This window comes from Pithys albifrons, chromosome 5, assembly GCF_047495875.1.
Source record: "Pithys albifrons albifrons isolate INPA30051 chromosome 5, PitAlb_v1, whole genome shotgun sequence".
NCBI lineage: Eukaryota > Metazoa > Chordata > Aves > Passeriformes > Thamnophilidae > Pithys > Pithys albifrons.
The window spans coordinates 19,702,351-20,677,525 of record NC_092462.1 but is presented as its reverse complement, the minus strand read 5'-3'; the positions used below and the strand labels follow the sequence as shown (position 1 = coordinate 20,677,525).

The following is a 975,175-nucleotide window of genomic DNA, read 5'->3' as shown; positions in this document are numbered from 1 at the left end:
AGTCTGTTCGAAAATTCTATAATCAAATAGATATGTCAGGAATTGTGTATTTGCAGCAAGAAAGAAAAATGGCTTCAAGAAGGCATAGTAACCACAGGTCCACTAGGGCTCACCTATAAAATCTTAAATTAGATTTTGCATATATGTGTGTGTGCATGCCCATGTGTTAGAACAGATCTCAAATTTGGATATTTTTAACACTTGGTTCTTAGAGATGAGAATCTGTGTCCTGAAGCTATTATAGTCTAAAAAAAAGAGGCAGGCCAAAACTGAGAGCAGTAACACAGATGAAATAACTACCACAGAATTCTCATACCTACTTCTCAGCAGAATTAGGAACACATACTCACACAACCTTAGTTTGTAGTCAGAGCTCTCTCCATTAAGCAATGTTAAGTAACAGAAGTACCACACTGACTTTAGTAGGCAACTAGTCATGCTTTAAAATGAAAATCAATTTAAAAGGAGAAAAGTAACAGGTATGAATAATAGGCCCATAACAAACAAATGGATTAAACAAAATCCAGTGCTGTTTAATGGGTGAAAAAATATTGGACCCTACAGCATAACCATCTCTACATGACAAATATTTCACTGTGCTAAACTGTGGGAATCAAAGTACTTACCAAAGCACTTTTCCAGCTGGCTTATTGCAGCATCTCTGGTGCAGTCAAGTCTTGACTTTCTATATTTGAATCAAGTAAAGTGTCTGAAGTACTACGGTCTTAAAACAAACAACAAAAAACCTCACATAAACCAGACCACGCTGTTCACAGCTCTCTGCATTATCTGTCCAAAAAATAGACTTTCACTACCCTCTTTTTGAGTATTACTTGACTAAACCCACTAACACCAACAATAGTAACAACCACTCCTCCCTTATTAACTTTTAAGGTGTGGTACTTATCTCATGACCTGGTAATTAAATCAAGCACAGGTTAAACTCAGTTCTTAAATTTCCCAGTGTCTTAAGGAGGTCAGAATACCTTAGAACACAGGTAGAAATTTTTAATAAAGTATACAACAAAACATAAGAAAAGGAAGAATGGGAAGCATGAAAGGAAGAATGGATTAAAATAACTAAAGTAATTTAGAGCAGGACCTGTATCTAGCCAGAGTTGCAAACATGAGTGCACATCTGTGTTACACAGCAGGGTAAAGGTAGATGCTGATTCCTCTGAGCATGTTATACTCTGTATAACATCAGCTTGCTTAAAACAGTGCTGCATGTAGACTTAAATATGTTTGCAAATACTTTAACTTGCACTGAGTCAGGTCAACTTGTATAATATTAAATGCCTAGAAAAACTCTTTCATATTTGTCATTAAAAGAAGTGAAGTCAAGGAGCTATGCTGATTATTAAGTATTTTTCCAACAGTTGAAAGATCTCAGGGATCAATTTCCTTTCCTTTCACATTACTGAAACTATGAATTAAGGCTTAGCTCATTCTGTCACATGTGGTTTTCTAAAGCAACAACAGTCATAATATCTTAAGAGTTATTGCAACATAAAATATTATTATTAATAATATATATGAACCAATTGAGGAATTATTTTGCTGCCTGATGTATACTGTTTCACTCTGAGTAGTCAGTAGCTTTTGAGGTATTTCTGTGACAGGGAATAAATTCCTGTTTCATAAAAGACAGGAACACTTCACAAGGAAGTAAGGAGACATATATAATGAAACAATCTAAAAATTGTCAGGCACTTTAAAGACTATCACAATACAAAGACTAAGCTATCCATCACTTTGGACACACTTAAACTTCATGGAAGTGATGTTATGTGGGGAATTTTCCATAGCTCCCAAGCACTTTGTATAACCTGTGCTAATTTCAAAAAAATTTCCACTTTCCAGCACTTGCATTTAATTTGATGTTTCTTTAGCTTCATTTAGTAGAAGGTTGATAACACAGTAAATTAAATTCACAGAAAAATATCAGATTAAAAACTATTTTTCTATTTCAATTTTATTTTTCCTTGAAAGATATATATATATATATATTCACATATAGAGAGTTATAAACTCAAATAACCTATTAAGCTTCATATTCCTACCAGGGACCAAAATGCTAGAATGAATTACTATAAACAGCACTGAAATGGAACAGCTATTTAACAGAGCAGCTTTCAACAATCTATAGTAACAGGAAGAAACAGTTTAGACTAGGACATATATTTTAAACAGTATTACTGAAAGAGTAGGAGACATCTGAGTACTGTGAAATGAGCTACAGACATTTCTAGATGCAGAATTGGAGGCCGAGCTGAGGCTTTCAAAGTTGGGACTGAAAATGGTATCCTGCTGGTGATGCAAAAAGAACACCAAACAAAAAACACCCCAAAATAAACCTGTTGTATTTACATGCAGGAATAAGCTGAAACAGAACTCAAGTTATGACACGATAAGCCATCACTTTGGTCTTCATACTTATTTTATTATTATACTACTGTTAGTGATGCCAAATATTTTACAACCTTACAAATATGATTTTTTGTTTTTACTTTTCTATTTGAATCAAAGCAATATTAATGATTTTGGCCTTTGAAGGTTAAGACACTCATTTAGATATGCTACAGGGAAAATGAATAAAGTGGAGGAGTGCTTTATAACATCCTTAGTTGAAACACTGGGATGGATAGCACATAAATGTATACAAAATATAAGCAAAAGAATACAGCAGAACAAGAAGCTAAAGAGAAATAGGGAACTGAGAAATGTTGTGTATGCAAAATTATTTGGATACTCAGGAAATAGTGTAATAAGGGATTTGCAAAATACCAAGACAGAATGGATTTTTTTTCCCTGCAATACAGTATAATTTTTGTATATAACCTTTTGATTGTGTAAGAAGTTCTGAACAGATGTTTGTACTTTATTATTAGCACAGTATCAAGTAGCTTTAACCTAGAATTCTCATTAAGTGATTAAAGAACCTCAGAAAAAATAGTGTCTTTTGATTGTGACAGATTGCTAACAGCATTAAATCATAAAAGAATTTGTGTTTATTAAAGTACAACATATATTTCCCAACAAAACTATGAAGAAAAGTCAAAGAAATGCAAGCTCTTTCAAAGACAAAACCAACACAGTCTCATCATAAACCACAGGATCTTTATTAACCAATTATCTTTTGGCAGAATGAAAAGAAAAACTGTAAGAGCCCTTTATGTTCATTTTAAATATGGAAATATATGAATGTGCACCTCACGATAAGGTTTAAAATTAAAATTCTGTATAAATATTAAAAAATAATATATATCTTTTTTTCCATCAAACATAGAAGGAAAAATAATGCCAACCAGAAACAGGAACAAACAACCATTAAATAATACCAATAAAACTCATAGTACTGGTTTACAAACCGACATAACTCTTCAAAGTAATACACAGAAATTATTTAGCCAGTAATCTGACTAAAAACCCCAACAGAATACTTTGATGTTCTTTGGAGCCAACAGTATTTTGATCTAAAGGCTATCTATCTTTTTTCAGTCAGTGCATAAAGACTGAATTTGAAACAATCAGATTCTTATTGCACAGAAGTTATAAAACCTCAAAACAATTAAAAAGAAAGAAAACAGAAAAAAATCAGAGGACATTGAGTACTGTGCTACTAAAATTAAATGTTAGGGTTATGCCTTTAATATTCTTAAATATTACATAACATTCCCCTGTTAAATAAGAATTTAACTAATTTATGGCTTTATTGAGTAATACCACTGAAATCATCGACGAACTTGTCCAATCAAAAATTAGATACATTTTACAGCTTTCTTTTCAGACCATACCTTGGGGCAAATACCTTCACTATTGTAAATTCTGCTCAAAGTTGATTTTTAAGTTGCCGTTTTAAGGGTTTACTGTTAGAGAAAAATATTCTCATTTCTTTTTTTTTAAATTGAAGTTACCACCAGCAAAGTGATCCTGGACTGACTATAGCATGTTCAGTGGAAAAGCTTTTCATTGTCGCACATAGAACTGTACTTTTCAATACTCTTCAGCAGTACATTACTTACACCTAACCTTCAAGTTAGTAGTTTCCACCTTTTCTCATCTTCATTATTCTTTCAAAGCCTTTAATTCAAGTAATCTGTATGATATTGCCACTTACATTTAAAAAAATTATTTCAATAGTACATAACAACTAGACTTGCAGTGTACTGTTACTAACGTTAAATGGATGTTTAACAGCATACAATACAAAATTCAATGTCTTATTAGTCCTTCAATTTTTATAGTGGTCAGTAGCTTAAAAAAAATACCATCCTGAACAGCAAGATACTCATGAACAAGTTCACAATGAGAAAATGATCAGATAAAATGTCTAATTTTAATACATGAATCAGAACACTTTTGCTGACAGAAAAATGCCCAAAGCATTCTAAATGGCCTTTGGCAGCATTAAGGAACATGTAAAATTTTCAAAAATAGTCAGAGTTTTAATCGATTTTTTTAAATTAAAATTTTATTTTCCCCCAAATTTACATAGGGCTAAACTGTTTGTGGAGATATTTCTATAAAGGTTTTCTCACAAGTATCTCGGTCCTTTATGGGAAAGGAAACCCAAAACTGTGCCACTGTTCAGTGAATGCAGCTCTTGATGTGGGGTCCGAGTCATGACTCTTTCCAGCATTTACTTATTGTTTAGAGCAGGCTGATACCCAATGTAAGGGCATTACCATGGCTGCATGGAATACAATTATGTAAACCTACTCCAGACAGTTAGAAAAGACAGTACGAAGTGCAAGGTTGTAGGGATAGAATTGTTTTACTTTTTTTGTCTGAATTGTTTCTATGTTATTATGCAATTGCATTGTTCTGCTTACACTTATTCTTCAGATAAAGACAATACCCTGGTAATAAAAAGATGTAAATTCACTTAGATGCTGCTTGATCAAATTATGAAAGTACCCTTAACCATACTGCGTGGTGTTACGTGATCATTTTGTCTCATTCCTTGTTATTCCAACAAATTTACTTTAGAAATACTGTTTCAATGTATTTCACAGCAAATGGCTATGCACAACCAGCCCTGGAAGAGAAAGGGAGTTATTAATCTGTCAGCCTTTACCCTTCCATTAGATTTTTCTGAGCAACAAAACATCTGTTCTCCTCTTACACAGATTTTTATATACTGTTGATCCTCTTGCTTGAAGAACATCAGATGCATCACTGATTAAGGACTTTGATTACTTATTTGCTGCTTGTAATATTGATCATCTCTACACAGAATCTGCAGAGCATGTACAAAAACATATTATTCTTTTTTTGCACTCTTAACCATGGCAAACAAATAGATTTTAAAAAATTAACGATTTGGCAAACAAAGCCTGATGGTATCACTGGATAAGTGACTTTAGTAAAAAGGCAGTTTCTTATCTTTACTATTTATCTAGGGGGTTTGAAGAGTAGTTATATGTAGATATAAGTAAAAATACTTTTTATACATCATACCTTTCAAATAACAAATATGATTGGAATTATGTTAGAAAAAATATTATTTATTTGTGTGTTACCTTTTCAAAGAAGTGGAATTTGTTTTAGTTTTATGGGACTGTTCACAGGCTTAAATTTAAGCTGAGAATTCTGAACCCTCTTGAAATCAAGTTTAGGTATGAAAAATAATTCAAGTTAATGTGAAGTACATATTAAACCCTCATATAAAGTGCATTGACATAGTGGAAAACGAAAAATAAATTAAAATTCTACTACTACTGTTGATATCCATATACATTTAAAACTACCCTATTAGGGCCTTTTCAAGGTGACAAAAGCAGGCTCAAATCTGGCAATGTATTTGTTTATGCAGGTGCTTAAGTAATGTTGACAGTTTTGGCGTAGATGTAAATCAGCTGTAACCACAACTCACCAACAGAATTCAGCCTCCACATTTGGGAAGGGGATATTTTCTGTTAATGTACTTATTGCTATATCAGCAGCACAACAGTTCTAGGAGAAAATATTCAAAAATTTAATGATGAGACATTAAAAAAAAAGTATCCAGCAGAGCCTTCTTAAAGCAGAAATAACAGTGGTGCAACCTGTCTCCTTAGTCATTACAAGTCCACACCTGAAGGAAACATTTCTGAAACCCAGAGAGACACAGAAGGGGTCACGACACAATATGAGGAGATGGGATTTGCATACTAGAAACATCTTCTCCCTGGAGTATTTTCTGTTCTCTAACTTCTGTGTGGATTTAGATAATGAACAGATATGACACTTGCCATATCCATCAGATTCTCACAAATTTTTCATAGTTAAGATCGATCAGAAGAGGTTTTCCATCCCCAGAAAACATAAAGACACCTTCAGGCAAGTTTATTATTGCCTGGCTTTTGTAGGACCAGGATTATTTCTGCAGAAATACTCAACAGTTCTCTCCATGTATTTCAAGTACAGGATTGAGGGTAAAACCCCCCCAGACTAGTGTAATGATCTGCAACAAAAATGGGAAGTATAAAATTACTTCTCAGCTGTACGGAATACATGTGACACCTGTGGCTAGTGAGAATCTCAGATCTATAGAAAATTTATTCTGATAAAAATTACTTTTTTTCCCCTTTTTCCCCTCTTCTCCTTAGATATAGGGAGATATTTTAAAATAAAATTAACCACAGAATATTTCTGAAATATTTCAATAGTAAGTTCCTTTTCCACTAACTTTGCAACAACAGGAGAGCCTTGAAAAAGAAGTTTATTAAAAGGTGACAGTTCTCCTACACTGAAAATATACTGCAAATGCCAAGTCCCTCGAGAGGGCAGATATCCAGTGCCTTTATACTGTAAGGAGTGAGTATCATATGCATCATAGTGGATACACTGTCACAACCCAGACAGGTCATCAGTGAGGAAGCAAGAGGCAAAGAGAATTTACTAGGTTAAAAACAGCACATGATATTTTTATCTTCAAAAAAATAAATACCACCAAGGTATGTTCTGCAGCTGGTGAAATTTCCAAATAATTTTAGAAGTGCCTTACACAGGACATGTAAAGGAAAACTCCATTTAAAGGCAGTCATGGTCTGCATGATTTGAGTGTGTTCACCTGAGGAATCTCTTGTCAACTTCTTGCTGTCTGGAGAACACAAAAATACATCCCGGAAGTGATGCTGTGTGTTTCTCCAAGCTGGGAGAAGACCTCCACCATTTCTTTCAATATAGTTTCTCATGCTGCAGTGCCTACTTCACCTACAACAAGCTTCAAACAGAAAATTCTCCTCCAGAAAAAAATCATCAGTAGTGTGAGTGGTAGAGGCCACAGAACATACTTCATTAATGCACTCAGATAGAGAACTTAAGCTTTTGAATCACTACAAACATCTGTAAGAAGATTTTTTTCTCCAGGTATTTCTTTCAATGTTTTGTTAAATTTTGGTGTACTTCATTTATGACCTGTGTAGATATACAAAGGGTTTTACAGGGACCTTTTGCTTTTGAATGTGAAGAGGGAACAAACATGTATTCACTATAGATCATGATCTGGCATTTTTGCTAGGTCAAATATTTTCTTGTCTTTTTGTGTGAACCAGGGCAATTTCCAGATTCAGAGGTCTCCTATGCATAAACTGAGACTAGCGGGATTAAAGGCCACAATCCCAATCATCAGGTGACTTAACTCAGTATAATCGAATTAAAGTCAATGTCATACCAATCAAACCAGTGGAGATATTGCACAACTGTTATGGCACATAAATTACAGTACTGATTTATAAATACATTATTTTTATTAGTTTGCAGTGTATTTAACAGTATAAAGTGAATCAGCACAGACAGAAATCACTACTTCCAAACTGACTTTTAGAAAAAATCCAATTTTTAGGTAGTGACTATAATCTTTCAAATGCTTATCTAAACATCATGGGAACATCTTAGTCTGGATATACACTCTCACAATTTCCAGAAATGAAGCCATGTAAGGAAAGCCCTTCTAACATTTATGTGGACGTATGTAGTTTATAATGAAAAGCAGTAAGAGTCTGGATTTAAGTAAAGGAATCTATTCTTGCTCTTTTATTTTACATATAGAGTGCTGGACTGTCCTGAAAGGTGGCAGAAATTGACGTTGCTGGATGATTTCATATGCTGCTAAATAGCCTAAATACAGGAGAGGTTTGTAGGAAGACTTCTCTTTCCAGTACACACAAACACAGAGCTTGAACTTTATTCACATGCACAAAGTACACCAAAGAACCACTTCCACTGCTCTGAAAGCCAAATATAAAATCGGTACTGGACAAGTGTTTTCTTTCCATCTCCATAACCTGTGACCAGGGCTGGCCCTAGCATGTTATTGTACCTTATAAACACGTCCTGTAGAAGCACTCTAGTAAGGGAAGTAAGGATAAATCTAGAGATGATAAGCCATTTCAGGTGTGACTCTATTTAATTACTTAAAAAATATTTAGGGCAGAGATCTGTGGTTCCTTTTGCTAAGTGACTTAAAAAAATGGGATGGACATCGCTTCAAATGGAAACTATTTCTTTGGGGATTTCTTCCTCCTTAAATTGCCCTCTATCACACTAAAAGACATGGAGCTAACAAGACGTAATTTTAAAAAGAAAGTTTGCAGTTATGCTTTGCTGTACAGAAACAGAAAATAAAAAAGGGAGAAAAGGTACATCCGTGGAAAAAATAATAAATGCTTTTCCCCCCAGTGTCATGTCTTTGGATATGTACAGCCTTGGAGATGTGTATAAATCATTTTATACATGGAACTCTTAAAAAACTAGAGATTTTTAGTACAAAGGAATCAATTCACTGCAAGTATGTCCACATGCTGTTGCTTTATGATTTAGTATATACACAAGAGGATCAAAGAAAGGACCTCTGTTTTACAGTTACTGCTGCACTATACATTAACATGTGGCTAATACCCTTCTCTGGGTGAGATTTACACTTAGTATTACAAATAACATAACAATGCTGAAAATACTGATACAAAACAGCTTCAAGATGATATTTTAAAAATATCCCTCACTTTCATTGAACTGTTTTCTCCAGGTTTTTTTAAGTTTCAGCTCTATAAAAGATTCTCCAAGAAAATAGTAGCATTTAAAATGTTATTTTTGAAATTTATAGATGGATTTTTTTTAATAAAGTGTAATCCAAAAGTCCATTTTTCCAGGAAAAAAATCAACTATATATATAGTACATTAGCTAAAATTGAAGAGGGTAACAGTTTGGTTTTGTTGGTATTTTTGTGGGTTTTTTTGTTTTGTTTTGGTTTTCTTTTAATGCAGTATAGTGCATTTGTATCCTGGAAAAAAATTCCTTGATTACAGTGTATGTTTCATTTATTTACAGATCTGAAATATAATTGCATACATCAACTTTTGAGATGAGTAAGACTGAAATGAATTATTACCAAGAATCAACTGTCCTCTGAATCTACCATGACATTAAGAGATTGCTCGGTTCTGAGTAGTGAAGTTCTCTTACTACTATTTTTAACTTTTTTGGTAGACTTTAAATTGTGAGTTTCAATGCAGGAATGGGAGTCTTGAACACCCATAGTTAATTCGGTCAAGCTGTGTTTGCAATTTTTGCACATTCTGTTTTGGCAGTAGCAATGTACACATGAACACAAAGAATTTTGGCAAATGTTTGTCTTCATTCTTATGTACCCATCTCTGGATACCCAAAATTATCCCTTCAGAATATTTAGACAAAACCTGCTCCCTTCAACATCAGATAATGTAATAAAATCTGCTTTAACCAAAATAAAGTCCTCAATAAACAGAAGCCTGAAATTTCAGGCTGCTGAAATTGCTTTGCAGAATATCTGCCAAGTTCATATTCCATTTTTTTCTCAATCTAACCAATCCTTGTGTTAACCCAAATATTAAGTAGTGAAGCAGATATATTTGACACAAGTTAAATTTTATCATTAATTCATTTTATTTGCTCTATGTGAGATATATTTTAAAAATACAGATTTTTTTTTCATTATTTCTGTTAAGTCACAATGGCCTGTTTCTTTGTGTGAGAATGTGCTGCACCCTTGTCTTTCTTAATTAGTCACCAGTTAGAGAGAGAGGTGACTTGTTTCAGATCTGCCTCGATTTTACTTAAATGTGCCAGATTATTTATAAACTACTAACTCTATGTCCTATTACAATTCAAACAGATTACTCTCCATCAGAGAGGTTGTAAACTAAGTGTCATGTTTAGTATATGCCACGTGTTTAGAGTAACTTGACTCAAATGCCTATTTTCAAGCCTTCTGTGAGGGGACAACCAGGTCTTTTGCTATTGATAGGTCTGCAAGTTCTCTGGTGTGATCAGATGATTTCATACCTTTGTGAGGTGAGGCACTAAACTAATCTCACTTGGGTGTCCTATGCCAAACTAGCAAACCCACTGAGTTGGTATAAGCCAGGCCCATAAGTGCAGATGACACAGCCTACAGAAATTTTGACTTACGCAGGTGATTTGGCCTGGGCAAGAAGACTTAAGTCTTTCACCCATTTCTGGTTTGGGAAGTGAAATGAAATTATAGGATGCGTTACATAGCAGAATGTCAAATTGTATCATGAGTGATGCAGTGCCTGTAAAGCACAAAGATCACAACTTGACATATCCTCATGGAACAGAAACACTTGAAGAAATATTAAATAAAGGTGAGAGGAGGGAAGGAACCAAGCTGACATTCTCAGTTTGGGACCGAATTACTTTACTCAAATACCTGGCAAGTCTCTGAACCTTGCTGTTAGAGGAAAATCAGTCACTTCCTCCACTTGTGGCATGAGGCACTCATAGATCACATACATCAGGAAATGGTAACACACCTCTACGAGTCAGTAAACTTCACTGTATTAAAAAAAAAAGTGTGAAAAGACCTTCCTTAAAGATTTCTGACACCTTATTTCCCTAGTCTCTATGAAATTCAAGAGGGTTTACTAATTACTTATCTATTTATTCCTCACATCTACTTTAACAGTAATATTATTAAACATACATGATATTATTTAAGACCATCTTCTAGAACTTCAGGGAATGGTAGTGACTTATAGATAGGAAAAAAAATATTTACCCAATATTGGACTAGCAGTGCCAGCCAAATGGTCCCATTTATTATATCCATGGTGACTTCTGCATAACAAGTCAGCCTAGTTGTTTAACAATCTAGTTCATCCTTTTGCTTCAGACCCAGATGGGAAAATATGGAACCTACAGACAATGTTAAATTTTTATTTTATTTTTTTCACATGAAAGTAGCAACAGATGAAAAGTAAAGTCTGAGCTCTAGGCGAGCTATGTTCTTTAATCAATCCTCCTTCCATGGCAAGAATATAAGCACCTTTTTAGCCATCTTGTTGACCTAAAGTCTGTAGCTCTGCTGTGTGTAAATTATGGTGGAGGAAAACATTTTTTCTGCTATACATGTGTAAAGAGATGGGTCCCCTCGGAGGCTGTCCAAGTCTCCCTGTGAAGGTGGTATGCTGCCGAGGTACAGCAATTTGGTCCTTTGGAGCCCCTGAGAACATTGGGTAGCTGTCTGCCTTGGATACTGGCTTTTCTGTACTTGGTGCTGGGACAGTCAAACCATTCTGGGTGACCTCTGAGGCGAGGGTTTCATACGTGCCTCTAGTATGCTTGATGACTTCCACGATCTCCTTCTCTTTGAGGAGGTTGCTCAGACACAAATTAGACAGTTGACAGCTCTTGCTTTCATAAGCTGCTGCTTGGTTGCCTGATGGGTGTCTAAAAGGGTCCTCGGTGGGAGTATGTGCTGACTTTCTGTCCCTTGTGCTGAGATTTTGGCTCACCATTCTGATTGGATATGTAGTCTGGGGAAACAAAACAGAATGAAAGTGTTAGTAAAGAGCATGGTAGAAAAATGGTGTAGAGTATATAAAACACCCTTCGTTACACGTCTGTGGATCCAGTATATGGGTCTGGTAGAATAAAATGAAAGATGACCCTCAACCACAGGTAAAACTTCCAAGGCACAGCTAGCATAGAAGTATGGTTCATTCATATTTAACAGCACTAACATTGAAAAATGCTCTCTATAGGTAAAGATTTGGGTATTTTGTTTAGAAAACATGGTTTAAAGCAAAGGAGAATTTTTTTTTTCAGAACATAATACATGAATAAAAGGTTTCCAGGGATTGTAAACACTGATGAGACGAGAATTTGACTGCATATAGCCCAACACTTAATACTCAAATACTTACAAAATCTAAAGAATATATTTTGTAAATATCTTCATGCCTTGATTAAGTTCAGAACACGCTCAATTTTCATTGTCCCTTGAATTCAGATGTTTTGTTATGTACTTACAAGTCAAATACATGCCCAAAATTTTCTGCCACACCAGATCAATACTTTTATTTAAACCGCCTGGAAAAAATACAATGTAAGAAGGATACCAGGGTGTTACCAACTTCTGAGGCAGTGTAAGCATGCATGCATTTGATTTGTTTAAATGATGGCAATCTATCTATATATGGCAAATCAGATCACTGCAGATTTTCAGTGTGTAACCAATGTGATGCTTCATATTGTCCTCCATAGAACACCTGACTGGGGAGGAGATGATAGTACACTTTCCCAGGTACTGGTTACACCAACCAGTTAAACTGCAACAAAAGCCCAGTTTGACCACATATAGGTTTTCTTCAACAAGAAAGAACAATAACTCTAAAAGAACATAGTAGCATTCTTGACATTTACATTGATATATGGGCTCAGCAGAACAAAGCTGAGAGAAAAAAAAAATCCTACCAAGCCTTACAACAATATTTTGCTAAAAATATTTCAGGATGTTTCCCTGACTCCACAGGAAACTCAGGCATACTGTTTCAGAATGAATTCTATCACTTGACACACATTTCTGTTCTAAGCAATGCAGAGAATGATACAGTCAATGTTGACAGCTTAAATCCCTTTTTTTAGTGTAGACCAGGCTAATGGTCATGATTCCATGCAGAGTCACAGGCAGGTTTGGATTCAAGGACTGCAGTGCATTTTATGCACCAGAGATGATACTTAAAAAACTATTAGTACTGAAGCATCAATTTTTTCCTACTTTACTCAGTGCTGATTGCATCCAGATTGATAAATAGCACCTCTGGAAAACATTACTTCAGTTTTTATGCCTACAATACTTAGATGATGCAATGAAATTCCATTTAATTCCTAGGGAATCATTCTTGGGGGGACCTGTCTGTAAGTTCAATCCCTTTTTATTAATGAATTAATTAATTTATCTTTGTATCTATTTCTTTTTATGTCAGTAAATAAAATATTCCTACTGGGACAAAAGAGACAAATTTAAGGGCTTGCCAAAAATCCCGCCATTATTGTTATGGAATGTTTCTGGAGCTACCATATGTCACCCTATGCCCTTTGACAACCTAAGGATTGATACAGAACCTTAGAGCAACCCCATAGTGGGACTTCTAGCCTATTCTCTGGCTTCAAGTTCTTCTCTCTCTCTCCCTCCCTCTGCCATGGAAATGAAGAAAGAATTGCTGTTTGATCTTGAATACCTGTTTATGTCTTCAAAGAAGGCTGTCAAGCAACCCCTTAATCTCTGCTCTAGAATGAAAAAATATGACATTGATCTTATCTCATAGGACTCAAGTGCTAGACTATGAGTCATTCACACCTGTCTTCTCTATAGATTCCCTTCCACAATTTTCTTCTTGAAGTAGAGGGCCCAAGAGTACAGTAATCAAGGATTACCCCACCATTATGAAGCAGAAGCACTATGCTTCTTTTTAATTACCCCAGTATGAGGTTTGTAAATTTATTTGGCAACAGCATGAAATTGTTCACTCATGTTCATCTGGTTATCCACAATAATTGCATGATTTTATTTTACAAAATTATTTCTAAATTCATCTGAGTATTGTCACTTAGACATAATACCTAATTTGTCTACGTTGAATTTCATCATTTTTCCTTTGATCTTTTCTCTAAAGTAACAAGATAATTCTGAATTCCAGTTTCATCCATTAACATGTTTTCCATCCCACCCAACTTCATGTAAGCTGTAAATTTAATAAGAAAATCTCTAGTCCATCATCCTGGTGGTAAATGAACAGTATCAAATACTGTAGAACCCTACTTAGTATAGGCTTCTCTTTTAAGAGTGAGCTATTGGTAAGAAATTTCCAAGGACAGTTTTCCAATTTATGGAAATCATAATCTTCTCCCAAAACTCACAAAAATAGATACTGCAGTCTGAAGAGTATATATTTGCTTTAATAAAAACACCTCCAAGCTTGTCCTGCTGGTATACACTGCTCAGTAAAAAGTCTAGGAATTAAGGAATCATAGAATAATAGACTCATAGAATCAATTGGGTTGGAAAAGACCTCCAAGATCATCAAGTACAACCCCTGGTCCGACTCCAGTCCATTTACCAGACCATGGCACTCAGTGCCACGGCCAATCTGAGTTTAAAAACCTCCAGGGATGGTGAATCCACCACCTCTCTGGGCAGGCCATTTCTCTTACAGCTGCTACTGATGTGCTATCAGAAGTATGTCATTTATCTCTTTAATCAGTAAATACCCTTGTTCTTGTCTTCATTCAGTGAGATTACTCAGTCATAAGCAGCATGGCAAGTGAATAACCAGAGTTTAAATATGTTGCTGTAGACCTTTGTAACTCTGGCTACCTAAGTCACCGCCGGTGAGAAGCATGACCATTGCTAAAAATCTTGGATACAAGTCGTCTTATAATTTTAAAAATGGCTTAGCGGTTACTTTTGCCTCTTGAAATAGAATAAAAAAATAAAAACTTGTGGGAAATAAATTGCTACGAAATTATTTATAACAACAAGGAAGGTTTAAAGTAAATAGAGAAGAATCAACTGATCTTGAAAATGAGAACTGGGAAAGCATGTTCAAAGCAAGGCATACTCTTGAAACTGGGTACCAGTAAAAGGTCAAGGCATGACTGCATGATTTTTTTATGCTGCTTTTTAACTTGATCTTGATGAAATGCTGTTATGAATATCTGGTACTGTGGTGTTTATTTCCTCTTCCTTATCAAGGTTATATTTCACATAAAATATTTTCAATTTAGAAAACAAATTCTGGTTTGCAGGTCTTCAAAATACTTGCTTCTGGTTCTTGGCCAGTGGGGGGAGAAAATTTGTGTATGTATCAATAAATATTTAATAATATACATGTGGTTAGGGAAGGTCTTAGTTTTGCAAAGCTGTAACCTGCTGAAATTCCCCTTCTATTGAATAATTAAACAAATACCAGGTGGGGACAAATTAAGAGCTAAATTACCTAGATTTTAAAATATTAAAAAGATATTCAGAATATGGCATCAGTATTCTAAGACATTGGTTTGGCTCTATCCCCAGCAATAAGATTATAGGATGGTTAACACGGAAAGACAGACTCATTCTGTCAGACGCATAGTTAGATATCAAATGAGCAGAGATTTTAGTAGAAAAACTGCCAAAACCCACTAATATTTTTGCTAACTATGACAAATTACTGAAGAATATCTTCTAACCATGAAAAGAGAACAGTGGTCAGATGGAAGTAAATACCAACAAGAAATCTTCTCCCCTATCCTCACCCCAATAATGTTATTCTTCCTCCAAAATATTGTCAGTAAAAAGTACAATATCACGTTGGTTTTCATGCAAGTTATCTTTTGCTATTATTCTGACATCTTGGTAAAAATCACAGCATACAGAATTGAAATTAGTTGTATAATTTTGTTCATTTGATGAATTCAGATAATTTAGCTTGAGAGAATATAATCCAATTGGGTTTTCTTGCTGGTGCATTTTACAGTTATTTAGGAGCCTTATGAACTCGTCAGAATGAGAAAAACGTCCCAGAATAAAATGCACAAAAGTAAAAACGACACATGCCACACAGAGAAAAATACTTTGGACAAACTTAAACATCTATTTTTAACCTATTAACATATTTCTTATAATCTTCCTGTAAATGTGTAATGTAAAATTTTCTGCAATGGACTTCCAGGTACCAATTGCATTCTATGAGCATTAGACGTGAGCGAGCAAAGCCACAATCCCAATGCATCTGTTTGCCAATTTGAAGGCTGAGTCCTTGTCCAAAGCTGAAGGTGGCTTCATGCCAGTCGTGCTCCAGCCTAGCCTAGAGCAGCTGCAGGGCTGCTGTAAACTGCTGCTTGGCTGTGCTCCAGGGAGCTGAGCTGCCAGCTGGTGACTGCTGAAGCAAAACATCCATTCATCTCTTTCCCTTTTATTCTTCAGTAGCTCAGCTAGAACCAACAACTTCTCTGCCCCAGAAATCCCCAATGCCACTCTATAGTCTGCCTAACTGTGGACCCAGGAAATGGGTTGCAATTAGGATGCAAATGGGGCTCTGAAATTTCCTTCAAAAGTAGCCCATTTTAAATATATGCAGAGGAAAAAAAGGCCTCTTTTGTTGTTTCAATTATGTATTAACCTTTAAGAAAACATCTGGATTTGAATTTCCTGATCATACTATACACACATGCACACAACGAGCATGCTTTCATGCTTGAGTTTATTTCTCAAAAAGAAAAAAAAATTATTAAAATCTGATTGGCTGTGAAATTTTAATAGGTCTGCATTGTGATCACTTATATTTTACGGTACATAAATGTGAGACAATCAAAATATTTTAGGTTTGATTATTCCCCACTGCTGCTAAGTTCATTAAGATTAAGCCAAAATGGGAACTTAATATTCTTAAAATACCTTTTCTGTACATTTTTTAAAATGTTCCTCTTTGTAATTGTCATTCTGGAAACCCTTTGTTACATTAAGAAAAAAACTCAAGCCCCCTCAGTGACCCACCATAAAGTAATGAAAATGTACTACTCTTAGAGAAAGCTCCAGAACAAGACATGTTATAAACAAAACATTGTAGTCATTCATCACTTTCCATTTTCAAACCCAATGACTGAAATATGACAAGAGTTAACAACAAGACACTACTGCTGCAGGACATTCCAAAATGAATACTGTTTCTGGCTGTCTTGTGATAAACTACTAATAAAAAGTGACAAGAAAAGACATGAATTACAAAAACACCCCAAAAAGAGTGCAAATTCTTAAGACGTTTATGCCCAGAGGCACCTGGGAGTCTTAGATGCCTATAATGTAATTCTTCCAAGTAGAGCAGCTTTCTTAAATACATCATTCTGACAGCAGGCACAGAGAATAAAACCAAACAAAATACTCCCTCATCAGCCTTCCCATTGCACCCTAACAACTAAGCCATGGTGTATTTGAAGAACATGGTTTTATCACCCCAAAGGATTTTTGCTTTTAGAGGTGTTAATGGGAGCACACTCTAGAGAGCAATTATTCTGACAGAAGCCTGAAGACTTTCTGGATCTCATCACGTTTTCTACTGCTTAATTATTTTGCATTTGCAGACAAGTGAGAAATGCAAAATGTGTTCTCCAATATAATATTAACTCTGAAGCCCAGCATGGCTTTCTTGGCCCTTCTCAAGCCTCAGCTGGACTGCAGTGCCTTCTGCAGCAGTGTCTCACTGCAGCCTACCCCAGAATTCATAAAATACAAAGCTACATAAAGCATCCAGAAACAAAACAAGGTGCTATAGCTCTCTATTTCTTTGTAGGATGGAAAGGATGGAGACCTGCATGACACTTTTGAATCTATATCCCTTCAGATGCCTTTTGCCGTTCTGACAGTTTATGTAAGCGCAAATCTAATTTACCAAAACAGAAGTTAACTCAGTACTTCAGTATGCCACATCTGTCACTATGTCAGCTCCTTAATTTCTACACCTCCTCACTTTTGTGCTTACCAGCTCCCAGCCTAGCGATGATCCAATACAAAATGTAATTTAGCTGCTGCAGGTAATTGTTCTTCACTCGAGTCTCTTAAAAAGCACTCACTCTTATTGATTTCAGTACCACCTGAACTGAGAGAGCGGCTCTTACAATCCAGACCTGCATATATTGAACATCTGATGCTGCCTTCTGGCAACATGTGACACATGAAAGAAAGCAAGCTTGTCAAAATAAGGCAGGGACAAGTATCAACAGGTTATGGGTGAGAATCAGCTGCTGATCAATTCACCAGCTCTGCTGTCCTCCATCATAGACTGAATATAGTCAACATAAACCAGAAACGTTTCTCTTTCTGCCTTTCAAACACCTTCATTTACTTTCTGAAAGTAAAAAATATGCCATTTAAACCAACAAGCAAATTGAATAAAAGTAAACTATAGTGAGGTAATGTCCTCAAATAATTTTAAGGTAGTAGCGATATAGTGTGATAAGTAATGGACTGAGGGTTTAAATAAGATAATTCATCTTCACACAACAGAATTATCCTTGAAAAATTTTATTTAAGTAGTAATGCACAGTTAAGGCAACAAGGTGTAAAAGGATGTAAAGCAGGAAGAACCCATTAATTTCTAGTCACTTACAGTAAATCAATAATCTGCATTCTCAATACTGCATTTCAAGGGTTAATGAAGATTTTTTTTTTCTCATTAGTAAATCTAAGAGAAAATTTAGCATTTAACAGCTGTTTACCATGCCTTCAAAATAAAACAACTGGAACTCTGGAGCTGTTAATCACATTCTTCAAAAATGCCACAAAATTCATTTAGATGATACTGAATATACCTTATTACACCCTACAGTTTAAAATTGTAAATAACTGTAAAAATACTTAGGAAAACGAAAGCTACAAAATAGTGTGGATCTTTCAATGATACAACTACAGTACAGGAGGACATTCTATATAAGATAACAAATCTGTTACTCAGGCTGTACCTAAGTCTTAAGATCAGACAGTCAATCCAGAAAATTTTTATTACACTGTACCTGGAGAAAAAAAAGGTAAAGAAGCAATGGACTTTTATACACATTTTAAAAATATATTAAATCCCTAATCTTGGAAACATTCTGTGTTTACCAAATACTCTCTTTCCTATCTCCAGCAATTCTCATGACACCTCTACCTCTACTGAAGCCTTCAGCATCTCCTTTTACTAAGCATCCATCCCCTCAGCTCCTTTGGGTAGACACAGGGCAGCCAAAGATTAGGAAAATCTCTTCCTTAAGCTCTTTTTATGCACAGGCTCCACCTTTGGCTACAGGCACCAGAGTCTAGAATAAAATGCCCAAGTCAAACTTGCCCATGGACCTTCCAGGCTCCATTCAAGGAGAATAGATAAGCCCCATGTTCACCCAGCACTTTGGGTCTCACTGTGCCTCTGCAGCCCAAGAAACTACAGGCATTTGTGCCATACTTTCAGCTACAGTCATATGGAAAGTCATAGATGTCTGCAGTTAAGTCCTCTTTTGCATAACTGGTGCAAATCGAACTGATAGAACACCAGGGTCACTTCAAAAGATCACAGCTTGTGCAGTGTGGGCAGTGAAATATGACACAAAGGTCCTGAGGAAACACTAAGGGAGTTTGCTATGGAATTAAAAGCAGGAAAACTGCACAAGTGCTAATTAGCCCTTCTGAAGGAGTGTGCCATTCAGCTGACATTTATTGCTATGCTAACACAGGTGTTCTGGCTTTGCAAGCCAAACTAGTGTTTCTATACAGCATTTCAGGTGCCTTGTAGACATAAAAAGTTGTTCAAGGACCTGTGCCTTGTGCCTTACCTATTTTATTGACGACCAGCTACCTGAAAGCTATGAAGTCCATTTCTATCCTCAGACCTGACATATAGTCATCAAAACCTGATTATCATTAAGTGTAGACCATTAGAATTAAAACTGACTTGTAGGTGGCAATTACCTTTGACAACTACTAATACATACAAGTTTTTACCAAGTGTCTAGTAACAGAAATTCCATATATAAAACTCATATGATGATGTACTCCCTCAGGTAAGATATGAGGAAAGAAATAGCAGCTTTAGAAGTCATAGTCTCAGAAAGATTTTAATAAGAAATGTAAAATTGTTTATATGCTATATAGCATGTTATCTGTAAAATACTTTTAGGAAAAGGAAGTAAAAATTTAGGTATTATGCTTGCAGATGTATTCTATTATGTTTAGAATAAGTATCTTAAATATTTGGCATATGAGACTTTTGCTTTAGCAGCTAAACATAAAGGGTGTCAAATCTCTATTGTATCTTTGTATATTTTTTGTATCTTACCTTCTGTGAAGAACATAATCACATATAATTATCTTTGAGTCCAGGACTTATGTGTCTCAGCTTCAATCAGTGAATGTCAGAAAAAACTCAGATTTCTAATGATTGTACACTTCCTGAAATATACTGCACTGCTTGCTTTTTCATACAAGATCACACAACCTCCCAGATGAATTGTACTTAGCCAACACTCATCTTTTCTCATTACATTATTTAACAATAAAGAAATTCCTTCTATTACATTTTCATAAAAATTACTTTTCATAAATGAGTTTAATAAATTAGCATCTTTGCTGTTGAAAGGAATAAGGGATGAAGTTGTAAGTACAGTGGGGAAAATTGCATACATTGGCAAATGATCAGCTACTGTCATATTAATCAGTGACACTATCCCTCAGCTCAATATGCAGTCTGCAAAGGAGAAATCAACAGACTAGTAAAAAGGGCAAATTTTATTCTGATGACATGAAAAGAAATCCTAATTGGCCTCTAATTCACTTGAATTTTTATTTTTATGCTGAGATTACTAAGATGAAGATATTCTTGAAGAGAAATAGAAAATAATAATTTTATTTTAATATCTGTATGTGAGAGCACCTGTTTTAGGAATTAAATATCATAGATTAGTCATACTTTTTTATCTCTAAATTTCCATAATTAAGCCTTTCATTGTGGTTAGATCAAAAAATTTTAACGTAACTACAAATCAATCCTTAGCTTTAACTGGTCAGGTTCAGTGTGTTCAACAACATGAACAAATAGACTCCTATGATAGAATGAAGCATTACTATTCCAGAAAGATATTGACTCCCTGGTGTAGAACTCAACCAGAAAAAAAAACTCTGTATGAACTTTGCACCACAGGACAGCACTCAGTGAATTACATTTCATTCATAACACAAAAATTTCCCTTAAGATATTTTCCTCAAAGATCTTACTATCTATGTTGGTTAAAAATCTATACTGAGTGAATCATTCCATGCCTAGGCTTTTTTTAGTCATTGACAAACTTAGAAATAAGAAAAGAATAAACAGGATTCTCTTGGAGTAGGGAATATCTCTACTTTTTTCTTTATCCCTTTTATGTTAAACCAATGACCCAAGATTGTTTTGGCTTTGTTGGTTCATATAAATTCTGTTTTCTATTCTCCATCTGTCAATATCAAATATATTTACAGCAAAAAACTCTTGTCAGGGAGAGGAAAGGGACTCCCAGACAAGAAGTATAAGTAGCTGCAAAGGAAATGTGACCTCCATAAGGAATGCATACAACTGACTTACACGAAAGAGATGTTGCTTTAACAAAACATTGTTTGCAGTTGAATGATGTAATCATAGAACCGCACAATGATTCGGGTTGGAAGAGACCCTAAAGTTCATCTAGTTCCAACTCCACTGCCATGGCCAGAGAGCCTTCACTAGATCAGGTTGCTCAAAGTCCTATTCAACCTGATCCTCAACACTTCCAGGGATGGAGCATCCCCAGCTTCTCTGGGCTACCTGTTCCTGTCCCTCACTACCTTCTGAGTGAAGAATTTCTTCCTAATATCTAATCTGAATCTTTCCTCTTTTAGTTTAAAATCATTCCCCCTTGCCCTGTCACTCTCTGCCCATACAAGAAGTCACTGTCTCTCTTTTTTTCTAAGTCCCCTTTAGGTACTGAAATGTGCTGTAAGGTCTTCTCAGTGTGATCTGTTCTCCAGGCTCAACAGTTCCAGCTCACTCAGTCTGTCTTCCCAGGAGAGGTGCTCCAGCCCTCTGATCATCTTTGAGGCCCTCCTCTTGACATGTTAACAGGTCCACATCCTACCCATGCTGAGGGCCCCACAGTTGAATGCAGTAATCCAAGTGGGGTCCCAGAAGAGCAGAGGGGCAGAATCAACCCCCTAGACCTGCTGGCCACTGTTTTTGATGAAGCACAACACATGGCTGGTTTCTGAGCCAGTACATTGCCAGGTCATGTCAAGCTCCTTGTTCACCAACACTCTCAGGTCCTTCTCCGCAGGTCTGCTCTCAAACTACTCTCCTCCAAGCCTGCATCAATACTGGGGGTTGTCCTGACCCACACACAGAACTTCGCACTTGTCTTTGTTGCACTTCATGAGGTTTGCATGGGCCCACATCTCAAGTCTGTCCAGGTGCCCCTGGATGCCATCCCTTCCCTCCAGCATGTCAGCTGCACCACATGGCTTGGTGTTATCACCAAACTCTCTCAGGTGCACTCAATCCTGCTGTCCATGTTACCAAAAGATGTTAAACAGCACTAGCCCCACCACCATCCCCTGAGGAACACCACTCATTGCTGATCTCCACGTGGACATTGAGCTGGTGACTGCAACTCTTTAAATGTGACCTTGAGGCCAACTCCCTATCCACTGAGTTGTCCATCCATCAAATCCATATCTCTCCAGCTCAGAGATAAGGATGTCACGTGGGATAGTATCACATACTTTACACAAGTCCAGGTAGATTATGTCAGTTGCTCATTCCTTATCTACCCACACTGTAACCCTGTCACAGAAGGCCATCAGATTTGTCAGGAACAGTTTCCCCTTAGTGAAGCCACCATGCTGGCTGTCATCAATCCCTTATGTTCTAAAAACCCGCCAAAATGCTACCTCCTTGCAATTCAAAACTGTGTATAGTTGGTGGCAATAGAAAATTTCCCTTACTGTGTAATTTCAAACAAACCAACTCTCACATAGCTAAGATAACCTATCAGATACGTACATAAAATAACCTCTTTCTGCCTATGCCAGCGTCTTACACAAAAGAGGAAAAATATTTCATAGCATCTTTATTGCACAGCTGCAAGGGTCCTTTCAGTTTAGCTCTCTTTAAACCAGCTAGTGGAGGACAGTGTTCATTACAAGACATACTATTTAGTGTTGAGAAAAATGAAGCCTAACAAGGTAAAACTTTTTCATGTATTTTAAGGCCAGTAAAACTTGTTAAAGTCATCTTGTCAGACCCTCCAAAAGAGAGAGTAGAATTTAGAAGACTTACAAATAACAGAGAACGTATTTTATTTCTTCTTAATCCACTGAGATATTTTTTTAGCAATGCTAACCAAGTCCTCACTGGAAATGTTACCATATTCTGGTAACAAATCCTAAATTAGTAGTTGAACAAGAAAAGCTAGGCATATTGCTGCTAGGAGATAGTGTCTGTACTCAGCAGAGGGGACTAGTGTCTAAGACATGTATGAACACATGATTACTTGAGAAAGTGCTGGTTGGATTTGGAGCTATCTCACTCTGGAGAAAATTTTGGTCTTTTAAGCAGTTATTTGTATGATCTGAAGGTCCTATTCTGTTATGTAAATGATTATACAGCATGCATGACCATGAGTAGCCCAGTATAGCCTGCAAAGTGAAAAGAGCCCAACACTTTACAAAAGTCTCATAGTACAGAGATACCATTACTAAGAAAAGTAGCCTTCCTTTCCATCTTACTTCCCCTTATATAAAAAAAAATATTATTCAGCGTACTACTCCTTATTTTCTTCAGTACAACTATATTACACAAACTTAGCAGGGGAAAATAAACAAAAGAAAACAAAACCATAAATAAGCATCCACTAAAATTTCTTATTTTGCCTTTCCTTCTTGAAAAACCAACATCAAAAAATTTTGGAAAAATACTGAGATACTTTTATTGGTTTCTGCTTCTCTATTCCTATGCCTAGCCTAGGGAAGGTTAGCAAGACTATATTATACCTCCAACTTTCTGTAATAAAGCACATAGGAAGGCATTTACCTACTGCCTGTTGCAGCATCCCCCTTTTCTGTAAAAGTTTACATTTTCTTTTCTTTACAGTTCAAACTGTAGGTTTCTCACTTGAAAAAAATGTGATGGAAGATGATTTGCTCACTTGGGTTTATGGGCTCAAGGGAATCTCACTGATGTGTACAAATACGAGAAGGGAGGGTGCAAAGACAACAGGCTCTTTCCAGTGGTGCCTCATGACAGGACCAGAGTCAATGGGCACAAACTGAAACACAAGAGGCTCCCTCTGAACATCAGGAGACACTTTTTCACTATGAGGGTAACTGAGCACTGTCACAGGTTGCCCAGGAAGACTTTGGAGTCTCCATCCTTGCAAAAAGCTGTCAAAAGCCATCTGGACATGATCCTGGGCAACCAACTCTAGGTGGCCCTTATGGGCAGGGGTTTTTGACAGGATGATCTGCCAACCTCAGCCACTCTGTGATTACGTATTTATGAGTATTTGTGAGCCTGAGATCAGATTGCAAGAACAGGTAAGATGCAAAAGACTAAACAGAACAGGGTTTAGGAGGTTAGATACACATAAAATTTGCAATTCACTTTCTTTTTTTTCCTTTATTTACACCCTACCACCAGGGCTGAAGCTCTGAAGTATGCTGGACCAGTGCATTGGTCCTAAATAAGAACAGAAAAGCTTACAGCTAAATCTGGAAAAGAATACAAATTTTTCCAAGAGGTGAGTCCTTTGACCAGCTTAAGTGGCATGACCTGCATGGCTTGCAGTTATACCACTCAAGCAACAAATAGCTCTCAAGGCACTCTCAAGAGAGATCTCTGACCTGACCATCAGACTTTGAGCTATAAACTGAAATCACTATGAAGTCAAATTCCTCTGTTTTGTAGCGTTATAAGTGTTGCAGATATTCTCAGTGTTTCCTATCATCAGTCAAAACAGCACTGTTTTAAAACTGTCATTTACCTAAAAAGGATCCATTTAATGTAACCCCCAGGTGATGAACCTGCCTTGTGGTTGAGAGGTACCAGCATTTAAAACTGGCTAAAAAATTAGCCAGTGTAGCTATAAAGGCACCATGCTTCAACTCAGGTCAGAAGTATGGTCACAAAACTTTGCACACAGACAACAAAGCTGTCTAAGGTGACATTCCAGACACTCCAATTAACTGCACACTGAAAGATAAAAGATGAGCAATGTTTGAAATTCATCAAGGAGGACAATGTGCATGCACACGCTCACACACACCCTGAGGATTGATAAAAGATAGTCTCACATTTGACCAACATCTACCAACTCCTAAAAGCCTATAAAGCACACACAAACAACTCCCTAGAATATTCCAAGAGCACACTTGAAGCAGGCTGTGTAGGCTGTGCTTACAATGCACAGGTGATCATTATTTAGGGGGGGATAGCTTACAAGCTGCCTATCTCACCTCTGGGTTTCTGCCTCTCGGCCATTGGCAAATTGCTCCTCTCACTTTCGCAAAGCTTTCAGGAAACAGGGAATACTCTATAATTCAGGGCACGTACCCACTCTGCTGCCCCCAGGCGTTCAGCTAGTGCATGTCATCTACCTTGCAGTCAAACACAATCTCTGCTGTTACCTGGAATACGCTTAGGCACTAGTTTGGCAGTCCTTTGCTCTGGTCCCAGGGTAAAACCCTTCCTCAGCTGTGGAAAGAGACATTAAGCAGCGCGTTCTGGAGTAAAACCAACTATATCGATGCCTGTTCTACCAGGTGTGCTGAAAGAGCATCCTTGTCTCATTAGGAATATCAAGTAGAAATTTTGAAAACCCCAGTTCACAAACATTTTCCTATCAGCCAGAAGTAAATGATGAATCAAGTAGTTTTTGGGTGTTGAAGCACACTGGAACACAACTCGGCATATTTGTCCTAACATATATCTAATCTACTGCTGCCAGGATAGTCCTAAGATTATATTTCCCTGCAACTGGCTGAGCAATTGCATGGAGAGACACCTCAGGATGTCTGGCAAACAGTAGGACACCCGCCAACTGCTGCCTGCCACATGCAATAAGCAGCACAAAGCCACCCTGTCAGAGCAGTCTCAGCAGTTCACCTCCCCGGGCCAAGCAGGTTAACAGCTGACTCCTGGCTTTTCATTTAGGAACAATTACACACTTCTTAGCAGACAAACTCTCATGCTGACATCTGCCTGCATAGGGCTAGAGAAGGAATTGCAGAAGCTCTATACCAAACCTGATCACCCCAAAACTGCAACACACACTTTTTTTTTTTACACCTCCCCCCCCCAATCAGCTATTCCTTTTTGCACAGTACATTGCTGCTTTGGGAAAACTCAGGTTCAAGCAGCACCCTTGTTTTGTCTTTCTCTTCCTTTCTCTTACTTGTCCTTCTCCTTTTTCACTTCCTCATTTTCCTGAAGGTGCAGGTACAAAGAAGAACTTACAGATTATAGTTGCATCTATGCCAAAAATCAAATCTGTCCAACAGCCCCAGTGACAGGCATAATCAATATTTTCTGTTCTCATTATTTGGCATACTGAGTGCCAGGCTACAGTGCACAGAACTGCTTCTGCTCTGAGCTCCAAGGAATTTGAACACACTTTCCAGAAGAAGAGGAGACTCTCAAAGCACGAGTCATATTCTTCCTGCAAGCTTGACCAGTGACACGACACTCTGTGATTCCCTTTCCATGAACTTTTCTGTCATAAAATGTGGGAAACACACAAATGCTTGAAATCTTTTCATGAGATAAAATGATACATGGAGTAAACTGTGTTGCAAAAAAACCCCAAGCAACTCAGACTGACTCTTATGCAAACTGGTTTTGAATTGAAATGGGGATATTACCTTTTCAGACCACTTCCCTTTAAACTCGGAAAAGCACGTTAGAGAATAAATAGGAAGCGGCTGCTACGTGGCAAGAAAAGCATCCTCCCTTTAGTACCTGAAGAGGAATGCTGAATGGGTATGTGAATACCAATCTCTGTATGTGAATAAAAGTACATTCCATGCCAAGGTAAAACTAAAATTGGTTCTAAGTAGCGGAAACGTAGGTTCTCCTTTCTCTTCAGAAATTATTTAATTGAAAAATAGTCTGCATTTAACACCTTTCATTTCCACACAGAGCACCCTTGTTTTGAAATCTTAATAGGAGATTTAACAAAATTTATGCTATAAGTTGAAACACACACCCTTATGAGAATCTCTAACCAGAATGACTCATTATAAGTTTTCATTAATATTAAAACACATCCCTCTGGAAACCCTAATAAGCGAGTCTAATATTTTCTTTTTCATTTTTTTTTCACGTGTTAACAGTCACTAAGCTTTATTCTAATAGAGTTTAAATATCAATATCACCTTAAAGTAAGATCAAGCAGACTTGCATGTTCTTATAAAGGAAAATAAGATAAAAATGATACCTATAGGACAAACTCCTCTTTCTATATTTAGTGTATATTTACACAGAAAAAATATTATTATTATTTAAGTTCCTATTTAATGAAAATATTTTTACTTCCTTCCAAGGAGCTTTTAGTCTTAAGCAGTGTTCAAACAATATTGCCTATAAAAATCTCACAAATGCAGAGCAGGAAAGAACTTGCATAGATATTAAAATGCAGAAAGAGAAAAAAAGCACCCTAGTTAAAAACCCTATGAATTCCTCATCCACAAGAAGTGTAAGAACAGATGAGACCACATTGCACAGGTATCTTCTATAGTGTTGCTAGAAATGGTGCAATGATGCCCTGGTGGAATTTGACCATTTTGATATACATATATATACACACATATATATAGCCAGTATAGAAGTGAAATAAACAGCACACTAAATCTAACCAGTCCACAATGCCATAAACAATACCTATTATACATTATTTCATTATCTTGGGGAAAGAAATATATGGTAATTTGCTAAGCTATTTTCACTTCATTCTTAACATTTATGGCTATTACTAGTAGAAAGCAACAACAGCTTGACTTTTTAGCATGCAAAATGTTAGATCTGAAAAAGACATCTAAAAGAAAAATATCTGCAGCTTCCCATTTGTACTGTGTCAGCAAAGTCTTTAACTAGATATTCTTAGTGGAGTTTGGTAATTATAGGTGATTTCTGGTTCTTATACATTATCGTGGGGAGACAAGGAAACGAGGTATGAGAATGAAAGAATTTATATGAGTGTGGCTTAAAAAAACTCCTAATGTCCATATCTTGCCAGTGCTTTGCATGTGAATTATGACAAATGCACAGTATTACAAAGCCTGATTCAGAAATGCCCCGTATTTAACTGCTGTGTCCCTATTCAGACTGTATGTTCCTGTGTTTAAATGTGGTCCTTATGGCTTTGTTCTCAAAACACCAGGCTGTAACGGGGTGACTACATTGCGGGGAATCATCTCAAGCTCATACTAAAAAGCAGGGTACGACATCCACACAGCATTATTTAAACTTCTGCCCTGGGGGCTTGGGGTTCTCTGCAGAATATTTCACTTGGGAACCACACTTTTAAAAATTGTATCAAATAAAATGGCCACTGCTATGCTAGACAATATGGGGCAGAACCCTTTGTGCAGGGACGAAACTTGCTCCACTATATTAAGTTTTGCACCTTTGTTATCTTTACTGTTTAACTTCCTGCAGCCATCCCTGCCTGCTAATTCCCTTGTGCCAGTGGCAGGGTTTGAGTGGCTACGCAGTGAATTAAGTAAGAAGCCGGTGTGACTGAAAACTACATCTTTCAAATCTCTCTATATATAGAAAGTTATTTTTCACCCAGAACAGTTCACTGATTAAATGCTTTTTAGTCACGCAAGAAAAGCAGCCAGAACAATCAGCCAAAAAGTAACAGGGAGACCAATGTTAGGGGGTTTGGGTTTGGTTTTTTTTTTTTTTTTGGGGGGGGGGGGGGGGAAGTTGTTGGGTTTTTTTAATGAGCAGGCAGCAATGTGGCAACTGAAAGTGGGTTATGCACAAGTATTTGGTGGGGATCCATCTCCTCCTCTGCCTGAGCTCTGCTGCCAGATAGAGAGCACTTCTGCTTCTCTTGTGCTGTGATGCACCATTGGCATTTGTCCCTGAAGGGAAGCAAGGCTCCTGTGGGCATAGGGGATTTTAAAGCTCTAGTGGGAACAGATCCCACCCATCTCCAGTGCCAGAGTTTTGCCTGTGCATAACTAGAGCCTTCCTACTCCTAGTCCTACACCACTGCCACCTCCATCCAGCGAGTGTGGCTACTGGATTTGCTGCATTCATTTCCGAGACTTTTGTCCCTAGTTCTGGTTCATCAGGTTGTGGAAGCGGCTGCAAGTATGGCTTAAACTTTCTCTTATATGAGATATAAGAGGGAGTGACCAACTTTAGAATTTCACAAGAGCACCATCTAACTATTTTGCTGTTAAGAAACTTTGTATTCACTACTTCACTATGAAAAAGCCATAAATATCCCACAAGCTTATTTCCTATTAGGCCACTAAATGAAAGCCATCACCATGGTAAAATTTCATATCTTCAAGAAAATAACAACAGAAACAAAATCAAAATGTAAAAATATATTAAGAGCCCTTCATTATTCTTTCTAGGATGTAAATTGTTAATACAAATTGCATTGGGATGAACACACAAGAGATTTAAATGGGTTCTACGTCATCTCAATATACTAACTGGTCAATTGACTTCCACTCGGAGATCAGATTTTTTTAAAAAAACAGACATAGTGTATTCTTTAGGATAATGTTTCTAAAATACTATCTGCAAAAGTGTGATGTTCTTATATGTTTCAGGTTTTAAAAAGAAACTATAAAGACAAAATTTATTACTAAGATTGAGAGAGTAAATAATTCAGTAAAAGCTGCTATGAAAACTTACTCATCATACCAGGATGTAAAAAATTCTTGTCCATATTATGGAAGTGTCATTTACAAGGAAGATGTCAGGCATAAAGTAGTTGAGTGTCTCTTCTTTCAGCAGTTCAGATTTGATAATTTTTTTTCCATTTGTATTTCCCTCATTTTAACTTGTCCACTCACACAACCACTGTCCCCTGCTATACGATCACTTCAAAAATACTAATACAATTATTCTTATGACAATTAAGGGAGAAAAGGATGAAATATCAAATAGAGGACATTTTTCTAATTTTACACAAGGATCTTTTGACCCCAGGACTGACTCAGGTATTCTGGATTCCTGTCTAGAAGAACATGATTCTTACCCCTCCAGTCCCTGTATGTTACCTGCTTTTACACAGAGCAAAGGCTCATAATCTGTTCTTACAAAAAAGTTAATGAAATTATTAATGCAGTCTTATACTGCATCACCCAAAGACCATCTGGTCTGGTCTGGCAGGCATTTGCTTATTTTTAAAATGTGACAGACTTTTTGTCAGATTATTAATTTACCACCTTTAATGCTATTCTCAGACACGCTATTCACTATAGGATAAATAAATCCGCATCACTTCCATGTCCTTTTATATATATTGAAAAAAGCTTTTAGAAAAATTTTGCAACTTTGAATTGCTTTCATATTTCTGTCTTGAGAGTTAAGATACTAGGGTTTTTGCTTATCCACACTGTTCACAACCAAGTGATGTAATGACGCAGACAAAGCCTTTTTCATAATTAAACCTTTCTTTTCTTTACAGATTTCTGGGAGGAGATCTTGAATTTAGACAAATGACTGCAGATGGTGATACAAAGCGGAACAGAACACAAATGGTACCTGTGGCTCTCAGGTGAAACTCTATTTTATACAGAGCCCTTGTAAGGTCTCCAGAACATTTTGTTGCTGAAAATAGAACAACATTATGATTTAAGTCTTTTGTATGCCTTGTGCTAGCTGCTTACAAAGAGCAGCTGCTCAGTGGATCTGAGCATATACCTACATGACTCTTACTGAAGGTTTGAGGCTTTAAGGAATACACTTAAAAGGGTCTTTTGGTTGTTTGTTTCTTTTCCCCCCACCTCTGATATCTTCTGAGTAATGGGAAATATGAGAGCCAGAAACTCCCAAAAGTACCAAGTGAGAACTCGCTGTCCCTGGCTTTACAGATAGCATGCCAGATAAGTGAGAAGGAATAAATTACTTCTCTTCTTTGTTACAGATATGGTGAAATGTACATGTTCAGATTTTAGAGGCAGACACTGTTATCAGACTATATTTTAAGGCAGATCATTAAGGACACAGTTACAGATTTTGAGCTTTTAAGCAAGGATGCAAAGGGCAAATCTGCATTCACCTCCCACATTCTCCATTATGATGGAAGCTCAGACGCTGCAATGGAGAAGTTGCCACAATACAAAAATCCTTTGCTCCACAGTTTTATTTCAAGTCTCTGAACTCTGTACAAAAGGTAGTGAAAAGGTTTCCTGAGGCTAAGAACAATTGTATAAAGTATATGTATTCCATACATATATCTGTACATCCATTGCACATACTGTTTTCAAAACAACCCAACAGACTTATTTTAATGCCACAAGTTTAAGCTAGGAGTTAACCTCATATTTGTTATTTAATATATTTGTTTAAAACATGTTTAATTCTACTTCAAATTTCTGGTCTTCATCTTCCTTTTTTTTTTCACTTTTTTTTTTTTTTTCAATTTCCCTCCACTCTTCTTTTTAATGGTTCATATAAATTCATAGCTTCTGTTACTGTCTCCTCATTCATTCAGGATTTCTTTTGTGCCTGAAATAATTTCTGCCCTTCCTCTCCAGCATTACTAATGATTACATACATTAAATTTAAAAATTATGTAGAAAGAATATAATTTATATTCCCAGGCCCACTTTTATAAAATTCTTAAGCTGCTTCACAGGCTCCAGTTCAGCAATAAATGATATAACTCAATGGTTTCTTACCAAGGAATTTACAAATTGACCCACTAACTTTAGAGAGCTCTGAATTAGGCCCTTAGTAACTGGAATTTATTTCAGAATGTTTTAGTGTGTAAGGGTAACACATTAGGACCCTCCTGGAAAGAAGGCTCCTTAATACTATATTAAGATACTATACATTTTAAAAGAGAAGCTTATAATGCTTCTCTGATCATGCAGTAATATATCCCAAGTAAGACTGAGTGCTTAACTGGAATAACCAAAATATCATTCCCCCTTTCAAATTAACCCCAGTACTCTTGCCAAAATGTGCCACTATCATGTAGCAGGACAGCAGGATGAATTTTAAGAATATCCTCACTAAAAATTAATCACAGAAAAGGAGAAAAAAAACTCAAAAGATTTGTCTAATGATTGGGGTTTGAATTTGGTTAAAAGTTTTGTATTAATTCTTAAAAAATGTCTGGAGGAAATATAAGGGACCTTTTGCAATTTCACTTAAGTCTGTGCAACTCCCATTGACCCTTTTTGAAAGCTAGATCACAGTATTTAGTTTTGTGAAAAGTCCCAATGAAATGCAATTATGTAATATTTAAATTCAGTCCGGAGATTAGATCCTAGGAGTCTTCAAGCAAAGAGGGTATTCCATGTTACTTTTTTCCCTGTTGGTGTTTTAATAAAGAAAAAAGGAAGATAAATGTATTTTAGCAAAAAGCTATTTTAACTTATTAACTTTATTCATGAAGCTGCTGCTTCACATTCAAGCTAATTCAGTCCACATTGAAACTAATGGCAAAACCTTTATTTTATGTCACTGGGCTTTGGGTGAGAACATCGCTGGCTTGCTGTACTTCTGTGGTCTTTGTTTGTTCCTTCTTCTTCATCACAGACTAAAAACCAAGAAAAGTGTGCATAGCTTAGGAGCACAATCATCTGTTGTACTCTCAATATAAATTTGGGACCATTAGTTCACTGAAATTTCTCACAGTTCTCAAATTATGCTGCACATGGGAGTCAGTTTGTCATGTTTTATATGGAAAAACAGTTTCACAAAAAAGACACGAAATCTTTAGGATGCAACATAGAGGAAGTTGGGATATCATTATATCTTTAAAATTAGGTATGTCCAAATATTTCAGATCCTAAAATGCATTTGTGATACCAAAGAAGAGATACCTACACACCTCAGTGGTTCTGTTAAAGCTAAAAAGAGCTGCTTGCCCTAGGACTGCAATTAGTTAATGCCTAAATAAGGACAATTCCAGCCACTGAGATTTTTTGTTACCCACATTACAAGGGATGGGGAATTATTTAGGTTGCTGAGGTTTATGACTAGTTCCCTGTGTTCGAAACTTTCTCTTATGGCCAAGAATCAAAATTCACCATTTTCCATCTTGAAGATGTGAAATTTATTATCATTAAAACTGTCGAGTGATTTAAAGCAAGAAATTTCACTCTGAAACTGTTCAGAATAAAAAATGATGGGAAAAATAACAAAACATTGGAAAAAGGAAAAATGCAGACTAATAACTCAAATGTGATAGCAGGCCCATTCAAAACTGCACAAACATGATACATTATTTTTGCAGTGTAATTAAAATGTCATTAAAGTGCTTAATGAGATCCTAATTTAGTTAGGATTGCATTACATTGCATAATACTTTAAGCTTCTCTTCTGAAACCACCACAGAATGTTTTCAGCCCATTTCTTTCTCAGCAAGTGCACAATGCCTCATTTTGTTGGTAAGGATATTGTACAATAGCACAGTCAACAGTCCTGAAATCAAAACAACACGGGTTCTAATGACAGAGAATGTATAAAATTTTACTGTATCTTTAACAGTAAAGCTGCAAATCTATCACGTTGTGAGAGTCAAAATCATATCTGGATCCAAAATTAATCAAAACTGACAGCTTTGAGCTCATGTAGCCAATATTCACTATGAAAAGCAACATTCAAATTTCCAGTTTAATGCTGTGGTTCAAATTTGCCAGGGGAAAGATTGAAACACAACCTCTGTATTTTCAAGGGAACAGCAAGACAGATTTTAACTTACAGAATTTATTTTGCTATTTTCTTAATTTTGTTCAGTCAAGTAGTAATGAGAAACATATTGTAATTCTTATGACTGATCAATATTCTGTAATGATCTTGTTCAGAAAACCTTGCAAGAAGAAACAGAAGACCCAAGTATCTTCTGCTGTGTAATAAAATGGTCAATTTAAGCAATGCACACTATTTTCCATTTTCAGTGTTATAACAATGCATTACTAACAAAACAATAGTAAAAATTACACTACCTTGCATTCTGGAATTTAATTAGGGAAAATTTGTCTTTGAATCAGCAATCCTCAGGTTTCCAGCTTTTCACCAGATGACAAATTTTACTCTAGCTAAGAAGGCTACAGCACTGTGAAGTCTAAAGGGCTTGTTGCACCCCTGCATGTAGGGCTCGACCTACCTACATATGTCATGGGAGGAAGCAAAGGAGAAGGCAATGAAGCTCCAACCAACACACTGCAGGGCACAGCTGAGCCCCTCAGCAGGAACGGTGGTGCCTTGGGCAAAGTTCATTTAAGAGAGGGCAGAAAATGCTGGGCAGAGAAAGGATGAGTATTTTAAAAAAAAGAAAAAAGAATATAATCTATGATACAAAATTCAATAGCCTTGAGAAAGGGAAGGGGAGGGGAGGAAATGGATGGGAAAGGGAATGGGAAGGGGAAGGGGAAAGGGAAGGGGAAGGAAAGGAGAAAGGAAAGGAAAAAGGAAAGGAAAAAGAAAAGGAAAAAGGAAAGGAAAAAGGAAAGGAAAAAGGAAAGGAAAAAGGAAAGGAAAAAGGAAAGGAAAAAGGAAAGGAAAAAGGAAAGGAAAAAGGAAAGGAAAAAGGAAAGGAAAAAGGAAAGGAAAAAAGGAAAGGAAAAAGGAAAGGAAAAAAGGAAAGGAAAGGAAAAAGGAAAGGAAAGGAAAAAGGAAAGGAAAAGGAAAGGAAAAAGGAAAGGAAAGGAAAAAGGAAAGGAAAGGGAAAAGGAAAGGAAAGGGAAAAGGAAAGGAAAGGGAAAAGGAAAGGAAAGGGAAAAGGAAAGGAAAGGGAAAGGGAGAGGGAGAGGGAGAGGGAGAGGGAAAGAGAAAGGGAAAGGGAAAGGGAAAGGGAAAGGGAAAGGGAAAGGGAAAGGGAAAGGGAAAGGGAAAGGGAAAGGGAAAGGGAAAGGGAAAGGGAAAGGGAAAGGGAAAGGGAAGGCGAAGGGGAATGGGAGTAGGGAGAAAGGGCAGAATGGGAGAAAGGGGGAAGAGAGAGAAAGAGGAAGAGGCACATAAAGTATACATTAAGTGTTAATAATTCAACAGAACTTTTTTCCATCTCTATGCTTATTCATAAAGCCATCAATAAATGTGCTTTGCATAGCTTTGCTATTTACATGGCACACAGAAAATACCTTGAAAGCTGATCAGCTGAACATGTTGATCACTTGCAATGATAAATGAGATGCATTTTTTCATGTATCTATAGTTCTATTTCTTTTACTTGGACACAGTAATAACGCTCAGAGAAGGAACTGACTTCAAATTAAAAAGTCAGCAAACTATTAGAATGAAATAATTCCTTTGAAGGTATTTTCAAACTACCTTTCACTGAAGTATTTATTACCAGATTATTTACCTCAGATTTATTACCAGAGCCATTCAGTACAACCTGAAGCGTATTTCTAGCACCCTAACAAACGAATATCTTTTAGGTTTGATAGCAGCATTTCAAACTTCACAGTTTCCTTGCTTTATCAGTGTGAATAACAAAAGAACAAATAAGCTTTCCATAAGCCTTCCATTCCTGACTTGGTGGGCTTGTTTCCTCATAGTTATAGAAAGTCTTGCATCAATGTAAGCACTGTGCATAGGCCTTTGTTTTCCAGACTTGTTGCCTTAAAAATGTATTTTTATTATATATTAATCTGAAAAGCAGTTTCAGTGTCTAGTGGTTATGAAAATGAGATGAAAAAGCACTTGGGATATGAAGTGCTTCAGGGAAGAGACATAATATACATACAAAAAGCAAATAAATTCCCTCTCACTGCCCTCTGATGTAGGTTTTTCTGGTAAATATCTACAGTACATTCTGTCCATATTAATGTTCAGAATGTGTTTCAAACATGTTACCCAAGATAGGGAACCCAAGTAAAATTCATCAAAAAGTTTCTTTTTCTAGCCTAGACCAAGTAAAATTGAGCAATAGCTTTCTCATTAAGAGAGAAAATAATTTTCATTTTGCTCTGGTAGCTTCTCATTCCAGTGAGAGGTTTTTGATCCTCTACAAAAAATAAACTTGCTAAACAGAGCCACATTATAGGCTATTTTTAATTCTATTTTGAAGACAGGAGAAACAGCAGCAGCACTGCAATTTATCATTGCAGGTTCTAATATTGTCATGTTAAGTCTCACCACAATATCTAATACACTTCCCATCACAACACCTAATCATGTAATGCTCATGGAAAATAAAGCTAAACTTTCCGCAAATATAGTAAAATTATTTTGCGTCTGTTTGCCACATTTGATTTTAACAAACAGCTTTTATATGATTCTGTGGGTCTTCACAATCACCTAAACAGCATCTCCTCAAGAAGTTTTATTAAATAATGACATGACTAGATAGATTCTTAAGGCAAACTTTTGCTAAATTAATTAAGTACAGCATGACCATATGCAAATACAGATTAATTCTGATGTTACGAAGCTCTGATACACTAAGTAGTGACATGACATGACTTGACACTGAAAATATTATGTGTGAATCAGGGCTTTCTCAAAGCTTCTAACTCCATGGTTACTATTAGGAAACCATTCAAGCATTCACACAGACTAACGTTATAATTTTACATGTGTTCTACACATACATCTATGTATGTATGGCTTGGCTTTGTGAACGAAGATTTGGGAAGGGCTCTGCCCGTGTGAGTGTGTCCTTCGAGCCTGCACACTGCATTTGTTAGGTGAGGCATGTACTGCACTCCGAAAATCAGTACATAACTAAATTTGCTTGTTTCTTTATTGCCCCCTCCAGTTCCTTTTGATTTTACAGCATTCTTAGTGTTTTCTAATTAAAAAACGCTGGAGATATAGAGTTGGTAAGGTGATACAAAATCTCTTACTTGTTTATTGCCTACATGAGACCCACAATAGAATACATGTGCATCTGTCTGTCCATGGGTCTGTCACTTTGGTGTTTAATGCACAGAGATGTCAGGCTATAAAACTCCAGTGCAGCAGCAAAATATAAAATTCCACCAGTACAAGACTTAGCAATTCCCAGAATTTAAGAATTGAGTATAACAAGTGCTTTACCTTACCCTTGTAATTCATTTGCTGAAAACAGGGATCCTGCTTTTCATGGTACATGTCTGTCATTTCAAATGACCTTATACCTAGGAACAGCATTAGCCTGCCAAATTTTAATGAAAGCTATACTACAGAGCAGTATTAGTCAATTATCCTCAATATTGAGACATCTTCCCAAAACACAAGCAACTCTTGCAGTGATAATGAGAGTTGTTTCAGTGTTTCTTTCTGTAATAGATGAGCTAGTTCATAAAGATCTTGGTCACAAATTGAGAAAATCAACCTATGCAATTTTTTAGAGTGAAATAAAAGGAAACAAAGTAATGAAGCAGTAATATGCAACATTTTCTAGAGGAAAAGTTTGTTTCATTCCTGACTTTTTATAACATATATTTCCTCTGAATACTTTTGACTTTTTGAATATAGAGCTTTGACAATAGCAATCTCCTTATAGAAGTGAGATCTGTCATTTTTGCTGAAAGACTTCTGCTTAGCAAAACTGAATTTTCACCTTCAAGGGCACTGTGAAATATTGCCATAGAGACCACCTATTTTTAGTAAGAACTATCAAATGTGCATCTAGAGCTCTGCACTTGCTTTTTCTTGCATAATGTTGACAACACTATTTTGGAAGTCAGAAGTGTTGATATTGAGCATTGAAAGAAAAACAAACAAAAAATCAAAGTGGGAAGGGAGGAGGGTATAGAAAGTAGGAAAGAGTAGGATGGAAAAGAGGCTTGAGTTTCATTGGGTTTTAATTTTAGTGTCAAGCTTTTGTCTTCTCATCAGTCTGGAAAATGTGCCTTTTCCTCATGTGCTAAATTCTGATGTGTAATTAAAGTTCAGCGCATTTAAATTGCATAACTTGCAGTCACTCCCTGGAAGGGGATGAACACCAATACTACCACTACTTGTATGCTTGAACAGTATGTCAGTGAAATCTTTGCCAGTGTTTTCTGCTTTTGTTTACCTATTTCTATCTATTTTAGCATGTAATTCCTTGAGTACAGACTTTTTCATCAGTTGTTATGGCACTCGTTCCACTGGAAATTGGTAGAGAAAAGCCATAAAAGACAGCAAGTGTTGATAAGCAAACCTATAGTGCTTGCAACCCCTAGAGTTTTAAACTAGCACAGTGCAGTGAATAGAACAGTAGGACATAGCCCCATCTATACTGTCCTGGCTGGGTTAGCTCTCTGATACAAGGATTTTCTGTTGCTGAAAATCTCCTCTAAGCTGACTTGTGTAACTACACTAGATTGGTTTTTTTTAGAAGAAAAGTGATTTCCCACCACCCATGCCATAAAAGTATAGCCTCATGCACGCCCCCCTTCTCCTGTAAGCCAAGAACACAAATAAAGCAAAAAATAAATGGTGCACATGATAGAAAGATGAGGAAAAACCTGAGAAATGTCTTTTCAGATTTTGGTCACCTCAGAGAACTATGACTTGTATTAGATGCCAGCTATGCCTTATCATTGGTCTGAAGACGAAAAGCTTTTTAGAGATTCATGGAATAATGAATCAAATCCATCTGTTCTCTCATAAATGTCTATTCAAGAAAAGTCAAATCTTCCCCTTTCAAATTTTAGATTTTTATCACTTACATATGTGGCATATTAACATGTATTTCTTACCAGAGATAAATACATAAAAAGATAGACTGTTTTAGTGGCCCATAACAGCACAGACATGAATTAATGCTAATGTGACTTACTGTTCATGCTCCAAAATAAATTCTAAATTATTATATTCAAAGCTGTCTTCACTTACTGTTGTTTTTAACCACCATCATCTCAATTAGCTTTTATTCTTTGAGATAATTTCCGGACCAATAACACTTTTATTATATCTATCCTTGCTTATGTAAAAATCCTTTTTATAGCAATTTTGAACTTCTTTACTGTTTCAATGAGTGTTATTAAATTCAATGAGATCACATATTCAGTAAGGTGTTATTTGGTGTAAATAGAATATGAGGCTCCATCCTGAGATTTTCCTCATTTCTCTATATCTGTGTTCACCAATTGATTCTTATCTTTTTTCTTTCTTTCCTTTTTCCCTGTTCCCATAAATCCCTACACAAAGAAAACTGTTTTAAACCCAGAAAAATTATAGTGCATGTTTATAACAGTAAGCAATTGCACTGGAACAAACCGTTTGTAAAGAACAGGAACAGGGTTAAAAAGAGGAAGACTGATTTATTTAAGACGACGTGTCATTTGCCACAATTACTAAGCATTCCTCTTGTTTTGTTGTTTCTTTGTCTTTCACTAGGATTTGATTTGCTCTGCCACACCAGGGAACCACGGGCCTGTGTCCCACACTGAACAGGCAGTGAACTTCACACCAGGTGCCAATGGCTGTGCCCACACACAGGGAACAAGAGGGACCCGGTCCAGGCATTGCAAACAGCTCTTGTGGGCAAAACCAGACAAAGCTGCACCAGGAGGAAAATCAGCTCAAGCAAACACTCAAATGTGCACATCGAGTCAGAGGTAAAACCCAGACACTCAGCAGGACGAAACTCTTGGGAACATGCTTGGGGTTACTTTATAGCTTAGTGCCAGTCGTAAAACACTCGTGCTTTTTAAAAAGCTGTTAGAATTCTGCTTTTTAAATGATACAAATGGAAATGGGGCACCTGGAACAGTTCTGTTTCTCACGAGTTTTCTCTCAAAGTTTCTAATGCTGAGTTGATTCATCCAATTCATCTGTCAATGTGTGACAGATACAAAATGTCTTTAACAAAAGTAATAGAGCCTGTAGAATTTTATCCACATTGTATTTCTGTTGGGAAAAAAAATGAGTCCCGCATTCAATAATAAAGTCAGAGGGAAGTTGGGAAGTAACTTTTTTTTCTTTTCCTTTCTTCCTTTAAAAAAAACATAATCATAGTGTTATATAAGAAATTACCCTGGAAAATACATAACACATCAAGAGCTGTGGCAACATCATTTATAAACCAAAACTTTAGAACATAAAGTAGTATTGCATTACCATGCAGTACCAGCATTTATATATTGATATACAGAATAAGCTCATTAATAAGAAATCATGAAATATGTTATTTGGAAATATAGCTGATGACATTTGCATTGCAGAATGTGCATTACAAGAACTCAGTATGAAAAGAGAAAGCAATGACTTAACAAATTATTGATAAGTTATTTTTATCTATGGATAAATGTGCTGATTCATACTTTTGCAAGGGAGAAAGAAAAGAGCATCTATCATATATTTAAAATTCTTCAGATTTTAATCTGAAAAACCACATTATCCTCCCACAAAAAAAAAAAACAAAACCAAAACATAAAAACCTGCAAAGGCTTATTACAACTCACACAAATGTCAATGGTTTTTCTGCTCAATGCTGTTCTGATTCACAACCATGTGAAAAACTTCCAAAGGCATGAAGCTTTAAAATCTGAAACACTTATGAATGCAGAGATAAAAGACCAACTAAGAAAGGCTTTCTGTGGGGTGACAGAAAAGTACAAACTCAGAACCTGCTGAAAGACCTTCTCAAGTGAAAACACATCATATTCATAACAATACAGTAATATTGTTATAGATAAGAAAACCTGAAAGAAATGACTCTTTTCTATTTAACCCAAAGCAGTGGAACAGAAGACACTTAAAAAAATTATGCACTAAAAGCCTGTAAGGTCAATGAGACAGAGCAGTAAGATTCTTCATATTCAGTAGAATTAGAAATGATCACTTCTTATATTTTAGTGTGTGGTTTTAATATTCTAAACTCCAGACTTAAGGGTAATGTCTTCAGAAATTATATTGTACGCAATGAAATGTTTATTTTGGGGGACTACATCTTAAGTTTATATGGTACTAGGCTGAAATATATGGGGCTGGACTGGGCAGGATGAACACACTTCCAAATTCTAACTCTTTATGGGGAAAATGAGACAAACCCAGCAGACTGAGGTTTTGGCTGTGGCAAATAATTATTTATCATGAAGGAGTTTTGTGAAAAATGATCCTTCAATTTGCATTACTGCACATGGATATGGAGTACTCCATGCTTTCTAAATGCACTGTTTAGGGGCAAGGATCACACCAAAATGATTGCTTCTTTCTTTTTCAGCATAATCTCTACCTGCATTAATTGTTCTGTGATTAGATAAGGGAACAAATACAATTAAAATCATATCAATTCTACTGCATGAAGGATGTTTATGATGACAACATAATAAAAAGAGAGAAAAGAGGAATGGCAGGACTTTGAGAAGCTACATTGACCTGTGTGATTAGGAGGGTCCATTGTTGCTTAACTCACACTCAATAATGGTAATTTTTTTAATGAAAGCTCTCAGTAGAGTTCCACACAGCTTGAGTGACTCCTGCCACATGCTGGTAGGAAGTTACCAGTGTAGTGAACATGTATTTTTGTTGCTGGCAGTATTCAGAATTTGGAAGTACCAAAAGTTTCTCTGGATAAAATGTTTTCTCTCTTGCTTCCCAGAATACCCACACATTTTTCACTTATAACATTGTATCTCAATAAGAAGATGCTACCACTACAACTGCTCACCACCAGAAGTTCTTCTTGTGCCTTTGTTACCCTACAGGTAATAATAAGAATGAAATTTTCCAGTCTTTGGAAATAATGTGAGAGAAAGCCATCACCCTAATTCTGTATCATGTGCTCTTCCTCCCAATACATGAAGACTTATAGTGTTTGTTTAGGCATATCACACAGGACTATCAACTTCTGTCTTTAAATACAAAACACGAATAACTCTTTTCTTTTACGACTGAGGTCAATTACAAAGGCATCAGAGAGCAAATCAGATAGTACCTGCTTAGGCCTCAGACATAAAATAGATCAAAGTAATTTAACCATTTTGTATTTCAAAACAAATAACACTCAAATATTTGATGCTGCTTTCAGGAGAAATCTCTAGACTATTAATATTTTCTGGTGAAATTGTTATTTTCATTTCCCAATCTATTTAAAAGTTTAGAAGAAATAGTCTCATATAGCTCCAGTGAATTCACAATGCTCCATCAAAGTTATACAGAGGAGAATCTGAGCCACTATTTTTTGGTAACATTTATTAAAGTTGTAAAACCAAAGCATATGAAAATTTCTAGTAATTCAAAAATTTTATCAGACTTCACAAAGCATATTGACTTAGATACCATCTGGCTTTTGACAATGTAGAGATTGAGGAAGGAGCTTATTTATGTACCCTGCTTGTCACATCTGAAGGCCTTGAATCAAAGCCCTTAGCAGTCGCTAACAAGCAGCATGGCTACAAATACATTTGCATTTTACAAAAAACTTATGTTCAGTCTTACCTGTTGACCACCATCTGTTCAAATACTAGGACTTACATCTACAGAATTTCTTTCCTTTACTTTGGTGGAATAAGTAATTTGCCCCCAGTAAGAAATAAAGATAATTATCTTCAAGGCAAATTCTGAAAAAAATAAAAGAATCCCCCACAAGAAGGTAGAAATTTGTCTCAATTTACTAATTAATCCCATAACATAGGCCTTAAACAGGACTCTCCTGTAGCAAAGTTTTCTGCACTAAAATTTCATTTCAGGTACATGGCACAAATGCAGGATGTGACCCCACAAAAATACATATCCTCAGCAGAAAGAGGTAAAGAAAAAATAGAAAGCAATAGTTGCTTGACAACTGAAACATGATTCTCTAGTGATACTCTTTCATTTCACATCTAGGGCAAACCCCTTGAATTTCCACTCCATATCTAGCCAGCTGTGACTGCCCACAGCTGCAATTAAATATGCCACCTTAACAAATCAAACCAGAAATTCAGTGGTAGAAGATTAATACTATCCATATAGACCACCATGCCACATATGAATTAGTTTTACTCACTGACTCTATAATTTCCATGCACTCCTGTAATCATGCTAGCAGCTAACAAAGACCCAATGACTCCATAAATGGAGATGTCACACATGATCTACTAGATTATATGGGATGAAAACAGACAAGGATATGGTCAAGGTGCTAAGGTTACATCAGTTCTTCATGTCATGAATGTTTTTGTACTTCTGCTGGTAAGATTGCTAACAATTCTCAGATAATATTTTTTTTAATATTCCAGTAACAACTTTCTCTCCCCTCACTACTGTATGTTCAGTTGTTTATTTATTGTTACTGCCAAACAAACCAAGAAAAAGAGATTGCCAACTGAAAAAGGGATATAATCTTTGTTATTAAGTGCTGCAAATTATCCCAGTAGGGTGGTGTTGAAACAGCTCATTTCAGATGCAACCATGAGAACAAGCTGACAAATGGCAGGAGACCTACATATAAGAACACAAATACATTAATCAAAATGTTATTTTCATATGTGTATGCACATGTACATGTGTATATATACATGCAAGACAGACCTCATTCACTGTAATTATCATAGCTCTGGAAATAATCAATGTATCATGTTAAGATTTCTTCCTGTATTCTTATGAAGAAAATTTTCACTTAAAAAAATTTTAGAGTTTTACCAGGCAGACTGCAAATCAGTCCCTCACATTTACATGTAAATTGCAGCTTTCTATGCTGGAAACCTTTGGTAAAAATTGTTTTTGTAGGCATTTCCATAAGAACACCAGTGACTGTCTTCTGGCAACTGAGATCTGTGACCTCTGACAACCAAGCAACTTCAGAGACACTACTGTAGCAATGCATTCACAATATGAGGCATGGAGAATGTCATGTCAGAAATGGGCTGATGAAGAAAATACACCAGCCACTGAGAATGCTTTAACAACTGATGTTTTCAATCTGGTTTAAATGTACTGAATGTAAAAACTGCATAGTCACTGCTTCTTCTTCCCATAACCCCCTGCCAGGCCAGGGGCCTGGGAGAAAGAATGTGACCTCATGTTACCTGAAACCCTTTTCCATTGAATGTAAATCCCCTTACTCCTATTGGCCCAAATCCAGACTCCCCCCTTGTCCCTTACTGGTGAGTTTGTATCCCTCCAAAGTCCATATAAACCTGTTCCCCTGATTAAACTTCCTCTTTGTTCCTCTCTCCCTCGCTGGTGGTGTCTGCTTGTCCCTCACTGGGGCTCTCAGGGACCACATGGCTGGGGGGTTAGCAGAGAGCACACACTTCTCCCAGGTTAATGGACTAATAATCCAGGACCAGGAGAAGTTCCATATCGTTGCAGATTTCCTTCAGCGCACAGCATCAACGAGGCTACAAGAAACCAACCCTCATACACTACCGTGACCGGGGCTCTGCTTCTCAACAATCTCCAGCATACTACTTGCAGGCATTTTGATACTGAAGCTGTTTGCAGATGTGATTTTTTGGTTTCTTTTCTTTGAAACTAAAACAAGGGTTTTCACTTTCACCTCTCCTGAAAGTGGATGACACACATTTGAACAACCACATTGTAAAATCTTGAAATAGTAGATTCCCACATTATATATGTCAGAAAAGCCAAAATGGATGAAAAGCCTAATTTTGAATTAATTTTCAGAAGGGTGGCATAAATTGGAAGACTCAGTTGAAGACACAGTTTCATATAGTGCGTGTGATGAGTGCAAATTAAAAGCAACAGGTATATATTAAAGAAGATGAGACATGCGGAAAGTAAGGGATTGGTCAGGAGAGTGGAAAGCAATTGAGTGTTTTAGATTGGCATTTGTATAGCAGATACATAATGTAGGAATATAATGCTAACCATGGAGGGTAAGACAAGGAGAGCACATGAAGAAACACTTGGGGACATCATAATGGACTTGAGCAAGGAGGAGGAGATCTTGCATTGCCAATAACAAAAAAGCAAAAGAACGGAAATAGGAACATAAGCAAGACAAGACAATCACAGCTTCAAGATAAAGAGCTGGGCTTTTACAATCATAAATGTTATTTTGGAGGAAATTTTAATACCACATCGCTCCACTAGCTTGGCATCACCTAGCTAGAATCAAGTACTACAAATAATGCATTGGTGCAGCTAAGGTGGTCAGAGTCTGTATGTGATTTTAGATTAAAATCTTCAGTACTGTAAGGAAAGGATTGCATCTGCATTGTGTACCAGAAGCTGCAATTATGCAAATAGCACAACTCAATCTGTTATCCTTAAAGCTCTTCATACATGGTTTGGAATAGAGAGTTTCTCTGTGAAGATCAGCGTGAGGGGAAGTTATCACCAGATACACTGCATGGTATATGAAATTGTACAGTACAGATACTGTTTTTCACATAGAAAAAGCTGCATTTTGTTCTGAAACTACCCTGGCAAATACCCAGTGCTGTTGCAAAGTGCTGCTCAGAAATTCATAGACACGTTTTTTCTTGGACTGTCCTATGTAATGTATAAACTTGAGGCAAACATCAGGGGATGCTGGGTCTCCTGTACAGTTAATCTGCATGATTACCAGATGTTCCTTATTTTAAAGGGGATCTGTGACTCAGAGAAGACCCCAGCAGAATGTTATGTACAGCAGTTATTAAAAAGACACTAAAATGAAGGAAATAAATGCAGAAAAAAACCCAAAACTTTAAAAGAGTGATAACTTTAAGTTTGCAGTGCAACTGGAATTAAAGATGAGACTGTGAAAATTGCATTCTGTATTAGAGGTTTTACATTTAAATCCTCGTCTCAACTCAAAAACCAAGCTCTAAACTTCAGCAGAAATCCAGTTTTGTTCTCCAGATAGGTTGTGTTCAAAGACAGAAACTGGATTCATCAACTCAGAGGCAGTGTTTAGTTGCAGAAGCATTGGGAAATGGGTTTTCAGAAGAAAAGCAATGGACTACAACAAAGGCCTAGCACACTGCCTTGGCAGCTTGATTAGCCATGAGATCTACAACCATAATCAATTCTGCTTTTTATTGATTCCTATTAGTACTCGGTCCAGGTTCCAGCCTCATTCAAAACTAATAGGATGCAAATTTACCTCTTACTTTGTATATGTAATTATAACTGCACAAAACATATTTCCCTTTACCTTGTTTAATTGTATTAAAAGATTTAAGTTATATGCTATTTCCAATTCCATGTAGCTTTATGCATGGGCAGAAATGTATCAATCTGTGAATTAAGCAATACTTGAACACCTAATTGAATAATCCAGGGGGAAAAAAGAGCCAGGACAATGAAAGAGCAGTTATCTTCTCAGAGAACTGGTATCTTCTAACTGAATGAAGAGCGAAGTTCATCCAATCAGGCCAGTTTTGCTCCAAAATAACAGAAGTAAATGACTGGAAAGACAAGATCAGGAGCACTGTAGCTTGAGATTGGCAAGTAGAAGTAAATGTCACCTGAGCCAGTGGTCAAGCAGATCACTTGCTTTTCAAAATCTGATTTAGTCTGCAAATTAGGAGGAAGACAATTTTTGTGCATTAGAAACAGTGAAAAAAGACTTTGGGAAAGTTAAGACTGACTATTCCCCAGAAAGAGTGAAGCCTTCAGCACAGAGGAAAAATTTCTGGCAAATATTTCCTGCTGTTCATTTGTCCAAATGTTTGGCAGGTCTTACAGGTGTTGTCCTACATTCTTCATCTTTTCCTGCTCTTTCCTTCTCCAGAAAAGTATCAACTTTTTAACTTACAAGTGTGTTTAGGGATGCTCCAAATTTTAGTACCTTTACACTAAAGGAAGCTACAATTGCTTTTTGTCCAGTTTTCCAATCTCATTTCTTCTTTAACTCCTAAGGGGTACAAAAAATTTTTAAATGCAAAGTCACACCCCTGTCTGCTTACCATCTTTGCTATCATACCTTCCCTATTAGAAGTTAGCAAAAATTGTGGATACAGAAAAAGGAAAACACACATTTATGACTTCAAAACACCAGGTCACTGCTTCTGAATGACACCTGGAAAACATGAAGGGCATAAGCTGTGCTAGGGACACGCTGCTGGACAAAGATTACTGCAACAAGGGGGAGAAGTGAACACAGCACACAACTTATTCAGACATAAAGTAGGTGTGTTAGCATTCCTAATTACACTCATAATGTGGAGGTGCCAACAGACTACTTCTAAAGAAAATTAACATGACATAGTAAGCCATCTGCTTAATGGGAATTCTAAATGGAGTTTTTCACCATTTGAAACAAAAACATTATAAGCAAGGTGAAAAAGCAGGCAAACTCCTGGCAGCAAATCTAAATCTGTAAGGTGTGCAAATAAGCACAATTTATACTTAGATAGAAAAAGCCAAATAATTCAACAGATTTTATGGAGATATGCATATACATAACTGTAATGTTCATATTTACAATTACCTCAAGCATCCAAAAAACCCCATTATCTTTTCAAAGGTAATGAACACTGAAAACATGGAAAAGGGATCTGTTTTCTTCTAAGGAATAAAAAGGCCACTATGTAATTAAATATAGACATGGGTGTAACTGTGTGATTTTCTAAACTATTCTATGATCATCCAATTCTGATGCTACAAGCAGCATCTGGAAAGCAGAGAAGAAATCACATCTGCAGACTACATAATAGAGAAGGCCACAACACTTATAAACAGAATATATCTTCTTAGCTGGGCTTAAAAAAAAGGCCAATAGACCAAAATATTGATCATGCAGAAGGACAAGTTGGGCATAGCAAGACCAAGGTTTCACAGGGGGACTGTGACAATGCACACCATGTACACATGTGAAGCACATGCAGTTTTGTAGTTCAACCTCTGCAGTCATACACCTTTATACAAAGAGAAGGGGACTGGCAGAGCAGGATGGAGTTAAAAGTGTGATGTTCCAGGTTTCAGAATCTAAATTTAACAGCTGTAAAATAATCTGCCTCAGAGAATAATTCTGAATCTTTGAGGAAAAAAAGCTTTGTGTTTCCTTTTAATTTATGATTTATTACTGTCTTCTAGAACACATTCATTAGATCTGTCCTAAGCCATTTATTTCTCATGTGCAGAGGGCAGTAAAAGACAGAAAAAAGTGCTAACTTAGCTTTTTTTTTTAAATTAAAAAACTGCCTTGATTTCCACTTAATTTTTAAATAAAATATCAAGTGGAATAATTTTATTTGCATACCATGTTGACTTCTCTCCTTGACCTCAATGTATTAATTGAATTTGATCTAACTTCATGAAGTGAACATTTTCTGAACTTATTCACTGACATTTTGTCAAGTTCTACTTCTTACAGGGCTTTTATATTGTTGGATCACTTACTGAGAAAGTAGCATGATTCTTGCAGCCCTTTTGGATCCTCCTTTCCCCAAATAAATCCCCACTTCTGCCAAGATCCTGAGTTGCACAACATTTGCTGCTATTACTCAGTCTTTTGGTAAGTATTTTTACAATAACATTCATAAAGTGAGCCCATTTTTCCCAAGCTGCTGTGCATTATAGGTTATCCATGCCTCTTCTAGTTTCATGTCTTTTGAAAACATATTTGTTTAACCAGTTCCTTCCTGACACATGAGTAATTATTAAAATTAAATACATTTACAAATATTTGTCCACAAGTGCTTATTACTGCAAATGAGGAACTTTTCAAGTAAAAGGAGTCAAACCAAAAATTGAGTATTTTTACCATCAAATCTCTCGATTCTACAAGTTTATACAAAAGTACTGTAGCTATCAATTGTTTACTGCTTTTAACTGGTCAACAAGAGTCTTTTATTTCAGGTGTCTCTTGGCATAAAATTAACAAAGATTTATTGTTTGTCTGATGTGATGCAATGTAGCAGTAACTTATTCTGATCTAGAAAAGTACTTAAACAACAGTTTAATTTGAAGCATTTTAGCAACTGTCATTGACTTCAACCAGACTATTTATGTGCTCAAGATTACAGTGATAAAACAAAGGGATGTGCTGCAAACTTTTGCTGATTTTTTTTCTTCACAGAAAACCAAAGGAAAAAATATTTTCTTCCTAAAACCATGTGAACTCATTTCAAAATTTGGAACTCCTGTTATTGCTTCTAATTGTTAGAACAGAAAAGAGAAGAAAAAACTACTGTTTGCCTAGAGTTATTCCTGTGCTGAACCACTGCTATTGCCATACTACAGGGTTCAGCTCTTCCTAAATTAAACTTCTGTCAGTGGCAGCTCATAAAGGAGGCAATATCCTTTGATTCCTCTGTAATACAGGAAAAGAAACCTGAAATACCCTGTCCTTCATATTACTAGTTCTTTAAGCTGTTTGTATAAATTGACTGAATTTCACGTTAGATAAGTCAGCTGAAAAACAGGGCGAATCAAAAGCACTAAAAGTCTTTGTTAACATTTACTTGCATAATAAGCCATTTACTTATCGAGCCAGAACAGTTCACCTATGCCTTTTACCATTCCCTGTATGTCTTTTGGTCTGCATGTAGATTATGTAGGAGTATTTTCATGTCCTATTCACAAGAGGAGAGTATACTGTAGCAATTTCGGTATCTAATGATTGCAGTAGGTGTACCATTATTATGCTCTTGGTACCCAAACCTCCCTCTGGCATTTTTAAAAGCTGCTGTTGCTAGTAAGCAGAACTCTCTAATGCATTACTGGAAAGGAAGGGAGAAGAGTCAAGGTAGATTTTTAAAATGTTGCTACAAAGTGAAAGAAAGCTCAAAGGAAAATAGCAAACTATGAGAATCCAAGCCATTAATAGCCAAAAAATTTTCAGCATAAAGATAGTGGAAGTCTGCAAAAACAAAGGGGTGTCTTGCTCAAAGAGTTATTTTTAAGGGAGTTTAGTTATAAACAGTCTGAAATGTTCTCCTTTGAGCACAGTTTTGACTTGTTTCAACTTCAGTGGTACAGCCTTCATTTATGGCTTAACTTTTTGGAGCAGAATGGCTGTAAATGACATGGCAAAATTCGTTATTCTAGTGCTCTTGCAGAGACAAACAGAAATTTCAGGCCAGAGCTTCCTCCATGGTGATCCTGTTACCCCTTCGAAGTCTAGGAGCACTAGCTCAAGCAGATGGCTAAGCAACCTGCTTAAAACACACAGGGGAACTGAAAACTATTCTCTGCAATTAAAAAGCTCATTATTGTACACAAAAATGCCTTATCTAACATTCTTTTAAGCATCCCCACTACCACTTGGACTAAGGCTGCAGATTTATATATTACAGAGCTCTTGCCAGTCTCCCTTGTCTCCTTGCTAAACAGAATCTTCATCATTATTTAAAGAAGTACCAAAATAAATAAATAGGAAAACAATAAAAGAATATAAAAATTAACTTATCAGTGAATAATACTTGGGAAAAGATAGAATGTGTACTTGCAGTGAAAGGAACATTTAATGTACTAATTGTGATATATGTTTGAGTGGAAGGGCTTCACTGATCACAGTCATTGTGGCAAATAAAACTGCTTCCAAAACACCAAAGAAAAGGCAAAGATATTACTGTACTGCCAAAGAGCTACTGTAGAGTAACAGCTAAAGAGTATCACATCATCCTGCTTAGTGTGTTGTATCTTCTCCTTCCTCATGTATTAAAAATATATTTGTCAGAGTTGCCCAAGACTTCATGAAAATATAGTTTCACTTTTCACTATCATTTTGTAACAAAGAAGGAAGCAGAAAGGGGACAAAATTATTAGTTAATATACAGAAATATTTAAACTATAAACCTGTCATGATTCAGATATGTAAATTGACTCCTTCCAATATTCCCCCATTTCCTCCACAATCCATAGCTTTTCTGAGCTTGTCAAATCATCTTTTTGTCCTCTGAATTATTCTGGAACAATATCTTCTGATGACAGTGACATTTAGTGATGACAGTGAAGCTGATAAACTGATCATTGGGTTGCTATCATTTCCTATTCTCCTCCCCTGTTTCTATAAAGCTGGAACAAAAAAAAAAAAGAGAAAGTACTACCTGTGCTGCATTAAGTAGTTCTTTTAGTCTTTCCCATAATATTAGTCTCAGTAAAACTGAGCCATCTGCAGACTGAAGAAAAATGATGCCATGTTTCTTGTCCCTACAAAAGTGCACTCATGTCTACGTTATATGAAGAATAAGATGGTGCTACTAATATTATATTTAACGAGCAAGAGATTCAAAGCTAATTCTGCTATTTAAAATGTACATGCTGGTTATCTTGGTTGTCAAGGAAGAGACCCTTTTAATGCTGCAACTTCATTTGAACGCAATACAACAGAAAAGAAGACAACAGAAGAGAGCACCAGAGAGGAGCTCAGCACCTCCCTCTCCACTTTTCCTCCTCAGGAAGCTTCAGACAGCAGGACACCTCAGCCTCCTTCTTCTCTCTGAACTAGACAAACCCAGAGTCCTCAGCTGCCCCTCACAAGATATGCTTCCAGCCCTTTCACCAGCTCATCTGCCCTCCTCTGGGCACATTCAAGTAACTTTATATCCTTCTTAAATTGCGTGGCCCAGAACAGCTCACAGCAGACAAGGGGAGGCTGCACCAACAGCGAATACAGCGGGATAATCACCTCTTCTGACCGGATGGTGATGCTGTGTTTGATGCACCACAGGACACCGTTGACCTGTATTGACCCTGCTGTCAACCAGCACCTCCCCATCCCTTTCTGCAGCGCTGCTTTCCAGCAACTCCTCTCCCATTTTATGCTTGTGGCTGACATACTTTCCACTAGCGAGTCTTTCCTTCAAAAATCCTCGTGTGTACCGGTTGAAAACTGAAAGCTCTTGTCCATTCTTGCAACTGCTTATCTTCATATCTTTGACAAGCATTCTTGAAACAAGCCAACTACAATTGATTCCTGCCTCAAGACTGTTACCCTCATATTTGCAAATGTCCTCCTTTTTTTCCTATTAAGTTTCAGTATGTTCATAGTAGGCTACAATCTGAGTTTTAAAGTCAAGTTAAAATGTGACATATTTTAGATACATTTTTATGTTTCTGATAATTGTATAAATATTACTTACTCTTCAATAGGGAAATGCAGGCAGGAGACTCCAATACAGAGTAGCCTGCAAGTCACTAGATCATCTACGAACAGAACAAATTAATCACAACCCCCCATTGTTTCCAGTTCACTATATAATGCACTGGTTAGCTGTACTTTCAAAGTGCTTGATTAATGAGTGTATATGCAGGAGGAGACTTAATCAAATCTTCCCTTTGCTCTATCTGGGTGAAGGCACTCATGCTTTGGGTAAGGGAACTTCCCTCCTAATTGGCATTTTCCTCTCACTCATCAGAAGACAGTGTTTCTAAAGTCTGACTCCACGGTCTTCTCGGTCAGTGCATACCTGTGCTTGCTAATGAGAGCACATCAATTTCTATCAGCTACTAGTCCAGTCCATGAATTTAAACAGAAAAAAAGTCTTCTATGTCTGCTCATGGCAAGAATCATAATTACTGTGAGATCTCTGTGTATCCATTGGGATGCCAGTTATGGACTCACAAAAGGTAAAAAAACGACCTTTAATGTCTTCTGTGAAGGCAGATCAAGACCTTCATTGAAAAAGAACATAATGTTTTTCTATTTGACACCTTCAGCTCTTGTTTCTATATCACTAATAGCTTTAGAAGAATAAGATATGGCTAAATATAAGTCAGGATATTAAATCTGCTTCTTATTTAATGCATCTCAGAGACGTTCTAAATATACACTTTAGCAGCTCCTCTATTTCAAAAATGCTGTAAAATTTTATGATGCCATTTCAATCAATTTTGCACTTAGGAAACAACAGCAGATGTTCTACTTCTTTCTCAGTAGAACAAAACCAGGAAAAAACACATGTATTTCCCTTGTCACAGGAGAACCACTGGATGTGTCCACCTGAGTGAGCATTGGGCAGTCAGAACTAAATAACTTCCAAAATAAACTCCAGGCTTTGCAAAAAATGAAGACAGTATTCCATTCATATAGCCTTTTTTTCTGTGTGTACAGTGTTCTGTCATCTCTCTTCTGGAATTTATCTCACTTTCCATTTTCAACTTGCAAGTTTTCTTATGTCTAAGAAAGGTATCAATGCTGATAACTTCTCCCTCGAGACTCTTTTCTCTTGAAAAGGAATAGAACACATTCTGTTTCTCCAAACTTCGATCTGTATATCAGTAAAAATCCCACATCTTCAAGTTCTGTTCCCATTATTAAAAAACATGAAAGATGATGCAAGTACACAAACATGATTGAAACTGTAGAACTACTTTTTACTACTACTTTTACACATCCATGAAAATGAAGAAATCTTCTTCCTGCTTTTGTTTATTATACTTCACTACTCCTCAAGTCCCTTCTTCCCTTCCCCTATCTCTGCACAATTTTTCAGCAGTTTTTAGTATTCCACATTTTATAACCAATATACAGAGAATTTTGCTGTTCCACGAGTGAGTCAAACTAGTATTCCAATGACTGAAAGATCCTCCATTAATTCTTCTTTGATGTTTTCTACCTACTTTATATCCTCCAACCAAACCAGTATTACTCTGAACGAGAAGTGTTCTGTTTTTCCTTCCCTCTATCCAATAGATTAAAACACATAAATGACAAGTGGTGTGATACCTATAATGGTGCAAAATAAAATTCACATGTGTACTGCCAGACATATTGCTTTATTGCAGTAAAAAAAAAAGGAAAGAAAAAAAAGAGAAAAAAGCTACACTCTTGCAACTATTTTGTGAAAAGTGATTAGAATCAAAACAGCTGTTTGGGCAGTATTTGCAGGCTTTTTGAATTTAATTCTTTACAGCATTCATTCACAGCATCAGATACTAGACTAAGGCATCAAAATGTATCTCTAAACAATCCAAACCATTTTTATCAGTGCATCAATAAAATAAAAATAAGAATTGACACAATACAGAGACTAAGAGAGCCTAAGAATTCAACTACATTATAGTCCAATAACATTGTTTTACCACAACCAACACCCAACTCTTCAAAAATTTTTGAAGAAGGGAAAGCATCCTGAAAAGGGTAGATGTACCACTCCTCTTTAGAGAATAGACAGAGAAGCTGAACACCAAAGAAAATCAGATTGTCCATCCAGCAGCTGTTTGCTATGTGACCTTGCCAACTGAAAGTTGAACAAAGTGAACAGTGACTGGAAATGGAGACTTTCTGAAGCTGAAGTACCATCAGTTGAGATGGGAACGGCTAGGGAAGAAAGGGTCGATGAATCTCTTTTTCACACGTGTGCACACACACCATGTACCTTCTCACTGATGGATCACAGTGTATGAATCACTATTCTGGTTATCTCAGATGATTGAGTTCACAGCTAAGGAAGCAAGTAGCCTTCACCATGCCCATCTCAATCCAGCATTGCTCAGTACCTTTCATTCCAAAGCACTTCTACTAACTTTTGCAGAATAGGCTCTATATTGGTAGCCTAAATATTGAAGGATTATGCTTCCATAGAAAAGCTGAATACCTCGATCTAAATAACTCAAGGAAAAAGAAAAGGTGTCAAAGAAAGGCAATAGCCCCACAAAACCCAAAGCAGACAAAAAAAGTCAAACAAAGACTTGCAAGTAAAAGATTAATTAGTATAAAGAAGGCCCATGTACTGGGCATGCTTTGTGGATATTCAATTAGCACTTTTCTCCAACACACAGGGCACCAAGGAATTGGGTGCTTCTTACTACAGGTAAATTTGCACTGTCAGAAAGAACAGCAATTAAAAGTAAATGTTTTAATTAGGTAAAATATTTCAGTTACTTCTGAATTGCAAATTTTACTCCTATCTTATGGTACAATATCTTAAAAGAGCTACCAAACGTACTGACAAAGGACATCCCCGTTACAGGAGCCCTGAGACATCCCTGATAAGCTCTTCTGAAGCCTTCTTGATAGGGAGTAGTTGGCAGGACAAAGAAAACTTGATAGGCATAACACAGCAAACTTGATGGGTGTAGGAAAGGACAAGGAAACAATGTTAAGGAACTGACCTTTCAGGAAAACAGGAAGCAGCAACAATTATTCTGGGAACAGGTGTCCCACACTCAGTTACAGCAGAAGTGATAGAAAGTAAACTGCTACCTACCTGAAATGTACAAGATCTCTTGGACAATCTGGACCCTGGCTGAGTCTGGATTCTGTGACATGGGTCATGTTTGAAGTGAGACTTGCCTTTACTGATTTGTCCCACTGCTAGGAGTGATTTGCTGAATGTCACAGTGGTAGCACCTCACATATTATATTTATAGGCATACACAGGTAGAGGTTCATAAGTATATGAATTTTCACTAGTTGGACTTCAGTAATATGTTCGTTTTTCTTGTGGTGAATCCAGATCCTCCTGTCTTTGTGTATTGCAGAATCCCAAGACCTCCACCCTCACATTCTTTACACATCTGTGGGTCAAAGTAACTCTCAAAAGCGGTGCCACTACAGGGCTGAGAAACTTTCCATTAAAAACTAATCATCTGTTTCTCTCTTGATAGGGCCAATATTTGACACTTACCCTGACTATCAATATCCTCTTCTGCAAACACTGTCGGTCAGTCTGGACTAAGCATTTCACTTCAACGGGATTCAGGGGCAGAGGGGAGGGAATATTCTGTTCACTGTCAAGCCTTTAGGAGATATTTTATTACCTCTTTGGAAATGTGTAGCAAGATAGTGCTACAATAAGGCCAATTATCGTAATTTGCCTCAAGACAGACAGTGAGAAACTCTGAAGTTAAATATACACAAGTCGTTAAAGACAAAAATTGTCCAATTATTCTGAAAATGAGCTAAGTGAATCAATACATCTTCTAAAAAGCAGAATACCTGAAGAGACATTACTGTATATTACATTACTGTAAATAGTACAAATGTATTTTTGTGAAGATGTTTATAAAATATGCCACTATTTTATTATTCAGTATTATACCAGACATGGCATAATAATTACCATTACTGCTGCCTATTTGAACTTTTGAGCTTGTACTCTAAGCTGATTGTATTTAAAATAATCCTGCCTCCAAGAATTTCTTCCTTCAGAAGTGAAAATAAATGCTGCTACTGTGTACATTACTTACCTTCTCAAATCTTTTCATTAGCATACGGCTCTGTCTCCAGCAAGGAGCTGAGCAACTTTCCAGGAGCTTCTATACTCCTTCCATTTCCAACACAATGATGACCCTCTCCCTCAGGAAAGTTCCCTTCTTGTATCCTTCCTTTTAAAATACTCTTTACCCATATTACTGACCTTTTAAGTCTAGAGCTTCTTGGTATATTTTACCCTTCCTTTATTTTCTCCTTTTCGAGGCTGCCCTGGGAGAGTCTGTTTTCTAAGGTGCAGCAGCAGATCCATTACAGCTTCCTACTTCGCTCAGCACCCCAAGCTGCTGCTCTTCCCCAATTTGTGCTGCCTGCACTGGGAGGGCTCCTATCTGTCCAGCAACAAAACAGTCCTTTGGGAAGAAGACTTCTACCATAAACATGTGCTGACTGTTTCGGTAATGTGTTTGGCACTGCAGTACATCTATTAAACTCAGTCTGGAACAAGGATTTTCAGAGCCCGGCCCAAGGACTGCCTGTTGGGTTTAGAGCAACGATTGACATGTGTTTGGTTTTTTCTGTGTGTTCATTACTGTCTTCTGATGAGTTTGATACAGAGCACAAATGGAAGCCACATTATGAAATTAAAGATAAAAGATCATAGGTAAAAGAAAACTTTTATTGCCTGAACCACACTGAATGCTTCACCTATTTTTGTAAATAATGTTATTTTCTAAAACAGAGATGCTCTCTTAGGCTTGATGCTGTTACCTGGGTAAGGCAGGTTAACTTTCCACAAGATCTCTGATCATATTTACCACATCAGCCTCCTTCAGCCAAGATGTAAGCCTGCAGTTTTCTCATTGGTACCTCCACTTTTCCTCAGGGAAACATGCTTCCTAATTTCAGATGCATTCAGAGTACTGCTTCCATCACTTTTTGTCAGTGGCTAGTGGATTAGCTTTCACTCAGTCTCCTTCCACACTTCCAACCTTGTAAGAATATTATTTTTCCTTATCAATCCAGAGCATGCCTTCTGTATTTCAGGGACACAAATCTGATATAAACCTCCAAACTAATCATACTGCATTTATTTAAACCCACAACTAAAAGAAACACAGCATCTCTAATATCAGTGAAAAAGAGATACATGAGCAAAAGGAATATCCCCCACAGAAAAAAACCAAAGACTTCTGCATTATTTTACGGAAGACAGAATGTAAATTAAAAAATGCCCTGCTATCTATCCCAGCATTTCTATTACTCAATCAGCTTTAACATTTGGAAGCTTTCTTCTCCCTTAGAAGTAATGTAAGAGTCTCTGGTAAGTGACTGCACATCTCAGCATAGTGCCTGCCAGCCCTATGGGACATCACCACAAAGTAAATCCATTTAAACTCTGCATGCTCTTTTATTTCCCCAAACACTTGGGAAAAAATTACCTACTTGCCAATGGAAGGGCAGTGTGTGGATAATTTCCTGGGAAAGTGGATACAGGAATAATGACACTTACTGTAACTGACTACAGTTTTTTGCTCTCTGGGAAGAATTTAGTTGGATAAATTGCCATAATGATATATTTCAGGTGCATTAGAAAAGTCTTTATATGCATGCAAACTACCTTTTTCCCCCAAAGCACATAAGATACAGAAACACTTCTGTAACACAAAATGATCTGCAAGGTTGAGCAAAGGCGGGTGGGAGCGTGGGCAGAGGTAGAGAAGAAACATTTTATACAATGCTGATTAAGGAAAAGAGGAATATGCCTCTTGTTCAAAGACATTCTAAGTTCAGGAAAAGACCTCAATCAACTTTAACAAAAGCTTTTTGGCTTCCACAGCTGTGCCTAAAATAAGAGGGGGGAAGATGCTGCCTGATAAATGGTGGTGCAGAGTATAGAAAGGTTTACAACACAGAGATATTTTCATGGTTATGAAAAGCATGTTTGTACCAACACCTGTCTGAGGCCACAGTCTTTTTTTAGGTATATTCAGCTATTTCCATAGTTGTTTCTGCACTCATGCCAGTTGAGTATAATTTCTTTCAATGCTGACAACACGTCAAAGACTTTCAAAGTTAGTGAAAGTCCTGCTGTTAAAAAATGTAATTTCTATAATTACTTCAGAGTATTAGTAATAATTGCCTTTATGCAGATATATATCTGACATGTTTTCAAAGGTAAACTTATTAAAGTTTTACAAAAATACAGATGATAAGGAAAAGAGGTTTTTATAATCTAAGAAATATTTTAGTATGTTTTCAGTAAGAGTTTTAAAAGAAAAAGAATTTAACAAATAATAATTAATTATAAATCAGGTTTTTCTTTATTTTGAAAGTAATTGAATGCTTCATACATTTTGATGTATGAAGATTGTTCCCAAACATAGCCATAATAAATTTTATTTTTTAATTATTTTTATGCATTATTACTGGTTAGAAGTGAGCTTTGGCCATAAGTTATGGACAAAATTGTTTAAGTTGTACGCATGAAGAAACAGCAATTTTTTAAACAATTAAACATAGGGAGGTGTTTTAATGTTGGGCTTGTCAAATGAAAAAAATTATATTCATTATCGCAGTCCAATATTGCCACATGAACAATTAAAAGATGAAGCTGTTGAAAAACAAAAATTGATTCTTGATTCTCACCATTCTGTTTCTTGCAAAAATAAAACAAATGCATATGAAATCCAGTCAGAACAGTAATGCACTCCCATGCAGAAAGCTGGTCTATTTTAATAATGCTGATGTGAAGGGTGTGTAAATTTAACTCTGAACTGCCAGGTTTTGCTAAAATGAACTTTTTTTGTGGGCAGCTTTCCCTAAATGAGTAATCTATAAAATGTGGGGTAATTTTTATGACAAAGGGAAACAGAAAAATAATAGTCTGATATGTTTTAACTTTTGATCCTTCATCTGATCTTGTATGTCTCCTGAAACCAATGACACAGCTACAATCCTTAATCAGAGACATGAGAATGGAATTCTTAACCATTTTTACTCCAGATGTTATCTGACATACATACACTTACATTTATTCCTCTCAATATTGGTTGTAACATTTGAAAAATTGTTTTAGTAAGAGCTTCCTTAAGGTGTCATTTACCAAACCAGATGTGAGAGAAAAACAAATGTTCAATTTTGCCTTCCAGCTCCAAATAAATTCCCACTAAGTCAGGTTTTTTTGTCATAAAAAATGAGGCAGGTAGGTGTTAAGTACAAAGAATAGCTTGGATGAACAATTTCCTTCTGTGGAAAGTTAAATTAATTGCAATTCAGCAAATTTATTACACCTATAACAAAGGCAAGGCTATTGAAGCTGACTGGGAAATCCTGTATGTGGAACATAATTTCCTTCCACTATTGCTTTAAAGCTATATAAAATATACATGCCAAACTCATTTATTCTAAATGATGACTTGCTGCAACCTGACAATTCTTCTGACCTGTCATTTAGGCAGTATCTTCCCTTACTCCCAGCAATCTCTCAAAGGCGTGCTGTGCAATGGCCTACATGCAATAACATTTCATCTAAAACATGCATTGAATTTCAATGTGTTTCACTTCCTTGGTAGAAACTAAGCTGAAAACTTTATTTACATATGCAGTGCTACTTTTATTGTACATCTGAATAAAAGAAGATGACACCTACTTCTCTTACCACAACACAAAGCTTAGACTTGTCCCTCTCCCTCACAAAAAAGTTTGTCTTTAATGCACTGTGCCAATGTGATCCATTAAAACAAAAGTTTCCTAGCTTTACCTATCTAGCCTGATATCATCTGCAAAAAGGGTATGTTGCAGTTGGGCAAATTGATTCAGTCTCTGATTAATTTATCCAGTGGATAGATTTAATGCTGCTCATGCAAGAAGTAGTTGTGTGTAAATAGTTTATTTTAGTCCATGTTCCCTCCAATGACATGAAAAAAACCTCCTAGGAGCTTATGTACCACTTACATAGCATTTACATAGAAGAACAGATCAGGCAAACAATTAGAGGGCTACATTTTTAAAAGTCAGACAGTACTTTCAATAAAATACATAGAGAAAAAAATAGGATTTCCTTTCTTTCTCCTAAACAAAGCTTTTTGTCTATTACAATGAACAAAAAATTAAGATCATTACAATAAAAACACTTCCTGTTTTTCCTATCCCCAAGACTAATGTGTTTCACCAACTGGGTAGAAACCAGAGCTGTTTTCAATTTTTGTTAAGAACTGAAGAAAGAAGATCCATGTTCTCTGAACTTTATAAATCAAAACAACTATGCTCAAACATTGTACTTAGTTTTAGAGAAAAGAATAGAAATTGCAACCTGAAGAGAGGGGTTAAAAAAGAAGTGACTGGAGGTGATGGTGTATTGTAGATACCCCAAACTGGAAACAATATCAACAGTTTTTGACTCTAGAAACACATTCAATCACTGTTTCTAAAAGTTTCACCCTTACACTCGTGCTGCCATCAAACTAAGTGTAGATCCCATCTAGTTCTGTTAGTGCTAAACATACACATCATCTTAAGCAATAACAGCAGGGAAATGAACACAGAAAAATGTGATGCAAGTCAAGCATCAACTATTGCCAGTGGTTGCAGATTAATAGACAGAATGTAGCAAACAAGTAAACATAATAAAATGAATCATTAAAAAAAAAAAAAAGCTTGGATGTTTGGTTCTTTAAACCTCCCATTTGAGTTATACAAAAGAAAAGGGCTATTATAAAATCATAAGGAAACCTATTTAGACAGAAGCATTCCCATTCTGTTTGTACACAAGCATATCCTTGGGTCAGCATGAAACATTCATGAAATACAGACAATATCCTAAACAATAAGCCCATTCTGAGTCTTGTCAAGCATATATCCTCCTCATGGGGCTTAACATTATGCCTGCTGGTGCAACCATACATAGAAGTAAGTTTTAATATGCAGTAGTTATCAAGTGTCAGTTCTACTTAGAAATATGTTTTATAAGTAAATCAATCAAAAGTAGTTTCAAACTTGACAGTACATAACTATATTTATTTTATGATATAAGCATTTGATGTTACACCTTTGCTACAGAAAATGTCCATCTTTGAGCTCCAGAAACCTATGTGTTTAACTAGTCTCTTTTATTTCCACTGTCCCTTAGTGCACAGCCTTTGGAGACTGCAGCATGCAACTTGTTCTTAATGGGTGGGCCACAGCTCTGGAGCTAGGACTCTATTAAACCACTGCAAATATTTACCTCAGTTGTTTTAGAATTGTGACCAAAACAATATTGATAAAACATAGAAGGATGTTTTAGCTATTGCTGTGCAGCACTTGCACAGCATCAAGGCCTCTTTTGCTACTCACATCACCCCACCAATGAGTGCTGGGGGTGCTCAAGTAGTTGGGAGAGGACACATCTGGGACAACTGAACAGAGGGATATTCCAGACCATATGACATTGTACTCAGCAACAAAAGCGGAGGGAAAGACAGAGGAAAGGAGGACATTTAGAATTGTGGCATTTGTCCTCCCAAGTCACCATTATGTATGTTGGAGCTCTGCTTTCCTGGAGATGGCTAAACACCTGCTCACTATCCAAAGCAGTGAATTAATTCCTTGTTTTGCTTTGCTTGTGCATGCAGCCTTGGCTTTACCTATTAAACTGTCTTAATCTCAACCCACAAGTTTCACCACTTCTACCCTTCCAATTCTCACCTTCATAGCACTGTTGTGAGTGAGCAACCAGGTGGGGGTGACTGGGGTTACACTGTGACACCAGTTCTACCAGGCTGCAATCAGTCAGCATGACTTGTACAGCAATTTTTAGTACTTACGACACTTGCTATAGATGGCACAGAGTTTTTAATCTTTAAGATTTCTATGAGAACATATCAGAGAAAAGCAGAACCTGATTCTACTCAGCATTCTAGAGAAAAAAATACTGAAATGGTTTATGCCTTAAAGGCCTCATAAACTTGTTTGTTAAAAGAGTGCAACAGGAGAGAACAGTGAATTGGAGGACAGGCGCGGTTAAGTACTGACACCCAAGCAACCCTGTCTCAGATGGCACTGTCAATAAAACAGCAACAGAATTGAAGGAAGACTCCTTTAAGAACAAATCTTTAGCTTTGTAATTTTTGATGCAGAGAGAAAGAACTTGTTGGGATGCTAATCAAATGAGAAGTCAGATCCTGTTTGTTCTTACAGCAGTCCTGCAGCCATGAAAGTAGCTGATGTAACTTCCAAAATTTTTTGAAGTTGATCAATAACTGTCAGTATTTCTGAGCTGTAGGTGCTTAAAGTCTGTGTTTAAAGTGTGTGGGCCTTGGTTCAGTTAAGTACAAACACCAAGGTACCTGGAAGATGTCCAAAATCAGCATCACAGAGGGAAATATTTGAATGGGTGGCTCTGATCAGCTACATATTTTCAATGTGAAAAGTTGGTGGATCATGACTTGAGAGTTACTCTGGTATACCCTAGAATGCAAGATGATCTGTGTTTCCAAGGAGGTTATCACCAGTAGCCTAGGTCTTCTGAAGAACAGAAGATATTTGAATTCCCACTCTATTCAACTTCCCAATTAAAACTGCAAGGAGTTCTCTGTATCATGTGATGACAAAAGCTGTCTGGAAGATACTCAGGGTTATATTCCAGAAAATCAGAATATGGATGGATATATGCAACATAGCTATCAACAAATCAAAAGAGAGAGTCTGATTTATCAAGGACTTAGAATTCCTCAAGAAAAAAAATGATCAACAGAGAAATGTGGACAGAAAATAACTAGTCGGAACAGTGGCTGAAAATGCTTCAGACAGCAAGTTAGTTATAGGGATAGATTGTTGGCCCTATTCTCAGAAGAAAGAACAACTGGCCTATGAAATAATAATAAAACAGCATTTTAAAATGTTGAAATGATAGCAGTGTAAAATTTAAATTATCCAGAGAAACAGAGCCTAAATTGCATCTATTTGAATTAATAAGACCAGTGAGCACACTATGCTAGACAATCTGAAATGGGACTTAAGTTCAATGTATACATTAAATTCCACAGGACTACAAAGAAAACGACAGAATAGGTGTGTTTTAAGGCAAAGAAGAATCTCAGTAAAGCAAATTTTATTAAAAAAAAGTTAGGAAGAAGAGACATACTGTCAAGGCTGGGTACCGTTAAAACCACGTGGAAGTAAACAGAATAGGGCAGAAAAGTGTGTGTGTGTGTGTGGCTCGGCTTCACGAACGAAGATTTGGGAAGGGCTGTCCCCAAGTGGGTTGGCCCTTCCAGCCTGTGCAGTGGATTTTTTAGGTGAGGCTCAGTGAGAAGAGGAGGCTCAGAGGTGACCTCATCACTGTCTATAACTACCTGAAGGGAAGTTATAGCCAGGTGGGGGCTGGTCTCTTCTCCCAGGCACTCAGCAATAGAACAAGGGGGCACGGGCTTAAGCTCTGCCAGGGGAAATTTAAGTTGGATATCCGAAAAAAATTTTTTACAGAGAGAGTAATCAGGCATTGGAATGGGCTGCCCGGAGAGGTGGTGGATTCACCATCCCTAGAGATCTTTAAATGCAGATTGGACGTGGCGCTGGGTGCCATGATCTAGTAAATGAACTAGAGTTGGACCAAGGGTTGGACTCGATGATCTTGGAGGTCTTTTCCAACCCAATCGATTCTATGATTCTATGATTCTATGAACTGGCCCCACCGTTTAAGTCCTGAGGTTCACCTGCCATGGCCGAGTGAGCCTGGACAGTGCCAGTGAAGTCCTCAGGACTAGAACCTACAGCAACCAGCATTTCCCAGGAGTCTCCCATCCAAGTACTAATCTGGGGCTGACCCTGCTTAGCTTCCCAGATCTGACGGGATCGGATGCCAGAGTGGCATTTAACTGCCCTAGGGCAGAAAAGGAAGAATAAGTGAAAAGAGAGGAATTGAGAATGATAACTAAACATACAAGATAGTATTGACATGGACTATAGGAGATAGAAAGCAAACAATACAGTGGTGCAACACTACAAGCTCTGTGACATTTGCCTGGAAAGGTAGATTGACAAAAGGACTGAGAAAATATCTTACTGGAATATATGAATATCAGTGAAGGAGGCTGGGGGAAAGATATACAAACAGTAATTAAATTAGAATCTCAGCACGGATGAGGAGATAGAAAAGCAGGCAGTGAAATAAAAATAGCACAGAAAATAAAGATGAATTGCAGGCAAGTCTATAAAAAAAAGGGTATGAGCAGCATGATGAAGAGACAGTAGGACCATTAAGGGACAAAAGTGACATCTTGGTGACAGATGAAATCAAGTTGCTGAGAGATTGAAGTCTCTGCCAATTTTTTAAATAGTGAGAGCTGAAGGTGATCCCCTGAGAGAGATATCTTTCTGATGGAGAAGTGCTTTACTTACTGTTTTCATTACCACAAGGTAAGAGAACACTTGAGAATGGCGCATGACATTAGGCATGGACTAAATATTTAATATCCTAGAATCAATTAAATAGTGCATTGTGCTGGTAACCAAGACCTGAAAGATGCACTGAAACAATTAGAAGGTCACAGGCCCAGAAATTAATGAGGTAAACAGGTAAACCTTTGGCGGGGAGATTTATCATACAACACTGAGCAAACTCCAGGAGATATGCAGTATGTGCAGATATCCCCAGGGGTAAGAAAAAAAACAAGATGAAGAAATGGTTCTGACTTTAGCTGTGAAGACACATTAATGGAAGAAAAAAATAATATACAACGTGAAGCAAGGGCCAGTCAGCCCACGTTAATGAAAAGAGGATCACACCTGTCAGACATGCCTGAGATCCTCCAAGCATGCTATTGAACTGGAAAGCAAAAATGTGAAGTAATAGATATGATTTGTCTGAAGTGAGAAACAGTCTCACAGTGTAAGATTAATGCCTGCAGTGAGGTTTGATTGCTCGTGTCAGAGTGCCAGAGCTGAAAAGAATTATTAAAATGAATTAAAGCCCACTTATAGATGAAAGAAAAGGTCTTAGTAAGAAATAATGATTAAAAATGGAGGAAGAAAAAAGGTGAACTTACCTGTGTCACAAAGCTTAGTCTTGGCTTGGGCTTTTATTCTTTACATATGAGTTTCTAGGGTGATGAATATTTTCCAAGTACAATGGAACAAAGGAAATACCTTCAAGATGGGGGTGAAGCATCCTCATTGGCAAGGCATGGTTAAGAGGTGAACTGAAAGTCTCTGCTTAACTATGATAATATGCAGATAAAGCCTCAACCCATTCGGCTTCAGCAATAGCTGCCAGCGACAGTCAGGGTGGTCACACCTGGCTTACAGTGACGACTATAAATCTTGCTCAACAGCCAAGGGCTAGTTAACCATGCACCAATCAAAGTACGATAGGTATGCAAATATACGTTAATAAGTTAATCATCTTACTCCATAAATAGTGGGCAACTCAAAGCGCACTGAACTTTCCTCACGACAGCTGCACACCAGGATCTCCCTCTGAGCAGGGATGTCTCTCCAGATTGTGATTTTGAGAGAATCCTTATTATGATAGAGACTTGGTTAGTAAACTGGGAATAAGTTCATTGAAACACCAAAATCTTAGCTAAGCAATAAAAAGGATTGATCATGTACATACAATTCTTTATGCCTAAACCACTGACTAAGTCTGGATCCAGCCACCTCTAAAGTCTCCTCAGAAAAAAATGAAGAATGCAAGTGGGTCCTTTCTGAACCTCATGCCTCAATGGGAGGGTCTCCCTGGCAGTTTTATCTGACACTGTCATTTATGCATTAAATAATAAAAGTACCTTGCTATCTAATCTTGTAAACCACCATCACATTTACTATTAAACTTTGTTAAATCACTGTTTTATATCAATAAATGTATTGCTAATTCTCTTGTAAGAGTGCAATGTGCCATTGCATCCATGACAAAGTGACTTACGTAGAAACAATGGAAGTTTTCTTCAAAAGAAAACATAAATGGTACTGCCCATGAGATTATCTTATTTCTGCCAGTTATATTGTTAAATCACTGTTTTATATCAATAAATGTATTGCTAATTCTCTTGTAAGAGTTCAATGTGCCATTGCACCCATGACTAAGTGACTTATGTAGAAACAATGGAAGTTTTCTTCAGAAGAAAACATAAATGGTACTGCCCATGAGATTATCTTATTTCTGCCAGTTATAAAACCACATATACATACCTCTACATATTTTCACACCCTGATAATTATTTGCAACCCATACAAGTGGCTACAGAGAATATGGTCTTTCCTATGGAATTCTTATGGAATGGTCCACATTATGCTGAGCGTAGCTTAGTTTAATATATTCAGGATACCTTTAAAGTAAGTAGAACAAGTATCAGTAGTTACCTAGCCACCATTTTCATTAATCACAATTTGAGCTGCTCTCATCCCACTGATCCAGATTACAGTTATGAACATGTCTGTGTTCATATCTTAGAGAGATCACAGCCAAGGGCTATTGAGACTCTCCAGACTATTTTTCATGTACTCCAAAAGTTGAAAATCACACTGTACGTCAACTTCATTTCTACCACAACAAAATTTTCCAGGCTTTATAGACAGGAGAAAAAAAAGTATAAACAAAAGAGAAAACATCAGCTTATTAATTTCCAATTATTATCCTTCGATGCTCTGTGAAGAGTTTAAGGAAAGACTGACTGACCTGTCTGCAACTAACCTTTGCTGATTGCTGTAAGAAAGTAAGATCCATTCTAGGAACAGAGGAAATCTTCCCATAATATAGTAAAAGAAGTGATCTTGCCCTGACAGCTGGGAGGCCCACAGACCAAATAAGTTACTTCTTTTATTCCTGTATTACTGTGCTAAATTTATCCCAAGCACCTTTGAGAAGGGCAGATTTCTCAGGCAAACCGCAAGAGTAACAGACATGGTTTTTCTTCACTATCCTTTACAGCCAGTTGTAATTTTTGTAACAGATGAGTTAGTGTTAAGCAAGTTAAATGCAGCTTCAAGCCAAGAAAATGTTTTTAGAAAAATATACCGATTAAATGAAATTTTCATCAGAAAAAGTAAAAATAAACCAACTTCCTTCTTCTGCTAATGTAATTTTTTCTAATTCTGGTAATTTAAACCATCATCTAGATATCTTTACAGTAATCAAAAAAGATTATTTAAGAGTAACACTATGATGATATTAGCATAATATAAATGTAAAAAAAAGAAATAAATTTTAAAATAATTTATTTATATTAAAAGTACTTGGAAGTTTTATTCCATAGGAAATTTAATCTTTTTTTCCAGTTTGGAATGAAAAGTAAAGTTTTCTGCATTTGATATTCCAGGCATATAAAAAGCACCACTGATTCCTCACAAAGAGCGCAATAGGTGCAGGATGAGTAAAAAGTATAGGCAAAAGGAGTGAGTGCATATAAATAAAAAGTTGTTAACTGGAGCCAGGTATCAGTGAGAAGAAATAAAGGGGAAAGTGAAAAAGAAAGGGCAGGGTAAGATCAGTCAAATGTGAGGTGAGAGAAAAGCAAGTTAAAAATGGATATAACCAGCAACAACAAAAAAACCTTCCTATCCTCATCACTCATTAAAAATCCGAGGCCTAGTCATCAGAAACTGTGTGCATCTGCTTTTTGTGATCCAGAGGTGATCACTTTTGTTTCTCTTCAATTACGTTAGCGTAGTAAGAGAAGAATTTTAAATGCTGGGCTGTGGAATAAGATTACCTTCCTGAAGTCTCAGTGCAAAATTGTAAAAAAATACTACATAAATCTGCATTTATGAATAGAAAGTTTTACTTCATTTATCTGGATTATCTCTTCACCTTTATTTTAAAACCTGTATGTGAATTTTGACATATTTTTGGTCTCACATCCCCAGTGAATACAAGCATACTGATTTTAAATAGATAAACAAGTAAAAGTGGCCTGATTTGACATTTTTGTGCATGTTCCCCAAGACAAAAGACACTTAACAACGTGGATGCCATACTTGCAAAGTGCTATTTTCCAAAATGTAATTAAATCCTAGTAGCACTTTTACCTTAAATAGATAATTTTGGTATGAGCTGGATTTCTGTTTGAGCTGTGTTCCTTCATAAGGTCAAATGAAGTTGACACTCCCTTAAGTGTAGGCTACTTCTTATTCAGCAAATAATAGGCATTCTGCACCTGCGCTGTTCAGCTGGGCATTAGATAACAGAGACTTAACTTTTGCTTGTAAATCACGGTATTCAAGCCCCTTGAGTCAGCATAGATTGTTCAGTATTGACACTGCTGTGCACTGGCCCTAAAATCTTGCTTTCCAAAACCAGGTGAGACTGAAAAAGAATATTAACTCCAAATTCCTGTGAATACTCCTAAAGACCATCAATTTAAGTAAATCTGATCTTACACTCATATCAAAATGTCATTCATACCTGTGAGCTTTGACTAGACTCAGGCTGTCTAGAACTGAACTATACATCTGTGCTCACTCTGTTCAGCAGCAAACCTCTCCCTACATCACTGGCTTTCTTGAATCCATTGTGACATGGAATCAGCTGACGTGCCTTCTCATGCCATCTTGCTGGAAATGTTCAGAGCAATGTGAACACTGAAATACTACTACTGAAATTACACAGTATGACAAACAAATCAGGAACACACTAGTGTTTTCTAATTTGTGTTTTATAGTTGCAATCACTCAACATAATAGACAATTGTATATTATTTCTCCTTCAGTGACCCATTATTCTCATTTTTGACTTGAAAAGAAGAATTCCATTTGGTCAAGAGTATCATCTGCTTGAGAGCAAGTAAAGCTACATTAATGGCCGGCATTCCTTTAAAGAGCAAAACAGCTTATGTCTATATTGTTCATCATTCCTTGTCTGCACAAGCCTGGAGAGAAGCATCATTTTACAGATTATCACCCTGTTAGCACAAGGAAGGAGAAAATATAATGCAACATAGATTATAAAATATAATTAAAGCTTGCACAGAGGAAACATCATTAAAATTATGTCAGCCTGCTATAAAAAAAAAGTCGATTAATTATAATGGGGCAGAGGGATGAGAAGAAAGTGGCAAGCAACAAACTTGTCTCTAGATGCTCTGATTAATTTCACCCATAAAACTGTCAGTACACCATGGCACATATAAATTCCATAAATACAATTTGGATGACTTTGCAGTGACGGTAGTCATGAATAATGTGAACACTAAGTATTCTAGGACTGCATATGAAGATGAAAGCCTAAGGTCACAAGTTACGATTGCAGAAAAAGTATTGAATGTGGTACTTTCATAAACACTAGGATCAATTTTGAGCGACTGGTGAGGAGATGGAAATGACAGAAGAATCTCTGCAATAGCTAAAAATACATTTTCTGGCATAAAAGGTGCTCATGTAGACCATCATACTACGTATATATATCTATAAATGGATAGATAGATATATAAAGTACACAAATGCATACATATTCTATTATAGTATGCATTATATTACATAGAACCTATTCCTGTAAGCCACTGGAATCTTTATGCATTTGTACTTGGAGGATAGCACTAAAAATGTAGACAAGTACATTATGGATGGATGACTGCATACAGCCAAGATTCCTTTCTTCCAGGAAGCAGAGATCCAATATAATGGAATAATTTGTTTTCAACTAGCTCTGAAAAATGCTGCACAATTTTACAAATATCAAATAACTGTAATAAGGTTTAAGAAAATGAAATATTCTCTAACAACTTATAGTATTTCTAAGGAAACGTTTCAAATATTTATTTTAAATGTTGCAGCACAGAATCTGTCAAAACCTTGTCCCACTTCATTTTGATTTCTCTTTTTCTACCTAATTAAACTTATGCTAGGAACTCTTAACTTCTCCTGTTCTCCATCAGAATTTCAAAACACAATGAATTTAGCCATACACTGGTGAGATGAGACTCACATACCACTGAAAATCTTTAACACTGTACGTAGTATTTAATTTTACTTATCTGAGAAACTGCAGTCATGAGAGTCCCTATCAGAGACAACTCTCAACTTTCAACCTTGGAGAAAGGGAGAAAGTGGTTTAAAACTAAAACCAAATAAAACAACCCTACATATCAATTCAGGAGAAGATAACTTTCAGACATTTCTTTTGTTCAGCACGAAGTATTTGTTCTGAGAATAGTGGAGAGTATCAAATATCTCCAGCTCAAGACAAAACAGATTTGAATCTTTATATTAAAAAGAATGAATGTGAAGTCCCATATCTAAGCAAGGGTCATAACCACAGGGCTACACAATATTCTGAGATAAGACCATCATTTTTCCACTGGTATTTCTTCATGAAAATATACTGAAACAGGGACTCAGAAAAAGGCATTACTTTCCTAAGTGTTCAGAGCTACCTAAATACTTTATTTTTCCTTCCTCAATTACACAAAAAACACCCCAACATGTTTGAAACAAAACACGAAAGAGAATCGACAGGAAAGCCTGAAAGTCACTCCATGATATATGATAACCCCATATCTACGATGGGAGATGGAAACTGAGACTTCAGATTCTTCAGTCAAGGAAAAAATTCAATCCAGGTTTTCTCCCAGAGGAGGAAAAAAGGGTTCAGCACAAAGGTACAAAGGCAACTCAGAAGGCACTGAAACAATTTCTGAAGTAACTGAAAGGACATGCTTTTTCACTACAGCGATGTACTGGACAAACAGCAGGAGCACACACAAAAAACATACACAGAAATATGAGATTTTAAAAAAACTTTCAGAGTAAGGAAAATACATCAAAGTAAAAAAATATCATTATCTCTATTTTGTAAAGGAGTGAACAATGTAATATTTCACTTTCAACTCCTAAAACACCAATCTCTCCTATACAAACTTTTGTCTCAAATGAAAATGTTATTCTTCAAAGTTGTTTCTACAAACAGCGTAAATGGAACTTGAATTGTGATACACAGTGGACTCATCTGTTCACAATTTCCTACTCCCAAAAGCTCAAAATGATCTTCAAAAAATCTGCTATTTATTTATTTTAATGAGGAATATGGAAGTGCTAACGTATGCTCCTCTAAAAGAGTTCAGTCACTTAGCGATCTGCAGGGAGGGAATTAAAATTCTCTCCTCTGGGGTAATAATCAAGATAATATAATCACTGATAACACAATATTTTGTATAATATAATCACTAGATAATAATCACTTATAGAACAGCCTACTATGTAGTTTTATGCTGAGTTAAAAAAAAAGTAATGAAAAGCTGAACTGTCTCCTTTTTACCAGGTTTTAAACAATGTATTAAAGTTCTCCCTGCAGGAGCAGCCCTTCATATTGTGTTATACGTACTTTTACAATGCTCTCCTCGCAGCAGTATCCATCCATATTTACACTCTGTTTCAGCAACACTCGCTCTTCTGGAAAAAATAGAAGTCATCCCTCTATTCTCTACAGCGCTTTGTAAGAGTTAGGTTTCAAGTACTTTAGTCAGGGACAGAAGAGAAGCTCTTACTACTTGAAGATCTCTGCAAGCGCTGATAAAAGCGGGAAACTGAAGTTCAGTACCAGGGTATCAGTGCAGGGATGCAGCCATGTGAAGTTCCTTTGCTTCAACAGAAGGAAATCACAATACTTCATCTTCTGACAGCGCCTTTTTTTTCTTGAAGCTCTTATGTGGTCTTCATGGCACTGAGATTTGAGTGGCTAACATATGCTGCACAAATGTGCCTGTCAAAGGATACATTTTGGCTCAAGAGTTAGTGCATTTATTCTCATATAAAAAAATAGTTGAGCTAGAGAAACAACATCCTTTTAAGGAGCTGTGAACTGAGACTGAATGGTTGTCCCACTCCCCGACTACAGAAAGAGGAGCTTTACCAAGGAGAAAAGCAAACTTCTCTAATGCGTATCTGTATTTCTGACTTCAGATCAGGACATGTTAGCAACGCTGTGCACAGGTGTCCCTCCAGAGGACAACACATCCACCAAGGACTTCTCGGTGCCTGCCTGTTTATCACTTCAGAGAGGGCTCTGGCCACATCAGATGGACTATGTGATGCACAATTTTGTACACACTGCTTGAAGACTTCTGCAAGGACCTAATTAAAAGAGTTCAAAGGAAATCTGTGTTGTGCTTGTATGCATCCTTCTAATTGGATCATAAAACTAAAATGTTAGAGAAGACCATCTCCATTAAGGATGCAAGCAACAATTTGGCAGCTAATGATCACATCTTAGAGTTAGGAACATTTCACAGTCAAACATCTAATAAATCATCAAGTTTTTCTTCTATAATCTCTAACTTCCCAAATAATTCTCAAAAATTTAAAGTATTTTCTGGCAGACTTCTGCCTAACTGAAACATTTTTCCTTAAAGCAGAAGTTTCCATGTTTATTCTGAGAATATTTTCTTCCTAATAATGTTATGAACTGAACTTTCCTTTTATTGCTGGGCTTGTACAGCTTTGTAAATAGACTACAGCTTAAAAATCTGGCTGGGATCTTTTTACCTGTTTCCAGGGGTAAAAAGCACCTTTACTAGAAGTCCAAGTTATGACAAAGTTTTGCAAGTTTTTTTCTTTAATAACTGAGAGATGAACACTGCATACAAAAATGATCAAATTCACTATAAAGAGGATGATGAAACTAATTTTGACTATTTTCAGATAGTCTTAATAGATTTGTCAATCAACAATACTACATTCAGTAGAAAACGATAAAAGAATATCTGAACCATAGATCGAGGAGGTTCTGAAACACCCCAACTTTAAATGCCAACTTTACAGCAGCTTATCAAGTAGACTTTTTTTTTAGTTAGAAAAACACATTCAAATCAATTCTTGTAAAAGTTTTCCATCTTCCATTAGATGCAAAGTGCATACTAAAAATGTGGTTTGGAAAACTGGTGCTTCACCTAATTTCTCTTTGTATTTTTCTGCATTTTGCTCAACCACAGAGTCAGCCTTTCATTTGTCTGGCCCTGTTATTGCTTATGCTACGACCTCACACAGTCATCCTCTTCTAATATTGTGAGTCTGACTCTTCTTCACTAGCATTAATTGACCTAAAAACAGAAAAAGCACCAGCTTATTCTTCCTATTACAAATCATCAGTAAGGTGCATCATATTCTCATAACCTCCCGTCTTCCCTTCTTTAAGGACAAAGAATAAAGAAGAATGCTTACTTCAAATACTTGATTTGAAATTACTATGTATTTACCACATTATTTAGTATCAAGAACAACAGGAAGCACTAAATAAAATAAAATAAAATATCTTAAAGTTTAAATGAGTTTGTCACGTTTTCTGGTGTTTTCTGGAAGACAAGAGGAAGATCACCTAAGGGGCTGGTCAGGCTGGGTTTTTGCTGGATTTGTTACCCAGCAGATGGAATGGCAAATGTGTGACATACGGAGAAAGCTATCCTGTACGCCAGTTTGTTAAACAGATTGTCTTCATCATCTGACCACTGTTAGAAAGGCAATTGAAAACCACAGGCTTCTAGCTTCTCCATAATGAATGTTAAAAATGCAAATATGGAGCCATTTCTCACCCTTCAAAACGACTGTCAAAACCACACATACAGTTAAAAATTCTATGCAAGCCAAGGTGAGCCAGCATCAGCAACAGTCCCCATCCTGAAATCCCTCCATGTGACCCAGTGAGAATTTAAATGGAAAGAACTGCTTCTTGGTTCTCTTTTCATGGGTATTCAGTGGGAAAAGATTTGTTAAGTCTGATAGTGCACACCCACAATAAACACTGTCTTCAACTTAAAAATCAACAACAACAACAACAAAACACACAGAAAAAACAAACTGAAAAAACAAATGGAGAAAATAAAAGTGCTCTCAGTCTCTTGGTCTGCACACAAGATCTTAGTGCACGAAAAGCAGGGATATAATTTCTTTTGTACTTTATGTGCTGGTAATGTATTAGTGTACCACATTGACAGGTTTTATGCACCAAACAGGTGTATTACTATTAGCAATCTTCTTGTTATTTATAATATAGTTACATATTATCATATACATATATGTTCCCTTTTAGTGTGTGTACTTAGCACATCATACTGTGGGTATGATCAGGTGGCAACTGCAAGTAACATGGCAGTGAACAAATGGTTAAATACTTTGAAGCACTAGACACAGTCTGATTTTCAATGTATTAAAACGATCAGTCTTGCAATCTATTTAGGTTAGAAAACAGGAGAAGGGAGTTTTGGAACTGTCCTCCAAACTGCAGCAGGGCAGGAAAATTAACTGTTTAAAGCTGGAACTTGAGAAGCTTATGGGAAGGACAGTGAAAGTCTGTATCACATTTTTTATTGAGTGATTCACATACTTTATTTCTGCTGGTTCTGCACAGGAAAACTTGTCAGTGCTAAGAATGAATTCCCTCCCTTTTTTGATACAGTTAACCTTCAAGTGCTACAACTGCTACAAGAGCAAATAGGATGTAAAGCAAGGCAAACTAGTATGAGTCAGTGGTACTAACATTTCTGAGGTACTTTATGTGTATCTGCTCTCACACTTGAGCCAAACCAGTCACCAGCTTTGGGCACAGCAGGGACTCCTTTGCTCCCATTAGGTCAGTGGCATCACTGGGGCTTTGGCATATGCCAGGAGTTATACACAGCACTTAATGCAAACACTGATGTTGCAGGGACCTGGGCATTGTTGTCCTCTTACATAGGGGCTTGTTAAAGGTTCTGCTTTGAGTCTTTTGCTACAGGTTTTCAGACTGCCAGAGATAGCTGCACCTGTCCTGTATGCAGGGTTGGAACTTTGTGGAACATCAGCCTTTTTCATGGCACTGTGTTCAGTAGCAGATATAGTAATTTTTCTGTCTTGTGTTCCTATAAAATGCAATTATATTTGTGTTGTTGATGAATATTTATATTCAGATATTTGAAATAAAAATCCTTATCCTCATTAGCAAATTTCTTCTTTAAAGCTTCCTGCCAAGCCCAGGTAAATGACAACAAGAAGTCCTACAAGAAGGATGAAATGCACAGGTATGCTCAGGAAGGTTCTTGGAAATATTACCATGTGAGAGATGCAAACTTTTCTGCGACCCTACAGCAATCTCTCTAAAGCACATGTTGCTTACCATGTGAACAGTTGTAGTACATTTTAAATCAAGAGAGTAACACTCTCTTTCCCTCAGGGAATCACAAAGGTTAGCCCTGCTTCAAGCACTTGCAGAGAAGCTACATACAGTTCACAGTCACTTGGTTCAGTGCTGAACATAATGCTGCTTTAAGTGTCAGTTTAGATGAATTTTACTGAGAAATGCACCATTTCTTTATAGCATCATTAAGCCATGAATGCAAACAATTAGCAGAATTACAACTGCTAGAATCACGCTGTCATACCATTTACATTAACACAGCCCAATGCCATGACACAGTTTCAGGCTGTGCCCCCGGAAGGCATTCATTAATTTCTACCTCTATACATTTACTCCATTCATGTGCCTCATTATTTTAATTAATTTTTTTATTTCAACACCATTCTCACACTGCTATCTTTGGTACATGCTTTAACTGAGCCTATGCCTTCAGAAAAAAAAAAAAGGACAAATTTTTCAATTTGTCAGTTTAAAGCTTGAGCTTTTTACTTCAGGAAGACATTTAAAAAAAAGTTACACTATTTACTACTTTTAAAGATCCTTTCAGCTGTTTTCTGATACTTCACAATACTTTAATGCAATCACATCTAACTACTCTGCCTTTAAAGTTAGGAGAACAACAGACAAAGACTAAGTGAGTCTCTCAAGGCATTGTCAATGGGAATGGAGGTGTAAGAATGAAGACTACAATAAATATTTTGGAAGCTCTTTTTAAAGGAAAACTTGGGTTTGATTTTTTTTTAATAAGTATTTGCATCCTTTGAGTTTTTCTTAGACTGAAAACAAGCAGTTTCTTCTGAAAACATTACGTACCTTTGGTTTTCAGCTAACTTTATTTTTTTAATGAGGGATGATGCAGGAAAGATTTTTGATTTTCACATTTTATAGATTTTAGGAACATGGTAGGTAGCTGTACCAAATGTAAATTTAGTGTTAATATTTCTAGCAGCTTAAGTTCAATGTTTATGTATCATAACCTCTAGCACATATCAGTAGCTCAAATTCTTTTAGTTATTTAGTCATTTATTTAGTTATTTACTTCAAGGTAAAGAGCTGAAAGACATCAGAAGGCCTGCAGAATGAGACATAAACACAGGGCAGAGTGACCCAGAAATCAGAACAGCGGAAACCTCCAAGAGCCCTTTGTGTGCTGAGGAAGAAGAGTGCTGAAGAACACTCATCGACCCCAGACCCAATTCCTGGGGGGTGGGACCAGGGGTAGGACCAGGGCTGCACGGAGAGATGTGTAAAGTAATGACTGGGCGGATCATATTATAAAAGCCATGGAAACTGGAGCTTGAGGGTGCACGTGCATGTCATCGTGTATTCCTGCGGGCCGTAGGCCTGATATTAAAGGACTTTTGCTTTTCATCTTGTCCTATACTAACTTGGCTCAGAGTCCTGCTTTGTTGGGGTCTGTCACGGCATCACGGAGTACAGTTTTCTGCCATGTCAAAAATATGGACATATTTTCTGCCCAGCCATATTCAGACTTGCAGTTCAACACTCCAACTTCAGCTTCACATTCACAAAGCTTGAATTAGAGATGCCTCAGTAAAAGGCCCGAACACACTCAACACCCAAATACTTTCTCATTTGAATACTGACTGCTGCATTTTCACCTACTTCCATGTGTGAATGAAGACCTCTGCTGCAAAAACAGTCCATGAGTTTGAGAGCTCACCAAATGTGACAGGTGAATAAAAAAGCCCACTGAACCCAACAGGAGACTGTCAGGCTATGGGAATCTCCCTGAAAATCACAATGTAGAAATTGAAATCATAATGGAGCAAACAAAAATATTGTGTAAGCAAGTTTGCATCCCAACAGCCTGATCTGGAGAACTTTAGAGAACTATGCAATCAAATTATTTTGATTCCTTAGGCTGAACAGCTCTGAATGCTTCTATGGTGTGTACAACTGTTAGAGTCCTTTATCAGGCTCAAACCAGGAATCCTTAGTGCAGTTACACCAGACTATTTCTCAGGTTTATTTCCACTGAATTAGGATTATTTTGAAGCAAGATATTATGCACCGTAAATAAAGAGCTCATAATCTAAAATATTAAACTTCATGAAGAACCATTCATTGCATTCAGTCTTAACTACTGTATATTCATAAGCAACAAGAAGCAGTAGAGATCCTCAGGATTTTCTTCAACAGTCTAAAGGATTTCAAAACCAGGAGAAGAAACCCAGAAGCAGAACTATCATATCAGTTTAATCTTTGATCTTAAATAAAGGGGAATTTTCAAAGTCATGTATATATCTCAAAGCTTACCTTTTTTTAAGCCATTTCACCCCTTCATATGTATTCTGCTGTCCATGGATTACAAGAGAAGTACTGCTTCCTGGTCACTTAATGGATTTCATAAACCCTTTGTAAAGACTAGATTTTTAAAGCAAACTAGAGATCAACACATCCAAATCTCAGTGAAATAAATGACAGCTACACCAAAGTTCCAGGATGCACTTCAAAAACCCTGCCAGAAAACTGCAACAGTACGTGTCAGAAGACACAATTTAGAAACATTTCTCTAATGCACTACAGTGACCCATTACAGTAAATTTCCCTCTGCAGTTGATAGTAGTAGAGATCACTATCACTTCAGAAAACAGAGGTTGAGGCAATTGCTATTTGCAGGCAGAGACTAGGCTAGGCATGAGGGCAGATTGCAAATAAATAAATACATAAATGAATAAACAAACCAGCATAAGTAAGTGAATAAATTTGTTTCTTCTTGTACACTGACTTAGTCGAGGCTGCAGCAGGAAATATTAACTATTCCAAATGCATTTAATTTTTCTAGGGAGAAATTAGGTCACACTATGTAACTTGGATGACAGACAGTGAAATACATCAATATACATCTGTATATTTTTCAATTGTTTAAATTAACTTAAGGAACTAAAAAACTAATAAAGATCACTCCATTCTCAACCTACCTTCAGCCCAAACTATACATACAGGACTGAGAAGAGCCAACTTTGTCTTAATAAGGTTAGGATGCACAGTGATTTCAACAGGAGCAGATTTAGGTCAATGTTGAACAAATTTGGAAATCTGACCCCAATTACTCATCATCAGACTCAGTACAAATTGTAACAAATAAGCAAAAGCAAGAAAAAAATTCTTCCTGATTTTAATTTTTTTAAATTCCATTGCACCTGCCAATGAATCTTCTCTACACATTCATTTCCTAAACATTCATTTCCTGAATGATGTATCTTCATCAAAGTTTTCATCAAAATGTTAACCTTTAAAAGCTGCCCTACAGTGCAGCTTAAATTAGTTTGTTCATTGTTAACCTAAGGAGCTAAATATCACAACTGCTTTAATCACTGAAATTAAAATTGGTAGCTAGAAGAAGACAAAAAAAAATCTCTTGACTTTTTGATGCTTAGGTTCTCTTACATGTATCGTTCAGCATATCACATGAGAGCTTTTCTTCACTGTAACCTTCTGTTGCTGCAGTAATTGGCCGCAGTAAATAACAGATCTGACAGAGGTAGTGAATAAAAGTCACTTTCTAAACAATGTCCTATGCTACATTGGGTCCAGTGAGAAAAACAGCACTTCTGAACCAAATGATACAAAATGGCACATTTCAAAATTAGCATCACTACTGTAACACAGTTCTTATGGACAGCATGGACTACCAAGCCACATGAACAGCTTCACTCCAAACTACAGTGACTACAGCAGCAGGGCTGTACAGCTTTGCACATAGGAAAGAGTGTTTTAGCTAACAACTGGTATTTCTACACCATTGCAATACTTTCTGGCACATATCTCTCTGTAGTATGAGGGCCAAAACCCTCATACTAATCTCTCATGGGATTTTATTTTCTTGGTTAAATAAAGGCATCAACTGAGACAGCAAAGCACCTCTTGGTGAATCTGCAACAAATTTGCAAGTACTCATCAGATTTCTTTTTTAACTCGGAAGATTTTCTTTTAACTTGCACAGTTTACACAGGAAAACAGATGCAATAAATTTTAGGCTTATTAAATGACTTATTGTAACAAGGAAACAGCTTGTGAGTGGGATGGAGGGTATGAATGATTAATGAGAAATCTTTTTCTCAGAGAGTACAGGAGCCAAGTAGGACTCTGCCATTAGATCATTTATTTGTGCCTTGCCTTATATTAAACAACTCCTTCTAGAAGGAAAGATACAGAAATATCTGTAGTGGTGTGCAAATTCCCATGGTATGAAGCTTATTAGAGGCAGAGGCTATCAGGAAACTGATTCACACACCAAGGATCAAATCTGTATTTCTGACTGGTGTGGAGTGAAATCCTTCACATCATGTGATGAAAGGTATAAGAACTTGGTCCAATAGGAGCAGGTATCTGATGTCCTGCATCCCATAGCAGGAACCGGGGACCAAAACTTGATCTTATTGAGTCCAAACAAAATCCTTCAAACTACCTTTCCACAAAAATTATGAAAGACAATCAGGCTATTTGTTCAGGCTAGAGACTTTCCCTCCTAAAACTAAGAGAATCAACAAGCTATGAAAAAGGAAAGTAACTGAAAATGTTCTATTTCTATACAGAAATACTAAGTGTGAAAAAAAATAGTATGACTGATCACTGCCTTCTTCATACAGCTGAGAAACTCAGATTCTTAAATTAGGAAGAATACAACTGAGGTTCATTTGCACAGGAGAAACATCTTGCTTTCAGCAGTGATCATGCCACAGACTGCCTGGCTACCGCCAAACAGGACACCTGTGTGTGCTCTTTGTTTAACAATGTGGAGGATGCAACAATACCTTCAGTAGTCTATGGACATGTGATCACTGCTACAGATGCCACACTGCTATGTTCCAAAAAAATGCATCTCCCTCATAGCAGAGTTCTGCAGTCAGCAAGAGTATGGCTATCCACAACCACACACGCGCTAGAGCACGTCAGCTTTACTGAAAGTTACTTTTAGACACGTATACAAAGTTTTAGAGAAAAAAAAATTCAGATAAAGACATGAACACAAATGGAATTCATGCAATCATTTAAGAGAATGACTTTTGACTGCCACCACATGCACATATTTGCATTGTTTATTGCAGGCACATGTTTCCCACTGACACAGGATCAGTTTTAAGGTCAATAACATGACACGAGTCATGAGAAGCAAGATGATCATTATGATAATGTCATTCTCCAAAAGGGAGGATAATAATTTTAAACAACTCTTGTTACAGAGATTGCATTATGCTTCCACTGCTGTCTCTAAACAAAAAATGTCTAAAAAGATCCATCACACAAAATCAGTAATAAAAGCCAGAGTAAAACCCTTGCAAATTTCTTTTTATTACTATATCAACTGACTTCTTTTCCTTTCCTCTGCCTCTGGAGGAATAAAGAATGACAGCAAATTAACTATTTATAGTTATAAAAATAGTGACTTCCATCTGCTATAACTTGGAACTGCTGTCCCAACAAGTTGCATGCTTGATGAGATAGGAACAACAGAATATAATTAGGTAACGCGAGTGATGTATAGTCACTTTTCACTAAAATGCCCATTGGAAAAAAATTAAAAGAATAGAAATATGCAAGCCTGACAGTATGTGCTAGGTATACTCAGATAATGAGAAGACTTGAAAAATTTCAGAACATTATCTGGAATATCTTTTCCACTTTGGAGAGCTCTAGAGGACTAATATCTCAGCATTGCCATCCACAAATGAGTACATTACTAAGACAAGCAGCAAGCAAGTTTAATAATAGATAATATTTAGACAATGATACTAAGAGTCTGGGGAAAAACACACAAGATGAGAGTACAGCTGTTCTCATTTTTAGACTACAGTATCTGAGCAACAATTAAAACTTTTTAAAGTGTTCATGTGATACCCTAAAGGACTATGTATCTTTTTTTAATGTAACCCCAATTTTTAAAAATCTAAATAACATATCCATTATCCACTGCAATATACAGTAGAGACATTGCTGTCAAATCAAGATCTCACTGAAAATAACAACTGCCAAGCCAAAGCATTCAATAATTTTCAGAAATATTGAATACACTTTACTCCCAAGTGAGCACATCTAAACTCTGTGAATAATAAATAAGCTTCTCACTTCATCTTCCCCTGCCTAAGCCTTCCCATTTAGGAAGTTCCTAAAAATGTATCCCTTGGGACACATTGAGAGAAGTTGCAACACTAGTATTTAACTATAACCATACCTCAGAAATTATTTTAAGCTATACGTAGAGTACTTTATCATATTTTATCTCAAAATCTCTGTTAAGTTTTATTTTTCAAACAGCACTTTTGAAAGGGACATTCTCTTGTTCCCCCGAACAGCTCCAAGACTTTCGTCTCAGAAGCTGATGACTGACCAAAAGCAGAAATTTTAATTTAAATGCCAACAGATTTTCACCTTCAGCAGAGGCTCACTGATTACTTCAATGAAAGAAATTAATAGCAAGGAAGCTCACAGGAAATAGGTTTTAAAATAATCTCTTCCAGCATAGGAGTACAGTTTTTTTTATTTAATCATTGCAGGCAATAACTCTTAATAAACACTCATAATTAAGGCAGGGTTAAGTAGCATGATGATAAACATCTTTTGCTATTTGCTGAGGACAACAAAACCTTCCATCTAGATTTGTTTCAAATGATTGTGGTTAATCTATCATTCACCTTTCTGGAAGAAGTAAATTGGGAGTCATAATGGAATCTAGATCCCTGATTGCAAGGGTACTCAAGTTCCTAACTGTTTCTGGCACCTGAGGAGAAATCCCTGCCTTCTAGAGAAGGATAAGAGAGTAAACAAGGCTAAGTAAGACTAGCTATGACTATCTTGACTACACTGAGCAATGAATCACTTTTCACATTATGTTCAGTGAAAAAGGCCTCACTTTTCCAATGTGGGCGACTCCTACGTACAGAAGGTTAAAAATCATTCTCTCCCCTGCTGACCCTTCAGCACATAATTAGCTTTTCTTGAACTAAAGAATATGTGAATGAACAAGTTGAAAAAACTGTTGACAATTAAAGGTAAGATAGGGTAAGTTTGTTCGTATTTTGTCACAATGGAAAAGTTAGAAGCACATGCAGGTGATCTGCCTACCTGTGGTAGGTACCTAAAGTACACCCTGCAGAAACTCAGCCTCCTGAATGTGTGACTCAATGGTTCCATTTTGGACCATAATAAATGCTTTATTCATGTACACACACAGTGATGTGCTCATGACGTTTAAAGACAGCACCCACAGTGCTCTGTAACTTCACTGTATTTTTGAAATCTCACCCTCATGCTGGTGGACATGAGTACAACACAACACTGTTTGCCTGATCCAAAAAATGCAAACTCCTTGTAACAATCCACTTGAATTTAGGAGGGATGGGATGGCCTTATTACATGCACATGAGATTTAATAAAACGATTTGTACAGATATTTTCTTTCTTTCGGTTATTTATTTTTGCTTGTATGCATCTGAGGAAAGGCCAAGCATGAAATTGGAGCTGTAAAGCAAGACAGTATTTATTGATACGACTCAGCTCTGAGAGTTCTATAGGTGTGCAGCAAAGCAAGAAGGGTAAAGGGGCTGAATTATTCATTGAACCTTAAAGGATCAACAAATAACACTTACAGTGAAGAATACCTGTTTTGCAGCAGTAGGTGTGAGGTGTACACATAAAAGAAAATAGATTTTACAAAACCCATCCTGTAAGACCACTACAGAATTCTTTTCTTATTAGTAATTTTGAGGGAAAATAATACTAGCAAGTTATTTACAGGAGGTACATAGCACAATTGTTACAAAAAATAATTTTACTTAGAATAAGATCTTAAACACTGCACCTACTATAGTAGCTTCAAGGGAAAAACTGATAAAAAATGATAAGAGGAAAAGCCTTTCTTATCAAGCAATAACAACACTGGAATAAAACAGGTATTGTTAGCATATACTTAGTAAAAGAAATGAAAATGCATGAACTACACCTAACAATCTATATAGGGCAATACCTAATAGATACTATAACACAAGCAAGTCGATACTTTCAAGTTCCAGCTTCTATTCCTAATTTCACTTTTCTGTGATAAATTTCTCAGACAAATTCTTTCAGTCAAAAATTATCTTTGAGCTAAAAAAGAAATATTTTTGTATTTTTCAGCTATTCAAATCTTAATTTTTTTTCTGTATGTCCACTTCTGTAGCCAGATCCACTTCATGGTGAGAACCATTGAATCAATGGAAATGTCCTATTCACAAAGTCAAGTGGCTGCAATACTTTCTAACAGTAAAAATAGAAAGTTTGTATTACACAAGAAGATGCAATATTGCTTTCAGATTGAATTAACCTTTGACCAGAGGTATTTATGTCACAGTTTTTACTATTTGCTCTTTTTTTTCAAAGATCCAGAAACATTACTATTTCTCAACCTCAACTAGCTTTCAGTGTCCACACTTCTGGTACTTCGCTATTTTTTAATAATTTCATCTACTGCAGAGCTAATCCTAACATTTTGCCAGCAGACTACTGCTATGTCTTCTGAAGGACCACTTATTGTATCATTTGGGGAAAAAAAAGAAAATAAAATTATAAGATTAGTTCTATTTTCACTTTGTAACTCAGTGAATTAAAATATTTTTTCTTTTCCTTTTAATTTTCACTGTAGTTTGCTTCACCATCCAGACCTTCCAAGTTTCCTGTCCACTGCTCATGAAGCAGAGAACAGAGAAGGAAACAGAAAAGTGTGGTAACGCAGCATCCTACCTCTGACTGCAGCCAAGAACCAATGCCCAGGGCAGGGCAAAAGCCCCTGGGCAACCATGTAAGAATAGTTCCCAAATATGCTCCACCAAACTCCAGAAGAAACCATGTAGACTTCTACTTTGGTTTTTCTTTGTGATTGTTCAAGAATGTCATATATGAACGAGTCAGCAACCACTGCTCGCTCTTAGGAAGAGCAACAAAGCAAGGCATGGGCATTTTGTTCCCTGCAGACTACATAACAGTGCCACAAAGATGCCTTCCCTGAGTACACAGGCCTGCTTGCCACTGCTGCTGAAAACCAATGCACCTGTAGCAAAACCAAACATGTGCCTTGGCTCAGTGGCTGCAGCTCAACATTGGGAGTGTAGAAATGACTGTTGGAGGGGGACAGCAGTCTAGACATACATTTCTATCCACTGCCCCTGCTGTAGCACTACTAATCCTTCCAGAGAGGGTGAGCAACAAGTGTTGGTAGTCTCATAACTGCAGTAATCACAGCAGAAAGAATAATGGTGACATCTGATGTAACAGTAAGACTATTGCATCGCCAAAGGTGGCTTTGGGAAGGAGCAACTTTGAGCCCCATTCTGTCACAGGCAGATAGATCTAGAGGGGCTGAAAATGAGATACTCATGGAGTGCAATTACTCATTTCTCACAAATTAGATTGAATGTTGGAAAGGCATTTAAGACACATACTGCTTTCTGTTTTCCACTAAAAATCATAAAAATAATTTCCAAAACCATCATTTGTATTTCAGCAAGGCACAGTTTTTCTGATGTGATAAATATAATTTCCTTAGTGAGTTATCAATTGAAAACATCTACTTACTCTTTACCTATGTCAGGCACACATACGACCATAAAGTAAAAGAGTTTATAGTTTGAAGCTCTCAAAGAGTATAAAACTAGATTGTGATGAATTCTCCTTTTATTTCCTAATAACATAATCTTTATGTAAAAGAAATTATCTCTCTTGAAGTCTATACAAAATAAATAATGTTTACAGAGAATACAATAATTCAATTGCACTTTTCCTTTTAATTATCTGCAGCAACTATTTATTATTTTGTTGTACTACAAAGAAGGAGAGCTATGGATGTATGAAACGAAAGCCAGGTAAAATAAAGATTTTAATTTAATTCAGTGTTACTTCTTCAGCAGAAGTTTTGTAAACTCCTTGATACCACTGTGAAAACAAACAGCTGACTTTTACAGAATGATTCTGTAAATGAAAGTAGTATGTACACAACTCAAGCAAGAGCAGAGTCTTGTTCTCACAGGAGTTGTGTAAACCATGACAAGGAGCCAATATTGTCTGAGTAACTTCCAGTTTGGTAGCCAAGGTGATAGAGATATAAGAGTGTAAAGCAAAATCATAAAGCAAATCAGAGGCAAAATATTCACAAACAGCTGTTTCACCATTGCAGGAGGACGCATTGATCTCTGGCTTCTAGTCCTCACTGATAAACCTAGGAATGCTTTTAGAAGAACCAGCTCTTCCTAGACATTTTCTAGAACCTCAAGAAGATGGTTCAGGACTATATTAAGAATGTTTATTACAATAACTAAAAAAACTGGAGACACTCCCAGGAAGACAATTCTGCTTTTGCAGAAAGGTGTGAATGACCTACCACCTGGGCACACAGATTGTGGCCACCATGTGGACCCTGCTACACCCCAGGAACCCTTCAAAATAAACTGAGCTGGAACTATACTCTAGAAAAGATCATGTGAAATTACTACATAACCATCACGCTTTCCCTATGACTTTTCCATAATATGCTTGCACTCTGTGTAACACTTCAAACACAGGTCTGTTCTGATAGGAAGTTGATCCACAATCTGCATTAGATCTTACTTTGAGCCAACAGTTAGATCCACAAGGAGAATGAAGCCTCTCTACGCTTTGCTCTCTATCACAGGAATTTTACAGTTGCACCAAGTCCTATCTCCAGACTGACATTCTGCACCATGTTTATTAACTTCTAGCTAGTGAGTGCATGGTCCTCTTTTATGTCCTTTATCTCATATTACTGTAATATTTCTCTACATGGAACTGGAAATCCATCTATTCACCTTGAAGCCAAGCTTGTCTAAATCACTCCCAATTTCATCACTTGCTATGGCAGTTTCAGCTCAACAGAGGATTTCATCATGTTTCAAGTTCTTTTTCTTAAATCTTGAAACACATACCAAACAAAATGCTCCTTACTAGCTTCCTATCAGGAACAAAGTCATTTCACCTCTCTTGTAGCAGACTGCATCCACTCACATACTCCCTGGCTCCTAGTCTTTGACACGACCCTCAGTCCTCTGCCACAATTTCTAACTTTGAGCTGTAGTTATATAAGGCTGAATCCCAGACAATTATTCAGATAACTTCCCCTGCTGTTGACCCAAACAGAAGAGAAATCTTTTAACATCTCTCCACAAAGTTTACTATATAAAATCCTCCAAAACTTCAGGCTGGGGGGTAGGGAGGAAAAGAGGAAAAATTACATGCGGTAAACTGTTCACTGCCAGAGATGTCTATCAAAGGGATCACTCTCTAAGCTCCAGATGGCAGGTCTCCTACAGGAAGCAGCTGGTCCTTTGGCAGCATGTCCTAAAAAAGTGCCAATGGCTAAGTCTGTCTGTGCTAATTCAGGGCCACCACAGGAATTTTATGCTGAAATTATTTCAGCTGTACAAGCTAAACTTTTGCTCTTCAGCGGACCAGGGACAGTAGCCAGACCCACTGTTCTATCACATACCACCCACCACGCCAGAGATGCTCTTTTCTCTGTAAGGGGGCACATGGGTTTACCATGTGCTATGAACTGTTTTTAACATAACCACAAAGGTTGGTAAACTTGATTTAATAGTCAGGACACTACATGCAACTCCTTCATCACTGAATGTGTAAAACAGAGCACAAACCTACAGTAATAAGGTGTGTAAGAAAATGATCAGTAGGTCACCTCTTCTACACAGGGATGAAACACTGATTTCCTTACTTGATCTTTTTATTCAGCCCTTAAGTAGAACAATTCTTGTAAGTTCAATATTGCTTGTTTTACTACCATTTCTAAGCTTAATACATTCCATAGATAAAAAGCTAACCATAAACAGATCCAGCTTTCACATGTCTTACTTCTGATCAGCATATTTGGTGCATAGTCCCACTCTATTTCCTCCCTTACTCCACCCTATCAGTCCTCTAGAAACTCCTTAGGACAGGAGATAGGTAGCCTGCTTTCAATTGCACTTTTAAAGCCATAAAATGTGTAGTTCCTCTCCCTATTTTATAAAACTCTCCTCAACACCTTGAAGATGCTGATCAGCAATTCCTCAATACAATGTTTGTAAGATGACCACCTAACTTCTCCCAACAGTACTTAACCTCTGTGGCTGTTCAGCAACCTTGTTCTGCACCAGTGTACAATACACTCACAAATTCATAGAACTGATCTTCCTACATCAGCTACACCGGGCCAGAGAGAATGCAATTCCCTAAAAATCAGAACACCTTCTAAGTTATGTAAGTACAGTAATAGCTCAGGAAACAGACAATGACACACAATGTCACGATTTCCAGTCGGGCTGCAAAGCCCTGCTTGCTCCACACATCAGTGGCACAAGCTGTAGCCCAATTAAACTCAACAGTGCACAGGTGTTCCCAGAAATGAGTAACAAAAGTGAACTTCCCTTTAGGGTTCTGAAAAAAAAAATAGTTCTTTAACTTCTTTAGGCCTTCAAGCGCCGAAATGGATTGGGGAAATAGGAAAGAGAGAAAATGGCATACAGAGGAATAACAATAATATGAATTATAACATAATGTAATTCAACATATTTATACTAGAAAGTACATATGCTCCCGGTTTACCTACACAAACCAAGACTAATATAACATTATAGGTCCACTTTTGTTTTAGGTCTCTGTTAAATGAGCTTTTTTAACATGGGAAAATAGCATGTATCATCAAAGACATAAAATACAGTATTTCTAAATAATATTCTAAAGCTTCATCTTTTATCCAGCTATCTGCAGCAAAGGCAATTTGGTGCAAAAGTAACTCAACAACCTGACTACAATTTTAGGCATCATTTCAGTGTGACTGTGAACAGAATGGAATCAATTCACATAAAACAGGAAATAGAAAATGTGACCGTTTCATTTCAGAAATCTGAAAAAGTTCCCAATTGCAATATTCCAAAGAGCTAATTGAAAGAAAAAATGAAAGAAAACAATTCTATGGAAATGTATGAATGGAAAAATAGCCTATATAAAATTCACTTTGAATAAGCTGTTTAATAGAAGAAATCCACTTCATTTTCATGTTAAGAAATTAATCAAGCTGAAGATTTAGAGTTGCATTCACCAGTAAAACATTATTATATTATACCAATAAAATTGCTCCAACAAAATGAGAAAATGTATGTTTATTAATTAAATTACTAGACAGCCAAGCTATTACAGTAGAGTTGTTCATAGATTCACATTCTCTTAATAAAAATAAGCACTTATACCAAGTCATTGTTTTTATTTTTTAATAGAAGTTATAAGACAAGCTGTGGGGTTGTATAGTGAGCACAAACAACAAGAATTTAATTACACTATGAATGGTTTCTTTTCAATTTAAAGCAATAGTTACATTTATTGATAGGACAAGCCAGTATCACAGAATATAACTGGCAGATGGTCAATTGTCTTATAAATTATTCTAATATACTAACTGGCAGATTTTCAGCTCATACAAAGATATTCATTAGTAATACTATTAATACTTACTCATGGAACAGAAATTTTTGGAAATTTTATAAAGTACAATGGCCCTACAAAATTAATAGGTCGATAAAGGAAAAGTGGGTGTTCAAAACCTCAAGGCAATTAAAATAATAAAGGAAAATAATGCAGCTTCATTTGGCAGACCATGAGACATTAACTCCTAAAACAGTAATTGCAACTGCAGAATGATAATGTGGAATATCTTTGGTCCTGCAGCTGGGTAGATACAGCCAACTCATTAACAGATGCCATTTTCAATAGTTTTGCTTACTTCTCATATTATTAATTAAGACAGATAAAACAATACCTTGTGAACTGAATATGGAAAATGGATCACTGAGTCTCTGGGACCAGAAATTAGAATTTTATACTGTTCTTTTGGTATGTCAGTGTGTATGACTGTTTACTGACCTATGCCTACTGCATCAAATAAAAGCAATTTCAAAGAGACAAGAAGAAACAAAGTTTCACACACCTCCTGAAAAACCTATACACATAAATTCTTTGTATTTACTCTGGAGAAAAAGGCTCAGAGACAGGATTGGATCTTTCTGTGCTGAGCTTGGATTACACCCCTCCTTTGTAAATAGCTGAGGTGAATTGCAGTGTATACACAGAAAAAAAGGGTTTTCAAAGCCATAGATATTTATAGGGTTTTTTTCAAACTGCGTGCAAAAATAATGATCCCTCTTTCTCATTCTTAGTAGGGTGGCAGATGATGCTTAATGACAATTGTACTTGTGAACAACTTCTGTTCTCTTTTATTTTTTTTAATGGGGGTTGCATGGAAATAGAAACCTGAGTGCAAAAATCTCCAGAGTTTGTCGGCAGGTTTCACAAGACTTAGTCCATTGTATCACTTACACAGGCTGAAGATCAGTTATGAAGCTGATCAGCTTTTCAAACAGAACAGCTTTTCATACCCTTGGCCTGGTTCCCTGACAACAGCCAAATGACAATCTTACAAACTCTGGAAAACCAGTGCTGTGGACACCTCAAAACTTCTGCCTAGGTCCAGTTTGAAAGAGACTTACTTTTTTGAAAGTAAAATTGCTGCTTTTCCAGGACTACTATGCTTTTCCAAAGACACAAATGGTCCAAGGCACAGTAAATCAAACACAAAGGTGAAAGCCAAGAGATGGCAACACGATGCCACAGTTTTCATGAGCAGCGGCAGTTTCGCTGTTCATGCTTTGTAGGTGCTGGTACATTGCGAACGAGACAAAGTGTTTTACATCTGCTTTCAAAAGCCACTCTGAGTTAACAGTGGTGGAACAACCCTTTTCTAAAATCTTGCTTAGTACTGGAGAATAACTGGATGAAAACAATCAAGGAATGAATCAGTTTTTTCAACTTTTGAACTCGTTACCTTTGTTCTGGGTAGCCTGGAAACCTAACTAATGAGCTCTAGACAGTGCATGGAGCTGATATTTTTGGAGAAGAAATGAGAGAAACTTTGCCTTCTTTGCTAGTTCATCAGCTTTTTTTAAGATGGCTGCAATGAAGCCTAGATCTGGTGGACATGAGATTACAAACGCTGGGTGCAGATGTGCCCTTTGGCATTTTCATTAAAAATATTTTTCAATAACACTAGTGAAAATTCTGGAGAAATTACATTAGGGTGAGAAAGTATGTTCCAAATCAGCTCTAGGAAAACAAACAGTAAAGAAAAGCTACAGGTAATCTTAAGTATGTCACACTTCTTGTCAGGCAAGTATTAGAGTGATACAAATACGTCATCTATACCAAAGTAAGATTATATGTGGCAGCAACCATCATGCACACATAAATTGGTTTGTGGTCACTGGGTTGGGGTTTTTTTTGTCAGAATCCCTGCACGAGGGGTTGAAGGGAGATAGCAAAAAATGGCTCACAACAGTTCAGTCATGACCCTCTCAGGCACTTCAGCAATGACATCATTCTTACTGTGCTACAAAACATTCTAATGGCAGTTAAAGCCTCTCTGACATCCAAGCTCGCTCGGCCGTGGCAGATGAACCTCAGGACTTAAACGGTGGGGCCAGTTCTGTGCACACTGTACCTCACCTAAAATCCACTGTGCAGGCTGGAAGGGCCCACCCATGTGGGGACAGCCCTTCCCAAATCTTCATTCGCGAAGCCGAGCCAAACACACAAAACATTCTCAATAAGGGAAGAAAGAGAATCAAGTTCCACCATTAAATGTACATCTCAGGGAACAAGGGAGCCTTACCAGATTCTTAGGTCCTTCTAGAGAAGCATGACAATTTGGTCCTTAATTTCAGAAATAACCCATAATTTTATCCTAGTTTCATTGCACTCATCTGGTGGGCTTTTCTATGAAAAGGCTGAAGATTAAACAGAAATAAAATCAAACCACAAAAATCTTTTTCATTGCAAGTAGAACTAAGGGAGAACTTAATTTCAGAAAGCCTTAAAAGGCATTCAAATGTTATCTTTTTTCATCCCCTCCTTATACAACAGTACATACTACTCTGAATTAAAAGTCACATTTTATATAGAGTCATAAATTACATTGCTAAAACATTGATACAGTCAGACGTGGTTACCTCAAGCCAGTTTTGCTTCTCATTAAGATTTAACAGAGGTTGAAGCATTTATGGTATAATGCCATGCAGATTTGGGGACAAAGACAATACAGCAAGCATGAATCAGATGGGAATAAACTAGTAAATGAATTACATTAGAAATAAAGAGAATATTTAATGTGGTGAAAAAATTTTCTCTTAGGCTAATGGTAAGAAGTGGAGACAAGTCCAGCCAGCCTTCTCAGAAAACTTACATGTGAGCAAGATTTTGGTGGCCCTTTCTCATCTTCCACTTTGCCCAGTGGGTGCCACTGGGGTGTATGAGAACACCTCCCTATTTGTCACACAAGCCTTGACACCCCTCAGGTTCAGCTTCAGACACAATCACAGCTTGCTGGTGGGGCTTGGGCTCTAGGCTATGCGAAGGGACAATGCAGTAAATCTAAATGTACTTTAAAATCTATTGTGAAATAAAGGAGTAGTTCAAGTAACTGCATTAAAAACACTTTCCAAAGCCACCACTTTGCAGAATGGCAGTACATGCACTGTAACTTTAGATCAATGCAAGATACAACTTGATTCAATCTGGAAGAAATATTGGCATGTAGTAATTGTGACAACAATAACAAATGTACTCTTGAGAAGTGTTGCAAAGATGTGACAAAGACAACACAGGCAATTTTAAGTTGTCTGTACTATCAGATGCTGCAGACCAACTAAGAGCGGCAAAATACCTTTTAAGTAAGAAGTTTAATGAGGCAAAAATAAGCAAAAACATTGACGCACTCAAATCTAGTCCCAAGATATTCACTGAAGCATTACTATGATGATGACTGTTATCTACTATCAGAAAATTGCCTAACCTGAGACTGACAAGATACAAATTTAGGCAAAAAATACCAAGTTTTTAATTCTTATAGAATCCATGTACCCAATGATGAATAAAGTTGTTCACAAGAAAATTATTTGTTACAAAATAAGTTGGACAATCCAAGGAATTGCACATTAAAAAAAATAAAAATCATGCTGTAAGCACATTTGTAAAACATTAGATCTCTCAACAACCATAAAAAATATCTATAAATGTAAATCAAACATTGAATCCAGAAGTTAAGAGAATTTGCTGGTCTACATTGTGACCATGCACTACTACCTTTAAGTAGTTACAAAAGCATGGGATTATCAAGATAGGGAAAAGAAACATTCTTACTAATATAGTGAATATAGTAAAATTATTATTAAATACCAGACAGAAACAGCAATACTATCTTTTCCAATAGGCAACTGGAATCTACAAAAATTCTGACTTGGAATAAACTTATTGCATTTATTTAGAGAAAAACCAGAACAAGTTTTCTTAGTGGTTTTGAGTTCTTGGAAAAGACCCCTCCCTCTGGGTTTCAGCAACAGGAATCAAATTCTGTACACAGTGTTTAAAATTAGAAAATCTGTGAGCACACTCAGGTTTGCCTGTTATGGCCACTTACACACAGATCAATGGTATAGAGCACATAAATGCTTTGGGAGTTTCATGGAGCTTGTTTAAGTGAAATAACACAGCTCCAGGAAGATAGGCTTTCTTTCCAGCAGCAAAGAAGTGTGCTCTGCCTGCAATGGCAAACACAGATTTTCTCTGATCATACATTTATCCTTCACTATGCAGTTGCCTTTTTACCAGCAGAACAGATGAACACAGTCTCCCTTAACATCAGACTACACCAGCAATCTGACTAATTATTAAAGAGCAGATAAATGATTCCTTTTTTACTGTACATCAGAACCAGAGTTCTTAAAAATGTAAAAATCAAAGAATGTAACTCATACTGGGTTACAGTATTCATTCACATTACATATGAAGGCATTTCCAGGCCTTACAGCATGACTAAAATGTAACTCTCCAATCTGTTTCACAAAAGAAGCTTGATGTCACATCTCCAGTGTTTCTCAGTGTGACAGCACTGGCCAGCTCTACAGAGGCTAAGCCAACTACAGACTAAATTTTTGCAAACCCTCCTTGAGCAAAAAGCTATGTTGCAGCTACAGTTTAACTGTGATGAGGTAAGGAAAATTTCATGGTGACACAGGACTTCTTACTTGTGCTCTTACTTCTGACAAACACAGAGTGTATAAATAGTAAATAAATCACAGGTCTCTATTATTTATCATGCAGCAACCTGGAACTTCCTTCTGACATCAACAGAAAAGTAACTAAAATATTCACAAGTGCCCTAGTTTCCAATATTCACTATAATTGTAGTGAATAACTGCAAGTGCAACCAAGCTCTCCTGGTTTCACATAGATGTCTTAGCTGATGGATGGTTCCCCTAGAGAAGAGCAAGGCACCATCAGAGGAAGGGTGTTCTCCACAGAAGGCACTACTGTGCAGCTGTTCTGCAGTTCCTCTGATTTCACTGGGTAATGTGACACTGTCATTGGGCTAAGAGTTCTGCAAACCTTCAACCTGGTATTTGGGAAATCAGAATAAAAGAGAGTAGTTTCGCTGCCACTAGAATCTGCCTTGTTATCAAAATGGAAATGGTAACATGCTTGAAGATGAGGTCTAGCCACCTCAAGCAATGTGCAAACATTTTTCCCATTGTATGCAAAGCAGCATGTACCTACACAGACAATAAAGGAAGAGTTGTCTAAACCTTACAATGTATTTCTTATTTGTTTCTAGAACTGTGGCTGTGTAATGGCATAGGCAAGTCCAGCAAAGATCTGGAAGTATATACAGGTCTGTAATTGAATAAAATATTCCCCAAAGTTAAGGCATTATTCAAAATTTAGTTTCCGGATTGACTGAACAACGTATATTGCTTCTTTCAGAAGGCAGCACAAGAGATTTTGAAACAAAACCAGAAGGCAGTATTAATGTTTTCCTACTTAGTTATAGACCAGAAAACTAACTAACCTTCTCAATGGTATGAGAGAAGGAGAGATTTCTGCTAAATAGGAATGAGACTCTGATACTGACACACAAAGGAAATATAGAAGCTTGAAGATAATAGTAAAGCATTTCTTTGGGTAAGTCTATGTTAAGGCTACAAGTGTGACCACCAGGACAATGCTGAAAGGTCCGGTAAATGGCTACAAGACAGACTAGTGAAATTAATGAGAAAAAATTATGTTATCACTGTCAAAATAGATTGCGACTACTTAGATGTAATTAAGTAAAAAATTCAAAGAACATATTCTTCACATTTATGAAACAGACTTATTAAAAAGTTGTGAACAACATGTCAAATTAGATGACAGAAATTACATTAAAGTACTGAAAATACCACATTTGTGGATTTTAAGAAAAAGTTGAAACTGTATATTCCTTTTACATATTTCTTTGCGTAGTGGTTCAGACTATTATTTGTTAGGTGGGAGGACAGATCCTACATCCAGTTATCACTATTACCACTGTTATTATTATTAAATCAAACCTTGCTTTTCCAGATTATCCAATGGTAGCAAAAGAGGCAACAAATCATATCTGAATAAATGGAAGACATCGGTTTGTAGCTGATGAGCAATGAATTAGATCAGGAGGAAAGGAGGAAAGTTTGAAGTTTTTGCATATCCTACTAAATGAAAATGACAAAATACTGCTGACAAAGTGCAAACCATAAAAAGCATAATTTATTTTTTTAAAAAAGTGAAGAGTTTAAAAATGTATAAAGAGATGACACTTACTCTACTTCAGGTTTTGTAGAAGAGGTTTTATCTTTTATCTTGGTTATCCACTTTAACAAAATGGCTGGTGTAAGCTTGGTGCTACCTGCAGGTCCCATTATTAATCCTTCCCTTTTTGTTTTGGTCCCTGTACAGATTGATGGAAGGCCTGTCACTGTTCTTAACCATGATGACTCCCAGATGGGAGTCATTTCACGAGGACTGCATATTTGGTAAACACCTGGCATTGGTCCAAGGCCATACTTCAGGGAGAATGCATAACACAGAAGAAAAGGCAGTTTCACTGTCTTTACGTTGGCTTTATGGCAGTTAAGGTCAGGCCATGCCTAAACACACATAAGTCTTCCCAGGTAAAACTAACCTGTTATTTTATTTGAGCCAAACAGTGAGTCAATACCAGATTGGCAGTGGAGTTAATATGACTGTGACATTCCTGATTTGTATAGTAAGAGGTCCCCACACACTGTTACAGCTCCTCTATCTAGAAGCCCAGTTTTGGTTCTGCTTGGGCAGGGACATTTGGGTCCAGGCATTTTTAACTTCACAAAAGGAATTTTTCTTCCCGGGTCACTGCTGCTCCCAAAACAACCAATTTTCTGTCTTCCATAGACAAGGAACTGCAAATGAGGAATGACTCACCATTCAGTTCCCCCCAAAGGATTTAGTGTGATGAGACATGGAGAGGCACTAATAGACTGTGAAAGAAGTGTGGGCTAAACTAATTGAGTAAAATCGATCCACTAGTACCAGGGAGATTATCATGAGCATTTACTTGCCTAGATGCAAAGTCCTCACAATATGGAGGATTTGTGATGAAGTGAGTGAACTGGGAAAAAATTCAACCCTCCAACTGATTCTCAACTGTGCATTTAGCGACCCTGTTGCGGTAATACTTAACACACACACTGCATAGCTTAATTTATCTTCAGAGCTTCACAAATATTAGCTAATTAATCTTTCACCACTGCAGTTTCACTCCAAAGCACATCTTAATTTTTCTTTATAATTGAAGCTAAAGATTTAAACTGGCACAGAACTATGTGTTATTTCTAAGGAGAAAGCTCCATGACCTCATCCTACTTAATTTGTCACAGCAAAAAACTTTGGGTAGAGGAAATATACATATTTATAGAATAAACTACAATCATTCTTCTGATTACTATTTAAAATAAAATGCATGTTGACAGTCATAACAGTCAGTAATCCTGTTTTACTGGAAGTTTAATGAGGGATTTGTGGTTGAAGTTGGTACTTTTGCATTGAAGCCGGTTGAGTGCTAAAATGTCAAGCGCTGACTGATTACTGTCTAATTACAGACCCATAAACAACTTTATGGCTACAAAATTATTCCCCTAGGTTTTCGCAGTGTTGCCATCAAGACTAATTTCAAGGAGGTGCTTAACTTGTGCGCTGTACTTGACATAAAATTTTCTGGTTGGACATTTTGGCATTAATGCTGTTAAAAATCTGGATGAAACTTTCCGAGCTACCTTAGCAACGAAAAGCTTTGTCTCTTGCCTCTGAAAACCATTTATTCATTTGCTTTTATTTCTAGAACTTACTTTCTATTGAAGCTGAAAATTGCCTTAAGAGACATGGCAGTTTTGTGAATGCGTAAATGTTAGCTCAAGACAAGAAATAAACAATTCACTGCAACTCAGTTGTGAAGGGGTAGAAAGTTTGCTATTTATGCTCAGTGTGCCCCTTCCCACTCAGAGCATTCAAAAACATAACATACAGTGTATAATTATTTACAAAATCATTTATCCCTGTAAGGTTTAGAAACCCTTCTGAGCTCTTTTGAAATCCAACACAACCTTCCTCTCTTTTACAATACAGCAAATGGACAAGGCAAAGTTTGAACTGAGTAAAATTATGACTCTTCCCTTCAGGTGATGCAAAATAAGAAGAAAGAAGTAGAATGAGCCAAGAGTGAGAGCGAGACATGAGGAATCTGTCTACAACTGCAGGGAGAGAAAAAAAGATATTTGTTTCCAATGGCTTGATTTTGGAACTATCTTATGAACTCTTTGGCTACGGCTTTAGATTATCTGACTTTGTGAAATACCTAAACAACAACACAGACAAGCACAAGTTCATTTGGATGAGAATTAATACAGGATTAATGTGCCATCAAGCTATGCAAATCTAAATTGCTCCCCAGATCACTAAAAACAGATTTTAATAATAAAATATATTACTCACACATATTTTAATAAAATTGTAAGTTATTAATACAATTGATGTGACTTCTACTAATGCCTTACCATTTTTCTTAAACTGGACCATGAATTTAAGTGAAAAGTGACACACTGTAAGGCATCAGTCTCTAAGGACACTTCACCTGTTTTACACTGATTCCCTGTTTTAAATAGCACATCTCCTATCTATTTCTTAATGTCTTATTAAACAGCTTATCTCATTACCTATCACACACACTTTACACCACCACACTGTGAGGTAAATTAACGTTTTTGTTAAAATGATACAATAATAGAGGATATGATTTCCTTGGTGAATATTTTAAAAGCCAGCCTCAGGTTTGTTTGATTATTTTGTAGTTTATGCAAATAAGCCATTAAGCTCCCAAGAAAAACTTGACATTTCTTAACACACTTTCAAACCAATTTTTCTAATCTGAAAGTGTAAACCTAATTTGAGAAGTATACGGCCTCAGTACCATTGCTGCGTATAATCCACTTCCTTCGTAAGAGAAGTGATTCTTACCCATTTTTCTAATAAATAGTCTACTGTAGTTACTGCATATTATGTTTTTGTTAATACCTCAGCATATTTTGCTTCACATAAAAGTATTTTCACTGCTCTTTTAAGAGCTCAGTGCATTTTCTTAAGAATTTGGCTGACTGAACAGCTTAAAAATGCTGATATTTGAAACAACTAGCTATTTCCATTGCATTCTCTACTGCTGACTGTCCTGTAAATGTACAGTTTTTGCTGCAAAATTGCTCTGTTCAATAAATCTTTAAAAATATACCATTATGTTTGCCCTTCTTTTCTGATCTTCCCAAATAACTGCAATACAACTGATTAAAAAGAAACTCACAACTGGTCTTGACTACTAAGCCCACTAAGAGATTTGCACTGGTAGTACTGGTGCCTGCAGTGCTGTCAGAATACTCCTACTTCTGTCCTACTCAGCAGGTTTTAATCATGACAGTTTGGTTGAACTCATATTTAGACCTAAATCACATATCTTCATGGTCCTGTGAACAATTTTATTCTAAGTTTGTATAAATATATTAAAGGAAGGCTTTTTTCCCCCCTGGAAGATGTAAAATCAGATTGGTTTTGTGACTGACGATGAAGCTTAAACAGGTTTCCCATCTGTCTGGCCCTTGACTGCTCACTTCTGTCTTCAGGTGTGTCAAAGTCTTTATCTATATGAGGTGTGCTGTTATAATTTATGGCACACCTGCTCAGTAAACAGAATCCCTAAGTTGCTATTGATTAAAAATAAACTTGAAATTTATTTAAAACTTAACCCATTCATTCTGTGTGGTTTCTGTGAAATGGAAAACAGGTATGCAAAATGATCCCAGAAAGCATTGCATTAGCATGTTTGAGTGTGAGAGCATCTTCTTTTGTATCAAAACAAATAAGCTTCTGGCTACCATTTTCCACTATACCCTATGAGAAAGGTGTGAATATCATTTAGTCTTCTGCTGAAATGTTTTGTACATCTCATATTTTAAATGTCCTCCATTAGTCAGAGAATGCACAGAAGTGCTACTGCCAACAATTAGATATTCATCTGAAGGTTTTTTGAAGCTAACTTTTACAACTATTTAAATGTCATAGTTCTCCTTTTCCTCGGAGCAGAAATGTGAATTTATTGGTTTTGTTCATCCTACACTAGAAATATAGAAAAACAACATGAAAGCACACCATTATTGTAGATGATATTATTATCACAAGTTCAGATTACATTCTGAGTTTTACTCTTTAATGTGAATGCTTTAATTTACCCTGCCTATATTTTCTGAGGCTCCAACATCTGGAATAAAAAATGCACTAGTGAGCTTGAGTGCTTTCTTTTTCTCCTCTATTGCCTCATCTGCTTCACACCTTCTGCAATTTTTCCTTCCTGCTTTCAGAGATATCCTTGAGAGGGGCTAATAAATCATTACCCCTTAAACATGCTGCTAAAGTTTCCGTAAAGCTGGAGCTGCCTAATTTAGTCTATAAATACACACATCATCTTATGCTGCTGACTGAGGACTGTAACATTTGCACCTATTAGGGTACCCCAGGGCATGACATCCTCCCTGGCAAGGAAGAAGGCCCCATAAGACCCTGGAGGAAAAGGCAGAAGCCTCTAACTCTTGGTGCAAAACAGGAGGAGAATGGGAAGGTAGACACTCAGGGGATAATTTTTTAAACATTATTGTTTACATGTCCTGCTCAGCTGCATGACCAAAGTCATTCATCTCCAAGCTCCTGCTAAGAGATTCTGGTACTGGCAGAGCATCAGGGAAAGCAGAACCCACACTGCTCCTCCCAATGATCCTGTGCCACTGTAAAAGGGGAGATTTATGGGTTTAGAAGGAGCACAAGTGGTAGAGGGCATAATTTAGCATCTCTGAAGTGAGGTGACTCAGTCGACATTACTCCTAAACTGGAATCACAAGGACCAGCAACTGACCAGAACAAGAAACCACATTTAAAGTGAGGCTGGGCTCTAGAGCTACATGCAAGAAATGAGAGAAGAGAAACAAGGAAAAAGGGAACAAAAAGTCTGAGTAACGGTATAGGTGTTGAGATCTTGATTCTACCTAAAATCTTCCTTAAATTATGTATAACTGTGATTTAGTGACAATTTTCATTTTGCCTCTCATGCTTCCAATCTCTTTATGTCCTGTACAGGTTAGCAGGATTACCACTAACAACTTTTTCTCCATCATGGTTGTTCTCTGTCATATTCCTCGGTTCACCTCTGTACTTTTTCCCAGTTATATTTGACTACATTGAACTGTTACATCACTCATTGATTTCTCACCAACTTATTTATTTGAAGCAAGTGCTATACCTCTGAGCAGACATGTGTCTCCATTATATTATTTCTACATGTGGAGTTTATGCATGTGTGGTGAAAATGAGAAGGCTTGGTTAGACAAGATAGCAGAAACACGTTTTCCTGGATGAAGTATCTGAAAAAAAATTAAATAAATTTAAGAAATGAAATTAAATGAAACAAAAGAAACAAAAATAAGACAGAATTGCTACTTTCGAAAGTGCTAAATAGAGACAATTTCAAAGGCACTCAGCACCATGTGAATATTCTGAGTGATGACCATGGGAGAAGGCAGTACATTTTCTTGGAATAATTTTTTTTCCTGTTGGTCATATGCCTTCATACCCTCCTTCACATAACATCCTGAAATCACAATCCACAAACACCTGTGGCAGTATTTTATCTTAAAATGCAAATTATTACTGTAAGTCAGAATGTCCCGCTGAGAAGCAGGAGACCTGGGGCCTTGGACATAGATAGCCTTGCCCACACTTTAAGACTTCCAGCAGTGTCATGCATGTGGATCTGTTCTCCTCCAGTGAACAAAACCCTCTATGGCTAATTAATAGTATGCATAAATAACTTCCGTGAGAGAGACACATTTTGGAAGTAGCAATTGGCATGCTGTCTAGCTTTGATTTGCAGTTATATTGCATGCCTGACATACAGCTGGAAAGAAGAAAATGCTCATTGCCTCAGCCTATTGTACTATCTACTTAAATGGCTTAGATGAGTGGAAATGGAAATAAAGTGATTATTCCAATTATCAAAGGCCCACAGAAATACATTGAGCCATGAGAAATTTATGCTCCTTTAATAAAGTGCTTAAAATTAGCACTGAAAAAACAGCAAGAGTTAAAAGCTGTATGAAGTTCAGCTGACCTCACTGCAGAAGCACAGGACAGCAGCATGTACTGAGCAAACAGAGACACATTCATCTCCCAGTTTGTGCATATAGACCAGAAAATAACAAGAATGACATTTAAATTGTTTGAATATCATTTATCTATTTAGATTTACTGAAACATGATGCCCTTTGCTCCTATCCTCTGGCATTCATCCATCACAGCAGTGCGCCAAAAATGAATTGTGTCATTAAAATCTGAAACAAAAGGCGCCACTGTTTTGAGTTATGAAAATTAGTCTTTTCAAAAGATATTACTTGTTAATAGAGAATATCCGATCACCATGATTCAGTTCCTGCACTTACTTCCATCAACCATTCATATTCTCAGTGCATTTCAAATTCACCCACAAGCACATTTCAGGGAAACTCTAATAGCATTTTCTTTATAAAATAAAATTACAGATAGATTTGATTTCTTGGTTTTCTACAGAATTATAACAGTGTAGAATTTCAGCTGCTTCGTGATTGGAATTACAGAAATTTCCTTTAACTTTGGTCTTTGGGGGCTTTTTTTTTTAGAACTTAGTATGTTCTGCATAAATTCAAAACAGCCTCATTAAAAAATCCTCCAGCAAAATTTTAATGATCTGGGTGAAAGAATACTTTGAAATGTCACAGTTTCATGACAGAGTAACACCTGCATATAATCTGAAATATCAGCTATTTACTGTTTAATGAAATAATACAGTGTTAATTATTTGGCGTTCCATTCTCATGGAAAAAAACGTTATTATTTGTTATATATCTTAGAAATTAAATAAAAATTATAAACCTATGAAGCATTTAAATGCCAAATGACATATCCATAATATTCCACTAGGCAGTTCAAACTGCAAAGATGTGACCAAAAATAAAAGGGATTTACAAGTGAAAATAAGCAGAACAAAAAAGTTCAGTAGCGCAGCCCAGATACAAATAGTATTCCTTGCATGACCTCATTTAGTACTCACCACATCAAAAAAGTACTAGCCTATTGTATGCACTCATTTAAGGGATATTTGTGATGAAAAATATAATAGAAACTAACTTAATCCCAGAAGGTTTAGATTACCAGGATCAGATTTTAAGTATCAGCAGCTAAATACAACTTTTCTTTATCTCAACTCACTGCAAATTCACAATCAATATACTATAATAACACTTTGGTGTGAATTGCCTACTTTCTTACTAGCGACATATAAAGCAGAAAATATAATTATTTGATAGATTTTATCAGCACTGTTGTAAGCAGTGCTACAAGATGAGGCTTTGCTGTTTGTTCTCAGACTCTTCCCAGAAGCAAAATACAGACTTCTGCATTTCATTCAGATCCTGTTCTCTTCCTCCCTTATCATGTATCTTCCCTTTCCAAAGGATTTTCAATGACTACAGCTTACTGAACTTTGACCATCAGACTCAGGTTACGGTAAAAAACAGGTAAGAAAAGAGCTGCTGCAATAGATTGTCCTCATAAATCAAAAGAGCTGTTTGAGCTTCAGGAGTGATCTTGAGATTGCAAAGTGCAAGCAGAATTACAGGTACACCATGTGCTTCTGTGACCCCAAAATATCGTTTATAATGTAGCACTGTCTCTACCAATATGAATTCAAGAATGCTGCATAATCACTACCAGTAGGATTAGACTCAGTTATACAACTATTCATCCATCTATTACAGGTGTCTCTAGTTATTTCAATGCTGCCAGGTGTTCCTTCTATAGGAAGCTCACTACTCAAAGCAAATAATTTTTTAATTATTTTAAATGAAATTAAATTTATGCTTTTGCAAAATATGAATCTTTAGCAGGTACCATAACAAAGCTATTACCCCACGTGATTATGATAACTGAACCATGATCTTTATCCACTGGCTTAACTGAGTAAATTAATAGATAATTTTATATCCCACATATTTTACTTTACTAATAAGTAGGGAAAATCCATTAAGATAATGTCATTATACAGGCTGGAAGGTAACATGGCAGAAATGATAGTTCATTTGGGTTTGACCTCACAATAATGTACCTTGCCATTTGCACGCTACAAAGCTGCAGCTTGCAGTTATTTAGGGCAACACCTTATTTCTGTCAACATACATCCTGCTTAAGCTTGTGAATGAGGTACTGAGATGAACCTTAGCAGTTCTAAATGTTACCGCACAATACAAGAAAAAGTTGTACACATAAATCCAGCTATTTCAGAGTATTACTTTAAAAAGGAGTACTTGCCACTTTTTTTTTAATTCTTAATATTTATTACCATTTTATAGTCTTAAGTTGAGGACAGACAAAACAACTAGTGTCCTAGCAAAAGAGGTACTGATAAAGCAATTTAATTATGTTTACATGAGAAAATGATTATGCTTTTAAAGTTGTTGCAAAAACATTCGATATAGGAGTGAAAAAGCTGAGATGACCAAAGAGTCCCAAAATAGCCACTGTTTAATTTTCAAGACTTTCTTCTCATTTGGAAAAATTTATACTTCTAGTTACACTGCAGCTGAGAGAGTCATAAGGACCTTAAGGTGGTGCAGGACAAATATTAAACAGAAAGAACTTGCATTACAAATGTTTTATGAGACGTACCATCATCAGAAGCAATTGGATTATATTCATTTTTACTAGCTTGGGATTTGGTAACTTGCATTTAGTAAAAACTCTTCTTCTCATTTCTTGTAAGAAGAATGCTTAGAAAGACATGATTGATGTTTAACAAACATATCTATGTGAAATAAATGTGCATAAGCTCATGGATTCACATTAATTACATTTTTTTTAATTCCTGAAAAACATGGTTTTCCACTGTCATTAAGAAGTTTCTTGCAATAGCTCTTTAATGATATTTTTTCTGCCAAGTGCAAAAAAAATCAAGATTCAAGTCAGTGAGGTGCTGAAACATCACTAGAAAGTTATAAAAATTTGCATATAAATGAGCATCTTCAGGATCTTGCTACTTTCTCCAAAAAACCCCCAAACAAACAAAACAACAAAAATCAGCTAGCCACATAGCAATCTGCACATAACATGTTTCTAAAAGCCACATAAACACTGATGAATTACAGTTCAGATACAGAACTGGAACAATAAGGATTGACACAAGCACTAATTTGTCCATCAGTGTTTACCATTACAGAGGTTAAAACTACAGCGAAGCATCAAGCTTTTAATGTAAACTAATTGCAATCAGAATAAAAAGTAACTGAGCAATGCAACTGTAGGTTTTTATAAAAATACAACTTCATAGCAGATGTTAATCCACTAAAAAGATTACCGGTTCCAGGCTGTGACCAATGGACAATCAAAAACCAGCATAGACCTGCATAGCTTTTTAGCCCTTAAGAAAGACAGTACATCTTTAATGCAGAACGTTAATTTTTTTTAAGCAAAACATTCATTTTAGAAGTCACTTCCCTGCAGAAATGTTAACTCTCATACAACAGGAAAGGAAGGGAAAATAAAGGAAAATAAAGGAAAAATAAAAAACTGCTATGCACAACACTGAATCAGTTTGAAAACACACATACATGTTTTCACACATGTGACACTGTACCTGGTGATGTGGGGAATTGCCTTCACACCGTGGTAACGATTACACAGACTGTAATCAAGAATGCAATGCGTGACAAAGGATGGATGGAAGGTAAAAGAAAAAAAAAGAGAGAGAAGGAATGAGAATGACATTAAAGCACATATAACAAAAATGAACAACTAGAAATTTTCATGGACATACTGAAGAATTAAATGCTGCCTCCAAGTCACTTCTCAGATCTCTAAACAAAACTGATCATCTTTACAGACCTCACCCTGATATTTGCTTGCTTTCTGCTCGTAACTGCAGTGAAGAAAGACTGGTCTTCAGGGAGGTATTACATTTCAGCTGGTATTACCCTCCAATATTATAGTATTACAGACTGTGGAAATGAGTCCCACTACTGTCACCAGAGTGCTACTGGGCTTTTGTTGTTGAGTACCTTCACCTTACACCTACCTTCATTAGGTTATGAACACATAGAGTGAGGTGTTTAACATTTTTTTCAATCAGTGGAGAAAAAACCTCAGTTAAATCACCGAGAGACAATTAAAAATTATCTTTAAATTCCAAAGAAGGTTAGTTAGATGGTGTGTACAGACATATGTATGTATATATATACATACATATATATATATACATACATATGTCTGTACACACCATCTAACTAACCTATATAGGCATATATATATATGTGTGTGTGTGTGTGTGTAAAAATATGTAAAAAACACCTCCACTAAAACTTCACCCTATCTCTTGCTTTATAGTATCACTCCCACTATTTTGTGAGGAAGAAGCAAATGGAGCGGTAAGAGGTGTACAGATCACACCGAGCTGTGACTCTGGTTCAGCAGGGTACCCAAGGGGAGCTAAACAACATGGTGTGATCCATATGCTTTCAGAAATCCAGGCACTATTTGACCTTTTGTGAACTTGGTTCCTCATAATTTTTCTTCAGCTGAAACACCACTTAGGAGGTTCCTGTTATTTGTTTCTTGTTGTTCCTTCACTGATGGGCTCAGGCTCACTCCTCCCAAAAAAGGCCACCATGTAACAGAAAGGAAGGAATGTGCTGTGGTTTGGGGGATTGGGGATGGATGGCAGCAAAGGGAGGGGACTTCTTTAACCTCTGCTGGCAACAAAGCAAGGGCAACATCAAGCAATAGTGAGACTGTTCACAACTCCCATATTCAGCCTTTCAAGTGTTATACAGCCAGAAAAATAAAAATGCAAATAATCTCAGACTACAGTAAACAATGAATTTTAATCTGTGCTTTATATCTAGTGTCTTAATTACCTCATTACACTAAAATCAGAATTACAAATTTTCTGATACTTTGGTCCTCTTAAAGAGTAGAATCTATTGCAAGATGTAATCACTGCTGGAAGTCATTCACAGAAAGAGATATAAAACAAATTGCTGTATAAGAATCTGCTCTTATTAGTTATTATATTTTTTGTTTCTTTCTTTCTTTAACAGTAATTAGTACTGCCTGTGGTAGAAGAAAAGGATTGTGTATTTAACTGCAATGTCCTCTTATGCATAGGCATTGTTCGATATGAAAGAAGCTGAGAGATTGCACTTCTGGATTCACAATTAGAAAAAAGAAATACAGCTATAAGGACTGGGCTACCCTTATGGTTTTTTTTTCAGCTGGAATAGATAGGTTTCATGAGAAATTTAAGATGTTAATATTACTTGTATTGCTGAATCTTTGAATAATCTCTTACTATGGCAGTATTTCTTAGAGAGGAAAATAGTAGCCTAAATTTAATAAAAATTTGCTAGTACACGTACAAAAAACTAAAAATTGTTTAATTGGCACTCCTTTGTTTACCAATATCATCTGTATGTCCTCTGCTAATATCACATTATTGTATGGATATACTAAATAATTTGTACATATTGTACATTTTTGTTGTATAAATTGTATGTTTTGTGTATCCACCAATAATGTTCATTTTATGAACACTACTTAACTGTAACATTTTGGAAATAAATGTGAAACTTAGGACATTAGTCCTTTAATGTGACAAGCAAAAGAGCAATTAACTAATAAAAAAATTACAATTCTATTTACCAAGAACTGTGTTTTGCCTTAAGAACTGAGTTTCACTTATGCATTTTTTTTAAACTATAAGTGCTCTGTAGGGGTTTTGGTTTATATATTTTACTAGTGTAATTTGAAAAGTATAGCACATGAATAAAACTGAGAAATCAAATAAAACTAAAGCAGCCATATAATGATGAAAAATAGCACCAATTTTTCCTGTTATTCAGCTGATTTATCTGAAAAAACATTAATATTATTATTAAATTAATTTAAATTATAAATCATCAATAATTAGATTATAGACTGAAATCCCAGGTTTCAAAGCAAAACTGCTACATATCATGCAGCCAACTGATGGTTCAAGGTGAAATGTTGGAGTCACTGCAAGCTGATTCTTTTATGCTACTGTTCTCCTTAGTGCACCATCACAGCTTTCAATTACTGAGAAAATACATCTAAAAATAAAACGCAGAACTAAAATGCAGAAAGTTATGTTCTAAAGTCACATATAAATCAAAGAAGTGAACACCATTGTAATAACATACGAAGTTCAAGGCACCAGGATGAAAGAGCAGTTGAATCTACTGATGCAGGCAGCAGAGTCACCATGTTATCCCACCTCTTTCTAATATTTTCATTAAAACTGGGAAACTTTTCAATAGTTTCAAATACAGATCCTGCTAAAATTTTTATGGTAGGTCAGTAGAGCCACGGTTAACCGATAGAGGTTAAGCACCTTCTACGACTAATTGGATACCACCAAAGTTTAAAGGAAAACCCAAAAAGAAATGGTGTTTATCAAAGTTGACTGTAACTAAAACTACTTTTAAAGAAAACATGAAAAATGGTTGTCTCAAAAATATATATCTTGTTTCCTGTTTTAGAAAGACAACTTGTTCTTTTCCTTATTTTTTAATGTATTTTCCTTCATGAATATCATCAGTATTACATTTCTTGGTATGTCTTAATTTGAACGGTTCACAACTGTCTTGTCTGTCTCTCTTTACTGGGGAAGAAAAATGTTTTTGCCTGGAAACACAGAATAAGCACTTGGAAACCTTCCATAGGAATTATTGCAAAACGAATGTTTATAAATAGTTCCTTGATATAAAAAAGATTTCCTGACACTTTATAACAAAACTCCAAACTGAAGATACATAAAGTAAATATCTAACATTTGGTAAAACATTTCGTATTATCTCTCCAATGGAGTATGTCTAATAAGTCTTTTGTCATTAAAGGAAATAGTTACAATTAATTATTCCTATGATGGTTAACCAACATGCAAGTACTGCACATTTAATCTTTCATCAACAAAAACTTTATACAGCACTTTAAGAGAGAGAGATTTATACAGAGACTGGAAAAAATTGCTTTAGTAAAGTTTCATGGGGGTTAACTCCACATCTAGCAACAGCACAGAAACTGGAGGTTAAGGAAGGGATATGTGAGGTCAGCCTCACTAAAAGTTTTGAATGCTTCAGAGTGACAGGACACAATTTAACAGGGGCAGGTTCACATGGATTTGTATTCAACCTTGAATCTGAAAATGAGACTTCTACATTTAATTCTCAAGGCAAGGGATCAAAGGGTCTGCTGCAATAACTCCTCACATATATCATGCTCGAGTGCCTTACTCCAAGAGTAGACACACCGATTTTAATTAATTAATCCATTTATTTCCAGTCAAAATCCTCCTTTCTAAACTCAGTGAGGTTTTTTTTTCATAGAAGTAGGAGTACTTTGGGCATCAGAGATTCATGCACAAGATATCCTTTAGCTATCCTTTAGTCTTGTCCTTGGCAAAGCACAACAGCAAAACAACTCTCTTGTAAAACAAGAGTTGGGTGCCAGGCACTGTCAATAAATGGCAAGAGAAGAATACAAACATTGTCCTCTGTACAGTATTTTGGCAAGCATCTGCACCTTGCATCTTCTACAAGGCCCTGTTGGAAGCTGCAGAGCATGCTGACATCCCTGTGTTTAAAGCATAGCTGAAATGCAGTTTGCTTAGCTCTTATCATAATAGCGATCAATGTTACTCTGGAGCTGTTCTGGGCAAAGACCAAACTTCCTTTTATTTCCTCTTGAAACATCAAGGCTGTTACTCAAATTCATTGGTACACTTCAGCAGCTATTCAAGAGGATGATTTAGTTTCACACAGACTTTTATAGGAATTTCATTTCATCAGAATTATCCCCTCTGCCCACTTAGTAGTACATACTTCTCAACTGAAATATAGTATTGCTTCTCACTATATAAAACCTTAACTCGACAGCAGCATAATTGTAAAATGGTATCTAATATTTCATCTTCCACCAACCCAGAGAACCAACATGTAGAATCGTATCTATCACTGGCTCATCTCAAACTGCTACTGTTACAATTTAAAAGAAACAAAGAATTTATACCATGAAAAATAAGACCGATCCAAGAACAGAGGGGCTGGAAATTGCCATTATGATTCTACATGGAGCACAGTATATGCCAACACCTCCTTGCATTGCAAGGTATGTTAAATACCATTTTTTGCAGAACCTCAGAATTTTACAGTGTGGCTAGACCCTCATCAGTGCTAAACACAGCAAACTCTTTACAATTTTCAGCAACAAAAACATGTGAAGAATCATTAAAAATGCAGTTAGGTACCCTGACTACTACCCTAAGCTAGACTAGCAGTCAGGTGTTGTTGTAGACTGCTACAGTTATATGCTTATAATATTCTTCTGTTTTATACTAACCTGTTCAGAGCAGAAAGAGACAGCTGCAGGAGAACAGACCTCTCCAGCTTCCACAAGAGTGTTGACTTACTGAAGATCTACTTACAAGAAACCTGAACCCTTTTAATAGAATCCAAAAGTTCATTACAGTTTGTTGACTGCTATGAATTATGAGTAAATACATAAAATAAACCAGCTCCGTGCTACAGAAAAATGATCTCATGTAATTCAACCACATTTTAAAAAAAATAAACAGGTGTGGTGAGAAGAACAAAAATGGAAAATTATAAAAACCCCTCAATGATTACAGTGGGTATAGGAGATTCCAGCACATCATCCTGAAAAATCACGTGAACTTCTGAGAGATGACTCAAGTTAAAGCAAGAGGTGATTGCCTTCTCAATGCACTCAACACCTTCAAGAATTGGTCCTGAAGGGATTTTTGTTTGTTTGCTCTGCAAAAAATTCCTAATTGGGAGTGAATGACAAACTGGGGGCATAAGGGATCCTAATGGATGAATTTTGTATATTTAACTTGTACAGTGTGTCTAAACATGCAGCTTGCAGCAATTATTTCATCAACTCTAGTACAAGTTTTTTTACTGTGCTAATGAGTTGAGTGGATGTAAATAAAAAGATATTGGCTGGAAATAAAATGTCTCTCATGTTTCTGTCAGATGATACTAAGACCAAAAAAGTCAATCTTACTTGGAATAATTCACATAATTTATGTAATTCCTTCTGGTAAGCTTTCCCATTCCCAGATTTATTTATCTCTGCTATAGCACAAAATCATACTTATGATTTCGAGTTATGAACATTTATCTGGATTTTTACATTTTATTGGTCACTGATCTTTCATTAGCCATTTAAAGTAAGGATAATTATACATAAGTTACGTAGTTTGATATTCTTTAACTATAAAAAAAAGATAACAATAATATCAGAAAAAAAACAAGGGTGCCTGACCGGCAAAAGTGAAAAGACATCTTTTTTTCAGATATCTTCCAGAAGATCATACAAAATCATAAGAATAAGTACTATTATTCAATAGGAAGCTGGAAGTCTCATGCATGTGTATTTTAAATAATTCCATAATGGTTTTGATGTTTCACTTTATAGGCATACACTCCTTGCTCTTCACAGAGGAGGTCAAAACATGACAAGTAGTTAAATCTGTTGAACTGCATGGTTTTGTGTACAACAGCATGCCCTGCTATTAGCTCAGTCATTTTACTGACCTAGAAAGCCATACTGGGTAGTCCTTTGTTTTTTTACTGAGACACACACACACACACACATATTGGAAGATAAATTCTGTGCGTATGTGTGTGTGTGTATCTCAGAAAAGGCAATCTGGGTTTGAAAAGTCTTTTGAATGCTAACTAGTATTTCACTTACTGAGTATGCCACGTATTTGTAAAAATGCACGTGCAAACTCTCTGAAAGGTAGTCAAGTTTTTACTTCTAGATTGCCTACTGAAAATCATCCAAGAATTATGGCTGTGTGTATAGTGTGATTTGTACCATCTTGCTGATTCTTCTGTTCAGCCTCATGGCTAAGTAGAAGAGTTTTCAATGTGAAAGTTTCAGAAATTGGCAATGTCCAAGAGTTTGAACTACATGTCATTTCCATCCTTGATGATGCTGTCAGTTTTATGAGCTGTGGCACACAGAGAATGTATTGTACACTTAGAGCATGCTCAGCAGTGTTATTTTAAAACCCTGACAGATGTACAGCCCCAGCAGGATCTCACATTATAGAAGCCAGTGCAACCCTGCCATACAGCTGATCCCTTTGTTCAAGGAGGCAGAGTATCACACAGGAAAACCAGCTACCAAAATCCATACAATTCCTCCATCTATTAAAATTGCTACTGTATTCCAGTTCAGTTTCCACATTTTTATCTGAAACTTTCAAGATCTTCATGAGACTGAGACAATTACTGGAGATGCTACCCTTTACCCAGTGTTCATCCTTAACAAGAGGAATGCAAGCATCAAGAGTAACACTGCTCCTAACACAGAAGAATGGTCACTTGACTTGGTATGACTATATTGCTGAATAGGTCGGAAGAGCTCTGAAGTTCACCACATTCAGACCAACTCACACTCACACTTCTTTCTTCAAGAACAGCCACAATAAAGTCAGCAAAAAAGAAGACAGTGAGCGGGAATCCACTCCATTTCCAAAGAGAATTTGATGTAATCAAGTGCCAAAGGTGACAAAGGAATAAAAGATAAATTTGTATAATGTGAGAACATTATGGTAGGATATTTAGTTGGCAATTTTCTCGTATATTTTCTTTTTTCTTTTTTTTTTTTTTAAACATGCCATCTTTTAAAACAAGTTTTGTATATACCAAATTACACATCAAGCAAAAATCTATCTTCTGGTGAAAACAATGATATTGGCACCTACACCAAGAAAAAAAAATCATATGAGAAGCAATACAACCATCTGAAATGACAGTTCTGTCATGACAAAGTATCTATTTGAAGAGAAGAAATAACTCTTTCTGAGCACTTTTCCAGTTTTTCTAACTGAAGCAGACTTTCTCTTTTGATCAGGCTTTGCAGTTGTGGTAATAAATACCAACTGTCTTTGTAATGCAATTTTTTATTATTTTATTTTTTTAATTTTTTCTTTTTCATTGCTAGTTATATCACATATCAGATAGCCACGGGGATGTCTACTCACCATATGGAACTCCATTTATGAGAACAAGAAGTTTTGAATTTTATAAGGAGGCAGCAGGACTTGACAAGTTTTCAAAGTTTTTGTGGCTAGAAGGATAAAATATGTTTCTCCCCACGTCACACTTTCATGAGAGGGACACAAATTTTGCTTATCGCACCTGAGCGCCAATGCAGTTACGTGCATCACTGACCTATAAAGTGTATCAGTGTTTAAGGAGGAAATCCAAAGAACCCAGCTTTAGTTGTAACTTGTTTACTTTGAAACAGTGTGGGTTCCATGGTGTTTGGCTCCATAGCCCACCGCCACAAACACCACTGTAACCCTGCTGCAAAGCTGTTACTCTGAGAAGTTAGCACATCAGATCAGGAATAACTTTGGTGAAAAGCTGTTTTAGAGCTGCATTAGAATTCAATGCAGACAGACCTCAGACAGATGCCTGAAGAAAATTTCACCAGTAGAAAATCAACTGAATGCCCATTATAACTGCCAGAAACAAAACAATCCTGCTAATCCACCCCATAACATGCTCACACCAAGACACAAGAAGGCCAAATACTACAAGCCTAAGAGCTTTAGTCACAATTCAAGGCTTTCACTAGGGCTTTCATTGGTGAATTTTTATGAAGTCAAGCCACATCTGCTGTCACTGACTCCAAGTTTTACTCCATATTTACCTAAAAAGACAAACTGATAGAAAATTTAGATTTACTCAGAACTGGAGAGAGGTTCAAAACATGGAGTTCAAAGTCTAGTACAAATCTCCTCATACAACAAAGGATGCAGGAGAGGACCAGATTCTTGAGTCAAATGTATGTACAGAGATACATGGTTGGAAAGCTCATATGCTTAGCAAGGAGGTTCTTTATGACAAGAATGGCTGGTTAGACCAGTAAAGACAGAAAATTTCTTTGTGATGCAACAATCCTTCAAGATCTATTGAGTAGAAAAATAGCTTACAAGAGCGTTTGAAAGTCTGGAAGACTTTTGTTTCAACAAAAAGGGCTACATATCATCAGGCCACAATTCATTCCATAAAATTTTTCATTTTGCTAAAAGAAAAAATTCAAACTGTTTTATAAAGAGAACTAGTAAATATTACTGTAATAATTAGGATAACGTATTAAGATAAGAATATGCTAATACTTCTGGCCTATCAGATCACTTGTTTTTAATCTGTTTCACTAGCTTTCTTCTGAGAATTTTTTGTGCTGCAATAAGAGAATGAAGGTTACAAGAAATGTTTTATAATACTTTCTTTTAAATTACACTGTACACATGTATTTTATTTCTACTGGAATTTTATACTGCTTTATGAGACAGGATTGAAGATTAATTATCAAGTTTCTTGAGTTCTAAAACAAGGTGAATCTGTTTAACTAAAAAGCAATTCATACACATTACAGAATAGGTGACTCTGTTTACAATATACTGCATGTTACAAAAATATTCTGATGTTTGGAAAATTCATACCTCTGTATTAGTAAATTTACTGCAGCAATGTAAATAAAAGGCTACATTAGAAGTCTAAAATATAATAAAAACATAGCTATTAGTTTTATTAGTTACTAGTTTTAAATAGAAACATAAATATTTATTCACACATTCTTTGGAGTAGCTCCTGGTTATCCTTGTTGGTAGTATCACTTGAGTCAGTCTGTGCACCTTTCAAACCTTGTAATGAGAATTTGAATCTAAATCCTTTGAGATAAGCTGATAAACTCCCACTGATCTCTGAATCCAGTAGAAATTTTCAGTTTTTCAAAAACTATCAAAAATACTTAAAAGGTTTAAAGTAATTTCTCCTCTTCTTTTTTTGGTATCAAAATAGAAAAACTCTTTTCCCTCTGACTTACAGGAAAAATAAACACCATCAAAAAGAAACACATCCAAGATCAGGTATTTTCATGTTTGCGATTGCCTTCTCACCACAACAAAGCTATTCAAATAAAGCTGAAGGCTTGACACTGCATTTGCTCTGTGAAAACATTGTTTGGATTGCTTTATTCAGCACCACAAAAGACAAAATTTGAGCACAACATTTTCTCTATTAGGGAAAAAGTTTCAGCACCTATCAAAACCTAATATACAAGGAACCCAAAACTGAAGCACTGAGTTTATAATGTCTGATACTAATACATCACACACAGTTGGAAGGCCTCTAGAAGACATCAAATCTCATAAAAAAGCATGCTCAGTGGAATTTTCATATCATAGGTGATCAATAAATTCTGTTGACAGTTTTAACATCTGAAGTATTCTCAATAATTAACACAGCAGTGCTTCTCCAAAATTAACATCACACAACCCGCATGAGCTAATCATGAAACTCCTTTCAATAGGAAACACCCATCTTACTGGAGTAAGGAGACAAGATAAACAGGCAAACATGATGCCTGCCCAGTAAAGATATGCGGTTTTCTGGAATAGGATGTTTGGGATAAAACCCAAAACCAAACTTGAAACACACTCACACATAAGAAACAACACTTCCCCTGCCCCTCAAATATATAAGTAGTCCAGTAAGCTGGAGGGTAGAATTAAGAACAAGACAGACATGGAAGAACGTATTGTGTACACAAAACGTGTGTGGGTGGGTGGGTAATAAACAAAGGCATGACCAGATGGTGTCTGCCTAAGGATTCTGAAGGACCCCAGGAATGAAATAGCTAAATTACTACTTGCAGGATTTAATGTCATGCTTAAAACATCTAAGGACTGGAGAACAGATCTCTGGATTCACAGGCATTGATGTCTGTGCTAGCAAAATTATTAGAAATAGCTCTAAGTCTAGAGATGGTGTACACCAGAATAAATGTTTTCTGCTTGAGAGAAATCATTTGGTTGACAGTTTTCCAACGGTAATGCATTATCAGGATACAGAGGGCAAAAGCTGACTGTTAAGAATTGCAGGATGGGCATGAAGTGGCCACGGTGAGATCACCTTCGGGTTATGATCTGTGGCTCTATGAAACATCTTCCATGCTCAGCATCACTCAAGAAAATTAAAGATACACTGGAAATTGTAATAAATTAAGAAAATCCAAAGAATGGTAATAAGGACTATCAAAATATGGAAAAGTTTCCAAGGCAAAAACCAGCCAAATAAACAAGAAGACTTCATTCTGAGAAAGAAATTAGGATAAGACTCAAAAAAAGTTGCAGGAATGGATGATCCACTTAGGATAATAGAAGGAACAAAGAAAAGAAGGTGGTTGTTCATGAAGCACATTGCAAGTCAGAGATATGCCCTGCTCAATCAGTGGAAGAACTTGAAGACACCCAGACAAATGGATGGTAGGCAAGAAACCGAGGAAAACTGCTAGTGTAGCATGCTAACTCAACTTAGCAATAACCTAAGTCAGATCACAGCAGTCTGAAGGCTACAACAAGTAGGAGAAAATGTGGCATGAGGCTTGACTGTTTGCAGATGATGTGATGAAACTCTGATTGGAGGCCTGTTTTTCCACAGCTGTTAGGTGCTAGTAAGGAGTGATGGATGCATGTATGAAAGCAAAGGCAGAGGGGGGCGGGGAAGGAAAAAAGAAAGAAGAAAGGTCCTTGCTTCATATTACCAAGGAACAGCAACAGGATCAAAGAAAATATATGGCCACAAATTCCCTCATGAAGATACCTAAAATCCATTCTAATATCATCTACACCAATTGGCAATATTGACAAAGTTTATTTAACACCATCTTATTTTGTTATTAAAGTCATGCCTTCAGCAACTGGTAATGTACAGAGTCCCACTGCCATGGAAGCGTCATGGCAAGCCATAATACTTATCTGCCCTCACTGTTTGGATTACTTTGCATGTTGCTTTTGAAAAACAATGGGATTGGTATGGAAAAAATATTCCATTGAGGACCTCAGCATAGTTGCCAGCATTGATAAATTGGGACTGAAAATACCTGGGCTGTGTGAAATTATGGGGAAAGGCACATTCCTTAGGGACTTACTACTACTGGTGATAACACAGAGCAAGCTGACATTCATACGCTCCTTTTCAGAAAAATCACCACAGAAAGCAGCTCAGAATTGGAGAATGAGGTCCTCAGATCCCTTTCAATCAGATTGAGTTGTATTAGGGAGACTATGCTGAGAAACACTAACTGCTAATTAAATCCATGGCTTTAGGTAAGATCAGGCTCTCAGGCCAACACTGTAAACAGGATTCTTGATACAATTAATTTGCTGTGTATTTTAGCCAAACAACTGAAAACTCTTATTTGACATGACTGAACTGTTAATTCAAATCTTTCCTTCAATATAATTAGGTTCTGCTGTTTTGTGCATGTGTGAAAAGATTCTGCTCTTTCTCTATATATGACTAAGCACACACATATAAAAGACCTAGATGCCTCTAGCTGCTCCTCTGAAGAATTCAAGTTTCTCTTGTGCTTTCTCTCATATTTAGAAGAGCTGGATTTTATCCAAGAGAAAACAAAGTCAAACGATTACTCTTCCAAACAGAAAAAAAAGATTAATGTCCCATTAAACAACTGATTCATAAAGTTGTGACTCATGAATAAACATCTCTATTTTCCAAGATAAAACTAATGGATCATTTTCAAAACCCCAGCATTCTATGCTATTAATATTTAATTATGATTTCAGCCTGTTTTTCTTGTCTAGTATCAAAAGAGAAACAGAATAGGGCAAAGTACTAAGGATGTGTGGGCACATTATTCCTAGCAAAGAAAAAGTAATAAAGGAAGAAAAATTTGTGAATTGGCTCATGCATTAATCATACAGAATGCTGGCAATGCAAGTAAGCAACGTTCAGTACAAAAAATGGGTGAGACCATGAGTCTGATTCGAGACATCACATTACAAGGCTGTGTCACATGCTTTCATCTCTGCTTTTCTGTGGAATGCTAACAACTCTGAAAGCAACCTTGGCAAACAAAATATTTCTGTCTTGGTCTTTTATCTGTCTCACAAAGTTTATGATAAAAGAGACTCCTGTGTTTTCATTGGCCTCATGTTTAAAAAGGTGGCAAAAAAAGCAGAACAGAAAATTAACTGAATAAAATGATGGATAATGTATCTAAAACATCATTAACTTCTGTGGGTTGTTTTTGGTGTTCTGTTCTGTAAAACAACTTTGCATTTTAGCACGAGGTCAAGCAGCATGATCCAACTCAGCACGTCAGAGTTGATGTAGTAGTATATTCCAGTAACTTCAGTTTCAAATATACTTGGGGTATAGTTTATTCCACATAAAATGAGCACTGTCTTTCAAATGTACAGTAGATCAAAAGCATTAGTAGTCCGTGTACATATCCCTATAGCCTCGCTTCTCTTTTTTAAGAAATTATATATTGTCTAAACTCCCTCTGTTTCCACACAGATCACTAGGAAGCACAGAAATAATTCCTCTTAGGACCTGAGAAAATATCTGGACGGGACCACCATGGGCCAGTCAGTAACTTGGTGGATAAGCTTTCACTTTCCTCTCCAAGGCAAAGAAAATTAGCATGCACAAAATATTTGTCAGTAAAGGCATTGCATTCCTGTATCATGACCTGCAGAACATATGAAAAATCATCTCCTCTGAAGCTTTTATTCCTCATAATACTGTACAGGAGCTGGCAGGAATGAAAGAAGCCATCAGGTGGATCATAGGGATTTAAGGAGTACTAGATAACTCGTGCAACTAGTGCATCAGTGAAATGAAATCAGATTTCAGCAAATCAAGCCACCCTGAACATCTTCACAATAAGACAATGACTTACCAAGACAACTGGCAGGTAACCTTACGGCGAGTCTCTGAAACAACACACTGATCTTTTGGTTGTTGTTCTTTTCACCAAAACTCACTGATAAATAGTGCTGCCTCTCCTATGAAAAATACTGCAAGGTTATACAAAAAATATTATTTATGTATAAGGAGCTTTTTATCAGCTGTCAAATCCGTATAGAGGCCAAACTCTATTAGCAAAATCAGGGGAATTCTGGAACCAAAACTAATGCTAAACATGCTTGAACATTAAGTGTCTTTATGTATTTATTACATAACTGTAATTTTTCAAGTATCTTCCATTGCTAGCAAAGACAAGGTTGTAAATATTGAAACCCAAAATAACTGGCAGATTTTACAAGTTCTATTAAGAGAAACCTCAAAAGAGTAAGCTTCAAAAATTATTTTCTCTATCTGTTTCTGCACTTCACTTTCATAACTGCCCAGAACTGTAATTACTGGTACTTTCCTTCCCTCAGGCATATGCAAAATACCAAATCGATGTGTGGCATCAGAGAGAATCAAAAATAAAAATGCTCCCTTCTACATTTAAGGGAGCTATAATAGACACAGGGGAGGTTTTTTTGCTGACCCATAATGAAGCTGCCATACACTGACAATATGTGTAGTACAATCATGACCAGCTCCCCTTCTCTGTCCTGTGGTTACCCTAGCTTGGTTTTAAAAGTGATGGAATAAAATTAAGAACCCTGTTGAACAGACACACTTACAGAGCACACTTCATTGTGTGTCTGGGTTAATACAGATACATCAAACTTTTCAGCAGTGGGTTTAAGCAAATTTGGTCAACATAACATACAGTGTAGTAGTGCCTACTTTAAGCTTTCCAACAATCTTGTTCAAGACAGGTACAGAGTTGTAGTATGATGACACTAAGAAACATTAGTTATAAGTTCAATTATCTGCAATCTATGGTGTAAACATTTACTGGTGACAGTCAGGAACTAACTGGTGTGATCCACCTCTAAGAGAGGTGCAATGTGCTGGGAAAGCAGGGAAAGAAAATGTTATTCCATAATTTTGATATAGTTGGTGCCACTTGTTTTTTCAGTTGATGGTTTTTAGGACGGCTGTGATTATTTGCACAAAAGCAGGAATAAAACAAAAAATAAAATGAGTGTGATAAAACTACAGGGGACCCACATAAAAAAGTCATTAAATCCCTCACAAGAAGTAGTCAAGGCATGAAGAATTACAGGTATCTTGTACAGAATGTTTTGGCAGCCCTGACTTCTTTGTATAACAATATATGATATCTTCATAATCCTCTTTTAAGGCTATGCCATCAAAAAAGGTTATCTTTGTAAGCTTTTTTCATCTTGTGTGGAAGGATTATTTATATTTCAAGATACAAAACTCATTACAATAACTACTTCTATGTAATCAGGTAAGTTTTATAGCAATTTATTACAGCAACTAATTTGTATTTTCAATATTTTATAAGAAATTTTTTATACCCATCCTGAAAATAATGAATTTTGTAACAAATGAAAGAAATGCTGTCACCAAAAACTATTGGTTTGTAAATATAACCATTACTTTATCATATTACTTTCTGCATTTATGATGAAGTCATTATCTGGTTTTGAAATTGAATCTTCACATAACAAGTTCTCAACTTCCAGGCAAAAAGTCATGCTGTTAGTATTTCTGCAAGGCTTCACAGCACCTGTACATCAACCAGCAGTTCCAGCTGAACTCTGAAGCATTTGCTAGACTTGGTACTTAGACTCCATCAAATGTGATTCTGTATGTGGAACCTGCCTGCACAGCTTATGCAACTGTTTCATGGCGTGATTATTCAGTTTGCAAAACTGAAATACATACATACTAGAGAATATTCATACTCAGAATTTGTTTAGGGAGCTGGCAATGTCTTATTTTTATGGGAAGATACTATCAATACAGTAAGTTTTGGTACTTCCAAGCCCATGCTCTTATTTTAAACAAATAAGTTAATGGATTTACAGAAAGTGTGACCAAAACCCATGGAACCATTTCCAGGGATTAATTAATCCCAGAACAAATAACAGAAGGCAAAATCTCCAAACTGTACAACTATGAAGAACTAAACCATTGTATTCAGAAGTGATTCTTATTCTAGTCCTAAACATCCCACAGGACTCCAGACACATTGCTCCATTTGTGGAGAGAAAAGAAAAAAAAAATAACAAAAGGAAGACTTGGTATTGGATGACCATGAGGCAAAAGAAATGACAGCATTTCTAATCTCCCCAGAGGAAGCAGTGATGGCTGCAGCACCCTGTGAAACCATCTTGTGTCAGGAGACACAAGTACAGGGCTCCACTTCCATCTCTTAGCGCACTGTGTGTTGTGGGGGGCCTGAAACCTCTCCTAGCATCAGGTAGTCCAGCAGCTTAATGTCCTGGCATTTCCTCTGCTTTGTGTCTCAGGACTGACTTCAGTAAACTTCTCTGTTTCCTTGTGCTATCTCTGAGACACTCAGTTCCAGCTCTCTCCAATTATTTTACAAATCCAAGTTTGTATAAATTTTACTGCATCATCATTGTTCTGTTTGATAAGGTACCACAGTTTAACTTAAAAATCAACTAAGAAGTTTCTTTCTCATTTTTCATTATGATACAGTAACTCATCCTCAAATTTTGTACTCTTTCTTTTTGTACTGAAGTGTTTTTTTATCTCTTAACACTACCACCACCTATTGTAAATTTGCTAAAATGTAATGAAAAGCTTTATCCAAAATGCTATAATATTCTGAAAGTTACATAACACAAAATTACTTTTTAATTGTAGAGGTCTGGACTCATTGTTTGGTTAGTCAGACACGGTGGTCCTCCACATGCATGAAGGTAGAGCCTCAAAGGGAAACAGCTGCCCTTGGGCCCTGACTATGCCATTTAGTCCACCTTTCTTCCTCTTCCATAGGCAATGTCTGGCACTGAGCATATTAAGGCACCTGTTACCACGACTTAACACCTTAATATGCAACTGAACAAGTTGATGAGTTGTATTATTTCTGGACATAGGAAACTGCTCAGAGCTGACTCAGCTGCTGGTTCCCACAGCATCCTATCCCTCATCCTCCACATGTGGTTCGCTTTTTTCACCAGATGCAATCAAATGATGAGGTTATAGCTTGTCTGGGAACAACTTTCTCCTCAAATTCTAGTCCCTAAGATAATAAATTTTCAAAATGGGGTTAAGAAAACCATGAAACAAAGGATACAAATATTAGGAATGCTTTCTACGCACACACACAGACAGAGTCTATGTATGAAGCTACAGAATTGCATCCTACAGCACAGTGGGAGCAGGACACACAGGATACAGCTATTCATTTGCCCATCTCTCCTATGGATAGACTAATTGGATTACTACTGAAGGGTAAGGAATATCCTGAACTCTGTAGGCTTAACAACTTGGTAGAGATGCTTAATCCTTCACAGGAATTCCTCTGTGAAAGGAGAGAAGTATAAATCACTTTACCATGATCAGCCTAGAAAATAGCATCCTTTTCAATTAAGCAGCACTTTGCTGCATTCACTGACTGAGCACTGATAAAAAGCTACTACAAAATGGGAATTAAAGTATCCACATTTAATCTTTAGCTTTAAAAAATAACATTTGATGGTGGTGAAAATATATTACACCTCAGGTGTCATTTATGGTTTTGCCACCCTCCACACAACTAAAGAACCAAATTCATTTATATAAATAAAACCACAATTAATATTGAGTATTTCTGCTCCTAGAAGTGCTATCTTCACCTATAGGGAAACAAGTCACGTTTTTTTAAGAACTACCTGAATAACAGAGAGGAATTTACTGTAATACACCACTAGTGACTGGATGACAGTTACTATCCTACTGTAGCACCTATACCAAAAGTCATCAATGTAGCATCAGGGGATGATCAGTATTTAAAGAAATCACCCTAAAGCCATATTTTCTATAATTCAAGAATTTCACTACCCTGACTAAGTTCACCAAGAAAAGCATCTTGTGTGAGAATGAACATGGCTCAAGAATAGTTACATCATGAGTGTTGCCTGTGTGTAAAGCAATACCTACATAATATATTTGCAATTGCTTTTATTCAATTACTGGAATAAGTACACTTCACAGATATTTCTCTTTACCTTTATTACAGAAGAATCTCAAATATATATAATAATACACAATATTAAAGTAATTATTTCCTTCTTGTCTCCATAGTGAATGAAGCACATAATATTTAGTCTCTTTTTTCCCTAAACATCTTATTGCACCTTTTTGCTACTACACATCCTCTGCCTCAGAAGTATCACTGTGTTCCACTCATATACATGGACGATGCATGTCAGAAACTTGTAACTGTTAGTCTTGATTTGAAATTTGCTGTGTCTGTGGGGCCTTCCCATAGACTTATAAAATTGTTATTCAATATGATACCACCTAGGACACGGTAGCTTGATTCAAACAGGGAATAAATGCCACTTCTCTTTTGAAGTTTCTCTTCAAAAACTAATATTAAATAAAGGTGTAATTTTAATGTTCAGGTTGCTATTTAAAAGGGCAAGCTCCCCTGAGAGATCATCTTTCTGATTTCCAGCATTGAAATCAATAGTGCCAGCAATCTGTATTGCTTTCCACAGATGATGAACACAGCAGTTTATCAAGTATATTCACTCCAGGATCAAATGATTGGCATTTACTTTGAAGCCTTTGAGCACTTAAGCAATGCTATCTGAATATCACCAAATGACTATATTATATCAGAACCCACAATTTTCTTGAATTAAAGTCCATTTATCACATATAATGACATTCTACAGACACTAAGGTTTTCTAAATATAAAACAGAGCTACTGGTTAGAAGGCAGCTTTAAAAAATAATAAAGTATGCTACATCAAAATTTTTCTCCCTTATATCATATATTCTTCCTGTATTAGAGCTCTTACAAGAAAGATTGCAAACACTATCATCTTTAAAAAGCAAATTATTCCAGCATCACCTCCTGAGAGAGGCTACCTCATGTGCTTCACTCAAAGGGAATGCTATTTGGTTATTTATTATAATTAAATGGAACTTAAAACATTATGGATTCAACATAGCAGTACAGCTTAGATACTTTAGTCTGTCATAGGAGTCTAATTCATACCTTGAGGAGTTTCCAGTTGAAACCACAAATAATAAAATAAAACAAAGCACAACAATTTAAAAAAAACAAACCGAAGAAAAAAAAATGAATGGTCAAAGTAATACTGCGTTCATGAGGTCTGCTATGTCTGAATAAATGTGTTTCTACTCAATTTCTTGAGTTTCTTGTGGAAAAGGGGAAAAACAGTGCACACCTGACTTTCAGAACAGGCGTGTTTAAAAATACTGGAAGATATGCAGAGGTTGGGAAGTGACTCTGCAGACAAACTTTGATTTTCATGGATTTCCCTTACTCTCAGACATACCAAAATGAATTAGAGTAGGAAGCAAAGTGATTTGCAGTAGCTCTTTGCTCAGTACAAAACTCCACTAATTTCCTGTCTGCAACTGTTGGAATTAACCAGATTTTTGAAGGCAGTCAGCAAACAGTTAACGTTGGCTTCAATGAGCCAGAATAGATCTGCACAAGGGAATTAACTTCCATCTGAACCAAGTCCAAATAGTAGTAGTTGAGCATAAATAATTGCTTAAGGTTTTGATATTTCCTTGGTGCCTCAATCTCAGACTACAGCCTTCCAAGCAATACCCAGTTCCCTAAGAATAAACAGCAGCAACAATAGTACAGATAAGATTTAAACAGGTTAAAATTATAGGTGAATATGTATTTCCAAAATATTTACTTAGTGCAAATCTTATACACTCCATTTATGGTGTAATAAAGAAACCCATTATTTTATATATATATATTACCAGTCTGCATTCTTTAGTGCTGCGTACAATGGAAAGTTTGTCTTGGAATATCACAGCAAGAAGGAAAACTTCCTTGAGAATATGATGCCTCTGGCTTGAAAGTTATAATGCGTTACCAAGAAAACTCTAAAATCATTGAGTCCTCAGTTAAGCTTCACTGACAAACAGTAATATTTCAGCCACCTTTATAAAATTAATTTAATTGGAATGCTCAGTGTAAGATTTTATTTTATATAATGTGCCATGACTGCTGCTAACAAACACTATGTGGGCTGATATCTCAGACAGATCTGAACCAAGGATATGAAAGATGATCTTTCATCTTGTTTCTCCCTTTTCATCCTGTTAAAAGACCATAGGTTAATGCATGTTTAATGGCATCCAATTATACTGAACGACTTATATGGGAATGGGAAAGTACCAAAATTAATTCTCATATCAACAGAGTTTCCAGAAAAGTCATACAAACATAGTCTCACTTTTTGGTCTGACCTAGGGTTGGGCACAACCTAGTAACATACTTTGAAGCTGTAAAGCCTTAAATATAAATGTATCCAGTTATGTTATTTAAAATGTGTTACTGTTCATACTTCAAAGGAAATACTTACAATCCTTCTTTGTGTAAAATTTTGTGCAGCTCTTCAGCTAAATCAAGACAGGAAAACTTTATCTCTCCTTCCATTTACCAATTCACTGATCAGAGTAAACAATAGCTGTTGCCCCACACTATCATTACATAAAGTGTATATTAATAGCAATTCTGTACATCAAAACTTAATTAAAATCATAAGCTATCCCAAATTACAAGAAGATAACAATGTATAGTCACATTACCTATTATGAACCACAGCAGGTCTTAAGAAAGTAGGTAACTTCAAACGTATGAAACACGTATTTATAAATGTTAAGCCTTTAAAAATTACTCCCACAGGTGCAAACAATCAAGGAAAAATTATGACAAATAAAATTGTTAGTAAAGCTACAATCATCAGTGTCAATGGACTAAATGATAAAATAGTTGATAACTGTTGCCCAGCATTTCGCTGTCCAGGTAATGTCAAGCACTTAGAATTTTCTCACTGAGAAATCCATAGTTTATACTTCTATTCACTTGAATTTATAATGAACAGAGAAAATTCAAAGCAAAATTAAAATCTGTAAGTCTGGGGGAAAAAAAAAATGAAAATTTAAGCTAAGTCTGAAAAAAAAAGCTGTTGATATTTGCCTGAAGAACAAATAAACTACTTAATACTTATGACGTCAGGATCTCAAGGTGAAACCAGCATGAAAAATTTTGTAATGTGAATCACCCTGAAGCCTTTGCAAAATATGTGTTGGAAATAGGATTGCAACAACTCTGTCTGGTTTTACAGATTTGCATTCTTACCAGTGATTTAAACTGGCAGAGTAAAATTGCATGATGTATTTCGTGTTTTACTTCAGCAGTCTGATTGTGCACTATTCTATTTACCTAAGAGGACTTGCAGTGTTTCCCTAGCGATGGCTGGGGATCGAGAAGGAAAAAAGCCTGTGATACCACGAAATAATCCAATATTTGCCCAAGCTTGAGGAGGGCCCCTTTGAAAACTCACCTCAAAAAAACATCTTATATAGAAGACTGCACTGTAAAAGTACAGGTACATTTCCTGGTATGATGATAAATGGGATTGCCACCACTCACATAAAAAAAAAAATAAGATCCCTCAGGAACTTTAGTTCGGAGGATAAAAGCTCATCCTGAAGCTCACCTATGGTTGAAGGACCTCCATCTCTATGCTTACCCTGAACATTGATCGTATAAGCTTTAGACAAACATCTTAAGCTACTGTAGTAGAACTCAAATTTGCATAACTGTAGGTAAATGCAGGGAGGCAGTTTACTGCAGCATGACGTCACATAAAGTAAACACTGGGTTTTTTGAGGAAAATGCTCAGATGCCCTACTTTATGACCACACCAGCTGCTTCCAGGGCACAGAAGATCTGACATTTGATCTTGCAAGACAAGCCAGCTGTGGAGTCAAAAGCACAGCCAAGCAGATCTGGACTGATGTGAATGCAAAACGACATGTTGCTGTCTACTGCCTTAACTGAAAGGCGATAGCTTAATGAATGCTCAGTTTAAGTCAAGGTGAAGATGTAATGCTAAAAGAGCCTCTATCCGTTTTGCCCAGAGCCCTGCAAGAAGGGTGACACTATGGCAAAATGGATTCACCTCCCATTTTGGTCTTTGAAATGTAAAATGGTAATTCTTTTCTAGTAAAGGATCAGCTGATCAAGACTTACAGGCCTGTTTTTAGCAACAAGTGATGCACCACTTGTTGCAGGTACTAACTGCACTTTTCTGGTACTATTCATTCTTCTGAAAGAAATACCACTGGACCCATAGAAGTTCTCACAGTAATGTCAAGAGTAAGGACATATTAACTTTCCTTGTGTCTTTTATCATTGCTCATATTAATCACTTATCTTCCCATTGCTTACTAAAATAATTCAGCCTGTTTATCATGTGACCTATGAGAAAATAACAAGAATGCGGAAAGTTGTTTCTTTCACAAAATATGTTTATATTTCTACACTTTTTCAAAGAGTAGCAAGTAATGTTAAATTCTGACAATCTGATTCTTTTAATTTTCACTACAAATTCTGAATGGTTAGCAGATAATGTACTCTATTTTCAAATACATTCACGTCAAACTGTACCAGAAAAGGAATAAAAACAGCAATCAGGTGTCATATGGAAAGCACTTGGTAAGGCTAGTCGGGTGGTAGAGGGGAAATAAATGGTCCAACTACCCAGATAATGTTTTCATTCTAGTTTTTTATGTTCCTTGCTTTACATCTTTATAAGGCCCCAATACGTCTTCATTTTCTGGTCAGACTGAACTACTTAAAAAATCCCACTTAGTTGTAGCTTTTTTTTGTAAGGTGTAGGATTTTTTTCCCCTAGATTTCTCTAATTCTATTTCAAGTGAATACTTTATCACAAAATAGATATTTTATTGCAAACAAAACTATTTTGAGGGCTTGCATAAACATGTATTACAGATCTAAATGAAAAGGTCTAGTACTACATTAAGAAATACCATAAGCAATAGTCAGCCACTTCAAGTTACTTTAACTGCTACATTAATAGTGCTTCCACATATTCAGAAAGTCTTTTTAGAGTAAAATGAGTCTTGTACTATGTTTCTAAATGCAGTATATATTTCTGTTGATATTTATTTCATAATCAGCTACACATTCCTGTTGATAATCATCTCAAAAATGAGTGGTATTGCAATGTGTTCTGATATAGCTGTCTAGAGATGCTGAGCAAGTCTGGGGGTTTCAAGGGGCTGCAGAAGAAACAAATCCTTCCACAGCTCACAAAGGCACTGTATAGCAGAGCTGTTTGAAGGGACAGGAGTCAGTAGGTGACCAACAGGTACTAATTTTAGCATGAACCACTGATTATTGCAGTAACACCACACAAGATTGCAAGCCATATAAATTTAATTTAAGCCACTTCCAACTAGTTGTGGGGGATTACCCAACCGAAAACTAACTAATGGATATTCTAATAATTAATTTCTATTTGCACTTTATTTTGTGGACATATTGTGAACAATCAGACCTCTCAATCCATAGACTGATTCCAGGCCACTGAATCTATTTTGTATTTCAATATCACAATAGAGAGAAAATGTTTAAAAAAGTCTTTGTTACACAACCTGATGGGTTAACTTAAGAGCCAAGAAAAAACTGAAATCACATGATGGCATGGCAATAAGTTACTTTTAAATGCAAATATTAAACATGCTTTGGCCTACGGATGTCAAAGTAAAAATATTTTCTTCCAAAATAGCTTTAAAATGGTTCTTGACAGCCATCAGTGCCCTTTTGGAAAGAATCAGTTGTTCACTTAAGTCCAGCTGGAGAAATAAAGGGGTGAATAAAGAGAAAGCTATAACTACACCAAAATTATTTACTACATCATTCATATCCAAAAAGCATCACTTAGTTTTAAGTATTATTTTGTTTATAATTTTCCTAATTTTACTTTACTCAGATTAACTAATGTCTAAAGCAGAAGAACTTAATTTCAGCACTAAGCTGAACACTATAAGGCAGTGCAATTTCATGTAAACTCAGTATCACAAGTGCTGAGTCTAAGGGATGACAGCATCTGGCATATGTTACTGAGGTACTACAAACAAAAGGAGCTCCAAATTTTTAATAGAAATCCAGTATTAGGGAGATGATCCCATTCCTGAGGCAAGAACTCTTTGCAACTTCAATATTCATTCTGTCCATAGTTTCCTACATCAAAGCAATTTGGTCATTTGCTAGGTAATGCTCTCAATAGATTTCACCGTGTTCCCTTAATTGGAAATAAAGGCATAGGAGTATTTTGTAACATAAGGAGTCTTTCTTCCACATATATGAATAATTGAAAAATGTCTGAAATCAGAAATTAAGCAGAGACATTTAGAAATTAACATATCTAAAATATCAAGGCCCTAGTTTATAAACCTTAATGTTATCTAAATCAGTCCTTTTGAAAAAAAAATTGGACAAAAGTGTATGGACTATTTGCAGATGGAACAGTTTTCTCACAAATTAGTTAAATAGTTTTCATAATTTTATACCTTTTCTTTACAAGCATGGAATCTCAAACTACTGCTTATTTACCGACATGTAACCAAAATTGAGCTACTGCCTAAAATCCAAGCTAAGAGCTTCCCACTGATTATGTATAACCAGTCCTGGACTTCCTTTTTTCAAGAAAAGAGTTCTGAGTCTTGCTACCAGCAGCCCACTATGCCCACAGCTTCTCTCTCACTGGTAGATGTCTGTGAAGAAGCAAAGCAGGACCATGCTGTTCAGTAAGATATTATAACACACATAAAATATTGCTATGTGTCCCCATGAAAAAACAAAGAACACAAAACTGTCTTGTGCAGGGAAGCCGAATGGTCATTGTGCACCACACATCTGTACTGCAGCTGCACTGCCATCCAGGAAATCAGTCAAGCACCGCAGAGTCCCTCTGCTGCCACTGCTCCTCTCCAGCAAGCATTAATACAAACAGAATAGGGAAAACACAGGGTGCCTGGGGCAGGACTCCATATCATCAGAAATGACAAGTCTTTGTATAAATCATGGTTTAAGTAATACTCAGCTCATATTATTTAGACTAAGAACAAGGCTGGATATGTCATTTAGTCATGACTCCTTGCATGCCTTCTCAAAGGGCTTGTAGATTTTCTTTGCAGCAAAAGATTTAGTCACCTTGATCTGGATGAGCCAGAAACAGTTTTGTAGATTTCCTTGGCATTTCATTTCAAATCAACACAGGGAAGTGAAATATTTTTCTGTCTCAGCTGAAATTAGAACTAAACCTTATACCTGCTAAGAGGCACATTTGGATGGTGAGGGTCAGAATATGACACTCCCTTAGTGGGATCAAAATGTTAATTGCTACATGCTCAAATTATGTGCTTTCAGCTGCTTTAAATACATCATCCATCAAGGATAAATTACAGTATTTAAATTGCCTTCTGCCTGTTGTTTTTCAAAGGCGAAAAAAAATCAGCACAATTCAGTCTCCAAATAGTTGGTTACAAAATAAGCAATAAGAAAAACTACTCCATATTTGTTCTTCTAGATTTTCCATTTAATTCAGAAGCAGAACAAATGCCTAACAGTACACCTGAAAAAATACAATAATACAGTATCTCATCTTGTAATTTTCAGGGTATTGTTAGGGAATCTTTCTTCCATGTTATTGTAAGTCTGTTAGGAAACAACCAACTTCCTGCAGTGGCTCTTTTTATACTTAATACCTCAGAGTAAACGTGAATGCTGGATCTGTAGTGAGGCATCCTAAGCTTATAGAAATGAAACATACATCTGGCACACAGATGTAGTCAGACTCCATAGTTTTCCATCTCAGATAAATTAATACTGCAGGGTACTTTCCACATTATTGTTTTATTCCATATGACTTATTGCACAAATTGCATTTAAATTTTAGCACTGAAGTAAAAAATGAACGGCAAAATGTCCAGATGTGATTCCCATTTTAGTCTGAGGTTATATTTGACAGTTTCTTTAAAGATATTTTAAATACTTATACTACCATAAACATAATATTTAATATCATATTCAATAAATAACATAAGAGACTGTGTTTGCATCCAGAAGCAGATTACACACTTCACAAATATAAGTAGAGAAATAATTTTTCAAATCTAGAGACTCATGCTTGTACTTGACCTGGACAGCAACTGAAATTACTGTATCATTAAAGCTTTCAGTACAGCAACAGTTCCATTGCTCCTAAGAGATCATTCAGATATGCAACTTGCTGGCAAGTTTAACAGCTGGATGTGAGATCTTTCAAGCTTTCATAAGCATTCTATAAATTAATAGAACTCCACTGTCACAGGAAATCCTCTTAAATACCCTGATTCTATTGCTGTATGGTTAGTGCTGAGGAAGAGAATGCAAAATCTGTCATGGAATGGAAGCACTCCTACCCCTGCTCCACCAACACAGACACACTTAGTCATATATAGGAACAGACTCATTTTGTTACACTCATACTTGTGAAGTTAAGCACATACAACTGTCTGCCTGGCTGAAAAGCATACTATTAAAAGAAAAAAAAAAAGAAGAAGAAAATAAATCTTGTATGTAGAAGGTGAGAAGTGGGACACAGAGCCATCCAGGTGAGCATCCCACCTCCTAGGTCTCTGTGTTGTATTCTCATAGGATGCTTGAGAGGTTGAGCCAAGGGACGCCAGTAGACAAAAAATAAGCATATGATTGCTACTGCCAGCATCCAGTCATTACATCTACATCATTAACTCATGCCACGTGAGACCAAAGAAAACAAAAAGAAGACAGGAGGGTTTTTTACATTGTCTTTCATGTTATGCTAAAGGATGGCCAAATTGCTCCCAACCTGGAGTAGCAGTTGCTTTGCTTTAATTAGCTAAGCTTATTTTGCCAATGTAAGTGAAACTTAGATTGTTTTTGAAGGTTACATAAAATTTTCAACTTATGAACAATCACTGCTGCTGAAAGACAAACTACAGATGCTTACAGTTAGGTGACAGCAGCCTAGCTTTACAATCTTTTGTAAGGCCAAATGATTTTATTCTTTGAAACCTCCCAGCCAAGGAATGTGAACACAACAACAGAAATCTTTAGCTGATCTTTCTCCTGCTGAATCCAGTATATGCTTACATGTCATTAGCCAGTAAAAGGTTCACATAGTCAATGAAGCTAAAATAACAACTAGACTGCAAGTAAAACTAACTTATAGTCAAACTGGTAAGCAAGAACATCATCCAGTTTGCAACCACCACCATACATGCCCTAGTTAAGGGCTACAAACAATGTGAGGTGACAGGAGATCTTGTCTATGCAAGATCAGAGTTCATCTCCTGGCAACTCTTTTCCTTCTCAAGGCTGGCCCTGGCTACTCTCCCCCACCCTCCCCCCCAAAAATCCCCACAAACAAATAACAAACAAACAAGACACAAACACACGCCCCCACACACCTGTTTGGCTTCAACCTGTGTGTGTTCTTTACAGGAAGACTCCTTAACCTTCAAATGAAGACAGAGCATATAATACAGTGTTCACAGTTCATCCAGGTAGAAGTGAGTAGCCAAAGCTGATGCTAGCAGATACACTGCATATGGCCAAGATAGCTAAAACGCAAATGAATTCAAACTTCAAAAGCTTTCTCAAAGCCACAGAGAGAAAAATCACAGCACACTGAAATCTCTGTCAAGGTTTTATCTACAAAAGCAGTAGCTGAGATTGGAAATTCGGACACAAACTGTAAGCAAGTGAAGCTTACAAACACTAGCTAGTAACAAGTAGAGACCAAGCTGATCCTCCAGTAGTATCGTCTCTTTTCTCAACTTCCATACATTTTATTTCTTAAAAAAAACCCAAAAACAAAACAGTAGGAATAAATTAAAACAGAATAATAAGGCTTTTCACATCAGGAACTATTTTAATGTTATAGAAGCTAGAACTGGTTGTGTTGAAGGGACAACCCAGAAGCAGGCAAGGGACACATGAAGACACTGAAACACTGAGGGTTGTTGTGTACATAAACCTGTGACTAGTGCAAGCTAATCTAGCCTCAGCATTCCTGTAAGGAATAAAAAAACCCCACGAATTCATGCTCCTGGATTGTTTCTGCATCAAGCTAGTGAATCACATCTTTATCCTCTTGCTATGTCTGTCTTCCAAACCCCTCTGTTTGCATGGACTTTGGCATTTTTCTTGTTTGGAGTCATGCTTCAGTTAGCCTAAGTGCCTGATCCCTACATTTCAAGGTCTAAGCCTACACACAGAAACCAAATGTAAACAGCCTAGGGTGGATAATGATGATAATCTGACGAGTGAAATATTAAATGCTACCATGAGGCCAACTTTATGCATATACACACTATCATAACAAATAATGGTCTCTATTAGCTCTTCTTATCATTTTTACCTGTAAAAACATGGAATATCGCAACCTTTTGCTAGAGGAGTAAAGGGAATCTTAATTACTTGTACAAGTCATGGAGCATTTCTACATTCTGGTTCTCCACGTCAGGTCTAGAGTCATTCCCACGAAGCTGGCACAATACTGTGGTAGAGACAGACACCAAAATTCAACAACTCTTTCCACCTGGCAATTTCCAGTGGGTTTCTTCAGCTGCACTATTAGTACAGCAGATAAGATTTTTCACTGTCAAAACACGTAATTTTAAAATAAATAATAGAATCTCAGTATATCTTTATTATTAATGGTAGAGTCCATTTTCACAGCTCTTTTCTTTGGTCTTTTAAAACCCCAAAGATCAGATATACAGGCAAATGTCAACAATATGAAATATTTTAAAAATAAAAATCTGAAGGCAGCAAACTTCACATAATATGCTATTTTAACAACCAAACTTAAGGCAATTATTAGCATTGTGAAGAGAAAGCATATAAAAATTATTGTTACTTTATGGAAAAGCTTAGCAAGGTTTTCTGTACTGCTTTTTACTGTATTATCTTATAACAAATGCTTGAAATAGCTTCCAGAAAACATTCAGCAGATATTTATTTCCCAACAATAGATGACTCTAACAAAGCACATAAAAGCCGCTCATTCTCTTCCTGTGTGTTTGAACTTCAGCAGTATGACCAAATGACAATAATGAATTGAGTTTTCTATAAAGCAAAGCAGTAGATGTTAGAAACGAATGGATGAAAAGGAGGAAAATCTTCTTAGAAAAATAACTAAAGGAGGAATGAACCTGAATAAATTGAGTTGATATATAAAGTATTATACACATCGCTACTTAAAGTTGCATGATGCCAAATGGCCATTTTTAGCAAACCATACCACATTAATTGTATTTATATTTCCTATGGCTGAACTTGATAAACACTCATAAGTAATTCAAGCATTAGCAATGTCTTGCTTCATCACATTAAAAACAAGTAATTCTAATTAGCGGTCTATGAAGCATATAAAATCCATGGTGTTTATGGGAAAACAACCTAGTGGATCATTTGTCTAGTTTCTCTCTAGAAAGGCACAGACTGTCTCTTGTCTGTGAGGGTCAGAACTGCAAAGGGCGCATTCACAAGCTTGTGTGGCATAGATAAATGCTGAATATTTTTGCTCCAACCCTTAATTCTCTTCAATCATCTGAAGCAAATGCCTATCAGTGTTTTTTCCACTGCTCATAAAATGCAAAAGTGATGTAATAATCACACTTTCAAAATCTTAGAAAGGAAATCTGGGGGAAAAGTCATACCATGTTGATTAAAGGCAGCATTTTTTAATCTATACAATGTATTAAACACAATGTAGAAAAACTGTTAAATGGTTTAATAGCTGTATCAGAATGATGGCAAATGCCATCATTCATTATCCAGCCTATATGCTGTAGTTATGCCAAAGCAAGGCATATTCATGGTATTTTCTAGCCACGCATGCAACAAACAGCAGTGTGGCAATAAGCACAGCTACACAGAATTTCTCTGCTACATTTAACATACGCTAATGGAAATGGCTTGAAAACTTTGTAACACTGACTTGTCTGTTAAGTTGTTCGGTAATTTAAATAACCATCTTCAGCAATCCCAAATTTCCTTAATAATCTGACAGAACTACTGACCAAAGCAATGAGTAAAATAGTTTTATTTTAACTACACGTAAGAGAAAAGCACTGTCTATTACATGAATTAATCAAAAAGCAAATACAGTCTCCATAATTGTGAATGCTGAGTGTCACACAAGGTAACTAAAATATAAAAGTCTAGACTGTAAGTCATCATAAAATGATTTTGTAATTCCTCACATCATGGAATAACATTTTTTTCACAATCGCACATACTCTCAATCAGAAAACCTGGGTAAATATGCTCTTCAGTTTAAATTCTGCCTGAGACTGCTTTACTCGAGTCTGTTCCAACAACAAGAAGACCAGTATCCTAAGGCTCTAAGTCTCTGACACTCACAGGTCCTGAGAAAAGAGTCTTTTCACTGCAAGTTTTACATTTTCAGAGCAGAAATGTTCACTGTTCACATGCATTCTATTGCATCCTTCCTTTACTACAGTCGCTTTCACCATAGAATCACAGAATCATAGAATCGATTGGGTTGGAAAAGACCTCCGAGATCATCGAGTCCAACCCTTGGTCCAACTCCAGTCCATTTACTAGATCATGGCACTCAGTGCCACGTTCAATCTGCGTTTAAAAATCTCCAGGGATGGTGAATCCACCACCTCTCTGGGCAGCCCATTCGAATCCCTGAGCACTCTCTCTGGAAAGAATTTTTTTTCTGATCTCCAACTTAAATTTCCCCTGGCAGAGCTTAAGCCCGTGCCCCCTTGTCCTATTGCTGAGTGCCTGGGAGAAGAGACCAGCCCCCACCTGGCTAGAACTTCCCTTCAGGTAGTTATAGACAGTGATGAGGTCACCTCTGAGCCTCCTCTTCTCCAGGCTAAACACCCCCAGCTCCCTCAGCCTGTCCCCACAGGGCTTGTGCTCCAGTCCCTTCACCAGCCTTGTTGCTCTTCTCTGGACTCGCTCCAGCACCTCAATATCCTTTCTGAACTGAGGGGCCCAGAACTGAACACAGTACTCAAGGTGTGGCCTCACCAACGCAGAGTACAGGGGAAGGATCACCAGAGGCTTTATTTCAAATTGCTATTTACTCTACTACTCTATTATTCTCATTAATGAGATAAAGCGTCATTTTTTTGCAGACATTTCATTTTTCTGATACTTTCCTTATATAAACATCTCATAACTATGTGATGAACAGAACATTTACAACAATTGAACAGCTAAGCTGCTAGCAGAAGTTCTTCACAGCGAAGCTTAACAATAGACAATCTGAAATTATTCCACAAAGAAATCATAAGCTAATATATGTCTATACTGACAATTCATTACAATTCAAAAATTGTTAAAAAACCCTCACAAACAAACAAAACAACAACAACAACAAAAAAACCCACAACCAAACAACCAACCCCCTCCACCAGCCAAAAACCCCAAACCACTGTCAAATTTTAGATAACTAATCAGAAATATGATTACTTTGAGTGGTAATTTATTCAGAATAAATGAATCTCTGAGTTTACTCCTGAAGGAGATCTATCAGAGATTCAATTTCATTACTTATAATAGAGTTAGGTGAATAAGGGACTCTTCAGTTTGATGCCTGAATAAAATGATCAGATCAATCAGAAATATTTTGTTAGGCCTAAAATGAAATATTACTTTAACTGAAGAATTATTTACCACATTAACCTTCTTTTTAGAATGAAAAAATATCCTCACTTTGAAAAGTCAATCTCATTTGAAAAACTTGAAACCAATCATTAACCACTTAAAAAGATAAATTACTGGGTTTACTCACTAAAGTTAACTGCACATGAATTTGCAAACAGAAAATAAACTCAAAAGGAAGATGCAGCTTCAGAGACTGTACATTTTTTCCTTTCCTTCCATCCACAGCAGGTTCTTCCCAAATTACAGACTCAGAGAAGCATTGGCTGGAACGGGCCTCTGGAGGTCATCTTGTCCTGCCCCGCTTGGAACTACGACAGCTCCAGGTGAGCTCAGACCACTGGTAAAGTCTAGCACATATATGAGGATGGAGATCTTACAATGTGAGCAACCTCTTCCAGAGCTGCAGTACCTTCCTTGAGTTCTTCCCAATGCCCATTTTTTACCTGCCAACCTGTAATTTACAACCCGTCACTGAGATTTCTGCTTATTTTCATGGGGGAAAAATGCTTACTAACCCCCAGAATATTACAGGATTCCATACAGAAATTACTTTAAACAACTGTATCCTTATGAACTATATTTGACAGATGTTTTAAAGAGAGAATTTCCAAAAACATTCAGTTACAGATACTTGAGGTAGCTCAAGAAGCCCAGAATACGCTTTCTTTTTAAAATCAACTAGTGGTTTAAAAGTAATTTAACAAGAGTCTACTTAATTTCAGTGGATTACCTTAATTTTTGTATTTTAACTTACAAAATAAGTGTAAAACAATGTCTCTCGTTTTTACACACTCTAATGGCAGTGAAAAGCAACAAACAGAACAAGCAATTCTTGTGGCTTGCGGCTTCAGTGCTCCAGTTTTACTTCATTAAGGTGTAATCAAGTCAGTCCGTGAATGCAAAGCAGGACAGGAAGAACTGACCATGCCTGCATTTGGTGACTCTCACCCTGACAGACTATTTATTTCAATGACAAAAGACTAAGTTTTTGAAGGGCTATTTTATTTAAAGAGGAAATAGTATCTATTTTAAAATCAAATTTTGACCATAGTGTTTTTCCCATGCTCAATGATAAGATGACCAAGATAGCCAATGCCATGATACGACAGCAATAACATACTTCTATTCTTCTTTCATATTCAGGCATGGTATACAAACCAAACTGCTTTTTAAAGCACCACTGTACATAGCAGTCCAATGAACACTACTCTTCCTCATCAAGCACAAACTGATGAATAACAAAAAGAATTTCTATAAATTCCTTACTGTTCTAAGGTACAGAACCACAACTTTCTGTGTTGGTACTTCCTCTTGGGGAGTTTTGTACAAGCAGGAAAAGTCCTCCTTTTCAATCAGGGAGTGAGGAAACAAAGACAAATAAAACCCACATGATAAGCTATCACAAAAAAACTTTTCATTTCTGTTTTATGTCTGAGTTCTATGGTTTTTATGAGTGGATTACAAATTTCCTAAATGGAATCTCCAGTCTCCAATGTTTTCAAATAATCATTTTTAAAAAACGTTCATTGTGCTAATGTTTGTTTCTATAGAAACAGGAATGAAAGCAGAATCTGTTGTTAAAAGAATTAGAATTCTCTCCCATAAAGGAAAGACTTAAAAATAATAATATATTAATACAACAATTGTCAGAATATATATTTTGTCATTTTGCAAAACCAGAGCATGATCTTACATCCACTGGAGTTAACAGGACTTTAACTTGTGATTACATTACAATAAGCCTAAATCACTAGGAACATATTACTGCATTAAAAAAACTCATCAAAAGATTATTCAATTAAATGGATAATTTTGTAAGGAATTTTTATATTAAATTTAGCAGGTGACTGTCAGCTAAGGCCATTTTTAGAAACAGTACAATGAAGAATTATGAGCCAAAAAAGTAAAACAATACTAAGGATTATTAATATTTAAATATTGATTTCTAATAAATAGAATTAAAATTATTTCCAATAAATTATTTAAATTTTGAAAGTAAATTGCTTCCATTAAAAACCTGACCACAAGTTTTTAAAATTAGTCAGATACATCTCTATGCTCTAGCCAGACAGTAATTGAATCTATGTATATCACACTTGCATAAATCTAACTTACACAGGAATAAGAAAATACTTATTTTCCAGCGATTAAAAGGTTTTGGTTTTTTCCTCACAAGAGCTTTACTAAATGTACTTCTCTGAATACCTTGCAAATATTTAAGTACCTCCTGTAAGAAAATTGGTAATAAAAGAAATCATAGTTTACCTCCTCCAAAAGCATAACTTCAGTCAATATCTCGAAGAGAGAATCTATCCAGGATTAGCTTGCAGTTCTCAAGGTTCCTGAGTTCACAAAAATCTTACCTGTGCCAAGTCCTAGTTAAGACACTGAGTTGCTCAGATTCATTGCTGCACAAATATAAGTTTTATGATAAAGACAACTTTTCCTCTACTGCATCAAGCTCAGTCACTTCATACTCTGGATCAACTTCTGTTATACAACATATACCTACTACTACACAGAAGAGAAACAAAGCTAATGAAGGATCTGGAGCACAAGTCCCGTGAGGAGAGCTGAGGGAGCTGGGATTGTTTATCCCTGAGAAAAGGAGTCTCGGGGGACTTATGCTCTCTACAACTACCTGAAAGGAGGTTGTAGGGGCGTGAGGGTCAGTCTCTTCTCTCAAGTAACACTGATAGCATGAGAGGAAAAGGCCTCAAGTTGCTTCAGAGCAAGTTTACACCAATAAAATACTTCTCAGTATTTTATCTTACTTCCTTGTTTTCTCTTTCTGATTGCCCAAAGAACCATCCAGTGCATTGACATACTTCGATTGTGGGCAAGTCCTTGAGATGTTTCATCACATGAATTTAACACTTGCAATTTACATTTTCTGCTGTAATTAAAATCACTATAGCTGAATTTAAAACTCAGAAGTATTTATATTTGCCCCCAAATAAACCATCTTTGTTTGTCAGATTGCAACATTGTAAGTGCCATTTATCAACCAAGACTCCACTTAATTTCAGTGTTAGGTTGGTTTATTGTTAATTCTTCATTGTATGTGATTCCATGCCTAGAAAGTTAGTTTAGCTGCATTCAATTCTGTCACTTTTATTATCGTAAGGTGGTAGAAAACTATTTGGATATAATATGGCTATTCCAAGTGTTTCATCCATTTTTTTCTGTCTGTAAAGTTGATTGTCAGGTACCACATAACTGTACTGATTTTTCTTGGGATCCTACTCTATTTCAGGAGCATCTATTATAGCGAGGTTCTTTCAATGCTATTTCTTCGCATTGATTTCCTCTTCTAAGTATTGCTAATCAAAACAAGTAAGCACTTTTCCTTTCCCAAATTACATGCAAATGATAATACATTTTCTTAAAAGGTACTATCCACTGTTGCCTATAAGAGGCAATTACTTGCAGTTTGAGGACATTTCAGGTTAAACAAGGAAAATGTTTGGAAGAGAATCTGTATAAAAAATAATACGGGCATAAAAAAGTGAAAGCTTTGTCATCTGGTGCAAGATCCACTATGTTTTAACACAGGATATAAACATAAAACCTTGAGTCTAACATGTACTTTTGCAGGACAAAAGTGCGGTTTGAAGGAAATCTTGCAATGAACACGTGTGTTTTCAGAATTGTGGGATTTACTCTTTGTTGTGTATTTCACAGGTGTATTTGGGCTTCTGCTTTATTTAATGGACAAGAGACAGCAGAAAATATGAGAGCTTTTCTCACCCTAGGGTAATTATATTGCAATTCTGCCAAAAAAATCTGGAGCGGCATTTTGCTTTGATACAAAATTTTATTTAGTCATAACTGCATATTGTAAATCTGTGTTTTGCCTTTAGGTCAGCAGTACTCCAATGACCAAAGCTGTGTCATACAGCTATCAGTAGACTCTTGATGAAATCTATATTCGCTTTGGACTTCCCATTCAGTTTGTCTTCTGTTCTTGCATCTTTTTTCTTCTAATTACAAATGATCTCATATTTTTTGTCATTTACGATTTTAAGTTTCTTTTTTTTAACTCCTGTTGTTGTCTTTATCGTAAAACAGAAACAAAGTTGCACTACATTCAATTTCAGGAGGCCATTTTTTATATTCTGGAAAAAAGTGTTAACTCCCATATTGGCATTTATAAACGATCCTGATACTCAGTGTCTCAGTTTACAGCCCGAGAGTTAAAATGCCCTGTGAGTAGAGGGGGTTTTTATTTTAAAATGTTATATAAACAGCACTTTAAGTCTGGAGCACTCTCTACTTTGCCACATTTCACCAGCACCTTCCCTGGACCCTGAGTTACAGGGGAAATGTGGTAACACAGGACTGGCACAGATGCCACTCAGTGTTTACAACAGCTTTGGAAGCTCACAGGTCTGTGACTTCCCAGAGATCCACAACACCATTATGGAGCCAACCCTTCTCACTCTGGGGGTGAAGAACCCACAAGTCCCCTGTAGTCTAAAACTACACATAAAATGAGATCAAATTAATCTTGCCTCTCCCATTGCAGTAGAGTTACTGTAGGATCACTATTTACACCATCTGCAAAAAACTATTTCTGCTACCTTTCAGTTTCTATATGACAGGACACAGCACTCGTCCAGTAGCACTCCTGCTCTGGATTCCCAGACATCCTAATTTCCCATTTCTGTACATGAAATATATGTCAATGGACCAGAAACAAGGACCAAAAAAATTATCACCAATGACTGAAAGACAAGCTTAGGATGTTCAAACTATAATTTCAGCTTCCTGTTAGAACTTTACAGCAAAATATTCATTGTTCCATATAATTTTTGCCTGCCAAAACAAACAAAAAGGCAGAAAACAGCTGGGTGAAATAAGTTCCCACGATGTCATGGATTGCCTTATTTACGTGTTCCTTTTGCTTCACAGTTGAGCCACGGACACACTCTAGGTATGTTGTTTTGAAACTTAATTCTCACAACTCACCACTTCTGTGATGTTAGTTTTACTGTTATTTCATCAACTAAACACAAAAATTTTGACCACTTCTTCCAGCCTACTCATCCACATGTTTAAACCAACTATTATCCATTCCTCTGTCCACCTCGGAGTTCTGCATCTTCATTGTGTTACACATATTTTTAACCTGTCTCTGCCAGATAAAACATTTTCTGCCCTTCCCACACTTTTCTTTGTGTTCAAATCTCAGACACTTCATTACATGACACTTCATCATTCACCTCAAACGAGGGGTCCATACAAGGAAGGAAGCTGCCAACCATGCACAGTGCTGATTATCTATAACTAAGCATGTTAAAGCATGTTATTGTTTCAGTGTGTTTCCAAAGTCTTCACTGATGTTATTAATTATATAAATCAGTAACAGGACTACTTTGAATAAGAGTAAATAAGAGTAAGTCAGATAGAAATTTGAATTTTCATTTTAGTAGACTGCTAAGTGACATACATATTGGATCAAAATAACTTCAGCACTGTTTTTCTGAAGCACTCAATGAGAATATTAATTCTTTCTACTATACCTTAAAAAACTGTAATAGGAGAACAATTATATTCATGAAGAGTCTTACATTTTGATTTTTTTTTCTTCCCTTACATATACCCAGTAGAATAGGAACATCTTAGATAATTGCACAAAAGAAAGGACAGTCATAAACAGATCAATTTTTGTTACTTTTGCAAGACCCACACTCATAGACAAATGCCATATGTTTTCCTAGGAATACACAAGAGCCAGTGAATTTATGCAAGCAACATGTTTCAAGACTGCCAACAATGAAGCATCGTTCAAACTGCACTGTATTTTATGAATAAGCCTGTAATGTTACAATATAATGAATCTATTTGACATTCAGCGGTGTGATGCAGTGCACAGCAATTATAATAATGCAGTGCATGGCTGTAGCTTATTATATGCATATGGAAGACACCAATGTCTTTAGGATGGACATTAACTCAAGGTAGGAGGAGAAAGAAATAACTCATGAATGTAAGAAAGTCCTCATCTCAAAGTCTGATGGTATTCTGAAAATCTATATATTCAATATACACACACACACGAACACTGTTGATGTAGCAGAGAGATCATCTTGAATTAGAATGCGAGCCTTTCTCTGTTTGGGTTTTTTAATATACAGCACATTTTGTTTGTGATTTCTTGTGTTCTTGGTGGACAACAGGGAATTTATTTTAATTTAAAAGAAATATTTATTATCAATAATTTCAACAGATTTAAGGAAAAAAATCAATGCAATCCCTTTCTAAAATTTCCCCTTCCTCTGCTACTCAAGGGATGTACTTGTTCTTCAAATTAATTAGAAGGAAAGTCTTATAAAGAATAGAGCTCATCTCAGTAATGTCTGCCTTACACCATATTGTTTAATTTTCCATTTCTTCATTTTTTGAGGTCCAGATTTTTTTATTTTTGTCTGCACAATGGAGAGATTAATTTGAGGAATAGGAAAAGGATTCTTTAGATTTAGCAATGCTACTCTTTTCTATGTTTCACACGTGATCTGATTATTCTTATTCCCCTCCAGACTTTGAGTCATCATGGTATTTTCTTCACTTCTTGCAACTCTCTAGTGCACAGCCCAGCCCCATTTTGTGATGTGTTAAACAAAACACAACAAAGAAATAAAGAAGGGGTCAATAGAAGCTGTTAGCTACAAACACATTACAGGCAATATACAACACCAGTGGTTGAATATTGACCTCAGGGCATCAACTCTATATTGGCATGCCATGCTACAGCACATGAACACATATTCATCTTTACAACACAGAGCGGAATTTAAGAGACTCACATAATTGCCTGCGAGAAGGTACAGGAGCACTTCCAAATGCTGTGCCCTGTAAATAAAACACATTTTTTTTTTGGAGCAAAGGATGTCAGATTAACAGCAGCAGCAAATGAAAAAAATGACAGGACATGAAGAAAATGAAGGCAGTGAAACGAAATAGAGACTGTTTAGATAGAGGAGTTTGTTATTACTGAAGAACTGCAATTCCTATTTTCAGATAAACATAAATTATAGTGGAGAATGTTCTATGAGTAATCATCCCATCACTGAACACAATGAACCAAAAAGAGAAAAAGGAGAAAGAAAGAAGGCAGTAAAAAAAGTATCAGTCTGAGACAGGCATGCTCACACTTGTCAAAAATTAAATTTGATGGAAAGACGACATATGGATTATATATTAATATGAATTTCTTTACAATAGTAAGAAGGCTCAATTACACCAGTCTTAGCTGATACTGTCACTGTTTGAAGGTAAAGCACATTTCAAGCAGGAGGGAAGAAGACTGACTGCAGTACTGTTTGGTTCCTGCCACTTTCTGCTCATCTTTTCCCATAATTCTTCAACATGTCCTCACTGGGTCAGTTTTTTGACAGCTGACAGGAAGCAGCTTTATTAAATCCCCGATCAATATACAAGCATCCTCTTCCAGAAGATTGAGTGCTTCATCTTTTGTTCATTATGCCAGCAATTACCACACACCTCTGAAATACCAACTGTGGATGTAATCAAACCATGAATCAAATACCAAGCAAGTTATACCAGTTAGGACCTGTAGGCAAATCTCTTTCCAGTGTGATCCTCTATCCCCACAATCTCCCTCAGCACACCCACCCACTACCCACCAAATTCAACAAACCAATCCCAGAAAAACAAACCAATAACAGAAGGAAAGAGGATGACTAGGTAAAGAGAAATTTTAGTGTATAAAATTTGAAAAGCACTGTTAAAACAAACTATGTTGAGTCATTCTGAATCTAGACCGTCAATCACGGCTTTGCTTGAGTTTGTGTCCAAGATGACATCCTCCTTCCCAAAGTAAAAGGGCATACTAATAATTTGGACTGGGTATCAAGGATGACTAAATTACAGTAAAATTTAGTTTGCAAGTATTGTCTTAAAAGGAAATGATCAAATGCCTGAAACTTATGAGACTTCAGTGGAGCTTGGCTTCCTTTAAAGTCAGTCACTTTGACTTCCACCATCTCTTAGAAGTCCAGGCTGGGAACTGATTTACTAGACATATAGACAGTGCTAGGCATTGGTTCTTAGAAATAATTTTCTCTTTCAGGCCTTGTACAATGTCATTTTCCTTTACCTAGGATGAGTGAAGCACATATATGCATATCTAGAAAGTACTGCAGAAAAGCCATCTTTACATCACTGATCACATACCCCCTGTTTTTTGAGGAAAAACAGAGTAAATATGATTATTCTTCACTTAAGATGTCATTGCTGTGACACTGCAATTGCCATGCTGTGGCCACATGCAGTGCTGGGTAACTCTGCAGAAACCATTTGTCTCACTGTGCCCCAAGCTTGTCACTCCAAGACCAACTCCTTCCTGCAACTGTAGTGAGAGGTCACAGTCACTGCAATAAGGGCAAATTGGTTTGAGTACCTAACAGTCATACGAGTTCTTCAGTAGCTGCTAAGGCTTTACCTATTATTTGCAGTGCTCCCTTAAGTCTTCAGAAAACAAAATACAGTTATTTGAAGTACGAAGGAAAGTTATCTAAAGCAAAACTAGAAATACTGAAAACACACATTGCATAAGCACAGTACCACTGTTCCCTCACTGTCCCAACTGTATGTAGCTGTGTTTTGCTTAAAAGCAGCTTTCTAGAAAATCGGAGGTACACAGTGGTACCTTATATGGAGGTACCTCCTAAAAGTAAGTTTTCAGTTCATCATTTAAGGACATTAAAGTGATCTGTGGAATAATATATAAAAACAAAAAAAACCAAAGTAAATTAGTCTGACAATGGTTAAGTGACTCCTTATTTAGCCAGAAATTTTCTTTTCTTCTATACTTTTAATGTGTAGCATCTACATTTACCCCAGCTATGCAACAAAAAGAAAACATTTACACAGCCTCAACTTACACAAATCCATCAACCAAAGAATTGGGAATTTAATTATTCATTACTTATTACTATTATCATTACAGATGCGAATCCATAACACTACTGTGAAAAGATGCCAAAGAATTTGATTGCATTACTTTTTAACATTGATTTCCAGAGTAACTGGCTTTCTCTGGGGAAAATATATATACTTTTATCTTTTAAATAGACCTACCTTTCCTTTTTCTGTGCATATTCCCGAAATAAAGGTTATCCTTCAGTATCAACTGGCACAATAATAAAGAGAGTTTTCCAAAACTAAGACAAATTTCAGACATTGTCTGTAGAAAATTCAGGCACTGCTAGAACTCATGGTAGTTCAACAGTTCCAACAATGTATAACTATTTTTCTGTTCTCTCTATGTGATATAACAATCCTGAAAGTGTCTAGGCTTCCATGATAGCTTTAGTGATAAATCCTTTAATAAGTTTTCCAAGTGCCCTGTGATTCATAGAAATGTAGAGCCTTATAAAGGGACAATGCTATTATAATGTAGAAGCATTGTAGATGACTAGTTAACTTGTAGTTACTAAGTTAATTATAAAGGGTAGCACATGCACCTGAAGCCTCTAAGTAGCTAACTCTTCCCTACCTTTTTGCTGAATAATTTTAACTAAGAGATCCCTTACAGAATAACATCTCTGAAAATACTGCATGCAGCAAAGTTTAAATGTGGATTCATCTTTAAACACTGTTGAATGCATTAAATTCACCACATGCCACTGATTTCCATACATTTTAAGGTATGTAACTCATTCTGATTTAGAATGTTCTAAAGTTCTTTCAAAAGGGTATGTAAAACATGCTAATGATGGCACCTTCTAAACCTTTATTATGTAAATGTACAGAACAAAGGTACAGAAACAACATCTCCAGATCACTGTGCAAACCCCTTTGTTTTTAAAGCTAAAGTCCCAGGAAGTGAGGTTCTCACTTATGAGAAGCAGGAAAAAAACTTTTCATGATTACATTTTTTTTCATTTCCTAACCACTTCGATTAGTTCTAAAGAAATTTTTAACGTTACATGCAAAAATAAATCTCTCTTTGATAATTCATTTAACATGGAATAGATATTTAAAATTATATTCGTGATATTGCTACATACATTATTCTACCAACAAATACTGAAATGGTCTAATGAGTGCCATAAAGTACACTTGAGCAGCAGCCCATTAACATGCCCATGTAAGGAAACTGAAAAAAGTTACTTTTTGTAATCAGAGGCATTAGGGAGTGAAAGTTTAAAAATGGACAGCCCCTAAATTTCACTTTTGAATATATGTGTGAGGATAAAACAGATCTAAGTACCCAAAAAGTCAGAGCTCAGGAATCCACTGACAACTGTAAGCCTCTAAGAGTGAGGATGCCAAGATGCCTCACCTATAACACCTGGCCTATTCAAAAGGCCAAATAGAGAAACACAGGTTTTAGCACTGCTTTGCACATGAACACATAAGACAAGAAAATGCATCTATTCAGGTTTTGATTCCTGCCCATTTTATAGCCTGTGTCACAAAATATACTGAGATTTCAGTCTGAAATGCTCACTGGCCTGGGAGGACCAGAGAGGCTTAAGTACTCTATACAATCAGATTCATTTATTTAAGATTTACCACAACATTAGATGTTGAACCAAGCACTAACCAGTGAGTTAACTCATGCTTAAGGACAATTTCACTCGGAGTTTGGTACCCTGTGAAACAGGACATAGATTAAGTTTTCTATACATTCCTTTGCCATGTAATTCTGTGCCACAGTCTCCGTTCTTCAAAAGAGGAAAATAAGAGAGGCTATTATCTTTTCTGCCTTCATATAACATATCCTCAGCATCCTCTCATTTTTAATGCAGGAATGTTTGATTACCCAAGACAGCACTAAAATGAATGTGGATTTTATGTTCCAGACAAGCAGATACACAGTTGTTCCATTTACATTCTCTCAGTCAGTCATTTCCAATTTCTTTTCACTTAGCTTTCAGAAATGCAATCAGAACATAACAAAACTCAGTTCCTTTTGAAAACACTATCAATTTTTAATCTTGTCAAGGTGAGAGTATGTCACAGTTTCTGTCAGAAGTCACAGTTAAGTATTCGCTGAAAACTCCAATGAACTCTGCAAGGGAATCTGGCATTTAGTTCCCACAGCTGTTTTATTTCTCACATCCTCACATCGAACAAAACCAGTTACTGTCAACTTTTTAAAGTAACAACTACAAACACCAACCAGTCTAAATATTTATGACTATAGCTATTCTGAGGCAAGAGCAGCAAGGAAGTCCAAATGAAAAAGGCTCATAATGCAACCTATTCAACAAAGCAAAACATCCAAGCATGTATTAGCTTGCTGTTCAAAGGAAGTTCTTAAATAAAAATACTTAACCAACTACATGCATTTCCTACATCTCGCTGAACTCTAAAGTTATAATTTCACCTGTTATTAGCTGATACAGTGACTGAAGTCCTCTGGGTTCACCTTGAGAAACTTGGAAGACTGAGTACCGCAACATATGAAATGATCAAATCAATTCACCTGACTACCTCCTCTGCAACATAACTACACAAATATTGCTGCTCTTTTTTGTCGCTTTCTATGAGGAATCTCTACAAAGATATATATCTACAACAGACCAATCAATGCCAGAAATAAATAGAAGAATTCACTACCCATCAAATGAATGCTTTTCTGCTAAGTGCGCTCTGCTCCATTAGAGCACAAACCCATCTATTACACGGTTAAAAAGGCAGATTAAAAAAAAAATAAAAAACCAAAACGCAACCACAAAAAAAACCCCACCAGCCTCCCCTACCCCAACCAACCCAAAACCTCAAAATCACCTCAACTTCATGCTACAATTTTAAAAGAGGTGATTTCATGACATACAACATTTTCCCTAGACAAAGTAAATAATACTTTGACATTCACTTTCAATATGAACCCATCCCTTTCTTCTCATCACAGAAACCAGACAGATACCCCACAATGTTTCAGAGTGCTATGAGGAATAAAATGCTCAGATTTAAAAGACGGGCTGTACCAAAGCCTTAGTTATTACCACATAAAAAAAGGTTCAACTGATTTCACAAGTGTTCTGAAAGATAATTCCATATCAATGCAGGACAGCACAATATCAACAATGCGTAAGATTTGCTAGAGACAGAAAAAGTTGCCATATTCCTCCCACATTCTCCTGTAAGAGCAGAATATGTTTTTTGACAAAGAGAGCAAATATTAAAATGGTAGGATGTGCTTCAGTGTGATAACTCATACTTGTACTACGCATCACTTCAATCATTGAGTGTTATCAGTGATGCACAGACTAGCAGGCTGCTCCTCAGAGTTCAGTAGTGAGCCCAGTAAAGGCTGCCTTGGATCTACTACTCTTAAAAGGTTAAATATATATACATTTAAAAATATATATATATATAAACTTAACTCACTATAATGGAATTAGCATGTCTTCAAGTATGGTGCTGCCATATTCTAAAACATGTAGTCTTCTACCAAGCTTTATTTCCTTTCTACAAAGTTTCAGTTTTGGTGCAAGAAACTTATAAATACACTTTCTTGATGATTGGATTTTCCTGTGCACACTCAACATTGCTGGGCAGAAACATTTCAAAAGCCCTTTCACAACTGAAGACCTGTATCTAGCTCTCCACTATATCCTCATTGCCATAAGATGATCCATATTCCCCTTGACATAAGTACTGCCTCTTGCAGCTGTGTTTAGAAAGCTTCTTTCACCATGTGAGTCCCAACTCCACCCTATACCTTGGTAGTAATGTCCTATCACTTATTTTACCTTAAATGCCTGAGATGTTTGCTATAGAGTTCTTTATTTCAGGCCATGGAATTTCAATCATTTTGGTTTCAAGATTTTTACCATCTTGATAGAAAAATCTGATTTTTGTCACATGACCTACTTTTTGTGTGAGCTGATTCCATGGGACTATACTGGTTAGGGTAACTTTGTGCTGTTTCCTACCTGAAATTCATATGCCGCCTTTTAGCCTTCACTCAACTGCTTATTTTAAAAGCTTCCCATTTAAAGATTTAAGTGCTAAGACCACTTCTACTTATGTAGAAACCATCCATCTTTCAGGTTGAATATAGAGAGGTGGAGAACTTGAGACTTCGGAAGAAAAATCATCTGCATAAATATAAATGAGAAAACATAGTCAAAGTAGAAGTATTAAAGAGGAAAACCAAGGGTTTAAAGCAAAACTCAAGCAGAACAAGAATTCTTTTTCCTTTTAGAAAGATAAAATCAGAAAAAGCTAAAAAAACCTCAGGCCAAGCAAGCAAAACTCTCCATTACTCTTGACAAACAATTGTTTACAACTTAATCTCTTTTATAACATTATCCAACTTTAATGCTTCAATATAGCCAACATTCAGTCTTTATATTCCCTCTGATGAAAACCTGCTTATCATTTGTGTCTTTTTCCTTTATTAGATTTTACATGGCAACATGTTTTACCTTAAACAAACATTAAAAGATATTTTTTTTACAGTGGCCTAAAAGAACATAAGGTCTCCATACAGCTTCAAAATATTTAAATCTATGTGCAATTGAAGATGATAGCACACAATCGTCACACACATTCATTTTCATTTTTTTGAAAGCTATACCAGACATGAACAAAATTATTAAAAGAAAATAGCCCCAAGAGCAAAAGTGGCTCCATAGTCTGTAGATAGATTAATATAAATGTGCTCCTCCTCCAAACACATTCCAAACTGAAGCTATATAGTTCAATAAGGAAGACATATTTCCATCTTAAAGTTATCAGTAAATATTTTACTAGCAGTCTCTTGGCACATTTTCAACTCTGAATCAACATTTACATGCACTTTTCAGCAATCTGCTTCCACTATAAGTGAGAGATCCTAAAACACACTTTCACACCAGAGTTTGGACTGTAATCTCTTAAGGCCAACCTATACATACTATGTCAGACCTAGATACGATCAGACAAGGCAGTAAGGATTTTTCTGGGTACTTACATTCCCTTATGTGATAGCAATAAGACAAGTGTTTCAAATGGATAATCCAAGTATTTTTCTATACAGCTTCCTTCCATTTGTTAACTGAACACTTCCTTGTAATTCTCTTACTAGCAACAAAAACCTGCTCAAATCACTTAGGTAGAAATTTCTTATAAATTGTGGAGCCCTGCATGCCTCACAAAAAAATCAACTATGAAAATATTAACTCATTTGTAGAGATCTCATTCACACTTTTGATGCTATGTTTCATTAATTTCTTATTCACTTGATCTTCTGATCCTTTCTCCTCTCAGGAGATTTGACTTAAGAGAACTTGAATTCTGGTATTCCCACCTTCAGTTTTATACAAGTTGTTTTAAAGCTACCCTGCCTTGCTCATTTAAGTCCTTTATGAACTTGTCCTTACTTGTCTCTTAGGCACTATTCGCTATGAAGTCTTTCATTTCAAGCATATCAACTGTACATGCTTCAGTAAAAGTGTTTCTATTTTAGAGTTGTGCATTGGAAATTCAGACTGAAACAGCTGGGCAACTTCCACTCCTTTTCTCATTCTCCTCAGTCCCTTGCTCCTACCAAAAGCCACCCTTCTGCTGACAGTTTCATCCAGGCTGATCCCATGTATTTAGGTGCTCTTACCTCAAATAAGTTTCCATTAATGGCCACTTCTTGTCTTGTACGTGGTTCATAACTATGCCACCCAGCTCTACAAAGCCATGTTTGGCCATTGTTTGGCAAACAGAAGAGATGTCTTTAAAAACAATCATAAAAAAGTAACTCATTTTATAGCAAGTCAATTTGGCATATAATATAAGGGGAATTGGAGGCCCTCGAGGTAATAAATTGCCACATACATTAGGCAGTGTATCATAGACCAATAAAACCCCAACCACTTAAATTTATTTTAAAAAATAGTTTTTGCTGATACTATATTTAGTATAAGATTGTAGATAGCTTAAAGAGTCCTTGATACCTCACTGCCTCTCAGTATGCATTAACTTTCCAAGTGGGGTGGATGTCATGTGAATAATCAGGCTGGAAGCAACCCCTGTGGGTGAGAATCTGATGTTGTTCAGGAGTACACATAATGATTTTGAGACACGGATACACTGGGTTGAGTTGTTGTTTTTTGTGGGAGCCTTTTTGTTTGTTTGGTTTTGTTTTGTCTTTTTTGTTTTGGGGTTTTTTTTTGTGACTGGTCTTATTTAGCCCAAATTACTCCCGGTATCAAGCATAAGAAAATTTCTTCATTATATTCAAAGGTAAGCAAAAAAGTCAAATGGTTCTCTTTGTGAAGTTAATTATTTTCACATTCCACTTCTAGCTGTTGCTGCTTTTGCCTATATAATCAAATTTAGATATATATATGCATGCAAAGTGCATCCAGAATATTCAAGAAGCACTTCTGAAATCCAAATGGTATGCACATCTTATTGACTGAATGTTACCCAGTCTGAACGATTCTATTTGGAAGAGACCTTTTCTGGTCCTGTCCTTTCCCCTCCTGCTCAAAGCCAGGTGTCAACAATGAAGTTTGACTTAACCACTCGTATATTAAAAACTCAATAGAGAAAAGGGCAAAGACCATTGGATGACTATATCTAGATCAGAACATAACACTGCAGTAAATATTTGTACAATGCTTAACTGAATGCCCAGGGATTCATATTCCTATTTTAATTTAATGAGAACCTAATGCTGAAGCATATATTTACAGCTTCTTTTTCAGCTCATATTTTCACTAGAGATCCTTTATTTCTAAAAATACCCTCCTGTGGTTTCATAAAAAAGTGTTAATGCTAAAAAGAAATATGTAACAATGAGCAACTCTGCTGGTTTTGGCTGAGTTAATTTTCTTCACTATGGTTAGTAATGAGATCCTGTGCGGATTTGCACTGAAAACAGTGATGATAATATAGAGATTTTTTTTTTATCTCAACCTAAGAGCTTTCTAGCTTCTACTCTTCTGATTCCCTCCCTGATCCCACTGGTGGGGGAGTGGGGGAGTGGAACTTTGTTGCTGGGGTTAAATCACAACAAAGTGTGAAATCTGGATTTCTCTCCCTATTGAAAACTGAAAATCTATTCACATATTCCCTGGGAAAGTGCAGACCTACAACATTTGGTTTGCCACATTAAATAAATACTTCCACAGTTCTGTATACCATTCCCTGTAATTGTCTCTGTTTGAAATACCCTGCAAGCCAAATGCATTTTCCTGGTTTTAAGGGGTGAATATGAAGCTTGTACAAATCACCATGAATGTGATTATCTGTGCCAGTTTTGATGTTATTATGTTACAGTTCTGACCAAAAGTCACTGAAAGTCATTCCCATCCCAAAGCATTTTTTCCTCATCTAAGCTCATGCACAATATGGAGCACTCTCTGTATATATTCATTGTCCACATGAAGATATTCACAATCCACAAGGGTGAGGGGAATATTTGCAAAAGTTCCTGTTTAGTTCAATTAATTTTATTTGTAACAAATAATACAAGTAGCTAACACAACTCATTATTAAAAATAAGATGAGTTATTAAACTAATCTGATGGCTCTTACTAGAGGTGAGGATTATAGTTAAAATATATATCTATAAATAAAAGAAATCACGTGAGTAAACACAAGGAAGAAGGTGACTGACTGTCAAGAGAGCAAAAGAATATTTATTAGAAGATGAACTCTCTCAGTCAGTCTGAAAGCAATTGCCGTGGGATCAATGCTTGATGGCTCCTGTGTTAATAGTCCTGGACTTAACTGGTAAAAGCTCACATTACAGCCAAGCACAACTGCAGGGTAGTGGGGAAGACGTAAGCAGGGAGGGAGAAAACACTATCATACTTGGTAGGAAAAAATAAAAAAAAAATTGATTGGACACAAGCTCTTCTCCCATGCTCAGAGCCAAAGCAAACTGTTATTTGAGAAAGATTTTGCTGCTGAGATGTATGTTAATTTTTATCACCTTGAAGCAGAAGACCCTTTTTTCAGATTGTTGATTCAGCTTTTCAAAACCAAATTAAGATATAAATAAAACACACACTGCACAAGAAAAGGGACATGATTCTTGATACATCTCATTTTGGTTTTTCTTTCACAGTCAATGTGACAAGCTCTGGTAGGAAATGTCTTCATTTCTCAGCTCCTGAAGACAGTTATCTTTCCTGTCTGTTCTTTTCCCTTAAAAATAAAATCTTTCCTTTTTGTTTTCAAAATGTGTAGATAAGACTCCCTTGACAGTTAAACCTGACTGATGTGCTCATGCTTTGATCAACTGTTTTCAGCATCTGAGCTTTTGACTGGAATCAATAAAATTAGCTCTTTGTCAAACAGATGGTCCATCCAGAAGTTTGCTATTAGATTTAGCTTTGCTAACTGTTTCCTTGTTTTCATTTAGTTTTATATGTATGAATTAATTGGATCTACGTCCACCTGAGCAATACAGTATTTCACCTTTCTTGGCATGTCCAGATGCAGATCAGTGATGAATGGTGTCCCTCAGGGGTTTATTGGAATTAGTACTGTTTAATATTTTCATCAATGACATGGAAAGTAGGATTGAGTGCACCTTCAGCAGGTTTGCAGATGACACAAGATGGGTGGTGCAGTTGACACACCTGAAGATCAGGATGCCATTCAGAGGGACCTGAACAATCTCAAGAAGTGGGCCCATGGGAATTTCTTGAATTTCAACAAGACCAAGTGCAAGGTGCTACACCTGGGTCAGGGCAAGCCCCAGTAACAATACAGGCTGGGGGATGAACAGATGGAGAGTAGCCCTGCTGAGAAGGACTTGGATGAGAGGCTGGACATGACCCAGCAATGTGCACTTGCAGCCCAGAAGGCCAATTGTATCCTGGGCTGCACCAAAAGAAACATGACCTGTAGGGTGAAAGAGGTGATTCTGCCTCTCTCCTCTGCTCTGGTGAGACACCATCTGCAGTGCTGCGTCCATCTCTGACATCCCCAGCAAAGCAAGACATGGACCTGATGGAGTAGGTTCAAAGGAGGGCCATAAAGATGATTAGAGAGGTGGAGAACCTCTTAAAAGGAAAGGCTTCCAGTACTTAAAGGAGGGTCTACAAGAAAGATGGGGTCAGATTGCAGCAGGGCTTGTTACAACAGGACAAGGGGTAATCATTTTAAATTGAAGGAAGGTAAGGTTTTTTACAATGAGGGTAGTGAAACAGCAGAACAGTTGCCCAGAGAGGTGGTGGATGTCCCATCCCTGGAAACATTCCAGGCCAAGTCAGATAGGGCTCTGAGCAACCTGACCCAGTTGGAGATATCCCGGATCATTGCAGGGAGGCTGGACTACATACTCTTTAAAGGTCACTTCCAACCTCAACCATTCTATGTAATACCAGGCTACCCATGAGCTTTTTACAGAAGGCTTTCAGCACAGTGTTCCAATAGCATCTTAGCTGTTGAAGGAATTTATTGCAAAACACTCCCACAATACAACCTTACACACAGCTGCAGGGAATTACTGTTACCAGCCTGTGTGGTGCTATGACCATGCATATTGCTGTTGCTGCTTGATTTTATACTTCCCTCAGTGTGAGGGCTGGCATACCTCTCAGAAATACTCTCTGTTCCATTTAAGCCTGTCCCTTCCTCAACATTTATCTAGAAATAATCAGGTGAGCACTATTTTTTCAACCTCTTATACCAAAGCGTTTTCAAAGCAAGTGAATGCCTTGTAACTACATTAAAACACTGAATGCCTCTCAGTCCCTTGCCTTTGTTGCTTGTCAGATGACCTGATATCTTGTTAATGCATATTTCCCTAAGAATACAATGCTGCATGCTTCACACAAAGCGTGTGTGGCACAACAAAACCTAATTTGGCACACAACATTTCTTCCTTCCCACACTCTGCAATTGAACAAATGTTTTTATGCAGTCCCCAAATGGAAAAGTTGTTTTAGCACTTAATGTATTAAAATTAACCACTACCATCAGATTTACTGGTAGTGCATATGCCACAATAAATTCAACTTTTTACTGAATGGAGAGTAGGGTAAGAAGAAAAAAACCCTATCTATTTTACTAAGTAGATCTCTTAATGAGGCATAAAATAAGAGAAAACTATAAGCGGATAGGGACAAAAGTGAGGAAACAGAAGAAACTGAAAAACTTACGAAGAGGCGACAGACTAAAAGACTAGAGTTTGCTTCTCTTATTAGGATCAAAACCAAGGCCAAAGTCAAGAAGATCTGCGAGGCTAGAGCATGTGGATAATGCTATCAGCTGTGTGGACATTACGTCTAATAAATGTAGGTCAGAACATGACTGAAAATAAGGCAAGGTGACATTTCTACTTTGAACTCCAAACTGCTGAAGACATTTTAGGCGTAGGTTTGGGGATCTTTGCAATTCTCCTATGATTAGAACTTTGTGCTGCTGGAGATACATTCAAGCTGTGTCTAGTCTCCTAACTGAAATTTCGTAACTTCCCAAATCACAAACATAACTCTACTACAAAACAGATGAGATTAGATACAATAAAAAGAGTAACTAGTGGAAAAGAGGTTATTAAACACAGTAGAATTCACACCTGAATGGCAAGGCAAGATATTACAGAGGTTTTTTTGTGAGAGGAGTGTTAGTTACACACCTACATACACCTGGGATTTGAAACAATACCAGTTTTCATAAGTACCACAAAAATGAGAGTAGTATCTGTTTATTTTCTGGGTAACTGATGAGAGTCACCTTGACTTTCCCTTATTATTTTATTTTGAGGTGTTTTTTCTTTTTTTTTTTTTATAATAGCCTTCAGGCTATGCTACTGTCAAATAAAGGACACCAGTTATTAAGAACTAAGGATGACAAACACAACTGTCCTAGAATTAGTGCTAAAATAATCAACATTGGTTTTCAGAATCTTTTCCCTCTCCTTTTATTAGAGAATGTCTTCTACAAGAGCATGCAGCATACATGCAGCAACTTGTCTGGGGGTTCAGGGTATTTTATTTTGTCTCCCTCCCAAATTAACAAACATTTAAAATGGCATATAAAGGGAAATAAAGAAAAAAAACCAACCTCAACCTTTAACTTTGCATATACTCTTTATCTTAGAACTCCAAAGTTTCTCATTACAGTACCAACAGTATATTTGTCATCCCATCGAAGAACCTGTCCCTCTGAGTACTTCTTATCAGTAGGAATCTCACTAAAACAAGAGTTTACTGTTATTAAAAAAATAAAATATAATTGTAAAAACTTTTTTAAAAGCTGCTAAAGTCATGATTAACAGTAGCTAATGTCACATTTAGAAATCAAACCCTCATACACAGATCATCTAATGCCCAAATGATGCACCTTCAAACAGATCCCTTCTTTACAGAATTGATTTTTTTGAAGTTAAATCTGTATTATCAAAATGGTTTATTTCTCTATCCCCTAAGAAACATACTTGAGAATGAAAAATTATTAACAATTTTATGGCACACAGCTCTTCAATATTTTGGCACATAAAGCAGTTTGCAGGGAAAAAAGGCACAGCTCTAACTGTACTTTGAGTAACTTTAAATATTTGTGAACACACTCACAAGACCTCTCAACGCAGCTCATGCACCCAAAGCCTGTGAAACAGAAATCATCTTTTGCTCCAACAGAATATATATAATGCACGCTCAGACCACCACTACACCTTCCTGAGTCAGACATATAACAGGAAATACTTTATAGTACCTTTGCTTTGAGAAGGGCTTCAAAGTCATTTTCAGTAGCTCAAAAAGACTCAAGGAACCAGTGTTACTGTTACGTAACTGCTCTCTCCCCTTGACATGGTACCTACAGCCAAAGGAAGGCTGGATGGGAAGGCCATATAGAACGCAGGGGGAAGCAAGTAGATTCGAAACTGCTGTTCGCAAATTCTACTAACCCCCAAGACTTCAAAATCTTCACAAAATCCAGGAGAGGTAAAGAATAAAAAAACAGACAAACAAAAAAACAAAAACAAAAAAAAGGGATGAAAAAATAAAAAAGAATAATTTTGAATAGCAGGCTCTACCTCTCAAAGCCTAATAAGGGAATGACGTGTTTCAAGAATGAATATCCTTCACTTTGCAGCATGTCAGTGATGCTCCATCTTACTGTGAGGCACATGCAAAGAGATTCTCAAATAAAAATCTAATCTGCCCAAAAAAATAAATGCTACTTTGTAATAGAAGTAACGTCAATGACTACAGCCTAAGAAATACTCACTGTGGGAACCTAAGGTAAAAGCACAATACAGGTCAAGGATAGACAAGTTCAAAGGTTTTGGAGATCAGCAAAGACATATTACCCACCCAAATATAAGCAACAACATCTTGCAACTGGAAAGGCAGTTGAGCCAGCAGCAAGGCAGTCTGAAAAGGAAAATCACATGAGTTTTTTGACCCTGCAAAAAATACAGTCAAAATAGAAATGAAGAATGGGAATTGAAGAACTGTAGTTCAGAATGTCACCAATTTCCTGTTTTCTTCTGTTTTAGTAATACAAATTAGGCCACCAAGGTCTTGTTTGTGCTCCCACAGAGAGCCTGGTTTGTGCCCAGGACCAAGAGGTGGAAGGTTAACGTAGTGACTTGCAGCACTGGCTCACCATTTCCATACAAACCGTCACATGTCTCATTTGAATAGCTTTGTGTCTAGCTGAGCTAGTGCTAGTTAAAATGTGCCAAAACCAATTAGCAAATAAAGATGCTGCTACAGGAACAGCATCTAATTTTCCACTTAGTAAAATTACTGAAACACCTGCCATAAAACATAAATACCTTTGCACTCAGGGTCTATGAAAGGAACTTTGTTTTAAAGTTTCTTTTTTTTTCTTACCCAAATTCACCTTTATCACCATAATGAAAAAGAAGAAAGTGTCAGTTCTCTTTTTGCAGCTATCAAATCTAATACAAATAGACAAAGTACTACTTATTTTTAAGGGAGTCCAAAGAATGTGTCCTAAAGTCTTAAACTAATTAACTATGTTGTGCTTAGAGATTCCTAGGCAAGAAAAAAAATCCAGATGGCACTCAGTGTACAGTGAAGAGCAGTGCAAGGAATACAATATTGAAATACCACCTGTAAGGTGCAAATGCTCTGATTGGCAGAATTAAAGACAAAGTAGTAGCAGCAGTGCTATGGTACATATATGGTACATATAGCACTATGGTACATAGCAGTGCTACAGTAAACAGTTGTGGGATCAGGCAAGAGAGAAATGATCATATTCACCCTAGGCAGGCTCTAAACTCTCAACATATACTTTTTCCACGCAGTTTTCAGTGTATCTGTACTGTCCAGTTCCTGTCCTAAATGGAAATGGGATCCACATTTGCTCTGTTATACACCCTCTTCTAGCAGCCACTATCCACCCTCACACTGATGTATCTGAAGTCAGTAATTTAACTCTGATTTCCACTCTTAGCACCAGATGAGAATGCAAATTTCCATCTCTTCCTGTATTTAAATTTTCTGTATTTCCAACATTTACCCTCACTCCCTACCTATGCAGCAGGGATTATATTCTTTTCCAGCACTTCTCAGAGATTAATTTGTAAGTAATACTTTCTTTTCTCAACTTTCTGGTAAGATCCATCTGATTGCTGGCACCCCTAAGTACATCATCATGCACACTGAATTTAGAATGTGAGCAATGCAATGGAAACACATAGTCAGAACACACACGTTTGTAAATAACAACATTAAGTATGGACAATATGCAATCCTGAAGGAAAGAGGACAAAGTGGGGATGTGTATTATTTCCTATACAGTAACTGTGCCCCAAATTTCTGTTCTTTTGAACCAGACAACTATATGGTCAAGTACTTACAAATTTCAGTGAGGGAGCAGAAAGTGCATAATTTTGTTTTTCTCTGTAGTGAAATGATTGATCATATAAGGGCAGAGCCTTTCAGCAATTCAGACTGTAAAAGACCAGCCACATACTAAACTCCCTGCTTACAAGAGCCTAAAATCACCCATAAGGATTCCCACTTCAGCCACTTCAGAGATTGTAACCAGAGTGAACATAAGCAGTTAATCAGAAAGGCAGCTTTTCACAACAAATGTAATAAATTCCCAAATGGTCAAGCCCAGCAGTGCTTCTAGAAACAGCAGCAGCAGTAACTGCAGCAAACAGATGTTGTTGTTTCACAAAGATAAGTTTTAACAAACTCTTTAAGACATGGCTTAAAAATAATATTGCAATGTCAAACCTGGCATTTATTTGAACAGAAAAGGAGAACAACAGTGATAAAAGACAAATTTACATTTTTAGCGATGTAACCTGCTCACTGCATTTACATCTGGAAACTGGTTATGCCATCTCTTGGGACCAATGGGAACAATGTGTAGATTTTTTTTCAGGGGGTTTTTAGTTTGTCAAAAATGAGTTGTTTTTTGTTGTTTAAAAAAAGATCTAATTAACTTTTTACAGAAGTGTCCATACTGGTATGGACTAGTACATACTAGAATGTACTACCAGTACATACTGGTGTATTGTGCTTCAGTTTCCATAACACATTAACTTCAATAATTTATAAAAAATCATGATCCTTGCACAATTATTATTCCTCCAAAACTCCAAAAGGGACATCTCCAGACAGAGGGACTTACCTAAAAATTGCTATTTCATTAAGCAAGTCACTTTCACTTCACCTTTGAAAGGTGTTGTCATAACAAATACCTTTCGAGAGAACCAAGTTTGCAATAAAGGCTCTTCCAGCATTATGAATTATGCTCACACTCTGAATAATACTTAAGAATAAGATATGCTTCTGTTATATGCTTAAACCAGATTAAAACACAAAAGATGCCACAGAAGCTACTGGAAATCTTACCACTGAAAGAAATTAAGAAAGTTTCAAAACTGAAGAACAAATGTAACTGTTCCACTAAACAGCGTAATGGGGTTTTTTTCTTGTTTTATTTTAGCCTCTGCAGAACTGGCTTTTCATCCTGATATTTCTTTCTGGGACTTCTATAAGCCAGAAGAACACATAGATTAAAGACCAAATACACCAACCAACCCTCTAAACATCCAACTAATCAAAACAATCCTATTTGTTATTACACAGCAAACAGAACCCCCTACACTGTAATTCTAGTTTATGACTAGCTTTCCATAGAAGGCCTTCTTCCTCTATTTCTACATCAGGTTGGAAATTAAGCATGCTTGAAATGCCAGAACTCCTTCAACCCAGTGTTTTGGGCAATTTTTAAAGTAATATAATTTATAAGGTTATTTTTGGTCATAAAAGAGCAGAAATGTTTTCAGAACATTCACATCAGTGCAGGACATAAGTCCACTTGCTGTAAGCACCACTGATCTCATTGATGCTGATAAAATTATTCATGCTTTCAGAATTAAGTGATTAAGCATATTCTTACATTTTTTCCTGGGCTGGACCTCTAGGTAATAGCCTTAACACACTGCACAGGCTGTGAACAGCTTTTACATGATGGCCATGTTCTAAAACAACACAAAAAGTCAACTGTATTGTTTATCTCTGGTCTTTTTGAGCATGTCAGTCTTTCAGGGGGACAATCATGAACTGTTCCCTCTGAAACTCCCAGGCTAGCATGAGAATTAAAGGGGGTAGAAGATATGCAATTACTTCACAAAAGGACAAATCTACAAAGAATAGACGACAGGTCACACTGCAGGGAATGAGCTAAGATTTGTATTGTGAATTAAGATTTAATGAGTCCCCAGGCAAGTTTTATCAAAGAAACTAAAGGAAAAGAAAAAAGAAGACTGCTTGATCATGGATTAGCTAAATGAAAATGCTATGTATGTTAAAAATAAAATCCATCCAAGACTGTGACCTTGAACACCTAGATTTAGCACTAGCCATCAAGAGGTAAAACATTCTGTTATTTCAATTTATTGATGAATTGGTGGCAATGAAAACTACATTGTTAAGAGTATTTAAAAATCACAGTTGCATATTGGCAATATGCATTTTCTAATAGTAAGTTATTATAAATACATTTTTCCCTTTCTGGAAAGGTTAAAAAAAAGGAACCGCTTTCTAAAACAACTAAAATAATCAATGAAGTGTCCAAAATTTTCAGTAGAATCTTTCTGTTTTTCCCTCCCAAAGACGGCAATCTTTAATTAGATGGGCACCAAATCACACCCAGTATACAAATGCAATACCAAGGATAATGATGGTAAGACTCCACTGCACAAAGTGAGTTTTTCCTTCAACAACTACAATGAGAAAGTGATTTTCAGGACAGAGCAAATAGACTTTGTGGACTGATGCAGATATAGGCATAAATTGGTTATTTGGACAAAACATTTCAGTCTGTCACAGGAGTAGTTCCATTTCCTATTTCCAATGGATGATAATTTGAAATGTAATTGATGATATACTATTTGTGGACATAGAACTACAGCTTTCAAAATCATAATTTTGAGAACATTTTTCAACACGTTTTATTGTACATGAGACATAAACTGACACAGAGAACAGTGGGAAATGTTCTGCTCCTAACAAATTGAACTCATCCATATAAGACATAATTCTTAGCCTAGATTTCAAGTACCAAAATTGCTGATGAAGAACACATCTACTAAGGAGAAAAAGCATGATCCAATGTCTTCTGAAAGAGCTTATCAAAAACTGCACATTCCACAAAATAACTGCAACAATTGCAATTTTATTCTGTTTAAGAGACTCAATGTCCTTTTGTAAAATTGCAGAACAGAAAATTCCCTGTGGGAAGACAGGGAATTTCAAAAAACTTCATTCTTGTAACTAGGGTCATAGTCAAAGGCAAGGCCAGAGGCACAAACTTGATGAGAAGCATCACAGCTTGTCCCCGTGACTTGATGCACGCCATAGGAGTGTATATGGCCACACTCAGGTGCCAATTACGCTGATTGGGCTCAGTCCCTTCTTCTATCCCCAAGCAAGAATTATTAAGTGCAATCACTGTGACATCTTAGCACCAGCAACAATCTAAGTTTGTAGAAATATTTTCAGAAACAAAGTATTTGTAGTTTTAAGGAAGGATCTTTCACAAATTATTATGGAAAAGCAGATTTTTAAAATGTATGATATAAGTAACCAACACAGTCAGAATCATCACTTTTTCCACACTCAGAGTTTAGTTTGTCTTTAAATATGAGACTCTAAGGAAGTAGCTCTCTTCTGCATTGAACAAATATAAATTTTAACATTATTGAAACTACTTTTCTGTTGTATAAACACAGTGTTATGAGAAGTAGTTAAAAAAAAACCCAAACAAACAGTTGCCACAGCCAGAGAACAGCAAAGTACTGAAAACACCTATCTACAAACAAAATAAAAAAGAAGTAGCAAAGAAAGCAAATAACCTCACAGTCACCAACCACATGCAGTTCAACATGGGAAAGTGCCGGATTCTTCACCTGGGATTGGGCAACCCTGGTCCTGGTGGATGGCAGCTTGAATATGAGTCAGCAGTGCCCTGGCAGCCAGGAGGGCCAACTGTGTCCTGGGGGGCATCAGGCACAGCATCACCATCCAGTAAAGGGAGGGGACTGTCCTGCCCTGCTCTGCACTGGGGCAGCCTCATCCTGAATACTGTGTGCATTTTTGGGTGCCATAATATAAGAAAGATGTTAAGGTACTAGAGAGTGTCCAAAGGAGAGCTACAAAAACGGTGAAAGGCCTTCAAGGGAAGCCATGTAAGGAGGAGCTGAGGTCACTTGTTCGGTTCAGCCTGGAGAAGACTGAGGGGAGACCTCACTGCAGTTACAACTTCCTCATGAGGGGAAGAGGAGAGGTAGACACGGATTTCTCCTCTGTGGTGGCCAGTGACAGAACCCAAGGAAACGGCCTGAAGTTGTGTCAGGGAAGGTTTAGATTAGATATTACAAAAAGGTTCTTCACCCAGAGGGTGGTTGGGTGCTGGAACAGGCTCCCCAGGGAAGGGGTCACAGCACCAAGCCTGACAGAGTTCAAGAAGCGTTTGGACGATACTCTAGGGCATATGGTGTGACTCTTGGGGATGGTCACGTGCAGGGCCAGGAGTTGGACTTTGATGATCCTTCCAACTCAGCATATTCTGTGTAAATATAATGTAAAACACTACTACCAAATTACATCTCTTAAATTCTGTATTTTTTTCCCTTATCTGCACTTACTTGAAACAGCTGAAAAAAAGGCTCATTTTTATTTGCTATGAGAACCACAGTCAGTAAGATAGGACTTGAAAATTCCCACGAGATATGGCCTCCTAGGAATAGTAAACAAAGAGTCCAATCCCTTCTCTAAAATCTCAATAACAAGAATATATTTATGTTTTTTTCTCTATTCAGGGCACATCTTTACCAGTGAATAAAAAAACCTAATTCTACTCATTCAATGCTAGAAAAATACTTTTTGATGCAGTATTTGAAAATCAAGAAATACTTAATACATCCATAGAGGCAATAAATTGTGGCCTTGATGGAAGTAATCTGGCCTTTCACTTCACCTTCTGCTTTCTCCTCTTCATAATGCAGCTGCTAGCAGCTGCCCTTTGTTTCAATAAACTCTTGGGTACACATGTATCTTCCCTGTCAGTCAGCCAAAAGACTGATTAGAGACAAACAAAGGAAGAAAATCCAAGCAACATGAGAGAAATTCTGACCCACTGGTTTCAAGAGCAAAACTTCTATTTCTGCATGACCAGCACATCGTCTCCATGTAATTCCTCAGAGAGAGGTAAAGCGGTCTAATGATTTCAGCTCAAGACAGAAAACTTGCAAAACTGCCAGATTTCAGGTACAAGCCTGGGCAAGTCACATAGCTGCTCTCAATCTTCTCATTTGCAACACACAGATAACGAATGTGGCAAATGTAGATGCCATAAAATAGCTAAGCATGATTATTGATTTTTGCCCTATAAAAGGCAACAGCGCAGAGCTCAAGTTAAGAACACTGTATCCCAGAGCTAGTAAGCAGGAGAATCTGGAAGGAAGAGAGTTGTCTACTTTTACAATTATTGATTTTTATAGGGTACAAATCACTTTATTACCTTGACACTCTTTAAATATGGAGCTTCATAACAAATTAATACACCACATACAAGAAGAAATGGACCTTACATAAATGCCAGCAGCAGACTTGCTTTAAATAACAAAAAAGAAAGATGCTATTAAGTAAGGTAAATGTCAGAGACTCCTGAGTGCTTAAACTTAATTAGAGGAAGACTTTGTTTTAAGAACATATTCTGAATCTAAGAGAGTTCATAGTTAATTGTATACCTGTGAGGAATAACCACCACAGATTTCTAAATTCTATAAACGTGAAAAACCAAAAGAGGGTTTTTTTGTGTACATCCATTTGGAGAGATCTGTGATGTACAGCTAAGAACTCTCCCATCTAGACAAGACACAAACTCCTTTTGGAGTTTCTCTTAAAAGCTAACACTGTTTGGTTGTTAGTAGCTTGCCACAAGGACCTTAATGCTGCAAGCTCCAAACAGAAGGTCCAACTGCTCTGTCCACGCAGTGCAGGGATCTGCCTGCACAGGCAAGTCCTGTATTGGCACCCACAAATACTATCTTTGCAAAAACAGCCTATAACCAGGTGTCATGTATTTGACTTTTAACCATCCTGTGGTTCTGCTCTTTCATCTGCCTGTTAGCAATAATAAAGATTCTTAGCTCTTAACATGGCAAAAAGTTGGTACAGAAGTCTTAAAATACTGAGCATACCCCTGATAACCATCTCTCCAGCACACACCAACCCACTGACAAGAAGTTACAGATCAAGGGACTCATCTTAGTGACACTGACCAGGGTAACCTGGTGCACCAGTTGTGCTGCATGTGTAACTTCTGCAACATCACCGGGCAAAGGAATATTCTTCACAGAGCAAAACTGGTTATGGCATGTCATCTACATGAAACTCATTATTTATATGAGTAGAAGATTCATGACAGTGAATTGTATTTTTCCAGGGACTTCTTCAACAAGTTACAAGAAAACATCCAGCAGATGCAGGGACTGAACTCCTCTTTTCTCTCATGGGATTGCCATTTATCAAGGACGGTATAGAATGGGGGAAAGCACTGAAGATTGTCAAGGCAACTGCTAAAAGGGAAAAAGAGCAAAAATGAACGGATCAACAGATATACTTTTTCCCACCTGGAAACTAAGGTAAAAATCCACACAAGAATTTCTCTTACAACAGCTTTTTTTTTCTTTTGTTAAAGTCAGATTAAATTTGCTCCTAGCTCCACCCTGTTCCAGCTCCTCACTCCTCTCTGCACTGCATCATTTAAATCATAGCCAGTAATTGCCACTGTAGCTGAGCCAGAACCTTGCAAGGAGCAGAGGAGAAAAGCAAGGGACCATAACCTTTTTGACCAGGTTTTTCAGAAGAGAAATCATGATGCTGCTACGTACCGGCAAATATAAAACACCTTTACTGCAAAACATCAGAAAGGTTGCTGCAACTACTATGCTGGTTGTAAAAAAATATCAGCAACACTGACACAATATAATTCTCTGTAGCAAGCCAAGGATCAACAGTGTTTGCCACCTCATGGACAAACTGTAAAATACAGACTGTGTATATGCATGACTGGTAGCAACTAGAAGCGGGATAAGAGCCTTTTAGATGAAAATTTGTTGTGTTCAGATGAACAGGATTTTTAGTCTTCCACAACAGTACTGAATATTGGTTACAGCTACCTGTTCTTGGATCTAGCATTTTCAAATCCCTTGCAAATAGCAAAAAATTCTGTCTCCCTAAACATGTTTGCTTCAAAAGAAAAGGTAGAGTTAGTAAGAAAATGGAAAAAAATGGAAGAAAGGGACCATTATCTAGCTTTCTGGACCAAGGATGTTCTATTGTGCAATTTATAGAGCAAGTTTGCTTGCATAGAGCCTAACAGAGCAAAAATCATGTACACCAATGCAGAAACTAATTTTCAAATACATAACAAGGCAGCTCATCACAATCTACATTTTCCAGAGAAACTAACATGTATGATTATTAAATATCACAATAGACCAAGTGGTGGGAGTTCCTCCCCTTAATCTCACACCAATGTACAGTAGCATCTTTTTTCTTTGTCTAATATAATTTGTGAGATGCCAACCAATTGGCTCCAAATTCCCAACTCTTCTCCTAAAAAGTTCCAGAACCTTACCTGCTTCTTCTCATTCCAGTCACTTCTACTGCATAGAAAACATATGTTCAATCTCTTGCTTTTATTCTCAATTTGTCACTAGATTATTTGAAAAGTCCCTTGCTGAACTGGCAATTTCTGCCACTTGCCTTAAAAAGGACATTAACAGCAAAGCTCAGCTATTTCAACGCTAGTGCTGTTAAACTACTAGATGAAACACAAAGACTTGACCTCAGTTATTAAAAAGTCATTATTCAGAAAAGCAATAGATTAATCTGCTTTTAGATCTCAATACCAATGCAAAATAAGAATCAAGATGGAATAACAATATCCAGTTTAGAGTGCAAATTGTCTCTGTCTATAGTGAGTGTTAAAAACTGAAACGAATCTCACATCAGTAAAACTTAAATTTTAAATCAAAACTCTGAAGATCTTTTAAACTTTGATATTTTGGCAGTTCACTGCATGTGGTTGCACAATTCTCTTTAGCAGGTTTCAGCAGTTTGGAGATGGTTAGTGTGACAAATAGCTCTCTTTTCAAGAGATTGCAGTTTTACCTCTTGCTTAGATCCAGATATGAGGAAGTTGGCTTTTTTTTTAAACTAGTAACAAATAAATATCAAAGCTTATCCTCTCCTGCTGAACTCATAACTCTAGATATTACATTTAGACCTTTCCAGCAGTATTTCTTCATAGAGTACACACAATGCATTGCAACTCAGAGATCCTTCCTCCAATTTAAAATTAAAAACAAGGACAAAATCATGGCATGAGCTAGATCTTGTCTTTTAAATAGTGCTTAATAAAAAGAAGCCCAAATTCAATATGCAAACAAAACCCTCAAGGCAAAACTCATCAAGAAGAAAGGTGAAACAAATGTCGAGACCTCTTGAGAAATTGAATAAAACACCTGTGGGGAAACAAGTCTGCAGACATATTCTAATGGAAACACTATGTAGACAATTGCTATTTTTCTCCTCATTTTACTCAGTTAAGGCCACCTTAATAATGTTGATACATTAAATCACATACAAACTCCAGTTCTGAGCACAGCCAAACTATTGGTTATTAATCTTAGTTTCCTCCCTGTTTCTCCACTCTCTTTAGATATCCTGGGAACCATCTCATTAAAAGACAAAATTAAACCAGACTAGATTTATGTAAATTAGTGCAGTTTCTGAGTACTTTTTTCCACTGAAAACAGACTCAAACAGGCTAGCTGGCTTTTGTGTCAATTGTATTTACATTATTTACATTTTCACTATATCTGCTGTCAATTACACAGTATTCAAATACTAAAACATTTGAAAGTAATGAAACACAACAATGCAATTACATTGGCCAGTGGAAATACCTCAAATTCCATGCCCATACCATAATGGAAATAAGTCTCTTTACCTGAATCTAAGATCTGGACAAGTCAAAGAATAGTCCCTGTTCTCCAGAAAGTTCCTGGAAATTTTGCTGCCTTTATCATGAGTGGTGGTAGTTTGCTTCCTGCAACTGGCTCGCCTGGGACAATGAAAGTTGGGGAACATCACATAGCAAACATCATGTAGCTGCATCTTCCTGCAGAATTAGTGTTTACAGGGCTTTCTGCCAGTCTTCTAGAACTATTGATTATAGTCAACCTTTTTTTTCTTTCAACTGAATGTGACAGACATGAAAAAAATCTATATAAAAATCAGCATAATCACAATGAATAAATCTGAAAGGCATTCTTACCAAGTGAGTTGCCAGCACATTAGCAAAAATGGAAAAAAGAACATCACAGTTACAAGCCACTAGCCTGTACTGGAAGCAAAATAACTGTCTTCCAATCCCATTTTGCAAAGAAATCTACATTAAATGCTTCCTTAGGCACTGAAAAAAAGGTAATACCAGGACTGGAGTATATGCTTCCTTTCTGTTTCTAAAACTCTCTGACACACTCTGCAGGTCACAAGGCGTCATGTCATCATGTTACATTCTAAGTGGAACAGAGGAAAGCGTATCAGGACCTGAAGGAAGGGAAAGCAGACTGTAAAGCCTCTTTGAGAGGGGAAGAGAAAATAATAATAGAAAAAAAAAGAAGTGAAATCCAAGTATAGCAGATACAATTCAAAAGCTTTTCTTTAAAGACGGAAGAGCCTGCTTGCACAACAATTTTAAAAATTTTAAAAGTTCACTGAAATATGTTATTTTACTGCTAGATGAGGATAATGGCCTTCTTTTCCATGGTCATGTCTCCTTGCCTTGGAGAAGCACTAGGATGGCAAGGGAGCCAGAGGTGAAGCAAGAGGCATCAGTGTAGTACGGGCACAGAGGCATCAGAGAAGAACGTTTGCCAGATGAAAGGGGGAAGGACATTCTCTAACTATAAAGCCTGCTGACCATGTCCCAGTAGCTCCTGCAAAAATGCCAACACCTGCCTCTGCAACCCATGACCCTTTGTCATTACACTTCCACTGGTCTGCAGAAAGCCCCATCTCGTTTATCCCAGCAGAGCTTCCTGGTGCTCCTCCACCTCTTCAGCTGGTTGTATGGTATCAGACACTGAACACAACCTCTTGTTTTGCCAAGGATGCCACTGATGTCCACTCTCCTGTGCTCAAACTGACTGGAAGAGGAGGATACACAAAGGTGAGCAGTACAACACCACAAGCACAATTTAAAGCTTCACATAATGGTTGAAAGAGTAAAGATGGTAAATCAAACTCCAACACATCTTGAAGCTCACACTGGAATAAAGAGGAACAGCAAATTAATAACTAAGTGTGGAGGGAGAGGGGCAGTGAACCTCATGAAGCAGCCACAACATTCAAATTAATTTTAAACACTTCTGTGAAATCCACAAAGCCTAGAATAACTTATGCATGTAATTTCTGATGCTAATTTGTAATTAGAATTTGTAATTCTAATTCTAAAGCACATTGTAATTACTGCTAGAGTAAACATGTATTCTCACATGTAGGTGTGAATTTTAAGACCACAGGCCATACCTCTAAACCTGCTACTGCTTTCTTGAGATGAGCTCTCAACCATGACACCTGGCTCCCTGTTCATAATGTTGTCTTCACAGAAATGACATCTGTTCTACATCTCAACAGGAGTGATTTCCCAGAAACAGTGAACAAAGAAGTAAAATATTTTCAACTTCTTCAGTATTAAAGGAAAAAAAAATCACAATGTTTGACTTCACATTTTCAGCTTACCCAGCCCCTGAAAAGTAAGCTCTGCTACAAGCCCTGAAAATGAAAGCTCAAGCTTCACAGAATGGGTGGCACCCACTGATTCACCATTACTACTTTGCATTTCGGAAGTACAAATTTCAAAATGTTCATAACCAGTTGACATATGCAATTTATAAACATTTATTTTAGCATGACATTTTTTAGACAAGAGAATTTCTTTTTATGTCAGAAACATCCTGATGATACTGCTAAACAGTGTGATTTCAGTCAAGATACAAGGTAGATAAACTTGTATTAAAAAGACAGGTTAAAAGTACTCTTATTCTACAAGATTCCTTGTTAAAAACTCTTTCCTACATATACTTCTTCCAGAAATGAAAGCTTGGTCATGATTTATTATTTACAATTTCAGAGAAAAGTTTATTGTGGGAGAACCTTGGATTAAAAAAAATCATAAAATGGGAAGTTTGATTCAAGCTTAAATACTGGGATAGCTACTGTTGCATTATACACTAGAGATGGATGACTGGATAAGGAAGGACTGTAAAAAATGCAAAAGGGCTTTATACGAAGCCAGGCAAACACTGATGCTGAAATAAAAAAAAAATCTAAATCTTGATGAATTACTGGAAATGACAGAAAACTTATCATTATGGAAATAAGATAAATCTAAATAATAAAGATATATTAAAATACAGTAAAGCTATTTTAATTCTTTTTCCAACACTGACAGTTTTATGAGGCATATATAATCAAATTACTTTTTTCTTTTAAATGTGTTATTTAATTTGAAACAATAGATCATATTCAAATCTTGTCATAATTTTCTTCTTCCCTCCAAGTCCATCACGTCTACATTTTGTGATTATACATGTAATAAAAATATCATTTTTTCTAAAGGAAAGAAATGCGCTTTTAGCAATTACATTGCATAACAACTGAAACAAATACTTTCATGGAAGCTTTTCAGGATATCATATTTCTTACATATTATCCAGCTACCCTAATTAGACTAATTAGTTAAGCTGACAATCATTTAAGCTGGGATGAGCTAAAGAACTTGATAATAATATTTTTTTAATAAAGAAGCCTTTTTGTTTGGGTTCTCTTGCAGAGAAATCCTTACAAAAACAAGCAAGCAGCTGGTAGCTAAAAGCTACCTTCTACTACACAACTGTTTACATCAAACAGCTAGGAAGTATAATGTAAACAGTATTTCAAGTATCTACATTCCTACAAAGAGCTACACACAAAGTCATGATTAATTTTTACAAGAAGAACTATTAGTTTCTAACCATAGAGTTTTTGATCGTTATCCTATGCAGCAATAATGTTGCCAAGGCAGTACAACCCCTCTTTGGCAGCATTTTCTCCATCTTTAGTCATGCTGTCCAATCTCAAATCTCACAGATGCTGAGGAAATTTCATGCTTACCTGGCTAAGATGGTTCACAAACACCATAGTTCCACCCTTTACTAGCCATAAAGAACTTTGCAAACTTTACTCTGTCTTTAAACACACTAACCTCTAGGCGTAGAAAAATCACAACTATAATGTTTCTTGAATATAGTTTATTCATGCAAAATTTTCATACTTGGCAGGGAAAATAAGAGCAAAATTAAGGAGCAATGCCTTCTTTTGACTATTTAATAGTCAAGCACAAACGGGTGTGCAATTTAGCAGTGCCATAGTTACATAAGCATACATTTGAACATGCATCCAATTCAAAACTCCCACCCTCTGGGAATCTGTGCCCCAGTTTCCTGGTAGCCTACAGCACACGCCAAAGTTGAAATGGAAATATTCCCCTAATCAGCTAAATCTGGGTCAAAATGTCACCTCGGCTTCGGTCCAAGTCATTGCCACTCATGATCTCTAGAATGGCCATAATGAATATTTGTGTGGCATGAGAGGCTCCAGACACTAACCATGGGGCGTGAGGGGCTCCAGACACTAACCGTGGGGCATGAGGGGCTGCAGACACTAACCGTGGGCTATGAGGGGCTGCAGACACTAACCATGGGCTATGAGGGGCTGCAGACACTAACCATGGGGCGTGAGGGGCTGCAGACACTAACCATGAACTATGAGGGGCTGCAGACACTAACCATGGGCTATGAGGGGCTGCAGACACTAACCATGGGCTATGAGGGGCTGCAGACACTAACCATGGGGCATGAGAGACTCCAGACACTAACCATGGGCTATGAGGGGCTGCAGACACTAACCATGGGCTATGAGGGGCTGCAGACACTAACCATGGGCTATGAGGGGCTGCAGACACTAACCATGGGGCGTGAGGGGCTGCAGACACTAACCATGAACTATGAGAGGCTGCAGACACTAACCGTGGGGCATGAGAGACTCCAGACACTAACCGTGGGGCATGAGGGGCTGCAGACACTAACCATGGGGCATGAGAGACTCCAGACACTAACCATAGGGTATGAGGGGCTGCAGACACTAACCATGGGGCGTGAGGGGCTCCAGACACTAACCGTGGGGCATGAGGGGCTCCAGACACTAACCATGGGGCATGAGGGGCTGCAGACACTAACCATGGGGCATGAGAGACTCCAGACACTAACCATAGGGTATGAGGGGCTGCAGACACTAACCATGGGGCATGAGGGGCTGCAGACACTAACCATGGGCTATGAGGGGCTGCAGACACTAACCATGGGGCATGAGGGGCTGCAGACACTAACCATGGGGCATGAGGGACTCCAGATACTAACCGTGGGGCATGAGGGGCTGCAGACACTAACCATGGGGCATGAGGGGCTGCAGACACTAACCATAGGGTATGAGGGGCTGCAGACACTAACCATGGGGCATGAGGGGCTGCAGACACTAACCATGGGGCATGAGGGGCTGCAGACACTAACCATAGGGTATGAGGGGCTGCAGACACTAACCATGGGGCATGAGGGGCTGCAGACACTAACCATAGGGTATGAGGGGCTGCAGATACTAACCATGCGGTATGAGGGGCTGCAGACACTAACCATGAGGCATGAGGGGCTGCAGACACTAACCATAGGGTATGAGGGGCTGCAGACACTAACCATGAGGCATGAGGGGCTCCAGACACTAACCATGGGGCATGAGGGGCTGCAGACACTAACCATGGGGTATGAGGAGCTGCAGACACTAACCATGGGGCATGAGGGGCTGCAGACACTAACCATGGGGTATGAGGGGCTGCAGACACTAACCATGGGGCTTGAGGGGCTCCAGACACTAACCATGGGGCACGGCCTCCTAACAACTGCCACAAAGCAAACAATACATACACACTTAGGACTTGCTTTGGTACACTTCCCTAGGAAAGCAAGCATCAGGACAGAAACACTGCACTTGTCTCCAGTTCCTCTCCACCCTCTCAAAGGTTGCACAATAGTTCATGTTCCATAAAAAGGCACTTGGCAATTACGACTCCTGTTGGGATGTAGCTAATTGTCACAGAAGCTCTTTTGCGTTGTAACTACAGCAAATTGGAGGCACTTACTTTTTAGCCCTGCAAATAAGCTACCTTAAGTAAGATACATAATGTTTCCAGGTAAAAGCCCACTTACAAGGAAGGGGCAGACACACAACACTTAAGAGGAATTACTCAAAGTGCGCTGTAGAGAACAGTGACAAGAGCCAAACTCAGGGATAAGCAGGTGAGTTTCTCTTTGGCATGTACAGAGTCCCGCACCATCTAGAGTCAGCAGGTATTGATATTTGCAAACTAAGACAGCAAAGACAGTATTAGCTCTTCCTGTTCATCTGTATTTTAAAAAACTCAGAATATTACACAAGAAAGCAACATTTTCCCTTTGCAAACTGCTAAAGTAGATGGTGATTTATTAATTACTAAGAAAAACTGTGCTCATGCAATTAATTAGTGTCTTCAGTGAGTTATACAAATCAAGAGAACACAGCTAAAGTCTTAAAGACTTTATCTTCTGACTTTACTAAGCTTATATCAATTTACACCAGCAGCATTCCTAGGTCTGTGTTGACACTTCCATTCTTTTAAATCACTAATGCACAATCTCAGCACTAATTCGAGATAACTTTTGTAGTCTGTGAAAAAGTTACATACATTTAATGTGCATGCACATACATGTATTATAAAGACATGTTAAAGGAATTTAAGTTCTTATGTGTTCGAAATCACCTTCCCTTACTTTGGAAACAATTCCCTTTTTTGATGTAATTGGCCCATTAGTCAACAAAAAGCAGATCCACGACAGTCAAACTGCATTACTTGACTGTCTTGGACTGCACCATTGCATAGTCTGGAAGCGAGACACTGAAACCTATAGAAAGCTATGCCCTTCACCTAAATCTGATGTTTTCACACCTGACACATATTTCATGGGAAATTATCTTTCGGCAGGGGTGGGGGGAATATCTTTTATTCCTGAGGCAATCCCTAACCTGGTGCTGAGAGCAGGCAAGCAGCTCTCCCTAGCTACAGCGAGTACTGCTTCAGGGGTTAATCACCCGGGATTATTTGAACACAGGGACATCTGGCACACCTCCCCACAGAGACCAAACAAATCATTTCTAATCTCCCTCTACTGTATCAGGGTCTGGGTTTCATCCAGTGCTAATTTGCAATTTTACTGTGCATTCCATCATTTTCACAATATTGTATAGTTAAAATACACAGCTTTACATTTATTCCAGCAGAGCTTTAAACTGCCAAAAGACAAAAGGGAGTTTATTTTTTTCTAAAGAACACTCACCTAGTACTGTTGTTATTGTTTTTAGAATACATTTATGCTATTTTTCAGAGCTACTGAATTGTGCAAAACCAAGAGTGTGAAGAATAAACAGAGCAAAATGTGGCAATACAAAATGTATGTTATTTGAGATAATAGAAAGGGTGAAATGAAAAATGATACTCTTAGAAGTACCAGTTCTATAAAAATTTCAAACCATCAGTTTTACATAGCAAAATGAACAAAGCAGCTCTACAAGCAAGCCAATTACTTATTTCTCTTTGTACTGGATGCAGAAGAAATGGAATTAAACAGAAACATTGTTTTTGCGCTGTGAACAAAAAAGCTTGAAGTTTTGTAGGTAAAAGGACTTTAAACATTTTCACCCCTTTACTTATTTTTTAAATTATTCTGCTCACACTTTTCATCTGAAAGGGGCCACTGTGGTGGAGATACACAGGGGAAGCTTTTTTGACTAGGATAAAGCCCATTACATTTTATTTGAAAAAGTGAAGAGGTACAAGGGAAAAAAAGAAACTCTGAGAAGTATATTGCACGGCATCTGTGTAAAGCAGGGTAGGAAATATGACTGTATCACCCAGCTGTGCTACACAGAGTAACATAAACCAATCTGAGATTCTATCTCTTAGTTTTGTCTTTTAGCATATGTCCTCTTTTTCAGAGAATAACATAACACAATATAATTTAGAAGGAATAAAGTGTAAAAGTCTTCAAACAGGTTATCACTTCAACAAAGAAATTGAGTCATTATCTATATTCAGACATATTCAGGGACTCTTTCATCACAGAGCAATATTACTGCTATGCATCTTGGGAGGTATATTCCCTTTTAAAATCTCTCCATATATTCCAGCTTTAGGACATTAATCTGAGCTTTATAATTATATCAAAATTATAATTTGACTTTTGTTTTTACAGATTGACAATGCTTTGGAAAATGAAAAAATCGGGAGTGTGACAGGATGTTGAGATGCAGCTGTACAGCTGGACTTAGGTGGTGGTGTAGAAGCAGGCTGAGAGGCTTTGCTGATGTGCTGAGCTGCAGCAATGGCATCAGTCATAAACAAAACTCCATAGCCTTTCTGAAAGGTATGCATATTTTTACTCCCAAACCAAGCTGGAACCAGCCTCAGTACTTGGAATATGGAAGATTTGTTTCCTGAAACCTCTAAACTCAGTTTGTCTGCACTTCTCAGAGCCCATTTTGCTAGTACTAAGATGAAATCATGTTTGTGATAAGCACCATGATACTGAAAACTTTATGCCTGAGGGAAAAAAAATTGCTGTCCATAATACTCAGTAATTCCTAATTAATTGTCAGGACAAAGTGTAACTGGCCTTTCCACCTCCACAGCAACAACATAAAAGGGAACTGTTCCAGGCATGGCCCCACCTTCACCTTGAAGGGGCCTAAATATTCAGAGTTAGTTATGGAAATGTTACTGTACACAAATCAAGCCATTACTCACACTTTAAACTGAGGAGACTGAACAAAAGCTATAATAACATGATACTAAGATTCCAAACTGGAAAAGATAAATGACATTTACTCAGCAACACCACAGCTTCTGCATATTTAATGATACACATTACAGAACCCACTAACATGTGCCAAGAAAGTGATATATTAAGCACAAAATTGGTCAAGTTAATAATACTAAGGGTTTGTAATTTAACCTTTGAAACGCCATTATTACAAGAAGGCATTTATAGACAAATAAATACATACACACAGGTATCTGAACGGGCCTGTACATAATGCTAGGCCATACCAGTGCTTGTCAGGGCAGCTAAAATACACAGTATCATTTCTGTGTAATTGTCTACAAGGAGAAAGAATTCACAACAGAACATTTACATTTTTATGCATTTAAATATAGAGCTTACTTAAATATTATAAGCATAGGGATGTTTGCAGGCAATTTTTTCTGTCTATGCAATTATTTTTACATTATTTCACATAATTTTTATGCATGTGTGTGTATATATACTCTAGACTACAAATATATATATGTAGCTGTGTAGATATTAAAGAGGATATATAAACAAAGACAGTGTGTATTTATGATTTATGGCTAATTTTAAGTGGGCCAGATTTCAGATAGTATAAACTATTTACTTGCATCCTGAAATCTTGGCATTCTTAAACAAGTGACAGTTTACCTTCAAATCTTTAATTGTTATTAATATGATTTCTACAAATGTGTAAACTAATTATACATTATTATGACCTGAGTGTTTCTGAACAGAACCATTTCAGTTTCTATAACTAGTAATATCTTGGTTAATAAGCTTCAGTAATGTGGGGTCACTTAATTCTCAACTGGTGGAAGAAAAAGTCAGTCTGTGGCAGAGATTTCATTCATCCTCCCTCTCAGATGTAAAACCTCAACCCTTTCAGCTGCACTTCAAACTGTCTTTTGTTTCAGATACATATATATTTAAATACTTGACACTACTGAAAGCCATATTAACATTTATATTGACTATTAAAATACCTGTATAGACTGGGCAGCAACAAATGTTAATTAACTGCACTTCTAAGACTGTGCAATCACATCTCAAAAAACAAAGTTTCCATTTCCTGGGGTTTTCTAAGCACCTTCAAAGAATGTGAAATTCTGTGTTTGTATTTCCTCTGATATAACAAGTCTACCAACCAAGTCACAGCAGGCATGAGTTTGATCCATTAAACAGATGATCTTTACAGTTAATGCTAGAGATGTAAAACCCTGGAAAAGACAGAGTTAAAAGGCATAATCATTAAAAGCAGGATTTTATCTTCTAGGAAGATGCAGATTTTTATTATGTGGAGAAGATCCACACTCACAATAGACAGTGGCCATGTTCTGGGCACCACGTGCTGGTCACCAAGCAATAAATGTTACACAGACTGGAAAAGGCCAGTTCATGATCTCTAAATGTGATTCATGATGTTACCATATAGGTTGAGATATAAATAGAACCACTGCAATTTTTTCTTAATAGAAACCCTTTTATGCTTAGACAATTTGGATTGTGATACTGGAAATACACTGTTACAGATGTCATAATGAAAAAAATGAGTACTTGCTCTGAAACTGCAAATATATCTTTTATTCACTATTTCCAAGGATTCACAGAAATTGAAACTTGCTGAAAACAGTTCACAGTTCTGAATGGTAACTGAATAAACAACCTTGTTAATTGGATCCTTCAAGATGGCTTCTATGTCCTCAAGAGGATTTTTTGAAAACTGCAAAGTGCTTAGAATTTTATTCTCTTTTTAAAAAAAAAAATATATATATATATTGCCTTTTGAATAGCAGAAGGTTTGGGTTACACCGAGGTGAAAACGTTGGCGTGTATTTCCACTGCTGATGCCTTCCATGGCTGTCTCCAGGCCTATGTGCAGCAGTTATTACACAGACTTTGAGCACTGCATACTCTGCAAGGTCCCACTTAGGAAACCAGAGCCTAAAGTCAAGTACAGATGATGTCTCATTGATCTTCCTTGCATCTCAAAGACCAACAGGTCCTCTCTCCAAAAAGCAGGAAGCATTAAAGTCCAACACTACCAATTGAGAACAGTGAAAACAAGGGCATTTCACTCTGGTCTCAGCCTCCGTGAAACAAAACTAGCATAGAAATTTAGTTAAGACCAGATTTTGGACTGCAGAATACAGATTTTATCTGATTACTGTTTTTAACTAGTGCCATATTTACAAGTGTCATTTTCATAAAGAAATTGTATAAAATAAACCCTGATTAGCACCCCTTAAGTCTTAACACAATCAAACAAAAACAACTGAAAATCTAAACATTTCCTGCCACTGGCTGGCACATGCAAATACTGGAACCATTAAAACTGAGTTTTATTTCAATAACAGCTTCTTTTTTTTTCCCTATTACTGTCAAATAAACAGGAATACTCAAAACTTCCAAAGTTTTCAAGACAGTCTTATTTTAAAGTGAATGCTTCATCCTTTAAAGATTGCCCATGGCTTCTAAATCAACAGATTAAGATACCTCTGAGATCTTACCACTACAAGATAGAACATAAAAAAAGAGGCAGGGGTAAGGGTAGATGTATTTTTATGTAGGAACAGATTTTCAGGGATGGCAGCTACAAAAAGAAGTAACAGGAATGGAAGCAAAAATCAAGCTTAGACACTTCCATGAATTGCTGAGGTAAAATACAAGCAGCAATAAAAATGCTTAGAAATAAAAATTTCTTTATGATACAGAAAATATTTTTGTAAAGAGCTGTACTTTAGTTCTGCGCAGCCAGACCTCCTTCACCTCATAAAATGGTGTAAACTTTACTGCATGATACGGGGTAATGTCATGTTACATTTCAAAAATATCTGCCTGCTATATTTTTAGATACCCATAAAGTTGCTTGTTGCTACAGAACAGAATAATGATGGTACATTACCACAATACTAGTTTACAGAGCAACATTAAGATGAACTTCGTATAATCATTGGCTGTCATGGCGTCACACAGAGCATGCAAATATAACATGCTTACAGCTGGAAAGATTATTATTTTTAATTAAATGATCACTCAGTGCTTTATAGTTTTGGAACTGAAGCATATCTTTTTTTTTTTTTCCCAAAGACACTGTGCTTAAAATATACCATTTTAAAAAATTTGTTAAGATACAAAAAATTTATTACATGTATATTAAAAAAAAGGAAAGACTTGCAGCAATGCCTTTTTTAAACTTTAACTTCAACAGATAATATAAAAATAGTTTTACAGTGGGATTACTTCCAGTGTTCAAAAGCAAGTTCTTTGTAAATTTCTCATCTTTCATTAGAACTGAATGGTAACACTACCTTTGTGACCCCTTTCCTTCAGTCATCTTTTTTGTAAGCATCTGAACTAGAGGCCATAATAATGATTTACAGAATTAATAGAATTTTCTGTATTTTTCCTTATCCTGTTCTTTTCTGAAAGAGATGGGATTCATACTTTCTTTCAGATCTTTCTTCTTGGTGTCTGTGTTCAAAGGCCTTGTATAGTTATCAGAAAGAGCGAAGCCCCAAATTTCTATGATGGGGACAGAAGGCACAGGGATCTTAATGAGATTCAGAATTACCACAAGAAAAGCGGGCAAATGCATTTTTCCTAACACTGTGCATGACAAGCATAAACTTAATGGTAATACAAAATCTTAAATTTGATAGATAAAATGAAACAGCTCATGAAACATGACTTGTATTCTGGCATTCAAAAATAACAGTGTAAATCATCAGAAGGTGTTTGCACTATAAATTTTCGAATTACAGTTTAATTTTAAGCTAAAGACTTTAAAGTCCACAAATGCGCCAGAAAGGCACTTTTATGACATTCCATTATTTGCTTTATTGCCCTTTCCAGATTTTCACATCCACACTGTAACATCTTCAGCATAACTATTTTCCAGTAGTTGTTTTCTGCGCAAGTGGCTGATTTTTGTGTGCACAGTTAGGTCTTATTTTATCCTGCTTTTTGAAAGCAAGAGTAAGAAGTAAGACAGTATAAGATTCATGAAGATTAGTGCGGCATATCGTTACACCTTCCAGTTTTGCCACTGTCTTCGGCCCTGTGTTAGTTACCTGTTTACTTCACGGAGGAGCAGATCATCCGATGTGCCAAGATGTGATAATGGTGTGAGTTGCACGCGTCCTAACAGTAGCAGTAGGTTGTGAGAACATAAAGCACATTGATTAATAAACTACTGAAGCTGCTTCTGAGAGAGGCAGGTAGATGCTTGTCAAACCTACAAATGCCATGCAGAAACAATTTCCTCATTTCTAGATTCCCGAAATGCCTTCTAGAAACCACAGAGAAAGTACATCAGACAGACAGCAGATGTATCAACTACATCTGCCCGTTTCTGGGAGGTTCCTAGTGCAGACACAGCATGCAAAGAAGGAGCAAAGACTAACCACTAAAAAGGTATCAAACCACTCTGAAAAAGCCTAAACAAGTTGAAAGCTCCTTCTAGGTTCATACTTCAAAAGAGTACAATTTTGGGGGGAAACCTAACAGTTTTAAATTACCCTTAAGAAAACACTTTAAAGTGCATTTTCTAAGAGAAACTTAGCATTCTGGATTATGATAAAAACCATGTCATAAAACAAATTGTAAATAGGTTAACAAACCAGCTAGTTTTTCCAGAAAGCTTATTCTGAATGAAGCTTAGTCTGATATGAATCATTCTCTGATATAATCTCACCTACAGTCATGAATTACACTTCTTGTTATAAGCTATGCACTTTTTTCTTCAAGCTTGATGCACCTGTGAAGATTTTAAATGTCTCTTGATCTAAAATTCTAGTTCTGTAAAGGGTTGAATGGCATCCGTTCTAACAATGTGTTTTCCAGACTGAATGCATTTAACCCTTGCTTGATTTGTTGTTATTTTCTTTTATTTTCTGTGGCACATCTGTGTGCACTGAAATGGGATTTAGATTGCTTAATCAATGACAGCACTTCGTTAGGAATGGAGTTTACTCGAGGAGAAGAGGCCATCAAAAGCTACTAGTGCATGGTCACCCTCTTGCTGACCAAATAATAAATTATTTCAAGGGAGAGGCACAGAGAGTAAGCACAGTAACTGGGTCTACCATAAAAATGCTTGATTACTATATGCTTGTATTTCATAAATGCTGGACTTTTTATTATTACAAGGAAAAAAACAGTAAAGCTGTATTTCACAAGTTGCAGTGTGAGAGAAAATACCAAAGACCTTAATTTCCAAAACAAACCTCAAACATTAAAAAGAGAATTATTAATGTATACAGTCTGCATCTTTTACCATTTGCAGTACGTTTTGTTAGCAGATGTCATGAACAGTGAGGAATAACTATTTAAGGTGGATAAACACCCTCATTTTTCAGTGGAAATTTGGAGGGTGTTGAGCAATATCTGAGACCAACTACTCTCGTGTAAATATACTTTCATATAAACAAATAACCAAGTTTTATAGGATAAATCTGGAATAGCTCTTTAGGACACTGTAGCATTAGCAACAGTGTAACGGCAGCGATACAAAGTAAATCAACTCTCCTACGGTTTCCCATAGTGTGATTTCACAACGCTGTGACACTGCAAGCCTTCTGGAGAAGGAAAGTGTGTGTGTGTCTGTACAGCACTGAAACATTTTGGGTGTCACCATGATAATAATGCCAGCAGTAAAGACTTTTGGACTCTATCCAAGAGACAGGTTGAACTATTTTCTGGGAGAGAGGAAATAAATATAAGCTTTAATAGCTTAACATTGCTTGGTTATTGACAACATAAACAGGATGTGAACTTTCCTGCTGAAAACAGTTTGCAACTGCTTCAAAACTAAGTACCTAAGCTTCATCTCTGATTTCATCTGCTAGAACTGAATAACATTAAGAGAAACACACACTTGAACTCTATTATCTTTTAATTACTTTTTTTTTTTACTGTCAGAAGGTTCCATACACATGAGGTTTTGGTCTCTCCTGGAGCAGGACAGATTGTTATGCATTTGACAGTTGGAGTTGGATGTTACTGTTCCACCTTTTCTCCTCTTCCTGACCCTTTCTGAAGTAAACAAAGGATAAGGGAGGAAAAGAAAATAAGATGTAGTATCTCAATTGACCACTTGCAGAACATAGGACTAAACACACACAATTTGATGCAGAAGAGGGCTGGAGAATTTGCATCCTGACAGGGTTTCCATTACTGTTGTAATTTCCTTCTACTTCATTCACAAGCCCACTAACACCTGGTGAATTTCCAGGTCATTTCATAGTCTATGATATCCATCTTATTTAGATATGAAGTCTTCCATCCAACTATTTTACTAATGCCTACCAATACCAAACTGTATCATGACAGCCTAAACTCATTTCATCAGGATAAATTGCATTAACACGAGGAAGTTTTACAGGTAAATAAAGTATTATGGCCTGTCTTAATGACACGCAGCACACTGCTTTGATCTCCAAAAAGGCATTTCAGCATTATGACTCCTATAACATAAAGCATGTTTGCTAAAAATAGCATAAAAATTTGAAAGCATGAATAAGTAAAAAATCTTTATTGTTTAAAGTGACTGTTCCTACTCAAGTTTTGGGTAGATATACATAAAAGCCTTTCTGTCCTATCCTGGACAGAATCTGAGAACTTTTTTCAATATGTATTTGCATTCTTAAATAAGATATCCCTGAAAGTAATGAAAATAGGTATTTTGGGATTAGAAAAACCACAAGATTTATATAAGAAACAAAAATTTTAAAACCAACAGGAAAAGTCCTAAAAAGAACCAAAAAGTTCCTAAATGATAATTCTACTTGTGTTCCTAAATTCCTAGCTCTTGGAGGCAGCCATTTGGATTTCAAGTTTTCTATGATATAAACAGGTAATTTAAATTGCCTCAGCACTGGCTTATTCTCTTAAGTAATTACAGCAAAGAGAAGTACCCTTCAGTGTTTCTCAAATAAGAAAATAGTGTGAAGTCTTGGAAATTCTGTTCATCTTTAGCATAAAGTAAATGAGACTTGAATTAAAAATAATTACTGAATATGTGATTAATTTTATGTATATTTTATATATAAATGTTTTATATCATCCTTCTTCAAAGAATATAGGGCTAAAAACTCACTATAAGGATATTAAGAGGTCTCTGGCCAGTCTGTATTTTGATACCAACAGAAGCAGATTTATGAGCACTGCAGAATATGCAAAATACTTTCTATGTTTTTGGTGTAAATACATATTCCCTTATTTATCAATCTTTTAGACTGAAAACAGTATAGGATTCTACAACCACAACATAAAGAGAATAATGAGGGCTTCAAAGGGCTCTTATTCAAAACAGCTTTCTATTTTCATTTCATATAACTGAGGAAAAAAACCCCTGTCATAGCAGAGCACAGTGTTTAGACTGAAGTCTTGTACTTAATCTAAGTAATGTATTAACATATTGCTCTTCCTTTTCTCCTGTCTCATGAAATACTCAGTATTTTTTCAAGAATGGGATTGGATTTTTAAGTCGTTTAGCTTTTGATATTTCACAATAATTACTTTTAAAATAAGTAGTAGAAAAATAAGCTGACCATCCTCAGGAGAAAGATCTGGGAGAAAGAAACGATGTAATTGAGGTTATAGGGAAAGCTGGCTGTTACCCAAGAATTCTATGAGCTGAACCACTGAATTAATTGTTGGCTTGAATTCTCATTATATATGTTGCTGCAAAATTATACTGCCCAATTAGGTTGGTAATCTAATATTCTAACTACACCTCAGATTTTTTGTACAGTACCTAGCAGTGAATTCCAAGAACTAATTAGTCAATTTGAACTCTTGTTCATTGTTTTAGTAACTTTGAATAGCAGTTTTTGTTATTTGCTGCTGTGTTAACACAAAATCCCTTTTAATTCCTCCCTCCCCTCCTATTTGGAGAAACGTGGTAGGAGGATGTCATATGAGTGATACGAAAATATTTTGACACAGTCTATGAATGATTCATTAATTCTTGGTCAATAATTCAAACTTAGGTTTTCAAGCTAGTAGTTACAAGTTTTCTGATTTTATTGGAAAATACTCAAATTAGATACATGCTCAAGAATGTGATGCAGGCCTGGTAATCCTTAGTTCCACAGCAAGCAGTCTAATTCACTTTTGTGAACAATCACTGGAGCTTTCTCAGATCGTATCTGCTTTTGTAACAGCCCATCAGCACACCTTTCCAACCCCCTCAAAGAGCTGCCTGTTAAGTTATGGTTTAGTTCAGTATTTGGGCAGAAGTTCGGCTCAATGCATTAGTCTGCTAGGGCCAACACAGTTACAAATGTGTTTCCAAATGCTTGCTGACAGCATGGCAAATGTCTCAAGTCTGTTATCCAGCTTTATCACCGAACACTGAGGTTCTTAACGGCAGTGGGAATACAAGGTAAATGAAAACTGTCAATTTGAAATGACTTTTCCTTATATAAATTAGACTCTGTATGAACAAATGGATTGGTACTTGTTTTCTTCTACACTTGGTCAACAACTATACTTCTCAGTTCTGAGCTTAAGTGTCAGGCTGAAAGGAGTAGCAGTAGGGAAGAAGGAAAAAAAATAGGGTAGGAACAAAGGAAAGAATACTTGAGGTATTTTCTCCTCTTACCTTGCTGCAACAGACCGGAACTCTAAATGTACTGCAAGCAACCCTCTGGCTGCTAAGGTACCTGCTGTGCAATGCTCCCATTAAATGGAATAAAACCTTAGCTCAATACACATTTTAATCCAAAAAAAACCCCAAAGGCAATGATGCCAGAAAATCCAGGGAGCAAAGGAAAACCACATATTGTAGATGTAAGTGTCTTGGCTAAGCTGAAATCTCTTTCACCATCAGTGGGTTTACAGTCATTCTTTGAAGACAGTAAACTTTCACAGAACTACTACTAATTAAACACCACATTAAGAGGAAACAAAATAACTTGTTCTCTGCTTTGATAAAGTAACATAAGAATATACTCCACTCCCTAATATAAGCATAAATGTGCTAGCATTATGAGACCACTGACCAAATCACTGTTCCGATCAACATAATATGAGCAAACATAAAATATGAAAGAATTTAAATGGCAAGAGGTACTAAACAGCACAGGTGAGGATCATAGGATCTGGTTTGCAGTGTTTCCTACATACCGAAATGGATTCCAATCCTGCTGTTTCCCAAGTATGAAAAGGACAGTGCCCAAGATTACACATAAAACCTACTTGTTAAATAATCTCTGTGCTTTTGTACACAGTGTTCTCCTAGATGTCCAGATATTTCAGTTATAAAGGCAGCTTTTCCTGGGAGCTTTGATCAGCAACCCTATATTGATGGTTAGTTTCGGGGGATTTTTTTAGAGAGGAAAGAAAGCAAGCTGTTTCATTTCCAAGCTAACACTATAAACACATTCAAGTCAGTTTGAAATGAACTAGCATGGGTACCTCAGCAGAGTCACAATTCCCACACAGGCTACACAAGCCCATTCCAGTGCCTTTGTACTCGGACAAGGCTGTGTAGATATGCCCCAAAATGTGATATAATACCTTGCAACACCTAATAACTGGCAACGCAGATTTACCACAGCAGATCCTGTGTATTTATTATGCATAAAAATCCAAAGACGTATGGATAAGAAAAAAGCAGTTCCCTGTCTCACTTCATGCGCTCTGATATCACTAAAGGTAGATTGTAGACAAGATGTTCCCTGGAGCCACCTGCAGCTCTGTTTTCAGCCCCGCTGCTGAAGAGGAGTCACAGTTTAATGACCCTGCTCACCTCTGCTTCCCCTACTGCACTCATGGCTCTCCCTGAGGCAGCTTGACACAGCCCCCAGCAAGCGAGGTCAAGCCCAAGGCCATGTTCGGTTAAACGATGCACTCCCTGGGGCTGCCCTTCGGGGCTGGCAAAGACTCTGCAGCTGGAAAATGTGGCAGGATACTCAACTCTGTGTGTGTGTGTGTGTGTGTGTGTGTGTGTGTGTGTCCCTGTGTGTGTGTCCCTGTGTGTGTGTGTGTGTGTGTGTGTGTGTGTGTGTGTCCCTGTGTGTGTGTCCCTGTGTGTGTGTGTGTGTGTGTGTGTGTGTGTGTGTGTGTGTGTGTGTGCGTCCCCCCCTCTGTGTGTGTGTGTGCGTGTGTGTCCCTGTGTGCACTTCTGCACAACCAACAGGCGGGGACATGCATGATATCAGCTGGTCATGTGATTGCACTATCACTTGTTGAACTTGTGCTTTCCAAAGATCTCTAATAAGAATTAATATATTTCTTTACATTCACAGTCTATATGAAGCAGGTGGCAGAGGAAGTGCCTCCCCTCTTATCTGGAGGAGAGAAATCACACCACAGAGCACACAGTCCCTCTACCACTATGAATGGTAACTAGGCACATGTGAGACAGACACAGTCCTGATGCTTGGGACAAAGGATGGAGACAAAGCACAGCGAAATATTTCTGTTACCTTTTTTTTAATCATGGCTTTGACCCTTGCACAAAAATTAACCCCGTCACCCAGTAAGATTTATTTTTCATCAGTACTTTTAAGAATTTGCTCTTTGACACCGTAATGAATTTATTTAGCACATGAATTTCGTGATTTTTTTTAAATTTATATTGCCCTACTCGTAGTCCTGAAAGTAGAAGACTATTCTATGTGTATCATCTTTTTTTCTCCTGAGAATACAGAAAATAGGTATTGAAGTTTATTTGGAATAAAAAAACAGGGCAAAAATAGGCTTCCCTAGTTTCCTCTTAAAAGCAGTATTATCCTAAATTATTCCTGATTTTTTTTTAAGAATGGAGCCAAAATCTGTCTTCCATAAAGACATAACCATCAAGTTCCACAACAAAGAGCATTTTTATGCAGTTTTGCTTTTGAAAATGTACAAATACAGTATATATAAAAAACATATATGACAAATTGATAATAAGCACTCAAAATAAAAGCTGACTGCCTCCTATTATGCAAATGCCTCTGGAAAATGTAATTAATAACACACCATTTCTTCTTCCATACATTTTTTTCACTATTTCTCTATATATTTTACCCAAGTATGATTTCCTGCCTCACTCTTGTATCAGGCAATTTTGACCCCTCTGTGTGTTCTAGACTCACTTATACCAAGGTACTTACTAATTTCCTTCTGAAAAAAGCATTGAACACTGACAAAAAATGGTTACTGTGGTTACCATTCAAGGGAAATAGAACTGAAGTATGTTGGCTTTTCCCAGTATCAGTACAACTTTGAAAGTGTGTTTCTACTGCTACACACAAACTACCTTACACAGAAAACAGCTACTGCACTTTATGCTGGCCAAAAACGCCCCAAACAAACCACAATCAATAAAAATGTTACAACCTCATTTTTTTTCTATTTAAATAAAGAAATAAAAGGACCTTATGATGCAGGTATGGATACACTACCAAAAATTCAAGTCTAGCTGCTCAGTATCTTTTCCCTTGGAAATTATTTTCAACAGTATCTAGGCCTGGAACTTGCACATGCTGAAGAACTCTTCTCAGGTTTCAACTTGCTTGAAGGACAACTACTGAAAAAAAAACCAGGCTTGGGGTTACGTTCCCACTGCGATACAGGGACAAATCTGCCACACTGCAAACTCGCCAGGTCTTCCAGGTGGGCAGGGTTACCTGACAGCATGAAGTAATTTATCTGAACTAATTGAAATACTTTGAAGCCAATTGGATATGAGGGGAAGAGAGGGAGAAAAAAGGGGACTTTTTACATTACTACAATGAAAATACTTGTTATTTTCCTGATTCTCTTGAAAGAAACCATTGGGAGCAGGAAGAAAAGGTAAGGTGTATCACAGAGAATGCCAATGTAGTTTTAGGAAATAACAACAAAACATCTTCAAGAAAAATATTTGCAAGTGTAGGTCATTCTGGCTAGTCCAGTTTTTGTTTCTCTAGGAACAAAGGAGGCAGAAGTTATGGCATAGATGAGGGATGAACTTAGAAGATTGGGTAGACACTGGAAAGTAAAGCACCCTCAAAAAAAAAAAAAAGAGACTACCATGCTGTCTTAGATGTTGATCCAAATCTGTTACAAAGTTGTTGATCTACAAGTAAGGCTAATGCGGCCAAAATCAGCCTCCTAATTTTCAGGCTGTCCTGTTCACTGGGCTGAATGGATTGCCTCCCAGGGCACTGGAAAGAAGCATCAATCACAACTGGAACATACTTGGAAAGCTTGAGTGAATCACACCTCAGAAATCACCTACAAAAGGAGAGTTGGCTTCTGTCTTGAAAGAACCACAGAAACACAATCCTGACACACACATTAACAGATGCTTAAAGGGCTCTAAGACACATACTCATTTGAGGACCCCCAGCTCCTTGCACATGACAACTGCAGTTCTGCTGGTATCACCATGAGGTCAATTCCTATTTAAGCATTTGCATGGCATTTTCTCCTAATCACTCCACCCACTCCTCTACCCCCACGTGTATTACCAAGGTAGGAAAAGAGGGGAAAGGGAGCCTGAAACCCTGAAAAATCTCTATCAATAGTGAAGATACAGACAAGGAGCTATCATGGACACTTTTGGTAGGAAAAGTGTTCATGCAGATTAACATTTGTCCACTGGTTATCTCACTTAAGGTGTGCCAGATTTAAAATTTTACCTTTTTGCAAACATCTGGCTCTAAAATGTAGGGGGAGGCTTCTGTCACAAAGCACGTGTGGACAGCAAACAAATCAAGGAAACCAGCACAAAGCCACAGGGACCATGTCTACAGTGTCAGTCGTGCCTCCATTAAAAGGAGCAAAAATACAATTACAATACTTGTTTCCTGTTTATCTTCCTCTCATCAGATGTAATTTTCCACACATGCGTTATTTAAGCTTCACAACAGTCTCAGACTGCAGGATATTTAAATTTGAGTTTGTATTGCCACTGTAAGCTGCTTTGACCATTCCAAAACTAGTTGCTCAAGAGAACCTCATTAAAAATTTGGTTCCAAATTTGATTTTTTTTTAATTAAAATCAGTGTAAATGAACAAAGAATGCGCTCTCATGTATTTGTGAGAGGTGTCCATAAAATTTAAAAAGAAGCTGTTTTATTAAATAAATTTATCTTTAGCAACAGACAACTGCGAAATTTCACCACTGTACAGAAGAATCTGAAACCAACAAACCTTTTTCACTACCCTTGTAGATGAAGGAAACAAATTAAATGTACATACATGAGGAAAGAAATAGTAGCTCATAATATAGTTAACACTCTAATAATTGATTATCCATACCAAACATCAACATGGAAACTTTGTTTCTGACCGTAAGTATAAAAATATTTTTACTTCAAATGAAGCAAAATACTTCTCTGGATTAACCTTCAGAATTGTTTTATAATCCACTGCAGAGAGTGAGTAGCTATCACCGCATTCGCCTGTTTCTTTTAAACATGGGAAAAGATATCCAAATGTAAGCAAGAAATTCTCCATGATGGAAAAAAATGGAAATTTTTTTGTGACTTAAACCAGTTTAGTCTTCCCTGAAGAGAGTCGCCATATCAGATGATTACATTCTGTTAACTCAGGAAAAGAGAAAAATAACTAAATTTTAAATTTCTATGCTACTTCTTTAACCTCATATTCTGAACATGACACATATAAATCACTGAATTGAACCACATAATAGTCTATTTTTGAAGCAAAAACCCAACCAAACCCCATGAATCATAGAAAGTAATTATTTTATGCAATATAGAGTGCAAAAAAATACTAAAAACTAATAATTTTAAACTGAGAGAGAATATTTTGGATTGAGATGTGTCTCTATATAAAGAGATGAATTAAAACATACTGACATGGCCACTTAATTATTCCTCTATATTCAATTATTGGGACTAGCATATGAGTGTTGAGGCAAATATATTTAATTTATTTCAGACTTAGTAGTTTCAATCTTTGCCATTTCCTAGACAAATTGATGCACTGGACTGAGAAAGCATTTATATATATCTTGTTGATTTTTCTTCCCACTGAATTATAGTATTTACGTGAAGAAGGCATTATTAAAAGGATGACAATTTGCATGCTAGCTCCACTTTAAAAAAGTCAAAGTATTGACTGTTTTACAAGGCTTCAAAGATAAAGAAATTAATTAAATTACATTCTCAGGCTTTCATCTGGTGGTTTCCACAGTCAACCGGAGGTATTCCCTACTGTGAGACAACTACTGTGTGCAGAAATAAGTTCATATCAATTAGATGGGAATGTTTTTAAAAAGACAACAGCCACAGAACAGAGAAAAGTGATCACATTCTGTAAGAAATTCTACTCCTTCCAGAGACACTATTGCTTTCCCTAACATTAAATAGGCATTTGCTTTCAGAGTAGCAGGAAGAAGCAAACCAACCATGAGCACAAAACAACACATACATGAAAAGTGAACTTCATGAAATCTGAAACTTGAATACTTGCATTGCTGTTGGCACGGGTCTATCTAGCAGGGGTAGGGAGAGCATTTCAACAGCTAAGCAGAAGTCTGACAGCATAACAGAGATGTGTGCAGAACGAGTTAAAACTGTTGCCCATGTATGCCACTCTCTCATGCCTTCAGCAGGATTTTTAACCTCCAAATAAACCAACCAGGTACACGGATTGAGAGACTAATCTATATACACAAATGTGGAATGTTATCTCACATTGATGCTGCAGAGCATCGTGGAATGAACCTTACAAATGTACCTGTTGGTTTGCTTATGGAGGAAGAGAGAGGGTAACACTACGCAAGTTCAAGAACAATTATAACAATATCACAATCAACATAAAGAATACATTTGCTTTTATTATAGCACTGCTGGGATCTGATGCCAGAAAGAACAAAAGATTCTAAGAAGAAATACAAGATGTTATCATAATAACCCATGAGTGGACAATTCACTACCCGTTGTGGTGGTGCATCCTTTGACAGTGATTTTTCAAGCAACATTAAATCACTCATTGGCAACAGCCATGGAAAGACAAAACAAAAACTTGCTAAAGAATGGTGGAAGATATAAAGGAATAAAAATGGTATCATGACTTCAGAATTTGTGAAGGGGTTACTACATTTATAGAGCTCTTCAAGGAGAAGAGGTGGGTTACCCTACCAAATAGGCAGAAAGTTTGCAGTAATCTGTAAGGCTGTAGGATACAATAGTGTAACTGTGGCAAAGAAATTCCTCTGTTATCCCCAATTTCTTGCTTCTCTGAAGAACACAATCAAAAGATTCAATATCCTTAGCAATATTGGAGGGAAAGAAATTACATTGGTTTTAGGGCACAGGTTGAAAGCCTTGACATTTCTAGGAATCACACTTTATTCAACCAGCACACCATGGTAACACAATAACACTTATTCTCAAACCACAAGAATAATTCTTTTATTTTTATTTAAAAAGCTGAAGAACACATTGTTTGGGACTGTAATCCAGCATAGTTCTTAAAATGACATTACATGCAGGTATATGTAATCAGACACATGTATATATATTTTTTTTTTCAAGACCAAGGCAATACACTAGAATGAAAAATTGAGTCAGTGAAGAGGGCAAAATCACAGTTCACTTTTGGTATTCAGTTTTGCATTTTTTTATATAATAACAAATGCTGAAAAAATTTCTATTTGCTGAGAAACAAACCAAATAAAAAGCAACAGGCATAAAACAATACATGAGCCTGTAAATCATCCATTTAAAAACAACTCTGAGTGACACTGTTGGCTAGATTTTCCTTTTTGCTATGCAATGTCTTCTTCTACAAGGGTATTGACACAATCATCACTGGAAAACTGCGTGGGAAAGTTGGCTAATGACTAATTAAAGGGATTGCTTGTCAAAGATGGGCATGATGACCTACCTCCCCCATTTTCATACTTTCCCAAACACGTTGCTGTTTTTCTGATTTGTGTAATAACCCTCTATCATTTAAATATAATCATATATGTGAGAGAAAGTAATCTTTCCACAGCATGCATAAAGAAAACATGAATATTAAAACAAAAGGAGATGATTGCAAATTACTTGAAAGAGCAAGTGATTAAGCTTAAATGCTTGTAATTTAAAAGGCACAGGGAAAGCACATTCGCCTGCACTCTTCCAGAGCTCTATCGAGTAAATACAAGCCAACACAGCTCACTAGATATTTTTAGATTATTTATCCTATACAGAGCACTACAGAAGAAACAAACCCAACAAAATAATCCTTGTTTTCTACACTGGCCAAATTCTGATGGCATATATTCATGAGTACAATGCGAATACTACAAAGATCAACCAAAACCAACTTTGAACTGAGTACATGATACATATTCCTTTCAGGTTAGGCTGCTATTTGAATACATTTAAGCACTAGATTCTGCACACTGTTCTGCACTAAAATATATTTAAAGCCACACATACCCCTGAGAGTAAGAACAGCCTTCTCTTTCATTTTAGAGCAGAATATAATTTCACACATCACCATGCATATTCAGTATTGGATATGGTTTTCTGTCAGCATTTCTCTTTTTCTTTATACTTCTATTTTTATTTCTTGCAACATCCAGGTGCATTACAGAAATGTGGTTTGCATACATACACTGTGGCAGCAACACATACACTGCTTGCTAACTTGCTTTGCCCTAATTATTGACTGCAGTTGGATCATATCTCTCACTTGGTCCCAGCAGAATACTGTGGTAAAAGTGCTGGAAGTCATACTAATTAGTCACAGTCTGACAAGAGCAAAAGATGCATTTGTTTGAAACAATTATTTTTTTTTCCTTAAGGGAACACAAACTCCCAAACATAAATTGCAATAATATTCTCTTCATGTGAGAGTTAGTTGATTATCTCTGAGGAGACACTGAATGTAGTATTCACAGAGCACACTACTGGAAAAAAGTTCAGAGCTGGCTACAAAAAAGGAACAGGAGAATTTCAGTTGCATGCTGGGACATGGATCTGAAAATGACACTTACTACTTCACCACCACAGCTTGTCAATTCTCTTTGAAATAAGAAATGATAATTCAGACTATCCCCTGAACACAGTCAGTATTCAAAATACTGAGAATTCAGCTTAAGTAAATGCATGTGTTGAACTGACCATTTAGGACTCTAAGAAAAAAAAATTCTTCCTCTGAATGAACTCTGTGAACCCTGTCTGTAAATGCAAAGGGTTTGAATCACAGTAAGTTTCACTTTAATGATTAAACTGCAGGCTTAGACACATGTGAAAGTCAACAGGTTTGCTTCAAAGTGCTTTGATTCAGCTTTTACATCTTCATCACCAGATTAATAATGAGCTGTTTTCTTTACTACTGATCTAACACTGGGTGTCTGTGTAGAGGAACTGAAGCATCCTAATTAGCAGGATAAAGAAGCCAATCTACTATGACAATAAATCCAGAAGGTATTCCTCAGAATTACAAATTACATACATATTTGAAATTAGCAGTAGTGGCTGCATATTCTTTTACCTTTGAACACTCACTTCACAACTGATAAATCTGAGTAAAGGAGCATGCTATTATGGACCTTCCTCACATGCAGTGGGGAGATTCTTGACCTTTCTTGGCCAAGAGGATGCACTGTTCTGCTGGAGAAAGATTCTTTCTTTTTTTTTTTTTTGGATGATGTTCTTCAGGACTCCTGTTGCATATGTGAAACAAAAAAGGTGATGCTTCCCTACTCAGCCTCCACCGGCTGGCTTTTATAAGGTCTCTCTCTTGCAGCATCTCCCTCTCATACTTGATATTTTCCTTTTACTGAATATTTGAGAGTATTGCTGACATCCAATTCAAGGAAGGGTCAAAGAAAGCAGTTAAATTGCCATAAACATCGTCACTGATATCGACATGCCCAGAGAGATGTCCAATGTCATGTACAAAACCAAAATAGCCTTCAGGCTTAAAGAATTGATTTTTCTTTTATTAAATAATCCCTGCTTTTCTTAGTCATCATTATCTTTCTTAAATATCTGTCAGACTGAGTATATCCATGCACAGTAACACCATTAAGGAAGTGTGAAATATTGAAGTACCCTTCCATACAGACTGACATCAATTGTGGTCTGATTTGGGGGCATCGTGAGCACATCTAACTTCCACTGAGTTCACTAGAGCTTTGTAAAGCAGAATGTGTATCAGAACCAAGGGATAGATGCAGATATCAAAGGGTTTCACAAGAATTCCTGTAATCTCAAACCATTCTCGAACTGTCACTGAAATATAGAAAGAACGACATCCCTGAGATCTCATATATTCCTTCAAAAGAGTTTGTGAAAGAGCAGAGCCAAGCTCCAATCAAAAGCAAAATATCAGACAGTGAAAAAGATTATTAGCTTAAGATATTTACCTTGCAAATGAATATCCTAAAGACCTTGATAGTATTAGTAAAGAAACAGAGAAGCATATTTTTATCATTCTCCTTCCAGAATTACTGCAACTATACTGCTATTTGTATTCAATATAGGCTTTTTATTTTTACTTTCTAATCTTTGGGAAATCCTTTCTGTTAATATATGCTAATGTACAGGATAAAACAGATTATAAATTGAGCTGATGGTCCAGTTCTGTGTATTGTTCTGGTTGCTGAATTCTATCCCAGATAAAAATTTCTTAAAGTGCTTACCACTTACTAAATTTTAAAGAGTCTGAGCTAGGAATTCCCATCCCTTGAGCTGACTTTTTAAAAATTTGAAGTGGAAATAAGTTGCCTAAGTTTGACAGTGGGGTCAAAGCAAAATACTCTAAGACAAAGTTCTCAAATCAACATCATCCAATTCCCAATTTTAGTTCCTCAGACTTACGAGGTTTCTTGGATATGTACTTCGTCTGTCTTAAGAAAAGGAATACAAAATAAAAAGCCACTGAAAAGCCTTCTTCACACAGTTTCATTGAAGACAGTGTTGGTATTTGGCCCCTACATTTTCTTAATTTTTTTTCCAGCGTGCAAAAGGAACCCTACTTTCTCATGTCCCAAATGTGCCTACAATATTGCAGGCAGATGAGCAGGACTTCACTGGTGTTCACTTCTTCCAACACATGTCCAGGGTTTTTTCTGCAGTTCCTAATGTGCTTTCAATCCCTTCCCTAATCCCAAATTATTCACTTGGCAGATACTCAAGATGTGGGGAAAATGAAGAAGTACTTGTTTTAAAGACAAGGAATAAAGCAGAAAGTCAGAAGAAAGCACACATGATCCAGAGTGGAAAGGAAAAAAGAGACAGAGAAAGAAGGCAAGGATAAAAGCAGAGGAATATGCATGCAGACATAGTAGATAAGAACATCAAGAAATCAGATGCAGGCTGAAGGTGCAAAGTTTAAGAGAAAATGGAAAGAAAAGCTTGCAACTTCTAGACTCCCTGTTCTGGGACAAAACCAACTTTCTTTAGTCTCAGCAGCCACCTGTGAAATTTCTTTAATCCAAGCAAATCTCTATCTTGTTTCTTGACGGAAAAAAAAGAAGTTTCATCAGAAATTCCTGAAGTTACAAATTTAAACATTGTCAAGAGAGGAGACACTGAATTTTAGGTACTTGGTATAGCCTGAGGGGGATGAATCCCAATGCAGAACCTGATAACCATACATTTTTGCCTATACTGCCTCTTTGATTCAGTGCCCAAGGGAGGTACTTTCCAGTGAACGATCACACCTGTGTAACAGGTGAACCTGCTACCTCTATGTATCTTTGATAAGCAGAAACTGGAAGATGTGAAGTGGATGAGACAATGAAGTTACTGAACAGTACCTATGGAATCAGATCCTTGCTTCCACCATCAAGTTTCTAAATGCAGTGAAGCCAACACCCTCCCCATTTTCACAGCTATCAATGAGCCTGTATAGTCTTTGTTTGCAGAGTTATGTGAGACATTTAAAGTTTGATTGGATAAAGTAACAGAACGGCCAGGATTGTGAATTAACAAAACCAAAACCAAGGAAGAGTAAAAAAGCAATTCACATTAAAAAAACAAACAAACAACAACAACAAAAAAACCCCACCAAAAACAAACAAAAAACCAAACCAAACCAAACCAAAACTAAGCACTTTTGACAAGCTGAAGTGCTAGCACCTCGTTGCCTGAGTTTCCTACATGTGAAATAGGCATACAGCACTGTTGTGATAAAGCCACTATATCTGGGTGCATTTACTACAGCATAGCATTACAGGACTCAGTTAAGGTTGAGAGAACTTCAATTCCACTAGTTTTAACTGAATTTAAAGCTGTAATGATCTTTTAGTATAGCTGTTGAAATGCAGTTTCTGAACACCTTCACATGCTGACCTTAATAATGTGTCATTAAACTTTGCAATCCAGGCATATGAGAAATACATATATATTCTATTAATATGCCCTGATAGGATCATCACTGTACCATTACTGGAGTCTGCAAACAAGAATGTAAGATAATACCTCACAATAACACCCTCAGCCTGCCCACAGTCAACATTTTACCATCATAAACCAACAAAACTTCATTATTTTTGCAACAGGTTTCTAAACGTATGTGGCATATCTCTACCTAACATTTCAAAACACCGTGTGCATTGCTTCTGATGGCTCAGAATGGAAGCAAAGTGATTGTTTATCTTCTGTCAAACTGAGTTTCATACAAACCAATATGCTTTCAGGACTGCTAAGGAGAGGAAAAAAAGCCGAGGTAATCTGATTAGAAATTTAATGAGATTATGCATGCACAAATGCATATGATTTCTATTTAACTGAGAACAAAAAGGAGAAAATATCCATCTTGCCAGTAATACCTATAAATGAAAAATAATAAAAGTTTATTTTTTCATGTGCCTTTCCAAAAACTGTTAAGGAATGAGACCATACATCTAGCTGCAACTTCTGCTAAATGACAATACAATTAATAGCTCCTCCAACTGTCATAAAGTGATTATACAAATTGCCTTTGTAGCAGCAGCATCAAACATTGTCTATATTCCGCAAGAGCTGTGTGGAAGGAAAAATAATTCAACAACTCTAAAACTTAGCGCTGCATTAATGACAAAATGTCAGAGGTTCCAAACAAAAATTTCTTACCCTCCCTTTACAGAGTATCACCTGTCTGTGAACAGAAAATTAATGAATTTTCTCACTGTCCTAATGAGGGAAGATGAAGACGGAATATACCTTTCCTTTGCTAATCTTTTAACCAGGGAGCCCTGTTTCAAATGACAGACAAGGGTAAAAGAGAGAGCTACAGAAAAAACCCCAGTCTTCTCTTAGAGCAATAATCAGTGCAAAACTACAATGAAAGAAATTCTAGAGCTGAGGGGAAAAAAATAAACAATTAGAATTTTTTTTTCCGTTGCCTTATGGTTTTAGTTAATGCTAAAACAAAGATAAAAAGTTGAGCTTGATAGCTTAATTTTCATTCAAAAGCAAGACAAAGAAATGGGGACCTAAACAATCCACATTCAAGACTTCAAATAAACAGCAAAATAAAACTTGAATTTCCTCCACATCCACTTCTGCAACATCCAACTCATTTTGCACTAACACCATGACCAAAAGGTTTGATTTTTCAGTGGTGGTCCTGACCACACATTTCATGTCTGGATTTATTTTTCCTCCAAGTTTGATTTTGTTTGCTCTTTAGAATAAGTTTGACTTCAACTCTATATAGAATTAAGGGTTAGTCATTCACCTGAGATTGCATAAAGACTACTAACAGAGGGGGTTTATGTTTGGTTGTTTTGGTGTTTGGTTGTTTTTATGTTTTAATATTTCATTCTGCTACAGAACTAGGTAACAGCCCCTTTAAAGGGCACAGTTTCAAGTCCAAAAAGTGCTTTGAATCCCCAAAACTCTCCTCTTTGAAAACACACTTAACTGTTTTCATTGCAGACGGGCAAGGGCAGTTAAAAAAGACAAGAAACAAGAGCTAATGAAGCAACACAGAAGCCAGTCCAGCTTCAGCAGTTCAGGCCACATGAATGACTGTTTGATCCATTGCTTCCCTTCGGATCCTATCGGAAAACAGCCAATTAAGAACACATCGCTCAATGAAGATAAACTTGGGTTGTTTCCTTCTTACAGGCACGTCATATTGCAAACTACTGTCAGGGAAATCCAAACTTTAAAACAGACATTTAAAATAAAATTTTTAAATCAATTTGCAAATTCAATTAGAGCATCAAGTATACTCAAGGTGATGGGAAGGAAAACTGTAATCACACATAGAACATTAATCAAGCCAGTATGGCAACAAAATGTCACAGCTATAAAGTTAATTATTATTGAGTTATAAAATTAATGTTACAACCTCGGGCCACCAAAAGATCAGAATGTTTTCAAGTTTAAAGTAAGGCAGTAATCCACTTCTCTAGAATCACCTGCCTTGAAGAGCAAACCGCATGATGCAGCAGAGACTCATTCAAGGCTGAGGACAGGTACCTGCTTTAGATGATCAGAGCTCATCAAAGCTTGTGTTTCCTACAACAAAGTAATTTTTGAGTGGAAGAGACAGAAAGTCTTCGAAATCTTCCTTACACAATTCCCCAAGGACTGACAGCTAAGAAGATTTCTCAGGTATGGAAAAGCAACTATTTCCACCGTGCTGCTAGACAGAGCTGTTCCGTACAGCCCAAGCCTTAGAACACTCTTGGCTGGTAGATGAAGATACTTTCTGCCTTTCAAAGAACTCCAGGGAAGATTTTAATTTACGCTTTCTTAACTGAAAAACTTAGAGCATATTAATTAAAATACAAAAGGGCTGTCTGAATGCCCTACTAATTCTCATGACCTGCAGAAAATGAAAAAATTCTTAAATGTAATAAAAACACCAGTGTGGCCACTATAACCACAAACACATTTATGCAAAGTAATATGTGCCACAGAAGTCTGTAGCTTTCACATATGATGATTGTTCGCATAATCCCCTTCCTAAATATCCACTTAACCATCTCATACAGCTGCTACCAAAAACTGCTGACTCTTGTGCTGACTGTGGGTATGATGTTATTACCTTGCAAACTATCTTTGTGATGGCATATCACTTAGAATGTCAATATAGTAATTATGTATTGAAATCCTGAACCAGATAAATACATGATTGGTAAAGACAAGCTAAGACAGATGGCCATGGAAAGTACCAGTTGTGCCACAAAATTTTATTACCTATTCAATATTTTAATCTCTCAGGAATCTGCCAATCTTCTGAAATTACCACAGTACTTTAAACACGACAGACAAAACATTAGGGAAAGAAGAATGCAAGCAAACAGCTTGCACTTTTACTACTATTGTAGTTTTATTTAATAAGAAATATAAACATCCCACCTTTCCTTCAGTTTGGAAACATTATACAGTTCAAAGTTGTTCCAGTTGAATTTTTATTTCTAAATTACGTAATTTTGCATTTATGGTGTAGAGAGTCACCTATTTAGAACTTTAAAGCAGTTATTTTTCTCTGTGTTTTTTTTAATTGTTTTTAGTTTGAGTTGATATAGAAAAAGTAAATTGCTAAACCTATGGATAGTCCTAAACCAAAATATATTTTCAGTTTGGTTCCTCTCAGTGGAAGGGCATCAGATGTTCTGTAAACAGTCCAAGTCAGAGAAATATCTCCTTAAAGCACAAGTACCAGCCAACACTCCAGATTTTTCACCAGCGGCAGGAACATGAAGAATTTGGGTTTTCGTATTGGCGTCCAGGACCACAGCAGGAAGCACACACTGAAACTTGCCTACAGCCTTTGCTGAGCGGGGTGGCTGCTGGTCTTAGCTTTGAACTCTTCATCCAAAGGCTACAGTAATTCCTATGGCTGGGCTGATTTATCGTGCAATCACACCATAAATTACTAGTAATATTCGAATTAGACCAGAATCTGCAGGCTTTCAAGGAAACTTTCAACAAGGAAACATCTGAATGCAACAATACAACATTCAGGGGAGCAAAAATCTCCGTCCTGCTAAATCTCTGAGGATCATCTGTCTGCAGCCTCTAGAAACTGCACAGCAAGCAAATGCTTTCTCTTTCAACCTAGCAATTGTCAGAGCAATATATGAGTTTTAAAGAAAACATGTCCAGTTAAATGTTGGTTTGATTATTTTGAGCAGGAGAACGTAGAATTTGCCTGCAATTATCACTTTTCCTGGAAACCCCCAACATGCTCCAAAAACAGGAGCAAAACTAGAAAGCCCTCCAAATTCAGTTTTCTGAAAACTTTTAAAAGCTCAACCTAAAGTTGCACTTTTACTTGACTGCAACTCATAAACATGTATTTTAGCTTAAAAAATTTGCTTGTATTAAAATCAATTATTTTCAGGTTTGTGTTACTTGCTGTGGTTAAAATCCAGTTAAAAACCTAAGTAAGCTTTCTAATGTCCTACTTACACAGCTGATTCTCCTAATGAAAATACTTCAGTATGAGTGTCACTGACAGGAAAATAATTAACTGTTTTTCCCTCTAGTTTGTTTCCCTTCTTCTGACTCTGCTTTGTCTTACCCTCTCATTTCTGAAGTATTAGTCAAAATATATGTGCTTTGCCAAATGACGTGAGCTCTGAATATCTTCTGAGATTTATCACAAGAGCTGATACTTGAACTTAAAACTTTAATGGCACACTTACAGTCTTATAATTCAGATATAATTTCACTGAGGGTAATTCACTAAGATCAATCAGATCTAAAAAAAGATAGGGTGGGGAAAGAAAAAATGAAACTAGTAAGTAATGTATCAGAGACACTCTTTAACAGAACACCTTTCATTAATTCAAATTTCTAATTAACAACTCAGCATTTGAAAACCCTGGACAATGAACATCTACAAATCAAATAAAAAGAAAAAAAACACTGAGCTTGCCATGGAGAACACCACTGGGCTATGTAATGTGACTTCTATACTATATGCAGATGTTTCTGTGTATGTAGGAATCCAAACCTGAATGTCAAGTACAACAAAAACTTTGGATTCTCATTTATCATTTTTCATGTCTCCAATAATTGTCATCTCTAAATTATTCCTCTGTGCTTACTCTAAGTTATGCAGAATGACTTCCCAGCTGAAACAAGCCTAGCAGTATCCCTGCTGGTTTTGCCAGAGGCAGGCTTTGTTCTGGCTCACCTGGCAGAGCTGCACTGATGCCTGTGCCTCAGGACAATTGCAGGTCTCAGTCCCCCCTGTGGTAATGTGAAAATGGTACACTCTGTGGAGTTTGTGAAGGATATTGTAACCTAAATTAATACAGGGTCAGTTACTCTACACTAATCATCAAAAAAGTGCTTAGTATATAATATTCTATTATTATTTTATTTTGTTTTGACAACTATTTTTTTAATTTTACTGATTTTTCCCCCCTTTTGTACTGGCTAAAACCAAACCCACTAGCAGCTAGTCCTGACTTACTTAAAATTCAAAATATGAAAGGCAAAATACTCAGAAACTAGAAGTGGCCTAAGGAGAGAATAAAGGTGCATTGCCTGAGCATGAAAACACATCCAAAGCCACTACAAAGGCAGCACATCTCACTGCACACAACAAACACACAGCACAGGCTCCTCTTGCTACATCCACCTGGGAATAAAAACAGAGAATAATATTCCTGTTCACCTCTTAGAGAATCCCCTGCATGGATGCATTTTTCCTTTTCCTCTGAATGGCCTTCAGAAAAAGGCACAGCAGCTGGCCTTAGGACCTAAAACTAGAAGTATCTATGTAGTTTCACAGTATGCCCATTTATTTCAGACATCACAGAGCAGAAACGGGCGCACAGAGTCAGCCTGAGACATTCCCGCTGAGAAGGCTTCTTTGCATGCTTGCATAATGGCACAGGGTTACTTGTAAATAATGATTTTTTTATATAGTAACTAATGTTTTATTTAGAGAACTGAAATGATATACTCTTAGGAACTACAAACTCTGCGTGATAAGAAGTAAACAGTTGTATTTTTCCCAAGGGAACAGAAAGTTGACTTGTCCTATAATGAATAAAGCATCCAGCTGTTAAGACTACGGATGATTTAATCCCATCTTGATTATTTTTTTTTTTAAACCTTAGGAGATAATGGGTGGCAGATTGATTTGAAATGAGGTTAACTTCACAAACCTGTGTGAGCCCTTCTCTTTGTAACTCTGCTGGAAGCACCTTACACACACGCTCAGATGCCCATGCACACCCCCCAATCAGGGCTTTGCTCCCTGTGCAACAAGGACTGGCTCTCATATCACCAAGCTCTATTGCCTTGACTCAGGTGCCTAAAAAAACACCTGTAAAAATCATAGAATGGCCTGGGTTGGAAAGGACCTTAAAGATCATCTAGTTCCAACCCCCTTGCTATGGACAGGGACACCTTTCACAGGTTGCTCAGAGCTTCATCCAACCTGGCCTTTAACACTTTTAAGAATGGGGCATCCACCACCTTTCTGGGCAATCTGATCCAGTGCCTCACCACCCTCACAGTAAAGAATTTTTCCCTAACATCTAATCTAAACCTACTATCATTTTGAAGCCATTCTTGTGCTGTCACTACACACTTTTCTAAAAAGTCCCTTTCATCTTTCTTGTACCTCCCCTTAGGTACTGAAGGGCTGCAATTAGGTCACACCAAAGCCTTTTTTTTTTCCAGGCTGAACAAACCCAATTCTCTTACACTTTTCATGTAAAAGTGCTCCATCCCTCTAATCATCTTCATGGCTCTCCTCTGGACCCACTCCATCAGGTTCATGTCTTTCTTGTGCTGGCGACCCCAGAGCTGGATGCAGCACTACAGGTCTGATCTCACCAGAGTAGAGGGGCAGAATCACCTCTTTCAACCTGCTGACCATGCTGCTTTTCATACATCCCAGGACACAACTGCCCTTCTGGGCAGCAAGTGCATGTTGCCAGCTCTCTCACCCACCAGCATTCCCACGCTCCCAGCAGAGCTGATCTTGATGCATTTATCCTCCAGCCTATATTGATACTGAGGGTTTCCCTGGCCCAGATGCAGCACCTTGCCTTGCTAAACCTTGTAAGATTCCCACTAGCCCACTTCTCAAGCTCGTCCAGGTCCTTCTGAATGGCATCCAGTCTTTCAGGTGTGCCCAAAGCACCACTCAGCTTGGTGTAATCTGCAAACCTGCTGAGGGTGCACTCAATCCCTTGGTCTACGCCACTAATGAAGAGACTAAATAACACTGGCCCTATACTGACCCCTGAAGGACACCACTTGTCACTCCCATTGAGACTGAACTGTTGACCACTACCCTCTGGATGTGACTGTCAAAACACTTGCAAGAGGGAAAACACTAGTGTTGAAAAAAGTGCTGGGTCTAGCTGGGATAGAGGCAGCCCTTGGCCCCAGCAGCCCAAACTGTGCTGTGCCTTGCATTTGTGGTAAAACTGTTGTAACACACCAGTGTTTTGGCTGTTGCTAGTATTGTGGCTTTCTCTTTTCTCCTAGCAGGCAGGCTGGGAGCACACAAGAAGTTACGAGGGTACACAGTCAGGCTCCCAGCTGATCTAAGGGATATTCCCTGACCATATGACATTGTGATCATCAATAAAAACTCAGGGAATAGAGGTGAAGTGGGTTATTGTGGTTATGGTGCTTGGCTTCTCAAGCAAGTCTTATGCATGTTGAGATCCTGCTTCCAGGAACTGACTTAACATACCTGCTGAGAGCAAGTAGTGAATTAATTCTTTTCTGCTTTGCTTGGAAGCAGGGCTTACACTTTCCCTATTAAACTGTTACCTTTATCCAAGAGTTCTCGCCTTCCTTCCATTTTCACCTTCAAATGAGAAGGGAGTGGGTGTTGGCTGGGGTCAACCTGACATAAAATATATCCTAAAGAGAAAAAGACAATTCTATTTGTCTCTACTAATGGAACTGGTGAGATACATCAGTGAGATTCAGCTGCGGGAGCTGAACCTTTCCTGCCTGCCTGATGCCTTCCTGGCCAGAGAGGACTTTTGGAGTGCCTTATAAGCAGTGGTAAGTTTAAGAGCTTAGAAAATCCTTGTCACCTTATTTGTATGTCAGTAAATCCTTTAGGTTCTAAGCTGTTGTGTTCTGTTAAGCTGGCAAAATGCCAACTACTCAGAGTTTCACCCTTCCCCCCAACAAAGGAAAAGGGAAAGAAGAAAAAAACAGAAAACTTGAAACAGAAAACTGGGTTATATATTCACATGAAAAAGGGAAAACTAAAAATAAACTACAATATAACACACATACACACTTGTTAGATATAACAAATAATTCTTTCACCTTCACACCCAACAGAAAACTGAATCTCTCTGAACACAAACCTTACTATGCTGGCAACCAAATCACTCAACAGAACTCAATCTCCCGAGGGACAGACCCAGAAAGAAAACTAAGAATAAACATTTTACTTTCCTGTAGATAACATAGCAGTGAAGAGGACAGCACCAGCATCCTGTCAGTGCTACGGTCAGGAGGAGAGAAGCTCCTCCTCCCCATTCTTTTTATACTTACATATGCTATGGAATACCATTGGCCAGCACAGTCAGCTGTCAGCTGGCCTGACCCAGCTCAAATCACCTGATAATCTAAGGCCTACTCTAAAAACTAAAGCCCAAATTTAGGCCTAACTAATCCCAGGGTAGCTGTATATATCCTGGTTGAAGAAGACTCTCTGCACCAGGCCAAAGATGCCTGAATAGACTGACACATGCTTTTCTGTTGGGCTCAGCTATTTTGTCAAGCTGCATGCAAAAAGTTCACACATAAGTGTACAGATGCTACACAGAAAAGTTAATGTGTTCTGTGCAGGCAGTGACTGCTGGGCACTCCAACATCTGAGAAAGGTGTATCCTACTTGGCCAAGCTACAGTCCTTCAAACCAACCAGCTTATAAAGTATAATGCCACAGTGGGGTGCAGGTCTGCTGTGAATGGAGGAAAGCACTACAAGACAAAAATATAACAAGAGAAAATCTACTGTCAACATTCCACCACTCACTCACTATTACACTAACACTCTTCATGAAGGGACTAAGTAGGAGATTTTACCATTATGGCAATGTTTGTATTATGCCAGTTATTAATTTCTTAATAAAAAAAAAACCAAAACCAAACCCAAAATAGCTTAATCTGGAAAGACAAGAGGTGAGGGTCCAACACTTCCTTGGGAATAAGAGTATAGTTCCAGATCTGCTGCCTTGAGACAGATCCTGGCTTTTCTGCCACCCCCATTACACAGGAACCCCCTGGGATGCAGCTATAGGATACTCCAAGGCAAGTCCTAGTTTCTCCTGAGACCTCATTGATTATGTAAAGGAATATTCATTAAAACAGATAACTGAATCTTGATCTCCCACTTCATGAGTGAAGAGAAGCATGTTCCTCTCCACTGGTTTAGCTACTCCTTTATATATAAATAGTAATTTTAAAAACCTTTATCAGAATATTGCTATCAATTTCAAGTCATTGGCTCTACTGATGCTCACAAAACTGGCATTCATAACTGTTACTGTCTCTCTGGTTTACTCACTTTTAACAGACCCATTTAGTCTCCTGAACCCATGGAAAGTTTTTGGGATAAATCGAGGGGGAAGAAAGAAGCTAGACGAAGGCAAAGATAGAAGAAAACTATCTTGTTTAAAAGCTTTCTGTGGATTTGGACACTTACATCACTGTTAACTTTTATAGCATCTTAAGGAAAACATTAATGCAAACCCTTTGGAAAAGCACAATTTATTTCTCTAGATATGCAGTTTGTACCACTTTATGAAGCTCATGTGAGAAGTAGTGCTGAGATGAACAAGGAAATGAACTAGAAGTTACTTCCTGATTTACCCATATGTTTTCTGTGCAAGCTATTTGCATTTAAGTCTGAACGTAAATTTATATTTCCCCTCTTTCAGAGGTTGCAAATTTAAGCACAAGATATATTAAGTCATTTTCTGCAGACTATATAGTAGGCCTGAAAAAGTACAAAACCAGTATCTCACAGGGATGAAGAAAAATTATAGCATTCAACAGGATAAAATCACACTCAGTTTTATGGTGATGAAACAGGAAGTTATCCCAGAAAATACATGATGCCATTTTTAACAGATCACATTCGAAGGTACAATAATGGACAAACAAGAGAATTCCTCTCAGATCCTTAGGATGTTTTTGGTAAGAGCTATTGGCAAAAGACATTGGTAATATATGGTTACATCTTCATACTTAGGAGTTTAATGCAAGTGACATGGAAAGCACCATTTAACATTACTAAGATCAATACCCTAACAAAGCAATGTACTATTCTCCACTAATAAAATAAATCGAATTACATTTCAATATTTTCTTCTTAATTTCCATTTGTACTCACCATGATCTGCCTGATATGCTGTCTAGTAATTGGTTTTCTAGGAGTATTTAATCTTTAGCTAGTAAGAAACTACTGTCTGCTTTTATTTCCCAAGAATACCTCAACTGTTGCCATTTGCTCCCACAAGCAGATAGAACTGCATGGATAGAGCCAGCACTCACCTGAAGACTATCTGGTAATAGATGCTTAATAATATACCCAATACTACCCCACGGGAAACAGCTGCAGGTTGAACTAGAGTAAATTAGTGCACTCTGACAGGCAATTACTGCTGCAAAGTTCTGAATTTAAAACATACAGAGCTCTACGGAGTGAAAGCTGGCTCAAGTGGCAGGCCAGAGTTGCACGCAGTTCAACTGAAGATGCCTCTGGTACATCCAGATGGCAACATACAAACCCACTCATTGTACAAGTCAGTGTCCTGAAAGGAAATCCTCAGACAGACTTGGCTTAGAGCAGCCTGTGGGGACCCAAAGCTTCTCCTGGAAAGGCTTGGGCCAGTCAATCTTTTGGATGTCACACCCAGGATGCCACTCACATCATGAGCCACACTGTCAGCTGCCACAATTACAAATGACAGCTGGTTTATGAGATCAGTATGGTACATCTGATTAATGGCTATTCCTTGATGAGGTTCAGAATTGACAGTAATTCTTAGGATCCTACCAGCTGAGAAACAGACTAATTTGGTTTTCTGATTCCTTTCAGCAAATCCAGCCAATCATCGTGCAATTTCTTCATGTTACGTATCAGAGTTATCATTAATAATTTCCCATAATGGAGTCCTATATCTACTCCAGAGTTGGTGTTCCACTAATGTCTTTTCCCAACAAAATTCAATCTGTGTAATAATTACCAGTCATGAGGATGTTACAGTTAATATAAAAGGAAATTTTAACCAAAATGGAAACACTCTCTCTTGTGGCATCTTTTGAAATACCCTTTTATGCTGAAAAATCATATCCCTACTATAAAAAGTCTTTTATACGCTACCAAACCCCAACCAAACAAAACACTCATTTTTCTTCTTAAGAAGAAATGCAAAAAGAAATATTAAGTTGTTTAGCCTGGACAGTATGTCAGATATAGCTTATCCTGCTTTGCTTGAATACTTCATTTATATTGCTTTAAAACACTAATTTCACAAAGACACTGTATTTATGCATGTATGGCTAGGCTTTGGTGAACAAAGATTTGGGAAGGGCTGTCCCCACGTGGGTGTGCCCTTCCAGCCTGTGCAGTGGATTTTAGGTGAGGCTCAGCGTGCGCAGAACTGGCCCCACCGTTTCAGTCCTGAGGTTCATCTGCCATGGCTGAGCGAGTTTGGACAGTGACTAAAGTCCTCAGGACTAGAACCTACAGCCCCCGATATTCCCAGGAGGTCTCCCATCCAAGGACTAACTGGGTCTGACCCTGCTGAGCTTCCGAGATCTGATGGAACCAATCAGTGTAACCAGTGTACAGTGTCACTGTAACCAATCAGTTCAGAGAGGGTTTTATTAAATAACTCTATGTGTGAAAAAAAAATAAAATCATACATTACTCAGCCTGTCTGGACCGATACTGCTTGCTCCTTGTTTAAAGAGGCAGGCAGAAAGAACTGCTCATGCTTGTTATTCAGTGGGAAAAAGAGAAGAATGCTAACTTGTGCCAAATCTTTTTAAGCGTTATGAATTTACATCAGTGCAGAAGGACGTGCTTCTGAACACTGAATTTTAAAATGGGTTAGATTTTTCTTCTCTTCCTTAAAATGCTTTTTCCCCACTATAAAAACATGTCACAGTGGGAAAATGAAAATACAACAGACTGAATTTTGTAATCCAGTATGTGTGACACTTTTATCTTCATGATAAAAGCTGCAAACTGGTGTTTGCTTATGCTTAAATTCTTCATTAATAGACAATGACTTATAGATCTTGTTTGTGAACAACACCAGTTCTGAGAATTCTGAGACAGAAACATTACCTAAATGAAAAGACAGATACCGAGATGCTCCTTGTTTCTCCTCCGATTTTATCTTGAAAATTAAGAAGTGTTTATCTTGCTCTATCACAAAAAAAGCTTGTCTATTATTTACTATTCCTTCTGTAATCAATATTCAAGATTCAGTATGTCAGTCATACAAAGGGATCCAGCCATTTTGAAAATGGTAGTGTTTAAAACCCTATGTATATGCACAAAACAAACCTGGTTTTTAACTGGCATCTTTGCTGCAAACACAGTGTGGATAATGGATGTCCTAAAGGAAGCACATACTGTGTGCGAAACACATCTACAGAGCCAAAAGGAAGACTAGGAACTCAAATCAAAGAAATAAGGAAGTTATACACTTAAAAATGACAATTGAACAATGAATGCATCATATGCCTGGGTTAAAACAAGTTTTGACTCCAGAGAAACACATTAGCACCACAATGATTTTTTCATTACTACTTTTTTTCTTTGACTGGTATAAAAAGTATTTCTATGTAGAAAAGATTACTTTCTAGGTAAGTATGGAGAATACAGCTCCCCAGAAAAGCACTACTGGGTAGCAGAGATATTCTGTATTTAGTTTTAGTATTTAAGTTTCACCTATTACAAATGCAGTGTATAAAGAAAACCAAAATGCAGTTAGACGTAGTAGAAATCTTCCATGTTTTTAATAGCATCGATAATCCCAAGCTTCAGCTTTCTGAGGGTAAAGAGGATGGCAGGCAGCAATCCCTTCTGCACATTGCCTGCATTACGGAAGATGGAAACTGCATTATGCCAGCTGTTTTGCTCAGGAATTAATCAATATTGGCAGAAGGGTCAGACCAATATGTTGAGATGATATTTATTCTCCTAGCTGTCATTCTTCTCTCTATCCTCATGCAGTGAAACTGCAATAAAACTGGTGAATCATAGCAAATGTATCTGTGCGGCTGATGTCACCAGACAACTCAAAGCCAAGGCAGGTGCTAAAGTAGCATCACTCACCCTGGAAGGTGCCTTCAGCTGTGTCCCTCTCCCTCCCATTCCCACACCTACCCAGTCTAAAGGAGCCTCCATCTGTTTATTTTCAGATGATCTAGTTTCTGAGATCATAAGGTAGAGGAAATGAGACTGATAGGTAAAATAGAAGTACAGACTTTTTTTTCTGAAATTGATTCCTTTTTTAATTAATAAAGTACAGGGTTACACATTTTGTTGATCTGTTACATTCCTATTTGGAATAATTTTACGTAATTATTTAATAGCCTGAGGCCAACAATAGATAAGATTGTGTGCCAACAAAACACCTAAATCCAAAAGTATACAACCTGCGTTGTGATTTTATATGCTTAAAACCCCCCAAAAACTAAATCATCATTTCAGCAGCATTTTCATGTTAGGGGAATATGTATTTTATTCCCATTTTATACAATATGATAGCAAATTGATCCTGAAGGGTGACAGAGACAGCAACCCCAGAAGCTTCCTTATTTACAATGCTAAAAGGTTGTGCTTCCACAGCCAGCATGCACGGTGCTGTCTACCAGATAATCTTCTCCCTGATGAAGGTTGTTGCTGTGGTAACCTGTTGGAACACCCAGCATGCTGAAGTGACCATCGAGTACGTGCACACAACACACAATAATTCATGGAATTGCTAAGGTTGGAAAAGTTCTCTCAGATCGTCAAGTCCAATCATTCTCCAGTTCCTGGAGAACCAAGTTGAAACAACAGAAAAGTCCACCTGCAGAACTACTGAATGGAGTATTTCTGCAGTTATAAATCCACCAAGAATGAGTCTCTGTACCAATGGAAACATTAGAAAACCCTGTATAGTCTGGAATTGGCCTAAGAGCAGTCTGCTTATATATCTGGTGAGCTCTTTCCCCCCCACTACAAAACTTAGTCTTGAACCCAGCGGAGACTACCTAAACATGGGCTTATGACTCTGATGGCTCATTTTCAAGCCAGCTGGCATCTAGATGCTCTTTGCGGACAGGTTTTAAAGTGACTTTGACTATGTCACAGTTCTGGCATACTTCCAATGTTAAGTTTAAATTTTGGGGTATTTACCAGAAATAATTTCTTTTAATAATGCAGTGTAAGGTTAATTCAGACACTGATAAATTAAACACAGCAAAAGGGTAGTTAAGTGCTTACACCTACGGCAATGCAATTCACGTGAGAAAGAACATCCATATCCTTCATGTATTAGCCAGTACAGTTACAAATTCATATATATGCATTTCTCAAATTTAGTAAACTTAGATACAAAAGGATGACTAAAACAGTGACTCCTTACAACTTTTGGCAGCAGTCTTGGGTTTGGAAACTGTAAAACCTCACTTCCCTGTATCTCTTCTTCAACTTGCACACTCAGGAGTTTTTCAGGTATTTTTGTGATTTGGATTATCTCAGTCTCTCCCACTAATCAGGACATTCAAGAGAAAGCATTTCTAATATTCAGAGGTAATCTCCTGTATTTCACATTGTGCCCGCTGCCTCTGGTCCTGTCACTGGGCACTAGTGAAAAGAGCCTGGCAATGCCCGCTCCCTTCAGGTCCTTAAGATACCCCCTGAGCCTTCTCTAGGCTAAACAGTCCCAAGCTCTCTCAGTCTTTCCTTTTGAGAAAGATGCTCCAGGCCCTTCATTGTCTTCGTGGCCCTCCATTGAACACTTTTCCAGTACATCCATGTCTCTCTTGCCCTGGGGAGCCCAGAAATGGTCCCAGCACTGCAGGTGTGGCCTCACCAGTGCAGACCAGATCAGAAGGATCCTCTCTGTTGACCTCATCAATACCTTGCCTAAACCTTCATTGCATTATCCTTCTTCATGGCTTGGGCACATTGCTAGCTCAAAGTCATCCTGGGGTACACCAGGATGCCAGGTCCTTTTTGGCAAAGCTGCTTTCTGGATGGCACCTCTCCGAGCTGCCACAGTCATTCTGAGATTCCTGGGAGAGGCCTCAGTGACACCCCCATCTCACTCAGCCTGTGTGGGTGCATCACATCAAGGCCCATGGGTTTATCCATCTCTAATCTGCTCAAGTATTCTCTAACCTGAGTCTCTTCTACCCAGGGTAGTAGTTGTTGCAAATTAGTCACATAATTAGGGAATGCATTCATAATATGTCTTTTCATACAGATAAGAAACCAAATCTCAGACTACCAAAGATACCTAGATTTCAAACAAAACAAAACTAGACATGGTGTTTTAACCCAAAAAATTAGTCCCAACCTACTGCTGGCTAGTCTGTTCTTTCAGGCACTTCCTTTCAGGCAGCAGAACAGACTTTAATCTTTTCTGCCTGGAATTCAGCAGCAATGGTCCTTTCCTGCTCACATTTTTTTCTGTATTTGTTTAATCAATGGATTCATTTTATGTAACAAAACACAATCTGGACTTTTAATCAAGCTGACTTAAGTCTCTGATTTTAATTATAGGTAGATAATCACAACCAGTCGAACTTAGAGGAGGTATTAAAGCCTATTTCGACTAATTTTCTTCTTAAAATAAAAATGTCTTTTCTAGCTTATTTTGCGTTGTACCAGCATCAACATTTTCATGTCAATATTTTAATAACATTAGGATCTTGTCTAATTATAACAGCATTATCAGTTTCCCCCTGAACTGTATTACAAAAAATGTTTCTCAAACATCGTTGCCAAATGGCTTGTTCAAACCTCTACAGAAAGGGCACTGCTCATTGAGAAACAGTGTCAGATCTTTGCTGTCAGAATTATCCACAGGGGACACATTTTGCCATCTCATAATGTTTCTAAACCTTTTGAATCACTTGTGTGGTCTCATAAAGATTTCCCTTGATACCCTGTAAACAAAAGGTCAGATCTGCATTTACCCAGGTTCCACAGTTATGCGAGATTTATCACTGCATTATCTGAAGATATGGCATGGGCAAGCAAGCTGGAGCACCGTCTTTCATTTCAAGCAGCCGAGGCCTCCAGCTCTCATTTTGCCTTTTCTGGTGTTCTTTTTTTTCACCTCTTAGCAGAACTTAAAACAAGGCTCAACAGAACCTTCTGGCTTGTTTTCTGAACCACCTAAACCATTCAATTAGAAAATAAATCAAGGTATTCATATGAAAAAGAACCAGAAAGAAATTTTGAATCTTTGCTAGTTATGGCTGATGAGGAGTGTTGAAGTAAACTAGTTATCTGGAGATTCATTTTTGGCACAGAAATCACTCCTGATTATCAAGCACCGAAAGAGCAATAACAGTTTAAAACATTTTAAGTGAGCCTGGAGAAGCGTGACATAATATAGAACAGTCACTCTAAATCAAACAGCAAAAAACCAGTATCAATTTCCCATTTGTTTACTTTGGGCATTTGACAGAACTTTCTGTGCAGATTGCTTTCCCTGCAGTGTCAGTTCTCTCTGCTGTCCCTACAGTCAGACAGCACCAGGCACAAGCAAAGGACCAGAAGCTATTTTAAAGTTTTTGCTTCCATCCCTCACTTTGCTTCCTTTAATTAGCTAGGTTCACGTCCACGTTTTCCCTTTAAGCTAGAAATTGCTTGAGCTCTTAGTGTGAGGTTTTAGCAACAGATGGTACACTTTCCTCTGAGTTAATTCTGAACCAGTATCTCAGGGCTGAGATTGCTAGAGGTGCTATCTTTCAGCAGAGATCCTGATTTATAAAATCATTACCAATCCAAAGCCTGCTTTAAAGTTAAAGTTGTAAGCTCTGCTGTGGCATTATTCTGTGTCAAACAGCTGCTTCAATGCATCTAGGAGAAATATGCTACCAGAATGCTGAAGATACAACAGTGAAACAGGGTTTTAAATTAGAAGTTATTCACTATTTGCAAATAAACAAAATACTGTCCCTCTCAAGCTTTCACATGAACACCCAAGTTTATTCAAGTTCTTGGCAATACCACTGGAACAGCTTTTCTCAACCGGGGGTGAAGGCAAACCTAATAAAATACACTGAGAACAAAGCTGGAAAGACAGTTAAGACAATTTGATGAATTTAAAAGGGGAACAGGAGATAAAATAAAATGGGGAGAACAGCATAATGAATCCATGGGAGCCTGAGAGGATGAGTTAAACTGTGAAGAGAGTGGCAACAGGAAGGGCAGAGAAAACAAAATTGCCTAGTCAGGAAAACGCCACTAGACCAAGCTGTGAAACTGAGATCTGATGACAGGAAATTCAATAAACTCTAGAAAGATGTAGGGAATTCAGCAGATAGATACAATAAATACCTTTTTTAATTTAACATGTTCTTACAATAACTCTAGTATTAGCATCATGGGTCATGAATCTATTAAAAATATGGAAATAAAAGGAAAATGAAAGGAAATTAGCTTGGCTTTCGGTACTCTTGATTCCTTGCATGAAGAGCAAAATTCAATTGAAATGTTTCCTGAGGCAGAGAAAGATTAAAAGAAAATTAATGGTACTCTATGGGCACAAATAACATTTCATAGAGTTTGTCTGTGGTTATCATAGCTGAAGGCTAAATACAATATTAAGTCTGAGTGAAAGTTTGAACCATACGATACGGAGTTGCTTTTACTTCTTGTTGCCTAAATAAATTCCACTGCACCAATGAGCAAAGAGCTGAAACTGTAGAGTCTTATTACTCTGACCACTGACCAGAGTCTCTACATTTAGGCATTAAAAGGATGGATAAGCTGTTTGGTTAGGCTTTATTTCCCCTCCACACCCCAAGAGATACCGAGGATACTTAATTTAAGCACCTCTTTTACACAGAAGCTTCTGAATCTTCCCAAAGGAAATCTTGTTCACCCTTCAGCAGTCTTTTGAGCGTATTGACCTTTATCCTTATTTATGACCAATACTTTCAAACTAGCATAACCTTGTGCTGAATTTATTTTGTAAGGAAACCCTAAATTTGTCTGCAGGGAGGACATTTGTCTACAGTAACATAAAATTAAAATTCAATCACTTATTCCTATTAATTAGACTTGTGGAACAACTGGGAACTATTAAAACATGTATGGCATGATGAATAACCTTTGTGCTAAACCTTAATCTCTGCTCCTGTCTATTCCTTTCAACTCAAAATTCACCATGTCATCACTACTCAAAAAAGCAGTTCTTCTTTTCTCAAATCCTGTAATTCATGTACTATCTAAAATTCAGCCTATCTTTTATATGACATATTCAGGAGCAATTCCCAATAAAACACACAGAAGAAAAAAAACATTGTTGGTTGTAATTAGTACTGAGCTGACTGTCACCTTGCTCCCTCTCTTGCAGGGCCTGGTAGTTTTCTAATAGTAACACATCTCTCTATTCATTGACAATTTGTGACATAAATGGTTAAAATAACTATATTCATATTCTTGGTATAAAACTGTATAGAAGTGAAAAATCCAACCATTGCTAAAAATACAGACTATAAAACAACATTACAGCTACTGTGCAAAACCAGGAGGGATTCACATCTGCTTCTCTTGCTCAGCCAGAGAAGCTCTTGTGCCCCTTCTCTCTAGACAATATGAAAAGCAGGGAGGGTTTTTCTGGCCCTGAATCACATATGAACTCCTTGCCTAGGAGGAAAGGATGAAGAACACATCATCTGTCTGACTGCTCATTCCCACGGGAGGAAAGTGAGGCACACAGGCTGGAAGAGAGCTACAAATCACTGCAAGAAGTTCTCCTCTCAGGCAAACCAGGACGGGGTGGCACAGCAGGGTGCATCTGTCCTGCAAGCTACATACGACCTCCAGAGTGCTGAGTTATCTGCTCATGTTGAACTGTGATGTTTTATTATATGCAATTTTGTCCAGAATGAGCTTATTAAGTTTTCTCCAAAGATGTTTACAAGATGAATAGACTAATGGTTTCTTAAATCAGCCCTTACAGTTTAAATACTTATGCTGGCTTTTAAATTCTCTGCCATAGCCTAGACTCAGTCGGACCATTTTTCATTTAAAATGCAAACTCTTGGCAGAACAAACAAATATAAAACAAAAAAAATCAGAAGTGTGGCACAAAATACTCATGAATATTTTCCCCAAATCAAGTTCAGCTTTGATCTCCCTATTTATGCCTCTATTTTATTTCCTAGTTATGTACAAATTGCTTGATTATATACTTCTAACACAGAACCACATTTGCGGAGCACAAGACAACGCCCCATTCCCACTCCCCAGGAGTACTTAAGGGCCATCACAGTATGATATCTTAAAATGAAAGTGTTTTCATTGCTTTTCTGCATGCTGGATCACAGCATTGCTGAATAAGCCTGTGATCCTCTTCAGAAGATCTCCCTAGAAACCAGATGTTTGTTGAGGTTTTAAATTGGTACTTATTGTATCACACTAAAGATATCATGCTGTGAGAAATGTATAATGCACTTGATGTCTGTCCTTGTCCCCTGGCATCTGCTGACTGATCCCTAAGTGCCTCTAAATAGCATTTGCTTTGGAAACAGCACCAAGAAATAATAAAAAAAACATGCCTTAAACTCATCATTTGGGATTAACCACATTAAGGAGTATTGTTGTTTAGCTCTGATTTGCTTTATAGACAACAAGATCAACAACTGTTGCCCTCTATGGAGGGTAAGAATTTTTCACAGGATAAGATACCTATTCTGGACAGGAATTTATTTAATTCAAGAAACCCTTCAACTGGCAAGTTCCGACTTCTCTTCTATACTGAGGGTTTAGGTTAGCACTGACAGTGTCCAGCCTATGGTCAGTACAACACAATGTACTCAACAGAAGTGAGAAGTCTTTTGGAATTGTGAGCAATGTATATTGTTCAATGAACTGTGCATGATGCAGTAAAGAGTAACATCAGACTTCAAATCTCTTTTTTCAAAGGCAACAGGATATGCATCAATAGTGCCTATCATGGATAGTAATAGCCTGTTTTAAAATAAAGTCATTTCATTTTTGAAGTGGAGATACAAGAATAAAATAATGCAGGCGCACAAACAAACATCAGCCCAGATTACTTCAGTCAGGTAGAAAAGATCTCTAAAAGTTATAAAGTTAAAAAACATTATTTGTGGAAATGGGTAACACTTGTTCATTTTAAAATAAGGTCTACTTATTTCAATAGCAGATAATCACAGCGGTATGAAAACATATTAGTGTAGAATCTCTTACATAATTTTTCCTTGCATATGGATAACCCCTTCAGAATGAGCACAGCTTCACACCCCTCTCCACCAAAACCTTAAAAGTAGATTTCTCACTTTGGACATTGGACTGCTTACCAGCCAGCTTTTGCCAGGAAAACATTTCCAGTTCTTTGTGGCAGCTTTCTCAAGGCTGACCATCTTTCCTCTCTGTATGTTGAACTTTTATGTCTACATGCCTTAGAAAAACTTCTGAATATTTAAGCAGAGCAGAAAACCAAAGCAAACAACATGCAGTTCTTACAGACAATTTTGGCCTCAGTAGTAGCAACAACCTTATTTACTGCAAATACAGTGCAAGTTCAATCCTAAATGTCTCTAACCCTGTAATAAACATCTCATTCAATTGCTGTTTCCAGAATTTAAATAGGACATAGGAAAATATGTTAGATTAAACCATAAAAACTGTTTCTCAAAACTCATCTGCTTTGAATTCAACCTTGAATTAAATTTAATTATAGTCACAACAAATAATGTTGCACTTTCATAGGCTGACAAGCAACAAGAGATCTAGAGTGTTAGCAATGAGAGCAAATCAAAGAGGAACGTTACATCCTACATCAAGAACATGTTGGAGAATGTCTCCAGATGTTTTGGTAGTTCGTTCACAAGCTGTATTTAGGCTGCACAGGACAGACAAGCTCAGCTCATTAAAATCAATCTCAGCTTTCATGTAACAAGGCCTCACTTCTGAAGATGTTTCAGTACTTTGCTCCCAACAAAACCACCAATCACAGAAGTGCTCATAAGGCCTTTGAGGATGTTTATGGTTGCCAGCAACCTAACAGGTAAGCATACAGACTTTTTGTTAAGGATGTGAAATAGGACAAACATCAGGATGGAATCGACAAAAAGCAGGTTTCTAAATAGAAAGTTACTTCCAGGAGAAACAGGGAGGCATTAGCCTGAGCCCTAAGAATTCGTAACCAAAAGTTAGAAAATGCACTCAGAATGTGAGAAAACAGTGTGATTTCCCTGTTCAGACTTAGGACAGAGACAACAGTTCCTGACCCTGCTCCAATGGCTGCTCAATACACCTGAAATCCATTAAAGCGCAGACCACACATCTAATTTTCTTTCCCAGACAAGTGTCTCAACAGCTGTAGTCCTGGAATCACAGAATCATAGAACAGTTTGGGTTGGAAGGGACCTTTTATGGTCATCTCATCTGACCCTCCTACAGCAAAAGCACCAAAACCTTCAAGAAGATCAGGTTGTTCAGAGCCTCAACTGACATGACCTGGAATGTTTCAAAGGATGAGGCACCTCCCACCTCTCTGGGAAATGCACTCCAGTGCTTCAAAACCCTTATTGTAAAAAAATTCTTCCTTAAATCTAGTCTGAAAATCCCCCAGTTCTCTGCAGTGGTCAAGCAAGTCTAAAATGCTATGAAAAATACAACTGCTTCAACAGGGGGACTAGTTGGGAGCATCAGAGACACCCAATTAAGCTTGTGGGTAGGTCACCTTCTGAACAGTAGTGATGGGCAGTCTCACTTCCTCAAGTGAAATTGTGCAAAGATATTTGGCTTCCAGAATCCCGGGTAATAGCTCTATTTCCTCTAACATATATAAGAGGAATGTGAAAAAGGGGGTTGTGATCCAATGCATATGCTGCAAGAAAACCACTGCAGGGGTGTTGCAAGAGAGACTGAAAAAGAATGCCAAATCCATGGAGTAAGAAAAAGAGGACGAAGGAGATTAGCACCCGGCACCTCAACTGCATCCACCCCACAATACCTAACAACAGTACCACCCAGAAAATAACAACACCTGAACAAGTGTTTTGGGATAAAGCTTGCATTCAGATGTCCAAAGAAGCTTTTAAACCTCTTGTGCCTTCTGTGGATCTCTCTTATGGTCTCCTGTATCTCATGTAAGATTTTACATTAAGTGTATGTCTATGTCTATAGGCTACTGAATATAGTCAAAGCTATTAAATCCTTGGTAACTAATGACATGAATCTCTGAATTTTTCAGGTTAGGATTGATTAGCCAAGGATATAAGGATGGTTTGAGATCTTTCAATTGAAGGCAAAAGGAGACACATTCATTACACTGATGCATAAATACCAATGACCTTTCATGTTTAATAAGACAACATACATATTACATGTCTAAAGAAGCAAAAGAAGGACTTCATTTTGGGGCCCTTCTGACAGGTATGAAGTTATGCAGGCATACACATGACTATATGATCATGGTCCTAGGGAAACTGTAAGAAAGAAGTATTAACAAATAAGATGTCTCTTAAATAATAAGCAAACATAGTGAAGAAAACTTTCAAACCTCCTCTCATGTCCTACAGTTTTTGTCTGCTTTTCCTTTTTAGCATTATTTTCTTTCTTTTTCTGTGCCAAGGTACAGTAAGTACTTCAATACTGAAACTTGTTTTGTAGTTTGCCATCTGAAGAGTCACTTTCAAACTTGAACTCCTTTAATTGTTATTCGACACTGTGGGAACCAACCTGGCTTGCAAAGGAGGCCAGGTGAATCCCCAAGGTTCGGTGTTCTGTTTCATTTCTATACCCGGTCACTAACTGTGAGACCATTTGTCAGCAGCAGTCTTTTAAACCTTCAAATAATTAGTTCTCACAAAGATAGGTGGAGACTGTAGAAAGAATAGGATATGGAAGACTATCACAAGAATAAAAAAGAGCCTAACCCAACAACCCACACTTCTGCAATGTGCCCTACTTGGAAACAGTTGAGGGAAAGTTTGTCAGCTAAGTTTGTACCTTTACACACTCCGATATTCCAACTAAAAGCACTGCAAGAGAAAGAAAAGAAAACTTTCAGAACTGAGTTGGGATGGCAACAAAGGAAAAAACCAATTAAATTCAGGAATTAAAACTGGTTGTAAACAAAAGAGAATCCTGTGTCTGTTTAATTTTCTAATTAAATATTCTGTACAGGTCCACAAGAGTATTTTCACAGATCACTTGGAAGAAACAGTAACATAATGAGACATATTTTAAAAGCATCTTTAAAAAACTTTTCCTTGTTTAAAAAACAGGAGTGTGGTAAGATTCTCCCATCATCACATCTGTGGTGTGCTTGTTCATTTGTTTGTGGTTTCTGATCAATATTCTCAGTGCCCATTTAGGGACAAGAACAAAGACAGCTTTTCTGAAATCATGGCACTGTTGAAATTGAGATTCCATACCTGTATCTCAGTCTCGAACTTCTGAGGAACATGGTCTTTAATGGCACTAGTCACTGAACTGAGTGTATCTCAGTAGTAAGCACAAAAAAAAAATGAAGGTTTGGGGCTAATAAGACCAAACAGTCCACTAGGTGACTTTTACATCTTAGAAATTATCTGTGTAACTTGGGAGCAGTGGCTGTATTTTGTTATGTACTAAGAGACTGCAGATGGGAAAAAGTACCTACAAATGGTGCCAGAAGCTGGAGGATGTTCTTCAGAACTGACTCTTCATTTGTTTGCCTGTTAACAGTTATTTCAGATGTAAAGCTGGACCCAGAATCTTTTGATTTTAAGAGACTCCCAGAAGAAAATCCTTTCCCATACAACTGACACTCAGCATGTTGACAAGTTCTTTCACCCTGAATGTCTCCAGTCAAGTATGGGGGTTTTTAAGTAAGTAATTAAAAATTAAATCTTTTTTTGCTCTTGACAGTATCTTTACTCCCCTTTTCAACTCCAGAAAGTATCATAATATCTATAAAGTTTGATAATAGTAAATGGTTTTTGATTTTCTTCCTTTTTTGGTGTTAATATTTGTCTTTTTAAAAATATTTGCTTGTGAAAAGTCAGAGATAGAGAAATAGAATTGCTTTGATGTGTCACCAAGCTGGAAACTGATAACTGAGGATTCTCACAGTGACCAGCTGTCCTATATTTTTCTGTTTTACAGAAAGATAACGGAAAAGCTGAAAAGACAAATGGTCAAAAAAGATTTTTTTTTCCTACTACTTCTCAAGTGTAAAGCAGTGCTTCGGTTGCCCTCAGCTTGAGTTGCTCCCCTCCTTCCGCTCTGCTCCCCAGAATATCAAAATTCCGAGCTGCAGCCCTCAGTTAAAAAGGGACTTAGTGGTTCCTGCGGGTGCTATTTACAGTTTAGATAAATTGTTTCTGTGGAGAAAACCATGGCCCACCATCTTTTGGCTTTCTTGCTCGTACATCAAAACTCACCAAATACACAAAATCTCAGATGAATTTGATGATATACTCAATTGAATGCACCAGAAACAGAAGTCCAAGTTTTCCAATGACTTTTACTAGAATAGCGAGAACAGTATTTTTACATTTTCTAAACTAAACAACTGTTACGTATTGCAGTAACTTCTTGTTCCAGATGAGGTACAAGGTTTCAGTTTTGCCAAAGCTAACAATACTGCCAAATACCTGTAATTTCACTGTAATTATCTACTATCCTTAATAAGTTTGGGATGTAAAAACCAATCCCACACACAAAGAAACCTCCAAAAATCCCTTTGTCTGTTTTGATCACTGAGGTACAGGAATAAACTCTGGAAATAAGCATATGATCCTGACACTATTATGATATTAATATGACCACATTATAATCTTCCTCTTGTACTTAATACAACAGATTTTAAGTCTTTGGATAACAAACAACGTCCCTGTAAAAGAAAACCCCAGCGCTCCTCCTTTCATATGATCCTTCTGGACCTAAAAGCCTAATGAAATTTGATAAATTAAGCTTCTTTTAAATTACACATATAATAAAAAGCAACTTAGCCCATGCCCAGGTGAGGGGAAAGAGAGTGAGAAATGCACAAAAAATAATCATGTTGTGGTAGAAAAGTTCTGCATTATATAAACTGTTGCCTGTTGCATTATCGACAAAGGACATTCTACCCATGCCAAGCTCACCCTGCTTAAGTCCATTTCCTATTCCTAATTATGCTCCCAATTATAAATGTGTTTTCTAGAGGTGCAGAACAGACATTACAGGTATTAAAAATGTGAATTTTAATTTACGTTTAGGTAAGTTTAGGAAATGAAAATATTCTACTTTGATGTTTAAAGTTGGGAAGTAGTGAAAGGCTCACTATGTCTTATGATGTAGGAAGTCAGAGAACAGCTTAAAAAATATGATTTGGGGATGTTCAACTCAGGAAACCATTTTATTTTCAATATTTTGTAAAATCAGCTATAAGTAAAGGATTTTAGACTGTATCTGGGAAATCACCAAAACCCTATATTGGTCTTCCATTCTGCTTATGTATCTACACAGCTAAAAAGTGTTAGTTTGGAACTTTGACGTATTTGTATAAAACCAGGAGAATGTTAGTGGTTCAAGAATGCACCACAGGAGAGGAGAAAAAAATGGTTCTGCTGGGAATGTTTGGAGCAAGATATTTATGAGAACTGGAAAACATAGGGACTTTGTTTTTTTTTTCTCTAGTTGTGTCTGGCTTGGCATGATGCAAAAACACACAGTAGATTTAAAGTCCTCTTTAACAGAACTATTACAGTTACTGAAGCGAGCATTTAACTGTTTTAGTAAGTTAAAATTAAAATACATTGAACAACATAAGGATTCATCCAACCCTGAGAGAACAGCACAGCTGAACATGTGCAGAAAAGCTGCACAAAACAAACGAGAAAGCTAAATATACAGCAACCAAAAAGCAACGTGCCTGTACAGAACATTAGGAATCAGCTTTCCAGTCCCACTCAGATCTGTAGGTCACCAAGAAATAGTGACCTTCACGGGTTCCTTTTCAAGTTAATTTTACAGTGATTCTAGAGAGCTCTCCACCCAGAAGCCTCAGGAACATCAAGAAAAAAATGGATAGAAAATGCATGGACCTTAACAGTGAAAAATGCTGAGATGAACTGTAGAGTAGGCAACTTCTTTCACCAGGCTTTTTAGAGATAACTTCAAACAAATCTGGAAGGCATTGTCCTGTGATCTTTTGAAAGAAATCAGCAGTTCTAATTGTTAAATGCAATTTAGAAGTAACAAATTTATACTCCTATTTCTGTACTAGTAGAATACAATCTGTCATTAATTGGAAGTCTGCAATGAAATCCTGAGTCACATTAAAGGCTCCTTCAGCATTAATTTGAATTCATAGTCCTCACTGTTTTATACATTCTCTCACTGATATTTCTCCCATGTGGAAAGAGGCAATATCTTAAAATGTGTTTGCACAGCGCAAAGAACGAATCACAGTACAGAAAATAATCAGACCTCAAAAATCAGAATCACCTTCTAAATTCATTGCTCCACTGAAAGGCATCAGCAACACAAGTCATCTTCACTCCAGTGTGACATCACTCTCACATTCCCTCCAACGCTCTTTTCTTGCTCTGATGCTAATGCAATTAGCATCTAACACAATAGATGTTTCATCCATCACTAGATTTCAAACTCCTGTCTCCTCTGCCTTTGGTATGTGTGATTTCCTTAGTCTAAAACACAATAGGCAAAACAGGGGAAATACTGATTCTGCTAACTCATTGCTTGATGAAGTACCTGGAACAACTCTCTCAAGAACATCTCTGTCAGGCACAGAAGCAACATTCACTTATCTGATTCTCTGAAAAAGAAACCAAAACAAAACCCCACACAGAAACACCCCATCCAATTTAACCTACCTTATTATCCCAGGATTTTGCCAGAACTGATAAATAAAATCCTCAATCAATCAGTAAGTGAACTACTCTACCTAATTTTACTATAATAAACCCTTAAAAAAAATGCCCTCCGCTCAGAAGATTAAAATTGAGGAGTATTTGTGTATTCCTGACTTACTGTGTGCACATGCAAATAGGTGTGCTTTAGCCTCGTGACCTTACTGGGGTCAATTACCTGAACAAAAAGCCACCATAAAATCCAACACCATCAGCACCTGCCTAAGAGAACACATTGCAGCTATAAACAGCTGGAATGATGTGAGGTCTCATGACGCTGCCACAGCTCCAGCACTTCTTTTTCTAGAGCAGGTATCTACTGACACACGAAATATTTAAAGAATTATTACGAGATCTCTTCATAAACTTTTTTTATTCCAGGAACTGAAGACAAGGTCAAAAACATCTATGCAAAATACTGTATATCCCCAGGAAGTGAGACCTCATTTAGCTGAGAGGAAGAAGGAGATTTCTTAAAAGTGATCAGTACACATGCATATCAAAAAGAAGTTTAATAAATTTCTGTAACACATATATCCATCTTTCTTTAGCAGGCTGCTTTGACTAACATTTTAATGTTAATCTAGTGCTTAATTTATTTCACACTACTGTTATTTTTAAGTGGCAACATTTCCTATGGAACAGTGGTAAAAGTGATTGTATTTGGTTATATTATGGCAGCCTTTTAATTTTAAACAAAGAAGAAAGAGGGTAGAAAAAAAGAGGGCTGCACTAAAAATTCTACACTAAAAGTACCTATTGCTCATGAACAGAAACATGATCTGATAAGAGATTTATCAGCACTTAAAGACTGAGTAACAGCTGGGATTACCCTCCTCTGCACAGTTTAGACTTTAGAAAAAAGAAGGACCAAAAAAACCTTTTATTTTTTATTTCAAATTACTTCTGGTTTGTGCCACAATCATTATGTAGCTTGGCAAAATATAACTTGAACTTTTAATGAGAAAAAAAAAAGGATGATAATTTGGAAAATATTTAGTCATGCTATATAAAATCATTCATGAAAAATTTAAGTGTAGTTATAAAAAAACCCAAAGCAAGTGCTGAAATTCAAATTATAGTAACATAGCCTTTGTTTCACAGATAAGTAAATATCACTTTTACATGCTCTTTTTGTAGAGTTCTCAGTATGGATTTTGTTCTCAAAGTACTAATCTGATACACTACCGACCTCATTAGTAATTTATTATAAATGTTCCTTTTCTAAAGAATCCTGATTTCTTCACCAGACTAAATGAAATGTATATAACCTTGATTAAACTTTCATTACATGCTTGTAAATGACTATTTTGATTATAGGATTAGAGAATATCACATGATCTGTAGGCTAAAGATAAGAATTTACTGGACATGAAGAGCTCTCTTCATCTGCCATTGAACGAGGATAAGTAATTGACTTAATCTCTACCACTATTTAACCATCTGTAATAATGTTTTTTCACATTGACTAATTTCCTTTCATCTAGCTCCTAGTTTTGGAAATCCCTTTTATGTTTTGCTTCATATAATTTTGAGACACTTCTTCCAAGTGATTTCCTCCCACTGGCCTATAAATTGCTGGAATTGACAAAAGGTCTTTAAAATACTGGTGGGGGGGAATCCATCTTGGACTAGAATGGGAAATGTAAAAATTCAAATAAATGTATCAAATTATTTTCTGAGTTAAACAAATCCTCAAACTTGCCTTGTTTAAGAATAGGATTAGAAGAGGATTCATCAAGTCACTCAAACTAATACTTCAATGCTTCTCTGAGCTGTAGCATCTTGGCTACAAACCTCTGAGAGCAGACACTTCTGTTTTTCATATCTTCCTTTACTTAGATGCACCAAGTGTGAATTCAATCCAGTGAAATGCCATGGAATCTATATGCCCATAAACCACTATTTAATAATAATACTCAGTTAATGGGATCACTCCTAGTGTGTACGGACTTAAGGCCTCAGTCCTCAAATAGGGATAAACAGGATGCAGAAGTATAATGTGGTTTGCAAAATGATGTTTACACAGCAGTTTATGCTGCCATTTTCAAGCAGAACAAGGCTGACAGACTCCAGCCTGTGAAGCACTCCCTTTTTGAGACTGACATTTATTTTTCTTTCCATGCTGCAATACACCTTGAAAAATAAAAATAATGCTTGCTAAGCTCACATCGAGCAAGTGCCAATTTACTTTTAAACAGGTCTGAAATGAAAGGGTTGCCTAATTTACCTTCTAAAGCATAATTTTCATCTTTGGATGATTCAGTTCTAAAATACACAGTATTTGTCATACAGGGAACACTTATGGGCACACGTGTGCATCCACATCCACACCCCTCCCTTCAAAGAAATCAGCTGCCACTAGAGGACAGACAGACCAAATTTGTGTGACAGGATATAAAAGTCTCATATAATTAAAAAAAATTTATAAATTTCCTTTCCATCCCTTCAAGTGAAAGACAGTGTTACGGTTTCTCAAACTTTTCTGTCCTTGCCCTTCCCTTGCAGCCAGGAAGGAGCAGGCTGGCCCCGCAGTGCTGTCCCTAACACAGCCACAGACATTTATATCCGATCTCCTGCACTTCAGTTCTTTTCCCTGCTCAGGGTTTTAATTATCACTCTCATGCTCACAACTGGAAAATTCAGTCCTTCTCCATCACTACTGCTTGTACATTATTTCTCCATGTTTACAGCTCAAGCATACATTTTATAAACATCCTGCCCCCTAACAACCACATTAAGTTATAACAATACTGCAGTATGTATAGCGAGTTAAAAGGAGCTCTGGACACACCATTCATCTGCTAACAATACCTGACCTAGAGAGAGAAAAAAAAATCTACAGCAACCAAGTAAAAAAATACAGTTATTTTTAATCATATTAATCAATAAATGTAAAATTAAACAAAGTTATGAAAAAAGGTTTTGTTTGTTTGTTTTTCATCCTGCAAAACACACTAATCATCTGGCCATTCCTTTAGCTGCATGGCCTACTATTTAAATAATTGTCTCCCTTCTTTAAGAAATAGTGCATTTCAATTTTTTCTGTTCTAAAACAACTGCAAATAAAGTCTTGCCCTCAGTCACTGTGTCTGGATCTTCATCTTGGTCCTATTGCTTGAGCAATATAATTGTTTCTAACAAATTATAATATGTATTGGACTCATATGCTTAAATGATTGGCAGTGCTACTTCAAAAGAATTTCTCCTAGACCAAACTTCATCCTTCCAAAGCTGGTAACGTCAATGTCAGATCTCCTGGAGATAATCCACATTACATTCACCAGGACTGGTGTTTTCTGCTTCCTTTTTCTGTGCTTATATAAATAACCAGAGAACTATTACATACATGAAGAATACAAAAACAAAACAAAACACCAAACCAAAAAATCCAAAATAGATTTTACACTATTGTACTGCCAAATATGGTTTTTGCAGTGTACTTAACATAAACAAAGAACATCTATAAGCCTTACCTGGGTGCGGTAAATTTTTCCCAAACTATTTCGTAGTTGCTAAAGAATTTATAGCTCAAATGTAAATAGTAAGAAAAGCACCACTCTTTTTTCTCCCAACAAAGCAAAAACCTTTTGCATTCACTTCAAATCCTTCTCTAGAGGTTACTTTGTATTCTACTTTGCCTTTTTCTTTGAAATCAATTCATGAAATGGGGCAAAACCTCAATTCATGAAATGGGGCAAAACCTAATGAAATAAAGACCCGTTTCTGAAACCATGATGAAGAAATGTCACTTTCATGAGTTCTGAGTCTTAATACAGTACTGCCAGCACGTTGCACAGTAGATTAAAAAGGCACAAGTGAAAATGCAATTATGGTTTTTATAATAAAAGGGTCGTTTGGATGCAAGATGCACCATGCACTAAAAGACTACAGTGAAGCTCAGTACCACTGGATGTTCACTGGAAGGCAACATCAAGAATTGCACCAAGTCCTACATCTTTGTGGGGATTTGTAGGATATATTTTGGTGCCAAACCAAGACCTCCCCTCCCTAAGGAAAAGGTGTAACATGGAATTTGTAGAAATATCAACAGCACAGGGAAGGGACTCTGATCACAAATCAGGTTCATAAGAGCTGGGCTCTGGCTGCAAGCCACACACATACTTGAACACGTTGTCTAGGAAACTTAGATAAGTATCTTCAACTTTCATCATTATTGCCCAATAAACTATTCCTTATTACACATACCCTCCAGCTAATGGTGTGCAAAAACATGGCTTCGCACTGCAAATAGAAGAGTTTAAATCTGTTTAATAGCCTTTAGAACTTTATGATAGGTATTAACTCAGAAAGTACTTATAAAGTTTTAAATTCTTACAAAGTTAGGTACAACCAAGGCAAAATAAAAAATTTTGACCAGGCAGTATATTTGTTATTCTTTGCCTTTTTTGGTTTTGGAGGGGTTTTTGTTTGTTTTTTGTTTAGTTGTTTTTGTTTTTGTTTTTTTACAATTATTTGAAAGTTTTAAAACCCACCTATTTAATGTGCAGCCCTGTAATCCCAGGCTATCACACTAGCAATGCTTTATACTTATGGACTGTAAGGCCAGGAGGACACAGTGGTTTTACAGTGGGTGTTTTAGCAACTTCTACCATTTTAATATATTGAAGAGAATATGTGCATTTTGAAAAGTATATATAAATCATTAACTTCCTCCGCTGGCAAATCCCAAATAATTTACTATTGGTGTAGATCCATAATCATGGTATAGTCAAAGCCAGATGGTTCAGACTCAAACTATGTTTTGGAGAGAGAAGGTTACAGCATGCATATGAAAGGTAAAAAGACATAGTGCCTGAAAGAAAATTAAAAAGCAGATATTTTCTCTTCTTTGGACAGTACTTCTTGTTTAATCATCAAATAAAGTAAATGGGATGGATGATGGTTGTCCCTTAAGAGCTAAGATAACATCCTAAAGTATTATGGCCCCATTTCTAGCTCTGGTATAAATCTATTCCTGCCTTAGGATGGACAGTTTAGTGCTTCTATTCCAACTCAACACCAATTCAGAGAGTGTGTGCACTTCTATCCAGCTTAGGTTTCTACAAAATGACTACAGGTTATAAAAATATTAAATATGTTATTGAATTAAAGACCCTGTTTCTCAAAGACCTCTCTTACCGCTCTAGGCCTCTGCCTACCTTAATGAGCAAGGGTACATGAACACCCTCAACCCAGCTAAGTTTTCTTATATATGTAACTGAATAATAATTTTCTTAAAGAAAAACAAATATTCAATATATACCTATGAGACCGAGAAATAATGCTGTTTCAAATTTAGAAAGCTGTAGCTGTTAAAAAAAAAATCTTTTCATAAGAATTAAATAGAGGACCGAGACATAAATGTGGGATCAATGGTACATATTTGTTTCAATCACTCAGATTTCTTTCATTCAGAGCAGGAAAAAAAAAGCCCTAAAAATTCTGAGAACTTGCCTAGGCTACACCAAGGCACAATACTAACAAAAGAAAATAAGCACTTTTCCTGTATTTTCTTAGGTAAATATTTGGATTATCAGCAATAACAGACTGGAAAATTTGGCAGATTTTCAGTGGCCAAACAAAAGACCATTTGTCTGTTAGATTAATTATTTGAGCTTAACATCTTTAATCATCAAATTAAAAAAATAGGCCATTAAGTCTTGTCGTTACATAAAACTTTGGACTACCATAAAGACCCTAAAAAGTATATACATGTAAATATAACTTATAAATATACAAGACCTTCATAAATACAGTCAAGGAAGTTATGTATTCATCTTTCTGCAGTAGTACTTTTTCCATTTAATACAGAGAAGCACACTGCTTTTATTCATGCCACAATTACACTGGATAAACTGTGAGACACACTTTGAATACTCTGAATACTCCTAAGACAGTGTTCAGGTTCACTGGACCTTCCACATTGTAGAAAGACCTCTGTCTACAAAAGCAGATTTTTCTATTTGCTTTCTATCTAAAAGGATGCTTGTAAAGTGTTTCATTTACACAGGTCACTTAAAAAGAAGTAAAAATCTCTGGAACTACTCATGTTCTTGATCCGAGACATTTTATTACATTTAATAAGCAATACAACCTGACTAGTAAATCACGTCAGGAAGTTTAACAACAAAATTAAAGTAACTCTGCTTAAAAGTATCACTAGATGAACCATAACTAGTGACAAACATTAAGTAAGATGATTGTAACAGAATTTCACCCAGGATAGGTGGAACGTAGCCTACTCCACTAGTAGCTGGATGAGTGTTGAAGTTGCATCAGACTTCTACAAGTAGTCACTATATGAAGAAGCCATTAATTAAATCTGCAAATGAAGCATTATGTGGGAAGATAGCTAAGTGCTAGACAGATGAAAAGAAAAAGTGTGCCTGGGTTAATAAGAATTATCAAATTGAGAATAAAAAAGTGCTACTTAGCACCTCTAAGCACCATAAAGCTAAACTTTATGTATATAAAAGGCATTAGATCTATGTTTCTATATAAATGCAAAATAGCACTAACAATGCACTGAAAGAAAAAAATTGAATATAGAAACAATAGCTAATCACTCTCCTCCTAAATATTAAAACTTGCAAAATCTGCAAAAGCAATTCCAAAAACAGAAGAGTGAAGCTCTGTAGCAGACTGCTCCTTTGTCTGCAGCAAGAAGCATATTGACAAGTTTCCCTACAAAATTTGGTTGTCTTTCACAAGTTGCTTAAAGGACAAAAGTTTAGAAAAACTTTGGCTGCTCTCCTCTAACTTCACCTCTGATTTGGACAGACTGACTTGTGTTGTTAAGTTTCTGGGGGTAACTCAAGACACAAAGGGTACAGTCATACAAAAAGAGCCAGCACAGACCAATGATTTGGCCCTCAAATTCCTGCCTTCACCAGAAATTCATACTGTTATCATCAGCTAATAGAGCTTCAATAAAACCCTGCTGCTGCTTATGCTGCCCTACTGAGTAGGGCTCCAATGGCATTTCTTTCTGAGAATAAAGTGAACTATTCTGACACATGGACAGGCTCTCTGTGCATTTCCGTACAATGTACAGATCTAATATCAACAAGCATGAATCAAAATTGCTGTCTTCTCCCATGGGAAATCAGTTAAGTGTTTGGCTTTGTTCTTTACAGGATACAAAACACCAGATCTAAGTAAACAAATTACTGTAGCATAGAAAATAATTCTAAGTTTAAGTTGTCTTTTTATTAGTGAGGTTTTCATTGCAGCTTTTTTGGTTTTTTTGTTTTAAAGCAGAAGTAAAGATTTCTTTGCTTTTATGTTAATATTGCTGTCTCTTTTATGGTGCAACTCTGATTTTATAGTGTTTTTATACATAAACCTTACTATGCTGTGACTCAGGAATAGCAACCAGATCTTGACTAATCCCCCACAGTGCCTTACATAAAGTTGCATATTTTATCCAATCTTACTTGCCATTCATGCCCACCCACATGAGACACATTACTCACATCCAAAGATTACAGCATTGTTATGCTGATGATTCCTAGATTTATTTCTCTATTAAACATTAATGATGCAGTATCCTGGTATAAATTTAGAGTGCATTTTTAAACATACAAACTTGAAGATAACTATGAAATACAGCAGTTTTTCTGCAGAATAAATTTTACACTCTTAGTTAAATGCTACAATTTTACCTTGCCTCTTCCAAACAATTAAACAAACCCTCACATTTATGACTATATTTTCAGCTAGTCCAGGTTACACTGTAAATCAGTTGAGAAGAATAACTGAAAATACTTTACAGAAATTAATATTTCTCTAATGATGATATAGAAATTACTTATATACCTCTTATAGTTGAAGCTTGCTCTCCCGTTGGCACATTTGCTCATACCCTTTCACAACAGAATGAGACTTTGAGAAGACACTGACACATTTGCAATGCTTGCTTAAAAAAAAACAAACACACAAAAAAAACCCCCAAAAAAACAAAACCACCAAAACACCACTTTTGTTTTTCCTAAGACAATTTTCACAATTTCTTTAAAACTGAAATCCCCAATTTGATGAAACACTCATAGGACAAATCAATATAGTACTCACCAACCCTCCACTACTGAGTACAGCAAGGGAGACAGAAGACATGCAGAACAGCCCAAGCTGCTTTGGGATATTACCAGCAATGTCAACAGGGGCACTTAGTAAAATAATCCATGTTATCTATCACTCAGCACACCTCTCACAATTTTAACAATCTGCTGGCTTAGCAAAATGGTTTGCTTGCAGGCTCACTTTCACAAAGCACCTTATATTCTCCACCATGGAATCTGTATCACACTGAAAAGGTGGAGATCCTTGAAAAAGAAGCAGGAAACTAAGAAGGCAAGTGAAGAAAGATAAATAGGAGACTGCTTCATACCACAGGATTTTACATTTTCTTTGTAGCCAACAATTCTGTTGCAGAGGTCAATTTTGGTGTCACCACTTGTTCTAATGAAACAAGACACTTTTTGATGGATAATCTTTCAAGCAAACGCTACAACACCTCACTAAACTGCCTGTTACATTAAAATATACGTAACAAAATATTTTTTAAATACAGATTTAGAAATTTTCTTTCTCATAACAGACCATACGTTCCTTAGGACCAAATCTTTTACAGTTCTCGCTAAAATGTCTCCTTGAAAGCCAGTAGGCAACAAAACCCAAGTGCTGGCATTCAGTTTTACAGTGCTTGCATTTCACTGAAATGAGAGTATCGCAGAATAGTCAAGAAGGTGCAGGCTGAGCTGGGTGTGTTAAGTGACAATGAATCCTTCTACACTTTACAAGGAAAAAAGAAAGCCAAAATCGCACCACAGAATGGCTTGCAAAACTGCACTTAGTGACATGAAATTTTTACAAAGTAACCAAAAACCATGTCTAACTGCAATCAGGTAAGTACTTAATTAACATGCCATTTTATTTTGCTGATTAAGCTACTGAAAGAAAATAGCACGTCCTGACATCAAATCCATCAGAAGTGCAGAATACAGAAGCGCAAGTCGGCTGATCCATCATCCATAACAGAAGACAGTAGGACTCGCTGAGTACAAGCAAATTCTGAACTTTTGACCTGTATTTCACTCTTTCATTAAAGCCTGATTATTTACAAGCTCAACCTTGCTATGAAATAGTAGGCTACAGCAACTCACAGGGAAAATGAGACACATTACGTACCCAGAATGATGAATTTGGCAACATCTCACGGCTCATGGGGTAGGTTGCTCTCCAGCTGGCCCATATTTTGTGATGCATTAATCAAAATAGAATCGACCACAGTAGAACTTAATCCTATCATAACATGGTAAAGCAGAATAAGCTGCATTATGGTTCCTTGCCATGCTCCCATACCTTCAGTGAAATATCACACACGAAAATGCAACTCTTCTATACACCATTACAGAATCCTCCACACTTCCTACTGTGATTCATGCTAAATCAGGGGTGGGTGTCACAGATGTCAAGGGAGCTTTTGGGGGAATAATGCAAAAGTTCTTACAGAAGAAAAATGTGAAGGTTTTTCTTTTGTTTTGCTATGAAATAGCTTATTCAGTAATCAGAAGTTTCAAAATTAAGGATCAAAAGTCACACAGGTAACAATTTTAGTCAGAGTAAGTTCTGTTTTTAGAACCCTCCCTTTTTACTGTAATAGCAGATGAATTCTGTCTTAGAAATTAGTATTAAACTGATCTAATCTAAGCACCAAAAAACATACTTTCAGATTAAAATCCTCCAGATTTATTAGAAAATTAGTATTTTACCTATGAGGCAGAACATAACAAACCATATTGCAAAGTATTCAAAATGCAGCCCCTGCCCCCCTGCAAATAACCAAACAAAACCACCAAAAACTTACTAGGTTAAAGCATGGGAATCTCTGATAAATATTTCAATTTGTTCCAGAAGGAACAAAAAGAATAATCTTAATCCTTCCATTCCCTGACTGTTGAAAATACTTTTTCAAAATTTCAGAGTTTATTTGGTTTTGTTCTGAGGCAAGTTCCAATTTGCTCAAGCAACCTGGCATGGCAACAGCTATATTAATTCATTTATACAATAAATCACTTAGAAAATTCAGTGATTTAGGGACAATCTTAGCAGAAAATGGTGGAAGTGTCAGTCCTGTGCCATATCCTAAAGAGCAGACCAGTTTCTGAGACCATACACCTCATGGTTTAATAGGAGCAGCATAAAAATTGAAGAGCATTTAAACTGTGCCCATTTACGATCCACTCCGAATCTCACTGTATTACTTTTCAAACAAGGTAAAGACAGATAAGGGTTTTAAAATTGCCCATTTAAACTGCTCATAACAAGCTGATCAGTTAATGGCTTTTGCATTATGAACACTCATTTTTACTCTGAAATGATGACACAAAACCACCACACTTGTTACCTCTACTAAACTGGTAGTATTGCAGTATTGCAAATTTAAAGATTTTATGCAAATATTAACAAAAACAGCTGGTACCTTTTCTAACACAGACCAATTTTTGACATTCAGAGAATTCAAAGGACTTTTAAAAAAAGACAAATACAGAAACTAAGTTAGAAAAAGGAAAAGTTACAAAGGTGAGATCATGCAGAATATCAGTGGAAGCACGAGGTCTGAAAACAGGTTTTCTAATAATTAAATTTGGATGCCTAATTGCTAAATTAGGCTGTGGTGGAAAAAAAATCAGGTATAGAAAGGTAAAGCAGAAATTCCAGAATAATCCTTAGAACACTGAGTGGCATTACAGTTACACATACAGCAGAGATAGCAATGACAATAGAAAAGCAGAAATACCAATACTAATATATGCTCAATTTATCACTTCTTTCAGAGATGTAAAATATATTAAAGCATTTCATCTTCAACAAGTACCTAATTAACAAGTAGTACTACTGCAGCATTTTTTTAAAATTCTATGGATTGAGTGGTAAATCTGCACAAATGACAAAATAAAAATGTTCATGTACATCATGCTTTGGTAATAGCATCTACAGCCCAGGCATGGTTCTGTTTGCATATGCTAATTCAGACTTGTGTATCATTGTGAGATGAGGGAAATACTCTTGATACAACTGAACATCAACTACTGCATCGTAAGAACGTTTTCCCTCGTTCTCATTCTTTGCCTTATTTATTCTGCCTTACCACAGATAATACTGTGTAGGGTTTTTTTCCTTTGCCTGGTGCTGTGCAAATGTGTTTTTTTAAGCACCACACTTCTCAGTGTGGTGTGTAAGTATTTGCATGTCTTAGAAAGGATTACCATGTCACTATCCCATACCTTCAACAGCTGCCCATAACAGAAAAGGACATTCTCTGAAGTATATACACAATGTATTACATCACGAAGCTGTAAAGAGCTTGTGTGTCATTAGTTGCAATACTCAATATTGTGGCATGGCCCTCTAGGACCACATTTGCAGCACTCCCTCTCTCCAGAAGGACTGTACTCACATGAGACACGTTCTCTGAGCACCCCACTATACCAGCGTGTTTCTCCACATGAGAGTATTCTGCTTTTGACCATCCACCAAAAAAACCTGTGACTCCAGAGCTCCTGTGACTCCTTGACAGCCTGGCTCCTGACCCTGCCCACGGAGCACCTGTGTGTGCTCTACTGACAGTCACACACCATAGACTGTGGGCAAAACTGAATGCCAACCTCCTTCAGTCTTTGTTTTCCCTCTCATAACTCAAAGTACAAGCTGGTATATTTCACCATAACTAACCTGCTGCTGCAGGACAAGCTGCACTGAGAGAGAAGTCAGTGGGTTCTTACATCCCTCCATGCACTTATGCCAACTCTAAAGATGAGGATGCTGCAGGAAAAGCATGTCAACTGACTCTCACAATGTCACCTGATGCAGTGGCTCCAGGATCACTGTATTAAATGCTACACAGAAAGCAGAAACCATTTCAAACATCTTGGTGTGGGAGTGCAGTAAGTAGCACAGAATTACATCATTTACTAGTTATTGCTTCCCTTCCTTTTCTTCCTTCAGCCTAAAAGAAAAATATTTAATTCACCCACAAGATCTAGTAACAGTTGACTGAATAGCTGTCAGGAAAAGAAAGAAATCAACATTTGGAGCTAATATACTATGTAAACATCTTCTTATTCCTATACTCTGGGGGTTGCAGGATGCAGAATTAAGGACAGAGCAGAAAGACAGTTCAGTTGGGTTTGGGGAATATATTTAAGGATGGGTGCTTCTGAAAACATCATGATAAATTTGTCTAAATAAAATATTGATGAACAGATGCTTATCTCTTGCCAGCCTTAAATTAACAGCATTGAGGTTTCCTAGCAAATATAAAACTACATCTTTAAGGCTTCCCTCTCAATAGCTTCAGGGTTTCAGAACTATGGTACATATGGTAACTGAACTACTTTTAATGACCCAATTGAAAACTAGTAATTGAAAATTAGTACTTTCCCTTCTATTTATTCAAAATAGCAAGGCTATCAACTTACTGCACTGTTTGGAAGTTTGAGATTGATAACACCAGATTTAAAACATTACGAAGGCTGGCAAGAATCTATATGCAGCCAGATGCAAACCTGAGCATGCACATCCTTTTGATATGGCTTGAACTGCAGCTGCATCCACATGTTAAAAATTTAAACTGGTTTCCACTTATCCCCTGTGAATTCTCAAGCCAAAGTCATGACTCTTCTGATTCCATGTTTAAAAATCAATTGGATCAAGACTATTGGGTAAAGTTGGAGTTCAGTTCTTTACACCAGTGAGATATTACTCCCCCAGAGCATAAAAAGTCAAAGTCTGGACTCCATGGTCTTGCCCTGCAGCCCTAGCTACTCCAATGCAAGTGGTGGCAATGGCACCATAGCTTACTGTTGTGGTGAGCTCTCCGAGACAAGGGGACTACCCAAACAACTGAAAATCACTAACCACTGTGGGGCAAAAGAAAAAGCCAATCTGTTTTCTCTAGGCTCTCTGCTGTCACAGAGATTTGAAGTGGTACACCAGCCAGCTGCAGCCTACAGCATTGGTACTGTTGGGCCTCCTGCTTCTCCTTTCTTACGAACACTGGCATGTCTTACATCCTGGAAATCCAGGTCAGAAGCCCAGTCAGAGGCACCTAAACTAACAGAGAAGAGAGAGCTACTGCAAATTCAGTGGCAAACTGCCACTAACAGGTTTAGCCAGAGTGAATCACATCTTCAGCGAGGAGCTGGGCTTCCCTGTAAAAGCCTGCTCGTCCCAAATTCATGATACCACCCTTTAAACTGACAGCTCTGGCATTAAAGAGCTCTCAAACTGAGACAGCCAGTTGGAACTTTTTCACTTTTTGCAGAGTCAAGAGGTAGGTTCATAATATGAGTGAGCAGCTCAGCTGGACTGAAAGGGGCAGCAGAAGACAGAAGTCTGGAATCGAACTGAATCCCAGGGTGATCCTTCTCAGGTGACCTCAGATCTGCATCACTGAAGGCTGCTTTGTTATGTATTTTTCGCTTTGCACGTTCCTATTAATAAAGAATTATTGAAATTTTTCTCCTTTCCGCTTAGCTTTAATTAACTGTCTCAACTTTACCACTGTTTATATGCAGCACTAAAGCTGTAAAATGACTGATGCACAGTTTTTCCAGAAACTCTAAGCCTAGAGATCTATGTCAAACAGTATCTAATATGGTTTTCCTTAATCTATTGAGATTCCACAAAATTCTCTGAACAAGAGATGGTTTCTTGTCTTTTGCTCATCTCCTTCTACTTCCTTTGGACTTTCACAAATTATGGATTTTGGATCTTGAAATGTAGCCCCCCAAAACAGCAGCAACCTCAGAAGGCCATACCAGCACCAAAGTGACAAGAAGGATTATTTTGTGTGTTTTGCTGATAAATTTCTGATTCACTTGAGTGTATATACATTATATAAACTGTAGCAATCCAGGTTCTGGTGGCAGTGCAGATTCCCTCCCTGCAGATAACTGGCATTGCCACTGTGATCATTCTGCTTTCTTAAGGCACTGGAAAAGATGAAAAGTTCAACTGTGACATTTAAGTAATTACGACAGCATAAGTGAACACCTCAAACGAGGGTACATGTGGAGACTCAAATTGCCATAGCAGTGATTACTTCCATAAGTCCCTGGCAACCATTATTACCTAAATTACTATTGTATCACAAGTTATGGACAGCCCTTGAAGTTCAATAGCGACATTATTTTAAGAACAACAATGGATAAATTGCACAGTTTAAGGTTTAAAAATAATTGAGAAACAGGGACCCACTGAATAACTGCAAATTATCTAAATTGAATCAGTGAAGGGAAGGTTGTTCGATTTATAACATCTGTTTTGATTTTTGACAACTCCTGTCCAAAAAATATTTAAACAGACAAAAATACACGACTTTTAGAGTAACCATTTTCAGTATTTTAAAATCAAACTAACACTGGTGAATAAGATCCATCTCTTTTAAAGCTAACACTTTGAAGAAATGATATATATTATGTCAGGTCAGGAACTGTATAGAAAATTGCAGAAATTTCAGTGACACAGCACTGTCACAATTTGGAAATTTGGATTAACACACTTATTGTGGATCTGGAGAACCAATAAGATGTTAAGAGCAAAGAGTTTGATTCAGAACTTAAAATGAGGGATGAAATCTGGAGAAGAATAAATAGATGCAACTAACAATGAAAACTCGCAAGGAGAGGATTTGGTGCAATTCTTCTGAAATAAATGAAAACAGAGAACAATCATTTGACTAAAACATTTAAGAGAGCCTTGTCTTCCTACTTCAGTACTAAAAACACTTTGTTGCTGCATACAAAACCTTTGTCTTTTTCAGACCCACCAAAAATGCACTAGATCACAATTAATTTTAAAAAACAAGGTGTGTACCAAATGTGTTAGTGTCTCTAACGTCAGAGACTGATCATTGTTAAAGAAATTAGACCTTGAAATACCAGCTAAGCCTCAGTAAGTAAAACAGCTTTGCTGTTCTCCATTTTATTTTTTCTAACCCCCCAATAATGATTACATTTGTTTAACACATACCCTCCAATGAATGCATCTCAAAAGCTTTTCCTGGAGACCTTTTCCAAATAATTAATAAATAAACCAAAAGCATATACATGTAAATAGTTATGACAGTCATGAAAAACCAACAAACCTGTTCATTAAAACTGATGTCTGCATTTGATGCAGAAAAACGTGTAAAACACATTATCATCTACAAAAAATGGCTTTTTTTAAAATACTATCAAGTGTAATTATGAGCCCTAAAGGTGAACTTCATAGACCAACTGACAGACAGAAAAATTGTCCAAGGAAAAACAACACTGGATAGTCTAACTGAAGTTATGACTAGCTCATTCAAATAACCTCTAAGTTAGGCTTACTGAGCTATTTCAGTGAGTTTTTATAAATGCAACTCTTCATCAGTCTGGACTGCAGCTTTCCACATATTGAATACAGACAATTTATCCATCACCACACCATGGAATTATGAGACCAGAGGAAAAAAAGGGTTATATCACTGACCTGAATTATGTCCACCTTATGTAGCTCAACAGTGACACACTGGCATCAATGTCAAGATCTGTGGTCTGGAATCCTCCATTTATTTAAATTAGAAACTCACAGTCGTAGTCCAGAAAATATACTATATTTATAATAATAATATAATATACCATAACAATAATTTTTAAAATGTCTGAGGTCAAACGTTACTTGCAAGTCTTCACCAATAATGATTAGCTCAGTTTTTTTATTTATTTATACAATAGTAGGCATTTCCAACAAGCAAAAAAGCAATTATTTCACTAAGCAGTTTACAATCACCAATTCCTGCCAATGTCCAAGATTTTGTGAGATGGTTGAACTGTAGGTATTTCTTACCTACTGTCAGTAAATGATTAAAAAAACCATTTTTTGATATATGGTAGGAAACCAAAAAAGTTAAAATTACTTGAAAGGAGTGAAGGGATTTAAATATAAGATAATGATTGGTTTTCAGCTAGAGGTTTTACTTTAATTTAGAAAGAGGTAGTTTGTAATAGACCAATCATAAAAATAAGATCTCCTAAATTTTACTTTTAGGTTATCATGGTTGAAAATTAACACTTTGCTTTGACTACCACATTGCACAAATTACCAATTTCATCAAAATGTGCATATGTACTTTATAATCCTCCTCTGAAAACAGAACAAAAAATTAAGGCCTTCAAGAAATTTTCCTCTCTTACAGATTTTTAGATTGTCCAGATCTCAAAATCTTATAGATTGGAACATACAAAAAGTGTACATATAAAAAAAATTCCAAAGATATTTATTATTACTGTTAGTACAAGAAATTTGTTATATTGCATGTGGATCCATGCATTTTTAGTATGCTGTGATCAACATAAGGGTTTAGCTTTCTAAGAATAAAAAAAAGGTATCAAAATAGGAAAAGGAAAAAATAATTTCAGAATTTCCCTCCTTTTTATGTACAGGAAAATTCATTTAAATCAATAGCAATTGTTAAAATAAAATGCCACAAGCTAGTTGCACTACGTTGAGTAATGAGGAAAAACAACCTTTTTGGAAATGTAAATACAATGAAACACTTGTTAATTAGCACATGCAAATGTAAGTTCAGAAAACTGCTTATTATCTACAATGTTAAAAATGTTAAATTCTATTTATACAAATTTAGAGATTATATTCTGTGTAATTAGGTGTAAACTTTAAGGGTATGCATTAATCATAATTTGTCTTTGCAAATAGGATTAATTCCTGTTTGTAATAGCATATGCAAGTGAAGATTAACCACAAATCACACTTGCTCAAGTAACAGACTAAAGGAAGTCAGCATCAGTTTTTAAGAAATATTTTTAAACAAAGGGAACTACGCACTTCAGCATCATTTCAGAAACTTTCACAGTAAAATCTAACAAACAAAAGAACTGACCATGCCCATGCAAAAGGCATCGCAATGACCGTTGCTTATGACAAACCAGAATTGCCTGGTGCAGCACTCTTGATTTGCACAGACCATGATCCCAGAGTTCAACGTGCTAAAATCGGTGACAGGTGAGAAAAGGTGACAATATTCACTTCTCTCTGCCTCAGAAGTGATAAACAGCTGACTGCTGACACTGTGTCCCTCCACATAACACACAGTTTCATTACGAAACGAGATCTGAGCAGAATCTAATTGAAAACGCTAAAAAAGCCGCACAAAGTTGAACAGTGGCAGAACCATCACTTTCTGATAAAAAGAGCATCAAACAGGACTTCATGTATCTATACTGGACTATACATAAAATTCTGCAGTTTGCAGCTAGAAAAATTCAGATTCATTTTGCAAAGATAAGACTTTCTAACTTTCGAAAGGGCAGTTCCCTGCTCTCTCCAGCCTGGAAGGAATAATGGTAAGAATAAAAAGAAGCACTACCTGTCTACCTTACCCCAATTGTTTTGGATAAAAACCAATAGAGAATTCAGGTTTTAAACTGCATGGAAGAGGAGAGCAGCATAACTTCTAAATAATTTTAGAATTGAAATAACTTTTGAATAGAGCTAAACAAAGAAAGCAACAAGTAGTATCTGTTCCCCCTGTTCCTTACAATTCATAAATAGCGTTCACTTCAATCTTGACATATGTGCTCACAGGAACTGTACAAAAAAATTCATACTATTCTCTCAGTGTCACACAAATAAATGAACCAGATATTCAACTTTAGATGCTAGTCAAAAAAAAAAAAAGGGGGTGGTTCCCATCTCTGACACCCTTCACAGCAGCTTTTTTGCACCTTTTGAAGGCAAAGCAGATTAGCACATTTCTATTATAGCAATGGTGAAATCTCTTCCAGGCAAATAGAGGGAAAAGTCCTTACTTTTAAGACACAACCATTTATACTTATTAGTACAAGATGAAGTTTTTGAAACCTTTCATGTACAAAAGGTTGACACAGGAGAACCTCCACTATGCTAATTGAAAATACACTGATGAAAAAAGAGACACACTAACGAAAGAGACCTTTTTAAAAAAACAACAACCACAAAAACACAACAAAAAACCACCAACCTCCCTGCCGCAGACTTCCAAAATTAAAATTGATTACTATTTCTTCTATGAAACTTGCCAGTTCCTCATATTTGCATAACAAGTTGTTCCTGGGTCATTAACACTACAGAGTTATCTAAAATTCCAACAGTTACCTTGATCCAAATCCACAAACTACATGCAGGTTTTTGCAGGATGTTGACTGCAGCTGTTACTTGAGAACAGCTTTGTATATGGACCAATGTGCTACAAAATTCAGCATACTAAGGCATCTCTAATAAGTTCCATGTGTCTGCAAAATCTTCAGTGAAGACAAGGCTCTGTGTGTTGGTCTGACCTTGTTCACCAACAAAGATACTGTTCAAGATGGTAGTTTATATTCTGCTAGATGAAGACCCTGGATATTAAATATTCATTAGTGAAACCCTTAGAGACTGCTGGCATATTACACTGCTAAAACCCACTGTTTTTCTGAAACACAAGAACTACAATAAGATGTTGAGTTACTGAATATTTATTGCAGCAAGCAAGTTAACTCTTTGGAAAATACAATTTTATTAAAACACTCCAAAAAAATAGAAAAAGCCCTTTGGATATCTTACATTATAATTGTCTTAGAGATTCTTTGACAATATATAGAGTGATTTGGATTTTGTTTCCATTTATGAGTGGTAATGGAACTGTAGTCCCTGTGTAGGTATTATAATCTGGTACAACCATAAATTGGTTTGGTAACTTTGCCTAAACTAAGGCTGCATAAATAATTTAGACAATATAAAGACAAGTTTTCAAGCACGGCAGTAAGTCAACCTGTAAGTGTCAGCATTGCCATTGGCCAATTGCTACCACAGCAACTGTACCTTCCTTGAAATTGAGAGGGTGTCCACAGCAGCACAATGCTTTTTATAATCACAGGTCATCTGATCAATTACTTTGGAAAGGCTACACTGAGTTACAATGGGGAGGTTTTGTCTATCATGGTATTTGTAGTGCCCGTGTGCCCCTTTTTACATGGAAGAATAGCAATTATCTAATCAGTGACTGAATAAACCACCCTAGAGCCAGACTCCAGTTCCCTCGTGAATTTTTTTTCTAACAAATCCAAAAAACAGTTTGCATCTGAGGATGAGAATTTGACCTGTCATGGAGGTTGAATATTCTCTCTCCCCAAATTTGTCACACCCCTACAGAGTTCTGCAAAATAATTTTAAAGGGATATTTGAAAAGAAACCTTATGTGTACGTTTTCTAGGTCATTTTAATTCTGACTAAAATCATGCAAAATAATAGAAATTAGTGGAAAAAGAAGGTAGTATAAGTAGGCAAAAACTTTCTGCAATTCCTAAGGTCACTGTAATTTTGTGACAGCAGCTATCAAAATCAGGGTTAACTGGCAAAAGTTTTTCCTCTAAGTGCAAGGACCAAAGCAACACTGACTTAGATACAGAAACATCTCTTTCAAAGACTACGATTAAAGAGCAAAATCTGAGTCCTCCAGTTGTCAACTACAGCTGAAACTGTTTCCATAGACGTTGGCTCTCTAGTCAGATACTGGCCTGTAAAGACATGTAGGTAAAAATGACAGAAGAATATTTAAGTATCATCATGATTATTTCTAAAGCACTCTTGCACTAGTCAAAGCTTACTTGCATCAACACTAACGTGCTAATTCAATGTGCATTCAAGAAATTCACAGCTGATACAGTAACTCAACAATAACCAAGAGCCTGGAGAATACATTTTCGAGGGGAAAAAAAAAGCTTAAGGATTCTGTGACAATCTTTGATGGAACTTATTCTCTAAACATGGCCATACCATAACCTATTTTGCAGTAACTGATAGAGATGCTGAGTAAGGAAAAAAAAGTTAGTAAAAACAAGCATTGACTTTTTTTCAATTGGAAATTTTTTTCTACACTCAAAAGATTTCTTTTTTAACTCACTGGTACCTACATATAAACTTGCACTTCAGGTTAGTGGTTCTGCACTATCAATATAACTACAAAGAAAATAAAAAGACATATTTGAAGGAAAGATTTTAGGTAAGAATGAGAATGCAGATGGGGAAGATGACTTCACAAATGAGCACACAAGTAGCGTGGAAACTGAAGTACTGACAAAGAAAAAATCTGGGAACTAAAGGAAAATTGGGGGGTGGGGGAAGGAAGAAATACAGGAAGGAATAGAGACTACGGAATTACAGAATTGTAACAGGGCAATGAGGCAGTTTACAAAATATGAAGTGAAATCATTAGAAGTTTCCAGAGAATATTTCAAAGATAGAATAATATGAAAATAAATAATTGAACATTTCATTAACTAAATTGTAGAGACATCTCTGATCCCCTCCCCACAGCCTTCCTTGTTTGTGCCTTTCAAAAGAAAATAATTCCCTGTAGGCAGCAGACCTTTTTCAGAAATAATGCATTTTTAACCTGTCAGAACTGATCTCAACTTCAGTTTGGAGAGAGGTGAAAGAGTGGAAAAATGTCATGCACTGTGGGAGGTTTCCCTGCTATTTATTCGAAACATCAAGTCTTACTCCTGCACACACATACACACAGAGTGGAACAAAATTATCCAGCTAGGGGTTACAAAATAACATTTCACATTACAGCTGGGGTTATATTTAATGAGTTTTGTCAACGCCTTTAGCAAAAAAAAAGGAAAAAAAAATACTAAGTGCAAAAGAAAACCCCAAAAGCGAAGAGAAAGTGCAGAAGAGCTTTTGAATGACTCACCCTAATGCCTCAGGATAGTTCAATATAATGTTCTGGCATCCCAAATTAAACGTGGAAGTTGAGTGAGGCTGTTCACATTTCCTTGCCCTTCAATCAAAACAGCCCTTCCTTTGGCTACAGATATTGAGCTGTGCCCTGTAAATATTTGTGTAGAAGCTTTCTTAGTATGATGGCTAAGAAAGACTAAAGTGCCATGAGATTTCCCCTGTGCAAGAAGTATCAGGACAACAGGATAGTTCTTTAACTTGGCCTGTAAAATTCCTCCCATGAAAAGGAGGTGAAATCTTGCCATGCAAAATCTTGAGTGGGTATGCTTGACAGGTGCATTCAATAAAATTTGTAGCTGGTCTTGCAATAATCTACTCAAATTAATACAAGAACAAGATGAATATTTTATGAACACATGGCCTTAGGTCTTTGAACATGCTTTTTATGCTTATGCAGAAATACTGGTGCTAATCACAGATTAATTAAATTTATCAGAGGTAAAGCAGCACATAACATTCACTATTTACAACCAAATGGCAAGAGGAGCGATAGTCGGAATAATGCAAGATAGAAACCAAGCTGAAAGGAATGTCTTCAGTAGAAGGAAAGCTGTCCAGTGTTGTGAAAATACAAAATTCACTTTTCTTTACTATAACATTAAGCAACTAACTTAGAGTTTTAAAAAGCTTCAAAAATTCCACAGCTATTGTGCAACAGCAAGAACTATGTGTTCCGAAGTACAGACTAGGAATATGAAAGGGGAATATCACATTAGTGCTCTTTGCACATCCTCCAGTTTACTGTCCTAGGCTCTTCCACAAACACGTGACATGATAAACATACAGCAATTATTCTGTGTTTAGCCAGAACAGGAGCATGACCTACTGAAAATTCAATACATTATGAGTACTAACTCAAAATAAGCCTTCTGGCAGTCTAAAAAGTTTTTTGTAGATTCCAAAAAGAATAAAAATATTTTAATTAAATTGTACATCTGCATGGTCAGCTGAAAATAGATGTTCTCTATGCAGTCCAAGTTGACAACACACAGTACAGCTTTCTCAATATTCCCTCCAGAATATGTCACAAATAGTTAAAGAAAACCGAATGGTGGGTAAACAAGTTTTACAGGAATTTCTTTTTTGATCCAAGATGGAATAAACCAATGTAATTTTCTAGACACTTAAAAGGTAACTAAAATTACCTTAACATCCACATAATTGAAAATGGCATTATTTTCTTTTCATGGATTTTGAATATAGTAGTTATCATTCAGAACTACAGGAGTACTGCTTCCTAGTCCTTGAGAATTATTCTGTATGGCTAGTTTTGCCTGAGACATAATTTTTTTCTCTTTTCTTCTGCCTGAAAATAAAAAAAAAAAGACCGAGGCATATCAGAAGTTGAAAGAAAATGAGTAACTTTATGGGGTTTGGCACCGTTGAAGTTTTAGAAGCGTGCTTTGTGTGTGATAAAAATTATGTTTTATAGAAAAGACAGAAAGGAGAGGATGAGCCAAATAGCACTACAATGTAGAGAGAGAATAAAAACAATACAGCAAGATAAAAGGAAATGAGCGAAGGAACAACAGCAGAGGAAAATAATGAGCCAGAACAAAAGTCCCACCACTAACAGAGTTGGCAAGTATTTCCAACAGCAAGAGAAATTTGCAGACATGGAAACAAAAGAAAAGAACACAGAAAAATATGGTATTTAGGAATGGAGTCAGCCAATTAATTTTTTCCCTTCCTGCTTCAAGAAATACATAACTCTGTTAGATTCAAGCATTTGTCACTTTCTTTTAGCAATATATGCCCCATATATATAATATCCAGTTTATCTGCTTCTCAACATAAATACATCAAATAGAGACAGAATTTTAGTGATGGTGAACTATACAGATGCGTTTTTTTTTTTTCAGTGAACTACTGAAAACCACCAGTTAAAAACCACAAACCTTGAATACTGGTTTTATGACCAACAGAGATGATGAATAGCACAGAAATTAAACTAATATAATAAACAAGAATAATCAGACTAAATCTAAATGAGAACATATTCTTTTAAGGAAGACAAGAGAATCACAAAGGTAACATACTCATGAAAAACAGGACTGTCAACACTTATCAGTCTTCAGGGTGATGAAAATCCCTGATCTCAATGGGTAAATTAGCCAGTTTACTACTAATATCCCTTTTAAATATTTTGTTTGTTTGCTTTGGTTTTGTTTTCTTCTTCAGAAGACAGACCCATTGGTCTCAATGGATATTTGCTGCAAGGGGAAATACTAAAAAGTAAGGAAAATACAGGATGAACTTTCATAGATGACAGATTCATAACAGGTTTTGTTAACCTCCTTGTCTCCACTAGTTTTGTTCTTGTTTTCCTTTTTACACTACTTGTCCATGTAATTCCATCAGACAGATCACTGAATTTGCATCTAGGAGTTCTAGAAGGAAATTCTGAAAGGCTTTCCTGTTTAAGTTGAGTTTATATATGTACTGTTTTAAAAAGACTGGAAAGTTTGCTGCTGTAGCAATACAAAAGCAGGGGTAAGCAATGCATGTACACACATTTTATTCAATTTCCTTTAAGAGACTATTATTATGTTGCCAGGTAATTTATTACCACATTAAGCTGCCAGTGTTTGATAGATGCTTGTGAAATGGCTACCAGAAAATTTGTGGCTCAATTTGGGTGGCAAACTCTTACCTGCTGATCAACTTCTACTTGTTTGACATCAAGCTTACACACCCTCAAGTGTTGTACAGATTAAACAAAAAATGTGATGAAGTATCACCACGTATACAGGACCACTAATGAAAACGTGGCACATCACTAGGTCAAAGATATTTCCAAAATGGTAATATAGAAAAAAACACTAATCCACCTTTAAAAATACTACCTTTACTTTGGCCTTATTGGCATAAAATTTCATTGCTACATCAACAGGAAGACTACATCCCAACAGAACATGGCACAATTACTGGTTTCTGCATTTTTTTTCTTTTTTTTTTTTTAAATTAAGATTGGGAGAAGATCTCTGATGTCAGTGACAAACAAACTGAATGCAGTTCCAGCTACACTCAAATGACCTCTAATTCAAACACTTGTTCTACTGCCATACTACCAAAAATAATTCCAATAATAATGCAATTTCACGCAGTATCCCAATCAATTAATTGATTTTTTTTTTTACGCCAGTCTTGCAAGCAAAACTCCATGTTTTGGTGTAATTCATGAAAACTAATTGTTCTAGGAACATAATTAAACAGGACTGATGCTATTAGTAATTTTTTTTTCCTGAGTCTTGGACCACTGACGTGGCAGTTCTGTAGCCAAAAAAAAAAGTCTCTTGGCCAGGGTACCAATGGAAGTTGAGGCATGAATTCACAATAGTCCTAACAAACACCACCAATCTCAGCATATCCAGGTATTTTGGAACAAAAGTTATGCTGCTTCACTAGTTTCTGAAATATTTATGGACTTAAACTCACACATTCAATCAACCATTTTATAACACTCATCTCTCATACTTTAATAGATCTGTGAAACTAAGATGATCAACGTTCATCCCATTCTGGTCAGCTGTGGGGTTATGCTTGGCTTTGGCTTGCTTTAGCAATGAGTTTATGCAGCAAGATGTTGGCAGCAGGAGGGCTGCAGGGTGGCCTCTGTGAGAAAAGATCACGGGCTGCCCTGTGCCAGACACAAATGCTTCCTGGCAGCACCGCAGTGGTTCCACACAAATGACACAGTGAGCATCAGTAAAGCTGCTGGCACCTCTGTGAAAGCATTTAAGAAAGGGCAAAACACCAGGGAGCAGAGAAGGAAAGGAAAAGGTGAGAAGAGGCTCTGTGAACATCCAAGTCGATGAAGAAGGGAGAGGAAGTGCAGCAGGCACTGGAGAAGCCATTCACACTGTGGCCTGTGGAAAGCACAGCACTGGAGCAGATGGATATACCCTGAAGAAACGGTAGCCCATGGAGAGTCCACACTGGAACATGTCCCAAAGTACAGTAAGATCCTCAGTTCCAGATTCCAATTACAAGCCAGGAAAGAACAAGTGACACATCCTCTTATCCCTGCCTGGAGTTCATCTGGATGCTGCCATAATTTCCAGAGTCCCATAAGTAATATTACTTGTAGCTTCAGCTCATATTATACTCAGATTTTCAAATCAGAGAGCTCTTCACACAGGAAAAATGGGCTCACTTCTGTCCAGTTACCATAATGATTAAAGTTTTCTGGATTTATTTTGCTATACATATATATATATACGAATCAGCTTCTGGCGAGCAACGAGCCTGCTATCTATTGTTCTTAATGAGCAACTTCCAGTGTCAGGGGACAACTAGATCCACAAACCTTCAAAAAAAACCTATGACAGTGGAAGTATAAGTAGATATATGGAAATTTCTGAAAAGCCAACTGTTCATCATTACTCTCAATATTTTTAATCATGTTCTGCTATTACTTGAGTTTTTCAGGGTACCTGGATGCTTGCAAAAGATGCAGAATCTCAAAAGCTGACTTCACTGGAGCCAGACAGAATCACTGAACTGGTTCATTTGCAGAGTTTCACTCAAATCAGTGGAACTTTTCTTTCTCCATGTTGTCTTTTGTAATAGCTGAAATTTGGCAATATCTTAGAGGTTCTCTTAGCAGAACTTATTCATAATCTGACAGGGCTCCAGTAGTAGATTTGTCTCCACATCAACCTTTTCTTCCTGAATCATTTGACAGACTTGAAGATGAAATATAGATGGATACAAACACAAAGATACATTCACATGCACACTTTTTAATACTTGCACATTGGAAAGCTCATGTCTTTGATGTGTACACTTAAAATGGTTTCACATATTTAAGACATGAAGATCCTACCTTTTCCTCTCATGCACTTGTGTTTCCTTATTCTTTGCTTGAAACATAGCATGACATCAGTGAAGGTGTTGGCCTTCCTCTCAAAATATTCCATAGTATGGATGCATCATTACACAATATAGATCAAGCCCCTCTACTTTAGCATCAAATGCAAAGCTACCACCTAATTTTATCATTAACGTTATCATTAACAGCACCAGCAAGCTTTCCCTGGATGTTTTTCAGATGAATAAAAGTCTCCCTGAAAGTACTGAAGCTGGTACAGAATATAAATTGTAATATTGTATCTAATTCATGCGCATTAATCTTCAGCATGATTTAATACATGCACACACAAAATATATCCTTGCAAATTTTTTTTACATTGTACTTGATAGTAACCAAACAGAACTTATTTTTCCCCTTTTATTGCTGGTATCCAGTAGATTCCGTTTAAATTTAATGCCTTTTTGTGCACTACAAAAGAAACGTATTACTATTCCCCAAATCTCACTCATAATCCTTTCCCTTCATGGTCCTTCTTGCTGTCTCATCATTAATATTAATATTCTGTTGACTCTTAAAAAGTAGAAGCTTCCATTACTAAAAATGAATACTGTAGGGGTGAGTGTAAGTGCATCCCTTAAGGAAAGCTGTTTGGAGCTCTACCTTAAAGAGAACAGAGCTACCTGGAGTATGTGTGGTGGCTTGTGGCCAATGAGAGGCTGTGGTGTATGCAAGGTGAATTGGTTAACCAATTATGTGGTAGCATTTTGGATGTGAGAGTGCATAAAAGGTGTGGATATTACTCCGTGAGAGTTAGATCTAGATCCACTAGGATGTGAGATGGTGTAATAGGAAATAACAGGAACTATCTACTTCTACTATGAGCTGTGAAGAGCTGTCTGTTAATCTATCTTGAATAAACTCCCTAAGTTGTGAGCCTTCTGATCAAGCCTTCTGATGTCTGCTGTGCCTGAGCTCTTCTGACCAACAGTCCACAAGCCAGCTCGGTATAAGGGGCTCCCCCTACAGAATACGAAAAGAGCACTGTATTGAAATGAAGACACAGCCTGTATACAGTTCTCACTGTACTTCTATTGAGAAAGTACTAGTAATAGGTCATGGATAGAAACAGCACTTTCTGTTTCTATTGTTAATAAAAGATAGATCACATTATATGCCAGCTTTGTGCTCCTAAGTTTTAACACTTACATGAAAGTCTAAAGCATAACTGAACACTTTTATCTAAGTGACCTAATACTGTGAATCTCCCTAAAAAACACTGGTTAACATATTGAGGTACAGCAGAAAGCTTTCTATGCCAGTATTCACACCGTTATGTGTGTTTTCATACTGGAAAGAAAACAAAACTAAAACAAACAACAAAAACAAAACACTGACTGAAAAAAACTCCAATTCAAGCAGGATGTAACCTTTCTGCCTCTCTATCCTACCCCAGGCTTTTTGCAATTTGTCTGCCTTTCTGACTGCTCTTAAAATTGCTCTTGTTCCTTCTCAGTTTCTCAACATTTACCACATCCTATTTGCTCCAGCTGTAACACTTCTGCATCTTTGTTACTTTTGAGTCCAGTGAGTCAATGTCTACTCTCCCACTCCTGCACTCTGTGAAACTCACACATTCACAAGTCCCTGGAGGAGAGTGCTGAAAGCAAACTCAGGTTATCTGGTACTACCTGAACAGCATCAAATAGAGAAAAACAGTATGTGCTAGTTAGAATTACAGACCTCTGCACTTGTTAAATGCCAATGCTGAGAATGAGAACAAAGTATTTTGCCAATACTGTTTTAGCATTGTACCTCTGTTAGCATGGTGTTGCCATTGCTTAGAACATGGTGCAGGCTTTGGATCAAACTAATGACATGGGCATTGTTTTTGCCTGCCTGGATATTTACAGAATATTTTATTTCTGGATTTTTCCAGGATATTTTACTTAAGCTCTAAAGGGCAGTTATTTAATGACCAGGTTACTATCACCATTTTTGCACCAGCTGTTCAGCTTTTTATAGCTGCGTCCTGTAACACCTTGTATAGTGCTTACGTGGCAAGGCTTTGTTAGATGGCAGTGGGGCACGGGTAGCTTTGTCAGATACACATTTGCATCTTACAGATATCACTAACAAGCACTTACTTTGCGAATGATCATCTCATAACAAACAGTCCAACTAATTACAAGCATTGGATGACCCCAGAGGCTCCAGGACTACGAAGTTACTCACCATCAAAGGAAAGAAACCTTTAGAGCATGGTAAAACCAGTTGTAAGGATAAGGGATATATCACACAAACTTGAAATCCAAGATAAAAGAGCAAGGTGTATATGGCAACAAGCATATTAGAGAGTTCCCGTCTGGATTCCAGAATGAGGAGAAACAAATCAATATTATGAACAGACTCTTTCTAAGGAGTTGTGATAGCAAATTTACTGTAATGCTCCCACTCCCACAACTGACCAGAAGCCATAGGACTCCACACCACAAGGTCTGTGCAGGAATGAGCAGTACATCACAGAAAGAGACAGGTACTAGGAACATTATGTAGATTTTTAATTGTTTCATCTAGATATGCTAGTATTGCTCACTACTGCAGCAGTAATTTTTAAAAAAAATCTTTATCAGATGTTTAAGATTTCAATCAAACCAGCACTAAGATTTTGCTTATGCATATGAAGCGATAATTGTATGTCCTTGAAGTCTGAATGGTATTTGTCAATCATGATGTTTTTCCAGATCAGTCAAATACTATGTGAGCAAAACATAAAACGGGAGTAATTTTGTATTGGTTCATACTATTTTGTAAAGTTAAAGAAAAAATGAAAGAGATTAGAAACAATGAATGAGATTACAAAAAAAGTATTGGAAATCATGGGTAATTCCCCAGGGCAGTTGAAATCCCAACTCTGGTAATCGTTATCCCCAAAGTCAAAGGACTGTATTATATTCTGCACCAAAATAATGGTTGCTCACAACACTTCTATCAAGCAACAGATCTATGAACACACTAGGTCTTGGAATATTTTAAAGTACTCCTTTCATAGACTTAAGGAGGAACAAATAAAAAGCTTGTTTATTTAGAAAGTGAAACACATTTTCTTCTTACTGGAATCCTAAAAACAATTTTCTTTCTTTCACTTTTCTCCCTTCACTGACTTCCACATTTTTTCACAATCCTCTCCATTCTGAACACACATTTCTTTAAGTAAAACACAGATCTCTGTGCCAAAGCATCACAAAGAGAAATGATCTCTTTACCCTCTTTCAGAGAGTGGTACCTGACAAAGATGGAAAACATTACCATAAAAAAGACTGTGATGAAAAAAGAAAGCATGACAGACAGCAGCAAAAGATAGACATTTTTATGCTTATCAATGATTACAATAAGGATTTTCCAGGCCAGGGAGGAGAAGGAAGAATGGTAAGAGGTGAAGTTCAACAAGTAAGGTGATGTTCAAAAAGATAATATGCACTCGTTCATTTCTGTTGTTTCTTTATAGTATGCCACTTAATTAGCTTTACAAGATACTCCCAACAAACACAGTAAGAACTATGCAACTACACCCACAGAGACACTTCAGGCAGCCTGAGCAAAAGGGCAGGAGAGGATGCTGAAGATGACTGTTATGATCAAAAAGAAAAGATGATGAGGCTGACAAACACACCATGTTTAGTGGTAGAGATTCAGCTCCCATAATGCAATATTACCTGTGAGGAAGGTCCATTCACACTAAAAACCTGCATTAATATTTAGCTGAATGCTTTTATTTTCACTTCAGCTCCATTTAAAAATAACTAGTGAAACATTATTTTTAAATGAGTGCAGTATGTCCACTGAAATGAAAGCTACAGGTGATAAACAGTTAATCCAGCTGAGTAACTGTTCTTACTACATACTATGAGGCCTGATTTGAGTATTGTCCCTCTTTAGTAAGAAAAAGTATTAGCAGGAAAGGTTAAAGAGTTTTTCTGGCACAAGCACCTTCTTATCTTACCTGGTAAGGGTGGGTGTTGGACACATCCTCAGCTGAATGAAGGCATTCCTGAGTAAGGTCACACTGAAGCAACTAACAGTGCTGACAGGGTTTGTGGTGAACTTCATTCTTTGTTCCTAGTTTCTTGCTTAATAAAGCCATAAACCAGAAATTACTCTTCCTCAGCCCACCCCCTCTGCACAATAACTACTATCCACCCAAGTATCTACTCTCAGTCACGTCCAGCAAACACAATATTTACTTTGCTCACATTGATGCTGTCTTAGCAATACCTCTCAGATCTTGCAGGAAAATGAGATACAATGTAAACTAAAGCTGTGATTCTAATGGATTAAAAAATCAGAGTGCATGTTTTTAGGATCAGCTCTCCTATTTCCTGGGATAAAGCTGGGTCAATTCTGGCTTTGTAAAAGCTTCCCTAATACCCTCCAGAAATGTCTCCTGAGTCCCACATAAGAACTATATACATCATTATGAACATTCATCAGACAGACCACATACTGAAAGGTCCTGACCCTTTACTCACAATTGGTGCAAAAGTATTACTATTGCAAGAGAAAAAAATGTTTTAAAAAATAATGCCGCCTTCAGGTTTCCAGATGTTGGAGACATATATTTTTAATCTCTGAGACAAGCATCACTGAAGGATTTTCTTAGTTGCAGTGAATCACTAATGGATGACAAAGTGCACAGAATGATAAGAATAACTTTTATTTAGATAATAACTTTGTGATACCTTACTAATAATTTATGCATAGATACATTTAATAATGAAGACATTGTAAAAAAGTGGTAGTTGACTGTTCATCATACAAATGTTACGATAAGTAGTAGAACTTTGCCAGCAATGGTGACTTGCAGATCATTTCATATACAGCAATGTTTAATTAAATCCGTAAGTGTAGAGTGTCCAGATGTTGTTTTTTAATTTAATAATGATGGAACCAATGAGATGCTGATTGGTTTGTAAACTAAGCCTTCAGAACATGGAGAGTTCCACAGGGCCTTCAAAAACAAACAAAACAAAAAAAAAGAGGAAAGAAAAGAAAAAATAAATGAAACAAAATCTTAATGATGCATGGTTTGATGGCAACACAAACTTAAATGAAAAATGATTGTTTCTGCTGTAAGCAGTCATGCAGGCAGAATGTAATAATAAAGCTTCTTTCATGCTAATGATCAATATAACAATGAGTTAAGTGACAAGGAAGACAAAAACAGATATATGACTTCTCAGTTTGTGCGTGACACAGTTCCAGTTAGAAAACAGTTGTGAACAACAAATTCCATGTTTGAACTGGAAAAAGGTGACCAGAGTGAGTGAGTCTATGCTAATAGAGGAAATCTACATGCAACATGCACACAACGTAAAACGTTTCCACATTATGATAAAATCAGGTAACTAGATCATTCTATATCATTCTGTACTAGAAACACTCTAAGTGTCCTATTGCAGAAAACACTCCATACATCTTGCTTATAATTCAGCAGTTATCCACACCTCAGTTCTCAGTTTTATCTGTTGATCCTTTCTCCAAGTGAAACCAAATTTTTCTCATTTTTAAGAAAATATACTCAAGGGCTATTGCAAAATGTTGCTATTTTTTAGAATTTTTGATTATTGAGTACCCTTGACTAAATTCCCAGTTCATTCTTTTGAACAATTCTCAAAAGGCGATAACCTGGTGGAACAAGGATGGCTTTTTAATTTCAATCAAAGAAAAACTATTGAAAAATCTTATTTGTCATTGTCCTACTTCTTTCTACCCTTAGCATAACAGGTCAGAGAGAATGTAGTAAGAACATGGTATTAATTCTAGGTATAACTCTAGAAACTATGGAACTGTAACACTGAAAATATACTATTGCAATAAAATTTTAATGTCATACTCATAAGTACAGCACAGAAAGTAAAATAAGAAAGGAGACAAACCGCCTAGATGGACATACTTCAGTGAAAAAGTAAACTGGAGAATTCTGAGGGGGAGAGAGTGATGGAGCTAAAGCAGAAGTAGGAAAAACTCTGCCTAAACACCCCCCCTCCCCAACAAAACTTCTAGGATGAATAAGTAGTACTAACTACTCTTCTGGGCTTCTTCCCCCTCTTTTCTCCACCACCCCAAGACATCCAAGCAAAAGTTACAGACGGTAAGTTTGATCAATGTTTCTAAATACCTCATATTTTACTGCCCTTTAAAAGCAAGACAGCAGTAGCAAAACTGCAGATACAAAATAAGAAAAAGTTTGATACAAAAATGTAGAATAAGTAGAAAGATGGAAAACTTGACAGGTAAGAAAAACACTGCATTGTTATTGAAGAGGAAAACAGTATTTTAAAGATACAGAGACTACAGTATTATATTGAGTCTACAAGGAAACTCAGCTATTACGTCATCAAAACACATATTACTACAAATATTCAACAGCACACAGTTTATTTATACAAGCAGCTAGAAACCAACTTGCATGCCACAAATCAAAACTGAAGATCATTCATAGCAACTACACACCACACAGAATGCAAATTTTACTGCTCTTTACTCCTAGAGATGGCAAAATTAAACACGTAACACTCTGCTGATAATCATTCATGGAACTAACATGGTTAGTAGAAGCCTGTTTTTTCCACATGGCAAGCCTCAGTATCTGCCCCAGAACCTTATTTTTGACATTTATGTGAAAACCTGTATCACTTTGTGTAGCACCACAGACACCAAGCCCTCAGCACACAGCAGCTCTGGCAGTTCAGCACCAGCAACTGGAACCGTTTATCCCCACTGTGAGCAGGTATAACAATTCCTTCATCTTCATGACTTCATGGTTAAATGGAATTCAAACACTAAGTGCGTAGGGGTTTGATGGTGAAGCTGTGTCTTTGGTCAGGCTCGGTGGTGGAAGGCAATTATTAAAACCAAAACAGTTTTGGCAGAACATTTCACTATTAATAGACAAAAAGTCTGAGCAATTTGCACAAGTAGGACACCCTAAAACACATGTAGATTTCGAAATGGTATTTTGAAATTGAATACTAAAAACAGGAAACTGGACTTGAGAAAATGATTCCTAGAGAAAGTTGCAGAAAAGGATGCAGTATGTCAAGAAAAACTTGGATATCCAGATATGAATAGGTACACAGACATACAACAAAAGCAAATATCGGAATGGTTTATGGGTTGTTTGATTTCTAAAGGTAATTTAAAAAAAATTGCAATAGAGAAAGGTATACCATGCACAAGTTTGCATTATTTCATTGTATACCTTAGAAAACAGTCACAGAAAAGAAGTAATAAATGGAGAAAAATAATCTAATGGTAAGATACAAGAGCAGATGGACATCAATCTCTGAGGAGAGGAGGTAGAAGCAGGATGTATTTTCTGGCTTAGGTGGGAAAATATAACTCCCTTCACACAGTAACAAGCCATGCAATACTGCACACAGGAATGTATTTAGATTAAACTGGAAAGTTCAAGAAGTTCCAGTACTTCAGTATTCTGTTCCCTTGCCATCCTATAGTAGAGGACACACAATGTAACACAGTGCCTTCACAGCATCCCTAAGCTGGTTGGCTGCTAGGAAGGATAAGGAGCAGAGAAGGGAGTTGGAGGGGAACAGTCAGAGCATCCACCTCCACGCCTTCCACTCCCTCCTAGCGAAATGCAGAGGTTCTGCAAAAAGCAGTGCCCGGGTTTGAGAGGGTAAGGGAGGCATGATGTCCGAGATAATACGAAGCAAGCTACAAAACAATTACCATAAAATATGTATCAATATGGATTTTAATACTGCATGATTTTACAGGTAATAAAAGTCAGTGCCCTCTTGTATATCATGAAGTATTGCTGGTGATCACCTTTCCTGTGATCACCAAGGAAAGGCAATTTTTGTCTGTAGCAATGCAAATCAAACTGTAGCAGATTGAAAGCAATGCCACTCAAGTTTGTAATTTAAGACTTTCCACTACACTGGAAAGAATTCTCATTAAATGGGGAATGAGTTTAGGACCAGTCCAAAACCTGTTTACATCACCTTTACTCTCAATATCAAAGACAAGGAACAAACAGAATAGCAGTTCTCAGATGTGAAACGTGTAATATCAGCACAGGACGAACACAGAAAAGACACTGTAGAAGTCATGTCAGCTCTTAGAAATTTCTACTGTGTGAAGAATAAAATTAAGTGCAAACTTTTTTCATCCAAAGACTGATAAAGTGGTGTTGAGTTGGACTTCTTTTGGTGACAGAAACAAGAACTGTACTGTGATTATTTATTGCTGCTTTTGAGAACTTTTAACGAAAACTTATTGGCAACAGCACATGCTGCAGGGTGCTTGAGTGATGCCTGCATGATATTTTGGACCACCTATGTAGCTAGCAGCCATTATTAGACATGTATCCCTTGAAATGATCTTGTAATCAGTCCCAATGCTAGTTGACTGTATCTATTCATCTGCCGGTCCATTTTGTCAACCTGATCAACATGAAAGAGATTATTTCTTGATCTCTCAATCAAGTAAGACTTTGTAAGCACAGGAAGGTAAAGGACATTAAACTATCATCAGTTACTGAAGACACATTAATAATTTATTATTTAACAGCCTCGACATCAACCTATTGAGCACATGGCTCTCTATGCAGGATTCCCAATGTGTTTTCAATGATTCTCAGGACACATATTGGAAAAAAAAGTAAATTTAGGACTACCATAAGATGAAGACCCCTTGACATGGTGCAGTAGAAAGCATCTAGCCTTCTAAGAAACCCTAATTACTTTCTAACTGTATATGTATGGCCAGACTTCGCGAACAAAGATTTGGGCAGGGCTGTCCCCACGTGGGTGTGCCCTTCCAGCCTGCGCAGTGGATTTTTTAGGTGAGGCTCAGCGTGCGCAGAACTGGCCCCACCGTTTCAGTCCTGAGGTCCACCTGCCATGGCCGAGCGAGCTTGGACAGTGACAATGAAGTCCTCGGGACTGTCACAGCACCCGGTACTAACCGGGGCTGACCCTGCTGAGCATCCGAGATCTGACGGGATGGGATGGCAGGAAGGCATTGAACTGCCAGGGGACGGTCCCACTGAGACTCAAACTCAGGTCCTTGTGATCCAGAGTCCGGAGTGCTCTTCTTTACACCATGGGACAGCCCTACTTTCTAACTACTTCCTTGGAATACATACAGTAGTGGGGTCGATATTTTACTTTCAATTTACTCAAGCAGCAAAGGGGTCATGTTAATCACTTAAGGACACTGTAGCATTTCTCATCATGGAAGACCTCTTTCATCTTTATCAAAATTATTTTAAACTTTATGTTTAATTCCATAATTATGTTTCTTATTAGATCATTTTAACAAAGCAAAGACATTAAACAATATGCTTTCCAGTTCAAACAGTTCTTTTATGAGAAACATTCTTTACTGCTACAGACTTTATCTTCCACTTGCTTAGTAATATAGTACTCTAAAGCAATTTCAGTTGAAAAATCTCAGTGTGCTGTATTGGAAAAAACAGAAATCTATAGGGAGTATTATCCAACAATTTGAAGGTACTGCAGGAGACAGGCATGATCCAAACTTTACCAGTCATCTTGACTGCCAGAATATGACTGTAATTATGTTGTAGTTGCTAACATAAAATAAGATATAACAAATTCTGATCTGGTAACCTCTCAAACATCCAAAACATTCACCCCATACTGCTTAAGCTTTTCAGAGCAGCTCCACAGAAAGGAGACCACTGAAACCTGGTATTCCCCACTTCTTCACCCATTCCTTCCTAAATATAGAGTAGCCTCCAGCTTTATTTCATTACTGTACACCCTATGGACAAAAGGATTAATTCCTCATCTAAGTCAAAGTCAGAACTTTCATTTACTTTTAATGACATATCTAAATGAATTTCAGGGCTAAAGGATGGTCCCTTAACTACTGCAGACATTGTCCAGAAGTCAAAAAAACTCCCCAAGCATTGCTTTATTTTAGGGCTATCCTGGGTCTGTTTATGCACTGCGAAACAGGCAACTTTTAAGATTATACAGTAAAACAAAAAGAAAATACAAGAATATAAAACAAACCATTCACAGAGGCACTATCTTAGGCATTTCTTAACTCATACACTATGAAGTGTATATCAATATTTGTACAACGTTCATGAAATAATCATCAAATTCCTGACTATTTTTAGCTTCTAAGGTTAAATTAAGGAAAAATAAAAACATGAGGGTATTTTTTTAGTTTGTTCATTTGTGGGTTTGGGTTTTCTTTTAATTAAAGCAGGAAACCTGTAATGGTGATTAAATGAACTTAAACTTTCTGCTTACCTTTTAAACTAGATCTTAAGTATTCAAAGTATACTCTTCTTGGAATGTTTACTAATGGAGTGAAAATATACTTTGTATTCTCTGATCTGTTTTACATTTTTCTATTGAACCTAATTTCATAATAGCACAATATTCTAGTAGTTACATGCACTTACTGACATCCTAAATGGAATGATGTGCACATACTACCTGCCACAGTTACAACTTGCTCTTTAAAATCTCATACAAAAGCAAAGCATACAAATGTAATTGCCACTTAGTTTCAACACAGTTGAACTCACCATTAACAGCTATCATTTGAAGGAAAGTTGCACAATTGAACAAATAAAAGAGCAAAAACTTTTAACAATTTTACAAAAAGTGTTTACACTATTTGCACATCCTTCTTTCCTTTTTGGTAATCATACCAGGCTTCTCTTATTCCTGGATATTACATTGAATTTCTCTGCAATCAATTCCTTGAAAAGGAATTTTCACAAGTACTCTGTACCAGATAAATTCAGGTGAGGAGCTGTTCCACAGGAAAACATTCCGCATTACCTTTTTTTCTCGCATTGCAACAGCCTATGTAAGAAAATACATTATTGCAACCACAACAAGGTAGAGGTGTTTTACCAGGTAAGTTTGAAAACGGTGTTCCACTAATGCTGAAGAGAATGCTGCTTAAGAAAAGGATTTATTTGACTTATTGTTGTTATTATTATTATGTTTAATACTCAGATCTCAGCCAGAAATTTGTTCCTGTTTGGGGAAAGGGGGGTTCAAATCTTACTTTTCATTTTACTAATAGAAGACCTCTTCCATCAAACTCTAAGAGAACACAGACTGGAAAATGGGAAAAAGTACATAATCTACTAACAGCATGAATCTCTGCAGCATGACTATCACATATTTGATTTGGGAGAGAACAACCAAATCCAAAAGTCACCTTGTTAAAAAAAAAACAAACAACAAAAACAAAAAACAGACAAACAAAAAACAACAACCAAACCAACACAAAATCCCCCCAAACCTTACGTACTGCTTGTTGTCACTTTTAGTGAAATACTTACTTCACATCTAAGATACAAGAAAGTAGCTGTTGACAATAATTAGTCACAGAAGAAATGGACATAGTATTGCAATACACAAAAACGTTCTAATTATTTTTGAATAGTATGAAATTGTCAGCAGGAATATACACACACTTCAGAGTTGCAGTAAATTCCACTAGACATTATTTCACAGACACAGTACAACATAAGGGTTCATATTCAGCAAACCACAAACAAGAAATTACTGCAGATACCAGGTACACTGATAGGTATTGACTTACTTGCCCTAAAAAAGAAAATACTCAAAAGAAAAAAAAACACCCAACAAACCACAAGTGTTTAACAATACACACCAAAAAAATAATTATATCTACGTTTTAGTTTGAAGTATTTCACTTAAAAATAAATGTTAGTACCACCAGCTTGAATCAGCTTAAAAGACAGTCTGAAAAAAACCACCCAAGTCTACCTTGGTTCAAAAACTTTTCAGATTAAACTGTGAAATTTTTATGTTTCTATCTTCAGAAGACTATCCAAAGACTCAGAAGATAAAAATTAAATGCTCCACTGATACAAAACATACCAAAAGGAAGGTTTCAAAACCTGCTTTAATTCCATCATTCTTTTCATAAATTTGAATTGGTATGTTCATAAATACCAATGCATAACCATAGCCTTATTTTGCAGAACATTTTTGGTAAGAATTCTTGTTAGACTTTGCTGAAATCATGGAACAGAAATGTGCTAAATATTGCACGTAGTCGCATTCTTCATCGAAGATTATTCAAGAGGCTTTTGTAAACAAGTGAATCTCTTAGACATACTCAAGCAACGTCCCACAGACAGAACACTTGCAGTTAGAAAAACTGTGCAGGGGAAAAATATTCCTACAATTAAGGGATATTCCTTCACTACGTTCTTGCATGAGAATACATACTGTCAATTCACATTCTAGGAGAAATTCAAACAGATGCTCTTGGGGAAATGGAATTCTAACATCATTTGGCAAAATTGTACTTATTCCATTTCTTTCCAAAATTAAAATCTTGTTTGGACAGCATATGATGATTATAAACATAATAACCTTATTAAAGTGTCAGTAAGCGTGCAAATGAATACTGAAAAAAAAAATACAATCCACTAATACATACCCCTCCACATTCACTCATGCTAATTCTCAGCTCTTTGCAAAGCCTAAAATTAGCAGGGCATTGGTGTGACAGCACGTAGTTGTAATTATCTTCTCATGTTTCCAAAGGTATTTTAGGATCACCAAATCAATGCATGGACACAACAGCAGTAGAGGCAAACCAGTAGAAGTCTCAACATCCACAAAGATGATAAAAAATACTGTCTGATACAGCTACTTACATCATGGCCAACGAGTTCTGTCTGTGTGGATTTATCTGCTTGGGAAGCAAGAGCCTTCTGAAAGCACTGAGCCTTTTCCTGTAAAACAAAATAACATTGCACAGGTGAGCTGTGCCTTTCCTCACTGGGCTTTGCAGCTACAAATATCCAGATAAATTCAGAAGTCATGCATGGACAGCTGTTAAAAAACAGATTTATTATGGCACTATTCTCACAAGAAGGCTGATTTACTTACTGTTATATCCTTCTATAAATTTACCTTTGTCTTAAACAGAACTCAGTTCAACTCTGTGGTACAGCTGGGCCCACAAGAAGGATGTCACTGAATTGTGATACAGAGCACAGCACATAAAGGTACAATGCACTGGCCAGCTGCAAGGACTCCTGAAACACCAGCACTCTTCTAACAGCAAAGACATTTTTTCTTTTCTTTTCTTTTTTTTTTTAAGAATATGAAAACTCTACTGCAGATCACAACACTGAGATGACTTCCTCCTCCCCTGATGAAAACTTAGCCTAAACAGGATGCCAGCAAAGCCTAAACATTTCTCAGGTACTGTACTGGTTTCTGCTTTTCCCATCCTTGTCCCTCTGTCCCTCAATCATTTCTGAAGTGTGGCGTGGAAACCCTGGGACAGGTTTGAGCCAAGATACTTGGCTGCTTTGACACAATTATGCTTTGTCAAAAAAGAAAAGGATTTTTATACTTCATTTGATACTCATCACTAAGCAGAAATGTTTATCCTCATCAAGCCCTTACACATACTATATATTAGTTTCCAGGAGAAAGTATATGATAAATACGTGGTAAGGCAGGAAAAGGCATAAAGCAGGGGAATGAGAACACAAAGTCCTTTACTGCACTGATTTATGTTTTACTGCCTACTGACAGTTTTATTTTTCAGCTGTATCCATACAAAATACTTACCTTGGACTCAAATTCCTAAAGATTTACAAAAGTATATTTTAATTTTACTAACAGGTATGTATTACAATAAATTGGAATTTGTTTAAATTGAATTTTAAGTTAATTAACTCTCAAATTCTTGTGGTAATTGTTTCAAGCCAAGATATGTACATCACCATAATAAGTAAACAAAAGGAAGAAGTAAACACCTAAGGTGTTGACACTTATCTCCAGTATTTCAACCCTTCAAAAAAGGGGTGGGGGAGAACAAAATTCAGAGTAATCTTTTTACTTGTATGAGACATTTGTGCCCAAATTTGTTGATGTAACCACTGAGTTAAAACTGAATTCATAGAAAAAGTATTGACAGTTTTGATAGAAAAACTTCAACTTCTCAAGGTTTAAATTAGTCCACTGCCCACAGCATTTTTACATGTTTAAAAGACAGATATTATTATATATTTACTATCTTATTTAATCACATTTTACTTCTCAGAAGCTCCGTGATTTTTTTGTCACAAACATAGATACTGGATGCTCAAGTAACATTATGACTGGACCAATACCAGTATTAAACTGATTAAACTGTGTATCTGACCACAGAGAACATTTGTATTTTTTCTTTGTGGATTCACAAAAATGTATTTTGAAGAAACGGGGGGGGGGGGGGGGGGGGGGATAGGGGAGGAACAGAGGAAATCAAAACATTCATTAAGGCAACCAATTAATTGGGGAAGCTAGAAAGGTTGGAATAACAAAATCTACTTCTTTCCCTGCTCATTCAACTACATATATGGAGTGAGATTAATTTTTAATACAACCACATTCTGACCCCCAAATAACATGGCAATTCTTTTTATTTACTTTTTAGTAATCTAACTAATATAAACAGGAAAACCTCCCAATTTTCAGGTGCCCAGATACTGAAAAAGAACATTTGGAACTAAGAACCTCTTCCTTTTTCTCAATTACAGCAAAACAGAAAAATGAAAGACTTTTACAAGCCAGGTAGCACACTTTAACACTAATTCATAACAAAGAAGTAAGTAACCTGGACATATATTCCCACAGCAGCCTTCTACTGCCCTCCCATCATTGCTCCTCGAGACAGTTACTATTATAAAGTAACATTTTTAAAGCAATTTTTCTAGGTGTTTGAAGTTCTGAAACTTCCTTAAGACCTTCTTGCCATTTTAAAAAACCAAAGTTGCCTTCTTCCAGAGGCTTCCTAGTGAACTTGAATAATGAGTGACTTGTCTCATTTGCGACCCAGTCTTCATACCAGTAACTGAAAATGCTGCACCCTGTCATCTTCCCCCAACCACCAAAGAGCTTACAACAAAAGCTTTTTCATAAGTCTATGCTAAAGAGTAAGGGTTTTGAGAAAGTCAAAACACAATGTAAGGTGCTCCCTTAATGCTCCAATTTTTATTTTGAGATATTTCATAGAATCACAGAAGTTGAGCTGTCCCATCCATCTGTTTTCTGCCCTTTCTCTGTGTGTATCCGACCAGAGTCAGCTCCACCTTCTCGATATTATGCAGTAAAAAGACTGCAAATAGATTTTTTCCTTATCTTTTTTCTTTACAGTAAAAACAAAATACATATCTTTGCCTCTCTGAAGACCAAGAGGGGACTAGATAATTGATTTAAAATATTTTTAGGATCAACCAAAGTGTAGGTGACTTTTTAAGATAGAGCATTAATGAACATTTTTTCTTACCATTCTTGTGTTGTTATTTCCTCTTATTAAAATAAATAGCATGAAAGTACATTTGCCGGTAACATAGGTAAGAGCAAGAAAAATTTTTGTTCCCTGGGTTGATCCTAATTAGCAAAGAGGCAAGAAGAGCTGTTGGCAATTTTAATAGCAACACTGCCAGCAACATTCATTGCACCTCTCTCTCTCACATACACGTGTATGAGAGAGTGTATGAATAGGGTTAGAGAGAGAGAAAAACTACGTGGAAGGGCATTTTCTCTATCATTTGCAGTTGTTTAAATTATTGATATTACTGACTCTAGTATTTCAACAGCCTTAGTAAAAGCATTAGACCATGACCAATAAAGATCATGTTCCTATCTATTTCTTCACATGGGAAAAACTTCACGTGTAGTTTATATCTCCAAGTACCTCTACTACAAGAGTGTAATTGTTTGAATACTATTGTATTACTATGTTTGTAATAAACACCAAAAGGTGCTGAAATAGGAAGATAGCAGAAATCAGCGGATAACAGCAGGTAAAAACATTACAGATAAAATATAAAAGTGAAATAAAAGATAAAATAGTGAGAAAAGGACTTAGTCTTTATCATGGAACGACAGACAGAAGAAAAGAATTGGAGTCAGTTACTACCAGACTACTAATATTTAGGGAATCAATACAGGTTAATAATCTTGAATAAGACTGGCTTTCTAAAACATTTCCTCTCCAAAGAGAAGAATATTGAAACAATTTTCATAGCTTTGATTGTGAATAGGTCAAAGTTATTTTTTAGACTACTCTCTTACCCAATTCTCTACCTACGACAGCATGCTGACAACTTGTGGTGCTTTGTTTAATTGTCAATTCCAAAAAAAAAAAAGCTTGAAAATTACCTTGAATGGTCATACTAAATCAAAGAGCAAAATTTACTGTTCCAGCTATTTTTGAGGAATCAGAAGTCTACTGAGCAGTCCAGCTGTGGCTGTCATCCCTAAGAAATGTCTAGTTGATAGCATATTAATGGGGAGGGTGTATTTTCTTAACAGCTGTTTCACTTTGATTCTTATTTATATTAAAAAAAACTCATACGTTTTAGCTTCAAATCTCTTAATACTCAAAAGACTCAACCTCTCTCTCCTGCAGTCTTCACATATTCTATTATGCAAAACTTTATGAAGACAAACGAGGGGTCTTTTACATTATCTCTCAGCATATATCCAAACCAGGCTACAATTGCCATCAGCACTGCAGTCAGACTTACAACTTACAAGCCATTGTTTCTCTTGCTTCAGGCATTTACCCCGCTGTGAATAACATCAACTTATGTTCATCACAGAACTGGGGTGGGGGGGAAAGCTGTTCATCAGAAGACTTATAAAAATGCAAAGTCTTTTAATTTTGATGTGCTTTGGGATTAAACTTAATCAACAGCAGCAGTTAGGCAGTGAGAGCAAAGGGATAGCAAGTAGAAAAAAAACTGCTTTCCACCATCTATTCTACCTAATTTACAGACTACAATGAGCTACAGAATTGACTTTATGACAGCTATTTCCATAGAAATTGAGTCCCTATTGGTTTGAATCTCAGTTAGGGAAGAAAACATAACATATACAGAATAGCTGTGGTACAGCTGAATCACATCACACTTGAAAACACTTTGTGAAGCCCAGCAAGAAGCCCAGCTGTCTCCTCAGCACAGGATGAGAAAACAGCTACAGTTGGGTTCAACACTCAACACATGAATCTACTAAGAACTAAGGTGCTCCATTACCACAACAAATTTTGAGGCATTACTCTGGAATCACATTTGCAAATGGGTGTGAACAAGTCCAAGGAGACCAGCCCCCTGAACAGGAGAAAAACAAGGAAAAACTTGGTGGGAATGCAACCAAATATGCACAAATTCAGGTTTCATTGAGGGCTACAGTTCTATCAAATCACTATAAACAATAAAAAACCAAAACAACATGGAATTTCAGTGAACATTTCAAAGTTTTCACATATGACTCACACAAACCAAAAATGTTTTTCAGTTATTACATTTTAATCTATTTGTAAAACGCAACACAAAGTTACATGCATATAGCAAGTATGGTGTCTGGAATAAAGACAACATAGCTTCTGTTTTGATTTCAGATTTGACTGTGATCAGAAAACGATATCCAGATGTGAATGAAGAAAGGCTAAGAAGAGCCTGTCTCCAAGCAGTTTGTAATACTTCAATAATCAATTATTGCCAAGCCCAAATTTAATGAAAAAAACCCTCCATAGTTTCTAGAAATATAATCACTTTGTAACAGCCCTTTGAAGACCAACTATATTTAGTAAGGTTTCAAATCTCTGACAGAGTTACAAGTCCTGCTGTAGACATGCCAGCTAATCCTTCTCACAGTACCGCCAAGTTTTACCAGATCTTAACTAGAGAGGGTTATTACTATTTAAAAAAAAAAAAAAGTTTTGAAATCCTTATAATCCCAAGTATTTTCTTAAACTTTCCATCTGCAAGCCCCACAAGAAAAAGCTCTTCTGTTTTGCTGAGTGCTGTATGACCTTACCCATAAAAGATGAATCTAAGCTTTGAGAGTACAGGCTATATAATGAGAAACAGAAAACAGAGAAAAATGTAACTCCTAGTCCACTGAGCTGACAAATGTCAGAAATGGGAAAACAGTCTTAAAAATTGTATCCTCTGACTCTAATTTATTTGACTGGACTATGCTGTATCATAAACATTGCTATTACCACTCGTGTATGTATGCATTGCAAAATCAAACATAAATGCTTACAGGGACATGAGGTCAACCCAGAATTTCAGGACAAAGATTTTGCAAATATTCCTGAGTTTTAAAATTTATTTTCAAAAAAGCATCTTGGGAAGATGCTTTAAAATACAGCATTAAACAGTGGCAGGTCTCTGTTTATGCTATGTGAAAAAAAACCCCACTCCATTGCCTTCTTTGGATCAGGAGAACTTTTTAACACCACATATATTTTGATTGTTTCCTATTTTATCTTTTGCATCAACAGAATGTAAGAGAGTACATTTTCGGGGGTATTACAATTTTATAATTTATATTTTAAAGCAATACCTTGCTACTGTTTATTTCTATCACTCTCTCATTTAGTAAAGCTGAACAGCAAGTCAACATTTCCTTTACTGATTACATTTCCTGGAGCTATTTTTAGACATGAGTCTATGTAAATATGTCACTAAAAACATGGAAGAACTTGTTCTAGTGAGCACATCTCAAAAATAAAAAAATATTTAAAAAAATCATAAATCACACATTCACATACGGCCCAGACATGGGAATGCATGCTTTGAATAATGCAATACAATAAAAGATGTATTGGGTCACATTCTATGAATAATATGGCCATAACAAGTGATGACAATCTTAACACCCCCAGAATAAAAACCAAGACTTGAGATAGTCATTGAAAGGAAACTAAAAACAAGCAGTAGTGCAGTCATGACCCTTCAAAATGCTGACACATCAAGCACAGTAATTCATGTAGAAATTATCGTTACAAGTAGTTTTGAACTTTTAAGAAGCAATGTTTTAGTTTTAATTTTTGATACAGTTGCATCCAGATGCCCAAGAAGATATGAGTAAGTCTTACAGTAGCTCGCGTGAGACAGAATCGTGTCTCTCTCAAGCCAAATATCCTTGGATTATCACTGCTACACCAACTGGTAGGACCACCAGACAAATACAATCTGGTCCCAAAACACAAGACATCCAACAGACAAGACTAGGAGACAGTATTATTGCAGTCTGATAACTCAGAAACTGATACTGTGACATTCAGCCTTACAGTATCAAAACAGAAAAACCGCATTAGCACTGTTGACTGGATCATCCCACAAATACTTGAAGAGAAATAGAAAATAGTTGATTTATTTCTCAAGGTCATGTGTGAAGCCACCTGCAGAGGTATGGAGTGCTGCATAAATCCATAGGCCAAATGTCATGTCATGGAAAAGCAGTCTTCTTCGTACCATGAAACTGCAACACATACACTTCAGATAGGAATTTCTGGGCTCAGTTACCTTTTCAAAATCCACAAGAGCGAAGAGTATTTGGTAAAAAACTGATTTCCTACACATTCAGGATCAAAGATCCAACTTGCACACCACTGACTCACAGGGCTTTAGCATTTTTATCTAAATGGACATCACGCATGTGGCAGTGAAATTCTCTTTTAATGAGAGCTCTCATTTACTTAACTGAACAGTATTAAATAGCCCCATTTTTACATAAAACTGGTTACTGTTTTTGTATAAACCAATTGTTGACTCATAAGCTGTAAAGTACTTGATCATCAAAAATAACAAGGTTTTACCTCACTTAGGTTTTGTTTTTCTAATGTTTACTAGATGAAAATAGAGATGAGATGTAAAATATCTAATTAAATCTCTTGCAAACTAATGTTCAGATTTTTCTGAAACAACTGCAACTTTGAAAATCTCTGTCCTATCACTTAAACAAGGATATAAACACATTTATTCCAAGTATTTGTCTCGTGGGAGTAGCACATTACCTTTCTCACAGTCTAACAAGAATTAACTCTAAGACCATAGTGGAGGACAAAATGGATTTAGATAGATGTTTCCTGCCCTTCTGCTTTCAATAAAATATACTGCCACATCATCACCTCTAGTCAGTATGCTCATGATTCAGCTGGCACAGTTGTGGTGACACACAGAGTGAGCATGTAAATGAAGAGAAACCTATTGAGTCTGGTAAAGAAAGAAACCACAGTTTATACCTTTGGGGGGTTTTTTCTTCCTTTATCCATCTTCACAGCTACTACATTTATCATTTTCATGGTGTACATATTTTTAAATGCTGATAAGTTCTGCATGGGTACACAAACAGAATTTCACAGTCTGTCCAAAACATCTGTTTTGGAAGGGTTGGGGTTTATTTCCCCCCCCCCCTTTTTTTTTGGCTATCAGCATTCATAGAAGGAAAACTCTTTGGTTAAGTAAATACAATATAAAGTAACAGCATTATGAAAATCCTGTAGCATTAACTAACAGATGATTCCACAACAGAGTTAATATGAAGTTGTACTTGGGCAAGTTATTTTATTAACTTTCAAAAGTATCAAAGGCACTCGTATTTTCTTCCCTACAAAGCAAAATGCTACCATGTCCTTTAGGCCTCTAAGTGGAGATGTTTAAGTGCATTGCCTGTCCAATACATCTTCTGTTTTTTGGGTTCTGTTCCCCCTGTGCATGCAGGGACATCGGTGGGATGTGATTCATGTCGGTGCAGAGATGTAACAGCACGTGCATAAGGCAGAGTGCAGCAATCATTAACACAGCATATTCCAAACAGCAACTGATCTTTATGGGACGCTTCTGGCATTAATTAAATCTCACACAGCTAAGTGTTTACACGATTTTACAGATTGCTGTCCTGAGGAAAAGATCCACACTTGTGGCATTAGGAGCATGAGGAACAAACACAACACAAGGGTCACTTTTGAGTTGTGCCGACAAGTGCATGAGGCAGGCAGAGTTTGATGATTTGCTGGTCAAATGAATAGAGAAAAATAACATAAATCAAGTAACTGCTGCCACCATGGAAATCAACAAATCCCTGCACCAATCTCTGTGATAAATAAGACTGTAGTTTTATTCACTGATATCAATCACACATGACCCCTGTATCACTGTATATTATATCCAAGAATACTGAAAACAACCTACAGCTGTCGTTACTTGAGTTGTTCCCCTTGTGAAATTATGACAATTATTAAAACATTATTTGTAGATTTTGGCAAGTATTTTGGACAGAACCATCAGTTTGGGTTTAGGACTGCCGGAAAAGGATAACTATGAGAGTTGCTTTTGTTTTACACTCATGTGCAGCCCATTAAGTTGACATACCCATCACATGCACAAGCTGGAAGTGATCATGCTGTCTGTCTGTTCCTCAGTAATAATTTTAACTACAGTGATCAATACTGACTAGTCCAAGTAACAGAAAATTAAAATTTCTTTAAGTTATATGAAAATCACTGTCTGGACAGATAAGAAGGACATAAGTTAGCAAGGGACTTCAGCACAAGCTTCAACCTGAAAGCAAGTCTGACAAGCAACTGGCAGAGAGCTGCGCAGTGCCTTCTGCCCAGGTAATACTTAGTGGCCCAGAAAGGTCTTTAGGGACTGTATGGGAAAGCAGGGCATGGGTCATTATAGAGAACAGAGAGCTCCAATAAAAGACTAGGGAGATACACTCAGAACAGGATTTAGCAGTATTGCTTGTGAAAAAGCTTCAGATGCTACAGCACATGTACTCACACACTGCAAAGACTTCTTCCTCTGCAATTAATTGCTTAAGCAAGGACCAAAAGGCACTTCAACCCTTTCTGAACCTTCTCTCAGGGGAAGTCACAGAATTTCTCAAGTAGATTGCCTTAGGATTTCAGGTTCTTCTACCTATTTGTTCAAGAAATACTGCAGAAAAAATGGACTTGTTATTCACAAGCACTACTCTGTATCAAAAGAGAGGAAAGCTCGAAAAGTGATGCAGTGTTCAATATTTTTAGGAAGAGATGCCCAGTTTATTCTGTTTATGCTGACTTTTTAGCATCACTTACAGAGACGGCATTTGCTTTCCTATCATAATTTGCATACAAGCTGAAGAAAGACAGCAATTATTTTTTAATGTGCCAAAATTGCACCCAACCTGTGAAAGACTTTATTGTTTTTGTCAGCTTAAGTTTCCAATTCTACAACAGGGACTATGGCAAATATTACAAACAGATGAATCTTCCTCATTTCTATTCTTCTGAGTGCCCTGCATTTCTGCCCTAGTCTTAGCTTATTGAGGCACTTCAGAGATCTTTCATGCCATCTCATCCTATAACGTTCCATTAGCTGTATGTTTTGTTTATTTACTGGTCCTGGTGGAGGTCACTACCCTCAACTCTCAACTAGAAGGAAACTGCACCATGCAGAGAACAAGCCAAAGCACTTACACACAACACAGGAAAAGGACAACACAAGAAGATCATTAGTCTGTCAGTGGATATAAAAACTGGGGGTTGCAACAGGACTTAGTGTATAAGACCATCTTTAGCCCAACAGCTGGTCTCACAGAGGCTCAGGTGGTACCATTAAAGCTTTGCTTTTTTTAGGCTGCTGTAATTTGTGTAATCCTTACATTTTTAAAGATAGTGACTTAATACTGCAGTTTATTTCTCATAAAATGGGGGAGGGACACCCCCCACACCCTCACCCCTATACTACCTGTACAACTTCCTCATGATCAGAGATCAGTATAGTTAAGAACTGGACCAAAACATTACAAAGCTAAAATTCTGACACTAAATTCTTAATTCCATTTATCTGAGTTAAAGTCCTTTTGTCTCTTACCTGCACTAGATTTGAGATGACCACCTCTTGCATTCCTTACTTTTTGTTCATGTTATCTCCTTGTAGACCTAATCCTTCCATGTAACTTTTCCTCGTCCTTTCTTTCTTTACTACAGAATCACTGCAACCTTTGTTCTTTCTCTGCCAGTAAGAGACTTGGCTGTTCCCTTTAGACTTCAGACTTTGATATGAGTGTGACCCTTAAATCCAAGGTCTCTCCTCATTGCAACAACTTCAGCTTCAGAAGCAGTCCCAACAACTGGCTGCTGAAGTGCCAGGGCTGCCACCTTTCTCAAAGTTCTTTCTGAAGAAGTAAAGGTGTCACAGGGAGGACAAAAACGGAACACACTTCACTGCAGAAGTTATCTTTGAACTGATACTTTTATGGCATTAGAACATCCTGAGGCATGAAAATGCAAACACACAGCCTATCTTTTGTTATTCTCTTCACCTTTTTTTTTCTTTCCTCAGCAAGGGGACCACCTGTTTTTTTCCATCACAGAATAACTTACAAACCAAGTACATTTGCTTCATGTTATATCCTAAATGCAGATCTCGACTTTTAATTCAAGGTCAACAACCTTGAAGGCAGGATAATGTCCCTCACTTTCTGCTTCATATTCCAGCCACTGCCTCACATAGGACGACGTTTCTGTTCCTCTGTCTGGCTGAGCTCCGTGCAGTTACACTGCAACCAACAGTGAGGCTACAGCCAAGTCTGTGGTGGGGACGCCACAAAATCAGTGAGAACAGAGGACTTCCCAGTCACACTAAAGGCAGAGCAGCATAGCCTCCACCATACTGCATGGTACCAGTCTTCACCCTATTTTCTTACACCTTCCTCACTGCCAGAACTCCTCTGCTTTCATCAAAGCAGCTTGTGCCGCTCAGATTTTATAAAAAAACCTGAGCCTACTGGGACAGGCAAAATGTAAATGTGGAAGACATAGTCAATGCCGCTGGTCAGTACACACTCCTGTATTACCAAGTTCTCAGAAGAGAAATTAAGACCACTCTTTTCACTAATGTGCTGCCCCCAGACCTGCCACATTTAGCATGGGGCGTTGTTATCACAGGCAGGTTAAGAACACTTTTAGTGGAATGGAGCCCTCTGCAGATCCTGTCCTGATTCCTAGAAACTTTGCTTGCCATGGCAACAAAAAACAATATAGTCCTTGGCTCCATGCTGATCTTACATAGTTCAAAGTGAACAAGACAGAAAAAGACTAAACTTTTATAAGCTTTTGCTACATAAAAATATATCTATTATGCACAAAACACCAAAGTTGGTAAAGAAAAAGGCAAGGGGTGCAGATTCCCTTGCACCCCATGGTAAAGATCATGGTGAGGCAAGCTGTTCCTCTGGCAGCCCACGGAAGTGCACAGGGGGAGCAGAGATCCACCTGCAGCCCATGGAGAACTCCATGATAGAGCAAGAGGATGCCCAAAGGAATCTCAACTTCATTTGAAGCCCATACTGGGAGGTGTCTCGCAGCAGGACCTGTGTGCCTGTGGACAGCGTAGCCCACACTAGAGTAGGTTTCCTGGGAGGACTTGCGATCCCACGGGAGACCAACACTGGAGTGGTCTGTTCCTGAAAGTGTACCCCACAGAAGGGATACATGCTGGAGCAGTTAGTGAACAACTGATGTCGGAGGAGACCAGACTGATGAGGAATTCACCAAGTGGCAGATATATTACAAACGCTGGGTGGACGAAGATGCGGAGGTCCGGGACCCCGGGGACTGTATGAAGCGGCTGGATCGGAACTGTGGGGGCTTTCAGATGGACACTTCCCCAGTTTAAATGTTATACCCTTAATGTGGCTACCCTGGTTATTTTTCCCTTAGTCGTTCCTTATCCAAGTTTCCTCTTCCCACAAAACCCTCCGGGTCACAGCCCCCTGTCCTGGCCCGACCCGGCCACGAGGGCGGTTGCCGGTGGCGCCGCCCACGAGGCGCTGCTGGAGCCCGGGCGGGGGCTGTCCCTGCCTCGGAGTGCCTGAAGCCCTACGGTAGACTTTCCCCGCCCATCTCATTCTCCCATTGGTCCTTTTGCCGCTCCTCCCCTCCCTCCTTCCCTGCGTTTGCATGCACCCAATGAAGTGCGTTACTCCGCCCCGTCTCCGCCCCTCTTCCCCGCCTACATCCGGGGAATTCCCATGCTCTCCTTATAAGCTGGCGCGCGGCAATAAACTTGGCTTTTCCTCGTGGACCGCCGGCTGTTGTGGACTTATTCCGTTCGGGGTGGTCGCCGGGCCGGGGGCGGGAAGAGCCGACCTCGCTTCTAAGGGGCTTGATCCTAGGGAGCCCCGCTGGCCGCTTTCTTAGCCTGGCTCCTGGAAGCAGAAACCTCTCCACCGTATCGGTGGTTATTTACAATCCGCTGATAAACTGCAACTTGTGGGCAGGACGGAGGACAAAAACATTGGTGGTGGACTCATGGGAGGGACCTCATGTTACAGTAGGGCAAGAGCATGAGGAATACTCCCCTTGAGGAGGAAGGAGTGGCTGAGACAGTGTGTGATGAACTGACCACAACTCCCACTCCCCTTATCCTGCTGGCTGGAGAAAATCCATAGTAAAATTAAGCCTGAGAAAAAGGGAGGGGTGGGTGAAGGCTATTTTTTAAGGTTTGCTTCATCATTATCCTATTCTAATTTGATTAGTAATAAATTAAACTAACTTAGTCGGTTTGCAATAATCTCTCCCAGTCCTTATCTCAACCTATGAGCCTTTAATTATTTTCTCTCTCGCCTGTCCAGCTGAGGAGTGGAGTGATGGAGCAGCTTTGGGGCACCTGGTATCCAGCCAGGGTCAGCCCACCGCACTATTAACAGTGAGCCCACAGGAGATGCACTCTGCAGTGGATGTGCCCCTGGACAAGTGGAATGACATTCTGCATGTACTAGCCACCCCAAACTGTGTTACTGCACTGTGCCTTTACTGCTAGAGGGCAGAATGATAGAAAATTTAGTTACCCAGATCCAAAGAACTGTTGCAGGATCTTGTATGATTGTAAGGTCAGTATTAAAAGAGTCTCAACTACTTAGACTATACCTGGCAGAGTGCAAGTATCTCCTTACACTGGGAAAAGCCCAAAGATTTAAAATTTAATTTAACACACATTTTTAAGCAATATATTCTCTCATGAAGGAAAAAAAAAAAAGAGATGGAAAAAAAAGGCTCCAAATCACATTGGCTTTGACACTACCTTTCCAGGGAAATCTTTAAATTGGACAAAATGAGAGATCCAAAGTCAAAAGGGGAATAAGGAGTTGTGCTGTAAAGCACCTCTCTCAGACACCTTTTCCTCTTCTTTTTTCATTGATTTTGCAATTCAGAAAGGCAGTCACCAGAAATTTCATCTTTTATACAAATGACTCTTACCAAATTGCCTTGCAGTGCAGGTCACATAGTTCATATACTTCCCTCTGCTCTGCCTGTTCATATGTTTCAACTGACTGCTCTAGACAGGTGGTTTCTTTATCCATCTCTGAGTTTCTGTTCACTACAGATACTGAGTGGTAGTCTCAGGATGCTACTCTGAAAGAACAATAATTCTGATTTTCCCAAGTGTACTGTGCCATTACAATCTGTCAGGTTAGCATATCCAGCTAAACACTTCATTCCCCATCCAAAAAGGAAGCTCAAAAATCACATATACCCTCCAGACCTCTTTTGCAAAAGTGAACCATGAGCACATCACCATGTTTTAGTCACAAGCAAAATGACAAAATACTTCCCTGTAATATCAAACTAAATACCTCTGAGGAAAACACGGAGAAAGACATTAACATCCTCCTTCATGCTTGGAAAAAATATTAGTTATATAACTCAGGATGTCACAAAATTAGTTGTTTAGACTTTGCAACCTACTGTGAAACTATTTTCTACATGTGCAACAATATGTTAGTGGGAACACATCCCTTAAAGTGTTTTGGCACCTATGGGAAATCAAGTACAGTCAGATATATTTCAGACAAAATATTGCAGTGAATGAATTTCCAAATATAAAATGAATTAATTAAATAACTGTTTCTAAGAAAGTTTACTTACATAATAGTAAGTTGTCAATAAAATTATGGTTTTATGAGACAGACAGTTTTTAGAATTATAAAGGTAACTGCTTCTTGAATCTGGGGCGGTGTTTTTTCTTTTCTTTTGTGTGTTTGTTTTAATTGAACACCACCATATAAGCACAGTTTTCTATTCTCTGTTCCTCAGTAGCAACAGCCTTATAAAACACCGCACAACATTTGCTGTTTCTCAAAAGGAGTATTTTCCCACAGCAATAGTTCAAAAGAAATTTCCCTTCTCAGTCAGTGTTTTTCTTAACAGATATTGTGTCCTGGGAGGTTTTCACGTTTTTGGTTGGGTTTTTTTTATTTTATTTTGTTTTTTAAGTATTTCAGGTGTTATCAAAAAGTTAATCCATGTGAAATCCAACTTTTTAATTGACTTCTAAGGCCTCCATCATCCAAGCAGCAACTTTTGGCAGGAAGGTGGAAATTTCCAGGGCTTAGCTCACAAGGAAATACATTTTCTATTTGGTGGAAAACAAGAAACAAAATTTGAACTGCATAGCAAACCATTACTATATTAAAAGCATCCAGCTCTCATCAGAAGATTAATTTCCCTGTCTTCTGGGGGCTGGGATGCCAAGAGGGTGAGAGGAAGGTGCTCATGTAACTGGAAATTTTATCACTGCCAGCAGGAACACGAGCAGAAACGAAGCCAATCTTCACTTCAGTACTTCCCATGGAAGTGCTTTACTTTGCAGCCTTTATTTTCCTTCCAGGTTTTGTAACTGTATTTCCATATTTAGACACATCAACAACAATATGTCTTAAGCATATTTTCCTAATTTTATCCCACAAAAAGAGCAGGTTTAAATTTTTCACTTATCACTGTAATAGCTTATTAAAAACATGTAGCAAAGCTAAGAGATAATAGGATATCCTTGCTTTCTGATATTTCTTTCACAAATAGCTTTTACATATCTCCTTGGAATACAACTTCTTGAACAACATGGCTTTCTTCATTGTAAATTGATTATATCAAAATGAAATTCATGTATTTGGTTGATAGACTTGTTTGTAATTCAAAGACTTCACACTATTAGTGCCGATCTTTTAAATAAAGTTTTGGTGTTCACCTTACCTTACTAGCGAAAAAAAAGAACGTACTCAATCATACTTCCCCCTGATCAGCACAAAATTCTGTGTTCAGCCTCAGAGAAAGGATTTTTAAGACATAAAATAATTTCTTACTAATTACCGTCAGTTAAATTATTTTTCTTGATTAGAATGTCTAGCACTATTTTTCCACAGCATCCATGACACCACAAGGACTTTCAAAGCACGACTTTTAACAGATAACATAGTTGTACAGCTTTGGAGTGGGTTTTTTTGTTGGTTTGGTGTTTTGTTACAACACGGTTCTGGATTAAGCTGTTATGTCCATAAATAAAACATTTCTTAAATGCTGCAAGCATACAGTTCACAGAATCATAGAATCGATTGGGTTGGAAAAGACCTCTGAGACCATCAAGTCCAACCCTTGGTTCATTCGAGTCCATTTATCAGATCATGGCACTCAGTGCCATGTCCAATCTCAGTTTAAAAACCTCCAGGGATGGTGAATCCACCACCTTTCTGGGCAGCCCATTCCAATGCCTGATTCCTCTCTCTGGAAAGAATTTTTTTCTGATCTCCAACTTAAATTTCCCCTGGCAGAGCTTAAGCCCGTACCCCCTTGTCCTATTGCTGAGTGCCTGGGAGAAGAGACCAGCCCCCACCTGGCTATAACTTCCCTTCAGGTAGTTATAGACAGTGATGAGGTCACCTCTGAGCCTCCTCTTCTCCAGGCTAAACAACCCCAGCTCCCTCAGCCTCTCCCCATAGGACTTGTGCTCCAGTCCCTTCTCCAGCCTTGTTGCTCTTCTCTGGACTCGCTCCAGCATCTCAATATCCTTTCTGAACTGAGGGGCCCAGAACTGAACACAGTACTCAAGGTGTGGCCTCACCAATGCAGAGTACAGGGGAAGGATCACTGCCCTGGTCCTGCTGGCCACACTATTTTTGATACAGGACAGGATCCCATTGGCCTTCTTGGCCACCTGGGCACACTGTTGGCTCATGTTGAGCTTCCTGTCAATTAGTACCCCCAGGTCCCTTTTAGCCTGGCTGCTCTCCAGCCACTCTGTGCCCAACCTGTAGCACTGCAGGGGGTTGTTGTGATCAAAGAGCAGGACCCGGCACTTGGCCTTATCTGTATTAACTTCCATGAGCCACTAAAATACCAATTGTATTTGAAGACTTCTGCAAATTCCAAGGTAGGGAACCAGAAACCAAAATTTAATGGGAGCAAAAAAACCACAAGACAAATGCTTAGTCCTCAAAACGTGACTCTATGATAAATTCATGTCCTTTAACCAAAAGAACAGAGAAAAGGGAGTTAACAACTTCATTTTCTATAGCATCTGACTAAACTAACACTTACATACTAACAGCACAATGTAGTTGCACCAACTGAATTAAATTTTCACAAGCCAATGAGCAACAATTGTTCCTGCCAACTTGTCATGTAAAACTAATTTTAATGAAAACCTGAAGCATTAGCACAGAAGTTGAGGCATTTAAAAATAAACATGAACATACGAAATTAAGTTGCAGGAAATGAAGGATATTTTAAATATTATGAATTAGATACTGGAGTTTGGAAAATGCATGCTTTGTGTACCAAACTAATTCCAACAAATTTACCAGTTTGATTTTATTTATTATTTTTTATTATTACTTTGCTTTTGAAAAATGAAATAACCAATCAAATAAAAAGGTAATGAATGTACCTAGTATTTCTTATTAATACAGTAACTTTCGATTAAGATCTCTGTGATTAAAATGGTGAAAAGGCTCAGATTGCAAATGTTGCTGTGCAGCACTGCCATAGGTCATTAATTCAAGTTACAGCAACAAGCCCTGAATCTATGAAGGCTGAGGCCAATTAAGGTTGATATATTATAAATACTGAAATTGCAGCTCATTTCAGCTTGAGCACCACAGCATGAATTCAAACATTATCAGTCAAAATTGCTACATCATCATCAGAGCCCCACATATAATGCCAAAAAACACCCTTTATTTAATCTCACACAGGTGACAAGGAAATTTAATCATCATATTCCTAACATCACATATGTATTAGTGTGGAAGGATAAACTCGCAAGCACTTGCAATTTAAGGAACAGAGGTTTTACTTTGCAGTCAGAGGGATTTGGCCTCTCAATAATTATTCCTGCTATACATTATTACATAGTTTTAATAATCAAATTACATAATTTTAAATGTTTGCTTAAGTTCCATATAAGGTGGTATATCTGTCAAAAAACAAACCCCATACTTGTGTTTCAAAGAGCAATGCAATGGGCATGCAGAAATAACATGTAAAAGTAGCAAACTAAAAAAGCCTCTCAATGTTATGGGGAAAAAACAAATTAAAAACATGTATTACAATAAGTATCTGGAAGTTTAGGAAACCATGCAAGATGGTAATTAATGAGGCAGTATTGCTTATTAACTTCATACATGAAGGTATTCTACCAAGAACGACAGCTGCTCACTGCAGCAAAACTTGTATGGACCTTGCCCTGTAATAGAGTTGCTGTATGAATTGGGGTGTCACAGTGTCAGTACAGGTACCACAAATGCAAGAACACCAACAATTTAGATCAGAAGACCATATGATGAGAAAGGCATGGTTAAAACTTTCGACGTCTGGTGAAGAACACCAAAGAGTAACAACTGGATTTTCTAAAACTCTGAATTTATATAAAGGCATAAAAATACATTTCTTATAAGAAATATCACTAGCACAAACCCATCTCAGACAGGCACTGTGGTAGTCAAATGAAAAACAGAGAAAAGCAAACTGAACAAACATATTTCTGCCAGTATTTCTTCCATCTACAGCCTCTGCAGAGCTGGTCCTCAAAGTGTAAGTAATTATCGTCGCTATGCAAGCACTTCAAACTGCTAAACCACATAAAAGTTAGAATTACCTGCTACTTAGGGTGAGTGAAAACTGCTGGATCATATTTTTCAATTTCATATCGAGGTATGTACACCAAGGACAGTTACAGAGAAATTACCAGCTATATGGACTTTTAATGCATATTAAAATTCTACAGATAATTACAGCATTCAATACTACATATACCAGATTTGGCAATGTGCCCAGACTATCTTCATTTCCTTTTTTGTAGCTCAATTCAATGTTTTGTAATGCAGAGATACGGATTCTTAACACAACACTCACATTGAACAGATAGCAAGCAATGGCAGCTGCTTTGTGTTCTAGGGCTTTCTGAACACAGAATGATGCATTTTCCTAGTCCACTAGAAATACAGCCACAGATTAGATACCTCTGGATGCCTTCTGTTCAACTAAGAAATCCCCTAAATGTGAATCAAGTAACAGCCATGCTGTTCTTAAACAATGAAGTTTAATGGAATACACATATTAGAAATCAGGATTATAAATTATGAAAAATGTATTTCTATATAAATATGTACAAAAGAATCCAAGAGTACTGACTATCCAGAAGACATTCTAACTTCCTCTGAAATTTGAGACACTACTATTTTGACTTCCTTATTATACTACAGTATTTTAAAGCCAAACTGATTGTACATTCTTTGCGAATCTGTTCTACCCTGCCAAATTCCATTTCTCTTGCTAAGTTCCACATGATACATTTAATATATCCAAATAAAGGAAATTTGCAAATCACTAGGCACCATGTGCATTGACCTTCGCTCTTCTTCTGAATTTTCAGTATGGTTCATTTTAGTCAAGCTGTTGAAACATTTGTGCTATAATGCATCAAATTAAGGCAACCAGCTGTGATGCTTAATTTAAGCTAAAAGTTTACGATCTACAACTACACAATACCGTAGGGAATAACTGATCTTTCATGTTACTAAGCTAAATACAGTTCAAAATGGTTACAATCTTTCCCACATTTTACACAGAGCACATTGTCATTAAAGTTTGGGTCTGTAAAGAGCACAAGCATTCAGTCAAAGCTGCATTATTATAGAGAATAAATGAACAAACAGTTCTAGCCTTTGCTGAACACGTAGATTCAAAGCCTTCTGGTCTAATGTGTTTCATTGTGCCTATATTTTATCCTTCATTATGTGTAATGGAGTTTCTCCATTTGTGAGAAAGCAAGAATTAGGAAAAGACATTAACTATTTTGTCATAATGCAGCATTTTTAGAAGATATTTTGTCCAAATAGATACAGTACATAGAGCTGAATGATTGGAACAAAAACAGGAACAAAAAAACCAACCCCAGGCATTTACTAGCTATGAAACACTCCTGGAAGAAAATCCTCTCCAGCAGTGGCTAAACCACTGTATTGTTCTTGAAAACAGCAATGTATAAAAGGATAAACAACTCTTTCAAAATTATGAAATAACAATCCCTTCTGGAATGTCTTGTGAGATTAATAAAGGAGAGAAACTAAGATATGACTATACACCAAATATCAAAAGTGTGAAAACTAATGCAATCCAAGTTGAAACTTCAGGTCACGCCTCTTGAAACAAACAGCTGCAATACTGACACATGGCAAAAATATCATGCACAGTAACTAGCTCACTGCTATGTTCTTCAGCGGTCAGCTGCTCTTTTAAGAAGCCTAACCAACAGATATTCAGGTTCATATACACAGGAGACATAAACCACATGCTCCAACTAAGACAACATGGTAACAACTCTTACTGACAATGTGTCTTCCTCTGAATTACAAAGGTGATTTTCCTTGATTCCAAGGTGTTCTCAGTAGCTCTCCCGCTTTAGTAATCTTCTGCAGAGCCAAAACACCCAGAGAACATCAGCAAAAGGACAAATGAAGGTCTCTGCGCTTACTGCAGCCTTCTGGTAACCAGTTATGCCATGGGAAAGAGATTTAACTATAAGGATGGTCCCCATAATGGATGTAGCTCCACCACAGGGGTGCAATGGAGTCTCTAGCTAATTTTATCCTAGCCCAGGGAAAGTCAGGAAGCTATTAAATACTATTTTGTTAAATTTTGCATTTTGTAGATTCAGTCAGTTTGGGTTAGTGTAGCTTCTCTTACCAGAAACTGGAAAATTACTATTATTTTCATGAAATCTCTTTATTAGAACTTGTTCAAAATAAAAAAAAAAGGGAAAATAATCTATTTTCCTTATTACAGCAAGAACAATGAGAAACTCTCCACCTTGAACATCCAGACACTCACAGTAACTTTAAATACATGTTAATAAAGCAGATGTCCATTTTTTTCCTCTGCTTCCCTGCCATATTACAATCATGCATGAATGCAGTCAGCAGTTTCATCAAAGGATCACACAATTGAGAAAGCAGAGCTGCTTGAAAGATGATTACAACATTTTCTTTTGTGACAAAAACTATTAAGATCCAAGGAAGGTTGAAAGCAAGCACAGAACCTGTTACTTTCAACTACATAATGTTTGATACTGCTCTGGACTCAAGAGTCTGCTGTATTAACTTTTGAAAACTGAGGGTTACCTGGAACAACACAAATTTTAAATACAACAATATTTAAAAATCTTTCCCTCAGACTCAGGAAAAAAAACAAACAAAAAACCCACAAACACTCATAATGAGCACAATCAACCTCAGACTAAGGTTTTTTATAATGTTGTACACAATTATTTAAAGGATGTTTAAAGTGAAAATGTGGTGCTGAATGCTTGGCTTGATTTTAATAACACAATTATAACATGACAATCATTAAAACACTCATATAAAAATTATGGAAACCATATGCCATCCATTTTCAAACAAGCACTATAATTTCAGAGAACTAAAAACTGTGAAAAAGATGTTGGAAGCCATAACTCTTAATATCTACAGTATTTTTAAACGATTACAGTCTGTCATTCAAGCAGACACTAGTTACAACTCAGAGAGAAACAAAACCAACCCAAACTGCAAAATAAAGATCCATAACAATTACATTTAAACACAAAATACTTGACAGTCAATTCTTCCTTTGTTTGCCTGCCAAATACTGAAGTCAGAATGTTGTTACTCTGGTAACTGTGCATTGGATCAAGTGCCTATAGAAGCAAGGTTTAAATTTTGTAAAAAGAATACACTATATCAATATTTGAAAAAAACCCCCTCAAACAACAAAAAAAAGAACCAACCAACAAAACCAACCAAACAAAAACCAAAAACCAAACGAACAAACAAAAAACCACCAGAAAATGAATCCTTAATTTACAGTTTTCAAGGTAAAAAAAGTCTAAGTTAAAGCATTTTGTTATTACAGTTATGAAACGCCTAGAGAATGTTAGTCAGGAATGATTAACAGTTAACTGAGAGAATTTCAACCTCAGCAGCACCTTCTCCTTAGTGGCCTTGTAAGTACCAGCAAAGTACTGAAAGAAGAATGCTGATTTCTTTCCCAAAAATAAGCTTGTCTGAGGCTTCCTGGAGTCATTGGCATCTTGAAAACTCAGCCAAAGCACTGGCCGCAGATCACCATGAATTATTTGACTGCTACTATTTCTGCTATTTTCTGCTGAACATACCAGACTACAAGCTTTTAATAAGGGGAATGTAAGTACAATTACCTGCATGACAAGAAAACATTTTATTCCATACAAGGACTTCAGATGCACAAGTGTGTTATACACAGAGCTGAACTCCTGTTACTACAGATACAAAGAGTTGAGTTGGTGACTTCCAATCCATCCGTGTAACTGCTCAGATGTTTACTCTTTTCTTTGATCAATACAATTGAGTTCCAACAAATATTACTTGGTTATTATTCCAGATTAGCAAAATAATAAATCATTTATTTAATAAACATATGCCAGAATTCCACTTGAATTTCATCTTAGAGTTCATTTTATCTTCTCCTAACATATGCTGATGACCAATATTGGTGGAACTTGCAGGGATAGGCACTTGAAAACATAATACTATCTTGCAATTGTATATCAAAATCAAATATGCAGCATCTAACTTCAGAGTGTCACTTACAAGTGGTGGTCTTGGTGGAATATCACTTGAATTCGCATTTTGTAGCAACATTACAGTGCATAAAATGGTATTTTCTGTCAGAAGAAACTCAGAAGCTGCCTGGACAACACTATGGAAGAAATATGCCTTCAAGAGTCGTGACACACCTGAAAATTAGTGTATTATTTGTTGAACAGAAAAAAACGCACAGGGAGGTTTCCTGGGAAAAGTTCATATTCTGCAACCTTTACTGTAATACTTTGCTGAAGTATTACCTATCAAAGAATAGTCATGCTCTGTACTCTGTTCTACAGCAGCTTTGCTAACTACGGGTTTCCTACACACTACTCTCCGATAAATACATAGTGTTATGTTCCCCTTATATTTTTTTTAATTCCAGAAGGACAATTGCTTTTATAATTTTTAAGACTTAACTTGAAGTTTATTTTCACTAAGGGTACGTGCATAAATTCCTTAGCAATTTTCTTTTTTGACAAATCAATGAAGAAAAAAACTGTTATATTTTTGGGAGGATAACTATTAAATATCAACAGTTAAGATCTCAGCCCTTTTGGAAGTGAAAGGAGCAGGGGAAAGAAGGTAGGTAGTAATGCTTGTATCATTCTACTAGTATGAGTTTATCTGCTTTACATGAAACAACAGAGAAGGCTCATGAAAAGGGAAGTTCTGATAATATCAAGAATTATGCAGTCAAAGATTTCAGGGTAAAACCGTATAAAAAAAGACTTCATTTTCTCACCATGGACTATACAACAAGTACTGAAAGGACATATTTATAACCCATGCAATCGATTTCTAAAACACATTGGCAATACATTCAACAAAATATTATACTCTACACATTTAAATTTTTCTCAGACAATCTCAAGAAACAAGTAATTCCTAATAAGTCTCACCTAAAACTGGCCAACAAACTTTTTAAACAGATAGACACACACAGACTGACAGCTTTAGATCCATATCCTGAAAAGTAAATTAAATCCCTGTGAGGAAAATTCTCTTTTATCCTGAAGTTTCAGGACACTACCAAGAACCAAAGTACTTAAGCAGTTTGCACATTCACTAACAAGCCCCATAGAGTAATGGAAATACTGCACTTGGTCCCTTTCAAAAACAAAAATAAAAGACACCATGGAATTTTTCTTTCGGTTCAAGAGATTAATAAACTTCTTTATAATTGCAAGGAAGGCCAATGTTTTGTGGGTATGGAAAATGGTTTTTGAAGAAAACCACTGCCTTTGTGGCAGTTTCACTTCCATGATTGAACGGCTCTCCCAGACATCAATCTGTGGCCAAACCCAGACACACGTGGCCAAACACAGAAAGCACCTACTCTTCATGAGAGAAAGAGTCTGAAGCTTGTCGCACTTGTTCTTACTGTAGTTCAAGGAGAGCAACAAAGCTGTGGAATAAAGTGGGAACAAGCTCCCTGCTCTGCTATGGACTGTGCAGGAGACTCTAGCAAACTTCAGGGGAAGAGAACAACAGAAGTCATAAATTCCAAAATGAGCAATATTGGGTTTACACATGTAACATTGCCAATCTAAGGGGTAACAGACATTTCTAGCCTAATTTAAATGCACAGCCCAGTCAGCCTGTGAGAGCTGGATCACAGTGAATTGCTAATATTGATGTACAGATTTTATTCTCATCTACCGACCTGAAGGAAGATTTAAAATTTATTGGGAGAACATAGCAATACATATGAGACATGTTAGTACCTATCACTACCCATGGAGCCAGTGTTAATTTCTTAATTCCACATTAACGGAAGCAAGGAAATAGGAAGTGACACAAATTAGTCATGTTGAATATTGATGGCATTTGGGCAGGAATATCAAGTAATACTGAAAACATTTGCATACATATGTAAATAAATAAATATCCTCATCTAGTATATTAGATAGAAGAATCCAAAATGACGGAACTAATTAAATTTTTACACAGCTTACAAAATAATAATCTCAGCAATATTTAAGTAATTGCATTTTGTTTGTATTTAATCTTATTATGCTCAAAATATTGAAATACAAATTGTCATCAAATTATTTTTTTTCCCCCTTTTGTCTTGCGCAAAAATAAACAGTGAAATTTCCACAGAAATGTTGAGGTTTTTTTGCAATTTACTTTGGCAGACATTCCTAAAAATATATCTGGAAACAAATTTGAAGATAGAAAAAAATCCCTAAACACACATCTACCTAAGACAATATTAAAAACCTTGAAAAGTGACCTCAATGACAAGACAATTTCTTCAGTCACAATTATTTAGAGACTTGTCCTAAGCATAGCAGCATCTTCACAAAAGACAATTCTTCTGAATTGTTTGATGAAAGACTGGCAATCTATAAATATCAATGTCATACTAACACAAAATAGTTTCCTATATGTGCATATGGGATGGGAGAATTTGTTACTCTCTACATATCTCAAGTTTGTATTATACAGACTGATTGAGCTTAACATTACACTCTACCTACATGAACATCCTTATCTATCCCTACTCTTCTCCCTCAAACCCCCACCGCCCTGTTGTTCATTTGCACTGCACCCCTTGCATCACATCTAGCACTTTTGTCACTTCATGATGAGCTGGATCAGCTCTTTAAAACTCAATTTATTTTTCTTGAGTAAGATTTCCATTACAATCAGACTCTTGCTGTTCTGTTGCTAGCCCTTAAATTGGAAAGAAAGAAGCAAAAAGAGCTAAAGTATCCCTTGCAGAAGAAGATTTTGTAGGCAGATTTAGTAAAATTACCCAATAAAGGTGTGATACCTACAGAAACCAAACATGTAATTTGAAGGGTTGGGATACTATTCTTGCACCTTCTAGTGTTTCCTTCCATTTGAGAATTAGAGGGAATGTTTAAGTGGGAAGCAGAAGTCAAAGGCAGGAATTTCTGCACATACAAGTTGACTGCTCCAAAGGCAGAGAGGCCTTGACAAATTAGAGGGCTGGGCAGTCACCAACCACATGAAATTTAACAAAGACAGGTGTCAGGATCTGTACCTGGGATGGGGCAATGCTGTATGTATTGACAGACTGGGGAATGAGATGCTGGAAAGCAGTGCCATGGAAAGGGACCTGCGGTCCTGGTGGATGGCAGGTTGAATCTGAGTCAGCAGTGCCCTGGCAGCCAGGAGGGCAACTGTGTCCCGGGCGGCATCAGGCACAGCATCGCCAGCCAGGTGAGGGAGGGGATTGTCCCACTCTGCTCTGGGGCAGCCTCACCTTGAATATTGTGTGCAGTTTTGGGCACTGCAATGTAGGAAAGATATTAAACTACTAGAGAGTGTCCAAAGGAGGGCAATGAAGATGGTGAAGGGCCTTGAGGGGAAGCCGTATGAGGAGTGGCTGAGGGCACTTGGTCTGTTCAGCCTGGAGAAGAGGAGACTGAGGGGAGGGTCTCACTGCAGTTACAACTTCCTCACAAGGGGAATTGGAGGGGCAGGCACCAATGTCTTCTATCCAGTGACTGCTGACCTGAGGGAATGGCATGAAGTTGTGTCAGTGCAAATTTAGGTTGCATACTACAAAGAAGTTTTTCACCCATAGAGTGATTGGGCACTGGAATAAGCTTCCCAGGGAAGTGGTGACAACACCAAGACAAAGAGTTCAAGAAGTATCTGGACAATGCTCTCAGGCACATGGTATGATTATTGGGGTGGTCCTGTGCAGGGCCAGGAGTTGTACTTTGATTAGTGGGTCCCTTCCAACTCGGGATATTCTGTGATTCAATGTTGCTAAATAACACCACTCGGGGACAGAGCTTATTATGCATGTAGAAATCCTAGATTGTTTCAAAAATTATTTAGCAGACTTGGAGAAGGAAAAGTCCATCAATATCTGTAAGACATGAAGATGAAACTTCAACTCAGACTGCCCAAAGACAGAAAACTACTTTAAAATGTTAGGCTAAGCTAGGAAAAGTAGTAGTGTAGTTTCTCTTCCAAGACATCTGCTACTGACCACTATTAGAGATAGGACTCTGAGACAAATAGTGCAGCTGAACCAAGTGATGATGTTTCTCATATTTTTATAATACGCAAATGTTCTTATACACTTACACTTTTATGTCCTAGTGGAGAAACTCGTATGCATTTCAATGGAGCAGGCAGTACAGCTCACAATGACATTTTAGAAAGATTAAAGCCTAGTTTATGGCCAAAAAGTTAAACATGTGCCTAATTTTAAGGTTATGAATAATTCAAGTTACTTTTAAGAAAAACCCTCTAAGTATTTAAATCACACATAATGCTCAATTGCTTTGTTGCAGCAGGAAATGACCCAGAAATGGTATGAAATTCTCATAACCTTTCTTGGTTTTCAGTTTTAGGTTAACCTCCAGCTTATTATAATGATGAGTTTTTTAATCCAATTGACTCTGTTAGTGTCTTAGAGTTTGGATGCAACTTTAACATACTGACAACACCACTAACACTTTTGAAAACGAAACCAAATAATTTCCCTGATGTTTTAACAATGATAAAAGGGGACTTCACTGAAGTTATTAAATGAGAATGTGAAAGGTACGTTGGTTTAATATTGTTAAATAGTCATTTTTAAGAAGTCAGTGATAGGCTACTCATCTGGAAGATAGTATTTCATATCTAGCCTGTAATATGAAAATGAAGTCTTATTTTAGATATATAATTAATGTGTAATTGGAAGTAGGTACTTGCACTTCAGAAGAGAAATAAGCTACCATAACAAAATGTTCGCATTTGTGCATTACAAAGCAGGGTGTTTTGCTTGTTCCATTATAATACAGCCCCGAATACCAGAATTATTACCCTTCACATTACAAAAAAGGAATGAGAGTTGTGGAGATGTAAGGAATTCATGTGCCCAGAAACACACACTTAGATCACTTCAGCATGTTTCTCTACTTGCCTCTCAGTAGCAAAACACATTTGGTCTCTCCTTTGTGATCTTACACATGCTGTACACAGCAGGAACTTTGTTATCCCCGTAAGACAGTAAGATGTTCAAACACCTCCCTAGCAATGTCAGTTTGATCACACTAAGCATAGTAATTTATTAAACTTCCAACTGGTCCTCAAAATAGAGGCTGTGGATTGCTGCACATCTGCACTCTACCTAACACAGCACCTGCTCTTAGACTGCTCCTTTTAAAGTGACATGAGAGAGAAGCAGGCAGCCCCTGCCAACAGACCTGCATCTGTGCAGCTTCTGTGTAAGTGGAACAGAAAGAATGGTTGTTTTTACACCACACATTAGTTTGCTGCTCTATATAGAAGCCAGTTCTGTTCAGTAGTTCCACCTTTCAGACACCCTCTTTAGAGACTCCTGCACATTTCCAGTGCAAGAAATAAATTACATAAATTGCATGTCATCATTTTAGAGAAGAAACCATAGGAGCGTGACACATTTTCAAACCAACAATGGCCTCTATATTGCAAAAGACATCTGATTGGACCTAAATTGACTGAACCAGATGAGTATATCCACACAAAGCATGAAGACTCCTGTTATGCCCTAATGCCCTTGCTAATCTTTAACTCCATAATCATGGCCCTTCAACTCAGGGAGTGTGGTCAAAGCACATCTCCAGTACCTCTCCCAGTATGGGTACATCCTGGTAATGTTTAATCATAATGAAACAGTCCATTCAAAGCTTCCAAAAGAGCTGCTTTCCACTCTAATAAAGAAAAAGAAACACATTTGTAACCTCCAAGTGACCACCTTATGTTTTACACATTAACGAAACATTGAAACAGTGAGGATAGCCAGCTTTGTATTTTAACAGGTGGCTTAATGGAAAATCTCACTCAATGGGAAGACAATTTTCTGTTCCATTACCTCATTTTTTGCAGTAATTCAGGACCCCTGTACCTATTTAATATCAGATTAACAGTTTCCAATTTCATGTCAGTTGAAAAATCAGACTTCCTAATTGTGATAGCAATTAGTGTCAGGTACTATATGTCACAGATTATTTTTCAACCTTTCAATACAATATATGGACTCTATCTATGACTTTATTCCAAGTTGCTTCTGTGAAGGACTACCCAAAATAACAGCTTCAAAGAGCAGGACTGAAAAAAGCATTGTGATAAAACCTTTATAACCAGACTTACAGCTTGAGAAGAAAGAGGCAATTAATAACACTGGATAGCATTAATAAAAAAAAATCCTATAAAAATCTGGAATTCCCACCAGATTAAGGGGAAAACTTTCCCTCAACCTTTTTTTACAAAGAAAAAAGTTGTAACTACACAAGCAATCTGACAAGAACATCTGCAAAATCTTGTGAAACATGAAAGATCTTATCCAAAGGACATTTTTGAAGATTTTGTTGCATTTTACAAAGAGTAGTCAGAGTTCTCATAATGGCACTTCAATAATAAGAACATCAGAAATACATGAGTGTTATTAATGTATATAAGAAATGTCTGTGTTCTGAAGCACTTCCCAAAACACAGTCTTTCTCTAATGATCAATAATAACTTAGAAGTGATACAGCATTTAGGACACCATATCCTGTTTGCTGCTAACACAGATGTGATTTCACTTTCCTCATAATTTAAGGTTTCTAATGCTTGAGAAAGTGGTCAAGGATACAGAATTGTTTCTAGAGTGTGACCTACCATCCCAGAGCTGTGAATAATGCAGTAAGAGACACACAGTCAAAGACACTGCAGATGTCCAGAGATTCAGTCCAAGTTACCAAACTGGAATAAACCTCACCGCCAGATACCTCATTTCCCCTAACTTCTAGTACACCTAACGCCTGTGAGATGCTCAATAACTTCGCTAAAGTTACTGCTCTGTATCTTAAGGAGATTGTTCACAACACACTTACAGGCTGAATACAGACATTCGCACTTGAACATCCCACTAAGTATCCCCATATCAGAACTATGCAATGTTCTGCTATTTGAGGCTTTAGTTCTATTATTTGGTTTTTAACATAGTATCAACTTTGTAAGTGAGCATCTCTTCACGTAAATATGGAAATCAGGTTTTAGCTTTGACCTTTTTAGAGAAATTAACAGAATAGGGACACAAAAGATCTATTTAATCAATATACTTAGAGGAAATGTACAATGACACAGGACTCAGTGAGATAGAAAACAGAGATATCCATAGGAAATCAAGTTTAAATCTGAGCAAAGCACAATAATCACCTAAAAATGGAGCATAAACCACTTCCACAGCAAAATTATTTTCTTTGTGTCTGTAATCACATGGGACAAACCTGACCTAATCAAACATTATATAAATTGTCATCAACTTCTAGAAGTGACTGGTATCTTCTTGCTTGAAATTATAGAACTGCAGAGGTTTTTAATATGATGAATCATTCAGAGATAATCAGAGAGAATTAAATGAATTCTGTACCAGCTCATTCATAAACAGCAAAATTTTATGCTATCACCCTGCATTGAAGATCTCACTCTCTCTTTAGATCTACACTGATAATATCACATTGGCATGAATGCTACAAGAATGGGACTAGGATGATTTTTATAAACTGATTAGGCACTGTAATGATCTGCACGTCTTTCAGTTATTCAATCAGCAAAAAGCAACAAAACATGAAATTCAAGTGAATTTCAGTCACTTCTTAGAGAAAGTAGAGTTTAAAATACTGACAGATCATTTCACAGTGCTTTTTTTTCCAAATAACAATTTTTATGCTTACTGGTCCGAACATGACATGTTCAGTGCAAATTATTTCAAATAACCTTTGCACTGGATTTGCATGGCCAGGTTTTGTGGGGGGCTATAGGAGCAGTTTCTCTGGGAAGCTTCCAGGAACCTTCCCTATGTCCCACAGAGCTGATGCCACCCAGCTCCAAGGCAGACAGCAGTGGTATCACCTCTAGGAAAACATATTGAAAAACAGGGAAAAGTGCAGCTCATGGTGAGGCAGCTGTCCCCCTGCAGTCCATGGAGCTCACTGGGGGAGCAGAGATCCCCCTGGAGCCCATGAAGGACCCCTCATGCAGGTGGGTATGACCTGAAGGATGCTGTGACCCCATGGGAAGTCCACTCTGGAGCAAACTTCTGGCAGGACCTGTGGTCCCAGGGAGAGAGGAGCGCATGCTGGGGCAGGGCTTGTGACCCTATGAGGGAACCATGCTGGAGCAGCCTCTTCCTGAGGGACTGCAACCCACAAAAGGGGCACGCGCTGGAGAAGTTAATGAAGAACTGCAGCTCATGAGAAGGACCAACATCTGAGAAGTTTGTGGAGGACTGCCTCCTCTGGGAGGGAAGAAGTGTGAGGAATCAGTCCCTGAGGAGAAAGAGCAGAGACAACATGTGATGAACAGACCACAACCCCCATTCACCTCCCCCCTGTGCCACTAAAGGGAGCAAAACCTGTCAGTAAAGCCTGAACCTACCTAGGGGTGTATCCTCATAGAGCACTGGAGTTCAGACAAGATTTCAAAATGTCAACTCCACTATGAACTTTTGGTTCATACCAGGTAACATTCTCTGAGTGCACAAACTCAACTGACTTCAAATAACACGGAACAAAACCACATTTTGAGCAACATACTTGGCATACTTCAACTTCTAATGAAGATTCAATAAAGAGGACTTTATTTAGGAGTAAATTACAAAAAAAATGTATAGAGTGGATACTGGATCATCAGAACCAACTTCTATAATCTTCAGATGCATTCCTACTCATGCTGATAAATACTACTTAGCAAGTACAGAAATAACACTTAATTACAGACTCATGACACAAAAAATGCAGACACTGTCACTGGCTACAAATAACTATTCTAATAAACAGCAATTTGATGCTTTCTTATGTAAGAATATCTTTTGTATCTTTACATAATTTTTATTCTGTCAGGATTTAAAAAAATGTCAGCATGATAAGAAAACTACTGAAGCTACTTCTGAAAATTTCAAACAACTTCAAATAGAAAACACAAATGCATTTCCTTGACATTGTTTTGGAATTTAACCCAATTTTTGACTAAAAAAATATTTCACAAGTTTGAATATTTAGTTTTTTCTCTTTTGAGACTTTCAAGACAATTTTAAACTGAAATTATCTGAGCCTTCATTTGGTCACAGAAGAGAAGCCAAAGATACTTTCAGCCTTTAAACCTTCCCTGGTAACCCGGAGGTAACTCTTCCAATGCTAGCCATATAACCAGAAATATTAAAGAAGTCCATTAAAAAAAAACAGTTTTGTAATGGATGGCTTTTTAAAAGAAGCCAAGTAAAGGATCAATTATTATTACCCTGTATTTGAAATTGCAACAAGCTCTTCTAAAACCCTAAAAAATAACAAAGTCAAAATTATTTTTAATAACAATTATGTACCATATAAAAGATTGCACCACAATGTTTAGAATTTCATTGTCCTGACAACAGGAAGTGAGAAAACATTTTGACTTTCATAAGTCACCTGTAAAAAAGTATTAAACCCTTGTGGAACTGCACACAAAAAGCCTAGAACTGCTGAACTTTCATTTCTGCTGGAGCAGAGAGGTCCCCACAGTGGTCTAAGTGGAGTTTATCGTTATTCTAAAAATATTTTAAAAGAATGGCCCAAGTGACACTGTATGTTCAGCCATACCTTAACAACAAATAAGAAGAACTTTGTTGAATAGACTGTAGTGCCTTCTCAGATGATCATTTGGAACTCCATCTTCTAAGGCTTAAAGTGTAACGTAATGTTTTAAACCCCTGTGACACCATGGTGCATATCTCTCCTTACAAAGCAAGCTTTATATCCCCCTAGGTACTCACTATAGTATAATATAAACATATATATATATACACACAAAAAAATGCTCTATGAAATTATAACACTGTACACTGCTGGTAATGCTTTAACTGTCTCTGGCCCAAGAGAAAATACTTTTTTTTTCTTATTTTTGGCAATAAAATGGTAGTTTACTAATGTAATGAAGAGAATAATTCAGTTTTGGTAGGAAGAGCCCCACTGATGACCACGGAAAGTGAAAGATACCAAAGAACAGAAACATTCTTTCTTGTGTTCCTGTTAAATCTCCCCCAACTGGGTGGACATAAATATTTAATACTCTACTGTCTCACCACCAAGAGAGCCTACACTAAAAGAAGTGTCCAATTTTTCTCACAAAAACAAAATCTGTACCATATGGAGCTTAATGGTAACTCCTCTGTCAGGACTAACTTACTTTGACTTGGTAAAAACCTTTTTTTTTTTTTCAGAACAACTGAAACACCATTTAAGCTGATGTCAATTCCTAAACCCCTCTCCAAGTAATTTCCTACTGATGTTTCATTAAGGCTTGGGCATGTTTTAAGGTATTTCTGACTCTTCTTGGTGGCAAAAATATTACAGGATTCACAGCAGTTGTAGTGAAATGGACAGTAAAAATCACCTCCCACATATGACCTTCTGAATAGAAATTTTTTATGGCATTCTTGTACAATTTTTTCAATTCTTCTTAAAAAGCCATTTCCCAGTCTGGTTGATTTTGAGATTGCACTTTTGTAGCTGCTGTTGTGTCTTTCAGCTACCACAAAGCAGAAAAGTCTCAGAAAACAAAAAGAAATACTAAACCTTCAAAATCATTCTCTTGTTTTCTTCAGTTTAATCCCATGAAGTCTGAGAAACTGTTGCTATTTTACTTCAGAGAGATTAGCTTTCAATTTTCTATACAGATAAGCATGTGTGGGTGTGTGTGCATGTGAGAAAGCATATGGCATTGTCAACTCTTTTCTTTCTTCATTTCCAGCCTGATGTTAACAGTAACGCCTTGTTCTTTTTAGTTATTTGATTAAGGAGGTCACTCGATAAATCACAGAGGGAGGCAGGCAACTTGGCTCACACTGGCCTCTCTTGCACTCTTATTTCCAATGCAGAAGACAAATCATCTTTAAATCAAAAGGCACAACCCTACCCAATGAATGACAAAGTAAGTTGCCAACAGTCTTTATATATGTGAGGTGGTACATTAATATACCTGTCCATCAAACGAACGTTAGGTGAATGAAGCATTCTATCACTCTCTTACAAAATGGATACTTACAATTTTCCCCTCTAGGCATGAAATGACAGGATTTGCTGTAAATCAGCACAGCTCAGCAGCACAGCAACCAGCTACACTTATGCACATCCGCTAAAGACCTAGTCCTTATTGACAAATAAATCATCATGAGCAGAAATTAGAGCTGTCTTTCCTCTTATTTCACACTGAAGTTTTGCAGAGAAAAAGCATAAGTCATAAGAAATTACATTTTTTTTTTACATTATAAGAAGACTGATTGTGCTTATGGTAGACAACCTCTCACTTCTAATTTCTTTTGCTTATTTGGATGTTTTTTTAAAGGCTTCTTGCCTCTGCTGTACAACATATGTGGGTATTAATGCAAACACACATACTTTCTGGGAATGAAGCCCACATATGAGACCTTTCATGGCATGATTTGAGGTGCTTCCCAACCTTGTGCCAGAAAGAGAAAAAACAACTACTTTGGGATAAGCGAATGAGAAAAAGATTGCATTATTATTTCAGGTCCTACAAGGGAAAAAGAGATTACATGGTTCTAATCATAAAACAAGAATGAGATGCTATCAACATGTTTTCTATGGTACATTTAAATTCAAAGCAGACACAATAGGGAATGTGTATGGCCAAACTTCGAGAACGAAGATTTGGGCAGGGCTCTCCCCACGTGGGTGTGCCCTTCCAGCCTGCGCAGTGGATTTTTTAGGTGAGGCTCAGCGTGCGCAGAACTGGCCCCACCGTTTCAGTCCTGAGGTCCATTTGCCATGGCTGAGCGAGCTTGGACAGTGACAGGGAAGTCCTCGGGACTGTCACAGCACCCGGTACTAACCGGGGCTGACCCCGCTGAGCATCTGAGATCTGACGGGATGGGATGGCAGGAAGGCATTGAACTGCCAGGCGACGGTCCCACTGAGACTCGAACTCAGGACCTTGGGATTCAGAGTCCAGAATGCTCTCCTTTACACCACAGGGCCACCCCACAATAGGGAATAAAGTTCAAAGTAATGCTGATGTACACCTGATAACTGGGATAGTCAAACAACTTTTTACAGCAAAGAACCATGCATAAGCCTGTCCATGCAATTCTCTCACAATAATTATGTATGAAAAACCTAAGCAGATGTTTCACAGGAAAAGGAAGGACAGCTATTTTCACTTATTTTAGCATAAAAACAGACGAGCTGTGAAAGATGTCTCCTTGCACATGATCATTGTCAATTGCATTAATTAGTCGTAAGTATAAAATTCTACCCCCATGCTTTCTGAAAAATCTAACACTATTTATAGTACAGTTCAGGAGCTACTTCACCCAGAGCCTAGTGAGAGACTATCAACATTACTGGGCTCTGGAATATTATTCTTTATTTTATTTATTCTCACACAAAACACAAAGAAGGATGCTAATGATTAATAGAGCTCTACCAAAAAAAGTCAAAATCATAATGAAATGTCAGGTAACAGGGTTTAACACTACTTTAACATTTTTACCAATAAACATTTCTAATTCTGCAGCCTGAAGTAATAATGAAGAATTACCAAGTGATTACTGATCAAGAAACACTATGGAATTTACAGACCTAAACTCCTATAACCTGTAAAAGTGAGGCCCTTAAGATCCCCTTAAAGATGCTGCTCCATAGATAAGATGTATGACACAATACAGTTGTGAAGAGATGGTCAGCAAGCTAAATGAGTAAACTTGTTAATGTTTTATGTTGACACTTTCAGTGCACACCACTGTCAGTACACATAAAACCCCGAAAAACATTCCAAAAGTCACCTCACGCAAAAACCTCTTCCTGTGTACTACCAGCAACCCTGGTAGCAGAGCTCCAGGCAAAGTTGAAGAGCTTCCTTACTCTTCCAAACAAAGTTAACTGTGTTGATGAAGTCTATCAGCCTGGGATGCCCTTTGTGTTAATTATATTGTATCAAGTCAAAAAACAAACTACAAAATATTCCATGCAAAACAAGGAGGCTGATCCCAAAAAATAGAACAGCAAGACATAACCAATTTTTTTTTTTTGAGCAGCGCACACATATCTATCCATGCATACTGAATAAAATGGTAAAAATAAAATCTATGCCAACAACAAGCCACAAATTTTACAAACTGCACTGGTCAAAGCTGTGGAAAAAAAAAAGTGAGAAAAAGTCTGCACTGAAGAGAGATCCTATAAGCCTTCAGTATCCTATTAGAGGAAGAAAGAGTAATTAAGGAGTAATTGCATTCTGCCCTTATCAAGACAAAGCACAGAAACACTTGGTGCACCACAGGGCAACTCAAGCTTGCTGCTCATCTGAGACAGAGCCCCATGTGGTACTGAAATTCTGAGCCTTCCCTCCTTGTCTGGTTTTTCCATCATTTCATCTATTTTAGCTTTATTCTGTTATATATATTTGACATGAAAAATATTTTTTCATACATTTCTTCAAAGTCTTATTCTTAAAAATACATCTTACTTCTTTAAAGATATATCCTGTTTCTATGCAGTTGCTCAGGCATTCCTATAGATTCAATTTAAAAGAGGCAATGTTGGATTCTCAGTAATACAGAATATCTTCTACTGAGACTTTGTGATTATCCCAAATGCCAATGTACATGTGGAGATTTTATATAAATACATGCCTTCTTAGGATATTAACTTATATGGCTTACCCTCAAACTAGATTTCATTTGAATTACACAAACTCACTGTTAGTGTCCTTGCTTAAGAAAAATCAAATTAATCTTCTCCAACCTTTTTACCCTTTTAAGACAGAGATGGGCCAGGAGGGATAACTGAAAAAATCCCAACCTCCAAAACCTCACACCACAACCTGAAAGGTTCACCATAGGTACATTTCTCACATTTTAAGAGAACATTAGACAGCATAAACATTGAAGTATTTTACCTATAAGCCATCAAATCAACTCTAGTGCAAACCTGCAGTGAGTGGAAGCTCTTAGTATTAAACACCCACATGTTTTCAAGTTAGCCCAGAACTCCTTAAAATGCAGTAAGGTAAACAATAACTTGATTATGATTAAATTAGATTACGATATTGAATAATAATGACTTATGCTTAGAAATCAAGAACCAGAAATTTAACAGTACGCTGGGCTACTGTGCCAAAGATGCAAACCGAAAATGCCTAGAACTGCATCTTCCCCTCTAGTCAGTGCTGTGCAGGCTGCACCTCAAAGTGACACACGTTGTTCAGGGTGCCCCAGTCTGAAAAGCGGATGCAAACTGCAGAGATTGCAGGCCACTGAGACGGTGGATCACATGACATACAGGGAGAGGCTAAGGGAACAGTCTGTTTAGTCTGCAGAAGCAAAGGAAAAAGGAAGATCTATTTGCTCTCTTTCACTATCAAACACAAGAGAAGCCAGAAGAAACAGCCAGATCCTTCCTAGATGGACTCAGAATAACAGAGCAACACTACATGTGTGAGAAAGTCCTATCGGACACAAGAAAACAAACAATGCTTCATGAGACTGCTTAGATCAAGGAGGATGCACAGTTTCAATCCCTGGAGAATTGCAAAACACAGTGAGAAAATGCCCTGAACAACCTGGTATAACTTAGAAGTGAACCCTACTTTAAGCCAGGAGGTTGGACTAGGCCACCTCATGAGATCCTTTCCATTTTAAGCTACACCTATGTGCTTTGAAAAAAAACCAAAACAAAACAAACCCACCAAAAAACAACAACAACAAAAAAACCACACACAAACAAAAAAAAAAAAACAGATTAGTGGATGTTCAAATTGATGTCTGGAAGATGTGAGAGCTGATAAATTGACTTATGCTTCTGTTTGCTGTGCTCCACAACTGGTGTCACAGGACAATGCTGTCTTTTTTATAATTGAACATCATCATCATCATCATGGCCAGGCTTCACAAATGCAGATTTGGGAAGGGCTCTCCCCATGTGGGTGTGCCCTTCCAGCCTGCGCAGGGGATTTTTTAGGTGAGGCTCAGTGTGCACAGAACTGACCCCACCGTTTAACTCCTGAGGTTCATCTGCCACGGCCGAGTGAGCTGGGATGGTGACAGTGAAGTCCTCAGGACTAGAACCTACAGCCAGGAGGTCTCCTCTGCCATCCAAGTACTAACCAGGCCTGACCCTGCTGAGCTTCCGAGATCTGACAGGACCGCGCATCAGGGTGGCATTTAACTGCCTATAAGTAGTAATTGAGCGAACAGCACATTTAAGCCCAAACTTAAAATGTTTGGAGCTTCGCACTATCCAGAGGCAGAAATGCAATTCAGCTGACTGCCTGTGTCAACAGCTCTCTGGCAACATCGTCACTGCTAGACCTTTGATGTTTCTAGTCTTTCTCATGCCAAATTTTGTGTTCCTTATCAGTTCAGCTTCCCCGATTCACTAAGCTCCCCATTAGGAACTTGATGTATATGGAAGGTTTTAATAAACTCATGAATAATGAAAATGAATTATCAAGATTAATATAAAAGGAAAAATAAAGGTGAAATGGATTTAAGAAAAAACTTCACCTTCTGCAGAAGATTCTTAGAATTATCAAAGACCTTGTCTTTGCCACACCTTTAGGGATCTTTGCATGCAGACAAAAAGACATGCAAACAACGTGCAGCTTCCTGATTTCCTACAGGTTAAGTATAATTGCACTTGGCAGTAAACTATAGCCTTACAGTTTGAGAACTAGCTTTCTCTCTCTCCCCCTCAATCTGCCTACATGATTCTGGAGAAAAACAGATTTTTGCAATAAACGTGAAAAAAGCTCTCTGCTTGGATACGTCTTAAATTTTGTGGGGTAAGTAGAATGGTCCATGAATTTTTAGGTCAAATAAAGACAAATAGACACACATAATTAACTGTCTGAAACAAAAAGACAAAATACTGGAAAAGATGTCTTAAGCTACTGGTAGTTCATCAGATCCTTTTTCTCTACTCTCTTCACTCAAGTGGTTCTGAACTGGAGGGAGAAAAGAAAGCAAACATCTTTGCCCCTTAAGAACAGAATTCCATTTCCATAAATTGAAGAAGATGCAACAAAATGAATTCTAAAAAATTCCAGAAAATTATCTAAGCTTTCTTAGTCACACTGGCTAAATGAGGATCCTCTGCACAGCAAATCCTATAGACCAAACATGACTCTGCTTGCAGCAATCTTAAAAGGTTGATCTAAGGACAATAAATAAATAAAAATCCTCAGTACTCTCCATATCACCCTTGCTCTCAGAACCTGCCACCCTGCTCCTGAAAGCAGATTGATAAAAACCCAGTTCAGCTAAAATAATACAATGAGTTCTTCTGCTGATTTAGATTATCCTTTAATTACATCACTTTTTATTTTTTGTCTATTAATCTGAGCTCCACCAAAACCACAGCAACCAGACTGAAGCAAGTTTAAATAGTTTATTTTTATTCCTTCTCATCACCATACTACTAGCACAATAGCTCCACTTGCTCTTTCTAAAGCCATAATAATACAGCATCCCATTTCTCTACTAGCATTGTGTGATGAAACCCTCATTTGTAAGCTGGAACATAAATACCATACTGTGAGAAAGCCTGGTTTTATAAAGTCCTGTGTTAATAACCAGTGAATTCTGATAAACACCACAGCCTGCAAACTCTATTACTCTTCTGGTAAATCACTAGAGTTCCCTTGGAGAAAAACAGTATCAACTGTAAGTCAAATTGGGAAGTGTAAGATAAATGTCTTCCATTATTACTAGAAAACACTGAAATACGTTAAGTACATTTCAAACTTACTGAATAATTCATGAGCAACAGCTCTGGAAAAAAAACCCTCACCAACCAAACCCAAAAGTATGTATTTTCACTCTATATTCTGAACTCAACAAAGAATATTAAAAAACAGCTTATTACTTATTTTACTAGTCATACAAAACTTAATGAAAAAAATACTCAGGACTGAATATCCTAGACAAACTAAATAAATGTATCAGTAACACTAAGTGGATTTACTATTAACCAGTAGCTTGTTTTCTCCTTATAATTGAACTGTAATATGTGGCTAAAAGCCAGTAAGATTGGGTTTTTTATTTGATTTTGTGATTATGACCATACACAATCATTTCATTGTCTTCTAGTGAAGATACAAGGGAATATAAAAATTTCATCTAGTTAAAGTATCAGGGGAGACAAAATATGACAGGAGATTAGTTGAGCAATATTTTTTGGAAAGAATTAACCAATGATAGTAGAAGTTTGCAAGCCAGCTCTCTGCTAGGACACTACTCAAGCTTTTTTATATAGTCTTGTAACATTTTTCTACCAGTGTTGTCCCACATGGCATTTTTTATACCACTCTGCATGAAAGCATTACAGCCCTTCAGTCATCTGTCTCTTCCCTGAAGGATGATGAAGCATTTGTACAGACCACTGCCTACCTCACCAAACAACACAGCTTAAATATAGGGGAATCAGCAGGTCATTTCTGAAAACTTGGCCACAGAATCCATGCCCTTCTTGTTGCATTCGGATACTGATGCAATCTCATCAAGAGTCAAAGGTTTTACAGCTGAACATCAATACAAATATGTAAGCTTGAAAATCGTAACAGTCTTCAGACAAAAAACCACAATTGGGCCTCAGTCAAGCTTCTGGACAAAGAATTGATAAAACATGGACAGGACATGAAAAGATGTGCAGACTGTGTGGATTCTATAGAAAGAGTGGAACTGTATTTCAAAAGATGAAGAAAGATGCAGGCAGTCAAACCAGCAGAAGATCAATCCAAAGCAGGGCATTAAAAACCTGAATGGAAGAAAAAGCCTTGACTCCATGACCAAAACCTACCACTTGATGTCAGATTTCTATGAAGCTCAAAAAGAAAAGGCATTTATCCAAATTGTCTGAAAAATGTGGTTAAATGGTCACTTCTAGTAGCTCTTTAGCATCAGCATCCTTCCCACCTATTCTAGCAAAAATAACAGATTAGCTACTCAAACACGGAAGATCACTAATACTTCATCCTATTTAATTCACTTCCACTAAACACGGGAAAAAGCTACGGAAAAGGATAGTTTTGCTCTCCAAAAACTGGAAGCTGTAACAGAAATGCATTCCTAATTTCAGAGCTAAGTCTTCATGTTAGACAAACTGGCTATGTGTGCTGACCTGCTGCTTGCCAACAGAGTGTATGTCGTGAGTGAAGATTGGTGGCCATCCTGGCCATGGTGACTACTGAAGGGATCGAGTTTAAAATCTCTGTTGAACAGGAAGAAAAACAAAACCTCAGCTGTGGACATAAGGAGAACAAGCTTCAGGATGCTCAGGGAATTATAAGTAAAGTCCCCCGGGAAAATGTTTTTGCAGATGCTGAGGTCCATCAGTGCACGTCACTTGTCAACCATCACCTCCTAAGGGCACAGGAGCAGGCAATTCTCGAATGCTACAAGTCAAGCAGGTGAGGCAGAAGGCTAAGACAGGATCTTCTCTTAGAAATAAGACAAAAAAAGAAAGATGTATGCCCACCAGTAGCAAGGTCAAGTGACAGGGGAAGAATATGGAAATGCTGCTTACTGCTGTAGGGAGAAAATTTGTGCAGCCAAAGCTCAGGTGGAGTTGAAGCTGGCCAGAAATAGGGACAATAAAAACCACTTTTTTCACCTATATTAATGGCAACAAGCAGCATAGAAATATCATCAGCCTATTACAGGATGAAGATGGTAACCTCAAAAATAGGGATAGAGGCAAGGCAAAGGTGTTTAACACTTTCTTTGCCTCTGTCTTCAATATGGATGACTGACTAAGGGGATCTCAGTGCCCTGAGCTGGGGTCCATAACTATGAGAATGATCAGCTCTCAGTCAGCAATGAAATTGCACAGGATTTGCTGTTCCAGCCGGATCCCCACAAATCTATGGGGCCTGATGGCTACTGCAAAACAAACAAAGAAAAAAGGTGTCACAGACATGCCTTTATAAACATACAGAAGCTGTTAAGTCATAAAAAATTAAACTACTCATCTTAAGAAGGAAAACAAGCTATCCAGCATGTGTGTTTGTTTTTAAGCAACATTACTTTCCTCTGTGCTCCTACAAGCACACATACACAATAGAATTTCATCAGACAATACTGAGAGCAGTCATCTTCATGCCAGGTCAAACTTAAGTACTCCTTTGAGAATTGATCTAATACCACATAGGGCCATGTCAAGCAACAATGAGTTTCAGTATCTTTTTGCCAGCTTTCCTTCTACAACCTTCTTTATCATAAAATGTTAGCCATTCTTGAGTGTAAAGAAGCTACCAAGGAGCACATTGAATAAGAGACAATGTATGTTTGTGCACGTGAATGTGTGCATCTCTAAATATGTATATTACTGTGTATATATATGTGCTCATGTGTATATGAAAAATACAAACTAAATTAAAAAAATCAACAGAATTTTGAGGAATCTAAACTATACAAAAATCACATTGGCTCTTCACTGACTTCTTCACATCCTTTTTCCTACATCTTATAAAACAATATGGATGTTCCTTTGCCTGTTCAGCCAGCCTTGGCACAAATCCTCTTTTGCTCCATGAAAACTCTTTTTGCAAGTCTTGGGTGCTCCAGTGAGCCTCTCAGGTGAGGTGCAGCAGCTTAGTTCCAAGGACACAGGTTAACATGCCAGCTTGACCTTGGCGCAGTCATGGCATCAAACGAACTATACTACTCACTGCCACAGAGGAAATACAATTTGCCAGAATCTGTGGCCATTCGTTTAAGCAGAAATTTGAATCTCAAAAAATAGACATCACTCAAAAGCATGTAATGACTACATGGCTGATGAAGTGTAACATACAAAGTCTTCCTTCCCAGCACTCCAAGATGACATTTCCATTTTTCCTAAAAGTCATCTGTTGTCAGCTATCTTAAGAACTTCACTAGAGTTAAAACTTGCTTAAAAGGTTAAGTGAAAAAAAAGAAAGGTAAAATTGAAACCTACATTTTGACCTTTAGATAAATAAATAAAAAAATAAAGTTCTCCAAGATTTTGGTGTAAGGCCAGATCAGAATTGACGCCTTTTCCTAGAGGGCCCTTCAGTTAAACACTGCACTTTTCCTGATGCCAGATGTCTACAAGTGACACTCCCACCAAAGACAAGCACACACAGTAAAGGAGGGTAGACCTTGGCACTGTATTAATGACTCAGTGTTTTTTTGATTCTTAATGTTATAGATTTTAGAAGCAGCTTTAGTGAATGCAGATTTTAGTGTACTAGTATTTCTAGTAACTTAAATCCAATGCTTATGCATATCAACCCCTACCCCATATCAACCCCTCGAGATTCCTTTAGATATTTAGTCTTGTTTTCAAGGCAAAAGGCTGAAAAACACCTCAAGGCCTGCACCACGAGACAAACATATGCCAAGTGACCTCCGAGCCCAGAACACTGGAAAGCCTCCAAGTACCCTATGTGCTGTGAGGGAGATGAAGATGATTCAAGGGTCCCAAAAATCCCCCAGACTCAATGCCAGATGGGGTGTGGGGGGCAGGACAAGGCAGGACTGAGGGATGGATGAACAGGGAATGGATGGACATAATTATAAAACCCACGAAACGAGTGTTCGGGGCACACATGTCAAAGTGTATTCCTGGTTGAGCCTGGGTGCTCATTAAAGCTTCTGCTCTCTTCTCCTACCAAAATTGGCTTGGAGTCTTTCTCCACAGACTTTTCAGGCAACAGTGTCTCAAGGGACACTTTGGACACATCTTTTATTTCAGGTTTGCTCATTTTTACAGTGTTATTTTCATTAAATACTCAGGAGCAGTCTCAGTGAGAGCAGGAATACACCACTCTATGCTATTGCCACATGTTTTTATCTATGCCAAACACCATGATAGGAATATGTAGTAGAGACTTGAACTCATATGCAGAATCACTTCCACAATTGCCAAGGAATATTAAAGATCCTATCTGACTGGCAGCTTTTCATCAAGGGCCTGGTGTAAAGAGGAATTGGAGCCTAATCCCCATTGTGTGTTATAGGATACTGCCATTTTAACACTCCATGTCTGTCTTGTGGAACTGATTCAGAGAGTAATTACCACTCAGATAAGCCTTTTCTGGAATACAGGCAATTAATTCTCCAGCAAAAAAAGGGGGAAGAAGCCTGACACTTTAATAATGTTAAAGTACACCTAATCTATTTCTTTTCTACTCCTAGTGTATCCCAAATATGAGGAAACAGGAGGATCTGAGAGCACTTATAGATGCGAGTTCTTACCTAAATCATCCACAGCTTGGTAACATCATCTCATAAAACAGCCAACATGAAATAACTGTACAAACCAGCAGAATGCAGAGAAAATGGGTAATCATTGTAATTATTTTTTTTCAAATATAAGGACTATTAATCCTTTTGAATGGGAATTATGTAATTTCCTTAATATTTCAAGGACTTCTTTAAAATTTTGAAAACAGAAAAAAGCCTGGATTACTAAAAATTTCTCTAACAATAAAACCCAATTATTTTCACCACAAGTTCATTAAAAAAACAAAACATTTTTTGCCTGTCAAAACAAGTTGTGATGTTAAGACTAAAATTCAAGGAGTATGTATTGGCATAACTACATAAGGTGATTCTTGCACTTAACTTAAGTGTCTTTCATAAACAGCTCATCAGCAGGATTCAAATGTATCTAAGGTTTTCTGTTACACTTCAAAGCTGAATAACAAGTACTCATCTTCACAATACTTCAAAAAACCAGCAATTGGCTAATTGCCCATTATGGAAATCAATGCACAGAAAACATCATTCTCTTGCTCTCCAGGAATTCACTGTATTTAGGAAACAGCAACAAACAAACTCACACAACCCCCCCCCCCCCAAATCCAAGTAAAAAGAAAAAAAAAGAAACAAAACCACTCCCTCAGAAAAGCAACCACCACCCACCCACACCCCTTCCCCAAAACTACAGCTCAAACCCCCACCTCTTTAAATCATTTAACCTCAATTTTGGGCAAGGAAGTAGACCTTGTTTATATTTCAAAAGAAAAAGAAAAAAGGCAGTTATATGTTCTGTGAAGCATCCAGTCCTAAAGCATGAACTTCTACAGCTTGAGGTAAAGCCCACTTCGGTAGTGCTGTACCCAGCTATTCCATAAATGTACAAAGTCCAACACTTGATAAAGAGCCACCTCCTCAGCAGAAAAGTATTCCAACAGTCGGCTATAAGGGGGATTAATTTCCTGACCTAACTTTGCCTCCAGTTCTACTCAGAATCCACTCAAACTGTCTCACTTATTTTTTATTTCTTTGGCACAAGACACATGACTTGAGGTACACAGGGAATCAAGGTTGAAAGGATAACGCTGTTAACACTCATTTTTCAGCATGAATGTCGCTGTACCAATGACAGCAACAGAATAAACGTTACTGTAAACAGCAGTCAGTTATTTTTGCCAATATACCATGAAAATATTTTCAGCTTAAAGTCATTCTAAGTGCTCACACTGCAGTAGAAAAAGATCGATTTGGGAAAAGGTACATAAAGATGGAGTTGCAGGTAGAGCTGGATGTGAGAAGGCTGAGGTTTCAAACATCTTTGTTCCACAATGAAAACTAAGAGGTTCATTTATTCCTGTTAATTTGGGACAATGGGGTGGAGTGTGGAGTCAGAGGACAGAAAATAGGAGGGTGAGGGTGAGGGAAAAAAGAAAAAAGAAAATGCAAAGAAAAAAAGAAGTGCACATAAATGACTCCTTTACCAAAAAGTGCAGAATGGATACACTTAATTTCCTTGACTTCCTGGATAGTATTTTCACAAATGAGTACAGCTTTGAGACAATGCGGTTTTGAACCCAAATTTTCAGTTCCTGCTGAGCTTTTCCTTGCCAGGTAGGCTTTAGAGCAGGTTTGGGCACCTGAGATTCTTGAAGCCAAACTGTCCTTCAATTTTTGAAGCAGGTATTTTTCAGGAAATAATGAGGGCATAGAGCAATTAATCCCACTTCTCTGTCTACCTCGATGTCTCCAAAGACAAACACAACTTCCAATAACCAAGGGAGTCAATTCAAAACAATCAGTAAAAGAGAAAAAAATTCACAAGAGGCTACTTTTGTATTGCTTAGTGGCAGGTGAGGGCTCCTTGCATTTTACCCTTTCTAGCTCAGTATTGCAGTTGAGCATCTAAACCCTTATTTTAATTCCTGAAGTATTAACCCTTTCTCCCTTAAAAAGCGAAGTAACTATCACAAGAGAGAACAGTTGCAGGTGCTCTGAACCTCCATCAGCTTACAGCACATCAGCTCATACTCCACTGACATTTTGCACCCTCAGTTAAGCTCAGCATCAGATCTCCTTCATAATGCACCATAATGAGGCAGAAATATTTTTGAAGTATTTTTTAAAGGTTAAAAAAACAAATAAGTTTCAAAGGGAAGAGGGGAAGATTACTAAAAAACTCCAGAAAAATTAGAGAAGAGAAAGAAGTAAAAGTTCCTGGAGAGCCAAAATTTAACTAAAATTCTCTTTAGGTTAGTTGAGGGGTTTACATCTTCATGCAAGCATTTGACTTAGTGAAAAATTACAGCAGAAGTACAGATTTCCACATACTTCTCAAGGAGGTGTTCAAAACTGACTCCCACTCAAATCGACTTTCATCTGCTATCTCTGAATTAGCATCACAGCACCACAATTTCAAGATCCGCAGGTGGTATTTACAAACTTTGTATTTCCATATTCAGAATGACAATGGAACATGGGTTGCCCTAAAATATCAGGGAAGAAAAGGTAGCTATCCATCAAGTGCTAAGTCATAAATTGTAGCTATGTGGAAATACATACAGTTTCATTAGCCAAAAAATTACTGCTCAACTTTTGTAAACATTCACTTTCTGAATATTTACAGTCTTGCAAACACAAATACCTGCAGTATTTGCAGAATATTAAAGCATGCTTTCTATCAATTTTTTGGCTAATTTAATGCAAGCAAAGAAAACTTTTAACAGAATTTACTAGCAATCATTATAAATGTAGTTATTTTTTAACAGCTACGAAAAGTAAGCTTATTTTTCCTGACCAGTCCACTACATGTAGCTCCTAAAAACACCTCACAATCATGAGCAAACCTCACGAGATGCCGTGGTGGGAAAGCCCAGGGCACCTCCAGGAAGAGGGCAGTGGATATGCGGTGGAAGTGGTGATGGCCAGAGGCAACAAGCCATGGTGCTCCTCAGAGGACTTCAGGTTGCATCATCAGCTTCATATAGGCTCATCACAGACATCAGGGAACCAACAAGGGCTTCCTGTAACCATACTGAGGTTTTTTACATGTTTAAGATCAAACCCTGCTGCTCCACAGCCACTGAACTTCGGAGGGCACCCATGCCCAAGCTTAGTGGGCACTTCCATGCCTGGATTGCTGAGGTCCTTCAATAAGTAGACTTCAGTGATGCCATGACAAAGTGATACAGTAATTTTATTTCTGAAAGATGGTCAAAATGTTCAGTTCTGACACAGGTTCTGAGTGTGTTTCAGTGAGCTCTTTTACTAGCCTGTCACCAGTTCTAGCTGATCTAGAAATCCTGGCGTGTCTTACAAAACTGCACCCTTAAACAAAACTCCCAATTTTTTACAGATAATTTTATTGCAGAAGATACAGCAGACATTAAAATATATACCTATGACTGTACTTAGATATACCAAAGTAATTTTTTTCCAATCCTGTGGACACCCATTACTTTATTTTCCTTAACCAAAGTAGTTTCAGTCATGTTCACCCTCCAATCTGGCTACATCCTGATATATTGAGTACTTTCAAAACTTAATTTCAAATGACTAAATGTGGTCTCAGGAATCCCACCTGCACTCCTTTTACAAGTCCTAGAGTGACAAAACTGAAGTCAATTAATCATGGATTAAATCCATGACACTTACTTTCAATCATACAGAAATCCTTATTTCACAGCCCTAGGAAGTCATAGCTTTTCTCTATTTTAACAGTTCTCTGAGAGACTTTTCTTTCTTCAACTGACATATATACAGATGAACTTTGACAACAGTTAACAGCAAATGAGCTACAGCTCCCTGTATAAATACAGGGTAATTTTACACTGACAAAATTGTCGACCAGTTAAATAGCATATGTTCTGAACTCTACTGATACAAAATTAATGTTCCAGGACTGTGCAGAAGCTTGATGCACCCTGTGTCCCATTTTGTCATTTAATTTTAGATAATAATTACATACTGCATCATTTCTTAACTCAGCCAAATATGAAACAAAGAATATTGATGACCTGTATTTATTTTGCAGATGTTACTATAGCAAAGAACTCTTTCATCCTTGAGCAGCATTACATTTTTCCCCCCACAACTTGAAACTCAGCTATTTATAAGCTATTTGGCATAAAAGTACACTGGTGTTTTTAATGAGCATATAAAGACATAATAATAGATAGACCTGAATTAATTCTGTTCCAGTTCTGAGCTAACCACAAGGTATGAGAAGCATAAAAAAGCCCTGAGGCAGATCAGCTAATTAAGATCCAATTAGGGAAACAATGCCACATCCCAAAGGGTGCTTAGACAAAGTCTTAGGTGCCTGCACACCTGCAGCTTTCATGGAAGGAATTCAAGTGCTGAATGCCTTCCTGGATGTGGTGACCCCACATGCTTTCTCTGCAGAGTGTCTCAGTTCTCTGGGAGCATGAAGGTGGAAAAACTGCTCTTCCTTTATTTAAAAATACTGAAGTCATCCACGTCTTAACCATGTTCCATCAAAAAAAAAAAGAACTTTAAAATTCTGTTAGTACAGCCCTAATAGAACAATAAAATGCATTTTCAGGTACTTTTTCATTTCTATGTTGTGTATCTTATTTTATTCAGTCACTGGAAGTATTCTGTCTATCCTTAAAATGGTAGTAGTCAAAAATTAGTAGCACTATGCTAAGGAAAGGTTCAACAAGTGTAAGAATATTTATTACTTTATGTAAAGACATCTATTATGGAGGAAAAAAAAGGCCCTTCCTTTTCTACTGAACAATCCTGTAGATGTGAAAAGCAGCTCATGGGAGAAGTACTGACAGTTTATCAGACACGTGCACGGCTGTTCAAGATTTCTGGCATACTCATACAGCGCTGTGTTACTTACCCGCCTCTGATCAAGACAACTGTCAACACAAGCTTTTCAAAGAAACTTCTACTAGCAGTGACTCTAAACAGTAGCCACTTCAGAGGCTGAGAAGTCCCTAGAAATGTACAGTCAGCATTATCAGTGTTTATCCATATAATTAACATAGCCTTAGGCTAGCTACTCCATAGAGGGTGAGAAATTGTATTTCTTTAATTTCTGGTCTTGCAGTGACATTAACAGGTAAATGAACTAAAAACCACCCACAAAAAACAGATGGCTTCTGCTTACCAGCTCCTCACGAAGCTGGGCTATGAGTTCATCTCTCTCCTTCAGCTGCAGCTTCAGCACCGAGCATTCATCTCTTATTCCATCCTACAAAAACATCAAAAGAGATGTCATAATAGGCTTAACGCTTTTACTTTGCTCTTCACAAGAAAAGTCTGTTTCACATAGTGCAAGATAATTACATTCAAATAATGAAACTCAATTCTCCTTTGTCATGTGTGATATTTTCAATAACATTTTCTAAGCTGCTACATAAACAAATTAATGCATCCAAAGACATTACATAGAAATGTGAACAGCTCCCTGCTCAGGAGTCCATTGCATTGTTTTCTGAATCTTTTAAGACTTTTACTTTTCCTATTAGGTAATTCCTTTTCATTTAAGGAACAGCTATGAAATATTATAATTTTAATCATACAAAACAACATTAGAGAAATATCAATTTAGAAGCATTACCACAGAGCTCTTGATCTTGGAGAGATGAAAAAGAAAGCACAACAGACACCCAGAGGAAAAACAAAGCATGCATACGTGTTTTGCCCCACACCAGCCAAAACAGGAGCAGTTCTGGTAATAACTAAGTGAAAAAAAGGACCCCTTCACAACATAACCATTGACTAGAACTCCATTTGACTTTCACGAAATTGAGCGCAATAGGTAAAGCTGTAGCAAAACCCACATCCATGAGGAAGTCTGCATGCTGTCCACAGGCAATTTCATGAGTTCATGTAAATCTGAACACTTTATTTGAAGAAGAAATATCCATCACATGGCTTTGTGTTGTTCTGATAAACACCCAAGATGAGAAACTCAAATGACTGCGCTGCTGACTAACAAAAACCTAAGAAACTAATCAGTCAACTAGCTGGTCATACAAAGGTGACTGACGATCTCTATATCCCTCTAGCATGGAAACAATATTTAGTTTGGGAAATTTACTGATTTGAAGTATCAATATTTAAAAAAAAACCAAAAAAACACATGCACCATACAAGAACACTTTTGCAAAGCTGGTGGTATTTCCACCTCACTTAGTTTGAAAATAAAAAACTCATCTGTAGTTACCAGGTGATAACAAGTGTAAGGGTGCACAAATTATTCAGACCATGCAGAGTTCAGGAATTCAAAAGGGTACAACCCGTGTGATAAAACTGAACTTTGTCAGTACTAATGTGTTTGTAAATGCCACTTTGATTCCTTATCTTTCTGAAAAATTAGTTTATACCAATACTTTTTCAGAGATGTCAGTCCAATGAGAACATGGATGCTATGAAAATATCGCTCCAAATAATTCTATCTATGCACCTGTATACACTATAGCTTTGATGCCATCTCGTTGAGTTAAATAAATGATATGTACCACATATGACATATAGTGTTACATATTATAATGTTATTCTCATTTTTATGTATGCTGTTCATTTTTTATTACGAAAAAAGGATAAGAATTTCCCTCTCCACTGCAGTAAGCATGTTTTTAAAAGGCTTGTCCAGGACCTTGAAAATATTTGATAAAAAGAGGAGTCAATTAACATCTCACTCTTAAAGAGAACACAGCATGATCTGTAAATAAAAGGCTGCAACTTTAAACTACTTTATTAAATACAGATAATCAGAAAGGTTTGTATTCTCAATTCCAAGTGCACCTCTGAAATGTAAAAGCAGCTGACTGCAAAAAGTTATTATTTTCCTTCACTGATGTGCTCTTATACCATTAAAAATAAATCTACAATTTAGCTGGAAGCTCACTTCAGATCTGCTGTTATTACTGTACACTTTTATGGTCAGAATATTCTTCAAGTTATCACCCTCTTACTTATTTTCAGTCGTCAGACATGACTGCAATTGCTGTGTCTCAATGCTAGTATTTTCCTATTTCCATTTAATCCTGTCCATCTGGGAAAACACTAAACAGAATTGCAAAAATGTTTCTCACCAGATCAGGTCATGAAATGTCAAATTATACTGTGTGTGCAGACTGTTGCAGTAGGTTATGTTTAAGTGATAAAAAGCATAACCATTTGCATTTTTAAAACTTATTTTATACCTCTTCATACTTCAGAAAAAGTAGGCATGTCATTCATACTATAATCAAAGGATTAAAAATAGAACTAACCAAGTATTACGGAAGATAAATTTGCTACTTTTCCTTTGATACTAAAGAGAATATGGTTCCAAAATAGTACCATAGAATTAGAATATTATAAAACTCATTTGACAAATGTGCTGAATTTCAGATGCCAAACAGATTGTTTATCAACTTAGGGCACTGTGAAAATCAGCAATTACTTAGGATGTAGTGTCTTAAGAAAATACTCGTGGAACAAATCAAACTAAAAAATTTAAAACTTAGTATCAGATCCAGAAAGATACATAAAGAATGTAACAGTGGAGGCTCCCTCTAAATTATACAGCAGATCTACACAGCAAAATTAATCCACTTCTCGATACCAGCCTAGAACATTCAGAGAAAACACAAGTTTTAACATGCATAAGATTTTTATGCCAACAGCACAGGAACCCCGACTACGTACAGGATAGCGGATATTTTTTATGGTTCACTTTATAATACCTGACAGCTTAGAAGCAAGAGGTAGTTTTGTGGACCTTTCATGAAATTTGTCAAGGAGCGTCATTACTTATCTCCAAACAGAGGCACAACTTGTATTAACACATATGTTGATACACCTAGTTTTAATAAAAGGAAGATCATCTACCTCTTTGATATTACACATGAGCAGACTTCTGGATATCGCAGACGGTGTTTTCAGAAATGATTTTGTCAGATCATGAGTAGTTGTATTGGTTACTATTACTCTCTTTTGAATGAAAGTCTTAATGATCCTAACATTAAGCAGAGAACCTGAATCTGCATTATTTGGGTTTAGATGCCAGAATAAAGTCACTGGACTGGCCCCTGGTGTACACACACCATGGTACCTCACGCACACAGTAGGACTTTTTCCCTTTCTGTGCTCACTCTAGCTCTACCTACCGCATCAATTTCTATCTATTGCATCAATTCCTTTCAATCACACCAAGAGGGAAATGATTTGGCTGGCTGCATTTCTTCACATGTGCAGAGCACACTGATTTTGTTTCTTTGGCTCATGTGCTGGTTTGGTGCTGTGCCAGTCCACTTAGTCTTGGCTGGAGTCCCAGCAATGCTCCCAAAGAGCTGTGCTGACTGCAGGCAATGGTCACACTTTACTCACCTGCACCTCATGTCACGCTGCCCTGCCAGCTGTTGTTTAAGTCCAGTACAAGGGCAACAGCAAGTCCATGCTTCAGAAATTCCTGTTAGAAAGCTTAATAAGGCAGCTCAGAGCCATGTCCCACGGCCACCTTGACCCAGCACAAGCAGAGACTCACTGAAAGTTATTTTTCCAGTAGGAACAAAACAAAGCAGTAAAATCCTTAAGCGGCTTTGGAAACCACAGTCAAATCAGAAACTGACATCACTTTGTACATCATCTTTCCATGCAGCTTCAGTATTCAAATGACATTTCTAAAGTAACAACTCCGTACTTCATTTTCTGATCAGGAAATCAAATGGAGTTGGGGAGCACAGGATATAATCTTATAATGATAAACAAAGGTGATTAATCCTAAAAAAACAACAAACAAACCCTCCTACCCTTATGCAGTATTGTAACATGTTCCAAGTTTCATTACATGGAACATGTCAGTGAATATTTTACTGGACAAATTAGGGCAGCTATACTCACTCAAATACTAGAATTCAATTGATACTTTACTTCCAAAGTAGCACTCAAAAAGACTATGTAGGCTATGCTACATATCTTCAGACATTTACGAACACAGAGGTAAGCAAGCGATGTTTTCCTCACATGATCCACATGTATGTTAACCATAAAATACAGATTGGACAATTACTTTTTTCTTTTTACTTCGGCTGAAATTGGCTCTCTTTCAGAGCAATTATTAAAAGCGTGAAATTTAAAGGAATGAAGCTTAATTAATAAACTGCAAGACATAAAACTGAACAATCATACCAGATTAAGCCAAACGTGTCTCACCTGCAGAAATTGTAAACAGTAGTCAAGACTGTAACGAGCAATATGAATGTATTTTTTCCAATATAACCACTCCATTTATTCTCCCCTTATGGGCAAAATTCTAATACACCAAATGACAACTCCCTTGATGATATTCCTAAATAAATCATACATTCTTTAAGAGAAAACAACTAAGTGAAACAAAACCCCCTACCCTTCCTTCTGTTTCCTGCTGTGGAACAATGTCATTGTTCCTGTCTTAAGAAAAGAAAGAACTACTTCCTAGCCATCTCCTCCATGCCTTCCATTGGTTTGTAAGTCTGCATGCTTACTGTATAAATACTGCCACCTCTGATTAAAGCTAGGAAATACCTTTCTCCTTACATAAGACATGCCCTGTATCTCTGATCAAAACCTATCAACCACTTTTTCTAGTTGCACTGTCATTCCTTCTAACCAGGTAATCCGGGTTCCATGTAGCACTAGAGCAGCAGCTTAGTCATCCATTCACACAACTGCACTTCGATATCTTGCTTTAGATTAATTTCTAACTGACTCTTCAAAATAATTCTTAAGGGTACAGATTTATGGGGAAAAAACCCTACATCATCTGTGTTTTCTGTAGAAGAGGAAAAAATAGTCAGTCAAGCACCCTTTCACAAACCTAAAATCAAATTTAACAAACTTCAGAATAAACAAAATCTGGGAAATACATCCTTGTACCTAATGCGTCATGAACACTGCAGAAACTATTAAGTGTTCAACTGTATGTACTTTTTAGTTTTAATATTTATTAAGGATGTCTTTCCGAGGAACTATGCACCATGTCTGCAAGTTCTCTTTCCTCATTTAGAAAAACAGGACAATTGTTCCCCTTGTGTACTCAATTGTGTCTGCTGACATTGAACCTCAACTGCCTTTTATCTTTAAATCATTTTGTAAGATGAAATATTTCTACAACATTATCTACTCTCTTTAAATTCTCATTATTCCAGACCCCCTAAAAGTGTAATTCTTCCTTTAATAAATGACTACTTACTCATGTCTTTTGTACTCTACACCTAATCTGCCATTAGTCCAAGAGAAGATTTTCCCACTCATCCTCCTATTTTTCAAAAGTCTTTCATGAGACACCTTGTGGAAAGGTTTTTGGAAATTGAGTTAACTACACAAAGCAGATCATCCTTATTCACATGCTGATGACTCTTTCAGCAGACTTCTGAGCTGATTAAAATCTGAGAAAGTCAGGTCTGCTCTTCCCCCATTAATTTATTCACTCATGGTCCAAGAAAATATATTTCCTGGAACACTTTCAACTAACTTAATCAGCAACAAAGTCAAATGAAAATAACTTTTAGAAGTCCCAACAACAAATAACTGTCATCTTATTTCCCTTCATCCTTTTACAAGAAGATGAAACCAACAGATTATAGGTAAGAATTAGAGTTTGAACATTTCTCATATCAGTTTCATACTTAGAATGAGTAGCTGGTGCAAGAGATTTCTTATTCTGTACTGTTGCATTACTACTCACAGTTATCTGCAATGGCCTTTCAAGACTCAATCCCTGGACTAGTTTCCCCAATACCGTTGGTGCATCCAGCTATGTGGAAACACACATTATTGTGTTTTCCCCACAATAATCTTATTTGCCACAAGTGCTTCCTTAACCGCTAATTTGCTTTCAGCATCGTAAATTCTCTGGAAGACTTCATTGCACTTATTAACTTGAAGAAAACCCTCTATAATCAGGGTGGGTTTTTTTCTTTGTTTGTAACCATAATGTTTAGCAATTTAATATCTCCTATTAACTCTCACTATCATTAGGGAAAAATATCCTAGTCATATCTATTTTTTTCCCCAGTACCAAATTAGCAAAACCAAAACCTGTTCACACTCTTACATGCAAACAAGCTCATTAATCATGTAGTACACATAGACTGATTCACAGGAAAGAATACCCATAAGATCTATAACTTTGTGCAAATATAATTTCACACAAAATTGAAATGCAGCCACTTTATGTCACTTTCTTTCTGCCAAGCAGCACAACAGAAAACATTCAGGTAAAAAAAAGTAAAGTAAAAATATCTGCCAACAGCAGCATTTTTGTACAAGTTTCATTACTGTCATACCAGTAAATACATTTCTTCATATTCAGAGAATAATGGCATATACAGAATCTCATTTGTCTAAACAGAACAAAATGAGTCCAAATTGGATGCTGGCTGCCCTGGGAGATCCATAGAAAAATTTCTTCTAGCTCCAACACAGCACAGGCCACTGACCTGAAGTTTGCTCTCAATCAACTGTAGTCTTCTACTATCAGCTTGAAAAAGTGAATTTTTTCATTATTTCATGCTCAGTTTAACATTTAAGCTTTAAAATACTCTTTGTCCTGCTTCCTGGAACCACAAGAACATTTCAGACAGGAGGAAAGGGGAGTGTTAGGAAATAACCACTTTGGCTCTTCCAGTTGTGAAGAAACAAACCATCTTGTACACAACAATTAAAAGACAAAATATGTTTTCATATTTGACCATTACTGTTTTGAATTAAAATATATAAAAATAATTTTAGATTACCGAGGATGATTCAGGGAGGAAAACAATGAGCTTTGAGATCTTCCAAGCACATTGGAATTAACAGAAGTAATCTTATTAAATGCTCTCAAAAAAATAAGAGATCCAGCCAGCTCTGCTTGAGGTTATAATTATGCAAATTATGTGTTATTCCTGTGAAGTCTTCACAATCAAATATACAAATGGTTGCACACACAGATATTGTGTGCAAAAAGCAATATCTTTTCTTTGCTGATTCTTTCAGTACTTTCATACCAGTCTAACTTATTCAAAAAGGCTTGCTAGAGCCATAGCAGTAACAGAATAGAAACTCACCCTTGTATTTAGGTGAAATGAGACCCCAGAAGTACCATAGTTTATTTTTATATCACGAAGGGGTATTGTGGAGAACATTATGCCCCCTCTCAAACTATATTTAATACTTGTAATTCGCTAAAATTTGCACATGTAAAACATGAAGAATTCGTGCCTTTATCACACTTGCTAAACACAGTCAGACTTGTTTCTCTAAATGAAAAATTTTGTGTATCCCCTCTCACCTACTCCCATTTAGTACACTAAGCTCTGACACACATTGTTTATCTAGAACCACTGAGGTTTTACCTCTTCCTGTCAATAAGCACAAACAAATTATAAATTACAGTGAACAGACTTCACTTTTACTACACATTGTATAACCTCAACTAATCTAGACTACACATTCAGTGCGACTTCCTCACAAACTGCATACTCGTTACTGACCTTAAAGGAAAATGCATTTTTCAGCCAAGCACAAGTCTTTGTTCAACCTTTGTGAGTGACATTTTGCTGAAGATTTTTTGCAGCTATCTCAATCTTAATACCATCAACTTTGCATACATATAGAAAATCTAATTTCTGGATTAACATTATGGTCATTACAAAAGAAAAGACTCATTTATCCTAATGAGTTTTTTGAAGAAAAAACAACAACAAAAAATGGCTTTGTCAGGTAACTCAGACAAATATAATTCAGTTATCATTAGTTAATTGTCCTTTGATAGCATAGCTACAAAGATACTAAAAAATTTAAGTCTATCAGACAATACCATACCAACTATAAATACTAACCAGTCTGGTCATATACAAACAGTGCAGTTTGTACACCACTCACGAGAATAACAAACACCTAATACAGAACTGCTCTCATTCTTCCTGAGATACCACATAAAGAGACACCAATGCACTAAGCCAAGCAGAAATAGAAACTTTGCATAAAATCATAAAAACATGAAGGGCTTGGGTTTGGCTTTTTTATATTTACTGAGATCTGTACACATTTTTAATCAGAATATTTCAAATATACAAATGCTGCAGAAAAAAACCACTATATTCCTCTTTTCCTAAAAATGAATTAGAAGTGTATTTAGAAGCACCATAAACTTAGCAGTCTCTATATCTGTAAAAACAAAACAAACATCCTAATAATGCCAAGATACCATGGGAAACACAATGGCCATGAAGCAAAGAGATCTTCTGTTTGTTTCTTTGTGAACAAGTGGCAGATTACCACTTAAAGACCGAGGCCAATTGGGAATTTTGTAACAATGTATTTCTGCACTTCAAAGTCTTTATTTGATAGAAAAAGCCCTTAACCATTTTGAATAAAAATTCATCAGTTTTGAAGAACCTTACAGAGGCAAAATGTTTCTGTACCATTGAGGTGGAAGAATAGCTCCCTGTATCCCCGAGCTCGGTGTGGCAGAGGTTGCCCCTGGGGAGGTGGATAGAGACACGTGTGTTTCCTCACGCTCACAACAGGGACTCGAACCTGAGCCACCTGCATTTGCTGCAGCTGCCCCGGGCACCCCCTCAGCAAGACTGTTGGAGCTGCCTCCACTTTTTCTCTCCACAGGAAAAGGAAACAAAAAGTCTCCAAAGTCTGCATAAAATGAACTGAAAGTCTTAATGATCCTAACATAAGTAGAGAATCTGAATCTGTGCTATTTGGGTTCAGATGTCAGAATGAAGTCACTGGACTGGCCCTGCCTGTTTCAAGCAGAGCATCATTCAAGCTTCTTTGCTACAAACGAGAAGAGAGGGCTGAGGCTGTTACGGACAAGACACCAATGGAAAAGTATGGAATACAGCTGCTGCTTCCGCTTTGGAACACTGTCTTTGCTTTACCTTCTTCGCATACACTTACAGCATATGTTCTGCAGAACTTCTTATTAATAATTAAACACATGACACAAACAGAGGTAAACTAAAGAGTAATTTGCCTGGTAATATCATGGTAATTATGCCTGTGGGATATGATTTAAAAGCATCCAAATGCTAATAAGAACCAGGTAACTCCACCTGTTAGCTGTGATTAGCTGTTACTAGACTTTATCTTTTACAGATGGGAAAAGTTGCAGGGTTACAATCTAAGAAAAACAGGGGGTTCTTCAAGAAATATATTTGCATGAATCATCTCCTTCCACTCGTAAGTCTTAACCATTTAATTCTTCAATATTTGTCATTATGGAATTGTTAAACCTAACCTTACAACCTCTTCTCTGCTCATTTTGAGCAAACAAAGAAAAATGCCAAGAAACTCAGCCAAAAATGAGTTTGACGTTATTTTCTTTAGGCAGTTTCCCCAGAGATCCAGTTACTAAAATACTTTTTGTAAGTCATATTTTACATGATATGTGTGTGTCACAGAAGCATTAATTATGCTGTCACTTGCAGTGCAACATTACATCTTGTTAAATTCCTGCACAATTCTTCTTTCACCACCATTACAGGGTCTTAGCTGTTTACCCTTTCCCATTCTGATTATTCAAAAGCATATTCCACATAAAGCATACCACTGCTGTCTCCTGACTTTTTGTCAAAAAAAAAGAAAACAGATGCATTTTGGTGTCCTTTTTGTTTCCTGGACAAATGTTTTATCCTTACACACCGCCAGAGCAGCACAGTCAATAGATGTGGTGAGCAAGTCCAGAGAGATTAATGAGCTCATTATAATTCATTAAAGAGTGATGTGGGGATGACTGCCCACTTTAATTAGCTTTATTACTGTAGGAAATTGTTTCATATGTCAAACTCGTCACCAAGGATGCCTGGAAAACATTAGAGTGGTAATCAGACTTGATACGAGAACCTTTCATCAGCCTGTAAGGCTAAAAGCACTTAAAATGACAAAGAAAATACTAAAAAGATGGATACAAGAGTGGCTAGCACAAAATAATTCATCATGTCTAATAATTCAGTGATGAACTTCACAATGTTGACTTCAAGTTAAAAATTTGGTGGAACAGCTGTGTTGCTATGGCACACCACGTGTTCTTCCTGTAATCACGGCATTAACTGACAGTAATAGATTTAGAAGGTTTAATAGGTCAGGTTTGCTCAGATAATAAATCCTAATGTAAATTACCTATGACTCAAATATTTGAATGAAAATTTTAATTGGCTTTTCTTTAAAAACATGTGAGCCTCTTTTCCCAGTCATCCCTCAGATTAGTAAACATATTTCCAGACATTTTTTGATAATTATAAATTGCAGGTAAACAACAGGTAAGAACTTTTTGTAGACAACAACAGGTAAAAATACACAAGTAAAATAGTAGAAGATTTGGAAGCAGAGAAATAGAAAATTAGCATAAGAGTTTTGTTGAGTCTGCAAAAGTCCCACTGAAGGAAGGATTATGTTCTAGGATTGACATTTTTAATGCCTAGTCTTAGTACATACTCACATTCAGTGTCTCCTCAACATTCATCAAATAGTTTAAGATCTAATCTTTGTAACCTCAATAACTTATTATAATCATGACTACTTTATAATTTTAATTACACTCTTTCACTCTGAAAGAGTGAACAGTAAACCTTCCTAAGCCCTGCCTTCCTGATGAGATGAATTTTGAATAGATTGCTTAGCATTATCAAGTTCTATAACTAATCAAGAGTTTGGTATTTGTTTTAATACAAATGTTAAGGAAATAGCTATAAATGCCTGTTCTATTCATGAACCCAGCAAGTGATGAAACCATAGTACAAATTAATACTTTATTAGACCGTGAATGATCAACTTTCTCAATAGCAAATTGTAACAAAGTATGGTAATCTATGGATGAGCATATCCTTAGTGTTAAGAATTATTTCCACTTTAAGATAATTCCAGGTGGTTTTAGAATATTATAATGAAAGATTCTCCCCCCAGTATGTGAGGTAATTAAACAATGTAAAATAAAACTGCTTTTCAGCTCTCAAACATGCCATTATGTTTTCATGCCTCATGTTTAGCCACTCCAAACACTCACTACCGCAAAGGAATTCTTTCTCCTCAAATTGTCACAAACAAGTGGCTAGTTACTCTTTCACTTTCTAGTCCAAACAAGCAGAATTCTTTCTGAACTACACAGAGAGATCATCCATTGTTATTATGCTTTTTGTATGAAAATAGGTGTCCCTCAGTCCTTCACACAAGCTTTGCAACACTTACCCCAGCAAATGGCTCAGTAATTTCAGCAATGCAAAATACAAGTTAACCTGTTCAAGTGAAGTTTGTTCAGCAGTACCCTTGTAGGATAATGCCAGCTGTAGTTTAGCTAATCCACACAGTTGATAATTCTGAACATTTTTAAGACTGCCAAATTACTGTCACCTCACCTTGTTCTCACACACATCACTTATTACTTGCAGTTTTCTGGGAGCTGTGGAGTGGAACTGGAGTTAAGAATTAAATCTGAAGCAAGGGAGTAACATAAGAGCAACCTGCTTTGAGCTGATTCTCTCTGAACTTTCTGAAAGTATAATAGCCCTTGCTAACACAAAGTTAATGTAAAGGTCTGTTTGAGAGTCAATATACTAAAATGTTTTTGCATTAGAGTCTCATTTAGCCAACTGTGTTTTCATGTTTCTTTGTCTTCTTGCTCAATTCAAATTATAGAAAACTATTACCATATGTCAAAATCAAAAGTGGAAGAGGGTTATTTCCCTCTCGGTTCCATTTCTTGATTGGAGATTAAGTGAAGATCTGAATGAAAAAAGCTGATGGCTCTCAGGGATAACTAGGGATGAGCACTGAGTACTGGTAAACTCTCACTGAGAATGTATCTGCTATTGTCAATGCTTTGGACACTTGTCATTCAAGGATTCTCAGTGTGACAGAAAAGTAAGCAGAATCTCAACTCCACTATTCTTTCTCAGCTGTGGCTATAATTATGTGCCATTTGTATTAACTTTGTTCTATAAAAGTCAAATGCTAACCCTGGAAATACGAAGTGGCTAAGTGTGTAGTAAAAGAGCAGAAGTTTTAGCTAAAATTAGTAGAGAGAAACCATTCATGTGTGAAATTTGCTGAGGTAAATATGCATCAATTCATCTGGTTCCTCTCCCCCCCAGCCCAGAATTTAGACATGTGAAAATCCTATGACAACAGTAGTCACAGAATGACTTAGAAAATTATGTAGTCCTGAAGACTGTCCAGCACCTTTCACACTGTGGATGAGCAGTTTAACGAAGGCTGCAAACTAGGCAGAGAGATGACTTACATATCTGTGTATGATTAAAATCTGTCCCAGTGAGGCCTGACCTTTAAAGATGATATTAAGCACTCTATCTCATGGGTTAAATCTCTGAAGCAAATATTAGAAATTTCATTAATTCTTGATTAAATGACTCATTTTTGCAGGGAGTTTTCATCACAAGTTATCTCCAAAGAATGTCTCCTTTATGGTACACAGGGACACTGCTTTTGTTTGTCTGTTTGCCATATATAAAACAAGAGCTCAAGTAAAAGGCGATGAAAACATTAACACGACATCTGTAACCTGTAATAAAGAAGCCAGTTACATCCAATATGGGAAGGGCTCACACCTTGAGCCAAACTGCAAAGTGTTAGAAAACTGACTGCCATTTTAATAAACTTAAGTAGAACAGAACCAAGCAAAGGTCATGAATTTAACCTTTTTGCTGTTGTCATTGAAGATCTGAGAATTTGTAAGGTTAAACAAGTTGGCCTGTACATTTAACAGATACAGATGTAGTATGCAGACATAATACCACTGAAGCTGCAGCACAGCCTTCCTTCCATGTACACAGAAGCAGATCATGGCCAAGTGAACGCTACTGCAGGCATTATCAGTAAAAAAACCCCAAACCAATTCCTTACACACAAAATTCACCCTCCCCCCGGCTCTTGCCACAATATTCATGGAATCAGATTCCCACATATCTCCACAGTTGGATGAAGACAGATGATTTGTCCTACATATTTTCTCAAGCACTAAGAATAGGCTTAGCACATCCTACTAGGAGTTATGAAAACTAATGGCACTATGCAAACTAGTAAGCCTGTGCTATCCACCTACAGGAATGAACAGCGGTTTTTTAATATCCTGTAGAGAGGTAAGTTTAGACTTCAGAAAACAAAGCAATCCAGGCTGATTCAACAGAAATATCAAATAGAATGAAAACCCCAGAGAAGAATTTCTTCATTAAAACGAAAGCACAGATTTTCTTGATTCAATAGAGTGGGGCAGCTTCTGGGACAAACACAACAGCTTATGGTATCACCAAGATCAATCTAGGCAACTCCTGTTTTGCCCTCTACAATATGTGGTTTTGCTGGGCATCTCATTGCCCAACTACTTTATACTTTTTTAACTCCAGAAGTCAAATTATTTACCGTTCAGCCCGGTTGTCACCTCTCTACTAAATCTCACAGCAACAAAACTCCTTTTGCACTGTAACAAATCAGCAATTTTTAAATGTTTTCAGAATGCTATTAGCCTTTGTAATCCAGTCCATTAAAAACAAAATAGTATACATGCATTAAGTATGAATGAGATCAAAAGGCATTAAACTAGCCACCAAAAGTAAGTAAAAATTCTAATCTCCTAGCAAAGGAACCATTTACTGATCATTTGCTGCACAGGAAGTTTAGTGGCTGAATCACCTTTCTCAATGCTAACTTCAATATATGCATAACATATGTGAGATAGGAGATATGAAAACAGGAACATTTATGTAAACCAGCTGATTTCTAGAGAGCACAACCTGTTATAGAAACAGTAAAAACTTATGCATTTGAATGCCATGATGAAAGTATACAATCCTGTCAAGGAGCTGTAAACTGAGATCTCATAAGTCTCCAGCCCCCAAAAAAAAAACAAAACAAACACCCCAAAACACTCACAAACAAATAAAAAAAGAAGCATCTAAGCAGTTCTTTATTGGATGTAGGTGACAAATGATGCATTAAGAGAGCATTGCCCTTTTAATTTACTGGGTATTCTTTATTTCATATACTGATTCCTACTTATGCTAACTGAATTTCTGCTTATTCTACTAGTTATAGAATGAGATGCAGAGATCAGTATTATACTGCTTTGGACAAGTCTGCTTATTTGGTCTTGGGTATCCCTCATGGGTGCTACTCCCTCATGCAAGAGAAAAGAAGATTATATGAAAGAATAAATAAGAAAAATCATGGAAGAAGAATTAAGCTAAAGGAAGTTAGCAAAAAACAGCGGAAGAAAAGTTTAAAGCTTTTGATAAAAATACTATTAAAACAAAAGACAAACAGAATAAATGCCACAGAAAACCTGAAATTATTTCTTCTGCTAAAATTTACAAAAATCAACAGCAGAACAAATTCAGTAATTTAAATAGTGTCATATTATATATAAACACAATCTAATTTTCTTGTACGAAAACCTAAAATGAATGTTTTATAAAATGTATGAACTTTTGATGTGTAAGAAAGTAATTTGCTGAAAGGCTTGGTGCAGTATTCATCTTTCATTCTTGTCTTGGAAAGACATGCAATCCTGCAAAAGTCATTGAGAAGAAATAATGGCTTAAGGAAGGAAGGCAGGCAGGGCTACATGAAGAAATGCCCACAGCTAAAAAGTTCTAAGAATTCAATAATTTTTAGAGGCAGCCCCATTGGAAAGTTGCTGTTCCAGCAGAAAAAGAGACTCAAATCAATTAAAAGACAGCAAAGGGGAGAGAAGATTTTGCTGTTACAGTCCATAAGAGACACGATTTTAAAGACTTAGCAAATTAAGAAAAAAAAAAAGACCAACTGGACCTTGAGTAGACAGCACATCTAGACAGGAACATAAGCTAAGGATCACTCCTTACCAGGGAAAACTGAACACCACAGATGGAAAATAAAGGGCCAAAGCAAATGATGTGGAATGAGGTGGTGAGGAGACCATACCTCTTGGTTGTTGGGTGATGAGTGTGGAGCTTGATGGAATGGCAAATATGTCTAATATTTTTCAGTCTTTTTTTTTTTCTGGACCCCAGGGAATGCTATGATCACTATATATTATTTTGGTGTAATTTTCTGACTCTGAATTCAGACAAAAGAGAGCCCACACGTACTTGGCAGAGCACTTGATCTGTACCTATTCATTTCAACCTGTATCTTAAAATAGCCACACACTGTGCTCATTCTCCCAAGACAGAAAGGATGGATCACCAACTTGTACAAGCTTCACTAGTCAAGATTTCATAAATGTTTTATAACTTTATATAGTACCTATTTCAGTATCAACAGAATGGTAAGCATAATGAATGGGATTTAATGGAGGAATGTGTATATCACTAGACGTAATTGATAGAAAATCATAAAAATTTACTCTAAGCTTCATAAAATAATCAAAATTAAATACCAGATGGTATTATTTTTGCACTGACAAACACTATCTCAATGCTTTATGTCACTGTAATAATCTTTGTGATAGAAACGAAATTAAAATATTGATTACTCCCTCCCCCTTTAATGCAGAAAAACTATTACAAGAAGATATCTGGCTTATTTTTAAACACAGAATGGACAAAGAGCTGCCAAGATGCACAGCCTAAGAAGCAAAAAAAAAATCCACCTCATTTTACTCCTATCTGATGTTTTCCACTGCTAAAAGCCAGCACAGTACAGCTTATTTTCACCAGTGTACTTGGCTCTCATCGTATTAGAAGGCAGAAGTCAATTGTTTATCCTCTCTCATCACACAAAATAATTAATGCAATTCAACTTCATGGTTTTCCAGCCTCACTTAGTCTGATTATTCAACAACACTGACATTTTTAAAAGCACAGTACAGAAAAAATTGTAGAAAAAAACTTTTTATGTAAAAAAAACTTGTTCATTGAAGAGGCTTCTAACTGAATCAGTCAATAACTTAAGTCTGTAATTTGATGATAGAAAAGTGTAAGAGCACTTGTCAAAACTGGTTAATTTACATACGGAGAACAAAATGCTCCCAGCTGTAACAAAACGCGTAACATTCCATTTTGTGTGCTATGGGGGGTTTCATTCAGGCTGCTGGGGGCATGGTGAGTTTAATCTCACAGCATTTATGGGCTACCAGAGGTCCCACTTTGGGTGCAGAACTCAAATTACATCAATCAGACTGAGAATCTGGACTACAAAGTTCAGCAAGAGCTTGATGTAAATACAACAAATATAAGACAAATTCATCTCTCAAGACCATTTTGAAAAGTTTTAGTAAAAGTCAGAATATTTACTTAGTAAAGTCATCTGACTCTAATCAGGAAACTAATGAAAAAAAATATGCTCATTTAGACTGTTAATCCAAGCACTTCCTAAATCTAATTTTTGGATTTGGAAATCTTCAGAAATTAATGATGATTTGACACTTTCATCTGCACAACCATTTTCTCAATGTGTAGAACATGTATTATGCATTACTTAAATACCACCATATCCTGAAGATCTACTAATTGTGTAACTTTACCAAAGAAAAAACATATATCTTTTTTGAAATCATAGGTTACAGCTGTATCCCCATCAGAAAGGTTGAAGATATTTATCTTTCAAGTACAAACAGGATGGTCTTGAGATACATCAAACATTCCTCTTGGGATCACAGGTCCGTGCTTTCTTTCAGCAGACACTTATAACTGTACACTCCCTTGACAGAGGAACAGCACCCGAACTGTCTCGTTGCCACGTGATGGCTTTTCTTCCTGAGCATCAAATTTGTTGAAATGATTTCCCTACATTTCTGAGAGCATGACACCACTTTCACTCTTGTATTTGTAAGCTGTTTGTAAAATAGCACTCCTACATAAAGACATTGTCTGTTAAGGTAGCAGATTATCACATTTCATTCTGATTTTGACATGGTGATATAATAAAGACATGTTAGATAAATCCTGGGGGGGGGGGGGGGGGGGGGGTGGTGGTGTAAGTAAATTGCTATTAGAAGACCACTCAAACAGAATATTGTTATATTATGAATATGTCAAATATTTTTACTTGAATTGTTTGAGTGCTGGTGAATTCTGCTTTTACATATCAAGTTCCAAGAGGGGGGACCATTCCTTAAGAAAACATTGCTGTTCAGTATGGCTGCTTTCATTTGAAGAGCACACTTTCAATGAATCCTGGCTTTTATTTCTCCAGCACTGAAAATGCCAGAGGTGGGCACTAATGAACCCAAGCACACATGCAAAAAAGACATATTTGTATTAGTCCTACTATTAAGACTACAAAAGGAAATTGTTTGGATAAATTTATATTTTTCAAAATATTTATTAATTCAAGGGATGAAGTACAGCAAAATGTCTTCCAAGACCACGTGCAGAAATCTTATGTATTAAGCAGATATCAGTTAGAGAAATAACTTCTGATGAAAACTGAATGATATGTTTGGGAGAACTACTGTAAAATCAATATATTGACAGGGGTATCCAGGTAGCAGCATATTAACACTCAGTTCATAAATTTGTTCAATAAAAAGTTGAGAACTACTTACAGATCGTGGTGACTTTACAAAACAGGACAATTATATGTACAACAGTGAACATGAACTTGAACAAGTTTCCCAAATGGGAGTTTTATGACATTACTTCCTTAAAAATATATTAATTGTATTAAAATAAGTAAGTACCTTGTATATTGCTTTGAATGCGGGTTTGGGTGTGCATTTTACACACTGTGTAGCGTTAACAAATTCTGTTTTCAGACAACCTTATTTCTCCACATGCTGTGTAAATGCTGAAGCTACTTTTTATAAGAAAGTCTTCAGTTATATAAATATCCACCATAAGCTTTTCTCTAACTTGATTATCATCAGTGACATCACACAGGGAATGCTTTTAACTGATATTAAGCACTTTGCATACTCAAATGAATCAGTAATGGATTTTATAGTAAGCATTAAAAATATTTTAGAAGCCTTTGACAACGTGTTCACAGACCAGCCCCCAAAGAAAAAGTGATAAGCTACCTGAAAGGTAACAAACTCTTGGCAGTTTAATCTTAAACACCTTAGCTGGTTGCCCTTTTTGTAATTTTCAAACATTAAACTTTCGTACAAACCTTTGTTATGTACCAGAGCAGGCATTACCTGCTCTGAAAAGCAGCATTTCTTTTTGGTACAGAAGATGTTTACCAATGGCTTTTAAGGAATCTTTGATTTTAGGTAACATTAATTCTCAAGAGACTTGACTTGAAGTAGCTACTGAGTATTTGAGTGCAAAATACCATTCCTTTCCATGTCTTATGCTAAGCAGCAAAAACTAAGGAGCTTATACCACTAGGCACTTCTGAGAACTTCAGCTAAACCCAGCCACTTTAGAATAACAACATAACTACATCTCTGGAAGGGCTACTTTTAAGAAAGAATGTCCTTCCTGAACATTTAGGCTTTTTTCAATTTACAGACACTGAGAAACAGAGGGAGGAGGGGAGGAGGAAACAAATGGTAAGAAAGACAACTATTTCTTTTACTTCTGACAACCTTGAAACTTCAGCCACAGCTATATTATCCTGATTTATCTTAGCATTGATCTGCACACTTGACTCTAAAGACCCAATTCATCTTCTGTTCTCTGCCTCTTCCTCCCCCATGGAAAACCCGATGACAGAAAAGTACAATTTCAGGTTAGAAAAAAGAATCAGTCATTTTCATTTGATCAGGCAGAATTATTTGACATTGCTCATGATTTTTTCCTGTACAGGCAGAATTTTACAAATCAAATACAATGCTTTCCCAAGAGCAAGAGAAAGCAAATCTTTCTGCAGAAGCTTTCTGTAAAAGCTCCTGGAAAAGGACACTGAATTCATTTGGTTTTCTGAATAGTAAAATAAGATAGTTTAAGAACAACCTTTACCTTCTCATTATGGAAAAAATATGCCAAGTAATTTGAGTGAAAATGGACAAAAAGCTGAGGAGACAGTACTCACCATCACTCTGTGTTGAAAAGATTTAATAGAAAGACAGATTTTTTTCTCCCTTTGCATCACCACATAGAACTGAAAAAGACAGGTGTGGGCCCGCAGTTCGCCTACTCAGGAAAAGCACAACAGCTGGCTTTGCAGCTATCTGAAACTCCCACTTCTGGTAATCTTTGTCCTTTAATCTTGATTGCTGGGAACAGGGTTGGCCAGTTTCTGTTCTGGAACCAATCTTTGTTCACATGGATTTTGGACAACTTACGGTTTCACAAAATACTTAGCAGGCGGCATATTCCAAATAATGGAAAAATTAGTAACAATTACAAGGCTCACCAATGAGAGAGCCTGCAGGTCAGTGACGTCACAGGAATCCTCCTCAACCCTCTGCCCAGGAGTAAATCCTCATGACAGCTGGAAAGATCCTTCTACTTAGCCAAGGTCTTTTCCATAGAAGGGGCCAGAATAAAACTGCTTCCACAGCATCATTGTGAGGGACACTGTCCCCCAAACCCATCTAGCTGTCTCTTACGATCCCCCTTCTCCAAATCCAGTCCTTGCTGCTTGCAGGGGTCCCCAGCTCTGACCAGTCTCTTCCAGCCTTTACACAACAGTCCAGACAGATGGGAATTTGAGAGCAGAAAGCAGCTGCTTTTCAGCATAACTTTTGCATCAGAAAACTAATCTTCCTCCTGTGCATCCATCATATGGCAGTCACACCAGCACCATGGAACTGCTAAGGCCACTTACACAGAGATTGGCCAACGAGATGGAGCAGCAGCAAGCCCTTGACTTCTCTTGCTGTTCAGACTTTCTTGTGGGCAGGGTATGGCTCATCAGCCATTTGGTGGCTATCCCCAATTTAGTGATTTTCTACTACTCCCTGCCATGTGGCTTTCCACCTAGTTATTTTTCTGCTGTTCTCAAAAAAACATTCCTGTCTTAGGAGGTGAAAGATCACATCATACCTGTAATATTTTTTCTGCAATACATTTAAGGGTTTCTTTTTCCTCCATTGTGTTAATTGTTTTACTACAATTTAATTTTGACTACATGAAACATTTGATATTGTGGTCTAACAGCTACAAATATTTAATGGATATATTTAGGAGCGAGAAACTAGTGTTGTAACAAAATCTGAACATGAATCCGTCTTCACAGGCAGCGTCTAGAGAAGTTGTACTTGTTTTTCCACACAGAAGTTTTTCTTCCTTTCCCCTTCTGAGTGAGACATCATCTCTGAGCTATTTTCTACTGAAACAAGAAGGACCAAGTCTTACGGGTTTCAGGTGTTGGTATTCTTAATGAAGTCAATGGAAAGATGAAACCATATGTCATCATTATCATTACATGACATTTTTATCCCTCTGCCTTTTCCCAGCCTCTCACACACCTGACAGACAAGAAAATAGAGGGATAAAAACAGTTACTTGTTAAATGGAATTTTCCTTATTATTTGAATTTCAGATTCATTATCTATTAAACATGAAAGAAGTGCTTGGCTCCTCTTGTGATATGAGGCAAGGGGAAAGTGACTTTGAAAGAGGAAATAATTGGTAATGAAATGCTGCTTAGAATTCAGAGATAAAGACTCTTATCCTAAACTTTCAGACTTTATGCACATAATGTAATAGATGACTACTAAGAACTTAATAAACAAACTTTTAAGATTAGCAGCTTTTTGCAGAATGCATTCATCTTACGTTATTTACAGCAGGTCTTTTGATCCAAACTTATTTGTTAGGGACAACGTAACTTAGAGGGGAACATAATTTTCCCTGAAATTATCAAATATGCAATGTTTTAATCTCATATACATGAGATTAAGTAGCACTAAAGCAAGGTGACTTGAACATGCTCCCTGTAATGTAAGGTGTCAACCCTTCTGAAGCTCTGTTATGTTCATAATAGCAAAAACTAATTAAGACATAGCATAAGACATAGTTGTGTTAGGCAAGACATTGCACATTCCTATCATGAGTAATAAATCTTATCTCACCAGTTCAATGAAATATCCTCAGACTTGTCAAAAAGCAGTAATTAAATCATAACAGTCAGACAGTCAGATGCCAGCGTGGACTATTTGATGTGAATTAATATTCTTATTACCAATTAGCACCCCCATAGATTTCAGTATGCAACCTGCAGCATCACATTCACTGGCCTGTTCTCACGTATTTTGGCATCTAGAATATTTACAAGTGCTAATATTTTGCACATATACCATGGTTGTCCTCTGAGTACTTCAAAGGATTAATAAAATTAGTCTCACTATGACAGTAAAAAGAATAAATGTACTTTGGCAGTTCTTCAGATGGAATTTAAATCACCTACATGATTTCCTCTAGGAAGATACACTGGTTTTGGGACAGAAGTTCTGTTCCTCCTATTCTCCCTTTTGTCCCTTAAACCCTAGGCCATCTTTCTCTATAAATAAACTACTAAAATACTACAAAGCTCACACAATAGCTGCAATTCAAACGCATTTTTTTAAATCACAAACAGAAAATCCCACTCCAGCAATCTTGTCTTTTGTACAACCAGAAAGAAAAATCCGGCCCTCCTTTTTGAAAAATCACAGGTAGATGCCATCCTTTCTTCTTCTAGGGCTCTTGATAACAACCTTTGATTGGCATTTGATTTACTTTTCCTCCCATTTTCTTCTCATGAAACAAAGGAGAAAGACAGGATGAGTAAGCTGCTGTCAGGAGCTACACAGATGAAGCTCTGAACAAGAGCAGGTGTGATTTAAAAAAAAAAAAAAGGCAGCAAAAACTGACAGTATGTTTACAGTAAGTACACCTGTAAGAAATGGATACCTATATCTGTGGCTGGGTAGATATTAGGGTGAAATCAGTTCCCCAGGGAGCCTGCTAGCAAACTTTATAGTAAAGTACACTTTGTATCCAAATTTCCTGAAGTCCAAGTGGTCTTGAACTCACACAATGCAAAATGCTCTGATAGATTAAATCAAGAACACAGAACTATTCAAATACAGAAAATTTCCAAGTTTTCTGGGGAGAACAGAACAGAACCACAGTCACTGCTCAGCTGCCCCTGTGCCATGGGAGATAACTTCCCTGTTTTGCTGGCCTGGTGTGACTCCTCACACAACATTTCATGATCTCCTATGCTCTTATAATTCGATTGAACTTGCTCCATGACAGAGTGTGCCCTTTCCTCATCCAGGTCACTTCCCACCTGTATGCAAGGAAGAAGAGTAAAAGCAAAACCGATCTCACATACAAACACTTGTGATGACAAAAGAGAAGCAAGCTGGGAATGTTACTATTTCTGGAAGCCTAAGATTACACCATCTTTGAAAAGAGATTAAGCCAGAAAAGCACCAAGCAGCAAAGCAGAAGATCATGAGATCTGGTTCTGTCACTGACAAGCTTCTTAATAAAGTCACAGCCCCAAGCTCTACTTTTCCCTTTCCTTTATTTTGTTACTTCAAGTTAGAAAACTCTCCATTTTTTTAATTGAAAAATAATAATCAACTTGTTACAGAGAAGAACTAGTGAAGCTCACGCCTCCTGAGTGGTTTATACCCTTGAGAAAGCCACCCAACAACTTTATGTCTGCACAACTGCATGGCAGTCAATCAGTGCACACATTGTTGCAGGGATTTTTTTTCCAAGTACTCTCGAAATTTCACACATGTAATGCAGATTGACAAGCACACAATTCATTCTCTAGGTCATCTACAATAGATGTATTTTCCATCCCTTGCCTGAAAAACTTCCCTCTTGTTAAAACAAGGTCATTTTGGATTATCTAATTCTATTCTGGATTATCAAATCTTCTCAGTTCAAATTATAATGGATGGTGGTATTGATCCATGATCCTCACATCTATTTATGTGTTCAGTGCTTTTCACACAATTCTAAAATTGAGTAAAGAAAGCAGTCATATTCCATCTCTTTGGGAAGGCAGCATAGATCTTTCACAAAACTGTGGATTCTTGTTCATATACCAAGAATCCAGTGTTACACAGATTCAGCAAGCCCTGATATATCCTTAAGGTGAGAAACTAAATAGTTACAAACATGGACTTTTAAGTCAAATTTTAAAGTGTCACTGTGCATCCTCAGTTGTCTCTTCAGATCAAAATAATAGCTGTCATAGAAGCAACATTATCCTTACAAGTAAATAATTTTACTAAGGCTGCAACATTGTCATATTTATAGGTAATTGACTCGAACTTCAGATCTTTTTAATCTTTTTTGCAGTCATTTAACCAATTAGACTCTTACACAGTGCTTTTACAAGAGTTGTAGCTTAAATAAGTGTCAGCAATTTCTTCAAGTTGTTTCAAACGTATTTGTTTATACAACCATGATACCCATAGATGCTAATTTTCATGCCAAATAGATTCAACATCAGAGAGGGTTATCACAGTTTCCCAAGAGGATTGAGCAAGTTCTCTGCTGAATGACAGTGCAACAAGTGGCAATCAACTGACTCTGCAGGAGACTCTGAGTAACAGCACTGGGGACAAGGCGGTGCAGCAGCCTAGAGAATCACACTAGGAAATACAAACAGCTCACTGAAAAATCCCCCAAAGACTCTAAATTTTTACTTTTAAAAATTCGATTCCTTAAAAGACTGGCAAAGAGTAACAGTCAATCTACAAGAAGCTTAAATAACACAGTAAAATTTCCCAAGATGCTCATTTTTTTCACAACTTCTTTTTTTATGGCACAAGAGGAACCCTCATTCATACTAGCAGCATTTCTCATCATGTACCATACCAGCATTTTAATTTAAAAACAGGATTAACATCAACTGTCACATCACAGACTGTATTTGAACTCTTTTTTAGGTAAAATATTTCTGGAGTAGGTATTTTTCTGGTGTTAGCCGTGTGTGATATTTGGTGCAGTAATTTTATTCTCTATGAGTTGATACCATAGAGACAAAACTGAGTCAAGAAGACAAAATGATGAACATGCTGTTATTTAAGACACGAAAAAAACTGCAAACAGATGGAAAGAGACACCTGATAAACTGAGCTCATGCAGGGCAAAGAAAGATGGCTTCTGTTGATTTAACCTAACAACTGGCTGAACCCACTAAACATCCTGGTTGTAAACACTTTGGTTATGCTGCCAAATGCTCAATTATGCTCAACAACCTAATGCTCCATTAAACACAGTGTGACAGTCACGTGGGGTTTTTCCCCACCATAAAAGCCACATATCGAGAAATGAAGATGTTACTTGTTTCATTTAAAGACATTTCTAGGTACAGGTGAGCAATTATGATTTCCATAAAGGACAAAAAGTATGAAAATATTAGAGGAGGAACTGAATAACAATGGACACTTGTGCCTCATCTCCTTGTGGCAGAACAGTCACTAAACTTCCTTAGCAAATGCCTGCCATTTATTTTTCCACACTAGAAGTCCTTGGCATACAGGCTCCTAGGGGGGAAAAAAATTAAACAGGAAAAAAAAAAGAAACTTCCTTATGAGAAGGACTCTGTAATAAAAAATAAAGAACTATACAAAGAAATATTTAACACACTATATTTCCCATCCAATAACAATGTAAGCTTGAATATACTATTTTTCAAGTTATCTTTCCACTCCTATAAGCAAAAGAAAATTCAGTATTATACAAAAAACGAGGTATATATGTATGGCCAGGCTTCCCAAACAAAGATTTGGAAAGGGCTCTCCCCACGTGGGTGTGCCCTTCCAGCCTGCACAGTGGATTTTAGGTGAGGCTCAGCGTGCACAGAACTGGCCCCACCGTTTAAGTCCTGAGGTTCATCTGCCACGGCCGAGCGAGCTTGGACAGTGCCAGTGAAGTTCCTCAGGACTAGAACCTACAGCACCCGGCATTTCCCAGGAGTTCTCCCATCCAAGTACTAATCCAGGGCTGACCCTGCTGAGCTTTCGAGATCTGATGGGATCAGGTGCCAGGGTGGCATTTAACTGTCTACAGTACAGATGACTCCTCTGTGTAATGCAGTAATGAAATGGAAGTTACCTTAAAATATAACAAATATTCCTCAGAAAACACTTCCTTCTTTATTTCAAGAAAAGTTATCTTTTCCTACATGTGACTGTGAATTGGGAGATCTGTTTGCAGAGTGGGCTTGGCTTCACACCTGGGGTAGTAAATGAGCTGTAGAATTCTTGTTCTGAGTGGAAATATTATCCCTTTGAGTAAGACACAGGTCAGTGAGCAATTACTAACATCTGAAAGTTGAAACCAGGAAAACCAGAATCAGTTCCCCAGTCTCAGATCAGGACAACATGCAGTATCACCAATGCAAATACCTCAAGCCTCTTTCTGAGAAAGGAAGATAATGTCTCTTCACCCTATAGAAATGTTATGAGAATTAGTGTTTGCAAGAGCCTCTGCACCTCAGAATTAATAAATATTATGATGATCCGTCCCATCAAATTTCCTTGCTGAGGACATCTAGTTGACATGCGAGTAGCATTTATACGATTGTAGTACTGATACATAAAAAAGACAGCTTCATAGCATTTATTAATTCTTTCTCAATTAATTTCATTTACTCCAAGGACCTCTTGCTGTCTAAGAGGTGCATATCTGTTTATAAAATAGATTAAACTCAATATAATGCTTTAATTTATGGACAGATAATTCTGTGGGGTTTTTTCTTTTCACGATAAGGAATTATCATTTTGCCAACAAATTTGCATTCATCCTCATGCATCACTAAGGGTAATTATGGAAATGAAGAATGCTGGAATCAACAATTCTGTGGTTGTAGAAGGAAAGAGGATAAAGACAGTCAAAAGAGGAGACCAAAGCAAAAGGCTTAAAGGATTAATAACTTAAAAGCCTATATACTATTTTTTTATTCAAAATGCTTATCAACATAGCAATAAACAACAAATACACAAAACTGCAATTGAAGGATCATCCTCAAGAATACAACAGAGCATAAAGCAAAATAACGAAGATACCAAGAAGCCACAAGTACCATTCTGGTCATTCCTTTCTATCACAGCTGAAGGCTTTCCCTCTTAGAGCTTGGGGTGACCAAATGACACAGCATATCATCTGCTTACTTCATACCAGGCACAAGAGTATCCAGAAATGAATGACATTTTCATGGGACAAGAAAGCCATTTCTTATCCAAATTTAATTCTGTATTGATACAACAACTCATTCAAGTGATCACTTTGACAAAACTCTTCCTCTCAGTGCAGCTCAACAAGCAAAGCTCACTCTGGACAGAGCAGCAAATGCACATCCACAAAAGCCAGCACAAAGATTCTGGCCTATTAAACTTGCAAATACAGAAATACCTATAGCCAAAGAGATTGAAAATTCAACCAAAGAGACCCAACCTAGAGCAAGCCACTCACTCAGAAACAGTAAGTCGATATAGTTCAATTTCCCCTCTGAAACAGTATCTCAACTTCATCCTACTTAGCAGCTGCAATACCAGAAGAAAAGCAATATTTAATAACGCTAAACTTTTACATTTTGAAATTTTAGTACTCTGAGAAAAAGCATGCATGAAACTCTGAAATTCTTTAAAATAAATATTTAATTTGGCATGCCAGTGTTAAACATTCACTGGCACCAGTTGTCTTCCTATTTGGTTTTTATCTTTTATTGCATATTTTTTCTTCAATACATAATTATACACTGCAGATTGTCAGATAGTCAATGTTGCCTACGCATTTTTAATTTGGTGCAGACATAGCAGTCTGTCAAAGAGGTGTAGCATTAGGTATTTTAGTGAACGGTAAACAAAAAAACTTCAGCAATCATATTTGTTTCACATTATTTGCAAAAACTATTTCATCTTTATTACTGAATTTTCCCTTGCTTCAGGTGTAGATAAATGATTTTTTTTCCCCTGAACTTCACCTCTTTTTACTGACTTATTGAAATACATAGGTGATTTAGTCATCTTCTTGGAAGCATCAGAAACAACTTTTGCTCTGTACAGTCATGTGGAGCATTATGAGCTTCTTCCTTTCACTTAAATCTGAAGTTTCACTGGGAAGAACAAAACCCAAAATAAACAATAACGAGTCATGCTTGTTCACTCCTTTCTTGATTACCAACATCAAGAAATTTAACCATGACAGGGAATGGTCATGTTGATTTCAAGCAACAGAGAAAAACACCAGAGGAACAGAAGCATTAAGTGAAGGAAAGCCTGTTCAAAGGTGAATTGAATCAAATGAGGGCTAGGACTGGACAATACTGCTGAGAACAAATACTACAAGACTGAAGAACTGGTTGGGACGGAGAGGTTCCCATCATTCCTAATTCCTAACAAAACCGTGCTGCTGACAGTAATGAACTTCATCATCTATTGTCTAGGAATGGAACTACTCAGTATTAATAGAGAACAACTTCCATCTCTTCAGATCCCCAGTTCTGTACTTAGCACTACCTATCTATTCATTGTTTATATACCTTGATCCACAATCTTTTGCTAATCTTAATCCCATCAAAAAGTGAAATTATTTGAGCATAAGTATTCACGGTTCTCTGTTCTTACCAAGATAAAAAACAGTTCAAAATTTATTACAAATCTCGATCTCATTATTTGAAATCATCATTTTTATCACAAAGGAAAGCTGCCTTTTGTAAAAGCCAAAGAACATGAAGTTTTACAGATAGGGAACTGGGAAACAGACATGTACCTGAAGAAAACTTTTCTCTCACTACAACCTCATTAGTCTTCCTTTAATCTTTCAGAGCTCCGATTTAAAAATGACACAAGGCTACCCATAACAGTCTACTGCATATGTAGAAATTTAATACACTTAGAACATAATCAAATAAAAAATCTGCTATTCCTTCTTATCTATAGGATTCATCTGTGCTCAAAGATATCAAAGCTAAAAGAAAGAAGTTTCTTCCCCAGTTCATGCTTTCCCCCCTCTGATTGTCTGTCAGATGAACTGCTGAATATTTACTTATTTATTCACTAGGACAAAACTAAGTGATTAAGTGTCTTCATGGGCTTTTTCCTTCCTCCCATTATCAATTCCTTCAACCATGAGAAGGCAGTGCTCTTTTACTCCTTTTGCACCTGTTTTTTTAACAGAAATATTCAAGTGAATCACATCCTCACCTATTTATTCAAAAAACCTTTAGAAACTTACATTGTCTAAAAATTCCAAGTTGTTTTTTTTTAATTGTCCAAGTTATCTGCAAGATACTTAAAGAAGGAATGGCATTTTCCTACATGTGTTCCCCATGATAACAGTGCAACACACCCACAGCCCACAGACTAGGCTTTCAACATTTTAAAAAGAATTAAAACTAATACTTTCCATTGTCTCCATCCCCAGTGCCTTTCAGAACTCCTATTAATTGCTGATAAATGAAGAGGCATGAATAAATAGATGTCTTATTCTACACTCACGAAGAAAGAGAACTTTCCTGGACTACTATTAAGAGCCAGATCATACAGCTACATTTAAGAACACTCCAATAAACAAAGATATCCTTTTACTTCTCCATTTAAAAAAAAAAACTGTGTAAAAAAGGCAAAAGAAAACTTTACGGTTTTTAAATAAATGATAAGGCATTTAAAGGTCACCTTAAATACACAAATACACTACCAGTCATAGAAGTACTGAGCTGTACCAGGAACAAGGAGAAGGTCAGAAAGTAAATGGAATGCACATGATGTGGCTTAAAATCAGAATACGTGACACCTTTCAGAAACAGAAAATTTACTCCAATGCTACGAACACCACATTATAAATTTTAAATGCAGGGAAAAGTATTTATTTTCATACAGAACTACTTTCACCCCTATACAAACATGCAAAGGCAGGTGGAAAGAGGAACAGCACTTCAGAAGTCACAACCAAATATTCCAATCAGGTGTCACCAGCTGTGTAACACAATCAAAGCCTCACAGACAAGTCACGTTTCTCCATAAAATTAAACACCACAGTATAAACAAGTAGTTTGCAAAGGATTTAATAACTTACCAAGAGACACAGCATGGCCTAGTAACAAACTCATGTGAAAAAGAAACCAGGAAAAAATCAAACTACAGCAATACAGAATTCATCACTACTCAATACTTTGTCTGCCCTACTAGAGAGTCAGCAGGAGGAAAGGCAGGATATAGCCGGGTTTCCTAAGTGGCACAAGGTCTTCTGTTTCAGCAATTAAATCTTGCCTTTAATTTCAGGTGATTACAATTAACAGAATCTATCCACTCCTTAATGGCTGCCTGAATTGCTCACCAAAATATGTGTCTCTTTAAACTCAAGGTGAATGTTACCAAAATCAGTCACTTATTTTTAGTGTTATACTTTTGAGACATTCAACTTGATGAGAATTTCAAAACACCAACCATGTATGTCCTACAGTTTTCCAACTTTCCTACAGGGATTACATTTGAAAATGTGGCTGGATCATTAGCATTACTTATTTTAATACCAAGAAAGTCCTTTATACATGTTTTATTAGAAGAGTCAAGGATCAGATGATTTCCATTTGAAATAATTTATTTGATGAAGGCAAAACTTTTTGTCAAAAATGTGCTACGTTTCCATGCAAATGCCTTTCAGCACCTTTATGGATAATGCAAGTCATTGGCCAGAAAGGGAGATACCACCTTCTGCAGTGAAAATACACATCTGAGATGTAGGAAACCTATTTTCATGTACCCAGTTTGTTTAATTTATTCTAGGAAGAAAACATCTGTTGCTCTATGCATACTGGAGAGTGAATCTTTATTATTAAATAAACTCCTGCTTTGCACATAGTTCCACATTTTCCTTATATTGAAAGAGTTTTATGAAAAATACTTGAATTTTATCTCATTTATGACAATTCAACCACAAACACCACTTTTGGGTTGGAATGGTTAATATGGACTTATATTTTTACCTCTAAAATAAGTGATGGGATTACAATGGTCAATACAGATTAACCATTTCACATCTAAAGTAACTGAAGCCTCTGACATAATCCATGCCATCCATGACCTGAAGACACATGCATTGTATTCTGTGATCACAGTGTCACTCATTTAAACAGAATTTTACTCCAACCCTCTTATAATAATATTTCTGCTCACTTAAAAAAAAAACAAAACAACAAAAAACATTCATCATATTTTACAAATGCCTGTTAAGGAAACTTCCCTGTCTGACCATGCAGGAGCCACCCTGGCAGTCGCACTTACACCCTCTGAGCTGGGACCGAGACCCCTTCACAGCTACACACGCACACTCAGATTCAGACCACATTTCCCACAGCAGACTCAGGCATCCAAATTATAGTTTAATCACAGTTGCAGTAATAAAGCAACAGCTCAAGCTGGATGGACTCCAAACAAAAGAAACCCTGGGCTTTGACACCCTCACAGTCTACGGGCAGGAGAAGATGTGTCAGTGGCTCCTGCCATGTCCCTCAGTGTCCAGTCACCTGACTGGGCCAAAGGTCCGTGGGCCCTTTGGTATGCAAAGGGTCAGCAGTCCATGAGCTCCTGGGCCCAAAGCTCAGCCTGCAGCTCAACCTGCAGCTGCACCCTGAGCTACCTGCACTGAATGGATTCCTCAACGTGCCAATTCACTCCCTCAGATTCAAGTATGCCTATTGGTCCCCAGACAAGAGAAATTAGGACAATTTAGTATCTCTGTTGAGACAAAGAACTTCAGGTGCTCTTACTGGGTATATCAGAATCCTCCCATACTTTTTCATCGTCTCAAAGATGCCATCTTGTCAACTACCTATAACAAGCTTTATGGCTTTTAAATCTTAGATATAGGAGTATTTAACAGGAAAATACATTGTGAGTTTGTGCATGCCTGAGGGAAGGAACCTGAATGAACGGAATATTTACTCTTGTAGTACTGATTTTATCAAACTTTAAGTAAGGCCGGAAACCCTGGTAACTGAAAAAAAACTAATTATCATCTTTCTTTATGCCTTTTTTGAAGTATCATCTGTGTTTCTAGTTGCTTTTGGGGACTTTAATAAGACATACATTAACCATTTCCCTGTACGTGACTCACTGAATTAAAATAACTGAATTTATAGCATTAAAAGCATGAATTTTGCCTAAGGTCATGGATTACAATTTTGAAATATTGAACCAACCATCACACTATAACAAAAGTTTCAACAAATTAAGGAAAACACTCTACATGAGAATGCATGTCCACAGAATTTAGGAAAGAAAGGAAACTATGATCAAGAGACAATGACGCAGAAATAAATCAGACAACATGACATAGTTCCCAGTCTCATTCCTGATTTTTTTGTAATTTTATCAGTGACACTGGAAAATTACAGATGTTGTATCTATACTCCCGGCAATAAATATTCACCTTTTCTTTACAGAAAGGCAGGGAGGGCAGGGGTAAATCTAAACCTTGTAAAATGTTCCTTGCAACAGGACAATGGTATTACTGACTTAGTACAAGTTTTCTTTAATGATCCCACATTTCATGTGTCAGGACATTCAGCTATTACGTCTCTTGAAGTATTTTGTTTTCAAGTTAGACTTTGAGATGCAAATCCTGAGGGAACAGGTTATCTCAGGAAACATCATCTCGTTCAGCATGTGTGAATATTTGTCTGTCTTATCCATACATGAAGTCTGGCAAATGTAGGTTACCCACAGGCACCCACAACCACTTCTTTCCAGGTGATAAAATCCTCCTTAACCATACATCAGTCATTCAGGAAAGAATACCCACTGAGGGGTTTTGGAGTCCACTCTTTCCTACAGTTTCTTAACATTTCATTACGCTATCCTACTCTGCCTTGGAAAATGGCTTGTTTAGCCTATTTGTTTCTTCTTACTCACCCAATGTCCCCTAAGAGAGTTAAAACAAATACTTCCATCTAGGGAGGTCTAATAGCCCAAAGTATCTAAGTAGTAACACTACCTGACAGATTAAATCACATGCAGTATCCCTAAAATTGTATAGCAGTATTTCTGGATTATACAGTAGCTCCTCTGTCTTCTGTATTTCCTGCTTTTTAAACCTGAAGGAAGAGGTAGATATTTCTGGTTCCATGGTATATAGGACAGCTTTTTCAATGGACACACACAGAATACATAAAGACTTGTTCAAACTTGTCCATAAACAGGATGTATTTTGAACAAGAGTAAGAACTCAGAATCAATGGCAGACACACAGGACGTATTGGGAGAGAGACAGCTTGTTTTCCAGACTCAGTTTAATGGCCAGGATAAACTCAGACCTGAAAGAAATTATTAAGTCTGGGGAAAAGTGGTAAAGTTTGGGGTTTTTTAGTTTTTTCCTTCTATTAAGTTCTATTTTGATAGTACTATTCTTTGTCACTTCATTTCATATGAGTCAAAGCTTAGGAGGAGAATTTCACAGCTACATTCACACCCTGCTGGATGAGCTAATGCAAGAATTACTCATGAAACAAGTGATGTGGTTCTACTCAGATAGACTTGCTGGCAGAGCCCTGTTCCTTAGGAAAAGTGTACACAGAGCTAGTGAGGAAAAGGAGAAGAAAGAATAGATGCGACCCGTAATACCTACTTCACACTCCTACCTTCAGAATAAATTCTGTTCTTTTGCAGATCTCATGATAAAGACTGCAAAATAAATCAGATGTATGTATAAATCTTTTTGAGAAATTACAAAATGGAAGGCTTTCACCAAAGGCAGAAAGCTGCTATGATGACATGATTTTTGTAAGACTGTGCTACACCAGTAAGACATGGGGAGTCATAAAGAAAGCAAATATTGACATAGGGAATAAAATTAAAGAGTGGGAGGAATTGATTAAACCCCTGAAGAATACTGACAGACTGGTTTAAAACAGGACAGAGATTGGGGCAGCAGATTAATAGAAGTGGGGTTGCATGAACCATACTTCTATAACTCTATCAAAAACATCGCCATAACAAACAAAAAAACCAAACCTACAGAGGCTTCAGAACTTGCATGATTCTCAGTGGAAGCAGAAGTTCAAGTGGAGGGTGGCATAAGAGGGATGAGAGCTAATGAGGCCTCCTGCCCATGAAAGAGGATCACTGAACCACCATAATGTGTATTTGCCCATGGGTCGTAATGTCTAAGTGATTATTGCCAAGTATGTTTTGAAAACAAAAAGAAACAATACATTAAAATGGTCTTATTCAAAAAAGTGACAGCAAATACTTTCACTATTGTAAACAGTGCATTTAACTAGAGAGGGTAAATATGCTGGCTGTGTCAGACAGCGTAAGAAACTTCTTGAAGTATAGACCCAATTTGTAGTCATCACTGCTGACTAAGTTAGGAAAAGACCTCATTCTTCACCTAGATATATATATAAAGTCATACTCTCAAAGATGAGCCGCCTGGGCTAAGCAGCAATCATTACTGTGACTGTCATATTGATTAATCCAAACAGTTGCAGTAGAATTATTAATCTGATTATTGAACAAATGGAAAATTTATCTCTTGCTAAATTGTATGCACAAGTGTCATGAGCTGCAGGATGAACTGTAGAACCGCTACTACAGACCTAATTTAGTATAAATCTATAGTTTATTAGCCCTACAGCAGTGATAACAATGCTGAGGACTGTTAGCTTTTGCTACTTGTTCTGGCTCTTACTCAGGGAATTTGCATCAACAGTATTAATTACAGAAGTCAGAACACAGTAAGATAATAAATGCTGAAGGAATTTCTCAACTTCCTCAAAGCAGAAAGAATGGAAGATTTTTTTTCTTTTGTTTAATGCCAATTAGTAAAGCATGGCTTAGATTAATCATAGAATTGAAACACAATTAAACATTCCTATAATAGATTTATGGTTATTATTTACAACTTGGTTGTGGTTAATAACCAGTGAGACTGATGCTCATTATAACAGATAATGTATAATTAGGTAATACTAGATATCTTATGTACTAAATGGCTGTCATAGATCTCTTCTTAAAAGACTGCCACTATATTTTAGAACAATTTAAAACTAATAGAATACCATTATAATAAAGCACAATATAATGAGTAGGAGAAAGGAACAGGTTCTAAAAAATGGATGAGACATTGCCTGGTAAGTTGACCTTTTAGAAATACACCCTCCTTCACTTATCTTCCACATGAAAGCAGGATTATTTTTAATTCCAGCTAATGAGCATAGATATAAGTAGTCATAATTAAAAGTCACTCACATTTGAGCCAGCTTCATTGCTATTATAACATAGAATAACACTTGAGTTAAAGTTGCATGACAAATACCATTCTGCTCTGTTTTATTTCAAATTCTTAATGCTGAAAATTTTCAACTGCGACATAGCTTTTTACCACAGGATAAGGACCTAATTCTTCAACCAATGTTATACAGGGAGAGAAGAACAGCTTTCTGTTCAAAGATGGACCCTCCCTACAGAAAAATTTTAAGTGCAAAACCACCAACAAAGATGATATTCTCCTGTGCATGGAGAAATAAATTTTTCCCATAATGTGGGAAAACATCTTGCTTTTTTAAACACTTTTAACCATGGAAAACAGCAGAGGATTGAAAGCTGGAATTTGACATAAAAAATAATCACTAATATTAAATGCCTAAGAGCATTTTATCAAAAATACTTTAGAAAAGCTTTTCACAAGTGTCTGCATACATGGTTGAATAGGATTTTTTTCTTAGATTTTGAAGAGCACAGCTAAGGAAGATTGATCTGGATACCCTTGTGTCGCTAACCCTCAGGGAGAAGGAAACCCGAAGCCACGCAGAAGACTGGCTGTACTTCTGGCTTCTGTGCAAAGTTGTTCTTTCCTCACACAAAACAAAATTTACTATTTGCAGCAGCTGTGGAGCAAAAGTTCTGGAATGGCATTAATTATACGTTTATCTTTTTGTTTTCTCCTGGTTGCTTTTATGATTAAACAGCACTGGAGCTGGTTAGCTTTCTTTCTTACTCAATTTTGTTTTATATTCCTTTTGCTAGGTATCACTTGTACTCCTTCAAAGATATGAACTTAACATAAAGCCAATGATTCAATTAAAATACTGGCACGTGATAAGAGCCAGGTGGAGTATCCCTTGCTGCACTGGAAAGATCTTCCTCCAGAGACTACTGAGTAAGGTCTCATGATTTGCATCTTTGTTACAGCATATTGGGATAATGGTAGCTGAATTCAGTGTTCGCAGAGCTGAGATGCAACCTGCAACCACTCCCAAGAGAATCTTGTTTCCAGCTTCCATTAGAATAAATTCAAAATCTTAAAATGGTTTTAACAAGCTTAGGTTTTCCACCTATCCTGTTGGATTAAAAATGACAGGCATCTGCTTTGGTGAAGTTGGCTGTAAAATAGAGTATGATCACAGGATTTGCATTCTTTCTTTATGCAGAAATGTAGACTTTCTTTTGAAGACAAATCGTTAAAATCCAAGGAAAGACATTTCTCTTTCTTGGTATGATTGAGAACTGGACCTTGATTTCATTTCACAGTCTAATATAAAAGCTCATTAGCTCAGAGATCTTCAACTATCCCAAAGAGTGGCAGTTTATAGAGCCCTGCTTCGTTTCACCTGTGTTTTCAGAACCACGGAATGGAATTTCTTTTTCAATCTTCATTTCTACAGCAAGGAGGTGGGAAAGGTTATTATCATGTTGCTAAGGGAAATGCATCATCCCATCATCAAAAGCCAATATTATTGACTGACAGTATTTGGAGAGGGTTATGGCTTGTAAAACCTGTTATCCACATTACTACTGGAACAACAGTGCTCTCTCTCGGAGTGAGTCAAGGAGAAATAATAGAAACTGTTACATTTTATATTTTTTATTTTCTCTACTAAAGGGCATTGGCTGTGAGATGTATTTGACTTTTTCCTGGTCTAACCTCCATTTTACTTGAATTCCAAAGGAAAATGTTTCCTGTTTTGAACACTGACTGAAAATGAAAAGATTAAATACTGCACCCTGCCTATTTTTCAGTTTCGAGTACCATTTTCTACTAGACTTCTAATATGAAAAATATGTTTATTGTTTTATTAAAGCAACTATTCCAGTTCAAATAAGCAATTTGTAACCCATTTTGAGCTATACAAATACCATTTCCTTAAAAAATGAAGGCACTAGTGTACCTGTCAGAGTGCCCCTGATGCAAAGAGAGTATTTACTTACCTCAGCATGAGACTTCATTGTACTATTTCAAGTTAGATTTTCTTACCTGTAACACCTTTATCTGAAGTGAGCAGCCTGTTTCATTTTATGTGACATATCTTAGGTTTTTTTCAGGCACAGGGAGACACAGCAATTAGTGAACCTTAGAATGTTCACCAGACTTCAATGTGCATTTAATGTTGTGTCCCAAGGACAAAAGATGTGCAACGCAGCACCTTGGTACAACACTACTCAATTCCAGCCAAGTGTCACTCAGGGACTGGCGCCTTGAAAATGCTAAATTCCAAAAGAGGAAGGAGAATCAGTGAACAGCTGATCACTGACATCCCAGCTGTACCTCCACTGATGAAACAACTGAGCAAGAACAATCCTTCACCATTCCAGTAACAGGAATCACCTGGCTAGCTAGTTGGGTATAGACTACACCTGCATCTCCTCCACAGACATATAAAATATGGGAAAAAGAAAAAAGGTTGTTTGTTGTTGTTGTTGTTGTTTTCCTGGAGTTAACCAGGTCTGAAGGATGCTCTTATTTCCTGCACTGGGGCACGTGCAGGAGAGATGCAAACTTCACATGACCAAACTTCATTAATTCCCATTCCTCGGATTTAATTTAACATTATCACAAAGTGACTGAAAACACAACCCAAGCAACAAACACTATCCAGACAGAAGGCAGAAAATTAAGGGAGAGAGAAGATTTTAAAAGGGATATTCCTGTCGGTGTAACTTACTCCATATTATGGTGATTAGGTCAATAGTGCTGAAAGACCAACTTCCCTCTTCCTTATCTAAGAAAACAGCTGGCAAGGTGACGTGTTTCCTTCCCAACACAGCACTGCTCTGAGTACCTGGGTGGCCTCAGGAAACCTCTTCCAGAAGTCCAGCTCTGCCTAAGGCCCTTCTGTATCCCAGGGCTGAATAACACAAAGTCAGCTGAAAAAGGGGAATGCTACCACTTGCTCCTCACAGCTTCAATGACATGAAGTTGTGGACATTGTCCTAACATCTATTATTAAAATTAATTCAAATACCAAGTCTGTGGCCTACAATGGATTTATGCCAAATCTGTTCTTTGACAGATCTTTAAAGTCTCTGGTATCCTTGAAGTAAATAATCATTGTTTCATTAAAACATCTACTTGAAATACAAAATAAAGAGTAATCTGTTGATGACACACACACATACAGGAATGCACATAGTAAAATGTATCACTAGCAGATGAGATGGATAAAACAGTCTTATAAATAACACTTTACAGCTCTAATGTGATGGAGAAATATTCCTCTCCAAACCAGTAAAATTCTATTCTAGGTATTTCTCGAAAATTTCATGCCATATACACAGCACATCTGCTGGTATCATAGTATTTCAAAGAAATGGAAGAAGTGATAATAGCACTTCATGGTATCCCAGATAACATGATAAGCCAAAATTAATAGACAGCATTTAGTATTAAATTGATTTACTGTACCTTGAAAAATAACGGCTCCTCAGGGAGAGGGCTAACAGGGAGTGAGGTGGTGCTGCTAGCTGGACTCATGTCCACACTCTGAAAGAAAAGAACACAGGAGTTTGCATTTTCAGTCAAGTTCTATGGATAGCTTTTTACATTTTGGGATAAAAGAAAAAAAAAGAGCTTGAAACTAACACTGAAAATCCAACAGAATTAGACTGACAAGGCAACTGCAATCTATACTTCATTTACTCGTTATTAGTTCAAGTATTTCAGTAATGGTTCAGTACTCTGCATTTTCTTTATTTTAAATTATTTCCCCATTCAAAGATGGAAACACATGCACAAGTACATAAATAAGCCCTAATACATTAAAAGAAACAGTGAAGACTGAAGTTCATAAGTCATTATACTTTAATGGACCTATCACATCTAAATGCTTGAAAGACTGATCTAAATCCCTACTCTCTCTAGATAATATTTCAGTAACCTGTAGGTTAGCATGGTCATTATTTCTATAGATGTGATAGATATGAAACAAGTGTGGAAGGTCTTAACGATTTGCAATAGTAGTAATAATAGAAGAACAAAATTTGGATTTAAAAAAAACCCCAAACAATACCACCATTGTTCTGGAGAAAACTATAATGTATGATATTTTTGGGGAAATAACATCTTAAATGTTAAAATGAAAAGAAATCCATCACCACCACCAATAGAACAGAAAAGATATAATGAAGAATATGAAAAATATCAACAAATTTCCGTAGCCTAACTTGCTGTCTAAACCAATTCTCTAAGTCCAGCTTAAAGTTGATAGGTTTTACTCATAAATTAAACAGATAACGATATTCCATTAGGCTATAATTACATCTTATAAGTCATAGCAGAAGTTAAATAAACATAATTTGTATCACAATTACAAATACCAGGCAAAATTAGGTGAATTAGGATATCTAATTGTGCAGTACTTTGCCATGCAACTATCATTTTGGATGCACAAAATGCACAGATGGGTGTTGTAGAGTGAGTCTTTTCCACGTGTCGCTGGAAACCTTTGAGAGTACTGGAGGGCAGAAAATTTGCAAAGCTTTAATCACCTAAACTGTATTTTCAAAATGTCTGAATACCAAGCCATTCAAGTACCTCTCAGAGCAACAGCTTAGAAAAATATCTTGCCCATATAAAAACAATGCTGTATGCTTTTCTTTCAGTGATTTTAGGTCATTTTTAGTTTGGAACAGGCTGTTAAATTACAGAGCATTATCCAGACATTATTAGAATGTTGTCAGCAATTGTTCCATGATTACAAACATCAATGCTCAAGCTTTTTATTCTCATTTCTAGAGCTGATCAGCCTAAATATACATCAACCTTGGAGTCACTTGGAGAGCAATGTTAGAAACGTGATTAACTATCAGAAAGTTTCTTTATAACAAGGCAAAGGAAGAAAAGTCCAAGAGAACCTTTGGACACCCAGAATCAGAATCCTGTTTGAGGACATGTCCCATCATCTGAGCCAGATGAAAGAGAAAGCAGGTCTTTATGGAGCTGTTTTAAAGTAGTTACAGGCCTGGGTTTTGTTTTCCTCCACTGCCTCAAAGCAAAATGTTTCACAAACAGACATACTGCGGTAAACTGTCTACCAGCAGAGTAGAGAATATAGTCAGTGGTTCTCCAGCAATACAGAAGATCAGGTATGTGCACATTGATAAAAGCATGCTCCTTTGAAAATAAGAGTCATCATCTAGTCCGCAGCAACTGGTCTTTAAATGAAAGCAGCTTCACCTCACCTCATAAATTCCGATTTGTCTTGCTACAATCCCTTGCCTTTAATCTGATCTTCTCTAGAAAGTGGCCTATGTATCAATGTTTTTTAATTGTACCATAAAATAAGGACCACACACTGACAGAATGCAATTTAATTTGTTACAACTGCTTTTCAACAAGGGTAAACACTGCAATGGTAGTTGGCAGACATTGACTTTTCTGGAGATCAGTATCTTGATTTATTGATCTAGGAAGTTAATACTGACAGAGAAAACCTTCAGCGGGTATTAGAGCTAGAGATCACATAAATCTTTATAATAACTGAAGAAAAGACAATCTGTGTACTTTATAGCTTTTTCTAAGGAGTAGTGGATGTGTTGAACTGACTTTCAGAGTGATAGTTTTAGTTGTATCGTAACTTATGTCACAAAGTATCATTTTACAATCTAGAAGTTGAGTAGAACCAGGAAATGAGTTCATGCAGTCAGCAAACTCAGTACTGACATTTTGATATACCGAAGGTGATCAAAGACTTGCAAATAGAGTTATTAATGGGTCTGCATAGCAACTTTATGAAATATTGTACTTAAATGTTATTATCCATTTTATCTGTGGTACGGAAAAAAAGAAGAGGGAGCAATTTACTCAAAGCTATGAAGGGAGGTTAGAAATATGGACAGAATCAGAAATCCAGTTATGCATCCAGAGAGTGCAGTGCTGTCTACACACTTTGGGAGTGCTCTGATTCTGCAATTTCTATATTAATTAGCATCATGAAGAGGTTTTGCTGATACACATATATCATACGAAGGAAATTTCTATAAAAACTGAGGTCAGAAAAATGGAAATTAGTTTAGATAAGAAAAAATAGTAGACACACAACACAAGCTTTCATCACTCACCGCCTATTATGTTTGATAAACCTTCCCCATAATCTCCAATCTCTCTCACTAAGAATATAAGTGTCTCCTTAAAATGTGTCTAGGCCTATTTTCTAACATCTATGAATACAATTCAGGTGGCTGTTTATACATTCATTTCAAGCATCTTTTATTAGGTATAATTAATTACTCTCACTAATTACTAATACAGGCAATTGACAGCTGAGACATTTAATTATTATTTTCCAGTATTTTCCTGGTCCATGCCTGGACCTTGCTGCTCCTGTAGCTTAGAAGGCCACCTGAGGTATTGTAACTCCCATCACAGGGGTGAAGCATAAATTACAGCTGCTACTCTGTCTTGCTACCTCTTTCCATGCCAGTACATGAGGTGCAGATAGCCAAGTACGTTTTTACTTGCTCAATTATCTACTGCAATTATCAGCAATTAGTATATAGGTGTGCAGATTAGTCTTTACTCCTCTTTCAGTTCAAGCAAAGCTGATCACCTGAGCTGTGAAATGCCATGGGAAATTTCACCTCATACAAGGTAAGACACTGATCTGTCACTTAACAGCATTTGTATGTCTAGTACTGTTTATTTTGGAAGACTCCATTCTCAGGAAGTCTACCAATTCAAATACTTTGCACACTATTTTTTTTCAGTGAGGAGGGATCAGTATGAAGCATATTTTGTTGACTGTTTCTACTTTGACAAATAGCTAGAAAGATGCTCTTTTAGCCTTTTAATTAGGTTGAATCAATTATAAAGCCCATAACCAGCAAGCACCATGAAGTATGCATAACCACCCCACAGTTTGTTGCAGGCTTACAGTGTTCAAAATAGCTTAGACTCAGATTAAATTTTCACATTGTTTATTTATATTTAATTTACTCAAATAATTAAATTGACCAAGTTACCTATCTCCCCTCTCCTTACATTAAATCCAAAAATGTGAGAACACCAAAGTACCAGGCACAAATCACTATCACTACCCGCTTTTCAGTTTCTAAAAACAGCAATATTAAAATCCTTAACATAAAAATAACTCAGTAGCTGGCACAAAGAAAACACATTAATAATAATGTTTTTAAATTTCTAAATGAAGTAGAAAGCTGAACTATCAAGAACTGGGGATTTCTGGTTTATAGGGGAGTACGTACATAGGGAAAACCCTAGAATTTTTATAAGCATAGAAATGTCACATTTCTTATCCTAGACAATGACATATGTATCACTACATAAATAATAAATGTATTTAATAGCAAGTATCTCTTCCTTTCTGCTCTTTATCTTCACCCTTATTTTATCTTGCTCATCCTCCCAGTTTGTCTTTATTCCCTGCTTTCCTCCACAAGACTCATAATAAACAGAGACTCAAGCTTCCTTGGTCAGATAACTGTGGCACACAGAGATTAGATGAAGGGTCCATTAATATGGAGGAGAAAACCATCTTTACCTTCCCAAACAGTAAATTCACCTTGAGCTAATCTCTAAAAACCCCCTTCACTTCTATCACAAGCAGAATCTAATTTCAAATGCAATTTGGACATGACTTTGGGGTTAACATCTTTTTGAGAAGAATACTGCAGGATCATCAGTGACTGTCACAGTGTGAGTTGGGACTGCCACCATGACACATTATATTAAATGCAACTCCAGACATATTTTTATCCTAATGAAAACCAGGGGGTTGCTTTCACAGATGCAAATGCTTTGTTGACAACACAGTCGAGAACTGATTTCCTTGAGCAAAACTCTACTCCCTCTTCAGTTTCCATTGTTTCTTTCATACTTCATTGACTATACTATTCAGCCTCGACATTTTGTTATTGTATATTCTTCCCTAATAATATCATAACAACAGCTTTTTCTGCTCTTTCAGCAGGCAATTGAGAGAACCAAGGGCTCTCCTGGGATTTTAATCTGCAGGCTGTCTATTTCAATTGCTTTTCTTTCCTTGCAGGAGATCTTTCAGGTTCAAATGTACACAGTTTTTTGCTCAAACAGCATTCAGTTTTGTAGCAAGTATGACAAATGTCTCACACAGAAGGTTCAGTGGGTTTTTGTTTGGGGATTTTACTCTCTTCACAAAGACACTTCTTTCTCCAAAGCCTGCATCACAGCACTAACAGTAACTACTGACACTCCATACAACAGTCATAGCCTGAATCCAGAAGAAGATGTCTGCATCCACTCAAACAAGTCTATCAGCAAAGAATCTCTGGGCTCTCTTGAACTTCTGTATCTTCCCTGCACAGAGATCCATCAGCTTTCTGTACTTCCAAATGGAACACTAAGAAAAGAAGTAATCAATAATTGAACTGAGAAGGGTAAAATCAGATAACACAACTGACTCCTCTTCTCCCTTACACACACATGCATGTTCAGCACCATAACACAGCGTGGTATACTGGTACCAAGATACAAGCTGTAGCCAAAAAGGATCAGATATCAATACAACGAATAAATACTCCTACAATTACATTAACAAGGACAAAAATACACACAGAACATACATTTATATATTACTGGATATGGGGACCTAATTATCTTGATGCATTAGGAAAGAAGTGCTCCTGAAAACAGGTTGTTCTCTAAGTTCCTCTGAAGTATCCACAGATGGCCACTGTTTCACTCAGACATGGATTTAGGCTCCAATTTCAGCAAAACAGTGTGTATGCCAATATACTCATACAATTAACTGTTCTCCATGAAACTCTGGAAGATATTTGGGATCTCCTTAAAGCCAATGCAATGTCTTTTTTTAGTCTACAAAAGACATGAATCCTTCAAGACAAAAACCTATTCACATTGCTATTAGCAAATATTTTTCTTTAAGGTACACATTTTAACATACACTAAACTCAAATCCAAAAAACTATATATGCTTTACTGTTCAGTGCATCCCTTTACCCCTAAGTACATTGGGATATAGGCGACATCTCCTTCAGCATATATAGTATATATTCATTCACTGCCAGGCTTCGCGAACGCAGAGTTGGGCAGGGCTGTCCCCACGTGGGTGTGCCCTTCCAGCCTGCGCAGGGGATTTTCTAGGTGAGGCTCAGCGTGCACAGAACTGGCCCCACCCTTTAACTCCTGAGGTTCATCTGCCACGGCCGAGCGAGCTGGGATGGTGACAGTGAAGTCCTCAGGACTAGAACCTGCAGGCCCTGGTATTCCCAGGAGGTCTCCCATCCAAGTACTAACCGGGGCTAACCCTACTGAGCTTCTGAGATTTGACGGAATCGGGTGTCAGGGAGGCATTTAACTGCCAGTATACACAGTCACATATATATGTATATAGTATATAGTCAGTCTTCTGACTATGGTTGCCCTGTCATAGAGTGTTTTCATCTAATTGAGGGCAATGTTTCATAATATTAACAAAACTTAATTATAAAATCAGAATATGATGAAGCCAATCTGATTTTTGTTAATAATTTGCTGCTCACTTGACCAGTTGTTTTCTACATTTATTTTGGTCTGTAAGCATCATGAACAAATTTGCCAGATTTTCACATTGGTGTTTTAATAGCAGGCTATGTTTTATTTTTCTGTGATTCCCAAAAAGTTCGATGCCTTGAATTGCTCTGCATTTCACTGAGGTTTAACAAGCTATTTTGCACTTTCTAAATGTTGTGATTGCAATTATTCTCACTTCTTCATCAGTTCTCAGAAGGGTTTTTACAATTTCAGTATGGAACCACTTCTGACAATGCATTTTAACTTACTTAGATGCAGAGGCTCCATTTGCAAAACTGTCTTGAATTACCCAATAACAGCTTTAAGGAAATGTTTTAAATGTCTGTATATGTCTGCTGCTAAATCAAGGAAGACAGGATTGTTTGGGGCTTTTTTTACCACTAGAAGAAAAGAAACAACTGACACTCTGCAATTTGAAATACATTTCTCCTGACTTCAGCACTTCTTCTGTATAATGCTGAAAGGTAGACAGTTAGTAAGTTTTGCCATATTATTTGCTTTACAACAATTTCAATAATAATATTCTGTAATGATTATATGAAGTTGAATCTATTTGTGTAATACAAGGAAATATTTCAGCTTCTTAAATGTAGAAATTTTGATTATCTTAGACAGTTTCTGCATGCTATGTCTGCTTCTTGGTTTAGGAAGCAGGTTCCAAAGCGGAGTTGATCAAGGCAGAACAAAAATTCTGTAATTATGTAACTATGTGGTACGCTGACTTTCTGCAGCTTTCATTCTTGAAGGAAAGAATAAGGGTAAGGCACAATAGGTATTTCAACTCCCACCCTGTCAGAGGTTTGAATAGAAACTCCCTCAACTGCAGTAAGCTCTCCACAATTTTTCTAGTTCTACTGGTTCTTCTTCCCTGGTCTAGTTTAATACATACTGCTCTTCCAACCAGCACAAATCAAGATACTCATAGAATCACAGAATGGTTTGGTTTGGGTAGGAAGGAACTTTAAAGATCACTTAGTTCCCTCTCTGCCGATGAGCAGAGACACCTTCCAGTAGTCCAGGTTGCTTAAAGCCCCATCCAGCCTGGCCTTGAACACATCCAAGGATGGGCATCCACAGCTTCTCCAGCAACCTGTTCCAGTGCCTCACCACTCTCACAGTAAAGAATTTATTCCTAACATCTAACTTAAGACTACTGTCTTTCAGTTTGAAACATTCCCCCTTGTCCTGTCACTACATGCTCTTGTAAACAGTCTCTCTCCTTCTTTCTTATCGGCTCCCTTCAGGTACTGGAAGGTCACAATTAAGTTACCCCAAAGCCTTCTCTTCTCCAGGCTGAACAATCCCAACTCTCTCAGCCTTTCCTCATTAGGAAGGAGAGGTGCTTCATCCCTCTAATCACTTTCATGGCCCTTCTCTGGACTTGCTCCAAGATGTTGATGTCCTTCCTGTGCTGAGGTCCCCAGAGCTGGATGCAGCACTCCAGGTGGGGTCTCACCAGCGCAGAGCAGAGGGGCAGAATCACCTTCCTCACCCTGTTGGCCGTGCTGCTTGTGATGGAGCTCAGGATGTGGCTGGCCTTCTTCGCTGTGAGCGCACATTGTCGGGTCATGCCCAGCCTCTCATCCACCAGCACCCCAAGACTGTCTTCAAGACTCTCTGCTCTTGCTCACCTTGCACAGCAACTCATTTCCACAGCATCTCCTATGCACTGCACTTCTCACTTCCAACACCGTTCCATCACCAACACTACTCCTTCTGTACACCATCAATCTGAACCTGAAAGTGTTCCCACCTTCTCTACCTCCCTCCCTTCCTTTGGTGAACATCCATCCCCTTCAGTCCATATACAGGCTAATACATATATTAAAATATACCTAATATAGCTAAAGTATATATTGTATACATACAGTATGTATATATATATTTAGATACACGAGTACATAAAATTGATTGAAGGAATCTTTATGTAGCTGCTGTGATGTAGCAGCCATACAATTAGTTTGCTCCTTAAGATACACACTAAAGCTGGTCAAGGAATGAATGTCTGAAAAATACATCAGGTTTCAGTACAGTGAATCTTCATTTTAACACAAATTCTGAGCCCCAAGCTCTGTGCAATCTAGGGAGGCCAAACTACATTGCTTAAGAAGCTGGCACCACTTGCAAAGGAATAGAAGACTTAAAAATTGTGTGTACCAGTACTTAGGCATTGCATTATTGATATTTTTAGAGTCCTCAGCTGAGCATTTTGTTTTAATTTTTGTGGTTTGCAATGGAATTATATACTAAACTTGCTGAAATATCTGAAAAGTATTTTATAAAGCCATTAGCAATAAAATATTCATTTTTCATTTATATTATGTCCAGGAATACAAATGAGTGTAATTTCTTCCTACCCTTCAACATTAATAGGGAAACTAGGGAGAAAAATTGAACACACCTTTCACATTCATTTAACCACAATAAAATATAAAGAGCTTTACAAATGGAAAACAGTTTAAAAATAATAATCCTGTCTGTTTTCTTTTGAGGCATTGTTACACCCATTTCCACTACTGTATTTATATATTTTCTAGTTGGATAATTCCACAAAGAAAGGTTAAGGTACTGGCTCTGTAACCATGTGATTAATCAGTATTCCTTGAAATCGCTTTGGTAGAACTATTACAAAAATAAATCAGCAAGAGTCAAAGCAAATGAGGAGACACATCAACAAACTCCTAGGTTCATGCTACAGGCTAGGAGTTTATCCATACTCACATTATGCCACAAATCAGGTGGCACTCTGGCTTATCTGATGGCACTCTCTGCAGGGCTCCATGGAGTTTCTTTTATCTGCTTCTTTTCCTCTTGAATCCACCACTATGATTTTAGCTCTCAGCAGCTGCCACTGCTTACAAGAATCTCAGTAGGCTCAGTTACGGTAAAAACAGAAGCTTTTCTTGGCACTGCTGTTGCATCTTTCACTCCTCGGCACCACAGAGGTGATGGCAGGTGCTAACACTGCTTGGCTGCTGCAAGAAGGCCCTGTGGTTGTCACTGCATCAGCTGCTTCCAGAGGCAAGCTTGTGCAGAGCAAACTGCATGTGCCTACCTCATCCTAGGCACGAGCTGTCATCTCAGTTATAAGAAATTGCAAGTTCTACAACTTCTTCCTAAAATCCCCAAGAACTCCAAAAGAAACTCATATCCAAAAGCATACAAAAGAATATCCTGAGAGATCATAGGATCTGCAGGCAGCAAAAATACCCTGGGTTTAAATGATGTCCATCGGTGGAGCTAGGCTGAAAAACCAGGCTAACATTATTCCTGGTGAACTCTAGCTCTTACACTATTGCTGTTCTCAACATTTCAGAAGTGGTAAGTTCAATACAAAAATTTCATCAGTCTCCTTTTTCATGCCTCTTGAAGTTGGGACAATTTACTATTTGTCTGCATCAGATAATGCATACAAAGTAGAATCCTGAAAATGAGATTGCTCTGAGAATACAGGCAAATGTTTTTTGGCAAAGGGTTTGCACTGGAATACATGAAATGAACAGATAAAATATAAGGAACTTTTAGCAGATACACTGAAGATGCAAAAATACACTTGTGGAACACTGTATTTGCAACAGAAGAAATCAATACTGAGGGAATGCTAAAATCAATATTGCCATGTCTATCTATTTTATTACAGTTTTCAGTTAATAGTCTCAGATTTTAATTTTTTTTTCCCACATAAATTCTGCGTCAATCAGAGTACATGAAAATGGTCTTTAAAAACTTCTTTGTTTTTGGGGGGTTTTTTTTGTTGTTTTTTTTTTTTTAAACAAACAGTACTCATATTGCAAGACTGGGATGTTGTAAATGGTCTGGAAGCTGCCCATATACGACCAGAAGCAAATTCTGCTGCCATGTTTCAATCTTTTCTAGTCTAAAGGCTCCGTGTCTTTCACTCGGTTATGACTGCTCTTCGGTAGTACGAAGTCTAATTGGTTTCTGTATTAGAAGGGCAATGGACAGGTGCCCAGAAGCAGTTTTAATCCTTGTCATAACCAGAGACATGAGAGTTCAGGCCCAGGAGTTCTGGGAAATCTTACATTAAATAACACCTCACTATTAACTTTTTTAAAATAAGGAGAACTTGCAACTTTTACTGATGGCTCTTAAAAACAAGATATTAACAGTGAATACAAATTACTTGTACATCACTTTTCACTTGTTTGTTTTCTGCAAATTAGGCAGTGTCACATCTAGAAAGCAGGGGGAAAAATAAAGCTGTTTTGTAGCTTTTTGATAGATGCAAGGAAAAATTCAATGGAAAATCTTCATCACGTAAATATGGTTTTCCTGAAGAAGAATGAAATTTTTTATAGGATTCTTGCTGAACACTTTCAACAGGTATCCAAACTTAAGTAAAACTACTATGGTTAAGAAAGTTACTTGCAGGTATACATTTTTCAGAGGACTGTTACAAAATCACCCAAAATAGAAAACAATTCATACTATTATTGTCATCTGTTTACTATAAGTTTCCTAAAACCGAAGAACTTTTTTTTAAATGTCACTAGTAAATGTTTTTTAAATGTTACTAGTCTCCAAGGTGCAAGGTGTGGTTGACATGCTAGAAGGATGGGATATCCCCTAAAGGGATCTGGACAAGCTCAAGAAGTGGGCCTATGGGAAGCTCATGTGGATCAAGAATGCCAAGTGCAAGGTGCTGCACCTGCACTGGGACAGCTCCTGACAGCAATGCAAGTTGGGGGATAAAGCAATAGAAAACAGGCCTGACATGAAGGATATGGGACTTCTAGAAAGCAGGATGGACATGAGCCACCAATGTGCACCTGCAGCCCAGAAAGCCAATGGTGTCCTGAGCTCCATTACAAGCAGCACAGCCAGCAGGGCGAGAGAGGGGATTCTGCCCCTCTGCTCTTCTCTGCTGAGACCCCTCCTGGAGTGCTCCAACCAGCTCTGGGGTCCTCAGCACAGGAAGGACATGCATCTAATGGAGCAGGTCCACCAAAATGAAGCATCTCTGCTATGAGGGAAGGCTGAGAAAACTGGGTTTGTCCAGCCTGGAAGAGAGAAGGCTTTGGGAACACCCTCCTGAGGCCTTTCAGTACTTGAAGGGGGCCTGTAAGAAAGATGGGAACAGACCAAGCAGGGCCTGTTGCAATACGACAAGAAGTTTTAAACTAAAAGAGGATTGATTTAGCTTTGCTATAAGGAAGAAGTTTCTCACAGTGAGGGTGGTGAAACACTGGAAGGAGGCTGAACAGAGAAGTGGTGAATGCTCCATGCCAGGAAACATTCGAGGTCAGGTTGGACAGGGCTCTGAGCAGCCTGGTCTAGTGGAAGATGTCCCTTCAGCTCACTGCAGATGGGTTGGACTAGATGGCCTTTAAAGGGTTTTTCTCCTTGATCTTAAGATATCCCAGAATTCCAAATCTTCAGAAAGACAAGCACAGGCCTTCAATAGAGTTAGGCAGCAGTGACTTGTACTGAACAGTCCTAAATTCAAGTTACTGATGTTCTATTTCACAAGTCATTTCAATCAGATGAAAGGTGCTGCCTGCAGGGAGTACCATGTATAAATGGGGCCTGAAGTGGTGAATCACGATTAATAAAGTTCAATTTAGGAAATCAACAGCAATGGAAAAAGACAAGGAAAAATTAAGTGGGGAAAAATGTAAAAATCCATGAGCATCAGAATAGCATTGATATGGTTATTTTCTGTTTTTCTATTTTGAGCTGTATGATCACTTCCACAGTTTCATTTGAATTTATTTATAAATAAACCTGATTAATGGATTATATTATAAAACGAATTCAAATGTCGATTCTTGTGAAAATTTCAATACTTTTCAAGAGAAACATGGTTTTCTTCTGCTGCTCCTCATTTAAATCTGTGCCTCAGGTGCACAAATTTAACCTTTATCTTACAGCACTTGTATAAGCAAGGCTGAATTAATCTGTGAGACTAAGTCAGCCCGTTCCTCCAGGACTAAAGTATATTCTCCCTATGGACTGTGCAGGCAGGGAGCTACTGCTGCACAGGTAGTCAGGACATGAACGTACACAGCAAATAATCTGGTCTAACTTCCCACAAGAAAACTCTTCACACAGTTGCCAGGGTGAAATATAACTAAACTCTATTTTAGAACTGGAAGAAACTCATTGCTCTGTAAATGCAAATTGTAACTGTGCAGTAAGAACCTCTTCTGGATAAAACCCGAGTTTTCTTCCCCTCACGCTTTACATTATAAAGCGAAATAGGGAAACTGGAGATTTGAAAAGGTCAAAGCCTTTTGTACATCATCATGCAATTCTCCAGCTAAGAGTACAGCACTCTTAACAACTCAGTTTAAGGTTTGCCGAGTGATTATTATCAGAATGATTTCTAAAAATAACATCAATTGCTAGATGCTGGGAGGAAAGAGAGAAAAGGGTGTGACTGCTGAGAAACAAGCCTAACAAAAAGAACCTGTGCCTTTCATGCTTATTTTGACACCAGCTTTTAAGCATTTGACTTACTGAATTTCAACTGCCTACACAAAGATATACCACTCATTTGACACATTATGCTCAAAGGAATTGTTCCTTATTTTTATGTGTTTTGTGAAATACGGAGTCTTGGTTTTCTTTATCCTAAGCAGACTAAAGAATAAAATTTAACAGCATGCCAAGAGAAAAAAAATAAGATATTGTGTTGCTACAGAAATCTGAGAAATTCTGAGGACAAAAGTCACATCTCTCAGATTTCAATTGTATATTAAATACTACAAGTAATTTTCATAAAATACAGTATTATTTTTCATGCATTCAAAAGTCACAGAATGAATCTGAAAAAACTCACATCATGTAAAAAACCTGCCCTATAACTCAATCAAGAGCTAGAATAAATTGTCTACTCTTTGTTTATTCTTTATAAAAAAAGGGTATGAGCAGGCTTCTAATGTTGCATGATAGTCTTGTGAAAACAAATCACTTCTCAGATGTGTTCTTGAAGGCCAGCAGACAAGAACAGAGACATTTTGTTTCTGGTTGCCAGGGGATACAGAAGACCGTTTTCACATAGTGAATCATCACTGCATTTGAAAAATGGTGTTAGCAGAAATTTCTGTCACCAATGTGCAGATGAGCCTCTCTTTTCTCACCTTCAGAGATCCTGCAGTGGGCTACGGTCCTGATGTAGAATGAGATACTGTTTTGTTCCTTTTTTTTTTTTTCAATTTTCAGTAATTATCTATCCCCACAGCCTTTACAAAGAATATACTGTCATTAACACACAGCAAAACTCAGAACCATGATTACACAAGGGTTGAAATACTTCTTTGAAACAACAGAATGTTGGGCTGAAATACTTTGAAACAACAAAATGTTGGGTAAGTCCCTACTTATTCAATTCTATAATAATGTATACAGGCAGAGTAATATATTGTATGACTAAAGCCTCCTATGGCATGATTTTCACTCAGTTAAACAACAACAGAAAACTTTACGAACAGCGGGACAGTAGTATCTGATAATTTACTCTACTTCCGTGGTTTCAGACAGCATTCTGGCATGTGTGTTCTGTGCAAATCCACTTGTACAGCACACATGGGACCTTCCATAAGAAGCAACACCAGTTGCAGTTAATTTCCACTGAGCAACAGAAACCTGGAGAAGGGAAGGGAAGCCCTCAAAAGATAATTTATCTGGCATGAAAAGAACTATGTTAGATAGAAATAAAACTACAGTTTACTAAAGGATTGTGTCTATAAAACAGAGCTCCTTAAAAAAGGTCTCCGTGGTATACCATCAACAACAGGTTTGGTATCTGATTTCCATTACTAATTATGTACATTTCGTACATTTTATTTTAAGAAGGATGAATAATACATTTCAATATGCAAAATTTAATAGGACAGTCTTTATTATATCTTTTTCAGTTCAGCTGATGCTAAACTGCTTGCTGTGATGAGATGTGCTTCTGAAATGAAGAATCCTTTAGAAGAACTGAGTCCTAAGGCATTTTACTGGAACACTTTTGTAAGGGGATGAAAAATCAGGAAGCCAAATACAGTGGCATCATAGTGGTGTAACTGATTCCAAAGAAGTGCACACAATTAATTTCAGAAGTAAATTCCAAGGTATAGTTAGGATGGATTGATATCAGGGCAACAAAGAGAGGGTTTATTCCTGAACCCAGTCAGATTTAGTTTCAACAGAACAAAACTTTTCCAGAGAATATTACGGTATCTCCAAGTTAACCTTTTATCTGACAGATTAATGTAGTCAGATAATGTAATTCAATAAGGTGTGAATGAAAAAGAAAAGGACACTGAAGTGATTGATGACATCTGACAGTGTGCTGGTGAGAGAGCCAGGGCATTCTGTACTGAAGAAACCAATAAAGAGTCAGAAGCAAGAGAGACAGATACAAACTGATGCCAAAAAGGACGAGACCCAAAGAAGAATGCCTTGACATTGTGTGGAATGGAGACAAGGTTTTTCAGTGAAGGAGATGAAGGAGGCACTTGAGGAAGAGTAGGATGATTGGAGAAGCTGAAGTCTAAGTGCAGTCTAAGAGGATTCTCAGTTAATCTGAAAGAAGGCATTACAGTGATCTCAAGGTTGTCCTCAGCTATTACACAGGAGACTAAAACAGGCTTGTGTTGTGACAAGACATGGAAGAGGTTGGGGAGAACAAGCAGGAGAAAGTATTTACATGAGGTTTTCTATCAAAAGCTAATTAAAATACAGTGGGCTGGCTGGAGCAAGTGGGGAGACTGGAGAGTAAGAACAAGTGAGGATCTTGATATGGAATGAACAAGGAGCCTGATGAAGTGTCAAAAGAAAGAGGGAGGCAGAAGAAGGTATTACACAATTTCTTCTCTCTGAAAGGGAAAAAGAACAGTAAGAAATAAAGCAACACAACACTCTCAGTATTATTTGTTTTGTTCCAGAGATGGACTTCTTCACTTTCACAGTGTGCTATACAAAGTACAATCCAAGCCCAGAAAGCAAGAAAACAATACAAGAAAAGACAAGTCTTGCTATTCCTATCTGGATAACAGTAGATTGCCTGTACCATTTCATGTGTGTGTTTAATAGGACTTTTGCATGTAACTGCAGTCCTGCTAGATCTGCAAATAAAATACAATAACAAAAAAACTCAACAAAATAAAATAGTGAGGAAGCATTGAAATCAGTTCAAGGCACTAGGCAATATAAAGGGTAAAATAATTTCATGTGCTTACAAATTAATACAAAGTTAGCCAAATCAAATTAAAACAGGTGACTTTACTGCATGTAACTACTGTTCTTGATCAACATTTTCTTTGACTTACAAAAAACCCCAAATTATAGTTGTCTTTCTATCTATCCTCAATACACAACCTCAGTATGTATGCTTCACACTCTACTGATGTTCAAACAAAGCAAAAGAAGTGTTTTAACTTTCCTGCTGGAGAATTCTGTAAGACAGATGAAAAAACATATATGATGTCTTGTGAGACAATTTACGGTGTTCAGTGCAATATACAGTGCAAGACAGATGCAATTAACCAGGTAATTACAGATTCATTTCATTTCCCAGCAGAGCTCACATTATTTTTTTTCTGTCACACTGATATTTTATGCAAATCACTTAGCATGTAATACATATGAACATTGGAGACAATATTTTCTCTAAACCCTAAAAAGAAGTGAAATGTCAATTTAAGATCAAGAAGTCCATCAGAGAAAGGAATGGAAATCACAAACCATGATTATTTGTGTAATTATTGATGTATTTAACAAAATAACCCTATCTAGAGCACAAAAAAAACCCCAACAACAAACCACAAGTATTATGTAAAAGACCTCTTCAGTGTCTTGCAATATAATACTAAACTTACATTAGACAAGTTGCCATGTTTCATTTACATTTCATTTACACAGCTGATGCCTTAAAATCTAGATTATACAGAATTTAGTCATTTTAGACATTTTTAGTAGCACTTTAGTTAAGTGCCTTTGTATTAGATTCCCAAAATGTTGTTTAAGGGTGTACCTAGAAGAACAGAACAGGCACATTATTTGCTATGTCCTAGACAAACTTGCCAATAGAGGACCCAGAAACCTTTAAATTGTTTGATGGATGGCAGAAGATGCTGATAAAGACAAAGGTGGGGAGGAAGGAGAGGTCTTTCTGAGACAACTAAATCAAATCCTGAAGGGAGGTCCAAGGGGATGGACAATTTTCAGGCCAGGTGTAACTATGCTGTAATGATTAGATGTTATAATTAGCTAGTGTTATAAAATTGTAAAATCTATGTTCTGTGTGTGTGCAATACACAACACATACATTGTGAACCTTAGGCCTTAATTATAGAACTGCTCCTTACCTTTCTGTAATAAAATTGTCCAGAGAATTATTTCTCCGTTTTTTTTAGGCAACAGGCCTCGTTCTAACAGCTAACGGGAAAACATGTAAACCAAAACCTTAAAAATATTGAAAGATTTCAGTTTTTCTTACTGATTTGGCAGGAACACGAAATTACTCACATGTTTGCACTTAATTGTTTCCAAGATTAGGCCTCCGGGCAAACACAAGACAGCTTGTAATGACACCTACAGGCAGCCTGCCAAATGTTTTTCATTATAAAGAGTCCCTCTGACCTTTTCTTCAAAGATTTCATGCACACCCTCTTCTCTGCAGGTCTTTTATAGGTAGTTCAGAAGACAGCCTTGAACTGAAGAAGTGACTTTTCTTTATGTGAAGAAATCTTGCTGAGGTATATATCACTTTAAAGTACAATTTATCTACACTTTGTTCACATTCTTTGGGAAATGTGGCAGTCTACCTAAATCAGTAACCCATTAAAGGAAAACCCATACAACTCAGCTCACTGCACTCCTGAAGTATATTGGGTGCCACTAAATCCACAAAGGAATAGCTGTGAGCTGTCAGTGGGAGGAAACTGTCCATTTGCTGTATGATACAAACCACTTTCTATCAGGAAATAAAGAACCTTTCACCTGAATTGAATCCATAAAGAGAACTCTATGGACACAGAAAAAAAATTCCTTAAATGTAAATTGCACCTAAGACACCATACCTAGATTCTACAGTCTGACATGTGACCTTCATTGCCAAGAAGCGCAGTAGCACATACCAGATGCAACACATGCTTGCAAGGAAAATATTCAGGACAGTCACTCTGCCATATTCAAACTGCCAAAATTTCACTTGTGTTGTAGCTGACGATTACAAACATGGGCAACTGCTGTGAGTGCAGGCAGCAGATGTAGGAAATTTCTGAGACTCACACATGACATGTACAGGAGGTTAGAAGGAAAATGTGCCCAATTTATCTGCCAGCAGATACATGAGTCGTTATCTGATGGGATATAAAATGCCTTTTCTTATGCACATCTGGGAACTCAGGAAGAAATTCTCTGAAGAGGAATTACTACAGCAGTTCCTTGTGGCTTGGCATGGAAAGACACCAAGGCTGCCTTCAATTAGAGACTTTGGTTTAAAGGGCAGCCCAGGAAAAGGCTGAATTTCCCCTGTGCCCTAACACTGGTGACCCTCAGATCTATAGCAGCAAAGAGAGTAGTTTTGCCTTAATACCCCCCGCTCTTTTCTTAAAAAGCCACTACTTCACAAATGAAAAAGTATTTGAAAGTTAGAACACCTCAACGATCTGACAATGCTCTTCAATCTCAAAATGTGGGCAAAATAAATAAGACCAGGCTCAAGAGACCTGGCAAAACATAGATAAATATTGCATAATCATAAAAAAACAACCATTAAGCTTTGTTATTACAGTTTAACATTACTCAGCAGTCAAAACCAGGCTTGTTTATTCAGCACCATAAGTGTTCCCTTGCTCTCCTAATATGTTGAAGGGATTAACTATCACCCCTTTCCCAGACTGAAGTGGCTGCTACCAAGCCCTGTCTGTTGTTCTGAAGCCAGATGGTGATACTGCAGGCTCAGAATCTCAGGGCTGTGCTGGCTTCATCTGATGCAATAATTTTTCATTCCCAAGTGACAAGCTTTCTGGAAGCATCAGTGAGGAGAGGGCATGGAGATTGAGTTTGCTACAGACAGACCACACAGCTCAAGGTGGATCACGTGTTTGTTTTCACAGGCAGATTTAGCAACTTTTAAGCATGTAGTTTGTTTGTAACAGGTATGCTAAAGCTATGGCTTCCACTTACAGCAGAAGAGGCTAGAAATAGTTGTTGGTACCAATGCAGTCATGATGATGGCATTGCATGTGGCCTACTCTAACCATCATCCTCAACGTTCATCTTTCTCCTGTTTACATTACAAATTGCTGTTGCACAGCTCACAGAAAGCTAACTGCATGTAGCACAGTAGAAATATTGTATTTGTGCCTTCTCCTTTAAAGTATAAACAAAAATTGCTTTCAACTCACAATCATGTGAGTGAAAAATACTGTAATAGTTAATCTAACACTCCTGTCCAAAAAAGGGGCACCTCTTCTCAGACACTGGCATCCCTAGAAAACCCTCTTTCAAAGTCAGACACACACCAGAACATGTAAATGATATTCAGTAAAACATTTCCTTGGTTTTGCAAGTAGCAATGCAACATAAACAGAAGACGATGTAACACTGCATTACAGCTTGTCTATAAACCTTCTATTTCCTTCTAACAGTATTTCTTTCTTCTTTCTTCTCCCTGAGACATTTGTCACAGTATCTTTAGCATCTCCATGAAGATTAGGCTAGAGCATACACCTTTTATGCATGGTGTTGCATACATGTTTTTAAGTGCAGATGTCTGTAAGTTGGTCTGTACAATAGATGTGCAGGATACTAATGAACTGGTTTTGTTTCTGATTAAGTTCATAGTTCACTGCTTAGTTCTACCTAAACAAATTCAATTAACCTGCCCCCTTAGTGACAACTATAAGGAATGAAAGAAACTGTGAAAGCATTAATAGCAGTCTGCAATCAAAGTATGTGCAATCTGTAACTTTTCCTGTGTTTTTTCGCAGGCCTCCCAGAAGTCAGAGATTTCTTCAGAACCAAAAAAGTCAAGAGGAAAATCATCCAAGTTAATTAAATAAGCCTTCAGAGCAAACAACCTCAAGTGAACCAGCACAAATTAGGGGAGGGTTTGATGCCTTATTATTTTTACCCCACACAAATCATGAGGGACAAATGAAGAGAGCAAGTGTAGGAGCAAACAGAGATAAAAAAGACCTGGAAGTCCTTCTGCCTTTGACTGATTCTTCCAGCGTGTCTGATCAGCCCTTCAGATTTTCTAAATCAAGAGGTAGGCTTAAGTATCAATTATGTCATTCAAGCACTTTTGGCTAGTGCCAGGGAAACAAAGAGAGTATGCCAGACTTGCTACTATCTCAATCAACGCAGATGAACACAAATAAACTGAATAACAGCTGCTTCTGCCAAAACTGAATTGAGCAAATACCTTCAGTCTACTACTTGGCTAAGCAGCACTTATTGGTTCTTGTCTGCCAGTCTCTCAAAGACTCAAAACCAACACTCCTTACCCTACCTGTTATCCTATGGATTAAAAGAATGATATGTTTTGTTATATCACAGTGATCACAGTGATAACTGTGATATAACAAAAAACGTTATAATTAAGCCTAGTATCAATCCATTCATTTTGACAAAGGTCTTTGATAGTAAGATGCAAAGAACAAACAGATGGCCCAAAAGTCAAAGACCCCCACGGCTGATGCAGACACTAATCTTGTATTTGCCCATGTCTCACATCAGAGCTTCACCAACACAATCTTTTCTCACCCTTACTGGCTTTAATCAATTGCTCACAAACAAAAAGCTTACAAAGTAAAAATAAATAATAAGAGCAATGCAAACACATAACTGTAATATAAACACTTTCTTCTTGATAACAACTTATTTCACAGAGGTTATAGGCTAAATTAAGAAACAATAAAAGAGAATTAAAGCAAAGTCTAAAAGGTTGGCTGGAAAAATGAGAAATACAGCAGCAGTACATGTTACCTATGTGCTATCATGTTAATATACTTTCATATCCTACTACCTCCGTATGGCATTTGAGTTTTCTGTGAGATACTTAAATGCTTGGTACTGAATTTTCAAAATTTTAAAGCGATAACTAAAGCCATTGTTGGCAAGCGGAAAGACCAAATCACTGATATTTACTCCTGCATTCTCACGAAGCAAAAAACCCCCAAAGGTTTATAAACCTTGACAACTCCTTCATCTCCTGCTCAGCTCTCAAAGCAGCTTGCTCGAGAAGCAGTTAGGGAACGATATGTTGCATTTTTCTCCACCACATATGGTGAAGAAGTTTTAAAAACTGTCAAATTTTGAGCTCTCAGACTCAAAGACAAAACCCAAAAGCAGTACAGGAAGGCCATTCTGATTTTCCTCTCAGCAAATTTAGATACTTGTAAAGTGAACATGAAGTGTGCAGCCTTAACTTGAAAAGGGTGATTAGTTAGCTTGAGCTCTTTCCGAATTAATATTGCATAACATCACAATCACATCAATTTTCTCAGCCTTTGGCACGATGTTCTGCATGGATTCTTCCAGGGTTTGGCAGTCTTTTCTCCAGCACCTGTTTCTTGTAAATTATAAAACTCCCGTTCTCCTCTCTCCGAGGACATTCAGAGCTCTGTTCCCACCATTCTGTGGCACAGATGTAGCAAAGCCTTTTCTCATTTTTGTTCTCATTCACACGAAGTTTTGGTTTTTAAAAAATCCCTCTATGTTTAGACATTAACATTACTTAACCATTAAAGAGCCAATACAAAGAGACTATATAAAGACTTATACAAATATGCAAAGTATAAAAAACCCATGAACTCCACTGACTTCTTGGCATGAAACAAGTAGGTGTGAAAGATGTAAGGACAAAAAAAGGGGGAAATGAAAACAAATAGCTTTCATAACAGGAAGTTCTGATGCCCTAGAGGCTCTCTCTCACTCCACTGCTTTCGACCACCAATACCAGCCTTAAGCATGTATTAAAATTGCTTTGATTTTCAATGATGGCCCAAGAGGTGCATGAACTTAGATTTCAGGTCTCTTTGACACAAAACAAAACTGCAAATATTTTAGTTAGGACAGATGCTTTCAGTCAGAGATTTTTAACAAACATATCTCACAAAACAAATTCCTTTCTCTGTGCTGTCAAAGGCATTTATAAACTCCTCTTTCATCAAAATTTCCCATTCAACAGGGAACACTAGTTTATCAGGAATAAATGCAAACCCATTCAGCCTACATGCATGCACAAGAAGTGCCCTACCAAAACAATTGAATAAAGCCCCACAGTTGTGAGTACTTAGCTTGATGATCTAAACAAGCCATTCCATCACTGTCTCATGACTAAAGGATACACATGGTACAAGGTCAAGAGTAGTTGTGTGAATCAAGTCCCTAAATGCAAAACTTTACAATAAATTCCTAGGGAAGGGCTGGAAACAAAGGTAACAGAAGAAAAGAAATAAACTTCCAGAAATTTTCTACCTTGCAGCAAAGTTCCTTATGAAAACAAAGGCTTCCAGAAGGAATCAGAGCATTGATTCTTTTAGTTAAACACCTTTGCTCTACACTATTTGTAGCTGTTAATATTGTTATCAAGATCTTGCTTCTTTACATCATACATTCCACTTTTTAATATTAGTATTGGGATTACATGGCAAGGTTTTGGTAACAGACAGGGGGGGTTCAGGAAGCTTCTGTGAGAAGCTGCCCCCGTGCTGAACAGAGCCAACACCAGCTGCTACACGACAGACTTATTGCTGGACAAAGCTGAACTCATCAGCAATGGCAGTGGCACCTCTGAAATAAGAGATTTAAGAAAGGGTCAAAAATAACTTTGCAGCAGCTGGAAAGAGGAGTGAGAATATGTGAGAGAAGCAACTCTACCAACTCTACCCAGGTCAGTGCAGAAGGAGGGGGAGGAGGTGCTCCAAATGCTGGAGCAGAGATTCCTCGGCAGCCTGGGGTGAAGACCATGGGGAAGCAGGACCCTGGAGGTCCACATCAGAAAACATCCACCTGCAGCCCATGGAGGTCCCCATGCTGGAGAAGGTGGATGTTCCCTGCAGGAAGCTGAAGCCTGTGGAGAGTCCACACTTGATCAGTCCATTCCTGCAGGACTGAACCCTGTGGCCTGGACCCAATGCTGGAGCAGTTCTTGAAGCACTGCAGCTAGTGAGAAGAACTCATGCTGGGGAAGCTTGTGAAAGACAGTTTCCTACAGCCTAGACCCATCCTGGAGAAAGGGAGGAGCATGTGGAAAAGGAGCAGCAGGAAGGAAGAATTATGAATTGACCACAACTTCCATTCCCCACCCCCTGCACTGCTCAGGGCTGGGCCAGGACGGAGGGAGAGAAGCAGGAAGAGATAAGACGACACTGAGTCTATGAAGAATGGAAGGGTAGGGAGGGGGAAGGTGTTTTGCTAGAGTTCTCACTATTTTACTCTGTTATAATTAACTGGCAATTAAATAAAAGGAATGAAATTAAGTCAAGTCTTCCTGTCCATGACAGTAATTCTTAAGATCTCTCTACCCTTATTTGGATCCGTGAGCTTTTAATTGCATCCGTCTCCCCTTGTCCTGTTCATGGAGGGGAAGTAACAGAGCAGTCTGGTGGACACTTGGCAGTCAGCCAAGGCAACCACACAAGAATATTGCACCATGCCAAAAAAATCAGTATTAAGAACCTATAGAGCTGAAAAAATTCTGATTTTCTGTGAAAGATTTGAAATAGGCCCTCATTATCTGGAAAGATTTTTGACAAAGCTCCAATTGACAGGTGTCTGCTTTCACCATCAGCTACACAGTAGATAACAACAACATAATATTTGAAAAGAACTATGACCAAAGTGGATGCAATGTTGATCATCATTCCAAGTGAGAGTATCTAGACAGATGGCCAATTGTGCATGAATGAAATGTACTTGACAACATGAAATTGTGAAGAGGAACATAAAAATAATATAGATGAAATTCAAGGGCCTTAAAATACTGTTCCTCATGAAAACTGAATTCACTATTTAAGAAGCATAATATCTGAAAACATATCTAAACATTAGAATGATGTAGTTAAAAAAAACAATCAAAGGACAAAAGTGTATCTTCCATAAATCAACAGCTGAATCAAAACTCATTTTCACCAGCATGCTTAATTGAGACACCAGTCTTGAAAACTAATTTTAGAAGTAAGGCCATCAAATGCATGTTGACAAGGTTCTTTTGCTGTATGGACTAGAGAGGCAACAAGGACTAACTGTATAGTGGACCACAACATTATTATATGAGGTCTATAGTAACAGAATAAAAAGATCAGGCCCTAGAGTACTTAGCCATAAACTTGTGCATGCAAAGGCAGAAAAGGAATTAGGCTGCTAAATTCTGCCTTATTTTGAAAATTCATTTTTTTATAATGAGTGAAAAAACGCTATGCTTTCCACTTTAGTAGCAACTATTATCACCCAAATTCTAGTTTATTTCACCAGTGCAAGCCCAAGTAAGTGTTCTCAGACAACTGCAGCTTACACACACTTTTTAGACTATATACAACATTTACAAACTTTAAAAGAGTCCATCATCAAAATCCATGGCAAGGTGCAGTTATATGTTATGCAGCTACCATAGCTCACGTACCCAACAAAAAATGGAACCAAGCTAATGTATAATGTGGCATTGCCTTGACTCTCTTAAAAGAATAATGAACATTCCAGTTGCTTTTTCTGTTACAGAAGCACACTGACACTGGATTTATAATCTGGCTTCTACATACAAATCTGTTATGACCATATTTCTGCTACATACTGTACATCATAGGTTATATAGCTTATGGTCATTATTTTTAATTGTTCTGTTCAAGTACAATATACCCATAAGACTTCCCCATATTTACTAGTTATAGAAGTGGAGCTCAGTTCCCAGGCACATCAGCTTTCATTTCCTCTCACTCTTGAACTGTCAAGACTGAAGCCTTAAGTTCTGCAAAGAAGATTGTGATGTGAATGATATAATTGTAGTTAAACTATGCTTTTGTTTAAGATATCCAATTATGTTACAGCTGCGTAGCAATATTAACCATGCAAAATGCCCCAAACATTCTATAAATTGCTTGAAGAAAATGCCTTATTTCTTCACCAAAAACTTACTTAGAGGAAAGATAGTTTTCCAACAGGGCAAAAGGAAATCTTCTTTCTGCAAGATAAGTCTTTTTGCCATGGACATCTAACAACGCTTACTTATGTTAGTAATTAGAGAAGGAGAGTGACCTTAATAACCGTAATCAATAACATAATCAAAGGTTGATAAAAGAGGTGACAACTACATATTAGATGAGGAAATGCCTCTAGGTTATGGAAACAAGGTAGGGAGGGCACAAGGAAAGAAGGAAAGAGTCAAGCTTCTGCCAGTGGCTTTGAGGGAAATAAAAAAATACAATAAATCTGATCCTAAAACCAAATATGCTTTATAATAGCAAAGAAAAAAATCAATAAAAATAAGAACAAATACTTCCATAGAAAGCACTCCTAGGAATTGTGGACTATAAAGGTTCCCTTGGCAGGACACATCAGATTAGTAAGGGGAACTACGACCTTCAAATCACAGGGTTTAGCACAGGAGGCAGACTATAAAGGGAGGCTTTCTGCTTGATACCAAGCAGCTCTAGAAATTCCACTGGCAGTCTCTGCATTTGTAGTCAATGCATTGTGGGATGGTTTCCAGACAGTGCCTGTGGGTTTCATATAACTTGCCCACAAAAGTAGTGTGCATTTGGGGAACAGAGATTCACATTTGATCATGAAGAAGCTTATGTGGATTACAAAGAAGAATGGGGACAACTGATGCTGAAAATGCCAAGTTGTGTATAGTTAAGGCAGATTCTCACCTTTCCTGGTGAGGGGAAGTGAAGAGGCTCATCAATAAATTTGTATGCATATATTAATTTATCTTCCTATTTCAAGTAATTTAAACTGAGTTGAAACCTTTAGTCCTGTGGGTTGTCCATTTCATAAAACCTGTATATCACTATTACATCAAAATAAAGGCTATGACAAAATTTCTGCCGGTTAGTTTAGAGACAGCACATTATGTGAGATTTTTCACTTCTCTGGGAACCTGAGATTCAATTTCACTGACCAATTTAATGCTTCAGACCAGAAGAAAAAGCAGTAATTCTCCCAGAACTGATGCAACTGCCAAATGAATGAGCATATCAGCTAGAGGCATCTCTCCTTGGGTGGAAGTTAATGAAGCCAAGATCCTGCCTTCAGTATTAGACTATGTTCATAATACATGACCCACAGTTTTCTAAGTGCCAAGGGAAAAACTGAAAGGCGAGACAGACCAAAATAACATTTTCTAAGATCCCTGCTTAGGAAACAGAGAGCTTACAATAGCTCCTCTAAGAATTTGATTTCTGAGGCGTTTTTTTCCTTTTTGGTATTCAACTCACTGAGGAAGGTGTGTTAACTTCCAATACCAATATATTAATGTTTTACTTAAAGACAGCTGTCTGCTTTCTGCATTAGACTAGCACAGCGATCCAAAATAATTTCTGCAATGCATTAAATTACTTTAACAATTTTATGGTAACTCTTCTTGATATGTAAGTCTTTCTCAAGAACATAATCTAGATAAAAAGCACTGCATTAAATACAGAGATAATGTCAGGATTCAGGAGGAAAAAGAAAGAAAAACAAAACACTAAACCCAAAACATATTCTCAGACAAGTTTTGAACAAAGACCAATGCAAAATCACACTCATTATTATCCACATAATGCTTGTTGGGTTTTTTTCTCTCTCCCTGAACCAATGAATCCTATATACATTTCTGCACAGAGGCACAATATTGAAGGGAGAAATGGAGAGCATTGACCTTCTGCCTTCATGTGCTGCTTGCTCAATCACCAAAACTGGGTCTGGATTTCCTTGGGTACGAGAAGAACATAATCAAAGGCTCCCAGCATGCCTCCCACCCTTTTGTGAAAAGAAGTCCTGCCTTCTGTGGTTGCTTCAGTGGGACTGTTGAGGAGATCCAGTTTTACTGGTGTGCAGCAAATATGACCACAGAAAACATGTATGAGAGAGACCCTTGGGTACAGTCAGATGAAGACATGGTTCATTTCCCAACCTTGAGTGAGAACTGCAAGGGCAGCATTCTGGCAACCTCATAAATATGGTAGACAACATTTGCTAGACTCCAGTTTAGCATTTCAGCAACAAAATTCCCAAGTCACTCAAATGATTGAAGTTTCTTTGAATCTGGACCATTAACAGTTCTGCATGATCAGTAATAGTTAGCTTTATAAAAACAGAATTGCTTACAACTATATGAACATATTTGGAAATGGTGAAATATATATGTAAATAACTGTCAGCACCTAATCAAATAGAGATTTTTGCTTTTCCACATGACTGGCAGACTGCACCAGACATTTGGCAGGGCACATGCTTGATTCAAAATATGCCTATAGAATCCAAAAACAAGTATGCAATAAAAATAAGTTTAGTAATACTCCCAGTTACAAAGTTAGCCACTTAGATAATAAATCTAGAGCCAAATGAGATTTTCTCATGTACACCACTGCACAGGCAACATTACCACCAACACCTTGCCCTTACATAGTAAGATATAGATAATGCACATTAATATACATATTCACACTCACTAATGCATATACATATGTTTCAAATATATATAACTATGCTAAAAATTCATGTTCCTTTATTTTAATGCAATTTAGAAAGTTAAAGTGCTTCTTGAAGTTTAGAAAGTTAAAGTGCGTCTTGAAGTTAGATCTGATAACTTCGAATGGACCTGCTTTTTCTTCTTATAAACAATAGTTATGTAATTGAACACTTTTGACTGTCATTCAATTTTATCTCAAAACAGACAGATTTGTGCTTTGTATTATATATTCGAAGCAAAGAAGTTCAGATTAAAATAATTTATTGACAGGCCAGCAGGTGTTCCTTTAAATATGTAACTAGCTACTTACACATCTATATCAAATTTTTGGTTTCTTTTTGCAGACACATTTTGACTTTACTCTTCTGTTGAGCAGTGACCCATAGCCAGGATGGATCTATATTCATTAAAATATAGAATCTATATTCATTAAAACAAAACCAGAAACGTGCCACAGTAAAACTAACTTCACAAAATCACACAGTCGTGGATGGCCATGTCAAGGCAACTTCATCTCTGTGTCATCATGTGGCATGACTGTAATACAGAGACCTGGCTGTGCACTGCTGAAAGCTAATAGGGCTTATTTGAAAACCCAGATTTTAGAACTGTCACTGTTTTGGCTGGGTGGTTCAGAAGGAAGCAAAAACTTCTAGGGCACAGGGAAGTCTACAACAAGGCCAAGAGGTTCTCCAGGCTGGTTTAACAGTGATGCATAAAGATCTGCAAAGAATAAGGCTGTAAAGATCACTTTTAAACACTCCTGGTAAATGAGAAAGGCCTCCAAATCTGCCTCCTTTTCTGCAGGGGCATTACATAACAGTCATTAATACACAACATAAGTCATAGTTATTTGAGAAACAGAAAGGAGAAGCATTTCAGGGCTAAAAAAGGAAGGGTCACTTCTCAACTGAATATTAGCAACACATTAAAGAATACTCTTCTCACTCAAACATTAACCTCAAGGTAGAAGAGATAGAGTTTGGATTCTGTCTTGTATATACTGTGACTAGCTAGTACAACTTTTCCTTGATTCTCTGAAGGGGAGTTCACAATGCACATGTATCTCCTTACAGTTCCGGGTACACCAATTTTGCATCAGTATTTAACAGGTAACTCCACAAATACAATACTTAAAAAATACTTAATAGTAAACTGCAGTCACTGGTGCTACTGCAATGTTGTCATATTTTGCCATCTTCAGACAGAACTCTTAATTTTTAAGAGATGGGCAGATTTACCTGTACTAACACATTTATCTTTAATTTCAAACCATGTCCTCCCAAAAAGGATGCTTCACTACTGACTTTCTGAACATTAAAAGGGAAAAAAGAAATACAATACTCTAGATAGATAATTAGGCCAATAAGCAGTCCTTCTTTTCTTCCCTGTGTTAAACTGATCCGTACAGGTTGAAGGTAAAACAAGATGCTTACAGTATCGACATTCACATAAACAGACCCCTGGTTAGTACAGAGGCTTTTCCAGCACAGATTCATTAACTGAGGCCCCTGTTTCAGTATAAGAGTAAAAATAATCACTAACATTGCTCCCTCTGAAGACACATACATCAAATTTGTGCAAATGTTTGCATTCCATGGACTTCCAAAATATTTTCAAATGTGCTCAGATGCTACTTTAAAAAAAGGCACTTTTTGAGAATTGCCTGGAATATTTCTGTGGCCATACAGCCATATAGCCAATTTAATTGACCTTTGTAATGTTTCAGATCATGAATTCCAGAGAAGAGGTACAAAAATAAGTTGGGGTTTGAGTAATTATTCCAAGCCTGGCTCACTCTATCACTGCTGGTTTGACTTTCCCTTGTGCCATCACAAAAAAAAGACAATGGAATAGGTTGTTTTAAGTTAAATTCAGTATGACATTCAGCTCTGACTGTCAGTAATTTAGGGAGCTAACTAAAAAAGGTCTTTGGGACTTAAATCCTCATTACATAGGCTATATTTTCAACAGTCAAACAGAAATTAAATAGCATTTTCCTACCTCACCATGACATTTTTAATGCAGGAAGGTGAGCAATTAGATCAGTAATTAAAAGACAAATAAATTAAATTAGTACCTACTATATGTTTGTATTTATCAGAGAAGCTACTGAAAATTTTCCTTTTGATCAATCTGATGGACTGGTTTGGACTAACTGCTGTCACTAGCCTGTATGCTACCCAACACTAACACTATATGCTTATTCTAATCAACTAATGCCATCTGGCTGCTGGAACAATTCAAGCTAGTGGAGAGTGTTCATTACAAGCAGACGTGAGGAGGAGAGGAAAGGTGAGCTGGCACCATGAGGCTCAGAGCCTCGTCCAACCCCATGCCCATTCCCTCCCTCAGTGAAGAGCCTGGCTTTGACTTTGGCACCTAACCATGTCCTCAGTGAGCCTGAGACAATGTTCAGATCAACAGATCAGCTATTGCACAACTTCACACTAGATTTATAAGATTGGTTAAATTTAGAAGAATAAATTTAACCAAAGTGTGTGCACAACTACAATTTTCTTGCTTTATATTACTCATAAATCATGAGAGTGTCTCAGGATCACTCAATACTAATTCCTTTCCATAAAACTCCTTTAATCTAATGACAATTCTATGCAGTATCTAGAAAGACAAAGTAAGCAGAGAGATTTGAAAGACAAAACAAGAAGAAAGGTACTTGGGGAGCTGTGAGACAGTCAGTGTGAGTTTATGGACAACTGCTGAGAATCTTGACCTGTATGTTCCCTAAAGCTACTTAAACGTTAGCACCTCCCCTTGATAGTAAATATAACCACCACTGAACTACGTTTGCCCTTTCAGGATCCAAATTTTAGACTCCTAAATTGCTTGAAACTCCTAAATTATAATTAAGAATACAACTCACACTGAAAGCTTCTTTAACATGAGACCCCTATAATACTAGTTTAGAATTTTCCTATTTGAAAAGCTTTGTTGGCATTTTTATCAATGCTATTTGATGCTACACTTTCACTCAAAATATAAGCCATTTTGGCTCTTCTACTAAATTGCACAAGATGGAAACTGAAGGTATAAAATAAGAGACAAGCAACACTAAAGCCATGATTTCTTAATTTTCCCATACTGCAAATGGTATAGGCAAAGCAAAAGACATCCAAGCTATTGTTATGTCACATTGAATTATAGAAAAGGGCACTATGGCAAGCTGAGCATAAAACACATCCTTCATTTCAGCAAACAAACCTTATTTAGTGAAGAAAATGTGATATGCTAGCATAACACTAAAGATGAATGAAAATTATACTTATTTTTCAGGATCAAGAACAAAAGATGTCATCACAGAGACACAGCATCTTCTAATTTATAGTAATTTCTACCCACAGCATCCAGATGGAGGATAAAAAAGCTTTTGCATACACATACACAGGGAAATGCTGTTGCCAAATGCTTCCAATTTAACTTGATTTATGTGAAAACACTCTATTATCTTCCAGGATCTACTATCCTGAAACATTAAAAAAATAAACTGTTCAGGATATCTATCTTCCCTACACGAATAGTTATGAGGTGTAAGATAAATTTATAAGAATGGAAGGGGGAAAAAAAAGGAAACAGCAAAACCACTTTGGGGATTTAACTGAATTAAGGGAGAACCAATTATCTGAATCACTCCAGGAAGTGTTACTTGTTTATTCTTCCCAGGTACCTACCAGGTAATGGGCAAGAGACAGAAAGGAGGAAGAAATTAGAAAGGAAGATTGTTTGGTGGTGGTCTGCACTTATTTATTTATTAATAAAACAGAATAAACCCCAGGACACCTAATTTCTTTTAATGCTTTATTCACTGTGAAAAATCACTGCCAAACACAGTTATGCTTTCCCTGTTGACTGTGGAGTAGGAGTGACAGAGCATATGTCATGTGGGTCTGCACACCTGTGTACACAGACAAGGTACACTGAGGAGTCACACTGTCTGACAGCCCATTGGTGTGACAATCAAGTTTTCCTCTCAGGTGGGAAGCAGAGTATTCTGAAAAGAGAATTTTGTCAGGAAATGTTCCAGTCTTCAGACTCTTACAAGTAACACATCAGTAAGTTGCACATCCCAGCCTGATGCTTCCTTACTGAGCTGCAGTACCTGGAGGAGGGACAGTTGCCCTGGCTCTCTCTGGACATTGCCAGGACTCGAAACAGAAATCCATCCCAGCTCACAGAGAGCAGCTGGGAGACTACATGCCTTTACAGAATGCCAACTGGTTGATTTCAAACTAGTAGGTTATCTTAAGAAAACAAAGGAAGAAAGACAGAAGCTTCAGATGTGACAGTCAGAGGATGGGATAAGCCAATTTGCTTCTTCAATAACTCGAATTTTGTTCCAATTTATCAGTTATAACTTTTGGCCTGGTTTCTGGCCTTCACCCAAGCTAGAAGCACATAAGCTATTTTAGACATAAAATTACTTTGCACTACAGGCAATTAGTGAAGCCAACAGGCCACCAGAGAGCTGCACATGATGAATGTAATTGCTAGTAGGAAATCCTGGAGGGTTTTTGACCTTGTTGCTAATTTTTTTTCTTTCTTTCTTTGGGAATACCCTGAAAAGATCACACAGCTGAGACAACACTGTTGCCTCAGAAAGAAATTATGAGGTAAATTACTCATTAAAGCATTAATAGTTTCAGAGGCTAAAGAGTTTATGAACAAGAATGTTGAAAAGATCTTAGTACCAATACATAGGAAATTGTTAATTGCAGTCAGATCAACTTAAAACCTTGTAGGCTTAATGTTCTTTTGGGAAAAAAAAAGTCTCAGAAAGGAAGAAAGAACCAAATTCTTCAGAATCACAGAACAGTGTAAAGTGGGGAGCACCTGTTGCCTTACATCACTGCTCAACACAGATAAAAACAACAGAAGTGACGCAACTCCAATGAGTTTGTATTATTTGCCTCCATATTTCCTTCCAAAAATGAAAAGGGAAGTTCCTTAAGTCCATATAGCATTGAGAATGTGGAAACTGCCAGCAGGAGGCTGGAGCAGCCTGGGTTTCACATCGGCACTAAGGCTGCCATGGCCTGTTCAAAGACTCCGGTGGCTTTTCAAGTTCATGTTGTGCTTAATGGTGTGGCAGCTACATTACATGCTACTCTAAGCTTAAAAAAAGCTCCACTGCATCTAAACAAGCTGCAGTCACTGAAGTGCAGATATTTCCTATGCCTCCTTGTCCTAGTTCAGCAGGAGGGACCAGCTAACCCTGTGTGGGGGTGATCAAAGCTGTGTATTCTACCCCCTCTATTCATTCCCCAAGGTCAATGGGCCATTAGCAGCAGCTGCCCAGGGAGCCATTATCACTTCACACCCAGCCTGAGGGGAGCGGAGCTGCTAATGGGCCATCAACAGCTCAACACCCCCTGGCTCCCAGAGTTAATCACCCATTGTGTGAGTCCCCGCCCAGGGGGAGGGACTGAGTGCTCCCTGAGGGTACATAAGGGATGGGTAAGAAGACCTCGGGAACTTCTCGTCGGATCCAGAGCAGCAGCAGGACCTCGACAGGAGGAGATTCCCCGCTCTCGCCCAGACCACAGCCCTCGCCTGCACCAACAGGTTTTTGTTTTCCTTTTGCTCTGGACTTGGGGGAACCACAGGGGTCTCAGCACAAGAGCAAACAAACCCCCTTGGGTTTGTGCCCCAGGACACTGGGTTATACTGCTGGGGTTTTGTGAGTTGAAAGCAATTTCCCTTGTGTGTCAGTGTTGTTATTGTAATATTATTATTAAATTTTAGCTCTGACTTATAATCTCTCTCGTGGTGAGTTCATTTCCCCTGCTGGTTCGCCTTTAAACCAGCACACTCCTCCTTTCCAGTTCAGACAGTTCCTTCAGACAGGTGTGTATGCTTTTGGTGGGTAGAGAGCTGCTCTGAGGGCATTACATCTCCTATACAGAAAGGAGCAATAACTGGCAAAGAGTAGTGCTCCTTCACTTGCATAGAGAGAAACTGATAAAAACAACTGTTAGACCAAAAAAAGAAAAATCTAAGTCTAACAGGAAATGTAGTAACAACCCTCCTTGGGTAACCACGAGGAATGCTCTGAGCTTCACTGGCGTGTGTCTCCAGATACAGTGACAAATATGTACTCAAATGTATTATTATGCCCATACTGATGGATAATACTTCACTCCAGATGCCTATTACATGGAAGGTATTTCAACATCCTCTTGCAGAGCCTCAATAAAAGGAGCATCAAATGGAAGGTTTAATTTTTCATCACTGAATGAACTCTGATTCCCGTGGGAGTGCTCTCTGCGAAGGGAGGTGGATTGTGCCATCAGAGAAATGCAGCAGACCTATGCCTTGTAATGAAAACAAACAACTCACTAAATCTAATACACACTCTAGCTGAAATTTGAGCTTGAAAAGCAACAGCTCATAACTTCAGAAATTAAAACTAGCAGAAAAGAACTCATGGTGCTCTTAGATGTACTATTTTAGTGTCATTCTTGTCTCGCATGAAAAGCTTCTTCTAAGATAGAGCCAAGCTGTGTGGGCTTGATACTGCCATTAAGTCATGTAACAGCATTATTTTACTGCATGTTTAATAGTGCTGAAAACTGGAGATTTAGTTTTTCATGTCTAAAAGGTATGAAGTCTTCCACATAAACTAAATTTGATAATTTTTTTCTTGCAGCTTGTTTTGTTTTGTTTTTTTTTTGGTTTTTGTTTGTTTTATAAAACGCCTATTCGAGATCTTTTCCCTAAAAAGACAGGCTACAAGAATGGAAGTAGTATAAAAGAAAAAAAATTTCTCCTTTTTTTTTTTGAAATATGGGAAACAGAATGCACACCTCCATGTGAGTACCTCTACCATAGCAAATACATTTAGAGCGAACATTACTTCAGCTTTATAGACTGTTGTCATCTACAGTACTACAAAAATAAAAAACTTGAATCATTGAACATTTTGGGTTAAAAGGGGCTTTTAAATTCACCCAGTCTAATCCCTCTGCAATAAGCAGGGACATCTCCAACCAGATTTGGTTGATCAGAGCCCCATCCAACCTGATCTTGAAAGATTCCAGGAATGGTGCCTCCACTACCTCTCTGGGCATCCTATTCCAGTTTTTCATTATCCCCACTGTAAAAAATTTCTTCTGGTAGACTGCAATTGTTTTGATGTGTTTGGTTTCTGATTTGAGATTCTAGGAGCAGGTCAGTTGCCTAAATATGAGTATCTCAGAGATATCTTGAAGTATTTAAGTCGTATGTAGGCTGGCAGATACAACACAGGACATGTAGGAGACTAAGGACCTTCAAGAGCTGGAGCTAGAAGATTACCATAAGATATATTAAATGGCACTCAACATTTACAGAAAAGGAACTGAAACCTGCTCTTTCAATATTTAAAAATATTTACTGTATGCCTTGCTAGTGTACATAACTTTGAACAATTCAACTTATAAGAAGGTAGAAGTCTGCAAGAACTTCTGTATGATGATTAAAATACCATGATCTTGCCACCTCAGGAGATGCAATTCAAAGCTTTCATCAAAACTTTAAAACACATGGGAAATTATGACACTGTTGGCCTTCAAGAGGAATTTTAAGAATGGTTAATCAAAACAAAAAATAATTCTTACTGAGGTTTATATTACATTATTCATCATGCCTTTGACTTCATGTGTTCCTTTTTTATTCCTTGCTGGGTACAGAATTATGAAAATACAGCACAAAAACTGTCAATTGGCTCATGCAAGGACCACATTATGCTCCAGAAATCAGTGGAAACTTTCTGTTTTTCTGGAAGAAATTTAAGGTGGCTGAACCCTCATGGTGTTCGTTCAAGTTTATATAGTCTTGGTTCCAGCAAACCATGGTAATTCCACACAAGCCTGAGCTCCAGGAGAACCACAGACTATAAGTGACACCGACACAACATTTCCCACAGATGAATGAACTCAAAATACCTTTGTCACTCAATCCTATGGGGTTTTTTACTTAAAAAAATCACATGAGAAAATGTCAAGGCACACACTACTACTCCTAACATTGACCTTCTCAGAATTCAGTGTATTATGTCTGAATACAAAAAAATGTTTCCACTGTCCCTATAGTATCTTAACAATGCTTTAAACAAATCTTCTTCCATTCTTCTATGCTTGTTTCCTTCCTGTGTACTTATTAGCAAACTGCCTCAGGAAGGATGGTTCCTGTTCCTTACATTCTGATACCGATGGATACATCTCATTTTCCATTTCCCACACCCTACCACTCACATCCAATGCCTATAACATCCTCCTTTCCCTCACACACACTTGTATTCTCCTTTCTGTTCTCTCTGATAAATAGATAGTACCGCCTCTTATACTAAAAACCCACACCCAAATGTCCTTACATCTTCGAGAGACACTTTTTATTTAGGGAAGCAGCTGTAACAAGAGCCTTTAATATTCTTGAACCTACCATTAAAAATAGTAAAGATCTAATATTTTAATTTATTTTTTAGGAAAATGTTTGTCTTCCATTTCCTACCACAATTTTGATTTAGTAGCAGAACTAAATATCCTTTTGATGATCTTTCATATTGCCTGCCAGACAGCAGTACACATTAGCTATTCTCTATCCTCCCTCACTGTGTTACTTTATTAATGTGATCTCAAGGTCTTCTGCCCTCTTCCATAATTTCTAATTACCTATAGGCAATACTAAAAGGAATGTCCATTAGCATAAAGATTATTTTTGGCATGATAAGACACATTTTAAGGCTATCAATCTTACTCCAAACTGAAGATCATGTATTTTGCCACCTCTGGGTTTTACCTTACAGCTTTTAAAAAGCAGCATTCTGTGCAAAAAGGGTAGATGCACTATATTCTCTTTTGATTTTATTCCCAGCTATTTTTATTACACTACATTTGAATTTAAAGTTGAAGCTTGCTTTCATGTATAACAACTGACAGAAATTTAAAAAATTGTAATTTCATCTTCCTTACATTGAACAAGAGTGTTTAGAGTTTGGTCTGTCAGGCTGTGAAACCGGCTTGGCTCTGCAGTCTGCAAATGTACTTCTAAATACCAGAGAACGTCTGTGTGAGCATCAGGCAGAAAACAAGTTCACCATTTGAAAAGGCTTGTCATTTGAAAATACAAGTAGGACATATGTGGCTCATAAACACAAGCCCTCCTCGTAGGAAGAAATGTCTAATTAGTTGTCTGTTGGAGCTCATGTATCCTTCAATATTTAAAGGTAAACCAGCATGTGACAAATATGAGAACATTCATAGATGCACTGTAAAACACATGCATATTTATATTACACATTCAAAGGTAAATAAAAAAAAGCCATGTTCCTTGCTTTATGTGCTTGCAAAGCGCTAGTAAATATTGCTTAATTACAAAATAAAGGCAGGCCTTTTAGTACATGGAAAACACACAAGAAGGTCAGAACTTGCTGATGAGCTCTGAGCCACACAGAAAAACAAACTGCCTCATCCAACCTCACCTGTCCTACCCAGAAATTGCTCTGGTCTAATGACTCCCTTGATGACTGTGCAGTAGATTCTCCCTTCCTGCCACTGAGGTGTTGAAGCTCTACATCAAGAGAAGGGAGAGGTTTAGTCTTGACTTGCAGTCAGTGCAGCACAACAAGTACAAGGCAGGAAATAAGATTCCCTCTTTGAAGAGGTGTACCAGTTTCCTTCTCTTTCCTGATCTTTCCTCGCCCAAAGGAATAGCAAGGCAGAAAAATGAGACATCATTTCTTCTTCTGGGTTCCTCTAACTAAGAAGAGCAGTTACCAGCTGCTTCATGTGTTCACACGTGCTGAAAGGCTGATGCTATCCCAATCCATCTCCTGTAGCCCTGGTATGGAGCAAAATCCATTCCAGGTGAGAGAATGAGAAAGCACCAGATTAAAATCTCACCTGGGTTTCTATCACCTTTTTCAGAACGAAAAACTAAGACCACTGGAAACATTTGTTAGAAGTTTTGAAACAGAAGGAAGAAGAAGCTCAGCAGAAAGTTCTAGCCATTTCCTACACAGTTTCTAAAACAACTACTCCTGCTCCCTGAAGGCATTTAACAGTGGACATAGTTCAACAGCTGCTAAGCATGTAAACCTGTCTACTTAAAAATGGCTCTTGGAACTTTTACACACAACTCATTAATCTTCCATACAAACATATTGCACTAAAAAAAAAAATAAAATCTATTCCTAACAAGAAATAGCTCAGAGGTAATCTCAGGTAACTTTTCCTCTGCATGCCATAAATCTTAATTCCTTCTTTTCAAAGCTGTGTTCGCCTTTTCTTGCCAGGTCTACTGCTTCTGATAATCAGCATCTGATTAAGACACCTTGTTTAAGGAAATCCTTAACAGCACACAAAGACAAATAAGCAAGCGCACATTTTTCAGGTAGTACTAAAATTCCTGAAGATTTTATTTGAAGGAAATTATTTTACTTGAAACTGTGCATTAAATCACAATATATACACCAGCTTTTACCCCGCTTTTACTGGAACTTGAAACAGTCTTCTTTCTACTTCCAAAATTTATTCTATATATTTGCATGCACTTCAAAATCACTCCAGTGATCTCTGACAGCAATCAACATTATCATTTGTATAACAAAACTATGTGAACATTTCAGCAACAAGTCTTGCAGAATCTAAAATGCTTATATATTTTACAGGATGTAGTATTATTAAAAATACAAGCATATTTGTGCCCTAAACAGAGAGCTGTGCGACCTTAGTGATTGGTATTTCTGTCTTTAAACGATACAGCTGAAAACACAACAAAGTCAATGTACAGGGTTCCACAGGAAAGGCTAAGCTGTTAATAGGTCTTTTGAGTCCTACAAAATTCTATAGTAATGGTATGGTAATTATTAATAGATAAAAAACCCTCAACAAACACTTTCCACATCAAACCCTGTAAAATTTATTTAAAAGGAGGCTGGAAAACTTGTTTGGATTATCTTCTCCATTACTACCTATTAAGGTTAATGGAAAGACCTGAACTGACCTTTTATATATCAGATGGTCACTGAAAGATGGGTATTACAAAAGTGATACACATACGGCAGAGCAAGAGGCCAGTGACACAGAGGAGCAGAAATTCACTATGAATCAATCAACCCCTGCATGGAGTAAAATAAAAGGAAAATACTGGTATTTTGCAACATTCAGAAAAGGTCCACTAAATATTCACATTTATAGCACAGACAAGAAATGCAGACTAAGAAAAGCATCATTCATATTCTCTAAAAGTCGGGAAAATGAGCCTTTTGTCCAAGTTCTCTCTGTAATGCAACAGTGTGCTGGAGGCAGAAGTGAGACCATCATGAATGTACCTTTGCAAATATCTAACTTGAGAAATTCCCTTGCCTTGAGAAAGAGTTAAGATTACATTAAAGCATGACAGTACTTACTCCAGTTATAGGCAAGCATTCATTTTGTAAACAAAATTAGCCTGCAATAACTTGTACTGTACTTCTGTGCTATAATCAATCAAATGAGAACAGCAACAACATAGCATTTTAATTTCCACAGCCAAGGATCTTTTCCTGGTCTAGTCAAAGACAAAACGACTGCAATAGGCAGACTTTAAAAATAAAACTGATGACTGCAGTATTCGCTATTAGCATGAGAAAGAACGGAGTTACAAACGCAGCACCGATCAGAACACATCTGTGCTGCACAGAGACGCAGAAGCATCCTGGTGTCCACAGAGGCATCATAGTGGAAACTCTGTCAAGCTGTTGAGATCTCTAGCTCTCAAACTTTAACCTAGCTCTTCAATGCTTTAAAAAAAAACCAAACCACAATGTTGGAGGAGGGAAGAGAGTGTTTAGCAGGACAACAGCTAAATCACAGAATGTCCTGAGCTCAAAGGAACCCACAAGGATCATGGAGTCCAACTCAACCGTGCATAGGACCATCCCCAAGAGTCACACCACATGCCTGAGAGTATCACCCAAAAGCCTCTTGAACTCTGTCAGGCTTGGTGCTGTGACCCTTCCCTGGGGAGCCTGTTCCAGTGCCCCAACTACCCTCTGGGTGAAGAACCCCTTTCTGATATCCAACCTAAATCTCCCCTGACACAACTTCAGGCCATTTCCTCAGGTCCTGTCACTGGTCACAGAGAAGAGATCAGTGCCTGCCCCTCCTGCTCCCCTCATGAGGAAGCTGTAGACCACTATGAAGTTTCCCCTCACTTTCCTCCAGGCTGAACACACCAAATGAACAGCTGTTCCTCATATGGCTTCCCCTCTAGACTCTCAATGTACCTGTAAATTCATATAGTCATCATTTTCTTTACTGTAATAGAAGTTAAAGTACCACAATAACCAGTGTAAGTCCACTAGTCAGTGTTACTGAAATCTAAGGTGCTTAAAAACATTATTTTCTGGATAAAGTCTATATAGGAAGCAGTCCCTGTTAGCAGAAGCAGCCTTAGTGCATGCATTTGCCTTACATACAAGAACAGAAGCAGCAGCTATCCCCACGAGAAGTGCCCTCTGTGCAGCACCCCAGGCAGTTCATGTGGGCTTAGACGGCTGACCCAGGTGGGCTCTACAGGCCTTTCTCAATGGTCAGTGTGTGAGCAGTGCCTGCACCTGCTCTGTACTGTTGTTTTAGAACTTGCACATTCAAGCTGCCAGACCAACTTCATCTGCTTTGTCACAAAAGCCTTTGCATCATGCTGCAACTGAGCTGCTGTGTGTTGGAGTAAAGCAGGAAACCAAAATTTGGGCATCCATAACAAAACCTGCATTAGTGACTACCTGGTTACTTACACTGTGAGACCATGACATGAAGCAGATCAGGATTTGAAACTGAGAATGGCAGGTTTCAGATTTCTTACTTTCAGTGAAATTAAAAATTGTTGAAAAGAGTCCACACATACATCAGAAAAACTACAGTCGGTGTTGGAATTTACTTAAAAATTAGCCCAGTTTTCATTAATGTCATTATTTTAATTTCAGCTGTATTGTGCCAATCATGATGTGAAACTAAACACTGCTTTGGTACAAGCAGACTCTTTGCTGCTATCCAGCAGTACACAATGCCATCTCCTCTCACTGCCATTACTGCAAGCTATCAATTCATCCTGCTGGGCAGAAATCTCCCTTCATAACGCTCTGCCTTAAAATCTAATATCAGAAGAAAAATTCCCATGCATCTTGTTTTAAGTTAAGTCTCTTAATCTCACTACCAGCACCCTCCTAACCCAAAATAAATCCTGTACATTATACAATTATAAACACATCAATTTTTCTTTCTTTATTCACTCCTAAGATTTTTTCCTTCACAAGTAGGTGAGGCACCTTGTCATCATAGTAGTGACAAACAAGAAGGGCCTGAATAAGATCATGGGCCAAAGCCATGAGAATGTCATCAGACAGTGTATGAATACGTCAGGTTACTGCTCCAAAGGCTGTCTGGAATAATGGATACCCCAAACCTTAGTCTTTCTACATTCTCTTGTGGTTGCAGCTCATAATATTACAAGAGGACACAGTATCTAAAAAAACCAAACAACAATCAACCAAATAAATAGACAAACAAAAAAGCAACCAAAGAAAGCTAAAAAGCTCAGCTGCTACATCTTATTCTGCAGTTCATGTACAACACTTGCTAAAGCACACACACACAAACCACAGATCAGTAAGACATGACAAAAAGATCCAGAAACAAGAAATAAAACATATTTGTTCTTAGAAACAAGGGAGAAAGTGTTAATCTTAGTGAAACAGGATTCTTGCAGTACTGGCAAAGTCACTGTCAGGATAAATTACTTGCTTCAGCAAATACCAAATACAGAAGTAGGCCTGTCAAGGTGCCAGACTAGCTCAAACAAACCCCCTTCCAGCAAAGCATTTCTGCATTTAGTTTGTATTTCACCACTTTTCTCCTGTTCCTATTTTTGCATCTGTGCTTCATTCCCTCTCCTTTGTGCAGCTATATTCCAGATCATGGCAGGAATTACCAATTTAACATTAAAATCAAGGCAGAATAAATGAAGGGGCTTTTTTGGTGCATCTTGCACAGAATGGCTTTTCTGAATCACACACATCACTAAAGCTATCCCTGCCTATATTGTATTTCCCCCCAAAAAAATTTGAATGAAAAAGCAGTTTATAGCTATGTAAATTTTGATTATTCTGACACATTGGAATAGCTCCAGAAGAACACATATTGTCAGTTCCCAGCATGTCAAAAAAGGTTCATTTATATCTGTATTCCACAGAAAATGGAATTAAGTTCTACTTTGTAACGATGGCACAGACAAAACAGAGGAAATCTTAAAAAAAGTCAGCACAAGAATGATATGCTCTTGAAGACTCACTATATTTCTATTCATACACTGGTTCTACTACACGAGCAAATGTGCACAATGCAAGTAAGCACTGGCTTTCAATCTACAACCACACTACATGCTCTTCCAGCTCTGATGGAAACATATTCCATAAGACACTGTATCAAACTGCCAAAATATCAATCTTTTTCCAGTAGGATCTGCAAGACCAGACTGCATTTCAGCTGTCTATAGCTCTAAAAATTATTTATCAACAAAGATCAATCAGTGGTCAATTGATTATAATTAATTTCAGCACCACAAAGAGAACAGGATTATGTAATGATAATATTGGAGGAACAAAGTTCATTCAAAACTGTTGTTATTTTTTTTACGATTCAAATACAGCCAAGATATTTAAAAATGCTTCTCTAAGATCCTCTGTGGTATTGAGATGGAGATACATGGGAGGAAAGAAACTGCACAGTATCAAATAATGAGAAGGATATGCTGTACTAATTCTAATACTAGCATACTATTTATACTAATTCTTACTAATCCTAGCAAATTAAGTTGCACATAATGCAAGTCCTAAAGTGACTAAAATATGAGACAATAACTTATCCTAATAATACTATATAAATATGTTTTTGTAAAAGCTGGGATATAAATAGTAAACAATTATATCTTGAGCCTAAATTGCCCTAATAAATTGTTCAAGAAGCTGGCAACACATGCAATAAACATGAGATAAGCAGAAAGATGTTTAAGTTGTGGGGAAAAAATCAGTTATCTGGGTATACAGACAAACCAACAGTCAAATACTGTATTGTATGAGCAAACTGCAGCTTATGGTAAAATACAGCCTGCAAAACTGCCAGATGAAATCTACTGATGAAGTTTACGTTGTCAAAACATAATGGTGTGTTAATCAAGACAGACATATCTAACAAAGAGCTTAATCACAAAAGTGAAAAGAAATAATACATTACAAGTTATATTTACTAGAAAAATCAGTTGTGAGAGAACAATTTAATGACAGAAAGATGTAGCTTAGGAAAGCTCAGCATCTAAACAGTCTAAGAAACATATGTAAATGTGCTTTCTATTTGAAATTACATAACAGAGCTATGGTACAGGTTCAATCTTTAGCATCAAATTCAATACAGCCACGAGAATCATTAGCAAGAGACAGCAGCATATTTTAGGTATATCTGTAAGAACCATACAGTTATGCACATATTAAAAAGCCACATATACCTTCGTAAGAAGTTTATTGTAAAAATATAAAAACAATATACAGCTATATACCCAAATTTTACCCACAAACACACACACAATCACAATACAAAAAGACAGTCAGGTCCACCAGAACCTGAATTATAATAACAACCACATAACATCAGAAACCACGAGCAGGAAACCATTTGATGTTACCGCTTATTCATTCCAGGAGTCCAAAGCTCACTAACATGAATGCAGAGCTCTTCATTGCCTCAGTGAGGTCTGAAAGAGCTTAAATGCAATAAAAAACTAGACACATACACTTACGAGAGTGGACTGGTTTTACAAAGGTCAGTATAATTAGTAGTATTTTTATCCTGGGTTATCTTAAATTTTAGCTTTAATATTCAGTTGGAGTACTCCAAAAATCTCTCTGTTTCAATACAGTAGTAGCCTACACAAATAAAATACAAATTTCTTCCTTCTGAATGGGTAAATTAATAAAGGTCCCATTTGTGTGGGAGACACACATCTTAAGTGATGACTCTTGTTAAATCTTTTAGCTGTAAAACATTCAGACACACTAAACTGTTTCCCTCTACATGCACCATGCCAGTCTTCTTTTGAAAGCAATCATTGCTCCATAGAACAGTGCATGGAAAACTAAGTATCAGACAGACCAGGAGTAAGAGTTTGAGACACCAACTAATCCAGAGCTGCCTCACAAAGTATAGAGGGGTGGGGAAAGGAGGTTGGAGACTGATGAGAAAAAAGCTTATTTTCATAGCAAAAGGACTGACACAAACACTGCTCACTTTCTCTCTGCTATTGCCAAAGGTTTATTACCAGCAGAGGTCTTAAACAGATGAGCATGGCTGGCATGGCTGTACACTGGAGATTCAAGCATTTATTTCACCACTGATCTAATTTTGTAACACAGTTTAAAAGAAACATGAAGAACAATTTTTGAAAGAGATTTTGCATGGGGTGGCAAGTAATAGAGACCTGCTCCTCTTTTTCCAGTGGCAGTTTGTAGCCGTCACCTGAGAGCTATTTTCCCCATATTAAAGAAAATTTAAAAACAAAACTTAAAAAACTCCCACTAAAATGATAGGCCCAATAGAGACAGGAAAAATAGTGCCATATAAGAGAAATAAAAATCCTAGGATATAAGTGACCCTAGGCTAGTTGTTCATTCTATTTATCTCTACCCTGCTTAAAAGAGGTAAGTCATCAAACTGTACCATTGCTTAGCTGGTTTATGTGCTCAGTTTATACTAAGGCAAGATCTGTTCTTTCTGAACATATATCTGTTCTTATCTAGATTATCTTCACACAGATTTGATATAAGAGCTGTTAATAAAAAGAAGAATTCTTACTCTTCAGCTTGCAAATGAGGATATTGCTTTTACCTGACACCTTTCCAATATTTTTAATTGAGTCCAGGAGGGAAAACAGAAGACCATTTTCAATTTCAATGAAGAAAAATTAAATTCCCAGACATGAGTTAAGTTTGCATTTTACATCCATGAGCTCTTAATCACAAGGATGATACTGGCTCTGTAAAGGGCACTCATCATGAACAAAAATATATAAAAATAAAGAAGGATGAAGAGAGCAGCATTCTGAGTAGAGACCAAGCTGGATTAAATGCATCTGTGACATTTTACACCCAGCTGAGACTCTGACCAAAGGCAGAGAACTGCTGTATTTATATTAAAATATATAAAGAAGGGAACACAGATTGCTGGACATACGCAGTATTTCTTTAGATACACTATGTGCTCATGAAAAATACATGTGCCTACCAACTGGCTCTGAACAATCATAAAACCAGGTGTAGGCTATGTCCCTGATGTACAATTTCTAAATCCTTTTCCAAAGCAATGTTTCTTTTTGTCACTTCATCATGTAAGCCTTCAAACAAATCACTTCATGATTCAAGTGGAGCACAAAAGCAGCACTATTATTTTTGTCAAAATCATAGAATCATAGAACAGTGCAACTCCCCTGCAGTGAGCAGACACATCTTGTGCTAGATCAGGTTGCTCTGTTGTAAGCATGCTGTATCAGCACTTTTCATATCTTTTCTTTCTTCCACTAGAAAAATGATGAGCACTGTTCTGATAACCTGGGCTACAAAGTAATGGAATTCACAGTGCAGAGAAAGCATTAAACAAAACTGCAGCACAGAGCTATGCCAAGATCCATCTATGCTGTGAACTGTGAGAATTTCTCCTGCACCTATACTAGCACTTGTTTCAGAAATTCTAATGATCAAGAGTAAGGGATAATTAAGAGATCAAATTTAGCTTCCAGAAAATCATCTATATGGTCATATATGAACACAAATATTGAAATAGGTAACTACGTGCACATCAGGCACTCCACTACCTGAATACAATTTTTATCTATTACATCTTTTTCTTCTTGTACATCCATTTACAGCAACAGTTGCTATTATAATTTTTACTGCTTTATCTATAGAACCAGTCATTTTTCAGTGTCAAGAAAATTTTGAAACCTAGCATGAGGAAGAAAAAAAATCTATAGTGGGTATGCAGTACTGTAAAACTTCAGAAGTTGAAGAACTATTTAGATAAGACAATCCTTTTTTTGTTTTAACCTACTGGACTTAAAGGTAATGGCACCAGCTATAAACCTCATATGAAGTGCTCTCTTTAAATTACGAAACTGTTGGACATGATGGTATTTTCATACCTATAACACCAGTAAATTTGCAAGAAAATCAACTCTAGTGCAGCTTAGGTGCTGTGCCCTCATCTTAATCACACTTCTACTTCCGAAAGTTTTTGTCTTTAAAAAATGGATAACTTACTGGGAAATTTGTTAGATCTGGCAGTATTATTCACTTTCTTTTCAGAAACCCTTCCATCTACCCTCTGTCATTTCACTCAAATTACTCATGAGCTCTTAACAACTCAGTATAATCAATTCCCTCTATAGACTTTTGCAGACATTCTGGATTTCTTCCACTGCTTGTTCATAATTTTGTAATGCACTTTTTGGTATTTGTAGATGTATCAGAAAATGCAGTTGGTGTGCTCAGCTCCATTGCCAAGGAGTGTCGGGAGGTATTTAGCTGACTGACCTGCAGCCACCGATCAAAACCAGGGAAGTACTAAATGAGAAACGGTTTCAGTTTTGTAACTGTTACAATTTTATGGTCTTCAGCCCCAGGTTAATCACAGACACTTGCACAGAACTGCTGATGTAGGGACATTACATATTAATAGGGTTACTATTTTTAATGCCTCTCTGCAAGGTGCTGCTAAGACCTGGCTGTGGAGGAGGCTGGACGAGCATGCTATGCAGATCTGAGCTGACCTGGAGCACATTGCACTGCTGTATGAAAATGCTTCATTCAGGCAGTGACAGGAGAAACAAGTAAACTGACAGCTCACCTTCCAGGTACATGGAATAGACACATATGTGTCACCACCATCTCCACATGCAAGAGGGTAACACGTTTCATGGTGAATCTCGTTTCAGTAAGGCTGACATATGCAATCGACAAAGATTAAGCCACTAGGTCAGCAGCAGAAAAAACAGAACACAAATGGAGAAAAGAAATTTTCCATTTTCAGTATTAGAGGTTAAGAGTATTTATTTGAGACTGGTAATCTCAAGGTGCGTCTTAAAAACACTCTGAATGTGGCCTTCAAAAGAACTTCATTGTGAGCATGGGCAATGATACAAACTCGTAACTGAGTCAAACCATTTTAGAAGATCTTTTTGTTAAGCCAAGATCAGTGTGACTTTGCAGGAGCCCAGAGTTGTGGGCCCATCCCAGCCTGTAACCTCACACTCTAAAGTATTCCTAGGGTGTCAGTAAATGTTAGGAGCTCCTATTGTAAAGTAAGAAGAACCTTAAGAGAAAAGAATTCCAGGAAGGCTAAATACTCTTCAAGAAAGAAATCTTAATAGTACAGGAACAGGTCACCCCCACATGCCAGAAGACAAGCTGGCAGGGAAGAAGACCAGCTTGGCTGAGCAGAGAACTTTGGCTGCAACTTAATAGAAAAAGAGAATTTGAGACCTTCGTAGGTAAAAATGGGCAAGAAACTCAGGGGGGCTACAAAGATTTCATGTGGTTATATAGAGATAAAAACAGAAGGGCCAAAGCCTAACTAGAACTTAATCTGGCTACTGCTGTAAAAGACAATAAAAATTTTTTTCTATAAATACATTAACAACAAAAGGAGGGTTAAGGAGAGTCTCCATCCTTCACTGGATGGGGGGGGAAACAAACTGACAAAGGACGAGGAAAAGGATGAGAAATTCAATGCCTTCTTTGCCTCAGAACTTAATAAAAGGTCAGTTGTCCTCAGGGACAACCCAGGCCCTTGAGATGGAAGACAGGGACAGGACACTCCCATAATCCAAGGGGAAATGACCAGCAATCGGCTACACCACTTGGACATGCCCAAGTCCATGGGCCAAATGGGAATCACACACGGGAACTGAAGGACCTGGTTCACTGAGCCATTTTCAGTCATTTATCAGCCTTCCTGGCTCACCAAGGAGGTGCAAGCTGAATGCAGGTTAGCAAATGTGATGCCCAGCTACAAAAAGCGCTGGAAGAAAGCTCCATGAAACTATCAGCCTGACTTTGGTGCTGGGCAAAGAAAGGGAGTAGATGCTCGAGTGCCACCACATGGCATGTACAGGACAACCAGGGGATCAAGCCTAGCCAGCATGAGTTTGGGGAAGGCAGGTCTTGCTTTGCCAGCCTGATTTCCTATGACAGGGTGACCTGCTTAGTGGATGCAGGAAAGGCTGTGGATCTTGTCTACCTGGACTTCAGTTAAGGCTTTGACACCATTTCCTACAACATTCTCCGGGATAAACTGGTTTCCCATGGTGCACTTTGCACTGGGTAAAAAACTGGCTCAATGGCCGAGCCCAAAAAGGGATGTCAAATGGTGGTACATCGAGCTGGTGGCCAGTCACTCTCTGCGTTCCCAAGTATTTTTATCGATGATCTGGACCAGGGGATTGCATGCACCCTCAGTTTGTCGGCAACACAAAGTTGGGCTGGAGTCTGGATCTGTTGGAGGGTATGAAGGATCTGCAGAGGGATCTGGACAGGCTGGATTGATGGGCCAAGGAGAACTGTTTGAGGTTCAACAAGGCCAAGTGCCAGGTCCTTCATGACAACCTCAAACAGCACCACAGGAGTGTGGAAGAGTGGCTGGAAAGCTGCTGAACAGAAAGGGACCTGGGAGTGCTGGTCAGTGATTTCTGAGGTATATTCAGCTAAGATACCTAAGACACAGGCCTGGAATTATAGCATTATAACCTATTTGAGAGTACTACGTATGCTAAGTTCAGCACACATAATGACAATGTTTGAGCTGGTGTTTGCCCCATGAAGTGTGCCCAAAAATTACTGGGGGTGTGGGAGGGATGTTTTCTTGTACCTTGAGAATGTCTAACTAAATAATAAACATTGGATTTTCTTGTTGTTATTAAATACCTTATAATGGATATTCTGAGTGTAAAACATCTTTGCTGCCAACATGAACACCTGATTATATCCACCAGATACCAATATTCTCCCTTACTCTGAGATATATTCCTAGAAAAAACACACTAAGTGTGAAAATGGGCTGTCTGCCTCTGTCTTTACAAGCAGCTGGGCATGGGTATGCCAATGTATATTCCCAAGTGAAAAAGCAATTTAATGTGATAAATTTAAATCCTATTATTAAACCTACTACATTTTTATCATTAGTTATTTAAATTTATGGGTATATGCAGTGTCAACACACCATGAAATGAAGGAATTACCAATTTCCAGCATGAATTACTTGATAAAAGGGACTGCATTTAAATGCAGAGTTGTTGAATAAATCAGCAATGCTACAGTGGTTAATTACAAAGTTACTTAAAGGAAGAAAACCTGCAGTATTTTATAGTGTATTAAACTTGCAATTGGTTCCTAGAGTGGCTAACACAATATTAACTAATACAATACATTTCATAGTGGACTGTAGGAAATGCTTTAATGTCTTTGAAAACCATAGTTTAAGGCCAACTCCATATTGCTTAGCAATCACACTACAAAATATTGGAAGCAACACTTATCTTCCTCTTAGTACTTTCCATTAGTGGATTGCAAGTGCAGCATAAAAGAAGACTCTATAATTATGCTTATTTTAGTGATGAGGTGAAAGATGCATGGGGAGAAGTAATGTAGCCAGTGATATCTGACAGACTAATTGCAGACTGAGTGGTCTCACTCTGCCCCCTAATCTCAGGCAGTTCTCAGGGCCAGTCTCACAGCAATTTTAACCTCATTTTCTACATTTATCTTTTTTCTTTTTTTCAAGTGTAATCTAAAGACACTGTATTGGACACATTAAGTTATAATGACAGTCACATAGAGCTGCAATTTCCGTCAGTAAAATAAATGATTAATTAGCAAAACACAGTATGCAATATATGTCCAAAGTCACTTACTCCTATTGCTAATCGCAGTAATTAGCTCAAGCTCCATGGCCTGCATGCTATTTTGCAGAACTTCTAAAAAACCATGGGTATGCACTGAATAATTTATATTCCAAATTACACAAGCATATGGACAACATATCTTAATTTTCTAGATTAGCAACCACTAAGGTGCCTTCTGATAGCCCCATAAAAATACCTAAAAGTAGATTTATGTAGTTGGAAAATTATATATTTCATAAGGAATGCAGGGAAAATATGACCAGCAGAAACAAGCCTAAAGATTTTCTTTTTATTAGGGCATTCAATAAAATTAATCAACAAGCTCAACATCTCAAGCTCCAACAAAAATCCATTATCACTGACTAAACAGATTCCTTCCCAAAACAACTGTAATTTTCTACTATGTTTATTTCAGCATAAAGACCCTCTGTTGCTAGGCACAAAACCCAAAACCATATAAGTTTTGTTCATATGTCTCAGCCTGAAATATTCTATCAATGATTTCAGAAAAGGCAAAGCCCTTAAATGTCCTCTTAATTAGCCAGCCTTCAACATTGCCTAAGCTAGCTCTAATAACTCAAGCCATAAAAACGTTAATAGATGGAAATAATTTCATTCTCATCTGAAGCAGTACAGGAAAGCCCATATATTGTTTGGTTAAGAGACATTATATATTCATTATTGTTGACAGCAAGAAGTGAGAAAGAACCTATAGTCTAGTTTTCAGATGTTGATTGGCTATACACAATCAGTTAGTAGCTTGAAATGTAATAAAACACGGAAAGCACAGAACAGCACATGGGGGAGAAAAAGTGGCAGAGATTAAGCTGAAGGGCAGTTCAGAGCAGAAAGGCCTACGTGAAGTAAGAAAGTAGAGAAACCATATCTTAGGAGTGGGCAAACCTACCAATTTAATTTATTTTCTTCTCTTTTTGTTTTAAGTGAGAAAAATCATTACTGATGGAAAGGTCAACACCAAGTAGGACTTTGAGAGAAAACAAACAAACAAACAAACAAAAACAAAAGCGTTCAACAAACATCAGAGATCTGGAGAGAAAAGGGAGACCAGTAACTACTTGTACATCACAGACCGGTTACACAACAGCTTGCATTGTCTTCTAGGCTGAAGAGGCTTTTATGAAGCTGCCTGTGCTGCCAACTTCTGGTAACACTTCCTCATGAAATTATGCAGCCCAAAAGTCTTGGTTATGTCACTGCTGCAGATTTGCCTCTCAGAAATGGATCTTCCATGAGAAAAAGCTGCCAAAGAGATTCAGAGAGATCTTCTGGACCACTTGGTGGATGATCAAGTTTCCTCACTCACTGGGATCCTACAGACTACCTTCAGCTTTGTTCTGTGAGGTTTCCAAAACACTGGGGAACAATCTGCCCTATGAGTCTTGCGTGGCCAAAACTATAAAGAATTATTAGTAGATATTTTCCCTGCTTTTTGACTGAAAGTGAAAAGGTAATTAATTCTCTTAATTGAATGATCACTCATTAGCCTTTTACTAAATAACATTCTCTGTCTTGTAAGTTACTCCCATGTCTTCAATATCCCTCTTCAAGATAAGACTAATAACAAGCTAACTCACTGCTTTATAAATCTACAGCACAGTACAGCATGTACTGTATGCAGTTTTTCCATTTAGATTCTTCAATTACAAGCAAGTGCAACTAAAAAAACCACCCATATTTTACTATCCAGTATTACATTTTGGCAGATCATAATTAAACTATTCCTTAGAAGCAGTGCTCAGTGCTTAAGAAGAAGGATTTTATTGAATAACAGGGCTAGTATTTTAACTCAATTAGCATGTTATTTCTCAATAAAGAGGTGTACACTACTGTAATTCCTTATTCTATGGGTAATATCAGCTATAAAACAGAAATACTGCAGCTTTCTTCTGGTAACCCATGTAATTTTACTCATGTAGTTTGTATACTTACTATATTTTTAAAGTGGATAGAAACATATTATTATTTTTATAAATAAATAATCTTACTTTATACTCCTATAGGCATAAAATATTTCACTTCTATACCATGTAAGTCTGCCAGAGACTATGTTTGTCTACATCTAAAAATATCTGAGCCTTACATGGTGAGGAAACAATTTTTCTTTCATATCTTTTGTTCTGTACTGAGTTTGATTTATAATATTGGTTGAGGCAAAAGTGATTTTTGGATGAAGAAACTACATCTAGTTGCAATGGAAATAGGGTGCCTTCTCCATGGAAACTGTCTGCTAAATATGCTCAGATGACTTATTTATCAGATTCTTCAATACAAGGTTTCAATTTGATGGGATTATATTTTCCTGTAATTTTTCACTAATAATTTTAAAGTTACATAAATATATAAATATCTGTATTTCTGAAGATAATCAAGTTGTGTCATTTCAATATACATTTCTAATATATTTCAAGGTCATCTTCTCTTTGGTTGTTCAAACTAGTTATGGTCTTTTCAATCATGTTATGAGTTTGGCTTAATTCATAATCTTTTAATGTAGTTTAAAAACTGTGAATATTGCATTGTTACTGCCCTTTCATTCTTCTGCACTTATACCATGGATAACACCTACCATATAGTGGATGGGTTTGTTAGCCATGAAAACTGTGTAAAGATTGAGAACTAATTATTTGTTTCAAGAATTAGTATGTTTATTTTTATCAGTAGAACTGCAATACTGCACTACATACCAAACAGCTATTTCACAGATTATGATATTAAGAAATAAACTCCTATATCATTGTACAGCATCCCTCATAACTTTTCTATCACCAATATTACCCAAGCCATTCACTGAAAACTAAAATAGAAATAACAACTCAAGATGGAAAAAGTTTTCAATAATCATCAGATTGGTGATTTCGTTCTGGCCGTGTAAGAAGTTGTTCTAGTACACAGCTAAGCAAATGTGTAATGCTTAGATCTCAAAGGTGCTGATAAACAGGGAGTTAAATTCCAGCACATGTATATTCATCAGATATAACATCCAACAAATGTCGAACTAGAAAAAGGCCATTTTTATTTCATAAGGTAAGACAAAAAGAGACACACTTTGTTACCATCAGATGGGGAGATGGACCTCATATGGTACAAAGAATCAAGTAAGGAAAAGACTGAATGATTAAGGTGAAAAAATAAAATCAGTGAGTTACATATGGAGTTGTTAGTAACTGGATAAGAAATTCCAGTGAGTCACATAACATACCTTATGTCTCTTTTGTGCAGATCAACTGGTGAATGTTCTTAAAGATGAAATACTCTAAGGTACAACATATTTCCATATAGCAAATAACAGTAGATTCTTCAACAAGTTTAATGAATGTGGTAAGTTAAAACTAAAATTCTTATTGATACTATCACAGAAAACTTTTGTGAGTGTTGCAGAATTACACTAAAAGCAACTGTTGCCAATGGTACCACTTGAAGGTTACAACTGCTATGTCATGGAATATCATAATTCTTGTTATTTCTTTCCAGATACAATGAGGTTGCAAAATCCTTTAAATTCACTCTATATTTTGACTCCATATAAGGAGGAACGAATGGAGAATTACTGACTTCAATTCTGGATTCAACACAACTGGAAGTGCATTAAGAATCCCAACAGTACACAAGAAGCTTCTAGTGCACTGAAAGGCTTCCTATCCAGCAAAAACATGTTATTTAGGAGGATTAATTGAAAATTATCAAAGCTGAACTTTGGAAAAACCTTTTCAGATAGAACAACAGTTGGTTGAATTCAGATACACATGACCAAGGAGCAAGCAGTAAAAACCCTAACTTATATTTGGTCTTTTTTATATTATGAAGTTGATTGCAAGAGAAATGGTTTATATGTTAAGGGAAAAAAATACAATTATGTAGTCAGACACTGGAATGGTTAGCCAGAAGCAATATGAAAACTCCACCAAGGCAGTAAAATTTCAAATGAGCAAGAACCCAAGCAACTTGTTCTGAATGGGCCTTGCTTTGAGGAGAGCAGGTGAACCTCCAGAGAGCCCTCTGAACCTAAAGTCTGTAATTCTGTGAGCTACATAGATAAAAACAAGCAAAAAAAATTATACCCGAGTCAGGGCTCCACAGCCGAAAAGTGTCAAAAAACAAACAAACAAAACCAACCAAATAATACTTTTGTCTTCTAAGGAGAAACAGATACAACAGAAAATTTTCAAAGCAGCACCAGCAATCCACAGGGGAAGCAAGAGAATACAGCAGGAAGGGACAAGCCAGGAGTCTTGAAATTGTTAGGAACAGCAAAAAAATCTGATTTCAGACATCATTTACAAATGGAAGCTGGGAAACTTTTAGTACTGCTAGTTAAGTGAAATTTTTTCTTACCATCTCTCCTCTTAATAAATTGTACGCAACTTCGTAAGGGTTAACAAATGTAGTAAGAAAATTGAAAAGCCCTAAAGTACTGGAAGAAAACAGTATAACATATTTTAATCTAAAGCAGGTGGTCTCCCCTGACTTTGGTAGAAGCTCAAGAGAAGATCTGCACTCTGGAAACCAAGATGGTAGTATCAGTTAAATTCTGCTCTGGTATAAACTTTCCGACCTGCACCATGTTGAGGCACAACTATTTATACTTCTGCATCAATTCCATATATTCAAGACATATTAAAAGGTATCAAGTCCATAAACTTCACTGACCCTTTTCTGCTGCTTAGCTCATTAACGCTGAAAGATATTAATCTAACAAGTAAGTGGGTCATTACCTCTTGAAGAACCCTCTTCATTTTCAGGAGCAATGTCTTCACAGCTGTACAGTCTTGTAGCATCAATCTGAAGGGCAAAGATTCAATCCCTCCACCTTCTTCCAGACCAGGGAAAGGCCACTCCACGGATGGGCTGCCAGCCAGCTGGCTAACACGAGGGTACCTGGCTTCTCCTTGTTCCACCTCCTTGGAGAGCTTCAGAGATAGATTCCTTACAAGAGAAAACAGAACACTGAACAACAGAACAACACTGAAATATGAAAAAGCAAAAAGACCTTAATAATTTTAAGGGGGATTAGTTCCTTTGAGTTTAAAGACACATTACACATTCACTTTTGGATCCTGCTTGCATGAACAGCCTCTATAATGTACCTACAGCCATATGGTGTTAGCAATAAAATATGCATTTATAAATGTACCATATTGTACAGGAATTAAAACCGTGGTCTATTTCATGCCCTTCAAAAGAATGGCATTTTCTTAAAACAAAATATCGCATGGGCAAAACTGCTACAGGCCCATTTTATTTCAGTTCAGCTTCATGAAAAAATGGATGTCATGCACCTTCAAAAGCTAAATCAAATAACAGTCTTCCTTATACTTTGACTTAGACCTCAAAAAGAAGAGAAAAATGCCCCCAAAAACCTCCTTCTGGGCTGGCCCAGTGACATAAAATGAACCTGCTGTTGTATAAAATGGAACTTGAAATTTAATCTGTACTGACTCTGAAGCTTAGTTACCACTGAAGCTATATAAGCAGAACATGAAACAAAGCATCGGCTGAGAATCCACTAGACACAGAAAATATTCAGAAATGTTTTGATGCCCTTTGGAGGTAATGGAAGACCATTATTTTGCTGCATACATAGTACCTTCCTTTAATATCAGAGTAAGTTTTCTACACGACTCCCCCAAGATGAAGAAAGCCCAGCAACTACAAACAGGATGGTCAGTGGGCTGGAGTGCAGAATGAATGAGGAGAGGCTGAGAACCAGCTTTGCTCACTCTTCCAAAGAAGGTAAGCAAATCCCATTGCTGACCAGAGCAGCATTTCCACTGGCAGGGTGCAGAAACAACGGAGCCAGGCTGTCCTTAGGGATGCATAGATCCTATGGGGAGAGGCTGAGGGAGCTGGTGTTGTTTAGCCTGGAGAAGAGGAGGCTCAGAGGTGACCTCATCACTGTCTAGAACTACCTGAAGGGAAGTTCTAGCCAGGTGGGGGTTGGTCTCTTCTCCCAGGCACTCAGCAATAGGACAAGGGGGCACGGGCTTAAGCTCTGCCAGGGGATATTTAAGTTGGAGATCAGAAAAAAATTCTTTCCAGAGAGAGTAATCAGGCATTGGAATGGGCTGCCCAGAGAGGGGGTGGATTCACCATCCCTGGAGGTTTTTAAACTGAGATTGGACGTGGCACTGAGTGCCATGATCTGGTAAATGGACTAGAGTTGGACCAAGGGTTGGACTTGATGATCTTGGAGGTCTTTTCCAACCCAATCAACTCTATAATTCTGTGATTCTATGCACAGTACCAGGATGAAAGGCAATGGACAGAAGATGGAATACAGGAAATTGTGACCCTATATAAGAACTTCATTTATTTACTGACTGATTTTGTACCATGAGGATGGTTAAACAAAAGAGCAGAGGCTCAGAGATGCTACTGAACACCCTTCCTTGGAAATATTCACACTGTGCTGGTGCAAACCCCTGAGTAACATGCTCTATTTGGACAAGCTTTGAGCAAGAGCTTAAAAGAGAGACCTGCAGAGTCCCTTACCACCTGTGTGACTCTGTGATCCAGAGGTCATAGAGTCTATCAGTCACAATCAGCCAAAACTTTAATAGCAGAAAAATAATATAAATAGAGGTTGCTTGACATTGCAGTGGAAGAGAATGCAACTAAAAATAGTAAGGATCTTTCTGGCATGGAAGCATTCACAATTTCAATGCTTCACCTATTTGCCTCTCTGACTAGCAGGAAAAAATGAGAAATCTGAATGCAGATTAAATCTGAGAATGTGGCTTCACTGTGCAATAATAGCATATAATTACTACTAAATTATAAAGTGAGATAACAGCAATGCATGACACTCATATTCATACTAAATTAACTCAGTACAATTAAAGATGTTAGTGTAAGTGGTGAAGAAAATGACAAATTTTATTCATTTAATGTATTGATCTGATTTTCTGTTCCATTTGAATTTTCATGCAAGACAAAACTGATTCTGCCATAATTTGAAAGGACAAAGAATATTTTTCCACATGAAATTTTCCTCAGTTAGCTTTGTTTCTAGAGGATCCACACACAAAAACAGATTGATGTGATTTCTTAAGACATGCCATTCCCAATGCCATACAAAAAATTGGAAATGCAGATACTAGAACTATCTTTTAAGGAAGGTTCATTTTTATACTCTGCAAGCTAATTACTATGCAGCAGAGAGAATTTCTTGCACCAAGAAATGTACCACAGAGACCACAAATACGGACAGATACTCATGATAGCCAATGGAACTACAATTTTTCAAGACTCTCATAAAACAACAAAATCAGTCTGTTTTAATTTTTAAATGCATTGAAACAACTTTGAGCAGAATATTTTGCATCCTTTAAAACAATAATCTGAGGTGGATGGTAAAGTTGCTTTTGATGGAAGCCTGTTAAGCCACTGCTGTTTCATAGCCTCTATTGAAGAAGACTCAGGTATAAATCATGTAAAGGAAAAATAACTTATGAAACTGAAGTTACATAACATAGGCCACTTTTAAGGACTTATAAAAGAAGCCATATTCCAACTCTTGGAATCTGCACTTGAGTAAGATTTATGTAGCCAGAAAAGAACATTAATTAAATTAAGATGAAACAAAAAGGCCCTCTTTTTTTCCTGACCAGTGCCTATAGACGTACTCCTTTGAATATTCTGCACATTCACTTTGCAAGCCTCACTAAAGTTGCATCTTCCTCACACCCCTTTGCAGGCATCCTTCATATGTAACACCCTGGCACTGAGGAAGGGCCAACGTATTGCCTCCCAGAAGGAGTCTTTCACTGTACATTATCAGGGAGAAGAACCTGTTATCACCAGCCATATCCTGCTACCCCAGGGACAAGCCAATAAGCAGCAGTACATTGGAAAACCACCCTCCCCTCTTACATAGAAGAGATACAGTGTTTATGTATAAGCCATAGATGTACTGGAGATATAGCAATTCTGAATTTCAAATAAGGAAAGTATCTTCAATTATTTTGGTGGCCTTTATGTTGACATCATACCGCTCAATACATGAGTTTACTATTTTTTCAAATACAAAATGCAGTACTAAAGCATGAAAAGCACCATAACAACATATTACCACATATAAGAGTTTAAAATCTAACTCAACTGCTACTGAAAAATAGTGACTCAAGAGTTGGTACATAATGAGCATTCAGACAATGTAATCCTTTCTGATAGTTCAGAGGTACTTCAGCTTGTGACAAAAAACCTCTTCCCTATTTGATACATCTCATTCTACTTGCTGCAGAAACCCCCCTCATTTTAAATACATTCCAGAACTGATATTACGTCAAGTTCATCATTAACAATGTCCAGGTGGTCTGTTACAGTATTACCACAGTAATCCACTGCAATTCATCTCAAAGCAGCAGCAGAGATTGGGGGTGAAGTAGGGAATGTTCTTAGTAAATAAGAAGTTTTACTTCATTAGTAAAACACCTCTAAACCTCTGAAGTTGGAGAAGAGGCTGGTCCTTGACTAGTAGTTCTGGAGCTCCTTACAGATGGGCAGCTACCTCCACCTTCCAAAGACACATTTATTGTAATAAAAACATTTCACAGGCAAATGTTATCCATGACAAAATTCTTCAACTGTGGATAAAGAGCCTCAAAAGGTCTATTTTAATGACTAAAGACAATGTATTTCCTTTAAATTACACTATTTCCTTTGATTCTATAACATTATCACTGTACAATATTTCAGAAAAGCAATTTGGTCATTTTTAAATATATGGCTCCTGTCTGAGCTCTTAATTGGCCTAAAATACACTTAGGCTATGTTCCTACTTTAATAAAACCATATCTGAAAATTTTCCTGGGCACTGGAAGTCAGGCGGTTTCAAAACACTTCTGAAATGTCTTGACCCAAACCAGCTGTGACGCTTTCTAGTGATTCCATGGCATGGTGTGGCTGTTACTGCAGGAAAACTGGATGGGACCACTCCCCTGTGGAGGATGTCAGTGGTGCAGATGTGCACCAATGTACCATCCCACATAGATCTCATCTCAAATCTTCAGGCATGGCTACTACCACAGTATCACAGAATATGCTGAGCTGAAAGGGACCCACAAGGATCACTGACATTCAAATCCTGGCCATGCACTGGACCATCATATCCCCAAGAGTCACACCATGTGCCTGAGAGCATCATTCAAATGCTTCTTGAACTCTGTCAGGCTTAGTGCTGTGACCCTTCCCTGGGGAGCCTGTTCCAGTGCCCAACCACCCTCTGGGTGAAGAAGCTTTTTCTAATATCTAAACTAAACCTCCCCCAACACAACTTCAGGTCATTCATTGGATTCTGTCACTGGTCACAACTAAGAGATCAGTGTCTGCACCTCCTCCTCCCCTCACAAGGACACTGTAGACTGCAATGGAGCCATGAAGCTTCAGACTCGAAATGTGAAACCCAGTGAGACTCCCAAGCAAGGAGTCAGCCTGTTCAAAAGGTCCAAGATGAACTGAGGATGCAATGGCAAATCACATCTGAGAAGAGTAGTAGGAAGGTGCCCAAAATTTACTGTGCAGATGCGTGTTGCACCTAAGGGGACCACAAATGGCAAGAGAGAAAAGCACACACTGTTAGTACAACTCCTGTCACTGTAAGGTCTGAAAATCAACAGAAAAGTTGTTACAGATTTGTAAATGTTATATGAGGTGAAAACCTGTGCAACTTGAGGGTACTTTGGGCCTGCAGACTTGCTTCTCTTTCATCTGGACATATACACTGAGCGCCATGAATGCATTTCCTAATTTCTAAATAATAAAAACCCCCAGAAGCTACAATATCCACATTTAGTAAAACAGTTGTGCCATTAAGACGGATTTCTATTTCAAAAGCAGTCTTTATTGAAACAGTATGATAGCATTAAAATAATCAATCAGTGACTTTTAGCATTTTAATAGCCTCCATAAATCCAATGTAGCTGCATGTTAACTGAAGAAGAGATACAGTTGCACAACTGTTTTGAAAGCTTATTCCCACTAAGAAGGTAGAATAAAAGCACCTTTATTAGGTGAAAGAATTTTTAAAGGATTTTACTAAAAAAAAAAAGGGGGGGGGGAGGACAAAAAAGGGGAAAAAAAAAGGACCCAAAGAAATCGATTTGCAACTTGAGCTCATTTAAGTTATTCTTCCCTTCTTACTGATCCTCAGATCAATGATTTGAAGAGCTTAGGGTAATTTGAACTTCACTTACATAAAGATCCCCAGATTATGTGGACTTTAATCTTCTTACTTTTCATCAGCAGTGCTCAAGATGTTGCTACAGCAGAATTAGCCTAAACTAATACAATTGGTTCCCCTGAGTCTGCTTTTCTTGATACCAGCTTAACAGAAGAGAACTCATGTAACACAGTTGGCATCAGAAAGGCTCTGCAAGCAGAGCAAAAGACCCCAGACTCTATGGGAAGAGCAGAACATACCTTCTTTCTTCCCTAAGGACTTATCTTCTAAAGCAGGGTCTTAACAAAAGCCTTAAATCACTTATTGCCAGCATTTGAGTGTGCAATGTTATGTCTGTATATTCATAAATTAATAGATCATGTATATATACACATAAGTATTTTTATAGATGTGTGTGTATGTGTATATATATATATATATATATATATATACACACTCACACATGCATACATATATATGTATGGTCATAGAAGTCATACACAGTCATATATACACATAAATTTGACATTATTATTTCAGAAAAACTAGAAGTTCGTATTTGTTCATAACTTGGCCCATCAGAAATGTCCTTTTACATTAGAACTGATGTTTTTAGTTCCATATACAGGTTACATCCTGAAATCCTTTTTCATACATATCTAGACACCTTTCAATCTACACTTCTTTCTCCCATCCAGAATTTTATGTTTTCTCACCAACACTAAATAGATTTTCCTCCTTTAGAAAAATCACTAATTACTACTTTGACTAAGTCCCTCGGTTGGACCATGTCAGACACGTAACAGTAATTACTTCTGATTTTTAGAGAAAAAAATCTGCCTACCTCAAACACTTCCAAAATTCAGTTCAAAGCATTCTGTGGATCTCTTAAAATGATGTGCTTTACCTGTCAAACCCTACTATTAGCCCAGATTGAATCTTAATCCTTTGGTGATCTCTGATTAATCTCATCTAATAGAGAAACACGTTCTACCCCAGACAATTTGCAACTGAAATATATGGACATATTTGGGGGAAAAAATAGAAAGGCCCCTCACCACATTTAGCAAAATTAAGGCATAGATTTTTAAAATGATGTTCCTAAATATTCCAGTGGTCATATGCAATAATGCACTGCTGGGTGCCCAAATGTTCTTAAGATCTAGTCAAGGAGCACAAAAATTGGCAAACTCCTCAATGAGGTCTTAAAATGCACGCTTTGCAACACTGACAATATAAAAAGGTAACCAAAACACAAATGCTTGGCTAATTACACATATTTGCAGTCTTCGGCATCAAAATTTATACCTCTTTCTGTCTCACACAGTCTCTCAACATGACTTCTGTTCTCAGAGAGAATGCTTCAGAAGCTATAGGGATAACATCTCAGAATACTGAACATCAGTGTGCCACAGGGTACACATCGTTTGACATTTTACAGCTTTTAGAACTATGTATCATTCATGGGTACTCTGATGTTGCGATTTTTCAAGGTCAGTCCCTTATAAAAATGATATTCAGTATCTGCCACTATGAAACTCTCCTCCCACACACAAATGTGCACACAAACTCTAATGGCTAATGCTGCTGGAAGTTAAGAGACTGTCAGCCTTTCTCACTACAACTGTCTTTCTTTCACACATTCATATCACAGTCATAAAGATATCCTTGGGGCTAGAACCTGGTGACCATTAAACATGGAATCAAATTTTTTAAAAATTTAGAAAAAAAGAAAAAAATCCCTCCATCTTTTAGCTTGCAGGTAAAGTACAGCCGATAAGGACATGTCAAGCATTTCCATCCTTCTCTAAATTCTACAGGAGATGAGTGGTCTGTTTACATCCCCTGATCTGGCACACAATAACACAGCACTGCAGACTTCAGTCCTTTTATTCCTCCTGGAATCTATTAGGAAAATTTAAATGTGATAAAGGAAGATAATGCAGCACCACAGAGCAATCATATGATGTTCAAAAAATAGCTACTTGGAAAAGACCAGTGGGGCTTTTTCACTTTCAAGTACTAACAGTGCAGTAGTAAATAAAGCATTACAGACAAACCAGGAAAAGCAAATGAGGATCGCTGGCGTTGAGACTCAGTAGTTTGAGTATTTTAAAATTGCTATTCCTCCCTCTAGCCCCCCCCCCAAAAAAAAAAAAATCAGCAGGGGAACATTCTGGAAACTACTTTAGAACTAGTATACAAAATGTAAATTTTAGTTTAATTATGCACACAAGCAAGCAGTAACTCATTACATCTCTGGCTGTCATATAAACAAAAGAAAGCATACTGTCCCCATCTATTGCAGGTGAGTTGGAACTAGATGATCGTCAAGGTCCCTTCTAAACCAAACCATTGTGTGATTCTTTTATTCGGAGAAAAGGTAAATCTGTCCCCAGTCCTGCCAGTGTTTGTAAACACCACTTACTTCTCAGGGGACACCACCTCAGTACACCTTAAAGCTAAAGACACTTGGCGTTCACTCTAAATCTCACTACAAATGCACTTCACGAAAATGACCGACTTAGCTGACCTGGGACTAGAACCACAAAAACTAATTTATTTACAACAGTCACTCAAGTGTGCCCAGAAAATTTGACAGTATCTGACGCAAGGAGAAATATAAATCCGTTTCGCCACTCTCACTTTCTGGATGAAAACAACATTTCTCTTCACCTTTGCTCTTCACTCTAAATGCATGAGTCTTGCCTTTAGAAAATGTGAAAACAGAACATAAAACTTTCAAGCTTTTACAAGGTTAAAAAGGTAACAAAAGAGCTGGAAAATCAAAATGGATATTGGATATGATGACTGCCTTCCAAAAAGCACTAGTGCACTCCTTTCATTCAGTTATCAAACTAGATTCCCTTAATAAAAAGCAAATTGTCAAATACTTCCTATTACAGGTCAGTATTTTTTGCTGTCAAAGCTTTTCAAAATTCTGCTCAAAAATAAGCAAAGTATTTTCTGTGCCCAATAAGAAGCTACTGAACTGTCAGCATAGGCTTTAGTGGGAAGATAATTAAGTTAATTGCAAAGGTTAAATCCACTAAAAGACAAAAGGACAGTAGAGTTTGCAACAAATATTTGCTTAGTGCCCGGCAGAATTCACAGATGGTAAGTAAAAAAGGTAAGATGGACTTCCCATGAGATCAGAAAATAAAGCAGAAAATTCATATTACTTATAAAGGAGACAAGTCACTGGCTTCAAGACCTTTCTGGCTGGGTATTTAAATACTTGGGAAGCACCTAATCACATTATTACTGTGTAAACCAAGATATTATCTTTTAGATGAGCTATTAAGAACAATTCTGTCAAGCAAGCAATTCATTATACCTTGTGGTGACCAAGAGGTTCACCTGAGATGCATCACAGTCAGATTTAAAGGCCTAACTAATATTTACTAAAATACCCCAAAATACCTTCAGCATTCTGCTTACTTTCCCTACATCCCAAACTCCACTTTTCCTCACCTTGGTCAGCTGATTTAGGGAACTCTTCCCAGACTGGGTTCAATGACAGAACTACTTCTGACCATGCAAGGGCTTGAGACGGGACACAGACACCTGAATAATCACCCTATAGGTTCCCATGATATTGCCACACACATTCCTCCATTAGGAAAAATGCACATGCCTACGGATTAGAAGGCAGGTAAATGCCAGGCACTCAAAGAGAGAAGAAGAAAATGTCTTTAAGAGTTAAGGGATGCTTTGTACAACATTTAGGTAGTTAAAACTCTGTGGGTGTTCAGAAAATTCCAGCTATCATCAATCCTAAAATTTAACGTTAACTCTATATTTTCACTTAACAAAATACATAGTCAGTAATACAATATAATCACCAAAATACTCAGCAATTACAAACATAGCTTTGTGAGTGAAGATAACCATTCAGTGCTCTCTAAAGGAATCGACAAAATGGAATTCTGGCAAAAATATACGAGCAAACAAATGTAGCCCTTCTCCCTGCCCTCGAACAGTTTTAGAGTGAGGAATACAAAGCAGTTGTATCTAAGTTCAGAGATTCCACCTACTTTATGTAGCGACTTTCATTAATATGTCAGGAGGAAACGGCAACCTTAAAACTCATCCTATTTCATTACCACATAAAATAGCTGGAATTTAATGCTAACACTAAAAGAGTTTTTTATGTTAAATCCTCTTTTATGCCAAATAAATTAAAGCATGTAATGGATTCAGGGACATAATTTATTAAGAAATCAAAGACATGTATGCAACTTTTCAGCCATTCCTAAAAGATGGCAATCTACTACAGTGGTTTTTTAATGGTTATATTGTATTCTTCTATAAGGTTTTCACAGAACATTATGGAGGTCTGATCTACACAAAAGGAACAAAACAACATTAAAAATCCAGCACCAGGGCAGTAATGGTGTCTATGTATGCATGACCATATAGATACTGTTTATATTATGAAGGAGACTCAGAATACCCTCAGTTCGAAGGGACCCATGAGGATCATCATGGCTAACTCCTGACTCCACACAAGGCAACCTGAAAGTTAAACCAGGGATCCAGAGAACCTCCTGAATTTATAAAAAAAGATTAGTGTTTTCAAGCTAATATTAAGAAAGAAATTTTCCTCAGTCCATTCACTGATGTGAAATCTGTTGTTTCATAATTAATCCTGGCAGGCAGATCTAGATATGAAATAATAGGTAAACAAATAAACAAAAAGTTAAGAAGTTAAGTAATAAACACTTTCTGGCCTTCAGCCAAAACTGATCATAAATGAAGTATATAAAACAGAATAATAAACTTCCTTTTAGAATAACTGTGCATAAGCTATTTATGAACTGTAGGTCTCACCCTTGGAGCTAAACCTTTAGCTCTATGAAGAATACCAGGTACCAACAAGAAACAAACAGCTCACACCCACATGTACATCATCTGAGAGGTCCATAAGCACAAAGATTTCCCAGGAACCACTCACCTTCCAAAGGCCCAACACCTCCCCTTTTTCCCAGAACACTGTACACAGCTCAAGTTATCAACTTATAAAAACTGTCACTGGCATAAATAGAGGCCAATAATTTATTAAGAAAAATTCCCAGCTATACATGGGAATGAAAAGCTTGTAAGTTATGGGCCCCTTCATGTGTTGTTTTCTTGGGAGCATCCTCTTAAACAACCAGAGGGTTTGTATTCATTCAGAAAGGTTTCACTTTACAAGGCAGGTGTTGCAATGTCTACACTTAGAACTTAATTAGTGAAATTAAACCCCTCCAATAGCACATGCTCATTTTTTTAAACAAAGGCATTAGAGACCAAACAAAAAGAAAGCAATAAACTAATGATTGTGTAAATTAACCTAATTGCTTTTTTTTTACATGACAGAATCCATCACTAATTGCCACAGCATAAATGTGTTATCATGTGGGGAAACCAGCTCACCTACAGGAGATTCTTCTGACTTTGCCAGTATGGCCATCAATGTTTTTCTTTTTTGATTGCAAGTAACTCTTTAAAAATAATCAGACTATTTAGCAGTACTGCTTCCATACTATCCTTTTATAGGAGAAAATGTTTTTCCTCCTTCCTTTCCCCCATAATGTGGCCTGCTATGAAAATAAAAATCTAATGAATTGACAAACTGAGGCCAGAGGCAGATGAAAAAGAGATGCTTTTTGTTTTGGTTAACTATAAAGGACCAAGGCTCAGAACTCTGAATCATACTGAAGTATCTCTAAATAGTTACTTGTACACCAACACACAGAAGGCAGTAGAATGCTAAAACTTCAATACTGGTTCAGCTATTCTTTGCTTACATTATCTCTGTGTTAATGCACCATCAGGTAAGTGCCTACAAACTTAAGTTTGTAAGGAGCTTCATTCTCTCTCCAACACCTCCTGTCTCTCTCCCTTTTCAGGATATTGGGTACCCTGCCTTTCAATGAATGTTACGTTTTTTAGACCATTGTATTAAAATTCAAGGTTTATTTCAGTTTACTTTCTGGTTGTTACATTTTCTAGTTCAGGGACCCTGCTTGAATTACTTGAATATTTAGAGTTACTGTATCTGCTTCTGGTTTGCAGTGCCAGGCATGGTTAGGGCTGAGAGAAACATGAAGAGCTGCATTGTGCAGAACTACGCAGGTTTAGAAAAGGTGCATCTGACTGAAAATACACGGCCTGGGATTTGAATCCAATGACTGATGTCTGAATCCTTTTACACTGCACACTTACAGATGTTAAGCAGTAAATAACAGTAATATTCAGAACACTATTCCTCTTAATTTAACACTACTGTGATAACTTGTGCCATTAATGTATTTAAACTTGCAACAAATATGATAATGAAAAAACACACTTGTAAAAGATGCTGTAAGGAAGTTATTAAAAATTTAGTATGATTATTAATTTACAATAGAACTCATAGCTTTACTTCTGTGAAACATTAAATGTACCTTATATAAAAGGGTAATTAGTATTTTTAGCTACTAATTTTGCAAACTGTTTGTCAAGAGAGCAACCCTAATAACTATTGGAATTTGAGTTAAAACTTGCTGTCCAAGTCCCTTCTAGACTGAGGTTAGAACTGGACTTGCCAACTCATTTATTTTCAAGGCACTTAGCAATATCACTTCAGCTTTTGGGGAAAATTCTATTTTTTTTTTAATAAAATGCACAAAATGTCAATTTCTGACCCAGGCAGTTGCCTCATCCAGCATGAAATTTTGATCCAAACACACCCTATAGATTTTGAAAGCAGAAAACAAAGCACTCAAAAGATCCGCCTGTGCACATACAGACATTGTACAATCTTTGAAGTTGAGTAACGCTTGACTTACGACTCTGAATCTTTTGTTTTACCAGTGTAAGGCCAACTTCCTGCCTTTGCCTTCGGGGACCAGAAATTCACCAGCCACTTGGATTAGCATACATATTACTGACCAGGCTGCTGTTCTCTAAATCTGACACACAAAACCTCAGGAACATGTTACAGTGTGCACATATACACTGGGGAGAGGTCGCACAACTACACACTGCACACTAACAGACGAGAAAAGAAGAGACACAGTTATTGGGGAGATGGGAACAGAGGGATGAACAAGATATTTGCCTGCTGCCACCAGAATTTTAGGGGGTTTTACTTTTTTTTTTCCTAATGTATTTAAATGGGTTTTGCTTGTTTTTTTTTAAGATAACTTTTCATCTTATGCACTTGACGAAGCAATAAGACATTTTGAGAACAACTGAACAATAGTGGAATCATAGACTAGTTTGAGTTGGAAAGGACCGTTAAAGGTCATCTTCTTCAATCCCCCTGTAATGCACAGGAACATCTTCATCTAGAGCAGGTTGCTCCAAGCCCTGTCCAATCTGACATCAAATGTTTCCAGGGATGGGGCATCCACCACCTCTCTGGCCAAACTCAGCATCTACCCACCCTCATTTAAAAAAAACTTCCTTGGATCTAGTTTTACGTCTTGTCCTATTACAACAAACCCTACTAAAAAGTAAGTGCCCATCTTTCCTACAGGCCTCCTTTAGCTACTGGAATGCTGCTATAATGTTTCCCTGGTCACTTCTCTTCAGGATGAACAATTCTACCAACCTTTCCTGCTGACAGGAAGTGCTCCAGTCTTCTCTTCATCTTTGTGTGCCTCCTCTGGACCTGATCCAACAGACCCACATCCTTCCAGTGCTAAGGACCCCACAGCCGGAAGCAGCACTCCAGGCTGGGTCTCACCAGAGCAGAGCAGAGGGACAGAATCACCTCCCTCGACCTGCTGGCCATGCTGCTTCTGATGCAGCTCAAAACACAATTGGTTTTCTGGGCTGCAGCAAGTGCACATTGCTGGGTCAGGTCCAGCCTCTCATCCATCACCACCTCCAGGTCCTTCTCCACAGGGCTGCTCTCAGTCACTCCATCCCCCGGCCTGTATTTGATACTGGGGGTTTCCCTGACCCGGGTGCAGCACCCTGCACTTGGTTTCACAATTAAAAGAGTAGAGACAATACGCCTAGGAATAAAAAGGCTTCCTCTGCCTGGGCCTCTAGTCAGCCACATAATTAGTCTGGAGCGTCTCAGCTTTACACTAATGTCACAACTTCAGTGTAAGACACAACAGAAGGCACTCTGTTCAGAGGTGGTCTCTGTGGGTCACTTGGGTGGGTGGCTTTCTTAAGGCTTGCACAGGGGTGTGAATACCCATCTCCTGAAGCCATACCTCTGTTTCCAGCATGGGCCAATAGGAATGCTATCTAATCTTTAGTGCACACTGAAGGGTGCTTGACATTCAAAACCAGGTAACACCGGTTGGTAGTAAAGGGAAGCTTTCTATCCACACTGAGCGACATAAACATCAATCACTATCTTTGTTCAACTGTATTTTAAAAAAAGTCCAGAATGCAAATTCTGCTCTGTCCAAAGATGGTAAAATGATAAAAGTCTTTCTCTTCTCTGTGACATCTCCCAGGAGGGACAATTTCATTCCGGTGAGTACAGATAGGGGAAACAATCGAAAAGAGATAAAGTTCATTTCTTCTGACAGGAAAGATAAACATTATATATTTGACACACACACACTGTTTTTCATTGGCTTTGTGGGGAGTTGATAGAGAAAGATGAGTCAGATATCAAATTATCTCTTTAAAAAAATCTTGATGCCACAAACCCATAGGGAATCTAGCAGCATTCACTTAAAGACACTGTTCTTAGGCCCCCAAAATAAAAATGACATGTCTTCAGTCTGCGTTCAGCCATTTATTGAAAGTTTTACCACCTAACTAAAAAGTTCTCCTACTGGTTATAATAAAAAGTCGATGTAAATGGTGTGATCAAAGCTTCGGAGAGGTAAGAGGGCACTAAAGCCCAATGGCATGCAGAATGTGTATTTTTAGTTTTTTCTTTGAGTGGCCAGGAATTATTTATATTCCTCTGAGGCAACGCAGAAAGGGATATCTGTCCTTGAAATTTTTTTATTGCATCTCACTTAATTCATATCCTAATACTCCACAGTCTGTGTACCTGCATCTTCCACTCTTAAACACCGGTCAGCAACCTCTCAAACTAGTACAGAGGTGTTTCCACAAGGGAAGGAGATGATCTCCTTACATGCAACCCCAACGACCCACTACTTTTCTTCTGAAAGGCTTCATGCAGGCAGCATAATGAATTGATGTAATTAAGCACAGTCAAGCTAAACTGACAACAGAGTAATTAGAAAGTACTTTGACCATCACTCCTTCAACAAAACTCCAAGTTTTAGAGAAAAACTCTGTAAGTTTTTCTCCTTCCCAACAGAACTACTGTCCATCTTTTCTTTAGCCAGGGTCACACAACAGAGCATGATGTTTGCCAGCAAAATCTGACAGCAGACAATTAAATAAATAAGGTTTCTGTGGAGACATTTTTATTTGTTCTCAAAGCAGCATTTTTAATTTTCAGTTTCATTTATCAGATATAATGAGCCCTCGTGGGCTGAAGCCTGTTTTGTTTTGTTTTACACAACATCATTTATCATGCTTTTTCCTTTAATTTTCAAACACAAAAGCAATGCTGGAAAAAGATAAGGAAACAGAAATGCCTGGATCAGAGCACAGTTTAAGCAAAAATCTCTTCTAAATTACTAAGTCCTGTAATATTACCAATTATTTTTAGGAAACAGAAAATACAGTAAGAATTATTTAACTTAATACAGATCATTCCTCCTTCATCCCATCACTCCCGATTAAAGACCATCACAGGAGTAACTAAGGGATGAATGAAGCAACTCATTTAAATGAAGGCAAAAACTATAAGAGAGATGACTAACACCTTTTACCCATGTGCCAGAAAACAGAGGAAAGCCAATCCAAACCTACTAGAAATGTGATTTGCATTTGTACAACTCTCCAAAACTCATGGTGAAAAAGATAGGAGATCTTCCTGTTTCCCCTTCAAGATAAGCTACTTGAGTTCTTGACACACAAAACCTGTATGGCACAGGTCATGTACTCTTGCCACGGCAACAATAAAAGGAGAGAAAATGTGAAAATGTACAGTTGATGCAACAGGAATATTAACTTAATTTGTAAAACAAACTAAGTGAGGATACCCGAAGAGATAATTACAATTCTCACTCCTTTAAGTGGAAAACTAGAAGCCTGCACTTTACAAGTTGTGATCAGCTCACTACCAACTGAGAGGAGCCCTGTGGTTCTTATAAGGATAAATGATCATCCCTTCAGAACACAAACCAGAGAATTCACTTGTATATTTACTGCAGAGACTGCAGTATCAATATAATTGTTGAGGCAGCCACTGAAACAAGAGAAAGTTGTAAGGAAAAGAGGTTAGGATGGTGTCTCTTTATTAGCCTCTAGTATTCCTTGTTTTCATCCTGCTTGGCTGACCAAGTGAGGCAGCTGATAATGTTATTTGCATAAATGACATTTTTCTCCACAGCATCACCTAAAACAACAGGCCCAAGCATTTTATACTTAATTACTTTATTTCCCATATTTTATGTGTTACAACATTCTTAGAAAAAAAAAAGTTTAGCATTTTAATCAGCATTAAATTCCCATACATCAAGATACATTGGGTAACTACACTTGAAAATGGCAAGGAACAACAAAAGCAATAAAATAGCAGTTCCACACCTTGACTAAAGTATTTATGTCTGTCTCTCAACATCTCTCTATACTCATCTCTAAAAAGAGTGAAAGCTGTGAAAGTTTGGAAAATACACACATACTCTTTATCTGCATAATTCCTGGAATTTAACCAACCAAACCTAAGCAAAAGAGGGGTTTTCTTCATAGACCCATAAGGTTATCAATAGAAACAGGTGCAAAATGAGTATCAGAGATGTGTAGCAGCCAGCAGTTTTGTCATTTTGTGAGTATCTGGTACATGATCTCTCTTTTGATCTTGATATTGACAACAAAAGCAATTAAAGCCTTGGATAAACACACTTATTATTTCAGTATGCATAAGTTAGAACACATGAATCTACTCGCTACTGAAATACAAATTTATCTTTCTAAACTAGAAAAAAATCTCTTCTAGTTTCAACAGCACATTGTCCAGTTTAAGATCAGATATTAAGAAACATCACTTATAAATAATACCTGGGGCTACTGCTCTTATATGAGAAATATTTGGAATTTTAGTAACGATATAGGCAAGAATTCTACTTTATATCCCCACCTAAGTTGGCACATTTTATCATCACACTTTTCATTTTCCTTAAGTGTGAAAAGAAGGCACTGAGTCTCTCATTAGCAGTACTGGCTACAGAGGCAGGAATTCCATGGCAGCAATACATCCAAATGTTGGTAATAACACATAAAACATATTTTGAGAAGTTCTTAGAGAGCAAGGAAAATCATGAGGAGTGAATGTGTAAGGAGGTACTGCTGAAGGACATCCTTTTCCTAGCCCAGTGGACACTATTTCACCTGTGTTTTCAGCAGTCTATCTCTGTGTATGTTCTAACTAAGAAGGAGATCAAAAGTAATTTCATATTCTGCTGAGGCATTTCGGAGCTTATCACACTACTTGTGTAACTTCAGTTGTGGCCTCTCCTGACGCTCTTCACTGAATTTCAAATTTCAACATCTCGGTGGGAAAAAAATCCACTTTGCTGTCAGTAATTGAAGTCACAAAGCAGAGTTAAAGGAGGGGACTTTTGAAAAAAGTCTTCTACTAAAAATCCTGAAGAGCAGGGGAAGCTCTGACACTGGGGATTGTAAAGCCCATCACTACATTAGTGGGTCAGCTTAGTCAAGTATTGCTCAGTCATTTTACTCATGTGTTAAAGGCCCAATGGACACGTCAATGCCAAGCCCAACCCCTGAGTACATCACAACTGAAGCGTACTGAGCCAGCACAGTGGTCTCAAGGAAGGAAGGGTTTAAATTCACCCCAGCTAAAACCTGTAAGAGCTGCTTCTGCTCTAGGACTGAACTAATCCAAATATATTTTTGAACTGACATTCTGAAGGTGTAGAAGAGTATTAATTTTTTTTTATTGACCCCTGTATTTCATAGCTGTAGCAACTAGGATAAAGATCTAGATGTGTAAAAGAAGGAGCTTCATGTAGCAGAGTGCTGGGCTCTGCCTGATGTGACGAAGGCTACTGCTGATGAAGGAAATGTTTGATGTGAAAAAACCACTGTCTTACGTAAAGGTGTGAATCTTACCCAAACCACCTTAATGTGTATTCAACATGTCAGGTAATTAATGTTGTTTCTTGACTGATCAAAGATTCCTGTCATAGGTGCACAAATTGCACTTAGCCAGTTGAGAGCCCGAGAAAACTCTTCACCACACACAGCATCACTGCAAGGGCTCAGGTGAAAACAGGCAGAACAAGAGAGAAAAAGGGGACATAATAAACAACTCCCTTCCTCAAGGACTCATGTATGAAAGCAGAGGGTATATAAGAAAAGTTATCACCTCATTTTGTGCTGCTAATCCCCTAAACTACCCTTCCCAACACATTCCAGTAATGCCAGACAGATGGCAAAGAGTGATTTCAGTGCTTCTAGGTGAGCACGCCTGGCTAAAAGCCTTATTATTCAGTTATTTCCTTGGTTCTATCAAAGGCATTAAAAAACAATTTTCCTTGTTAGTGTTTTTAACATTTACTTATATTTTCCCCCTTTCACTTGCTTTCAAGACACAGAAACTTGCAAATGGTCAAAGAGACTTCTGCATTGGAACTCACTGGGGCAACACAGTCATAAGAAAACATAAATTATTGCTTGAAGATCAAACTGACATTTTTTCCTGCACTTTAGGGAGAGTTTGGATGATGGGACCTGTTATTGCTGCATTTTGAAAATCCTACCAAGCATCAAAGCCCAAGAGCCATACCACATCACCAATCCACTACTCACCACTGTTCCCCTGTAGAAATAATAATTGGAAAGACAAATAAACATCAAGACAGACATTTCATAAGGAAGTGGAGCACGGAAGCTGAAATAAAAACCCTCACCGAACCACTAACAAACAAATAAATACACAATGAACCAGTCATGGAAGAGAAAATCAATAACCGAGAATGAAATTTACAGTAAGAGCAATTTAACTCTAACACAAGAGAATGACAGCTCTGAAGAGCAACAGAAAGGAAGTGTAAATATGAACAATATATTGAGTGCCCCGTGATGAGAGGCAACTGGAGAAATGCTGTGCCTTCCTTTATCACTCGTGACCACCCAAAATCCAGAAAATGAGAGCGACAAACGATTTTACAAACTATGTGTCCTGGTCCTGCAGCCCAAGAGCATGTAAGTGACACGATAAAGTAGATTAGATATAGGTATTTTAAGCTCAACTTCAGCTTAGCATCCCCTGTAATATTATATAGTTCCAAGCAGACTGAGTAACAACTACAAGGGAAGCATACAGCTGCAGGCAAGCCCTGACTGACAGCCAAGAACAACGGTGACTCACTGTCACTCACACACAGATGAAAAACTCAGGCACAGACAGATGATGCTTTTCATCAAAAGTGACTTGAAGAAGTGTCACATGTGAACCCCAGCTGTCAATTACGCACTATGCTTAACCTCCCAGCAGTGGGATGGGAGAAATTATGGGAGAGTCAAAATGAGAAAAAACCTCATGGGCTGAGGGAAACACAGTTTAATAGGTAAAGCAAAAGCTGTGCAGGCAAGCAAAGCGAAACACATAATTCATTCACTGCTTTCCAAGGGCAGGCAGGTGCTCAGACACCCCCAGGACAGCAGGGCTTCATTACATGTAATGGGGACGGGCTTGGAAAGACAAACACCATCACTCCAAACAGGCCCACTATCTCCTTCTTCTCCCAGCTGGATATGCTGAGCACGATGTCATAGGGTATGGAATATCCCTTGGGGCAGGTGGGGTCAGCTGTGTCTGCTTCCAACTCCTTGTGCAGCCCCAGCCAACTCACTGGTGGGAGGTACAAGGAGCAGAAAAGGCCTTGACACTGTGCAAGCCACACTTAGCAGTAACTAAAATGTCTCTGTATTTTCAATACTGTTTTCTGCACAAATACAAGACATAGGCCCAAAATAGCCACTGTGAAGAAAATCAACTCTGCCCCAGCCAAAACCAGCACAAGCAGCTTGATATCAGATCTTGCAACAGAAAGCAAAGCATTTCAATGACAGGCATGAAGAGGAACAAGGGAAGCATTTCACTGACATTTTTATACCTTTTCATCCCTTAAGAGATAAAAAAAAGAAAAAGAAAAGAAAGAAATCCTGATAACAGCATGAAAGTCGGCACTAATTTATCCAGATTTATTATTTTTATGAAACCATCACTCTTACACTTATTTGATTTTACTATACATTCCAGAGAGTTTACAAAACAAATCAACTTAAGTCTAGAAAAACAAAATTCAAAACAGACAATTCAGCACAAATAGTTCCTTTTCCAACTCTCCTTTGCTGTATTTGTTTTCAGATTACAGCAATCACATTAATAATTTAAGTATAATGTAATATTTTTAGCTATTACCTAGAAATACACAGTCATTTACTTGTTTATTTTCTTTAAATACCCTCCTGCATAGTACAAATAAAATGATGGAATACATGTTACATAACATTCTTGCACATGGAGCAAAATGGGCAGCAGTAGCCACTCAGCTAATATGGAATTTTTTTTAATAGAAATAACATGGTGAAAGAAGAAAGTGAGAGATAGGCAGACAGATAGATAGATAGATAGATAGATAGATAGATAGATAGATAGATAGACAGACAGATAGATAGATAGAATAATGTCCTTAGAAACATCAATTAATAGCTAAATGCTGTTGCAATTCTAATTGCATGAGCAGTAACATATTTTAATTTGATGAAGAAATTAATGGAAGATTCTCTGCCACACACTTTCTTTGCAGACCTGACATTTACACCTATCTTTTTATATCCTTGTAGTGAAAGTGCATAAAAGCAATAGGTGATATAAGCCACTCTATCCAATCTCCTTCAGAATAAAATCCAATGATTTATTTCACTTAATGTGAAAACCCTTTCTAACCATTAATGTTTTCACAGAGTTCAGTCTCCACTGTCAGAAGAATTTAAACCTCGAAGGGAACTTCTGAAGCATAAACACGATTAAGATTTCTTGATGCTTTTTATGCAACACATTTCATACCCCAGGATGAAAAATCTCACTGTATGAACAGTTCCCACAAGCCTTTTCTATGCAGATGCTTTTCTATTTTATCCCACAGCACAAATACAGTATAAATAGCAATGGCAGAGTTTCAGCCTTCATAACGTTAGCATAGAAAATAAATATTAAAGATCGCATAACGGGACACTTCCCATTATAATAATGTACAGCAGGCTTTGGTTCACTCCCCATGGAAAATGTGTCAAACATGCTCTTCTGTATGAAGTGCATAGCTGAAAAATTGAAATTGTGAAACCTTTGTTCTCCTGCATGTAAATTGTCTTCTCGGTATCGTGTGCCAGAAGGGCTTGTTATGCCAAAAGGAAAGCAGTTGGGAGGAAAAGAAAACAGCAGGAAGTAGGATGTGAATCTCATGTTACTCTAAAATGGACAGAATACATTTAAAATACAAAAAATCAGTAAGACAAAGAATGGTGAAAGGTGCTGCTGCCGCTACCAGATGTAGGAGGTATCTCTGAAACCAAGGCAAGCCTGGCAAAGTTGCTGCAATTCTTTCAAAATGAGGTTGATGGGGCAATAGCCAGGCTGACCTGCTGGCAGAACACAAGAAATGGATTCCTCATGGTGATCTCCTTGCCTCTTCAGCAATGCTCCATGAGCAGACATGGACACACATCTTTGTATGAACAATTGTCACTGGAATGCATTCTGAGAGACCTCAGTTCTCCCAAATCTACAAGGATGGCTGCACTTCAAAAGGCCAACTTTTAACAAAGTTCACTCTGTGTCAAATTTGTCAGTCAGGCCAACATTATGTTTGTGTGCTTTCTTAGAGGAGAGGTGAACCATTATCAAATATAGAACATCTGAAATAGTCTACTGTTTCGGTTTTTTTCTTTTATTGCTCACTTGTTACAGCAACTGTTTAATACTAATTGAATTAGTTCATCTACTGTAAAAGCAAGAGTTCCACTTTGTGTTGTAACTAAACAGTTGGAGCTAACTTTTGGGAGCCTCTTTTTCATCAAAAATGTTAAAAAATGTTTTCATTACTGAATCACACTAAACATACACTGAAAAATTCAAGGCAATCCATGAATGGAGTCTCTGCTATGTCCTGCTGTCATCATTGCTCTGGTGATATGGAAACGGCAATTTAATTGTGTGAAATAAGTTTCTGCTTTGAACTAGTTTAAGACCACTGCAGCAAGTAAGAAGCCCACTTCAGACTCTTTGCTTAGCTTTGTTCTCTTCTTTTTGCAGTAAGTGTGACTGTTTTCTTTCCTGGACAGAAAAGTTGGTATATCCTAAACTGAAAGCAGTTTCCTCAACTGTACACACATTTTTAGAAGGTGCTTACCTCTAGAAAGCCTAAATTTTAGTCAATGGCATGGGCATTTCTCTTATGGCATCTAACTGCTACCAGAAACACACTCACAGCTGGACAAAGTTTAGCTTGAATAGTGTGGATTTCACTGCTCTTGGTTTCATCACCCTCAAGAGTGTTCAGAATGATTACATACTGTCCCTTGAACAGCATGCCATCCCATGGCTTATCACCACTGAGCCTGGTTTCATCCCTTTCTAGTTTCAATCTATTTCAATTAGCCCTACTGACTCTTGCCCCCTCTGAGACTGCTGTACCCTGTCTGTTGCCAGCAGGACTGGTGTCATGTAGAACAACTCATGATTAAAGAACCCAGAAGTCTGCAGTCATGGAGCCAGGTGGCTCTGCCTGTTCCTTCCAACATCACTCACTGCAACTGGAAGGATAGAGGCTTCACTACTCGTGCTCCTGACCCCCTAACCATTAACCTTATATACATATAATACTCTAAGATTCATAACTGAAAAAAAAAGTGAACCTTTACTTAAACACAGACAGAATGACAGCTAATACAACAACAAATCACAGAGAAAAGATAAAGAGATCACTTACTATGACCGCAGGTGTTTAAGCCATTCTTCCTATACAGGAGCCTATTGAAATGGACAAATACAGTGCATGCAAACTCTGCAGTCCACAAGATTTTTTTAATGAGCGAGAATTTGAAGGGTTAATCTATGAAATCCATACCATATTCCTAGCAGCTCTCTTCAGGACTAGGGTACTAATGTGTGAAACAAAAAAGTTCTACTTAAAAAAAAAAAAAAAGGAAAGTTTATTCTGTACTGGTGAATGCACCTGAAAATGTTCCAATGAGCAGTTTGGAGTTAGTCGGTTATTAACAGACAAACTATAATAACAGCTTCAAAATTATCAACATATTAAAATCTTTTTTTTTTCCCCGTCAAGTAAATCCTGCTTTATTCTTCATGGGTTTTTTTCTACACAGGAGGTATTTGACAGTGGTTAAAAAGAGAACGTGGCAGGATGTAGCTGAACAATACTCAGTGAGAGGCAGCAAATCCCTCGTATCCTATTAACCATTTCTGAGGTTTCTGAAGAAAAAACGACGACGAATTTGTGCCACGGAAGAGGTTAATCCTTACACTTATCTTTCCAAATTTAAAATCCATTTTTAGACTTTGTTCCTTAGTTTTGGATAATCACCTTTGATTTAAGGTATTTTTGTGGGTTTACTTTTCCCCTTATTTCCTTCCTCTTTACTTCCACCAAATCTACACTGTCTACTTTCATCAATATTTCTTCCTTAATTTTCTTTCCTGATCTCCACCTCACAAATTGTAGTGTTGTCTCCTACACTGCCAATCTTGTGCCATCTGATATCTTTCAAAAAAACATAGTGCTGTGTCACCTGAGCGGCATTAGAAATTTCGTAACTTGCTACAGACTTGCTATCAGCTCTCTGACATTTTCATAGGCCAGACTGAATCTACATCACCTATTAACTTTTCAACCTATAATTTTTCCTTCTGCTGCTGTTCTTCCCATACCTAAAGCTTTCTCTTTTAAAGTGCACAAGTAACTTTCAATCTGAACTTGAATCCTCTCCCTCAATCGCTGTATCTATTCCAGATTGTATGACAACCTCCCACTCTGCTCTGCACTGGGATTCAATATTGTGACAGTTTGGGGCACTGCAATATAGAAAAGATATTAAGCTATTAGAAAGTGTCCAAAGGAGGGCAATGAAGATTGTGAAGGGCCTTGAGGGGAAGCCATATGAGGAGCGGCTGAGGGCACTTGGTCTGTTCAGCCTGGAGTAGAGGAGACTGAGGAGAGACCTCATTGCAGTTACAACTTCCTTGGGAAGGGGAGGGGCAGGCACTGATCTCTTCTCTGTGGTGACTAGTGACAGGACCCGAGGGAATGGCCTGAAGTTGTGTCAGGGGAGGTTTAGGTTGGATATTTGAAAAAGCTTCTTCACCCAGAGAGTGGTTGGGCAGCTCCCCAGGGAAGCACCAAGCCTGACAGCTCAAAAAGCGTTTGGATGATATTCCCAGACATGTGGTGTGACTTTGGGGATGGTCCTGTGGGGGGCTAAGGGCTGGACTCGATGACCGTTGTGAGTCCCTTCCAATTCAGCATATTCTGTGATCTTAATATGTCTGGTTGCACACCCCTACCTTCCTAATGTAGTTTTCTTGCTTCAGCTTCCAAACTGCTTTGCTACTCCAAATTTTACAAGAAATCTACATTATTTAAATATATCCTGATGACCTTGCATGCCATTTACTGCACTGCCTTTTCCTCCTACTACACCTTTTATATATGTATTTATCAGTATACAGGAAAAAGCGTTCCCCATGTGTAGCATGCAAACAAGTCAAAAATATGTTTCTCCATTGTTTTCTGCCTCTCAATACATTCTGCTAACATCGCTATGTCAGCTTTCGTGAAAAAGCTTTCTCAAGGAAATATTTCCTGCCAGAAGATCCTGTCTTCGTGATCAGTTTCCCACATCTGGACTTGACTACGTGCCAAAAAACATGTGTAGAAGTTGGAAAAACATTATAAAAACCTGAAGGTGAATTCAGAAGTTAGAGGAACAAGAGACGAGAAACCAGGAAACCTTGCTTGGTTTTCTCTGATCTCTCCTCTCAGCTCATCTTACCTTCCTTCCAACACCACCAGCCGTCATCTGCCTCGAGAGAGAGACTGCTTGTCAGCCTGGAGAGAGAGCATCGGCCTAGAGCGAGACTGCCTGGCAGCCTGAATAGTCTGTGACTGTCTGTGGAGGTATATCCTTTCTCTGAATTTTTCTCTTACAGGCTAAAATAAAGCACCCTCTTTTGCAGCTACACCAGAAGTCAGGTGGTCTGGTCGTGAGGGGAAATAACAGGCATTTTGCATTTCAAAGACTCACCATCTTCCTGCAGTCAACAGATACTGAAGGAGACCACCACCACCCCCCCCGCCCCCCCCCCCCCCCCGGCTTCCTCTCAGTTACATCAATAAGGCACTCAAGTAGTTTTTTCATGGTGGTATCTTTTCTCTGCTTCTATAAATAATCTTAAGCATTTTTCCTAACTTTTCTTATTTTTCCTCTTTTCCTTTCGCATCTCTCTAGCAATCAATTAATAAAAATCAGTTTTTGGTATTTACAGATAACTTGAGTTTTAATTTTGCTCAAGAGAATGATTCGAACTTGTAGTTCAATCTGCATCAAAAATTAAGCAGATCTGAACGTCACACCATGTCTGATAAAGCCCCAGGTGTGGCAGTGGAATACCTGACCAATACCTTCATTCTGCTTCCAAATTACCACGAGGGATAACCTGTGTCTTCCATTCTGCTGAATTCCCCTTACTGAAGACTTCTATAAGGACCTTTACTTTCCTAGATAACAGCCATACTCATCACAAGCAGGTGTCTTCCCCAACTGTGTTTTCCCTAAATGCCAAAATATTCCCAGCTGTCACTGCTGGAGATTACACATGCCCAGTTAAACAGTTCAACGTGGGAGCTTTGACCAGAAGGATTCCTTAGGTGTAGAGGGATTTCTTATAGAAGATGGCCATGTGAGAGAACCAGGCTGTATGGACTCTGTGAGATTGAAGCAGCTACCAGCAAAGAATAAACAAAGGCACAGCTGCTGCTGAGTGGTAAAGAAGAAATCACTCCCCAGGAGTTCACACAGCAACTCCCCAGATTTTCACACAAGAACTCTTGAAAGTTTTTCACAGGACTCTTGAGATTCACCTGGGAACTGTAAGGATGTTTTATTAAAAACACTGGACTTGTGAGATATGGAATATAACCAATAAGAAATGTTGCTTTATGGTGTGAAAATTACTATAGCCAATTAGCACGTAGCTTTAACCCTATATAAACTGCTTGCAGTGTATCAATAAAGGGCATTCTACCTAAAACCATGTTGTCATGTGATGTCCTTTGATTCTTTGCATTATTATCCACATTACTTAGGAACAGAAGTGTTTCACAATCAATTTGGATGAACAGTTCTGTATTGATTTTAAACAATTAATTTATGAATAACTAATCTGTCTAACCAAACTGAGAAAGAACTTCAATTTAATACTGATTGGACTGTCATTTGTAACCAATGTTCTCCAATGAGCTGATTCCAGAGAAAAAGAGAAAGACTGCTCATCTTGATCTGATGCCAGTTCGTAACTTTAACCTGAGTATTTAATGAAATATTCAGCTAATCTGTAGGTTCTTGCTGTTGTGTTATAAGGTGGTCTTATTTTTTTGCTTAATGTATCAATAATATCAATAATGCCACAGGAGTGAGATTTTACAGAACATCTGTTAAAATGCTTTCTTACAATACTTTGCAATTTCACATTTCAGAAAGTTCAGCAATTTATCTTGCAATAGAAGAGAAAATAAAATCTAAACAAAGAAATAAAAACCTACACGGCAATTTATAAGGAGATGACTATAGTAATAAAATTTCTGTAAAATACTAGACTTCCATAAGCGGCAAGACAGCAAAAGTTTCAAAGGGATTTTCCTACAGATATTTTAAAGGCATCTAACTGTTACCTATTTTATATATATAATTAATGCAGTAATAACAGTAATAATTTACGTGGCTATTTTCTTCCCAAGATAAAAAAAAATAGTTTGGTGAGGATCAATTTTAAGTTGTAAATCATATCTCATTGTACAAAATTTAAATGTATTAAGGCATCAGTAGTCTGTGTGGAGACAAAGAATAGAGACAAAAAACTAAACTGTTTGAAATCAGTTTTGTCAAAATGTCATAACAGCCAAAGAGAGACCCCTCAAAACCCCAGAACTTTCTCCTTGCAATTCAGCACTACAGGGTTCTACCACTCAGAAGGAAGCACCTCAAGTAACACAAGACCATTGCATAGATTTTCAGGATACATCCTGTAAACTGCCAATAAATCAGTCCCAAAAACCTTGAATTGCCTGGGGACAACAAGTACTAGAAGGAACTTGCCACAGCACTGTAAGAGGTTGAGGGAACAATGCCCTATCACATGGTGTTTGGAACAGAAAGAAACTCTGCTGAGAGATACCTCCCAACTTGCAATTACTTGCACAGAGAAGGGGACAGCAGAAACTGCGGCAAAGAAAACCTGCAGCTCCTTTAAGATAAAAATACTATCCTTCTTTCTCATCACAGCTTTAATGCCCCAGACCACTGGTCTGCAGTGCAATTAACACCTTGCTGTGCTGGTCCTGTAGTTACCCCATCAGGCTCCACAATCACTGACATGGGGATGCTGCATTATCTTAACAATATGGTTTGTGCATTGGTTAAGAGGCACAGCCCAAAATGTGTGCCAGGAGACTCTTTGATTATGGATTACCAGGACAATCTGTTCACTATCTGTCCTCAGTCAAGAGACTGGGTTTTCAGACATGCAATTAGTGTGGCTTATCAAAGTCGGGCTCTAGTATGTAGGCCATATATTTATTTTCTGTGAATCACCTACCTCAGCTAACATGGTCACGTACCCCTGTGAAGCTGGAGACTGCTTCCAATAGCAAATATAAGCATTACATATATAGCCATTCACTCAGCACACCTAAGTATGATATGTAATGCTATGAAGTTTTGGAAAGGGATTGATTGATTGATTGATTGATTGATTGATTGATTGATTGATTTCAGTTCTTTTTAGTACTGGTGAGATCAGGAAAGATTTGCTTTCCTTTGTTATCTATAAAGAGGAGAAAAAGTAGGTTCAAACACGGATTGTCTACTTACCAACCTGTTTATAGAAAACAGATAAGGTTTACTAGCACTAGCACTGAGAATGGAATTCAGCTACAGAAAATTCATAACACTAAACTTGACAGAGAAATCAATTAAATCAAACCCAGGAAGAGTCTCGTACTTATTACAGAGCTCAGTTTTGATGTGAAGTGCCATATAATGCAACAACTGCTTTTTTTTGCAGATCTCTCTGCTAGTTTCCCAAATGTATCTCTCTACAATGAAAAGAAATCAAACGGCGAGTGAATTGTATCAACAGTTTGTGAGCAGTGGAAAGTTGCTTGAGAAAGCATCTTACAGAGGCAGTTTCAGTTGTTCTGTTGCTTATCAGGAAGCAACAAAATCTGAATTAAATTGCCTAGCACTATTTCTGACTCATGTCTGTATGACAACAAAAACCCTTTAAAAAGCAAGCTTAATGCCCACCTAATTTAGAATTTTTATTTTCCATACTCTTAGGCAAACAATGCTAATTAAACCAAATGCCTGAAACATGGTTCACTTTTACTTTAAAAAAATCTTCATGTAAATGAAGATATAAAGCCAAATGTTTCCATTACAAATTTATGGCTGTGTATCATTTTACTGGCACAGTAAAAAACTAGAGCTATCTTAACATCTCTGTGCATAAAGTGCCAATTTGCCTTTTGAAGTCTTTGCCTCTTCCCTCCTCTATTGAGAACCATGGAAATCAATCTTTTACTGGCTTTTGAACAACCACTAACTTCCTTTAGCTCAAAAACTTTGATTTACTTTCCTTCTCCTCCACATGTGGGGGCAGCCATAGAATGTCCAGAAGACACAGCGTAGCACTTGAAGGGTTATGGAGACTACTGATTCATCGCAGTGTTCACTTCATTTGTGTGCCATTACTAAGATATAATGAGGGCAAAAAAGATGGTTTAGTAAAACTGAAGAGTATAACAAGTGTCTCTGTGTGTCTGCGACAGAACAAAGGAAAGATAAGAACTCATACTGCTCAAGTGATTCAAACTTGGTTCTTCACATCCGGAGCCAACGCTCTCTTCTCGTGCTGTGCAGTGAGGAGGGTGAGGACACCATCAGCTGTGTGCACTGCACTGCACCCCCAGAGTCTCCTCCTGACAGCACAAGTACCCATCAGAAGTCAATTTATAACCTTGCCCATCCTGCTGACAAGAGCGATTCTGCTGAACCTCTGGTAAACCATCCTGTCTTCCCGCTGTGCCAGTCCAGCTTCTTGGACTATAGAGGTTCCACCTGATCTACAGTTACAAGATGTATGCTGTGGCTTTTGAAGCCAGCACTTCAGCAAAACTTTCACAGCTACTGGGGAATCTCTCACCCCCCCTATCACTTCCAACAGTCACTGAGAGCTTGCAGAGCTTCCAAACCATGGGGTAAATCAACCGGGACATCAAGGACCCTCAGAGAAACAGCATTGGAAGAATGCGATACCACAGGCAGTAATGTGATAATCTACTGGGCAGAAGACACTGTACTACAAGTCCTGTGTGATCAGCTAAAAAGGTCAGAAAATGTAATGCCAAAATTATACAGCAATTTTCAGTTGTATTAGTAAAATCATTGCTTTAGGAAAGTACCTAAGAAACAACCATTCAAAGAACTGATAAAAAATGATGGCTTCTCAAAGCTGGAATCACTCTGCTCCATCTGTCCTGGGGTGAATTGAAAGAGAACACACTCTACGTTCCAAGTCTGAATATTAACAGACTGGAAAGCACCATATGGATTTTGGTATTCCTTACTTAAAAAAAAAACAACATTCAAATCTTTAGTATAAATCGTTGAAAAGACAGACCAACAGGGCTTTTTCTTATTGTAAAAAAATAGATCTATGCGACTGAAAATGTTTAAAAATAACAGATGTTGCCACATGCCATAGTTCTCTGAAACAGTATTCCAAAACTTCTCAGTTTTCTCTGCTACCTTTTCTTAAATTTCTTCAAGTCTTACAGGATTTCAACAGAAAATGGCAATTACAAAGTAAAATCTACTAGGTTTTGATATTTGGTATAATCTTGTCATTAAAATATAATCTAAAGATATTTGTCTTTAGAATTCCACTTTTATTGAGCTTCAAATAATCAATAGCCCAATGTGATGCAGACAGAGGCTGAATACTAAGAGCTGAAACCATCAAGAACAGAATCAAAAACTTACATTTATAATTAAGGCAATGTAATAAAAAGAAGCAACAATTTATGTATGTGAATTAAATTCTCTACTCTGAGTAGCAAAAAAAAGGCAAAACTTATTCCAGGCAGCAATATTCAAGTGCATAATTTCTCCTTTTTACTTCCTTCTTCTCTCCCAACAAGCCTAAAGCTAGTAACATACAACTCTTTTGTTCCAGTGCATCTCTTAAAACAGTGGGATACAGCACACATGATTTGAAGCAATTCCTATGATAAATTGTAAGAGAGGCTATTACACACTATATTCAATTAGAGTACAGAATAGAAAGGGCACTTTGCTTCATTATCATTGTTTATTATTTATGGAGAAAGAAAATGAAATTTGGAAGAAAACCAGGATCAAACATGCTGAACATGACAAATATACATAACAAAGAGTGCAAACAGGAGCAAAATCTTCATTCTACAAGCAGTAACAACATTCATGATGAAAATGGTAAACTCTGGTATAATTTGCATGCTTTTGTTTTGGCATTCTGCAGTAAATGACACTTCTTCAGACATAAACTGCCTTTTAAAAATAAAACAGGAGAATTTTAAATGCAAATTTTTTACATCTCAGCACAAAAACATCCTTCATTAGAGATGGCACTGGCATCAGAAATGATAATTATACCACAGAGTTGCTTGTTTCTGCAACTTAAGGAGTTCAGAATTTCTCGGAGTTGTTTAGCACTGCACAGCACTGATGACAGGCTGCCTAACTTTTCATAGAGGGAGACAAGGCACAGTCTCATTGTGTTGTAATAGAATACCCTAGAATAGTTTGGGTTAGAAGGAACCTTGAAGATCATCTAGTTCCAATTCCCCCCCTCGATGAGCAGGGACACCTTCCACCAGACCAGGTTGCTCAGAGCCCCACCCAGCCCAGTCTGGAACACTTCAAGGGATGGGGCACCCATGGTTTTTCATCACAACATGTGCCAGTGTTTCACTACCCTCAGAATAAAGACTTCCTTCCTAACATCTAATGTAAACCTTCCCTCTGTCAGTTAAAGCTATTCCCCTTGTCCTGTCCCTACACATCCTCGTGAAATCCCTCTCCAGGTACAGGAAGGCTGCTCTGAAGTCACCCTGGAGCCTTCTCTTCTCCAGGCTGAATAATCCCACTTCACTCAGCCTGTCTGCAAAGGAGACACTAATCGGTATTAATATGAAACAATGTATAAATATAAAATTAAACATACAGACAGACTCATTCTTTCCTGTTTATTAAAGACGACATTATGGACACCCTTATGCCTTTCCAGCAGGTTGTATTCTCTACTGCTGGCTTTCCTTGGCCTGAGAAAGCACATCTGCCCAGAAAAATGAGTACCACAAAAATCATTCCTTTTGCTTACAAACAATTTAGCTCATCTGGGGGAATGATGTTATAAGATAGTTTTCAGAATGGAATAAGGTATATGCTTTCTAGGAGACCTAAGAAGACTGAAAAAAATGGGCTGAACAAAAGTGGGGAAAAAATGCTAAGGTCTAGTTTTTTCCTTCTTAGAACAAAAACAAATGAGCTTTTGGAGCCAGCTATTAAAATGGCAATGTAACACAAAAATATCTTGTTTGTTGAATTCTAACTAGCAAAGCCTATTTCTAATATAAACAATCAGCATCACTACGTCTCAAAAAGGTGAACTTCTATAATGTAAGCTCATACACTATTTTTTCATCCTGTCATCCTTTTTCTTTAAAAGGGGAAAAAATAGAGATAAGACAACAATCAGGTCTTGTAAATAATCTGTTCATACTCTCCTAAATTGACCGCTTTCTTCACAGATATATCTTTCATTCAGAAGCAACGAATACAAAAACTGTATTGTTTTCCTCATAATAGCTGCCCAGATAGCCTTTACTGATACATATCAGAGTGATTAATAAATTAAGAAAAATGCTTAAATTAATTCATGGCTTGAGCTATTATTATATACAGCATGCAATGTGTGGAACTTCAAATAAAATTTTCATGAAGCTGTAAAAGGCAAAGACAGGAAATACTATTTAGTAGGAATAGTCTAACTTTTATTTTCTTGACTCCTACCTGCATTACTACAGCTCTTTATCTGATAGTTTTATTCATTTTAGACATCTAATAAACAACCCATTACTCATCCAAATAAAGTAAGGGCAATTAGGCAAAGAATTACAGGCAACAAGCTTTTGATATTATTACCACATCAAATCCTTCAACCCATGCAAGTTATCATCAACATATGTAGTAAAAATATTTCAGGCATTTTTAAGTATTCCTTAGGAAATATGCTTTAGGTATACTGCAGGTATAATATTAAAAAGTCCTTTAAGGAGCTAAGAATACATAAAATGTGAAAATGAAAGAGACAGCCAAGTTGTAAGTATGCCCACAGTCATCATGAAGAGACAATCAATTCCTGGCACCAAAATACAAATTCCAAAATTCCAGGTTCCACCTACATCCTACAGAACAGAAATTGGAATTGGTCTGATACCATTTTTAAAGGATTATTCTGCTTTCATACGCATGTGATACATACCAGACAAATGAAATTCCTGTGAGATTAATTATGCTTCCTTTTCCTGGCAAAATTGAGTCAGGATTCTAGTTAATATAAACTACTATTTTCCAGTTTTAGCTGCTTTAAATCAGAATTTACAGACTACATGAGGATTAATCCCACCACCTATCTAGCCACTTAGAATTCTGTCTTCTTCTCCCAAGCAGTCAGCAGTAAGACAAGGGGTCATGGGCTCAAGCTCTGCCAGGGGAAATTTAAGGTGGAGATCAGAAAAAAATTCTTTCCAGAGAGAGTAATCATGCATTGGAATGGACTGCCCAGAGAGGTGGTGAATTCACCATCTCTGGAGGTTTTTAAACTGAGATTGGACGTGGCACTGAGTGCCATGATCTGGCAAATGGACTGGAGTTGGACCAAGGGTTGGACTTGATGATCTTGGAGGTCTTTTCCAACCCAAATGATTCCATGATTCTCTGATGCATGTTGTCAGGGATGACAGTAAACCTAAAACCCCCAGATAAAAACACCTGACCGGATGCATTTCTACTAACATAAAAATACTTCAGAACTTCACAACTGTGGCATCACAGAGTGACACGGGATGCAGTAGCAGGTGTCCCAGCAGGGTGATGATGAGGCACCCTGAGGGCTTTCAACAGGACACAGTCAGATTCCATTACTCTCCCATCACCTCTGCACACCTTCAAACAAAATCATGATGCACTCAGCAAAATCCCTGCCATTAATCATTGCACTTTGTATTGCGCCATGAAGACAGGATGGATGTTTTCAGTTCAACAGAAACCACTAAGTGGTGTTTGCAACTGTACAGTCCTCCACTAAATGTCGAATATCACAGGCCAAGAAACAGTAAAAAACTTCAGAACTATGACATAATTAGATCATTACTCTGTCAATAGCTGTTTCAGAGAGCAGGATCCTGTTTAATCACTATCAAAGGCAAATAGAGGAGGGCCTCAAGCTCATGTAAGACTTCCAAAGTCATAAGCAAGTCTTTCAACCCCGCGCAGCCATCAGTGGGAAATCAGTCATGCAGTATGACTGCACTCAAGTTGCTCCAGGCGCTGAAATTTGGATTTTCCTTACTGTTTTGTATTTATGCTTTTAATCTGACGTTGGAAGAAAAAAGGTTAACTTGGGTATTTTGTGTCTGTTTTACTATCATGTATTTTTACTTCACACTTTACAGAGGGAAATGCATAGAATATATCCTCAATAAGAACATCTCTGCAGATGTCTAAGGTTCGACTGTGAAGGCTGTGGCAATTTTTTCAGCTTTTTCACAAATAAAATCTGAAGCACTTCTCCTTTGTGACCTGCCAATTCAAGTGAAGCTCTTCAGATTATCATTTGTAACAACAGATTTCCCAAAGTGAATGAAGTTTGATGCAAGAAGGGAAATCTTTCTTCAAATGCAGATGTTCTTTATATTCTTCTTCCTCAGAATAGCAGATGCAGAAGCAAAATAGCATAAATTATGATTGACCTCAGCAGGAATAATTTATGCTCCTGAGCCACTTTATGTGCATAGCCAGGAGGGAGCTGTCTGACTGTATGAATTTTTACACATCTTTCAGTTAATTTACAGATCTGGTGTAAAACTCAAGGACATCATAAATATTTGTGCCATCAGCTAAAGAACTTTGGGTTCATAATCCAATTAATAATTACACTGACCCGCAAGAGAATACCCTTCATCCCCAACAGAAATAATCTTCATTTTACTGAGGTGCTTCAGAGGAACATACAAAAGGGCAGATCAAGAAGTATTTTCATGGTATGAAATGTGCGTGTTTAATTGCAGCAGGAGGAAGGTCACAGGATGACCTTTCCTAACACGTACCAAAGAATTGGTAACCACTGTTGTCAAATACTGGAACACCAGAGTGGGAGCATATATTACTACTTGCAACCCACCAGAATTATCATGAAGTTAGAATCTACACAGAGGTCTCCATGTGTTAATGGTACTAGATATTACTTTTTCAACTTCCACCTTCCAGAACCTCATTTATTTTTAACATTCACTAGTATGTCCTTTTTAACAATTACTAATGAGTCATTTTATAAAAAATAAAGGCCATCTTGAAAAACAGGGTCAGATCTCACATGGCTTAATTAGCTAAACTCCATTAATTTTCATTTGGAGAGACTGGTTTCAAGTACTAGAAAATTTGGACATTTACTTCAAAACTCTGCATGATGATAAAGATCCATTTTGATACAGGTAAGTTGCGACAAAAAAAAACTTGCCCACAGATGGCAAATTGCATTTACTGCCATCTCCTTGCAGAGACTCCCATAACCTGCCAGTTAGGGGAATAATCTCAAAAGGAGCCAAATTCAGCACTAAACATTAACATAGATAATTTACGTGCCCATGGCGAATATGTTCTTTAGTTTTAGAGTCTCAGCCTCTCTCCCCCTTGTATTTTTTGAATTATTTATGCTCTATTTAATTTATATTGGAATTTACAAAAGAAAACTTCAGTGTTAAGAATACAGCAATACATAATTGAAAAGAAAATAAACATTTATTTTCTTTTGCAGTGTCTATAAAAATTACTTGTACTTGCTTCAGGTTAAAACATTTCAGAAAAAATATTTTAAACTTCCTCATTAAAATCATTGAAAAATTTCCCAGAAACAGTTTAGAATTTTGTTGGCTCTGCTACCAGCAGTATTCCCTCAAAATATGGAAAGCAATATTATTTCCATCAACCTTACCATGTCAGTTTTAGCAGTTTCACAGATGTTTCCCTGTTCCTGCACTGCCTGTAGAGCGGAGCAGAGTCCATCAATGTTGCAGAAAAAGGAAATAGCTAATTTCAAATAGAATTTTGTCAGATGAGAAAAGTGGGAAAGCATCATACAAATAACACCTCAATCACCATATTAGATTAGTAGGATAATGGACTGACGGTCAACATTCATTCTGTAGTCATAATATAATGAAACAACACCCTCCAAAGATCCTGCAAAGAGCCACATTTACTGAAGCCAAGGTTATTTTAAGAAATAGCAAGCATGTGGTTGTGAGAATGTAAGGTGAAACAAGTTAATAACTTCCTATTATCTACTGGTAAAGCTGCTACCTCCATATGTGGAAATAAATGACAAGAAAAAAAAGCTAAATTAAACAACCAGTAACTTATGTGAGGTAGAAACGGACTACAGATGGTGACCCTAAGCTACACAGATCACAGCAACAGTAAAAATCACCTCCTGTTGGGAAAACACTCATTTCAAATGCTTCTTTACTGAGAAGCATGCTAAGGTAGAAGCCCTTAACAGAGTTACAGAGACACTAGGGTAAGTACTCATACACAGTAGTGGAAAAAGAAACCCATGAGGTGCTAAGCCTCTCTGTGCCACAGCCTGGTAAAAAGAATTTAGGAAAACATTTGAGTCCTGGACTGAAATTGCTCCTTTGTCTGAGGGACTTTGACCTACATGTTTCCACTCCTCCTCATGATTCAACCACAAAACCACAGGGAGTTTTTCAGAAAGTGTTGAATGTTCCACTGATTTTCTGACCAATTTAAACAGAAGAGCTGCAGTAGAAGGGAAGTAAATATCCTCAGACAGTATACTAACTTAATTTAAGGAGCTCTACTTGAGTACAGGGCTTCACATCTTCTATGCCACAGGACTGAAATGGAGGCTTCCCAAATACAGTCCAGTTTTTCACTGACCTACTGGATAAACCAGAATTCTGTGATTGTTCTTTTCCAAAATTTCCTGTCAGGCCAGTTATGCCCTTTTCCAGCAGAAAAACAGTGTGTTCAAGTAGAGAAATACTATGAGAATCAAATTACTGAGCAAAGGTACTGGTAGAAATACTTATGTCACGTTTAAAGTGGTTATAATAAGAAAGAGAGTCAATAAAACTTGAAACTGCTCTTTAGTGTGTTTTCAGTGACTCTTTGAAAGAACACTGTTAGCATCCTTCTAACATCTGGTGCCACAGGTGAAGAAGTCAGGGCAATGCTTGTTCTGTGAATCCCAAGGGAGCTGAAAAAGGGAGCCAGATGTCAAAATTAACTGACTTTGAGCATGCCCACAGGCATCTGTTGGGCACCACAAATCAAATAAAGATTTTGTGAATACTGGAAGTGCCTGGAAGTTCTTATTTACATTTTTAAAAACTATTCAATTACTTACATCTCCCTAGTCACTGTCTGAAGTGAATTTCCTCCTGTACATTTTTTTCTGACTCTGGCATTGTAAGTAACACTCTTCATTTAGTTCTAAGGATGGTTTGTCAATTATGTAGAAAAGTCAGAGTTCTCTTCTAAATTCTGCAGGATTTTACAGAAAATTATGCAACCAAATGTAGGAGATGTTAAACATTCTTTAAACCCTGAAAAATATTAGCAGAAGATTTGTAATAGACTATGCAATGTTTTTACTAAATTATTTATCAAAAAATATGCAAATACCTACAAACTTCTCTGTTCAAAGCCTGAAAAGTGTGTGATGCATCTTGTCTTCATTCACATGTAGGCCAATTTAGAAGAGTTTCATTCCTCTAGTATTAGGTTGGAAAAAAACCTGCTTGTCTTAGAAGCAGTATGGCATGAACATATCACAGTAGATACTCAATTGACATAAACTTAACAATGGAAAAATTACATTACAGAAATGCATAATGAAATAGCTGTACAGAATCACAGAACAACCTGAGCTGGAAGAGACCCTCAAGGATCACTGAAGTGCAACTCCGGACCACACACATGACAGCCCCAGAAATCTCATCATGTGCCCAAAAGCACTGTCCAAACACTTTTTGAACTCTGTCAGGCTCGGTGTTGTGACCACTTCCCTGGGGAGCCTGTTCCACCCTCTGGGGGAAGAAACTTATCCTGATGTCCAGCCATTAAGCCTCCTTTGATACAGCTTCATGCCACTCCCTCAAATCCTACCAATGGTCCCCACAGAGAAGACATCAGTGCCTGCCCCTCCTCTTCCCCTCACAAGGAAGGTGTAACTGCAGTGAGGTCTCCCCTCAGTCTTCTCCGAGTTAAACAGACCGAATTACCTCAGCTGCTCCTCACAGGACTTCCCCTCAAGGTTCTTCACCATCTCTGTAGCCACTAGACACTCTCTAATGGCTGAATATCTTTCCTATATTGCAGTGACCAGAACTGCCCACAATATTCCAGGTGAGGCTGCCCCAGTGCAGAGCAGAGCCAGACAATCCCCTCCCTGTGATGCTTTGCCTGATCTAAATCTTTAATAAGGAATGAACTCAAGGAAACACTGTTGAAAAAAAAGTAGGACCATGCAGATAACACCAGATGAAGCTAATAGAGGAGCAGATAATCCCTCCTCTTACCTAAGAATCCAGGTGTGGTAGCTATACAAGTAGCAGCCATTGAACAGAGCTGTCTACAGTTACCCCAGTCACAGAATTCAGACACACACACACTGCAAACTCTTTAGGTGATGTGCCCTATCTTAATCCTGTATGCTTGTTTCATAACAGCACAGCTGGTCCTAATCTTTGATAAGGAGTTCTCTATGCGACCTGATACAGCACAAGGACAACAAAAATTGTCCTTCAACAGACCTAAAGAATCATAAATGACTATTTACCAGTGAGAGCAGAAGCAGAAATCTTGTATCTCCTTTCCAGGAGCACAGAAAAAGACAAAAAGTCAAACCTTAAATTCAATAACTTATGCCCTAGGCAACAAAGGGCTTGCATTTCATAAGTAGTATTACATGATATTATAGATAACCACACTGAAACAAATGGTCTGTCAGCATATAAAGAACACTAGAAAACAGTGGGAAAGAAAACCATACACATTTTGCACTTAAACTAACATTAGGTATTTTCATGCTTCATAACATTAGGAAGATGATGTATAGAGAATAACCTACAGTCTCTCAGAAATCTGGCTGAAGAACAAGGCACAAAACCTTTGCCTTCCACTTTCACTAATGGCTGCCACATTCCACGAGAATACCAGACATATTGAACATTTTTATCTCCATCTAAAAATTATCACTGATTCAATGATATACACATCAGTCTGTACACACAGTATTCTTCCACAGCTTTCACAATACCAAAATCAAAAAACAAGGGGTATCTGCTAAAAATCAGTAAAGCTCTATATCCTTCTCAAGAAAACAGCCCCAAATACTACTGTATGAGTAGGTTGGTGCTGTATCTGCTCTAACTCAGCTGCTTTTGTCAAGATTTACACACGTCTTCATGTGAACCTGATTCCTTCTTTATTAACTTGCCCTAATGCCAAATAACTAGGGAACAGTGTCTACAAATTAACCTAGCACTAAGACAACTGTGTTAAAACCCTATCACTTATAGTGTGGAAGTCTTTTTTGATATTGCTGGGAGCATCTGCCAGGGAAGCTGCTCTAGATTTTCCATTCCAAGCTGAATTTTATATGCCAAGCTTTTTGAACCTTGAAGCTGACATCTACCAAATGAATTGTCAAGTTCCAAAAGAGATTTCAAAGACATTCAGAAAATACTGTGCTTGTAAAAGAATTGTTTCCAGCATTCAGAAAACCCTTAGCAGCAACTAATTCGTTTCATCACAAATTTATTCCATCTCACTTTTGATTTAATTGCCAAGTACTTCTCCCTCTCATCTTATTCAGGCTTCTGGTACCTTTTGACACAACCCTTGTTCTCAAAGATGAAATAGTATGTCTTCCCCAGCAACCTACTAATAACACAAGGCTTTAAAAATACTTCTAAAATATTGATATAAACAAGCGACATTCTGGTTTTAACCTCCATCATTGATTTTTGTATTTTCCTGGACACATACAAACTATGAGGGCAACATTCATATGAATGATCTTATTTTATTAACTTTATTCCCTATCTCCTTTCAGGACTATCCAATAAGTAACTGGATATCGTCAATAGTGTTTAGAGGGGGGAAAAGGTGCTGCAGAGTGGCCTGAAATATCCAGAACTCTGCTTTTAATTATCACTTTCTTTAAAATATGAGGTTACAAGCAAATAAAGAAATAAAATGCAAAGGGAAAATATATAATAGGAACCCTAAAACCCCAAACTATATTCAATTCTATCTCCTTAAAAAGTAGCATCACATTGTTACGATGACTGTACTTGCTTTATTTCCCTGGCCAAATGGTGCTTTAGCACTCCACACTTAAAGCTTGCATTGCTGGGATGCAGGTAATAACAGGATCACCACAATTCAAATTTATGTTCCCCAATGAAATGTCAACCTTACCGATTTATATTTTTCCTCACTTGCTCTCAGATTTCCACCAGCATTTTTAATTGCATAATGTATGGTGTGGGTACTTTCAAAGGAAAATCCCAACACTCTTCTTGGTGGCAGGTGCTCTGTGAAACCATGTGCAGACTTGCTGACACAGTGCCTCGTCTATCATTAGACCTGTGTTCCACAGTCCCACTTTTCAACAGCTGACAGGAGTATAGAATAAAAATGTTTTACTGGTAAAAATGATTACTTGTTGTGAACAAAATTACTCCATAACACCTTGTGATTGGTGTGTTGACATTTCCCAAATCACTACTCTCCATAAACCCCAAATGATTCAGAAAAATCAATGGCTACTGGCAGAGCAATACTTTACAAAGGTGACAGGCAACAGGCAGTGTAATGTTATCCTTTTTAACCTGTGTGGCAGTACAGATGATATTATTGTTGTATTTTTAGGCATACATGGCCCTTAATACATATAAATGTACATGGACTCATACAGGTAGATAAAGAATAGTTGTTGAATCAATGGGATTATAGACTCAGTGCATGCACACCACAGGGGAGCAAGAACAAGGAAAATAGGGTTGAGGCTAGAGAGAATAAGCACTGCTCAAATATATGAATACACCATTGTTATGTTATGTATGCTAGTTCTTAACAGGAAAAAGCCACAAACAGGTTTCAGACAAATGGAATGTTTGCTTACATATGAAAAGCTTAGTTATCTACATTTGTTCATATAATGATATTCCAAAATGAAATCTAATTTCCATCAAGAAAAGGGATACTTCAGAGATAATCTGTGGTAAGGCTAAGCCCCTGTTCTGTGAAAGCAATAGGTACACCCTTTTAGATCTTATGTTTGCAGTAAATAAATTCAATTAGATTATTTGTTAGAAAGGTAGAGTAGAAGAGGTAGGAATTAACTGTAGTTTAAAAACAAAAAGGAGAATGGCAGTGAGGCATTAAAATAGTAATTTCATAAATAATTGAAGAAAAATTGGTAAGATGAAGGATATAAAATAGTTAAGACTGATGGACAGTATCAACTCAAAATTAAGTAGCAAGGTACACCTTGCATGGGCTCTGATTTTCCAGAATTCTGCATCCAACCTGTGCTGTTTTTCTTTGGAGTCAGATGCCTAGTCCCCTTATGCCTCCAAAAATACGAATCACTGATCATATAGAGAAGACATAATTTCCAAATTTGATTAGAAACATACCTGAACTATGGATCTAAACAGATCTTGATACTTCCCTGATCTACAACGCATCTGTCAGGACAGTGAGTAATTTCTAGCTGGTAGACGCATTTTGAAAAATAGGAGGGTGAAAGATTTGTGCCTCAAAATTAAATCACTGACTTGCGAGGCCACGAGTTTATGCTGTGAAGTTCCTAGTCTTGGATCCGCACAGAAAAGAGAGAGTAACTGAGAGTACTCAAGAATATTCTAGATGGCACTGACACAGAGAGGCAGCCCAAACCAGGTCACCTGGAGTCAGAACTACACTCATGGAGTAATTAAGTCTGGAAAGTAAATACAGAAATAGGGAAGCTGTAGAACACTTATTTTAAGTGTTTCTCCAGCTTTTCTTTTTTGTTTACTTTTTATTTTGCACAAGACACAACTTCTCTTTGGATTTAATCAGATATTAAAAGATAACCCTATAGGTTTTTAATATCCTCAAGCGCCAAACATTCTTCCTTAGCAAAAAAGTTTGAAAAATTCCTAGTCATTACATTAATGCTCTCCAGCCTTTGCTTTGGGATAGGCTGGAAATGGAAGAATGAGTGAAACAGGACAAAAACATGGCATTAGGGCACAAGTGCTAAACCCACAGGGGTCAAGCCAGAAAACAATTAATAATTGAGGCTGTGCTATTCACAGTATTAAAATCAAAAACACTCTGGACTTTGTTTTCTCTTGTAGTTTATATAAATGAAAGACAGAAATACAGAAAAGCACTTTGCCCATGAAATGGTGAAAAAGTGTTGGGGGGCTGGACAGGGAATCCCCTGTGCCAGAACCATGACAGTAAAGCATAAGAGCACTTTTACTGCCTATCATTTTCATTTCAAAACAGACAAAACATAGGACCTGATCCCTTATGATCTTCAAGATTCACAGTGCAGAGGCTGTAAGAAAACAGGGGTAAAATTAAGAAGGTATCTTAATTAAAAAATTTTCCTATTTCCTACAATTTAAGACAATTAGATGCTTACCCTACATCTCATCAATGGTTAATTGCTTCTAAAATATTAAATGCACAAGCTACATCTGAAACTAGGATTTTTAATTCCAAGTGTTGCAGAAATTATGACTCTTGATGCTGTCACCAGCTATCTGTGACCTCCACCAGCACCTTCTGACCTACTCAGAATATAGCTAGTTATCTTGCCTTCCTCAGGCCCTTCATAGTACATATTTTACCCCATTTACAGTCTTAAGTTTCTTGATGGTTGAAATAAACTCCTACTTGTCTCGCAAATAGCTTCATTATACGTGGAAAAGTGGGGGATCAACTTTGATTGGAGTTGCAAATGCATTGAAGTTGGTTATTGGTACACCTGGCTATAATATTCTTAGTAAAAGAGTACTTTAAAGAAATTCTTGTGTTTATTTCAAGGAAGAGGTCAGACATGATGACCTACTGATCCCAACTAGCTAAGAGAATCTATGAATTATTTACTATCTTTACTATATGATCAGAATTCGTATTTTACACGAGTTGTGTTGTTGGCCTTGGCTTATTTATGCCAAATACATAAGAATGAAACTCAACATATCAGGGTTTTATACTGGCATGAGCAGTAATGAAATAAAATAAAAATCTATAAACTGGAAGACAAATGGGTCAGATGTCAAGTTTCTGATCCGGAATTAAATTCTGCTGTAATTTGAGGTCGTAACCTGTAATGTAGAATCTCACCAATATTCAGCAACCTTGTGTATGCACATGGAGGGTGTAAGAGATGTGAGAAATCTCCAAAAAGGCTTTTTCTAAACGTAGATAACCATGATAGCATTGACTTATTTATACAATTAAATCCCTATCACGCTTCATAAAACTAGCTTCTCATATCTAGATAGGATGAATATAAACAGGAAGTGTGTCCTACTATTGATGTTTTGTTAGATAGACAGTTTTATGAGGACTAAAATAGTAAAGGAAGTTCATTCTTCTCACACTTTCCTTTACTCTGAGCCATATTTATTAAGATATTTTGATTGAATCCCAGTATACTCAGCACTTGCAGCCCTCACTGACATCTGCAAAAAGCTACGGATCTTTTCAAAGGGAAATAACTTCATTTTTAACAGATCTCATATGAAATTTTGGCAAATTCCCTTCAAGCCAATGACTCGCATTTGTATTTGGTCCCACTCAAGTGCATTGGGAATTTTACATTCTAGTCTGTACTCAAGGACTGTCTTTCACTATTTAGATAAAAAAGCAAATTAACAGTACACCAGCATAACTATGGTTTCAATTCTTGCAGTGCAACTAAAGCCTCAAGGGTTTACTTCTCAGCAGAGTGAACTGGAAGCTGAAATTAATCTGGCTGAAAGTTTTTATTACAAGTAGTAGGGGGTCATTAAGCTCTCAGCAGCGTAGGGTGATAAATGGCTTTTTGTAAACTGTGACAAGCAAATATGAACCTAGAAGCCCTTGTTTGACTCAGGGACTGCTGGAGTATAATGCTGTGTGTGCGCCTGCCAGGGCTCCTCCTCACAGGTGTGCACCTCAGACTCCTGTAAGTCTGTGGCAAGGAGACACATCTGCAGCCACTGCAGAGAGACCCGTGCTGGCCCTGCAGTACAGACACATCCACAGTTCTGCTCCAGCATAACCCATGAACCATCACTTCAATAGTGACCGTCAACCCGTGCCAACTCTGTCACCAGAGCAAAAAGCAAGTTCTATACCAAATGCCTGAGAAGAATGCTGTCAGTGCTGGTATGGGATTCCAAAATCTTCTCCAAGTACAGCATTACAGGAGAGTAACTATGAAGAAAGGCTGACTGGTCAGAAGCAGAAATGGGTAGCACCAATTCTTCTCATGACAGATTTTAAGTGAAAATCAATTTAACAAAACTCTGATGATGCAATCAGTCTCTATTAATATACAACAATCATTTCCTTTACCTTTTCATTTCAAAAAAGCTTGTTATAGAAGAACTAAAGTACCAATATCACCATATACACTGCTAAAAATAAAAATCGGGATATAAATTTTACTGCCTCATTGCACCTCGGATGATAGAAGCACAATCCACATACCTATCTCACCTCAAGACTCACCATAGCTAGCAAACAAAGAAGAATTACTTTGCAAACTTGTTTTTTGCAAAGAAAATCAATACTATTTTATGATTATTAGACTGATTTAGTCCCCTCTATATTCAAATACTATTTCTATTACTTTATTTACATAATCCATTTCAGCATTGAATTTTCCTCATTTCAAACAGCATACTGCCTCTATAAACATCCTACTCTTCTGAACTATTTCAAGCGTGTCTACTATTATTTCATAAATAGTGGGTGATATATCATTTCTAGTTTAGGCAAAGCACCGTGTTTAATATGGTATGTCAGAATAAGCTCTATTCTTCATGCCATTACTTTCAAATATTCCCCCATCTCTTTTATTAGTCAGTCATAATGTGTTTTCTTGCTTGTGTCTCACTTTTGCAGTAATTTTTGCCTTCTTTCTGTGTGGGCAGCTTCAATATTCCAAGAGAATTATTTCCTCCCACCTTTAGAATGGTACTAAAGTCATACCTGTTCTCTTGTGCTTTATCATCCAGATTTGCTTTTGTTTTCAAAGTTCACCTTGTTGTTCAACATTAACCTGTGAACCACCGTGCCCAAAGAAGCCTCTAATTAAAATAAAAAGGCACTGTATTACCTTGTGTTGTTGCAGCCTAATGTATCTTACATCTCACAATTCTTACTCCTATCACATGATCAAGTTCAGATGAACAAACAGCAAAAAGACCTTCCAAATAATTTTATTGAACTTCTGCCCTTCACAGAAATGTAATAAATAACTCTGTTATGAAATAGTGTTTGTCTATGTCTACTAGTTGACAAAGACATATGTTGCCATTTTTTAGCAAACTGCAAATTCTTTAAATCTGAATTTAACAGTAGCTAACTGAGGACTTATGGCAAAGGTCAGATCCAAAATCATATTTGCCAACTAATCCTCTCCAGAAGATACTGGCTCTAAATTTTTAGTGAAATATTCTCAGTGATGTTGTTTAAATTTCTCTAGATTCAAACTTCATAGAACATTAATGTTCCTTTTTTCCGCATCAAATTTGTTTCTTAATAAATTTGGACAGTAACGTGCATGTGTGCAGTAACACTGAATAGTGCAAATACTGCACTGAAAATATTGCTTAATTAATAAAGCCATGCTACTGCTGGAGGTGTGTCAATGAAAAGACTGCTGTGGCTGACCACAGCACACATGAAGACAATCATTTCTTCAAGAAGATTACAGTACCTTCCATAATAAGGAATTAACAATAATAACACTTATTGAAGCCTTAGGGGAAAAAAAAATGAGGTTGTAAACTTCATCTTTTCTTTGTCCCTTAACAAAATATAACTAAAACAGGTGGAGAGATTTTCTGACAGTGGTTTGTGTCTGGTGGATTAAGCAACAGCGGCTCTTCTATGGGATTAATTGTCCTGAGACTCTTGCTGGCTGACAGCCTGGTACTAGGACTTTGGTCCAGGAACAAGGAGAAACTTCAGGAAACAGATTAATGGAAAGGATCAAAATACATTTTCATGGTATCACTAACAATATACCATAAGGGAAATTAATATGAACTTTGTATTTGTAACTGAATTTTTAAATGTATTTTGAATATGCACATAAACTCAAGCATATATATGTGTGTGTATATATACATATATAAGTATTTTACATATGTATCTATATATAGCTATCTCAATGTTTTTGAATACAATCCAAGAGTTTAATTCAAAAATAAGTCTAGCTCTATTGAATACAATAAAACTGACTTTATCTCTGCAGAATTAAAGATTCACCTGACAGCTGTTTTATAAATTTCATAATACTTCCCTCTATTTAAGAATTTAGTCATAACTTTCCAGAATTTTCTTTCTCTTTACAAAAAACTCTGCACAATTTGTACTGGCTTATATGGAAAAAAGTATTAGGACAGACAGTGAAAAAACCCTCAGCAAGTAGGGATTTTTGTTCTGTTTCTCATCTTGTGTATGAATCCATCTCAGTCAAACACAAATACTCATTTTTTTCTACTGAACATTGCATTTCTGTGTAGCAATGGTGTTTGGGTAAAGAAGGTAACATACACGTACAGGATTTTTGGACTATTGACCAACATAAATGAGTCTATGTGGATTTCCAATCACTCAGAACAGCAAAGAACACAGTACTTAAGCACAACAGTCTATATTCTCCTGTGTCCTCAACAGAATTTGCGGGTAGACAAGGTGCACTTTCGGAAAGTGAGTTTTGGCAGCTACAAACTGCTTTGAGCAAAGCTATGAAAACTTTTGTGTCAAATGCAAAGTGAAATAAGAGTAAGTAAAATTCTGGTATGAGAAGCAAAGATTCAGCACTAGGTTTTTAATCCCAAAAACTAATTTCAACAATTACCTCCTTATATGTATGCAATTCTGTAGGCTTATTTATTATCACTCTGACTTTTCATGTACTAAGCAGAAACAAAAAAAAAAAAACAAAACAAAAACAAATCAGTATGTTTCTTCTGCAAAGAAAATGCAAAATTTTAATTGTATTCAACATTTCAAATGCACATTCAGGTGAAGTCTATGATTCAGTGGCTTCCACTGCTTATAAACCCTACAAGATCTTACAAACCACTCTCAGTCTGAGAAAAATTATACTGGGAGAGAAGAAGTAGCAGTAAGAAACTAAGAGTGCTAAGTATAAAACAATCAAACAAAAATATCCCCACACCTTGAAAATAAAACTGTCTCTTGAGTAGGGCTACTTGATACATTGCCACAACATGCTGAATCCATCTAAAGAAGCCTCACATTTCTTTCATTGCTGTAAAGAATGTTACATTCAACATTTCATTTGGTTCAGTAATTGAAACACCACGAGATGTGATTCAGAGTCAGTCACAAACTTAATATTATCCTAAAGCAATTGATTACCACTGGGTCTGGTCTCAGTCCAGACCTATTAATAGGCTTTACACATTAATCCAATATAGATGTTTGTGTCATGTAGAGTCGTTCGCTTGATAGGATAACATAGAAAAAATGTTTAAGCAGTGGAGAGACTTTATTAATAAAGTGCAAATACTGAGTCATCAAGAAACAGGGGAAGAAAGATTTTTTACTTTGTTGAGTAAAGAAGTTACTAACAGACCATGCAATTTCAAGAGATTACACCTGATTAAAAAAAAAAAGAAAAAGGATATTATTTGTGTCTCCAGTGGGACATTTGAGTTCTTCATTTATCAGTGTCAAACCACCTCCTGAGTTATACTTACAGAGCTCTGTGGATGTGTAAATCCATTTACCTGGAAGTGCTGTAAAACTCCAACAAAAAGGTTAGTATATTTCTCAGGGAGATGAATTAATTGGGACAGTGAATAGGACATGATTCCTGATAAGCTAGGTCAGGAATCCATCTAAAGAAGGTCGAAAAAATACAAGGACAGAGATGGCAACTTTCAGAAATCACTGTGACAAAGTAAATTAAGCTTTGGCGTTTTTAATTTCCGTCTTATTTTTGTTGTTGTTTTAAACAAATACAGTAGGGTCTTTGTAAAAAAGGACAAAAACATTTATATTTGACTCTGAAAATTACGTGAATTGAAAGTTTCATGCTATTTTGGTCATATCAACCATTTGACATGGCAATACTAAATAAGAGAGTGTTAGTCCCCAGAAACTACATAGTATTGGTGGGGAAGAAGCATTTTTCCCTGAGCAATGATTGATAAAAAAGCGCTCTGGCATTGAATAAAGTAAGGAGAAGCTCAATTGAACTCTCAAGTAGTTTGTGAAATCATCTCCCTTTTATTTTCTGTCAGATTTTATTTAGATGCCCCTTAGAATCCAAAGCAACTGTTTGTGACTTACCACCCTTATAGAACTGATGGCATAGAACTCATAGTCCTTAAAACCGCCTCTTGGTTCTTATAAATGCTACCTAAATATCTGCCTTCCTTTAAACAATGGCAATGGAAAGAGACAAGGGCATTATTAATTTTGATTCCTGGAAGATGCAAGTGAGACACAATTCCAGCTGGCAGGCTTACCAAACAAACACTGCTTAGAGAACTGGCCACCTGCTGCACCATGGAGAGGGAACACCTCTGACAGCAGAAAACACAAGAGACAACCAACTTGAAATCATCCAGAAATACATAATAGGATTCATCCTAGAAGGTTCCTCCCCAGATTACTATGTAATCACTTCTCAGACTCACAAGTCAAAGGACAGTCCAGTAAACTAAATACGCTCTGCAAAATTGAAAACTTCCCCATTTCTGTAAGAGCTGTTCACAGCTGCCTCCCAACAAAAAAAGACACAACCAGTGGAGCTGCTGCAGCTCTAACATCACCATGGGAGCAGGAGATGATTTCTTTCATTGTTATTGCAAGTAACCATGAATAACTGAAAAGGTTAATGTAAGAAGAGAAAGGGGATTGTTCTGGGCACGGAGACTTAAGTAGAAGCTCTGCAACCAGCACAATGCCCAGGAAGGGAAGACCTAAACAAATAAGCGTACAGAGGCTCATAAGCCTACACACATACATGTTCCCACCTGGAACATGTAATCTAGATATTTTAAACATGCAGAGGAGTCAAAAATTTGGCTTTTCGCTGCAGACTCTAAAGCTACTACAAAAAAAACCAAAAAACAACACATTTTTTGCCCACTTAATTCACCTCCTCAGTGTTCATTAAGGAAAAAAACCTGAAAGGACAAAAAACCTGCTCTAACTTTACTTGAATGCAAAACGGATTCCATCAAATGGAAAAGGAATTACAGCTCCGAGAGAAATTTATTTTAAATCCTTTGGGAAAGAAAAAGAAATAGCTAGTTCTTATAGTTTAAAAAAAAAATGCAATTTTCAGTTGAAAGTAATTCCTGTTACTAAAATTTCATTTAATTTTTAAAAAGGCCAAGAAAAACCATTAAAAGTCTGAAACAGAAGCAAAATGTTTTGAGGATATCCATCTTATACTTAGTTCCATGTCTGCCAATAAAGGCTTTAATTCCAAATTGGAAGAAAATAGTTTTAAACTGCCAAGTAACCAAAGCGTAGTAGTGCAAATGCTTTATAGTCAAGCTTTCTGAACTGTTTATTCAAGACCTGTAAGCTGACTACAAAGAGCATTGAACATTGAAAAAACAATGAGATTTATGTAACTTGAATACTTAAACTGGAGCTCTTATAGTGAAAGTAAATTTGAGATCACTGTACAAATAAATCTATGTATCAGCTCATCATATGAAAGTTACAAAATTGGATTTAAAGGAAAACTTCACTTACAAGCTCTAAGTATAAGAAATCAAGGCAAATAAAGGCAAATCGAAATTTAATCATTCTTAATACAGAGCAGATCCAGAAAAGGAACTAAACCACCTGACAGTTTACTGGTCCAAATCTAGAATGCTTAGTCTTAATAAAATGTTATCCTCTTCTCATTTGTCTTCACCTCAGTGCTGTCCAGCCAGCAGTTCCTGCTTTTAAAACTGACAGGCATGAAGTAACAGTGAGTGCTGCTATTTTTGTCAGAAAGAATGTAAAATACGAAGATTTTGGATTTTAATAGGGCCACAGATCTAAGCAAAAGGGATTTCTCCATCTCCAGAGCCTTGCAAAAGCTTTCACTGGAAAATAGGTCTAAGTGTCGGGCCAGGCCGTGTCCAATTTGATACCATCTTCACTGAAACCCCTCCAGAGGCAGAGGCCAAATGTGGACCTTTGAATACCACCAGCACACACAGAAACAATTTCTTCCATTCTCAACAGATCAACTCATTTAGTCATGTGAAGGTCCATGATGTTGCTGACACAGACTTTTAATATTGTGTGATTGGCAATACAGTGATAGTCTATTTACTACATGATTCTCAGGCTTTCTTCAACCTAATTGAGAAATAACCACCTACTGAAGGCCTGAAAAGTTTATTTTCATTGCTGATTGGTTTTTGTATAGCTATTCTCTATCTGAAACTTCTAATTGTGAGGAGTCAGCAACCCATACAGCATTAAATAAGCACTGCTGACCCGCATACATAAGAGTTAACATTTGTATTCTTGAGAAGTGCAGATACCATGCCTGAGCCCACTACAGTCTCATGGGTAGAAATGAAACATTTCACAAAGACAACTATGAAAAAATAAAAGCTAAGATTTAAATGGGTGTGAAACTGGAGAAGAAAACCACTGAAAACTCCTTGTTAGAACTGTGCCATCAGCTGGTTAGTTATTTTCCAGAACATGTTGAAGTTCATTGCCTTTCTACATGTTGTTAAAACCATCTCTGTCAGAAATTACAATCCCATAGGTACATAGACATTATGCTATAAAGTCAGATTTACACCATTTGTAAAAGACCTGATTGCACCAATTAGCAGGTCTTTTCCCCATGTTCTCACAGTCTCTCCCTGTGGTCCCTGTTTTCTGTTTGCTGAAACCACAATTTAGTGTCTAGTTCCTGTCTGAAGTGACAGAAACTATTCACCACTGTGCTGCTAACGCAAATGCTTTTAGGGAACATAAAAATCTCTCAAGTAAGCAGAGAGATGCAAATGAACATACCCACCTGCTGAACAATGCCATGTTCCAAATTCATCTTTTGATGGGGTAATCCTGAGGGCACTGCTTGGCTTCAAAGAAAATGCACGTGAGGAGCTATGGGAGGAGTCTGTCCAGTTGTCTGTGCTTCATTCGAAGCATGTGAGTACAGCTGGTGATCCTGAAGTATTTCAGATTACATTTCAGCTACAGTTACAAAATGCTGTTACTCTAAACTCCATCACTGCCCCTTAAACTGGAAAAAGAAATAATACCCAAACTCACTATTCAAGAAGGAGCTCTGGTTTTTTATCTTGCTTTATCCATTTGCTTTCCAGTTTTGATTTATCAGGTTTGTTAATAAAAATTCTCATAAATGAGAAACTAAAGCAACTGAAACATATTTGCATCAAAACAGCGTCACTGAGTGCATGAAGCTTAACTCGATAGCTTTACTATGATGCAATTGTTACCAGCAATGGAAAGAGTAAAGGGGGAGGAAAATGTGTGAGAGAAAGTACAATGTCTGAAAGTTTGACTGGTATAAATGCTCTTCTCACTTTCTTCTGTGTGAAGACTTGTTTTCATTTAAACTAAAGAATATTTCAGAGAATCTAACGGGATCTGACAGCTAATCCTAAATTGCGTCTCTGTACAAAAAGGGGAACACAAAAAGCCCACAGACACTGTATTATCTATCATACTTTGAGAGAGTTGTATAGGGCTGGAGCAACTCTGCCACAAAGACAGGCTGAGAGAGCTGGGGTTATTCAGCCTGGAGAAGAGAAGGCTCCAGAAGATCTCCCTGCAGCCTTCAAGCACCTAAAGAGAGCCTACAGGAAAGTCACAGAGACTTCCAATGAGGATATCTAGGGGTAGGACAAGGGGAACAGTTTCAAACTGAAAGAAGGCAGGTTTACATTAGATATTAGGAAGAAATTCATCACTATGAGGGTAGTGAGGGACTGGAATAGGTTGTCAGAGAAGTTGTGGATGCCCATGCCTGCAGGTGTTAAAGGCCAGGTTAGATGGGGCTTGGAACAACCTGGTCTAGTAGAAGGTGTCACTGCCCATGGCAGGGGGGTTGGAATGAGATGAACCTTAAGGTCCCTTTCAACCCAAACCATTCTATGATTATTTTCAATTCTAATATATAATGCAATCATTCACTGAAAAGACTGCTTAATAGTTTCTACAGCCTTTCTTAAGATCCATCCTTTCACAATGCATTGGTATTTCTGGTGTAATCATCAGGGCACTTCCTCATGCTTAGAGCATATTTACAGACAGGAATCTTACTATGACATGAAGAGATCACTCAAAGCACTGAGCAAGATGCCACACAAATGCCTCTAAGCACTGTGCCCCATGGCATGCTAAAATCACCTCCCCCTGAACCACCTGGGGCATGAATGATTTCATAAACCAAAAAGCTCTACTGAGTATGTCCTGCCTTCAACTGCACAGGTTTTTATTTTCAGAACCGAGACAAAAGCCCTTTGAGGAATGTGTAGTACAGTGACAGACAGACATTACTTCTCCTGGTCACTGTAGCTCTAAACATGAACAGTTCAAGAGCAAAGTGGCTGAGACAGTAAGTCTGCTGTGGTTTAGGACAACATTATAAATATTTGGGTGCCTAAAAAAGAGAACTCAGGTAAAAATCTAAAAAATTATTCTAAGTTCTTGCCCACAATAAAAATAGTAAAAGGCAGGATTTTAAAAATCTTGACAGTTTGTGGGGTTTTTTTATGGATCTAAACTCCACAAAGTTTCAGTAAGACTGACTGGACAAACAAACTTTCCAGAAGGATCGTCTATTTCCAAAAGTACTCACATGTGGTAGTAAATAGAATTTATACATAGCTAGAAGCCTGGATTCATTTGCAACCTCCCATTCAGCCACAACACACTATGAGCCAACTATAAACTGATACACTCAAAAATTCCTTACTTGAAGAATTGCAGTCATCTGGGATCTAGGCTGTGTGTAAACTTCATTGTGTGTAAACTTCACTGTGTGCAACAAAACCTAACATGGTATAAAAACAGCCCAAGTATTTGAAACAGAATCATTTATTGTTTCTTGTACTTCCAGGCACTTTGGAAAGCAATACCTCTAGGAACTGTAATGTACTTTTACCCTTTTATTTCAACATCTGATTTTAGAAGTATTTTAGAAAATTACAGGGATTTTGACATCAACTTTTGGGAAGAAATTTTTAGATCAAACCTTTCTGGAACTGATTTTGCAACCAAAACATCTCCCCTTTGGAAAAGATGCTACTAAATCCAGAGGATGCAAAACTAGGGCAATACTAAAACCAAAGGAATTGCACACAATACTTGCATGTCATGTATGTCTAAAGTCAGACAAAAAAGAATGAGGAAGATATCTACAAATTAAACACCATTTTCACTAATAACACGTAACAAATAATTTTACTATCATCATCAATTTTTCTTACATAAGTTATGGGTTCATTAGCACTTCCTCTTGTGGTTACCAATTTTGAACACTGCTGTTACGAAGATCTGTTTCAATTAATGCCAAGTGCTGGTAAGATCTGTCAGAACACAGCATAACAAGTTTACAAATTCTGTTGTTCCTAAAAGACCCGATAGACATGAAACAGAATTACTGTCTACCAACTTTTTTTTTAGAAAAGCTACAGCACAAAATACAGGGTGGCTTTTGCATGGAGCAAACTCTTCTGAATGACGTTCAGTCTCAACTATAAAGTAAGACAGTTTGTCTATTTGCCAACTTAATATTTTGCCTGCAGTAGATCTTCAAGTCTGCTAAACTGCCTTCTTTAAAGGTAATTTTTCTGAGACTCTCCACAGTAGTATATTTAACCCACAGCTAAAGATGGAAATAGATCATTAAAATAGATCAAACACATTCACAGCTCACGTATGGACTGTATCCTAACTGGTGACCATTCACGATTCCTCTGAGATGCACATTTTGTGTGTAAATTACAGGCCACAGGTGATTTTCAGTCAGTCCTGGACTTTTATGCTTAGGTTTGATTTCTACAAAAACCATGACACGTATGGGAGGACAGGAATGTTAGGTACACAGTTTCCACCTCCATAAAAAATGGGGCACAGCTGGAGAGCATCCTTCCAAGGAAGAGAAGCAGTAACTGTTCATGTATTTTTTCATTCTTTCCTCTTTTTTCAGGAAACTGCACCTTAACACTACTTTCTTCTCAACCTTTCCCTTCTCTTTATACAAAAAACTATTTCTGCTTATCCCTCCACTCCCCAAAACAAATCACTCTTAGAGATGCTCTTATATTTCAGTCCACTCTAGGAACAGAAATTGAGGTAAATTAATGGCTCTTTTTTTAGATCTACTCTTGCACCTTGCTTATATTCAAAAAATAAACAATGCAAAAAATTCCCATGTAAATTCACCTGAAAGTCATTTTAATATGCAGTAGCACATTTCTGTATGCCCAGTAATAGAAGGGTCTAAACAACATGCCTACAAAATCTGTTTTCTATTATAACTTTGTAACTACAACCTTGGCACTTTATATTTATCACATAGATTATGAGATAACCATAATTCTAAACAGAAGCTAAGGAAAAAAAACCAAAACACACCAATGAACCTGATCTAAGGTAGTCAAAGTTTATTCCTGTAAGTAGTGTTCCAATACAATCTGTCAGTACCTAAAAAGCACAGTAAGTCTCGTCACATCAGGTTATCATTCCCCCAGTCAGATTAGACTTATTTTCTACTAGCAATGTCAACAATTTGATTTACAATATATTTATTTTCCTTTGATAGCTCTACATATGCACTTGCACATTGACATAATTGCAAAGAACAAAAAAAATCCATACTGTATGTTTAAAAATAGGTGACATATTTTTGTAAGGAATAATGAACACAAACTTGCCCTACTACAGAAAAAGAATCATTTAGTCTTACGAAGAGTCAGTCTTATCTCACAGGAGATATGCTATGCTAGACTGTAGTCTTCAGCTTGCAATCATGGGAAGTACTGCAATGCAGGAAAAGGAATAAAAGCCATGACGAAAGGAGTGAGATCAATTTGGCAAAACCAATTTGAATCTGGAGTATGAATTTCATACAATTAAGCCTATAACTTTAAAAATAACTGACAAAGCCATTCTTTGGGGCTATTCAGATAACTCATCTAAAATGGACTCTCTTCATAAACAGTAAACCAGAAAAAACAAGCTAAATACGTCAAGTAAATTATGCAGAGTGATCCAGTCACTGGTGGTGAGACACAAGAGACACTTAAAGGTTGTGACATTGAACACGGTAACAGATGCTGAGAACCCAGTTCCTTGGAGCAGAAAGCACAGCCCTAACATGGGTTGTACATGGGCACCTAAAGTTATTATAAAGCAGGGACAGAAAAAGAAGTTGCCTAAAAGTAGAACAGGCTCAGAACAGGACCCCCTACGCAATCCGTGTGAAACACTGATGGGAGAGCACCATTTTAAGTCTTTTCCATCTAAGATGACTAAATTGGGTGTCAGAACCATCCCAAACTGTAAAATAACAACTTGCTTTGTCCAGCAGCTGTGCTGTTACAGATTACAATAGTCAAACTGGCACTCAGATTTTCCTTAATTTATATAGGCATCTAAACCATGAGAACATGTTCCAACATTTATTTTGCCAAATAAGCGCAAGCTGGAGGGAGAAGCAAGAATACAGCTGTTTTCCTACTGCCATCATTACACCTTGCACCAACACAGACAAGATGGAAATCAGTTTTGCAGAAAAGGACTTGAGGGTCCTGCTGCAGAAGAGTGGTCAGGGACCAACTCAGCAGTGATGAGGGCCAACCACACACTGAGCTGCACAGTGCAGCCAACAGTCTGAGAGAAGGGATTCCATTCAGCACCACTGAGACCATCACCATGGTACTATTCCCAGTTTTCAGTTTCCAGCACTATAACAGAGACACATCTGCTGAAAAAGAGGCCAGCAGGTGGCCACTGGAGCCAAGGGCCTGGAATACCTTGAGAGAACAGGCTTTTTTCAGCTTTTAAAAGTCCCACTGCTGTCTGAAACTACCTCATGCCAGGTACAGAGAATGTGGAGGACACAGTAACACACAGATACAGAACACAGTAAATTCTTACTAGATACAATGAAATGTCAAATGCCGGGAGGTGGCCTCAGAGAGGCTGTGAGAGCTCCATTCTTGAAGATACTCACACCTCAAATCGACAAGACCCGGTGTAACAGGCTCAGAACAGACCTGCTCTGAGTAAAGGGTTGGACTAGATACCTCCAAAGACCCTTTCTCAATGAAATTATCCTATGATTCCTTGACAGAGCTCAGGGATATTTGTTGTTATTACTACTATTTATTATTTATTCATTATTCTTGCTACTATTATTGTTATTATTATTAAAATACACAGACTGAAGCACCTAAAATCTTCCTAAGTCTTTTTTGTTTGTTTGTTTGTTTGTGGATATGAACATAGTTCTGAATACTCAATTACCTCTCATTCCAAAAGTAGTTCTCTCCCTAATGCCTTGAGTACTTCATCTTTCTCTGCTGGAAGTACCACTGCCTGATACTGTCCATCACTCCACACACTATTCTGAAATAAAATGCTGGATTAGAAAAATCCAAAGCCACTTATCATTTGGCCATCTGCTAACCTTGCCAGTTCTTTCTCCTTCTTTCTTATTTCCTTGTGTCTCTAATGATTTCTGCTATGTAAGTAGATAAAAGTTGAGGGCTAACCATTCAATAGCTTGTATGTCGTACTGAATTACTAGTAGTGAGTATCAACTCAAGTATTTTGTTTAACCTACAAGTTAATAGGAGCACATATGCCATATGTAACCATCACAGCAATCCCAGACAATTGCAAAAATGTGACATTTAATGTAAATTTAGACTGTCAAATAAAAGATTAATTTACACACCAATGAAATACTGATAGGTGGAAAAAAATATTCCTGTTCTCTTAGAAGAACAACAGAAAAACACAAAAGCAAAGACATAAATACCTAACTAAACAAAACTTCCTAGTCTGTAGTTTTAAATCTGCGATTACCTGATTACTTTCTTAAATAAAATCAATAATAAAAGAAGTTAATACATAATTTATTTTACAGGTTTAAAATTGTGTGAATACAATTTCGTTCTTATCTTAGATAAAAACCTAAATATCTGATAAATACTGGATGCGTTTACGAGAGACACAGTGTAGCACTATTATCTCAAATGTTAAAAACTGAATTATAAATCTACAGTGTAGTTTGTGTCATAGTCATGATAAAATACTAATTAAAAATAAAATGCTTAGACTTTTGCAGAAATTAGTTTAATATATCATCCCACAGAAGTGGTATATACTCAAGTTAGAGCATTTTGGAAACTGCAAATTAAGCTGTAATTCTCGAACAGCATCAAAAAAATGAGCAGGCTGAACTAAAAAATGTATCTCACAAGTCTTAGACATGAAATATTTTGAGATACAAATTTTATTTTAACAAAGCCAGGTTTTGTTGGCAAATCTTGCAACAAGTTGACTAATGCTCCAGCTGGTATCAATGACAGAGCCCTCATTGATTCCAAGGAACAGCTCCCACTCAGACAAGCAAAAAGGTTTCCTAGCCCAGGGGAATATCTTACATTCTTTCATAAACACACACAAAAATAGAAAGAAATAAACAGAAAATAAAACTGTGACTCTCTTCTTTTTTCTGCATCCTTCATGTAGTCATTTCTCCCAAATCTCCTTCCAAGTGAGTTTCATGGCAAGAACACTCAGCAAAACCTGTAAATATCTAGTGAAGTTCACAGAAAGGAAAATTATACTGTATTACACAGCCCAAAGTATCAGAAAAACAACTCTAAAATACACCTTATAAATCCCCCATCCAAAATGTGCATCCTTTGTCATGCTCCAACAGATACTGGAAACCTGACCTTGTTCATGATGGTGAAGTTAAGAAAAGCATTCAAGTGAGACAAAATCTAGATTCTTCCTGGCACCTGTAAGTCCAGTAATTTATTAACTTAGTTCCTTCTATCAGAACTTTGGATCATAGAAAAGGTAACCAGAGACAGCAGCCATTAGAATCTTGGAAAGCAATTATGCTATTATTGTCATGATAATTACTTATGCTCAGCAGAGAATGGCAAATACTGACAAATGAAATCGATCATGGAAAAAGGGGGAAAGAGGGAAGAGAAAGGCAGAACAGCAAGTCAACATGTCACATAAGCCAGCAGAGTCAAAAGAATGATTTATTGCAATTTTCTCTGGTAAGGAATGCCTTCTTTTAACACTCTTAGGTTTTGGAATTGATGACTCAAATGCCTTCTCCACTACTAACTGCTGTCAAGCAAGACTCAATAATTTAGCACTGCTTTGTCATATGGCTGTGACAAGTAACGTTTGATCTTCATCACTCCATCACAGATGCCATGTGACCACATGAACTGGCAATAATATGCTAAAATGTTAAGAAATTAGAAACAATTCCCTCTGTCTCAAGTCCAAAAGAACTTTAACATGATTTTCCACAAGAAGATGTAATCTAAAAATAAGGAAAACAGAGTACAGCTACACAGTCAACTCCTATTGGTGACAAAGGGTCACTTCCTCCAGCACAGGGCTGTGCACCACATGGAAATACAACCCTGCACTGGGATCGAAAATAACATACATGACAAAGTCCCAGAGTTTTGATCTGATGGCAACAGTTTGTTCCACCAGTCCAGATTGCTCTGTTTGCCAAAGCCAAAATGTGACACTGAACCATTAAAGAAAAATATCTGACTGCAGAAACATCTTTGAAATTTCACTCTTAGAAGAGCCACACAACAGAGAGATAGGAAATACACTGCGATATGTGCACACAAAAGAGTTATTCCATGTTTTTATAATTATTTTTATATATAATAAAATCTTCTTCACTGGCAATAACAAAGCATTTAGAGCTTTCCCACCTAATTACGTAGTTTGTAGATCTCTTTAACCCTCTGCTTAAAACACCATGCCTTCAGACGAAATTCCTCTCTGTTATTCAAACTTTGATGCCTTTTTTTAAATATTATTTCTGAAATGCCTGTTTCCATAGCTGATAAAACCCAGGATATTAGAAAAGCACCTCTATTTCACTGAGCTAAATTTTATGCTGCTGTGGCTTTGCAAGATAACAGTCTGTTCAAGATTTACAAGAGGCGATGACAAACCTTTTCTTTAAATTATTGTGGCAGATTAGGATTTCCGCTTGAATATTTTTATTTCATAGCCTACATTCAGTGCCTCTATCTAATTATTCAAACGACTGATGCATATTTGCAACAGAGATGTACACCTCCACGAATCATTAGTTACATACATACACTCTAACACATAGTGAGCTCAAAATTAATTTAAAAAAAATGTTAAAGGATATGCTGTTTTATGTGTGATGGCAACATCACCATAAACCACATTAAAGTGGTATTCAAATGGATGTATTAAAAACAGTTCGACATGCAGAATTGCCTGACTGGATGCTTATGGTGCTTCTGTAGAGCTAATCCTGCCAAGGAAGAAAATTATTATTCATTTCATCTGAGCAGTTAAGCATAAGGTAATATAATGAGGAAGCTCAGCTAGCAAGCTACTTAACTTTTCTTCCTTGAAGCACTGAAACCCCTATTAAATTTTTGTACTGAGACCTAAGTAAAAAAAATCTAACTCCAGATCTAAGCACCTTATGATTTACTGGTGCTTGCTAGGGAAAGCACCATAAAATCATCAATTGCAGCAGCACGGCAGAGGAAGCCTCTAACAAACAAATAGAATAAACCTGTAATGAGAGAAGCCACATTTAGTCAAGATCTGCATGCAAAGGTCAAACACAACTTTCTCCTGTATCCTTCATGCAAAAATAACAATTGGTTTTTAGGATGCTATTATTTTCTTGTAAGGCAAAATAATGCTGACCTAAGGCCTCTGTTAAAGTATGCAATTCCTGTAGCAAAGGCTGTCTTCTTCCAAGAACATTTTTGGGCAACATTACATCAATTCACCATTACTTTATAGGGCACTGCTCACAGACAAACGGTGGATGATGCAAACTAGCAGGGGAAAAAAAAAGAAAAGAGGTTTGTTGACAGAAAAACTAATTCATAATGAGTCATCTTTGGCTGCGATTACTGAATGATTAATTTTTGCTTTCACCTTTCATCAGTTCTTTCCTAGGCATTTAATCCTGTTCGGGACTGCTCCTCCGCAAATCAGCTTGATACCATCCCCCTGACTTACGTGCATCCACACCAGCATGGGCTTTGAAGCTGTATTCTATTTATATTGAAACATTTCCCCCCCCTAGAGAATCCGCTGGAGATGTGTTTGCTGTAATCTTGGACTAATTGCAGCAGCTCTCCCAGAGGTCTCCCTGGTACACCCACTTTTGACTGGATACCTGCAAAATGAAGCAGTTCTGCTCAACGGCTGGAGAAGTGTGGCATGAGCAAAATAGAAGTTTCATACAGTCACCTGCAAACTGGCAAGAACCAAAGAGAGCAGAGGTGATCCCAAAGCATTGCAGCTTGTTCAGCTGAACCTCGAAAAATGTAGCTGCTTATTCCTATCTTTTCAAAACCATAAAATTCTGTCATAAGATGACGTTCTATTTAAGACTCAGATGGGTGCTTTCTGCCTCAATATTTGCCAGGAACACCAGCAAAAGGAAAAGAGAGCATCATCAAATTTTGGCTTTTCCATTTGTCACCCCATCTAGAAAGGAACGAAGCGCAACACAGATCAGTTTTAGACTTTTCAAATAACCAGTTTTACCAATGTTCCTCACTAACATGTGACACAGATAGCAGACTCATCTCTTCACTCTGAACACCAGCTAAGCATCCAGAGGCTTGACAAGGAATTCCTCCTCTGGGACAGCAAAAAAACAAAGAAGATAGAAAAAAGAGTGAAATGAATGCCACCACTCTGTCCCTACCAGGAAAATCCTCAATGGTTCTGTCAAGCTCCCCCTTACTGTAGTCGACTAAACTGCAGGCAGAGTTTGGTCACTGTGTGCACTTCAGCCAAAAAAAAGCCAAAACTGTTAAATACCAACTTGACTTTATAAAGAAATTATTATTTCTAAGCAGGACAAGGATCTGTAAATGCATTATCAGCTACACAACAGTATGTAGTTTTGCATTTATCTTGTTCTTCTGCAGTGAGCAGACCAACTTTCATGCTTCAGTAACAGGCTCATAAAACAGTGCCTGATGGACTGCAGAAGGTATTTCTACTGCCCTGGAAAATTACATAAATCAAATTCTGAGTGATGGTCATTTTCCAGCTAAATGCTATTATAAATAACTGTTTATGTAGCCTTATCATTTTTTCTACCTGTCAACTACTGATAAAGATTCACTCCCTAAATCACAGTAATTTCCTTTTAGCTGTCAGACAGGAGATTTAATATGGTGATAAAGAATTAAATGAAAAAAGTGTGCTTTACTTTTTAAAAGAGTTGTTTAATTTTGTGTAGCTGTTTCAAAAGAATTGTGCTCTCATTTTTTAGTTCATGTCCAAACAATGACACCAATTTATTGTGACATGATATTCTCTTTGCAAACTTTGACATAAATAACTTGATAAAGTTTCTTCACTCATACCTAGCACAAAAAATTTTGTTTTGAAATGTTATCTGTTATCAGGCTGCTTTCAGATTTTTTAAAGGAGAATCACAAAATCAGTCACACGTATTTTACTGGAATTAGTACACAAAGCTGAGTATTTTTTTCTCATCATTTGTAATGTCACACAGATCATCTTAACACAACTTACTCTGACTATCTGAAACCACAAATTCTGTCAGAGATACAAATATTCATGTATTCATGTCTAATATCACAATACTATTAACTGTATAAACTGTTGTGTGAATGGCAAATTTAGGGGGGTAAACTACGTAAGATTTGAATGTAATGATTTAAATCCTACTCAGTAACCTACAGTTTCTCTTCTGGATTGCTGCATCTTGTCATGCAGATGGCAGTAAATGGGAGTGAATACTTTTTTCATCATCCCAAATAATACTGGTTTTAAATTTTAAAATACTTTTTGAAGCAAAACTGTGAAAAATTAACTATGGTATGGACAGAAAAATGCAAACAGAAAGAGATCATTCAAATTGTGGTTACTAAAAATGAATATTCACAAATACTGCGATGATCAAGAATTTTCAACAGAGGAAGTGACATATTTCTACGTGTAAATAATATCTCTGAGTTGTGCTCATCCTGTGGCAGCACAGAAATGGCATATGTAATTGCTAAAGTAACAGATTTTGTTCAAGAGCTTTGCTACTTATGCTTACTATCCAATTTTACAGAGATTAGTTTCACAAAACCAGAATTTTTTATATGGCAATACCCCCAGGGGTACGCAGTCATCAGTTTGCATAATGATATTTTTGAAGATAGAAGAATAGCTCTAAGAGTCTTACAAAGAAATACAGCTCATCCTTTCAAAAACGCACTCAAAAGAAAACAAACAAACAAAAAATAACCCAGAATGTATTAATCTTCATTTCCTCTCTTTTCTGGGGGTTAAAAATAGAAATTTTTTACCAGAAATGTTACTTTCAATTTTTCAATTTATAAAATGCTCTGCTGTGCAATTCTCAGAATGAAAATATTCATCTTCCCAAAACGGAAGTTTTTGTGTCTCGCTTCGTACTTAGAAATTAAAATAGTTCAATGCTACTACTGCAGACAAACCCCAGTGATGCCCTGTGCTGCTCCAGGTGGGAGTTCTGGGGTGACTGAAGGGGCTATTTCCCATTAGCCTCTTTTCAAATACCATTTTCCCTCAAACCTCACATATGACATATGGAACACCATTATCACCTGGTTTTCACAGCTGCACTTGGAAATGACAGACAACTGGCTTTGGCAATACAGCTTCACACTCAGTAATACCACATTAATACCTGATGTGGTTTTATAAAGCACCATTTTTGCAATATCTTCAGATATACTCTCCCCCCACAGACAGGAGGTGATCCATGGCAAGAGGGCAACCAGGCAGACTCTGGGTTTATGAGGACATTTTCACTACTGACTTCCCAGGTGAACCATTCAGTCATGAAGGAAGAACATTAAATGAACTGACTGACAGATCCCAACAGGCAGAGGTAAGGGCAACATATGTCTTTCCAACCTTTACTTGCTCAAACTGCTTTTTGTCCTTCCAGCATCCCTCAGCTCTACAGGAGTTCTCAGAAAATTTGTCCCTTTGACAAATTTTCTCCTCTCCTCAGATAGGGTTCTTGTTGGCCACATGATGCTGAGAAAGATATATTGACCTGACTTTTAGAAATAGGATTTCATCAGAAAGGAGTCCCCAGTGATCAATTTAACCAAGTAGATACCACTGACCATATCTGAAGAGGTAATCTTTTATTGTATAGAATTTATTGGTATTTTTTATTGATGGCACCAATATAAACTTGAGCTAGGGCACGGAAATATAAAACAAATGTTAATACAGCTCTTCTTTATCATTGTCCTTGTAAACCCACTCACATTTAGGTATTTAGGCATTTGTGCTAAAGAGTGTGATTCCCATTAGACTTACTTGATTTCATAGACTGGAGCAGTAAGCGAACAGAACATGTGTGGATATAATACACATTTATTAAATATTTTCCTGGCAGGCTGAGAACAGTGCTTTCAACCCTGTTCTGGATTCTGTCAGCAAAGTCTGCTCTTTCTAGTCATTTCTACCCAACAGTCACAACAATTTTTTTTTCTAAGTAGAAAATATATTGCAGATTTAAACCAGAATTTCCTCTAAGAACAAAGGACATAAGAAAAAGAGCCAAAACTGGACGGAAGACAATAATACTCTTTGTTGCATTTTTTTTCTTTCATTTTTTGCAACATTTACTAAATTCCTGAGAATTAGAAGTCAGGCATAGGTACAGTGGGCTAATTAAATGTTAATGAAATACAAATAATCTGCTGTTCTCAGAGCATTAGCTAAGGAGCAGTAACTACACAACAGCTGCTGCAGCTCACTGAAAGTGCTCATGTCAGCACCTCAGACAACATCCAAAATCTGGCTTCTAAACATCGGAATGAAATAATAATGACTTCTTCATGTAACTCATTTCAGAAGACCTGCAATGATTTTTGCTTAAGACAAAGGGGAAAGGTCCACATGATAGCAAGAAAAGCTGAATAGTTTCATGGAACAATACAATTAAATGTGAGATTCTTCATTTGCTGCTTTGTTAAAATCAGTTTAACTAAGGCACAGTGTCTATAAAAGCAGTGCTGTTTAAAGATGCTAATGAAATCGATACAACAAACTCATGCCAGCAATATTGTTAGAGACATAAAATCTTTGCTCCTCTTCTATAACATCATGATCAAACAGTGCATTGGGCAAAGATAAAATTTAAGCCTGCTTTCCATTTAAAGCCTGATTTTTTTATGCACGAACTTCCTCCTAGCCAGAAAGAAGACTTACATCTCCCTTACATCACCAAAGTACTTGAGAACAATCAGATCCATCCTTGTCCCTGAGCTTACAGAGGAAGACACAAAATCAAGTAGAAATCAGTCCACAAAAAATTCAGCATGCAGTATTAATGCAGGTGTTTGTATGTGCACACAAACACACATCAACAAGCATTGCAAAAACCTAACAACTAACAAAGGTTATTGATTCATGGTTTCTAGAGACATTCTAAGCAACCAGGGGCTATGGTTTGAAGCTATTTGTACCAGTATCAAGAAAAAGGATTTCCACTCCACAACAAAACCCATTCACCACAAAGATACACAACATCGCTGCAAAGTTGTAATATTTTCCTGTAACTGATACAGCAAAAACATTCTTGAAAACACAGAGCAGAGGTATGAAACTCTGCGCTAAATGCCAACAAAATCCATCTGACACAAACTGTGACTCTGAAACTGTAAGGGAAATATTTCACTCTCCTGCTGAATAATTTGGCATCTCTTCAGCAAGAATGAAATTTGTGAGAAAAGAGTTGAGAAACGTGATAATCAGTATGCTGGTCACAATCATCCCTTTCAAATAACACAAAAGAAAATTAAACTACAAAGTTAGAAAGAGACAGTGTCAAAATAAATTAAAAACTTCAGATTCTCTGGTGTTCTGAAATCAGGGGAGTTCTTGTTACATCCTAAGCAGAAGTAGTAATTCCATTTACTATAGATATCAAAGACCAACATTTGTAAAATTCCTTTATACTGGTTAGGCACATGCACAAACACTGGCATTATTATATAGGAAATCTGCACTTCCATGTTCAGATAAAAAAACTGAACAGTGGTTTTGAACCTCTAGTCAAAACGTTACAGCAACTTCTTGCATTTGGAAAATACAAGCTCTTTTCAGCTCCCTGTCATCAGACATCATCATCACGTTATGACACAAATCATCACTGGCTGTGTGTCCATTGTCAGTAGTACACTCACCAATTCAAAAACTGTGGGTTTTAATTAGAACAGGTCAGACACTAGTCCAGCATATGTAAATTCACACTGCCTGTGCTGGTGTTGAAACTGAACTCTCTACCTAGCAAACACAGTTTTTCCAAAGGAATCCAGGAACTCCCTACCTCAGTAGCAAACATGAAGCTGTACCACTTAGCTCTGTGCTGAGCAGCAATTGCCTTTAGGCTGAACCCTATGGGCTAAGCAACATCAAAGCAACTCACACCAGGGATTCGGGATGGGGAAGCATCCAGCTGCAGGGAGAATAAGGAAATCACTGTGGAACTAACCAAAATTGAATCTGGCCAGGACGGGAGGGTTTACACCAAAAGTACTATGGGATCTTTTGAGACCAGAAATGATCAGAATCATGTTTTTACACCTCATGCCAAATCAAGCCCTTCATGACTCAGAGCACTTAAGAGCTCATTCTGCAACTAAGCTGTAGAACAACACCTGATAAATCACCAGCACCAATCTCCTTTTTCTTTAGAAATGCCTTACCCAAGTGGGGATCCAATCAGAATTATTTAAAGCCAAGCACCATAGTACCTTTAGTCATTATCACAAAAAGTAGAAAAAAATCTTGCTTAAATTATGCTTTATATTGCAACTAGTCCTAAAAAACATTATTAGGTGATACACTCATTCCAGATTTCAAAATACATTATTATGAAAAAAGATGAAACACAATGAAATATCACTGCCATCTTCAAAGCTCTTCTACTTAACTTGGGGAACACAAAGAGATTTCAAGTTTTTCTTTTTTTCTACATTTAGATGTATCTTTCATCTTTTTAAGATGTCATTATGGTCTTTTAATCTTTTATATTTTGCTTCTTTTTAAGCTCTTGTCCACATCCAGAAAGGCAATTAAAGACTGTTTTTTGGATGGATGTGTGCAACTGCAAACAGATAGGTTTAATTAGTCTCCCACTTACACCATTAAATGTCTCTGAAGAAAGATTTATTCAAGAATGCATTAGCCTTTGCATTGAGCAATATCCATGGACCATTAAAAATAATACCCATCGCACTTATTTCTGTAGAGAAAATGCAAGAAAAAAGGTCATATTATTGTTTTATTTTCACTCTGTATAAATTCTCTGAAAACCCCAAAAGCTTTCCTAACCTTTCCTATCAAAGAAGCCAATAAGAAAAGTCATCACAGACATGACAGGTGTGAAGCTTCCATTTATTTCCCTTAAGTATGGTGAAAATACGTTTTATCCAGGATACTGGAAGCCAGAAACTAACTGTTAGGTTTTTACCCCTTAACCTGCAATCTGATCTCGAACTTCAACTCTTTTTTATTTCAATTAAATGAATGCAGCATATGAGTCATTTGATTAAAAAAAAATCAGGAAAACAGGATCTTCCCAACCACAATTGTGTGGGATTTTTTCCTCCCTCCCTCTCTGAGATATATAGCAAGATTCCTTGACTGGTCATCCCTGAAGAGTCAATCTTCAATGCATGTCATGAAGCTCCAACGCCTTTTCTGAAAGGATTACATCAGGAAATTTCCATGGAGAGACAGATTCCTAAATCTTGATTGTTGTCTCATCATTGAAAAATAATTTCTCCATGATCACTGCATAGTCCAGAAGCAGGGCTGTTCAAAATCAGCACTGGAGCAAAGCAGTACCTCCTTTTTGAAGAATTCAAGTATCACGTTCATCCTGCCAAGACAGCTGAAGGCAGAGGAACTGATCAACTGGCATTCCAAACTTCATCTACATCAGCACGTAATTTCTGTGCCATACTAACACACAAATTTGAATGTGAACACCAAACAGTTAAAAGCAATACAATCAAATATATTTCACAATACAGTGAAAAAGTGTCATTATTTGCTGAAGAACCTCTAGTGACTGCTCATTACTTCACACAGAAAACAAAGTTGGGTAGTCTACAGTCTCATGCTCCAGGACACATATTTTTAAACAACTCTCTATTAACAAAACTTTTCCCTTCTTTGTGGGCTTTTGGGCATTCTTAGTTGTATTTCATAGATATATTTTACATGGAGAGGCAAGAAAAAATGTACCTGTATTGCCATTATACAGCCAGTACCATTAGCAGCACATGGATAGGAGCAAGAAACCCAGTCGGCAACTCAGACACAAAACTGGTGTTTCAGGAGGCAAAGTGCTGAATGAAACAGAATATAGCATTATGTGAAGAGATGGGACACAGGTATTTGAAAAACCCACACTAAACAGGTGACCTCTCACTCCAGATTTGCCCCTCTCATTGTTGACTGACTGCACATAATTGACAAAAGTTCAAATAAATTATAATAAACTAGTGACAAATTGTGGGCCTCCTCATAGTCTTGAGGTATTTTTTGTTAGTCTCTCTCTTTTGTCAGGCTTATACAGCTGAAGGGTATGTTTAAAAAAACATAACAGAGGCCTTCAATATTCTTTTCGTTTCCAACATAAAAGCTTGTAGCTTTCTTCCCTACTATTAAGAACTACATGGCAACACAAAGGAGAATACCATAAGAAAACTGTTTAAATTCCATCCTACTGTGAGATTAATAAACCATGGAAATCTGACATTACTGCAGATGCAGAGCATTAATACCTTGGGGCAAAGCTTTCAAAAACATATTCCACAAAGGTACAGACGAAATAATTCATTTTATTTTGGGGAAAGGGGTGGCATCAATGTATGACTTCAAAAGTACCTGTTAATTCCTAAAATGCCACCCCACCTGCACAATGTAGTTGTTTTTTATTTAAAATACTTATAACAGAAATTATTACTGAAAAAAATCAGTAAGTTCAAATCAACAGATATAGAATTTTCAGAATTTTGAGACTCCTGCCACAGCTCTGCCTGTGTGCTTCCTGTGTGGCAGTGCTGCCCCCACACAGCTCCCACATTACTGCAACCCAGCAATGGCAACTGCTCCCATCCCCTTGTCCACAGCATCTACACCCTTCAGCATTTGCTGCACACTCCCCTTGCATACACCAGACGGATGGTTGCTGCCCAGGATAATTAATTTCCCAGGGTTCTCTGCAAATCCATCCCATCATTTGGCAAGGAATGCAACTCTACATCTGACTCCTAGCATGAATTGAGATTACAGTGTAGGGGAAAGAGTTCATGCTTTCACACAAAAAAATTTGAAATATGAAAACCAGTATTTGGACCTTTGTTGGTGTTCTTGGTAAAATGGGAAAATACACATGTGTAAATCAGGTTTAAATTGAATTGCAATTACAAATTATAAGCATCAATGTGTAATAAATATCAATTCGATTGTAAAAAATTCCACATCATAATCTTTTTAGCCACCAGGGTCCTCACTGAAAGCACAGCAGCTGGTGCAATTTCACAGCATCAGTCTCCCTCACAGAGCCACCAGGGCAGGTGGTGCCACCAGGGCAGGAAAGGTGCTCCTGTCACAATGGGCATCTACCAGAAGAAAAGCACAGGCTGTATGTGTGTGTTTCACTTCCACCCTCATGTCCAGACATGCACTGTAATGCCTTTTTTTGCCTAGTAAAATGAAGATGACCTCTATGAGCTAAGTTTATTTATTCTCAGAATGGAATGAGGTGAACTTCACACAACCTTAAAATTTCAGCAATGTGTCCTGGCCAGCTGAGGATGAGCTGAGAGGCAGGGCTGGGAGAGAGGAGCTGGGCAACGGTGGTGCTCAACTAACTGGGTAAGGTTTCCTAAGACTGCTAGGCTCCTAAACCCGGGGTTTTAAATGGGAAGAGTTGGTGGGTGGCAGCAATTGATTTATATGAATGCGAGTAGGCAGAGATATGAGCAAGGAGTTTACATTTGTGATGGGTGGTGGTAAAACTCTGATTTAGTGCAGCCATAAAGGTGAAAACACACACCAGACATCTACAATTGGCATTACTTCAAGAAAGAGGTCTGTGAAGAGGAACTGGGGCCCATGTAATAACAAGAGATATCAAAAACTAGTCAAATATGAAAACAAGCTAATTCTCATCTTCAGTAAGGTTTTACCATCTGGAGGTAAAGATCCAGCTATGCTCTTGCAGTGAGAAGACAGCCTGTAAACAGCCATGTTGGGGATGGATATTGAGGGTTCAGTGATATATCTTACAACAAAGCTTGGGATTTTTTCATTCACTTTAGCTTAACTTTAGCAAATACTATCAATTCCACATGCCAATGTGCACTACAATTCATTAATCTAAAATAGAATCATAGAATCAGTTGGGTTGGAAGAGACCTCTGAGATCACCAAGTCCAACCCTTAATCCAGCCCCACTTTGATTACTAGATCATGGCACCAAGTGCCACATCCAATCGCACCTTAAAAACCTCCAGGGTTGGAGAATCCACCACCTCCCTGGGCAGGCCATTCCAATGCCTGATCACTCCCACTGTAAAGAACTTCTTCCTGATATCCAACCTAAACTTCCCCTGGCAGAAATTGCCTGGAAATACAATATTTTTTCATTTACAGAACTATGCAGTACTCTTGAAATACGGAGGCAATATAAGAATGCAGCATATGATACAAATATAAATATAAGAACAATGAAAGCTTCCAGTAAGAAAAAGAGACTTCTTGCCCAATCACAGATTTGACAGCGAAAAACAGTAATGGTTTATTTATCTTACCTGATGTTAATCTTTGCTGATATTCCCTAAGTTCAAGTATATCCACATGAGTTTATGTTTTTATATGAAACTACGATTACTGCACAGGAGATGATTTTTTACATTACTTTCATAAGGGCTAAAAAAGAGGCCAGTTTCAATTCTTGATCAGGCAAATGGATCTTCAACAGCTTCCACAGCATTGTACATATCCAAACAAAGGCAGGATTTACACCAAGGAGTTTTATCTGTGAAGGCATATGCATGCCTGGCATCTAAAAAGGCAGAAGCTATTCTTCACACTATGTATCTCTCATCATACATCAACAACTTCTAAATTCAAGATACATAAACCTGGAAATGCTAATTTTGTGTTAGATATTAGTCACAAATCAGAACAAAACATATACAGTCTTCCAGAGATTCCATCTGCTTACATTGTTCATTGTCACATGGGCTTTGAACATCCTAAACATACACTGTCCTCCTTAGAATGAAAACAAATAATTCTTGAGAAAGGACAAGATTTTTCTCTGGAGCTAAATTAGGTTATACAGCTGATCATTTCAAATTACTGCAACCCTACAGCAAATACACAATATCCTCATACAGGCAGGTAAGTAAGCTACAGGCAGTGCCCTGTAAGAACCAACTTCCATTGGCTGGACAGAAGGCACAAAAAGGCATCTAAAAGTAGTTTTTCCAATGTAACATTTTTATATGTGTCACACAACATCTAAAAACCTTATGCAAAACTAATGAAGTTTTTACATTTTGCTCCATTGACAAATGACTTCTCCTCAGATCTTGCACACTACTGCATACTAACAACAGTAAAATTTTTCAAGGGAACATTCTAACACTACTCTTTTCTCGCATGCTGATATAATTCAAGAAAGATTTTTTTCCTTCAATGTGTATATAATGAAATGCTCACAACAGTGAGAAAACTGAGATTTAAAGCAATATTGTCAGGCTTCAAACAGCATGAGTTCACTGGAACAAGCAGAAAAAATATCTTAACATAATCACTTTGCTTCAGCAAGCACCTCATGAATTCTGGATTGAAAAAGAAACAAATCCCAAACCTCACATTCATTTTTATTTGGCAATGAGTCTAAAAAAAAAAACACACCAAAACAAAACAAAATAAAAAATGTCCGAACTAAAAAACCAAACCAAAAAACAACTTACACATATCAATTCCAGAAATGAAATTAACGATTTCTATTTCCTTGTGCAGTGCTATTTTAGGAAATTCTACTTGTGCAATTACTGCCAGGCTCACTGGACTGGACATCAACTGGAGTTTTGGCTACATTGCCATAAATGAACCTCTATAGAAGAAAAATTAATGAGGGCAACAGGTCTACCCCCCACCATGCAAAGAATGTTAATAGCCATGGCTCCTGTCACCAGCAGTATTTAAGAAGTATAAATACAGACTGCCATGGAACACATTCCAAAGGAGGTTGAGGAAAAAAGCAGACATATCTTGCCCTACCAAAATTCCAAGACTCAATTACAATGACTTTCCCAGGAGTTATTTGTGTAAATGAAATATACTAGAGTTCAATATGTTAAAGTGCCCAATGTCCTAACAACGAAGGGGGGCAGAAATGAGGCAGGGGTGTCTCTGCTCCACCTCTCTTGGGATTGCTTTCTGCTTTTGTCTGTATATTGTTGAAGATACTGCAGACAGATGAGAAATAGGATATTTTAAACCACAGAATGTGGTTTCTTAGCAATTTTTGTGGGGGTTCTGTGTAGATTTATTTTTAAAAAAATGTGCGTAATACTGACAAAATAGCTTTGACTGATCAAAACAGGAGTCTTTTATTATCTTCCTAGTAGGATACCATAAAAGGTTCTTTAGAGAAAATATGGAAAGATTATCCCTAACATTAAGAATACAGATTAATTTCCATATACTCTGATCTCAGTAGGAATAAATACTCTCTCAGGTTCTGTGTTTAGGAAATGCCAAATACAGAATACGAGATTTCAGAATAAAATCTGGATTTTATTCTGGAAAAAAAGCAGCCTTGAACCAGCTTAAAAAGACTGCATTACTCAGGGTAAAAGTATCACTATAACTTTAAGAGAAAAAGATAGCATTACAGTCCCTGTTGCATCTCTTAGAAAAACTTCCCTTAGCAAATCATGCTTTTATAAAGCATAAATACAAGTAACATTCCCAGCCAGTTTCACCACAAAGCATTATAGACATTAAAATGAAGATATCAAGCTTTCCAAACCTCAGAAATAGCTAGCATAGCCTTAAATGCTTATCTAAAAACTGAGTTAATACAAAGGTATTCTGTCCTTGACGCTTTTTGTAAGGAGCCATTCTTTCCTACAACAGTGTTCTATCAATTTTTGAAATTCATTAGTACCAGAATCTACAACTCAGTATTAGAGACATCTATCCAATTTATTCCTGGTGTAGATGAAGCTCCAGTTTACATATCAAACAATACCTCCAGATCCTTAGATCCCACCTAGTTCTGCTATACTTTTGCTTAACTGCATTTGCTCTTCCTGCATTATAACAATCAGAGACAAGATCTGTTTTGCACTCAGAGACAACTACATTTAATTAATCATAAATGGTTTGTATTCAGACCACAGGTATGCATGAGTAACTCCTGTTCAGCTGAGCCACTGATTTCAAATCCCATTGATCAATTTTCCTTCATTTGAAGAACAGAATAACAACCAAAGTTCAAGTCCATATGAGGCAGAGGTGAATTTAACAGGTGGCGATATGAACGCCCTGTTTTAGAGAAGATTTTGATCCAGAGTAACTAAAAGACTCTAAGATTTTGTTGTAACAGATTTTTTTTAAAGTGAAGAATGATTGCATAAAAGAGGTATTCCTAAATTGAACAGAAAAGGTGAATGTTTTCACTGTAAGGGCATATATGAAAAGCAAGGAATTAATTCACTGCTTCCCATTGGCAGGAAGGTCTTCAACCATTCCCAGGAGAGGAGAGCTCCATGATGCGCAGTGGGCACTTGGGAAGAGACATGCCAACATTCCAAAAATCCCTCCATTCCTCCTCCTTCCCGCAGCTTTATAGGCTGAGCATGACAACAGTCTGGGATATTCCCCTGTACAGCTGGGGTCAGCTCTGTCCCCTCACAGCTCCTTGTGCACCCTCAGGCCCCTCACTGGTGAGGAAGTAAGAGATGCGGAAAAGGCCTTGACACCTGATTTTTTTTTAATGTTCTCATCTTCTGTTTTCAACCTATATATTGGAATTCCTAATGAACTGAGATCTATTTTCATGAGTATTGAGAGTTGTTCATAGTTAAGATTAATTTTAATGGTCGCTCCTGATGGGTTGATATTTGTTCTAATGATCGTCACGCAGCTATCACTTTTACATAGCAAATGTTAAGAAAGGATGTAAAAACCAGTGGTCTCCATTAGTTATTTTGTTTTGTTATTCAAGAGTGCCACTTTTGAAATGGATGGGCCATGTCAAAAATCCCACTTCCTCGAACATGCACTAGATCACGCTCAATTTTCTACATCCTTTTCCAGCACCTCAAAATTCATGCAAATAAATGTTTGGGAACAGTAAATAGTGTAAACAAGCACTTGTGTGTTACAACTTTTAGCCTGAAACATGTTAAGTGACTCAAAACACATCTGTTACCATGTCCTCACCAAAGCATCTGCTTGGAACTCAAAAAAAAAATATAAATCAGCTACATAGTGCTTGGCTTAATATTAGGGCTGTGAGGCCAAAACGTTCAAAGAAAAGTTTCAAGAAGCATATTTGCCATTTAAAAAAAAACCTAAACACTTTCATTCTCTTGATAGCAATTCCGCTCTTGCTCTTGCACTTCTTCATTTCGCACTCCAGACATTCACTCCTCTCCCTCAGTTCTCTGGTTTAGGTTTCTGCTCCCCAGTGATGCTGAAGCAGATGGGAGGCCATCCCAGCCATGCCCAGTCTCAGGATGGGGCTGGGAAGAGCGACATGGGGTAAAGGCAGGCACCAACCTCACTTTTTGTGATCATAGCTGGGAATAACTAAGGTGTAAGTAGATGCTGCATGAAGTCACAAAACTGCCGACAGTTTCTGACCTCCAGATCGAGAAAACTGTGCAACTATGTAGCAATCTTTCCCTAAATGCTCCGGTAGGTTTCAAGACTGCAGGTTAAACCTCCCTCACTGATGGAAGGTTTCAGTGCAGTGACAAATCACAATGAATAAGGTTTGGAGCCAGCAGAAGGTGACTTGCCTGGCAGAGCTTGTGTACAAGGTGCAGAGCCACCGGATTCAACTGGGCTACCAGGAATAACTTTTTTACTTTTCCAGAATGTGATTTGAAATCTTTTACCCACCAGAAGTGGTTCAGATCCAGATTAAGCATCCCCATCTGGAAAAAGTAAGATCTTAAGTATCTAATAACTAATACTTAGTTGGACTTCATTACCCAGAAAGATTTGAGTGTTCCCTAGTGAAATCACTCCAGGTAGCAAATGAATTTCTAAGTATGATTAATATCAAAAGTGAATTTTAAATGTTCATGTAATGAAGGACAGAAAGGTAAGAGATCACCAAATTTCTTTTTAATGGTTAAAACAGTACAAAAGATTTTATCACTCTAAAATCTTCACCTCAAAAGAAAGAAATAGTTTAAATCATTAAAAATTAAAAGAGAGTCCACTCTTTGCAAGGACACAATCTTCATCTGTTTGAATTACAGTTTTGTCCTTTGTATCTCCCCATAGTTGAAAATTTCTGGGTAGTTCTGTTGGAAATAAGAATGCTTTTATGCTTAATTTCTGTGTTTCAGTACTTATTTTCCTAAAGTTCTTTACATATTGCCATGCAAATGAACTCATATTTACATTTCACAGACATGTATCATCGCAGCTACTTTACTGAATGAAAGAACACTGGATAAAACAGCTCAAGCTTGCCACAAAGATTTATGCATAGGCTTAAATTTCAATGGACCAGTCATTTGCTTAAATTTGAATAACTGCAGATCTTCGTAGTACTGTAGTTGAATTTTTAACATATATTAACTTCATTATGGCACTTTCAGACTTCAGATAAAAGTACATTTATGGTAACTTACATTTCCTGCAAAACATCAGAATCTCTGACTTTCAGATATGGGAGTAATATAGAAGAGAATTTTCAAATCTTCTGTATTTACTTCGTCTCTCTTTTCAGTGAGGGATTTGAGCACCAAAGCATACATATGAATCTAACTGGCTCTCATGAACTCTGCTGACTTTATAATGTTCTAATGCACATAGCCACTGTATTTTAGGAAAAAAAACCAGCAAAACAACCAAACAAAAAGAAACCCCAAATTCTGCTATTTCCATGAAGAGAGTAAAAAACCAGTAGCTACTTGGTTTCAAAAGGTCATACTCATACATGATAAAGGCTGCCATTTTACAAGCACACATATGTATACGGACACCTGTTCTCTACCAGTTTTTTAAGCCAGAGCAGCAGCACTACTCTTGGCCAGTACAAATTACTGGGCAAAAACATTCAGCAAAAGGCAGCATCTGTCATTTTATCATTAAATAGAGACCTTTTAATACCAGGAAATTAAAGTCTACAAAGTGAACCTCAACTGTTCAACTGCTTTTCCACTGTATTTGTATTAAAATATGAAAAGGGAGACTGTAATTAGTCTTTTGAAGAAAGTGTAACAGCTGCCACATTTATATTTATCTAGCTATATAACTTATGGTTTAAAGTTCCTACTTTTAACTTCCTTAATTCATCACTATCTGGAGGAAGTAGCAACCTCAGGGTAGGCATGATCTTCTTCAATCAAAGTGTCCCTATAAATTTTGGCTGGCCCAAGGTTTTTCTTTGCTTTTGCTTTGGCAGATGGATATAGCCATTGTGAACTAAATTTTAAAAAATACAGCCTTTGCCCAATGCATGATGAGATGTGCTCACACAGCCACCAATATGCATCCAAAGTGACAGATCTTTAGAACAGACATGAATTTTTCATAGGTGTGCTTCAGTGAACAAGTTTATCCCTGTGTCATCAATATACAATGGGATTCACAACCCCAAGAAACCCGAGGAGTGAAAAGCAAACCTGCCTTCTGCTCATCAGCATTCATGGGATAGACAGGGCTGAAGCACATTTTTTCAGCAACAGCCCTGATCACAAAATGCATAGCAATGTTGGAAAAGAATGTCCTAATGTAAGCAAGTACAGATTCAAGATTAGATGCCTCACAAAACACAGTAGCTCTATCAACATGATCAACAGCTAACTCTTCTTGAAAAATAATCATGATTGAAGAAAGATTAGCATTTGTTACTCCATTCACTATCACCAATGAAAAACTTATACATGACACAATAATCAGTATAACAGATATAAACCACCAAGCTCTTTACTATAGATTCTATAAAAAGAAGATTAAAAGAAAAAAAGAGGGGAAAAATCCATCTAGACCATATCTAATAAAACTATTTGCTACACTGATCAACTGTATCAAGAACAAAAAATTGTGGAAAATAATTAATCTGCTATTATTTCCAGATAACTACTTGGCAGTATGTCACTATTATTCCAACAGTGATATACAGACATACTCCAGTCACTTTAGGCAGTGTTTCACTCAAGCTAAAATATTGATCATTTTTAGTCAAACTAAGAAGTGAACAAGAAAGTTCTAAGTTATCTGCTGTTTCTAGAGCCCAAAACAGGCTATTCACCTGTTTTAAATTTCTTGTCATGGCATTGTATTCAGTCACTGACATCTACAGGCATAGCTGCATATTTTAATGCAAGAAATATCTGTGCAGCTTTCCTCTTATGAGACAAAACACCTCTGAGGATAAGCAACGGAAATGCCTCGGACATCCTGGCTTATTGGCAAGGTACACATGAATCCAGTGCAGATGGCACAGGCATCCCATTTTATGTGAAGTATTTCTCCTCATTCACCCCCCAAAAATGTAGCAAACAAGTAAATAAAATTCTTTGTACATATCCAGGAGTTCACTAAGTGTGTGTCATTATTATGTTTTTACTCTGATATAAAGAGTAAAGTAGGCAACAAAACTGACCCTTATGAACCTCATGTATGGTCAGTTAAACACTCCCAAAAATACATTGCCTGTACATATTCCCTAACAGATTTGAAATTTTTACTGCCTCCAAAAGCTACTGCTTTGGAGATGATCACAGGGAAGAGTGCTGTATTATTAAGTAAATTAATTTATAATCCCTGCTCTTACTTTTGACTACTTGCCACTGACTTTATAATTAACAGGGGAAGTTGTATTTGGAAAATATTTTAGAAAATATTCAGGGCCTAGGGAAAATAATTCAGAATTAAGGAACACTGCTTTCTTCACCTAACTTTAAGCAAACTGCAGCATAGAAAAGTAATTATCACTCAAGAACGTGTAGGAAAATCATAAATATATATTTTAAGACAAGATTAAAAAAATTATTTACCTCATACCATAAGAATGACTTTACCAGACTTTCCACTAAGTTATGCTTTCTCCATAGCAACTGCTAGCAAAAAAAAGAGCACAAATCTAAGCTTTCTGAATGATCCATTTTGCCCTTTACTAACTTTGCAAAGGTTATTTAAGAAAACAGGGGAACGTGGCAAATCAGGCCAATGCCACCTATAAGATTAACAGGTGCAAGGCTGCTTTTGCTTCATCAAAAAGAAACTTACCATTTTACGATATACTGACTGCCCAAAATCACCAGAGTACCTGTAGCACCCCTTCTGAAGCCTCAGCAATGTCTCGGCTTGAGCCAATTTTCTCCAACCCAAGTGAGGAAAGCAATCTATAAAAATGTACTCATTATCTTCTCTTGTCTAAAGCCAGGCTTCTTGTCTGTCTTTTATTACTTTTTCTGACATGCTCTGAGGTCATCTTTGAAGCAGCTGTCAACAAGCAAAGAAAAACAGCCCTTTCCTTCTGTCAGCACTACAAAGGTATTCTCCCGCCGGAGGAGACCCATCCGTGCCTGCTCCTCCCAGGCGCACAGAGCACGGCACAGGCTCAGCACCGCCTGTTCCCGCTGCTCTGTGCCCCGACTAGCACTGATCTACCAGGTTAGACCCTGGCAAACAGGGCTCATATGAGGAAGTATTTCAGACAGACAATGCTGAGCACTAAACTCTTCCCAGTTCTGGTAGCAATTTGTCTGCAGGCGGCACAACAGATTTGTCTCAATCCTCATTAAAAGCCATTTCATTGGCTTTTCGATATGGCTTTGGAAAGGCTCAGGACGGTAATGAAGCAGCACATAATGGTCATGGCAGCTACACATTTGGAGTGTATGGCCCTGCAGTGGTGCTTAGCTGGAATTACACAGAGCACTATTCACAGAGACCAGCACAAAACCATCTCTAACACAACTTGTTAGCCTCCTTCTCTATGGAGAAGGACGTCAAGGCCAAGGAATATCTGGGAAGTTTAGAAGGTCACTGAGCTACCCAGCATTACCTCACCCTGGCAGTTTTGTATTCACTTGTTCCTGATAACAATTTGAATTTAGAGGTTATTAAATGATCTAAACAAACGAATGTGAGTGGAAGGGAAAAATCAGTTGTGAAGAGATGTGTTTTCTTTTTCCCAAAATGCAGAATCCAGGAAATTTTGTCTTATAACACTCTGGCTGAAGGATATAAAACCCCTCCTCATTTTTTAATGGTGACATAAAAAAACCAGATCTGCATACTGAGGAACAATACGGGTCCCAAACAAGCAAAAATCAATCTAAATCTAGAGACTTTCCCCTCACACATGATGTGATTGCAACATTTGTTAGTCCCTGGTCTCTCAATAAGGTTACAGAATTATTTCCTGTAACATTATTTCCTGGACAGAATTATTTCCTCTTTTTTCTCATACTCAACTGTGAAAAATGCTGCTTATCAATCTCATATGTATATGAATCTCAAATAATAATCAATCTCATAATAAACCAAAAGAGTTGAGACTTAAGTATGCATCCTTAGTACCACTAAACATCTTTTTCTCAATATATAGTACTCTTGCTTCAACATTAAAAACAAAAAAGGTGTATGGTACTTTGCATCACAAGATAGGCATTCTAACTTCACAAGTGAACACAGAAAATTGCATGAAAAATTTAGCAGAATTTACTTCTCTGATGGGTTATAGTTCAACATCAGCACATTCCCATATCTGGTGTTTGAAAGATACACAGAAATAGCACAGTCTTGTTTAATACATATTTAAATAATAGCTGATAATATACTTTTCAGACAGTTTATTTCTTTTAAAAGAAACCAAAGAACTCCTTTTTAAATTCATTGTTGTACCATGAAATTACTTCAACTACAGTTTCCTCCACTTCAAGGGACCACTTTTCAGACAATCCGAAATCTTAAAGATTGTGACAGTTTCCATACAGGACTGATCATTCCTGATAAAGTTTTTTAACTTTCCTCAACAGATAAACAAAACCTCTGACTTAGACTAAGTACAAAAGATGCTTTGAATACTCTTAACATTTGGTCTATTGTAAAATTGATGGTGTAAGTAGTACTGACATTCATTTTATAACAAATATGAAAGTTGATGTATCGATGATAATGTTCAGATTCAAAAACTGATAAAAATAAGAAGGTTAACACCTAGCTTAGCAATATTAACTACTGCATAAATAACGTGACTGTACACTCTATTGAAAGGCATTAAGCTTCAGTGGAATACAGACTAGGTAATTTTTGCTACTTCTTCCTCCTCTAACTTGTGCATTCATCATTTCCAGGTTAAGAAAATAAGAAGAAAATTATGCAAAAAACGAGTGAATCTACAGTACAGATGCTTCATCTAAGTAAGATTTATGAGATTGGATTAGATCTCTTGTAAATAGCCCCAGAAATAAAATAACTTATCCACATTCACTAATCCTCTTTGCAAAGAGGTTTTGCAACATAATTCAAAAGTCTCTTAATTCCAAAAACTAGTGGCAGAAAAAGGGTGGGGAAAGCAGGAAGAGAGAACACAAAAACACTGACATATTGTATAGAGACATTTAAAAGATTTAGCTGGAAATATTTCATATTATTTAGCCTTTTCCTAGGAAAGCTTTCATTGCTTCTTTGACTCAGAACAACATAATTTCTCTTGTACACACACAGTTGCTTGCAATGCTGAAAAACCTTTCTTTAACTGTTCCCATAGTAACCAACACCATTCTTTGTATTTAATTGTTGCCTTTTCAAATATAATCTGTTATTGTAGCTGGAATCAGTGTTTTCCTTTCCCATCCAAATTATGGATTCCCTGAAGTCTACCAGGCATTCAATATAAATTCAGGTTTGCTTTCAATAACTTGAAACATAAAGCATTTAGTGCATTTTAGTGTGTAGTATCACAGTAATAAAGTAATTCAGGAAGAGAACGTAGACAGCCCAATGCTGAAAGCATTAAATGTTATTTTAACAGATGAATGTCAGTAACTTCAATTTTAAATATGAGGATAAACAATCCTTCCTAGAGCTCATATCACAATTTCCTACCTGAATGGGAGCATGACTGCTTTCTGAACTATGGTCCAGGTTTCTGATTTATTCTTGTATCATATCTGGACTGAATTCCAGGCTCTCTGAACGTATTCTTGAGTTTAGGTGACAACTTCAAAAAAAAAGAATTTCTAGGAAAATAAATGAAGAATTATGATTTCCCTACTTAAATTTTCTTAAATAATCTGGTTTGTATCAGCACTGTATTTACTCTCTGATTTTAATGGAAGTGTGCAATTTTAACTTGCAGCACAGTTGAAGAGAACTTGAAAAGAATTGCAAATAGTATTTATTATTACAGAGGAGCGTTCGATTATTCTATTTCCAGTCCATCTGCTATCAAAGTAATATGTATTCTATAACTTATTCTGATGTATATTTGTTTCCACAACACCAGTAGAGGACTAAGATAGTAACAGGTAATCCTACTTCAGACCACTTGCGCTTTCTCACTGACCCATCCGTGTGATTTTCTAGCTCTTCCATAAGTTAACCTAAACAGAGTGCACTGTTCCTTGGACAAGAAAATTAGGAAAAAACAAAAATATTTTAAAAAATGTTTATCTGTTATAGAGTGCTGCAACACACTTCGTCAGAGTTGACAATAAATAAAATAACAATGTTTATTAGACCATATCTCTGAAAATGTTTACCTACAACATTTAAATATTTCCAGTCAAAAATATCAATCACTTCTATTTATACAGGCCCAAATAAGGAAAAGAAAAATAAGAATGAAACGATAGATCAAGATTTAAAAGGGAATACGAAAATAAAGAATAAATGCGGTCCCAATAATAGGGAGTTGTTGTAGGACAAAATAACTTGGCATTACCTTACTACTTAGTTTATCTGTCAAAAAGGACTTCTGTTTCTCCTGTTCTGCCTTTAAACTGTGTGCACGACACCTTTCAGATTGATGTAATCAAAACTACAAGAAGTGTATCTTAAAATAAAATAATGGTTTCTTTTCTTGGTTCTCATAATATTTATTCCACGTTGTTTTGTGCCTCTGATTTGAGGTCACTGTCACTTCTGCACTTCTGCTGCCAGCAGAGATCAGTCCTTCTCAACTCAGTATCTTCTAAAGCAGCAACCTGGGCACATAGTAAAATTGTATATAAGGATGTTGATTATAAAAAAGGAGATAGTAAAAAGGTAATTGGAAGTGGGACTGGAATGCTCCTGAAAAAATCAGAATTTAGAAGTTTGAATAAAAGGCTGGGGACAGAGCAGTAGGTAAGTACAACAATTAGATGAATATTAGCATACTTTGGAATGAATACCCTATAGGCTTTCTCTATAAACAAAGAAAGAAACAAACAGACAGATAAAGAGTTTTACCAAGAGTATAGTTTATAAGCATGACTGATTAAAACATCAGAAAGTTTACCTCTCTTTTCCCCCTGCCTGTGCTTCCCTTGATTTTTCCCAATAGATCACTCCTAATCATCTCCTGTCTATATTTCCCTCCTTTTCCCTGTCTTGATCATTGCAGGAATCCCCTTGGGAATTGAGAGATTCACTGGACACATAAAACAGCTGAACTGGGAGGAAAAAGGGGTTGTAGCCTACATCATACTTTGATGTATATGTCCTTGCTCCTGAAAAAGCCATCTCCCACTTATCATGTAAGCTTTGACATTGTTTTCTTTCCCTGCTTCTATTTTTTGGAGATATTTACTAAAGCTTTACACAAGTTGAAGCTGTGGGCTCTGTGATGGAAGCTGTAAATCTGGATTATTGTTATTATTATTAGGTGGATGCATTTGCAATAGGTGCTATTGTGCATTTAATCAATGGAGCAGCAGCAAATGTTTTTTATGTGCAACAAAAGCTACAAACTACTCCTTTATGTAATCATAAAAGAGAGGATTAAAGTAACCAAAGCAATTTGCAATCAAAACAATTGGAGTGAAATCCTACTGTACTCACAAAGACCTAGAAAATGAACCTGAAAGCGCATGAAATACTTAGAGGTTTAGCACAGGAAAAGAAAACCAAAAAATACTCTCCCCCACAAACATCAGTGAACTTTTTACATGATGGCTACAGCCACTACTACTGATAAAAGGCAGCTGGGCCAGTTGATATCAGTATAACAAAGCTTAATCCTGCTCCTGGAGCAATGCAGGAAGAACCTTTATTTTTACTCACTTCATAACTCTAAGGGATGGTTTTTGCAGCATTCAGATCTTTTAAATTCACTGTTGTTTGATACAATATTTTGTCTTCAGAGCTTAACTTTACTGCAATGTAATTGCAAATTTACGACTTAACCCAACTGCACTGATGCTGCATAAGTCCTAGCATGACGATGCAGAGTCCTTTTTCACTTTCATCTCCTCTGTTTCCTACCTTCCTATTTCCCATTTCACTTTTCAGGAGGGTTTTTCAGCTGTAGGTGTTTTATATAGCCCATATTTTGACCAACACAGCAAGCGCATTCACTGAAAAAAGCCAGAAGGAGGAAGAGAAGGGAAAAAAAAGAGCAATAATACCATTTCACCTTTTCAGCTATAGTCTTCCATCTCCACAATCAGTAAGTCCATGCAAGCAAAAAGAACGTATTCAATACTCACTGTAAACAGATTTTGATAGGTTACTAAAATCCCTGCTCCCAGGGCTATTCACAGATACACTGAAAATACACACAGAAGAGAATGAGGGATACTCTATCTGTTTCTTTGTTACCTCCACGAAAAGAAAAATAAGAACAAAACAAACATGACCTCGAGGTGGGGATAAGGAGATTGTTTTTAAAATTATTTCTGTCCTTCTCTAATATCTCTTTTTTTGCTCTGCAAAACAGCCAAACCTGTTTTTAAAATATCAATATTTAGTTTTTTGCATTTAGTTTTGCAAAATAAAAAGTGAATTCCCCCTGATGGTTCGTAGGACATAGCATGCAGGTATGTATGTTTTTTTACATGATTCATTGCCCTTAGAATGCAGGCAATATCTCATCTTGAAGCGCAATGAAGCATTTTATATATTTTTAAGCAGTATGCTGATTGCACTTAAATTTGCTCCAGTGGTATTCCTATTTAAGTCATGATAACACAGCTCAGGAGCACTATATTTTCCAACAAAGTTAACTCTAATACAGCCACTGTATGGGATGATGGGTTTTAGGCATGTTCTGCAAAATACACGGTTGAGAGAACCCCTCAATAAAAACAGTAATGCCACTACAAAAACATTGTTATTTTACACTGATCTTATTCAAGAGAACACCTGACAAATGTTTTCACTGGAAGCACACAAAGAGCTGTAAAACAGCACAGCACAGCCCATTGCTGTCCATGCTGTACCTTGCAATCACAACTGTAAATCTACCTGACTTTTCCCTGACATCTCCGCCTTTCCCCCACCTCCCAATGACAGTAAAAAATTACTAATAAATGCTGTTCTTTGTTATGCTTCAGAGATACTACTAAATTACTGTGAAAGTGAAACAAATATATATCTGCTACGTAATTGATCTGTTTTTCTAGTTTTAATCTACATTTGTCTAACCAAATTAAGTACTTCACAATTCTAGCATTACATGTACAAGCCTATTTCCTTTGTATTTTCCCTTTTATGATGCTTTAACTGTTCACAAGTAATAACATAGTTGATTAATTTTTATATTTGATGCTGCAATTATGCTTTGAAATCTAATTTGTAAGAACTGAGGTTGTACTTTCATACACACGCCACAGACTTCTAAATTAAAAAACAAATGATCCCTTGGTCCCTTTCTCCCCCACCACCCCACTACTGTCTCCAGCATTTAGATAATGCTACCTCAGACTGATGGTTCTGCTGCTCAAAGGTACAGACACACACCTGCCCTAATTTCCTTGTGACATGATAAAATACAACCACCAGCTGTGTCTCAAACAGAACCTCAGTTACAGTTCAGCAACAGCCTATGCTTTCACATTCCAGAAAGCGCAATTCTGCCTGGAGTGGTTCCCAAAACTAAGCACTTCCACTTAATTTTGTGAAAGCTTGAGTCAAAGAAGTTTAACAAATATTTTTTGCTCCGATTTTACAGCAAGATCTGTATACTTTCAAGATTTTGGACATACAAGAGAAAGGTATAAACGAACACAGCTGACACTTATTTCATTCTCCCCATTTGAGTTAAATGGTCCTTCTCCCAAATCTTTGAGGACTCTATGCTGCCCCCAAATCAAGTTCTTTCAGAGCCTCGAAAAAGTATTTGCTAAATAAAAACTCTGGATCTCCTTTAATATGTGAAACTGAGGGAGCAACAATGCCTGTTCTAAGTGTCTAAATTGGAGATGCATTTAGGCTGGATGCAAATGAAGTCTGTTTTCCACAGATAACTTGTTTTTTCTTTTAAATCTGAGGTAACTGAGAGAGCCCTTTTCCACATGCCCACCTGTAACCCTGCCTCAGAAAGACATTATGCCTGAGTGGCTTTGCACAGCCATCCCAGCTGACAATGGGTGTGCTCTTCAGGGCTTAGGCAGCTGCCACTTAGGATAATGGAAAACACTGTCATTTTATTAGAATAACAAGCACTGTAAGTGACTAACGCTTCAGTTTAGAACACCGGCTCTTCAGATGTAGATCCCCAGATAAAATATGTGATGTCCAGTTGCCTAACCCTGTCTCAATCATCCCTGTCTGCACCGCCTACAGTAACCATCCTTTTCAAGGAATCAGGTAAGACTTTTTTTTTACTACATCTTCTGTTAGAATTTCTCCAGACATTAAGGAGTCTTCAAATATATATAATATCACACAAAAAATCCCAGCACAAAATTAAAATTCAAAATTGTCTTACAGCTTGTTCTAATTACACTGAATATGCCAAGAGTATTTTGCAATGATTACTCAAGGCCATCAGTTTAGAGGAGTTCTTGCTTGCCAAGTATTAGGCCGTACTTTGGGATTAAGTTGATATTGGTGATCTGAGTCATACTTCCCACTAAAGTACATAAAGTAGAGACTTTTAGATACTACAGCACACATAGGATAAAATTTCCACTCCTGAATCAAGTGTACCTTAAGCCCCTGCCTTTTGTATCTCTTTGTATATATAGATGTGTGTATATATATATATATATATATATATGGGTGACAACTGGCATATTTTCAAGTAAGATCTCTAACTACATAGTACAAAATTACTGATCTTGATGTATTTATATTTGGAAATTTCTGGAAATGAAGGACAAGCAAATAAGACAACCAAAGGTTCCTCTGTTGCAGATATGTCCAGTGGAGACCATGATGATTCACAGAGAACAAAGAAAAAATGGATACATGACAATGTGCAGATTAAAAATTAATTTATGAATTAAAAATTTTTCTCAGGTCTGATAAATAAATGGGTAACATTACTCTAAAGGACATTCTTTTTAGGGTGATGGCCATAACCAGACTGACATTATGGTATCATAAAGGTATCTAATTTTATGAATGTGAATGGAACAAAGTGATCTTTTATTCTTGCTTCAGGCTAAATCAAAGCCATTTTCTAAATGTCACTGTGACTTGGGGACAATGTTTTGCTAATAATGACTTCAGATCTATTTAAGAAATTGTAGTTGTTGATGTGGTTATGTTGCCCATTCCTTGCTGATCATGGTCAATTGTCCATTAGAAACCAAGTTCCCTCTCAGAGGAAAGAGGAAGCTTTTCAAACAATGACTGTATTTACAAAGGATCAGAGCTTTCTTGGCAGGGCTATAGATAAAATCCGTGTAACACCTTTCCTTCACATTTCACTGCCTCCCCTGCATTATTTGCCACCACATAGAAAAAGACAGGAGTTGAACAAAATATTGAAAATATCGAATGCTGTAATTTCAGTTAGTTAGTGGCTCTCAAAAAACAGCTTATTAAACATTTGCAACTAAAGATCAAATCAAGCTGCACAGAACTGCTTAATCCTCTGGTTGTAAACAATTGCCTAAGACATTTAGATTGTGTACGTAGATTGTTTTCCTGTCAATCTCTTCCATAAATTGATGGTTGCAGTGACTGAGGAGGAATGTGAGAACGGGTGATGCTCTCATTCTATAACCAGGCATAAAGTTTCTTCCATATTCACTTTGCACCACAATTCTATTTTCTTTGCACAACTTTTGCTTACGTTATAATTCTTTCTACAAAATTATTTTCATTTTTGCAGTGGCCAGACACAGAGAAAAAGTAGAAACAACAGAGTCTGGTTTATCACTTTGTTTTTCCTGAAAGCAAGCAGAAAGTGGTTACCAATTTGAGCAGTCTAGAGAAGAGGTAATGTCAGGTAGGAGTTTCAACAAGCTTCGTTTAGGGAATAGCAGACAATAAATGAAGGGTAAATACTGTATTTTTACTATTTTCTGAAAAGTTTCCCATTTCAAAGAAGGCATGAGTAACTTATATTCCCATTATGTGCACAAAGTTATACAGGAAGTACAAGGAGACCATGGAATTGTTACAGCCATGGGCTACGATTTGTTCTTTGTCCATTTTACTGCAGAGGGGCAGGGAATCAGAATACTCAAAAAAGCACTTTTAACCAAATGTAACACTTAGTAGCACCTTTTTAAACAAAGAGTTAATTTGTTGCTTGTTAACTTGATTATGTTTGGGGTATTTATGAATTTTTGCATAGTGATAGGCAGTTACATATTTTATTTTTCTTGCCACTAAAAAGATTAACTAGCCAACACCAAGTAAAATTCATTTCTAATAAATTTTGCTTTTTCAAAAATAAACCACCATTTTTTCATTAACCATAGCTTTATCAAAGGAAACTCACATATGTTACTGAGATTCAGTTCATCCCATGTTTCTTCCGAAAACTTTCATATATCCTATGCAGGATCCACCTCTTCCCGAGGCTCTGAAGCAAAACAAACATCCTATTCTACACTGGAAATTACCTTCTCAAACTCATCTGTTGTGATTTCCAGCCTTTGCAGGTGGCCCGTCACACAAAAGTAAGACAATGCTCCTCTCCAGGAACCCCTGCACCTGTCCATGGAGACACAGGGAGCACTCATGAGCAGCATCCATAGGTGTGAGGAGAAGCCAGAGCACCAACATGTCCTGTGCTGTGAGTCACATTAACGTGTTACAGCCATCCTTAGATCTACACAGAGCAAAAGCCACCTGCTCACGCACAAAGGACCACGGAGCAGGGGGACTGCAGGATCCTGCGCAGAGCAGAGCAGCAGGGAGGAGGCCCAGCTGTGCTGCTCCCGTGGGCTGGGAGCGGACATGGTGCAGAGGCAGCAGCCCACAGAGGGGACATGGGGACTCAGAGCCAGGCGAGCATGGCCCACTGCTCTGGCCTGCACCCTCAGAACACTCAGCCATGGCTCGTTCCCCGAGGAGGACCTCACAGACCCAAATGTGCTAAGCAATTCTGGGAATGTATTTGGTCCCAGTGAATACATATCCGATTCCTACTAGCCCAGGAAGACATATTAATGGGGCATTTGACCACTGACAGGATAAGCGCATTGCTTATGTGTCCTAGTTCAGCAGGTTAACACTGTGTGGGGCTGATCAAAGCTGTGTATTCTACCCCCTCTATTCATTCCCCAAGGACAATGGACCATTAGCAGCAGCTGCCAAGGGAGCCATTAGCACCTTCACACCCAGCCTGAGGGGGCATGGCTGCTAATGGGCCATGAAGAGTTCAACAATACCCCATGGCTTCCAGAGTTAATCACCCATTGTGTGAGTCCCCGCCCTAGAGGAGGGACTGGGTGCTCCCTGAGCGCACATAAGTGGTGGGTAAGAAGACCTCGGGAATCACTCATCGGATCCAGAGGAGCAGCAGGACCTCAATAGGAGGAGACCACTGCTCTTGACTAGACTATGACTGCCACTCTCAACCAGACTACAGCCATCACCTGCACCAACAGGTTTCTCACTTCCTTTTGCTTTGGACTTGGGGGAACCATGCAGGTCTCAGCACAAGGGCTAATAAACCCCTTTGGGTTTGTGTCCCAGTACACTGGGCTACACTGCTGGGGTTTGTGAGTTAAAAGCAATTTCTCTTTGTGTCAGTGTATTTATTGTAATATCTTTCATTAAATGGTAACACTGACTTATAATCTCTCTTGTGGTAGATCCATTTCCCCTGCTGGTTTACCTTTAAACCAGCACATTATGTTGACTCTATTTCAAAGTATCTGCTTTAAAGAAATGGATATATATTTCTCCTTCTCTACCTGCTACCTATCACTAAAATGTAATGGTGGAAAGTATACTGCAATTCAGCTGAAACCACAGTTTTCATAGTGTCATTCTGGAGCAACACTGGGCATCCCTGTTCTTTCTTACCCTAAGAGTGACACATGCTTCCATAGTGCATCTTCCTACTCATCCAGAAAACTGAAACAGCACAATCATTTTTTATCAGGTTTTCCAAACAAATCTGAAAATCATTCATTTTTCCCAGAACTGAAACGTTCCTTTTTGAACGGACTGTCAAAGCAGACACAAATCATGCAGTGGGTACCACCACCTGACAACTTGGCTGCATTAGAGACCACACTTCATGTCACCACTAAGGAGCATCAAGAATTAGAGATAAAATAACAACACTGTTGCTTTGAGAGGAAAAAAATCTTCCCTGGAATTTATAACAAAACACAAAATTTGAGGTAAGATCAAAGAAAGGAAAATAAAATCTGCAACTGAAAAGTGGAGAAGAATATATAATCAGCTTGGTTTGAACTTCTTTTGAAAGGAATTAGGCAAGGCTGTAGGAGTCAAAAATATTCAGTCTTCTAACATAACAATTATATTTTCACAATTTGAAACTCTCAGAGACAAAAAAAGCTCCTAAATGTTGGAATATGCTTGCTCCAGCTAACAGATACAGACTATGTCTGCCCCAAAATCTCTCTGAATGCTCATCTGTATCTGTACTGAAGTCATGGGTTAGTATCTGTACTAAACTGTGATGCACAGAACAGTGTTAAAGCCATAATTGTCCCACTTACCATCCCGTTTCACACCAGTAAGCACCCAGCTAGTCCCTGTGACTCCAAGAAGCCTTCTCATGGATTGCAACTTGTGTAAGAATCTTGCTCAGGGTAAGTACAATTGCAAGGTACAAGTTAAACAGCTTTGGCACAAACAGAACATTGAAAAGACTCAATACACAGGCTCATTCATGCATTTACTAGAGAAAATCTGACTTGATCTTAAGACTCTGAAGAAATGCCAAAGGATTTGTAGCATTTAGCATCACAGAAAAAAATCATAGAATAAGTTTGAGTTGGAAAGGACCTTTAAAGGTCATCTAGCCCTACACCCCTGCCATGAGCACGGACACCTTCAACCAGATCAGTTTGCTCAGAGCCCTATCCAACATCACTTGAATGTTTCCAGGGATGGGGAATCCACTTCTCTGGGCAACCTGTTCCAGTGTTTCACCTCCCTCATTGTAAAAGCCTTCTTCCTTAGACTTAGTCTGAATTTATCCTCTTTTAATTTAAAAACATTACCTCTTGCTAAATCATTGTCTAGGATCTTCATCTGGAAATCACCCCTAAAGCTCATAAAAATATTTCTGACATGAAAAACAGTAAGCAAATTGTGTACTTCATGACATGACAATATCTGTACCTCTAAAAACAATTTAACAGCAAATAGTGTCTTTAAATAAAAATTAAAATCAGAAACGTGACAGCAGCTGAAGTACTAATGCACAAGTTCCTTTTAAATTGGCCATCACCATTCTGAACTGCAGTGCAGTCATATCCAAAGAAACTAATCAAATGAAGTACATAAGTACCAACTCAACATTAAATCTGATAAATTAAAATGATGCACCTGAACTTCACTATACATTTCCCAAGCACTAGAGGCACACAAGTGGTTCTCTGTGTTTACATACGAACACCATACAGCAGCAGGACCTTGTCTGCTCAGGGACACATGTCTGAGAAACACCTTTGTCCACCCTGCACCCTTGAAGGCTGACCTTTGAAGCACAACATGCAGTTCCGTGGGCCATGCTTCCTTTTCCATGCTTTCTCACAGGAACTTGAAATGGCAGTGAGGATTCCTCATTGCTCTGTGCCAGCAGCTCATTTATTTATATTGGAATTCAGATAGGAAGGACTAAAATTAGGACTATGCAACAGAATACACTGTTCAAATTGTTTTAGCACCCAAGAACTTTGGAGAACAACTCACTGATCTGTCACTGGCAACACAAAGAGGCCTCAGTAACTTGAACTGTTAAACAGGATGGTATTTTTAAGTCTTGCATTTCTACAAAATATAACATAGATAATGCAATATCCTAGACCAAGTTGAGGGCCCAGAAGGCAAAGTAAGGTAGAACTCACACATCTTGTTTTACACCCTGACCTCACACAGACCATGTATTTCTCTGCCTCAGAGCCTGTTGTGGAGTGGAAGGACAAAAGCTACAAAGGGGTGCTCTTGCCCTTGCCAAGTGCATTCCTGCTGAATAAGTGAAACAGGGATTTTGCCCAGTGCACAAGCACACAAGAGCTAGCAATTACCTAGATGTCACTAAGAAATTGTTCCCTGATGAAATAGCTTGAGCTTCCAAGAAAAAATACGGGGGAAAAAAAATTAGTCTTTTATTCCTACAATCCTGTAACATCTACTCATTGACACTTCAAAGAATCGTTAAGCTTTGCTGCTACCACTTCTGGCACCATTTGCTGCTTACAAAAAAATACATTAAGCAAATACAGTACATTATTTAAAACCACTAAACAGTTTCTTTCTAAAACAAAACAACATCATTAATCAAATATTATACAAGTCCCATTAAAGGCTCTTTTTTTTTAACTCTGCTCAGGCTTCACAGCTTCCTGTGTCCTGAAGGTCTTGGATATAATTTTACTGTGGTTTACAACAATATAATTACTTTTAGTTATTTTTAAGTATTTAACATTTTATTATCATTAATATGCATTTTATCTGGTTTGGATTACACACTTTCTTATGTAGTTTCAGAAAGCATTAGTTACTCTAAATATATTTCATCTCTTGTAGGGTCTGAAGGCAGCAACTTCAGGACCTTAATGGCCAGCCACTGCTCAGCCCTCTGTCATATGCAAAATTTTTGGACATGCAAGTCAAAACCATACAGGTGCACAAAGATACGCATAAAAATCAAAGCATTGATGTTGTTTCCCACTATGAGTATTAAGAAACAATCCACACAAGCACATCAGGTCATACCAGAACTTTGCATTCAAGTCAATGGAATTCAGCATGTGCCAAGGGTGTATTTGCATTGGAGAAAGATGACGCAGGGCTATTTAGATACAGAAACTGGGATCTGTTTTGCTTCCATTAACTGAATATGGAGAAAACTATCCACATGCAGAAAGCACAGGATGAATTGAGAGATGTGAACATTACACTGATGTTCCATAATGCTTGAGATCTCATTCACCTTTGTACAGCTACATTGAAGGTTTCCACAGTATTTACTGAATTCCAGTTGCAAACGTTTTCCAGCAAGATAGTTCTGTTCAATTTCTAGTATACTTGTCAGAAATGCTTGTTTAAAGATGCTAATACACTGATGAAGTTTCATATGGAGAAGTTCAAACATATTTAATCTGTTTAAGCACAAGCTTGCTTCTGATTAAGCAGCTTAATGCACTTGCTATTATCAATAAGGTGAAGGAAAAAATCTAGAAGGTGGCATCATGTTAAACCAATTTTGGAGTTTCCTACTTTGGATTCAAAAGGGACTATCAAGTGCATAATCTTATTGTAGTGGATTAAAAAGCCAACCAAACAACAGTGCAGGTTTGCCTTTTAGAGAAGGCAAAAATTGTTCTATGCTGCTTGAATTAACCAAAATTTATTTGGGATTTCAGCACAGTATTTTGCAGCTCATTGACTTTCCAAACCTTTGGTATTCAGACAGCCACACAACTGAACCCCTAAAACAATTAGATGCTACCTCTCTTTCAAACACTATGTCATTGCAAGGACACCTAGATGACAGGTAACATATTGTGTTAAATTTTAAGTACAGGTAGACTAGATGAAATGGGTTTATTACCAGATTGAAAAGGATACCACAGTCAGATAGAGAGTTAAGTCACAGATGAGTAGCAAGATCACATCCCATCAAATGTCCTTCACCAGTGGTGTTTTGGATGGTTTGGGGATTTTTTTTTTGGGGGGGTGATGGTAGGGGTGGTTAAAGGATAGTTTTATTTTCTTACAGTAACAGGAACACAAGTCAGGACTTCACAGGTGAGCTCACAGCTAAATCATATAAACTGAGAGAAGCAGAAAATTAAACATAAATGCTGTATTATCCATTGTTATGTTTTTAATTACCTTCCACACTTCAAAATGCATAGACTCCAAGCTTGCGTTGTGATAAAGCCTTACCATTGTGTTTGTTTTCTTCTCATGGAAAGAAAATTGTTTTTTTCCTCCAAGGACTCAAACATTAAGGAAAAAAAACCATCCTGCCCAATATCGCAGGACAAATGTTACTGCACACCCTCTGGTTATGGTTTTCATCTAATGGAAGAGATCATAATACAATCTAATTAAATAAAGAGAATTTCTTTCAAAGGCCACTACCACTTTTTTGAAGATGCCATCGTATCACAGAGGCAAAACAGTCACTGAAAACTACTGAAGTATCTCAGATGAGCTGAGCATTTAAATTCTTTATAAAAAACAACTACTTGCAGGAATGAAAGGACTAGTTAAACAAAAATAATCAGTCTATTAAGCCTCTTAAAAAGTCAGCTTCCCAGAGTAAAAATGCCCATTTCCTCTATGTATGTCATTACTGAAAGTCTTGGGGAAAAGTACAGGCAGCAGCCTCGCCTCAGGCCAGTTTCTACTTTTGGAAACACCTATGTAACCCCTGATGAAAGAGAAAGGAGGTGTATATGTATATTCATGAGAAGGAATCTGGCCTTGTGATAATTGCACTTATAAAACGTCACGTTATTTGAATAACTCACTGTTTGGACACATCAGGCATTCTCATCTGTTCTTTTTGCCTCGTATCCACCGTTGGCTCTACAGGCGTAAGCACCACAGCAGCACACGAGACTATTGACTGGTATGAGTCTTCCCGGCAAACTGAAAAGATAAGAAAGTCTCAGTGTTAAACAGCAAACTCACTTTGCACTTTAAGGAAAAAAAGAAAAAAAATCCATTCATACTGCAACAAACAAATGCAAATCATTAATAAGACCTCACTGTGGTCACCTGCAATGAAAATGCTGTTGTTTTTCACATTTCCTGTATGTGCTTGCTTGGCTGGTTTTCTGTTGCCATTGACTGATACCTCCATCATCCTGCACCAAATTTCATCTAGCATGAGATCTGATGTCAGTCTACTCATTGGTGTGCCTGGGTCATAAAAGGACTTATATTTCAAATATTAACATCAGAATGTGATGCACTTCTTTGTCATTTTCCATCACAGACTGAAAATGAGAGTGAAAATAATGGATTAAATCCAGGCAAACCTCCCACCTTCAAGAAGTTCAGACTTTGTCAGCAAATAGATTTGAAAAATCTGAGTAGTGATTTACTTTTTGTCTTTAACTGTTGTGACTGACTTTACTCCAAAAAGGCCAAATCCAAATACTCTAGAAGTGATATCTGATATATTTGTTCAGGTTTTCTTTTAATAAAAAAAATATTTATGTGTTACTGTGCTGAATGATAGAACTTAAGACAACATTTAGAGCTAGAGGAATGATCAGGTATTTTCAGCTGAGAAAATGGCTCAATTAAAACTAATAAATGAATATGCAAAAGTTTATGCCTTCCAAACAGAAAACTATATTTGTTACAAATGATATATGTTTTAAATACTGAACTTCAATTGTCATTATAATTTAGCTTTTAGCAGTGACCACTCCTACAGATTTTGAAGGTATGGATTACCTTTACAGGCAAGGTACAACTTCCTGAGACAAATGAAAGCTGGCATTAAGAGTTGGTTGTATTTAACAAAGCACAGCAGCTTCTTATATTTGGTACTGTAATGTATCATACATAAGCAAGAAGAAATGTAGCGACATATCTTTAAACAGAAAGTAACCCAGTATCATCGAATATACAGAACTATTGTATAGAGTGCACACATGCACATACACATCCAGTAACACGGCCTGTAAAACAAGAACGACTGTGACAACTTCTTAGCAATTCACCAGAAAGAACATATTTTACAAGTACATAAATTTATGCAAGAATGGTACAGCTGGGAACACGGAAAAATGGCATTTATTTATCAGTGGAAAACTTAGTTCCCAAGTTTTTCCTACCTTCCATTCTCCACAACTGCCCACAGAAAGTATATATTCTGCACAGCCTATGCTTCCTTTACAAAAGAAGCAAAACTGGAGTAAAACTTCATCCATGATGCCCTGACCAGGTCAAGAACAACTAACTGTGGTGTTTTACTCTGAGCACTCAAATTACCTCCAGCGTGGACTGAGCACATTTCAACAAGACGCACTCTGTGCCTGACAAACACCCCAAACACCAAATGGTGCTTCAAGGCAAGTAGAGAGTAGATTTCAAGAACAGGTCAGACTGGGCTGGATATTTCTACAAAGGTCAAAAAAGTGCAAAGGTCTTTTTTTTCCGCTTTCCAAGCAATTCTGAGCCATTCAGCAAGCAGCACAAATTCAGCAGCAGTACAGGCAGCTTCCATCAGGAAGAAAACCTTTTGGGAAGTGCATGTAATTACATTTAATCCACCTGATGTTCTCCAGCATTGTTTATGCTTGTATTTTTAAATATTAATGTGCTCACTGTGCCAAGTGACTAAGACATGTAAGATGACCTGTAGTGAAACCTTACCTTCATTTTATTTTGGAAGCAGAGCTGGTCAAAACTTTGTCACTGTCATAGACCCATATCTTCATAACATGGTTATAAACAAATACAAGTTGCTATATTGCCTATAGATACGCAAGTAGGATGTACATTATAGCTTCAGGCTTAACAAATTATGATAGAACTAATGCAAAATACGACGAACTTGAGAAACAACACAATGCAGAATTTTAGGTGATTTTCATTGTAGTACATTATGTGGAACCAGCAGACCACCTACTAGCAAGATGCTATTTGGTAGGCGCCAAGTAATGTAAAACACTATCTTCTCATTACAACCAGTGACTGAATATATGGAAATAAGAACATTTATGTTCATTTGCCTCTTTATTTACAGTCAAAGAACTGCAAAAAGATAGGTTTGTCAGAGGGCGATATTACTAATTAAGTACCTGAATTTTAACCAGAAGCGCTGATAAAAACAGGAGCACAAAGGATGAAGCAAATATATATTTTTCTTTAGAAGACCTGTGATACTACTTGAATATCAAATTATTATATTATAAATTGTAAAAGATTTTGTGACAAGAATCAAAGTGTAGGATTTTCCCTAGATCAGCCACTGTCCATCAGAGCAGTTACAAAGAAAGACAAAACAGAGAATCACAAGTAACAAAGAGGACACTGCTAATCTTCTACTCTATAGAAATTTCACAAATGAATAAAACTGTGAAATTGATTTTCTTTAATAATTAATGCTATATGGGAGTTGTATAATCCCCTAATTTACAGCTGAAGACAAACCCAGTGGTCACCCAGTGATTGGAGCTAATGGAATTTATTATCCTTCCATTCTTGACAAGAACACCCTTTGGTCTCGCTTTTGAAAACCACTACAATTCCTCCTTTATCTCAAGTCTCTGTACACAGTCTAAAGTCATTACGGGATGGTATAATTAACAAAAATGTCATGAAATAGTGATGGCACAGCAGCAAGTAATTTTCACCTACTGGAGTGTGTGCTCTTATTATCTGTTCGTAACTTGCATTAAAATAATGAGAATGTGCTTGAACGTGGACTCTCAACTTGAGCACTGATGGGGATGAGCATTGTTTTACTTCAGATTGCATTTTACACTCCAAACTCAACTCTTAAGCATAGCTTCACTTCTGGATCTTAATTTTTTATCGACAAGTGGCTTGTATTACTCCCAAAATGACCATTCATTATGTCTACATATTGTACTCTTCATGAATCAAAATCTCCTTGATCCTCAAAATATCACAACATCAGAATAACAACTACACTAAGGGATTACCCCTTTTAACCATAAATCCTCTCACGTGTCCAACTGGCTTTTTAACATCCGGCAAGAACTTCACAAATTTAGCCTTCCCACATGAATTGGTATGGAAAATAGAGAAAAGCAACTCAATCATCTGAGTTGGTATTTGGCAAAGCCATCAATATAATCAGCTGTCCCGGCCTATTTCATTTCTCCTGATGTGAGCACTAACTCCACGCTCTCCACCCTCGGGGCCCAACCGTTCCGTTTTCCATCCTCCTCCTCTCTCTGCTCACCACCTCCATCACCAACAGCTTGCCTATGAGGATCTTAGGGGAGAGACAGTGTTGAAAACCTTACTGAAGCCATGGCACATAACAAAGATACCAGTAAAGAAAATCTGCCCATCTATCTGCTACATTGTCAGTCCTTTCTTCACAATTCAACCATTACATGAACAAGCTAATAATTGTAATGAACTAACACAACTGCAGGAACATCTTTACCATGTGCTATTATTAAAGAAACAGATTTTTCTCAGGGAAATAAAAGACACTATCTACCAATTACAAGGCATACAAAGAACAACTCTACAGAAAGGAAAACCAAAGTCTAACGTCATAGGATACTATTATAAAAGATCTGTATTACTTTTCAAGTTGCACAGTTTCTCCCCAGCTTCTTCAATTCAATGATGCATACAGCTTGTTTTCTCCCATTGCCAAGGGTTTTAAAAGTACCCCATATATTTATCACTAGGAGTGCTGGCTTGGATTTACCCTAGCTGGTTTAAGCAGTCCCAAAACATCATTCACTATGAAAACAGATTTCTGCATCTGGAAAATAAAAACATTAACATTTTTTTTCTCCCTTTGCTGCTTCTCTCAAGAACAATGAGAATGACTAATTAAACAGTTTTCTTCTACTCTGAACCAACCAGTGAAAAATTTTTAATTCCCTAAATAGTAGGACAGTAGGAAGCCTTCAACAGCTACTGAACAGAATGTATCTCTCCAGAGAATAAAAAGATTTTCAAGCTCTAGGGGTGTCATTTACATCACCTATTTCAAACACTTAACCGTACACACTTTTTTGCCTTTTTTTTTTTTTGTAATTGAGGAGAAAGAAAATCTGGATATCACTGCTTGCTATTAGGAAAAAAGTTTCCCTTGACACAAAATGCAAGTGATGGTTAGATGAAATTAGCAGCAAGTACTACCTGCTTAGAGAAAACAGAAGGAAAATGTTCATATGTAGTGTGCAATGAAGCACAAAGGAATCATGACACAGGAAGACAAAACCAGTGAAGTATTTCTGGGTTTTCAAAAACTGGCCACTTATCCTGGCAATTCAAAGTATTTACATTTATGCCTACGAAGTTCAAAATAATCAGCTCTCATCATTCAACAGACAGATCAAGTCTGGAAATAGCCACTGTTTTACACCAAAAAAACCCTTCTAACTTTGGTAAAAAATTAGGCAACCAGGCAGGAGCATGGAAGGTGCTAAATATCCCACCCTGTGAAATATCTGTCAGGAGCCACTGTAGGAGACAGGGGACTGAACTGCACTGGAGCAATGTCTGGATCCCAATACCCAGTCCCACAATCCTTTTACTACCAAAGGCCAGAAGTTATGTTTTAACAACTCTGGAACACCAATTCTCAGTGCAGACAAAAGACAAGGAAGACCTGCAGAATATGTAACCTCGATTCAAGTTCTTCAGATAAGAGAAACTCTGGACAAAGACCTGTTACACCTGAAACAAAGATTTTGTTAAAGAAAAAAAACAAACAAAATCAACCAAACAAAAAATAAACCACAAACGCCAACCAAACAAAAAGGAACAGTGATCTACTGTAAATTCCTCCAATACACTAAGGACAAAAGAGCTGAGGAAAGAAAAGGGAGCATTTAAAACATACAACTCAAGCTGTTTTCCCAGGAATGCTGTTGACGCTAGAAAGAGTATATGAGAGGATCTTGAAATTCAATCTACTATTTTTGTATGTCCAGGAAGAACTGTGATTAATCGCCATGATAATCCCTTCCTGATTGCACAGATATCTCCTCTGATAGTCTTGGGCCACTCAGCAGGCTCAGAAAAAAAACTAGCGTTCCAACATATCCCTACATCAGCCTCAAACATCACCTGCATGAAACGCTTCAGCAAAACCCAGTGTATGATTTCAGTTCCATACCCTCCTTCTTAGCCCCAGAAACACAATAAAGTCTTTTACTACTTTGTTATTAAACCCTAAAGCCCAAGGAGACTTTCAGACTCTTTAAACCAACAAAAGGTCAAGGTACTCTGTGTGAAAGCCATTTTTGCCTGTCTGCTTAAAAAAAAGCCTAATATTAAAAAATAATAATAAAAAAGCTTAATTTTCCTGCTTCTTGATTCTAGATTTGATGATGGTCTTTGGAGAAAAAAAAAAGCTAAATGGATCTCTATTTTATTATTAGTTCAACAGTTATTCAAGGGCCTCTTGTCCCTTAGAAACAGCTACATTTCACAATATTGGCCAAATGAATACTTAAGAGAATGAAAGTACATGCTCAGAGTTCCCAAAGGGTTTGCTGTAATAATTCTGCAATAAAACCACAGGCCCAGTTCTTAAACACAACATAGTCACAATCAAAAATTCTGTAATAGCAACAATTACAGGCCCATTATGGGCAAATGAATTACTTTCTATCAGGTTCTTATGTTCCATGGCTCTTCTATTGTATTCACAAAGGCTGCACACACATTTCCGCTTTGCGCTATCTACACTGGCACACAGATGTGAAGACTACATGACGTGGCATTAAGCAGGAGCCAGGGAATTCCTCTCACACACCAGCAGTTCTGCAGTGATTATCTGCACCCTTGCTATTGCTGTCACGAGCAACTTCGATAATATGGGAAGAACCACATGTGAAATTTGGGCCCAGTGACATGCACTCTGTGTATAAGAAACCGAAATGCCATCTTTCAATGTTCATGCTTAATGCTGGTATTACTGCTGAGAGTGAATGAAAGGGCATGGCCTCATCACATACAGACCCTATGGACATGGTAAGTGATGGAGAAACACTGATTGCTGAAATAAACACCTAGATGATGACTGCACTGGTGGCACACTCCTTGCATATTTTCTGTGAACTACACTGTATTGACAGAAGGGTTCTCTTGAGGCAGAGACACACCTCAAGTAGCACCTTAACTCCAGTTCAGAGTCTCTTCAAGCAGACTCCCCCAGCTTACAATGACTTCCAGACTTGCATCAACAGAGTGGCTATATCTGTATTTACTAATCCCTCATGAATTTTATGAACTTGTTCACTTCCTTACATTTTTGCATGAACTTGTAGCATCCACAAGTCCTGCAGACTTCCAAAGCCAAAGTGTAGGTTATGTGATGAAATGTTCCTATGAGTGCACTTTAAACTTGTCACTAGGTAGTTTCACCTGACTCCCTTGGTTTTAGTCTTGGAAAGACAATGCACAATTGCCCCTTCACCCTCCACTCAGGATTTTATGGACTTCTTTTGGATACTTTGCTAGTCATTTCTTTCACAGACTGCAGAATCTACATTTGTTCCTGTATAAAACCTGTTCCATAGCTCTGGCCACCCTGCTAACCTCTCCACAAACAACCACTCCTTGCTGCAGTTCCTGAAAAGATGGATCACTGTAGTAACACCAGGAGAAACTGTAACTGCATTTATGGAAAATTAAGTAGATTGGGATTTCAGCTGTAACTACTGTACACCTAAAACATTCTATCTATTTATGCTTGAGGCTGCTTCTAAAATACTTTCTTATTCACAGTGAACTACTTAAAGCAAATATTGTTCCAAGCAGCCTACACAGGAATTGAAAAATAAAAGCATATTCTGTATCCAGTAGGCAGGTATTGCTTCTCAATGTCAAATAACATTGGTTTAGTGTTAACATTAGGACTTTTAAAATAACAACTAACTTTCATTAGCTTTTTGCAATACTATCAGTCATGATGATGCCACAGGCTTGTATTTTTAGCACTGTAGTCTGTGACTTGTTTCATGACATGAGCGTGAATTACAACCATGTGCATAAATGAGGGAAAGGTTATAATGACAGACTAAATGATCTGAGCCCCACCAATCATACCTAACTCTGCCAAATTGCAGGAAGTCTCATAATTGAATGGTATGAATATCCATTAAAATAAAACGTGGAGGCTTAATCATTTTGGCCTCGATGCGTGGCAGTGATCACCATGTGGTCCAAATAAGTGCATTGGTTTATTCACAAAGAGGCTTTGAAGGCAACTGGTTACATCAGTTTACCATAGGAAACAGCTGCAGGCAGGTTCATGGGGGAAAGGAGGCTCGCCCAGACCTCCTGTGTCAGTAGCATACCCGAAGTTCTTGGCCCATACACAAGCCTGAGCTCTCAGACTCCTGCATCCTCCTTACTTTCAAACAGAGCTACAAAGTGCAAGGCTGTCTCTCTGGGAGGCACACAAGGCACAGGAGCTCTCACTGCAAAACAAGAAAGAAAAACACCCAGGTCCTGGGGAATGGAAGAAAACAGAACAGTCCAAAACGCCACTTTTCCAGTAAGAAAGAAAAAGGTATTACTGAAAGTGCCAGTTTCAGATGGAAGCATAAAGCTGCACCCTGGTAACGGCCGTAAGGTACCAGAAACTGGGAAACCTTTGTCTGTCTTCCTACAGGACATAAAGGAAAACCCAACAGGGAAGCAAGCCACCAGTCACAAGAGCTGGCTGCCTGCAAGTTTCTTCTTCTGCCAAGAGAAGAATAATAGTTTCGGTTCTGGTTTTGATTGCATTTGAGTTTCTATTTAAGCTATGTGCTGCCTTTAAGAAAAGGAGACAAACAGGAGCAACTATGAAACTGCCAACTTAAAAGGAGGGATATAAAAATGCCTGCAGGGCATTACTGTAGGCATAATACAAGCCCCTGAAGGAATTATTACTCTAACAACAATATCCTCGAATGTCACTCACCGCAAGTAAAACTGTCAAAACTCAATAGCAAGTATTTTCAGGAGCATAGTCTCTTGGCTTCAACTATTCTTCTTGGCCTAGATGAAATCAAGACTGACGGGCAAGCAAGATTAATTTATTGTGGTTTTCATTGAATGGCTGTAGTCTCAAGAAATTTATTTAAACAAATAATACATAGACAACCTCCAAAAACGTAAGTTTCCTGAGATAAATTATTAAATAAATCCACAACATCACCTCTCCTTACAGATTCTAACAATAAAAGCTTACCAGGTAAATTATATGCAGCATTTTTGTATTGCAAGATTATGAGGCTGTGGGGATTTCTATTACAGCCGTACTGGCAGTCACTGGCAGGAGCACCAGGTACAGCTACCAGTAGGGCTGCTTGTCTTTTCAGTCACAGAATGACAGCCTTTGTCAACTCCAGTGACAAGCAACTCTGTGAGCAGTCCTTACAGCAGCACATTGGTCAGAGCTATTCCAGACTCATTCCTTCCCTCACAGATGTCACTCACAGAACTGTATATTAGAAATTTACACCAAACATTGAAGTGATTAGATCTGTAACAAAAAACACACCGCTCTTTTCTCAGGGAACGCATCTGCCGTATTTATTATAAAATGCAAAAAATGTATTTTACACCCTTGCTCTCTTTAAGGTGGGTGTGGTTTCCTTTAAAACAAAGAAAGAAAAAAGGAAAGAACCCCAACCAATCAACAAACACCCCCCCCCACCCCAAGGGAATTTGACTGTCATTGCTTTTGTTTAGTCATTAAATTGTCCTTAACTCTGGAACCTTACTTTGTTAATAATTCTGCACATCTCCCTCGAGAAACTACAAGATCACTATGTGTTACTGAGGTTTGCTTTTGTTTTTCTTCGTGCTGAAAGTGTGGAAATTGTGTGAAATCACTTTTGTAGTATTGTCTCATAAATCTAACAAAAACACATACCAAATGAAATAAATCTCTTTAGGGAAAAAAAGCCAAAAAACATTTATTGGGAAAATTCCATCTTCATCAGACTCTGTCTGGAGTGGTTACAGACCTGTCCTGGGCGAAGCTGCAGCCTGGCCCCTGCACTCACACAGGAAAGCAAATTCAGCCCAAGGGTGTCTGCAGTCATGTAACAATCTTGCATAGTATTATGCATAAGCAAACAGCTGCCACTACTCCAGCTGACTGCTCCAGTGTAACTGCACAGCAGCAGAAAAATGAGCAAAGCAGGTAAAGCATCACCCGCAGTCTCACCATTCAATATTGCAGCAGCAAAGGGACAGGCCAGCAGCACTAGGAGCACCTATTGATAGAACTCTGAATCAAGAGTGAAAATGGAGAGGCTTTAAAGAACAGCGGGTTAAATCATGGAAAAAGACACAATATACAACACCTTCCTCCTATGGACATCTACCACTAGGCACCCTCTACACCTGGGCATAAACAAAGACTACTTGTATGTTCACAGGGCTGGAAAGTGAAGGCTCTTCATTGGTGTGTTGGACAGCAAGCGAAAGATGGACTCTAGAAGACAACCAACACAAGAATTTCCCAGGCTGCTCACACAGCTTTTCATGCAATTCCAGGGAAATTATGTTCCCAAGTTGGCTAGGTGACAAGAAAGGTATGGGGCAGTTATGGGAAGACAATGGTGTGTTGCTTCTCATACCACAAAGAAAATGGGGAAACAGAATAACATTTTTTGTACACGCACTTTTAAAATTCTGTCCATTTACACGGCTTGCAGACTTTGCTATGTTTTGTCATTATTGCATATGATGTACTACATTTCAAGGCTAAATGAGACTATTTGGAACATCTGATCTGACACGTGGCACAGGTACATCCTGTTCTTCACAGTTCAATATTAAAGTCCTGATGCAAAACTTTGAAGAGTAGAGGGCACTGCTATTCCAGGTTTGTAAGTGATCTGAGGAGTTCTTCCAACTAATGGTCAAAATAACAGCATAATTTTTCCAATGGATTTTCAGATGCGAGACATGTATCTGTGCTGCAGATAAAGCACATGCCAAGCAATATGTATGCATCTTTCTGAAACACAATTAAACAATTGATGATTATGCTGATGTCTTTTCACACTTTCTCTGAAACTCTTAAACACTCCAAAGGAAAAAAAAAATCACTAGGGCTTGAAATCCAAGCATGTTTTCAGAGCAGTATATTTTACCTGAAAGAAAAATATATTGAAATAGGAATAGATTAAACTTGGCAAAAATGGTCAGGGTCAAAATGACAGCCACATCAGACAAGCTCAGCAAAACCATTAAAAACTGGATGATTATAACAAATACTGCTTAAACAGAACCCAAGGCAGGATTACAGCCCCAGAAACTACACCAGTGCAGTTTTGGTTCAGAGCAAACCACAACTCAATGTGCTGCCACTGCAAAAAGGTCCAACACAAGCCTTGGCTGCACTGTTGACTATTCCTGTGAAAATAGACACTCAAAAACAGTTTCAATGGAGAAAGATATACAGGTTACCTTTATTAAAAGCTTCTAAGGTGTCCACCAGAAGGTCTGCAACACCGTGACCAGGAACGTTAAACTTTTATAACTTCTCTAGCAATTTACATATGAGATATTAACAACCAACCATGATCTTCATTTCTCTCTGTGCCCCACCCATGGGGGTCTTCAGGACTGTCCCCTGGAGATCTTCCAGGACCTCTAGGCCTTCTTATGTTTTGTGTTCTTGCTATCTACTAGCTGCTTCTCACAAACACCATGTCCTTGGCAGGGCACGAGAAAGCTTACAATTTTGTGGGAAAGAGATTTAGTAACTGACTTTAGATGAGAGCAACCTACAAAAATCTATGCAATTTATGTGGTTGTAAAAATCTACAAAAACACACTAAATCCTTAGGCATCAGTACCAACATGGAATTGGTGACTCTGAAGTCAGGCTCAACTTGGTTATCGTCTCACTTTCTCAAAAAGATGACTGAAGGGTACACTATGCTGTATGTGATCTTGTATGGGTGAGAATTCCAAACCTCCCGAAATAAGCAGAAGTCAATCTGTAGCCTTTAAGGCAATTAAACTACTGGAGAAAAAATACCCCAAACACTAAACATAAAATTTGTGCCTGTCTTTAGACATATTTAATATTAAGATTATTACTATTCTGAAAGATATGTGTTAGTCAAGTATATATTTTAAGATTGCAAAGTGTAACTTTGCAAAGTATAATCACTTTGCTACTTGTGAGACTGGACTTGATGAACTGAGGCCCCTCATCTGTGAAAGTTACACAAGTTGGCAGTTCAAAGTCACACTTGAAGGATGTGACATAGATGCTTCAGTTATACTGGCCTGTAAGCCAGTGTTTTTAATTATACAAGCAGCCATGGCAAGCAGAATAATATTAGCATGTATACAAGTATTTTGGAGGCTGTTTTCTTTAAGTTATCTACACCATTCTTCTCTTGCTGTAATTTTCAAATCTGATTGTTATGGGTTTAGCTGATAGGCCTAAATTTAAGGTTTAAAGTTCAGAACAGGCCTGGGATTGTCAGTTGACTTGAGCTGGGCTGAGCTAGCTAACAGCTGACTTCTTCTAGCCAGTAATGCCTTCCATACCATACTACATCATCTCAAAAGGTGTAAAATCCAGTGTGTGGGAGTGGCTGAGTCAGTTCCACCATGCCTGAAGTACAGAGAAGGACATGCCACAGCTCTTCTACTATCCCAGACCTTTCTCCTGCTGCTGCCTCTACTTGCCTTTTGTTTGAGTTCAGGGAAGCGGAAATATTTTGTTACTCTTTCTGTTTCTTGCTAGGTGTCTTTTAGAGTGCCTATGAATCTAGAGTAATAGATTTTCTATTAACTAGGGAGTGGGAGGTTATTTCTTGTTATACATAACTTGTGTGTGTGTTATATTGTAGTTTTCTCTTAATTTTCTCTTTTCTGTATAAGTACATATAGTTAGTTTCAGCATAAGCCTAGTTTGGTTTTTTTTTCCTCTCCCTCTTCTTCCCTTTTCACTTTGTCTTGGACAGTTGGCGTTTTGCCAGCTCAACCCAAGACATTTATATCGCAGCCCCACAGAACTCAACGGAGTGAAAGAAGAATGATGTATCAGAAAATTGGATATTAAACTACATGTGTTTAATTTCTTACAAAAACATTTTCTTTTCCGTATGTAATAACTCTGCATAACATGCAGACAGATGTCTGTTACCTGACCATATGCTTGGCACCCATATGAAAGTATCTCAAAAACTTTAGAGCAGCCAACCACAGGACAATGATGCACCATGCAGACAGACTGATGCTGGAACCAGAACAGCCAGACCTCCATGGTCCCCATCCAGGCCTGAATTACATTTGCTCTAACCTCATTAAACATCCAAAAACTTACCAATGAGGAGTAATTCAAGTTGCTAACATGAATCAAATAAAAACCTAACTTGCAAAGAAATTCAGTTGCTTTTATTCATGTCATGGGTGAAGTTCTTCACAGAACGCAGTGATACAAACGCACGAAGCAAAGCAACACATAAAACCAAGCCTTTAGAAATTCCTGTTTCTGCTCAGATTCTACCAGCCATACCAAACATAAAGCAAAGAATGAATGTCAGTCAGTTTTATTTCAGTGACAAACAGCGATTGGGAGATTAGACAGTAAGAAAACCTAAGTTTTTATATTATCCCTCTACCTTAACACCTTTTCTCTGGTTTTGGCTCTGAAAAGGAAAGAGCTCCCTATAGTGGTCAGGTAAATTTGGTGCACTTTTCAAACAATACATACAGTAGTGTACATTCACTGACAATATTAGTATGGGAATTGCAAATGCTGAGCACTGGCGCCTTCATCAATACTGTTGTTTTATGTGAGGAAATACTGTAAGTGTTTTCTGGAGAAGTACGATGTTTTATTTACAACATGATTTGGAACCTGCACTGAATTGTTTTCCTCCTCTCCCTCCGCAGCAGCTACCATGCTCTTTTTCTTGGTCTGCACCAACAGCAAACAGCTACCATGCTCTGTATCCTGCTCCCCACCAGATGACAATCTAGGCTATAAATTTTATTAATATGGAAGTGGATACTGGGAAATTCCATAGGAGCTGGTAGGAAGCTAACTTAAAAACCTGTTCCAGAGCAAAAGTTATTATGTTCTAAATCAGCAGATGATGCAAAGAAGATAGGAGCAAAACATACATGACTGATTTTTCACTGGATAACACTCCAGCTGAAGATAAAAATTTAGTGGCCAGATTCACCTGGAGCTTCCTTTGGATTCAGCAACCTCAAAATCTCTGAACCCAAGGTGAACTGGTTAAACAGAAGCAAAAAGATGAAAGCTCAATTCTCAAATTGCACCATTTGTCAAAGCAGATGAAGAGTGTTCATGAATATGGAAGACTGGTTGTGCATCTGTGAATCCAGCAAAATCTGGCCTAATGACTATTTAAATAGTGAGAACACATTTACAGCCCCACGTTCCATCTTCCTTTGGGAAATCTTCGATCTTTACTTCAGATGTCATGCCAGTGGCATCCAAGGAACCAGTCAAGTACAACAGGCCCTGCTGAAAGTTAGTGGAGTGCAGACAGATCAGATTTCTAGAGGCACGTAAAAATTAAGATAAACCACTTTTTACCTATTTCACAGTGATCCTGGAGACATCTTTTACCTACAACTAAATACCAGTAAATTTGACCTTATAAAAAAATCAGCTATATCCATTAACCTTCACTGCTTGTTTCCAAATACTCCTTTACTACATATTTATATAGCTTGGTCCTAAAGGATGACACACACAAATACCACACACACAAAAACGTCCAGGCTGTAGAAATGTTGTAGAATACATAGCAAATCAAAACAAATCAGCTCCAAGGTTTCTAAAATGTAGTACACTTGACAGCACTGCTCCATTCCCATCCAAATGTCAATAGCTAGCCGCTCCAAAGCCTAACCGAAAATCTTAGCCCTCACCAGAAGGGGTCCCACTGACTTCAGGAATACTCTAGATTTCAGGGTGCAAAGGTTACCATTGTCTCTTCAGAGGGAGGGTAACTAATGTGACCTTCGGTATGCAGAGTGTTTCCTCACATTTTGGGGAGCATGGACAACTCCGGAACTTCCTTTGGACTAGTTCTTTAAGTCACTGTGTATAAGAAGGCAATTTACTTCACTCTTTAGTGAACAATTATGCTCTTAGCTGATTAGAATTTAAGAGCAGGCCTAAGATTAACACTTGACATTTGCTGAAAGTCCTCAAATTTAAAAACAAGAATTATTTGGAAGTTACCCAATATTTTAAATATCATATGTATTACTCAAAATAAAACTTCACTTTTGATAAAATCTTAAATATGAATGTTATGTGCTGCATTTAACCTACTAAAATACCCAAAAATATAAAGATCCAAAAGGTGAAGGAAACACACTTAACACATTCTCTTCCTTCAAAACACCTCTGATAATTGTCCCATATGATTAGTTTGTATCCATCAGTGGCATTTAAACCAGCTAGATGTTTATACACTCAATAGCATAAAAGGGCTGGAAAATCAGCTATCTAAATTTTCTTTATTGCATTGAAAAGATTAATTCCTGTACTCAGATGTGAGATGCCATGCATAAAACGTGCTGAAGTTACTGTGCTTAGGCCATCAGCACCCATTTAGTTCTAAAAAGTGGGCAATGCATTTTCTGTTCCACAAAGATTTCTTACTGTATGCTTTTACTTTTCATTCAAATGTTGACTATCTCTCCACTGGTTTCAGAGATATGGCCCAGTCTAACAACATACAGCATAAAATACCATTATTATGCGATAGCTGCAATCCCCTGGGATTAAACACTTGACCAGGGTTCCCCATGACACATTTTCCTGTCTGCCTCTATACACCTGGGCCAGGAATGTGGATAGCAATGATTTTACACAGAATTTCTATCCACAGATGACAACTCTGGCAAAGAGCAATATATTAAAATCTGGTATTTGTGCTATTTCTGAATTCTGAGCATCTATTTTGATTTTTAGATCTACTAATGGATTTGTTACTGAAATGTGTTTTTAGTAAGAAGTAATACATTAAACATTTTGCAACCTGTCAGTGCTGAGACAGCAGAGACACAGTTCAGTCTAACTAGCAAATGATTCCCAGAGCTGTACTGTCAGTATTAATGATGTCAGACCACAGACATGAAAGAAAAGATGATTACTTCACACAACCATGACTCCTTCTGATAGAGCAGGAAGTGAAGGTTGCACAGTAAGGCACGGATCACTGCAGCTTCAGATAGGATATATGTAGTCTTCCGCGCTCCCAGGGAAGGTCAAGAATGACAGAAGGACCAGCACTCCTCCTCAGTCCCTTGAAATTCAAGGAAGGATGTAACAAGTAGCCAAAGACTGAAAACTAAGTTAGAGACAGTCAGGGTGGTCACAGCACCAAGCCTGACAGAGTTCAAGAAGCATTTGGATGATCCTCTCACGCACATGGTGTGACTCTTGGGGATGGTCCTGTGCAGGGCTGGGGGTTGGACTTGTGACTCCCTTCCCTCTCATCGTATTCTATGACTGCGATCAAGCCTGACCATGGAGGTCTCAAAGACATACACTTACTGTGACATAAATGAAGCTTTCCTTTTTGGATAATTAATATAAACGACTTTACTTGAAAAAATAGCAGCGAACTGGTAGTGTCTTGTCAGGATGGTAGAAGGCAGATTTCTGGCTCTAGCAGCTTGGTGCCTGACTTTGTAGCTAAAACCCAAGGTGAAAGAAGCTTCAATGAGCTCTGGGGGTCACACAGTACACTGTGTTTTTTCTGATGTTGACATAGTCCTGAAGGATATAGAGGAGGTAGCTAGTCTTCTAGTTGAGAGCAGAAGAAATGTTAGTAAATCAGAAGTTAACAAACCAGAAGGAAACTGTGAGTTAAGACACAGTCTCTACTTCAGTACTCTGTGTAGAAATAGTCTAATGTTAAAATCATCTAGCTATACCTCTGAGTAATACAGAAATGCATAGAAAAGGTGTGTACAAAATGTATCCCAAATAGAACCTTATGTAAAATCTGGGATACAGGTGATGCGCCCAATAGCTGTTCTCAGTAGCTGAGTTTCCCCAAACCTCTACTGAAGGCTGTAACATGAAGATGTGAAGTCTGCAGTGGCAGTAAGCAGTGCTGAGGTCCTTCTGCTGACGTATAGACACTGTACAGTCAATTACAATACACACTGAGCACTGTTCTCTCTTCTTGGGTTATGGAGTCTCTAACTTGCCATGAATACAAAGAGAATGAAGAAAGATTTTTTAAATAAACTAATCAAACCCAGTTTGAAATTCAGCACACAGGAATGTATTAGGCAAAGGTTCTGCCTTGCTTACACATTGGAAACAAGGGAAGTAACAAACATTTTGCGCTTTATGCTTTCCCATAGGACCATGAAACACCATGAGAAAAGTTTGTGGGCCAAGACACTACTATTAAAAGCAATCTGGTCACAAGCATCTGGAGGCCACTCAATTACACAGGTATATCCCCAGTGACATGTCCTTGAAAGACAGCGAAACACTGCCATCTTGTTGGAATTTTTGGGTAACTTACACTGATACTTACGCAATGTCTTCTAAACAAGCACAAATAAAACCACAGGAAATTATAAGCTGATTTAAAAGAAAGCTCATCAAATGAGAGAGGGTTCCCTTGATAGGCTCCACAGTAAATGTCTGAACTAATCATGATGCAACAAACTCGTGTTTCAGTACTACCTTCCAGCTTCTTGCTTTGAAATCTCTACAGAACAGACTTTAGCTTGCACAGTCGATGACAGGAAAGGCAGGAAAACCTCTTGACATCCTGCCCAATTTGCTAGTCAAAATAAGGCATGAAAAAAATGCTTTTGTTTTCCTAACTGCTTAACACCAACAAGTATCCCTTTTACTGTCAGAAATAGGGTATTTTTCTTGTTTTTTTAAAAACACTGCATTTATTCAGGTACTCACACAGAGACTCACAAGTGTTAGTTTAGACACACTAAAAACAAAAGAAATAAAAACAACAAAAAACATCCAGTCAAAAAGACCTCCTCTTTAGGGATTTCAACACCAGCAGATACATTCCTGGTGCAGGGCTATCCTGCTCCAGACTTACTCCAGCAGAAATATCAGAAGACAATGAGGACTGAAGGGACTGTAGGCCCCACCAAATGCTGCAGAGATGCTTTGGAAGGAGAGAAGGCTCAAAGTGGTAGATTAAAGCTCTATCCTCTGACTAAGGTCTCCTTGTTGACAGAGGATGAAAGACAACAACATACACACTTTTAAGCCTATCAACAACACCTCTCTTCAATTTTAATGATAAACATGAAATATTTACAAAGCTGCTAAAAAAGTATATGAAAAATTTTTAAGCATTTAACAAGATTTCATTTAATAAAACTTAATAGTAGCTATGCCATAGCTTAAATATCCCTAAGTTTAAGTTCTACCAAAAACCAATTTTGATAGGAAAGCTTTTGTAAAGTTAAGAGTTGCCTGCAATGATATACCCAGTCTACGGTCACACATGCATATTGCCAATGGCAGGCTAACACTGGGCACCACAGGTGCGACCACACATCCTGATGGGAAGCTTCAGCCACTTGTTCCCTTTCAGCCTGCACTTCTGTATATGCAAGCTGGAGACATTCAATTCCTGCTCCTTCTCTCTCTCTGTCAAAAAGATCTTTCGCCTCCCAGTTACAGAATGACTCTACACTTGGTTTTATGAAAATGTGGCTGCCTTTTTAAAACAAAATTTCCACTTTTTTACTGAACAAACAAAAATAGGGGCTGAATTCAACTTTGAATATTGTAGAAATATTTCTGTAGAGAAAAGAAGAGTACTTGCAGCATTACAAGCTCTGTTTGCAGGTAAACTAATGCTGTGCTGTTAAACAGGTATTTCACAGGTTTGACTATGGAGCTGCATTCCCTTGAGAGGTATTTTCACAGATTATTTACTATTATTACAATATGAGAATGCTAAAGTCCAATACAATAGAAACTATCCTTACATATAATTTGCAGGAATGCTTTGTCATGTACATAAATTATTAATGCCATTGGGATAGAAATATTCAATAACAGAAGCCAACTTCAAAAATTTTGCATAGTAAAATTTACATTAACACAGCACTAGCTTTGCATTTTCAAGAACCCAGTAATTAGTGACAAAAAAGTAATCACTCCACTAAAGTGACTTGCACTGTGTGTTACTCGGGCACATTCAGGTGGGCAGTTATTTCAGAAAGTTCTAGGCCAAGGTTAAATCAAGTGCAAAATCTTACTCATGGTGAGGGGAAAAAAAAAAGCACACAGAATATGCATGCACTGCATGTTGTATGTTGAATAAAATTAGGCAAACGAATCCTCATTTCTGTGGAGGGCTGTGGACTACTTTTCTATGTTGACATGAAAATAAATCTGTAAAAGCACAAAAAATAAGGTTTAAACATTTATTTTCCTTGTGTCTTTCAAATACATTCAATATTCAGTTAATTCAGCAATGCCCTTATCTAATCAGCAAAGTTACTGCTAATGTCAAAAAGCAGTTTGATTCACAAAGGAAAAAACCAACACGATCATACCTTAAATGTCAATTAGTTTTTGAATCTTATCATCTAAACTTCTTGTGGACTTCAGGTAAGTACCATTGCCTCCTTGATACAGAGTGCATGTGCCATGAAGACCTTACACTGTTAAAATACACCACAGGAATGTGTTAAGCAAAGGCATAAGCAGGGGCATGACCCTGATATTTAACAGAAACAGTGGCAGAGGTACAATTTGTAGGAGGATTTGCTGTTTAAGAATCTGATTAACCTTCATTAATTAGGTACTGGATAGAGAGGGATTATCATTCAAATTCTCAGTAACCTGTGTTGATTTTGCAGTGATATGAGTAAATCTGTAGTTGCTCTAAATGCAATATTCTTTTTGGGTTTTGCTTTCATTGCCATGGCTTTTTAGGCATTGCTGATAAACGCTCACATAAAAAACCAGAGCCTCTGCAGATACAATTATCTTGTTACCAAGATGCTAACTACTGCTGAAATTAACAGTGTCATGTAAGATTTTAAAGTCATTACATAACATGAACCTAAAGATTAAATTTACCGACACATGAGCAAATAAACACTACCAGAATTTTTCTGCCTACAACTCCTTGTGTCCAATGTCACAGCTCAAGACCACAAACTGTCCCATAAACATGTTTTGGACTTGACTGGCATCAGGTACACTGGAACAACTGTTTTGATGGAAGGGCTGGAGGTAAGGTGGGAATGAAGATGCAGAGCAGTAAGATTCAATTTCTCCACATTTTGTGATATATCCGATAATCAAGCCAAAGGAATTTTTCCCTAATGCTTAAGAATACCATCAGGGCACATAAAGTAATACAAGGGATGAATTTGGCATTTGGTACTGTTTTCTTTTCATGGTGTTAAGTAAAAAAGTTGTGAGCACATACCATAATACAATACAAATATATTGAGTACTGCAAGATCTTTTCTACAAAAAGATGACTTTCTCTTCTCTGTTGCTAAGGTCTCCTAGGTAAAGACAGGAGAATGAATGAGAACAGACACAGTTCTAATCCAGAACAGAAACTCCCAGGTTACCATGCTATTCTGGCCTTTTTATTATAATTTCTATATATAGGAATTCCCTGAACTTATAAATCAATTTTTATAAAATGAATTATCCTCTCTTTACTGAATTATTTATATCTAACACCTTATTATCCCAAATGTAGCTAGAGTACAATCATAGGGACCGTAAGAAATAAAATAATTAAAATTTCCCAATTTCTACCAAAGTATACTTCTACAGTAGCTTTTCTTTGTGACCTTAATTCATGGATTTCAAGTACTTTGTAGCCACTGAATTGCTTCTCTCCTTAATTCACATATTTAATTCAACCATTCTATAGCCCCTGAAAAACAGCTTTCCTTTGGATCTTAATTTTCCAATCACTGCTTGTAGTTGAAACTAGATTTGCAGGTGCATAATAGTATATTCCTTTACAAAGGAAAAAGCTGTTTTCAAATACTATTTTAAGCTCTAAGGATTTGTAAAAGTAGTCAAGCATACAAGATATCACAGTTAAACTGAGCGTGCATTTTTAGTGAACCTTGAAATAACCTCTTCCAGAAAAAAATGGAGTGAAGATGAAGAGGCTGCACACAACAGAAAATGGTCAAGATTCCTAAACCTATCACTGATACAGCAAACTCCTGTGAGCAGATCAGTGTATTGTGCACGTGCTTTCTGTATTTCAGGCTTCCCTTTTGTCCATGGTGTTCAAAGATAAAGCTAAGGCCCAAGTTTTTAACACAGATGTGCATGTTGCTTTGCTTAGGCTGTTGGGCTTAAGTGACCCAAGTTTGATTAGATCCAAGAGTCCTAAAAACTATGACATACAACACCTCATTCTCCTGGGGCGCTGGACTTCAGTCTGATCCCAACAATCCATCAGTCTGCTGGATCTTATATCTCACTGGAGGTCAAACCAAGAACCCAAAGCCACCAAGTGCTTTTACAAAACAAGACTTGTTATCTGAGGTCAGGTAGGTCTTGCAAAGCGAAGCACCACACCGCCTCTATAACCGGGACACAGATCCTTAGTTGAGGAAAACTTGGGATAACTCGAATTGAGCACTAGTACCTTACACATATGTACTGTTGTGATTAAAAAGGCCTGTTTAAATCAGTCATTCCGGCAGCCTGGGAACACAAGTAGTATAAAGCATCCATCTAGAAACAGAAGAAGCCTATCTAGATAGCTGGAGCAGGTATGGACAGTAAAGTTGTCCCTGTGCAAGGCTGATGTCTTTTCACACACACAGAAAATATGCAGGAGGGTTTACTCTTGCTTCTAGTTATCCTCTTAACACTGAGAAAATTTTGGAGTAAATGTTAATTTGAATTTTAAGTAACACCCTCTGAAGCCACCATTTATTACGCAGCTCTGTAAAGGACAGCTAACACCTTAAAATGCTACAGCAATAATTATGTACATAAATCACTACATAAAGGACACACAGTTAATTGTAATCATTAATTAATTGTTTGCTGTTTTCATTACAAAGACTCAGGGCTTAATTAAGTACCACAGGAATAGTCTTTCATGTTTTCTGACAGACACTGTCATAGATGAAAGTGTTCAGAGACTCTCTTCCTCCTCCCAATTAGACTTATGTCCTCCACAGTCATCCTGCCAATTCAAGGCACTATAACAAAGCATACTAAGAACAACACATGGAGATGAGCTTGACAGGCCCAGCTACCTGCACCCAACTGCATACCCCCAGAGCTCTTCTCTTAAAGCCTCTGAGACTATTGAGTACTCACTCAAACAACTGAACACTATCATAATGCTATTTATGCCGCACATAGTAAAGATACATAACTTATTTGCCAGCTACTCTGAAATTTTCAGAGACTCTCAGAGCATCTTCCATGGTTGAGCCTGCCTTTACAGATCAGATTTAGGGACTTGGAGACCTACACAATGCCAGAATCTCAACCTGCAATGCACTGTTCAGGTAATTTATGAAAAGACATTGCAACTTGTTTTGCTAAGGAGTAAAGGATAAAACTGTGCAGAGACTTATATATGAAAAAGAGCTCCAGCAACAGAAGTAATGTTAACTTAAAATAAAACAGCAAGGCACTGTTCAACCAAGGTAAGAGTATGTCCATGTGTGACAGTAGTTACACTCCACCAGTTTCTAAAACAATATACTGGATGGTACAACCTGTCATACACAGTGGTATGATAAAGCATCACAAAAAAGTTTGGTTTCTACCAATAAAAACTTCACATAAGCAGTTAAAACCTACAACTCTCTTGCTTTGGATTATCTGAAATTAATCTTCTTGCACTATTTTGCTAAGATTTAGGTTTTTCACACTCTACTTGTCAAAGCAAATCCTTCAGCTGCATACAAGTTCTCTCTTACAATAAAGATTACACAGAGACACATGTAAAACAGAGGAAATCGGTTCTAATTTCACAGTATCATTATTTATTTTATTATTTCATAGCAGCAATATTCATCCAAAGCAATTAATACCAAAGAGCAGATGCCAAGGATTATGGAAACAAACAAAAGTTATTTCACAGAATACCCTGAGTTAGAAGGGACTCACGGGGATCATCAAGTCCAGCTCCCGGCCCTGCACAGAACACCACCAGAAATCACAACATGTGCCTGAGAGTGTTGCCCAAACGCTTATTGAATTTCTACCACAGAGGCTACTATGCCAAAAGCGTATTAATTAATTCAGTCTTGAACAAACAATGAACTGATGGATGTGTGATCCTGACATACATGAGCACAGATGAGCAATTTACACTACTGACCTACTCATCCTCACCTTTAAACCCGGAAGAGCACAATTACCTTCAATATGCTCTTTCAGGATCTCCTCATTTGTGGCATATGCAGGAGTTTAAGCTCTTCTCCAATTCTCCAATGGGCTCTGTTATTATTTGTTTTCCACGTAAAAATGGAACCCTTTGGGAAATACACTTCATATAAAATGACACCAAGGCTAAGAAGAACAAGGTATTTTTATGAGTGACATGAGCACCAAAACCAATCTGTTGAAATTGATATTATTAAAGTTTATATTTAGGTATATCCATGGATGGTCAAACACAGACAAAGATGAAGTGCGGATCTGAAAGTTCAAGTGTAAATCCAACTGACCAAGGCCAACTATTTGCCTTCTTTGAGAGGTCTATTTAAACACCACAAGATATAAGAATATTTGTATTACTTTGGGAACTTACTACTGAAAGCCTCATCTCAGCATGACTGTGTATGGAAGAGCCTCACAAGGCCCTGCGTTTAGTCTCAAAATGATTCTACTAATATGTTTCATTTATTAGTATAACCTTTTACTTTTCTCTCATGGCAACATCAGAATGCTTAGCATAGCCTCTTTTCTTTTTAGGCTAATGAATCATTGCAAATAAAAATCAAAAGCAGCTCACAGTCCTGTTGATTGAAACCTGTTGCTTAAGACCAAGAAGAGAGAAATAGTTGACTTCCTTCTTTTTACACTCTTTCCCCTACTAATGAAGTAAAAAAATCAAACAAAATGTACAAGTCTAGATATTTAGTTTTGTCATAAAGTGAGCAGATTAGAATAAGAATATGCAACAGAAGCTAACTTACTGAGTAATATGGTATTTACCCAGACATTTTTCTTACCACAATGAAGAAATCATATTGCTTCACAGAAGTCATGAATGAAAACAGTGTGTATCAAAGAGAGGGAAAGAAGTGTTTCTTATTTGTTACCCACATCAGAATTTTAGAAAAAACAAAACAAACAGCAAGCAAAAGAGAGAAATTTGCATTTTAGAACAGTAGCCATTAAGATAAATGTTACTGAAAACTGTAATTTGATTCTGATTAAGAATCAGGGTCAGAGTTCTAAAACATAACCATGGAACTCCAGGTGCATCTGTTTGCTCATCCTGCCATCTATTTTTTCTCTGTATACCTACAGACATGGCTCACATCTATGAACGCTAGATACAAATCCAAATAGGAAAAATTCTGAAGCATGGAAAACTCTCAAGGCAACTGGCTGCAGTTTCATAACTGAGGTAATGGACAGCTGACAGGAGACACACTGTAGGCAACATCCTGTATTGGCAGGGAAAAAAGAAAAACAAACAAAAACAACAGTGCCAAATGAGGTGATTAGCTCTTTCCATCTCCAACTTCTGCATTATCCAACTCTAGTAGGTGACCTGAATGTGGCTGGTGAAGTGATTAGCAATGAAAGAGGTAAAGCTGGCAGGTAAAAATTCAACAGCACGCTTTAGGGTTATTTGCCTACTGTTGGCAATGGGCAGTTTATACTAGTTGGAGCAATCATGACAAATTCTTTTTCAGATACATTGGCTTCAACTGCAGGTATTTGGAAACAACCCAGCAAAACTGAGGCTTGTTAGGCATAGCTGGAGATTTGAGTTTACCTCATATTTACGAAGTCATCTCTATAGCTGTTCAAGTTAGCAACTTAATTTGCTTTGAATTTAAAAACTAAAATTAATGGCAGAAAAATAAAACTATTTTCAGCTCAATTTCAGCATAATGAACAGACACTGCATAGATAAACAACACAAGTGTTCTGCATTTTAAGATTACATAGCTAACTTGATTCTCCAGCAGTCTTCAAATGGAATTCCCATTTCAGTCAATTATAGACTGTTTACTTCATTGCTTTTTGAGACTTTAAACATCACTGCGTTTAATTAATTAAACAAATAAGCAACAGTTTGATTAATCAAGTGTATATGCAAAAGCCATTAAAAATCAGGATCAAGGAAAACTTCCCAGCAACTTCAAGAGGCTTTGCAAGATCACATCAATAATGGTCTACCAGGAAAATAAATAAAACAAATAAGAGAACTGATATTCTCCAGATACCTATCTGGCTGTGTGTGACTACAGCTTTCTCACAGAACCTAACAGGCATCGAGCACTTCTCAAATACAATCCAGTTGTTTATGTAAGCAAAACACAGACTGAGTGTTTATACCTGTTTTAAGGAACCAACACAGAACACACAAAAACAACAGTAGGATTCATGTCAGCAGACATCTACACCTGGGTTAGTTGTTCAGAAAACTTTATAGCCCATGCAGAGAAACTGGCACGCCTGAAGTACTTCTCATGACACGCGGTGCTGCTCATCAGCCACTGAGCACAGAAGAGTCCTTGATGGTTCAAAATAGATTTCTAAAATTAGGTACGTATTTCAGTGCTGACAGAGAGAAAAGGGGAAGAGAGAGTGATCAGGTATAGAAGTAATGGTTTGAAATTGCCTGCACTCATGCACTGAGGACAGTGAGAGATGTTGCGGGAAAAAGTGATACAATACAGACACTCAAAATGCCTGCTGTTAATGCTAACCAAGGACTGCAGTCCAAACAGGTCATAAGTACCAGGGACCAAGCTTCTGCCTGGATATTTACCCAAACAAATCAAAGACTGAGTGCACGCAGCAACAGCTTACTTGGGATAGCTTGCAAGGTCACTGCTGTCTGCCTGTGCAGCAAAATGTGTGGGCAGCTCTTAAATTATCTCCTGAACCACTTTTTCAGGTAAATTGCCATTGAATTTCATTTGTCTTAAAATGCTAAGTTCTAAACTGCAGAGGCTCAGGAGTTGATTTGATCATAGTTCAGACATCAAGGCTGGGGGCACAGGCTTATCAACAGGACAGTTCTAAATATTAACTAAATCCTAGAATAGAAACATGATTCTAAGCAGCTAGCAACAGTAAAACATAAAGGGAAAGGTGTATTTCCATGCCCTTCAAAGTTCTCAAATATGGGAAAATGGACAACCAAATCATATGCACAACCAAGGCAGAATCTTACGTGGCCTGATATATGACGCAAAAATTAAACTGTGTGTCTAGTAGAAGGAAGATGGCAACTACATATGACTGAAAAAAATAACCAACTGAAATAATTAAAAAGTGCTGAATACAACACATGGTGTAAGAGTGACATGGAAGAAAATAAAAAAAAAGGAAAAAAAAACCTAAGAGTTTCAGTTTGCATAAATGACTGACAGTAATTATGACAATGACATGAAAGCACAGTGCATGAAGAAATATTCATCCTACAAAAATGTTTCACATTAATATAATTAGGCTACATTCATATATCAATAACTGACACCACTTATTTCTTCCAGCTAAGTGACTTTAAATTACTTCATATAAAATACAGTAAACGTAGGTTACTATGGTGATCAGTATAATTCAGGAATAATTGGTTCACATTTTAAACAAACACATTTGATTCTTCAACCTGAGGCTCAGAAAACATTTAGTAACCCCTTTCAACTTCAGTTTTCCTGCCTGAAGTCCGTGATGTACTGAGGAAACTATGACCTCCTCAAAGTGAGTAATGCATTAAAATGATCCGTCCGTGATGCTGAATTATGTATAAACCCATACCATTCTGTCACTAATTTCTGTTGAGTAATAATATTTGAAATTTATCAAAAAACTTATCAAGCAATTTGCCTGTAAATTGATATGACTGCATGTAACGGATATTACAGGCATGGCATTCCAGGCTGTGATCTCCCCATCACAATGTACACTGCATGAGGCCTGACCAGTATTCAGATGAGAAACCACTGAAAGAAGAGGAAATACCCGTGTCCTGGTTCTGTTTCTTCAACAGGGGCACTGCTTCCCTGTCCCAATACTGTACAAGATGATTCTCTGCCATTTTTGTAGTTAAGGCGTAGGAAGACTGATGCTTAGTTCATTAACGTAAGCCAAATACTACTGATCTTTTCCCAGAACTAAAGTGATTCATATTGGCTCAGAAAAATCTTTGTTCACTAGATGAATGAAAGATGTCAAAATATTTTCACACAAGTAGGGATGGTCAATTATATGTTCTTTCAAAATTTCTGCATTTTCTTCTAGTTTTGAAAGAAAGCATTTCTCCACTACTGCAAATAAACAGATGTTGGCAATATCATAATTAGCAATTTCTATAGCAAAAGCATCTAAACTCTCAATAGTACCGGATACCACAAAACTGTACAGAGAAGGTCTTACAACCACAGGATCCAGAAAGTCACAAAACAATCCAGTCCATGACTAGGTATAGAGCATACTGGTAAGTGCAGATTACAAAAACAGCTCAGGTGGTCTGCAATACTTTTTCCTGCACTGTAGTTTGTTGTTCAATTTGGGGTTTAAGCACTAAAGATGGGGAAGGGCTTTGAGGAAAAACCATGTGAGGAGTGGCAGAAGAGGAGACTGAGGGGAGACCTCACTTGCAGTTACAACTTCCTCGGAAGGGGCAGACACTGATCTCTTCTCCGTGGTGACCAGTGACAGGACTAGAGGGAATCGCCTGAAGTCGTGTCAGGGGAGGTCTTGGTTGGACATTATAAAAAGGTTTTTCCCCCAGAGGGTATTTGGGCACTGGAACAGGCTCCCCAGGGCAGTGGTCACAGCACCAAGCCTGACAGAGCTCAAGAAGTGTTTGGACAATGCACACAGTGTGATTCTGTATGGGGTGCTCTCAGATCCATGGTGTGACTCTTGGGGATGGTGCTGTGCAGGACTGAGTTGGACTCCATGATCCTTGTGGGTACCTTCTAACTCAGCAGATTCCGTCATTCAGTGGTAATTCAGTGATAATATTGCTTGTGATGCCACCATAGAATGTTTTGAGAGTCTTCAAGATGAAGAGCTTTAGTTGAAATATGGACGCATGTGCAGAATAAATACTTGTAAACCAAGTATGCTTTACATGTTGGTACAATGAGAGCAGACCTACAGATCTGCCAAAGGCAGAATGACAGCACAAAGCACTGGAGCCCTTGGACCAGCCCCTTTCTCTGTACAGACTCATCAGAGTCTGAGGACTAAGTACTCATTGATGCTCATTGCTCATGCTCCAGATCAGAATCTCCTGTTTGCTTCTATTCTCTGTCAATCAAAACACTAAGCTCCCTGTGGAGCACTTTGTTTCATCACTGTCAATTTGAAAGCTATTTACTTTCTCCTTTGTTAAGAGTAAACATCACTTGCAAAATTACAGCAAAAGAAGGTGTAATAAATAATTTCTCAAACAATCCAGTTGATACTAGAATCTTATTTGCAGAACACTTACAGTAAGTTATTAAACCACAGGATACATTACAGCACTTGAAATCACACTATATAAACACCTATGAAAAAAAGAATGCATCCCAAAAGAATCCTTATGTGAGAGATAAATACTGATGAGCAAACAGAGTAACTTGCAAAGCATTATACAGACAATCTGTGGCACAGATAGAAGTAGATCTCAAATTTCCTGAATTGAGACTATACTTCCTGTAAACTGTATGATTTATTTCTGCTTGCCCAGGGTACATCTGTAATTCCACTGCAGTTTCTGGGAAGGCCATAAAACATTCCAAAAAAAGAAGCTGTTCAGAATACAAAATACTAACCTAAGCGGAAAGTTAGTGCTGGTTTAATTCAGGATATTTATCAAGTAAAATTAGTTTTAAAATATATTCCTTCTTATCTGTTAATGCTTACACATACTTTACCTGCACTCAATTTATTAAAAAAAATAATCAAAGCTAACAAGACAAGTATTTCTCCCCTTCTCACCAATTCTTGCCTTCTTCTCTTTTCAAAACTCAGAAATCAAACAAACAGAATGATAATATTATTGTGGAATTATTGATTTCTGGACCACAGGTACTACAAAGAATGCACAAATCTGCACAATACCCTTGAGTCTTAGATGTACTGTTAGAATCTCTCTGAATTATGTCAAAGATATATAAGGTCTCATGTTACCAGACAACTCCCTACTGGGTGCAGATGAGAATAGGAACATTACTCAAGTGTCACTCCCTCCAAAGTCACTGTAGTAAATTCTTTCATCTGACTCAAGAGTCACCCATTTAAAATGACAGTCCCTGATTAAATTAATCCTCCCAAGAATATTGTACATCCATTTGGTTTAGTGTTTAAAGCACACTACTTCTCTAGGGAAACTAGCAAGCCTACCCTGGAAGATACGAGTCTGCAAAATTCAGGTTATACTTGATCACTCTCTGCTTCATTAGAGCTGAACCAACCCTAACATCATAACGCACCAAGGAAGAAAGTCTGATACAATAATAAAATTAAGCTGTTCCACATTTTGTAACTGGAGCAAAATCAGATCTTTACCAATCAGTTTGCCAGTGATACCTTCAAATACAAAGCACAGTTCTGCATTCTTCTAGTAACTGAAACCAAGTTCCTAAGAAAAATATTTCTTTAATGTATTTGTTGCTGTTCTCAAAATCAATATGTCCCTAAAAGTTTATCGCTACTTTAGCAATGTGAGATTTTGACTAAAAATGTTGAAAAAAATCATGTAAAGGACATACTGAATATTATGTCCCACTCCAAACTACTCTCTAAATACTCACCAAGTGCTACAGGGCACGAAGAGATCCCTAGATCACAACTACAAAACCTCATTTGCTCCATTAACATGAATACAAAAATTGATCCTTGAAGATGACTGAAATTCAAGGTTACTCTTCATTGGGAACCCTTCATAACACTGACATAGTAAATGAGAACTCCTTTTTTGTAACATCTGCTGTGTCACCCCCAGAATATGCAAGTGCTGCTTTCCATTAGCAAGTGACAAGACTGCAGAAGTAACAGCCATCAGTGACTCAGCAGCAGTGCTTGGCTGCCACCTCAAGAACACCAACAAGGAGCTTTCAGTATTTTCAGCATTCAAGAAGTCTTGTTTCTGTAACTTTCTCTCACATGTGCACATTAAATCTTTGGAGGACAGGACATGGCAATTTCTGAGAGCAAGTACCAGATAAGGAAAAGGGTTTAGAAAAAAATAACAGAAAACAGTCCAAAGCTCTATACAATAAATGCAGTGTAATACGCCTTATAGTATTTGCTATCCGATCCCATCAGATCTCGGAAGCTCAGCAGGGTCAGCCCCGGATTAGTACTTGGATGGGAGACCTCCTGGGAAATGCCGGGTGCTGTAGGTTCTAGTCCTGAGGACTTCACTGGCACTGTCCAAGCTCGCTTGGCCATGGCAGATGAACCTCAGGACTTAAACGGTGGGGCCAGTTCTGCGCACGCTGTGCCTCACCTAAAATCCACTGTGAAGGCTGAAAGGGCACACCCACGTGGGGACAGCCCTTCCCAAATCTTCGTTCGCGAAGATGAGCCACACACATTTGCTATAGAAAATACAATTAAATTTTTTTAAGCGACTACTTTAAATCTTAAGGTAATAGACTGCAAAAATACCCCAGAAAACTGACAAATTTTCTAAATCCTCTGCTCTGCTCAGACAGCACACTGCCTACTATTTTTAAAATACTTAGGAACACACTAGGTATGGAAAACTGCATCAGCACTCAAGAAATTACAACTCACCACAGCACTAGCAACCTAAAGAACAATGGCTTCATAGATCTATTCCACCTTTAAGCAGACTATATCTAACTCCCTTTTTTTTGCATACATACATATCCTATTTAGTGCATACAGGCATTGTATCAGAAAGAGAAAATAAAGACAGTATTTTGGGTTTTATCAAATCATAATATCCGATACTTGAGCCATCAGTGCCCTATAACTCCATAAACCCACTTTAATCAGTGCATGATACCTCCACAAATGATTTGATTACCTCGTATGTAAACAGAAGGGTAAGGAATAGAGGTTAATGCACTTAATGGCACTGACTACAGGCTCAGGTAGGAGCTAAGATGCCATTACAACACAGTAGATGCAGTTTTTGCTTGTTGAGACAGAACTGCTTTTCCAGAAACTGAGATTTGATTTCACAATACACAAGCTCTTACAAAATAACCTCATATAAATCCTTCACTGGTTTTTGAGTAATTTTTTCCAAGTGGAGGTATTCTAGATGTTCATATTAGGTCAGGTCAGACATGGAAAAGCCTGTAAAGGTCCTGTGTTCAAAAAATCTTGTGTGGAAGAGAAGAAAGCAGCAGTACAGTTTTAGTCACCTTTTGGAAAGTCTATTGGAAATTACATACTCAAGATACAAAATTTAGAAATGAAACTGTTAAGATCATGTTCTTTGGCAAGGTAAGAAAACTCAAACATCCTCATTACAAATCCCTTATTCACATTATTTTTGTTATTTAGGAACCTGCACATGTGATCAAGGCTGTGGAAGGACAAAGGTTCTGTTCAGGAGAGACCCAGACTGTACAACTTCCTAGGCTTAGTGGAAATTACTACAACAGTAAGATAGCACCCCCCCAATAATTTCTTCTGATGGATGCAAAATATCCAGACACTACATTTATGCAAGACAAAAAAAATTAATTATTTAAGATGAGAGATAGTGAGGGACCTAATCAGCTTCTAATCTCTTTCTGGTTTATATTAAAAAAACAATCTCACAGAGCTTCCTAAACAAGAGCCCGGTGGGTTAAAAGGCATGTTGAGATTTTAAATGAACCTCATCGAAATGAACACTGAATAAGTTATTTTTGCTGTGGGTTTTCTTTCCCACCCTCATAATTGTTTTCAAGGTCTACTTAGGTTGCTGAGTATACAGAGTATTACTTAAAAAAAATCTGTTTAATAAAAATTTTCCTTAGTAATAAAGTTTTCTTACTATGCATTTTCTACACTGATTAGATGATTAAGAATTAGCCAGGAATTGTGTCCTTGCTGTTTCAGGAAAATAGCAGTTTGTACAGACTAGGCGTCACTAAAGAAGAGTATTTTCTAAAGGATTTTTGTATTGGAAAGACATTAACATTTTAATTTAAATAAGCATACTGTTCTTTGCTACCAACTTTAATTTTCCTTGTAACATAAACCAAAAATTTTGTGATGTCTTCCAATCTTTTTCTTTCATATCTATGTGTAGAAAACACATGAAATTAAACAGATAAATGGCATCCTCAAAATTATTTTAGGAAAAATAGTCATTACCTGCATTAGTCCATATATTAGGTATAACTATAAATTTTCTCAGCTGGATTATACAGTTTAGCCTTTTACCATATCTGTTAGCAATACTGTGCTCACATACACTTTTGGCCACAACATAATTGTATTGAAGGCAAAGGACAACAACTGAACAGCTGTTAAAAACCCCAGTGTCACAGGAGGCGGGCACTGATGAACTGCGTTCAAGCTCCAAAGACCAAGGTCACTTACAAATGAGCTCAAATCTGAAGGGTATGATCCCACTGACTTCAGTGGAGATAGTTACATGCCTTAGGCTAAATACATGCTTAATGCCCCATTGAGACGTTCTCACAGCAAATACTTGAAGCACTGAAAAATTACTGTTTCTCAAAGGAGAAATGTTGGGTTTTTTCCTGGTACTCTTTGATACAGTAGTAATGTATTTCTTGAAGCAAATTCTTGAAGCACTGAAAAATTACTGTTTCCCAAAAGAAAAATGGGGTTTTTTCTAGTCCTCTTTGATACACTAGTAATGTATTTCCCCACAAACTAGTGAACATGCATATATACAAATAAGTCAGGACAGAGAATGAATCTGAATCTATAATGAACTTTAAAAAGATAGATCAAAGGCATAAATGGTTTATGTAAAACATGCTGAATCATCCTTCATATAGATAGGAATTTGAACAGAACAGGAAAACAGAGGGACCAAAACCCTGATGAGATATCAAAATTTCAAATGTATTTATTTCAGCAATAAATACAGGGACAACTCATCCCACATAATTAGAAAGCAGACTGATCTCCAAGGATTTCTATCGACTCCAGAATGCCTAAAACTGTAATTTATAAATACAACTAGCATTATTAAATAATTATGGTGATACTAGTCCACAACATAAGAAACAAAATAGTCTACTGGGAGACAGAATTCTCCATTATAATGGCTACAGAAATCTGTCAAACTTATCTCAGTTGTCTGGACTTCTAAACTTGAAAGCCAGCAAGACTTACCATCTTTGACCTACAGTTTCAAAATATACTGTTACCTGAATAAGCTCTTACCTGAAATCAAGAACTAAAGATTGAAAATATACAGGCTGTCTGCATCTCATACCTCAATATGAGATTTGAACAAGAATGTAAAGCAGAAAGAAGCTGACACTTCTTAAATAGAAAGCACACAAGAATTAGGTCAAGAGAAGAAATAAAGATGAACAAATAAGGTGGGGGGTTTGCATGACACCTCCAAAATGAGCTGAATTTGCAAAAGTAGTAACTGATTTTATAAAGTTGCAATCATAATAAATCTAAGTGTCATCTAAGGTAACACAGGCTCCTGCACATTTCAGGAAAGTACAGAAAGCTTGGCAGGTAAGACGAGAGGACAAGGGAAACAAGAAAGTGACACAACTGGAAGTGCCTTCCTTTACTTACAATTAAAAAATACAAAACATAAATTCTCCCTTTGAAAGAAAGTGCAGTCTTTTCTGTCATCTCCTCTGGCCTCACTGTGTACCCTTTGCCACTCTTCTGGCACCTGCCACTCAGCTGATTCAGCAGCTCATTGTTCCTGGATTCCAAGGGAAGAAAACCTCAGGAGCTTTTCTTGCAGTTTGGGTAAGAGCCCAGGCTACTGTGACAGTAGATATTCCACATGACACGCCCCTCCATCACTTCTTACTCTGTGTTTGCTGTGGGAACAAGGGGAGCAGTGAATGCAGCAGGCACACTCATATTACAGAGAGCCCCTGCCTATGACCCCTGCAGCCTGAAGGACACACACCACCTGGATTTCTTTCAACCTGTTGATTTCTTTTCAGAATAAAGGGGCAGAACAAGACTGCTGGTGGTATCTGAAAGCTAAAAGAGTTGCCATATATCATTTTAAAGCAAATTTACAGCAACTTCATTCCAAAGCATGTTATTTTTTCTCAGAAGGTAAACCTGAGATTTTTTTCACACCATTTTTCCTTCTTACCTCTAGTCGTTTCTCTTCCCCTCTCTATTTACCCCTACTCTTTGCTACTTGTGATAACTCAGCATCAAAGGATCATGGTATGAGCTTCCACAAAAATTCAGTACAAAGTGATGTCTTTTGCCTGGTCACCCTCCTTCCACAGCCAAAAGCGCCCGTTCCAGAGGGACAGCGATACAGTCACCAGTTCCTGTGTGAGTAACTCCACACAGCTCTGCAGAGCCCGTCTGTGAATACAAGTGTGCTGTACTTGCAAAGTGAGGGGCTTTGATAGAAAATCCTCAGAACCAGGAGCTATTTGCATTTAATCCAACACACGCTGACAGTAAGATGGTTAGGTAATATATTTATGTCATTCTAGCTTAAAACCCATCATTTACAAGTACATCATGTCAGTAAAGTTATAATAAGAAGCATCAAGAACACTTCTTTCTGAACCCCCAATCCTGCAAAAATCTCCAAACAAGTCAAACAAAGTAAAGATTAAGTATGGAAGAAAACAATGAAATTGAACCTTAGAAATAGAGTTATTTCGTGTTTTATTCATGGAGAAAATGTGTTAGAAATACAGAGACTTGTCAAAACTATTTTCTCTGAAATTAACAGCTTCAGGAAAAAGCACAAAAATAATATTACAACACAGTTGTACTTTCATTTGATCTACTGCCTGCTTTTCAACCTTCAAATAAGTGCATTTTTAGAGTAAATTGCTTTTTTATAAAGAAAAACTTATGTCAGAAAAAATTGGTCAAGTCAGGAAGATCTTCAACATGTTAATCATGGTGCCTGGGCTTTTGGCAGTCAGCAAATTCACAATCTAGTGTAATAAAGAGACATTTACTACCAACAGGGTTTTTTTTCATTACAGTTTCTCAGCCCTCTCTGGTTTCCTTAACCTTTGTAAAGACACTGCTTTAATCATTTTTCCTAAAACATACATGAACTATGTTTACAGGGCTGGAAATATTTAGAAAGGGAAGAGAAAAGGAGCACATTATCCATCCTGTAACCAAAAAGCACTACACTCATTTTCCATCCATTTTCTATTTAATTTCCCACCATTCCAGATTCAGCAGTTATTGTGCTGCAAACAAGAGTCACTAGTTCTCAAAAGCAGAGTGCGAGGAATTCAAGCACTTTAAACACTGAAACAGCTCCAAGACGTGCCTTTGGTTTGTCAGATATGTTTTACATACCAGTCCTAGGCACACACATTTAGATACAGGCTACTTTAAGCACATACAGCACCATGAGCTGAGGGATGCTGCATGGGTTGATTGTCTCCAGCAGCTTTGGGACTGGAGATGCCTCCTGCGCAGCCACAGGGACTCAGATGGGAGGTCTGTGCTCAAGCCGGAATGAACCTACTGCCACTTGCCCGTTTGTAACTTCAACCTGTAGTGACCGTGACCTCCTATGCCAGAGACAGACTGACATGCGGAGGACAAGGGCATGGCTGGACACAGAGACTGCCATAGACAAGGTGCTGCCTGCAACAGTGCCAATGTACAGGACTTGCATAAAATGCAAGCACAGACAGCTCCACTCCTCCTCTCAGGCTGGTGAAGGCTGCAGGTCACAAATGAGAGCACCTCCATCCTGTTCTCTGGACTCGCATGCATGTTTGTGGATGCCCTGAGTACCAGCACAGCCTCTCTGCCTGCCCAGACTCAGGAACACATCCCAGCCCCTCTCATCTCTTAGAAGAATTCTCTGCTTTAGCAACTGCCCATTTTATCAGCAGTGCAAGTGAGCTTAACACCATTCTACTCACCACAACTTACTACAACCTCTTTTCCCAGTATGCAGTGCACTGCCTTCAGAGATACGCTGATATTTCTTTATTTTTTCAGATGTGAAAGATTTTCAGTGTCATCATTGTTTGCAGTGGACGACAAACTTTTCATAAAGCAAGATTCAGGGAGCTCTCAAATCACCCATTCATCAGACCATGCTCTTGAAATTGAAAACCCTTTACCAGCAATCAGCTTCTCAGAGACTAATGCACGGTTCAGCAACTCTTTAAATATCAAACTGACAAATGCTTAGTCTGGGGGGGAGAGGGGAGGAAAATTATAGGGATACCCGTAGATTCAGTGCAATAACAATTTGTGCATGACTTGCCATTTGCAGATCCATGCATATATGTGTTACCCATCCTGCAACAGAACCCTTGTTTCTTGTTCTCAGAAGTGCATTCTGAGTATTTACAAGTGCAACCACACTTTCCTTTAAATCTTAACTGGAAACAGACTCTCTTTCCTAAAGATACTACATGATTATGAAAAAAGGAGGAAGAAGGGACCCAAACCAGTCACACTGATGTTACCCTCAGTAAGTGCAGAGAATGTATTGTGTTTTGAAGAAGCTACTCCTGCAATAGCAAGCAGGTGCTTTGACAAACTTTGATTGGAAAGCTGTTCCCTACACTAAGGGTTGCATGGAAGAATTTTGGTATCTGGTATGCGAGAAGGAAACGGCCAGGCACTATTCACTTTGGGTCAGACTGAACATTAAGTACAGCTGGTAAAGCCAGAAAACTCCAAGGTTACCTTTCGGAGTTTATCTCAGATTGTTCCCTTGGCAAAGAAAGGTGTACAATACCCTTCTTAAAACATAATGCAGACAACTAGCTATGCTATATAATCGAAAAATACAGGCTTCTTCTAGGGGTCTCCGAGAGGACAAAACATTCTCAGGAAGTACACATAGCCCACGACCTACCACTGAAGCATTTGACACATATTGATCCCTCTCCTAAAGCTGAACCTAGGATGCAATAAATCTCAGGGCTTACTGCCTGCATGGCATTTATTTGTGAATTCCTTCCTCCCTCAAGGGAAGCTGGAGGTAAAAACAAGAAATAAAAAACAACAAAATCCAAATATGAAGTATTTGACAGAACCCTCACAGAGACAAGGGACAACAGGCTCTCTCATCACAAGAGACTCAAGGAAAGACATACAACAATAAAGTCACTTAATATTTTCAAACACTACAGGGGATATGACCCAATCTTTGAGTAATGATGGACAGCAGGTACAATTTTTGCAAGATTTAAAAGTAATTTAGATGTGAACCCAGGCTTTACTCGATTAGTACAACAGGGGTTTGCAGTATTTTTCACTCCTGTTATATAAAGAAACTTGAGGTTTGCTTTGGCATTTTTTCAGCAGAAGAAAATAAAAAATAACAGGAGCAGTAAACAGTAGCAGACAAACCAGCAGCAGCAATGGCAGTGTCTGCTCCACTTCCTGGAATGACAACTGAAGAGGCACAAAACAGAAAGTAATTGGCCTCTAAAGAACGTAATGACCCTAGTTATTAACGTAGCTCTATCCCAATAGTATCTTGAGTATCTCTCAAACTTTAATGCCAAAGCCCCATGACTACTAGAGTACTACTTTCTGTGTACTACAAGTAAATTAAGTGACTAGCCCATGGTAACACTGGAAATCTGCATCAAAGGATCCAGCTCCCCCCAGGAGACCTAGACTCAAGTTTTAACTATCAGACTACCATTCCTTTCTTTACCTAAGAGTCAAGCTACAATGATCCCAGCGAAAAATATTTCATAATGTCAATGTCATCACTAACTCACACCTTCTTGACACATACAGGTTCAGTCTGACCTTGAAGTAGCATCATTGCAGAAGCTGTAGGGAAGGTGAAGTTGTTTTTATATAAACTGAGTTATGGCTGTTCAGCAAAAAAATTGTGAGCTCATAATTGTTCCTCTTAGTCTTTTCTCTCTCACAGGAAACTGAGAAAAAAGAACATACTCCTCTCAAGTTCTCATCACATTTCCATTTTGGCAAGACTTCAAGTCCAGATCTTTGTAAATTAACAAAGCAGGACAAAAAAGCAGCACTTGGCATCCTACTTAAACTTTGCCATCTAAAAATGCAGAGTTGTTTTAAATAGGACAGTGTGCTTTGATTTGTCATAATGTTTATTATTGCTTTTACTTTCTGCCTGCAGATATTAATAAAGAAGATGTTTCATCTCAATGTATATATAAAATCAAAGGAAGAAAGAAAGGCAGTATGCCTAATTTAATTACTGTCCTGGTTCTTTCTGTAAATGATGGTTGAGCATACCAATATGAATAAGGATTTGTAACTGTCACATTATAATTATGAAAGAGGAGGAAATTGAGATACAGACTCTGATTCTAATTGCTCCATGATAACCACACAAGCACATCTCACTCAAAGTATTCTTTGATGACCGTGGAGTTCAGGACTGCGCTCTTTTGCCCTTCTTGTCTACTTATGAAGAAGAAATCTCTTGGCATCTAAATTATGATGTGATGCTTTATGATGCCGCTCCATTTAACTGAGTAGGATTTAAAGTACATATCATTAATAAAATTTGTAACAGCCAGATTACAGTGAAGTAACAGAGACCCACCCATTCAAATATATCATCCCTCTTCACACCAAAGAAAGAGCCAAAAATACTAAATTACTCAGGAAACCAAGTATTTTCCTTGATCCACTGAGAGCACACAGCACAGGCTGATTATCTAAATCCCAGACATGTTTGAAACATACTCTGTGGCAATCACAGCCAGAAGTTAGAGCTACAATGCCTCCCATAGCTCACGATCTAGGCTTGTTCACAACTCAGCTTTTAAAGTAAACTACACTTCAAAGGGTTTAGGACAAAGATAACTTGGTAGCAGTTCTGGGTTGTGGGGTTTGGGGTTTTTTCCCAATTAAAAATGGAATAAAATTGCACTACCATCCATTTACATAAATAACAGAACAGAAACAGTAATCTTAAAATTGAGTACTTCTTTTCCAGAATAGGGACCAGTATGCTCCAAGATGCTGGCAGACTAACCTTATAGAGCCTATGATTTCTATTTAGTTTCATTCCCATTTAATAGTCACTTCTCAAGTAATTATTTCTTTTTTTTCCTTAGAGTAACTCACACTTCCAGAGCCCTAAAGCACAGACCTAGACACAAGTGTGCAATAATTACTTTTGACTAACATAAATATGCTTTTTTTATTTGATGCTACCCATTCTTTAACTGCAAAGCCTGCAAAAATCCCTTTCCTCCCTGCCCAGTGCTCTTTCAGAAGCTGTAGATCATGGTTAGAAGAGGCTACAAGATGACAAGTTTTATTTCATTCTCTGGAGACTTTAAGTTTACTCCATTACTGTGCAGTATTTGTTAAACAGGGGAAAACATGTAGCTTAACAGAAAGGTCATTTCAAAAAATATAAAAACCCCTCTCACTTTTTCTACCTATGTAGAAGCTAGTTGCATGTGACTCTTCGCTCCATCCTTCACACCATGCAGGAAGTCAGATGTACATGTGAAATCAGGCCGGCCACAGTTCTGGCTTGTGCTGCTCTCCCTTCTCAACAGGGAGTTTCGTGGAGGAATTGCAGGCATTTTTTCAGCAAGTCTTTTTCTCTTGCAAAACTAAAAACTAACATGAACTTCCCCTTTCAATTGGTATTAGGATATCTACATAGTGGTGGAATTATTGTAGTGAAATCACACATCAGTTTTTTGTTTGTTTGTTATTAGCACTATTTACTTTTTTATTCTATTATTGTCCAAAATTTTTAGTGACAATGCAAGATACTAGAGAGCTAAATAACCTATGAATCTCCTTTTTGGCAGAGACCCAGAGCTTTATTCTGTTCAACCAAAATGTTATTACATATTTCGAACAGAAGACTAAAATGCTGTTCTAATTTAACTCGATACAACTCTAAAGGTGGGATTTGGCAATGGCAAAGCTTTTTAAAAAGCTCAAGGAGCTGGGTGTCCCAATTCCAAATAAAAATCAAAATACGTAATTTTGAATCAGCACAGAAACATAATTTGCTGCCAACAATACATTAATGAGCAAAGCAATACATTCAGATTATCCAAGTATCTAGTTCAAAGCAATTGTCAAATAAAAATACATAGCTGGGATCTTCTTTTGTTCTTCTCGTTTTGAAGGCAAATTAAAAGCTCTGAAAAATTTGCTTTCCTTGCGCTGACAAACACAAATAGATTACATGGGCACTTTATTAAATTCTGGGAGACAACTTCTGCTTGAGAGCAGGACATTTGCTTTGCAGAAAACTCTAGAAAAACAGGCAGCTAGTGGTACTTGGCCCTTTGGAGTTCCTGTGCTATTGCCATTGTCTCACAAAGCTTAGATAACATCTATCCAGACAACAGCTGGGCTAGTGTCAAAGCTCACTGCCCGCTGTGTCCAGCACAGAAACTAACGCCGACTCCAGGCCACTGACAGGAGCCCTCTGGCTGGCTGAGGACTGGCCCCGGAGCCAAAGGCTCCCTGCAGCTCCCCTGCTTCAGGCAGGCCCAGCAGCCTTTGCAGCCAATGAATCACAGCAGATTCACTGTAGCCAAGGAGAGGACTTTCAGTGATTTGCTGCCAAAACAAGCAGTGTAATTTAAATTTTTTTCTATCCCCTTATTAAACTTCAGATATGTTTCACGTCTGAAAATCAAGCAAATTTATTTCTGGTTTACAGTTTGTAACTATCAGTTTTAATGACCCACTAATACCACTAATTTTTAATGTACTTTTTCTTTAATAACATTTGCATTTTTCCCACTCTGGTCAAAAAAAACCACCAAAAGACCAAAGGGGTTTCATCTCAGCACTGCACTCCTACCCTTTATTAAAACATTAATAAAAATAATTAGTACATTCAATGAATACACACAGGAGGAGCTCCAAACTCACCGTAGAACTTTCACACAGCTTGTTCATCACATTCAAAATAACTCAGCAACTACCTAATTAAATTGTTGGTGTGATGACCCAGCGATATTAGTTTGGCTGGGTACTGATGGCAACTGATCTGCAGGCTAGCTGGTTTTAAGAGAAATACAACACAAATTCCTGTCTTTTACTTTCTAAAAAACAAGTCCATTGTGCTTTTGTTGGTGAGGCTGCTAATACCTAATGTAGTTATGTTACTAAAAGACCATATTCTGATAGGTTGAATTGCTGCAATCTGACATATAAATAAGTACATTTGTGTGTCCCTATCAAAACCCAAAATCCATCCAGTAATGTCAATTTTTTTTAATACACATACATATTTTTGTTATGATAAGAGTATTCTAGTTCTAGACACTATATCTGGGATCTCACTAATGAGCACTAAATAAAAACTACCTAATGCAAACAGGTTATAAAGTTATACCCCACAGTTTCCAAGATCTTCACTATAATGTGCCTCTCCCTGCTCATTACTGATAGTGCCAAGAAGACAATACACCACAGCATTGCATTTCAGACATAAAGAACATCTATTTAATAACTGTTTTTCTATTTTTTATCAGGTATTCACTTGCAAGTGTTACAGCATAAGAGTGATACATCAGAGCTTCACATGCTCATTCCTTTCACTTATGTTAACACAGAGCTATACCAAGAACTGGCTCCTCTTTCTCAAAATCCACTAACAGAAGAAAGTATGGAGAGAGCACCTAAGAGCCACTGTCACCATAGCAAAAGTCATTTTGCCAAGTGACATATACTTTTTTTCATTCCTAAACCTTGAGCAAGTACCAAAACATGTACTACCACAGACTAACACACTTAAACTGTTTCTAACTGAGATGGTCTTAACTCAGGTTTGATCAAAATGTGCCCTGTCTCTGAAAGTGTTTGGGTTTTTTAAGAGTTGAATAATATTTAGATGGATTATAAAGTATACTTCCACAGTTCAACTTCTAATTCTTTTTTTCGGCAAATAAGACAAATAATTTCATTTCTGAAACATGCTGGGAGAAATAACTATCCTTCATATATACACGGCATCACAGCTTTTCAGCTGAGGCTGAGACATTAAATCCAGAAGGGCTGAAACACTGGCCGAAGACAAATCTCTTCTAAAAATTTTAGCAAGCTGCGTTATTCAAAGCTATTCAGCGACTATTCAAGCTACAACATGATGGATGCACAGACCAGTCTGAGTACACAGCTAATCAATATTGCCCTCATGAATAGTCACTGCACAGTGTGGAGCCTGATGTGGAGGAGACGGGCCCACGTGTTTAACATTCGGCACCACGAGCAGTGCCCTGACCTCAGCCCGACCATTCGCCACGAATCCCAGCTACTCCCACACAGCTCTGGGAAAGAGGCAGGGCACTGGTTTGATGACACCTATGGCAAATACTTAAGAAACTACAAAAGCCCTTGCATAGCTGTGCCTTTGTGAACTTTTAGAAACAGCTACTATTTGCTGCAGTCATGATTTAATGACAACACCATATAAAGCCATTTGGTCTTCAATAGGCTATGGCACAGCACAAGCACACAACTCATGAACATTCAAGTGCATTACTTGAATAAATTCCCCCTGCTTATACCACTGAATACAAAGGTTTTCCTCATACATTTCACTAATCGATACTTGGAATCAAATACATCATGTTTCATAGGGAAAAGGAAAATGAAGGAGGTTAAATTAATGCTGTCACTTTCTATAAACCAGCAATGGTTTCCCGCTACAGAAACCACTAACCTCATTATTTTACAAAAGGAAATCAACGCTGTAGCATATTTTAAAAGTCTAATTTACTAGAGTAATAAAAAGGCACCCTCAAGGCTCATCATGTATGTCATATTATGCTTAGTTTTAAGCATTGCAGCTTAAGAACAGTATGCAAAACTCTCAGCGAATCAAGTTGATTAGTATTTTGAATTTGTATGCTGTAGTGCTCTCCACTCACTAAGTACTATATAAATATTACTTTATTAAATTTCAAAGCAATTGTATTAGGTTGGATAATAAAATGATTCTGCCTTACATTCTTTATCTCAACAATACAGCCTTTAAAACAGAAGCAAAAGTAGTAAATTAAAGAAGTAAACTGGCTTATGGGGAGAAGGTCAGAAATGAGGGTATTCTAAAGCCATGCTAAGACTAGCAGTGCACAGAAATCTACATCCAAAGTAGGAACATCTGCCTGATGTTCACAGGTATCTCTGTATTGTCTATTGTATGGTTAGAGAAAGTTAGGGGTATTTTTTTAGTTTTCTAGTACTCATCAGGATTCATAGCACCTTTTTGCAGGAACCCTATTTCATGAGGATGCTGGTGGAGGCCAGCAGCTAATTAGTGAAAAACCGGGAGGGTAGAATAAGAAAACAAGCAAAAAAGGAGTTTGAATAATAAATAAACAAATACCGAAACAGAAACAATGAAAGAGGCAACAGATCTTTGCCTCTTTCTCCTTCATAACTCTGTATTTTAATTAATATAGCATTCCACTTTCTGGAACAATGTCTCCTTGCCTCCTAGCTCCTCTTCAAAACTACCTTAATAGCCGTTTCTCAAAAAAAATCCCCTCAATGTAATCTTATTTTCTATTCATATATGGTCACTAAAATCATGGTAGATCGATCTAATACAATTATTTTATTAATATTTTTTATATATTGTCAGCTTCGGGACGAAGTCAAAAAGACACATTCTACCCTAGCAAATAACTTCTTGATAACTACAGTAGCTAAAAGTAAGAAGTATTGTAAATTGTGTGTTAAGTAACAAATGTCTAAAAAACGAGCTCCTAATGTCATTTAAGAGACTTTGTCAATTTGCCATTAATCAATCAATGAACTGTATTTATTAACCATGGCACTATGCTTCAGAATTGCTATGTTTCAATGACACAGCTTGCTGCGCACAGAAGCTTGACCACAGAAGAAATTGAGATATTCAATTTTTTTTAAAAAAGTGATGATAGCCCTCGTATTTTCTCATTAAACATTTTCATAGGCTTTTGAAGCTATTCCTTAGTTATCCCTCTGTAAAAATCAAAGAAAGAACTGAATTCTTTTTCAATTATACCTCTTCATATTTCAATGTACTTTTAAAATACTGAAGGGAGCCTCTCTTGGAACATCCCTCCCTATAATAATTTCCCCACAGAATTGCTTATCAAGAGCCAAATGGGGCAGAAGTGAATTGTAATAGGGCTCTAGGACTGATGGCCTTAGCTCAATAAATGCTATACTCAAGCATCAGTATGTAGAACATCAACAGGATTTTTGCCATACTACAAAGAGTCACTGGAGCACTGATAACTTTGACTGGCAGAAGAGAATAATTTTAATGTTTCCATGCAAAACACAGCACTTTCTATCATATTTTTATACTCAAAACACCTTCATCTTGATAACAAACGTAGAGACACATGCATTAACTCCCAGTTGACTTCAGTATGACATATGTGAGAATGTCAGATACAAAGATCCCTTTCAAGTGTTTGAGAAACACAAGGAACTTGTCAGGAAGGCAAACAAATAACTGAAATGAAAATGCTGAAATATGTAAAGCTGACATAACATAGGGCCAAATGTTATATATGAGAAACAGCACATCCCAATAGGGAAAAGAGGGCTCACAAATCTGTATGTCTGCAACTGTGGACTGAATTTTAGTGAAGCAAGACATAGGTAAACTGTCAGGCCCACCCATCTTAAAGAAGCCTTTATAAAGAGTCAAAAAAAACCTGCTACTAGCAAAAATTATGGAAAATCATCTACTCTTCAGGCCACTCACAGACTCAAGGAATTAAACAGCCCCTAGATTTTATTCAAATTCAGTTAGAATAACATATTCTACAAATAACAGCACTGGCTCATCCTCTGTGATCTGTTGTATTCTTATTTTTGAAGGAGGTAAGATTAAAAATTTTTAAAAAACATACATTGCTTCCCAATTACCTGAAAGAGCTTATATGTACGTGCTTAAAAATATGATCGCTTTCAATTTGATGAGTTTATAAAAGTTTAAAGTTCTTCATTAACTAGTTTTATATCTTCAACACAATCACTTGATCAGCTCTGTATTCTGGTGTCTATTAAAAAATTGCATCGACAATATTTGAGAGTGTATTCTAACTGAAGACATTTATAAGAATTCTATTTAGGGATGAATGGAGAGGCCTATTGGAAAAAACAAGCAAGCCCAAAAGTGAAAACAGAGAATTGATAGTCTTGGAATTACTAAAAAGAATTTTGGTTGAAAAGTCTTAAACCATAGAAGTGGCCCACAGCTTTAGACAGGAATCAGAAAAGCAACTTGTTAAAAGTGTTTCGATGTCAGGATCTAACTTGAGGGATTTTATGTACTTCAGTAGCACACAAATGTTAGAGAAGTCTAAAAATCAAGCCTCTTACCTCAGTAACTTAAGAGTACAACTTACAACCACACTAACCACTTTGTACCAAGTGCCAACACAATATAAAGACATCAGCTTTATTTGGTGAAATCGGGTTAACTTATTCCATGGCTCTACCCTTCCAACTCCTTCTTCCAACTGCACAACTCAAAAACAACAGTGACAGCTTGGCAAATCCTAATTTTTTTGCAGCTAGACCTACCACCAAACAAATAAATCAAAAAGAAAATATTACTAAGATAAACTTGTATTTAAAGATAGTGCACACTGCAACGTGAGTCTCTACATTACTGCTCAGAACAGAAATGGTCACCATTCTTCAGAGGGCAGTGCAGATCTCTGTTTTAAAGTATCTAATTTGCTCTGGATAATGAGCCAAGAGTAGAAAGATTGTGTGTCATATCACACCTCCATCTTACTTACTTGTCTATCAAGTATAATGCCATTTAGACCTTATGATCTTAGTTGTTCCAGAAGCTGCTATAAACCTTTGTAATCTTATGCTAGACATGAACTTTTCCTTTCACTGTTAATTTAGTGCTTTGTAAATATATATATATAAAAAAAAAACAAAAAAACAGGAAAACACAGGCGAGACCAAGTGCAACATGTTAGGGAAGTTTATTTACAGAAATGGTTCTGCCATTTAATTTGTTTCCAGCAGGTCCAGAGAATAAACTCTACAATTTCTTACAAAACACTCATCTTTGGTTTCAAGTTTTTTGAATCACGTTTCCCATGAGCTGACTCGCTGTAACCAGTTAATAGCATTATTCAGTTCAGGTTAGAAACAGCCTTTTCTGGGAAGTTCATTTGTTGCATCGTAGCTCCTAGTAATTGAGGGAACTATGATCATGCCTGTATTGCTGCTACAACCCTCCATACTCTCTGCTGCATAAAACAGATGTTTCATCCTCTAAGTAGATATGCCAACAGGTTTAAAAATTGCAGTACAATGGTTAAACAGAATTATCATAAAGATAATTCAAATATGTTCACAGAATAATCCTATAGAGAAAATTTGAAACAAGGTCATAATTCAAGCAGTTTAAGAGTAACTATTGCTGAATTTGCAAAGAAAAGGCCCAGAGCTGAAGATGACACACCAGCCCACATCTGTCTCAAAACCCCCACTTTCACATGAGCCTGCAGGAATGTGCACTACAGGCACCTATGTGGGTGAATGGACAAACAGGGGTCAGAAAACAGCAGGTAAAGAGAGGGTGAGAATTACTCCTGCTTAGAAAACAGATTAACACAACAGAACACAAACTCAGAACTCTACCTGTGATCAAATACAAATCTCACATATGTTTTAAGACTCTCCAAACCCTGCTGAATTGGTAGGACTTTTCCTATTCCCAAACAAGGCCCTACAGCCAAAGGAAACGCAGCATTGCTCATTGCAGGTGCCCCAGCTTACCAAGACCTTGCATAATCCTATTATAAAATTGTACTGAACACACCATGAATTGACATTGTTTACTCATACTAATCAAGGCAGTGCAACAGGGCTTTAACCAACCCATGAGAGCAACAATGAAGTTACACTTATATACCAAGTCAAACCTTTTATTTGAAGATATTCTGGCACACACAAAACGTGATCACAATTAGATCAGTGATGCTCTTTCTGTAACTGCCTGGAGTGGGCAGCAGTCATTTTCAGCATCTAGAAAAACAGATGGATCTGCCCTTGGTGCTGAAAAGCTTCTGTAGCTGTGAAAATCAATTCTGTTTCATAACTGACCATATGAAATCCAAATGCAATGTAAAGAGCGTTTTTTCTGACCAATTACAAACACATTTAGAAATAACACTACAAAACACATACTGCTCTTCCTCTTCCAAGAAAATTACTTTACTTCATTTCAAAGTAATTGTATTGAATACATTTACTCTGTATTTCTAGAATAACAATACCTCACTGAAGATGGTCAGTATTTATCTGACTTACCGGAATGATGGTGATGTTGTTCTTCTAGGAACTCCAAGTCAAGCATTAGGTCATCTTCATCCAACTCACAGGAACCCAAGTTATTCAATACATCCTAATATATAGGGAAAAAAAAAAAGAAGAAAGAAAAAAAAAGAGAACCATTTAGACAGATGTGTAGCCAAATGACTCTGCACAAAAAAATTACCAAACAGATCTGGAAAATACATTTCAGGAGAAGGTCCAGAAAAATTTTCTGTTAACACTGGACTACTGAGAAATGGTATGAAACAACTGTCCAAAAGTATTTGTCACCATTCTCTCTTTTTAGAGTATCTCAAATATTTAACAAAAAAAAACCCTGAAGTACAAGTAATACCATCTATGTAACTATTTTTTAAACATTCAGTGATGGATTTGCATCTTTGCAAGTTTAATCATAACTTTTTATGAGGAAAAAATATGTTATTTTTACCACAACATAAAAGCAACAATACTTGTCTTTTATTAAAATTCGAAATTATAAGTACTGTCTGCCCTTACTAATGTACTCTGAAGAGAGATTTAATGTTCTATTCATCCAAAGGATAAAGAGACCAAATTTAGGATAAACAGGAAATTCAGGCATGAATTATCAACCTATGCATTTTTAAGTATTTTTGTGGGTGGCAAAGGCTAACATGGACAGACAAGAAAGCCTGACTGTGAACTGTAGCTGCTTAGGTCCCCGTTCCCTTTGGGCAGTTCATTTTGTTTCCCACATTTTAAACACAGACAGATAAGGCAGGTTTACACAATGCATTCTCTGGGAAAGCTAAAAGGGGTACAGGGGCTACAATTAAAAGAGAGCAAAACAGTAGCTTTTCACACTACCTAATCCCTACAGGATTAGCTTCTTTCAAGATAAAATGAGTAGTTATTTCTCAGGTGGACATCTTTACTCTGTAAACTCTGAGTACAGCAATATCACTATTTAGGCTTTATTCGAGGTCATGAAATGGTGTTAATCCAGCCTTTGCAAAGCCCGGCCTGGACAGTTTGGGTCTGCAGCCAGGCCCAGCAATGACAATCAGTCTCAGAAGAGACACGCTGCCACTGGAAGACAGAGGCACACACAGGGAGCCATGGCTGAAGAAAGCCTCCCCTCTGCCATCCAGAGAGAAGGCAACACACACCAGAGAGTTCACCTTCTTGTTCCCTGTTTCTGTGTTCACCACAGGCAACTTTGGAAAATGAGGCAACCTTTTTCTCCAGCCCCCACCAACCTCAAGCTACTATACTCAATGCATTAAAAGTGATAGTCATACTCCATTTTCTTCCCATGTATATTTTATTCCATGGTAATTTCTTTTGACCTGATACCATGATTTTCTTCACAATTATCAACATCTAATCAAAGCTTCTGAGACAGAACCCACTGCTAAAGCTATTACTATATTTTTTGTTCCCTTTTTAAACTTAAATGCTATTATGCACTCAAGCTTGATCAAATAGTATATTAAACAACTCAGAAATGTTCAACATATCTTGTTCATATATTGTTTAATTAATGTAAGAAAAAAACTTGGTAAAAAAGTCCAAGAGAATAATCCTTGCAATTTTAAAGCAACAGCTAAATGTTTTTCTTATCAGTAGAGGCAAAAGGTAAAAAGGCTGAAGTGCACAGGTTTTCTCTGTACCTTAAAATTGCTGCCCATATTATAGTTGACAAACTGAATCCACATTGATATTAAAGCTGACCATCCTTTGATAAACTACATCAGTCGTAAGGAGCATGATTTCATGCTAATTGAGCATCTCCTATATCTTCTGCAGTAACTTATGCATAGTCAGAAATCTTAGGAGATTGCCTGTGAAAATATAGTGATTCACAGCCTTCATTAAGAAGCAAATTCCATTTAATTTGGAATGAACAAGCAAACACAAAAAGAACTAAAGTTTTCTAAATTGAAAAAACTTCCCTGTGTAAGACAGATAAAAGGAAAAAATTTGCATGCAACTCTCCTCCTCATTATCATTGCCTTTAAGGAAGGTCTTCACTTCCAATAACCTTCAGAGTGTAGGCAAACCGTGCTCCATCTATCCTCTCTGTCCCATAAAGCTGATGTACACTCTGCTCCTCACAGCAACAAACACCTCCTCTTGTCCAGCTGAGCTGCCCTCCCAATGCACTTGTGAACCCCTTGCACTGCCTTGCCTAAAGCCTCTTCAACTGCACCACCAACAGCAGGCAAGGTAAAGTGACAAAGAAAAGCTCCCCCAGGTTTATTCTTCTCACCAGGACCTTCTCCAGGGAAATAGCTTCCCCCTATTTGCAAGAGCTCACTTGTTTCTTATAAAGCAGAAAATAACAGAACTGGGACCAAACAAATCAGAGCAGCTCCTCTCCATCATTGCAGGAATGAGGGCTTGACTGAGTGGCTCCACCTGTCAAGGATGTCAATGATGGCAGTACATCCGATCCCATCAGATCTCGGAAGCTAAGTAGGGTCAGCCCCGGATCAGTACTGGGATGGGAGACCTCCTGGGAAATGCCGGGTGCTGTAGGTTCTAGTCCTGAGGACTTCACTGGCACCGTCCAAGCTCGCTCGGCCGTGGCAGATGGACCTCAGGACTTAAACGGTGGGGCCAGTTCTGCGCATGCTGAGCCTCACCTAAAATCCATTTCGCAGGCTGGAAGGGCACACCCACGTGGGGGACAGCCCTTCCCAAATCTTCGGAGTCACACACACACAGTTCCTTCTCTGCTCTGATCGCCCACCTGTGGGCAGAGTTCCTGCACAGACACAAACCAAAACCTAACTCACAAATGCATAAAAGCCCACCCAAGCAAAGAGCATTAGTTAAGTTTCTAGGGCTGTTCTAACAGAGTAGTATTTTCTAAAAACATTTAATTAGAAAATAAGAGAGCCAGACTCCTAGGATGACCTGCCTAATGTCACAGAACAGCTCAGCAGCACTGCTGCCAGTGCACACCAACGTCCTCCACCCCTCTGCTTCCTCAGCAGGATACGTTACTCCTTGGTTGCTATGACAATTAGTAAGAACTGGAATTTCTTTTAAACTTTAATATCTCTTGACCCTTTCCCTGTTCTCCCTCTCACCACTGACGCTATATTCTTTAAATAATAAAGCAATCAAATATTAAAAAGAAGAGATCAAGTGCTAAGGGTCACTCCAAGTAAATAGTTTCAAGGCTTTGCTACATAAAGAAAAAGAAATTAATGCTTCCATCAAGGTCTCAAGGAACCACTTGTTGTCTATTTATAGTAGCCTACCTTTTATTTATTTTATGAGGCAAAACATTTAGTTGAGGCAGAACTGTGCAGCAAAAACCTCTTTACTGACTCTGTAATAACCCCTTAGAAGCCTTAAGAAATACTTCCTCCTTCTGGTGTCTGTTTGACTTCTACCATCATTTTGCCTATATAATAGACTCAAAATTAACATAAAATGCTTTTTTCTCCTAGTTAAACTCAAAGTTGACCATAAATTGTGAGAAGTGCATGTGAACACAGTCAATCATTTGCCCACCTCTCTCAGTTTTTCTGGTCAACACAGTCTGTGACCAGCACAAAAACTGGTAAGCCCAGTTCACCAACCACCCTTTCCACCTTTGACTTGATAAACGATCACTGTTTTTTAAACAAGTTTCTATTTAAACAAGAATTTAGTAGAGATAATTTAAATGTTACTAATTCAGAATAAAAAGCAGTAATTTGTACAATAGTTTAGGATGCTTTTGATAACTGATAATGGCTATAGCAGAACAGGATGCTAATTCATCCAAGAATACTTCAAGGCATTAGTAATATCTTATTAACAAATTTCATATTTAAAATTCTTTCAGCAACAACAAGAACTATAAACTGGTATTTTCATCCAACAGTTAGATATCTTACTCAGAGCTTACTGAACTCAATGGTACTCAACTTACTTGTGACTGGGCTCAGAGTTTCTTAACATTCTTTAGTATGACATAAGAATAATGATAGTATCAAAAGATACTCTCTGATTTGCATAGTCCAGAAACAGCTGAAACACTTCAAAGACAGAGATGTATTAGACACACAGTTCCTCCCAGCCAGATGATCTGTATCTGGACAGTAAGTTCACTCAGGTTTGCTAAAGGGTATTTCCTTCCTCCCTTAGTACTCTCCCTATCTCCTTTCTCTCTTCCCAGCTTCCCTTCCTATAGCCCCTTAAAGGAAATTTAATGCACAATACATAAATTTCACTCCCTTTATGGAATAGTCAAGTGTTTAATTATTTTTACACCTGTTCAGTCCACTTAAAGTGAGTTTGAAAGCTGGAACAAATAACAACAGCTTCAGCAGTAAATACATATAAAATGCCCAAGATAACAGGTCTCAGATTTCTAGGCTTAATCAAATAAGCAAAAGCAAGTAACATTTCTTTATGAAGGCTCCTTTACTAAGTCTTTTTTTTTTCAAATTATTATTCCAAATAACCACCTTACAACCATAAATACCTAGTGAAATTACTGCTTATGGAATTACAGTATACTCCTCTAAAAACTGACTAAGCAATGTAACTCCATTCCACATGGACTGTATCAATTGCACAATATATATAAACAAAGGAGGGTAAATCCTTGTAGAACTCAGTATATTACAACTGTACAACTAATAGACAAAACCAAGATTAATAATTGGCTTTAGGTAACAAATCTGCCCATTTAAATCAGCCAGTTACGAGTGGCACCAATCAAAAGGTTTATTTCTTCATGTTTCATACATTTTCATTCTACACTTCTTGCTTGTATACAATTGAAATAATTAAGGAACAGCAAGTAAAGGCTGCAGACATAGGTTCTCTTTCATTACCAGCATCTTGGGGGGGTTGTGGATGTTATTTTGTAATTTTATTCTAATTAACATGCTCAATAGGAAGATCAATGGTTTCTGTATATTTTTCATGTTCTATACTAGCACCTGGAGGGAGATTCAGTCCTGGCAAATCTTGTTTTGCTGAGCAATGGGATGCATTTTTTTTTCATCCAGTGGTTTTGGTTACCACACACAGGTTACCACTGGGGCCTTGCATTTTCCAGTTTATTTCAGGGTTCTTTTACACAGATTAAGATTTCCATTTCTTTACTGTACTGTGATACTGCAATAAAATCTTGACTATTGCTTAGAGATTGTTCAAGGCTTTGAGAACCTGAGGTCCAGTAAGCAACTTAATGAAGCTTCAAGACTGAAGTACTGGTGTGTTTGCAATTACTCAGTTCATGAGCAGCTCTCTCAGACACATCCGTGGCTGAAGGCAGTATACACAGAAGCCACTGAAAGTTAACTCAGGTTATAAATACATTGATATAACCTTACTATCATGAATTAGAACATACTGACTACATCTTACTCTTTAATGTATCTTTTGGTCAAGTTTTGCACCTGCCCTCAGCAAACATACTATTTTTTCCTGGAAAGCATTTTGCCACTGTGCTTCCTCTGATGTGTGCTTTGCAAAACACTCACCGCTGCTGCAACTCAAACTGAGCAGGGGAGCTTTGGCCACAGGCATTCCTCTCTGAAACCCATGTCTGCCTTGTCACCTTGGTTGTATACAGATGCATTTCTCCTCAACTGTCTGTAATCCTACTTGGCCGCCTCTTTAGACTATATTACGTTAGTCCTAAACCGCAGGGGAGTAATTTTTTAAAGCTTTTTTTCACCCTAAAATAATAGCAAGTGTCTCTTTTGCATAACTGATTAAGCAGCAATCACTGGATTTGCAAAAATATTTTTAGAACTACAAGAAAAAAAATTTAACTCTTCAAAAAAAATGTTTTGGGTTCTGTTTTGTTTTTCTTTTCCCCCACAGTAGCCTCTAGACATCTCACTCATTGCCTTCCTCTGTGTCACTGTTCTTGTATGTATGTATGGCCAAACTTCACAAACGCAGATTTGGGCAGGGCTCTCCCCACGTGGGTGTGCCCTTCCAGCCTGCACAGTGGGTTTTTTAGGTGAGGCTCAGCGTGTGCAGAACTGGCCCCACCATTTCAGTCCTGAGGTCCATCTGCCACAGCCGAGCGAGCTTGGACAGTGACAGTGAAGTCCTCAGGACTGTCACAGCACCCAGTACTAACCGGGGCTGACCCTGCTGAGTATCCGAGATCTGATGGGATGGGATGGCAGGGAGGCTTGGTACGGTCTCCACTGAGACTCAAACTCATGACCTTGTGATCCAGAGTCCTGAGTGCTCACCATTACACCACAGGACTGCCCTGTTCTTAACTCTTTTCTAAATACAGACTTTCATATAATAGGGGACAGGGGAGGGGCATTTCCAAAATGTAAGGAGTCAGTGTTCATGCCTCCCCGTTGAAGTGATGCACTAAAAGTGGTTTATAAAATTCTTCTCAGAGTATAACAGTATGTTAATATTTAATATTATAGATTCCTTTTCCCCTTCATTGTAGAAATATATGTGGGAGGCTATTTGAGATCAATGCTTTTGGAAGAATACACAGAAAATACACTCTAGGGAGAATAATTTGATTTTCTGTAAAGTCACATGTATGACAATTCACCTGTACCTCCTCAGGGTCACTGCATATCTGATGCTGGAAAAGATCAGAATTAAATACTTATTTCAAGACTGAAATGATTTCTAAAGATTGCCGAAGGATAGTACTTCATCAAAATTGTATTCAGCAAAGGAACATGGCATACAATCAGCATAAGAATGAAAACTGAGACATAGTCAAGGAAAAAGAAAGACCTTGAGCTATTTAAAGTAATGTTAGCTGCTAGAACTGTACCTGAATAATTCATGGACATAATGAAGTATTTCCCCTTCTGCTCTTTCCTACACACTTCAAAGGGAAAATGAAAGTAGATGAAATCCAGCAAACAGAAAAAACTTTTAAAAATACGGAATCCCTGGCAACAGCCTAAAAATCTTTGTATCAAATGTAAAGCTTATAGATTACTTTCATGTATCAAGAGCAGCTGAAAACCATTCTTTTTTCCTCAATAGCACCACCCAAACAGCATTGCCAAGAGAAAATAATCAGAGACTTTAGAAAGGAAAAAATGAATGTTGTAATGTTTGGTAAGAACATTTTCTGTAGCTAACTCATGGAAATCCATTTATATCAGAAATTAATGTGCCCTCAGGAACCAAAGACAAAAAATTAGCAGTGGAGGGAACCGTCAACTATAAAGCTCAGATTCATCATACTATTCTTCAAAATATTTCCTGCATGCACTCTTTTGACCATGTAAGGGATGTGCAGTATTGCCCATCCTATTGCTGTTACTGCCCTTTTGATTCTCTGTGCATTAAATCAATGTCTGCAATGATGCTCCTTTTGCCTGAGTGATTATAACCAATGTACTCTCCTAAAAGGTCTCAACTTCACACTTGCCCACAAAGGGTTCATTCTTTTCACAGCACAGTCAGCTCCCTGAAGCCACACAAGTGTAACACCACCAAAGCTGGTGGCAGAACAGGACCTGACCATGCTCCTGTCCCACCACCATGTCAGTTAGGACCAGATGATGAGGAAGAGGCACCCACATTCAGAAGTCCACAGGGAAAAGCATTTGAACAAACATTGTGCTGATGTACAGCTCCCGTGTATCCTCTTCTCCCCTTGTTAGTCAGCTTCCCTGTCATTAGGACAGCAAGCACAGGGATCATATGGAAGGGAACTTGAACAGACAGGGCTCACTAGCCCACCTCCCACCACAAATATACAAGGGACTCTCCTCCTGCACAGCAACTGCAGATGCTGCTGGCTGGTCTTGGATACACCTGCTGCTGTGGAGCGATTGAACACCGCACAGCTGGTGAGGGTAACATGCAGCTGGACAGGCTGGCTACTGATCACAGTGTAACAGGGTAACCTGTCTCTGAGAGCACCTGTGAATGGCAATGGCTTCACCTTTGCAGGAGTAACCAAAGCCACACTCCGTATTTGCTTGCCTTGATCTCAGACATAAGGACACAAAAATGGAGGGGCCAAAGCCAGTGCTTTTGTAGCACAGTAATGCCACTAATAGCATGACTGGTAACAATACACAAGTATTTTACAACACTGCTAAACAAAGGAATATAAATGCCATGCAGTTCCAAAGAGTCAAACAGAGAATAGTGGCATATTTGTACAAACAACGTACAGGAAAACATGCAAACAAAAAATTCCTCAAAAGAGCAAAAGTGGGATATAAAAGGCATGAAAGGTGTGTGATGGAATCAGAACTAGTCCTGGTCGCAAAATAAGACAAGGAGAGGCAGGTAAGGTGCCCTCCCTTTCTTTTCGGGGAGGAGGCTGATAAGAACAAACCTGCCAAGGATGTGTGAGCAAAAATGAGGAAGGAAGAAGCAGCACACTTTGGCTCAAGTTTCTGACACCTGAGAGTACAGGAGCCTGGCCTCCACAGCCTCAGTGAGGGTGATGGCAAGGACCACTGCCATCACCAGGACCCACATCCCAGCAAGACTGGCCTTATTCCTCAGTCTCCTAAACACCTCTCTGCAGACAGCTTTAATTCATGCACTCACATAGATGCATGTGCACACATCCACTTGCAATGCGGAGTCACAGATAAACAGCTCCTAAGAGAGATGGGAAGAAACAGGTGCCCTCAGCATTTAAATTTTGGTGCACTTTTGGTGCACTCTATTAAGTATTCTAAATCCACATCCAAGTCAACCCTAGGTAAGGATCAGCTCTTGACAAACCAGATAAAGACAGCAATCACCTAACCCTGAATTCACTATCTGGCAGGAATTTCAAAGTAAAAGCCACACTTAAAATGTTCACAAGCTTATGTACACCAGAAAACTTGAGATTTGGGTTAGGAGCAGGGAACCCCACCAAAAACCCAACCAAACAAAACCAGTATCATTTCAGACAGAGAGGCACTTTGCTGACTGTTCTCCATTCTTTCAAATAATCCTAGAGCACTCAGATCCACTTTGGTTGTAAACAGAATCAAGACAATTGGATTTTCTGTGTTTGCAAAGCTGTATACATTTTTCATACATCAATCTACAATTTCATTAACAGAATCCCAGAGGGGCAAAAGAAGCCACTCTTAAGAAAGTATGAAAATATAGTCAAAGAAATGCAATAAAGCTTCAAAGGACCAAACAAAGCCTCCTTTAACAGATCTTCCCACCCCTTATTCATACACACATATGCTTTCCTCCCAGCAGAGGGATACATCTGCAACACGTAATTTGCTTTGTGGATTAGTTAATGTTTTCACAGCTTTTGTAATAGGCAAAGCATTATGCAAGTGTTCTAGTGCAGTCATTATCATCACACAGCTTTGGGAAAGTTTTCTAAACTCGTGCCAGATTTTTCTGCCGAACACAGAAAAAGCTCCTTGAGCATCTCTATCCTACATTTATACCGGATTTCATTTAGACCATTCTGTGAACCTTATTTGTATATACCTTAGAGATGTAATGACAAAAGGTTATTCAACACATGGATTCCTGAGGTAAATTTTTCCAAAATCATTCAAATTAAACACATAACTACAGCTAAGCCGTTTGTCAATTGAAACTTCCTCTGTGTTCTCAGAGCACCCAAGGAAATGCTTCGGTCAACATTTAAGGGGTCAAAAATTGCTTTAAGACACCTAAACAATCTTCAGTTTTATTTTTGCCTTTTTTGCAGCCAGTGGTATACAGACAGGAAAAAACAAACAACAAAAAAAATAAGAGGATGTAGCCACAGAACTAGTGAGGCCCTGAGTGCCAAAAGGAGCAACATTTAAATGCAGAGGATACAAGAAGGAGACTCTCAGCATTTATAATCATGATAAACCACTACCACTCCTATATCAAACTCTTATTTAAAGAATATTATTGTTCTCACAAACCACACCAGAACAATTCACCCTTGGCCACAACCCAGAACCAGCCACATTAATCTGGCAGACACAGCTGAATTTAAACCTCATTTCCCCAAACAGGTAGGTACCAAGCTCAAGAGCTGATAGATTTTTCTTTCAAATAAAAGAATGCCCCAGTTCTAGTTGTATCATCTATACTGTTGGAGTCAACGTTTTTTATGCCAAATGACGATAATTTTATGGATTGAGTACGATTTTGTTTCTAAGAAAAGACTAAGAACTTGCCACATATCAAAACCTCAAAACTCTTCTAGACATATGATTAAATAAATATTTTTTCTAGCAACAGGAAAATTTAATACTTTTTCCTTCTCAATATTATTATAAGGCAATTCAAGGCTGAACCTTCCATTTCTAATTTTAATTTCTGGCCTGCAATATTGGTGATAAATCACTAAAAAGTGAACCCTGTAAATGAAACCACAAGTGACCCTTTACCATAGTGTCATTAATGCAATATATAATAGATATGCTATTGCTAATACTATTTGAATTCCTTCTGTTTCCATGGCAATGCTGGCCTAAGGCTGCTCTGATAAACAGGGTTTTAGATCATTCTTTGAGAAATGCTTCTGACACTTCTGCTTAAATGTCATTTTCCCACTAGTGTATATTCTTCTCCTCTTTCTTTTTTTTTTTTTTGGTCTTTTTTTAAAAGAAGAACTGTAATGGCAATTACAGGTCCAAAAGAAAGAGAGACATATACACACAAAGAGAGACATATACACACCTATCTGGATATACAGATATAGATTTTATTTTTTTTAAGTGATCACAGTTGAATAGGCAGTGAATTGGGAATTTGAAGCAAGACAACCTGTTACAAGCTTTGACTAATATCAGTAATACTAAATACAACACTCCAGCCTGGAGCACTATCTAAATCTCACAGAGACAGAAACCATAACCACTTGCTGGAAATTCTGCAATGCATACATTTTACAGGCTTTGCTAATTCTCCCTTGTAATTTCAAAACTATTTGATGCTTAAGGTAACTATCTTTTTCAACATCTACATGTGCATGTTCTCCTGACAAGTATTTCACCCCCTAGACAATAGAATGGAGAAACAGCATGAACACATATGAAACAGTGTCCAATTCTTTCCCACTGCTTATACAGGCGCTCCAACTGAATGGAAAAATCCGGCATGCCAGGCATGCCCAGCCTAAGAACAGAACAGTATCAGAGGTCACCTGCCTACGATGCCCGAATTCTGAGACAATCAAACCTGCACATTCAGCTGCCAGTCACTTTGCCAACCACAACTAGGGATAACCAACAGAATCTGGTTGTGTAACAACATCCACCTTCCCCCCAAAAAATACCTGCCTATGAAGTCAGTAAGCTGTTAAGGGGGTGATCTCCTTGCCAGAGCGAAGTGGAAAGACCTAAGGACACAACACTCTTCAAGAGGTGGAACACTCATTGCACTAAGGCCAGGGAAGATAATTAGTCACCCCTGTCTATCCAGGCTACCCCAACAACAGTACTAGTTTTATCACTGCTTCAGAACCTAAGGAAGCTAGAGATGGTTGTCTTTGTAAGGAGTCACAGTTCCAATACAGCTGTTTACAAATCAGACTGATATCAGATTTATCAGACTGGGAAAATGTAATGCTGATGAATTATAACCAGTGAAAGCTCAATTAGCAATGCTACATAAAAAATATGTTATATATACATGCATAAAGGGCCCATTTTGTAGACTGGATCAGTGTCTGGTTGTTCAGAAGAAAACAACATTCTAAAAAACTACATACTGGATTTGCCACAAAGCAAGTCACAAAACTTGTTTTCCGCTCTGCTTGTAGGTCTTCAGCCCCAGTTTTGTTTCCATTTATTTCTGTTCACATTGAGGCTTTGCAGTTTAAATGGCATCTGCAATATATATTTGACAGTTAACATTCTTCCTATAAATGTAACAGAAATAATGTGCATATAATGAAGAACAGTAAAGAAATTGTACATTTTTGGTTTAGAAGGACAGTGAACGAAAAAATGCACTCACTGAATAAGCAACTTACTTGTTAAAGGCTCTCTGGTTTGCCATTAAATATCATATATCAAGACACAGAATTCTTCATCCTGAGCATGTGACAAGCCTGCCACTTGACCAATGAGGATGGGCAGATTATTACACTGACAAGTTAAATCTGAGGTCAGGAAAGACTTAGTTCTGCTAGAAGTACTCCAAAGACCATTTTCACTAATCAACATTTATGCATCTTCTGTATAGAGAGCAAATGAAACTCTTTGAGGTCATGGTGACACTGCCAGAAACTTTCTCAAATCCTTACCCAAAAAGGCTGTCATTATAATGATTTTCACTTGCCATTAATTCCCAGCTGCCTAATTTAGTACGGTAGAAAGCAGTCCCCCCAGTACTAATTGGAATAAATTTTTAATTTAATAGTCTAATGTGCTCCAGTTTGTTTTTTTTTTCCTTTCATCGAATCAATGCTCTCATTATTTGTTAATGCCAAGGTGCTCAGGGCAAATTGTTAAGAAGCCTAAAAAAAGACAGCCTCTTGGTCAAGTCTAGATTTAAAAAGAATCAGCAACACATAGTCAAAGCATAGGTTATGATTTCCTTTCAGAATGAAGTAAAACACAATCTTCTGTTTCATACATGGCATTTATAGGTTCAAATAACCAACTCTTGCCATTTCATTCCCAGTCTAAACAGGCAATACCACAAAAATCCAGACTGGCTCTGTGCTAAGGACTGGTTTTTATCCCGTTACATGAACAAACTGAATCCTTATGGACTAAGCTTCAGTTGGACCATCACAATAAACTCACCTGGAGAATACTTGCTATGAAATGTTTTTTCAGCAGATAACATCACATAAACTTGATGCTCAAATTTATACTAAGAACAACTTAGTCTCTTGAATGAGACCAGTCTTCAGTGTCTGTGTACTCAGGACTTTGGAGAATAAACTGGAGTATTACACCATAAACATTTACTGTCTAGGGGATGGCAGACTGACATTGTTTTCAAATGTTTACTAGAACGATGAAGTACTTATACTATACTTTTGAGTATCTTAGTCTGGCATATTTGCATTTACACTAATTTTATCTGGTGATCTGATTTCCACTCAGGCTCTAAACTCACTTCAGTCAGTAACACCTTTTACAAGGATTTGCAGACATCTTCACACATCCAAAATAGTGTGACATGTTTTACCTTGGACAATATCCCCATTTTTAACACGCTTTTCTGCATGCAAGCTCCTTCTCTAGTTGCTGTTGCTTTTAGTGTAAAATAAAAAGAAAATACAGAAGTAAAGAGGTTCTAGAAACATGTAGCAGAATCTACATAAAGACTAGATACTACTGATCAAATCTGATCAAATATCAAAGCCCATGCCCTCTATAGCCTTAATTCTGTATGTATAGACTGGATTAGCCACAAATTAGTTTTTGTTTTCTTTCCACTTATTGGAGTCATTAAGCAAACAATCACCATGGAAAAGCCAGCACATGTAAATACTGTTCTGGAGTTCAGTGCTATGCAGTATTATTACTTCCAGCTCTGCAGAGGATGAGTGAAAGTACTTTTCCAAATGACAACTTATCAGCCCACTTAGCTACAGAATAAGGTTGATGTCATCCCACTGTCTAAGCACAAACTCTGTCCTTTCTCTGGGAAGTTTTGAACCTCTTCACCAACACTAACTAAACTGGACAGTCTTAAAGGCAAAAGGCAGAATCTGAGCTACAGCAGGTATTTGGAAGGCAGAGTGAAATTCAAGCACTGCATCTGCCACAAGGAAAAGCCAGGTGGAAAATGGAGAGCTGTAAGCACCTCAGCCATAATAGCTTCTTTCACTTTGCAGCATCCTATGCCTATGCAGAATGCCAAGTGTGTCTTTCCATCAATGTCTTCATGCAGTGTTTATACACTCAAAATAAAAACCAAATAAATCACAATTCAGTGCAGTATTAAAGTTCACACAATATTTTTTTTTTGCATCACATCATATTGCATGAAATTTAGCTCATTCATTTGTGTACAGTGTCCATGTGCCATTAAATAATTCTTTTCTGAAATGTCTTAAGACAATGTATAGTAAAAAGGAAAGCAGGTCTAAGCTTTGTTATGTGTCAGTACAGAAGGATTTTATTTTCCCCTCCATGTAGTACTTGCATTGCTACAAAGCAACAGCTCTGAACAATTGGATTCTCTCACTCTGCTACTCAAAAAGCTGCACATTTCTTTTACAGCCTGCTGATGCTTACAGAGGCAGAGTAAAAGTGTGCTAAGCTAGCCTGTCCATCACTACCCTCAAAGCCTTTCCCACATCACAAGAGCTCCTTAGCCTACCACCGCCTTTAGGCATCCCTTGCCCTTGGGACACACCACAGAGATGTGAAGTTGAATGTTGGCACATGACCTTCCCAATGCCAAGGACAATGCACTGCCAGTTTCATAGGAACACAGTTACTGTTCTCTGCCTGTGACAGGAGCATCATCAGAACTAAAAGCTCAAAGAGGCTTCCTTGCCACAGGGCTCACCTGCTGAGAAATCTGAGTACCCAGCTCACCTCCTTCCCAACACCTCAACACAGTTTTTCTATGCTGCAGAGTGGCATGCTGCTACTAAATGCTTCCAAAATACTATCAGGCCACTATTAGTATAAAATATGAAAAGCATAATTCATGTTTTAATCAAAAGGCTTAGCTATCATACTACAGAAGAAATCGAGCAGCCTTCTACTCTAAAGCACAGGCACATCTTAAACCAGCGTTTATGGTTCCAAAGTAGCCTAGTGCCACCACGTGGCTAACAGGACAAATAAGTTCCTTGGTAAAATGCACTGAATCTGCAGAAAGCAGATGCGTTTCCCAAAAGAATGACTTTTGAGTTGCAGTTGGCAGTCTGTTTGTGTTAAGAAAATCAAGTAATTAAAAATTAATTTCTAGGCACAACAATCAACAGATATCTTCATGGATCTCTGAAAGAGACAAATGGTGTACTAATACCTCAGCATAATTGCCTTCAATTTTTGCCTCAGGGTTCTGTATAAAATTTAGAGTATAATGGAAGGGTTTATACATTTAAATATTAATGCTACTCAGACGTAAGAAGCACATCATAATTGCTATTATCGGCAGCAGAGTTGATAGCTCACTGGCATCCTTTTAAAGTAACTCTGAGTGCAGAGGTTCCAAGCATATTCTCTGTTATGTCTGGATGTCAACCAAACACACATGTGCTGTCTTTTCAAACTAAAACCAGGGTTAGATGGTATTGCCTTTTGCCCCTGATATACATGAACTTTGTATTTCCAAATTTCACTTTAAAAAAACAACAAACAAGTTTTTAAAAATTGAATTAATGTTCATAGAATCATAGAATCGACTGGGTTGGAAAAGACCTCCGAGATCAAGTCCAGCCAACTCCAGTCCCTTTACCAGATCATGGCGCTCAGTGGCAGGGCCAATCTCAGTTTAAAAACCTCCAGGAATGGTGAATCCACCACCCCTCTGGGCAGCCCATTCCAATGCCTGATTACTCTCTCTGGAAAGAATTTTTTTCTGATGTCCAACTTAAATTTCCCCTGGCAGAGCTTGAGCCCGTGCCGCCTTGTCCTATTGCTGAGTGCCTGGGAGAAGAGACCAACCCCCAAAGTTATGCCAGAAAGTTTTTTTAAATACTCAGAAGAAAGTTCCCCTTGGCGGGAGGGGGGAGGGGGGCGGGAACCACCACCAAACCTCAGACTGGGATTGTCAATAATCTGTGTCACTCCTCATTTCTTTATGGGAGCTCTCAAACTGAGCGTAATCTTGTTATGAGCTCTGGCCCACTCCTGGTGATTTTAAGATACTGTTGAACACAGTACAAGTTCTTCAGGTGTGACTCATCACTTTCTCTTATTGATACAAAAACCCAGGGGTATAATAATCATACCAGCTTTCTGCATCAATACACGTTATATCACATGGTAATTCACTACAAAGCATAGATATTCTAAATTTGTCTATTCCACTGTCAGTAAAAATAACTGCTCAGGATAGTGAATGCTGTTTTCTATTTCTTGCAATACACTTACTAGCTGATAATTTCAACCTAAGCACAAAGGAAAGAAAAATTATGCTTTCAGATTTATTTTTGCTCATCTGAAACTCTTCGCACTGAGGTCAGGGAAAATTACAGCCCCTGACATGCAAACTTACTGTACTCTAAGTCATTAATGGGCAAAAAGAAAAGCTTCTAAAGATTGCATTTCTTTTTGAATACTGGGTGGTAGTTAAATTCCATATCAAGATAACTCCACAGATTGTCTGTGCTGTCAGAAAAGAACTCTTAATTTAATCTCTACAGTATAACTAGTAATCTTTGCTGCTTTAGCTAATACAGCCCTTAATAGGATGTGATACAAATAGAAGTAAAAGCAGCCCATCATTAGTGTTGAGAAGGTTTGAGAGAATACAGAACTAGGCTTTCCACAGCAGTGCACAGCACAAGCACAAGAGACCTCAGAGATCTACACTGAAACAACAGATTCAGGTGGGACATAAGGAGAATCTCATTTCACAGGAAGATAGACAGGTATTGGAAGAGTTCCTTGAGGCTGTGCAGTCTCCAGCCTTGGAGACTTTCAAGATCCAGCCAGACCAACCGAGAATAACCTGGTCTGATCTCACACCTGGCTCTGCTGTGAGTAGGAGGTCTGACTACGGACCTCAGAAGTTCCCTCTCAACCTGATCATCCCTGTAATTGTACAGGAAACAATACACATATGGCATATGCAGACAAGAGACCTATCTCTGTGTTTGGTATTTTAAATTAAGCTTGTAAGAAAGTAAACAACAAGAAAACATCAGAAACAGAAAATATCACAAACAACAGATATTAGGAAAATGCAGTATTAGGAAAATGTGCTTGATGAAAACTAATATAATAAGTATATTGCTGTTTATGGCATGTGATCACATTCCAATACTCTTAAGGTAATAAATCTAGAGGTTTCTTCTCAGACAAGTCTCAGATTAAATACACACACAAGTAGAGGTTCCCATTTGTAGAAGCCCACAGACTATTTTGCAATTTATTAGGGAAAGTTAGATGAGATTTCTTACCAAATAAGGCTGTCCTTTCCATCACCTCCAAGAACTGCAATATTCTGCATATCACATTTCATCCTAGTCTTTCACTCACTATCACCAGACTCCTTATGTTAGGCTCGTTTTTTAAAAAAATCACTGACTGCATTTCATACTTAGATTTAAGACAAGTCCTTCCTTATGTACTTGTGTGTAAAGTCTGTGAAAGCTTGATTTCTAGTCAGGCAGCTGCTGAACCTTCTGGGTTCCCAGATCATGGCTGGGGGTCAACAAACAGCAATTATAAATACAAAACCTAAGTAACTATTTCCCTCAGGACACGATACAAAAGGAGAGGTTAATTCACACAACATTCAAATCAGCAACCTAAGCATCTTCTCCATTCTGTGGCTGTTTGATGCACTGAATATTTTGCTATGATTATGACAACGCAGTCTTCTCTTCAGAGTGAAACTTCAAATTTATGAGTTATGAAATTACTTTATGACACCACAGTTTCTTATTATAGCACTGCTGAAGAAAAATTTCAAATCCATTTGCATCTGCTGATACAATATCATAGGATTATGTTTTATGCTGACAGATAAGGGAGACATTACTACTAGTAGTAAATTTTAAGAATAATATAGCAAAAAAAAGGTGATTGGTTTCTGTAGTTAATTTTGAAGCTTGATTTCAGTCTCTGAACAGTAAATTCTAAGGAGCAGCAAAACTCTCTACATGAAATTTAAGTACCTTGTGGTCTGTCCAGAGGAATAGTCAGAGCTGACATTACAGAAAGTCCACAACACAGCAGGTGCTCTGCAGATTTATCCCAAGCTGATGCAGTGGCACCAGGTGACCTGCTCATTTCATACGTAACACCCACTGAATCAGCCGCTTGGCAAAGACAACAAAGCAGTTACCAGTTTACACACAGTGTGTCTTGGAGTATCCTGCAACCCCACAGACTCGCAAATTAATCAAATGCCATCCCACGAACATTTCAACTATTCCTTATCCACAGATAAGAGTCATCAAACTCCTTTAAACGGAATTTGGTTTTAAGAACACAGATGTTACACTCTACTAAATTAAAATGCAAGGCTAATGAAATTTCAGTAAGAGTTTTTGGACTGGACCTATGCACTCACTAGTAACAGCCAGGAACAAGACCAAGAAACAGTACTTCTGAATTTATTCTCTTATCAATGAAACAACTTCCCCAACAGTGCAGTCTACACTGAAAAACAGTCACCTTCAAGGAGCAAGTGAGCAGAAGAAATGTACAACTGAAAGCTCGGCACAAGTGTGACTATTTCAAAGTGCTTATTCTGAAGAGGGTCTGTAACTGAGCATCTTAACATTGTTGCCCTTCCTAGACGTTTTAGATAGGCCCTTTACTTATGTTTTAGGGAAAGAAGTCTGTTACCTGTTTAACAGTTTTACTGTGCAAGCCAAAGTCTCTTCTCACTCTTTAAAATTATCAAAATAAAGTTTAGTGAAATGGAGTTTTTGGTGATAGAGGCACTGATGAATGTTTTCATTAAACTCCCAGAAGCTAAAACTGTAAAGTAATTTTGGTGAAATACACTTTCTTTTAAAACCAACAAAATTCAGAATTTTCCTAGTCCCATTTCCCTTTAGTTGGATATTCAGTCCTTGTTTCCCCAAATTCCTGGCAGTCTGACACAACCATACACATACACTTTCTTTACTATCACTGTGAGATTTTCCATGCCAAGTTTTCCAGGTTTGTTTTGCAGTTCTGATGTTGTGGGGTTTTTTTTAAACAGCACAAATTTTCTCAAATGCCCATGGCTTTTTGCTGACATCACACGGTTAAAAAAAAGAAATCCAAGGGCTCCCATTCCTGTGCTAAAGCCAATTCTACACGAGTACAGTTCTATCAAAATGGGCCTATCACCAAATCTGTATTTAAGTAAAATAAAACCTCCAAGTACTTTATTACTACTGATTCTGTAGTGTTAGGCTTCAGAGCAAGATAAATTTCCCAGTAAAGGTACAGCATTAGTGTAAGAAGCTGTATTTCCATCAGTGGTCATCACAGATTTAAAATTAAGACAAGGACTACCTCTATGCACAGCAGATTTTGGGGGGCTGGGGGAGCAAATGACCCACATATGGTATTATATCAGCACATCATTAAAGTTCTGATTTGAAATTAATCACATTCTTATAAGGTGGCAGATTGACTAATAAGAAAAAGTACTTGCTGGAGGCTGCAATTTTTTCCTGTTAGTAATGCTTCTGCTCATCTCAATTATTCTCATGAGCACCATAGCACAGTATTTAATCAAGAGTAGAAAGAGAAAGGGAATAGACAATGAAGTGGTAAATGAGGAAAATGTCAGGACACCCTAAGTAGAGCTAGCTTCCATCTTAAAATACTGAGTATTTTTCTTCTAAACTGGAGATAATACATTCAGTGAATACTAATACGTTCTATTAACTATCTAAATGCAATCTACTTCATAAATTTATTGCTACAAGCCTTTCAAAAAATTCTATAACATAAAGACAATAACCTTACACAGCAATATTTTCTGTAGCGAGTTAGGAGGGTTTAAAACAATACTTTTTTTCCTTGAAAGATTTGGCCAATGTTTTTGGGGAAGAGAAATAATTCAAATTCAACTTCTGAACACAAGTTATCACCTTTCCCACTCATTAAGAAAACTATAAAAGCATTGTTTTATACACAGGCTCAGTCTCAGACTCCTTCAATTCCACCAAAGTGTCCCTCTGCCTAGTTTTTGCTGTTGCTGGTTTTCCTGAGGCTCAGTAGCCATAGGCAGTACTAAAGGCAGAAGTAGATAGTGAAATTTAAGATGACTGATCCTGCCAGTACTACCTGAAACATCTAAAGGCACAAACCAGAAAATTTTACTCCTAGAAAATGAGAGTGGATTCTATCAGTTTGGAGGACCAAACTGGCACTAACCTTCCCACCAGTTTGCTGGTATGCTAACACACCTTGGTATGTGTAACTGAAGAAGTTTCTAAGTGTCACTGTGTAAGTGTTTGTAAAAATACACTGTTTGCAAAAGTTAAAATAAATCTGTAAGACATTTCTAATGTAGTTTTCCCAAGTGACTGGGATGCAAAGACAAACTCTATGACAGCAGTTTGTGGACATAACTCATGACAAATCCGTGTATATGTAGACACACGAGCTATTAATGTCACAGACATCCACTCCAGAGCCCCACTCAGACACAACGTATGAGTCCAATTACTCAACAGATCAAATGGGAAAAATATTTTCAGCTAATGGTGATCTAACAGTGTTTTCAATGAGTACTTCAGCTTCTTACTGATTCTCTGGACATGCCTCCTCTAGTAACAGGTTTTTCTTCCCTCCTCCACTCCTGACACATGTACAGAATAAATGAATTGTTGAAAATTCTGCCTTTTTTGACTTCGACATTCAGCAACTTTACCAGCTCGTAAGTCATGCTGAAGCTTCACAACTGCCCACAGAGAGCACAGCTATAGGTCATAATCATGCAAAGTTGTAGAAAGACTAAAGCAGGATAAAAGAAGTTATTGAGTCAAGTCTGCCCCGCCAACACAGCGGAAAACAGAGTTATATAATTTCTATTCAGTATGTTCTGCTTGTCCAATATGTTCTTAGAGATTTCCAGTCATGTAGACTCCACAATACCCTAAGTCAGCCTGTCTGGTTTTTACCACCCTGACTATCACAAAAGACTTCCTAATAAACCTCCTGGTCACTCCTTAATGCAAATTATGAAAATATTTGGCCTAATATCACAGTTTTAATATTTTGAATATAGACAATATATTATTTTCTCCATTTTATCATCAGACTTCAATGTGTTTGAAAGTAATTGTTACTTTCTCCTCGAATTTCTCAAGCTATTTGACCTCAAATCATTCAGATACTGCCCAGAGTTTTCTCTGGTCATTCCTATTGCTTCTGCTTCCCCCAGGCTTCACAAGTGCTGGAGATATGGGTGCCTAAACTGAACACAGTACACTATGGTGAAAAATTTGAGTTACTCTTTCTGCAGACCAGAATTAGGGCATATCTCTCCCAAATACAAAGGGTTTTCCAGTAACACCTATGCAGAGTTATACAACTTTCAGGACCACATTAAAGTACCACTGTACAGTATTCTCTCTAAATCAGGATATGGATATTAACACTATGTTATATCCAAAATAATAATTTTAGTTCAGTGTCTTCTGGACTTACAGATACTAAAATCTGTGATGAACTTGGGTCATCTAGCATTGATGTATTATCCCCTTAAACAGCTGAGTAAACTCCCACAGTTTTCAACACATCTCTTCTCACCAGTGCTTCCCAACCTCAGCGCTATACTGGCTTACAGAAATGAGAAACTATCTTTACTCAATGAAAACATCAATGATATTTCAATATCTTTAGTCTCTCCATGAACACACCAACACATTAAGGAGTCAGCAGAACAGAAATTGATAAAACAAACAAAACCAAATAAAAACAAACAAAAAACCAAAGACCCACAAAACCCAAACCAAAACAAACAAAAAAAACCCCCACAAAAACAGAAGAATTACATTAAAAAATCCACTAGAATAATTAACATTAAAAGGAAACTCATCAAGAAACACAAAGGCACCAACAAAACAGATGTACTAGAGTACACATAAGTTAAAATGGAGATATTTAGATATGAGGGACAATAAGGAAAAAGCCATGGAAAAGCGGCCAATTATTTGACTTCTGCTGGGTGTTCCTGAACTATCATCTATGAACATGTGTCATGACTGTAACACCAGTGACACTAGGGAAAGCCAAATTTTAAATATTTCCATTTTAAACCCTTTTCTCCTGTCACTAGGACCTTGCCCACATCTTTCATAGCGAGAGAGAGAGATTTCTTCTCAGGTTAGCATAACACACCAAACTAACTTAGTGTTAGCTTTGAAGAAGGCCGGTACTAACGAACATAAATTAATACGTAAAAACTAAACATATATATTTTAATACAAAAGGAGACTATAGATGGGGTGTGGGAGGATGTACTAGCAGAGGAGCTTACTTCCACTGCTCTCTTCCCCTCATGCAATAAGCACAGAATTGGGTCTGGCTTTTCCTATTTAGACAGACTCTACTCCTGAACATTAGCACAGGACATACAACCTCCAAGGGCTCACACTGCCCACCAGCAATGTGGGTTTTGTCTGCTGGACTAAGTTTACTATAACCAAAAAACTGTGTTCTAAAAAACAGTATTTCATGATTTGCGCCTGAAGCAGCAATATTTTTGTAGCACTTTATTTACCTGTAACGGGGTATATGGAGCTCTGCATCAGTATCTCTTCATCTATAAAAGTGTGTTTTATTATTGTACTGGTGAGTGAAAGACCAGCTACCTCACTGTGTAGTATACAGTACCACAAATCCTAACTCAGGCTTCTCATCTGAAGTGCTGCAGCCTGTGCTGATCTGTAAGATTAGAGCAGAGCTCAGCCAGAGAAGATTGCTCCCCTGGTGATACAGAATTCCGTTACCTTGATCAAGGGTTGTATTAAAGCATTAAGTAAAACCTTAAATCACTGCCTGTTGCAGCTCTTTCACAGACACTCACACACCTAAAATCTATTAGAATGGGCAACCATAATGATAAAAACAACATATGAACACGCAACAGCAAGTAAAACTGTATAAAATTGCACTTCTCTGTGGATGTGCAGAATTAACAGCAGACTATTCTCCATCCTCCATGGAGAAATTCAAGAGGTTTTTTTTCTCTATTTCAACATTCTCTTCACTTTCTCTTCATAGATAAATACATAAAAGGCAGGAACAGAAACCCTTGTGAATCTGTACGCTGCAAGGAGAAATTTAAATGCTCCATTCTGCCTATCTGTCCTTACAGTGCAATTTAGATGCCATCATTTCATGTCCATAGGTAAAATTACCTAAAGATAATCAAATTAAATACATTATTGCAAATGGAAAAAGCAGAACTCACCAGATGTACTTGCCAGTGAAGCACTGCTTGCAACAGTATCACTACTGATCTCAATTCAAAAGGCAAAAAAAAATTTCTTCCAACCATCTGGAGAAAATCACTCGTCCACTTTGAGCATATAGAATCGATCCAGCCTAAACACAGCATTTTTCACACAGGCTACTAACAAGTTCAAAAGTGAGGGTGGAAGGCTGCTTCTTTTATGAGTTATATTAATAAAGCTACATAACTTTGGTTCTCTGCCATGGATAGCTGCTTCTCTACTCATACTTGATATGGAGGCCAAGTAACACTTCAAGGTTTCCAGAAAGGTAAAACTCATTTAAACAAAGCAAAATTTCATAATGCAATACTTCAATCAACTTTGATTGAATGTTCCCAATGATTCCACTGAACATCACGGTCCCTGATGCCCCAGCAACCTGCAGTCAAACCACATCTGAAGAACAAAACACAATAGGCTTCAGACGTCTCTTTCAAACTGTTTCTCTGGAGCTGCCATTTCATCGAGGCCCTGTTCTTCATTTCAAAACACAGTATTCATTCTCACGTTAGGGTTTTTCGCCTCCAGATTGTTGTATGTTCTAAGGTGACTATTGTGTGCTTCTATATGACACCTAGAAGGGCGGTTCCATGGTGTAGTGGAGAGCACTCCAACTCCAAATCCCAAGGACCCGAGTTTGAGTCTCAGTGGGGACCGTCCCCTGGCAGTTCAATGCCTCCCTGCCATCCCATCCCATCACATCTCGGATGCTCAGCAGGGTCAGCCCCGGTCAGTACCGGGTGCTGTGACAGTCCCAAGGACTTTCCTGTCACTGTCCAAGCTCACTCAGCCGTGGCAAATGGACCTCAGGAATGGTGGGGCCAGTTCTGCACATGCTGTGCCTCACCTAAAAAATCCACTGTGCAGGCTGGAAGGGCACAGCCCCGAGGTGAGAGCCCTTCCCAAATCTGCGTTCGCGGAGTCTGGCCATACATACATGCACATACATAACACCTACAGAACTGACAGCAAATTTTAATATTCTATTTATACAGAGAAAAAAAATGCAAGACCGAGTAGCAGGTAGTTCTAAACCTCAAAAATCTGGTGTCCTTACAAACAGTACCATTTCACCTGCATGAAATCCTCTACTTACCAAAGAAATAGTTTATTAAATGTTCATCTCCACGGTACTACTTTGCTACATTTCTGTCACAGGTCTGCTTATCAAATTTATTCTACATACATGTACTTTTCTGCTCCAGATAAACAGCCTTGGCTCATCGTAGCTGTTCAGCCATGCCCGCAGGATAACTGGAGCCAGAGTTTTCATTTTCGACCCAAGATTGGATGCGCTTGGCCAGTCAATGCACCACAAACCTCATTTTTTGTCCCACAGTAATATAAACGCAATAAAGCCAGTGAAGTTAATGGAGGTTTGCAATACAACAAAATCAGGAGAACAGGCGTGGCTGGGTAGACAGCTGGTTGTTTTCTAAATGCAACAGGAAGGACGTACAAAGATAATTTTCTTCCCAGATTAAGGAAATCTAAGATTTTCCTTAAGCAAATCACCTAAGTATCTGCTTCTCCTATGCCAAAGTTAATTCTTGAAATAAATGTTTTACTGATGTAAAAATGAGATTTTTATTTATTGCTTGAAAGGTTAACAGAAAAAAATTTACCTTCCTCTTGGAAACTGGACTGAAATGACAATAGTCCCATAGAACAGATTGATACCGCAAATCAGCAATGCCCTTTTAATGAATGGAAAAACTCTAAATACTACAATAGTAAACTTACTTGCTGAATCAACATTTTCAAGTATACTTCCAGTTTCAAAACCACCTGTAGAACTATTGCAATAATTAACTGAAAAACATAGTATGAAGTAGCTACCTCAGAATTACAAGCATAAATCTTTATCTTTCTTTTGTCATACATGTATACACAACTGCCTTGGATTCTATTGATTACAGCAGATTCCAGAGTTCATGCAGGCTTTTAGCTCTGGCATGCAATCAGACACTAAACCGAAAAGGACAGATTAGGAGATAGCAAAACTCTTCAGCAAAATATCTTTGATCGCCTTATAGGGAAGATAACCACTCATTACGTCAGCATCTTCACAACCAACAAGATGACTGTATTATTTTTTCTTTCAGAGGGGAAAAAATAAGTCATTCAAGCAACTTAGCTCAGGCTATGCAGCTAGCCTGTAAGAGAGGCTAAGGGAGAGCCTCACAGTTAACAGCTTCTCATCTTTTTACAACCTACAGTTTCAGGCACTGCAAATCAAAGTCCTTCTCCAAGAAACACACACATTAAAAATACACCCACATTTTACTACTATGTTCACCGAGTATCTCAGAAAAACAAGAACTTTCTTGTTGTATTCTGTCATATGTATAGAGAATATAACAGTACTATGAAATGTTCTCTGTTATGGTAAACAAACCTGTACTACCCAAAGACCTGGATGAAATTATCACAAATATTTTAAAGTTTGTACAGCATTCAAAGCATGACACAAGCCTTGTACAGATATAAAGTTAATGCTGAGACAATAAAGAGCATACAAGTTAAATACATCAGATACGTGAAGCTCTCCATCAGTCCTGGACACAGCAAAGACAAATGGAAAATAAAAATGACAGATGATGTTCCATTAATAAACAAGATGGAGTGTTCCAAGCAAGAAAACTACAAACAAGAATTTAAGGGCACTGACTGCAGGACTTTCCAAAAAGAAAGAGGCTAATTTAATAACCAGGCTATTATTTTCTTATTACAATGTTAAGCTTCCTATTTATAGTGTATGTGTTTGTGTTAAGGAGTCATGTCCCTGCACACTACAGCGAACTGTAACTGTATGTAATGCTATAAGTATTACTGGGGGAGCCGGCTATGAACAACATTGTTTATTTTTATTTTTTTAACACCTTTATTTTTCATTACAATGCACTGTTGATCCTTCTTCCATTCTTCTTATACAGTGCTTAATACCACTGCAAGGACAGAAGAAAGACACCTCTGTTCCCTAAAGGACCTATTTATGAATTGTCAGCTTACAAAGACCTACAACCATTTGTATTTTTTAAGAACGTAATGGGTGAAATGTAGTGTATCAAGCCTAAAACAGATTTCACCCCGGAATCAGTAAGCAGGAGCACTGAAGGAGATGATAAAGTGCTACATAATGTGCATGCATTTAGAAATAAATCCCAAAGGCAGCAGAAAGCCAAAATACCCTAATACATCAATCAACAGAGGGAAGCAGGTAATGAAAGAGTAATATCTGCTCTCTAAATATTAAGCTGTTATCTCTTCATCTGTTATTTTCATATTCTTCATTTTTACTTCCACCTCTATTTTCATTTTCTTGGCTAAATTGAGAAAAAATTTGTTCTGCCTTGAAAGGATATTTTAATACCTGCTTCCTATCACAGTAATCACCTTTCTATTTCTGTTGTACGCTTTTTAAACCCTCTATGAGAGGCCAGTCACACGGCGAGCATTCTTCATTTCAGATTTTTTTTTCCATCAGTAGGTGTTTTTACTACAAGTTCTTGTCAGTCCTTTTGCAAAAATGAGAAAATTCTTGTACTACCACAGGCAATTTGAGAGCAATGCTACTTTTTGCTTTTCCTGACCCTTTTTTCCTGGAGACCAAGTTAAGGAAAAAAGGGACTTGAAATACCGCTTTGAAAACATTTTTTTATTTTCTCAGGCAAAAGGTAGTACTCTACTTGCTTAGTGATTTGACATTTCTAGGTTGATGATATTAAAGGTTTATTTACACATCACAAAAATCTAGTGTGTTCTTTCACTCATTTCTCAGCTCTTCAATTCCAGCATCATACAATAAGAGGGTGCAGTATTCTTCAATTCATGTAAGAATTCATAAAGACAGAACCGCATTAAAAAGAAGCCTTTGACTAAATTTGTACACAAGCAATCTAAACTGCAGGTTTATATTTGAATGTCATGAAGAATAATGGCATGATCCTTGGCTATATCCAAACCTTTGCACCATATGTCTCCTCATGCAAAATTTCAATTGTTTTTACCAGAATTTCCCCATTACATTTCTTTCAGTTTTGAAAAAAATACAATCCTAACACAAAGTGTCATGTGCTTTGTATACTTTGATGCTCTAGAAAATCAGAAGATAGGGTATTAATTTTTTCCCCAAGGTTATAGAACCCTATTTCAGATAACACCAAGAACCACCTCCTTGACATGCAGTCTGAAGTATTATTAATAAATGCTAATCAACCTATGAGTTTCAGAGCAACTGTAGAAGTTGGTCCTAATTCCATCCTGCAATCCTGACAGGTATCAGACGTCAGCTGCTTGAGATAAACTGAGATGGGTGAGGCCAAGATGAAGAGCATGTACACGTGCAGTAACCACACGCTTTTTAGACTGCTAAATTCAGGTGAGTATGGCCTCCTGACTCCAAGGATCACAGGACTAAAGAGATGAAAACTGCCCTGAAATAAACCTGCTGTAATTTGAAGGTGTGTTTCAGTTTATAGTGTTTAAGCTGGTGGTCAACGCAAATAATGTTTCTACCATGTCTGTTAATGATGAGTAACACCCTAGTGCTGGTCACTGAAATTTTTGGATGACATCTACTATTTAAAGAAGTTATCTTCCATCTCCTTTCCCATGTCCATTCATTTAACGAAAGACCTCTATGAACAGCAAATGAAATGAAAACCTGAAATAATTTTTTTTCCACTGACTTACTACAACTGTTTGTGATGCTCCCTGATACCCTTGTAGCCAGAATTGGTGTGGGTTTTTTGGAAACATTCAGCAACAAGGCAAAGACTGTAGCAAGGAAGATCTCCTGGCAAATTAAAAAACAAACAGACACCAACAACCCCTCCCCACCAAACACAAATCCAAAGCAAGGCAGCATAAAAAAATGCTGGCTCACACTGTATATGGCAGCACCAGTCAGTATGTATAGGCAAAAGATGTCTGTAAAATGTAGCAGATATTTAATCAACTCCAATTTAATGAAGTAGGAACTGTGACCAGAATCTCAAATGGATCCTCAAACAGTATCAACTGAGGTTGATCAGATAAAGTTAACAATCCGCCTTATTTACATAACAAGTACCAAAATAACCTCAAGATCCTTAAGAATCCAGTAACCCAACACTATAGGGAGGGACAGGGATGCTGTGAAGGGTTTGATCCATGCAGCACACGATCTGTCATCAAAGAGAACAAGTTAACAAAACTGAGTCAAATGCTTTCATAGTGAAACAGCCCAATAAGGAAAAATGTTCGAGGTTTTCCCAACAGACAGCAAGGAAAAACAGTGAGAAAACGTACATATGGTTTAGAAGGGGGGTTGAAATTAGCCACTGCCAGTATCTCCTGCAGGAGCTTTTTTCTCCACTGACTACAAAATGCATCAGGGATAGTGACTGAAAGTTAATTTTCACAAATAGGTCCTACCAGGTACTTGCTATTCAGGAACACATAGAGCAAATATCCAGTGTTTGGAGATGAGAAGACTTGAATTCATATGCAGTACAAATAAGACAATATTTAAGTAATTTATTTGTTTATTACACTACGGTAATACAAATCCCTCTAAGGAGTTGGCTAAAGTTCCACTTCCTTTAGGCTCAAAGAGTAAGAAACCAGAGATGTAATCTTCTGTATATAAATGAGAAATGTTGGGAAGCTATACAAAATATAATCAACTCTGCTAGCATCAGGATGGCTCAGAAGGAACAAAGCTGTTCATGCCTATTCCCTGAAACACTCAGTTAAGCCTTTATGTATGTATGTATGGCCAGACTTCATGAAGGAAGATTTGGGCAGGGCTCTCCCCACGTGGGTGTGCCCTTCCAGCCTGCGCAGTGGATTTTTTAGGTGAGGCTCAGCGTGTGCAGAACTGGCCCCACCCTTTAAGTCCTGAGGTCCATTTGCCATGGCTGAGCGAGCTTGGACAGTGACAGGGAAGTCCTCGGGACTGTCACAGCAACCGGTACTAACCGGGGCTGACCCTGCTGAGCATCGAAGATCTGATGGGATGGGATGGCAGGGAGGCATTGAACTGCCAGGGGACGGTCCCCACTGAGACTCAAACTCAGGTCCTTGGGATTCAGAGTCCAGAGTGCTCTCCTTTACACCACGGGACCACACATAAATCTTTATAAAACAAAAGTGAAAAGCAACCAGGGAAACACTTCACTGTCTAAAGCCCTACAAGAAGTTAAAAGCACAAGCAGTCCTTCAGCATGAAAGAACCATTAGGGTTACTGATCTCGTATGTCAAAGAAGGAAAATATGTGGGGCCAACACAGAACCTTGAAAAAACAGCAAATAGCCTCTCTCTTAAATGCACTTGTGCATTCACAAAGGCTTTTGTCATCATAGAAGGAGGGGACCCCTCTGGACTCAAAGAAAGAGAACCAAAGCAAGTGCCAGATTACTGCAGCTACCAAACAGGAACAGCATTACTTATCCCCTTCACAAGCTTTCTTTTTTAAGGAAAGAGAAGAAATGGCAACAAAGCACGGTAAGAAATTCAGCTAATTATGTCTTTGCTCTCCAAAGAGCAATCACAAGCTAAAGAGCTTTCTAAAGAGGTAATCAGAAATAGCACAATGAAACCAAAAAGCCCACAGGTTAACATCTGGTGCAGAAAGCTTCATCTCCAAGTGCCATAAAATACTTATCTTACCACCCTTTTATGTGGCAATATGATAAAAGTTTTCTTTGTGATCTCTTCTCAGCATTTATTCCTGTGGATACCTACATAACTTTTCTACTGTTGTTAAATAAAAGAAATGCTTTTAAAACATGGTTCTGTAGCCATCACATCCACAACTGGGACAAAAGGCTGAAGACTGGCTTTCAAATCTTAATTGTGAGTGATGGGTGTGTGATTAGCAGAGAAACTTGCAATCAGTCCAGCTAGATCGGGTACTTGCTCAATTGTTCTCTGCTGTCCACATCTCTTAGGAGAAACGACCCTGTCAGACAGGACCTGCGAGACAGCAGCAGACTCTGCAGCTATCACACTAAAATATACACAGCATTGTTAATTATATCACTATCAAAGTGCAAATCCCTGAGCTCATCACTTCCACTACGTACAAATGAGATTTTCTGTTACCATGAACTCCTTCTATTAGCTTATGTCACCTCCTGCAGCACCTCATGTGCAAATGTTGTAAGAGCACTTTACAGGTTGACAGTTCAAGTTAACACGTGTAGAGAAAACAACATGACAAGCGTGTGGAAATGATACAAGTATCCCCCTGGTGAGCTCAGCCCCCTAATAGAGCTTGACAGTTTTCACCTACAAACGTAAATGATGAAAGCTGGCAAATTAATAAAGGTACCGCCTTTTTTTTTTTAATCCAGAAAATAAGTATGAAGAAATAGGAGTTTGCAGTGAATAGTTACAGTGGGAGATGAGCAATAGCAACACTTTGGTAAAAAACACCTGTATTAAACAAGCTGAAAAACCAGGTATACTTTTTCAGTTTTTCTGATCTATTACTGTTTTTCTGGACTTTTACATGCATGAAAAATAGATAGTTTCCGTTCCACTTGTATTGGTTGAAAGCACATAAAAGCACGGAGATAAGCTGCGGAAAAACTGCAGAATTGTTGCAAGCACAACTGACTAAAAATCTAGGAAAGCCGAGGTTTACTAGAAGAAACAGTATCTTTTACCAGACCAATCTTACAGTTTGAAAAACTAGACATATTCCCTGGACACAAACACTTCTTCCAGGGTAACTACTTATTACCTAAGAAACAGGCCCTAAAAAGGACTTATGTCACAAAAGCTTGCCCATTTTTAACTCTATTTCAATTAAACTATTAAAATATATTATCTGTACTGCTCATTTCTTTCTGCACTGTGGTGCACTACATTTTTTGACAAAAACAAATATTCCTTCACAGCATCTGTGGAATTCAGTGTAAGTGGATGAAAGATGAATTAACAGATGAAGAATACTCACTTAAATGCTGACAGACAAGCAGTTATGATCAGCAGCCTTCCAAAAAATATACATGTAGTGCTCAGACAAATAAAAACCATTAAGAACAGCAGCAACAAAGAGAATCCAAAGTCAATTATTTCCCACAACACACTGGATTAATTTCATATGTCATCCCACTGAGCTACAACAGGGCTCCTACTTCAATGAATTCCACTGTTAACACAAAATGTGTGTTGCTGCCTGCACTTTATTTTCTCTAATGCATAAATAGTTGCATTGGCTTCACAGGATATAGCACAGCCGAAAATTATCATTTCTGAACAAATTTACAAAGAGGTACCCTCTTCACTGAACAAAATACTTTATGAGAGACTAGATGTTCACACCATTTGCATGAGTAACATCCAGGTGAAGTCAATATGCCTTGCAGCAAAGAATTCATCTTGTATTTTTACCCTGGAGAATAAAGATATTCACTGCTATTCTAGCTATCAACTATGCACACAAGAGGAGGACAGGAATAAGGTGATTTTTGTCTTTCTGTACCAGTTATTTTCACAAATATTGGACTTACTTTGTTACAATTAAACAGGATGTTTTTTCCTTTTGCTTAACTTACCCTCCCATAGAAAAATTCATGCAGCCAAACAAAAATCATAAAACCAATACAAGTACTCAATGTATTCTGCAAAGGAAGATTGGTAAAGATCTCAACCTGTTCACATGAAAATAAGTAAATACCAAGAAAGTACCTTTGGGTTTATAACTTAGAAGTAACTTTAATGAACAGAAAAGATGCCAGGCATTAAAAGATGCCCTTAAGTCTAGGTACAGAAGACAAACTGAGGCCTAACGGCTGAAAGTAAAAACACAGCTACCATTAATTTAGGAATCAGGCATGGTTTTTCCATAGTCTTTGTTTCTGGTGGTTTGGTTTATTGGCTGTTGTCCGGTTTATTTTTTTAAATCTCACACCTTTGGAGTAACTTAGCAAGTGAAGGTGCAGTCATTCTGTCTCTCCATGTTTTTTCTACCCTTACTCCAATAGAACTCCTTGTCCTTGACCCACAGGCTGCTGGTAGGTTTTACAGGTGTATATAAAAGATCTAGCCAGGGGATCCAATGGTCCTTTCCAGTTCTATAAATTTATCAAGGTGGTTTTTTTCCTGTTGAAACCTGTGGGTACATACATGCCAGGCACTTGTTTGATATTATCTCTTTTCCATACCCATGAGCAAATGCTTTGCTCTCCTCTGCTCAGTGATTCCACCATCTCTGCAGTTTTGTCTACCACATGCAGGAATGCCTGTCCTCTGTTTGGACATGGTACCACCACCTTAGTAAACTTAAGTGAAGAAAACAACAAAACAGCCTGGTTTTGGTCTAGAAATACTGTTACTAAACATAATTTCCAAGAGTTTGTCTAAGAACAAAAAAATGCTGAAATAGAAGGGAGGATCTCAGGCAAGATTCATAGATGCATATTCTTTTAATTTATATTCAGCAACACCATTACATACATAGCCCTATTCAAGTTCATCCTTATTGTGAAGACATCCACAGAGGCAAAAATTTTATTATTTCAGTCTTCCCTACATTATATATTCTTTGAAATTTGAAATGTGACCATTCCCTACAAATACCTATGAGCATGTGGCTTTCATAATGCTAGTGTGCAAACCCTGTATGTAGCAACAGTGTATCAAAATGGAACTCAGGTCTGAAATAAAAACCTAATCCCTGTTAGGATCAGCTAAACTCTTCTGTTCACCTTGAATATTAAAATAACTTGCAATACATCTATGGAAAAATGTTCTCTCTCCACCTCTGAAATATGTAGAATGAATGAAAATGGAAATTTCCTTTATTTGTCAAATAATTCTAAGCTTAAACAAAGTCCTGCACTGTTTGCTCTATTTTGGGTAAATAAATACTGTTTGCTATCACAACACAGAGACAGAATAATAAGTGATGAGCTTGGTCACCAATTTTTAAAGCATGCAATAATGATTAAAGCTTTTGATTATGAAATAGTTTTTACTTACCCATAGGAACATTGACTTTTCTTTCCATACAACAACAGCAACCAGGCTCATGACCAATTTAAGTTTTGGCAGTTTCATGTGCTAGCTCCAAAATTGAGAGCTCCATTGAACAAACTGAAATGTGCATTACAGGAACAACAAAGCATCCTAAAACCTTCTTAGCAGACACTCTGCTGCATGGAATTTTTTAAAAAATAAATATTGAACAACAAGAGATATCTTTTAACTTCTCTGGTTAACGGACCTTACAAGCCTCCTACCAAGCAGGAATAAATATGCCTCAAGAAATCGGTGTATCACTTCACACCATTTGATAATGCCACAATTGCTTTTGTTATGCAAGACTGTATAGGAGGGTGAAGGCTATCTGAGAGCAAAACCATGCATTAATAGTGGCTTTCTTTCCTGGGTAAGGAAGCACAGCATCCCTGCCTCGGTTCTATTCCCTTTTACCTGTAGGGTCCTTCACTAGACAGCTGAGTCCACTTAAAGCATCCAGATCGAATAGCTTGGCATCCACTTTCCCAACTCAAGTTATTAAAATGAACTACTGTGATTCATGGACCATGGCTGAGTGGCTGACTATTCCTTTCACTTGAGGTTCAAAATTTTTATTCATGTATCTGTATCTCTTTGAAATAAAAACCTCAAAGATACCAACGCGCTGAAATTCAATGTCTCATCAGTGCCTAAAACTGGCAATGAAGAATCTGAGATTCACAAACCCCCATCCTAAAGCTAATCTCTTCTGATGATACCATGTGCACAAATAACATTTGTTGGTCACTAGTAACTTCTCAGTGGGCTATTTTACTCCGGATTTTGTGTCTGGGCACAGTAAAGTAAGAAAGACATTTTACGATTCTGTTATTATTTATTATTAATAATCTAACATTAGTTCTAGTCATGCCTTGTTACTTAACTACTGTTTTGAGGAATTAACTTTATGACTGCATCCCTTCTGTTCTTAGGAACCTGGAAAGCAGTATGAATAGCTTGAGAGGTTGCCTCTGAAACAGAGGTAGTCCTCTGTCACTGATGATGATTCCTTTCTGTTTAAAATGCGTACAATTTTCCCTACTGTGATAAAACCATACAAAACAATCCCCTTTTATAACCTCTTCTTTCAACAGTAAACCTAAGAAGTGATTCAGTGTAATACCAAGTTAACCTATACATAACTTGATTGAGTACTAATTTACATTAATTAGATATAAACCACACATCCTTAACATGTGTTTCGACGCAAGCAACACCTGAAGCCCAATCACAACCGTTTTATTTTCCTTTATTAATTTTTCTTCCTGCATGATCTTTAGTAACTGCACACACACTTCCCCTGGCAGATGAATGGGGAATACAAAGAATATTTTAAGCTGTAAGGAAAGCGAAAGTTTCCCAAAAGCTACCTTCTGTCTGATATAGGGGGTAAAAATAAATTGTCCTGACTCTGTATTGCTGATGATTTGTTTAATAGCATAGGTGTGAACAAGGCATATTAATTTGGCATCTCAGAAAATGTTTGCATTGTTATGAGACCCACCTAATACCTCACCAGCAGCAATCAGTCATTAATCTCCAGCACAAGACTGTAGTATAATGTGCACTTTAAGTTAACAGCTATGCCAAAAAAGAGGTTTCCTCTGCTTGCCACACTCAACTAGCAATTCCCCTATGCCCACATCATTCCCTGGAGCCATGACTGCAATGAACCAAACCTGGGTCAATTAGTCAAGATGTTACCCAGTTATTTTTGACAAAAAAATTTTCTGACCAGCAGAAGCCCTGAAGCATCAGGTCAAAAGAATAAAAATACAGTACGAATAAACATATGACGCCACTTTTTTTTTAATTCCCTTAGAAACATCAACACATCAGACACACAGAATTCATTTCAGAAGCTTACTTTTGTATATGCTCTGACAGATACAATTCTGTCCATGAAACAGTGTATGGTCTCCACTGACTGTTTTTTTGTAATCTCCACTTTATCTAAATCCATTCAATAAAACCTCCCTCTTGCTTTGAGACTCTTAATAAATTCATTTCGATGTGTCATAGTTGCATTTTCAGATAATGTCCTGAAGAATTCCACATCATTTAAAGAAACAATTCATCACATAAGCGTTAATCAGAGTCAAGAAAAAGTATTTCCTGGGTTACATGCTTGCAAAATAAGGAACACAGTGGTGATGTCTAAACAATAGTAGGAAAACAGCTGTACTTGGTAAATACTAGCTGCAAAGAGAAAAGGATACAGAAGAATAAATTTTGTGGTCTACTGCAAAAAGAACACATAATTGTCATATCAGAAAGCAGGAAAATGTATTTGGTATAAAGACCTGAATCAACAAATTAGGGAAGATGTCAGTGCTAGGGATACTTTGTGATTTAACTTTGAGCAGAGCCAACATGAATGGAATCTATAGGTATAAATCATTATGAATAAAGATGCAAAAATATTCATTTTCCTTTTACAGGCTGAGAGAAAGTAAAGTGCTTCAAAACAGGTATAGCTTTGATAGTAGGATCAAATTGCTCTCATTACGTCACACGTCCTTAAAGAGTAAAGACAAAAATGACAACTTTTTATTCTCATCTGAAGGAAAAACTCTGCTAAAATATGACTAATGAAAATACTCACACTATCAGGCACACTGCCACACTTTAGAGCAGGAAAATTTCATCATTTCTCTCTTTCAGCTGAAATGCCTGACACATTTTTGTCAACAATGCATACTTTACAGGCTGTTTTATTTTCTTCTGAACAATGTCCCCTACAGGGAAAATTCACAAAAAAAATAAAACTAACCCTTGAATTCCAGTATTTCAGGCAACCGAAAGATAACAAATCTTTCTTAGAAAGCAGTTATATAAACTCTTCACCTGTTTAGTTCCCAGCTTCTCCCTTGATTCCTGACTGATTTATTAAAATGAAGAAAGCTTCTCCCATCTTCTCAACTTCTTTCACTGAACTACTTCACCATCCTCTTAACTTTCAGAGTTCCTTGTCCCAAATTTCGCCTGAACTTCTTTCCTTCCCAATGTTTTATCTCTTTCACAGTACCCGCAGTGAACTCCACCTCGTACTTCAATTGCAACCCTTCCTCTCTTATCATCAGCACTTCATAATTCCACCCACTTTCTAATGGAAACATAGGCCAGTCACCAGTAATTGCTACCCTTTATCCTCCTCACTTCTCTCTGGATCAAGTTCTCACTTTCCCTACTCCCACTTCCCCCACTCCAGTAAGGAAACACGTTTCTAAAGCTGGCAAATTTAGAAAGACAAAAGTCTCCCAGGATAACAGTCTGCCAAGTCTACAGATTTGTCAAGCCAATTTCATTTAACTAAGTGCTCCCTCCCACTATTTACTCATTTTTCTTCACATAACGTGAGTTTCATAATGCTTATTTTGGGAGAGGTTCTTCAAAATATATTCTACTTACAATCTGATCATTTCAGGTTAGAGTAACTAAGTCAAAACTGTTGGATTTTACTTTCATCAACTACAAGATGCCAAGAAAAGATGACAGGAGATCTCTGCTTTTTGGAGCAGTTAAAATTAACCTCATTTCCTTTGATATACTCCAAAAAGTTACTCAGTGAGGAATCCAGTAGGAGTCATTTTTAGGAGACATGAATTCTGCTACAGTGCTGCCTGTTTCACAGCATCAGACCTAGCAGGGTGGGTATGTGGGAGTAACCTAAAACATACATATGAACTAAGAACAACTAAGCAAGAAAAAAATCAAAGCCCTTCTTTTTGTCCAAGATCTCAGTCTGAACAACAGAAACAGGCTTTGGTTTACAATTTTCCACTAGTTCTCAATTAATTAAAACTCTATATCCTGTTGCAGATGTTCAAGATCCTGTAGCAGGCAGTTACTAAACATTTTAACTCTCCTCCCCAGGTTTTCTTTGGTATGAAATACTGCATTTTGTGTTGAGCAATGAATTGCTCCAGCTATTACTAACTACTACTTCTCAAGTACCAATGTCCATCTGACTGGAAAGCAGCTCCAAATCATAACAGCTATCCAAACCATTTATGCATCTATAAATCTTAGGACAATCATACAGCATTAATATTCTTCAAAGTCAAGAACGTTTCTCATAATACAAAAACGCAGAATGTTTGTTTCTTCATCAAAAGTTCAAATACAAAATACACAAAGTTGAAATTTAAGTGCCATCATTTCAGAAAGGTCTGTGTTGTCTGGGGGGGTTGTGAGCAGTTTGCTCATGAAAATACTTATTCAGTGAGTTATGGAAATTTTACAAGATCAGTACTAAGTTATTCACCAGGCCTGTGTTATTTCAATGAATTTTATCAGTTTTACTGAATTAATGCTATGAATACAGAAAAAAAAACACAGAGGCAACGAGTTTTAACATCTCACTCTTTTCCTGACTTATACGCTTTTGCCTATTCCTCCACTGAAAGGTGAATTAACCTATATAAATGTGCCCAAACCTAATTTCATATGTATCAATCAGTAACACAGCCCACACAACGTGTTCCTGAGTCTTTAATGGGCTGGCATGCACTTGACTAGGTCAGAGAAATCTCCTGTTCTAAATGGCAACCTTCTGGGTCTATAGCTAGTTTTCCAGACAGGGCCACGTCCTTAACCCAGTATTGCCTCCAGCAACACACTGCCAAGACAAGAAGGACTGCAAATATAAATGACCTAACAAGTGACCCAACAGCATTTCGATTTCTCACCCCATTACCTTCTTTTTATCAATCTAAAGGATCAAAGGCCTAGAAGAAGCACCCTACCCTGAATTGTTAAAGCCTGGGGAAAAAAAATACTGTACTTATTCTGAGTTTATTCTCACATAAGCAAAAGAATTCAAATAGGCAGCTTACAGGAAAGCATTCCAGAACTGTCTCTACAACATTGCTCTCGGCCACACTTTTTGAGGGACCTACACAGCAGGAAATTACGTGCACAAAAAAAAGGACAGGGAGTAAATTAGTCACTCTAAGAACACAGACGGACCAATTTTCAATTTTTACTTTCATAAAAAACAACAAATGAGTGCAAACTACCCATGAATCATCTGACCTACAGGATGATAAACCTGAGACTGACTGATTTGTAGTCATTAGTCATAAATTTCAAAGTTCAGTGTATTAGCTCTCCATTAACTGTCTCCCTTAGAAAAAATTATCTAAATATTCCTGTTTTCCTATTGCATGCATTACTCGCATATGCTAACCCGAGAAGACATGCTACAGCTGCAAAAATACTGCCCATGCCAAGGGAATCTCCCAAGATAAAAGATGTGACAGTAATCTTCTAGTGCTTAACAGAAATTCAATTTCAATTGTTTCCCTTTTGTTTCTTAAGATGTACTTTTACCAATACTGCAAAGATTTTTCCACTTAAGTATTATTCATTGCATAAAGGTCCCTCTTCTATTTAAAATTCAGCTGTAGTAATTGAAATACAGGTATTAGATCAGCAACACCAGCCCACTTAACCCTATAAACTATCTCCATGAATGGTAACTTTCAGGTTGCCCTGACCTGTGTCCCTTCTACAGGGAGAAGATCCCTGCAGTGTGTAAGCACAGAATACACCAGAGGTTGTACTACCTCTTCCAACTTGTTCAGAAACATTTGTTAGGGTCCTGGTTGCCTCCCTACTATTTCCCATCCATCATCATAGCATGTCATAGGAACTCACAGGAACTCTCTGTCAACCACCTCCTTTCTCTGGCACATCTGTTCCATACAGTAGGATGGGGAAATATATGAAGCTGAGTGTATACATGGGGATGATCCCAGTTCTCTGAGTTCACAATTTCTGCCCAACCCAGCAAGTGGGCAGGCAGAGCACAACTGGGCAGAGCCCACAGGCACAAGAAATCAGTAGGGAGTGCAGTGGAGGTGTCAAAGGAGCTCTGTTCAGCACTCCTTGCATCTCCCTATCCTCCCATTTCAATCTCAGATGCTCATCTCTTCCCAGTATCAAAGGACTCTGAGCATCTGACATACAAGGGAGGTCATGGGCCATAATGAAAACAGAGCCAGACTCCTCTTAGTGCTACCCAGGGAAAAGAGAAGGTGCAAAAAAAAGCTTTGTCCTTTTTTTACACCCTAAGACTAGACAACATTGGTTCTGAAGTTCTCTACCCCTGAGGATGCTCTGAATTCAACTACATGCATGCCTGGGTAAATCCTAGCTGACCCTGGTTTGAGCAGAGGTGCTGGACAACAAAATTCCCAGAGGTGTCTTCCAGCATCAGTGCTTGTTTCTCTCCTACTGTTGTATTGTGAGAGTGGGTAGGGAGTATTCATTGGATTTGTCATAGGACTGTTTAATTCTTGGTAATTTTCCTGACCTTTCTCACAGGTCCACAGTATGACAGGCACTGAACAGAAGGTAAAGGTCTTCATCACAAATGAGTTGTTTCTTTGGAGGTGGCACCACAGGCAGGGACATACAGATTTTAGTAGCCCACATACAAAACCAGATTGAATGTTACTCTTCAAGAGCACTACATAGCAATTTTGTCACAGTACTCATCTGTACTCAGAACATGTTGTGCTAGTGGAAAATAAAATAATGAATAGGAAAGAAATGTAAAAGTCAAAATAAAATAACAACCGAGGTGCTTCTGCTTGACAAACATAGCTAGCTGTTTAAACAGCCCTAAGTGTGTGTTTTAACACATTACCAGATATTTCTGTACAGAAAGAAATCTTTCCCTTCACATGGCAAAAAAAGATCCTTAGAAATAATACCAATTCAAAGCGATGAGCAGCTTCAGAACAAGATTTCTCTTACATTAACTGGCAAAACTGTCTGGGGAATGTAGTAAGAGTTGCAAAAAAGTGGGGTTTGTTGGAAAAGTACATTAATTGGGTGTGCTTTATACTTGTATTTTTGAGTCTCAATAAATAGCTACATTTTTCAGAAAAATATGAAAACAAAAGAATAAACACATTGTATTACAGAGGACCTCTATCTGTAGCTTTAAAAGTTCAGTGCCCTGTAAATTTGCTCAGACAATACTTGGAGCCCAAGTACTCCTATATTAGAACTTCAGAACAAAGTATCAGACACCAAACTTATACTGGTTTAGGATGGGACAGAGTTAGGTTTCTTCTTAGGAGCTTGCTTGTATGGTTGCTAATTTTGGATTTGTGACCAAAACAGTGTTAATAACACAGGTATGGTTTAGCTTTAGTGCTTCCACGCTGTCAACGACTTTTCTGCTCCTCAGACTGTCCCACCAGTGAAGCTGAGGTTGTGGGAGAATTTGGAAGAGAACACAGCTGGGACAGCTGACCCCATCCGACCAAAGGGATATAGTTGACCACATGATGTTGTGCTTCAGAATTAAAGCTGAGAAAGAAAAAGGAAGGGGGAACATTATGATTTATGACACTTATTGTCCCAAGTACCCATTACATGCGATGGAGTCCTGCTTTCCTGTGGATAGCTAAACATCTGTACACCCATAGGAACTAGTGAATGAATTCCTTACTGTGCATTGCTTGTGTGTGCAGCTTTTGCTTTACCTGCTAAACTGTCCTTATCTCAGACTGCAAACTTCCTCACTTGTTACTCTTCCACTTCTCCTCCCCATCCTGCCAGACAAAGTAAGTCAGTGGTTGGGTAGTGACAAGCTGCCCACTGAAGTTAACCCACAACAGAACTAAAAGGCCTCACTATTGAATACTTGGGCAGTTTTGGACACTGTAGTACAGAAAAGATACACAGCTATTAGAGAGTGTCTAGTGGCTATGGAGATGGTGAAGGGCCTCAAGGGGAAGCCGTACTAGGAGTGGCTGAGGGCACTTGGTCTGTTCAGCCTGGAGAAGAGGAGACTGAGGAGAGACCTCACTGCAGTTATAACTTCCTCATGAGGGGAGAAGGAGGAGCAGGCACTGATCTCTTCTCTGTGGTGACCAGTGACAGGACCCAAGGGAATGGCCTGAAGTTGTGTCAGGGGAGGTTTAGGTTGGATATTAGAAAAAGCTTCCTCACCCAGAGGGTGGCTGGGCACTGGAACAGGCTCCCAAGGAAACAGTCACAGCACCAAGCCTGACAGAGTTCAAGACACATTTGGATGATAGTCAGGCACATGGTGTGACTCTTGATGGTCCTGGGCAGGGCTAAGGGTTGGACTCTGATCCTTGTGCGTTCCTTCCAACTCAGCACATTCTGTGACTCTGTGTAATTCTGCTCTATTTTCACTAACTAGCAAAACACACCCAGCTACTACCATGTTTACTCGGGGATTTAAAATTGCTAGTAACTCACTGTAACTTCTGCCAGTACTAATGTAACTCAATTCAATTGAAAATATAAAACCATAGTCAGATTAACAGTTTACCCTTTTTGGGGCTATAATGATTACATCCTTAAAGAAGTGCACAAAACATTATAGCATAACCATTAAGTCACATCTAAATTAATGTCTGTTAGTTACTTGATCTCAAGAACTAATTCAAAGTGTCTAACAACTGCAATCTGATTTTCACTAGTCCTTAATTTGTTAAGAAATGTATATTATGCTACAGACATTGTTTTCCCACAGGGTAGTTAACCCAAAAATCTTCTAGTTGGCTTCACCTAAAAATCACAGACTAAATGCTGAAATCCCAATTTGCCATTTCCACTTTTTTTATGCCATAAGCATGTGAAAGGCATTTTCCCCTTGCTAAATTAAGACTATAAGGCTCAATTTACTACTTACCTGCAGTCAGCACTTTATTCCTATTTAGATAGCACTGTTCAGCCTTATACTATCAAAGTCGTCCTGACAGTTCTTGCTTTAAGTGGCTTCCACAGTTTCTTTCCACAAAGGAGCAAAATGCCAAATTCATTGCAAAAGGGGAAATTTTGTTACATTAGTACAAAGCTCGTTATAAATGAATGCTGTCAAGTCCACTTCTCATGAAGGGTGAAGCACTGCCTTACAGGGTTTGCTTAAACAGTTCAATAAGAATTGATGTTCCTAAATATTCTTCCTCAAGAAGCCCAGCATAGCAGAGAAGCATTTGAATTAAGTACAAATCCCATAATTCAGTGACAGAAAAAAATGGAACATCTATTTTAACTATGAAAAATACCAAAGATAATACATGTAGAGCACGTTAACAGCAGGTTGCAGTTATTCACAGAAGACATAACCTTGTTAGTTTTAAAGAAGGTTTTTTTCTTGTGCAGAAGACATTAAAGGAGTGTGTGCATTTGGCTTAACTATTTCATATTTTTGTAGCAGTTTCAGAATATCTGAAAAAAGCTGGTTTCTTTGAGACTTTTTTTCAACCTCAGCTCAAACCTTAAGCACTCAAATCCTCCTTATAACCTTTCATTCATTGCCTTGCCAGGGCAGGTTGTTAAGATATTAATCATTATTGTGTCCCCAGTGCACAGTGTACCCCATAAGGTTTTCTCAAGCCTCTACAGGTCACATTTACAGGGCACAAAAACAGCCACCTTCAACTCCACTTCCAAATCTTCTGATCGGTCACCCACTGAAACTCATTCAACTCAAGTATTCTCAACAGCATCTTCCACCTCGTGTATTAGCCACAAATTGCATAAAAACCTCAGCTTCCAATTCTCAACGTAGACTGTCAGAGGGTATGAAGTAGAAGGTCAAGTCCATATTCAAGTAGAAAAGTGCAGAAGAAAATAATGTTAAAGTAACCTGAAATGAATACGAAAATCACTTCAATTCTCTCTAGACTAGCAGCCAACCTAGTCTGAGTCTCTCTCAGTGCTGCATCAGACACCAGCAAAATATACTATCCAGCATAAAGAAGAGGGACATAAAAAATATTTTAGCCCTCATTCATGCACATTCACTGAAGTCCACAGGGGCACAGGATCCTGATGTTTCTGTCATGATGTGGCAACTAAGTTAAAACTGGTGCTTGACAATAAAGACTACTCAGATAACATTAAACATAAAGTCATCTGTGAGAAGCAATGAACACACTTTCATGAGTCGCAGAGTTGGATGCAGCTACCATAACGTACAGTATCGAACACAAGGACCGATTTTAAAACAGTGGATTGCAAATACATCATTGCAAACACCATTTCTGAAGTATACTAGAAACCTGACTATTAACTGCTAAGTTGCCCCAAATCACTTAGGTAACAAAATCAAGGTACAGTTACACAGAAATATCCAGGACCCCAACTACAATTTAGGCACCAGCTGTTAATTAGATAATTACCACAGACATTCTGGACATGACACATTTTCATTAATGACCTATGTTTTAACTGTCTGCTCCCTCCAGAGACACACTAAAGTCTCAAATAGTTGCAGTTAATAACTCTTTTACAAGCATCTCACTATTTCTGTGTCAATCATTTACTTTTGTTCTATCTTCCCTAAGTTTCAGATCGCTCTCTCTATAAAAAGTTAGTCAATTATTAATTTTTCAAATTTAATGCTTAACTGCCATATTCAACTCCTTTTATTATTAAACTGAACTCCTGCCCATGAAATATTACCCTGTATTCCCACATTGTATTTTGCATACACTAATCTTAGTTCGTGTTATGGGTTCACCTAGGTGGGCCTAAATTTGGGTTCTGAAGTCTGGACTAGGCCGAAGCTGTCAGCTGACTTGAGCTGGGCTGAGCTAACAGCTGACCTCTTCTAGCCAGTAATTTTGTATTCCATACCACATTATGACATCATCTCCAGGGAAGTAGGAACCAGTGTGGGAGTGGTTAAGGCTGTCGCTTCTCAGCCCTCCTCTTGGGAGGACGCACGATGCTGTCCCAGGGGGGATGGAGAGGACCAGGCCCACCACTGGCTCACAGGGTATCTCAGGAAAGTAAAATATGTTGTTCTGGGTCTCTCCTTTCTGCTTGAGTTTGTCTCCCTGGGGAATAAGCTTCTTCTTAAGTAATGTGTAGTTAAGACAGTAGAATTTGTGTGTTCGTTCAGAAGTTGAGGTGGGGAACTGGACTTTGTTGTTGTTGCAGACTTGTGTGATTGTATATTTGTACTCTCTTCTAATTGTCTCTTTCTTTCTGTGAAAAAACATATGTAGATTTAGTATAAATGCAGTTTGAAGTGTTTTTTTCTTTCCCTTCTCTTTTCCTCCCTTTCCCTGGTGTTAGGAGGGAGGCTTTTCTCTCTGTGCTTGGGGGGGTTGGCAGTTGCTTATCTCAAACCAAGACAGTTGGTATTGTAAGCATACTTACTGAAATGTTGGGTACTTGGAGCATCCCCACATTACAAGCATAGTACAGGAATGAGGAAAAGGAGATTCTGGCTATTTGTCAGCATTGTAGAAGTAAGCAAAAAAAGCTCAGTGAAAAACTCAGTAAAGCAGTACCAGCATGCATCTTAAGAATTTATCTTTAGCCAAGGCAAAAAAGAAAAATGAAAATTGAGACAGGAAATGAAGCAAGTTTTGTGCTAACTGCAGTTACTCTCACGCTTAATAAACAGTGTGGGAGAAAATATGAATGGAACTATTTGACATCTTCACAACAGGGCAACGAAGACTTGCATCACTGTTAAAGTTGAGGGCAAAGAGCTGAGATGTCCTTAGGCCTTTAAAGTCCTTGGCAATATGCAATTTTATCTAATATACAGGAACCAAGGGAAAGATGTAAAGAAAGAAACGACACAGTCAAAGAAACAATTTGGAAAAGTAAGCTCTCTCTAATTCTGCTGACACAAGTAGGTATGGATGCCTTGCTCTAGGCAAAAGAAGTGGATGATGCAGCACTGAGGGCAAGCATAAAAATTTTTACCTGCAAAGGTTAAAAGTTGTAGCTCAATTTAAGAAACAAAAACCAGGCAACGTTTCGAGAAGACTCAAGTAGGAGAAACTGAAGGCTGGCCTCTGACCAGCCTTCTGAAAAATAGTTAACACGCCTGTATGTTATGTCTAAATATTTAAAGTTATAACTGATGAGTTCATAACTGAAACATTTGAACGACCAGATTTTCTACAGCAATATCCATATTTTTAAACTGCAGAACTATCAAAAATTGTCATTTGAAAACGGTCTATTATGCTGCACAGAGTAACAACATGGAACCGTTCCAACAGGAGCCCTGAACTGCTGTCACCTCCCTTTGAGTAACCGTGAGCCGCCAGTGCCAAACCATTTTTAAGGAAATGGTCCCCTCTTGTGGCAGAAATTGATCACTGCAAGAACGACGGTCTTGCAAACACACAATTAGTAAAACCAAGCAGTTCATCCCAAGCGTCTCTGACATCATTACTTACATTACTACGAAATTGTCACGTTAGTAGAGTTATTTTGAAAGATTAATACCACTCTCGGGGGAAGCAATGATCATCTTTGTATGTTTGATACATATTCCCAGCATACAGGAGATCAGTCTATCCAAGTTTTTACCTATCACCTTCGAAACAAGAACTGAAAATTATGCACGAATACTCTGCTGAGCAAGTTGTTTAGGAGGAAAGAACACTTTCTCAGATGCTAAGTTTTTTTTATTTCTTGTCCCTGTCCTATGAAAATCTCACATCCCCTAAGCTTTTCTGCCTCCTCACTCCCACCAGCCCCTCAGCAGAAGCAGCCAACCCTGCATGCCAACAAGAAGAATAACATCAACAGCATCTTGAAGGACTGTCTTCAGTTTGCAGCAGAACGGTATCTTCCATACCACCAGGCTTTTTCAGCCTAAGGTGACATCTGGTTGATGGCAGAAACCCGACATTGGCAGCTCCAACCACCCGTTCGGTGCCGCAGAGCAGAGCTGCACAGCAACGCTGCCCTTGTCATGGGGGACCTGACACCCCTTAAGGGCCTGCAGCCCAATTTCTTCCAAAACTGAACAAAATGAATACAGATATCCACAGAAGAGCAGCTTACGTTTTTCCAGGCACATAAGTTAGGTTAAGGTTTTTAATACTACTTTGTGTAATAATGTAATTTCTTTACCTACTATTTATTCATCATTAGGATCGCTCACTGGTAGCAATCTTCTACGGTGGTGTTAAACATGAATTGCTTGTGACAAGCATTTTCAAGAGGCCTTTTTACTGTTCAAATATGTATTATTATGAACACTCAATTTCTTTATTTTTTTCTTCTTTTAGTTCCAGACAACTCCGTTTGTTCTTTTGCCTTCTGGTTGTTTGTGGGGAGGGAGAGGTGTGCAGGGGCTGGTTTCAGGTTTGGGTTGCACAATCTGATACTGCTAGGAGGAGAATAATCCTATCATTGAACTCTTGGTAATACAATCTGCCCAGGCTACCCTGGTACAGGCAAGGTTTTCTGTAAAAGACACAAAGTAACTCCATTTTAGTTGAGTGTTTTTAGCAACCATTGCTTCAGGACACTGGTACACAGTGAAATCTGCCGTGCATCGGCAGTACACTCATGAAATGTACTTAGGTACTTTTACAGTTTTCTCTTGCCATCCTCAGTAGCATTTTTGAGTCAAGCCACAAAGAAAAATTTAGATGATATCTTCAGACACATGGGTGAGATTTATCCAGACAACAGACAGGTTTCACATCCTCTTGAGAAACCCCCAAATCCCAATTTCCTGTCACAATTTCTGTAAGGGGATTTCACACTAAATCAGATCCTGTCTCAGGACCTGGTTTTATTAAATGATCAATCATGAACAGAGGAAGACAATGTTAGTCTTTCTTGGCTTCTCAGGTAAAAGAGAAGATTTTCCATGTAGTGTCAGACAAAGTAGTATAAAAGTTTCCTTAAGCACTGGTGCGAGTCATTTACTTTTTGTACTGGCCTGCAAAAACACATTGAAGAAGTACAGAACTGCAAATCTAACATCAGTTTGCACCAATCCAGTTCTCATCTCCAAAAACCTGTTACAATTCTCTCCTACAAAGGCAGTTGTGGTCAAATCAGTGTGTCTCAGAGATGTTTGATCCTGCATCATTGTAACGTAAGAGCTACTATGTACACCTGGAAAGGAAAAGCGCCTTTATTTATGCATCTGTTCAGGAAATGTAGGCAGGGGTAAGAAACTTGGACTTTCTTGCTTTTCATGAAAAGCTGGTTTTGAATACAAGTACAAACTGAATCCTCCTTTTTTATTTCAGTTAGCAAGGTGAATAAAATATTTCAAATTAATAATGACCATAAAGCCTATTTTAGTGATTTCCTTAAGTTAATGAGTAAATTCCATTGCTGTAAATGTTCGGTCTCGCCATCTTCATTATTTCTTTCACTGGAGAGCACATGTTATAAATATAAATTACACTCATTTTAAAATATTTATTCTCATTTGCTATAGGAAAGCACTTGTCAGTCTTCTCCCTTCCACTACTGTTTCACAAGAGGTTTCAAAAGTACTCTCCTGCAGTTAATCTGCTGTTTCTTAGCTTTTCCAGTTCTCTGGACCCTCCAAAGGTTCTCAGAAGGAATCCTTTCTCCTCTTTACCACTGAAAGCACTCAAACTTGTCACCAGTTTCGAAAGGGGACACTCAGACCTCTCAAATGAGTCTTCTAACAGATAACTTCCTCTCTATCCAATTCCTGATCTCTCATCTCACTCATACCAGACAAGTACATGAAATAACTGCCCCAGTAACAATAAAATGCTGCCACCACAGAGTAGCCCTACTGAATTTCCCTCTCCCAGTGTTTTTCTCCCAGGCAAACCAGCAACACATGACAAGAAACGCTTCACAGAAAGTATTCAAACCTTTTGACAATGCCATACCCTGCAAAAAAATACTTTTAATAGCTGTAATTAAGCCTAGATCACATTCTGGAAGCCCAAGACAGCTCCCTCCATCTTTATTACTGTTAGTTACTTGCCAAGTCACTGCTTCTCACTACAGTTAGTTACACAGCTCACACAAAAACATAACCATAGGTATATGGGAATACAACTCACCAAGCTGTTCATTTTTGAAGAGGACGAGCTTGCCCTCTGCTTCCGCAGGCTGTTCAGCTCTTCTGTATTTCCATCCTTTGGTTTTATGATCAGCCGGCTGCCTCCAGCAGTACCTTCCGACGAGGATCTCAATCGCTTCTCAACAAATCTGCCTTCTCGGCATGGACTGAAGCTACTGGCAAGACCAACTACAAATAGAGAAGCAATCACCAATCATCACAGGGAATTACCCTCTACAAGTATTTTCTTAATCAGCATAATGTTTTGCTTGAAAGGCTCACACTGAAAGCGAATTCCCTGAGAAATGTTCCATAGAAAGCAGACGTCACTTACACAGATAAAAGTGCCACCTGGGCCACCAGTTCACTGTTCAAGCCCAGTGAACTGCACTCTCAGCGCACTACAGCCCAGTCCATGGCTCTTCACAGAATCCACAAGGACCTGTGCTCCAACCTTTTCTTTCTCCCCTCATTACAGGACTCTTCCAAACTGCTGTCCAGTAAAATTCATCATTGGTTCACTGGTGCCAAAACCCATCTCTGCGTCCCAAGGCAAGTCCAGGCTTTGTAGGGCCAGGTCAAAACTCTGTTATCCCCAAATAGGACAGGGATGCACATCTGTTTCTGTTCAGCCCTCCCAGTTCAACTCTGCACCTGCACCCTCCAAACCAAACCTGCAGCCAGTGGGTTGAATCCCGGTCCCCAACTCCAGTTAAACAATAACACTTCAGAAAAGAGGAGAAAAAATACATTTTGAGGTGTTAGAGTAAATTTAAGAGATGTGGAAAGATACAAAGTAAAATAAATGTCACAGAAAAAAATCTTACCTTCTTTTGCATTTTGGAAGAGACATTTTTTCCAAGGGTTCTCAAAAAAAATCCGTATCACATAAAAATATATAAACATATACTAATATATGGCACATCAAACCTGCTCATACATTGTTGTCACATTCATAATGCCATCTATAATGATATCAGCAATGAGACCAGACACAGAAGAGAAAATATCTATTATCCGAGAAAACACACAAATATTTTGTATTCACATCTTGGTGTAAATACTGTTTTAGAAAACACAATGTTCAAATCAGTCTGTTTGCAACTGATAAAACTACAATATCTTAATAAGCTTTTGTGTATTCGCTTTATTTCATATAGCAGGATTTTTTTTTTCAATGGTCCCTTTGTATCCTTGGGCAGTTTCTAATTTGAAATACATTCTTCAGCACACAAATGAAAAAGAATTGTATTTTGAGCAGCACTATAAAACCATAACAATTAATCGTTAACTTTTATATATTGCAGTATTATCTCTAGTGTTTCTGTGAACACAAATCCAATTTAGAAAAAACCCTCCATCACAATTTCAAGTCCACTTAGCTCCCTTCCAGAAATACAGATTAAATATACAATTGCCAACACATGAGTTTGAGATGCACTGGGTATTTCTAAACATCTCTCTGAGCTGCTCACTTGCTGTTCTGCAGTACATTCTAGTAAGGCAGATTCAAAAATACGAGCTCGTTCACAGATGAGACAATGTGGCACAGAAGACAAACTTGACTGCTCAGGACCAGTAATACACATAAATGGAAATAATTTTTCTCCAAAGTGCCTAAGGTTCTGGGAGAAACAGTGCCTTCTGGTGAAAGCTAATTTAGTGGATTAATTTGACTTTATATTGCCATTTATGTGCAAGATATCCACTCAAGTCTTGCAGTGACTAATAATTCAAACAATAAAAAATTCTTTTGATTGCTTGTAATTTACATGCCTAGACAAATGTCCAAGCAAAAAGACAGGTGTGAATTCATGAGTTTACTTAACAGTCATTCATGTTATAATACAAACACTGTAAATGCCGTCTTGTTAACTCTCACAAATTCTGGCCACCAGATACAGCCTCATGATTATGCAAGAAAGCACCAGTCATTAAGTTGGTTTGAGAGAATAAACTGTCAGAGATAAATGTTTTCTGACAGGTGTCCTTCACTGAAGGGCCTGGTGTCTTATTTATCTGCATCTCTATAGAATAGGATTTCTAGGCACAGTCTTTCCACTTAATATTGTCAGTTTTTCCAAATTCCTTTTCATAAGCTAAAGACCCAGTGTGAAATTTAGACAGCAATTAGCTCTTTCAGTTTCACAGATTACATAATGAGAATTTAGACACTTACTTCAGATGGAAGCAGAAATAGGATCTCTCATACTCTGCCAAAGAAACATCTATTCTAAGCTACTCTTAGAAAAACCAAGATTATGGTAATTTCAAAACCTAGATTAATATAAGGTAAACTGAGTTATTTTTCAGAATTAGACTGCAAGAATGTTTATTTCCCTGGTGATGTTTTCATCTTTAATTATGAAACTTCCAAGGCTCAAGTCCAAAATAGGCACGTCTCAAAAAAATCCTTGCTTCAGACTTCAACAAGAGCCAAGAATCAGTACTCTCTTTCTTAATTCATTTTCTACCACAGGCAAGCATAGTCATGAACAGTCCCCATGGGTGTGTGTGAACTGTAAAACACCAATTCAAAAAACAATAGACTTTTTGTTTCGTTCCTACAATTTTGGGAGGAGAACACAATTTGTAACTTTTAAACTTCCTATGTAGCATCTGCAACTCTACAAAAACACTTTACGACAAAATAATCCTTACATAAAAACTGAGGCGAAAAAAAAAACCACCAAGATCAAAAATGAAAAGACCACAAGACATACCTTTGGGACTGTTTGTTTCATAACCCTGTTGTGTTTTAAAGGACTGAGGTTCAGAACATGGAACACTCTTCGGCTCCGTTACAGGAATTGTGTCTCTCATGTGCTTGGATGGCGTTCTTTCATCTCTGCCCGCACTCAACCCTCGTGCCTTTGGAGAGACTATCAATGGTTCTTCACTACGCTGTAATGCAAAGGTTTCTAAATGTGCATTGTCCACCTTAATTTTTTCTATGTGCCTGGCATCATTAACATGTAGTCCATTGGCTTGCAGAAGTACTTTTGTTTGATTAGCAGCTGAGGTTTTGAAAAAGGTATTAGATCCAGCACTACATGAACTTGCGTGACTTGCAGGAGATACACCAGCAGAATGGCCAGTACTTTCCACAAGATCTGTTTCCCTCGCAGGAGCAGCATCAGGATTAAAGAAGATGTGAGAGGTAGAGACATCGTGGCTAAAATCCTCTGTGAGCAGCACCCCAGGCCCACTGCTGGGCAGAGCATCAACCTCTGAGACAGAATCCTCAGTCAGAGCGATGAAGTCAGAGGGGGTCTGGGCAGCCGTGAGGTCAGCCGAGAGCAGCGGAGACTGCAAGGAGCTGCCCACACACTCTGTTGTCTCAGCTGAGCACGGGGGAGAGGACTTGGCAATCACAGGTTCACTTTCCACATAGGATTTAACTTCCAGCAAGCACCTGGGCTGCTGCACAGAAGAAACTGACTGACTCTCTGGAACAGGCTTGGAAAACTTGTAGTGTGATGAAAATGATTTAGTGAGAAGTTTTCGTGTGGACTGTTTGACAGAATATCGGCTCTGCTCCTCCGCAAAGCCTGAATCATCACCCTCATTCTTCCCAGAGCTTATGCAATTTATGAAGACATTTTTATTAGCTGAGGGCTCCTTTCCCTTTTCAAAATCATCTGTCAAAGACCTTGTTATCTTCTTGCTACGTGAGCTGCCAAAGCCAACTGAGTGTCTTCCTCTGCTTTTTATGTGCTCCTCTAAGCTGAGTTTTTGAAACGCACTGAGAGAGGACTGGGCACCATTTGAGATGTTAACATTCTGACTAGCTGAGTCATGCTTCTGCTCACTCCCTTTCTTGTTGTGGAAGCTAATGGAAGGAGTGCGGAAAATACTCCGGCGCTTTCCTGTGCTCCCTGAGCTGGAGTTGGTGCTGGATGGGGAGGAGGTGTGGGCACCAATGGCATTAGCAGAAGAAGGCGAGGAAGGAAGGGAATCATGTCTCCGGCTAACACTTCGCCTGAATATTGGCAACCGAGACACCAGAGTCGATCGTCTGGATCCTGAGTCCCCCATCAGGGCACAAAGTGTCCGTGGTTCTTCACAGCCAATAAACTAAACTGGGATGAGGGAGGAAAAAAAAGGAGAGAAAAAAAAGATACATTATTATTCAGCCTCAAAGCCCACTTGAACAGACTCTTAAGTCAGCCTAAATAAATGAGATGTCAACATCAATTTCATGTATAGCTGCAAGTTACTGCATATGCATTACTGAAGACTTCTAGAATTTCCCAGTGATGTTCAATAAGCAGCACTGAAAACTCAGCAACTGAGGAAAGACGTGGCTCAAAACATTCTACAGATGAAAGATACAGTTTTATATACAACACTGTACAACACAGATCACAGCAGGTAATAGTATAAAATCTAAATGCCAAAAGATACACAAGTATATCACCCAAATGTCCTTGTTTTTTTAAGTTCTTAGAACAAGTCATCTTATAAACTGTAAGCTCTCTTAAAAGATATTTGATTTTTTACTATCTGAGTAGAACAAACCACTATTTTCAGTTTCTAAATATTCAGATTTTTGCAAGAAAGAAGGGTATTTAAATTTTCCAATCCTCACTGAACTTTCAGTTGGATTTTTAGTTGCCTTTTTTAAGCTGTTATAGGCTGTATCCATCACTTTGCAGCAGAGAAAATGACAATATTGCAGTCCAGTCAAAATATGCAACATCAAAAAGTCTTCCTAAGGAACTGTAAGTTCTAGTAATTTATTGTCAATATATGGGATCACATTTCTAGATTTGAACATCAACATTGTGTTTGAACATTTCTCTAAAATCCTCTCATAGTCTATTTGCTTATAACTGATTAATTTTTCAGGGTTTTTTTTTTAAATTAGTGAAGTGTTTCATACACAGACACTCGGCATTTTTTTAATAAATATTTAAGCAATAAAAACATATTTTGATCAGCACCATAGATGCACTAGAAGAACATTAATCACTATTAAATATGTACAAGTTCTATCTCCTTTTTGTTCACATTATAATAAACCACCACTGTGAAAGACAGGACCCCAGAGGGAGCAATAGAAACATGTAATATATAATCAAAAGAACAAGAGGCTGTAGGTATAATGACTGAAGGTAACTTCATGAGCTGCTGGTGTTCAGCACATAGAAATAAAGACGAAGTCATTTATCTCAACGTTTGCATGTCAAGTGCAAAACCAAAGTAATTCATCTGGTGAGCAATTTGTATTATGTGGCTACTAGAAACTATATATAAAAATTCATGTAGTGTATATATCTACACACACACGTATATATAAAAATGGAAACAGAATATTTAAGTAGGATTAAAACTACATATATAACTGTAAAAGAAAGGATACAGAGCAAGTTCAGAGACTGTTTCCGAGTAGACATCCGACTGTACATAGTGTCGATAACTTTTTTTTTTAGAGCACTAGTACAGCTATAGCCTGAAGTGTACCAAGAAGCCACACTATTCACAACCACCAGGAATCAATAAGCAATTCTGTACTTTAAGATGAGAGAAACAGCTTGGGAATAGTCACTAATTGCTAGAAGTCATTGGTGATCTCTGCTACGACAAGCAAAACCCAAACTGGACAATATCCAGATTCTGTGATTGAAACCCCAATTCAAATTCAGTCTGACTGAGGCAAAACTCACAATACAGAACCACAGAGTTACCAGAATAACTTTACATCCACCAAGTCAACTGACACACAGAAGGTTTTCACTTTCACTGACAAGTAAGAAAGTTTGAATTTGAGAACTGCAGAGGTGACAGTGCAGAGAAGTCGAGGCCCTGTGAACTCACACAAGGGCTGGTGTTCACCTGTTCACAATTCAGCCCACAGAAAATGGCTTTTTGAATGCTGCATGCAACCCTCTCCATCCTCCTCCTACAAACTTCTCTTGTTTCTTTGACCATTTCAAGACCTAATCATGCTGGGGTTTCTTTGGGGACATCTACTTGCAGGCATACTGATATGTATGAATAAGCAAACATACACACAGATTTTTGGAGATTATGAGGGTTCCTCCTTGTATTTTAAGCAGAGATCATAACTGCTGACAAAAAGACTTCAGAATGCAGCTTTACAACAGCAGCAGATGAGCAGAATATTTTTAAAATACATTCAATCACTACACACATTTTATGGTCAGACAAAACACTTCCTGCCATCATTCTCTGTCCTGCCCACACCTTAGTTCTCAGTTCACCAGAGAACAAGTCATCCTGCCTTTATAATTATGAAATTCTACAAGTTGAGAGCAGAGTGAAGAAGAAAACTGCATATGTGCTGTATTTCTAGTGCAAGCACATACTGTAGCTTGCACTAGAAATAGAAAGGCTGCGACTAGATAATAGAGATTATTCATAATGACTGACCAGTGAATAGACACAGCCATAGCTTTCCAGGTGGCAAAAAAAAAAATTAACAGAATACACATTGCCTCAAATAACAGATAACAAAATGGCATTTATTTCGTCATTCTTTACTTCTCGTCACTTGAAGGAAGCGCACAAATAAACTGTTAACACTACTCTTTATTGTCTAAGCAGCAAAAATTCCCACCCATAAAATACGAACCAAGCATAATATACTGTTCCTTCCAGGTCTACAATAGCTATAAAAGGACATTTCTTAAAACATATACATCCACTATATAAGCATATAGGAATGCTTTTGTTCATATATAGTACAAATACTTTGAGTGTTGTGAATATTTTAGCAATACTTTTAATATTATTCACATATACCTTTTATCTTATATATACATACACATATTTTGCAGTGTTAAAGTGCCAAAGTTTAGCACTGAGTTTAAGTGACAACTTTTCTACTTGCAAAAGGAAAAGATAACACATTATTTCAAGATACTAGTACCCTCAGGAACAGGCAAAATAGGTGTTTCCTTTCAGTCTTCACATTTAATGTAATATTTATGCATACAACTTTACAGCAGTAACACTTATAGACTGAAATTTACTCCAGGTACATCTTCTCTACAAAACTATTGATTTTCTCTATTTAACATCCTTGTCCCTACTTGGATATTTCTTAAAATCTGCAACAAAGAGAAAACAGCAGCGAAAGGCACCTTTCCAATTGTATTACGCCACTCCAGACAACTCCTTCAAATTTAAATTGGAGAACAATTCTGATCCCACACAGTCAATCTAGGAACTAATCAAAGCTCTGTGTAACTTAAACTAGTTTGTCTTTAGAATACTAACAAGAAGTGAAGTAAACAGGAAGGATCAAGGACAAGTAACAGCCTAGGAAGGCTTCTGTCCTGTGCAGGGCCAGGAGCTGGACTCGATGATGGATCCCTTCCAACTCAGTATATTCTATGGTTCTAAGGCTGTCAGACCAAGTTCCTTGTTTAGGATCAAATACATTTTGCATCATTATCACATAAAGAGAACACTCAAGAAAACAGTCACAGTATTCTGTATGGAGGTTTGAATCTTGGTCAAATACAGAACCATTACTTTGTAATACTTTCTAATTCTAAAATCCAGCTATTGCCTGAAACTGAAGTGTTTATTCAGTGCTGCAAAAGACAGACATTCAAATTTTGATTTTTATGGAATGGATTTTTGATGCACATTTTTGCAGCTGTTGTTACACATGACAGGGTTCAATACAATGAAGGAAAACAAGCAAACTACTTTGAAAAAAAATTGCAGCCAGATTAATAGTGGGTTATTTAAAAATCCGCACATCCTCAAGAGCTTGGCTACAGCTCACAGTTTCTGAGCTCCTGTGCTTAAAACTACATAAATGACAAAGTGCGAACAAAACATTTTCCCTCTTATAAGCAATTTTACAAGTTAATCAAATGGAAATAGTTTTCTTTCATGTTGGTCTTCACCAAGATGCTGGAAAATGCAACTTAGTTTAAAAAATATCTCAAAGTCATGTGTTAAATTGCCAGAAAATACTGAGGGGGTCAAGTTTTTTTATACTTACATTCTTTCCCCATCCATCTATACCATATTAGGCCTTTATCTTGCCTACAGCAGTTACATGAGTATAAAAACATGAATGTACAGAGCAAAAATTATACAAGCAGCTCACTATTGCCAATATTACAGTAGCTTGTCAAAAGCAACGAACTGCTCACCTTTCAGACAGTGGAACGTAACTGCAGAGAAAACCCACAAGTGTCAAAAGTAAAATTTTCAAAGTATTACAAACGCCCAGGTCTCCAGAGAAATCTACTCCACCAATCCACAAGCTGATAGTTTTTATTTCAGTTCTGCAAGCAGTTCCTCTCACAAGTTTGCCAGAGACCAGCATATTCAATAAATACCTGCTCCTCATGATGGGGTTTTTGAGCCCCAGTAGATGGAGCCACGGATCTACTTTTTCACTGACTGAGAGTATGAAAAAGCAACAGTCAGTGTCTTTTACATTTCTCCCTGTCTTTGAGGCAAAATGTAAGAATTGAAACTATTTTACCATTATCTTAATTACATGTACATAGCAACAGATAATATATGCTTACTCAACACTGCAATGTGCCAGTCAGCGCAAACACCACCTTTATGAATAAACCAACTTGCTACTACTTTTCAACTTTTTAAATAAAGCGCTCCTAAAGATACTCTCTCCTTAAAGATGCACCTCCTAGAAATACCATACAGTATCTTCCCCACAAAGGGCAAAACTGAATTAGCTATCAAAGCTTTAACTGGGAGATGACATGACACAGCTGAAAGGCCCCAACCTTTAATCAGAGCAGAATATCAATATGCATCTGCTCCCTACCTCTCCTCTCCACAGCTGTATGACTGCGCTCATAGTTTAAGGATGATGATACATTTTCTTTACTGCTTTGAATCAGGAACTGTATAATAAAGCAACACACTCAGGACTAGCATGAGAATCTGCAAATATGCTCCAACCCTCCTCACTCAACACTATCGTAGAGCAGGAGGCACGGACACGTCATACGCATGGTCTCTACAGACTAGCTGGCTCCAGCCTCACACAGAAATTAAATTTACCCCAGGATGCTGCAAATACCCACAAAATCACTTGAAAATAAATATTTTTAATTGGTGAGTCATCAGAAGTCCTAGTGCAGCTGATGCACTCATAAGGAGAGGTTCTTTAGCCCTGCAGGTAACACCATAGTCTGTGGCTCCCACCCGAATTATTAAACTTCCATCAGCTGGATTCCAGCATTGTATTGGCCTCAGCCTTTAAGCATTATTGCCTTGAATACAGTTCTAATTTATCCCAGTATCATTTGTCTCTCTAGTATGTTTGTGACTTGGTTTTATCTGCATAGCCCCCAGAGGCCAATACATGTCCACAATCCTGTATGTGAGGAGAACGTAAGAGTCTAAAAAAGCCATTAAAATATCAGTTGACTTTTAAAACAAAAGCAAAGAAATAAAGACCTGCATATAAATACTCAGGGCTTTAGCTGTTACCAAGGACAATGGAACTGAATTAATAGCATGTTATTGAAAATACTAACAAAGTCCAATGCCTGAATAGAAGGCACTAGCTAAGAAAGGTGGATCGTGATAGTGAAGCAATTTCGTTTTTCAAATGAAAGAAGTGAAACTCCTCCTAATACATAACAGCTCCATTTGGTTTTGGGAATAACACCCTTCCCTTGTGCATGTAACCCTTGCAGCACCTTAGAGAGCTCAAGAGTGTATTTGTGGAACAGCAGCCACAGTCAATTCTTGGTGTGAAATTCGCAAGCTACTACCATGTCCGCACTTGCTTGGAATTTAACTTTCATAATCAGACTTTATACATAAAACCAACACCTAATAGAGACCTTTAAAAGTTATGTATGTCTATACATGCACACAAGTACAACTCCACACTTTTTCCCCTCTGTACTGAAAACTGCTTGGCTAAAACAGCTTTTACGTATTTGGGAACAGCTTTTATGTATCTGGGAAAAACAAAAAGAATCCAAACACTGAGCTATCCTAAGGCAAGACATGAGATTTCTTTCAGTTTCCTGTGTTCTACAGCCCAGGCCCATCTTTATTTCAAACCCTCCTGTGCTTTCAGGAAACAAGAGAGGAAGTAAGCAGATAAATTTGCAATAAAGAAGTTTGAAGCAACACACACATACATCAAAACTCCATCTCTCATTTTGACTGGTCTTGTACCAGCTGAAGACCATGATTTCATATATCCATAACTGCTATTCCCAGTGTTGGGATGAAATAAGAGGTGTAACAAACATGCAAAGATGACAGCTAGAGGTAATATACTCTTTTGACTTTCAATTAGCCAGAAAGCAAGTGCTGGCACGAGACAGGTCACATGCAACTCAGTCTTTGTTCATTATCACTGGGTATGTACATCCATTCCACTTACACCAGGTGAACTTCATGTTTTCTAGAAGAGAACCAGGGAAATCCAGAGATCACAGTTCACTCCCATTTAAATCACTCCTATTTCAAATGTGCTGTATCATACCAAAGGTTATCTCAGAGCCTTTCAGTATAATATAGAAAATAACAGGACTGATGGGAATCAATCTTCCCAGTAATCTTTACATACACTCAGCATGTAAAGGGCTGGGATCACCTACTAGCATAGAGTTGATTATGTGAAGAAGATAAACAAGTAACTTTCACCCATTCAATGAGACACAAGAATGGCCAAAAATGGGGTAAGGACTATACAGTGAAGCAGCAGTCACATTCATGTGACTTGGTTTGGTGTGCTGTGCTGGTTTTTTAATAGAATAGAAACCATATCTCTCACCCCTGTCAGTCACTTACTTGAATTCTGGAGAAATGTACAATGCATTTCTTACAACATCTGCCAGTCACAATACTTACAGTTTAATTAGAAACAGTTACAAGAATAAATAACAACCTGGAAGTGCAAATTTCAAAGAGTATATGCTTGCTTTGTGATTCCAATGTCATGTCATCCACTCCCACAGTTACCATTCCCAAATGTGCTTGTCTGCTATGAATTACTCACTTCTAACAACTGAAGTGGATTTACAGAGGTCCCTGAGTGCATGTGGAAATTATACCATAATGGGACAAAAAGAAATGGACTCATTTTGAGACAACTTTGGTGGACATGGAGATGGCAATCTAGGGACTAGGAAGGATTTGACAGGATTAAATAGCATCCTTCTCCCTTCACATCCTTCTCTCAACCTCATTCTTGATGCCCACGTATGGCTTTTTCTGATGTTTAGAGAGAGCAGGAAATTATGTTCTAATAAGGCTTCGAGGAAAACAATTATGTTTAGACATTAAATACTAGTATTTAATCATAAATACAGGGTATGTTTATATAGAGACAGTGATTTATTTGACTTCTGGCCATATTTTCTGTTAACCAAAAGGGAAAAGCAACCTAGATAGAATCAGATCTTTTCTCCTTTCACGCGCGAAAAATAGGTGTAAGGTGCCCACTAGAGCACTAACTTATGTGCACATTGAAAAACAGCAGATGTAGCATTTGCCTCAGCCCAGGACATAAAGAGAGGGAGAGACTCCTTGCCAGCCATTTGCTCTGGAATTCAAGTGGAACATATCACTGCGGCACAAGACAGTTGGTATTCTCATGGGGAAAATACCTGGAATAACACAGCCCTAGCTCTGTACCCATGGTGCACTGTTCACTATATAAAATTTGTCAGTGGAGTGAAGCAAACCATCAATATTGGCTACAACTCCCACAGGCATTCAAAGCAACTCTATCAGCACCCACAAAAAAAACCCCACCAAAATTTCCTAAAAATATTCTGCGGGTTCACAAGACATCATAAAGGTCTCTAAAGCATAATCTGTCTGATGTGCACAGTTAGTAGTCAATTCAAGTTCCACTTAACTGTGTTCCTTCCAAAATCTGTGTACCTCCTGCCCACCCCAAGCAACCATCTCGTCACTGTCTCAGCACTGTGCAGTCCCAGCAGAACTGTGAGTCTTTGTTCACTGGTCTCCTGTGTCTATTCCTCTTATCTTCCTGAATCACAGCTTCAGTGTCATCAGTAATTTATTTTTATGCTAAAGCTTCCTTCGCATTTCCCAGTCTGACTGCTCCTCAGACTCAAGTGCTGTCTGCTTCTGCTGTGTTTATGGCAACCAGCAAGCGCTGGGCTCATTCATTACCTCTGTCACCAGTTCAAGGCGTGACCTTAAGTCCATTAAGAAGGACCAAATCCTCATCAGTTGTAAATTCAACAGGCCCCAATGTAGTGAATCACGCTGATTTAAGCCATTTGGCCTTTCATCCTTACAAGTCTCAACCACTCCTTCTGTAACTCTTAACTCTTGCAAAAGCAATACTTGGATGTGCATGATCCAATCGATCCTAGTACACACACTCACAGTTTAGGTGGATGGAAGCAGAGTTTTCTCTGTCTTTATTGATGCTGACCAAGTACAGGATCCCTTAATGAGTAAGAGTGAAAACTGACAAAACCTTAACAAATTAATCATGGAATTCTGAAGATCCATATATCTGCGCTCCATTTCTACTTCTCTGTAAGTGCCTTAGAGCTGCTGTTGAAAAGAGAATACTGAGACAGACTCACAGTCCACCTTACACCCTCACAGTGAAAAAGGCTGGGCTTAAGAACTCTTTTAGGGGATCCAGATAAGTGAAAGGATTTTAAAAAGAAAACAACTGAATGTGGCTCATAGTATTCTTGAAAGCAAACTGTGAAAGCTTTACCCAACATCAGACGGTCTAATTTACAGATTGGTCTCTGATTAACAAAAAGGTAATTGTAGTACATCACTGTTGCAGCCATTGAACATATTACCACAAAAAAAAAAAAAAATATATATATAACAGCGACAGAAGCAAGAATGCTCTTTTCCAAATTCCTCTAAGCTCAAAAGGAAAGAACAACAGTTCCCAACTTGTGCCTTGAAAGAAGTCTGGAGATGCAAAATGAACTGATAATCCTCAAACTGAGGACTCAGATTGACTGAGACATTCCAGGCAAACTATTCCCAGCTTACTAAACGCTAATGAAACCACATGATTCCTGTTCCCTGCAGTTTTTGCCACACATGTGATGCATGTCTCATGGGGATGAGTATTAAATACATTCATAATTACCATCCCCCATATGGCGTAATTTTATTATTTTAATTGCAAACTAACTGCTTTAATTTCTTTAGATGTTAATGTACTCCCTCGGACAATACTTGTAAGAATACATTTTTAGCCATCAATCACACTACATTTAGAAATAAGTCATGATAATTATCACGTTCTACCCAAGACTTTCACAAACCTTAACAATGAGTCAAGCAAGACCCCTTTTGCTGTATTGAAAATATAATTATTTCTAGATTAGATTTATCAAATTCATTTTCATCTGTCTTCTTGCTAATAAAAACAATGAAAGAGAATAACACTCAAGACAATATATTTGTATATTCAAATTTCTAACTGCAAGTTGTTAATCAAACAATAAAGTACAGTGGCTCACATTTCTGTGGCACACTTTAGGAAAATCAAGTGCCACAAGAGTAATGCCCATAACCACATCTACCAAGTTCTCACACACATGGCAAAGACCTGCATTTTATTTTGAAAACTGAAGGTTAAGAAAGTCTAAGCATAAAACTGATGCCCACAAAACAAGAACAGAAAGCAGTAAAAGAAACCAGCTTGCAAACTCTGAGCTGCCTAAACAGGAAAAAACATCATGGAAGTTCATAGGAATTTTAGAAAAATAAACATCTAAATTCATTTGTTTAGGAACCCAGTTCTGTACAAATTCACAACTTGTAGTCACAACACAACACCAACTTACGTTAATGTTAGAATTCAAACCCAAGATCAACACAGAACACAACTAATGTGGATCACAGAATTGCAATACCACAGATATTTTAACTTCATCTTTAGAACTTAGAATCCTTAACTACAGGAAAGAAATTGTTTATAACGAGGGTAGTGAGAAACTGGAACAGGTTGTCCAGAGAAGCCATAGATGCCCCATGCCTGGAAGTGTTCAAAGCTAGGTTGGATGAGGCTTGGAGCAACCTAGTCTTGTGGAAGGTATCCCTGTCCATGGCAAAGGAGTTGGAACTAGATGATCTTTTAGGCCCCTTTCAACCCAAAGCATTCTGTGATATTCTATGAATTCTTATTTTATAAACTGGCAAATAAAGACCTTTGGATAAGATCTAGTATTATGTAGAAGGAATTTTTAAATTACAAAGTAGGCAAAATAGTTTTTCAATCTTCTACTGTTTTTTTCACATAGACCTTCATTAAAATCATTCACATCAATACCTTACAAACTCAAGATAATTCTAATAGTCAGCACTGTATAAATACTGGTTCTATATTAGTGTTTCCAGAAAAGCAAAACTGTATGTTTGCTGCTATGAACAAACTATGTTTCATTTGGATTGCTTGAAAAATGAGAAATTGTACACACAGGCCCAAAAGGGGTGAAAAAATGTTCTTTCTGTTAAGATATTTGATTAACATTCTTTTACAACTGCCTTTTGTTCCAAAGTTTATTCCTTACCCTTCTGCCTCAAAACTGAGGTGATAATCTGTTACTTGAACCTCCCTCCACCACCATTTTCATCAGTTTTGCACCTCTATCCCCAAAACTGATCTGAGAAGGCAACGATCTTATAAGGTAACATTTTTATTTTATGTTGCCAGCTGTCTCTGGTGTGCTTTGTCATTGTTAACCAAAACAAAGCTGTGAAGCTTTCAAGGATCTTGAACCAGACTCCATCACTTGTCCAAGTGGGTATTATTTGCTCCTCTCTATCCTCAAATGTAACCCTCAAAGCGTGTCTGATGTTCTGAAAGATTGGGGACATTTCTGAAGGCATTTTTACAAAAGCAGGTGTTTTACTTCAGTCCCAGAAATCGAATGAAATAATTACCTTTCTTAGCAGGGTGCAATACTTGTACTCTGCCTCCTGGCTGTGACAACAGAATGACTACACCATGCCTAGAAGTTTGGTAGGAAGACAAAATTCCACTTCTTTACGTGTTGCCTCACATCTAAGACACACAGATGTGTAGGCCACATTTTGCCTTCAACAATTCTAATATACACAGCAGTTCAACAGTAAATACAAACAGAAAATTGGTGAGCAACGATGTCAACAGCAAACAAGAAATGATGACAGAAATAATCTCTAATGTCAATTCAGAGCAAGCAGTCTGGAGACCTATCTCAAGGCAGAGGAATACAGAGAACAGGTAAGGCAGCATCCTAATGGGAAAGAAATGCAAGGAAGGAATACAGCTCACCTCTCAACCTAGAGAAAAGATAAATGTCTAGAACAGACAGTTAAAGAAGCAGCAGCTGGCAAAATAAATTTTGAAAGTTAATAAAACAGACAAAGATGGAAAAGAGAAGTTGATGAAAACCACGTCTGAATGAGACAGAGTTCTAAAGTCATCCCTTTTTTTTTTTTAATTCTACTGAAAGACCTATCACAGAAGGGTTCACTGACTTATTGCATAATGACATTCTCACAATGCTGGTCAAATTCAACCAGAACATAGAAAAAGGACCTTCTGAACAAGCATATTACAGGCTTCACTTTTTCCTGTGCTAATTCATAGATGTTAACTAACTCAATTCTGCCAAGCACTTAAGTGCATACTTGACTTGGAGAATAATCTCATCCCTATTCAGTAAAACACTTAAATGCACATACTTCTTTCAAAACATGAGTGGTCCCATTGACTTCAATGGTACATAAGCACAATGCTGAGTGCTTTGCTGGATCAGTGCACAAAGACATAATTTAGACCCTTTCACTCGATTATTTGGACATCCTGTGTCTTGCCATTTCATAATAAAAGGAAAAAAGTAAAGAAAACCTTAAAGGGTAAAATTAACTATATAGTAACTGAAACCCAAATTGTCCTATTCAGAATGCTTTTCAGTGTTACTGTAAAAGCTGAAATGAATTCTCAGTATGTTTTATACACTAAGAACAAATGAATGCATTATTTTCTCAAATTTATGCACAAGCCTAATTGCTATGCAGGCACAATTAAGAAGATCTAAGAAATGCAAAACCAAGCCACGATACCATATGGTTCTCAGTTCCAAAAATCAGAGACATAAGAGAAGATTTCACACGCTTGTGTGTGAACACAAAACTCGGATTAAAAGACAGCTAAATACAGCAGGTCTCTACGCTTGCCTGAGTTTTTTAAACACAGTTTTGAATGCATTAAAGAGGTGTCAAAAAACAAGTCTGGGTATTTCCCAATTACCTCCATCACACTTAATAAGCAAACAGTGAGCATAGTAATTATTCCAAGGATACTAATTTCATGTCAAAACCAAAATGATTCAGAGGCATGTATTACTTCATTTCTGCATATATATTTATGAGATACCAATATATATATAAAAATATAAATATATATATATATATCCATGACCTCTGACTGTCTACAACTCTGAAGCTTTGCTGATTCAGCTCTTTGGGGGTAGTTGAGATGATTGGTTTTGCACATGGTTCATTTCACACAAGCATATTTTGGTTGCTTTATTAGCGCTGGTGAGCCTGCAGTTGCATGGGGGAGATATCAGTAAACAGGAGGGAAAACTCAGAAAATTAAGCTCTTTTATCTCAGTGACTATGTCAGTACTCACAACAGAGTAACTCAAAGCCCACAGCTGAAAGTTTTGGACAGCTTTAAGTTTTTGCTCATAGTAGTCTCTGTTTGTGACTTAACTCCATCACACTTCAGGTCTACAATATTAAATAGCAATGGTGCTTCCACACTTCCAAAGTTGCCTACATATATCAGAAAGCATGTTGTGGATACACTCGTACAGTCTCACAGTTGTTGCAAAAGCAGCTATTCAAGATCCATTCTTTCTTCATGGCCCTCAAATGATCAGATAATAAAAGTCACACTCCCACCAGTAAATATTATTCCTATTGTGGTACATATTACAAAGACCAGCCTTTCCCTTTATAAGGGTTTGCTTTAACATAGTCAGTAATTTTAGCTTCTTCTGCTTAGATATATCTCTTCAATGCAGAAAATGTCAGTCAGAAAGTTTTGTTGTACTTGAAAGTGAAACCAACAAAAGACTCATTACACTCAATAGCTCAGCGTCCAGGTGGACATCAGCAACAAGTCACAACCCTCAAGGTCTGTACTGGGCCCCACGTTGCTGAACACCTTCATCAACAACACAGACAGTGGGACTGAGTGCAGCCACCCTCTGCAAGTTTGGGGATGACACCAAGCAGAGTGGTGCACTTGACATGCAAGAGGGAAGAGATGCCACACAGAGGGACCTTGACAGGCTTAAGTGAGCCTGTGCAGACTCACAACATTCAACAAGCTCAAGTGCAAGGTCCTGAAGCTGGGTCAGAGTAACCCTTTGATACCAGTACAGCCTGGAGGGGTGGATGAAAGGATTAAGAGCAGCCCTGTGAAGGACTTGGAGATACTGGTGGGTGGAACACTGGACAGAGAAAGGCTGAGAGTTAGGGCTGTTCAGCCTAGAGAAGAGAAGGCTCTGGGGAAACATTATTGCAACCTTTTAATACTTAAAATGGATTATAATCAAAAGAGAGAGAGACTTTTCACCAGAGTCTGTACTGACAGGACAAGAGGCAACAGCTTTAAACTAAAAGCACATAGGTTTAGATTGAACATAAGGAAGAAATTTTTTTATGCTGAGGGTGGTGAGATACTGGATCACGTTTCCCCAGAGAAGCTGTGGATGCCCCATCCCTGGAAGTCTTCAAGGCCAGGATGGATGGGACTTTGAGCAATCTGGTCTAGTGGAAGATGTTTCTGCCCATGCTGGAATAACTCCATAAAGCAAGAGACCGAGCATGCCAAGTGTCAAGCAAATTCCAGGTGACGCTCAAAGGCGTCCCAGAAGTGAAATACGTAGTTCTGAAAAAGTCCCTTAATAATCAACACAAAAATGAAAACAAGCCAGCAACACGATTCACATTCTGCACACTAGGAGGGAAAACATCTTCTGTTTAGAACTGCTTAACACAGCTGCCGAGCCAGGCCCTCCTACATTGTAGCACAACATGTGAATGTATTCCCAAAACACACCCCATTTACATCTGAATGCTAAAACATCTACTGATCTCCATATATTCTAATTTTCATGTATGCCTTGATCATTTTATGTGTTGCATAATGAAGCTTTCAAACTGGAACAAACTAGTAAATAAAGAGCCAGAACAAGGACATTTAAGCTACTGTTATTACCAACTTCTATGAATGAGAACTCTTGCTAGTACATAAAATGAACATACTTGCTCAATAGTGAATCATCTCTCCCCATATTTGCTCTCCTTGTATTTTCATGAATTTATTTTCCAGAAATGCAACATGTTCCTTGATTCTTCCTGAGGGGATAAAAAGAAAACTATCCAAAACACTCAACTACTTAAACACATAAGTGGGGAATGTTCTCTTAGAAGATGGAAACTGCAACCAAAATTCAAGGAGTAACATCATCTGAATTCCACCAGTAATAGTCAGATTAAGCAACCTTATTTTGAAAATTTTAAGCATGTCCTGAGGCCTGGTTTAGTACACTTATTTGTTATTCTTGTGGGGATATATGTAGATGGCATATGCATAGATATCCAAAATACAGACAGCATGAACCAGGAGCACCCATACTCTGTCTGGAAGTCTCACCAGGATGGTGAGTATATCAATACTTAGCCTGGTGGTTCTTATTATTCCTATCAGCAGCACGTGTCAGACAACAAGCAGTTGCTCTGCACTTGTAAATGCCACATTCAAGTAAGAACCCTGCTTGCAGACTCTTTCCACACTGTAAAAACAACACTAACAAAATTACATGGAGAGAAGGAGCTGAAGTCTGCAGTGGAGAAATAACTGTAAGTAATGAAGGAGAGCTCTGTTCCTGGACAGCATCCCACTGGCTTCAGAGCTAACAATGAATCTCTCTTCTTCAGCAGATGACACATTTTGTATGAAAGGTCTAGGACATAAAATGTTTTACCAAGAAATTGAGCTGGTGACAGCACTATGCCATCTGGCTTGGATGAGATGTTCAAAAACATAAGATGCACAGCAGCCTTAACTAGTCAGTCTTGCTGAGACCTTTTGAAAAGCCACAATGTGCAGAGGGACAATGAGGGCTTCTAAAAATCTACTATATCTGACTACTGCTTACACAGACTATAGCAAAAAGCTGCATAAATTTCATGAGATAATTTCCCACAGCGTAGCATTCAATGTATTTATGTTCAGGGATGACAGAGGGTGATAACAGTAAATCTCTCTCATTTTCTTCTGTCAAGAACATATGTCACAAAGGCAAATCTCACACATACCACATGCAGGAGATGACTAGGAAATGAGGCAATAATCTTTCAACATCTGACAGTGACCAGACAGTGCAACTTAGTAAAGGAAAACACTGAATGGAAATGAAGTCTTCTCTAAAAATAAAAATGCTGCTACAAGAAGCTTTAAGATGGCTTTGTTTCTCCAACTGGGGACAAAAATATTTAGTATTAAGAAAAAAAAAAGGAGCTTCTTATTTCAGAAGCCATGTATTATTTTGATTAGATCAATGCCTGCAGATCCTGTCTGAGTCACTCTATTCAACCACATCTACATTTAAGAAAATACAGTCAATACTTCAACAAGATAGAATTCAAATATGAAATAGATACCTGAACTTAACACACAAAGGTGAAGGATGACATTGAAAGAATGTCCTTTTGTAATGATATGAAGTTTTCTATTATGGTTCTAAGTTAGTCTTGAAAACAGGGATTATACATCACATAGATCTCTGGTGGAAGTCAGTAGAAATCGGTCTTCCTTCTCCTCTGCATTGACTCTATGGATACTGTCGTATTTTGAAACTTTTTTAGTTAACCATAACCTCTTCTTTCACGCTAACATTGGGTTTTCTCAGGTCTTCCATGGTCATGCAAAATGCTTAATAAAATACAGAAGACATCTCTTGGTAAGCACTCCTCTTGTGCTCACATCAATCTGAATTCACCAAGTACCTCAAGGCAGTGGAAAAATCACTCAATTTCCTCTGTTTCTTCCCATTGCTGACTTTGGCCATTCCCTGCTAAATCTACTGTACAGATCCTGAGGGATTCCAAAAGTGTCCCTTCAGACATACTTCTAAAGCCTTTAGTTGCCAATGTTGGTTCTTATTTAATGCCCAATTATCAAATTATTAAAAAATTGTAGTTTTATATATATTACATTTTAAAATTTATTCATGTTTTTGAAAGATCATGTATGTTATCTTTGTCTCTTTCTACCGCTAACCTAGCTGAAAAGTGGAAGGAGTCTTTTAATTTTCATCTCATGTGGAAAATTACACTATTGTTGTATTGCTTTTCCCTTAATGACATCAATAAAATTAACACCTCTACTTCAGTCTTAGATTCCTGTCAAGCAGGGCAGAGATTGCTCTCTCTGCTACCTCTTAAGCTCATTACTGCTCTAATAATTATGTCCAGGGTTACAACATTTTTGGCTGTGAGTCAAAGGCCATTCTGTAAAAGACAATCATGAGTTTTCTTTTAGTCTGTTTTTTAGGATGCTATTACAAATTATTGCAGAAGAGATGGCTAGCTGAAAATAGTTGTCACTCCAGGAAAGTCTATCAGCAGCCAACTAAAAGCAGCCCTGATTCCTCATGAATTGCTTTCCCTGTTATATACACACCATAAACAAACCACTCAACTCTTCACCTCACTAAAATTAAAATATAAATATATATATATATATACAGAGAGAGAGAGAGAGAGAGAGATTCTCTCAGAGCCCTGTGGTAGGCCTCAATTTCACTCTTAGATTTATCTGTCTTAGAGCCATGGGGCAGGACACAGCTTTTCTCATGTCAAGCCCCTAGCTGACTGCTTTTATGCTCTATTGCATCTTTCACAGCAGAAGTCCAGTAAAATGGACACATACATTTTTACAACCACCGGATATACGATCATGGGAAATATTTTATTGACTACTTCTTCAAATTAAACTTTCATTACATGACTACATATTGCACCATGTTGCACTGAAAGGCACAAGGAGGTGGCTGGGTTGCACCAGAAGGCACTTGGAAGACCTCTAGGATACCAGAAAGGGCCAGAACCATCCCTGGGTGCTCCAAGAGACACACACAAGCAAGCAAGCACAAACAAGGCTCAGGCAAGGCCTTTGCCTGGCACCAAGGAGGCACAGAAGATCATCTGCTACCTTTGCAGGAAAGCCAAGAGACACTCAAGAGCAGTAAGTGATGAGGTTCAGCCAGACGGGATGGTGCCAGGTGGCTGGGAGCCAGGGCTTCAGCCAACAACATGTAGGGGAAGGACTAAGAGCCCAACGTGGAGGAGAAAGCTTCGGCAGGCGCCAAAGCTTCTTTGTCTCCTTCCCAGTCCTTTGCCCAACCCCAGGAGGCAGAGGTGAGTCTCAATTGCCACAGAGGAAACAAGGATGGGCTAACCAACAGGAGGAACAAGATGGGACCTGCCTGAGGTCTTCTCCACATGATGGGCTGCTTGGGACAGCCCAGCCAGGCCTGAATTTCTCCAGGAGACGCCAAGACCAGAGAGGTCTCAGCCCCTTGAGGTCCTCCCTGCTCCTTTCATTGTGGTCCCAGCCCTGTGCCTCCCCGGAGATGGACCAGACACCCTCAGCTTCTCCAGGGACTGGCTGCCAGGATGACTGCTCCTGCAAGAACTGAGTTCATCTGCTGGCTGAAGGAGAACCCTGACTTGAAGAAGATGTACCTAAGGCACCTGCAACATTGATACCTGCACAGGCACATTCTCCGGAGACAAAAAAAAAATATAGTAGGAAGACTTGGAAAAGACGTTTCTGTGCTTGACCATACATTTACAGCTCCAGCAATTCTTAGGGTGGAGGGCAGGACATTGCAGGCAAGGTCACAGGTAAGATAACTGTGTCTTTGAAAAATTTTAGCCAATTTAAGTATTATTACAAATCAAAGCAAGGATGAGGGAACTCATCAGTGTTAACAGCTGAGACTTTCCACTGTGGAGAAGGAAAACCCATCCAACATTTGCTCAAGAGAGAGGATACAAAAGCAAAGGATACCCTACAGTTTTACCTGTGAGATCAGGGAGAAGACATGAGCAAGTGGGATGGAAAACCCACCTCAACTCTGAAGACACAGATACATAAACTGCAGGGAAAAACAATCACAAATGGGGATTCTTCCACAGAAGTCATTGCTGCTGCTCCAGTCTACAATGGACAGTTATCCAGGCACAGTGGAAAGGCTGACTTTACTCCTGATCCTATGGAAAGAACTTCTTGTAGAAATGGATTAAAATTTGGTAAAGGATGCCATGGTCTGCATCAGAGCAGCTCTGCCTCCAGCCAGGAGGATTGCAGGGACAACTGGGTTTACTAGACTGCATGGATCTTATGGCCTGGAACATCAAAAGCACAGGAGTACAAGGCAAAAGTGTATCCTACTGCCATCAAGCTAGGCAGTGGGCTTTCAGTATAGCTCCCTTGCAGACAGAGGAACCTAAACATCTGTCAGTCTTGCCTGGTCCCTTGAGAACCCTCCTGACATGGGATTACTGAAGGTCAAAGAACCACAGGTGTTGGTCACTACCACACCACTGCACTGGCAGCAATGTCTCATCAACAAAGACTCTGTGACCCATGTCCATAAGCTGAGTCACAGACTGGAGAGCCAAGGAGCAATTAACAGGACCAACTCACCCTTTAACAGCCCCATATGGCCAGTGTGAAAGTCTAATGGAGATTAACAGTAGATTATTGTGACATGAATGAAATCATGCTGCTGCTGAGAGCAGCTGTACAGGACATGCTGGAACTTCAATGTGAGCTGGAGTCAAAGGCAGACCAGAGGTGCCACAACTGGTATCACTGATGTGTTTCTCTGAATCCATCTGATTTCAGAGCTTGCTTGCACTTAGAGGAATGCCCAGTATAAATGGAATCGCCTACCACTGTGGGGGACACACAGCCCTTCCAACTGCCATGGACCGATCTAGACTCCACTGGAACAGGGTGAAGCTCCAGAACATCTGCAGTACATTGATGACACCATTGTGTGGGGTAATACAGCAGAATAAACTTCTGAGAAACAGCATAGTTCCAATACTTCTCAAAACTGGTTTTGCCAGAAAACAAATGTCAAGGAACCTGCACAGGAAATTCAGTTTTTAGGAATAAAATGACAAAGTAAACTCATCAGATCCCAATGGGTTTGATCAACAAAATTACAGCTGCACATCCACTGATCAGTAAGAAATACACACAAGCTTTCTTAGGCATTTTAGGTTTCCAGAGAACACACTTTCCAAATGACTGTCTGTTGCCAGCCCTCTCTACCAAGTGACCTGGTAGAAGAATGATTTCAAATACGGCCCGGAGCAACAACAAGCCTTCAAATAAATCAAACAGGTGTTAGTTCATGAAGCAGCCCTTAGGTCAGTCTGGACAGAGCAAGATGTAAATAATGTGCAGTACAAGACAGTCAAGGGAGAATGACTCAAACTGAAGCCTCTGGGAGAAAGAACCAGGGAGCCTCGAGGTCAGAAACAAAGGTTTTGGAGGCCAGGATACAGAGGATCTGAGGCCTGCTATACTCCAAATGAAAAAGAGATAATGGCAGAGAAACTATTTGGTTTGAGTTTTGGAAGGTATGTTGGGCTAGTAAGGAAAATAAAGTATTGATGTATGTGAAAGCAGGTTACTCCAGCTGAAAAGACAGGACATCATTTCTGAAAAAAATGACTTTAGAGAGAAGTGATTTCCTAAGTGTAAGAGAGCTGATAGTCTTCAAATCTGAAGCCCAGGAACTTCATTTTTTCATTCAAATAAAATAATTTAGACTTGGAAGAAAAAGCATAGAAGAAAAACAGATGTGTTTCAGAGCCATAGCTACCTGACTGTCAGGCAAAAACGTAGAGCACAGCAAAAGTCAATGTTGTGCCTTTCACAGCATCACAGAATATCCCGAGTTAGAAAGGACCCACAAGGCTCACAGGTCTAACTCCCGTCCCTACACAGGACAACTCCAAGAATCACATCACGTGGCTTTAGCAGACAGCAAAGTTAATGACAGAGCAACTTCCTCACTCTCACAACTTCAGTTTTGCTAAAACTGATCTTCATTAAACTGCATAAACTGCACTTCTACTAATGGTCAGAGTTAAAACTCTGCAGGGCCAGGATTTCATGTTTGCATCCAACAGAAACTCAGCTTAGAGCAGCTACACATTATTTGTATTCTATTTGCACTTTTAACTCCTCTAGAAACATCAGAGAAGTTGGACAAGGGGAAAAAAAAAGGAAAGAAAAGAAGAAGTCTTCCAAGAAGTTAAAAATCTATCGTTCCGTGAATGCAGTTGTGGGTAACTGCAGAAGATCCACATCCCTAGATACAGCCACTGGATAGGTCTGGGGCAAAAATAAACCTAACAGTATGGCGCATACTTTGGAATTGCAGTTGACTGGATGATGAAGACCTGAAATGGTGACATGCTCCAGGCCAAAGTGTGAATGACTTTCAGAGGCTAGTCCTTCAGCTCCATTAGAAATAGGCAATGCAGTCCCACAGGTAAGATGTGCTGAATGCTAAACTTAATGACTGTCTTCCAAGTGAAAAGAATACCCATGCCTCACCACCAGAACTACAGTGTGCATCCCAGGAAAGTACAGAATGTTAATGCAACTAAGGCAGTCTTACATGGTTTTATCACTCATCCAGAACATCGAGAAATATCACTGAACAAAGGAAGGATTTTTGTCTTGTATTTTATCCTCAGAAGACACTCTGAATACTACAGTGGCTCAATAAGGCACAAAATACACCAAGGGGTAACAAATAAATCTCTTAAAAATTTGTCCATGTACAAAAAAACCTGCTCTTTGTTCCCATTTATTGCATTCTTTATAACTTTGTGTGTAACAACAAAATGAGTATTCAGCTTTGACTCATCCTCAATTACATAAGGGAGAGAGATCATTTACAGCCGCAAAATGACAACCAAGAAAAGATCTGACAATTATTGGGTAAAAAAAAAAGAAAGAAAAGTCATGGACTTCTAATGAACTGTAAATAAACTGTAGAAAGAGACAATAACATTTTGTAGGGAATAGATCAAGTTTCACACTTGACAAAACTGCTAAAAGAGTTTTTACAGTTAAAAAATATCCACAATGTATACACAATAAAAGTCTTCCCCTTTTCTTAAAGCTTTGGTACTATTTTCAAGAACTTAATCAAAATCCTGTAAGCCCACATGAGTCTCCAGCAAAGGGCTATGCAACAAGGTCACAAGATCATCAGTTTTACACTGACGGAAATATTATACATGTTTCTACACATTATACTCAGATTGGATATTTTTCCATAGAACTCTAAGGCTGAATGGAAAAGAGGAAGGGAATCAATACATTCCTCAGGAGGCTATGAAGGCTAACATACTATTCACAACAACCAATACAAGATTCCTCTTAAATAGCATGACCAGACAGGAACAATTTTAACTGACACTTTTAAAAATGTATCCTATTATAGCCAGTCAATCCCCTCCAACTTGCAAAAGCAAGGCTGGTTTTAGTGAACTTTTAATTCAGATTATACTCTTCAGACTACTCCAAGCCTAAGCTGATCTATCAGAACTTACAGTGGAAATCTATCATTTTACCCTAGTGTCATTATCTTGCAGTCTGGTCTGACATAACGTTATACCTACCTTCCATGGTATGAGAGAGCAAGCCCCTTTCATCAGTAGAGAATACTTGAATTGACATCCAGTTTCTGGAACTCCCTTTATTAATGAAACATATAGTTCTCAATAGCAGTAAAGAGACTGAGGAGATAATGTCTTTCAGCACTGTCTCCACGGTGGTACTGTGTCATTAAACAGATGCTTTGCCCCTTGGCAACTCCCCATCAACCCTGCAGCTGTGGCTGCCTTTACAGAAACATTAGTCTTCAGGAGAGCAGTGGTGTCCCCCTGCATTTCTGTGGTGCCTTGTGATCTTGGGAAAGTCACCCAGTCATTCAAGCACTAAAATGGATAATGCTTTCAGTTTTATTGTAACGATATCATGAAACACATAAGAGCTAAAATCTTTAAATGACAAACTCCTCTGAATCAAAGAGGCACAGCAAAAAGTAGCACCAAAAAGAAAAAATACCTTACAAATGGCATACAAAGTAATTATTCATTTTTTGGTATTATCCCAAACACTCCAATAGGAATGTTCCATTGCTAAATATTAGACCATACATCTGCTGTTTGCTGAGAGCTTATGTTGCAATTGTAACAGGAACTGCTGACTAAGGGAATACAGCAATTTATGTGGACACTGAAGCACAACTTCAGAAACACTTGCAATGTTTCATCATCTTTCACTAACCACATACAAGTTGCTCTACCATTCACAGAGCCATAGAATGGTTTGGGTTGGAAGGGACCTTATCTGTGGTATCCCAGCTGTGGACTGGGATACCTTCCACCAGACCAGGCTGCTCAAAGGCCCATCCAGCCTGGCCCTGAACACTTCCAGGAACGGGGCGTCCGCAGCTTCTCTGGGCAACATGCTCCATTGCCTCGCCATATTTACATTAAAGAATTTCTTCCTAATATCTGAAGTTACTGTCTTTCAATTTGAAGCCATTACCACTTGTCCTATCCCCCTACATATCCTCATACAAAGTCCCTCTCTGACTTCCCCATAGGCCCTTTTCAAGGTATTAGAACGTGCTGTATATTGTCTACGCAGAGCATTCTCTTCTGCAGGCTGAACATCCCCAGCTCTCCCAGCCAGTCTGCACAGGAGAGACACTCCAGCTCATCTTTGTGGTCTCCTCTGGACCCGCTCTAACACATCACTGCCCTTCTCATGTCTGGGGCTGCAGAGCAGGATGCAGTTGCTCCAGGTGCGGTATCACCAGAACAGAGGAGAATCACCTTCACTGACCTGCTGGCCACACTGCTTTTGATGCAGCCCCAGATATAATTAACTTTATGGACTTCAAGTGCACGTTGCTGCTCATGTCCAGCCTCTCATTCAGCAGCACCCCCAGGTCCTTCTCAGCAGGGCTGCTCCCAGTCCTTTCTCCACTCATGGAGTATGAGAATTTGAGGACGTTTAGAGGGTCCTGTTTTCAACTCTTCAATCTGTATTGGTATTTTTTCCTTTATGAGTATGTAGCTAGGATACAAAGTCACTCAGCAGCAGACCAAACAATACAAAAGTAAAGGACATCTCTCACTCAGGCTAAACTCCAGAGAAAAGAAGTATTTCAAAATTATTTTGTTTTGATATTTTTTTAACAAGTCTTTAGGTGACATCATCAGACTTACCATCTGTCCTAAAAGTCTGCACCAAACTCTACAAGCAAGATATGCCCATCAAAACCCTTCCAACTAATTTGTGTTAGATTAACCAATTTAGAATGTATGGATAAATGTAAATTATTTCATATTTACTTGAACTTACTACCTCAGTCCTCTACCACCACCCATTCTTCAGTATGCAAAGCTCTCCTGTGTGTGTATTTGAGCAAATTATCTCATTTGACACAAAAGTGAGTGGACATATGGGATGCTATGGATTAGTCCTACATGTTTCATCTGCTTTCAACAGACAAAAAGGATATTCAGCATCTTACTGCTCCTTTTATTAAGACTTCTGTTTTTCTTACAGTCTTGCAATGATTTACAAAATATATGTTTGCCTCTTATTCAGCTTTGACAAATTAGCAGGCTGATTTGCCCAGCACAGGAATTCAGCATTCCACACTTTACTGAATGAGGAAGTCATTAGCAGGTCAAAGTTCAAATGCTGGTGAGCCCGTTTAAAGCTATTTACAGTCTTATACAAATACTTCTGGGCTGTGCAGTGCACATGGCGCTTTCACACACTCAGTCCTGCCTGATTTGGGGTTACCATATGCAAGGAAATATTTGCAATATTCAGGCCAATAGGTTACGTTAACTGTTATGGTCTTATCTTTATTGATTCTGACTGAAGCTTTAAGAGTCTCCTTTTATAAAGGAAGATCAGAGGATCTGAAGAAAGTTTCAAACAAAAGGCCAACACAGCGATGAAATGGAGAAAGTAGCCACCTACTCAGGCTTTCAGCTTTGCCCAGGAATATGGCTATTTAAATACAAGGAACAAAACACATAGGATTGTAAACAGCAAATACAAGGAAAGGGATGTCTAGGAGCAAGGTAACAGAAAAGACAAGTGTAGCTAAACTGTCAAAGTATTCCTTAAGATTCTTCAGAGATACGATTGGACAGACAATTCAGATTGTAGTGAAAATTTAATTAAACTTATCTAGCAGGAAATTGTATTGCAGATAGTGTATTACAGTCCAACACAAAACTTTCAACCCACAAAAACAAAGCATTGCTGGGAATGGCCACACCAGAACTACTGGCAAAAATCCAGAAGTTAAATGTCAGCTTTGCAGCAGCTGATTTTAAGTTATTATAGAGCCATATATGTACTTGCAATACAGGCATCTGTTCCTATTCCAGACCAACATGGCAATAGCAAACCATTGAGTGTTAATCCTACCCCTGATCAGCCAGTTCATACACGTCATCACCAATCACTAAAGCTGCAGTGAAAGAATAAACTTGTTCAAAAGAAGAGGTGAATCTGTAATTTTATTCCTCTCCGTTACTAGTTTATGTTGTGTAGTTTTCAAGCTTGGGACATTAGCACAAGGCACACACCTGCACAGCTGCTTCTGGTCTGCCCCTGACACCTGTCCCTTGCTCCAGCAGAAATCCTCTGCACCATGCCCAGTCACCTGCTCCAAAACAACTCCTCAGCTTCAGACTGTAACATCTAAACGTCCTCCAAAAACTTCACAAGTGAATAGCCAAAATGACAGCTATAATCCCCAAGCCCTGACAAATGGAAATGACAGAAGAACTGACCAAATAGCATAAATCCAAGTTTCCCTCTGCAGTTTCTGCAGTTGAGAACACAAGCCAGCACCAGCAAGCTTCTGGAAAGGCAGTAAATGTAGAAGGTGCTGTGCCAAAGGAAAAAATAATGCCTCCAGACACTTAAATTTCAGGGCAATGTGGACTGTGTCCAGACAATATCACTATAATATAACATTATGTTATCCTCATACTGCTCACATGGAGATTATGAAAATACCAAATCTCAGTTCTGTGAACAGGAGTGCTAAAATATGTAAGGCAGATCAAGTGATAGACAGATTTTATGAAAAATCTTGTCTATCTTTTTACACAACTAAGACATTTAATAGTTTAAAGAGTTACTGATAACAGAGACAAGTAAAAGTCAATGCTGAATGACAGAGGAAAGCTTGTAAGGTTGGCCAGGAACACTTGCGTTATGCGCCCATTTAGGAACAGGCTGTACAGGAACACAATACCTAATTGGAAGCATTTCCAAAGCAAAAACTGGAAGAGAAGCTGGAAGAAATTCCCTGATGCCCTCTTTCAGGTCACATGAACTGTGTTTTCTCTTTATTTGAAGGAAGTAGAAATACTTGAGAGAAATAAAATCCTGCACACAAGCTCCTATTCCAATAACCTCTCTTTTACATTGCATGGCAAAAGTCAATTGCTAAGTTTATCCCATTAAGCTGTAATTAATTTCATCAATAAAAGCTGAATTAACCCCTACTTCTGAGAACATATGCAACCCCACTATGAGGAAGGAGGAAATACTTCTGCGGACAAACAGGCCAGGTGCAGTGATGGCACAAAGATGTGAACAGCTACAATGCTCCCACAAGAGGATGGCTGAGACGTGCCACAAAAGGCAGTATCAAACCAAAACTGGAACGACATAAACCTGACAGGATTCAGCAACAAGGGTCCAGTGACACTTCATCTGTAAACACAGCACACAACTCACCATCAGGACTGCCCGAGGCACTACAGAACATACAACAACAGAGTGCCCAACTCACAGTACTTTGTACAAGGAAGGACAAATTATACCTAGTTATACCTTGTTTTCCCATTTACCCACGCCAATTAAGATAATGTGTTATTAAATCACTTCCACTTCAAAATCAGGAGAAGCTTTGTTCTGTGTCCAGGCTTTACAAGTTCAGGCACTCTAAACTTCATCTGAAACACAGATGCTCATTACCCATTACCACAACGGCTTGTTTGCTGACTAAGTGACAAACAAGTGGGTTTCTGTAACATTTTTGTTTAGTGTTGGTTTTATCAGTAAGCTGTAAATAGCCCCCATCACACTACCACAGCCATCAATACAGGACAAACATATAAAGAGAAAGTAGAAAACTGTACAGCAGCTGTAAGTAGTTTAGGGCACAGCACAGCTTTCACTTTGATGTCTCTTTCTAAACTGTTATTTTGGGCACATCAGGATAAAAGGACTAGAAATGTCCGACTGCTATCCAATTGAACTGTGAATACACACACACTCCCTTGCACCTAAAAATCGAAGTTGTTATTAAGGTTAGCAACAAGGAACTGTGTACATTGCTCCTGGGCTAAACTCCAGGGGTAAGCACCACCTTCCCACTGGCTTTTCTAACAGCATAAATGTGGTTGCAAGTCAAAGGCAGTTTATGGACATTTCAGAGGGTTTCTCAAGGACGTGATCTGAAGAGGCAGCTGTCTATGAGAATGCAAGCCTATGACTACAAGTGTTAAATCTTTATTAAGCACTTTCCAGTCATTTTTCCTCCCAAATGAACATTAGCAGGAGAAGACAGCCAGTGACTTCAAAACCATAAGGTGGCATTTTTCTTAACTTACAACATAAAGGAGACTGTGCATTATGAGACATTACAGCCGTGTTTATGAATCCACATCAAAAACAAGTAGCTCCTTTCACCTCTAAGAAAGCCAAAAAAATTGAACCTCTGTTTCAGTCAGTATGTAACTGCTTACTTTCAGGAAAAGAAATACAATTTTGCTCTTTTTTTTTTAACTAATGAAGTAATGTTAATTAAACCCTGTAATTACTGAATTCCAAATAAAACTGACTTTTTAAATATTGCTAAAGACTTTTTCTTTTTCCTGACACTGTAACACTTGAAAAATAAAAGTTAATTTTATACATGACTATTTAGCCAAAGTATTGTTATAATGTTATTGATCAATGCTTGAACCACAGTATGTCTCAGTAGCAAAGTGATCAATATCATTGGCTGAACAGAAAACTGGGCTTTTTTTAAGATGATTAACTCCTTGAAGACACATAAACACTATTATGACATCTGAAATTCTCCATTTACTACACAAAATTATTCTAAAAAGGTATTTTTTAGCCCACATTCAAAGTAGGTTTTAAAAATCATAGGCAAACCCAGAAGCCTGTCATTACCAGCAATCTTTTCTTTTTCCTACTCTGAAAGTCTTGTTGCAGATGAGTCTGACAGTTAAAGCACAACTAAATCAACTCTTAGATGTACAATGCAATAGAGTTTCATCACAAGCCCTACATGAAGTATTTTCAGAAATATAATAGCTAATAATCTCATATAAAAGTACTAGCTATTCATGGATGCACTTTTAAGTGCTAACAAACCTAATTCTAAAATATCCATGCGAAGACGTCCAGGTTGGTGTTATCAGGTATCGTACTGGCAATGTGTGTGACCCAGATAAAAAGTCCAGGTATCAGCCATTCCACAACTGTGGTCCAGGTACTGTAATCAGTGCAGCCCAGTGCTCCCTTCTGGATGGCAGCTTACCCAGGGAAAGATTTGTTCCCCAGATGAACTGCCAGCACTGGACATCCAACGCTACTTGAAGGCCCTTGTTCTCACCAAGTCAAACTTCAATTAACTATTTTCTATAGTCTGAAGCAAAAAAGTTGGGAAAATGTTTACACCGTGACACAGCAGAATGGAAAATAGACACACCTTGAAAAATTGGGTCACCGAAGTATCAGCTTTCCACACTGTTTTTGAAGTATTGCTGTGAAGACTTTGCCACTATAACCTATACAGAAATGAAATAGCAGTGCTTCAAAGTAAAGTTGGCTTTTAAGACCTTTCTAACAAAAAAGAACAATAACCATTTTTAACCGTACTAATACTTCCTCAATTGCCTCAAATAACACTGGCCTCTGCCTAGTGTAAGAACGAAATGCTTTTTTCTTTTAAAGCAGCAGATAAAACTGCAAATGCATTGGGACATACCTTCTGAGCAGGCTATGCAGCTGTAATGACAAGGCAGCACTACTCATACATTAGCCAACATGCTCACTGAGAGCAGCAGATCCAAGTCCTCCTTCAATGGCATTACACCACATTTCCACTCAAAAAGGGATTTTTGCGAGCCTGGGTTCAACAACCTTATTATTACAGGTTCTATCATAATCACTGTAATTAAGGAACTGACAGCATTTCCATTATGAATTCTTTTCCAGGGGTTAATAATTGAGGTGTAAAATTTGCTTTGGTATAGAATTTTGCACCTTGGTGTGATGCCTTTTTCAGTGCAAGAAAAAAAGGGGTCTGGGTTTTCCCACTTGTCTCTGAATACAGATAATTGTAATGCTTAAAAACATCTGAAGGCATTCTGAAATACAGCACCTCTAACAACAGAGCAGCACTTTAAGAGTTGTTTTAAAAAATAATTCAATACGAATGTCTTATTTCGGTTTTGTGGACATACCATGGAAAAGATATTTATGAGATATGGAGTCAGCTCCTGCCAGTGGACTCTCCTATGTCTTTGGGCAGGTAACGTCCCTGTGCTTCACCTTCCCTGTCTCTGGAAGAAGGATAATTGGCATAATGATCTACACATGAAATGCACTCACTGAAACCCAAGAAACAGACTGAGTAGCTGACATGGCTTTTTAAAATCACATGTGACTGTTGACCCCTGCACATCTGCAGGCTCTCCACGATTCCTTCACAGGCATTCACACAAACACTGCGCGTGTTGGGTCACCCACAGACAGTCCATGTCACCTTCATAAATATACTTGTCCCATAACATCAGTGGGAGGGCTAATATCAAAGTTTCAGGACCCTGACTACACCTTAAAGTTGAGGCATTAATGCAGGAGTCTAGAGAGCTCAATATGCCTATCACAGTAACCTGTTTGTAACTACCAACATAACCTCTACACGGAACTTTTTATCAGCTGTTTAATCAAAAGTGGAAGAAGTGTGAAGGAGGCTTTAGCTTACTCCAAAATTTTAAAAGTTATCACTGCTGGTATTACCTTTTGCCATCTCCCTACATAGACCTGATCAGGAATTCATGTTATCAAAACTGATCTTTCCAAACTCTAGAGACCCTTGCCTCTCAAGGGAGGAATCTCTCATATATGAAAGGTAAATCAACAACAGAACAGCTTTTGGAAGCAGCACCATTAGAAGAACTGCCCTACTTTCAAAAGACTAAACAAATTAACTCTCCTAGGGAGTATTCATAGGTGTACTTCTTTCCTGAGGGTTTTTAAGCAGAACAATTCACATCAAGATCTGACATCTAACGCTGCAGCCATGCCATAAACAGAATTTTAGGGTAGTTTATGAACAGACATTAGTCTGTTCAACATTGTATTTTCTCTGCTTGCCTTGATACACAGTCATTGAGGATTGCTGTATCACTACCCAAGGCATAATACTGACCAAAATAAATTATCGTTACATCTGTACAGAGAAATGAGCTTTGGCCTTTAATCCTCTGACACCACATTCACAATCGCTTAATACTTGCAATGCTACTCGTCTAAGATTATAACAGTACCCTTAAAAAAAAAAGAATACTCCGTAAGTGCTTAACCCACAATGACAGCAGAAGTGAGAACAAGTGAACAAATGAGAACAAGTTGAAATTAACACTTCATTGTACCACTACAACTTCAAATGTACATACATTCTCACTTCAAATAAAAAAATATAGTATTTGTTTACTACCATGATTTTCAGGAAACATATTTTTAAAATTGCCTTTGAACCACTGTCAGAATTATATTATTTCTTCAAATAAATCCAAACAAGGAAAAAAATTCTTATTTTACTGCAGTTAAGAGCAGTAAATCACATTAAGTCCTTACAGACCAGGTCTAGTGAATGAAGGGTGTCTCTACCCACAGCAGAGGGGTTGGAACTAGACTACCTTTAAAGTCCCTTCCAACCCAAGCCATTCTATGATTCTTACTATTACATAAGCGGATCTGAATATCTAGATTCCTGGTACTCCTCATCCTGCAGCTCCAGGATTCCAAGAACTGGAGAACCACCACATGGTACAACAATTAATGATACTTTAACAGATAAAACATCCCTGCTTTCCTTTACACCTCTGCTTTCTCCTAACAGAGAACAACTAGAAAAAGAAATAAAGCTCACCTAAGCCACTGTTATTCAGTAGACATCAACTTGAAGCTTAATCCACAACTGAGTTTGGTTTTAGAAGACTGTGTTAAACTGGTAATAACTACACTGTCTTTCCTGAAAAAAAGCCAAAGGTCCTCTTTTTGATTGAAATGCCAAGTTTTTAATAAAGATTTGCTGCACCACTGCTTGATGAATCCTGCACTTACCAGATTGTGTGAACTGTATTGCAGAACCTGGGAGGCAAACACCTTGTCTGAGCCTCTTCAGCACTTTACCCAAGCATGGAGGAGGAACATGAAGAGCAGCTCCCAGAGGTGGTGCCCACGAGGAGCAAATGTCACCAGCCTGTGACTCTCTACCTGCCCTAATGCAGAGGTCACTTACACAGTTTACCAAATGCTAGGGTTCATATGACAATAAAACAAAATGACCGAGCAATTTACAGGAACAAAACAAAAGTTTCATGTTTTATCACTGAAATCAAATTCAGAATAAACTTTGCAAGCAATAAAGAACTTCCAATATAAAGTATTACAAGAAAACCATACTTGGAAATAACTGCATGAGGCCAGATAAATATCTTTTATCACAATTTTAAAGAATGCTTCAAGAAAGAAATTAAAAAATAAAACAAAAAAGCCCCCAACAACCCACAACAAAAACCCCACCAGTCTTAAAAACAAAAAAAAAAAACAAAAACACAACAACATGCAACACTGAAACCTCAGAGTACTATATGAAAAACTACACCGTAAAATCATTGTCCATTCAAAGACTCCTCAGAAATTTTTCATCCAAATACCCTGGTGTTTTTTATGTGTTCTCCAACTCACAAACCCACTTTACAGCCAATGACATTACAGAAGGACTGACAGTCAAACACCAAAAGAGCAGAAGAGTTGAAGCAGTTTGCCACTCTGGTATTTGGGGAAGAATTCACAAACACGTTAATTTTCAGAATAAAATTGTTCATTGTTAAAAAAACAGCGTGTGCACAAGTCTATGTGTAGATCTCCAACTAAATTTACTTTCTGTACAATAAAGTACATGAAAATCTCCATTTTTTAGTATTTTCTTTCTTCTAAAAACTAAGTAAATTTTGCTGAAACTTTTTCAGGGAGCACAGAGCTCCAACCACTCATTTAATCTGTTACAAACCTTACTCCCAAACTACAACTGTAATTTGAATGAAGAAATGAGTCAGTCTGTCCTGTCTGGACTCTTCCATAAGCAAATAAGGGAAGAGATTTATAACCCCAAAATCAATATCAATAAAGAAAATCCACACTACCAAAGAAAGTCACTACCCTGTTGATTTAACCTGGTGAAAAATAACTGTACTTTCGGTTTTCACCTGCAAGAAAATAGACCAAATATTTGCAGAATGAGTTGTGTGTAATTGGCATTAGTCACCCGCTAAATTTTGTACACTGCTTCACCCTCTCTTAGTAAATATAAAGATGTGTAAACTCAATACCTCTAAAAGTGGTAACTACTCAACTGCTTCCAATTTCCTAAAGTCACTTTTCTAAAGCAAAATCTTATTTACCTCAAATACGAAAAAGAGCAAAGTTCTACTGTAAATCCTGTCACATGAAATTCTTTCAAAGTAAAAAATCTTGTGAAATGAGGACATTAAGTTTTTAATTACATGGCCTTACTTATAAAGCAAGCTGTCTGGCTAAAGAATTACTATAAAATTTAGCAGAACAGGACAGCATATGTAGAAATAAATTAATTAGAATCTAAACAATAGTCATTAAAAAATCCTAGAATCAGTTTTAAATTTAAATATAATTTAAAATATATAAATAAATGAAGCAGCAGGACATGGAAAATTCTGCTGCTGCATTTCTGGTCCATACAAATTCATGTCCATACTTCATTTCTTAGGGTTTGTTTTTTTTTTCAAAGAAAACCCATGTTTCTTGAACAAGTTCCACCCACTATGTTCTCTTTGCCCTAAGGCAAACAGGCTAAGAACTGCTCCTCTGGGTGTCAGCTCCAGACGTTCAAAGGTGCTTCTGGGTGGTGCTGGATAAGTTTGTAGAAACTGATGGGTAAGCATCAGAAGCACGGTGATCAATCACGAGACAGCAAGCAAAAATAGCAGAGTTAGCAGGAAAGGTTACTGCTAAGAATCCTACAAGAACCTTGAGGAAAAGTGGATTGAGGGGAGGAAAAAAAAAGAGGGGAAAGGATGATAAGGGAAAATAGGTTTTACAGATGAAAGTGAGCTTACAAAGAGGAGAGAGAGGAATGTTAGAGAGACAGACTATGACATTTGAGAGAGAAAAATCCTTACTACTAAGAAAAGCAGAAGCAGAAACTTGGTTTCCTCCTTTCATTTTTGGAAGCTCAGCTATCTTCAATCTGCCTCACTTCAGCTGCCTAAGCACAGATTCCCAGACCTCCCATGGAGCTTGCACACATTTAACTGAGCACTGACTGCACTGTTACATCTGTGTGAATTAGACTAAAGAAACAAAGCCTGATTCACTTTCTAAATGGCACAGTACTTTGATCAACTTTAGAGCCATAGAAAGCACTACTAAAACTGTATTGAAAAGTTATTAAAACAGTGTACCCCTACCCCATAGTTCCGTATCATCCACCTGCTCCTTGTTCACTTGCCACATAAACCACTCACTCCTCCTCCTCCACCCCAAGCCCATATCCTAACAACCCATTCATTTTCATTAAGTCTTTCCTTCCTGTGCCCTTTAATTTCATATTCTAACTGGTCTTCCAAACACAATTTTTCTACCTGCAACTGCATTACTGAGCAGAGTGCAATCCTTTAAAGTAAAATCAGATCAATTCCTTTTTAAAAACTTGTCCACTGCCTAGCAGGTAAAACAAGCAGCACTGCTCACCTCACAGACTTACCACCTTCTTCAACATTTCTAAGACTCCCACGTCCTTTGCTGAGCTTCCTATCCCTTCCCTCTTGCTTTTCCCACAGGTGAATGCAGTTATCCTCCAGGTGTAGCTGATCAGGAGGGATTAGGACAGGGTGCAGAACAAGCTGGCCCCTGGCAATGTTATAACTTTTTTCCATGAAGAAGAAACCAATCCAAGTGCCAAGGACAGGGAAGAGCAGACTGCAGTTTCTCCCTCTGTGTGATTCCTATCAGAGATGTGAACCCAGGTCTGAGTGCCAGGCAGTGTCTCACTGACAAGGGGTGATGATTCTGGGGACTCTCCCCAGCAGTCTCTCCTGTCAAACCAATTTCATTTTGTACCAAACACAGACATATGCAGTCAGCAGGAGAAAACAAAGACAGAGCTGTCCCACTGGAGTGATCCCAGAGTCACCCATCTCGCAAAACTCAAATCAGGACACTTGAGGTTGATTATAAGTATCGTCAGTCCTAACTTTTTTCCTGGAAATCCCTGGGAACCTCCAATCTTTTGTTTCTATCGAAGTGTCCAAGAATCATAATAAAATATTGATTTTCTGTCCTAATAAAGCACTTCCAATAGTTTATTTCAGTCTGCCATATAATGAAGCAATAATCCTTTTTGCCTCATTTTTTTTCCATTTATTTTGGACTCCAAATTAAACACCAAATAAATTTCAGACCTCAGACTTTGTTTAGTTCCTCAGTACAACTACTACAGCTCTCAAGATTAAGATAATCTAGAAGCCAAAGATCAATTATTGGTTGAAAGCCCAACCAGTGTAACAGCACGTTAGACTTATTTTTTCATCTCTGACTTAAACATTTGTGAAAGAAGCACATTCTACAATAAATGAAGACAGACATTACAGTGATGAACAGAAGTATAGAGAAGCATAAGCAACATTGCTTATAGTAACAGAAACCAATCCACTTCATTCTTAAAACCTACCAATCCTCTTACCCAATCTTTAAAATACACAATGCTCATTATACAATAAGTAAGCACTGTCAACATTCCTAAAAACACACACATTACTTTCTAAACATATGTAGTAAACGCACTCCTATTAAACTGAAAACAAAATCACTGTCACACAGGCTGCAATAAATCTCCCTTTTAATGCAAGAATGTTTTCTAAACGGGAGGAAAAATCTACTTCAGAGAGATCCCTCTTCAGACTGAAGTGTTATGATCTTGAGATCTGCTCTGTAGAATCAGGACCCAGACTTATCTCAATACAGGAATTACTGCATTTCCACAGATGTAAACTCTTTTTAACCTTGGAGATTTTGCTGAATTTACACAGCAGCTGAAGCTTTGAGTTACAGTAAAACTGCATGTAGCAGGAGCATAAATCACCTCCTTTCTAGATATACTCACAAAAGCTGGAAACAAAGATTTTTTCACACATCAATGAGCAGGAAATACATATGGTTAAGTGTATCACTTGAATCCATTATTAAAGGGCTCACTTTACTATTCACTTTAATCATTAATGTAAGAATCATTCATGTACTAAAAAATGACGTTGAGAGTTTTGCCTGTCCATTTTTAGGAACTTTTACTTATTTTCCAAAACGTATTTTTCCTCTTTCCTTGTACCATTCATGCATTCAGAAAAATGCTTTCTGAGTTTTAATTTGGAATCTCTAATAAGGTTCAAACAAGAAACTCTGACTATTATTTATCAATTAACATTTATTATAGCAAATCATAGCAGATCTGTGTTTCAGAGAGAAAGCATTTCTATGGATGAGGTGAGAGGTACCAATTTCAGTGAAAAAAAAATCATAAGCATCACCACCAAGCTTAATATACATTCTGAGAATGCAGTTACAGTGGTCTCAGCATACAACAGGTCTGAACTATTGAACTGCAATTAGCAAAACCCCTTTTCAAATGTGCTGTATGGAAAGAAAAAGAAACAGAATACATACCACATTTAGAAAGGGACAGTACAGCTGGGCTTAGCAAAGTACTAAATTAACTGGAAAAATACAAGAGCCAGCCCAAGGACTTGTTTACCAAGTGTTAAATACATTTTACACAACATTACTGGGTTGTGGAAGGAGTCATACAAACTAAGAAATGGGAATTCTACCTGTCAGCCATGCACTGGACACACAGAACAGTTACGTACTTGGCAGTCTCCTAAAACACAAAAGGTCAGACAAGCCCTGAGGTCTTAAAAAAAGGAAATTCCCATGGAGCCTCACATTCCTCTGCTGTCATCCTTCACACACGGCCAACGGAGGGAGGGGATTTAAAGACCAGCCATTAGAAGTGCAGTCCAGTCTGGAATTGCAGAGGGAGTCAGAACAACATCTGGAGCAGGAGGTGCAACCTGCATCCTAAGCAATTCACACTACTAAGCTTGGTGCACCAGCACAGTCGGCAGCAGCTGGAAATTCCTCCTGACTGTCACACTGCTGTCCGGACATGCTGCCCTCCATCAATAAAGCTTCCTAGTGACAAATAAATGTGTGCACCCCATCAACATTCAGAAAAAAAAAGAATCATGATTGCAGACCAAATCTAGTAGTATGACTCTGATCCTTGTTTTCAGTACTGGAAGAAACATATTAATAGTTTTTCTCTTTTTTTTTTCTTTTTAATTATTTCCATTCTTAATGGTAGAAACAAAATACAGCATTTATTTTACTTTCTGCTTTTTTCACACCTGCCAAATCCCCCAGCAAAGAGTTGAAAGACACTTCAATGCATCCTCCCACTGCAGATGGGCTCTGGCCTCCTCTACCACCCAGCTGAGTCTCACTAGCCTCTCTTCTTTTCCTTCCAGCATAGGTACAACTAGAGCACAGAATAAATTCAATCAGAGAACTTAACTAGTTGAAATCTAATCAGGCAAAAGCAAAGTGATTTCTCCACAGGTATGGTTATGATGCTACTATGATTAGGAACAGCCACACAATGAATGCTAAGGCCTGGGATAAAGGCAACAGCAAGAAGACCCTCTGGTGGCAGCATGGACATCTGAGGAATTTAATTCTGACCATGGCTGCATCATGTGGTGATGTCCAATACTCAGAAATGAAGTGGCAGTACACTGTCTTGTTATAATTTCCCACAGTTTAATTTTAAAACATGTCTCAAGTGGTTTATTCACCCTGACCCTCAAGGGGTTGACCTAAGTAAGGCTTTGTCAGAAGCACTAAACATCAATGTTCTTTGCTTCCAATTTGCTACTCTTATAAAAAGTATCTCTGTCCATCTTAACACACTGTGTCAAACAAAGGTTTCTGCAACAAAATGAGTATACTAATGTACACTATAGCTGAACAGCTGACCATTACTTCACCAACTGCAAGCCCAAGAAAAGCTCATTTTCCTATTTGGCCCCAGAGAATGCCCAAAGATAAGCAAATCTATATATGCTAATATATGGGTATATCACATTCTATCCAGGAAACACCTGCATACATGTAAAGGAACTCTACCATTTCCGCTACGTTTCAAACAAATTATTTCTTCCTTCCTTTTAGAGGGAATGGTTAAAATTTGTTCTCCTATGGGATGAGTAAAGGGTAACATTTTAACCTTTACAAGTTTCCAAATTTTTGCAGGAAGTTTTCGTGCTGCTCTCACCATCTCTTTCCTGTAACATTAAGGCTACACAAAGACCTTTCCTCTTCACATATACTCTGCAGCAGAGAGATTTTTGCAAGCTAATCTGTGCTGCTTTGCAAACAGACCTTTTCTGCACGCAGGAAGGCTGCCCTGTCACCACTAATTGCATTCCAGAAACACTAACTGTGCAGGCAGCACTGTCCAAATGCAGGATACACACATCCTCACACTTCCCAAGCATCCTCATTTGAGTGGCTGTCAAATCCTATCCTGCACTCACCTTACACCCTCAATAGCAGTGGGCCAAGTTCCAAGGAGGGGCAAGGGCAAGACTTGAATTTTCACATCATTTCCCATTTAGGCTGGTATCTGCTCATGCTACCTCAAAAGAACAGTATTTTATTCCCTTAAACAGTGTTAAGAACTAATCTATGAGGCTTTGTGGTCCTTGCCTTCCATCCTTCAGGGACGATCACAGAAAAAATCTCCACCTTACAAGTCTGATTTTGTGTCTCACTTCTTGTGCTTCCGCTGTGGAAGGGGACTGAAGAACTATCCAGAGCAGTTCCACTCCCAGGATTTGAAGGAAAGTACTGTATACCATGTAATGCTAGGATATAATTTCATAGAAAAAGCATATTTCTGGAAAGCTATTAGGGAAATTACTATCTCTATAGCCTCTAATTTTAAGCTGTCCATAGCATGTGTTTTTACACCTTGAAACAGTTAACTTCCATTAGTCAAAACAGATAAAGAAACTGATTTATTACATGATAGCTGGTAGTTTTCCAAAACAATCAATTTTGTCCTTAAGGAAAATCAGCTCTCTAAAGAAAAAGAGGCACCACAAAAAAGCAGCATTTTATTATATACACTCTAAGGAGGGAGGAAAAAAAAAATCAAAGTACCAAAACCACAATTCACCTTTTTTACCTGTTTTTCTTCCTCCTTGTCAACCTTCCACTACACTTTGATAACAGATGCATTTGATGAATAATGTGCTGGGTCTGGGTCTAAAAAACAAATAAAGGCTATTTTCTTGAGGGCTGTTTGCCAGAAAAAGTAACAAGGGAAAAAAAACCTGCTCTTGCCAGAGCTTCAGCTTCCCTTGCCCAGTGCTGAGGATGGCAGGAAGATGGCACCAAGAATGATCCGTGTCAAATAGAGATGTCTGGAAGCTTTTATCACATTACTGTTAGAAGTATGGCGAAAAAATGGTTCCAAAATTGCAGGAAAATATCCCGAGGATACATCTTTCTCTTCTTGTTCTATCACTTCTGCTTTAATAACATCTCTCCATAGTTTTAATGAATCTTTAGGGATAATCAGTGTATTTTACTATGTATATTTACACTTACTGTTTTGAATACTTTTTTCAGACTGTTTTCAAGAAATTAGAACAAGAGAACCAAAATAAGCCAATTCCAAGTCCTATGACAATCTCTTAAATGCACTGCATTTCTTTTTTGCCCAATTTTTCAGTTTTTTTCTTTAGTTCTAGATCTATGTTGTTAGGGCTTGTCCTACAATTGCTTGACTAAACACAGAAGTTACAGAAATTCTACCACATTCTTTTCCTTCTCAAAAACGATACAGAAAATTCAAAGGTATTTTATTGACTAGTGCAATATGAAGTAACAACACAGGACTTTCAGCCACTCTCATCTAATACACATTAAAAAAGATGCCCCTGAGGTAAGACACTTCTGTTAAATAGTTACTAAGAGCAGATGCTACCAGGGATGTTAAACATCACAAGTCTTCCTCCATGCAAAGAAACAAACTAGGAACATCAGCTCATTTCACACTTTGTCACTGCAAAGCTGACAGCTGGTGCCAACTACAGAATGCTGTTCAGGAGACTCTGGCTAAATATGCCCACATGCAGTAGTAGTGTACAAATCACTGTATTAAATGAAGACTGAATTTGGTCTGGAAACATTACAGCTTTCTATCAGTGTGCTGGATCCCACATGTCTCCTCTCCTCTCACACACATCTATGCAATGTTTGCATAGAAAGGTAAGATTCTTCTAAGTATTTCTTTTAGTTCAATCCTACTTACAACTCTTTTTTTATAGCTCTAAGAAGACATAAGTTTATTACATTTGAAGCCTTTTCCCTCTGAACACAGAATCTAGGAAGGCACCAGTTATCAGAATATTGAAATTAGGCCCAGGAATGCCTTTAAGAATATGCATCAATTAAAATTACTGTCTTGCATAGCATGTGAACAATACTCCACCTCTGAGACTCCTTAGTATAGAGGAACTGTATCTACTGTGACAGTGCCTTTAATTTTAACGTTCATCTTCTTTCTGAAGGAGGGTTGGTAGCTCCATGACTAATGTCGCTGTCACAATGACTTTTTTTTGAAGCTGAAAACCGAGAGTCACTTTAACCCCAGCAAAGAACAACAGTAACTGGAGGATCCTGCTTTCAAACACATGCCTTTCAACTGTATCAAGAAATGCCTATGAAATAAAAATATTATAGCAATGTTTGAGAAGCCTGGTGCTCCCACCAGCTGGCTATAAAATTTGTATCATTAGCTACACTTGATCAGCCCCCACACCTCATTGTGTTGTACCAAACAGAACTGACACCATTTGATGCAAATGCTTCTTGAGGCGGAAAGACTCCTGCAAAGGAATGGGTCTGGAGTTACGGGGCAATGAACTGAATATTTAACACAAGCTGGGCTCTGCAGGAGGACTGTTTTAACAGCTACTGTGCCAGTGGCTCTCCCTTGTAAGCCAGGACCTGAGCTTTCCCTCACTGCAGTGCTGAAACACAATGCAGCTAAAATAGGAAGGACCGGAGCTGATTTTTATTGATTCTGCACCACTTCAACTCTGCACAGCTTTGTTCAGACTGCATGTTAAATACGTATTTGATGTAACACATACATCTTGGTGATTGATTTGGAGCACTGAACAGAAAACCAGAAGGTCACAACGTGACATTCGGTTTTCACTCCATTTTCTTGCGAAGCTGAGAAAATGCATTTGCAGAAAAGGCAACTTAATTTAATAGATACAGCTTTAAACCAAATGAATATGAGAAAAGTAACTCAGAAATAATTCCAGAAAGGGGATTACAAACCACTTTCAATTGCATTTTGAATTATCTCAATCTCAATACTGGCTACATATGCTCACAGATGTGATCTGGTACATCCTTTCAAGGACAGGAAAGATGCCCTCAGGGTAAAAACATTCACAGTGAGTATAATTCAGGCTTTTTCAGAATCTAGCTATTGCCCTGGGAAGGTCTGGTCCTGCACTGCATAGAGAATATACCTGTAGAGATTGGACTCACCTCAGTGCTTGTCTCTGCAGCCGAGTTCAGAGGCTTTACACAGCAACTTACACAGAGGAGAAAGAGATTAAAGAATTTCCCTAAAAGGGCTTGTTAAACAACTTGTAAAAATGGGCTAAACTCAAGATACAGCACTAGGATATGATCACCCAATTAGATTTAATTAAATCTGCTATTCATCAACTTCTTCAGCAAACAATATCCTGACTACTGCACAGTAAGAGTAAACTGGGCATTCCAAAGTCTTATTGACAGCTGATCTATAATAAAGCAAAAATACTGTTTTCTTATACATTGTGAGACTCTTACTAAAAAAAAGGCAAAAACAAAAAAACAAAGCTCACTTGAAAAAAGATGCCAGCTTGCCAACTTTTCAAACAAAAAGCAATAAAAAAGCTTGCACACTTCTCCCATACTTCTTGCTTTTAGAGTTGTCACAGACAGAATCAGTGACACACTTGAGTGGTTTTGCAATGCATTTTTCTGCTGATTTTTTTGAAATGTCTTAAGTATTTCCGATAAAGATTTAATATTTCTGAGGAAATTATATATCTTTATTGACTGCAATGAGATGCACATATAACCGCTTGACTTTTACACTTGAAAATACAAGTGTACTTGGATGAGTAAAAACCATTCCCTGCCATTCCCTGTTCTGTCTTCACAGATTGGCATAAAATCAGTAGCAGTCTGTATGACTGAATCTTCTATGGACTGATTAGTTTTGCAAATAATGAAAAGAATATTCCACATATATGGGGTGAAAATATCCACTTAAGCATTCTCAAAATAATGAGGTTTGAAGTAAAAATCTGATTATTTGCAGAAACTGTTTCCAAGAAAACACTTGTGTCTTAAGTATGAAGACAGAGATGATTGCTGGTCTGCCCTCACTTCTATTAAAAAGTTTTTTTTCACCTCAACGTAAAACAACTCATTTTTGAGTAACAGAGGAAAATACCCATAAAACTGTCCAAAAAACAAACAAAAAAAGGGAAGGGGGGAGGGGGGAGGGGAAGGGGGGAGGGGAAGGGGGGAGGGGAAGGAGGAAAAGAGGGAAAAGAAGGAAAAGAAAGAAAAGAAAAAAAAGAAAGAAAAGAAAGAAAGAAAAGAAAGAAAAAAACAGATTCATCAAAACATTCTGCAAAAACACACTACTGCAACCCAAACCTACATCGTCTTTCATGATTCAATATAGCAGACTGTGGTAACAAGTCATTTGAAAAAAACCTGTGTAAGATGCTGTCCTTCAAAGTAAAACTGGTGCTAGCAGATTCAAAAACAGATACTCACAAATCACTTTGCCAACTTGTTTTAATGGTCTCCTACTAATCCCTGTTTATGTACTTACTATCTTTAGTAAGTACACACTTGTATCTCTAACAATGACACAGATTAATGCTTTTGTGTGACACTGTATATTACCAATAGACAACTTGCAAGCAGGAGTATTTAAGTCTGTAGCAACATCTCACTAACTTTGCTGTCTTAGAGTTTCAATACACACACAGAGATCACGCATAATTTTGTCACCACTTTATATGCTAAGTGTGCTGTGTCCAGCGTTACTGGGTCACTAATAATCCAATTCAGGTGGTTCTGTGAACTTCTTTTAAAAGTGGCTTTTTCAACATGCAGGAAGCACTGCACAGCTTTAGCCCGAGCCCTAAATGAAGCCAATCAGAGGCTGTGCTGAGCTGGAAGGGGCGTTGCTGCCTCCCTGAGCACTGAGGAACAGGTGAAGCTGCACGTCCAAGCTGCAGGGCTCCTCCCTCAGCTCTGAGCGTGCCACAAGTAACTGCCATGCCACTGTCTGAGCTCTCAGGCCATTTTCCAGCGTTATTTACCTCATTTTTTTAGTGTCGAGTCTTTCATAGATTGGAAGGATGACAAGAGTAAAGCCAAAGCATGTACAGACTATAATTAACTCAATCTTCTAAGGCAGACGGTGGCTTTCTTGGTTTGAATTCCCTAAATTTGCAAATTTCTGCTTCTGACAACGTAACAGCTCCTAAATTCAGTCATTCAGACATTGTATTTTTATCTCCAGATATATGTATGGATTATCCTACAAAGGTAGGAAGCTTTGAAAGTCCACTGTGTTCACTTACTTAGCATCATATAAATTATTCTAAGACATTTTATTTATGTTTGCCTCTACCATAAACCCAAATATTCCCAGGAAAGAATTATAGTTCATTAAAGTATTTTTCTATTTAATGTCCTTTTTGACAAGCCACACTTGTCAACTGAATGTATCACTCTCTGATTTATATGTTTGATTTTACTTTCATTATGGGATCATAAAGCAATATGACTACATATTTCAAACCAACAACACAGCATTCTAAACATTTTTTTCCTTTAGTACTGTTGTCTACTGTCAGCCAGAGTGTCTCTGGCCATTCTGTTGCTCCCCGTGGCACATTTCTTTTGCATGAAAACACCAACTGTTCGATAAAGAGCAGCAAGAAAATGCTACTGTGAGAGATGGGAGCAGCAGATAGTATAAACACTGTCAACTTGGGACCAATTCTGAAAATTTCTTATTTCATATGAAAATCACTGAAGCAAAAAGTTCCAAGAATGTATTTCTGCATTTCAGTATGTTTCATTTCATCTCAATGAGAAACTGCTTTGTAACACCAAAGTAAAAGATGCATTTATGAACAACTTGAGTAACTCTGTGATCTTACTGAGCAAACTTTGGGCTCCCTTCCCAGGCACGGCCACCTGAACACTGACCCCCTGGTTCCCATGGCCTCCTATCAGCTTGCAAGTCCCCAGCACCAGGAATTTGCTGCTGTTACTTTAAGAAACATAGAAAAATCTGAAATAAACTATTAGCATATGCCTGACAATGAGGTGTAAACTCTTTGCTATTTTTAACAAAAAGGGATAAATAAAACAACCCCCCTGCCCTCCTAAAAAACCCTCACCTACCCACAAAACCCACCCCACCCAAAAAAAAAAAAAAACAAACAACAATACAAAACAACAAAATGCATCCCCTTAAACTGAAAATTACAGAAAATCATAAAAAGAGATGATGATAAATACAAGTGGGATCCCTTGAGGAACTGAACCACTGACCCTGATCTAAGAAAAGACTTCGTCAATGATTAACTTCAAGTGCACAAAGTCATCCTACTCAACTCTCGCAAGCTATTACAAAATCTGCTTAACTGTCAGCCAGGGAGAAAACCTGACTGCTTACAATAATTCCTGTAGTTCTGTTCCAATTCTGCTGGTCAGTGATGAAGATCCAAAAGCACTACTTCTCCTATACACTGTAATTGTTACCATTTTAATGTATTAGCAAGTCAGATGACCCCAAACACTTATACAGACATCCATACAACCACACACTAGAGAAGTTTCACTCAAGTCAGTCAACCAATTACTTTATGTAAACTAAAAGCACGTATGCAATACTTTCAAAGTGTCCCTGATCACCACTCTCCCCGAACTGCAACACATCCAAAACTGAAATGCACGTGTCACAGACAGCATTAAGGCTATTTTTGCAGAGACAGTATCACATATTCCCTAAAATTAAGTTCTTTTTGCCCCCCCACCCCCACCCCGGTTGCTGCAATAAATATTTTCAAGCATGTAGCACAATACTTCATTTTATTATTCAATCTTGAATGAGATGTTCCAAAGCATCTGGAACTTGCTACTGCCAAAGACAATATAAATGCACTAAGAAATTTTTTAAGTGCCATTTTAAAGTAATTGCAGTATTTTCCCGTTATCACCACATTTTTAGGGAGAAGTCTCTCTAAAACGTACAGGAAAGGCCTAGTGTCATGATACGGAATTTCAGCTGGTTTCCCACCATATAATGAAAATATGTATTATTAATGAAGTTGAGTAGAGGAGTTCCATCATGCCTGACTAAAGAGAGTATATTATGAGTTTAGCTTCAGTAAGCTTTCTCTCTGAAGAACAGTGGACTCCATAAGGGAGCAAATTAAGGAAGCAATCCAATTTACATGTTCTAAATTGCTTTGCAGAGAAGCCTCTCAGTCTCCACTCACCACAGAGGAAAAACAGACTTCTAACACAAGAGAGTTATGTGGCTGAAGTTAGATGATGTGGATGCTTCTTCCCCTCAAAAATGGACAACTTGAAACATCAAAACACATTTTGAAATAGGACTACTTACTGCTTTATTTATGAAACTGAAGACACGTCCTAAGCTAAGTCCCCATATTACATCTCACCTTCCCTGAAGGAGAAACCACCTGGTGTAGGGCATGTCACATCCCCTTGCTGACAATCAGTGCCAACGGGACCTGCTACAACTGCAGGAACAGAGCTGGCAGTGTGACACTGCAGTAACTCATGGGACCCGTTCGCTCACTCACTGACTTGTAGCCCAAGGTGGCACCTGTTGAACAAAACGCCACTTTCTTCACCAAGCAAGTAATGCAGAACCTGCTTTCTCCTCCAAGAAGGTAACCCAGTACAGGTTTTCTACTATGCACACTCATCTTCCACTGCTAACATCAGCAGAAATCCTGTTCTCACCTGTTCCTCACTTCACAACAACCCAAACATGCAGCAGAGATGACACCCCCTCTTACTCCACAAATGTTCTCTCTGAAGTTACTTGATTTTAGCTCAATAAAGCTAAACTATTGGAGTCCCCTTATCCCAAGCAAGGGGGCAGCATGAATGATGGTCAGAAGAGCTCAGGCACAGCAGGCATCAGAAGGCTCACAAGAGTTTATCTTTAGTAACATCAACACCTTTTATACCCTCTTATATCTAAAATGTCATGACATTATCGGTTAACCAATTCACCTCACATACATAGAAGCATCTCATTGGTCACAAGACACCACACACTCTACAGGTAGCTCTCTTCTCCGTAAGCGTGGACTCTAAACTGTTTTCCTTCCAAGATACACATTCTGGCATCCCCCCCCATGCTAAACCACCAACAGCAAACTCACCACCATTGCTGTCATGGCTGAAAATACAAAATCTAATAATGCTGACATTGTCATAAACCATCATAGCCCCAGAGAGGTGAGAGCTTGTAGCCCGCATTTACTGACACATCAGATTAGGAAGGGTTATGAAGAAGACATCATTTTCAGGAGGCTGTTCAACTACTGTCAAATTATTTTTTATCTGCAGTGCTATACAGAGATCTTACAAATCCGGACCACCACATCTTGTGGGTAGTGTTGGGATTCATACATTTTCAAGCTAGCAAACCAAAGACAAGTTTGCAGGTGCCGGCTTCTAAGGTAAGAATGGAATTTGTCTGGAGACCTTGAGCTGGTGCAGAAGCAAGAAACGAAGTCTGCAAGAACTCCACAGAGTAACATCAAAAGAGCTCTTTTATAAAGTTAAAAAAGTTGCATTAAAACTGTTTAGATCTAGCAATTTTGAGGAAAAATGTATTACTTAATAATTAGCTATATCTGTGTGATGTTAGATAGTTTGCATGGTGGAAGTCTTAAGATTGTGTGTAACTGTGTGAAAAAGTAGCTCTGAATACAGTCCCTCCCGAAACTTGAATATTCTTGCACAAAAACAGTTTAAATATTGTTAATGTAAACATAGTTACCCCTTTTCTTCTTCTTCTGGTCCTCTTCCCTTCTGTCCACAACTACCTAGTAACTGTAACCCATGACGAAGAGGACTGAGAAATAAAATACTAAAAAGAAAAACCCATAAAATTAGATGCAGTCGAGTGATTTATTTAATGATAGGGGTTGAAGCCCCTGAAAGTCCCTAAAAGGCTCAATTGAGAACTGTGTCTGTGGAGATCAGGGGTCATGACAGGGTAGCAGGAAATACTCCAAAAGTTTCCTTAGGCATACTAGAGGATTAAAACCAGAAAATTAACCCATTTGTCCATATTAAGCTTAGTTGGCATTAAGCCAACCATCTGTCCTTAATCAATAGGAAAAATTAAAACACACATTAAAATGTTAAAAAAAATCCATCCTCACTATTTTGCCAAAATGTAACAAAATATAATATAATCCATTACATAAAAATTTTCAATTGCTGCCCACACAGTATTTTAAATAAGGTTATTAAAGTGAAACATTTCTCCAGCCAAAACACTTAAGCTAACAACAATTACCAAATACAAGGAAATAGAACTCCTTGGAAGAAAACTGTAACATTTCCAGAGAAGAGCAACAAGGCTGGTGAAGGGACTGGAGCACAAGCCCTATGGGGAGAGGCTGAGGGAGCTGGGACTGTTTAGCCTGGAGAAGAGGAGGCTCAGAGGTGACCTCATCACTGTCTATAACTACCTGAAGGGAAGTTCTAGCCAGGTGGGGGTTGGTCTCTTCTCCCAGGCACTCAGCAATAGGACAAGGGGGCACGGGCTCAAGCTCTGACAGGGGAAATTTAAGTTGCAGATCAGAAAAAAAATTCTTTCCAGAGAGAGTAATCAGGCATTGGAATGGGCTGCCCAGAGAGGTGGTGGATTTCCTATACCTGGAGGTTTTTAAACTGAGACTGGACATGGCATTGAGTGCCATGATCTAGGAAATGGACCGGAGTTGGACCAAGGGTTGGACTTGATGATCTTGGTGGTCTTTTCCAACCCAACCGATTCTATGACTCTATGAGTCTATTATTCCCATTCACAGGCTGTTTCAGTGTAAGTAACACATAATGAACTTTGCTGCAATTTTCAAGCAACAATTTCACCTGATTTCTTTAAATACATTTTAAAGAAAAACACAACACCAGATACTTTAGGAGGAAAAGGAAAGAATTCTCTTATTTCACCTGAAGCAGAAGCGAACTAAGATCTTTCAAACCTGTGTTCATACCTCACTTGCTATTAATGTGCACGTTGATTCTGATCTAACCAGTGCCAGAGTTTTCTCTAGCTCTACATTTTCTAGAAGCCAGTTTGTTCCTCCACAAGTGGTAATCCTGTACACTAAATACATGTATCATAGGAACCACCACAAGGCAGACAGGCTTTCTTCCTGGCAATGAATTTATACATCACAGTTTTCACTGTTCAAACATTAGGCTGCTTCCAAACGTGGCAACCATTTTAACCTCTGGTCAGGTTAGAAGAGATGACAACTCTATAGCCCATGTCCCAAAATATAATATCCATAGGAAATTTTACATAGAAAGCTTAGTAACCATCCCCACCAAATTCCAGATAAACTGCTGATAGGCTCCTCAGGCACAAGTCTTCACCTAAGACACTGGACTCACTCTTCTTCATTGAAGATGGTTTGGTACAAAGAGAATGCAATTACTTGTTCCAGTAATTAACAGAAAATCTACTTAGGTTTTTTTCAACATTAATACCATAGCTGCAATAGGAAAACAAGCTTCTGATGCAAAAAAATACACAGAAGTTACACAAAGCACAATACATAAATACACCTGTGCTTTGCTCTTTCCAAAGCTATGCCATGCTTTTGTTAAAGCAATTTCACTATTCCTGGATGAATCAGTCCGTTTGTTTCTCCCTTCCTGAGGAGACATAATGAGCCTAAAAAACTTTTCAATTTTTAAACTTTTTCTAAATCATTATCTCTAACAAGTTTTCTCAAATAAAAGAGAACAAAAGTGCAAATATTTATGTTGTCAGAGGACTGATGTGTAGCAATGTAGTCATACTCAAAACGAAGCATTCCTTCTGTCTCCTATACACCTAATCTAAGCAATCAGATTTAAAAGGTCTCTGCAATTTCAAAGACTTAGGCAAAAATCCCTGCTGAAACCCTGATTTCTGTGCATTGTTCCTGACATTTCCCAATGGCACCAGACAAACTACACATGCTCCATGAGATCAATCACAGCTATATAGGAAGCCATTTACAGTGTCCCATAACAGACTGCCAGACCAATTTCAGTAGGTGAGAATTACAGAAATCGCCAGCATGAAAAAGAGATGGATACTAAGTTAGATGAAGGGATTGTCTTTTGCTCCAAAGCTTAAGGTAGAGAAGGGGGGAGGGAGTCGCTGTTACAGGCAAGCTTAAGACATATGCACATCCCCAGATTTTGTGATTTTTTATGACTAGAGGATCAAAAAAGGTGGAAGGGGGGGGGAACCCTAAACCCCTCTACAATCCTCTACCAAGTTTTCTGTAAAATGAAACTAAAAAAAACTATGCATACCTTTTTCTTCACTTACCCTTTAAATATGCACAGCATAAAGTTATCTGATTCACATACCACAACTCCTTGAAGCATCTGTTGATCAGGGCAGAGACTGATGTTAAGTAAATGCCTGTAGCCCCACTGCACCAAATGCATAAGACCGATGTACTGCAGAGCAATAGCCCACACAAGTCAGGGTATTATAGTCAATTAAACATCACAGCCCAAGCAGGTTCCAATTTTCTACTTAAATATACCATGAGGGATAAAGTTCTACTCTAAATGGCTTGAGATACAACACAGGTAGGGCTTTTTGGCTATTGTTTTAATTTAGTGTAAAAACCCCATGTTTCAGTTTACTGCAAGGACAATATGCAGTAAACAGTAACACAACACTTCCAATATTCTTTCACCACCCTGTTAATTGTGAAGAAAAAAAGAAATGTAAAGAAGGAAATAAGATTTCCATCAAAACGGGAGAGGGGAAAAAAGCAGCAATGCAATACAAAGAGAAAAAGCGACTATGAGAACAAATATTTTGAGAGATAAGGTAACTATAATTTAGGCCAATAGCTCCCCCCTCAGCAGTAAAAATCTAATTATAATGAAATCTTCTATATACCTAAACTGGTTATAGGAGTTTAGTACGTTTCAGCACATACTCACAGCTGTTGAATCAGTGTGTTTGTCCATCAGTTAATCTCTCAAAAAGCACTGGTACCTTCTGCTCAATATTCGTTCATAAAGCCCAGTCAACAGAGAACATGCTTCAAAATTGCAGCCTGTCCTGAATAAACAGATACCAAGAAGCAGACCTTTTTTTCTTTCAAGCTGAGTGACTGGTGCATGTACCCTGACTCCTTCTCTCACATCACTAAGTGACTGCAAATTTTATTTTAAAAGTACCACAAATCAAAAGACAAGAAACATTTTACTCAGTTTTAATCAATTTTTATTTCATGTTTCCTTGTGTGTACTCTTTCAGTAGTAAACAAACAGATTAAAGCTGTTCAGCTCTGATTAGCTCTTGTAATAGTCTCAGTATGGCAGTTCTACACATCTTTTCCCAAAGCTTACCAGATTCCCTTTATCGAGGCATCCATCTGTACTGACATGGAGATTAAGAGTTCTTAATCCAATTCTAAATTCTCTAACTCATACAAAGCTGCGCCTATTACTTTACTCTAAATAATGTTTTGGGCAATAGAGTCAGGCAGAGCACTTTATCTCCCCATGGCACTGTGCCAACCCTCTTATAACATCTCTGCATTTCAAGCATCTCATTGCTGTAGATGAAATGATGCAACCTTCACTATATAAGCTGAACTTTCGAGTCTACTACTTCTCTTTTCACAAAGGTGAATCTGTAAGAGCTATAGGAAAACAGCTCTTGAGCTGCTCTAAAGTGACTGGAGAAGGGAAGCAGCACCACAGGTCCCTACAGCAATCAGCTTACACAGCAAAGCATGATAACCTTTATCTTAGCATGCATAACTGCTAATGCTGTTATGGGTTATTAAATTATCCAGCCCTGTTAGAATCCCACTCCAGTATTTAACTCTCTGACCTCCAGCAGGCAGTGTGCAGTGACATTTCCTGATAGAATACACCCCACGATTTAAATTGCAAAAATTGCTTGGGCATACAGTGTTTATTTTCAATGCTTCCATGAAGAATGTTCCTATACAGATGAAAAATGTCCATCTCGCTATTATACTGATAGTAACATCCAGATGGCAAAAAAAACAGGCTGTTCCTATAACTCCTTTTTTAATTCATTCATATTTTATTATTTCATGTGGATATCAACATCCTTAGTAAAGTCAAATATCTTTCAGTTCAATGATTTCTAGTCTTTCTGTTATTGAACTAATTGGACAATCATCTATTTGGACAGAAATAGAGAATAACCCTACTGTCCTTGGCAGAGTTACTACGGGCTCACAATAGGCTAAATCTGAAATAAAATTTTGTCTATTATCAGTCTTCCCACTACCTGAGGTGTTCCAAGCAACCTGACTGGCCAGAGATCAACAACATCATGCCTACTTACATACTGGAAAGCATAACTTTATTCACATATACAATAGCCAAAGAACATTTTTTGAGATCTCTAATATTCCACTATCCTGAAATATATTTTTAGGCTGCACAGATGCTTTAACCTCTGTTAGCTTAAAGGGCTACTATTCACAACACTACTTTGATAATTTTCTAAAAAAATGTACAAAGAAATCAGATCTGATATTCAGGTGATCAAAAAGTTTAGGTTTGTAAAAAAGAGATTTCAGCATCACATCACTTTTTTTAAAATTCCTTTTAGCTGCTATGAAAATTAACCTTTTTTATTAAGCAGTAATTGAGATCTCACACTTGGAAAAGACTTCAGACTTCCTCGTCTGATCACAGAATTTATCGTTCTGGCAAGATCAAACTGCCAAGAAAACAGAAAATCCTGTCTCAAAGCTAAGTTTCTCAATATGAGTAGATAGAAACAATTCTGTTTTCTATGCATTAAGAGGGGATTCAAACTATAAGCCTATACACTGCATTGCTCATATTCATATAAACAATGCATTAATTTAGCAATCCAAATACCAATGTAAGAACTTCACCACTGATCAGTTCAGATAAAATGTGAAGATAGCAAGTTAACCAAGTGTGACCAGACACAGTGCAATAAGACACCAAAACAAGAGTAGAATTGCTGCTTACTGAGGTGACAAACTGGCTGTTTAATTACACCTATTGAGACCAGTCTTTTAAAAAAAATTGTATTAGCTGTTCCAGTTTATTTCCCCCCAAAATTCCTAAACATTAGTATGTACTATCACAGAGAAAGCTGCACATGCAAAAACAGGAAGGACTAGAAAAGAAGTGGAGAGCATAATTAAGCAAAGATGAGTACAAAAACCAAAACCTAAAAGACAAAGTAAGCTTCTACTTACAACTAACCTGTGTATATACATTAGCTTTCCACATGACTATGATTTTTACTACAAGGTGCCTCTAACAACAGATATTCATCCATTCTTAGCTGTCCTTTGAAGTAAGAGCACAAAGACCAACACTGAAGATACTCTATGCTAATTACGCTGTTAAGAGCCTAGTTAACTTTTTTATTAAAAAAAATTCCTCTTGTCATTTAAGGATAATCATTTTGCTACACATAAGAATCAAAACATGTAATTCAGTGGGATTTTAGCACATTGTGAGGTACTTTACAACACAGTAATTTACATCCTCAGCTCTCACCTCTTGAGGGTGTTTGCAGATATCTGGCCCATTACCAGTTGCAAATGTTAGGATTCGGAGTGAATAAAAAACTGTGTTCCATTTTTTTGAGAAGTCAACACTGATGACTACAGTGTTTAATGTCAACCTCCTATCCAAATATTTTGTTAAGTCTCAACTTTCAAGGACTTGCATCAAGTCTCAAAAGTGCAAGGAATAAAAGGAATTGATATGTAGGAGTCACATTTGCAACTCCTCCTGGAGCTCTTGTCACTCTTCACTGTGCAAGGCAGGACACTGGACTGAACAGGCCACTGACTGATCTATTTTGGCCATATCTGTGTTCTTATTCTGAAAAATGCCTAATAGAAAGTCCACACCGTAACTAAGATGTGCAGTGGAAGACAGCAAAGAAAGACAGTAACATATTGGACTGATTATTTTTAGCTTAAAAAGATGATAAAAAATAATATACATTTGGTGGATTGAGAACTGGCTGAACAGCAGATGTCGGAGTGTCATAATCAGTGGCACAGGATCTAGTTGGAGGTCAGCCACAAGTGGTGGCCCCCAAAGGACAATACTGGGTCCAGTATTATTTAATTTATTTATCAGTGACTTGGATGAAGGGGTAGAGGCCTCCTCAGTATGTTCACACAAGCTGGGAGGAAAAGTTGATACCCCAGCTTGACTGTGCAGCAGAAGGACCTCGGCAGGTTGGAGAGATGGGCAGAGAACTGTCTGAAATGCAACAAAAGCAGATGAAGCGTCCTGCACCTGGAGAAGAGTAACCCCATGCACCAGGATAGGCAGGGTTCAACATGCTGGAAAGCAGCTTTGTGGAGAAGGACGTGGGAGTCCTGGTGGCCAACAAGCTATCCATGAGACAACTGTGTGCCCTGGTGGGCAAGACGGCCAATGGTACCCTGGGGTGCAATAGGAACAGCATTGCTAACAGGTCAAGGGAGGTGATCCTGCACCTCTGCTCAGCCCTGGTGAGGCAAATCTGGAATGTTCTGTCCACTCTGGGGGCCTCAGTACAAGAGAGACATGGAGCTCCTGGAGCAGGTCCAGCAGAGGGCAACAAAGACAATGAGAGGACTGGAGCATCTCTCTTACAATGAAAGGCTGAGGGAGTTGGGCCTGTTTGGCCTCAAGAGATGACAGAGAGGGGACCGTATCAATGTACACAAGTAACTGAAAGGACAGCGTCAAGAGGAGGGATTCAGGCTCTTCTTGGTGGTGCTGATAAATTAGACAAGAGGCAACAGACAGAAACTGATGTACAGGAAATTCCACCTGAACATGAGGAAGAACTTCTTTACTATGTGAGTGATCGTGCGCTAGAACAGATTGCCCAGACAGGTTGTAGAGCCTCCCTCACTGAAGGTATTCAAGAACTGTCTGGATGCAACCCTGTGCAATGTGCTCCGGGATGACCCTGTTGAATGAGGGAAGTTGGACCAGGTAACCCACTGCAGTCACTTCCAGTCTTACCCATTCTGTGACTCTGTGATCAAAACCAATTATCATCAATAATTATCTCCAATGACTGCAGCCTATTAGGAAGCAATGGGATCCACCTGACTAGAAGAGGCAAGGCAACCTTTGGCAGCAGGCTGGCCAGCTTGTTTAGGTGGGCTTTAAACTGGAGCATTCAGGTGGCAACACTCATGCCATTGCAACCAACTGGGGAATAAGCTGGGCCAACCACAGCAACGACAACTGTTCCTTAGCTGCCTTCCAAGATAGGAACCAGAAGACTACTCCCGGGGAGAGTCTGGTTGGACACAAAGGGAAAATTTTTCACAATAAGAGCAATCAGCCACTGGAATAATCTTCCCAGGGAAGTGGAGAGTTCCCCAGCATTGGACATTTCTAAGATTCAGCTGGACAGGGTAGTGGGCCACCTTGTCTAGACCGTGCTTTTTTACCAAGAAAAGTTGGACCAGATAATCCTTGAGGTCCCTTTCATCATGATATGCTAAGACTCTGTGATCATCTCAGCTGAGTCAGAATTCTCAAGAAATTATCATTTATCATAATCATGAGCTAATGAAATTTTTATTTCAGGAAGATCAAAAAAATCTGCTTTGAAATAGAAGGCAAGGCAAATGTTTTTTTTGTTTAAATGCCAATACCATTTCCTGAATCTGCAGCAGACATTGTTCTACAAAAACAATGTTCTGCAACAAAAAAGTCTGACGCATTTGAACATTCATCTCCTTTCCTTGATTCAGCTGCCTCTTCCTCCTTTCTCAACACCTTCTTCCCTTTCCTGTTCAAGTCTTCAACTCCAAGCCCCTGTGGTATCACTGCAAAAGACATCCTGTTCTCCCTGGGGTGAGATGCATAAAGAAAAGTGCACTCAAACTCAAACCTGGCAAGCTGCAGTCCAGGCAACTACTGCAGAAAATCAGAGGGCTGCAGGAACCCAGGGCACACAGAATGGTCGTACCTCACCAAACTCAGAGCACAACACAACACCAAAGCTATGGCTACAACTGGCAGCTGGAGGTGAGGACAATCCGTAACAGCACCATTCCTAATTTTGACATACCAGTGAAAAAGAGCACTGGAAAGAGGTGCTTCAGTGCTTCTGAAGAGCTCAGGAGAAACACAGTTTAATGTGCTTGGTAACAAAACTGAGATTTGAACAGAGATTTGTGCTGGTTCCTGTGCTGGCAAAAATGAACACACTGAAGTGCACAGGGCAGTGGTGATGAGGAGTGTGGTCTGAGACTATTTTTTGCTGTTGTTACTCAGTTAATTTACTTAGCCACTGGTGATCAATCTACTAAGGAAATGAAATAGCAATTATTTTCTACACAAATTCTCAGGTGTATGCACTCACTGTCTTTCTCTGAACCCAACTCAATATGCATGGATATTCTCTTTTCGTTTCCTCTAACTTAAGCATAAGATATGAAACATATTGCACCTCTTAGCTCCTGTAATCTCGCTCTTTTTCCCAATTTAAAGCGCTTCTACTTTCCTTAGTAAGACAATTATGCCAGAAGTCCAGTATGCTATTTCCAATTCTGTCTTCTCTGAACTTTAATTTTTAATGCATCTGCACGATAGGGAAATGCCAACTTCATTAAACTCCTCGAGGTCACTGTTTGGAAGGCACCACACAAATGCTAATTACCCCTAGTTTGAGGCATACTAAGCAAATACAGCAGTATTATTGTTTTCCAGTGAAAGTCTTACTTGACCTAAAACTATATAGAAGGCAAGACTTCATGGTGTATGCACAGAGGAGAAATTCATGAAGAAATATGCAGGGTGGGCTCCTCAAGATAAGACCTACCTAGAAGATAGGACAATGAAAGGCGACTGGCACCTCTGACAATCATCTTTTCAACAGGAAATAATGAGGTGTAGCAAGACACAGTCTGCTCTGCTGGCCTGGCTGTCCTCACTGCTCTCACTCACATTCTGCACTGTGCAGCTTTTTCAATGTAGTAAAACTATTAATTAATATTTGTAAAGGGTTTTTTGAAAAGCAAAGCATGGGGTAAGCACTAAATGTTATTGCTATGGCAAGGAGATAGCAGGAAAGGTTTTAAAGTACTTGAAAGATATATGCTATTTGTTTTAATAAAGCATTATTTACCCAAATAGCAGAACAGATACTTGCTCTTAAGTTTCATGCCACCTTAAATTTTAATTATACCACAGTTCACAGAGAAAAGTAAATTTTTTTTAAAATGTAAACAATTTTTAAGATGATCTCTACAGCAGAAATTCCCAGACAAAAACATTTATTTGAATTGAACATGCAATTTTCACCAGACGTAAACACCTTTATCAGAGAAATCATGTATGCAATAGGATTGGAGCTTATGTCAATATGTACATTTTGCATAGCATATAGGCACAAACACGGTGTAAGTTATGTTTGCTCAGAATTTTTTTTCCACAAAAAAATAGCAGCAAAGAAACACTCACTGTCAATTGCTCATCTGAAAATGGCACTGCTGCCTTTTCTCTGAAAGCCTCTCCTGCTTCCCAACTGAACAGGCTCATTCCAAAGAATTGCCCAGCTGTCCAGGAAAAGGACAAAAGGAGCGTCATTCAAGGTTAACAATCTTGACATCCACTAAGACACTGCCAACTCCAAGCACACAACCTGTACATGTACACTCAAAACATCACTCTTCCCTTGACACCAAATTTCTCCATTTCCTCCTCACAGGCCCTTACTGCTGTCCCTCTCTACCTGCATCACTCACCAATCACATTTTTCCATGAGGCCACATTGCCATTTCTAACACAGACACCACCAGTGTCCTCTTATCCTGTGCTACAACCCATGTTACAGCATTGAAGAGGTTGATGTAAACCAGGCCCAGAATTTACCCACTGCAGCTGACTGGGCAGAAACCAGGGCAATCCTTAGAAAAGAGCAACCCCATCTAAAGTGTTTAGACCAAAGTGATTACAATCAACCCCTCAATTAGCAATCCGTGCCCCTGCTATAGTCTGTTTTGTGACCTGGCATCCCAGTAGTTTTAATGATGCACAAAGGGCACACACCCTTTACTTGCAACATCCTAAACATATCAGGTTCAGCTTTATCACAGATGCTGCATTTTGTAGTTTCATTTTTATCACAGTTCATTAGCACAGATTAAGCATTAAACAATATTTTAATAAAGAAATAAATGGGGGGAGCTTCACACTTCAAGTCATTAAAATACTAAGTTTCCCCTCTGTTTCATTAGATGTGTATGTCTGCTGAGTCTTTAATTGCATTTTGAAGAACAAGAAATCACAGACATAGAAACCACATGAGAGAAATGGCCTCCATCCAAAATGAAATAATTTAACATGCTAAACTACGTAACTCAGTAGTAGTTTAATTATAGCTTGTCTAATTATACCTTATGACACTACTCTGTATTACTATAGTATAAAATCAGCTCTTTTATATATATACACACAATACCTATATAAAAACAGCATTATGTCTGTGCCACACACAAGAACATTCAAAGCTCATACTCAGCCAAGAAACATGCCATATGTCCTCCATACACTTCACCCCATAAAATGCTTCCAGAACAACTTTCTGAAGAATCCAGCTGCAGCAAAGTGGTGGGCAACACACGGTATGTCTCAAGTATTGACAAACTTTTTCAGTTTGTGTCAATGTGTTTGACTGTAACTCTCAGCATAAAGATTCCTTTGGAGAGATGTAAAAAGAAATAAAGAAAGAAGAAAAAGTATCACATGCTAAGTCCAAAAAGTACAGAGAATGATGGTGCAAATACATGAGAGACACCTGGTTAAATTAGTGTCTTTGTGTTGGGCAGCTCAGATAAAAGACTGGTAATGTACACTTTTAATTCTGTGGGTTCAAATTTACAGGTACGTATTTAGATACCCACTTGAGTACAAAAAAATATCAATATGGAAACATGTTCATAACAGTTTCAGGCCACGTACTTATGGCATGAAGTGTCTCAAAAACTTCAGGTCAGCATCAAATGCCCAACGGAAACATTGAGTCAACACACTACAATACAGGAAAGTATAAATATTTCCATCTTTAATCTCCAGATAATGATAGACTTTATTAAACAGATGCCACCCATCTTTCATTTCAGTTAGCTGAAAGAACCAATTAGATGCACATTTTCATAATGAAAATGTGAATTCAGTATGAAGCTTTGTCTAACAACAGGCTTGTACAGCGAAGCCTAAGCAGAGTTAAGCCATGGTCTCCGAGGACTTCTCCTGGCACAGAACGCTAGTCTGGGATAGGGAGTGACTAACTGCACGCATCCACATATGTAAGCGGCAAAAGGCCAGCAGATAACAAGAAAAGTGGATGCAGTCATGAGGGTGGGAAGGGAGGGGGGGAAGAAACATAAGTTTCTGGTTAGCAAAATCCATATCTGAGTTAGGAAAATGCCTGATCTTTTTCGTTCCGCATCCTCAGGAAAGCAACGTTTTAAGTGTATTCACACACAACAGAACTGCAAGCTTTAAGAAAAATCACTCCCACTAGCAGGAAAAGCCCACCAGGAGCACTGGCTATCCCTGCAGCCCATCCAGAGAACAGCCTGTGGGCTGTGTCGGGCACTCAAGAAGCGTCCATCTGGCCTGTCACCTGCAGGAGCCACAGAACAGCTGCTCAGCGATCGCAGCCCCAGCAGCTGAACACCTCCTGAACAGCCTGGCACACAACGGAGGCGCCGCTTCTGCACTGGCCTGGGGCACAACATTCGCTGCCAAGGATGGAGGAAGCACTTTCCACGTCCTGGATCCCTCTTCTTACCCCAGAAACTTCAGCCATTCTATCCCTTAGGCCCCATCAAAATTAGTTCCTCCAAACAGATTTTAAGCCGAATTTAATTCACTATAAAGGCTCACAGAAAACAGTCTTCTATGAAAAAATGAACTGTATCCATATTTATTTTTATAAGTCCCACAGAAACCAATTAAATTAATTAACCTCTCTCCATCAGCTTTTCTATTAAGTCTATCCTCATGTGCAAGAACATGAAGATGGAAGAGGCTACACCATTTCCCTACCCTGAGCTGTCAAAAAAAAAAAAATTAACAGAGTGATGAGCATGAACAGTGAAAAACACTTTGATTTTTAAAATATTTTCATCTTAAATGCAAGATACCTGGACAATGAACTCTTTTACAGTAATTACTTTTTTAATCCATCACATAGTCTTAAAATAAAATTTACCATGTGATTATGTGCATCCCAGGAATAACTCTATTATTCTGAAATATGAGGGATGGAGTAACCAAGATGAGCACTGCTGCCGGCCTCCTGTCTAAAAGTCTGCACATGTACATCCTTCATATTCAGATTCCAGTTTTTACAGAAGCATTTTTTGCACTTCCAACTACTAAACACCACTATTTCAAGAACCTTCCTCTTACCTGCACTTGCATTTCCCTATTCGTATTCCTCAAGTTCCCTTTTTTTAACTTCCTGTTACTTCAAACAAGCAGACCTTTTTTAACCCCTCAGGGTAAAACTTTTTGCAAGTTTTTAATAAGGTTTACCTTATTTAGTTTGAATCCTACACAAGTTGACATCATATTTCTCCATGTAAGACACCAAACTGACTTGTTCCACCAAGCCTCACCAACGAAATACACAGGAGGAAAAACACCTTCTTCATTTCTGCTCAGTACTCACCCATGCAAAGACATACTACATCCTCATTCCCTGCATGACACGGGGACTGGTTACCCACTATTTCAGTGAGTCTCTGCTTTTCTAACATAGTTTAAGGGCGACCTGTATCTTTGCTTCCTATTAATGTTTAATTTAGGTTATTAAAATTAACCTTGTACAAGTCAGTTCATCTCATTATGCAGCACAGATCACTCTCTGAAATTGAATTCTTCTTATCAGGTATACACCAACAACATTTTTGTTCATGTAGAATTGGAAAGTTTAAGAACTTATTTTTGACAAGAAGTGATATTAGTCATGGCCAAGGTACTTTTCACACTGTTATCTGTTAAAGGGTCAGAATGTGACATAGACAATATGTAAGAAAGCAGGGGAGATCAGATTGAAAACACAAATACCTCTAGGGTGAGGGTTTTTTCTTCCTATGAATAGAGTTGAGAGGCTAAAATATCATTAGGTCTGAGGAATCTAATGTTAATCTGAAGTCATGTTACAGAATCTGAAATTAATTCAGTTGCCAAGAAATTGCTGCCATCATTTGATACACAGAAAACAAGATCTCCCTTTCTGGCCATGTGGGACAGTGGATTATCAGAGTTCAAAAAACAAAAAGAGTTATCAGCAGCACTCCCTTAGCTCGGAGAATAAGACTGTCAGCTCATGCAATTTGCATTACCTTGGGCACTGTGGACATAACTAGCTCTAGCAAAGACTTTCAGTTCTTCATTTCCACGATTTTAAACACTTTCAACTTGAGGATGCTTTGTGAATGCAGAATTTTAATCTGGTGCAGCAATTCTTATGATGTGCAGACAGCTCACACACCCTTTTCACACATGGGCAAAATCTTAAGCTCAGGGAGAATGTAAGATACCCCCCCACTCAACATACTGTTCCTACCATTTTCATGCCAGAACTTCTCCATATTTGTTAACGGTCATTGGATTTCACTTCCATAAACTTGTCCTGCATTCCCTTGAAAACATACAGGCTTTTAACCACCACCACACACCCTGGCATGAAGCTTCAAGTTTACATATCCATTGCGTGAAAAGCATGTTAGAAAAATTTATCTTGACAAAACTGGCTACATGTAATTTAATTTGTGACAGCTCATGACAAAGACAGTATATTTTAAGCATAAAAAAACCTTACCAACATTATTTTTTACTATTTTTCACACCACTACTGATCTAGAGAATACATACACTGGCAAAGCAAAAATTCTTTAAACCAAAATATCTTTAAAACTTGTTAATTATGTTTTCTAAGACACTCTCTTCTTCCATCAAGTTGTGTAAATACCTCAAATTAGGAACAGCCTTTTCTCTGAAATCCACAACTTTACTGTAAGGGATTTCCACGATAAAATTTTAAATCTTTTAGGTATCTACGCCTTACTGTGCCCAAGAAGGGACATCAACAACTTCATGTCTTGAACCAATACTTCATTTCTATACAGCCTAAGGGGTAGAAATAAGAGCATACATGAAACCTCTGTCATGAACTGAAAAGATTAGGGAGAAAAATCCAAATAACCAAGAGTTGCTGAACTGGTGCTTTAAATACACTTTAAATATTTAAAATATTTTCATAAAATATTCATTGAATATTTAAAAATAGAGGGATTAGTTCTCAGAGTTGGTATCTATATATTATTTTTTTGAGCTCCATCACCTGACTGGTCTGTGCTTTCAAGGGAGAAGTCCAGAAACCCCATTAACAGCCAACCTGGACTACTTATGGATTTAGGTAGAGTTTAACCCAGTTTTTCAGTAATGACAGTTTTTCTCAAGAGCCCATGGTGGTTGTCACTAGCTTTAATAACAAATTGTTTATTACATTCAGGACATTGATAGAAGGCAATTCAGATAAATGAGGCACCTCAGCAGGAAAAACATTGCTGTGAATTGTGCATCTTCCCCAGCTCTTCCAAAGGCAACAGACTGTTCCTTTACAGGAATCTTCCTTTCAACTACACTAACTCATACACACCATAACGTGGGCCAAGAGCTCCTGCAAAGCTATTGTCTTGCTACAAGTGTGTGCCATCGCCCTCCTTCTGTGGTTTCAAATCCAGCCAGATTTCCCCAACAGATACAAACAGTGAAGTGTCAGATGAGGATAAAGGATGAGCGCAATCCACAGAGTTACCCAAAGAGTACAGTCCTTTACATGGTAGGGATCTGGAGATGCAGTCAGCTAACACGGGCATGCAGGGTAAAACCATTCCATGAGCACTAGGAGCACAAGGATGAACAAGCAGGAAAGCACATGGTTCCTCTTGCTAAAATGGACCCAGAAGCCCTCTTCCTTGTGAAGACGTATAGAGTAAAAATGAGGTCACAAATCCAAAGCTGCTAGGTTGAATAGCTGAAGCAAAGGATTCAAGGATTGTCCTAGTGAAACACAGACGCACATGTGGTTCCATTTGAAAAGACAGCATCCAAAAAACAGAAGATAAAAGCAGCATATAAGGCTGCAATATACAGGGAGTCTGTCAAGCCACTCACAACACATCCTTAGGGTAAATGAAGGGTAAGCACCAGGACAGACGGTAGAAAGTTTTAAAGCCTACCAAAAGTGGCCTTTTCTTCTTTTCTAATTAGATGTAGCTGTAGAGATTAGCACAACATAGTAAACAGTTTAAGGATTACAATGAAATTCATCTCTGTATGTATCTATTCCTAGACAAATAAACAAATACAAAATATATTCTGTTTCATCTCTAGCCAGTTTATGAGTTCAATTTCCATCAAATCTGACCTCTCCAGTAAATGCCACTCAGTTGGAAATCCCTCAGGGCATTAAATGGACTAAGTGAGGCATGCAAACACTCCACTGAGGTGGTGAGGAGTACATCTGGTCCAGGTACCTTAGCTTGCAAGCTTTAGACTGAGATGCAGATTGAAACACAGATGGAGCTCTGCGTAGGAGCCCAAGACAAGAGGCTGTGAACTGCCAAGGTTTGGGATAAATAAGGGTTATCCCAAGATGGGTGACACCAGCCAGGTGGATGGATACGGAGAGGAGGGCAGTAGCTGAAGACTCGGGATGAAGAGCAAGACTTGCACAGGGGTAGACTGTAAGGGGATAAAAGCGCAGAGGTTCCTTCGCTGGAGGTCCTGCTGAGGCCCCCAGTTCAAGCTGTTTCTGTGTTACTGTGCCATGGAAAAATGGCTTTATGGAATGAGACATCTGAGCCTCTGCCATGGGAAACCTGGGGTCAAACCGGTCAGGAAATCTGGTCTGACTGCATGTTGGTGGGGTGCGTGGGGAGTCAAGTGAGGCTCACGTCAGCTCCTGGAGCTGCCTGCTGTGAAGGGCCTTCAGTCCCAGGAGTTACGGTCTCTGGCATCAGGAGTGTGACTGCAGGAATGGTCAGGCTGCAAAGTTTCCTTAACACAAGACTCTAATGGGTTTTCAACTGATTTTGAAAACTAGATTCATGACAAAACCTTGCAACCTTTGAAAAAATCCGCCCAGAATGATATGGCAAGCTATGACTTCGCAGTCATTAAGGGAAAACACCTGTTCATTTGGCCTGGCTTCAGATGAGATAGAGTTAATTTTGTTTTTAGTAATCATTTAGACATCATTTTTCATGCACTGATTAATTAATGTCAAAAATCTAGTTAACAGAGAAAAAAGAAAACCAACAAAGAAACTCACGAAAAAATATCTCCTGAAATAATTTCTCACATATGCATATCCCAATGACTAGAATCTTTCCCTTAATACCACAAATGTATGTAGAATATTACTTTGTTCAATTATACTGACTTCACTAGGAGCATATTTCAAGAAAGGACTGTAGGACAGGGAATAAAGAGAATCACATTTTGTTCATAATAGCTTTTGACTTGGGAATCCAGAAGATATCTAAGCGGCATATTCTGGTTAATTTACTTTGATATGTGAAGATCAACTCCAGGGAAATAAAAATAATACATTCAAGGATTCTTCCCACCATCCCTATAATTGTCTCTATTGTCACAGATTCATTAAACCCCTTTGGTAAACCCCTAAGTATTACAGGCTGCTCTATTCAAGATAATAAAGTAGCCCAGGAAGTAACTTTCCTCAATAACAATCATTCATAATAGATAAATTACAAAAGGTCTTTCTAGAACACACATACCGTAACCAGAGTGCAACTGAAGTTCAACCAGCACTGACTAACATGAACAAAGGCAAAACTATCGGTGCCAAAGCAAGAATCCCAGCTTAAAAAGGATGCCTCACCCTTGAGTCACTTTGTTGTCCCCTGCATACCAGTTTATCTCAGCTGAAATTGTCATTCCAATTAACAGGTGCATTTTTTGCACACAAGTTCAGCAAATGGTTTCTACTGGAACACTGCAACACACACCTGCCTGACAGAGCAAACCAAGCTCATTTTATATATAAACATGACTTGAACAATCACTGCAGTGCCCTGCCCAAACTGTTTTCCAAAATAAACAAACACACAAGGAGGCCTTTGATGTTGTTACTGTGGCAAACATTTACACAATATCATTATTTTTTCCCACAGTCACTCTCTCCATCATTTACTCCGTACGTTCTTCACCATATTTTGTTCTCAGGTACAGTTCAGTAATGTGTTTTATAAATCCTAGCATAAAAACTGAAGTACTGAAATTCAATATTCCATATGTTTGTTGAATTTCTCTTGACACAAAGACTCCCTTGCTTTATTTCTAAGCTCATTTTCTACGAGAGCAACAAACCGCTTAAAACACTTCGGACTGCACACTGTTTGAATATTTGGATTTTGCATTCAGTAATAATTGATAAGTGTTTTGCTATTACACAGAAAAACAGGTATCTCTTTTTAACATACCTTCTTAAACCACAGGTACCAGAGAAGATCTGAATGGCAATACAGATTACTAATTTCCCATCTTCAACTGAGTATCTGTACCTGGGATCTTTCTTTCAGTTACTACACTACGGCCAGCCAGTCCAATCCATAGTTCACTAAGTTGGCACAGCTTCTCTTCTTCCAAGCACTTGGGTGCATTAGTTCAAAGCAAAACCAATTAATCTGCACCTCCCTGACAGCAGGGTTTGTTTGGATTTTTCCATCCCTTTCTGACACCGCAGAACAAAAAGACGTCTGATCTTTGTTTCTGCTGATAGATGTGCTGAGTGTCAGTGAAAACAGACTAACCTAAAAACCACAACCCCTATTATCTCTCCAGTCAAAAGCTGAGTTCAGTAAAAGCTCCATACCTGCAACATACTTCACTAAGGACTTCAGGTGGGTAAGTAACAAAAACAAAAAGAGAAGCAAATCTTTAGGTGGTGTAAATGGATACAAGGTAAGGGCTTAAACAAATCAATTCTCCTCAGGCAAGTGTCAGTCCAACACCCTGAACAAGTACTCCACCCTAGACATTCAAAAAACGTGATATAAAAATAACCCAGGGGGAGGGAGGAAAACTATTAAAAAATAAAACCCCAAACAACAAACAAACAACAACTTCAGAAAATCACTCTGGTTTTTTTCCCTACAGATTTGCATGTTGTGGTTAGTTCATTTTAATGTCTAAGAAACTCCCAGCAGCCAAGACAAGTGCAGTTATGTCCAGGACTCCTCTCCTAGGCTGACTCTGATACTGATCAGAGAATGAGCTCACTGGGCAGCTTTTTTCTCAGCCAGAGAATTTACATGGCTGTCTCTCCCCTGATTTCTCAAAACCTATTAAAACTCTAACTAAGTTCTGGGACTTCCATTCTTTTTTCAAATACCATTGAAAGCAAGCAACAAATTCAAAAATACCTGGTGCAATTTAATACACAAACAATACAGCAGGAGAGTAGCATTTCTTAGGAAATCAGAGTAAGTTGCTACTACTGTAATGTGTTTCATTTATTGCCCAAGCAGCACAATTTACCAAAGGTTTGCAAGCTTAATTTCTAACTTCTAGGACAGAAAACCTGTTTCAAGAGGAACAGAGGAGAACCAACACATACCAAGAGAAAGGTGCTAATGGCACTGCAGTTCAAAAACTATTGCATTTTCTACCTACCCCATCCTTCTTTTGGTCAGCCATCAGCAACCTCTGCTCAGCCTAACAAATACAAGGGCAAACAGGAGCTACAAGCCATATGTGTGTCTGATCCCCTGATGGAAGAAGTGCTGTAATGCTGGCTGAGAACCTAGACCCATAAGTGTACATTTCAGAACATATTTAAATTCCTTTGCTATTTACTACTTGGGAAAAAAAATCTATACATTTCATATAGTTTTTACTATCCAAATTAGAAAGAGTTAGTGGTTTCTAAAAACCTACTAACAAAAAACTGAGCAACAAAAGGAGTTCAAACTTCTGTGTTTACACTTTTTAATTGAAGGGGATGGGCATCTTCACTGTCCTTCCAAGCCTTCCTCAAATCCTTCACTTGAAACAGTTGTTCAGTTCCTCACAGTTCCTCACCTACAGCTCTGACACCTCTCTCAAGCTGTTCTGTGTCGTGTCACGTCTTGGTTTATTTCAACTATACAAACTCTTTATGACAAGGACTTAGTCTATATTTAGAAAATGCTGCATAAACATATAGTGCTGTGTAAGTGTTTTATGGTCTCTCTCCTGTTCAACTTCAGCATTTTGCAAATTACATGAATTGTCCTGAGCAACTGCAAACTATAAGGGAAAAAAAGAATCATTTTATCTGAGTAGGGGATTGCTTCTTTTATACATTCCTTTTTCCCCCTTAACTATTTTCAAAGCATACAGAATCACAATGAAATATTTACAATGCAGGATCTCACTCAAATTCAATTGAAAGCATGAGAAAATACACAAACTCTAAAATTCTCACACCCTTTTCCAACAGTAACTTCTTGCTTACCTTCTTTAATGAACAGTAAAATCATCCTAACACCTTCTTCAGCCAAGGTTACAAATAATGTGTATTGCCATTATACAACTTTCAGAAACACCTCATCCACAACATACTAAACTCTTTAAAAACAAAGTATTTTTTTTGTTTTGCTAGTTTCCTTCCATGCCCCACCTCCCAGTGTTTGACTTTTTAAAGATGCCAGAAGACTTTTTAAAGATGCCATAAATGTTCTGCATTTATGTTTCAATTCTACTCTTACTAAAGCAAGTAAATGAAAGAAATCATTTTTTTCTGAACCATTCACTATTCCTCATTTAGAACACAGAGCAGCTTTCAATTGAAAGCACCACAGCTTACCTTCGGACTTTCACAGAGAACATTTGTATTTTACTTCTATTGATAGATATGTGTGTGTATGTATGCAGTACTTACCCCAGAAAATTCACCCCTACAGCATCTTGGCAATATTATTTATCCCTGCAAGCAACTCACAGGATGAGTTAGCTAAAAACTTCATTCAAGTCTTATTAACACTCTAGTCTTCATCTTCACTCTTAGTTTAAAATTTTTATAGGTAAAAATTATATGTGTCTCTCAACAAAGAAGATTCAGATGCATAATCAACTTATTAGACCTTTAGCTATGCCACATTAAGTGGCCATTTGCATCTTCTTAGCTCATGTTAAACACTAAATGAAACAAATTCAAACAAACTTTACTGTACATTAAAAATAGACACAAGTGTAGCAGAGCTGTAGATCTGGCAGTCTAAACCAGCCTTGTAGCTTCTGGTTCTGATTTCTCCCTGGTAGAAGTTTAATCTGTAACAAAACCTATCATTAACAGACAATTGTACATTACTCCCTTATTAAGGGCCATGAGCAAGTACTAAAGACTGGTGTGAAATTTGCTGAGACTCTGCCCACAGAGAGTCAGCCACCAAAAACATAATTGGCCAAGATCAGGATGTTAAAATGAGGGCTTAGAGAGGATAGAGATTACCTTGCAGCTAATGTGACTAATCCCTAAATTTCTTCTAACAGCCTTTTTGTGGCAGAGTAGAACAAAGGCATAGAAGTGGGAGAACAGAACAGCTGATTTTCCTTTTCATTTCCCACCATCTCTCTGTGTCTTTTTCTTCCCCACTTCAGCAGATGCCTTAGAGTTTGCCAGCTGTAAAATAAAGATTAGCAGATAAAATGAAGATATTTGGGGTGTCAGCTCTTATCAGCTGACAAACTAATTTCTTTATATTTCTTTTACTTCCTCCTCATCTACTCCATAGGAATGTTTTTTCCCCAACTCTCTACTCAATTTTATCCTTCCTTCTACTTTCACATAATTTATGAAAATCTGAAAATTCTTCAAGTTCTGAAAATTTTCAATCCAGGCAATCATCTTAACAACCCTGGTGTTTTGAACCTCTGCTATCAACACCACAAAAACTGTAAATGCCTTGTGCCCTTGCATAATCACTGTCAGTATAGAACAGGTGCCTATTGGTACAGGGCAGCTTATTTTCAGACACACTGAACTTACTCCCAACAATTTTATTTGCAGTGTCTTAACTATTCTAGAATTCCTACTTTTCTGGACTCACTTATTGTAAGAAACTTTTTTATAAGCAAATTTGTAGAAGTACTAAGAACGTAATGAGGTAACAAAAACTCATCTAAACAGTACAGGTTCAGTAATTTGAAAAATCAGTCCTTAAAAAGAAATGTTGTACAAAGCAAACTAAGACACTAAATCTTATTAAGGGTGTAATCAGTCTCATGAAAATCAGGAGCAGTTTTTCCTCTGGGTTATGAGGCCAGCATTTCTCACAGAGCTAACAGATGAAACACTGAAAAAGTGGGTTCAAAACCATAAAAAATTAGGATTCTTGAGGCTCCTCCCCACAGTATAACCACTGTACCAACTGTACCTATAAAACACCACAGAATTCACATAAAACAAAACCACTTTATTTTGCTGCTCACAGCGAGGGCAGAGTCTGCTATCACCTTTGTACACCACAATCCTTATACCGCATCTCCTTTTACACCTGGGAAACAGCAGAAGACGAGCAGATACCCACACGGCTTCTCCCAGTCCAGGATCCCTGGCAGCTCATTAACCTCGAACAGAAGAAATGCAGATGAACCAACTGGAATGCCTCCATAGGCTGCCTCTGGAAGACATACAGGTAGGGATGCCTTCATATGCTAGCTGGGATTTTTTCAAAATAGCCAAGCAGTCATAGAATCACAGAATCAATTGCGTTGGAAAAGACCTCTGAGATCATCAAGTCCAACCCTTGGTCCAAATCCAGTCCATTTACTAGATCATGGCACTCAGCCCCACGTCCAATCTGCGTTTAAAAATCTTCAGGGATGGGGAATCCACCACCTCTCTGGACAGCCCATTCCAATGCCTGATTACTCTCTCTGGAAAGAATTTTTTTCTGATCTCCAACTTAAATTTCCCCTGGCAGAGCTTGAGCCCGTGCCCCCTTGTCCTATTGCTGAGTGCCTGGGAGAAGAGACCAGCCCCCACCTGGCTATAACTTCCCTTCAGGTAGTTCTAGACAGTGATGAGGTCACCTCTGAGCCTCCTCTTCTCCAGGCTAAACAACCCCAGCTCCCTCAGCCTCTCCCCATAGGGCTTGTGCTCCAGTCCCTTCACCAGCCTTGTTGCTCTTCTCTGGACTCGCTCCAGCACCTCAATAACCTTTCTGAACTGAGGGGCCCAGAACTGAACACAGTACTCAAGGTGTGGCCTCACCAATGCAGAGTACAGGGGAAGGATCACTGCCCTGGTCCTGCTGGCCACGCTATTTTCGATACAGGACAGGATCCCATTGGCCTTCTTGGCCCCCTGGGCACACTGTTGGCTCATGTTGAGCTTCCTGTCAATTAGTACTCCAAGGTCCCTTTCTGCCTGGCTGCTCTCCAGCCACTCTGTGCCCAGCCTGTAGCGCTGCAGGGGGTTGTTGTGGCCAAAGTGCAGGACCCGGCACTTGGCCTTATTGAACTTCATCCCACTGGAATCAGCCCATCTCTCAAGTCTATCCAGATCCCTTTGCAGAGCCCTCCTGCCTTCCAGCAGATCAACACTCCCTCCCAACTTGGTGTCATCAGCAAATTTGCTGATGATGGACTCAATCCCCTCATCTAAATCATCAATAAAGATGTTAAACAGGACTGGACCCAAAACAGACCCCTGGGGAACACCACTGGTGACTGGCCACCAGCTGGATGCAGCTCCGTTCACCAGCACTCTCTGGGCCCAACCCTCCAGCCAGCTCCTAATCCAGGAGAGGGTACACTTGTTCAGGCCATGGGCTACCAGTTTTTCCAGGAGTATATCATGGGAGACAGTATCAAAGGCCTTGCTGAAGTCCAGATAGACCACATCCACAGCCTTCCCCTCATCCACCAGGTAGGTCACCTGATCATAAAAAGAGATCAGGTTGGTCAGACAGGACCTGCCCTTCCTAAACCCATGCTGGCTGGGTGTAATCCCTTGTCCGATGAATTAACTGGAATGCCTCCACAGGCTGCCTCTGGAAGACATACAGGTAGGGATGCCTTCATACGCTAGCTGGGACTTTTTCAAAATAGCCAACTAGTTATAGAATCACAGAATCGATTGGGTTGGAAAAGACCTCCGAGATCATCAAGTCTACCCTTGGTCCAACTCCAGTCCATTTACCAGATCATGGCACTCAGTGCCACGGCCAATCTCAGTTTAAAAACCTCCAGGGATGGTGAATCCACCACCTCTCTGGGCAGGCCATTCCAATGCCTGATTACTCTCTCTGGAAAGAATTTTTTTCTGATACCCAACTTAAATTTCCCCTGGCAGAGCTTGAGCCCGTGCCCCCTTGTCCTATTGCAGTCATGATGCAAGCAAAGGGTCTGGAACATAAATCCTGTGAGAAGAGGCTGAGGGTAACTAGGCTGGTTTACGCTGGAGAAAACGAAGCTCAGGGGAGACCTCATCACTCTCTGCAACCACCTGAAAGGAGGCTGTGGCAAGTTGAGTGTCAGCCTCTTCTCTCAGGCAACTACTGACAGGACAAGGGGAAATTTCCTAGGGGAAAGGTGTGCCAAGGGAAGTTCAGACTGCATATTAGCAAAAAACTCTTCACTGAAAGAGTAGTTAAACGTTAGAACAGTCTGCCCAGGAAAGTGGTCGAGTCACCATGTCTGGAAGTGTTAGAAAAATAAGTAGACAGGGCACTTTGTGATATAGTTTAGTAGACATGGTGATATTCAGTAAAAGGTTGGACACAATCTTGGAGGTCATGATTCTATTATACCACATTTGCACTTCTACATGCATAATGAACTAACATATGTTACATTATACCAGTTTGTAAAGGCCATTTCCTACAGATGCTGTGTGTCCCAACTTAAAGCATAAAGTATCAAGAAGCATTAAAAGCTTAACATGTAATTTTAAGCACAGTTGATACCTTTACACTCAAGCTGAAGGCATGATCTGCTATCAAGGAACTTAAGAGGTCTGTGAATCTGAAAGAATGTGCATCAATTTGCAGAATTACTTCACTTGAAATAAATATGGAGAAAGCCACATCATTTTTCCTATTTTCTACAAGTCACCTCCTTTCAGCAGTATCAAGAGATAAAAAAAAACATGAATATATCATTGGAAGAATTTGTTTTCCAAGACAGTTTATTAATATTTCTGAATACAGTAAATGAAATTAGCTTGTTAGCATTTTCATCCTTTCAATATATAGATTATGTTCTTATTCAAAGCTTCTATGTTAACAACAGAATAGTCTTGCACAGACTAAAGTATGGTAACAACTTACAAAGAAAATGAGAGGCAATCTTATTTTCAGCAGAACTGTTACTCTATTACCATTGCCTTTGTGCCACAACATGTTCAGTTGGTCATCAAGAATCCAGCCTGCATATTTTGAAGTCATAAAACCTGATAAAACAGTTACCAAGATTTCTATTCAAATCAGTAGCAGTTCTGCCAGTGGCCTAAACTTCTCCAAGAAGTCATAACAAAACTTTTCTCCTATCTCCTCACTTTCATACAGCAAAAAAATGAACATGAAACACTTGTATGAATAAACCAATGAGTCAGAATAGTTCAGAAGAGTAACCCCACAAATTGGCATGGCACTAAATACAGCTAGAGGACACTGTAGAATTTGAAATTACAACCTTGCACACAGAACAAAATACAAAGCACAAACTGCTAGTGTATTTGGTTAATGGCAGAGCAGGCAGGAGTTACCAACACCACCACCTGAGCACAGTACTGACACATCCCTCTGACCACCTTCTGCCTGTACCAGGTGACTCCCTCCTTCTCAGGGTCTGAGACTTTGCTGGTCTGGACAATGACAGGTTAACGTCACTGGAAGGTGACATTTGCACAGATGTCATTGCTTCATAGATAAATGACAAAGTTTGGACTATATACAGATGAGAAACCTGTTGAATACTTCTGTACTCTCTTCCAAATCTAAATCTCACTGCGCTACACAAAAATCAGTAAATTACTTGAACGCCGTTATTTTTGCATTAAAATATTGGAAGAGATCACATCAAGATGAAACATCCAAGAGGGATCAGGAAAGAGGCTCAAAAACAAGACTGAAAGAAGAAAACAAACAAACAAAAAAACCCAAACAAAGAAAGAAAGCCAGAGCTGGAAATATACTAGAAATGAACAATATGTATTCCAAAGCAATGCTTTACTCTACCACAATTTATAGGAGAAGAGTGGTTTTATAAGCTTCCTTCCAGTCTGTCTCAACTGGTTCTTCCCACTGGAAAACAGCTGTGACCCTCAGAAACATTACTGACTGAGCTGAATCTCAAATTCCTGATATGCTAGAGCATTATAAAAAATTAAGTGGTATTTCCTTAAATAATGTAAAAGCATCATTACATTCTACGAGTGCGGAACTGCTTTCTCTCAAACTTCACAACAAAATGAAATCCAGGAAAAGCTTTCTTGCCCAGACTGAAAAAAATAATCCAACAGTAATTAGTCCTTACGGAGAAAATGCTGCATAACTTTACCCACAAATCATGCAACTGGATCTGTAAGAAGTTTCCACATCTATGCCAAATCATCAAACAAGTTATATAAACGCAGTTAATTCATTAAGATAAGACTGTGGGACTTAGGATACATATTCCAGTTCAACTGTCTATCAAAAATCACCTATGTGACTTGAACACAATCACTCTTCCATTTCCCATGTATGAGAAAAACAACAACATCCTCAGACCTCAACACTCACGGAGGGTTCATAGCAATAACCAGGTCAAAGAAATAGTACCATCTACAGGCAACATAAAACATGTGGACATAAAACCATCATCACTCGGATCTTGTAATACCCCTCTCAACAGTGTATTTTTTCCTTTTAGTTTTTAGTTCTTGTGAGGAATTACAAAACACATGCTCACATTTAATAAAATCTTGTTTTTTCCACATTCAGGACGTTGCCACTTTTCCTTATTGCTTGCCTCTAATTCCTTTTCCCTTACACTATCATATATTATTATAAAACAACTACCCTCTATAGGACAGTCCCATTTCAAATAAAGGCAGTAGACTTCATAGGAAGCATTATGATTTCATTGCCATACAATGGAGAAACACTGCCACAATCTTCAGTCATGGAGTTCATGAGTTTGTATGATCCAAATGACCTACAACCCCATGCAGTGTGGTGGGAACAAGTCAAAAAGCAGTAACCACAAGTTACAGCAGTAACCACCCATTTAACTTAGCAAACAGCTACAGAGGTTTAATATCATTCGTTGTAACATTTATGGCTGCATCTTCCGCACTCCTGAAGTTACAGGCCCTTGCTGAATACACAGGGAATAGGAACACACATAGAATGTTACAAGCACAAATGACTGCGCACATTTTAAGTACTTGCAGGTTCTGTATTTTCAATGTCATCACACACAGCCAGTACATTCAATAGCTAATGTCTATTACAAAGGTATATTTACTTTATCAAGATAACTCAGTTTACTCTCACTGCAAAAAGCTGCCAAATAAATGCAACACTGAGAGAAAAATTATGAAACTGTAGTTATTTCTCAGGAAACAAAGCCAGCCCCTACTTGCCATTATTTATGTATACGCTTCCTTCTGTCCCCCCCCACCCAGTCATGAGCCCCTCCAATTGCAGTAAAACTGTTCTCAAGAGGAAGATCTGAAGCAATGAATCTTATAATAAAGAGTGACTTTTGCAAGACAGAAAATATAGTTCAGTTCTTCCCCCTTACAAGATGGTAGTTTTTCCAAAACTAAATTATGCACCACTTCTTAATTTGACTTTAAGGTTTCTTCTCCACTGATATGTTTGCTGACACTCAAATGCTATTTCATCTCATGTTTTACTTGCATCAATCAACCTCAGAAAAACACTGTACAACATTCACTTCTTCCCTTGCCACAAAGATCTGTAACACTTGATAAATACACAGCCTCCTTTTATTAGCGTATCTCCAAAAGTACAGCAAAAACAACGCAGGAACTTAAACACTAAGGAAAATGTCACGTCCTCAGAATACGCAGATTTTACACTTTTCAAAATCTATGATTAATTTTACAAAATGCTTTCCTCAGCAACTCGAATCTGCCTAATTCCCAGCAACACATAAAATCCATACGTTGCAACTTTGTCCTTTTAAATACTCTAGACGGACTAATCCAACAAAGCCATAGGATCTTCCATGAGCCTTCAAGGAGGAGAATTTCTCCAGATGGAGCAACATCTCTACATCTCTCTTTCAATTTATGAAACACTCAATTTAGAAGGAAAAAAAAACAACAAACAAACACATGGAACAACTTAAAACTCCACAATGTAAAGTTATAAACTTCAGAAGCTTATGGAAGCATTGTTTCAATCAAGAAGGAGAAATTCAACCACACATATTTTATACAGCACAAAAGATCGTACTCTCACACAACCATATACACAGACCTTGAAGACAGAGGATGCTTTTTCAGTATATTGTGTGACTAAGAGACTTACAAACTCAACACTATCACTTGTAACCCAGACATGACATATACTCCATGTACTTTTCCAAGTCCTCCTGGTGCAGCCCCCATGTGTACTAAGGCCTGCACTAAGCTCTCCAGAAAGCAGGCCTTGCTCAAGCCACCAGCTACTCCAAAAAGTCCTGCCAGGAGCCAGAGCCAGGGCTACAGGACTTCACACTGTGGGCTGACAGACAACTTTCCCAGTGAACTAAAGTCCCTCATCAAACTGCGGCAGAAACTTGCTGCACTTAGTATTTCTCCAAGCCCAACTGGGGAAGTTACTCAAACTACTGCACTCCAAGAGGTAAAGGAAGCCAAATTTGCAGGAAATAGCCCTTGCTTGTATGTCTCACTTCCAGCAGATCCTGGACAGCTGTGGTGTGGTACCTTCTCCTGAGATGGTGCTGCCTATTCAGGGGACAGTGTTCTCTGTTTGGGATGCAAGGGACACACTTCAGGGTAAAAACAGTGATCAACTCTAAAAGTCATGTCTAAACAGTCATGTCTCTTAAAGGACTTTCTAAGACTAGTTCTTCCTCAGGGTTATTCCAGGTCTGAGTCAGCCCTTTCCATTTACATTTCCAAGAAAACATTCTTGAAATATTTTTTTATTGTTTCTGTAACAATTCTCTGTATTACAGCAGCCTCAAAATTCATGGCTAAAGCAAGCCGCTGCAGAGATAATCACTAATGCAACAAAACCAAAAAATAAGTACTATTACTACTTCTGGTTAAAGACAAATATTGCTTTCTTTTACACTAACTGCATTGGTACTACAGGCACACATACAATGAGGATTTGTAAAGAAGAAAAGAACTCTCCTAAATGATTAGGCACAATGTCTTTGCTATCTGAGCTTTTCCAGTTCATTAATATTTCACTTTTATATATTCCTCAGCTGCTTTTACAACATGTTCTTTTCCCTCCTTCTTAAGCATGAGCAAGGAGAACTGTTTGAAGTAACTAGTAGACCTTGCCTCACATCCCCACCTCCGTGCCCCCTGAGAGTTTAACACTTCAAATGCAATATACACTGGATAGAAAAACACATCTGGCGCAGAGAGGGATAAGAGGATATTGTGAGTCTCCTTTCTAGTTCCATTCAACTATAAAGGTGTGCAGTAAGAAAACAGAATGTACTGCAGCTTCAGTGTAAGCCAAGATACTTCAATGCCGTCAATCCCAAAGGTGAGACAGAGACATAAGGCTGACAGGGGGTGAGACACACACCCCCTTCCCCCCTCCATGGAAAAGCAAAATACCCTCGTTCCCTTGCAAGAGAACTTGCAGCCACATTCTTTTCCTAGCCAGACGTGAAAGATAACCTCTTTAGCCAGAAGAAGGAACACAAAAACTGCCTAGAGGAAAACCAGGATTTTCATGAACCTTTTCCATACTAAGCACTACCATCACCATCTGCTCCACTTTTTAAGCATGCCATGCAATTTTGGAAAACACAGGCAGCATCCTCCAGCTCCTGCCTTAAAATCCACAGCAAATGTCACACATGACTGCCAGTGCCCTGACCCTACCCATTCATATTCCTGAAACCACTTCTACCTCCTTCACAGGTTAACTGCAGATTGCTAAATAAACATAGACAGAGAAAAAAGAAAAACAATGAAAGAAGAAACGCCAAGAACAAACAAACAAACAAAAAAAACCTATTCTCGCCTGTCACCTGCAGCAGCGAGGCCAGAGCGATGCGGCCGCCCGGCTCCAGCCGCTCGCAGGCCGGGCCCCCCGGGCCCCCCGCGGGCGCTGCCGCTGCCCCTGCCCCGGGCCGGGCCGCCGAGGGGGACACCTGCGGGCGCCCAGCCCCGACCGCCCCGCCACAAAGCTGCCAGCGGTGCCGGTGTCCCCCCGCCACCCGCTGCCCGGCCGCCCTCGCTAATCCCCGCCGCCCCCGGAGCGGTGCCGCGGCTCAGCGCGGAGCTGCGGCAGCGGCAGCCCCGACCCTCCGCTAGCGCCGCAGCCGCGGGTCGGCGCAGGGTGCCCGGCGGCCGCCGCCCCAACGCCGGGAGAGGCGAGGCCAGGCAGGGGGGCCCGGGGCGACATCGCCGCATCACCTCGGCACCTGCCGGGAGGGGCGAGGCGGCCCCGGCACCCGCACGGCGGAGACGCGGCGGCGCCCCGCGGCCTGGGCCGACTGTGCCCGGCGATGCCGCTTTGCCCCGCGTTACCTGGCCGGGCTCCTCCAGCGCCCGACGCGCTGCCCTCCGCCCCCGGGGGCCGGGGACCCTCCTGACAGCGCAGCGCCGTCCCCGCCCCGCTCGGGTCGGTGGTTCCCGCGTCCCCCGGCGAGGGGTGAATAATCCGTCCGGAGCGGCGGCGCCGCAGCCCGTCACTGAGCCCGTCCGCCCGGCATGTTGCGGGCGGTGTGTGTTGGTGTGTGTGCGGCGGGCGGGGAGGGAGGCAGGGCAGGAGGGAGGGATGCGGGGGCGGGCCGGGGCGGTGCTTCCGCGCGTGTGCCGGTGCGGGGCGGCCGCGGGCTCTGCGTGTGCGAGGGACGAGCACCGTGTGTCTGTGTGTGTGTGTTTGTACGTGTTTGTCCGTGTTTGTATGTGTGTCTGTGTGTGTCTGTGTACGCGCGGTGCGGGGGTTGCTGCGCGCCCCCGTGTCTGTCCGTGTCCCCGGGCGGAGCAGCTTCCCCGGCCTCCTCGGGCGAGAGGCGAGCAGGCGGAGAAGGGAAAAGTCCGAGGTCCCCCCCGCCCCGGGGAGGAATTCAGCTTCTCTCCGGTGTTTGCATTCACCATCTGCTCAGGGATTTGTATGTATTTTTTTCCCTTTCCCGGAGGGTGGCGGAGCCCTCTGATTTCACTTCCTCGTCCTCTTTTTTTCAGAGACGTGGTTTGTAATTATTTTCCAGTTGCTCCATCGCCATCCCCCGGCGCGTTGCCGGTTCCAGGGAGGGAACGAGGTTTAAGGAGCAGCTCAGCACCAAAGAGAAGGCTCGGCTGTGCCGCTGTAAGAGCAGGAGTGATTTCCCTGGAATATCGGGTGTGGGCAGAGGTCAATTACGTGGCGTTTAGATATAATAAATTAAGTTCCGTATTCAGTTCGTAAGGTGAAGGTAAAACAGGAAAAACCATGTACTCTGTGGCTAATACTTCAGGAATATGAGTGAGTTTTCATACCCTGGGTTTTTTTGCCAGTTTTACAGGAACCTTCCTGTACCGCGTACAAAAGTGAACTGCCATGTTAAGAACATTTACGTAAAATGAGTGACAATTCGAAAGTGACAGGCTGCAGGTATGTGCCCTATCCTCACATACCAAAACATAACATGAATAATTCCTTGCACTGAAGAAACACATTGACTTCACAGACTTTAGTCTCAACAGGAATAAAGTGTGTTCATTCTGTAACATCAGTGCTTCTCCTGAAGCTGAAGAACCCAAAGAAATTTCAACTATTGGGCTTATACAGAGAAATATATATCAGAATGGAGTCAGAGCTTTGAAGAATTTTGATTGAAACAGATTTCCACAAAACACAGCTACAACTTACGAGCAACAATGAGGTTGTGCTGGAATTCTGCATAAGACTTGTGTGAGAATGCAGAAGTCAATGTCATACTTGGTATGAAAGTATCAAGCAACAATGCTTATAAGTACATCTTTGCAAAAGCTAAACTTTCAAACAAGTGAGTTCACCATACCTAATTAAATTTAACTGTCAATCTCTTCAATGTGTTCACGAGACTGTTTTATAAAAAAAAATATAGTTGTTTCTGTTTCTTCTTTGGCCTGATAACAGACCTAAACCAGATAAAGTACTTTACAGTCACGGAGGAAAGTTTGGCATATGCAGCACACAGCAGTACCACAAAAAATTGCTACATGGAGAGAAACAGAATTTTGTTCACCTGTCTTCCACATTTAAAAGGCAAAAGATCTCATATGATACCACCTCAAGAGTAGATGTTCATTATTGAAAGTACCTGCCTTCACAGTTTGGGAATTTCAAATGAGAGTATGCAGTAAACAGATCATTTTACTGAGAGCTAATTTATAACCCTGCCAAGTATTTAAGCATTTACTCAACTCAATGAAGATGAGGGTATTTGACATTAAGTAAAATTGTGGGCCTGCTTAGCTACTTTAAGCTAAGCCAGCCTCAAATTTAGAGGCAGAGGAATCCATGTTTTGCTGAATCAGACATCTCCTAGAGTCTTGCATGATTTCTGAACTCCATCTCCCACCCTCCTTCTTCCTTGTATTCAGCAGGAAGGTTCACAGAGCCTCCTAATGGTTAACTGGCTCTTCAGTTTCTGTAAGCTGTCGTGCATGCCTGTGCCCTGAAAGGTGAGTCCCTGTGATTAAGCAGAACTTCCATACACACTCACAAGTGATGCATCCAGTGAAGCTGTCGAAGCTTTGATCAGCCCAGTGAGCACAGGCAGACAAACAACTGAGCCAGCAGCTAGAAGTTGTATGGAACACTGCCCACACTAAACTGCATTCTAGTGATTTGGGGGACGAATCCCACACATTGTCGTAAGTGTAAACATCAAGCAATACGTGTTTTTAATTGGTTTGCTAGCTGAGGATCCAGCTGATAGCTATGGGAGGTACTGGAAGAGGACTACTTGTGTTCACCACACCTTGCATCTGCCCAAGCACAGGTAAGCTGATTCTCTTTACACACACAAACACACACCCTGACAAAATTTCCTCCCAATGTTGCTCTAGTGACTTCAGCAGGAATCCTCTGTATGACAGGGTATTTCACCAAAATCTTCAGTAAGTTTTGCTGGCACAACAAGGCCTTAAAAGGAGGAGGTATCAGATTCAGAGATGTGCAGAATCACCAGAAATAAGACCTTCTCCTTGACTGAAAAATAGGTGTCATGAAAATCACTACAACTGACATGTGTGATTCTTTTGTGTTGTCTGTCTGGTCTTTGCATTCTTTCTCAGTTTGCATTCATTCCTTGTTGCCTGACCAATGATTTCACATTATGCCAATGCGTGATGCTGCCTTCTGCCAAAAAAAATAAGAGGGATGCAGGTTTTTCAGACTTAACCTTTGGGGTTTTTTGTCACCACATGTATGGATCCATCAAAGGCAGGCAGAGGGAAAGCTGAGATGTGTGAAATTTAATTGGTTTCAATAGCCATGTCCATCAGTGTTGAGCGTGTATCCTTGTGTGACCTGCTTCAAGGCCTCAGACCTTCACCAAACAGGCATCTCTGTATTCTTGAGACAAGTCCTCTGGCACAGAGAAGTGCTGGTCTCCCTTATGCAACAGACTGTACACTCAGGGGGTGTCTGCATGAGTGACCCTAACTGCATGGAGTTTGGGGCTGGCCAGAGCTGTAAACAGTCCTTTTGGGGTAAACCAGATTAATCTCTGTTTTGTAGGAGCATTTTACAAGCCTCAAAGGAACCAGCTCTAGAGAACAGCTAAGTTTGCCAAGCAGTGATTCATGACCACAGTTTGGGAGAACAACCTAACAACCTTGGCACTGGGGTACTCTCAAGCATTCTTGGGAGGCCCAGAGGACATATAAAGTTTTTCTCTAACAAGGCTATTTGAGCCAGGTTGGCATTAGGGGTGTTTCTATATCAAAGCAACCACAAAGCACTCTGGTCAGGTCCTGGTTTACCTTACCATCAGAGGAGAGTGCAAAGAAAGCCTCCTGTACCAAACTGCTTTCGCTCTCCTTTCAACAGACATCTGTTCAGTCAAGCATTGTCATGCTAATCAATACGTATTGGTTTTGTATTGCATACAATCATAACCACTTACCCCTTCGGAGCAAGCATTAATCAAGTGACCTTTCGACTTACTGTATAGAGCCATGTATGTGCAATATACTGAATAAATACTGAAACCAGTCAGTTTGTTCAAGGCAATGAATTTTATCATGGCAACAGTGAAATATCAAAGGACATTGAGGCCCACTTTAGTTAATCATGAAAAAATAACAATTTTTAAATTAATGTTCATGCATTTTTTCCCCCACTTTTAAACAGGCTGTAAATTGATTTATACTCTGTCTCTTGGCTCCCTCAACACCAATGACAAAAATGACACCACTTTTTAGAACCACCTTCACTATGGAGGCCAAAAAGAACAATTACAACTAGAAATACAGAATTTCTAATCATTCAAAAAGATAAATGATCCTTACACTTCTACATTTAATTTATTAAAATGAAGAAAGGTTATTTGACTCACCCTGTAGTGAGATAACTGACACAAATTTACCTTTGATAAAAAATCTGCATTTTGGCATTAAAAAAATCCCCATAGCCTGGCTTTCCTTCTTGCTTAGTCTATTAAAACAGCTCAGTTCATCTATTTTGGCTTTGCTATTTCCTTTCAAGCAGTTAATGCAGATACTGTCATCATTCATTGCTGGAAACTGGGATGCCAATGAATGTGTAACTACTACAGAAGAGCAGCAAAAAGATTTCTCTTTAAGAAACCAGCTTTGTGAATACATTCTTCTAGTTAGTCTGATTTTAAACACTGTCAGTATGCAAGTTTCTTGCTTTACTGTTATGAGTGTAATCAAAAGAGTAAAAAATCTCATCAGCTCTAATATCACATAAATAGTATTAGCGGTAAAGTTTGTTTACATTTCCATAGAGAAACACGCCATAACTGCAGAATGCAGTTTTGTACAAGTGTCAATTTATTTATTTATTTATTTCAGTATTTTGCTGAAACTGTCTTGGTGAAGAAAGAAACACTAACTAACTTAGAGTGGTATTTCCCCAATAAAATCTGTGCACACTGACCAAGGGTCCAATCCTCAGTAGGTGAGCAAACTCCTGGTTCTCCATTGTAATCACCAAAGCTCCACATGGATACATAAAACTGAAGGACTCTGAAGGACTTGAGCACTGTTATTTTCACAAACAGTATCTAATAAAAGCCTCAAATGGCTGCCTTATCTGTTTGCATGCCTTTTTATTTGAACAGCAGAATTCTGCATGAATGCAGTTTTACTTTTCATTCTGAGCTCCTTCACTTGGAGGCTCCCCCTGACAAAATTTTGGTTCTCCATGCTACTAGGATTTATTTGTAAATGTTCTGCTTAGCTTTGTAATCTTACTTAAATTGTGGAAATATTTTGGTTGGTCTAGGAATTTTTTTAACTATATTTTCATAACATTTACATGTTTGGTAAAACTGAAGTTGGCAAGCATTCTTTTCAGCCTTGTTATTTATTCATTGTATAAAATAGGAAAAGGAAGGAAACCTGCTGAAAGGCAAAACTGTACTTCAATTTTTAACAGACTGTGTGCTAGCACTGAAAATGTAGTTTGAGGATGGTATTCTGTACCAGAAAATAGCGGATTAAAAAAGAAAAATGTGTGCTGCATTTTATGGTATTTTTTACTCCAATGCATCATCACAGCAGGAGCTTTCTTCAGTACCACTGAACCTGGGGGAGCTGAGCAAATGCTGCATTTAACTCTCATTAATTTGGTTTGCCTTGGGCCTAAATAGCACCTCAAGTTGCTCTGTTAGTGTGGAATTATGAAAGTTTTCCTCATATGTTTAGTGAGCAGTACCTTCAGTTTGCAGACAAAAGCCCACATATGAGACAAAAGCCGAAGTAGACATCATCTGAGATTAAGCAGAAGAATGCACAATGTCCAAGTGGAAACATTAATGCACCAAAACGTGTAAGGGGCAAACATATTGTGCAGTGTAACACCCAACAGACCAGTTGCTGAAAAGGCTTCCAGCACAGATGGATGCAGGGCCCTTAGTCCACCGTTGAAACTGTTACAGACACTCCACATTACAGGTTTTGCTTGGCACTGTTCACCCAGGTGGAAGGTCACCTTTCCAGCACTCCCTCCCCAAATTCTCCCTTTCAGTTCTGCTGCTGTACTTCTCACTTCTCCCCTGAAATGCCCATATTCTTCATGTGCCTGTCAACTGATACTGACTTTACAGAAAGGAAAACATTTCTTTAGTTTAGTAAATTAAAAAAACATGCTAGTAAGAACATCCAGATAACCTTCAAATACTGGTCAAATAATAAGAATTATTATCAAAATCAGAAGAATACATCATGAATTTTATATTAATCAACTGACCTGTATGATCTATAACCCGTATCTTGGCAAGACCCAGAAGAACATATAAACTTATTCAGTTACTGATGTTCTACCACACAACTTTTCATTTTGATCTTCATGAGAAGGAATCTTCCTGGAAAAACATACTGGAAATAAATCAAAAACTCCCAAGTTCCCTCCTGCATTATCTCTTTATATCCATGATGCAGTAGCCACATTGGCAAGAATTTGGAAAGCTGTATTTGGATGGTCACCAGTGCTTTTTCAGGAAGTCAAAGGATTTAGTCTTTGTATAAAACACTAGCTCCATGTTTCCCCAAGCACAGAAAAAACCATGAATTTTTACACCTTTAGCAATCACACAAACCAACCTGTGGCAGACCTCAAGTGCCCATACAACAGTAAAGACATACCCAAGCCAAAATTAAAGCATTTTAGACTTAACTAAAACTTTCAATTTTTTAATCTAGGAGGCTATCCAAACATGGTGTGCCTGGATAGTCAGTGTGCATGTTTCTGTGCCCTGTCTGAAGCTGCAGGTGGAGAATGGATATATGGAACTAAAAGAACTGACAATCTTGCATTGGCAGCCCCTTGCTGAGCTGGGGTTAGGAATAAAGCTCTCAACCTGACCTCATTACCTTTTCCACAGTACCACCCGTTTTTGATATTTGCTGCCACGTGCAATGCAGTCTCAGGCAGATCTGTGTAAATTTGAGATAGCATTTCAGAGTAGCATTTGCATGGAAATTTCCAAATGGGCACCCAAGTCTGAAAGAGGTTGGCGCCTTGCATTTCTCTTCAGGTTGCTATTGTGGCAGGGGCAGCTTTATTTCATCAGCCACTGCACTGGCTTGTGTGATCACAGGGCTCAGGGAGAGAAGGCATCGAGCCACCAGCTCTCACAATGTGCAATCAGTCTGAGACACAATGACATGCTAAAATGCATCCATTTTCACATTTGTGTCTATTATGCCTAGATTCATACTTAGTATTTATGGAAGCAAGTGTATTTTCTTTATTCAGACACCTCATTTTAAAATTGGTTTCCAAAAATACTCAAGTCTCTATTAAAAATAGACAAATGCTGAAACCCATGTTGTGATTTTGATTTAAGTGCAAGGTCTGCTGCTAGGACTGGAAACCTAGTCTGCTTAATGAATTTACTGGTTTTTGTCTTACATCCTAAAGGATATTTATTACTCCATAGCATACTCTATTGTGACACAGTATTATTGTTATGAACTTCACAAACACCGATGATGTACAGCTCTACCACAGCCAGTATGAGAAAAAAATCAGCACACTTCCCCAAATATAGAAATGCTGAGTGTTGCCTCATGCACTGAATATTTGAACAGACTCATATTTTGGCTCAAGTCCCTAAAGCACATATTCCTTCCTAGCGAACATGCATCTGGAAAAGAGGATCCATAGTAACAGGAGAAGTCTGAAGTTCACAAAAGACACCAGCTCCCTAGTGCACTTCTCCTGTGGAAATGTCTATCCCAACTATTGATCAGTTTAAATTCCCTGAAGGATGACTCCAGAAAGGTCTCTTCATTTATGCTATTTATAGTCACATAAATATTATAACTGGCATTATACATCCACATTTTCAGTAGTGCGGATTTCAAAAGCATTAGAGAATGCAGAAACATAGAGGATAGGGGTAGAAAGGTACCAGAAATTTGTGGAGTTCCATACTGCCCAGATGTTAACAAATACATACACTTCACAAGTAAATCAGTAAGAAAACCTGTTCAAAGCACAGAAATTATTTCACTTATATATAGTAATAATAATTCACATCACAACTTTTTCTTTTTTTATCCCTACTTACTCTTCCTCTGAGTATAATTTCATATTTATCATGACAATCTTTGAATCATATACAGATAATAAATAGGATCCTTCTGAGATACACATTGAGAGTAATTATGAAATAAACACAGACATTTCTTACTAGCTCTGTTAAGTGTTCGGTTTTTCAGATTACTTTGACTCGTCTGTGCCTAGACCATAGACATCTTAGTGCCATTGGAGTTGATTTTAAATAAAAATGGAAAACAAAAACCGAGTGTTGCAGCAAGTAAAATATGCCAGTGTATTAAATATGTGTTCATTAACACACACACACACACAGAAGTGCAGTGTGTCTTTCCCTCCCGAGGGCAACAGTAAGTTATGCCTCAACAAACAGCATGGATTAATGTCCCTAAATGCTTCTCTCTTCAATAAACATTTGTGTACCTACCATGAAACCTGAGGAATTATGTACTCTGTGATTAATTCCAAGATACTGAATTCATCTTTGTGAAAGATAATTTTACTGATGAAATGATGATTTACCAAAAAAACCCAAAAAAAACAAAAAACCAAAAAAACAAGCAACACTTGGACATGAAAAAATATTTTTTTTCTGCATTGTAGGTATAAGACATTTTTACATACATCTATGGCTTCTGGGCTTTGACCAGATCATATGTTTGCAATGATACATAGAGGATTCTTTTAGACAGAAGTTGCTACATAGTCTGTGGTTTAGCCCAGAAGGATTCTGGTCTTCCTTGATAATCTTGGAGAGTAAATAAGTCTGAGAAATTCTGAAGAGTATATAGGAACTAGGGACCTAAATCCTATTAAAATAACAGAAATTGGATACTAACTCCCACAGACTTCCTCAAATATGCCATCTGAAAAAGATGTGCTTTTCAAGACTGCACTTTCTTTTAAGTCTGTATTTCTTTTTACAAAAGTAGAACCTCTGAAAACACCAAATGATGCTCACAGACTTTATTTAGAGATGATGAGTATCATCTCCATTATATAAGACCACAAGATTTGCCCCCTTGTACTAACTCAATGAAAGAGAAAGCTTGCTATGCAAACTCATGAGCAAACATACATATATTCTGCTAATCCTTAAGTGAGGAACATAAACTTATACATGCTGAACTTGATGGCAAAGGTTCCAGTAATTTTAATGGGAGCAGCCCTGGTGTCATATCAGTAGGTGACATCTATAACCACAGTAACGATAGTACTTACATTTCATGTGCCAAGAATTTCATCCTGCCTCTAAAATAAATAAATAAATAAATAAATAGATAGATAGATAAATAAATAAATAAATAAAATTAGGCCTTAGCTAATAAGAACTGAGCAGGGCTTGGAGCTATGTATTTTAAAGCATCTGTAGCATTAATAGCTAGAACATAAAATCCAGATGGCAGCATGATTACACCCTAATAGCTTTTTTAAAGAGTTAATTACACATATTTGGGGCCTGATCCAAATACTGTTAAAAACATGTCAAGAAAAAAAAGCAGTTGTCTGCAGAAAGCACCTAGAGTTACTGAACTGCCATTCTTTAAAAATTGTTCGCACAGTAGTAAATGTAACAGGCCAATGATATTTCTGTACTGCCTATTGCCATTAATGTATTTGAAAAAAGCTCTTTTTATCGTCCCCCACATTTCTGACCAGCTTCAATTTCAGCCTGGAGAAGAATAAACTGAGAGGAGACCTCACTGCAGTTACAACTTCCTCATGAGGGGAAGAGGAGGGGCAGACACTGATCTCTTCTCTGTGGTGCCCAGTGACAGGAGCCGAGGAATGGCCTGAAGTTGTGTCTAGGGAGGTTGAGGTTGTATATTAGAAAGAGGTTCTTTCCCCAGAGGGTGGTTGGGCACTGGAACAGACTCCCCAGGGAAGGGTCACAGCACCAAGCCTGATAGAGTTCAGTAACTGTCTGCATGATACTCTCAGGCATATGATGTGACTCTTGGGGATGGTCCTCTGCAGGGCTAAAGGTTGGTCTCAATGATCCTTGTGAGTCCCTTCCAACTCAGCATATTCTGTAAGGTGACAATAAAGATGAAATATTAAAACTTGTTCTACAAATATTTTTTTAGAGCTCTACATATTCTAAATCAGCAAATATATAGAGCACAGCCCTGTGTGCAGAGGGAGAATTTTATCCAGTTCCAACTTCCTGCATTGAGCTTTTCCACACAGATGCACTCTCAGAAGCACTAAACAGAACAAGTAATTTATTATTTGCAAATGGAGTAATGTGTCTTTAAAAATTACTGAAACTTGCCTTCAAAATGCATGCAGAAATTTTTGAATTATCATTGATAGTGTAAACTGTGTTCAAACAAAACTCACTGTTAGGCTCAACTATCAACACCACTCTGCTTTAGCTTTTAAATAGCGTGAAAAAAGAGGGTGGGAGAAGAAAGGCAGCAGAAGTGCTAATGCAATTGTTTGATGTGTGCAAGAGGCAGCAAAGAGGAGGCAGGCGTTCTGCTACACAGGCTGCTGGCTGTGGGAATCGCGGGGCTTTGTACTTATTCTGTGCGCTCTTTCGTGGAAAATAATTACAGCTGCACATAAAAATCACACTGTTGATTTTTATTGGTCTAATGCTGCTATTACTTACATCTCCATTGAACATTCCAATTTTTATGGATTTTTTTCCTACTCATGGCTGTATGCTGTAGCCAATGAAGAGAGCTGTGTGTCTGCCCCTGCACCATTCCATATGGCAATTTGCCAGCAGAGAGTGACTGAGTTCACTTCAAAACGTTTTCTGTTTAATTAGTGTGAAAAAACCCAGCAACCCAATTATCTAAAAGGACCACTCAGGTTCTCTTCATGATGAGAAAAAAAAACATCGCTGGTGTGCTCTAGTGCATAAATATCTACATTGTTTCATTTGAAGAGTGATCATATATTTTACAGTGTATTCTTAGAATAACTAGTTTGGCTCTAGAGTCTAGAATTTCATAACTAGCCTACTAGGAGGATGCTGCATTAGAGTTTCAACCCTTAAAGCCTAGGTTCAGTTATTTCCTCCCAACCTGCTGCCTGCACATTCCCTATGCCATGGACAGGTTCAATAACCTTCAGTGAGGCGTTGTATAAAATGCTTTGAGGAAATCTGGACTTGAGAACTAACAAATAAGTGGTGATATCTAAAACAAGTATATCCTTAGCACAGTGCTAATAGCAGAAATAATGTCAGGTTTCTAGCATCCTTCTTGGCTCTGACATCCTGTATCTACCAAAATCAATTGGAGAATTGCCTTCGACTTCAGTATTGGGTCCACTGCAGTCTAATTTTAACTTGGACTTGATCCAGACTCACTTATTTCAATTCCACGTATATTAATCTAGCTAAGCATGTAAGTTGGGCTGAGGGCTGAAGCTGTTCTTGCAAAACAGGTTTTTTATGCTAATAGAAAGCCTAAATAATCACTTTTACATTCTGTATAAACTAGTCCATTTATGATTCAAGTGCATAATTTTTAATTTTAAATGCATACTGAACTGTTTTACTTTACAAGCCAGGGGTGGGGGGTGATCCAAATCCAAAAGTTCTCCTTTGCAATAGAAAGTTCCTTATATCAATAGAATTTTATGTGTGTGCATGTAGAAGTTCAGTTTTACATAAAAATATCTGGATCTTATCACGTTGTGGAAATATGCTCTCACTTACTACAGTATAAATTTCTAGAAACTCCAATTCTAGTATTATCCAGCACTTAAAAGAAAGATGACATTCAACACTGCTTGTAAAACACATTTGTGCCCATTATTGCAGTCTTTATAGAAGGAAGCCTCCTGACAGCACAGAGTAAGATTTCTTGAAGAGAAAATAAAACAGGCAGAAGGCCTTCAGGGCCTCATGGTGGTAGTGACAAGGGCCAGATTTGCTGAGAAAAAGGAGAGCACCTTTCAACTTCACTCAGGGACTACTGCCATCCCTCAGTACTGGGCTGGCTGCTACAGTAGTCTGCTTGTAAATATGGTTTTAACATTAGTATCTGGCTAACTGAATGCATATGGATGCTCCTTAAAGAGCTGGAAAGCTGTTTGAAGGCATGGCAAATACCAAAACATGGAGTGCACTGGAGTCAGAAAGCCACATTCAGACCCCTCCTCAACCCAGCTGTCTGACATTCAGGTAAGCAGAGTAACCTAAAAGCTATTTTCTATTCTTTCCTGTCTAGACTTCATAAAGAACTCCACATTTATTAACTCAGCTTTTTACATCTGCAGGCAGTTGCAGTAACCTATGGAGCCAGCATCCAAATGACTCCTTCTCAAGGTACACACACACAAACATTTCCAGACATTAAAAAAAAACCAGCTCTCCAGTGTACCTATTAACCTGTTTGTCAGGACAGCCCCCTTAAGGAGCAGATCACAGGGATTCATGTTTTTGTGAAACAGGCAGGACAAGAACATGAACTTGGGCCTCTCACATGCCACTGCTTTAATCACAGGCTATTGGAAACGAGGAAATGTTGTGCTGTACTGCCCCACCCAATCTACCCTAGGCAGGACTCATTTAGGTCAGAAGGGATCTCAAAGTCACCTGATACAAACCCTGTTCAATGCCACATTTTGAAATAAACTCCCAGGAAAAGGTCACACTTTGGATCCCAGAGGGAGAGATGGGTGGCACATACATCAACTGCAGTTCTTTCTTTTAATGTTCACTTCCTAGCTGTTACAAGCAATATAGGCTTTTATGGTTTCAGAGGATCCGCTCCTTTGACTTTTTTGACCTTTTTTTCAGAAGAGCCTGGATGTTCAATTGAATCCTCTATGCTAAATAGACATTGAGTGTTGAGACACATGAGGAAATCCCAAGCAGGTGGCCACAGCCTACTGGGCATCCTGGCTCCTCTGCAAGCCCTGCAGCACTCAGGAGCACCTCTAGCATCGCAGGGATTTGTCTGCAGTCCCTTTAAGTGTCATATCAGCTCCGGTCAGAGGAGGATTGCTAGATAAAGTCATGAGGCAAAAGAGAGACTAGAATCAGTGGCTTTAGCATCAGAGCTCTAACATTGCTTTTAATTCGGGTAAACTGCTGCAAATAGTGCAGGCATCCTACCCAGTGTTTCACAAGGGATTTTATGAAGCACATTGCTTTGCTGATTACCCATGTCAGCTATGAAAAATAAAAATCTCACAAATTTAAATACACCTTTACAATAGAAACTATAAACATAAAACTCTTCTGGAAAGAGGCTCAAACAAAATCCCATTAGGATGTGAATTATTCATTAAATAAAGAAAATTCAGGAAATAATATCAGTACAGTTGACTATGGCAGAAAAAATACAGGTACAGCAAAAGAAAGTATGACTCAGTGCCAGTCACCCTAACACATGACAGAGCTTGTGATGTGGTAGAGAGCTGTGGGGGATAGATAGGCTGTGAACTAACCAGCCTCTTCACAAGCTGGCAAAAATTCCAAGGAGCGTAAGAAAAAATGAACAAATACGACTATTTGAACACTAGAGTGGTAGGCACACAGTTAATTAGCTACAGTAGGTTAGGACAAAGGGTTGGGCAGGTTTCTAACTTTCACATAAACATTTTTTCCTAGTCACAGAACCCAAGCAACATGAAAATGCTCAATGACCAAGGGGTAGTGATTCACCACTCGGTTATAACTATCACTAGGCATAGCTGAAACTCTAAGCTGAATCAAACCATGTTTTCTGACATAACATTAGATGAATCAGTTGATCATCGTTTCACAACTATTTCACATGGAAGCCTTAAAATCTGAGAGTACTTAATGGATAAATCATCCAAAATAACAAACATTCGAGAGAATTTATGTGTTTGATCATTACAAACTAATTGATAGGGAAAGCTGTTCTGGTGTCTAAAAGACTTTTTCCCAAAAGGGATGATGAGGGGTATTGACATCTTGGAGAAGCTTGGGTGAATGTGATGGTCAGAGTCCAGTCCATCCATGCTCTGCTGACACACAGCCACAGGAATCTGTATCAAGTCTTGTGCCAGAAATAAATATGCTTTGATGTCTTCAGTGAACAGACCGTGTGAACCAAGGCAGAACCAGATATTCAAGTTCCTCCACCTCCTGGGAAACTGAACATCACCTCTTTAAGCAGAGTGCCTCCCATCCCTGTGGCAGAGGCCAGGCTGGGTGCACAGCCAGGTGTTTGGGTGGAGAGGAGAGGAGGGTCCTGGTCAGCCCATGTGGTTGGAAGGCTGCTTTGCCCAATGGTGCTCTCAGTAATTGCCACTTCCTCCAAGCACCTACATGAGAGAGTGTGTCTGAGCAGTTTTTCACTGTCCTGCTTCTTCCTTCATCCTGGGGTGCAGGTTGCAGCCAGCACCTGGGGCAAACCCTCAAAACGAATTGTCAAGTTGGGCCTTCACAGTATTTCCAGTGTATTTGCATCTGAACAAAAGGCAAAAATCCTACATTTGTGGGTAAGAGCTGTTAAGTAATACTCTCAAACTAGTCAGCCAGCAAGTTACTAGCACCCAAATAATTTTATATTGTCAGGGAGAAGAGGTGCATGCACAACACAAAGCTCAGCATTTCTATTCACATGATGACAGCAGCAGATTGGCAAACATTTTACAGCATTTTTCAGTTGTTCCCTGGTCCCTCTGCAGGTAAGGGATAAAGACAATGAGGAGCCCCAGTGTACTGGAGCTAGATGGCTGAGAAAGCCCTCTGCTCCAGCCTCTCCCATGACCACACAAGTGAGAAGCGAGACAAGGAGGACTCTCAGGAAACCCTGAGAATGGGCCAGAGCAAGAACTCTCACTCTGGTAGGGTTTTTTTTTGTTACCAAACCTTAAGGAGAGGGCTTTAAGAAACCGTTCAAGCTTACCTTTTAAATGATGTAAAACTTACATGACCTTTCCACATAATCTCCTCATTCCTTTTTAAATTATATACCAGACATGCAACTCGACTCCCATTTATGAAAAAAGTCCTTTCTGACCATGCCTTTTTTAGAAGAAAGAAAAAAATTCTGGAAAATACTATGTCAGCATATTGAAGTAATGCAAACCCAGGTTCATAAGTAGCAGCTACTAATAGCATTGCAGATAGAGATGCTTCCTGACTTCTGCTAACCACAATATAGAGAAAAGTGAAATTATGTTCCATGATACAAACAAAAAATATCCTAGGAAAAGAAAGCATAGATTTTCATCTTCTTGTTTTTTCATCATAAATAAACAGGATGTCATTTGACTGGGAAAAGTAATTCTTAACAGTATAGAGGTGGTTTCTTTGACATTTCCAAAGATATTGCTGAAAAATATCTTTAGTATGGATCACTTCACCTCACCAAGCAAGATAACTGACTGGAAGCTAAGCTCTAAAGTGTGTCTAATATGAAAATGCAATATCTATAGTCTCCATAGCTTAAAGGAAGATATACCCCCTGCCAGGCAATGTACATAGGCAGGCACTCTGCTCTCTGCCTCAAGTTCACACTGCAACATAACAAATGGCTGTTCACAGATACTGAAATTTTATTCATGAAAAAAAAGCCCAGAAAGACAGTGCTAAGATCAAGACTGACATGTCTGCGACATCAGCATAATTTTTAGACTGGTTCAGAAAAATAACCTTGAAAGTCCAGTTATAGTGAAAGCCCAGTGGCAGTTCCATATCCATAAAGATACGGAGCACTCATGGTTAAAATAATCTTTGGCATATGGTAAATGTCTCAAGGCTAAATAGGCCTTAGGGGCAGAGGGAGAAGGAAGTTCAGTCAGATTCCCTGACCTGACTCTCATTTTCCAGCACTGCACATAATGAATTCCCAAACAAAAGACACAGTTTTTAGTGATTTTGAATTTTCTTAATTTCATGAGAAAAATCATTACACATTAGTCTATGAAGCTCATGATTAGGTAGTTTGTCAATGCTTATCTGATAACATATGACAATTTACAATGATTGCCTATAGAGCTAAACACTTGCAGAGTCATTAAAATTAGTCAGGAGGTTTTATTTGACATGCAAATTAAGAAGAAAGATACTGCAGATTTTTCCTTGAAGAAAACTGGCAGATGCAAGAACAATCTCAGAATGGTTTTTCATCTTTTCCTTTTTTAAAATCAACAGCGTGATTACATTATACATGGGCATCCTCAGTCTATACAAGAATAACTTAAATAACAGATTATTCTTGCTGCCTCCAATACTGCACTGGTTGGGCTGAGTCAGCTAGTGCTTAGAAGGAGCAAGAGATGACACGCCTTCCTTCAGTTTTCCTGACATTTGAGGTCCTCGGAGCCAAACCTGCCTTTGGCCTCTGTTGTAGGTCACAGGAGGTGGTGGTGCCTTCAGAGTCTGCACGATTTTTATGTATAGCAGCTTCCCTTCAGACCAGCCTACTGAAGCATCCTTTGTGCCTGCCTGGAAGAAGCAGGAATAACTACAGGAAAGATGTAGTCCTGGTGTCCCCTCCCATTCCTGTTCAAAGTAGGAGCTCCTTTGTATTCACACTTGCAAATGCAGAAGTTGCACTAAATGTCTTGCTTTTTGTTTCTAACTTCTCTTTCAATTTACTGCTGCCTCAGTGTTGCGCCCCACCCCCCCCGAACTTTCAGCTGCCTCCTTAACAAAGTCTAAGTACCCTCCATATTTCCTTTAACACCTAAAGTCACTCCTATCCCTGTGAACTTCATTGCTCAGCTAACAAATAATTTTAAGTAGCTGTTGCTTTTGTCTACTGCTTTGTCTGCACATTAAAAAAAAAGAAAAACAACTTGCAGATACCAGCTCATGATGAGCAGAGTTGGACGACCTGCGTCGATTTTTTGCATTTTAATCTTCATGTCTGTTAACAGTCAAGTGTTGCATTCATTGCTGTAGATTAGTTTAAAAACAATTAAATGTGTTTCCGTAATTCCTTTCAAGTCAGTTACTTTGCTGAAAGCTCAAGTAATTTTTGTTCACTTTCCAGAGAACTATCCATCTATATATATTTATTGTGAATATCTGTGATATGCAGAAAGCTAATCCAAAGGTAGTAATAATTAAAAAGAATTGCAGAACTTAATTACAGTGGAATAGAATAAACACCAATGGTAACGTGTGCATTAAAATACACTGTCAATAGCTGTGTGCACTTAGCATTCATAAACAGTATCAAATGTTTCTTGTAGCTCCTATGGGCTTACCACCTAAGCAAATCACAGCATGTGTGAATTCATGGTAAACTACTTTAAGAGTGCAGCGATTAATGCCAGCGGATAATTGCACAGCACAAAGGGCTATACAGCCAGTGTTCAAGTAATCACTGGTGGGGGGAAATGGTCATAGCAATCAGTAGTGTTTCAGAGCCATATCAGATTAATTCAGTGGGGAGACTTAAATTGTTATGCTTTATTTATGATTTAGACATAAAATTCACAAAACAAATGACTGCTTATCCTTGGCATTCATTCTACTCAATATTCTCTTTTTCATGAAGCCCACGGCTTGTCTTCATTCATGAACTAGCCATTGTAAATCAGATGACACTTGACAGGGCATTTTTGTATTTCATCTTTTCAGCAAAGCAGAGCATCAATTGCCAAAGATCACCAAGTCAATAAGTGAGCGTAAATAAAGGAAAGCAACTGTATCCACAGAAAATGCAATCAACCACTTCTATTGTTATTTCAAGCATGTGACGAGACAGACCTGTATTTCACTTAACCCATTTACACTCCATTTTATGTTTAGAAAAACCGAGCTGATGGGTGCAGATGGCTTCAGGGCGATTTGTGGGTACAAGCACAAATAATGGTCTGCATGTGGATCTTGCACCATTCTGTTTAGAGCTGGGCAAAGTTACTGCCTCATCTTGCCAAAGGCTTTTTGTATTTAATGAAACACGAGGAGATATATGTTAAAAATAGTACAATTTTGCCTTGATTGGATTAAAGTAGCAGTAAAAAGTAGAATTCCTGTGATTTTACTTTTCTTGATCTGCTATTTGGGTAGGAAACAGGATGAAAAAAGTCAGCCAAGGAGGGTTAGGTCATCATATTACTAACTCAGGTAGTCTCACATGCTAATGGGTTGGAAATATCCCACCAGACAGACTGAACAAGTGGAAGTAACAGTACAAAAAGCTTTGAAACTGTTACCAGAAGGTAGAAAACAAATTGAGTCTAACTTGTTTATTTCTCCAGTACATTTTTTTTCTATTGGTAACTACTGAGCAGTTTCATTTGTATCTATCCAAAGAAGCCATCAGGACACACAAGAGGTCTGTAAGTCCTTGTGCCCATTAACAAGCCCATAACAGAAAAATCTGTATGTGCCCACTCCACCTCTGCGATGAGACCCACTGCAAAGCAGTTGAGCACACTGAACAACTGTAGCATCAGACAGAGCCCTGGATAAAGGACTGATCCGTGAGAGCAATCTCAGATCAGGGTAAGCCATCCTGAGCTGCTTCACTGAACTTAGCCAAGAGCACCCTAGGAGCATCACGGTGAGCCTAGAAGCCCTCACATTTTGAACAGAAGTATCTTCCTCAGCAATGCCAGTCATTCCTGGACTTCCCAGAGCAAGCTGGCCCCCAGCACTCTCCAAGGATGTTAAAGAGAAAAAAAATTAAACTTACATCTTTATCATATCAGACTTCCCCAGGGCTCTCCCAGAGACCAAACTTGGAGTCTGTACAACAGCACTTTCTCAAGCATGACCCCTGGCATAGCCAGAGGCTGTCCGTCAGATCTCCAGAAACACAGGGACGCTTAAAATAGATGCAGACGGACGCTGGCAGACAGACTGTCAGCATCAGTGTGCCGGGAGGCTGCAAGGGAGCCCTGTGCATGGGAGGAGGTTGGACATGGAAGATGCAAGTCTACAGCATTGCTTGCTTCTTCCTGTAGTCACTGTATCCATACGTTGCTCATGTGTGTTATCAGAATTACATGTGCTTGCACAAGCATTAGGAATAATAACCCCCCTCAGTACCAGCAATTCAAAGATGCTTATGAGAAAAGGGTAAGGGTTTGTTACCATCCTGGTCATCTTTTTGCTGAGCTCTACCTTCATTTCCATGAGCAGCACAAGTTGTAACTACAGTCCACATTAGTAGGAGTTATTTTACACTAACTTTTCACAACAGAAACAAACCTTTCCAAGCAGAGTCCTGGTTTATTTTCTTCTGCAATGAAACAGATTTTGTGTAGCTTACATTCTAAAACTAATTTTTAAGTTATTTATTATCATACTTTCTTTTCATAGCCTTGGAAATTGTCTGCAATGAACAGTTAGCAACAGCAAAGCACTAAGTTTTTATTTGCTTTACCGAAATTGCATTTGTGCCAGAGACCAAAGCAGGGGGGATTGCTTTTGGGAGGTGCTTTATGTCTGCAACTGAGACACATGGAGCAGGGAAGAACTAGGCTTGCAGTAAATCCTTGGGTCCAGTGGCAAGCTGCTTCATCAGTGGGAACTACATTTCACTTGAGATAATTCATTGCTCTAGGGAACATTATCAAAAAAGGAAGGTGGCTCTAGGGAATTACTGCGTCACTTCTGCCAAAGTACACGTGACTTCTTCCTGAGGCTGCTCCAGCTTATCATATGGGAATTGGAATATTTGTGCAGCTCTCACTGAATATGCATTATATGGCTTGGACTTATTTCACCCTTAGCTGATACACTCGGAAATTTGTCTACCAGTCAATAGAGAACCACACCAGCCCTAATCATAGATGCTATCAACTAGGCATGTGATTAACCAAAACTTTCCACAACAGAGTTCTTTGAGTAGCAGACAGTGTTGAAAAGAAGCACAAAAATAATCACCCTGAACCTGACTGGACTGTTGGATAGAAACATGCAAGGCAACACTTTGTCTGCATAAAGAAAGCTCTAAATCATTTTCACATCCTGTTGCTCAAGCTCTACTCCTGAAGTCCTTGCTCTCCACAGAGCTGTCACAGCACTAATGCAAACCAAAGGAAGTGGGGAATTTCAACACTGAATCTGCTCTGCCTGCTCTCAGAGAGGTGAACAGCACACAAAACAATGTAGTGACAATGTGACGTATGGCAGTGTTGACAGTACACAAAGGAGATTTTGTATCTTGTTCCACCGGAACAAACACCAAATATCCTGAAAACGCCCATCACCCCATCTTAGCTGTCAAATACTCACTGATGAACAAGATTGCACAGCAATAATAAAAATGTATTTGCCAGATAAGATTCAAAGATAGTAGAATATTTCAACTAGGCAACACAGTTGAATCATCCTGTCTGAACTACAAAACATAATTCAAAGTTTGTTACAATGCCCCTAGTTCCCAAGCCAAAGTTCCTGTGTTAGCCAAAGTCATCACTCATGACACTTTTTATTTAGTGTCATTGAATCTTGAGTTCAGATAGAGTGTTCTTACAAGTTTTTATTCAATACAGTAGACAACTTCACATTTCTGACAGGTATTTTCACTAGAATTGGAAACTGAGTTTAATCCTGCTCCAAAAGTGCAATCTGGTGGTTCCCTTCACATATCCAAGAAAAAAAATGTTGTCACTGGTATTTGTAAATTCACTACCTTATTATAAAGTTATTATAAATGTCTCCTCTAGATTAGATTTTAACACCTTTCATGTCTACATGAAAATCAAGTTTTGCTTGAGCAGTAAAACACATAACCAGATCTAAGGATGTTAAATGAAGGAAAATCCTTTTTTTCCCCCCATTTTTATTCCAATGGATAATAGGTCTTAAAAGTAAATTTAGAAATTCATAATTAGCTTTCTTTACTCAAAATCACAACCTGATCCTTATGCTATTCATTTTCCTTGTTGCTGTTAATAAACAATAGGCAGGAGGCTGGAGAGGTAAAGCAATTATGTTTTCTGCAGGAGAATAGAGATGGAAATGAGGAAGCCCCAGAAAAAACAGATCCACCACTGAATGGCAAAATTTTCACAATGTGGAAAGTTAGAGAGCTCCACTGATCTCACTAATGGCACCAATTAAGTCTAGTTGATAACAAAATTTTTGGTGCTTAAATCTTTCTGTGTTGACTTACTGAGTGTCCACAATTGCCTATCAACAAACAAAACATCTGAGCGAGGTCTAAAGAAAGGCTTGCAGCTATTCTGCCTCCAGTTTTGTAGCTTGCAGAGAGATGATCCCAAGAATCACTTGCATTCATGCCAGGTCAAAGTTTTACATTTAGATGGGGGAAGGACTCTAGTTCTAATATACAGAATATAGATGCTCACACAAGGTGAATTATGGCTATGAATGCAAGTTAGTTTAGACAGCTCTGAAAATGCAAATGAAACCTTAAGAGATGCAATTTCACAGGTTTGAAATCTTGTACTACTGAACAGTGATTCTCTCTCTCCAACTCTCCTGTATAAGCTATACCACTGTAGAACCTGAAGGCTATAGAGCAATTCAAAACAACATTTACATCCCTACAGCAAGAAGCCAGTGAAGGAGTGGGGAAGGGATCAGCAGCTCTGGCACTTACTGAAATGAAGGTATCTACAATAATTAATGGTTGGATATTCTCCAGCTTAAGTGGTCTTTCACAGAAAAAAAATCATGGTTTATTTCACAGGTTTCTATCTGCATATGCACTTATCATCAGAGGAAGTTTTAGTATGTGTTTGCTGGAATACAGATGAAAGCATTGCATTTGGAAAATGGGAATATTATTTTAGCAGGAACATCAGCAGTAGATGCAAAGCTATTTCTTGTTCCTGATGTGCTCTGCCTTTTCAAAGTGACCAGAAAAGGATACATTAATTTTGGTATCTAATGATAGCTGGGTCAGATTTAAATACAGATTGGTAAAAGCTGTTACTTTCTAGTGCTTTTTTACCTCCCCCTTTGGTTAAATAAAAGAACATATCCCCCATATTAGGATAACAGATCACTATTACAGGCAAATATTTGATACTCAATTTTATGAATTGTTCATCACCTGAAACAAGGAGTTTCATTTTTACAGCCAGCATCACCAAAATTCCCAGCCACCTGGTATGATAATCCCACATTTGCTGCTTAGCTCCTCCTTAAACTCCCTCCCAGCCTCGAGAAGGCCAACCTTGCAGCAGTGGCAGCTTACACTCCCCGTGCTCTCTGAGGGGTCTAAGAGGCAAGTTTGCTGACACCAGTGACCCCTTGGATTCATGTGGCAGGCCCTCAATGTTCAGAAACGCAGAAGTTATCGTTCCCTGATAACATCTCTGAAGATATACTGGGGTTTTTTTGGTTTCTGACTGTGGATCCACAGGCTTCAAATAAAGACAATAAAACAGCAGTCTTTTTAGTCTATTTTTTTTTCCAATGAAGTTGTTATTTCACAAAAGTTACTTTAAAACAGTGGGACCAAATAACTATACCAACCTGTATATATTTAATTATGCCAATCATCAATCTGTTAGGCTGCAGAAACACTTCTGTGATAAGTAGACTGTAGCAAAAGTGGGTGACATCATACACACTTTGCTGCCCAGAACTTACAGATGAGTTTGTATTTTCTCAAGGAGCTGAGAAGCTAAAATGGAAATCATTAGGAAGAAAAAAATTCCAGCTTGCAGGGTCTCGTACCACCCTGCCTTTGGGCAAAAGTGACAAAGGGACTGCTGCAATACAGCAATTCTGAGATCTGAGATGTCCTTGACAGCATATCAGAACACAAGCACTGTGACACTATTTGCTGACTTCTTGGACCTCACATGTCCTTAGAAAGAAAAAAAGAAAAAAGATTGCACCTTCATGTAAACCGTAACACAGAGGATCTGTTTTCATGAGTTCTGTATGTTCTGTTTTTGCCTTGGTATTAAGTGTATATTTCACAATATCTCCTTAGAAATAGTCTTGGAAAAGAGCCATAACTTCCTAAAAACATGTAATACATACTAGTGACTGCTTTGTTACTAGAAAAGAAATCTGCTAAATAAGACTTTCCATCACTATCAAGCAATCCACATATCTCAACAACAAAACACCCCTTTTCACCCTAGGAGTAAAATAAATACAAAGATATATGTGTGTGTGTGTGTGTGTGCATATATATATTTCATTCCTTTAATTTCATTACCCAAAACAATTTATCTTCAAAACAAATTTTAATAGGTGGTAGTACTGCACATCCTAAATAAAGGACAGTGAGGAGAAAGTTTTAGAGAGCTAGCAAGCATTCTCTTGTCATTTTTCTGCAATAGTGTGTTGAGAGAGCAATGTATATCCTTAATTTTAGACTTCATCGCCCACTGCATACACTCTGGGGAAGGAGAACAAACCAAACATGAAAGGGAAAAGAAATCCATCAAACCCCTGAATGCTGGGAGTGCTCTTCTGCCAGAAGGAGTCATGAATTAGGCAAGGAGACCCTGGGGCAAAGACCCTTGCTTGAATATTGTGTATATTGATGCATGCAAATAAATATGAGAATCTATACGTATATACGTTCTACATAGCAAATGTATTTTGCATAGATACGCAGATGAATCAAAGAACAGCCATCTTTACATTCCTGTGCATTACAGAGAACAAGAGCAGTTAAAATCCCTATGAGCCAAAATACATGATTTCCCAACTACTTTGCCTTATGAACGTTTGATCAACAAGTACTTTGAGTAAGGTGGCTGCATAGACACAAAGCACTTCTTTTTCTAGATCTAGCCTTTCAAATCTACTATATCTATATTAATAGTATTAACTTCATGAGAAAGACTTCTAATTGCTTCTGCAGAGAAAGGAGCTTAGACATCTCTTAATGCACAGCTGTTCTCTAAGCTGACTTTCCAATACCTAGACTTACCTCTTATACTTCAAAAGCAGTTTACAGAGATAGGATTTTAAGGGGTAACATTTTTCACTTTATCTTTTCTTATAGTTTGCTTTTGTATTCTTGTTTTGGTTCTCCCAGATATGAATGTGTTTTAATTCCACATTTTCTTAGTTAGATATTATCATAATTGCAACATTATGGATCAAGTGGAAAACATGGGGTGAAATTCCACATCTCCCTAGCATACCAATTTAACAATTAGTCAGAATATAAGCACAAGTCCACGGGGCAACGGTGCAAACACTCCAAACTGAAAACAGTTTTATACAGATAAACAAATGAGTGCAAAAAAAAAAGAGTAACTCTTTGCTGTATCATTCTGCTGCAGGTACAACCCAGTCCAGGAAAACTCATCACATCTTCCTTGCTCAACTAAAGTTAGTTAGACTTACCTCTGCACTGCTGCTTTAGCCTTTGAAAGAGTATGAGAAGCATTATGAGAGCAGTAAGGCAAAGCACTTGACTACTTGTAGTTGTACTTTCTGGCTGCTGGGAGCAGTCATAGGAGGCCTCTTCCCAGCTCTCTCCTGTCTTGCAGAGGACACAAGCGTGCGAGTGCAGAAGCACAGTCTGCTCTGACTTCCCATGACACAGAACACAAAAGGCACCTCTCCTGCACAGGGGTTAAGAAGCAATAAAGGAAAGGAAGATCTCTTTCAGCTGGCATACACTGTTAATTTAAAACTCCTGATGTAGCCATGTGTTGCTGGTAAAGACTGCAATCAAAAGTTTAGAGCCCCTTGAAGAAACTCTATTTCCATTAAAACCAATCCAAAACAAATTTTTAAAAGTCTATTTATAAGTCAGAATTAAGCTGATCTCCTGACTTTTTACAGGTATTACAAGCTGAGAAAAGGTGACATATTTCTTCCACGACTTTTCTGTTTCATTTCACCTGAAATTTGTTACAGCACTTAACAAGCACAGGACAATAAATGCCAGAGCCAGGCCACTTAGCCAGACCTTTTCTCCACAGAATAAATGGGAAAAAATAGTACAGCTACATCTGCAGAGAAAGAGAGAAGGGGAAGGAAGAAAATAACAACCCTTTTCTTGTCTTCCTTTGGTCAGGTCACAATAGCCTTCAAGGGATAAAATAGAAAGTCTTCAATAAGCTAACCCAATAGCAAACTCCAAAGGCTTCTTCTTACCTGAACCCGGACCCTGTTTAATTCTCTAGCTGAACTGATTCACAGGGGCTATACTTATTACTGAGGAGGGCTAGCTGCTCAGCTGTGGCCATTTTCAGCATATTGGGTGGGGGGTGCCCTCAAGTTGATTTAACAATTTACATTTACTGTAAAATAGAAGAGGAGAAGGTTTTTTAGAAAAGATGGAAGTTTTCAGACCATTTATAATGCATATAACACGTTAATTTCATTCACAAAAGATGGTTAAATAAGCTAAAAGGGGAAGACTTTTTTCTGCATGAAAGAATTGTTTCATATTGGACAAGATTTTTATTCTAAATTTTTGTAAAGGACTTTTAAGCAAGGGCCTTTTTTAAAGGGGTGAATTCTGAAATCAAAATCAGAAAGTAAAAGGGAAAGGAATCTGATATCAAAGCAAGTTGAGGGGGTGAGAACTAGAATCTTATTGTGCTAATACGTGGGTGTATTGCAAAAATTAATTAATTTTCATTGCACTCTTTGTGAGTGGAAGGGATGATAGTATCTCTGTTATACAGAAAGGAACTGAAACACAGACACCTTCACCATGGGGATCTCATTTGATCAACGCAGTACATGATGTTTCAGAGCACACACTTTTATATAGCACTTAGTATGGTTAAAGTCCAGCATTTACACACTAATTTCTCTTAAAAAAATAAGTACAATGACCACTCAGCTCTTAGAAGCAATATGTTCTTAGCATTCTCATTGTAGAGTGTTAACAGTTAATGGCAGAGGGTTTTCTTCATTATTAAAAAAATTTTTTAAGAAAATATTTTCAGAATTCCCTCATAATTTCTATAACACCTGACGTTATTAGAATTTTGTACGGCAAATCGTTATAAGAACAGAGAGAAACTTTTGCAGATAGCATAGTCTGTATGTGAATTAACACTGTGTTGTCTGGTTTTGGTGTCAGTCTTCATTTTCTGAGACCCATATCTGATGTTAATGATACAGCAGGAGCTAATTAGCAAATAGTCGAGTGTGTGCTAGAGAAATCCTACATTTTTTCCTCTACTTCTCACTTAAATCTCATGGCCATTCCCTGCTAATTGTATTGTATGGATTACTTAAGTGCCAAGGTAAGCTGCATGAAAAAGATAACACTAAATTGGGAGATGAGTGGAAAGGATCTGACCTTCTTAGCCAAGGTCATTGATAGTGTAATTATTCTGATAATCTAAGCGTAATAATCTCATGTACTATCAAGACACCCAGGCTATTCCGTTTGGTAAAGACACATTGCATTTTTCATTACAGAGTCCATGATTATGCTTTTTAAACATGTATCATAGGTTAAAGCTACCCATGCTAAACTGCCTGTCCACAGATCTGTGTGCCAGAAAATACTGCCAATGGAAAAAAGAAAGGTGTTGGAAAGGATTGTTGCATGCAAGGCTGCCCTAGATAACCCTCACAGTAGACAGGAAAAAGCAGAAGGATCTAGGATTCTTGTCTCTAGATCAGAACTTTTCTGCTCTCTCCCTCTCATGGAGCTCTGGGAGATGGGGATTGTGAGCAGTAAAGCAGAGCAGCCTCAGCCTCTGCTGCAAAAGAGCCAGGTGTTCATGCATAAGGTCTGGGAAACACCATCAAACTCCATAGAGTTTGGTGCATCCCAGAGGATGCACCAGAAGCAGGACCAAGCTTCAGCTGCTGTACTATTTCTTGGGAGAGAGCTGAAGCTGAGGGAGGGACATCTCACAGCCCCTACCAGAAATTCTGGCTAAATCAATCCCTTTTCTTCCATGGATTTTCACTTTACTGTCCCACCAGCTCTAGTGCAAACTTTAGCTAAAAAAAAAAAAAAATTAGAAAAGAGAACTCATCTACTCATCTACTCACTGCAACTGGCCTATATTTGCAGAATCAGATGAAATGAGCCCATGTGGCTTTACTGTGGGGCACAAAGTTCAGAGGGAATTGCTCTCACTTTTCCAACAAACAGTGTGTTGAAAGAAAGCTCAGCCCTCATAATAATCCCTGAATTTAAAAAAGCCTTAATCTTTATTCACAAGGAAATCACTTATGCATGCACAGTTGACAGGAAAAAATGCAAAGTTTCATTGAACCACAGGCTGGCTGCACTTATTTCTTTTGCATTCCTTAGGCTCTACAAATAAACTTCAACATATCCAGGAAAAGCAGTGTCGTATCATACAGGTTCCTACAAAATCAAGGCAAGGATTTTCAGCATGTAGAAAACACACCTAGCCAGTGATTGAGACACTTGAGCAACATAACACAAAATACCTCAGTGCTTGCTTGTATTTAACACATGACCAACCGCTGTGGACTGTTCTGTGTGACTGGCAGGAAATTCTGTCCCCACCGCATTGGAATGGCTGTCCCCACTGATCAAAAGCAGCCAGGGAAAGGGCTGGGCACAGCTTGTGGGAAGGCAGCCAGGCAGCACGGGAAAGGCTGGAATCAGCCCTCTGAGGGCATGCAGTGCCTCCCGCCAGAGCTGGACCAAACCTGTGCCTGGGTGCAGAAACCAGGCTGCAAAGAAATAATCCTTTAGTAATGAGACTAAATGAAAAGAAGCTGATTCTAGTGAACTACATCAATGATTCAGGTTCCTGAAGTTCTGCCACAGTTCCATTGTCTTTTGAGCTCCTTTTTTATGCTGCAGCAGGGCAGAATATGCATTATTTAATCAGAACAACGTCTTTCTAGGCTCAGAGGGGAGTACAGTGTTCCCCATTGCAGATAGCAAAATTTTATGTTCATCTGTACCTTCCTCTTTGGGCTTGCTGCTTAGTAGCTTTTGGGCTGGTGTAAATGTTTGTACTACCCCACTTAATCCGATCAGCACATCTTCTCCACCTTTGTTTGTTCACAGGTCTAACATATCTTTAAGTAAAGCAACAGAGATTTAAATCATTAATATTTAAAATAATTACAATCATCACACTGTAGTGGTGTGATTTTTCCCTCTGTGCCTTTGGACTTATTTCATGATCTTACCAGCAAAGTCTGTAGCTGTTCATGGTGCTTCCACAGAATCACAGAAGTTCAAAAATTACATAAAATATGCAAATTGATGGACAAACATATGCAATGGAGGATAACAGAGAACACACCTTCCTATTCCAGCATAGCTCCTAAACAATACTTTTCTTCTGTTACAGATGCTTACACAGAATCACATAGTATGTTCTTGCTCTTTGTGCAACCACCTGAGGCTGGTTTCAGAATTGAGACTGAACAGCTTGCAGATAACACTGGGGTGACATTCTATCTTATTTGCAGATCTAGTTAATCATGAGTCCAAGATTAGAAAACTCCAAGATGCACTGCAAAACAATGAGATTTGGGAAAATAATCTAATTGATCATTGAATTGTCACTTAACTACAGCCCTGAAAGATGAGACAGAACATGTGGTTTTTTCCTTGGCAACTTAGCCACTTTAATCCTTGGCTGCAATCTATCAGCTTTTCTTTTCAAGCTTAGGATATTTGTTATTTGATTCTGAAATTACATATTCTCTAATGTGATTCCACACAGGTACACCCTTTCTTGATTTCAGGTCAAGGAAGGTGCTAACACAATAGAAGTCACTGAATTGCCATGTAAGCTGTTAGGAAAATTAATGTATTCAAGTCTCTGCAAAACCTCCTTCTTCCTTAATCCTCATTTCAGGGTTGGCAAATCTTCTTTTCCTTGGTTACTCTACCTCTCCCGTGCAGTATGTATCTTTAATTACATTCTGCAATACATAATCCAAGCCATCCAATGTCATATATGTGACAACACAGAAAATGGCTTTGAAGCTAGACTGGCAGTGAGGCTGAATGAAGGCTGTCAGGACAAAGAAATACTGTGTGTTGTTTCCTGCATTTTGAAAGAGTCAAGGACCATAAGTAAAAGCAAAATAAAAAACCTGAAATGTTTCAAGTTTCACTAGTTTACATAATTACATTAACCTGATCATGAAAAAAAAGCAGCAAAAGGCCCTCTAATTTACCATGAAACCTTCCTTAAAATTATATTCACTTTCTCTCTAGATTTATCCAAACCCCTTTTCTCCTGGTTTGATTCTCAGATAGAAAGCTTTCCTTGAAAAAGAAGTGCCTTTTGTTGTGTGTTTGTACAGCATTCTTCACAAAGTTCACAGCAGCTGTGGAAAAAGAATCAGTTAAAAACTATTGCTTTCACAGGAAAAACACACTCCATAGGCTTTCATGCAGCAGTCATGCCCCAGGACTAATTTGAATATATGAGAAAACAAAAGGCTTCTGAAGGCTGCAGTGGTAATCAAAGGAATGGGCTTGGCTGGATAGGGAATCAAAAGCGAGGATGTACACTACAATGTCCACAGTGATGGGCCACCACCAACACAGGCCAAAGATGATATTTGACAGTTGTTTTCACAGCTGCTAAGATGATGAAAGACTGCTGTCCCAGGTGAGATCATGTTTCTGGAGTATCTCAGGGTACAAGCAGCAACTGGATTTGCCTTGTCCTTTGGCTCATGCTATATCCTACTCCAATCAAGTTCAGGGTACCTTGATTTTCTGAGACTGTACCTTGCTGTGCCTTACCACAATTATGAAATTACTGTACACAGTCATCTAAACATCATCCCCTTTGTAGGTTTTGCAAGTTGGACAGACAGAAAAATCAAGACATTCCTAATAACTACTAATTTTTTAAAAAATGCTTTTAAAAGGAAAATTATCTTACAAGTACATTAACAGTGCCAGGCATTCTCAGAGCTGCCTTGTGCACTATACACCATTAAAACATTTGAAGGGAGGTGCCTTTAATATGGTCCTCCTGTTATACTGTCTGTTGCTGTATTTCTGCCCTTGTTAATTAAGCGAGAAATTTCCTTTTTTTCTCTTGTCTTCTCTAAATTAGACTCTGCTTACGTTAGTCTGCTCCATATGGTCATTAGTTGACTTACATTTCATATGTAGGATAATAAGATAGGATTTATTGTAGACATTTCACAATTCCAGATGTGGTTAAATGGTCAGGAGTTGAAAAAATCAATTCCCCACTCTGCCCCGACTTCATCCTTGTGTCAGATATCACTTCTGAGTAGCCAAGTAGTATGCCATTGCCAGCTGAGTGGGGGCACAGAAGAATACACTCTCTAAATGTGGAACTAATAAAACTGCTAGTTTTCTCTGATGAAAAAAAAAAAACTGTAAGCTTATTCTCAGCTACAGAGGAGCAAATATAGTGCAAGTGAACAACAGACATGGATGGAAGGATTAAAAATTTCTCAGTTCCAAACAAATTATCTTGCTTAGACAAGTCTTTCGTCTCTCTTTATCTCTCCCTTTTTTTCCTTCAATTATTTTACTCAACAATGAATACTGCACTCAGTCTGCCACACAGTAATGAAAAAAACCAGCTGTGTGTCTATGTTTCCACAGCAGTCAAAGAAAAAGGCAAATAGTCCTTTTTTTTCCTTTTCCTTTTGCAATCATGCACTTCTGATACAAGTGGTGCGTTTTAGGCATTTAGTCCAGTGGATGTCAAGAATGTTACAGTGATTACATATTATCTTGTCACATCTGTTTAGAAGCAATACATAACTCTTAAAGTATCTAGATCATGATAGCTTATTACCCACCTATCTATGCTGTCAAGATACGTAATCTGAGGTAAGATTAAGACTCGTGTTGGAAAAAAAGTCAAGGAAAGATCTGGCAGCTGTTAATCATAGGTCTGAAAGGAAACGTTGCATTTGCAAATAGACCCCTGTCCCCCTTTAATAAAAAAAGAGAATGAAACAGGAAACAAACCCACAGTGAGAAGATTAAACAAATAATGAACCTGTTACAAGTGACAGGCAGCCATGTCTTAGATTATGGTACTCTACAGAAAAACTAAGAGAGCGGAACACATTTCTGGTAAGAGGTGGGGTTAAGTATTTCATTTGGACAGTTTCTCCAAAACTGTTTGGTTTTCTATGAAGTAGATTTTCTCTTTATTTTTTCTATATAGATTTTCTCTATATAGATTTCCTCTAAACAGCTGAGGTTTGTTGACAAGACTATACAAAACAAAATCATTGTCTGATTCTGATAGATATAATGTGTTGAATAGCATATTTCATTCTAAGACTCAATTTGCAAGGAAGGGGATTTGAAAGCATATTCCCCATGACAACTAATGCCCATGTGTTAACAAGCTGCCTGTGTATTATAGGTTACCCTGGCGATCATGGCACTCAGCAAAGGATGATTATGAGTATTATAGAACTATCAGCCTCACAGTGTTTTCAAGTTTTGGGATAGGGCTACAAATAATTTAGTGAATGTTTTCTCTACAGCATCTTTGCATTGGTAGAGGCAAATGGGCAGTTGTTGCAGTGAAGATGATGCCTCAGAAGGTTTCTGATTTTTTCATTTTTATAGATTTTAGAAGTACTTGTAACTGTAGTAAAATGTAGATCTAGTGTGTTAATTTTTCTAGCAGCTTAAGTTCATTGTTTATGTATTTTAACCTCTACCACATCAATAGCTCAAATTCTTTTAGCTATTTAGACTTTTTTTTCAAGGTAGAAGGCTGAAGAATATCAGAAGGCCTGCACCTTCAGTCTAAGAACACTGGAAAAGCTCCAAGAGACCTGTGTGTGCTGAAGAAGACAAAAATGATGAAGAGGGTTCCTCTGTCCCCCAGACTCAAATCTTGAGGAGGTGTGCCCAGGGGCAGGGCGGGGCTGGACAGAGAGCTGTGTGAACTGGGGATTGGGCGGACAATATTATAAAAACCATGGAAATTAGTGTTCAAGAGGTGGGTTGTCATGTATTCCTGAAAGCCCTAAGCCTAGATATTAAAGAATCTACCCTTTTATCTTATCCCACACTAACTTGGCTCAGAGTCCATTTTTGGGGTCTCTCAAGGAATCAAAGAGAACTCATGGGGTATTTGAGTGTCTTCAGTCTATATTTGCAGCCATCAGCATGGAAACCCTCAGAAGAAACAAAGTATGGGAGGGAGATGGTTATCCTGTTTCTTGCATCTTTTTCCAGGTGTGCAGTTTTACAAAGAAAACAGCAGGTGAATCCTTTCTCTTTGCAATCCATAGACAGGTAAATCTGTGCTTGCCAATGGCTTCATGGGAACAGGCTTCTGGAATGAGATGCCGGCTAGAAATCCATGTAGCATCCTTGCCTCAGTTTAGGCATCCGATCTTTGTATATTTATCACTAATCCCAAACTCTAAGTGAAATTTTTGTCTCATATTTGTCAAAGTCTCTTGCGGTCTTCCTCCAGCTTAAGGTAAAATCCAACATGTGTGTGAAAGAAGAGGACACCTGTGCCTGCATGTGTCAGTATGGAGGGATGGCATGAGCTGAAGCCAAAGACTGCAAGATGGGGCTGCTTAGTAATTGTATAGCCCATGTTTTGGATTTTCACTATCTTGCTATAGAAAAGTATTAATGAACAGAGAAAAGTACAGCAGAAAGTAGAGTAAGTGCTTTGGAATGGGTGAATTCATTGGGTTTTTTCAAGAGTTAAAGGAACCAGAATTTACCTACTTGGATTTTAGCCAGTAATTTGACTGAGAGTAATTCTCTGTATAAACATAACACTCAGAAATCTTTGCCAGTAATGCATATTTAAGTAGCAGGGGCTGACACAGACCCAGCTGATACAGCTGTATGCTTCCGGGTTTTTCTTACATTTCAGTTGTGTGTTTATTTTTGTGGTTGTGGGGTTTTTGGTTAATTTTACTGTGCTCCTTTGTGATTTGTTTTTCCCCAGCTACTAATTTTAGAGACTGAGAGGTTTTAACATGATGAGAGCTCCTGGGAAATAAGCAAGAGAATTGCTTGTGCCATTTCTTTTGGGAATAGTTCTGTATTTTTCTTCTAATCCTGGTGTTTTGGTCACATAAATAGAGATTACATGAAAGAATACAAAAGATGTTAAACAATCGCATCCCTCTTGTGAGCACAGATACAGCACCTTGGCTAGAAATCTTTCAGATGCAGGATTTTTAGCAATGTTGGCTGGGCTCCTTTTTCAAATTTCAGTCTGACCACTTAGATTAACAGCACAGAATTAGCAGCAGTGAGGGGACCAATCTGCCAGGAGGCTTTAGCAGCTGCAGTTCTGTATCATGTGTGTTATGCATCACTTGTCACTGGAAAACAAAAATTCAACCGTGCACTTATGAGAATGGGTGCGTGAAATAGCAGGGGACAGCAAGACACAACCTTGTCCCTGCTTGTCGGTGTGGTGGCAGAGATTCAGAAGGTGCACAAGCTTTCCAGTGGTGATGCCATCAGTAGTAAAGCTCACAAGATCTTCCTGTTACATTCAAAGTAACAGCAATTTTGCATTTTAACTTGAATGAGAAGCAGGTGTTTCATAGAAGAAACTTGTGCAGCAAAATATAATGCGCCACCAAATACAGCATGCCAAAAGTAGGGATAGGATACTAAAATACTTGGGAATTTCTTCTTTCCTTCTTCCAGCATAAATGCACCTCTTCTGAAATCTTGTCTTTGCAGTACTTGATTGTTGGTACAGTAAAATCACAAGTGAGCAATTCAGATCTATATAAGACCCTATGAGACTGAAGGCAGCTAAGAATAAACAAGTCACAGCTGTTTGGAGGAGTTAGCTTCTCATGGGAGCTCCTCAGGTTTCTCACAGCACACCGGAGAGGTTCTTGAAAACATCTAGATTAAGTTCTCCAAAACATTGGACTTGTCAGATATGGGTTCTAACCAATTGAAGTTTCTAGTGTGGTGGTAACTCTTTTTAGCCAATAAGCTGTAGTTCTAACCATATATAAACCGTGTGCTATGTGTTATAAAATGTCTTCACTATGAACTTCATAAGTTTGTTGTGTGAAGTCCTTTCTCTCCACAGTATATTGTTTACTTTACTAGATTGAACTCATTTTCAGTAAAAATAATGCATTGAGCTCACATTTTGTCAATATTAGAAACAACTTACTCCTGAGGCTAAAGTGCTCTGAACCTTTCTAAAGGAAGACAGGATGAAGAGTGAGTGAGACCTGCAGAGGAATGTGTTCAGCATGCACTTCATCTCTTCTCCATACTTTCAAAGACACCTAAGGAAAGTGGAAAAAACAACAGAGTACCACAAGTGGCTTGCTAAAAACATGCATGTACCATGGCTTCACAGAGAGTTGCAAGGAAGAGACAGACCTGACATGGGAAAGGGAAAAAAGAACAGAACAGAAAATTGCCAGCAGGGAACAGGACAAGGTGAAGAAAGGCAACAAGCTAGCAAAGCTAAGGGCGATAATAAAAGCCCGTTTAATGGAAAAAGCATAAAAGAAGAACCAAAGAAAAGCAGGTCCACTGAAAAATGAGGGGGATAATCAAATTAACAAGACTTTTATAATGGCAGGATTAATGAACTGCTGTCTTACATCACCTGCCTGGAAGAGGAAAAGGGTGAAGAAGGGTATGACAGATTTATGCATTAATGAGGACCTAGAAAATGGGGAAGAAAACATTGACAAGTAATGGAATAATATTGTGGAATTTTTAGGAGGACATTTTAGTTAAGTGATGGGAATAATAAAAGTGTGTTGAAATCTCTATCATAGTTCAAATTTGAGCTACAAATTGTTCAGTAAAGATAAAATATTTGCTGCCATGACAGGGCCTAATTCAAGAGCTGATGGAGATATGTCCATTAACATTCAGACACTGTTTCCTTGGATTCAGACCTGAGTAGATCGTGTGGGGTGCTCAGTCCTGCAAGGGGGAGACACTTCCAGACTTTGTCCAAAAAAAGCACTTCAACGGGCAATAAAATTTTAAGTACAGAAGTTGCTTTCTTACCTGCTGTGTAACTGTGAAGTTGCTCATCATTAAGCGTGTGCTTTGCTCAGCCTGGACTGGATCACCCTGCAGTCTCCAGGACTGACCCCATCTGAGTTTGGCAATTCCATCTTCTCAAGCTTTGTAGTTTAAACTTGGTGGCAGATGATGTGCATGGGCTTCCACGTTCTGCGATACACAATTCCCAAAGGGGAAGAAGTGAACTAGATCCATAAATAAATTGTTACAAGAGAAGAATTAAAATGAGGATAATTTGTTTTGCAGAGGATTTATCCTTCCTCATGTCCGTAGCAGGAGCCATAAGCTTCTGATCAAGGTAAAACATAGTAAAAGACAGAGTAAGTGACTGGTAATTTGTTCTTGTAATAACGTTTTGCAAAGCAGCTGCAGTTTTGGACTCACATTGTATGAGAATGCCAAAACTGCAGTTTCTGTGAACATGGGTTTATACATGTGTAAAATAGAAAACACATCAATATTGGTTTTAGTGATTTTCACATGAAGGGATCTTTGCATTCAAATTAAAAATGCACAAACAAGAGTGGAAATGACAAGCCTGCTTTCCAGCTTGATATTTATTTTATATATGAAATTGATAGACAGATTTGTGATTGCTAATTAGAAAGGGGACAATTCCTTAGCTAGGAAGATACTGCTATTCAAATTCATGTATTTCCACATGAAAAGAGGATTATAAAATTGTTAACCTTTATATGTTCCAGTCAGCAATCATATTTCCTAGCATCTCAACATTTAAAACTAAAATATTTTTATGTACTACCTGGAAAATTATTTGTATAAATACTTTTTATTTTATAAATTGTATTAAAAGTAAGGCAGCCAGACATTCTGCTGCTGGCAAGAGGTAATTCAATTCATTTCCCTCATGTTCCTTTTAATCCAGTTATGTGTTTATGGAGGAGAAAGTGCATATAGGCACCATGTGTCCCTGTAAGGGTAAGGCTGCCACAAGTGGAGGGTGATGTGTCTATGGATTTTGGCTTCTCCTAAAATGTGGATTTTCCTTCAATACATTACAGCTGTTCTCAATGGGAAGGAAGGAGGAATTCCCCATGGAAGAAGAGCTGCAGATAGCAGTGAACTTTTCAAGGGTTGCTCTGCAGCCGCTGGCACTGCTGGCTGGCAGTCAGCAGGTCCCTCCTCTCTGCCTATCACCAGCCTCTTGGTCAGGACTCAAACTGGAAACAAACTCCCTTTCCTCCAGCAGATAAGCCTCACTGGTTGTATGATTTCCTTTTGCTCCACAAGTTTATCTGGAAGGCCTTGGATTCATGTCTACAGGTCTCTGGCTCTTCCACTGCACTGTAGAGTTGCTCTACCAGATTCCTGACGTCTTCAGTGATGAGGGACTACGTGTGTAACACGGTAGAGTAATGCCTTAGTCCTGCAAGCCTGATGTTGTCCTTTTCCTCCTCTTCTTTCTCTTCAGGTAACTCAGCACTAAGATATAACAACCTTTCTTGCTTCCTGTTTTCAAGTGCTGCAAAGGAACTTTAAATAATAATTATGTCCACTAAGGACATTTACTAAGCCTTCTATTAGTCTTGAAAGAATATTTTAATTTGTGCTAACTGGGATCAGAAAAAAATCCAGCAGAACATCCCCATCCAAGAGTTAGTCATGCTGAAAAGCAGAAAAAGTCAAGAAGATTTATCAAATGCCAGAGAGATTTGCAGATTTGCTTAGCAATAGGATGCTTGTGGAAACAGATTTCATCCTCCCAGAAGTCTCAGGTTAGTTTAATCTTAGCTTCATGTGAAGTATGAACTTTCTGGGGTTGTACAATTGCATAAAAATTACATAGTTTTTTATTTGAGCCTTTTTTAAAATCATCTAATGATTTCACTCTGTACATGTTAAAAATGTCACAAAGCACAAGCCATTTTCCTATCAGACTAAGAGCAATGAACTCATTTAAATCTGTAGTATTTCAAATGAATGACTGGTTTTCAAAAATCTGATAATCTAAGAAGCTATTCCTTCCTGACCAGCTTGCCTTTTATTTTTCAAACAGTCCCCTGATAAAATGATTGTATTGTTTCTCTGTTGAAATACTAACTCATTTCAACTGACCTGTCTTCTTTTTTTGTCAGAAGTGCTGTCAAACAGAATCTCAGAAATTACTTTTCTTACTAGAGGGGAAAAAAGAGCTTTCACTGACACATGCTACCTGATCTGAAAGGAAAATGTCACTAGTTATTCTTAAAATAAAGTTTAAAGAGGATTTATGTATTAGTCTCTTTTCAACATTGTTGTGGTTTAACCCCAAATGGCAATGGAGCACCACAGAGCAGCTTGCCCACTGCCCCACCAGTAGGATGGAGGAGACAAACAGAAAAGTGAGGAAAATCATGGGTTGAGATAAAGACAGTTTAACAGGTAAAGCAAAGCTGTGTGCACAAGCTAAGCAAAACAAAGCATTCAGTTACCACTCCCCATGGGCAGGCGGGTGTTCAGCCACCCCCTGGAAAGGAAGTCTCCATCAGACACAGCAGTTACTTGAGAAGACAAACACCACCATTCCTCCTTCTTCCCCCAGCTTTATGTACTGGAATGGTGCCATATGGTATGGAATATTGGTCATTTGAGATCAGCTGTCTCAGCTGTGTCCACTCCCAAGTTCTTGTGCAACCGCAGCCTCATCGCTGGTAGGGTGGTACAAGAAGCAGAAAAGGCCATGATGCTCTGTAAGTGCTGCTTAACAAGAGGTAAAACATCCCTGTGTTATCAACAGTGTTTCCAGAGCAAAACAGCCTCATACTAGTTGCTGTGAAGAAAATTAACTCTACCCCAGCCAAACCCAGGGCAAGTATGATTTAGAACCCACTCACAACATTCCTAAAATTACCCATATGTTACATATAGAATTTTTTATTTGAAGTCTTATTTTTCTCTTTCCCCTGAAGACACCTGTGGCTTTTGTTGTAGACCTTGTTTGATGGTAGTGTGCTCTTAAACTTGCCAGCATGTTACTGAACTCCAGTCCACTTGGGTAAGATATTCAGATAACACTACAGTAAGAGACAGATTGTATACATTCATAAAGCCCATTCATTAAAATTTTGGTGACTTTCTACCCATAATGCAGGACACAACTTGTTTCAACACATAATGAAGATTGAGTACGGAAGTTTAAGCATTGATGAAGTTTCTAATATTTAATTTCAAGATAAAGGTTTTCAAAAGTACAATGAATCCACCAGAACTCTCATCTATGTTTTTCAAAGTCCCTGCATCCAGGCATTGCTTGCTGTACTGATTCTAAAATATTTGACTCCTCCTTCTTTGTAACACATTCAGGATACTCGAATATCAAGATTTCTGTAAAGAAACTAAAATTTGAGGCAATATTCCTAATACAGAAAATGGTAGTATGTGCTATACATCTAGTTTTCCATCTTCATCATGATAATAATTCTTATGCAGCTAATTTTGGTAATCTTGGCTGGATATTTTACAATTTCAAAATATTTTGAAGGACCCCTAAATGCAGTGGAGTAAAGAATACAAAGGCAAGACCTCTGTGGAGAGGTGGTGTGTGTAAAATGTTCACCTAGAGACAGTATTGATCAGGAAAGACCATCTTAATCATAGATGAAAGAATGTCAATACTAGTTAAATACAAAGAATCATTGAGAGTGGGTGTGTGTGCTTATATATACACTGCATAAATATGTGAATTAAGAGATCTGGACATTTTGCCTTAGTATGATAATAATGGCAAAGCAGTGGCTCCAAGGATTTTCAAAAGTATCTACTACAGGAGCTGTAGTATTGCAGTATTGTGCTGCTTCAGTGTGGTTTTTGTGCCTCTAGGGAAAGAGAAAAAGCGGGGCTGGGATAATAATGTAACAAAAATAAACTAAACCATCAGGGAAATGAAGATACAGACCAAGATGAGGACACACACTCTTGTTTACTAGGCTTGCGTAAGAGTGGAAAGGATGAATGTGTAATATAAGATCTGTTGTGCTGCTCTCTTGCTACAAGTCTGAACTAGAGCTGGCAAAAGTATGAAAATATTATTTGGCAAAGGCTTAAAATATTTCAAAATCTGGTTTGGTGTCACGATGAGTTACAATGAAACATGGTGATTTTGAAATTCCCAGGAAAGAAATATTCTGGGAAGACAATTATTTTACTTGGAAGTCTTTGTTTTGAAAACTGAGGACATTTAATTCTGAAAATATTAGAAGATACAATAATAAAGAATTAAAAACTGAAAGACGTCATTAAAGCTGTAAGCTATTCATTTCCTGATGTCAAAATGGTGCCAAGCTTTGATCTTTTTAGCAATGGTATCAGAGAACAGGAGAGTTGCAGAGGTTTAGGAAAGTGAGAGAGAACCTCTGCTCTAGATGGGGAACATGCCAAGAGGAGTAAGAGGATTAGAGGGCCTCTGACCATGCCTGCTGAAGTGGGTGCTGCTTGCTTGGAAGGGCAGGGTGGCAGTGTCAGAAATATTAGCAGACAAGCTCTATTTCACTCTTTCCCCAGCCCTCCCCCAGCCCAGGTTTAGCGTGCATGGTGGGCTGCTTTCCCTCACATGCCCTCATTAACCAGCTCTTCAGTTCATGTTTCCATCTCTCACTTAGTATAGCTGCTGTCACCAATAATATATTCCCTTTGATTCCCTTCCTCACTTTCTTCCCTCCATAGCCCTACAGAAGACATGAAGAAATTTGCATTTCTATCTTAATAGTGCATGACTTGGGAACAGTGAAGATAACTCATGACACACGCAGCTGGGAATGGCATCACAGACAAGTGTTATTTGACATATATGCAGGCGGTGCCCTACATGGCTGCTTTGGCAGAGCACTGCTCCCCAGTCAGCCAGATCCCTCTTGCGATAATAGCCATTCTGCTCGGATTTTCAAAGCAATCTCTGCACATCTCTATCGAAAGGGGAGAAATCAGTACTCCTCCAACCCACCCTCCTCCCATCCCCCACTAGAGAGATTTATAAGGGAATGGATTTTTTTCAAAACACACATTCAAATAGACAAAAAGTCCTGGAAATGATAACATATCTGTATCACACATGTTATTGTATACTTTACGTCAAAAGTGGTTTTAGGCACGCCTCTATTATTCTACATGAGATGCTTGTTACAAGAAAATCTAATCTATGGTCTCCTTTGTATCCCTTATTTTTTCAAGGGAAAACAGAAGGGTTTGTTTCAACATTTAGTTTTAAAATGCTGCATGAGTTAGTGTTTTATCTTGATATATGATTTGCTTTGAAAGATTTTCCAGACTTTGCTGGTTGCATCCAAAGGTCTCCTCCGTCTGCCAACATAAAACTAAAGCAACTAAAGCATTTAGTCACTCCAAAAGAATTGTAGGTGTGCCTAAAATTAGGCTTGTGCTTCAGCTTTTTTGTGCCAAGCTGGTGACAGGGCACAGAGCAACTCTAAAGATTAAAGCCACAAATGCAGTGTTCAGTCTCCAACAGATGTTTCTTCTTAGATTGTCCAGGAAAACAACAGACTTAGCCCCTCTGTTTTGACGGTGTTTGATGATAATTTTTTTAAATAAAGATTACTGGAATTATTTCATTGTACTTCTCAAACTCACATTAATATAATGGATTTCTTATTATCAGAAAGGAGCAGTGAGTCACAACCAGTGTGACAATGGAGAAAACACATCAGCTTCATAATGAGGGGATTAAATCTGAGGTGTGACTGTCTTGGTCATTCAGAAGGATTGTATAGCATGTGCTGCTCAGATTAAAAATACAACCTTATAAGAAAGCTAAAGACAAAAGATGGTTAATACAACCTAGAGTTACATGCAGCTATCCATTGTACTAAAGGTAAAATCTAGCTCAAACACTGGAGGATAAATGCACTTGAGTTCAGTGCAAGTATAAAATATAATTATATGAACACACATAGATCCCTAAAGAACTGCAAGATGAGAACTTCTTTCTGATCACAATTAGCAGCTGGCTGACATCCCACAGCAGGAAGACCGACATCCTTTTCTACAATTTATTCTAATGAGTGCAACTGTGGAAATAGCATTATTATTTATGTAGGTCCCAATCCAAGACAGCACTTAATCTTATCAGCAGGAATTTTAACCCCAACATACGGCCGAGGCAAAGAGGTTAGTAAGATTAAAGAGTGATTAGTTGTTCACAGCCGAGGTTCAAGAAAGTGTTTGTGTGTGCAAAGAGCACTTTGTGCAAGTCCTGGAGACAGCCAGCCTAAACTTTAAAGCTGGCTTCTCTCTGGGAAGGATGAAGGGGTAGGGACAGCACCTGATGGAAGGGAGCAGCTTCCCCAGGATCCTACAGGCTCTTGGGAGCATCTGAAGTAGAAGGCTAAAACAGCACTACCCAAAGCAGCAAAACACAATAAGTACTACAGCAATGGCATGAAAACTGCTTTCTTTCATCTCTCTTCGCCCTGTTGAGTCCAGCTTGGTCATACTGACAACTATTTCAGTGCCTCAAGAAGTTGTAGCTCAGGCTACACAGACTTCATATCTTTCTCCACCTCATGGTTTGGAAGCCTTGCAGCAATGCAAAGAAATCACTAAGAAAATAGAACCAGGCATTTACATTTTGGATATGTAGAGTGTGTACTGATATAAAATGGAAACCTGATGGGAAACAAATGAGAAATGCAAGTGAAGCCACTCACTATGTAAACTCTCAATGGTTTTGGAGTTTATGTCCTCCCTTTCTTTTCTTTTTCTTTTCTTTTAAACAAGTCTTAGTTTTCCCTCCTGTATGTCACTACTTCCTGGAGCACAGCATCTTCTATAGCTTCAGAAATTGTCTCTGCATCAACAGCTATACCTTCCAAGCTGTACTACAGGTTTTTCTTCTTTTCTTTCTTGAAATCATAATCTTTCATAGTCACTGTATTTTTTTAATTTGCTGCATGGGTACCTTTGCCTGACCATCATGTCTAGCTGAAACAATACTAAAAAAAGCTGTATTATTAACTCCTTATTTTTTCTTTTTAAATTTTTGTCCTTATATTCTCTGCTTCTACTTTCATTTTGTAACAGTAATATATTTTGTAAGATTTTAAAGTCCTTAACTTGACCTCGGAAAATTCTTAGTCTTTTAAGGGTTTCTTTATAGGTATTTTCTCATTTTTTATGCAAGAAAGAAAAAAATAATGCAAATAAAGAGAAAGTTTCTTGCTACTTTAGCCTTCTGATACAGTTCTGCTGTAACACTTGAAGGCTTTCATCTGCTTTATGAACATTCATGATTATTTTAGAACAATACTTCATTGCAACATCGTAGGTAAGCAGCTTTTCTAGGCTGTGTGGAAGTTTTGAGGCCACTTAAAATAGTTAGCCAGGTTGTTCTGAAATGCCTGCAGTGGTGATTTGACTTAATTTGTCCCATATCCTGAAGCAGGCTAAGTTCCCCATGTTCATCAGGACTTGCTACCTCTGGGAAGGCTGGTGGCACAGAGTGGTAGAATAAACTTCAGTTTAGCTACACCATCATAGAAAGACAAGTGAAATTACTTTCATGAAACCATCAAAATTCCCATTCACTGATCCATACTGAAATGGATTTCTGCTGCCATCTTCGTTCCTTTCGTCATCAGGGACACTCTATTCTGTATGTTGTCAGAAATGTGTTTGGCACACAGTATTTGAAAATTTTCCCTGGGTTTTATTTATCTCAGGCAAAATAATAAAAGTAAATAACCTGTACAGTTATGCCTAGGTCAAAGCAATATCTCCTAATGTAATTACAAGCCCATAAAAGCCCGAGGCACACTTGCAGGTCCATAACACAGCATCCATCACCACAATATGTAATTTAGAGCTTCCTGTTGATTCCATTTTTCTCCATTAAAATACATGGAAACATCTGGCTTTTTCTTTTCCCTATTAGACACCTATGCATTCCATGGGCCTTCTCTGTGCTGGAGCCTTTCACGTTAGTGGGACAGAAGCAGGTCATCACATTGGTGGGATCCTAAGTACTCTGTGTGCATTAGTTATGGCTGACGTGACCTGAAGGCAAGCCAGATTTTTAAATACACATACTGAAATATTACTTCTTCCAGACCCAATAGTAGATCAGGCAGGTTAAATCTCTTCATTGATAAGAAAAATCAAATCAGCCAAGTTTGGTAGATGAAGTGTTGTGACAGTTGCTCACCCTTCCTTTCACCCCCTGCCCAGCGAGTCAATTCATAATCCTCAACTCTAAAATACAGCACCTTATCTTATCTTTTTGCTCAAGACTTGAATGGCATTTGCTGTTCTGTACTCTGCAAAGACCAAATTGCCATTTTTAAATTGTCACCTTGAGAACAGCTGAAGGTGCACAGAAGCCTTGGCACACCTTCCCATATCCTTGCGGCGTTTAACAACAAATGTTCTTGACAAAGAAGGAGATGAAGTCAAGTGCTGTAATTGCTTAAACGATATAACAAGGTGTGCCAATGATTTGGCTTTTCTCAGAACAACCCAGACCCGCACAAAGGTATTATTTGTTGCTTTCACACCCTATAATTGCAGAGAGGTTACAATTGCTTAAAAAAAGACCTTGTGCAAAACTCCTGCAGAGGCAAGTTTAACTCATGGAAATCTGGTTCAGTCCTCTAAAAGCAGTATTTGGCCTGGAATCAAAAACAAAACATTACAAACTTGTGCCTACCCATCTCATTGACCAAGAGGTGCTTTACTTACTGTTTGCAGTACAGACCAGTGTCACCTGCACTTTTCATGCCAACAACATTATCAAACCACCTTTGATATTTATTGCTAGTGATGTAAAAAGTATGAACAGCCCAAAGCATTTTTTTTCTGTCTCAAACTCAATTTACAGCACAGGCTGCAAAGCTGACAAAAAAAATCAACCTTTTCTTCCCTATGGCAAATTGAGCTCCCACTGGATTTCTGGCATTGTTTTAACTCTGCTTCAGAGAAGAATTGGGGGATACCTCCCCCAGAGATTATTTGTATGGAGGTTCTCATCTCCATCAGAGCCCCTTCACTTGATTAAAGTCCCCATGAGCCCCAGTGGGGGGGGTCTGTAGAGGAAGCCTTGTTCAAGCTGAATTATACTCCTTGTAGGATCTTCAAAAGGACACAGGAAAGGGATCCCTCTAGCAGCCCACATTTGAAAATTTGTATGTACACTCTTCCAAGTGATTACCCTGGGTGATTTAAAAAGACAAAGCTTATGCTGAAGAGGTAACAGAGCCTTGAGAAGAGAGATGTCTGCTGTCACCATTAGTGACCATTGTGGTCCGTGGAGCAAGGATTTAATCCAAACTACAAATATGAGTTCAGCTGCAGGTTGAGCTGAAGTGCCCATGGTGATTTTGCAAGTTTCTTCTGTCCTTTATGTATCAGTCAGCAAAATCTATAAATCATAAGACTAAGAGCATTTTCGGCCTTAGTCTGAAAGTTACTCAGTAAGATGTATGCAGTACTACTGTTGTTTTTGCTTGGTTTGTTTGTTTGCATTTCAGACGGGTTTTTTGCTATGGACATGTTTTACAGCTAATACACATATTGCTGATGCTATTAAAAAAACCCTCAGTTCTTGGATTCCTAAAAAAAAATATATTGATCAAAGTCTGGCAAATATTTTAAGAAGGATTCATTTTTAATTATGCAGCACAGAATCAACTTGGAAATTTCAAAGTGCATCATGAGATGCTTTGAAAATGGTTTCAATCAAACTTCACATGGCTCAAAAATCCCTCTGTTCTGATTTTGCATAAACAAGCTTGCCCTGTCCTTTACTGATGCTGCAAGGACTACCAACAAGGTGCTAATGACGATTTTTGTGTGTGTGTGAGTAGGGACATATCTCTTAACAAAGAATTTGACTAATCTGACAAGGTCACTTCTATATAAGCAGCCAAACATCTGTCAGCCTGTAATGACTTCTTCTGATCAATAGTGACATGGCCAGATTTGAAACTGGCAACCTGGAGGCAAAAAGCTTTGCACCTTGTTACTAGTCTCCTGAGCTCTCCAGTCCCCTCTGAGGTGTTGCTTTCTAATGAATACATTCTACATTCAAGATGACAAATGGCTTCAATTAAAAAGAGATCTCTGAAAAAACATTCCTGTTGTTGAGAGACCCCATAGTATTACTCATTTATTCTTTTAGGCCACTAAAGTTAATATGTCAGTTCTACAAATTAAAAGTTCCTGCGTGAATCATGAAGAAAGATGCCTGGGAGCTGCATTGCTTTGAGACACAAGCCGTTCCTCCTGTGCTCACCACGAGATGGGAAACATGGCCTGGTGAGAGCTGGAACCAAGAGACATATGCCCCTGAGAATGCCATTGGTGTCCATAGAATTGAAGCCTTGACTTTCTTAAGAATTTGTAATTGTTACCGGTGCTGTTTTTGAAGTGCAGCAAGGACTGCAGACACTGCAACAAGGAAGGAATTGGGTGAGCTCAGTTACACTGGGAGGGAAATCTCACTGCTTCTCTCATTACGGTGAAGCTCTAAGAACGAGGTAGAAAGGCCAATTTCTGCAAATCTGAACTTTAACAAGAAGTTTTGCTGCTTTACTCCCCATTCCAGATAATTTGTCATGCCATTGCCCGCAACATAAGCACTTTCTTTCAGCCTTGGTTGCTGGCAACAGATGGAAGGCTAACATAGGAGTCTAAATGCACAATCGCCTGCTTTATGCACCCCACAGACCTTCTGACCACTTTGACAGTGCACTTTTCAAAGTTAAGCCTTTAATTCAGATATTCAGAGTCTGATCCTGATGTTCTTCTGAAGCCTGAGGTCAAGCGAAAGCCGTGCAGTTCATAAAGTTCCTCACAGAGATGCACACCAGGCAGCCCTTAGTCCACCTGAGTTTCAGTAGAGCTAGTTCAGGAGGTCAAGGGGAGAAACTGTGCTGCACTACAAGAAATACATAAAAAAATCCTTGCCTTGATTTTAAGCAAAATATTTTAGAAGCCTGTCATTGTGGCAGGGCAATAAGATATGCAGTGAAGTTTCCTGACTCACATAACTCGATTAAGCTTAAGCTTTGCCGCTTAAGCATTCTTGTGGGAGCTGAATGAGGACAGAGACAGAGACTCTACAGCAGCACTGAAGCTTTTTGGTCTGAGCTCTTCACTGCTGAGGCTTACAGAGGATTTGCATGCACCCTGCAGCCCCAAATCCCCTGAGCTAGTCGGTTGCCGATCAGCTATCCCAGCGGGACTTGGAGCAGCTCCACCAATTTGCATCCCACTCTTGTCTCACAGCTGGATACCTCAGGAGTGGCTTCACTTGGTCTGTGCTGCCCTGAGCTCTGTTCTGCAAAGAGGTCCTCATCTTACTTTGTGTTGCAGCTGCCCCTCCAGGATCCCTCTATCAGGTCACCATTTGAATCTCTGATGGTTTTTACCCTACTTCCTCTACATTAAATTCCATAAGTGTCTTAAACTTAGTCACTAGAGGCAAAGTGGGCAGGAAGCGTGACCATCTGAGCTCTTCTAAAATGCCTACACAACTACTTCTACTGGCAGAAAAGGGACAATGCAGAAGCCAGTGGAAAATGAGACCAGGAGTTTTTAAGTGGCTAAAAGCTGATCCAGAGGTTTACATTGTCTGTAAAAAAATAGACTCAGAGACTGGAAATCACATGACCACTTTGGAACCTCTTCTATTCATGATACTATTGTGAAATAGGAACTTTCCCTTCCTCTCTCCAAACTGTTCAAAGACTTTTCTCTGACCTGTCTGAAAGGTCGTCTAGAAGGCTGGGTGCAGCTATTCCCTTCTGTCACTTTTTTTTTCAAGTTGGGGGTTTACCAACTCTATAATTGTCTCAGCAACTTTAAAAGCCTTCAGATACTATCATCTTCTATTCTGACCAGTGAGATTTTTAGCTAATGAGCTCCAACTGGAAACAAGTTGATTGTTTCATGAGGAAATACTAAAATGACGAAGATGAGTCTTGTTGTTAATTGAATACTGGAAAAAAGCCTAACACAGCTGAACTGCTGCAGTTCTGGATCCTAACTATGCTCATTTCTGTAGGATTATAGAGTATAAAATTGCATGGCAGTTCAAATGAGATCCTGATCAATTAAAATCCTCTAGACCTGATTATATCCATGGTCCAGGAAAATTAACATCTGCAGGCCTTGTTCATTAGCAGTGATGCCACTGTCAAAGAGATTGTGTAGGAGAGGCAGCACATATGCAAGTTGAATGCCTGTGATGACACTGAATTAGATGTTATCACAGCATATCCTAAATGCTTAGGAAGGACTATACAGTTTTCACAAATATGAAATTACTTACCTCAACTTCCACATTAAAAGCCATTGCTATCATATCATCAAATTTCAGAAGTGGTTAGTACAAAGAAAGTAATGAAATAATAGTAAAGACCACACATTGTAGCCCCATCTCAACTGTCTCTTACTCTGTGGCTTGAAACTGTAACAAAGTTAAGTCCATAATGAAGTTTTCCATAATGCAACACAGCTGGGGAATACTTAAATTCTTAACAACCTTTTGGACACACCATTAGTCTGATGTATCCTGCACATAAATAAAAGTTCTGTTTGTACACTTGTGATGGTTTTAGCCTCTGTTATTACCTGAATCCAGGATACACAAACAACTAAACATCACTCTGCATTTACAGAACTTCATTTAAATGAGAATTTCAGTGGTCCATTCAGCCATCCAATGTATCACTCCATTTAAATTCCAGTACACAAAGCATAACATCAGGTAAATATAAAACTTGTCCTGAGGAGATTTTTGGCTCTGATATTGAAGTTTTGGAACTTGAAATCCCTCTTAGCAAGATATCTGTGCTATAATTCATTTAAGCTTTGTAACAAATTTGAATTCTCTGGTGCTTCTACTGTATGAAATGCTGAGGAGTCTGTTCAGATTTACAGTTCACTGATCTGTGCTGAAAGTATCTATTACGATAAGCAGAGGAATGAATGGAAGGGAAAATTGTCAATCAGCACTCGCAGAGAGGTGAAGTTTTCAAGAATAGCAATCATGAAACTTATAAAACAGCTCCATTTTGCAAGTGGAGCTCTGAGAACATTTCCACATCAGCTCTAGTAAATTGCAACATGGCTGGGTGTATCTGCCAGTATATTAATGTCACGATTAAACACCTGAGAGAAACAGTGCATCTGCAGAATCTGAGGGTGAAAGGAAGGAACACAAGCAGTCCAAAAGCAATTCAGCGGTGGTAAATGCACAGTTTTTCGCCTAGGAGCAACTACACAGAGCAATCTGAACTGCAATTCGGAGCTATTGGGAGCATTCAGAGGGCTTTAACCTGAAGAAGCACCTAATGCCACTACGGTTAGTTACATAACAGTCCAAACTGCTTTATAACAAGTCATTTAAAGGCTTAAGATAGTCTAAGGATTTTTTTTTATGGCTACACTGATGTTACCATGGCACTTGCTTTACAGTTCACTAAATATTTTTGGTATAATTTTTATCAAGAGGCTTTAAAACACTAAACAGTAATCTAAATGCAAAAAAACACAATCCAAAAAACCTTACAGAACAAAACCAAACAAACAATCCCTCCTCCCCCACTATTTATCTTAGAAAAACGAAGACAAACTTTTCTGCCAGCTTCAGTCCTGTAGCTTTCCAGTGTAGGTAACTGGTATGATTGGAAGTACTAAGAGCCAAAACTCGCCTTGCTAGCTAGCTTGCCTGTGTTCCTGAATACATTTTCAGTCAAGACCCACAGGGCCGACACTTTGAAATTGCATTTTATTCTAGTAAGCACTGCAGAATTATCTTAGCAAAAGAAACACGAAGGACTCTCTTGACTCCCAGATTATACCTATACTAACCAAGCCTTATCTGCAGGATTGTCATCAAGCCCAAATCTGTATCCCAGCTGCACTTTAGCACCTGGGGATTAGGATTATTGGTAACAACTGCTGATTTATTTGATTGTTATCATGCTTGGGGTTGTCACAGTCTCCTTCCATGTCTGTCAGCACCTAGCAGACAATAACAATTAATTGTAATTAGTAACTACTACTAAACTTGTGCCAAAACTCAACTTGACTTCAGATTCCTGACTGAAATACTAGCAGCGTGTATAAACTGCAGATGTTTCTCTGCTCCTTACTCTCCAAAGCAGGGAGGCTTTCTGCTTCTGTGGGCAGGATCAGCTGGAGGATCCTTAGTGCTTGTGGGGTGTAAGGACCTAGATCTTATCCACCCTTTCTTTTTCTTTGTGTGCCATGCAGCTGCGCCTTAGCACTTCACCAGTCATGGTGGCTCCCTGAGGTGGTACATTTGGAAGGGCTCTCTTTTATCACTGGTTCAGGCTTTTTTGTCCTCTCCAAGTTACAGCTGTAAGGAAGTAGAAACTTCAACGCAGTTGCCAAAGGAGTAATGTTTTCATCATGAGCTATCACAACTAGCATCACGTGTTTTCAACACCCTTCAACACCAAAATCAGCTCGGGGGACCTGCAGTGCAGCATTTAAAGTGCATCTGCCCCGTATAACGACTTAGGTGTCGAAAAGTCTCAGGCCATTAGCTCAGACAGCCCACACAGTGTAATAACCCTGCTGAAAAGAAGGGCTAGTCACCACTGCAGGAACTGGGAAATATTCTGACACTCATGCATCTTCTACTGAAGGCCAGGCAGCCTGTGGGTGGCACAGTCAACTCTTAACTGTTAGTAGCCTATGCTTGAAAAACCCTAGCACTAGAGGAGTACCTGCCATCCCATAATTAATGCTTCCCTTCTCTCTTCTATTTGCTTACAAAATATCTTGGGAAAGGCACAGTGATGCAATGGGAGTGGGAAATACAGCTACTGAGGTAAGCAGGGGCATGAGCTGTTTCAAACAAAGAGCTGGAACAAACTGAAATCAAAGGTGACAAGTGCAAAAATTTTGCAAAACGTTTGGACTTCAAAGTGCTCGACAAACTCCCGTAGGGGAATCAGGAAACACTGCCTGTCCAAATCTGCATTGCAGCTCAAGCATCAGTACATCCACAGATTCACAGCTCATTCAGAGATGACCCGTTTTACTTAGAATTTCAAAATCTCAGTGGGAAAGCTGATGTTTGTGCATGGATTCCTGTCCAAAATAACAACTGGGAAACAATTCGAGTCCACACAGGTGGAAGCTGGACCACTGGAGATACCCTTGAATGGCCTTGCAGGTGCCTGGGCAAGGAGTGCTGCTGTCAATGTAAGATACCAAATAATTCATTTTTCTAAAACCAGAGGTAAGAAATCCACAAGCAGGGAATCTGGAGGTGCCTCTTGTTTTATTTAATCATAGTGGTGGAGACCAGCCTCTCATTTCTGCTGCTGCTTCTGGCCAGACATGTGTAGGACTTCTTCATCTGGAGTACTGGTAGCCCCTGGAGGAATTTCTCACCTCCAGTGCCAAGCACTTTGTGACCACTGTGGAGCAACTGGTCAAACATCTAGTGCTGATTGCCCCATGTCAAGCCACTCCCTCTCTTTTTAGCCTTATTGAGAATATAAAAGAGAGCACTCCCATCCACAGCCTCCTCATTACAACCCACTGTGTGGTGCACTTAAATGATGCCTTTTTTGTGTAGGTCTAATAGGCCAATATACAGTAGCTGCTATTGGCTCCTTTGAGTGCTTGCACAGTGCACTGGGCGTGCATGCATGTAATTTATCATGTCAAACTCATTTTCTTTTACATGGCATTGTTCCTGCCTTTCTTCTTCCACAGAGTTATTATTCTGCATGAATTTCCTTTGTAATTAAGTGGCTTGGTTGCCATTCCCAGCTCTGGAAAAATGACAAAGGGAAAACACGAAGAGCCGCCACCTCAAATTGGTTTGCATTCAGCAGGGTTGCCTGCCACTCGTGGAGACCACCAGATGTCAGCCTAAATTGACAAATGGAAAAGAAATACTGTATCAGAATGTTAGTATCTCCCATGCCAGATGGGAGCCTTACAGAACATGGCAGGAGCAGTTAGCCAGCTGTGGTTAAAATTCAGCGTTGGAACAAGTATGGTTACGCTGCATGCACCAATAGTGTATTTTGATTATAGAACTTAATTGTATCATAGATCAATGATAGTTTAATTTATGAGGATTGATTTTGTTAATTCAAGCAGTACAAAAGGCACTGTTAAAGCTTCAGTTCATTTAACTGTATCTGACTTTAGCTTTGCTCCTGCTATCAGAAGACAAATGACTGTATATAAACTAATACCTTCACCTCCCTATTTGTATATTTATTTCAGCATCTGTCACTAACTGTGAGTTACATTTAAATGCAGAGTGTTAGCTGAGCAGGATACAGTACTGAGCTTTGCATGCTTAAGATCCAGTAACAAACGCATCATATGATCATTTGCACATGGACTCTTACTGATTCTTAAGACAGTTTCTTCTTGCCATATCCCTGAATTTCATAATAGGTAATTGTTGCACTCGTATTAAGCAGCAACAGGACAGTCATAAATGCTGTGTCAGAAGAAAAGAAGGATGGGCAAACCCATTCAAGAAATGGTTTATGCAGACCACAACTTACCAGCTATGGTGCAGAAACCTGACACCCAGTAAAAATAAACATACTGTTAAGCCTCCAAGAGTCTCAAAGGACTGTCTTGAAGGTCTAGATCATAAAACCAGGGTTTATATGAAAAGCTTAACATTTACTCAAGACTTACATTTCCAACCAACCCAATCCACACACATTTCTACCCCTAATTTTTCAGGCAAAAGATCTGAGAGTTAGAAAATCAGGCAAATAAAATCAGAACCAAAAAGACTCAAAATAATGATTTTATGTAAGCACAAAACATTTTTTGAGCCCTGAGAATTCTCACCCTGAATGTGAATGCAATTTCCTGAAACAAATCAAATCAAGGGGAGGGACTGGTTTGTCAGCTTTAAATTGACTGTTTACAAGCAAAAGCATTCATACACTCACCTTGATTTCACGCTGACTTTTGCATCTTCCTGTCTCTTGCTTAATCTTATAAAATCAGACAATATTGACTCCTCTCTTGTGCTGCCTGTGACAAGCCAAATCCACACATGATGCACCTTCTGCAACCTCTGCACTTTACAGTGAGTCTGAGTGGACTTTTGTCACCACAACCAGGCAATCAATAAACATGGTTTTTCACTTGTTTGTTTTAATCTTTAATCCCATACTTATCCTGTATCACTTGCACCAGACTGGGGGGAAGTAATAGAATCATATCCCCATAGAGTATCTTGAGTTAGAAGGAACCCATTTATGGATCTTATGAAAAACCTAGGAAAGGAGATGCATTTTTCTACAGAGACAGTATGAATGAGAAAGGCTTGTCACTATGTGACAAGCATGAGCTGTGCAGAGATACTGGAAAAGCAAATAAATTATCTTCCTGTCAGCAAAGGTGTCATATCACAGGAGACTGCAATATAGAGAGCTCTTCTAATATCTATTTTGATTCAACAACATTGGTCAAAAAATGAGAAACAGAATAATATCTATCACCATTAATTTTGTGTTGTAGTATTATGGGAAAGTTCCTCTTTCCTTCACTGCCCTGTCATACCAGCCCCTCAAACCAGATTTGCTTCATTGAATGGTTGAAAATTGTAGCATTGCCAAGAACACTAGTTACCAAAATTAAATCAGAGCATAAAGAGAGAATGGTACAGAGGGAAAGATTAGGCCACAAATTGCAAACTGCAACAACAGTGATAACCAATAAAAGGGCTAAAATCCCAAATGAAACAAATGGTCCAAAACACAGTTTGTGTTCATCTCTGTGCCCTGCCTATTCCTTCCATATCTTTAACAATTAAAGTCAACACGCTCATAGCCAAGTAATTTCAGCACTAAAGGAAGAACATCTTTTTCCACTCTGCCTCCCCCAAGACTTACTTTGTCTCTCCCACTGGTGTTTCACATAACACGAGCTATAATAGCATATATTGGTGAGAAAGAAACCAAGCAGCAGCAATTTGTAATAGATTTCTACAGAATAGCACAAAGACAACTTGATACAACTTAAAAGAACCAGCAGCATATGAAAACATGCTCTGCTCATTATAAAAATCTTTCTGTTCTTCCTCATATGGCATTAAAGCATCAAACCTGATATGAATGATAAATTTTCATCAAGGGGGTGTACTGACTGGGTACAATGACGCTGTCTAGCTAAAGTGCAGCTTGAGTCACACAGGAAGAAAATCAGTGGTAGAACAAAAATACTTTCTCACTGTCTCTCCCGCTTTTTGTTTTATCTTTCTCACCAGAGTCATTCCTCCTTTCTTGAGAAGACCAGAATCTATTTTGCAGCACACCTTGGGCTGATCATCTTTAGCCCTCTGGCAATCACACAGTTGCCAAGAATGCTAAGTAATGAATCACTGCTCACAATCATTTTATCCTCGTATTTTGTTTTGTTCTTAATCCTGCTTTTTTCTCTATGTTTCTCCTCTGCTTCAGTATCTTTTGTCAAATATTACTTTTCTTTTGTTGCTTCCTGCTCTCCAGAAGCATGGCAGCCTTCAGCTCACAGTACATTTCCCCTTTCCCTGTGAGGCACTTCCCTTAATGCTGACTTCTCTCACTTCAGTAACTTCCTTTCATCGTTACCAGGATGCATCTCACACCTAGGCTTTTAATGTTTTAGGGGTTTTTTGGTGTTGTACATTCTCAACATCGTTTATCCTTCTCTCACACTCCCACTTTCATTTTCTGGTGACATTCCCAGGATTGGATCCTGTCGTGCAGCCACCTGTTAGGAAGCAGAGAGAAGGAGCCCCTGGGGACCAGACTGTCATATTTATCTGCTCAGCACTACATTATGCTTGTGGGCAGGTGGCGTGAGGCTCATCATGGCTCGAGCACAAATGTATTAGACTGGTAGCAACGTTAAAACCATTTAAAGGGCATAGATCCTGTAAGAGAGAGACATTGAAAATCTGAAGCAGAGCCACATGGCTACCAGTGGAACATAAGTGAACTCTTGACAGTGTAATTATATTCTACAGAGAACTCAAAAATAATTGCTATCCTTAAGAATCAAGCTGCTTGTTTTAATCTTAATGGGAAAAAACTGTTTTCGATGGTATTGGCACACAGGAAGGAGGAGCTGAAAAAGCAAGATGCTTTCCTTTTGTTTTCATTGGGTTTATCTTTTAGACTTGAATTGTTACTCTTCTGTACATCTGCACAATACAATAATTATCAAACTAGTTGCTATAAATCCTGAGCTCGTTCCATGTGGTTGGATAAAAGAATCACAAGGCCACATGCGCAGTAAAGACATTTAATTTGGAGGATTTTAGAGTTGAATGAATATCTGGTCATTTATGTAATACTGGCAACACACAAATAAATCAAAGCAAGTTTCCAAAGCAAAATGCCACTATTTTCTGAAAGGTTATAGCAGTTCAACAATCGGAGTAGTTCTGTGGAGAAATTGATTTCTCAGCTACTAGGAGAATAAAGGGAAGTCTTGTAACTTCGAAATGTGCAATTTCAATCTGCTAGCTGAAAGGAGAGTTAGTCCTGTAATGCAACAGGGTGTGAAAATGAGGGGATTTCTATAAAGGGTTGCAACTCTTTCTGTGAAAGCATTTTGTATCTATATACTTGAGTGAAGTCTCTGAATTTCAAAGTGTTTAGCTTCAAGTGTTTTGAGGGCTCCAGAGGAACATACAGTTTCAAGCTAATGGTTTGAAATGCTGTGCCAAATATTTCCTCTCCAAGAAGAAAGTATTGGACATCAAAATGATCCCAGGAGCGGGGAAAAACAGAACCATCCAGTATATTTCACACTACCTTTCACAAAATATATGAAGTAATGTGTGATGCCAAATTAGGAGCAAGGATCTCTGCAGTTACCAGAAATTGTAGTTCTACTGAAGTTAGTTTTTATGCTGAGAAACACAGCAGTCTCTCATTTATTCTTGGAACTGAGTGTTTGTGGCACTTTTTGGTTCCATATCAAACCCAGCATCTATAAAATTGTTCCTATTCACTAGCCAGGCCAGGCAGACCTGGAATTTTCAATTGCAACCCCTGTGACACAGAAAGATATACAACTGCCTGAGAAATGGGAAAGGGAAAGCTGCTCATGTGCAGCCTTAAAGGGAAGCTATCCCAAATGGAGAGTTTAATTTTTTAAGGCCTATGTGAGTCAGCTTCCTGGGAGTAACTGAAATGATTTGTTCACAGATCAGACCTAAATAGGTGCATGGATATTTAGCCACATTTGTAAAGTTTGTAAGACAAAACAGATCAGAGATCATACAACAGACCTCCTTAAAAACAAACACACTGGCGTACTGAGGTGGTAGAGAAAGGTGCTGTTCCCAAGGCAATTCCTTTTCCAGTCCTGGATTGTGGAAGAAGTAAGATTTGAAAGCAAATTCCCAAAGCAAGTATTTGATCAATAAAACAGTGAATCATCAGCATAACAATGATGGTGGAAATGAATGCTGCATGCTGCCTCTGACAAAGAAATGTAGAAGTTCAGAGCAGCATGGATGTGAAAATTGAGCACTTGTGAGATTTCACAGTGTGTTTGGAGGGAACAGACAGGAAATAAAAGCAAGTTAAAAGCATGAAGCTGTGTGGGATTCACTACAGAAAGATGGAAATACTGCAGAAGTATTGACCACTTGAGAGGTGAACTGCTGTGATATCCTGTCAGGTTTGAGAGACAGGTCCAATCACATCAGCACTTGCAGCATGATGTTTTCAGCACACATGAGCACATGACTGCTGCTGTAACTCCGCAGAGGATAGCCATCATGCTGGGGAAAGATCAAAAGTCAAAGAAAAATTTCTCATTAAAGATGCTGGCTGGGAAGAGGTTGTCATTGCCAGCACTTTTGAAAATAATTGTGGAAAGAAAAGTAGTAAACTGGATGGTGATAAAAGACTACTCCAAGACAGTGCTTTTCTCACCAGACATCATTATGAGGACTAAAGTAGGTAGTTAAGAAGCAAGATCTATCCAGTCTACAAAGACCCCATCGTAATTGGTTATAGGCTTCAATACATCCTGAGATTGTGACCCACCCTAACACTCACAGTGGCTTTGACAAGGTACCAGTGTTCACTATTTTGGTGACACTCTCCATAGATGGCAAACACACATTGCTGCTCTTAATAATTGCACTGGTTGCAGGTTGTGAGGGTCACAAGCACACCTTAGAGTGCCCTGAAGGTCAAAAGTACAGACACAACAGAAGACTGGCAAGAAAACTTAACTTGAGCAGGAACCTGGCTCTTAACCTGTCAGTGCTTTCAGGCACTTCTACTTCTCTGTTACATCAACTTTTTATATGCCTGTTGTAAATGTTGATTTGCTTCTGTCAAACATATTGTTCTTTTCAACATTACTGCACTACCTGCTATGCACCTGTTTCTCCATGTAGCTCTAATTGACAGGAAGCTCAACATGAGCCAACAGTGTGCCCAGGTGGCCAAGAAGGCCAATGAGATCCTGTCAAAAATAGCGTGGCCAGCAGGACCAGGGCAGTGATCCTTCCCCTGTACTCTGCATTGGTGAGGCCACACCTTGAGTACTGTGTTCAGTTCTGGGCCCCTCAGTTCAGAAAGGATATTGAGGTGCTGGAGCAAGTTCAGAGAAGAACAACAAGGCTGGTGAAGGGACTGGAGCACAAGTCCTATGGGGAGAGGCTGAGGGAGCTGGGGATGTTTAGCCTGGAGAAGAGAAGGCTTAGAAGTGACCTCATCGCTGTCTAGAACTACCTGAAGGGAAGTTATAGCCAGGTGGGGGCTGGTCTCTTCTCCCAGGCACTCAGCAATAGGACAAGGGGTCATGGGCTCAAGCTCTGCCGGGGGAAATTTAAGTTGGATATCAGAAAAAAATTCTTTCCAGAGAGAGTAATCAGGCATTGGAATGGCCTGCCCAGAGAGCTGGTGGATTCACCATCCCTGGAGGTTTTTACACTGAGATTGGATGTGGCACTGAATGCCATGATCTAGTAAATGGACTGGAGTTGGACCAAGGGTTGGACTTGATGATCTCGGAGGTCTTTTCCAACCCAATCAATTCTATGATTCTGTGATTCTATTCCACCAGACAGGAGGAGTGACACGCATACAGTTTGTTATTTATTCATTCCTATTACCACTTAATCCTGAGAGTCAAAAAAACTTTGCACAGTAATACTGTCACTAGCACTGCTCTCTGGAATTACCTTCCTCCTTTCTGCATGTTCAATACAGTTAGCAGAACTAAAAGGCTACAAAACCAACTCCAAACTTATAGTTTACCTCAATTTATGTTGAAAAACTGTTGGACATCTTTTGCTACAGTATTTAAATCTACCTAGTGAATTTTAAATGCAAAAATGTGATCTCATTATTTTTTTAAACAAATCTTTTGTAATTACTTGGCTTAAATTTGACTGAGTGGTTCTCATTTAGAAAAGGATTCAATTTTTTTTCACAGTAAGTTATAGTAAAATAGTATTCAGAATTGCAGGCAGCTGACATCAGGTAATTTGTCATGAGACAGACATCACTCAGTGAGTTTATTTTTATCAGTGCTCTTAAGCCAAGGGAAGCTCTGTACATATACATCAATGTATAAGCTGGAGTTAGGCTTGTTGCATATCCCTATCTAACTGATGCCCCAGTTTTGATCTAACACTTGGAGATGGCACAATAAGAGCTGAGATTGCCCAAGGTGTCCCAGGTACCTCCAGCTTAATCATATTCTTCCCAGAAACAAGGCAACCATGCTGTTCATACCCACTCAGATTTTGCTGCTCCTGTTGATAGCTTTCCTGACAAGTTTCAGAAGCCACATGATTCTTCATTTTGTATCTTAATTCTACTTTCAGATAGACATCAACATTTTACTTTTGTTTAAATGTTGTAACGAAATCTCATTTTACAGATCTATATGTCTTGCCATTTATTCTCTGTCTCCAGTAAATGGGAAGATTTTCTAACCAGCACAAAAGAGAATTTTTCATCAGTCTCCCACCGATGTTAAAAAACCCTACAAGTCAATTCTATACACTAAGCAACAAATTCACATATCAGCTCCTGATTATCACTTTCTGCAAGGCTTTTAACTACTCTTTGGTTTTAACTGTTCTTTGCTGCCTTTGTGTCTTTGAACCTGTGTCTAATCCTGTTTCAAAAAATAGATCAAGGTCTACCTACTGACTACAATCATCTGCTGAGCAGCATTACTGGGTGACCAACAGTATATCTTAACCTGAAAGGATCTTCAAGTATTTTTATAACAGATGGATTGTTTTTCACTGCTGGTACAGAGCCTTTGATGTACATGCATTTTCACAGTCACTGGAAAAATGACCAAAGAGAGTACAACCTGCAATCAGAGATATGAAACAAAATACAAAATGAGTGGGGAAATTGTATATTAGGGGACACTAAACAGCTTATCACCTGTCTGCACTTTCTTCTTTCCCAAAGTGTATTTCACCTAGTTGAAATTTCTCCCCACCAGCTTTTTCTGTTATTACCTGGAAAAAAAAAGGATACACACAAACCCAGCAACAATTAAATAATGAAATATTGTGATTGTGTAGAATAGATCGAAAGAATAATCTATCCCTTCTTCCACAAAAGCTTTCTGGAGTTTTGTACTGTATTATAACAAAATTAAAATGACAGCCCATAAGACTTAGCAAACTGGAAATAATAGAGGGGGGGAAAGCAGGGTTTATTTTATGACTCAGAAGAAGTGGGTGCATGGATATTGCATCACAAACAATTTCCAGAATCACTGCAGTCTGGTCACTCTCAAAACCATCAGGCACGTAGAAAGAAAGGCAGGATAGGAACCAGGAAGGGCTGAGAAAAGGCAGAGCTATGTTTCTGCTCAGACCCATGGTGAATGCACAAGGGCACTGTGAGAGTCAGGAGAACATGTACAGAGCACACCTGGTGCAGGGCTTTTCAAAAGCAGTGGTTGGAGCTCTCAGCCTCCACTGAAACTTATAGGGAGGCTTTGTACCTGTGTGGTAACTTCACACAGCCACCACATAAGCTTCATATCACACCACAGAGGTGAAGTCCCAGAAGAAAATCTCCTTCATACAGTGAAGCCTGGAAATTGGTTTCCTAGACTACAACTCCACAAGGAAAGTTAATAGCTATTCTGAAATAATTCAAAATTAAGCCCTTCTATGCTGTAGAAAAAAAAAATCACTGTAAAGCTCACATTTCGTACATCTGGGCATCCTAACTGTTGATGAACACTCTCTCGTATCTTAGTTCTGATTAATTTTTCTCTTCATCCTTATTTAGGAAAGCAAATTTATTGTTACTTATACATTTTCTTTAAAACTTACAAACAGCCTGAGTGAATTTCCTGACTTGTGCCTTTTCTCCATAATTATTTAAACATCTGACCTTCCTTTGGGGAAAACAGGTGTATATACTAGTTAAGTCAAAGTTCATACCTATCCTGCAAAAACAAGATCAGCCCACAGAAACACTGAAGGGTGGACCTAGATCTGTACCTACTGCTCTGGAAGCTGGGAGTTCCTCATAGTTCTCATCATATTTCTTTTTAACTCACACAAGTAGTTCCATGCAAAGGAATGACCTTTAGCACTTTTTGGCCAATATAGGCTGTATTTGATATACATTTGGTCTCCTCTCTCAGGCAACTAGTGACAGGATAAGAGGATGTAACTTCAAGCTGTGCAACGGGAGGTTCAGATTGGACATCAGGAGGATTCTTCATGGAAGGGGTTGTTAGGAATTGGAATGGACTGTCCAGGTAGGTGGTGGAGTCACCATTCCCCGGAGGTGCTCAAGCAATGACTGGACAAGGCAGTCAGTGCTATGCTTTAGTTGATGAGATGGTGATCAGTCAAAGGTTGGACACAATCATCTCATAGGTCTTTTCCAATCTAAGTGATTCTGTGATTCATTGCCGGCTGCATTCCAGTTTCCTTTGCTGCCTTTTAACTTTCTGTGAGATCTCCTTTTCCTGTAAGCATAGTTCCTGTTTTTCCAGTATTAAATGTATTATGATAGTGTGTATATTAACAAGCTGTAACAATGCCCACGTGTTGGGGTCAAGGTAACAAAGTGATCCACTTAGACCCTAGAAGTTATTGATGAAAACTGTACTGTGCTCTTCTTGAATGTGTCTGAACATTGAGCCTGAAAATTGTCTCTTGCTTGTATAATATGGTAATGGCCCCTTCTTTGACAGAAAATAATAGTAAACAATTTTCTTACGTGTATCTCTTCACTTCAGTAAGTAGCAATAAGTAGCCCAGCAATGGATGACTGAACTTTTTTTTCTCCTTCCAAAGCAATTTGCAGGAGTCAGAGTCATCATATAGAGCTGAGAATAATTCTTTGTCTAAACATGTCTATTATTTTAGGATTTTTTTTTTTAATTGACACCTTTCTTGACATTGCCATTCATCCCCCTAAATCTGTGTGGATGCGAGATATACTGGTTTCCAATAGTGGGTTCAAAAACCATTCAAAAAGCTTTTGTTATTCACAAAGCACTTTTGGGCACTTTAGATCATTTGAATTGTATCTCCCAACTCCTGCAAATCTGAATAACAAACTTTCTGGGAGTACTTGTATACTGTTTGTAAACAGCCATAGTCTGTTTTGTTTGCAACTTGCTTTTTGTAAGATGAGAATCTTGAACAGCAAGCGCCACAATAAATATTTTCAGAAACACTTTGGCTTGTTTATATGTGACATGTGAATGCAGAAGACTGTTTTCAGCTAGCAGCCACCACAGATTTCTGAGGGTGGGGAAGCAGGGCAAGGAAGTTCATTATGAGCCAGTGTGTTGGTTGTAACATATCTATAGCAACTTCAGCTAGGAAGCAGCTTGCTGATAAAGCTTTCCTATCAAGCACTCTCAACTGGAGTCCTGTCTGAAGACAGTGTTTTATTAATAGCTCACTCTTGAGAACTCTCCTGCCATCACTGCTATCATGCAAAAAGGGAGAGTGGCAGCTTTGCAAAGAGAAAATTACTACAGTGAAACTTCTACTGTATATTTTAAATGCAAAGTGGTGATAAATGCACGTACTTCTTATAAAGCTGCTGAAAATGTGTTTGTACCAGGAAGACTTAGTAAGTACAAAACATTCTTCTGCAATAACTAGAGAAGGTTTCTGTCTTCTGTTGTTGATAACACTCTAGCGTGGAAACATGAGTATTGAGTTCAGGATTTCTAGCACACAGCCAAGCATAGAAAGAAGTATGGATTCATCAAATTAAAACTGAATAAAAAAATGTAGGCCTTGTTAACTCTGTGATACACCTGGTGGCCTGAAGGGGTTAATGAAGTCAATGCATCTGCTAGGCAATAGTTCTGTACTCAAGTAGCAGCCACCAGTGACAGATGTGCAAAGTCATGGTATATACACACTTCGGTTCTTTATAGATGCCCAAACTGTTTGCGTGTTTTCTTATTTATTTTGCATTGTTTTGCTCTCTCCTGCTCACCTGCACGAGTTGAGGGAGATTCAGTTTTGCAACTGCCTCAATGCACTTGTTATCCCGCTGTTGAAGGTACTTAATCATCAGATACCCACTGATTTTGGTGGGGTTTAGCTGCAGTGTTGCTCCTAATAGATGCATTCAGTCACATCCTGAATTCAGAAATAATGGCTTTCTTCCTGCTTGCTGCCAATGTAGATGTTATTATCGCAGAGAAAAAAAAATCATTGAACAAAAATATCCCAGATGTAGGGACAGACGGCAATACCCACGAGTCAGCATCAGGCAGGCCTGTGTTGGCAGGGAAGCTTGGCATGAGCTGGAGCGAGGCGGGGTTGTGCTGGCTACTCAGCTAGAAATGGTATGTGAGGAAAACAAACCGCTGTTCTCAGTGTGAATGCTGAGAGTACGAGGGGCTGGGGAACACATTCAGCAATAACTTGGTTGGTGTAGGTGAGAAAATGATAATGCAAAGGCTGTAGTAAATTGGATGGGCTTGTCAAACCAGACCAGATAAAATGTTGCCATGGTTATTGAGTCACCCAAATAAAGAGAACACTGCTCACTCTGAAGTACAAAGGCTCAGGATGGCTTTGTGGTCCCTCACAAGAGCTGTGGGTAGAGATGAGCATTCAGATTTGCTGTCTGCTATCATGAGAGAATGCAAATCAGAGCATGAAAATGGAAACAGAGGGGTGACAAAGTGCCTCAGGAGCTACCTTTCCTGGTTAATGCCTGAAAAGTTCTCCTGGGAGTTCAGACTGATTGCTGTCTATTCTGCATAATGGGTAGGCTGACTGATTTTATTGATCCTCAGTTATTTTTTAATATTGTGTGCTTCATTAGTCCAGGCAGCTCAGGTACATAGTTACAGGCCCATAAATAAGCTTCAGTGGCTGAAGCAAACCTATCTTTACAGTGAAGAATCTGCATTTTACTTTTTAACAATAGACAAAGACAACTACAGAGTTTTAATACATCTGAGGAAAGATTTGAATGGATGGTTACACAGTATAAAAAGGGGAGGGTGCATTTATTATACTTTTAAAATATTAATTTTTTCCATATTTTAAATAGTAGATTGAGAATTAGCCTCGGTACTTTCTATTGGGAAATTAATTTTCTAAGTGCTATTCCTGCAAATGAGGTTTTAATCAGAATACTTATTTTAGCCCCCAAAATTTTAGGTTTGTGAGTAAAAAAAGGGAAAAAGAAAAGAAGAAAGAAAACCATTACAACGGCATAGAAATTATCTGGTTGCTGGGGGAAACAGTGCCTGTGAAGATGAGGACCCAGCTTGAAGAATTTAGAGAGAAGGGCAGCAAGGGCGAAGAAAGTCACATTAAAACAGAGATGCAGTCTCTGGTGGGTCATTTGAATTTCATCTGCAGAGTAATTTTCATGCCATTTAGCCATAACCACAGCAGGAATGAAGAGGACTAAACACATTAAAATGACAAAGTCATATGAGGGTCTGGGGCTTGTGGTCATTATATTTGACAAAATTCAATGATACGGTAGGCTGAGTTAGTGCTGTATCAAAGATTTTGACTGTTTACAGAAAAGTATCGTATGCAACAGGAGAAAGGTCTGTAGCACATTCATTCAGGGTTCATGGTACATTAAGAATCAATCAATTACACATAAGAAAGTATTTCTGGCCTCAAAAAAACCCAAAGCAAAAATAAGAAGAGTAAAACATCCCAATCTGTTAAAATTTGCAGTTGACCCTTATCCTAAACACTGTTTTGGTTTGGTTTTTTGTTTTTTTTTCCAGATCCTTCAAGAAAACACAGGATATTTTAATAACTATTTTTGTGCTGGAAGACCTCTTCACAATCAGTTAGTGGATTTAGGGTCTCAGAAAATGGGCTTATATTGAAAGCTCTCATCAGTTCTCAACTGCTGTTCTTACCATAAGCCACAGTCGGATGCCTCCCTGCAGCTGGGGGGATCCTCTTCAGTGCTGCACACTTTTGTAGTTCAGGTAGCCACAACCCACAAGCACATGCCCATGGACATGCTTCAGTACCAGTGCTTCTGGTAGAGAATGTGCATTTCAGTTTGGAAAAATAAAATAGAGATTTATATATCTGAGGAAAGAGATTATCTTATCCACATACAGCATGGGAAGAATTCAGTAATTTCATGGACATCCTTGTTAAGATCTGGTAAGGTAAATTAAGTAATACTAAGAAGAGAACTGAAGATTCTTATGAGTTTTCAAGGAAAGTTCCTGACAGTGGAGAACAAAATATTTCAGGGAGCTTCAAAACATTCTGGGCTTCAATAAATTGGCATAGATCATACTTTCTTCAGCTTTTAAGAAATGAGAGACAAACACAGAGACACATAAAACCTGATCAATTAGTGTTAACAAGGGCAATAAGCTGGCAGTCACACCAGGTGAGAGGATATCAAGAAACTGCAGCAACCTGGGACTTTGCAAAGGATAAGGGTGCAAACTCAAGGGTTTATTTTTTCAGACAGTTATAGCATAAACTAAAAGCAATTTTTTATTGGATTGGTGCTTGAAAAATCACATGCAGAATGAAATAGAGCTCGAACTTAGAACACACTTTGGTTATGTAATTTAACCTTGTATACTTTGTAGGTCAAAGGCTAAAGTGTGTGTGAAGCCAATATAACCATGTTTGCTCTATAACTTATCATCTAAGGAAAATCCAGGTGTGGTTTAAATATTTCAAGCAACAGAGAGAATCCACCAAATCCATTATGGTGTTTTTCCTGTGACTACTTATACTCACTGCTAAAAATGAGTACATTATTTCTAATCTGGATGTATCCCTCTTAGGTTTTTTGCTGCCAGATAAAAACAACTCAGTTTGCTATCTTACTGGTTACGTTTAAAAATGATTAAATGCTGCCATATCAAAGTATGTAGTGAATAATGTCAGGCAAAATTAAAAAGAATTTTTTTTCAAAACAGAATGTATATGATGGATACAATGAGCCAAGTAGTAACCTGGCATCTAAGTCATTAAAATCTATCCACCACTTTTGGTATGCAATCAAGGTGTAAAGGAATAATCAAAATCAGCTTTGTCATGAGAACAGATTCTCACCAACCTTAAGTATGTCTATGCATTGTAACTGCAGAACATAATTAGACTTGTGCTTCCCAGTCATGCTTGCATAAGAAAGATGCTTATTTTTCCTGTATCTCCAGCCTGTGGACTCTTGGTGGTTGTGCACATGGCTGCAACCAAACAACTCCAGGAGAGTCAGCACCACAAACGTCATTACGCTGACTACTTTCAGAAACTTACTGCTTTTAAAGAAACAAAGTATTTAAAAGCAAAGCTAAATTCACATGCATGTTGCTTCATTTGACTAACTGCTTACATTTATGATTGACTTAGGTACGATACAACAAGTAACCACTGAATGTAGTTACTGGTGGATACTTGGCTGGTATAGAGCCAGTTGCCAACCTGAGCCAGACTTCTTGACCATAATTTAATTCTAATAAAGCATTTCCAGTAATTACTCTGTCAGTGTACTTGTTACTATTAATATTTTCAGCCTGAAAAGTGAGTTTGTCTATTCCATCAACGACCAGATAGCCAGAGGCATGTGAACTAAATGATTCAATGGTATATTCAAAAACATAGACCCCCAGGTATGGAACATGGAACTTCCCAGTTGCTGGGGCAAACGAAGTGCCATAGTTGACATCCAGGTTGTTAAATCTGATGGGTCCTGGAGTTGTCATTCCATATGTATGAGAGGCAAAAAAAGCCACCATAGGTGCATATCTGTACGATCCTTTTGAAAAATCTGGAAAGGAATGAAGAACAATTTCAAGTGGTGTTACACTGTAGAAAAGCAACTCTGACCAGCCAGAAAATCAAAAGCAACTTGTCTGAAATCACACCATACTGTAGCTTGAACAACTGAAACATAGTATTTCTGCAAAAACACATTTTTCTATATTGTATAAAAGTAATTTTCTTCACAATTAGTGCTAGATGTATCCACCAAAGAAAAATTTTAGAAACAGAAAGGGGATTTTTTTATTTGCCTATACTAAGCTATCATTAAGGGAGATTTTTTTTCACTCTACACCTGCTTCTAGATTTTCCACACCCCAGGATCTTTCTCATTGTTCATGTGAGTGAGCTAAAGCCAAGAATTTCTCCATAAATCTTAGAGAAACACAGAAGATATTTAGCACTCCTGATGTTAAATGAAGGAATAAAAGTGAATGTGTTTCTCTTCAAGCTGAGTCTGCACACTATCATTCCCTGCTTTTGTATAAATGATTTAATTCACTCATATGCTGCCATGAGTGAAAATCAACCAAATGACTGCTGAAAGATGCATATAATTCACATTCCATGTGGCCTGGATGTAAATTACTTATTTGTTTTCTGGACTGAATAAGCATAGTTTCCATGGGGGTAGGGGGGTTGTGTTATTTGTCCTTATATGTTCTGTTTGGTCTTTGTTTTTGTTGTTATTGTTTTATTTGTTTTGTTTAAATGAAATATCTTTCAAGGGCTGCATCCTTTGTTGATGGAATTCAGAGGCATGCCTAGCATGACTCCTTGAGGCCACAGTACGACACAATTTGGTAACTACTGGCATTTATGGAGCATTTATGGCCCTGTTAAAGTTAGTATTCCCCAATGAGGTGACTTTACCTCCCCCTTCAAACTTCATGACGTTATGTTGAAACGCATCCATTGTATACCCTCAACTCAGCACATTTCAGCAGGGAGGTTTCCAGCTATTGTGGCAGGTCCCAAACCAATTTAATCCCATCATCTTGTCATATTAAAGAAAGAGATCATGAGTCACCCACTGGGACTGATGTCTTCAGCACCAAAACACAGGACACTACTACTAGAGTTGGCACTCATTAAAGTGAAATGTGAGACCTCTGACCAGCAAATGCTCTCTAATTAGGCCCTGGGGCAGAGGCCCATACTGCCAGCATATTGCACTACTAAATACTTGCCGACACTCAGGGAATTGTCGTTCATGAGCTTCGCGCTGCAGTTGGCTCCTCCGAAAGGGTGGCGACACGCACAAACAAAACTCTGCCTGTCATTGATACAGGTCCCTCCATTCTGGCACGGGGAACTGACACAAGCTGAATACTGCCCTGTGAAAGAGAGGGAAGAAAACCAACAACCTCAGTCACAATGTCCTTACAGAGACATTTCCCAAGTTTACAGTATTTTGGAAAGGGTCTTCGTCAATTCATAATTTCTGCTGAAGTTCTTTGTGAAGGCCAACGTCACATTATGTCCAGGCTGTTCAGAACCTTGTCTGGTCCAATCCATGTTTACTTGAACTCAGCATGCCCTCAGCTAACTTTCAAGATATTCAATATTCCCTGCAAATGCCAAGTTCTGCTTGTCTCAGAGAGTCAAGTACATGCAATGAGGTGAAAGATCCTCCAAAGAATTTAGATCAGGCTGCTGTTTCTGGACAAAGTCAGCTTATCCTTGGGTATTCTAAAACGTGAATTTTGTACTGCTGGTGCACAGGTTGCACGGTCTTGTCTATGACATTACCTACCCAGGTGTGCAATGACCATTGCAGGAGAGTTTGGCTGCTGGTGATGAAAGATCTTAAATGTTATCCAAACCACTTCCAGTGCTTGTCCACAAGTAACTCAATTCCAGGATATCTACCAAGACTGTTGTAAAAGTTTTGCATAGCAAGCAATGAAAGTTATACCAAACAGGTGGCTTTCCAGAGCACACTCACAGAGGATGTCCTTGCCTCTGTTCCCAACTATATACAGGGTGGCCAAATAACACTCATCTGATACAAAGAAATCTGTCAGACTAGTGCTGCTGAGCTCTGAGAGAGTAACTACCAACTGTATTTGTATAATGTGTTGTCATAACAGGTTTTTTGGGGGAAGAAAATTCAGGTCACATTAAAAATTAAATATTGCTATGAAAAATTCTGAACACAACGGATTCCCAAAACACACATTTTTCATTTCTCTTACTTTGGTTAAATAAAAGTCAGATGTTTTAGCAAATGAACATTTTCTTTGCCAGGAAATACCAGCAGACCTCTGGAAAGAGAACTCCATACAGTCCTGTAAATCTAGATTGGTAGATCAGAACAGGAAAAGTCTTGCATAAAAAGATCTACTTATTGCCAGAGAAATGTTGAGCAGGAGCTTCACACAGATATTTCAGTAATTCTCATGTTATCTTCAGATTCCCAACCAGCCATTTCACGGACTGCTACATTAAGGCAAACTGTTTCTGTGTGATAATTTAGTTCAGTGAGCAGAATGCCAAGGCACATGCTACAGTGACACTTGAATTTACTCTGATATAGAATATGATTTAAAAACACAACAGTAATTCCCTCCACAGAAAATAATGCCCTTCCCTTAATGCCTGAAATAAAGCAATTTAGGACTGTCATGACTGGGGTCACAGCACAGGCAACTGGACATGAGGAAATAATGGTTTTCCTCTCAGATAATAGTTTTGCTGCACGCTTAATTGAACTTATTTTTCACTTACATTTACCAAGCATCCACAACATTTCACTCATATTTACCAAGAATCCACACAATTACCAAGTGTGAAAGGAAAGCAGAAAAGGAAGGAAAACAGCTGATTGTGCTAACTGGACCTTATTCCCAAAATACAAAAGCTTTGTGTAAAAACACGACAGTCTCTCTGCTAATTGGCCTCGACTTATTATAAACAAGAAGTAAATCCAAGAAACAGGAAAACGATCACAAAAAGGAAGCAACAATGAGATTAAGACTCATATTTTAAAAGTCTGCTGTGGGGTGATTTTGCCTGAACTTAACCCTGGAGTTAATTCAAATTCAGGCATAACTTTATCTACATTATATTAACCCTCCAGATGCAGCATTGCTTAATGGCAGCTGGGAAGCTCCTCCATTTGCTAGAAGTAGGAGAAGCTGGGAAGGGAGTTGAGTCAAGTTAGGACTTTCAGAGTAAGAGGTAAATGCCATAGATCTTCCCTGTGCAGGTAATCTATGTAACTATGCTACAATAGCATGTTTTTGGCTGAGGCTGCTTTTCTACCCAGTATTTTCTTTTTCTTTTTTTTCTTACTGGAGGCTGTCCTGAGACACTATGTCCATATTCTCTTCTTAGGGTAAAGATGCCAAGAGGTTCAGACTAGGAAAGGATTTCCTACTATATTACATATTTTAATGTTAATTAATCTTTCACAACTTAATAGCATAGATGAGTAAAAGACAGAGACTGTAAATTGAAGGCTTAAATTGTAGCTATTAATAGCAGGAAATAAACTGAATGCAGTTTCTAATTACACTTGGTATGGTAGGAGTGAGGATAGAGAGTTAATGTTCAGTTTTGCTACTCTTTGGGAGGACAAATATCCAGAAGCTTTTTTGGAAAATAGACTGCCAATGCTGTGCAAACAAATCTTCAAACAAATAATGAAGCTCTGTCAGTACCTACTGGAGAGTTGTTTTAAAGCAAATCTAATATTTAGCAATTTAATGGTCTTCTTAAGGAAGGAAGTGACTCCAGTGGTTCAATTTGGAAATGCTTCTGAACAGGAAGTAACTGATCAGCATTTTTTTAATATTTAGTTATCTATAGCTGTTTCTCAGGAAGTCCTAGGAGATTGGAAGAGCCTGGGAATCTACTAAACCACCTTGCTTGCACAGGGTCAAACTGGTTGTCAGCCTACAGTTATTAATCTCCCCTGGCTTGGTGCTCTGAGTCTGACAGTGATAAAAGCTATGGCCATACTCAGGAGTGAAGATGTAAGGAATATCAGGGACCAGGAGAAAGACAGCTTCACCTGGGCCAGCACTAAGGAACTGGGGATGACAGCAGGGCTGGTGCCTCGCCTGGACAGGGGACAAGCTGAGCATAACAGGCTGATCATGGTAACCGGGGTTAGTGACAGTCCTGAACAACTGAAGAGGTCTTGGAGTTTGGCTTGAGCTGAAAGAGGGATCCAAGACCCATGGGCAGGGTGTGCATCAGGAGGCTAGGGCAGGATGCCCAGGGAATTCAGGTATAAGTTCTGTGTAGGGTGAAGCACAAAGGTTCACCCACAGTGCTCTTGGGCAAAAAGCAAGAAGAGATGCCTCTGCTGTGTCCTTGGGTTTTGGGTGGGGGCAGATTGTCAATAGTCATCTGAGCTGCTTGGACTCTGGAAACTCTATTTCTCTGTTGAGCAGAGGTATTTAATACTTCCAGTGTGATGATTTTAGGATCACCAAATTAAAAGCAAGAATACAGTTTTAACAACCTATTAGTCTAAAGTGTAAATATACAAAATTGAGGTGTATGTCATCGAACTAAGCTGGAATAAGCATGAAAGTTGTGCAATTAAAACACAATATGGAAAATGTTTAAATAGGTTAATTTCACTGCAGGCTTGAATGATAAGGCAACGATGGAAGCTTGCATTTCTGTTACAAGTCAGAAAAAACTGTGCAAACAAAATCAGAATAAATACAGAGGAAATGAGAATTGAAATAAATTACCTCATACAGTTACACTGTTTTAAATACATAAATATAACAGAGCTTCACTCAGTTATTCAGGTTGATAGGAGGGTGGAGTAATCTGAACAGAGCAAAATCCACAACAAGAGAGCACATAGACCTTTGGAAAGCACAGCAGCCTCTAGATTCCTTAGAAAATAGACACAGGACTAAAAGCAATAGGAAAATGGAGACTGATCTAAGCTGCCCTCACACTGCATCACAGATTTCTACAGTAGAACAGTGCATTGAAAGGTAGGACCAACCAAAATCCGCACCCAAGACTAATGAAGAGTCACTGAGTATATATGTATATTTTTAAAGGCTGTCGTATCCGCTATGTTAGATACTGAAGCTGTCTTAAGGGTGTCTTTTATTCACTCTGGGTTGCCATTACACTAAATGTCAGACAAAGTGTTGGTGTTTTCATCTCTCATAACATAAACCTTTTCTTTACTTCATTCCACAATATGGGAGGACTGTAAAGGTACATGTCCCTGCATAAGCAATGCAAACTCACATGGTTTTCATTTGATTTCAACTGCTTGGGAAGGTAAAATCCTCAGGGTAAAATCCTGAACACATTAAAGCCAAGGAAAACCCCAATCTGTTAGAGTAGGATCAAATATTGAACATATTGGAATCAACGAGAATTGTCATTCATCTCTTTCTACCTTTAATTGAAAAAGACAATCTAAGATTAAAAACTTTTTATAATTAGCCAATTATGCCTTGGGGTTTCTTCTACATATTTTAGTAGAGGTAGCACAAATCTCTGGGTGGTGTTCTGGAATTTGAGAGAAAAAGCTTTCCTGGAGAAGTAAAGTGTACCCAGGCAGAAGATGGATACTTGTTAATTAGGATAATGGCCTCACTTCTTTAGTTTACAGAAATGTAATGTATGACTTTGCTAGGCATGCAACACTATCAAGTACAAAACTCATCATAGATGGAAAAGTCTGAATAAACATTGCTACATGGAAACCTTGTGGAAAAATAAGACTTCTCAACATTTGCAAAGATCTGCACTTTCTATAAGAGTGAGCATACATCCACTGTTATCAAGTTATTTGTTAAAATTAGTATGAGATAAATAATAAATAGAAAAGACATTTATTCATTAATGCAGAGTGAAAAACAGAGCAGGTGATACCTTCCTATGCTCCAGGTAGGTAGTACTAATGTTATTTGCCAACCAAGTAGATGTGGGAAGGATCAGACATCATATCTTATTTCCTCATAATTTTAGCAAAGGTTTTGGATTTCACTCCTATGCAGTACCAGGAATAGATATAACACAGAAATGACTGAGAAAGAACTGCCTTTTTTAATAGCAGAATATTCAAATTAATTTGTAGTAAGAATGTGGCAAATCTTGGTGCACTTTTAAGTGTGACTGCCTGCTGGAATAGCTGTGTCCCCTCTCTCACTGAAAAGGTAACCAAGGACTGAAATCCTTCACTGGGGAGCGTTTTCAGCAGAAGCCAAGCTACTCATGGGAGTGGGACTTTAAAAATGATCCTTTCCATTGATTATTGAGAAGTGCTGTACTTAGGACAGGAGGAGATGAAGGAGCCAGGTGGGGAAAGGAAGGAAGAGGAAAAAAATTGTCCATGGCCGTAGCACATGAAGATGAGCTATAGTTCTTACTGTTCCTACATCTGCACACAATATGGACCAAATGTTGTTTTAGAAATGTTAGTAAGTTTAAGAGTGCTTTGCAAAAAAGATTTAGGTCTGAATCTTCAAAACTATCTGGACATGTCTCTGTCATTAAGGAATCTGTATCATCTTTATGTGAACTAGAATCATCTCAGGATTGCTAGCTACTTAACCATTCTGCTTTTTCTGTATTGTGCCAGAAATTATATTTCCATAAAACATTATCTTGGGCTATTGATTTTCACTCAAGTATGATTCCAAAAAGTAATAACTTAGAGTTTGTACTTCTGTAAATTCATTCATATGAATTAATTTCACATGATGACATTTGAATTTAAGTTCAAGAGCAAATCACACTCCAAATTTCCTTTTTAAGGATATAAGCTCCTACTCAACTGAGCTGTTCTCCAGGTGGATTCAAGCCAAACCTACTTTATTGGCTGCACTCCTGCTTTTGGAAGAACACACTGTTGTAACTGTAATCTCAATGAAGTCCTGCAGGAGCCAGCAAAAGCCTCATTACAGTCATTTGGTGTATTCACTTGCTTCAGATTTTTGATACTTTTCACCCCTGCTGACATTGCAAAGTACTGATGCAACTCCATATTTCTCTCCCAGCATGCATATAGTTTTTTACTGAAATTACTACTTGAGATGCAGGCACAAAATTCATGTTCTTTAGATCTTGTCTAAACTGTCAGTTACATTTCAAAGGTCAGGTTCGCAGCTAGGGGTGTGTGCATGTACATGTATCTTAAAATGATCAGATGTGAATTTAAGGAAAATTAAATGGAGCTTCTAAATGCCTTAGTGCAGTCTCCTCATAAGAAAAACAAATTCTCTTGCAGGTAAAAGGCTGGAGTAATCTCAAGTTCCTCTGAAACACTTTGTGGCAGTCTTTAGACTTTTGGTTTACTCTTAATCAAATTTTGTCACTCAGTTCATCACAATGGTCACATAAGTCTTTACTAAGATTATCCTGATTTTTAACAGAGCAAAATGCATTACCTGGATCTATAGTATTATCCGTGTTCCTCTGACTTCGGCTTGCCAGGCTCATGGTGATGTTTGCTGATGCTTTTTTTGCTGGGGCTGGTTTCTTTATGATTGGTTTCATCTGCTTCTGAAGTTTGGTGATATTGTTCACTGCATTTGCCACAGATATGTCAACATGTTGGGTTAAATTTGTCAAAATAGTTCCTGCTTTTACTTCAAGCACAGATTCAATGAGCTCTTTGAGGCCTCTCTGCAGCAGGGGTATGTCTGGCTGAGCAGATTTAATTAGCACAGGTATACTGGCATTCACTTTCTGAATGCTGTTGTTGGTGTTCTGACACAGCCCCCAGGCCTCGTGAGCTGTCTTGTTCACAAGGGGAATGATGTTTGAGAAACGGATTGACTTGGCTTCCAGGGCCTTGATCCTGGAACTCAGCGCCTGGAGCTGAAGTGAGACCGCCTGTTCTTTCTCTGTTGAAGCAGCATTGGTTCTTTTCAGTGAGACACAGCTGCTTGCCAAAAACTTGGAAATTTTTGACTCTACATTCAGAAGGCGAACCTCATGGTCCCTTGATTCCTCCACGGAGTCAAGTAGTTTTTCTTTCAGGTGGCTGATATCTTGTTGCTGATTTTCCAATTTTGATGATGTATCATTCAAAACGTAGAAAACTCTGCTGAAATTGTGGAGGATACTTTTGTCAAGCTCCTCGTATGGAAGATCAGAAAGAGATGGTGCTACTTGCGAAGTGACTTCATACTTGTTATTGAGCAGTGTCTGGAGGGATTCGTTCAACTGTTGGAACTGTGGAATGAAAGCCAGGAGGCTGTCCAGCTTCCCAGCTCTGCCACAGCAGATTTCAGTCTCATTTCTTAGATCATGTAGCGTATCTTTCAGCACGTAGTTATCTTGAATAGAATCAATAGCACTGTTTATTATTATCATAGTCTTGTTTAATCCATCTTCCATTTCCATGGAGCATTCATTAACACGACTCTCAACCAGTTCCTGATAAGCCTGAGATTCATTTTTAAGTTCCTCCTGAGTTTTGGAAAGTTCCCTCATTGCAGAACTTACTCTGTTAATGACAGTAGTAAGGTTTTCAAGCTTCTCATTGAATTCTTTAACTTGAATTTGTTGTTCATACTCTGAAGTCAGACTAAAAGGTACCCCTTGTTCAATCAAGGGTTGCAAGATCTCCATATCATAGCACAAATCATTAATTTGCTCATTCATTTTGTCCATCTTATTGTCCAGTGGAAGGAATAGGTCAGAGAGACTCTTGTTTAAGACAAGCACCTTCTCTTGGGTTGCTGCCAGCTGCATCTGGAAATTTGTGCTGCTCTCTGACAACATGTCATCACAGATCCCCAGAACAGAGTCTCTCTGAATTTCCAGTGCAACACTGAGATTGCTGATCTTGCTATCTTGGACTCTTAAATCATCATAGATCTCCAGCACCATCATGCCTTGTTTCTTTACTTTCTCATGCAGTGTGAACATGTACTCTGTAAGATTGTACTCCATGATCTTATCTGCTGAAGGGATGCTTTGTCTTGAAGACTGTTCAGCTGATAACAGTTGTTCATGAGCATCTCTCATTTCACTAAGAGTCCTATTTAAAGACTCATAATAAATGGCACTTCTTGACTGCTGGTGCTCCAAGTTAACTTCCAACGACTTCTGCTTGTCTTGTAAAGCTTTCATAGGCTTGTCACAAGTGAGAGTCATTTCCTCTTTCATTTGCACCATGTGACTCTTTAGCTCCAAAATATCAAGTTTTGTTGGCCCATCATCTTTCTCCTGAGCAAATTTTTGTTGGGTTTCATTCAGGTGTTTGACTAATTCTTTTGTATTTTCAAGATCACCTGATAAACTAGACACAGTCTTGAAAATCTGAGCCATACTCTCTTGCATTTCACCTTGAAATACATTAAAGTCTTCTCTGAATATGTCTTTGACCAATTCATTAATACTTCTGTATTTGAGACCTTTGGAAAAAATGAGAAATATGGAAATAATCAAACCAATTTTCTTAGCAACATGTAAGTTTTTCCCACAATGTGAGCAAACAGTGCTGTACAGAAGTGAAACACACAAATCTGTGCCCCAAGTTACCCACCCACTGAGCAAAATTTAAAGATGAGCAATGCAGAGGATGGCTAATGTTTGAGGATTCCCCCCTGTTCCTATTGAAATCAACAGTAGTTTTGCTATTATTTTGAAAAGGCAAATCAGACTCTGCATGTGATATCAACTTTGATCTCCTAGTTAAGTAGTTTCTGAGCACTGAAGGTGATCTGTGTGCTTTTGTGGCTTGCTTATAAAATTATGTGTCCTTTCTTCACTAGAAAAGTAAGGGGGAAACCAACTGCTTTTTCATCATTATGAGCAAGAAGTGAAAGCAGAGATTACCTTGCTGTTGTATGTGCTCAGTGATCATAGAATACACTATAGTGAGAAAGAAGCAAAATAGAAAGAACAGCCTTATAGAATAGCTTAATTCAGTAACATGACAAGTGCTACAAAATGCAAACATTTTAAAGGTAGATACTTCTATTCTTGCAGATTACAACTCCTTAAATAGCTCCAAGGAATACTGAAATTACAAAGTACTATGTAGGGGTGGATGTGTGGAAATTCTGCTCCTGTTAATAACATGAAAATATGTTTCCTATATAAAATTAGAAGATTCAAGACAGTCAGAAAAAGTAGTGCATAACATATTGCAATTAATTAGAGCAGTAGTTCTTCTCTGGTGTGAGATTAGGAGGATTTTTATTTTTTTTTCTCCAAAGCAAAACACTGAAGTGTTCTTTGCAAGTTTTGCCTAAATCAAATGAACACTTGCAGCCAGCCTGTGATATAATGGTTAAACCCTTCAACATCTACAATGCTTCAATGACCACAGGTTCTCTGATTAAAACTGTATTGATAAAGGCAGAAATTCTCTGTTGCCTTCCTCTATTTTCCTCTCAATTAGTTCTATAGCCTGGATTTTATTGATTCATCTGTAAAACACCAAGGCATGTTCTGAAAACTTATTTGAAGGTACATTCTCAGCAAGGGCAGTAAAACATCAGGAAATCAGACTCATGAAATACAATCCAACTTTGGGCTCCAAGGGTTCAAAAGGATTGCAATTGAAAATGGCTTTGTTCAGCAAGCTAGAGAAGCACAGTCCTTTTTCACTTGTTCAGATGGTGTTTTTTTTCCAGGCAAGATATAATATGCAGGTGCACTAAGTTGGCCAGCCATAGAAAGAGCCACTTCAGAAATACAGAATGAAGTTTCCTAAGCAATGAACTCACCTACTGTCAACTGAGGTCCCCGGTGTCACTGCAATTTTACGCGAAGTGTAATAAACAGCAATGATAATACTGAGATTACCTTTATTATTTTTCTTTTTACTACCTGAAAAGCAAGTAATGACTAGATAGATGTATGTACACGAATATGCACACAGATATCTCAGAATAAAGGTGTCCTGGCAAGTGAGAGGAAGAACGAAGATACAAACAAAAAGTTAAATAACTAATATGCAGCAAAACCATTCTAAGTGTTTATTTATTCAGTTTACTCTAAGATGCTGAAAAATGTTCTGTGCTCTAAGAGACACAATGGGCTGTGAAGAAAATGTTAATGGCTGTGGAAAGAACCAGGATTATTCTAAACCTTCTGTGAAGAATCAATTAAACTCCTTCATCTTAGCAACAAATCTTGATAACAGACCATTCTGCTGAGAGAGGTGTTCCACAGGATCTATATCTTTTCTTTCCTGTGACAGCCAAGAAGGTTCCAACCATGCTCTCTCCTATTCCTACTCTATTTAGTTGGATTGCAAGTGCAATATGGAGCTCAACTTTGATTTTCAGTTGTTCCCATTACCAACGGAGTGTGGAGCCTGATAAAACAGACAGCTTTGAGTTTCTCTCTCCCCTGCTCGCTGACTAGGACAACTACCTGGTAAGCAAGTGCTACTTCAAAGTCCACCAGTGGTTGTGGGAGCACACTTCTCCACAGAAAGACCTGACCCAAACTTGTGTTGTAGGTGACGACTGGTTATATTCTTAAGCTTGAGCTGAGACTACATATGTGCACTCAGGGATGTAACTCAGTTTCTCTGTTGCTCATTTTAAAATAGAAAGGTCCAAACTACCTGTGAACATTAAAGATCTTTTGCACTTTTTATGAGATTATAAATTTTAATTTTAACTTCCTGGCTGAAATCCAAAGGGTGTAATTACTTTGTGTCAACATAGACTGCCTTTGCAGTTTCAATTATTTGAAGCATAATGTGCAAAATAAGTGTATGTACACAGTAGACTGAATTAAGGTTATATATGCAGCTGTAAATGACATTTCTGACTTGGAAGTCATTAACACTCCATTGCTGAGTTCATTTTTAAAGGAGTGTATGTTTTAATAATGAAGAGGAAAGGTGTCTATAAAATATGAAGTGGAAGGTGGAAGAAAAGAATAGCAGAAAGTAAGCAGAGTTTATTAAATTAAAGGGAGAACACAAAATTATTTTCCCTAAGTAAAAAGTGCAAATGGCCTTCTGAGTATTGAAAGCAGTTTTTTAAATGCACAACAGGCTTCACAAATCAAATTAGAGGAGTTTTCAGTTACTCTGGTGAGTGTTGCCTCCTATAAACAGATGACAGGTTTGTGTCACCAAAGTCTCTTCACAGATGAAACGAAGAACTAAAGGTTTTTTGAACTGAATTGAATTGTGTTTTTTTCACAGAATCAAACCTTACTCCTTGCAAACCCTGATACAAAACTGGGCAGACTTTAGAATTTCTGTGATAAGAAAAAAAGTGATGTAAGGATTGTGAGCAAAGAACCTGGGCACCATGGGAAGAAGATGGAAAAGCAGATGAAGAAGGAAATTCTGAATAGCATAAAGCAGTTACAGACTTAACTGTGCTTTGAAAGCACCTCACTTCAGGATGGCAGTGTAGTGGGGGAAGTTGTAGTTTGCTTCAGTTGAGCTTCTTAGGGTAATTTTTAAGAAGTCTGATGTACCTATACTGTACCTCTATACCAAGTTACAGGACAACATGGAAATTCCTTTCAGGTCCTGCTACTTTAAGATGTTCTTTATGCATGTGGAGTATGACTGATTGATATTTCCTGTATGGAAACTGCAGTTGCCCTTTGTCACTACACATAAAAGCCAACAGAAACATTAACCTTGTTCTTTCTCCCCTGTTTCCCTCATTCCTGCTGTTTACCTATGTACAAGTCAAGAATAACCTGTACTGGAATGCCCATAATTAGAGTCAAGAAATGTAGTTGATAGTACCACTTTCATTAGAGCTATTTGATTAGGAGATGGATTGAGAAAATAAATCAAAAAATGGCCATCAACTGGAGATTTTGTCTAAGCAGGTGTAATATAAAGCATTGAAGATAAAAACAATAAAGGTTTGAAACACATTTGCAGAGAACTGTGAAATAATGGGGTTTTTTGAACAGAACATTTTAATTAAGACTTAGACTCTGAAACACAGATAGGGAATGGAGAAGCTGGAACACAGGATGCAGCAAAACACCTCTTAGACTAGCATGAAAATGACAGATAGAATGAGTGGAATATAAAAAAGAATGAGGAGAAAGCAGAAGGGAAATGGAAAATATTCAAAGACAAATTAAATGTATACCCAAAGGTCAAGAATGCCATCTAGCAATATGTGGAGAGGTGAATGCAGGTCACTTATCAAGAGATGGAATAAACTTGCATACAAGAGAGCCATCTAGCATGTGGCAGGAGCAACTCAGGAGACAGAGGACTGAAAATACAAGAAATGGGATCCAAGCTGGGAAATCTGAGGGACATACAAAGGCATTTATTGTTTCATTTAGTTTTATCTAAATGTAAGGGGTTCCAGATCCTTTATTCAACTTCTAAAGAGTAGAGAAGTCCTCCAGATTCTAAAGTGTAAAATACAGTTTGGGGAAAACTCCTGAAAAATGAGAAAAATATTTCACATCAAGGAAACGAAAGCTACAGTCCAAATCTGCTTGTTAAGCACCATTTGTTCTTGGATAACAAACAGGTTTTTTCTGCACAATTCACAAAAAATGTATGCATAACTCTGCTGGAGAGGATCTGCCCAAGCTCCTGGTCTCTAGCCTTGTCTTTCTCATATACTAAACATGAGTACAGATGTTTATCAAAGATAGCCTAATATGACCAGCAAATCATTTAGCATGATGTTTGTCATAGTATAAATACATCCACCACAGAATGCCTTATACTTTTCCCCTGCATATGTGAGTTATGTATTAAGGAATACTAGTTAGACGTGGTAGCAAAGCAAATACTACATCCTTTAGCTGCTATCAGAGAAACAAAAACAGAGATAAGAATATTTGAAGAAGCTCTAAGTATATGAAAATGCCTTGGTAATGGCTTGTTACCATGTAGATGATGTAGTACCCAAGAATATAAATTATTTTGTCACCATGAAAGACCCTAAAACAAACACTGAAATAAACAAATCCCTCTGTTATGAAATGAAATTTAAAATGAGTTCTCCCTATAAATGTTAAGCAACAGAATAGGACAGTCTATGAAAGCTTTCAGGGTTTTTTCCAGCACCTTTAACAGGGTGACTGATTACATTAATTTATTTTTCTTACCTTTTAGAAAAGACTGGAAGTCTCTGCCCTTATCTTCATTGATTTTGCCTTCCAGAGAAGAAAGCAACTTGCTCACATCAGTCATTGCAGCTGCAATGCTGTCAACCTTCTTCTGTAGAAAACTCAGTTTCATCTCCTGACTGCTAATCTTCTCATTCATTTTTTGTGTAAGTGCTTGGTCAGAGAACAAAATGAGAAGGAAAATAAAAGGTAATGTTAAAACACCGTGAAGTGAAAAAAAGGAAAAGATAATGTAATTGACTTGGGAGACATTAGTTGAAAGTGGGGTGAAAATTTTCTGAATTTTTAGTTGTGAGTGAATTATCTTGATTTTTATCATGTATTAGTGAGATGTAGCAGCACAGCAGTAACTAATTACTGAAGCATCTGTACCATTATAAAATATTATAATTCTACAAGTGTATTTTGAATGGTTAGCATATTTTAATCAACATAATACCATTCCTCCTCCACCTAGCATCCTATAGGGTCTTAACCCACATTTTGTCTATCTCCTTTAATACAGTCACAAAAGCATTTATATTTACCTACCATTTATAACATAACTTCATGAATGTGCAAGGCTTGTGCTTGAAGGTATACATCATCTTTTCATTGTTCAGGTCAAAATAAGGCTTGTTCAACACAGCAGCAAGGCAAAAAACCCAGATAATAGACAACTGACTTTGGAATAATCATTGGTCTGTCATTAAGAATAGATGCTCAGCTATGAAGTCAAGTTTATTTTAAAAACTGCCCAAATTGTTCCTGAAATTTGTAGCCTTTTCAGGATTAAAAGGCCTAGATGGATGCTTTTAAGTTAGGTAATGGTGATCTTGAAAATTAAGACTCCTCGTGACTTCAGCTAGCCATCTGAGTTTCACAGCTAACAGGAATTAAACTTAGTCCAGGATTTTCAGAAGATGCTGATAAAATTAGATACTCAAATTCCTCTAAGTAAAGCTATAAAACCTCTTCAGTTCCTTCAACAATTCAGCTCAAATTGCCTATGTTAGACACATGATATATTACCCTACATGATTCAGGCTATACTGACTTAGTAAACTGCTATGCAAGAGATTCTTTAGATGCACATACAAATACTTATTAGTGAAAATTTACAGTATTGTTATTGATCCTTTGTCACTTCTCATTATGGCATCAGTGTCTATTCCCATGGCAGTAAACAGTTATAATCAGAAATCATGTCTAAATACAAGGGTCTAAAGGCCTCCAAACACCCAAGCAAGTCATATATAAAAGAGCATATTTTTCTGTTGACTGTTTTCTTCAAAATTCTACTATTTAAAAAATAACTGCGTCTTGTCTAACTTGATAGTATTTGGGAAAATCCAGAGAATTCACTAAATGTACCCAGTTACCACAGATGATGCATGCCAACATGCTCTCCTGCAGAGGTATATTTATTGGTAGTAAAAGTCATAATTGGTAGAGCCTGGTGAATAAGGCTGGCTCTTTTAGGTTAAAATGTTAGCATCTCCAAATATTTCAGATAATAAGAGAAGCGACATGTTCCAGTGCTCATCTTTTCATATGTGTCCTGCCTGTTTTACTAAGCAACATCCTCCTCCCTCCAGCACTGGGAGACTTGGTTGCTCACACAATATCACCAAGAGGCAACAGCCTTCTAACTCCCATTTGAAAATACCTTTCTGTATCTCCATGCCAGATCCAGTCTTTCCCTCTCTTTTTCTCTCTGTCCATTATGATTTTAAGTAAAACACATATATGGACATAAGCACATACATGTGTACTGTCTCCATAAGACCCTGTGGTGATCTCAGTTCTGACATCCTGTTTTCCCAGCACGCATGAATAGCCCCAGAACAGTATATTCACAAATGCAAAACACAGACCTGAGAACATAACTTGCCTTATTTATTTGATTCTTTTAAATGTTTCTGGATATAAGACAACTGTGTAAGTGACAACAACACCACTTCGTGTAACAGCTGATAATTATACAATAAACCCAGTGTAGACATCCATAACCAAAGACTCGAGAAAAAAAAAGGGAGGTAGTAGGAGAGTTCAAGGAACATGCAACCTTTACACTGTATTTCACATCTTGTCCATCTTTTGGCTCCTCACCTTGTAAACTACAAGCTTATTTGACAGTATGTAGAAAACTCTGCCAAATAACTTGCATATAATTTGCCACCAAAAATTCACCTGACAAATGCAGTTTCATTCACTGCTCACAAGCAGAGAATTATTTTTTCAAACAACTTCCTTATTCAAGCATGTTTCACATATTTCTGTAGTTGTTAATTAAACATGATATGCTGATAGTTGGCAGTTCTCTACATACACAGACTTTCCAAATAATTCTGCATTACCAACATCTCTACACCCTCAAAGTCATATACAACTTCAGATAGTACAGACTGGAATATAGGCCAGTGGCTTCAACTACCTCAATACCTCTAAATCATGGACACTTTTTCATGTTTCTTTATAGTGAACATTTAGTGTTTGAAACAATAGTTAATTGGAATGATCTGATAAACCATGAATGTTTCTGCTCCTGGTTTAGTGAGTGGCATGGATAAAATTCCATTCCCATGAATACTTATGCAGACAACTATGAAATTAATTTTCCAGAATATTTGTGCTGGTAAACTTTAAATCATACAGATAGTAATGAAAAATAAATACAAAGGGAAGTGAGCACACTCAGCATTTCTAGAGACCAAGAGGTGGAGAAGCTTTTCACACCACAGCCATCTAACATAAAGTCTCAATGTGCACCACAATTTCAATAAGAGCAGTATTGTTACTAACTAGCTCTTACAATGCTAGAGTGTCTGTACATACCCTTGCAAGATAACACTGACTTTATGTTCCAAAACTCAAGGTCTAGATAGGTTGAAATAAATGCAAAAATGAGGAAATGTATAGTGCAATAAGAAATACTCTCGAGCATCTGTGGTAGAAAACTATCCTTGGGTTTCTTAGCTATTTAAAAATCTTAGGCAGAGTAGCTTTAAACACACCTAAGTTGCCCTTATTAAAGCTTGAAGTATCATTGTACTGATTTTGAATAAAGCATCAATTTTTGTAAGAAAACACCTAACAGTAATTATGTATTAAGATAATCAGTCAACACCATTACGTTTTCTTTTATGGCCGGTGGTGGTCTATACTACTCTTAGATACGACTTTGGGGTTTTTTGGTGTTTTTTAGTTTGTTTATTTATTAATTTTCTTGTCCCACTCCCTCACCTTCCCCCCCCCCCCCCCCCCCCCCCGCCCGTTAATTAATCTACTCGACTCAGCAACATAATAGTTTAAATGTTTCTGTGTGGAATATTTTCCTGGTGTTAATTTGGTCACAAGACACTCCATAAATGTTAAGCTGCTGATATCTTTAAGTTCAATTTCTTCTCCCCATCTCCCACAGCTGCTTGATTCATTCTGGTCCCTTCAGTAGACATGGGTTCTTCTCAAATTGTTTTTGCACTGATCTTAATGAGTCACATGGTCAGTGATTGGGCTAGAGGTGATAGTAATGGTAACAACAGACCTGGTCCACTGGGGTCCTGAGGAGCTCCTGGTGTCCTCTCAATGACAGTTCTGCTGCTTTCAGCCTGGGTGCTGTGTATGACTGATTGTTTTTCTTGAGCTAAAAGAGGAAGGAAAAGGAAAGGAGGTGAGTGAACCATAGAACAGGACAATCAGGCTGATTCCACAAGAATTATTCTCTCTCTCTATTCGGTACCAACTTTACCAAAGCCTAATCCTCTACAGTGACCTGCTTATTGCACCTGTAACACAGTGAGGGACCACACTGACGAAGACATTGACTGACTTTATAAACGGCTTCCCTAGAGTAGCAGAGGTTGGTGTTAATTCTAAAGTGTCAATACTTGCTTTATAATGAATAGAGTTTTTAAATGCTCAGGCCTAAAAACTCTAGACTAATTTTTAAGAAAAATATAAAACAGCAGTACAAAGACACTACAGAGATTGTCATCTGTAAAATTAATTAGTGCTTTTTATAGCTACAACATGAATCAGGTTTGTTAAAACTAATTTTGGTTTTGTTTGTTTGGTTTGGGTTTTTTGTTTTATTTTGGGTTTTTATTTGTTTGGGTTATTTAGGAGATTACACAGACCCTCAGCCATGGAAATCTTACCAGTAAAGGCAAGGGTGATATTACCTTGTTGCAACACCTATAAACCATTTGAAAACATAATCAAATTCCAAATTCCAACAAATATCATCTGAGCTTTGTGACTGGTACACACATAAAACATCTTCACAAAGCTTACAAATAGTTTTGTAAATATTTTCTCTGGTGATAGCAAATGGGATTATCTATCCTTATTTTACATTTCAGCCCAAAAGATCCCAAAGCAATTTGCAAAAAGCTGGACTAACATAACTATTATTTCAATATCATAGTTGAGGAAACTGAGTTCCAGACAAATTGAGTGCCTGGCTCACAAAGCAGTGAAAAATTGAGAGGATAGCTGGGAACTGAACTGAGATTTCCAGCTTCCTGACATATGTCTCCAGACATTAGGGTTAATGGTGTTGGTTTTGTTTCATTATTTTTTAAAAAAAATTAAATACGTACAAGGCAGTTCCTCAATTTTGCTAGTGCAAATTCATATCAATTTTTATATGCTTGCTCAGTTCATGAAACATTTTGAAGTGGATGTTGTTCCAGGATTCTAGGGAATGTCCCTTATGTGGCCCTAATGGGATTTCCAGTCTTTAGTACAGTACAAGCAGAGTAACTTGGGCATGATAACATTATTTTACAGTTCAAATATTAAAATCTAGTTTAGGCATTATGTGAGTTTCCAGGGAAAGAGAATAAAATGCTGAATCAAGAAATTCCATGTTTCAACAGTCTCTAAATAGTATATTTGAAGATAAATAAGGATGATATAAGGTGTTTTATATTGTAAATTAAGGGGGCTGTAAAATGAGGATAAGAACTCAGAGAAAATTATCATATGGACTGATAGTTTCATAGAATCTACTAAAACTGGCTGATAAGAAATAAAAAATCCTCAAACAGTTACAATTTCAAATAGCTTCTGGTATCTTTCCATGGCATAGTTATTGACTGATAAATACTTGCATTCAGCCCAACTCATTACACAGGATTTATCAGGTGGTAATGTGACGATATAATCTATGACAAGGGAGTGAGTTACTCGCCTGTGATAAAGACCAGCTGATCAATGTCTTTTTATTCTTTCATTTACCAGTCTTTCTGTTGCTCTAAATGCATTCACTGACACTGTTAGTGCTACAGACACCACATTTTTTTAATACTATCCATCTTATCTTTCATCCTCCCTAATAAATCAATTGTCCTGCTCACAGCTCCACATTCTAGAATATCCACACCCTTACAGTTCCGTTCACTCCTAGAGCTTCAAGGATATATATGTATCCCTGTTTGCTTGTTTTACTTGTGTTTTAGGCTGTTCAGATAACCTAATAATTGTAAGACCCAGGACACAGTATCTCTTTAGGAGCAACCCAGGAATGGAGCAAGTCAATAGCGCACTGCACTGCCCCTGACAGCAGCAAGGATTGCAGCCAGTGATGCACACACACACAAACCTCATCCAGAGAAAATACCACATATTATACACTCATGAAATTTCATCACTGGACAGGAAAGGTACTCCTCTGGCACCATTAAAAATTCCAGCTTTTCATTTGTGAAACAAATCCAGAAGAGTCTCTGGCCATATAACTTTTCCTACATCATTCTTCCAGCATGGCTCAGGCGTTTTCCAACAGGATGACTCAAGACATCATATGGTGATTACATCTTTCTGTTCCTTGGTCCCACAGCTGAGAATTTCCATCTTAGTGTTTAGACAGCAGAAGATGTGATGGGAGCACCAGACCGAAAATCTAATACACATACTCTTTAGGGTAAAAATAGCCATCAAATGACTCACATTTGAGACCTTTTAAAAATTAGACACACTATGCTCAAGTTAAGCTAAAACAAAATAAAATATGCAAATTAGACTGCTACACCTATCTTATAGTAACATTTACAATAACAAAGCAATACAAACAAAACAAAAAAAAAACAGCAATACAAAACCCCAGGCAATGAGTTCTTCCCGTTGTATCAGAAATACCAGGTAACACATACAGAAATGTAAGATTAGGTGCCTATCATTCAATATATTGGCCTAGATGTATAATTTATTGTCCCATGTATTTTTAAACACAGCGTTCAAAACCATTTCAGGGAATATTAAAAATATGAAAATTACATTCTTTTCTCACAACATATTTTTGATGAAGGGGAATACCTAACAGGGGGTTGGTAGTTTCCTCCCACTGCCTGTGTTTCAAGGTGAATTGCTACCTTTTGTGTGTGTACCTCACCCAGGCTCTCACTCCCGTGCGGAACATTGCACAGCCATCTGCTGGTGAAAGGACATCACTGCCACGCCAGGAACTGCGCTGTGACAAAGGCTGTGGCAGACCCAGCTGCTTGCTCTAAACCACAGCCAGGGCGAATGGAAAAGGATTCGTACACATTCAGCCTCCTCAGCCTCTCTCTACAGCGAAGTCGAATTCGAACAAGGCATGATCTACATTAGAAGATGCATCTTCCAGTTCTTAAAATCTTTTGTGACACATAACATGGTGTTCAGAGGCCTGATGTGCATGAGGGAATGGGCATTTCTTCACCTCAGACCTTAATACACACACAAAGTTAAAATAAAGCGTTGTTCAGTAAAAGTGACACAACATGTACTTGGCAACTCAGAACTTATATGTTCTTTTACTTTAGCAGTTTTGCTCCCAGTTAAGCATTTGATATTACCACATCGAAATAATAATGATTTAGTTGTTGAATTGGCCATAATGTGCTGTTTCTTGAGACTTATAAGAAATCACATCTACATTTTTCCATTTTTAAGAAGTGTCTTATGAAATTCCATTGTTCATGCTGGACTAGAATCCATGTCTTACCCAGTTTGGTCATGTGCCGCTACAAGGGAACAAAGATAGAAACAGTGATCTGAATACATCTCTCCCACTTCACTCACGACCGCATTACCTTGAGAGGCATCGGTAAGCGAGTAGTTACAATGGGGCCAGCAAATAAGGTTTTCAGGTGTCTAATAATAACTATCAGATGGTGACAAGTGTTTCCTCCTGCCTAGACTATCAGACAGAAATAGTTACATATCTCATTCTGTCTGAGAGAGAAACCAAATCAGAAGGCATTTTAAATTAGCATTTGTTGCAAGCAACCCACATCCCACTAAGAGTGCCTTCCCAGGACCTAAAACATATTGTCAGAATACTCCAGTTGCCTTGGCAGAGAACAACAGAGAGGCCAGGTGGAAGGCTCAGTGACACTGGAGAGCCCCACTCAGAGCTTACAGTGTCTCCTCCCCACCCTTGTAGAGACAGAGGTGCCTGAAGACAAGGCTATTGGGCTCCCAGCTGTTCAAGTTCATTAGCTGACATCCCTTCATGGGAATTGAATAATACAGGCAGGGCTTGCGCTGGTGGTCTGCTTCTCATGGGAGGCAGGATTCCAGAAGCAGGGAAGAAAAGCTTTTCTGACATAACACCTTTCATCCCAATCTCTTTAAGCATTTCTACAAGCATTAATTAATTAAATATCCCAGTGCCCCTGTGAGATAAGTGTCATCTCAATTTTCTAGACGGGCGAACTTCGTTATGCGGATTATAAGTGGCTTCTCCAAGTTATTCAGCAAGCAAGAAGAGGTTTGAATATAGAAGCCAGGAGATGTAATTTCAAGTCCATTCCTGTAACACTTCACAGCATTTTCCTTTATTCTTGTTTTTACACAAATGACACTACAAATTGATTTACACAACTCTTCTTCCTGGTCTGTTTCCCTATTGTTTTGATGCCATTTCAGATGCTATACAGTTTCATCAACTGTAACCTCCTCCTTCAATGTTATCCTTTACATTTTTTTATATATTTTTGCTAATGTTTGCATTTTTCTAAAAGGAAAGCTTTAAAACGTCTGATCTGTACTCACTGGACAACCTTGCTGACTGACTGTGTCCTGTGTTAATATCTGACTCCACACTCAGCTGCACAGAGGAGAATTCTGTGCCTGCTGAGGTTCTGGTTCTTCAGTGTTGAAATTTCCCTCCTGCATGTGAATAACAGTGATTTTTCTTCATTCCCCTACATTAATTTTTAATCACAGCCTCTACTTTACCACTGCTGATTGAATTTCCTATCACATCTAATGGCCTTTCTTGTAATATTCATTCATTTAAAACATGCATGCTGATGCCATATCTAATTTTTCAAGGACTGCTTGCTTAAGGCCTGCACCAAAGAAATAGCCATTTTACAGATGTAAAACTACAGTATGATGACACATGTTTGATCAGCAGGGCAAAGGTAAAAGACTATTGTGTAAGAAAGGGCACAATTTTACAGGGATCATGTGTAATACCAAGTAACATTCAGTCACTGTTGAAATTAACAGCAAAAGTCTTACACAAATCAGAGGGGGGGGGGATATGATAAATTATTTTATCATATATAAAATATATTCATAGAGCCTGAAACTGAAAACCAAAATAGTAACACTGCTGTAGATGAATTTTACAGGAAGTATTCAATAGAAGACATGGATTTAATATCCCCAGCACAGCAATGCTCAGTAACTGAAAGGTCAAAAGAAGAGACACACCAAATATGAACTCCATATTTTAGCAAAATGAAATAAGGCTGAAGATTTTATGAGCTTTATTTAGAGTGGAAGAGAGGAAAGGACATTCTGCTTAGCTGCTCTGGGAATTCATGTGCGGAGAAGAGTCAACATCCCAAAGCATTTTAGTTTACTCTGCCTTTTTCCTGGTTTTAAGTTAATGAGAAGGACTATATTGGTCTTCATCAGAGCCATTTGCTGACAAATCAAACTTCATTGTTTTCTTTTGCTGAAGTGAGTAGTTTCAAACCCTTGCAACTCTACTCACCTTTGGGTTGGCAGCTTTGCCCACTGTACCCAGGACAGCACTTCCACTCCAAGGATGTTACTATTTTATGTTTGATTCTGTAGGCTTGGTGTGTTGCTGTCTGGGACCTGAAAATCAAGAAAAATTAAACCTATTTTAGGTGACTGAACAGGAGTTGTAGGATACCTGAATAACTACATTACATTATCTCACTTGTCAAATCTATCCTTTCGTTACCTGCTTGAAACTGAAAGTGAAGCCTATCTGGGGTTTGGTGTATCAATAGCAACCACAGCTTTAATATTGCAGTCTTCAGATCACCTGCATGAATTTTAAAGGAACCTGATGTCTATTTAGTGCCGTAAGATTTTTTTTTCCCCAGACTATCTTATTCAGGAGACAAATACTGTACTATTTCATGGAAGATATTAAAATTAATATCTACTAAACTGAACAAAGTGAGCCAAAAATACCATTGTCATGTACCACTTTCTTTGAAATTGGTGAAAAAATGCATTCACAATAAATTTATGCCACACCAGCTCACATTTAGTGTACACTGGAAGCCTTCCATTCTGATTATTTTAAACAGGATTATTACAAACATTAATCCAATAAAGTGTGAAAATTTCCACTCTGGATGTCAAGGAAAGGAGGGCATGGCTATGTAATCGTGATGCCTCAATTATTTCTATTACAGTGAACAACAGTAAAGGCAGCAGCAATTTCATTGCTGTTTCAACACATACTGTGTGTCTGGTTACCCCATCACTGCTAACTTTCTTAACTTCACAGAGAAATCAGTTTGGAATTAACTGCTGCAGTAGGGCATACAGAATTAACTACAGCAAATCTCCTTACTCTTTTAATATGCTAAATCCAAAGTTTGTATATAAACAACATACAATATAGCTAGTTGCTAAACACTAACATGAAGAACATCTAAAATTTCAAAAAAATACAAGATAAAATGGTTACAAAATTGCTTTGGACATACAATCCCTGTTTAAATCATTGCAGAAAAAGAGACAAATTTGAAGGCTGTCATGCCAAAAAAATATTCTCCCAATGAATTAGAAAATGCCACCTTGCTTTACACTCCAGTTAATCTTGTCACACCTTCACAAGGGATGTATTATTATATATATTAAAATTCTCATAGCAGCTGGCATGAGCTTTGCATGTGTCCCCAACCAGCTTTTCCTCTAAGAAATGGCTTTTTCAGCTGCAAGAACTCAAAAAAGGTTAAGGTAATCAGAAATCAAGACAGTTATTTTGCTGTATGGATGGTCTTATTTTAAGATAAAACCACCTTATTCTGCATTAGCATAATCCATTCCTAAAAAAACTCACAAAAATGAAGTGTCCATAAAAGGAGTTAACCAGAAACAGCTATTTTAAAAATAACTCTCCACTTAGACAAGTCTCATAAATGTATATGGTAGAGATTTATTTACAGGAGCAGCATGAGGAGCTAATCATCTACATTTAATTGAGAAAAAAAAACCAAACAAAACACCAGACTGTCAAGGTTTCAACCACAGGGGCCACTCCAGTGTTTTGCAATACAATTGACTGTATTTCAGTCACCAAATCCTAACGTAGCTCTATCCCCCATTTCACCTCAAAGCCTTAAGCATGTTCTGCCATACCATCTAGAGGACAATTCTTAGAACAATCAACCTGACTTGTAAGAGACTTTTGACTATTTTCAAGCAAAAAGTACATTACTATCTCCATTTTGTTCGTGTCATTTCAGTTTGTCATTTCCCAGATTCATGCTTTAAAACCTAATTTCACTTACAACTGAAATGTAACACTGGGAATACAGTGAGGCATACAGACTACAAAGGACAATTTGAATGTTTAACAGAGTCATAATTTACACACAGCATCCAGACTAATTACTTGTCTAGGTTCACTGCCTGACCAAAGCTGTGCCAGAAATAAGCACTCCACAGAGAGATAATAACAAAAATATTTATGCCTCTCCAGGGAAGCCTTTTGCTCTAACAGAACACAAGCTTGGAAAACTGCACAGAAAATACTTTCTTCTCCGTATGTGCTTTAGAGCTTTGTACTTTTGCACCTTTCTCTTACTTGAAGACTTTGAACTGATCTGAGGACCAGGATGGAGGCATGCACAGTCATGAGCACTTGGTGGAGGGTCATGTAAAGATAAGACCTGGAAATATGCTAATCCACTCCTTCTTGTTTTCATTTTCATTTCTATAGTTGTATTAATTAAACATTTGGTGATAATTAAAGGACTTACAAGTACTCATTCTTTCTAGCTCTACATACCTCTGAGCACAGGATCCAATATGCCAAGTGCAAGGCTTCACTCTGCCTGATGAGAAGGTTTCCAGGTTGTCCACCACCACTGTAGGCAGGAGTCTGGTGTGGACATAAGCACACCAATTTCTGTAAGATACAGACGGTAAATATGATTAAAAGTAAAAATATTTTCCACAATATGATCATATATTATATTTAAATGGGAAAATTAAACCCATAATTTAGGAATAGGACTAAGTTATGAAAATTAAGTTTCTCTCAGGCTGCCAAAGTTGTCTTGGGCAATTACTTAGCCTTTGTGCTTCAGCAAAGAAAAGAGATAATTTCTCCATCTCTACATACATTTATATTGCAATCTAAATTTTTCTTTGTAAATATTTGTGGAGCTCCAAGTACGAAGAAGCTCTTCTAGACAGCAGTAGTGTGAGACCAGACCCACTGTTCCTCCAGAATTTAAAGGACTATTTGGCAATGTTTTGAATCACCCATAGCTTTCACTTGAGGGACAGACATTTCTATTGCTTCCTCCTTTCCCCAGCAGTACTCTGAGTACATGTAGACTGTATTTTGTAGTGCACTTCAACATCAAAGCCACACAGAGTGAAAACATGCCATAGCTCCACACTTCCCTGTACCACTGGAAACCCATCCTGACAAGAAAGTAACATACAGAATGATCAAACTCTAGATCACTACAGCATAGGCTGCTGGAGCTGGTGAGTCCACAGGTTTGTAAGGTTTTATAAAGGTTTCTAAGGACACTGCAAGAAAATGCAAACTGTTAAATTGTATTTTGAAAGAAGGCACTTGATAGGAGCTACAGTATAGAACAGAATTAAGTAGAAATTATAAATTGAATAATGGCTCAGGACAGATTTGCATAAGGAAATTATGCCACAGAAACCTATTGGCACTCTTCAACTCAGAAGAACGTTGACAAAGGTGTGATTGTTAGAGGCTTTTGGCAAGGTCAGTCACCAAAAGCTATTAGAGGGCAGGGAGGAAAGCAATCTAACACAGTAAGAAGACAAATCCTGTTACAGATAACTAAAGCATTAAATCAGAGAGATTAATGACTAGCTAGCTTTCTCAAGAAACAGTTTATCAGCACAATCCCACATGAATCTGTAATAGGCACTATATTCATTTATTAGAGGGGAAGTAATTTAATAGGGTGATGACAGAGTTATAAAGAACTATACAAATTCATTTTGTGTAGTAAACATAAAGTTGATCTTGAAGAATTGCAGAAATCTCATGGTATTGAATTAACAACTAAGTAAGTGTCAGAAGAGAGTCTCGTAGTGTAGAGACAGTCACAAATAAAGACAGCCTTATACAGACATATTACTACCTAAACTAGCCACTATCAGGATAAGAAATATAAATAAATCTTAGAGTCATTGTGATTAGCTCTTTGAATAGGCCAATTTAGTATTTTGCAATAAGTAAACTAGGGAATAAAATACATTACATTATTAGGAAAGGACTAGAGAACAAACGGAAATCACCACTGTTTCAGTACATCAGTTCCTTGTTGCTGTATATGAGTTTATGGCTAGTTGCAATATAGAAATTATGTTTGTTGCTACATCCAAAAGAAAGGTGAAAAAACTCCCAAATAGAAGACGGGCAGGAAGGATAGAAGTCATGGCATTCATTATTCAGTTGTTCTTGTTATGATAAAGAGGCATCAAAATAAAACAGGTCTAAACTTGGAGGGGAAGAAAAAAGGGGGGGAGGGAGGCCAGGGCAGTCTTTCCACAACCATAGACTGTGCCACATTTGGAGGTTCAGGAAGCCAAAATGCATTTTCAAAAGTAGCAAAATTATTTCATGAAAAAAAACCCCAAACATTCCATTAGGGTATTGTTGGTTTGTTTTTTCTTTAACATACCTATCTATCTATCTATATATATATACATACACACACACACACATATATATATAAAGTTGTAACTATAACTTTTGTCTTGGGAAATCCCCCCAGCTGCAGACTGGAAGGCATCCTTAAGAGAACTTGTGATTCCCCATTCCTGGTAGTGTTCAGTGCTGGGCTGGATAGAGCTCCAAGCAACCATGTCTAGTGAAAGATGTCCCTGTCCATGGTAGGAGGGTTGGAGCTGGATGATTGTTAAGGTTCCTTTCAACCCAAACCACTCCCTAATTCTATGATCCTGAAGAAAGCACTACTGCATTTCTGCCAGTGGAACAAATGTCTGTTTACCCTAGTACAGATTTTTTTCATTCATCTTTAACTTAGTACAGTCTTTCTCAGGATCATGCATTATTCCCTTCATATCATACATAATTTTTGACTTGACAAGTTAGTGACAAGACATTGTTTGTAGGGCTGGTGTAGCTGTAAATGCTTAATACTTGACATATTCACATACAAGAATTTAGAGTTTGTCTTCCTGGGTTGTGTTTTGCTGCTAACATTTGCTTCCAGTTGTAGTAGTTCTGTTAGCGTTTCATAATTCATTAAAGAAATACATATTTACCCCTGGAATCACTGTCTTGCTATGGGCTTTATACAGTGAAAATAAAAATACAATTAAGACCAGATTAGTTCCATTTACTTAAGTAGCATTAGTACACATTTAGACTGCTTCAAACACGAACAACAGCACAAAACACAAAATAGTATCAGTATCTATCCTTAAGTGATTGTTTTTGTCTACCAAGATCCTACCAGTGCATGCACATTAAACTCAGTAGTGCCGTACTTGGAAAATAATTCCTGAGACAACAGTAGGATAAGCTAGAAACTACAGTGCTAATAAGGCCAGCAGGCTGAACCTCACAATATCTCTGCTGCCAGTACTGCAGTGCTCCTTTCCACAACACATATTGTTTAATTGATGAATAATGTTTCATATAAAACAGGCTTTTATTGAGTCCCTTTGATCTGATTTTTCTCACTCTCTACTTCCTTGAGAGTTTTCATTAAGATAATATTTCTTTTTAATTGGGTATGAAAAAGCTGTGCTTTTTTTAATGCTTCCTTTATGTTCTGTCTCTAGTTATAGCCTGTTGTTTGTGCATATTAATAAGAGACCCCATGAATAAATATTTGCTAAATGTTAAATGCAGTTATCAAACATAATCATAAAGGTTAGGTACTCTCCTCACTTCCTCTGGGGAAGCCAGGAGCAACTGCATGCAAGTTTGAGACACATAAAATTGGCAGAACCTAAAGGAGTCTGAAGTCTTCTGAGTTTTGCAGAGGAATAATGAAGTTACACCAACCCTCTGGATGGGGCATGTGGGTCCTTTACAGTCTCCTGTATCACGGAGACTAGAAGTAATATCTAAATAATAACAGTATTTGCAGTTCAGCATCACCAATAGTAAGCCAGAGAGAAACCTTGTAGCTGCAACCCTTCAAGCATTCCTCTGGATAGAATTGGCCTCTTGCCTAATGTTCCTCTGCCAGGAAAATAGCTCTTCTTCCATGGGGCTTCCCCAGGGAGCAAGAGGGGGGATTCTCCCTAACAGAAGGGGAAGAGCAGCAACCCCACAAGTTAGGCACTGACCTCCTCAGCAGCACTGGGTGCCACAGCACCAGAGAACACCAGGCAGCACTGGGATGACAGGAACAGGTCAATCAGCAGCCCAGCAGAGACCAAGTAAAAAGCCAGGTAGGTCCGAGAGGACTGCTGGAGGCAAGCACTTTATAAGGAGAATATGCTTAAGCCCTGGCTTAAGTGGAGCCCAGGCTCATGAGTGTGGAGGCTACAGGTGAGGTTCCTTAAGATCATCAAGGCTCATTTATCTTGCCCAGGGCACTACCCCTGAGGTCCTTTCTCAGTACAGGCATAAAATCTCTTCCTTTTCATAGCTCTAGTAAAGGTTCTGCATATTCATACCCAAGATTAAAACCCCTATTTTTTGCTCTGAAGTGCAGCACCGAGATTAAAAAAAAAATCTCAGCATATAAATGGGATACTAAATACATCTTAACAGATGCAGAAAGTGATCCTGGGCTGGACTGACACTGATATATTCAGGAGGAGCTCTGACTAAGTGTGGGGATTTGCTTATGATTTAAACTCAGCATAGAGAATGCAAACATCTAAATTCCTAAATAATTCTCAGCAATTAACTGATGCCATGTGAAGTCTGGTCAGAAGACATCTGAAGCAGTAATATTACCTCAAGCAGTTATGCATACCACATCTCCTTTACTGTTGCACGCTATCTGTCTGGGAAGAGAGGAGCTAATGCCTTGGGCAGCTGGGTGCTAACCTTCCCACCTCTGCAAATCAAACCCCAAAATGTAAGAGTCAGATTTTAAAATGTGGGCCACAAAGAGCAAGGGGTGAGGTTAGAATTTGAGCTTGTGGCTTCCTAGTCTGCACTTTGCCATTGCATGCAGACCCTATAGGTCACCAGAGATAGGGATTAAGTACAAGACACATAATAATGTTGTCAGCAACAACCTTTTCTTCAACGCACATGGTTGGGGTATGGTTTTAGTAATGAAAACCCATTGTACACCTGACCAAATGTGGTCAATGAAAATGGGCACAAGAAATTGTAAAAGACACAAAAGCCCTGGAATACAGAGCCTAGTTAAAAATACAAACAAACAATCCCCTGCTTCCCCCCCCCCCAAAAAAAAACCCCACCAAACAACTTTTTAAAATTCATACTATAAATTTCCTAATTGTTATTGCTACTGTTACTGAGGGTGGCTAGCTTTGAGATAACAGCTATTGGAACTTGTCTATTTGGAGATGCCCTCCAAGATAAAAAGGCTACAATACACCCCAAGTGTATCAGTTGGGGGTTATTCATGTTGTTTTAAAGACAGTCTGAGCTCAGCCTCTAACTAACTAGCTTTTAACTAACCTGAGCAGATAGTTTCTATTTAAAATATTTAACTCATTGTTTCTATTTAAAATATAAACTCATTCTAAAGCTACATGAGTGCATTGTCTGAAACTGTGTTCTCACACAGACCAGCAATCTTTGATCAGGCTAAACTGGAGGAAGTATTCACAGCAAAAGAGCCCCTGGTGTGATTCATAATTAGGTTTATGCTACCAATGAAATAAGCTCATTAAGAGATATTAAGAATGTAAATATAATTTTGAAATCAAATTGTCTGAAAAAATGTAGGTTTGGAAATAGAAGACGAAGCGTGGCGGAAGAGCTATGAAAGGCTGTGTTAATGCAAAGGCAGAACAGAAGACAACTGATTTGCATAACAGGACTTTAAACCTGAAAATCCTCTTTACCCTCCCTGGAATAATTTATTCCAGATCATCAACACAGGCTTCTAACATGCAGATTTTGAGTGCTGCAGGAGCCTAGCATCTCTTTTGCATTGAGTCTGATTTCAATCAGGAAAGCCATATTTAAAAACAAAACAAAATCCTTGCAACATACAACAGAAATCCAGCCTGGAAAGAGTGGTACAAGTCCTCAACTGGCATAAAGCCCTAGTGGCAGATTTCATCCTCCTCTTGGATGTATTGGCCAGGGACGCGCACTGGCAGCAATGTGTGGCAGAGTCCTCAGGCCTTTGAATCAGCCTGTTCGATATGATATTTGCTGTGCTATTTCCAACTTGAGTCAAAGCGCTACTTCTCCAACTCTGTACCCAGTATGACTCTACCACGTCCAAATGCCAAATGCGATGTTTCACCCTCAACGTGGAGGGAAGTACACTGAGAAGCAGCGCACGGCACTGAGAGCAGCATTGCTTCTGCTGGAAGCAGCGAGCCCGTCTGCTCGGCAGCCTCAGCAGCGAGTCCTCTGGGGTTTTACGGCCATTGCCAATGCCAAATCCTGAGCAGACAGCAGATCCTAAACCCTGCCCAGACAGCTGGAACATAGCGTCTACAATAGGCAGGGACTTAGGCAGCCGCCTTTAAGCCTGTCTTTACCTTTGGGGATGGCGGCCTCCTGGTTCAGGGAACACTCGAGAGCCCTTAAACCCATTGTTGCGTCCCTGGCGCGTCGCCAGCGCTCTTAAACCCTCGCCTAAATCGCGATTAGCGCGGGCTCGGGCCGGGCTGTGACGCCGCAGGGTGAGCTGCACTACCGGGCACGACCGGCAGGTGGCGGCCGCGGAGCGCCGGGAAGGGTAGAGCGGCCGCGGGAAGGAGGGAGGAACAACCAGGAATAAACGCGCCCAGCTCCAAAGGAGCGCTGCGGCTACTGCTGTTGTCGGTCTGCTCCACGACAGGATTGTTCTGGATGCGATCGCAGTCAATGGAAATGTGTGTGTTTGACCCCAGCAGGCTTTGAACCTGTCCTCTTGGCACTGTGGTACCGTGTTGCTGGAAAGCAAAGTATAATACAATATACCAGTATAATTACAATAATACCTAAAAATTGTGGTTTCTTTAGGGTAAGAGGAAGTATATGAAACTGCAAGGACCCCTTCCTGCACATTTCCACTATAAACTGTTCTTTGGGCACATTGCCGAGAAAAAAAACCCTAAACCAAACAAACCTCACAAAACCTGCTGGCTACACCTCTACATGGTTGCTTCTACTTACTTGTAAGCATGGGGCCTTGTAAGTGGTCCTGAAGTCACCCCACAGGAACACCAGAGGCAGTTGGGCCACAAAGGGTACAGAATTTGTTCTGCCCCCTTCATATTATATCTGAAAATGACTTATTTTTATCTGTAAGTAAATTAGATTGTCCAGCTTTTAATAGAAATGCTATTGAATCAGCCCAGCTGAACATCACTGAATCACGAAAATGAGATTATTGTGTTGCTGAAGGAATACAAAAGGACCCAGGGCTAGAGCTGTTGTCAAAATCCATGCCCAGCTTGGTGGTTATGCCTCATTCATGTTGTATGCAGCTTATTTGTATTTTAGAGAATAGTTTATTAAATACTAATCTTGATTCTACTCTTGTTTACATTTTGTATTGTCTTTTCCATCTAGGCAAAGGGGATGTAAAAAGATGCTACAAGCACCTAGAGCCAGAAGGTGCCTTGTGGGGAGACACTGAGGGACCAGGGGTTGTTCAGGCTGGGGAAGGGAGGACTTGGAGGGCACCTCACAGGAGCTTCCCCAGCCCTGCAGGGAAGCAATTACATAGTTGGAGCACAAGCTATTCCCAGCAGTACAGGGCAGGAGGACAGGAAACAACAGGTCCATGTTGAAAACAAGAGAGGTTCGGACTGAGAATGAGAAGCTTGTTGCCCAGAAGGATACCCAGGCACTGACTGGAGCAGGGCCGAGAGAGGCTGTGCAATCACCAACCCAGACTGGCTCAGCACCCAACCAGATCAAGCTCAAGCAACTTGGTCTACTCACACATCTGGCCCTGCTGTGAGCAGGAGGCACCTTCTATCTTGAGTGGTCTATGGGTCTGTGAACTCTTGATCTTGCTTATGTATCTTTGTCCTTTTGGTTTTACTATTGTTCTGAAAGTATGTAGATTGAGTGCATTCATCACTAAAAATGTATAATAACATGGTGTGGAAGAAATCCATTCTTTGGTTTTTGGGGGATTTTTTGTTTGTTTTTCTTTAAAGCTAGGATCTTTCCCAGTTTGAATACAGGCCCTGAATTTAGGTTGTATAAAAGTACATTGCTGTGATTTATTTTTAATTTGCTTTGAACAACCTGCCAAATTTGGATGAGGAGAGATTAATGTTGATTGACATAATATAAACACTCAGATTATAAGGATAGCAAGCACCCTTACAGGGTTTCTACACTGTTGCCTGAGAGACCAGATTTTAGCAACTTCCTTTGAATTCCACTAGGTGACTACAGAGACTTCTCACTTTTTTTGATACTAGTGATATGGTAAATTTATCTTTAAATGAACATCAGTCATCTTTCAAACATATAAACTCTATTTCAAAGAAAAAATATAAACCTGAACCAAAATCAGTTAATTTTCTAGGTTCAGTGCCTAGCCTCCTTTGCTCTAAAATGTATGCATCTCATCTGAAATAAAAATTCAGTACTCACTAGGGACCGATCATAAACAAATCAAATTGGGAAATGTGTTTTACATGCTGATTGGAATGGAAAAAACTCTAAAATGTGCATTTAATATGTAAAATAATATAGTATTTAATGGTAAAATATGTTATAGGAAATGTTTTTATTCCTGAGAAATGGCAGACCTTTTGACACTGAAGTATTAGGTGTCAAACAATTGTTTAATGTTTTTTTTTCAGGACTCAGTGTCCTGACATTTTGTCCTGTCTATTACAAAACACAAATTCTACTCTCGTCATTCCATTTCCTTTTTTTGTATGTACAGTGCTGAAGCCTTGGACTGTGAACAGCCTCTTTGTTTCATCCAAGTTTTTATTTACTGTGTCCTACCTCATGCTGCAAAAATTAATTCATGATTTCCACTTATCTAGCACTTCACCAATCTGTTTTAGCTTTTAAAAAGTTCTCTTGCTGCAAATCAGGTCAGCTTTTTTAGACCTGGTCTCCCACACTGTTTTCAGAGCCCTTGAAAACAATCAAACTTTTCCAGATAGAATTTAAACTTTTGACAAGATATCCATTAATTTCCTTTGAGAATCATTCAGTAAAACACATTTGAAAACTGCTCTTTAAAAGTCTTAGTTCTGTATTTTCCCCTCTGGAATATAAATTTATGTTCCATCTTCTACCTGATCCAGAGTATAAAATTTATTAAGGCACTTCTGGTCTATTTTACTGTTAGAGCTTCTCATGTGACCTTCAGTGGTACTGACTTGGTCTTCAGTGTTTTGTTAGTCCTTTTGTAATCTACAGAAAAGGAGATTGCAGTGTGTCAGTGATGGCTCCCCCAATTTGAGAAATACTGCCAAAAAAAAAAAAAAGAAAAAAAAAAGAAAAAAAAGCCTTTATAAGTGGCAAAATCAAAATATAAAAAATACAATCCATTTTAGTTCCAGAGGTGAATGTTGTTCTTCAGTCTATTCATAGTGTTGTTTTGGGCAGCATCTCTTTTCCTATTTGCTTTCATTAAATGAAGGTAAATGCCTTGCCAGTTTCTTTGTGTCTGATTTGCCACTTAATCATGCAGATGTATATCTTTACACTGTCACTGATTGATCTTAGGGGGCCTTTGAACAAAAAGGATCTGAGCCAAAGTCCATGAAATTCAAGGTGATTTTTTTCTACAGGCTTTTCCTCGTGACTAATGGTGTTGCTTACCACGAGAGTGATACAGAATAGATGCTTTGAGATTTGGCAGTAAAAATATAATTTGAAACACTTGCATTCTCTAACTGGCAACACAGATAATGCCTTTGGAAAACATATGGGGACACCTTGCTGCTGTCCTCTTCCTTGCCAGGTCTATTCTAAAATAAGTGTCAGTTTCCTAAAATGTCAATTATATTCAGATTTGGAAGGTGGTGTATTTTCTCTGCAGACCTGAGCAGATGGTTCTGGTGTACCTTAAATGAAATGCTGCAAAGAGTTCAGTATTTTCAGTGGCTGGGATGTAAATTCTAGCACTGTGTCCAGTTTGTTACAGTAATCCCAATCTATGCACAGAGGTGAAGGGACATTTAAGGTGTGGAAACCAGTCTGTTCCTAATCCTTGCTGTTCCTATGGCAGATGAAACAAAGAACAAGAGCAAAGATAAGCATGAGCATCAGTGGAATAGTGTAATGAGATGAGGAGAAACCCTTACCATCTTGGAAAAAATTCAGAATTCACCTGTGCAGTGGTGCTGTATCTGAACCTGATCACAGAAAAACTAAATAACAAGACTCTGAGGAGGCTAAGTACTTTGTGAGTCTCCAAAGCAACCTTGCTAGATAATAGACGGGGTTTTTTTCCAATGCTGCATTTTCTGTGCCACTCAAAACAGTCTGTCATGACTCCACTTAGCCATCATTGCCATTTGCTACGGCCTTTAGGACTGCAATGGCAGTACCACTGAGCTCAGAATGTGTAGGAAAACTGGACTGTGGGCTTACAGCCAAGCAGCAGAAATATATTCATGATGCTGCTGGACGGGAGGGGCTTATTGCAAAGATTGTCTGAATGGCTGGAATACAACATTCTGGGGGCAAAGCTTGTCAAACACCCTCTGACAGCCTCCAAGGCAACCTAAGGCCACTGTAAGGGCCTCCTCCTTCCAGCTCACAGTGAATATACCTAGTGAGGCAGAAACCTCAGCCATGCATGACTGTATTTTTTTGTAAATGCACAGTGATGCAAAATCTTAAGAAATCGATTCAAGAATTGTTCTCTGTGCTCCATTAAAAAGTGACATGATGAAAAGAGACTTTGAACCTTGCATTAACTAGGCAGTTAAATCACGTTTCTATGTGTGGTGCATATCTGAACCATCTGCTGATCTTAACCATTCATTTTCATTTGTCAGTACACTAGAATTCTACCAAGCTGATACAAGCAAAAGCAATTTCCATGGAGAAATGCAGGCGTCTGGTCATGAGAATGAAATATTTCAGCACTCCTATCACATGTGACAGCTAAGCAAATCTGTCCCTGGTGCTGACTTTATTAAACCCTTCTGCGCTTGGAATAAAATACTGTCATCTCACCAGTACCCAAGGTAATGGCAGAGGAAGCCTGTAAAAACCCTCTGTAGATTCATGATAACTGGAAAAGGTGTAATATACACACACTAAGAAAAAAGAGTAATGTGGAGCCATCCAACAATGTGGAGATACTGTGGATAATTTACAGACTGAATGAATGTCTCATGTATTCAGGAGCTGCCTTGAATATTAATTGATACAATAGAGTTCAGAATGGAAAGATGAGTGTGCTGGTTTCAGGACTCCACCTCAGACTTACTCCATAGTACCACTGCTACTTAAGCTGCTTTGTACAGTGAAATACTGCAATCATCTCTCTCCTGAGAGATATGAATATGAAAAATATGTATCTCAAATTAACTCAGTTGAAAAGAATGTATCACAAATTATCTTCTTTGACACCAAATCGCTACTCAGATTTAATGTCATTGAACTTTGGGAAAACTCTCTCTAGTTTTGCAGCATTTCTTTATTCACTGATATGGATTTTGCATGCAATGTTGAAGACAGGTAGAAAAAAGACAACTATTTGTAGGGGCTTAAGTTAAATTCATGTTATGGGTTCACCCAGGTGGGCCTAGATTTGAGCTCTGAAGTTTGGACTAGGCCGAAGCTGTCAGCTGACTTGAGCTGGGCTGAGCTAACAGCTGACCTCTTCTAGCCAGTAATTTTGTATTCCATACCACATTATGACATCATCTCCAGGAAAGTAGGAACCAGTGTGGGAGTGGTTAAGGCAGTCGCTTCTCAGCCCTCCTCTTGGGAGGACGCACGATGCTGTCCCAGGGGGGATGGAGAGGACCAGGCCCACCACTGGCTCACAGGGTACCTCAGGAAAGTAAAATGTGTTCTTCTGGGTCTCTCCTTTCTGCTTGGGTTTGTTTCCCTGGGGAATAAGCTTCTTCTTAAGTAATGTGTAGTTAAGACAGTAGAATTTGTGTGTTCGTTAAGAAGTTGAGGTGGGGAACTTGTTGTTGTAGACTTGTGTGATTGTGTATTTGTACTCTCTTCTAATTGTCTCTTTCTTTCTGTGAAAAATATATGTAGATTTAGTATAAATGCAGTTTGAAGTGTTTTTTTTCTTTCCCCTCTCTTTTCCTCCCTTTCCCTGGTGTTAGAAGGGAGGCTTTTCTCTCTGTGCTTGGGGGGGTTGGCAGTTGCTTATCTCAAACCAAGACAATTCATTACAAGGAGTGAAGAAAAGAGTTTTCCTTCAGCTCAGGCCATTCCAGATGTGGCTTCCTATGAAGTTTTCTTATTCTTCTGAAAGCTTTGGTACAGACCCTGCCAGAATGGGAGATATTTCACCAGAGAAAACACTCTTCTCAAATGGTTTGAGAACAGGAAGTTACAAATTATGTCCTCCTTCACCTATTCTAAGGTTAATATAAAATTGTTCTACTGTGAAAGAACAGGATTTAATTGCGTTTTCATGTCAGTGAAGAATAAGGAAGAATTTAGGGTTTTTAGAGATAAGGTTATGCCTAATATTTAGTCCTTATAATACCACATCAGGATGTGATATAGAGAGGCTCAAAGTTAAGTTTTGTCTTATTAACAGAGAATCTTGGATCTGGAGCTTTATACCTACGGACTGTACTTCTCATCAGGTGACTACCTGTTGCAGTATGTCTCTGACCCCAGAAGTTCTGCTGGAATCTGAAATATTAATCTCAGACAAGTTTTTAAAATGAAGTAATGGTTTTTGACAAATATGGTTCTGTTTCAGTAGGAAAAAACATTTTTATTCTGACAATTCTAATAATGCATTCCTTTCAATACAAATGAAATAGAAACTTTTAAGAACCCTGAGGAAAGATGTGGGTCTCATCCCACCTGACCAGCCTGACCTGGGGTCTCCATCCATACATCCTACCTGTGGGCTCGGGAGCTCCAGTGAAGTTCAACCCAGGGGTACATTGCCCTGTGCCAATCCTGACCTGCAAGCTGGCATAACTTTGACCTTATCCCATCACTATGGACTTGTCCAGTGATACTAGGCTGTGTTTTACCTTAGTAACCATTACCCAGCCTGATCCTGACTCACTGATTTGCCTTCCCAGCTTCATCTTGGCCCTTCAGCATCAATACAGCTGTGCCTGGATATTTGGGCACTGGGGTAGTGCCAGCTGCCACATCTGGATGTGTCCTGCTTGCCCTGCTTGGTGGTTGCCAGAAATATTCTTCAAGTGGAAGCTTCAAAAACCCATTAAATATTTCCAAGTCATCTTCTTCTGGCATTTTAGTGTGAATTTTTCAAAAATAGAATGAATCAGAACTTTTTTCTAGCACAGTTCTTGTATGCATATGATAAGATATGTGTACAAAATATTGTCCCCACATAATCTAGAGTAGAGATAGCAAGGGAATTATCTTGGTAATTAAGCCAGTAAGGCACACGACCTCCTACAGAAAGGGCTGTTTGGGTAATTAAGCTTGTACCATGGGCACATATTGTACCTCATGGGTAATCTGAGAGCCCTGGAGACTCTCTAACAAGGTATATATATATATATCACAGTTTTTTTAAATTATAAATATATAAAAACCACAAATTCTCATTCTTAGTTGTTTTCCTTCCTCTTGTCTCTCACAGATTTCTCCCTATTGTTCTTTCTGTATGGAACCTCTTAACATCAGCATTTCTGCACATACGTTAGCACAACGGGTTGCCATAAAGGATTACAGAGTCATGCCGTTCCTACAAGGTCACTCAAAAATTCATGTTGGAATACAGGCTATAACAAAAGCATGCTTTAATTCAAAGTAAATTCAAAAAGCAAACTGTGTTTTCAAATTTCCTCAGAGGTAGTACATTTTAACCCTATGGAATCTGCTATTGAGTCATTCATGCTGTGCTCAGGCTTCAAATAAGTAAATCTTGAAGAAAGCTGTATCCCTTTATTGGAAGTCTCACAGTACTTCTTTCACTCTATTTGCAGTAAACATTAAAAAACAAATAAAATAAAATAAAAGCTAGAAATGGATTTAGGATGTAGTCAATGACACCTGCACATAATAAAAATGCCTGTGCTCTTATGCATAGTTTCTCAGCAACAGCTTTTCAGGTGTTTCACAGCAGTGATTGGTAATGGTTAGCACACTAGACTTGGCATTTTCTCATGCTTTTTTTGAAAAAAAATGAGTCATAAGCAACTTTATTATTCCTCTGTGTCTAATTCATAGGGAAAAGAAGATGGAATAGTGATGTGACTTATTTAAGTCACAGTTCAGGTCAGTGGCAAAACTGGAAGAGAAGTTCAAACCATCTGAACTAACTGTAAAAACACGTGTACACAGTAGGAAGACAAACACATGTACACAGTAGGAAGACAAGTCTCGTAGCACAAGACTTGTAATGTGAAAAGGACTGAGCCACACCTAGAACTGTAGACATTTGCTGAGGAGAGAGAGGGAGGCAATTGTAGCTCAGCAGTTAGAGAGAGACAATGGGGATTCAGCATTCAGTTTTATGCAGCAGTTTCATGCTGCTGCACATTCCTGTAACTTTGGTATGCAACCCTGGCTTTATGGTTAACTTGCTCAATGGACTCAAATATATGTGTTGCACAGCAGATTGCTCCTTGACTACTCATGAAATCAGGTGTTGGAAAATGCAAGATTTGCTTGTTTTGCCTCTCTGCAGTTGCAACCACATGTCATTATGATAAATAAAATACGAGACCATCTTCACCAGAGACTGATTTTTTGCTATCTGCATTTATATCTTAAGTAAAAGGTAGAAAGAATACCTGCTGATTCACAGAGTTTTTCTGAAGATTCATTTCACTGAAATACTGTTCTTGAAGAAAGCTGGGAAAGCTAAAGACTGAGGTTAGCATTTATTAATACCTATTTTAATGGAGATGTAGTTATCAGCTCTCATGTAAAAAGAGAACCCATTTAACTCAGGTTAACTCAAACACTCTGCCCCACACAATGGTAAGGTGTTACAAGGGATGACATTTACAGCTAGGAGTATGCTAGGAAAGCTGTCAGGGAAGCAGCTCCATACTGTGGCATCTCTTCCAAGCAGAGGTAAAGGACTCCTTTCCTTTGGGTCTTTGTGCATTATTTCCCTTATGCATGATCCAAAACATGCTCAGATCAACAGGAATCTTTTCTTTGAGTTGAAGGAACATTAGCACCCAGCAATACATAGCAAGATAATTGTAGGAATACTTCTAAGGGATGATTTATTCTCTTTTGGGTGAATTTGCATGCTATCATTTAGAAAGTACTATCAAAAGAAGAAATCTATATTCTGAAAGCCCACTTTCCATAAATACTATGTAAAACAACCAATCCTTTGCGTCTTTCATTTTCTACCAGTATCTTATTACATATCAGCAATTAAGGGAAACTTGCAACATCTCCAAAGTTAGTATTAATATCCCCATAGAGAGCTGAAGACACTGGGGATCAAAGAAAATAATTGAGTGTTTCAGAGCTATAAAACTAGACAGTACAGTTTGATATACTTTGCTGTGCATAGCTATTGTGTAAGTTACACAGTTGTGAATGCACATTCACCTGCAACACCACTCTTAGTAAGTTTTTATGTGTTTAAAATTGTCAGATATTGACGCATTTTGTACAGTTAATTGGTTGTAATTTCAATTTAGTGCAGAAGTTTACAAACATAGTACTTTTAATAGATTCCAGATGAAACAGTACATTGGAAATTTCTTTTTTTCCATGAGAAAAGAAAGGAAAAAAATCAACAAAAATTTACTGTGCATAAAACTGCAGGGGTCTATTGTAGTCCTTTCCCACCCATATATGATAATGACTTTCCTGTTGATTTTGAGATAAATACTCTGAGGAATAAAACTGCAGCTTTTACTCTGTTAAAAAATGTATAGTTTTGCCTAAGTAAATGCTGCAGGTTTGGTCCCTTGCTTGTTTTAGGTGGTCTTTTTTAAGCTCAGAAAATAGTTTAACTGAGATTGCTATAACTGTTGCCAATTATTTCACTGGGAACAGGAAAATAACCATTCCTAAACAGTACACAGGAGACAAGAAAAAATACGTAACTTACTTCCCCTTGGTAGTTTCAAAGCCAGATGCTTTGGAGTTGGTATCCTGCTGTGTGCTGGAGATCCCAGTGGTATGGGAGGACTGCTTGACAGATCTGTTCCCTGGAGCTGTATCCTGGCTTGTAGTGACTGCCTGCCGGAGAGGGACCTGTCTAGGACCACTTCGTAGAGTTGTCCCTTTGCTGCTAGATAAGCTTCCTACCTCATCTCTGACAGAGTCACCATCACTATGTCCATTTGACTGGCTCATAGGGGCAGACGTTGTAGGACTGGAAAGTTTCTTCACTGCTTTCATTCCCAGTGTCTTGCCTGAAGATGCAAGAGGAGGTCCCTGTGAGGCACTCACTTTGACAGCTTGGATTTCAGAATAGGGTGACCCACCAGTTGTGGTCGAAGATGGAGTCAAGTCAGAGTGACTTGTCTGGGTTTCATCACCGTGTCCTGTCATCCAGAGATTTCCTGGAGTGTTAAATCCATTGCTGCCACTCTGTAAGTGCAACAGGAACAGCAAGAAGATGATCTCCTTCATTCTGATGGTTTGTAAGTGCCACAAGTAATCTCACATTTATTTCCCGAATAACAAATCTTGTAGCTTCTCCCTTCTCCTGAGCTGCTGCTTATATAGTGAGCCTATTCAGAGGATGCCCTGACCGGCTTTATTTTCGTAGAAAGGAAACAGGTTTTGGTGTTTGAAAGCTGACTGAGGAAGCCTGGTTTCCTGTTTCTGTAGATCCCTCTTCAACCTGTGACCCTTTGGCGAGTGAGAGCCTGGCAGCTTATGTGGGAGGAAAAAAGAAGTTTCTGCAGAAGGCACAGGATAAATATTAATGGCATAATAGAAATGTGGAAAAATATGTACTATGAAGTAGTCCTGAGGGATAAAAACTGAAATTATTAGGTAATTTTCCTTTCACATGTACATGTACAGAGAAGTGACTTGTCACATTCATCCTTTGAATGGTTCATAATTGTGACCTTGTTTTTGAAAAAGTGTTGGCAAAACTGGTGTGCTATACAAAGCTGAACACTTGCTGTGCCTTCTCTTTTTGTTTGAATGTTTAAGGACACTGCTCCCAACAGTGAGGACATAAGGAAGAGGTTCACTCTGTACCCACAATTGTACCACAAGCCTTTGAATGTAATCATTTACCTGTAGTCATTGGTCATTTGCGCCTCATCCTATATCTATACTTCATAATGATGTGTATGAAGTATTTCTCTAGCATTGCCCATAGGTGTTAGGTGTTATTTTAGATTCTCTAGAATATGAGAAACACCCACGTGGGCCTGGAAGGGGCAGCATTTGATCTATGGGAGATGTGCCCTTCTGGGTCATTTCAAATAGTGTTAAAAGCTTACATGGGACAACTGCATCCCGTCCTCCCCATTGGCTGTAACTGCAGTTTAGTCACCTACTTGACATGTACATCCATATCTATGAACGTCTAAATACATATCTCTAAACATCTTAACTGGATCCCACCAGACAGAAAGAAATAGACAGAAAGATAAAACAAAATAGACAGATAGATAAAAGGAATATCCTGAATCAGAGTCCATTCCTTTTATTGCATACTTTTACAATTAATATTATTCTAAACCAATATTAATTGTAGTCTAAACACAATATTGATAACTTTACATGTAGAAAAGACCTAGGCAGATGGATATGATCTTGGTGCCAGGACCTTGGGTGCCCCCACACAGCATGTACAGGACAATGAGGGGATCAAGCCCTTCCAGCATACACTGAGGAAAGGAAGGTCCTGCTTGACCAACCTGATCTCCTTTTATGACCAGGTGACCCAACCAGATGATAAGCAGAAGGCTGTAGATGTAGTCTGCTTGGACTTCAACAAAGTCTTTAATACTGTCTCCCAGCATTCTCCTGGAGAAACTGGCAGACCGTGGCTTGGACAAATGCACTCTGTGCTGTGTTAAAAACTGCCTGTACATCCAGGACCAGACAGTGGTGATGAATCTACATCCAGCTGGTAGCTGATCACTAGTGGTGTTTCCCAAGGCTCAGTGTTGGGGACAGTCCTGTTTAATGTCTTCATCAATGATCTGGACAAGGGGATCAAGTACCCTCAGTAAGTTTGCAGATAACACCAAGTTGGGTGGGAAAGTTGATCTGCTGGAGGGTAGAAAGACTGCAGAGGGATCTGGACAAACTGGACTGATGGGCTGAGGCCAGCTGTATGAGGTTCAACAAGGCCAAGTGACAGGTCTTGCACTTCATTCCCAATAACCCCAGGCAGCGCTACATGCTGGGGGCAGAGTGGCTGGGAAGCTGCCCAGCGGAGAAGGACCTGGGGGTGCTGGTCAACAGCGGCTGAACATGAGCCAGCAGTGTGCCCAGGTGGCCAAGAAGGTAAATGACATCCTGGCCTGTATCAAGAATAATGTGGGCAGCAGGACTAGGGAAGTGATCATCCCTCTGTACTTGGCACTGGTGAGGCCACATCTCAAGCACTGTGTGCCCAGTTCTGGGCCTCTCACTTCAAGATAGACATTGAGGTGCTGGAGTGAGTCCAAAGAACAACAGAGCTGGCAAAGGGGCTGGAGTACAAGTCTGATGAGGAGCTGATGGAGCTGGAGTTGTTTAGACTGGAGAAGAGGAGCGGCAGGGGAGACCTTATCCCTCTTTACAACTACCTAAAAGGAGGCTGTAGTGAGGTGGGAGTCGGTCTCTTTTCCCGGGAAACTAGTGACAGAGCAAGAGGAAATGGCCTCAGAAGGTGGAATGGGAGGTTCAGATTGGATATCAGGAAAAACATCTTCACTGAAAGGGTGGTTGAGTGTTGGAATGGGCTGCACAGGAAGATAGTAAAATCACCATCCCTGAAAGTGTTAAAGAAACAATTGGACAAGGCACTTAGTGCTGTATTCCAGTGGATATGGTGGTGTTCAGTCAAAGGTTGTACTTGATGATCTTGGAGGTCTTTTACAAATTAGTGGTTCTATGATTCTATATTCAGTATAAAGAGTAAAGATAATTTTTTACAGCAGAATGGTAGACGAATAATAGAAAAAGTTACCCAGAGAGGTTCCTGGTTCTCCATGCCTGGAGATATTCAAAACTCAGCTAGACAAGACGCTGAACAATGTGATCTAAGCCCTGATTAGAGTTGGGTTTTGAACCACTTGGCCTTTGGATGTTCTTTCCAATCTGTATTACTCTATGAAATTATGTTTCGTAGCTGAAAGGTTGAACACTGCAGTCCGGAAAGAGCAGATGAGATCTTTCCTCCCCTACTGCCATTCTACAGCTGTCTCAGACTAAGACCAGCTAGTTTCTTGTTGAAAGAAAAGAAAGGGAAAAGGTAATTGCTGAAGAAATTACATAGAGAAATCTAACATGAAATTTTAAAGTAGGTAGAAAGTAGCAACTGAGTAGGCCTGTCAGGAACCATATAGATCTGAAAGGCCATTGCCAACTGGTTCAAAAGCCTCTGGCCACTGACACAAGTGTTGCAGTGTTGTAGTAAAGACTATGGACCATATATCTATGAAAGCCAACCTCACAAATCTAAAAACAGAACAGCATCTTCTGGGCATGCTTCATATTACTTTAGGTTCACCTCTTCTCAAAAACAGAATCAAACTCCCCATTCCATGGAAGTCCAATGACTAACAAGGCCACCATGGAAAAGCTGGTTAATTGCTTTCATTTTTTTCCAGAAGTTACTTTAAAAAAAACAAACCAAATCAAACCCCAAAGCAAAACACCAAACATGAAGGATAAAACACTAGCTTTTATTGCAGTCAAGCAAATCTCTGTGATGACTGTTCCTGTTTGGAAGATTTGGATAACAGTGCCTTGCTTTTAGTTTCCACATGAAAAGGTTTAGGCATATTAAAGGATTGGGTCTTCCATTTGTTGTGGGGTTATTTTTCTGTTTTAATGTCTTGGTAAAGCACAAGCTACTGCATAAGTAAAACATGCAGTTTTACTTATGATACAACACTTTAGAAAAGACATGCAGTTGTACTCCTTTTTGGAGACTTTATTTTCCCTCTCTCTTTTTTTTTTTTATGCATAGTGAAAATGTGTAAATGACCTTTGAATGTAAGATACAGGAGAAAATCTAATGAGCAATTTAATTTAAAGACTAGCATAAGCTATTTCATGTGAGTGCTTATCTTTGAGCTTTATAGCTGAGATTTTGAATTAATACCATTACCTGAATTAGCACTTAGCATCCCACATTTTTAGAAATTTCAAGACAAAATAAAGGGCAAATTAGTGTTGACTGTGTTTGCAAATTGAACACAAGGTGATTAAAAAAAAACAAACAAAAATCACAGCAGCTGTATAGTGTGCTTATTGATGCAGTAAGAGTGCCTAATAGCAAACAAGGGCTTGGATTCTGTATTGATTTACTCTATGCAAGTGTTAATTCTGCCTCTAAATACAGAGAAGCAACTGCAGATTTCTACCAGTGCAGCAAAAAGCAGTATAGAAGAGTCTGGCTTTTGGTGGTTGATAGATTTCTTCACAGAAGTGTTTATTTCCTTGTCTGAATATTCCAAAATGAGAATTTATTGTCAATATGATTTTATTAGTACATGTCTGGGCTGTAGATTAAAAGATAAAATTGTTTGAAGCTGTTTTTATTTAGCAAAACAATCTTGGCACTGTAAGGAACTTGGGATATTCATTTTCAGATTGCTATGTCCTGGATCTGAATCTCAAGCTCATTACAGATTGTATTTCAGCATTTGTTCACATCCAAGTGCTGCTTGTGTTGGTGCAAATTGAACTCAGAAAAAGATCAGCACTTGGATGCAGTTGGTGAAACTTTGGTAGAAATAGGTTCAAAGTTACACTGAAAACTCCCACGCAAGATGCCGCTCACCCCCTTAAGCATAAATCCATACGTGTCACATCTTTTGTATTAGTTGTGTATCAATTTTCCTGAAATCCCTGCATGCTGGTCTGGCCTCATGGACTTTTCTTGGAAATTTTAAAGGTTGACCTTGGAGCAAAAGCCAGATCTCAAGCTTCCAATCTTTATCAAGTGTCCACTCCAGAGTCTATATTCATGCTGCTGTTGGGTGCATATTCTTTCACTCAATAAGTTTAACTTCTGTATGTACTGACACATTCATCAGGAGGGATGTAGAGACTCTCATCTCCCATGAGAGCACAGAATGGTAAAAGAAGCAGTTTTCTGGGAGGTGGAAATGGAGTGTGAACATGCAACTGCACTTCTGCGAGGACATTTAAATCACCAGGCTACATTACAATAAAGAGCAGTACCCTTCAGCTCATAAAAGTGTTATCCCTGTTTGGTACTGCAGAACAAAGAACAGTAATTATTTTCAGGGTCACAGCTGTGGTTCTTCAGACAAGGCAACTACTTTACTGATACCTCAGTAAGTTGACCAAATGCTGTGATTTTAGAAACAGTTTTATATTCAACATCTGTTAATGGCACACACTTGACACTGACTTCAGAAAAATACCTGAACATCTCATCGAATAACTTGGACCATCTTCAAGACCTTTCAACTCTCCCCAAGCACTGTAAAGAGAGCATTAGGTTTGCTCTCTTCTAAGTTACCAGACTGCATATCCACTTGGGCAGAGCTACAGTTGATTCTCCAGATTAATTCATAACTTCAGTAAGTTTACCTAAACTACCCAGCCAACAGTCTGTCTCACAGCTCTCTGTCCTTCTCACCCTTTGGGGTTCATCAGTAGTAAAGCTATCCCTACTCTTAGTCAGTCTAAATTCATAGGGGTTAATCTCTCCAAAACTGCTCAGGCCAAGGACTGCTAGATCATCTTCTCTACCTATGCTGGCAGGTACAACAACAGCTGTAAAACACTGCTCACACCATGGGCTGTATGCCTGGTTAGCACTTTGGCTCACAAGTGATACGGCAAAAAAGGAGAGTTTCTGTGCAAGTGCCATGTTTTAACCCCAGCCAGCAACCAAAGCCCCACACAGTCACTCAGTCACTCCCCCACAAGTAGGATCAGGGAGAGAATCAGAAGGTCAAAAACCAGAAAACTCTTGGGTTGAGATAAAGATAGTTTAAGAGGAAAAGCAAAAGCCACACACGCAAAGAACGCAAAACAAGGAATTCAATCACTGCTTCCCACAGACAGGCAGGTGTTCAGCCATTTTCAGGAGACCAGGGCCCCATCACATATAACACTTACTTGGAAAGACAAACACCATCACTCCAAATGTCCCTTCTTCCTCCTTCTTCCTCCCACTATATATACACTGAGCATGAGGCTGTATCATATGGAATATCCCTTTGGTCAGTTTAAGTGACCTGTCCCGTCTGTGTCTCCTCCCAGCCTCTTATGCACCCCCAAATTCCTTGCCAGCATGGCAGTATGAAAAGTGGAGAAGGACTTGGTTCTATGTGAGCCCTGCTCAGCAATAATAAAAACATGTCTATATCATCAACCTCACGTTCAGCACAAATCCAAAACACAGCTCCATACCAGCCACTGTGAAGAAAATTAGCTCTATCCCAGCCAAAACCAACATAGTGAGAAAGCTGTTATTCCACTGGCATGCCTCCTGCTGGGAGAATTTGGCTTTCCCTTGCTCTACATCAAACACACTTTTATTTGACATAATATCTCACATTTCTTGCAGTGCCTTTTGGTACCAGCTGACCTGGTCCAGTGAAAAAGACACTTTGCTTTCTTATCTCATATACAGATGGGCAAGGCAGCACTAAAGACAAGAAAATATCCATATCAGTATAAGAAGAAATCACTTCTGTAGTCACTCCTCAATATTGCAGAAAATTCTTATCAAGTTACATGAAGACCTTTAAATACCTCTATGTCAAAAGAGAAAGTCTCTTTTTCTTTTTCTTTTTCTTTTCATAATGTTTCCTCTGTAAGCCCCAAAAGCATATCGAAGACTCCTGGCCAATTTTGAATTGCCATACTCGTTGTTTGATTGTGGTTTGGGGGTTTTTTAAGAGCTCATATCCAACAGGTATGGCTGGTTAGCATGAATTAAAAGCATGTATTACAAAATATGCTATCATGCTTAAGGTGGCTACATTTTACTGGTTATAATAATTGGATACTTAGAGAAGAATATTTCTCCATATCTATCCAGGAAGTTCAAATTGGATGTCTAAAATAAGATTCAATTAATCGGTGAGATTTCTTTAGGGTTTTTTTTATTTCATAATAAGGACCACTGTATCCCTCTCAAAAAATAATTCCTTTGAATCTTAGTTTACTTAGGACAATAATAACAGGAGAAATCATTACTCTTGTATAGAAAGAACATAGTAGCAGAAGGACTTTCCAGTTAAAGGTTAGGTGAAGTTTGTGTGGTTACAGTAGAAACTCTTATTGGTTTTGATGACTCAGCTGCAGTTAGGATCCACTTAAGGCAGAGAGGCATGTTCCATGATCAGCATCACTCTTGATCAAACTAAGCAAACAAAATATCCTACAGTATTTGAAGAACACCTCTGCTGAAGTATCACATTATAGCTGTGATTTTTAAAATGTGTTCCAATATATTCTTTGCCTGTGGGCAAGGTTTTTGCCTTCAGAGACGTTTATGTATTCTTTTACATACACTGTGGGAACAGTGGTAGATGATGAAGAAGATTGCTCTCTGCTTTGCTCTAACCTCAGCCTATCCTTAGGGCAAAGATGATATCAGGTAAGTGGGAACTGGCAATCCCCTCAAAAACCCAACCAACCAAAAGCAAAAAAAACCCTGTGACCTTTTACTAGCCTTTCCTTTCCAGAAATGTCTTTGATAGGTAAATAAACCAAAAAACACTATGTTTTTCCTAGAACAAAAGAAGTAACTCATGGGTGCAGAGCTCTCACTTCAGCCATTTCCTTCCCAGAATTGCATCCCAGGTGTGGTGGAGGCACGACTCTTAGGTGAGCACTGTAGCCACTTTCACCAGCCTATAGGGGATGATGCTAAAAGACAGTTTAGCTTAGGGAATGCTCACACTATTCTGAAGACCAGACCATCCCTGAGTGCCCAGAAATCAATAAAAGACCTAGGACAGCAATACCTATACAGCCTTTAAATCCAACACTATGAAAAGCTTGGCATCACCTCCAGGAGAATGTGGCAAACTGGGGACTAAGCAATGATGTCTGAAGGACAGAAGCTTCCTGGATGCACTTTTCATCTGTCTGACCATGTGGAATTCCCACGCATGTCTGCTCCATTAGCTGAAAAACAAAATCCCATGCTAGCTCATTCCCTAGTGTATCGATCAATAATGTCCTGTGGAAACTAGAAGGAAGCCAGGACTGTAACAAAAGACCAGAGAAGTAAAAGCTTCTTCTTTTGGTAGCACACATTCATATCTGTGCTGAGACATTCTCTTGCAGCTGAAAGTGGTTTTGCAAAGGGAGATCAATCCTCCTGAACAGCAGTGCTGCAAGAGCAACATTTACCTGGACTTTGGAAGCAGTCAAATCCCTTGGTGTACTTTATGGGCAGGCCATGAAGTTCTGCTAGTTCTTTTGGAGTGTGTATCATGTCTCTCTCGCAGACTGTAGTGCTAACAAAGAGCATTCAGCATCTGTGCCTCTTTCCTTTGGTAAAAATGGTTGCTTGATTTTTGCTCACATCACTAGGGATGAGAAGGGAGATCAGGATGCTTCCAGTACACCTTTGGTAGCAAAAGGAAAGGAATAATGAAGGGAAAGAGAGGTGACTGAAAATGAACTGGACATGAAAAGGAAAGGAAACTGGTAAGAGCCAAAGAACAGAGAGATGACAACTACAGAAGTAGTGACCGTTCTGAAAATGGAATCCTGTGCTAAAACTTGGGTTTGCTACTTCAATTAATATTTCTTAGGCCCTCGAAGACCTTTCAATGTCAAGCTTTTCCTGGTATGGGTGAAACAAAAAACTTCCAAAGGTAAAACACCAGAATAAGGTCTGCGTTACTTTGTCTCCAGGCGATCTCCAGTGATGTCCCTTTTCTTCCTAATATTGTGTGTCTGTGTCAGGATGTCAAGAAACAGGTGAATGTGTGAATGAAATATGCATCAGGGCTACTGCTGGCCTCACAAAAGATGAGGTGTGTCCAGAAAAAGGTGAGAGCTCACTTTACCCTTCTTTTCTCCTTTACACTTTATTCCTTATATTCCCTGAATATTGCAAAGGATATCTAGGATATTTCAAAAGTAGCAGCCAGAAACGACCCTTAATTACCAGCCTAATAAAACTGAGGAGTTTGTCAAGATGCATAAGGAGCACCCTACTTTTAGCCAGTTTGCTAGGACTGCATGTTGAAAAAATCAGACTGAAGTTGATACTCCTCTCATCACAGTGTTTCTTAAAACTGCTGTTTCCATGGCAAATATACAGACTTGGCTTTCTGCAACCACACTCTTTAATCACTTTTCTTGTAGGTATGTATTTCATGGGAAAATAGATTTCTTCTCCCCTCTCTCCTCCCCAGCCCTCAAGCAGCTCAGTCTTGAAAGCACTTGAAAGTGAGAAGCCATTTGCTTCTCATTACACAGAATGAACATTGTGCAAGTTATGCAAAGAACAAATCTTTATGGATCCAATGAAGATAAAAATCTTCTATAAAAAGGCTGCATGTGATTTCCTAAGACACAGGAGTTCTGCTCATGATGTTTTGTTTTTCTGTATTTTGCTCCTCTGAGGCATCTCTGGGCTGATTTAATTTTTGTCTTATTTTACACAAAACTACTTTCTCCATTTTCCAGAACTGAGGCCCCAGTGTTGCAAATGGTAATGTGCATATAGCTATGGAGTCCTTTCACTACTCATGAGATATGGTCTGCTGCCAAACTCTGTCTGGGGCATTTGGAAAGGCTTAGTGGGATAGAAACCTAAAAGGGAAGGGGATAATACATCTGTAGACATTTCAATATATGTAAATTTAAATTTAAGTTTATCCATTATTCTGTCTCCTAGTTTTTGCTGCAGTGCTTGACATTTGTCCAGGTTTGGTTGGATACATGACTAGAGCTTGTTGCTGTTTGTAGGGTGGGTGTATGAACTGCATAGGAATAAATGTGTCAGTCTAGTTTTTATGGCAATCTTGATCTCATAATGGTGTTCTGGTTCAGTAGGGTGAGAAACTTGATTAGCCTGGTTTTCCCAGCTGGCATCTCTGTGGTTTGAAGTGTGTTGTGTCAGGATATGGTAGTGTCTTAATTTCATTCAGATATGACTCAGGGTAAGTCGAGTCACAGAACAGAACCAGTTTGCTGCACATTTCAGGAGGACCTGCAAAAGTATCACTCTCTAGAATGGAGCAGTCCTTTGGCAGAGAGTTTTTTCTGGCTGATTTTTAAGCAGATTTTTCTGTGAGTAGGCTCAGTAGAAGAGCTAAGGATGTGGAATGCCTATAGAAGAAATTAATCTGATTCGCAATGACTAGCTGGAGTCAACTTCCAACTCTGATTTTGATTTAACCTTCTCAGCTTCTTGTATTGAATTTGCTTGATCATGTTGTTCTCCCTTTCTTCCTACTTAAAATACTTTTATCTATGTTCCTTAAGACACTGGAACTAGGCCACATTATCTCCAGATGTAACCAGTGATGTTCTGTTTTAATTTTTCCAGTCAAACCATAATGTATAGCCATGGGAAAAGCCATGAATTTGTCAGAAAATTTATTCCAAATCAGCTGAAATTTGCTCTTCAGCATAGCCTTTAACACAAGGGTTTCAAAATTATCCTTTCCACCCAGACTTAAAACCTCACATTCAGCTACTGTGTGCATTGTGACTATGTGGAGCCATGATTTGTTTTCCTGGAAACCTGGATAATATGTAAAACTAATCTATACTGAAGGCTTCTCGAAATCCTCTGATCTTGCAAAAGAAGGATGTTGCTCCAAGCTGTAGGAGTGAGCCCTCTGCTATTTATAAAGAAGCTTTTCCCATCATACAGAAAATAGATTTGAGAGACTTTTCTCTGGCTCATTGAATTAATTCTATTCCTAGAAAATTAGTTAGCAGTCTTGATATGCCCTAGGAGAAAAACAAAAGGAGGACAACATGAACCTCTGTGTGTAATCTTCCATTTGAGCAACTGTAGATTATTTGTAGTGACTAATTTTTCCCTTGGAAAAAAAAGAGAAAGAGGGTTGAGTAATGTGCAATGTAATGGTTGCTGCAGCTGGGAGTTTAGAGTTGGACTGGAGCCTGAAGTGGCTTCATTTAGAAAACAGTGAGCTTCGGTAGTGAGTACTAAATCTAAATATATAGAAGCCATGACACAATAAGTGCCAAATGAGTACTTGGATTTGAAAGGTCTCTCTGCTCTGGAGCTAGAATAGTGATGCATTGAGACATACATTTCATCAAGTGCGGATGACTGGTAGGACCTGCTACCACCTCTTTTGGCAACTGAGGAATATAAGACTGTGGTATGACACCTAGGACATTGTTTCTATAGAAGGTACAGCAACGTGGGCCTCTCGGATCTGTTTTCTGTCAGGCCTTTAAATGCTCATGAAAAGACCAAGCATCTTCCTGAGCTTTCCTAGGAAGGCACTGAGACATGCTAAAGGCCTCTGCATAATTTTCAGGTACTGAAAAAGAACAGGAAAAGACATTTTCCAAGCATCAAACAACTGTGCTGTTCAGACTTGGAACTGGAGAAGCAAAGGCACTCTGGGAGCACAACCACATCGAGTGCCCAATGTGAACCTGTCTTGGACTGGATAGCTGGAAGGATTAGGAGTAAGCAAGGCCTGACCTTCCCTTCCAGTTTAAGCCACTATTTCCCTTTCAAGAGGGAACATAAAACATGTATTACAGAAAGCCCTGGTGTTTCACTGGAAGTCACATTGATGGGCTGTAAGCACCAGGATCTTTCAGAGACCTAGAAACAACAGAGCAGCCACTGATTTAACCAGTTGCATCTTGGCCTTGGACAGGGGTGACCTGGACTTCACATATTGTATGGCAGTGAATATCACAGGTGAGAAAGTCCTAGTAACTTTTCTACAAGTTTTTAAGCTCTTCCAATCTCATTTTAATATAGAGAGACATCCTGTCCTACTCTTTCAACATCTGCCACATTTCTTTCTCCAGCTAATCCTAGCACATGCATAAATGTCTTTTCAGTCCTGGAGAATGCTGGACCTCTGAAACCCTTGGGGAAAGATTATTTCTATCTCCTTGAACTCTTTTTTTCCATTCAGAGGAAAGGAAGTGAGATAGGTGCTGTTTCTCCATTCTCTGTTTACCAAAAAGCATTTCTGGAAGGTGTGGATTTGTTTCGGTTTTCTTGAAGCTTCATTTTAACTTTCTCATTGTAACAGTAATTAGCTAATGGCCAAATAGCTACTACTGATCTTGTTTTAGTGTTTGCTTACCTCTGTATAATTGTGTGATGTGATGTTTATTATTATTTGTAATAACACATAGTTGTTATGTGTACAGTGGATTATCTGTGACCTACAAATAAAGTGCAGCATAGAGGACCACAGGCATGGGATCAAAGCAGGAGCTTTAAGGCACAGGCAAAAGATCATATCAGTAAATGCATGACCACGAACACCTCAGCACTAGTCAGTTGCTATAAATATGATACACATAGGTTATCAAAGGAAAGCAACTTGGGCAGCTGGCTAAAACCAGTTATAGTGGTAAGGGAAGAGAACAAATAATTAGTATATAACATGTCAAACTCACAAATGAGTCTGTAACATGGTATCACATACCAAGGAAAAAGGATCAGTGTAGATGCTGCTACCAAACACAAAAATGATCCCAACCATAGGTCCTGGGTTGAGAAAGGAGAATTAACATCCCACTTCTCCCCGAGAGGAGGTGCTGACTGTGCTGTAACTCCCTGCCCGCGGCCTGAAGCTGCCAGCCTTCATACCCAGAGTGGAAGTGCAAGGGTGAGAACTACACCCAAAAAAAGGGTAGGTTCTAGGAAGTCTGAGTATATGTCATTTTAAACTGTATTTCGTTTGAACCATGTCAGTATCATTGCAACTGGACTAAAAATAGTTATTTCATTAAATGGTTTAGAGTTTCATTAAACTAAAAATAAGTTCTTGGTTTGGCACATAGGCGTGTTCCCCTTTTTGCTTATGAATTTGGAGTGTAGTGGTAGAGAATTCAGGCAATCTAGTCTTTTATATGGATGTATCAAACTGGTAGCTCATGCAGAGCAGAATCTGTCCGGGGAGTAGCAGACTGGAGATAGCAGGGAAAACCCCACCAGTGTGTATTCCAGTCCAGCACAAGCCTTGTCAGTAACCTGGGCCATTAACCAGGGGTGTTTCCAACTACTGGACAGGGAGTTTCAGTGGATTAATTTTGGTGAAATGACTCACTGTTAATGACATGCAATTTTGGTGAAAATCCAAAGAAAATAGAACAGAACAGGGAAGGACAGACTGTGCCTGGCTTCCTGTGAAGCTTCATAGTTCTATGAAAAGGGTTGTATGGTCTGCAGGAAAATACAGACTTCACAAATTTACGAGGCATGGTAAAATGAAAGGATTGATGGCTTATTTCTGGATTTTCAAACTGCTTGAATTGAGCAACACATTTTTCTGTCAGGTAGTGGATTAGGGCCTAAGATCAGTGCTTATGTTTGTGTATGAGCTATGCTCACCCCCTGCAGTAATAAAATTTTCTCTATGAACCCCATTTCAATTACTGCATGTTCTCAGTTGGTTGTCACTGCCAGCTACATTTGTTGTGTTTCAATCAGTCCTAACTGATACATTTCTGAGTTGGAGGGGTGGAAAAAATAGCTTTACTTTGGGATGGTGGCTGTTGCTGTGCAAGAAAATGTGCTTATCTAAAGCAGCGGGCTAAAGCCTTCGTAAAGCCTCCAGATAGGCATTGTAGGGTATATAGAAGAATATGACAATACCCAACTGAAGGTGCATCATGATGTTGAGTAACCACAGTGGCAAGCATGTAATAAATTTATTCAATACACAGAATCTGTGTGTGCTCCCTTCAGTGTGCATTGGCATTCAGCCTCACTCTTATTCAGATCAGCTTGGGGTGGCAGTGCACCATGGCTCCCCCTCCCTGCACACTGGATCTCCTGCTTGGGCCCCCTGGAAAACTGGTAGAGAGGCTGGGAGACAACTAGGGACCCCTGATTTGACCAGGTTATATTTCAATGGGGTTTTTCCCCTATTTTGTGTTGTTAACTCTGTTTTGGTAAAAGGAGAAAGAATCATCCATTTACTCAAAGAGAAGCAGTAGGCGGAGTCTCAGAAGTTCAAGCTGCTGTGTTTTAGTAGTATGGTTCCAAGTATTTTTTGAACTCTTACCCTCTTACTAGTCTTGCCTCTGCATAATAGGTATGAGGCTCTGTATGAGGAAGGCCAGCCAAATGATGAAGAGGATGAAGATCCTGTTACACCAGAGGCGTCACTACAAACAGAAAGGTCAATCCCCCAGATCACAACTACTTCCAAGAGGAAGAAAAGTTGAATTATAGTTGCAGGCAATTACCTTCCAAGGTCCAATATGCTGACCAGGCCCAACCCGTGGGGACATCTGCTTCCTCCCTGGGGCCTGTGTTAAGGACATCACCAGGAAACTTTCTAGCCTGGTGCAGCCCTCAAAGTACTAGCCATTACTGATCACCTAAGTAGGGGGTGATGAAGTGGCAACATGTAGTCTGAGTGGGATCAGAAAGGACTTCAGGGCCTTGGGACATTTGGTAAGGCAATTTGGGGCACAAGTTATATTCTCCTCTGTACTTCCAGGTGAAGGCAGCAACACTGGAAGAATCAGATGGGATGAGTCTATTAATACGTAGTTCCACAGCTGGTGTCCCCAGCAAAACTTTCGGGGTTTTTGACAATGTAATGGTCTACCAGTAAGGTGACACAGCCAGCAGCCCAGTGCCTTTACATCAATGCATGCAACACGGGAACAAACAGCAAGAGTTGGAAGCCATCACACTTCTAGAAAGCTCGTTTCCATTACTGAAACCGGGTGGGATGAATCCCATGACTGGACTGCAACTATTGATGGCTACAGGCTGTTCAGAAGAGACAGGGGAGGAAGGAGAGGTGGAGAGGTTGCCCTCTACATCAAGAGGTGTGTTGAGTGTGAAGACCTGTCTCTGCCTTGAGCAGGCTGAAAGCCTGTGAGTAACAATCAGAGACAGAGACAACAAAGGAAACCCTGTGGGTGGTGTCTGCCACAGGCTGCCTGACCAAGAGGAGCCCACTGACGAAGCCTTTTTGCTCCAGCTGTAGAAGGCATTGAAATTGCAGATCCTTCTCCTGCTGGGGGGAATTCCAGTACCCTGACATCTGCTGGGAAAGTAGTATGGCAACCTGTAGGCAATCCAGGAGACTCCCTCCAAGGCACGGGAGTTGACACTAAATGATCTTTAAGGTATTTTCCAACCCAGGCCATTCTATGATTCTAGGATACTATATCAGTTGTCATATTCAGCAATACAAGAGGAGGTCAAAGACTTTTGTTTATCTAGGTTTTTTCCCACAAGATGCTCAGAAACATTTAAAGAGTTGAACTCAATAAGCAGCAAGGGGTACAGCTATATACCTGAACTATACAGTCTTTAAGCACATTTCCTGGCAACAAAAATTTATGGAAATTATATTGAAGGCAAAAGTCTGAATCTACTTTCTTGCAGGTGTAGACCTGAAGAAACTCCAAAGAATGGAGGAAGAAAAGAAGTTGGTGTAGAGATGAGCTGGAAGCAGAGCTTATAAATGAGCATTAAAAATGTATGAAGTCTGGGTTGCTCCTGTGCGTATCTTAAATTTAAGAATATGCTGATATACAATGTTGAACTGGGGATTCTGAACTACCAGTGTTCCCATACTGAGAAATTATTTCATACAGGCAGATCACCACAAAAAAGTTATTGGGATGCAACCATTTTTAAGTGTTACCATACTGAAGGATATTGTGGACCACTTCCCTTTGAGAATTTCATAGCTTTAAGTAAATTTTGAAGGGTTTAGTTTTTAAAAAAATCTAAAAAATCTGAAGTCCTCCACTGAAAACTACCATTTCTGGAGCTGTTAATGTAGAATATGCAGAACTTTATTCTTAGGAGGAAATTGATGATCAGTTATTAATTCTGTTTTGGTTACTGTTTGCTTCTCAAGGAAATTATTTTTGAAACACACCTGTCTATCCTTATGCAAAACTTGTTGGAGAAAATGGGGAACCTGCAACTGAACTCATCCATTTTGTAATCTTGTCTTTGGTGTTCAATAGCCTAAATAAGAAGTTTTACTTTTTTTGATGTGAGCAAATTAAAAAAAACCCTCACAATTTGGCAGGAGAGCTGCTTGCTATCTGATATTTTTAATTACTATGTGAAAACAGACACATATAAATTTTGTGTAATATTTGATTTCCAGCGTAATTTTTCAATGAATATTCCGATTAGAAATGTATGTGGAGGAGGGAGGCACTTCAGATGAAGATGTTAGTTGTGAGGTGCACATGCTGGTTGTTAAGGTAACATCAGAAGGAACAAACAGAAATCTTCATCTAAGTCTAATTCTCACTGAACTCAACAAATTTTGGAAAACTTAGTTCAGTATCTATAAACTGGAAAGAATATAGCAAAAGGTCAAATATAGAGACGTGTTAATCCTTTGGAGAAAACAGTTGATGAGTCTGCTTGAGTTATTGAACCCTTTTGTCAATCACAACTTAATGACATGCTCTTTGTGTCCCTGCATGCGAGTCTTGTACATTAAAAAGAGAAAGACAAGGTTGTAACTCACAAATTATAAGAGATGATAGGAGAGCTAGTGACACAGCAGAGCATCTCAGAGCTTAGAGCCTGGTAAACAGATGTAGTGTTGAGCTTCTAATTTTAATCACAGTTCATGTGTTTGGAAGAAAGCCTGTAAGGTTGCAAACCACACTGAAAGACTACTCAACCATAACTAAGCCTACTGGTTTGACCGGGGTAGAGTTAAATTTTTTCATAGCTACTCTGGGCTATGTTTTGGTTCTGTGCTGGAAACAGCGTGGATAACACACTGTTTTAGCTATTGCTGAGCAGTGCTTACACAGCATCAAGGCAATTTCTGCTCCTCACACCATCTCATCAGCGATGAGGCTGGGGGTGCATAAAACGTTGTGAGGGGATGCACCTGGGACAGCTGAATTCAACTGACCCAAGGGATACTCCATACCATGTGGCATCATGTTTTGCAATAAAAACTGGGAGACAAGAAGGGTGGGGGAACATTTGCAGTTATGGCATTTATCCTTGCAAGTGTTCCAATTCTCTTCCCCATCCTACTTTGGAGGAGTGAGCGAGTGGCTGTGTGATCATGAGCTGCCCACAAAGGCCTGACTGCGACACTAAGGCAAAGCTTGGCAAGACTAACATGCAGGAGACAAGCAGGGTGAAGTATTGATCTACTCTGTAAATGAGGCTTAATAAGACATTTATAGAAGCTGCAGCAACATAGGTGACTTTTTCCCTAGCTAAGCCTGCAAATGTAACGTACCCTTGGCTAGAGAGGACCCTATTGTTTCCATGCATGTGTACTTAGATCTAGAAATTACAATACACTGAGCCTCTCGGCAGGGGTGAATTTTGCTATACAGTTTCCCAGAATGATCTCGCTTTCTCCAGCAAACTGATGTCTTCCTACCTGTATCTATATAGACATGTTGAGAGAAACACATTTGATCTTCACCAGATTCTCATCTAGAAAGAATAAGCCTGCCTTTGTGGACTTACACAGATAGGATTTTATTTCAAGAAATATCTTTCTGTCTCCCTACAATTAAAAAGGAATACTGCAACAGAATCCTGCTGTTCTATTGATTAACACTATTCTACTGTTTCTAATGCTAAATGAATGCTAAAGGTGTTGCTTTCCTAGGAAGCCTGATTCTCTCAAGCAGCTCTGCCTCTGAAATCTGTAATCACAATAGCAGAAAAAAGTCTCAAACAGACTTCGCCATTAGCACTTGGGTCAATGCTCTGTGCTAAAATACATATTTTTCTTTGTACATGCTCAAACCATCACCATCTATTCAGTGTGGGATTTCAGTTCAATATCTGAGCTTTGTGGTATCTCCAGATTTACAAGGATGCACACAACACAGCTGTTTCTGTGCAAGAAAGCTCTGTCTGAATGGGGTGTGATACTTAAATGAACAAACATTTTGGATCTCAGGTGGCCTAAAGAGGTTGTATGGATGCTTGCTTCGTTAATGAGAATAGCACCATGGACCTAAGGGCACCAATAGCTTTAACTGCCCTGAGTAACTTCACTTGGTGTTCCTACCACATACCATCTGTGCAAGGGCCTAGGAGCCCTATGAAAGCTTGGTTCCAGGTCTGAAAGTTTTACCTGAGCTCACCATGAGGGAGCAGAAGGAATGGGGGCTGGCCCACACAGCAGGGATAGGACAGTATAAGGGTGGCACTATCATGGTCAGGACCCTTGCTGATGAGCAGGACTGGCTAATGACAGCAACTGGCTTCTGCCAGCCCAGGGACAACTAGCATAGCACAAGGGGACAAGATTGGCCTGAATGACTCCTTCAGAGGGCTGAGGTTAGATTGTGGCACAGTGGGGTCCGGTGAGGCTCCTCAGGACAGATAAGGCCATTGTGTGCCTTCATGACCCTGAGAAATAGAGTGGCTCAGTTGCATGTTCATTATTTATCTGCAAATGATTTATCCAACTGACTACTTTTACAGTCACATGAAGGATATATTCTCATCTTCACATTGAGTATTGTCCCATCTGTGATGATGGCTCCACATGAAGCCTAATGGTTGCAATACACAGAGAAGGGCATAAAAGCTACTAACCAACTTAAGTAGCCATAAGAAACATGTTAATAACATTTGATTTTATAATCTCCCTTCTATATGTGTTAAAAACCATATCCTATCTCCCAAGTCAGCAGATGTTACGAAAGTCAGATGAAATTCAAAGGGGACTTTAAAGCTGGCACATCATACTGTAATGCTATGATTTGTAGCCTTGATCAATTTATCAAGAAAAAACATGACAATTTATACCAAACAATATTGAAATAGTGTTCCCTCTGTAGCAAACTAAAATCAAAAGCACAAATTGCATATTGAGAGTGAACAAAGTTCTCTTTAGACTGAATTTATAATTTGAGTCACAGCAATCTGAAGGCATATTATTGCACTAGCATTATCACTGCTCTAAGCCAAATGTCCCATTTATTGTGCATACAGCAGACTGACCACAGCCCAGGTGAAGCAGATGGGTTAGAGGAGAGGGAGCTGCCAGGGTCCAGATGTTTCAGAAACATAAGCAATTTTGAATAGAACAATTCTACCTGATGAAATTAAAGAAGGAATGAAAAAAAGGGTAACATCAGCCTGCTGCCAATCTCTGTAATATATTTAAGGAATACTTTCGTCACATCTATGTCTATAATACCCCTATTCATCTAGTCCTGCAAGAGTAACCAGATTTTAATTTTTAAATGGCTTTTCCTATGCTACGAATCATAGAATCATTCAGCTTGGTGTCACCTCCAAATTTGCTGAGGGTGCACTCTATCCCTTTGTCTATGTCACTAATGATGAAATTAAGTAACACTGGTCCCATTATGGACTCCTGAGGGACACCACTTGTCACTGCTATCTGTTGGGACTCTGAGCCATTGACCATTACCCTCTGGATGTGACTGTCCAATCACTTTCTTATCCATCTAAAGGTCCACTCATCAAATCCATCTCTCCTTAATTCAGAGAGAAGGATGTGGTGCGGGACCATGTCAAAGGCCTTACAGAAGTCCACATAAATGACATCTGTAACCCTTCACTTGTCCTCTGATGTAGTTACTCCATCACAGAAGGCCCCTAGGTTGGTCAGTCAGGACTTTGTACTGCCTGTCACAAATCACCTCCCTGTCCTCCATGTGCCTTAGCATAGCTTCTAGGAAGATCTGTTCCATGATCTTCCCAGGCACAGAGATGAGGCTGACAGGTCAGTAGTCCCCAGGGTCCTCCTTTCTAAAGATGGGTACAATGTGGGGTTTTTTTTCACCTGTGATTTCACCTTATTGCCAGGACTTTTCAAATACCATAGAGTGGCTTGGCAACTACATCATCCAATTGCCTCCGGAGTCTGGGACGCCTCTCATTGGGTCCAATAGACTTGTGTACATTCAGGTTCCTCAGGTGATCATGAACCTGATTTCCAGTGGGAGGAACTTTGCTCACCCAGTCCCCATCCACTTGAGACATGTGGAAAAAGAGGTTACTGAAAATTTTAGATCATTTGGGATGTGTTTTACATATAATTTGAAATGAGAAATACAAATAATCCTTAAAATTAACCCTATTTCCTCAATTAAGAGTGGTAAAATTGACTTGGACATAGAACACATACAATAGTTGTGGGATTTTTACAATATTGGAAACTCCTTGTTAAAAGTGTACTGAATTTATCATACAATGTAGGAATGTTTTCTTCTACAATCCAAATCACCCATTTTTAACAGCAAAATAGATCACAATAGACCAAAATAGACCACAAAGAGATGTACTCTAAGTGATAGAAAGTGAGATGTTGCTCATTCTGCAGCTCTGCACATTAGTACAACTCAAAATAAAAGTGAGTTGTAGAAAATACATTGATGGATCCATTGTTTCATTGCTGGACAACGATATTCAAAACTGGCTTGGGACACATGACAATATAATTTATTATATTCATAATTGTATTAGGGGAGAGATTCACCTCAGTGTATCTATATTACTGCAGTGGATCTATATTACTGATCAGGAGAGCTCTTTGAAGCAGACCTTCCTCTCTGCCTGACTTACTGGTTGAATCACAGACAAGTCTCAGGGTATGCAAACTTTTTCTTTAGGGAAAAAAATGTTGGGTGGGGCTGTGCTCACTCCACTTATGGATATTCTGTCCATGGGACAAAATAAGAGCATCTAGAACACTTCTGTTCCAAATTAATTCTAGATGCTCTGGATTATCCGCTCTAGAACACCATACTGCTTATAAATATAGACCTGGCCCAAAAAGACAGGGTCCGTAAGACCTTCTAGAAGGTGGAAAGAGATTTCAATCTCTTTTGTAGAGTGTTAAGGGAGGGAAGGTGCTATGTCTGGGCCATATAGCACCACCTACAGACAGAAGCCCACAGCTCACACAGCATATGGATTCTCACTGAAAAGCAGAGGCCATCTCCCTGGCCTCAGGTGGGCCTGAAGAACTTCCCATGGGGCATGTGCAGGGCTTGCTTGCTGCAACTCAGAAAGTTGATGAGCTAGTCTGTAAGCAAGAGCTGCTGACAGAACATGGTAATCTAGGACAAAGTCAGGTATAAACTACTTTTATCTTCATTTGGGCTAATTAGTTGGACTGATCTAGCTGGACTTCACTAGTAAATTTGGTTTCTTTGCCTAGGTTTTACTCAGATCATACCTGGCTTTCTGCATGTTTTAATCTTCTTTATGGAAAAGGACAAGACACATCCACCTCAAAGCTTTGGCTGACTCAGCATCTCGTACCAAGTCATGTGTGAGGTTAGTTCTGTAGTCCCTATGAGGAATCAGTTTTTCACAGGCCTGGGGTAAATGGTAGCCCCAATCAGATAGGTAAAGTCATTTGGGGATCATTGAAGTCAAAAACAGGTGAGCATGGTTTCCAGTGACTGCACACTGGAAGTGTCAAAACTGCAAAAACTGTAACACTGTGATGAGAAGGCGCTGGATGGGAGCAATATAACTGACTTATGGAAAATGTTAAGGAGACTGGAAATGCTGTTCTCAGCCAGAGATGGCTTAATGAAGTGTCAAGGTCTCATTTTCTCATTCATGCTGTTAGTGCTTCGCAGCACAGATGACCCCCACAGAGTGAATGCTATTTTATTCACAATAGACAAAAGTAGCAGTGACTGAAACACAGTCTTTTAAAATCACTAAATGGAAATATAGTAGTAGACATTTCTCTAAGATGCTCAGCACACTGATTTTAAGTGAACAGCAATAAATCTAATTTAGGAAACTGAATGTTCATTTTAAAAGTATGTCATCAGACACATTTCAAATTGAAACTCAAGCTTGCTGATGATATGGAATGCCTTTCCTCAGCAGAGCATTCAGAATAGTCATAGAATAATGAAAGATGCATTTGGCTCATGAAAGCAAGAGGAAATTTTTTACAACTCCGATTTATGCCCATTTCGAGTAGTTCTGAAGGACTATAATATTTGGAAGGAGCTTCAGAAGTACCTAGTAACGTGATTATGAGAATGCCAGCAGAAAATAGTATTGATGAGTATATGCCACAGGTACCAAGCATTTACTGTTTGATTGGGCATGAGCAGTAAATAATAATTACTAAAACTTGATTAAAATATTAAATACACACTAGCTCTCTATAAACAATTTATATAAACTGTTACGTGTGAGAGAGCCCTGATTAGGGACAATGTTCAGCTGCTGCTGCTCCTGACTCCATCATCACTGTGCCTGATGGCTTGGAAATGAAGAAGATATGGAATGGGTTCTGTGTGGTGTACAAAAGGATGCATCAAGTTCAGTGCATACTGGCACAGACATTTTTGAGCAGTGGCATAACCAGGAATTTTCTAATTGTACAGTCTCTTTCAGAGAAGTCTGAAAATGCAGCAACAAAGGCAGCATTTTGTGGTCTATTATCCATGAGTCAAAGATGTGTGGACCTTGGCTGCAAACAGCAGAGAAGATTAAAGTGAAAGCTGAAGAGAAACAATCCACTCCATGTTCAAAGTTCACTGCTAAAACAGCTACAGGGATGTTAAATTCTCATTTCACAGGGCAGTTGGTACCTAGGAAGGCAATGATGTGTGAATATTGGTTACTGTGAATGGTTCACCTGTTTCATTCTCACTACTCCTAAGATCCTTCATCTATGCTTTATTTCCTTGTTTGTATCTTGTCATGAAACCAAAATAATAAGCCCTTTTGAGCCAAGAATATTGGCTATAAAATGTCAAGCACAATGGGGCATTCATCAGCAGTTATGAGTGAAGTGAATGCGAAAATATATTGATAGGGAATAAACAAGTCATTTTTTAATATTTTGAGTATTTCCTGTAGATTAGGAGCACGAGGAACAGGTGAACTCCTGAGACACTGATTCTACACAAGTTCTGCATCTTTATTCAAAAGGAAATCTCCATTTTGGCCTACAGGAAAATACAGTTGCCCAATACGAAAGCACACCAGTCTATTAGGATCTTTTTTCTGCGTATTTGTGTAACTGATTGTTTTAAAAGTGGAGATTTAGCTGTTTCAGGAAAGATTATTTGGATTTCTTACAGAGAACACATAGCAAGCAAGTGACTATTGAGAGGTCTGAGACACAACACTGGATATCGGGTGCTCCTGCAAGTCTATTTTGACAAACTAAATCAGTAGCCCTGTTTTGGAGGAAAACTGATTTTGTCGTTCGAGACAACAGTGCTGAAAATCTGGCCACTTGTTTAGCTGTTATGGGTGACAGACTTCACTCACTCAAGCATTAAGGTCTGAATATCTCTCGATTTGACAGCGAGTTGTCTTAGAGGCACTGATGGTACAAATAGCCTGGGAAACAAGCACTCCTACAGCTGGGACTTAGGAAATTTTATCCTAATGAAATAGGACATGATTGTTGTCACTCTGACCTTGCTGACTTGGGGCATTTAACATGATCAGATCATTTAAATACTTGTAGGCTATGGCAAATACAGCACCTACTCTGACTTCGGCAAATGCAATCTTGTTCCAGCATCTCTGCAGTAAACTGCTGGAGAAATAATTTGCCTAGCACATTGCTCTGCCATGTTCTCCCTGTCCTATCTCTTTCCTGGATAGGACACCTGAAGGGTCCTTGTAGCCTGTCCTTCCCAACCAACCACCTCCTGTCTGCTGCCAGCATGCCAGTTCTTGCCCCTCTTCTGCCAGATGCCTGTGGCATCTGACTGCTCATGTTTGTTTGAGAATGTTTCATGCCCTCTACCAATCTTCACACATGAAAAATCATTCTCCAGAAATCTCAACTCAGACCACGGACAATTTGCCATTTCTTTCTGGACAAACCCCTCATTGAAATGCCTAAATAAATTTGACTTAACTTTCACTGTGGCCTTTAATTGTGACATTGCCACCACGTTTGCTGCTTTGTCTTCCCTTTGTCCCTTACCTAACTACCTTGTCCCTTGCTGAAGTGATCTTTCAAGTCTTTTTCTCCTGCCTCCTGGGCATCTCTGCAAATGTGAATGCTTCAAACTGCTTGTAACTTGAAACAAATTGGAAAGCCTAAAGGAAATTAAATGTTTCTAAGGTACGTTTTTTTCAAGATTTGAGCTTGAGGCTTTAACTGGAATGGTAATTTAAATTAAATTAAATTTACTGGTACATTTATTTTGTACAAGATTATTAGGAAAAGTAACCTACTTTTTTCTAGTGATTGTCTGCATTTCCCAAGCCTGAGTATACATCACCTTGTGAAGAAATCTGAAACATCTCCCTGCAGTCACCTGTGCCCTTCTTAGTACTGCATATATAAAAATGACAATAGCCCAGGTGTTGCCTTAAAGTTAAGAATTTTAGATCAAGTGACTAAAATGTTTTGTGGTATTACAAACATCTACAAGAAGGTACAGGACTGTTGGTTGGAGATTACACTAATATATGATTCCAGTAAGTGATTCCATGTAATAAATAATGGAGCCAAAGAAACCAGAACAGGTAACAATGTTCTCATCCTGGTATTTTTATTTTTTATTTTTGCTTCCTCTGAGTTAATCTGTAGTTTAATGTCAGCATGAATGACAGTTGAAGTGGACCTGTAGTTGGTGTTACAAAAAGAGTGTTGGCAACCGATGACTGTGTCATGAGCATTTGGTGACTGGAGTGACACTGGTAAAAAGTATCTAAGGGATTGACTTGGCTGGGAAGCTTGCAAGCAGAAATCAGAGAAATGAGAAAAGAATCATGTGTTGCTTTTTCCAGAGAAGACTTTAGGTTTTCCCTGTGGGTTAATATGGTAAAAAACAAACAAACAAACAAACAAGAAAAACCAAACCCCCAAAAACCTATGTAGTCTTTAAGTACTTGTTCCATATATTATTGTTTACATATTTTTTTTCATTTGCACACGCTGAATGTTCAAAAAGAGAACCTCCTTTCTTGGTCCAGAGAATCTCCACTTTGCCAGGCAAATCTTAGCGAACACAGGATACATATAAGTTCTGCTTATTAAATGCATCAGATAACAGACTTTTTTGAACAATAAAGCAAACTTGTTCACAAGCAACATAAAACCCAAAATATTCTTTGTGAAGATGCAGTCATGTGTTTGCATATGTTTATCACCTCAGGATTATCAATACTGCCCATGTCAAAACTGTGATCTGAGTAAAATCCACCACTTTTATGTGATATCTACTTCCCTTAAGAAATTACAGAAAGAAGAGAGTTTGATAGAACGAAGTATGCTCCTCTTTGGGTTTTCCACTTGTTTAAACATTTTTCTGGTTACTAACATTAGTATCTAATTAAAGCTGCTGCCTTCCTGGTCTACCTCTTGAGAAATGCTGCCATCCAGGTAATTACTGTGCTGTGCCTGCACTGGCTCATACACCTATATTTGGAGTAGGCTTCTTTACAGCATGCTGTTTTACCATTGACCTTGGAGAAATCTCGTGCTGACCTCTCACTCTGACAGAACTTAGGACAAGACAGGCATTAAACTTCACTCTGCATCATGAGTTCCACTTTTGTAGCATTAGCATTTACAGTTATATGAGGTGCTGATAACAAGTTGCATCACATGTGAGGAAGATGATTGTTTCTTTTATTTATAGTCACCCCATTGGTGCTATGTAACAGCAAATATCTCAAAGAACAATCAACACTGGTTCTGCCAGGCACTCTAAGGTCAGCCTCATCTGATGTACTGGGTGTCTCTGAGTAGAAACATGCTGCCAGATGGCCTCCTTGGCACTCAAGATGTTGCTTTTCATAGCACAGCTTCACTTAAGGTTCCAGGTGAAACAGACAGAATTTCTTTGCCCTTCATCACTGAATTTCAAGCCCAGATAGATTAACTAATTATTGAAATGTTACCACTGCTTATGAAAGATGTGACGGCTCTGTAACTTCACCCTTGACTGCAAGTAAAGGAGGTAAAGGTTTGACAGGATTTGCCTGTAACAGAGGTGGTATAAAGTTGTGAAACCTTCTGTCTGGTGGATAGTTATGACAAGATTAGTGTAGATGAGCTGAAATCTATCACATGAGAGACATTCATCAATCTTCCTAAAATATATGTGTATGTACACATGTATGTACATGCCTCCACTACTGTATTTTGGCATATATGTCTGTATCAAAACATTTATACATATATATATATATATATATATATATATACACACACACACACATACACACATCTATATCTTGTAAATATTCTTTCTCATAGATGTATGCAATTACATGGAATCACAGAATGGTTTGGGCTGGAAAGGACTTTAAATATCATCTAGTTCCAATGCCCCTGTCATGGGCAGAGACATGTTAGGAACATATACACAAACATATACTCAACAACCCAAAATGTCTGAGCTATGCCTGAGCAGATTTTGAGGAGAAATCCTATGCTTTACCTATGCTAAAATATTCTGGTGAACTTTTCTTTTGAGAATGTTTTTATTGTTTTTGTTTGAAAGAAGGAATTTGAGGTTTGACAAACTTGGTTGAGATTTACATGCGGGTTATTATGGATACGTTTTCAGTTCCAGCTTAATTTGTTCAAATGTTAAGATTTACAGAAGAAGTCCTCCTTCCACAGTTTCCACCCACATGCTTTTTTCTTGTTTAGATCTCTGGTGCATCCACCTGCCCTGGACATGTTCTGGCCTGAAGCTGAACAGGGTTTGACCTGAAGTTTTCCGATATGAAACGGTATTTGCTGTGCTGTGTGCAGATATGAGCTGGGAACAGGAAGGACTAGACCAGTTGCCTGATCTGACTATAGCAAATACAACAGCTGGAGCTGCACAGCAATCAGATTTCTAGGAAAGAACCTCAAGTCAGAGAGAAGCAGGTAAATCAGAAGCAGAGAAGAAGGCAACAGGAGTAAAGGCTGGAGCTAGATCTGGTCATGGAGTTCTATCCAGCATTAGTTTGTGTGTGTGGCTCAGCTTCGCGAATGAAGATTTGGGAAGGGCTGTCCCCATGTGGGTGTGCCCTTCCAGCCTGCGCAGTGGATTTTAGGTGAGGCTCAGCGTGCGCAGAACTGGCCCCACCGTTTAAGTCCTGAAGTTCATCTGCCACGGCCGAGCGAGCTTGGACGGTGACAGTGAAGTCCTCAGGACTAGAACCTACAGCACCCGGCATTTCCCAGGAGGTCTCCCTTCCAAGCACTACTCCGGGGCTGACCCTGCTTGGCTTCCGAGATCTGACGGGATCGGATGTCAGGGAGGCATTTAACTGGCCTAGCATTAGTTTAAGGTCCCTTTAAACCCAAACCACTCTATCAGTCTCTGCCCTCTATGAAGAGTTCTGTCTGTGCTCAGGTTTTGACCTGAGATGAAAGACTCTGTTCACAAAGACATAGAGAATATCAATCTAAATTTCAAATCTGCTTTAGCTCTATTTGTGTCTCTTGGCAATGGTTGCATGGCATGATAGTGGACATCCAATAACCCAGCCACAGTCAGCATGCAGGTAAATCTATTGTAACAGTTCACAAGCTGAAATTTTTGCAATAGGAATGAGCTCGAAATGGCAACTGCTGCATAATAATGAATATTAATTTTAAATTAATAAATAGAATGCTTCCACTTGGAGACTAACTCTGAAATGATAAGTTGCAACTGAATTGTATCAAGGCTTTAGTACATGTGCTTAACTTTTAGTTGAGTAAGTATCATGGACCACCATGCATGCTCTGAAGTGTTACATTAAGGTTTTGGAGCATGCTAAGTATTAAGATAATGGTCTGCTAAACCTAAGGCTTACGTATAAGCAAAGATGAGGTCTCCGTCATATTTTTTTTTAAATTGAGTGTGTTTTTGAGTTCTCAGAAATGGCCTACCTACACAGTTACAGCATGGTCAGGAACTGTCCACAGAGAGACTTGAGTGGGAATAGAAACACATTGTGATGCAAGAGTCTGGGAAAATGGTCTGAACTCACAGTTGCTTCTAAAGAAATCCAAAGACTGAAATATATTTGCATAAAAATTGCACAGTTTCACACAGTTAATGTATTTACCAAATTAAGACAATTTTCAGATTGTCTGCAATCAGTAGAAAGACCCTCTAGTGGAATAATCAATGTTATCTGTGAATAGCCTGCCCTAAGACAGCTTCCCTCCATCCTGCAGCTGTCAGGTTTTCAAAGGTGCCTTCTTTGTGAGTAACATCACCTATCAGTTCCGTGGTAACACAAGGAGCCTGTGTGAGTCACTCCTTGAATAAACAGGAGAAAGCTGTCAATTTACTGTGTTCAAAGGGAACACTTTCCAGTGTTTCCACATGAATAGTTTTACATTTGAATTTTTTAACACAAAGACAGTAAATTCTGATCTGTTTTACTCTGTAACACTGTTCAATTGTCAGTAATTCTTTTTTTCATAGTAATAAAGTAGATGTACTTGATCACGAGCAACTAAACCAATAAGTTAGTCTGCAAGGCAAGATGGACTGAGGGAGTTTTTATTACTACTTAGTTGATTTTTGCTCTAGATGCTCATGCAAAGTAAACAGTGTCACTAAATAAAGATTTGTTTTAAATGCGATCAGTGGGCAATCTGCTTACTCCTATCCCTTCTTCAGACGGGAAAGGCTTCAGGGGAGAACTTACTGCGATACTAATAGTACTGAAGAGACAACCTAAAAAAACCCTCAACCAGCTGTTGTAGACAATGTGGTTTAAATAGAAATTGCCTTGCAGATATAGTGCTAATTCTCTATCATGTTTAATTCTGTTTACACCTTCAGTCCCATCCATTTTCAGAATGAAGAATTTCTTCTGTCAGCATTTGTGCTCTTAATTTTTTTTCTTACTGTGCCTCTTACTCTCTGATTTAGAATTTAACAGCTGCCTATTTTGAATACTACAGATGAAATTTTAAGTTTTACTTCTGCTGTGGCAACTGAATCCTGCTTGCCTTTACCTCTCTATTTCTAGCTGCATGATTTTGTTAACAGACAAGCTGTTACTTTGTTTAACAGCAGAACATAATGCCTGCATTTGATAAACACAAGGCAAAAAAAGAATTCTTGCAAAAGCTAGGAGCTGGGCAAACATCTGAGCTCTTCCTCATCAAGTTTTCAGAAGTAGAGACATAAATGTGCAAGGTTATTTATCATATTGGATTCTCTGTTATTGCTAGCATAATTAAACACTGTAAGTCTATACAGATTTGTATCAGCATAATAAAAAGTCACATTTCATGCTCATACTTACCTGCATGCTAGAAAAGACAAAAAGCTTCTTTAAATCTGGAAGATAATACTTACATAAGGATTACAATATTCACTTTAATTCTAAGTCGGGGTCTATGTTTACCGGCCATGGTAATAGAATATTACTAAGGGACTGGCTTTTAATGAGCCTGTTTACATACTAAGGTACATAAACAGGGCCAGTTAACAAAATGGGGAAAGGATATAATTTTAATTACATTTTATTTACTACCTGAAACTATACCTGTTTTAGTCTCCCCAAAACTGGGAGAAAGCAGAAATACCACATGTAGTTCTTGTACTGCAAACTGTGAATGTGTTGCACAGAATGAGTGAGACGAGTTGCCTTATGTAATTTATAAAATTAAGTTTTATATATATTATATTTTATAATTACTTTCTATTTATAATTTTAAGGTTTTCTTGAGGGCAGAATTATGAGGGAGTGACTTGTATTGTTGCTCTGTACATTCTTACACAAAGAAATAAAATCTGTTGTGTAATTCTTGGTTGATTAAAACTACTGGTGGAATGAAGCAAAAGAAAGTTTACCAAACAGTATAGAAATATTAAGGCTTACGAAGAAACCTGACAAGAGGAAGACTCTGCACTACGTGTTCAGAATGAAAACAAAACCAGGGATGCATCAGCTGTCTGCACAGGATGATGGATGAAAGATGCTTCTCGCAGCTCACAGCCTTGTATCTCATCTATACCAAGTTCTGTTTCTCCTTCTGAAGTGCAATAAACCCAAACTGTTTCTGTAGGTCTTGAAGGATTTGAATTGATGTACTGAAGCTGAAGGTCCATCTGTTCTAGAGCCTTGTCTCCTACTGGTCCTGGCTTTTCATGCCTAAATTCTGTTACCAAAATAGAGAAGTTTGATATCTTTCCCTTTCTGGGGAGAAAGTGACTTCTACACATCAATTTAAGATTTGAGTGGCAAGGGGCCGTGCAGTGTGTGGTGGAAGATGCCACTAGAGGTATAGGGGTCGGGCAAGTCTGGCCATACTGCTCTTCATTTGGGACCAAATGTTTGCGTGTCTGCAACAAAGACTCAAATTACACGTGTAAGAGCCTCACCTGATGTGCTTAAAAACGAGCTGGGATCACGAATCTTGTGCCAATTGAACTGCAGTCGTTTAGGGTGAAGATTTGGAAGTAGATGAAAAAGCAATTAGATGCTTGGGGAGATTTTCTATGGCTTTAGCGAAGCGAAACATGAGGGTACTGCAGTCACCATCAACAGCTTCCTTACACTGCTCCTAAGACGTGGTTCTCCAGCACTTGGAACGAGTTGCTCAGTGTGTGGAGTCCCAACGGGTCTAAGTACGGTCTGCCTTTTTACCCACGTTCCTCGCTCGACCCACGCCGATCGAACAAGTGTTCCCAGTTCAGCACGCCGCCCACCGCTCTGCCGCGGAGGACGTGAGTGGGTGGGCGCAGGAGGCCGGGCGAGGGGCGCAGGCCCTCCGCGCACACCCCAGCATTGGGAGCGCCGGGAGCGAGCGCGACACGAGCCTGCGAGCCGTCAGCTCCTCCCTGCCGCGGCGCATCCTCCGCCCCTCGCCCTCGCCTCTCCCTGGCACTCGCCTCCTGCGGGGCTGCCGCCGGGGGCGGTGCCAGCAGCGCCGGCCCGACCCCCTGTCTCGGGATGTGCTGAGCAGGGGCAGCTCCCCTCGGGCCGCTCCGCGCCTCGCCCGCCGCCTGCCCGTGCCCGCCGCCGCCCTCGCCTGCTCGGAACGGGTCGGTACCCGGTGCCCGGTGCGGAGCATCCCGGGGTAAGCGGCGGGGCGGGGCGGGGCGGTGCCGGCCCGGGTGCAGCGGGGCCGCTCCGGGCTCGGGCGGGGGGACCGGCCCCACTGCGCGTCGGTGCTGCTGGGGCTGGGCTGTGTCTGTCGATCCGTGCGGGGTGCGCCTATGTGGGTATGAATATACATATACCTTATCTATCTCTCTATCTGCCTGTCTATCTATCTCTCTGTCTGTCTATGTCTATATATAGATATATTTCCTGTTGAACGTCTTCGTGTGGGCTCGGGGGAGGGAGGAGAAGCCGGGGGCGCCGTGGCCACCTTGTGCCGACGGCGTGTCCGCGGGTGCCCGTACGGTCGCGCCTCCCTGCGCTCCTCAGTAGGTGCTTCTCTGTGTGTGTGTGTGTGTATGTGTATGCGTGTGTATATATACACGTCTGTATGGTCAGGACGCCTTGTCCTCCCCTCCCTCCCCCTGCAGGTGCCTGTGTGACACACACCGGTGCCGCAAGCCCACGCTCCCCAGGTGCCCTCGCACCTGTCGCGGCGCTGCCCCGGGGAAGGGCTTGGCGACCCCAGCGGCGGAGGAGCCGGAGGGTCCCCCGGGCTGGGTCCTGCCTCCCTCCGTCTCTGTGTATAAAGCTCTTTTCCATCCCCAGGGTGACAGGTAACTGTAGGCAGTTTGGCTGGAGCACAAACGCTGCCTTTCTTCACACGCTCGTCACGAGCTAGTAGAAAGCTGCGACAGCCCAGATGCCTTCCTAGACATCCATTCCTCCTACTCAAGCTCTGGCAAAGAAGAGAAGATAACAGGCAGCACTTCTGTCTGCGTGGGTGGAGGAAGAGAAAGGACTATTGATAATGGATTTTTTGAAGGGACACTAATTCTTGGTTTTAATTACTATTTTAGTGGTTTCAGTGTAGCGCTGTGCTTTATAGCTGCCACAGAACTCATTTGGTAGCTTTAGTGCAATGCTTTTAAAATCCTGTGTTCTTGATTCTGCTTTTTAGTAAAATCTTTTCTCAGCCCTGATGTATGCAATGAACCCATTTGGGAAAGCTCAGTTTTCAGAAGAGTGACGTGGACTGTGTGCAAAATGCTGGACAACTGACAGAGCAGCATTTTCTATTTACTCCAGTCTTTCGGGGTTGTAATGGCAGTTTCCTAGAAGTGAACATTTGTTATTTAGGAAAGGGTTTGGTTTATGTGGTTTGGTTTGCAGGTTCATCTGTTTGGGTTTTTTAGGTTGCTGGTGTTTCTTTAAATAGGTTTTTTTCTCTGAATGAGAGGTGGAGTATATAATTAAATCACAGGGCTAAATCTTGCAATCAGCACATGAAGAGAACTGTCCTTTGGCAAAAATGATGCCTTGGTAGACAAGGAAGGGGGATTTGTATCAATGAATCCATCTTCCAACCAGTACTGCATTATTGTCAACCTCTCTTAGGATTCTGTGGAAACAGGATCTCTGTGTCCTATAGCTACATAATACAGAGGTATAAACAATATAATTTTAAAGGAATTGTGTTCCCATTCAGTTGGAATAAATTCTTTCCCCCTTTCTGGGATAAAAATCTTAAAAAATCTTTCTGAAAGTATACTGTCTTTTTTTTTTCCTAGAACTGTGTGAAGAAAGTCTTCAGCCATGGATGTGTTCATGAAAGGGCTTTCCAAGGCAAAGGAGGGAGTTGTAGCAGCAGCAGAAAAAACCAAGCAGGGTGTGGCAGAGGCAGCAGGAAAGACGAAAGAGGGAGTCCTCTATGTGGGTAGGTGGGCAGCAGAAATCACACTGCTGGTTGGTGTACACGAACATTCACAGGTGGATCTTCATCAGACCTATTGTTCTGAAACAAAATACGTGATCACTCGTAGGAGACCATCGGAAAACAAACAAGGAGAGTTGTGTCTGCCTGAGCTCCGGTTCTTTGAAGCCAAATGTTGGTTCTTAAGTCACGTGCTGGTCACATGTTACTGTTCTGTGGAGCCACATCTGTAATGCCATACAGAACGAGTTTGTATCATAGAGAGTGCCTTACAGTACAGATCACTAGCTAGCTACTCACTTCAAGAAGTTTGCTGTGTTCAGGCTGAAGGAGTAGTTGGTACAGTAAAAATAAATTTAAAAGAATGTAAAAGCTGAGGTAAGATAGCTTGACAGCATTCTATAGAATATGTGGGGTTTAAATAGGATTTTAAGAGAAGACACTTGAAAAGTTAATTCAGGAATTGCGTATTAGACATGCTGACTGCTTGGCATGTCGACAGTAACGTTTTGCATGGCAAAGTGTCATCTCCTCATCTTTTGAAGTTAACTTGAGGTTCTGTACTTACTATTGCAAATTCATAGCATTTTCATAACTTCTCCAAGAAGATCCACTTCAGTTAATGAGGTAGACCCCAAGGTAGCAAAGCAGTTATTAAGTGTATTATTCTATGCCATAGAAGTCTTGCATAGAGCCAGAGATAAAATTATTTTCAAATCCCCGATTGGTACTTTTATGCATGATAGTCCTCTTCATTTTAGCAGGTATTGGGCTTTAGAGAACTGACTTGCAAATGCTGCCATGAAAAATTCACAGAAAGAGTAATCTGCCAGGACTATATGAGTAAGTGATTCTTTAAAAAAAAGTAATTATGGGTCTGTTTTTCTTTTTTATCAAATAAAGCTAGTTCATAATATAATGGAGGTGAAAAGATACCCTTTTCTGTAGGTCCTTTCTATTTTGCTGATTTTGTAGCAAGTCAGTTCTGTAATGGACACTGTGTGTACCAAGGGAGATGTGCACACATAGAAGTTAAACAGAGCTGAAAACCAGAGGCATTTCTTTTCAATGGGAGCACTGTCTTTTTAGGATTCCCTCTGCCCTTGTAGGCTAGTGCCAGTCTAAGAAATTATTTCTGCTCCAGATAGTGTGGACTACTCATTTGGAATATACGTCTCTCCTTTTGAGCCATAGCAAAGCTCAGTGCTCTTGCCAACAGGGATGGCAGTCGTTTTGAACACTAATTGTAAGATGAGTCTATTTTAAAATGAGCATCTGCTCATTTTCAAGATGGCAAAATAGGTGTTCTTTTCAGTGTATATTGTACTTGATGTTGGAGTTATTTTTCAGGGATGGGACTTTCTACCCTTGTAATCCTGACCATGCTTCTGAGGTAATTGCTTTCTTTGTATTAGAAATCCACATTGTGTGCTGAACTAATCCTTGTGTTTGACCTGTTCTCCAAAATGTAATGATGTTTGAACCTAGTTCTGCTCCCAAAGGCAACAGATTTCCTGTTGACTTCAAAGACACTTTTGCTGAGGTTGAACTTTGGAGAGCAGGCTTGCTGTTTATTTCAAGAATAAATTAATGAGTACAGCAGAATCCTAAGAAATGATAGGGACCTGTGCCTGTGACTGTAGTTATGGTGGAGTATCCTTCTCATGCCATATGCCTCCTTTTCAGGAGGAAAGAGCTATATGCACACTTTGTTGTGCAGGTAAAAAAGGCCTTGGTTGGAAACTGTCTTCAGGAGCTCTGTTAGACTTGTGTTCTTGCCCATACCTGCAGGATGTTTCAACAGGATCAAGTAGGGTAAGGTGTAAATGGGGAGCTGGGTGTTTCTCTGTCTGCTTCCTAAGCACACAGCAAAGGTGGCTCTTCTACTGCACAGCGTTGGCAAAGGCTGGTGTGATAATCTCTGGTTCTGCAGGCTGATAATGGTTGCAGTGCAAAAGTGGTGAAACCACTTTATGAGTAGAGAAGATGAGCAATGCAGTGCAGTAGAGCTCCTGAAGATTCCTCCCTCCCTGTCTCTATAGTTGGGTTTTCAGATTTGAGTTTCACAGCCAGATTATACTGTGAAAGCTGCCTGACATCTTGCAAAAAAGAACCTAACAACACTGGGCTGAGCAACATGTTAATGGTTTTAAGTTTCATAACATTCAGCCTTCCATTGGTGTTGGAGAATTAAGAAGATGCAAGGTCTATTCCAGATCCCCTAGGTGATGTGGTCTCCCACTGAAATCTGTGGAATATGAGTAAATATGGAAAACATCAGGACCTTTATGTCCAGGGTGCTGTTAACTATTATGTGAAAGATTATAACATAATTCTACCTGGTAAAGGATTAACTGGGGATTTTTTCCCTGTCTGTGCTGAAGCCCCTTCTTTCTTCCCTCAGTCCACTGTCTTTACACTCTTTTTAAGAAACTCTACAATACAGTCTACAATGTGTTTTTATGCTTTCAGATGTTGACTTGTTTTTTTCCCCTCAAATTCCACTGCTTCAGCATTGGCCAGCTAAAATCAGTGCCTCTTTTTGACTCATACAAGTACAACATCAGTATTTTTCTTGATGTCAAACAGTGGCCTGATCATTGTTTAGAAAGGAGAACTGAGGCTCAGCAGTCCTGTGCTGCATCGTGTATGCTGTAAATTTAAAACTGGGTCTCTCTGTATCCTTCAAGAGCTGTGAGTGTGAAGCAGTGAGGAAATGAGCAGCAATACTTACCCTCACTCACTTTGAAACCAAAGTGAGGTAGGTGATGCAGTGTTCAAGATGTCCACTGAGCTTTTTGTGTGCTACCAGGGAGCTGAGGATTTTGCTGAATTGATTCGTGAGTGCATGTTCAGTGCTCAGGAATGGAAGCTTCCAGTCCATTGGTTCTCAGCACAACAAAGGAATAGTTATCAGCTGCAGGGCTGTTAACGGATGAGTTGTTTACTACTCCCTGTGCTGGCACATGGCCTTAGAGTAGAACAGTGCAGTCATGACCTATTTGGCAAGACCATCCAAACTCCTCTGCTGCACTCTCTTTTCATGATGTTTCTTGTTTTCCTTTGGTAGTAGAAAAGCCAGCAGAGTAGTTGAGGGACTCAGTGTCTGTCTAGTGGATTGATGGGGTTCAGAACTTGGAAGCACGTATTTTCCTTAAATGTCAATTTATTCTTACCCTAATTTGGGCTTAAGTCTGTCTGTCTTTAACAAGCTCTGACTGAGCAACGTGAGTAGTCTGTTGGTCTCTCAGATAGTTCAGAAATGAGTATATTTCCAAACTGCTGATACACCCCATTTTGGTGTAGTGGCAGTAATGATAGTAAATTATGAAGAGAGTCTATGGTAATTTTTATAATTGCAAAAAGGCAAAAATTCTGCTTTGGCTTCTCCGTCCCCTCACAAAAATGTGTACTATAGCTAGGAAAAGTAGCATTACCATGTACTACTGTTGCTTGTAAATAGTTTAGGTCAGAGTCAGGTTTCGTTGTCTTTATATTATCTGTACTCTGATTCCCCTTGTTATGCAGGGTACAACAAGCAAGACTGTTGGTGTTTTGGGAATGCCAGAATGAAAGATAGCTAGTTTCTCTCAAGAACAGTGTGGACAACCAGCTTTCCTTCATGGCCAACCAGAAGTCATCCTACTGAATTCAGCTGTTGTTATTTATAGGGCTGTTCTGGCAGCTCCTAATGTGTTCTAGATGCTGTTGTAGCTGTGATGGCAGAAACAGCTACTTACATGCAGGTGTGCAGTAGTAGGGCAAGTAGTATTGAGCTCTAACTTGTGCTGTAAGATCTGGAACACCAACTAGCTGGTTGTTTGCCAGTTAATGGATTTGGCTATACATACCCTGTTCTGTATGAGTCTGTGAGCTGAGCTTTCATTAAGTAGAAGCCTGTCTTCCGGTGGGCGCACAGAACATTTCTGTGTGAGTTGTGGTTACAGTAGTCTTATGTCAGGGCAAGTGAAGTAAGAATCAACTTGCAGAGGTCTCTCTGGAGATGGATGCATTGCAGAGGTCCACAGGGAGTTCTGATTCATTGCAGAGGTCCACAGGGAGTTCTCTCTTGCTGGTCTAAGGGAACTGAGTACTTGATAATTCACAGGTTTGCATCTTATAGCTTGGCTTGCAGGCAGTCAGTTCAAAAAGATGAATGAGATATTGACCATGTCTAACAATGCATTTAAAAGCATATGCTTAATATAAGGTATTCCAGTAGGCACACTGTGAGCTTGCAGTAGTGTTTAGTCTCTTTCTAGAAGCTGGTAGAACTGTCAGTGGCTTGAATTCCAACATGTGTTCAAAGTGCTTTGAGTTTTCAGGTCTCATGGTGCTACAATATTGAGAACTAAAGTCCTAAAATAAGTCCATAGACATTAACACCTTGCATTTAATGAAATTCGTGATTCTTCGATGGTAAATATTTTCAGTGAGTCAAAACAAGCTTTTTTTAAAAGAGAAAATTAGAATAAAGAGAGGAAAAATACTTCTCAGCTGTTTAACCTTATCATTAGCTAGGTGAAGGAACATGTCATTTTACTTAATGCAATATTTTTTTCTCTTTTATTTGTCATGGATTATTATTGTGCTCTTTCTCATGGGTAACAGTCTTTTCAATACTGTAATCAATCTAATAATGCCATAAATAGATGGCTAAAGTTACATAAATGGGCACTAGTATTAAGTAAGACATACTGATAAATGAACTTGTATTGTATTTCAGTGTGTAATTGTATTATTTTTACAATAAGTTTTTCTTCAGATATTTTTCTGCTCATGCATTTTCCTGTAGTATATTTCTACTTACATCAGTTTGTATATGTTTTTTATAGTGTTAAGCTAAGATTTTATCTAATTTAGAAGTGTAAAGGCAGAAGTATAAATTATAATGTCACAATTACTGAATGGCATAGAGAAAGGAAATTGCATTACAAATAAGGTAATTCTGTGTTGGTAATAGAAATAAGTCATCTTACCTCTGGCAGACTAGGTAAGATGATTTAACTAGGAGCCATAAACTCTCTTTGTAATGCTTAATTGCACATTAATAAGCATCATAGTCCACAGATGGGTACTAATCCCTCAAATGTAGCCAAATTATAACCTGACAAGGAAAAGTAAGGTCTGCTAGGGAAAAAGGCATAGAGTTATGTTTTAAACAGCAGTATGTACTAATTTGTTTCTTCTCATTGAAGACACAAGAGGTTTTTCCCTTTGATGCGGCATGGTAAAAACTTACGGTCTTCATTGCATGGCTGTTCCAAAAAGCAGTTTGGTGTTCAGGGTGACAGAGTTATATTGGTCACACAGGTCTTGTGTTATGACTCATTCTGGTACAAGTTCTGGGCTGCTGCCTAAATCATAGGTGAGCTGTCACATGTGACAGTGAAAATGAGGGCATCGGATGCAGCAGACCTAGGGTTTGACCTGGGTGATGTTTTCATATTTCAATCTTATCTACTGTTTAGTTTCTGTTATGGATTAATTTATGTCTAAATCTGGCTAGCACCACCAACTCCCCATGATTTAAACCTCTGGGTCTTTTTGTAGCTCAGAAATGGTTGTCAACTCTTGCAAACTGAGATCTGGCCAAGTGTTGTAAGATGAAATCTTGAGGATCTTCTGGAAGCTTTGGCTCTGATCTTCTCCAAATGTATGCATGAGCTTCCTTAAGATGTTAACATTAACATGGTTTGTGTGCAGAGTCACCCATAGGAGTTTGCAAACTGAGAGGCTTAATATGGCTCTTAGGAAAATGGGAAGGAAGTCAGTATGTACAAGAAATAAACTGCAGAAGTGATTCCAGGGTTACTCACCTTTCCACAATCAATATACATCCATGCAGTTGTTCTTTATTGGTGGTTTTGCTTCTTCCCTTAGATTGAAATTCTCTTTCATTTCTGTTTGTAACCTTAGAAAATGCTGTATGCAACTGTATGTAATCTATATATTATTACTTCTTTATCAACTATCTAATCTTTACCAGTGCCTAAAAATATGAACTTTCAACCTAATACTGTTCTTTTTTTAGGTTCCAGGACCAAGGAAGGAGTTGTTCATGGTGTCACAACAGGTAAGACAATTATCTCTCAATTTCATCTTCTTTCTTGAATTTTATTTGTCAACCATTGAGCTGCTAAAACTCTATTTTGTTGAGAATGCTACAATTTATGAAAGATAATAAAACAGGAAAATTAAGAGAACTGGCTGGGAACACTGAAGGGAAATGGCTTATAGGAGAGAAACAAATTTCAGAATTTTGATCATCTGATTTGAATTTGTCACAGTTATGAGTGTTTTGAGGTATTTTTTAAAACTCTAATCTCTCAGTAGCAAGAGCACTTGCAGACTTTGAAATTAATGCCAGGCATGTATATTCAAATAGCATTTCTACACCAAAAAAAGAGTAAATTTGCATTTTAAATTGATTTGCAGAGATCATTTTATGTATAAACTGAAACTAGTAACCAATAGTTTGTTTGAAGAGGCAAAATTAATGAAAGTCTTTGATATCTACAGAGAGCAAGAAAGCCTTAGCTGGTCATAGTGCACTGACTAGAATGTGTGATTTTCTGCTGTAGAATATGAGACTTTTGGAGATGTGTAGAAAATGCGTGGTCAAGAAATTTAAATTGTTTTTCCCCTAAGAAATTAGAAAACAAATAAAGCAGTAGAAAATGATTTCTTTTTTCTTAGGGTACAGTTAGTGTATCATTTATTTACCTGTGCTCACATAAGCAAGTGCAAAGGAAAAATGGTACATAAACAAATGTCAGTACTTAATATCACAACCCATGTAAGTGATTGAGAAGTCAGTCAAGAGTATTTCTAGTAACAAAGCTGAACAGAACTTCTATGATAGTCCTTCAGAGTTACCCTCAGGCTGAGTATGCATGCTGTTATTACAAGATTTGAAATTACAGCTTGTTAGACCTCAATTAAAAGAAATACTCAAAGGGATCATTACTTTAACCAGCAGAGGATTGCAGTAGAATGAGATTTGAGGCATATGTATCTAATATCATCATGGATGTGGGAACAGCAACCAATAACAGTAGGAAGTAAGTTAATAGAGGTGATGTACACCAAGCTGGGCTGTGGTAGAATCCAACTCACGGGTGTTTGTGCATGCACAAAACATGCTGAAGCAATAGGATTCAAGTAGCCTCGCTCAATAGGGGACTTCTTTTCCTTCTCCTGAAAGAATCAACTGGTCTCAAATGCTGTATCTTTCTTTACCTGATTGCAATATGTGTAGTGAGGCAGGAAATTTTAAGTTGATGAATAGAATTATTGACAGGTTTGAGAAGTTGTTAAATTTTGTTCTGGAAGGTACAAAACAAACTGTTAAGGCCAAACATAAGGAGAACACATCTGTTACGTGCTGTGCCTGTGAATAGAAAATTTGGAAAAATCACTGTCGATTTTAGGCAGAATAGTGGTTGTTCCTCACACACTTGATGAAATAGGTGTCACAAAGTGAAACACCTAGAGCTTGTGAGTAATGGGGTTTTCTTCCTTCTGGCCTGTTAAACTGTTTGAAATGAGTTTGGCTGTTGAGTGAAAATAGAAAATGAGTAGAGGATGTGCAAGTTGAACTGTGGCTGTGAGGAGACTTCAGACAAAATCTAGAGAGCATCATTTCCGAAATGAAACAGCATAGACTTGGTAGTGCAAGAACAGAGAAATTACTTGACTCATGTTTTAAGAATAAAAAATAGTTGCAAGTCTATAAAGAGTTGTTCTGGCCAGCAGAGAAGATACATAAAACCAGATTTGGGCTCAGTGTATTGATGCTATGAGGTATAACATGAAGACACAGAAATGCCAGTGAAATTACTGTAGAAACCAAATCCTTTTAAATCAACACTATTAAAGTTGATATGACAAAACTGCCCTTTAAGGCACTTGTAAATACCTACTTGTCTCTTTTCAAAGAACTGGGATTTCACAAGTTCTGGTCATCTTATGATATTAATGCCTCAGTCCATCAGATGAAACCTGAGATGAAATAAGCATTTTGTTATGTAAATAAAAAAGGTTGGAGAGCTTGGAGGCAGTCAAATGCAAACTAGAATCACAGATCAAAATGAGCGTGTTCACAGTCGTGCAGTTAGTCCTTTCTTATTTTCTGAGTTCCAAAACCTTGCTAGTTCTGCTATTTTTGCATAGTTTGTGGTTTAAAGCCATATGCTGGTGAAATGACTGTGAGCTGACACACCTCAAAGTGCTTATGAAAACTAAATACACTCTTCAGTCAACTGCTTTTCAAACTCAGAAATTCTAGACTCAGATGTTTCTTGCTTTAAATGTGACGTGACTGTATCAGGTTTAGTGGCATCAAGACACTGTGAAACGAGGATACAAGGCTGTGCTTCACAGGAATATGGTGAGCCTGTTATTTGTTAAGTCACCCTTTCTCATAATTTCCAAAGATGAAGCAACTGTGCTTGTTGGTTTTGTGGGGTGTTTGCTTGTCTTTACACTTGCCTTCCTAATTAATGTCTTCTGGCCTTTGCCTGTAAATGCATAATTCATCCATATTGCTTCTCTCTCAGGGATAAGTATCCAGAAATGAACAGTATCAAGAAAAAAGATATTTAAAGTCCAAATCCTGATACTCAAAATAAAGCACTATTTGTAAATAGATCAGGACCAAAAAGCCCTTAGTCCTTCAACTATATGTCTGTTTCCTGAAACTGAGTGTAGACACAATATCAAGTTATGAACAACAGTTAAGTGTTTTGCCTGATTATTTTATCTGATCATTCTTGTTCTTCTTAAGATTCTTAGTCTTTAGTATTCCTGCTGTGTTTAAGTCCATCAGGTATCTTACAGAAAAATTCAAAGAAGTCCTGTGATGCTCATCTACTTTTATTGTTCAAAGTTGAAAGCAACTGGTTACCATTTTGAATTACTCCAAAGGTTTTATATTGATACCATATGTTACCCAGTTGTCTGTAATAAGTAGGGAAAAGAAAGCTTCAATTTTTTGCACAGTGCTATAGTCAGTATTAGAACTTTAAACTCAGTTAGCCTCAGCATGATTGTTGTACATTGTCCCATGGTCATTTAATGGAATGGACAGTCTCTGCAGAGATAGACAGAGGTAATCAGGCCATAGCACAGCAGAGCTCTGCAGAAGCTGATTTACTCTGTTTCTCAACACTGTGGAGCAAATCAGGTGTCAACTCTATGAAGACTTAAATGCTTAAGATCATTAAGCAACCTGGTATTCAGACTAATTTAATTAGTTGGAATCAACCCCCTGCATTCTGAACTGATTTGTTTGTGCACAGCTAATGCTTTTCCCTTCTTACTGCTTAATGTAGGCAATAAAATACATGAAACTGGGAGTCTCTTTTGTTTTTTCTTCTCGTGTTGCTGGGGTTTCAGAGCTGGAGGGTCACCAGACTAAAGTTAATTATCAGTGTCACTCTGGTAATACGGACTTTGATGTTTAGGTGTACCTTAAAGATAGGAAGGAAGACTCCTTACTAGTATGAGTGATTTTGCTAATCTGTTCTAGGTATGTAGTCTGCTGGATCTACCTCGTGTCTCTGATTTCTAAAGCAGTGTATGAGAGATCTTTCATGGTGACTCCTGTGTCAGCTTTCTCATGCTTCGTCTGTATGCTTGTTTGGGCTGGGGTAGAGTTAGTTTTATTCATAGTAGCTGGTATGGGGCTGTTTTAGATTAGTGCTGGAAGCTGTGGGCAACAGAGGGAGGTTCTAGTTACTGCAGAGCAGTGCTTACATAGCATCAAAGCATTTTCTGCTTCTCACCTCACCCCACCCCTCTAGTGAGATGCCTGGGGGTGCACAAGGAGTAGGGAGGAGACATAGCCAAGACAGCTGACCCCAATTGACCAGAGGGATATTATGCACCATATGGTATCATGCTCAGCAATAAAGCTAGGGTAAGGTTGGTGAGGGGCAGCTGCCTGGAGACTGGCTGGGCATCAGTTGCTTGGTGGTAAGCAATTATTTTAATTTGCATCATTGGTGTTTCTTGGGCTTCATCTCTCTCTCTTTGTTATTTTTCTTTGTATTACAATTTGTTCTTATTATTTTATTTCAATTAAACTGTACTTAACTCAATCCATGAGTTTTCTTACTTTTATCCTTCCACTTCTCTCCCCCCCATCCTGCTGGGGTAGAAAGTGAATGGGCAGCTGTGTGGTGCTCAGTTGCCAGCTGGGGTTAAGTCACAACAGTCTAAAATTAGAAGCCGTCTTAAAGACGCTACTTTTATTACAACTTTTATCAGCGTCTTATTGTAGTGCCAGTAACAGTGTTAGCAGCCTGATTCTTTCCTTTTTGATTTTAGTTTGCATGTACTAAGCCTCTCCATGTGTTTCTGGGAGGAGAAAACAGAAACAGGATTCAGGCAGAATCTTTCCAAAACACACTAATAGTGGGAACAGTCGCCACTGTATAGTTGCTCTTGGTGGGTGGTTGTACTTGCCATGGCAACATGGTATAAGAAATGTGGGTTTAATAATGGCATCAGGAGTTAGGGGTTTTCTACTGAAGCATCCACAGTGCACTCCATTCCACTCTATTTCTTGATATTTTGCTTTCAAGGTGCAGTTGTCTTAAGACTTTGAGATAATGAAGCTAATTATGACTACTGGCAAGGAACACAGTGCAACCATGTTTTATCATTTTATCAGAAGGGATGAGTCTACTTAAGGGTGACTGAGTATGTGATCCTTTGTCAGATTCAGGCCTGTGGAGTTTGTCCTTTATGTATTATACCATTCAACATATTTTGGAAAAAGGGAGTTTTCAAAACAGTGTATGTCACTTTCATATAAAAAAAAACCCACCAAAAAACCAAAAGTACTCAGATTTATAGAATCATACAACGCGTTGAGTTGGAAGGGACCTGAAAGTTCATTTAGTTCCAAGCCTCTGCTGTGGGCAGGGACACCTTCCACTAGACCAGGTTGCTCAAAGCCCCATCCAACTTGGTCTTGAACATTTACAGGAATAAGACATCCACAACTTCTCTGGGCAACCTGTTCCAGTGCCTCACCACCCTCACAGTAAAGAATTTCTTCCTTCTGTCTAATCTGAATCTATTTTTTTTCAGTTTGAAGCCATTCCCTCTTGCCCAATTAATAAAAGCCCTTGTCCCTCTTCACCTTTCCTGCAGTCTGCTTTTAGGTACTAGAATGTTTCTGCAGGGTCTCCCTAGAGCTTTCTCTTTTCCAAGCTGAACAATCCCAATTTTCCCAGCCTTTCTTCATAGGAGAGATACTCCATCTCTCTAATCATCTTTGTGGCTCTCTTCTGGACTCTCTCCAACAGGACTATGTTCCTCCTATGCTAGAGCCCTAGAACTGGACACAGCAGTCCCAAGTTGGGGAGTCACGAGAGGGGCAGAATCACTTCCCATGGCCTGCTGGTCATGCTGCTTTTGATGCAGCTCAGGATCTCTCCCAAAAAATGAATGAGACAGTGGAAAAATAAAAAGTAAGATTGAAATGTCCTGATGCCGTGAATGACCCTTCCCCCCAAAAACAGGACTTCGAGCCACGTTAGTGTAGGGTAAGATAAAAAGTAAAGGTCCTTTAATAACACAGGGCCTACAGCCCACAGGAATACAGGATGACATGCATGTGTCTCAGTTCTTGTTTCCACGGCTTTTATAATGAGATCCCTCCAATCATTGCTTTACACATTTCTCAGTCCAGCCTCAGTCCCACCCCTGGTCCAAACCCCTGGAATTGGGTCTGGGGTTGTCAAAACCCTCTGTCTTCATCAACTCTTCTTCCTCAGGCACACAAAGGTCTCTTGGAGTTTATCCAATTCTGGCTTTTGGGTCACTCTGACCTGTGTTTATGTTTCGTTTTGTAGGCCTTCTTATATCCTTCAGCTCTTTACCTTGGAAAGGAGTCTAAACAAGATTAATTAACTAATGGAATTTGACCTCCCTGTTCTGGGACAGGGGTAGTGATAGAAAGGCGTTAAACTTAAACTGTTAGAAATATTAACCCTCTAAAAATCTACAACTACTGTGTTCCTAAAATCTACAAAATGTGAAAATCAGAACAAAAACCCCTTTGGCATCAGTACCCAAAACACATCTCCTTTTTTTTATTTAAATATTTCTTGGACAGTATTAATTTTTAAACCTACTTTTGCAAGGTGCCACTTTATTTTACATCTCTGAGGTTTCTTTTTGCTATTTGAAATATTGAAAGTGATAATGAATTTGTGTCTCATAATATTACTTAGTTTCTGAAAGTCTTCATTCACAATCAAGTCTTAACATTCTTTGCAACATACAATGTGTTATTAGGACATACGCTTTAAGATATGTTTTTACAAGAACTAGTTATGTGCAGAATCCAGAGCTTTTTGTAGATTGTAGCTGGTAACAATCAAATGGGGCATCTTAACAGAAGTCTTTCTTGCACTTGCTAACATTTAGTCAAACCTTCCCTGAGGGCAACATTTGCTTTTCAGCAAAACCTGTTTTTGATAATTTTTTTCCTGGAAAAAGCATGGCAATAGAATAGTGGATGTATGAAATGAAATTTCTTATGTATTTTTATCTTATTAGCATGTATAGTTGTGGAACAGACTTTCTCTGTTTCTAGTTTCAGACAATGTGTAGTCCGTTGTTCTGCTCTATAATGAAAGCTCCTGCTCATACAAGAGCTTTTTCCCAATTGGTTACTAACTTTTCCCTTTCACTTAGTTCGAATGAGCATTAAATTATCTGCATCCTTTTTCAGTCAGCACATACTTATTATTTGGGTCTTTAATAAAAATTGCATTGTTTACCTTTCTAGCTTTTTCCTAATTGTTGTTTTTAATGTCAGTTTTAGCAATGTATTCTGCCTGCCTTGTGATATGGACAGCTGATACTCTTTATACAAGGAATTAAAGAAGTGTAATTTATTCATAGAAAGTCTAATTTTTGTATGTGCTTCCCAAAAAAAGACTCAGGAAGGGTGACCTGACTGCCAAGCCATTCTGTGCTCTCATCATCATCATCATCGTGGCCAGGCTTCGCGAACGAAGATTTGAGAAGGGCACTACCAACGCTTGCTGCAAGCGTGCTGGTGGCTAAAAAGGCCGATACGGGATAGGCAGGTCCGGTCACAAAAGGCACAGTGGAACGTCTCCCTAGGTGACATTGGCAAGGAACGGTTCTTTCTGCATTGTCTTTTCTCCTCAAGACTGACTCTCCGTGCATTCTCAAAGGAAGCAGCAGCGTCGTGAATGGTGTGTCTCCATGAATCCCGATTGGAGGCCAGAGTGGACCAGTGGTGGCAGTCAATATGGCCAAGGCTGAGGTGTTGTTTCAGGGAGTCCTGTATCTCTTCTTCGGGGCTCCTCTCTTGCGGCAGCCGGTGGCGAGTTCACCATAGAGCACAATCTTCGGAAGGCGGTGATCCTCCATCCTGGAGACGTGCCCTGCCCAGCGCAGCTGCGTTCTCATCAGCATGGCCTCGATACTGCTGACCCCTGCCTGTTCAAGAACAGACACATGGGTCACGTAATCAGACCAGTGGATGTTTAGGATTGAACAGAGGCAGCGCTGATGGAAGTGTTCGAGAAGCTGCAGGTGGTGGCGGTAGATGACCCAGAATTCAGACCCATATAAAAGAGTAGACAGTACAATGGCTCTGTAGACACTAATCTTTGTACTTTTCTTCAGGTGTTTATTGGACCAGACTCTTTTATGGAGTTTTCCGAAGGCTCTGTATGCCTTTGCTAGCCTGTGCTCTAAAAGGGTGAAAACCCCCTACAAATACATTTTATGATTCAGAGGGGATTTATCGTGGAGGAAAGTATAGGATTAGTTATAATTGCAAAATATATGGTTGTTTTAGAAGAACAGGCCCTTGTTTAGATGACTAAATGTGGTTTTTGCTGAAAATCTGGCTGTGTAACTTTAAGACATGAAGTAGTTCCATCCTTTTTCTTAGTTCAAGCTGCTGTCAGAAAGAGCCCTTGGGAATGAATGAGCAGAAAGAACCCAGTGACATTATGAAAGGTAGAATGGCAACTGCTGATGTATACGTAGGCTAAATGAGTTATTGTTACCCTGGGGCTTTGAAGTTAGCTATTAATCCAGTTTGCTTTGGCATCTTTCGTATTCAATCTTTTTGTGGATTACTATTTTATGTATCAGCATTGGAGCAAAAATCTCCAGAGAGTCTGATAAAAGGTTGTGTTTGAAATTATCTGGTTGAGCATTGGTAGATCTGCTTTTTAATTAAATATAATTTTAAAAATGCAAATAAAAGAATAATCAATGCTTTTGAGTTTAATAAAAAAAATCTTGTCTTCCATGCCTTGTATCATGCAGCAAGTGTTTGGTGGACAAATTGGAATGCATTTTTAAACTTGCATATATGACACAGTGAGTTAGATTTAATAAGCGTCCTTAAATAATGAGTTTTCCTCCCTAAAGTACAGCTAGACATGAACAAAAATGTCAAATGTCTTTCAAATGGAAGAAATGGAGCCAAAAATAAGGCGCTTTTTTACCTCTGCTGTTCCAGTGCTACCAGATGGATAGTTTAATTTCTTACAATCCATCCACTTGGGGTACAGAAAATAGAATGATGTTGGACTGTCAGCCATAAATACAGTTCTCTGAAAAACTCCCAGAGCCATAATGTGTTTTTCCACTGTGTGTTCCTCCTCAGTGGCTGAGAAGACCAAAGAGCAGGTGTCCAATGTTGGGGGAGCTGTGGTGACAGGAGTGACAGCGGTGGCCCAGAAGACAGTGGAAGGAGCAGGGAACATCGCTGCAGCCACTGGCCTGGTGAAGAAGGATCAGTTGGCCAAACAGGTTTGTTTATTTAAAATCTTGTCCAGGTGAAGAAGTGAGCAGTGAGTGTTCTCCATGAACTGAGGGGCAGCTAGAGCATTTTCTGTCTCTCAGTGCTGTAAATGCAGGATGATTCATGTTACATTAAAAAAATGAACAGCAAAGAAAATGGCTGCTGTTTATAGCTTGTAATTTGAGTGAATGCAGAATTCGGGAATTTGAGTAGGATTAGGCACGAAACTTTACTATTCTGAAAGGTCTTAGCAAATTTTTATCATGATTTAAAGTGTGATGTAGTGATGCTTCTGGCCTCTTGTGGAGGCCAGTCACTGTAGGATAGCTGTATAGCTGAATGGAAAGATAAGGTTTTTCCCAATAACTTGAGATTAAAAAGCGACCTGCTAGTGCTGAAAGGTCAAAGAGCAAATCTCAGTTTTTATTGTGTAGTTGAAGAGCAGAAGGGTTTGTGTACCAATCCATTGACTGGTTAGACACATTACATCTCAAGTCAGGACATAGCTGGAGAGTCACAGTTTTCCATTAATACAGTGACACTCTCAAAAATGCCTCCAAATATTCGGAACTCTTCAGATTAAATTTGCTCTAGCTCATCCTGTAAAACATTTTGTAGGTATTTTTGATCTAGCATCAAGGTGAACAGAAGTATTTGCACAATGTGAAGTGTTACTACATTTTTATTGCTGATACACTGTAGTTATGTTCTTCCACTTGCCATAGGTGATAAGTGACCCCACTTGGTGGGAACGATGCTTTCAAAAGGTGTATAGTGTTCAGAGACAAAAATAACCCAGAAGAGACAAATGCCTCCCTTTGTGCTGTTGTTTTCTGTATGAACATGTAAGAGATAGATAAAATAGAGTTAGGAAGGATATTTCATATTTGCACAAAGATATTGGTGTCATGGATTGAGCATGAAGTTCTATTGTGCATCTTATTTCCAGTTAATATCCAGAGGAACTGTTACAATTGAATCCTTTAAAAATTTTGCTTTTATCCTTGTCTGTTACTGAACTGTATTCCTGTCTGTCTGACAAATCCTGTTGGTGCTTTAGTAGTGGGAGCAAAAAGGGTATTACATTGTCGTAGGCATTCATTTCACTGTGGTGGATTGTTCTCGAAAACATCTCAAAAGCAGTTTTATTCTCTTTCAAAACAGTTTTCCTGGGGGTTTCTTTAGTCTTTTTCATTCAGCTCTAAGTAGAACGTTGCTTTTGATGTGGACATGGTCCTTTGTAAAAGCTACATTGAAGGCTTGCAAAATTGAGTATCCCATGAACTGCCAGGGGATACGTGAGTTTGTCAAGGCCACAGTTATCTGTGCCCTTTGGTTCTGCTAAAGCTCTTTTGTAGTTTTGTGCTGAGAATATTAATTTCTGTTTGTAGCTCTTCAAACCCAGTGTAGTAAGGATCATCATTGCTTTAATGCACTATTACCTACTTTAGTACTGGCCATAACTAATGTTTTTTATGTGTGTGTATATATATATATATATATATATATATATAAATCCTTATAAAGTATAAAGCAAATGTCTTCTGATTTTTATTTAAATCTGTTCTGTATATTTTTAAGCTTAAATATAAGTCGGGATGGCTGTAACAGAATAAAATCACATCTGTGAAATGAAAGAACATCCATAATGTACATGCATATTATTCCACAGCCCTATAAATAGCAACATTATTCTGAACTGGTGCTTTGTTCTTCAGATATGTAAAACCATTCATTTGATTCTTGATACCAATATTTTTAGACTGATATTCTCAGTCATCTATGCAGTATTGCCATGTAGCTGATTAGTATCTATGACTCCTAGTGGTCTGCCTTAGGTCTCTGTCACTTGCTAGTTTTTCAAGGGATGAGTAGGCATTTCAAAAAACATTAATATCAAAATTGAATCTTGTGAAGGTATTTTAAAAACTAGTGGGTTTGCATTCCTGTGTGGCTCAAAGGCACATCAGATAGATTGTTGCTTGGATTTTCCAGGTAAAGTGACAATCAGGTAGACCAGGTGTGGACAACCAGAATATTGGTGGGACACTGGTCCCTTGTAGGAAACAGGGTGAGGCTTTCTGTGAAATAACAGAAGGTGTCAACCAGGCATTCAGTGAAAGAAAATATTGATGTAACTTTGTGTTTTATCTACGTAAAGTTGTGACTTCAGGCTGTGATACAGCTAGTCTGCTGGGAATAAATTCATTCCCTGATCTTCAGTGTGGCTAGCCAAATGCTTTTGACAGGTTATTCTTCCTGTGGACATCTACTTGGAGTTGTCCTAAGGCAAATAGCTGTGTATTTCATGTGAGAGATGAACATTTTGCTTGCTAACACAGGGCAAGTAATTTGATTTAACAGGGAATTGCAAATATAGCATACAATTGAAAGCAGATAGAACAGAACCATCACTACAGACTGTTTTTCCACAGAGGGCTGAAATGTGTTAGCCAGTGATCTAGTGTTTTTAGTTGGCTTCTAAGTTTGTGACAAATTATTTCTTCCAGTTCACATGGACACGTGTAATCAAGTCCAAATTCTCCAACTGAATGTAGTAAACAGTGACTTCCTGAGGTTCCTTCCAACCTGAGTTATTCTGCGAAATGCTATAAACTGAACCTCTATGCAACTGAAAGGGTTTGTGTATTTGCCATCTGTTACAGTATCAGGGACTGTGAAATTAATATGGAATCATAGAATATCTCAAGTTGGAAGGGTCTCAAATATCATCAAGTCCAACTCTCTGCTCCTTACAGGGATTAGCTGCTTCCAAACAAGTTTCTGGAAGCCACCTGAATTAATGGTCATTGCAGGGATCTACTATAATTGATCTGCTTGCCTGTGTGAAAGCCTTCAGTCTTGTGTGGTGATTGGCATTATTCTTGTGCCACATGGAAGTCTGGTTTTGACTTTCAACCAAGTGAAAACACTTATAATGTTTCTTTACTCATGAATACAACAATACTTACAAAAAAGAATTACCGGACAAGTTCCTGGTAAAATGATTTCTTGAGAAGTTTGTCCAAGCTTACCTAGTGCAGCCTTTAATACTGGAGTGCTTTGGAGCATGAAACACAGGCTTAACCATCCAACTGAGGCCAGGCTGGAGGGCTGCTGTCACACCACACTGTCACCTGCCTGCCCTGCAGCTGGTGTCAGCAGGCAGTGCAGAGTGACAGCTGAGACTAGTGAAAGGCAGGGATGACTTGATAGTGCCAATCTGAGGGCTGCCCAGGGGATTTCTGCTTTGGCAGAGACTCACTGCTTAACACAGCAAGGGTAGTAGGCTTGAATTAATTATAAAAGGGCTAACATGCCACAAGGAGTATTTTAATAAACGGCAAAACACTTATTCTGTGCCTGTGTATGTTTTATTTCTGTGTACAGAGTGAGTATGCTTTTAAATAAATGGAGTTTAAAAACAAAGAAAAGTCATTGATGATGGCATTTAACATAGAGATGAATATGGTTTTCTTTCCCTGAGTTAAGAAAGGATTTTACAATTTGAATATTCTGTTTTCAGCTCAGCATGAATGTATGGATCCAAATATCATGGAGGGGTACTATATTGTATAATACTGCCTGAGAACAAAACACGGATTATAAATTTTGTTGTTTTGAGATGGGTAATTAACAAATGAAATTTCTTGACCTCACTTCGTGTCATTTGATTCTGTTGCATCTCAAGAATACAAGTTGGTAAGTTCTATGATTTCTGCAGTGAATAATTTTACTCATACTATTCTAGCACCAACATCCTCAGTGAAGCTGAAACCTCACAGTTCTCTGCATACCATGTCATGATATAGTCACCTGAATTTGATGTGCTGTAGATTTTACTGAAACAAATAGAATAGCAGGCCTTGTTGTTATCATATTTGGGATCTATATGATCTGTATGATGATGGTGTTTGGTATCTATATGTGCTAAACCCTTTTTCTTTCTAGTGCTTCTTAATTTAACACTTTTGCAGTAATTAGCACTGTAAACACAAACATAAAACTACATTAGCAGACAGCATGTAGGTAGGTAATATACTTACATAGCAGGTAATATAACTCATTGGTTTAATTACAAACTTTCAGAGAAAAAGGCTGATTGCCAATTTAGGGATTTTCTTCTAAAGGAAATATATTTTAACTAATTGCATTTTATATGAAAATTAATATAGAAGAATGAAAGCAATGGCAAGTTGGCTGTATCTCCCCCTTCCCACCCCTTGCATTTCCTGGCACTTCTTGGAATTTGAACACTGTCATAGCATAAATATTCAGTGCAGTGGATCCCAGGCAAAGAGTATTTCTTGTCTTAGTTATTTTCTTGTCCAGAATAGCTAGTCTTATAAACCACCAACATTTTCCATGGACCATTATACATTGTTTAGAGCCAGGGTGAATCCGCTTTGGGGAATCACTGTAATCAAATATACAAATATGTAGGAGCCTTTTTCATGCTGTTTACAGGGAAGCTCCATGGGACATTGTGCATTGCTGAGAATAAAGACATGATGAAAGACTTTTTAATTTTGATGAGATGAGAGCAACTCAGTTTTGATTAAGACATCAAGCATTAGAGTGTACTCCAGCCAGCTATTATTTGTTCATTTGGGAAATCTTACTAGTGTAGAAGGAATGCAAACCCTGTAAGTACATCTGAAAATTTGCTTTTCAGTGGCAGAATGAAGGTTTCCTTCTACTTTATTAAACAATGATTTTTTTAAAAATGCCAATGATACCTCTTCTTTCAAAGATTCACAGTTTGTCTCGTTGCAAACTAAGATGCCTGTTGTTCCTAAAGAAGTTTTGATTACCACCTGTAGTTTAAGAAACACAAAAAGTTGAATATGAAATCTTGAGAATTTGTACTTTACGTTTTGAATTTTAAAAAAGCAGAGATCAGTTTATAGACTTCTACAGGAGTCTTATGCAGAAATAACCACAAACTTAGGATTGGCATTTGACTCATACTGAAGTTATCTTGGGTATCAGTGCCAAAAGTTTGAATGCCAACACTGGAGCCCCAACACTGTTTTAGTGTTCTTGCTACTGCATACCATATAAATGCTTAGCTTGGTAGCTGAAAAAGCTCCAATTGACATTTTCTCACTTTGTTTCTTTCTTTTGAGATCTATTTAGTGTATTTTATTTCTTGCTTTGTCATAATACTGACATGCCACATGGAAAATTTTCAAAACTTTTATATCTCATTTTTAATGTACTTCTTTTTTAAGTAAGATTCCAGAAATAGGTCTATTGAGAGCAAAATTTGGGTTTAGGTGGAACCACGTATTTTGATAGAATATGAGAATCTCCTGGTTTTCTGACCATCTTTATATTCAGTATACGCTACAAGATGCCTGACTATTGAAGGATCACAGCTCTCCATCTTCTTTCCAGTCTGTAGATGAATCAATTAATCTCAAAAAGCTAATCTCAAAAACACAAAGGAAAAGTTATGGAGGAAAGATAGGTAATTTCCTTACTCAGAGGGAGAATTAAGGAGTTTTCCCACCTTTGCCTTATATTCGTTGCAATTAGCCAGCTATGTCTCAAAACGTTAATAGACTCCAACTAAATTTAGGGCAGTAAGTGAAAGTTATATGAGACTTAAAAGTTGTTCTCTGGTTGGAATAAGCAGGTTTATTCATCTCCCACAGCACTTAGTATGAGCAAAATCTCAAGCCATGAATTAAGCAAAGAAACTTCAATAAGACTTTAATGTGCCAAATGCAGAAATAGCCTTCCCACAATTAAATTCTGGAGCTGATGCTTTTCTGTAGACACTGTAGAGCAAGCAGGTTGCAGGGGCTCTCAGTGATTCAGTCCTGAGCAATTTTGATGTAAGATGTTCTTACCTGTCACTTCCTTCTCATCAGGTGCGTGCAAGTTCTGATAGCACTTCTGGACATAAGTAGATTAATTTTATTTCACTTTGAACACCATTTGAAATAATTAAAGTTAGGATGGGCAGGATAGAAATGAATATGCCCAGAAAATAACAATAATTGGAGGGAAAACAAATGGCAGATGATCAGTGATTCCAGATAGGAGTGCTAGAGTTTCTGTGTTTGTTGAAGAGACTGTTGAAGTGCTGGTAGGATTTTGGTAGGCCAGCTTGTGCTTTGCCTCCCTCGTTGGCAGAGAAAATACCTTTCCTGCAATGGGACATGTTTCCAGTATTTTTGTTCAGGAGGCAAAATGGCAGTATTTGAAAGAAGACCATATCTCTCTGTCAGAGCATCTCCAAGCATTCATATCTGTGACTTAAGCAGAACGTGAGGGAAAAAAACTTGTGTACTGTTCTCAAAATATCCTGGAGGTTATTGCTCTGCATTAATTCAGGAACAAATATCAGTTTAATGTAAAGGTCTTGCAAGTTTTCTGGTTTCCTAATGGCTTTCATGCTGTGAGATAACATTTTAATGCAGACTGATGTTCAGGGTCTACCTGCTGCCTTCAGTACTTTCGACTATAATGTATTCCTAATGACCTGTGGAGAAATTGAGTTAAGAAGCTTTGGGGTGGCATCATATTGTTCTTTGTTTTCTAGCAATTGCTGAACCACAGATTTATCTTCAACCCCAGAGAAATGAGGTACCCCCATCTTAAACTGAGTATGACAATCTCCCCTGGTGTCCAAGAACAAGAATTGTTTGCCAGCTGACAGCAGAAGGGTGAACACATTCTCCACTGGGAATTATTCATGTCACGATAATGAGATAATATTTGTGATGACTACAAAGAGCAGAACACAATTTTTCTATTTTTTTTCTTTAACTTGTGAGGGAGAAGCAAAAGACACTCCCCATCCCTTTACGAGTCTGATGTTTCATCCCTCTTCTTTACTATGGTCTCTCTACCACCTCCTAAATCCTCCATCTCCAGTTTCCATTCTAACCAACTTAATGTGCTCCCATGACACATTCCAGTCTGCTCTGAGAATGGATGTATGTCCATTGCATTGTGGGATTATCTCAGGCTGTGGGACCAGTTCTTCTTTCATAGTGCTCCAGTCTTTCCAGTGCATCCATCTGTGGGATTTCATGCACTTCTCACAGAAAGGATTTCTTTTTCCCTGCTCTAAATAGTTACCAATCTATGTTAAATATTCAGGAAGGTGTTACTTGCTGAGAGGAATACTTGTAAGTTTGTTTGGGGATGATTCATATTCATGCCAACTATTCCTGTTCTTGCCCACTGTTGCATAAAAGATTTGGCTGTTTCAGATGGGAAATAGTTTTATGTAACCCATGGTAGTTGGGCAAACTTAATAGTGGCATTTTTGTGCAATTTGAGGTAAAGGCTTTATAAACTTGCAAACATTACCAGGTTAGAATAACTTACCTCCTTAGCATCTTCTGCCATGTTTCAGTGCTCCCTTTTTCTGTTGCCAGGATGGAGTGTGTAAGCCTTGGATGGTGAGGAGCTTAAATATGATTCATTCGGTGCCTATCTGGAAGTCATTATCTTCAGAGTATTTGTGATGGTAGCTGGTGTGACTTGCTGATGATGTAAAAGCCAAACACTGCAGCTGGCAGATTTTTTTAGCTAGCAGTGAAAGTTTATGGTGTTGAAATGACATTTTGGCAAAGCACTGCAGGGTGTGTTTGTCTGCCAGTCTATTCAGCAAAACACTGCAGTGGTGTGCCTAATAGGCATGAATAGCAAACTGACGGCCTGGATTGAAGTGTTGATGAGGGTTGTATAAACTTCAAGGACTGAAGTGTGGAGTGAATGCCTCTCTGTGGAGAAATAGATTAATCAGTGTTTTTAGAATGTCAGTCCAATGTCAGCTCCTCAAAAAAACCCTGTAAGAAGGAGAGGAAGAATGAAAGAAATAAGGCAGGATGCTTTTATTAGGACTACCTAATTACTGTCAGTGTTGTCATTACTCTTAGTAGAAAGGAGGTTTATATCTGAATACTTGTGGTGATCAGCCAATACCTGTGGCATATGATATACAGCATTTTGGTGGCTATTTTGAGCACTGATAAAACTTCCTAAAGAATCTATCGAGTGATAGATAAAAGCTTGTACATAGCCTGTGGATGTCTGGAACTTTTTCAAAGCTGCTAGCACGTAACAAAAGAGAAGAGATGACCCATCTTTTCTACAGTAAACTGTTACTAAACCTTGGGGCTCTCACCTGCTTTGTACTGTGTTAAATTGATTCCTTAGGGGAAGTTAATTGGCCTGTATAATTTTTCAGTTTTTAACTTACTTGTCTTGTAGTGTTTCATGATGTATCTGGACACTGGAAGAAAGCTACGTTGAATGTCTCAGAAATATATACAAAAATCTAGATTGCAAACATCTTTTTTGCCAGTCTAATGCAAAATATTCCCTGTGAGGAAACTGGAGGTATAAGCTGCTAAAATTGTCCTCAAAAAAACCCATGCTTTTTGCAAGAATGAAGCAGGCAGAGAGTCTGATTCTGAAATATATTGGACATACTGATTGCCCTCCATCCTTTTGGTGTTAGCTTTCAGAGCTGTTTCCTTGTGCTTTGTTAGCACATGCCCAGGAGGTTTGCCAGGCTTGGGTCAGAAAAGTCAAAATGAAACTGAAGATGAGGAGATTCAGCCAGTAAAGAACTTCTGCTGTGCTTAGTAGGTTTGCCATGAACAGAAAGAGAAGCTGTCTGTACCTATCTCTCCTTCAGGAGCACATAAAACAGAATTTGTGCTTTGAAGCTGCCTATTCCTTCTGTCCAACCTCCTACTTGGTCCTATGTCAGCCATGCAAATTTCCTCTTCGGGGCGGTGGGACAAGGCCAAGGCTCTAGGCTTTTTTTGACTGACCTTTGCTATACCTTTTCATTGCATAATGTAATTCTTTCTTCTTGTGCTACTATGTGTAAGGAAGATACGTGGATTTTATTTTTTTTACTTACTAATTCCCTGTGATGGTTTTAGGGCTCAGAGGGTCTGAATGGACATGCATTGCCCTGGAGCTGTTGAAAAATTCAATTAGGGTGTCAGGGTCAGTGTCACTCATGAGAAGTGTCTTATCCACAGAGATAGGATTTCTAACAGGGAGTGTCTGAGCTGAAGAAGGCAAGAAGCGGTGGTTGAAACAATCACATCTAAAAAAGCCAATTTTTACAGCTAGTAATGCTGAATATGCTTGGGGAAGGAAATTGCAAGGGCGACTGAGCAGGGTTAGAAAGCATTTTTAAGACTTGCAGCTTCTGTTGATTTTATGTGAGCCTTTAGGAAGGAGGCTGGAAGCTGTAAAACCTGTTAGTGGCTCTAGCATTGAGAACTGACTATGAGCCTCTGATTGCTTCTAATGTGAAGTGTTTGTAATTAATTAAGCTAATCATTTATAAGGTAATACTTTCAAGGTGTAGAAATGTGTGGTTTAACTCTAAGGATGTTATGCATCGCTGTCCAGTTTGGTAGAATTTATATCCCTAATGCAGTTTAGAGATGATAATGTGTGCATGAAGCACTATGCTTTGCCTAATGAATATACTTATGTCAATTAAAAATAATAACATTACACTGATGGCATCAAACACTTCAGTTCATTAGTTAACACCCAGCATATTTTAGGTATGGAGGACCTGCACTCAAAGATGCTTGTTTAACCCCTGTCTGACTTAGCTAATATTTCATGCAGTTGATCTAAACAAATGATTCTTTTCAGATTCCTAGTAGTGTCAGTTTTAATGGTTGGGTCATTTTTAATTTTGTGCTTGCGATCTTACAAATCCCTCAAGATATAACTGTCTGAGTTCAGATAGACATACTGTATGTAAATTTTTTGTAGAGAAAGATCAGTGATCAAACAGAGCTGGAGGCTGAGATTATTTCTCTCTCTGGAGAAAATTATTCTAATAGGTCAAAAGTGAACTCACTGGCAAGGGAATGTAAATGTGAATGTGTTTTGCATGGATTCTTAAATAGAAGAAAGATTTCCCCTTTCGTCATCTGTACCATGATCTTAGAAATTTTTCTGAAGTGAATTTGTTGTGTTTGGTGGTGCTGGACCAATGTCTTTAGCAGCTAAATGCTCTTCCTTGTCCACAGTATGGAGACAGGCTATGTACTGCCCTGTTACGAGCATGTATTTGTATAGCAGAAACTTGAAAGGCGAAGACAGGGGGCATTAGTCCTGGCTGTTGTGACAGAGTGCAGCACAGGGTTGTCAGACCAACAGGTGGAAGATAGAAACTTTTATTAGGAGCCTTATGTCAGTTGTTTCCTTTTGTTAGCCTGGAATTTGTAGAACAGCTTCTTATAATGAGGATATATTTTGTCAAGCATCATTATTTCCAATAGATTCCAGGTGTTTTGTTTTTTTTTTTAAGAATAAGTAACAGCTATTCTAATATCTTTGAAGCAGGGCATGTGTTCACATACAGCTGACCTGATGTCTAAGCCAGAGTAGTGAACTTGCTTTTCACAGTCATCAGCATAATGTTTCCTTCGTAGTCTATTTTTGGAAAGGGTGGTGTGCTCATCCTTCACAGGAAAGGTAGCAGATTTAGCAGTGCTTCTTTCCACCTCCTACACACCATCTATGAGATGGAGGTTTTAAGTCTTAGCTGTCTCTGCAGTTTTTTCCCTCAGCTACATTTCGGATGTATGCCTTATAGTGTGTCTGGTTGGACTGCTGTAAATGCCAGCTGTTGTCCAAACTGAGAAATAGGAAAGTCTGGGAGAAGTAATGAAATCAATTTAAAAAGCAAAGCTTAGGTGTTGCCTTTGGAATCTATTTGGAGAAATATAAACACCTTGATGACAGTAAAGATGAGATGAGAGTAGCAGATTTGTTCGTTTGTCTTTTCCCAGCTTCTGTCTTCCTGAGCTGAGTTTAAGGCCTCTAGATTACATGTGATGCATAATGGTAAGGGAAGCAGCTAAACAGAAGCCTTTGCTGGCCTCCTGAAGGAGAATCAGGCTTGGCAATTTGTTTTACTATGCAGGCGATATGAAGAAAACATGGAAAACTATCGGTTGTACTTGAAATAAAATGAATTATTGTAGCTGATAAACGTGTTGTCTCCAATTCAGCGTGTTCTACAGACACTTAAGGACATTCAGTTACTTCAAGTTTTGTCTGTACACCTTGAATTTAAAATTGGCCTAAGAAAACAGCAACTGTTTTGACCAGGAGAAATGGTTCCAAACCCAGCCTTTCTCTGCATCCTCTAGTTAGCAAAAGTCTCTTTTTGGAGACAAAGCCAATGGAGGGGATGAGTTGGGTTCAGGAAGAATGGAAAGACTAGGTAGAGGATATCTGATGATCAGGAGTCAGAGGGAGGAGAAAAGAGAGGCCATGTATGAGAGAAGGTGGTTCTTGTATTCTTCTAATATTCAAGCATCATGAAACAGCCTCTTAATCCTGTTTCCTTGGGATGTGGGATGCTGGCACAGAATTTCCCCTCCAGAAATCTGTTTCTGCTGCTGGGAACAGGGAAGAAGGGCTCAGCCTGTGATAGGGAATGTGCAATGGATTCTATCTTTCTCTTACACTCAGCTGCTTATTATTTTGCCAGCAAAATAGTGGCTGGAAGTCTAGGTGCCCTGGAATTTGAATATTTCAGCCTTTTTGGTGAACATCGGTAATGAACATGAATCCTATGGGAGGAAGACATTACATTTCAGATTCTTTTTTATAACCTGCATCAGTCCTAATGTTGATCTCTTTGATAATTACCAGGAAACTTCCTTGGAGTGGAACTTGATAAGTGTTGACTGCTTTTGAATATCGCATCCCAGCATTTACAACTGGAGATTTTGCATGTTCTGACTTAGTTTAGAAACGCAGGGCTTGTGAGTGATTGTTTTTCAGGAACACAGATCCAGCTGAGATTTCAAATTATCTGAAAGTACTTGTACAGTCCATCATGTCATGTCCTCCTTTTCTCTTTCCTGTTCCACCCTACAATGCCTGAGGCATATTTTGAGCTCTGTGCGAACCATCACATCAGCCCAAGTGTTCCTAGACTCCATATTTTGGTATCTCACTAGCTCACCTAGTTAATACCCCTTAACCCAAGAACAAGAAGTTATCGTAACTGATCAGATTCTGAGGATCTTGTATTTGAAAGGGAGTTTATGCATGAAAGAAAGAGAAAAGGAATTTTCAAAGATTATTGAGTATGAGAAAAATACACAGCCATGTGCTTTGTAAGTGTTTATAAATTATCCAAGTTTTTAAATCTAAAATGTCCAATGAGTTATAGTCTGTTCTTACTGGGCATTAGTTCCGTCTCTCTCACTCTGTGTCCTGTGCAGGCGACCTGTGCCTTTGTTTTGTGTGACATGCACAGTGTTCAACCAGCTATTTCACCAGTCTAGTACAAGAGCATATTGTGTCTTCACAGAATCATCGCAGAATAGCTTGGGTTGGGAGAGACCTTAAAAATCATTAATTCCAACTCCCTTGCCATTATTTGACCTCCCTGCCATTATCTTCCCTATGCTTTTGTCATGATCTCTGTAGCTGTCCTGAGGAAGTAGAGATGACTACCTTGTATTGGTAGACACTGATCTCCCCTTTACCTGGATAGCAAGGGGACTGACTGTCCAGCATGGAGCATGATGCTGACACTCAAAGGAAATGCCAGTAATTTCAGCAAAGTGTAAAGAATTTACAAAATGTGTTTGTTATGTGCATACCAGAGTTGTAATCACTTTCTGCCCCCACCTCCCAGGTAGACTGGTAGGAGATCAGAACTAGATTGCTGCTTTCCTGCTTTTCTTACAAATCATCAATGTAGAATTCAAGCCAGCCTTTTTATTACCTTAATGCTCAGCTTCATTTATGTAATTCTGTTGAAGGCTACCTGGCTTGCCCATGTGTAAACAAGTAAAAGATTTTTATCCACAGGGGCTATGCAGGAGAAATTGAAGGCTTAGTTTGGCTAGAAACAGGTTTATTAAAATACGGTGAGAGAAGAAAGAGCTCAGGGTGACTTTTGGGTTTTTCTTTACATTTAGCTGAGAGTATCTAGCATTCAGGGGAAAAAACACACCTGTCATAACATGTACCAAACATTCTTTAGAAGAAAGAAAGCTTGAAATAATTTGTATTTTTTGTTTTGACATGAACTGTCCACTGCTTGCAAAAATCACTTCAATGTAGCTGTTAAAATCATGACTGTGTTTCAAGCTACTGTTGGTAGCGTATTTATGAAGAGCTTTTGTATTACAATGTCTCATCTGTTATTTTAAGACTGTCGTGTAATTTCAGATTGTGATATCTGAGATGCATTGCATTGTTCTGGTTTTTTTAAAATTTCTTCTGGAGGAGAGGGAGGAATTTGGCTGGCTCATCCCCAGATATTGTGGCCTGTCTTTGAAAACACCCAAATACGTGTTACTCACTGGCTCTCTGTTAGAAGAACACATCCTGCTTTGACAAAATGTCATTCTGCACGTGGCCACCATTTGGGACTGATTTGAGAAGTGGGGGCAGAGAAGTACAGAAATACCAGTTATCTTTACATAAGAGGAGCTGTCTTCTTCACAATGAGGCATTGCAGGATCCAAGCCACACAAGTTTAGGAGTGAGGGAGCTGGACTAAGAAGCTTCTCTTTTGATTGATGAATTGAATTGTCTCTCTCCAGAGACACAGCTTGCTTCAGTTCCAAAAACAAAGAACAAGAGACCAGAGTCCAGCACTTGCATGCTCTGTGGACTAACACTGGAGAGACTTGGGGTATGTGTGAGAATCATCAACTGAAGAAACAGGCTTGTGTTTGAGTGCATGGTTCTCATGATCATCTTAGTTCAGGAGTGTTCAACAGGCTCAAGTGCTTTAATATGTTAATGTTAAAGCTAACAGTGCATCAAGGGTAGGACTCTTCTGTTCTTCAGCAACTTAATAGTGCTTTGGTGAGCAGGTAAACTGAACTGCAGTCAGTGGCGCTACTCAGCAATACAGAGAAGTTTCAGCATTTGACAGGAGACTGTGAGAAAAACAAGCAGAAATGAATGGGCATACTGATAGCAAAACAATCTAAAGTACATACACATACGTATATGAGAGGTGAGGTAGAACTCTAGTATTTTAGCAATGACATATGTGATTTTGTAGTTTTTCTCATTAACAGTAGGCTTTCTCAGTCATGTCTTCAAGTATATTGGCTACAAAGAGTGTATAGTGTCTTCAAGCAAAGTCAGCCCTTGGGATATTTCCAGACTTATTTGGGGGTTTTTTGACTCTGTATTCAGAAGAGTTGTGACTCATTTCTGTTTAGCTTTTACTGTTGGAGCAGTGCATGCTGCAGTGTTCAAATTTGTGTTAGTGATCTCAACCATCATCTGCTAAAGTTGTATAGGAGAGAGAAATTATAGTAATTGTCCTTGACAAAAAAGAAAACAAAACAAAACACCAAAAAACCTGAGAGTTTTGCCACCAGGCATTATTGAATAATGATTAAAGAAGTCTCTAGAGGGTGGAAATAAATGGAATGTGTAATTTTTCTGGCTTTAAAATGTGACACGAAAATAGTTTGTTCTTCTTTGTTCCTTTTATTATTCTTGCATAGCATCTGGAGTGTTGTCTTCTCTACTGCGGAGGTCAGCATTAGTCATCTGGGCAGATGCTTTTCCAGGGACATCAAGCTGTAGGTGGATAACATCCCAATAGTACAGAGCAGCAAAGAACATCATATTCTTACCATGCAAAATGGCATTGGGGTTTGTTAAATTTATCCCTTATTCCAATTTGATACATGCCTTTGGCTGCATGAAGTAAGGCTTTTATGAGCCTGTCAGCTGTCAGTTCTATCTTGTACTATTGTTTCTTTGATCAATTTGGCATGTCTTCTAAATTGGCAAGGTTTTAGAGAAACTAGAATTCATTAAGGACAAGAGAGTAAGGCTGGTACAGTGGCAGCTAGTGGCAATTAAGTTTTCTTACTTCCTTTGACAGTTTTTATCTCCCTGTTTGTTCAGCCACCTCAGCACGTCCTGACACTCTTTGAGATGAGTACAGCAAAGAAGGATGAGTCAAGACAGGAAGGGAAGATGTTGTCAGTCAAACCTATCCAAAGAAAACTTGTTCCATTTTCTTGGTATTTGCTGTCTATTCTGCTTTCTATTCAAGATAGTTCTGATCTTTGAGTACTTAATTATGCCATATAAATAGTTTTGTTTCTGAAGAGTGTGCAGACTGAACATTGGAGAACCTGAGGTAATTTGGTGCATGGCTGTATTTCTTCCAGAATGATTTATTCCACTTCTTGATTATCATTACTAATATAATTGTGATATTAGTAAAAAGATTAGGAAATACAAAAACCAGGAAGCAGGATGTTCTTGTCAGAAGGAAACTGATTCTTCAGCTGTAAATATACAAAATAATGTCCAGTCAAGCATTGGACACAAGGGCTTTACAATTTAAAAAAAATAGCACAGATGTTAGTTGTGCTATTGGACAGATCAGGCAGATTGCCACGTGTTTGCTTTTCTGAAGTGCTATTGTATCAATGTGAATTTAGTGTTATGTTTGTGTCCTGGTCAGTGATGGCATGTACTGCCTTTTAACTTCTTTACTCTTATGAAATACCAGCATATTTCATACTCTATACACAGACTATTTAACTCTGAGGGAAGTAGCAATAATTTAGAACTATCCTGTTTTTGTTTTTTTCTTTTACTGCTCTCCCCTCCACCTTTCCCAACTCAAGCAGTTTGGTTCTTCATTGCCATAATCTCTGAAATACAGTAAGCTATTAGAGTCTTCTTCAGAGTGCCAGAGAAGCAGACTATTACTGCAAGGTGATGGGATTTTTTTATTTGATACAAGATTGTGATCACAATCTGGTGAGCTTTGGGTTTTCAAGCACTGCCTTATGAGGACAGAACGGTAGAACATCATGTGTTCTAGTCCTTGTCCTTCATGTCCCATAACTGCAAAGAAAGGCGTTTAGGTGGAAATGGAGCAAAGGGAATTTTATGGCTCCTGTAGAGCTTGGATTATTTGAATTTTTTTCAATCTTACTCCTGGTAATGCTCAAGGATGGAGACACATTTAACACAGGGAGATGTTTCGGAATAACAGACCTGCAGCTGTTAAAATATCAGTGAGATGTGTGTGAAATTTCACACCAAAGTATTTACACTTTTAATTTCAGGGAAAGAATTTTGCCTTGCTTATTTTTGTCATACCTTCTAGTGCATACTAATTCTCTCCTCCTTGTGATTTAAGGTTTACCTTAATACTTGGTCTGTATTTGAATTGTTTCCTACCAAATCACATATGCAGTAGCATGAGATGTGATAGCAGTACCATTCTGCACATGCTTTTCTTGACAGTGTCTTTCTTCTGTGTCACATGATTAAGACCGGATTGGCTTAAGTGCCACATGTAAATGTCTATTTCTGTTTGAGAAAAGAGAGAGGAAACTTAATTAAGGGTTCAATGTCAGATATTTCAAGATACTGTTAAAAAGCATGTATTCAGTCAACCTGAACTGGCAACACTGAGCTCATAGACACAATAGATACAGGTGCTGCAGAAACAACTGGATTTGCATGGCCATACCCCATTTTAGAAGATGGTGAGCTCCATGAGTCCTAGTCAGGCTCTCAACATTAACTGCATTACCTTCGAGACCAGTCCTTGTGGAGGGTGAATCACTTCACCTCTCTCATGGCTGGGGAGGAGGTTGCCTTCTGCCTTAATGGATTGCAATGAGGATGACTGCACACAGGCCATTTTGGCCTGAAGTTGGTTTGTTGATACTTTTCTTGCTGTGCTTCAAATCCCGGACCAGACCCCCAAAAACCTCATTCCCCGATCACAGGAACTGTCCTCTAAGCAGTCCCAGTGCTTTCCTCTAACACAGTCTGAAGTGTACGTACAGCACAGCAGGTTTTTTAGTAATCTTTGGATGGAGACCCCCATAATGGTTGTCTGAAGTCACACTGTATCCAGGAGAGTGTCATTTGGATAGATGGAGGAAACACCTCTCAAAGCTTTGTAGCTGTACTGCTTTTTTGTTTTGGGATTTATCTGTATTTTATTCGGGGGGGGTGGGGGGAAAGTGACAGAAATTTAGCTCACTAGAACAGAATCCTCAAACATCTCAACTGACAAAAATCATTAGTCCTTGCACTCTGAAAAGCATGGGGATTGTTTCAAAGAACTTAAAAGCCAAATGTCACTTTTCATCTTCAGAACAGATGCTTCTAATCGTTGGAAATGCAAGGCAGGAAGCTCTTGCTGTTTGAGAAGCAGAAGAATGTAAGCTACATTAATTAGTCCTATTAGTAATGCTGATGTCGAAGGTGCTAACCTGAACTAGTGAAGTGTCTGCCAAACATGGACATGTAAGCATCAAGTTGCTGCCTGTGTCTTGGTCTTGGCATCTACAGGTAGTGTTTAAATGGCTTATTGGAAAATCCTCTGGGCCTTTACCAGCAACTGTTTACACTGGTTAATATATGCCAGCACTCCTAAAGCATTTTAGAACCTGTGCTGTCAACAGTTTCTGAACACTGAAAGAAATCTTAACGCCATCTGTCTAGTCAAGCACAGCCCAACCCTGATGAATTGCTTGTCCTCTTAAATTTGAACTAATTAAAGTTTTAGTTGGGTGATGACTATCTTCAGCTTTTTTAAGACTAAGTTTCTTATAGTAACATGGAAGCAAAGCTTGGTAGCATCTCTTTGAATAACATTTCTATTTAAAAGCTTCTAATACAAAGGGAAGGAGGAGTTGCACAGAGTGGCATGAAATTCAAATGTGGCACTGAGTTGAGCTGTCCAGACTTAGAGCTGCATCTTTTGGTATTGCTGTTTCCGTGTTCAGCATTAGGCCAGATTTGCAATGTAGATTTAAATTGTTCATTGTGCTTCCTGAAATTATAACCATCATTGAAATGCTTGAAGTTTTCTTATGGTTTTAATATTTTGTTGACTTTTGGAAGAAAAAGGGCTTTGGCCTTCTACACTGTCATCTGAATTCAAAGAAAAATGTTTAGGTTTTGTTTGAATCAACAGGACTCAAATGGCTGGAACTTCAGTGTACATGTATTGCCATAGTCTTTTTCGTTTCTTGGGTTGGAAATGTCTGAAAATATACATCAGTTTGTCTGGGAATTATTCTGTGAAGCTACTGTTGGGATTTTTGGGTTTTGGTGGCTTTGGTTGGTTGATTGGTTGGTGGTTTTGGACTTAGTGTGCTTTTGGGGGTTTTTGGTTTTTGTTTTGGGTTTTTCTTGTTTGGGGATTTTTTTGTTGGGGGGGCGAGGTTGTTTGGTCTTATTTGAGTTTTTTCTGGGGTGAACCAAATCAGAGTAAAGGTATATTCAATTTGGGATGTGATAGCAGGCTGAGAAATCCCTCTATCTAAAATGAGATTTTATAACATGAGACATGTTTTGTACTCAGTAGGCAACACTATCCAATTGCTACAGAAGAGCACATGATTTAACTCCTGATTATAAACATGTAAGTAGTTCATGGGAATGGCAGCAGTGAGCATTAAAGATGGAAATAATTTTTCGCCTAAGAAAAAAGAAGAGAATTTTGAAACTAAACAAAAAAATATAGTGGTGGGTCTCCTGTAACTTCTCTATCCTCAGCAATGGTATTTTTCTTACTTAATGATAAGCTGTTTGTGACTTCACTTGCCATTAACTTGAGTAGACATTGATATTACAGTAAAAAAATCAGAAAAGCATTTAAATTACTCTCAAGAGAATGAATAGTATGAATATGTACCTTCAAGTATTCACCTTCAAGGAGATATGAGAATTACCAAGGAAAATAACATCTGAAGCAGTCCTTACCTTCTTGAGAATATTCCTCCAACATAATGGAAATCAGTCTAATGGTGGAGATAAAAGCCACAAGGCTGTAAATCATCCTGTGTTGTAGGTATTTTTTCTTTTTTTCAAATCCACTGAGTACAGAAGAGGCCTTTGTCACATTCTGCATTCTTGTACTTTCCCTTCCACACATGTAAGTTACTTTGAACACATTGCTCTGTGTAAGGGATCAATCACTGGCCACATTTTTTTCCCTTCCTGGTGCCTATGGACTAAGAGAAAACTTTTCCATCTTTGAGAAGTCACATTGATTTCCTAGGAACATGAGTAGTTGCTACAACTATCCATCCTCCCTCCCCACCCTGGCAATGAGCGTTAGGTGTTTTGGTCCTTTTGCTTATAAAAGCATCAGATACATTAACCTCAGAAGAGTTAGAAACATTGGTGTGACATGGGAATCTTATCTAGAAGATGCAGGACATGCATGGCAGTGTCTCATCCTTCCCTTGCCAGCAGGGATTTGCGATTGGGGGACTTCCTAACTCAGAGGTGTCAGGAGGCTGTATGAAAAGTGCTCTGTTTCTCTGTGATACCCCTTGACTTGTCCAGCAGTTATTTGAGTCCATATAACCCTCTGTAGCCAGTGTCCTACTGTAAGATTTTGATTGTGATACCTGTGATTTTATTTGATGTCCTTTAGTTTTCATCTGCAAAAATAGCTGATCTATCATTCCTTATCATCTCTGTACTGTTTAGCAGGTAAAGGTCAAGTTGATGATCAAAAAACCACAAAATCTGAGCTATTTCAGGTGCTCTTCATCCTGATATTTTTTGATATTAACTGAGTTTCTGATTTTATTTGCACTTCTTAAAAAATGCACACTTTACAATAAAATAGGGAAGAAGAGGAAATACTATTTTTTTATGAAACTCACTCATTCAGTATAGCTGTGTTTTTCTTGTTTTAGACTGAATGATTATAAAGAAACTGGGAAAGGAAAAAAAAACTGATAATCTTTCCATCTTGGTCCTAGTAGCCATCTTTTTCCTGTAGTACGTTTCTCATGCTTTATTTAAAATCTTTATTATGAAGAAAATAAATCTCAGCTGTTGTGTCCATAAATGATGTGTAAACAGATTTCAATTTCCAGTAATTTGTCCATTATTCAAAATTATTTGGCTATTTCAGCCAATCAGTTGCTCTGTCTGTTGTTTGCAATTTATTTGTTCTGTGCATTTGGTCACCGATTGCACAGAATGTTCTTGCTCTTGGATAGAAAGTCTTCCAAGCTCATAAAGCCTTTCTGAAGGAACTGTGCATATAAATTACTGCATCCATATTTGCAGTGGCTTTTCCTATTTATGATAATAGAATGCAAATAAAAAGAATGGTGAATGCAATTGAAATGGCTATAAGAATTGTGTTTTTATGAGTATTCTGGAACATTTTGTGATGGCTTAGTGTTACTGCAGTTTCTTGTGGATATTTTTTTTAAAATAGGCATTGTAAAGACGTTGTCTTCAAATTGTGGGTATGAATGGGCATTAGCTGAATGCTAGTTTTGTAGCTAGACTTACTGAGATAATTTTGCTGGCCTTTAAACTGTTGTTGTTGTTAAGTTTCTGACCTAACAGCTGAAAGCAGAGGGGGAGATGGGACATCTCCAAGCTGTCTTTGGGTCTTTCTGGGCTTTTCAGAACATACATATGTAACATCTGGCTCACATTTTCAAGATTTCCTGCTAGAAATAACTGGGATTGTGGGGGAGGGTTAAGTAAAATTGTAAGCTTATGAACAAATTGTGTCTGGGTTAAATTCTGGAGGTTTTATGCTTGAGATTCAGTTTTTAGATTTTTGTGTTCCTGTTCTGCTGTCAGTAATCAGAATTTCTTCCACTTCATTACCACTTCTAAATATGTGACTTGTACACTGTCTTTTCTGTCACAGAAAAGGAAGATATTTTTTAAAAATCCCTTTAGTAACTGATGAGACATTTTCCTTCAAACTGAAATGCTGTCATTTATTGTTACTCTTTCTGTTCAGTCTTTCACTTTCAATTCAAAAGGCCTTGTTTTTATTCAGATCAATTTGAATTAATTTTTAAAATAAGACTTTGAAGTACAACACCAGCTGCTCGATTAAAATCTAACTAGATTCTTTTCACTGTGCATGCTTAATCCACTAATTTTGCAATTCTGAGCAAAACCAGGAATCTTGTCAGGCAAGATTTGCTCTGGTGTTTTATTGCTCGTGATCCTGGTTCCCTCCAGGAGCAGGATTTTCAGCTGTGTGTAGTGTGGGGTGTTGCGGTCAGAAGAGTCAGTACTGATCTCCTCTGTGAGAGCAGCTTGGGTGCCTCTGGTGTGGTTCTCAAATCCCCACCCTACACTGCTCATACTTCTGTTCATAAAGTGCTGGAGCACCATGCAACTCTCAGTGGTTGTCGCTTGGCTTTCATCAGTGCTTATTTTGGACCACCCAAAAATCTGGTCATGTATTTGATAGAAAATTTGGTAGGAGAGTAACCAGACCTTTAAAAAACCCACAGTATTTAACTTCTAGGGGATTGGGTTTGGGGGTTTTTAGTGTGTTTTATAGGCCTGTACTGGTTATTTTACTCTCTCCTCTAATAAAGCAACTGGAGGGAAGTTTTCCTTCGAATGGAATGCTCCTACTCTGTCTCTGAGGCTGTGAAAAAGAAGAAGGGATGTTTGCTTGAGAAAGTGGAATAACAGACTCATTTTAGCTTTTTAGGGAAGCAGTTCTGTCCCGTCAGCCTGTGGTTTCTGTACAATGGGGGCCTGTTCTTGCCAGTGGAAAAGCAATTCAGTGAAGATTTATTTACAGATAAGTGCAATTTTAGGCTATTATCCTGTAAAGAAAAATTAAATTGCTGTTTGTCCTGTTGTGTTAAAAAGCACCTACTAATTACTTTGTTTCCTCTCCAGCAGCAATAAAATAGGTGATGTCATTTTAGTATTAAAAATTAGGTCACTGCCCAAGGCAATATTTGAGTGACCCATTAGTAAGATTCTAACTTTAGGGTCTAATTTGAGATTACTTAGAAGTGTCCTGAAATAGGTATTTTTAACGTGCTTCCAACTGGGCTTTTCAGTGTTACTTATTCTGAACCACTCTTAAATGAATGCAGACTTAGCCAAAAAGTCCAACAACTAAAGTTCCTCAAGTTGATGATTAAAACCCCGCACTCCACCCAAATGCGTGCCATAAATAAGTGACATACTCCTACCATGAGAAAATGAGTTGAGGAGAAAAAAGACTCATGGTAAAACTCGTAAATGTCATCTTTGTTAGCATGGGACATGTAGGAGCCCTTTCTAAAACGGAGGATTCAGTGCTCTGTGAATAGATGAGTACAGTATGTTAAGACTCGTGAATAACATAGTAAATCTCAGCGTCTTGCATTATGCAGAATGATGTTAGGAATGCTGTTCTTCACTGTTTAATTTGTGAGACGTACTGTTCTACCAACTACAATGCAGCACTCTGAAATTATAGCTCCTTTGGAGAAAAGGAAATGAAATAAGATCATTGGTTTTATTTGTTTGGGCCTCTGAGAAAGATGCCAGTTTGTTGTGTTCAAAACAAATGTGGTACAAAGTTGTCTTAGAGTATGGAGGCTACAAGTGCATAACAGTGAGTACAGATCAGGACAGGTCAGACAAAAACTTTGTTCACTGTGATTCTAGAGAGAACACTGGGACAGTGTCTCCCCCTCAGAACTCCCTACCTCAGAAATGGGGATTTGGAAACCATCATGGACTGTTACCTTTTAGTCAAAAGGAATGTTGTAAGATAAACTTCTTAGGCAGACCCTTCAAATCTTGAAATACTAACAGTTTCACCACTACAGAGTGACTGACAGAGAGAGAGCAAAGGGAATGTAAAATTACGACATTTTTCTAAAGGCTGTCACTGTAATCACTGGGCAGAAGGAATCATCTCTATATGGGAAGTTCAGGAAATGTGTTTTTCACTATGTTGCCTTAGTAATTTCCCATACCATTGCTTTGAGTTCAGCATCTTTTATGTTTCAATTAACTTGTTCTCCATTAAAATACAGTTTGAGACATAATTCTGCAAGAAAGTGGTTTTATTATGGTTCTTGGTGATTCTTTGATTGGCCTGTGTAACTCTAAGGATTTTGACTCAAAAAGAATTAAGACAAACTGAGATGTAGAATGGGGATACCAGGGAAATAGAAATTGGCCAAAATGTGTCAGAAAACTTTTCAGTGAACAACCTAGTGAATTATGACTGCTGCTGGAAACTGTGGGAAAAATCACAGCACCACTAGAACCTCTGATTGTGTGTTCTGCCAGTATCATCCTGCTGTGAACAACCTGAACTTAGCATCAGCTACCTGGCCCTAGGGCTTTGCTGTGGTGGAAATGCTCACCAATATCCCAAGGAGGAATGTGCAAATCACAGGTGATATGCTTAGCTACACTTTGAGGACTCAACTTCCAATTTTCCTACTGGTAAAGAAAATAAACCCACATCATCATGAGAGCAGAAGAGAAGCCACTAATGTTGCACAATTTCCACCTTAATTTCTCTTTTCTTTTAAGGACTCACAGAGGTGCCAGGAATTACAGAAGGAATGGTGTAGTGTAGTTCCTACAAGTAGCTGGTAGGCCATTTTTCTGTGGTTAAAGGCATGGGAGCTGAATGAATATCAGTTTCTAAGTTAACTAAGTAATGAGGGGCTGCAGTCAGAACAGATATGTGCCGCCTGTGGCTAAGGTAATGATGCAATATGTGTACTCTGGGGACACAATCTGTGTTATTACAAAGGACAGCATGTGAAAATAAATAAAAAAACATTAATTCAACAAGCAAAAAAAAATAAAAGCAATGTCAGCATAAAGTGACCAGCGAAGACACAGCAGGGTATCCAATGTGGCAAATATGGCTGAAAAACAATTTAAAGCTGCTTCTTTCTCAGCATCAATTCATGTTTTGGGGGGGAAAAGAAAAAAAATCATCCCGAACAACATTATGTGGGTGATACACATAGTTTCATATGGGTCCAACTGAACATCTGTTTAAAGGAGGAACATGTTTTTCCTGTACGTAACATTCATGTCCCTTTTCCTTACTGGGGATTGGGAGGGAGCTGTGTGTGTGAAGCACAGGTGGGTTTTCTTCATGGAAGACAAAGGTGTTCAAAGAGCAGTTATTCAAAGGGTGAAACTGGGGAAGATGGAACATGTGAAGGCTTTGTCAAAGCATCTTTAGTTGAATTGGAGTGTAGTTACGAAGCTGATGAATTTTGGGCTTGTAATCATTAACAATTAGATGTTCTGTGCTTGGAAACAAGCAGTGTGAGAAACTGACAATAATGCAGGATCGCCTGTCTGATGGCAGACAAGCACAGAGTCAAGGGAAACTCTGCAAAATTACAGGAAGTGATATTTGCACCTGGTGACCCCACAGTGAATTGTGCCTAGATGTCAAGAGAAAATCAGAAATTAATCCCTTGTATTGTACTCAAAAAAAATAGTAATTTCCATGAATTATTGTTCTGTTGGGAATGGGGATAGTCATACTCGGTTATAGATTAGCACAGGAAGCAGGGAAGAAAATTCAAGGTTGGATAGATCAAATGAAGCCTTTTCCAGGTTCTCTTCAGTACTAGTTGTAAATGAAATGGCTGATACTGAACACAAGCTACTTCTGTGGCAAAAACAGTCACTGAAACAAGTTCCATGGAAGTAAGATACCTTAAGGGCATGTTGCTGGGCAAAATTACTTTTTAACTGTAGAACTTAAAATGCCTGGGATGCATTTTGATCTACTTTAAGATATGGATCCATGTACAGAGGCTGCTGGAGAAGTAGAAGGAATGGTTCTAGTCTGTTGTAAACTTACTGCTGCTTTGCGTTTAATCACTGAAAATCTAATGTCTGTTTCCTTACCTGCAGAGCTTGTAGTGTGTTTCTTATCTATGTAAAATGTAAGAGCTTGACATGATGTAGCCAAGTGGAAGACTTCTGAAGAGGTAAACATCAGCATAGTATTGAGTAAAACATGCTAAAATTCATGGCTGATAGAGATGTATAGGCTGTGTCTGATCTCAGTTTAGCTCCATGGCAGACCTTGAGCACCACTCATCCCAGAAGTCATTCCTATATGACAGGTTAATCCTAGCTACTTTGTGCTGAATAATCTATTGTCCAAGAGGTGATTAAGTGAATGAAGATGGAGTCCCTGGGGAGTAACTGGGGCTCATAGGTAACATAGCTGTTGTCATAATGATAAACCTAGGAAAAAGAAAAAATGAAAAATTGAAGCTTTACATGGAAGTGATGGGAATAGGGATTGAGTGTAAGTTGTCTGGAGTGATCTTACTAGCTTTGGGGTTTTGTTTTTATTTATTTCTTTATGGGTTTTGAGTAGTTGGGAGATCCCTTTCCTCACTTAATTCACATATTTCCCATCAGAAACTCTACAGAAACAGAGTGATCAAGGGTCTTCATGGTTTTATCAAAGCTGTCATGAGGCTTTTCCTTTCAGTACACCACGGAATTTGAATTAGTGAAGATAGCTTTTGCTAGTTCATGCCTTCTTCCAGTGGCCACTGCTAATAGCAACTGTTGAATGCTGCCCACGTGGTCATTTGATCTGATTTGTAGTAGTTTAAAAAGATGGATTCCTGCATGTGTGAGACCTATGTCTGCTCTCTCCCTAATAGGTGTACTGGCAGTAGCAGCTAGAGATCAACCAAGCAGATCATCTTATGATGTGTCCTCTTTCTTCTCATTCTGAAAATTGATGTCTAAAATGTAAACATAATTTAAATGATTGATACAGGTGATCTGTACTGACAGATATATAATTAAAAATCTTGCCTGGTTTTCTGAATGGACTAACTAAATAGGGTATTTTTTGAGAAACAGGTTTCTAAAAGCTGTTTTGAATATTCAACCTCCCTCTGATAATTCATCCAAATGATTTCCTTAGAGGCAACTTCCAAATTCTTGTCTCCACTAGCTGAGTTACTTGTGGATTAACTATAATGATATACATGTACAATGCTTAGGCAGTTCTGCTTTACTGTGCACTTAAATTGTATTGCTAAATCTAATATGCTTGATAAGATTTCAAATTTTCCATTTCCAGTATATTTTACACATTTTGCTTGTAATATAGTAAGGAATTTCTGGACTCAGTGCTGTTTCTTTGACATATCAAATAAATGTTTTAATTTTAATACTGCTGTTCTATCAATTTCTTTGTCTTACTGTGAAGAAACATGTCTCAGTCCACATGGCTCTCAGGAAACCTGTGTGCACAAAACTGGATATTAAAAATGACAAATAAAAAAAGTTGTTTCTTGGAAAATAGGCTGAGGATTGCCACTTGTGCAGCAGGAAAGCACGAAATTCATTAAGTAGTTAATGAGCTTGGTGGTTTTAAATGTGGTGGAGGAATGGCTTTGTTTTATTGAGGTTGGAGTCTCAGCAGCAAAGGAGAGGAGGAGGTGACTTTATAAGAAATACTCAAATGTCCTGAAATCTTGTTTTTTGCTTTGCTCACTTGAGGGTAGGGGAAGCTGTAACAGTAAGGAAATAACTAACTTCATTATTTCATATTAGAAAATAGAAATAGCAAAAGACATGAAACTCTGAAAAATGTCTCCCAGAAATCACAGTGCCAAAACCATCAGGAGTTGGTAATGTAAAGGACCAAATGTGTCCTTGGGTTCGTTCTTTGTGGGTACATGAACTCAAGTGTGTATATGTAGAAATCCTGACTGAGACTGGGATGTCAGAGTGTTGTCATTGAGTTGAGCTGTGAAGTATGGTTAGTTTAGTCTTGTGAGGCTTGTGGAGAATCAGGGCAACATCACACTCTTTCAAGTCTCTGCGCACCAGCTGTCTAGTCTTGTGGCTCTTTCTTCTTTAACACGCATAGCTTTAAAATAGCTTCTAACCTGAGAGTAAGTACCCTGTTTTCTGCCTGTGGATCAGTGCTGGTGGTGATACAGGTCCTGCGTGAGTCAGGTATTAGTCACAGAGCCTTCTGCAGAGATGCAGGCTATAGCTTAGCATGCAGAGAATGGGACACTTTTACGTAGTGCAGCCCCTCATTTCCAGTTCAGAAAAACAGGACAACAGGGTTAAAGACTTTGGATCTTATTAGAGGCTGAGGTTTTGGCTGACACCTGGCTAGGGATGAAGTGGAGAGAGTGTAGGGCATACTAGGTATATTTCCCAGGGGACAACTACATAAGAAGGGGCCCAAATCCCTTGGCTCTCACTGCAGCTGTGCTGAGTCAGATGAAAAACTACCTGTGAGGAGCATTGCTTGGGCTGCCCAGCTCCACCTGCCAGCCAAGGGTGTGCTGGGATCTCTCCAATGCCTACAGCACTTGCCATGAGCTGGTGCCAGCAGGCAGTGGCAGTGACATACTTTCTGTTTCAGAATAGCAAAACTTTCTTCACTTTATGTAAAAATAAAACCCATATGAAGCAGCTGAGTAACCTGTAATCCTGATAGTGTAAATTTGGCAGGAGAGACAGAGATTGCACTCATTCTCTTAGACACACAGATGGGGAGAGAATGAGACTGTAATTGATGTGGGGCTTGATGTTTGAGTGTTGCCTGGCTTCCAAAGACAGAAAGTTCAATTAAATTGTCTGTCAAGATCTGTGCCTATGTAAAAATGCAGCTTACAACAGCATTTTTCATATTCTGTGGTCATAGTTAAAACTAGATTTTTGAGAAATTCAGTCTGCTACCCTGGATCTTAAGTGTGGTTATCCCTTTGGTACCCCTGTGGAAGCTGAGCTACTTTGAAAAATAGTCCTTGGAGTCTACTTAATAGCATAAAAAATGTTAGCGGTCCAAATCTGTCTAAATAGTTTTAACTTGCTTTTCTGAGCTGCCAGCTTGTACTAGTTTTCTCAGGCATCAGGTGGATTTAGGGTTTTTTTCATTTGTTTTAAATAAAATATAATTATATAACTTTGACTATGAGAGCTGAGAGCCTAAGAAAAACAACCAATATCATGAGGAGGGTGACTAATGTTGGCAACACTGGCGATGCTGATGGACATTAGAAGATAAGGAGAGCAGATGGTGTTTCATGATTTTTTGAGTGCTTTGCTTATCTTTGCCTCTCTGATGTAGTCCTTTGAAGAATATTACCTGAATTTTAAACCTTTTCCTTCTCTCACCACACCAAAAAAAAAGAAAACTAAAAAGTGAGAATAATCATAATGTTTTCGAAGCAGAGACTCTTATGGTCACATCTGGTACTTGGAGTGCCTCTGCATGCATACAAAATCTGTTCGCGCTTGAAACACACTGCTCTGTATCAGCAGTGGGCATTTTATTTTCATCTTTTCTCTCCAAAGTTTCCCAAAGGAAACAAAAGTAAAAATTGCAAGTAAACATGGCATGCCCTTGACTTCAAAACCATGGCAAACCTCTGGGATTATTTTGCTTTCTAGAGGACAAAGTTCATCATTCCACACTTCCAAGTGAACCTCAAGAAGCAGGCTGGGAAATGGAAAGGTTGTCCAGGGAAGGGGCTGGTAGCTGGTTCCTGCTGTGCAGTTTGTAAAGAACAAGCATCACAGGGATTCTTTTAGCTTATGAACTTTAAAAACTTCAAAATAGGCTCTTTTTGGGCATTCCTGTGGCACTGGGAGTAAACAAGTAATGACGCGGTCTCATAATTGATGGGAAAGAACAGAAACGTTGGAGCAGCACTGGCACATTTTATACTGTCCTCAATCTGACTGTATGGAAAGCTTGGGCAGATGCTCTGTGTATCATGAGAGGTTGTAGGGGATGTCTGAGGAAAGATTATATTTATAAGGAAGACAGATATTGGCAGAGATTTCTGAGGAACTTCATCCCAAATGTCAACAAAGCTTTTATAGTAAAAAAACCAAGAAAGTTTAAGGAAGTTTTTCAGAGTATGCCATACTGGTAGAAGAACTGCATTGCAAGAGCTGGTGCTGGTGTAGACATGTCAATGAAGACAGACTGGTTTCATTATCCCAATATGTACAACTAATACAGCAAAACTTTGCAGTGGAAACTTAGTCTGGGTGTCCTAATACTCAGAGAGAAGGCAAGAACAAATGACTCCAGACTTTCCTATGCTTACATTGTGTTCATATAAAAGCCCTGGGTTCCTTTGTTTGGGGTCCTTCCTCAGAGGCACCAGTTTGAGCTATTTAGTTACTGCACTGTGATTAAATTATTTTAGGGTTCAGGACATCTGAGGTCCTGCTATGGGAAACCTGGTCTGACTGTCTGAGTGTGTATGTGTAGCTTTGAAGGGGCCTTGGTCCCAGCTCAGGTGTTGCAAGTGTGATTCCCAGAGTAGCTGTTGGATGGTATGGTCAGGCAGGGAAGTTTCTTTCACAAGCAGCTTACTTTGTTAAGTTCCCATGTAGAAAGACAACTTTTAATTTGCTGTTGGTTAAATATGGGCTTTTGAACAGTGTCAAGATTTCCCTGACTAAAGCAATGAATTGTGGAAGGGAATAAAAAGTGGTTTGATTTCAGCTGGAAAGCTCTTTTCATATTTGATGAGTACTCTTACTGTGCTGAGACACTTAGACACCAACTGGATGATTTACTGATATTTCAAGTCTCTGGTTCACTTTAAATGTAGAATCAACATGGTGAAGCAGCAGCATCAATGTTCTCCAACCTGGAGTGTTGAGCAATGTTACAGATTTGGTCAGGACTGCAATTTGGTGGTCTTCAACTAACAAGCCAACATGCTGGAGGAGTTACGCTGACAGCCATCTGGCAACAACCAGGCTGTGGAGCAAGGAAGGTGATCCTTTGGAGATAACAGAGGAAAAAAGCTTCATCACTTCCAAAAGTCTGGCCCCTTGGGCCAGGACATCTTCACATGTAATGCCAGGAGACTGTTCCTTACAATAGGTCAGTGCTGACTGGCCATGGAGGACTGCTGTTGCCTGAAGTGAAAAACAGAGACAGGGATGGTGAGGTCCTCGCTGAGGATCAGAGGAGCTGGGACTTTGAGAGGCAGCAACACATGGCTGCTAGGTTTGCAGTTAGTGATCCTAAAGTGCAAAACCAAAAAAAGAATCTAAAGCAGAAGGGGAAACAAAATGTATTTCAGGCAGAAAAGCAGAGCCACCTGAGACATGAGCTCAGCTGGGCTGGGAGTTGTGTCAGCTGTGGGCTGCCCCTTGCTGCTGTGAGCTCTGGTCTCAGTCTGTTGTCTGACAGCAAAATGTGTTGCTTGTGTGTAGCATGTCTAAAAGAAGGTTGTTTTCTGTACTTAACTACATCTGTGCCAGAAAGGTAAGAGGAGGAATGAACACTTCCTTTAGGTTAGTCGCAGACACTTGTCTTGTGGAAGGAAATTGAGTAGGGTTTCAAAGATATGAGTGCTAGGGAATTATCCACTTAGCCTGGTACATCCAGCCCTAGTAGTAGTACAGCCTTTTATGGGTTCAATCTGGCACCTGCAGTCAGGGAAAAAGCTTTCCCCTTCCTTTGTGGAAAGAGCTATACATGAAGATCTGTGCCTTCAGCTTGAATGAAGCCACCTCTTTCACTGAAGTTAACCAGCTCTCTGGAAACTGGTGCCCCAAAAGGTAGAAATATTCTTGATCAATAAGCAATCTGTCATGGTAGATAGCTGATCAGCCATGGGGTCCAAAGTCGGTGCAACTGCTCTGATATATATGCATTTGCCAGATAAGTGGTTCTAGTATGTATTTTAAGAAAGTGGTATGTCAAGGAGTGTTACCACCTTGATGTATTACGTATCTGTCAGTTTTCTGGTTCATCTCTGCTGTGTCTGTGCTCTAATCTTGGAATCAAATGGTACACTTGTCAGTGTAAGATGTTACAAGGGAGAGTTATTCTGTTAGTTTCTGTGATGAAGCCTCTTACGTTGCTGGAAGGATTGCCAGGTGGTTTGACGTTTTATAAGAGAACAAACTGACAGGCTAAGTGACTGGTGGACATTAATTTACAGCACTTATACACTGCCAGTTTTGGGGGATGCAAAGAAGGAGCTGTGAACCTAATCTAGTGATCTGGGATGCAGAAGAAAGTGCCAGCAATCCATTAAAAGTCAGTGCCTCCTCTCCATAACCTACAGTTCATCTCTGTGGCTTTCTCATTCTCGTAACACAGGGAGAGCCTTTATCAGAATATTTTGAGGGAAATTTTTCTCTTCGCCTGAAGAGTAAAACAATTTGCAGTACAGTGCATTCATTATTTATTCTAGGTTTTTCATAGTGTTGAACAAGCAAGTCAGTGGTTTTTGTACAGGCAAGTCTGGTTGGGCTGTAGTACAGGACTTACTGTCTTTACAAGCCTATCACTGAGAATGCCCCAGCAGTGAGTGCCCGCCACTCACAGATTTTAACAACCACATTTTGAGGGCAGTGTTTTTGGCTCATTGCAATTATCCAGGAATACCCAACCCTGGACTGAGAAAAAAAAGAGTTCTGACCATAAAGTAGTTTCTGTGAAGTTCCGAAGTCCTTGCTGAAGTGCAGGGCCTGACAAACTCCTTCCCCGTGTTTGTAATGCTGACGCCTGAATTATTCATGGCGCGGGGACTCTGAGCAAACTGCAGTGCGCTTCAGGTGATTAATGAAAAGTCTGAGCTGGTGCTTTACGATGTAGATGAGTCATTAATGTAACAGACACACTAACAAGCACGGGAGAGGGTTTGTGTGGGAGGGTGGAAGAGTCATCTCTGCTTAGTTGCTACAGAGTAGAGCCGGAGCAGCAGGGCTGGATACATCTCAGTGTTCCCAGGTGCTTAATTTCAGATCACAAGTTAGAGATACATCTGCTCGTACAGTGTGATTAATATTACAAATATCAAACAATCACATGAGCTTCAATGGGATTAACAGGTTCAAATGCACAGAATGTTGGTGCCTTCAGGACCTTTGAAAAGGGCAATGGTAATGGTGTGTTCAACAAGTTGAGTGTCTCTCCAACCACTATTCGCAAGGCACATGACTTTGAAGGGGGACACAGTAAATAAAATTTATTTCACAGAAACCCCCAAGATGTACATGTTCTGTGTAGGCAGTTAAATGCTTCCCTGACACCTGATCCCGTCAGATCTCGGGAGCTAAGCAGGGTCAGCCCCGGTCAGTACTTGGATGGGAGACCTCCTGGGAATACCGGGGGCTGTAGGTTCTAGTCCTGAGGACTTCACTGTCACTATCCCAGCTTGCTTGGCCATGGCAGGTGAACCTCAGGAGTTAAAGGGTGGGGCCAGTTCTGCGCACACTGTGCCTCACCTAAAAAATCCACTGCGCAGGCTGGAACGGCCCTGCCCAGATGTTAGTTTGCGAAGTCTGGCCATACATACATATGTTCTGTGTGTACAGATTATGTAGTTTGTGGGGTTCACAGCCCTATAGTCTATCTGTTTATATTGCTTCTGTCTTCTTTTTTTTCATTAGTTTAGAAGGCATATCTGTTTATAATTTGAGGGGTTTTTCCTGAAGAAAATGGTGGAGAAATGGTCATACATTGTATTCACATGAAGGAAGTAGTATGAGATTTAAAACCAGTTAAACAATCATGGAAGGGAAAAAAATCCTTTCTTCCTGACTACTAAATATTTAACAGGATGCTGAATGATCAAAGGTCCCTTTAGGATTTTAAAATGACAAGACAAGAACGAGTTTAAATTCTCTAACATTTGCATTTGTGACAGCAAGAATGTGAGAAGCAATGTCAAATGCTTGAAGTCCTCCCACTTGCACAGTGATCACTGAGTCGTTTTACTGATAGAAGCCAATTCAGAATACTTTATCCCTTCTATAAATGTTGGACCAAACTCAGCTGGGAAATAGGAGCATCACCCACACAACACAAGCCCCTAGAGCATTTTTCTTTTGCACTAGATAATCAGCAGCAGTATATAAAAAAATAACTTTAGTGCTGAAGGGGTTCTGTTCTTGCAGTGAATAGTCATTGGGGGAATATTGCCTCCTAAGTTTGCTTTGCCTTAAATCTTGGTTTCCACTAGTTTGTTGGAACATGTGTTAGGAACATACTTGGCTTGAATGCTCCCTCTTTATATGTAAATCTTAATGCTCCTATTGCAATGAGGGTAAAGTTGAAGAGCTCACTTGTCACTGATTTAACTGGGGACATTACAGATGGGTACATGCCAAGTCTGTCTATCTCACTGGATAAAAGTGGTTTGCACCAAATTTCCAAGATGCCATACTTTACTGTATTAAGTAGTGTGCGTTTTTGACACTTGAAACACTTCTGATTTCTGAAGTCGTTCTTGATTCACTACAGTGTTACATTCCTATTAAACCTAGATAGAAACTTTGACTACTGTGAAACTAACTACTTCCATAAGTGTATGTTTTAAAATCTTTAGCTGAATCAGGGTTTAGATAAATTTAAATGTTTAAATATAATTCAAGTTGAAGTAGATCATCTTTTAAGCTTTTGTTAGTAATGTTATTTTAGTCCTCCATTATCAGATTGCTTACATATATGTTGCGGTTTAAGCCCAGCTGGCAACCAAGTGCCACACAGCCACACAATATGGTACACATTTGTTGTTGTTGTTGCAAAGAATGTGTTGAACTCCTTTTCTGCAATAATCCATTCAGAAAAATGCTTCTGAATACTTTGAGGTACTAGTCATTCTTCTGTAAATAGGTTTTTGAGGATGCTAGATGGTCCCAGGCACACCTTGGCTGAAGAGTCTTATGTGTAGGTGAATGTAGCCCACTAAGCATCCACACTTTGCATATATTCATTTGGAATGTTACAGGTATAGGCAAGAGATTAGTAACATTAGAGCAGTCAACCTTTGCTTTTTCTGATGCCACTGCCTTTCTTGGATAATTCCTGGCAGATGGGCAACTAAACCAGAGAACAAGGACCCAGTTGTTTTGTTGCCTGATTTTACAGGAATGATACACATGTATAACAGAAACCACTGCTATTTTCACTGGCACATCACTACTTCCTCATTGAATCTGCTTCTTGAACAATGCTTATTATGAAATAGTAACCACGTTATCTGGTTTTATGCTAAACAGCTACAAAAGCTATCATACTTTAATAAGAGCCAGTGGAATACCCCTATCCTGTGAATGCACAAGCACTTACCAGATAACTGAAACAAAATTATTTAGAAATCATGATTAAAAGATGATGATACAGCATACTGCTGAATTTCATTTAGTTTGTTTGTTCATGTCAAACTACATTTACTCTTAGCCCCATATCCCACAGAAGTATTTCCTACTGCAGATCATTTTTAAAATGGCATTTTCACATAAATTCACCAGCTGGATGTATAACTGATGCTGCTTGAGCATTTGTAAACAGTGGGGCATCTGGCTGTGGCAATCTTGCAAGTGAGCTGTGTTCAGATCTGCATGGGTGATTCTCAAGATCTGGCTCTCATTCTTATCTAATTGTTAACCAGGCAGCACATGTAGAGAAACATCTTTATGGCTGGTAGCAGATAGGTTTTTTTGTTGTTTTCAAACTACAGAGAATCATAAATACACATCCTTTTCTGAAGCATGGACTTATCCTGCCAGTCTTCTTGTATCATCCTCAGTTCTGAAATTACAAAAGAGCAGCATTTAGATTCATAGAAAATGTTGTATTGCTTTGGGTAGCGTATTGATGTTCAGGAACTGTAAATGTGGCTTGTAGGCAAAAGAACTATATCAACTGTAATTGATTTGTATGTGTATTCTCTCCTCCTCTGTTTTAATTGAGCATCCTTGTCTCTCATAGAATAAACTTTGTTGATAATCATTCTCTTTGGCATGACATACTTGAGATTGTTCTTCCTCAAGTTCATCTGAACTTCCATAAATCACATGTAGCTGACTGTTTCGCCATGAATTTGAAGAAAAGTGGTTTGGCTTGGTTCTTCCTATTTATCCCCAAAGTAGCGAGTGTAGTAAGTGCAATTACTAAGCAGTGCATCACTCAAAACTTCCAGACAGAATTGTGATTTTACCTGCTGTTCTGGATGTTGTGAACAGAATGAATACTTTTGTCTCTAGCATCTTTTTTGTGTGTGCTACCTCTGTGGTGTGTATAATTTTTACCTCTGGTAAGCTTAAATATAAATGTGGCAGTGGCTGGAGTATGATTAGAGTCCCCTCTCTCAAATCATAATAGTAGATGTGAAAAGTGATATTTCCCTTTCGTTGTGTTCCCTGTGGCTATGAGACCAACTGTGTCCTGTGAATTGTAGCAATTTATGGTGATACATTCATTGTGCCTGAAGTGCATTCCTGGATTCAGAGGGCAGCCCCTGCTTAGCTGGTGAAGTTTGGAGAGCTGCTGTGATTAATAATAAGAAAGAACCAGAAGAAAATTGTAATTTTGACAATTCTGATAACTAACACTTAATGCTTCTTTGATCCTTTAAAAGCAGCTCTGCATTTTAATTTCAAATAGTTTAACAGAGTTTATTAATAGAAGGCTCCTTCTGGTGAAAATGGTGCTGTAACAATTCCCCTTTGAAGCTTCATCTATGGCTGAGATCATCATCAGCCCACACTGGTTCACATAGTTTTCTGACTTTAGGCACCACTGGGGCTTGCCCTCCTTTCCTCAAGGTATCAGCAACATGATGAGCAGCATCTCTGCCCTGCTTGACTCTGTTCCAAACACCAAGCAGTCACATCCCAACTCTAGCAAGATTTACCTTGCATGCAATTCTTGTAAATGAGCCCTGGAGACACAGGGTAGTGGATGCTCAGTAGGTTTTTCCTAACTGTGTCGTGTGGACAGAATGAGCTGGCTTAGCCCAGAGGAGACTGAAGTGAGTCAGGGTAATGTTTTTCCAGGATCAAATCCTTGCTACAGAGAGAAAGGAGACTGTGTCAGCTAGGAACAGTACTAGAAACACTGGTGCTAAGTGGTAGTGAGAGAGATTAAGGTTAGACACCAAGAGAGATGCTAATAGTAACAGTAATCAAGTGCAGGAATAGATTGCCTGGGCATGCTGTGGAATTTTTGTAACTTGAGGCTTTTGATGTGACTTTTCCCAGATATCTCTTGGGATTGAATTGGAGAAAGCAACTTGGGTGGCTCCTCAAAGTTGCACTCTTACGATTTTCTATATATGAAATAGGAGCAGCAGATGTCTGAAGAGAGGGTCGTAAACACAGGCTGCTCTCAGACATACAGGCATAAGTGCAAAAATGGTCTAGTGAGGGGTAGAATTACACCAGGCTTTTATTTACACAGAAAGAGGAGAACTTGGGCAGGGAAAGGCTGTGTTGCTTTGAACCTCACTCTCATGCAGTGTAGACAATAGCAGAGTTCAGTCTGCATCTAAGGCAGAAGTGAAAAGCAAAGATAACAGTAGCAGTGCTGGGGGAGGAGGGAAAGAAAACACAGATACTCAAGTATTATATATTTTGGTACTAGTCATCTATGAGTCTCCTTGCCTATTACACCTTACTAAGTCAACCTTACTAAATAATTCTTTCCACTTAGTTAAAATGAATCATTTCTTCTTCTATGGGGGAAAATAATCTGAAGAGTTGCCCATGATGTTTGTGTTTCATGGCACCGGACTGTGAAGAAACCTTTCCCAATATAAGTGAAAGCTCTTAGTAGCTGTTTACTTGCTTCTAGGTGAAGAGTATTCCTTCAGGAACATAAATTTTTAAGTCAAGCTGACTCTCTTGTCTTTTGTAGTGTTTCATCTGCCGCTGAATAGATCAAAATTGCAGGAAATACTCCTGAAACCTTTATAATTCAAGTAATTGTTGCAAGTGTTTTTTTCAGAGCAATTGCTGGTTTACACCTTAGAAGAAAAATATTTTAAAATCCCCAGCTAGCTGAAGTGCTGCAGTAGGTTGGAATTGAAGGAATGCTTCAAAGAAATGCTCACTAGTAATAACTGAAGGGCAGCTACTTCACTTACAGCACGTCCTGGCAATCAGTTACAGGCTTTGAAGGTGTTATAGTGGCGGGACAGTCACTTGTGAGCACACAGCTCAATGTGCTGCAGAGTAAAAGCAAACAAGTCAATGCCGATTGCATTAGCTTGTCCTCTCACGCTCTGGAGAAAAGCAAAAGGGAGGAAAACCTGCCCTCTTTCACAAGCTGTAGAGAGATCTTTCTCTCTCTTTAAAAACTTCTGGGGAATGAGTGAGGTTGCTCATTGCTTTGTGAATACGATCACACGAGATGGGGTACAGAACTGAAAAGTGCGTTCTCTCTGGGGCTGTGTGTAACCAAGTTGGGAACTCATGCTGTTCATCATGCTAGAGGGTGGCTAGTCCTGCAGTTCTGTGTAGGGGACTTTTTTCTAAAAGTAAGAAAAATAACTATGGTTTAGAGATTGCTGTTTTGGATAATACAGCACTGAATGAACTGTTTATGTAACTGGAGAATTGTTTAGAGGAAACTTATTTTTATCATTTAATTTTGCCTTTAGGAAAGAGAATATATACTCATCGAGTCTATGCAATAACTTTTGGAGTATATCTGCACAAAAAATTATGTAACATTGAAATGTGATTATGCTATTCAAACTGTTACAGTAAAATAATTTTGCAGTTTTGATTGGGACCATGATGTTTAAAATCATCTTTACTGACTTAATGGAGTCAAATCGGAACAAGGTTGCTGTTTTCTATGTTAACTGCCAAGCTGATGTGTACCAATCTTCTAGTTAATGTGATCTGTCAAGAATGTGTGTCGCTATGTCATTACATTGGTTTTATTTGTTTTATTTAATGAAGGCAAAGCTTAGGTATCATCCTTGGATCATTCCTGGTGATGGGTTCATACAGATTGTAGATCCTCCATTACAGCAAGGGGACAGATGGGTTTAGCCAATCCCATGGATCTCCTGACAGACAGAGGGTCTGACAAGTTCCTCCATCTTTCCTCTCTGTTCTAGGGCGTGATCATTCATGCTGTTCTGCTTTGGGATCTCCCAACATCCCAAGCCAAGGCGTTGGGTAGGCTGAATTCTGCATTCAGGAAAAGGCACTCTTGGGTTGGATTAGACCAAGTAGATTATCTCACAAGCTTTGTTAATATGTGAGAGAATGGCTTGCCTTTTTTTAAGTAACATGACATTTCTGGCTTATATTATTCTTTGACTTTCCAGTTCTTTTCTGGGCACCATTTGCCCTTCTTCATCTTTGATTTGGTGAGCCTAAGTGTCAACTTATTAACACCTTTTCCTATTGAGCTTCATGGTATATATTTCAGTCTATTTTGTCAAGGTATCTTTGAATTTCATAGTAAGAATAATAAAATTAAACTCAGGCTGTTCATTTTTGCTTCTAAATGACTGAGCAAACAGTTAAGTGCAGTTCTTGGCCCTTCTTCCAAATCCTTGTTGAAATTAGTAGTACTATTTGACTCAAGATTCCTGTGAAACTGTACTCTGAAACTTCATTTTTGAGAATGTGAGTCACAAAGTTGATAGTGGCTATTGTTTGAGCCTTTTAAAGGAGAATGTCCAGAGAGACAGATCCGTGACTGCATCTGATGTGACATCTAGTTAGCGTGTATCATTCCCACTATTTTGCAATTAGACATTACTTCGTCTTTCCAAATGGTAAGTCCTAGCTTTTGCTTTTCCCTACCCGTGGAGTTTTCAATGTCACCATAGATTTGGGAAGCTTAAAAGGATGAAGCTGAAAGGACTGGATGTTCTGGATGCATTTTCATGAGTTACTGATGTCACATTGACTCTTTCCCTGGGAAATTTCCTATTTAAAGTCACCTGTAATTAACACTAGTCAGCTCCATGAATTTAGTATCTTAGGACTAGGAGGGTAAATAAACTGAGGCAATTTTAGCATATCTTTGTTTTGCTTCTGGTTGGAACTACTTGTTCAAGAATTTTTCTCTGATCCAGATAAGCTTGGCTTTATGGTCAAAATACCTGTAAAAAACAAGTTACCAATTGGTAAAGACAGTTATTTGTTCACTTTGGTCCAATATCCAGCCTCTGCATGTGCTGGTAGAGTATATTTGGTGGAGAAGGAGAATTACAAATTATTTTCTTTTTAAGAGGAATTTTAAGCCCATTGGCACATTGAATTGCTTTTCAGCTTACTGTAGCAAGAGGTGAATTTGTATAGTAACCATAACAACTGCACTGAGGGTACAAAAAAGGAATCCCAAAATTTTTCTTCACACTCCACCATATACTGACTGACAGCTCTCCAAAAAAGTTCTTACAGGGTGCGTAATACCAAAATGAAATGGACTTAGGCTGGGGGGATACTGAGTTACCATTGTAAGGGCTTGAGGCAGCCCTGCTGAATTACAGGTTTAGGATGCAATAACAGGCATAAGACCTGGCTTTAGGGATAAACAGTTCATCTCTAAATAACGATGTGGTGATAAAGACAGATTACTAGTGCAATTATTCAGACTGTAACAACAGCAAATTCAATAATTCACTAATACTGGGCTAGACTTAATCTCTGGGCTCACAAAGATGTACGTGACCATGGCTGGCAGGCAGGCTGGAAGCAAGGATGACTTCTCCAGACAAGCTACTTGGACCAGTTGACAAGCTCAGGAAATCTCAAATTCCCCGATGAGACTGTCTATTCAACTGTTGAGTCAGGAAAGCAGTTTCTTTCTCTTCACCAAGCATCATATCCCACCTCTCAGCCGATTCTGTCCATGGTGTGCACAGGGCTTGCTAGTACAGTATAAAGCAATCCTACTGTTACTCTAATATATCAGTTCATGATAATTTTGCGAGGTAATAATGCTATCGGATGTGTTTTGGTTTTTTTTTATTTTGAGCACCTGCATGTACCACCTGGTACATACAACACCTGGTGTACAACAAATTGGACTATGTTAAAATTGCTTTGCATGGAGCATTTTGTTAGCAGTCTTAAAGAACTTTCCAAAAGGAACTTTAAAGGTCTTCACAAAAGAGATAGACCAAAATTACCTTGTAAATCAACTTTTTCCCTGTTCTAGTTCACTGTTTTTCCACAGTGCCACTTACCTGGGTTCACAGCTAGTCAATAATTATAAAACACGCAGTAACAGACTGGCAAGTGATGTAGTGTGATCAGTGCTCATTGAGTTTATAAGAATCTATTTTGTTGAAATTAACAATGACTTCTCATGTTACATTGACTTGTTAGGTGTATGAGACAAGCCTCGCCTGGTTTTTACGTATATAATTGATTGTGGACAGTAGGACTTATCTACTAGAGAAAAGGTCCTCCTACAATATGTGCATGGGAAATTTTATAGGGGTCTCAAGAACAGACAGAAAACTGTTAACATTGTTTCATATGCAAATGTGGAACAACATGAATCCAAAAGTCTATGGAGGGAGCTTATCAATGAATATAAATACCTGGTGGGGGTGGTGGGGAAGGAGGTTGAACCAGACTCCAGCAGTGCTCAGTGAAATGGCAGGAAGCAGTGAGCACTAACGGAAAAGCAGGAAATTCCCTTTAAATGTAAGAAAAGTGTTTTTCACTGTATGAGGTTATCCAGTGAGATTGTAGAGTCTCCATTTGTGGGAATGGTCAAACCTGATCACATATGGCCCTGAGCAACCTGCTGAAGGGGGACTAGACAATTTCTAGAGATGTCTTCTGGTCTCGGTGATTAGTGGCTTCCAGGGTGATCACCTCTTGCCAGTATAAACATTTTAAGAGCTCACAGCTTGGTAGCCATATTTATTTATCTCAGAAGGAATTAGTCTCCATTAATGATGAGAATATGCATGACTCTTAAGAGTCCTTCAGTGTTCATAATGGAAGGAAAACACGTTACTAGCCAGAGAGGTAGTAGATTATAATGCTTAGATCTGTTAAGTTGCAATCACAGTGCTTCCTTTTGAAGTTGCTCTTGTCTGTGACTTAAGATAAATTTTCTTTCTGATGAAAATAACTTGGCATTCCAACACATAACCAAGAGGATGGAATTCACACTCCTGAAGGTGACCATTTCGTTACTTGGTGCTGACACAGGAGAAGTACCATGAGACGACCATTCGGTCTGTCTTCCATGCGTAGTGAATCTTAAACAGTCTGTCCCTTTCCACCAGGAGTGTTATGAGGTGGGAAAGAATGGGGTAGGACTTTCAGTCAAAACACTGAAATAAGAGAAACCCATTTGGTGAAGTTTTCCTGGTAAAAGGAATAGTCCTGAAGTTTTGTCAAATATTCTGTATTTTAACAGGACTGGGTCATCAGGAGTACTTTTTAATCAGTTTAATTACTATTTTATTGCAAAAGTGCACCAAGCTTAGCAAGGACTCATTCCCATAGTAAAGGATGCGTCAACATTTTGGAGCCATTACAGCAATTTTATCTCAGAAGCTTTTGTTGAGCTTTTCAGATCATCTAATAAAAATCTTTCCCTCTGGAAATGCTCTTCTATGTGGTCTAAGAGAGTCTGCAGCTTTTAGAGAAAAATGCATCTTTCATACTAAGACAAGAATTGGTCTGTTGGGTGGTTTTTCTCCTCCATAACTGAATTAGGATATGTAATTATTGATGATGGGAATGTAAAATTGCTTTTCTTTATTTTAAAGGAGGTAAATTATGCTATAAGGTGTACCTTAGATGGCTCTGTGTTACTGAGTGTGGTGGTTTGCTTTGATAATATCCTGACTCTGGAGGGATAGTACATCAGGAATAGAGAACACCAGCATTAAAAATGCTGTGGTCACCTGTGCTCTGCATTTAAATGTAACACACGTGACGCTGAGTAATGTCATCCTCATCTGAACTGCAGTGACATCAACATGGAGGGTGGAGTTTATGTTGCTGTTTGCAGCTGGACAAAGGTGATAAACCTTTCCCAGGCAAAGAGTTCCCTGTGTGGTTTGGTATGGCTTACGATTTGCTTCATTTGAAAAAAATAATGGTGTTGTGATTGATGTTGCATTTTTCTACTGCTGCTGATTGTTTTATTTGAAGCCGTAGAGGAATCTCCATCCTGAACTTACTGAAGGAACTTGGGAAGATGATAAATTCAGTCTTTTAGGCATTGTGTATCTCTAACCCTGATGGACAGTCCAGATCCATGGCAGAGGTTCCTAAGAAACCGCATACAAACTTTGAAGCTCTTATTTGAAATTCGACTGGCAAGTCTTTGTCGTTCCTAATGGTCCTGGCAGTTTCACTTGCCATCTGTTTTCCTGCTGCAGATAACACTAAGCTGCATGCTTTCTTTCCTGTGCAATCTCAACTGTTTTGGGCATAGTTTTACTTGATTGTTAGCTGAAGCTGTTCCTTAATGACTGGGAGAAGCAGAAATAAAATTATATTTTGGATTAAGCAGGAGAGCAGGAGACTAGAGCTTTAGGTCCTTAGAACTGATATGTTAGATCAGGTGCACAGTAACAGCTTTAAAATTTGCATCACACACACTATTTAGGTATTTCAGTGAAAGCTGTTAGGGATTGATGCTGCTTCTCATAAAAGTAAATAAGCATAAATACCCTTAAAAATTTGTTTAGAAGCTAGAATAAGTAAAAACTGAAGATGAAATAATCTTAGAAGCTCGGGTGTTTTGATAAGCTGAGGCAGGGTTGTACTTGGCCTATTTTTCTGATAATTTCATGCTTTAAAAATTACCTCTCATGTTGAAAACCTAAATTTATGGCAGTTCTGGGAGACACAGGTACCTGTTAAACACCTAAACGAAAATATATGCAACCTTATTTGTTGGTGTCCCTTGGCTTTCTGGAATCTGTCCATGTTATCTATGCTGTAGAGCAGTGCAGGGTGTTGACTCCATGGACGCGTGCATGGAGGGAACTTGGCACTGTACTGTTCTCTAAAGGAAAAAGCATATCTGGTCCCACTGAGAAGCAATGGGACCAGATATCTTCATTCTGCACCTTGTGAAGTCTGAAATGAGAGCTAGAGGGAAGAATCCATATTATGGAAATAAATTCTGCACATCACAGACTTTGATAATAAGGGTAAAAAAAATATGTGTACCCACATATGCATCAGAAAAGGTGACTGATCCAAGGAAGAACGACAGGGTTAGTGTGGCAGATGAAGTCACAATTTGTGCTTGGGGAGGTGCAGAAAGTGAGGACCAGAGCGTTATGACTAAGGTCACCTGGTTAAACCAGAGAGTAATCCAATACATGGCAAATGGTGAACTCGGGTATTATATTCTATTTTGTGTTAAACTTGCAGAGGTGAGTTTCAGGTTTAGCTTCTCTTACCCTCATTTTGTCTGTATCTTAGATTTAATTTAGCTTCACTATCCTATAAATTGTAGACTTTGAAGAATTACCTCATTAGTCTGGTTTGTGACTTACTTAACTTTGTATTTCTGTCTATGCTACCTGCCTGGAGGTGGTTTTTTTAAGTGAATTTCTTCCTGAGTGTCTGTAATTGTGTTTTAGTGCATTTCTGTCTAGATTGACAGCTGGTATAAATCAGCATGATCACAATAGTTTCACTGCAATACTCTGCCTGTTTTCATATTAATTTTCTTACAGTTCAGGATGAACTCCAGCAGTCTTTGCTCTGGCAGAACTCATTTCTACTCTGTGAACTTCTGTGGTAACAACTACAGTGAGGATTGGCCCAATTGAAATGTGGGGTTTTTCCTTTGTGTTTGTTTCAGATGGTAAATATTATCTATAGTTCTAGGACAATAATAATTTTACTTTAATAATCTTACTTAGCAAGTTATTCCTTACACCATTGCAGTCTCATTAATTCCAGGAGGCTCTTATTAAAATTGCTATATAAAAATAGAAGTGTTTCTGTAAATTAAAAAAATGCAAAAAGCCAGTTTACAGGTATTGTATCATACCATAGATCATATATAGAATAACATGCTAGTTGACATAGGAAAGCATACAGAGAGAGGTACAACCCACTAAAGGAAAAAAGCATTTCCCAATACAAGTAAGTTCTACAACGGAAGGAAAAACCAGCATATAATAATCTAAGTAAAATAGTTTTCCCTTTTTTGGCCACTTTGCAGTTTAAGGCTAAAGCTTTAAAATAAATAATGATTTATGAAAGGATGGATGTGTCTATAACATTAGAAAACAGATAATTGCTGAAACAGTTTGTGTAGTACTTTGTTTCCCAGATCAGGCACCAAAAACTTGTTTTGGTTTGCTTTGTGACTTGACCAAAGCATTTTCTGTGGGATTAAAATATTTTCCAAAGATACTCAGCAAGTTGGTGGTGGTACTGTTCTTTTGTTAGGATTGACTTTGTAGTCTGTCTGTGGCAAGAGAGAAATGGTATCTCAGCTACTCAAATAGATGATAGTAGTCATTCCCACAGATAGACAGACCCCTGTGGAACATGGAGAAGATCTCTGGAACTAATGCCCTCTAGCTCTTCACAACCCCTGGCAATATCTCACAACCAGCAAACAGGCCAAGGAGTCAACCAGTGATGGGGAAGAAAAACACGCTTTGGCATAAATGGTGAAGCAAGCAGTTACTGTCACTTTTCTTTCCCTATTTTAAATGTAGAATGAAGAAGGCTTCCTGCAGGAGGGAATGGTTAATAATACAGACGTTCCTGTGGATCCCGAGAACGAGGCTTATGAAATGCCTCCAGAGGTAAGTCTGTTGTGGTATTTGCAGTGAATGGAAAAAGAGAAGGGAGGCTGCGTGTGTGAGTTACATGACTCGGGCACACACTGATGCTGCGAGCTGTTAGGGCACAGCAGAAATGTGGTCTCTTTGGCCAAGATCTGCCAGAGGTATAATGTTACATTGCTGGGAATCATAAAATTAATTGCTTTCTTGATATTAAGGAAGTTAAATGGGAAAATAGTCTGTGTGTTTCAAAACACTTGTGCCTGAGTTTCTGAGTAATCCACAGTAAACTCGAATCTTTTTCATGTTTAATAGGGAATGCAGGATGAACTGCATCTTCAGAGATTGTTTTAGGAGTTTGGCCACTTAACCAATGCATCATGCTTTGTAAAACATGATCTTAAATGGATTGTGGGAGTAAATTATTTTGTTGCCTTTATGAACCAGCTATCTAAAATATCACTACAATGTCTGGCACAATGCATTGGTAGTTGGAGTAGTAGTTTTGCAGTTCCACAGATAATTAGACTGAAAATGAGAGGTATAAAAGATTTGGACCATGATCCAGTAAAAGACTTAAAGGTACATTTGAGTGTAACATCTTGAATATTAGTGAAATTATGGATGCTGCTCATGGGTCTGTAGTTAAACAATCCTTTCAATGATTTACTGACTCATGTGAGGATCTGCAGCACCTGGTGTGCTGTTGGACCCAGAGGTAGTCCTCCTCCCTCTCCAAGCGATTTGTCCTGGGTGGCCTCAGGAGTTTCTGGCAACATCAGCTGAATGATGTATTAATCGCTTTAAAAGTCTAATTCTCCTCTAAGTACTATGTCTCCTAAGCTACAGGATCTGGAAAATGTGACATTTGGCATTGAATCCACTAGGACTAGAATAACCAGTGAAAGTAGGATGTATTTATCTAAAATCCTAGTAGCACTGATTTCTGCTCTCCTCATTAGGAAGAGTATCAAGACTATGAACCTGAAGCATGAGAGTCCTTTCCTTCCTTTATATCACCTGAAATCTACTAACTACTAAAGACGTCCCATCCTGTACAAGTGCTGAGTTCCAATGTGCCCAGTCGTAAAATTTTTTTACAGTTTTTACGGTGTATTTTGAAGTCTTCCATCAGCAATGATTGGAGTATCCGTGACTGCATCCACCTTGTTTCAGCATTTCCCTCCTGCTGAAATGAAAGCCGGTTGGCAGGGTCATTGTTGTGCTGTGGATATCGTAGCTTCAAGTTTAAAAGTTTAAAAAGAAAATATTAAGTAAAAACACCTAAGTGTCTACTGCATATTTCTAATTCTGTACATGTTTTGTTGACAGGCTGTCAGTAATTTGATATTGTTTACGATACAGTTTTTATTTGTTTCCTATAACTATTCTTTCTGTGCAGAGATGACTTATTGTGAGAGCTTTATATATATGTGTATGTATTATACATATAAAAAAAAGTAATTGAGCATGAACTATGCACCTATAAATATTAGCTGTTGAAATTTTATCATTTTGTGATGTGTTTTATTAACTTGTGTCTGTAAATAATGGTGTTCAACTGAAGCAAATAAAACATAACCCATTAAAAATGATTTCTAAATTAGTGATGATTCCTAACACCACCTTTCCCATCCAATAGTTCCTGTTAAAGCATTCAGACTGTGTTGCTTCATGTGAAGGAACTGGAAGAACAAAACCAGCAAATGGCAGCCTAGTCTGTACAAAAAAACAGTATGAAGAATGAGAACATCAGGGCTGCTACCTTAGTTGGTGCAAATTGTTGACAAAAGAAATGAATTTGTAGGGCTAATAAACTTTGTCTTGTAAGGACAGCCTGAAAGTGAATGAAGCTGTTAATAATGGACTGCAGCAGATGATCAGGAAGTCATGAGGCCCTGAATTACTGTTTCGAGGTTGTTAAATTGCTGAGGTATATAGTGATGGATTTGTCACAGTGAATTTGTCTTATATAAAGTCCCAATTAGGAAAAGGACAGTCCACACTAATTTTTAGATACTATGTTGCCTGGATACTTTTCCATATAGTAAGAAGATTGAAATGTGAGATATTTTTGCTTCTATCATATGTATTATTATTTGCTGGTTTGGATTGAATGTTGCCTCTAACCTCAAGTGGTTTTGTGCTTAAGGTTCACTAGTCTTGGGCAGGACTTTGAACATCCCTTACAGCTAGTGTTTTCCGTGTTCTGGTAACAACTAAATACCATTCCCTGGTTTTGTTAATGTGGAAACTTATGCACAACCACTTAATGCATGTCACTGCTATACACAAAAAGAGAACCAAACCCATGGAGGCCAAACTCTCCAACAACTTCTTGAGTTGAGCTCCTTTTTGGCTTTCTGTAGCCTTCCTGGTATAAGCATGCCCGATGTGGAATAGATCTTTCCAAGTCTGTACCCAACCCAGCTGTACACCGTGAGAGCTGATGGTGTAATACTGTGAGCAAAAATCACACTAATATGCTGGTTTCATGATGCTTAGAAAAACAATGCTTCATTTTTCCAATTCCTAACCCCATATTTCTAAGGAATTTAATTTATTTCAGAAGAATTCTTAAATCTTTTTCAAAGCAATTAAAAATCCCCTTGATCATTCCAAACAACTTGCAGGTATTTTCATCAATAGTTTACTTGCTAAATAGAGCCAAAAGTCCTGTGCTCTTCTGCAAAAATCTTTCATGATAGCCTGCAACAACCCACTAACAATTTGCAGTCTCCTTCACAGGTGGCCTGTCAAAAGAATTCCTTGACTTGGACATCTCTACTGTTAAAAATCAATGCTTCAGTGATAAATCTGTTGATTGCATCCCTGGAAAATCAGGACAGGGCACAATGTAAGATGCTGCTTTTGTAATTATTAATGTTGATAAAGGATCCTTCTGTTCTGGGAGAAAGATTTGAGAAGAGAAGTCCAGTGCTGTAGTGTGATTTTTTTGCCAGCATGGCAGCAGGGACTCATCCAACAAAAGCAACAGCTGAGACCAGTCTCATGCCTGATAATTCAGAAAATAGCACCGCAAATGCAGCCTAAGTAGAATACGTGTTTCTGTTGTTCGTCTTCTCTTTCACAGCCCTACAGGTCTTAATTGCTCTGTTGTTTCTCTGTTAGGGAATCGAATTAAACTGGTTGCTCACATGTTGCAAGTAAGTTGTGCACTTCTTACATAAGCTGTGTGGGAGCAGTGTGTCATAAAGAACAGTAATAAGAATAAATCTGCTCCTGAGACCGGTCCATTGTCTGAAAATGTAAGAATTAATTAATTTCTCCTGTTGGTTAGCATTCATGTTTTTAGGTCATTTAAAGTGTACCATAGATGATCAGTTTAGTTCTTGTGCCTCTTGCAAACATGCCCTCAGATGGCTCCAAAAGTCCATGGGACCCCTGGTTACTATGGCAGCACAGTGTGATGCACTGCTCTGCTCACATGCTGCATTTGAATTAGATTCATTTAAGGGTTGTCTGACCATCCTTTCCAGGTAAACTATATGCCATTTTGTCTTACTTTCTGCAGTGAGATGAATACTGACATGTGGTTTGCAAATGTCAGAACTGTGTTGGCTGCTAAAGCTGAACTAAATAGATGCTGCTGCATTTAGATTTTTTTATGTGTCTACTCTGGGAATTAAGAAATGTTTGGATAAAATTTGTTTAGACAATGTCTGCCAGAGAGGAATATAACTTGGATCTCTTTTTTTCTTAAGAGCTTGGATTTTAACTCAAACCAAAAGCAGTCTACTGTTCTTAAATTAAGAGTTAGTAATAAGCCTCACCATATCCTAGTCCTCTGGGGAAAAACACATGTTTCTTTTTTGTTCTATTTTGACAACTTTAATTGGTCTTATAATGGCTCCTAATTAAACAACTTGTAATAATGTTTTTATTACTGTAAGTCATGGTGTTAATAGTTCTGTTACATGCCTTTCATTTAATGACTTTCAAGTCATTTTATTTCCTTTCCCCACCAAGACTTTCCTTCATTCCCTCAAGACAGCTGCAGGCAAGTTAAGGTAAATTGCAATGTCATAAACTCAAAAAAAAAAGTAACGTGCCTGCATCTCATCAGAAAGCAGATTTTATTCATCCTGCCCTTCATAGTGTGGGCAGTCCAGGCTCAGGGATTCTCATATGGAAGAATCAGACACAGACAGTGGGTCAATGAGCTGCAGCAAACTCAGAGTAGAGATCTCTGCCTCCAAGAGCTGGGACACTGGAAGATTCAGGGCCATCCATTTAGTGGCTGAAATTATCCCAGGAGCAGAACAGAAGACTTTTTCAGCTTGGTTATACAAAGGTATGAAACAATAGCATCAGTTTTCACAAGAGCAGACCTGTCCTTGAGTTGTGGTAACCAAAAACAAAGGAGATCTTAACCTTTAGTTGGCTCCATTATGCATTTTTAATGGAAAATATCATGTTTAAATGCAGACGTAAATAACTTTTCTCCAGCCTGCCTGACATTTAACGTATAACTCAGAAGGTTCCTCTGATACAAAAAAGACTGGCAGATGGAGAAACAGCAGGTGGAACCTCAGATGAGACAGCCAGGAGGTAACAAACTGGGTAGGAAACTAGGTCAGATGAGATTTCTTCCATGTTGGAATAAATGCTTTTACAAGTGCTTCCTCCAGTGGATGCATAAAAGTAGGTTTTCAGCATTTTCCATTAATATTTGCATCTCTGAATGGGTCAATCAGCAACTGATACATCTGTGGGAAAAGGCAGAAGTGTCTACGATTACAAGTGTGCTTTTTTCAACTGCGGCATAGGATGACTTTTTACAAGGGGCCAAGGCACCTATGCATTTCTGATGATTAACTTGAGATTTAACAAGGAGAATGTTTTCATGAAAAGGCAACTGCTGGGATACCTCAACTTTTTTTCATTTTCTTTCTATTCACCACTCCTGCATTTGTTTCTTTGTCTTCACTAATCTGCTAAATTTTCAGAGTTAGCTCTTACCCTATACCTGTTACTGAGCTTCCATTTTATTGCAAAATTTCAGTCCAGCTGTTGTATCTAGTACGTTGTGATGAGGCTGCAAGCATGCCTGGAGAGCCATGGCTTTTGGTGCTTGATCCTCCCTCTAAGAGGAGGAAGATGGTTCATCTCTCTGTGGTGTGCTCCATCACTGCTGTAGCCAAAGACATGGCAAGACAAAGGCATTGCCCTTGAGGTGGAGAGGCAGGGTGGCTGTTCCAAGGGGGGCAGAGGAGGAGGCTGGGGAAGCAAAACAGATGTGAGAGCCATGCTGAGAATTGGCTGGCATTCATCCTGCCTCCCTCCCCTGGGCGCTGCTTCTGGTGTCAGAGGCTAATGATAGAAAATTAGCCCATGGCTTTACAGTGCTTCCAGGGACTGGCACCTTGACAAGCCAGGTAAATTTAAGGGCTCTCTTTGAGGCAGAATTCCTGCACTGTTTAAGAAGACCTGGCTTTTTATGTTGAATTCCCTTTTCTGTTTTTCTGCCACCTGAAGTCCTCTATACCAAGAAAATAAAATCAATTGACTGAGGAGTGTACTAGATTAATAAATAAAAAACTAAAGTATGAAAGCAAATTTTATCAGTCTCCTGTATAGAATAGAGAACTGCACAATGCCTCAAGGACTTTATCCTCTGTTGTTTAGTCAGGTGTTTTATTCATGTGAATTTCAGTTATAACATTCCATGAAGCCTTGCAAAAATAGCAAATATAATCATCTAATGTTAGCATTTGGTCAGGTAGCATCCTGCTGAATTGATTGCATTGCTTACTTCCCCAAAACAGAAAAATCTCAAAAGGAACAGCCTTAGCAAAAAGACAGAACAGTGCTATTGAGCAAAAGAGGAAACCATGTTAATGGTGAAAATGTAAAGGGAGTAATTTACAAATGATACATAATATGGCCAAAAAGAAATTAAATTTGTGGTGATCTCAGACCACTAAGTAAGTGGCAGCTTCCTTGGCAAAGAGAGGTGATAGCATCTCCCACAAAACACTTGAAACAAAATTCCTCCTATTTATTCAGCCCCTTCATTCTGAAATCCAGTTTCCTTCTGGCCCAGATTTGCAGCAAGAAAGTGATATATTTCATTTTAATGATTGGATATTCTAAGGTGTAAAATAAATGGACATTTGAAAGCCTTCAATTTTCATTCTCAGTTTTATGAAATCTCAACAAATTCAAGTATGATGCTAATTTCAGTCTGTTGTAGTCTGTGCAAAAGGCAATTGCAGTGCACTAAAGTGACAGCTCTCCTGTACTGAGGCATTTCAGACAAGTGAGTTTATCCTGCATTAATTGTTGTTCAGAATGTATGGGCATTGTCATTAGGTACTATAAGGTGATTTTGTTTTAATAATTGTCTTTGGAGGTGGAGAGGATTTTCCAAAATTCAGGGGATCCATTTTTAAGGCACTTAAATACTAGCTAACATATTTGAAAGCTGCCAAATTCAAGCCTTACAACTAACTGGCCAAATCTGCACTAGCAGAGTTTTGCAGGTGTAACCACATATTTCTAGAAATCCATATGTGGGTTATTGTACCTACAGTGCAGGGTTACTGACATTATTTGGTCCCCTAAAGTGAAATATACTGTATACTAAAGATGCAGTGTTGCCACTGCGCTTCTGGACTAGTTATTCCTGATGATACAGCTACATCAGTTGAGGATCACATTTTTTCTCACCTGTCTTGTGTTTCTGCTCTTGTAGGGACTGAAGTGCTTGTCACAGTGCCAGTTTCACTTTACATGAAAAAAAAAGCACCCTGGCATTTCCTAGTTACTCAATGGATTTCTTGGCAAACCTTCTACTCCTAAGAATAGCATGGCTTTTCTGAATCTGACTGCCAGTAGAACATTGCCTCCTACGTGACCACAAACAAGCTCTTCATATTACCTGTAGACCATCATGTAAACAATCATGTTAAATCAGGGTAGTCTGTCTCTCTCTCATAAGGAGATAAGCTATGCTGCTTAAATAAATGGAATTATTCTGAGCTTCACTGTACGGCTAAGTAGATGAGTGTTAGCAGAGCAGCACTGCCCTGGAGCAACTCAATGACAAGGCAGCTCTGGAGGGATGTTAGCTGGCTAATGCAAGTCAGTCTAGAAATGAGAGCAAAAGTGCACCCTCCCTTAGGAGGGTGGTACATCTGAAAAATGAGATTTGGTGGTGAGAGTGCACTTTGGGGAGAAACAGCTTTTAACATATTGATAAATTGCCCATCTGTTTTCTCTCTAATCACTTTGTCTTGTCTTACATTTTACAAGGTTGCTGGAGAAAAGGTCATCGCCTTTTCCATGACTGTTCACTCCTTTGTACAACAGGACCTCAAATATTACTGAAACTTAAGTGGAGCTTGAGGATAATACTGTTAAGCTGAAGGTCAGTTAAACAGAGTGCAGTATGTTGCCTCTGGAGACTCTTGAAACCTACAGGAGAATGGTACGCGTGGTGTGGGAGCAGAGTTCAGCTCTCAGCCCCTGTGGGCTACTGCAGCTCTTCCTAAACTATTGCCTGAATTCCTGCCAGGCTTCTCATTACACAGAACGCAGATGCTTATATGAAAAGAAGTTTGAGTTTACTTAACAGCAGAGAATTTTGACATCGTTTAAACTTACATACCTATGCCTTTGCCAGCTCTGCCTCCAGCTTAATGCCTGAACCTGCTCCACCACATCCTGGCTGACAGGGATGTAATTTCCAGAGAAGATGCTGACTTAAAAATGAGATTTACTTTATCTAATCACAGAAACTCAAAAGGCAAGGAAAGGAAGAAGAGTGTGTGACTGCATTGTTTCAAAAAGCAGATGCTTTCTAGAGGTAAGTGGAGGGTATTGCTTTACTGTTTCTTCAGTGCCTGCAGAAGCAGTGCAGCCATTGTAGGGCTGTGTCTTCTGCCTTTAGTGTCTGTGATGGGCATGAAGGGTTATGATCAGAAAATTGAATCAGTGGGCAAGTGAAGGTCCCACAACACTGCAGCACAGGGCATTCTTTGGTAATGTAAGATAGAGAGGCAGATTTTAATTCAAATTCTGCTAATTGCTTATGGTGTTGTGGTAGGAAAATCACCCCAGCTGAATTTATGACCCCAACTGTAAAACAGAAATAGCTGTACTTGCAAAGTCCTTGCAGATCTGAGAGGTGTTATTGCTGCTAATTGTGAAGCTACTCTGACTCCTTTTAATAATAGAGATGTAATGCAAAAGAGGAAAATAAGGAACTGGAAATTAATTTGTAGCTAGTTGTCACAGTTTGATGTTTCTTTTCCTCTGCCTTCTTCTGTCACACTTTTTATGTCTTTTATCCCAGGGCTGAATGGCTTTCATGACTTTAAGAAACACAGGACAAGATCAAGACAATTGATCTGGGAAGTGTAGAAGAATGAGGTTGCAGGCTGCCCTGAGTCATGCAGGTATTTCTATCAAAATGACCAAGCCATACTGTTTATACATGGCTGACTTTTCAAAAAAATAAAACATTACCATGATGGGTTTTTTTATTATTCCATTTATCGTTCTGCTGGGGAAAAAGAGCAACAGCAGGTCTTTTCTTCCAACTCCTTAATTTAAATTGAAAGGAAAGAATGGGCTCAGCTAGATGTAAAATGCAAACAATTCTCTAATTTTCTCATTAAATAAACTGAAACATGAATGTTCACATGGATATAAGGATTTGCACAACATCATTTTGCAGCTGAGGTACGTGAAGATTAATGTGTGTCCATCTTCCCTGTTCTGAGGCCATGCCACAGCCACATGCTGAGCCCAAGACTGGGGTCTATATTGCAATGTCACCTGTGCTAGAGGAGAACTGTGACTTGTGTTGATCAGCTCTGAGCCTGTTGATTGGGGCAGCAAGAGTCTAATTTGAGCTCAGGTACTGTGTGCCCATGTGCTAGGAGCTGGAGTGCATCCTTTCTAGACTTTTTTTTCAGTCAGGGTTTGGAAAAAATGTCCCTCAGACTCTTGTTTCCAAAACACTCTTGCCAAAGAACAGTCTGTTTTCTCCGCTAGCTTTTTTCTTTGTCTTTCTGCTGATCTTACAGTGTTCAGTTACAAAGCCAAAGACATGTTGACTGTTAGGTCATAGCCTTGCACATCCTTGATACACAGTGGAATCTCTTTTGAGACATGATGTACAGGAAGTGCAGGCTTAGTACAATTGGACATGTGGTGATTTAAAAAAAAATCTGCTTTTTTGTTCTTGTTTTTATTTTCTATTTATGTTATTTCCAAACAAAATCATTATAAACATACTCTTTTTTGAGGGCTCATTAGGAGATACTAAGTTGGCAGCGTGGCCATCTGAAGGGAAATAGAGAAACAGAGATAGAGAATGGAAACCAGCATTGCAGTGGCCTCTCCATAGTTATCTTTCTGTGTCAGTGATTGTAGTTACATGTCACAGTGTAGTTTGGGTTTGTAGACCCAAGAGGGGAACCTTGAAATAAGTGGTCCAGGTGAGAACCAAGTGTGAGCAGGGACCAAAGAAGCAAAATACATTTTTCACAATAGGGGCAATTAAAAGTCAGGCAGACCTCAGAGGCCAGATTTAATTAATCTGCTCATTGCAATCCAGGTAGTTTATTTCTATGCTTGTCAGTCTGGTTTCCTTTTTCCAGAAAGGGGTCACCTTGCTGTTGCTTTTGAATCTCCTTTTGCACAGTAGTCTGCTAGTCAAAAATCCTAAAAAAAGTAATTTCCTCCTCCTGCTTCAGATTTCTGCCTTCGGGCTTCAGATTTCTGCCTCTCTCTTTGCTGATGCTTATCAGATTTACCTTCAAAAGTAACTTGCTACAAGTTTTATAGGTATGCAAGGCTTTACCTATCACTTGAGAACAGCTTGCTGAAGCACAGAGGGGCCTATCACTTTCCTTTTGGCATTCACTGGGGTTCACACAGTGATGTATTTCCAGTGCCATTTTTAATGATACTGGTTGTAAGAAAATCAGTGTGTTGTGACTGTCATGTACAGTTTATCAGCCAGCTCGCTGGTGTCATTTCTGTGGATTTTTATAAGATTGTAAATTCTCCGGACAGGCCTGCAGCCTGTTTCAGATCTCACCTTCACAGTAGTTACATAACCATGAAATCCCAGGTACTTCCGTTATTATTTGGTGTTGATGTTAGCAGGGCATCCTCAGGCCCTAGACATGACTGGGCAAGGAGCTTTAAAATACCAGATTGGAGAAACAAACCTGACAAAGAATGTAAATGCGTTTGCTGCTATTTATAAAGCTGAAAGGGAGATGAGTTTTTGGTGGCTTTTTAGAACATCTGGCATATCCCCAGTGCCTTGCAAATAAACAACATTGCAGGGAAAGGCTGTGAAATACTTTTGTTTTAAATGCCAGCAGTCCCCTATTTGCCACAAATTACATACACTTGAGGGGGAGGGAGATTGTTTTTCAGAATCTGTTGGAACAAACTGTAGCTTGTAGACTGACCTGCTACAGATTGAGTACTGACCCTCCAGTGCGTTTTCTGATGAAAGAGTGGAGAACCTGTAGAGTACTGTTGGCAGCTGAACATCAGGTATCAGGATAAGCCAACAGCATGCTCCTCATTTTGTTAGGATGCCACCACAAGGTCAGGGCCAAACATTTTCCTTCATAACCTGTAGGATCAAACTTTATCTCTTTAACACAGGAACAAGGGTGCTCTGATGGGCACCCTCTGATGGGCTCTGATGGGCTCTCTGCTGAAGTGGTGAAGTTGGGAAGCACCATCTCACTCCTGCACTGCAGACACCAAGCAAAGGTGCAAGGTGCAACTTAGTTTTTTCTACTAAATGAGATTTTGGCAAAATTCACTCTATCCCATGAGGGATGTAAAGTTGAATGGAAGTGTTTAAGATTTTTCATGTTACTTGCACCATGCAATGTAGTAAGATATTTCTACCTTGCAGTAAGAAACTCTCTTAAAACTGTGTTATTATAGGGATAGAAGTATCTTACTCCTGTCTTCCCCCTTTCACTCCCCCTTCATCACCCCCCTCAGCAAATTCTGGTCTGTAGATTTATCATTCCTATTATTTTAGATTAAGGACCCCACAACTTGCTGTGGGGTGTCTTGAAAACCAACATCACCTTTCAGGGCCATGTCTGAGTATACTTTAAAAACCCCACCAAAAATGTTATGTCATCATTTATGTACTGGTTCTGAACTGATTCTTCTTAGCAAGGACTTAAAAAATCCCACCAAAACCCTCTTGTGTGATTTGTAGCACCATTACAATTTTTCTTTTCTTAAACACCATTTGCCATTCAGGCCATCCAACAAGGAGCTGAGGATCAGACATTATGTTCAGATCTGAGATTTTTTGAGCAAGTGATTCACCACATGATATTATGCTGTTTATGTTCTAGTTAATCTACTGATGAAATGGCATAAAATTAATTCCAAGTCAGGCTCACAGTTGGGGATGGCAGTGCATCTGAATCACAGTGCCTGCTCTTCACCCTGCCTCACTGCTGCTGCTCCTGCTCCCCTAGTTCTCCTTCCTTTGCCACATGTCCATGTGCAGCCTGAAGTGTCTTGCGCAGCTGAAGAGCTTGATGAAGTTTGGGGAGTTTCCGGGTCAAGACTTTAGGTCATGTGCTGGTGGACATACAGAAATACAAATATCAGGGTTTCAGGCAAGTACAACCTTTTTGTCTTAGTATTCCAGGAAGTCAGGGTTACTGTGCTAACACCTAAAATGCTTCACCTCTGTATTTAAATAGCAGGGATTTGAGGCACTTTTTAAATCTGACCTCACGAGTTTTTAGCTCTAGAGATGTCAGGACACAAATCAGTGTAATGGACATTTTTAATAAGATTTTCTTGTCTTGTCCTTTTATTTGGTAGGAGGTTCTTGTCTTTGCAGCCTACCCGGTACTTATGGGTGGTCACACCACAAAGACTACTCTTGATTTTTAAATTACTATTGATTAGAATTCGTGATCCTTTTGTCACTTGTAGTCTGTAACTCAGAGGGAAAACATCTGCTAGAATGGAAGAAAACAGATATGTTGTTTAAGCAGTTTTAAAAACAGCCATCTGACTTTGGTATCTCACATATATCTCACTTTGTATTAGGGAATTCACATTTCTTGCATCAGCTCTGACTTTGAACAAGCCTCTTCCCTGTCACGCTCACCTTGGACTACCTCAGTGGTCATTTTAAAGGAGACACCGTGTGTGCTTTGAAGTGGGAGTTGCTTTTGATTTTGAATATGAGTTTTTAATTTATTCTTCCAGCAAGTTAAAAACCCAGTGTGGGAGTGAAGCCCGTTCTTTCTCCTGCAACCTTTGGAAAAACTATAGAAATGCCCAGCAAAGGTCATCTTTCAGTCTGTCCTTTTCACACCAGAAGCCTCTTTTATTTCTTTATCTCTATTTGTGCACTCCCAGTTGCCTATTTTACCCATCCTGGAGATCAAGGCAGTCTCAGAAAACTCCAGCATTTGCTGATACTTCACACTGTTCAGCTGTGGCTTCTAGGGAATGACTTTTAGATTTTGCACCAACCATCCAAAGGCTGGGACAAATGAGACATGCCGAGAAGATGATAGTGTGGCTGAGCAAGGAGAACATAAATGCAGAAGAGAAAGGTCTTTTGTGAGGAAAGGGAGAACAGAGTCAGAGTGATCCTCTGTTTCCTTTTCTTCCCTTAGTCGCTAGTAGGTATGCTCTGTGTGCTTGAAAATTTGGATCTTCCATCCCGGAACACCTATGGTCACTACCGTGTTTAGACCAAGGAAAATGAGTAGCTGCTTGATGGCAATAAAATTGACAAAAGCAGGCTGGACTCAAGCTGATGCCTCATTGTAAAATAACACACTGCAATGATGCCATGCCATTTGTTTCTAATGCACCTGCTGCTGTTTGTTGTTTATTTGTTTAATATTGCTTTGTTTGTACATTGCACCATTCTTTGACAAAATTATGTTGTTAATGATGAACTACATGTGGCACTCCTGCAGTGAAGTGCTCAGTGCTGGGCTGTTTTGTTCAGTGCTATAGCAAAAACAGCAAGGGAGAAAATTCAAGCCTAGGAAAGCAATAATTTGTTACAGTAGAAATGAGCACAGAATGAGTCACGCTGCTGACAGAATCTGACACGCAACCAATCTATTAGAGGTTTGCTTTTCTGCAAGGTTTTTGTCCCTCTCTCTGTTCCAGTTGTGCTCTTCATAAAGGCTGTACAGATGCACAGACAGATATTTCTAATCTTGAAACTTTCTGTCCTTATCTACAAAAGCTTTCAAGAAAGGACCCAAAACCTGAAAATTGGTAAGGGTGTGAATATGTAGCAGGGGTTTTCCTCTGCCTTACAATGCTTTGATATTGTTAATAGAGTATGAATGTTAACGGTAAGTATCAAGACTGTAAAATATAGCCTGGAGGGATAACTACCTGGTCTGTGAAAGGTTATTTTTGTTAGCCAGGTTTTTCCAAGAAGAGATCTGTGTCATCATCAGTTTCCTTGGACTTCAGAGCATTTGCTCAGTGCCAAGTTATGAACTTAAAGGTGCATCTTTGCTCCTAGATTCATACTATAAGTACTAGGTTAATCATCCTTTACCTCTTCATGGTAAGTACTCTTCCCAAAGAGTAGGATATTGAAACCTACTAATACTTTCCTTAGGTCTAAAGGCTCTGTAATTTACTGTGCGGGTGACCAAGCACTGGAACAGGTTGCCCAGAGAAGTTGTGGAGTCTCCTTCCCTGGAGATACTCAAGAACTGTCTGGACACCATCCTGTGCCATGTGCTCTGGGGGACACTGCTCCAGCAGGGAGGTTGGACCAGATGACCCCACCAGTGGTCCCTTACATTTCCCATTCTGAGATCTTGGGATTAAAAAGCCTTGATTATCTCCCTGTTCACAGAATAGTCCTTCTGTCTCGATAACAGAGCTGCACAAAGGAGCAAAAGGCAGGATGCTCTCATAGAAACTGCAACTAAGTGCTGCCTTTCTCCATAGATGAATGATGGGTATCATCAATGATTAGTCAGTCTTCTAAATCCAAAGTATAGGTATATTTTGCACTGTGGGCTGGGGGGAGGCTGAAGAATGAGATTGACCTTCATTAGTAATCCTTACATGCAGTTTGTGAAGCTCAGGAGTTGCTGAGAAAACAGCATGAAATAATATTTGAATATTGACATGGACAAGGGCTGCATAATCCTCAGACTCTTCCTCAGTCATGAGTTATTTCATAAAGAAAAGGAAAAGCAGCACAAGAAAATGGTATACAATTCTTTGCACATAGATGTAGACACAATATTGAAAAACTTAATCAAATCCTTCCAAGAGAGGAAAAATGGATTCTGTTTATATTTAGTGTTCATCTGCTAGCTCTAGTGGCTGGTCTGGTGGAAGTAGACTTGCAGATTTTCATTAGAAATAACAAATAGGATTACATACTTTTCAACTGCATGCCAGAATCATAGTAAGTCATATTCTCAGAGGGCAAATGCAGTGTATTTTTCCCCATGAGTGAGGCAACACTGTAGTGACAGTGCTAGTGACAGATGGGAGCTCCAGGAACTTGCTTGTCAGTTTTATCATGAAAAGAGCACAGAAAAAGAGAAAGGTGAACAAATGGTTATAGAAATGAGCACAATAGAGAAGGTCAAGGGCATAACAGAGTCTCTGAGAGCTCTTGCAGCAGAAACTTAAGGAAGTCAATGGCTGGAAGGAAGGAGGGAAGGCAGCTCCAAACATCTGCTGTGCAACATGAGTCCAGTCAGTTCAAAGAATATGGGAAGGTGAAGAAGCAGCAGCAGGGGTGGGCCCTGGCATGGAGTCATAGGCAGCAGAGACAGAGCTGAAAGGCTTGGTTTAAAAGCTCCACCTTCCAAAGGTGCTTATCTTGCTAATTAGGAAGGGGCATGTGTGACTTACTGCTTCCACAGAGCTGTTAATGGGCTGTTGCGTTGCGGTTTGTTTTTTAAAAAAAAATACTTGTTCCAATTGCCAGCCTCACCTTGCTGTCCCGAGAGGGAATTAAGGCCACGCTTGCTCTGGCAGATGCAGCTGGTGGTTCAGAGGGAGCTTGCAGGAAAGGAAGCTGGTGGCTTAAGCTGTTTCATCTGAAAAACGCTTTGCTTCCCACCAGAGACCTTGAGTCCACAGTATTTAAAACTTTGGTGCATTATTAACAATAACAGAGTATTAAAAGAAGATGAAGCAGCCTTTAAGTAGACCCTGGTGTCCATGGTTATATGTTCTCTGAAATGGACCTTTGGCACACAGTCACCACTCAGGAAGCCTTCAGCTTTTAAAGCACTGGTGGATTTCCATGCACAGCGCAGTGGGGTTTTTAGATCAGCCTTGAAACGGGTATTTAGTATCTGTAAAGCAGTAGTTATATATCTGCAGGCTGTCTTTCACTAGGAGGTGGCACAGTGTTGAATGAGGGGTTGCCTGTATCTCTCTTGCTGGAAGGGTTTGGAGAGATGGAAGAGATGGAGAGAGAGGTGCAGTTCTGTCACTGCCTTCAAGGGCAGGCAATTGAGTCAGTCTATCAGAACTTTGGCTGTGGTGTGGTATTTTTGCTGAAAAGTGTTTTTTAACTGCAGCTAAAAACGTGAGATTTGGAGACTGGAATATGTAGAGGGGTTACTGCACTCGAAGTGCCCCCAGCGGGATGCTCCCAGCGCACGGACCTGGGTTTCAGGGACGGAAGGCACTGATTACTTCCCATAGAAATATGGTCAATGCTTCAAACTTTATTAAGGAACGGACAGGGTTTATATAACTTCTCAAACTGATCATGCACACAAAAACAATTGGCGATTGGCCAGCTATAACCTGTGTATGCGCCCGCACGGCTATGCTGATTGGGTAGAGAGGGACACCCACGCCAACAGCTGCGAGGAGCTGCAGCCAATGAGAGCCAGTCGGCTTCGCCTTGGGGCTGTTTACCCACTGCCAGCTCTCTCAAGGTTACTGCGTCCTTGGCTTGCCTGTCAGCACGGGGCTAAGTGGGTTGTGCATGGCTAGGGCTATAGCCAGGGTCTGAGCCTTCCCCCAACAGGAATATATTCCTAATGGGCAGGAAGGAAGGTCTAACTGTTGGTAGTTATTTGTGTTTTAGCTCTCAAAGTAGCTTGATGTCTGCACCACATACAGCTACATCACCAGAGGGGAAGTTTTTTACATGAGTAATGAGTACTGGAGCTCAGGTAGTGAAAGAGCTGGAAAAGGGCCATATGAGCAGAACACTGCTGCAGGGGCCAGGCAGTGTTTCCACTTAAAAGCACTAGTAGGAAAGAATTAATAAAACTGAAAATAATTGATACAGTTGCTGGCTTGGTTTAGCTGAACAGGTAGACAGGGCAAGTATTTCACTCTCTAGAGAAATCAGCATAGTGTCTTACTTAGAGATTGGGCAGCACAATCAGAGAGAAGCTGCTGGGGCACTGAAGGTGGCAGTGACCCTGCCTGTGCTGGGTGTCCTGCTAAGGGTGGAGGGGAGGTCATTTGTGGAACTCAGTGGGCTGCTCACAACAAGTAAATATGTTTTGTTGTCCCTTTACCAACTCTGGCTATAGGGTGTTCACCTCTCAGCTGACCAGATGCTCTACTGAACTTGGTGTTATAAGTGGCATTATTCGTTCTGGAAAAGTAGCAGGAAAGACTCATTCAATAAAAACAGTTTCTACAAAACTGCAACTAATCGTTTTGCAAGGACTCAGAGTATTTTGCACTCCTTAGACTATTCAGTCTAACTGGGAAAGAAACTGCTGAAGTACCATACAGGGCATTGCCACCATATTTCCACAGACTAGAGATAGGTGGTACCAGAGTGTTTCTAGCATTATCGGAGCTGAGGTCAAGTCTCTGGTGCTCATCTGAATTAAAAAAGAAAAAAATAGTCACTTATTTCTAGTACCAAGAGAAATGCAGCTTTTTACCCCCATACATGCACATTCAGATGATAGTTCCTTTATTTTCCAGTAGGGAAGCTGTTATATGGGCATCATAATGGTAAAGAGTTTTCGTTTTGTTTTTAATTATCTTTGCTTTCTCACTGCCTCTATGAAATTCATTATTTCTTCCCCAGATTTTTATGCCTCCCTTCTGAAGACAGATGGTGTTTATGGGTGGACTATTGTTCTCATCTCCTTTATACATTTGTATCACTATTTCCAGTTTCAACTAACAAGTTTGTTTCTATCTTGAGCAGCTGCAGAGGCCTGGAGAATTGCAATAAAAATTTGCTATTTAATGCTTCACAGTTGAAAATCTCCTGATAGAGCACTTGATCTCTCAGGTCCAAACTGGGTTCCAGTTCTTGAAAAGAACTCAATTATTGCCTTGCCAATACAATGCAGATTTCTTAGTGTTGTACCCGGTTCTTGACAATGCCTAGGCTGGAATTCAGTTTAGAAAAGATGGAAGCAAATGTCTTCTATCCTTTCAGCTCAGGTTTACAGCCCTTTCACAAACTACCAGTCACTGTATTACATTTCCAACCTGTGTGGCATCCTGAAAATGTTAGAAACAAAGAATGATGTGATTAGCCCAGCTATTGAAATGCTGCCTATTGAGTATAAATGGTGAATCATCTTTCCAGACAAAGCTTCTGTGGAGTAGAGCCTACTGCTCAAAGCACTGGCATGATGCTCCTACTTGCCTCTTTAGCTGACATAGTGTTCTGTCTTGTCACTGGTATTGCTTCTTTCTGGATCTGTTTTTCTCTAGTGTTGTTTTCCAAGAGAGAGATCTTAATCAGGTGTAATGTGTGGAATAGTAGCATCAGTCTTTTCCTTTCTTTTCTTTTTTAAAAATGTACTTTGCTGTTGGCTTCTTTTTTTTTTCCTGTGGAGATTCAATCATTTACCAGCAGTTTGTTTACTATGCTCAGCTTCAGTTATCTTTAAAGTGCTTGAGTTTTTCTATGAAAAAAGTCTTATGATTGTAAAACATCTTTTTCTGTTATATCAAGTTCCTTATGTACTGATTTGATAGGTTAAAGAGGACTTAAATTACAGCCTTCCCTCTACATTCATCAGCTGCACTTCCAGAACAGAACTCATAAGTATAGAATTTATTTTTTTAAATAGACACTTTACATACAGAATGTCAAGTATCCATAGGCTTCAATTCTACCACTGTATGAAACTATGGGAAATGTATGTGGCCTTTGGAGTAACACTTCAAAGAACACACAGTAGTCACTGCTGCAGCATGCTGCAATTCTCATGCTAAGAAACAGCAGCAAATTCCAATCTCCAAATATATGTATATTAAATTAGACTGGTTTTAATGCACTCGTGGTCACTGCTTTTTAACTTCACAATTCAGTGTATTCTCATTAACAACAATGATATTGTGTTCTGTGCTCATTAATTGTCACTAACGGGTCCTTTCTTGTTTAGTCCTGAGTGAAAAATATTCCTAGTCAATGACCCTTAAATACTTAGACAACTCAGAGCAATTAAATGAGAGGCAGACTTGCCTGCAACTCTTCTAATATAGCATAAAATTTTTCAGAGGAGTCTACAATGTTTAGATACCCATCAGGTTTCAATTTGCAATTTGTTTATTTTACTCCAGGTAACACTTCAATCTCCTTGTAGTGTTTTAGACACAACTCCAAGCCTAACATGGAATGATGGAGTCTGCCTCTAGGGAAGCTTGCGGCAGAGCAGAGGACTGATTTTATTGATCGTGGTGTTTTTAAATGGAAAATGACAAGTTGCTTTTAATAATCCATTATTTTTCCCTACCCGTTGTGAAAATGTTTTCTGTTTCTAAAGTCTGTGTTATTTGTGCTATGTAAGGCTTTATTCTACTGAAAAATTTCCATAACCTCTGGAGTTTAAATTAATGTATTTCTGTGTACTGTCCACGGGGAAAGAAAAGTACAAACTGTTACTGAGCTGTGAATAGACATGTATGTAATTCATTAGGCATCGCTTTTTAAAATCAAGCTGCTCACTTGGGGGCCCATACAGCTTCTACCTAGGGCAAGACTCGAGTTGGTGTGTAGATACCACTTATGTGTGCATTTTGCTGGACTCTACGCTTTAAATCTCTGTATGACCAGCCTGCTCCTTTGGTCTGCATGTGTGCTCTATGTCGTCTGGTGCTGACCAGGGCAATCCAGAAAAAGTAGAGCTTTTGAATTCACTGCTTTGCATGAATCTGTGCCCAAATGTGTGTTTCAAAGTGGGGGAATATCATCACTGCTTCCTCAGGCTGAAATGGGAATCCACCTGAGAAGTGTGTCTTCAAGCAGTGATGGATGCAGTATTTCAAAAGGCAGTGTATGCCTAGGATTTAGGTAACATAGTGGTGTCTTTGTCCCTAAATGTCAGGTCTTTCCGATAGAAAAATGACAGAATGATACTCTCAGCCATAATTTTGAGGGAAAATCAGCACAAGAACATATGAGCACAAAAAGTAAATGCCTTCAAAACACCAGAATCTTTTGTGTATGAAAAATTAATCACCACTACTGGGGAATAACTCCCAGTACATGTGAGGAAATTTCCAGTAGCTGAGAGACTAGAATAGCACAAACCCAAACCAGCAGAGATCTCTTAGGTATGAGCACATAGCAGAAGGACTTTGGGGAAGGTGATCCCATGAGAAATTGTGGATGCAGGTTTCTGTCAACAGATAAAAGCAAACCTCTCAGGAGATGGACTGCTTTGTGGGGAAAGGAAAGCAAAAGCATTTCTATCCCCTCTTACTCATTGCCTTCCTAAACAAGCACTGTCATTTCCTGGACCTCTCCATTACCCTTCTACTAAGTTTATCCACAAACTGTTTAATTTTGCTCCTTCTCTGATCCACAGAGGCAGACAATCTGTGACTACTTTCAGTTACCTTGTCAACTTGAGTGTCTCCAAAATCTGGAATCAGCCTCAGAGTTTGGAAAGACTCAGGGCCTGGGGGAATCTGTCACACCCTTGGGTGTGACAGAAATGCATAGATGGACTTGGCCATGGGAATACACATTCTGATTTGAAGTTAGAAGATGGTAACATGGTGATGAAAGGAAGTCCACAGATCATCTTACTCTATGATAGATGCATCCCTGCCTTGGCTGGTGTATAAATTTTCAATGAAGAACAGCACCTTTTGAAGTACTTAAATTGTTTATCTTGATGTTGTATAGTACAGCTTTCATTTTCAAACCAGAAATGGAAGTGATATTTTTTCTCATAAGACAGCAAGCTTGCGCTTTTAAAAAAGATTTTAGATTAGTAACTGTATTCATCCACCTTCCTTTGTTTGCTTCATTTTTCTTCTTCCCATCTTTTTTGTAGTTATGCTATTGGAAATGTCATTATTGGAGGTAAGAATCAGTGCAAATACTAATGTACCTGTATTTCCTGATGGCTGCTCAAGCAAAGCTTTCTTCTTTTCATCTTTGAAGAAATCCTATTTATTTTAGTAATTAATTTTGGGCTCATTTCCTTTGTTCCATTCCCAGTTATTGGCTGCTGTTCAGGAGAGTGTATGTTTGTGGCTTGAGGCCAGCTGTGTTCATCAGGGATGTAGGCATGAAGGAACCCTCCCACCCCTGAAGAAGCTCAGCAGAGAAGGCAGGAACTGGTGATGAGAAGATCTAGAGGGCACATGTAATTGTGGGGCTGTTTGACATTAACTGTTCTGCCTGTTCTGCATCATGAAAACGCTTGTTTGAAGGTTTCCTGTCCTGCCCTTCACTCCTGCAGGCTGATGTTTTCTGCTGGATTACCTGCTTTGAAATGCAGCATGGCCTCACCTCTCTGGAGCCCCATCAAGATGGGAAAGCATTTGTACTGTGTGATGCATCCTGTAAAGCAGTTCAGCAAAACCCCAGCTGTGACTGTAAATGCAACAGTAGGGATTGAGAAAGATATGAAACCTCAGGCTTCAGGCCTTATGCCAGCCTCTAGTTGACTGGGATCAAGATGAGGTGACAAATGACTCCTTTTTGCACCCTGGGTTCTGGTCCTGGCCTCGCTGTGCTGAGACAGAGAGGTGGCGTCTGCACGTCTGAGCAGCACAGAGCAATTTCCATAGCAATGTGGTCAGTCTGTGTTTTAATTCTTAGTGTTAATAATGTTATTAATTGTAGGGCAGCGGTGTATATGGGTTTCAGCCTAAAGTTTCAAAATTCTCTTGTGCTAGGTGCTGTACAGTCATAAATACATGTTTTATGCCCCGAAGGCTTTCTAAGAGCTGCTTTGGGGTATTGTACTGCTAAGTGACACCTATATTTCCTTATTGCTTTTGTTTATTTCAGAGATATTTTTTGAAGAGGCACATGCTACACTATTGTAAGGAATCAAGTAATGGCAGATGTTTACTTTTCACAGTTCTTGAAGGCAAACACCTGCCTTACCATGTAGTGCTGTATCGTAACACTGGGAAAAGAAAGGAATACATTGTACAAACCTGTGTGCACAGTAAAGGAAAATGTTCAATAAGCTCATGATACCTGGTTTCATTTATTGAATTTCAGTAGACTTTGTGTAATATATTAAATGTCACATGTAAACATAGCTGAAGAACCTTTCTTCAGGAACTCAAGGTTTAATCTCCCTCCTGGGAAGCTGGATGTTCAGTGCGTCTCTGAGAAAAGGGGACTATTGCAGAGCTTGGTGATGCCTCCCTTGGAGATGTTTGTCACCTGCCTGTTGATAACCATTGCTATTCTCTGCCTTCAGCAGACACTGGCACTCTGGAAAATTATTGCCCCATTAAGGTTTCTTATACTTCAGATTGCGAAAAATATTTTGATGCAACATTTATGGAAAGGCCTCAAATTCACTAGATATTTCAATTCTGGCATAGGCCTGGATTTGGCTTTGGAGTGGTGTTGGTGAACCTCGTGAATTCCAGTAGAGGGGAAAAATCAAATTATATCAGGACTAATATCATTACCTCTGTCATCTGCTTAGAAGTTCAGGTACTATGAGATATAAATGACTTGTAACTGTATCACTGGCTGTTGTTCTTAACCTGTCACATTTAGGGCTCTCACTGATTCATATGTAATCATAATCATGTGTATGAGGAAGAAGTGTTCTCATGTGGAGATGTGGAAGCAAAAAGCTCAGGGTTCAGCTATCTCCAGGAGGATACAGGGTCTTTGCACGCCCCATGTCTTGGCCCAGAAATGAGTGTGGACAGCATTGTGGCTGCTCTAAGGGGCTGTCACACATGGGGACAGATGGCATAAGGCACCTTAAAACCTCATTCCAGACAAACCTGATATAGTGCTGCCCCAGCTAACTTGACTGACATGGATGAAGGCTAGAGTTAGGTGTTTGGGAGGCATTGTGTGGCACCCTGCAGCTTTCTTCTACTGTTAGCAAAATTTCTTTCATGTTCCTGAGGTAGATAACAACTTCAGTCCTTGTGAAACAAAGGAATGTAGATATTAAACAAAAGTTTACAAATATCCATAGTTCCCAAGTAAAGCATCTGCTGGCCTCTTATCTTTTGGTGGCTTTTTCAATAAAATAAGGTTGCAAGAGTATTCTTTCCTGTTCTCTACCTTGTATGTAGAGACTACAAACTCCCACTAGTATGCATGGCATGACAGGAAGAATTCTTGAATTAGCAAAGAACTGCTGACCAAAAATTGAGTTAGGGTAAGCAAAACTCTGCCAGGTGTTTCAGAGATGGCAGCTTTCCCAATCTTTTCCTGTGCTGCAGGCAAATCTTCACAGTGCAGTTTGTCTGTGAAAGAGGAAAGAGGCCATTGCTGCCTTCCACCCCTCAGGCAGGATTCCTGAAAAAGCAGAATGCAATCATGCATGATCCCTCTCTTTGTCCTTTATATTTATTGAGGTGGGCCTTTGGAGGACCGCCAGTATCCCCTCTTAGTGTGGGACTCCAAGGAGAGGGCATGTTAGAAGGATGAGTAAGAGTGGGATGGGAAAGTGTTTTATAAAGATGTCAAATCTCTGCTGGTCAGTGGTCCTAATTGGTTGTTGCAGGTTAGAACAAGCCTGAATTGCTCTGACTTACTGCCAAGGCCAGGACTGGAGCCACTGTGGCTGAAAGCTTACCCTGTAGACTCTCACTGAATTTTTGCTAATTTGCTGTTTAGTCAGGATAAGATCTAGTCCCTGCAACTTTCCCCTGGAGAACAATGCAGGGAAACCTTGCCAAGGAGGTATTTGCCAAGGAGATGGAGGGGCAGAAATAAGAAACACTGAAGTGCAGGTTAGTATACATGCTTTAAATCCACAAATCTCCTTTCAGCATTCATCTTTTCCATCTGTAACATGTCCCGCTGTTGCTGTCAGAGTTGATCCTTGACCAGCTGGCTATCACAACTCTTGCACCAGATGCCAGACCTTCCCAGAAGCCAGGATCATTAGTGCCTCGGCTGGCTCAGACACTGGGCTTTGTTTCAGGGACCTTTGTGTCTCCCCAGTCTCTTTTCTTGCTCACCTTGAGAAATGCAGCAGCGTTTACATTGTCATGCTTACCCATTTTCCTGTCCCGTGTTTATGTTGTGTTTCTAACATCTCTGATTTCTTCGCTGTTTTGCTGTTTTAATTGGCATCTATAGCAGATCCATGCAAATGCTACAGGAATATGAGAATGCTCGTTTCCATTTGTCAATAAATTTGCATCTCTTGCATCTGTACTATTTAATTTCCAGGGCTAAGGGACGCTTCCTTTTGTTCTGTGTTTATGAAGCATTGGAGCTGTACATAATAAGGTGTTCAGGCCTCTGAGGTCCCCTTGGGCCTGAACCACCACAGTCCCAGGGAGAGCCATGCCTGGCTGAATTCAATGTGAGCAGCCATCTGATTTTACCTCCTTTTTGGTGCCAGGGGGAGGAAGACCTCACAGGCAGGGAAAACATGCACAGCCCTACTCTGCATGGGACCGTGACTCTGCTCCACAAAGTTCTTTCTGAATGATTGCTGCTGACAGGGAACTGTGGGCCAGGTCCAAGTCAGAGGGGAAAATAAAATCTGTGCCTCAGTCCATCACCAGCAGGCGTAAGGACGGTCCCTACTTCTGGAGCTGAACTTGGACGTGTTCTCAGGGTCTGGACAGTGACAAGAGCTCTTCCTGTGCGACCCTGGCTATGACTCAGGCTATGCCACCAAGTTCACCACTGTTTAGACTTAATGCTCTTCTATATTCATGTATGCCCCTAAGGGGACCCAGTCTTGATTAGGACATCTAGGGATGGAGGAGACTAGTTTGCTTTCATTCACAATGTGCTTCACTGATTAATCATTGTCATGATGAAAAGTTGTATTTTACTCATCGTTTCAATTTCTCTGGCTTCAGCCTCCATCAAGTGATCCAAGTTACTATTTTCCTTGCTAGGTTAAAAAGCACTTCAGGACCTTCTTGTTTCCTCTCCAGGGAATTGCTTGTACATTGTAATCACATCACCTTTCAGTCTTCTTTTCTAAAATCACTGAACAGATTTTTCGTCTTAAGCCTGTCATCTGTAAGGTGTATTATTGGTTTCTCAAGTCTTTGTGAAGACTTGCCTCCATCTTTTTTTTTAATCTTTGCAAAGGAACTAGTGATATGTAGCTCAGTGTCATTGCCATATATTCTTCTTTCTGCTTCAGGACACTAGGACACTGAGACCTTAGGGTGGGAATTCTGGATATTGTGGCAGAGCCTTCCCTGAGTTGCTGCTCCAAGATGTTTTTTGTAGTCTTCTAAGCTTGTTCTGTAGTCTGTGTGTTTAGATACAGTGCTTTGCACTGAAACTTGTTAAAACAAAAGTTTCATGTCCAGGCCTAGCTCCTCAGGTTGTCTCTGTCATTCTCTATGACTACTTGTCTGTCTCAATGTTTTCAATCTACTCATCTTTGTCATCTGAAAATTTGATAGTCCAAATTTTTAAAAGTACTTCTAGATCACTAGTGAAAACAATTGGTTTGTATCAGATCTAATATACTTCCATGGAAAAAAAATCTCTAGAAACAATTTGATTTCAGTTATGGTTGTTTAATAAATTTGTGTCTGTCAGTCTGTCAATTCAAATCCATTTATATGAGCTAGTTTTTATTTCAGACCAACTGAGCACTTCAGCAAGGTCTATGCACACTACATTACACTACACTACACTACATACCTGCAGTTTTCTCCATGAAAAAAAACATACATCCTCAAGGATGTTTTCCATAAAGCTGTCTTGATGGTCTTAATTCCATCCTTCACTGACTATCACTTGATTCTTATATTAATTTCCCCATTATTTTACTTGGGACTTTTAAATTAAGGATATTTTTTACAGATGAAAATACATGCATTTTAGCAGTTTTCTCTGTCTTTTGGCCACCAAAAAGATTACTTTTTTAACCTTAGATTTAAGAACCTGGAACATTAATGTGTACATAGATTTGCACCACCTATTGATTCTGTTGCCACTGGAAGTCTCTGATCTCCACTGATGTTGGGCTGCTACTGACTTGGGGTTATACAATATGCCAAAAAATACAGTCTAATCAGATTGTGGTTCATTGGAAACTGAACTGGGGTTTCAAAACTTCTTTCTCTCAACTCTTCTTTTTTTCTTTGTGTAAATGGTGAAAAAGTATTAGTATTGACACTGTTTAATTTGTTCTGCTCCAGCTCTTCAGCTTTGAGTTGTAATTGCATTTGAGAATTGAAATCTCTCGTGCTTGTATTAATATGATCTTTCACTTTAGTTTGTTTCATTCCTAACAAGCTAGTACATGCAGAAAGGAATCTAGATCATAGTACTAAAAGTACAGTCTGGAGTTTACAGAACATGGATGCTGTAATTTGCAACCAGTCTACATATTTCTCTTTATTTCCTAACAGTAACTGTAACTTGAAAACTGTTTATAGCATCACTGGCATGCAAACGCAACAACTAGAGAAATTAAAAAGGTACTAAATGAGTAGAGCTTGACAGACTTTTGTGCTCTTCAGATTTCTTAGACAAGTCCCAAATGATGAGCAAGTATGTCAAAATATGCTGAAGGATGTGCATTTAGGTTCTGGAATTTAATCCTGTGTTTTTGCTTTTTCCCCTAGTCTGACTGATTCCATGTTTGGGTATACTCTGTACAGTGAGCATCCTTTCAACTATGAGCCAAAGGCCATCAGAGTCCATTCTGACATTTGGCAAAGACCTTCAGGTGATGGGTTTTTCCTCCAAAAGGTTTAAAATAGCTTTAAAGGTTAGTAAGAGTCTTGGCGATGACATAGAAATTTACCTCCTCTGCAGATCAGGAAAACATTCAGTGCATGTGAGAGACTGACTGAGTCTTCATGCGCTCTCCATGACCTTCCTTTCCATTCTGCAAATACTCAATTTTCAATAAATTGGGAAAAGTTCAAAGGTCTTTGAGCCAAGAGCACTCCAGAACTTCTTGGGTCCAACATATCTCAATATTCAAGAGGAATGTCTTTGCTCCGTCATCTAGATTCATCTTCTAGTGTTTTACAGTTCATAACTGAATCATTCAATTTAATAGGAACCTGGGAAAGAATGTGAAGCTGCTTAATGCCTGGGAATAAAAAAAAAATCCATGAGGTAGAGAGACAATTAAAAAAAAAACCACACCAGAAAAACCATTGCCTTGGCTTGTACTTTATCTCACTACTACCAGCTCTTTTTATACTCAGATTAGGCAGGCAGCATGTTGACATAGCCTAGACTGCACATTCTAACATGAAAAAGCAGCATTTTTAATTAAACACACTTGTTTCTTTTCCATGGAGACAAGCCTGCTGCAGTTTACAGTGTTATTCATTCTATTTAAAACTGAATTTCTTACCTTATTTTCCCAACCTCGAGCTTTCATTCTCAAATTCATAATTTTCTTTATCAGCAGTACTTGTCTTGGTTCACAACAACAGTGTCATACTAAGGTTCCTTAATTTCCCTGAAAAATTGTAAGTCTGATGCTTTTTCAGTTCAGCCATTGCATTGAGGAGCAGTCCAATTTTCTTTTTTCTTTTATCTTTTCTTAATTTTCTTTTTTATCCTCCTCTCCTCTCCTCTCCTCTCCTCTCCTCTCCTCTCCTCTCCTCTCCTCTCCTCTCCTCTCCTCTCCTCTCCTCTCCTCTCCTCTCCTCTCCTCTCCTCTCCTCTCCTCTCCTCTCCTCTCCTCTCCTCTCCTCTCCTCTCCTCTCCTCTCCTCTCCTCTCCTCTCCTCTCCTCTCCTCTCCTCTCCTCTCCTCTCCTCTCCTCTCCTCTCCTCTCCTCCCCTCCCCTCCCCTCCCCTCCCCTCCCCTCCCCTCCCCTCCCCTCCCCTCCCCTCCCCTCCCCTCCGTCCCCTCCCCTCCCCTCCCCTCCCCTCCCCTCCCCTCCCCTCCCCTCCCTCTTTCCTTTGTCTTTCTGGGGCTCACTGATCAGCAGTATTTTTCAAGTGAAAAGACCAATTCTTTTTGCCACACAGAGGTGGTGTTGATTAGCAAGTCACAGTAAGAAAACTGTAGAGTAATTCTGGTGCCACTGGAGTGAGTTTGTATTGATGCCATTAGTACTCTATTTTCTCCCCTCAGGATCTTTATTGGATGGAGATGTCTCCATGGTTCTGTGCAAGATATACATTGCCATAAAGACTCTGATGTATATCTGTTGACAAATACAACCTAAGTACCTGAGGTTAACGAGAAAAGCTGCAGTGGATGTCTTTTGTTCAAAGCTTTGTTCATCAGTGCTTTATTTTTCCAATTACATGCAGGCTGGATATATCCATTCATTTGAAAATAATATTCCTTCTCAGCTGATGTTGGCATAGGTGAAATTCTATGTGAGGCTGCAGGGGCTCACCACATCCCTAGCCGAAAGCTTTGCGCCTCCAGCCAATTCTCCTTGTCATGAGCATTAGAAATCCTGAAGGAAGGACCTTCTCAGGCAGAAACCAAACTGTTACATTTTTTCCTTCTGCAGTGAGCTTGAGCCCTGATCTCTAGGACAAGCCCAACCCAAACTTTTCTGAAAAATAGCTTTTAAAATTAATCCTCCAAACTCTTACAATTTTGATTGCAACAGTACGTAGCACTTAAATAGAAGTATATATCTTTAGCCTAAGGTAAACACATTATCTAGTGCATTTAACCAATTAAGTCACATCAAAATTTACAAATTGCAAACATTTTACAAAGACTATTATATTGGAGCCAGATGTTCCATTAAACTGTTAATAGTAACAATGAAGTGGGAGAAAAAATGCCCCACCTAAAACCTCTTCTGTGTTGCACAATGTTGGTAAGTAAAGATTTAGCAAACAAGTTGAAACATTGGCAGAATGTTTATGCTCTTCTGCAAATTCCAGCCTTTCTGCATTTAGGGATTAACATATGAAAGTAATGTCTTTTCTTATTCATTTTCTTTAAATTTTATTAGTTGTTTCTAGGAAACATTTTAATATGAGAGTGATATTACCACTTCCCCTCTGTGCCTTTTGTAATGAAGTAAACAAACCCAAAGATCATTCTCAGCTGTGCAAAGGCTTTTGAGAAAACCATTTTGCAGGCTATCTGACAGCCAGGGTAACTTGAACTGCCAGGATTAATTTTTCTTGGAAAATCTGGAGTAAATGCATCACAAAGTTGTTTATTTAATGTAAGTGTACTTCTGGGCTTAAAAGTAAATCTGACCGCAAAACAGTATTCATGAATCATAGTCCATGGACATCTGTGCTAATAGGGAGGCAAGGGTGGGCAAAAATGCATTTGCAACCTCTCTCCTTTCATAATTTATCAAATGTTTACTAGAGTTTTAATGGATCTAGTAAATCTTGCCAAAGATGCCTATAGAACTAATTTTGTAAAGCAATTGGCGATGAATATTTCATTTAGTCCCTTGTTGTCTCAGTACTCAACGTCTCCAAATTGCTGTGGAAATATGCAGTAAACCATCACCAAAGGCAGTGGGTGATGTTCATGCTGGAATCAAGCTCTTGCTTAGTGGTCCAGGCACCTCCTGGTCACAAAGGTGCTACATCCCAGCACTGCTCACTTGCTCCAGTATCTCTGAGCAACACTGATGACATTCATACGTGGCTGTTACACCACATACCTTCTCTAGTGACTTGTTTTTGTTTGGGGGCACTGTACTGGCAAGGCTTCTCTAGGGAACAGACTGTTGTCAGAAACTTTATTTTGTCACTTAAGAAAGGCTGTTTTTTTAGTATAAGCAGTAGGAACCTCTTGAGTAGAGGAAGGGTGTGCTATTCTTTCTTAGGTTGCAAGAGTTCCCATCCAGTACGGGGGGACTGATCACTACGATGGGGCAGTTTCAGCCATTTCGCAAAAAAAAGCCAGTTCCTAGTCCCGCTCTCACCACCTGTTAAGTCAGCCTAAATTTCAAGAACTTAGAGGTCTGGGTTTTCAGGTTTTCTTGCTGTTTCAGCTGTCAGTTAAAGAAGAGATTCGACAGTAGCATCTGGCTGGATGTAGAAGAACTGTCATTCTGCATGTGTTGCTGGTTTTGTTTTTAATTTGGTGTTATGATTTCAGAGGCAGCCCAGTCTTGGCTTCTGCTTAGGCTCCGTGCATAATTGCATTGTGTCTGATGACTGCACTGAATGACACCATCCTATAAATTGTTTAAGTGGCTGTAATCTCTCTTCCCAGGACCCCTGGAGTCTTTTCTGACAAGTTATTGTTCTACACACTGAACTTAACAAAGCTAGCCTTTGGTTAAGAGCCCAACTGATACCTTATGTCTTAAATATTTCTGGAAAAGACTGGGCATATCCCTGAGAGTGGGGTTTTTTTCAGCTCTTTTGAGGCACTGGTGCCCTAGTCTTACAACTGGCCAGAATCTGCCTCCTGGCGACAGTAGTTTTGCAGAGCTGCTGGAGAGTGCACAGGGGTACAGCAAATGAAAATCATACTGTCTCTCTGTTTCCTCTCTGAAACAGAAACTCCTCTGCCAGTCTTTGGTAAAGTATTTCCATTATTTAGCTGCTGTTTGGAGGATGAAGGTTAGCCTGCTAAGCTGTCCAGAAGGCAAAAAGAAAAAAAATTGTAGGTGCCAGGGATAGTGGGAGAGAAACTCTGCTCCAGATGCCTGCTTGACCTCACTCTCAGAACTTGTGCTTTAAATGGCAAAATAACATTTAGCTTCAACATCATTTGGATAGACAGGATCTCCACCACCAGGTTTGCAGAGTGCTGCTTGGGAACACAGCAAGGAATATAATTCCCCAGTTACCTTTGCTCCTGTGGTGCCAGTTTTCATTGAGGTGCAACTGAGCAGGAAGCTGAAGTTCTTTAGGGATAGGGCATGATGCAGCAAAAGCAAGGAAGACTGCAGCATGCTTGTTGGTGATCCCTGTAGAGGTTTACCAATTTGACCTACTCATAAGGGAAAACTACCACTCACTGATGTAAATTCATTCTCTTCCTCCTTTGCTTTGCTAAAGATTGCTGAAGGTGGTGTTTTTTAAATTAATACATGTTTGAGTGAAATCAGTGATGCATCAGAGCTGGAATTCCTTCTACTCCCACTTCATACATTGTTTTAAAGATTCTTGCATTGATTGATGTTGGCAAAATTGTGCATGGTTCTTTCTTGTGCAGATGTTAAGGCTGCAGTTACTTTATGCTATTTTGGAACTAAAGCAAGCCACAATACAGATACATCAAACATCCATGTTATTGTTTAATCCAGCAGCAGAAAAGCAGTGGAAACTGTCTTCAAATAACCTTTATTCTGGAGAACAGTAAGTACCACATGGAGATCACTGAATAGCTGGGATCCGTTGTTTATGAGACGCTATTTGATTCTTTGAATTTGTTCAAGCAGAAACCTGTGAACCGGAAATCCAAGAAAATTTCATTTCAGAAGCACCTGAATGCAATATATTTGAAGAAAACTATTTCCCTCACTCAGCAGCTGTTCCAGGGGACCACAATGTTCCTGTTGCCAGCCGCGAGGTCTCTGGAGCAGTAAGGGACCCCACAGTGTGTCTGTCCCCTGGAGATCCCTGCTGTACAAGTTGCTTCAGAGCAGCCCAAAACTTCCAGCTCCTCCATCCCAGCTCTCTCATGGGAACATTGGCATTTCTAAGAGCCCTGTGTCAAGCTCTCTCAGGATGTTATTCTAGAGGCTGGAGCAGAATGTGGTCAGGTTCTGAACTGTCAATTCATTAACTAAGTACCCAGGAACACAGAAGAGTATTCAAGAAATCAGAATCTCAAAGTAACTGGACAAGAGTGAAATCAGACTTATATTCTCTGTTGCTTGTTGTAGTCTTTCTGTACACACCATTTCAAATTATTTAGATTGGAACAGGATACATGTGCCACAAACAGGAAATGTTTATGCAGTCTTAGAGATACCAGACATAGCTTTTTATTTGCAGTGAGATTTAGAAAACAAACCAGTTACCTCCAAACATGACACAGTAGAGTTGATTCCTGTGAATAGTTTCAACTCGTGCCTAGCAGGGTTGACTTTGATTTAAAAGGTAATTCTGAAGAATGATTTGATTTGGGTTTTCCTTTCCGTAGCTGGGCTGCAAGTGTCTGATGAAAATATTCCTGAGGTAAATTACTACTCACAGTCCCTCTATTCTCACTGCAAATTATTCACCTTTGTCTATTGTAGAGGGTGGTAAAAAAAATTGGAAATTATATAAACATTTTTCTTACAATAGCATTGTATATCTAATCCCTCTCTTCATCATGACATTCTCAGATGTGTAAAGTGACTGCATCTTTTCTAGGCCATTCCATACAGCTTAGAGATATCCTTCCAGCAACTCATTACTGAGTTACAATAAGCATGATGGACTAATTAGACTAGTAGTTGGCTTGGATTATAACTTAAGGCTTTCCTGCTTTAATTTCGATGCATACAATATGGAGTGTAACAACCACACAATTACACAGATTCTTTCTTAGAAATTGCCCAGCAGGGATGGATGATCCCCATTCAAATTTTCCCTTGAAAATTACAAACGTATCAGAACTGCAGTTTTAGTTTTTCTTTTTTTTTTTTTTTTACCCCCACAGCTAAGGGATATGTCTGTAAGCCTCAGGATACATTCATGTGTCTCTGAACTTACCTTTTTTGTGTGTTAAGAATTTGGCTACAGGGCCAAGCTGAGTTTACACTACACAGAAAGACTCAGAGATATAACAGTACTGATCTATGTTGATGTCAAAAGTCCTGCAAATGCCATAGGACTGAATTCTGTTTAATATGGGGACCATTCATATAGTTTCAGAAATTTCAAGGTAAAATCGTAGTCTTAAGGATAAGAAATTTACGGACTCTATGCTGTAAAACTGCTGGATATTTTCTTTCTTCAGATGATGGTGCTTGAATATATACGTGTTTTTTTTCTTAGACTAGAATGTTTGTAAGCAAACTAGGAAGTCTGCCTCAGATTAATTTAACCTGCAACAATATTTTTCACATATTTGTTATTTCATAGCTCAGGTTCAGGACTTACTTTTTATCTTCATATTCTGGTAGTTTTCATTTTGGTTTTAGGCACAAATGAAGAAACAGTCTTCCAGCAGAAAATCTGATGAGCATGATATAATCTAGGGAGGGACTTGAACATCTAGTCCTGATTTACCTGCATGGTCTCACCTGTGTATGTTTTCCCAGATGAGCTTGGCTTGTGCTTCTAAGCTATCAGTGCAGAAGAGACATTACCAAGAAACTAATCAGTAATGGATGGCACCCCCCTGCTTTTCTATTCCTTACATACAGTCTGTCCTTTCAGTGGTATGGCCTTCTCTGATCTTCATCACATAGTATCTAGGTTTACCTTTGCAACACTTACCTGGTTCATGGTTTTCAATTGCTCTGAAAAGACTAAATACTTTCTCCTAGGACACTCTTACTTATTCTTTATCTTTTCAAGCTGCTTCATTCAGGCCTGGTTTACCCATTTCTGTTACATTTCAATCATGGGAATGCTGAAAATCTGGGGTTGGTTCTTAAGTTGCACCAAGAGTGGGTTGTGACAAGGGTGTTCATCAGATGCAGATGAGGCTCTCTTCACCTCTTCTGGGATTTTCAGGCCGTGGAAACATCTTACTAGTGGTCTACAAAGGTGATCTAGAGACAAATTGTCTTCAGCAGCTTATGCACCAGGCCAGCTGCTTTGATACCACAATATCACTAAGCTTATGTATAGCTGGGTCTTGGTTTTAAGCCCAATTGCTCTTAAAAGAATGACAGCTTGTTCAACTGTAGGTAAAAGAAAACTCAACAGACAGGTCTGAACTTTTGGGGGCGAGTCCTCCTTTTGTTTAGGCATATGAAACTCATTTCCTTAAGGTAAAATAAACTTTGGAATGTCCATCCTCTGCATAACAGATACCAATACAGTACAATCAAATGGCCACTTCTAAGTCAGAAACAAATAGATTTAAAGATCTCCACAGAGGCTTGCAACTTGAGGTAAAATGTTGCTGTGGTCTGTGTTTTCATGCTCCGAGGTGGCATTTACAGTGCCCAGGAGCGGGATGCTGTGCTGCTGTCCCAGGTGCTGACATGGATATACTTCAGAAGTTCAGGCACACGCCTGGATTCTTACTAGTTACAGCTTATGTGCTTGCTTTTAAGTAGAGCTGTAATTGTGCTGTTTGTAGATTTGGCAGATATGGTTTGTTTCCCTCCTTCTTCTCTTCAGCCAAATTAAAATCTCTGCTAATTCTTCTTTTAACTCTGTAAGATTGATTTCAAGGTGAATACGAATTTCCCATTGTGGCAGCTTCTGGATTTCATGAACACTACCAGCACAGATTGAGGCATCATGAAGGGAAACCCAGACACACTCTGAAAATATAAATTCTCTGTCATGCTAATGTTAATGTTCTTTCTCCTGGTGACGTCCTTTTCTTTCCCCACCTGCACCTCAAACTCCCACTCTATAGAGGCTTCCTTTGTGTGTGATTAGTCACTGCTTCTTCCTGCCAAAATAAACCTACCTACATTTTTCTTGTTATCATGTCAGAGAGTGCCCTGAAATTCTCTGGCTTTCTTTGTTTGAGCAGTTCATCCCTTCTCATGTCTTTCCTTCTTTCTTCCTTCTTTGCCATCAGAAAGTATTCATTACAGGATGTAACAGGCCAGGAGAGGTCTGTAAAAGTTGAATGTGTGCTTTCAATCAACTGTTTACTAATAGTAGATAAAATTTTTGCAGAGTTGTGCTCAATTATAAACCATTTCAGGGTAGCTTTAGAAATTGTACATCTTTTGTGAATGTTTCTTTGCAGAGCTATATCCAGCAAAACAGACGTGACTAATTAAAACATTTCCTCCTGAGACTGAAATTTCATCAGTCACATGGTTTTGAAGGCAACTTACTGTTGTGAAAGTACTGTGGAGCCACGCTGCCTTACAGAATGCAAGAAAAAAAAGCCCATGTTTAGCCTAGGTAATATTTTCTTGTAGTTAGGAAAACTTGTTCTCACCTTCCTCTCAAGAAACAGCTTTGAGTGTTCAAACTCAATTGCAAATGGTTTTTGGGATGTAAGTAGATAAAAAGGATGGACACTAATAATAACACAGCTACAGTGATGGCCTTCAGAAAACTAATTGTATTCTTAGAAGATAGATGTGGAATCTGCATTAATATTTTTAAATTTATACTTTTTTTTTTCTCAGAGAGGCTGATAGCTCTTGCAGAGCTAGCTCTTCCAGACTTAGGGAGGAAATATAATCTGAGTTGACTGAGCCCTTTGTAAACAGACACTGAAGGGTGGAAGGGTGGTCCAAGACACAATCTAAGCAGCTCATCTGAGAGCACTGGAGATTTCTGATTGTCACAAGTCACTTCAAGATGACTGAATGTAACTGCAGAAATGTAACTTTGAAGGAATTCTTAGGCATAAATGTTCTTGCTGTCACATATCAGCTGGCCCAAAGGGCCACTACATAGAATCATAGAATGTCCTGAGGTGGAAGGGACCCGCAAGGATCACTGAGGCCAGCTCCTGGCCCTGCACAGGTCAGCCCCAAGAGTCATACCATGTGCCTGAGAGTGCTGTCTAAATGGTTCTTGAGCTCTGTCAGGCTTGGTGCTGTGACCACTGCCCTGGAAAGCCTGTTCCAGTGCCCAACCACCCTCTGGGGGAAGAATCGTCTCCTAATATCCAATCTAAACCTCTGCTGACACACTTTTATGCCATTTCCTCAGGTCCTGCCAATGGTGATCAGAGGGAAGAGATCAGTGCCTGCCCCTCCGCTGCTCCTTGTGGGGAAGCTGTACATAGTCAAGGTAAATATTCAAGAAAAGATGTGTGCAGGAAAAATTTCTGTATTTAGTTAATTATTTTGTCTGGTTATGTTTTAGAAATAGATGGGAAAATAAATCAAGAGGCAAGGTCAGGAATAAATCTGGTACGTTAATGAACAGGATCTGCGAGCTCTCAGAGTGGTAAGTAGATTTACCCACTGAATACAACTCTGGGGAGAAGAGGAACTAAGTAAGGAACTACCTGGCATGATCCGGTGATTTGACCATCAGAGGTGCTTGGCGGAGACCAGTGCGGGCTCCAGGTATGCCCATCACTGCAATATAAGAAAGACATTAAGCTCTTAAAGAGCATCCAAAGGAGGGCAGTGAAGGGCCTTGAGGGGAAGCCGTATGAGGAGCAGCTGAGGGCACTTGGTCTGTTCAGCCTGGAGAAGATGAGACTGAGGGGAGACCTCACTGCAGTTACAACTTCCTCATAAGGGGAAGAGGAGAAGCAGGCACTGATCTCTTCTCTGTGGTGACCAGGGACAGGACCCGACGGAACGGCCTGAAGTTGTGTCAGGGAAAGTTTAGGTTGTATATTAGGAAAGAGTTCTTCCCCCAGAGGGTGGTTGGGGCACTGGAACAGGCTCCCCAGGGAAGTGGTCACAGCACCGAGCCTGACAGAGGACAATATTCTCAGGCACATGGTGTGGCTCTTGGGGATGTCCTGTGCACGGCTGAGTTGGAGTCGATGATCCTAGCGGGTCCCTTCCAGCTCGAAGTATTCCCTGATTCTGTGCTCAGCGTGGGAAGCTGTCGGGAGCGCTCCGTTTGGCTGACGGTGCATCGCCACCTGGTGCCTGGCCGGGGAAGGAGCCCTCAAACCTCGACCTCGCCGCCGGGGCGCTGCCAGGGCGCTGCCTCCGCTCTGCTTGTCCCCGCTGGCATCCACCAGCAGCCGGGCCCGGAGTGCCCCTCGGCAGTGGCTGCCGCCGGCGGGAAACGCCCTAAAATGCCGCTGATAACTTTCCAAGGAGGATTAAAAGTAGGGGATGGTGGTCTGGACTGAAAACTGCTTCTGTGTTTGCTTCCCTGTCCTCTCAATTCTGGGATCTTTTTTCTCTTTCAGCTCTGAAGATGGTCTTCTTCACATTCATTCCATGTCACCAAATCTAGTTTTTCCCTTAGAAGTAAAGCTGGTGAGCTGACATATGTAAACAAATACTCATTTAAGCACTTGATGCAGCATTGCTTAATGTTGGAACAAATTATTCCCTTACTTTCACCTACATGATTTTTCATTTGTATAAAAAGACATAAATAATGTAAGAAATTAAGTGAAATCAAGAAAAATGATGTCACTTTGCTCACACATCAAAGATATGGCACACTACACTGAAAGAGGCAGATCCCAAGTGAGTTGAGGCAATCTGACTGCAAGATGCTCAGTGTAACAAGAGTAGGGTGACTTATTCTGACTACCAAAAAGATTCAGAATATTTATTACTTGGTCAGAAATAAGGAGACAAATAATGAAAAAAAACCCCAGTACTTCAGCATGTTGAAATACAGAAATCAGTCAAGCTTTGGGATGTCTAAAGGAATCACTAGAACTAGCAAACACTCCTGAGATTGCAGATAAATGGAAAAAAGACTCAGATCTTAAATAAAGTAACTAAATGAACAGGTTATTTTTGCAAAAAGTATCCTTTGAGAAGGAAAAACTCTTTGAGGGATAAAGATACATGTTAGAAGCACAGCTACAGGTGTAAAATGACTAATACATACATTGACTAATGATTTTATCTAAATAAAGAGTAGTAGGAAAACTGGAGTTAATTGCACTTCAGTTTGAGAATATTAATTACACTGATTAGAAAATCAGCATGATAAGTCTTATTAATAGCAACTCGTTTTAAAAATACAGTAATTTTTTCTATATTAGTTTTGCATTAATATGTGTTATATTAAGTAAATAGTACTCTTTTCAAAAATTGGTCTGAGCCCCAGAAAACTTCCCATATGGTAAAGTTAGATATGACTACGGATGCTTAGCAAAGTGTAACATTAGCAAATCTCTCTTTTAACCTGTCTGAAGGTCCTGTAAACACCTGTCAGTACAACACTCATTGTGCTCACTGCAGAACGACCTTAGAATAATGGTCAGTGTTTCATACACCCTTTAAGAAATCAGAACAAAGGAAACCTGTTTGGACTAACTGGATAAGCACAACGCTACAACAGAAGACAGTTTTATTGTGAAGAAGTAAACAGGACAAAAAACACTCTTGGAAAAGACTAGTCCTAGACTTGAATGAACTAAAAAGAAGCCATTACTATTGCTTGAAAGAGGGGTGCATTTGTTCATTGCCTAGAAGCACAAACAAGTCATATTGGTGATCAAAAATCTGGTTATATAAATAAAAATTATCATAGAGGTAGCAGTGAGGGCAGTCGTGGCTTTTCAAGAAAATCTATTGTAATTCTTACATGTACTGCCTAATTTTTTAAGTCCTTCATTATTTTAATGAAAGTTAGTAAACTGAATATATAAAAGTAACAAAAAGCAAAATGATTTTTCATTCCATAGTTTACAAGCCTTAGAGGCTCTACTAGAAACCATTCCCTATATACCTAACACTGATCAGTAAATGGAGCATTAAATTTCAAAGAAGCATAACTACAAAACAGTCTCTGCTGAAAAAAAAATGTCTAAGTATTTGCAACTACACTGTCCTGTATTTCTGTTTACAATACTGCTTTTTATAACTAATTGAAGACTACTTTTTTTTTCTCCATACAGAAGAAGATAAGAAAAATTTATTCTGTATGATAGCTTGGTGATTAAAGGTGAGTGGGATGAACCCTGTCCATGATGAGGAGTGAATGTGCTAAATGAATGGATGATCACAGGCCAGGGAGGCTCCAGGGTGCCTGCTGAAGGTCACCAGCACATCATAACTTGTGCACTAGCGTGCTTTTATTGAGATCTGTCTCCAAATGTTATAGAGGTTTAGTAGTTAAGGAAGAAAAAGGACAAAAAAAAAAGGAATAAGGAATCCTGCATGTAGTTTGTTCAGCAAGTTAATTAATTCAAACTGTTGAGCACTAGACTCAGCAAAACAGCATTGTCTCCTCTTATTTCAGTTTAAGCTCATAAGGCTGCAATTATATTCATAAGAGAGTTTGTACCATTCAGTACCATCTTGTTTGTATTAAGACAGCATCTAGGTCAGGTCCCTAAAGTGCAGGAGTTGGTCATCCAGTCTGAAACTATCTGCTGGGGTCCTTCCCATTTCTTGGTTTTACTGACACTCAAGCTGTGAAGCATCCATGTACATTTGCATCCCACCTCCTCTGGGAGAAGATACAGTGATTGCACACAGAAAGACACTTTGTGCTCTTAAAGGTAGCCCCAGCCTGTCATTTTAAGGGGGTTTTGGCTGCCCAATTATCCAGACATCAGGAGCTTAGCAGTCAGGTGGCAGTGGACTCGTTTTCTCTGGGCAGAGCCAGAAGTGCTCTCCTAGACCACTTGCTGTTCTCTGTGTTGCCTTCTCAGCTCTTTTCATGTCATGACTGTACTTTAGGTGTAGCAGTTTTGCTCACTTACCAATGAATGGAAATGACACAGTAAACCAGAGCTGTTGAGGAATGAGACTACAAAGTTCCTTTTCTCTTACATTTTTTTCAGATACCTCCTAACAGTGGCTCCTATTAAAGTTTCAAGAGCAAAAGCACCAGCCTGCACAAAAAGCTACTATTGTGAAAATATATGCATCTTAAAAAATCTCGTTTCAATAGGCAGAGAAACTGTCATTCAAGCTGTTCATAGCCCTGTGACTAGCTATTTTGCTGTTGGGTTATCTGACTTTAAAAAGTCTGTGCAATTTACCACAGGTAGGAAGGCTGTAGTTTCTCTGGCTTCAAACCTACCTTGCCTTTGGGCTAACGTAAGTATTTGTGCAGTCAGGTGACAAGCAAGACTCTGGGAGCTGAAAAATAGCCTTGCCAAAACGAATAGAGAGATTTATTTTTCAGCCTGCTCACTACTGCAGAATATTCACAGAAAAGCCTTTGCTAGCACAAGGAGGGGGTGTGGAAACAAACAACTGGGAAGAAGGGCAGGACAGCCTCTTTCTATGGCTATGCTTGCTTAGAGAGGCTGAAAGTGTCCTTTGAAGTACAGCCAAAGGCTAGTCATCTGAAAATGTCTGAGTCACTGCACAGCCCAGCTTGATTCCGTCTCCTTTGGAAAACTCAACTCAGGCTGTCACTGCTGTTAAGGAATCAAAAATTGAAATGTTTTCCCCATCTGGAGGTAACCTTGAGTAAATTTTTGAGGTAACCTTGAGTAAATTTGGGGGAAAAACAATGAGACTGAGTGACATGCCACCACTGTGTGTTTCATTCACGTCTTTGTCAGCTTAGCATGCAGAGAAACAGGATCCTTGAGAGGTTCAGCTTTGCTTCCCAGTGCCACTGAAACAGGAAAACATGTACACACCACGATTCACTTTTGGAACCTGGCTCTTAAGGCCATAAAATCTTGACTCATTTCTCTTACTAGAATATTTAGGACAGGCTTACATGGGTATTTCCTCATTGAAGAGAAGGAACTGAGACAGACATTGGGCTGATCCGCTGTCAAGAACTTTGAGAAATATTTGCAAGAAAGTTATGACGTTAACTTTCATTAACACAAAGATACTGTAAATATGAACGAGTTGATGTTTTTTATCTCAAATGTAGTGGTGGGATAAAAGCTTATAGCTTCCTTTAAATAAGCAGGTAATTTATCTTGTTTAGATTGTAGAAGTACATGTCTGCAGACAGCTCTTTAATGTGTGTCATTAATGTCACCTTTAATGGGTGCTCATCACCTCATCCATCTGACCTGAGAGATGATCAGTAGGAAAGGAAAACCACACTGCTAGCAAGGGTTTACTTTATGATTTTGTGACTGACCAAAGGTCTCTGCTGAAATTAATCTGCGTTATTTTGTAACAAGTATCAGCAATGAGCCAATCAAAAAATGACAGACATTAACTGGAGCCTGTCTAACCTGGTGGTCAGCAAGATGCAACAGATCACTGCAGAAACATTGCCAGAGGGGTGGAGGGTGTGAAGCAGCTGCGTGATATACAGCAAACTGCAATGGCGCTAGCAGCAGCAGCTGCTGTAGCTCAAGCACTGATGAGGTCCAAGACAGGCTCTAGACATTTATAATGAATCAGTCTGGAATAAAGAGATAAAGAAGACCTTGTAAAATCAGAAGAAACCATTAAAGGAAAGCAGTACTTGCAAGAAGTGTAATCTTAGGAGGAAAAAAAATCAAGGTCATTCTAACTTTGCAGCAAAGGTGTTGTTGTTTGAAGAAAGGCAGCAAAATCCTTTGTGTGTGAAGCATATCAGGAAGGTTTTGACAAAAATTCTGAAAGGGAAAGGCTGTTTAACTTGAGCCAGTGACTAGGGGCAGGGCTTATGAGGTCAGTATTCATTAGCTGTTATTCTCAAGGGTAAAGTATGATCAGAAGTGACTTGAGTGACACAACTTACTGTCACCCACCAGTTGAACTCTGAAAGTGCATAGACATCATGACCAATGGAAAATAAAGCACAAAGGCAGTGAGACAATAGACAGAAATAAGTGTACCATCGTAAGACTAAATTTGAGCTGTATCTTCAGGTACTAACCCAAACTGAAATTTAATATTCTAGTCCAATAGTGATGACTTTTCTGTTACCTTGAGACTTTATGGTTTGTTTGTCTGAATATATAAAAGTGTGTAGATCTAAAGGTAAGGCGTAATTTTAACTCTGGGCTTCTCCCCAAATATGTTCTCAGTAAAAAGCAAAAATTCAAACTGACATTATGTTTCAGGGCCTGATTTGACACATGACTCTTCCAGCATGTTCCAGGCATCAATCAAAATATGTGACCTTCTATCATCTTCAAAACAACCTGTTTAGGAGCTCTACAGAATTCTAAAGGTAACATAACTTTAATGAAAAATTAAATATATGCTTGACCGATGCTGGGTGAAATGGTTGGTGATGAAGAGAGAAAAGGGCTCTTTCTTCCTCCTGACCATCTTGCAGGAGGGTGTATTTTCAAAAATGAAGACTTCAAGAGCTTTATACTTCACATATAAATGTGTGACACCTAAGAAGCCAGAAAAGTGCTGGACTGGTAGATGCAGATTAAAAAAACCCATTCATTAGAAGAGATATATGTATAGCTCTGAACTCATACCTTATCTTTTTTTTCTGCTGGGTTAGGCATCACTAAGTACACCACCAGTTACCTCACACATTTAAGTTAAGTCCCTACTGTGTCCTCAGGGCACTTTACAATGTTGGGCTGCTCTTGCCTTAATCTGAAGTTCATGGAAAATATATTAGAAAAGGTGTTTTTGCTTGACTGTGTACCTGGAGAAATACAGCGCCAGCAAGAGTCACCCTGGTATCCAGAAGAGTGTAACATGATGTGTGTAAGATACAGGCTGCAGAAGAGCATCAGAATGCAGTCGCACCTCACCAATACATCCCTTGATAGGAGCAAAGGGTTAGACAAAGTTGTTCATTCATTACAGAAAGGATCAAAGCAGACTAAGCTGAGAAAACTATAAAATGTGAAATTATATGGAATTGAGTGTGCTGGGTGTAAGTATTAATTAGGAGTTAATTATCTTCTGTTAGTAACTGACTCACAGGTGTTCTGAGCCTCAGAAAACCAGATAGGAATTTTTAAGGTAAGGACAATAGCACTTTCACTTTATTGCAAAACATGTATTTCTCTCTGTTGCAGTTTAGTCAAATGGTTTAAATCACGCACTTTATTTCTTGGAAGAGAGACCTAGGGAAAATGGAATGTTACTACACTGAAGGGACACCACCAGTTCCACTTTGCTACTTATGTGACCGGTGGTCAGTCTAAGGATACACAGAGGAATCCAAGTGTGGAGGTTTTATTTACCTTTTCTGTTTGAATTAATGTATCTTCTTGTAAAATCAGAGGAAATTACAGCACAGGAAGAGGGGCTGGGCTATGAGTTTATAGATCTGGAGAGCCAATCACTGGATGTTACAACTTCCCAGGACAAACCATTTTTTACTATAGTGTAATAAGCCCTATTTTAATACCACTCTAGTGGGCTGTCCTAATGCTCCTGTTGGAAGACTATTCTGAGAGCTTGGTCCCAGCACTGAACCCTCAAAACACCCAAGTGAAATTCATTTTTAACTGGTTGGTACCTGTTTGATTTGCTGCCAGTACAGTCCAGTAGTTTAAATAGTGTTCTCCGTTTGCAGTAGATCCCATTCTACAGTGTTCCTGAGGAACAATCTTACTTTTTTAGCTTTCAATTAATTTGGTAAATAAGCTATACTCTTTTCAGTTTTTTTCTTTATGGATTGCCTTCAGGCATTTGTTGATGCATAAACCATTCTTCATACAAGTGGTAGATGCAGAATTATAAAGAATTCTTTCTTTTCATCTTTGAAGGAGTAATCTGCAACTTCTCAGCCATTTTGAGAAAAACATATTTCTAAATACTTGGTCAGAAGACTGCAGTGAAACAAAAAGACACAGACATAACTAGAAATAATTGCTGTTTATGTTTCTGTGTGAAAAACCATTGTCCTGTGCTTCATCAGCACTACTGTACTTGCCTTCCAGCCACGTGTGCTGGTGACAAACTTCTGATAGCAGATCCTGCTGGAGTTGATGATGTGTCTATTCTGATGTGATACCTGATTCATTTTTCATCCACAGAAAACTAGAAGTGCTTTTTTTATTTTCACCCATTATTCAGAAGCAAGAAACAAAACAGCAAACTCATTTAGTTCCACTGCTTGTTGCGCTGTGCATATTTGTACTATGTCAGACTACTCCACAACAGGTCCCTTGAGCTTTTCTGAAGATGTAGTTTTGTCTAAGTGCATGAACTCATGCATTTGGGCTACCAGGTCTGATAAGGATAAGTGGCAAAACACTGTATGACTCAAATTAAAAGCAGACAGACTGGGCTTCAGACTCAGATCTTTCTCAGGTTTCTCCATTTCATGCTTCCGCAATTTTTGATATGGACTTGTACTCAAGCTGTGACCTATCATCACTCCATTGCAGTTGGATCAACAGGAGGGTGTTACCTGCGGTTTTCATCATTGCTTGAAAAACAGAAGAGAATGCAGGAAAACCTGGGCATTTTTCTTTTATAATGTATTTTGATTAAGCAATAAAGGTTAGAGAAGTCCTTCTAACCTTAAAATAAAAAGTTTGGGGGGGGGGGGGAAATTGAGGGGAGGGATGGGGGGGGGGACAACGAAAAAAAAACAAAGGGAGGACTCTTTAAATAATTTCTAGAAAAAACTAGAACTAATAAAATGCTTGACCAAGTGAAAAATAAGGAAATAATTTCACCTTTGGAAGTAAATATATCATGTAAATAGATCCATTTAACTAAGAGACCTAAATTTCTATTTTTACCACAAAAGTTATCTACCTCTTAAACAAATTATATTCCCAGGCAGAAGGTATGTCACAAATGTAAAACTAACAAAGAACAATTTACATTTTGAAGTGGTAATATGAAAGAAAAATTGCATTTCAATAGCTTATTCAGCCTTTGTCAGATCTTTTGTAGCTCTGCAGACAACATCAATGTAACACCATTATTTTCTGTAAATGTGCTATTTTCCTCTGTAGTTATTATATAGAGCTTACCAGAGAACAACAAAATGATCTGAATATGTATCTTGCAGAACGTGTTTTATTCAACCTTGAAGCTGCTGGCTGGGTGTAGATGGAAGTGTGTGCATTTTGCTCACACTACATATTGAGCTTCTGTAATTTTCCAAAAAACTCAGTAATTCCCTTTGTTTAACATACACTTAAATGTATGTCAAGCAGAGCAAAGAAGCCATTCCAACCTTTCTGCTTTGAGGAACAATTACAAAATCTTTGACCATCTGTATTCAGGGAGAGGATTCCTAACCTGAACTTTTTGTTGTAAGGAGATTGGCAATATGGAGAAAACCAGGCTGATGCCTGCCAGAATTTCACACTGATCTGCTTGAAAATAGCACTTACATTTTATTTCAATTGTATCTGCTTATTCTCTTTGTATATTAAAATTCAGTAATAATTTTCTGATTGCTATTTATTTTAGTAAAAAAGAATAATAAACCTTGCAGTAGGGGGATATTAAAAAGGATATTAGGAGATTATAGAATAACGATAAAGTAAATATTGTTGCTGCTCAGGCAGATATTGACCATGCAAAGGAAATTGGAATGAAGTCTTGTAGAGGGAAATAAAGAAAAGAAGTGGGACAGTGGTGTAGAGAGAATGGAATTAAGTTCCACAACAGAGTTTGCATCAGTTTTCAGTGAAGATTGCAGCAGAGGCTGCTCTGGCCTATAGAAATAAATAGCTGAGCACTGAAACTAGGTAAAAAAAGATGGTTCCATGGGTTAAAAAATACAGAGGGAAATAGGATATTCTCCATCCCAGAGCTCTGGCTCAAGGTGTCAAAGATGTGATATTTTAAATAAACACGGAATTGAGGTGCCATCAATATCATAACCATTGAATAACAAATTAATAGCTTTTTCATGAGGAAGATTAAAAAATGAGTTGCATAAACATTGCATCCTGTTATCTGACCTCAGACTGCAAAAAATTCTGAAACCTGACAGAGAAAAACAGAAGCATTGAGCAGTGGTATATGGCAGGTTGAAACAAATTAACCTCTAGGTCCAGGAGACATATGTGGTTTTTTTAGAGATGAGAAAGTACAACATTTTTGATGCACTTAGACTTAAGCACAGTATTTGATTTCATACCACCAGCAAAAAAGTACTATTTAGACTGAGGCAAGATTTAATAAAAAAATACAAAGCTGATAAAAAGCTGCTCAAAGGACACATGGCAGTGGGCAGTCAGGAGACAGCTGGCTAGGGGAAAGTAACAAGGAGCAGGCTTGGGGATGATGTCTGTGGGCCTTCATGGTTGCGCAGATGAGCTTCTATCACACAACGTACCAAGTATTACTAAGCATTTGATACTGCATAATGTGGACTATATTTGTGTATTGCAGATGCTCAGCATGCACAGGTGCTCCTATAGTAGATGGCATGTATGGCATCTACGGCAGCATTGCAGGCCACATGCGTGCTCTTTAAAGAAACCACACAGCTCAGTGGGACTTGCTGAGTCCAGAGCAAATGCCATGCTAAACAGCCGATCTCTTAAGCTCACAGCTACTTTTTGGGCTCCATGGAGAAGCTGAGGAAGGAGAACAGCCTCTGTCTCAGGACAGGTGAGACAGAGGTGACTGAAACAGAGCAGGCCTGCACTGTCACCAGTACATCAAGTTGGGCGCATTTCACGGTCCATACTCAGCATTTAAAGAAGGCTTTGACTGAGCTGCTGGTTTTTAGCATCTTTATATGACTGCTGCCCCTTAGCAAAATGAGACTTATCTCTCCTGATGTTGTCACTTTTTCACACATTACAACAAAGCGTGAGATTTCTACTAATCACTTCACTTGGCTGAACAAGACTATTCTAGTGAATGGCAAATAAACAGAACATAACATAACAGAGGATTTTGTAAAGCTATTACCACTAAGCTTGAATTTTAAGAACTGTAAAAATGAGAAAAGACAGACTATTAATTCCATCTAAATGACTGGCCTGATTTCTAGTCTAAAAACCTATTTTAACTCCATGTAATCACAATACTGCGTTGATTAGCTCACTGGAATGTAATCTTATTATTGGTTCACAAGGTTGCATTTAATCTAGCTGATTATGCTAGTGCATCTCTGAGTAGTTAGTTCGCTATTGTTGTGGGTCCTAATGATCTGACTGTGCATTAAAATTCACCAAATAAAAGTTGCTACCTAGCTTATTCTTATTTGTTCTATTGTTCTACACACACTAGTAATTTTTCCTTTATTTGAAGTCTTATGTAAACTTTCTATTGCTAACAAGCCACCGAACACTTTGTAGCATATGCTTTCTCTATATCAGCGTCTATTTGCGGTCTTCATAATTAACAACAAACAAATAAACAAACAAACAAACAGTTTTTCTTCCCATGGATACTAGGTTAGCTTGTTTCTGTACTGTCACTCTGTTGATTACCAGCTTGGTGAAGAGTGCCTGATTTAGTAGCTTCACAGCTCTATTTGCCAAAAGAAATTATATCTGCAAGACAGGCTCTGCAGATAGTTCATTTTCTTTCAGTGCTGGATTAGTTCTTATATTAATCCCTATTAAGGCAAGTAATTGTTTATAGACAGCAGCTTCAATAGCAATGCTAAGGTTTTCACTCTGCCTTTGCGTGTGTATTGAAAGTCACTCAGCTGTGAAAGATTACATTTCCATCAGGGGACTTGTGCCAAGAGAAAAGGAAGGTCATTCCTTGCAAATGGACAACAAAACCACTTAATGCAGCAATTGCTTATTTGCTACAAGAGTTAAAAGCCAGGCCAATGGAGATATGGCTGATTAGGAAAAAGGAAACGTGGAACAAAAGAACAGGTTTTTAGCTGGTTATAAGGAGGTTGCAACCACAGTGAAGCCACTGTAATTACACCAGGGCTGAATTGGTCCATGCTGTCTTCAAAGAAACAAGCTGCATGTAGGAAGAATAGAAAGTGTAAGTACTTGGCATAGCCTTTTGAAAGTGCATTAGCTGAACAGTGACATCTTTTGCCATCCGTCTCTCCAGCGTCTAACACCACAGAAAGCTGGCATTTTACTTCTAACTTACAGCCGTGTTGGTGATGGGAATAAGCAGCCAAATCCAGCTGCCATCTCTGGGCCACCCTATACAGATACACAGAGAAAACAGAAAAAATACCGTCTCCTTTCCCCATGAGTGACGACACTGTTAGATCAAATGCAGTATTACAATATTAGCTATAAGCTGCCTCTGAGGTCACGGTTTCATGATAACCTTACGGTCTTGATTTGAGCTGGCAAACTGCCAACCATCCAAGACAGAGGGTCAGAGCCTCCCTCCCAACACCGACGAAAGGGAGGAAAAGAAAGGGGAAGGAAAAAAAACCTTAAGGCCACGTCTGTGCTAAAATTACATATATTTTACAGAAAGAAAAAGACAACTAGAAGAAAGTACAAATACACACACAAGTTAAAAGCAACAAGGAACAATTCCTTACTTCTCAATACACACACAAATTTCACTATTTTAACCCCAAATTATCTTAGAAGACTCAGTCCTCAGAAAGCCAGACCCGAGCAGAGAAGAACCCACAACAAACATTTTACTTCTCAAAACATCTTCTGGGCCAGTGCTGGGCCCAGTCCTCCCCATCTCTCCTGGGACTGCACCATGTGTGTGTCCTCCTGGCAAGAATGCTGTGGGGTGACTGACTAAACCACTCCCACACTGATTCTACTTCCCTGGAAAATGATGTCGTAATATGGTATGGAATAAAACACTATTGGTTAGAAGGAGACAGCTGTTGGCTTAGCCCAGCTTAGATCAGCTGACAGCTCCAGGCCTAGTCTGAACTTCAAAAACTCAAATTTAGGCCCACCTAGGTGAACCTATGACACCTTACTGAACCAGAGGTTCCCCTGCCTAAGGGGTAACTTCAGATAGGAGCAGACAGTCAAGAGGCTGGAAGAAGGAGCTTCTGCTATGCTACCTACAGAGAAACAACAATAGCAGCAATAAACTTGTTGAACAACAAATCGCAGAGTGGCTGAGGCTAGAAAGGACACATGGAGGTCATCTGGTCCTATTCCCCCTGCTCAAAGAGGGCCACCTAGAGCAGGCTGCCTGGGATAACATCCAGATGTTTTTTGAGAATCTCCAGTGATGGAGACTCTAACACCTCTGGGCAAACTATGCCAGTGCTCAGTCCCTGTCACACTAATAAAAGCTATCAAACTCAGCTTCTATATACTGGGTCAGATACTTACCTGGAACTGTCTTTGCAGCTGATCCAGTCTGTAGCCCATGCTTCTGCTCTGTATTGAAAATACCCTCCCAGGCAATTCAGAGTCCCTTCAAGATTTGAATCTACCTTTCCCTCTTGTCTTATGAGGTGCCTCTGGCTGACAAGATGGATGGATGTTTTCAGAGGGGAAGAAAACATCTATTTTTTTTCCCTCTTCCAACATGTTTTTGAAAAATGCCCCAAAAGTCCTGATCCAGACTCTGTGTGGCATACTGTGGTGCCACCTGGGGAAATCAGCCTACCTGACATTCAGCTTATGCTAACACCCAATGGTGCCACCAGCAAGTAAAAAAGGACAACAGTTCAAGACTGTACTGCAGCTCCCATGGTCTCTTTCCAAGCACACTCCTTGGAAGAGGGGAGCATTCACAGGAATATCAAATAAATCAAAACCTCTGTTTTCATTTATTGCCCTGTGACAGCCCCACCACAGAAGTGTTGTGTGTTTGCAGGCACCCCGGGGAGCAGAGGTGTGCTCTGTACGTGCCTCCTTTCACTGTGGCTTTCCACTGCATCCCATTGTGCATCTCCAGATAAACAGCTCCATAAAGGAGCTAGGGAAAGTCTGCTTGCAGCAAACATACAGCTATGAGCACGTCTCTCAGCTCTGATTAAATGCCTGCTTTTTATTCATGGCTCCTTCCTCTCTGATAAACATCAGAAACAGCCTAATTATGTTTTTCTCGCTACTCAACTTGTGTTCATTAATCTTATCTACACGTATCTCCATATTATACCGTACAGACTTGGGGTCAGATTTTTCAAAGGCATTTAAGCACCTCATACACAATGATTTCTATCAACTGTGACATGGACAATTTCTGTAAATTGTTGTTTTCACCAATCAGTGTAAGGAAAGCTGGTAGCTTAGAAAAACATTACACAAATCAACTAAGTAGAAGTGAGGTAGAAAATGGAAAGTCTGTCTCTGTGGGTTTTCAGAGTTCCAAATTAAGTTTCATACTAAACAGAAAAATGGCTCTCAATTGGAGTTGATTTAAACAGTCTCTATTCTTCTATATCATAGGAAATTGCCAAATAAAACACCTTAAACTATGTTCTTATGAAATGTGGGCTATTATGAAAAGTAGCATGTTACATTATTGTCAACATTCTTTCCCTCTCTGACAGTGTTTTGCCAAATTAGTACAATTTCACAAAGTTCACTTTCAAGAAAACCACATTTTTTAAAGGAAATTAAGATCCTGGTCACAGCACAGCCATTCCTGCCTGAACTGATGTTTTCTATCAGCTGAGCATATCCATGGATTCTTTTCTGGAGTTCTAACGAGAACATGACCTAAGTCCTTCCTCTGGGATTGTTTGAAAGTTTCGGCTCCAGTCCTGTAAATAACTGTATGTTGGTATGCTCACTGTGCAAAATGGACATACGTGCCCTCCATTTTCTTTCTACTAAAACTTCATCTCTAGAAACACCCTGAATAAAGTTGATGTGAGATTTTCTTTTTCTTGGAGCAGCCATCCAGTTAAAGGTGCCCATCAATACAATATGTCTGTAATATCCTAGGATATTCAGGGCTGACCTGGATGCCACCCTGTAGCAGGATGTTAGTGAGATATTTCTCATGTTGTCAGCTCACAGAGCCTATCTGGGGCTTTGGAATCAGCTGGAAGTTTTGGAACTAATATGCTCAGAAGGGTCTAGATATGTTCAAGAGTGGTCAAGAGTGAAAACCCCAAAATTTTTCACTGAGGGCATGAAAGCCCTTCTTGGTCAGGTGGTTTTTGGGCCTCTACTAAAACATGGCAATTTTGACAATCCTCAGTAGCAGAAATATTTCTGTTTTTCTGAAAGTTGCCTGGACACTTCAAGTATAACAAAATATTGTTTTCAGCATGGGTAGAGAAGAGCATGAATGTGTCCCATGATTACAGGGTGACAAACAGAAAATCCACTGGAAAAATCCAGGTAGGATCTGGCCTTTTATGAGCTTTAAAAATCACACATATATAAGGAGAAGATATGAACATTGTTACCTGCATATTTTAAATATTAAACAAGTCACATAGTTTATCATGTGAAATCAAGTTCTAAAGGTATTTTCAGTAAAAGCTGAGATACTTAAAGAACCATTGTTCATCCATAAGCTGCATACATACATAGAGTATACCACAACTTCCATCAGCATCATAGATGGTGACACTGAGTGCACCCTCAACAAATTTGCAGATGACACCGAGTTGGGTGGTGTGGTGGGCACACCTGAACAATGGGATGTCATCCAGAGGGACCTGGACAAGCTGGAAAAGTGGGTCCATGGGAATCTCATGAGGTTTAACAAGGCCAAGTGGAAGGTGCTGCACCTGCATCAGGGGAACCTCAGCATCAATACAGGCTGGAGGAATGATGGATTGAGAGCAGCTCTGCCAAGAAGGACTTGGGAGTGCTGGTGGATGAAAGGCTGGACATGACCCAGCAGTGTGTGCTCACATCCCAGAAAGCCAGTCATGTCCTGGGCCGCATTAAAAGCAGCATGGCCAGCAGGTCAAGGGAGGTGATTCTGCCCCTCTGCTCTGCTCTGGTGAGACTGCATCTGGAGTGCTGCTGATCCAGTTGAAGGTGTCCCTGCTCATTGCAGGAGGGTTGCACTAGATGACATTGAAAAGACCCCTCCAACCCTTTCCATGATTCTCCATGGTCCACAGATAAATGACTGAAAGAGAAACAATAGATCTTCTCTCAAGTGTAGCTGTCAAAATGATGAATATCCTCAGTTACAGAAATGAGGAGAATCACATAGACAAGCTGCTGCAATGTTCTTTTCCCTGCCAGGAAAGGTTTTTCTGCCCTGTTCTTAGTTTACATTTGATGTTATGTTGGAAATCTGCTCTAGGAAACGAAATTAGTGTCACAAAAGGATAATATTTAGTAGTGTGGAGTACTGAAAATCTTGCTACCAGGTGGAAAGAATAAATAAAAAAGAAATACATGTTATTTGTGAGGTAAAGTGAGACCTTTATAGACAAGGAAAAGCCAAAAACATCTAATACCACTAAAGCACTGATTATGGCAGAGATTATCAGAGTTGCCATTAACATTGTATCCCATGACCTGGTAATAAATCTGATTGTTTTCACGTACTTAAAACAATTTTAAATTATTTTCTAACTTTTGAGATAGCTGCATGACTGTCAAGTCTGTATTCAAAATTACTTTCAATTTCTTTAGGGCAACCATTGCTAGGGTATAGGATGTGAGTTCATACTGAATTTCATTTGTGTGTAAAGACCACGATTTGATCCATTAACTCGTGTATCCAGATGCCGATGTTTAAAAAGAGGACTGAGGAAATTCTTATGCCATGGCATGACTTCCTGCTGCCATGTCAGTATTTCTGAGGTTTCTGGTTCATGTGAGATTGTGAACTTTCAGAAATACTTTGGATGCTGTTTATAGATCCATTCAATGTAATAAGAATTTTCTGACTGAAGTAAGGCAAGGATGAGGCTGCATTACTATCAAAGCTTCTCCCAGCAGCTTCTGGATTCACTTCTTGTAACTGCTGTGGGAAAAAAAAGAGATGGTTAATGATGGTTTTGTCACCCTTTAGCAATGCTGTTTACAAACAGCTTAAAACCATAGCTACTGATTTCATGCACAGAGTTACAAGCCTGCTAGAAACCAGTGGTACCCAGCGGGAGTGAACCAGGTGTAATAGATGCTTGTATTAAAATGGCACTATCAGGACTGAGGCCCCCGAGGAACTCAAAGCCAAAATGGCTGAAATACTACAAATTGTCAGTTACTACAGCTGAACATGTTTTCAAATATATTGTTTTGTTGGGGGATTTGTTTGTTTGTTTTTTATCAGGACGGTGGATGTGGGGAGGTTTTTTTAGGATTTTTTATTTTTTTAACTTTTAGTATCCAGTAAAAAAACAGGCACACAGTTTGTAGCTATGTGTATTCTTCAGTGTTGAGGGAAAATGTGTACATAATACAGCCTTACATTTTGATACTAATTACATAAAATTACATAAATGGGGAACTATAGCAGCAATTTCCTGAAAATTTGACACAGTGAAAGGTGTAAGTAAGGGTGTCTTTCTCCTGTAAACTTCCATTTGAAAATTATTCATCTATAATCCTGTCCAAACTGCTGTTACGAACTATGTGCAATGTTAATCAAGTGCTGTTAATTGGCAGTGTAGCATGTCACATCCACCACAGAGTTACCAGTGCAGAGGCAGCAGGTTGGTAGTAGCCCAAATAAGCACATACTTCACACAGCCTTTGTCAGGAAGCCAATAGACAATTTAATTTAAATGCACCCCAAGCAATATTGTGACCCTGAGTTCTGCTTCATCTTGGAGCCATCTGCCCAAGCCTCTCTTATTTGGCAAGCTGTCGCAAGTGCCCAGGCTCTCCAGGTAATTCCAGGCTGAGGTTGATGTGGTGCCACTGTGGAGAGGAACTTGTGTGACCCATGACTGATTTTATTCACTGACAGAAGCTGTGAGCTCATACCTCACACCTCAGTGCTAGAGGCTTTAAAAGCTAAATTACATGTTCAAGTAATATAATTATAGTGCCTTGTACAGTAAAGTCAGAAAGCAGGAAATAAATTACATTCTCACAAAACTCTGAAGATCCTTATCATGCACATAATATTGGTACGACATGATGCCAGTAAGTTGGCAGCACTACACATGCTATTTAGATATAGCATTAAATCCAGACTCTGTACTAAATGTGGCAAAGATCTTTGAGAAAGACTAGATGTGGACTTTGGAAGGCTTTTTATCTCCAGGTTTAACTCCCAAGTCCCATATCAGAAGACATTGGGAGGATACCAGCAGGATACAGCTGAAGTCCCAGTAAGTTTGGTGCCAAGGCACAGAATTGCCTGACGGGAAAATGAAGTGGGCAAGTCATAGTTTGTTGCCTTACACAGTGACCTCAGTGTCTGAATGTACAGCTAACAATTATGCCCTAACATTTTAGCCCTTTACAGAGATTCCTGATAATGACGTTGTGCCAGAGATGTAAATTCAGCAGTGGAAAAGCTGCTCTAACATTTGAGCAAGGCCTAATATAACTTTGAAGGTGCTGGCAAAATCAATCAATTAATGATTAAAATACCATGTGTTTGGGCCAATGCAGTGTCCTATGTTAGTGAAAAATATTACATATTCTTAAACTTCTCTTCAGCTGAGCCTTCTATCTTCAGAGTAGCCTCCTGGTGTGTCCACAATACTCAAAGCACCAGAAAAGGACTGGGGGGGAAAAAAAAAAGAAAAGCCACTCATGTCACGTGGATTTTGACCTGCAGGAAGGAAATCCATGAAAGCCTCTAGAATCTAATGAGGACTTAGTGCGTGTTCCTTGTTCATTTTGAGGGTTTGCAGCATATTTCATAACCAACCCTGGACCAGCAAAGGCAGGTAGATTGCCACAAGTGCATAAAAATTTTAAATTGTCTCTCCAGTGGTTAACTGTACAGGACTGGGAGCAGGATTCAGGTCACATAGCTTACCAGGGAGCAAGGAGAAAGGAGGTGGAAAACAGACAAATGGCAGTAAATAAATCCTCTGGAGGAGGCTGATGAATGTGGATTGCCACTGCTGTTGGCTGAGGACTCAGGATATGAAAGTGAGTGACAGAGCACAAAATCCAGAGATGACACCCAGATGTGCATTATTTTGCTTTATAAAAAGAGATGCCATTCAGTCTATAGATGCATCTCAATGAGAAGCAGGAATGAAAATCTGTCTTAAAAGTGGCTTGTGAGAATGGAAATAGTTGGATATTTTGTACCAATCTGTCTTTCTTGCTGATGTCTGTAAATACTGGTGCTTAGTTCTTTGAATTCCTATTTGTTCTGTTCTGGCATTATTATCTCTTCATCATGACAAACAAATTTGGAGTAAGCCATGTGGAAAAAAACAAAAAACATATTCTAAATTATGTTTCTCTCTTTACTGTCATGTGAGTATTAACTCAGATAAATGAATTTCCGCTATTCCTGGCTCCATTATCAATCTGCTAGAGAATGACAGTAAATGACTCTCTAACTTTTTATGAAATATTTTGAGATGTATGTGGTGAGAGCATCAAATAGCAGTTCACGCTTCTGAGGGATAATACCAGTCTTTACAGCACCTGTTCTCACACTGTTGTCTGCGAGTCAGAACTGCAGCTTGCCACAGCTTTTCCCAATGATCTACAGGGAGAGGTGGTTTGGGGAAAATGCTTTTTAGTCATTATGAAATGGGTCATATTTTGTCTGCCAGCTCTTCAGAACTGATATGAATATCTTTCACTGCCTGCCAAATTTATTTTACTGCTGACCACACACAGATATTAACTGCAGGTTGCTTGCATGTTTTTGCTCAGATGAAGCACAGCCTTCAATGATATTCCACAGATACAACTTTGAAAAGCAATACTCCATTATTGAGCTGATAATTCTGGTAGAGAAAATGGAAAGGATTGCATCTCATTCACTTTTAGAAACAGGAACTCTGCACAGCTTGTGAAAGTAAGGCAGTAATACTGCAGTCATCAAATACACGTGTGTGGCAAACCTGCTGACTGAGAAAAACCTGGTTTGAGACATTTGGGCCTGAGTTTAGATGAGTATTTGTGATGCCTTCTATTTGTGTGCAGAATTTTTCTGGGTTTTCTTGCAGGTGCTTCAGAGAGGTTATTTTCCAGTGTCATCATATTTAGTGACATGTGTCTAGATTTCCTTATGAGATATCAGCCAACTTTTCAAAATTGAACATGTTTCCCTACAATTAATAGATTGCTTTCCCTATTTGTTTTCCTTCTTTTCCTACTTTTGGAATATATCTTCTCCATACATATTCTCTTTTTAGATGTACATATAAAGATAGTATATAGAGAGAGTGATTATATTTTTAATAACATTTATGCATATACTTGGTGTGTACATTCCCCCATTATAATGCTACACTGATGGAAATTGTACAAAGTGGCCTGTGGTTCTGATTTTAGCAAAACTATAAGAACTGAAAGTGTAAGTTGTAAACCTAAGACATTGCATTCCCTTTCCCTTACATCTCTTGACTTCTGCATTTTAAAGGCCTCCAGGGCTGTCCACAATAAATTTTACATAGTTTCTGACATGAACTTTTCTGTAAGGATTCATCAACCTTGTAGCAGTTTGCTCATTAGAGATTAAAGCAAGAGAAGATGCTGTGAGAAAAGGGAGGAAAGAAAGGGGTTTTTTCCCCTAAAAGCTTGTGTTTAATTTATGCCTTAAATGCTAATCATCTTCTGGCCTAACAGATCTCTACTCTTTGTAAGTGTAGCAAATTGGTTATGCTATTCCTTTATGAGAATCTCAGTCTTTCGGTGGATGTGTCCACAGGATAAACTAGTTTCTGGCCTTAGCAATATGATGGCAGCAACATTTAGCCCCTGCCTTCTGTCAGGAAAAGCAAAGAGAAAAAAAGAAATCAAACCCCCTGCACAAGTCAAACTGAAATTCCAAGTAAACTAGTAGAGAATTCTTAGTGAATAAAAAACACACTTATAAATTCAGTCATGGCCCTATTTAGCAAAAAAAATGCAGAGTTAAAAACCAATGAGAAATTAAATCGTTCCCTATAACTAAGTTATCAGGTCCTGGGGCCTCTGATATCTAAATCAAGGACTTATCTAATAGGGCCACAAGATGCACCTCAACATCTGCATGGGTGCCTTTCCTATCTGCATTTTTTCTAGTCTGTGCCTCCAGCTGCCACAGTTCTGATTTCCTCCAGGTGCCCTGGAGTGGCTGGATCATCCAACTGGCAGCTCACATCCTAACCCACCCACTCACAGGCTAAGACTCCAAATCCAAGCTGCTGGATACTATTTTACTGGTGTAATTATTTGATCCAGCTCCAAATTAAAGGTAGCGAAAGAGTCCTATCACTGTAGGGCCCTTGGATAAGCCTGTCACATTTAAAGGTAGAAGTTGGCAGCAGTCTTTGAATGGATGGACTTGATAGTGAGCATTTTATAGAGCACTTCTATTCTCTCCTACATATAAACAGTAAGCTGATCATGCCATTTTTTTCAGCTGCTGGCAAAAGGTCAGTAGCTGTTCTTTGTCATTTAATGGAAAGAAAGCATGAAAAAGCACAATGATTTTGTCTTTCTATCTCTGCACTAGGTTAATTATAGTTAAAATTATCAAATCCTCAAGTTCACAGGCAGCATTCCCTTAAAGGAGAAATCATTTCTGTTTCCTGTTGCTTTTTTGTATGCAGTTGTGTTAACCAATATTTTTAACAAAGTTGGGTTTTTTTGATAACAGCAACAGGTAATAGTGAGACAACTAAGTGAAGCTGTCCCAATTCAGTACAAGATCAAAACTCAAAATTTTCAAAGAGTAATTATTGAAAATGCAAATAACTCTGTCTAATATAGCTCTTCAGGTGCTTAGCCTCCAAAATTTTTGTCAACTTCTAAAGATGCTGAATAGCAAAGATTTGGGGGTTGGTGGGGTTTTTTAATTGGCTGAGGAGAGCAAGAATAACTTTGTAGCCAACTGGCTTCTATATTTCCATTGGGGTGGGATGAGAAGGACATACTCTGCATTTGGATTCCTTTTAGATGCAGAGTTGCTAAGAAACATGATTCATTCCTGGCACTGTAACTTGCTGTCACCATGTAATTCCTATGTCCTGCCTAATGCCTGAATAAGTAATGAGCATCATGAGTCTTCCTGTCTGATGACTGTGCAATTACCATGTACAAAATGCAACAGCAAGAGAAGTTAAGACAATTCTGCTAGAGGGTGAGATGGGGAAATATGCAGAGTGAAGGGGAAGGAAATGAAGTTGAGCTTCTGGTATTCTGGACTGCTAAGTCAGTAGCTGAAAGACCAAGGTGCTGCAGTAGGGTTGTCATACTGCTTTCATATAAACCTTGCCTTGTCAGAGTATGTGCCAGTCTGAACACAAAAGATTAGGGAGATGGAAATGAAACATCTACTTAGGGATTTGGAGCACCTCACTGCTTGGCTCTTCAGAGTCTTTATTGCTCTGGGATTTCACTGGTGAAACCCCTGATCTGTAGAAACCTTACATACCTCTGGAAGGCATGTGGTAAACAGGCAGGAGAATGAAGAGTTAACTTTTCAAATGTACACTGGGCTTCTAGGCAGTACTAAAGTTTCTAAATGCTTTTGTAGATATAGTCCTTTATTGAATATTATTGATGTAGTATAAATGTTTTTCAAATTAATAGTTGAATGATAGACATTTTATTATACTTGATTAGGGAAACTATAATTGATTTAGGGAAACTACAGCCCTTAACACTAAATGCTGTCTGCCACTGTGTGTAATATTAAAGTCTTCACACTAGTATCTCACCTCTACCTACCTTAGAAGGGTGTGAAAAATTTCTTTAATTTTGTGATTTTAAAACAAGGTTACCAAATAAGAAAAATAAATGCATGTATTTTTATAATTAAATGAGTAAGGCAACCTCTTCCTAATTTAAAAAAATATCAAAGGACAAGCTCACAGTCAATAATTCTGCCCTGGGAGAAAAGAGAGGCAGAGATTAATATGAAATTCTGTTAGTATATGCCTGTGTCTATGAGAGTAATTACCTCCCATAATGAAACTGGACAAAATTATGTATTTCTGCACACAGTAGACAGAAAAAAAAATATGTTTTGCTTAATCAACTAAATTTTCTAGGGCAGTAAATTAGTACATTCCTCAATAATGTCTGAGTAATATTTTTCTATAATTTATTTTATCTTTTTCTTCCATAATATTTATTCTTGCATATTTCGCTGTGTAAATGTGTATATCAAGTCTATCAGTATATTTTCTTCTACAGAATCAGAGGAAAGAGTTACATTTCTAAGGACATCTAAACCAACTATCCAATCCTGTTACAAAGGGTATGACTTTTTTAGCCTTGGTAAGATGGCAATAATAAATTGTGTATGTTAATTCTCCTTTTATGCTATTCTTACAGTTTTTTGCTTCTCAAATAGCAATGGGATGAATCTGAATATAGAAAGAGAAGATCATAGTGCAGGATATTTTATTACCTGAATGTGTGTCCTAAGTTCCCTGTGCCAGTAAGGAATAGGAATGTCAGTTCTGCATCAGGTCTTGCAGGACTCCTGCATCCCCTAGGGATGCTGAGAATCTAGCCAGGTGAGTATAAATTAATCAAGTTTTTTAAGCTGTGTTGTGGTTTCATAGTAAAAAATCAACTATAGTACGTCTCTATTTCCATGGAACATGTCCACAGCATTCAAGACCAGGCAGTCGCCTTCCTCTTCTAATATCAGCTGGCCAACCAGGAATGGTGCTGATTCATTACCTGCTGAGCACAAAGACTGCACAGAAACCAAGCTACGGATCTGAAGCAGGTCCCACAGAGCAATTGCTGTCCATGCCAGGGTGACATGCTTTCTCTTCACTGCATGTCTGACCCTTGTTGTCATTCTTGTTGATATTTCCCAGTCTGGCATGAATTTAGTACCATGTTAATGAAATGTAAGGAGAACAGCTGAGTTAAATCTACTCCAGTTCTTTGCACCAGCCACTCTCCTTTCACCAGGCCTTTCATAATGACTGCAAACACAGAAAACAGGATGACAGCCATGACCACCTTTTGAGTCATTCTTAGATTTTACTGTCTTTCCAATCTGTTTCCTTCCCGCCCAAGGAAAAAAAAATAAAAACCCAATGGAAATATTTTCCCATGTGTTGTTCTGCTTGAAAGAATTTTGTTTTCTGAAATGCTCACAGAGGATTTCAAACCCCTTTCCTCCCCAAAGATAATGGACCTGAAAACTGCAGAGCACCGGCTGCTGTGCAGCAAAGCACACATGCAGGGAAGTCTAAACATACATCTAAGTGTTTTGCAGGATCAAGGGTGGAGTTAATCAGCATTTTGCTCTACAAAGGATAACAAAGTACCGAGTCCAGCAAAGGAACACTGAAAATTCAGGTTTAGGACATTCACTCAAGAACAATCAAAGGAATCAGATTTTCATCAGATGATTGTACAACACACTAAGATGCATGGGGTTGATCTGTGCATGAAAAGCAGTCCAAGGTGTTTTCCCAGAGAAGAGGGGGTTTTTTGGAGAGCTAATGGCATAGAAAAACACTCTGGAGTTTTGCACCTCTTTCTACAGCATTGCAGGTGTTCGTGGCAGAGCAGAAGTCTCAATTGTCTCAGATGAAATAGGAGTTGCACCTTGCTGGTATTTTTAATAGCTGCAGGTTTTTCAAATGTGTGAGTATCCATTGAGACTACCACAAAGAGGAGCATGAGTTTTCCATACTTCTTCATTAAAAGATTTAAATACCTCAGAGTTCTTACAAACCCCACCCTATTCTCTTCCTCTTGCTTTCAAACCCACCTCATGCTATCAGTAAATAATTCTAATATGGGCCCATAAGAATTGCTGTCATCCACAATTTTGAGTTTTTACATGTTCATTTCATGGATTTTTCACTAACCCTTTCTAGAACAGGGGCTGAGATGGAAATAGATAATAAACTCTCTGACCATAGAAATTTCCTGGCAACTCATTGCACTGTCTATAAATTCTTGTTGAGCTGTAGGGATCAAAAGTAATTCAGGAATACAAAAGAGCTACTTACCTTATACTCCTGAAATTTATTCACTTGCTCCAAAACCCTGGTTAGGAACCAAGGCTGTCATTTCACGATACTGGAAGGATCAAATATATGGTGAAAATAATTAATTTTGAAGTGTGTAACCTGAAGGGAATTGCACAGTACATATACTCATATTTAACATTTAGTTTTACATTCATTTCTTCTACATGCCAATGGATACAAATTATGACTGACTTCTAAATCTGTAAGTCAAAAAAGGCAATCTAATAAATTATTTTAACACGTATCTATCTGGTCTTCTAGGTGCCAACCTAAGTAATAATAATAATAATAATCATCATAATAATAATATTGTAATATAGCGCTGAACTAAAAGGCAATCTCTAAAAACCATTGCCATTGCACATGCTTATAAGAATATGCTACTAAAGATAAGTTAAATATAAAGGGAAGTCACAAAAAAAATTCTACTGTAGTATCTTGAACAGCACATCATCAAAATTAAAACAAATTAAAATAAATCTATCCATATGTTCATCAGTGCTAGAGTAAACGGAACAGAAGGTGAGATGACTACATTATTTGAAGTGACATGCATTATCTACACTAGGAGTGGAAGGTATCCCTTCACAGGAATTATAATGAAATCAATGTGCATCTTTTTGATTTTCTCAGAACTGTCTGTTAACCTAAAATACTAGTCAGGACAAGACAAAAGAAAAAGTCTGCCTAAAGCAATCATTTTTTTTTTGGAAGTGGGGAAAAAGAGCAACAACAGTTTTCCATGTTCCTAATTATAGCAATACAATCATGTGAAATACCAGGAGAAGTGAGAACTTCTGTCCCACATAGATAGATTATTTAAATTTTTCCTACAGGTTCACAGGCTTGTTTTTTGCAGATCCTACACACACCCTGTTGTTACCCTCACACACAGCTGTCAAGGGGAATTACTCCCCTAACATAGTCTTGGTATCCTTGTACTGAGTGCTGTGGAGTTCAGTGCCAGAACTCCAGTGGGCAAGATTTTACTGGAGCACAGTCAGAGCTCGGGTTGCAAAAGTTACTATTGGGCTAAATGCTCATCAATAATCTCTGCCCAACCTGAGAAACAGAAAATACCCTTTCTGGTTTTCCTAAATACAGACATTTAAATGGGTGCTGATACCACTTTCCTAGACAGCTAGGATCTTGATCTTTCCAGGATATCTTTTGACCACTGAATATTAGGCTTTTGTGCCTATGAGTGCTTAATCAGAATTGTTTGAATAGATACCTAGAACTTCCCTGAAGTTAGAGAAAGACAGAAAACTATGAAGTGGGAGGAAATTCTCAGCATTTAAAGAGGCTGAAAATGTGACCATGTAACACCTTGCAAAGTTAGTGGATTATCTCCTAAGAGAATAGTTGAGATGGAAAGTCCACCAGTCCCCTTCCTTTTGACAGTGTTTTCCTGCCAATTTGCATTTAGCTTGGACATAGAGGGCATGTGAAATTCTTATGTGGGATTTATAGAAGCTGGAAACAACCATTTATGGCTCGTGCATACCTTTTACTTTATCTGCTGCTCTAATTGAATTTCCATGGAGAGATACTAGTGACAATAGGGCTTTCAACTCTGCTTTGTGTGACATTATCAGTCGCTGGCTGGGGAAAGTACTACAAAACATAAAAACTCTTTGGAAAACTCTGCACAGAGGAGTACTTACCAGTGTGTTCATCACTGAAGTGAAAGGCTGCACCAAGCATGATTCTGACAGGCTCTATCTTAGGTCTTCTTCTTGTCTGTATTTCTGTAACTGAAATAGTGTATATCACATTTCAGACAAAACTAAACTGGAAAGATTTATGAATGGTGTTTGGAGGATCGCATTAGTGGGTCAAGATTATGCTGACAATCTGGAGTAGCAGCCTGAACAGACATGATGCTATTCAAAAAAAGAGGTGATTATTCCCATTAAGCAGGAGTTACCACTAGCATACAGCAGGATAGCACTGGGTATAACTGGGGCATGGGACCAGTTTTGCATTGCAAGACACAGTGAAACTGGTACAGCTGTTCCTGACCTGAAGCTGGAGATGGGCCAGCCCTTTGAGACCAGATTTTCTTTGCTTCCATGTCAAGTATTAGCAACAAGAGAAAGTGTGAGGTAACACATAGCTAGGAGAGGTCTGTCTGCATTTTCCCCCCAGGTGGCTAAATGGGCTTATAACTGTCGCAGACATGTGACTTTAGCTCTGGGCTGAATTCCAGCTCATTAGCTCTCCTGGAGACTAAATTTCTGCCCAGGATACAGGCACAGTAACCCCCATAGACATTAGTGAGAGCAGCACAAGCATACCCAAGGGCAAAAGATAGACCTGCTGCTGTAGTACTTCCTCTAGTTTTTGTTACTCATAAGATTGCAAAGAATATGTTCACATTAGAAGAAAAAAGAACAAATGAAATAAAGGCAATTCAATAGCTAAAACATAAGTGGCTCCTAATCCTATCTCTCTGTGGCACTTGCTGCTCACAGCAGTTGTAGGAGCTGGAGGTAGAATTTAAATTTATATGAATAATTTAAATAATTTATGCACCAAAATTCATGTTACTAAAATATATCCTTAGGGATGTTTCAAAGGCATAAACACTTGCAATTAATGCAAGATGAAAAAAATCAGTGCTTTGTGGCTTGAGTTTGCTGGTTTTTTCCTTTATAAAGACCTTTATAATTGTGGATAAATTGGATAATTTTGCTTGCAATGAGGTAATGCATCAGGATTTTTTTTTTGACCTTCACACAATGGTTTCTCATCAGACAGTGAGAACAATGAAACAACAAAACCTCCTGAGTGAGAGGTGAATCTCACTTGGTGTGTGATCTGACCCTCACAACTAAAATATCCAAGTGAGTCACATTCTTGAATACATTTATCCTCACAATGAGCCTCCGAGATAGAAGACAACCTGTCTTACGGAACTGTGCTATAGCAAAGTTAAGATACCTCTCACATTTACTAGATAGGAGCCTGCTGTGGATTTACTCATTCTATTGTCATAATAATTACATAGACTGGGTATACCGACCCTAATTAAAGCGTTTGAACTTTCTTCTGCAAATAATTACTCAGGCATCACTGAAAGACAAAATTCCATGGACAATCATATGCCCAAGAAACAAATTGCTTTTTTTGCATCACTGAACTCTCATTGCTCTGCTATTTTTGTACAAAGCAATGCTTTGGCTTTGCAGACCAAGGATGGCCTGCCTTTTTCTCTCACATGATAACATCATAGGAGAGGGAAAAATCTGCTTTATAACATCAACATTTGGTTCTTCCTCGGAGAACTGTGACCATCAAATTCAGTTCAAGCAACAGTTTTAGAATAGAGGACAGCATCTACTCTATCATCAGAGGACAAGTATTTTCATGTAAATTCTCGTTGTATACAACCCCCTGCAAAGTCATCAGAACAGAATCTGTTACAAGCAGATTTTCTATTTTACAGTGACACCTGCAGTGTCGGGAGGAAAGTGCCACTAGCAAGAGCAGTGCTGTTCAGTTGTTTCATGTTAAGACACTTGCAGATTACCCTTTAGGGCAACCTATGAAGCAACATAACACAATGTCAGACTTGGAAGACATTTTCCAAAGAGCGCAGGTCCCCACAAGCTCATTTATAGGCTTGAAGCAGTGGTAGCTTCCAAGCATTCTTTGAATTTCAGCCTTCATATACTTAATTAGAATCAAAGAATGGATAAGGTTGACAGGGGCCATCTAGTCCACCCTCTGCTCAAGCAGTATTCCCCTAGAGCACATCACTCAGGATTGCGTCCAAACAGCCTAATCGTGCCCCTCCCAAGATCTTGCCCTTGACTGGGAAAGGAATGTTACAGCACTGTGCTCAGCAATAGTCAAAACACAGGTGTGTAGTCAACACCTTTCTAGCTACCAGTGCAAAGCACAGCACTGGGAGGGCTGCCATGGGGAAATGAACTCTGTCTCAGCCAGACCCAATACAACAACTTAAGCAAGACTGGACCCAGTATCAGCTCTTGGGGGACACCACTAGTGCCAGGCCTTCAACTAGGCTTTGACTAAACTAATGACTACATATGATTCCTGTTTCTTTAAACAAGGTGGTGTTTAAATAGTAGTTAATTAAAATAAAAAGCTGCTGAAAACCTACAGTACAGTACACCTGTGTGTTGGGGAATTTAAATTCAGGGGCTGACTTTGCTGTCTACATCTTAGGCCTGAATTAGGAGAATTCCACACAAATTATTATTTTTATATCTCTGATAATCTATCCAAGATTTTTCAAATTTTAAAACATAGCAACTCTGTCTTCTTTCTGTTTTGGCTGTGTTTTTTTCCTAACCAAATCCAGCCCTGAGGTCTGATGTACAGGTGCTGGTAGTTCTTGTTATAAAGCAAAACCATGACTGAGTTTGTTTTTGAGGTTTATTGCCATGTCTGTGGCAAACTGTCCCTCTCCACAGATATGTATGGCTCAAAATATGTTTATATGTTTTCCCCCAGATGTAATTGTGCTATTCATATTGAAACTGCTGAGCTGCTGTAGGTAATCTTGTAAGATAAAATGCAACTGCTGCTAAAATAAATGGTTCATGCTGTATTCTCACTAATACTGTATTTAGTTATACTTTGTGGTCTTTAACCATCAGTGTGACCACTAACAGACAAATAACTATGAAAAAGATTCAGGTGTGTACAATAGTAGCCATACTTCAGTAAACCACAGATGTTTGAAGGTATAGACTGCTAACAATAGTAGCCATACTTCAGTAAACCACAGATATTTGAAGGTATAGACTGCTAACAGTGATGACCAGTTCCTCCAAGAAATGGCAATGTTTCTTGGAACAACATACATGAATAAAATTTCTTGAATGTTGAAAGGAGTGGGGCTTCCTGGAAGGAGCTGATGACCCCATTTCATGCTTGTTAAAATGCATGCCTAAAGACTTCTGCTTATATATATGGCAATAGTGAGCTTTTTGTGCACAGAAGTAGAAATATATGGAAGTATATATTGGACTAGGAATAAGGATTTTTTTTTTCCTCTAGTGTTGATACCCCTCTTGGAAGTGGAAGAATGAGACAAGGGTTGAAAGAAAAGGAATGGAACTGAGGAAACCTAAGATCAAACCTTATGTAGCTACAATACACTAAAGAAGTAAGCATATATTTGCAGTCATTTGCCTTCACTACTTCCATGTTCTTGTTGCAGATGTGAAGGAAATCCATAGCACATGAAGGTGTCTCAGGTGAAGTATGCTACAATTTATGGAAAGTAAAAGTTCTGCCCTCAGCCCTGCAACGGCGCTGATTGGGAAAATCACAGATCTGTGTGTGGACACACATACTTCCAGGCATGCCAGCAATTTCTTAAACCAAATATTTTATTTAAATTGCATTAAGACTTCTTACTTTCCACCTTTCTTTTCCCCCTGTTATCACCTCTAACTAAAGGATGTTTTTCTTTTACACTGCCTGTGCTGTACGTTTAGGCTTTTAATTCATCTCTGGAAAGTCCTGTTTGGTGTAGTGATCCGGCCTCCTGGATCTCTCCTACACATAGAGATGCTCGTGACAGAGGAGCTTCACTGTTCCCAGCTGTCTGCAAAGGAGCCACGTGTCATGTTAGTTTTTCATCTGCCAAACAGACCTATTTACATGAATACAAAGGGAGCATATGGTAAGAGAACAGCCACAAAGTAATCCTGTTAAAAGATGTACTCTTTATGGGGAAAGCTGGATTGCTTCAGCTGAGAACTTAAGCTAAGCCTGCTCTTGTTAGTGGCAGCACGTTCTGGCACATTTCTCTTTTTTTATTCCCCTACATGTTCAGGTAGTACTAAAGCCCAAAGCCCAGCTGCCTGCTACAGTCTACAGGGGGAAGTGGGCTTGGAGCAGGGACTGAGCCATTCCTGGGAGTGCCTCTAACAATTATCTTCTGGCCATGTTATCTGATTTGAATGCCAGCCTTGAGTTAATGGTAAACATGCATAGGCCTCTACTAGAGGGCCACAATCCAGTATGTGATGACTACTGAAATAGAGAAATAACAATCCTAAAGTTCTCTGGAGAGATCAGTACATCAAAACAGATGTTTCAGGCCAGAACATGCAATTTACCTTGTACAGCTGCCCAAATTCCTCTCAAGGGACAGTCTTGTTCTTTAATCTTCATGTTGTTGCTGTGACAATTCCTTCCTGTGATTTTCTTCTACAAAGCAAGTCACAAAGCAGTAAAATCTTTCATATCATCCAAAGGCGGTTTGACCAAGGGGATAGTGTTGGGATAGACCTTATAAAATGGCAGGAATACTACAAAAGATGGGTCAACAAAGATACAGAGGTCGGGGAGCCTGGTCCTGTTAATATGGATCCCATTTGCAAGTTTTATGAAGATTCTAATCGTGGTGTTTCATACACCTAAATGTTTCCCCAGTTTAATAAATTGGATTGTCAATATGTCTACCCTATGTATTTTGTCCTTAGTCACTCCTATCCAGGTTCTTCTTCCCATAAACCCTTAGGGCTCTTTTCCCACCACTTCTTCCCTGATTGGTTGGCATTTGCCACAGTGCACCAAGTTTCCATATATGGTTATGTTCTTACCCCTGTTTCCCATTGGTCTTTCCCCTTGATCCTCCCCTTGCATACGCTTTGACCAATGGGATGCTTCGCCTCTCCCATTTCCCTAGAATGTTCCACCGCTACCCTTTATAAGCCGGGCACCCCCAATAAACTTGCGTCTCCTGTGGACACCTGTCGTCATGTGCAGTTCTTCCTCAGGGGGATTGGCGCCGGGACGGGTGCGGGAGGAGCCTTCTCTGCTTCGAGAGGCCAGCTAAAAGAGCTGATTATCACTTATAGGTAGCTAACATTGTGCCTCTGGAGCGAAGATCCTCGCATCGACATATTGGTGGTAATCCACTGATAGGATAGGGTCACAGATGGGGTTTTGGGAAGCTTGGCTATGCTCCTGGCTTTAATGGCAAATTTGTCATTGCATTGAATAATGCCTTTTTCACTCCTGCTTGCCTCTGCTTTTATCTCCATTGCCTGTTCAGCCTGAAAGCCCTAGAGGTCAATGATGTCTTACATGTTTGTGTAACACTCAGCATGCTGCAGCTCTTATCTCCAGCTGTGCTGTGTGATTCTCTACCTACCATAGTGTTCATTGCTTACCTGCAAGATCTTTCTGAGTGCAGCTTGGATAAACATATACTTCTACAAAGTGCTAAAGGGCCTGGTTTAATACCGCTTTGTAAGACTTTTCCTGAGTTTCCTACAGAAAAATATAGTAATTCTTGTGAAACTTTGATCAGCTTTCACAACTTTAAGTAGGGCAGCATCCATGTGTCCTGCAACTAGGTCTGTCTGATGATTCAGGCCTTACATCTTCTGCGTGACTCAAAGAATAAATCCTGATAGGCTTTGCATTACCAGAGTAACCGTGTGGTTTCAGCCCTCCTTCAAACATCCTAATCCCTATGTGATTCTGACCATGAGAGAGGTGAGACACAAATTAATAGAAAAAACCCTAATTCTGTCCTTTTTGCTGTAGGAAAAATAAAGGAATTTACCAGGTTCTCACCAGTTTGAAGTGATCACATGTTGCTTCTACAGCCTACTTTATTTTTGACTTGTCTCCAGTTTTGATGTCCTCTGCTTCTGATTTCCTCCACAGCAACCTGTGGGACAGTGATGTATGGCTCCAGAAAAAGAGTGGGTCTTCTGGCAGGAGGTGACTGCTATTAAATGACTGTCAGAGTGTGATGTTTGTTGTCAGCCATCATCTGGCACTGTTTGGAACCCAAAACAAAGAAACCCAAAACCAAACAAGATCAAGATTCCAAAAATATCCCATAACTCACAGAGTAAATCACCCATTGTGAAACTCCTGGTCCTGGGGAGATACTGGGCATTCCCATCTGAACCTAAGTGTAATCTTGGGGTTTGGGGAGTTCTGGTACTACTCGTCTGATCCAGAGGAGGCCCAGAACCTCAGCAGGACTGCGACCACCGCTCTTGATCAGACTGTGACCATCATCTGCACCATCACCTTTGGATGGCTGTCAGTCAGAAGAGACAGATGTGTATCAGGACAGGTATACTGGACAGGACAGAGATGAGTACATCAGGCTGAGCTGACTAGTTCAAAGGGGTAATTAAAGCCTGAGGTGTTATTGAGCAGGAAAGGAATGAAGGCCATATTTTTCATCAACATTTTAGTATTTCAGTAGAGATGTGACCATGTTTCTGTAAATCACACCTACATGTACATTGAAGCAGTAAAGAAAACCAAACTCTTAAGGCAGGGCATTTTAAAGGTGTTTAGTATAACTCATGCAAATGCCCTGTGCTGTGTTGTAGCAAAAACTCCAAATACAGGGGCTGTCACAAGTGTTTCTGGCCCAGGAGCAGGTCTCACTGCTTGGCTCCCTCAGCAGCGACCCTGTGCAGCTTTACCAGCCAGCACTAGAGAAGCCGCGAGCTCTTTGGAGAGACACGGGAAAATGCCTCTTAAATTCCTCTAGATGGCACAGCACCTACGAACGTGCTTGTCAGACAGCGGGAGCCAGAGCAAGGTAGGCTTTTGTTCCCAAAGTCTTGCCTTCCCCATCAGCCTCCCAGGGCACTCATGCAGGTATGGAACACATCCCACTGGATGCCTTGTGTAAGATCTGGAAAAGATAAACACGGAAATTTCGAGTGTCTCATTCTTCTTACTCTGCAGCATGCTATGCTCAGGATTGAGCAATCAGCTGAATTCCGTCTAATCCTTTGCACTCTAATGCATGCAATTTTTTCAATGACAAAACAGTTTTCATGAAGCCACTAAGTGGCACTGCTGTCCTGTAACAGTAGTCCTGGAAGAGACACACAGAATCGTTTCTACAGAGCTACAAGCCAGGTTGCTCCTTCAGTTTCTAGAGGGAAGAAGCAGTCAGACCAAGCACATCCAGCTTTCAGTAGTAACATGACCTCTCCAATGCCAGATTCACTTACAGTGGTTTGCTCATTTGTTGAGTCCCATCTCTTTCTTCTGAAGCTTCTGTCTCATTTTTAGGGGTGGATAATTAATTGCTTCAACTCTTACCTTGTGAGGATAGAAGAGCTGTGGGTTTTTTTAACCTCAGCTGAGAATGGATTCTGACACCAGAATTTCTTGGATTTATTACTAACCCTGGCTGGCACCTCTACCGCTTAATCTCAGGGAGCAAGCAACTTCAGAATATTTGGTAAGCTCTCTGCCTTCCCAAATATTCTGTTTACAGTTAAAAATACAATAATCTTGGAGAAGGATCTAGTCCATACAGTAAGTGAACTAAGTTATGCCCACACTGATCCAGAGCACAGGAGATTCACAGAAGGCTGATCAAACTGAGATATACACCAAATGGGAAAGTACATTTCCCTTGACCACACAGTGCTCATAAAAAGATAATGAATATGCAAACAACTTTTGATATTCACAGAAAGTTGTAGGCCCAGACTGCACTAGCTATACTCAAGCAGGACTTCCCTCTCAGAGTCACCTTGACCACTTTCTTGGGCTGGGAATATGTGTAAATACAAATGAGCAAAGTGTTCTTCACCAAGGCCACTGCTGTTCTTAAACATGTAAAATGTTATGGATCATTTCTAGAACACCTTGCTTGAAGCACATAGGAAACCTTAATGTGGAGTATTTTTAGATGTACTATTTCTCAAGGCACAATAAATCTGGAATCAAAACCACCAAGCAGTGTTGTTACTTTGTGATTGCTCTGGCTTCCTTCTGAGTGGCAGCTTGTTAAGGCAGACAGCCTCTTTATGTGTGAGCTGAAGTGTGAACCAGGATCATTGTGCTGATTGTTTCTAGTTTACACTGTTCACTTATGTTGCACTAGATGTGCTGCTACACAAGCACAAAGAAAATACAGAAATGCATGATAGGCAGAAGGACAGTGACTAACCAAAGAGTCTGTTTAGTTTGAGTGGTTGAAGTGTTTGAAGACTCTCAAGTTTTATTGCACCTACCTCTGGGTCAAAATCATATTACCATTTGTATTTACAGCTTCCAAGCTAAAGCAGTCATGCCTTTTCCTGTATGGTCTATTGCTGCCTGGTTATAGAGAGCCCCATCTGCTACAGCTTCTTTCCTTACACCACGTAATGATGATGTATTAATAATCAGAAAGCAACTATTAGCTGTAATTCTAGGCACCACCTGTTTTCAATCATGTATAGGGAGATTTTGTATAAAACGAATAATTTAAATGCTGATCTTCTTTGTGCTCTGCAGCCACCAAAGTTCCTTCTCTTTGATCTTATTTCTCACGGTGGCAAAAAAAAATGGACGATCTTCCAGTACTTAAAGGGGGCTTACTCAAAAGAGGAAGATTGACTTTTTTCCTGGGCAGATAGTGTTAGGACAAGGTAGAGCAGTTTCAAACTAAAAGGGGAGAGATTTACATTAGATGTTAGGGAGAAATTCCTTACTGTTAGGGTGGTGAGGCACTGTAACAGATTTCCCAGAGAAGCTTTGGATGCCCCATCCCTGGAGTGTTCAAGGCCAGGTTAGATGAGCTTCGAGCAACCTGGTCTGTCGGAAGGTGTCCTTGCCATGGCAGTGGGGTTGGAACCAGATGATCTTTAAGGTCCCTTCCAAACCAAACCATTCTATGATTCTATGATCTCTCCATCAGGATTTTCAGCAAAACTGGATCAGCCTCATTAGCACCAGAGAGGTTTTTGCAGAAAAGCATGTGTTGTCAAAGTTTAACTATGTCTTTCTCCTGTTGTGTATGCTCCTGATTTCTGTACAGTACCCCTAGTAATTCTGAGAAGTGAGGAACATTGCAACTTCATTTGTATGATTTGTTTTGCATCCATAATTGCCCAGGTTGCACATACAAAGTTGGTCCTATGGCTGCGGAGATTTCAGCCTGCTGCCGCGGTGGGCTATTAGAGGGACTTGGGCATTTGAAAACAACACTATTGTCAGAAAACTTTGCACTTGTTATTGCTGTAAGTAAAAGCTCACATCACCCAGGCAGGCCAGCAAACACTGCAGCAGCCATGTCATGGACCCAATTAGCCCATGTCAGGCTCTGGTGAGCAAACAGATGGTTTTCAAGCCTCATTTATCCCTACTTGCCAGTCTTCCACTATGCACAGCTCAGAGAGATCATACAGCTGGAACTCAGTGGTTTTATTCAGAAAGGAGCTAAGCACAGTGGCACAGCACTGTGTCTCCCCTCTTCCTCCACTTGAAGGCAGTGGGCATCAAGAGAGCTCTGTACCTGTCAGGGTTAAGGCATTAATGCCATTTATCTGCCAGAGCTGTCACTAAGGCGTGTGAAAAGAGTGGAAAGGAAAACAAGATGGACATACACATGCTGCCTTGGTTTAACTTTGTCTAGAAAGAAAGTGATGCTAAACAGCTGAAAATGTTACTAGCAAAGGAGCTGGGAAGGGGGGTGTCTATTTTATGTATTACCTCATTCTTGCCTGGTTCTTAGCAGTACCACAATAAAATGGATGAATAATTAAAACTATGTCCCAATGCATATTTATAATTTAAATCCTCATCCTAGCAATACAGTCTCTTGCACCTGAGAGGAAACTGGGGGGAAAACCCAACCCTGGCTCCAAGCTCAACAAGTGTCTCCTCTGAAAAGGTAATTAACAGCTGGTCTCCATGGAACCTTTATCACAAAGTCAATAGAAGTCAGTTCTGATTTGCCTTGTTCTTCTTTACTTTTTGTTGCTTTCACTATTTATAGAAATGTTTGTAGGTTTGGCTTTGGACTTTCTTTGGAAAAATGAGGCTAAGAGGGCTGTGTCAACTAAGGGGCATGGTAGCAGGTAAGCTGGCTTTGTTCAGAGAGGTTTTGATAAATCTTAATTTCAGGATTTCACCCTACCTGCACTTTCCTGAGCTTTCTATGCCAAGCTGCCATTTTTATCTTCCTTGTGCCATTACAGAAGTCATATCAGAATTCTGACTTTCCATTGATTTTATACTCAATAATACAACTTGAGTCTTTTTTCCTTTTAAGACTATTGTGGCATGAGCTGCCCTAAACACAAGATATAGGAATAAAACCAGTGTTAAAGTGGAAGGTGGAGCTGTTTCTGTAGTTGTGCACACAGACAAGGCTCCCTCTAGGATCATCTGGGAAGGCTTTAGAAAGCTGGAGTGGATTCAAAGAATCACAAATAATTAAACTTAATAATCATGTAGCTAAATATACACATTTTATCAAAATGGGAAAGAGCAGATGGACATTTATTGAAATGAGGATTTTCTTGCAAGAGAGGAATTGCACAAGAAAGTTAACAGATTCTCTGTCAAATGGGTGTTCCAACCAGATCAGCTGGTCTTCTAGAAGTCTTATCATGGATAACACAGAAGCTGTTTGGCCTGATGCAGAAATCTCTGGGTAACACTCTGGCCAGTGTTACCCAAGAGGTTAGACTAGATGCACACAGTGTTTTCTTCTGACCTTAAAACATGTGAACATTTGATCTTCCAGCTGCCTGGTACAGTCAGCATGGCTTGCAGCATTCTTTTCGTGTATCTTTGGAGAAAACAGGACTCCATCTCAGATAGTTTGCACTAAGTCTACAGAGGACTCAGAAATTAAGTCTGACTTTCATGCCTTTTCAGATCAGCTAATAATCTAGATCTTGTTCCCCTTCTCTCAACCCTTTTCTTGGCTCTTCTCATTTACCCTGACCTTCAGAGCTGTAATAAGAAGGGACTTGAAAGTGGAATACGTTCCCTTATCTGTTGGCTGTATCCCAAGAGAGCAGAGCTGCCTGGGAACACAGGCTTTATGGGGTACCAGAGTGTTAAATATGTATTACATAACATGCAACCTGCACACCATAAAGGCCTTCTTTCCTTCCTCTCCCACTTTCCACCTTTTTTTCGCCTCCAATAAACTCACTCAGCTACACCCAGGAAAGCAAGACTTAACTTAAACTTAAAGCAAGCCTTGCTGCTGTTTTATTGGCAGGGAACAAAGTGTTGTCAATAACAAAGCAGAAGAGTATCAGGACAACTTTTTTTTCTCATATGAAGTGTACAGTGCACAGGATTTTTTTCCTATGGATTCTGTATCGGTTTTTCCCCTTACTGTTTGCAACAGAATGGGGAAATGAGATTAAAAATTCAATACTGAATGCAAATGGGCCATTTAGTATATACTTTGTTTAGTAGTGCTGCATGTTTACTTTACCGATACAACCTTTCCAAACATTATCCCCTTCTGGTCTGATAAATAAATATTATCTTTGAAATAGAAGCTTTGCATCACTGCATACGTAACAGGTCTGAAAATACGGACACTTTGTAATCACTATAAATAACATATAGCCATTTACAGGTATTGAGCTGCCTGTCAACTCGTGAGCTTTCACATGGGCAGAAAGATGAGGAGTAAGAACTTGTTGACCCAAACCCCATCTGTAAAAGCACCATCTCCATGGACTGTGAGGAAATGGAAATTCCCTGAAAGAAATGTCAGAATTGTCTTTGAAGTTCGCTTCTTGATCCTCTTTCTGTTCTAACAATAAATAAATAAATCAATCGTATAATTCCAGGAACAAAAGAGGAAGCAAATGCACCTATTTCTAGACATGTTTTTAGTGGAAAAGAATAGCAGCTAATCCAAACTGGGCATGAATAAGGATTTGCCACCAAACTAGAGAGCACTGGAAGCTGGGACTAAGACTCACTGGGACAAATGAGTGGTTTCCTTTTACCACTTAACACTTGATTCCAGGGATTTCCATCACAGCACCATCAGTCAGGGGTTTTAATTTCAAGAAATAGAAAATATAAACAAATTAGACTACGTCCCTTCTAAAGTCAATTAAAGAGATACTGAAATAGTTCAGTGCAGCCAAGTTCTCACAATACAAAAAAGGAGTTTAAATAATCATTTCTCTTTCATCTCTGTAAACCATGGAGGATTTTTTCTAAGTTCTTCTATAAGCACGAAACTCTGCAATATCTGCATTTCTATGCTCTCAGATAACTCTTTAGCTCGTAATCATAGGCAAGTGGTTCTTACAACATTACAGGCACAATCCTAGAACAGTCGCAACCCTCTGTTTGGAAATGCAAAGATCTTTGGGTAGCAGGTGACTTCTAAAGGTGCTGAGTATATAGCTGATTTTTCTCCATTTGTTGTCCAAACCAGCAAATTTCTGTTGAAATGGAAGAATATTAGCAAGAAATGCAGCCTGACAAAAAGATTGAGCCTAGTGATCTGCAGTTCCAACATGTGGAGAAAAGTCTTTTTGTATTTATTCTTGCTTGCTCTGATAGGGACCTACTCCCTATACATTAACTGTATGAAGTAATAAAATTAATTTTCATGTCATGGAAAGGATGTCTTCTTTTCTACTGAAATTACTCTCCCTACTGTTTTCCTAGTGCAATACATTCGTGTTCTGTTTCACACGAAGTTCTAAGAAGCAAATGCTCCTTTGGAAAAGACAGGTTCTTTATTCTTACACTCTGGATGTTATGCAGAAAGAGATTTTGGATTTCAGTGTGTAGCTACTGGTTGATTTATTAATTCATCAACACATCTGTGGAGGATACCTGGGCCAGAATCAGCTCTGCTGTGTAGACATGAATCTCTTCAGTTATGAAGTTTGCACTTTGATCAATTCCACACCTGATTTTGGACCCTCTGTCCTTAAACACCAGACATGAGATTGAAGGCAGTAAAGAACAGCAGACTGTAGTAGTAGTTATTTTTCTAACAACAGCTAAGCGAATTCTGAAGGCAATGTGAAATTAGATGGAACAGCAGCAAAACACAGAAAGAAGAGCAAAACACATATTTTAATCTATTGGCTCCATCAAGATTTTAAAGAGTAACATTAAGAGCAACCCATAGTCTCTTTTGTGTAAAAGGGCACACATGGAAGCCTAGGGGAGAAAAACAGTCTAATTAAGGCATAATTTTACTCATTTAGTTAAACAGTTGTGTCTGGCTATGAGACTGTTATAAAATAGTTTGGCTGGAATGGATTAAGACTAATTTTAAAGGAACTCTCAGTAGTAAATCAGATTTTAAAATGCTACAGCCACATGTAAACACTTAATCCAGTTTACCTTCATTTAGCTGGTTGCTATTTCAACACCAATGGCGTCAAGGATCATGCAACCACAGCCTAGGCATCAATTTGGGTAAAAATTTAAAAAATTAGAAATAACTATTTAGGCCTTTCTCTCAAGATTATCCTGTAAGGTAATCAAGTAAAATGCAAATTGGCAATCAAGAGGCCAGTTCTAAAAGCAGACAGGCAAACCCCAGCAGTGATATGGTGCTCACTGCATAGATAAAGCATACAGATACTTTGGGTTTTCAGAGTCAAAGTGTGTGTGTGCCCTTTGCTAAAAATTCCCTACAGCAAGTAAGAGAGAGACTTAACGAGGCATCTTATTTTCTTTTCTCTTTTCATCTTTGTTTGAGCATTGAAATACTAACCATCTCTGTAGGCAATTGAAGAGTTTTTAGCAAAATAATTTCTGCAAAAGTCTTTTGGTCGCCAAAATCCACAATTTCAAAAGCAAGTTTTATTAACATGCAATATTTTTAGAAATTTGACTAATCTCAGGAAGCATCAAAAGATTTTCCTTTTCGTGAATGAATCAGATTGCTCACAAGCATGGAAAATCTGCAGTTTCCATTAGAAATTGTTATGGAGGTTTGAGGAGCAAGAAATCACATCAGTACAGGGAAAAGGGAAATTGCAGCATATTCCAGGCAGTTACAATTCTGAATGCCACAAGGCTCAGATTGGAAACTGTAGAAATATTCTCAGCTTACAAACCCATTTCAATTTTCTCTTATAACGCTGTGCTTGGCACTCTAAGTGCATGACATCGTGACATAGACACTTTGGCAGGTTTTTAAAATGTCTAGGAGATGGATTTGCCTGGTTCCACCCACTTGAAGAGACACTGGGAATCCTTGAGGCAGCTTTTGCAGTTTTGCATTAGACTTTTCTCTGTCTCTCTAAACAAATACAGCGTGTGGCTGCCATGGCAGGGGAAGATGAAGTAAATGACAAACACTGAGTGTCAGTACCAGTCAAAAGTTAAGGGGTTCTTGAAGTCCCTCAATGCTTTGACAACAGTTACCAAGCAAAGGGCCAAAGTGGGATGCTGGATGAAGGCAGCAAAGATTTGCAACAGCTGCAGCTGTGCAGCACAGAGTTCAGTGGGGAGAAGAGCTTTGTCAGGTAGGGACACCCTGAGATAATCAGCCTGCAAAGGGTAACAAAGGACCTGGTGCTGTAGAGGAACACCATGGACAAGAAGAAAATGGGTCATGCCTGGTGCTTATCTATCTAAAGGTCACAAAATGTTCACTGAGTCTTCAAGCAGCAGCTGGGACTTAAACAAGATATATTCCTTTAAGGGAGGATGGCAAAGAGGGAATGAAAGAGTGATAGTGTTTACATCGCTTTTGAACCAAGCAGATTCTGTCCAAATGTGCAGGCTGTCTCTCTGCTACCTGATGACACACACCATCACCCAGTGCCAAAGACCAGGGACGAAGATGTACTGAAATATCACCCAGGCCCCCAGCAAACCCCTCCTCCTAAGCTGGGAGCCCAGCGTGGGCAACTAAAGAGGGCCTAAGCACATCCAGGGTTTTGGAGGATGGAAGATACCCCAAAGCCTCCATCCTTTGCCAAGAGAAGCACTGAGTGCCATTGAGGGGAGTGCAAAACAGCCCTGGCAATATGAAAACTACCTGGGTTTTCATTCTACAAAACAAGCCACCCACTACTGCCTACCATCAGGGGAGTTCAAAAATGTATTTACTTACTCTGAAATGTCTTAATATGTATTTCTCTAATATATCCTCCACCAGCACTTCCTGGTGAAGATTTTGGGAAACATATTCTCAAGTCACAACAATTGCTATAGTCAAGCAAAGCACATTTTGACACATGAAATGAAGCACAATCCTTGGAGAGAATAGTACAAATTATTAGTTGTCAATAATATCATCTTTTTGGGGTTTCTTTTGGTAATGCTTGACTATTTTGCTGCATTCCTACGGTGGATTTAGAGAGACTGTTCTGCAGGCTTACTTTGTCGCGTGCAACCCTGTCCCTGTGCTGAGCCGTGTGGGGAGCTGGTTGTCTCACTCCACTACACAGCCCTGGAAGCTCCTGCAGGCCCTCTTGTGCTGTGTAGTGAATGCAGCTTGCCCATGGTGGGCAACCTGTGGGCAACCACAGCCACGGTCATGGGGCTGAAGGACTGGCATCTCATGGAATCACTTGTTTGTCCACCCACAGCTCCAAATCATTTTGGTTATTAAAGACAGTGAGGCAGAGAGAGGCAGCACAGACCCTACTGGGGCAGCAAGTGGGTTTTCTCATGTCATTGTAGATTTTCTTCTGATCGCCCTGCAGCTGGCTACTGTGGTATATGATATACTATAATACATTCACCCTTCTTAAATTGGCCCTTGCTCTCCAGGCCCTTGATCTCCAGGGTCCCCCTGATTTGGGAGAGTACAGAGCTGACAACCCCTGTCCAGTGAAGTGTGTGTTTCTCACGTCCTGAGGTGTCTTCTCCTGCCAAAAGATCCTGGTGAACCATAGCTTTCATATGAAAATCCTGATGCTGTACCTCCACGTGATTAATTTACCAACCAGCTCACTCTGAGATTAGTTTAGGCTGTTGGCTATAATCAACCTTTAATTCTTGGAAGTTAATAGATGCAAACTTCTTATTTCCCCAAATGGAATGACAGGGGTCTTTCAGCGGTCTTACACCTTGCTTCAAGCTGGCACTCATGGGAGAAGATAAACAGATATGTAGCCTTTTCAGCTTCCCTGGGATGTTCAGGGAAAGAGCAGAAGGTTTCATTCCCCTCATCACCAAGTGATGCACATTTTCAAGAGTGGCTTGAATTAAAAAGTGTCAGGCCTTACAATAAATGTCTACCAGCCCCTTTCTGCCATTGATCAGCAGTGAAGATGGAGACCAAGCCAAACAGCCTTCAAATGTTTGACTTACTAAAAGCTGTGCCTCCATTTCTTCAGTGCTCTGTCTTTCCTTAGTCTAGATGACACAATCCAGCTAAAATTCATCCAGTCCTTCCCCGGAACAGAAGTGCTACCAGGTCCACTCAGCCGGCCTCAGCTGTACCTGGAGCATGAGTGGACAGGGTCCCTGTTTGAACACATGGGATGTTTCCCACTCCAGTAAATCCATTTGGGCTTCATCTCAGCATAAACACATTTGCTTTTCCAAAAGGGTCCAAAGGGTAGAAGTTTACAGAAGAAAAATACCCTAAAGGAGATTGAATACTTGATATAAAATTGCTAGGGTGCTAGAGCAACTCCAAATATATGAATAATTAAGGACCTCATACCAATCTCCGGACACTGAATACGACAAATGAGGGATGCAAAATGAGCCTTTGTTTCAGTTCCCAATCATAGGACAGAAAAATGGGAATGTCATCCCCACCCACCCTTAAACACACAACACTTTGCAATTACCTGGCACCAACAGTTGTAACAAAAGAGAAATTTTTATAAGAAATGATCCTCCTCATGAGCAGCAAGAGCTGAAAATGTCCTTAGGTTATTCACAGCACTGGATGAATTTCCACCATTCTCCCCACAAGGAACCAAGTGTGCCCATGGGACCAGGGGCTGAGGAACATCCCTGAATCCAGCAGGGCCAAGAGGGGGTGGCAGTTCCAGGTGCCACAGCCAATCCCTATGGATGAAGCTCCAGGGGCAGACTGGTTAAAAGGCAACCTGAATTTTAGTTTCACCTTTTTGGCTGTGTCACCTTTCACAGGAGGAAGCAGATGCTGTCCCTGGGGCAGGGCAAACCTCCTCCCAGCCCTGCTGGGAAATGCTGCCAGAGGAACAACTCAACACCCCAACACTTCCAACACTTCAGGGACTTCAAACACGCATCTAAATTGTTGCATTTTCACCTAATTGGAAATAAACTCTTTTTATGTAATTTTAACTGCTCTTCACCAGGAATTATAGAATCATAGAATCGATTAGGTTGGAAAAGACCTCTAAGATCAGTGCCACGTCCAATCTCAGTTTAAAAACCTCCAGGGATGGTGAATCCACCACGTCTCCGGGCAGGCCATTCCAATGCCTGATTACTCTCTCTGGAAAGAATTTTCTAAACTTCAACTTAAATTTCCCCTGGCAGAGCTTGAGCCCGTGCCCCCTTGTCCTATTGCTGAGTGCCTGGGAGAAGAGACCAACCCCCACCTGGCTAGAACTTCCCTTCAGGTAGTTCTAGACAGTGATGAGGTCACCTCTAAAGTTAAGACAGTCTCCTGAGAGTTGTCAGCAGTAGACTAATAAAAATGGAGAAGGAGCATTCAGGAAAGGCTTGAATTTTGGGGTTTTGAGACGGGGTGGTGAGGGGGAGGATTTCTTTAGTTGCTGAAAGGCTACAGTGTTCCTCAGGTATAGAGAGGAGGGAGGTGAATTTCTCCCCTTGCTCTGCCCCCTGGAGCGCTGTGTCCGGCTCTGGGCCCAGCACAGGTGGGATGTGCTCCTGGAGAGGGGCCGGAGGAGCCCCCAAGGGCTGGAGCTCCTCTGCTCCCCAGCCGGGCCGGGAGAGCCGGGGCTGTCCGGCCTGCAGAGGGGCAGGCGCCGGGGAGGCCCCACTGCAGCGTCCCAGGGCTGACAGGAGGCCTGGAGCAAAGGCAGAGACATTTATTACATGGGCACAGAGTGACAGGAGAAGGGGGGACAGTGTTCAGCTAAAAGAGGGGAGATTCAGATGAGATGTCAGAAGAAGTCCAAGGGTGGTGAGACACTGAAACAGGCTGCCCTGAGAAGCTGTGGGTGCCCCATCCCTGGAAGGCCCCATTCCAGGACAGGACCCTGAGCAGCCTGACCCCCCTGGGTGGTGTCCCTGCCCGTGGCAGGGGCTTGGAACTGTGTGATTGTTAAGGTCCCTTCCAAGCCAAGGCATTCTGGAGCTCCATGGAAGGACAAAGAGAACTTTGGAATGATGGAACGTTACCAGACGGTTGCCAAGGGCTCAGGGAGTCTGTTAATTCAGTTGACGGATTCTCTGCTGGGCAGCAGACGCGGAGCATCCGTCTTCTCCATCCCAAGTGGGAATAGAAGGCAATTGGCGGATATTTGAGAGAAAAACTCCTGACTCATTGTACAGGTGAGTACAGACGAGGTTTGAAAAGGTTTCTGATGCTGAGGATCTGTTTTGGTCTTCAAGCTCTAGTGACTCCAGAATGGGAATCTTGGAATGGGGGGATATTTAAAAGAATAGGCATTCCAGATAGGTAATCTCTAATAGCTCTACTTTTCTGATAGGTTTGGAAGGACATCATTCCTTAGGCCTGAGAAAGCAGGACTTTGTAGCATTGTGCTACCTAAAGGAATCTAAGGGACTTGTCACCATTGCTTCCCTGACATTCCTTTTTGCGTGTTGTCCTGTCTACATTTTCGGTGGTTTTAGATCACGAAACACCATGAGCACAGTAAGTACCCTGCTACTCAATGCAAATCTGATCCTTCAAACATGTTTTCCAGGGTACTTCTAGAAAGGATTTCAAGAGTGTGTAGCAAATGCATCCTAACAGAAGCCTATTAGACCTTCATGTGACTTCATTTTCTGGGATGCTCAAGGTTTTTAATCTCTCTGGGTGCTTGCAATAAATCAGAAATACTTGCAATGGGAGCAGCAGCCTAATGAATTGTGAACAAGTCTCTTTTGCAAGCCATTGGGATAGGCTTTTTCTTGGCGAGGCAGCTCACAAAAGAGCAGGGGTGATGTCTTTTCCATCATGCAATGGTGGAATGGCTCAGGTAGGAATGGCCCATAGCACAATTCAAGGCATATTCCAGCCTTTGCCCATTTCACTCCTGTATTCTCATATGTTTTCAATGGTCTTGCAAAAATGAGGACCACATTAATACTACTCCCACAGAAAATGCTAAGTCTTTGTTCTCTCTCAGCGTCGGCGAAAGCGCCGTGGACAAGCTGTCAATTCTGAACCAGCTCAGAAACAAAGCAGGCTGCTGGCTTCTAGTGCAGGTGAAACTTCAGGAGCACAGCCAACAGACCTCGAAGAAAGTGGTCCACTTGATTTTGAGCTTGGTAAGAACAGAAACTGCTTCTGGAGGGTTGGGGTCCAGCTGGAGATGTGCTTTTGCCAGTTCCTAGGCCCTTTACTGGGTAGGAAGACCAACCTTGGATATTAGGAAGCACCTAGTATGGCACCTCTAAACAACAGGCCTTCTGACTCCTGTGTCACTTGTTACTGAGCTACAATAAATTCACCACTAGTAGGATATGATTTGTGTAGGAAAACTTGTCAAGAGCCGCTCAAACATCTGAATGTCTACTCTGCTGAGCTGGCAGCTGTCACAACTGCCACTACAGATGGTAGCAAACCAAGTTTTTGATCTCCAAGTTGGAAGAAGATAAGAAAAAGTTTGTTATTAGCTGTGACCTGTCCCTCTAGCAACATGTACCGCATGGTACTGTAAAATTAGGATACTCTCTCTGAGTCCGGTTTTCCTTTTGTTTTGGTTTTCCTTGTTTTTCCTTTTTTAAAAAAACCATTCCCCTCCGTTAGTTGAATTGTTTATTGATGTGAATCTCCCACAATCTGTTGCCATCCAACAGAACTGTGTGAGGAGCTCAGCCAAGATTCCCCTTGCACTTCATCGTGCAGAAGACAAGGGCTAGTGATGCTCTCTGTGGACTGTTGAGAGCAAAGCTTGATTGAAATGCTGGACACGTGCCTGAAGAGAAGGGCACACCTCAGCCTCTTCCACAGGACAGCCCATTTCATTCCACTGCCATCTCTGATCTTGATTCTAACGTTCTGTATTTCAGCTGCTGAAGAACCCATAGATCCAACAGGCGAATATTTCTCGCTTGAAGCCACCAATTATTTTGTTGTGGTAAGTAGTGAATGGGACACTTCTCTCAATCCTGCAGTCAACTTGGTTTTCTCATGTACTCTCAGGCCTGTCCTCAGCATCTAAGTTCCCTCACCTCCAGGGTTGAAACAGGGCTCTATTTAGCACTTCAGACAGACTTCCCAGTTAACCCCAAATCCTTCCATTAACACCCCCTCAGCACCTCTGAGTATCACTGGCAGAGTGTGGAAGTGTAATCAAAAAGAATTTGTTGCTCAAGTGATATAAAGAATAAAGAAAAAAAAGGACATGAAGTCACTGACTTCCCAAATGTGAAGTCTTTGGCTGCAACACTGGTTTAAAGTACTCCTGACACCGACATGACAAGCACAACTGTAGCTGATGGAGGTAAAAACTAGTTCTATTACTCAAAGATGTCTTTCAAAAGTCACTTTTTCTTTACCTTGCTATTTTGAAATAGCAATCTTTGATCCAACACACAGAGCTGTTAATCCACCGACTTTTGAGGTGTCTCTGCTGCCGTACCAAGAGGCATGGCAAAGGGATATTTTCTAAAAACACTGTTCCTGAGCTTTCAAAGGAAAGGCCTCAAACTGCAGCAGAATTGGCATGACCAGCATAGAGTTCCACCAAATAAAGGAGCAGCTTTCCGTTTAGAATTTTTTTCCTAACCAGCTACTCAGCAAACATTCTGTTGTTAACGGTTATCAAACATGAATTTGCCTGCTTGTAAGAGACAGAGTAAAAGATTTATCTGCAGCATAAATCCACATAGGGAACTGAAACAGGGGAGCAGGGAGCAAGGGCTTCATTCATATGGTTCCTAAGCTGCCCTTTGTTTTTACCTTTTTGTAGCAGTGGGAGGAGAATGAGCAGCACCCAGGTGTTTCTGAAAAAGCAGAAAACTCACCAGTGCTGCAACAAAGGGACAATGAAGAAGAACTAGGCAATGACGATGGGTATGTGACCAAAAAAATATCCTTCTGAACCTAATTCCTGACATGCCGTTAACAAGAGCTTTTTGCCAAGCTTCTGGTTTATGCTTGGTTCTCTGACAATGCTTCAGACCTTGGAGATAGCAGCCTCTCCGGAAGACAAATAAATTTAAAAAAAATATGCAAAGCAAATTCCAGCAGAAACCTTTCTGCTCTGTTTGTGAGGTCATTATTAAAAGCATCTCACACTATGCCTTGAGACAAGACCTGACAGCATGGCCTGAAGTTGTGCCAGGGGAGGTTTAGGTTAGGTATTAGAAAAAGCTTCTTCACCCAGAGTGTGGGTGGGTGCTGGAACAGGCTTCCCAGAGAAGTGGTCACAGCTCCAAGCCTGACAGAGTTCAACGAGTGTTTGGATGATAATCTCAGGATCATGATGTAACTCTTGGAGGTGGTCCTGTGCAGGGATAAGGGTTGGACCATTCCAACTGGGCATAATTTCTGATTCTGTTTCTTACACAATGGCTTGAGATACTCTGAAAAGCTTGCAGAACACAAATGTTCTTGGAGTGCTTGAGATGGTGAACTGGGATGTTGGTGAACCAAACCACAGAGTGCTTCATTAAGTTTTATGTATGGGTAAACCAATTTTCAGAGAGAAACTAATAGTTCCATGTATTTTCTGCTTCTCTTCCCTATAGTTCAAGGCTAGAATGGCCTGCTTCTCCTCCAGTTTGGGTGGATGACAACTCCCAGGTAAGGATCCACATGCTGTCATCCTTTCAGCTTTGGGGGACAGGGAACAGGGCACAGCAGGAGCTGTGCAACTCAGCTGCCTAATGTGGGGTGCTCCAAGCAGCTGGCTTGGTGCACACACCTGGCGCTGGAGCTCCAACTGCCCTATCACTCCAAGTCAATTCTTGCTGGTGCCCATAGAGGGAGAAAGCCTTGCCAAGAATGCAGTGGAAGAACTGTGGGTTCCTTATTGTTCCATCAGCAGCAAGTGACAGACTGCAGCTTCTCCAAGGCCTGTTTGGCTGGTGCCAATAGAGCAGCAAACTGCAGCTCTTTCCTCCCAGTCCCTCTTGGGGTTTCCTTTCGCATCAGGTATTCGTCTAACACAGTGTTACAGCTGAATGTGACTGTCTGTGGGAGAAGGAGGGAAAGATTCACCTGCAGCCTAAAACCACATACAGAATGAAACAGGGGAGCAGGGAGAAGGTGCTTCATTCAGATGGTTCCTAAGCTGCCTCTCTTTCTACCTTTTTGTAGCAGTGGGAGCAGAATGAGCACCACCCACTTCATGCTGAAACAGCAGCAAATTCACCCGTGCTACCATCAAGGGACAATGAGGAGGAGCTAAGCGATGATATTTAGTAAGTGACCATAAACTGTGTCCTTCTGGATCTCTTTCCTGACATACAGTCAAAACAGGCTTTTAGCAAGCTTGAGTTATGCTTGGTTCTGTGAAGGAATTTCACACATGGGAGACTGTGGCCTGTCTCCAAGACAACTAATTATAAAACAAAAACAATGAAAAAAAGACAAAAAAAATCCTAGAGCAAATTCCAGCAGAAACCTTTCTTCTCTGTTCACGAGGCCATTTCTGAATTAATTTTACATTATTGCTTGAGATCCTCTCAAATGCTTCGAGAACACAAAAGTTCTTGGAATGCCTGAGATGTCGAACTGGGATGTTGGTGAATCAAAACACAGAGTGCTTCACTTCCTGAAGTTTTATGTATTAGTAACCCTTGATGCACAGAGAAACTAATGGCTGCATGTATTTTCTGCTTCTCTTCTCTGTAGCTTAAACCCAGAATGGCCTCCTTCTCCTCCAGTTTGGGTGGATGACAACTCCCAGGTAAGGATCCACATGCTGTCATCCTTTCAGCTTTGGGGGACAGGGAACAGGGCAGAGCAGGAGCTGTGCAACTCAGCTGCCTGATGTGGGGTGCTCCAAGCAGCTGGCTTGGTGCACACACCTGGCTCTGCAGCTCCAACTACCCGATCGCTCCAAGTCAATTCTTGCTGGTGCCCATAGAGGGAGAAAGCCTTGCCAAGAATGCAGTGGAAGAACTGTGGGTTCCTTATTGTTCTAGCAGCAGTAAGTGACAGGTTGCAGCTACTCCAGTTCCTGTTTGGCTGGTGCCAATAGAGCAGCAAACTGCAACTCTTTCCTCACAGTCCCTCCTGGGGTCCTTTCCTTTTGCCATCAGCTGGTCATCTAACACAGTGTTACACCTCAATGTGCCTGTTGGTAGGAGGAAAAGGGAAAGATCCACCTGCAGCCTAAATCCACACAGGGAACTGAAACAGGGAAGCAGGGAGGAGGTTCTTAATTCAGATGGTTCCTAAGCTACCTCCGTTTCTACCTTTTTGTAGCAGTGGGAGCAGAATGAGCACCACCCACTCTTTTTTGGAGCAGCAGCAAATTCACCGGTGCCACCATCAAGGGACAGTGAAGAGGAACTAAGCGATGCTATTTAGTATGTGACAGAAATAGTGCCCATCTAAATCTAATTCCTTACATACAGTAAAAACAGGCTTTTGCTGGGCTTCTGTGTTGTGCCTGGTTCTGTGAAGAAATTGCAGTCCTGGAAGATAGTGCCTTGACTGGAAGAGAACTAATTAAAAAACAACAGAAAAAATGAGAAAGGAACCTGAGCAAACTCCAGCAGAAACCTTTCTCCTTGGTTGATGAGGGCATTTTTGAATGAATTTTACATTTTTGTTAGATATTTTCTGAAATTATTGCAGAATACAAAATTTCTTGGAATGTCTGAGATGCTGGCCTGGGATGTTAGTAAATCAAAACTCAGAGTGCTTCACTTTCTGATGTTTTATGTATGGCTAACCCTTGAGACACAGGGAAACTAATGGCTGCATGTTTTTTTCTGTTTCTCTCCTCCATAGCACTGTATCTTCTCAATATTCATCGGATGAGAACTCCCAGGTAAGGATCCACATGTTGCCATCTTTCAGCTTTGGGGGACAGGGACAGAGAAGAGCAGGAGCTGTGCAACTCAGCTGCCTAATGTGGGGTGCTCCAGGCAGCTGGCTTGGTGCACACACCTGGCTCTGCAGCTCCAACTGCCCTATCACTCCAAGTCAATTCTTGCTGGTGCCCATAGAGGGAGAAAGCCTTGCCAAGAATGCAGTGGAAGAACTGTGGGTTCCTTATTGTTCCATCAGCAGCAAGTGACAGACTGCAGCTTCTCCAAGTCCTCTTTGGCTGGTGCCAATAGAGCAGCAAACTGCAGCTCTTTCCTCCCAGTCCCTCTTGGGGTTCCCTTTCGCATCAGCTATTCGTCTAACACAGTGTTACAGCTGAATGTGACTGTTGGTGGGAGAAAGCGGGAAAGATTCACCTGCAGCCTAAATCCACGTACAGAAACAGGGGAGCAGAGAGAAGGTGCTTCATTCAGATGGTTCCTAAGCTGCCTCTGTTTCTACCTTTTTTTAGCAGTGGGAGCAGAATGAGCACCACCCACTTCGTGCTGAAACAGCAGCAAATTCACCCGTGCAACCATCAAGGAACAGTGAAGAGGAACTACGCATTGATATTTAGTAAGTGACAGAAACAGTGCCCTAGATCTCTTTCCTGACATACAGTGAAAAAAGAACTTTAGCAAGCCTCTGGGTTATGCTTCGTTTTGTGAAGGAATTTCAGACCTAGGAGATAGTGGCCTGTCCGCAAGAAAACTATGGGAAAAGTAAAAAAAAAAAGAACCAGAGCAAATTCCAGCAGAAATCTTTCTTGTCTGTTCATGGTGTCATTATTAAATGCATCTCACAACGATGGTTTCAGACAAGACCTGAGGGCCTGGCCTGAAGTTGTGTCAGGGGAGGTTTAGTTAAGATATTAGAAAAAGCTTCTTCACCCAGAGGGTCGCTGGGTGCTGGAACAGGTTTCCCAGGAAAGTGGTCAGAGCTCCAAGCCTAACAGAGTTCAACAAGTGTTTGGATGATACTCTCAGGCACATGATGTGATTCCTGGAGCTGGTCCTTTGCAGGGATAAGGGTTGGACCCTTCCAACTCGGCTGCAGCTCTTAAAAGGAAGAGGAACAATTCACTGCAGCACCCAGGGCGAAATAAGCACTTCATTGGAATGGCTCTTACCTTATATAGGGTAGGACAAGCACTTATTAGAAAAGGGGTGTCACTCGGGAGTAGCAAGGGCGGAGCATGTAAATGAAGGGGTTGGCATAACCATATAAAGAAGGGTGCTGCATTGCACCAAACTTGGATCAATAGGAACAAGGGAAGGGATACCATGAGGGAAACAGGGAAGGTTCTAGAAACTACATTTTACAGAACAGGGCATAGTGCAATAGCACTCGAAAGGTTTATTAACCCACCTTTATAACTGTGAACTCCTGCCTCGTCTTCATCCTCATCTTTTTTCATGTAGTCCAGCCTGATTCCCTGTACTCCTACACTCAGCATATTCTGTCCTTCTCTACCTTAAACAATGGCTTGAAATCCCCTGAAAGTTCTAGGAATGCCTGAGATGCTGACTGGGATGTTGGTAAATCAAAACACAGAGTGCTATGTATTGCTAACCCTTGATGCACAGAGAAACTCATAGCTGCATATATTTTCTGCTTCTCTGTAGCTTAAGCCCAGAATGGCCTTCTTCTCCTCCAGTTTGGGTGGATGACAACTCCCAGGTAAGGATCCACATGCTGTCATCCTTTCAGCTTTGGGGGACAGGGACAGAGAAGAGCAGGAGCTGTGCAACTCAGCTGCCTGATGTGGGGTGCTCCAGGCAGCTGGCTTGGTGCACACACCTGGCTCTGCAGCTCCAACTGCCCTATCACTCCAAGTCAATTCTTGCTGGTGCCCATAGAGGGAGAAAGCCTTGCCAAGAATGCAGTGGAAGAACTGTGGGTTCCTTATTGTTCCATCAGCAGCAAGTGACAGACTGCAGCTTCTCCAAGGCCTGTTTGGCTGGTGCCAATAGAGCAGCAAACTGCAGCTCTTTCCTCCCAGTCCCTCCTGGGGTCCCTTTCACCATCAGCTGGACATCTAACACAGTGTTACAGCTGAATGTGACTGTTGGTGGGAGGAAGAGGGAAAGATTCACCTGCAGCCTAAAACCACATACAGAAAGAAACAGGGGAGCAGGGAGAAGGTGCTTCATTCAGATGGTTCCTAAGCTGCCTCCATTTCTACCTTTTTGTAGCAGTGGGAGCAGAATGAGCACCACCCACTTCATGCTGAAACAGCAGCAAATTCACCCGTGCTACCATCAAGGGACAATGAGGAGGAGCTAAGCGATGATATTTAGTAAGTGACCATAAACTGTGTCCTTCTGGATCTCTTTCCTGACATACAGTCAAAGCAGGCTTTTAGCAAGCTTGAGTTATGCTTGGTTCTGTGAAGGAATTTCACACATGGGAGACAGTGGCCTGTCTCCAAGACAACTAATTATAAAACAAAAACAATGAAAAAAAGACAAAAAAATCCCAGAGCAAATTCCAGCAGAAACCTTTCTTCTCTGTTCACGAGGCCATTTCTGAATTAATTTTACATTATTGCTTGAGATCCTCTCAAATGCTTCGAGAACACAAAAGTTCTTGGAATGCCTGAGATGTCGAACTGGGATGTTGGTGAATCAAAACACAGAGTGCTTCACTTCCTGAAGTTTTATGTATTGGTAACCCTTGATGCACAGAGAAACTAATGGCTGCATGTATTTTCTGCTTCTCTTCTCTGTAGCTTAAACCCAGAATGGCCTCCTTCTCCTCCAGTTTGGGTGGATGACAACTCCCAGGTAAGGATCCACATGCTGTCATCCTTTCAGCTTTGGGGGACAGGGACAGAGAAGAGCAGGAGCTGTGCAACTCAGCTGCCTGATGTGGGGTGCTCCAAGCAGCTGGCTTGGTGCACACACCTGGCTCTGCAGCTCCAACTACCCTATCACTCCAAGTCAATTCTTGCTGGTGCCCATAGAGGGAGAAAGCCTTGCCAAGAATGCAGTGGAAGAACTGTGGGTTCCTTATTGTTCCATCAGCAGCAAGTGACAGACTGCAGCTTCTCCAAGTCCTCTTTGGCTGGTGCCAATAGAGCAGCAAACTGCAGCTCTTTCCTCCCAGTCCCTCTTGGGGTTCCCTTTCGCATCAGCTATTCGTCTAACACAGTGTTACAGCTGAATGTGACTGTTGGTGGGAGAAAGCGGGAAAGATTCACCTGCAGCCTAAATCCACGTACAGAAACAGGGGAGCAGAGAGAAGGTGCTTCATTCAGATGGTTCCTAAGCTGCCTCTGTTTCTACCTTTTTTTAGCAGTGGGAGCAGAATGAGCACCACCCACTTCGTGCTGAAACAGCAGCAAATTCACCCGTGCAACCATCAAGGAACAGTGAAGAGGAACTACGCATTGATATTTAGTAAGTGACAGAAACAGTGCCCTAGATCTCTTTCCTGACATACAGTGAAAAAAGAACTTTAGCAAGCCTCTGGGTTATGCTTCGTTTTGTGAAGGAATTTCAGACCTAGGAGATAGTGGCCTGTCCGCAAGAAAACTATGGGAAAAGTAAAAAAAAAAAAGAACCAGAGCAAATTCCAGCAGAAATCTTTCTTGTCTGTTCATGGTGTCATTATTAAATGCATCTCACAACGATGGTTTCAGACAAGACCTGAGGGCCTGGCCTGAAGTTGTGTCAGGGGAGGTTTAGTTAAGATATTAGAAAAAGCTTCTTCACCCAGAGGGTCGCTGGGTGCTGGAACAGGTTTCCCAGGAAAGTGGTCAGAGCTCCAAGCCTAACAGAGTTCAACAAGTGTTTGGATGATACTCTCAGGCACATGATGTGATTCCTGGAGCTGGTCCTTTGCAGGGATAAGGGTTGGACCCTTCCAACTCGGCTGCAGCTCTTAAAAGGAAGAGGAACAATTCACTGCAGCACCCAGGGCGAAATAAGCACTTCATTGGAATGGCTCTTACCTTATATAGGGTAGGACAAGCACTTATTAGAAAAGGGGTGTCACTCGGGAGTAGCAAGGGCGGAGCATGTAAATGAAGGGGTTGGCATAACCATATAAAGAAGGGTGCTGCATTGCACCAAACTTGGATCAATAGGAACAAGGGAAGGGATACCATGAGGGAAACAGGGAAGGTTCTAGAAACTACATTTTACAGAACAGGGCATAGTGCAATAGCACTCGAAAGGTTTATTAACCCACCTTTATAACTGTGAACTCCTGCCTCGTCTTCATCCTCATCTTTTTTCATGTAGTCCAGCCTGATTCCCTGTACTCCTACACTCAGCATATTCTGTCCTTCTCTACCTTAAACAATGGCTTGAAATCCCCTGAAAGTTCTAGGAATGCCTGAGATGCTGACTGGGATGTTGGTAAATCAAAACACAGAGTGCTATGTATTGCTAACCCTTGATGCACAGAGAAACTCATAGCTGCATATATTTTCTGCTTCTCTGTAGCTTAAGCCCAGAATGGCCTTCTTCTCCTCCAGTTTGGGTGGATGACAACTCCCAGGTAAGGATCCACATGCTGTCATCCTTTCAGCTTTGGGGGACAGGGACAGAGAAGAGCAGGAGCTGTGCAACTCAGCTGCCTAATGTGGGGTGCTCCAGGCAGCTGGCTTGGTGCACACACCTGGCTCTGCAGCTCCAACTGCCCTATCACTCCAAGTCAATTCTTGCTGGTGCCCATAGAGGGAGAAAGCCTTGCCAAGAATGCAGTGGAAGAACTGTGGGTTCTTTATTGTTCCATCAGCAGCAAGTGACAGACTGCAGCTTCTCCAAGGCCTGTTTGGCTGGTGCCAATAGAGCAGCAAACTGCAACTCTTTCCTCCCAGTTCCTCTTGGGGTCCCTTTCACCATCAGCTGGACATCTAACACAGTGTTACAGCTGAATGTGACTGTTGGTGGGAGGAAGAGGGAAAGATTCACCTGCAGCCTAAAACCACATACAGAATGAAACAGGAGCAGGGAGAAGGTGCTTCATTCAGATGGTTCCTAAGCTGCTTCCATTTCTACCTTTTTGTAGCAGTGGGAGCAGAATGAGCACCACCCACTTCATGCTGAAACAGCAGCAAATTCACCCGTGCTACCATCAAGGGACAATGAGGAGGAGCTAAGCGATGATATTTAGTAAGTGACCATAAACTGTGTCCTTCTGGATCTCTTTCCTGACATACAGTCAAAGCAGGCTTTTAGCAAGCTTGAGTTATGCTTGGTTCTGTGAAGGAATTTCACACATGGGAGACAGTGGCCTGTCTCCAAGACAACTAATTATAAAACAAAAACAATGAAAAAAAGACAAAAAAATCCCAGAGCAAATTCCAGCAGAAACCTTTCTTCTCTGTTCACGAGGCCATTTCTGAATTAATTTTACATTATTGCTTGAGATCCTCTCAAATGCTTCGAGAACACAAAAGTTCTTGGAATGCCTGAGATGTCGAACTGGGATGTTGGTGAATCAAAACACAGAGTGCTTCACTTCCTGAAGTTTTATGTATTGGTAACCCTTGATGCACAGAGAAACTAATGGCTGCATGTATTTTCTGCTTCTCTTCTCTGTAGCTTAAACCCAGAATGGCCTCCTTCTCCTCCAGTTTGGGTGGATGACAACTCCCAGGTAAGGATCCACATGCTGTCATCCTTTCAGCTTTGGGGGACAGGGACAGAGAAGAGCAGGAGCTGTGCAACTCAGCTGCCTAATGTGGGGTGCTCCAAGCAGCTGGCTTGGTGCACACACCTGGCTCTGCAGCTCCAACTACCCTATCACTCCAAGTCAATTCTTGCTGGTGCCCATAGAGGGAGAAAGCCTTGCCAAGAATGCAGTGGAAGAACTGTGGGTTCCTTATTGTTCCATCAGCAGCAAGTGACAGACTGCAGCTTCTCCAAGTCCTCTTTGGCTGGTGCCAATAGAGCAGCAAACTGCAGCTCTTTCCTCCCAGTCCCTCTTGGGGTTCCCTTTCGCATCAGCTATTCGTCTAACACAGTGTTACAGCTGAATGTGACTGTTGGTGGGAGAAAGCGGGAAAGATTCACCTGCAGCCTAAATCCACGTACAGAAACAGGGGAGCAGAGAGAAGGTGCTTCATTCAGATGGTTCCTAAGCTGCCTCTGTTTCTACCTTTTTTTAGCAGTGGGAGCAGAATGAGCACCACCCACTTCGTGCTGAAACAGCAGCAAATTCACCCGTGCAACCATCAAGGAACAGTGAAGAGGAACTACGCATTGATATTTAGTAAGTGACAGAAACAGTGCCCTAGGTCTCTTTCCTGACATACAGTGAAAAAAGAACTTTAGCAAGCCTCTGGGTTATGCTTCGTTTTGTGAAGGAATTTCAGACCTAGGAGATAGTGGCCTGTCCGCAAGAAAACTATGGGAAAAGTAAAAAAAAAAAGAACCAGAGCAAATTCCAGCAGAAATCTTTCTTGTCTGTTCATGGTGTCATTATTAAATGCATCTCACAACGATGGTTTCAGACAAGACCTGAGGGCCTGGCCTGAAGTTGTGTCAGGGGAGGTTTAGTTAAGATATTAGAAAAAGCTTCTTCACCCAGAGGGTCGCTGGGTGCTGGAACAGGTTTCCCAGGAAAGTGGTCAGAGCTCCAAGCCTAACAGAGTTCAACAAGTGTTTGGATGATACTCTCAGGCACATGATGTGATTCCTGGAGCTGGTCCTTTGCAGGGATAAGGGTTGGACCCTTTCAACTCGGCTGCAGCTCTTAAAAGGAAGAGGAACAATTCACTGCAGCACCCAGGGCGAAATAAGCACTTCATTGGAATGGCTCTTACCTTATATAGGGTAGGACAAGCACTTATTAGAAAAGGGGTGTCACTCGAGAGTAGCAAGGGCGGAGCATGTAAATGAAGGGGTTGGCATAACCATATAAAGAAGGGTGCTGCATTGCACCAAACTTGGATCAATAGGAACAAGGGAAGGGATACCATGAGGGAAACAGGGAAGGTTCTAGAAACTACATTTTACAGAACAGGGCATAGTGCAATAGCACTCGAAAGGTTTATTAACCCACCTTTATAACTGTGAACTCCTGCCTCGTCTTCATCCTCATCTTTTTTCATGTAGTCCAGCCTGATTCCCTGTACTCCTACACTCAGCATATTCTGTCCTTCTCTACCTTAAACAATGGCTTGAAATCCCCTGAAAGTTCTAGGAATGCCTGAGATGCTGACTGGGATGTTGGTAAATCAAAACACAGAGTGCTATGTATTGCTAACCCTTGATGCACAGAGAAACTCATAGCTGCATATATTTTCTGCTTCTCTGTAGCTTAAGCCCAGAATGGCCTTCTTCTCCTCCAGTTTGGGTGGATGACAACTCCCAGGTAAGGATCCACATGCTGTCATCCTTTCAGCTTTGGGGGACAGGGACAGAGAAGAGCAGGAGCTGTGCAACTCAGCTGCCTAATGTGGGGTGCTCCAGGCAGCTGGCTTGGTGCACACACCTGGCTCTGCAGCTCCAACTGCCCTATCACTCCAAGTCAATTCTTGCTGGTGCCCATAGAGGGAGAAAGCCTTGCCAAGAATGCAGTGGAAGAACTGTGGGTTCTTTATTGTTCCATCAGCAGCAAGTGACAGACTGCAGCTTCTCCAAGGCCTGTTTGGCTGGTGCCAATAGAGCAGCAAACTGCAACTCTTTCCTCCCAGTCCCTCTTGGGGTCCCTTTCACCATCAGCTGGACATCTAACACAGTGTTACAGCTGAATGTGACTGTTGGTGGGAGGAAGAGGGAAAGATTCACCTGCAGCCTAAAACCACATACAGAAAGAAACAGGGGAGCAGGGAGAAGGTGCTTCATTCAGATGGTTCCTAAGCTGCCTCCATTTCTACCTTTTTGTAGCAGTGGGAGCAGAATGAGCACCACCCACTTCATGCTGAAACAGCAGCAAATTCACCCGTGCTACCATCAAGGGACAATGAGGAGGAGCTAAGCGATGATATTTAGTAAGTGACCATAAACTGTGTCCTTCTGGATCTCTTTCCTGACATACAGTCAAAGCAGGCTTTTAGCAAGCTTGAGTTATGCTTGGTTCTGTGAAGGAATTTCACACATGGGAGACAGTGGCCTGTCTCCAAGACAACTAATTATAAAACAAAAACAATGAAAAAAAGACAAAAAAATCCCAGAGCAAATTCCAGCAGAAACCTTTCTTCTCTGTTCACGAGGCCATTTCTGAATTAATTTTACATTATTGCTTGAGATCCTCTCAAATGCTTCGAGAACACAAAAGTTCTTGGAATGCCTGAGATGTCGAACTGGGATGTTGGTGAATCAAAACACAGAGTGCTTCACTTCCTGAAGTTTTATGTATTGGTAACCCTTGATGCACAGAGAAACTAATGGCTGCATGTATTTTCTGCTTCTCTTCTCTGTAGCTTAAACCCAGAATGGCCTCCTTCTCCTCCAGTTTGGGTGGATGACAACTCCCAGGTAAGGATCCACATGCTGTCATCCTTTCAGCTTTGGGGGACAGGGAACAGGGCAGAGCAGGAGCTGTGCAACTCAGCTGCCTGATGTGGGGTGCTCCAAGCAGCTGGCTTGGTGCACACACCTGGCTCTGCAGCTCCAACTGCCCTCTCACTCCAAGTCAATTCTTGCTGGTGCCCATAGAGGGAGAAAGCCTTGCCAAGAATGCAGTGGAAGAACTGTGGGTTCCTTATTGTTCCATCAGCAGCAAGTGACAGACTGCAGCTACTCCAAGCCCTTTTTGGCTGGTACCAATAGAGCAGCAAACTGCAGCTCTTTCCTCCCAGTCCCTCCTGGGGTTTTCTTTCGCATCAGCTATTCGTCTAACACAGTGTTACAGCTGAATGTGACTGTTGGTGGGAGAAGGAGGCAAAGATTCAACTGCAGCCTAAAACCACATACAGAATGAAACAGGGGAGCAGGAACAAGGCGCTTCATTCAGATGGTTCCTAAACTGCCTCTGTTTCTACCTTTTTGTAGCAGTGGGAGCAGAATGAGCAGCATCCACTTCATCCTGAAATAGCAGCAAATTCACCCGTGTTACCATCAAGGGACAATGAGGAGGAACTAAGCGATGATATTTAGTAAGCGACCATAAACTGTGTCCTTCTATTTCCTGACATACAGTCAAAACAGGCTTTTAGCAAGCTGCTAAGTTATGCTTGGTGCTGTGAAGATACTTCCAACCTGGGAGATAGCGGCCTTTCTGCAAGAGAAGTAATTAAAAAACAAAGAAAAAGAAAGAAAAAAACCCAGAGCAAATTCCAGCAGAAACCTTTCTTCTCTGTTTATGAGATTATTATTTATTATATCTTACTTTATCATTTGAGATCCTCTGAAATGCTTCCAGAACACAAAAGTTCTTGGAATGTCTGAGATGCTGGGCTGGGATGTTTGTAAATCTGAATGCAGAGTGCTTCACTTTCTGAAGTTTTTTGTATTGGTAACCCTTGTGGCACAGGGAAACTAATGGCTGCATGTTTTTTTCTGTTTCTCTGTAGCACTGTATCTTCTTCGCCATATTCATGGGATGGGAACTCCCAGGTAAGGATCCACATGTTGCCATCTTTCAGCTTTGGGGGGCAGGGAACAGGGCAGAGATGATGCTGTGCAACTCAGCTGCCTAATGTGGAGTGTTCCAGGCAGCTGGCTTGGTGCAGAGACCTTGCTCAGGAGCTCCAACTAGCACATCACTCCATGTCACTTCTTGCTGAATCCACATAAAGAACTTTAACCTAGGGCAGCAGGGAGGAGGGGCTTCATTTAAATGGTTCCTAAGCTGCCTCTGTTTCTAACTTTTTGTAGTAGTGGGAACACAGTTAGCAACACCTACTTACTTGTTTTCAGGGCAACACCTAATTGGCTCCTAGTTTTAATGTACTTCACCAAAATAAGATGTCAACAGCCCAGTGTTCTTCCCCAATTCTGTTGTAACTGTTTCACTGAGTTGCTGGTGTTATCCAACAGTGGTGCACACTGAAGTCTAATTGTATTTCTTTTCTCTCCTTTCCCATATGCATTGATGAAGCTTTTTGAAGGTGAGTTGACGTTTTACAGTTGATTATACAATTGGCCTAAATAGAACTGTTATTTTTTTTGTACAACTTTTCCAAAAAGCTCAAGCAGCTGAGATTGAAACTTCTCTGAGCAAAAGTCAAAGGACAGTGCTAAAACCTCTGTCCAATGTCTTAGAGAATGGATCCAATCTGTGTCTAATAGTATCAGACACACTGGAAAATCCCTGCAATAAAAGTTGTAGATGAATATTTATGCAGATAGGAAGTTTCATTTGGTGACACTTTCTGTAGTTTTTATTGATGAGTGCTAGATTATTGCTACATGGACACTGGAGTTGCAGAGATCTTCGTTGCATTCGGTTTCTGAGAATTAAAAAGCAAACAGCATTTCTTGGCCCTTTGGATGTTATAGACAAGGCCATTAAATATTGATCTCCTTTGATCTTGGGCTCCGTAACTTCGTTTTCAAGTTCCCTTAACTCAGAAGAGGGATGATAATGATTTCTAAGGAGATACTATTTAAATCATTTTATAAATTCCAAGGACTCTTCTTAATGAGACTCATTTGATAGACACTTCCTTTGAGTGGGGAGGTTTGGCTTGACACAGGCAAAAAGAGCACAACAGTTTAGAATCATACAGCAACAAGGAAGCACAGTGGCTCCGGAGTGTTTTACATTTAAGCATCTCTTTCATCCTTTCTGGAACTTCCAAACAAAGCACTCCGTGTTTTACCAGGCCTTTTTGTTGTGTATGTGCTATGTCACCATGCTGCTTGGAAATCTGACGGCAGTCCTGTCTCTCCTCTATCACACAGCAGTTGTTCCCCTCTCTCGCCATAGGATCATAGCAGACATTTTTAGGAAGAATGGGGTGAGGGACCTTCTCTTTACAGGGCAGAATTATACACTGGTAGTGTAACTCTATGGGAATGTATGACACTGTGAATCTCTTGGGTCACCTGCTTAGTTGTTTGCAGGGTGAATAGAGCAAATGGTTTGTGTTGGTCCATTGCAGAATAGTGAGTGACACTGTCTGGAAGGCTTCAACCTTAATATTTAGGAAGCTAGTTTGTTTGAGATTCCCAATAACCCAGCTGAAAAGGGTCCATTTAAAATAGGAACCATTACAGATTCCTGAAAATGATGCATTTGAAAGCTAGTTCCTGAGGAGAGTGAGAGAGAGAATAAGAGATCTAACTTATCAAAATTAAATTACAGCATATGAACAACAAAGGAGAGGTCTTGCACTCAGAAGCCAGCTGAGTAGTGATGACGAAGACGAAACAAGAGCCAATGATGTGTGTGTGACCGCTACAGCATCTGAACAACAGGGATCATCAGACGAGGATACTTCAAGTTCAACGTACGTATGCCTCACGACATACCAAACATTGAATTTTGCTCTTTTAAAAAAAAATTTATACAGCTAGGACTAAGTTATATTGCTATGGCCTGGCTTATCCTTGAAGCTTCACTTACTTTACTTCCTTCCCTCTTTCAATGGTGACAACTTCCCATGTTGAATGATGATCAAATGATACCAGTTTAGGAGTAAAAGGCAGCCCGTGGCAGATGTACAACCTTGCCTGCAAGCTTAAAGACAAGTTGGGCGGGTATGGCAAGGAAGGGAGATTAGTTACAGGCCACAGCTCACCATGTATTGCGTTTACTTTTCATGACAAGCGCTAGGAGTGATGTTACATACGGAAATACTTTCACTGGTATCGATGAGGCTTGGCATCATGAGACCAGCAGGCAGCACCTGGGCAAATGCCAGTAAGAACTCTTAAGCAGTCTCTGCTTTTCCATGCACTCTGCCTTTCTCTCTTGGAGCAGTAGCCATTGTTCCCAAGGGAGACTTGCATGTAGGCCATTGCGGAGGTCATGCTTTTGTGGCCAATCCTTGTTCTATCCCACGAATGTCATGGAACCCTGATACGCTTGCATGTGGCATGGGCATCTTGCAGTTCAGGTTGGGTGCCTGCATAGTAAAGTCCCCATTCTGCAGAGAAACGGGGAAGTCTTGCTGTCAAAGCACTCCATTAGGATAAGAAAGATGAAATGCATTAAACTAATTCAGTTCAATCAGGTGTCCACGTGACTAGGGAAGATGAAGATCATGAGAATTGTGACATAGAGGGGTTTTTAAGTGGCAAGGGAGGGAAATGCAGGTTTTAATAAAGCTGATGTGCTTTGAACCTTTTGGATTACCAAAAGGAAATGTAGTAGACAACTTGAGTATGGAACTTCTAGGTGTCAGGTCTTAAATATGCCACCTAAAAGGCTTCTACTACTCTAAACTGCAGTGCTTTTTTGCCAGTGGATTTGAGGAGGTTTAAATTTTGGCTTTCAAATATGTTGGTGAACAAATCCCACCACATGCTTAATATAAAACAGGAATATTTTGTTCCTTCAGACCAAGCTTCTCTGTTACAGAATGCACCTTCCTGCCCTGTTCAGGTCAGGCTGAAAGAGCTCAGTTCTGCAGCATTTAAAAGAGTCCTCCCTGGAGCTGGAGCTTGCCAGAGCTGTCTACAGTGTTAGTCTGTGGGGTCAGACCTCATTGCCTTCTGCAATGAACAGTTCCCAGAGGACTGCTCAATGCTTTAGTTACACAGCTGTTATGGATGACCTGTTGGAGATTAACTCTGCCAGTACATAGACTGCCCAGCCCTAGAGACTGCTGTTACTTCAAATACTAGAGCAGGGGGACTGACTGTATTTTCTCCCAGTGAAAACCAAGACACTGTTTCCTTCAAGACAGGGACACCTGAACTGCCCATCCCATTTCGTGCAGCAAACTGAGAGAGTTAAAAATATGCAGGCTTCTTCAAAAGAAATGCATTGTGGCCAATCAGTGCAGTCAGATGATCATGTGACATTGTATATATCGGTAACCCTCGATGCTCGGTGGTATTAATGGCTGCACTTTCTGTGTCTGTTCCCTCTAGGGCATGGCAACCAGCTATTAGGTGTCCTATTTGCATGGATTTTTACTCACAGGTATGGATCCACATATTGTCATCCTTTCTGCTTTGAGGGATGGGGAATGGGGCAGAGGGAGAGCTGTGCAAGTCATTGACTGATGTGGGATGCTACAGACAGCTGGCTTGAAGCAGAGGACCTTGCTACAGAGCTCCAGAAGTCACTTCATGGTGGTGTATATAGAGGGAAAAACCCTTGTCAAGATGGCACTGGCAGATCTGTGGGTCCTTTATTATCCTAGCAGTAATGGACCGATTCCAGATACTCCAAGGCCTATTGGCCTGGTGCCAACATAGCAGCAAACTTGAATCCCTTCCTACCAATACATCTTGTGGTTTCCTTTCTTCCAGATTCTGCAAAGCAAACGACTGTTTTTGGTAACCAGGTGTGGCCATATCTTCTGCAGTCGGTGCCTCCCTGCTGCCTTTGAGGCTACCAGTGCTTGCCCGACCTGCAGGACAGAACTCCCTGAGGAAGCCTATCATCCTGTTTATATATGAGCATTTCTATTTTTTAGCACAGACTCAATTGGATTTGGGGGGTTAGGCTGTATAGAGACTTTCTTCTTCATGTATATAGTTCTTCTTGTATATAGTTCTTCTTGTATATAGTTCTTGTTTTATATAGTTCTTGTTTTATATCGTTCCATTTTTCTGAATTTCTTCATAAATGAGGTTTTAATTAATTTAAATATAGTTAAGTCTATCTGCTCCTCTGTGTTGGACTCTGCTGAGATTTCTTCTAACAGGTGGAAATAACAGTCTTGGTTTGATCAATCAGAAGCACTCATTCTTTTCATCACACTGAAGTCATTGATTTGTGGGGGTGAAAATGCTAAAGGCATAAACTTTGTAGTTCTTGTGGCCAGTGGGTGTTGTATGGAGAAAAGGAAACAGACACTGCTTGGCACACAAGGATTTCTGTTTCTCAGGGCAGACTCAGCTGAATGTTTTGGTGAAAATGCCATGATTTCAGTGCTCTGAAGATCACAAGGGCAGCAGGTTATGCACACATCCAAAGAAAACTCTCTTCTTTCACAGTAGCTTGTACATATCTTGACAGCTGGTTTATGGTCCAAGCTGCTCCTTCTTATGTTCCTGGTTACGATGTTCCATCGATGCCTGTCAGCTGATGACAGGAGCATTGCCAGCTTCTACAAAGCTCTTCCCCTTCTAAAAAGCCATAAGCTTAAGGGCAATTGCAAGACTACAGTGCAAACTGCTGGAGTCAACATTTAGCCCACAAAATAGAAGACACTTTAAGTAGTGAGGTAAAGACAATAAGCAGCTGCCAGTGAGTGCACCACCACCATGATCACTACCATCACTGTCATCTTCATCAGCAGCACCATTTAGCTTTCCTGCTGCAGTCTAACTGCAGCTTTAATGGGGCAGATCTTGTTTGTTCCTTGTTCAGAAAGTGAATTCACATTGAAGTCCACACGGTGTTGCCCTGAATAGGACTAAGGTAGTATGATTGTTCTAGCCTGACTGAAATAGTATTCAAATGAATGGACATTCTTAGTTGACTTTCCGGGGCATGCAGTTGGGTGGTGCATGTAGTTTGAGGAGCAAGATCCTCAGCTGTTGCAACTCAAAGTCACTGCAGGTACCTAAGGTCAATTGGATTGTGCCACCTTGTGCCAATAAATTCTCTTGGTGTGGCTATACAGGAATAAAATGCCTTACACACAGAGCCTGTAAGAGCACACAGGAAAATAATTGGAACTGTGAGAAGACAGTAAATAATTTCAGCAACATTTCGCTAGGAAATAGAAAATAATACCTCCAGCTGATTATTTCCAAGCAATTGCATGCTGGTCTGTGAAAAGATATTTTTCTTTGAAGTCCTGTAGGAGTACTATTATGCCCACTATACACACTGCAAGTATTAGAGTAAATATTTGAGAGAGTAGTTTAAAACTGGCTAACTCAAAGCTTTTCTATAAACTCTAAGAAGTTTCTCCTTTTATCTGGAACTAACAACTTTTCAAAATTCAAATATTGATAACTAAATAATTGTTTAACATCGTGTCATTCCTACTGGGGAGAAGTCAAGTCCTATTGCATGAAAACTGTATCTGCTAAGTAATAATGTTCACAAGGAAACCCAGTCCATATTTCACTCAAGGCAGTATCTATTTTGGGCATTCACGTTATCGAATGATAGCGTAACACACCCACTCCACCCAACCAGGGGCTACATCCTTGTGAGACTTTTACCCAGGTAAATCACCTACTGAATTTGGGGCATTTTTTTTCAATGATATGTTAAAAAAAACCGAAAACCACAAGTTTACCAACAAAAAAAACCCCAAAACCAAACAAACCAAAAAAACCTGAATGAATTTCTGGGAATTTGCAGGGCTTTCTAGGACTGGCTCAAAACTCATCCCATCACTGTTCATGCATGAGGGATACACATGCGCAGTGATTAATAGAGAGTTTGGGATCACAGAGCCTGATTGAGGCTCACAGTGGCTGTCCCCTATCTGTCACCACTAGCACTGAGTCTATGGGAAGAACTCATCTTCTAAGGCCCAATTAATCACACATTCACTGTGATAAGTTTCTGAATGCCAGCAGGATGGAAAAAAATGCATAAACAAAGCAGTCTGACACCTGCCCTAAAGCTTTTTGTATTAGTAAACCAGGATCACTTGGGGTGAGAGCAGATGACAGCAGAAAGATCCACAAGAGCAGCAATGACTTCCTCTCTTGTGCATGTAAACTATGCGGGCACAGCTTGGTTCTAATCCCGGTCACTGGCACGCTGGTCTAAATACCCCTCATAAGGATTTCTGTAGCTTCCCAACTGCCACACATGAGTGGCATCCCACGGTGAGGAGCTGGCAGAGGAAACTGAGGCAGATGGCTTCTCAGACTCCTCATCCAAAGGACTTCAAGTCCTTGTGTGTCTCTGGAAATCTGTCTGCATTTCCATTCCCTGGCAGGGAATAAGGAAGAGCATGTCATCTCCCATGGCTTCATCCCATGAGAGCTAAAGTCTAAGGGCAAAGTCGAAGGGCAAAGTTGGCATCAGTAACTCCAGACAGCACACACACCCCTCTAGTGCAGAGGTCATTGCATTGCCTATCAGTAGACTGCTGTGTCCATCTTGTACTGGGCCTTGAATGCCTGGAGGAACTATATGTATTTCATCATTCATCAGAGCAACAGGTTCTGAGGAACTTAAATCTATTCCAAAATTACTATTAGTACATTTTAATAATTAACTAGCCGGCTTAAGTGACGTACTTGAAATCTGGAGGTCATTTTTGTCATCACGTGACTCCTGAGCGTGCTCAGTTATGGGTTTCCCTAAGTTTTTTATTGGCTTTAGGTGAAGAGAAAAGTCATGTCCCATCTTTTGCATACTTAGAATGACATTCCTTGGCAAACTGCAGCCCCTTGTGGCAGCGAGGGCAAATTGTAGGCTTGGCATAGCGTTTTCTTTCAGGGCAATGTTTCATGAAATGACCTTTTTGCCCACATTCGTAACACAGTGGCTGAGGCTCTGAAATCAAAGGAGGGTCCTTTAAAGTGAGCTAGAGATGCTCACTTTAGAAGCCTGCAAGCCCACGTGTTGACATGCCTTAAGCATTTCTGCAAAGGTAGGGTTATTAAATGCACACAGTAACTTTTGAAAGTCTTCATTGGCATGTTCTATCACTACATTTGGGAAGAGAATCTCCTAGGATGGGACATGATCAATTTGCTTATTTATTGCATTTCTCAGTCTCTCTGCATACTGCCTAAATGGGTCTTAATCTTTGTTTGATCATCACAAAAGACTGAGACCCTTCTCCAATACCTGGTACTTTTTTGAGTGCCTTTAATGCCAGATTTTTCTCAAGGGTCAAATCCTGTATGGGAATATGTACCTGGAATGCCAGCGTGGCAAAGGGACCTTTTCCAAGGAGAATATTTGTAATTTGAGCCACTGGTACTCCTGAAACAGCTGACATATCTGCTGCCTGTTTTTTAACCAACTTTTTCCAAAGTGATACAAATAATGTATATCAGTTAAAAGCAGTCTTGCTAGGCCTGTGCAGTCATAAGGAGTCAATACATGAGTACCAAAAATGGAATCTAAAAGCCCTTTAGTGAAGGGAGCTTCTAGCCCATATTCAGTGAGAGCTTTTCTAAGATATATTTAGCATCCATTGCCTTATTTTCATCTTCCACATCATGCTTTAATGTATTGCTTGCAATGCCAGGGTTATGAGTTCCTGCAAGTGAATGCTACCAAGGGTTAGTATTTCAGCAGTGGTCTATTTTCACTTTAAAGTACAGAAAAGGGACACTGCCCACTAGCCTTTGAAAGAAAAAAACCCAATGCCAATGAGATTAAATCTAGTATGACTGGAAACATTCCACAGTTTCCTGTAGAAATTGCAATCAGGCACACCATTGTTGTTTCTATTTCATTTGCCCACAGTGATACAGGACATCACAAAATATCTTCACATTCTTTGGGCTAAAGAAGAAATACAACAGAGACAACACACAAAATCACCCATTTCATTCCTTTCCACAATGCCCTTGAAAACCCACCAGCTGAAGTCACATCTGGCCAAAGTGTGGATGTCTGGCCCTGCCCCACCTGCGCCAAAGGAGGGCAAAGGGCCGGCTGAGGTGGCACACAGCTCGTGCAGGGGTGCAGAGGGATTGGTGCCCACACCTCCCCACCTGGATGGTCACCAAGGCTCTGGTTGCTGCAGAGGGTGCACTCTGGCTGTGCATGAGCCTGCCTCCTCTTGATCTGCAGGACAGTGAAGCTGGCCTAAATAGTGTCTATGGCCTGGAGCTGCCCAACAGCTCGGTGTCACTGGCACAGTGTTAGCTGGGAGATGGCAGGGGAGTAGGTGTGCTAAGAAAGACTGTAAAGGCTCAGAACAATAACCCAGATACCTCAACACTTGCATTACCAGTTTTTCTAAGGTTCTCCCCACCCATGTTTGGTACCTAGAAAAACCTATCATGCACCAACATCCTGGTTAAGGTATAATTTTACTCATTTGGTTAAACAGTTGTGTCTTGCTAGGAGACTGTTTTGTTATAAACTAGTTTGGCTGGAATGGATTAAGACTAATTTTGAAGGAAGCCAAAACCACATGTAAACTCTCAATCCAGTTCAACTTCACTTAGCTGGTTGCTATTTCGACAGCCTAGGCATCAATTTGGGTAAAAATGAAAAAAAAAAAGAAAATTGATTTAGGTCTTTTTCTCAAGATTATCCTGTAAGGGGTAATCAAGAAAAAGGCAAATTGGCAATCAAGAGGCCAGTTCTAAAAGCAGACAGGCAAACCCCAGCAGTGATATGGTGCTCACTGCATAGATAAAGCATACAGATACTTTGGGTTTTCAGAGTCAAACTGTGTGTGCCCTTTGCTAAAAATTTCCTACAGCAAGTAAGAGAGAGAGTCAAAGAAGGCATCTTATTTTCTCTTTTCATCTTTGTTTGAGCATTGAAATACTAACCATCTCTGTAGGCAATTGAAGAGTTTTTAGCAAAATAATTTCTGCAAAGGTCTTTTGATCACCAAAATCCACAATTTCAAAAGCAAGTTTTATTAACATGCAATGTTTTTAAAATTTTGACTAATCTCAGGAAGCATCATAATATTTTCCTTTTCATGAATAAATCAGATTGCTCACAAGCATGGAAAATCTGCCATTTCCATTAGAAATTGTTATGGAGGTTTGAGGAGCAAGGAATCCTCAAGGGAAAAGGGAAATTGCAGCATATTCCAGGCAGTTACAATTCTGAATGCCACAAGGCTCAGATTGGAAACTGTAGAAATATTTTCAGCTTACAAACCCATTTCAATTTTCTCTTATAACGCTGTGCTTGGCACTCTAAGTGCATGACATCGTGACAGATTAGACACTTTGGCAGGTTTTTAAAATGTCTAGGAGATGGATTTGCCTGGTTCCACCCACTTGAAGAGACACTGGGAATCCTTGAGGCAGCTTTTGCAGTTTTGCATTAGACTTTTCTCTGTCTCTCTAAACAAATACAGCGTGTGGCTGCCATGGCAGGGGAAGATGAAGTAAATGACAAACACTGAGTGTCAGTGCTAGTGAAAAGTTAAGGGGATCTTGAAGCCCTTCAGTGCTCTGACAAGAGTTACCAAGCAAAGGGCTGAAGTGGGATGCTGGATGAAGGCAGGAAAGACTTGCAATAGCTGCAGCTGTGCAGCACAGAGTTCAGTGGGGAGAGGAGCTTTGTCAGGTAGGGACACCCTGAGATAATCAGCCTGCAAAGGGTAACAAAGGACCTGGTGCTGTAGGTCACCGTGGACAAGATAAAATGGGTCATTCCTGGTGATTGCCTATCTAAAGGTCACAAAATGTTCATTCAGTCTTCAAGCAGCAGCTGGGACTTAAACAAGATATATTCCTTTAAGGGAGGATGGCAAAGAGGGGATGAAAGAGTGATAGTGTTTACATCGCTCTTGAACCAAGCAGATTCTGTCCACATGTTCAGTCTGTCTCTCTGTTGCCTGCAATGGCTCCTCCTCCACATCTCCATGTGACAGAACCATCTGCTTTCTCTGTCAGTGGGAGAGACTGGCAGTTAAAAATGATGCTTCTCAAAGAGTTCCTAAAGGAATTCATCTGCAGGTATTAAAAAGTCACTGTGTTGCTAAATGCTCTGTTCTTCTACCAAAAATTCTATTTTTTAAGTAATTATATGTCAGAATAAAGTGTTCATTTTTTGCTGATGCTTTTTGAATACTGCTACAACCAGAACTCATAAAGAATGACATTTTTGCACTTTGTGCCATTAGCTTGTATGCAGAAAGGCCAAATATGAGGTCCACATACATTTTGTCTTTTTATTAATAAAAACAAAATGTACCAAATAATGCTACTGATTCTAAAATGAAAGCCAGTGTCCCTTTTACAAAATGAGAGTTCAGTTTATATAAATGCAACATGCAGAAGGCAACGAATCTTGAGTAACATGTAGGAACTAAGCAAGACAAAGAGGTGTGTTGTTTGCACTAAAAACTTAATGACATTGCCAGTTCCTTCCTCTGCACAGCATGCAGATGTAGCACTGAGCAATTAACTTGATATCTTTGGATTACTCCCAAACTATATTTGACTTCGTTACACACCCACGTAGGAATGACTGCTTCTGCTTCCACTGACACCAGGGTGTAAAGCCAGATCCTACACTAATCATGTGGATCACAGACAGGTCTTTCTAGGATCTTTTATAGCTAGTATATTCTGAAGTTGTAATCTTCTTCTTCTCACAGGCTACCTGCTTCATGGCTTAATGCACCCACAGTTCTCTCTGGCTGGAGAGGAGTGGATCAGCCTTGCTAGCAAATGAACCCTTCAGAAGAGATGGCACTTTAGACTTCTCTGGCTATGACCATGACTATGGGGTTTATATGACACATCAACCCTGGAATACATGTATACAAAATGAAAATACAAAATGAAAAACAACTCCATTCATCCATACTGAGACAGTACCTGTTGTCCCAAGATCAAAAAGCCCCAGGTGGTTCAGTCATCACTGCTACCTGATTTGAATCAGGCCAGATAAGAGCTAGAGGTTCCAGTGGCTTAGTGGTTCCAGTGCCAGCAAGTGATACAACCACAGGACACAGAGTCCGTCTTGCTTGTGATCCCTGTGATCAGTAAAGTGTTGGCTGACGCAGCATAACAGAGCTCCAGCTGAGGAGCAGTACAGACCAACTATCAAATGGCAAAGGAAGTGAACCAACATCAAGTCAGTTTTTAATCTGAAGAGCTGGGTCTCTAGCACCACAGAGGGCCATTTGTTTAAAGGAAAGCTGTCTGTGTTTCAGTCTGCTATTTTTAATTGCTTTGTTTTCTTCCAGAAAGTACTCTATCATTAAAAGCCCATGGCTTTGTTGCATGTGCAACAGATGGAATTCCTGAAGATTCACAAGACCAGAAAAGTACTTCGTGTCCAAGGAACGTCCCATGAAATAAGAAAAAAATCTTAAAAGCAGGGGAAAAAAAGCTTGTTTAGAGATAATTGCTGTGGGAAAAGTAGCCTACACTTGGTACTCTATAAGGAAAGCTGAGAATCTGGTTTGAACAATTTTCAGAAACCATGGTCCCACTATACGGCTTAAAGGGCTCGTTTGCTGAGAACTTCTGTTTTAATCTTCATAGAGAGGGACAGACCATTAAACACATGAGTTCGTTTTCCCCAAGCTTAAATCAGAGGAAAATCTAATTATATTTTGACTGTCTCCTGAGCAAGAGAGACCCTGAATTAAATAAAGATGGCAGACCCTGGCCCAGGATGAGCCATAAAATACTTGCCAGTGTACCAGATATACTTTCAGGTCATTTAGTGTTGGTGTGTTTGCAGTCAGACTTCTACTTTCTTTTTAAGTTGAAGAGAGGAATGTTAGGAACTGTGAGAATACCTAGCAGTATATATAGTTGCTGGATACGACTATCTGAAACATTTCCCATTTGTTGGAAAGCTTAAAACACAATATTAGTGAGCATGAAGACCAAAATTTTGAGTTTTCAGAAAATACGGGAATTGAGATTATCTGTGCAATTCTGTCCCTGTGTATGTCTTTTGTGTTAAATCCTTAGCATCAAAGTCTGCAACTGACACAGAACCTTTGACTCATTTTCCAGTGCTTTAAACCCAGGAAAAAAAAACCCTGGCTTTTCCTGTAGTTCTCTTCTTCATGCAATGCCCACTCTGTGCACTCCATGAGCTAACAAACTTCCAGGGACACTAGTTAGAAAATAAAGATTGTTTTGATGTATTATTGGAAAGAAGGATTTTAAATTTGTCACACAGGCTGTTAACACCCTATGAAATTAACTAGTAGAAAAGAAATAGCAAAGCAATAGGTTTTTGCTTATGTAGGCTAGAGGTTGATACATGTGATCCTGGCATATAACAGACCCCTTGTCTAATTCTAGTGCACCTCCAGTGCATCTGCCAGTCATGTGGCAAAAATTGGAGGTGGTATGCTATAGAAACATGTGCATAGTTCACTAAAAATGCTTGGGAAGGTCACACCAGGGCTGAGGGAAGAAAAAACATCTTTAGACAGTGGTTTTACTTTGCTACAGTAGTTCTGCAGTTATCTGGTTCCCTTATCCCAGCCACTTTGCCCAGCATTTGTGTTTGTCCTTTAGTACAATGCGAAAAATGCTGTGTAAGTTACCAGAGAAATTCTCATAACAGAAGGCAGATGCTTACTGATGGCTGATGCAAAATCCTTGAAGGAAGAGATTCTAGTGCTGAACAGGGTATCTCTTAATGTAGGAAAGGGCAGTGCTGAGCAGAGTGATAGGTGCTCTGTGACAGGTTACATTGTGAATGAGACATCTGGTGTCACTTCTTCAGCTGCCTTACTGCAGAGGCCGTGTTTTATCTATGCCTTGGCGGATTGCAAGGAGTGACTGTAAGGGTGTTATCTATAAGCATTGTAGCAGATTTAAAATGCAGCTGCAGGAGGTATTTGAAGATGTCTACTACTGTAGAGAAATTGTTGGGTACACTGCACTGGCATTTTTGATTAATGTAGGAGCTAATTGATGGGGGAGTCAGTGAGGTTGGCAGTCTGAACATTGCAAACAGCACAGACTGAATCAGGAGAGCTCACTTAGGATGCTCTGGTTTCACATACAGATAACAGGAAGGGTTTGGTGCCTGTCATGCAGCTCTGAGAACCTGTATGAGTTGTCACCTCACCTGCTGAGTGGACAACCAACCTGGAGTGAGCAAAAGGTAGCCCAATGTCTCTCAAGCAAGAGCTACCTGACAGGCAGTGTTAGAAACTGGCTTGCCCTATATTTGTATAGAAAATGTACAAGTATATATGCATGTATTTCAGTCAGTACTGTACATTAACACAGCCAAAAATGTGTATTCCTTCCTTTTCCATATCAGATCCCTCCTTTCTTTTAACCTATGAGCCATTCAGCTCGGATGTTGTCTCATGCACTTGCCTTCTGGGGGTTATTTGAACACAGATTAGAACTACTCAGGGTTGTGCTGACGGATGTTGTTGATTTTTGAAATCTTGCCTTCATGCCCAAACCAAGTTTTTAGTTCCTTTCATCAAAAATACCTCTTTCCATTCTGAGAGCAAGGCAAGACTAATCATTATCATTATCCTGTAATGGAGTGATAAAACCCAGTGACACATACGAAGCAGCTGTCACAGCTTCTCTCAGCCAGCCCATCAGCCCTGTCTATTTTTTTTTACAACAGTTTTAATGACAGTGATGTGCTGATGTCAGGGACAGGAAGGGCTGTAGGAGGGACAGAGCAACACTTAGTTTGTCCTGTTGCCCAAGGCGACTGAGTGTGCACAGACCTTTGCAAGCTGCACGAAAATACATTATTTTCATGGGTCTTGTCTTGCTTAATTATCACTTCAGCAAGATAATTTTATTTCTTTTTTCTCCCCATCACTGTTTATTCTTAATAAAGATCTCTCTTGAAGTATAAAAGGTCAACTATGAAAAAGTCATATAAGAACCCAGTGCTAAATAAAGGTTAGATGATTTTATTTGACTCCTGTGTAAACAGCAATTGTGTTTTCTTCCTCGTGATTTACTAATGAGGGAACTGACAGAAAAATCTATATTTAGATTCTGTGAAAAATTTCATTAGAATGGGTTCTTGAGACTTATTATTTGCATGAATAAGCCTGATGCTTAGCAGAAGGACCGCCCGATTCCTGTAGAATGTCTCTGCTGTGCTTATGAAGCTCTATACAGCTTTCATCCACGTAAACATGTACATCCAGAAAGGTATATAGTGCAGAGTCAAGAAGGACATCTTTTGAAGTTAGTAACCAAAGGGTTAATCCAACCAAAGCAACTTTTAGAGAGATGCAAGCTCTGCACTTGCTGGAAGAGGACATCTGATAAATGCAAATTTTTACAATGGACCATATCCTCCGTTTGATTCCTGGGAGCGACTGCAGCTTCTCCAGACCTAAATTGGCATGGGTTATAAAGAATATACACTTAAGAGGCTAGAAGGCAAAAATAGAGAGGAACTTTACTTGATGTTCTGAAAGCACAGAGACATGCCCTGGAAAAAAATAAAGCTAAAGTTTAGATGCTGAAACATTTAGATCTTCTGTTAGTTGTTTTTTTGTAACACACCTCTATCTTCCAGCCAGTCAGCATGTGAAGTTGTAAAAGTTAAGCTTCCCTGACATCTCCCTGTGTGTGTTTAATGATATGTTACTTAACTCCTGCTGTCACATCACCTTCCTTTTGGTCTATTGAACTGAACAGTGTGGAGCTCAGATGATCTGTCACTTCTCCAAAATGTCTGCAAAATAAAGCCTCTTGGATAAAGGTGCTATAAAATAATAATGCAAACAAGAAGCACAGGAGGTTGGAGGAGAAAGACTTGCAGAAACAGAGTAGGGCTAAAGGGAGGCTTCAGGTATAAAATGGGAGGAGTAAGGCAGAGTCATTTCAGTTGCAACAGGCAGAATGTTGTGGATGAGTACCAGATAGCCAGACAGTTTTCACAACAGGCTTTTGCCTTTGCTGCCTATTTGTATGCAACACATCACACCTTCAAGCTGGTAGAGAAAGTGACCTTACACAGGGGAAAGCGAGAGTGAGCCCAACTGCTGTGCTGTTCCAGGGCAGCCAATCCACAGCTGATGCCTTGTTGCTAAATTAAGCAACAGGCCAAGGTCTGAAACAGACATGGACTCTCGGCTTCATAAATCAAATTTCCCTGCTGCAATAGAAGCTTACAGGGAAAAAAGCAAACACTGCTCTCACAAACCCATTCATGCATTTCCAGACTGGTTTTTTTTTTCTTTTGGCCATTTCTGAACAGTTTAGAGCTATTAGTAAATAAATGTTGCCACAGACTTTTACTACATGATAATAGACCACTTATACTACTACTGAAATATTTACTAAAAATAAACAGTATTATGTGTGCAAAATCCAAATCTCATCTGCAGCAAAACTGAAACATAGTATAAATATTGGATCCTAATTATCCTTAATTGCAAAAGCTTTGAACTAAAAAAGAATAGAATCTTTCCACTTGCTGGGCTTGATTTAGCACTTCATTAGTCAGATTTTGCACCAGTTACAGAGCTGCTTTGGAATTCAGCTGGAGTAGCACAGCAGTGAATAATAGGCATACTTTACAGGTGTACTGCTTATGGAATTGGAGATTTTAGGGCTTCTAAGGTTAATGTCTAGAGGGCTGCCAACCTGAAGTTCCTCTCAAGGGAAGAATCTGAAATCTTTCACTTTTGTGGGTAAAATTTGAATGGTATGTTCAACTTACCAACCTATCCTGCAGCAATGCCTGACGCACTTGAAGTTCTCAGCTGGAAAAGCTTTGGTAAATTCTGTAAAGACACTTTGTCTTCCAGTGGCAGTCCAATGAAAAGCAGAGAGGGCCCTGGAGCAATTCTTTCTCTGCAGGTAATTTCCTCATTTTTC

General features: G+C 38.5%; 3 protein-coding genes across 5 annotated transcripts; 1 reads left to right on the top strand and 2 right to left on the bottom strand.

Annotated features, from left to right (window-relative positions):
• Window positions 1-3,100: 3,100 nt before the first annotated feature.
• Window positions 3,101-666,681, bottom strand: CCSER1 (coiled-coil serine rich protein 1). 2 transcript variants are annotated; one of them, XM_071555858.1, is made up of 10 exons: window positions 666,473-666,681; window positions 589,430-590,788; window positions 586,708-586,895; window positions 538,878-538,971; window positions 492,103-492,223; window positions 399,051-399,261; window positions 345,579-345,656; window positions 308,252-308,335; window positions 259,823-259,900; window positions 3,101-11,802 (listed from the first exon to the last, which is right to left on the bottom strand). In XM_071555858.1, the coding sequence occupies exons 2-10, from the start codon at window positions 590,742-590,744 to the stop codon at window positions 11,317-11,319; spliced, it is 2,655 nt and encodes an 884-aa protein (XP_071411959.1). In that variant the 5' UTR covers window positions 590,745-590,788; window positions 666,473-666,681; the 3' UTR covers window positions 3,101-11,316. The 2 variants fall into 2 exon arrangements, with proteins under 2 accessions (XP_071411959.1, XP_071411960.1); XM_071555859.1 differs by lacking the exon at window positions 3,101-11,802 and adding an exon at window positions 251,798-252,112.
• Window positions 666,682-729,053: 62,372 nt separating this feature from the next.
• Window positions 729,054-772,669, bottom strand: MMRN1 (multimerin 1). The gene is made up of 8 exons (XM_071555106.1): window positions 772,040-772,669; window positions 756,496-756,615; window positions 754,213-754,319; window positions 748,762-748,860; window positions 745,215-745,388; window positions 738,578-740,554; window positions 732,386-732,532; window positions 729,054-731,202 (listed from the first exon to the last, which is right to left on the bottom strand). Exons 1-8 carry the CDS (start codon window positions 772,564-772,566, stop codon window positions 730,781-730,783), a joined length of 3,573 nt encoding a protein of 1,190 aa, XP_071411207.1. The 5' UTR covers window positions 772,567-772,669; the 3' UTR covers window positions 729,054-730,780.
• Window positions 772,670-802,965: 30,296 nt separating this feature from the next.
• On the top strand, window positions 802,966-865,696 carry SNCA (synuclein alpha). Of its 2 annotated transcripts, none has more exons than XM_071555853.1 (6): window positions 802,966-803,246; window positions 804,841-804,986; window positions 811,018-811,059; window positions 819,661-819,806; window positions 864,033-864,122; window positions 865,064-865,696. In XM_071555853.1, exons 2-6 carry the CDS (start codon window positions 804,866-804,868, stop codon window positions 865,094-865,096), a joined length of 432 nt encoding a protein of 143 aa, XP_071411954.1. In that variant the 5' UTR covers window positions 802,966-803,246; window positions 804,841-804,865; the 3' UTR covers window positions 865,097-865,696. The 2 variants fall into 2 exon arrangements, with proteins under 2 accessions (XP_071411954.1, XP_071411955.1); XM_071555854.1 differs by lacking the exon at window positions 802,966-803,246 and adding an exon at window positions 803,304-803,391.
• The last annotated feature ends 109,479 nt before the right edge of the window (window positions 865,697-975,175 follow it).

Coding starts and splice junctions, on each gene's coding strand:
- CCSER1 (XM_071555858.1), bottom strand. CDS start 590,744: ATGGGGGACTCAGGATCCAGACGATCGACTCTGGTGTCTCGGTTGCCA. Junction 399,262..492,102: donor ATGCCTGATGTGTCCAAACA/GTGAGTTATTCA, acceptor TTCTCTTGTAAG/GAATCTATCTCTGAAGCTCT. Junction 345,657..399,050: donor TGAAGAGGGTTCTTCAAGAG/GTAATGACCCAC, acceptor CTTTTCTTTCAG/AGTGTGGACATGAGTCCAGC.
- SNCA (XM_071555853.1), top strand. CDS start 804,866: ATGGATGTGTTCATGAAAGGGCTTTCCAAGGCAAAGGAGGGAGTTGTA. Junction 804,987..811,017: donor AGAGGGAGTCCTCTATGTGG/GTAGGTGGGCAG, acceptor TTCTTTTTTTAG/GTTCCAGGACCAAGGAAGGA. Junction 811,060..819,660: donor TGTTCATGGTGTCACAACAG/GTAAGACAATTA, acceptor GTTCCTCCTCAG/TGGCTGAGAAGACCAAAGAG.
- MMRN1 (XM_071555106.1), bottom strand. CDS start 772,566: ATGAAGGAGATCATCTTCTTGCTGTTCCTGTTGCACTTACAGAGTGGC. Junction 748,861..754,212: donor GCAAAGCTGCCAACCCAAAG/GTGAGTAGAGTT, acceptor TTCCTCTTTTAG/CTCAAGAAAAACAATCAGTC. Junction 745,389..748,761: donor TCAGGACCCCAGTGGACCAG/GTCTGTTGTTAC, acceptor TCTCTGACCAAG/CACTTACACAAAAAATGAAT.